Source organism: Dromiciops gliroides, chromosome 2 (assembly GCF_019393635.1).
Source record: "Dromiciops gliroides isolate mDroGli1 chromosome 2, mDroGli1.pri, whole genome shotgun sequence".
In the NCBI taxonomy this organism is placed as follows: Eukaryota; Metazoa; Chordata; class Mammalia; order Microbiotheria; family Microbiotheriidae; genus Dromiciops; species Dromiciops gliroides.
In genome coordinates, this window is record NC_057862.1 from 114,297,837 (window position 1) to 115,257,163 (window position 959,327).

General features: G+C 38.4%; 2 protein-coding genes and 1 non-coding gene across 6 annotated transcripts; 2 read left to right on the top strand and 1 right to left on the bottom strand.

Annotated features, from left to right (window-relative positions):
• The first annotated feature begins 226,655 nt into the window (after window positions 1-226,655).
• On the top strand, window positions 226,656-359,298 carry SH3GL3 (SH3 domain containing GRB2 like 3, endophilin A3). Of its 4 annotated transcripts, none has more exons than XM_043986446.1 (9): window positions 226,656-226,800; window positions 307,269-307,337; window positions 318,148-318,220; window positions 321,449-321,592; window positions 337,887-338,020; window positions 340,347-340,505; window positions 350,182-350,285; window positions 352,203-352,318; window positions 357,851-359,298. In XM_043986446.1, exons 1-9 carry the CDS (start codon window positions 226,756-226,758, stop codon window positions 358,054-358,056), a joined length of 1,050 nt encoding a protein of 349 aa, XP_043842381.1. In that variant the 5' UTR covers window positions 226,656-226,755; the 3' UTR covers window positions 358,057-359,298. The 4 variants fall into 4 exon arrangements, with proteins under 4 accessions (XP_043842381.1, XP_043842382.1, XP_043842384.1 ...); XM_043986448.1 differs by having other exon boundaries at window positions 226,758-226,800; window positions 321,456-321,592; XM_043986447.1 differs by lacking the exon at window positions 307,269-307,337.
• Window positions 359,299-368,909: 9,611 nt separating this feature from the next.
• Window positions 368,910-953,687, top strand: ADAMTSL3 (ADAMTS like 3). Its single transcript, XM_043989606.1, has 30 exons — window positions 368,910-369,127; window positions 370,907-371,006; window positions 455,636-455,755; window positions 628,956-629,083; window positions 647,258-647,303; window positions 667,995-668,231; window positions 722,853-722,979; window positions 744,956-745,030; window positions 759,163-759,320; window positions 781,652-781,763; window positions 789,830-789,968; window positions 791,201-791,251; window positions 795,367-795,571; window positions 797,437-797,584; window positions 802,202-802,289; window positions 829,262-829,551; window positions 846,105-846,234; window positions 857,091-857,283; window positions 857,395-857,574; window positions 862,745-862,898; window positions 866,263-867,325; window positions 883,845-883,972; window positions 890,663-890,791; window positions 918,613-918,795; window positions 921,811-921,927; window positions 933,451-933,637; window positions 937,632-937,836; window positions 938,788-938,900; window positions 949,676-949,890; window positions 951,557-953,687. Exons 1-30 carry the CDS (start codon window positions 368,991-368,993, stop codon window positions 951,664-951,666), a joined length of 5,268 nt encoding a protein of 1,755 aa, XP_043845541.1. The 5' UTR covers window positions 368,910-368,990; the 3' UTR covers window positions 951,667-953,687.
• On the bottom strand, window positions 704,508-704,614 carry LOC122744827. The gene has a single exon (XR_006355169.1). It is a non-coding gene; the product is annotated as a U6 spliceosomal RNA (small nuclear RNA).
• Window positions 953,688-959,327: the final 5,640 nt, after the last annotated feature.

Below are 959,327 nucleotides of genomic sequence, written 5' to 3' on the forward strand. Positions count from 1 at the left end.
TTCAAACTCACAGATAAAAGGAATTCCTAGACTGCAAGAAGCCTAGAGTTTAAAGGGACCTTAGAGGTCACCAGTCAAACCTACCCTCCTGATTGCAGGAATTTTCTTTTACAACCCATGGCAGATGACCACAAAGCTTTTGTCTGAGTACCTGAAGCAATGGGCTATTCGTTACTTTGCCAAGCTCCCCATTTCATTGTTGCAAAGCTCTGAACTATTAGAAAATCTGTCTTTATATTGAGCAGAAATCTGACTCCCTGAAACTTACTTCCATTGGTTCTAAATCTGTCTTCTGGTTCACACAGATTAGGCCATATCATCATAGAATCTCTGAGTGGAAAGAGATTTCAGAGATCATCTAACACAAAACCAAAATCCCAAATTCAAGAATCCCTTATACAATATACCTGACAGATGGGGGTCATTCTGATTTCATCTTAAATTGATTTTTTTTGGGGGGGGGTGAGGCAACTGGGGTTAAGTGACTTGCCCAGGGTCACACAACTAGGGTTAAGTGTTTGAGGCCAGATCTGAACTCAGGTCCTCCTGACTCCAGGGCCAGTGCTCTATCCACTGCACCACCTAGCTGCCCCCCCCCCATTTCATCTTAAGACTTCAAGTGATGAGGATTCTACTTCTTCCTGAAGCATACCATTCTACTTTTGGACATATCTGTTGTTGGGAAAAGGATCTCTTCATCTCAGCTAGGTGGCTTACTGGATAAAGTATTGGCCCTGCAGTCAAGAAGACCTGAGTTCAAATCTGGCCTCAAACATTAACTAGCTGTTTGACCCTGGGCGAGTAGCTTAACCTGTGACTCAGTTTCCTCAACTGCAAAATAAGGAAAATAACAGTACTTGCAGGGTTGTTGTGAAGATAAAACGACATTTGATTTCTGAAGCACGTATAGCACATAGTAGGTGCTTATTTCCCTCCTTCCATATGAGAATCCTTTTGATGTTAAAATTTTGTTTTTACATATATTTTGGGAAAAAAATAAAAAGATTTGAAGCTTTAAAAAAAAGTGTATTAGATAAGGGGAAAATGTATTTGACAGCAGTCAAGTTGTGTTTAAAAGGTAAAGAAGTTCTACATGTAACTGGAAAATAATAAAATACTTTTATGGAAAAAAAGGTAAAGAGGTTCCATAATAAGAGATTTATAAATCAGCTTTATACAGGATTCCCTCACTCACTGAAGTCCATTACTATTCACTATTTAACTTTGAGCAGGGATGAATAAAATTAACTTGCTATGAGGTCTAAAAAAAAAAAAAAGAAGAAAAGAAAGAAACAATTTCCTCTCCAGGCTAAATATCACCAGTTCTTTCCAAAGAGATTCCACATAAAAGTTTGCAAACCTTAAATTGTATACATTTGAGCTATTATTATGATTCAACAATTAATTTTCATAGACATATTAATAATAATTACTAATAATGATAGCTCACAATTTACATAGTACCTTAAGGTTTTCAAAGCATTTTATGTACATTTAATTCTCATGACAAACCCATGGGGTAAGATCACAGATTTAGAACTAGAAGGAACCTTGGATGCCATCTAATTCAACCCCCCCTCAACCCCTGAGGCCCAGGGAGTTTACTGACTTGCCCAAGGTCACCTAGTTTATGTTAGAGGTGTGCTCTCATTCTGAGTCTTTCTGCTCACAGTCACCACAATCCATGACATCACACTGCCTTTCCGCATTCCAGTTTGTCAATGCCTCTTTTAAAATCTGCAGAATTAACACTATACTCCTGATATGGTCCAAGTAACATAGGGTACAACGAGATAATAGTCTCCTAACATCTGGGCCATGTGTTTCTGTTAAGGTACCCTACATTTGCACTATTTCTTTTAGGCAACCACCTCATCATCAACTATGAGCACTCTAAAAATTATCTTAATTCAGTGTTTTTATGAAAAAATGTTAAGGTGCATCTAGCTATTTCAAACGTCATCATTTCCACTTAAGTCTCCTAGTTACTAACAGCTAACTTATTACCAGCTAACCAAATCCCTGAACATCTTGAGAAGAGTATGAATGTCTACTAGGCTGTTCTTTATTCTAGCAGTTACCAAAAGCAATGGCAGGAGATGAGCAAAGCATTCCACAAATTTGGAGAATCAGAAATAATAGGTGAGAAAAGCCAGGCTTTCTACACAACAGCTGTCCATCTCTTCCCTACATGGCAGAAGACAAAGACAGTGAAAGTGAGTGGATGAAGGAGGAAAGTAATTTAATCAGAAAAAAAAAATGGTGTTTGGATTCACAAGCAGTAGAGAGGACACACCTGTCAAATTCAAAATGGTTTAAAAGTATAGAACATGGACCTGAAAATAAAGTCATCTCTCACTCTTCCCTCTCTCTCACCTCCAACATTCAATCAACAGCCAAGTTCTGATTCTATCTCTTCTGTATCTCTTCCATCTATTCCCTTCTTTTAGCTCCCATTGCCAGCCCTCTTTTTCAAGCCCTCCTCACCTCTCACCTAGACTACTGTAATAGCTTTCTACCTTATCATCCCACCTTCAGGCTCTGCCTACTCCAACCAGTTCTCTAAGCTCTAGCCAGAAGTCATTTTCTTAACATAAATTCTGATTACACCATTGTCCTGATCAAAAACCTGTGCTTACTCCTGACCGCCGCCAGGATGAAATCCAGACCTCAGAGGCTGGCATTTGAGGTCCCCTGTCTTTGGTTCCTTCCTACCTTTCCTAACTTCCCTCACTATTCCCCTTTACTCATTCTGCATTATGCCATAATTGGACTCTTTGCTGTTCCTTGAACTTGTCCTGCCCTTTCCTGTCTCCACTCGAGATGTCCCCCAAGCATGAAATGCATTCCATCTCCACCCTCCAGGTGTCCCTGCTGATAACTTTCATATCCTGCTGGGCCAGGCTTAGGTGTGTTCATGGCCCCATCCTAGATCCCTGCTGCCTTAAGTAGCTTACAGTATCTTGTCTCTCTCCTAGCCATATCACATTCAAATTTCTATTAAAGAAAATAATAACCAATCTGTTCCATGCTGAAATTCTAAAATAGGTGAGCTACTTTCCCATTTTCAGTGATCAGAAGCAGTTGACTAAACTGGGTGTGGACCAGACAAGGCTGGACAAGTCATGTCACATTTTTCTACCAACTCATCTCCACCTATGTATTAGTAATTCCTTCATTGCACTGTGAGGCCTTGACAAAATTCTTATCATATTGGGAGAGCTTTGGGTTCTCTCTCCTCTAACTCACTCGACCTCACCTGACATCCTGTAGTCTCAACAGTATTTCCTGTGTACTGGACATTCACCTGGGATGGGTACCTGACACTACGCCTGGGCTTCCAGGTGCTTAATGACAGCTCCCATCAGCGGGTTCCTAATGAAGGAAAGCAATCCAAAGAAGGATAAAATGGGACTAATTTAGAGTTCCCTTTCATTCTTTAAAGCAGGTCTCTACACACCCAACAAGACTGAAGTAATATTAAATCAGAATCACATTTTTTACTATGTGAATCTCTCTTTAAAAGTTGCTTCTTTGTATTCTCTCTACAGCTAAATTCTTTCCCATCTATCAACTCTGCAGTTTGAAATTCCAAAGAAATAAGATTCTAGACTAGTGATTTTTTAAAAAAGAATACAAAATAAGGATGTCACAACAAGTCTGTTTAAAGGCTTACACCACGTATCCTGGCTCTTGGAATGTCAGAGAGGGAAAGAGCCTTAACTCCTTCATTTTACTGAGAAGAAACCAGAGGCTCTAACAAGTGAACTGACTTGCCCAAGGTGACCCTGATAGTCAAGAGGCTGAACTGAAACCTAGATATCTTATAAGGCTCTTTTTTTGCCCTCAAGCATCAGCCTCTACCACTAATTGTTTTACTTTTATTTGTTTATTATCCTGAACCCAACATTACCATTTCCATTCACAAAGAACAGAAATGACTGTATATGAAACCCCAGATCTCCATTGCATACAGATTTAATTTTTTTAAGAAAATATGGTAAATGCAACAGGTTAGTTTCAAAGTCGTCCTGTTTGTCTTCCTCTGAACATCCCTCAATTCTTGGGACTGTAAAAAATGTTTCCAATGATGCTTCTTTATTAATATTTTTCAGTTTATTATCATTAGACCACTAACTCTCCCCTCCAAAACCCTTCCCTTGTAACAAAAAAGCACAGAGTCAAGCAAAAGAAATCCATACATGGACAGAATAAAAATGTATGTCTCATTCTGAACCTCTGGTCCATGGCCTGTCAGGAGGTGAGCAGCATGCTTCATCATTGCTCCTGGAGGATCCCTCATTGCTCACTGCATTAATCAGAATTCTTAAGTATTACAAAGTTGTTTTCCTTTACAACATTGTTATCATATAAATTATAAATTATCCCTATGGTTCACTGCATTATGATCACTGTATTCTGAATCAGCTTATAAAAGTCATCCTAGGTTTTTTTCAATCCACCACTTTTATCATTTCTTCTAGTTCAATAATATTCCATTACAGTTATGTATCATAATTTGCTCCAACCCATTTCCCAATTGAGGGGGTCCTCCCTAGTTTCCAGTTATTTGCTACAACAAAAAGTGCTATAAATATTTTCATATACGTGAGTGTTTTTCCTATATTTTATCTCCTTGGTCTAGCAAAAGGTTTGTTTAGCAGGAGCATTACTTGGTCAAAGTTTTGTGCCTTTCTGGGCATAGTTCCAAATTTCTTTCTAGAATAACTGGATAAATTCACACCTCGAAATGGCCCCTTCAACAACTGTATTTTCCTTTTTGTCATCTTTGCCAGTCTGATGGGTGTAAAATAGACCTTCAAAGCTGTTTTAATTGGCATTTTCTCATTATGAGGGATTTGGGCTATTTTTTCCCACATGGTTGTTGATAACTTGGATTTGCTCCCTGTTTTTCTATTAAGGAATGGCTTTTGTTCTTGAACATTTTAATCAGTTTTCTTTAAAAGAAAAACTTACTGTAAAGATTTATTTTCACTGTTAAATGGTTCCCTTCTATTTCAACCTTACTGATTTTGTTTATGCTCTTTGTTGTTTAGTCATTTTCCATCACATCTAACTTTCTGTGACCCCATTTAGGGTTTTCTTTGCAAATACTGTAGTGTTTTGCCATTTCCTTCTCCAGCTCATTTTACAGACAAGGAAACGGAGACAAACAAGGTAAATTGATATGTCCAGGGTCACACAACTATTGAGTGTCTGAGGCCAGATTTGAACTCGGGAAGATGAGTCTTCCTCACTCCAGGTCTGGCCCTCTATTCACTTAGCCATGTAGCTGCCTTTGTTTGTGCTTATGATGTAATATTTTATCTCCAGGTCTTATATCTATTTAGAGATTACTGTGGTATGTGTGTGTATATGTGGTATGAAACCTTAGTTTAAACCTGATTTCTGCCAAGACTGCTCAACGGTTTCTCCAGAACTGTTTTGTTTTGTTTTTTCTTCAATTAGTGAATCCGTATCCCAGAAGTTTAATGAATATTATGTCATTATGCTCATTTGCATCTATATTTTGTTTATCTGATTTGTTTCACTGATTACCTTTTCTCTATTTTTTAACCAGCACCACATCTTTTTGATGATTAACGCTTCACAGCATAATTTGAGATTTGATGCTGCTGGGTCCCTTTCTTTTCCCACCTTTTTTCCATTATTTCCCTTCAGCTTCTTGACTGTTCCTCTAGAGTACTGTTATTGTATTTGGCTTTATAAAGTAACCCTCTGGTAGTTTGACATGGCACTGAAAAGTGAATTGAGTAGTACCGTTATTTTATTATATTGGTCCAGAGCAAACCAGGAGCTATATCTTTCCAATTACTTAGGTCTGATTTTATTTCTAAAAAGAATGTTTTGTAGTTCTTCTATGTGTCTTGTTAGGTAGACTTCCACATATTTTATCTGCAGTTATTTTTAATAAAATTTCTCTATTTCGTCCTAAAGAATTTTATTGGTAATGTACTGAAAAGTTGATAAATAAATTGTTTATTTTCTATCTTGTTACTTTGCTGGTTATTAATTGGTTTAATTAATATTCATCAAGTTACTAGGGTTATCTATGTAACCCTGATTTGTATCACTGGCAAAAAACCAAAAGTAATTTTGTTTCCTTTTTTCTTCTGCTTGTTCCCTCATTTTTTTCCTTGCCTACCACTATATAGAGCATTTCTAGAACTAGAATAGATAATAGTGTTGAGGACGAACATACTCACTTTATCCTTGATCCTAACTAGGAAGGCCTCTGGCATTTCTCCATTACATACAATGTTGATACTTTGTTTTAGAGAGATAATATTTACCATATTAAGGAAAGGTTCGTTTATTTCTATTCTTTTCAGTAAGTTATTATTTTTACTGAAATGAATGCTGTTTTGCCAAAAGCTTTTTACTCATCCATTGATTAATCATGTGATTTCATTGTTTATGATTAATATTTTCTACTGTGTTTATAGTTTTTCTAATATCAAACCGAGCTTGAATTCTTAGCTAAATCCAGCCTCATCATTGTGTATCATCTTCCCAATATTTTAGTCAGTACATTAGGAATACTAGTCTTAAAAAAAAAGGAATACTAGCATTTAGTTTTCTCTCTCTACTTTGTCTCTTAGTTTACTCATCTAAGATCACATTTGTATCATAAAAGGAATATGGTAGGATCTCCTCTTTTTCTTTTTCTTTTTCTTTACAAACAATTTATGTAATGTTAGAATTGTTCTTTGAATGACTGATAGAAATCATTTGTAATTCTATCTGACCCTGTGTTTCTCTGTTGAGTTTAGTATGTTTCTAAACAACACTCTGTGTTTTTAAAGGCTATTAAATGGTTTAAACTACACTGTATTTGCGTACTTTGTTTTTTGGTTTTTGGCTGGGCAGTGAAGGTTAAGTGACTTGCCCAGGGTCACACAGCTAGTAAGTGTCAAGTATCTGAGGTCAGATTTGAACTCAGGTCCTCCTGAATCCAGGGCCAGTGCTTTATCCACTGCACCATCTAGCTACCCCCGTATTTAGCTACTTTGTACATGTTTATACTATTATCATATTTACTGTATGTATATTTTTATATGTACATGTTGTCTTCCCCATTAGAATGCAAGCTTATTGTGAGTGATTTTATCACTCTTTGTATTTGTATCCCAGGACCAGGCAAATGCGAAGTGCTTAATAAATACTTGCTGATTAATTTAAATGAGTGAAGTTTATGTGATGCTTACCTCTGCCTCCCACCTCTTTCCTCTATATTTGTATAATCTTCTTTTCATGCATCCCAACTAGGAGAAATAAATTCCACTCCCTTCTTTGTTTCTTCCCTAATGTATTACTTTTTACATCCCCTTTCCTTCTCCTTTTAAGACCTATCAAAACCTAACAAAACCATTCCTGGCACTCCATTTTAATTCCTTCTGTGACCTTTGAAGACGTTAGGGTTTAAAAGTATACTCGTCTTTTCTCCCCCATGAGAAGGTAAGCGTTTTATCATTTACCTCCTTCTAGATGCTCAAATATATTTACTTGTCTGGGTTTCTCTGCATTTTTGTATTGGCATTTCAAAGTATCTACTCAACTCTGGTCTTTTCATCAGGAATCCCTTTAAAGGTTTGTGATGTGGTCTTTACAGACATCTGGAGATCTCAGTTCAGTTTGCTATGGCCTTCTGGCCTTCTTGGGGTGTTTTGGTCAGTGTACTGCTGTCTCTTAGGCCCATGTCCATGGTCAAAGCATCAAAACGCTGCAGGTTTCTGATCTCCCCTGAAGATTTCCCATCCAAACATTCCAAGTTGCCCATCTCCTAGTACAAAGTGCTTCAGGATTCAGGGACCCCAGGAGAGTCACAGGTTGAAATATTGTGGCTTTCTGCCTACATCTCCAAAGCAAAGTCCTACTCAGATAGCTGATTGGTCCCATCCTAGCATCTGTGCTAAAAATGGTCAGAGCACCACAGGCTTCTTAACCATCTGGGGCTTCCCAATCCACTCACTCTGGGCTTCCTACCCCACCCCACTCCCAGCATTCAATACAGTGCTGCCGGTGCAGGGGATTTAATTGTCCTTGCAATGTCTATGGACCCAGCACTGGTAGGCTTCTAGCTTATTTACTTGCGTTCCCATAAGCTTCCCTGAAGGAGGGATCCCCCCCTTCAGGATTTAGGCCCTCTTCTTATGCAGTCTTAGGTTAGTTGAAAATGCCTAATTTAGTTTCTCTTTGGATTTCTTGATCATTATTTAGTCTAGTATTATTTTGTTTTATCTTTGCTGATGTAACTGGGCCCATCTGACACTTTTTTTTGGGGGGGGGTAAATTATTTGCCCAGGGTCACACAGCTAGTAAGTGTCAAGTGTTTGAGGCCGCATTTGAACTCAGGTCCTCCTGACTCCAGGGCCGGTGCTCTATCCACCGTGCTACCTAGCTGCTCCCCCTGCATCTGACACTTTCCACACTACCATCTTAACTAGAAGCCTTGTCACTACTTATTAAAAATAGATTTTCATATAAATGCATAAATTTGCTATGTCTACTTCCCCTCCTAAGGTCAAACTTACCAAATGCTTTTAAAGGACAGGTACCCTAGACATTTCACAGTAAAAGGTCTCCCCACTGGTAATAAAAGCCATGGTTAGGTATCCCTATGTAAATTTCCCAGCCCCATTTCTGTGCCCTAATGGGCTCTCTCTTACTATTTCTAAGCATTTGTGGAAATCATGGTTGGGAGAGGGTTGAAAGGGACCATAAGACTCTCCTTTCAATGTCATCTGAAAGGATCAAAGGTTCAAATTTGGAAGGGACTTTTAATCGATTATTTAATCCAACTTCTTCATTTTACAAATTAGAAAACAGAGGTACATCGAGGTGAAGCAACTTGCCCAAAATTACAGTTACAAGTGTCAGGATCTGGATTGAACCCAGGAGCCACAGTTCCTCTCTCCCAAAGTATCTCCAATATGGACATTCTCTTTCCTCAGACTCTAAATTTCCCAGATCTAATCCTTTTTCCCTGTACCCCCCACTTAAAGTAAACAGGACCACTGTTTACAATGAAGTTGCACTTGGCAGTTACTAAAAAGACAGACAAATCCAATAGCCCTAACAGTCAGTGATTTGACAAATGAAGGTAGTTGGGTGTGTGTGTGTGTGTGTGGGGGAATGATATTTTGACTAGTCAAACAAACAAACAATAATCTATTTCAGAGTATTTTAAGGACACCACATTCACAAAAGAAGACAACAAGATCATTTTCAGTGATTCTGGACTGCAGATTATATTTAGTGTATGTAATACTAGTGGTATGCATATATCAAAGCACCCTGTCGTTGGTAGCTGGCAGAGTCACCTCAACACTTCACCTAAAAAGTCTCTGAACCCCCAGGGTATACAACTCCAGAATATTTTATGGCAGTGAGTCCAACAGACTTAGAAACTGGGGTATAGGGAAGAAGAGCCTAGGGTACTCTATGTTCTTATATTGAAATCATCCCCAGGAATCAGGTAGCAGAAGACATGCAGCATGAAAGCACTGTAAATTAGGACCACCATATAGCTCTACTCTCCTACTTTCTCCTGGACAGAAGCTAATGAAAGTAAATGAGGACTGGATCCCTTATAGCTTTAATTGTGTATGTGCGCATGCGTGTGTGACCAGCTCACTTAGATGATCACTTGGTAAATGCGAACAACTAGCCAGTTCCTTAAATTTGCTAGGAGTGGGAATGGCAGTGGGTTGTCATTCTAACATAGATCAGCAGACAATCAGATTGCACTGAACAAAACCTGCTTGGCTTGCTGGAAAGGTTACCCATCCAGAAAAACAATAATCTGTAATACATGCAAAAGCAGGTCCTTGTGACACCAAAAATAATACACTAATAATTGAACAGCAAATGCAAAAAACTTTGTTTATAGACACATAGATATAAGACCAAAATAGAGCTACCTGTCCATTTGATTGAGCTTTTAAAAACTCAAAGTTTCCACTAAAGTACAAGGATGGATTTCCACATCACAGACTATCACTTTTTCCTCCTTAGCAAAACAGATTTGACATTGAGCCTCATTTTTTTTAGATGGTAAGACCATAAACCAAAATAAAGTAACTAGGACAAAATTTGAACTAAGAGCCCTCTTAAAGATTTAAGCCTGGACCTTAGGTCATTAAGTCATTTAAATAATACATTCTCAGCTGGTTCTGGGATAACCTTTTTTAGCGGCAAATCTGGGTTCTGAAACCTCACAATCAGAGAACTGGAAAGGGCATTAAAGAATTCAACTCTAACCTCTCATTATAAAGATGAGGAAACAGAGATCTAAAGACCTCAAAATTATGTGACCAAGGCTACATAGTAGTAAGACAGGTATCCAAATCTAGGTAGGACATTTAATTCCTGGTCAACTACTCTATGTCTATGTTCCTATCTATGATGCCCCTTCAAGAAATGACAGTGACATTTTCCTACTTACCCCCATCCCTAGTTGACATCTGCATGCATCTCTATGAATCTGCACTTCAATGAAGTAAAAGGCAAGAGACTCAGAAAACTCCACAAACCTAGGCTTCTAGATACTTCAGAGATCCATTAACAGGAGAGAGGGATAGTAGATAGTACAATAAGTTGTGCCCTCTATACTATTTTCCTCCTTTTAGGAAAAGCAATGCTAAGAAGGGAGTGAATGACTTTCATCAAGTGCACAATACCTGTATTCCAAAGGGATACAAAAATGAATGAAATGTTTTCTAAATTTCTTTGCACAGTTTGCAAATAGGGATTATGCAAACAGGAACTAGGATTACAATTAACTATATTGCCAAGATTAAAGGTACAGTGACTATAAATAATAATAATAGCTGACATTTATATTATACTTTAAAGTTTAATAACCTTATGAGGTAAGTAATGCAGGCATTTTTACTCCAATTTTATAGATTAGGAAACCAATGTCCAGAAGTTGGAAGCAGCAGGAAATAAGAACAGAAAGCTAAAATGAGACCAGATTATAAAATACCTTGAATTCTAGGAGTCTGGACTTTATCTATAACTCTCCAAGAGTAGTGTGAAGAACACTCATAATAAGTTGAGACTGGTAAGGAATACCTAAGGACAACAACAATAAACAAAGTGTTTTTTAAAAGCTACATTGAGGCATAGAGGAAGATCAAAAAGGAGACAGGAATACTGCTTGGGTTAGATGGGACAATAAGAATAGATGAGGAAAAGAGAGCTAGTCAACTTATTTTGCTTCTTTCTGTGCCAAGGAGAATGATCACTGACCTAAAGAAAAGAGAATGACAAATGAAATTTAAAGCCCCAGATAAAGAGGGAGATAAGTAGAAAGTACTTTGCTATCCTTAAGGAATCCAAGTTGCCAGGACCAGATGAACTATGTCCCAGGACACTGAAACAATGAGAGGATATGACTGCTGGGATACTGTTAATGATCTTGAATAATAATGGAGATTGGGATAAATATTGAAGGACTGAAGAGGAGCAAATGTTCCACTTTATCAAATGAGGGAAAGGAGCAAAATCTTCAAACTGTAGGTCAATAGGCTTGACTTGGATTCCTGTTAAAATTCTAGAATGTTATTTAAAAGATAGCTAAAGGACATCTAGAAAAGGAAGCAATGACCACAAAGAGCCAACATGGCTTCAAGAATAAATCATACCAGAATAAAACATTTTTCTTTTGTCATAAGAGGTGTGCAATACTAGGTAGGTGGATCAACAGAATATTATAAATATAATCTACCAAGTTTTTAGCAAAGTATTTGACCATGTCTTTCTTGCAAAAGAGATGGAGAGATGGGCTAGCAGTTAGGTAGTTTAGGAACTTGATTAAAGTGCTGGACCCCAGTGAAATAATTACTATATTAGTGGTTTGATGTGAACTTGCAAGATTTCTAACCCTTAGATTTCCTTGTCTCTGTGTTAATATTTTTTATTAATGCCTTGCAGAAGGATTGATCCCATGCTTATCAAATTTCCAGATAACACAAAGCTAGATGATATAGCCAAAACACAAGATGGTTGAAAACTATCTTTACATGTACTTGGGGAAAAATATTATTAAGCAAAAAAGAAATAAATAAAAATAAAATACAGGATGATAGAGTATGGGTCAAAAAAGATCTTGACAGGTTAGAATGCTGGCTTAAATCTAACAAAATAATATTTAAGAGAATACATTTAAAGTCATATTTGGGCTCTAAAAAATTAATTACAAATACAAGATTGAAGAGGTAACAATTTGTCTGAAAAAGATATGAGATGTTTAGTGACCATTAATTCATTATGAAAAAGCAGCTCGATATAGAATCCCCCAAAATGCTAATACAATATTGGGCTGCATTTAGAAAGTCACAGGTCTGTACTGAGAGAAGTGATAGTTCCATGATAAACTACTCTCAGATTGTAATAGAGTATATGTTCAGTTCTTTGGGTCTCAAGAGAATGAATGACGCTTGAAGATGGGCTTAAAGAACCAAGGAAATGTAATTTTTGGAAGAGAACACTTAAGGGACCACAAGAACTATGTATGTAAAGTATGTAAAGGGCTAACATATGGAAGAGGGATTAGATTTCTCATGTTTTGCCCCAGAGGGCACACCTAGTAACAATGGTTGGAAGGGACAGGGTGGTGGTTTCCAGTTTGACATTAAGAAAACTTTCACACATTTACAACTATCCAAAAGTGGAGAGGGCTTTGTCAGGAAGTAATGAGCTCCTCATAAGAACTTTTTGAACAAGGGTGTTTTGTTAAGAATACTTTTATTCATATATGAATTGGTAAGGATGGCGTCTGAACTCTTCCAAATTAGATTCTGAGGTTCCAATTCTGTATTGGTGAGTATTTAGATTTAGGAATGGCAAAGTGACCCCAAAAAGAGTGCTTTAAGAAGGTTAACTTGACGGGATAGATCAAAGAAGTTGTGGAGGAACTGGATACAGGAATACTAGTTAAAAGGTTACTATACTACAGAAATGAGGTGAAAGACCTAAAATGGATTGGTTACTAGGAATGGGAAAAGAGAGATACATGCAAAAGATTTTAGACAAAGGGAAGACTGACTGAATTTGAGGAGAACTTGAATATGAGGACTTAAAGAGAGGAAGGAGTCAAAGATGACTCCTAAATTTCCAGGTGAGGTTTAACAGAAAAAAGTTGGTACTTTTCTCAAAAATAGGGATTTCAGAATATGAAACTGACTTGGGGCAGAAGATGATGAATTTCATTTTAGTTACGTTTAGTTTAGGGTAATGGCAGAATATCCAGGTAGAGATGTTGGCACAATATAACTAGAGCTGTGAAAAGAGGCTAGGACTAGTAGGAATGCACCTAAATCATTCCAGGAACAGTCATGTCTCTACTTTTCTTAAAGATAATCAAGGAAGGAGATTCCATAATATCCCTAGGTATTCTATTCAAACACCTCTCTATCCTGAGAAATACTCATTATTCTGAATCTCAAGAAAAAACATGTTCAGAACTTTGGGCACCTAATAATTAGAGATACAATCCCATTTTAATAAATACTATTATACTGTCCAAGCCTATATAAGAATACTATTTTCATATCCCTATGAGGGGCCTGTATTAACATCAGCTTTGCTGATGTTATTATTAAGAAATTTTTTAAATGAAAAAATTCCATGTAATATATAATCACTGGTCTCCATCCAAGTAGGAGTTAATTTCTATAATAAAGTTATTGTCTTGTTATTTGGGCTTTCCAATATAACTACATTTTAATGAAATAAAATACAAGTGTATGCTTTTCAAATGTTAATTTGAAAATGTTTCTATAAATTAGGGTGAAGGTGATAGATAGCAAGCAGTGTTTCACTTGAGGTCTAGAGATTTGACTTACAAGGTAGATGATGGGGGTAGAAAATGCTACACAAAAAAAGTCAGAGAGAAGGACAAGTGGTGAAATGGGCCACAACCTGAGCCCACTCAGGATCTGTGAATAATCAGGAAGATGGCATGAAAACAAAACAGGTGAAAAACCAGGGTCTCTTAGCAGCATAAAAGAGAGGCTGTAACACTCATTTATTTATTCATCATATCTATTAAGCATCTACTCTGTGCAAAACAATATGCTAGGTGCAATGGGAGATAACATGGATATTTCAATCATTGGCTACACCCACACAAGAAGTAAACGACTTGCAGTAGTAAAGTATACCTGTGTTAAGGGCTAAAATTCTACCTAAACTGTCTAAAATATCTAATGAGTGGTCACCAATAAATTATAAGCTTTAGCAAGAGTTAGACTTTTAAGCATTTATTAAGGAGAATAAGAATTTGGTAAAGAGAGAGAGAAAGGTCTAAATTCCTATATATTAAAGGGAGAGCGCATTTCTAGCTCCCTTCTCCACCAGTGTCCTCAGGAAAAGAACGAGACCAAGCGCCAGTCTCTTCCTTCTTCCTCCCACTAGCCAACGTCACTTCCTGACGCCAAAGAAAAGACTCCTGGTCTTGCCCTCAAAGACCGCTTCATGGGCGGAACTCTTCAACAGTAAGTCTCCAGCAGGTGGCGTCATTCCAATCGTTACACCTGATATTCATGGTTAAGAGAACAGTGAACTAAATTTGGACAAGTAGAATGAGGCAAGATTATAGAGTGTTCTCAACGTCAGGTTAAGGTACAGGGACTTTATTCTGTCATTAAGAGGCAAGATGGTGAGGGAGGAGTGTCAAGTAGAGTGATGCTTATTCTGCCAAGCTTTTTCTGCTTCTCCTTCCCTCCCCCTCCTTCCTTCCCTTTCTCCTGATATTCCCAGTAGCTATCACCTTACCTCCATATTTATCTTCTATTTACATACTTATTTTGTGTATATGTATATACACTTACACACATCTTAGAACATAAAGTCCTTGTGAGCCGGGATGATTTCATTTTTTATACCCCCGGTGCCTAATATAATACCTGCCACATGACAGGCAATTAATAAGTACTTGTTAATTGATAGACTCCATAATTAGGGCATTCTTTAAGTAATTCATTTGGTTCTTTCAGGATGATCGAGACTGTCACTATGCTGAAGCCTCCTCATGGTCTATAATGTATGAATTATAATATTGGTTTCTTAAATTTTTCTTCTTTTATTTTTGACATTATCAGGGATGAGTCTCTGGTAGTCCATACAGTTACTTAATGGGTTTAGTTTGGGTAAAGCAACCAGCAAGCATGGACCTTGTGGTTCATGGCACATCTGTTATCCAAGGGCCAGCCTAGTTAAGGTTAAGGAGATTTATCACTAAGCTGGCTGCAGGGTGTTAATTTATTTATTTTGGCCAAGGAAGTCTCCGAGACTGATCATCTACTACAGCATAGAAGGGAAATAATCTACACTGGAACAGGGAGAGTGAACAACTGAAAAAAATCACAGATCCTCATGGAATTGAAGAATCTAGCAGAGTCTCAGACAAAAAAAAATTAGTGCTAATTTACTACTTGCTGAAATTAAGATAGAAAATAAAACTAAGTGCAACACTCCTCATTTTTCGGCTTTCCATGTCAGAGTCCCAATCAGCCTATAGATTAATTTCTGGCCAATACTCTAAATCAAAGACCTCAGGATTTACAATGTGATTTTAGACTAAAACTCAAAAAAGTAATACCATCCAAATTTCTGTATTTTATAGAGCTCAAAAAAAATTTTTTTAAAGAACATTAGCAGAGTTGGACTTTGGTTCCCCCAAGAAGTTCCCCAGTTTCAGATAGTCATGTCATATTATACAGTTCCTTGTCTAACCCAAATATTCCCTATGGAGTAAATTAAGGCCACAGAAGCATTTCATACTTAATCTTTTTTGATGTATACAGAAGTCCCTAAGTATGCAAAAAGGAACCTGAAGAAACTGACATCAGGCTATAATTTTATATATCTTGGAAATATTCAATTCACTAAGTCATGAAGATCACCTAAAGCCCTAGAAGCAATCACCTGAAATTTCTGCATGCAGGTACTTTGCTCACAAAATATTCACAAGGGAAGACAGAGTTGACCAAACACAGATTTGCAAAGTCCATCTGAGTTCTAGAAACCCAGAAGGTGCTTGAGGTTATGTACGTAATGGGCCTGTACCAGGAAAATTGCTGGACTGCATGTAAAACTGTTACTGAATTCTCAGTTCTTATGCATACCTTCAGATAACTAAAGAAACTTTCAACCCAGCATTCTATGAAAACCATCAGAAGTAGAGGTTATGGAGATAGCTAGAGTCCCCACAACTTTTGACAGAGCTGCAGCAAATCAAATCAAGGCAGTCAGGATGTCTTCCAAGACACTTGCAGAGTATGTGACAACAAATGGCACCAAGCCCTAGAGGCACATAAAGCAGGGAGACCTCTGAACCAACCATGGGTGTCACTTCTAATTTCTAGGAAGATTTGATCAACATCACCTACAAATACTAATTAAGCCCTGGAACATGTCCAATCTACGCAAGCATTGGAACAATACTCATGACCCATAAGTACATTGAACATATGTTGGAAATGCACAAAGGATGGATGACAGCAGGAATACCCCAAGATGTTGGTATGATTAAATCACATGGGGTATGCCATAAGGTGAAATGGTGGAAGGAACACTTTAAGGATTCCTGAAACACAACCTCAAACAACATGGCATGACTGGTCACAATACTCAAGGATGCTGCTGAGGCAAGTGGTGATATAGCACGGAGTTGCTCTTTTTGGGCAAAGGTTCAGAAAGCTTGCTCATGTTAACCCTAAGTCTAAAAGCCTGCCTTACTAATAGTGACTAAGAGCATAGCTATACTGTAGCTACTCACTCATCCAAAGACCTTTCACTTGTACTAAGGGTAGAAATTGCCCAATGCTGGCATTTTCAGCCACATCAACATGATGATACTCTACTAAGAAATGTCATCTTTGACAAATGAAAGGATAAGAACTGTTTATTTTTTGAAATTCCAAGTACCTGTATACTATAGCAACAGATTTCCATTTTAATTGACAAAACAATTCTGATGGCCTGCCAAATTAATCAAAATGGGATTCTACCCGTAAAACTCCTCTATCTGTTCTTAAATCACACACTCTAAATTCTTCTAGGGGTACTAAATACTTAAGAAACTCCAGATATTTAATCTTCTTTATTAAATAAGGTTTTAAAAACCATTATTACTTGACATTTACCCATAGTAAACCATCAAAAGCATTTTAGAGGAACTTTAATTCAAATCAATTCAATAAGCATTCATTAATCTGTCTTCTCTCCCCCACTTGGATTAGCTAACTCTGGACCAGATTTCCAGATCTGATGCTTCTACTCCCTTGGTTTTGGAACTCCCATCCTTGGGTTTGGCTGTCTTGATCAGTGAGTTATAGTGTAAACTCATCAAGTCCACTTTATCTAGCTCTCCCCAAACTAAATCACCTTTCCTATGCTATCCAGCTACCTGGCTTGTTTATCATCTTTCATTGCAACACTGCCTCTTCTGCCCATCTCCAAGCTGCTTTTGATTGGGCACAATAATTAAATTGGTACTTCAGTGCTTCTGAAAAGGATGTGTCAGTTGAACTTGCTTTACAGATCAACACATAATCTTGTGACTCCCCAGACCAACACTCCTTTTCCTGACCATCGCTCCACCATACAGCAGATATTTATAGCTTTTTTAAAGGACTGCAAAGCACTTTTTACATATATTATCTCACTGCATGTTCATAACAAATCTAGGAAGTAGATGCTATTATTAGCTCGATGATACAGATGGGAAAAAATTACATATTTTCTGTAGGACAACTCAACTAGTAGGTATGGGCATAGCATTCAAACTCAGTTCTTACAGACTCCAAGTCCAGCTATCTAGAGTTGCTTTCCCCATTAGAATATAAGCTCCTCGAGAACAGGGACTGTCTCAATTTTGTATTTGTATCCTCTGTGCTTAAAAACAGTGTCTATAAGTGCTTAATGTATCATTTACACTTTCATTCAGTCATTAAGAACCCATTCTGCCAGGGACCCAGCTAGGCACTGGAGATACAAAAGACAAAAATGTAACAGCCAGCGTCCTCAAGGAACATACATTCTATTGAAGACAATTTAGTACAGTGAAAGGAGGACTATGAAGGTAGGCTCCGAGGTTCCTTCCCATCATAGCTCTACTACAAATTAACTATGTGATCTTGGAAAAACACAGCCTCAATCCTCATCTGAAAAATGAGGAATCATGGACTTGAAGCTGGAAGGGAATTGGACTGATGAACTTATAGGTCCCTGAAAGATCTAATATTCTATCATTCTCTGACTCTAAAAGCTTCCCAAAATGTGAAGGGAGGGCAACAAGAATCTAGTTTTATTACTCATTTTATTAATTTCACAACTTTGTTCTTCCTTTCCCATTTCTACCAACCCATTTTTTCTCTATTTTAATTAAATATATAGGATCTCATTTCTTAATGCCATTGTAGTTGGATAATGTCTTAAAAGTTAAAGACCCAGCAGCTACAGATATAAAATGGAATGATGCAAACTAAGAATGAGTAGAGTCCCATTAAGCATTTTCTACTTTGTCCTTGTTACCAGCTTTTCTGCTCCATCATCTTGTGGTCTCCGAGACCTATTCAATATAGGATTTGAGGTGGAATGCTCTTAGAGGGCACTGAATTAATTATTCAAGAAGGGAATCATCTCAAAAATCATTAATAGGAGAAAGGCAAATTGAAACAAGACTGAGGTTTCACCCCACACCCAGAAAATTGTCAAAGATAAAAAAAGAAGGAAATAGTCAATGTTGGTGAGGTTAAAGATGAGTATACTAATGCACTGTGGATGGAACTATTTTTTTTCATTTTTTTAATAAACATTTTTAAAGTTTTACATTCCAAACTTTATCCCTTCCTCCTTCCCTCTCCTCCCTTGCCTGTTTCCTGAGGTGGTAAGCAAACAGATATAGGTTACACATGTGAAATTATGTAAAATATTTCTATATTTTGTATAAGAAGACTTGAATAAAAGAAAAAATGAAAGAAAGTGAAAAATAGCCTGCTTCAGTCTATGTTCAATCAATATCAGTTTTTAGGCCTTTGGGATTGTCTTAGATCATTGTATTGCTGAGAATAGTTAAGTCATTCACAGTTCTTCATCAAACAATATTGCTGTCACCGTGCACAACATTCAAAGATGGAACTTTTAACTGGTCCAACTATTTGGGAAAGCAATATGGAATTATATTTTTTAAAGTGACTAAAATGTCAATACTTTTTTTTTTTTGTGGGGCAATGGGGGTTAAGTGACTTGCCCAGGGTCACACAGCTAGTAAGTGTCAAGTGCCTGAGGCCGGATTTGAACTCAGGTACTCCTGAATCCAGGGCTGGTACTTTATCCACTGTGCCACCTAGCCGCCCCCAAATGTCAATACTTTTTGACTCAGAGGTTTCATTGCTAGACATATATCACAAGGAGGTCAATGACATGACATGAAAATGGGCCTATATACACCGAAAGATTCACAGCAACACTTGGGGTAGCAAAGAATAGACACCAAGTAGATGCCCTTTGATTGAGGAATGGATAAACAAGTCGTGATATGTGAATGTAATGGAACAGTACTGTGTTGTATGAAATGATTATGGTAAATACAGAGAAGCATGGGAATACTTAGATAAACTGAATCAAAGTAATCAGAACCAGGAAAACCATATGTCCAATAATTACAGAAATGTCAATATTAAGAATAACAAATAAACAGCTGAACCTACATGCTGTGAAAATATAATGACCAGGGTTTGGCCACAAAGAAGAGATATGAGAAAGCACTCCCTCTGTCCCCTTTTTTGCAGTGGGGTCTGGGAGGGGGTGGCGCATAAACATTGAACATTGCATATAGCATTAGGATGTCTTGATGTATTTGTTGGATTTACTGAAATCCTGCCCCCCCCTTTTAAACTCTTTATTATAGGGGAAGGACTCTCAGGAAGGGGTATATGTTGGGACATGTAGGTAATGTACAACAAAAGATATCAATGAAGTGTTGCTTTAAAAATCATAACTTGTATTTATAGAAGTTCCAACATTAATATCTGAATATTAGTAGATCACACTTTCCCTTTTAACTTCCTGCAATACAATACCATACAGCAGATATAATATTTAAAGGATGACATATGGTGAAAGTGGAAAGAATAACAGAACAAGGCTTTGAATTGTAGTTCTGTTACTACCTATGTGATCTTGGACAAGTCTCTTAACCTAGCTTTGGGCCTCAGTTTCTCCATCTTCAAAATGAAAAGGGTGAACTTAATGACCTCTAAGAACATCCCCAGCTCTAATTCAAACTAATCATGGATTTATTGATGCTTAATTCCTAATACAGAACAGTAATATTTGAACTGGGGGAAAAAAAGTTAGTGGGAAGGCATTATAGTCAATGTAAGATCATTTTATCATCTTAGAAAAGAAGAACTTGGAGGTCTGGGATTTGATGGTAAACAAACAGATGGGTGGGGGGAAATGCAAATATGACTTCCCTCCAGACATAGTTGGGGAAATACAATAAGCAGAGAGCTAGATAATAGTGAAAGACCAGAAAATCTTCTGGCCATGCTATGTGAATGAGAATACTGGGCAGAATTATTTTGAAGTATGTTAAAGAGCCAGGTGTCAGAGCCAGCTCCCATCACAGCTGCAGCATGTTAAGCAGGAAGAGAAAGGTAAAAAGCATGACAACGTACCCCAACTACAAACAGACAGACGCTGAGCCAAGCTGAAAACCAGTCAGTCAAATCATTGGTTCTGGTGACTGGGATTCCATGGATCATAGCCCTCGGCTTGCACTGGGCTCCCCCTCCAGTTCACTTTCCTGGAACTTGACTTCTGCCTTTATCTTGGACTTTACTCCTGGATTTGCCCCTGATAGCTTTCACATCTCTGTGGTCTATACTCCTGGCCTGGATTCAGATGGTCTCTGTGTTTATCTCAAGTACCAGGCTCTGACCTGCTTATCTCCCACACCGACAAGAAAGAATCTGCTCTACTCTTCTTTCCTCCAACCCCCCCATCCCCAGCTGCCTCATCAACCTTGGGTCAGATATTGCCATTTCCACCTGGCCTTGGAGCTGGCAGCCCTTCTTGTTTCCAGGACCAAGGGCACTCCTTTTCATAGCCGGAGGACTGAAGATCAAAGAAAAGTTTTGTCCATTTTATAACAATTTGTGAAGTAGTCAAAGGATAGGAACAAATAGTTCTCAAAAGAAGAACTAAAAGCTAATAACAACTATGTGAAAGAATGATCCAAATCACTAATAATAATAATAAAAATGGAAATCCAAAATAACTGATCAAGATGACAAAAGAAAGGATAGTCAGTAACGGCTGAGAGGAACGACGTGGAAAGACATGTACATGAATACTTTGCTGGTGGAGCTGTGAATTAGTAGAATCATTCTAGAAAGTGATTTAGAATTATGCAACAAAGTGTCTAAAATACCCAGACCCTTAGACAGAAAAATTTCACTGTTAGACATACACCTCAAGGAGGTCACTGATGAAAAAGAAAGGCTATATGTACATAAAAATATCTATAGTAGCATTTTTTTATGGTGGCAAAGAATTGTAAACAAAGTAGATGTCTTTTGATCAAGGAAAGGCTCAAAAAACATGTGAATACTTCGGAATATTACTGTCCTGTAAGAAATAGCAAACATGATGAATCCAGAGAAGTATGGAAAGACTCTTGTGAACAGATTCAGAGTAAAACAAGCAGAGCCAAAAATATGTATACACAATGACAACAATGGTTTGGGACACTACATTTTTAAAATGTGTTAATTTTTTTCCTGATTTTTTTTCCTCTTCCTCTTTTTCTTTTCTTATTTCTTTTCTCTGGGAGAGAGGAGAAGAAAGGATTCAAAGGAAAATCTAGATAATACAGAAACAAAAAATAACAATAAAAATCTATTAAAAACAAAACTATTTTTAAACAATCAAATTTACAGATTGTAAACTGAGGCACAGGGATGAAATAGCTTCTCCAAGGTTACTCAGCTAGTCAGTGGCTTATTACATACTGAATCAATTCCAGATTTTTGGAACTCAGTCCAGGGCTTTCTCCACTATAACACAGTTTCTGAATATATGAACAAAAAGAGTGAGAGTGAGAGCAAGAGCGAGACAGAGAGAGAAAGAAAAAGCAAGAGAGAGAGAGAGAGAGAGAGAGAGAGAGAGAGAGAGAGAGAGAAAGCAGGAGAAAGAAAGCAGGGGAGAGAGAGAGAGAAAGCAGGAAAGGGAGAAAAAATTGTTTTTACCTTTGTACAGAAAGTGAAAAATATCACAATATTTTCAAATCCAGAAACAAAATGGGAAGGGAAGAAGAAAGGCAGAATTTCTTTCATTAAGAGGTGCCCATGCTTTGTGGATCATCCAGTCTGTGAAAGAAAAGAATAGTCTATCTTGATTCTTAAAGCAGCTGCCGCTGGGCATCAGATGCTGGGCATCAAGATAACTAAAAGGGATATTAGTCCCTTTTTACCATTTGCCCTTCCTTTCAGTGTTTCCTGAGGACAGTGTGGGACTTGTACAAACTAGCTTTTGGTCTGACTAAACATTTTCACTGAGAAGAGCAAGCTACAACGACAGCCTCATTCTTGGAATAGAGTAAGGCCTGGGGAGAGACAAAATTCAGTAGAACAGAGAGCACCAAGGTGGTCCAAATATTTCCCATTGTCACAGCTATATTCCACTTGAAGGATCCCTCAGTGTCTGGAGACCTAAGCCAAAGTGTATGAGCCTCAATATTTATCAACTTAGAGGAAGGAGTAACAACTCCACAGAATGCCAATTCATTTAACACAGAAAATTTCTCTTGGACACATTGTGTGTAATAAGGATAGCAAGAGAAGCTGTGTACTCATTGTAACCTAGTAATATTACAAACCCTGTGATCTTGAGTACCTGATTTGAATTAAGGAAAACTTATACAGTAAGTTCATGCCCCATAAGATGCTTGTTGCAACTGAAAAAGAGGGGGTAAGAGGGAGAGGGAGGAAAATGCAGTTTTCCCTGGTGTTTACAATCCAGTAATTCTGAAAAGGGTTTGGGGTGGGGAGATAAAAGAAACTAGAGTTATTTTATTCCCCAAAGTCATCATTACTCAAGATATTTCTAAGGCCTTTCATATAATACTTATTTCACCAAGTTATTACCACCTTAAAGCGGGACAGATTTTTAAGGGTCACAGACCATTTTTATCCATCAGCTCTCCTTTGTCTTTGGCAGATGCAGACATGTCATTTGGAATGTAGTGCAAGGGGCCCTGATGAAATTGGAAAAGCATGTGGAGATAAAAATCACTCTCAGATGAATTCAGACACTTCCTGCCACTCTACAGATGCCACGATGCTGCAAGCCACCCTCCCAGGAGAGATGATTCACCTGGAAGGAGGGCCAGGCTCTGCCAGATGTGTAGGAAGCTGCCTGGGACCCACACGCTAACACTGTCTTGATTGTATGAAGCATATGCTTTCAGTCAAGGGTGAAAAATGCAGGCACCAGCACATGCCAGAAGTCTTTCAAGCATGGCCCACCAGTCAGCCTGAAGCTGAATGCACTGATCCATCGAGTCAGCAGATGTATGTCACCACCATGCAAGTCCAGGCTGGCTAAAGTATAAAAGAGCTAAGTGACCTAATCCAGACATTCAGATCATACAAAGAAAACCATGCCAATGTCATTCTGTGAGCTTCATGTCAACCTGATTCTAAGATCACCTTAAATATCTGTGCTTAAAACTACAAAAAGTGGCAAACTGCACTTTCCGGCACCCAGCTGGGCATTTCATTCCCTTACAACCCAGGTGCCACATATTGCTGACAAATATTTTTAGAATAAATTCTGATGTTCTACATGCTTTTAACTTTTCTTAATGTAGAACATAACTCACAAATACATCTGAATAAAAACCTAGTTTTTAGAGTATGTTATAGTTACCAAGTTTATTCTCTCTCTCTCTCTCTCTCTCTCTCTCTCTCTCTCTCACACAGACACAGACACACACACACACACACAGACACACAGACACACACGCACGCACACACGCGGGCATGTGTATCTCCTTCTAAGTTGTTTGCCCAGTGACTATTCAGCAGCAGAAGTTGGCTAGTTAAGGCCCCAAGGCATCTCTTCTCACCCCATTCATGAATATTTAATATGAGATTTGTCCAAATGGTCTAAAGATAGAAAAACAGGCTTTACAATTTCTCTATCTAGAATTACCCAAGATTAAATGTAGCAAGTGACAGAATTTTAGAGGTGGAAGGGGATTTAGACAATAATTAATCTACTTTTCATCATTTCACAGATGAGGGAACGGATGCCACCAAGAAGTAATTTGCCCAAACTTAAAGAGCTAGGGAAGCTGGGACCAGAATCTGGACATTTTTGTACATGTATATGTGTGTGTACACCCACCCACCCACACACACACACACACACACACACACACACACACACACACAGAGTTCCCTACATAAGGGAAAAAACCTGCTAGAAATGTGTTCTGGAACAAGCACCATGTTCACACCACATGAGCAGAGCCACTTTTCAGCTCAGACATAAATGATAAGATATAGTTCTTACTGGGCAAACACAATTAAGTAGATGTAAGCAGATGTAAAGCCTTCTCTTGAAAGAAGGTCTTTTCCACCTATCAACTGGAATCTAGTTCATACACAGCTTCCTCAAGTGTTTCTCTCTGTAAATATCCCAGCCTTTGGAGGAATACTGATGTTGTACAATAGCTCCATTGTGTTTGGATATGGCTTGCTTGATCTGTAGTCTGGAGCAAACACACACATACACACACCTGTTTCATCTATGCCAAAAGACCACAAAAGCCAAATTGGCTTAAATCATCATTTGAACTTGTCAAATAAAGTAGGGCTCCTCTGCCTTACTGGCTTGATATACTTTCCCTTATAATTTCTCCAAGAGTATCCAATTGCTTAAAAATGTAATCTTTATAATTTTAAAACAACATATAAAAGAATGAATTTAAACAAGGAGATGAAAGTCAATAAACAGAGTTTTCAAATCCTGACATTTTATGTTTGGGAGCTGGATAAGATCTTGGAGATCAAGTCCCATCCCTTTATTTATAAATGAAGAGAAGTGAATTGACTTGCTCAAGTGGGTGTCACCTAGCTAGTTTATAACATAGAACAGACTAAACTGCAGGTCTATTGGGTTTTCCCCTACTTCACTCCAGGTCTGATGCAAAACACAGAATAGCAAAATAAAACACAAAAAACCCCAAAATACAGAACCCCGCAAGGAGCTTACATATTAATGAGGTAGACAACATGTAAGTAAACAGTTATATACAAGATTCTTATAGAGTATGTATATATCCATCTCCATGGTTTGCATTAGTTGCCCTCACAGAAAAATTTGACATCTGACTAGGATGTGATTATGATTAAGTCAACAGGGATAATAAGATACTAGAGATTTAAATAAACAAAATTATAAAATTATCTATAAAGACATCAATAATGACAAATAACTGGCATGATATTCATTGTTCATAGCTGGGCCCTATTAATATAATAAAATGATACTACCTAGATTAATATCTGGAATTACTGATATAGTAAACTAATTGCCTAGAGAGAATTTCATAGAAGTACACAAAATCATCAAATTCACTTTGAAGATAAGTCCAGAATTTCAAGGGAAATAATGAAAAAAGTAGGAATGAAGGCGAGATTTATTTCTAGAGCTCAAGTTATATTTTAAAGCAGGAATCATTAAGATGATTTGGTCCTGATGAAAAAAAAAAAGGGAAACAAATAATTGAAACAGACCAAGAAAGAAAGTGCCAGAAACAACAGATTTTGACAACCCAGTGTTTGATAAACCCAAGAATATCAACCAAAAATTAATGAAACTGAAAAGCTTTTGCACAAACAAAATTAATTCAGCAAAGATAAGAAATAAGACTATCAACTGGAGAAAATCTTTTGTATTGAATGTCTCTTATAACCATCTAATATCCAAGATGTATGGAGAATTTACACAAATATATAAGACCAAGAGCTGTTCCCCAATGACTAAATATTCAAAGGATATGAAAATAGTTTTCAAAAGAATTGAAAAGTGCTGCTCCAAATCATTAATGAGATACGCAGATCAAATAAGCTTTGAAGTTCTGCCTCAGACTCAGCAAACTGGCAGAGATGATACAATATAAAAATAGTTCATATTGTATAGTTGGGGGAAGACAGGAACATGAATGTATTGTTGGGTATGCTATGAATTAGTTCAAATATTTTGGAAAGCAACTTAGAATTATACTTTTCAAAAGTGACTGAAATTTCCATTCCCTTTGATCCAGAGATCCCACTACTCAGGGCATACCCCAAAGAAAGGTGAAGACAGAAAGAAACATTCTACATACACCAAAGTACTTCTGGAAGCATTTTCTATGGTATCAAAAAATTTGAAACAAGGTATATGCCCACTGACTAGGGAACTAGGGAAAAAATTGTGGTGCATAAATAAAATGGAATATCACTACCTTATAAGAAATTATGAAATGAATAATTCAGCAAAGGATGGAAGACTCATATGAACTGATTCAAAGTGAAACAAGCAGAAACAAGAAAACAGTATACACAACTACAACAGTGTAAATATAAATAATAAAATCTGAAATCTCTGAAATTTTAATGGCCAAGTTTGACCCTAGAGAAGAGATGAGGAAACATCTCCTTCTTGTGACTGTAGAAGTGAAGGGTAGGGGGATTACAGGCACAGAGTATTGCACAAACTGTCAGACACCATTGGTCAGTTTTAACTTTTGCTTCTCCCCCCTCTTTAAGAAAAAAAAAAACAACAACCTTTCTAACAAGGAATGGTTTATGGATGGGTGTGAGATGGTATATTCAGAAATGATCATGATGTAAAAACAAAAGATCATTAAAAATAAGGAAGTTTAAAATAAAATGAATAGGTAGCACTTGCATTATCTACTTCACAGGGTTGCCTTGAGGAAAATATGTCATGCACCATAGAAACATAAGTGGTTATTGTGATCATGCATACTCAGAAAACTTTTTTTTTGTAAAATGAATCCAACAGGAGATAAAAGACAGATAATAGCATCCTGGACTAGGAAGGGTCCTTAAAAATCACGTCATCCAGCTCCTTCATTTTGCAGGTGATGAAACCAAGGCCTAGGGAGGTTAAGGGACAGCACGGACCATATAAATGCCAAAATCAAGACAAGACCTGTGCCTGTTGATTCTACAGGCCAAAGCTTACCCCTGTATATAATCCTGCCTCTTGTGAGCACCTCTCCTCTCATCTTCTCTTCTCCTCCCTCTTCTCCTCTACTAGGGGAAGTGCTAAGTAGCCAAAGGTCAGGCAGCTTTAAGGTACAGGGAAAAGGCAAAGGCTTGCTGAACCAAGTTGGCTACATTTGTTCATTTTAACCAGGTACACTGTGAAGACAATTATTAATTATATGGTTACACCATTATGATAAGCTCTTACAGAGCCAGGGTCACATCTATTTAATTTGTTTTCCTTAGCACTTAGCAAAATGTAAATTGTATGTGGGTGCTTAGTAAGAACTAGTTGGTATTATGATAAGACACTTTTTTGAGATAAAAACTAACTGTTCTCAAGGGTGAGTGTGTGTGTGTGTGTGTGTGTGTGTGTTAAAAACCTGCTTCTTGTTAATTACTATGAAGTGAAAGGTGCCAGCCTATCTCCCACTAAATCTTAGCTCACTGTGCCATGGGTCTCTTGTTGTTTTAAGTAAGATGCTACTTAGTTCCAAAAAGAAAATTAAAGACTGCTCTTTAGACAAGTACAGTCATTTGGAGGAGAGAAAACGCATGGTTGCATTTAGAGATCAGATCTGAACATGACAAGACACCCCTCTAGCCCACATAGGAACAGGTCATATGATACAAATCTGGAATTTATACGAGAATATTTTGCCCTTATTATAGCACCTTTTATCAGAAGATCTTGACAACATTTTCAGGCGTTAATTAGTTCTTGCTACCTTTCCTGGAAGAGCCCATTTTACAGATAGGAGACTAGACAAAGAGCATGTACCCTGGGAGTAAATAAAATACAAGAATGAGCTATGTGCTAATTGTTAGCTTTGACCCCTTGTCCCCTTATGCTTAGAATTAAATCTCGTATGGATACAAGAATTAGATAGAGAACTGCACAGAATTAAAATTGCATGGATGAAACTAGGTGTTAGCCATTGGGATCTCTTCTAGCATCACTGCTGGGAGAAAAACCTATCACAATGCAATAGGAAATGTTACATTTCATTTTCAAACCTTTCCCCTGGCAGCCTTCAGTTGTAGAAACTATCATTTTCCAATGCCATCTTGGTATGATCTCGCCCATTTTGTGGGTGTCTACCCAAACTATCTCAAGTTTGGAATGGGATATGGGCAAAAGGAAGAATCAAAGTACAACCCAAGGAAATTGTAAACAACTTCACATGAGTTTTTACCAACATATAGCAATGGGCTTTTCATAATTTATCTTCTAAGCTCACATCAAAACAAAGTATGTTCCCGAGTTAGCTACCGCCACCCAAGGGCATGGACCTTTCAACTATGAGAATGTTGGCTCCCCTTGCCCCCCCCCATGCCTTCTATCACAGCAAGCTGTTCCCAAAGCCAGCTCAAACATATTACTGGTTACACCAAAGACCAAGGAGGAGAATATATAAACATGGTTTAGTATAAATTCATCCCTGAGGGCTGATGGTTAAAAAAATTTAGAGTTGGAAGAGACTTTAGAAACAATCATATCTAATCCCCCCATTTTACTGATGAGGAAACTAAGGCACAGAGAGATTAAGTGACTTGCCAAGGGTCACAAAGCTGGTAAGTCTATGAAATGATGTTTGAACCAAGGTTTTCTAGATTGCTACCTCTCTGGGTGAGGCTTTTATCACCATCATTTTCCTACTTGAAACAGAGCAAAGTTATTCTTATTAAACTATTATTTATTTTATTCAAAATATGAGTTTGGAAAATTAAGAAAATTTCTAATAAACAGTTTACCTTAAAACAAAAACTTTGGGAAACTTTAAAAAATGAGTTTGTAAAAAAATTCTACAGGATGAAGCATTTTTCCCCAATCCCTTCTGATGTTTTCCATAACCACAGGGCATCTGATAGCAGAAAACAACAATGCCTTAAACTTGAAGAATACTAGCTTTGGAGATGGTTTTAATTTTTATAAGGATTGCCATGTAAAGCAAGAATCATCTTGTGGTCCAGAGCTTGCAGCCCTGAGAAAAAGAGTGGCATCTTGGAAACAGAGCACAACACAAAGAAAAATAGCCTGGAAGTTACAATCTAGGCCCAATTCTGTCTGACCAAAGGCAAGCCACTTCAACTGGGCTGGAGAGGGGGGGCTTAGTTTTCTCATTGGCAAAATGAAGGATGAAACTATATCTTAGGTCCCTTTGAATGCCAACATTCTGGCATCGATGAACATGCCTCATCTTTGGGCTTCCAACAGCCAACCCATTAACACCTTCTGCAAGTTGGATGATAGAATGCTGTAGCTCAGGGAATAGCAAGTGACAGCATATTGAAGCAGTTAGCTTCAGAACGGAGATCTGCCCTGTTTTCTTTTCCCAATAGAGTTTAAAATTCATGCATATTATGTTGGATAAAGGCTAGCAGAATGAATTCACTAGAGTGTTCCTTTAAATATGCAGATAATTAGTATCAACAAAATTTATAAATAGTGTAGTAATGAAAGCACAAGCCTTATTTAAAATAAAAAATTGGTGATAAAAAGTTACTGGATTTTACTACAGTGTTTGGAATTTAGTTTCCATTCTAAAGGAGAGTCAACTTCTTTAAGACAGTATAAATTAACTTCAGTTAATCAACAATTTTATTTTGAAGTAATCTACTTTGCACTCAATCCTCAGGAAGAAAGGAAGGAAGGAAAGAAGGGAGGGAGGAAGGGAGAGGAGGAAAGAGGAAAGAGAGAGAAAGAGAAAAAGGGAGGAAGGGAGGGAGAGAAGTAGGAAAGAAAGAGAAAGAGGGAGAGAGGGAAGGAGGAAAGAGAGGAAAGAAGGAAGGAAGGAAGGAAAGAAGGAAGGAAAAGAGAGCATAAAGAGGGGACCAGTGTGAGATAAGGCATCTCTTCTTAAGAGAATATAATTGAATAAACAAGACTAAGACACATAGAACAAGAAGATGGAATAAAAGAGGCAGCTAGATGGAATATACATAGAGTGCTGCTGGGCCTGTGAAATTCAGGAAGATATAAGTTCAAATCCAACCTCAGATACTTATCTATGTAACTCTAGACAAGTCTCAATTTTTGTTAGCCTAGGTTCTCCATTTGTAAAATGGGAAAAATAATAGTGCCTATCTTCCATGATTGTTGTGAGGATAAAATAAGATACTTGCAAAGTGTTTTACAAATCTTAAAGTACTATATTAATGGTATTATAATTAAACATTAAATTCTGTGACACAAACTAATGCTGTCTGATTTGGGGACAGGAGATTAATAAAAGTGAGTAGTCAAGCAAAACTTTTAGGGCAGGACTGCACTTGGGCCTGATGTGTGGGTCAGATTTGGACAGATGCAAGGGAGAGAAGGACTTCCAAGCCACAGAAAAAACACAGCATAGAGCCAAGGCATGGGACAGTGAGGAGATGGGCCTGGTGACAGCTGACAAAATACAATAGGGTTATAAGGAGAAAAGGTGGGGTAAAGGCCAGATTATTGTGGGGCCTGAATATTAGGCAGAGAAGTTTCGAACTGATGTAATATGGAATAAGGAACCACCAAAGGCTTTCTTTTTTTTAAATTACCAAAGGCTTTTAAGGAGAGAAACGATAATTGAGAAAAGTTAGCTTTGTTCGTTTTTCGTTATATTTTGAATAGTTGAGGTGATATCTAAGCTTAGTCTTTGTGCCCCTGAAAACTTAACAACTGACACTGAGACCAGATGATATACATTAATTAGCAGAATGTGATATATCTTAAGGCATATTTTGTGCATATCCTGGTTCTGTTCTAGACATTTGCAACATTCTACTTTTAGTTGATGATTTATTTATTTAGAAAAGGATGCTACATGAAAAGGTCTGGCGACTTATTGGTGACTTGCAGGAGAAAAGTTTTAGCAGAGGGGTGGGGGCTAAATTGTAGGCGACTGAGGAGGTAATAACTAGAGAGGAAGGGCAGAGAACAGAAGTAGACCATTTATTCAATAAGTTTGGCAATAAATTAAAAGTGGGGGGGGGAAAGGAAAACTGTTAGGGAGCTCCATGGGGCCAAATTAAAGGTTTTTTGTTTGTTTTACTTTCCTCTTTTAATAGGAAAGTCCTAAACATTCTTGAAGGCAAAAAGGAAGGAACCTGTGGAGAGGAAGGGAAACTAACTTTCATTCAAATGGAATCACCAAGTGCCAAAGGGAATTGTCTTACTTTGCCCTGATAGAGTATGACTTCTATGATCTAATTACCACCACCCACATGAGCTTAGCACATGGATGTACCCAAGCATCTTGGTATTCTATATTCATCTGAACATACACGTTATCCCACTAGTTTTAGTTAAGCTATTCAAGATTAACACCGCACTAAGACTTTTGGGACACCCCATGTAACCACAGTGTGTAATAAAGGATTGTCAATCATCAAGTATGTGATGGTTTAATTCATATTCCCAAGGAATTTAGCTAAATAAGTAAGCCACGGGACAAATACAGAATTCTATTTATGTTCAAAATAGAACCATCAACAAGCAAATACAAAAAACCCATACTTTGTTATGCTTCTTTTACTAATGTAGGCCATCTTCTCTCACTGTCAGTCAACAAGTATTTATTAAGTTCATATCATTTGCCAGGCACTGTGCCAAGTGATGGGGATAGAGACTTTCTTCCTGTCCCCAAAACAAAAACCAGTCCTTATCTTTTTTTTTTTTTTGGTGGAGTCCCTACTCTTAAGGAGCTCACAGACTAATTGGGAACATGGTTAAAACTTTCTACAACATAAAGATCAAACTTATGCATCATCTCTTCTATCCAGAAAAGTGTAAATGCTCTCTGAAAAGCTAAAATACATGTCACAAAATCCATGTATGTTAAGCTTGTGTACACTAAGACTATCTATAATAATAATAATAGCACCTACTATGTGCCAGGCACTAATACTAAGGAAGGGCTTAACAAATATCATCTCATTTAACCCTCACAACAATCCTGGGACGTAGGTCCTATTATTATCTCCATTTTACAGACAGGGAAAATGAGGCAAATAGAGGTTCAGTGACTTGCCCAGAGTTACCCAGTTAGTTAAGTGTCTGTGGTTGGATTTGAATTCGGATCTTTCTGACTCTTAGCCCAGAACTGTCTCTACTGTGCCACCTGGCTGCTCTCTAAAATAAAAGTAATGATAATAGATAATAGCTAACATTTATATAGCAACATGCTAAAAGCCTTATAATTATGTCACTTAATCCTCACAACAACCCTGGGAGGCAGTGTCACAAAGTTAATGAATGTTCAAATTTGTAACACTTGTGAAGTATCTATAGGGCTTTCACCTACAGTAAGGGTTCTTAACCTGGGATCCATGAACTTGTGTTTTTTTAAGAATACTTTGATCATTGTATTTTAATATAATTTACTTCCTTTGTAATGTTATATATTTTGTTTTATGCAATTAAAAACACTATTCTGAGAGGGCAGCTAGGTGGCCCAGTGGATAAAGCACTGTATTCAGGAGGACCTGAGTTCAAATCCAGCCTCAGACACTTGGTACTTATTAGCTGTGTGACCATGGACAAATCACTTATCCCTCACTGCCCCACAAAAAACAAACAAAAAATACTATTCTGAAAATAGGTCCATTGACTTCACCTGACTGCCCAAGGTGGGGGGTGGGGATGTCTACGTAGGGGTGTCCTAGTAAATGTTTAGCAACCAGTTCTCAAAAAAAAAAAACCTATGTATGACACCCTTAAGTTTAATCTGCATTATTCACATTTTCCTCCATTGCTTTCCTTAGTCTAGTCAACCAACAAAACAATAATTCATGTCCTGATTTTTGGTTTAACCATTTCTGGGGTGTAACAGTTCCCACTGAAAATTTAACAATCAGTTCTTGCAGCCAGAATGCGCTGCTCCCAGTACAGCCCCAGGTCCCTAACACAAAACAGTTTTAAAGATCCTTATCCTGGAAGATATTTTTCTTATTTTAATAAAATAAAAACTTGGTTAATGCAAATAGAAGAACAATTCGGTAGTGAGATATGGGTAGGGCCACCAAAAGCAGTGATAGTAAAGAAAAAGACAGAAAAACACAAACATCTCTCTCTCTCTCTCTCTCTCTCCCTCCCTCCCTCCCCCCCTCTCCCCCCCCTCTCTCTCTCACACACACACACACACACACACACACACACACACACACACACACACACACACACACTCTGAGTACACAAGGGAGAGCGCCACCAACGAGAGAGCAATCTGGGGCTATTTACTGTAAGAGCTAAGAAGAGCCCTGCATCTTTCCATAAACCCTGCTGTACAATATAAGTGATATTCAAAGTCCCTTCCACTGCCAGGCTCTGTGCCAAGTATTATGGATACAAAGCAGCAAAATGAGTCCCTCCCTTCAAGAAGCTCAGTCTAATAAGAATGCAAACAAATATATACCAAAAATATATACAGGAAAAATTAGGGGTAATCTCAGAGGAAAGGCTAAATTAACATTAAGTGGGACCTGAGAAAGCTTCTTGAAGGTGGGGTGTTAGCGGAGACTTCAAGAAAGCCAGGAGGCAAAGACAAGGGTGAGGAATTCTAGGGGACTAGCCAGTGAAAATGTGGGAAGCTGGGAGATGGAGGAACAGCAGGGAGGCCAATGTCACTGACACACATAGTACATGGAGAACAGGGTGAAAGAAGACTAGATAGAAAGGTAGGAGTGGACTGTATTGTAAAGGCTTTGAAGTTTTTTATTTGATCCTGGAGGTAAATAGGGAGCCACTTGGAGTTTTTGAATAGGAGGAATGAATGGTCAGAGCTCTACTTTAGGAAGCTCGCTGTTACTTAACTGGAAGACAGACTGGAGTGGAGAGAGAACTGAAACAAGGAGACTACCCAGAAGGCTTCTGCAATAGTCCAGACATGAGATGATGAGGGCCTACATCATGGTGATAGCAATGTCCTAGAAGGCAACAGAATGGATTTAGAGGGTAAATGAGGCAAGTCAAGGATAGAATCTAGGTTGCACGCCTGGGTAAATAGGAAATGATGGTGTCCTTGACAGTAATAGAAAGCTAGGGTGAGGGGAGGGCTTGGGGAGGGAAATGAGTTTAGTTTTAGGACATGTTGAGTTGAAGATGTCTATAGGTCATCCAGTTAAAGAAATATAATGGGCAGCTTTAGATGCCCAGAGAGACGTTAGGGCTGGATAACAACATCTGAGAATTATCTACATAATGAGCTCTCCGAGTCATCAAAATTAAGTTATGTTCAGGGTACTTCAAGAAGGCAGGAAAGTGTGTTTAAAATTTTAAAAATTTTCCATTTAAAAAAAGTTTTGAAGTCTAAATGAAGAAATGCTCAGCTTTCTGGAAAATTCAACTATCCAGAATAATACAAACTTTCAGGAGGTTCCAGAGACGGCAATATGTTGTGGTTTATAATCTGAACATGTTATCTGTCACTATGTAAAAGTAAACATCTGTGATTATAAGTGTGTTGACAGCAGGATATTATTCACAAAGTTGCATAATGGTTATCAAAAATTAGTATAAGATTTATGTTAATCCATGACAAACACTCATAGAATGAATGCAAATTTAAACATTCTTTCATATTCCAAATGTAAAGCTGTTCACAATTAAACATGTGGCATAGAAAAATAACAATCCTACTTGTGTTATGATGAACTATTTAACAGAAAAAGTAATAAAATATTCAGTTAACAATTTAGTAGACAAATGAGGGTCATCTTCATCCTTTTCTCAGAGACCTCCTGAAAAGGACCACCACCATACCCTGGACAGTAAGATATGCACTTCTCTCAAAAGAAGTTCTAGATTAGATGACCTACTGAGTTCTCTTCCATATCTATAGTCAGTATTCATTACTCAAAATAACTTTGTCATTCCTAAAAGCTAAATTTGGAATTTTTAAGAGGACCAGATATTATGCCATTCAGTAAAAATGCTGAACCCCACTTCCCCGCACTGAGTCACAGTTGTTGGAAATCTACACACTTATTCAGCCTAAGTTCTCATTCTTAACAACAGGAAAAACCTGTTGAGCTATCTGGGTAACTGTATTCTGCATAGGCTTCCCAGCAAAATCTGTCCAAGTGTGCTGAAAGGAATGGCACTGTTAATCACTTTTATGTATTCAGATTTGCTGATTCAAATTTAAAAGATTCTCCAAAAAACCCAAAACCCTCCAGTGGATCTGTTATCTCATCAATGTGGGTATTCCCTCCAATGAAACAGATGACAATGGATCCAAACCCATCCATCCTCTGCAACTCTTGTCCATGTCCTACATCAGTTCGGCACCAGTCTTCCTTAAGTTCTGTTGACATCCTGAAAATCCTGATTGAATATGTAAGGCTCTACTAGGCTACTGGTCCCCTCCTCACACCCACAAAAAAAAAAAATCTTGGATTAGAGTAGGTTAACACTAGGTGGTAATGCCTTAGTCATTGATCCAGATGAATAGTTTAACCCCTACAAGTATAGGCATACCTCAGACACACTGTGGGTTCAGTTCTAGCCCACCACAATAAAGTGAGGCACACTTTTTTTTTTTGGTTTCCTAGTACATATAAAAGTCATGTTTACACTTAATAGAATTATGTATAAGAAATGTATACCATATTTTAAAATATTTTATAGCTTAAAAAATATTAACCATCAAAGCCTTTAGTGAGCCATAATCTTTTTTGCTGGTGGAAGGGCCTTATTGCTGATGGCTGCTGACTGATCAGGATGAAGGCTGCTAAAGGTTGAGGGGGCTGTGGCAATTTCTTAAAATAAAACAACCAACAAAGTTTGCCATATCAATGGACTCTTTCACCTGAACACTTAGAGGCCATTGTAGGGTTATAGCAATTGGCCTAATTTAAATAGAGGGGAGGCTAGGTGGCACAGTGGATAGAATGCCAGGGTCTGGAGTCAGGAAGACATCTTCCCGACTTCAAATCTGGACTCAGACATTGACTAGCTGTGTGACACTGGGCAGGTCACTTAACCCTGTTTGCCTCAGTTCCTCATCTGTAAAATGAGCTACAGAAGGAAACAGCAAACCACTCCAATATCTCTGCCAAGAAAATGACCAAATGGGGTCATGAGGAATTGCACAGGACTGAAAAATAAATATTTTTTAAATTTCCATATTGTTATGTCTCAGGGAATAGGAAGGCTGGAGGAGAAGGAGACAGGGAATGGCTCAACAGTGGAGCAATCAGAATACACACAACATTTATCAATTAAGTTTGCTACCTTATATGTGTATGGTTCATGATGCCCCATAACAATCACAATAGTAACATCAAAGACCATTTATCACCGGTCAGCGTAAGAGATATAATAATGCAAAAATTTTTAACTATTGCAAGAATCATTAAAATGTAACATCGAGGGGGAAGCTAGGTGGCGCAGTGGATAAAGCACCAGCCCTGGATTCAGGAGGATCTGAGTTCAAATCCGGCCTCAGACACTTGACACTTACTAGCTGTGTGACCCTGGGCAAGTCACTTAACCCCCATTGCCCCACAAAAAACAACAACAAAAAACCCTATAGCTAAAAGAGGTTTAAGTCTCTAGGCAGGTGCTTGCAGCATAAAATCAGAGATTTGTAATACAAATAAATTTCTAGTTGATGAGATGCAGAAGAGAAATGGTATGGAAGACCCCAATATCTGCCACTAGTATTCTTTTTTTTTTTTTTTTTGCGGGGCAGTGGGGGTTAAGTGACTTGCCCAGGGTCACACAGCTAGTAAGTGTCAAGTGTCTGAGGCCGAATTTGAACTCAGGTCCTCCTGAATCCAGGGCCGGTGCTTTATCCACTGCGCCACCTAGCCACCCCCTACCACTAGTATTCTTGAAGCAGGCAAAACACAGCTGGGCTGAAGAAGCACCTCATCAGCAAGAATGATCATTTCAAAACAGCAAACTGCCAACTAGATGGCTACCCCTTTTTTCCTCCCCTTGCGGGCTCCATAACAGCAACTTCAGTACCCAGGAAGTATGTCTTCCCATAACAAGGTCTTGTATTGCAATTTCCAAGGTCTCCTTGGTATCTGACCTACTACTGCCAACTGAATTTGTCTCAAACAATTAAGTTGAGGGGACCTTTCACATCACTTGCCCTGGCTGCCTTTCTGGTGTTTAGCGCAGGCAGGAGGATTCCTTCTTGTGGCTCTGGAGAGATTTTTGTACCAAGTACCTTTCTGTACTACTCCTGGTCTACTCTGGGATAGCAAACCCCTTACCCCACCCCTACCTTGTTACTCAGTGGGCCAAAAAGGACAATATGCAAAATGAGCATGAAAGACAAGACAGCATCTAACATTTCCTCACTTCTACAACTAGGGCTGAGTCAATAAGAAAAAAAAATCTTTCAAAGAATAACAAATACTTTGATTTGCAAATAAGAAATCCTTTAAAATAACCCTTTATTATCGTAGCCAAACTTAAAAATTAAGCCAGTTTTACTGCAGATCACAGTTTTTCAGTCATGTGTGGTTCTACATGACTACTTTCTGTATGAGGCAGCTAAATGGCACAATGGATAGAGTTCTGGGCCTGGAGTCAGGAAGACCAGAGAGTTCAAAACCAGCTTCAGATACTAACTGTGTGATCCCAGACAAGTCCTTCACTTCTGTTTGCCTCAATTTCTTCAACTGTAAAATGAAGATAACAATAGCCACTACCTCCCCAGGTTGTTGTGAGGACCAAATGAGATAATATTTGTAAAGTACTTCATATAGTGCCTGGAATAAGTGCCACATGAATATTAGCTCTTATTATTGTTGTTGTTAGATTATTAGACTATTGGGCAACTAGGTGGCACAGTAAAGTGCCAGGGCTAGAATCAGGAGGACCCGAGTTCAAATATGGCCTTAGATACTTATTAGCTACGAGACTCTGGGCAAGTCCATTAACCCTGTTTGCCTCAGTTTCCTCATCCGTAAAATGTGCTGGAGAAGGAAATGACAAACCACTCCAATACCTTGCTAAGAAAACCCCAAATGACATCATGAAGAGTTGAAGACCACTAGAAAATGACTGAACATACTAGACAATTAGACCTTAGAACAGTCATTGACTTTTTTTAGGTCAATGAAAACTATGCATGTTAAATTATAAAGCAGATTTAGAGAATCATCTTTTTGTGGAGATAAGCTGCTACATAAAATTTATTATCTTTCTCCTTATTCTTTAATTTATATCATTTCTTAATCTGTTTGAGGAACTCTGAGAGACAACCTTTGAACTTCTTGATCGGCTCAGCTAATTCAGCATTAAAAGCTCTGGACTCCCTATCTCAGAGTTTAAATGGAGTTAAAATCTTCATAGTTTCCTTCAGAGTAAGCCTTTAAAAAAATATTTTTTCCCCACTGGAGCATTCTAAATGACACTAGAAGCCACGGAAATTTACAAGGGATTACCAAATGGTGCTCTTAGGAGCACCATAGGACTGAAAGCTGCTATGAATTCTGAAGGAACAATGAATTGATAAATGTCAAGTCCATTAGGCACAATGGAATACCTAAATTTTACCCCCAGAATCAACATATATACAATCTGATCTATGTTGGGGGAGGGAGTAGAAGAAGAGAAACAGAGATGAAGATATTCCAAAAACTGAATTTAAGTCAATTCTTTTAACTTCCTCCCTACCAAACTTTTTACTAGACTGCTCTGAATTTCACCTCTTCCTCCCAAATCTCTGAAAAAGCAAACAGAAAAAGAAGAATGAGGGCCTTTCTGGGATCACACAGGAGATAACAATGCCTGATAGTTTTATAGTGCTTCACAGTTTATACAGTGATTTTCATGACATTGGTGGATTTCATATCCCATGTGAGATGGATGGCAAGGATCCTTACAGGCAAGAAAAGTCAGAAAGGTAAAGTTACTTGCTGAAGATCATTGGTTAGCCATTGGCTGAACCAGACCCAGAATTCAGACCTTAGGATTCCTGGGTCAAGGGTGCCTTCCAATGCCCCATCCCATCTCTGAATAAATCAAGAGAAGAACAGAACAAAGAGAACCCAAGATCACCTTCAGGAGAAAGAAAACTGCTGTCAGGTTTAAGCTTAACAAGACACAGGAGTTCTAGCATCTATCATTGGAATATCTCCCTGAATTTGATATGTTGTTAATTTGTTGTTGCTATTCCAAGTAAGGTACCTGTATAGAACTCTGATCCCCAAGTCCCCAGTCTTTTCACTGTCTAGGCCAGGGTTCTATACTACTGTTTTAAGAACCTGAAGTTCTTTCAAGCAACCCCAAGGATCCCTTTTGAAAGTGCTCTTTTAGGATACACATGTGGTCTGAGAACAAAGATGAAATATAGCCACAGGAGCACAATTAGCCCAAGGTCACACAGCAAATCATTAGTGAAATTATAAACTCCTTAAGGGAATCCATCCAACAACCATTTTTCATCCCCATTGGGGCCATTTTTCCAAACTCATTTCCCAGGCCCCAGAAAATCCTCCATTATTTTACACAAATGAAGAAAATAGTCTCTGTGTTAGATTTTTCCATTAAAAAGCATATCATATTGTAATTTAAATTGGAAGGAAGTAATCATTTACTAAGTGCCTACTATGTGCCAGGTACTGTGCTAAGCAGCCTTACAAACATTATGTCATTTGGTCCTCACAACAACCCTGTGAGGTTGTTGTGAGGACCTGGCATTATCCCCATTTTGCAGTTGAGAAAAACTGAGGCATGAGAGGTGAAGTGATTTGCCCAAGGTCACACAGCTATCTGGTCTCTGGTCTTCCTGACTGCAGGCCCAGAACTCTATCCATTATGCCACCTAGCTCCTGATTGGTCCATTTAGTACAATATTAAAACTGTTTTACCCCTCAACTCCAATTATTTGCAAAGTACTATGTCAAAGTTTAACAGCTACATTTAGAACAGGAAATGATGTAGAATAGAAAACTTATCTATTCTCACCAACATCAGTTTTTTGTTTGTTTTTTATATCAGCAGATTTGATATGTTAGGGTTTATATCTGGATATGAGAGGCAGCTAGATACTTACTATCTATGGGACCCTGGGCAAGTCATTTAACCCTGTTTGCCTCAGTTTCCTCATCTGTAAAATGAGCTGCAGAAGAAAATGGCAAAGAACTCCAATATCTGTGCAAGAAAAACCCAAATAGGGTCACAGAGAGTCAGACATGAATGAACAACATACAAAGACCAAAAAGCAAAAAAGATCAGGACACTTAAAATCAATTTGCTTAATGTCATGGTTTCAAGAGCAGTGTTAAAGGAATCCTTGGGGTTGCTTGAAAGAGCTTCAGGTTCTTAGAATAATGATATAGAACCTTGGCCCAGGCAATGAGAATACCAGGGACTTCGTTTGTAAGTGCATGAATACTTGTTAAAGTATATGCTATGAAAATGCATTTAGTATGTAGTAAAATTTATTAAAATAAAACTGTGGCATTGAAATGAAAATATGTGGAATGGAAGAGTTCAACAAGTATGCTCATAAGTTGATTAGCTTTAGTTTTATTAGAACCTGAAACCAGATGAAAACAACACATATATAAATATCCAGAATTGAGGCACAAGGCATTTTTTATGATCTAAACATGGGGGGGGCATAACTAAAGCTCCCAAAGGAGATTAAGTAGTGCCCCAAAACAATGAATTCCATAACCATCTTTCTCCTCATCCAATGATTTTTGAACCATATTCCACAGAAGCCTATGCTTCTCTAAGACTTCTCTAAGGTCTACAACTCACAGTTGACAGTAGACATGTCTGTGCCCTACTTCAATACTGTCTCCAGGTTAGAAATTCCAGAATGTAAGAAAACACCAAAAGAAAGTTTCATCAATTTAGGAAATTTGAGAGACTCTCTAACACATTTTTTTCTTGAAGTCAAGGGCCTTCTCCTCACAGTCCTTCCCTTGGTTTAGATCCAAAACCGTTCCTAAAGATTAAAAACAAAAACAAACTAGTGTCCTTGTCCCAAATCTACTTCTAGACAGTAGGCCAATAAGCAAAACATTCTTTTAAGCCCTCCCTGGCTTATGCATTCATGAATGTTAAAAATTCATTGTCTCCCTAAGGCAAACTGAAATGTGGCCTTCACATGGCCTCATGAAAATAATTTTTCCAATCTTATTTTCTGGATCCAGGAAAATATCTGCTCCCCATTTTAAACAGAATAAGAAATGCACTCCCTTGAATCTTTTAAATCATTCTGCAATTTTAATTGGTGTACATAATGGCACAAATTAAAACAAAGCTCATCGCCTATCCAAACACTAATTCATTTGCTTTGCTTCTAATCATCCCTAAAGTGGATAAACTGACCTATGGTAAAATGACCATATTTCAAATTGTCCAATGCAGGATAAAAAAAAAAAAGGGGGGGGACTGGGATGGACAAAGGATGAAGAATCTGGGCAATCATTCAGCAAGTTAAATATAACTATGTAATTCTAAGATAAAATATAAACTCCTCAGTTAGGCTTTTAAAGTCCTACAGAACTTGGCCCTCACCTATCTCTTCAGCCTCACTGAACCTCCTCCACCTCCTCCTGAATTCTTTGAGCCAATGAAACAGGCTTTTTCTACAACCCTCACACACGAAATTCCATCTTCTGTCTCTGTGTTTTTTCAATGGCCATTCCACATACCTGGAATGTCTTCCCTCCTCTCTGCCTAATAGAGTATCTCTTCCTTTAAGGTATACCTCAATCACCATCTGCGTAAAGCAACTTTAAGGTATACCTCAATCACCATCTGCGTAAAGCAACTTTAAGGTATACCTCAATCACCATCTGCGTAAAGCCTCCCTGCAACTGCTAGTGCCCTCTATCCTAAACTACCTTATAGTTAACTACTTTGTGTATCATTTATTAGCTTTATACAGGGCATCCCCAAAATATTTTTTTTAAAGTGAGGCAATTGGGGTTAAGTGACTTGCCCAGGGTCACACAGCTAGTAAGTGTTAAGTGTCGGAGGCCGGATTTGAACTCAGGTACTCCTGACTCCAGGGCCTGTGCTCTATCCACTGCGCCACCTAGCTGCCCCCTATCCCCAAAATCTTAATGCACCTTTAAACTATTAAAGTTAGGACAACTTATATTTATGCTAGAGATGTTTATATGTGCATGTGTCCCCCAGTAGACTATAACCTCCTTGTGAACAGGGGTTATTTCAATTCTTTGTACATGTAGCCTTAGCTCCTAGCACATAGTAGGTGCTATACTTGGGTTCTCTCTCTCTCTCTCTCTCTCTCTCTCTCTCGCTCTCTCTCTCTCTCTCTCGCTCTCTCTCTCTCTCTCTCTCGCTCTCTCTCTCTCTCTCGCTCTCTCTCTCTCTCTCTCGCTCTCTCTCGCTCTCTCTCTCTCTCTCTCTCTCTCTCTCGCTCTCTCGCTCTCACACACACTCTCTCTCTGAAGTCTCCTGGAGCTACAATGTCTTCCAAGTAAAGGCCAGACCTGTCAGGACATGTAACAGCCATAGAGTAGACTTCAGGCGAGGTTTCCCATAGACAATTTAGCCAAATTCATAATTTATATATAAAATTTAAGCTTAAGTGATTGCCAAGCGGGGCTAATTAATTTCTGTACAAACTGATGAACAGGAAGCATGTTCTTCACATTATTTCATCAACAATTAATTCAATAAGCTCAGATTCATTAGTTTGCTGGCATTCATCTAGATGGTGTTTGAAAGGTGTTTATAGAGGGAGCCTCATCTATTTTAAGCCTGCTAGTGAACATGTTAGGCTCGGTTACCTCTCTGGCAGGTGATTTCATTCTCCTCCTCAGGAGAGGATTCGTTAAGGTCTGTTTTGCATGCCCTAGGAATCATGTCTGGGTGGTTGGTACTTCCTTCTTCCCCAGGATATTCTGGAACTGCATGGCCTCTTTGGCAAGAAGAAAGAAGTGTTCACTCCTTTTCTTCGGTCAGAAGTTCCCTAATAAGCAAAGGTTTTTCAGACTCAAGCACTATAGTCTGGATGAGGAAAAATAAACCACTTAGCTGGAGCACCATCTCAGTACTGCTCCCTGCCAAGCTCTTCTTGACCATTCTTTTTTGACATGAGAGCTAAGAGTGAGACCAGAGATAGCAAGTGAGAGGTCAGGGTCTCATTCATCCTGACACCCAAAGAGCAAGTGTTTAAAATCACTTAACCTGATAATCACCTTCAGTCTATGACTTTCACATCTATTTTTAAAAGGGGGAGGGGGAAGTTATGCATTGTGCTTTTATGCTAATCATCTAGCATTGGATTAATTAAAACATCCTGCATCCTTAACTTGCACATCTGTATTCAGGGGCAAATGGATTATCAGCATCTTGGACAAAGGTTAATTGCTGCCCCTTCTGAGACTTTGGGAGGAAAGGGTGGTGAAGATGAAGAATGAACTAGAGATAAAAGGCAACTTCTGACTGAGAGGAAAGTCTTCTGCATTTCTCTTCTAACAGCAAAAGACAGGGGATCTACATGTCTACAGAAGGTGTTTGTGTATCCATCATTAACATTATGAAAATGAAATACCCAACTCCAAAGCTTGTTATTGACTATATTCTAATCGAAGTAGGACAAACTGGAGAGGGAGCGTCTGAATGTAAGGCAAGAGCTAAAAGGCACCCAAACTGGTTCTGCATATTGGTCAATGCTACTGTTTGGCTCCACATGAAAGACAGAAAGAAGACTCTATTCCCAAGGGTTTCTTGATGGTGTAAGTAAGACATGCAATCTGAGTCATATTAATCACCAAAATTATTTTCCTTTCAGAAATAAACCTCCTTCATGCACCAAAATGTATATAACATAAACTCATCTGCTATTTGTTGAAGATGCCACTAACAGTATTTGATATTGGGAAGACTGGAAAACCAGCACCCACATGGGTAAGGAAAACTTACCTACCGTATACATATATATTGATGGTATATAACCACCACACACTTTCCCTTATCATATATTCATAGTTTAGAGGTAGAAGGGTCTTAAAAGATCATTTGGTACAAATCTCTCATTTTAGTGATATAGAAACTGAGGCATCATGAGGATGAGCTTCTGTTAATGATCTCTATGCATTGTTAAATATGGAATTTTCCTTCACCCTTGCTTTTGTGAAAAGCACCAGAATGTACAAAGATGTCTGGATAGGTGCATGTTCTCCCAAACCAATTTCAGGTACATACAGGGGGAAGAAGCATTGCATTTAAGGCTGACACATCAGTTCACCTGGCTTGGATCCATGTTCATAATCGAGAGCATGCCAAGGAAGAAGAGCCTCACCACTGAGGAGATTTTGGCATTACTTCTTGGCAGTCACTCTGATTTTTACATACTTTATCACTTTATGAATTTCCTTTTTTGTACGTGTATAGTAAACTGCTTGCAGCTCGACTTCAGTCTTGGCTCATCAAGGCAAGTTATATCCCTTGGCTGCCATCCGCTTTCAGAAGTTCTGACTTGCTCAGGACTATGGAGAAAAATATCCACCATTTGTCTTCCGGTATCCTCTCTTTTCTTTACTTGAGCATTGTTGCAGGTTTCCCTTGGGTATTGCCAGAAACACTGGTTTTTACTAAGCCCTCAACATTTGCAGCAGCTTTGTGAAAAAAAAAATTCACAGTTTTTTAGCTTTGTGGGTAAGGACAGCAAGAAAAGCTGTTTCAGGACAGAAATATTTCACTTAAGAAATTCCTCAGGTTGGCCCAGAAAGAATTATATGCTGAGCACAGTTGTAGTCAGGAAGAAGCCAGGAAAAGTGAAAACAGCTGTCAATTTCCTCTCAATGCTAAGAGTAGATGAGATCTGTGGTCCTTAACTTAGATTCAAATCCCCTAGGATGAAGAGACAATGTCTTCCTTTCCATTTTATAATCAACCTATTCTCTGAAGTCTGATATCAGAGAGAGTAAGACTTCTTATGAGGTCCTCCCATCTAATATTTCCCACTGCTGTGCTTTAGAATTATTCTGGAAACTTTTAATTCCCATGAATCATGTTCCCACAGAGAAACCATCAAAAATAATTATCACGATCATTTGAGTTTGTGTATATATAGATGGGAAGGAGGGGTAGGGGCACTAGGGAGTCGTATTATTAAGTTATTCACTTCCAGTACATGGTAGATCTTCAAAATTCAAATAAAGTAAATATTTATTGAGTACCTATGTTGTGAGAAAGGCACTATAAGACACTGTTCCTGACCTGAAAGAAGTTATCATCTTAAATAGGGGAGAAAAATACAAAGAATTATGATACAAGGTAGAACATGCTAAGTGTTATATACAATATAGAAACAAACACAGATAAGGAATCACTCATATCCGATCAGTTCCAATCATGGAAGGCTGCATGGAGGAAGTGCTCCATTGTTTCTGTATCTAGTTTATCTTCTCTCTTAGAAGGCAAGCTTCTTAAAGCCAAGTCTCTGTTTTATTCATGTCTGTATCGCTCAGTGTATTCTATACATGCGTGTTCCATAAATATTTGCTGAATTAAATTAATGCAGTGAAATAAATAAATAAAATGTCAGGAAAACTTTCTTAAGCCTTCAGATCCATGGACCTTTGTAGCATACATTCCATCTTCATATCTTTACGTGCAAAGCATTTAATAGGAACATTTTTGTAGAGTATTAAATAATAGAGCATTCTTCCCATTATTATCCAGCACTCAGCACAAGAAGCACTTAATAAATGCTTATTAACTAATAACTAACAATTATTCTATACTCCATCCTCCATGCACTTCTATCATCTGTCAAGTATATAAATAATAAAATGGAATGGCAGGCCTTGAGGAACTACCCCACAAACATTCTCCTTAAGACTGTCACATCCTGCTTCGATTTAAACAGGAATGTCTTAAGGTCCCATCCATCAAGGGAACAAGTCTTTTCTGAGCATATTTATTGAGCCAACCACCTGGCAGGCACTTTGAGGGTCAGGTGGGGGTGGGAAAGGGAAGGGAGAACTATTTAAAAAATAATCCCTTCCCTCAGCAAACTTAAAATCTAGGCGTGAAGACATCAGTGAGGAGCTGATTATATTATTAATAACAATAATGGCATTTACATAGTGCCTATTATGTTCCAGGCATTATGCTAAGTACTTTATCTATAATAATAATAATAATAATAATAATAATAATAATAGCAGCTAACATTTATATAGCGCTTACTGTGTCCCAGACACTGTGTTAAGTGCTTGATAATTATTATCTCATTTGATCCGGTGAGGATCAAACAATCCTGTGAGGTAGGTGCCGTTATTAGACCTATTTTAGAGTTGGTGATAGTAAGGCAAACAGAGATTAAGTAAGCTTAAGGGTCAGACAACTAGCAAGTATAAAAAGAGATCTTGGCAGACTGAAGTCATAGAAGGCTCCATTGAGGATCCAAGCCTTGATGGGTGTTTGGATGGATGTGGAGGATTTAGATCACTGAAGGAAAAGGAAGAGGGTATTTTAGATAAAATGGGTCAAAGTATCATGTTGAGATCACTCTCATGCATGCATGGGGACTCAAGAACAGCCTGGGTGTAGGGGCAAGGGGTGGGGTGTTGGGAAGCAGTGATCAAAGTTTGGAAAGGCAGGGTGGGGTCAAATAGTGGATGCCATTGAAGATTCCACAGAAGAATTTGAACTTGACTCAATTCAGTAGGTAGCCACTGTGCATATTTGAGTAACAGAATAAGAGAATGAAAACAGTATTTTTATTATGACTATTATTCCATGAGACAGAATGAAAATGAAAGATAGAAGGCAAGGACACTGTTTAAGGAAGCTGTTAGTGTAGCCTAGGGAAGGATGAGATGACAATGGCCTAGACAATGGTGATAGCAACAGGGCTCAGGAAGAAAGGCCCAGCTGAGAGCAATTTCAGGAAAAAGCAACAAGACTTGGTGATGATCCAAGTGCAGGGTGGCTTCCAAGTTTCTTGTGTGTGAGGCTGGAAGAACAGTAGTCCTGCTAATAAAAATGGGACAGTCAGGAAGGGGAACAGAAATGAGGTTGAAATAAATTCCTAAGTTTTTAAGACTGAGAACTTAAAAGGCTGGATGATCATTCAATTCAATCTTCTCCTGTGAAAGAGGAGAAAATGGAAATTTTTAACTTACCTAAGGTCTCACAAGTTAAAAAAAAGAAAATAGTTCAGATAAGACTTTAACCCAAGCTTTAGTTCCAAATCCAGTGTTCTTTCCATTACATTGATGACGAGTTCCAACCCAACTGTCCCACAGTAAAAAAGGAATGGTGCAGGTAACATCAATGTTTAAAGTTTCATCCTCATTTGTGCCACCAAGTAGTTGGGGAAATTTCTACATTGTTAGTACATGAAAATATTGCAAAAATGATTGTGGTTCTTAGGTTTCCCAGACATGTGGCACTGATAATTATCACTCATTCAATAAATATGAATTATGGTCATTAAAACAACTTGTTCATCTACACTGTTATACTTAAAGAAAAAATATATTTTTAAAACTATATTAAAAAAGAAATTATAGGGGGCAGCTAAGTGGCACAGTGGATAAAGCACCAGCCCTGGATTCAGGAGGACTGGATTTCAAATCCTGCCTCAGACACTTGACACTTACTAGCTGTGTGACCCTTGGCAAGTCACTTAACCCTCAATGCCCCACAAAAAAAGAAGAAGAAATTATATTAAATTGTAAGAAAGGATAAATGTTTTTGAAACTTTCCACAAGGTTTGTATAATAGTGGTGAATATAATTTTATTAGTGAAACAAACAAACAAAGCCAAAATATGGAAGAATCATTGAGGGGGAAAAAAGGACAAAGGATTCCTAACTTTTCCAAGTGTTCAACCACATTAGCAAGAAACTATACCAAGAATCCTAAAGTACTAGTATAAAAATCTTGGATGGTTGCTTGGCAATAAAAAGAAACGGAGAGGTTGATCACATTCATTAGGGCCGATTCCAAGTTTCTTGTCTATTTAACATGGCCATATTAAATAGATTAGTGCTAAACAGATTAGTATTTTATTAGAGTATTAAATAGCCAATCCCATTAGGCAAACCAATCTGGCAAATTTGGATAAACGTTTGAGTGCAGAGTTATCTTCAGGGCTCACATCCTAAGTGGACGTGGGATCTTAACTTTGGAAGAAAAACACAGGCTCTCCCAATGAACGAAAGGCAACAAATAAAGTTGGTATCGTGGACATAGCACTGGATTTGGAATAAGGAAGAATTGAATTGGAACTCTGCCTTGCACACTCAAAAGGAGTGTGGCCATGAACAAGACTGTTAACCTCTCTCAGTCTCAGTTTCTCAACCATAAAATGGGGATAATAATAGTACCTTCTTCACAGGTTGTTGTGAGAATCAAATGAGATCATATGGGTATCCCAAAAGTCTTAGTGCAGATTTAGGTTTAAAACTACACTAAGACTTTTGGGACACCTTGTACCTGTACAATGCTCTGAGGACCTTAAAACATTATATAAAAGTTAGCTATTATTATTTTGAGGTAATAAGATTCTATGATATTGTCATATGCAAGAAATGACACCTAGCAGCATAAATTCCTTGTACTGGGGAGATAAAACGTCTCTTCACCAAAGGAAAGAGTTATAAGACCTTAGTAAAGAATCAAACAACATAATATGATTTCCAGTACCCTGTCCCCTGTACTAATGGTAGAAGCGTAGGATGAAGGTAACTCAGAGATCAACATCTCCTTGATGATAATGTTGCAAAGTATATTAATAATGGCTAACATTTATATAGTGCTTACTATATGCCAGGTACTGTGCTAAGTAAGCACTTTAGTATTATCTCAATAACTGTGGGAGGTAGGTACAACCATTTTACAGATGAGGAAATAGGTAAAGAGGTTAATTGACTTGCCCTAGATTATACAGCTACCAAGTGTCTGAAGCTGGATTTGAACTCAGGTCTTCCTGACTCCAGATCTGGTGCTCTGGTGGATATGTTATGCCACCTAGCTGCCCCAATTAGTGTTAATGACAATCAATAAGAGAGGAAATGACAAACATTTATTAAGTATCTACTATTTATTAAGTACCTACTAGGGATACAAAAAGGAAGCAAAAGACAGTCCCTGACCTCAAAGAGCTTGCAATCCAATGGGAAAGACAACATGCAAACAAATCTATACAAACAAGCTTTATACAGGATAAATAGGAAATAATTAACAGAGGAAAGCACTAGAATAAGCTTCCTGTAAAAGATGGGATTTTAGTTGAGAATCAAAGGAACCCAAGGATGACAAATGTAAAGAGGTAGAGGAGGTTACAATAGGAAATGCCAGAAACAGCATGGCCAAATAGTAACTTGATTGTGTAATGAGCTGACTTTTCTAGAAAATTATCAGAAAAACACATAAGGATAAAAAATGCAAATGCTATTTTTCCCCTCCCAAAGTGGCTCTTAGGAAGATTCCACATAAGGAAATGCAAGCCTAAAAAACTCCAGGAAAGAGTGACACCTCTGAACTTTAGCACAAGGTTTAGTCATCTATGACCTTTTGGAAGTGTGGAAAAAATGACCAGAAACAAGTAATAGGAAAAAATATTAATTCAAAGACTCCCTTATACTGCCATGGGAAAAAGGAACACTTTTTTGCACAGTGTGATAGTCTAATCAATCTTCATCAAATGTTAGTACTCCCTCTGATGATGCAACCCAGACATGGCCTTCATTCTGTGCAATCATTTGTCCACATGCTCCATCAGTCTGCATGTCCTCCACTAGGAGTCTACTCGATGTGCTACGGACTTGCCTAGATACCAAGAGGCAACGATGTTGGATGAGTGTAAATAAGTTGTTACACAGTACAAAGCAAAAACTACACAAAAGAAGGGGTGTAGGGGGGGCAGCTAGGTGGCGCAGTGGATAGAGCACCGGCCTTGGATTCAGGAGGACCTGAGTTCAAATCCAGCCTCAGACACTTGACACTTACTAGCTGTGTGACCCTGGGCAAGTCACTTAACCCTCATTGCCCTGCCCCCCCCAAATGTAACTGGGAAACAAATTTAACAAAAGAAATAAAAACACAATAGAATATAGATCATGTTACTATATGGGTTTCTAAGTCAGTAAAGGGCCCACAGGGATTCTTATGTACAGTTTAGTGGCCTCCATCTGTTGTAAAGGATATCAGAAAGATCTATAACCAGAAAAGAAGGCAAGTCATATAGTGAGAGGGAGGGATAACTGATGGACAGCCTGTTTATACACAGGAGTTGCTTAATATTTGTTGAAAGGCTGAATAAATCAGTGAATGAGTAGTGCAAAATAAGGGCATTAAATTAAATGGCCTCTAAGATATTTTTCTTCTGTGATCCTATACAGATGAAAAAAAAATCCAATTCTCCCATATGTAGGGAGTAAAAACAAAATCAAATTTAAATAATAATATTTTCTACCACTCTAACAAAATGACGTAAAAAGCAAATTAAAATTTTAAGATATAACCTATAGCTAAACTAAAAGGGAAAGACCAAAACGAAAAGATAGCAAAAAGATACTGAAATATTAGAAATGTGAATGTTAAAGAATACGACAGCATGAGATCACAGACAAAAAAAAGATTGTATCCACTGCATATATGACATGTTCATTTTAAAGTTAATCTAGGTTATAGTGTGTGACTATGAAGCCAGTAGGTTATGAAGTTTGTAATGTTTTAAGTCTATGTAATGAAAAAAAAAAGGTGAAAGGTTATATCCTTTGAGGAAATGCTGATAGACCTGCGAGCTAAGCAACCCAGAGAAAGCAAAGGGCAATATGGAAGTCTTCTGGTATTCCATTGTCCCCCTTCTACACAGGGCAGTTGTTTATCGACCTCATTAAGAACAGAATTTAGAGAAATGTATGTAAATATCAGCCCCAAATATCTGGATCAGATAAAATAAAGAATTGGGAATGAGGGTTTAAAAACCATCAGATTGCTGAGGGATAAGCTGAGGTAGCCCACAGAAATGTCTTCTTTTGGGGCATTTGCAAATTTTCACCCATCTGGAATCATTTCCATTTGTCCCTGCCTAAAAGTAGAGACACAAGCCAGATGATGTTCTCAAGGCCCCTTCCAGCCTTGTGAATGCGTGTGCCTAGGTCCTATTAAAAATTCACTTTGAGTGTCCGAATGAACACCATGACGTATAAATAAATATTACTTATCAGAAAACTGGCCAATAGAGCATTAACATTAGTACACAGTAAAATATTCTAACATCATGAGATACTTTTAAAAAGATACAGGAGGAAAATCAATCAACTCTGGTTGAGTGTTATGATTGAGCAGCATCTAAACACACTTCTGCATTCGCATAAACTTCTAGTACACTCTGGTGATGCCTTAATTACTTGTTTGCTAGCTCCCAGAGCTATAAAGGCTGAAGAAAAAATGGATGCTTGATGAATTGTCAAAGTGTATGTGTGTATGTGAGATAGCCGATTTACTGTCAGGTACTCATTTCCAAACAGACCTGCCTGTTTACAACTGGACAAAAGAGCACTCCACAAGGTGATCTATCTTCTTCTGGACAGCTCTGCTACATCTCTGTTAAGGTAAGAATCAATTCCATCCAACTGTTAAGGGACTGCTATGTGCAAAGCATTGTGTTAGGCATATAGGAGATAAAATGAAGAATATATAACACAGTGCCCATCCTCATGAAACTTACAATCTCTTTGAAGAGACTAAAGGCAGGGAGACAGACTATCATAACAATCTAATGTTTTTGTTCTTTATCAAGGTGGGAGCAGGAATGGAGTTTAAAGCATGGGGTGGGTTTGTCAACTAGCTTTAAATTGGTCTTCTGTTCAACCCCCGGTGTCCTAATGAGCTAGTGAGAATGTCTTAAGGTCTACGGAGGAGAGAAGTGGGATAGGGCTGTCTCCTTCCAAAAACTGGCTTTGTCAGCACCACCCCCCACACCCAGAGGTCAAGGGTAGGGCTGTTTCTAAAAGGATGCCATGGGGAAATAAGGGAGGAAAAATTTCTAATACAACCTAAGGTAATTAATTGAACAGCTACCTATGGTTGATAGTTTGAATCCTGGTTTAAGGTAAGGATGTATGGTTTTCCCTTATCTAGTCATTCCCCAATGACTAGAGACTCCCCAATCTAACACCCTTTCTACATGTCACCCCAAAACTAAGTTGATGATTATGAGTCAGTCCCTACCCCCCAAAGGTGAAATTATATTTGGTTTACCCAGTTTATAAAGAGAGGAGTCTATAATGTATGTGAAAATTATTTTAACCATTTGGGATAAAACCAAAGATGAGGAAGAGGAGGAGAAGGATGATAACTCACATCTATGTATCACCGACTATGTGCAACATACTGTGCTAAGTACTTTAAAAATATCTCAACTGATCCTCACAACAACCTTGTGATGTAGGTGCTATTATCATCCCCTTTTTACAGTTCAGAAAAACAGGCAAACAGAAGTTGAATGACTTGCCCAAGGTCAGATAACTAGTGTTTATGGCTGAATTTGAATTCAGGTCTTCCTAATGCCAAGGCCAGTGCTAAACCACTAAACCACCTAGTTTGGTGCTTTAAGTGACAAGTTTCCACTAACTTGAAAATGAGCTTATATGTGGCATCTCACTCATCACAGATGCTTGGCGAATGGTTTTACTACTACATGATCTTACATAAACTCATTCACCCCAGATGGTCTCCTCAACAATGCTTCATCATGGCAAGGTATCTCTCTCAAATGCTCCACCCACCAGAAAGACTTCACACGCTCTGCTAAGACCTAGCTAAAATGGAAGGGCTTCAAATCCATGCCCAGTGACAGACTGTCTCTCATCTTAGGACCAACCTAGCTCAGCTTGGGGATGGTCATTGACTGAAGATTGCTCATAAAATGACAATTTTTTCATCCATAGAAGAAATCAGATGATAAGAGTGTATAGAGTGCTGGTCCTGGAGCCTCAGACACATACTAACTGGGAGAGCCTGGACAAGTCACTGTATATATGGGGGGCAGGGAGGCAATGAGGTTAAGTGACTTGCCCAGGGTCACACAGCTAGTAAGTGTCAGGTGTCTGAGGCCGGATTTGAACTCAAGTCCTCCTGAATCCAGGGCTGGTGCTCTGTCCACTGTGCCACCTAGCTGCCCCGACAAGTCACTGTAAACCCCTGTCTGCTTCACCTTTCTCAAGAGAATACTAACAGCATCTATTTCACATGGTTATTGTAAGGATCAAATAAGATAATGTGTTAAAAATAAAGAAAGCAGGGGCAGCTAGGTGGTGCAGTGGATAAAGCATCAGCCTTGGATTCAGGAGTACCTGAGTTCAAATCTGGCCTCAGACACCTGACACTTACTAGCTGTGTGACCCTGGGCAAGTCACTTAACCCCCACTGCCCCGCAAAAAAAAAAAAATTAATTAAAAAAAAATAAAGAAAGCACATAGTACAGTGCCTGACACAGAGTGCGTGTTATATAAATGCTTATTCCCTTCCCCATCATAGTACAGAGGGGCATGATCAGCAGCCCTGGAAAGAGTAGCCACAAGATTACGTCTTCTTGAAGTATTGCAATATACACCAATAAACCTACCCGTACTCACACACGTATGCATGCATGTTTACACACAGCTTTTCATTTAAGTTCATCTGAAAGAAGAGCCAGAGTCTAAATAGCTCTACTTGGCATGCTCTGCAACATACTGACGTCCAGAAGCCAATCAATAAAATCCATGTTTTAGATGCAAGCAGCAACGGTTATTTAGGTTACATTTCATTGTGAAGGAAAGGAGTTTAAAATAAGCTGGGAGTCTTCAGTCAAAGGTTGGAATTATTGATTTCTAGCATCACTGTACATTCAGAAATTTCACTTCATTCCACATATATTTGTGCATTATTAAAACGAAGAAATGTATATAGAAACAGAATATACAGAAATAAAATTATGTAAAAGAAGTGAACTGCACAGCAAAAGATAAGTTTGTAGATAGTAGCAGGGAAACTAAATTGTAGTATCTAAACAAGAAATAATAATATTTTTGATCAATTACTCAAGTTATTTCAATCTTGTCTGATTCTTCATGACACAGTTAGTGTCTGAGGCCATATCTGAATTCACTTCTTCCTGACTACAGGCCTAGCACTCTATCTACTGTGCCACCTAGCTACTGTAATAATTAATAATTATAATGAAGAAGAAGAAGATGATGATGATGATGACGACAGCAACAACACTCACACTCATTTCTCACCTTTAAGGTTAGTAAAATGTTTTACATATATTATTTTGCACTGTTAAAAAGGTGAAATAATACTGCTAAAAAGTAGAAACTATTTCTTAGCTAGTACCAGATTGTTTTGAAAAGTACCACTTTAAAATACAGTTTGAGATCTGGTACTGCTAGACCACCTTCTTTCATATTTTTTTCATCAATGCCCATATGTCCTTGAACTTTTGTTTTTCCAGATTAATTTTGTTATTATTTTTTATAGATCTATAAAATTTTTTGATAGTTTACGATTGGTATAATACTAAATAAATTAATTAACTTAGGTAGGATTGTCATTTTTATTATATTGGCTTTGCCTACCCATGAGCAATTAATGTTTTTCCAGTAGTTTAGATCTGATTTTGTTTCAGCTAAAAGTGTTTTGTAGGGGCAGCTAGGTGGCGCAATGGATAGATCACTGCCCTGGATTCTGGAGGACCCGAGTTCAAATTTGGCCTCAGACACTTTATACACTTACTAGCTGTGTAACCCCGGGCAAGTCACTTAACCCCAATTGCCTCACCAAAAAAAAAAGTGTTTTGTAGTTCTGGTCATATAGTTGCTGTGCTTGTCTTGTTAGGTAGACTCCCAAGTATTTTATATTGGCCGCAGTTATTTTAAATGGAATTTCTCTTTTTGTCTGTTGTTGCTGGATGTTATTGGTAATATATAGAAATGCTGATGATTTATATGGATTTATTTTGTATCCTGCAACTTTGCTAAAGTTGGTAATAATTTGATGGTGATGGAATATTATTGTGCTATAAGAAGGACAAGCAGGATGACTTTAGAAAGGCCTGGGAAGACATGTATGAAATGATGTATAGTGAAGTGAGTAGAACCAAGAGAACATTGTGCACAGAGATAGCAATATTTTTTGATGAAGAACTGTGTATGATTTAACTATTCTCAACAATACAATGATACAAGACAATCCCAAAGGACTATTGATAAAACATACTATCTACCTCCAAAGAAAGAAATAATATGGATGGAACAGAGTGAAGCATGCTATTTTTCATTTTCTTTCATTTCTCTTTTAATCAAGTTTTCTTGTACAAAATGACAAATATGGTAATGTTTTACATAATCATACATGTATAACCCATATCTGCTTGCTGCCTCAGGGAGGGGGTAGGGGAGGAAAGAAAGGAGGGATAAAAATTGGAACCCAAAACTATAAATAAAAACGTTTATTACCAAAAAAAAAAAAAAGACTTCAGCATAGGTCTCTGTAAAATAAGGATAAGAAAAAGGAAAAAAAAAAGTAAAAACTACCCAAGCAATTGGAACATGTTTAAATCCTGCCTCTGACACTAGTTATGTGATCCTGAATGACCTTTAAAATTTCCCTGTGACTCAGTTTCCTCATCTGTAAAAATGAGAGATGAACCCAGTGGTCTTTAAGGTTCATTCCAGTGCCTAAATCCATGATCTCTCTGAACTTTTAATTCACCTATCAGATTAAAAACAAATAAAAGTATCACATGCCAAGTCTATTCCTTTCATATAACCTTTTCCTCCAAAAGAGGTTTTTTTAAAATTAGGCATCTTACAGTTACTTTGTTCCTTCTTTTGATTCGAATCTAAGAATTTCTTTGAATAACTTTGAATAAGCACTGAGAGGGAAAACTGCATTTTTCAGACACTGTTCCTATTTTCTAAATTTTCCAGGAAGCACCTAATATCAGGACATTATTAACCTGAGTATCACTGATTGAAACAGATTCCCCTCTAGGTTTTTTTAGCTTAACCTACAGCTATAGTGTATATTTAATTAAAGTGTACTTCTGGGTCTCACATGGACATCTAGATTATCACTAACGTGGTAATGAGTATTTGTCTCTGAAATTGTTACCTTCCACTGGGCGTTTGCACTAACATGGGTAACATGCCGACTGCCAGAAGACCATAGCTTTTTTGTGCTGCATACCAGACTCTGCAAACCACACGGGGCTGCCTCCAATGCTGAGCGTTTACAAGTTGTATACAGAGGCCAACAATGATCCTCCCCAGACGCTAAATCATAATCTTCATGTTTTTCGTATTTCACATTCTAGCCACAATTTCAACATCCCATACCCCGTGACATTAGAGAATGATAAATCAACGGGCATGACAGCTCCCTTGTAGAGACTGGTACGGACCTAGGTCCTACCACAGCCAACACCCACAGCCCCTGCCAGATGTCTTTAAGAGAGTATGATATTAACCCCTTCAAACTGAGCAGGGGTTTTCTTTCCCTTCTAAGCTAACTCTAAAAGCATTTTATTTTAAACAGTCTCTGGCTTTCTTAGGTCAGGCAGCTAAATAAAGATACCTCCCAAAGATAAAATTTTAACAATGAATTTGTAAATACTTTGATATTATATCAAGAAGATTTTAAATTTTACAGAACCACCTCAATATGAATGTACTTTCTGTAACCAAGTTAGTTTCCTTGAAAGAGTTTCTTCCTCAATGCTGGTGCACTAAACTATAGAATAAAGGAAAAGAAAAGCTCATTTTGAAGTTGGAAAAAGAGCTCATGCAAATAATTTATATCATATAGCACATCTTGTCTCCTGAACTGGTCTGTGTGGATATATGACTATATATATCTATATCTATATATCTATATCTATATATATGCATCTGCCATATATCTATATATATATCTATATATATCTATATGCATCTGCCATATATCCTAACAAATTATCACAATCTATATATACACAGATAGAATGTATGCATATTTAAGCATTATGTAGCTATCATATATGAGACAACATGGCATTGTAGACGCTGACCCTACGTACCTTGGAGTAATAAGAGCCTGACACAAATTGGCTGTATGACCCTGGGCTAGTCACTTATCTTTCTAGTGCCCCCAGGCAAGTCTCTAAAACTGTATTGGCAAAAGAGTTACTTCACTTCCTATCCTGACTGATACAGGTCTAGAAAAATAAACAGACATATATACATCTATTTATTTGTCTGTTTGTTTGTTTTCCAGTCAAGGGCCAATGGTCTATGAGAACATAGATTGTTGTTTATCCTTCATTGTGGAAGGCACCATGACATTACCTGATGTCATGACTTGCAATGAACTGGATTTAAGTGAGAGAGGGCTGTGAAAGGTCACCAGCCTCACTCTTTCCTCCAGAGCCTTCTGGGTCCAGTGGCAAAATATATATCAAGATGAGTGGAGATGACCCCAGATGTTTAAGGCAATTGGGGTTAGTGACTTGTCCAGGGTCCCACAGCTAGTAAGTGTCTGAGGTCAGATAAGCGGGTAGAGTCAGTAAAAAGAATTAAATGAGTAAAAAAACCCCAATCAATATACTATTAATAACTTGCTTATTATAGGAAAAAATACAAAATATTCAACTAGACCATTTCTGAATTTTAAAATGCCATTAAACTCAATAACTAAAAAAAAGTTTAAAAATCCTTCTATTTCATAGTTAATCAGTCTACAAACATTTATTAAGCATCTACTACAGGTCATGGGGTACCTAGGTGGCACACTGAATAGAGTGCCAGGCCTGGAGTCAGGAAGACTCATCTTCCTGAATTCAAATCTGGCCTCAAACCTTCACTAGCTCTGTGACCTTGGACAAGTCATTTAACCCTGTTTGATTCAGTTTCCTCATCTGTAAAATAAGCTGGAAGAAGAAACAGCAAAGGACTCCAGTATTCTTGCCAAGTAAATCCCAAGAGTTAGACACCTGAAACACCTGAACAATGGGTCAGGTGCTGTGGACACAAACAAAAATGAAGTAGTACCTACCCTTGAGAAGCTTACCCCCTCTTGGGGGAAATAACACGTACCCCCATACAAGTGTATACAAAATACAGATATGAAAAGCTTCCAAGTTAAAATGAAAAGCAAAGGGAATCATTTGCCTCTGAAAGGGAGAAGACATACCAGGAAGGGCCTCATATAGGAGGGTAGATTTGGAGTTTAGTTTTAAAGGAAGCTAGGGATCCTCAGAGGTGAGGAGGGAATCCATTCAGGAATAGGGGAAGATCTATGTGAAGGCACAGAGATAAGAGATGGAATACAGCATGAAGGCGTGGTTCGTGGGACCACAGAACTCAAGCATAGGGAATGGATATAATGAGCTTCATGTAGGTTAGAACTGGGCTGTTGGGCAGCTAAGTGGCTCAGTGGACAAAGTACTGGCCCTGGATTCAGGAGGACCCGAGTTCAAATCTGGCCTCAGACACTTGACACTTACTAGCTGTGTGACCCTGGGCAAGTCACTTAACCCTTATTGCCACACCAAAAAAAAAAAGAATTGGGCTGTTAAGGGACAGGGAAAATGGAGAAAGAAAGAGGTAAAGAGAAAAAGGCAGATACTAGGGAAGGGAACCATGAAAGAAAAGTAACACAAGAAGAAGAATGGGGGGGTGGAGAAAGAAGCAGAGACATCTGATAGAGGGAGATAGGTTCAGCCTATCCTGAGGAGTCGTGGCAGGCCAGTGTAACTGCTTTTGAAAAAGTCCCCTCATTTCTTTACTTGGGTAGTGAGCTTTTTAGCTCTTTAGCTGTTCATAACTTTGCAGCTTTTGTGATCAAATCTCCGGAATAGAATAGTCACAGTATTCACCAGGAGAAAATTATTTTCCCTCCCACTCTACACCCCTGAGATGCAGTTGGGCCAGAGGACTATCACCTTGTGCAAGAATTTAATGTTAATGAAGCTGAGGGCTAAATGGAGCCTTCAGACTTGAGGTTTGGTATTTCTGGTTTAATATACGACTGGTATTAGCTGTGTGACCCTGGGCAAGTCACTTAACCCCCATTGCCCTCCCCCCCATAATAAAATTTTATATATATATATACACATATATACATATATACACATACACACATGCCTGTATCAGCAACATAAGACCTGTGCTTAAATAAACATGCACGTACACTGTGTGTACACACATGCCATACATACACAGACACATGTGTGTCTATGTAACTACACAGATATAAAACATTCATGTGTTTAAAAGGACATTTATTAACACTCAAATTTGACATGAAAAATGCCTTTAGCATTGGTTCCCCTCATTTTATACTCTTTTGGGGATAGCTTTGTTAAGATTAAAGACATATCTGTCCTTTTAAAATAAGTGTTAATAAAACATTTGAAACTCTTAATTAGGATCATCCTAATTATTCCATTAAAGAACACACATAAAAGTTGAAAGGTCTAGAATTACTTCAGACAGAGAAGATCACATGTTGTAGTAGGGAAAGTATGGGGATGGGAGTCAGGGATCCTGGATTCTAGCTTTTTCTGTCACTGAGTGCCCAACTTGGGTTAAGTTGCAACATCTCTAGGCCTCACTCTTCTTCTTATCTGTAAAATTAGGAGCTTGAAATAGTTCTTATCTCTTCCAGTTCAGACTTTCTATGACTTCATTTTTGGTTGAGTGATTCCGAATGAAAAGTCAAATTGTTTCTAAAATTAATACTTTCAAGGAGGGAAAAAAGAAATTCAAAAGTATTCTATGATTGACTAATTCTTTATTTTCTGCTAAAGGGTTAAGCAGCAATTATGTTTTAGAGTAAACTGTTTGCCTTAGAGCCATCTCCTCCTTGCTCCTGACGAATTACCTGACACTTCACATATCATGCACTACTTTTCATTAGGAAATAACATTTGGTTCTAGTCATGGCAGAAGACCTGGCTTTGGTGATTTAAGGCCATAAGGAATGTGGCAGAAAATTTAAAATACTTTTATATCTCCAAAAGAGGCAGACTCTGAAATGCAAATGTTCATTAAAACATAGCAAGTTGGTTCTTTAAAATAATCCAAGATTTATACTAAATCGTTAATGGTTCAGTTACTACTTTTCTTTCTTTTATAAGAGAACTTTAAAAATAAAGTCTAGCTATATAGTTCTGTGCTCTATCAAAATCCCATTGTGGTCTGGCTGGACTGTGTTAAAAGAATGTACTGTGGTCTGAGGCAACAGATTTAAGGAAAGAAATCTTGTGTTTTAAAGAATCAGAGAGAAAAAATAAAGTTTTTCCCCCTTTAGCCAGTTAATCCACAGCATGATATAAATTATGTAAACTTGAATTAGTTAATGTTATCGTATTTATTTTGTGATAAAAATACTTGATTTAAAAAAAAAAAGAATGTTCCCCCCACTTCTTTCTCTCCCCAACAAAGGCAATGTTAGAGTCGTATGATATGAAGAAGATAACCTGGAGTCTAGTCTCAAATCTGCCCCAGTCCCAGTTAGGTGTGTTATTACTATCAAGGTCTCAACTTCCTTAATCTATAAAAAGTGTGTGTTAGACCAGATGCTCTTCCAACTCAGATGGTCCCTTCCAACTCAGATGTAAAATGAAAAGATTTTCCTTCTTTTGGTAGATGGGAATCAAGGGCTAACCATCACTTTTGTGTAATGAAAACACGCTGAAATAGCTAAAAAACAAAACAAAACAAAAAAACTCCTTAGAACTAGACAAATGGTGGGCAGCTAGGTGGCACAGTGGATAGAGTACCGGTCCTGGAGTCAGGAGGACCTGAGTTAAAATCCGGTCTCAGACACTTGACACTTACTAGTTGTGTGACCCTGGGCAAGTCACTTAACCCCAAATGCCTCACCAAAACAAACAAAAAAGAACCAGGAAAATGGGGAAAAAAGAACTAGACAAATGCCAATAAATTTTAACTTCAATTGAATTTCTTTTTCTCCTCAGAATTCCATTTAACATAATTTTTCCTCCTCTTGTGGACCAGAATGTCTCAGTCTACATAATCCTTTGGTTTGTAACAGAAGTTGCCATTATATAAAGAAAAAATATTCAAGAAAATTCTAATAATAAAAAAATTAAGGGGCAGCTAGGTGGCCCAGTAGATAAAGCACCGGGGCCCTGAATTCAGGATGACCTGAATTCAAATCCAGTCTCAGATACTTACTAGCTGTGTGACAACCCTGGGCAAATTACTTAACCCTCATTGCTCTGCCAAAAAAAAAAATAATAAATAAATAATGCTTTAACAACTTATATATAAAAGCTAACTCAGGTGGCTGTGTTAAGGTAGAGGTGGGAGGGGGTTCAGCAATGACTCACAGGATCACAGATTTATTACTGGAAGCCATCTAGTCTGACTCTTTTATTTTACCCCGAAGGACAATGTAACTGCCCTAGGTCACACAGGTAGTAAGTATCAGAGGTGGATTTTGAACTCAAGTCCCCTGAACTTCAAATCTGATGCTCTAACTAGATCACACTGCCTCTATTTCTGTCCTGTTTACTCTTCCACTCAAGATTCCACCCACACCATTCTAAGATAACTAACTGCTCAATAGTCTTGGCTCAATCCATTATTGACCACCATTTCTCAAAACTCCATTTGTCCCTTGGATCCCATCAAACTGGGCTATACACTTACTCATCTCTTTGTCTTGGTTACTATTAATAATAATAACAATAATTAATAAAAATGATGGCTAACATACCCTTTTAAGGTTCACAAAATGTTCCAGATGAAATTATCTCATTTCCTGTTGCCTATGTATGGGATGACTCATTATTCTCTACCTACTGAATTCTTACCTGTCTTTCAAAGCCCATCTCAAATGCCACCTCTTCCATGAAATTAATGTTCCCTGATCTCCTGCAGTTGGTACTGACCTTTCTCCCGTTTTACCACATACCATACTGTTTATACCTCTTTAGTCATGTATTATTCAGTATTATAAGTTATTTATGTACAGCTCTCTCCTCCAAACCCCCTCTCTACCTTCCCCCCAGCCACCAGACTGTTAAGGTTCATATGGGCTGGAAATATGTATTATCTAAACTTTGTAGCTCTCCCAATACCTAACCATACTGTAGAACATGGTGCCAATTTTATTAAATATTTGGTAAATTGAATTGAATGCTAGAACATCCTGGTTTTCTTACCTCTTTTTACTCTTAACTCTGCTTGCCTTTTAACTCTGATTTCTTTATTTTCCCTGAATATGAAATACTATTGGGTTGATTTCATGGCCCTCTGCTGTGTGTCATACAGTTTCTCCCTCAAATTATCAGGATACTGATGGCTCCTATATCTGTATCTCTAGCTTTGATCCTTCTTCTGACTTTCAATCTCATATCTCCAACAAATTTGATTAGCATTAACTCAAACCTAATAATAAGCCTTAACTTAAACTTAACCATCATTCCCCCCAAACCCATTGCCTTCTGGATTTCTCTGTTTCTTCCAATGGTACCACTAAGCTACCTGTCTTAAAACTGTGCTATCATTTCCTTTTCCTTCTCCCTCACCTCCAAAGAAGAAAAGAAAACCAAGAAATTAATAAAGCAGTAACCAAGTCCTGTCAACTCTTCCTTCAAACCATCTCTTCCATCAGTTTCTTTACCACTGACACCATTTAGTTCAAAGTACTTATCACTTTATCAGAAGACTAGTGTAAAAATCTTCATAACTGATCTTCCTGACTCCCACATCTTGGTCCTCCCAGCTGAGGAAAGTTCTGACCTTGAAGTCAATAGCAATAACTCATATTAGGGCAAGAAGATGGAGAAGCAGCTTTGTCCCCTCTCTGGTACTCCCTAGGGCTCTATTATATGCACCCTAAAGGTATTAGAGACATATTGTCCCATTCCCACTCCAACACCTTCACCCAATTAAGTTACGTAAAATGTCATTTTGTATGTCAGCCTTCCCAGAAGCCTCTGAGTCATCCCTATTGCCTACCACCTCCAGTGCCTACAGAGCCTCCCCTGCCCTTCAAAAGAAGGTACTGCTTCCTCAGTTTGATTCAGAAAATCCCCCCGCAAAAGCAAGTCAAATATACCATACAAAGGGAGCCCCAAATCTATCTGAGGCCTGAACCCTTTTAAGCCCAAGGTAGTGTACTCCACTACAGTTGCCCAGAGTCTATTGAAATTCCAAATTACCAGACCAAGAGTCCACCGCAAATCAGAAAAAATAGCAGAATAACTCCTGCACCCATGCTCTGGCACACACATCAAATGTGGCTCAACTATGCTCACTTTGCTTCAGTGGCCAAATTCTTGGCTCTCAACTTGGTCAAGTCTAGGAAAACTTTGCCCATCCTGAGCAGTAGTCAGGTGAAAAACACCACCGACTGATTTATTAATATCAATTTTAAACAAATATGGAAAAAATATACAGAAAAAGTAAAAAGGCAAAGAAGAGAGGATTCAGTCACAAATATAGGGTCTATATGATCGAACTTATCCATTTCTTTTTTGTTGTTGCCTGGATTGATATATTTTGTTTAAACACAACAGACATATGGAAAACAAAGACCCAAATACTCCTCCCCTCTAAAAGTACATTCCCTGAAGCAAAACTACCTAATGATGTAATTGCCACCGACTTTACCTATTTCTAATGTGGTTCAAAAATATAACCTCTTCTATTTTACAATGCAAAAAAGGGTTTTGGCACAATTAACTAAAAGGTGGAACATCTTTAAAGTCTGATAAAGCTTTAAAGTCTGATAAAACTACAGAAACAAATATGGGATTTTCCAGCTAACAGCATATAAGGCTTCAAAAATTAAGATTTGCAAATGTCCTATCCTCTATAAAGTACCATCCTGCCTTAGTAGTCATCCCATAATGGCTACAGCTGGACCACAGGGGCTTAAGTTAGATTTGCACAGGGAGGGGGCAGGGCCTCCAACGATATCATGTCAACCTTGGGCTAGATGGATCTGGATAAGTAGGAATTTCAGAAGGTTATTCTAAATAACTAGATTTTCCCCCCACTGTAGTTTTGTTTATATGCTACCAAAACAACCATTCAATTCATTCAAACAAAATCAAACCAGTTATACAGACCAAAACAACCATTCAATGGGATTTTTCACATTTCTACCAGTTATCTTGGTGTCTGATAATCATGGCTTTAAAGTAGAGAAGAGACATATAGCTAAAGTCTCTCCTTCATTAAACTGTAAGCTGCCTAAGAGCAAGAGCTTGCCCCACACCGAGCCCCTTGTGTGATGTAGCTTATTAGGTGGACATTTAAAAAGTCTGACTCTATAAAGTAATCACTATAATTAGAAGGCACTTATTTTAAAGATTATACCTTTAGAACAAGAGTGCAATAACTTGGATAGGAAAAAAATTACATTTTTATTTCAATATAATTAGTTTCCTTTGTATTCCTAGGCGTTTTTATTTTATGCCATTAAAAACATTTTTTTCTGAGAAGGGGCCCACAACTTCACCAGAATCACAGTGAGATTCATGACACAAAAACATTCTAGGGCTGAAAGTAGAACTATATAAAATACTGGAAATGGGGAGGAAAAAACAAACCTTCAGATCTCAAAGACTTTGAGGCCACAAGATAGCTATGTTCAAATATTTGATGGTTAATCTTGTGGGAAGACCTGTCTACTTAGGCCCTTGCAGGCAGGGCTAGGAGTTATAACTGAAAGTCACAAGGAGGCAAATTAGACCTTATATGGAATTTTTATAAAGGCAAACAAATTTCTAATATTTAGACCTATTTCCAAAACAGAACTGATTGCCTTATAAGGTAATGAGTTTCCTAATCACTAGAGTTCTTTAAGCCGGTGAAATGATCATTTGTCTCTATAAGGATGTTGGTAGGGGATAAATGTGTGTGTATGTGTTTTACATAGGGAACTGAACAGATTCTCTAAGAATGTCTCAAGATTTTAGACAATTTTCCCCACGTGTCCCTTCTGTTTTACAGATCAGGAAACCAAAACCCAGAGAGGAGATATTACTTGCCTAACATCACACAGGAAACTTAACAGTAGCAAACAAAGCCAGTCCTATAGTCAGTGTCCCCTAATTTCCCATCCAAAGCTTTTAGACCACCCAAAACTGCTTCTCTGTATACTAACTTTGAAGCCCTAAAGAGATACTTCATAAATTATTGGTACCACATACTAATCAGAACCTGAGTGGCAAGAAATAAACATATACCTGCAAAAGGTGAATGATTTACTTCTCTCCTCGGAGAAGAAATCGATCAAGTCTTTTTAAAAAGCTGTTTGAGTCTCTTTCTTACTAACATGCTTAGTTAGCAAGGCCAACAACAAAAAACTGAAGTTCATTTAAATTGTTATTCACACACCTGTTTTTAATCATCACCTGGCATATTCTCTTTTACCTCTTCCTTGCCTTGGAAATTGAGGAGTTAGAGCTATTAAATATACTATCTGTAGCTTCCTGATTCCTTTATGACACTGCCAGCCCATGACATATACCTGATGGAGGCTTCGGTGAGTACTACTAGATAGCTTGAAAATGGCCTACCTCCAACGTATGAGGATCTAAGGAAATGTGGTAAGCAGAAACACTTTGAAAAGTACAAAGAACTGGTTCCATTATTGACAGTAAGCAAGAAGAGATGAAAAATAGATCTAAACTCGGGGTTTAAAAAAACCAATGTATGTTCTTGCAAAGAAATGAAAACAATCTTAGGCTTTATTTCTAGTTCTACCACAAATCAGTTCTGTAAACTGAACAAGTCACTTCAGCTCACTGGGCCTCAGTTTCTCCATTTGTAATATGAAAAGACAAGATGTCTTCTGAGGTCCCTCCTCGACCAAAGGAAATCTTTGAAAATTATCCGATCCTAGCAACAACAACAAAAGCCCAATTAAAAAGTTCTTCAATAAAGAAAGAAAGAAAGAATCTTCTTTAATCAAGAAAGGACAAATGGAATCACACATCAAATTAAAATGCTGTCAGGACAGACAAACCTCAAGTTATGCAGGTAATGGTTCTGAATAAGACCAATTCACATTTCTTTTTTTTTTTTTTTTTGCAGGGCAATGGGGGTTAAGTGACTTGCCCAGGGTCACACAGCTAGTAAGTGTCAAGTGTCTGAGGCCGGATTTGAACTCAGGTACTCTTGAATCCAGGGCTGGTGCTTTATCCACTGCACCACCTAGCCGCCCCCCCCAATTCACATTTCTTAAAACCTAAGGTTTACAAGACATTCTTCACAACAGCCCTGTGAAGCAGAAAGTGCAAATATTGTTATCCCTTCCACATTTCTACTTTCACCATCTCAGTTTCCATATATCAAGGGTTAGCATAAGAAATAAAAAGGGGGTGGAGGCAGCTAGGTGGCACAGTGGATAAAGTACCAGCCCTGGATTCAGGAAGATCCAAGTTCAAATCCGACCTCAGATACTTAACACTTACTAGCTGTGTGAACCTGGGCAAGTCACTTAACCCTCATTGCCCTGCCAAAAAAAAAAAAAAAAGATTAAATGGGAATTTGGGGGGAGTTTTGCAGAAGTCATAGATGACACTTGAAGGCCAGCACACAACAGAACCTATGATCAAATACTTAACCCAAATTTTATGATAAGGTACTGTAAACACCCCATAAAAGAAAAAGAAAAAAATTCAGACTTCTCAGACAGGAAGGGAGGGCCAAAAAAATTTACTTAGATTTTCCAGAGCAAGAGGGTGTGGCATCCTTAGCCCCTCAATATGGAAGGAATAACCCTATCATCATCAGTTTTACAGATAAAGGAACGGGGGGGCCTCCGAAAGGATGGAATGACAAAGGAACCTGAATTTCAGTCTGGCTTCCCATGTGACTTTGGGCAGGTCACTTCATCTAGCTGGGATCTAGTTTCCTTCATCTGCAGAATGAAGGGGACAGACAAGATAACCTCTAATTTTCCTTCCAGTTCTAAATCATAGGATCTTGTATCTTGCCCAAGGTCACACAGCTAGTTTAAGTGTGAAAGGCAGGATTCAAAATTTTCTCCTGACTCCAATCCCTGCATCCTTCCAATTATTTTGTGTTCCTCAATGTCCCCATTTATAGAGTTCTTATAAGACGCTAAGGCACTGGGCCCTCTCACCAAGATCTAACAATCTGAATTCATAAAAACCTCGACTCCAGCCTGACTGAACCTCCGTGTGTAGAGATGATCCTGAACTTTCAAAGGTTATACCAAGGAAGTTCAAGTTGTAGCAGACCCTACCAGTCAGTCAACAAACATTTACTAATCATCTGTTACATGCCAGGGTCTCTGCTAGGCCATGGGGGTGAAAAGAAATGCAAAAAACATGGTTTCCGCTCGTAAGGAGCTCACACAATGCAACTACTTGTACATACATACAACATAGATGCAGTGGGAGTCCTTCCTGCATGAGGCAGTATTTGAGCTGAGTCTTGAAGGCAGTCAAGAAAGCCAGGAGACAGATAGGAGGAGAGTTTTCCAAGCATGGGGAAAAGCCCTTGCAAAGGCAAATCCAATTAGGAGAAAGAGACAAATTTTCACCAGACTACAGAGTCTGGAGGGACGTAAAGTGCAATGAGACTGGAAAGATGGGAAGAGGCCAGGCAATTAAGGGTTTTAAATGCCCAACAGAGGATTTTTATATTTGCTTCTAGAAGTCACAGGGAGCCCCTAGAATTTTTTGATGGGTTGGGGGAGTTAAATGGTCAGACATGCCTTTTAGGAAAAGGACTTTGACAGCTGAATAGAGAATGGATCTGAGTGGGGAGAGACTTGAGGCAGAGAGACTAATTAAGCTATTGAAATAGTCCAGCTATTCAGTGGTAAGGACCTACAGCCAGTTGGTGACTATGAGTAAAGAGAAAGGGAGATATATAGATACACACACACACACAGATGCTGTGAAAGTAGGAAGGTCAAGATTTAGCAACAGATTATCTATGTGGAATAAGTCCAAGAGAAGAATCAAGGATGACATCAAGGTTGGGAACCTGGGTGACTCCAGGATAGAAATGCCCTTGACAATAGAGGGAAGAGTTTTTGGTTAAAGATAATGAGTTCTGTTTTGGACGTGGCGAGTTTGAGATGCCTGAGGGCCATCTAGTTTGAGATGTCCAAAAACCCTTTTGGGATATGGAGAAAGGTTAAGAGTGAATGGGTAGATGTGGGTAATCTTCATGGAGAAAACTGAACCCATGGAAGCTGATGAGATGGTGAAGTGAAATGGTATAGGGGGTAAAGTGTTTTCAAATCCCTTTGCAACCTAACCTGGCTCCTTACTACCTTTCCAGTCTTCTGATACTCAACTCCCCTCTACACACCCTCCAATGTGATGACAGTCATTTCCTTTTTGTTCCTCACACACAATACCCCGTCTTCTGACTCTGGGCCTCCTTACTGACTGTTTCTCATGTTTGGAAGGCTCTCCTTCCTCATCTCTTGACTTTTGGATTCCTTCAAGTCTCTGGTAAAATCCTCCTTTCTGCCTCTGCCTAGCCCCATCAATGCCAGTACTAAAATGGCTACCAATCTACCCTGTGGATGTCTTGTATATACTTGTTTACAAGACTATCTCCCTCCAGGTACCCTACCCCATTAGAATGAGAGTTCCTAGAAAGCAGGGACATTTTTGCCTTTCTTCATATCCCCAGGTACTCAGCTCAGTGCTTAAGACATAGTCCAATAAATGTTTGTTGTTGACCTGACACTCACTACCTGGGTGAAGATCCAGAAAAGGAGACAAAGAGCTTAGAAAAATCAAGAGATCAGTGTCATGAAAATCTATTTAGAAAAGAGGATGATTGACAGCACCAAAGGCTACAGCAAGAGTGAGATGAGGATTAAGAAAAGGGTGTTAGATTTAGCAATTAAGAGATCATTAGTGACTTTGGAGAGAGCAGTTTTCATTAAATGATGAGGTTACAAGTCAGATTGCAGAGGGTTTAGAATCAAGTGCAAGAAGAAAAACAGAGGCAGTAAGTGTAAATGGTTTTCTGAAGGAGTTAAGCAGAGAAAGGAAAGAGGATAAAGGAAGATAACTAGCAGAAATGTTAGGGTCGAGTGAAGGTTGTTTGTTTTGTTTTGTTTTAAAGGCTGTAGAGGTTTTAAGTGCAAGTCTGGTGAATAATTATATGTTTGTCTAATAAGGACCATCTTAATTAAGTTTGAAGAAGCTTTTTATTAGTTGGTTGAAGAGTGTTGAATTTCTCAGCTATAGCAATAAGAACATGTCCTTCCCAGATCTAAATCAATGATATATGATCTACTATAAGTTATGAAGGAACTGAAATATGCATCAGACTAGGGGATTACTGACACTGACTTTGTAGATCCTTGGAGAACTAAGGAATTTCATTTAAAAAATAACCTTTAAGGTCCTGATGTGATTGGTTTGGTGAAGGTGGAGGGCTGGAGGCGGGGAGGGGTGTACAGACCATTGTTTCTTTAGGTTATGCCAGATGACCATAAATTCTGTCAGGTCTCACCAAAATTGGAAGACTTTTCTAGGTGATAGACTCTACACATATAATTTGGGCACTAACCTAGTGAGGCTCATCACCAAGTTGATCAAAAAAGTGATCAATTCTTTAGTCATAGCAGTTTATGAAGATCATCTAAGGCACAGAAGTGTCACAATCTATACCGGTGGAAGGCATAACCAATGGACATAAAATTATGAGTCCTTAAAATATTAAAATAAATAATTTTTAAATATAAACACAGAAAGCTGTCATCAATTTTTTTTTCCTGTTTTTGTCCAGACCTATGATTTCCTCTATGTGGGGATTTCTCTGGAATAGAGAACCCTCTCCTCCACTGATGTAGCAACACATCTGAAATTTATAATCTCAGAGAGTTTCTTGGGTCACTGAAATGTGTATTGACTTACTCATAGCTTCCTACCACAGTGTCAATGGTAGAAATTGAACTTTGGTTTCTGAGTTTATTAAGGTTGGTCCTCTACCCATTTTACCAAACTACTTCTCAAAAATTATTTAATCACAGATGACAATTTAATGAAAATGCTAAGGGGTTCCCCCATCAAAAAATTTTAATGAGCATTAACAATTGCAAAGTAGAGAAAAGCACTGGCCTAGGGAGAACTAAAATTCTGGCCTTGTCAAATGCTGGCCTCGTGATCCTGAGCAAACCACTCTCTCTCTGGATTTGCTTCCTTTTCTTGTATGAAAAGCACAGAAATTCATTCCATTGTAGTGCCTCCCTTATATGGGTGCTAAGAGTTATAAGGCAGAGTAGGAGTGGGGGAAGGCCTCCCAGGAGTGGGGCTGGAATAGCGCCTCAGCATGCAATCTCTATATAAATCGCCAGATGGCATTCCAAGCACAAGCTGCTCCAGCTCCCCTCCAATGCTTCATGCACAAGTACAAACAGATTTATTGGGGTTCCCCTGAAAGAGGGGAACTTCCATTTAATGACTTGTTCCTGGTTCTGTCCCATCTCATTTAGTCTAGTGATGCGAAGGGTATCATAATTTATTCCTATTAAAATTCTCATCTCCATATTATCCACAAGGACTACAGACATTTGCATCATAGATTAGCATACATTTACTGACTGGAATAGAAAATAAAAGATACAAATTTTGAAACTACTAAGTAGTGTTCCACTGTTCTGATAAAGTTCTAAAATCTCCACTCCCCAGTAGTTGCAGCTACTCCCATTAAGACACAAGTTTTCAACTTCACCTTCCACCAAGGGAATAGATGCATTCAGAGGGTTTTGTTGAGAAGTTTTTCAAGCATCCCTCCTCATAATATCAAAGTCATAAAAAGAGGTAATGGAGATGTCTTATTACAAGCCAGGTGTAAACCTCATTCCAGCCCCTAGGAAGAGAGAAGCCACCTTCCTGACTCATCATCAGGTGAACCATGAAGTCTAATGCTCTCTAGTTATTCTCCCAGATGCCCATCATTACTGTATCCTGTTCCTTTGGCATGGGATGCAAGGAACTAATGCCGAAAGCTCACTCTCCATATTAGATCTAGATTGTTTTCCCCCTGCTGCTTCCTATGAGCCCTTTCTGGTGGAAGAACAGTCTTTAGTGGGGGCAGCTAGGTGGTGCAGTGGATAGAGCACCGGCCCTGGAGTTAGGAGGACCTGAGTTCAAATCTGGCCTCAGACACTTAACACTTACTAGCTGTGTGACTCTGGGCAAGTCACAATCCCCAACTGCCTCACCAAAAAAAAAAAAAAAAAGAACAGTCTTTAAATTTTGTTTTTAAATGTCCATTTACTAGATGTTACATGACCCTTAATTGCCTCCTTTTAAGTTAATCTCCTGAGGATATATGAAAAACACTTCCCATACCTTTAGAGTCTTTATAATGAGTAAAAAATGTGGTCAAATATTTTACAGTGTTTACCAAAATAGGGTCAAAATGGGTACATGATTTAGATATCAAGGGGTAATACCCATAGACAAATTCAGAGAGGATGGAATAATTTACTTGTCAGATCTATGGAGAGGGGAAGAATTCATGACCAAATGACAGAGAACATTATGAAATGCAAAATGGATCATTTTTATTACATTTAATTATAAAGTTTTTGCACAAACAAAACCAATGTAACCAAGATTAGAAGGAAAGCAGAAAGGTGGGAAAATTTTTATAGTCAAGTGTTTCTGATAAAGGCTTCATTTCCAAAATATATAAAGAACTGAATCAAATTCATAAGAATACAAGTCATTCCCCAGTTGAGAAATGGTCAAAGGATATGTATAGGCAATTTTCAGATAAAGAAATTAAAGCTATCTATAGACAAATGAAAAAAAAAGCTCTAAATCACTATTAATTAGAGAAATGCAAATTAAAACAACCCTGAGGTACCACCTCATGTCTATCAGACTGGCTAATATGACAAAAAAGGAAAATGATACATGTTGGAGAAGATGTGGGGAAATTGGAACATTAATGCATTGTGGGTGTTGTAAACTAATCCAACCATTCTAGAGAGCAATTTGGAACTATGCCCAAAGGGCTATGGGACTGTACATACCCTTTGACCTAACAATACCAATACTAGGTCTGCATCCCAAAGAGATCATAAAAAAAGGACAAGGACCCACATGTACAAAAATATTTATAGCCGCTCTTTTTGTAGTGGCAAAGAATTGGAAATTGAGGAGATGCCCATCAATTGGGGAATGGCTGAACAAGTTGCGGTAAATGAATGTAATGGAATACTATTGTGCTTTAAGAAATGATGAGCAGGCAGATTTCAGGGAAACCTGGAAGGACGTACATGAACTGATGCTAAGTGAAATGAGCAGAACCAAGAGAACATTATACACAGTATCAACAACATTGTATGTTGATCAACTGTGATAGACTTGGCTCTTCTCAGCAATACATTGGTCCAAGATAGTTGCAAAGGACTTTTGATGGAAAATGATCTCCAAATCCAGAAAAAAAGAACTATGGAATCTAGATGCAGATTGAACCATACTATTTGCATTTTTTTAGTTTTTTGAGGTTTTTCCTTTTTGCTCTGATTTTTCTTTCACAGCATGACTGTTGCAAAAATATGTTTAATGTGATTGTACATATATAACCTATATCAGATTGCTTGCTGTCTTGGGGAGGGGGAAGAGAGGGAGAAAAATCTGAAACTCGAAATCTTATAAAAACAAATGTTGAAAACTATCTCTACTGATGAAGAAATCAAAACTATCTATTGCCACATGAAAAAATGCTCTAAATCACTATTGATTAGAGAAATGCAAATTAAAACAACTCTGAGGTACCACCTGACACCTATCAGATTGGCTAATATGACAAAAAAGGAAAATAATAAATGTTGGAGAAGCTGTGAAAAAAATGGAACACTAATGGATTGTTTTTTGTTTTTTTTTTAAGTGAGGCAATTGGGGTTAAGTGACTTGCCCAGGGTCACACAGCTAGTGTTATGTGTCTGAGGCCAGATTTGAACTCAGGTACTCCTGACTCCAGGGCCGGTGCTCTATCCACTGTGCCACCTAGCTGCCCTAACACTAATGCATTGTTGGTGGAGCTGTGAACTAATCCAACCATCCTGGAGAGCAATTTGGAATTATGCCCAAAGGGCTATAAATCTGTACATACCCTTTGACCCAGCAATACCACTATTAGGTCTTTTTCCCAAAGAGATCATAAAAAAGGGAAAAGGACCCACATGTACAAAAATATTTACAGCTGGTTTTTTTTGTGATGTCAAGGAATTGGAAAGTGAGGGGTTGCCCATCAACTGGGGAACGACTAAACAAATTGTGGTATATGAATGTAAGGGAATACTATTGTGCTGTAAGAAACAATGAGCAAGGTGATTTCAGAGAAACCTGGAAGGACTTACATGAACTGATGCTGAGTGAGATGAGCAGAACCAGGAGAACATCGTACACAATATCAACAACACTGTATTTTGATCAACTGTGATAGACTTGATTCTTCTCAGCAATACAATGGTCCAAGATAATTCCAAAGGACTCATAATGGAAAATGCTCTCCAAATCCAGAAAAGAAAAAAAAGAAGAACTGTGGAATCTAGATGCAGATTGAACCATAATATTTCTATTGTTTTTGTTGTTTTTCTTTTTTGAGGTTTTTCCTTTTTGCTCTAATTCTTCTTTCACAGCATGACTATTGCAAAAATATGTTTAATGTGATTGTACTTATATCACCTATATCAGATTACTAGCTGTCTTGTGGAGCAGGGAGGGAGGGAGAAAAATTTGAAACTAGAAATCTTATAAAAACAAATGTTGAAAACTATCTCTACATGTAACTGGAAAGTAATAAAATACTTTTATGGGAAAAAAGGGAAAAAAAGAAAAGAAAAAAGAAAGAAATGATAAGCAGGCACATTGCAGAAAAACCTGGAAAGACATGCATTGACTGAAGATGAGTGAAGGGATTAGAACCAGGAGAACACTGTACACAGAAATAGCAACATTCTGCGATGATCAACTGTGATAGACTTAGCTGTTCTCAGCAATACAGTGATCCAAGACAATTCCAAAAGACTCATGAAGGAATTGTGGAATCTGAATGCAGATTGAAGCATACCATTTTCACTTTCTTGTTTTTCTTTCTTGAGGTTTCCCCTTTTGTTTTGATTCTTCTTTCATAACATGACTAATGTGGAAATATGTTTAACACGATTGTACATATGTAACCTATATCAGATAGGTTGCTGTCTTGGGGAGAAGAGAGGGAAGGGAAGGAGGGAGAAAAATCTGGAACTCAAAATCTTACAAAAATGTTTAAAACTATCTTTATATGTAATTGGGAAAAAATGAAATACTATTAATATAAAAAAATTAAATATAAGGCTCTAACAAAAAAAAATGAGGGGCAGCTACCGGCCCTGGATTCAGGTGGACCCGAGTGCAAATCCGGCCTCAGACACTTAACACTTACTAGCTGTGTGACTCTGGACAAGTCACTTAACCCCAATTGCCTCCCCCCCCCCAAAAAAAAGGGCACATGGATCATATGCAAAGAAAAGGAAACCAGCTTAAACCCAAGTTGGCTCAAACATGGGATATGTATAAAATGAGGGGGTCAGACTTGACACTTACTAGCTGTGTGACCTTGGGCAAGTCACTTAGCCCTCATTGCCCCACAAAACAAAACAAAATGACAGGGTCAGACTGATGAGGGTGGATTCTGCTCATGTGCAGGATGACAGTGACCCTTAGGGTAACATAATTTGGGGAGTAGCAACCCCTGAGGTAACATTGTTTGGGGCGGCCTTCCAATGCCCGGAGGCTTCCCGGTTAAAAGGAGAGCATGCCTACTTACCTGGAGCTGTCCACTAATAACCTTTTCTTCTTAGCATAAAATTAACATCTAATTTATGTTGAAGTTTGTGCCCCACCCAAATCCCCAACCCCCTCTGTGGGCAAACCAGATGCATTCTGGCATGTAGCAAGCTCTGAGGGGATGTGCTTTGGCTCCACCCAGAGAGAAGGAGATAGGAAGGAGGTGGGATCAGAAGATCAGAACCAGCTCAGAGTCATGCTTTAATATATAACTCCCTTAATAAAATTTGCTGGGGCAGCTAGGTGGCACAGTGGATAGAGCACCGGCACTGGAGTCAGGAGTACCTGAGTTCAAATCCAGCCTCAAACACTTAACACTTACTAGCTGTGTGACCCTGGGCAAATCACTTAACCCCAATTGCCTCACTAAAAAAAAAAAAATTTGTTCATTCATGGAGACTGACAATACCTTAGGTGACAATAAGACTACAATTATCCTTAAATTCCATCCAGTTCTAACACTCTATGTTTTCATCTGATGGAGAAACATGGTTCAATTGGGTGATCTGGTTCCTCCTTTAAAGAAGGACTGAGGGGGCAGCTAGGTGGTATAGTGGATAAAGCACCAGCCCTGGATTCAGGACCTGAGTTCAAATCAGACCTCAAACACTTGACACTTACTAGCTGTGTGACCTTGGGCAAGTCACTTAACCCTCACTACCCCACAAAAATTAATCAATCAATTAATTTTAATTGATTAATTGTGTAAGAGGCTAAAATTAGCCTCAGGTGCCCCAAATGGGTCCCCGTGCCCCTGGCCTGCAAGCCTCGCTCTATACCTAGCCCATGCCCCACTCAGTGGGGATACACATGGGAAGCCTTAGGCACGCCCCAGCTTCTTCTGTCCAGCTCCAACTCTGGGCACACCCAGCACAGAGTATCCTTGCCCCAAGCCAGCCTTAGGTACGGCCTGGGGGTGCCAACGAATTAGCTTAGGGTGCATGGGTGCCCCCGGCCTGAGGTTTCTGAGAGAAAGAAGGGTTAAGAGACACAGGGTGAAAGGGGGGTAGTGAAGAAGTGCGTGGGGGTCAGTAGGAAGAGCTACAGGGAGGATTGAGAAAGGAGGCGCAGGGAAACGCTATGGAGAAAGCGGGGCAATGGTAGATGAGAGGAGAGCGATGGAGCTACGGGGTGCTATCGAGTAAAGTTGGTCAGTAGGAGACATAAGGGGAGTGCACAGAGACAAGGGAGGAGATTTCATGGCGGCAGGGAGAAAGTTAAACGCAGTCAGGTCATCTATCTTACTTTATCCTTATCTCTAAGTTTATTCTTATCAATAAACCCTGGTTTTTGTTATTTTATTGAAAGGAGGCTTTTTTTGGGGGGGGGCAGGGCAATGGGGCTTAAGTGACTTGCCCAGGGTCACACAGCTAGTAAGTGTCAAGTGTCTGAGGACGGATTTGAACTCAGGTCCTCCTGAATCCAGGGCCGGTGCTTTATCCACTGCGCCACCTAGCCGCCCCTTGAAAGGAGGCTTTTTAATCTTTTTTCTTATCAGTCCAGCTAAGGCAGCTATAATTTTTCAGATTGTGACCGTGGCAGGACTTACGAGCCAGCTATAGAAAGTTACAGACTAGAAAGCCAGATATAATATTTCAGATAGATTAGCTCTAATTCTTCAATTGATTAATAAAATTGATTGAAACATTTAAAAAAATAAAGAAGAACTGACAACTTAGGAGTAGGCTGAAGTTTGGAGGTGGTAATCTCTTGGATCACCAGAAACCAAAGGGACTCAGGGGTCTGGCTCTTCTTACTTCTTTGGAAGAATACTTATAAGGGCCACCACATTTTCCAAACTATCTTCACAGGATTTCTGGACAAGGGGCAGTTGTTGAGAGACAAGAAAGTGAAAAGAAATGTTTTCTCAGCTTCAAAACCACACCTAGGGCCATACTTGTTTCTTCCCATCCTTGCAGAAATCAGACAGAAAGTTGTTTCTCCCTTTAAAAACTGGAGCCCAATGTAAGATCTGGGACATAGTATAACTCCTACCTCACAAGATATCGCTTTCCTTACGAACAGATATTTGAAAGAAAATAGGTCCAAGAAGAAGGGGAACCCCAATGCCTTTGCCCCAATTTTTGATGCTCTCATGATCCTGAAATGGGAGATCAGGGTAGGTTGGTAGGGCTGGGTATTGAGGCCACTCTTCTAATCCCAGGACTAAAGTCTTCTTTCTGTGTGCTTAGATACAGTGCTCTTTTGCAGCCATCCCCTACAAGCATTGCCTAACTTCACATGAGAAAGCCTCTAGTCCTGACTTACAAGAGGAAACTAACTCTTGAATACATTTCTTTTTTTTCTTTTTTTGCAGGCAATGGGGGTTAAGTGACTTGCCCAGGGTCACACAGCTAGTAAGTGTCAAGTGTCTGAGGCTGGATTTGAACTCAGGTACTCCTGAATCCAGGGCTGGTGCTTTAACCACTGCGCCATCTAGCTGCCCCTCTTGGATACATTTCTAAAAGGATGTTTGCAAATTAATTGTGCAGGTCTAAGTGAAGTTGTATGGGAATATTCTGGTTCATGGGTAGCTAGCACATCAATCCAGTTTACAAACAAAGAGAAAACACAAAAGCAATAGAATTAGCTGGTGCAACATAACTAGTTTCCTTGGTGAGGCAGGAAGCTGGGGAAAGGGAGGTGTCCTCGGTTTCCTTTGCCTTGCCTTCCTTCCCCTAGAGACCAAAGAAGAAGCTGTTCCTCCACAAAGATTATGCCAAAGAGAGATTCATTTTGGTTAATAAGCCCTGCTTTTTAAATGCAAATATCCTCTGGGAAAATTAAGCTATTAGTCATTCATACCTTACTGTAAATGACTTCAATTAGATAATCAGATTGCCTGAAAGCTGAGATCTTCAGGAATGGAAACTTTGATTGAAGGGACAAGGTGGAAGGAGGGAAGTGCTTAGCATATTACATAAATATGAAGCACGGTGTAAACTGAAATACTGTTCACTCTATATAAAGAATGCTAACAAATATTTACATTGATTATAGTCCTTATTGATAAACGTTTATTCTAGGCACGTTTGTTGACTGAATGAAACATGATTCAGTGTAATTCAAACTTCATAACTGGGGAGTCTGGCTTCAATTAAAACAACACATTCCACAGATAATCAGCTCAATTTTTTTTTTATGACTAACCATATCTAGTTAGAGCAACACATGCAGATACTCTCTTAGGTTAAGTCTCAGAAAACATTTCAGGAGAAAAGGCAGTTGTACTTGTTAAAAAAAAAAAAAAAAGAAAGAGAAAGAAAGAAAGAAAAGAAAAGGGCCTAGGCTTCAATTTTGCAAAGAACCCATCAAAGACTGTCACAGCACACCAGCAAGGCTATAACTTTTTAAAAAATAAAATAAAGGCTGAAAAATATCTCTCTTGGTAAGAAGGTGGTCATCCTTTTATATAACCCCCTTGGAATTGTATGAGACAGGAAGTAAAAGAGAGCGGGGAATGATAGGGCAGGCCTATATGCAGACCTGTGAATGAGAGAAATAAGAAAATCTGGATATACTCTCATAAGATTCTAACAGTTCCACAGACCATTGTTATGCTTCATAAATTCATGGGGTGTTTATCACAGATGATGGATGGTCTCCTTTCCTTCCTCAAAGTAGGCTTTTATTTGGGAAGCAGGGCAGTATACCCTATGCTATTGTCTATCTGCCTCTTGGAAATCAGAAAATCATTGATGCTGAGTGGGAAGGAATTTCAAGGTCGTGTAGTCCAATAAAAAGTTCCATTTTAATTATTTCTTTAATAGATCATCTAACCTCAGCTTCAACAATTTCAGTCCCCAAGTTACCTGCTTTAGCTGTTGTTCTGCTGTTACTAATAAAGTTCTTCCTTATATTAAATGATAATTGGCCTCCCTTGCATTTACTAATACTATTCTGATCTCAGCATCTAGCTGGGGACCCAAAAGTCAGTTGGAGCAAAGACCTAGGCTAGTGAATCCTGAATTGCCCAGTGTGGAAGAGCCTGAGACATTCTGAGATCCAGTGCCCAAGAAAATCAGAATCAGAGAGAAGGGAGTCAGTGACAAGGAAAATAAGGGAATTTTTTTAAAAAAGACTAAAAGTACCAAAGATTTCAGGAAAAAGAAAAACTGAGGACCTTTAATACAAACAGATAAATCAACAGGAAAAACTAACAACATATGGAAATATGGTCTGCTGATGTAGTAAACAAATGCAGGATTATTGAATAAATACCTGTCAAAAGGGAAATGATCCAACATTTGACAAAACAGAGGGCCCTGTGGAATCTGAGAAGAACATGGAACTACAACACGATGTTCCGGAGTGGTTTAAAAGAGAAATGAGAATTAGGAGAGTATATTTATATCTTGTACAGTAATAAATAATGAGCAGAATAGAAAAGTTTGAATCTGCGATGGCAAGTAAAATAAAAGAGAGAATAATAGATTATGAATGCAAATACACAGAAGTGAAGGACAATCTAAAAGAAGAGAAGCAAAAAAAAATTAAATGAAAATATACTTACTATGCAACCAAAATACATGGATCTTGAAGACAGGATGCATAGAGATAACCTAAGGATCATAGTTCTCCCAAAAGGACACCATAGGACAAAAGCCTTCACAACATAATGAAGGAAATAATAGAAGAGAACTACCCAGAACTTTGGAACGCAAAAACCAAAATTCCAATTGAAAATATTCAGAAATAACCTCCAGAAAAAAAGCTCACTGTTGCAAAAACACACACGGAGTGTGGTTAAATTTAACAGTTCAATTCAGGAACAACAAGGTCTGAAAGACATCAGAGAAAGACCTTCAAATACAAAGGAAAGTACATTAAAATAACATAAAACTATTCCACATCTACTGGAAAAGGAATGAGGAATCGAACAACGTGTCCCAAAGAACAAGGGCGTTTAGGATGCAGCCAAGGGCAGCCTATTCTGTAAATATGAGGTAAACCATACAGGAAAAAAGATGGATGTTCTTTATAGAGTTCAAAGCATTTTCAGAAAGAAAACAGAAATTGAACTGATCATTTGACTCTCAAACACCCAGGAACAACAGAAATTCAGGAGGAATGAACAGATGTAACAGGCAAGGACTGCAACAGCAACAGAGTGAGAACAAAAAAGCTAATAAGAGACTTCTTTCTAAATGTAGACATATATACGTATAGGTATATATGTAGGCACACTAATACATTGTTGGTGGAGCTTCACATATAAACAGTATGGTCATTTTAGAAAGCCATTTAGAATTATACAAATTAATTGACTAAAATGTCTATATTTTTTGAACCGGAGATGCCATTACTGGGTTTATTATAATCCAAGGAAGCTAATGATTTTTTTTAAGTCCCCATATATTCCAAAATATTTATAGCAGCATGTTTTGTGATAGCTAAGAATTAAAAGGGTCAGGTAGATAGTACAGTGGATAAAGCACTGTGGTCTCGAATTAGAAAGAATTATCTTCTTGAATTCAAATCTGGTCTCAGACACTGACTAGTTGTGTGACCCTGGGCAAATCACTTAACCCTGTCTGCCTCAGTTTCCTTGGCTGTAAAATGAGGTTGAGAAGGAAATGGCAAACTATTCCAGTATCTTTGCCAAGAAAATCCCAAATGGGGCCACAAAGTGTCAGATGTGACTGAATAAATGAATGAACAACAAGAATTAAAACAAAGTAGACATCTATCAATGGGGGAATGGCTACAAAAATTGTAGTACAGAAACGTAATGGTTCTATAAGAAATAACATGTGTGATTAATGCATAGAAGCATGGGAAAAGATCTATATGAATTGATGGAAAGTGAAGTAAGCAGAGCTAAGAAAACAACGTATATAGTGACTACGACAATGGGTATGGGAATTAAAACTACACAATGAAAAATCAAAAGTATAAGTAAAATTATAAGGATCAAATGGGACTCAAAGAGATATAAGGTAATCCACAGGTGTTGCACATTGCACATGTTTCTGAACTTTTTCAATATTAAAAAAAAAGTAAAGCACTTTAGCTTTGAAAAAAACTGAATTACTATTTTTTTAAAAGCAGCCACAATACACCATTGGTTTATATTTAACTCACGGTCAGCTAAAATCCTCAGATATTTTTCCACATGAATCTAGGTTTTCCTTATTCTGTACTTGTAAAATGTACTTGTAAAAAAAATTTAAACAGATAGAAACAAAGGATGAGTATGGTAGTTCTACCTTTTCCCTGAAATTTATCCCTTAGCAGGACCTGTCCCAAAATAGATGTATTGAATTCAACTCAATGAGCTACTTGTCCATCTCAGTGCATATCATAATCTTGACAACACTCAATCTTCATTCGATTTCTCCTGGGTGGATTGCTAATCTCATCTCTCTTGAAATAACCATGGAGCTCACCAAGAAGGTCCTCTAAATTTCTGAGACTTAATATCATCAGTGCACCGTCATCTGCCAACAGAATTGTTTGGAGACCTCAAGGATTTACTGCTGACCTCTTTCATCTGGACTCTACATCTACCCCTATAACAGTGGTGAATACATACAGAGGGCAAATGACTCCCTCTGTTTTATGTTTCCCTTAACATTGATAACCAAAAGATGATTAAACAAAATTATCTTTGTGGTTGCTCCTCTCAAAAAACCTTCTATGATTTGAATAAATACATGAGACACACCTAGACGGAGGAGAGTTTCATTCTACAATTAAATGGGGTTTTTTTGTAATTAAACAATAGACAAAGCATCATCTTATATTCTCTACCCCTCCCATTAATACAGATCAGATCATATTCACCTTCGTGTTTTATAGTTTCAAGTTCACTGTTTGTTATTGTTCTATAGATACCTAAGGCCATAGGTAATGCCCCTGACCAGCTTCCCTGTTATTTTTACCTGACAATTACCAAGCACCCACCTGCATTATGTTGCTTCTTGCTTTGCCTTACAAGTACAAAGAAGAGTCAAAGGCAGCCACGTGTGTGGTCTGTCAAGTACAATTCAGCCATTTTTATACTTGAACCAGTCCTAATACCTGGCTCAGGGTCCCAAAAAAGATTTCCCTTCCTTGGTGGCAGAACCCAGAGTGGTGTTATTTAGGAAAAATAGGAAAAGGAAAAGCTAGAAAAGAATGACTGATTAAAATACTGCTTTGCATACATTTGGCACTAGAAAGTAAATATCATTATGGTTTAAGGATATTAAAATATGTGTCACAAGCAACAAAAGTCTAATTTTCAGCTTCTGGTTCCATGACAATGGCATTTGGTCAACTACTGGAATTTTCAGACATGCCTTTTCTAAGTGAAAAAGTGTTAGATAGCACTAACTGTTTAACATTTCTTGAATGCTAGTCTTGATTCATGGATCAAAAAAAAAAACTGGGGGGGGCAAAAATTAAAAGAAATGTTGGAGAATTAAAGTAAGGAAAGGAAACATCCATTCCTGCCAATTCTCTTTATCTACTAGGTTTTCCTTTATCCCCATAATTGATGCATTAATGTTAGAATAAGCATCAACAAGGAACTAAATTTTAAAAAATTTGGGTGGGGGGAATGACAACTGAACAACCTCACCCACAGTTTCTTGTTGGTCTCCCAATCCTTTTAGTAACTAGGGACAATGGCTAGAGCACAACGTGCAGCTCCTTAAAAGTGTTACATGTAACCTATAAGCATATTGCTTGCTGCCTTGGGGGGGGGAGCGGGGGATGGAAGGAGGGAAAAAACTTGGAACTCAAAAATCTTATAAAAAATTAATGTGGAGGGGGCAGCTAGGTGGCACAGTGGATAAACCAACAGACTTGGATTCAGGAGGACCTGAGTTCAAATCCAGCCTCAGACACTTGACACTTACTAGCTGTGTGACCCTGGGCAAGTCACTTAACCCTCATTGTCCTGCAAGCAAAAACCAAAATTTTTTTAAATGTTGAAAACATTTCTCTACCTCTATGTGTAGCTTTAAAATAAAATAATTTTTAATAAATTACATGTCTTTTCAATATTGGTTACATGAAAAGGTCTAGTGGTAAGCAACAAGTACTCAAATGCCCTCAGCCCTTGTGGCAGTTTGTCGGATGGACCTCATCCCCTTGGTGCTCTCTGGCTGTGATTACACAACTATTCTTTGTGTAGAATGGCCCTGTGAAATCCAGGGATACAGGGATGATTTCTCAAAGTCTCTTCCAATCCCATCATTCTATCTGACCCTTCTAGTCAAAGGAAGGGAAACCACTTTAGTTGTAGTGTCATTCTGGCAGAGGGAACACAAAGAATAAGTTGTTGCAGAATTCTACTTTCCGTTCCCTTCTGCCAAGAATATTAGTACCACAATGGCTTAGGTGCAATTATACTCTCTCTACACATAAATCCCCATGTCTTCCCTCCAAAATGAAATAACTGCATTGTTTGAAAAGTATAATATTTCAAGAATACTAAAGATTAAGACTGGAAAACTCACAAATAGAAAATAGCTTCTTATTTAGGATGAGTCATTCACTTCCTCTCCTACCTCTCCCATGTCCTCCCCTCCTTACTTCTGCCTCTAGGAATACCTAGATTGCTTTAAGGCACCTACTAGGGAGTCATTTCCAGATCCTTTGGGTTTTTTTTAGTTCTTTCTCCTTCCTCAAATAATCAGAAGTTTACTTATCTTTTTTACACCTCGTGTTTCCATAACAGAAAGTAAGTTCTTTGAGGACTGTTTAACACTCTCTTTTTCCTCAATACTTGGCACATAATAAATGCTTGGTCAATTCAATCAGTGCACTGTGATAGGGCTCACTTACAAATAGGCATCCTTGCTCTATCAGAAAAAAAATCCTCCTTACCCAATGGGTAAATAGGTTTGTCTGTTTTGAGGACTAACCAAATGCGAACTGGGTCTCACCATCTCTCTGGGAAAGTCTTGTATGAATCACTAAAGAGAGGAACAGATACTGGACCTGTGGTTTGTTGGTCTACTTCTAGAATCCCACCTTCTGCAAGATATCTTTATGGGGGTCAGCTAGGCGGTGTAGTGGATAAAGTACCAGCCCTGGATTCAGGAGGACCCGAGTTCAAATCAGGCCTCAGACACTTGACACTTGCTAGCTGTGTGATCCTGGGCAAGTCACTTAACCCTCATTGCCCGGTGCAAAAAAAAAGAAAAGAAAAGAAAAAATATATCTTTCTGGGCCCTTCTTAATTTTACTGCCTCCCCTCTGAAATTATCACCAATTTATCCTGTACATATTTTATTTATAATAGGTTGGGGGATTTTTGCATGTTTTCTTCCCCATTAATCCCTGGGCTCCTGGATAGCTAGGGCTATTTTAAGGGGCTTTTTTGTATCCCTAGAACTTAGCACAGCATCTAGTACATGGTATTTAATAAATGCTTGATGGTTTGACTATACAGAACTTCCAAGTGAGGAAATATCCTCTTACCAATGGAAGTCAGTAGCTTTTTTGCACCCTATAAGTGGTTTAGGGCGTTTTCTAGCCTACAGCACTAAGGGTAAATGACTTGACCAGGGTCTCTCAGTCAGCAGTATGTGTCAGAGATTGGACTCGAGTCTAGGATTCTCTGGTTTCAAAGCCAGCTTTCTATTATACCACTCTATCCATGTGTCTAGGTGTAATTGTTTTAAAAAAAAATTGTTTAAGCTCCTACTCTATGTATATGTGCTTTTTAAAGCAGAATTATTTTTCTTTCTTTTTTTTTTTTTCTTGGATTTGGAGATCCTCTTCTATCATGAGTTCCCTGGAACTCTTCTGTACCATTGCATTGGTGAGAAGAATATAGTCCATCACAGTAGGTCAACACTCAATGTTGATGATACTGTGTACAATGTTCTTCTGGTTCTGCTCATCTCACTCATCATCAGCTCACGTAAGACCCTCCAGGTTTCTCCGAACTCTTCCTGCTCATCATTTCTTACAGCACAATAGTATTCCATTGTATTCATATACCACAACTTGTCCAGCCATTCCCCAATTGATGGGCACCCCCTCAACTTCCAATTCCTTGCTACCACATAAAGAGCAGCTATAAATATTTTTGTACATGTGGGTCCCTTTCCCCCTTCCATGATTTCTTTGGGCAAAAGACCCAAAAGTGGGATTGCTGGGTCAAAGGGTATGCACAACTTTATTGCCCTTTGGGCATAATTCCAAATTGCTCTCCAGAATGGTTAGATCAGCTCACAGCTCCACCAACAATGCATTAGTGTTCCAATTTTCCCACAGCCTCTCCAACATTTATTATTTTCCTTTTTTGTCATTTTAGCCAATCTGATAGGTGTCAGGTGGTACCTCAGAGTTGTTTTAATTTGCATCTCTCTAATCATTAGAGATTTAGAGCATTTTTTCATATGGGAATAGATAGCTTTGGTTTCTTCATCAGAAAACTGCCTGTTCATATCCTTTGACCATTTCTCAATTGGGGAATGACTTGGATTCTTATAAATTTGATTTAGTTCCCTATATATTTTAGAGATGAGGCCTTTATCAGAAGCACTGGCCTCAAAAATTGTTTCCCAGCTTTCTGCCTCCCTTCCAATTTTGGATGCATTGCTTCTGTTTGTACAAAAATTTTTAAATTTAATATAATCAAAATCATCCATTTTGCATTTTATAATATACTCTATCTCTTGTTTGGTCAAAAACTGTTTTCCTTTCCAAAGATCTGATAGGTACACTATTCCTTTCTCTCCTAATTTACCTATGGTATCACCTCTTATGTCTAAATCATGTATCCATTTTGACCTTATTTTAGTATAAGGTGTAAGATGTTGGTCTATGCCTAATAAGCAGAATTATTTTTAAAGGTTTTTATAAATATAAAAATATTTTCAAATTTCAAATAAAATGGTGGCATTTTGGTGTTTTACTTTTTCATTGTTGGTAGCTGAGGGAGAGAGGGAGGAGGCAATGGCCGGAGAACTAGCTTTGTTGAATTTTAGAAAATGGAGGTAAATCTTTTCCTTCTCTTGATAGAGCTTTCTTTGTAATTCTGTTGGTAAAAAATTCCTAACTTTTCTTTTTTTTTTTCGGGGGGGGGGGGGGAGAGAAGAGGTAGGGAATGGAACAGAACCACTTCCCTAAACTATGATTTGAAATAAACAGCTTCAACAGAGGAAATTTACCATCAGAGTTACTAGCAAAGCCTCTCCAGCAACTTCCCAATGAAAAACAAACCAGCCATTTTCAATATGGTGATTTGTATACATCATCTCCTCCATCCATAGAGTACCAGGCCTAGAGTCAGGAAGACTTTTTTTGGGGGGGATTAATAAATATTTTTATTTATAATTTTGGGTTCCAATTTTTCTCTTTCCATCTCTCCCCTCCCTCCTCTCTGAGGTGGCAAACAATCAGATATGGGTTATACATGTATGATTATGTAAAACATTGCCATATTTGCCATTTTGTACAAGAAAACTTGCTTAAAATTTTTTTAAAAATCAAAGAAAGTGAAAAATAGCATGCTTCAGTCTGTTCCATCAATATCAGTTCTTTCTTTGGAGGTGGATAGTCCTTTGGGATTGTCTTGGATCATCGTATTGTTGAGAATAAGACTCTTCTTTCTAAGTTTAAATCTGGCCTCAGACACTTATTAGCTGTGTGACCCATGGCATATCACTTAGCCCTGTCTGCCTCGGTTTTCTCATCTGCAAAATGAACTGGAGAAGGAAATGACACAGTACTCCAGTATCTTTGCCAAGAAAACCCTAAATAGGGTCATGAAGTTGGACACAAGTGAAACAATTGAACAACAACTAAAGTTAATATTTTTCATTAATAAGAGTACTCAATAAATATCAGTAGTAAGGAAAGAAATTGCTTTGGTAAACTGATTTTTTTGTTTTGTTTTCTTTTGTTTTTATGGGGCAATGAGGGTTAAATGACTTGCCCAGGGTCACACAGCTAGTAAGTATCAAGTGTCTGAGTCTGGATTTGAACTCGGGTCCTCCTGAATCCAGGGCCGGTGCTTTATCCACTGTGCCACCTAGCTGCCCCCTGGTAAAGTGATTTTTAATTTATAGGAGCCATGGTGGGATGCAGGGATGGGTAAACTCACCTTGGTATACTAGTTTTAATTTTATTTTTTTTAAAGTTGCCTCACCAGGAGGGGCAGAAGATAGATTGTACAAACTTGGCAAACATATTTGCCCAGAGCCTGAAGTGGTTCTGATGGTAGATTTCCTATGTTTAAGCTGTTTATTTCAAATCATAGTTCAGGGAAGCAGTTCTGTTCCACTCCCCGCTTCCCAGAAAAGAGAAATTAAAATTGTAGGGGTTTAAAAATTCCACAGCATTATCAGCATCTGATCCAAGAAACAAACGTGTGTGTGTGTGTGTGTGTGTGTGTGTGTGTGTGTGTGTGTGTACTTGCTCTCTAAGGGTGGTGGGTTGTAAATTCCGACTTTCCACTGTGTATAGGGGATGTGGAAAGTCAGAAAAGGGTAGAAGCTTGTTAACCTGGGTTCAAATTGGGATATTTTGTAAACTGAGAATTAACTCCTTCCCCACTCCCACTGAGGAAAACGTTTATCGCCAAAGATCATCGGCAGCAACTTCTCAATGAAGACCAAAGAACAAAAATAACAAAATACCAACTTTGAAAGTTTACAAAGGAAAGTGCTTTTTTCTACCCTGCTTTAAGGCAACCCTTGCCTTTGCTACTAAAACCCTAAGTTGGCAGACAGGCTAACAATGGGAAGCAGGACTTCTCTTCTTTTGAAATGCAGGGGCAGCGAGATGGTGCAGTGGATAGAGTATCAGCTCTGGATTCAGAAGGACCCGAGTTCAAATTCAGCCTTAGACACTTAACACTTAGTAGCTGTGTGACCCTGGGTAAGTCACTTAACCCCAACTGCCTTACCAAAAAAAAAATAATAATAATAATACTGAAATGCAAAGAGGTTTTGAAGAAATATGGCTTCAGGGCAGCCCATAAACAGACTGGCATTTTAGCAGCTGGATCCCCATCCAGAGAATTAAGAGTTTCTCTTCCAAAGACCCTCAGTTCATAGCCAGGGTTCATAGGCTTCTCCAGGGGGCATACTCTTGCCTCACAGGATCCAGGGCAATATGGCACAGTCTAATACCCATACAGTCAACCCCACTCAAAGCACAGTAACTCCTTTACTTAAATTATGTGTGGATCCAGGGATATATACACTATGCATGTGAAGGTAATTAATTGCAAGCATGGTCTTGTTGCTTCAGCTCAGTATAAGCTAACACAATAATTATGACAAAGGATATTAGAGTGTAAAAAAAAAAGAACCCTTAAATATCATTCAGTCTAAGCTTTATGGATGAGGAAACTAAGGCCCAAGAAAATAAAGAGACTCAACCATGGTATCACAACTAGATAGTTTGCAAAGATGGAAATAGCAGGCACTCTGGAGTCCTGATACTAAGATATTTTGCACAACTAAATCCTAAAATTCTATTACTTTTATTCCTAAAATCTGTTATAGTTGATTTTATGAACTCTTGGTACCTATGTCATAGCATCACTAGCAGTTAAGGATTGATCATAACTTGAAGATAGTTTGAAATTCATTAGTGTTTCTTGAAATGCCTGAAAATGAATTCTATTGCTAGGGTGTGCATGTGTCTGTGTGTGTATATATCTATGTCTGTGTATATGCATACATAAACACATATGTACATATAGATGTATGCATACACACATTTTTTACGACTCAATTTCCTCCAAATTTCAAGTTAAAAATTGGATCCTATTCCTAAGACTGTTATTAAAAGTTTTATATTAATACATTGCCTTGGATACTATTTAACTAAAAATTATAAACCCCATTCCACGGTGCTTATATCTTTGAGTTAGTATATCTTAAATAAAAACTATATAGGCCTTTAAAACAATAATTTAAGAAATGCTAAAATATATATATTTGGTTTTCAAAAATTGTTCAAAACCCCCTGATGTTTATCTAGTCTGATCAAAGTGTTCTATTCAAAGGAGACTCTTAGAAGTAAAATAAGTGCTGATCACAAGAATAGAATCCTCATTTCTAACCAATAGTCATCAATACAATTGGTTCAATATAATGTCATTCTCAAGGAGTTTTTAAAATTTTAGTCTGAATTTTGACACTGTCCCATAAACTGTTTCTACCAAATGTACTTATAAGCCAGTTTTCCCACATGCTTCAGAATTAGGAAACTAATGAAGTCTGTGAGCCCTTAACAAAAAGGTAATGCGGCTATTATGATTTCAATTTTTCCTGATAGTATTAAATTACTCATCTGAATTAGCACAAGGTCCTTAGAAAACTGGGTTCTTCATAGAACTGAATTACATTTTTCTTTAAGTGTGCATGTATGCACACAAACACTCAAAAAAGGCAACTGTGTGTAGCAGGTAGAAGGCCATCCTTGGAGTCAGGAAAACTTGAGTTAAATTCCTATCTCAAGACATCTACTGACCGTGTGACCCTGGAAAAGTCACTTAACCTTATAACACTATATAAAATCCTAAACAAAATACCTTGAATCAGTAGAGGGAATTTCTTGGTGCACTGGAAAAAAGCAATGAATTTGGATCCAGAGGACCTGGGTTTAAATCCCAGTTCTGCCACTCATCCAGGTGATCTTGGATTTAAATCACTTACACTAGGGGCCTTGGTTTTTCTCATTTGTAAAACTATGGGGGCAAAGATGATTTCTAGCTCCAAGTCATTTTTTGAGTTCCCAAGACCCATGATATCACAAGTAAAGACCTCCCTAAAAAATGTGACAAGACGCATTTATAGGTAAATATGTGTGTGTGTGTTTATCTCATATATAGATATACACAGTCTCACATATACATATGTGTATGGGGAGACAAATATATACAGACACACATATATATTTACAAATAGATCGTCTTCATATATAGATGACCTTTCAAAAGCTGGAGGAAGGGGGAGGTACAGAGAAAGAAATTAATACACAATAGCAAATTATTCCAGGGTGAGAAGAACATGGTGATCCCAAACTCAGTGCCTGCCACTGAAAAAACAGGCCACTTATCATCCCTTCATCTGCTTATTTGTACATTCTCCAAACACTAATTAAATACTTGATTCTGTGCAGTGCACCGTGTTATTAAGTAAGATACAGAAATAAGATGTGCATGGGTCCTTGCAAATTAAAAAAAAAAATCTCAGAAGAAAGTATTTTGCATGGGCAAATGACCTCCTAGGATGTCAATACATTTTCACAGTAGCACACACTAGATAGCCAGGTGAAAGGATTCCATCTCATAATGGCTATTTTTGTTAAGACTTTTAACAAGCCAACCATGTCATTAACCTGGACATCTGCACATAAATTCTGTGAAAAGTCTAAGGCAGTTTCTAACGTACAATATTTTCCACTCTCTGAATCCTATGCACATTATTTCTTTATTACCACATATCATAATGCTTAATTATATGCTATCTTGGATTGTTTGCTGTTGTTTCATGCCCCATGTGACTTGTCTCTCCATCAAAGCAATAAACTCCTCAAAAGGCAGGGACGTCCAGGATATCCCACAGCATCTAGTCTAGCTGGGGCACATATCCATGAAAACCTGTTGAATGGCTGACCTAACACTGGGCCCAATCACCTTTTTAAAAGCTCAGGGCTTCACAGTATAACCATCTTGAAACCCATTCTCCTTTCACAGTACACGGGCCAAGTACTAAGGAACAAAACAAGACATGTAATCACAGGCCTTCCCTGGGCACCTGAGGTCATCAGTAAATGAGTCCCTCCCTGCTCAGAACTATCTTGCCCTGCCAGCTGCTTAAAGGGTACTAATGAGGGCACTAGCTTTTGCCACTATTCTATTTCTTAGTGAGATTCAACAATTTGGTCGAACAAATACTTATTCAACACCAATATGTGCAAGGCAAAAAAAAAAAAGTCAGTTTAACAGTAAGTAGAGAGAAGACTGGCCTTGGAGTCAGACAGCTGTGGAACCCCTGAAGTCACTTAACCTCTTAGTGCCCTGAGATAACACTCAGAACCTAGCAGTCACAGAAGTTACTAAAAAGTAGCCAATTTGCATTAGCAGAAGAGGTTTCACTGTTTCCTTTACCAGGGAAATAACAGCATCAGCTCTCATTCCCCTACCCAGATATTCAAAGAATTGCACACTTTCGGTAAAAATACCAAAATGAAATAGCACCTGAAGGCAAAGAGCTTACATCCTCCCAGGGGAATAAAACATGAGTCTAAATAAGTATAAAAAAGAAAAGGTAGGGAATAATGGGGGAGGGGGGACGACAAAGGATCATGGATTCAGAGTTGTAAGGAGGTCATTTTACAGATAGGAAAATTAAGACAATGATATTAATTAATTACACAGTAAAAGTTAAGAATTACACAGTAAGTGTCTAAGACAGTATTCTTCCCAGAAGAAAATATCAGACACAATATTCTGGGAATATTTGAGGAAGGAGAGAACACAAACATCTGAGGGCATCTAGGAAGGCTTTGCGCAGGAGGTATTACCCAGAAAATAGGAATCTGAAAGGCTTGATATAAGAAGTGTAGAGAACAGTTTATGTGAATGCCTGGATACCTACAAAAGCCATGGAATGTGATTAGATAACTGCATTGTTTCTGAAAGTGGGATCCTGGGATGAAAGGTGGGAGGATAATTTTTTTTTTTCAGAATCCTTTAAAATTCAAGTCATCAGATGGCTGCTGTGGAGCATGAGGATAAAGCACCGCGAAGCATTTACTGTGTGTTCCCTGGGTGGTAGAGATCTAAGACATCATGAATATTACCCAATACCTCTAGACAGGACACCTAAAGTCAAGCTTTATCATCTAAAGGGGAAGAAGAGAGAGGGAAGTCAAGTCTGATAAATGGGCAATCGACATGAATATAAATATACAGATATGTATAGTATACCTAGTTTTATTCCTTAATTAAGCCCTAGTCAGTTTGGATATGCTAAGACTATAAGCAACTGTATAGTTACTGTTAATGAAGGAATTCTTCTTGGCCGTGGTGGCTACTTAAGATTTGCATTAGGTTTCTTCTCTGTAATTATAACTTGAGGTGTTGTCTTCCCTTCCCCGTCTATCTTTCCATTCTCATTTTTCTCTTCTCTCTCTCTCTCTCTCTCTCTCTGAGAGATAGATATATAGATATATAGATATAGATCTATTAACGTTGGGCCATTTACAGGTGATTACTGTGATGGCTAGTGATACAGATTGGGTCGTGTTATCTGCGCGGTGCTCACAACTATTGTTAAAAACAAATCAACAAAATCAATTTGAGGTTAAAAACCTGGAATTAAAAATTCATCTCCTCCAGATGCCTCCCTCTAATTGACCAGGAGCTCCTCGCATACTTTTTTTATTCATCGTTTGCGCAGCTGGTTAGTATAGCCTCAAGAGTCTGGTTGTTTTACTCAGATAGTTTGAGGAAATGCGAAAAGCCTCTCGGTAGAAAGGTTACTCTACTGGAACCAGGACACCCCCCTGAGGCCAAGTTAATTTAATCGCCTCCGCGTCAGACCTTTTGTTCTAAGATAGGTCCTATCCCCCCCTTCCCCCACCCGCGCTTACAAAGACAGAAAACTCAGAAAAGTCTGGGTGAAATTCACCCGAGCCTGCCCTTTGGGCCAGGTGTCCGTCGGGATTGGAAGCAACAGTCCTGGGATGCTCGCTCTCAGTCTCTTACTACTTCAAAGGACTGAAAGAACGAACTCAGTAGAGCTACACTGCTTTACTTTCCGGGGATTCGTTTTTCCCTGCAGTAAGAAAAGTAGTTATAGTCGCCTGGGGCTAAGGTCCTGTACAGGTATCAGAGCCCAAGGAGAGTTGAAGCGGCTCAATGGCTGGAGCATCCCCAGCAGCGCGCTCGCCACGACCTCCGTCCCCCCTTTAGTCGCGCCTCCGTTTTGGTCACAGGCTGGAAAATAGCTGGACCCGGCAGGAGACCCCTCCACCACCACCAACACGAGTGGCGCGTCCGACCCTCCAGCGCAGATCTCGAGAACTGTGGCACAGGACGGGAGCGGCCGCTCAATTCCCTCTTCCCTTTCTCCCGTGTGGTCCCCAACCGGAGCCAGATAACCTGGAGCTAAGCCCCGAGAGGTGTCCTGGCAAGTGGCCGAGGCTGCCAAATGAGCAGCAGCGCCTTCCCTTCCTGCCGCTTTCCCAAAGAAGGAAGGCATGGGACGGACCGGGCGCACGTCAGCGGCACTAACACTTACCCACTCCATCCCTCTCGCCCGAGAGGCGGTGTCACTCCGCCCGAATTTAGGACGCTGCAGCCGCTGCCTGGAGCTATCTTCCTCTTGGGACGCCTCCCTGGGAGCCCCGGGCTGAGGCGGAAGAAGTTTAAATGGGACCGCGCCCGGGCGCGCACGGGGAAGGGTGGGACTGGCCGCCTGTCACCCCCCCTGCGGCATGTCCCTGGCTGCGCTGCATCCGGACGGGAGGGGTTCGCCTCCACCCTCCAGACCCAGCCGAGCAGAATTCGCGGCGCACCTGGGACTCATTTGTAGGCTGCCGCAGGGGCCGCCGCCCGCCCCGGGCCCTCCACCTGTCCCCCGGGCCGAGTTACAACAAGCTCGGAGGAAACCAGTGCGCTTAGGGAGATGCTTCTTGCACAGCTGGGGCAAGTCCAGGGCTGTGACCTTGGAGTTTGCAGACAGATTCCTCGGGGCAGGAAGCTAGAGTCTAGAAGTTCGACCCCAACGAGGTCGCCTGAGACTGTACCTCGCTCCCCTCTCTCCCAACCCTAGATAATTGAGGTCTCTAAGAAGGAAAGAGATATCCATGTGTATGTCCTTTCTTGATAGAAGGCAGACGATTTTTAAAAAACTTTATTGGTAGCAACTGGCCAGTTACTATTTTCTAGCCTTTAGGTTTCTAGCAAAGCCATCTGCGTCCGCCCACATCTCCCTCCTCAGCCCCAAACATGCGGCAGCTCCCGCTCTTGTAGCTATTCTAGCCACTAGGAGCCAAAGGACTCTCCCTTCAAAGTCTCTTTCACCTCTTCCGTCAGAGACAGCCCCTGGCTCCAAGGGGAAATTGTTGTCTAGGTTCAGGGAGAGAGAGGAACCGGGACCACTTTGGGGTCGGAGATGGCGTATCTAGGCATCGTCTCATCAAATGAGGCTGTTGGCCTAGTTTACAAATTGTTAATGTGGCCCTACGTTCTGATTCATTTAAAGTTACCAGCTCCGGGACTAGTGTCCAACTGCTTCGTAAAAAAACGTGCGCAGCCTCGAGGACTCTTGGAAGGTGCTGAATTTCCGCCCCGAAGTGTTTCCTTGCCGACAGAGAAAGAACCCCTAGCGCCGAAGAAAAACAATTAAAGCTCGAAGTAACTACAGAAGCAGTCTGCGGTGCCCTGAAGAACTCAGGGCTCTGGAACTAATACCTTATAAACTGATACTATATCTTCTTTCAGTACATTAGGCTTTTAGCGACTTTATAAATCTCTGCTCCGGATGCACGACCTCACCCTAGAACGCTAAGCAATTAAGCAATATTTGCCAATAGGAATTTCCCGTCACTTAAAGACAGGCCGGAGGAGTTGTGGACCAGGGGCAACCCAGACGCTCCAAGTTCCACATAATACCTCAGGCATTAATTGCCAGGAAGTGCCCTGGTGGGTCATTATCATGGTAACAAACAAGGAAAACATTTTCATATCAGAAGAATGAAAAGTGTAGTAACTACCTTTTTAGAGATTGAGAAGGTAAGCATGGAGCTGCCTGTTGCCATGGATATGGTGTTCTGTTTACAGGACTGTTCTTTTCCTAGCAGTTAAAGGGTCTAGGAACCAATAGGAAACTATTTTCCCACAACATTCCACTAGGTTTATAATGGGTAAGTAAGTTAATTGGGTGTTTCGGTGCTTGAAAAAGTTAGGAGAAAAAAGCCCTGAAGCATTGCAGGTGACTTATGGTGATGGTTAAAACAAAACAAAACAAAAATCAAAGCAAAGAATATGTTCTTTTTGCTCTCTACTGCAAGAAAAAGTATTTTGTACCCTGTCGGGGAGGTAGGGAGGACAAAAGTAGAAAATGTAGTACCTGTTCTCAAGAAGCTTACAGTCTGGGAAGGAAGACAAGACACAACTATGTAAGAAGTTAAACCACAATAAACAACATTTAAAGTGGCAATTGAACTATATATGACACTCAATCGGCTGTAGATACACAATGCTGGAAAGTTTTTCTCCTAGTTAAACTGGTGAAAGTGAACTGGGCATGTAGTAATAATTCCTTACTTTTGAAGAGTTCTTTACAGGTGACAACACTTTCATGTAGTTATTTCATTCCCTTTCATATTCTCTCCGCACACCAACCCTTCAATTCTACATAGGAGGAAAGTATGTTTCACATAAGGGTACACAGCTAATAAGAGGCAGAAATAGGACTAGAACCCAGGTTTCTGACAGCTTAGACTAAAAAGTGCTATTATACAAAGCTGACATTAAGTCCTCCAGTACTGGTCTAAAACTTTTCCCCAACACGCATAAAAATAGGTAGAATAATTTGCATAGAACTAGGTGGAGTAGGTAAATTTACCTGTTTGTGGGAGTGGGGCTGGTGGACCGTCTACCTGATTCCAGATATGTCCCACTCGTCTGAGATTCCCACCTTAAGTCCCTAAGGCTACTGTGGGGGAAAAAATGCACTTCCTCATCAGTCCCCATTATCACTAGTGAATTTGTCAGATTTACTAGTTAATATTTTAGGATCTCAGCGTATAGGAGATATAAGAAAAGTAAATTTCAATGGAAGAGAGCAAGGCAAGGACCAAATTAAGATCCTAAGTAGCAACAAGGAGAAATCTAAGGAGATGAAGTTTTGGGGAGAAAGGAAGGTGAAGGACAACTAGATACTTCATGAATTTGCCTGATGGTGATCTAAGTCTGACATTTTCTTTGTTTAAAAGTTGAATCAATCAACCAATAAATCTTTAATGAGAACCTACTTTATGCAGATGATTTTAGTAGGTATTCCAAAAGGAAACAGTCCCTGCTTTAATGTGCTTGCAGTTTAGCTGGAAACACAAGACATACATACAAGATAAAGCTATAAGGTAGCCACAAATGCTTAGGCAGAAAAGCATGGTAGCTGTTAATTGCTAGAGAACCTCAAAGGAAAAAAGAAATCATTTAACTGAGACCCAAAACACCGTACAGTCTCATCTCTTTGGTTAATAGTATGACCTCAGGTAAATCACTTAAATTTTCTCTGCTTCAGTTTCCTCATAAATCGAATGTAAACTCCTCGAGGTTAAGAGTCTGATTTAATTTCGTGTTTGTGTCCCCATTGCTTAGCACAGTGCCTGGCACATAGTAAGTGATTAATAAATGCTTTTGTTGATTTGACTGATAAAGAATAAGGAAACAGAAATGGATTATTTTCAAGGCAACTTTCAATTATAGAATTCTATGCATGCATGTTCAAAAGAGCAACAAGTTTGTGTCTTTGCTCCAAACACTTAATTTCCTATTCAACAAAAATTTATTAAGAACCTACTATGTGCAGCTTGGCTCTTGTTGGAGTTATTTTAAAGGCACCGGAACTACAAAAACAAAAGTGAAACTTCCTAATCTCAAAGAATTTACATTCTACTGTTCATGGATTTTCTGATAAAATGTTCATTATAATCCCCTGCCAGACTAAACCATGTATAACAATCAGAAGATAGCTATTGCTTGATCATTCGAGGTGATTATGAACATTGTTGTGCTATAGATGCATAAAGTATATGAGACTGGGGATTTTATGACTTCGTTTGTCAGTCATTGCATTATAAGGAGTCCACCCAGATTACTGCAGTCCCTGCTGGCTAACTACCTCTTGAGAAGCTGGCAATAAAACTGAAAAAGAAATGCTAAATGTCACTTTTTTCCCCAAACTTAAAGGGCAGCAGATATGGCATTTGGCAATTTCCATTCATGGTCTGGCAACCTTTGCTTAGAGAGCATTGTTAAAAGGTCTGGATATCGACTTTGATGGTCTTCTTTGAATTTTCATTTTCCCTTGTTGTACTTAAGACTACTCACATGTATTTTGATCTCCTGGCCTTGAACTCATGCCTACTAGACATGGACTATTGACCAAGCCCCTCTAACTAGATAAATGTGGTATTAGCCTCACCTTACCTCCACCAACTCTCCAAGATTCTTGTTTGGAGATAGATAGATAGATTAGATAGATAGATAGATAGATAGATAGATAGATAGATAGATAGATAGATAGATAGATAGATAGATAGATAGATAAAGACTGATTAGTTAGAGAGATGTCTCCAGATAAGAAATATACATATAGTCTATTTCAAGATATAAATTTCAAGTTAACTAACATTTTATTAAACTACTATGTAGAACACTATACCTAGCACAGTGCGTGACACATTGGTGCTTAATAAATGCTTGTTGACTTAACTAGGTATAGGACCTCTTGGGGTACTCTCCCCCTTGCCTCACACTGGAAAGTGGAGTTCCTAGAGGACAACTACCCCAGCTACAAAGTATTCTTTGAGTCCCTGTTCCTAAAACTATAGATTGCAAGCCTCTCCTAATGTATTTACCTTTCAATAGTCAGCCAGATGACACAATTAGCTTAGAACAAAATAATTTACTAGAGTAGCACAAGAGTATTTATATTAGCACATTCCTCCCCAAACCTCTTCTGAAAATATATACACTATCAATGGGGAGAGTGAGCAAGTCTAGTGATCTCACATGAGGATTCATGTGGAAGATGAATGTACACCTCCAAGTGCCATGGAGCCCCTTCAGTCTTCTTTAAAATATCTCATCACTGCTCTTTGCTGGGTTCCACAAATCTGTGGAGTGTGTAACTGGTCTAAGATCCCTGGGCATGCATACTCTCAGCTGGTCAATGAGTAAATTTGGTCATCATCTCCACTGCAGCCCGGTTCAATTCATTGCTTGGCTTCGGTCTATACTTCCTCTAACCCCAGTTTCAATGTCAGTCCTCTATCTAGGGCACTGCTCTTTCAAGGGAAACTAGAACCAATGGATAAAGGACCTGTCCTCTAGTTAGGAAGATCTAAGTTCAAGTTTGACCTTAGATACTAACCATGTGACTTTGGGCAAGTCACTTCACCTCTATTTGCCTTACTTTCCTCATCTGTAAAATGGGGATAATAATAGCACCTACCTCCCAGGGTTGTTGTAAGGATCAAATGAGAGAATATTTGTCAAGTACTTGAACATAGTGCCTGGCACATAGTGGACACTATAAAAATGCTGGCTATTATTATTATTAGGATCATTAGGAAGCTTCCCCAGTCCTGCTCCCTCAGAGTCTCAGCAGCATCCCTGCTCCAGGAACCAAGCTCTCTTCCTCTCCAAACTTCTCAAAGGCTTGCTGTAAGCAAGGTTCCTACTATTACCATGTCCGTCAGCTGTACGAAGCCATTGCTGATGGGAGAAGAGGAGGAGGGAAGAGAAAAATTCCATTCCTGAATTACTGTACTATTCTAGAGTCACTCATAAGAGCTGAAGTTCTCCATTCTGCCTCTACCAGGACTGGTTCCTTCCTTTTAAAATTTTGAGTCTCTCCCATTCACCCATGAAATGAATGGGCTGAGAAAAGGCCCCAAGATAAGCCAGAACTAGGAGTAAATCCATTATCTCTTGGCAACTACTCAGCATAATTTCTGACTAGTCTGTAGGCAAATATGGACACTCAGGGATTGAGAGGTAACTGCGGTAGCAGCAGCAGTAGTAGCAATAATAGTTAACATTTATATAGCTAACTATGTGGCAGGCACCATGCTAAATGCTTTACCATTATTATCTCATTTGATCCTTACAACAATCCTTGGAGAGAGAGAAAGAGAAAGGTGCTGTTGTTCTCATTTTACAGATAAGGAAACTTGGGCAAAATAGAGGTTAAGTGACTTGCCCAGGATCACACAGTTAGGAAATGACTGAGGCGAGATTTGAACTCAGGTCTTCCCAACTCTAGGCCACTCCTGCCCCTTCTCCCCACTTCCCACTACATAAAGGTTAGATCAGAAAGCAAGCCCTCATTGAATTTATAGTCTAGTACAACACATACATACATATGAACATATATACATGTAGTATATATTCTGTTGAATATTAAAATATATATATATATACAGTTTATTTTTGCCTGTCTCCTACAAACAGATCAGAGAAATTATATCTTTTATCTCCTACAATTTGTTTCCATACCTGTACTCCTACAAAAACCCATATCAGAGAAAACATAAATCTCCTACCAAAACCAGATCAGAGACAGAGAGAAAAAACATAATACCAATTTAATTTTGTCCCAAGAAGAAATGTAACATGATCATGTGGGGACTCCCCCTTTCTGAGGGTATATAAGGGTTTTTTTGTCCATGGGTTACAGAGTGTTATGTTTCATTAGTATGGTACAGAAGCAAAGGCAGTTTAAAAATTTCAGTTATAGCAAGTATGGAGGAAATACCGAAGCATCATGATAAGATTACAGGATTCCAAAAAAGGGTTTGGCAAGGATGAGGACACCCAGATGTCACCATAAGATAGGGACTTACTATCCTGAGGGAAAAGAAGTCACCAGGTAGGGTCTTTTATCTGCTAGCTATCTGGTTTCAATTTGGAGCTCAGTTGAAGGACATTTTGTTCCTATAAATCCTATTAATCCAGGGTTTCATAAAAAATACTTTTGGATAAGAAGGTACCTCCTTCAAATCCAGGTGATCCATATAGTCATATTACCAATACACATGCATATTATGTGTGTAATATATGGATATGTATGCATGTATTTATATATTATATACACAATCATAAGAAATAATACATGTTAAATGCAGGAAGATTCAAAGTGCCAGCTGCCCAGTTCTCTAATGATCCTCTGCTAACTGATGAATAACTTAATCCCATCAGGAAAAATTGGGATCATACATAGCCACCTCACCTGTCTGTTAAGGCCACACTGCTAGCTGAGATCCTTTGGGGTAAAAGGTCATTGTCAACTGGGAGAGATGTATAGATCAATGTTTTATGGAAAAGAGAAAATTTGGGTGGTACTTTAAAGGATGATGGGGTAGGAGGGGAAAGGCGAAGACATTTCGGGCATAGGGAATTTATGAGCAAAGACATTTGGAAATTATCTACTGAGGCTTAAAGTAGAGAAGTTCAAATAGGGTGAGAGAGAAGAGCTAAAAACTACTTTAGCGTGCACCAACCTTTAAAGTCAGGAGCATAATAAAACCAACAAAGTGGGTAGGGAAGGGACAACCAGAGGGATAAGACTAGAATAAGGACAGTAGTCAAGAAAGGAAATTAGCCAGCAGCGTTAAATACAGCAAAGAGGTCAAGGAACCTATAAAATGAGAAGAGACCTTTGGATTTGGCAATTTGGAAGTCATCCTGACGCTAGAGAAGGCAGTTTCATTAAAAGAGTGGGGGATGGGGAGGAGAAGCCAAGTTTCAGGTGTTTGAGGAATGAGTGGGTGGTGAGACAATGAAAGCTGCTAGTATGTCCAACCACCTGAGAAATATAGCCAGGAAAAGAAAGGATAAGATTGCCTGAAGGAAGGGTGATTGGGTTTTCCTTTGATGTAGTCACAGGATATAATCACAGATTTGAGGTGTCAGTGTGTTATCAAAGAATGAAATTTTTTCTTTAAGTATGACTTTACTCTCTCTTTGTTAGAAAGGCTAAACATTATCCCATAAACAATTATTGGCCACATTCTGGGGTGACCACTCAGTTTGAGTCAATAAAGGCAGGAACAAACAGTTGAGGGGAAAGCCTAATTCTTCACCTCTTAGAAGAGGGATAAGAAGAAAAAGGGATGATCTGCCCCACCCTTACTACCTCTCACCATTGAGCACCAGTGGTGCTTCTTACCCAGAAGACACCCCCATCCAATAGTTCTAGGTGGTATCACCAAATAGCTACAGATACAGATAACTAGTCACAAAAGGTTGGAAACAGCTTCAAGTAGCTTTACTAAAGACCAGCAGAAAAAAAAAAAAAAGAGAGACTGCTATAGACACAAGAGAGCTAACCCAAGGGCTTGAGATTTGGGCTGCTGAATGAGTACAGAAAGGACTTTGATGGGGGCAGCTAAGTGGTGCAGTGGATAAAGCACAGGCCCTGCATTCGGGAGGACCCGAGTTCAAATTTGGCCTCAGACATTTGACACTAGCTGTGTGACCCTGGGCAAGTCACTTAACCCTCATTGCCCCACAAAAAAAAAAAAAAAAAAAAGGCCTTTGAGGCCAGTTAGTACCAAAGGAATGAGTAGCCTTGTTTACATCCTACCTTTTTAATCTGGGGGTCTCAATGCCATATGGGGTCACGAAAAATTTGGCAACAGTAAAAGGTTATGTATACCTATTTTATATACCTGTATGCCCAGGGTTACATAAAAATTTCTTGGGTGAAAAGGGGTCACAAGTGGAAAAAGTTTAAGAAGCCCTGGTCTACATTAGTCACTAGGCCTTACCATGTCTAATCTTGGCTTTTTCAGTAGTGGAAACACACTGATGCATAAATTTGCTCATTTTTTAAATGGAAAGACAGTTAATAGACTCTCTTCTCCATACAAATGCCTCCTACAGTGTGTCCTTAAAGTGAAGAAAAATGGGATCATGATACCCACATCATACTATCAGTAGACCAAGGGTACCAGGTAAGGCAGTGAGATCACAGAAGTAACATCCACACGAAATTCAAGGGAAATGGGCTACAAAGAGAAATATGATACAGTAGTAATCAGTTAGAGGAGCCTAGTTCAAATCTCACCTCTAATAGTTAGTACCTTTGAGACCATGAGAAAATCACTTAATTTCCCTAGGTTTAGGGCAGCTAGGCGATGCAGTGGATAAAGCACAGGCCCTGGATTCAGGAGGACCTGAGTTCAAATCCAGCCTCACACTTGACACTTACTAGCTGTGTGACCTTGGGCAAGTCACTTAACCCTCATTGCCTCTCTTCCTTCCCACCCCCCAAAAAGAAGACTCATCTTTCTAAGTTTAAATATGGTATCAGACACTTACTAGCTCTGTGTGTGTGTGTGTGTGTGTGTGTGTGTGTGTGTGTGTGTGTGTGCCTGGGTAAGTCACATAACACTGTGTGCCTCAGTTTCCTCATCTGTAAAATGAGAAGGAAATGGCAAACTACTCCAGTATCTCTGCCAAGAAAACCCCAATTGGGGTTGCCAAATGGAGTTGGACACTACTGAAAAATGACTGAACAGGGCAGCTAGGTGGCACAGTGGATAAAACACTGGCCCTGGGTTCAGGAGGACCTGAGTTCAAATTTGACCTCAGACACTTGACACTTACTAGCTTTGTGACCCTGGTCAAATCACTTAACCCTCATTGCCCTGCAAAAAACAAGAAAAAAGAAAGAAAAGAATGAAAAACAACAAAAATGAAGGAGCTGGACTACCTATGTAGTCTCTTCTAATTAAATCTGTGACCTGTGGTAAAACAGACAATCAACAGACTACCAGATCACATCAATACTGGAGAATAGACTAAAGAGCCCCCCCCCCCCCAAAAAAAAAACTGGAGCTGATGGAACACAGACAAAACAAACAACCTTGATGGTGAGGAAGGCTGCCTTCTTCACCAGTTGCTTCCTTTTATACCACTACTGACTGAGGTTGGCCTTCGAGGCTTTGATGGTGGCTAACTGAAAACAGCTGATTGGTTAGGAAGGAAATGCAAGAGCAGAGAGTGGATCCAATTCTCTGACAAGAGGCATTCTTTGAGAGAGGTGGCACTAGCAGATATAAAGTGATTCTCCTTCCTGCCTCCACGAAATCCTTCCTGAGCAACAAATCTACAAATACTGCATATACTTCAGCAGACTCCACCGTGAAGTCCATGTTATTGGAAGCTTTGGTGTCTGATTTTCTATTTTCTGTGATATTGGAATATCTGGGATTCAATAAAAATTTTGAAAAACTTCGCGATTTCCAGACAGGACTTAAAAATTGAAAGGGAAACAAATAATCCTCTTTTAGGAAACCCCTAGTACTTAGCCCTGTTTCTTACAAAAAAACCAATGAATTTTTTCATCTCTAAAGTGAGGGAGTTGAACTATCTGTAAATGGGGAAAATAAGAGTACCTACCTCATAGGGCTAATGTGAGATAATGATCAGTAAGAGCTTAAGTTTTAAACAGCACTAAGACTTTTGGGACACCGTGTATATGTAAAGTGATTTGCAAACCTTAAGTACATAACATAAATGCTAAGTATGATGATGATACTGATGATTCTCAAAGGACATGCACATCTAAAATCCTATGATTTCTCCTAGACTCAGGTTTGAGTGATGGTAAAAAGTCCTCATTATCCTATTAAACCTTTGAGAGAAGAAAGAAGCAATACTCTCTATCATTTTCTAGTTCACATGTAAAATGAATTTGCTCTGTTTACATTGGTTTCATGAGGGGTTGGGCCAATTAAATTCACCATTAATTACTCACCTAATATATGTAAATAACAACATCAGGGGTACAAATACAGAATTGAAATTGTCATTCAGTTGTGTCTGACTCTTCTTGGCAAAAATACTGGAGTGGTTTTGCCATTTCCTTCTCTTGTTAATTTTACTGATGAGGAACTGAGGTAGACAGGGTTAAGTCACATAGATAGTAAGTATCTGTTGCTGGATTTGAACTCAGGAAGATGAGTTTTCCTGACTCAAAACCAGATATTCTGTCCACTGCTGCACCTAGTTACCTTCAAATAGCTTATATTCTACAGAGCTTGGTGGGAATACAGTATGTACACAGATAAGTAAACACAAACATACTTACAAGTAAAGTATAAAGTAATTTCTAGTTGGGGGAGAGCATTCACAGCTAGAGTGTGTATGGGAATCAGGAAAGCTTCATGTAGGAAGTGCACTTGAGATGAGCCTTTAAGAAAATTAAGCAAAGGGAAGGATAATTGAAAGGCAGCCCAAGTGTTTTGCTGATTATCCAAACAGTAAGACGGAGTTACATAAACATCTGAGCTAGAAGGATCCTTTCAACATGATCTGCTTCAGTCCTTAACTGAAGTAGGAATCCCCAGTAAAATATATTTGATAAGTGATAACCAAGTTTGAAACATGAAATTAATTTCCAAGTTTGAAACATGAAATTAATTTTAAGTTTTCCAGCATATTAGATAGACATACAGCATTCATGGGAAAACATGGCTAGGAACCACACAGAATGAGATGTGGATTGATTATAATATCTCGAGATGGAAGTGACCTTAGAGGTTATCTAACCAAGAAGCCTTATTTTATAGATGAGGAAACTAAGTACCAGAGAAGGTATTAGAGGTGACTCTAGGGGCAGCTAGGTGATGCAGTGGGTAAAGCACAGACCCTGGATTCAGGAGGACCTGAGTTCAAATCCAGCCTCAGACACTTGACACTTACTAGCTATATGACCCTGGGCTGTATGACTTAACTAGCTGTATGACTCAACCCTCATTGCCTTGCAAAAAAAAAGAAAGAAAGAAAGAAAGAGCAAAAGAAAAGGAGGTGATTCTAATGACAACACTCTCTTTGTTAGGGTTTGATGTTAGGATGAAATAAAGTACTTGCAAGGTACTGAAGGGTTAACAAAAAAAGGTTTACTTCTACCTCCTATCACAGCAAGAATATATAACAAAGATACCGTAGCACTTAACTTCTCTGGACTCAGTGCCTTTAGTCTCCATAAATGGGTCTGGTCATCAATGCAGGATGTGGTGGAATACAGGCTGACTTATTCATGTAGTTTTCAGAAATCCAACAAGCCATGGGACTCCAACCTCAGGTGGCTGAGACTTGGATGCCCTTAGGTGACCAGGTAACTGCATCAGGGAATATATGGCCAATCAGATCCCAGAGGCAATTTTCTCCCCTTTTAGGGAGAGCTAATCAAAGTGACAGGAGGGAAGAAGGAGAGATGGGCCTAACTGATGTTATTGGAGAATGTTGATAGATATTAGTCTTATCATAGAGGGAAAAAGATTTGTCCCTAAGCCATGCTGACTTTGATCTATAATAGTGAAGAAGTATCCACATATATGAGTTCACAGATTCATTGAAGTACTAAGTGAAATAGAGTTGTTATGTTGCTGGATTCCTAGAAGTATTGGACCCAAAGGGGTGCAATGAAAACTGAGTTCTATCAGGGTGTAAAAGGCACAGGCTAGAGTGGTCTGCAAAATAAAGTGATGACAGAGCCAGGATGACACGTGCATGAGTAAGATGACCAGAAAATAGAAGTCTCTTTTTATACAACTTTATAACTTACAAAGAACTTTCACATTCATGTGAAATTCATGATCTCATTTGGGCATCATAATTACCATCTGATGTAGGTAGCCTATTTATTGTTATTCCCAGTTTATAGAAAAGAGAGTCTGTATTTTGCCCAAATGTCACATGGATGTTAAGTGTCTGGACTCAGATTCAGACTGAGATTCTCTGCCTCCATTGACTAAAAAAACCTATTCACATTTTGAGCCTTGTGGGGTTTGAAATTATGTTCAGATACTGTAGTCTTCAAATTGCCTGGGTGGGTTCAATGAGCCACTGAAGTAGAAGCCGTTTACCTCAATAGGTGTCACTTTGTCTCCCTCCACGTAAAGAAAATTCCAGATCTGTCTAGTTGTTATATTGGTTACTTTTCCAAAAAGATTATTTAGAGGTTTTAAAAGATCCAGTTTTGAAAAGACCTGTTGATAGCCAAATTGATTGACAGTTTTTGATTACCTGGAGACAGAGAATATAAAATCAGTTCTATTGTTTCATAATCAATTGGATTGTGGCTATAGGAGATGGAAAGAGGTTCAGAACAAATGGAAGAGGTGGCAGAGTTGCCAGGAACAGGACCACTGGTTAAATACAAGCTACCTCATCCCCTTTTTTCATGTCTCTGCCTCTGTGATTGGAGAGAAAGAATCACACGGCTTACAAAAACCATCTTTTTCCTGTTTGCAAGACAGTTCTAAAAGGCTCCAGAGTTAAAGTGAAGAAATAGAAGTGAATACTACTGACGACTAGTTACATTGAAGAATAGGAATAAGGGACCGGACTTGTGATTTCATTTGGTATCCATAACTCCCAGGTGAGAAAACTCCTACCAATGCAGGTACTCTGCTACTTAGGATCTTTGAGAGTTACCTGGGGGCATAGAGAGGTAAAATGTCTTGCACAAGGCTACAAAGTCAGTATGTGTCAGAGGTGAGACTTTAATTTGGGCTTTCCTGCCTTGAGGCCGGTTTTCTACCCACTATAATATGCTGCCTCTGTATGATAAAAAATAAATGGGTTAAAAAAATAAATGGGTTTTAGTTTGGTATATAAACTGAGAATAACCTGGTTTCTTCCTATTGAAAGAAAACATCTTAATTAGAAATAATACTTCTATTTAGAGTTAACTGTTGAGGAGAAAGGAAGAGAGGTGCTTCTCTACTCATAACAGTGTATAGACAACCCTATTTTCAAATAATTTTAACATAGGCTCAAGAAGACAGCCAGCCATAAACTTCCTCTCCTCTACAAAATTAGATAAGGAAACCCTCCTGCAAGAACAGGAACTGCTGAAAGACTGGGAAGAAAGAGTAGAATCTGTGTTCTTCCTTTGGCTCAAATAGGGTCATTGAGTCCAAAGGTCTTTGGAAAGATCAGACACATAAGACATGAGTGAAATTATATCATAGACACACAGAAGTTGAGATTATATTTTATTTTAGCCAACTAGGTAAATACCAGAATTATAACTTATAAATATGACATAATTATGATATTATTGAGAAGCATATTAGGAATTTAAGTGTTCCTATTTGAGCTCTGTGATTTTCATTCATTTGCTTGTTGCTTCCATGATTATCACTATTTGCATTGTCAGTAGTTACAAAGTATATACTTCATTAATAAATAGTTTAGTTGGTCAAGAAAAGGTTATATATTTCTAAATTTATCTCATATGCACTGATTAATGGAACCCTGACTGCTTATGAAAAACTGTTTTTGAAGAGCTAACCTATTACTGTGGAAAAGATTAAGTGTGCTATATAAGGACCAAACAAAATAAATGCTCTTGAACTGAGTGAAAGTGTGTGTGTGTGTGTGTGTGTGTGTGTGTGTGTGTGTGTGTATGATGAGAGGTACTGAAAGGATAATATATGTGCCATCTAATATAATAAAAGATAATATTTCTTCAGTACAACATATTCAGAACCATAATGAATATTTTGTTTGAATGACTTTAAGGTAAGCACAATTTGCCACCCCTCCTAATTTCCATTCATTTTTCAAATGATAGTATTCTCATAGTGATTCTCTATAGCTATAAATCATGATACACTAGGATCTAGAACAACTGAGTTGAGATTCTGAAATTAAAACAACTGAGTCCAGAGTCTAGTTTTTTTTTTTTTTTTGCAGGGCAATGAGGGTTAAGTGACTTACCCACGGTCACACAGCTAGTAAGTGTCAAGTGTCTGAGACCATATTTGAACTTAGGTCCTCCTGACTCCAGGGCCAGTGCTCTATCCACTATGCCACCTAACTGTCCTTCCATATTATCTTAAAGATTTTATTATCTTAAAGATTTCCTTCCAGCTGTATATCATGTACTCTTTTATGAAAAATCAAAATTGACCCAAGGACAATGAAAAGATGCTTGGGGAATGCACACAGATTGTAGCATGTTTACTAGTGATGAATTATATCAAGAAAAAAAGTCATAACACGTCACTGAAGAATATCACATATGATCAGAAAGAGGGTTAGGGAGCTGGCCATGTATAAAGAATAAGAGATAATGGACATTTGTACTCCATTTGTAGTTGTGATACCATAAGAGAATCAGAGGAAGACTTCTAGGATTTGAGGCAGATCCTCTTCTTACAGACTTCTTACAGAGAACTGGACTTGGGTTCCAATTTTACCTCTCATACTTGTATGACCATCAGCAAATCATTCATCCTCTTAGAGCTTTGGTTTACTCATCTGTAAAACAGGGATTAAACATGCTTGTGGTACCCACTTGCCAAGGCTGTTAAAGTAAGATAATGCATATGCAACAGGGGCCCAGCCCATGGAGTCCCTTCCTCAAAGTTCCATGTGCTTCATGTAGGAAAGGCTAGTGAGCCTGCTTCAATAAAGATGTGGGGATAGGTAATGGAAGAGCCCTCCTCTCCAATTTGGAGCATGCGTGGTATTCTGTAACTGGTTCTAGTATTCTAGCCACATGTTGTCGAGATGGATTGTCCCTTAGCTGCTAAACACAAATGGGGGTATATTCTAAAAACATTAACTGTCCTGAGCAAGTCTCCTTTTCTTTCTCTTTCCTGCTGCCTGTTCGAATGAGAGAAATGTACCATGGACCTTTGGATGGGGAGAAGCCTCAGACTTGCCCCACCTACGAGTGAAGACATATTGGGTGTCGTTATGACTTTTGTGACCTTTAAAAGGTAGGAATAGTATCAACTGGAATCCATGCCAGGATTTGCCTAAATCCTATGTTAAGGAGCAAAATTCCTGTTTTGTCCAGCATAAACTGAAGGCAACCAAGAGGGAATAACAGTGATTTATCTCTTGGATATGGTGAATGTAGATGAGAATTCTCTGGGTTTTGCCACCATGCTTCAGTTACATCCTCCCCTTCTCTCCCCTGTCCAAGGCCTGTTCTCTCATTGGTGGGTTCTTCCCAGAAGTTCCATTTTGGGGGAAAGGTGTAGACTCGCCATCCCTCATTCTATGCTTTTTATCACCATCTCCCCCCCCGCCCCCCAGTGGGAACCTCCTCCTCCCAATTTTCTGCTCCCTTTTTATATGTTGCCTTCCCCTAACAGAATGTAAGCTCTTTAAGGAAGGGCAGCAAATGTCTATTTTTTTTTTGGTTCACATTTGTAGTTCTTGGCACATAGTGGGGTGGATGTACTCTAGATTAGACTTTAAATTTTAGGCTATTCTTCCCAGGGATTGAGGTGGTAAAGAAAGGGTAAAGTTTGCCCCCAAATGTTTTGGGGAAATGTTTGTACTTCTGTCCTTGCTATATCTTCTCAGTAAATATCCCCTTGGGGCAGTTAGTTGGCACAACAGATAGAGTACCAGGTCTGGAGTCAGGAAGATTCATCTTCCTGAATTCAAATCTGGCCTCAGACACTTACTAGCTGGGTGACCTTGAGCAAGTCACTCAACCCTATTTGCCTCAGTTTCCTCATCTGTTAAATGAGCTGGGGAAGGAAGTGGCAAACTACTCCAGTATCTTTGCCAAGAAAACCCCAAATGGGGTCATGAAGAGTCGGACGTGACTGAAATGACTGAACAACAACGAAATATTTGTTAAGTGATTTTTTAAGCTTCCAGTTGGTCTTCCACCTTTAATCTGTTTTATGGGGAATGATCCAAATTTATTTTCCATCCTCCAGTTCCCTCACATCTAGCATTAATCTCCCATTTAAAATACTGTGCAAAACATTGTGAACAAATCTACTACTCTGATGTCTACTCCATACCCTTGCCTTGGCAGTAGTAGCTTCAAAAGAGTTCCAAAAAATTATTGAAGCACGTCTTGGCTTTCCTGGGCTCTGCTGGTAATCCTTAATCAGGCTCAAGGAAATTTTTCTGGGTACTCCTCCACTTAATCCATCAAAACACTTTCTAATGTTTCTCTCCAGCTGAAGGGAACCTAGGAGTTCTCTAGGCTTTTGTTTTTGTTTATTAGGCTAAACCCTGTTTTAAATGAGGGGAGGAAAAAATGATGGTACTGTCAAATGTACCATCTGGGAAAGCCCAAAAATATGCTTCCACTGTCTTCAAGGAAATCCTTTACTTAAGAGAAAAATGAAATTAATTGGGTTAAATCAGCTAACTTCCATCTTGCTTGGGATTCTGTTAACCAGGGACTGAACTTCAGTGGGATTGGAAGACATCATCTGTTTCCCTCCCTCCCTCCCCCCCCCCCTCCGCCCCCAACTCACACCTTCCAGGCTACATAACTTGGCTTTGGTTTTAGCATCATTGTTACATTGCCCCACCTTTTCTCCTTTTTTGCCCAAATCTATGATTTTATTGGTATAGCAGATTTCCTTTACTAACTCAGATTGGCACTGAGAGATTAATGGATTTGCCTACAATCACATAGTTAATATATATTGGATGTGGGATTTGAAGCAGGTCTTTCTGACTCATTGGTAGTTCTTTATCTGCTATGCTGTGTTACTTTATATTGTTTAAAAACACATACACAATACAACTTGCATCCTATTCTCCATCTGCCTTTTCTAGAAGTTCTTCATGAGGGCCCTCTATTACTTTGGGTATTAAGGGGTCTATTCTCTTTAATATCCAAGGCAGCGAAAGCTGTCTCCTCCCCTCTCCCACCATCCCACTGAATTAGTAGATCCCCATCCAGGTGGATGTGAAGGAAGAGAAAAGAGAGTCTAGTGGCTTAGCTAAATTCAAGCCACAGATCTAGAGGGCAGTGAAATTCTTTCACCTTCCCTTAGGTTTTTTTAAGCTTCCACCAAAAGACAACTGACAGGATTCTTTTGTACACAGGTGTGGATTGTGGTTCCATATTAAGCAGGTGAGTGTCCTTGACCAAATCACTAATCCTCTCATTTCTTTTTTTTTTTTTTCCTTGGGGCAATGGGGGTTAAGTGACTTGCCCAGGGTCACACAGCTAGTAAGTGTCAAGTGTCTGAGGTCAGATTTGAACTCAGGTCCTCCTGAATCCAGGGCCGGTGCTTTATCCACTGTGCCACCTAGCCGCCCCCATCCTCTCATTTCTTTTTCTTTTTTTTTTTTTGTGAGGCAATTGGGGTTAAGTGACTTGCCCAGGGTCACACAGCTAGTAAGTATTAAGTGTCTGAGGCCGGATTTGAACTCAGGTACTCCTGACTCCAGGGCCGGTGCTCTATCCACTGCGCCACCTAGCTGCCCCCAATCCTCTCATTTCTAATGGCCTCCCCCCACCCAATTTCCCCCTCAAATTATTTTATATATGCTTTGTAAATACATTTTTATATACATGCTATCTCCTTCAATCCAATGTAAACCTCTTTGAAGATAGGGACTTTTTGTTTGTATTGCTAGCACCTAGCAGGTGATTAATTCATGCTTATTGATTGATTTTCTCCTCTCTGGCCCTCAAGTTTCTTCATCTGTAAAAAGAAGTAGTTCTCACTCTCTTGGGAGAAAATTGGGACCAATCTAAAATAGGTTATTCCCAAAGATGAAGAAGTACGTGGAGATCTTTTCCATGGCTGCCAGACATGGTTAATCATCCCTACCATAACTCTACTAGTTTCTATGAAAAATGAGGTATTTGATTTGCTCTGTTTACAATACCTTTGGAAAGGAGCTCTTGTCAAGGACCATCACTGTTATGGTTGGCTACACTAAAGATCATAGGATACAGAGCTGGAAGGAATCCTAGAGACATCCAGTGGAGGGGTTCTTAACCTTTTTTATGATTCATGGATCATTCTGACAGTCTGATGAAATCTAGAGGGCCTCTCTTAGAATAATTGTTTTAAAATAGATGTAGGAGATGCTCAGTTCTAGTTAGAAGTTAGTGAAAATAAAGATGTAATTGTTTCCTCCCTACATATTCATAGACCTTCTGAAAATCTATCCATAGATCCTTTGGGGGTATGAGTACCTCAGGTTAAGACCTCCCTCCATTTAGCTCAACCCCCTCATTTTACATATGAGGGAGCTGAGGCTGATAGAGATGAAGTGATTTGCTCAAAGTGCACAGTTAAGAGGCAGAGTGAGCTATAAACCTTGATCCTCAGAGTCCAAATCTTGTGTTTTTTCCTCTATATCATGTTATCCCTAGTTTGAAAGAAAGACCCCACCCAGGGCCAGGAAGCTGCATACCCTAAATGTTAAAAATTATGTTCTTCATATATTACTGTCCATCTCATACTGTGAGCCTTTACTGAAACACAGGTGATTTGGCTTTCTTCTCCTCCTCCTCCTCCTCCTCCTCCTCCTCCTCCTCCTCCTCCTCCTCCTCCTCCTCCTCCTCCTCCTCCTCCTCCTCCTCCTCCTCCTCCTCCTTCTTCTCCTTCTCCTTCTTCTTCTTCTTCTTCTTCTTCTTCTTCTTCTTCTTCTTCTTCTTTTAAATTTTGATTTGGCTTATTTCAGTGAATCATAGACATAGAATCACAGAGATGGGGAAAACCAGACAAGTTAAGTGACCTATATATATGGTCACACAAGGTAGTAAAGTGGCAGAGCTAAGATTTCAACCCAGGTCTTCTATACCACAGAGCCCTCAAATGAATACAAAGTAAATATCAAGGAAAGTGTAAAATATCCTAGCATTAGACATTTGTAAATTTGTTTGTTTTTGGTCTGAAGCTATGATTTTATCAGTATATAAGGAACACTCTCTACTGAGGCATATAAGCAACTCATCTACAACTTAGTTGTCTTAAAAGCTGTCTGAGGACACTGAGAGATTAATGGACTTGCTCACTATCACATAGCTATTATGTGTCTGAGGGAATACTTGAACCTGGATCATCTGATGCTAAGGATGATCCTCTACTATATCATACTACTTCGAAAAAAAACCCAACTCTCTTCAAAAATAAAATAATAATAAAGTCTCCCTTTTTTGTCCCCATATGTTGCCACTTAAATGACTATTTATTAGGCTCACTTCTTGTCCTGACTCTTCTCCAGATGACCACACATATTTGTTGATGGTCAAAATAAGGTGTGGTGAATTCAGAAAATCTCTATGGGAGTGTTTTTGATAAGCTGCACGTCCTCTAGTATTTAAAAATCAGGCCTAGTTAGAATGCAGTCTGCAGTTAAAGAGCTTCCTCAAAGGATCTCATTCAGGAACTATGACTAAAATTCAAGTTCAACTTACAAAGTAAATAAAGTGAAATTATTTCTCCAAAACTGATCCCTGGGAGATGGTAGCATGATCATAATCATAAATGTAGAGATCATCTAGGACAAGGCTCCTTAAACTTTATCTACTTGTGACCCCTTTTCTCCAGAGACCCCAGGCATATAGGTATATAAAATAGATATACATAACATTTTACTGTTGCTAAGGTTTTTGCGATACCCACATTCAATTACTCGACCCCATTTGGGGTTGCGACCTACAGTTTAAGAAACTTTGATTTAAGAACCTCTCATTTTACAGATAAGTAAAGTGAGGCACAGAAAGGTTCAGTGACTTGTCTGAGTAATGGAGAAAAACAGATTTGAACCCAGGTCCTCTGAGGACAAATCCAGTGTTCTTTGGACTATAATAACTCAGTTCATAGAGGAAAGAAAACTATTTTTGTATTCAGAAGACCTGACTTGGCATTCTAGCGCTCCCTCTTAGTAGCTAGGTGGATATGGGCAAATTCATTAATCTCTACGAGCTTCAGATTCTGCATTTGTAAAATGAGGGTAATACTTGTAAAATTCAAAGTTCTTTAGAAATCTGAGTTATTATTCATTGATTCAAGAAACATTAAATGTTAGTTCCATACCTGTGCATATATTGTAGCTCTCTGTCCTGGAAGACAGGGACTACTTCACTCTTCTTTGTATCTCCAGCTCCTAACATAGTGTCTAGTACATAGTAGGTGCTTGTTGAATTTAATTGAAGAACACCTTCTTAGGAGCTGGGAGAGACAGAAAAGATACTATTCCTGACCTCATGGAGCTCACAGTCTAGGAGACAAAAGTTTCATATACATATAGCACTATACACACACACACACACACACACACACACACACACACACACACACATATGGGGGAATGAGGGTTAAGTAACTTGCCCAGGGTCACACAGATAGTATCAAGTGTCTGAGGTCAAATTTGAACTCAGGTCCTCCTGAATTCAGGGCCCCTGCTTTATCCACTGTGCCACCTAGCTGCCCCCAACAATGCTTTTAAAAAAAAAATGTCAGTTCTCTAAGGGAGGTATTACAAGTATCATTATTCCCCCATTCTACAGTTGAGAAAAATAAGGCTCAGAGAGTTTGTATTTGCTTATCTGTATACATGCTTCTCCACACTAAAATATAAGCTTCTTGAGGGCAGGATCTATTTCATTTTTACTTTTGTATTACCAGTACCTACACAGTACCTGGCTGGCACTGTGTAGAATTTCTGCAGAAGTGTCACAGAATGGTACTTGATTCTCCGTGGGCCTCTATAAGTTCTCCCAGTAGTCCTATATTACTCTCTTCCGTGTCTACCCCACATCTCAGTTTGGGAATTTCTTAATCAATCAGTCAGTCAACAAGCATTTATTAAGTAGTGTAAGTGCCTGGTGAGGGATATGTAGACAAAAAGGTAGGTTTCTGCCTCTAAGGGCCTTACTTTCTATCAAGGGAGAAAATATTTATACATGTAAGACTATACAAAATATTTACAAGATAGATGCAAGGTCTGTTTGGGGTGATGGGGGAGTCTCTAACAGCTGGGGGATCAGGAAGGACCTTGTATAAAAGGTGGTGTTTAAGCTGATTTTGAAAGAAACCTAGGTATTCTAACAGGTGGAAGGAAGTGAGAAAGGAGAACTTTCCAGAAATGGAGAACAGCCAGTGCAGCAGGTGGAAGAAAGACTAACTGGTCAGACGATAGAATGCAAATAAGAGGAATAATGTCTAAGAAGTCTGGGAAGGTGGGTTGATCCCAGGTGGCTTTAAGGAACAGAGAGGCAATTGCTAGGTGGTACAGTGGATAGAGTGCTGTGCCTAGAGATGGGAAGACCTCAGTTCAAATCCACTCTTAGCTTGCTAGCTGTTTGTAGTAGGCAAGTCATTTAACTCCCATCTGCCTCTGTTTCCTCAAGTATAAAATGGGGATAATATCAGCATAAGATTGTTGTGAATGTCAAATGAGATAGTATTTATTTATTTATTTTAGTGAGGCAATTGGGGTTAAGTGACTTGCCCAGGGTCACACAGCTAGTAAGTGTTAAGTGTCTGAGGTCGGATTTGAACTCAGGTACTCCTGAATCCAGGACCAGTGCTCTATCCATTGCGCCATCTAGCTGCCCCCTAGTATTTATTTTTTTTAAAAAGCACTTAAGCATAGTTCCTGGCACATAGTATTTATTAAATGTTTGTTCCCTCCCTACCTTCTCTCATTACAATGCATTGAGCAGTGGAGTGACATGAGCAGATGTATACTTTAATAATATCACTCTGGCAGCTATGTGGAGGATGGATTAGAAAAGGGAGAGACTTGAGACAGGAAGACCAATTAGGAAGCTATTTCAGTAGTCCAGGAGAGAGGTGATGACTGTCTGAATTAGGATGGTGGCCAGGTGAAGAGAAAGAAGGGGATGAGTTTGAGAGATGTTGGTTGGGGCGGTAGAATTGGCAAGATTTGGTCATTTGGTTGGACACAGGGAATGAGGCAGAGTGAGGAGTTGACTATGATTATGGAATTGTGAAACTGGGTGATTGGGAGGATGATGATGTTCCTTATCCTTCATTATGGAAATCCAGTTCCATGATTTAAAAAAGCAAAATCAAAAGTTTGGAATGGGCTGACTCCCTCACCCACCCACCCAAGGGAAAACAAAGATAAAGCTTTGTGGAAACAATAGGGGAACCAAGAAAGACTATTATTTTTCAATTTTTAATATTTTTCCCAATTACATGTAAAAACAATTTTTAACTTTCATTAAAAAAAAAAAAACCTTTTGAGTTCCAAATTCTGTCCCTCCTTTCCTTCCTCCCCTCCCTCATTGGGAAGGCAAGCCATTTCATATAGGTTACACAAGTGAAAAACTAGCATTTTTTTTAAAAATAAGTTTTTATTGACGTGTTTTGTTTCTGTATCTCATACATTTCGAATTGCATGCCGTCCCTTCTCTCTCAGAGAGCCATACTTTAAAAAAATTAAATTTTTTTAGGGTTTTTTTTGGGGTGAGGCAATTGGGGTTAGGTGACTTGCCCAGGGTCACACAGCTAATAAGTGTCAAGTGTCTGAGGCTGGATTTGAACTCAGGTTCCTGACTCCAGGGCTGGTGCTCTATCCACTGCACTACCTGGCTTCCCCGAGCCATACTTTATAATAATAAAAATAAAAGAGAAAAAAGTCAGCAAAACTAAAATATGAAAAAAAGTATGACATTATACTCTGTGACCCTACACCACTGCAAACAGAATTGACTCTGAGAATTAGTGTATCTTTAACACTGCCCCATGTTTGTTATTTTTATTACTAGTCCAGTTCCCTTAAGGTATTGGCAGTAAAAGTTTCTCAGAAATTTCCAAAGAGGTTGTATAATCATTTAGGGTTGACAAAGGGAGGGAGGACAACTTGGGAACTTCTGTCCCAGTCCACTTGGGAGGTGAAAAAAATCTGACAGAAAAGAAATTGTTGATAGTGGATCAGGGAGCAGGAATGCCAAGTTTTGAGAAAAGAGCAAAGTGAGACATGGGACAAAGAGTTTCTCTTAGGGTTTAATAGCAACAAAAGACTTCATGTATCCCTGCAGGGTATTAGTTCATGTGTCTGTAGATGAGTGGTGTCCATAGAGGTAGAACTGGAAGGGACTTTCAATGAATTTGTTTTCTCATTCAAACATCTATAGATCTGAGACTGTCTCTGGTAATTTCCCCTATGTTGACCCTTGGTTAGTAAATTCAGATATTTTTGTGTGTGTGTGCTGGGTTTGCTTCAGGGGGAGGTGGGGTATAACTTGATCTCCACCCCCACCCCTCAGGCTAATTGACTCATCTGTAAAATGAAAGGTTTGGACTAGATGACCTTTAAGGTTGCCTGCAGCTCTACATTTATCTTGCCAGTCCCCAGGCCTTCCAAAGAGCTATTCAAATTATTTTCGATCAAGAAAGAAAACAACAGGCATCTTCTGGTGTCTGTCTTTCTTTAAAAAAAAAATTCCACCTCCTACCCTCTGAAACCATCACAAAACAGACACCAAATTCAGCAGCCCAATGTCAATTTATGTTCTCAGAGCAGAGAGAAAAGAAAGATCCAGAACAAGGGTGGGAAAGCTTCTTTTCTCATCAATTCCTTCTCTCTCTCTCTCTCTCTCTCTCTCTCTTTTTAACCTAAAAAAAAAGAGTTACCTTGGATGCTCTAGTTTATACTTCAGGAGTCAGCTGTAACTTCAGGAGTTGCTGTATAAATTACATAGTGTGTGCAATGTGTATAAAAGAATGGGGAAGACATCTTAAGGGATTTAGGTGAGCAGTCCATGATAGGTGTTCTGAGACATCAGTCATCATTTCTGGCTGAGGCTGTAGGCAAGTCTGAAAAAGAGCAGGCCTATCACTGCTAGTACAAGACTGAACTTGATGGAAAATCAAGGAGATTGCTATGGTAATTCCAAACATTGGAACTAATTACTTTTGTTTACCTGTAGAGTCAAGTCCTTTAACATCACAGGGCTCAGAACAACCTCTCTCCCCCTTCTGTCTCTGGACCCCGCCCAGTCTCATAAGTCATTGATTCATACATTCATTCAACATTCCACAAATATTGATTGAGTACCTTTTATGAGAGAGGCATTGCCCTCATTGAGTGCCTTCCATATATGGAACATACCCTTAAGCACTATGGAGGGTGAATGGACATTTTAATTTATTTGAAGTGAAGGGCATGGGCATTATTTGTTCACGGAGTAGCATTCTTTGGTCTCTGCCTCACACAAAATGTTACATCAATATTGCTGGTGACCAGACACCCCAGGCATTCCTATGATTTTTAGACATACCCTCGGGGTGTTGTTGGAACACAAGGGACTTTTTTTATTTAACAAGTGACTGAGAATTTTAGAGTTGGAAGAGACTTTTGTGGTCATCTCATCATTGTCTTCCACCCAGTCTCTTGTGAGGGATGGCTATCCGGCCTCTACTCAAACACTTTCAGGGATGGCTTCACAAGGCTGCTCATTCCATTTTGGACAGCTCTGCTCATTAGAAAGGTCTGCCTTAAATCAACCTCCTTATAATGTCCCATAAATTCCTATAATTCACTCCCAGTAACACTCTGGTATTACTCTGAAGTTGCACAGAATATCTAATCCTTCTTCCATATAATCATCCTCAATTAGGTCCCCTTCTCTCCCCTTTAAACAAAGGAAAGATTCCAGTCTTTGGGGTACAGAAGGGGATTAATTAATTTAACAGTGATTCATTAATGTCTACTATATGCAAGAAATAGAGGCAATTATATCTATGTGGTCATAGAGTTTATAATCTTTTGGGATGGAGGGTAGTAGAGGGAGATGGCAGGATACAACACGTTAGCAAATGTCTATAATTGGATAACTATAATGCAGTATGGAAAATGATAAGATTGTAGCAGAGGTACAAAGTCCTGCATGAGGTCTAAGGAAGGGTAGATCACTTCTTTTGGTGCTGAGGCATCCTGTCACCTCAAGCTTTTCCCTACAGTGTCCTCACAGAGGCCTCCATCTTCTTAAGTATTTAAGTGGTACTTAAGCAGTACCTATCTAAGGAACAGTGAGTGTTAATAGAACGATAGGATTTAGAGCTTCAAGACACCTTGCAGATCAATTAAACAATATCAATTTACAGAGAAGGAACTGAAGCTCAGACAGCTTAAACGACCTGCCCAGGGTCAGACAGTAGAGTCAGCATATTTGTTTTCTGTTAGTTTAGTAGTAAAAGTTTTTTTTGAAAAATTCCAACCCTTGTGGCATTTGATTTATGATAGAATACTACTGTGCTATAAGAAATGATGAGCAAGTTGTTTTCAGAAAAACCTGGAAAGACTAACATGAACTGATGCAAAGTTAAGTGAGCCAAATCAAGAGAACATTGTACACAGTAACAGCAGTACAGTAAGATAATTAACTGTGAATGGCTTAGCTATTCTCAACAACAGTCCAATACAATTCCAAAGAATTCATGATGAAAAATGCTATCCACCTCCAGAGAAAGAACTGGTGGAATTTGAATGCTGATTGAAGTATACTGGTGTGTGTGTGTGTGTGTTTTGTATTTATTTATTTATGGTCTTTTTTCTTTTATAACATGGCTAATATGGAAATATGTTTTGCTTGATTCCATATGTATAAGCTATATCAAATTGCTTGCCTTCTCAAGAAGAGAGGGAGAGAATTTGGAAATCAAAAATTTTTAAAAATGTTAAAAATTGTTTTTACATGTAATTGAAAAAAATTAAATTTAAAAGAAAAAAGAAAAAGAAAATTCCAACTATGTCTTAGTTGAACTAAGAGGAAGATGTGTTTTTTCTACACCTTAGCCAGTTAAAAAGAGAAGCAAACTCCTAGGGGAGGGAGCTATAAGAGGTTGCGGGAGGAGCACTAGACCTCTGAGTTTCATGGCTCCAAGTCCAGAAATCACCCCACTGTATTTGGCTTTTGGCTGGGGGCAGGAGATAATGGGAACTGAATCCCAAGACAGTTCCCTGTTAGCATCTGTTCTCTTCCTCCACTATACCTAGTGTCCTTGAAATCATATCATACGTTGTCACCTCCCTATTTGTATGTCCTATTCTGTAATAATGGGAACCTGAGTTATTGCCACTATCTAGGGATTTACTACCACCCTATTATCACTTTGAGGGTTTGGGCCCCAAACCACTTAAAGATTCTTTATGGTTCCAGCTGAAGCACTAGTTTTCATTTAAATCAAAAAGGTCCCAACTCTTAGAGGTCCCAGATAGCAATGTCAATTACTGGCCTCAGGCCATGGCTGAAGCACCATCCAGTCTATTTTAGGCCTGCTTAGAGCTTTCTAAGTTTCTGATTCTGTCTCTTAGTCTACACCTCCATACCCTACTAGTCTCTGGCTGTTCTAGACCTCAGGTCTCTGACTATTCTGACTTTCTGATTGGCCTACTGGCTCTGATTCTCTCACTTGGCATCTCAGTGTATCTCACTTACACTCACTCTTAATTGATTTACCACCAGGGAACAGGTTATATGCTCAGTGTCAAAGAATGTCACACTAACTCAGCATTCCACCTCATTTATAGATTGCTCTTTTTTAAAAAAAATATTTTTCCCAGTTACATGTAAAGACAATTTTTAATATTCATTTTAAACAAATTTTGGGTTCCAAATTTTCTCCTTTCCTTCCTTACCGCCCTCCTCTTGAGACAGTACTTTGAAATAGATTATATATGTTCTATTGATTACTTTTGAAGAGAGGGAGCATTGGACAGTGAAGGAGACTAGAGAGCCCTCCTCAAAGGCAGGAAGACCTGGATTCAAGTCCTGTTGCTGACATATACCATATAACTTCACAGTCCTCTGAGCCAGAAGTATCCAGTACAAATAGAAATGGGGGCCTCTAGTTTGTAACATAAGGATCACTGGAAGCTGCATATTGACTTAGTTTTAAATGTAATATTATCTGTTTTATTATATTTTTATTTATTAAATATTTCCCAATTGCATTTTAATTTTGCTCAGATTTGACACTTTTGCTCTAGGCAACTCCAAGACTACCAGATGCAGAAGAGGTTCTGACATGCACTCCCTATTCCAGTGAAATCACAAAGGGAGTCCCCATCCTTTATTTCTGCTGCACCATTAACACTGTCTTTACATGATCTCCACTCCAAGCTTGTAGGAAATGCTTGTGGAAATCATCTTTTTGAAGACTCATTAAAAAGAATACATTTCCATTTGAGAAAGCACACGTAAGGGTAGTATTTAATTTGAACACACAGGATTTTCAAAGTTGGGAAGGATATGGTATAGCAGCAAGAGTTCTGAATTTAGAGTTAGAAGACCTGGGTTTTAATTCAGGCTCTGCCACTTACTACCTAATGAAGAAGACATCCCTCTTTGAATATGACTATCACGTGGATTTGTTATGTTAGCCTATGATTATTTGTTTATTTTAATTTTTTTTTAAATTTCTGCATTAGTCATGTTGTGAAAGAAGAATCAGAACAGAAGGGAAAATCCTCAAAAAAGTAAAAACAAAAACAAAAGTAGAAACAGTATGGTTTAATCTTCATTCAGAATCCACAGTTCTTTTTTTCTGGATGTGGAGAACATTTCCATCATGAGTTCTTTAGAATTCTCTTGGGTCATTATACTCCTGAGAACAGCTAAGTCTATCACAGTTGATCATCACACAATGTTGCTGTTACTGTGTACAATGTTCTCCTCATTCTGCTCATTTCACTCAGCATCAGTCTACTTAGGTCTTCCCAGGTTTTTCTGAAATCTGCTTGCTCATCATTTCTTACAGCACAATAGTATTACATTACATTCTTATACCACCACTTGTTTAGCCATTCCCCAATTGATGGACATTCCCTCAATATCCAGTTCTTTGCCACCACAAAGAGAGTTGCTATAAATATTTTTGTACATGTGGGTCCTTTTCCCTCTTCTATGATCTCTTTGGGATACAGACCTAGTAGTAGTATTACTGGGTCAAAAGGTATGCACAGTCCCATAGCCCTTTGGGCATAGTTCCAAATTGTTCAACGATGATTATTTGTTACAAGGATTGCATTGTTCTTTTTAAGTTGGGGTTGAGAGAGGTGGGATTTTCAGGGAAGAAGGAAACTAATGATAGGATTACCAAAAAAAACCCAAGATGAAAGAAAATGATAAGAAAATTTTTTTTAAAAGAGTCATGGAAGCATTTAAAAAAATATATAGAAAAGAACATACGGAAGTTCAGAATAGACATGCATGACAGCTTTGAAAGAAACATGTTGAATTTACTATATACTTTTTCAAAAAAGTAAGATATACATATTAGAAATTCACATTTTCACATATAATATGAATATGAATGTGAACTTTTTTGTTCTACTGTGCATATGGAAAAGGTCTTTTTTAGGTAGTCAATGTCAGAATTAAAGTGTTTTTAAATTGGAAAATTTGACTAAGGCTCTTTCCAGCACTATATCTTTGATTTTATGAGGATGTTGAATTAAATGATGACTTTCAGCTTTAAATATTTACTAAGTTTACTTGGAAGGTCCTATATACCCAGTTATACCCATGCACTATGAAGAATATATATATATATATATATATGGGTAGCTAGGTGGCACAGTGGATCAAAGCACTGGCCCTGGATTCAGGAGTACCTGAGTTCAAATCCGGCCTCAGACACTTGACACTTACTACCTGTGTGACCCTGGGCAAGTCACTTAACCCCCATTGCCTCGCAAAAAAACCCCTAACCCCAAAACAAACAAACCCCCCAAAAGAATATATATACAATACACATATATGTATACATATATACACACATTTAACATACATGGATACACACACACATACACATACATATACATATATACACACATAAAAGAGTGTAATGGAAATTTAAAATTTTTGACTTATTAACTTCACCTGGCCAAAACCTGATTCATGGAATAATGGGAATAAGGGGAGGTCAGGATCATTTCTCCTAGTTGAGAGGTTGTTGAGTTGACCAAAACCTGTCCCATGGGATGTAAATATTTATTTAAAGCTTTAATCATTCTTTAGATAAGAAGCCAGGGGAAGAATCTAAACTGTCACTCACTCCTTGGTGGCATGTAAATCTTCCTTCTCAATTAGACTACTTTTGAACCTTTTAAATGTAGTTAGTTTACCTATAGAGTTTGTTTGATGAGGTTTGTTTCCTTAAGGGATGTATGAGATGATTATTCTACTTAAGTAAGTTTGTTCAATTTTTATGACATTGAAGAAAGCTTGGGTTCATGACTCTATCTTCTCTTTAACGTTTATGGCCTGAGAGGGTTGTACATGATAGCAATAGGTATAAGAATCCTTTTTCTGTCACTCCAATATAATTTTGTCCATAAGAAGTCTGGTTAGAATCTAATCACAGGAGCAGCTAGGAGGAGCAGTGGATCAAGCACCAGCCCTGGATTCAGGAGGACCTGAGTTCAAATCTGGCCTCAGACACTTGGCACTTACTAGCTGTGTGACCCTGGGCAAGTCACTTAACCCTCATTGCCCTGTCCCCCCCTCCCCGCCCCAAAAATCTACTCACAGATACATAAAAATACATAATGATAGAACTAGAACTGGAATGAACTTCAGAATCCATCTAATCCATCTCTTCTCTTCTGCCCCATCTGATGAAACTGAGTCTCAGAGTGGTTATAACTTATTGAAGATCACACAGGTAAGAAACATCATTGGTGGAGGTTGAATCGAAATTCTCTCGCTCCAGAGCTGGTGATCATTCCATTGTACCACACTGCCTCCCATCGCATCATAGAGTTGTAAATTGACCTTAGAAATCATTCAATCCAACCTTGACACGGTACGGAAACCCACTCTATAACATCCGTGGTAGGTTTGGCATTTGCTTGAATGCTTCCAGTGACTGAGAGCTCAACCCACCTATCAAGTAAGGTCATTCTATTGTTGGATAGCTCTCATTGCTGGGAAGCTCTTCCTTAAAGTGCACTAAAATCTGACTCCCTTGGTTTACCTGTTGGGCCTTTTTTTTTTTTTTTTGGTGGGGCAATGAGGGTTAAGTGACTTGCCCAGGATCACACAGGTAGTGTGTCAAGTGTCTGAGGCCGCATTTGAACTCAAGTCCTCCTGAATCCAGGGCCAGTGCTTTATCCACTGCACCACCTAGCTGCCCCGCCCCCCCCCCCCACCATTGGTCCTATTTTTGCCCTCTTGTGCTACAGAAATAAGTTTACTCCCTCTTTAAGATGATGGTATTTTAAATATTCTAAGAGAGCTATAACATCCTTCTTCCCTACCATGATTCTTCTGTTCTGCAGTCTACACACCCTCAGTTTCTTCAAACTTTCCTCATATGAAGTGATTTCCAGATACTTTACTCTCCTGACTGCTCTCCACATAGAAGCTAACTTGTCAATGTCTCTTTTAGAATGTGATGCTTAGAAGCAGCACATAGTATTTAAAAGGTGATAGAATCAATACAGAGTTCATTGTGTCTAGTGTTTCTTTTCTTCTGTTAACACGGTTTAAGATTACATTAGCTTTTTGGCAGCCGCACCAAATCATTGACTCATATGAGCTTATAGTCAACTAAAACCCTTTAAGTCTTTGTCAGATGAACTACTGTCTAGCCATTTCTTCTTTATCCTGTACTGCTGCTCTTGATTTTTTTTTAAGTTTAAGGATGTCAGGGGCAACTAGATGGCACAATGGATAAAGCACCAGCCCTGGATTCAGGAGGACCTGACTTCAAATTCAGCCTCAGCTACTTGATACTTTCTAGCTGTGTGACCCTGGGTAAGTCACTTAACCCTCATTGCCCCACAAAAAACCAAAAACAAATAAAGTCTAAGGATGTGGTTTTACTATTTTATGTTATATTGTTATTTTATTTTATTTTGGTCCAGGCATATGATTGTATCTCTGTGGGGAACTCTTGGTGTGGAAACTCCCTCTGCCTGACAGATTGACAACTAAACTGTAATTTACAATCTTAGAAAATTTCCTCGGAGCAATAAAAAATTAAGTGACTTGCTTATGGCCACATGACTAGTAAGAGTTAGAGACAAGACTTTAACACTGGATTTCCTGAATCCAAGGCCATCTCTCTGTCTACTATGCCACTGCAATGTTTTCTATATGTTAAATTCCCTACATTTACATCAATTGACAAAGAACTGAGAGTAAGAATGGGGCAGAAAGTAAGTGGTAGGAGGAAGGAAAGAGGGACATTGACTGAAAGGATCATATGTGATAATATATGAAAGGTGTTTTGCCATCCTTAAAGTACTATAAAATGTTAGCTACTATTATTATTATTAGTTGTTTTTATAGGAGGCATTTTTAGAATATCAAACTTTTGATTTAATCTTGCCTAGTGTTGGTCTCGGACATGCTACTCAAAGTCATCCCGCATGCCACTCTGACATTGCATTATATGCCATATATTCTGCCAACTTTTGTTTTAGAACAGATGTTCTTAACCATTTTTGTGTCAGCAGTTTTTCTTAACCATTTTTGTATCATAGACTACTTCGTAATCTGGTGAAACCTATGGATTCCCTCTCAGTTTTTAAATGCATCAAATAAGATAGATGGGATTACAAAGCAAAATAATTATATTGAAATATAGTTATAGAGAAACTAAGTGGCACAGCGAATAGAGTGCTAAGCCTAGAGTCAGGAAGACTTGAGTTCAAATGTGGCCTTATATTTATAAGCTGCGTGACCCTGAACAAACTACCTCACCCTCTTTGCCTCAGTTTCCTCATCTGTAAAATGAACTGGAGAAGGAAATGGCAAACCACTCTAGTATCTTTGCCAAGAAAACACCAAATGAGGTCACAAAGAGTTGGACATGACTAAAAACAACTCAATTAAAACAATGCAGTTATAAAAGATTTTATAAAAAAGAAATTCATGGACCCCAGGTTAAAAACTCCTGGCTGGAGAGTAAACTTCTGGGACATATTTTACACTGTGGAAGTCAAAAGGATTACAAGATACTAAACGTCCATCATAAGAAGTCAGTGAAGAGAAAGTCAGAGAGGACATGTAGAAGACAGAGCTCTTCCTCCTCTGACCCTGTGGTAAATCCAGAACGCATCAGAACCTTTGTTCACATATATGGTGGCCTTATTTTTATTTTTATTTTTTAAAGAACACAGAATTATAATGATGGCCCTGGCCTCTGGGAGCTTGCAAGGAGGATGGGAACAGAGCAGAGAGGATCCTGGTACAGTCCCGTATGCTAATACTTGCCCTATCTTGACTGTGTTTCAGATTAAGACAGTTTTCTGAGATCTGGTCCAGCCACTCCAGCAAGCTAGTGCTAAGCAAACAGTTCTAGATGAAAGAGTTATTGCAAATGCATTAGCCCAGCACAACTATAGATTCCATGCCCTGATGAGTCCTTCTGGGATTGTAAACTGCTCCTAAGCCCCTAGAAAATGTGAAGGGATACCCTGCAGGATCATCCGCACTTCAATTGATTTTCATCATAGGCCAGTTTATCTAAGAGCTCCCTTAGAATCTGCATGAACTGTTTGGAGCAAGATTTATCTATCCATCAGGCACCCTCATTTTACCTGCAGCATCACGTTATGTTTTAGGAAGTGAGGGTTTGCTGGCCTGGTTTGTCAGTTTGGGCAGGCTTGTTTGCACATGCAAATAGTCAGGTTCAAAGGCATACCTGCTGTGCTAGGGTGCTAACTCCAGGACCTTAGGAAAGGAAGAATTGGTTCACATTCTGTTGCTTGCATTGAATATTCCAAAAGGTGCTGACTCTGCTGTTATGCTCCTGAATCTCACAATTCTTTTTAATTCTTTGTCTCAACTCCCACAACTTCTCTACCATATAAGTTACCAATTTTTTTCCAGTTTCTCTATCTCCACTAGATCTTTTCCCTCTGCCTACAAATGTCCCAAGATCCCTCCTATCTTTAAAAACAAGTAAACACCTCTTCTAATCTTGCTATCCTCTCCGTCCACTGTGCCCTTTCTCTCTCCATCACTTCATTTCTTGAAAGAGTAGTCTATGCCAGCTGTCATCGCTTCTCACCTTCCACTCACTCTTCAACCTCTGGTAACCTAGCTGCTATCCCTGACATTCTACTCACACCATTCCCTTGAAAGTCACTGTTTACATCCAGGTTGTCAAACACAAGGCCCTTTTATCAAGTTGTGTTGTCCTTGACCTCTCTGTAGACTCTGACCCTTTTGACTATTGCCTCCTATTAGATGCACTCCCCTCCCTTCTAGTTTTCTTCTTCTCTCTCTAATTGATGAAACTTTTCCTGATCCCCCTAACTACTAGTTGCATGCTTCCCTAAATTATCTGGTGTTTATTTTGAATGGATTCTCTCTTCTCATTTCTATCTTTATATCCCCATGTACTTAATTAAATGTCTGGTACATAATAGGTGCTTAATAAATGCTTATTCATCATTTATAAAATTAAGTGGTTACCCCCTCTTTGGGATAAAATTATGGCTGTTTGCAAATACAGGATTCCATTTTTTCTTTTTTCTTTCTTTCTTTTTGTGGGGCAATGAGGGTTAAGTGACTTGCCAAGGGTCCCACAGCTAATGTTAGGTGTCTGAGACTGGATTTGAACACAGGTCCTCCTGCATCCAGGGCCAGTGCTTTATCCACTGCGCCACCTAGCTGCCCCCATACAAATGCAGGATTCCAAAGATGAAAAAATAGGTAAGATCTTCCCTGGGTTGATTAATGTCAGCTGTGGTTAATTTCCTCTACTACACTCTTCTAATATCTATACAAGGTGTAGTCCCTGACTAGCCCTGTTTACTCACCAGTTGGAAAACAATTCTCATCACAGGCCATTTCTACCTGTGAGTATTTATTGATGGCTTCTCTTTCTCCTTCCCTCAACTCACCAATAATTATTATGCCTATAGCTAACATTTACAAAGCACCCACTATGTGCCAAGTATGAAGTACTTAATGAATATTACTTTGTTAGAGCCTTACAACTCTGTGATATAGGTGCTACTATACCCATTTTACAGTCAAGGAAACCGGCAGACAGAGGTTAAGTGACTTGCCCAAAGTTTATTCGGTTATTAAGTTCTGAGACCAGATTTGAACCCAGGCTTCCTGACTCTGGGCACAGCACTCTATCCACTATACAACCTTGCTATGTAATTGACTCCTGATCCTACAGATTTCCTTGTTTATGCTAAATAGTGCCTTGCCCACGTCATGCTTGCTTTGAATTGTATTCATCGGTTGAATTGAATTGTATCCGTATCAGTAAGTCTTTCCACAGATTCCCTAGAATTCAGGAAATCTGTCAGTTTGGATGGAATAAAATGCATCTTTATTCCAATATCATTGGTTTCATTTGTACTCTTATGTATTTAAAAACATTACCAAGGGTATGTATGACATTAAAAAAAGGACAAGGACCCTTCTTTAAACCTTCAATCTTGATCTCTCTCTCTCTGGGCTCTGGATCTTCATTCCTTACTGTCTTCCGTACATCTTGACTGCCCTGGCCTGCCCGAACCCTGAAATCAACATGTCTAAAATTGAATTTCCCCACATACCTGCTCCTCCTCTCCTAATATCCCTATATCTTTGAATGGCTCCACCATTCTCCGAGTTACCTCCTCAGAGGCTTAAAGCCCATGAGTCATGTTGTACTCTTCTCTCTCCTCCATACATGCCCAACTGGTTGCCAGGTTGGGCTGTTTCTATCTCCACAATTTGCTCTTGCATCCATTCCCTCCATTCCATTCCAGTTAGGCATACTTTAATTCAGGCCCTCATTACCATTCCTCTTCTAAGTGATATCCTTCCATCCAATCTCTTTGCCATCCACGATCCATCTGATGTGCCACTATCAGATTAATATTCCAACCATTGAGTTTGGATCATGTCACTCCATTGGTCAAAACCCATCCTTCGATGGCTCACCACTCAACATTATCTATGGAATGAATTCCAGCTTGCGTAATATAGCATCCAAGGCTCTAACTACAGTTCCAGCTTTCTCATTCTACTCCCCTTCATCTATCCTACACTTTAGCTAAATCAGACCACTTGCTATTCCTTTAACATCCCCTGTGTTTTCCCTTCTCTGTGCTTTTGCTTATGCTTTCCCCCCTAGAATACCTAGAATACCATCCTGTATTTCCACCTGTTGAAATATTACCCATTCTTAAGGGCCCAGCAAAAATGCTACTCCCTTCAGGAAGCTATCCCTGATCTTCCCATCCAAGGTAATTATTCCCTCCTTTGTTTTCCACAACGTCTATTCCTCTCTTATGTCACTTATTCCTCTCATATTACTTATAAGATATATGATTTAGGACTCAAAGAGACCTAAGGAATCAGCTAATCCAACACCTTCATTTTAATATTAAGTTAATTGACTTGCCCAAGGTCACACAGGTACTAAGCAGAAAAGCTAGATTATTGTTAATATGATGTTTTCATGTTTGCAGTGTTTTACCATACATTTTCTCATTTGTGTCTCATGACACGCCCATGAGGTAGGTCCTAGAGGCATTGGAATTTTCATTTTATAATTGCAGAATGTTGAAGTGACTAGCATGGAGCCGTACAGCTAGCAGAGCTAGTATTTGAACCCAGATCACAGATTGAGAGTTGGAAGGAACTTTTGAGGTCATTTTACAGGTGAGGAAACTGAGGCCCAGAGAGGTTAAGGCTCAAGGTTACCTCCTTAATCTAGGTAAGTGGCAGAGACAGAACTTGGATCCACAGAGTCCAAATCTAGCACACTTTCCACTGAACTCTGCAAATCCAGTACTCTTTTTAATTGGTCTCCTTTTCTCTATTCTCTTCCCTCTCCTATCAATTTTCCCTGCCTCCTTCCCTCCCTCCCTTCCTTCCTTCCTTCCTCCCTCCCTCCTTTCCTTCCTTCCTTCCTTCCTTCCTTCCTTCCTTCCTTCCTTCCTTCCTTCCTTCCTTCCTTCCTTCCTTCCTTCCTTCCTTCCTTCCTTCCTTCCTTCCTTCCTTCCTTCCTTCCTTCCTTCCTTCCTTCCTTCCTTCCTTCCTTCCTTTTTTGAAGATAATTGGGATTAAATGTCTTGCCCAGGGTTGCAAAGCTAGTAAATGTCTGAGACCGGTTTTGAACTCAGGTCCTACTGACTTCAGGGCTACTGCTCCATTCACTGCACTACCTAGCTGCTCCTCCTATCAAGTTTCTAATAGTTCCCAAAGTGATATTCCTAAAACATAGGTCTGACCATGTCACTCTGCTGCTCAAGGAATTTCAGTGGCTCCCTATTGCCACTGGAATATAGATTCCTCAACTTGGGCATTTAAAACCTGTCAGTCTAGGTTCCGGCTTATCTTGCTAAAATTTTTCCCCTCCCCCCCTTTTTTTTTTTGGTGTGTGTGTGTGGGGGGGGCAATGAGGGTTAAGTGACTTGCCCAGGGTCACACAGCTGGTAAATGTCAAGTGTCTGGGATTGAATTTGAACTCTAGTCCTCCTGAGTCCAGGGCCAGTACTTTATCCATTGTGCTACCTAGCTGCTCCCTTATCTTGCTAAATTTACTTCACCTTACTCACTTTTGTATAATGTCTGTTCAGCCACACTGGCCTGAACTTGGCAGCCCATCTCATGCATGCTTCCTCTGTGGCTTGTACAGGTAGACCTTCTTACCTAGAATGCACTTCACCTCCACCTCTTAGGATCCTTGGCTTTCTTCTAGTCTCAGCTCAGGTACCACCTTCTATAACAAGTCTTTTCTCATCCCCCTAGTTGAATGTAAACCCCCTAGTTTACAGTCTCACCTCAAATTATTTTGCACTTAATCATTTGCATAAATGTTATTTCCTACAATGGAAGGTAAGCTTCTTGAGGACAAGGGATGTTTTGTTTTGTTTTGTTTTGTTTTGTATTTGTAAATGTTTAATAGTCTGCTCTCAAAACAAAAAGCTTGACATACTTTTTAGTTTAATCTACATCATTAAAATTTTCTCCATCACTTTCTTAAGTCTGGACAATCATGAAAATAATAAATCAAGCACTGATATGTAGCATTTATTGATTTCAGAAGTTTTAATGCTCACACTGAAAAGTTCATCTCTTTTGATCCGCTGTCCCCCCTCCCACCCCACCCCTCCATATCCTTGTTTGTGTATCTGGTACCTTGCATGTAGTAGGTGCTTAGTAAATGCTTATTCAATTAAATTGAACATGAACTAATGAACACTTACTTGTATTTTACTTCTCAGCTCTTTTACATACTCATTACTTCATGGTTTCTGTACCTGGATTCCACACTGACTCCTTGCTTTTATACTCTATCAGTCATATCTTCAGTGTATTTGATATTGTGTCCTTCATCAGAAACATATTTTCCAATTATATATTTTCCCTAGGAAAAAAATACAATACCCTGATGATGGGGCTTACAGGAGCACACGGTACTCTAAAATGGGAAGTGCCTGGGACAATCTTTTTTGGACTTGTTTTCTGTCCAAGTAGCCCAGCTTTAAATTTTCTCTACTCACCACACCCATTCCCAAACACCAGATGAAAAAGGAACAACTTTCTTTTTAGAGAACCTCTTAGAGCTTCCTTAACTACTTCAAACTAATGAGTAGTTTTGTTAAATAATTTTGATAAATAATTAATTGTTCTTTAGACATAATAAATGGTACTGGGGCCTCCTGAAAGCATTCATGTGTCCACTTCCTGCTTCCTGCCTGAGGATTGCATTCTCTATCCTCTTCATTCTGTCCTCCTAAAGCAGAGATGAGAGGCAGGTGTCTACCCATCTGAAGAGGGAAGAAATCAAAGCATAAAGTGCTTTAGGCCCTCATATAAAGGCAAATGGCAAGTCAGACCTAGGAAGTTGAAGCAAGATTCATTATCCCTCAAGTTTCTTAGAAAACAAATATATAATCAACAAGAGTCGCCAACCACTATCTCAGGCAAAATGTACAGGTGAGAAAACAGACTTGAGAACCAAACAGGATCAAGGAGTCACGGAATATGAATATTATTCCCAATTCTCAACCTCCCAAAAGTGTGTGTGTCTGTGTGTGTGCGCACGTGTGCATGCACACGTGTGCGTTTACATATATTTATATATAAGGAGCAGCTGGGTGGCACAGTGAATAGAGTTCTGGGTCTGAAGTCAAGAGGACTCCTCTTCCTGAGTTAAAATATGGCCTCAGACACTTAATAGCTGTGTGACTCTAGGCAAGTCATGTCATCCTGTTTGCCTCAGTTCCATACCTATTAAATGAGCTGGAGAAAGAAATGTCAAACCTCTCCAGTATCTTTTCCAAGAAAACTCCCAATGGGGTCATGAAGAATCAAACGGGGCTGAAAACAACTCAGCAATGTATATGTGAAAGCTATTATTTAAAAATTATTTTATACTAATGACAAGATGGTGCCATGGGAAAGCTTATGATGCCAGCAAGAACCTGAGCTACATGGGGAAGATGGCTGGGGTATAATGGAAAGACCACAGGACTTGGAGTCGGGAGATCTGTACTCAAACCCAAGCCCTGCCTCTACCAGTCTGACCATGAATAAATCCCCATAACACTCTATACCTCATCTTCCTGATTTATAAAATAGAAGATAATAAATTATACCAGTCTTAGAGAGTAAGAGTACCATAGAGGATAGAAAGCAAGACTTAGAGCTTGGAAGATTTGGTTACAACTCCTGCCTGTGTGATCCCTGGGCAAGTCATTTAATTTGTTGGAGCCTCCAGCAACAGTTTCAGACTTTAAGATATTGATAGAAGAATGGCATCAGAGGAGGGGGTCTTCCTGCTGGGACTTCTCCTTACTGATGTGGATGTCTCCAGAAGACTCTCTGTCTCACAGTATTGTTAGAGAGAAAGTGCTTTTGTCAATCTTAAAGGGCCATAGGAATGTGAGATTTTTTAAACACACACACACAAACACACATATATGATATGTACGTATATGTCTACATACATCTATATGTATTTTTAAAAATTTGTTGGAGGATTGAGTTAATGAAGGAAGTCACTCACTCAAACATTCCCTTATTTAGCTCATGGGTGGGGAGAGTTCTCTTCCCCAGCCCAAGAGAATAACTCCTCCCTTTAGCAAAATCACATGTCAGGCTTCTTACAGTCTAGGTGTCTCACATCAGAAGGTAATCCTGGTGGGCTTGGAATTTCCAGGAACAGGGCTGGTGGTTCAGCAAAGTTGGGAATGGTTCCAGTGAGCTCTGATTAATGAGCCTACCTTTAACCAAGAAAATGGGTACCATGATATAAGAGGCACTGGGAAAGGAGAATTGGTAATTGACAAGTGCAGAAGTCAGTAGTTCTGGAAATGGGGGAAAATACAGCAGAAAACAAGTGTGTATTTTGATTAAAATGTTTTTGAAATGAAATTATTTTCTTGGGCAGACTTGCAATTGAGAAACAAATGCTCTTCATTAGTCATTGATTAAAGAAAATAATTTCTTAATCTAGATCTACTTACTAAATAGCTGGACAAATCCCAATTTTTTTCCATTTTTTAGATAAATTACTGCCAAATGTTTCCAAATACCCTATCCCCTTGGCTTTTAAGGATTCAGCTGGAATTTTTTCCCATTGGAAGGCTTCAGTTGCGGTTCATTTGTACTTGGGACAGGTTGCAGGATTGGAAGAATCCTTTGCCTCAATCTGTCCTGCAGTCCCTGGGACTGATTTATAATTACTGCTCTAACCACCACTTACAGACACTTTTTCCAAATTATGACTCATTACCCTAAGCCATCTCTTCATGAAAGGCTGCTTAACTGTACATGTACCAATCGCTCTCTTTGTCATCTGACTTTCAGACTCGTTCCTGATCTCCTTTGATATACTGTACATGACAGTCTAACAAAACCAAGTCTTTAATCAGAGTGATGAAGATTCAGCTGTGCGCCACTGTCAGAAGTTTGGGGAACGCTAACATGTAGCAGATGTGTTTTTGCAGGTCAGATGGAATGAACGGATTTAGAACCTCCACTCAGCATAATCTTTAAATTAACCCGAAGATCTAATTTTAAAAGAAAATCCCACTTTTTTTTTCTTCACAAGGTAGAGATATTCTAGCTAGCAGGTCACTTTTAACAACAGTCAGCTCCCAAAAGACCCGAGACAAACTTTTTATAAATGTGCAGGAACACAGGATTAAAAAGGAAGCATCGTAGACAAGAGAAATTTTGTTTTTAAAGTCTGACAAAAAGAAAATACTTGGGGTGATAAAATGAGAGCTGGAAGCCTCCTTAGAGATCGTCTGGTCCAATCTCCTTATCTTATAGATGTGGAAACTGAGGCCCAGAGAAGTTTAGTAATTTGTCCAAAGTCAGACAGGAAGCCAAAGGGACATGTACCTTGGTGTGGCAAATAAGAGGAAAAGAAAATCAAATTTGTCAATTTTTAAAAAAATTCAATCTGCCTTCTCTGACAATAATATGACTTCAATGAATGAGCTTCTCCAATTGGTCAGCATGCTTACTTAGCTCAAACAATAAACAGGAGGCTAGCAAGGTAATTCTCTTTGAATAGTGTCAAGTATATAGTTTAGTCAGTTCAATTGTTTTTCAGTTATTTCCAACTCTTTGTGACTCCATTGGGGGTTTTCTTGGCAGAGGTACTGGTGTGGTTTGCCATTTCCTTCTCCAGCTCATTTTACACATGAAGAAACTGAGGCAAACAGGGGTAAGTGACTTGCCCAGGATCACACAGCTATTAAGTGTCTGAGGCCAGATTTGAACTCAGGAAGATGAATCTTCCTTACTCCAGGCTTGACACTCTAATCACTGTACTATCTAATTGACCACAAATATATGGTATGATGAACAATCACTTACTTTATCCTTCTTCAGGATGTGAATGACCAAGGCTAAAATAAGTAGAATAGGTCACTGCCTATGCAACACAATTGGAGAAATGCCAGGAAGACTTCCCTGCTCCAGAATATCTCTCCCTGAGGCTTGCCATAGATGCCTTGAAAGCCTGCCCTTATAGATTAGTTTCTTTGGCTTGGGGGCATCATCTCCTATTAAATAGAGATAGTCCTGGGAGGGGTTAGATGTTAAGGATTCTTTGTGGGAACCAGGTTGTCATTTCCCCCCCAAAAATGACAGCTGGCTTGGATAAGGGTTTGATGGAGAGAGCATAAAGACACAGGGTGCTGAGGGAAGGAGGGGCCAACGAATGGGGAGCATGGGCAGCCAAGAGCAGAGGTGGGAGCCTGCCAAAGACAGATGTCAGAATGTTGCCAAAGGCAGTCCTTGACAGCAGTGATGGTGATGATTGTTGATTGCTAGTTCAGTACCCAGAGAAACCCAGTGGAGTTGCAGAAGCAAAGGGGAGAAGCTAAAGGGTTTACAAATCATTGTGCTGCTCTTCCAGCTCTTGGAGTCCAGGGCTTAGCTGGGGTAAAAACAAAAGGAGGGCATTTACTATTACTGATGCATGTTAGACTCATCACAACCCTGCAGGCATCTGGGCAAATTTGGACTAACTGTTGAGAGAGGGATAGACCCAAGTAGGCATAGAGTGAGTGGGACAGAAGGACTACCTTGTGAATAACTTGGGGAGCTTTCTTTTTTTTTTTTGTAGGTAATTTATATATTTCATCAGTGAATGGCTGAAAAAGTATTTTTAAGCACTTCTTATATGCCAAGCATAGGGGATACAAATTGATAAAACTAGAAAGTCCCTTAGTCAGTCAGTCAACAAGCATTTATTAAGTGCTTATCATCTGCCAGGCATTATGCTAAGTACTGGGGATACAAAGAGAGGTAAAAGACAGTCCCTGCTAGCAAGAGCTCACACTTTAACTTGGGGAGCTGACAAATAAAAGAAAATTCAGCTGTACAGTAGATGAAAGGGCTTGGAATGTGTAAGGGTGCTGTGGTGTGGCTGATGCCAAGGCCCAAGGGTCCTTAGATTTTTGTGGGGTGTTTTGTTTTGTTGTTGTTGTTCAGGGCAATGAGGGTTAAGTGACTTGCCCAGGGTCACATAGCTAGTAACTGTCGAGTGTCTGAGGCCAGATTTGAACTCAGGCCCTCCGGAATTCAGGACCAGTACTTTATCCACTGTACCACCTAGCTTCCTCTGGGTCCTTAGGTTTTTTTTTTTTAAAAGCAGTTAATATTACAGTACTGAGGAACTGCAGAGTATATGAACAGGAAGGATGGTAAAGCCTGTAGGAACTTAGGATGTAGTGGGAAGGCAGATGGTCAGGCCTGCTGGTCCTTCATTGCACCAAAAGGAATGGAATTGTTGACTTCCATCTCAGGCAAACCTTGTGAGCAGTCAGGAAGCCCAAGTAAGGGAGTAAGGTACCTCTGATAGTGGCCAACTGGAAAAGTATCTTGGGGGTGGGACTCAACTCCCTACCCCAGTATCTCACATACTGTGATTTCATTTGACATCCTGCCTAACATAAATAAGGATCAACCTGTGATATTTTCTCCTTTCTTGCAAATCAAAAACAAGGAGAATACTTTGGAGTAATATTGTTAAGAACATATGCATTGATTTTTTCCCCCAATGAAGTAGTCACTAGGCATCATAGCATGAATTCACATCATCTTCTCTGGTAAAGAGTTCAGTGGCTGAGGTTGGATTTGAACTGAGGTTTTCCTAAGTTGAGGCTCAGTGTTCTGTGCACTGTAGCACCTTGATGCCTCAAATGTGCTAGGCTTCTCTTAGGCATGAATAACAGAGAGCATAGATTAGTGCACAATTCCATTTGGTTATTTAAAAATTCTTTTAAAATAGTAAAACATAAAATTTAACTAACCTCTATGAACCAAGTAACAACTTGGACCAAGATTTAAAGAAATACAATCATAATATCATGTCCAGCAAAGCCATTGCTGTGGAATAGGGGGTGGGATGGGATTTTGAGTCTTAGCTATTGTTTGGCTAGGAAGTTTGGGAGATGGAATGGAAATACAAGCATGAAGTATCCAAGAGGGATCTGAATTGGGGCATTAACAAGCCCTCAAATAAGGTGTTTTGTCAAGATTCAGTCCATTTAGCAAAGCAGGAACATTGGTACACTTTTCTATGAGGAACAGACTAGAATTATTTATGTAGCACCTGCTCAAGGCCATTCCCTACTCTGATTTTGGCACTGGCACTTGAAGCTTGGGTTCTCCAGGAGACAGCTACTGCAGATTCAAGGTACTTTATGGGTCTGTGTCTCTAAACCATAGCTCAAAAGCTCCCACTGGTGCATTTTCCTTTTATAGTCAGGCAGGACACATAAATGCTTGATGCATTCATTTACTGAAAAGGTAAAGTAAGGATAGTATCTATAAAACATTTCCCAATAAATTTGGGAAATATTTTCCTAAAAATACACATAAAATCAGTAGGAAGACTGAACTCAAAGGAAGAGTATGTATAGAAAGAAAACTATAAAGAGAGAACCATGCAAAGGTGTTGCTTTATAATGTGGCCAAGGAAGCTTATACCCCAGTATCTTTTTTCATCTCACACCACTCCCCATAGGCACAGTGTCTCAGCTGGTTTGATTGATCAGTTGAGTCTCTTGGGCCCATTCTTCTCCTAAGCTCAATGCCCAATCAATGCCATAGCTAGCTTTTTTCTTCAACTCACAGAAGTCACACTTCTCAAAGCTAAAACCTTCCTCTGCACTCAATTTGAGAGCCTTTTTCTTGTGGTATTCAAATATTTCCCACTTGTTTAGAATCTCTCCTGGACAGCTGTGTGGAGTAGTGGATAGAGCACTGGCCCTGGAGTCAAGAGGATCTGAGTTCAAATCTCACCGCAGACATTTACTGGCTGTGTGGGCAAGTCACTTAACTCCAATTGCCTCAAACATCCAGGATCATCTCCAGTCATCCTGATGTACATCTTGCCACTGGACCCAGATGGCTGTGGAGGAGAAAATGAGGTTGGTGACCTTGAACAGCCCTCCTTCACTTAAATCCAGTTCAGTTAAATCCAAATCATGATATCACCCTGATTGATTGATTCATGGGTCAACGAGCCAGGACCTCAAAAGCAGGTGTTGTTCATGTATGGAATTGTTGGAAATGATTTACAAGAAAAAGGGAAAATATAAGTACAGATTACTTACTCACATTACTCAGTGTCGAACAGGTCTTTGAAAAGTACACCCTTGGGGGGCAGCTAGGTGGCACAGTGGATAAAGGACTTCAAAAATGAAGAACAAACAAAAACAGCAACAGAATCTTTCCTACAAGATGCTGATGGAGGATAGGGAAGAGAGGAGAGAGAAATCCCCCTCCCCCTCCCAACATCCCTCTCTATTCTGGTAGAGGCTCAAGGGAAAAGGCAAAGACCAACTCCCTTTCAAGAGCTGAATTCTTCATCCATGTCTGACTCTCTCCTCTGCTCTTAGGAGTTATACTTTTTAGAATTACAGAGCAGGCAAGCTTGTATTTTAAGGTCACCAGGGCAGTGGCAAGTTTTGGTCAGCCAATAGCAATTGTTATTCAGTCATGTCCAACTCATTATGCTGTCCATGGGATTTTCTTGCTACAGATACTGGAGTGATTTGCCTTTTCCTTCTCCAGTGAATTAAGGCAAACAGAGATTGAGTAACTTGCCCAGAGTCACATGGATAGTAGGTGTCTGAGGCCACATTTGAATTCCAGTCTTCCTGACTCCAGGTCCAGAGCTCTATTCCCTAAGCCACCTCTTCCCTACCTCTAGCCAATAGCAAGCTGCCCTCTAATTCCATCAAGGAGAACTTCTTCACAGCTGGTAAAGGAGTAAAAAAATGGATGCTATGAAAGTGACCCAAAATATTTTTGTTTTCTAAGAATCACATTCTACTGAAGGGATGCACCATGTACACAGTAACTGTCTAATTTGAATTTACTTATCTGGATTCTTGTTATAACTCCCTTCCTGCCAGTGGAATGTAAACACCTTGGGGCCAGGAACTGATTTATTTCTGGTTTTGCATCTCCAGGATACAGAAGGGTGCCTTGCATATAATAGGCTTTCAATAAGTGTTTGTTGAATTGAAGCATTCTACAATTTTTTAGAAGCCTACTAATTCATTGAGTAGGATCACGATGAGGAAAGCTGAGTAACTTTTTTCTGGTTGGGGTTATCAAACAGAAGTCTTCATTCTAGTAGTGGTATGTGTAACATCAGGGAAAGAAAGCTAAAACTAGTGATTCTAAGTACATGGGATAAGCACCACAAAATATTCCTTAAGACAAGCAACATGAAAGTCACCCTCACATAAACATTTAACACAAATTCAGTTTGGTTTGGGAAGGGTTAGGGCTGGGAAAGAACTTGAAGAGAAATCTTAGATTTTGGGACACACAAGGGGAGAGACCACAGGGCAGTGCCTGGCTGGGGTAATAAGAATCCATGGGACACGGAGAGGGCCATACAGGGGAGGCTACTATGTCAAGAGTGAGAAGGACAGGGCTGGTCCAGAGTAGAGTTAACTGGATATACAGTTGCTAGGGGAGTGAGTAGGAAATCTGTAACCTTCCTGGTTCTTGTCAACTAAGTGCTAAGCTCAGTGGTTTCTAAATTTGCCAAAGGAGTACTATCAGAACCCATTGCATATTGTTACTCTGGGACAAATCCCTGGTCTCTTGCCCTAGTTACAGCTCTGCAACGAATTGCCAAGTAAATAAACACTCTAAGAAACTTTATTGAAAATACTCCCAGAGGGTTTCATTTGTAGATGATACCCAAAGATCAGGCAAATATTGACCATGCTCTTGAAAGAGCAATATATTCTTAGGGAATATTATCATCAGTAATTGAAAATGCATACTGACAGGAAGTTTCAAATCACTAAGTCCATCATCCCATTTGCCCAGCAGATTTTTTTTAAGTGAACCTCTTTTAGAGTCAGAATGTGAATTAATAATGGAATCCATGCACGGAAGATCAATAAGACAATGTTGTAAGATTTTTTTTTAGTGTGGAAAATTGTCTTCTATTTATTGGGTTAAGTAGATAAATCACATAGTCATATTATTGCAGAACTTTAAAGCTAGAAGGGACACCCCTGCCAAAATCTCTTACTAACTTCTAACATTTAATCAAGTGTCACACTTTTGGTCTCCTAAATGGTGTCAACTCTTGCCAGGACCATTATCAAAGATTTGACTTTAGGTAGAAGAAGATAGAAGGAGTATTAGCACTCAGAACCAGATACCACCACTTCCTCAGATCTCACTGGGGTTCTGGTTCTTGTTTGAAGAAGATTGTTAAGTCCTCTACTTTAAGTCAATAGCTATTCTTCTATTCAGAGAATACCCAGGACAATCTAATGAGTATGGCATCAAAAGCTGTCTCTATATGCATAGAAAATAAATTTCCCTTCACATGAAATAAAATCAATCCATCAGAATTAGTTAAAACATCTTCTTATTTGGGGACTCCCAGAGTCCCCAAAGTATCTGCACAATAATAGGTTCTCAGGAAATTTTCATTGAATTGAATTGGACACAGCAAATTGAATTCTTAAGGGTTTATTTTTCTTTTCTTTTCTTTTTTTGGTGGGGCAATGAGGGTTAAGTGACTTGCCTAGGGTTACACAGCTAGTAAGTGTCAAGTGTCTGAGGCCAGATTTGAACTCAGGTCCTCTTGAATCCAGTGTCGCTTTATCCATTGTGCCACCTAGCTGCCCCCCAAGGGTGTACTTTTCAAAGACCTATTCGACACTGAGTAATGTGAGTGAGTAATCTGTACTTATATTTTCCCTTTTTCTTGTAAATCATTTCCAACAATTCCATACATGAACAACACCTGCTTTTGAGGTCCTGGTTCATTGACCCAGGAATCACTTGTCACAGGGAAACTAAATTTCATCATTTAGTCATAGAATCCCTTGGAGGGGCCCTTGGCAACCAGCTAATATAAGTCACACCTGAACAAAAATCCCTCTAAAACATATTTAACAAATAGCCATCCAAACTTTGGTGGAAGATTTCCAATAAGTGGGAATCTGTTTATAATACAGCTCATTATACCTTGGGATAGTTCTAGCTTTGAGATAATTTTTTTTTCCTAGCAATGAGTCAAATTCTACCTCATGGCAACTTCCATCTTTTTCTTAGTTCTGCCATCTAGGGAGAAACAGAAGCAATTTAATCCTTTTACCATGTGACAGTCTTTCAAATACTTGAGGACAGCTATCGTGTCCCTCTGAACTCTTCTTAAAACAGTCCTTACACAGCACGGTCCTGGTTCCCTTCCTTTGAAGGAGGAATCCTAGCTTATCAATATCTTACCTGTAATATAAGCTGTGGAACCATGGGCAGTGTTTACTATGGGCTAGGGACTGTGCAAAGTTCTAAGATACAAAGAAAAGCAAAAAAAGAAAGGAAAGAAGAAAGGAAGAAAGGAGGGAAGGAAGAAAAAGAAAGAAAATCCTCACCTTCATGAAGAATGTATTCTAAATGTATTTATCTAGAGTGTATTCTAAATTTACAACATGTAAATAAGTAGGTCCATATAATATATTTGCAGAGTAGATGAATGGGAATAAGGGAGGGAAAGTCACTTGCAGTGAGGGGAATCAGGAAAGGCCTTTTACAGCATGTGAGAATTGGGCCAAGTCTTGAAGGAACCCAGGGAAACTAAGAAGCAGAGATGAAGGATAGAGTATTCTAGGCATGGGGTACAGCCAGTGTAAAGTCTCAGACATAGGAGATGGAGTGTTGTGTTTGAGGAGCTACAGGTAGGCCAGGGTAGCTGTATCATTGAGTGCACTGAGGGAAATACAGTGTAGCAAAACGAGAAAGGTAGGAAGGGACCAGTTTATGAAGATTTAAATGGAAAACATAGGAGTCTATGTTTGATTCTGGAGAAAACAGGGAGATATTTGGAGCTCACTGAATAGAAAGGGAAGTGGTGACATTAAAAGTACACTTTAGAAAAATCAACTTGCCTGCTGATTGAAGGATGGATTAGAGTAGGAAGTCTAACCAGCAAGCTATTGCAATAGTCCAGGTGAGAAGGGCATGAAATAGGGCAATAGCTATATGAGTGGAGAAAAGGTGATGTATATAAGAGAAGTTGTGAAGATAGAAATGATAAGATTTGGAAATGGATTAGATATGTAGGGTGAGAGTGAAGAGTTGAGGATGACACCGAGGTTGTAAACCTGGGTGATTGGGAGGGTGATAATACCTTCGACAGTTTTAGGGAGGTTCAGAAGATAGGAGGCTTTGAAGAAAAAGATGAGTTTTGTTTTAGGCATGTTGAGTTTGATGTGCCTATAGGACAGTTGGTTCAAGATATTTAAGAGGCAGTTGGTGATGTATGACTATAGGTAAGGAAATAGATTAGTGCCATTATATATAGATATGGGAATCATCTTCAAAGAAATGATAATTGAAATCATGGGAAGTAATGAGATCACCAAGTGAGATAGTAAAGAGTTGGTTTATTGGGATTTTTTTGCGTGTCATGGGCCCCTTTGGCAGTCAGGTGAAGCTTATGGACCCCTTCTCAAAATAATATTTGTTGCCTACTTTCATAATTTAAGGAAGTGATAAATTTCAATTATAGGTTAGTGAAAATAAAAATGTAATTTCTTTTCCCAACAAAATTCACGGACTCCACTGAAATCTATTCAAGATTACCTTGGGACCATGAACTCCAGGTTAAGAACACCTGTTAGAGAGAGAAAAGGGAAGAGGTTCTAGGATGGAGGCATGGAGGATCCTCACTCATAGTTAGTGGGTATGTCATAGATGAAGTACCAGTAAAGGAGACTGAGGAGTGGTCAGATAGGTAGGAGGGAAACCAAAAGAGGTGTCACAAAAAACTAGAGAGGACAAAGTGTCTAGGAAGAAAAGCTGATCAACCATGTCAGATGCTTCATTAAAGTCATGAAGGATGAGGAATGAGAAAAGGCCATTAGATTTCAGAATTAAGAGATCATTGGTAACTTCAGAGAGGGCAGTTTCAGTTGAATGAGGTCACAGGCCAGATTGCAAAAGGTTGAGAAAAGAATAAGAAGAGAAGAAGTGTAGGTATCCAATAAAGATAGGCTTCTTGGGGCAGCTAGTTGGCGCAGTGCATAGAGCACTGGCCCTGGATTCAGGAGGACCTGAGTTCAAATGGGGCCTCAGACACTTGATACTTACTAGGTGTGTGACCCTGGGCAAATCAGCAAGTCATTTAATCCTCATCACCCTGCAAAAAAAAAAAAAAAAAGATAGGTTTCTCAAGGAATTTAAGAATGAAGAGGAGGAAAGCTATGGGATGATAGCTAGCAGTATCAATTGAAGGGTTTTTAAGGATGGAGGAGACATTGGCTTTTTTATAACCATCAGGGTAATAATAACAATATCAGTATTATTGTTATTAAAAATATCCCATATTTGTTTTTCAATTCCAAAATTCTTCCTTGGGTTTGCTGCCATTTCAACAACTCCTTTATGTTTTTTGTGCTATTTCCCCTTCTCCTTTTCTGTTACCTTCCTATGTTTATTGTATCTGTTGTGCTAATGCCATAACTTTCCTTATTTCCTTTTTGAGAACAGCTCATGTGGTGGCCATGGGGAATTGATAGAAACCATCTGCTGTAGTTTTCCAATGTAAAATGGAGAGAATATATATTTTAGCTACCTCTTCAAGGCATTCTAAGGTTAGTTGGTGTGTAGAAGGAAATGTGTAAATAAATATTTACTATAAACATACTAATTTTTTTAAAAGATGGGACAATAAAGACTTTAAAGATCTTCTAGACCAGGGGTGTCAAACAGAGGTCTTTGGCAACCTGAAACAAATTAAAATATAATTGGGTAATATTTAATAAAATAAAGATACATTAAAACATAGATAATGTTAATTTATGGTTTTCTAAGTAAATATGCAGTGTACAGAGATCCTTAAGTATGGTCTAGTGGTCCTGTTTCTATTTGAATTGGACACCACCTTCCCCACACAGGAATCCCTTCTGCAACATCTCTTTGCCTCCCTACCAAGTCTGCTCTATTTTTCACATGACTCCTCTGAGATTTGATGAAAGTTATTGTGTTTCCCCTTATTCATCTGCAGGCTACATTCTTTAACAGTTTGAACAAGTAACCTTCACGTTGATGTTGGAAATAGTATCAAGAGGAAGGATCAGAAGGGAACTGTTATTATGATGGACTTACTAGCTGACAGCACTTTCCTAGGTAAAAGTCATGTAGAAGCTAGTCTATATATAGAGGAGGTTTATAGGCTGGCAGGAGCACAGGAAGGTTTTCTGGATCTAAGTCTTTCTCTGTGCAAAACTTATCTGGATGCTGGGACAACAATTGAATCTGAAGGAATTGACTTGTTTGAATCAGTTCAGTAAATGTAATTGAGCTGGCAGCCTTGTGTAGACAAAACCAAAATTACCTTGGGAGAAGATAGTCTATAAATGGCTATGCTGTATTCATATATTTTGGAAATAAATACAAGATTTCATTTCACAAGGTGACCTAAGTTAGTCCCTTTAGCAGGCTCTGCAGTCATCGTCATCGTTGTTGTCGTCATGATCATCATCATTTTAAGAATGGTACTAGTAAGAGAAGGGCAGCTAGGCAGTACAGTGGATAGACTGCCCATACTGGAGTCAGGAGGACCAGAGTTCAAATCTGGCCTCAGATACTTACTAGCTATGTGACCCTGGGCAAGTCACTTAATCCCGTTTGCCTCATTTTTCTCATCTGTAAAATGAGCTGGAGAAGGAAATGGCAAACCACTCCAGAATCTTGACCAAGAAAACTCCACGTGGGGTCACAGAGTTGGACACAACTGAAACAAATGAACAGCAACAATAACAACAACTTACAATGGGCAAAGTTGATTCCTTGCCTCTGTACTCCAAGGGATATATAATCTTATCCATGTAGATAAGCCCTCCAGTGGTAGAGACTGCAATTTGTTCCTGCCTTTTTAACCTATGTGATTCTTATCCATATCCTCTCACAAATCCTTTATAGAGGGTAATATTTTGTGGGTGTCTATGAAGCACTCAGTTACCATTTGTTATCTTCTGCTCTCACAACGTGTCCTGCCCACCTCCTTTTTCAATCATACATTTCCTGGGCTATATGTTTTATGCCACTTCTTGCATGTCATCAAAGGTAATATGCTCCAGCCTACTTACACTTACCATGCACCTCTCTTTTGCCTTCAGGTCATCAACAATTTTGATTCTTCAGAGATTGTGATATTCTGTGATTTGCAGCCATATAATATCATACTAAAAACAATGGTTTTGAAAGGATGCATTTCTATGTCAGGGAGCATCTTGGAATTATTGAGAGGATGATATAGTTTCCCAAATGCAATCCAGCCTAATCTCCTCCTCTTATTTAGTTCTTGGCCCAGTTTATTTTCCATCTGTTGTTCCTCTTCATGATAGATGTCCTCATGAATTGACTCAGTGAATCACCTATCCAGCTGTATTTTCAAGATATGGGTATTATTGCATTCATTTGGTTTTCCCTATGTGAATTGTTAGGCCAGTCCCTTTCAGGGAATTTCCTTTAGAAGGTCTTATTCCTGGATGTGATGAAATAACACATCTGGAGGATTCCCTTATTTTTATAGAGTGCCTCTTTCATTCAGACTTTGCGATTAGACATCTTCACGAGAGAGGTGAGGCCCTTTGGTAACCACAATTCTTCCTGTTTGGTGACTTGCTTGATATTGATAGTTAGGGGCCATTGAACAATTCTCTGGATGTTTGCATCTACTCAGGAATTGTGTTATAACCTTTGACATTTGCAGGACAGGTGCTTTTTTTTGTGTGTGTGTGAGGCAATTGGGGTTAAGTGACTTGCCCAGGGTCATGCAGCTGGTCAGTGTCAAGTGTCTGAATTCAGATTTGAACTCAGTTCCTCCTGACTCCAGGGCCAGTGCTCTATCTACTACGCCACCTAGCTGCCTCAGGGCCTCAGTTTCCTTATCTATAAAGGGAAGGGATTAGGTTCCTTTAATCCTGCTGTTCTGCAGGATTAAAGACCCAAGGTCTTTGTCTCAGTGTTATAAACTTGAAGAATGAAGAAGTTAGCTGTTTGAAAGTTGAACTTCTCAGACACCATTTCTTTATTTCCATCCCAAGAACATCCATTTGAAGGACCAGTCTTTGTGGACAAAAACAGCAACAAAATCCAAGATATAAAATGAACTATTTTGACTGTGATTTGATGACCCAAGTGGGCAGATAAGGGCAACCCAAAGCTGGCTACCCTGCTGTGCCTAAATTAGATGGAACAGTTCAGCTGGTCTGGGAGTAAGAGATCAGGATTGAAAATTAGATCCATGAAATCCCCCATGGAGTTCAGACCATTATTACTTAGCCAGCATTTGTGCTTTTAAATGAATTAGTAACACCATCATATTGATTGGGTAGTCAGTGTCTGGAATCATGTTTGTCTAATTACTCATCATTGTACATTATCTTGAATGGTTAATTCCTTATAGAAGCTCTGGGAGCTAGATCTGATTGTACACCTAGAGAAACTAAGGCCGGGTTTTTCTTTTTCATTAAATATGTATTGGGGGCTTCCTTTAGATGTTTATGATTTGTAACTGAAGCTGCTGCCTTAGACTATCTAAGGTTCCTAAAGTTTCATTCCCACAACTTACTGAGTTCTTGGATGAGTCCAAAACCAAAGAGCTGAAATGAAGGTGAGAACTGATTCTAGTGAACCTAAGCATTGTAGACAGTATAAATCTATAATAAAGAAGTTATCCATCTACCCTAAATTCAACGGATTAAAGGTCTACACAGGACATAGTTCCACAGCTTTACTTAATTCCATATAAAATAAGCTCATAAGAACTAGACTAGCAATTTAAGAATTTTTTAGAAATTGTTAACTCAAAGAAACAACTTTGATGTCCTTCATTATATTATTAGGAAATTGCTGCTTCTTGTTCACTACTAGTGACCCTGAAGCTGTTTTGGGGAACATCAGTGAGGTATCAGTTAAATTTTTGCAATAATGCAAAAATTGGGAGGGGGAAAGAGAAGAAAAGAGGAAGGAGAAGGTAGATTAATGAGCCCTTCAAATAAAAATCCCAATTATTTTTTAACTGTTCAGAAGCTGAGGTGATAGGCAGGGGAAGGTTGGTTATTTTCCAGAGGTGTTGGTCTGTGTCACCTCCCAACTGAAATAAGCTCCAGTGGCTCCCTAGTATCTCTAGGATCAACTATAAGCTCTATAGTTTGACTTTTTTTTCTTTTCCTCAGGGCAATGAGGGTCAAGTGACTTGCCCAAGGTCACAGAGCTAGTAAGTGTCAAGTGTCTGAGGCCGGATTTGAACTCAGGTCCTCCTGATTCCAGGGCCTGTGCTCTATCCACTGTACCACCTAGCTGCCCCTCTATAGTTTGACTTTTAAAGTTCTTTATAACTTGTCCCTTTGGAGCTTTACAATCTTTTCATCCACACTCCAGTTTCCTCCATACTGGCCTATTTATTGTTCCTCACACATGATGCTCTATCTCCTGTCTCTGTGCCTTTCCTGTCTCCCATACGATGCTTTTCCTCCTACCCTCCACCTCTTAGAATCCCTGACATCCTTCAAGTTGCAGCTCAAGGGTGACCTTCTGCAAGTGGCCTTTCCTGGTGTCTATAGCTGGGGCTAAGGGGCCTCTTGAAAATTTACCTTTCATCTAATCCCGAAAACTCTTTCTTGTATGTATGTGGGTAGGGATTAGTTGAATAAGTCAATCAAGCCACCTCACCCCATTTTAAGGAAGTGGTGAAATGCTAAACCCTTAATGAAGAACACATCTCCATCAATTAATCAGTTAAAGACTTTAGTCAGTCAACAAGCATTTACTGAGCACTTAGTATATGACAAGACACTGTTCTAAGCTCTTGGAATTTAAAAAAAAGCCAAGTACTTGTCCTCAGAAAGAGTCCTTGTCTTCAAGATCACTAAGCATGAAAAGTCTTTGATCTATTTAAGATGTCCTTGAAAGCCACTGGAGGAACTTCTGTGATGTTGCAGGAGAAGTGTGTTGTGATTGGCTGAGGAAACTTGAACGTGCCCTGGGGGTGTTCTATAAAATAGAAAACCAGCTCAGAACCCAGGATTTTGAGATTCTAGCTTGTAGAGAGAAGAAACCATTCTAGCTAAATCCCAGAGAAGGAATCTACTTGAGGTAGTGGATGGGGAGGAACAGAGTCATGGGCCTTGGCCTTGGTCTCCTCCCAGCCTCTGGCCCATTCACTGGAATTCAGAATAGGGAAAAACTTCCCACATTTCCACCAGCATCCTAACAATGGCTGCATCAGGAGCCAAGGACAGACTGAACATAAATATGAACAGGGCTCTACAAAGAGTCCAACAGAAATGCTAAACCTCATCCTTGGATATTATTTTGTATTTACTTTGAACGTATAACGTATTGTGTTTTTACTTATTTGTGCACTTGTTCATTACCCCTCAGTACAATGTAAATTCCTTGAGGGCAGGGACTATTTGATTTTTTTTTTTGTCTCTGTCACCAGTACACAGTATAGTTCCCCCCCCCTTTTTTGGCGGGGCAATGGGGGTTAAGTGACTTGCTCAGGGTCATACAGCTAGTAAGTTTCAAGTGTCTGAGGCTGGATTTGAACTCAGTTCCTCCTGAATCCAGGGCTGGTGCTTTATCCACTGCGCCATCTAGCTTCCCCACACAGTATAGTTCCTAGTACATAGTAGCTGGATCATAAATGTTCGTTGTTTAATTGAATAAATGAATGATAACTTTCCCCTTTGAGAATTCCTTCTATATATTTTGAATGTATCTTATATGTCCCTACTTCCTTTTTAGAATGTTAACACCTTGAAGACAGGGACTATTTTTGTCTTTCTTTGTATTCCCAGCACTTAGCACAGTTCCTGACACAGAATAGGGGCTTGTGAACTGGTGAAAACCAATTTCACTGGTATAGCACCAGTCTTTAGGACTCATGGATGAATCATTTGCTTGTTATGATACAGTTAGAGTTTCCTGGGTCCCTTCCCCTCATTCTTCATTCCTTATTAGGCAACTCAGAAAATATCCTTATTTCAGGGGTCTAAACTACCTCAACTCACTGCGTTGTCCCATGCGTCATGGGACAGTTTCCTATTAGTGCCATCCCAGCTCTTTGTAAGTTTGAGCCCTGAGTAGCCTTGGACCTTGCACTACAGATCATACTTTGCACATGTCCAAGCTATTTTGCCTGCCTGTGGAGTTGGGAGTGAGGGGTAAGGGAAGTCTTTGCTATTGGCATCTGTCCCCTTCTCATGGCTGCCAACCTTGGGTGGCAGTGCCACTCTTCAGGAACAGTTCTCTCCCCCCCCCTTACTCTTGAAGGACATGTTGAATAACTGACTGATAACTGAAGTGGTGACTGGACTAAGCATGTGGGGCTTCAATATGAACTAAAGCTCTGGGGCTAATGTAAAAATCAGACAACAATTCCACTCAATAGCAAAAATCCAAGAGATTCAGACTCAAAGTCAACAGTCATTAATTAAGCACCTACTTTATGCAAGTCAGTAATAGGCATATAGGTTCAAAAATGAAAACCTGGGTCTCTGCCCTTAGGGGGCTTATACTCTAATTAGATCAGGCTAAGTTGACCTTTATTTTTTCTTGTTCAGTCTCAATACTACAAAAGTATTTGAAGTGTAAAGCACCATAGCCCTGTCTCATTTCCCATGTCACATTGATGTTGTGTGGCTTTGAAACGGAACTGATACAATTAGACATGTGGGGCCTGGGAGCAGAAGACTTTTGAGCATGTTTAGAGAGCATGAAACTAAGCACAAAGCATCAGGTACAATGAAATCCCTGGCTGGTTTTCCTTTACCTATCATGACATACGTGTCTGGTAAAGTGCTTAATAACAATGGAATGTGACTGTCCCAGCCCTCTATAAAATATGTGCAGTATCTGTATGTTCGGTATATACCTTCATTTTTAAGTATAGCCTCCTTAAAAGTGTGTCTCATTGGGGAGGTGGGGAAGGTACTTTCCATGCTTAGCTTGTGGGGTGTTTGTCCTATGCTTCATGTCTGAGCTGTCTTCCCAAGTGGGACCCTGACTTCCAGAATGATGGTCATCACGGAAGCCTTGTTTTGAAGAGAGTCTTTATCCTCAGTCTTCATGTCTGCATGCCGAGCTAGTCCTTAATATCTGAAGCTGTTTTCCCGGTATTTGAGATTCTCTTGAGGTCATGTTTCAATGATCCTTAAATTGTTTCTTCTGCCCTTTTTCCTTGAGAATGATATCCCACCTGGGGTCACTTAGCTATCAAGGGAATATGGTATTTCACAGAAAGAGCACCAGAATTGGAGCCAGAGGACCTGAGCCCAGTCTTGGCTCTAGCTAGCCGTGTGACCCTGAGCAAGTCACTTCATTTTGACAAGCTTTAGTTTCCTTGTCTATAAAAGGACCCAAATTGGCTATATTGAAAGGAATGTTGTTTGTAAACTATAAAGTATTAAAGGAGCAAAAACTATTATCCACCAGCTCTCTGGGTACTTTTCTATTCCTTAGTCTTCATATAGTGGCCCAATAGATAGAGCAGTGGGCCTAGAGTTAGGAACACCTGAGCTCAAATCCAGCTTCAGATATTTATTAACTGTGTGATCCTAGCCAATTCACTTAATCTCTATCTGCCTCAGTTTCCTCTATTGTGAAATGGGGATAATAATAGTATCTACCTCCCAGGATTATTGTGAGGATCAATTGAGATATTAATTGTAAAGGGCTAAGTAAAGTGCTAAACATGTAGTAGGCATTTTAAAGATGCTTCCTTCCTCTTTTCCCTCTTTTTTTTTTTTCTTTTTGCAGGGCAATGAGGGTTAAGTGACTTGCCCAGGGTCACACAGCTAGTCAGTGTCAAGTGTCTGAGGTCACATTTGAACTCAGGTCCTCCTGAATCCAGGGCACCACCCAGCTGCCCCAGATCCTAGCTTTTTTTGATAAAATGTTTCCCAAAATTCCCCAGCTGACCTTCCTTCCCATACTGAGTCCCTGCTCCAGCTCTCTGCTGACCAATCAATGTCAACCAGCTGGAAGCACTTTGGGATAATGGGTGCCTTTCTAGGGCTCTTCAGATCACACGAGATAGACCAACTGCTTCTTCCACCAGTGCAGGTGTCCCAGCTTGGGGTGTTCACTTTGTCAAGGTAGGGGAGCATGGCCTTTCTCAAGTGAGATCTTTGGCTCGTTTTTCAGATTTGAAAGACAATGGAAGGATGGAGCCTTGGGCCCTCCTTCCTGCAGTCAGCCAGATGTTCCCATCTGGGCCGCAGAGCTGGAAGAACAAAGCTTGTGTTCTGACTCATCCTAAGGAGCTCTAAGAACAATGTTAAATGTCTGGAGTCCGGGAATGGTTATTATTTGTCTCCTTCTGACTGAAGGACTCAGGAGCTTGAAAGTATTATTGCTGGCAGCAGCAGCCCTGGGTTTGGCTCTCCTCTTTCTTGGTGCCCTCTGCAATGAATCTCCTTTCATAATCTACATCTTACAATCATCTGCCTGTCAGGTCCAGTTTAAATCCCATCTCTTATTTCCTGCTCTAGAGCTCAAAAGCAAGCCCTGTATTCTGGTGGCTCCTATTCCTTAGTGGTTGTTCAGTCTTTTTTCCTTTATAGTTACGTGATTGTCATTGTTGCTGTTGAGTCGTTTATGGTGTATGGCTTTTTGTGACCCCATTTGGGGTTTTCTTGGCAGAGATACTGGAGTGGTTTGCCATTTCCTTCTCCAGCTCATTTTACAGATGAGGAAACTGAGGCAAAATAGTTAAGTGACTTGCCCGGGTCACATTGCTTGTATATGAGGCCGGATTTGAACTCAGATCTTCCTGACTCCAGGTCTGGTGCTCTATCCACTGTACCACTTAGCTGACCCAGTTACTTGAGGTCTTAAGCCAAAAAATTTGAACCCAAACTAGAAACATAAATTGCTCCCTTCTCTCCACTTGACTTCATTGCCCACTTATTTGTCTAATGATCAATACAGTTCCAATTGCACATGGAAATTCTATTCAGCAAGTATTTATTAAGTGCTTACTATAAGTAGTACTGTGGTAAACACTGGGATTAGGAGGATGGAATAAAAGGAAATAATATAAGACCTAAACCTTGATATTTAGGATCTTACTATGTGGTTGAGAGACAAGACCCAAACTTTCCTATTTCTGTTGAGACATCACAATTTTAGACTCATCCTGCACTCTTTCTCTTCCCTAACCCCTCCCATACTAATGAGTGGCTAAGTCTTCTCCCTTGTGCCTCTACAGTATCTCTAGCATCCATTACCTTTTCCCTATTCATACGACCTCTGATCTAATTTAAGCCTTCATCATTTATAGCCTAGCCTGTTGTAATAGCTTCCTAATCGGATTCTCCATTTACTTTTTGTTTCCTCTGCAATTTGTCACCCACCCAGATTCCACACTGTTATTCCCAAAACACAGATCTGACCATGTCACTCCTCTACTCAAAAATCTTCCATGGCTCCCTATTGCCTCTAGGACAAAATATAAAACACTCTACTTGGATTTTAAAATTGTCTATAATCAAAAAAACAAGCAAGCAAGCAAGCACTTGTTAAACATTTAGTATGTGCCAGGCACTGGGCTAAGCATTGAGGATTCAAGAAAAAGCAAAATTAGTTCCTGCCTTCAAGGAACTTATACTCTAACGAAGGAGACAGAATATACATAAATAGCTATGTACAAGATACAGAATAGATGTAAGGTGAGAGGGGAAAGCACTAGCAGGTAAGTTGGGGAAGGCCTCCTCTAAAAGGTAGTGTTTGTGCTAAGTCTCGAAGGATTCTAAAACGTAGAAGAAATGAGAGTATGGCAGGCAAAGAGATGAGAGATTGCACCTCATATGTAAGGAATAGCAAGTAAGCCAGTATGTCTGGACCAGAGAGCACATGAAAGGGAGTGATGTATAAGAAAACTGGGAAGAAAGGAAGAAGAGAAGTTAGATAGCCAATGCTTAAACAGGATTCTGTGTAGAGTACTCACCAAACTTCCCTCGGAAAGCTTCCCAATTGGCTGAAAGTGAGTTGAGTATTATCCTGAAATTGTAGAGTGAGCAAAAGAGTTTGAGTCTATGTGCCTAGGTGGATGACTATCAAATTGGCCAGGTGAAGAAGGAGAGGATAAAGGGAAAATTTGATTCTTCTTTTATGGGACAAGGGGAGGACCAGACATCGTGACAGGGGCTTCTAACTTGGGCTGAATCATGGACCAGGTTAGTCCAGTTGAATTGGAGTTAGAGATTAGGCTAGAAAGTTTAGTTATTATCCAGCCCAGGTCCAGAAAGTCACAGACCCATGTGTCCATATTCACTGACCATCCATCCAATTGTTGCCACTAGTTTCATTCACATCCCAAGTGCTGGGTCTGCCAGAGCCCCCTGGACAAATACCTGAGGGGACACAGAAATGTGCCATTCACACTGGGCTTTCTCTTTCCTGCTCCCAACTGGGATTCTGCATAGGAGGGCACCAGGATCCAGAGCTCATACACAATCTCTAAAGGCTAAATGCCTAAGCATCTATACTTGCTCTGAGATTTACTGTCCTCACACTTTCTCAACTCAAGGCTCATTCTCCCTACTCTAGCCTCACAGTAATTCAGTCCCTGTCAATGCAAAGGTTTTTGTCTAAAATTTCATGTTTTCTCTCTCTTTTTTTTTTTCATTCATACTATGGGTCTGTTTTTAACTATTCCACCCAAAGGAATGATTATTTTGGTCTTGTACCTGCTTCACACAGCATCTACCAATGTACCTATGTGAGTAACAGTGATCACTTAATGTCCTTAAATACAGCTGAAAACAGCAGCTACTTGACATAGCCCTGGTCACCCAGCTGTTCTCCCTCTTGCTGGACAGTCTAGAGCCAAGTAGTTTTATTTTCTCCAAATTTCTAGTTATTTTATATACTAAGGGACTGGCCATTGAATCCAATCCTTATAAGCAAACACAGAATACTGCTGATGTAATTTCCCACATAGAAGAGGCTGGGGATCCTGATTCTGGCAGAGTCACAGTGATTGAGCCGTATGCAGACATATACTTGGTTCTAGTCTTCTGGCTATGTGGTAAAGAACAATTTCTTTGTGTGGCTGCAGTTGTAGAATTGAAACTGAGAGTACCTTCAAAAGACACTAGAGGATGAAAACCTTAGCCCTTTGCTTAGGCAGACTTCATTATTTCAACCCAGGAATATAGCAGGGAATATGTTAGCAATTTTAAAAAAGAACATGGGTAAGAACACAGGCAATAACATGTTGAAATTGTGTATCCACACTTGCAAGTTTGGTGCAGAATACTGATGCAACCATAGGAACACCACTGTATCTTATAAAGTCAGTTTATGTCATGTGAACTAGCCAGATAGCTATGAGATCTACCATAGGGAATAAAACCTAGAAATTTTTAAATGTAAGCATAGGACATTGGCAGGATCTGATTTTTATCTGAAGTCGGCTCAGCTAGTGGAGAAATATTGATTTTTTCAGTACATTTATTCCTGTCTCAAAAGTTATTTCATGTTTGAAAGAAATATGAAGGAAGATGAAAATATCTATATGAGGTTTGACTATAAAGTAATAAAACTGATTTTTAAACAAGCATTCTAGAACTTAAATAGCTAAATGAATGCTACCCCTTTCAGAGTAGAGACCTCAGAAAGTTAGACACTTAGTTTAGTGAAGCCTCCATTGCTCAATACAGCTTTGTTCCGCCTCTTTGGGATTTCCATTCAAGGCCTGAGGCATCTTCTTTGGAATTTCTTTTTCTTTCGAAGGTATATTTGACTTTTAGAAAGATCCAAATGTCATTCAGAACCAACTCCAGTAAATAGAGGGGGCAAAGGAGCTGGGCAATAGCCTCTTCTCATTCAAAATGAAGATATATCAATAGAGCAGTAAAAGTGATTTTTTCTTATGTAGCTCATAATCATCTCCAGTCCTTCTTCCCTTTGGCCTTTCTTGCACATTATTATCCACAAGCTCCATTCTGTAATGTAGCTCAGAGCTGTCCAATCAGGGAACAGGCTAGTCAGTTAACAAGGCAACCTTTTGGGATCCTTACTGGAAGATATAAGCACAGGATAGATTACTGTTTGTCAGAGGATTCTTAGAGATTCATAAAATTCAGGAGCTAGAAGGAAACTTAGAAATCGTGTATTCTCAGCCCCTTGTTTTATTAGAGTAGGAATCAGCCCTAGCCTTGGTATCGTATTGCTTGTATACATGAATTAGTGGTGTAGCACTGTCACATGCATTGGTGCAGTCATGAGGATGTTTGACAGAGAGAAGCAAGATCATGGCCTTTCAAAACAACAACAAAACCCAACTATATATACAATATATGTACAATATATATTGTATATAACTTATACAATAAGTACAATATACAATACCATACAATATATGTATATGTGATATAATAATGTATTATATCATATATTCAATCTTATACAATAGTGAGGCCACACAGGGCAGTGGAAGGAAAACTGGACTTGAAATCAGAGTATACTTGGGTTTTAATCTAGTAACTTTACCTCTTCAAGCTCCATTTTCCTCATCTGCAAAATGAAGATAAAAATAATTATCTTGTCTACAATAAAAGAGATCATATAAAAGACATGTGACTGGAAAAGGTGATGAGTTACATAGGAAGAGTGAAGGATGACAGATGGACAGACCACCTGCAACATTGGTATCTGCATAAAATCGAGAGACCTAGAAGAAGGCCATCAGTCCAGTAGCTGGACCCCTTTGGGTGATGTGCCCTGAAGAAAGCATGTGCATAAGTGTCACACAGGATGGGCAGGCGTAGATGGGGGTGAGATCAGCATCTTTGGATGGAGTTGCCACAGCAGTGAGATTACAGATTCGCCGAAGTATTGAGGAAGCATTGCCCACCCATAGGGATGCTGTGAAGTGCTTTGTAAAGTTGGAAGCATTATATAAATGTCATCTTTGGTTATTACAACTAAGTTGACTAGCAAAACAAGCCCCTGTCATCTGGGAGGTAACCCTGCCCCTCACTTGACAGGTTCAACAGAGCAAGCTGTCAGAGGACTGAGTGGGAGGGGGAGAAGCAAATGTACCAGTGCTGCTCAAGGAAAGGGAAGCAGCTGCAGTCCTGCAGCTGGGATGGGTCATTCAGCACCTTACACTTCCCTTCCACATGACCTAATGAATCCAATAAAGGCCCAGGGGCAGGCGACTCCTGATGCTCTTACTCTCACTTAGCCACTTGCCTTTACCCCTATAGGGTGCATTATGACTGAAAAATGTGATGGATTTCTCAGGTGGAAACACCGTATAGGACATGAAAATCAGCGATTTCCGCAACCACGATATGGGAAATGTCCTCTCCTCCTTGTCCCCCCCCCCACTGCCCATCCCTCCCCCATCTCCCCATTCTAATCCCCTTAAGGGTAGATCAATGTTACCTCTCCAGGTCCTGTTCTTTTGGGTGTAGACCCTGGGAGCAGTTTCATGGGACCCTAGATTTAGAACTGGACCTTAGGAGCCAGCTTTTCCAATTCCCCCATCTTACAGATGAAGAAATTGAGGCCTAGAGAAGTTCAGTGATTTACCCAAGGTCACATGGGTAATAAATATCAGTTGGAATTTGAACCTTGGTGTTTGTTAACCAGGAGAAGGGGCATCCTAGGCTTGGCTTCTATTTTTGTGTGTCTTAAGTGCCTTGAGGGTAGGGGTATGTCTTATTTAAACTGCGTGACATTCCTCACTGACTATCACAACACTCTACACACACAGTTCAGTTCATTTTTTTTCAGTTGCATCTAATCCTTTATGACCCCATTTGGGGTTTTCTCAGCGCTTTGCCCTTTCCTTCTCCAGCTAATTTTACAGATAGGGAAATTGAGGAAAATAGAGTTAAGTGACTTGCCCAGGGTATCTGAGGATGGATTTGAACTCAGAGAGATGAGTCTTCTTGACTCCAGGACTGGTACTCTATCCACTGGGCCACCCAGCTGTCCCTCTTCTACACAAGGTAGGGACTAAATAAATGATTGTTGATAGAGATTTAAAAATTGAATTGGGTGCTAGCAGCAGTTGTTCATACTGACAGATTCACCCACTTGCTGATAAGAATTGGCCCTGGTCTAGACTGGTTTTCCTGCTCTGAGATTACAGTTCTGAGATTCATCATATCAATCAACGAACTAGTAATTATGAAATGCCTGCTAATTGCCACAGTGCTAATCAGTGGGGATGTTGGTACAAAGGATGCAACAATCCCTATTTGCAATAAGCTTACATTCGAACATAAAATATATGCAGCATATAAAGTCAATAAATGCATATTTAAGTGTACATATATGTGTAGACACAGATATACACACAAAGTAGTTGAATACAAAGCAGTTTTGGAGTGAAGGGCATTCCCATGTAGGAGGATCAGGAGAGAGCTTCATGCAGAAGATAATGTCTGGGATGCCTCTTAAAAGGAAGAGAGGAACTCTCTGATGCTACTTTATTGTGCCAGGGAAGAAATAGGTCCCCATGCACTAGAAGCTCCTCTATTTTTTGTTTTTGTCTTTGTTTTCAGAACCAGCTGGTGGAACCACAGTTTTCTTCCATGTTCTGCACAGAAGACCCACCCACTGGGTGCCCCATGAAAATTAACCTTCATGTATCAGGCCCAGAGCCCAGGGCAACAGATCCAACCTTCCATTCCCTGGAAACATCTCCAGTCTGAAGACTAATAGCAGAATGACAATGTTAAAAGGCTTGTGAGCTGCTGACCCGTTATCAGTCAGTTATGTAAGTACAACCAAAGTAAAGGTCATTTTCTTGGGGTAATTGCTGTCTCCGAGGATTACAGAGAAGGTTATTTACACTGAGCTAGTTACAGTATTAATCCTTAGGAGATGCCTTACACCAAGGTCAAAATGACTGTTATTAAGTTGAAAATACATTTTCCAACAATTTCCCCCCCAATGGTTTGTCATATTCATCTTTGGAGCTGACTGTGTTCTCCCAGTGTGGCACCAATGACCCAGTGGAAATATTTGGCCTAACCTGAACAACCTTGTAGTCACAAGGTGGCCTTGAGCCGGAGTAGCTGTAGCTTATTCAACAGAACATCTGTTCCTTTGCTCCCTTGGACTGTGTTAGGGCTGTAGGAGAGGCTTGCTCCTGTTCAAGGTGGCGGGGGGCCGCGGGGGGGGGGTTGAATTGTATACTGGAATATACAAGCTCATTACTATAAGCCAGTGACTTCCCCATGGGAGCAAGGAAAATGGTCTCAGTGGTGGGAAATGGTGCCCATTAATTAGTACCCTACTAGGACTTACTAATCACATAAAGCTTTGAACTATCTGACTGTAAGGACTGTAGGTTAATGAATAACAATATTTCCACAAAATTAGGTGATGGTTTGTAGAGTCTTATAGTTAGAAGAACCCTTAGAGCTCTAGTCCATCAAACATGTGGAATGAGACACACATTTTTGGAAATGGCAAATATGGGAATTTGCTTTACTTGACTATGCATATTTGTTTCAAGTTTTTTTTTTCTGGGAGAGATGGGAAGGAGAGAAAATAAATGTTTATTAATTGAAAGATAAAATGCAATTTTAAAAAAGAAACGTAGTTCATCTCCTTCTTATTACAGATTAGGAAATCAAGACTAAGGGGGCAAAGTCACTTACCCAAGTCACACAGGTAGCTTGTGGCAGAGAATCCAAACAGAATCTAAATCTCTTGGTTCCCAGCCCCATGTTCTTTGCATCACAGGACACTGTCTCCCAGCTGGTGCACATGTGAAGAATTTGGTCCAATACAGTATGATAAGCATTTATTTTTTCAATATCTTGTGTTTTTTAATGTAAATCCACAAAACTCAAAACTGTAATTTTATTGATAGAGGGAACTCTCAGATGAGGAAACCAATACCAGTACAGGTTGGTACCTTCTCCTCTTAGAGAAATGCTTAGATCATATGCCCTACCCAGGGCTAAGAAAGAAGTTGGTGCAATTACTAGGATTAAAATTCAGAAATAACCAATTCAAATCCTCGAATTCAATCATGGTCAAGTTGTAAACTATCTTAACCATTCAAAAAGCCTTTATTAAGCACTTTCTATGAGCCAGGGACTGCTGGATACCATGGGTATTCAAAGACAAAAATCCAAACATTAAAAAGAAAGGAAGGTACTGAAAAACAAATAAAGGAAATCTGCCAGTCTCAATTGGCTCATAGGGATAGTCAGATTTTCTCTGTACTTTCCCACTTAGGCATTTTAGGTACTGACCATAAGCATCTATCAAGCACCTAACATATGCAGGGATGTGAAGATAAAAGAAAAAAATAGTTCCTCTATCCTTGAAATATGACTTCATACCTTATCACTCAACTGAAATTTATTGTTTCCAGAGTTATCAACAATTTTTTTTTTTTTGCGGGGCAATGAGGGTTAAGTGACTTGCCCAGGATCACACAGCTAGTAAGTATCAAATGTCTGAGTCCAGATTTGAACTCAGGTCCTCCTAAATCCAGAGCTGGTGCTTTATCCACTGTGCCACCTAGCTGCCCCCCAACAATTTTTTAATTGCCAAATCCAATCACTTTTTCTCAATCCTTATACTTGACCTCTGGTCTAACTGATACTTTGGACCACCTCTTCCCCTTGAATATTCACTCCTCTCTGGGGTTTTGTGACATTGCTCTTTCTTGGTTCTTCTCTAGATGTATGATCATTCCTTCTTAGTCTCAGGTCATCATCATCCATGTCCCACACCCAATGGCAGATCTATCCCTGAAGTTCTGTAGCCTTCTCTCTATACACTATTTGTTAAGTGACTTAAAGCTCTCATGGGTTCAATTTTTCCTTCTACATAGGTAAATTCTCTAGGTACCCCCTCCCCTAGACCACTGACCCTGCTTCCATCTCAGCTTCCAAAGCCATAACCAGGAAATCAATCCTCATGGAGCTGATACCTGATACCTGTCCTTTGCATGTGTTATAGTCCCTGCCCCCTCAGCAGCCATAGCTACGAAAGAACTCGAAAAAGAAGTTCTTTTCACCAAAGTCCTTGGCACCATTAAATGGCTCAACATCAGAAATGGATGTGGTTTTATTAATGGAAATAACACTAAAGAAGATTCATTACCATCTGCTATGCCACTGGGCCTCTCCATCCCCTTATACCTACAACTCCCTAGATGTGTATTCTCACCCTATTAGAATATGATCTCCTTGAGAGCTGAGACTGACTTGCTTTTCTGTTTGCATCCCTAGCATTTAGCACAGTACTTGGCCTATGGGAAGTGCTTAATAAATGCTTTTTCATGAATTCATTAGTGATTCAAGTCAGAGCCCCAGTCTCTATCTTGAGCTCTAGTTTCACATCATCACCCGCCTACCAGACATTTTGAACTAGATGTCCATTAGGCATCTTAAACTCAACAGGTACCAAACACAACTCTGTAGTTTCCCTAAACCCCACTTCTCTTCCCAGTGTCCCTATTTCTGTCAGCGGGAGCCACCCCCATGACTACCAGAAACATAGGGTTTGTCCTTGACTCCTTACTCTCCCTCATATCAAACGAATTGCCAAGACTTATTGATTCTACCACCACAACCTCTTTTCCATTGATCCTCTTCTCCCCATATAACCATCACTCTAGTTCAGGACCTTGCCCCCTCTGCATTGAACTATTGCAATAGTCTCAGAGACTCCTGCCACTATTCCATCCTCCACACAACAGCCAAAGTGAATCTTCCTAATGTACAGGGCTGAACATACCACTCCCTTCTGATAAACTATGGTAACTCTTGAGACCTTTAGAATTAAATGCAAACTTCTTTGTTTGACATTTAAAGCTCTTCCCAACCTGGCTCCAACCTCTGTTGCCAGACCTAGTATGCATTGCTTCCTCAGCCAAAGTAGCCTTTTGCTTTTCCTTAGATGTGATATTCTACTTCCTGTTTCCAAGGGTTTCCATTGTCTCCCAAGCTTGGATGCATTTCCTTTCCCCTTATGCCTCTTAGAATCTCCAGTTTTCTTCAAAGCTCGAGCCTTTCTCGGATTCTCTATTCCCACGCCTCACCCTCCAGCTCCGCCAGCTGCTAGTTCTTTCTCCTGAAATTACCTCAATTTACTTTGCATATGTTTTGTATATATTTATATACATACCCCGTTGTTTCTCCTGATTTAATGTCAAGTCCTTGAGGACAGGTGCATTTCATTTTTGTCTTTATTATACTTAACACCTAGCACTTTGCTTGTTAATTGGTTGATTATTACTACCTTCACAAAGGCAGATTGCTTTGGTGGTCGGTTTGATGAGTTGTAGCAAAGTAATTCATTGCCTAATAACCAACTTTCAACTGATAAGCCTCTTCAAACATAGTGCATATGGGTCTAGTTCCTACCCACCCCCAGGGAGCATCCTTTCTTGGTTTTAGTCACCAAGTGGGAGCTTTGGTGCCATCTTCTGGCAACATGGTGGCCTGATACTAAAAGGACTTGGTGTTTTGGAATGACAAGGCCAACTAAGAATGATTCCCCAGGTTGAATGCTGCCCTTACAACATCTGTTGAAAAGAGCAGCTGCTTCCAGTATAGCCCTTTTGGTTGTGACTAGCTTATTCCTCTGACTCCCCCATGCAGAGAGATAGGGAGATGGGCAGTGTTTGTTTCTTCCTTTAGCAAATGTAGCATCCCAACTCTGCTGCTGCTGTCTTGGGATGGGTACCAACAAAGGATCACTTAGGGACTGCCAGGGTATTCTAAAGCATCAAGGCCTTTTAGTGGAAAACGTCTCTGGTGGAAGAAGGCAGATAAAAACAGTCCCCCAGATTCTTATTCATTAGGTAGCTCTGAGCGTTCTCCATTGGAGTGGGGTATGCAGCGTGGAACATTCTCCACAACTACCTCCCCACCCCCAGATAGGCTAGGCTGCTCATAGGTTGACACCCACCTCCTGTGGCTGGACCATACCAAGGGCCTTTTCTAGCCTGGTAGGACCTGTCAGAACTTGTGCTCCACAGGTATAAACTTTTGAAAATCCACAGTCACCTCTGTGCCACAATGAGGCACTAATCACTGAGTGAGAAAGTCCATTACAATTAAAAGACATGTCAGGATCTGTTCTAATGTTCTGCCCATACACTTCCACCAGTGAAGTGTCACCACTTTCCCACCCCCACCTTCCAGACCAAGGTTGATAAAGTCCTGGGACAAGTCTCTCCCTTTCCAGGAAACACATAGAAACCTTCCTGCTTGGGACAAGAGTTTGTCTTAGAATTAAGTTGGGTTTTGGGGGGAGTTGGCTTACATGTCATATCTTTTTTGCATTGTTATATATGTCCCTTTCGTACTTAATGATATTCTGGCTTTGACTATTGGCCCAGGTGTTTGAGTGCCCGCCTTGCCTTGTTCTTTGGTATTTGCACCCTCCTGACTACCTGGTTCCAACCTATATTCTTGCTCTGACCTATGTGTGTATTCCTGGATGGCAGGTACTATGTTTTATCTAATCTTTTTTTTCTGACCATCTGCCTGGCATAGTGCTACACACTGAGCTTAATAAAAGTTTATTAGTGTTATAATTGGTTTCTTTCTGTATACTTGTGTGATTTTTAAAAATTACAGTCCTGGGGAAAGCTAGGTGGCATGGTGGATAAAGCACTGGCCCTGGATTCAGGAGGGCCCGAGTTCAAATCCAGCCTCAGACACTTGACACTTAATAGCTGTGTGACCCCTGGACAAGTCACTTAATGCTCATGGCCCCGCAAAATAAACAAATAAAAATTACAGTCCTTAACCCAGCAACACTTGTTAGTCTAATTTAGACTAAGTAACTTTTAGGGAAAATAAGATGATTACTGATGGAAAGTTCCGCTTGAGGAAGTGCCTTGGAACTATAGTTTGGGAAGGTAAGATGGCAGCAACATGAAGTTCAATGAGACTCACTGGAATAATATAGGTAGAGGAGACAGGGAAGATACAATTCTGCCAAGGAACAGGAGTTGTCATAAGCCATATCACCAAGCCAAGACCAGGTGGGGTAAAATGGACAGAAAACAGAGGGTCCTGAGTTCCCAAATATGATGGAATCAGATTAACTTTGCCATCAAGAAGTGTTGTGCTGTTTAAAGAGTAGTCTTGAATAATTTAGATTATAAGGGGGATTTTAAAAGATCCCCCAGGTTCATTAAGCCCCATATGGGCCACCAATCTGTAAGGGCCAAATTCAATAAGGGAAGAGCTGCCCCCTCCCCAACTGTTCCTCCCAGACTGATAAGAAACAAGATGAAAAAGCCTCCTTTCCAATAAACAAAAGAACAGGGTTTATTGATGAGAACAAATTTAGAAATAAGGACAAAGAAAAGTAGGACATACGACCTGTAAACTTGCCCACCAGACTCGGTTGCTTCACTTCTAACTCTCTCTCTAATCCCCTTGCGTGTCCGCCTTTAACTTTCTCTACTGCTGCCATGAACTCCTGTCTCCTTGTCTCCTCTACCCCCCCAGAATAAAAAACCCTTTTCTCACAGGAAACCCAGGCTGACCACTCACACACCCCAAGCCAATTCACTGACCCCCCTAGGGGTGGCAACCAAGGCTGGTCAGGGCACAGGGTTTCCTTGTGTATCCCCACTGGGTGGAGGAAGCCAGGGCATGGGTTTTCTGTGCATATCTCTGCTGGGTGGAGGGAGCCATGCAGGGCACACCTGAAGCTTTCTAATTTTAGCCCAAATCACAATCAATTTTTACAAAATCTTATTAAGAAAGATCTGCAATGTTTTCGAACTTGGTACAATGACCCATAATGTTATCCACAAACAAGCATATTGAAGACCACACCATCTATAAGAATTCCCTCTTTGATTTGGATTTTGTGCTGGACATCCTTTAATAGTGGACATTGCAGAGCATATAGTATAGCTTCATGACTTATGCCTCACTTGATATTAATAATCAGTGGATTGTTAGACAAGATTATCTCTGTTGTTATACCTTTCAAGGAATCTTGTATGATTTGAGTATATGTTTAGCAGACACCTTGTTGGAAAAGAGCTTTTAAGATGGCATTTTGCTTCAAGCAAAGTGGAATATGTTTTAAGCTTTTCAATATATTGCACGACTGTAAATTCCAATGTTTATTCCAGTGCCATGGGGCATTTAGATGGCAGAGTGGATAGAGCATTGGCCCTGAAGTTGGGAAGACCTGAGTTAAAATCTGACCTCCAGACACTTACTGGCTGTGTGACCCTGGGCAAGTCACTTAACTCCAATTGTCTTAAACATCTGGGGCCACCTCCAGCCATCCTGATAATATACCTTGCCACTGGATCCAGATGGCTCCAAAGGAGAAAGTGAGGCTGGTTACTTTGTACAGCCTTTCCTCCCTTAAATACAATTCATTGCAAGTCAGGATATCTGTCATGGTCCTTTTCAAGAACAAAGGACAAACAACAACAATAACACAACCATAAAGATGGAGTGTATTATAGAATATAATTTGCAAAAGACTGAGTCTTCCCTTTCTGTTCTTTTCTCACAACTTCCTCAAAGATTCCCTTGGTACATTGGCAAATTATTTTCATAGAGATTTTGTAGAAATGTGAAAGTAAGCATGTAGGTTGGTACTTATCGATATTTTCTTAATCACTTTTTATTGTTGTTCAGTCATTTTCATTCATATGCAACTCTCTGTGACCACATTTGGGATTTTCTTGGCAAAGATACTAGAGTGGTTTGCCATTTCCTTCTCCAGTTCATTTTACAATGTCTTCAAAATCATGTCTCCTTTAAGAGTAGATAGAGTGCTGGACCTGGTGTTAGGAAGATCTGAGTTGAAATCCAGCCTCAGATACTTACTAATTGTGTGACCCTAGGAAAGTCACTTAACCTCTGTTTGCCTCAATTTCCTCATCTGTAAAATGGATATAATAACAGTACAATTCTTTCAGGGTTGTTGGGATGATCATATGAGATATTTGTAAAGCACCTCAGAAACCTTAAAGTGACACATAAATACTGGCTTTTTTACTTGGCCTAGTCCATTCATTTCTCCCATCTTTATTCTCTTTAGTGTCACATCATGGCAACTGTCATGTTAGAATCTAAATGTGATGGTTCCACTATCACTAAGAGAGATAAGAGTTTGTAACAGAAATCTTTACAGATCATTTCCATTTTTAATCTCTTGGTTGTTCTCTTTCATCTTTTTTCTCACTTAAATCCAATTTACATGCAAGTCAAGATATCACCCTTGTGATGTCATTGGTCCACTTTGAGAATGAAGGATGAACAAAATTTTTTTCTTATATGCCCTTGGAATGATTCAGTTTAACTAGATCTTTCACCAAACTTTCTGTAAACTTGCTTTTCTCACACCCAATTTCTTGATATTTTAAGAGGTGATAGCTCCCATATTCTTCTACCTTCCTTCCATGCCATATATAGTCATAAGTAAACATAAGATAATTTGAGGAATGAGAGAGCATTAACAACCGGCTGGCTAAGGGAAGATTTTAAGAAAAGTAACGTATGATCTGAATCTTGAGAGAAGATAATGATTCTGAGAGACAGAGATGAGAAGGGAGGAAATTCCAGGAATAGGGGACATCTTGTTTCAAATACTTTGAGATGGCAGATGGGATGTAAAGTTTTGGAAATATCAGGAGTTCAGTAGTGTGCATTAAGGGAAGGAATAGGAAACGAGGCTGGAAATGTAGTTTGGAGCCAGATTGCAGAGAGAGATGCTAAAGAGATTTTGTTGTATACATTGAGGCAATGGGAAGTCACTGAAAGCTTTTGAGAGAATGATATGGTTAGAGCTGTGCCCTCAAAAAATTCTTTTTGTCAGCTCTATGGAGGATGGATTGGGGAGAGGAGAGTCTAGAAGCAGGGAAGCCAGTTAGTAGGCTATTATAGTAAGATCACAGATTAAAGCTTTAGAGAGCTATGAGGGACTTTAGAGATCATCTAGCTCAATCCTCTCATTTTGCAAATGAAGAAACTGATGCCTGGAGAGGTTAAGTGACTTGGAGGAAGCCATATAGATATTAAATCACAGAGTCAGTGTTTAAATCTAGATGCACTGATTCCTAATCCTGCCTTTTTCTCATGGCACCTTGTTAACAGAGTTGTAACTAGGATGGACTACTGGGGCTTTGCCATCATGCATCAAAATAAAGAGGGCATAAAATTTTATATAATTTTAAGAAATTGTACAATTAAGAAATTTGTTATATTCTAGGCATACTTCTTACTCTTTCCGTGAAGTTCTAACAAGAATGATTAAACTTGGAAGCTATCAATTGTCTCAATTCTTCTCATGCCTCCCCTCCCCCCATCCCATTGGCAACCTATTAAGAAAACTCATCCCTGTCACAACTCTATTCAGGCCATTCATAAGTGTCAGTATTCCCAAAAGTGACCTCACAGTGTCCCACAATCTCCTTCAGGGACTGGTTTGGATGTCTCTTCTCTTTCCCCCCAGTGAAGCCCATGTTAGGGTGTTTCCTCATGGTTGATTTGAGGATATGTTTACTTCTCCTTGCCCCAAGTGTCATTTTATGTTGTTTGCCTTCAGGAGTCAAAATTGCTAGTTATAGAATTTCTTGTTGTTTCTTCAGAATCCAGGTAAATATTGATGAAACCATTGGGATTCAGAGTCCCAATGAAGAAAGTAGCAGGTTCAGAAGTCTAATTATGTAGGGTTGAAGAGTGATTAGGTGGTAAAGAAATGGAAGAAGTAAGAGTAGACAGCTTTTTTTTTTTCCTGGAAGCTTGACAGTACTGTGGAAGCAAGATAGAGGATGATACCTTGATGGGATAATAGGATTAAATGTGTGTTTCCTTGGGATGAATGAGACCTGGGCATATTTGTAGGCAGCAAGAAAGAAGCCAGAAAAGGGAGAGATTGAAGATGACAGAGAGGGATCGAAGAGGAAGAATGTGAGCCAGGTATTGGATATTTGAGGAAGCGAAAAAGTGAGTAAATGTGAGAGTATCTCAAGGCAATTTTAATGACAAAGAAGTTTTTCCTCACATTAAACCTAAATTTGCTCCTTGGCAACTTCCATACATCTGTGTTAGTTCTAGCCCAGGAGCCAAGAATGAGTCTAATCCATCTTTTATATAGTAGCCCTTCAAATACTTAACGACAGCTATCATGCTTCCCTCCACCCATTACCAAATCTTTTCCAGGAGTAGAAAAGGAAGCTCAGTCACTCAATAGGCATTTATTAAGCACCTCATATGTGCTAGGCCCTGGGAATGCAGAGAGGAAAAATAAAATTATCCCAATTTTCTCTAGGGAAAAATAACATGCCCAAATAAAGGCATATACAAAGGTAGTGTGGGTGAACCAGTGTTGAGGATAGGTAGGATATCTATCTATAACAGTACGACAAGGAGGCAAAGTATTTGGGGGTATAGGAACAAGTGTATGGGAGCCAGCTTGAACTAGCTTCTGGGAGCCATTTTAAAATTTCTAGTGTAAGCATTTGCATCTTGGAAATTGGCAGATTCTCTAAATCAGAGCTTGAATTGTTGTTTTGTTTACTGTCTAGACTTAAAGTGATAGAGAAAATGTTAATAATGCAAATTAATCTTAAAAGTGTGTCATACGTACATTTTTTTTGGAGAGACAGTTGTTAAATATTTACCAACAAATCGCTGGGTGTGTGCTTAATGAATTGATCAGTTATAGGGTCAAAACACTAAAAAAACCAAACCAAAATAAAACAAACAAACAAAAAAAACTGGGTCCAGAGTAAGGTAATAAAGTAGGAGACCAGAAAGGGATGAAGGGACCAGGGGTCATTATAAGGACAATAGGAAGAATAAGGCAGAGTGGATAATGAAAAGAAAGAATAGATTATGATAAGCGAGAATAATTTTAGAATTAGAGATCATGGAGGTATCATAGTTGTGGGTAATGGCAAAAAAGATGTCACCATTCCTATCAATGGCTGAGTGGAATAAAGGTGTAGGTTAAGGGAGCTGACAAGGTTGTTGGACTGGTTGTGTAAGACATTTGGAGTAACATCAACATGTATAGTGGAGGGTTCAGGTATGAGTGCAGGGAGAATGACCTAGAGGTTTTATATCATGGTCACAATGACCTGGATTTGGTAATACAGTGAGGTAAAGTGAATCTCAAACAGAGAGAGATTACAGAATGTTAGGAGCAGAGGGAAGGTCTGAAAGCATGCTGAAGTATCAAGGAACAAGTTTACTCCCCCATGGCTTACTGTGAAATGAGAAAGTGAAGAAGCTAACCAAGGAGAAAGTTAGGCTCCCATGATGCACCAGGAGCACCAAAAAATGGAACAAGTGTGAGATGAAGAGATTCAGGATGAAAGGAGGGTTGTCATTAATATATAAGGTGTTGGGGCAGCTAGGTGGCGAAGTGGATAAAGCACCAGCCCTGGATTCAGGAGAACCTGAGTTCAAATCCAGCCTCAGACACTTGACACTTACTAACTGTGTGACCCTGGGCAAGTCACTTAATCCTCATTGCCCTGCAAAAGAAAAAAAAATAATATATCAGGTGTCCTGGTGAGAATGATAAGACAAAGGATGATATAGACTCTGGAGAAGTAGGCTCGAGGTAGATGAGGTTGAAAATGGGGGCAGGAGAAGGGAAGCAGGTAGAAAGGATTTTGTCAATTAGTGTTCATCATACTCTGAATTATATATCATCATCCCCAGGAATTGATTAAAATCATTACTATCTATGATCAAATTGTTTTTAAAGAGGTGGTTTTTTTGGGGGGGAAAACCACAAACAACTAGAAAATAATATTAAATACCTTCTCTTGGTTAATCACACTTAAGATGACTGGATTTTTGGACCACAAGGGCCACAATCAAATCATCACTAAACACCTAGTGGTCAAGTATCTTAATTACAAATATTTGCCTTGAAAGAAATATGGAAGCCTCTGAGAGATGGCCTTGAAACCCCAAACATATAAAATAATGGCAAATATCACACTTAGTTTTTTCAGTCTCACCCATATACCTACAGATAGCACTACTGTTAGGAACATTATCAGCAATACCCACATATCTAAATTTTAGTTGAAATGAAATGGGATCTTTGGCTTGCTTTGACTCAGATAATCTTCCAGTGTAACAGTACTGATGTTTCTTCCATCAAATTGGCAATGATGGACCAAACACTTATTAAGGTGATTACAACCAGTTGGATGAAAAGAAGTCAGGCTTTCAGATATTCCCAAGGGATGAAAAAAATAGAGACAGTACAGGATTAACAACAATATCACCAGTTAAAACAATCAGAATAGTTTGTAGTTGGGAGGCCTTATTTCAATTTCATCCTAAAAGAGGGAAAATCTCCTAGTTTTTTTTTTAAAGTGAAATAGTAACTATTTCCACATTTTCAAAGTATTATAACAAGAGCTCTTTGTTCACTTTTCTATTAGCAGCATAATAACTTCAATGCTTGGGACTGGTTGAGGATACCAACTAGACTTTTAGAATTCTGTGCCAATCTCTTCTCCTAGCTTGTGTAAAAAGAGGCCATGCTCATAGCAATTAAATTAAAGCCCATAAGAATGTGTACCCATAAGAATATATTTGTGGTAGTGTTGTTTTTTTTTAAACAAGAGACAGAGTTTGACAGAGTTTGGTTTTTGGTAGTCAATCTCCATTTCACATGATCATATCTTTTCCAGATACACTCTGTGTTAAAAACTGCCTCCCTGCCAAAACACCTGTACAGAAAGTTATGATTTGGGTGTAGTTACAGGAATGTAGGACAAAGGCTGCCAGCTCCAATCTTATTCAAATATTATTCCAGAGAAATCTGTATAGACAGTGCTTGTTACTGGGAGCATGATGGTAGTTGAAAGGAATTTTCTCATCCAAATAACAAGCACGATATGATTGCTGAGGCAAAAACAAAGCTATTAAAAAAAAAACAGACTTGACATAACAGCCTTTAGTGGCTGACTGGGTGCAACTATGAGTTTGACTCACAAAAGAGCTAAACTAGTGCTTGACTATTTCCCAAAAGAACTCTGACCACTTAACTCTAGGACAGAGCTCACACAGCTATAATTCAGTGAAGAATTATCAGAAGGCAGTACAAAAGAGAAGACAGCCCAGGAGATATCACCAAATTAGTAGATGATACCAGCAGTTCTGCAATGAAGTAACAGATAGTAGATTCAGAGGCAGAGAAGTGTTCCATCTGAGACAGAACCATAAGAGTGTGAATTGTCCAGGCTATATATGTTCCCTATCCTATGTGTATTTCCTACATATGTTTCTTCTCCCTGTAAAGGTTGGGAATCTATGGAATATGAATACAATTTCCTTGTTATTTACCTTGCTATTCTTTTAAAATTAAATACCTTTGCTTCTAAAATCCCTCGAAGCTCTTGATTTATGATGCTAATGAAGTAGAAATTGAAGCATGCCTGGGAATAAACCTATCAGGCCTATTCCAAGAAGCATGGACTAGAACTCCCCTGGAAACTTCCAGAGATTCTAGAAACATGCCTAGTCATAGTTGACTTAACATTTGTCCTGAGAGAGATATATCCAGCCTTGGAGGTAGCTTTAGGAATGAATTCAAGAGGATAGGCAATTCTGGGTTCCTAGGTCAAAGATAATTTTCTAAAGAGTAGGAAAGCCCTTTTCTTTGCCCTTTGTATCAAATGAGATAATATTTGTAAAAAGTGGGTAGCACAGTGCCTGCCACATAGTAGGCACTATATAAACACTTATTCCCTCCCTGCCTTGGGGTTATACTTTTTTTTCCAGAAGATGAAATTCAATGACTGATGCTTATAATCAAGATTACCTCTGTGGATGGAAATTCAACTGAACTAGATTTTTGGATCACAAGACCACAACCAAATTGTCACTATATACCTAGTGGTCAAGTATCTTAAAAGTATTTACCCTGAAGAAAATACCTGAGGGATGGAACCCCAAATCTAGAAAATGATGGCAAATGTCACACTTAGTTTTTTCAATCTCTAATTTCATTTGAATCTGTTGGAGAGAGAACCTTACTTAATTTTAATATCAAAAGATAAATAATTTCATTATCTTCAGATTAATTCAATATACATAAATTCCTAGACAGGAATTTTGAACACTTTCATTTCTGGTATTTTATGATTCTCTCCTGATGCCAGCAAGAGCACTGTGCTAGGTGGTAGAAGAGCCAGAAACTTGATAAAACATGTTTTTTGCCATCAAGGAGCTTATAGTCTAGTAGAAGAATATTATCTATACACAATATTAATACAAAAATAATGCATAATGAATATAAAATGCTTTGCAAACCTCAACATACTTTGTTAGTATTAGCTGTTTATTATGATTATGATTATTAGATTGACTGAAAATCCATTCATTGATACTCTGTCCTTTGGAGCTACATCAAATTAATCTAATTTCTCTTCTTGTTAAGCACATTTTCCTTAGCATTTACCTGAAATGCTAAACATTGATTCCTGCCATGCTTCAGTAACTGTCCAACATGGCTTCCATGGATGACTGAATCTACACTTGTAACCACTCAGTTTCCTAGCAAGCATTCCTCTAATCCCAAGAAAAATTCTATCAGCCATTGGCTGACTTGAAATTCTTCTACAAAGAATCAGTTACTTGTTTTGTTTTGCATGATTTTTTTTCTTTTGACCAATGACTTAAATAAATATGCTTTTCTGAGGTTTTTACCTTTTATTTTTTTTCAATTAACAAACATTTATTTTTTGATCTCTTCCAACTCACCCCATTATTTCTAATAAAGGAAACCACAACCTTCTAACAAATATGCATAGCCAAGCAAAACAAATCCTTGCACTGGTCATGACCAAAAATGTATCTCTCATTCTTAATTTAAATAATTGTTACTTGAGATTAGGTAGAAGAATGATGGCTGATTGACTAACTACATGTTAGAATGGAAGTTTTAAGAAGTGTAATTATATGTTTTCTACCCCTAACCTGTGGATTAAGGGGAGATATATTGAAGTGAAACTATAAGAGAATTCTCCTTACAGCTGGACAAGAATAGAAAAATTAACTAATAAGCTCAGAAGCAATATGTGTAGTGAAAGGGCCCTGGACTGACAGTCAAAATGCCTGGGTTTGATCCTGTTGTTTGTTGTTTGGTCATCTTCAGTTGTATCTGACTTTTATTGACCCCATTTGGGGTTTTCTTGGCAAACTAATTGTCATTAATAAGCTATGTGACCTTAAACAAATCATTTAGAAGATTTTAGAGTTAGAAAAGACTTCAAAGGTAATCCAGACCATTCCATCCATTTTACAGACAAGGAAATGGAAACTTAAGAATAGAAGTGATTTTCCCATAGTCAAGTACCAATAAATAGAAGAATCAGGCTTTGAATACATTTTTTCTAGATCCAAATCCTATTCCCTTTTATAGAATCACAGGATCCCATAGTTGGAAAGGACTTTGAAGGCCAACTGATCCAACTTATTCCTAAACACAAATCCCCTCCACCAACCTCCCTGAAAAGGGGTCTTTCAGCCTTTACTTGAGGATCCCAAGTAAGGAAGAATCCACTACTTCCCAAGATAGCCCATTCCACTTTATTTAGCTCTAACTGGTAGAAAGGTTTTCCTTTCATCAAGACTAAATCTATCCTCCAACCTTCTTGCCATTACATCTAGTTCTGCCTCTGGGGCCAAGAAGAACAAGTTTTAATCCCTCTTCCAAATACCAACCCTGCAAATACTTGAAGATTGCTGGCACATCTCCATGTTTCTCCTCCTATGAAGTCTTCCTTAGTCCTGTGGTCTCAAAACTGTGGGCTATGGCATGATCCCCAGAAGTATAATAATTGGCCAGCCAATCAGAGAGTGGGCATCACATCCCACAACATCCAATCATGAGGCTTGTCACCAACATACCCATATCTATCCTTCATCCCTTATAGCCCAACACAATACCAGTGTACCCCTTTCCACTTCTGTGGAAACTCCTACCTTTCCTCCTTCTGAGCCCAGCATCAACTCTTCAGGGCTGTTACAACCTGCCCCAAACCTGGTTCACTTAGTTGCTTGTGCCATCACCTCTTAAAATTACCTTCCACCTATTTTGTATTTATAGTTTATGTTTCAAATATATGTCATCTCCTAGATTAGAATTCCTCTAGGGCATGGACTGATTTTATTTTTTTCTTTTTATCTTCAGTGTTTTTCATAGTGCTTAATAAATGTTTGTTAATTGATTGACTATGTACCCACAGCAGTAGCTACACAGGTACATTGGGGAAAATTGCACCCAACTGCTCCATCTCCCTTACCTACCAAGAAGAAAATATACTAATAAGAGTGCATGATTGAAAAAAAAGTTTGGGGACTCCTACTCTAAGCTAAACATCCCTGTTCTTTCATTTGATTGTCATGTATAGCATGATATAAAAACCCTTCATCATTATATTCATTTGAACCCTTTCTAACTTTTTTTCAACTTGTTTTCTAATTTGTAGACCTCCAAGTTGAACATACTACTCTATTTGTGGTCTGATTGGGACAAAGGCTGGTGAAATGATCACCTCCCTAAATCCTGATTATTTTGCATTTCTTAATGTTGCAGTAAGGTTGCATTAGCTATCTTTGCTGTAATATCACTCACACTGCTGACTGATGAATTTGTAATCCACTAAAAAGCCAGGTCTTTTTCAGACAAACTACTGATTAGCTATGGCTCTCTCTTTTTATACTTATAAAACTGATTTTTTAAAAAACCTATAGGGGCAGCTAGGTGGCGAAGTGGATAAAGCACTGGCCCTGGAGTCAGGAGTATCTGAGTTCAAATCCGGCCTCAGACACTTAACACTTACTACTTACTAGCTGTGTGACCCTGGGCAAGTCACTTAACCCCAATTGCCTCACTAAAAAAAAACAAAACCTACATATAGAGGCATAAGATGTTACATTTATACCTATTAAATTTCATTCTATTAGATTTGGCCCAGTGATATAGCCTTTTGAGAACTTAATGATTATAATTACATGGCAGTGGATAGAGTGAAGTGTGAGGTCATGAAGATGAATTGAAATCTAACCTCAGACACTTACTAGCCCTGTGACCCAGGGGGAAGTCACATAACCTTTGTCTGCTTCAGTGTCCCCCTCTGTAAAATGGGGATAATTACAACACCTACCTTGCAAGGCTGTGGTGAGGATCAAATAAGATATTTGTAAAGCACTTAGCACAGTGGCTCACATATAGTAGGTGTTATATACAAATTATTAGTATTGTTATTAGAACAGCCCTTGCCTTTCTCTCTTCCTGTGGCAACTCTTCCATTTTCTACCATCTTTCACTAGTTTCTGACAGAGTCTCATCAATCACAATACACAAATTTTTTAAATACCCTGGGTTTCAGTTCCAATCTCCATGGTCAATTGAACTCTTCAAGAGCAGCCAGGTACTCTCTTAATATTCCCTTCTTTATGTTGGATTTTAATCCCCTCTTAATAATAATAGCTAACATTTATATAGCACCCCACTATGTGCTATGCACTATGTTAAGCACTTTCCACTAATCTCATTTGACCCTCACAGCAATTCTGGGAGGTAGATGCTATTATTCTCTCTATTTTGCAGATGAGGAAACTGAGGTAGACAGAAATTAAGTCACTTTCCCTGTTTATTCTGTCCTTTTCAGTCTAATGCTCATGATTCTTGGCAGAGAAAACAGAAGCAAAAAATAGAACTGAGCAGCAACATCATCTCTCCATTGTCTGTTATTTCCTATCTATTTGCCCCAGTGTGTTTTATAAATCCTTTTTGTTGCCTTTACTTTTCTGCCCTAGTCTCATTTCATTCTGAGTTTCTGTGCTATTGACATTATTCTTATAGGACTCTGCCATGTTTTATATTAATATTCCATTACAGGTGCTTGGTTCTACATTCTGTATGTCTTTTTAAAAGTTAAATTGCTTAATGAATCCCCTATGTTTTGAATCCTCTGACATTTAGCACAGTGCTTGGCAGGTAGTAAGCACTTAATAAATACTTTTTCATTCATTCATTCATTCATTCAATCATTCATCTGCAAGAAAGTGGTAGTTAAAGCTAAAAGACTGAATGAGATTGCTGAAGGACAGATAGATAACACATTTATTAAACACTTACCAGGGTTAAAGCACTTTGTTAAGCACGAGGGATACAAACAGATGCAAAATAGCTCCTACCCTCAAGGATCTTACATCTAATGGAGGAAGGAAACACAAGAATGGATATAGAAAGCAGAGTGGAGATGATTGCTGAGAAGATATCTGGAGAGTTGAGGCATGAAGTATGGCTGTAACTCCCTCTGATCCAATGATCTGTGTAAGTATTCACAAGTCAGAAGTGGGGGACTCTAGGGCAGGGGTTTCTCTAGGAAAAGGAGGTAGTTGTCCAGGAGGAGGAAAAATCTGGGGAGCTGTGAGTGAAGTGAAGCATATCGGAATTTCCCTGCCCCTTCACACACACACACACACACACACACACACACACACACACACACACACCCCACCCCCGCAAAAGTCATCTAGCCATCAGTCACCATCTAGGAGAGTTCAGCCTCTGGGACAGAAAATAGAGTCACAAAAGTTAGGAACAGATTTTGTGTGGAAACTCATATCAATGGATAGGAAGACAATGAAGACTCAGTGAAGAAAGATGAGTAAGAGGAGGATTGAGAGGTCATGTTTTCTCAGAAGTCAAAGGAGGAGAGAATGAAAGAGGGTAGTGGGCCAACATGAAAACTGCTGCAGAAAGATTAAAAATGAGGGCAGAAAATAGGCCATCAAATTTGCAAAGTAGAAGGTCACTGATTAATTTCAAAAAATAAATTTTAGTACAACAGTGATGATAAAAGCCAGGTTGCAAGTAATTGAGAAAAGTGGGTTTCGAAATAGAGGCATCCAATGTAAATGACTTTTTTTTTCAAGCTTAGTTGTAAAAGAGAAATGGGATGATAGCTAGGTGAAAGAGGATTGAGAAGCTTACTTTTTTTTTTAGGATTGAGGAATATAATAGGCAGGTGAGAAAAATGCAGTAGAAGGAAAGAGGGAAAAGATAAAGATGCATGGGAGAAGAAGACTATTGGAGCAAATAATAGGGATAAGGTTCAAGGCAGAGGAATTAGTCTTGGTAAAGAGTCAGATCTGATGGACTAAAGAGGAAAGGGAGAATAGGTCATTATGGTGAGAGAAAGAAGAGGCAAGGGCAGTGAGCCCAGGGTGTGGGCTTCTAACAAGCTCCACTGTCAAGATGACCAGCAGGGCACCTCATAAATAACTGTTGAACCTGCTGTAACATCATGCTGGCAACAAGTATAATGTGTCTCTGAATTCACAGGACTCTTTCTCCCAGACTTCACCTACTTGGAATAATTCTGTTCTAAAGATACATCAGAGCTATTTACTCTACAACAGGGATGCACAAAGATTTATGACCAAGCATAGAAAAAATGCCCAAGGATTGAAAGAAGCAGTCTTTGAACCATCAAAAAGTGTTTAAATTGACCAGATGGGAAAATGGTTTGTGGAAAGAGGAGCTGCTGCTGGTCTTGGAGTATGGTACTACTATGGTTTGGAAATTTCTAATGAGACTGGAGATTTTGAAAGCAGATGAAGGAGAGAATTAATATCATTTAAATGTATTTCACAAAGAACATTATTTTAACAGCATCATTTGCCTTAACAATGGCAGCTAGGTGGTGCAGTGGATAGAGCACTGGACTTGGAATTGGGAAAACTCATCTTTTGAATTCAAATCCACCCTAAGATACTTACTAGCCATGTGACTCTGGGCAATTCATTCAGTTCCTCATATGTAAAATGGGCTATAGAAGAAAATATAAAGCACTCTGGTATCTTTGCCAAGAAAACCCCAAGGGAATCACAAAGAGTACAGTACTGAACAGTGGAACAGTAGTTGCCTTAGCAATCAGTCACTCTTCTGTCTGAGGACCTATGTCTAAAGCATCTTTCTCCAATGTTCCACTCTGAAATCATGGATGCTGTGATGACCCTTTTGAATCTGTTGGGTGGTTTTCTGATCCTCAGACCTGCATTGTGTATAGCAGACACGGGTGGCCTTTATATTGTAACCAAGTGTGCTCTGAGGGTAAAATTTCTAAGCACAAGAGTATTAATGAGAATAGATTTAAGTACTATCTTTGACTGTCCTCTGGTATCTTTGTTTTAACCACCTACAATTAGAACCACTAATGTTCCTTATTCTGTAGAAATGGATAGTAGATTAGTTCTTTCTAGCATGTTCCTGTTATATGAGATCTAGAAAGTCTTCAAGCATACAGAAGCAGTAAATGGTACCAACATTTGGCAGAGGAAGCTATGACCCCATTCCCTCAATGCTGGGAATTTATATGAATAAACATTTGAGTAGACACCAAGAGAGCAACTAGAAACAATAGGAAAAAAAATGAACTGATTGAATTTTGAACTAGAAGGCTCAGTGGATAGAGAGCACTGAACTTGGAGTCAGGAAGATCTGAGTTCAAATCTGAACTCAGATACTTATTATATGTGAAACCCTGGACAAATCACTTACCTATGGTTTGTCTCAATTTTCTCAAATATAAAATGGGTATAACAAAACACTTCTTTCTAGGGTGGTTGTGAAGATCAAATAAGATAATATTTGTAAGGCACTTGGCACATAGTAGGTGCTTACTAAATGCTTTTTGTGTGGGGTAATGAGGGTAAGGTGACTTGCCCAGGGTCACACATCTAGTAAGTCTCAAATGTCTGAGGCTGGATTTGAACTCAGGCCCTTCTGAATCCAGGGCCAGTGCTTTATCCACTGCGCCACCTAGCTGCCCCTAGTAACTGCTTTTTAATGTTGGAGGGGATGTGGGAAAGCTGGGCTGCTAATCCACTGCTGGGGGAATTGTGAAAAGACCCAACCATTCTGGAGAGCAATTTGGAACTATTCCCAAAGGACTATAGAACTGTGCATACCCTTTGATCCTGCAATACCACTGCTCGGTTTATTCCCCAAAGATATCCCCCAAAAGAGAAAAAGACCTATTTGAACAAAAATATTTATAGCAGCTCTTTCTGTAGTGGCTAAGAATTGGAAATCCAAGGAATGCCCATCAATTGGGGAATGGCTAAACAAGCTGTGGTATATGATGGTGATGGAATATTATTGTGCTATAAGAGATGACAAGCAGGATAACTTCGGAAAGGTCTGGAAAGACTTGTATGAAATGATGTATAGTGAAGTGAGCAGAACTAGGAGAACATTGTGCACAGTGACAGCAGTATTGTTTGATGAAAAACTGTGAATGACTTGACTATTCTCAACAATACAATGATCCAAGAAAACCCCAAAGGGACCATTGATAAAACATACTATCCACCTCCAAAGAAAGAACTGATATTGATGGAACAGACTGAAGCATGCTATTTTTTACTTTCTTTCATTTTTTTCTTTTAATCAAGTTTTCTTGTACAAAATGACAAATATGGTAATGTTTTACATAATCATACATGTATAACCCATATCTGATTATTTGCCACCTCAGGGAAGGGGGAGGGGAGGGGAGGGAGGGAAAGAGGGATAAAAATTGGAACCCAAAAATGTAAATAAAAATGTTTATTACAAATGTTTAAACTGTCTTTAACTCATCAAATACTGTTGTTTCTATACTTAATTTCTTATTCAATGTTGAGAGTATAAATCCAGAACCCCATTAACATGGTTAAGAATACTTCAAGTACTTGCTATCTGGTAATGAATGAATGGCTCAGTAAGTAGAATTTATTGGCTTCAGTTGCTGGTGTATAGATAGGTTTATCATAGTTGATACTCATCTGATATTCCTAGATCAAACACTTAGCCTAAGAAAATCATGTGTCCTTCTCCTGCTATGATTAGATAATCTCTTCATGATTCAGATATTTGTATTTTGATTACTCATAAAACACTTGGCTGGTGTTGGTACTTTTGTTGTTCAGGTGTTTTCAATCATGTTTGATTCTTCATGACCCCATTGGGGTTTTCTTGGCTAAGATACAGGAATGGCTTGCCATTGCCTTCTCCAGCTCATTTCAGGGATGAGGACACTGAGGCAAACAAGATTCCAGGTCACACAGCTAATAAGTGTCTGAGGTCAAATTTGAATTCAGGGCATCCTGATTCTATACCCAGCACTATATCCACCAGGCCATCTAGCTCCCATATTGGTATTTAGGTAATCCAACTAGTTTGAAAGTGTTATACTCCTTTGAGTAACCCTAGTATAATATAATTATGTTGTTACTTCTGTTCTTTAATGCTCTAGAATAAAATATCTTTATCATGAGATTTATTTTCCTTTAAACTTATCATTTGAAAAACATCAAATGAATTATATAAACTTATCATTTGAATAGATTTTACATATATAAATATATATTTTAAACTTATAAATGTGAATAAATATCAAATAAAAAATATCCTGTTCCAGGATAGAGGTAGGAAGGATACTGATAAATGAATATGGATTAAAGTTTTTGTAGTGTAGATGAAAATACATGAGAGATGGTTATCTTCCTATACTTCCCATTTTGAATATCTTTATTTAAAAGTCTTATTTATCACTTAAACAGGAAGATATGGAATAATTTTTTCTCCCAATACCATTAGGTCAATGTTATTTCCATTCTTACACACTAAATGCTAAAAAGAGGCCAAATTAAATTTTATCTTTGTGAAGTAATATATTCATTAACAATAATTTTTCCATATATTTTCCCCCTCAGCCCATTACTTAATTTGGAAATTACTTCTTTGTCAGTAAAGTTTGTGATAAGGGGTTGGGACATATCAAGGTATTTGGGACTATTAAAGTTTAAATTGGCCAGTTATACTAAAGGACACACCTTGAGAAGTAAGGGTGATAAGCCTGTTAGGCATGGCTGCTGCCTGATCAGCACCAGGGGACAGGGATAACTCCAGAAGTCTGTACCACCACCTTTCATTCAAGCCTTTCCCTACCCCCAAAGGGAACTTTCCATTGTCAGGTGGTCACCCCAACTGGTCAGCCCATCTACCACCTATAAAAAGCTTTTGCCTTTCTCCTGGTCAAGGAGCATCATGTCTCTGAACCATCTCCCCTCGAGAGAAGTCCTTGACTTCTCTCTTGTTCTCCTTTCTCTAGTGCCTAAATAAAAGATTATTCTAATTGGATTTGTGTGTGAAAGGGTGTAATTCTTTAAAGAGGAATATCTATGGACCCTCCACCATCACCAATTCCCCCCTCCCCCTGTGACAGTTTGTAAACTTATACCTCAGAATAAATTTGGGGGAGATAATTTAGGGAAAGAAACAGAATCTGTGTACCTCATGCAATGATCTAATTACTATTTTTTACTATATTTTATCACCAACAACCCAAAGGAGCTCATCTTTGATGTGCTCATTTCTGAAATGATAAAGTTGACTCGTATTTTTTTTTTTTAATGGAGTAAGGGAGTTTAAGTAGTTCGTTTTAGTTAGACTCAATCTCAAACTGAAGGAGGAGACAGATTTGCTAAACTATGCAGTCAGCATTTATTAAGCTCTTACTGTATGTCAGACACTGGACTAAGTGATGAGGATACAAAGAAATGGGGGGAAAAGATGAGTCTTTGCTCTCCAGGAGCTCACTTGTGGGAGCTCTAATAGGTAGGGGGATGGTTGAGAACATTAAGAAAATAGGAAGAAGTTTGGAATTGTATTGAGGGGGATAAGAGGATAAGGATTGTGAAGCAGCAATGAGGACCTAGCTGAGGTTATATACCATTAATTTATTGTGTGTGAAATTAGCTCAAATTTGGACTTTCTCAGCTGATGTTCAGCATCTAGGAGTAGGAGCAGAAAAATGCCTGAAATCTTATCCACTGATACTTTGGAGTGCATGTTTATGATGGTTGACTCTAGGGCTGCTGGGTTAAAAAAGTCTGCTTATAAGAAGCAGATGATTTCTGAGGTCTTTTCCAGATTTAATAATTCCATAATTCTGGGTATATTCAGTGTCAGAGCCCCTGTCCCGACAAAGGTAGTATCTCAGCTGCAGAGGAAGGAGATTCTACTGATAACAGTTTCATAGTGCCCAAAGCAACCAATCTCCCAAACCCACAAGAGCAACCACCATATTCCCAGAGGGCACAATATAGGCACAAAGAATTTCAAGGTGGAGAAAAAAATGCAACTGTCTCTCCTTCCCTATGGGCATCACACTAATTCTATTCAATAAACATATTTTAAGTGACTGCTACATGCAAGGTCCTGTATTAGTGGCAAGGGCAAAAGGAATTTCAGTGGCTCCCTTCTGTTTCAGGTAAAAATGCAAATTACCCATGTTTGTCATTTAGGACCCCAGCCTGCTTCCTGGGCTTATTACCCAGCTTTTGGCTCACGAGAACCTAGTTTTGGAAGCATAGATAGGAGGCCTATATGTGTGCTTGATGAGACTGCTTCAAAGTCTGCATAATGGAAGACCCTGCTCTTTATTTCTCATATTTCTGAGTATATGCAGGTAATTCTGTGCTTATTCTACTTGTGTAGCAAAGAGGAGCCTCCTTGCTGGTTGGCTGCTGAGCTGGAAGTGGATGTGCATACATACAAAAGTCACTAACTGGCTCATAGATGTCTTCCTTTCTTGGTGATAAGGACTACTGTAAGCATCTGGGTGGAAAAGGGGCGAGCATTATTCAGAAGGGAAAGCAGCCTCCTATGGCCAGCTGTTTATTTACTCTGGGAGACACATGGAGACCCCATTTTTTGTCTTGGTTGTATTTGTTCTCCCTCTTGAGTGAATGAGGGTTAGAGATGGTGTGGACCTTGAGAAATCCCCAAAGGCCCAGGAACTGGAGTCCATTCCAGAGTTTGTTGGCAGCTAGCTAAGCCTAGTGAAGAACAACCTGTGAGATCTAACCAGGGATATGCTGGAGCTAACTAGCACCTGGAAATGAATTGATTGTTAAATTTTCACTGTGAACACTTATACCTCAGAAATTGGTGGATCCTACAAATTAGGGCTTGATTTATTTTTTTTGTTGATTGTGTTTAAGAAAATGGTAGAGAATATTGTTAATAATGCAGATTAAATTTAAGTATCAGGACTACACTTTTTTTGGGAGAGCCAAACATTTAGCAGCACACTCCTGGACAAATAATATACTGAATGACAGAATCAGGCTCCAGAAAGATCTCCATGGGCTGGAACGATGGATTAAAGCTAATTACATAAAATTTAGTAATGATACATATGAAGGCTGCACAATGGGATGACTCAGAACTAGGCCATACAAGAATCACTGAAGGAATTGGGGAATGTTTATTCCAGAGAAGAAAAAAAAAACTTGGGAAATATGGTAACAATTTTTAAATATTTGAATGCTTTTTATGTGGAAGAGGGATTAACTTGTCTTGCTTGATTCTAGGGGGCAAAACTCAGATAAGTGAGTAGAATTTACAGGAGGACACCATGTTTTATCTTAATATCCTTGGAATAATAACTATAATTCTCTAATAATGCATTAAGCCACCTCCTTGGTAGGTAGTAAGCTGTTCATCACTGGAGCAGAGAATTAATTATCATCGATATGGGATATGTTAGACTTCCCTTCTAGTTCTGCATCCTGATGAATATAGTATGAGAACAAAAACAATAACCAGTCATTCAGAATAAAAGATGATAGCAACAAAATGATATAAACCATAATGTCACAGGGAAATTAGGTGGTGGGGTTCCTCTTTAAAGAATTTTACCCTCTGGGGCAGCTAGGTGGTACAGTGGATAAAGCACTGGCCCTGGATTCAGGAGGACCTGAGTTCAAACCGGGCCTCAGACACTTGAGACTTACTAGCTGTGTGACCCTGGGCAAGTCACTTAACCCTCATTGCCCTGCCCCCCAAAACCCAACCAAACAAACAAACCAATTACACACTCTTTCACAATTTGGGAGCTAGAGAAAGTGATCAAGAGGGAAGTCAAAGACTTGCCTCAAGAAGAGAAAATGGCATAGAGACAACATGATTCTCTGAGGCGCATTTCTCCTCAAACAGAAGAAAGGCAACAGCTTTTATAGCTGGTAGATGGGGTGACCACCGCCTGACAATAGAGGGGGTCGTGGGGCTGACTTTTAGAGTTATCTCTGTCCCCTGACACCGATCAGGCAGCAGCCACATCTAATGGGCTTATCTTCCTTCCTTCTCAGGTGTGTCAGTCCTTTAGCTAGTTGGCCCAATGCCATTGTCAATAATAAAAGATAGAAAGAGGTTTTTGAGTCATTAAATTGTTGAATAGCTGAGGTTCTACACATTCCTCCAGTGCATAAAAATAATTCAAAATGGGCTTAATGAGAGGGAAAAAGTGTGAGATGGGAGGTTTGGGGATATTTGTTACAGGGAGGGATCTAGGAGCTTAACTATGGAAATGTGGTACAGTAGGAAAAATAATGGACTTGGGGTCAGAGGACCCAGGTTCAAGTCTCACCTCTGTCTATTACTACCTGTGTGGCACTGAGCAAGTCAATTATCATTTTGGCTCTCAGTTTCTTTATCTGTAAAATGAAGGTTTTGGACTAGATAGTCCCCTGTTCCTTTCCCACTATAATTCTATAATATAATCTCTATATAATCTATAATTCTATAGATCAAAAGACAAAAGTATCAGCCAGTAAGGAGTTTTACATGTGTTTTCTTAGGCAGAAGAACCATCGATTAGCAAAAGCATCTCCTCACTTTGGTTTGGGCAGATTGGAGGCTCAGTGAATGTGGGACATTTTTTTTTTCTTACAAAGAAAAGAACTTGAGAAATAAAATGACCCTAAGAGATGACAGCCTGGAAAACAGGTAAATGAAATTCTGTTGGATGGCATTGGCCCATCTTGTACCCTCCTTATGGTGCGGAATGGCTACATAACTACAGATGAGAAGATTGCAGTGTGTTCTGGGGGGAACACACTAGGACTGGGACACATTTTAAAGTTACTGAGGTTAACTGTAAAAGAGGAAAGGGACACCCTCCTCTGATGCTACTGAGAAGGATGAGCAAATAAATGTGGTAACATTTAAATATCGAGGTGACCTGGAAGGTAACTCCTGCCAGATGGACTCAATCTTTTCTGTAAAATAGAAGGCAAGGTCATCCGCCAAGTGTCAGGAAGAAAAGACGTCTTTTAAAATAACTTGACAGATTTGAAAAACACACACACACACACACATCATGGGGATAGGAAATTGCAAAATCAAGATTTTAAATGATTTAGAACTTATTTTTATTTTATGCACAATTACTGAACCTGAGAAGAAAATAATTCAGTAGATGTAGTAAACATAACTAGCTTTCCCTCATCTTGGAAATGTTTGTTGTATCAATAACTGAAGTGGTTTAAATTTTTTTTTCCCGTGAATTAACCTTTTTGCAGGGATGAATCAGCTTCTGGATAGGCTGCCTTATGAGAACAAAGGAAAAAAGATTAACATTCTTTTTTTTTTTTTTTGCTGGCCAACTGGGCTTAAGTGACTTGCCCAGGGTCACACAGCTAGTGTGTTAAGTGTCTGAGGCTGGATTTGAACTCAGGTCCTCCTGAATCCAAGGCCAGTGCTTTATCCACTGCGCCACCTAGCTGCCCCAAGATTAACATTCTTAAGTCACTCATGGATTCATTCAGTCAAAAAAATATTCATTTAGTACTTCTTATGCGTAAGGGATAAGCGTGAGGTGCTGTGGTAGGAACAATTATCTTAAACCCTTCCCTCCTGCATGTTTGGCTAGGTTTTTGTTAAAGAGCATTGAGCCCACCCTCCAGATTTGGTTGGCTAAAGGCTCAGGTCACCTGAATACAGAACTGCTGCTAGGAATACCAGGTACCCTCTCTGATGGTTTGGCTCTGTGGAAAGCAATAGACCACTTGGGCAAGAGAACTTCATTTAGCTAAATCAGCTTGAGGTGTCCTCAATGCCTATCCTTGTTGAATATCCTTTTCCTGCTATGACTAAGTAAATCTACTTTTGTTGACTGCTGAGTGTTCTATGAGTGACTAATTTCAGTCAACCAACAAACAATTATTAAGCACCTACTATGTACCAGGCACCATGCTAAATGCTGGGGATACAAAGAAAGGCAAAAAACAGTTCCTGCTCTTAAGGAGCTCACAATCTAATGGGGGAGACATGGGAAAAATATATACAGATAAGATATCTATAGGATAAATGGTAAATAATTATCAGAGGGAAGATGCCAGAATTAAGGGGGTACAGGTAAGGCTTCCTGTTGAAGTTCTTGATAAAATAAAGTTCTAATTTATGTTAAAACACATTCATACAAACAAACACAGTTGGAAGATTAGTAATTAAAGGACCTACATTTAACATGATCAAAAGCATTTATATCTAAAACCCAAAGCTAATATTATTTATAAGGAAGAAACACCAGAATATGTCCTAATAACATCAGAGACAAAGCGAGGATACCCAGTGTTTCCATTATTAGCTGATACAGTGCTAGACTGGGAGGCAAGAAAGCTCTAGGTTTGAATCCAGTCTTCAGCACTTTCTAGCTGTGTGAGCCTAGGCAAAATTATTTCTTCTCTATGAACTTTAGTTTCCTTATCTGTTAAATGTAAATATCAATACCTATGGAACTTACCTCACAGGAGTTTTTTGAGCTTCATCCAAGATATTGTATGTATTTTATTTTGTGAACCTTAAAGCACTATTATAATTGTCAGCTATTATTATTAGAAGTGCTAACTTTTTTTTAAATCATAAAAGTATTTTATTATTTTCCAGTTACATGTAAAGATAGTTTTCAACATTTGATTTCATAGGATTTTTGGTTCCAGATTTTTCTCCCACCCACCCTTCCCTCTCCCCACCCCCAAGACAGAAAGCAATCTGATATAGGTTATATATGTATAATCACATTAAACATATTTCTGCATTAGTCATATTGTGAAAGAAGAAGCAGAACACAAGGGAAAAACCTCATAAAAGATAAAAATAAACAGCCAAGAAGTAGAAACAGTATGGTTCAATCTGCATTCAGAATCCACAATTCTTTTTTCTAGATGTGAAGAACATTTTCTATTATGAGTTCTTTGAAATTGTTTTGGATCATTGCACTGCTGAGAAGAGCCAAGTCTATCACAGTTGATCATCACACAATGTTGCTGTTTCTGTGTACAATGTTCTCCTGGTTCTGCTCATTTTGCTCAGTATCAGTTCCTGTTAAGTCCTTCCAGGTTTCTCTGAAATCCTCCTGCTCATCTTTTCTTATAGCACAATAGTATTCCATTACATTCATATACCACAACTTGTTTAGCCACTCCCCAATTGATGGGCATTGGGGCAGCTAGGTGGCGCAGTGGATAGAGCACCAGCCCTGGATTCAGGAGGACCTGAGTTCAAATCCGGCCTTAGACCCTTGACACTCACTAGCTGTGTGACCCTGGGCAAGTCATGTAATCCCAATTGCCTCACCAAAAACAAAAACAAAAAACAATTGATGGGCATTCCCTTGATTTCCAATTCTTTTTCACCACAAAGAGAGCTGCTATAAATATTTTTGTACATGTGGGTCCTTTTCCCTCTTCTATGATCTCTTTGGGATACAGTGGTATTACTGGGTTAAAGGGTATGCACAGTCCCATAGCTCTCTGGGCATAGTTCCAAATTGTTCGACTATGATTATTTGATGCAAGGATTGTCATATTAGCCAATCTGATAGGTGTGAGGTGGTACCTCAGAGTTGTTTTAATTTGCATTTCTCTAATCAATAGTGATTTAGAGCATTTTTTCATATGGCAATAGATAGCTTTGATTTCTTCATCTGAAAACTGCCTGTTCATATCCTTTGACCATTTCTCAATTGGGAGAAGTGCTAACTTCTAATAACAATAAGATAAAAGAAATTAAGGGGATAAACATAGGTAAAGAGGAGGAACGTTATCTGTTTGTAGATAATATGATGGTTTAGTTAAAGAATACTAAAATTCTGTGAGATGGTTAATAGCATCATTAAAGTTGCAAGATAGAAAATTAATCAACAAACATCATTAGTACTTCTATTACTAAATTGAAGAGGAAAAGACTGGAAGAGAAATTTTATTTAAATTAATTATTAATTAATCCATAAACATTTATTAAGTGCTTATCACATGCCAGGCACTGTGTTATATAATAGGGATACGGAAGGGGCAAAAGACAGTCCCTGGTACTTCAAGGAGCTTACAGTCTAATGGAGGAGACAACATGTAACTACATATTTAGAAAGCAAACTATATAAAGGACAAATAGGAAATAATAACAGAGGGAAGGCACCATAATTAAGATGGGCTGGGGAAGGCTTCCTGTAGAAGGTGGGATTTTAGTTGGAACCAAAAGGAATAAATAAATAACAACAAAATGCATTAAATATCTTAGAGTTAACCTATCAATACATACCCTGGATTTATGCAGATATCCCAAAAGTCTTCATGCAGTTTTATATTAATCAAGCTTAAAATTTAAGAGTTGCCCTGTAGAAATATAGCTACAAAATGATTTTCATTAAAGGAAAAACTAAATACAACAATATTCAATCTTTGTAGTTGAACCAAACCACTATAGCAAGAATAGTGATCCTACCCTAACTTAATTTGCAAATTATTCTACAAATAATGTTGTTTTAAATAAATTGTCAAAGGATTCCTTCATTGAATTAAAGTATCTGAGGATTTGTGAAGCATTGTTTTAAAGCTGGAAACAAAATACGAACTTAACAAATGATTGATGGCTGGACAAACTGGGGTTTATATGAATGTAATGATTATTACTGTCATAAGGAAAGAAGAATGTGAAGAATTCAGCAAAAACATTGGAAGACTTTTGTGAAGAGATGCAAAATAAAAGCCACATACGTAACGTACATAATGGCTATCACAAGTATTCAGTGTTGGCTTTGGCACCTTTTGGGGGTTTTCTTGGCAAAGATACTAGAGTGGTTTACATTACCTTCTCTAACTCATTTTACAGATAAGGAAACTGAGGCAAACAGGATTAAGTGACTTGCTCGGGGTCACATACCTAGTAAGTGTCTGAGGTCAAATTTGAATTCAAGGCATCCTGACTCCAGGCCCAGCACTGTATCTGTGCTATGAAACGGCTTCTGGTTGAGTTATCTGCTTTGTCAAAAAAAAATTTAAAAAAATTTTAAAAAAAGAAAGAAAGAAAAAGAAAAAGGAAAAAGGAAAAAAGCCAATTAATTTAAAAAACAAAGTGGATTGTCATAAAGCAGATCTCACTTTACCCCAGGAGTAATGTCATACCTGGAGGTTGTGTTCCTGAACAAAGTCTCAGCATTAAATAAATCATAGCTATGACTGACATATCATAAAAGCAAAGACAGAAGAACTATAAACTTCCATAATAATTTAAAATAATAAAGTCCTCCAAGTCCTATAAAACAGGCATAAAAGTACATATTGATTATATAACATGTGCTATAAAGCATATGAAGAGAACTTAAAAATATAACTCTACCCTATCATAAATTTGGTCTGAAACTAATATGCTTGCTATAAGTAAACATTAAACATTTAATTAATTATTATTTTGTTTGCCTTGGAATTTATGAGGGTTTAGGAGAAATCTTTTGGCTGTCCCAGGTCTCTTAAAAATGTTTTAGTCTAGGGAAGCCTGAATTAATGTCTTCTTTATCTCTTGACAAATTTCCTTTTATTGAGCGGAGGAATTAAAAATCTTTCCTTTGACCTCAGGGCCAAGTTTTATAGTTGGCCTATAATTTCCCTTTTTGGTCACTAGATGGGGCACTCCCACACTGAAAAAGATAATCTGAGAACAGAAGTGCCAAAAACGGAAAAAGAGCTAAATCAAGCCATTTGAAATGCTGAAAATAGAGGTTGCTGGGGAGAGCACAAATCAGGAGACATGATCATTGGGCACTTTAAGTTAATTGGACAGAAAAAAAGATGTAGTTTATAGATAGACATGAGAGGGAACATGACATAGTGGATTGGGAGCTGGCCTCAAAGATAGGGGGACCCGAGTTCAAATTCTGCCTCTGAAACATACTGGCTTTATGACATTAGCTAAATCACTAGGACCCTATTTAAGATTACAAATTACATAGAAAGTCCCTAGAGGCAATTAGGTGGTTCAGTGGATAGTGCATTGTACCTGGAGTCAGAAAGACCAGAGTTAAAATCAGACTCAGACAATTAATAGTTGTATGACCCTGAACAAGTCATTTACCCTGTCTACTTCAGTTTCCTCATCTATAAAGTAGGGATAATAATAGCACCTAAATCCTAGGGGTGTTTATGAGGATAAAATGAGACATCTGTAAAGTGCTTAGCAACCCTTAAAGTATTATTCAAGTATTATATTATTGTCCTTGTTGTTGTCATCATTATCATCATTTTAACCTGCATTTGGTAGAGGAAATTTCCTTATCTGGAAGTTCCTGGCATGAATTAAATCCTGTTTCCTATTCCTATGCCTTATAGAAGTACATGAACAAAAGTCATACAGGATGAGCAGGTTGCTACTAAGAGTATATATCCATCTCTAGCGCCAGGTTGGGGGGGGGAATGAAAGAAAAAAAAGGAAAAAATAAAGAAATATACATGTTAACTTTGCTGTATATTTAAAAAGGAATAGAGAATTGTACATGCAGAGTGGATTTGCAGTTTCATGTGCTATCATAATTTTCATTATACTATGTTATGGAAATGCTTGCTTTACTCCATAAATTAAAAATAAAATAACTTTTAAAAAGAAGTCAATATGAAATCCTTTATGGTGACACTTAGGTCACACTTCCTACTTTACAACTTGTTACTCTGTGGCCTAAAGGAGTCTAAATCTTCCTAAAGAAGGATAACCTAAATACTATGACAGGTTTTCTTTTTTTCTAATAAAAGTAATTGGTTCACCAGAAAAAAAATCAATAAAGGGTGATCCTGAAGAGCAAAATAATTTGATTTATGTAGTTCCTGTTATTTTAGAGAAAGGAAGAGATGTAGACAATTGGTGTGACCTGATTTTTGTTTTAGAGCAGGGAACACAAAACTTTACTCAATAAATAGAATACAGATTTTAAAATAATGACCACATTATGACCAAGTGAAAATGGAAGATAAAGAAAAAAAGAGGGGGGAGGGAGAAGAAACAGAAGAAATATTCATCTATCCCTATGATGTAGTAATATTCCTAATACATTCATATATCCCAGTTTGTTCAGCCACTAGCCATTTGTTGAGTCTGTACATTTTGTTTTCAGCTTTAAATAATGCTGTATAAAACTCATACATTCTAATTTGATGAAGGAATCCTTTGGCAATTTGTTTATAATAGTACTACATTTGTAGAATAATTTGGGCAAGTAGGATTGCTATTTTTGCTATAGTGGTGCACTTCAGTCACAAAGATTGAATATTGCTCTATTTAGTTCTTTAATTCTGTAAAAAATAATTCTGTATCTATATTTATACAGTGTTCCAAAAATCTTCAATTTTAAAAGAGTGGGGGGAAAAATCCAACAACAACAGCTGGACATATGGTTCAGAGGAAAAAGAGAAGTACAAACTAGAGAAAGAGATGAAGAGTGTGAGGAAGACAGAGTAAAAAGGAGAGTAGAAGAAGGGTAGTTGAAGACAGAAGAGAAGGAAAGGAGGGAGGGAGAGAAAGAAGGGAAGCACAGTAGCTTTTTAATGACCTCAAGAGTAATTTGATTTGAGTTTTGGCTCCAGATTGTTACCACCTCTAATTACTGCCTCCTTGAAATGCTAATGAGATGATGAATGACTGTTCAAGATCCTAAATTCTTTACTCTTACCTGAGAATCTGTAAATTGGATAGCAACAGAAACTTTTGGGGGGAATTATCCTTCAGGATAGAGGGGCACCAATTCATTCAAAAACTATTGCAGAGAGCAATATCACTCCAAAAGCAGGGGAAAACCAAAACAAGAGTTTCTCTGGGAAAGGAGACAACTTCTAAATTATTAGTTACATACCTGCTATATGAAGACTAAATAGGAAATAGGAACAGCCTTCTCCAGAAGGTGAGATTTGAAATGGAGCCTGAAGACAGACTAAAAGGCAGAGGTGAGATTACAGGTATAGTATATAGCAGCCTGAGCAAATAGGAGGATGGTCCATTTCAATTGTTTTTCAGTTGTGTCTAACTCTCTGTGACTCCATCTGGAGTTTTCTTGGCAAAGATACTGGAGTGGTTTGCCATGTCTTCCAGCTTATTTGACAGATGAGGAAACTGAGGCAAACAGGGTTTAGACTTGCCATGGGACACATAGCTAGTAAGTGCCTGAGGCCAGATTTAAACTCAGGAAGTATCTTCCTCACTCCAGACTCAGTGGTCTATCTAGTATACAAGAAAATAATAGGAAAGTATAGAAGTAGAGATGGTTTTGGGGGAAAGATAATGAGTTTTGTTTTAGATTGATTGATTTTGAGATACCTCTGGAAAATCCAGTTTGAGATAACCAAAAGACAGTTGATGATATAAGACTGAAGTTCAGAGGAGAGATCTGGGCTGTATATCTACATGTACTTGTATAAACGTAGTTTGCATACACACATATATACATACATGTATACATTCACATATCACATGTGTGAACATATGTGCAGTATATATGCATTATAGATCTGTGAATCGTATGCATAGAGATAACAATTGAATTCGTAGAACTGATGAAATCACCACATTAGATAGTATAGAGTGAAAACAGCAAAGGGTCCAGGTATAGAGCTTTGGTTAGTGGGTATGACAGATGAAAAACCAGCAAAGGAGACTGAGAAGGAGTCGTCAAAGCACTAATAAGAAAACCAGGAGAGAGCAATGTCACAAAAGCTTGGAGAGAAAAAAGTATCCAGGAGGACAGGATGCTCATCAGTATCCAGGGCTGCAGAGAAGTGAAAAAGGATGAAGAATGATGAAAGGCCATTCAGTCTGGAAATGAAGAGAACACTGGTCACTTTGGAGAGAGCAAGCAGCTTGTGTTGAATGAGGAGGGAAGCCTGACGGAAGAGGATTTAGAATCAAATGCTGGGGTGGAAGTGGAAGCACTGATTGGTAAAGGCTATTTAGCTGAGAAGAGGGGACAGAAGATCAAAGCAAAAATGGTAGAATCAAGTCTTTTAAGGATGGAGAGACATGGGTCAGTTTATGGTAGCTGAGGAGTCAGTAAACAGAGATTGAAGATGAGAGTGGGGATGACCATTTGGCCATCTGCTGGAAAAGATGATGGGGATGGGATCAAGGGTACATGTAGAAGGGTTGGGTTTGGCAAAGAGATGGGATGTTTCTTTGTCCAAGATCAGAGCAAAGGAGGAGATAAAGGGGGAAGAAACTTGGCAAATGGCCTAATTTTTCTTGGTGAAGTATTAAGCAAAGTTCTGAGGTATTGAGGAGAAGGGATACCACAGGATGGATGAATAGCTGCTGTGGTAAGAAAGATAATTACTCCATTAGATAAGTATAAAAGGATTACTTTGCTGCAGTGAGGATTAGACTAAGCCATTTAAGACCATGTGACACAAATTTGTAGTGGGCTCAGTCAGTATGGTCTCTATTTTCTCCAGCCACATTCAGCAGTATGTGAATAGAAGTGAAGGCTACAAATGGTGGCAGTAATCCAAGACTGAGGTTTGGCAAGGCATGATTGGCAACAGGACAAGGTGACAAGGTTTTTGTGTGTGGAGGATAGTACAGAGTTGAACTGGTTTGGGTTCCCAGAGGGGTCCAGTTAGGGAAGGAAAGAGAATGGCCTGGAAAAGAATGGAGGGATGGAGGGAATGGAGATCATAAGGTATAGAGAAAGATGGAAATGGTAAAAGATCATGATTGGATAAAGGAACTTTGAAGTTTATGAAGATGGAAGGAGAACACGGGTGGGTGAGGGCAAGTTCAAGGTCATGACCTTGTGTAGTTGAAGTGGACTGGAGTAATAGGTCATATGAATTGAACAGATCTAGGTGTTGGGTAGTTGTGTAGTATAGGACCCAGCACACAATAGGTGTTTAATAAATGTTTAGTGACTGGTTGATTGATATGGTTGTTAAAGTCCCCTGTCATGAGGGCAGGATTCGTAGTGGAGAGGAAGACTGTGGGCCAGGCATTGAATTCATTAAGGAAGAAAGGAAAATGTTCTGGGATTGATAATGGCTACCAGGATCTATATTGTGTGATGAATTTGGATAGCACGAACCTCAAAGGAGGAGCCAGTGCCGAATGATGTTAGAGGGAGAGTCTGAAAGTGGCAATGAGGAGCAAAGGAGTATTCTGATGTCCCCTACAAGGTGATGGTTGTGGATTTGAGTGTGAGTGCAACAAATACTAAGAAAATGTCAAGGAAATTGATGTCACCAGAAAGGAGCCAGTTTTCTTGGAGTGACAGAAAATGAAGGAATATGAAAGGAAGAGGCTTAAGATAAAGGGACATTTGTCAGTCCCAATGGACACAGTAGAAGGGGTGGAGAGATCCGGACTGGGTCACTGAGGGAGTTGGGTTGAAGTGGATGGGAGTAAGAGTGCGCAGTTACTGAGTTTGCACGTCAGCAGATAGGAGTTCAGAATCACGAAGACAGGGAGAGGAAAAGGAAGTGAGACTAGACTAACCATTGAGGAGTGAGTCCAGCTAGAATATAAGTGGTTGGAAAGAGTGGGGAAATTGAATGGGGAACGTGATTAGACATGATTAGAATGCTTCAAGTCCTCCTTCAAGATCCAACTGTACGGCAGGTGGTGATGTGTTTTGTGAGGCCCCAGGAGGTCCACATCACAGAAGGCAGGAAGAAGAATATGTATGGAAGCCAGGTCAGGAAGCGTGTTGTTCAGCCAGCACTGAAGAAGGCCCTGGAGGGTGAGAAGTAAAAGGAATTTTGTCTTGTGGTTGGCTGGTGCTTGAGAAGGCCCTGGAGGCCAAGGAAGCTAGAGGCTGGTGGTAAGGTATTATTAGAGTGGGCTGCTATTTACTATAAATGTGGACACTGTGCTGAACTCATTTTTTCTTTTCATTTTTTTCTGTTATAAGAAACGGTCCTCTGAGAGGAAGTAGGAGAAGAGATAAATTAGAAAATAGAAGTGAAGAAACAAAATATATCAGTAAAGCTATTTTAAAAATATTTCTTCAAGTATCAAGTTTTCCTACCATTTTTGAACATGATGTCATGATGATTAAAAAATATTAACCTTCAACTTTTTCATTAAAATAACATTAGGGGCAGCTAGGTGGCACAGTGGATAGAGCACTGGCCCTGGATTCAGGAGGACCTGAGTTCAAATCTGGCCTCAGACACTTGACACTTACTAGCTGTGTGACCTTGGGCAAGTCACTTAACCCTCACTGCCCCACCAAAAAATAAAAAATAAAAATAACATTAGTCAACAAGAAAATTTTAGGAAGGGTCTTATTCTAAAAGAGAAAATGACATTTATTGTCAATCTAAGGAAAAATATGAGTCTATAAATGTATTTTGGAGAAAAGAAGAAGAAAATATTTGCAATACTGTGAGAACTGCATCTGGCTAGTACAAAGATGGATGGTTTATACTGCTTGATGTACCAGCAGTTTATTAGACTACATTAGACTAAATGGAAATGGACTAGAATTACATTGCTTTCTTTCCTCCAGATTTATGTATAGTACACACATATACATATATATATATATAATGCTATGTCAATACTTCAAATGATCAGTGATTTCATTGGTTGGAGTTTCTTACCTTTTTCACCAGTCACATTTACTGTCTGTGGCACTTTGCTGTGTGACCTTGGGAAAGTCACTTCTGTATGTTTTAGTTTCTTCATCTGTAAAATGGGGATAATAATACCACCTACCTCCTGGAGTTGTTGTGAAGATTAAATGAGATAATAATTGTAAAGTGCTTAGCACAGTGCCTGGAGCATGGTAAGCTCTATATAAATGTTAGCTATTATTATCATTATTATTGTTATTATCTTGAGTAAATCCCCTCTGGTTCTTAGTTATGATCACTTATCATATATATTATGGAGGGATTTTTGTTCAGGTTTGAGTTGAACTAGATGGCTTTTGAGATTTTTTTTTTTCCCAACTCTGAAATTCCACAATTCTGTGGATGTGCTTTGTAGACCTTTGAAGTTCTGAAGAAATGAATTATCATCATTTTTATTGTTATTGGCAGCAGTCATACCACAACCATATTTTCCAAACTCCAAAATTAGGACACGTGCTTCGATTAAAAAATACTCCTTCTGCAAAGCCTTGTTTAAAAGTATCTGTTCTTTTCCTAAAATCAAAACCATCCTAGAAAATCCAGGACATATGGTTACCATATTCATAGGGCACAGGTGAAAATGAAGTCCAAGAAATAGCTCTGAGTAACTAGCCTGTATTCCATGAGGCATATTTATTAACTAAGCTTTTATAAGGCCCTGGATGACACAAGTAAGTTAATAAACAGGATGCAGGCTATATTGTGCCCTGCTCAGCCAGACAAAACCATCTGCTTTGTCATTCAGACATCAAAGAAACTGATTTTGAAATGCTGGTGAAGAAAAGTGTTTCCACACTAGATAGAGACTTTCATCCTCTCAACAAACTTCCTCCCTCCCTGACCTGGGGCTAGGAAGCTTAGAGTTCAGACACCCAAAGCTCTTACTCTCTTAAAATCAAGGAGTCAAACACAGCACACCTGGAGGAGAAACCTCAGTGAATTACCATCCCTCTGTAACTCTGCTCCCCACCCCCCCAAATAGAAATCACCAAGGTTTTTAATTTTTAATTCCATCTCCAACTCCCGGGGGGTGGGGGTGGGGGGGATTAACTGAAAAGCCTCTAAAGGTCTAGAGATGTTGAAATAGGGTGCCAGATCAATCTACTTCTATGCTGTCTGCCTGATTCCTGTCATTCAGGTTCACCACCACCTATGGCACAAACAGCATGCCTACGGGACCTCCTCCTGAACTCTCTCCCTTAGCCTTTGCTTCTCCTGTGTTCTACTCTTCTCCAACCTAATTCACCCACTACCTAGCCCATGATGTAATGTATGCAATATGTCTTGTCCTTAAATATGTCAATCAGCATTCCTTCTACATTCTCACTTGAACAGAAATTTGGTTTTTCCCTGAGGATACAAGGTCCCCTCCTGCCCACTCCGCTGGTGATCACTTCTCCAACTACTCTGACTCATAGGGGCCTGAAGGAGAGTCAGGGCGCATACTCCTTGCTCTCCATGGCTCATTCCAGACCATTCCTCTTATCACCATCCCCTCAATACCTTTCCTTTAAAGGAGTTTATTCAATCTAATCCTGCTGCTTGTTACTCATCTTTTTTTGTTGCCATTTATCGACTTTAAAGTCATTTCCATTTTTTAATGAGTTGAATTCCTGGTTCATAATCTTTTCTACCCCAATTTTTGTCTTCTGACTTGGGAATAATTGCTTCTCCTCCTCCTTCTTTGGCTCTTTTTCCTCTTAACATCCTCAATGTGAATGCTGCTCTCAAAATTAGTACTTGGTTTTCTTCTCACTGTCCCTTGACACTGAATAGCTTTAAGTATTTTATCTATGCAGATGACTCCCAAATCCTGAGCACACGTTGAAGATCTCCATCTGCTTAAGGGACAGCACCACCTGTATTTCCTACTAGCACCCCAATTCAACATGATCAGAATTTAGTTCATTGTCTTTTTTTCCTCTATACACACCCCTCCTTCTCGATTCATTATTACTATCTGTAGCATCTCCTGTGGTTTTACCTTGGTAGTATTTTTTAACATTCCCTTTCCTCTTATATTTATATTGCTAAGCAGTCTTTGTAAAACCTTGGATGTCATATCTACAACATCTCTCACATTTGTCTCCCAACCCACCCCAATCCAACAAATCTTTATTAAGCACCTACTATATGCAAGATACTGTATTGAACATTGGAGATACAACAATATTACCAGTGCTGTTGCCACAGTTCACCTTCCTGGACTGTTGCACTAGCTTCCTAATATGTCTTCTTTCTTCAATGCTCCTCTCTCTCTAATCCTACCTTCATATATTTAACAGAATAATCTTTCTTATACATAATTCTAGTCATGACACTCTTCTGCTCAGAAATCATCAGTGGCTCCCTATTGCTTCCCAAGGAAAGTTCAGACTCCTTTGCCCTTCAGAGCCTGGCCCCATCTTATTATTTCATACTTACCTTACTGTGCTTTAGACACTACTTTCCAACCAAACTGGAGACTTGTATGTCACTGAATATGCAACATTCTCATATCTCTGTGTCTTTCTTCATGCTACTGCCTTTGTCTAAAGAGCCACTTTCCCCCATTATTACCTGTTGAACTCTGGTCCATCCTTGGAAGACCAACTCCAATGACATTTCTCTGAAGCTTTCCTTGACCATATCCTCCTTCCATCTTCCTCCTCAGACCTATGATAAAGCTTTGTTAAATAATTTTCCAGTGTGCATATCTTATAATGTATGTATTATGTTTATATTATAGCTATCTGTTTTGGTGTCTTTTCCTCCTAAGTTATAATTATAATTAAATTATAAGCTCCTTGAGGGCAGAGACTAAATATATTTTATTTACATGTTGTATTCCTTTTTATAAGGGGCAGTGATATGGCATAATGGATAGAGCACTTGGTCTAGAGTCAGGAAGACCTGAGTTCAAATATGACCTCAGACCTGAAACAAGTCACTTAACCCTGTTTGCCTCAGTTTCCTTATCTGTAAAATGACCTGAAGAAGGAAATGGCCACTCCAGTATCTTTGCCAAGAAAACCCCAAATGGGGTCATGAAGAGTTGGACATGGAAAAAAAACGACTAAATAACAATTTCTCCCAGAACTTATAATGCTCTGCACACAACAGGTGTTTAATAAATACTTGCAGATTTGAAAATCTCATTGGATACCAAAGAAACCTCCCAGTGCATTATTAGGATCAAATGAGATAATGTATATGAAAGACTTTGAAAATTGTAAAGAACTTCACAAATGCAAAGTATTATTATTACCTTGGGACACTGAAGCACCTTTCTGATATGATAATGAATAGGATTAGTTTTAGTTAACAGATATGGGAACAGAAAACTTGGAATGGAACTAAAACCACTAAGGTCTTGTTTTGAATTTTTTATTTTCCAATGAGGGGAGGTGGGAAGGAGCAAAAAAAATAATTTTGTTAACTGAAAAGAAATTTTAAATAGAACTCAAGCTTTCTTATCTCCATTCTAGGACACTAACTTCTAGACCAATATCACTGATGCAAATACTAAAATGTAAATTAAATTCTAAGAAGTCTCTGATGAGCATATAAGGGAAGTATGAATTCTTGACTACTTAAGATTAATTACTGAATCATTCATAAATGTTAATAAAAATATTCCAAGTTTCTTTAGTTGACGGGAATTTGCTTTTCACTCTGTCATTTAGGGATCTACATGATATTTTTATTCTTTAATTTTAAGTTCTGGTGTTATAGTGGTGGGTCACTGCCCCCTATTGATTAGAGTCAGAATGATTTTTAATCTATCCATTCATCCATCCATCCATTCATCCATCCATTCATCTTTCTTTCTTTCTTTTTCTTCCTTCCTTCCTTTCTTTCTATACATATATACATATATCTATATATTTTAAAATCAATCAGCCCTCTATTTAGAACTATACAGGATGTTCTCTAGACCACAATTCACTCAAGGGGGATAATTCTTGGAAAACTAGATCCTAAGTACATTGCTGCTGACTTTGTGAAGACAGTGATACGAAAGAACATAAAACAAACCCAGATTACATATTCTAAAGATGAAGTAAAAAAGTTATTCAGAAGAAAAAAATGAGTTATTTTCCCATAGCTATGGCAGAAAAAGGCCACTGGAAAATCCTTTCTTTTTCTTAATTTTTTTCTTTTAATTTAGTGTCTTGGCAAGACTAGTTCTCTCTCATATTTCGCATTCCATTTTATTAAGTCAGTAAAGGCCCAAACTCTTAATGACTGAAGTCTATTCTATCAAAAATATTCAAACAGTATAGTTTCTTCCGAATAATGAGTGTTTGATAACTATTACTTGAATGGATAAACAAATGAAACTTTCAATTCCATGATTACTTTTCAGCTAGTTTTCAAGTTACTCCTGCGGATTTGTATCTATATGTATTCTCGTGGGTATTTTCCTTTTACACTGATGGTGAAAATGATGATAATGACAATAGGAACAACATGGCAAATTGTGTAGAATGCTGGGTTGGGAGTCAGAAAGACTTGCTTCAAATACTGCCACTGAATGATGTTGGGATCCCAGACAAGTCATTTTCCTTCTATGTCTCAGGCAAGTTTCTAGGATTTATCCACAGTCATAGATGGGTTGCAATGCAAATTTTTGCAAACAGGCATTTGCTGAGTAAGTTGCAGAGCTTAGTCTAATAGGAAGAGCACAGGATTTGGACCTGTGTGATTTTTTGCGGGGAGGCAATTGGGGTTAAGTGACTTGCCCAGAGTCACATAGCTAGTAAGTATCCGAGGCTGGATTTGAACTTAGATCCTCTTGACTCCAGGACTGGCACTCTATCCACTGAGTCACTTAGCTGCCCTTACCTATGTGACTTTGGACAAATCATGTAGCCCTCACTGGGCCTGAATTTTTTCATCCATAAAATGATGAGGTCAGACTTCTAAGGTACCTCCTAGTTTGAAGTCTGTGTTCTTATCACGACTGTAGGGTTTGCACAACAGATAGGGACGAAGGACGTCCTCTGTTGGTGTTCCTTAATAATACTCTTGGTCAGGCTTCTGATTCTAAATCCAGCACTCTCTCCACCATCTTGTACTCCTTCCAAATTATGTTTTAAGTTCTTTGGAATTATACCACTTGGTTCCATTATAACTTAAATAGGAATCTGAAATGAAATATGTGCTGATGAGATGTACAAAAGGCAGGAGGGGCTTATGTAACTGGAAATAGAAAAGGAATCAAGTTGGATTTCTATAAGCATCTAAATTTGGTTCTTCTGAGAAATGTATAAAAGTAAACTATCTGCATGGGGGCAGCTAGGTGGCGCAGTGGATAAAGCACCAGTCCTGGATTCAGGAGGACCTGAGTTCAAATCTGACCTTAGACACTTGACATGTACTAGCTGTGTGACCCTGGGCAAGTCACTTAATCCTCATTTCCCTCCCCCCCACACAAAAAAGTAAATTATCCCCAATCTCAAAATTATCTATATTGCACAAATAACATTTTGCTGTATCTTCTTTTTAAATCAGTCGACATATAATAGCTCATATTTATATAATGCCTGAAGGTTTTCAAAATGCTTTTCTGACAGCAGATGTATAATGTAAATAGCGTTATCACTATCCCTATATCCCTCTTTTTTAGATGAGAAAATGGAGGTGGAGAGTGGGGAGAAAGAAAGTGACTTTCTAATGGTCATACTGCTAGTGTCTGTTACAGTTATCCCTTCCACATTGCGGGGATTGGGGGGGTAGCACACCCTCCCCCCAATCTGGAAAATCCATGTAAAATTTTTTGGCCCTTCCTTCATAACAGAGGTCTGAATTATTATGGTATTAAAAGATAAAATATGTTAGCATTTCACAATATCATACATATATTTTATACATTTCTGAGTTTTTAAATTTTTCTGTGTCATCTGCTGGCTTTTATATGTTGTCTTCAGTTTCCAGAAAACTCCAAAGTTTTTTGTTTTTTGTTTTAATTTTTGTGGAGCAATGAAGGTTAAGTGACTTTCCCAAGGTCACACAGGTGGTATGGGTCAAGTGTCTGAGGCTGGATTTGAACTTAGGTCCTCCTGAATCCAGGGTCAATGCTTTATCCACTACGCTGACCTTTTTTATGCTGACCTTTGATATATTGAAACTGCAAAGAATAACGTTGCAATGTAGAAGGGATAACTATATTCTGCCTTGTCCAGTGCTCTACTCACTATATTGTACTATGTTCTTGCCCCATCTTTATTGTAATATCTTTGTGAGCTAAGGTTGTATCTTATACAGTGCTAGATAGTGAGAAGATACTGGACAAATACCTGTTCTATTGAATTAAACAACAAACATTTATTAAAAGCCTGCCACGGGCAAAGTACTTTGCTAGGTCCTGAGGAGACAAAAATAAAAGTGACAAACACTTGCTGTCCTTGGAGAACTTCCATTCTCCTGGGGTATACGGATGATAGAAACACTAAGCAGACAGAAAAGAGAAGGCTTTTTTTTTTTAATTTTTAATTTTTAGTGAGGCAATTGGGGTTAAGTGACTTGCCCAGGGTCACACAGCTAGTAAGCGTTAAGTGTCTGAGGCCGGATTTGAACTCAGGTCCTCCTGACTCCAGGGCCAGTGCTCTATCCACTGTGCCATCTAGCTGCCCCCAAGAGAAGGTTTTTAATATGAAGTGGCATATGAACTGAATCTTGAAAGCAACTAAGCAGGTGAGACTGGAGTACAGTATGGACATGGGAGAAGTCCATGGAAAAGTCTGGGGATAGGAGGTGAAATGCCCGGCTTGAGGAATAGAACCTGGCTTTGGCCCATGTCCAGATCACCTAAGATGGAGGCGTCCATGTGGGAGAAATTGGAGTCCTGCTTCTGGGAAAAGACGTCCTATGTTCCTCCACTGTGAGTGGCAGCAGCCTCTTTCAAAGCAGTGGTTGCAAAGGCACAATAGGGTTGCCAGATTGGGATGGTCTTTCTTTCTTTCTGGCAGTGTCCAGGGGTGCAGGTCCTGTTCACTCAAAGCTCAGGCACTATGTGCGGACCTAGGTGTGGAAATAGGGTTGTCTGTCCCGTCTCCCCTTTCTAGGCCTGGTGCCCTTAAGAATTGGGCTTGGGGACAGCTAGGTGGCGCAGTGGATAGAGCACCGGCCTTGGATTCAGGAGGACCTGAGTTCAAATCCAGCCTCAGACACTTGACACTTACTAGCTGTGTGACCCTGGGCAAGTCATTTAACTCTCATTGCCCTGCAAAAAATAAAAATAAAAATAAATAAATAAAGTGAATTATAAAAAAAAAAGAACTGGGGTCTTGGTCTGTTCACTTGTCCTCTTCAGTTCTAGGTGAAGGTGATAGAGTCCCTGGACTTGGAGCTTGAGTCATGGTGACCTTTGGAAGCAGGATTCCAGGTCAGGTGTTACTGCCTACACAGCAGGGAATGCCTGAGAAGCCAGGGTGCTGGGATGCAAGCCAGGAGGTGGGGGCTTTAGATTTGGAACTTTGTGGGACCATGTTATATCTTGTTCTTGCTTTTTTTCAGTTGTGTCCAACTCTTCATGACCCCATTTGGGGTTTTCTTGGCAAAGATAAGGGAGTGGTTTGTCATTTCCTTCTCTGGCCAGGGTCATACAGCTAGTATATTTTTGAGGCCAGATTTGAACTCAGGAAGATGGGTCTTCTTGACTCCAGACCTGGTATTCTATCTGCTGTGACACCTAGCTGGCAGCTATATACCTATATAGAACTAAATTAAGCTAAGAACCTAATCCCTCTCTTCCCAGACATTAAGGAGGTATAGGGAGCATTATGCCCTCTAGGTGCTGGGAATGGGGCAGGGGCTGTGAATGTTTGTATGTTTGCTCTTATAATAACTAGGAAGTAAATATTCCTTTGCAAAAACTAATCTGGGGGCATCTAGGTGGCACAGTGGATAGAACACTAGCCCTGGATTCAGGAGGACCTGAGTTCAATTCTGGCCTCAGACACTTGACACTTACTAGCTGTGTGACCCTGGGCAAGTCACTTAACACCAGTTGCCTCACCAAAACCAAAACAAAACAAAATAAAAAAACACAAACAAAATCTAATCCGACTGTTAAGTGCTTTAATGGAACTGGGGTGCAAAGGACCTCTAAAATTGGGGGAACCCAATTGGTGGGAGCTTGAGCCAATGGCAGAACAGATAATCACAAACCCCATTAAGAGTACAGGAGAATTCAAGGGGAAGAGTTGAATGTAACATACCTGGCCTTCAGGCAATAGGAGCTGGGACAGTCACTTAGAGGAAGAAAAAGTAGGACAGTTGGTTGAAATAAAGTGTGTGAAGGAGAGTACTATGAAATATGTCTGGAAAGATGCTGGAGCCAGGTTGTGAAAGGCTTTAAATACCAAACCGATATGTGTATTTTATTCTTTAGGTGATAGGTAGCCCCTGAAGATTATTGACCAGGAGAAAGGGAGACCTGTGCTTTAAATTAGATTTTTTGGGGGGCATCTGTGTGGAGGATGGACGGAAGAGGGAACAAACTTATGGCAGAGAGACCAGTTAGGAGCTTATTATGATAGCCCTAGCAAGAAGCAATAAGGGCCTGAACTAGGTTAGAGATTCCATGTGTGGAAGGAAGGAGATGCATGTGTGAAATGTGGAAATAGAGTCTTGGTAACTGGCCAGATGTTGAGGAAGAGAGAAGAATCAAGGCCAGTGTTGAGTCTGCAGGCTTGCTGCTTGCATCACTGATTTCAGAAAGTAATTTTCTTTTTAGTTCTTTTATTGGTGTCCTAACAGTGATCATGATCAATTTAAAATAAGGGATTGAAACAATAAAAACCTAAACTACTTTTAAAACTTTGGTTATTCCATTAGTGTTTTTCTCAAGTCACCTTTTATTTTCCCAGGGCATAACATCATGCTGCCTGACAGCTATGCCCTGTCTCTTGTTTGGGCAAGTTCTTTTGAATATCAAATGACTGTTTCTCTTAAAAATCCATTAGCTTCAGGACTCTCTTTGATGTGTAAATTATTGTCCTCATTTTCCCCTTCATATTTTTATTATTACTCTCTTTTTAATCTTTCACTGAAAAGAGATTAAATTAAGGGATCAAACCACTGAAATTTTTTTAAGAGAACAGATAAAAATAGTTAAATGGCTTTGATGAACTAGGCAAAAAAACTCAACGAGTATTAAAACAATATAGAGAATGAAATAAATAATAATAACAGTGGCTTGCATGTTTAGGTTTACAAAATGTTTTTTTTATAACAGTCTTCTGAGGTAGTATCAGCATTATTATTTCCCTTTTGCAAATGAGGAAATTAAGGGTCAGAGAGGTTATATCATAATAACAGAACTTTTGTTGTTCAGTTGTTTCAGTTGTGTCCAAGTCTTTGTGACCCCATTTAGGCTTTTCTTGGCAAAGATACTGGAGTGGTTTGCCATTGCCTTCTCCAGCTCATTTTATAGATTAGGAAACTGAGGCAAACAGGTTAAATGACTTGCTCAAGGTGACACAGCTAATAAGTGCCTGAGGCTGGAGAAGAGTCTTGAGTTGGTAATAAATTTTAATTCATTGCCCTCATCTTCTACTTGGAAAAAGATGGGGATTTTTCTTTTTGTTTTTCAGTCACTTTCAGTGACTGACCCCATTTGGGTTTTCTTGGCAAAGATACTGGAGTGGTTTGCCATTTCCTTCTCCAGCTCTTTTTACAAATGAGAAACTGAGGCAAAAGATTAAATGACTTACCCAGGGTCAAATAGCTAGTAAGTGTCTGAGGCCAAATTTGAACTCAAGAAAATGAATCTTTTATATTCCAGGCCAGGCTTTCTAACATACTGCTAAGTGTCAGAACTAGGCATCAAATGCAGGTTTTCTGACACTAAGTCCAGTGAACTTCCTACTTTACCGTACTATTTCTTAGTGGTGAAAAATGATGAAATAAAAATTGTCCCAATGTTTCACTTGCTTGCTGACTGTACTGTTAAGATGAATCCCAGCTCTGCTACTTATTGAGTGACATTGATCAAGTCTCTGGTCCTCACTTTCCCCATCTGTACATTTGGAAGGGTTGGACTAGATAGCCAGTTATTTCCAGCTCTAAACCTATGATCCTTAATGTCATCCCTGTTTTATCTTTAGTGAAAGAGGCCTGACAATTTTTTTTTTTTAGTGAGGCAATGGGGGTTAAGTGACTTGCCCAGGGTCACACAGCTAGTAAGTGTCAAGTGTCTGAGGCTGGATTTGAACTCAGGTACTCCTGAATCCAAGGCCAGTGCTTTATCCACTGCGTCACCTAGCTGCCCCGAGGCCTGACAATTTTAAACAATATTTTAGTGTTGTTTAGTGTAACTAATTTTAATGATTATAGGTGGTCTAAAGAAGGTCAACGCTGTTTTTAACTTATGCTGGATTCATTGTGGGTTTTTTTGATTTAACATGATAAATCATTGTTTTACAAAATGCTCCGTATCAGTTTGCTATGAAGCATAATTTCAATAAATTTTTAAAAAATATTAAATTCTTACTATGTACATTGCCCTGGGCTAGGTGCTATCATGGTACCGCCTAGTATTTTTGGTTTCATCTTTTCCTGAAATTCAGAAGTGTACTTCATTTTCCCTACTCACAGAGGTTGATAATTTACTTTTAGGATAACTTGAAAAAAAAAAAGGAAACCCAAAGCATCAGACAACCGTCTGATGTGGCACATAGTGTCCTGGTCTTTAAGGAGGTAGATCTCAATTCAGATGCTGCTTTTAAAACATGCTAGTTGTGGGATGATAGGCAAGCCACTTAATTCCTTTTAGCATCTGTTTCCTCATCTGTAAAATGGGCACTTTTATACCCCTAGCACTTAACTCACAGAGTTATTGTGAAGTTCAGATGAAATTATGTGTGCAAAGTGTTTTATAAACTTTAAAGTGTTGGATAAATGTCTATTATTCTGTTTTTCTTCATCTTTATGTTTGATGGAGCTCAGATTGGTATGGTCTTGGAGAAGGCTGTTCTCCTATAAATATATTTTTTTTATTTTTAGTGTTTAGTGACACAGTGGATAAAGTATTATACCTGGAGGCAGGAAAGCTCATCTTCTTGAGTTCAGATCTGGCCTCAGACATTTACTAGCCGTATAACAATGGGCAAATCACTTAATCCTGTTTGCCTTATTTTCTTCATCTTTAAAATGAGCTGGAGAAGGAAATGGCAAATCACTCCAGTATCTTTGCCAAGAAAATCCCAAATGGGGTCACAAAGTCAGACACAACTGAACGACAACAACAATCTCAGAGGGGAGGCACTAGCATTAAGAGGGATAAAGAAAGGCTTTTTGGCAGAAGGTGGGATTTTAGGTGGGACTTGAAAGAAGCCCAGTGAAGTCAGAAGGTAGAGGTGAGAAAGAAGAGAATTTTGGGCATGAGGGACACCAGTAAAAATTCAGGGAACAGAGAGATGGAGTGCCTCATTCAAGGAATGATAAGGGGCAGTGTCAATCCAGGACAATTCCAGTAGCAGACAAGAGTTTCTATATATTGAAAGCTTTTTATTCCATGTAGTTTGGAGGTTTTGAGTACTAGGTATGGCAACATCGATTTTGAAAACATTATTCCTGCAATGAATGAGTATCATCTTCATTGGTATGAGGGCAATGCTGAGAAGCCACAAGGCAGATATCACTCTAAACCTTGAAGTAGCCAATCCCCCTAACTCAGGTCTGAAGACCTGAAGAGCATGAAACATGGAAATGACTTGCAGAATACACTGAATATGCTGGGGAGATTTTTTTGTATTTCCTTATTGGGATCTCATGCCTTTGCTTCAGGCAGATGTTACAGGGAGATGGCTGTGGAAGAGCATTAAAAATCAGGAATGGGAGTCATGAATCTGAAGAATGATTTCCTATGTTTAAAGGGGGATATAGTCTTGTTTTCCTGTTTTAAGTGAGGATGGGACCCTAATGTTTACTACTTCTGTATTTTCCCTCCATCATAAATTTTATAGCCTCAGTGGGTAGGACAGGGAATTATTTCCAGATTGTAATTCTGGGACTAGTCTGTTTTATGATATTCCAGGAGATACACTTAGGTAACATTTTCCTCCCTTCCTTTTCTCAGAACCTCTCAAGACACTATTTTCTCTCTGGCCACTCAACATAACAAACAAATATAAATTCTACGTCCCTCTATGAAGAAATTTTATTTGAGAAGCCCCTGAGCTTCCTTTGATGAGAGAGCTCAATAAAGCTGACTGGGAACAACTATTTGGCAGAATTTTGTGGGAAAAACTGAAGATCACAGCCCTGAAAAATAAGCAGAACTTCAAGGGGAGTAAGAGTTAGTTACCTATTAATTTAAGAACATTCACTCAGAAACGCAAGTACGAGGACCACTGTTCTCAAGTAGTGGGCACCCCAAGAGACTAGTAGGACTAGAAGGCTTGGGGGAAGGAGGAGCCCTTACCCTCTCCAGTCTGCCAGCTGCCCACATGCCAATGGTCACTTGAGGGCTCAGCAGTAGCAGGTCTCAAGGAACCTTTGACTTTTCCCACATCAGTTCCTATTATCCAGTTCCTACTCAGTTTTGGATGGATTCTGTTGACTGGATGCCAACGTCCTCCTCTTCCCTTTCCCCACTCTTGAGATATCCCAGAGCCTCAGTCTGCCACAATCATTAAGCCAACTACCCCATTCCCAACAGTCATTGGTCAGGGACCATCTGCTCTTCTGCTTTGTTCTCCAGATCCCATGGACCATCTGGTCTTTCCATCTGCCCAGAAGATGAACATGCCTCTCTGTATTTGTCTTCCTTAATTAGAGCATGAGCTCTTTGAGAGCAGGAACAGTCCCTATTTGCATGCTCAGTGTGTGGAATTAATTGTGCTTAATTAATGCCTTTTAATCCTATCTATCCTATTGTAAGATCATTGTTATGGTAGTATGGGTAATAATTTTATCTGTGTTAACATTCCTGTTCTAGTACAACTTGTTTGTTGAATTCTTAAAGATATTTTGAAGCTTGTATTTGTAGTACAAAGCTTCATCATGTTAAATTTTTGAAAAATTTGACCAACGTTTCTCTGTATATTTGGTAGGTTTAAATTTTTTTGCAACTTGCAGTGTTGTATTGCAGTTTCTGCTGTTTCCTTGCAGAATCTTATTGATTAATAAGTCTCGTCTCCTTAAGAATGAGATTTCCATTGTTTTTGGTAGCAATAATCTGATACTGTGTCACCATCAAAAGTGCCTCTGTTTTTATAAACAAATCCTGTTGACTCAGCCATTTGCTTGATGCCTCTTTTGTGGTCATCTTGTGTGTTGAGCCTATCATGCTTAGAGGGCCTTTTGGTTTCATCATTATTACTATTATCTTCAGTTGCCATGGCACCTTCTCCAACTTGGCCTTTGGTTCTGCTTTATGCTCAGGTTGGAGAAGAGGAGATAGATATGAAAGGGAATGGAGAGTTCATGTCTCTATCATCAAGCCTTTCCCAGTGAATCTTTCAAGAACATTCTGAGACCCATTGTGACCTTAATGTGGGTCTCTATATGATGTTGGGAACCAAAGTTTAAAGGGGACATATTGTCTTTTTTCCCCTACTATTAGAAGCTAAAAAGTGACTCATGCCTACATTTTTTTGGCTGATTCTTAGATTCAAAATAGATTTGTCTAGTCCTCATTTAAACATCTATTGTTTAGAGACAGCATTTTGGAGTGGAGAGAACACTATACTTGGAGTCAGAGAACCTGGGTATGGTTCCTGGTTCTGCCACTTACTTGCTATATGGCTTTGGGCTCAACACTTATCTTTTCTACATCTGAACTTCCTCCTCTATAAAATGAAGGAGGTTGGTCTAATTGACCTCTGGACACAATCTCCAGCAGCAAATCCATGCTCTTAATGTAGGAATTTTGTTCTGGGATCTATCTATCTATCTATCTGTCTGTCTGTCTGTCTGTCTGTCTGTCTGTCTGTCTGTCTATCTGTCTGTCTATCTATCAATCATCTTCATCCATCATCTATCTATCCATCATCCATCCATCCATCTGTCTATCATCTATCTATATCATCCATACATCTATCTATCTATCTAGGCATATTTCTATCCCTATATATACCAGAACAAATATGTGTGTGTATATAAGCACTGTTGAGCTCTTAGAGCTTGGTCAGACATCAAAGGTCATCTGCTGCATCCTGGGCCATTGTCGGTCATCTTGATTTTGAATTGCTACTGGACTTATGAATATGAAAGAGAGATCTAGGCTAATATCTTTGTGTAGTTCTACCTCCCTTAAATCCAATACACATACAAGTCAAGACATCACCTATATCATGTCATTGCTCCTCTTTAAAAACAAAGGATAAACAACAATCAGATCCTTATCTAGAGATATATAGATCTTCCCAGAAGTATACATACATATGCCTATATATATATATTCCTATGTATTTGTATGTGCATACATACACATGTGTAAAAATGTAAACATCAGGCCACTTATTTTCTTGCTTTTCCCTATTGTTCGTTGGTTGGCTTTTCGGGAGTAGGGTAGGGGGTGAGGGTAGTGTGGAGGGGGTGGGAGGGTATCAGCATCAGACTAGTCAACAAAGGTTTTAATTGGTTGTGATCATATTTCTGGCTGTTTGACATTTTCTAGAGGAAACAACATGAGGATGCAGAGGGTGTGGACTTGAATCCTAAATCTCCTTACTACTTGTGTGTCCTTGGCAATCAACTTAAGCTCTTTCAGGATCAGTTTCATCGGAAACACACACCCAAATCCTCAGATTGCTACTAGATGTCTTCCTTAGTTACTTACTAGTGTTTAAGTCCCCGAAGGTGAGGCTGCTCTAGGCAGTCCTCAAATTGAGCTTTGGGTCTCCTTAAAAGGTGCCTCGGGGCAGCTAGATGGCGCAGTGGATAGAGCACCGGCCCTGGATTCAGGAATACCTGAGTTCGAATCCGGCCTCAGACATTTAACACTAGCTGTGTGACTTAACCCCAAGCAAGTCACTTAACCCCAATTGCCTCACCAAAAAAAAAAAAGGTGCCTCAATACTGCAAGATGATTATGAACTAATTGTAGCTCTTTTGTGTTTTGTACCCTGAAAACAATTCACTCTCAAATTAAAATGTTGTCCCTAGTGAAGTTAACCAAGGCATTTTCAGCCATTTAACAGTTCAGAAGTCAAAGGAATAGACATGAACATTCATTTTTCTGCATTTTAGGTCATGCATCTGGAACAGTGTTTTCCAGCCTTTTTCATTCTGAGCCATACTTCTAGATGTCTAAATTTCCATGATGTAGCACCGGCTGCTGAGAGGGCAGACAGGGAGTATGCCTCTGGAATAATATGGTTGTGGCGCATATATTTTGAGATCTTGGAGGTCATTGGGTCCAGTTCCTTCATTTTATAAGTGAGGAAACTGAGACAGAGAGGTGAAGAGATTTGTCCATTGCCATGTAACTGGCAAATATAAAGGTCTGATTCAAACTAATGAATGGCCTCGGGAAGCAGCTGGGTAGCACAGTGGATTGTGTGCTAGATAGCGTACCGGGCATTGTCAGGAAGACCTGAATTCAAATCTTGACTCAGACTCTTACTAGCTGTATTACCCTGGGCAAATCACTTAACTGCTGTCTGCCTCACTTTCTTCAAGTTAAAAATGAATATCATGTGTATAGTGAAGTGAGCAGAATCAAGAAATGTTGTGCACAGAAACAGCAATATTGTTTGATGAAGAACTGTGAATGACTTGACTATTTTCAGCAATACAATGATTCAAGACAATCTCAAAGGACTAATGATGAAGCATACTATCCACCTCCAAAGAAAGAACTGATATCGATGGAACACAGATTGAAGCATGATATTTTTCACTTTCTTCCATTTTTTCTTTTATTCAAGTTTTCTTATACAAAATGACTAATATGGTAATGTTTTACATAATTGCAACTCATATCTGATTGTTTATTGTCTCAGGGAAGGGGGAGGGGAGGGAGAGGAGTGATAAAATTTGGAACTCAAAATTATAAATAAAAATGTTTACTATTTTTTAAAAAAGGGAAAAATGGACATCATGATAATACCTACTACCTCACACAGTTGTTGTGAGGATCAAATGAGTTAATTTTTGTAAAGCACTTACAATATCTGGTACATAGTAGGTGCCTAATAAATACTTGTTTCCATCCCTTCCTACTAGTAAAAGGAAAATAAGTCTTTGAAAGGTCTTTATTTAATCTACAAAAAGAGAGACAATATTGAAATAATAAACAAGTATAAAAAAGTAGTAGATGGAGTTCTAGGCTTAGAATCGAGAAGACCTGGCTTACAATCCTGCCTCAGCCATTTAGCTGAGTAACCCTGAGTCAATCACTTAATTTCTTGGTGCCTTAGGTAATTAGTTATGATTAATCTGCAAAATTACAGGGGGAATGCAGTTTACTTCAGGCACAGTGGGCTTCCCAAGCTGGTGGATCCTTCTTGTAGTTCTGTAATCTTTTTTTAAAAAATGAGAATAGGGGGCAGCTAGATGACACTTACTAGCTGTGTGACCCTGGGCAAGCCACTTAACCCCCATTGCCTGCAAAAAAAACAAAAACAAAACAAAAAAAATGAGAATAGAAAAGGTTAAAGATTGGAACATGGGGTTTGGACTATTGCCAATATCTGGAATTCTTGCCTTCAGTGTCTCCCTTCCTCCATCCATTTTTACATAGCTGCCAAATTGATATTCTTAGAGTGTATTTGTGAGAGCCAGTATGGAAGAGCAGATAGGGGACCTGCTTTAGAATCACAGAGATTCTCACATATATGGGCTGTGTGACTTTGGGTAAATCACTTAGCCTCAGTACCTCATTCAAGTCAGACTAAAAGTACAGAACCTTGTGTTAGTTCTTTATTAGAACTTCCCTACAACAAAGAAATCACAGATTAGGGGTATAAAAAAGCATAGATCTGATCATGTCACTCCTTCCTCTGTGGCCCCTAGTTGCCTGTAGGGAAAATGCATTTAAAGCTCCTCACATCTCATCTGGTTCCAACACATGTGCTACCACAACTGGCAGACTTCCTTATGCACGAACCGCATGTATCCTGTCTCCTACTGCCCTACCTTTACATAAGCTGTACCCCATCCCCAGACTGCCCTTCCTATTAGCTTCCTTCAAGATTCAACTCAAGTGAAACCTCCTACAAATGGTCTTTCCTTTAGTTATTGTTCTCCTTGCATTTGAAATTACTTTTCTTTGTATGTGTTTTTCTCAGGAGAGATGTCCCTTGGGGATCAAGGTTGCCTGAAAGGTGATCCCACTGGAACGTGTTCATGATAGTGACCTTGTAGGTGCCTAGCAGCTAAGAACACTGATCTTGTCTTTAAACCAATAAACCTGAATTTAAAGGATTCATCTGGTTATGAGTTAAAGAGATCAATAGAGTAATAGAAAGGAAAGCATCCCTTTCTTGTCAGCCAACACATTCTCTCTTCCCATTGATGTAAAGAACTTCCAAGCAATCCCTGAATTGCACATGTTCAGGAGATGTGCTTATTCTGCAACAGGGAATAAAAGGGGCTTTTAAGAAGTTTTGAAGGTCAAGATCTTAATCCTCAGCAACTGTGTTGAGTTTCTTTGGAGGCCTCTGTGTTTAAATACCCCTAATCACCTTTAGGTTGCTGTTCACAAAAGCACCAACTGATCTTATCAGGTCACCCAAGTGTTATGATGCACAGATTAGAAAACACTGGCATAAGGTTTGAAAAAAAAAGAAATTTATATAACTTTATCATACATTTAAAAGGAACAGCAAAGTTGTATATAGTAGACTTGTAGTTTAATGTACAATCATCTTTTAAAAATTATATGATACAGAAATGCTTGTTTTATTCCATAAACTAAAAAATAAAATAAACCAATTAAAAATTAAAATAAAACAGGTATAAAGTTTGGCTCAATTGAATTAAACAAATATTCATGAAAAACCTGCAAAATGCACGGCACCGTGAGTGCAAAGACAAAGCTGAAATGGACCCTACATTCAAAGAGCTTCTACTGGGCTGTATACCACATGTACACAGATAAATAAATACCAGATAATTAACAACTGGGACTATTAGGAAGGCTTTGAGCTGAGTCTGGAAGGAACAGGGATTCCAAGAGGCTAAGAGGAGGAGGGAGAACGGTCTATACGTTGGGGAACAGACTGTGCAATGCAAAGATGGGAACAGTAGGGATAAAACACAGAGGTTAGAGAACGGCTGGCTTGTAAAAGCCAGCTGACGGGGTAATATCAGACATGAAGGGGAGTGATAGAAAATAAGACTGAAAGGGCAGGTGGGAACCAGATTGTGGAACCCTTTAATGACCAGGATAAGGAGTTTGTATTTTATCCCTGACACAAAAGGGAAACACGGAAAATGTTTGAGTGTACGAGTGAAATGGTCCCAAAACCAGGTTTCAGAAATATTAGTTTGGCAGTTTTGTGAATAACAGACTGGGGAGGGGAGAGAATGAAACTGGGCTAGCCACGTGACCCTGGCCAAGTCACTTAACCTATTTCAGTTTCCTTATCGATGTTGTTTTGTTATCATTGGTCCTCTTTAAGAACTAAGGACCAACACCACCACAACAATTTTTCTCAGTTTCTATAAAATGGAGATAATAATAACACTTATGTCCCAGGGTTGTTGTGAGGATAAAGTGAGAAGATATTTGAAAAGATCTTTGCGAGCCAATTGTAATTGTTATTGTTATTGTCATTGTCATTATTATTATTATTATTATTATTCAGGCAGAAGTGATGAGGGCCTTAATTAAGAAAAGGCAACAGCTATATGAAATGGGTAGTCAGGTAGCACAGTGGATAGAGTGCAGCACTCAGAGTCAAGAAGACCTGAGTTCAAATCCTGTCTCGGCCTCTTACTGTGTAGCTCTGGGCAAATCCCTTACCTTCTCTAAGTCTCAGGTTCATCATCTATAAAGAGGAACTAATAACACCTGCTATCGTGGGTTGTAGCAAGGATAAAATGAGATATTAGCAAAGGACTTTACAGACCTCAAAGTGCTTTCTAGGTGTTAGCTTTTTTTTTTTTTTGGTGGGGCAATGAGGGTTAAGTGACTTGCCCAGGATCACACAGCTAATAAATGTCAAGTGTCTGAGGCCAGCTTTGAACTCAAGTCCTCCTAAATCCAGGGCCGGTGCTTTATCCATTGTGCCACCTAGCTGCCCCTTAAGTGTTAGTTTTTCATGATTATCGAAGTTGCAGAGGTAGAATTGAGAAGTATTGACAATTGATTGGCTATAAGAGGTAAAGAAGAGGGGAGAAGTTACAAACATAATGAGTAGAAGGGTGGCATTGCCTTAATAGAAAAAGAAAAATTTAGAGGAATATATTTCAAGGAAGATGAATAATAACAATGCTTTGCATTTATACAGTCCTTTAAGGTTTGCAAAGCATTTTATGGACATTATTATATGAGTTCCATTTTGAATCAGTTGAGTTTGATACATAATGAATTATCCACATGGGGACAGATGTCCATCATGCAGTTGGGGACACAAGACTGGAGTTTGGGAGAGAGCTTCTTCAGGTTGGGGCTGAATATGGAGTCATCTATATATAATGAGAAGTAAACCAATGGGAGTTGATGAAATCACTGAGAATACAGAGAAAGAAGAGAAAAGAGAGCCTAGGACAGGGTCTTGGGGAACAACTGTACTTAGTGGGTTGTTGTACAATGATGGTCCAGAAAAGGATATGGAGAATGACTGGTCATATGGGGAGGAGAATGAAGACAAAGTAAGTTGCATCACAGAAACCAAAAGAGGACAGAGAATCTAGGAAGAGGGGGTAGCTTGGTCAGTGTCAGAAGAGAAGTCATTGGATTTAGCAATTACGAGATCTGGGTTGAGCAGGGAATGATAACTGAAAAACGGAGGCAGTAAGTATAGTGATTCTTATACACTTGGCTATTAAACGGAAACAAGAAAGAGAGAATTATAGCTAGGAGAGATGGCAACAGTAAGTGAAGGGGTTTGTTTTAGATTTATAGAGATCCCAAACCTTTAGGAATCGAAGAAGGAGGGTGTAGCTAAGGAAAAATTGAAGATGAGAGAGAGTGAAGATTGAAGGGCAAAATCCTATAGGAGGAGATAAGAGAAGGTGATGATATCAAGGGCACAAATGTAGGGGTGATTATGGCATTTGATGAGTTTAAAGGTTTCTGGGATTTTATTTGGGATTTTGATTTCCTCTCTCTTTAGAGGATTTGAAGTAGGCCCTCTGCCAATTACCAACCTTACTGATATGGAAACATCATTTTGAGTCGTACTGGGTATGAATTTGTGGGCTCTCACTGTTGAAAGTTGGAGCTTCCTCCTTATGCTGGACCTATAAAAGGTATGAAATGATATATTGGGAAGTAAGCAGAACCAAGAGAATGCTCTACACAGAGATAGCAATAGTGCTTGATGAAGAACTGTGGATAATGACTATTAGCAGCAATGCAGTGATCCAAGTCAATCCCAAAGGAATGTTGAGGACATATACTATCCACCTCCAGGGAAAGAACTGATATTGATGGAACAGATTGGGGCATGCTATTTTTTGGGGGGGGCGGGGCAATGGGGGTTAAGTGACTTACCCAGGGTCACACAGCTAGTGTCAAGTGTCTGAGGCCGGATTTGAACTCAGGTACTCCTGAATCCAGGGCCGGTGCTTTATCCACTGTGCTATCTAGCTGCCCCAGGGCATGCTATTTTTCCACATTCTTTCATTAAATGAAAAATATGGTGATGTTTTCCACGATCATATATGTATAACCCATATTGGATTATTTACCACCTTAGGGATGGGGAAGGGGAGGGAGCAAGGGAGGAATAGAGATTGAAATAGAAAAATAGAAATAAAAATGTTTAATCTGGAAAGGTGGGGGAAGGGTATGCTGGGAAGGGTACAGCAGGCATATACGTATTTATATACACACACATATATATGTTATACATTTATGAGTTATTTAGGGATTATTTATATAGTAATTAAACAAATTTGTCATCTATTTTTATATAAATTGATATGTATTTGTTATTTATAAAATAGTTATTTAAGGAATTAAAATACTAAGTTATATGTATTATAATATATCTAGGTATATCTAAATGTAATAATGTAGATAATTTACATTATATATGTCATATATGTGTCTTTGTGCAGATTATATTTATGTTTGATATATGGGTAAAATATAATTATATATCACAAATAAAATATTTTTTTTTAAAGGGGAGTCTGTTTGCTGTCAGCCTTTTTCATCTTCTTCCCCTTGTCCCTTTCTCTAGAGTTATGGAGAGCAGTTGAACCAAGGGTAGATCTGGGTCCCAAGAACTACTAATGGCTTCCTTGGAGCAGAAACACTTTGAAGTTGTACCTACTCTTTTTTTTTTTTTGAGGCAATTGGGGTTAAGTGACTTGCCGGATCTGAACTCAGGCACTCCTGAATCCAAGGCCAGTGCTCCATCCACTGCACCACCCAGCTGCCCCCAGTTGTACCTACTCTTATTCACTTGGACTTAGAGGTGCTGAACCCCAGAATCCTGGATAAAGGAAGGGGAATTTTCTGGACAATGTTGGGTTCCTAAAGAGTTCTGGAACCTAGACTTCTTAAAGAGAGAAGGGGAGTTCCTGGGCAGTACTAGCCTCTTGGACTAGATGGAGTACACAAGTCTCCTGAAGGTAGGACTCGGCAAGGGACTAAGCAAAAACACAGGGGAGTAAAAGATACGGACTTTGCCTTCTGCTCTTTACTGTGAGTTATTCTCTCAGTGCAAGTCTGATGGGAAAGGGATTACCTGTTTAGCAAATGCAAGTTCATTTTCCTTCCAAGAAAGCCTGGTCCCTGAGAATAGTAACCATAAACTTGGATGCCTATTTAGTTCTCCGGTGTGAAAGTGGAACTTTTTAAATGTTGGGGAGAGGCAGGTTCGGCAACCCTGTTAATTTCCCTTCCGAGGGGAATTTCCCCTTCCTTCAAAGCACAACATGGTGCCAAACAAACTGGGGATTATCTAGGGGTCTAGAAAAAGATGGGACTGATCACAAAGAAAAGAGAATTATATTAATTGTTTTAAGGTTACTGTGAGCCTTTTATGCATTTTCTATGGGTGGGATAAAGGTTTACCTGTACCTGATATAAGCACTGTTACCTTAAGTACTTGCATGGGAAATGGGAAATCCTCTAAACCACATCTTTGAGATCTATATTTGAGTTATAACAAGAGATTTCCCAGAGGCAACTCTGGGTAGGGATCAAGTGAATCAAAGAGATACGGGTGCTCTCAGCTATTTTCCCAAGGTTGGCGCCAGTTGGTGCTTTAGCCATATCCATGATACATGCTGGTGAAGGTTGTGGTCAATGGATTTGACCATTTTGGGTACCTAGTGACCAGGACTACATTCACCTCAGGTAGAGTGGCTGTTGTAGCCATCAATGGCCCATTCATTGACCTTAACTCCATAGTTCCTATGGTTCCAATATGATTTCATCCACGACAAGTCCAAGAGTGCTATTAATGGAAAGTTGGTGATCAATGGAAAAGCCGTTGCTGTTTTCAAGAAGCATGATCTCACTTATATAAAATGGGAAGATACTGGAACAAGTATGTAGTAGAACTGACTGGTGTCTTTACCACCTTGGAAAAGCTCAGGGCTCACTTGAAGAGTAGAGATAAGTGTTTTATATACTCTACCCTGTCTACTGATGCCCCAATCATGATTCTCAGAAATATGATAATTCCCTTAAGATTGTCAGTAATGACTCTTGAACTACCAAATATTGTCCCCTTGGCCAAGGTCATGACAACTTTGTATTGTGGTAGGATGCCTAACCACAATCCACGCTGTTACTGCTAAACAGACACAGAAGATGGTCCCTTGTGGCAAGTTCTGGTGTGACAGACAGCACCCTGCTTCTGCTGTTGCTGCTAAGGCTGTGAACAAAGTCACCTCTGAGCTGAAAAGGTAGCTTACTGGCATGGCCTTCTGAGTTCTTACTCCTAATGTATCTATTGTGGATTTTTCCTACTACCTGGAAAAACCTACCAAATATAATTCCAAAAATATGGTGAAGCAAGCGTCAGAGGGACCCTTGAAGAGCATCTTGGGCTACAAAGAGTGCATCATGTTACTTTACTTTTATTTTTTTGGTAGGGAAATGAAGGTTAAGTGACTTGCCCAGGGTCACACAGCAAGTGTCTGAGGCCACATTTGAACTCAGGTCCTCCTGAATCCAGGGCCGGTGCTCTATCCACTGCGCCACCTAGCTGCCCCATATCCTGTGATTTTAACAGTAACGTTCACTCTTCTACCTTTGAGGCTAGTGCTGGTATTGCCCTCAATGACCATCTTATCAAGCTCATTACTTGATATGACAACCTCATGGTCTACATGGCCTCCACAGAGTAAAGTAGAAAGTTGTGGATCTTCATCCACAGCCAAATGAAGATTTCCACCACTGGGGAAGCCCACATCTCTAAACTATTTGCCAATACTGGAGATCTTATAGTCCAATCACAAGTCCTTCCCTTAAGGTCCCCTTGTAGTTGGAGGGAGAAGCATAGAGTACTATGCTGTGTAACAGTGTAACATCAATAAAGTAACCATAATCAGTGAAAAAATTAGACATGGTTCATGAGGGTCACCCCAAAGATTGCACCCAGTCTGTGTAAGGAGGAGAAACTGGGAAACAGTTCAGAGATATTTTGAGATATCATGTAGGGGGAAAGAGGGAACTCATGGTAGATGTCTTCAATTTTCTTACTAATATAAGAAGAAAGGTACTATGCTGGGAAAAAGTGGCTGTATCAGTGTGGGCCTGGTTTAGATTTTACACAAATTTTTAGTGGACCCAGTTGCCATGATTGAAAGCTATGTCAATAGAGAGCAATGAACTCAAGGTCACAATGACCTGGGTTTGAATCCTGTCTCAGACACTTATGTTAAAAAAAAAGACACCAGTTGATTCTAATACATATTTGGTCCATCATCTTCCCTTTTAATATGTGCAATTTTGGGCAAATCCTCTCTGAGTTTCATTTTTCTTATCTGCAAAATGAAGGAACTGGACTTAGGGGCTCATAAGATCCTAGATCTAAATCTATGATCTTTTCTCCAGCAGTGTTCTTCTAGAGCATGAAAACAGGAGTGGAGAAGGTAGATATAGGGAAAACTTAGGGTTGAAATTTGCCCAGGCATGAGTGGTGGGTGATAGGAGGTGAGAAGAGATTCGAGAGTGGAGGATAATGTATAAGTTGAATTGGTCAACCACACAGTCAAGAGGGTAAGGGGAAGGTGGTGAGGCCAGAGCATGTGTGATGGCCTGGGAAAGCAGGGAAGGGTGTGGAGGGACTAGAGTTTGTATTGAACAATAAGAATAGGTTTATGGGGAGGCATTCAGAAAGAGGTGAAAAGATAGGAAGTTATGATTTAGAGGGATGAATAGAATTTAAGCTGCTTGAGGGTTAGAGACTATTTTATTCCTATCTTTGTATCCCCGGCTCTTAGCACAGTATGGTAACTGATAAATTAATAGCGATCATAGAAAATTAAAGCTGGAATGAGACTTAGAAATCATATTAAAGCATTGGCCAGTGTATATGATTATACATTCAGGGATAATAGAGCAAAATTTGCTTTTAGTTTCTGAATGATAATTGTATTGGGCTTTCCTGGCTTTGAGTGTTATAACATGGTTATATAGTTTTTTGGTCTAAATGCCCACAGCAGTTATAGTTCAACAGTATTTGGGGTAGGGAATAACCAGTAGAACTACCTATTGTGTTTGTGGTTAAAGCTCAGTCTAGGAGGTAGGCCATAGAGAGGAGCAAAGTAGCCTCTGTCATCCCATTAATGCCCAGAACTTTAATAAGGTGGCCAAACTGAACCTTCATTTCTTTATTCTGTGGGGCAGTAACAGAAAAGTAAAATAGCCTTATTAATCTAATTGAGGTCCAATGTATATAATGTTTTCCAATAATACAATCATCTCTATAGAATCAGATGGGACACAGAGGCTACTCACTTCAATGTGTTTATTTTGTAGATGATTGCAATGTAATCGAATTTCAGTTTTGAAGACTACATTTTAAAGTGGCAGATATATTGTCAAAACAAGCAAAAACAATACCACAGTAATAAAATATTCCTTTTTATGTGAAAGAGGATTACACTTGCTATGTTTGGCCACACAAAGCACAGAACCAGAAGTAGTGGGTCAGAACTGCAAAAGGCAACTTTAGGCTTGATATCAAGGAAAAGCAAACAAACAAACTTATTCATGGTAAGAGCCATGCCAAAGTGGAACTTGCTGCCTCAGGAAGTAGTAAATCCCTCTTGCTAGAGCTCTTCAAACAAGATAACCATTTATTGGAAGTATTACAGTAGGAATTCTTTTCTAAGATCAGTTAGATTTGAATTTCTATGTTTCTATAAGGGCCCTCTACACATTCCTTGGAATGAAAAATAGGCCCAAGTTCCCATCCCGTATGGCCTGAATCCCTCATAGACTCTTTTTTGGGGGTTAATTTTTATATATTTTTTCCAACTATATATATTTTTTGTGGGGCAATGAGGGTTAAGTGACTTGCCCAGAGTCACATAGCTAGTAAGTGTCAAGTGTCTGAGGTCGGATTTGAACTCAGGTCCTCCTGAATCCAGGGCCCGTGCTTTATCCACTGTGCAACCTAGCTGCCCCTACATTTACATTTAACATTCTTTTTTTTTTAAATTTTGATTTACAAATTCTCTCCCTTCTTCCCTCCCTTTCCCTCTCCCTGAGAAAGCAAGCAATTTGCAATGGATTATACACCTTATAGACTCTTTTTTTTTTTTTTTTTTTTTTTGCGGGGCAATGGGGGTTAAGTGACTTGCCCAGGGTCACACAGCTAGTAAATGTCAAGTGTCTTGAGGCTGGATTTGAACTTAGGTACTCCTGAATCCAGGGCTGGTGCTTTATCCACTGCGCCACCTAGCTGCCCCCACCTTATAGACTCTTGAAGGTGGCACACAGATGCTATTCAGGTAAACTATCTCCCTCTATCCAAAGATTTGGTGATAGTTTCCTTAAAACAACAATCAGGAGTCTATATGGGCAATTTCTTAGCCAGAGCTTGTTTACCTAACACAAATAAATAACAAAGAACTGGTGGCTGATGTATTTCAGAAAGTTTTAGGAATTCTCATAACACCAGAGGCTGGCATTAGTAGTTTACTCACTACCTAGCTCCCTCTATTTCTATATGTGGTTTGTTTGTTTGTTTGTTTTTTTGGCAGGGCAATGGGAGTTAAGTGACTTGCCCAGGGTCACACAGCTAGTAAGTGTCAAATGTCTGAGGCCAGATTTGAACTCAGGTACTCCTGAATCCAGGGCTGGTGCTTTATCCACTGCACCACCTAGCTGCCCCATATGTGGTTTTTTGAAGTGTGAAAACGTCTGGGAGGAAACAAGGACATCTGTAATAATACAAGTTCATTAGAGGCTACTAACCCAGCATTTGACATTAGTATTTTTGGTTTTCTGAACAAGAGAATCACGTATTGCCAGACATATCATGCAGGTAGGTAATTGTTCTACCTTATCAATATGCAGTGGTAAACTCTCTTCAATCACCCCTCTTCTGGTCCTTATTTCTGAAGAACTTAGAGGCTCTGAGTTTTTCTTCAGCATTGGAAATGAAAAGAGCCCCTGCCCACTTCTTGAATTGACCAAATGATTCTTATTAGATTCATATAAACCAATAAATACCAAAAAAATCTATATGCTCCCATTTGTGATCCACTAGATCCAAGGAAAATTGCCATGTTCAACATCTGTAACTCATCATGTCTTTTCTGTTACCTCATTGATCAGCAGACAACATGTTTTCCAGATGTTCAAACATGGGGTTCCTGAAAGGCCTATTAAGTTACAATAAAAGAAAAACAATATCCATGCTTTAAAATTCCTGTCAGAGCCAGGTATGTGTGAATGCCTGTCAACCATAGGCAAGAATTTTTAAATGTCTGATTTAGAAAAATACTGGACACACTATATAAATATTAGATTATTTACCCCTAAAAACCTGGCATGATACCACCCTAAGTTACTTTCTTGAGTAAGTTATTTAACTTTCCTAAATTGGGGAGTTTTGTTAAAATAATAACAAAAATAAAAGAAAATTGGTCATCTTTGATAGTGTGGGGGTTATCTTGTGCATATCTCTACAAGCTTTAGTGTGCCAAAGCCCATCTTTTAGAAATGGGAAGAAATGCCCTCTTTAACTTAGATCAGGCTGTACTATTGAGCTCTTCGGTGACAAAGATGGCAGAAAATTCAAGTGGATAAGCCCATTTCTACTGCCAATTTGGATCCAGTGCTTTTTTATTCCTGGGAAGACATAGATGGTTTTGGTTTGCACTGTTGGAAAGAGCACCCACAGATCCATCAAAATATCATGCTTATTTCATACCAAGTTTATTCCTTCAGACATATGTCACCTATAATAATTATTTATCATGTGGGAAGTCATAAGAGCTTACTTAGCAATATACTCCTTCTGACTAAATTTTGAGAGCAAGGACCAGGATTTAATTCATCTTTTTATCCTGTAATTGTCTAACAAAGAACCTTGAACCAGTAGGCACTTAACTAAAGGTGTGTTTAGTTGAGTTTAAAGTAAAGTACTAAAACTATAAAACTCAGGAGCCCTCCATTGATGTGTTCGTGCTGAATAGAAAGTCAGAAGGCATAATTAAGTAAAAGCAAATGCATTTAGGCAGCTAGGTGAGGCAGTGGCCCATCAGACCTGGAGTTAGGAAGAACTAAGTTCAAATCCAACTTAGACAACTGGGCAATTAAATGTGGGCAAGTCACTTAACAGCATGCTGTTTGCCTCAGTTTCCTCATATGTAAATGGGAATAATCGTAGTACCTACCTCACAGGGTTATTGTGAAGATCAAATGAGATAATAATTGTAAAGAGCTTAGCACAGTGTCTGGTGTATAGTAAGCACTTTATATATGTTAGCTATTATTAGCGACTAGATAGCATGAATAGTAGTGACTGAATGTTCCCTCCATAAATCTAGCAGGGAATCCCAAAATATATATACAACCTCAGTAGGAGAAGTGGGCACACACATAGAGTACCTCCTTTGGGACACAGGTTTTATTCTGGGAAGGTTGCTTAGTTTTCTTATCTACACTTCAACTCCCTACTGCTAAGGCTGACTCTTGTCTCTCTAGGCTCTCTGGACCTGCTCTCTGCCTTATGTGACCTCTTCGGCTGGGTGAATCATTAGAAAGAACTAACTTTTCTGATGGAGATCTTGAGGTCTCAGTAGACTTCTTAGAGAATGTCCTACTTACCTCTAGAGGTGATCACTTAGGGTTATGAGTCATAGTCTAAAATGGGCTTTGTCCCATGCCCTTTTCCAATAAAACAGCTCTAAATAGTTTTGCATAGACAGGACACCCCTGCCTCCACCCCCAGTCCCTCTTCCCCTCCATGAGTACTTAAGATAAAACCAAAGCAATGGAACTATTGTGGCAAGACCTAGTTTTGAAGCTAGTACTGTCGTTGTTGTTCAGTCATGTTCTACTCTTTGTGATCCCATTTGGGGTTTTCTTGGTAAAGATACTGGAGTGGTTTGCCATTTCCTTCTCCAGCTCATTTGACAGATGAGGAAACTGAGGTAAACAGGGTTAAGTGACTTGCCCAAGGTCACACAGCTAGTAAGTATCCTAGGCCAGATTTAAACTTAGGAAGATGAGTCTTCCCTTAAGGTGTGTGCAAAGGGTGTTCAAGGAGGACTAGCACTCTGGTGGGAGGGCCTACCTGTCACCTAATTCTCACCTGTGGTTCCAGGAAGCTGTGTAGCATGCACAGCGGCCAAACCTCTGTAAACTGTCTTGTCTGATGGACTAAACCAGGTTGAAGGTAACCAGAAGGCCTCAAACCAGTCAGTGAGTTAAGGTGATGTCTACCCCAAGTACTTGAAGACTTCCCCAGGTGGAGTGGGCGTATGAGAACAATTTGTTCCAATAGCCATGAAGGTGGTTGCAGCAGGTGGGTGTACTTATTTCCAGGTGCTTGCTTCTTTAGCCACTCTTCCTAAACCCTCTCTAGGACTGACATTTCCAGCATAATCTCAAAGCAGCTCCATAAGATTGGCTAAGAATCAAGAGACCCGAGTTCTAGCTCTAGTCCTGCAACTAATGGCTACTGTGACATGTTGGTTAAGTTGCTTGATCTTTCTACACCTCATTTTCCTCATCTGTAAAATGAGAGAGCTGGGCCCAATAATCTCTAAGTCATTTCCCCTTGCTTTAACAGTCAGTGATTATGTTAAAAATTGTTTTAACGTGTAATTAGGGAAAAATCTTTTTAAAAGTCTCTAATCAGACAACATCCTCTATCTTGCCATTAGAAAGGGCGCCTACATTTTTCAGATGGGCCATTTTTAGCTCATTCATTCAAATCTACCCTGCTCTACTTTTGAAGATCAAGTGAGATAACATAAATTTGTTCATCTTAAGGGGTTATACAAGTATGGGGGAGTATTACTTAATTTGGGGGGGTTAGGTTTTTGTTGTCTTAATATTTTTAGAAATAAGGGTGATGCATTTCTCAAATAGTCAGGGTTACATATCAGCCTTCTGTCATGGCCTTGTAATAGCTCCTGTAGCACTGCTGGTAGGGGGCCTCCTGACTGAGCAGTTCTGGGAAGTATGGAGCCTGGTAACAGTGTAGGCACTAAATGCTTTTGGATTGATTGATTTGAAAGATCAATGAGGGACATCTCATAAAATAAATGTGTATGTGTGTGTGTATATATATATAAAATCTATCTATCTATCTATCTACAGATTGAGTACACTATACATCTACCTTTCTGTCTCTTTACCTACTTACAAATTGAGTCCACAAACAAAAGGTGGCTTGTGCAGTTTGCAGGGCACTGGAAAATGGCATGTCAGGTTGGTGAAACTGCTAGTCATCAATTTCATTTGGAAAATAGGATTTTCTGAAGGGGAATAATATTAAATAAAGCTGGGAAGATAGCAGGGAGCCAGCTTGTGGAGGGCCTTACCTGCTAGACTAAGGATTTTGTATTTTATACAGTGGGAAACTACTGAAGACTTTTGAGAAGGCAGATGTAAATAAAATCTTCCATATTATTTGGGTGGGAATGGGCTGTTTCCCAATGGGGATTTCAGACAAAATTATTGTGCTTTTTTTTGTGAGGTAATTGGGATTAAGTGACTTGCCCAGGATCACACAGCTAGTATGTGTCAAGGGTCTGAGGCCAAATTTGAACTCAGGTCCTCCTGAATCCAGGGTCAGTGCTCTATCCACTTCACTACCTAGCTGCCCCAATTATTGTGCTTTTGGAGAGCTTGGACACTAGACTCTGCTCATAATAGAAAAGCAGCCCTCAAGGTATGATGTTTTCCAATATACTTTTCTCTTTCCACTTTTGGGGAAGGCTTTAAAAAAATTTATGGAATAGATATGTATGTCCTAGAAGTTTATAAAACTATTTCTGAAGATGGGAACTATGAACAGTCTTCATTTCTATTAAGGAGAGGAGCAAGAGAAACTGGAATTTGTAAACTACTCCCTGCCTTAAGGAATTTCATGAAGGCTGTATTTGGTAGCCTGATGTAACAATACTAAGTTTTGTAAAGCACCTTGTTATTACTGACTCAAAACATGTTCCCATAGTGATTGAAGGTACCTCTCTAATTAACAAAAGCTGCCTGTAAAGCTATTTATTATCACCAGACATGTTAACAGTGGAATCATAGAACCTTAGAAATGGAGTGACCTTGGAGACAATTTAGTCTAACCCTCTCATTTGACTGTTGGGGCCCATACAGGTTAAGTGACTAAGGTCACAAAGCAAGTAAATGGTAAAAACTCATTTAAAACCAGGTATTTTGACTCCAAGTAGTAGTTTTTTAAAAATCACATTTTGCTGCTACCTTCTCTAGTTCCCTTAAGAAATAGAATACTCCCCAAATGTTCCCTACGATATGAATGAATTCTATGGAAAAAAAACAACAACCCACATCTGTGCTGGTGATACTTTCCTCGAAAATATTAAATTTGAAATTATGAGCATGAAAACCTCAAGGATCTGTAATTTTGTTGGTATGGGTACTCCCTCTATTGATGGTTTGGGAGAGCTGATTTGGAGGGAAAATTCCATCATCTTTGCAGCCCTGGATGCACATGAGCCTTCCCGAAAATAGCTAGTCTTCCTCTATGCTATCCATCACCCGTCCTAGGATCCAGACTTGGGATCCTTTCCAGCTTAGTTCAGCCTGAGAGAGCTAGAGCTCAGCTGTTGCCGTAGGGCTGTAGCAGAAGAATGAAATGATATAAATATCAAAATACTTATTAAAGTGGACAATTTTTGTGGGCATACCAATTCTGCGTCCAAATTTGTCCAATCTTTTTTTTTGGTTCCTCGGGAAATTCCATGTACTCAGATACTTTCATCTCCATGTTCATCCTTTCCTCCATTTCCCATTTCCCCCTACCCGAAAGTATTTCCGGACAAATTATTTTAGGAAACACTCAAACTGGATTATTTAGAAGAGCTTGGAAGCAGGTGCTACTTATTTACAGCATAAGATGCAATAGGGTAACCAGGGAACAAATTGCTTAAGGGAAGGACAGCAAACACATGTATTTGTGTATTTGTCAATCAGCAACATACTACAACGTTCCCATTGGTCTGAAGGAAGCTGAGCATCTCCCCAAAATGAGTAGCAGTAATTCATGACTAGCACACCAGTGTGGTTCTGGTGCATTTTTGCCTTACAAACGATGGCCAGTGCACCCTTACACTATTCTTTTCCCAGAGTCGGATTTCTCCCTCCTTGGCTTCCGGGTCTGGGCTGCCTGATCGTACCCTACCTCGCCCCGGCGGCCAAAGGCTTGTTCTATGCCCGTGGATCTCCACCTGTCTGCGGCCCCAGGTCCGGCCGGAATGGAGGAACAAGGAAGAAAACCCAGCACCTAGAGCCACTCAAACGCAGCGTGCACTGCACCCCGGACTCCGGGGCTTGCAACAGTTAGCAGCGGAAGAGGCAGTCCCTCGATGCCGCTTCGCCTCTCCTTTAGGTGCCGGTGCCCCTCTCCGCGCGCCCCTCCCGGCGCGCGCCTCTCCCCGTATTCACGCAACAATCAGCGTGGGCGTTCTTCGGGCGCCTCATTTGCAAACCGCCGCGGCTTGGCCAATGGGCGCCCGGGAGGCTTTGGAACGCGGTGTTTCCATTTGCGTGCTTGAGAGGGAGTGAGTGTGTGGCCGCAGCGGTGACAGTGACAGGCGGGGGGTCGGACCGAGAGCAGCCGGGCGACTGGCCCGGGCGTCCGCTCCCCTCCCGGGACCGCATCGTCCCCCTCCCCGCCCCCTTTTCCCCTTCCCCCCGTCCCCTGACGGCCCCCCTTCCCTCCGGGAGGGTCGGGGCGCCGTCTGGTCCCACGCGCGGTCCACAATGTCTGTGTCCGGACTGAAAAAGCAGTTCCACAAAGCTAGTCAGGTAGGATGGGGGAGCCGCCGGAGTGGGAGTGGGGGGTGGGGAGTGGGGCGGGGCGGGGAGTGGCCTGGGCCCGGAGGGGCCGCCGCTCATATCCTCCAAATAGACCGTCCGGGGCCGGGATTACCTCGACCTCTCTCCTATTTGGGGGTGATGCCTTCTATCCTCCGCGTTGGTCTTCCCCTCCTTCCCAGAACGCTGTAGCCACCCCCTATCCGTGTGTGTGTGTGTGGGGGGGTGGGGGGCGGGGTGTATGGTGAGGGTCTTACCTGTTTTACTTCCTCCTCCCTAAGTTCACCCTCTCCTCAACTACCCCAGCCTTCCCCACTTTTAACCCCCAACCGAGAACCTGCAGCCTCACCCCTTCCCCTCAGCCTCACCCACCCACGTGACCCCGCCCCTAAGCTAGTGTGGGTGGTGGGGTAGAGGGCACTTGGGTGGGGAGAGATGTGAATTGGGTTTGACGGGCTTTGGAGAGTGACAGAACCGTCCCCACGGTGATAGTTGAGTATTGAGAATTGGAGGGGAGCAACTTGGTGATTTTGACTGTGTGAAGGGGTCGGGGAGGTGGAGAGAAGTGGACACCTGGTCAGGTGTATGTACAGTCTTCTCTTTCACTTCCCCTTCCCCTCTCCCTCCCTTTCCCACTCTTTCTCTTCCTTCCTTCCTCCCCATTTCTTCTTCCTCCCCTTTATCCTCCCTTCCATCCTCCCTTCTTTTTCCCTCTCCCTTTCTCCCACTCTTCTCCCCTTTTCTATCCCTGTGCCTCTCACTTTTTCCTTCCCTTCCTCCTCCTTTCTCTCCTTCCCTTCCTCCCACCCCCTCTTCCTCTCTCCCACTCTTCCTCTCTTTCTACCTCTTCCCGCTTTTTACCTCCCTCGCTCCCTCCCACTTTTTCATCCCTTCCACTCTCTCTCCCAGTCTTCCTCTTTGCCTTTCTCCCTTCCCCTTTCTCCCTCTTTTCCTCTCTTTGAAGCACCTCCAGGGACCTGTAATTGTTTGATGTGGAGTGAAGTTTGATTTTCACCTAGGAAATGCTGAATTCCGTTATCTATATGGATCTGCCTCTTTAATGCCTTTCATTTCTTTCTCTCACTTCGATCTCTGCCTCGCCTGTCTCCCAGTTCCAGTTTTGCTTTTCTGAATGAGACAATGAGTGCTAAAGGAATATTTATTTACTTCATGCCAGGATGTAAAAACACTAAATCTTCCCACCCCTTCTCTTGAAAAAAATTCATTTTCTCGTGGGAACTTACGCAGTGTACTTTGAACCACGTTGAGGGTCTTGGGGTCCCAACTTTTCAGTGTGTCCGTAATATACTGTACTGTAGGAACGTGCTACATTCTGCTACTACTTAAGTGCTCTACCATCAGGTATCTAGAGAAATTGCTCTTCCTGTATATCATAGTGGCATATTGAATAACTAGAGAAGTGAGGTGCTTCTAAAACATTACAAACTTTACAAAGGAGGGATGAACATGAGGAAATCACTGAGCAGGGAACCACAACAAAAGCATTCGTTTGGTAGTTAAGAGTTGGGTTTTTGGCTGGCTAATGGAGGGGAAAATGTTGAAATATTAGAAAGTGGAAGGGTTTGGAGAAATGGTAGTGATGAAACATTTTAGGTAACAGAAATGGGTAAAATAATGATGTTAAAACATCAGTTTATGGATATGGTCTACAGTGCCCCCACTTGAGAAGAAGTAAGAACACACAACTTTTTAGTAGCAGAAACCACATTTTGCAGTTGAAATTCTAAACAAATACATGTTTATGTGGTCCAAAAAATATTCCAGCACAAAAGATATGGAGAGAGAAATCACACAGGATTTAGTTTAATAGAAAAAAGATACAGTTGTGGAAGAAAAAAATTCATCAGATAACATTTAAAATTTTGTTATTCTTCCAGTTTTTTTTAATCTGAAGGATTATAGTTTTTATTTTATAAACAATTATCACAATATTGGAAGAAAGAAGAGCATTGAAAAGGGAATCTGGAAACTTGAATTCTAGCCTTGTGGTGGTTGTTGTGTTTGTTTATTTTTTGCCATTAAATGATAACTCTGTGACTTTGGGTGATCATTTAACTTTTCTGGAACTGAGTTTCCTCATTCATAAAATGAGGGATTTGGACTTCCTTTCCAAACACCCTTCAAACTGTAACATTCCAAGTGAACTAGGTTATTGTGGGTAATTGGGCAATATTATTACCATCCTGTATCAGGAAGTATAGTACAGTTCCCAAAAAGTGTACGTTTCAATCAGGGAATCTTTTTTAAAATAAATAAATAATTAATTAACTTTTAACTAGGCAATTGGGGTTAAATGACTTGCCCAGGGTCACACAGCTAGTAAGTGTCAATTGTCTGAGGTCAAATTTGAACTCAGTTCCTCCTGAATCCAGGGCTGGTGCTCTATCCACTGTGCCACCTAGCTGCCCCATCAATCAGGGATTCTTAATGTGTGTTCAGTGAACTTAGTGTTTTTAATACTTTGACAATTTTATTTCAGTACAATTAGTTTCCTTTGTCATCCTGTGTTTTATTTTATGCATTTAACATTTCTGAAAAAGGGTCAGTAATCTCCAGATTGCTTAAAAAAAAAAAGATTAAGGAGCCTCCATTTGAGTGTTTTGATCTATTAAGTCTTAAATTTTCTGACTTTAGATATTTTCTTCAATAAAAATAGGCATTGCTCTTTTGGTAAAACAAGTATATTCATTTGTGTACTTAGAAATATCTTTCAAATGTGTGTGTTTGTTTTTTTTCCCCTTTACCACTGCCACCATTCTTATATAGACCTGATATCTGGATTACTGAAAATGCTTCCTAATTAATTTCTCTACTTTTCCTCCTTCCATTCAACCTTACATAAAGCTGCCAGATTTAAAACAATGATAATGTCATATCTTTCACCTGCTCAGAGCCTATGCCTGCATTAAAAGCTGCTTCTATTAAATGTGGGATGATCATCATAGGAGTTTCTGATGACTACAGCTGTTAAAGTGACTTCTGCCAACTCATTGGCATTTTCCCCCAAGATTACAAGCAAATACATATTTTTAAATTGTACATCCTGGGGCAGCTAGGTGGCGCAGTGGATAGACCACCAGCCCTGGATTCAGGAGGGCCTGAGTTCAAATTTGGCCTCAGACACTTGACACTTAACTAGCTGTGTGACCCTGGGCAAGTCACTTAACCCCAATTGCCTCACACACACAAAAAATTGTACATCCATAGCCCTGAAATACATTCTACTGTATATTTTGGAGGTATGATTAGTGACCAGTCGTGATGGAAGAAGCATCACTTGTTTAGTAGTTATATTTTAACTGTGAGTGGTACTGGCTGCCTTGTTTTATGTAGGCCGCTCTTGGTTTTTTTTTTGGTTTTTTTTTTTTTTTGATGCTTTGCATTCCTGGAAAGCACATTGTCAGGTATATTGCTGTCAGCTGGACAGTGCAGGGCACCCATGCACTCTTATGATTGTCTTTGGTTATCTTTTTAACATATGTGTTTTCATCAGTGGAAGTGATTGAATAAGCAAATAAAGGCGACAAAAAGGAAAGCAAGAGATGTTTATTTGGCAATGTTAAAAGGGGAGAATGATAATTTGAAGTGATTAAAAAGCTTAGTCTGCTTTATTTTTCCCCATTACAAACATGTATAGTTAAGCAAAACAAATTTCTCCATTGTTCACATTCAAAAGGAAAAAATGGGTGTGTATGTGTAAACAGATATTTCTATGCATGTGTGTCATATATTGCATTCTGAGGCTTTCACCTCTTCACCTCAGGTAGTATGTTTCATCATGAGTCCTGTGGACTTGTAGTTAGTCATTATGCTGACTGGACTTAACTGTCTTTCAAAGTTGTGTTTGTCATTTTATAAATTGTACCCTAGGCTCTGCTCATTTCATTTTTCATTAGTTCATCCAAATCTTCTTAGGTTTCTCTGAAATCACTCCCTTCATGGGGGTGGGGGGGGGGAGGCAATGAGGGTTAAGTGACTTGTCCAGGGTCACACAGCTAGTAAGTGTCTAGTGTCTGAGGCTGGATTTGAACTCAGGTACTCTTGAATCCAGAGCTGGTGCTTTATCCACTGTGCCACCTAGCTTCCCCCACTTCGTTTTTTAAAGCACAATAGTATTCTTCAAGCTTTATAAATCATAATTTGTTTAGCCATTTCCCAGTGGGTGGATGCCAACCCCCTTTTAGATTCCTATTCTTTGCCACCTCAAAAAGAGCTCTAGATATTTTTGTATATCTTTGATTAGTTTGTTTTGTTTAGGACTAATTCCTCCCTTAATCTCCTCAAATTTTCAAGCATACATCTCCAATTCCCCTTTCCATTCTATTTCCTTATTGAGTGAAATGTTTTTCTGTATCCAACTCTGTATGTGTGTATATGTGTATGTGTATGTAATTCTTCAATTTCATTGTATTGTGAGACTAAAGTGTCAGCCTTTGTGTGCTCTTGAGTTTGCTCTCTCCTCCCTCCTTGTTTGTATGGATTTCTACTTGGACACCTGGCTTTTGTGAGACAATCCTAACCTTTCTTTCCTTTTCCCATCCCTTTCCATTGTCTTTTTTTTTTTTTTTTAAAGTGAGGCAGTTGGGGTTAAGTGACTTGCCCAAGGTCACACAGCTACTAAGTGTTAAGTGTCTAAGGCTGGATTTGAACTCAGGTCTTCCTGACTCCAGGGCTGGTGCTCTATCCACTGCGCCACCTAGCTGCCCCCCCTTTCCATTGTCTTTTAAGATCATCTAGTACTAACAGACCCATCACTCCCAGGTCTTCTAATTATGAGCCCTGATGATAATAGGATTCAGAGGGGTCACATATATCATCTTTCCAAATAAAAAGGTAGGCATTTTATCCTTATTTAGTGCCTTAGAATTGGAGCATAGGTTTCCAGATGCCTGTAGTAAGTTAGTCTTTCAACACTTCTGGGTTTTTTCATTATGAATTTTCAAGTACAGAACTTGATGAATGAGCTTTCGTCTCAGGTTTTTATCCTTTATTAGCAAATGCCCAAGATCACATAGCTAATACGTTATAGAGAAGAGACTTGAATTCAAGTCACATCTGACTCCAGGGTCAGCTTCACAGCATGTTGTTTCCCCATGTCCCATTCAGTGCCACAGTGATATATGTATTTGTGTTAATATGGTGAGTGACAAAAGGGTAGCAAGTAAAAACTGGGAGACAGATGGGCATGGATGTGGGGTGGGCTGGGTGGCAGCTGGTTCATGAGGATTCAACCTGGTTGATGGGCCCCTTATCTTTCTACCTAGTTTGTATGAATTGGTGTATCTAGAATCAGTCATATTTATTCATTGACTCTGTTTAGTTATATTCCAATTGCCAACAGAGGGAAAGAGCTTAGGAATGACTTTGTGATTACTTATAGAGGTTGTCCATGTTACTTTCTTTTTTTAATGGGAGAAACTACTTTGAAAGTTATGCTAGTGCCTGTAGTCATGGGGGCAACCTAGGAGGATTTAGCCTGTTATACTATGTTAAGTGAGAGTAAAAGTTAAAGGTCATTGTCACATTCTATCATAACAGAGTTTTTAAAAACATTTACAATCCATACCTGAAAGAAATCACTTTGAATCTCTTTTGCAGTATGTGTACTTTTTTCTTTCCTTTCCTTTTTTTTTCTTTTTTATTTTTTTAGTTAACAAAAGTCATAAGAGAACTTGTGTTATAGGCAGTGAAATGCTTTGCCACCTCAACAGCGAAGCACAATAAAGTGTTTTATTCCTTTCGACCAACCCTGGTTTCTATTGAGAATGTGTTCCACAGTTCCCTTATTGTGTGTGTGTGTGTGTGTGTATTTTAGTGAGCATTGAAATTGACTTGAATAATATATATTATTTTTAGTGTTTGCAGTTGTGAGCTTTGGAAGTAGGAAGTGGGTTGCTAATGTATTTGGTATGTCCTTTTATAAAGATAAAATGTAGAGGAGCACAAGGCCCAGAAGCTTTTAAGTAAGAAGGCGCTATATTCCATCTTCCATGGCCTCTCTTCTGGATGGGAGGAATTTGTTTTGTGGGGTGAAGGTAACCAACCCTATGACTTTGCAACAAAAAAGCCAATATATCAAGGCCAAGTAGATGGTATGAATCCAATAAATAAAGCAAGTACATTGGGTCAAGGTATTTAAAAGTAGGTTTGATAAAACATTTGTTAAGCCCTTGTTATGTCGAAGGCACTGTGCTAAGCTCTGGGAATACAAATACTGCAAAAAGAAAACTAGCCCTTGCTCTTAACCTTATTGTCCTTTCTTTCTTTCTTTCTTTCTTTCTTTCTTTCTTTCTTTCTTTCTTTCTTTCTTTCTTTCTTTCTTTCTTTCTTTCTTTCTTTCTTTCTTTCTTCCTTCCTTCCTTCCTTCCTTCCTTCCTTCCTTCCTTCCTTCCTTCCTTCCTTCCTTCCTTCCTTCCTTCCTTCCTTCCTTCCTTCCTTCCTTCCTTCCTTCCTTCCTTCCTTTCTTTCTTTCTTTCTTTCTTTCTTTCTTTCTTTCTTTCTTTCTTTCTTTCTTTCTTTCTTTCTTTCTTTCTTTCTTTCTTTCTTTCTTCCTTTCTTCCTTCCTTCCTTCCTTCCTTCCTTCCTTCCTTCCTTCCTTCCTTCCTTCCTTCCTTCCTTCCTTTCTTACTTTCTTTTTTTTTGTGGGGCAGTGGGGGTTAAGTGACTTGCCCAGGGTTACACAGCTAGTAAGTGTCAAGTGTCAGAGGCTGGATTTGAACTCAGGTCTTCCTGAATCCAGGGCCAGTGCTTTATCCACTGTGCCACCTAACTGCCCCAGGACCTTATTTTCTAATGGGAAAAAACACATAAAAGGGGGCTAGAAAGGTGAGGCTGGGTGACCTGGGGAAAGTTAGAGAAGGGATCTGGAGAGTTAGAGGCTGAGCCCAGAGCATGGTAAGGAAGGGACTTTCTCAAATGGGGGTTCTGGGTAGGAATTAATCAGTCATTCTGAGGAGGAATCCATAGCTGTGGAAGACCTGCTAGTGTGAGAAGGCTGCTGAGTTAGAGATAAAGAAGTAGGGTTGGAATGGAAGTAGAAAATCCAGGAATCATGCTTGGTTAGCACTCTCCCTTGATATGGGGGAAATGGCAGCAGTCTTCAGCAAGACCCTCTCCTTCCAACCCTAATTTTTGAATAAACCTCTTTACCTCTATCAGATACAGGGCTCAAAGGAGAAAGACATTCATAGACCAGCAAAAGACCATTATCTTGGGCATTCCCCCCCATTATTTAATTTGATAACAGTTCAATTTGATTATCCTTGGAGGCCTAGCCCTTAGTCTCTGCTTTAATCAAGCTTAATTTGTACTCACAGGACTCATTCTCTCTTGGCTGCCAACACACTACATATACTAGGGAATGTAAAAGAGGGTTAAAAATGATTTCTGCTCTTGGATCAGAATTTACCTTTGCATCTCTTGCTCACTCATACTACTTTGCTGACTTCAACCTTGGACTTGGTACATGCCTATGTGGACCTGCAGTACATGCTTGGCTTTTTTTTTTTTTTTGACTCAGTTGAATTTCTTTCATTTGACCTTTACGATACAACTAATCTTTCCTTTCTGTCCTTAGAACATTTTAGAAGGGATAGGCTCTAGATACATGGTCTAGTAACTGCTTTTTATGTGAATAAATGGGATCATTCCCTACCATAACACAAGGAGTTATTCAACATCTAGGACTGGACTTTTTCCCTCAGGGCCCTGCTGAAGGCAGCTGTGGTGGGAACAATAGGCAGCACTTGATCTTGGTATAGGAGGTCAGAGTCAGGGTCCAGTTGTTGGAAGAAAAGTATTTACAAATATTCAGACTTGCATCGGAGCATGAATAAAGGCTTTTTATTGCATTCTCACAAGAATGGACACCTCTGCTTATGCTCAGAGGATTTTGTTTGAACAAAGCTACAGACAAGCTTATATCCTTTAAGGTCCCTTCTCTCCTTTCTCCAGTTGGTTGGTAGGTTCACAGTTTTCCCGGAAGTCTACCTATGTAATCCCTTAGCATGTTCTCCCTCCATTACAGGAATAATTGGAAAGAGGTAGAGGTTGGGAGAGATGTGGCATAAGAAACAATAATATTGAGCAACTGAATGAATGTGTGGGGTAAGGGAGTGGAGAATCAAGGATGACAACTGAGCTTGTGAACCTGAGTGACTGGAAATATGGTGGTGCCTTATCAGAAATAAGGTGATTTGAAAGATGGGTGGGTTAATGAGATGAATTCTTTTTTGGACAAGTTGAGTTTGCATATAGGACAGATTATTTCTAAGGCCATTATTTTCAAAGTTGTGCATCAAATTAAAGTTATTTAGCATTATTCCCTCAATGTTGTTGTTCATTCTTCATTCACAAAAAGGACCAGTGACATCAGGAGGGTAATGTCTTGATTTACAAGTGAATTGGATTTCAGTGAGGCAGTGGTCTACAAAGTCATCAGCCCCACTCTCTTCTCCAGAGTCATTGGCAGCAAGGCATATAGGTCAGGATGACTGGGGGCGGCCCAGGATACAGTGGGAAACCTTGGCCTTTTTAAGTTAAGGTTTTTCTGAGGTCTTATTTTGTCTAAGGCAATACCTATTTATTAGTTAAGTTTGGCTAAGTATGAAGTGATATAGAAGATGGTGTATTTTGCCCTCACAAAAGGAGAGGAAGACAGGGCCTACAGGAGGGAAGGCTACTTTGACTGTTGTTCTATAGTCAGGCTTCCAACATAGGAATTAGTTCCCCCAGGGTTTGAGCTGAGATTTACGTTGGAAATTGGAAATATACCTCATTTTCAAAGAATAGTATGTATTTAATAGTACTGCAGTTTTTTTTTGAACGTGAATGAATGAGGCATCACATTCATTTTGTCCTGAGTTCTAATGTCCCCTAGTTCCAGTCCTTAAATAGAATAGCCTAGGTTTCCTAAACTAATCAGTCAACTAGAATATACCTATTAACAGTCATAGCAACCTCAAAAGCCAAGTGGTTGGCTCAATGGGGAAAATATTTTCAACAATAATAATCATATTAACACAACAGCTAGCATTATGTAGTACTATAATGTTTTCAATGTGATTTACAAATATTTCATTTTATCCCTACAACAACCTTGGAAAGTTGGTGGTCTTATTGTGAAGATACCCTATCTCCTTCTTCCCCCTATTTTTATTTTAGTTCAAATCTGAGATTTCATTGGAATAGGGAACTGCTAAGAGGGGGAAATTCCCTCTACCAATGCAGACCAGCACTATTAATGTACATTCATAGCGAGATACCCAGGGTATAGAGAAGTTAGGTGACTTGCTTGGTATAAGAAACAGGTAAACTGAGACAGGACTCCTGGTCTGGTGCAAAGCAGGAAGGCCATTTTATTTTTTTAAACTACAAAACCCTAATGTACCATGCTACAATTGCCACTGGGGGCAGAAATATGAAACAACCATGTACACACAAGATAATAGATAAAATTAATTAAGGTTAATCTTGGGCAAGGCATTAACATTAAAGGGGATCAGGAAAGACTTCTTGCAGAAGATGGGGTGTTAGCTGGGATGTGGAGGAAGCTATAAAAGCCAGGAGGGGTTGATGAGGAGGGAGAGAATTTCAGGCTTGGGGGCAGATAATGAAAATAGAATTAGGAGCTTTGTATTGTGTTAGGAACATCAAGGAGGCCAGTGTCACTGGAATTCAGAATGCATGGTGTGGAGAATGAAAGGAGACTGTGTGTTATCCTCAGGAACCCACTTCTCAGGAGTCCTTTCCCTATCAGAAAGTCTGTGAGCCTACCACCTGATGATCCCTAATGTGGAAAATGAAAGGAGACAGTGTATTCTCAGAAACTCACTTCTTAGAATAACCATATATTACATTCTGTTATTGGGCTTATGTAACCCTGCAATGTCCTCACTCTTCCTGGATGTGCTCGTGATCAGGTCATGCTATGTATTGTGCTCTATGTCCTCACTCTTCCTGGATGCGCTCATGATCATGATGGTCATGCTGCCTTTTGATTGGGTTAGACTTTCGTAAATAGATTGTGAGTCCTAACAACCAGCCAATGGGGGGTCAGACAGTGGTGGGGGGGGTATTGTGTTAGGAACATATATGTTGCTTGCTTTTGAACTTGTGTTCGCACTTAGCATAATCAGGTGTGTGCCCCTTCTCCAGAAAGAAAATAAATATTTCTTTTCTGCTTTCACTCTCTGACTCCAAGTGTTTATTTTGAGTGGGTGGTCGTTTTTGTCCCACACAATAGGAAGGAATCAGAGTATAAGAAGACTAGAAAGGTAGGAAGATCTTTAAAAGTAAGGAAAGAATTTTATATTGGAATGATTTATCTGAAAAAATAAGAATAACATAATCACAGTCATTTTTCCAGCCCAGATCAGCTCAGGGAGTTCTTCAGACACTGGGGGTATGGTCTAGCCAGGAGCATGAAGCATGGAGCACAGTGGTAAATAAAAGAAGGCTGAAGGCTGTATGTACCAGGACAAGAAATGTATCCAGACCCACAGGAGGGTCCCTGTCTTGTGCAAAGTACATGCATAGATGTCAACTGGCAATTCTGTCACTACCTAGTCCTATTCCAGATAGGACTGAGGAGGGGACCTGAATTTAGGTGTGGCATTCCAGAATTAGGAAGAGTTGTGGGCCTTGAGCAAGTTCAGAAGCAAGCAGCAGATGTATGACTCTGTAATATGTTGTATGTATCAAGCTTAAATTTGTTCTATATGGGTTATATTTTGAAGAACTCTCACTGTTTAATTTGATCACTGACAATGCTATACTAAAGATTAGTGGGAATCCAGCAGTTAAACAGCTAAAGAAGTAAAAGTATCCAGAGACAACCAGAACCCAGACCAGAATCCAGATTCCCTGATGGCATCTTAACACTCAATGAAGACAAGATTTCAAGGACTTCAAATGGACATATTTGTTTTTTCCTTCTGTTACTATATACACTATCTGTACTATGTATCTTCTGCAGAGGCTTTCCCTCTGTAGACATTGTCAAAGCGCGAGTCCATGAGACAAGGGTGGCCTTGGGTTGTGTAACAAGAAGAGGGGCAGTTCAGAAGCCAACAGCAGTGGCAGTGGTAGCAGCAGCAGCATAGCTCAGACCCTAGGACAGAGCAGGGTAAAATTTTTAGCTTCTGGCCCAGCCTGTAGAGGAACATCTAGGGGAGGAATCCCAGACCAAAGGAGAGCTTACATTTTTGATAACTCCAACTGGTAGATAGGGGCTGAGTTTAGCAGCAATCTGCTCTTGATTTGATCCAGAGACCCAGGTCAAGGACTTGTAGAGCTCAGACCATCATGGGTAGCAATCAGATTTTGCTCTGGATCAAACCACTTAGGGAACACTGAAAGCTTGCAGGTCCTCAACCTGCCCCTCATATTATAGAATATTATTCAGTAGCACAAGAAAGCAGCAACAACATCAGACCCCAGATCTTCCCTCCAAAAGTACCAAATACCCAGAAGAGAATGAATCCAAAATGCCTACAAGTAAAGCTTTAGAGAAAAACACAGCTTGTGTAAAAAAAATCCACTATGATTCCTGGAAGAGATAAAGCAAGATCTTAAAAGAAAGACTTAAAGTGTTTTTATGACTGGAATGAGAATGTTTGAGGAAAAAATTGGAAAAGAAATGGATGCTATGGAAGAAAGAATTAGAAAGGGAATTAATAGCTTGGCACAAGAGGTACAAAACTGTGCCCAAACAGCAAATTCCCTGAAAATTCAAATAGACCAGATAGATTCCAGTTAGCCCATAAGACATCACAGATATTAAAGCAAAGTTAAAAGATGGAAAATATAGAAGTATCTCATAGCAAAACCAGTGGACCTGGAAAACAGATTGAGGAAGAAAATTTAAGAAAGGACTCTTACCACCATGATCAAATGAATAACATAGACATTCTTTTTCAAGAAGTCTTAAATGAAAAATGCCCAGATTTCTTAGAAATCTGCCCTCTAAGAGGGCAAAGTGGAAATAGAAAGAACATACTAGTCACTTCCTGAAAGAATCCCCAAGATGAAAGCACCCAGAACATTGAGCCAAAATCCAGAATTTCCAGGTCAAGGAAAAAATACTGCAAGCAGCCAGAAAGGGAAAAAAAATCAAGTACTATGATCGGGATCGATGTTATTTATCATTTACCACTTTAAAGGAGTTGAGAATTTGGAATATAATATTGCAGAAGGTAAAGGATGTGTGCTTATAGCCAAAAACAACTTCTCCAGAAAAAAAACTGAGAATAATGCTGGGGGTTGGGGACGGGAGGGTTTGGGGCAGGGGGGGCGGGGAATGGGCCTTTGATGTCATAGATGTCTAACTAGCATTCCTGATGAAAAGACCAGAGTGTACAAGTGCACATCTACACAGATGAGGAAGGGTTTGGAAGTATCATGACTCTTGATTCTTATTGTCATCTTGATTCAAGAGAATGAAAAAATGTGTACGCATGCAAAATTGGGTATAGAAATGCATGTCATTCAACATGGAATTAAGAGTAAAAAAGGAAAAGGAGGTATTGAGAATTGGAGGGAGGACAGATTAAGGGAGATATTAGTACTAAGCTAACAAACTCTAAGGTTGTACAAAAATATTTATTGTTCTTTTTGAGGTGGCAAGGATTGAGACTCTGAGGGGGTACCCATAAACTGGAGAATTGGAGAATGGTCAGATAAATGTGATTGAATACTGTTCTGCTGAATTCTTATCAGCATAATGACCAACCCTAATTCCAGAGACCAATGGTGAAACATACTAGCCACCTCCTCATAGAAAAGTGAGACGGAAAAAGCAGAATGAGATTTTTTTTTTAAATTTTTTGGATTTGGCCAATGTGGAAAGTAGTTCTGATGGGCTATATTTGGTTGTAATGAATTTTTTGGGGAGGGCGGAGGTGGGACAGGTTAGCCTGGGAGGGTGAGAAGATGGATTTTGACTGATTGAAACAAATATTTTTTAAAAAATCAATGAGAGTGCTAGATGAAAAAGTAGATAAAAACCATTCTGGAGAGTAATTTGGAATTGCACACAAAGGACTATAAAACTGCATACCCTTTGATCCAGCAATACCACTGCTAGGTTTATATCCCAAAGACATCCTAAAAAAGAGAAAATTTTGTACAAAAATATTTATAGCAGCTCTTTTTGTGGTGACTAAGAATTGGAAACCAAAGGAATGCCCATCAATTGGGGAATAGCTAAACAAGCTGTGGTATATGATTGTAATGGAATATTATTATGCTATAAGAAATGACAAACAGGACAATTTAAGAAAGGCCTGGAAAGGCTTATATGAACTGATGTAAAGTGAAGTGAGCCGAACCAGGAGAACATTGTGCACAATGATGGCAATATTGTTTGATAAAGAACTGTGAATGACTTAATGATTCTTAGCAGTATGAAGATCTAAGACAATCTCAAAGGACTAATGATGAAGCATACTATCCACCTCCAAAGAAAGAACGGATATTCATTGAACACAGACTGAAGCATGCTATTTTTCACTCTTTCATTTTTTTCTTTTATTCAAGTCTTTTTTTAGTTTGCAACATTTGTTTTTATAAGATTCTAGTTTCACTTTTTTCTCCCTCTTTTCCCTCCCTCTCCCCTACCCAAGACAGCAAACAATCCGATATAGGTTATATATGTACAATCACATTAAATATATTTCTGCATTAGTCATGCTGTGCAAGAAGAATCAGAGCAAAAAGGAAAACCTCAAAAAAGAAAAACAAAAAAATAGAGATAGTATGGTTCATTCTGTATCTAGATTCCATAGTTGTTTTTTTCTGGATTTGGAGAACATTTTCCATCATGAATCCTTTGGAACTATCTTGGACCATTGTATTGCTGAGAAGAGTCAAGTCTATCACAGTTGATCAACACACAATGTTATTGATACTGTGTACACTGTCCTCCTGGTTCTGCTCATCTCACTCAGCATCAATTCATGTATATTCAAGTCTTCTTATACAAAATTACTAGTGTGGTAGAGTTTTACATAATTGCTTATGTATAACCTCTATTTGATTGCTTACTGCCTCAGGAAGCAGGAAGGGGAGTAGGGGAGTGTTGGAAGGAGGGATAGAATTTGGAACTCAAAACTTTAAATAAAAATGTTTATTATTTTTTAAAAAAGAAAAAGTAGGTAAAGAAATAAAGCTGTGGAAGAATTAATTGGAAAGAAAATTAACAACTTGGAACAGGAGTTATAAAATTAAGAAACAAGCTCCATGAAAATTACAGTGGACTAAATAGAAGCTATTGACTCCATGAGATAAGAAATATTAAAACAAAGTCAAAAGACTGGAAAAATAAAAGAAAATGTCAGGTATCTCATAGCAAAAACAAGTGACTGAAAAACAAAAGAGATAGTTTTCAGAATCATTGGACCTCTTGAAAGCCAATGACAAAAAAAAGTTGATCATAAAAGAAAATTGTCCAGATTTCTAAGAACCAGAGAGCAAAGTGAAAATAGGAATCCACCAGTTACTTCCTAAAAGAAAACCCCAAATAAAAACTCCTTTGAATATTGTAGCCAAAATTTAGAGCTTTCAGATCAAAGAAAAAAAATATAAGTAACCAGAAAGACAAGATTCAAGTACTGAGAAGACCAAGCAGTATCACACAGGATTCAGCAGCCACCACTCTGAAGAAGTAGAACATTTGGAATATATTTCAGATGACTAAAGATATAGGCTTAGTATCAAGAATAATTTATCCAGTGAAATTGAATATAATTATAAAGAGGGAAAATATATTTTTAGTGAAACAGAAGACTTCCAAATATTTATAATGAAAGTTGCAGAGACACTTTGAAATACAAATGAGTGAAGAGAAACACAAAAAGGTAAATATGAATGAGCAATAATGAATAATAACATACTATTTTTCTAAAATTAAGAGATGTTAAGTATAATTGCTCATAATCCTATTATAATCAAGAATCATAGAGGACATCTGATATGGTGGAGTAGTTTGTTGTGTTTTTGATGAGCTTAAAAAAGAACTGAAAGGCAGAGGAAAGGAATGTTAGGGGAGGGAGCAAGAAAACAAGTCTTTATCAAGTGCTTACTATGTCCTAGGCACTGTGTTAAGCCCTTTGCAAAATATTTAAATATCTAATATGTGGAGAAAATTATCAGGGAAAATTATCTCACAGAATGTGAAACTAGAAGGAAGATAGGGATGGCAGGTTGGAAGTGAGCAACACTTAAACCTCACTCTCATCTGGTCAAAGGAGGGAAGAATAGGGGGCAGCTAGGTGGCGCAGTGGATAAAGCACCAACCCTGGATTCAGGAGGACCTGAGTTCAAATCTGGTCTCAGACACTTGACACTTACTAGCTGTGTGACCCTGGGCAAGTCACTTAACCCCCATTGCCCCGCAAAAAAAAAAAAAGGAGGGAAGAATACACTCATACAAAGCTGAGTACAGAAATATATTTAACTGGAGGGAGAGGGGTGGATAACTTTAGTTTCAGTTCAGTCATATCTGAATCTTCTTGAGCCCATTTGGGGTTTTCTTAGCAAATGTACTGGAGTGTTTTGCCATTTCCTTCTGCAGCTCGTATTACAAATGAGGAAACAGGCAAACAGGCTCAAGTGACTTACCCACTGTCACACAGCTACTAAAACAAGTCAGATTTGAACTCAGATGAGTCTTCCTGACTCTAGGCCCAGCATTCTATCTACTGTACAACCTAGCTATGTAAGGGAAAGATTAGTCCTAGGCAAAAAAAAAAATGCTAAGGAGGATTGGTCTCTAAGAGGGGTTTGAAAGAAAGAAAGGAAGGAAGGAAGGATAAGGGATAACTGTTACTGGGCATGAGGGAAATACAAGAGCTACTGGAGATTAGAAGCAAGTTGCACCAAATCTGGAGCACTGGTGCTAAGCATACTCGTTTTCTCTTATTACTGTCTTTACAAAGATTGGGTAAGAAATAAATAGAAGGAAAAACATAAGAAAAGAGGTTGGAGGGAAACACAATAAAGCAGCAGAGAACAGAAGAATGGATTAGAAAGCAGAATCTAACTACATTATTTACAAGAAACACAATTGAAATATACAGATTCTCAGCAAATTAAAATAAGGATCTGGAGCAGAATCTATCATGCTTCATCTGAAGTAAAAAAAACTCAGCAGTAGCAATCCTGACCTCAGACAAGGCAACAGCAAAAATGAACTTAGAGATAAATAGGAATGTTTTATTTTGGTGAAAGGTACCAGTGACAACTAATATCAGTACTAAATAAAGTATCAAAATACTCAAAGGAACATTTAAGTCTTATAGGGAGAAAAAAGACAGTAAAACTATAATAGTAGGGAACCTCAATTTATCCCTTTCAAACCCGGATAAATCCAATAAAAAAAGAAGAAAGAAGTACCTTATTAGAATTTTAGAAAAGTTAGGTATGTTAACTTTCTGGACATTGTTGAAAGAGAATAGAAAACAGTATGCATATTTCTCAGCTGTGCATGGTACCTTTACAAGAATCAATCATGTATTATGGCATAAAAACATCACAAATGCAGAAAAGCAAAAATACTAAGTACGTCTTAATAAGCCACAATATAATAAAAATCATATTCAACAAAGGACTTTTGAAAAAAAAATAATTTGAGACTAACAATTCTAAAGCATGTGTTCAAGAAAATCAGAGACAGTTGATAATTTCATTAAAGCTAATGACAACAATGAGTCGACCTACTAAATTTTTGATATAGAGACAAAACAGCCCTTCAGGGGAATTTATATTTCTAAACACTTTCATCAATTAAAGAGAGCAGATCAGAGCATTGAGTGTGCAACTAAAAACTAGAAATCAGACAAATTATAAATCCCTGGTTAAACACCAAAATAGAAATCCTAAAAATCAAAGAAGAGATTAACAAAATTGAAAGCAAAAATCAGTGAATTAATACATAAAACTATGACCTAATAAAAAAGAAAACATTAATTAATGTGAATTTTTGAGAAATGAAAGAAGAAAACCAAATGACTAGTATCAAAAATGGAAAAAGTGAATTAACAACCAATGAAGAAGAAATAAAATAAATTATTGGAATTTTTCAATCAGTTATATGACAATAAAACTGGCAATCTAAAAGGAATGGATGAATATTTAGGAATGAATAAACTGCTCATGTTAACAGAACAAGAAGTAGAGAACTGACATAACTGAATCTTAGTTTTTAAAAAAACAAAAAGTTCCAAAAGGAAAAACAACAACAACAAACAAAACAAACGCAGCTGAAATTAGAAGGGAAACATGGATGTGGGGGGAAAAATCTTTGTGGCAAGTTTCTCTTATAAAGAGAAACTTCTCTATCTTATTCTGAAGATATATAGGGATTTGATTCAGATCCATAAGAGCCATTCAACAAATGGTCAAAAGATATGACCATCCATTTTCACAGGAAAAATATATGATCAATAAGCCATATGAAAACAAAATGCTTTAGATCAGTACTTATTACCTAAATGTAGATTAAAACTATTTATATTCTATCTTACACCTTTCAGATTAGCAAAGTTGGCAAAAAACAGAAAACAGAAAATAGTTATTCTGCTGTGGGGAAACAGGTACATTAAAGCACCATTGGTAGAACTATGAAATTTTTCAGCTATTTTGGTAAGCAAACCTGGGAAACCTGGAAACAGTTGTATGAACTGATGCATTGTAAAATGCACAGAACCAAGAGAAAATTTATACAATAAAAACATTATTGTAAAGATAACTTTGAAAAACTTTAGAACTCTGATCAACACCATGACCAATGATTCCAAAGAACTAATAATCAAACATACTACCCTTCTCCTGATGGGGAGGGAGGGGAAAAGGAATAAATATTTATTATGCACCTATTATGTGCCCAGGCACTGTGTTAAATACTTTACAAATAATATCTTATTCGATCCTTAAAATAATCTTACAGCGACCTTGTGGATTAAGATAGTGGCCTTAGAGTATAGATGAAGACTTTTTTTGTGAGCAAGGCCAAAGGAGGAATTTGTTTTGCTTGAAACTATACATTTTTAAAGGGGCTTTTTTTTTCCCCAATGGGAGAGAAAGGTTGATGTAAGGAGGTAGGAAAGAAAGGATTATTTTTTTGTTGATTGGAAAAAATCAAACAGGAGGAAGAAATAGAAGTTCAATGTAAAATAAAAACAATATATTAAGTATCTTGATGTAAGCATAGCAATGCACACAGAGTTGAAATATAATTTCAAAGCACTTCTTACAGAAATAAAGTTGGTAAGTTTTTTTTCCCATTTTCATAGTAAATGAAAAATAGTGAATGTTTTAGGCCTGGCTCCTGCCAATATAGTAAACATAATATCTAAAATAGTTTATGTATTTAGTTCTATGCCATCTACATTGTCAAGGGTGTATTTTGTGGAGTTAGACAAAATAATAAATATCATATGAAAATACAAAAAGACAAAAACATTAAGTGAAATAATGAAGAAAAAAAAACTTGAGTAACAATGAAGGGAAGTTTGGTATTACCAGATCTCAGATTATTTTAGAAAGTAGCAGTTATCAAGAGTATTTGACATTAGACAAAAAAATAGGTCAGCAGACTAAATTAGACAAAACATAGATTTATAAATTTAGCACTAGAAGGTAGCTTAAAGGGCATGGGAATCATAGGACCACAAATTTGAAGCTAGAAGGAATTTTAAAGATTAATTGAGGAGTAGGCCTAGGAAGGTAAAGTGAGTTGCCCAAAGGTACAATCATATGTAATAAATGTGAAGTGGAATTTGAACCAAGGTTCTGTAACTCCAGAAACCCCACAACATAAGCTACTAACGAGCCTTTGACAGAAAGGAGACCAGCACATCATATCATCTCTTCATATTCTGATTGAACTTAGGCACTTATCCTTGCCTCATCTCCCCACCCTCCTTCCCACACACAACCTTGGAGTCCACCTGAGGTCTCCTGATAGGTAGATTTTTTTCCAGAAGTAAGGTGTCCATATTACTTCTCAGCCATGTTTTTCTCCATGATGATGGGTGTTCCCCATGTTCAGAAGGCTTCTTTTGCTTATTTACAATTGGTCGAGGCTGCTGGCTATATAATAACTGGATAAACAAGTTGGCAGGATCAGTATTTGGGAAAATTTTGTCAAGGTCCAGATAGATAATGCCTAGATATCTTTCCTCCCTCCTCCCCAATCACCCTCCTCAGCCCGCTCATATCTATTAGGCAGCCAATCACTAATAGGGAAGTAGAAGAGTTATTTTGAGCCTTCAATATGAAAGGTACTTTATAATATCTAAGGTATTTTAATTATTAATTGGTGGTTTTAAGCCAAATATAATCTTAACTAACCTCTAAAATTCACTAGTGAAGGGGAAGTCTGATTTCTGAAGCCTTGGAGAGAAGAATAATTGCACTGTGAACAAATATATAATAGTGCATTTATCAGAGAATTGCACATCACTTTAAAATTCTAATTCATCCTAGTGACTTTGGGACCTTTAGGTAATATCCTTGCTAGAGAGCTGAAACCAGAATTACTTGTCACATAGCTGGAATGTATATATGTATATTAAACATTTATATTTTGTCATCTATCCTGATATTAATTATTTATTATGGTATTTCAAGAATTGTAAAAATTACTATAGTAATAGTTTAATTTGGTAGAAAAATGAGGGAAACCAGGAGGCATGTTTTCTGTGATAAATTGACTTATCATCATTCATTGCATACCAGTCCGTCACTATGGAAACATTGCTTACTTAGCTGTCTGGATTCTTTCCACTTCACCCATCATTGTCTTATTTATTTTAATTTTTCTTACTTAATTTTCCCCTCCTTTTTCTTTATTTCAGAAAATCAATTATTTGATTTTCTTTCTGTTTCTCCCATTTTCCCCATGTCTCAGACTGATTCTTGACTAAGGTATCAGTTTCTTATATCTTTCCAACATGTCTATGATTAATATTCTTTTTCAATTTGAAGATATGTTCTGAGGGAGCATAACTCTTTCCTTTTCTGAGTATGTACGATGACCAGGTTTTCATCTTTGTTAACCTATATCAAATCGAATGAAAACAACAAAAAGTTTCTGATTTTATTACAACAAAGAAAAACAATATATGGCCCAGAGATTATTAAGGAATTTCCTACTAAGAATATGTAGACCAGATGATAACTTTTTGAATTTCAAGATGTGCATATTCCAAGCAAATCTAGTATATTTATACCTCCCATGAGACTTAGAGCTTTTTGAAAACACAAATGGACTAACGGTCAAAGTAACTGAACAGGTATTTGGAGCATGTCATCAGAATAAGAGTAGTGTGGCACTAGTGAAGAATGCGCATAGCTTTGCAAAGAACAAATCCTGTCAGATTAATTCAATTTACTTCTATGGTAGTGATAAGCCTGGTAGACCTGTGCTCTTTATTTTAAGATTTTTTATATTATCTTTCATGATCAACTTGTGGAATTGGGGTAATGTGGTTTATATTGTTGTAAAGTAGTGTCACCGCGAAATGGATTCTGAAAATATTCCTCTTTGAAAAAATGACTCGCCCACACAATCCAATCACAATTTAAGTAAAAGTTTCATTAGTCAGCACATAGAGGTATCACTGGGAGAAGTCTAAACTTCAACTCCCCGAACAAAGGAGAAGATGATAATTTTATAGAGGAGAGAAGGGGTGGGGGGTGGGGGAGAGATTTAGGATTGAAAAGTGACAGCAGTTTGGAAAATGATGATGTTAGCTATTTGGATACATGAATAATACAAATTCCACATTTCTAACTTGAGATTATTGTCACCATCTTGTCCTAATCACATAGCAAACACAACTGTTTCCCAACTAAGCGCATGCTGTAAATCCAAGGTACCCAGCTTTCTGGGTATCCCTGACATGTCTGCTTTATGATGTTTGACTAACCATTACCTGGTTAATTGACCACTTTGCTTCTCCAAGGAAAGAGTAATCTCTAACTGACCCCAGCAAGCTGATCAACCATATTTCTCCATGGTCAGAGTTTCTCCCTCAGGGCCAGAGCATCCCTACTGGGACCCAGGACTACCAGGCAGCTACTACAGTAGGAAAGTATTAAGTAATATAAAATGAAATTGGAGAGGGTCTGGAGAATTAAAAAAAAATTTGGGTCTGGAGAATTATTAAACAATAATAATTCACATTTATATGGCACCTTAAGGTTTATAAAGCAGTTTATGTAGGTTGTTTCATTTGATTCTTACCATGACTCTGTGATGATATATGGGATGTTTATTATGCCCATTTTATAGACTAGGTTCTTTCATGTTAAAGATGGCAGAATGAAGAACAAAGTGTGGTTATTGCAGAGAGTCTGCATAAGAAAAAAAACCTTCATAACAATTTGAACTGTCCAAAAGTGGAATGGATTGTCTCAGAATGTAAGGATAATAGAGGTCTTCAAATGGCATTCAGATGATTATCAGGAATATTGTAGAGGATTGCTTGTAAGGTTCCTTCTACTTCAAATTTACCCAAAATCAAATAGCTAGTAAATAAAACAGAAGTTTTGAGCTTGGGTCTTCTGACTCTTTAGTTCTGTGAGAAAAAGTAACAGAATCTGAGCTGTGATCTAAGAGTTAAGTACAGTCAGTTCTGTTATTCCTAAAAATCCCTGCACTATGCAAAATCCCCAAAACGTCATCAGTGACAAAATAAGCAAAAAGATAGGAGTCCAATAAAATTGGTAGCACAGTTTTACACATGTAAATAAGAAATATAAATGCTACATTAAATAGTGGTGATGTCCATGGCCTTAGGCTTCATCCCACTTCTTAAGAGTGAGAGCTAGCACATTTGACAGCCATAAGGGAAGCAACTGATTGGATGAGGGGTCAAGGATGACACCTCAGTTGTGAGCCTGGGTAACCGGGAGAATGGAACTACCCTTGGTAATGTTGTTGTTTGTTCTTCTTTCTTGAAGAGCACTGTGACTTGGGGGAGGTCATGACTTGCAGTGAATTGGATTTAAGTGAGACAGAGCTGTGCAAACTCACCAACCTTAACTTTCTCCACCAGAGCCAAGAAGGTCCAGTGGCAAGATATGGATCAGAATGACTGGAGATAGCCCCAGATACTGTGGGAGACCTTGGCCTTTTTAAGCTAAGTTCTTTCCCAGGTCTCAGTTTGTCTGATGCAACACCCATTTAGGGATTAAGGCTGGGTAAGAAATGAGGTAAGGAATGGCCTCTTTTACCTAGTCAAAAAATAAATCAATCTAGGAGGGGAAGACCCTCAGGGTTTCTGGCCAAAACAAAAACAATTGCTATTGACACTCTTTCTGAGCCAACCAGGGTCCAAATAAATGACCAAAAGAGGCTTGGGCTAGACCTATATCTTGCCACTGGACCCAGATGACTCTGGAGGAGAAAGTGAGGTTGGTGACCTCACACAGCCCTTTCCCACTTAAATCCAATTTAGTGTGAGTCAAGATATCACCCCTGTCACAGGGGAAATAGGTGGTGGGGTCCTTAGGTATTCCTCTTTAAAGAATTACAACTCTCCAACACAGTCCAATTAGAATAAAATGGTCTTTTATTTGGGCACTAGAGAAGGTGACCAAGAGGGAAGACTTCCCTCTTGGGGACGAGATGGCTTGGAGACAGACATCTTTTCTCCTTCCCTCAATGGAGGGGAGGTCAGTGCTTTTATAGAAGATGGATGGGGTGACCGACCACCTGACAATGGAAAGTTCCTTTTGGGGATGAATGACAGGTGGGATGGGAAAGACTTGAATGAGGGGTTGTGGTCCTGACTTCTAGAGTTATCTATGTCTACTGGCACTGCTCAGGCAGCAGCCACGCCTAATGGGCTTATCTCCTTTACTTCTTAGGTTTGTTGTCCTTTAATTTATTTTCTCAAGGAGATTTACCCCAGACTCATATCAACCTGATGTCATCATGGTCCTCTTCAAGAATGAAGGATAAACAACAACCCAGCCAATCAGTGAAAGCCAGATTCCAGTTTAAGGCATGGTCCTTAAAAAAGAAATCAAGCTGGCAAACCCCAAAATATCTTATGAGGTTTCAGCCATCAAGGTTTATATTCCTTTGGGCAGGGTACCCACTGGTAAGGGTATGATTGCCTTTGACAGTGCTAGGGAAGTTAAGATGAAGGCATAGCTTGAAGGGAAAGATGTTTTTTGGACATCAAATCTGAGTTGTTCAACAAATGGTTGGAAATGTGAACCTGGAGATCAACGGAGAGGTTACAGCTGGATAAATAGATTTTAGAATCATTTGCATGGAGATGACATTTGAAACCATGGGAGATGAGGAGATTAAGTGGAATGGTCTAAAGAGAAGAAAGAAAAAGTCCCAGCCTTGGGAGATGTCTGTAGTTAACAGGGATGATCCAGAGGAAGATCCTTCAAAGATGGCTGGGAAGGAGCAGTCAGCCAAGTGGAGAAGAACCAAGAGAGAGTGATGTCATGAAAACCTGCTCAGAAGTTGGATCAAATTTTTTCCACAAGGTCATTCAAAGTCAGAAGGCAGGACCTCTGGTGGCAAGACAGTTTTAAGTGGAGAGTTGCAGAACGAGAAAGCTCAGAGGATTTTTAAAGAAATATACTAGTCCAGGATCTTAGATTGGTGCCTCTAAACCAGTGTTTATACTGCAGAGTCGACCAGATTAAAGGTGCAGAATAAACCTTGTATTTCTACATATGGCCAATGTGTTGATTTCTTTTGCTGAACTATGCTTATTTGATACAAAGGGGGTCCTTCTATGAAGGGAGTGATGGGTTGGTAAGGAAGTAGAGCAAGACAGACAATGGAGAGAAGTGAGGCACTGAAGAATCTGGTTCCCAGATGGTTTTCTCTGTGAGTATTGGGTTTTTTTTTTTAGTGAGGCAATTGGGGTTAAGTGACTTGCCCAGGGTCACACAGCTAGTTAAGTATTAAGTGTCTGAGGCCGGATTTGAACTCAGGTACTCCTGACTCCAGGGCCGGTGCTCTATCCACTGTGCCATCTAGCTGCCCCTCTGTGAGTGTTTTTAAAATTTTTTTTAATTAAATTTTTTTAAATGAACCTAATCATCAAGCACCAACATTTTAGTATACAAAGAACAAAAAAGAGGATTGTCTATGAAAATTTTAACTTATAACTGTGTGTAGCTTTGTCTATGAAAACTTTAACATAACTATATGTAGCTTGTCTGAAAAAGGGAATATTGAATTTAACATTCTAGTAACAAAATGATCACTTGTGTTCTTTTCTAAACTTAATCATTGTCTTTTGTGTATTTTTCTAATGTTTTATGCTCTTTTCCTTTTCCTTTTGTCTGTATCATCAATCAATGACAGATTCCTTCGAATATGTCATATTTGTCAGTCGTAATAATATTATATTAATTTTCTGTAACACTCATAGACCACAGTTTGTTCAGCCATTACTTGGTTGATGGGTAGCTACTTTGTTTGCAGTTCTTTCTCACAACAAAAAATGCCACTATAAATATTTTTTGTGCAAATATGTTGCATGTTTTCTTACAGAGAGTCTTGTAGAATGTCCTACCTTTATAAGCTTTCTGTGGCAGTCTAAAGTAAAGCATATACCCAAGGCTTGGGCAGTGATGCTGCTGCTGTGGCTTAAGGTCAATGACAACTACTAGGATCATAGTTATGGAGCATGAAGGAATCTGATAGGTCAATAGTTTACCTCTCTCATTTAAAAAAAAATGAACTTAGCAAACATTAAGAAACATAAACATTTCCATATATAAAGAACAGAAAACAGCAATATTCTATGAAAATCTCAATTTCTGTTATGGTGAACTTAGTTTTATATATATATATATATATATATCCACATATCCACATACACACATATACATACATACATACATATATATGGTAAATTTTAATTCAGTATTGCCACTACTGCCCTTGCTTATCTTTGTCTTCTAAACTTCCTCTTGCTCCCTTCTGTCAATTGACATTCCTTTCTTTTCTTTTTTGGGCACTATTATCACTAGTCTTTCTTGTAACAAATGAATATATTAAAGCCAAACAAATCCACATATTGGTCATGTCTAGAAGCATTTTTCATTTTGGACCTCTAGGCCACTCCATCTCAGCCAGCAGGTGGATGAGTACCATGATTTCCTCAACAGTCATTGTATTGATGAAATTTTATGATTCTGAGTTGTTTTTCTTTACGTTGTAGTCTTCACATAAATTGTTCTTTTGGTTATGTTTCCTTCGTTTTGAATCTATCCATTATGCCATTTCTTACAGCACAGTAATCTACCATTAATTCTTTTTTAATCATAAAAGTATTTTATTATTTTCTAGTTACATACAGAGATAGTTTTCAACATTTGTTTTTAAGAGTTTCTAGTTTCAAATTTTTTCCCCTCCCACCCCTTCTTCCCCCCTCCCCAAGACAGCAATCTGATATAGGTTATATATGTACAATCACATTAAACATATTTCTGCATTAGTCATGCTGTGAAAGAAGAATCAGAGCAAAAGGGGAAAACCTCGAAAAAGAAAAACAAAGTAGAAATAGTATCTACCATTAATTCTGTTCAGCTGTTCCTTAGCTGTTAAATACTCACTTGATTTCCAGTTCTTTGCCATTAAAAAAAGGTACTCCTCTTTTTGTATAAATGGAGCATATGCATAGTATTGATACCTGTAGGTTCACAATCTGGCCTTTACCCAACAGCCTCTTCTCTAGTAGTATCATTTCTAAAATTCCTACTATTTATCAGGCACTGTGCTGTGTATTGTACATATATATTTAAAAATAAACAACAGTTCCCACCCTTAAGGACCATATGTCCCTTTTTCTCTCAGTCCACTGCAGTGGAGCATGTACACAATCAAGATTCTTGTGGATTATTAAATTTTATTTTAAAGTGAATGAGTTTCAGTACACAGAAGATATAAAAGTGAGATTTATCACTAGTGTACTTTTAGTGTTATTCATTTTCCTTGGCACAAGTTTAAATATTAACCTAGCACTTATTCACACTCCCCTTGGTCCAGGTGTCCCTCTCATCCAAGTGGAGGAAAGAATGAGTGAGCCTTATGTATTGCTGGTTTTCTCTCTTAGGGACTGCATGAAGCCAAAGTGGAGCAGGGTAAAGCTAGACAGGGGGCCTGCACATCCCTCAATGATCCTACATTTACCTTTTGTCCTGCTAGTGCATCACAAACTCAGAAAAGTAAATTCAGGTTGTGCTCCTTAAACCTGCTCACCATCCAAGTTCTTTGGGACTAGAAGTGAAGAGTAATTATTGGGATTATAAAGATTATATAATTTCAGGTCTCCATAAAAATCTGATTAAAGCTTGTAATTATTACTTCCTAGGAATACAGCTCACATTTATAATTTGGTTCTTTGGAATGAAGTGTTCTGAATAATGTTTTTTTCTTCTAATGTACTTTTGTAGAAAGAAGCAATTAACAAGGCAGATTTTTGTTTTGGTATCCAGGCAAACTCGCTGAATGAGCTATCTGTAGTGGAATGGGCTACCTCAATAGGTTGGCTGATGGAGATAGTGAGTGGAGAAATTCCCCTTCATTGGATAAAGATCTTCAAAGTCTAGACAACCACCTGTCAGGAATTCCTGTTCACATATGGGTTAGCCTAGATAGCTTTTTGAAGTGTCTTCCAACTCTGATATTCTGTGATTCTATTTATTGAAAAGCTTGGCATATATATACAGGAAGCCTTTGATGCCTTATGCACCCAGGTGATAACAGTGGATAGACTGTTGGACTTGGAGTAATCAAGACTTTAGTTCAAATCCCTCCTCAGACACTTAGTAGCTCTGTAACTTAACCTGTATCTAATCCAGTTACTTCATCAGTAAAACGGTCATAGTAGCATCTACCTCACTGGACTCTTGTGAGGATCAAATGAGATAATATGTAAAGCACTTTGTAGACTTCAAAGTGATAACATAAATGCTGAATATCATTATCATTATTATTTCTAGACCTGCAACCCAATGGTCCCAATTTCTGATCATCTTTTTTTTTTCCATTTTCATTTTTTCTTTTTTCTTCAAGTTTTCTTACACAAAATGACTAATATGGTAAAATTTTACATAATTGCTGTGTATAACCTATATTTTATTGCCTACTGCCTCAGGGAGGAGGAAGGGGAGGGAAGGAGGGATAAAATTTGGAATTCAAAACTTTAAATAAAAATGTTTATTATCCTAATAAATAAATGCTAATGGATTGAATGAATGTCATTTTCTTGCTCCAGAAACTTTCAGGGGCCCTTATTACCTTAAGAATAAAATGCAAACGCCTTAGCCTGGCCATAGAGGACTTCCAGAATTACCTTCTGTCTTAGCTTTACAGTCTGGCTTGACATTCATTAACCTTCCTAGATTCTGTTCCAGATGGGAGGTGTCAAACATGTGACCTACAACACTCCTGAGTTTATTCAGGGCAGGATTAAAATGTACCAATTTCTGATATTCTAATAGTAGAAAGAACAATTAGGGCATCTTTACTTAGACACAGACCCATTTGTTTCAGTTATAAGGAGACTTCTGCAGTAGTCCTAAATAGGAACTGATAAATGACAGGTTTAGAAACCTAGATTGTATAAATGGTAACATTTAAATTTTTTTCAATGAACAAAAATCTTTCCTTCTTCCTTTTCTCCCCATTGCCCCTCTCTCAAGCAGACATTGGGGGGAAATACCCAGCAAAACTTTTGTAAGAAGTATGCATAATCGAGCAAAAAAAAATCTTGGTCATGTCCAAAAAATATGTCTCATGCTATACTTTTCACCTCTGTTTCAGAAAGTGATTGATATGTTTCATCATTGCTTCTCTGGAATCTTGATTCGTCATTGCATTGATCAGAACTCTTAGGTTTTTCAAAGTTGTTTGTTTTTATAGTAGGACAAATGTAAGGAAGTTTCAAAAATCTTGTTTCAGGACAGGGGAGAATAGAGAGAATATCAGACGATCAGGACTGTCATAAGCATAGAGCTATGCACTTCATCTGGAGAAATGCCTGTTATCAATTTTGAGTGCCTTGATCCTCATTTTATATATACTTCTGTGTGTAAATGCTATCTCCCCTGACAGAATATAAAACGTCTGGGCAAAAACTAGGAATCAAGCAAACATTTATTAACAATTTTCAAGTTTAATTTCACAGATGCTGGAATGTTCATGTAGAGTTGGGAAAGGTAGTTGAATTCATTGTATTGGAGCACCAAATACTGTATATGTTTGTTTAAGGAGCTTGACACTACCCTCTAAGAATTGAATAATTTGGTATATTTGCTTGATACTACCCTATGAGAAATGAATGATTTGGTGTATTTGGCATTTCAGATTTGAATTCTTCAGATGACATAGAATTGACATTTCAAAATTATTCGAAACTATTTGCTGTAAATAGAGTTTTAATAAAAATTTAATTGAATATTATTTTGTCCATTTAGGAATCCATCTAGTAGGTGATAAATGGGTAAAAGTTTATTTGTGCCATTTGTTGATTGCTATATAGAATAAATGTTGTTATACCATTGTAACAATGATAGATCAATCTTAGTAACTATTTTTTACATTTTGGTTTTTGAATGTAACAGACATGAAATGTCAGCTGTTCAGTCATTTTTTGGTCATGTCCACCTCACTGTGACCCCATTTGGGGTTTTCTTTGCAGAGATACTGAAATGGTTTGCCATTTCCTTCTTCAGCTCATTTTACAGATGAGAAACCTGAGGTAAACAGGGTTAAGTGACTTGGGTCACACAGCTACTAAGTGTCTGAGCCTGGATTTGAACTCAGGTTTTCCTGATTCCAGTCCTGGCACTCTATCTACTGTACCACCTATTTACGCCAGGAAAAACATACTTGAAATAGGTCATTTTATGTATATAATTTGGACATACATTCAATGGAATTAAAATAATAACTATTTGAATGAATGCTTATTTTTTATGGAATGTTCTATATACATTATCTTTTTTGATTTTTACAATGACCTTGTGAGATGAATCCTTCAGGCATTATTATACATGTTTTAGAGATATGAAAACTAAGATATGGAGATATTGTCCATAGTTACATAGCAGGTGTCAGAGATGGAATGTAAATTTGGTTTTATTTTTTCCATTCATTTTAATTTGAAAGAAGTCAAAATACAGTGGGCACAGATCTATCAAACCAGTTCCATAGCTCTTTTTATTACACATACTGCTTAAAGTAATGTTATTGATGGTAAGTTTTTATGTCTTATATTTATTGTTGTTAATATTTGTGCTTATGTATAAGTATTTGGTACTTTGTTGTGGAAAATTATAAAATCTGTTTTATTCCTAGTTGGAAATGGATTTTACAGTTTAGTGATAGTTGGAATGAGAATGCACTATGGGTAGACTCTTCGTTGAAGATTTAAGTGCTATTTTGGTTTTATTTATTTGAATAATATTTCAGTTTAGGTAGCTGACTTACTGATGTAGGTTTTGGAGCTATAGAGTTTTCTTATTCTCACTTTCCCTTTGTCGCATATGGGGTCCTGATACTACTGGAGTAATGGACAATTTTGGAATAAGTCAGGTCTTTCATTAATGAGTATTTGGCTTAGATTGTACACATGAAGCAATATATGCATAAGTTTGTAGAGATGTTGGACTTTAGAAATATTGATTCTTGGATAATGTTATGGTATTTTAAGCTATCGGTTGGATTAGATGACTTCTGAAATGCCTTTCAATTTTTAGTATTGTGATTCAAATTCTGTAAATACCTCTATTATATTTAAGATACTTGTGCCTAGGTATTGCAGGGGATATAAAGATAGATAAGATTAAATCCTATCTTTGAGGAGTTTGCTGTTTAAAGGAAGAAGAAAATGCTGTTTGCTAGTTCATAAAAAGGCCAATTGTTGTTGACTGACAGTTTTTGTAATATTAGAAAATATTTCTAATTTTTCCACAAAATGTTTTCAGTCTGCTACTGCCTTTAACCCTTTCTTTGCATTGCCCTTTCTAAGCCATCATGGTGGGAAGAACTTCTGGGTTTGAGGGGTAGGGAACAATTTCTGGCCTGGTTTTCCCTCTGCACTTCCTTTTGTCCTTTCAAGAAAGGGATGAGCTGGGAGTTAACTAAAAAACCTTCCAGTCAGATAGAGGACCACTAATCCTTACCATTATGTTGCTTCTGTGTCTTAGTCCACTGGGCTCTACTATGTGCTCTGGCTTTATGCCCTTCACAGCTTTGGGCCCTGACAGCTTACCTGCTGTTGCAACTTAAAGACCCCTAGACCTTGTTCTCCATCCTGAAGCTGAACTATTTCTCTGTGTTGTCTAGCCCAAATAGAGTATAGGCTCCTATAGAGTAGGGACTCCATCAGTCTGCCCTTTTTCTGTTTGCATATCTAGTGCTTAGCACAGTGCTTATTACAAAGAAAGCATTTAAGAAACACCTTTTCATTTTGTATGCAGTCTGTTTTTGTTCTGTTTTACCTATCTCTACATTAAAATGAGGGGAAAAAAGAGAACCATATTTTTAATGTTATTCTTGCTTAACTACTTCAATTTCATGCTTTAACCAGCTAGTTTAAATATTTAAATAAACTAGTTCAATTCCATGCTTTAGATCAACTTTTGACTCATGAGCCATAGGTAGAAATTGCATTTTTCTTTTTTACTGAAATTTCTAACAGTCATTTTTCTCCACTCATGGGTACCCAAACCACCATTCTGTTATTGATTAATGTGGTGACAGCACGGATCAACCAAACTCTTGAACCAAAAATTTTCAGCTCTTGGTATTATGATGATTTTAAGAAGGCTAATAACCTTGTTGCAATCTTTGTTGCAGACATTAAAAAAATCTTACCCCTGAGTAATGTATATTGTTGGGTTTCCTTGTAAGCATCTTAAATCAATCTTAAGAAATCTGAAGGCATCACTGGGACAGCTTGGTGGTGCAGTGGATAAAGCATTGACCCTGAAGTTGGGAGGACCTGAGTTCAAATGTCACCTCAGACACTTACTACCTGTGTGACCCTAGGCAAGTCACTTAACCACAGTTGCCTTGAACATCAAGGCCATCTCCAGTTGTCCTGATCTATATCTTGCCATTGGACCCAGATGACTCTGGAGGAGAGGGTGAGGTTGGTGACTTTGCTCGGCTATCCCTCACTTAAATTGAACTCAGTGCATGACATAATCCCAATGTCATGGTCCTCTTTGAGAAAGAAGGACAAACAACAACAAAGAAGGCATCACTGTAGGGCTGCTATCAGAGCTTGAGCAAATTTCTGCCTCTGGATCTCTGGGGCACTGGTAGAAGTGGGATGGGAGTATGGGCAGGGTATAGTGTTGAGTTCTTTTGCCATCTCAGGGATTAGTTTGTGCATTCCTGCTACAGGAGCACAGTGTATGGTAGGGGGGAGTAGGTGTTGGGAGAGTACAAATTAGGTGTTAAGGATTATTTGTAACCTTATGCTGTTCATTGAACTGTCATCTCTATAGGATGTTTAGTTCTCTTAGACTATGGAGACAGCTGAAATTGCTTTATCTCATGCATAATTCCAATTTTAGAGAGGTCTGAGAGGTTGTGAGAATTGAGAGAAAATGTCTAGGCCTCTTATTTTGTTAGTCATATGACCCACAAGTCTAATGTTATTTTCACCCAATATTTTCACAGAATTAATCAACAAGGTAATATTTTAGATTAAAAGGGAAGCTAATACCATTTAGGATTATCCAAAAGTAGAATTATCTGTGTAAGTAAGTGCACTGTTGTATCTTTGCTGGGAAGTTCCTATTCACTGGATATTTTCTAGTAGAGCCTTTTCATAGATGTTGGAAAGGAGATTTCTGCTCGGTTATGAGTTGGAGTAGATGTCTTTGAGATCTTTTCCAACTCAGAAATTTTGTACTTCTTTTTTGGAATTAAAAGATTTAATTGTGTTATTGTTAGTTGATTTAACCACACTATTGCCCCCTACAACACACACACACACACACACACACACACACACACAAAACCAAAACAAACCAACCAAACAAACAAACTAACTGTCAGGTTACATTTAGCTCTTCCAATGAGGTACAGTGCATGGGTATTTTCAGATCATAGAAAATTCGTTGATAGGTGTAATCAGATTGTACTTACTGACCCTCTGACTTAACAATATAAATTGAGGCATAACTTGAAAATTGTTGCCATGATGCTTGTCAGTGTTATGGTTGATATCCTGTAGATTCGACCCATGTGGAAGACAAACACCCCCTAGATAAGGTCTTCCAGGTATCTCCCTTTGCAGCTGACATTGTTCTGAATGAATTAAGCCTTAGAACCTATAGGGTGACCCTACATGTCACACCCCCATTTTGCTTGAGTTTCTTGTCTGTGAAATGGAGATAATAATAGCACCTACCTCGCAGGGTTGTTGTGAGGATCAGAGAAGATAATATGTATAAAGTACTTTACAAACCTTAAAGTGCTTTACAAATGTTGGTGGTTGTTATTGTTGCATCCACAGTCACTTAAGAAAGTAGCTCAACAATCTACACTAGAAAAATCAACTGGGCGCAGAATTCTGATTGTTCAAACAGCTTTACAGCTGTCTGTACAACCCAATGAGTTAGTTGATGATATATCTGTATTGAACAGACACTGCAGATGGACCCTGAGTAGGGTCCCTAATATAATAGGAGAAAGAGCACAGCCTCAATTGTATTTCGGAAATTGTGTAGCTCTTTAATGGTCTCAAGCTATTCCAAAACATAAAAGTCTACCTTTTACTATTACTGTCCTTCTAGCGCTTCTCTACGATTTTCATCAAACATCACAATATCTGAAGGACCAAGTGGAAGAATATAGATATAGATACATATGAACAGAAGTGGCCTCCCCATATTACTCAAACATGGCTTACACAGATGTAGCACAAAAAACATTGAGTCAATGTATAAATCAGGAAGGAAAATGGCTCTCATATAGCAAGAAAGAAGAATAACAGAGGGTTAGTTTGAGGACTGAATACCATTAAAAGATCAAGAAGTCCTACAGTGCTTTGAGTTTGTACTTTATGGAGGATTTATGTGAGTACACAGTCAAAGAGTGCACAGGATGAAAAGGCATAGATGAGCTATGAACTATGCTGATGGAGGCCCTACTCCATAAGCTCATGGAAAGAATACAGTATTTAACTATTGGTTCTATGTTGGATATTGTCCCTCATCTCTGGGAATCATTTCAGACATACCATTGATATGTATAATATTCACATTTATTTGCTTAATTATAAAGAGAACTCTGTTGAAATTTTAGATTTTCAAAGTATTAGAATTTATAGAACTTTATACAAGGCAACCAACTACTACCAAATACTTTTAATTATTTCCAAGCCTAAGGGATTAGAAACTTTGGTCCGCTAGCTCTTTGAACTTGCATAATTCATTTCATGTTAGATGTTCTTACCTTTGGATACCTATTCTCCTATACATTTCAGAATAGGAAATAACAAATAAACTGATGAGTAAAATTTGAAAGTTCTATTGCCTGAGGACTAAATTAGTTCCTATTAGATGTGGGTCTCCTTTAGTACCCTGGATACCTTTTATTGACTGTTGACCTGAAAGAGTAAATTTGTCTCCCAGTTCCCCTAAATTAATGGAATCAAAAGTTAACACCAAATGGTAATGTAATGAGATTGGACTAATTATAAGATAAGTTGAATTGGAAATTAGCCAAAACACTCCTGTTTCCTAGCAAGACATCATAACCTCTTTGGAGACAACAGTTGAGTACATCTTCTGTTTACATTAAGCCATTTTCTAATTGTAGATCAAAAAGCTAATTAAGTTGGAAAATAATTTCACATCTGGGGAACCCCTCCCCCAAAATAAAGGTGGGAAAGCTTTTCCTCAGATATCCCCAGTGATTGAGGTCCTGGCTAAACAAACATATTCATCATACAAATAACTTGCCATGGCCATTGTTGTTCACTTGTTTCAACTGGGTCTGACTCTGTGTGATCCCATTTGGGATTTTCTTGGCAGTGGTTTGTCATTTCCTTCTCGATTCATTTGACAGATGAGGAAATTGAGGGAAATAGGGGTAAGTGATTTTCCCAGGGTCACACAGCTAGTGAAAGTCTGAGTCCAGATTTGAACTCAGGAAGATGAGTCTTCCTGACTCCAGGTCTGGTGCCTGATGAAATTTCTCTAATGAAATTAAGATCTTTGATCCAGTTCTGATGAGTGTAAGGCTCATTCACTGCCCTACTCCTCCACCATTTTCTTCCCTCCCACTCCATATACACTTTCCTGCTTCTTTTATGTGGGATTTCACCCCATTCTGCCTCTCCCCTTTCCCTTTCCCCAGTGCAATCTTCTTACCCCTCAATTTTATCCTAAAGATGTCATCATGGGACAGCTAGGTGACACAGTGGACAAAGCACCCACCCTGCACCCAGGAGGACCTGAGCGCAAACCTGGACTCAGACACAAGACCCTCACCCACTGCTTGATCCCAGGCATGCCACCCAACTCCAATCACCCCACAAAAAAAGATAAACAAAAAAATAAATGCTTTACAGACATCATCCCTTCATAATCAATTCCCACCTGTGCCCTCTGTCTAAATTTATTCCTATCATCTGCTCTAATACTGAGAAAGTTCTTATGAGTTAGATGTATCATCTTCACATGGAGGAATGTAAACAGTTTAACCTTTTAACATCCCTGCCCTCCACCATCTTCCGGGTGCCCTTTCCATTGCATTATCTAGTTTCCTGTCATGGCCATTTGTAAAGTCATAACTATGGTGGGGCCATAGAAGGTATGTCCTAGACAGTAGCATCCAGGGACACTCGTCTTTCCCTGCCCACATACTACCCAGAAATGGTGGCAGCCTTATTCTGGGGAATGTATTCTTTTCTTTTAGCTGCAGAAAAACTTCTTGGTTGCTAAGACATACTTCCCTCCCTCTGGTCTTGGGTCAGAGTCCTAGGGAGGACTTTCTTTTGTGGGCTGAACTAGAAATAAGCCACCAGTCTCTGTCTCACTCCTTTACCCAACACTTTCTTCGGTTGCAAAAAAATTGTTCCTTTGATTTTGGTTATTAATCATGAAAATTTACCTCAAATTAGCAGCAGGAACAATAGGGACCTGAGAATCTTGTTTCTAGGAAGAATAGAAGGTAAATGGAATCTTCAAACCCTGCAGAGAATATTCTGTATTTGCATTTCTGTTAATGTTTGGTAGGAGTTACATGTGCACAAAACAAAGGTTTTATTTTGCTAGAGAAGATGAAAGGGCTTGATAAGCACTTCTGACTTCCAGGTTTAAAAGGATTGAAGTGCTTCTTGGAAGAATGCAAAAAGGGCTCAAAAGAACCTAAAGAAGGAAGGGAATAAGGATTATTGAACTTTTGATGGTATGTCATATGCATTTGCCATAGAAGGTGGAGGAGGGTCCTTTGAAGAAGCCAGCTTCTTGTTTAGAGGAGTGATGAGGGTTCACATATGCTACCAAAAGAAAGGTCACACATTACTGGTAAGGTGTAAGAGAGAAAAGTATTGGTAATTGGTGACACCTCTAAGGCAAACCTTATGTATATATGGCTGACATGAAGCATGGTTTCCATGGCATCCCAGATATGACCAAGGATCTCTAAAGGATTTTCTGTCTTGACACTTGGTGATTTACATAGGGACAAATGTTACAAGCAGAAGAGATTTAGAAAGTATTCTTAGGAATTTTGAAGTCCTTGGTAAGAATCTGGTGTTATTTTTGTTACTGCTCTTGATTCATTTAAGGAAAGTGTGGGTTCAGGAAGTGAAAAACTGGCTAAAATGGTGTCCAAGAATGGTATTTAAATTTTTGCCCCAGTGTAGAGGGAAGAGTTCTTTCTAGATTGGGAATCAGTGAATCTGGGTTCAAATTTTGTTTCTACCACTTATTACCTGTATGACCATGGGCCTTAATCTGGTGGAATGTAAAGGGGTTGGATTAGATAACTTCTAAGGTCCCTTCTAGGCCCCAGTCAGTGGTGCTTTAGAATAGGAATGATAAGCTTATGGACAAGCATTATTTTTGCCTGGCACATAGAAGGTGCTTAATAAGTTTTGTAGATTGATTTTCTTAGAGATTTGCAAATCTGATCAGAGGCAGATTTCAATTGAATATGATGAAAAACTTCCCAAGGCTAAAGGATTATTCCTAGAGTTTATGGGTTCTTTAACACTATCTTTTAATTGGAGGCAGGATCATTACTTTTGCATCACAACTTAACAAGGAGATTCTTGTTCATATCTGTTTGTTTTTGTTTTTGCTTTTGCAAGGCAATGAGGGTTAAGTGACTTGCCCAGGGTCACACAGCTAGTAAGTGTCAAGTGTCTGAGGCTGGATTTGAACTCAGGTCCTCCTGAATCCAGGGCTGGTGCTTTATCCACTGCGCCACCTAGCTGCCCCCTTTTTGTTCATATCTGAATTGGATTAGATGACCTCTGAACTATCTTCCAACTCTGATTCTGTGAAATAGATTCCCTCCCCTAGCAGCTTTTCTTCTGTATAGAAAACAAGTTCTAAGAGGGAAAGGGAAAGGAATAAACATTTACTAAATGCCTATTATGTGCCAGTACCGTACTAAGTGTTTTACAAATATTATCTTACTTGATCCTCACCTAACTCTTTAAGTCAGTTTTTTTTTTTACAGTTGATGAAACTGAGGCAAACTGAGGTTGTGACTTGCCTCTGTCACACAGCTAGTTAGTTTGAGGCTGGATTTGAACTCAGGTTTTCCAGACTCCAAGCACAGCGTTCTATCCACTGCCCCACCTAGCTGCCCCAGAACCTATTCTCAGGAAAAGGTCAAACCTGGGGGGGGCTTCCGGCATTTAACCTGCAAACATTTTGGCAGAACCAGATTGAAATATAATTGTGAAATGTTTAGCAAAATAAATACAAATACAATACAACATAGATTATGTTAATTTATAGTTTTCTAAGTCAATATGTGACCAGTAGAGATCACTTTCTATTTGAGTTTGACACCCCTGCTCTAAGATATCTGTGTCTTTTTCAATTTGAGAAGTTGGTAAAAACTGAAGAACTGAGAAATACATTGATATTATAGTAAAACAAAATTTTAAAAAACTTAACATTCCCTATAAGCTTGAGCAGATAAAGAAAATGTCCCCTTTTTAATTTTAGGAAATGAACGGAGAAACAAAAGAGTACAACCTCTTTAAATTTATTAGTACAGTCTTTGCCATGTGGAACTTTGCCTGTCACCTTCATTTTCTTAGCAGTCACTATCAATACTTTTAATATTTAATTTTTGGAAATCATCTTAGAGTTCTGAAAACTGGAGGTTTGCCTGAATTGAAGTGACTTTTTAATATGTTAGTATATTTCCTGACTTGGCATATTTCCAAACTTAAACTCATTTTTTTTTACATGCTGGAAAAAGTGGAGGACTATAAAGCTGGTGAGAAACTAGAAGAGTTAGATGCTATGCTGTGTTTTTGCTTGGATAACAGTGGTGTCTTCGAATTCCACACTGCAGTTGTGGATTAGGCACCTGAAGAGCTATATTCTGTTTCTTAATTTTGGATCCAAGAAGTTTGAAGATCATAAATTATAACAATGGCATTCTTCCTATTTTCTAACAAAGTCATTTAATTTTCTCCTGTAAATATAACTGTACATACACTTAGATTCTTAAACAGTTGATGTTTTCTGATTTATATTGTAAGGAATGGCTGATGTAAATGTACTGTCTGATTCAGATGAAGTGATTGCTGAAGAAATTGACCTGAGAATCTTCAGGAAGTCCTGCATTTGACTCCTAAAGCATCCTTATCAAGTACAGTGTTTGTTATGCTTCTGATTCTTACCTTTTCCTTTTTCTTGAAGAGCTGCTGCTTTTTTTTTCTTTAGGGGGTGGGGTTTATAATTTACTAATCTATCATTAATTTCACAATGGGATTAGTTGTACTATTTCATGGAATCATAGTATCAGGTTAGTAAACTCTTATTTTATATAATAGATCACCCTAGGCAATAATCCCTTTATCATTACAGGTGGTCATTTATACAATACAATAAACATTGATTGAGCACCTACTTAGGTGCCAGGCATTGTGATAAGAGCTAGGGATTCAAACCAGAAAAAGAGACAGTCCTCGCCCTCAAAGAGTTTATAATCTAATAGGGAAAGACAGTACATAAAAGGAATCTGTAAAGGGGGAGGAGTAGAAGATACCAGGGAGCAAGGGTGATGATGCTTCTGGGCTTTCTTTAAAAGGAGGATTTGGGAAGAATTTTTTTTTTTTGCTCTGCCTTCCAGCTTCCTAATCATTGGGTCAGAGGCAACTTAAGGGTACTGAAGGAATCTTTGTGATGGTGAAATTCTTGGTGCTGAACTTTCCAGGGGGGAAGGAAGAGGGGGAAAGGTGGAGTCTTATGATGCTTGAATAGAAATGAAACAGTGCAACTGGTAGGAAGGTGTGTTAATTTTTAATTTGTTGTTGTTAATTTTTTCACTTTCTTTTTCTTGTTTTTATTTTGTTTTTGTAACATGGCTAAAATGGAAATATTTGCATAATTTCATATGTATAATTAATGTCATATTGTTTGCCTTCTTAATGAATGGGACAGGAACTGGAGGTAGAAAGTATTTGAAACTCAATTTTTAAAAAATGGATGTTAAAAATAAACAAATTTTGGGGGCAGCTAGGTGGTGCAGTGGATAGAGCACCGGCCCTGAATTCAGGAGGACCTGAGTTCAAATACGGACCCAGACAGTTGACATTTACTAGCTGTGTGACCCTGGGCAAGTCACTTAATCCTCATTGCCCTGCAAAAAAAAAAAAATTAGGAAAAAAACAACAACAAATTTTGAGGAGGGAAAAGAATAGTGTAACAATATGCATCATTTTACACTGAAAAATTAATGCTACTAAAATTCTTGGTTGTAATATTTAGACACAATAAATTGAAAATATGATTGCTTAAAATTTTTAAATGGAAGTGAAGCCATTTGGATAGAAGTCAGAGTAGAACATAATCTAAAGGAAAGGGGGGGAAATCTCTGACCCAAATGATCTCTTCATTTTAAGTGGAAAAAAGAAGATTTTATCTTAAAAGATAATGGACAGTTTGCTTTTTCAGTTAGATTATATTCCCAGTGTCCTCAGGTTTTGCAGTGGAATTACACTATTAAGAATGAAGACTTTATTGGTGAATCATCAATTTTTTCTGCTGCTTCTTCTTGAGCAGAAGAATTGAAAAAATTATACTTAAATTTGTGCTCAGTTTTATAATTTCTCTCTCTGGATGTAGATAGCATTTTTTATTTTGAGTCCTTTAGAATTATTTTGGATCATTGTTTTGATCTAAGCTAAATCTTTCACAATTGATCATCATTACAATATTGCTGTTACTGTGTACACTATTATCCTGGTTTTGCTCACTTCATATAAGTCTTCCTAAGTTTTTCTGAAACCATCTGGCTTGTCAATTCTTATAGCACAATAGTAATTCATCACAGTCATACCACAGCATGTTTATCCATTCCCCAGTTGATGGGCATCCTCTTAATTTACAATTCTTTGCCAGCACGAAAAGAGCCACTATAAATATTTTTTATACATATAGATACTTTTCCTTTTTCTTTGACTTTTTCAGGAAACAGACCTAATTGTGGTATTGCTGGTTCAAAACATATAAAACATAATTTTATAGCCAAATTGGATGTAGTTCTAAATTGTTCTCCAGAATTGTTGAACCAGTTCACTACTCCACCAACAGTGTATTAGTGTCCCTATTTTTGTCATTTTTCTTTTTTGTCATATTAACCAATCTGATATGTGTGAGGTGGTAGCTTGGAATTGTTTCAATTTGCATTTCTCTAGTGTGAGGTGGTACCTCACAGTTGTTTTAATTTGCATTCCTCTAATAGTAATTTAGAGCATTTTTTTCATATTACTATAGATAGTTTCCATTCCTTATTCTGAAAAGTGTGTTCATATCCTTTGACCATTTATCAATTGGAGAATGGCTCTCTTCCCTATGTATTTGAGAAGTGAGGTATTTATAAGAGAAACTTGTTATAAAATTTCTCCCTCCCTTAAGTTTCTTGCTTTCCTTCTAATTTTTGCTGCATTGTTTGTGCCTTCACGAATTTGGATGCTCAGTCATTTGATGCATATATGTTTAGTTTTGATATTACTTCATTGTATATTGTATCTTTAACAAAATATAGTTATCTTGGGCTGGAATAATGTCGTATCCTGACCTTTAGTCAGCTAGGCTGCTCCAGAATTTGACTTGATGAGTTATTTTAAAGTTGTTTGGAGGGGAATGTTGGGCTCTGCCACCACTCTGCCATCTAGTTGTTATACTACCCTTAACTAGACATGGACAGTAGTGTTTTTTTCATTGTGTTAAATGTATATTTGTAAATAAAATAGTTGTAAATATTAATGGTTTGTCTTCCTTAATGAAACTTTAAGGACAAAAGCTGTCCTACTCAGTTTCTATTCCTGATCCTTATGAAGTGCTTGGGTTGGTTTCCCGAGAACTATGGAAGATTGAAGGAAACCTAAAGAAGGAAAAACACATCTTGATCATAGCACTGGAAGGCTTCCCAGATAGCTTTATGAATATGCTTCTTGGAGAAATTAACTGCTTTATGAATAGCTCTACCTGCTTCATAACTTTTCCCTTTCCAGTTGTTTTTTTTTTTTGGGGGGGGGTTGAGAGTAGCAAACTTTATGTAGAGGACATATCACTGAGGCATTGTGCAAGTATTTTTCCTGTTTCAATACTTTTATTTTAAAAAACGACAAAACTTATTATAATCCCTCTCCCTTAAATACTTATTCATCTGTCTCTTAAGCACCACAAGGTAGTGTTGCATTGATTCTTGAATCCATTAGTCATTTCTGTTCTGATCCAGCAAGAGATTTGTTCAGGGGCTAGCACAATCTGAATCTATTTTTTGTTTATTAATTTTATCTTTCACTATTCCCAGTAAGAATCCTTTTTATTTTTCCCAAAACACCATTCACTTCTTTCTTACATTTACTCATATTTTTCCCAGACCTGAAATATTCTCTTCCCTACTTTCTGCATATTTAAATTCTACCCATCCTGGGCAGCTAGATGGCGCAGTGGATAGAGCACCAGCCCTGGATTCAGGAGGACCTGAGTTCAAATCCGACCTCAGACACTTAACACTTACTAGCTGTGTGACCCTGGGCAAGTCACTTAACCCCAAATGCCTCAGCAAAAATAATAATAATAATAATAATAAATTCTGCCCATCCTTTAGAGTTCAATAAGTTATTCTCCATGAGGTCATGAATAGAGTCATAGAGTAGACTGATATACCCTTTCCAGTAGCAAAGACAGTACTGATTTCTTTATGGTTCCAGAGCTGAGAAAGGGAAGGCAGAGGGAGTTGCACACTTTGGCCAGGTAGAGGATGAAAAGATAGTGTTAATATGTATGTATGGAAGGGGTATGGAGGGGCAGCTGCGTGACACAGTGGATGGAGCACTGGTCCTGGATTCAGGAGGACCTGAGTTCAAATCTGGCCTCAGACACTTGACACTATCTGTGTGACCCTGGGCAAGTCACTAAACCCCAATTGCCTTACCAAAAAGACAAAAACAACAACAACAAAAAACTAATATGAATGTATGGATCACCTGGATTCAATGGAGGTGCCTTATTATCCAAAAGTTTGGGTTTTTTTAGGAAACCCTAGGTTAAAAGGAGCAAAATGTCCTTAAGCTGAACTCCAAAATGAACCCAGATAACTAGCAGATAAAAGTCCCTACCTAGTGACTTCTTTCCTCAAGATGGTAAGTCCCTATCTTATGGGGACATCTGGGCATCCTCATCTTTGCCAAACCCTTTTTTGGAATTCTATAATCTTATCATGGTGCTTCTATATTTCCTCCATACTTATTACAACTGAAATTGTTAAAATTGCTTTGCATTACATCCATTCTTGTTATAATATTTGTTTTTGGGTTGATTTGTGCCACACTAATGAAACTGACCACACCTTGTGACCAGTGAACAAAAAAAATAACCTTATATACCCTCAGAAAGAGGGAGTCTCTGAGCTCCCTTCTTAGGAGGTGGGTGTCCACATGATCATGTTTCTTTCTTCTTGGGATAAAATAAATTGGCATTATGTTTTTTCTTTTCATCTCTAACATGGTTTTTCCCATAGGATAAATTATGAAAAACAATTTCTCTGATTTGATTGGGTTTTGTCCTGTAGGAGACCTGTTCCTGATCTGTGTTTTTTTGTAGGAGATATTATAAAATTGATTTTCAGGTCTGTTTATTAATTAATTTTTGGCAGGAGACAGGCAGATAAAAACTATATTTAATTTTCAACAATAGCTAGGGTATAAAGTGAACACAATGCTAGCCACATATTAGATTAATACTATTGACTGACTTGAATAGATTTTTTTTTACAAATTGAGAGCGGGGAGAGGATTGAAAAGTCACTTTAACACCAAGAAAAAAAATTCTACCTCCTAACTATTTCAGCTACTATACTATATTATTTACTCTTGAGAAGATATCTTACAATTGGGTTAAGAGAATGTGTTACTTTCTGGGCACTATAAATCTTTTCTAAAACTTTACAAGCAAAACTCAAAGATCAAGTTACCTACCCTTTGCAAATGCTTTGATTGTAATGAAACTAACAAAATTTAACTCTTAAAGTTCTCATCCAACAAAGTATCTTATGTGTGTATACATATTTGTATAGTACCTAAAGCTCTATGAAAGAGGTATAAAACAAGGAGACTTGCTCCCTTAAGATTTTTACTAGTGTCATAAAGATCTCCTTCCCTGAATCCAAACAAATGATTCCCTATTAATAGTGAGATTTTACAATCATATACCACAACGTTTAGCCATTCCCCAATTGATGGGCATCCCTTTGATTTCCAATTCTTAGCCACCACAAAAGGAGCTGATATAAATATTTATGTAGTGGAATATTACTGTGCTGTATGAAATGACAAGCAGGATGATTTCAGAAAGGCCTGGAAAGATTTATATGAACTAATGTATAGTGAAGTGAGCAAAACCAGGAGAACATGGTGCACAGTGACTAATATTGTTTGATGAAGAACTGTGAATGACAACTATTCTCAGCAATGCAGTGATCCAAGACAATCCCAAAGGACTGATGAAGCATACTGTGCACCTATAAAGGACAAACTGATATTTATTGAACAGACTTGAAACATGCTATTTTTCACTCTTTCACTTCTTTTTCTTTTATTCAAGTCTTCTTATACAAAATGACTAATATGGTAATGTTTTACATAATTGTACTTGTATAACCTCTGTCTGATTGCTTACTGCCTTGGGGAGGTAGAAGGGAAGAAAGGAAGGAGGGATAGAATTTGGAACTCAAAACTTTAAATAAAAATATTGATTTAAAAAAAGAAAGAAAAAAAGCCAGATGAAAAAATCAAACACTGATGTGGGGGGAAAAATTGAGATTTTTCAAATGGTCTCATCTGGAGATGATGACATAGAGCCCTATAACACTACAAACTTTCATTAGTGTAATAATAGGAATGAGCTTGGTCTGACTACACTTAAAGAAACAAAACGAACATAAAAATGCACATTGTCCAGACAAGGAGCTGGAGAAGCCAGTGAGTTAATTCATCAATATACAACTCCCAGACAAGTGTTTCAAGTGGCCAATATGATGAAACAAACAGAAAATGTGTCTCACTTGATCACATTTAGGGTCACAGAATCATAAATTGAGAGCAGGAAGGAAATATTGAAGACTATCTAACTCAACCCTCCTATTTTGAAGAGGAGGAACCCATCCCCAGGGAGCAGAGTATGGTCTCTTTAATAATCAAAATCTATTCACTTCCAAAAAGTCCATCTTTTTAACACTAATACTCTCCTTGTGATAACATGACTGTGGGCCATAAAATAATCTGATCTTGTAAAAAAAACCCAATTACTAATAGCCCAAGTGCCCTGTGTTCCTCATTTTCTTGTTGAGCACTACTGTAGCACCATGTGCTGCCATGATGTTGTAGTCAAGCCGGCCAGATCACTGCAAGGGTTGGGGGAAGGAGTAGAGTTGAGTTCTGTTACAAGTTCATAGTTCAGTTTGTACAGTCCAGAGCCGATAGGGGGTGAAGAGAGTGCTGAGTGAGTTTTGTTAGGATTGGGAATTTGTCTTCTCTGCTCTTAGTTCATTGGGTTACCTCCTTCCTCCTTAAGGTTCTTGTTTAGGGGAACCACAGCTGGGTTGGCTTTTATCACAATTCCTAGCATGTTCAGGTTTAAAAGGTGATAAAGACTGGAGAAAATGTCTAGTCTTCCATCATTTTAGTCACATGACCCAAAGTCTGGACTAAATCTATGATTAATCAAAGACTAGAGAATAGAATGAGATCATACTTTGCTGCAGAATGCCAAGAATGAGAGAAATAGTAATTACAATTACTGAACATTTTTTCATGAGGGTACTTTCAGTCTGTTAGCTTCATGTTGACCTTGACCTGTAGGCTCCACTAAATTCTCCCCTACCCACTAACCTCTAATGACTTTAGGCTTTATGGAACACTTGACTACCCCATTTAGCACCTTTTTGTGAATATTTTTGTTAAAGTGATTTTGCATTATTACCTAAAGATCCAAGAAGTAAAGCTTCTAAAAAATTATATTTCTAAAAAGCCCCTAATCAGAAGAAAAAGAAGGGGAAATATCACATTTGGGGCTGCTGCAGACATATCTTTATTATGAAAATACCAGAATAAATTTCTTATTCTAAGAGAGAGTTTTTAACCTGCAGTCCATAGACCATAGATTTCAGGGATAAGAAAAAAATCTATCTTTATTTTAATATAATTGGTTTCTTGGTAATCCTATGTATTTTTATTTTATGCACTTAAAAACTTTATTCTAGGAAGGTTTCAAAAGGCTTCACCAATCTGCCAAAAGAGTTCATGACACAAAAAGTTAAGAATTCCTAAAAGAGAAGGGTTTCCCTCTTTAAATCTTCCTAGAGTACTTCATCCCCATTGCATCCATTATATTATACTTATCTGTGTACATTTTACATCTTTCCTCTCTACCCTCAATTAGGATATAAATTCTTTGAGATTAATAACTGTCATGGGATTAAAATTACATCTCATCTAGAAATCTGATTACAATCATGGTCTTAAACAAATGGGAGTCAAGGCTAAAATGGAGGCACCAGTTCCAAGAGACCCACAACCCCAGAGATTGTCCAAGAAGCCATTCTGAATATGAATCACAACTTCCTTTTGGAATACTAATGTGGACAATGAGGTCTATTCCAAGAAAGGTCAACCTGAGAACAAGGTCCCTCAACTTCACTCACATCTTACCATGGGCAGATTCTGATAGTGCTTTCCCATCCAAGATGACAAGTTTCTAAAGGATTATTATGTTCCACATAACAGGTCTTTCCCAATGTGTCTGTTTATGTTCCCCATTATTTTGTGAATCCCAAAAAAGTCTATGCATTAGCCTTTGATGCTGAGTTATTTGAGGTCTTTGACATCAAGAGTATACCAAAAGGCTTTCCTCTGTATATTAGTCAGCAATAGCTTTTACCTTAACATGACCTTTTGAATCCTTCCCCTAGGGCATGCCAAAGATCAAAGGACCTAGCAGTCAAAAGTCATGGGACCCTTAAGCTTAATCATTTATTTTATACCCTAATAGTCTAAGATGACTTATTTTCCCAAGTAGCAATTATCAAAAATAAATACCTAGGAAGACATAAGCTATTTTCCTTGCAAATACAGCCCTATTCAATTGTGATAAACTTTTTTTTATTTTTCCAAAACCATCTCCTTTAGACATAAAGTTGAAATGCATATATGAAGTCAGAAAGCCAAGTTTTCCCCTTGGCTCCAACTCTTGTTAACTATAAAACAGGGGGCAGCTAGGTGGGGAAGTAGATAGAGCACCAGCCCTGGATTCAGGAGGACCTGATTTCAAATTCGGCCTCAGACACTTGACACTTGCTAGCTGTGTGACCCTGGGCAAGTCACTTAACCCTCATTGCCTTGAAAAAAAAAATTCAACTACAAAACAACAAGCGAATCATTTGTTTTCTCTGGGTCTCCCCACATGTAAAATAGTGTGTTGAGCTGCACTAAATGATCTCTAAGGTCCTGCTGAACTTTTAAATCCCATGACTTCCAGAATCCAAAATAATGTTAAAACAAAAATACATACTCCCATTAGTATCCAAATAGAGGCAATCAAGCAACAAACATTTAAGTACCTTCTGTGTAAACTAAACTAGGTTCTGGGGTAACAAAGACAAAATGAACTCATCCCTACTCTGAGTGAACTCATCTTCTAAATAACAGGTACAAGTATAAGTAAGTAAATGTAAAATATATAAAAGGTAAATGCAAAAGGTAGGGGGGAAGAGGTAGCTGGTAGGATTACAAAAATCCTCATGAGGAGAAAATAATTCTAAGAAGCAGCAGAAAGGACATTCCAAGCCTATACAAAAAAATAAATAAGATGGAAGATTAAATGTTTCTACTAGAAACAGTAATTAGGCCTATTTATATGGAACTCAGAATGTGCAGGGAGTGTAATATTTATATTGAGCCTGGAAAGACAGGCTGGATCCAGACTGTGAAGGGATTGAAAAGTCAAATGGAAGAGTTTATATTCTATCCTAAAGAGAACAGGGAAGCAGGCATTGGAATATTCTGATGGGAGGAGTGACACCGTCAGATCTGTGCTTTGTTGGCTGTGTAAAGGATGGATTGGAGATGGAAGAGACTTGAGGCAGAGAGACCAATGAAGAGGCTACTGTAATAGGCCAGAGGTTAGGCGGCTTGAATTCGGGTGGGGTGTGTGAAAGTGGGGATTCAAAACCCGGCTGTCCTGGCTTCAAGTCTAGTATTTTTTCCATCACACCACACTTCCTTTATGTATAAAGCACTTTTGTGACAATACTATTGCCAAACCTTAATTCTTTCCAGTCATAACCAAATTTCAAAGAAGAAAAAATAAGTGATTCTATATGCCACCTAATTTAGTTCAGCATTTATACAAACAATGCTTATTATTTTATTGAAAGATATATACTTTTCAAGGGCTTTATTTAGAATTCCTGCAGCTTCACAACAAAGGGGTATATTATTTTTCTCCCATGAACAAAGTGTTTTTATTTAAATTTGAATAAAGTGAAAGATTTTGACTATATAGAGCAATTGTGAATTTCTATTCAAAATGTGGCACTCTGCACCAGGCAGAGACCTAATACAGAATTACTGTACATTCCAGATAAACTTGTCTGGCAGTTGCATTCTTTAGTGTTTGCACTGGATAAAACAATAAAAATAATAACTCTGCTGTTAAAAATAAAAACGTCACCCAAAAAACAACCTGAAGTCTTCCGGGACAGACTCTTGTCTTTTGCCCTGATTATGAGACACTGTCATATACATCTGCATTTATAAATTCATAGAGCTAAAGGGAATCATATACAATCTAGTCCAATATTTTCATTTTACAAATAATAGCCAATATTTATAAAATATTTTTATTGTTTATTTCATTTACTCCTAACAACCTAGTGAGTTAGACATTAATCTATTATTCTCTACCCTAACCCTTTACCCTTATAATACTGGGGTACTTCAAAAGACATACTGTGGATTCTCGAAACAATATGGCCTCCTAGTTCATTGACCTCCTCAACTGCTAAGTTACATCTTCCTTCCACCCCCCAACCACAAAGAGGAACAGTTGTACCCCTGATTTCATCATCAAAACAAAAATATTAAGGATCAAGAACTCTGAAATCCCCCTAATTTACCTTTCCATTTCTCCCTATCCCTCATCCTTCACTAAATCTATTCTTCAATCCCACCATGATCTCCAAATCCTTGGTCCCTCAGCATTCTTACAGGCCATCACCTGACTTCACTTTCCTAACTTCTCAATCCTCAGTTCATAGTTGAATAGTTTAACTATGTTCTTTCTCTCTACATTTACCAGCCCTTAGCTTTTAGTAATATCCTACCCAACCATGCTGAAAGTCATAAAGAATCATGCTGAGTTGACTACAAATTTATGCTACTAGTCTCAACTGGGCTCTCAACAATGCAAAAATAATTTAAAAAAATCTTCCCCTAAGGGGCAGCTAGGTGGTTCAGTGAATAAAGCACAGGCCCTGGATTCAGGAGGACCTGAGTTCAAATCTGACCTCAGACACATGACACTTCCTAGCTGTGTGATTCTGGGCAAGTCACTTAACCCTCATTGCCCTGCCCTGAAAAAAAAAATCTTCCCTAAGATTTTCTAAATGACTAGGACATTCCCCACAGAAACTGAGGAGTCTGGACTTTATCCTGTGGAGAAAAAGGTTATTCTGGGAAATTAATGAGCCTGGGAATGATGTTATTGGGGCAGCATTTTAGAGAAATGGGTCCAGTAGCAGTGTAGGGATGGCTTGGAAGGGACAGGGACTGGAGGTGGAGGACCGGTTAGGACATTATATCTCTTTAATTAGTGTAGTGATACTTTTTTCCCCCAAAGTGAAAAGCAGTGTGGTACTGCTCTGGCTCCTGAGCTAGGAGACCTGGTTTCAAGACATATAGTGGCTGTGTAATCCTGGGCAAAGTTGTAGAAAAGGTACTCACATGCAGTAGAAGGAGTTTCCTTAGCCAGAAGTTCTAGTACAAGTGAAATTACAAGTCTATTCCCTGGTGCCTGGCATGGTTGTGGTGGGATGGAAAGAATGAACAGATAGCAGAAACATTATGGAGGAAGAATCAACAGGATCGATTGGATTTGGGGGACAGGACAGAGGAGGAAGTCAGAGACAAGTTTAAAAAGCTGGATAACTAGAAGGAAGGTATGACTGACAGACATAAAGGATACTAGGTTGAGGGGGCTGGCTGATTTTGTGGTGTAATGTGTCATTTTAGATATGTCGAATGTGAAATGAAGACATCAGTTGGAGGCCTTCTAATGACCAAGGGTGATAAAGGACTGAAATGCTGAGATTTGAACTGAACTACCTAGATTTAAGATCTTTGTACTTTATATAACATTGACTGTGTACTCTGTGTGTGTGTGTGTGTGTATAACCTTAAACTGTGCTCCAAAGCCAGAGACTTATACTTTGCCTTTTGTTACTTAAAGTCTTCTTTTCACCATTAGTGTAGCTGATTGATAGTTGAGTACTTAATGGAACATATTTCTGGTTAGGCAGTTGTATGATTATTACTTGGATTATTGGTGTTATTTGTATGCATGGTAAAAGAATGCACTTATTTCAGTAGTGATGTAATTTGTAATTCTAGGTCTCAGACTGGATTTTTACCAAAGGTCTCCCGCTCAAACTCCTACTCATTTCTCCTAGAAACACTATTACTGTACTGTAGGTACTTGAAATTCTTTTTCCTATTTGGTCTCCAAAGCACCAGGAGATATTCAGTTGGAGCTAGGCTTTTGTCAAAGTCCTACTGTTTTGCAAACTCAACAACCACTGGCATGAAGGGTGTAGCTGTAGCATTTCTTTCAGTTAGCTCTGTAGAGGTTGGCCTAAGTGATTACATAAGCCTTTTTTTCCCCAACAAGTGATTTTTATATGTTCCTCTCTGCCTCTTTCTGCCCTCTTTGAAAATGAAGTTGGGTGCCCTGGGCTGTCTGGCTCTCATAAGGAGGCTGGTGATACTTGTGCAGGCAACCAAGTCCGTGGCACATTTGTAGGATGGGTGCTTATTCTTAAGGCTTTTTGGTAGAAATCATTGGCAGCCTCAAATCAAGCAGGAGTGAAACCCTGGGGAAATCCTATATATAAAGCAAGGAAAAAGAATGTACTTCAGTTATATTTGTGCTGAGTCATATAGCTGTGTTTTACTTTTAACAAAATCTGACATACCAAAGATCAAATTGGATTTGCCTAAATGACTTGATATGGTGCTAGTTTTTTTCTTCCCCAAAGTGGAAGGGGAGCAGGAAATTGGTGAGGAAGGAAGGGAGGGAAAATCACTGACTCCTTAGTCCAGGAATTTGGGATCAGGTCCTAAGTCTGATTCTTATGTATGATCTTGGGCAGGCCATTTAACTTCACCTCAGTTTCCTTATCTCTGAAATGAAGAGCTTGGCATAGGTGGCTTCAGTTCACTTACAGCTCTAGATCTATAGTCCTGGGATTCTTTATTTTACAGAAAAATTTTCATAAACTTTCCTTTAAATATTAAACACACATGAAAAATGTAAAATGTTATTGGCCTGTAGGTTTAAATTCTACTGCATAGAGTGGAGTATAGTTTTGGAAAAGATGGCAAGGTCACAATATGGAACAAAGGAATCTTGACATTCTTCCTCAACCTTCCCTCCACCCCAGGCCCCCGACTTCTTCCTTATCAGCCTCTAGCCTCTCAAAAGAAAAGGGCAGTGCATTTTATTCTGATGGTTGTTTACTACATTGTCAATACTTTTGGACTGGCTTTAATTCTTCAGCCTTGAGCTAAATAAGTCCAACTTCTGATCAAACACACATTGGATAAATGAGGCTAGCAATCACAGCCATTGTGGGCACGGGGGGGGGGGGGGGGGGGGGGAGTTTCCAGATCGGAAGATTTGAGGCACAAACATATCAGGATAAGCACTGGGGAAGGTGACACAGAGGTAGATAAGATCCAAAGCTAAGAAAACTGTGATTTAAATGGCTAAAGAATAATGCCCTTCTTCTTTTTTTTTTTTAAAAAACCTTGTATGAAATAAGCATGTTGGCATATTGAAGGGATAATTTAATCTATTACACCTGGAAGTGATTAATCTATTAACTAATATATTACACCTTATATTTAGTGGTAGTTTTGAATTAGTGTATATCATTAGTCATTCTTAGTTCTTCCTGTTCAGAATTGAAGAACCTTTATGCAATTCATGAATTTTTCCTTCTTTTTTTTGGTAAGGCAATTGGGATTAAGTGACTTGCCCGGGGTCACACAGCTAGTAAGTGTTAAGTGTCTGGGGCCGGATTTGAACTCAGGTACTCCTGAATCCAGGGCTGGTGCTTTATCCACTGCCCCACCTAGCTGCCCCCACTTCATGGATTTTTAAAGTTGATAATCTCTGATCTTTGGCAAGAGCAAAGCCATATGTATTATATTTTATTCAAATAGTTTGGGGTGTATTTTGTATTTTGGACACCACTTTAGCTTTCATGAAGCCACTTGCCAATGTTGCTTGAAAAATCCCTAGATTTCATGCCTTATTACCTAAATCTTATTAATACATTTCATCAGTCTCCAAAAACATCCAGTTGTAAATGCAAAACATGTCTCCTTCCTGGTGCATGATTGCCATCCAGTGGTGAAACGTGCAATGGTAGACTTATACAGGCTTTCACAGCCCATGGGAAACAATTTTTTTTTTTTTTTGGTCTCCTCTATGGCTAATTATATTATACTAGATAGGGAAAGGACTTTACAAGATCTAATCCAACCTCTACCTAAAGTATGATCTCTGCAATTAGTAGATACTAATTTTGAGAGTTGTCATGGAGAATTGTTAAAATCTGGCTGAAGACACTTACTAACCATATGGACCCAGACAAGTCACTTTACCTCTTTCTGACTCAGTTTTTTGATCTGTAAAATGAGGTTAATGATAGCACTTAGCATTTATATGGTGCTCTATGGTTTGCTAACTATAATCATTGTCATCACCATCATCATTGCCTTCCTGACTTCAAGACTGACTTTTTATAATTATATAGAATAATTATTATTCTATAATATTATAGAGTCCTATTATTATTTTATAATGTTATAGGGCCCTATATTGTAGATTATATAGGATATCCAATATTTCATTCTATATAATATATAATCACAATAGAATATCATGTATGTCATTTAAATATACGATATTATAGAATATTATTATCTTCTAAAAATTATTATAGAAGGGCTACCTTAGAGTTAGAAAGGCCCATATTGAAGGCCTGCCTCTGATTTATATTTAATGGCACTGAGATTTAAGTGGCCTAGACGCTGTACATTTTATATAGTTTTATTAACAGTTCATCATTTATATAATTTTATATTGTATTATAGATTTATATGGTATTTTATATAGTTTTTGTAGTATTTAGTTTTATTAACAGTTTATAAGCATAAGCATTTTGCTTTGAAAAGTATGAAATTTGTAGACATTTCTTTTTTGTTGCTTTGACTTTCACAATATGCTCTGTTTTAATAATACCTTATTTTCCCTTTTCTTCCTTGATTGGTTAGTCTAAGATTATAATTTGGGAAGGCCCTTGAATATGTTGAAGAATTTGCCTCACCAGTGTAATGGTGAAAGATATAATTGCAAGCTTAAAATCAGGATTGTTTATGAAAGCAATGTCTAGAAAAATGTAAAGATAAAAATATGATGAGCCCTCTAGGAGCTATTGGGAATACTAATAATAAATAATAGCTTACTTTCTGTCTTTATATTTAAGTTTTATTGATGTCTTTGACTCACATTTATTACAGCGATTTCAAGATACAATCTTCCCTCCTACTTCCCCTCAGTCTTCCCTGGTAACAAAGGAAAACAGTTGAGCAAAACCAAATGACACGGCTATGAAGATAGTATATGTGATATTCTGTCCTCAGAAGGGAAGTGCTTCTTCATCTTTTGGTCATTTTAATTAGAGTGTTTATCTTTTTTTGTTGTTCCTTTACTTTATTGTACTCTTTATATATTGTTTTCCGGATTTTACTTATTCCATTCTGCATCAGTTCCTATAAATTGCCCCATGTTTCTCTGCATTGACAATATTTATTGTTTCTTATAGTGTGATTAAGAATATCCCATTCTACTTGTGAATGAGTAAAGAACAAATTAGGGGCAGCTTGGTGGTGCAGTGGATAGAGTACTAGGCTTGGAGTTGGAAGACCTGAGTTCAATTCTGCCTTCAGACACTTACTAGCTGTGTGACCCTGGACAAGTCACTTAACCATGTTTGCCTCAATTTCCTCATCTGTAAAATGAACTAGAGAAGGAAATGGCAAATACAGGGTTATACAGGATTTGTTTTCTACAGGGTATAGTTCTATAAAGCATAGGTTTTGAGAACTTGGAAAGGAAATGGGAAAACCTTGTTATATACAAAAGAGTACTTCCATCCTTGAGAGTGACATGGAAAGAATGTATACAGCTGATCAAGGAAGGAAAATGTTTAGGGAGAAACCTGGATTGTTTTAGTGATACTGGATGCTAAGTTGAAGATCTGTACATTGTAAAGAATTAATTGTTATTTGAGGTTTTTCTGACCCCATCTTTTGGGGTCAAAGAATGTTAACCCTAAATTCACTAGAATATTTCAGCATTTATAAAAACTTGGAATTTTGAGACTCAGATAATATATAGTTCAGTTATAAATTTAGTTTCTAATTAGAATAAGATGTCATAAAATTATACAATCTGAAGGAAAAGATTCCTGTTTTTAATTTTTCTCTTTACACTCCCAAAACATGACCAGAGTTTAAGAACATAAAGTGAAAGGGAGAATCTTTCTGAAGACTTAGAGAAAAACAACAACAAAAAATAGATCACAATACACAGAGAGATTGGCTTACAAGATTTTTTTCCTATTAAGCTCCATGCAAAAACAATCTTAATAAAGTGAGGGGTTACCACCACAAAACAGAAACAAAGACAATAAACACTAGTTACAAATCTTCTTAAAAATAGTTTTTTGTGCACAAATGAAAGTCCCCTTTTTAGTTTATATCTGGGACACAAATATCTTTTAGATCAATATTTTTAGTTTCCTGTTATAAAAAAGAAACCCTTAAAAGTACAGGCACCAAACACATACACTGACAGTTAAACACACAGAGAAACACCATGATGATAGTGGCTATGATTTTTTTTTAGCGATGATAGTGTGAAGCTTCAGTTACTAACCCTCTGAATTTTACTTCTTATTAAGTAAAGTACCTCCTCTCTTGTCTTCCTAAACCAATTAAAGGGATATTGACCCACTGATAGAACACACCTAAGAGTATTGCTATTGTCAGTTTGGTCACTAGATGTCTCCAGAGACCATGCTATCTTCCTCCAGACTGATCAGATAATGAGAAGAAAAATTCATGTAGAAATCAATTTGATTATCTGTCTACCTGTAAGGATCCTTGAATAGAGTCCTAGTTCAGTAGACCTTCAGTTTTCTCAAAGCTAGAGAAACAGTAAAAATAACCCACTATGCTACTTTCCAGGTGTAGATATTATTCTCAACTCCCCCAAAATATTGAAGAACAACAATGGAAGAAAAATAGTGTTGATTTTTTTTGGTAGGAATATAGGACTCCTTCAGTTTCTCAAGTCTGTAGAATGTCATAGACTTGGTGCACACTAAAGTTGGCCTCCTATCTCCCTATCTTATTTTGGAAGATCTTCTTAAATGGAAAATATTTCCATTAAAGGCCATGTGCAGGGAATGAACACAGGTTTTATGTCTGTCTGCCTATCTTTCTAGCCAATTATTTCCAATCTTTAAGTTGCAAACTTTGAATATAAATAGACATTCAAAAACAAATACAAAATGGAAGCATACAATTATAAGTGCCCCATCAGGACACTTACCATCTTTCCTAGGGAAGATCTTACTTTTTTGAGTGTTCAGCAGAAGAGTCAATCCATGGCTACAGACTTCCCAACAGAAAACTTTCCCTTTTTGGAAAATGTCCGCCTGGGCCCCCAAAAGGGGAGAAGTTCTGATAAAGGGGTTGGGGTGAACTCTATCTCCCTGATCACACTGTTGCCACCAAATTGTCATGTGTGAAATTCAACAAAGGTAGACTGAAGCATGTATTCTCCAAGCCAGATAATGGTTTATTAGCAGGGCATGAGCCTGATAATACAGTGGTCAATGAATGTCTCAGTTTTAAGACAGTCTCCAAGCAAAGACCAAAAACTTTTATAGCTTTTGGTGGTACAGGACTTAATAGGCGAAGAACAAATTATGATTGGTTATCAGATTGGTAGCATTATCTTTGTGAGGACAAGATGATTGATTACAGAGTTGAGGCATGGGGGCAATATGCTTGGTTGGAAACTGGGAATGAAGGGCTAGTATCAATTTCCTCCTTCCCTCCAATGACAAATAAAAGTTTATTAAGTCTTCCTGCAAGGTTAGAGATAGTGGGCCGGACTTCTTTGTATAGCAAACCAGAAATCTTTAAAGGATAGCTTGGTGTAAAGATACTAAACCAGACTTCCTGGTGTCCACCTGCATTCCTCAAGTATAACAGATTTCCTTGACAAAACAAGAGAACGGTGATTAGCAAGACAGATTTCTAAACTTAATTCATTATAGGCTGGCTAAATTTCTGAACTAAGTTCAGAGACAAACTATAATTTGGACAGTTATAAGACAAAATTAATCATAAATAAGATCAATTTAAAATTATACTGAATCAATTTAATCTTTTGAGCTTTTATTCTAATGGGGAGACCACATCTAAAAAAAAGCCCCTATGTACAAACAAGATATATGCAGTGAATATGGGAGATTGAGATGATTTCAGAAGTACCTACAAGGGTTTTTTTTGGTGGGGGAAGACTAGGAAAGATTGAAGAAAATGGGATTTGAGTTGAGTCTAGAAGGAAGCCAAGGAAGCCAGGATGCAAAAAGGTAAGTAGGTAGAGCATTCCAGGCATAGGAGACAGTCACTGAATAGGCACAGAGTTGGGAGTATCACATGCAAGGAAAAGTGTATTGGATGAGACTATAGTTAGATTTAAGAAGACTGGGATAAAGGCCAGGTTGTCACAGGCTTTTGTGGAGGAAATCTGTGCTTTTTGAGTTTGGGGAAGGGTGGACAGCATCTTTTCTCTGGAAAAAAAAGGAGTGTTAGAGTTCAAAAGAAAAGGGAGCTAAAGGGTTGTATAAATAAATAGACCCTCTGTGTTTTATTCAATAACTGGATATGCCCATTGTTTATATCTTTTTTTTTTTTTAGTGAGGCAATTGGGGTTAAGTGACTTGCCCAGGGTCACACAGCTAGTAAGTGTGTTAAGTGTCTGAGGCCGGATTTGAACTCAGGTACTCCTGAGTACTCCGGTGCTCTATCCACTGCGCCACCTAGCTGCCCCCATTGTTTATATCTTGAAGGAGGTGCATACTCTAATGGGATTAACTGGAGACATGCCCCACCAAGATGGTCTGATAAGAAATCCCCACCAGAATAAATCTGATCTTTGGCAACCAGATTAACAAATTACAACACCAAGATTAAGACATTCATCATTAGATTTGTCCAAAAGTGGAAAGGGTTTACTTAAGGAAACAGTAGATCTCCTCACTGCTCCTCATCCCCAAAGTCTTTAGGTGAAGGCTAGATGACAATTTGGATATATGGTAGAAGTCATTCTTGGTTGGATATGGTTGTTGTTGGCTTTTTTTTTTTATGTAAACGTATTTTTATTTGACAATATTTGTCTTCATTGTGTTTTAGGAAAAATGTTTTTAGTTTTTACATAATCAAATGTTCATTTTTTCAATCGTAAAAGTATTTTATTATTCCAATTACATGTAAAGATAGTTTTCAACATTTGTTTTCATAAGATTTTTAGTTCCAAATTTTTCTCCCTCCTGCCCTTCTCTCCCCCCTCCTCAAGACAGAAAGCAATCTGATATAGGAGATACATACATACATATATATATATATATATATATATATATATATATATATATCCTACACACACACATACACACACACACACACAATAAAATTAAACCTATTGCTGCATTAGTCATGTTGTGAAAGAAAAATCAGAACACAAGGGGAAAACCTCAGATAGGAAAACAACAACAACCAAAAAGTAGAACAGCATGGTTCAATCTGCATTCAGAATCCACAGTTCTTTTATTTGGATGTGGAGAACATTTTCCATCATGAGTTCTTAGGAATTGTCTTGGATCATTGCACTGCTGAGAAGAGCCAGGTCTGTCATAGCTGATCATTACACAATGTTGTTGTTACTGTATACTGTATACTGTTCTCCTGGTTCTGCTCACTTCACTCAGCATCAGCCCACTTACATCTTTCCAGGTTTTTCTGACATCTGCCTGCTCATCATTTCTTATAGCACAATAGTATTCCATTACTTTCATATAACACAACTTGTTCAGCTATTCCATTGATTTCCAATTCTTTGCCACCACAAAGAAAGCTGCTGTAGATATTTTTGTACATGTGGGTCCCTTTCCCTTTATTGTGACCTCTTTGGGATACAGATATAGTAGTGGTATTACTGGGTCAAAGGGTATGCACAGTTTTATAGTCCTTTGGGCATAGTTCCAAATTGCTCTCTAGAATGGTTGGATTAGTTCACAGCTCCACCAACAATGCATTAGTGTTCCAATTTTTCCACAGCTTCTCCAATATTTATTATTTTCATTTTTTGTCATATTATCCAATCTGATAGATGCAAAGTGGTACCTCAGAGTTGTTTTAATTTGCATTTCTTTAATCGATAGTGATTTAGAGCATTTTTTCATATGGCAATAGATAACTTTGATTTCTTCATTGGAAAATGGCCTGTTCATATCCTTTGACTATTTCTCAATCAGGGAATGGCTTGCATTCTTATCATTTTGATTTAGTGGTTGGATATGTTTTGATAGAGGCCTCTGAACTGCCTTTCAAATGGGGAGTCTGTGTTTCTATTATAGTTGAATGTCCTTCCTTAGTAGTGCCTTTCTCCCATCCTAATCTGAATGGACAGATTTTCAGAGAAAGAAAAGCAGCTTTGACAGAAGAAAGTTGGTTTCTGGAACTCAGGACCACGAGAGCAGACAAAATTCCCTTATCTTCGTAGTCCTCTAGTCATTTCTCTAAGGATATTAACATATTTTTCTATAATAACTGGCCCCAGAAGAGAAGTTGTATGCATTTGGGTCAGATCACTGCTCTTGTATCTTTAGGCAAGAGACAGGAGTCAGCAAATAAATGGCTAAAATGCTTTCACCTCTAGGATTTCAACTGCTTCCCTCATCTTACTCCATATTCTGCTTGATTTGTTGTTAGCAACTTCTTTTCCTTCATACTATAGCTGGATGTGTCTCTATAGAGTTGAGTAAATTTTGCCATTTATTTTACATGTGAACAGGATAAACAATTTAAATTGGTGTTTGAAGTTTATTACTTGGATTGGGAAGAGAAGGAAAGAGAATAAGCATTTCTGAAGTGCCTTTTATGTGCCCAGGCAATGTACTAAACACTTGACAAATATTTCATTTGATAAATGCTGATCTTTGTACTGTGTTAATTTGTGCTCAGGTCTCTGGTGACCTAAGACATTTTCTGAAAGTCTTTTTTAATGTCTTAGTGGTAGGTACATATCTTCTTATCTTTATAACACCCTAATGTAGATGTTATATGACTGATGAAATTAATACTTTGCATATTTTAATGTAATTTTCTACTTTGCCTACTTTTTATCTGAACGGAACTATAGTATAGTAGAAAGAGCTTTAGAATGTTGTATTTGAGACTTTGGTTCTGTCACTTACCATCCATGTGGCTGAAGAAGACAAAATACTTTAACCCGCCTGGACCTCTCTTCTAGCTTTCCTCCTACCCATGTGACCATTCCTCAGTCTTTGTTAGCTCATCATCCATCTTTTGCACCAGGACTCTCCTAAATCCTTTTCTCTTTATACTTTTTCCCTTGCTGACCTCATTAGCTCTCTCTGACCTCTCTGTTCCCCATATCTGGAATGCTCTCCCTCCCAGGGTTTCATTAAAACTCAGCTCAAGTGTTACCTGCACCTAGCCTTTCCTGATCCCTCTATCTGTTAGTGCCTCTCCTTTTCGAGTCAATCCTTGTATCCATTTCAGACATTCTGTATATATTGTTATGTAAATGACCTGCAGTTCTACACACCCAGACATAATCTGCCTTTAGTTTCAGTCCCCACATCACAACCTGCTGTTAGGAAATTCCAAACTAAATGTCACACAGGCATCTGCATCTCAGCATGTCCAAAATAGAATCCATCATTCCTCCCTCCAACGAATCCTTTCCCCAAATTTCTCTCTTATTGTTGATAGTACTTCTCTTTCTGATCACCCAGGTTCTTGCAACTTTGATGTCATCTTCTACACTCTTTTACCCCATAGTCCAGCTAGTTACCAAAGTCTGTCTATATAACATTTTTTGTATATGCCTGTTCTCTCCAATTCACATAGTCATCCTTCTAGTTCAGGCCTTCATCATCTCTTGCCTAGACTAGATTGTAATAGCCCCTTGTTTGGTCTCTCCCTCGAATGTTTCTCTACTCAATCTTCCTACACACAGGTGCTAATGTAATTTTTCCTCAAGTACTGGTATGACTATATCAATTCACTACTCAGTTAACTCTAGAGGTTCTCTAGTATCACGTATAAACTTTTACCACTCATGTAAAGCTTTTCACAACATGGCCCCCTTTTGTTCTTCTAGGATTTTTTGCATTACTCTTTTCCACTTATCTGTAGTCCAGCCATCCTGGCCCGCTTGCAGTTCTTCATGTATGATGCAAAATCTGCTTCCATACCTTTGCACTGTCCCCCAATTCTGGAATGCCCCCCCCTTCTCCTCGTGGAATCCCTGGTTTCCTTTATTTTTGTTTTTTTTTGTGGGGCAGTGGGGGTTAAGGTGACTTACCCAGGGTCACACAGCTAGTAAGTGTCACGTGTCTGAGGCTGGATTTGAACTCAGGTACTACTGAATTCAGGGCCAGTGCTTTATCCACTGTGCCACCTAGCTGCCCCCCCTGGTTTCCTTTATAAACCCCTCATGTGCTACCTCCACACCTAGCCTTTTCCGATCCTTCAAGCTACTAGTACTCTCCTTTCTAAAACAAATCCTTGTATTCATTTCAATAGACATTTTTCATGTACTTTCTCATTTGGAATGTAATCTCCTTTAGGGCAGGGAAATGTCTCATTTTTAAGAAAAATGCTATTGAATAATAAATACTTTATGATTTAAAAAAAGAAAATACTTTTGAAAACAATAAAGTATTAGATAAATGTAGGCTATTCCCGTCATAAAAGACATGTATTCTAATAATTAAAAATGAATCAGTCATGTATTTCATTTTTAACTTTTCTAGTTAGAGGCCTTCTTTATATGAATTTTATGATTAACATCCTTAAAAACTTTTTATGAAAAGAAGCAGAGGGCAAAAACTTCCAGTCATTAAAACTCAGGTTTTTTCAGGTTTAAAAGAAATTCCCTAAAGTGGCATATCTTAGTCCTTTTCTTGAATCAACATTTTATTTTTATTTCATATTCACCTTGCAATTTGGCAACCTTTTGCTGAGAAATTCTTTTTCTCTTTCTTAACACTTTGCAGTACTAAACACCTTTCCTGAAGGTCTCCAGGGCAGGACATCACACCTTCAGAGACATAAATATGAGTATTTTCCCCCTAACCCCACGGAACTCAACAACTGCTAGCTAACCACAGTCACATCTGTAACAACTGGAGTAATGTTAATACTAAACTACTACTATACTATTTGGAGGTTTGATTTTTTTTTTCAGCTACAGTCTGCCTGCCAAGGTTACTATAAACTGAAGATATAATTGCCCCCCCAAAAGTCTATAATAGAAATTCCAAACAGTAACCATTACATTCGCACAGTTATTCATCCATTTTATTTTCTTAAAATAAATTTTAATTGATCGTTTTTAATTTTATATCACCTGTATTTACCATGTATTACTCCTTCCATCCCACCCCCTACTGAGGAGCCATCCCTTAATAAAGAATAAACAAAGGGAAAGAAAAAAAGTTTAGCAAAACTAACCAAAATAGTGAAAAAGTCTGATAATATATTTATATCCTGGTCCCTCCACCTCTGTGGAGCCACAGTAGGGCAGATATGCCTTCTTCTTTAGGGCTAATGCTTGGTTATTTCATAGAATTCAGTTTTGATTGATTCATTGTTGTTGCTGTTCATTCACATATTTATATTATCGTAGTAATTTGCATCTTAATTTCTTGGTTTTGCTTACTTCACTGTATAAACTCTTTAATAATGTTTGTATTCATTGTTTTTACATCATAGTAATATCCCTGTATTATGTGTCACAGTTTAAATGTTTGTCCATTTCCAAACTGATTTGGCATCTACTTTGTGTCCAGTTCTTTCCAGAATTTTTCTCAGTATCTGGCTCTCTTCCAGTGAGCTATACCATATAAATTTTTTTAGAAAGGAAGGAAAAAATAAGAAAAATCAGTCAGTACCTAGAAAAAAATTCTGGAAATATATGCAATATATTACATTTGTGGGCCTCCCACCTCTGTAAAGGAGTGAGATAGGGATGTGTATCCACATTTTTTCTTCATGGCCATGGCTTCTTTGTAATTTTTGCAAATCTTCACTTTTGACTGTTGCCTACTATATGTATGTATATGTGTGTAGGTGTGTGGTGCGTGTGTGTGTGTGTGTGTGTATTATCATATGCATCAAAGGGCATTAGATTTTAGACGGCCAGGAAGGACCTGGGTTCATATTGTGCCTCCAACACTTAAGTAACTGTGTGACCCAGAGCAGATCACTTAAGCTTACTTCCTTAGTTCCCTTATGTGAAAAATTCAGGAGTTGGGTTTGATGTGCTCTAAGTTCCTTTCCAGCACTAAAGCTGTAAACCTGTGAAATTAACTACATACTTGGCAATTTGAGGGGAGAAAGCGGCAGTGGCAAAGATGATCAGGAAACTAGTTGTCTTTATTGACTCTCTTCAGGAAATGTGCTATTTCTGCTCACTTAGGTTTGGCCTTGCATTCTTTCTTCTTCACTTTGGTGTCACTGGCCACGGGCCTAAATTCTCTTTCACTTTGCAGGGGTGGTATTGCTGTGTTGGTTTCTTTCCCTCCTCAGCTACATGATGCAGTGTAAAGACACTTATCATAAAGGTATTATATAATTGTGTGCTGAATTGTTTACATGCTGTTGGTGCGGTATGAGTTCAGAGGAGAGAAAAATCATTGTGGGTAGGAGAGTAGTTGGGAGTTCTAAGGGACTACAATCTCAAGGAATCACCAGTGTGATATTGTGGGATTAAAACTAACATGATATTTGGATGCATTGAGAGTGATAGTGTCCAAGACAAGGGCAGTGAAAATTCTTCTGTCCTCTACACTGATTAGACAGTCTCTGGAATACTGGTGCTCACTTTTGTACTACTGGTATCATGTTAGGGAGGAAATTGACAAATGGGAGCTAATCTAGAGGAGAGTGTTCAGGATCATGAGGAGGTTGGGAACTATTCCACATGAGGACAGGTTGAAAGAAATGGGGATGTCTACTTTGGAGAAGATGTCGTGGGATACATGATAGCTGCCATCAAGTGTTTGAAGAACTTTTACATAGAAGAAAGATTAGACTTGTTCTCTTTGGCAACAAAGGAAAGAACTAGGAATAATGTGAAATAACAAAGAAATAGATTTAGGCTCAGTATAAGAAAGAACTTTCTTTGAATAAGAGTTGCCCCAAAGTGAAATAGGCTTTCTCGAATGATAATGAGTTACCCATCACTGCAGGTCTCAAAATGAAATTAGGATGACCATTTGTTGGGTATGTTTCAGAAAGAATTCTTCTGCAAGTATACGTGGGACTAGATGTGTGTGATTCTGGGGGAAGGGAAATGTGGCTAGTGGAGTCTAGGAGAAGGGAAACACCATGAATAAAAGACATGTGGGAAATGAGGATAACCCAGGAGAAAGAGGGTAGAGGTGATTAGCATCAGAGCAGAAGGTGTATGAAAAGGAGTAATAATAAAGAAAGTTGAGTAGGGTTGCGGTAGATTATGAATTATGGCCTTAAAAGCTAGAAACAGGAAGTTATATTGGATGATGAATAAGGAAATAGGAAATAGTGTTAAACCAGAAGCTGGTCTGTCCTATAGTAAGCAATCCAGACTTGATTCATAGTTAAAACATTTTAAATATTTATTACATTTCAATGAATAATATTAAATGAAATATAATTAATTGTATGTAATAATTATATAAACATAATGAATTAATATATTAACATTTTAATTATTCATATTATTCCTGTGGAAAAGAGAAAAGGCTATTTTTTTTAAGTGAGGCAATTGGGGTTAAGTGACTTGCCTAGGGTCACACAGCTAGTAAGTGTTAAGTGTCTGAGGCCAGATTTGAACTCAGGTACTCCTGAATCCAGGGCTGGTGCTTTATGTACTGCACCACCTAGCCACCCCCAAAGGCTATTTTTCTTTAGCTAATAGTGAGGTTGTCAAAGATGCGGCCTTTATCCCATTACCTCAGTGATGTTTAAAAAACTCCCATAGCCAGATGTGTCAGGAAAGCCCACAGAGCAGTTATCCTCTGTGCTGACAGTTGTGAAAACACATGACCATTGTTTCATGAAAGTCTCATCAAGCAGAACTATAATGTTCTTTCTCTCCAGAAAGTTACAGAACAGCAAATTAACTCTTAGAATAACTTAGATGGTTAAACAGGCCTACAAAGTCCATTGTGACTTTGTAACCCAGTAGTCTTACTATTCTTTCAGTTTGCTGTTGTTAACAGCATTGAATTACATGGAGGGAAGAAGTCTTGAATTTCCAAGGGTAGTTGTGAGGAAAGTGGTTGGTAAACATCCAAGTACCCCATAAATGTAAGCTGCTATGATTATTATTCTGACTACTGATAGTAATATCGATGATGAATGACTAGTGACTAAGGAAGTGACTTTTCATTATATGAGGATGATTGGGCTTTAGCTCTTATGAACAACTAACAGAATATCAGGCCTCTGACTGCATTCTTATAATGGATTTGTAAGTTTCCCTATTAAGAATGCCTTATTTATTAGCTTCACATTTATGTAGTACTTAAAGGCTTACAAATCACTTTACTGGCAAGTTAAATAATGGAGTATGATTATCTTTGTTTTCACTTGTGGGGAACAATTGAGGCACAGAAAAATTAAGTGTGTTGTCCTGGGTAACAAAGTTAGTGTCAGAACTGGGAATAAAATCCAGGTTTCTGACTCTTAAGTCCAGTATTCTTCTTATAACATTACATTGCCTTCTATGTGGCTTTTAAGTATCTGTCCATTCAAACAATTTACAAGTAGTTTCCCTCCCTCTTTATATTATGAAAGTTCCCATTGGAAACTATGGCTCTGTAATGGTTATGTAAAAAGAGTCATTACTTTTTTCTCTTGTTTTCAAATACATAGCACTCTGTTGAAATCTTAGATCAGTCATTATGGAGTTGGACATTCAAACATGTGACACTCAATTTAAAAAAGCAAAAGCCATAGAGAAGCTCAATAACAATAGCAATACAAGCCTGTTTTCATGTTCTATGAGGGCATGACTATTTTCTAAACTGATAGCCAGCAAAATTATTCCTAGAGCTTAACTTCCAGTAAAATATTTTCACATGGATAGTATTAAAGATCACATGCACAGTATTAAAAAATCTTACATTCTGGCTCATGCCTGATTTACTGCCAGTCCCATACCTAAACATGCAAGAGCAGGAAAAAAGATGTATTCCTTTGCAGTATTCTGGAGAGAGGGAACATGGTGAAAATGGCTGTGGGAGGCTGTGGGAGGCTCATCATTTGGTTTTCACTAGCCAGGTGAAAAGGATTAGGACATAATAGTTAAGCAGTTGAAAAGTTAGGCACCTTGATTTGAGAGACTGGATTGGAGTAGCCATGTTATATACTACTCCATGCGTATTTGGGAGCATTCTTAGATAAACTATTCTAAAAAGCCTTGTGGATTTTTTTTTAGTCTCATGCCATAAGCTAGTGAGGAAGAGTGCTATTTCAGTTTATTTTTGTTATCTCAACCAGTAAAATTCTGTGTGCAAGAGAGTACTTAGTAAGTGTTTCATTATTTAAAAGATTTCATAGGGGCAGCTAGGTGGTACAGTGGATAAAAGACTGGCCCTAGATTCAGGAATACCTTAGTTCAGATCCGGCCTCAGACACTTGACATTTACTAGCTGTGTGACCCTGGACAAGTCACTTAACTGCCATTGCCCCGCAAAAAAAAAAAAAAAAAAAGGAAAGAAAGAAAGAAAAAGATTTCATAACTGAAATAATGAAGTTGGGTTATCATGTTCAATTGTAGGGACCATTCTTTAAGAACACTGACAATTTAGAGGTCTTAGATGACCTCTTGTGATAGATGACCAGGCTGGTGGACTAAGGTCATTGTCATATGAAGATTAGTTAAAAGAATCAGAGATGTTTAGCTTGAAGAAGACTTAAACTGCATGCTTTCTAGCTTTAGATAGTTCAAAAGCTGTCATGTAGAAGACAAAGTAGATTTATTGATGTCTAAAAGCAGAACTAGAGCCAGTAAATGAAAGTTATAAGTGAGTAGCTCTCATAACACTATAAGGAAGCACTTTACAACAATAAGCTGGTTTAAAAAGTAGTGAACACCACATCACTGCAAGTGTTAGAGTTTAATCTGAGCGATCAGTCACCTGTCAGGGAAGTTTCAGGGAGAAGGATGTTGAAGTAAATGTTCCCTAAGGTTCTCAATCGATTTTTAATTTTTTTTATGTTTAATGGTGAGCTGCACTGAATTAAGTAGGAAAAAGGTGTCTAACATGTAATCCCTGAAAAATGAGGTGCAGTACATGACACCTTGAACAATAGTCTCCTAGGCAGGTATTTAACATGTACCCAGTTCTCTTCCACCTTTTCTGCTCCTACTCTCATTTGATTTGATCATTTCATAGCTGTTCTCTGCTCTTGAACACCTCTTTTGTTCTATTGAGATTTTTGGGCCAGTGACTAGCCTTCTGTTACTTATGTATGCCTTGTCGCTAGCACCATCTCATCTCCCTTAGCTTGGGCCCACTTATAACACATTTAAGAAATTAAAACATGTAATATGAAAAGTAAGCCTCTTTATCCCTCCAATCCCCATGGGGCAGGGGAGGGTATTAACTACATACTGTGAATGAGGAAGCAGATCTTAGACCTAGGTTTTTTGTCATTTCATAGCTGACTTCTGAATGTATCTCCTCCATTCTACTAAGACTTTGTCTAGCAAGTGATTAGCTTCCTTCTGGCTTGTTTCCTAGCACCATCTCTCTTGGCATGGAATAAAGTAGAATGTACATTTAAGAATGAAACGTAAGTCTCCTTTCTTTTCCTCAAATGAAAAAAAAAAAGAAACATTAAATATATGTTGTGAGTGAGGAATTGTACTTAGTCCTAATAGATACTTAAACAATCAATTCCTTTCCCTTTTCTCTTTATTGATATTTTTCACCCTTCATTTCTAAATATCTCTCCTCAGAGAGCCATCCCTTTTAATAATGATATTTTTTTTACATGTAACGGAAAAAAATAAAATACCTTATATGTAAAAAAAATGAATATTTTTTAAAAGGAAAAAGGAAGCAGTTCCATGAAAACTAATCCAACACCACAGTTTGACAGTATATTCATCATTCCCACATCTGTAATCTCCTGTTTCTCTAATGAAGGGAATTCCCATCTAAAAAATTTTTATGTGCTAAGCTTGGTCATTATAATTGGGAGTATGCTCAGTTTAATTTTTGTTATTTTCTTCCCATTTTCATTGTTGTAGACATTGTGAATAATGCTTTCCTGTTTCTGGTTACTTCACCTAGCATTCATCATATGTTTTCCCATTTTTCTCTGCATTCTTCAAATTTGTCATTTCTATGAAACAGTATGATTCGTGCATTCATATCCTATAATTTGCTTATCCATCTTCCCAACGATTGGGCATTCTACTTTGTAATTCTTTGCTTCTAAAAAAAAGCAACACATTGCTAAAAGAAATGAAAACATTGTTTTTTCACATCAGATGCTTCTCAGCCAACTATCATACATGTATGCTATCATATAAAGCACATTCCCTTTAATCCAGTTTAATCAAACATTGCAAATAGAAAGGATGGATGTAGTCTTTAAATTTAAAGTAAACTGACATAGACTTTTATATTTGACCAGAATTTTGTATTCTACACATTAATCTTATTTATTTTGTTGTGGTCTTTGTGGTGATGTTCTTTTGGTTCTACTTTCTTTTTTTCTGCAATTACTTGATACAAGTTTTCACTCTTTCTGTGAATTTTCATATTTATCATTTTTCTAGAACAATATCATTCCAGTAGATATATAGTAATTTGTTTAGCTACTCTACTTTGGGGTCACTTTCATTGTTTACAATGTTTTTCTTATTATAAGCAATGCTTCATTGAATATTTTTGTATTTAGGGGTCCTTTTTTGTTGAAACACCTTTTAGAGCTCCTGGGTTGTGAACTTGGTAGACAAGGCAGGTGGTGGTGCCTGTACCTAAGTATCATCCTGGGCTCCTTGTTATCATCTTTCGTTATCCAGTCTCTTAGCAGGCTGTGTGCATTTTACCTTTGTAATATTTTTCATATACTCTCTTTTCTCCTCTGACATAGCCCCCATCCTGGTGTGGGTCCTCATTACCTTAAAGCTAAACTATTACAATAACCTTTTGATTGGTCTTCCTGGATTGTCTCTCTTGTTCTAGTACATCTCTACTCAGCTGGCACATTGACCTTCCTGAATGCAGACCTAACCATGTTGTTGTTTATTATTTCATTCATGATCTAATCTTCTTGACAACCATTTGAGGTTTGCCATTTCATTCTCCAGTCATTTTACACATGAGGAAACCAAAGCAAACAGTTAAGTGACCTTGCCCAGGGTCACACAGTTAGTAAGTGTCTGAGACAGCTTTAAAACTCAGAAAGATGATTCTTCCTGACTCCAGGCCTGGTACTGTATCCACTGTACCATCCTAAGCTTTACCATCATGCTCCAAGTTTCCCTACTGTTCATTGTTTTACTTTTATGACTTTGGTGGTGGATTCTTTTTTTTTTTTTGGTGGGGCAGTGAGGGTTAAGTGACTTGCCCCCAGGGTCAACAGCTAGGAAGTAATCAAGTGTCTGAGGTCAGATTTGAACTCAGGATCCTCTTGAACCCTGGGCGTGTTGCTTTATCCACTGCGCCACCTAGCCTGCCCCTGGTGGTGGATTCTTCAAACGGGCTAGGACCTCAATCTGTTTCTGCCTTCTCCTTATTGGGGAATTTACTTTTTACTGTCCTCAGTCTCTGCCTCAAGTGGCTTCCTGTGGTGACAGAACAGGTCCCAGGTGGACTCCAGTCCCCTTTCCTTTCAGGTGCTGGTCTATACATGGGCTGCTACTCCGATTTCATTTCCTCTGTTTTTTAGTTCTTGGCTGAACACTGCTATTGATAGGTACTGTTATTACAATTAGAGAAAACTTCTGCTTCCCTTTACCTCCACCTTCTTTCTGGGTGTGTAGTTTAGGGTAAAGGAAGAGATAGTAGTAGCAGCAGTAGCATGGAAATTGCTGAATGGATGTCAGAACACAATTGCATGAGTTAGGTTGTGAGGGAGATATTTTGAGTATGTTCTGGACTAGACATGAGCTTTCTCTGCTCTTTAATACATGAGGTCATTCAACATTCTAGTGTTGTCTTCTGGAGGTAGTTGCATTTACTTTACTTGTGTGCATAATTTTCATTTTGGAGAGTTTTGAAAGTTGGTGAGGAATTGAGAAAATGTCAGTTCCTCCTATCCTTTGGGCTATGACTCAGCAATAGGTTTTTTAGAAAAAAACATCTTCCCAAATAGTTTTGCCAGGTAAGGCTAATTTTTTTCTTATTCTTTTGTCTTCTCTTATTGAGTATTGTTAATGAAAAGTATTTGAGTTTCCTTCTAAAATGGGGGTGCCAATAACTCCACTTTTACTGCTGGAAGTATGTGTTTTATATGGACAAGGGCCATTTTAGAGGAAGGAACCCATGGCAGAGTTAGATCATTGGGCTAATATCTTAATATGATTTCTGGAGCAAGTATTTAGGAGAAAACCAACTGTTCCAGTGAGTTTTGACCAATTGGCTCTTAGGTCACTACTTTATGAAGTCAGTTTTTCAGATTCACCTTTGTTTTCAGCTAAATTGTATTTTCAAGAGGTATCCTCCATCTTTGTAATTGGAAACTGTCATTTTAAGATAGAGATACTCATGCTTTTCATTTTTACAAAAGTAATTACATAATACAACTTTAATTTGATGCTTGTATGGTATAAATTGGATTTCTTCCCATAACACCCCAAACCCATAACTTTCAAATGTGACATTTATATATGCCCTGACAAATTCAAAGTAATTTTGCCATATGATTTGGATGTCATCAAATGTCAGCAAGAAAGTGAATTTTGGAACATGGTAAATATCTGTCTCTGGGAAAAAAGAGAGAGTATTTGAAATATGCACACGTATATATATCCACATATATATATATGTATTTATATGGAAAAACTTTAAGTGTAACCTAGTTGTGAACACTAGGTCTGAAGACCACACTAAGCATGCCAGATTTGGATAGTCTCAGTATAATGGGATTATTTTCTCATTTCTCAATTATATCTTCATTTAGGATTGTTATTAATCCCCAGACTTCATTTTGCCACTTTTCTCTAGCTCAGAGCTTCTTAAAACTTTTTCCACTCATGACTCCTTTCATCCAAGAAATTTTAACGTGACCCAGGTATATAGATATTAAAATAGGTATACAAATCAAAACATTTACTGCCAAATTTTTTGCAACCCCCACTTTCAGTTATGTCATGACCCACAAGTTAAGAAGCTTTGGTTATAGCCCATGTTTTGTGTATGCCTCTTTTGAATTTCCTTGGAACATCAACTTGGAGCAGAGATTTTTATCTTTTTGCGTGTCACATACTCCTTGGCAGTCTAGTGAAGCCAAAGGACCTATTCTCAGAATAAATAAATAATTTTGGAAAATTCATGATTGAGAATATGCTAAATCTCCATTAGAGATTAGTGGAATTACAGAAATAGTTTTTCCCCACCCAAGTTATGAAACTTCTTTTGGTGGGGGGGGCAGGCAAATGGGATTTAAGTGGACTTGCCCAGGGTCCACAGCTAGTAATTGTCAGGTGTCTGAGGTGGGATTGAACTCAGGTCCTCCTGAATCCAGGGTCAGTGCTTTATCCATCGTGCCCCTTGGCTGTCCTGAAAGGACTTTTTTAGAGAACTGTTATCAAACTCCTTAATTTACAGATGAGGAAACTAAGGTACAGGAAGATGACATGACTTACCCAGCAAAACTAGTTAATGGGTAGACTAGAGCAAGATCTGACTCCCCAGTGCAGTGCTCGTTTCTACAACATATCGCTGCTCCAAAAACTTCTAGTAAAATGTCAAGTGTCTGAGGCGGCGGATTTGAAACTCAGGCCAGTGCTTTATCCTTTGAGCCACCTAGCTGCCTCATATTAAACATTTTAAGAACCTCTGGATTAAAGTATGTAAGGACAGCTTGAGTTAGGAATTTGTGGAAGTAGGCTTTTCCCACTGCTAGCTATGATTTTCTAGAGTCTTTTGATATTGCAGGCTCTTTTCCTCATCCCGTGGTTTCGTCAGTATGGCTTTTTATCTCTTCAATCTCTTGGGTACCAAGATAGAAATGCTGTCCAGCCAGGGAGAAAAAAGCAGTACTACCTTTCATATTCCTCCTACAAGCCTTCATATACTCACATTCACATAGGAGAAGCAAGAAAATAGTATGAATAAGCCTTTGAGGCTTTCTTTTCCAATAAAAAGGAGTGTTTTCTCTTATCATTTGACCTTTTCAGAAAAGAAATAAAATCAGCCATTCCTCCACTAGCTTTTTGCCTCCTCTTGTAGTACTTCTGTAAACTGAAATTGAAATTCAGGAATAAGATATTTCCATTACAGGCCCAGTCAGACACTTTACCCTTAACAGAGAAGTGATTGGATTCTTGAGTTATTCCAAGCATAGCTCAGGGCCTGGCAAAGCTGCCCTCAATGCTGCAAGGGCTGAAAGTATAAGCCTGGGGGAGGAACTGTCTCCTGTCTGAGGAGCAGCCGAGATCAGTTCAGAGAGGGTCATTGCTAGAGAGGATGTAGTGTGTGATGATTGTTTCAGCCACAGCAACTCAAGAAAAATGTCTCCTAAGTGGTGATGGATGGCATACTCAGTGCCAGCTGAAATCACAAATTCTAGAAGTTTTGAAGTAAAAAATAAGATTTAGACATTAAACAGTTCTTATTTGGTTCCCATAGCAGCTTTAGCTCATATTCAATTTTCATGAAAACTATTTTCTGTTTTAGATACCATGTATGATTTGACAGAATTTTAAAAAATAAATCGCATTTAAACAGAACTTTAAAAAAAGTTCATTCACTTAGCAAAACTTCAGTCAGCATTTAAGGCAGCATGGTATAGTGGAGTGAGCCTTGGCTTTAGAGGCAGGGAACTTGGGTTTGAATCCGTGCTCTTTGGGATTAGACTGTGTGATCTCAGGCAAGTCATTTAACCTCTCTGGGCCTCAGTTTCCTCATCTATAAAACAAGGGGATCAGAATGGATGGCCTATTATGCCCCTTCCATCTCTTATCTCAGTGTTCCTACTGTATAAGGCACTATTGTAGAAAGTCTGAGGGATTTTCACATGAGTTGGATGTAGTCCCTGCATTCATGGAACTAACAATCTTATGTTTAGTTTTATCAATATATTGTTGTTTCATGGCAGGGACAGAAGCATAATAGGGAGGGTGGAATGAAAGAAAAGAAAAATAAGAAGAAGATTGGCTTCTTGGATAGAGAAGGCTGAGAAAATCCCATTCAGTTTAGCCCTGATAAAGATCACTTGCAAACCTATATAGTGAAAAGCTGCTATAGCTTAATAACATGCAATTTCTACATATTTTTTTTCTCACTTTACCAAACAACTCCAAACCACCCTACAAGGCCCCCTTTCACTGCAACCTCCTTGCACGGGGGCATGAATGGGGCCAAGGTGTGTTATTTTAGCACAAATATTAAAACCACTCAGAACCATGGGGCGGGGGAGAGTTCCCTGCTGACTTTTGAATAAAGTTAATGTACCTTTAGCCTGCAATTCTAGGCTCTGCACAAATGGTTAGCCATCCTCCCCCTGCCCCAGTCTCAAGACTCCCTTCTATGTCTATGCTATGGCTAAATTGTATTAGTTGCCATCTTCCATACTTACTCCACACCTTTGCCCACACTGTTCCATTATACTCAAAATGCACCCTGCCTGTAATATTTTTTCCATCTGTCCATAGTTTGGCTACATTTCTGTACACCATAAAATTCATCTCAAGAAAGCACTCTTTTAACCCTCCAATTGTTTATGATAGTTCTCCCAATCAGAATTCATACAATAACCTGGCTGTACATCTTTGGTGCTTCTATCATGTATTAATAGTTATTTGTACTATGTGTCTGTACTGTAAGCTTCTCAAGGCCAGAGCATGTATCTTATGTAAATGTTTAATATCATCACATCAAAATGAACTTATACCCATACCCTTTGTCTATGTGTACTCCTATATACCTTAATAGAGATACAGTTCTCAAGAGTTACAAGTATCTTCTTTCCATGTAGGGATGTAAACATTTTAACTTTATTGAATAATGTATTATTTCCCCCCCCCCTTATTTTACCTTTTTTTTGTGGGGCAATGAGGGTTAAGTGACTTGCCCAGGGTCACACAGCTAGTAAGTGTTCTGAGGCCGGATTTGAACTCAGGTCTTCCTGAATCAAGGGCCAGTGCTTTATCCACTGCGCCACCTAGCTGCCCCCTTATTTTACGTTTTTATGCTTCTCTTGAGTCTTGTTTTTGAAGAATTAATTTTCTGTTCAGTTCTGGGCTTTTCATTAGGAAGGTTTTAAAGTTCCCTATTTTATTGAATGCCCATCTTTCCCCTGAAAATTATGATTAATTTTGTAGAGTAGTACATTCCTTGGTTGTAATCCAAATTCCTTTGCCCTCCGTGATACCATATTCCAAGCCCTCTTATCCTTTAGTGTTGAAGCTGCTAGGTTCTGTGTAATCTTGATTGTTGGTTCTTAATATTTAAGTTTTTTCTAACTTGGCTGCTTGCTGTATTTTCTCCTTTACCTGATAATTTTGGAATTTGGCAATGATATTCCTTCAAATTTTCCTTTTGGGGTTTCTTTTAGGAGGTGATCAGTAGATTAGTTCAATGATTGCTTTTTCCTCTGGTTCTAAGACATTGGGGCAGTTCTCTTTGATAATGTCATGAAATATGCTATCCAGGCTCTTTTTTTTTGATCATGACATTTTATATTTCAGAAATCCATTACAGCCCACTTTGATTTTAGCATTAGTATTATGATAGACTTTAAAATATCTTTAATTGCTATGCCAAGATTATCTGATTTTGTCCACAGATAATTCCCATGCATAGAATAGACTCCCTTTCCATCCTTATTGTAGTAACTTACATCCTTTATGACCACAATCAGATTGGGTTCTCCATTAGCCCTTCCTGACTCTTCTAAGTTAAAGTGATAGCTCTTCCCTCAGATTTCTCATAGTGACACCTCTCCTTTGCTTCTATTTCATTCTCACTAGTTTCATAGTTACCTGTCTCTTTTTCTCCAGACTCCTTCATTAGATTGTGAATTCCTTGAGGACAGGCTTTGTATTTTATCTGTTTTTTTCTCTTGTAGATATGACCTTGAACATAATAGGCAGTTAATACATTTTTCTTGAGTTGATTAGAATAGAAATTGAATAAAATAGCTCATTACTAAATAATAGAATGTGTGCTTAAAGTTTACTTCTTCCTCATAAAGGATAAAACAAAAGTCAATATGATATGGTAAATCAAATGCTGATATAGTAAATCAATATGATGTAGCATATCAAACTAAAAGCAGAAAATTTGGGTTTAGATCCCACCTACCTGGGTGACCTGGGCGAACCACTATACCTCTGGGCCTCAGCTTCCTCATCTGTAAAATGGAATTGAACTTCTTCATCTCTCTAACTTTCTCTAAAAATCTATGATCTTCTTACCTAATCCTATTAATCCAAGAATATTCCTGCGATAGGGTTTTGAAAATATATTTAGATAGCAAATTTTTATTTTGGAGGGAAAAGGAGCTTTCTTTTTTCTTTTTTTTTTTGGCAGGGCAATGGGGGTTAAGTGACTTGCCCAGGGTCACACAGCTAGTAAATGTCAAGTGTCTGAGGCTGGATTTGAACTCAGGTACTCCTGAATCCAGGGCCGGCGCTTAATTCACTGTGCCACCTAGCTACCCCCAGGAGCTTTCTTTAAAGATGGAGAATAGATTTTGAATTCATTCTGAGGACATTCTTCTTGTGAAGTTTATTAAGAGAAGTAATTTTTGCAAGATCCTTGCTTGTTACCAAGGACAAAAGTTTAACAGTTCTGGAGGCAAAATATTTTTTTCCTGAGGTCTTTTCCAAACTGTTTGATCAGTTGGAAAGGGTTACTGGATCCCAGCTAGGGAGGGCCCTGCAGAACCTGCATAATATGAAAAGATTATTTTTTAATTAATAGTATTTTTCTTCCAATTACATGTAATAATAGTTTTCAACATTTTATAAGATTTTGAGTTTAAATTTTTCTCCCTCCCTCCTCCCTAAAACAGCAAACAATCTGATATGTTATAAATGTACAGTCATGTTAAATTTCCACATTAGTCATGTTGTGAAAAAGAATCAGAAAAAAGGGAAACAACATGAGAAAGAAAAAAAAACCAAGGCGAAAATAGTATGCTTTGATCTGCATTCAGACTCCATAGTTCTTTCTCTGGATGTGGATAGCATTTTCTATCATGAGTCCTTTGGAATTCTTTGATTGTTCTGTTGCTAAGAAGAGCTAATTCTATCATAGTTGGTCATTGCACAATGTTGCTATTAGTGTGTACAATTTTCTTCTGGTTCTCATTTTACTCAGCATCAGTTCATGTAAATCATGAGGAGATTATTGAGGGAATGTGTACTACCTCAAAATTACTTGTCCGTTTATTAGTGGAAATTTGTGTTTCTATGATTTCTCTGGTAGAAGGCAAAATTTGAACCTGATAAGTTTTGAGGGTACTTTTAGCTTGATTCTGTTTGAGGTATTGTCTTAATAACACTATTAGTGTTTAAAACTTCATTTAATCAAGAAATGTAATGACCAATATTCTACCTGAGCCTACTGTGGGGTGCTTTCCAGCATCAAGAATGCCTGAACTAAAAAATGGCCTCAGGCATTTAATAGCTATCTGATCCTGGGCAAATCACTTTACCAATTTCCTGATATGTAAAGTAGGTTCATAACAGCACCTACCTCATATGGTTGGTGTGAAGATAAAATGAGATAATACTTGTAAAACATTTTGTAAATCTGTCCTCTTCTTCTATCTCTTTTTCTTCCTCCTACCTCATTCTTTTCCTTCAGATTTCACCTTCTCTGTAATATATATTTGCATGCTTAGCATTGCTCAAAAGATATGTTGTGAATAAAGTTTAAACAATTCTTTAGACCCTCAGAAAATTAATTAATGGAATCAGACAAAAGCCTTATTCCATTGCAATTTTCTTATTCCTTTTCATTTATTTCAGTTCCTCAAATGTATATTAAAAACCTCATAAGTGCAGAGTACTGTGCAAGATATTACACTTAGCTAAAACAGTCCTGTTATAAAGCTTATGGTCTCATAGAGGGATATTAAAGGTGTAAAAATCAACAGAATTCACGACAAGTGCATAATCAAAGAATTGCAGAGCTCAAAAGAAACTTCAAAGGCTATCTATTCTTACCCACTTTGGACTCTGACCAAGACCAAGAATACCTTCTTCAGCAATCCCAAACAAGTGGTTATCCTTTTTCTGATTGAAGACTTCCGTTGAAAGGACTTCCTCTTCCCCACTTTGAGACAGCTTAAATTGTTTTAAAATTTTTCTTTCCATTTGCATCTTTAAAGCTTTCACCCATTTCTTATGTTTCTTCTGTCACCAGAACAAGTCCAATCCCTCTCCCACATGAAAGCCTTTCAGATAGTCGGTGTGATCCTATGTTCCCTTTAGGTCTTCCCTTCTTGAATTTAAGCATTCCCAGTTCCTTTGGTTCAGTCAATCACAATCAGGTGTCTTCTGTGTGCTATACAATGTGCTAAGTGTTGTGGATACAAAAAAAGGCAAAAGATAGCTCTGTGCCCTCAATTTGCTTTACAATCTAGTGGGAGATACAACATGTAAAGAAATATATACCAAGCAAGCAATATATAGGATGAGTAGGAAATAATTAAAAGAGGGAAACACTGGAATAAAGAGAGGGTGGGAAGGCTTCCTGTAGATGGTGGAATTGTATTTGGAACTTAGACAAAGTCAAGGAAGTTAGTAGTTGGAATGGAGGAGGAAGAGCATTCCTAGAAATGGGGGACAGCCAAAGAGAAAGCCCAGAGCTGTGAGATAGAGTGTCCTCCTCCTGGAATAACTGATAGGGCAGCGTCATTGATAACCATGACACAGATAACCATAATATAGAATTATACATGGTGAGTACATTATAGGAATACTAAATGAATTCAGTGTGATTTTAAATATTGTTGTTTTTTTGTGAAGAAGTAGCTTTGCAAAAGATACAAAAATGTTCAAATATATTATAGTGACAAGGGTATAACATTTAATCATATTCAATGACAATATTGCTTCAAGGGGTAGAAGAACAAGTTATATAGAAGATCAGAATAAGTTAAAGGGGAAAGTATCACTTTAATCTGGTCTAGAATATTCGTTTCAAGGATAGAGATGGACATTGTAGGCTTGATTTTTATATAGTCTATTGGATCCTTGGCTAGATATAGGAGAGATGGTTTCACTTTTGTATCCAAGGACCTGACACAGAGGTACTTAATAAATGCATTTTTAACTGCTTTATTATGGGTCACAGTTATTGGACTCTTTTATCCTATGTTAGGACTGTTCTAGACAAAAAGGGGAATGTTCCTACCCATGATATATGTGAATGTAAACCAGAGTCTATGCTGCATCAAGCCAAGGTTTACTGGGTATATGAAATCTAGTAAGGAAGGCAGAAGATGGGAATGTAGCAGCAATCTGACAACAGGGAAATGACTGTGGAGTCAGGGAGTAGGAGTTAGTGAATTGATAGATAATCACAATGCGATTACCCCAAATTGCTTTTCTTCACAGTAATATTATGCTAGCCATGTCCCTCTTTATTCTACTGCATTAGTATTGGTGGTCCTAGGTACAAAAAGACCTGAAACCTTTGACATGGGGACATTTGTTTTGTGACTGTGTGGTATATTGAAAAGAGCTTTGAATGAGCATACTAATGTTCTTTCTGAGAAATGTTATTTCTTTATCTGTAAAATAGCATCAGTAATACCTCAATTGCCTAACTCACAGAATGGTTGTGGGAGGATCAATTGAAAGACAGTGTTTCCACGAAAATTCTTTGTAAATTATAAAGTGCCATACAAGTACAAGCCAATGTACTGATGATGTCATTGCCTTTCATAGGCAGAGTTCTCCGGTACAGTTAGCTCTCAAGAATTCAAGTCTATTTTATATCAGAATTTGATGCTAGAATAGGACTTCTTGGAGGAATGAATGGCATCATGCATTGACTTTTGGATTGAGAGGCAGGAAAAACTGGGTTCATATCCCATTTCTGATCCTTACTATCTCTGTGACCATGGACAATGAATTTAACTTCTCTGAGACTCAGGTTTTCTATCCGTAGATTGGGAATAATACCTTGTAACCATCTACAACACAGGGTTTTTTGTGAAGATCAAGTGTGGCAAGGTATACATAAAACACTTTTCAAACTTTATAACTCTATAGAAATGTTAACAATCATCCTTAATATTATTTTATAGTTGTGTCTTCTTCCACCGATAGAAATGATAAACTTCCCGTTCTATATGTTCTACATTTCATCCCTTGGTGATGAACCTTCCTGAGAAGAGCCTGTCTGTACTAAGCCAAGGGGGAGGCAGCATCTTTTCAGACTTGAACCTAGAAGCTTTTTCATCTTGGCAGCAACTTCCACAGGCAGAGTTCTCCAGGACAGTTGGCTTTCAAGACCTCAAGGTTACTTCATATCAGGATGAGGCATTGGAGTAGAACTTATTGGAGAAATAAAAGCAATGCCATTTAGAAGCCATATAAACAGAGAATGTTGAAGAGTGAGGAAGGTTGGAAAGTCAGGATTTTTGCTTTCACATTCTGCCATGTTCTAAAATAAGGCTTTTAGACATTGGGAAGTACATTCAAAAACATTCTCACATAGAAAATTTTTCCATTAGGTTACTGTTGTTACCAGTACAACCAAAATTGAGCAGGTCCAATTGATCTGGTTTAAGAAAGCATCATAGTGGTATATGATTGTGATGGAATATTATTGTGCTATAAGAAATAACAAGCAGGATACTTTCATAAAGGCCTGCAAAGACTTGTATGAACTGATGTATAGTGAAGTGAGCAAAACCAGGAAAAAGTTGTGCACAGTGACTGCAATATTGTTTGATGAAGAACTGTGAATGACTTAACAATTCTCAGCAATACAGTGATTCAAGACAATACCAAAGGACTAATGATGAAGCACATACTGAAGCATGGCATTTTTTCTTATACTCAAATTTTTATAGAAAATAACTAATATGATAATGTTTTACATAATTGCACATGTATAACCCATATCTGACTGCTTATTGCTTTAGGGAAGGCATAGGGGAGGGAGGGAAGGAGGGATAAAATTTAGAACTCAAAACTTTAAATAAAAATGTTTATGATTTAAATAAAAGAGCAGCATAATAATTTACTTTTTTGTTGGGGTGAGTTTATCTAGGTCATCATGGGACAGGAAAGGCTCAATTGGAAAATAATCCAAATATACAAGATGATTATCATGAACTGAAATTGATATAGCATTTTAAGGTTTCAAAGTGCTTTTCAGGCTTGACTGCATTTGAGCCTCACAGATAGCCTGTGAAGTAGGTACTACAAGTAATTCATTCTTCCCATTTTACATATGAGAAAACTGGAGTTTAGAGAGGTGACCTACCTGATAGAAATATAAGTTCCTTGAGGGGCAGAGATGGTTTCACTTTTGTACCCAAGGACCTGGCACAGAGGTACTTAATAAATGTGTTTTTAACTGCTTAATTATGGGTCACAGTTATTGGACTCTTTTATCCTATGTTAGGACTTTTAGAAGAGTTTTGTATATGTTTTTTTGTAAGGTAACGTAGTGTCAGGCATATATAATCATCTACCAGAAAATCTTCTAGGAAATGATCCTGACTCTAGTCAAATCCTCATTATGAAGATTAAAGAAAAATATAGAATCAAACAATTGTGAACACTGGAATTCTTTAAATAGCCTCCCTTAATGGGAATTGGATCAGTTTATTCAGGTTTTTCACCAACAGGTCATCTAATGGGAGATCAACTCAATCGAATACTTGGCACATAATAGGTGCTTAATAAATGTTTGCTGAATGATTGATTGCCAAAGTTAAAAAGAGGAAGAAAGGGAATTTAACCTTCCTTATGTAGGACACTTGCTCCCTATTGGACTTCCTATTGGTACTTCTATTCTCTATATAAAGCAAGAAAAACAACAAATGGAAATAAGATAAAATTTAGTAATTAAGGTAATAAAGATAAAATAGGTTATAGTCAAATATTTATATCAGATTTTCTATACCAACCCAAAGAGACTAAAGGTTCTGGTGGGGGCCCTGGGGCTCCTGAGGGTATTATATTTCTGTACTGAGTTTTCTGAGGGCTGGGTTGGAAGTTGGAGAGCCACTTGAAGATAATACTTAGGCATGTACTTCAAAGAGAGACTTGCAATTATGTACCTAAGAGGAAAGAACCTAGTTACTGACAGACTAGGCCAGGCTCACTAGCTTTTCAAAGGCCCTAGGGTGTTTATGGATAGCCCCTCTAATCCCAGAAAATTACAGAGAGAGATTCTTTAGAAGCAGCTGGTGGTGCAGTTGATACATTACTGTGCTTGGAGTCTGAGAACTGAGTTCAAATCTAGCCTCAGATGCTTGCTAGCTATGTGATTGTAGGCAAGTCACTTGAACTCTGACTCAATTTCCTCAACTATAAAATGGAGATAATATTAGTAGTTACCTCCCAGGTTTGTCAAATAAGGTCAAATGAGATAATATTTGTAAAAAAGTGCTTAACACAGAGCCTGGCACATAGTAGGCACCATATAAATGTTTATTCCTTTTCCTTTCTCCCTCTTTCATTCTTTAGGGAGTATGACTCATTTTACTGAAAAGAATCCTTCTGTCTTCTATCTACTGAAAAACTAGGTTTTTAATTGACAAACTGAAAATACAAATTATTTTTACCACCTGTTAAAATGTTATGACATGCCATATAATGTAATTATTTTCTGTTTGTTTTTGCAGTACTTTAGTGAAAAAATCAGTCGAGTAGAAAAAACGAAACTAGATGAAGAATTCATAGAAATGCAAAGGGTGAGAAAAAATTTTCATGTGCAAATTAGATAAGATTGACATTGACATTATGAACTGAGAGATTTTGTTTTTCACTAAAACTTTCTGCCATCACTAAAGCAAATGAGAATTCCAGGGTGTATAAACCAGAACATGGGCTATAGAACTCCGATAGGTTATCCTTTTCTAATGCTAAACCTTGGATAGATTCCAAGTATGCAGTCCTAAACATTTTGGGGCTTTGATGGGATGTAGGACTTTGAATAACTTAAAGGTGATTTGGGGTAGAGCCATGAAACTATTTAAAAGGAAGCCAAGATGGCCTGATGGAAAAAAGGGCTGGTCTTTGAGTAGGGAAGAAATGAGTTCCAATCCTGTCTCAGATACTACCTTTGTGGCTCAGAACAAGTTCCTAAGCCTCTCTATGCTTCAGTTTCCTTCTATGTAAAATTAGAGAGTTGGACTCCTCTGAGTTCCATTCTATAATCCTATGATCCTAAGAACATTATGCAGTAAGATTAAAATCTATTTGGAAAGGGTAAGGATTATAAAACCCTTTCTACTTTAAGATAGTCAAAAAGAACGAATTTATATATTGGCCATGTCCAAAAATTTGTCTTATTCTGCATATTTAGTCCATCAACTGTGATGAAATGGGTAGCACTCTTCTCCATCATTAGATCTTTATGATCATGGTTGATCAGAACTGTTCAGTGTTTCACACTAGTTCATTTTTATTATGATGTTGTTTTGGTATGAATTGTTCTGGCTCTGTTCAATTCACCCTGCTTATGCAAGTTGTCCCAGGTTTCTATGAAACATCACCATTATCATTTCTTATGACACTATAGTATTCCATTATGTTCATGTATAATAATGTGTTTACCCACTCTCCAATTGATGGGCACTCCTTTAGTTTCCAGGTTTTTATGACCATAGAAGAGCTGTGATGAATATTTTTACACATATTGGACCATCCTTTCTGTTTTGATCTCAGTGGGGTATGGACCAACAGTGATAGCACTGGGTCAAAGGGTATGTTCAGCTTAATAACTTTTGAAGTATAAGTCCGAATTGCTTTCTATCTACCAACAGTGCATCGGTATGCCCTTTTTTCATAACTTCCTCAAACATTTCTAATTTTTCTTTTCTAGTCAACTTTATCAATCCAGTGGGTGAAAAGTAGTACCTCAGAATTGCTTTAATTTCCATTTCTCTTATCATTGTGGTTTAGTCATGTCCCACTCTTCATGACCCCATTTGGGGTTTTCTTGGCGGAGATACCGCTTATCTTGGTATATAATGTGAGGTATTGATCTCAGCATTAATTTCTTCCTGACTGTGTTCCAGTCTTCCCATCACTTTTTTCTTTTTTTTTATTGGGTAGTTTTCAACATTCATTTTCATAAGATTTAGAGTTCCAAATTTTCTCCCTCCCTCCCTCCTTCCCTTTCCCCCCCCTCCACAAGATCGCAATCAGGTTATATATGTACAATCCACAAGTGTTCTTTTTATCAGTTCTTTCTATAGCAGTGCATTTCCCATCACTTTTTGTCAAATACTGAGGCTTTCTTCCAGTCAATAACTGGGGTCTTTGGGTTTATTGAAAACTAGGTTACTAGGTTCATTTTCATCTGTATATTGTATACCTACTCTGTCCAGAGAGTGCCTTTTAAAATTTTTTAACTAGCATCAAATTGTTTTGATGATTTCTGCTTTGTAATGTAGTTTGATTCTGGTAGTGGTAGGCTGCCTTATTTTTTTAAATTACTTTGTAATTTATGGAATAAAACAAGTTATTTCTTTCTAATATATAACACAATTATCATGTAAATTTATTTTTTTTCTTCCTTCCCCCTCCCCTCCCCTAGAGATGGCAACTATTAGACAAAAATAGGCATATATATGTGTGTCTATTAAAATTATTCTATACATACTTATGCTTATCAGTTCTTTCTCTGGATGAAGACAGTGACTTTCTTCATATGTCCTTTATAGTTAATGTAGGTATTCATTAGTCAAAATACTTTATTCACTCAAAGTTGTTCTTAAACCAATATTGCTGTTATTCTATACAGTCTTCTTTTAGTTCTGCTCATTTTGTGTTTCATTATTTTGTGGGAGTCTATGTTTTTCTAAAATAATTAAACTCATCATTTCTTATGGTACAGTGGTATTCCATCACAATTATTTACCACAACTTGTTTATCTTTTTCCAATTTATGAGCTTCCCTGCAATTTCCAGTTTGTTGCCACCACAAGAGAGCTGCTATAAACATTTTAGAACATATAGGTTCTTTTCCGTTTTCCCAAATTATCATTGGAAATAGACCAAGGACATAATATTTGGAACATATATCAGACTTATGGATAGGTGAACAATTTATGTATATAAAAAAAGATAGAGAACAAAGGTAGGTGTAAAATGGATAGTTTCAGTTATATTATATATGTTTGTACAAATGTAGCTAAAATCAGAAGGAAAGCAGAAAACTGGGAAAATTTTATAGACAGTTTATCAGATAAAGATCTTATATCTAAAATATATAAAGAACTTGGTCAAATCTATAAGAATAGAAGTCATCCCACAATTGATAAATGGGAAAAGTATATGAATAGGCAGTTTTTTTGATGAAATCAAAACAATTTATAACCATGTGAAAAAATGCTCTAAATCTTTATTGATTAAGAGAAGTGCAAATTGGGGCAGCAAGGTGGCGCAGTGGATAGAGCACTGGCCCTAGAGTCAGGAGTACCTGAGTTCAAATCCGGCCTCAGACACTTAACACTTACTAGCTGTGTGACCCTGGGCAAGTCACTTAACCCCAATTGCCTCACTAAAAAAAAAAAAAAAGAAAAAAAAGAGAAGTGCAAATTAAAACAACCTTGAAATATCATTTTACACCTACCAGATTAGCTAAAATGTTAGAAGGGGAGGCTAAGAAATGTCAGAGGGCTTGTGAAAAAATTGGGACACTCATTCATTGTTGGTAGAATTGTGAAACAATCCAACCATTTTGGAGAGCATCTGGAATTTTGCCCAAAGAGTTATTAATCTGCCTTACTTTTCATAGTTTTTCATTATTTCCTTTGAGATTCTTAACCTTTGGTTCATGAAGAATTTCATTATTATTTTTTCTAGTTTTCTATAGTTTTCTAGTTTGAATAAGTAGATTAGCTCTACTGAATAAGTAGATTAGTATTTTGGTAGTAGTTATTTTTTATTATATTATAACCTAGCCTACCCATGAGTAGTGAGCATTTCTCTAATTACTTATGTCTGTCATTACCATCAAGATAGCTTTGTAGTTTTTTTGTATATCTTGGTAAGTTGACTCCTAAGTATTTGGTACAGTCTATAGTTATTTTAAATGTTATTTCTATTTTACTTCCTGATGAGTTTTTTTGGGGGGATGGTAATATACAGAAATGCATATAATTTGTGTACATTTGCCTTTGCTGCAGTTAATGTTTTAGTTAATTTTAGTTGGCTTTCCAGAGTTCTCTAAGTATAACTTCATATCATTTTGTTTGTTTGTTTTCTTATTTAAAATGTTATTTTTCCCCAAATTACATGTAAAAACAAATTTTAACATCGATTTTTAAAATTTTGTGTTCCAAATTCTTTTCTCCCTCCCCACCCCCCTTAAGAACTTAAGCAGTTCAATATAAGTTATATGTGTGTAGTCATGCAAAACATTTCCACATTAGTCAGCTTGTGAAAGAAAACAGACAAAAAACTTTAGAAAAAGGGACTAACAAAAAATATTTTTCAGTCTGTATTCAGACACCATCAGTTCTTTCTCTGTAGATGGATTGCATTTTTCATAAGTCCTTCAGAGTTTTCTTGGATCATTGTATTGCTGAAAATAACCAAGTCATTCACAGCAGATCATTGCACAATATTGCTGTTTTTTTGTATACAGTACATTTCACTTTGCATCAGCTGATACAAGTCCTTCTAGGTTTTTCTGATAGCATCCTGTTCAGCATTTCTTATAGCACAATAGTGTTCCATCATAATCTCATCCTACAATTTGTTCAGTCATTCTCCAATTGATGGGCATCTTCCCAATTTTGAATTCAACTTTTTAAAAATCTTTTTTTTGGATACCAACCTAGTAGTGGTATTACTAGGTCAAAGAGTATGCATGGTTTTATGGCCCTTTGGCCATAGTTCCAAATTGCTCTGCAGAATGAATCAGTTTACAACTTTACCAAGAATGTATTAATGCTTCATTTTCCCCATATCCCCTACAAATATTCTTGTACATATAGGTCCTTTTCCTTTGGTCGTTTTAGGACTCAGACCTTGTAGTGGTGTTGCTAGGTCAAAGGATATCCACAGTTTTATAGTACTTTGTGCATAGTTCCAAATCACTCTCCAGAATGGTTGGCTCACTTCACAGCTCCAACAAAAGTGCATTAATGTTTCGATTTTTCCACATCTCCAACATTTCTCATTTTCCTTTTCTGTCATATTTTATTTTTCTTGTTCAGTCATTTTCGGTCATGTCCAACTCTTTATGATCCTATTTAGGATTTTCTTGGCAAAGATACTGGAATAGTTTGCCCTTCTCTAGCTCATTTTATAGATGAGGAAACTGAAGAAGAGTTAAGTGTCTTGTCCAGGGTAACATAGCTAGTGAGTGTTTGAGCCCAGATTTGAATTCAGGAACATGAATCTTCCTAACTCCAAACCTGGTGCTCACTCCACTGTGCCACCTAGCTACCCTCTTAGCCAGTATCAGATTGTTTTGATGATTACTGCTTTGTGATACAATTTGAAATTTGGTACTACTCGACCACTTTCCTTCACATTTTTTTCATTGATTCTCTTTATATTCTTGACCTTTTGAGCTTCCAGATGAAATTTATTATTTTTTCCTATGTAGTAAAATTCTTTTTTTGTAGACTTGTCATTTTTTAACATATTGGTTTGAGCAATTAACATATTTCAAATTATTTAGATCTTACTTTATTTGTGTAAGATATGTTTTGTAATTTTATTCATGTAGTTTCTTGGTCTATCTTGGCAGGTAGACTCCCATGTATTTTATATCATCTGAAGTTATTTTAAGTGGAATTTTTCTTTCTATCGCTTCCTGCTGGACTTTGTTGGCAATATACTATATAGAAATGCTAATGACTTAAGTGAGTTTATTTTATACCTTGCAACTTTGTTGAAGTTGTTAATTATTTTAGCTAGTTTTTTATTTGGTTGTCTAAGTATATCATCATATTTTCTGAAAATAATGATAATTTTGTTTCCTAATTGCCTGTTCAAATTCTTTCGATTTCTTTTTCTTCTCTTAATTGCCATAGCTAGCATTTCTAGTACACTATTGAATAATAGTGTTGATAATGGGCATTGTTCCTTCGCCCCGATCTTATGGGGAAGGCTCCTACCTTATCTCCATTACAGATAATGCTTGCTGATGGTTTTAGATAGATACTACTTATAATTTTAAGGAAAGTTCCATTCCTATGCTTTCTAGTGTTTTTAATAGGAATGAGAATTATTGTTGTATTTGTTTAGAGCCTTTTCTGCATCTCTTGAGATGATCGTATGATTTTTGTTGGTTTTGTTATTGCCATATCAACATATAACATATCAGTTATGCTGATAGTTTTCCTAATATTGTACCAGCCCTGCATTTCTGGTATAAATCCCACCTGGTCATAGTATATTATCTTTGTGATATAGTGCTGTAATTTCTTTGCTAGTGTTTTATTAGAAATTTTTGCATCAATATTCATTAGGGAAATTGGTCTGTCTTCCTCTGCTTTTGCTCTTCCTAGTTTAGGTATGTCTCATATTTGTATCATAAAAGTGATTTAGTCAGGTTCCTTCTTTGCCTTTTTTTCCAAATAGTTTGTTTTATTGTAATTAATTGTACTTAAGATGTTTGGTAGAATTCCCTGTGAATCCAACTGGTCCTGAGGAATTTTTAGTGGGGGAAGATCATTTATGGCTTATTCAATTTCTTCTTCTAAGATAAGGTTATTTAAGCATTCTATTTCCTTTTCTGTTAATCTGGGCAATTTACATTTTTGAAAATCTTCATCCATTTAACTTAGATTTTCAGATTTATTGGCAATTAATTGGGCAAAATAGCTCCTAATGTTTGCTTTAATTTGCTCTTTGTTGGTGAGTTCCTTTTTTTCATTTTTGATGCTGTTAATTTGGTTTTCTTACTTTAAAAAACAACAACAAATTAACCAATAGTTTATCCATTTTATTGATTTTTCATAAAGTCAGGCCCTAGTTTTATTTATTAGCTCAATGGCTTTCTTATTTTGAATTTCATTTGTTCCAGTCCCTTACCTTATACTGTGTGTGTGTATGTGTGTGTGCGCGCGCACACGCGCGCGCATTCATATTTTAAGTATGTTTCTTGTTAGCAACATATTGTTGGATTCTGGTTTTTAATCCGCTCTGCTATCCACTTTCATTTTATGGCAGAGCTTGTCCTATTCACATTCACAATTACGATTTGTAAGTATGTATTTCCCTCCATCCTTCTCCCCGCTTCCACTGTTTATTCTTCTCTCTCTCTCCTTTAATCCTGTCCCTCCTCAAAAGTTGGTTTTGTTTCTGATCACCACCTCCCCAATCTGCCCTCTTTTCCATTAAAACCTTTCCCCTCTTCTGTGATTTCCCTTCCCCCTACTTCCTGTAGGGGAAGCTAGATTTCTATACCCAACTGAGTGTATGTTATTATTATCTTTGAGCCAATTTCAATTAGAGTAAGGTTCAAATATTACCTCCCCAAATTCCCTTGTACTGGAAAAGCTATTCCTTTCATGTCTCTTTTTTGTTTTGGGGTTTTTTTGCAGGGCAATGAGGGTTAAGTGACTTGCCCAGGGTCACACAGCTAGTTAGTGTCAAGTGTCTAAGGCCAGATTTGAACGCAGATCCTCCTGAATCCAAGGCTGGTGCTTTATCCACTGCGCCACCTAGGTGCTCCATGTCTCTTTTATATGAGATAATTTACCCCATTCTATATCGCTCTTTCCCCTTTTCCCCATGTATTGCTCCTCACCCCTCAATTTTATTTTTTTAAAAATTATCCCATTATAGTAAATTCACACCTGTGCCCTCTATGTACACTCTAACTGCCTTCCTCACACTCAGACTAGAACCTGGAACCGAATATGGGCAGTGTAACAGAGCCCTGCCCCCAGGGGCCACAAAAGATTCCCTGTATGTGGGTTGAGAGTCTAGAGCTTCTATCATAATCTGCTGCACTGTCCTGAGGCTTGCTGCTGGCTTGTCAGGATGTGGCCTGCACTGCACTGTACTCCAAACCTGACCACCACTCTGGTGACAGAGACTTTTTGTTGGGGCCAGATTTGATATAGGGAGAGCTAATTGAGTGGCTTGCCGTAATATTGGGGTCCTGGAAATAATGAGGGACCTCTAGGCCCAAAGCTCCCTCCCCTCCAAACTGCCTTTTTAGATATTTCTCCCAGGCCAATAAGAAAGGAGCCTAAGAGCCTCTTTTCCACAAACGAATCAGGTTTTATTAATGGGAATAAAATAAACAGCAAAAGTGAAATTAATAAAATCAAAGACAAGTGAATAGGGAAAAAGAAAAATGGATAATCCCCCTAACTCTAAACTAAGTCTATACAATCCCCAAACTCGCTTCCAGTTCAGCTAATTCAAAAGAGCAGGGTTCGTGTGTTAACTCACCACCTGGGGTCCGTAGCTTCAATGGGAAACAGCTTTGTAGTCAGGGCCCACAGGACAAACTGCCAGGAAAAAAACCTCTTTCTGCCCGCTCCTGCAGCTCTCACCACCAGAAGGAAAGTGACTCCGGAAAGAGCGTGAGCTCCCCTCAGTGAGCGTTTACTCTCCCTCCCCCAAAAGGGGAGGTCCTTCAAATTGCCTGTGGAGAGTGATTTCTCCTGCTGACATCAGCAGCATATGTCACTCAGGATAGGTGTGGCCCATCCCAATCAGTCTGCTAAATTCCATTATTTACCACACTTTCCTGCCACATCTCCTAACTTGTCTTGGGCAAGAAAATTGTTCTACCCCTTCCTTTTGTTGGTTCTACCTCTCTAGAATTTGGTTTGAGGCATTACTTTAAAGTTGTTTGGAGAGGAATTTGGGAGAGCTCAGGCTCAGTCAGTTCCCTCTCTTTACTATGCCATTTTGTTCCCTCTTCTCCATCCCCACATTTATTTAGTACTTTCTATTTTTGAAAAAATTGCTTTCATGTTCAATATTTTATTCCATCCTCTATACAACACTGTGCGTGAATGAATGAAAGAAAGAAAAAGAATTTAATATGTATTTGCTATGTGCTGGCACTGTACTAAGCACTAGGAATACAAATACAAGGAAGGAAACAAGATAGTAGCTGCACTCAAGTTACATTATTGCACAGACAGAAGAGCCAGAAAAGGCACGGGCTGAAGACATAAAACATTAGCCTAGTTTGGAAGTGACTGGGAAGTGATGTAGAGGCCTGGTTCTAGACAAAATATAGTCAAAGGGAGGGGCTGGTGTTTTTAGTCAGTTCCATTTTATGAATGAGGAAGTTTTGGATCAGAGAGGGTTCAGAGTAACATCCAATGTCACTGTGTTAGACAGTGGCAGAGATGAATTTAGGACCTGTGCCCTGCTTCTCCCAGTCCAGTGCTCTTTTCATTTAGTGTTGCTGCTGACCTATAGCAAAGTGCATTGAGTTTTTAACTAAGTTATTTACTTGTGTTTATGTGGCAATTGGTCTTCAGTATACTATTAAATTGCAATGTAAATACCTGCAGCATATTAAATATAATAAAATCATATCCCTCAAATACCTACAGTTTGGGATTTTTTTTTAATGGTGGGAATACAAGGAGATTTTCCCTCTCTTATGTTGCATAGACATATTTACTAGTATTGTTAGAATTTACATACTTTTATTCATAAAGGTTTTTTCCCCTGTTTTAATGAAAAACACTTGGTTGATTCAAGATTAATTCCGATTAGGGCCTCTGCTGGATATTTGTGAGCAGTAGCTTTTAGTCACTTAATTTATACCATTTATTATATAAGGCTGCTCCTAATTGTTAATAAGCAAGTATTTAAATGCCTACTGTGTGCCAATTCCTGTTTTAGACCCCTGGCACAAATACACATGTTAAATAGTTCCTACCGTCTAGATTACTTTCTACAAAGGGACCTCATGGCCACTTGAATCAAAAGTTAGGCATGCTATATGGGAATAATCAATAAGCATTCATTAATTTTTATTGTGTTTCATGAAGTATAGGGTTGTAGATATAAAAGCAAGGGAGAAATTTTTACCCTCAAAGAGTTTACACTTTGTTAGGGGACAAAATAACAAAGATAAAAACCTGTGTATGTATAAGCATGTATATGTCTGTGTGTGTGTGTGTGCTTGTCCACATATGTATATGTATACACATACTAGAATATAAACAATTTTAGCTTTTGTGTTAAGAGAACAAGCAGTTGGAAGTCAGGAAAAGCTTTGAATTAGAAGTAGCATTTGAGTTGAGTATTGAAGGGAGCTAGAGATATTATAAAAGGTAGTGGTGAGAAGGAAGAGCATTTCAAGTTGGGGACATGGATTGTACAAAAGCTCAGAAAAAGGAGATTTTAGGAATTGTTATTTATGAGATAGAGCAACAGAGTTAGTTTGAACCGCACAGCTTGTAATGTGTAACATTAACAGCATGTGTGTGTGTGTTTTAAATTTAGATCAATAGGAGATAATTAGAGCTTTTAGAAGAAGGGAGTGACATGGTCAGACCTGTGCTTTAGAAATACTGTTTTGGGGGCAGCTAGGTGGCACAGTGGATAGAGCATTGGCCCTGCAGTCAGGAGGACCTGAGTTCAAATCTGGCCTCAGACACTTAACACTTATTAGCTGTGTGACCCTGGGCAAGTCACTTAACCCCAATTGTTTCACCAAAAAAATTCAAAAAGAAAAGAAATATTGTTTTGGAGGATGGATTAGAGAACAGAGAGAGATATGAGGCAGAAGAACTTGAGTTTTAAACTACCTCCATTTATTAGATTTATATATACAATAGAAAATACCTTGTTTACACCTCAGCACTACTCAGGTAGTAAGGTGAGAGGTTATGAAATGCACACTCAGTAATGCCAGCACTAAAGAAAGATTAGAACTTTCACTTTGTAATGTGTGCCCTTTGAGAGTAGTTTTCTGGCCTCAGCATAAATTAACTCAGTTCTTATTACTACTCTATCCTAAATAATGAAATATGGTTCTCCCATCATGTGGGTTATTATAAATACCATCTGATAGGATTGGAGGCCCAAGTTCAACTAGCAAGTGAATGGTAGCAGTGTTTTGTTTTTTGTTCTTGCCTTTGTAATCCTGTCCCCTAGCATAGTGCCATATTCATAGTGAGCTTTTGAATTGATGGTTGAATGATTGATGAATGAAAGTGGAATGAGAACTCCAGTCCCTAAAATTTGCTGAGCTATACTATACTGCCGCTTGGGAATCATGGAAGGTTAGGCCCACAGCTCTCAGACTTGGTTTTAAAATAGGGACCTAGGTTTCTGAGAAGCAAGAACTTCGTTCTGCAAAGATTCTAAAAATAAAGTCAATTCATGTTAGTTTTAATTTAAAACATATCCAGAAGCCTTGAGATACTGGAAAACTGTGAATGATAAGACATTGGCACTTCCCAATCACAGGAAGAATCTTTGTTTAAATTAAAGCATCATGCTGCTTCTACTAACATTTCATTATTGAACATTGCTTCTAAAATTTAATATTATATGGATGTTTTTGATTTTGTGATATTTTTACATCTTGTAAAATTTCTCTTTCAGAAAATAGATGTAACCAGTAAAGCAATTGTAGATCTTCTTGCAAAATGCACCGAGTATCTTCAGCCAAATCCAGGTAAAGTTAGGAAATGTCTTGACATCTTCTAACATTTCATCTACCATCAAAGAATGTTACTGGCTATTTTTTAAAAATAAGAACATCATGAATACATTGTAGATTGAGAGTTGGAAGGAACTTTAGAGGTCACCCAGTTCACATCTGTCATTTTGTGGATTAGGAGACTGAAGTCTTGCCCAAGGTCACACAGGTATCACGAGAGGCTTGGGTTTGAACCCAGATCTTTGGACTCCAAATTCAGTACTCTTTTTTCTTTCTTTCTTTCTTTCTTTCTTTCTTTCTTTCTTTCTTTCTTTCTTTCTTTCTTTCTTTCTTTCTTTCTTTCTTTCTTTCTTTCTTTCTTTCTTTCTTCCTTCCTTCCTTCCTTCCTTCCTTCCTTCCTTCCTTCCTTCCTTCCTTCCTTCCTTCCTTCCTTCCTTCCTTCCTTCCTTCCTTCCTTCCTTCCTTCCTTCCTTCCTTCCTTCCTTCCTTCCTTCCTTGGGCAATGAGGGTTAAGTGACTTGCCCAGGGTCACACAGCTAGTTAAGTGTCAAGTGTCTGAGGCTGGATTTGAACGCAGGTCCTCCTGAATCCAAGACCAGTGCTTTATCCACTGCGCCACCTAGCTGCCCCAGTACTCTTTCTGATATAGATGTTGTACTGCCTTTTTTTGCTGATGTTTCCTAAGCAGGGCATTTTTTGTTCCAATTATTTGATAAGAGATAAGAAGTTTAGAAAATGAAGCCTTTTTTCATGCAGAGTAATTTTAGAGAATGTGCTAGTCAGATGAGAAATTGACAAATACCAAGTTAAATATTGCGTCCTCATTTAGATAAGGTTTCTTTGGCTTCTCTGCCAGGTAGAGTGTTATAGCACAATGAAGCTCAGGTGTTTTTATTGAAAGACATTTTTTTTTTAAAGAGAGGATAAACAGCTCTTTATTCGTTTTTGTTTCCTGCTGATGAGCTGCATTTGCTGAAATCCTGTGTCAAGTGTGGGAGTCTGAAGTAATAAAGGCTCACATGCCATGAGATTTATACCTATGATCGAGGCTTCAAGGAATTGCTGCTTAGCAAGATATATAATTGATCTTATTTAGAATATGGTCTAAAATAAGAGTAAACCAATTGAGTAAAGGCCTAAGGAGATTTCTTTCCTTAAGTGAACTTCTTTACTCTTAAGTTTATGACTTCAGCATATATAATTTAGGGATATGATCTTTTTTTGTTTGGAAAGTTTATTTCCTCTTTACTTCTTGGCTTTCACCTGTGTTCTGAGTAGGTGAGATTATATATATATATATATATATATAACTTTTCATTAAGTGAGATGGCAGTAAATAACATCACCTGCAAAAAGTTTCTTCCACCAGTAATTTTTGTCTCAAGGTTGCTGCTTGGCAGGTTAATATCCATGACTTTATCATGTCTCACCTGGACATCTGCAATAGCCTCTTAGGTGGTTTTTCTATCTACAATTCATCTCCTTTACTAGGCCTGGAATAATCTTCTGAAAACATTCTTTTGCTCAAAAACTTCAATCAGGCCTCTGACAGGACAAAATACAAACTGGAATCCAAAGACTTTCAGTCTAGATTTCCAGATTTATCTCCTACCACTCTCATATGTTAATCCTTTGTTCTAATCATACTAATCAACCCTAACTTTGCCCCCCACCCCAATATTCTGTGCATTCCATTCTCCATACTCATGCTGTTCTCCATGTCTGCAATGCTCTTCTACATCCTTCCTCTTCATGTTTTTAAGCTCCATTCTTCTTTTGTGACTCATATTCCAACTTACTCCATTGAAGCCTCTCTCACCATTACAACCCACAATGACTTCTACTTCTGATTTCCCAATTTTAATGTTTTATTCTTATTGTATTCTTAATTGTGTAGTATATGGGGAAGGAGAGAGACACTCAAAGTAACAAGACTGGTTTCTATTACACATACACACACAAAATTTCTTTATGTTATAAGCATGCTACCTTTGCAATCTCCAACTTTTTGTTTTCATGATAATGATGAATCAGACTGGGACTTGTTCAGGGTCTTCATTCAGTTCCAGTATCTTGCCTCTGACACCTGAAAAAAGGCCAGAAGCACAGTGTTTTGATATCAACCAGCTAAATGGTTACAGGAAGTTGCAGAGCTTACCCAAGTCTTAAAAATCTAAGACCAGGACACACTGTTCTACAGAGCCACTTCTTATTCTGGTTTTATCTCTAAATTTAATATGGTTCACTTTCTTTTCTTTTTTAAAATATATATTTTTCTCAATTACATGTAAGGACAATTTTTAACATTAGTTTTTTAAAAATTTTGATTTCCAAATTCTTTACCTGTCTTTCTTCCCTCCCCAATCCTGGAAAGGCAAGCAATTTGATATGTAGACTGTACATGGGAAGTTAGGCAAAGTATATTTTAGTATGGTTCACTTTCCCTTTTTTTCATTAAAACATTTTCTCAATGTTTTTTGCGCAGGGACAAAAGAACATTGCTTTATTTTTCATTTACAAAAGGTTTATCTAAATTAGTGTTCAGGTTAATGGAGGTGTAGAAATAAAGCAAGAGAAGGAAGAAAGAATGACTGCTGCTTGCATGTGGTATTTAATGCAACATGTTTCACTTTCTTTTTTTTTAATTAATAAAGTATTTTTTCCCATTACATGTAAAGATAGTTCTATGGTTCACTTTCAAGTGATTTTGCAATTTTAGTTTAAATTTTTTCTTTAAAAGGAAATTATACACTGATGGGTACTTAATGAAATCAGGCAGTATTGCTGAGTTAAATTCATCTCATTTTAATATGTCAACAGGAAAACCCCTTTCTGTCCATGGCTCTTAGTTTCAAGCTTTGATTGATGCATAGCACTAGCACTATATTTTTGAGATTTTTTTGTTTTGTTTTTTTGAAATATGGGAGTTAGGAGGGGAACATATATTGAAGTTTACAACTTGTTACTTGTTTGGATTTTGAATGTTTGGTGTACTTTATAAGGCTATTTTCTGCCCTTGTGTAAACATACTTGCTTAGCCCTTAGCTTAGTCAAGAATCCAAACTTTTAAAACTTGAATTGAAAAAGGTTAAACAGAAAGACCTTCATTTACATAGGTGAACTTTTGCCCATCTTTTCATCTATTGATGTATCCAAGTCATAAAGTTTGTGACACTGTAACTGTATTTGCTTTATGTCATGCCTTTGTAAGTTTAAAGAATTACAAATGACTCTATTTTTAAGCATGCAGAATGAAGCTAGGAATGCAGAATACTATGTCCAGGATCACGGGGCAGGTGATAACTGCAGGATACCCACAACCTGAAGGATTACTAGGAGATTCTATGCTACGATATGGGAATGAGCTTGGAGAAGACTCTATGTTTGGTAAGTGTATGCCAGGTACCTTTGAATATTTAAGTTTATGTTATTCCTGGAAAAGATAGTAATATATTGCTCTTAAGTTAATGCACACAAATTTGAAAGACCAAAGAGGAACAAAATAGATTTTGAAAGCACATCATTATAGTGTATTATCTTTAGAGTTTATGAGGGGATACAGGTAAGGAATGCAGGGTGTAACATATTTTGTGGTTAACAACTTATATTTGTTGATTTTTAATGATGTTTACATATTTTTTTTAACTTGCTAGCACAATTTATGTCACAAAACTTAATGGTGGCAAAATTTCCCAACATGGACTGGAATAATATGGTTCATACAGATTGCTTAGCCAGTGGTATCCCAAGAAGGGTGCACAAACTCCGAAGTCTATGCAGAAAGATGTGCTAGATGAGCCATGGGAATGTGGGAAGTCAACATTAGAAAATTGTTTTTTAATCTTGGAAAAGAAATTAAGTTTTATTAATACTGAATATATGGATTGGCATTGGTGCCCTCAATCTCCTTATGTCTGATGGTCATGTGGCTTATTAACTTTCCTTTCCCTGTCAATGGTTTTGAAAACTGGGAGGAGGAACAGGAATGCATGGGAAATCCTTGGTAACTCACAGATGCTGAGCATGCTTAAAAGGTGGGGCTGGTTTGGGCTCTAAGTAACAAGCTTTTTATACTAGCTGGAAGCTTGAAGCTAAGTGCCGTGGAAAGAAAGGGGTTTTCCTGTTGACATATTAAAATGAGATGAATTTAACTCTCAGCAATGCTGCAGGATTAGATTAATTACCCATCTCTGTGTGAATACATTCTGTATTCACTGTTCAAATGGTTCAGGTAATTTAATAAACCTGGCCCCTTATTAAGGAAGATTGTTTCTATCGACTCTGCCTGCCTCAGTGCTTGAGGGAAGAGATCTGCATCTACAGAGGTTTCCTGGTCAGACCTAGATGTGGCTGGCTCCATATATAGCTCAAGGTGGCTTCAGGTCATTTGGCCCACACAGCCCCTGAGGGAGGTATGGTCAGTCCTTTGGTTAGAAAGTATACGCACAAAGTTGATTTGTAGCAGCAAGGTTCTATGGAGTTGTGTCTTATTTGAGTGGAACTTCTGGATATGAACTAAAGTATGAAAACCACGACCTCTTTGTTACTTCCTCTCTTGAACATTCAGCATTCCCCTTCTCCCTTCTCTACTCTGCTCAGGCTTCAATTCGACGAACTTTTATTCAGCACCTACTATATGGTGTCTGTTACCTTGGCTCCAAAGACAAAAGCAAAATATTCCCTGAAGTTTACTTGGATGGGGTGGGGGTAGAGGATAAAGATTCATTTTCTCTCCATTTTCTCTCTTTCTTCCTTCTTTCCTTCCTTTTTTTTTGGGGGGGGGGCGGCAATGAGGATTAAGTGACTTGCCCAGGGTTACACAGCTAGTGTCAAGTGTCTGAGGCCGGATTTGAACTCAGGTCCTCCTGAATCCAGGGCCGGTGCTTTATCCCAAAGATCCCTTTTAGCTAAAAATGACTGTAAAAGACTAAAGGATTGAAGAGCTTCTCATCATGATAGGGCAGTGTGGTTTGTACTAAATGATAAACTGGTAGTCTCCAATAAAGTGTGTGAGATATGATCCATGTAGGTGTTGGAAGGAAATGGGAGAATTTCTATTTTGGATTAGGTTTTTTTTGGTGAGGCAATTGGGGTTAAGTGACTTGCCCAGGGTCACACAGCTAGTAAGTGTTAAGTGTATGAGGCTGGATTTGAACTCAGGTCCTCTTGTATCCAGGGACGGTGCTCTATCCACTGTGCCACCTAGCTGCCCCTAGTTTTTAATTTTAAAGAAGAAATTAAGGTTTGCTAACATTACCTTTAAAAATAGTCTTTTGTAGGGAACTGTAAATCCTTCCCATTTCAGCTGTGACAACCATTAAAACTAAGTGTTGAAATAAACTGAACTTTGAACCAGAACTTGTAATTGCTATATCACAACATATTGGTATATATTTTTTAAAAATTACCCATATTCATATTGATTTTATAAAATTATCTTTATAGTGTGAGAAAGTTTTGATGCTGTTAATAAATAAAATTAAAATTTCTAAAATTTCATATTCATCTCACTCTTTAAAATTTTTCTTTTTCTTTCATAATATATGTATAATATATCTGATCTCAGACACTTACTAGCTGTGTGACCCTGGGCAAGTCACTTAACCCCAGTTGCCTTAAACATTTGGGGCCATCTCCAGTCATTTTGATGTATATCTTGCCACTGGACCCAGATGGCTCTGGGAGGGTTGGAGAGGGTTGAGGCTGTTGACCTTGCACAGTCCTTTTAACTCTGAGATTAACTGAGTCCATTAATATCCCGCACTAGGAAGTAACTGTTGGAACCATTATCCGAACCCAGGTCTTCTTTCTGTAACACCATGCTGCCTCTTTGAAAGAAGGGAATTTAGCCTCCCAGTGAAAAGTACAGCTGTGGGTTGGTTATAATGGATAAACAGGCAAGTTTTAGTTTTAAATATGAACTGAGCTATCTACTTAATGTCAGGACCTCAGAGCATAGTGACATTTGGAGGCAGCCCTGTTTGCGCTCAGCTTGTAAGGGGAAGAAAACTAAGGGAAGAAAAGAAGAGTCATTTACCTAATTGAGACAGAACACCTTCATAGAGATCAAGTTAAAGCTGACAGTGAAGAAGAAAGGAAGAATGAGGCGTTTATACTTCCAGGAAAGTTGCTGACATGGCCATCTGCAAAACAATTTGGTTTTGGCAATAGCAGGCTTTTGAGGACTCAGGAATCAGATGAGAAGTGGGCTCCACTCCAATTAGTTGAGGAAAGCCTTATTCCAAGAATGAGCACTCATGTCCAGTGAAAATTTTCCATTTTGACTCCTTCAGGGCAAACCTGGGAAGAAGGAGAATTGGTCCCTAGAGGGAGAGAAATCACAGGTTTGCTCAGAAACATCAGCTGCAAAGAAGCTGAGATTGTGAGTATAAATATAGATGTCCAGATGAACCTCAGACAATATGTAGGCTGTTTCAGAATGGTTAGTGCAGTTTTAGCCTTTTGAAACAATCTGCATAATGGGGGAAAGAATATTAACAGACTAAAAGCACCGATTTGACCTTTTAGTTTTGTAAATTTGCCTATTGTTCTGTTTAATTGATGCCTTTTTATGATAGTAATTTTTGGATAAACCATCCCTCTACCCCTACAACATCACCACCAAATGAGGCCTTCCTTATAATAAACATAATCAAATGGATATGTGATCTCACCAAATGGGAGTTCCTCCACAGATGCAAATCACAGCCTAGCATTTGCCTATCCTGTGCAACTCCTGTCCATGTCCTTCCAAAAGCTCATGACAGTGTAGTCTAGCAGGTGTGCTGGAGTCCTCCCTCCCCCTTTCCTGACATCACAAAGGCATAGGTGGAGCATTCCTGCTGTCCATTCTTTCATGCTTTGTTCTTGCTATGTGATTAGCTTACTTTCTCTTTGTGTCATGTAATTCTTTGATGACATTCTTTACTTCTTTTCCCCAGAGTTCCTTGGTGGTTAAATGCTGGAGCCTGTTCACATCCACCATGTAACTCTTATTTGCCTTTCTGTGTGATACTATCATAAGGGTTTTTTGTTTGTTTGTTTGTTTTTTCACCAATGTCCTAGGTCTTGAAGCCATAGGTCAACACTGGTAAAATGTTAGTATTGAAAAGAAGGGCCTTTGCTTTTCATGGAAAGTTTGGGATTAGTTAAAGTGCTCTGCAATTTCTCAAAATCAATTAGACCTACTCCTTTCTTTTCAATTCTGGATCCATCTATACTGTTTGGCCCAGATATACTTACCATTAGAGACGATCTATTTAGTATACATCCACAATCATATTAAAGAGTTTTTTAAAATTAAATTTTACTTTTTCAAGTTATAAAGCATTTTCCCCCATCCAACCTTTTCCTCCTCCCACTAAAAGAAAAAGGAAAAACAAAACCCTCTTAACAAATAAGTGTTGTCAAGCAAGACAAATTCCCAGGTTTTCCATGTCCAAGAATGTATGTATGTCTCGTTCTACATGATAGTCTGTCACTTCTCTGTCAGGACATGGGAGCTAGTCTCATCAGTCTGCTGGAATCATGATTAATTGTTGCATTTCTTAGAATTATTATTTTTTTCCTTCTGCAACTTATTGTTTTTTTCAAATAATAAACATTTTTATTTAAAATTTTGAGTTCTATGTTGTTTAAAATCTAAATTGTGGGTTTTAATCTGCCCCCTCCCTGTCTTCGGGCGAAGCTGGCTAAAATCACTGCTAAATTCAGCAAGAGTTTAGACTTTTAAAGATTTATTAAAGAGTAAAGACAATACATGGGATCCCATAATGCCAGAAAAGTCTATCTACTTTCCTTAATTTCTCTGTCTGCCTTTTCTCTGTCTCCCACCAAGCTGAAGTCCCAAACAAAAAGAGGCCCTCTCTTTTTTTCTGTCTCTGCTGCCACGCATCGGTTCCTGAACAAAAAGGAACAATCTTCCACTGCTTCTCCCAGAAGCCATTTGTGAAACAGGAAGCAGGGCTGTCCACACACACAGCTCCAAGCTAATTGTCTAGTAGCTTTGATTGGCATGACTACAGGCGGTTCTATAGACATAACTTCTGGATGTCAAGTCACATGCTTTCTCCTTAGGGTTGTAAGGGCTAAAATTCTAGCTATACTGTTTAAAATATCTAATGAGTGGTCGCCAATAAATTATAAGCTTTAGCAAGAGTTAGACTTTTAAGCATTTATTAAGGAGAATAAGAATTTGGTAAAGAGAGAGAGGCCTAGATTCCTCTATCTATTAAAGGGAGAGAGCATTCCTAGCTCCGCTCTCTGCCAGAGTCCACAGGAAAGAGAGAGAGTCAGAGCGCCAGGCTCCCCACCTCTTCCTCCCACAAGCAAATGTCACTTCCTGACGCCAAAGAAAAGACGCATGGTCTTGCCCTCAGAGACCTTCACTTCATGGGTGGAGCTTTTCTACAGTAAGTCTCCAGCAGGTGGCGTCATTCCAATCATTACAGGGTGGAGCTCTTGATTCTCACAGTTCCAAATTTTATCCCTCTTTCCCTCCCTCCCCTACTCCCTCCCTAAGGCAATACGCAATCAGACATAGGTTATACATGTACAATTATGTAAAACATATTAGTCATTTTGTATAAGAAAACTTGAGTAAAAGAAAAAAATGAAAGTGAAAAATAGCATGCTTCAGTCTGTGTTCAATCAATATCAGTTGTTCTTTGGAGGTGGATAGTATGCTTCATCATTAGTCCTTTGGGATGTCTTGCATCATTGTACTGCTGAGAACAGTTGTCATTCACAGTTCTTTATCAAACAATATTGCTGTCATTGTGCATAATGTTCTCCTGGTTCTGCTTACTTAATTATACATCACTTCATATAAGTCTTTTTTTAAAATTATGCTTCAATCTGTATTCAGACATCATCAGTTCTTTCTCTGGACATGGATCACATTTTTCATGTCTTTCAGAGTTGGATCATTGTATTGCTAAAAAAAGCTAAGACATTCACAGCCAATCATCTTACAATATTGCCGTTACTTTGTATAGAGTACATTTCACTTTGCATTAGCTTATGTAAATTTTTCCAGGTTTTTCTGATAGCATCTTGCTCATCATTTCTTATAGCACAATAGTGTTCCATTATAATCTCATCCCACAATTTGTTCAGCCATTCCCCAGTTGATGGGCATCTCTTCAATTTCAAATTCAACTTTTTGTTTTTTATCTCTTTTTGGATACCAACCTAGTAGTGGCATTTACTAGGTCAAAGAGTATGTAAGGTTTTATAGCCCTTTGGCCATAGTTCCAAATTACTTTACAGAATGTTTGAATCAGTTTACAACTTCACCAAGAGTACATTGATGTCTCATTTTCCCCATATCCTCTACAACATTTATCATTTTCCTCTGCTGTCCTATTATTCAATCCAATAGATATGAGGTAGTACCCCAGAATTGTTTTGACCTGCATCTCTCCAATAAATTGTGAGTTAGAGCATTTTTTTTCATATGGCTATAGGCAGCTTTGATTATTTTATCTGAAAAACCTTATCTTTTGATCATCTATCAATTGGGGAATGGCTCTTATTTTAACAAATATGACTCAGTTCTCTGTGTTTGAAAAATGAGGCCTGTCAAACAAACTTGCTTGAAAATTTTTTCACAGTTACTAATGCTAACTGTATTTCCCTCTATCCTATTCCTTCCCCATGATATTTACTCTATTTTCTATCTCCTTTTACCCTGTTCCTCCTCAAAAGTGTTTTGCTTTTGACTGCCCCTCCCCCAATCTGCCCTCCCTTCTATCAACAACCCCCACCCCCATCCCCTTCCCCTCCTACTTTCCTGCAGGCTAATATAGATTACTATACCCAGTTGAGTGTGTATGTTATTTCCTCTTTGAGCCAATTCTGATGAGAGTAAGGCTTACTCACTCCCCAGCACCTCCCTCATCTTCCCCTTCACCATATAAGCTTTTTCTTGTTTCTTTTATGTGAGATACTTTACCCCATTCCACTTCTCCCTGTCCCTTTTTCCCAGTGCATTCCTCTCAATCTCTTGTTTGGTCATAAATTTTTCTTTTCTCCATAGATCTGAGAGGTAAACTATTCCTTCCTCTCCTAATTTACCTATGGTATCTTCTTTTATGTCTAAATCATGTACCCATTTTGACCTTATTTTGATATGGTGTAAGATGTTGGTCTATGCCTAGTTTCTGCTATACTATCTTCCAGTTTTCCCAGCAGTTTTTGTCAAATAATGAGTTCCTATCCCATAAGCTGGAGTCTTTGGGTTTATTAAACAGTAGATTACTATAGTCATTTACCACTGTGTCTTCTATGCCTAACCTATTCCATTGGTCCACCACTCTATTTTTTAGCCAGTAACAAATAGTTTGATGACTACCACTTTATAATTTACCTTCAGATTTGGTATGGCTAGCTCACCTTCCTGTGCATTTTTTCATTAGTTCTCTTGATATCCTTGACCTTTTATTCTTCCAGATGAATTGTTATTAGTTTTCCTAACTCTATAAAATAATTTTTAGGTAGTCTGATTGGTATGGCACTGAATAAATAAATTAATTTAGGTAGAATTGTCATTCTTATTATATTAGCTTGACCTATCCATGAGCAATTGATATTTTTCCAATTGTTTAGATCTGATTTGATTTGTGTGAAAAGTGTTTGGTAATTGTGTTCATAGAGTTCCTGGGTTTGTTTTAGCAAGTAGACTCCCCAGTATTTTATCTTGCCTACAGTTACTTTAAATGGAATTTCTTTTTCTACCTCTTGCTGCTGAGCTTTGTTGGTCATGTATAGAAATGCTAATGATTTATGTGGATTTATTTTATATACTGCAACTTTGTTGAAGTTGTTCATTGTTTCAAGTAGTTTTTTAGTTGATTCTCTAGGAATCTTTAAATATACTATTATATCATCTGCAAAGAGTCATAGTTTTGTTCCCTTCTTGCCTATGTGTAATTTAAGATTCTAAATGTGGATTCTAATCTGTTCCCCCAGTTTTGGGGGAAACTGACTAAAATCACTGATAAAACGAGTTTAGGTTTTTAAGGGTTTATTGAAAAATAGAAAGAGAAAGATTGAGAACAGAATTCCAACAGCTTGGCATTCCTGTCTTTCCCCAAATTTCCTGTGAAGTCCTCTGCCACCACCACCACCATCAAGTCAGGAACCCAAAAGAGAGAGAGCTCTCCGCGCAGGCCCTCTTTCCTCCTTCCTGTCTCCTCCCAGAAAATAGGAGGCTCCTCAAGTTGATTGGCTGGTAGCCTGGCATCATTCCAATCATTACACCTATTCTAATTCCAGTACCAGATTGTTTTGATAATTATTGCTTTATAATACAGTTTGAGATCTGATAGAGAATATTATGAAATGCAAAAGGGATGGTTTTGATTACATTAAATTAAGAAGAGTTTGACCGAACAAGAGTCTCCATGTCCACCGCAGCAGTTGCCACCACTGCCATCTTCTTCCCAAGCAGAGGGAATAGTACAGGTTCCCCCTACCCATCGTCTCATCACACTCACTGACCATATCTGTCAAATTATTACACAAGATTTTGCTAGAAACCAAGTTGCCTCGCAGGCTTCCCAGCAGCCTCCTACTTCTACATTCCAGAATTCAGCATCTCCTTTAGTATCTGCCCCTGGGAAGGCAAAAACATCAAACTATTACAGTCTAGAATCCTGGCCTCAAGTGGTCCTTCATCCATGGCCAGGCTCCAGGGTGTCTCCTGAAAATCTTTCTGATCAATCCAGGGCAAGGCCTGGAAAATCTCCAGAAAGAAGTCACGTTTCCTCAGAACCCTATGAGCTAATCTCCCCACCTCAGGTTCTAGTTGCCCACAAAATGCAGGACAACATCCTGCTTCTGTCTCAGAGCTCCTTGCTCACAGAACAGAGGAATGATTCCTTCTCACCAGAAAGCATAAGGTACCTGCCTTCCTTCTTCACCAAGCTGGAAAACACTTCACCCATGGTAAAATCAAAGAAGCAGGAAATTTTTAGTAAGTTGAACTCCTCTGGTGGAGGTGACTCTGACATGACAGCTGTTCAGCCAGGAACTGAAATCTTTAATCTGCCAGCATTTTTGAATCCTGCCAGTAATCTGGGTCTAGAAGACATAATAAGGAAGGCTCTCATGGGAAACTTTGATGACAAAGGAAAAGATCATGGAGTTGTCTTGACATAGCCTATGGGAGTAGTACCAGGTGGTTCAAACCCAGGCATATTGCGCAATAGTGACACATGCAGAAAGGAAACAAACCTGTCACCTAATTCTGGTGGGGGAGTTGACAAATAGAAGTTAATTGGGAAGTCAAATCGTAGGAAATCTAAGTATCCTATTCCTGGGCAGGGCTACTTAGGAACTGAATGCCCTTCTTCTGTTTCATCTGTCCATGCAGAAGGAGATTACCACAGGCAGACAGACCTTTGTGGACCTGGGAAAAACAACAACCACAAAAACAATAGAAATATTATGGTTCGATATGCATCTAGATTCAACAGATTTTTTTTTCTGGATTTGGAGATCATTTTCCATCATGAGTCCTTTGAAACTATCTTGGATCATTGTATTGCTGAGAAGAATCAAGTCTATCAAAGTTGATCAACACATGTAGGGGCCAAATTTAAAATGGGGGGAGTTAATTGGGTGGCTCGCCGTAATATTGGAGTTCAGAAAATAATGAGGGACCTCTAGGTCCAAAGTTTCCTCCCCTCCAAACTGTCTTTTTTAGTTATTTTTCCCAGGCCAATAAGAAAGGAGATTGACAGCCTCTTTTCCACAAACAAATCAGGTTTTATTTAATGGGAATAAAATACACAGCAAAGGTGAAATTAATAAAGTCAAGGACAAGGGAATAGGGAAAAAGGAAAATGGATAATCTCCCTGGCGTCTGCCAAATTCCATTATTTTACCACACACATCATGTTGTTGATACTGTGTACAATGTTCTCCTGGTTCTGCTCATCTCACTCAGCATCAGTTCATGTAAGTCCTTCCACGTTTCTCTGAAATCTGCCTGCTCATTATTTCTTACAGCACAATGATATTCCATTACATTCATATACCACAACTTGTTCAGCCACACCCCAATTGATGGGCAACCCTTCAATTTCTAATTCCTTGCCACCACAAAAAGAGCAGCTATAAATATTTTTGTACATGTGGGTCCTTTTCCCTTTTTATGATCTCTTTGGGAAAAAGTCCTAATAGTGGTATTGCTGGGTCAAAGGGTAGGCAAAGCTTTATAGCCCTTTGGGAATAGTTCCAAAGTACTCTCCAGAATGATTGGATCACTTCACAGCTCCACCAACATTGCATTAGTGTTCCAATTTTCCCACAGCTTCTTCAACACTTATTATTTTCATTTTTTGTCATATTAGCCAATCTGATAGGTGTCAGGTGGTACTTCAGAGTTGTTTTAATTTGCATCTCTCTAGTCAGTAGTGATTTAGAGCATTGTTTTTTCATATGGCAATAGATATCTTTGATTTCTTCATCAGAAAACTGCCTGTTCATATCCTTTGACCATTTCTCAATTGGGGAATGACTTGGTTTCTCACAAATTTGATTTAGTTCTAGATATATTATAGAAATGAGGCCTTTATCAGAAGTACTGGCTATAAAAATTGTTTCCCAGTTTTCTGTCTCCCTTCTAATTTTGGATGCATTGCTTCTGTTTGTACAAAACCTTTTTAATTTAATATAATCAAAATCATCCATTTTGCCTTCAATACAATTCTCTATCTCTTGTTTGGTCATAAACTGTTCTCCTTTCCATAAGTCTGAGAGGTAAATTATTCTTTCCTCTCCTAATTTACTTATGGTATCACCTTTTATGTCTAAAGCATGTATCCATTTTGACCTTATTTTAGTATAAGGTGTAAGATGTTGGTCTATGCCTAGTTTCTGCCATAGTCTCTTCTAGTTTTCCCAGCAGTTTTTGTTAAATACTGTATTCCTATCCCAGAAGCTGGAGTCTTTGGGTTTATCAAACAGTACATTATTAAGGTCATTTACTATTGTATCTCCTGTGCCTAGCCTATTCCATTGATCCTCCACTCTATTTCTTAGCCAGTACCAGATAGTTTTGATATCCACTGCTTTATAGTAAAGCTTCAGATTTGGTACAGCTAGCCCACATCCTGTGCATTTTTTTCATTATTTCCCTTGTTATTCTTGACTTTTTGTTTTTCCGGATGAATTTTGTTATTATTTTTTCTAGCTCTATGAAGTAATTTTCAGGTAGTCTGATTGGTATGGCGCTGAATGAGAAAATTAATTTAGGTAGAATTGTCATTCTTCTTATATTAGCTCAGCCTATCCTTGAGCAATTGATATTTTTCCAATTATTTAGATCTGATTCGATTTGTGTGAAAAGTATTTTGTAATTGTGTTCATAGCAGTAGACTCCCAAGTATTTTATATTGTCTACCATTACTTTAAATGGAATTTCTATTTCTGTCTCTTACTGCTGGACTTTGTTGGTCATGTATAGAAATGCTGATGATTTATGTGGATTTATTTTATATCCTGCTACTTTGCTAAGGTTATTAATTGTTTCAAGTAATTTTGAGTTTATTCTCTAGGATTCTCTAAGTATACCATCATATCATCTGCAAAGAGTGATAGTTTTGTTTCTTCCTTTTCTATTCTAATTCCTTTTTCTTCTCTGATTGCTAAAGCTAACATTTCTAGTACAATATTAAATAATAGAGGTGATAATGGACATCCCTGTTTCACCCCTGATCTTATTGGGAATGCCTCTAACTTATCTCCATCACATATAATGCTTGGTGATGGTTTTAGGTAGATACTGCTTATTATTTTAAGGAAAGCTCCACCTATTCCTAAGCCCTCTAGTGTTTTTATTAGGAATGGGTGTTGTATTTTGTCAAAAGCTTTTTCTGCATCTATTGAAATAATCATATGATTTTGGTTAGTTTTCTTATTGATGTGGTTGATTATGTTAATAGTTTTCCTAATGTTGAACCAGCCCTGCATTCCTGGTATAAATCCCACCTGGTCATAGTGTATTATCCTGGTGATCACTTGCTGTAATCTCCTTGCTAATATCTTATTTAAGATTTTAGCCTCAATATTCATTAGGGAAACTGGTCTATAATTTTCTTTCTCTATTTTTGCTCTGCCTGGTTTTGGTATCACCACCATATTTGTGTCATAAAATACAGCACCCATACCTGCACCAGCCGAGAGGGCGGTTGACAACTGGAGGGCCACTCACAGGACAGGCGCAACCAGGCCCACTGATCCCAGCGCGCTCAGACAGGAAGTCCAGGGTGGGGAGAATCCACAAACCATAGAGGCCTCAGTGTAAAAAGCCGGTGACACAGCCCCTATACCCCAGCAATTCTTTCTTCTACCTCTCTCATTTGATTTTTTAAATCCTTTTTGAGCTCTTCCAAAAAGGCTTTTTGGTCATAAGACCAATGCATCTTCTCCATTGAGGCTTCACATGAAGGCATTTTGACAATATTATCTTCATCTAAGTTTTTGTTTTGGTCTTCCCTGTCACCACAGAAGCTATCAATGGTAAGGACTCTTTTCTGTTTCTTACTCATATTGTAGCTTATTTTTTGATGTTTAAAATTGAGGTTGGGGGCAGCTAGGTGGCACAGTGGATAGAGCACTGGCCCTGGATTCAGGAGGACCTGAGTTCATATTCGACCTCAATAGCTAGCTGCATGACCCTGGGCAAGTCACTTAACCCTCATTGCCCTGCCAAAAAAAAAAAAAAAAGTTGAGGTCTCCTCCTGGGACACAGGGGCCACTGTTGCAATCTTTTCATGCAGGGGCATAGGGGCCAGGTCACTGGCTCTCTGCTCTGAGTCTTCTGTGGCTTGTGGATTCCTCACCACCCTGTGCTTGCTCCTTGTGCTGGGATGGCTTGGCCTAGTAGTGCTTGTCCTGTGGGTGGTTCTCGAGCTATCAGTTTGCCTTCTAAGCCAGGCCTGGTGGGCCTCACAACTGGCCTGCTGTGCCACCAGCCTACTGAGCCAGGACCAAGGGGCCTCAGCTGCTAATCTGTGTTGTGGCCTGGAGCCTCCTGCTGACTTGCCCAGATACCCTCTGCACTGTGCTGCACTCCTCTTTCACCCAAGTGATACAGACCTTTCCTTGAAGTCTTCTAAATCATCTCAGGTTGGAAGGTTCTGTCTCTCTGTCTTTTTGTAGGTTTGATAGTTCCACAATCTGTTTAGAGTCTTGATTTAATGTTGTTTTTGAGGGAAACTTGGATAGCTCAGGCAGCTTCCCAGCTTCTCTCTACCTTCTTGGCTCTACCTTCCTTTTGTAGTTATTTTAAATGGAATTTCTCTATTTCTTCATTTTGTTTTTTGTAATGTACAGAAATGCTGATGATTACTCTGCATTTAATTTATATCTAGTAAGTTTGCCAGAGTTGTTAACTATTTCAATTAATTTTTAGGTTGCCTTGGTTTTCCTAAGTGCACTGTCATATAATCTGCAAAAATTGACATTTGTTTCTTCTTTGTCTATTCATATTCCCTCCTTGTTTTACTTGTCTTATTCTTATAAGTTAGCATTTCTAGCATCATGTTAAATAGTACTGGTTATAGCAATAGGCATTTTTCATCTACTTGGTCTTTTCGAAGTGGATGGACAATGCTCCACACTCCTTTGAATGATTATAGATCCTTTCCAGGAGACTTTTCAGTGTCTTGGTGCTTGATGCAATCAACACCACTGTCTTCAAACAGGAGGAGATAGAAGACTTCACTGTCTACACAGAATCCTTCCTCACCTTGGACTGTTTGCTGGCTCTCTTCCATGAGATCTTTGGGGAGCTTTAGGCACCGAGGTAGCATAATGGATAAAATGCTGGGCTTGAAGTCAGCAATACCTGAGTTTGAATTCTGCTTCAGATACTTCATAGTTTTGTGAGGCAGGACAAGCCACTTAATCTGTCTAAGGGGCAGTTAGTTTCCTTATCTGGAAAATGGGATAATAATAGAACCTCCTTAAAACCCAGTGAGAATTAGTGAAATGACACATAAAGCCCTGTTCAAACCTAAATGCAAGCTATTTTATGCCTCATGTGATGTTTATTATCAAAGGGTTACTGAACATGGTTATTGCTACATTTTCCAAGGAATCTTGAACGATCTTAATGCATAAATGGGAGTTACCTTGCAATAAGAGTCTATAAAGTGGCATTTTTGTTCCACCAAATAAAATTCATTTTCATAATCAGCAAACTAATTCAATTCAACAAACATTTATTAAGCACCTACTGTATGCTAGGCTCTCTGTCTTTTATTCCTTGTATCCTTTTGTTAATTGTGAGATGATATAGATTTGGTCCTCTCTTGACTACCACTTGGGAAAGTTTGTTTATTCCCTCCTCATGCTTTTATTAAGAATGCCTTCAGTTCATGTATAAATGTGTCTCATCAAGATGTATAGTTTGGAGAGGAGGCATTTAAGTTGGTAGTTTTTGATGTTCTCGATTACTGTTTTTTTGGGAAGAGGGACATTAAAGAGGTGCAATATTCTCTTCAATCCTTTTGCTATCTTCCTGTCCTTCAGATAACTTATATATGTGTGTGTGTGTGTATGTGTGTGTGTGTGTGTGTGTGTGTGTATTATATATTGGTCCCTAAATGTTTTCTTTCTTTTTTTTTTTGCTGTGCAATTGGGGTTAAGTGACTTGCCCAGGGTCACACAGCTAGTAAGTGTTAAGTGTCTGAGGCTGGATTTGAACTCAGGTACTCCTGAATCCAGGGCCGGTACTCTATCCACTGCTCCACCTAGCTGCCCCCCTAAATGTTCTTTCAATTGTACTGTCTTCATTACAGATCTCCACACTTCATACATGGTCCAATCTGCTTTACCCTTCTTTGTTTATTTTGTTAATTTCTCCCTCTTTATAGCACATCAGACTGAGATCTATTAGGGTCCAAGTGTGATGGTTCCACTGTTCTTCATGTATTAATGTTGCAATGTTTTCTTTATTTTTTTAAACCTTTTTCCATTTTTCTTTCTGCTGTACCATGCCCTCCTTCCTCCTGCTTTATTCTCCCTGCCCCCTTCTCAATTGTCATCCTTGAATACCTTTAGGATGGCTTTACTTGATTAATTATCTTGCCAGAAAACAAAGAGAAGCACTTAAGGACAAAATCAGTTTAAAGAAAAGTCAGCAGGATTTCTTAGATATTAGATTTTTATTTGAGTTATTTGATAACAAAGATTTTCCTCCCATTTACATTTTACTTTATACTTGCTGTGCACAAGTTTTGTTCATGTGAAAGCCTTTTAGTATTTTTCAGTTTAAATTGTTTATTTTTCTGTTCTTCTCTATACTTCGTTTGACTTAAGAATTTTATTCAAGTTTTCTTGTACAAAGTGTCTAATATGGTAATAATGTTTTACATAATAGCACATGCATCACCCATATCTGATTGCTTATTGCCTCAGGGAGGGAGGAGGGGAGGGAAGGAAGGAGGGATAAAATTTGGAACTCAAAACTAGAAATAAATTTATTATTTTAAAAATAAAAAAAAATTTAAAGAAAGAATTTGCTTTATTCATTCCTGTTGAACAGGGAGACCTTTCTCCACTAATGTGTCCTTAGTTTTGTCAAACATGGGAGAAGAGAGGTCAGTAGTTTGTGCTTCATATTCATCTAGTCAGTTCCATCAGTCTACTTTTTCGTTTTTTAACCAATGCCAATTATTTTTTTGTGATTAAGGCTTTCTTTTGTATATTACATAGTTTGAAATATTAAAAACATGATATCCCCTTCATTATTACTTTTCTTTCATTATTTCCTTTGGGATTCTAGACTTTTTATTCCTCCAAATGATTTTTTTAAATTGTTGAAATTTGCCAAAGAATGCTTTTAGATGATATTGTCATTTTTGTTGGTACAACCCAGTGCTAAGCTGTAAATATCTCTTTACTTATTTACATTTCCTTTATTTCTATGCAGTGTTTACAATATATACACAACCCCCAATTGTGTCCTCACGTATTGGTTCAGATATTTGGTGCATTTTGAAGTTATTTTGAATGAAAATTATCTTTATAGCATTTGTGCTTGGTTTTTATTGTTGCTAAATAGGAATGCTTATGATTTTGTAGATTTATTTAGTCTACTTTTTTATTGAAATAGAGTTAATGAGTTTTCTTAGTAAACCATTTGTAAAAGAAGGAATAATACTGTCTTTGCAGTTTCAATGTTTATTAAAGCTGCCTATTTTTAAAGAGTTAACTTACTCAGGAAAATAAAACAAAATGAATCAGTACTAGTATAATGTAATAAACAAAATAAGTACTTAAATCTGAAGTTGACCAGCTCTAGCATTTCATGTATTCTGTGGACATTTAGAAAATATTAAGCAAAATATAATAGCAAATAAGAAGAATTTTTTATTTGAGGCTATAAAGCCCAGAGTTTAAGAGTGAATAGTATCCATGTCACATAGTCAGCCTGAAACTTTTTTTTTTTGTGGTCAATGAGGCTTAAGTGACTTGCCCAGGATCATAGAGCTAGTAAGTATCAAGTGTCTGAGGTCGGATTTGAACTCAGGTCCTCCTGAATCCAGGGCCGGTGTGCCACCTAGCTGCCATCGTGAAACTCCTTTTAAAGGACAAAATGAAACAGGCCATCCCTCTTTGGGAACCCAGGGAACATTCAGCTGATCCTTTCTCTTCTTTTCACTAGGTCAAGCATTGTTGGATTTTGGTGAATCAATGAAATTGATAGCTGAAGTGAAAGACTATCTTGATATCACTGTGAAACAAAACTTTATTGATCCGCTACAGTTATTACAAGAGAAAGACCTAAAAGAGGTTGCGGTGAGTTCCTGGGTAGGAAAGGTGGATTTATTTTAAAATGATGTTTTAATTAAAGTCATTAACTTCTATTCAGCAGGAACTTGGTCAAAATATCATTCTTTCAATTACTTAGTGGTAATTCAGTTAAATTCAACAGTTTTGGGACCAAGGTAAACTTGAAAAAAATTCTTTGTATGCGTAGAATTAAGTTATTTAATGATTTAACAAAGAAAACCCCAGATCCTAGTCATAGTGCCCTACTTGGGGTCCATTTACTGTATTTAATATTCATCCTGTTGGACTTTTCTTATCTTTATATAGTCTTGGCCACTTTTCAAGTGTTATTTCTCACTTATTCTTTGTGTAGGATAGGATTAGAAATGTATTAGAAGGAAATATATATCATTGCTTCTAGTTCTTTAGGTCTAGCTCTGTAAACAATTCAAAATGCACCATATTACCTTTGTCCAGCACTCATTTCTCTTTATCCTTTTCTTTTTCTTTCTTTCTTTCTTGCTTGCTTTCTTGCTTTCTTTTTTGTTTCTTTCTTTGTATGTTTGTTCGTTTCTTTCTTTCTGAGGGAATTGGGGTTTAGTGATTTGCCCAGGGTCACACAGCTAGTAAATGTCAAGTGTCTGAGGCCAGATTTGAACTCAGGTCCTCCTGACTCCAGGGCTGGTGCTCCATCCACTGCATCACCTAGCTGCCCCCTCTTTATCCTTTATAAAAATAGTATTGCCATGCAAAAAAATAGTTGAACAATGTATACAATATTTAACATGTTTTGCTAAAATATAGGTAACTTATTTCTGTAGAATTTTCCTGATCTATACATCTTATAAACTTGTTAAATAAAGTGAGTGAAGTCAAATTTTTGTACTTGGCAGAAAAAATGGATTCAAAATCAGACTTAAGCAGTTCTGTTTCGTCACTGTCCTCTGATATAATAGTTCTTTCCATTTTGAGGAGTGTTTCCATCCCTTTTCCTTCAAGTGCAGCTTTAAACAGTCCCCATTTGAGGTTTTATTGGCAAAGTTACTGGAATGAAAGGGGCAGCTAGGTGGCACAGTGGATAGAGCACTGGCCCTGGATTCAGGAGGTCCTGAGTTCAAATCCGGCCTCAGACACTTGATACTTACTAGCTGTGTAACCTTGGGAAAGTCACTTAACCCTCACTGCCCCACAAAAAGAAAAAAACAAAAAAACAAAAACAAACGATACTGGAGTGGTTTGCCATTTCTTTCTCCAGATTATTTTCCAGATGAGGAAACTGAGGCAAACATGAGTAAGCAACTTGCCCAGGCTCACACAGCCAGCGTTTGTCTGACGCCAGATTTGAACTCAGGAAGAGGAGTCTTCCTGCCTCCAGGCCCAGTGCTCTATCCAGTGTGCCACCTAGCTGCTTGGGATTTAGAAATTACCTAATCCAATTTCATTTTATAGATGAAGAAACAGTTCCCGAAAAGCTAAGCAATTTAATTTTTGATCCAAAACTAACCCTGGTCTCTTGACTTTATCATTGTGATTATGACTTACTTGCAATCTTTTTTGTCACTTCACCTTGATAAGAATTGGAGAAATGAATTCCTAAATTTCTTTTCAATTCATTTGAACAAATGGTTATTAAGTGCCTTCTGTTTCCAAATCACTGTGCTAGGCACTGTGGTGCATAGACTAGAACAAGCCTGTCAATGTACTTAAAATCTCTTTCATTTTAATGGAGGATATAGCATATACATAGATCAGTGAGTACAAGATAATTTGAGGATGAAGAAATGATTAAAAACCCTGGAGGATCAAGAAAAGCTTCAGAGGAGATGTGGCATTCAGAGTCTTGAAAGACTGAAAGAGGTCAAAATGACAAAAGAAGTACATTCCAGTGGTGGGGGTGGGGACTAATAATCTGGATTTCTCTGGTACATTGGAAAGATCCTTCGATTTGGAGTCAGAGGATCTGGGCATGAATCTGATCCTACTTAATGATTGGCCCACTATAATATTTGACAAAAATGTTTCAGTTTTTAACTCACTGTTTATTTGGTTAGTAATTATCTAAAGTTTCTGTATATCACCAAAACTGGAGAGAAGTAAGTAACCTTAAAAATAGGATCTCTCAACAAGTTTTTCCCAGGTAGTATACTTTTGTTGGATGCCAAAAGGATCTAGTTACTCACACTTACACATACATAATCAGTTATTCCATAAGTATCATCTTGACCTTTGTGTGTTCCTCTTGCTAGGCATTGAAAGGGACTGATCGTGACTTCTGTGGTTTAGACTTGGGAAAAAAAATGACGATTTTCACAGAACTGAAAAACAGTCTGACATTCTCTAATTTCTCTCTCAGTATCACTTGAAAAAGCTGGAAGGCCGTCGTTTGGACTATGATTATAAAAAGAGGCGAGTTTCTAGGATATCACGTGAAGAATTACTAAGTGCAGTAAGAAAATTTGAGGAATCAAAGGAGGTGACCAGAAAAGGCATGTGCAATTTGTTAGAAAATGATGTGAGTATGACATTTCAACTATTTATAACAAGCTAAGAGGGGGCAACTAGGTGGCTCAGTGGATAAAGCACAGGCCCAGCATTCAGAAGGACCTGAGTTCAAATCCAGACTTAGACACTTGACACTTACTAGCTGTGTGACCCTGAGCAAGTTACTTAAACCCTCATCGCCCTGCTAATAAAATAATAAAAATAAAAATAAATAAAAAAAACTAAGGGACTCTTAAAACAAAACTCTAAAAACTCTTAAAACAAAAGAATTTTAGTTAAATGATTTATCATATAGAGATATCATGTTCTCAGTGTCAGGGAGAGGAAGGTACTTTAATGGCCTCATGAACACAAAGTACATAGGACTTGGTGGTTTGGAATTGTTTCTCTGCTGTGGTCAATTCTTGTGACTTCAGAAATTCAGGAAATCAGAGTATCTGATTTTTGTTTTCACATCTAGCAGTCTTTTTAGTCTACCATATCACCTCTCCTAGAGGAAAAGGTAACTTGTACATGGCACACAGAGTGTTTCATCGTTGTTGGTCAGCTGTGTCCTACTCTTCATGACCCCATTTGGAGTTTTCTTGGCAAAGATACTGGAATGGTTTGACATTTACTTTTCCAGCATATTTTACAGATGATGCAGTTGAGGCAAACAGAGTTAAGTGACTCCCAGAATCACACAGCTAGTAAGTGTCTGAGACTGGATTTGAATTCAGGTCTTCCTGACTCCATGTCTGGCACTCTATCCACAGTGCCACCTAGCTGTACAGAAAATGTTCCATATCACAGAATTATTATCTAAGGTTATTAACTTGAGAAGACACATTGCTTTTTAAATTCTGCCATCTAGCTTGTGTGTGGGCAGACACATTTAAACAGAATAGTTTATGAATTATCCTTTTCAGAGAACAACATCAGTATGTTTTTGCAAAAGCCTACATTAAAGATAAACACAGTTGGTTACTATTAAATTTGGCTTGGTGATTAGCCCAGCCTGTAGAATTTCTTCCCTAATTATCAGTAAAAAGCCAGAAGTAGTTGTTTCATTAATTACTACTTATTCATTTCCAGTTTTCCCAAAATGAAGTATATTAGCTATCTGAGAGTGGGAGAATATCTTTCCCCACTGTGGAATTGTAGTTGTCCAGCTTGTTTTCTGGTTAAGCCCTTCTTGGATACTTACAGGGCAGCCTTATTAATATCTCCTTTTTGACTTTTAATAGAGAGTGGGTGATAGGCCCTCAATTGCCAGTACTTAGACTAGGTAATCCAGCTTTTCCCTCATTTAATTCTTGGCTTAGTTTTCCTTTTATTGTAACCTAAGGTCTTTGGCACTCTCAAACCTACTAATGTTGACTTTCTTAGTAAGGCCTATACATAAGCTTCATTAGAACTCACAAAAATTGAATCTCTCCCATACCATCCTTGTCTTGGTTTCTTTGAAAAGAGAAAAAACAAAACAAACATAATGATTACTACCCATACAATTAATGGCAGGTCTGGAACTAGGATCCTAGGCTCCCAATCTAGTATTACTTCTCCTAAACCACACAGTTCATCCATTAGAATGAGAAAGATGATTTTTTTGAAGACAATGTCTAGTCTTTTTTGTTGATCATGGCTTTCAGGTAGTCCAATAATTTTCACATTATCTCTCCTGTATCTATTTTCCAGGTCAGTTGTTTTTCCAACGAGATATTTCACATTGCCTCCTATTTTTTCATTCTTTTGGTTTTGCTTTATTGTTCCTTGATTTCTCACAAAGTCATTAGCTTCCATTTGCTCAATCCTAATTTTTAAGGAATTATTTTCTTCAGAGAGCTTTTGTACCTCCTTTTCCATTTGATCAATTCGGCTTTTCAAACTGTTGACTTTTTTTTTCATTATTTTCTTGCATCACTCTCATTTCTCTTTCTGTTTTTTCTCTACCTCTCTTACTTTATTTTCAAAGTCCTTTTTGAGCCCTTCTATGTCCTGAGACAAATTCGTATTTTTCTTGGAAGCTTTGGATGTAGGAGCTTTGACTTTGTTATCTTCTTCTGAGGGTATATTTTGGTCTTCCTTGTCACCATAGAAACTTTCTAGGGTCAGCATTTTTTCTGTTTGCTCATTTTCCTCAGCCTATTTCTTGACTTTTAACTCTTTGTTAAAGTAGTACACTGCTTCCAGGAAGGAAGGCCCAGTTTCCCAAGCTTCAGGAGGTTTGAACAGCTTTTCTCTGAGATACATCTAGGAATTTGTAAGTCCTTAGTTCTTCCAAAGTGGTATGATTTAAGGAGAGGTATGTTCACCACTCTCCTGGCCTGTGCTCTGGTCTGCAAGCAACCACAGGCCTGCTTCTCTGCCTTGGAACCCAGAACAGATTCCTGCTCCACTGTGGCTGTAAGCTCTTGTATGCTTGTGCTCCTCCCCCACCTGGGACCACCATCCAAGACTATGACCTGGATCCAAGCACCAGCAAAACAATGGAGTCCTGCCTCAGCACCAGCAAAGAGAACCCTGTAATCTCCCCCTGGCCAACTACTTGACTCGCTCACTGTCCATGGTTTGATTTCCAGAAGCAGCTGCTTCTGCAGCTGATTCAGAGGCTCCTAAGGCCTGGTTTGCTAGGGTTGGGGTTGGGTCTGTGCTGGGCTGTGCTCCACTCCACCTGGTACAATAGACTTTTCCTGCTGACCTTCTAAGTTATCTTTGGCTAGAAAATTATTTCACCCTCTCCTTTTTTTTTTTTTTTTTAAGTGAGGCAATTGGGGTTAAGTGACTTGCCCAGGGTCACACAGCTAGTAAGTATGTGTTAAGTGTCTGAGGCCAGATTTGAACTCAGGTACTCCTGACTCCAGGGCCGGTGCTCTATCCACTGCACCACCTAGCTGCCCATCACTCTCTCCTTTTCTGGGTTCTGCTACTTCAGGAATTGTCTCATGACATTATTTGAAGGTATTTGGAGGAGTCCTGGGGAGAGCTCAGGCAAGTCACTACCTTTCGTCCACCATCTTGACTCTACCCTCCGAAAGGTGATTTCTTAATAAAGGTTGGAGGCATATGAACCTTCTCTCCCTTTCTTCTTTATCCTAGTATATCCTAAAGAGAGAGCTTTCTAAGTAAGCCTTTCTTCTTATTGGAAGATCAGATTAGCAACATGATCTCCAGGCTTCCCCAATCCCATGGTAGCACCTATCCCATCCTACTCTACTTCTTTGTTCTCTTTGGTCCTGTTTTTCTTTTCTACAACTATCCATTTTAGAGCACCTTAGACTGGGGAGGTCTTGGAGGAAAATCTTTATTGGGTTATGGATGGATATTGCCTTTGTGTCATTTTGTTTTGCCCCTTTCAACCCCCCAAAATATGAACTGGTTCTTGTCACTTGGTATTGGTAGACCTTATGAGAAATGCCTGTCATCTCTCTGTTACCTACAAACATTTCTTCTATGAGATGATACACTCTGTACTTTTCAAATACAGTTTATCAACCAGTGAGCATGGCTTCATTAAAAATAGAACCAGAAAAGTTGTCTTTCCAGTACTTGCCCTCTAAACACTAAGTGTAGGAAGAAAGACCTTTCAGTTTCTACTATAAGGATACTAGAACTTCGATTGATAAAAAATAAGTACTGGGGGCTTTGGAGACACAAAAAGGAGATATTCTAATGCGTGGACAATGATAGACAACATAAAAGGGGCATTTTAACATTTTAATGCATCAGAGACCCTAGTGATAACACGGTGTTTGAGGCTTGCTGGCTATTGATGCCATTTGAGATTACACTGCCAAGACTGGCTAATCTCCTTAAACCCATGCAGCCATGGGTCTTATCTCTGTCATTGAAAAGCAGACTATTGTTGGAGGAAGGTGGGCATTCCGCGATTACATTTATAATTGAGAAGCAAAGACCCTTCACGGTTTTTTAAAGCAGAAATTTGACTCTACTTCCACAACTACATTTGTCCTAGAGGAAGCTAGTATTTTTCAGGCATGTTACTCTACCACATATATTCCCTTCCTGAAAGAATTCAGCCCAACTACTTCACCAGGAAACTTGGGATCATGACATTGGGAAGAGCCAGAGAAATTGAGGGATAGTGAGACCCCAAGCTCTACAAATCTCAAGAAACCACCTAGAATTTTCAGGTTTCCAAGGAAACCTGATTTTTTTCCTTCAGTAGAGACAATACCTTACTTCCAATGCTGGGTTCTTTCAGTTTGTTGGAAGGAATAGTGAACCTGAGTTCTACTTCCATTTTTGCCAAGAACTCTTTGTGTAGTCCTCTGGGCAAGTTGCTTCTGTTTCAGTTTCCTCATCTGTAAAATGGTCTCTGCTTCATAGGGATGCTGTGAGGATCTCATAAAATAATGGAAGTGCAAGCAGCATAAAGTACAAAGTGAATTGTTTCAGGTGGTTAAGTGGGATTCATTTCCTTTCCAAAGCAATTTTTGTGAGTCACCTACGGTCTTCACTTGTGAGTTTACTGATAGAGGAAACTCTGGTTAGGAAACTCCTTCTGCTGATTTATATTAACACCTCATACTTCTAGTCTTAGAAAGTTGCCTAAGATGTTTAAAGGTTATCGCTTATCCAGTGTAACACAGCTAGATGTGTGGAAGGAGGACGGACCTGAAATTGGGTCATACTGACCCGAAGCTAATATTTTATTAACTATGCCATGCTGCCTCTTTCACAAGGACAGAATCTTAATTTAATAGTTGGCTACAAGCTAGTATCTGATATCTTACCAGAGGACTACAGTTTCTTTGTAGATAACTGGTGTCTTTTCACACTGTTTTCAGAGAATATAATTTGGCCATAGCCAACTGATATTTCTCCTTTTCCTTGAAAATTACATTACATTTAAAAATAGATATTAAATTGTTAATGGATAACAAAAATGAAATGGATATTGAAGTGGATTAAATGGATAGTCATAAAATTAGAGTTTACCTAAGGGCACAAATGTATTTATTTTTATTTATTTATTTATTTAAAGTTTTGAGTTCCAAATTCTATCCCTCTCTCATTTCCTCCCTCCCTCCCCTCCCCTCTCCTTGAAGCAGCAAGCAACCAGTTTTGGTAATATAAAGCATTACCATAATAGTAATTTTATACAAAAAGACTCAAGTAAACAAAAAAGCACACAACAGCAAGCTTCAGTCTGTGCTCAATCAACATCAGTTTTTTCTCTGGAGGTAGATAGTATGCTTCATCATTAGTCCTTTAGGATTGTCTTGCATCATTTTATTGCTGAGAGTAGTTAAGTCATTCACAATTGCTCATAGAACAATAATGCTGTCACTGTGTACAATGTTCTCCTGGTTCTGCTCATTTCACTATACATCAGTTCATATGGGTCTTTCCAGGTTTTTCTGAAATCATCCTCCTTGTCATTTCTTATACCACAATAATATTCCATTACAATCATATACCATGACTTGTTTAGTCATTCCAGAATTGATGGGCATTCCTTTGATTTCCAATTCTTAGCTGCCACAAAGAGTTGCTATAAATATTTTAGTACATTTTTTTTCCTTTTTTCTTTTTCACAATTACTGTTGTTAACTGTTTTCCTCCATCCTATTCCTTTCCCTATGATATTTACCCTATTATCTATCTTCTTTTATCCTATCCCTTCTCAAAAGGGATTTGCTTCTGACTGCCCCCTTCCCCAATCTGCCCTCCCTTCTTTCACCCCTCCCTCTGTATCCCCTTCCCCTCCTACTTTCCTGCAGGGTTAGATACATTACTCCATCCAATTCCGTGTGTATGTTAATCCCTCCTTGAGCCAACTGTGATGAGATTAAGGTCTTTGAGCCAATTCTGATGAGTGTAAAGCTCATTCATTTCCCTGCTCCTCTCCCATCTCTCCCCCCACTCCATAAGCCCTTTCTTGTTTCTTTCATGTGGGATTTCACCCCATTTCCCTTTTAAAAAAACCTTCTATATTTCATTTTTTCCAATTACATGTAAAAGCAAATTTTAACATTCATTTAAAAAATTTTTGAGTTCCAAATTCATGTCCTCCCTCCACTTCTTTCCTCCCACCCCATTGAGAAGGCAAGCAACTTGCAAGACATTTTTCCATATTAGTCGTGTTGTGAAAGAAAATAGACTTTTAAAAATCCCCCAGAAAAATAACAAAAGTTTAAAAAGTATGCTTCAATCTCCATTCAGATGCCATTAGATCTTTCACTGGAGGTGGATAGCATTTTTCATAAGTCCTTTAGAGTTGTCTTGGATCATTGTATTGCTGAGAATAGCTAAGTCACACACAGCTGATCATTGTATAATATTGCTGTTACTGTGTACAAAGTTCTCATTCTGCTCATTTGACTTTATATCAATTCATGTTAGTCTTCCCAGGTTTTTTGTCATTTCTTATAGCATAATAGTATTCCATCACAATCATATACAACAACTTGTTCAGCTATTCCCTACCTGATGGACATCCCCTCAATTTCCAATTTGTTGCTACCAAAAAAAAAGCGGCTACAAATATTTTATATATATAAGTCCTTTTCCTTTTAAAAAAAACTCTTTGGGATACAGACCTATTAGTGGTATTGCTGGGTCAAAGGGTATATACAATTTTATAGTCTTTTGGGCCTATTTCCAGATTGTTCTCCAGAATGGTTGGATTAGTTCACAATTACAAGAAGAGTGAATTAGTGTTCCAATTTTTCCACATCCCCTCCAACATTTATCATTTTCCTTTTCTGGCACATTAGCCAATTTGATAGGTATGAGGTGGTATTTCAGAGTTGTTTTAATTTGCATTTCTCTAATCAGTAGTGATTTAGAGCATTATTTCCATATAACTAGATAACTTTGATTTCTTTTTTTTTTAACTTTCATTACTTCTTCTGAAAATTGCCTGTTCATATCCTTTGACATAAATGTAGTTTTATGATAACAACAGCGTATAGAGAACCATATAGTAAGTTTTTCTGTCTATATCTCAGGGCAATAGAGCAAAAGTTTCTCAAAATATATTTATAGAAATGAACATATCAGGAGCATCTTATAATTCAAATATTTGGAATTGGGAAGACATATAGAGGCTCAATTCTGAAGACCAAGAAATTCTGCACACCTTGTGGGTTGGGAGGCCACATTGTGTGTTCTTTTTAAGGTTTCTAGAAACTTGAACCTTAGCTAGTTGGACAATTTTTACTGTTTTTTTAAAGTAACTATAACATATTGTTTAGTTTTACATTTTCTGAACAAATATTGACATTCATGAAATTAATTACTATCTTTCATGCATATTGAATCCCCAAACTTAGGAACTATTGGTAATGTAATTGTAGAGTTCATGATTGCTAATAGCAGAAAGGGGAAAGGAAAATTAAAGTATAGGCAACCAAAGAAAAACTTTTAGCAGAAAATGCAACAGGATGGAGGATTAATTGACCAAAGAAATACAGAACTGACAGGACAACAAAGTGCTGAGAATGTATGAAAGAATAGATACATTATGTACACACACATATATAAGCACATACCTATATATTGTATACACATATACCTCTGTGTATCTATTTTTCAGTTTTAAAAAGCCTAGAGAGAAGAATGAAACAGGAAGGATTTAGACTGTGTAGGATTTGAAGGGGAAGATTGCTGTATAATGATAGGAGAAATTATGATGAATCTTGGAATGTTTGAGCTAGAATGTACATCGTATCCCACTCCTTCATTTTACAAATGAGGAAAGTCAGCTCCAGAGCAAATGAAGTTATTTGTTTCACAGTTACACAGCTAATTAGTAGCAGAAGCAGAAATCACATTCTCCTTCTCCTGACTCACAGGAGATAAGTTGTGGTAGCATACTCTGGTTTCTCCAAGGATTGGAGATGCTAGAATTCTCCTAAAGACTTGAAACGAAACTCTTGTGGGTAGGGTATAATTTGACGAAATAAAGAATAGGATTTCCCCTCATGGTTGTGAGTAGTTTTTTAATAGACGCTCCCCTGCCAGACTGATGGCTTTGATACCTACTTGTCTTTTATGAAGTGGGAGATTTCAAAAGTAGGTGGAGGAGAAAAGGACCTTAAAAGAGTAGGGAGGAAAGGGTCCAGTAGGAAAGACTAAAATATCAGGGATGAATAAATAGAAGCACCTAGCGTTAGGGATATAACTAAGAAAAGGCTTATCCTGACTAAACCTAGACTAGCTACCAAGGCCTAATTCTAATCCATTGTTTATTCATTATCTTCCCTTACCTCTAAATCTATGATGTAATCTTTTATAGGTCACCTGGTTTACAAATCATTAGTAACATTTTCCCCAGTATGCTTGCTTGTGTCTAAAGAACAGTGGGAAGCTAGAAGGATTAAGACCCCTAGGGCTAGCAGATATTACAACTTTGGAATGTTGTGAAATTAGGGCATTATTATTGGCATAAAATCTTTGAATTGGAAGAGAGATTAGCAGTCCTTTAGCCTTCTTTCTCTTTCAGTGTGGAAATGAATATCTTTTACAGAATCCATAATAAATGGTTATCCAGCCTCTACTTGAAAATTCCTAGCAGGAGGGCAGCTAGGTGGTGCAGTGGATAAAGCACTGGCCCTGGATTCAGGAGGACCTGAGTTCAAATCTAGCCTCAGACACTTGATACTTACTAGCTGTGTGACCCTGGGCAAGTCACTTAACCCTCATTGCCCTGAAAAGAAAAAAAAAAAGAAAATTCCTAGCAATGAGATAGATATTCATCACTTAATCAGGCTTATTAAGTACTTCATTGCTTACCTGACCCGTTTTGGGATTATTATAGTTAAGAAGTTCTTACCTAAAAATCAAACCTCCCTCAATGTACTAGCACCATCTATTGATTCTAGTTCTGCCTTCTAAAGAAATTTGAAACAAGTCCATTTCCTCTTATTCATGACAACCATTTAAATATTTGAAGACAACTTAAATGCCCTTCCTAAGTGTTATCTTTTCCAGTCATATCATTTCTAGTTTTTTTCAGTTGTTGGTTATATGACAAGATTACTTGCCATTTATATTAGTATTGACAAAATGGGTGGTCTAGAGTATCCCAGCCAGTGCAATGAGTGTACTGACTCTTGAAAATGGAGAGAAGTTGGGACCTTTAAATTCTGTTCCTTTCATTTAGTTGTATCAGGAAAAATACGTCATCTCTGTGTCCTAGGGACCATGTGGATGGGATGGCAATGAATTTCTTTCTTTGGTCACATAATATTTCATATTTGCCTTTCCCTCTCTGAAGATAGGCTAATATATTTTGTTGCTGCCTCTGCTTAGACATTAACTACCTGTAGAGAGACTTATAGCTCACATCTTCTTTAGCAAATTTAAACAGCATTTGTAAACTGGAATGCCTTTTCATGCAGTTATGTCCATGAGGTTTATAGATTAGAAATCTCCTGAAAATGTCCTCTAATTTGAAAAACAGGCATTTTCTTGGGTTTACTATTAAATTAAATTCACAAATCATGAGTGAACTTGAATATCTACTTACAAAGTAACCAAGAATTGTAAGGTACTATAACCTAGACAAATATTTAGGGTTGCAGGATGAAGTAAGGTGTGCCTGAATCATGCTGATTGCCTGATGGATTTTCTTTACAAATCATTGTCCTTACTGCTAATCTGATCATTTTCTGTTCTTGTCTCTAAAGATTTTATACCATAAGACCCCATGAGATAATTCTTCTCTTCTGCTGCAGATAGAGCAAGTTAGCCAGTTGCTAGCATTTGTAGAAGCCGTGCTAGCCTATCACAAACAGTCTGCTGAAATTTTGCAGGAGCTGCACAGGAAGTTACAACACCGGTAAGAGCTGACCAATTAGTTAAAAACCTAAAGTCTCAGATCTACCACTTTTCTCCCCAGTATTTTGTTATTGAGAAATATGTATTCTTATAGATGGGGTTCCCCCCTCCACCAAAGCAGATAATGATCGCCCCATTCCTCCTCCCCCCACTTAATTCTTGTCCATATTTTACTATAAACCTTTATGAGAGGATCTGCCCCATGTACCAGAACCCTTCCACTTGTTGCTTCTCTGCCTTGAGGGTACAAGTTGTCCATTTGTTGTCTCTCATCCTTATTACTTGACCGGGCCCTTTCTAGTTATACAGAATGTCACTGATGTCTTTTATTCTTCTTGCATATGTCCTCTATGATAGTAGGCTAGTCTACTTTTTAAACCCACCACTTATCTTTTCATTGCTTTTTTATTTGTTTGTAATTTTTGTTCTTTCTTAAATATTCCCCTGTATTCCATGAGTTCCAGACATGTGGTTATTACCAGGATGTAATAATTGATGATGATAGCAATCAGTCAATAAGTATTTATTCAACATTGTGTGCCAAGCACTATGCTCGGCAATTAACATAGAAAAATGAAACAGTCCTTACTAGCAAAGGGCTTATGTTCTCATAAATTCTGGCACAGATATAGTTGAATATGTGGTTTTACATACATTATCTCATTTAACATTCCCATGTTGGTTCTGAATTTTATTTAGTTAGCTCTCTTGGTTGAGTGGACTGAGGAATGTACCCGTTGCTAGAAAGACTGAGGAAAGGGATCTAAAGCAAACCTCCTCCCACCTTTTCTTCTTTTCCTTTTGTGATTAAAGTTATTTCATCACTTAAGTGTCTGACAAACACAAATTGTTTACTCTGTCCACTCTGGATTTGAGGTACCTTGGTTCTATTCCTAACATAGTTGCTGATTTGCAAAATGATCTTAATCAAGTCATTTAACCTCTTAGGATTTAGTTACCAAGTCTAAAGAATGGGAAATACCTTCTCTATCCTTTTCTGGAAAATGATAAGAAGACTGAGATGATATTTGGAAAGTAGTTTGAACTCCAGAGAAACTAGAAAGATATGCCTTATTTTTGCCAATAGAGTAATAATATATGTTTATGAAGATGACTCTGGGCCCCTTTCAGGTTCTGAAGTTCCATCAGAATCATCCACCAAAGATTAAATTATGTTTGGTGTAGTATTAAATATGTTTTGATTATTTGAAAATTAGTGATCTGTGTAAAATATATGTTGTGATTCTCGATTTAATCAAGTCTTTATTAACTACAGCCCTTCATTTTTGGACCATGTTAGATAATAGGAAACTACTGATGAGTCTTATAATGGGAATGTATCAAATACCTACTATTTACTAAAATCTCTCACTCATAGACACAATATGCATATATAATATAAATGCATACACATACATAGAATGGTTGTGTGTGTGTTTATGTGCATACATATACATAGTATAAACACAATATAATTTTTAGGAAGGAACTCTTCAAAGGATTATTATTAATAACTTTGAGAGAATCTTTATTTAGTATTGTATCACACAGTACAAACATTGATATTTTAATTGTTAACTAAATTAGAAAGTATCTTTGAGTGACATATAGTTCCTGTTAACTTGTAGTAGTTTTCCTATTCAGGAGACATTCATTCTTAAAGACTGTTATGCCCTAAATGAGTTCAGCTAAACAGTAGAAAGAGCAAGCTTTGGAATTTAATTTATGTGAATACCATCAGTTCAGCTATCACTGATCATCAGAGGATAATATTTTGGTGGGTTTTCAGAATAAATTTGCACAATCTTTTCCAGCTCCCAATCGAAATCTATGATTTATGAATAGAAATAATATATTCTTAAGGTCCTGTGTTTTCAATGATCATACGTTTTATATACCTTAAAATATTGTATTACAGAATACGTATATCAACTACTTTCTGTAATTATAATTACAAGCCAGAAACTGAATTCAACACTTTAAGATTTGGAAATGTGTGCAAAGAAATTCCATTCCCTTCTCCAGTAAAAACAGGTAAGGATGCAATTATACTTACCTTTTGGTTAAATCCAGGGAATAAATTCTATAACTGTTAGGCAAAGCTTGTTTTATTCTGTTAGTCTTAATATGGTGGCTAAATCTCATGTCAAAAGAAAATATTTACATATTTCTTCACATTAATGGTGCTAGTTTAGAGGTTATTATATACTTTATATACTATTATATACCTACTATATGCATACCATACACATATACACATAATTATATACTTTAACAAACTAGAAACAGGAGGTATTTATTCTTTGCTTACAGTGATCCGGGGCCTTTGGATGCAGAATAGATATCAGCTTTTAAAATCAGGCATACAGGGGCAGCTAGGTGGCACAGTGGATAGAGCACCGGCCCTGGAATCAGGAATACCTGAGTTCAAATCTGGCCTCAGACACTTAACACTTACTAACTGTGTAACCCTGGGCAAGTCACTTAACCCCAATTGCCTCACTTAAAAAAAAAAATCAGGCATAAAAACAAGAGTATTGTTTAAATTTTGCCTAGACTATGATAGTAGTGTTTAATCTCTGAGTGCTCAGAAGTCATAGGGAATTTCAAAATCTAGGAAAAGCTATTCATGTGTGCCCAAGGTTGAGTCTTATCTCTTTCAAAGGGAAGGAGTCCTATACTCTATAGCAGTATATCTCAAAATAGATTATGCTGTAGACCAGTGAATTATCTCAGTTCCTTATTTTGGTTCATTCTAGCCTTTTCATTCTCAGTGCCAGGGTTCTCAGCAGCTCAGGACAGAGAATGTAGAGAAAGAATGGAGATGCAGGGGAAAAGAAATAGAAAGAGAAGAAACATTTAAAAATTTTTATAGAGCTTAAGAAGTAAGGACCTTTGCATACCCATAATCCTTGCTACCAAAGAGACAGGCACCTGGTGTATTTCTTTCTTTCTTTTTTTTTTTTTTTGGTGAGGCAATTGGGGTTAAGTGACTTGCCTAGGGTCACACAGCTAGTTAAGTGTTAAGTGTCTGAGGCCGAATTTGAACTCAGGTCCTCCTGAATCCAGGGCCGGTGCTCTATCCACTGCGCCACCTAGCTGCCCCACCTGGTGTATTTCTTGAGTACAGGAGTTCTGGGCTGCAGTGGGCCAAGCCATTTGGATTTCCACACAAAGTCCAGCACCCATTTTGGTGAGTACTCCAGGAGCAGGGGGTAACCTAGGCCAGGTCAGAAATGGAACAGCTCAAAGCTCCCATGTCAATCCAGCCTTGGCAAGATCAGGAGACCCAGTCTTCCCCCCACCTCACAAAAAGGAAAGACATCTAATAGTAAAGATTCTAATTGTAAAGACTCTAATAGTAAAGACATTTAATAGTAAAGACCAGTAAAAACTTTCTACATCCTAATGGTTAGGAAACAATATCAAGTTAGGGGACAGTTTAGGAGGATCTGCTGTCTGAGCTTGGCCAGGACATAAAGTCCCTTGAGCTTCATTGCAAGTACAACATGCACATGTGCACACAAATGCATGCACACAGAACAAAGTGGAACTTGGTACTCCATCATTTACTGATTTTTCATATTTATCTCATTAAAAAGCAAAACTCTTTTTTCCAGGAAACTGCTAAACAAGTTTAGTCTAATGTGTTGTAACTCATGTATACCAAGGGGCCTTCCTCAGGTGGTTGGAAATAAGATTTTTTTCAGAGAACATTCAATTGCTGAGTTGAGGGGAGGCCCTGTTCTGCTTTATGGCCCCAGTTAGAAAAAGATTGCACCGGAAGTGGGCTGGCAAAGGCTTCTTCACAGAGACCACAATTGACATTGTTTTTATTACCTATATTCACTGTGCAAAGGATTACTTTTCAGGAGGGCCTGAGGCCAACCGCCAGAATCATCTGCTATCATTCTGTTATCTTCTGCCCTTCTCCTTTGTACCTCAGTTTGTCTTATGACTTTAGTAGACTGCCTCCTGAATTGATTGCCCTTGGCAATGGCAACCATTTAAAAACCAGCACATTTCACATCCATCTCCATTGGTCATGGCTGGAATGTGTGAGGTTGAAGGGGGCCTGTACTGTTTGTTTCTCAGGAACAGTTTGAGATGAAAATGACATTTTATAGTCGACTTTAATGGGAAATTACTTTCCATTAGGATTCTGAATGATTTCCACAGAATGTTTATAAAGCAAAGAAAAAATGTCAAGCATTTCACTAACAATTCAAAGTGAAGCTGATGGGACCCTGCCAGAAATGGACTCCAAGAACATTTTCCTCATCATTTCTTCTTTCTAAGGAAAAAAAGAATGTGGTCAATTAAGCAGTATGAATCCATCATTATAGTGAGATGGGACCATTGATAATATGAGTAAGCAAGACTGAAATGAAGCCTCTGTGTTGGTTCGATTATGAAAATGAACAGAGCACGACAAAAAAATGGAGAAATCACATCTTGTAATGATGGATTGCAGGCAAAAGACCAGGTTAGGACTTGGCTAGGAAAAATGACCTACTGTCCAAACTCTGAGAGCCTACAGTCATGTTTGCCTCATCAGCATTCAGGAGTATTTTTGTGCCAAACTGGAAGAGAAAAGGGGGAGGGAAAGCCATTAAGGTGTAATGGTTCTTTTTGCCCTCTCCTGAGAGAGCCCAGAAGCCCTATGTTTACTTCTTCTTCTTCTACCTAGGACTTTAGAAAAGAAAAAAACTTAAGAACTTGTGGGCTACACTTTCCTTATTCCACAAATATGTAGGTCTTTTCAGACTCTTTAATGTTCACTTCCCAAATTGTAAGTTTAAAAAATAGTCTCTGTGATGCAGTGGAAAGAATAGTGAATCAAATCAGAAAACTTGGGTTCAGGTTCAAATCACTTTATTTATCTGAGCATCTGTTTCCTTATCTCTTTACCTGTCTCTTACCATATGGTGTTGTTTCAAGATGATCTGTAGGAAAGTGCTTTGAAAACTGTCAAACCCTTTACAAATTAAGGTATTATTGAATATAGGATTAATGATTTTTTTTGTTAATCCATTTATTCTCAAAGTTTTGAAAGGTTCCCAGCATATATCTTTACTCTATAGTAATAGACTAGAAAAAATTGGCTAGTATGACTAGTAAATCAAACCTACTATATGAGAGGATAAACATTGGGCTCTTTTCTAAGTGTGGTGGAGTGAAAGGAACACAGAACTTGTAATCACAATGCATGAATTCAAATCTTGGCTCTGCCACTTTATGTATTTCTCAACCTCAATTTCTTCATCTGTAAAATGAGGGGATTAGATTAAATGTTCTCTAAGCTCTCTTCCAGTTGTGATTCTCAGAAGATTTATATGGTAGAAAAAGAACCAATAATACAGTGAATATTTAGAGGCACTACAAACAAATCATAATTAGTATGCAAAATAATTATAGGAAAAAAGAGATTTCAAAAGATTAAGTTGCTATAAACTATTTAGTTAAAGACTATTTCAGCTGGAAAAAAAGTCTTTCCCATATATATTTATAGGTGGCAGTCTTGTAGAGCTTCTGAAAGTAGCATGGTATGATGGAGAGAATGTAGCACTAAGAGGTGGAGAACTCTGCGTTCCAGTCCCTCCCTCCCGTGAACAAGCTGTGTGGCCCCTTTGCCTCAATGCCTCTCCCTCTAAAGTTAGGGAGTTGGCCTGGATGATATCTGAGGTCATTTTCAACTCTAGCACTAGAAGATTCTGTGTCTGTAGCAATGAGATGCTTCCCAATGTTAGTGAATATTTTTTGGCCCTTAATTTCCCTGCCTTCCTATTACCCCATTTTTAAGTAGTGAAATTAGTTGCCCATTGAACTACCTAAATGAGTTAATTCATAAAATAAACACTTAATAACACACACACATATAAACTATACATATGTGAATATGCATTCATAAAATATATACTTTCTGTTTTTGTTAGGTGTGTTTTATGTGGGAAAAGATAATTTCTTGAACTTTATTGTTTCTGGTAGCTAGCACAGTGCTGGGTACATGCATAGCTCAATAAAGAGTTATTTGGTGATATTTAAGATGTGTTACAAAGTAGCCTAGACAAGCCCCCATTTGTGCAGCAGTGCACTACCCTGGAACAAACTCTAAAATGAGGATCTAGGGGCCTGGGTTTAAATCCCACCTGTGCCATTTACTACCTGCATTGCCTCAGGCAAGTTCTTAGTTTTTCTCTGGGCTTTAGCTTCCTCCTCTGTAAAACGAGGGGGTTGGACTCAATTTCCTCTGAGGTCCTTTCCAGTGCTATATCTATGATCCCGTGATGTGATGGCCTTAGAGCTATCATTTTATAATTGGTATACACTTGTTGTATTCACTAGCTAGCGATCAGTACATATACCCTTACATCCATTATGCTCACACTTGGCTTCTGTGCATCTCTTCCCTGCCCCCAAACAGTCTTACTTTAGTGAGGACTTAATACTGGAGATTATGCCAATCAGACATTTCATCTGTGGGGCTCTTCATGGTGCTCTCCAAAGCTGATCTATACCCTCCATGAGGACTAGGAACTGATCCATCCTTATCCTGTACTCCCTCAGAATCTAGCCCCGAGTCTTCCACACCATACACTTTTATGCTCAGACCAGATCATCAGGCTGTTCCCAGCTGAGAGACATGCAAGGGACGCCCTGTCACTGTCATACCCAGACACTGGCATGTGCCACTTCAGGGCTTACTACTGGATGGTTTCCCATGAGCCACACTTCCATTCTTTACATGAATCCCTCAGTATTCACACTGACAAGAGACATGATCTTAGACTGGGCATACACTGATGAGCTTCCAGGACTTTCACCAACCGTGCTCTGTGTTCTGACTCAGATCCCATAGAATAGCACTGCACAGACACCTACTGAGAACATACTCCCCATTCTCCATGTCATATAGTTTCATGAGTAGCATGTTCACAGTAACCTTGACACAAAGGCCAAGGCTTTAAGCTGCTTCTCCTCTAATATGGGAAGATTAGCAGTGTCAGGAGCTTTTCTTCCTTTGAGTTAGGGCATCATTCTTCCCACTTTGACTCCTTTTAGAAGGATTTTCATGTTAATAGCTGGTCCAAGATTAAGCTTGTTATGGAATCTTCACGTCTGCTCTCCTCTTAGACTGATGTGGCAACAGGACAGTATAGAAGAGGCTAGGACCCCAGCAAAGTGGGAAAACTATGATATACAAGTCTCTGTGGGCAAGGGTTCAAGACCTGGGAGATCAGTTTGGGCCAAGAAAGAGTAGGCATATAACTCTAGGCAGTGGGGTCAGAGTTAGCAAGAGTGACACTAGTGAGTGGGGTTGGTCTCTGAGCAGGGGGCAGATGGCATTTGTTCTCTCTCCTTGCTGGCTCTGGGTTGTACCATGGTATTGACTGTAGGCAGAAGGATCTCATGGGTTTGTAGGGAAATCTTGCCCCACACTGAGGTAAAAACAAAGATGGCAAGTAGTATTAGCTCACACCTGCCTACATTTTGTTCATTCCCTTTGACTTAGTAAAATATTTGACTTTGTAATGAACACTTTTTATTTCCATACAACTTGGGCAGGTCCTGCGATTCTCTCGGATCAGCCATGCTGTCGTGCTCTCTATGACTTTGTTCCTGAAAGTGAAGGAGAACTTGGATTTAAAGAAGGGGACATCATTACATTAACCAGTCAAATAGATGAAAACTGGTATGAAGGAATATTTGAGGGGCAATCCGGATTCTTCCCCATTAATTATGTCTCTGTGCTAGTGCCTTTGTCTTATTAGGTTTGTCACTCTAGCTGTGGACCTCAGTTTGTGACTGAAATGAATTGACCCAAGTGTTCTCTCAGTGTGGCATTCTGTGAAAGCCCTGACATATTTGACCGACTAAATGACTTTTGTATGTGTGTTCTCTTTTTAATGAGTTTTGTATTTCATTTGTATAAATATTTTACCTTTTTGGCCACTTGGAAGTGCAATTTTCATTTTTTGCTTTGTCTCTTCAAGGTCACTGGTTATATGTGCATGGATCCTGTTTTTGTTCTTGTTTTGTTTTTTTAAATGTATCCATTGAAGAAACTCTTGGCTGGTTTTTGTTGGCTGTTAAATGCAATGACTTTTAAAAACATAAGGTGTAAAGCTAAAAAAACCAGTGTCCCCAAGTTACTGAGGTCATTGTCTTTAAATTATCACAGTGTAACTTATCTGTTAACAACCTAATAAATTTGGTCATTCTATGTAGTCAAAAGTCAAAATTTGGTGTCCTCAGTATTAAGATGCTTTGGTACAAAATACAGTCTTCAGGTTGTAGCCTATTCTGGCTTACTGAGGCTCACCCAGCTTAATAAATATTAGAGAAAACAATGCCTTTTCATCATTTATATAAGTGTTTTTTAGTGATTTTCCTTTACAGATCAAAGTGGTTTTGGGAATGCTCATGAGTTGTTTTTTAAATCACCTTTTATACCTACTCAATCCAATTATTATAACTTTTTTATATACTTCACAATGATTGAGTAGGAAAAGGCTTCCAAGTGAGGCATCCTGAACTGAGTATTGAATGGGCTTTTGGGCAGAAGTGCTGGAGTGAATAAAGTAATTGGGCTTAGATGTAGTTTGAATGAAAGGCAGGGACATAGCTTAACACAGGGAGACAAACTCAGTGTCCTAGAGATTGGAGTAAATAAGAAACAGTGAAGAGTACAAAAGATTTGTCTCATGAAAGTAGAAACTTCAGCTTTGTTTTAAGAGCTGAGGAAAGGACCCAGTTCATGGAGGTCTGGAGGCCAATCCAATGAGTGTTTATGATGCAAGAAGCAATTAGGAATCCCTCTAGGTTTCTGCCAAGAAGTGGAATGATCAAAGCAATATTTTTGATCAGAGGTTTTTAACCTGGAATCCTTGAATAAATTTTAGATATTCCATGATATTTTTGGTTAGCATTTTGATAATTGTATTCCAATGATCATTTCCTTTGTAATACAATATATTTTATGCATTAAAAATTATTCTGAGAAAGTCCATCGGTTTCACCAGACTGCCAAAGGGGTCAATGAAACAACAACAAAAAATGATTAAGAACTGCTGGTTAGCTGATTATTCAATCTATGTGTCATATAAATTGAAGTGTTGAAAGAGTGGAGCAATGTAGTAGAAAGAGCACTAAACCTGGAATTAGAAAACCTGGCTTTGCTCTTCCCTGCTGCTTTGATCATGGGCAAGTCCCTGGCCCTGCTGGACCACAGTTTGAGAGATCTAACATCACTGTGGTCCCTTCCACCTCTCTGAGTATCTGCCCTCCCTGTTTAACAAGGTTTTTGGGAACAACAAATTGGTTAATGCAAATGAAAAAATGCCCTAAAAACTCTAAAGAGAAACTTTTACAGGGAGAGGTAAACTGTAAACAGATTCAGGAAGATGTGAGAAACTGATGTAATAATAATTTATCTTCATAGATAGATGAAGTAAGCTTGTACCTTTTCGTTTTTAAGAGGGGAAGAGATGGTCAAGAGAAAAGCCTAAGGAAGGAAAAAGAATTAGTCTTCTTGGAATGTATCAGACACCCATTTTGATTTTTACGCCTAAGCTGCTACAATCCATGAAGCTTCGCTGTCTTGGTTAGTATGCCTGTTACCTGTCTATACCCCATGCCATCTAGTTGCTAGCCAAGAATCCAAAAATGTGGGAGAAAAAAATACCATTTTTCCTTCCAATGTAGCGTTTGGTTCTGGCACTGCCAACTGTCGACTTCTTCCCACACCTAGACATTTCCACATTTGCGGGTGGTGTGAGACAGATGGCTACAAGTGTACGTAATGGAAGTCATAGCAGTAATGCTATGGAATAACAAGGAAATGGACTGCCTTCAACTTCACACTTGCAAAAATGCCTTAATTTCTTTGAAACAAGATGCCCTAAATCAGGTTGCAGTTCACACTTGAGATGCTTGAAATGTGAAGGTTTATAGGAACTGTCTCAAACTAGCTTGCACCCTTTGGAGGCAAAGTAAGACTGTAGGTGACTTTCTCTTACTTGAATATTTAATTTAATTTTCTTCTTGACCTGGTTATATGTTGTACTGCAAAAGGGGAAAAACGATAGCTAAAAGACATGGTTGTCGACACAGCCAAAATGAGCCCAAATAATGAAATATCCTGATACATGTTTATTCTAGAAGAGTGTTTGCATCTGCACCCACTTTATAACTTTCAGAATCAACATCCAACCACACAAAGTCATACAGAACTAAAATACTTCCCCATTGCTCCATGTGATTGCAGGAACAAAGGGTCCAGAAATGATTAAAGAAAAAAATTGTTCCTTAGAAAATGTAGATGATTCTCATTAAATAAGAATGAAATTTTTATTCTAGTGCCTTTAAATTGAAAACATCAGAATACAGCACTTCATTTTTAATATAGCATAATGAAAACATTGTACTAGGAAGAAGGTGGCCCAGCTTCTAGTACCAGCTTTGTCACCACCCTAAGCAAGTCAGTGGAGCTCTCTGGGTCTCTTATTCACCATCTGTAAAATGAATGGGTAGGACTAATTCAAATGAGGTTCATGAATTTATTTTTTAGACTATATTTTGAAATATATTTTATTATAATTGTTTTCCTTTGTAAACTTATGCATTTTATTTCATGCATTTAAAAACATCATTCTAGAGAAGGGGTTTCTGGGCTTCACCAGATTGCCAAAGGGGCCCATGACACAAAAGTGGTTAAGAACCCCTGGACCAGATGGTCTCCATAGTCCCCACACTAAACTCTATAGTTATAACTATGAATGTTATAAACATTGAATGACTACTACTGATAGCTTTGGCATGGCTTTTTCATGCCAGCCTATTTTGTTATTCCTGGATTTGTTGCTCATGTAACTGCTATTAACATTTTTATAAATAATATGAAAGTGAGATTGAACAGTCCAATATCTACTTTTCCAGATGAATGGCTAAGGTCTCTTGGGTAGTGAAATGTGAAGTTGATGAGGATATACTGCAGGATGATCTCACCAGGTAATGTGAGTAGGCAAAGAGTAGATGAACTTCAGTGTGGATAAATGTATATGATGGAGGATTTGGAGTTAGATCCGAGTCTGAATCCTGCTTCGGACACTATCTCACACGCAGTATTTGAGAGTTAAAAAAGCTCATTTAATTCAACTTATACCCAGAAGTAATCTCCACTATGGCATACCCATGCCTCTGCCAGAAGACCTCTAAGGAGAGGGAACCCATCACCTCTAGTCACTATGGGCACATCACCAAATCTCTAAGCCTCAGCCTCCTTCATTTAATCAGGGAGTTGGACTAGGCAATCTCTGAAGAGGACCCTTTGCCTTGTCAGAATCTTATGATCCTATGAGTATGAGGTAATGCATTTTTTGGGGAAAATAACATAAACCCCACTTGCAAGATGATGGGCTTTGGATGACCTTAGGAAACTAAAGAATCTAGGAGTTACTATAGGCTTCTCTAAGGACCTCATTTGGCCTAACATGAAACTATGGTAAAAAAAAAATCAGATTCTGTACAACATCAAGGAAGGTAGTAAAAAGACAAGAGAAAAGGGGTAACTTACATTTTCACAAAAATTTAAGTCCAAAGGTTTGTGATTTCATGGGTACGCCCACCACCAAACATGATTGGGGGGGTGGGGCTTTTTCTCCCCTTACTTCCAATGTATTTTATGCATTTAAAAACATTTTTCTGAAAAGGGGAAGACAGGCTTTATCAGATTGCTAAAGAATCCTTTCTTTTCCCATATTTTGCAAAAGGTCAAGAACTCAAGGCTAGCAGATGTTCTTCCAGAATGGCATGGCTGAAAAATATATTGTTTTCTAAACAGGCCAGTGATCTGTGTTTTTGTTTGTTTTGTTTTATTTTTTTAACTTGGGCTAGTCCTAAAATGACATATAAACCCTTATCAGGATTGTATTTGGAGCTCTGAGCTCAAATTTAGCTAGCATAGCTTTGAAGAATCCAATGCCACTACCACTTGATGCTACCTCAGTGTAGAATTGGGAGTGGGGGAAAGCCTCCCAGGTAGAAATGGTGAGTTTTAAGAAATTGCTGTTTTCTTCCTAGAAACACTTACCCCCCCAAAAAAAATTAGCTAGTTTAATTGTTGCAATAATGCTGCTACAATATATTAAAAAGGAGAGACAAAATACTTCCAAATTGATCTTTTAGATGGTGTAAGGTCACAGATAAGGTCCTTGGATCATTGGGGGAGAATGCCTTGCATTTTTAAAATGACTATAATCTCCATCACTCCTTGAACCATAATTAGGAATTCTTTCAACTCAGGACAAAAATGGGTTTTTAATTTTTTTTTTTTAAGGAAGGGGAGAAGGAAGATGGGAGCAATGGTGACACAAAAAACAATCCAATCTTGGGTTCTGTAATGTAGGGAGAGGGGGTGATTTGTCTGACCCTTATCTACTCAGAGGTTAGTGGGGAAGCTGGCACCCCAGAAAAAGGACAGACATGGGCTGTAGTGGCCCCTAGTGTGCCTCCTGATGGGACGAGGTCCACGGTAGGGGACTGTGAGGCAATAAACTTCCAGATATTGGTGACCAGTAGCACTGACTCTCCCTCATGCCTAGAATGCATTTTCCCCTCACCTCCAACCCCCCAAGTTCCTTGTTGCTTTTAAAACACTGCCTCATGAAGTATTTCCTGAGCCCTCTACCCCTCATCTCTAGCTGCTAATGCCCTTTCCTTCAAAAAAAAATTAACTAGTACTTATTTCTCAAGTGTTTCATGTGTATTTATTTATGTACAAGTTTTCCCCTATAGAATGTAATTCTGTATATTCCTGGAGAACAGGCATTGTTTCATTTTTGTCTCTGTATCTCCAACTCCTAGAATAGGGCTTGGATCATAATAGATGCTTAATAAATGCCGATGATGGATGGGAACAAAGCTGTCAGACATCCTAAATTTTCTCCTAAATGGAAGTTACACTGCATGGAATGCCTATAAAATATCTACTTGCCTGTGCTGGATTCTTTATGATAAAACATTCAGTTTAAAAATATCCTAATGGTCTTATAATATCAAAGATATGAGTGCTTTTTGAAATAGCAAAACCTAAAAAGTAAAGAAACTTAGGCTAGTTATATGTAAATGAAAAACTTTTGCAAAAACAAGCCCTAGTATAAGTTTTGTTAAGTTATGTTAATATGAGCTTATTTATTTATTTTTAAGAAAAATTTTACCTTTTACTTCCATTATTCTAAGACTATTTGCACATCTCCATAATAAATTCCAATAGATTATAAAGATTCTGCAAGTTACTTTAGCCCATAAAAACCAGCCCAGTAAATGGAAATTATCCCCAAGTAGAATATGCAAAAACAATGTTTTAAGTCCTAGAGTTTGGTTCCAGATGTAATATTTGACAAATATTTGTTTTCTCCATCAGCCATTATTTTGGTTTTGAAGTCTAAAGAAGTTTTATTTTTGTACACTGTTACGCATACTGCAGGAGGGGTAGAGAACCATTGAGCTATGATATGATTGGCACTCAGCTTAATTTCATCTAATTTGTAGAACGTTTTCTAAAATGAATTATCTATTGGTTGCGTCTCACCTTTCAAGATCAACAAGTACAATCATGTAGTTTTTTCCCTGTAGTAATCAGTCCACGACCAATTAAGCACCCATGGGTCTCTGATAACTGTAGGCTCCTACCTCCCTGCTGGCTTGAGTTATGGTCCTCTGCACATCTTTGGCTCCCTACTGAATCTGGCCTGGACCTTACCTTTCATTCTGAGTCTTGTGTGGCTCCCTAGATCCTGATTTTCTTACACATCTCTGTGACCCATTTTTAATAGTCTCAGCTTCTTAGCCTCTCTATCTTTGTCTGTTTTGGTATTTTCTCCCTTTTTCTGTTCTGTATAGGGTATAAAATATTTGTGTGAAAGGAAGGCAGCATTCTGTGACAAGCACGTGGAATCATGAGCTCTGCCACTTAATTCACTCAAAGACCTTGGGGGATGTCACTGCCTCACAGAGGACAGCAGATTGAGAGCTGGAGGGGATGTTAGAGGCCATCTAGTCCGACCCCTTCATTTTACAGAGGAAGAATTTGGACTAGAGAATGATTTGGTTAAGACTACAAAGGCAGCAAGTGGCAAAGCTGGGATTCCACCCAGGTCCTCTAATACTACTTCCTTCTTGTCTAAACTATGTAATCTCTAAATCATTGTTTATAAAACAGTCTTTGGTGTGGGGACTTGTCTGAGAATTTTTAACTCTGTCTCCATTGGCTCCTTGTTCATATGTTTATTAATTTTCTTAGAAAATTCTGAGCTACCAATTATGCAATATTTTCCTTTTGAGAGGTGGTTTGGCATCCTAATGTGGTAGAGTAGTGGTCCTGTAATCAAAACAAAGGTTCCAGTCCAACCTCTGACATTACCTGTGTCAGTCCCCAAGCCCTTCTGAGCCTGTTTCCATATCTGTAAAATTAAAAAAAAAATAATACCCCAAAAGTGTGCTATGAGTTTCCACAAGATAATGTATGTAAAGGACTTTATAAAAACAAAGTAATATAAAAACATCAGCCATCATCATTATCGTTATTGCTAATAGCTTAGGGTGTTGGGAGTGATATTCTCCTTGATTTGAAAATGACAACAAACTTTTGATGAGATTTACTAAAACTGAAATCCCCTGGAAAACATGATGGTGTCCAGGTTGAAAAGCACTGAAAAGATACCAAGAATTTTGATATTGGTTGAACAGTTAATGTAAATGCTCAGATTGAAATGTCAAAATTGTTTTCATATTCTAGGTTACTGTGTATCTGCTTTTACACACCAATTAATAAAGTAGCTACTATGAGAACATGATTTAGCCTGTAGTATCATGAAATGGTTTCTATTCATATTGTTCTAATAGTACCTGCACATTTTGCTCTTAGAATTCAAACTGGAAAATATTTTGCATACAGCACAATTAAATATGTATGTATCATGTACTTGAGGCAGTATGGTACAGTTGATAAAGCCTTGGAGTCAAGGAGACTTTCATTCAAGATCTGCCTCTGAGACATACTAACTCTGACTGTGAGCAAGTCACTTAGCCTCACCCCGTCCCTAGCAGCTCCTTTAAGTGACAGACCAGTCCTAGATCTTCATGAGTGGAGTAAGTATCTATACTGATTAAATCACAGCTTTATACAGATCTCTTCCCTTCTTTGTGTTCTCAGATTTGGGGAGTTTTTCAGTTCAGACCTATATTTTCATTTGGAAATAACACAATTTGCCAGGGAAAGTGCCTTTTTCATATTGTAAATAACATACCTTTATCATCAAATCTATTTACATATTCAAAATCTGTATGCCACTCTTGAGTATGAAGCTGTCACTTCTTTTTCCTGCTTGCCATGAGAAAATGTGTGGTGACAATTCCCCACAACCCACTTTTAAGTTTCTGATAATGCCTTCAGATTGTCCTATCCCCTAGTCTGAGAAATACTGCTTGGGAATGAAAGAAAGCTAACCAAGTGTGAATTCAGGTTCCTGGAAGTAAGAAAGCTAATGGGTCATGTACATTATGTCTCTCTTTGTAAATAAGAAATAACACTTCTTTACTGGCCATCAGCTATTTCAAGTGCCAGAGCTGAGTGTTTTACAAACGGTAATGCATAGAAATGTTTTTATTGAATTAAATTTTGAAAACACACTTTTCAAGTGTTCCTTTGTGGTGCTTCCAACCCAAATATTGCAACATTGAAGGCATAAGAAACAAGTAGGAAGACAGACTAAACAGACCGACTTCGTTTTATGGGCCAAATTGAGTGACATGCAAAAGAGGAACGGGATAAAATTTATTTTAAACCTTGTTTTTGAACTGAAGGCCCATGTAAGACAGTGCGATGTTTATCCCAACAGGATCCCTTCTGTATATAATATCCTTTCACGTCTACTGCTGCTAATTATGTAACACAACAGTCAAACCCCAGTCCACCAGAAACCCTTGGGGAAATGAGTCATTTGGGAAGGCTGAGTTTTCCAGATAGTTGAAGGCTTTTCTCTTTAAGTGCCAAACTATCATTTTTTCCCCCCTTTTATTGGGCCTCAAGAAAAAATCAGGATACTTCAGTTGGACCTTTTTTATTTCTTTCTAATCTCTACTCCACCACCACCTCCCCTCCATTTGCTTATTAGTTTGACAATCAAATTGCTCTTGTGAGTTGTAAGCTTTCTCTCTAGAAGGATCATGTTTTCCCTCCCAACCATGTTTTTAATCATGAATAAAGTCCTTTCAAACACCATTAGGTTGGTTTGTTTGTTTTTTAAGTTGGAATGGAGGGAGGTGGGTGAAGAAACAGATTTTTCTTGGGGTTATACTTGTATTTTCAAAGAAATTATTCTAACTTTAGAAGTAGTTCACTTACTTCTCCTTTCCCTAGGAGTGTGCTAGGCATAAATTTAACAGGTAATAATAAAGAAAACTCAGGTTTATATCTCATTAATGTTTGTATTATTTCATTTGACACTCACAACAACTGTGTTAGGCAGGTTGGCTATTATCCTCATCATACTGTTGAGGAAGCAGGTTCTGGGAGGTTGTGAGTTGTCCAAAGTCATTTAGCTAGTAAGAGAATGAGGCAGGATTTCTAGAACTCAGGTCCTTCTGATTCAAAGGCTAATAATTATGCCTGCATCTTCTGAGAAAAGCATCCTTGATCTTCTCTGTTGTCTAATGTAAACCTGGCCAAAACTATCTCCAATTACCTATTGTAGCTTCTAGCAAAGGAGTACCATGTGGCTGGCTTAGAGATAACAGCAGTTCTCCCCATAGAAAGGACAGTTATATAGTGTGGAGACTGGTGTACATCCTGCCACAGCTACCATATTGTCCTATTCCTTTATCCTTCACTACACAAATTTTGTATTTGGCATTCCCCATACATACCTGCTCTCTCCATATGTGGCTTTTTGGTTTTGTTTTAACTCATGCTACTTATTCCCTCTGCTTCTCTGGTAGTAGGTACCATTCTGCTGGGAGAAGAGTCCGGAGTTCTCTCATTCTCTTGTAATTGGGTAAGCCCACGGTAGGATGCTGAGAAGAGAATGGGATTGAATTAAGGCATAGGAAAGAAACCAGTATCTGGCACATAGTAGGTACTTAATAATGTCTGTCGATTCACTGATACTCAAAAGTAAACATAAGAACTTACAAGATCAATAAAGGAATAGGGGCTATATTTGTGATTTCATGGGTATAGTGAACTCACTCCCCCTATCAGTTTCCTTTCAACTTAGTCTTTTTTTAGAGAGTTGCTTCGGGTATGGAGAAGTTAAAAGACTTGCCTAGGGTCACAAAGCCAAACTATATCAGGGATAGGACTTGAACCCAGGCCTTCCTGACTCTAAAGCCAGCTCTCTACCAACCAAGCCACTTTTCTTCTTACTAATGTAAACACACAATTACAAATGAAAAAACTTTCACAACATCTGACAAAGAATCCCAGACTCTGCTTAACCATCCTTACCTTGATTATCCAGTCCACGTCGCAAGGAGACTCCTTAGCCAAACTCTAGGACTCTAGCTTGTCTATGTTGCAGCCCATTTTAGGAGCACTTGTTCCACTAGAGGGCGCTCGGTTCCTAGCTAATGGGGAGACTTGTGTGCCCTCGCGGAAGTGTGAGCAATTTTGGAAAAGTTTCCAACTCAGCATTTTTTAGCAAGCCCTTCATCGGTTATGTTTAGTTCATACTTTCAGTGTACATGGCCCACGTACAATAGCAAGGAGTTTTACTGTCCTTGTCGATTTCATGTACTCAGTGAACGTGTCCTCTGGGCTTCCAGTGAGAAGGACGAGGTGAAGGTAAAGGTATTTTAATAGCTTGTGCTCATCACAGCCAAAGAGCTGGATAAAAAGTTAGCCACTAGGGTTTTCGCTGTTTGGGACCATGGCATAAAGCTCTAAAGTTTTACAGGCACAAGACAGATGTTTAAGGTAAAACTCTATCTATTAAACCTCTGTGCGGTACTTGAGTATGTTTTGATCTCTGGGTTTATTCTTCCATAGTCTATCTACCTTGCCCTGAATTCAACAAAGGCGCTGAGTTTGTTTTGCAACATATTCCTCCTCCCCACCCTTCCTTCGCATGCTGGTTACGTTTTGTAACGCTGCAGCATTTCCACCATAACACGCCCCGGGCTGCAATCCCTGCCTTTGGCACGACACCTGGCAGAAGGCACTGAGCAAACTCTGGCTACAAGGATTCTGACCAAGTCTCCTAGCCTAAGGTACCTTACTCATCGAGCAATCACCTGCCCTCAGGGGAAGCAGGGGTTTTGCCCTTGCATTTCTGCTGCATACATTAGTAACTGTGTCTGATGGAAGGAGAGATGCCTTGGTTATGGGAAGTCTTCTAGGAGACTAAGCTCCATCCTGGGGCAGTGGGCAAGTGGGATGGGGGGGGGGGGTGTCAGTGGGGGTGGGGCGCGTGGTCCAGTGCACTTGCTCCGGTGCTACAGGTGGCGGCGCGCGCGCTCTCCGGAGTCTGGCTCCCGCAAGTGTTCCACGCCGGGGCAGTCCCTGGAGTGGGGATAGGAGGGGAGGGCGGGGGTTGGGGGGGGGGGTGGTGGTGGTGGAATGGAGAGGTGGGGCAGCCTCGGCTCCAGCTCCATTTAACATCTTGGCGGCTGAGAAGCCGCGGGTTGGAGGCCGACGTGCAGTAAGGTCATGCTTCTCTGGGCTCCGAATGAGACGGCATCATCCCCAGTGGTGGTGACGGGATCGCAACTGCTCTCCTCGCAGCCTCGAGCGGAGTTAGAGCGGCCTTTGGGTGGAATCGACAGAGAACAGGTCATCGGGGCAAGGTGGGTACAATGGAAGACAGGAAAGGTGGAGGGGGCAAGGCAGCCCGCCTGGGAGGAAACGAAGACTTTGGAATCCGATGGCACTAAGGTAGAGAGGCCAGAGCCAGCTGAGCGGCGGGCTAGAAGGAGCCAGGCAGTCACAGAAGTTCTCATCAATTGGCAGCATATTAGGAGACCGATATTGGCGCTAAGGGTGGGGGACAGCATGCTCCATTTATGACTTGAGTGGAAAAGGGACTGACCCACCCGAGCGACCCCGAGGGTGGGTATACAGAACTGTCACCCTAAGGTCTGCGGCTCTCTGAAAAGGAAAGGGCGTGTGTGTGTGTGTGTGTGTGTGTGTGTGTGTGTGTGTGTGTGTGTGTGTGTGTGTGTGTCGGGGGGGGTGCGGGTTCGGGAAAACTGGGGCGCAATTAGGAGGGACTGAGTGAATGAGAGTATGTGCGCGCGCGCGCGTGTCAAGGGGGAGGGGGACATGGATGACGGGCCACTTGCTGGGACTATAGGCTACTAGACAGGGGCGAGCATCGAGCAAGGGGTAGCGTCCCGGAGACTGCATCACTTCGGCGGGGCGCTGGCGCAGAGAAGTCGCGACAGGTCGGAAGAAGCAGCACATTTGCGGATCGCATTAGGTCGGGTCCCGTTAATGCTTTCTCCAGATGAGTGCGAAGCCATCCATCCACCCACGGACAGAGCGGCTCTGCATCGGCGGGGGCGCTGCACTTCCCAGCTCAGCGAAACAGAAGTTAGGAATGACCACGGGCCATTACAACACGCCACTTCTTCAACGTCATCCTTTGCCTATTTCCTGAAACTGAAGGGAAAATATGGAAAAAGACCCCCACCCGTAAGCTGCCCACTCTCTTCTCCAACTCCAGGTTGTCTTGAGATTCAGGGTCACCTCCACCAGGACAACACCAGGGCAGAGGAAAAAGTTGGGGTTGCTTTGGCGACCTCCCAGCTTCCGAGAAGCTGTAGGCGCTCGGGTCTCGGGGGCGTCCTTAGGTTGGCACGGCCGACTTACAGGTGCAGGGCCTCGGGACGGGGGATACTGGAGGGAGAGGTGGCTCTTCTTCCGGGACTTCCGGGTTTGCAAAGAATCCCGCGGCCGTGGCAACAAGCCGGACTCTGCGTCTGTTCGGACGTCGCGCCTGGGTAGCTCCAGGAGGACTGACTTCTCTGGACTCCTCGCTCCGTTTCTGGACGGGTTCCACGTGGAACCTACACCAGAGAGCCCTTGGGCGGGCACGCGCCAAGCCTTGGCTGGGGTGCCCCAAGATATCTGACCTCTGGGTTGCGCTCCCGGATTGTGGAGGATTGGAGTCCCGGAGTCGGTCGGGCTCCCGCGCAGTCTGAGGCTGGCCCGCGGGGCGAGGAGCCTCGCTGCCCCACCCTGCCGAATGGGAACGCGAGAGGTGGGGCGCGCGAGTGCAGCAGTTCTTCACACGTACACGCACGTGCACTCGGCAAAACTTGAAAATAAGGCTCTTCTCCTGTATTCATATGCACGCACGCCATACATACCACCCTTGTTTTCCCCTCTGGCCAAGTCCACAGCTTCTTTTCCCCAGTTGGAAATACCTCATCCCGAAGAGACTGATCATGGCATGTTGTGCTCTGAGTCGGTTTCCGGGCCAGAACAAACCTTCCTCTTGTTTGGGTTGCTCGGAGTTCAATGTCCTATTCCCTGGCTTCAGACGACTGAGTCACTAAGCCTTCCGAGGGGTGAGGGGCAGTCGGGTAGTGGCATTCATTTGAAACAGTTACTCTTTCTGACAGGCTGAAGTCAAGCCCTCTGAGATCAGGAGCCATGGTTCTCCCAAAGACCTTCTGGTGCTTGGGCGTCTGGATTGCCATTATCTTCTGCACTCGCTTACAGGTAGGTGGCAGGAGGCTGTGGTCAGGTAATACTTTTAGTTCCATAATTTAACAATAATCTAATTTCTCCAAGCCATCTGCATTGTTACTTATTTTGAAGAAAGGGGGATTGCCTAATGATGCCAGTTGGTATTTTAAGTCATAAAAAAACAGCAAACTTTTCCTTCTGAAAAAAGTTAGTGGGCTTTAAACAACCTTGTTCTTTCCTTCTCTTTCTGGTTAGGATAGACTCTGCTCTGGACATAGAGTAGAAACCTGTTATTCATCCATGCATTTAGGAAACAGTGAACTGTGATTGTACAAGAGACAGCAGTATTATTTGATGAAGAACTGTGAATGCCTTGACTATTCTCAACAAAACAATGATCCAAGACAATCCCAAAGGATTATTGATGAAACATACTATCCATCTCCAAAGAAAGAAGTGATATTGCTGGAAAAGACTGAAGCAGGCTATTTTTCACTTTCTTTCATTTTTTTCTCTTTTAATCAAGGTTGCTTGTACGAAATAACAATAATGTTTTACATAATCATACATGTATAACCTATATCTGATTGTTTGCCCCCTCAGGGAGGGGTTTGGGGAGGAAGAGGGTAAGAGGGATAAAAATTGGAACCCCAAACTATAAATAAAAAGTTAATTATTAAAAAAAAACAATAGTGAACTGTGTAAAGTACTATTGTAGGTGCAGGAAAAACACTAAATCTAATGGAGGAGATAAAACTTACAAATAACCTATTTGAAGTATAACCAACAAATTGGCGTAGTGGTGAAGAGTCAGATAAATTTGACATTTATTAGTTGTTTAATCCTCCTCACATCTGCCAAATTAATATTCCTTAGGTCTGACCTGGTTTTCATTGTTGTTATTGTTCAGTTGTTTTCAGTCATGTCACACTCTGGGTTCCCCACTACACAACACTGCCTTTGGCAGGGTAGATACATAAATATCAGACATTCAGTAGCTATGTGGAAGCTGTATTAGAGAAGTAACAGACTATAGATAGGGAGACCTCTTAGGAAGCTATTATAAATGAGTGTCGATTAGAGCTGAACTAAGGTGTTATTGTGTGAGAGAGGAGAAGGTGACAGATGGAAAGATGTTTGGGAGATAGAATCAAAAAGAATTAAGCAACTGGATGGGAGGAAAGGGGTAAAGGAGAGGAAGATTCAAGGACAACTGATGATTTTTGGTGATGAGGATAATAGCAATGCTATCAACTAATTAGAGACATTTGAAAGGGTAGTAGATTTAGAGGCTGACTATAATCAGTGTTCACTTATAGACAAGTTGAATTTGAGATACAAATGGAGCACTCAAGAAGTGACATTGACATCAAGTACATAAGGTGAGGATGTAGGGACTGAAGTCCAGGGAAACGATGAGAAATAAACATATATACACACAACACAGTATATACCTATACCCATATACACGCATGCACATATATACCTATATGCATATATACACATATAGTCATGTATACACATATATGTATGTGTATATGTATGTATCTATATAAAGAGAGGCATTTGGAGAGTTATACATAGAGATAATTGAAGTCATTAAAGCTGTTAAGATCACCAAGGGAAAGGGTTTACAGTGAGAAGAGAAGAGAATCTGAGGGCAGAGCCATGGAGAACAAACATATTTAGTAAGTAGGCAGTGGATGATATTTAGTAACTAAAAATAATTATACAGTATCTGTCAATGCAGAATAGAATATAAAAGAATATGAGAGACACAATGTAAATCCAGGTTAGGAAAGATTATTTTCAAAAGGCCCAAGGGAAGGCAAGGAGGAAGAACTGGGAAGGCTTCACTGAGGATCTATACTTTAAATTTTGAGTAGAATTTCAAAAGGCAGAAATTCAATGCAGCAATGCAGTTCAGCAGACATTCATTAAACTTTTACCATATGGAGAGAAGACCATGTGATAAATTGAATTGCCCACACTTTATGTGGGATGCAGTTTTTGCTGTCATAGAGTTTACAATCCAGTGATGATGAGAGGAGCACACTAGTTATGGGTAACAGTGTGAACAAAGGCATGGAGGTGGGAATCTACTAGATATGTACTAGGGACAGTGAGTAATCCAGTTTGGCAGAAACAAACATTACAAGTTTGGGTGTTAGCATGAGATAAAGCTGATGAGGTAAGGAGGCAGCAGGTTGTGTAGGGACCTTAAATGCTATGGAGTTTGGGCTTTATTTTGGTGGGCCTTTGTAGAGTGTTGAGCAAAAGAAAAACAGGAAAAGACAGGAAAAGATCTGTGGATAAAGAAAATTAATCTGGCAGTCAGAAGAAGAATAGTTTAAGGGGAGGACAGATTAGAAATGAGGAGTTAGAGATTGCTTTACATGTGAATGTATATTCAAAATAACTCTAGATAATATAAAATCCTGGAAGTATACCTGCCATTGCAAACTCAGGCACTATAGAAACAAAATTATAAAAAAGTTATTATACAAATAAAATTAGATGTAAATAATTGAAGAAATATTAATTGTTCATAAGTAGGGAGATCCAATAGAATAAAAATTACATTTTTACCTAAACTAATTTATATGTTCAATGCTATCCCAATTAAATTACCAAAAATTATTTTACTGAATTAGAAAAAATAATAATTCATTTGGAACAACAAAAGGTCAAGAATATGAAAGAAACTAATGAAAAAAAAAAGTATGGAAAGAGGTTTAGCCATACCAGATCTTAAACTATAAGGCAGCAATTATCTGATACTAGCTAAGAAATAGAAAGGTAGATTGGTGAAATAGAGTAGACATACAATTTACAGCAGCAAAAGACTATAGTAACTTTGTGTCTAACAAGTGTAAAGACAAATTTTGGGGACAGGAGTTCATTATTTGGTAAAAATTGTTGGGAAAGCTGGAAAGTAGTCTGATGGAAATTGGGCATAGATCAATATCTTACACCATTTACCAAGATAAGGTCAAAATGGATGCAAAACCTAGATATAGAGATATTCAAAGAAAATTTGAAGAACATGAAACATATTCCCTATCAGACGTTTGGATTGGCCAACAATTTTTGAATAAATGAGAGAAAGAGATAGAGAGAGGTGGGGGGATGATTTAAATGACATTAAATTAAAAAGGTTTTGTACAAATAGAGTAAATGTAGCCAAGATCAGGAGGAAAGCAGAAAATTTGGGGAAAATTTTATAGAGAGCTTCTCAGATAAAGGTCTTATATATCAAATATATAAAGAATTTGTCAAATCTTTAAGAATATGAATCATTGCCGAGCTAATAAATGGTCAAAAGATATGAACAGGCAGTTTTCCAATGAAGAAATCAAAACAATTTATAGTCATATAAATGCTCCAAATCTTTATTGATTAGAGAAATGCAAATTAAAACAACTGACACCTATCAGATTGGCTAAAATTATTGAAAGGGAAAGCAACAAATGTTGGAGAGAATGTGGAAAATTGGGACACCAATTCACTGTTGGTGTGGAACTATGAACTGATGTAACTATTTTGGAAAGAAGTCTGGAATTATGCCCAAAGAGTTATTGAACTGCCTTTATTCTATAACCTATTAATACCACTACTAGGCCTGTTGCCAGAGATGATTAGGGAGAAAGGAAAAGAACCTATATGTTCTAAAATATTTGTAGCAGCTGTCCTTGTGGTGGCAAAGAACTGGAAATTGGAGGAATGCCCATCAACTGGGGAATGGCTTGAACAAGTTGTGGTATATGATCATGATAGAATATTACTGTGCTATAAAAAATGACGAGCTCGTTGACATTAAAAAAAATGGATAGACTTGCACAAAATAATAAAGAGCAAAATGAGCAGAACCAAGAGAATGTTGTATACAGTAATAGCGATATTTATTTAAGAACAACTTTGAGTGACTAAGTCATTTTGACTATTATAAATACCCAAATTAATTACAAAGGACCTTTGAAGGAAGATATCTGGATCCAGAGAAAGAACTGATAAATAGAAGTATATATAGAATTATTTTACGTATGTATACATATTTGTGTTTAATGGTAGCTATTTCTAGGGAGGGAGAAGAAAAAGAAAACTACATGGATAACTTTTATATATTTAAGAGGAATAGCAAGTTGTACACAATAGATTTGCAATTTCATGTGCAAAAATAAATAAAGAAAAGAAAATGTATATCACTGATGAGGACAGAAAATGGAAATGTTCTCCACCCTGCTAGTAATCTCTGGTGCCTTGAAGAAGTTGGTGTGAGGACAGCCTCTATTCTTGGAGATCAGCTTGGTAAAGCTTTAGGGTTGACAATAGATGACAATCCTGGTGAAACACTAAAAACTTTTGCTTGCTACAGTGACCTGATAGAAGCAGTGTTTTAGGAAGATTAATCTGATCTCAACATGGTGAGGTGGCTAGCTCACAGGACTTGGAGGCAGGAAGATGTGAGCTTGAATCTTGCTTCAGACAAGTATGCTACTCTGGGCAAATCACTTAACCAATTTGTGCCACAGTTTCCTCATTGGCAAAATGAGAGGGATAGACTCAATGACCCTTGAAGGACCTTTCTCCCTCTACCTCCATAACTCTATCATTGTAGGAAAGTTAAAGGTCTGATTGATTTGTTGCAGTAATCCATATAAGAGCTGATGATGGATTGGGTTGGTAGCAGTGGGAATCAGAGGAAGAAGAAGTAGATGCAAACAACTTTAGAATATTATGTTAATTACAGGGTCACTTTAAATGTCATTCTGGTGCCTGCATGTGAGATTGGAGTAGACACATGCCATAGGGAATGCTGTTGTCACTTTTATGCACACTCCTTGTGAAAGCAGAAAGTAAAGTGTGTTTGGTTCTCATAGAACGGAATCTGGTGTTGGCGGTGTGCCTTGCTCTCCACATATAATTCGGTCTTGCTATCCTTATGGGATGTTTCTATTTTTTAACACAGACAGGTTGAAGTAATCAACTAGTCATTGTGAGGAGGTTCCTGAAATTTTTACAGTATGCCACATTTGGGGTCCTCAAAACTTGACCTTTAATTTTTTTTATTCTTATGCCATATAAAACCCTTTTGTCTTGACCTTAACAACATGGGAGGCCTGTGTGCTTTCTTTACTATTTTTTTTGGTAGTTTTAGGTGAGTAATAGTATCTGTAATGTGATTTGATTGCAATATTTTTGCATTCTTGGAACCATTTTATCTTCTGTTTAGCTGACTGGGAGATAACCCATAGATAGCCCACAGCATTTATACCTTGTACACTGTAAGTTGCCAACTTTCTAAGTTACCTAACTTTTTGTTGCACAGGATTTGGGTTAATTCAGTTCAGTAATTTTTCGAGAGCCTGCATGTTAGACAATGTGCTAGGTGCTAGATATATAAATATAAAGTCAGGAAATGGTCTTTGCCCTCAAGGAATTTGTATCATACTGGGAAAAAACAGTGCGTAGTAAGATAAGCAATACCAACTATATGTGTATGTAATACAAAGAGGGAGGGTGGGCTCCAGTAGGAAGTGGTATTTGAACTGTTGTGATTTGGAGAAAACTAGGGATTTTATGCAAGGCTTTTTCAGATGCCTGGACCTTTTACTGAACGGCATTTGGAAATAGTATTATAAGGTAGTGGCGTGTCCCTTGGGAAGAATGGATTCATTTTACTCAGAGAGAATAACACAGGAAGGAGGAGCCCTGCAGTATGGAATACATTAAGAAAAGCAAGCTGTTACTTAGAAAATTCATAAGCTATTATTATTTTTTACATTGGGAAAATTCTCTCCAACTGTTTCTGGAAATTGGATGTTTCTTTAACCTGACAGCATTCTATTCTAATTCTGATTCTCATAATATTTCATTATCAAATTTCAATTTGATTTTGAAATGAGATGAATAAGATATATAAAGGATGGGTTTTTGTGTCAAGGAGCAGCTTGGGGTTGTTGAAAGTGCTGTGCCATTTCCTAAATGCAATCTAGATTGTTCTCTCCCTCTTGTTCAATATGTGGCCCCACCTACTATCCAGCTACAGTAGCTGTCCACAATATATGAGGTGACTGGGTGGTATTGTGGACATAACACTTGGCATGGAATCAGGAAGACCTGAGTTTAAATCCTGCCTCAGATACCTACTAGCTGTGTGACCCTGTGCAAGTTACTTAATCTGTCTACCTCAGTTTCTGGAAAATGAGGATAAAAATAGTACCTACCTCCCAGAGTTGTGGTGAGGGTAAGATGAAATAACAATTATAAAGCATTTTGCAAATCTTAAAGCCATATATAACTACTAGTGATTAGTATTATTCTTATTGTTATTTGTATACTGATTGAGGAACTCAAGGGGTTGTTCATCCAACTCCATGTTAAGAGCAATAGTTATTCCTCTGTAATTTCTTTTTTCTTCTGTGGCTTATTAAACTGAGCTCTTCTGAATGGTCATGGTTTTCACTGAGAAGGTTCTGTAGTGTTCCAGATCTTGATATAATTAACACATCAGCCACAAACTCAAGCATCTGGAGAATATAGCCATCTACAAGGAATTTCTCTTCCATTTGGATTTAATGCAGGGCATTCTTTGGCTAGCATCCATCACCCTACTTTATTCTTCAGTTGATAAAGATAATCAGAGGATCACTGAGCAAATTTCATCTCTTTAGGACCAGTATGTTCTCAGTGATGCCAGGTGGGCATAAATAGGCAACAGCACAACACCACTGATGACAACTGACATGCAAGAAGTGGAGTCTGGGATATCATCCAGGAAATGGATGATCAGAAAAGGAGATGGGTTGTTTATGTAGTAAGGGATAACAGGCATTCCGAGTGTTATCCTGATACCCACACAATGTTCAAAAGACCCTAAAGGAAGACCCCCCCCACCCACCCCCAGAACCTTGGTTAGACTCTCTAAGGAAGAGTTATAGGGGCAGGGAGCATATAGATGAGAATTGTACTTGATGAGGCCATATTAGGGTTATCATCTGTACAAATGAAAGAATACCCATATTTGTTGAGATCACAGAGCCATGTAGGTATTGAAGTTGAAGGTCATAAATATTTCTCTAACGATTCCTCCATTTCTAAGCCACAAATAATATCAGTTAGAATCTGATAAGAAATTAGGCTTAAGACTAATTTAGCCTTTTAGCCTTTGCTCCCAGGAGATGCTATAGTGGATAAAAGGCTACACTTGGAGTCAGGAAGACTAGGATTGAATTCCTGTCTCTCTGACTATGAACAAGTCATTTACCATCTCTGCCTTAGGCAGCTTCTTTCAGAGGAGTTACCACCCTGCATTAGCGGAGGGATTTCCCCACACTGATGAAATCCCAGGTTGGACTTAAAAATGAAACAAAACTGATTACTTGATGTTGCACTTTGTAAACTTTAGAGAACTAAATAATTATGAGCTATTATTATTAGTACCGAATTCATGAGGAAGTTACATCTATCCAGATGAAGTAATTAGTATAACAACTGAAGATAGTACCATCCCCACCCAAACAAACTCTTCCCAGTTTTCTTGTCTATCACAGGTGCCCTCATTCTCCTTATTACCTAAATTCAACATTTCAGGGTTATCTTATACTCTTCCTGCCTCCTTCCCTCTTACAGGCATTCAGACTCTAAATCCTGGCAATTTTGCCTCCAGACATACTCCTGGATTCCATCCCCTTGTTTCCGTTCCCCATTATTACCATCATCTCACATTTGAATTATTACTCCATTAATTTCCTATGAGTTCTCCTCACTTCTAGTTTCTGGCCTGCTCAGTGTGTTGCTGTCAGATTCATCTTTCCAGAATTCTGCTCAAATCATGCCTTTTCCTCTTTAAATCCTTAACTCTCTCCTTTGCCTGTGCAATCAAACACAAGCTACTTCTTTTTCTTTTTCTTGTTCATCCTCTGGTCTTCCTCTGCATTTCCATCCATGTCTTCTACCATTCTCCTACACTATTCTACAACGCAGACAAACTGGATTACTCACTGTTCCTCAAACATGTCCCACTGTTGTCCTTCTCTTTCCCCCACCCACTTATTCCATCTTTGTTCAAGCCAGTTCCTGTGTCTGGAAAGATCTCTTCTTACTTCTGCTTGTCAAACTTCTAATGATTCTTCTGTTTTGCCAGTTCAAATATTAACCCTTTTATGAAGTTTTCTTTGATCACCATAATCAGGAGGTGGTATAGTGCAGTGGAAAGAGCACTGGCTCTGGAGTTAGGGTTTTTAATTTTTTTCTAAAATTTTCTATTTTCTCTAAAAAACTGAGCTTTTATTTATATCTTTTATTTTTCATTACCTTCACTTCAGAATGGATCCTTCCACTCTCTCCTGTCCAGCAAGCTATCCCTGCTAACTCACAATCAAAAGAAAGATAGATCCAAAAGTAGTTTAGCTAAACTAACCAACTTCCTAATCCAGCTTAACAGTAAAGACGATGTTATCCATATTTTTCCTTTCTTATGGCACAGTAAGATAAGTTTTATTACATTCATGCACTTCGTTTTGGTTAGCTACTCCCAAATGGATGAGAATATACTTTGATAGTAGTTCTTAGCTACCATAAAAGTATTGCTGTTATGAATATTTTGATGTGGGCTTTTCTGTTTTTGACTTCCTTGAGACATAAGTTGCTTTTAAGAATGGTTGTACCAATTCACGACTCCACCGATAGTATATTAGTATGCCTGGTTTTTCCATAGCCCCTACAACAATGCCTTTTCCCATCTTTTGTCATCTTTGCTTATTTTCAGGATGCAAGGTAATAAGCCAGAGTTGTTTTGATGTCCATTTCTCCTATTATATGATGATTTGCGACAGACAGTCTTTCATATGGTTGGTAATAGCTTGCAAGTCTTCTTTTCACAACTGATAGTTCCTATCCTTTAATCAGTTTTTCCATTAGAGAATGGCTCTTTGGTTATGCATTTTTATTAATTCACTGTATATCTTGGATAGCAAAGCTTTATTAGAGATACTTTATTTCAGAGATTTTTTCCCCCCACCCAATACCTTCTCTTATTATTGTGATGGTACTGAATGTGCTGATGCAAAAGCTTTTTAATTTCATGTAATTGAAATTTTCTATTTTAGCTATTGTTATTACTTCTAGTTTTTGTTTGTTTAAGAATAGGCTCCACCATCCATGACCATGAAAATAAATGATCTGGTTTTCTCCTGGATTTTGTTTTTTTTGCTGTTGTTCTTGTTAAATTGGTGTGATCTATGATATTCAGATTGTATATTTATTTTGAGCTTATATAATGTATAAGGTACAATGTCTGTTCTAAAAAAAACCAATTTCTGCCAAATTGCTTTCTGGTTTTTTCAGCAGAGTTCTTAAATACAAAGTTCTTTCCCAAATAATTTGTCTTCTAAGGGTTATTGACTACTGGGTTATTGGGTTGATATATTTCTGATTCTTTCTTATCTAGATCATTACATTGATTTACTTTTCTATTTTTTAATGAGATCTAAATAATTTTGATGATTTTTGCTTTTCAGTACAGTATGAAATCTGGTACAGCTTATTCTTTTCTTTCTTTTTTCTTGTCTTTTCTTTCTTTTTCTTTTTCTTTCTTTCTTTCTTTCTTTCTTTCTTTCTTTTTTTTTTTTGGCGGGGCAATGGGGCTTAAGTGACTTGCCCAGGGTCACACAGCTAATAAATGTCAAGTGTCTGAGGCTAGATTTGAACTCAGATACTCCTGAATCCAGGGCCGGTGCTTTATCCACTGTGCCACCTAGCTGCCCCTCTTTTTCTTTTTCTTTTCTTTCTTTCTTTTTTTTGGTGTGAGGCAGTTGGGATTAAATGACTTACCCAGGGTCACATAGCTAGTAAGTGTCAAGTGTCTGAGTCCAGATTTGAACTCAGGTCCTCCTGACTCCAGGCAGGTGCTCTATCCACTGCACCACCTAGTTGCCCCCCAACTTACTCTTTTCTAAAAACAAAATATAGTAAGTCAGTGGGGTCTTCTGTTTTGAATTTTTCATAATACATTTTGCAATTTTTCTTCTAAATTCAATAAGCAAACACAGGTTTTGAGAAGGAAAGTCTGAGCAATAATTTGTTCTTTAAGCAGCTTAACAGTGGTAATTGACAACATATAGTAACGGAGGTTGCTTAGCATAGTATACCAGAGATGGATTGCTTAAGATAATTTATGAAGAGAATGCTTCATGTTTCCATGTTATTTATGATAGTTAACATTTTTAGGAAAATTAAATAATCATAATTGCAATCTTTGAAATGTGGTTTCCAGGAAAGGCTAACTTTTATTTCTTTGAGTTTCATTAAGAATTGTATTCAATAGTTCCCATTTTGATTTTGTGTTTGCATGAAGAAAATAACATGCAACATAATCAGGCATGTATACAAATCTTGTGGGCAACTAGATGGCACAGTAGTGCCAGGCCTGGAGTGAGGAAGACCTGAGTTCAAATCCAGCCCACTTACTAGCTGTGTGAACCTGGATAAGTCACTTAACCCTGTTTGCCTCAGTTTCCTCATCTGTAAACTGAACTAGAAAAGGAAATGATAAATGACTCCAGTATCTTTGCCAAGAAAACCCCAGATGGGGTCATGAAGAATCAGACATGACTGAAAAATGACCAAACAGTGAATATAAAAGTCAGAGATGCCTCAAGGCTGGGGTTCCAGTCTTGACTTTCACACTTAGTGGTTGTGTAATCTGGGATATGTCACTGTACCTTTCTGAGCCTCAGTGTCCTCCTCCATAAAACAGGGATAGTAAAAATCTTATCACTCTTTTCAGAGAATTGTTGTGAGGAGAAGCCTTTGTAAACCCTTTTTTTTTTTTTTGCAGGGCAGTGAGGGTTAAGTGACTTGCCCAGGATCACACAGCTAGTTAAGTGTCAAGTGTCTGAGGCTGGATTTGAACTCAGGTCCTCCTGAATCCAGGGCCAGTGCTTTATCCACTATGCCACCTAGCTGCTCTGTAAACCTTTTAATGCTAAATTAATATATTTCCATTTTTATTCTTTTGATTTGTAGTTCTCTTTTCTCATTGTAATCCTAGTTGATGTTGGTAACTTGAATAATTAACAGGAGTTTAATTATTTTCTCATTGTCACAGTTTTTGATGTGTAATATATTTGAAGAATTAAAAATACATAGTGACCTATTAGCTTGATGAAATTATGGTGGATTATTTTTCCCAGATGATCCAGCACTTATGTTCCAAGCCTGTAACAGGACAGTTAAATTGGTTTCTTGGGCAGGGCAGTAATATGGAAGACAAACTTTAGACTGTGAGATTAAAAATAAAAAGAATAACGCTGTTCTCTCAGAAGGAAGAGAAGGGAGGTTGATGCCAGGCTTATTAAGGTGTTGGGTCAAATCCAGAGCCACATTACTCCCAATGGGGTGGGTGTGGGTAATGCTTCAGGAGAGTTAGAAGGGTTCCCTAATCAGAATAAAAAATACCCTCTATACACTTACCTTTGTTCTTGGGAGCCACCCTTGTTGCACAGGGGGAGGAAACATTTGAAGCTGGCCTAGAGCACACAACTGAAGCATTCTAAGAGTCAGAAGGAATGCTAAGTGCTGAAAAGAGAGGTATTTGCTAGATACCTTGCAGTCTGTGTTTGATGTGGCATGGGCCTTAAAATATATAACTACTCCTCTTGTTCAGTAAATTTACGGTCTTTCCAGGCTGATTACATATGATTTCCTTTCACATACTTTATTTAGCTGTGGGGTTTTTTTGTTTGGTTTTTTTTGGGGGGGTTTTTTTTTTTGGTGCGTCAATGAAGGTTAAGTGACTTGCACAGGGTCACACAGCTAGTAAATGTCAAGTGTCTGAGGCTGAATTTGAACTCAGGTCCTCCTGAAACCAGTGTTGGTGCTTTATCTACTGCACCACCTAACCGCTTCAACCTTTCACATACTCTAAAGCAGTTAGGTGAGGTAACTGACAGAGCACAGGAGCTAGAGGCAGAAAGACCTGAGTTCAAATGTCCCTTCAGACACTTACTAGCTGTGATGTAGAGCAAGTAACTTAACCTCTGCCTACCTCTGATTACCCATTTGTAAAAGGGATATTGACAGCACCTATCTTCCAGAATGACTGTTGAGATAAAATGATGTAATATTTGTAAAGCATTTTGCAAACTCTAAAACATTCTATTAATGCTAGTTTTTTATTTGTTGTTGTCTACAGTTTAGCCAAACTAAGCTGCTTGCCATTCCATCTGTATAATTTTCCATGTCACTGCCCTCTCCCCTAGAATACTCTCCCCCTCCCTTATTTCACCCTTATAATCCTCAGTTCATTTGGCTCAAATGCATAGCATCTTCATCTTCAAGAGTTATTTTCTGATTTCTCCTCCCCCCATTAGTGCTCTCTCCTCATTCCATATTTAATTTTAGTAACATTCCCTTTGGGCTACTTCCCCAACTTCCACTGGATCTGGTGGACTGGGGCTCTAGAAGGTTGTTGATTGTTTCCTCTTCCAGGTTCTTTCTTTAGGTAATCCCAAGTGGCTGGGGGTCTCTAATAGTATTGATCAGGAGTAGCTGTCTTGTGTGTTCCCCAGTATTGATTAACCACTTGATAACAATTAGTTTTTATAAAGGGATTTTACTGAGAAGGTACTGCAAGGATAGAAGTTACAGAAACATCCCCTAAAGTGGATGTTTTATACAGATATAAAATTGATGGGGAGTGTGGGCTCAAGCTTAAAATACAAGGAGAATCAGGTACACATGTAGAAAACACATAGATGCAGGGTTATTCTTGGCCCTGAGAGTATTGTTTTTCCCCATCTCAGGGTTCCCACCCCGATTGTTTCCAGCATGGTATCACAAATGGCTGAATTGTTCCTGTGCTCAGCTGGGCTAGCTCTTTGAAGGATGTGCTTGTCCTGCCTAATGGATTAATCTACTTCTGCACCGGGTCGAGCAGGGGACTGCTTCGGGCTAGCTCTTTACTGGATTCAGCTACTGCTGCTGTTTGCTCTGGTTGTCTCTGTTACCCATTCTGGTTGATTAGAGGAACTCGAATAGCTCTTCTAACCTTTCAAAGTTCACAAGGATGCAACTTGCTGGACTCATCTCCAGATACTCATTCACTTGCTGTAAGAAAAGAATAAACACAAAGGAGACAATTGAATGCATTATGGCTGGGTAGGAGACCTGACTTGTTTCCTCTCCCCTACCCAGTGTCTCATTGTAATTCTCCTCAATCAAAAACCATCAGGAAAGAGATGAATCATTTCCTTAAACTTTTTCAAAGCAGTTCTTATTCCTCAGCCAATTGAGAAGATTCCATCACCACAGTGATAGCACCTCAGTCACTTATCACTTGCCCTAAGGCTTACCAAGCCTCCCCATGTTGGACTGAAATCAGACAGGGTGTTATGCACGCTCTGCATGACCCACCAGGAAGGGTAACTCTACATGTGCTCTAAGACCTGGGGTCTCATTGGCCAGTCCCTCCCATTACATTTACATATCTTATACTTACTTATGGAAGAACATGTTATGTGCTCTAGTAGAATTTAAGCTCCCAAAGTGCAGGCTTAGTCTCACTTTTGTATCTGTGTCTTCAGTGCCTATTGTACATAGCAGGTTCTTAATAAAAGTACTATACATTGATTGATTACAAAAAGAGCTCCAGCTTTGTTGGAAGGCTGAAGAAAGTGCTGTATGAAGTAGTGATGAAGGCTGGTAATGGCCAAAGCCCAGTGGCATGAGAGTTGTATTTATGGCCAGATAACCTGGGTTTTTAGACCAGCTGTTCCTGGTGTGACTCTTCTGGACAAGTCACTTCTCTCTGGGCCTGAATTTCTTCTTCTGCAAAATGGGGGCTTTTAACATCCATGACTTTGAAGGTTCCTTCCCAGATTTGTATTTATGGTAGCCTTACAAGTGATTTGTGTTTTTGGAGAAGTTCTATGATCTGTTATTGTAGAAACCTTAGTTGACTGAAAAAAAAAAGGATGAATCGCATATACTTAGAGATCTTGGTATTGGATATTAGTTTAGAGAAGCAGAATGTCCTTAAGACCAGGGACTGTTTCTTTTTTGAGAGGGGAGTACCCTCCCTCCCTCCCTTCCTTCCTTCCTCCCTCCCTTTCTTTCTCTTTCTCTCTCTCTCTCTCTCTCTTTCTTTCTGACTACAAATACCAGGGGCATATTTGGAGTTTCTGCAAGAGATGATTGATATCACTGAAGAGGTCGTTATGACTAGATTGGTATATTCAGACCTCAAGTAGGTTCCCAGGGTTTCTGCCTGGATTGAAACGAGTTTTAGTGTCTTTGGAGCATTTTTTGTGAACATTAGGATGATCCATCCAAACCTTATGTGCTGATATATTCAGTAATAATAGCTAGCATATTTAAGCATCTCCTGTGTGCCAGTCACTGTGCTAAGTACTTTACAAGTATCTCACTTGATCCTCACAAAGACCCTGGGAGGTAGGTACTGTTACTATCCCTATTTTACCATTGAGGAAACTGAGTTCAACAGCCCTAGAGGATAAATGACTTGCTCAAGGTCATACTGGTAGTAAGTGTCCAAGACAGGATTTGAATTCAGGTGTTCCTGACACCTATCAACAGCCTATCTATTGCACCCTTTAGTTGCCTCATTGCTAGCTTTCGGTGTTTTAAGGTTTGCAAAGCACTTTACAAATATTATCCCATTTGATCCTCCCCCAAATCCTGAGAGGTAGGTGCTTCTTTATCTCCATTTTCCTTATGAGGAAACTGAGGCAGGCAGAGGTTAAGTGACTTGCCCAGGGTTGGACAGCTAGGAGGTATCTGAGGCTGAATTTGAACTCACTTCTTTCTGACTCCAGGCCCCGCGCTCTGTCCACTGTGCCACTTAGCTGCTATATAAGACACATAAGAAATAAGTGCATCAGACAATGAATGTAAAGGTAGCCCCAGAAACATTTATCTTTGGGATCTCCAGAGTGCTTAACAAATATAAGGAAAACTGATCAAAATAACCTAATTCAGTATCCAGAGCTGTGAATGACTATTGGAAGAGGAAAGTAAGCCAGACACTGTATCCAGCTTCATGATCTTTGACCCTTTACAGATTTCCCTGAGAAACCAAAGATCCAAGGAATCACATTAAGGAGTCAGTGATTAAAAGAGGTCCTTTAGCTTTCAGCTGTGGTGTTGGTGGTACAAAAAAGAACAGGTAAATTAAAATGTTTCTGGACCACTGAAAGAAGTAGAATAGTTCAAAGCTTCACATTTGGTGTCAGGGATATACAGGGGGCAGTGCCTTAGTCCCAGGTCAGGTGAATTCAAAAGGAATTCCTTGTGCCAATTGGAAGGTGGACCTTTGTGGAGCATACACCTCCAAGAAATATGAGCAGCCCTCTGTGCCCACCTTTTAGAGCCTTAAGGGGAAAAGGAGGCAAAGACTCAAAACTCTTTTGTTTGATCTACCTGGATAATCTTGTTTTGTTTGAGAAGCCCATATATGTAGCAATTATTGAAGAGACTCAATCAGTTGGAAGTTATGTTTGGGAAGATAGAATGGGAAACATTAAGAGAGACGATTCAAGATACCAGATCAGCTGGAAGCAGTTATTTTAAAGCTGTATGTTAACAAAAGTCAAATCTGTAGATTCTCTTCTAAATATGTAGGTCACCTAGTGTCTCCAAAGGGAGCTAAACACTGACCTGGAGAGAATCAAAGTGCTTAGCACACGACCACATCCAAAGTATTATAATGGACTTAGCATTTCCCTAGGGCTTAGTATATATTACTGAAGGTTTGCTAAGAGTTTTGCCGCTATCACCAAATCCCTAAATGAACTTACATGTGGATACTAAGTTGGAAGGAGACAAAAGAGAAAAAGGAGAATAGGAAACCAAAGCTCAAACAGTGACAGGTGAGGAATTCTGATGCCTTGGAACCAATTGGAGGCTGCTGGACTCAGAAGCGTGGTCAGCTTTCAAAGGCCTTGTTCACTGTCCAATTCATGTAGCAGCATTCGTTTTTCTGCAGACTCAGACAATTCCTTTGTGTTGTACTTAGAGGCAAGCCTGGATGAGTTGGTGCCAAGCTGCTTACCTGAAGCCTGCCAGTAAGTTTAGGACTTCCTAACAATGAGGTCTGTTATCCCACCCACAGTTTGGAGTGTTTGGCACAGAGAGATGTAGATTTGGAATGGAGAATTTGAGTTCCAAGTGCGATGTGTTTTCTACAAGGACAGTTATAGCTACCTAAAGTGTATTGTAATATATACCCAACCTCTCTACCGTCCCTTGTAACCAACCTTCACCAAGTATTGTTACGTACTCCTTTGGGGCTAAGGGGTAAGGTAGGACAGAGAAGGTAGCTCTCCTTCAGTAATTCTGATGCTTGCTTTCTCAGATTAGCTCACTTACATTAGCTAACATTACATTACATTAGTAGAGAAGCTGAGCATTGGAAGGGACCTTAGCTCCCACTATACTTGACAAGTAGTCATTTAGTTACCACTAGAAGACCACCAGGGAGGAAGAATATACCTCCTCAGGCTACCTACTTCTCTCTCAGGCAGTTCTCTTGATAGTTTTCTTGGAACCAAGCCTCAATTTGTATCTTTTTGTAACTTCTACCTCTTGCTCCTGATTCTACCATTGAGATAAAGCCAAGCAGGATGAGGGTGCTCTCTTTTCTATTTGACAGTTCTTCAAATACTTGAACATGGCTTTCACCCCAGCATTCTGAGTTATTATACAGCTTTATATATTATATATTGCATTATATTACATTATATATGTTATAGCAATTTATGTAACGCTTTAAGGTGTTCAGAGTACTTTACAAACGATATCTTATTTTGTCCGCAGAACAACTCTGGGAGGTATGAACTATTATTATCCCCATTTTACAGATGAGAAAACTGAGGAAGATGGAGGTAAAGTGACTTGTCCAGGGTCACCATAACTAGTAAGTGTATCTGAGGTCAAATTTGAAATCAGGTCTTCCTAACTTCAGGTTTAGCGCTCTGTCTATTAGTTTTCTTTTGGGTGTAACATTCCAAATTCCTTCATCCTATCTCCATATGGCATGGACTCAAGGCTCTTCACTATACTTTGGATGCACTTTAGCTTATCAGTGTCCTTAAACTATGGTACTCAGAACTGAGCACAATATTTCAGTTGGAGTATGAATAGAGCAGAGGACCTCTTCATTCTTGGGAGCTGTGTCTCTCTGTGCTATCTAAGATGGCAGGAGACTAGCCTTTTTGACTCCCATGGATGGCTTCTATTGAGTTTTCAGTCCAATAAAGCCCTCAGATCATTTTTATTTTATTTTTCCTTTTTTTACAAACTGCTGTCAAACTATACCATCACCATTGTGCACTTGTGAAGTTAATTTGTTTTTTTAACCAAAGGAAGGACTTTAGACTTATCACTCATTTATCTGACATTTTGGCTTTTGAGACTGACCGAATTTGCTTCGTGGCCATGGGAACCATCCTTTGGTAAGCTTGAGTTCTGTAATGTTTTTCCGAGTATCTTTGGAAGACTAAAACCCTTTACTTTGATCTTAACAATTTGATGCCGTTGACCTAATTTTTGCTCTTGAATGATATTCATGGCATAATAAGACAATGGGAATGAGTCCCAGCAAAATCAATCTCATATGATTAATGTGTAGAGTTTTGCAAAGTTGTGTGCTTGATGGTGAGGAAACTATAAATGTCTTTTATTCAATGCCAAGAGCCTAACATTAAATGCATCTTTGGTCCAGTGGGATTAAGCTAAAAAATTAGAGAGCAATTAACTTAGTGGAGAAACACAATTTACTTCATATTGTGACTAGAACTTAAAAACTCCAGAAAATTTTAAACCATAAAAAAAGAGGAAAAAACTTTTTTGAGAGGATAGGAAAAAAGAGAGTGGACTTAAAAACAATTGGAAATATATGCAGTATTTTCATCTGGTGCTCTTAGCAGAATTAAGGAACATAAAAATGTAACATATGTAACTTGATTTGTTCCTCAAATGATCATTAGCTATATTTCAATATATGGAGGCCTGAAAAAGGGATCATTAAGATTCGGGGGGGGGGGCAGCTAGGTGGCACAGTGGATAGAGCACTGGCCCTGGATTCAAGAGGACCTGAGTTCAAATCTGGCCTCACACACTTAACACTTACTAGCTATATGACCCTAGGCAAGTCACTTAACCCTCATTGCCCCGCAAACCCCACCCCCCCCAAGGATTCAGGGGACAAAAGCTTTTTTCAGAGTATTTGTCCTCTGGCTCTTTACTTCCTAATCATGACTCATACCATGCCTTCCCTCTGCCTGTTGATTTTTCACATTTAAATATTTCCGTTGGTTTCTGGGGTTTTTTTGGTCATTATTTCCGTAATCTATTTGACACATATTTATTGGGGTGGGTGGGAAACAGAGAGAAGTATATGTCTGGTCTCTAGTTAAAGAATTTACAAGTTAGCTAGGGAGAAAAGATTTACATGTAGGAAGCAACCAGATAATAATCCAGATGGTACATTGTGAAGTGTTCAAATGTAGCCCAGGGGCTATTCTCCCAAACCTCCTTGGAACTGGTAGACTGGGTTACCAGATTGTGGCTACTATATCCCCTCAGGATATTCCCCCTTTGGAAGTAGCTCTGAAAATTCGGGGTATGCTTTTCTATTGCTTTATATTGCATAAGCTTCAACTGATGTGCTTCCTGCCATGATTGATGACTGTCACTTGACTTAAATTAATTAGCTAGACTTAATTGGTTTTTGGAAAGCAGCATTTACCAAGGTAGTATGATAATAATATTCTTCCAAAACTTTGTGAAAACTCTCCCACAAGTACATCCAGAGTTCAAGGGAAAATAGGATCAAGCTTAGAGAAGACATGTAACAACAGATTAACTCTTTCTTCTTCTTCTTCATCTTCTTCTTCTTCTTGTGAGGCAGTTGGGGTTAAGTGACTTGCCCAGGGTCACACAGCTAGTAAGTGTCAGGTGTCTGAGGTCAGATTTGAACTCAGGTCCTCCTGACTTCAAGGCCAGTACTCTATCCACTGCACCACCTAGGTACCCCCCAACAGGTTAACTCATACCTCCTCAAGATGTCTGCTCAGGTAAGGTGCAGTTTACTTTTGGGCTCTCTTCATGGTACTGTGAATTTGTGTCTAGTCTGCCCTTGGCTCACAGTGCAGGAGCTGATCCAAGGATGCTTTTAGGAGGGTTCTGGGAAGATAGGAAGTCCTACAGACCTCCAAAGTTGATGAGGTACTATTTTGGTCATGGAGTGGGAAGAGGGGAGAACAAGACCAAGAACAAGGAAGTTCCAGAGCTCTGTTCCTCTCCCCAATTCATTCCTTTTCAGAATTTTAGCTAGAATGTTCTCTCCCCTCTACTTATCTGAAACTCTGAGGCCTGAAATGGTTCAGTATTTTATAGATGATACACAGGCAGTTCCTTCAATGTCATTCTTTCTGTCATTGCCACTCCATTTCCTCCAAAGACTCTTCCCACTTAAAGTCTTTGATTGATTGAATAGAGGTGTTTGGGCCTTGTTTACTCCTCCAGTTTGACTGATTCATTCACAATGTGTTCTCACCTACTAAATATCTCAGGGTTAAATGGGTTAGGGTGATTTAGAATTTACCCTTACAAAATATAATTCAGATTCATTTGTATAGTATAGAAAATAGATATTAAAGTCACCTCTGAAGGGTAGAAAGATTATTGTTGATTGCAGTTATTAAGGGGAAGGAAACTTTTGGGGAAGACTTCATGAGGAAGGTAGGAGTCTTGGGGAAGATAGCAGGGATAGAAGTGTCATTCCCCAAAACTGTCAGCAATAAATACAATATCTACAAAGTGCAGCATAATCAAGGAGAAAGAAGAGACTTGTACTTTAAGGCAAATGTCTGGAAGCAACCAAAGTTGGAAGCAATAAGTGTGGAATTGTTTTTCCCTCAGGAGTCAAGAGGAGTTAGGATCAAGAATGTTTATAAAGATTTATGTTAGAAAACTTTTTCTGTACAGATAGGAAGGTGGATATATAGAGAATAAGATACATTGGGGTAAGGATGAGAATGGTATCTTTTATGAAATAAGAAGTTAGATCATTGGCAGAATGTGAGGGATAAGGATGGGGGGAAAGTAGATTTGGTCTTAATAAGAGCTAAAAATGTCTGGAGGAATCACTTCATGGGTTGTGCTTGGGAATTAATGGGAGATGAAAAAATAGAATTACTGAGCAGGGGGGTAGAGAGATAGGGTAAATTGGAATTGGGTAGCATAAATCAACAATATGTTCTTCTTCATCATCTAACTGTGATTAGTAACCAAAGAACAGAAATGCAAAGATTAGTAAATAGGGAGGTAATATGGGGTTAATTATTGAGGCAGGGGCCCAACAGAAGTTCATAGTTCACCAGGGAGCCAGAGATGCTGATGAAGTGTAGTATATATAGCCAAAGGGGAGCCTGTGACCTGAGTGAAGTAGAAAAGTTTTTGTGATCAGAAGTCTGGGATACAGGTTCATCAAAGTTGCTGGAGAGATGCCAGGTAAGGAAATCGGGGTTAGATTGAGGACGCACAGTTTTGTAGATCTTGTAGTAGAGCGGGGTCTTTTAATAAGAGGTTCAGGGAGATGCTACCTTTTGAAGATGGAGATGGAGTTAGCTGAAAAGGACAAGAAACTTAAGAAAGTCATTTCACCTCTACCCTTTCTTTAACAATTTTTTTAATTGATAACTTGCTTTCATACTACCTTCATTTGTTAATCTATCCCTTCCATTATAACTTCCAATCGATTCATCCATTCTAAAAGATTAAAATAGGAAGAAAGAAATTCAGCAAAATCCACACAACAACCAATCTGATAGTATATACAGTGATCTAACCCATAGTCCATCACCTCCTTAAAGAAAGAGGCAAAAGGGAGTGAATTTTCTTTACTCTTTTGGGACCAAGTTTTGTCATTATAATTATACAGCATTCAATTTCTGGGTTTTTGTTTTGCTTTTTTTATTTAGATTGTTGTAGACATTAAGTATATTGTTTTCTAGATGTCTAATTCACTCTCAATAAGTCGAAATAAGTCTTTGCTTGTTTCTCTTTATAGTCATCATTTCTCATAGTGCAGCAATATTCCATCATTTTCATGCGCCAACTATTTTTTTAATGGTAAGCTTTCAAATACAGAGTTAAGAGGAGTTCTTATTGTTATCCCTGACTTGTCACCTCATGAAAATGTTGGTTTAAAAAAAAAGATAAGTATGCAAATTACATGACTTTTTAATTTCCATAATTCAAGCCTTGTATGTATGATTTTTAGGTATAATGATAGGTACTGAACCTAGTATAGGGATCAACTCGATGAGGAAACTCCTCCTACACATGCCTCTTGATAGGTATTCCCCAACTTAGAGTCTTCTTAGAGAGCAGCCTAAGTACTGAGAAGTTAAGTGACTTGTCCCAGGGTCATATAGCTAGCATATTTCAGAACTGGGAATTGATTCTAGCTACAGAGGTCTTCCAATCTTCTATACCAGCTCTCTAGCCAACACACCAGACTACCTCCAGAGATTTTTTGATGTTATAAATTGCAGAATGTAAGTGAATTTGCTAATTTGCAAATTAAATTGCAAAGTGTAGATATATGTGCTGATAAAGGGCCAATTCTTGATTATCCTGACTTTTGTTGCAGTGGAAGGCCAGGGTGCAATGTGTGGGTAAAGGGACTAGCATGGCTTTGTCAGTCATAGGAAACAGGAAATGCTGCATGGAAGGCAGAGAAAGAAAGCTTGCCTAGGTCCTGGCAGGTTCTCCGGAGTACTCCTCCCATCAAAGTTCTTGCAGAACAAACAATAACAACACTGTCAAACAAAAGCTTTCTTTTTTGGAATCCAAACCTGCCCTGGTGATAGAACACTGGAGAGAGCAAGAAGACAGTAACACTGTGTTTGCTCTCCTGCCTCATAGTAAAAACTGGCCTGCCTCCAAGGGCATTCAGGCTTCTACTTGGCAGCCTGTGGGATGACCTGCATTTTTTATACTGTTAGAGGAGTGAGTCAGGAGGGAGGGAGCAGGAGTGGTTTGTCACCCCTGGAAACTCTGCCTCCTTTCATGGCTTCATGGGAATTTGCCTGACTTGTTTTGTGGAGGTCTTTGGATGCTAATTCTGTTCTCTGTTCCAGACTATGGCTATCTTCCTAGTGCATAGTTCTAGCTGGAAACAAGCACCCAATAAATACTTACTGAATTTCATGGAAAAACTTCCATTGTTAGATTGAGGAGTGTCAGTGTATGGAAGAGTGCCCATGAGGAAAGGCTAATGAAGGTGGGGCTACTTAATCTGAAGAAAAGAATGCTAAGGTGGAGCCTCATGATTGTTTTCTCACATGATAGAAGTTATACTTTTGTTCTGTTGATTAAAAAAATACATGTAATGAACAAAGTACCCTTTACTCATGTGCCCATAGCTAAATACTGCTGGTTCTAGATACTTTGTGGGCCATGGTCCTTTCTAAGCTATAACTCATGGGCCCCCACCAATGTGTTTACTTTTAATAGTCAGCCAGAGGACACATAGTTCATAACAAAGGCATTTAATGAAACAGTATAACAACAGAACATTTTCCCCTATAAAGTCTGAATATATTCTCTTACAAATACACTCAGTGGAAAAAGTGAGCCTGTATAGAAATCATAGGTACATATGGGAGAACACCTGTGGCTAGCCTACTGACAGGAAGAGGCACACACAGAGGGAACTTGTGCCATGCACACACATACACACACGTTCCCTCTGCTGTGAAAATTCCAATGCCTTCTAGCAGTGTGATGAAGCTGCTCTTCAATGGACCTGCTTCCTGTCAGGAGTTGCATAACTGCTGTCTTCAGGGTCAACTAATACTTAGTCCAACACGTACTAAGAATGCTGTGGGTTGTGTAAGCCTGCCCACTAAAGCTCTTTCAGCCTGATTTTTTAGATTCCTACTATGGCATTGTGACAACCTTCATCTGAGGTAATATCTTCAGAGCTACTCTGAAAGTTCTGTGATTATAGTAAACCTCTTCCATATAGAAGAGGCTCAAGTTATTTTGTTAACCCTTTCAGGTACTATGAAGTTCCCTTAAGCTCTCCAGAGTCAGCTCTCTTAGCCAATGACTAAGGAGCTCTCTTGAGATCGCCACAGTCAATCCTTTTAGTTAGCTCCTAAGAATCTCTTTGACTAAATCAGCCTACACCAGGATAACAGAGACCATCCTCTCTCCCTTTCTCACCCATTACTTTTTTCTTTCTTCCCAATTCCATGGGAGTTATCATTGTGGATTTGGAGTCAGAAGCCCTGGGTTTGAAACCTGGCATTGTTACTGACTACCTATGTGAGTTTATGTGTCTTTGCTTTATAAAATGAGAACAAGAATATTTGTACAACTTATCTCACAGAGCTGTGAGGAAATTTCTTTGTTTACCTTAAAGTATAATTATAAAAATATGAATTATTATAATTTTTTCTTTATTTCTTTTTTCTTCCTTCCTCTCTCCCTCCCTCCCTCCTTCCCTTCCTTCCTTCATTCCTTCCTGGACTTAAGGCATTGGTTAATCTGCTTAGTGGTTATTGAGGGTAGACTCCTGCAAAGAGTGAAGAAAAAATTAAGTGCCTACCAGGAGTAATTAAAGTACAGGGGAAAATCTGGTTCACTATCTGTTTACTTTTTCAAGGAGATGCAGTAAAACTTCTGTAAATATTGCTACCTGGCTTTTCCCCCAACTAGAGGGAATCATTAATTTTACTCTGGCAGTCAGATGGCATCATGTAATGTTTCTGTAGCTGTTAGTTTTCTTCTAGTGGAGTTGTGTTTATTTCTTCATATAAAAATTTAAATGATAATTTGTCTGTTTATGATGCTTGTAAAATTTGAAGGGAGGTCCATTTTCTCAAGTTCAGTTTTTATCAAGTGTCACTGAAGAGCATTTTCTCAGGTGTGGCAAACTGTTTTTGTTGGTAAGAATATTTCTGAAGGGTTGTGGAAGGAAACATTTAAACCAGCCCTTAGAGCTTGCATGTTATTTTAGTGAAGACTTGAAGCAGACAAACATGGGTATTTATTTGGAAAATATTTGTTAGGGTTTCTTTTTCTTTTTCTTCTATGAATGAAAGTTGAAGGATTGCTTCAGTGTTCTTCCATTGAGTATTAGGGAAATAGTGAGTCTAGTGTCAATAAGAGGAGAAACTTTACTAATGGCCTTCTACATGTTCAGGCATTGTGCTAGATGCTATAGATACAAACAAAAAAAAAATGCTACAATTTCTGCTTCCAAGGGGCTTATATCTGTTGGAGGATAGAACATGTACACTGAAATGTATACAGGATAGGGAGCAAAGGAGATCTCTGGCATGAAGCTCTTGGAATATTTGATGGTGGAGAACAAATGCATTAATGGCTGTTGGTAGGCTATAGGAAGTTTTTACAGAATTGGTGGCAATTGGGCAGATCCTAGAAGGAGGTTAAGGAATTTGAAAGACAGAGGCAAGGGGGAAATGCATTCTGGGTCTAGGGGTATGGCTTGTGACAATGTATAAAGACAGGCAATGGGAAGTTCATTTGAAGTTCAGGGATAAGTTACTGAGCTAGTTAGGCTAGAACATAGAGTACATGAGAGAGAATAATATTAAATAAGACTGTAGAGGAAGTTTGGTGCCAGATTATAGCAGGTACTTAAAGTGTGTCCATGACATTGTTTGTAACTATTAAAATAATCAGGAGTTAAGTTGTAATGCAAGTAGATTTTTTTTCCAATTACATGTAAAGATAGTTTTCTACATTTTTTTTTGCAGGGCAGTGAGGGTTAAGTGATTTGCCCAGGGTCACACAGCTAGTGTCAAGTGTCTGTCTACATTCATTTTCTTTTCTTTTCTTTTTTCTTTTTTTGCAGGGAAATGAGGGTTAAATGACTTGCCCAGGGTCACACAGCTAGTAAGTATCAAGTGTCTGAGGCTGGATTTGAACTCAGGTCCTCCTGAATCCAAGGCCAGTGCTTTATCCACTGCACCACCTAGCTGCCCCCAATCTTTTTTCTTTTTTTTTTAACATTCATTTTTATAAGATTTTGAGTTCCAAATTTTTCTCCCTCCCTTTCTCCCCCGTCCTCCAGACAGCAAGCATTCTGATATAGGTTATATATTACAATCATGACAAACATATTTCCACATTAGTTATGTTGCAAAAGAAGAATCAGAACAAAAGGGCAAAACCTAAAAAAAAAAAAAAACCCAAAGTAGAAACAGTATGGTTCAATCTGCATTCAGATTCCATAGTTCTTTTTTCTGGATGTGGGGAGTATTTTCCATCATGAGTCCTTTGGAATTATCTTGGATCATTGTATTATTGAGAAAAGCTAAGTATATCACAGTTGATTATCACACAATGTTACTTTTAATGTGTACAATGTTCTCCTGGTTTTGCTTACTTCCCTCAGCATCAGTTCATGTAAGTCTTTCCAATTTTTTCTGAAATCTGCCTGCTAATCATTTTTACAGAACAAATAGTATTCCATTACATTCATATACCACAAATTGTTCATCCATTTCCCAATTGATGAGCATCAATTCTCAATTTCCAATTCTTTGCCACCAAAAAGAGAGCTACTATAAATATTTTTGTACATATGGGTCCTTTTCCCTTTTTTATGATCTTTGCGATGTAGATCTACTAGTGATGTTGCTGGGTCAAAGGATATACACAGTTTTATAGCTCTTTGGGTGTAGTTTCAAATTGTTCTACAGCATGGTTGGATCAGTTCACAACTATACCAGGAATACATTAATGTTCCAGTTTTCCCACATCTTCTCCAACATTTATTATTTTCCTTTTTTGTCATATTAGCCAATCCAATAAGTATGAGGTGGTATGTCAGAGTTCTTTTAATTTGCATTTCTCTATTAATAGTGATTGAGACCATTCTTTTCGTATGACTATAGATTTAATTTCTTCATCTGAAAACTGCCTATTCATATCCTTTGACTTTTTCTTAATTGGGGAATGATTTGTATTCTTATAAATTTGATTCAGTTCTCTATATATTTGAGAAATGAAGTCTTTATCAGAAACACTGACTGTAAAATTTGTTTCCCAGCTTCCTGCTTTCCTTGTAATCTTGGTTGCATTGGTTTTGTTTGTGCAAATCCTTTTAAATTTAATATAATCAAAATGTTCCATTTTGATTTCATAATATTCTCTATCTCACCTTTGGTAACAAATTCTTCCCCTTTCCATAGATCTGACAGGTAAACTATTCCTTCCTCTTCGAATTCACCCATGGTATCACCTTTTATGTCTAAATAATACCCATTTTGATCTTACTTTGGTATATGGTGTAAGATGTTGATCTATGCTTAGTTTTTGCTGTACTATTTTCAGTTTTCCAAGCAGTTTTTTGTCAAATAGTAAGTTCTTATACCAGAAGCTGGATTCTTTGGGTTTTTCAAACAGTAGATTGCAGGGGCAGAGCCAAGATGACAGAGGAAATACATTAAACCCTTCGAAGTCCTGGCACAGTTACTTCAAAAACAGCCATAAGACAACCCCTGGAGCAGCAGAACCCACAAAAAACTGGCTGGGATTATTTTCCAGCTAAAGACATCTTAGAAGCTTGACAGCAGGGAGCCTGTGCTGGACTGGGAGTGGAGTTCAACCCCACAATCGTGTCTACACAGATCCAGCCCCAGGCAGGCTACACCAGAAAAACTTACCCCCGAGCCTCTGAATCAGCTGCAGTGCCTGCATCTTCTGGAACTAAGCTCACTGTCTGGTGAGAGGGCTGAACGGCTGGCCGAGGGGAGGGGAATATACAGGGGTGTCTGTGGGACCTAAGGAGGAATTTGGTAGTCCTACCCTAGCAGGGAACCAGGAAGAAATTTTGAGTGGTAGGAGGCCCAGGTGGGGGAGGGGCACAGGCTCATCAGAGCTAACAACCACAGCACACAAAGTTTTGCCATCTGGCTAATTAGCAAGTTGGCCTAAGGTTATCTTTGGACCAGAGAACAGGCCAGGGGAGTGAAGAACTTGCTCTTCTTTAAATCAAAACACCTGGGACCCTCCCATGCTTGGGACAGTATAGCTTGGAAGTAGGGACCCACTGTAAGAGGGAGTTAAAAGTTAAGTAAAAGAAGGGCAAGATGAGCAAGTAGAGAAAGTTGAGAACCATAGAATGTTTCTTTAGCAACAAGGAAGATCGAGGTGCACCCTCAGAAGAGGATAGCAACATCAGGGTCCCTACATCCAAAGCTTCCAAGAAAAATATAAATTGGTCTCAGGCCATAGAGGCACTCAAAAAGACTTTGAAGACAAATAAGAGAGGTAGAGGAAAAAATGGAAAGAGAAATGAGAGTGATGCAGGAAAATCATGAGAAAAAAGTCAGCAGATTGAAAAGCCAAATGGAAAGGGAGATACAAAATCTCTCTGAAGAAAATAATTGCCTAAGAATTAGGATTGAACAAATGGAAGCTAGTGACTTTATAAGAAACCAAGACACAATAAAGCAAATCCAAATGAATAAAAAAAATAGAGGGCAGTGTGAAATATATTCTTGGAAAAAGAGCTGAGATAATTTGAAAATTATTGGACTACCTGAAAACAATGATCAAAACAAGAGTTTAGACATCATCATTCAAGAGATTGTCAGGGAAAATTGCCCTGATATTCTAGAATCAGAAGGTAAAATAGAAATTGAAATAATCCACCAATCACCTCCTGAAAGAGATCCCAAAACGAAAACTTCCAGGAATATTATAGCCAAATTCCAGAGCTCCCAGGTCAAGGAGAAAATATTGCAAGTACCCAGAAAGAAACAATTCAAATACTGTGGAGCCACGGTCAGGATAGCACAGGATCTAGCAGCTTCTACATTAAAGGATCTGAGGTCATGGAATATGAATTGGGATTACAACCAAAAATCATCTACCCAGAAAAACTGAGTTTAATCTTTCAGGGGGAAAAATGGAACTTCAATGAAAAAGAGGACTTTCAGGTATTTGTGATGAAAAGACCTGAACTGAATAGAAAATTTGACTTTCAAATGCAAGACCCAAGAGAAGTATAAGAAGGTAAACAGGAAAAAGAAATCATGAGAGATGTTAAAAGGTTAAAGTGTTTATATTCCTACATGGGAAGATGATACGTCTAAATCATAAGAGCTTTCTGAGTATTAGGGCAGATGATAGGAATAAATTTAGACAGAGGCACAGGTGGAAATTGATTATGAAGGGATGATATTTGTAAAGCCTTTATTTTTTGTTTATCTTTTTTTGGGGCGGGCAGTTGGGGTTGGTGAGTGTCTTATGTCTGAGGCCTTATTGGGATTTTGGTTCTCCTGCATCCAGGTTGGGTGCTTTGTTCACTTTGTCACGTAGCTGCCCCATGATGACTTCTTTATGGTAAAATTGAGGCGGGGGGGGGGGGCAGCTAGGTGGCGCAGTGGAAGCACTGGCCCTGGAGTCAGGAGTACCTGAGTTCAAATCCAGCCTCAGACACTTAACACTTACTAGCTGTGTGACCCTGAGCAAGTCACTTAACCCCAATTGCCTCACTAAAAAAAAAAAAATTGAGGTGGAAGAGGAATGCACTGGGGGAGGGGGAAAGGAGAGAGGTAGAATGCAGTGAAATCTTACACAAAAGAAGCAGGAAAGGGTTTATGGACTGGGGAAGTGAATGAGCCTTATACTCATCAAAATTATCTTAAAGCCCTTAATGTCATCAGAGTTGGCTCAAGGAAGCAATAACATATACTCACTTGGGTGGAGTAATCTATCTAACCCTGTAGGAAAGTAGGAGGGGAAGGGGATAAGGAGGGAGGGGTAAAAGAAGGGAGGCAGGGCAGGGGAGGGGGCAGTCAGAAGGAAAACACTTTTTTTGGGGGGGACAATGAGGATTAAATGACTTGCCCAGGGTCACACAGCTAGTATCAAGTGTCTGAGGCTGGATTTGAACTCAAGTACTCCTGAGTCCAAGGCCAGTGCTTTATCCACTGCACCACCTAGCTGCCCCTATAAGCAAAACACTTTTGAGGAGGGATGGGGTAAAAGAAGACGGAAAATAGAGTAAATATCATAGGAAGGGTATAGGATGGAGGGAAACAGTGAACAATAGTAATTGTGAAAAAAATTTTGAAGCAGAGGCAAGAGTAATATAAGATAATGATGATGGATTGATTGATGGATTGATGATGATTGGAGAAAGATGAGGATTGATTGATGAGGACTGATTGATGATGAGGACTGATGATAATGAGGATTGAAAGAAGAAGGATTGATTGATAATGATGATTGACTGAGGATAATGATGAGGATTGATGGTGATGGCAAAATTTATAGTATTTATTTTGCTTGGTTATTGTGAAGAAAATTCTTTGTCAAGTTTAAGGTACTACATAAAAGTCATCTGTTACTGTTGTTGCAATAATCAACCTCATGAGTTTATTGTAAGGAAATCTCTCTTTAAAGTACTATAGGAATGTAGTTTATTATAAAAAAAAATTGATGAGTAGGATACTATCAGAAAGACCTGGAGGGACATGCATGAGCTGATGCAAAGTGAAATATACTGTATACAAAATAACTGCAATATTGTGAGATGTTCTGCTGTGAATGACTTGGTTATTTTTAGCAATGAAATGATCCAAGACAACTCTGAAGGTCTTATGAAAAATGCAGTCCATCTACAGAGAGAGAACTTATGGGATTTTAATAAAGATTGAAACATAATTATTTTTGTTAGTTACTTTATTGGAAACAAAAAAAAAATGATGAGCAGGATGCTATCAGAAAAACCTGGAAAAACCTACATGAACTGATGCAGACTCAAATGTATTGTATACAAAATAACAGCAATAGTGTAAGATGATCTGCTGTGAATAACTTGGTTATTTTCAGCAATACAAAGATCCAAGATAACTCTGAAAGACTTATGAAAATTACAGTCTATCTACAGAGAAAGAACTGATGGTATCTGAAAACAGATTGAAACATAATTTTTTTTGATAGTTCCTCAATCTGACGTTTTGTTTTTGTCTGTTTTCTTTCACAGCCTGTCTAATGTGGAGTTGTTTTGTATGACTTCTCATGTAAAAAACAAACAAAACAAAACATCTGGTAGATTGCTATAGCCATTTAATACCATGTCTTTTGTGGCTAACCTATTCCATTGACCCACCATTCTATTTCTTAGTACCAAATTGTTTTGATGATTGCTGCTTTACAATATAGTTCTAGAGCTGGTATAACTAGGCCATCTTCCTTTGCAATTTTTTTTTTATTAATTCCCTTGATATTCTTGACCTTTTGTTTTTCCAAATTGTTTTTCCAAATGAATTTTGTTATTATTTTTTCTAGCTCTATAAAATAATTTTTGGTAGTTTGCAAGTAAGGTTTTGAATTTGGTTAGTTTCTTTTCCAAGATAGCACATTGAATCAAACCAACAAATATATAGAAACACCTACACTCTACCTAGTACTATGCTAGACAGAGATATAAACTGGGGCTCCTACCTTCATGGAGATTACAGTCCAAAAAAAGGAGATAAGATATCAACATGAAAATCTAAATCCCTATAAAAGATTTAAATAACAGTAGAGATTAGGTAACACATGAGTAAATATCAAATGAGTATCATGGGGGTTGAAATAGAGTACCCTAGTGATCTCTGTGGGCTAGAGGAAGGAAAGAGGGAAGATTTTATGGAGATAAGATGTGTACAAAATGTGTCTATAAAGAGATTGAACTTCATATTTTGCTTCTGGCTATCAGTTTATTTTGTAGGCACACCACAAAATGAATGAAATTTATGTGGCAGGACATATTATTATAATAAATATCCAATGGGTATATGGATTATGAGAGTTATAATATTATGATAAGAGATTATTTCAGGCTATAGTTGACCAGGATATAGGTGAGATATTAGTGAAGGGTGAGCAGGACTTGAATATCTTAGAGGTAATTGTACATTTTATGTGGTTTGATTTCTGAAATTAAGAGGGGCTTTGGAATAGACAACGTCAGGGGTTCCTTTTAGTTCTGTATTTATGTACTTATGGTCACATTTCAAGATATAAAATTTCTTAATTTTTTTAAACTGTTGAAAGAAATATTTCATATGCATTTTTGTGTTGGGTGTTACTGGGTTATGGACATGGAACTTTTAGGGAAAATTGTAATATGAGCAGTATTTTAGATCTAATCCAGAACAGGGACATCTCATCACAAGAAAGACCAAGAGGACTTGCCATTAAGATTGTGGCATAAAATGTCGTAAAGAAACAGTGCCCTGATATATATTGCAGCAATTATTTTTAAAATGTACCTCTTTGGGGCAGCTAGGTGGCACAGTGGATAGAGCACCAGCCCTGGAATCAGGAGTACCTGAGTTCAAATCCGGCCTCAGACACTTAACACTTACTAGCTGTGTGACCCTGGGCAAGTCACTTAACCTCAATTGCCCCACTTAAAAAAAAAAGTACATCTTTGAATCATGATAAAGAAATCCAAAGAGGAACATTACCAAGTGCCTTCATCCAATCCAGGCAGGACTGCACAAAAAAAATTAGCCAGAAACCACTAGTGTTGAAAGAAAACTGCCAAGAAAGCCAGAAGGAGCTCAGATCAATAGGTCAGAAGCCAGTAGCAGTAGGAACTGGGGAAGCATGAAGCAGCCTCTGGACCAAGGAGGCCTTAGGGGAGGGGGACTTGTGAAAGACTGGAGTGGCACCCTGACTGAAGATAGCCAACTACAGAAATGTAACTAGGAACATCAGACCCTTTCAGGGTTCTGAGCACAGACACAGAAGTGGAAATAGAAAGTAGTAGAAGGAGCTAAGGAAATCAGGGTCAATACCAAACAGGGTTGGCCTTGGCAGAAAGTCCCAAATTAGAAACTGAAGCTAGAGATGTGAGTAAACAGAGGAAGACACCAAACACAATGAAGAAATATTATGTATCAAGAGATGCCCAAGAGGTAAACTCATAAGACAATAATTCCATAACAATAATAAGCAGAGCTCTATAAAAAGTGCCTTGGTCACAAGAACTATAGGAGTTCGGGGAAGGAGTGAATCAAGAGATAATAAATGAAGTAAGACCTCTGGAGGAAAAAGATGGAAGAATAATAAATAGTTGAGAACAGAAGGTAGAACATTTTGATTAGAAAAGATCAAATAGGACTTAATAACCCCCCAAAACAAAAATTATTATGAAAGAAGCAAAATATTGTAACAAAAGAAGAAAATAAGTCAAGGAAAGATAAATTAAGAAGCAGATTTCCTAAAGACTACAACCCCCTGCTTCTCCCCTGCAAAGAAAGCTGGGATATTCTATTTCACAACATTAAAAATGTAAATTGCACAGATTTACTAGAAAGTAAATCAGTCAGTTAATTAGGAAGCATTAATTGAGTATTTATTGTGAGTTAGGCAATATACTAAGTGCTGGAGATACAAAGGAAGGAAACAGAAAAGATAGTTCTCAAGCAGGTCACATTAAAATGGAGATAATATATAAGTAACTATGTATATGTATATGTATGTGTATATATATATATATATATATATATAATATTTGTTGTTGTTTAGTCATGTTCAACTTTTCATGTGCCTGTGGACTATACTGTCCATGGAGTTTTCTTGTTAAAGGTACTGGAGTGGTTTTGGCATTTCCTTCTCCAGTGGATTAAGGCAAACAGGGCTAAACAACTTGCCCAAAGTCACACAGCTAGTAAGTATCTGAGGCAGGATTTGAACTCAAGTCTTCCTGACTCCAGGCTCAGTGCTCTATCCACTGAGCCATCTAGCTGCCCCCCCAACTAGGGGCACTATATACAGTGTAAAAGGTTGCTAATTTCAGAAGGAAGGCACTAGCCAGATGGAGACAGAATGGAGAATGACCTCTTTCAGGTGGTAGGATTTGACCTGAGTCTTAAAAGAAGCCAAAGAAATCAGGAAGCAGATATGAATGAACCTGAAATTTTCTCCTCATCTCCCATCTATGAACTACATGATTAAATTATACTCACTGATTGATGAATCCTCGAACAAGAAACTTCATTTCACAACTTCACTTCGTTGTATTTCACAATGAAGTTGGGAAATGGATTGTCTTGCCCAAGGAAGCATAAATCAGTGAGTGTAGTTAAATTCTAGAGTACATAGATGCGGCCAGATAGTGAATGGTTTTAAATGCCAAATAGAACATTTTATTGTTTATTATTGAGGTAATAGGAAGCTGCTGGAGTTTATTTTGTAGGAAGATGAAATGTTCAGACCTGTGCTTTAGGAAAATCACTCTCATAGCTGAGCAGAGAATGGATTGCAGTAGGTAGAGATTTAAGGCAGGGAGCCAAACCAGAAGGCTGCTGAGTGGTTCAGGCTAGAAGTGATGAAGGCCTGCACCAGGGTGGTGGCTATGTGAGTGGAGAGGAGGTTTATATGAGAGATAACAGTTGAACCTATGAGATAATATAGAGGGATAATAAAGGAGGGCCCATAAAAGAGTTTGGAAGATACCCATGTTTAGTGAGTGTGATATGGTTGAAAATCTAGTAAAGGAGATTGAGAAAAAGCAGTTAAAAAAGAATTCTTCTGTCACCACCTGAAAGAAACTCCAACATAAAAACTCCTAGGAATGTCATAGCCAAAGTTGAGAGCTTTATAGTAAAAGAAAAATATACTGCAAGCAGTGAGAAAGAAAGAATTCAGGGACCAAAGCAGAATCACACAAGACTTAGCAGCAAGTACTTTGAAGAAGAGAAAAATTTGGAATAATATATTTTCAACAACAAAAGGTAAAGACTTGCAACAAAGAATAACATACTCTATGAGTTAAGCATTCTTCATGAAACTACAAGCACTAAATAGAAACAGACTTCCAAACATGAGTCAAGGGAAGCATTGAAAGATAAATACAGTTAAATAACTGTAAGGCTTTAAACAGTGAAGTATTTATATTATAGTAGGAAAAGAAGGGAAAGGTGTCTTGTTCTTTTTGATGTTGTTAGAGGGAATAACTGAGGGGAAATCTATTCATCAATTGATGCAGAACAAAGTAAGCAGAATCAGAAGAATAATTTTTAACTAAAATATTAATATAGAAATGAAAAATTTTGAAGACTTATAAGCAGATGAAGACAGAGCCAAGAGAATATTTCATACAGTTAACAGCAACACTGTAAAGATAAGTTTGGAAAACTGTAAGATCTATAATGAATATAGTGACTACCCATGATTACAGAGGATTAATGAAGAGAGATGATGAATTTAAGGTACAGAATGAGACATTTTACTTACAGACAGTGATGGAATTTGTTTTTCTTGACTGTGCATATTTGTTACAGAGAATTTTTTCCTTTTCTCTCTTATTGTTAATATGGTGTGGGAGACATAAACAAAATGCATCAATAAATTTTAAAAAGAAAGAGTCAGGGAGCAGCTAGGTAGCACAGTGGATAGAGCACTGGCCCTGGATTCAGCAGGACCTGAGTTCAAATCTGGCCTCAGACACTTGACATTTACTAGTTGTGTGACTCTGGGCAAGTCACTTAACCCTCATTTCCCTGAGAGAGAGAGAGAGAGAGAGAGAGAGAGAGGTAGGTGTGTGTGTGTGGGGGAGGCAGGATTTAAACTCAGGCCCACATTTTATCCACTGTGCCATGTAGCTGGTTTGTTTATAGGCAGTAGGAAAATTCTTAGATTATTATGAAACATGCCAATCAATGAAAAAATGACTCCTCTATCATGAACATAATTATTAAGGCATCAATACTTTGACGCCTACCTACCTGGATATAGGATTCTGAGAACAAAGAATCACAGAGTTTGATGAATTGGAAGGGACCTACCTCAGTGGCCAACTCTTACAACTCACATCTGAAAAAGATCTCTCTCTTCCATATCCCACCAAAAGCTGCATCTGGCTTTTACTCAAAAGACCCTTAGTGAGGGAAAATGCATGACTTCCTAAGGTAGGTGATTCTCTTTCAGGATAGCTCTTAGTACTAGGATGCATGGAACTGAAATCTGCCTTCCTGCAATTTTTACCCATTGCTCAAAGCAGTCTAAGTCAAACACCTGGACAAGCCTTTCAAATACTCGAAGGTAGCTATCAATGTCCCCCACTCTGGTCTTCATTCTCCTCATCAGGAATGTTTACAGTCTAAATATCATGATCTCCTGATCCTTTATCATCCTAGTCGCCTTCTTTCAGACACCCCAGCTTATTAATGCTTTCCTTAAATGTGTTTCCTACTACTGAGGTCATGGTCCCAGATATGACCTGACCAGTGAAGAGTATAGTAGCACTCCTCCTTAGTCCTGGATTCCAAGTCTCTTATGGTAGCCTAAGATCTCATTAACTTTTTTTGGCTCCCATAGCACACTGTTGACTCACATTGAGGTTACAGTCCATTAAAATCCCCAAATCTTTATTGAAGATATTGCTTTTCCCCTCTTAATTCTTCTCTTTCCTAACTTAGATATCCTCAGTTCTTTCCATTAATCACCTTATAGAATGACCTTTTGACTCTTCACCATCCTGAACAGTTTCCTTGGAATGTTCTCCAAACCATCAATGAATATCCTTTCCAAACTTTGGTTCTCAGAGTAAGAGTATCAGTGGGAATTGTGATGTTAGTAAACCTGTGCTTTCCCATTTTCCATCTCATCCTTTGTTAGTAATTATATTTTGATAAATGTGTATCAAAAATGAAACCTTTCTGCTCATTTAGAAAGTTCCTAAGTAGCATTTTGTAAATGCTGACCACCATCAACTTGGTTATATAAAACTGAGAATTGTAAGAACTTAGAAGAAGATTGTGATATTTATAATCCTATAAGTCTAAGGTTGCAGAGCCATCGTAAGGAAGGAGATTTTGTTTGTCCTAAGCATTCATTCAGAAAGGTTTTCTTCAGGGATGGAGAGCTGAGAATAGATTAGGACATGATCTAGTTACTGATATTTTAATCTATAAAAATATAAATATTCAAAGCCTACTAATTCACTAGCTGGCAACTAACAAGAAAATGAGACACCATTTAAAGTAGAATGAAAATAAACCTCAGATACAATTAAGAACTTTACTAACTAGATTCTGACTGTTATCACTGCTGAATCTAATTTTCCCCCCATTCTGTTTTCTTTTTTCAGCTATTTAAAAAAAGATCTCCTACTAACCTCAGGCTATCTTAAAATAGAATTTGGCCCTGTGTCTTTCAAAAGGCAAAAGGTCTATTTATGTCTTTTGTGTTATTTTTGCCCTTTTAATCCAAAAGGTATTACTTATTGACTGCTTAACTACATATGTAAAAAAGGTATGAAAAATGTTAGCTAGACCTTCTGCGTGTGTATTTTTGCATCATTAACTTTGTCAAACAAACACCATATGTCCTTTTCACTTACCCCATCTTTACACATTCCCCAGCTGCTTCTCATCCTTTTCACCTGTTTGAGACTTGGTTTTAAAAACCCCATAATCACCTGTTTGCAGTTTATGGACAATAGAAGATTTCTGCCTTCTGAGCATTCCTCATTTAGCTCTTAGGACCTCTCTCGAATCTTTTTTTTGCACACACAGAGCAGCAAAGTAAGAAAGCTATGATGTTTTCCTTTAACTTTTTCGCGTCTGTTAAAACCCTATGGTGATAGGCAGTAGATTGAGCTTGGGGCTCAGACTCAGGAAAACCTGAGTTCAGACCTGAACTCAGATACTTACTGGGTTTGTAACTGGGCTTGTCACTCAACCTTCTGCCTGCTTCACTTTCCTTAAGTGTAAAATGGGCCTAGTAATGGCACTTAGCTCACAGGATTATTGTAAGGATAAAATAAAATAATATTTGTAAAAAGCACTTAGCGCATAGTAGAAATTATAAGCACTATAGAAACATATATTCTCTCCCCTGATGATCTCCTTTTAGTCAGAGGTCACTTGAGCACCCAGGTTGACTTCATTTCTTCTTCCACCTCAGCTTTGCCTAATTTCCATAGGCTAGAGTTTTTTATTGTTGTTCAGGACTGTCTGACTCTTTGTGACCCCATTTGGGGTTTTCTTGGCAAAGATACTGGAGTGGCTTGCCATTTCTTTCTGCAGTTCACTTTACAGTTGAGGAAACTGAGGCTAACAGGGTTAAGCGATTTGCTCAGGGTCCCACAGCTAGTATGGATCTGAGGCTAGATTTGAACTCAGGTTCTCCTGACTCCAGGCTTGTACCTTTTTTTTTTGTCCCCTCTTTCAACACCCCAGGATTCTTTATTAAATACAAAGAAGGCTTCTGCTTTCTAATCATCCATTTTAGGCAATTTTCCCAAGACCTCTTCTCAAATATGCTTTAAAAAAATTAAGCACAACAGAATTGTTTTAAACAAGGAGATAACAGTGGCTCTCTCACAGACTTATTCATTCCTTCTAATTTGAAGCCCTCTGGAATGCGGGATCCTGATGATAATCTGTTATTAAGGATTATTGTTCAGGAACTATCCACAAATGGCATAACAGCTATAGTCCAGAAGTTTTCCAGCATCAGAACAGGTGCTGTTATTAAAGGGAAGATCAAGAAACAGTTTGATTCCTGAGGCTGATGAAGCTTTGGTCTTGATTTGTGTCTTCTTATCCAAGAGGGACAGATTCAGCAATATGATAGCCTGCATTATTCAACTTCAGTTTGCAGTGAGAATGTTTGCGTTTTTTGATGCATTTGTGGCTGTGGTAAAACCTTTCAACTTGCCTTAAAGTTGAGGGACATTTTAATTAGGTTTATGTAGACTTGTGACCCTTCCTTTGATAGATGGAATCCTTATTTAGGTTTCTTAGCCATAACATTGTCCCTGGAAGCAAAGCCAAGTGTCAGATTTTCTCAGGCCACCTCTTACTTGTCTTAAGGCAGTCTTAGAAACTGGTTACTTGGTTGGACTTCATCAACTAGGGGTAGTTATCAAAGACTGTAACAAAAATCTCGAGTCTTATGGAATAGAACAAATCCAAAGGGGTTTAGTTCCTTTGTCCAGTCTAGATGTTTGGAATTTCTAGAAAGACTTTTGCCTCTTGCTAGCTGAGTAACATGGCAGGTCACTTAACCCTCTACCGGGTTAGGCAGGGGTAGCACAGTTTATCTTTAGCTTGTTTCCTCTTCATCAGGCCCAACTGGATTGAATCGAATTAAATTTCCCCCTAACCCCCCACCTATGGAAGCACTTTGGAGTTTAACTCCCCCATAGTCTGGAGAGAGAGAGGCTAGGTTCTCCCCCGTAGTCCTCTGACAACAGGTCTCATATGATTCAGCTTTATTCTAACGAAAGCTTAACTTAAGTAAACTTTAAGTGCTACACAAATTACTTGGTCTACACACTGTTTAACTAATCGCTCTTTTTTAATCTCTCAAAATGGGTTTTTAGATTAGGAGGTCATCACGTGGTTTTTATATTTTGAAATTTGTACAATTTAGCACAAAAAATATGTGCATGATAACTTTGGGGTTGCTCTTAGAGTTCTAAGCTGCCTAACCTGTTTTATTATCCCTAGTGCCCACTGAGCGGTCACCGGTCACCCTTTTAACTACTTAAAACTTTTTTTAATGGTTTATTTCTGGAGTCTTATTTCAGTCAAGGCAAGCTTTTCTTTCTTTCTTTCTTTCTTTCTTTCTTTCTTTCTTTCTTTTTTTTTTTTTTTGGTGCAAGCTTTTATTGTTAAGCCTGAAATTGAAGCTTTATTAGGATTAAGTGTTTAATGGTATAATTTGCTACATCTGTTGCAAACTGAGCCCTTTTTGAATAAATCCGCCTCAAAAATAAATAAATCATTGTTTTAATTTTACATGGATTTACATTCAATATGTTGTTATCTCTAACTAAAGGGGATTATGAAAAAGAGTTCACAAAGGATGTTTTATTCCCTGACCTACATTTTTTCAAACTTTTCCCATTAGAAAAAAGATTTTTTGGGGGTGGGGGGGAGGTGGGGCAGGAAAGGGCCACAACATTGCTGTACAAGTTTTTGAAAATAACTTAGAATTGACCACATTGAGCATTTCTGAATTCATTAGAGTTTGGTAATATCACTAAAATGTGGGGTATCTCACCATCACCTTTTGCTGAATCTGACTTCCTCTGGAGTACTGAGGATGAGTTGCAGTTAGTACTCCTGGAAGCTACACTTCTGTGTTTCTTGGCAAGGACATGAAAATTATCCCTTGATTTGTTTTCTCCAAGAAATGAAAAAAAATTATAAGGTGCCTATGGCTGTGTTTTTGGATTTTGAAGATGTGGTCTTAGCCACATATACTTAAGGAGGCAGATTATAATGGTACAACATTTTTGCTAGTTTAGATCATTTCTAGGTATTGTAATGATTGGAATGACGCCACCTACTGGAGACTTGCTGTGGAGAGCTCCACCATGAGGAAAATGCCTCAGAGGCATTGTGGCTTTTCCTTGGTGTCAGGAAATGACGTTTGCTCATGGGTGCTGTCTATCAAGTCTACCAGCCAATCAACTGGAGGAGCCTCCTATGGTCTGGGAGGAGACAGGAAGGAGGAAAGGGAGCCTGCGCAGAGAGCGCTGGCCTTTTTGGCTTCCGGACTTGGTGGTGGCGGCAGAGGACTTCACAGGAAATTTGAGGAAAGATAGGAATGCCAGGCTGTTAGAATTCTGTTCTCAATCTTTTTCTTTCTATTTTCCAATAAACCCTTAAAAACCTAAACTCGGTTTATCAGTGATTTTTAGTCAGTTTCCCCCAAACTGGGGGAACACATTAGAATCCACATTTAGAATCTTACATTACACAGTATACATATATACATGCTTGTGCCCCTTAATTCTATGCATAATTCTATTTTGTTCATGTAAAGGACTACATTGAAATATGACAGTTTTCCTCATGAAAAATATGTACAGCAGATACTTATGCCCAAGACATACACAAGAAAGGAAATCAATTGTTTCATGTTTGAGGATTTATAGACCTTTCTTCAAAGCTCTACAGCTTGTGACCATATTGGTAAAGATTTGTAGTGAGTTATGGGACCTTTTGATGACGGATCTGTATGTCTGAGGTAGTAACTTGCAGTAGAAAACTTTTGATGTTGCTCATTTTTTAGAATTTTATAACTTGTGTTAAGGGGTTTTCAACGGGCTGCCATGGGTCTAGTCATGGAATAAACAATGCATCATAGTATTGATAATCTGGGACCAAAAGAGACCCAAATAACCATCAAGTTAAGCTCCCTGATTTTATAAATGAGGAAACTGAGGCACAGAGAAATGAAGTGACTTGCCTAAATAATTTCTTACAGCACAATAATATTCAACTACATTCGCATACCACAATTTGTTTAGCTATTTCCTCAGTCATTGGTTATCTCCTTTGTTTCCAATTATTTGCTATCACAAATAAAACTGCTGTAAATATTTTGGTGTATATGGAACCTTTTTTCTTTCTTTCTTTAATCAGTAACCTCCTAGGAATGTATTCCTAGCACTGGATTCTCTGAGCCAAAGAAATAGATGTTTTAGACTCTATCTGTATAATTCCATTTGAAAGGCCATATGAATCCATAGCTCCACCAACAGTGTTTTTTAGGCTGCTTGTCTTTCCATAGCCCCTCTAATACTGACTAGATGCCATTCTTAGTTATAAAACATTTAATAAAAAGAATACAAAGCAAAAATAAATATAACGAGCTCATCCATAAACCTGGGTCATATTTTCTGTGAATCCACACAGTGTCCATGGAAGAATGTGCACAAATTTAGAAACCCATAGCATAGAGGCACACAAGTAAGGAAATCCAGGTCCCCAGGGTAATTCCTGATTCTGGACTGCAGACATTGATATTCTTGGACTATTTCTAGAACAGTTGGCACCCAAAGTTACCTGCTAGGTAGGGTTTCTTTTCTTCTGCCTGCTTTACTTGAACATTTCTTGGACTACACTTTAAGATAGAATTATGTCTTTTTAACAAAAACAAGTTCCCTTAAGCCTGGGATCTGCAAACTGTTTAAGTTCTCAGTTGGATTCTGAGGGGTTTGCCCATCAAACCATAGGTAGAAGTAAAAGGCAAAGCACACACATTTCTCCTTTCTCTAACCCTTTTTGTTAAGCAGCAGAGGATTTTTCTTTGTCCAGTCCTCTCTGGACAGTAATACTTTCATTCAATATGTTTCGTTTCACTTTTCATTCAGTTTTCCTCAGGGCAGTGTACACATACATACATACATACATACATACATACATACATACATACATACATACATATGTGTGTATATGTTTGTATATGTATGTGTGTGTGTATATATATATATATATATATATATTTATTATTTCTAGTAAGCTATGCAGGAAGGATAATGCAAGTTCCAATCTTTTCTTTCAGCACTCAGTTACTTTTCTGTAGTCCATTAGTTCACCTGAATTTGTCTGTACTCAGCATTTTTTCAAGCAGCAGAGGACTCCCTTGACTCTTCTTTGTTTTCTTCATTCTAAGCTTCTCTTTTCTTTTCCTCTGGTCTCAATTTGATTCTTTGATTGCTAATTGACTGCTGTCTCACAACAGTTTCCTTATGTGAAGTGAAGTGACACCTCTTTCTTAGAATGAGAACCTGAAAATGTCTCTTTCTCCCCAATTCTTAACAAATAGTCAAATACAATTGTCTCATGAGTATCAAAAAGTTCTAATATCAGAATTTCACAACTATCAATATCAAAGTCCGCATAGCAGTCTTACGTCAATTAACTGTTGGGAAATCCGAGCACTGATTCTCTCAGGTCCTCTTTCAACTATGTCTCTCGCCAAGTAATTTTCCCTTTGTTCTGCTTTCTTAGAGGTACTCTCAGAACTATCTGTGTTTCTGCTCTTTTGCAGAAATAAAATTGTCCAAAGATGAAAGTGACGACATTTTACATTAGGACGAAGGATAGACCTGAACTCACCCAAAGACTTTGCTGATTTCTTGCATTGTTTTGGGAACCCTTCTCTACTCACAGACATATGACGCTATCATGTATCCAGAGCAGACAACAGAAAGTTCTTCTTCTAGAGTCATGTGCTGATTGTACTGTAATTTGGATTCATTTGCCCATGCTGTATCTTATCTAGAATTCTCTTTTTCCTGTTTGAACCCTGGGCACTGATCCTGGCAAATACCTGGATTATATTCTTCTTCATTCCTGCTCCTACCTTCTTGTTTGAATCTCTGGATACTGACCTTATATAACATACTCATATTCCATACTCTTTTGACTTACCTAATACAATCTCAATGGTAAGCACCAGGAAGGAAAGGATCATGTTTTGTTTTCTTAATCTCTCTTAGTACCTAGAATAAGCCCTTTGTACACAGTAGGAGCATAATAAATGACTTTTGAAGAAGTATATTATAAGTTTTGTCCTTCTGGCCCTTGGCCCATCTTTATGAATTAACTGATTTATAGATCTCAGTTGTGACCTTTTGACTGCATCACACTCTGCTATTCCATGTCACAATGATCTAGTCTGACTTCTTTCTTCTGGTACCACCTGTTCTGTCTGTCATTTTTCAACCCGCAATCTAGTACTGCACCAGGTTATTCTGATAATCAATCAAAGGATTATGAGAATAGGAAGGAGTATTATAGATAAATGGTTTAGGATGTACCATGACTGTAACAATGAACACGGGACTGGGACTTGGGGGACCTGGATTGGAATTCCCGACATGCAACTAAGTATCTTTGTGATCTTTCCTTTTCCTTAAACTAGCTGTGTGACCTTGGGCAAGATATGGAAGCTCTCACAGTTTTAATTTCCTCATTCGTAAAATGAAGGGGGTAGTATGAAATTATTTCCAAGATCCCTTCCAGTTCTAACAATGATTAAATATAGTAAGTTAAAATGAGAGAGAAATTAATAGTTATGAATAAGAATGAACTCCAAAACCTAAGTTCAAGGTGGTATGTATAGAGAAGTGGGGAGGGAGGATGTTAATACTTCCAATGTTAAGTGGCGAATTTTTGATGATATTTTATGGAGTGATTCCTTATTTTTGCCCAGAATAGAGGTTCACCTTCCTAGAAACATATCTCTTGCTATGCAGTGGAGATTTCAAACAGGGAAAATACATTCCTTTGCTTCACTTGTTAGGATCAGTCTTGTAAATTAGCTGTTGAGAATCTGCCTGCAGTCCTTCTCTGCAGGAAGAGATGCAGTGGGTAGGTGCAGGGTTTTTATGCAGGTAAGCTGACATCCTGTACTGGAGCAGCATCCCCAAGGGTAAAAGGGGGAGAGAACCAGTTATTCTGTATTCATCCTTCACATTCTCCTGCTATATTACTGTAGATGCCTGCCCCCTGCAGGTAGGAAAGAAGTTGAGCCTCCTTTGACCCTTCATCTACTTTTCCTGGAATGTGATGAAGAAGATATAAGCCAACTCAACAAAACTTTATTCAGTGATTGCTGTATTTGTGTGAGGTCCTGCAGGGGATCCAAAGAGCAACAAAAACATATTCTGTGCCCTTGGGGAGCTTACAGTCTAGTGAAAAATAAGACATGGACACAATTAACTGCAATATACGTCTTTACGCAATTAATGCCAGGAGAGAGGTGCAGACTTATGGATCCTAGAGTCTAGCTCTAGAAAGGACCATACAAGTGAGCTAGTCCAATCCCCTTATTTGACAGATGAGGAAATAAAGCAGTGACTTACTTAAAGTAGCACGGGGAATAAGTGGTGGAACTGAGATTCAGACTCAGATCCTCTGACTTCAGATTTGTCACTTTCGTCATTTCTCTTTCTTGCTCCTCAAAGCAAAGAACAATAATGTGTGTGTGTGTGTGTGTGTGTGTGTGTGTGTGTGTAGAGGATCAGAGATGGGCTTTAAAGGATGTTATTGTAAAGAAAGCACTTTTTGAACTGGAAAAGTGAGCTGCTATTATAGTTATTTTCATCATCTAGGAGGGGCATATAATTTTCTGATCCTCTAATGATCATTCATGTATGAGGTTACATGAATCAGGAGACATACATCAGATGAATGGCCATTTCATCTATCTGACTGATCAACAAATTGTCCAGCCATCAGTCTTTCTTCTGCATGTGTTTTTTCTACTAGCATGTATTGCTAATGCTTGGCAGTTTTAGGTTTCCAGAACCTGGAAACCATAGGTATCAATCAGCCCAAAGCTGTAGGAATTGCCTTGGAACATATGATGAAATAATTAGGTTCATCATATACATATGCTTCCATTCAGTCACCAAGCTGAATATTTAATCGCTGGTTTGAAAACCATGTTACCATCTGGATGTGATAGCTATTTTAAACGGCTTTCATCCGTATGTGACAGATATGATGAGGAGCTGCCTGAAGGGAATGCCCCCCTAACAGTAGATATTGTTCCACACAATTGTTTCTTAAAAACATGGAAGACAAAATATAGTAACACCTCATTTATCTGACATCATCTGGGAATGAGTTGTACTACAGAGGTGAACTTTCTGTGTCGCTGAAGCTTATATCTCTTGGCAGCACAATGTAAAAAAAATTAACCATCTTGGATGAAAATCCTCCTAAAATATATAACAGTAATCAACATTTCTAGAATGCTTTAAAATTTGCAAAATACTTTATGCTAATTATTCTATTTTAGCCTCCCAACAACCCAGAGAAGTAGGGACTGTGGATAGTATTATTTTACAGATGAAGGAAGAGGCCCAGAGAGGGTGAATGACTTCATCTCAAATGGGATAATATTTATAAAATACTTATTAACACAGTGCCTGGAACATAATAGGTGCTTAATAGATAGATCCTTGTTCCCCTTTCCAGAGAGCACCCTTCATGGTCACAAGCCAGTATATGTCAGAGGCTGGATTTGAACCCAGATCTTCTTGACTCTAAATCCAATATCCTAACATTATATACTCAAAGTATATTATCAGAAAAGAAATAAATTCTTTGCTCAAAGATATCAAGCAGATTATTTGCAGTCAGAAGAAACTAGGAAGCACTAAATATTCAATGAATGGTGAATGCTGAACAGACTGTGGCCTATCAGTATGATGGAGTAGCCCTATAATGTAATTAAGGATGATAAATATGAGGGATGCCAATGTAGAGAATGTATGCAGAAGTATGGAACAGGTGGACAAAGGGACATAGAAGTAGGACCAAACTAGCTGTTGGGGATATCTGCAAATGGAAATATCATTTAAAAAAGAGTTGTAAATGTATGTTTAGTTTTGTTATTCTTCAAGGTAAATCCAGAATAAATTATTAAATAAAAATAAAAGGCATTATCTGTTTTCCTGGTCATTGAGGCAGTAGGGCACAGTGAGTAGAGAGATAGACTGGGGACACTTACTATCAGTGTGACCCTGAGGAAGTCCATTAACCTCTCTGAGATTCAGTTTCCTCATCTCTAAAGTGGGGATAATAATTAAACTTACCATTCAGGGACATAAACTTTAAAGTGCTCTATAAATATTACCTGTTATTATTATTATCATTATGAATATCTTGGTTCATAAAATTTAGTTTAGTTTCTTGGCAAAGATACTTGAGTAGTTTGCCATTTCCTTCTCTAGCCCATTTTACAGATGAGGAAACTGAGGCAAACTGGGTTAAGTGACTTGCCCAGGATCTCACAGCTGGTATGTCTGAGACAGGATTTGAATTCACACCATCCTGACTCCAGGCCTTAAACTCTATCCACTGTGCCACCTAGCTGCTTTTTAGTGTTATACAATTCTGAAATACTACAATGATGGCTTCAGACCCTATTAAGGAATGTCTGTTCCCTGTGCTGGAAATGGTTCCAAACTAAAATGGATGGTTTTTTTGGACTTTAGCACTTTTTTCTACTTTTTGGAATTTTTTATCTTATGCCTCAATGTCAGGGAAACTGAGGTCACTTTTCACTGCTAATAATCTACTTGCCTGCAGCAGGTCCCTTGACCTTACCTAGTTTGAGGCTTTAGGGTGGGAAATTAAATGACCACGATGAGTTATATGCAAAATAAGACTGAGTCAAGACTTCAAGGGCCCTTCTGGGAGTAAATTGCCTGAGCTTTGGCACAGTCTTTGTGACATTAATTAATTATGTAAGTAAGTAATTTGCAAGGCAATGAGGGTTAAGTGACTTGCCAAGGGTCACACAGCTAGTAAGTGTCAAGTGTCTGAGTTCAGATTTGAACTCAGGTCCTCCTGAATCCAGGGCCTGGTGCTTTATCCACTGTACCATCTAGCTGCCCCGTGACATTTATTTTTGATGCCAGGAACCTTCTTTTGCTTAATTTCTAGTCTTGATTCAAGCAACAGTTTTTTAAATGCCTACTTTTTCAGTGTGTTTGTTGTGCAAGGCAGTAGAGAAAGTAATAAAAATAACTATAATTCAATTTGTATTGCTAACCCTTTGAGATAGCTAGCTAGAAAAATTATTATTCCCATTTTACAGATGAAGATACTTAAGTCTGAGTGTTCAAGTATATTTCTCATGACCATACAGTCCTGGGCATACCATCAGAGGTTATAGTCCAGGAAGAGTGATGAAATATGCATGTGCTCACCACCACATTCAGATTAGATGATGCTGGGGTATAAGAGGAACACAAAGTTCTCTGAGATCAAATAAGTGAGGACACCTTTCTAGACAGGGACGTCAAGAAAGGTTTCTTAGGGGAGGTGCTCTGTTGGATTCTGGACGGGTGATGTTGTGGATAAAAAAATCTAGATAATTGAAATACTTCAGTAATCAGTTCCTATATGGAACTTTCATAGCTGGAAAGTAGGACGAAGACTTTACCTGGTATTTGGTTAAGAAAATTTGACTGGGGAGTATATATTTTGGGGTGCTTTCTCTGGGAAAAATGGAACCTTTCTGTAGGAGTGGGTGCCCTTTCACTCAGGCTGGTTTCTCCCCAACCTTGCCTTTACACCCCCATTCCCACTCTCATTATAGCTAAAGGGAATGAATAATTTTGGGAGAGGGGGGAACCAGTGCATCCTTCTATGTAGCTGTAAAAATAATACTTTTTTTCTTTTATTCTTTAACTTGGGGTTATTTTAGACCTTGAAAGGAGCCCTTGCTATATTTTTCCCCCAGTTAACCTTGACTTTATGAACTCTGTTGCTGCTACTTGCAAGACATTTGATCGGGGCATTATCATTGTTGTAGAAAGGCAACACCAAACGAAAACGGCAGGAGTTAAAGACGCAGCTCAGTTTCCAGCTGCCTTGGGAGCTGTTACTAATCTTCACATCTGTCTCCAGACACCCACACAGAATGAGCACATAATGTGCAACAGAAAGGTCTTCCACATGCAGATGGGGGTGACTGCCAACCCCAGATCTTGGATGTGGTGGCCAATTTCCTTGGTTTGTGTCATGAGGCATACTTACTCAGGCAGTCTGGCTTGTGTCAGTTCTTAGAATCAGGAAGAACCCCTGGTGGGCTGCTAATTGGGAAGTAACAGAATCCTAGATCAGCTTTTCCTGCTTACACTATAGGGCCATAAATAAGGACACATATTAAGCCTGTTGCTCATTCCCTGCTGGTGATCAGTGTTACCCACCAAAGCCTTGGCTCATGTCACTTTCCTGAGCCCAAGTCCAACATGTCCATAATGAGGTTGCTAAGCTGACCACATGAATTATAAAAAAAGACATGTGGTATATTGCAAATGCTCTTTGGCTATCCAGATAGATTGGGTGACACATTGCTCTGTTACTCTAGGTACCCTTCCCCCTCAAAGTTTGTAACATCATTTTTGCAGGAAATGAACAGTAGATTATAGTCACAAAGCCTGGAATCTAGTCAGAGAGAGTTGTGGAAGTTGACTCATCAACTGTAGATAAGTCAAAGATATGAACACTTTATCAGAGTTGGAAATGACACATAAAGTAAGTACAGACTAATCTTTCATACTAATGGAGAAAAAGGATGATGGAATCCTTCTTCCTCTTTTTTTTTTTTTTTTGGCCAGATCTGCAATTTCCTTGGGAGGTGAGGATATTCCTTCTACCTATTGATGATCTGCAGTTTTCCTGCAATTTATAGTCTTAGAATTTGTGATTTTTCTAGGACCAAATAGTCATTATGTGTCAGAAGTGGAACTTGAAAATAGTAACTCTTAAATTAGATTTTATAAGAATAGCATGCTATGATAGGGACAATCACTTCCTTTGCTATTTTTCCTTTAATGTAGTTTAAGGTTATTTTAGCCTTTTTGGCAAACTTATTGTCAAATCAAAACGTTAAATATTGTTAATATTGGCTACTGTCCAGACATGGCTCTCTATCCTGTTATTTAGTAACTGAGTTTTTGAGCCTAAGTGCAGGACATTGATATTTATCCCAAGTTAATGCCATTGTGTTAGATTAATTCATTTTCTCAGCCTGTTGAGATCTTTTTCTCTAATTCATATTCAGTCATCCAGTTCTATTCCTTACTGCATCATGTCATCTATACATTTGAAAAGCATGCCCTGTGTGTCTTCAATCCAAGTCATTGATAAAATATCGAACAAAATAGGCCTAAGGACAAAGCTGTGGGGCATATAATAAGGGAGGTAGTTAGTCATGGTTTAGTAGAAAGAGAACTGTATCTGGAATCATAAGATCTTTGTGACCGTAATTAAGTCACTTCACCTTTATGGTCGGCAGTCTCCTTATTTGTAAAACCAAAGGCAACTGGACTAAATGATTCTAGGGTCCATTCCACTTCTAAATTCTATGACACTATGACCCTAGAATCTTCTCTCCAGATCAACATTGATCCATTACTCAGCACTCTTTAAGTATATTCATTCAGTTTCAATTCAGTACAGCATATTTGTAAGACACTCTACATTGAGGACAAAAAGGTGAAAATCAAATAGTCTTGGCCACTTGAGGTAGTGGGGGGAGTGGAGACTAGCACAGAGTAAGTAAATGCAAAGTATATGTGTGTGTGTATATATGTATATATATATATTTATATATACATATGTGTGTATGTATAATATATATACACACACAAATAAATATACATATACATATATACAGAATTACTTAAATAACAATACCTGAGGAAGGGGGAACAAGAGAAGTTCTGTGTGGGAGGATCTAGCACCTGAACTGTGTTTTGAAGGAAGGTAGGAAATCTGTACAGTGGAAGTGAGGAGGAAGGGCATTCCACACTTGAGAGAGCACTTGCTTAAAGTCATGGGGGTGAGAGATGGAATGGTTTTGTTGTTGTTGTTGTTGTTTTTAGTGAGGCAATGGGGGTTAGGTGACTTGTCCAGGGTCACACAGCTAGTAAGTGTTAAGTGTCTGAGGCTGAATTTGAACTCAGGTACTCCTGACTCCAGGGCCAGTGCTCTATCCACTGTGCCACCTAGCTGCCCCTGGAATGTTGTTTTTAAGGAAGAACCAGCAGGCCAATTTCACCAGGGGGGAAAGTGTATGAAAGGGAGTAATATGAAACATGATTGAAAAGGTAGGTGCGAACAAGGTTGTACAGTGCTGTGGGTTTTATATTTTATACCTGAGGCAGTATGAAGCTGTTGAAGATTTTTGTGTTGAAGGGCTAACATGGTCTCGTTTGTATTCTGAGAATATAAATTTGGCAGCCGTATGGAGGATGTATTGAAAAGAAGAAAGGCTAGAAGGAGGGGGATTCCAAGTAGGTTATTGAAATAGCCCAAGTGATTGGCAGGGAGGGGCTAGACTTAGTAGGGTATGGAGAGTGGAGAGAAAGAGATAGATGCAAGGGATGTTGCAGATGTAGGATTCTTAAGATACGGTTGCTGATTATATGTGAGGATCGAGGGAGAGGGAGGTATCCAGGATGACTCTAGGATTGTAAACCTGGGTAACTAGAAGGATGGTAGTACCATCAACAGAAATGGAAACATTTGAAGGAGGCATAAGTTTAGGGGGTAAATATAAGCTTTAATTTGAATGCTTACTAAACATCAAGATGTCTAGCAGGCAGTTTGTAATACTGGACTAAGTTTCAGGAGAGAGATAAAGAATGGAATGTAGATTTGGGCATCACCAGCATTGATGTGATAATTGTCTCAAGAGCCAGTCATGGGAGAGAGTATAGAGAAAAAAGAGAAGGAGGTCCAGGACAGAACCTTGGGAGACAATGATGCTTAGTGGTTTGGAAGCCTGTGAAGTATATAGCACCAGGAATCTCATTTAGAACTTCCTTGTAAAATACCAGGTCTGGTTCCTTATCTTATTTACATGTTCCATCTTCCATCTTGTCTACCTGTCTTCTAAAAATATGAATTCATCAAAGAGCTCTGTGTATGGTCATATAAGTGTCTTTCCCTGCCTTCTTCCTTTCTTCTTCATTGGGATAATTGGCAATTTGTGTCATCATGATCTTGTTTTTGCTCTCCCCTCAATCCCCTTGAGCCGAATCTCAGTTATTGTGTTATAGTTGTCACCTCTCTGAACCTCTGGGTTGGACTCTCCTTAATGTCAGGGGACACAGTTGTTGACCTGCATTTTAAAGTGCTGTCATGTAGTTAACACTTTAGAGCCTTGTCTGGACCCCAACTACCTTGAATTTAACTACTTGTGCTTATTTGTATTTATTCCCTTTGATTTATTCTGTATATACTTATATGAGAGGCAGCAGCCTGGTGGTTGTGGCTAGTGAACTGTCCTTGAAGCCAGCAAGAATGGGATTCAAGTTCTACCTCTGATGCATAAGGGCTGTTTGATCCTGGGCAAGTCACTTTCAGGGTTTTAGGAAGTTCTTTAGGACTCTGAGTTGAAGAAAAAGTGTAGACCTGCATAAGTAGAGGGAATTTCTTCACCTGGGAGTTCCCTCTATCAAAATTTCTTAAACTATGGGTTGTGACCCTATATGGGGTCGCAATAAATTTGGCAACAGTAAAAGGTTATGTATACCTATTTTATATACCTATATAACCGGGATCCCATAAAAATTTCTCAGAAAGAGGGGTCACAAATGGAAAATGTTTAAAAGCCCTGCCCTTATATCACTGAAATCTCAGGCCCAGTCCCCAGTCCCTATTCACTTATACAAGGTGTCCCAAAAGTCTTTTGTGGAGTTCTAAACTTTAATAGCTTAAATTCAATTTAAATAGCTCAATTCAGTGTAGCATATTAGACTGGAGGCACAAAAACAAAAATGGAATAGTTTTGGCCACTGGGGGAATGGGAGGAGGGGAGAATGACACAGTATATTGAGTTATGTGAATACAAAGCATAGAGATGAAGCAAATACGAAATAATTTGAATAACAGTAACTGAGAAAGGGGCAGAGGAACCAGGGAAATCCTCGTGTAGGAGATGGCTCCTAAGCTTCAATAGCTTAAAACAGAGCAAAGACTTTTGGGACTCTCCATATATGCTTTTGTTGTTCCTACTGTTAGAATGTAAAGTTCTAGGTCAAGAGGAGGGAAGCAGGCTTCATCATCAGTGCTTTCAAATTGTGATTGGTCATCGCATTAATTAGAATTCTCAAGTCTTTCTTAGCTATTTGTCTTTACAAGGTTTTTGTTATTGTATGAATTGTCCTCCTCGTTCAGTTCACTTCATTCATCCAAGTCTAACCAGGTTCCTCTGAAATTCTCGCTTCCATAATTTCTTCTAGCACAATAGTATTCCATTCATATAGTTGATATGGCAGAGCAGGGTTTCATTGATCCTTAACTGATAGTCTTACCTCAGAGATTTTTGTTTGATGTCTGGAGGGATTCTCTTTCAGCTCTGGTTGGTACTTCGGATTACATAGATTATGTCTTTAACTTTAGGTTATCTTATGTGAACTAAGCAGAGACCTGTTCAGTAATCTCTTTTGCCCTCACTAGAGATCTCACCGGCTCCATCCTTTTAGAAGCCCCCAAGGGCTATGCAGGCAGGAGTGTCTAAAGGTTGAGAGGATTTGAGCAAATGATGCTAAAACCAGAGAGAAGCTGAAGGTTACTGAGTAAAGAAGCCATGTATATTTTGCTGCCTTGATTTAACCTAGTTTTCCCAACCCTAACCTTGGGACTTTTATATAGACTTCTGGTTTACTGAATAGGAATTAAATATCCAATTCACAGATTGTTTTAAATTATTTCTGGACTTGCTGGCTTGCGGGACCAACTACTTGCTGTTCACCTATTGGCATGGCCCATTGATATCTTTGGGTCATAAATTAGGCTCTTTGTTGATGTATTTCTGGTTTAAACCCCTAAGCTTTACCATTTAAGCGAAGCTTGGCTTCATTATTTCTTGTTCTAAGCTAATATATTTATCCAATTCATGTTTTCTCTTGATGATATAGGTCCTCAAGCTTATTGGCATCAAGTCTGCTTCTTCTCTACCCTACAGCAGACTGTCTTCTTTTTTAACTCATATCCCAGGTTTCCTCTTAAAACTCCTACTAAATTCTCCCCAGTGTGAATTATACCTTGAATTCTCAGCTCATTTGCAGAGAAGAGATTAGGTTATAGACAGGTTTTGAGCTCAGGGAACAGGTTTTTTTCAGCTCAGCTGTCATATACTTCTCTGGATTGAAAATCATTTTCAAAAGCTCCGCATTCCCTCAGAGCCCTGCCACTTCAAGTTTAACATCATCATCATCATCATCATCATCATCATCATCATCATCATAAGTATTTTTCACTAAGAAAAAGGAAGAGTGATTTTGTGGCAATTGATCATACCTGCCAACCCTTGTCTACCCATATCTATCATGATATACAAGACCAGGGCAGAAGGAATGGATTGGTTACACTACTAGTACAGATATCCTTATCTGAATCCTTTCCTTTGATAATTCTCTCTTGGTTTGGTGTATCCTATGATAATTCTTCCATACTGATCTACATCTTTTTGTTAGGATTTGTTATCTGCCTTTTCTCAACCAGTTTGCTTGATCTTTTATATACTGACCTCAGTCTGTTTTAAGCCTGTTTCTTGCTTATTGTTACCCTGCCTCCTCCAAGTTGCATTGTACTCATACTCTTCTTCCTAGGACAACTGAACTCTTTTTTAAAAATCATAAAAGTAATTTATTATTTTCTAGTTACATGTAAAGATAATTTTCAGCATTTGTTTTCATAAGAATTTTAGTTCCAAATGTTTATCCCTCCCTCCCTTCCCTCCCCCCTCTCCAAGACAGAACGCAATCTGATATAGCTTATATATGTACAATCACATTAAACATATTTCTGCATTAGCTATTTTATGAAAGAAGAATCATAACAAAAGGGGAAAACCTGAAAAAAAGTAGAAACAGTATGGTTCAATATGCAGACAACAGAACACTTAACCATGACAAAGGATATCTAATATGAACTAATCTAATTTGACTTATGAAGATGGCTTCCCATCATTGTGGTTAGTCCTTCTTTGCAGCTGCCCATGATTTCATACTTACAGTCTTATGCACATGACAAGGAATAGCCTCTTGAGACAGACAGTTGGAAGTAGTCCTTCCAGTTGGACCAGGAGACCTTTCTCCTTGCCATGTAGCTTGGAAAGAATGATTGGAGCAGCAATAGGAGATGTAGAGAATAGTAAGGAACTAGAAGAAGGAGAAAGATTAAATATGTGGGAAATAGAGTGGAGTAAGTATGGTTAGGGGCAACTAGGTGGCACAGTGGATAGAGTGCCAGGCCTGGAGTTCAAATCCGGCCTCAAACATTTACTAGCTGTATGACCCTGGGCAAGTCACTCAACCCTGCTGGCCTCAGTTTCCTCATCTGTAAAATGAGCTGGAGAAGGAAATGGCAAACCACTCCGACATCTCTACCAGGAAAACCCCAAATAGGGTCACAAAGAGTCAGGCATGACTAAAATGACTGAATAAGAACAATAAGTGTGGTTAATCAATTGAGAAATAGAATCCAAAATGATGGTTGAGCCAGGAGGATTAACAGTGGAGGTTAGAAGACCAGGATAACACAGAGATACCAATATTAGACCACAAGTAGATTGAAACATCTATCCCCTGCCCTACTTTGATCTTTCATACTTCTAGTTTTGTTTCTGGAGAATGCTGGTCTCTGCTTTATGTTCCTGCTGGACGAAGCGCCAGATTTGGAGGCAGGAAAGCAGCCTTCAAACTCCACTCTACTACTTATAGAAATACTCTTTGACTTTGGGGAAGTTACTTTACCTTTCTGGAACGCGATTTCCTGATATAAAATAAGCAGGTTGGCCTAGGGCAGGGGTTCTTAAAACAAGATCTGTCAATTGTTTAAAAACATTTGGATAACTACATGTTATTATATTCATTTAAAAACATTATTCTGAGCAGGGAGGCCATAACCTCCATCAGTTTGCCAGAGGTTTCCATGACACATAAAAAGTTAAGAACCCCCACTTTTAAGGCCCTTTCTAGTTCTAAATCCTATGATCTCTCATGAAGCAGATCCCCCTTTTTATAGGAAAGTTATCTAAGCCTTTAAAGTTGAATCCTCAAAAATAGTTCTTATTTGATCCCCACTATTTTCTTTATGGGTTACCTTTGTACATTTTAGTTAGTGATGGACAGGTTGGGCTGCAGATGGCAACATTCAAGTATGTGGAACAGTGGTATATCTCAGTGTGGGCCTTTTTGTCAAAAGTAAATGTAGAAGTTTTGATTCAAATGGAGAAGAGACCATGACAGGTAAGGTTTACTATCTGGCAACCGATAAGTGACCATCCTCTCAATTTTCCTCTCATTTTGTAAATATTTCATCTTCAAAATCTTCTTTCTATAAATAGGAAAATTGAGATCCAGCAGAGTGAACCAGGCTTCCATGCTTGAGCAAGGGTCACACAGCTAAAACATTTGCCAGAGATGAAGGAGAACTAAAGTTTGTGATAATCAGTCTAGTGCTTTCTTCACTGTACGAAATAGCTTCTCTCTAACAATTGGACCTTTGTCTTGTTACTTCAATAGTAGTAATAAGAACTGACAATTATATAGTGCTTTAAAGTTTACAAAGTACTCAATATGTCATCTCATTTGGTGCTTACAACAATCCTGTGAGATATCTGCTGTTTCCTCCATTTTACAAATGAGGAAACTGAGTCTGAAAGAGGTTAAGTGACTCATTCATGGTCACACAGCATTGTTATCCCAATCAAGGACGAAGAGCAGTTGATATGTGGGACAGTAAGGCAGCAGCTGTTTCTAGTAGCCCAATGGCACCAATCTTTCTCTTACTTTGAGGCCATTCATATGGAGAAAATACAGAGTAAGGGGAGCAGAGGCCTTAGCACTAGTATTCAGTCTGAATCTTTATGTGTTTCAAAAGGCGATAAAGAGGTTGGATGGACTCCTTTGCGAGAGAGCAGGGTACCTCTGGGGAGTTTAGTTACCTGGATGGTTTCCAGTGTCTTTGTTTTTGATTCTCTGTAGAAGTCTCTGAAGATAGTCTTACTCCTTGGGCTGTTCTATAAGTTGCCTGGGGTATTAGGGGTAGAAAACACCAGAGGCATTTGTTAAAAGGTCAGTGACAGCTACATTCTTGAAAAAGACTTTCTGAGCCCTTCTCTTTTCTCTAAGGTGTTCCACTCTCAGTGGCCATGGAATACTTGTCATCAATGGTCATAGGACACTGAGAATCATTATTCTATATGTTTAGTAAATCTGATGAAGTATATTTTAGTGTTAAACCAACATGAAGTAATATAAATTACTGTTAAAACCAACACCCACTCCACCCCAACTCCAAAGGAAATTAATTTAAAATTCAGCATGAATGTCAAATTAAGGTTGTGACTCAAAAACCAAAGCCATAAAGACATTTTAAGTCAAGAATCTGATTTCACCCTTAGCAGATCCTTTTTGGAATGAAGAATTATAATTTTCTTTTAAAAATGCAATAATTTTCTTCATAACGTGCTTCTAAATACATATATTAATCCAAATTGGACTTGTTTATCTTAGTAGTTCATTTAATTAATTAAAGAAACACTTTTTAAATTCCTATCATGTGCATTGTATTAAACTGGTAAATAGGTATAATTTTAGCTCCTTTATAAATGACAATGATGACCCCCCATTTATACAGTGTTTTAAGGTTTCTAAAGATCTCACCTTTTCTTTTAAAGGGTCTTTAATGTTGTGTTATAGGTATGGGGACATTTTTGATTCTCTATAGCATAGAGAAGATTCCATTATCTGTCTTTAATATATGAAAAATAATGCTGTGACTCTAAAATTAGTTATCTTCTAGTCTTACTTGTTGAGGCACTCTGAAATGGATGAACTTCAAAACTGCAAGTTTGGCATAGAGTAAAACTTGTTCTTACTGAAGATTTCCTGCTTTGCTAAGCTTATAAAAACAAACTAGCTTATGATTAATATAGCTGTTGGTATGTGAAGATGTTTTTCAGAGCCTGTGTAAGCAGAATATTTCTATCTTTTTCTTATCCTTGCAGATTACATATTTAAAATCTGTACAATCCCAGCCATACAGATTAACTCTATCCTGAAAGAAATAAGGACAGGCATGAGAAAGAACCTAAATAGAAGTGAATATGTTCATCAGAATGACACTGTACCTTTGCCTGGCCCCTCATGCTCACTTGGCATTGTGTTCCATTGCTAAATCCAGGAAGGGTTGTACATTTCTCATTGCTGATATAAGATAAATTTATAAGTCAGGAAGAGTCATTTTAACAGCTACTTAGTACATTTGATCTAATTGTGTACTTAGCAGTTCTATTTCATGATAACAGAAAATCCTTTCAGCAGTACCTATTTAATCACATATTCAGCATGTAATTGTTGAGTGCCTTCTATGTATAAAGCATTGTTCTAGTTACTGTGGGAAACATAAAGAAGAATAAATAAGGCATAGCTTCTGCCCTTAAGGAACATATATAATCAGTTATTACAAGGTATGGGCAACAACAAATAAGGGTTGACTAGGAGGGGCCAGGATTAGGAGAACATTTGGCAGATGCAAGGCAAACCGAGTAACATGGATGGAAGTCAGGTAAATAGGGTCTATGTGTTTAAGCAGGTAGGTTCCTAAATCCAGGAGATTAGACCAAAGCAACATTAGCATGCAAAGCTCATGACTTCTGATCTTGGGGCACATGCATTCGGCTTGCTACTTTGCAGAAAACAGTGTGGTACAGTAGAAAGAGCAAAGGACTTGAGTTCAAATGCCATCTCTGGCACCTTCTCCCTGTATGATCATGGGCAAGTCACTTAAACTTCCTGAGCCTCACTCTCTTCATCTGTAAAATAAGAGGGTTATACTAAATGGCTTCCGAGGTAGCTCCCAGCTATAGATCTGTGATCCCACTTTTTATATAGACTGTGAAACATGGAATACACTGGCCTCACAGATATTAATTGTAGCCAGAAAGAGGTAAGAAGACTTCAGATGAACTCTGGTTCTGATTGAGTCTTAGCTGGGATCCCAGGAAATTCTCACCCAATCTATTTTGGGAGATTATACAATACAAGGTGAAAAAGATACAGTATATGATGTGGTGTGGTCTAGTGGAAAGATCACTGAACTGGAGTCTGGAAACCTGGGTTCAAATCTAAATTCCACTATTTTGTTAGCTTGGAAAGTCACTCCTGAGGGTCTCAGGAGTTCATTTGTAAAAGAGGAAGTCGGATCCTTCCTGTTAAATAAAACAGTGATTCAGTGAATGCTGTCAAAGAGCAGAATGGGGAAAAGAAATGACTGGGGGGGGGGTCCAAGTGGTCATGCAGGATATCATGGCTCTGGGGTGGGGCCACTGAAGCACAGTTTTAGCAGGATTTGGGGCAGCAAATGGAGGGAGGAAGCAATGTATTTTGATGTATTAGAAAGACAAAGATAAAAACAGCATGACTAACATTGAGGGTTTCTTTTTTTTTTTCTTTCTTTTGTTTTTTTTTGCGGGGCAATGGGGGTTAAGTGACTTGCCCAGGGTCACACAGCTAGTAAGTGTCAAGTGTCTGAGGCCGGATTTGAACTCAGGTACTCCTGAATCCAGGGCCGGTGCTTTATCTACTGCGCCACGACATTGAGGGTTTCTAAAAGTATAGGAAGTAAGTTTTGAAAGAATGTAAGCTCCATGAAAGCAGAGATGATCTCATTTTGTCTTTGTATCCCCAGCCCCGTAGTTTGAGTGGCAGCATGAATAGAGAGCCAGCCTTAATGTCAAGTTCTAGGTTCAAGACAAACTGGGCAAGTCACTTAAACTCTTATTGATTGAGGTCAAAGGTGTCAAATACTCAGCTCACATGCATGAGAGTAACCTGAACCAGATTAAAATGTAATTGGGAAATATTTAACAGAATAAATAAAATAAATAAAAACTCAGTAAAAAAAAATAGATGGCAGCTAGGTGGGTACAGTGGAGAGACCACTGGACTTGGAATCAGGAAGACTCATCTTCATGAATAAATCTCTTTTTGTTAACTGTTTAGTAATTTGCAAGTACTTTACTTCATCATAACATCAAACCTGAACAAAGAGAGTGCTTTCTTAAAGTGACTTCCAATACTCTCTCTGGTACTTAATTTCCTCATCTATAAAGTAAGGTTTCTTGGTTAGATAACTTCAAAGGTCACTCCTATCTCTAGACATTACAGTCAATCCATATCTCATCCTGTGTGATTCTTGTCCATGATTTTCCATAAATCCTGTATGGACATACATACATCTGATGTGCTGAAAGACTTCTATAGTTCATTTCATATTTAAAACTCATTTATTATTTGTCAAATATATCATACTGGTGATTCTTGCTTCAGTTAGAGACTGAAGCCAATTACATTGAAAGGACCCTTCCAACTCAGAGGTTTTTGTAACTCCATTCTACTGAGTCTGGAGAATCTGTGAAACATTTGGGTTCAGTTATCCTTCACTTTTATTAAAGGCTCATTTCAAGTGCACCTCCTGCATGAAGCCTTCCTGATTTCCATATACCCTTAGCTGTAAATGATCTCCCTGTCTAGAAATTACTTTATATTTTACTTGCAAGTATGCTTGTATTTATTATTTATGTACATATTATATTGCTACCAAACTCTGTATAATGTAAGCTTCTTGAAAGCAGCTAGGTGGGGGCAGCTAGATGGCTCAGTAGATAAAGCACCGGCCCTGGATTCAGGAGTACCTGAGTTCAAATCTGGCCTCAGACACTTAACACTAGCTGTGTGACCCTGGGCAAGTCACTTAACCCCAATTGCCTCACCAAAAAAAGAAAGAAAGAAAGAAAGAAAACAGTTAGGTGCCACAGTGGATAGAATGCCTGGCCTGGAGTTAGGGTGACTCACCTTCCTGAGTTCAAATTTGACCTCAGACAATTATTAGCTATGTGACCTTTAGGTAAGTGACTTAACTCTGTTTGCCTCAGTTTCATCATCTGTAAATGAGCTGGAGAAGGAAATGGCAAACCACTGCAGTATCTTTGCCAAGAATCCCCCCCCCCCAGAAGGGGTCACAGAGTCAGGCACAATTGAAATGATTGAACAACAACAACTAAACATAGATAGCATTACATTTAAAAACTAAGCCAATAAGCAGATGCTTACGTACAATTTCTTGGCCCCTGTTTCTGTGTGAGTTTGACAACACTGATCTAGGCAGCCCTATAAGACTACAAGATGGCAGAGAGGGACTTGCATCCAGAGAGGGGGCTTCCTTATCTAAGAATTCCGTATACCAAGAAATCATTGTTCCAATCTCTATCCGTAACAACTACACACTGCCTGGAACATAGTGGGCAGTAATAAATGCTTGCTGATTAGTTGGTAAATTGGGACTGTGTTGTAGTTTTTGTATATTGTGCTTTCAAGTGATGGCAAGTAGAATGGTCTGGAAGACTTTCATAGACATATGACAGGAAGACAGTGAGAGGTCAAGGTAAGTGATACTAATTTGCAAGTTGTCATCTACTTGGAGATGATAGCTGAAGCCATTAGAGCAGAGTCTTTAAGGGAGACGGACAAGGTTGAGAGACAGTTGACACTGCGTCATGTGACCTTGGGTCACTTAATTTCGGTGGACCTCAGTTTCCTCATCTGTAAAACAAGATGGTTGGACTAGATGGCTTATGTGATTCCTTTCAGCTCTATATTTATGATCCCATGATATATGATTCTGTGACATACTACCCTATGATATTCCATGAAAGAGGACGTCAGAACCTTGAGGTTAAAGGGATAGTAGTATGAAAATGAGGAGACTTTGACCAAGATTACATCACCCTTCTGATAACCAATTTTCAGTTTTTATATATTAGTTTTCCAAATGAAATCCCAAAATCTTTGTCTGACCTTCCAGGCTTTTCACTTTTCTGATTATAGCACATAATGTCCCCCTTCACAGCACACAGACTTTAGCTAAACAATATTACTTGCTCTACCCAGAATGTTCTCCACATATTCCTTCTCTGTGCTTCTCTTCTCTCTTTCTGCAATACCCTGCATTCCTCTCCCTCAAGATCTGCCCAATGCCTACTAGTCCTTCAGTTCCCCCAGTTCAAATGCTCTCTCCTCATTAATGGTGATAATAATAACATATTTTCTAGGGCATTTTTATAGTTTACAAATTGCTGTTCTCACAGTAACCCTGTGATACATGTAGTGAAATATAATTTACTAGGAAACTAAGGCTTGTGACTTGTATACCATCATACATAAAGTGAATTACAAAACTGTGTCTTCAGCTGACATTGCTAGACTCTAGATCATAAAGCCATGCTTGATTCCACAATGTGAAGCAGCCTTTCCTCTGTATCTCAATTCTTTGTAACTTTTGTTGCATTCTCGAATTGAATTTTGTATTATAGTTTTGTGTAGGTGCCTTATTTCTCCTATTATATAGCAAGTACCATGAAAGAAGGGGTTATGACTTAATTTTCTTTATAGTTCCATAAAACCTAGCACAGTGCCTTATGCATTATGGGTCCTCATTGAATATTGGTAGAATGTTTGTTGATTGAGGTCATAGAAGTAGTGATCAGAGCATTAAGAAGAGATTCAAGATAGTATAGCATTTTGTGTTCTGAAGGAGGTGCCTATTTTAAGAAGGAAGTGATGGGTAACAGGTTCAAATTCCACAGAGAGGTTGGGAATGAAGGCTAAGGAGAAGCTGTTGGAGTTGGCAAGTAAGAGGTGAAATTGATGACCATTCCAAAATGTAGCTTCAATAGAGTCCTTATAATGGAAAATGGATTTTCTTGAGAAATAAATGAGTGGGGCAGCTAGGTGGCACAGTGGAGGAAGCACTGGTCCTGAATTCAAGAGGACCTGAGTTCAAATTAGGCCTGAGATACTTCACACTTAATAGTTGTGTAACCCTGGGCAAGCTACTTAACCCTCATTGCCCTGCACCCCCCTCCAAAAACAAAAGAAATGAGTGGTGAGGAAATTAATGAAGTAGGGGCCAATCACTCGTTTGGGGAGTTTGATAATGAAAGGAAGGAGAGAAATAGCACAATAGCTTCATGATAAAACAGATAGAAAAGATATAGGTTCTTGTGAAGGTAGAGGAGAAGCCAGAATAGATACAAGAATGGAAGGTGTGTGTGTGTGTGTGTGTGTGTGTGTGTGTGTGTGTGTGTGTGAGAGAGAGAGAGAGAGAGAGAGAGAGAGAGAGAGAGAGAGAGAGAGAGAGAGAGAATGATGTTGAATATTGGAGAGAGCTGTTTCTTGGAGGATACAAGCATGAATAGCCTTGATGGAAAAGGGTCAGCCTTTAAATAAGTTTTCCTCTGAGACTGAAAGTACTACCAGACAGACAGCTTATGCTAAACTTGTGATGTTGCCTCTTTGGTATCCTGTGTACTCCAGTCCTTAGTGGCAGGGCACAAAACACCCATCTTCCCTGGGACAAACATAATTAGGGAAAGATGTGTCAACCCAGGTAAAATCATGTAGGAATATCCAGCCGTGTACTGTGCCAGGGTGATGAAAGCCTATTTGTCTCATTCTAATTTTCAGGGAGATCAATGCTTTGGTAAGGTTTACCATCAACTGTTCAAAGATCTTAATTCTCTTTGCTATTCTCTCCTTCCTTGCTGTAATTTCCTTTAACATTAAATTTTGTACCATTTATTTCATTTTTGGGTATTTTTGTTGTCCTTTTGACTAGTTCCGTTTTTGTCTCCCGAGACTCTATTTGGAGTAGCTTCACCCTCTTCTGGATTCATCTTTGGGGCTCCATAGTATTTCTTCATGGTGTTCAGTATTTTCTTCTGTTTACTTCTACTTCTAGTCTCCATTTCTGGATGGGGTTTTGTGCTTGCGTCAGACTCTGCTCTCTCCCATACTCTTTTTTTCCCCCCTCCCATACTCTTAAATGGTATGGGCAGCCAATGCAGATCCTTCCTGGTTCTGGATACAGTGGCTGTGTAATGAGCATCTACTTGACCATCTCTCATTTCTTCCCCTCTAAGGAAAAACTCTACATTGGCAGTATGATTGACTACCCTCAACCACAAGGAGAAAAGCCTTGTTTCTCCCAGCTGTTGTTTATTGACTATAGACAGCCTTAGCATGGGTGATGGGCTAATACCTTCCTCATCCCTATTGGCAGAAACTGCTGAATTCATAAACTCATAGCTCAGTTGTTATGATGTGGAATAGTAGCAGGAGTCCAGAAGACTACCACTATTTTACTTTTTTTAGAAGTAGTATTATAACAACCCAACTATTCCCCTTTTCCTCTGCCCTCCCACACTCCTCTCCCCATCCCCAAATGCAGGGAGAAAGCCAGAGGCAGAGTGGGAAATGTGTTAGAGATTAACAGGCCTATGTTTTAGCCAGGGTATAATTGGAAAGGCCCTTAAGTAAGTCAATAAGCTGACATGGTTGTTAAGTATGTAAACAAGCCAGCTGGGATAAAGTGGGTTCATACACAGCCAGGGAAAGCCAGAGAGTTCATGGAGAAAACTTGAAGGTGGGCACAAAGTCCAAAGCCTGAAAGGCCAAAAAAACAGGTACCAAAGCCAGAGGCTAAGTAGGAACACACTCTCAAGAGCTGGAAAGCAGTGGGTCAAGAGTCAGGAGCATCAAAACTAGAGCAAGAACAGGAAACAACACAGGAGGCAGGTGTTGAGGACAATTTGCCTCACTCAAAGAAACAGCTCAAGGCAGTAGACATTTTTTAATGGCAGGTAGTTGAAGGAAACGCAGATGTGGGCTTGGCTAGGTTGGTGCTTCACAACCATGTTCTCAGACACCAGTCTACCCAGACCTGCTTGAGAATAATTCTTATCACCCAGCCCCCAATTCAATGAAAACGACAAAACAACAACAACAATGATTAAGCTCCTACTATGTGTAAGGCATTGTGCTAGGTGATACAGATACAAAAAATAAAAAGAACAGAGCTCTTGTTCTCACAGGGCTTCCATTTTTTAGGAAGTGGGGGTATGTTATTACATGCTTAAAGGGATGAAAAAGGAGACATCCAGTCAAAGTGTTTTAAGAATGTTTTAGGAGGGAGAGATCACTTTCCGAATTTTGCATCAGGGAAGGCTACAGTGGAAGATGTGGCATTTGGACTGAGCCTTCTGGAAGGCAAGGGTTCTGAAAGGTGGACTTAATGAGGGATTGTGTTGCAGTGAGGGGAGATGGCATACAGCAGGAGATAGCATGTCGAGTTCAAGCAATGGTTAGTAGTACAGCCTGGAAGAAACATGGTGAATCAAAGGGAGAAAGATGAAATGAGGCTGGAAAGGTAGATTGGAGCCAGATTTTGAAAGGCCTTAAATGTCAGTTTAAGGAGCAATCAGTAGTGGAGCCTCTGAAGGCTGTTTGTGTTTTTTGGACCAGACATGAGGTTTCAGTGTCACTGGGGAGGGTTACATTGCTGTAGGAAATACCTTGGGAGGAAACGCCCTCTGCTAATGGTCTGCAACTTAATCTTAAAGAGTTATTTGAGACATGGAGAAGGGAAGTGATTCACCCAGGGTCATACAGCCAGTCTTCTGGAGGCGCAGGGTGATGCCCTGGGCATGCACGTGTCTTATGGAGGATGGTTTTGGGCAATTCTGTGAAAAATCTTTGAAGAGAGAGTGGGGGCAAGCATGGAGGCAGGATCCTCAGTAATCTGACAAGCTCTGAACCTGCTCCACATCTGCCTACCCTTGTACAGGTACAGATAATCAGGATCCTACCATTCACTCCTGGGATCCTGAAGATGTCCTGTGGACCAGTGCCCTGCACACTGGCTTATATGGAAATACATAAGCTTGCAGCTGAGAAAAGCAGGACTGGCCCCTGAACATTGCAGGGATGAAATTCTGCAGCACAAGATACAAAAGAAGTCATGGAGGCCATTTCATGGAGAGGTTATTTGTATATAACCCGAAGAAGACTTGTGCTGGGTTTTATGGCTTCTGCCATAGACACTTCTGGGTGGGAGGGATGACTCTCCCATAGGGACATATTGTGAAGCACCGGTGGCCTTTATTGAAGTGTGGGGCTGTGTGCATGGGCCCATGAGTCTCTTCACCTGTTGAATGGAGCTCAGCAGTTTAGAACCATTGTAATAACCTTTGGTTTGAGGAGAAGAGAATGAAAGCCAGTAGATTCAAGGAATTGTGGGGTAGTGGTCAACATGGATCAATCAGGCAATAAACATTTATTACGTACCTCCTATATACCAGGCATTGTAGTGAAGTCTCCATTTAAGCCACATCTCAGGAGACCAGTTTTTCTATAGTACTTTGTTTGAATCTCTTTTTTAGTCGTATCATTGTCTCCTTTTTTGTTGTTGCTGTTCAGTTGTGCCTGATTATCTGTGGCCCCATTTGGGGTTTACTTGGCAGTGATCAGTCATTTCCTTCTCCAGCTCATTTTACAGAAGAAGAAACTGAGGCAAGCAGGGTTAAGTGACTTGCTCAAGGTCACACAGCTAGTAAATATATGAGACTGGGTTTGAATTCAGGTCTTCCTGACTCCAGATCCATCCATTGCACCTCTTAACTATCCCTATGTTCTCCTACATGTTTGACTTATTTATTTATTTGTCTGTCCTGTCCCTACTAGTAGATTTTAAGCTCTTTTAGAGTAAGGACTATGCCACTTATTTTCATCTTTGTATGTCCTACACCTTCTGCAGTGCTTGTACATTTTTGTAGCTGTTTAATAAATTGTTACTGAATCAATGTCTATATTTAAGACTTGTCTACTTAGAGAGTTAAATTCTAAATTATTGAATGACTTCCCACAATCCAATCATTTTCAATCCTACTGAAGCCACTGCTGCTTTGCTTTGCTAATGACAAAATAACCATTTTTACTTTATGTAAACAACTCTCGGCCATAAAATTTGTCCATTGATTATGATGTGATTTGGCTGTGGAAAAGGCCATTTTCTACTTCAGAACCATGTGCTCTAGAGGCAGCATGTCAGTAGTGGCCAGTCATGGACTTGGTACCAGGTAGACCCAAGTTCAAATGACATCTGACAATTACTAATTATATAATCCTGGGAAAGTTGCCTAATCACTATGGGCCTTAGTTTCCTCTTTTGTAAAATTGGGACAATAGTGTTTAATTTTGAGGGTTGTTAGGAGACTTGAATGAGGTAACTTATGTAAAGTGCTTGGTAGAATTTAAAAGATTGTCTTCCTCCCTCCCCTCTTTTCTCTTTCATGCCCACCCTCCGTCCCTCCATTCCTTCCTTCCTTCCTTCCTTCCTTCCTTCCTTCCTTCCTTCCTTCCTTCCTTCCTTCCTTCCTTCCTTCCTTCCTTCCTTCCTTCCTTCCTTCCTTCCTTCCTGTCACTAAATGATTTCTGAAAGAGTTAAAGTGCTTAACTTCTTTTAAGGAGTCAGATACCAAAACTGGGCAAACAATTTTTTGGAGGGGTATCTGTTTAAAGTTTTCCTGTTTTAAAAGCAGACGAACTGTCAGAAAAACAAACAACAAAAACAACTCCAAATATTTTCTCACAGTATTTCACATCCATGTTGTTCACTCAATCAATACCTAATTTAAAAAGTCAAGTTATTTAAGAGATCCCTCCTTCCCCCCACCCCCGGCCCCAGTTTCTCTTCAAGGTATTTTAAGAGAAATTTTTATCTCCGTGGCGTTTGACAAATTGAGAACCTTTCCAATGGGAGAATTTTATTTCAAGGCCTACCAAAAAATGAAATCTTAAATAAAATTGTTAGGGAGAAGGCTCAAGGGGGAAAATAGCTAAATTGTATATATTGGCAGGGGAAGTCTGTCTTTCCTCCATCCATACAGAGTAATAGCCATGTTTTTAAATAACCCATTGTGAAATGCCAACATTTTATTCAAAATTACAGCCAAAACATTTTGGTCTTCCTGTTGGAAGAGAGTACATTCACATGTCAGTCATGTCAGGCTACATGTGGAAGGCGGTGCCTGCTTCCCTTAGGTGGTGTCTAAAGAAAGGACTTGTTGGAAGTGACTTAATTCCTCCAGTTGTCTTTTTTCCCCTCTGCAAATTATAAGATGAGCTTTCTCCTCTGGCTACCAGTTCTTCACTGGAGAAGTTTAATCTGCATTTTCTATCTTGGCTCTACCTGCTCATGCAAGTTTTTTTTTTTTTTTTTTTTTTTGCGGGGCAATGAGGGTTAAGTGACTTGCCCAGGGTCACACAGCTAGTAAGTGTCAAGTGTCTGAGGCCGGATTTGAACTCAGGAACTCCTGAATTCAGGGCCGGTGCTTTAACCACTGCGCCACCTAGCTGCCCCCTCATGCAAGTTTAAAATTTGTGTGTTGGGGTGGTTTTGGTGGTGGTGGTGTTTTCAGGGCAAATGGCATAAATAAGCTAAAAATTCCTTTTTGTTAAAAATTAGTATTGAATGTGACAAGTTTGCATTGTAGTAAAGACTTTTAAAAAGAAACAATTCATTTCCAGTGTGTGGAAAAAAAGGTAGAACTTAGGGAGAGAAGCATAAGGCTCAGGTGTTCATATTTCTTCCAGAAATTTGCATCAGAGCTAAGGTGAATTTAAAAAAATCTCCTTCATATTTTGGCTTTGCTGGTAGTGAAATGTTAAATGTTTTAGCCAAACTATATCAAGAGAAAATATAATTAGTTGTTGATAAATATCCAGAAACTTAATCACTGGGAGAAATTTTTTAAAAGTTCAGAAAAATGTTAAGACTCATTTGATTTTCTGCCCACAGTACCAGTCCTGCCAAAGAAAATGTATTCTACATTTATCAGGAATATATATATATATATATATATATATATATATATATATTTAAACATAGCTTAAAAAAAACCTTCAGAGTGACGACAGTACACTTGGAAAAAAAGTGATCTGGAATGTTTCTTTTTTAACCTAGGTTTCAGGTTTAGAAATAAAGCCTATGTTATGTCTTTTTGGAGGAGAAGAAGTGTTAAGTAGCCTGGTTAAAAATAATAATAAATCACTAGATTTTCTTTAATGGATCTGGGTGGGTGCTGGTAACAAACTCTCTTGGGATTGATGGGAGCACAGGACCCTTGCTTCTTTTAAGTCTAGAGGCAGAAAAGGCTGTATGACAACTGCAGACTATCCCTAAATGCTGTTATTAACTTTGGCTGGAGAGTGTGAATAACCACTCTGCCTGATCAGCATGATAGCACAGGTGCTTTCTCACCTTGAACATACCCTGGATCGTCGTCCCTTTGCTGTTAGGGCCCCATACTGAGGAGGAAATACAGTCTGGACTGCTAACCTTCCAAATCTCTGTCTGTTATGTGATGACAGATAGGATTGCCCCCAAAGAGAGCATAGAATTTGGAGTTGGAAGGGACTTTCAAGATCATCTCATACAACTTCCTAATTTCACACAGGAGACCCAGAAAGTTTGTGTCACTTTCCCAGAGTCACTAAGTTATAGAATTGAGACCTCAAACACAGTTTTTCATCTATTACTACAGTGATTACTACATTGCCTCTGGATCCAAAGATGCAGCTCAAGTGTCTGCCTGTGCACATTGGGGTGAGGAGAGGAATAGAGCTAGTTAATAATTATATACAGTTGGAGCAGACCTCGGGGGCCTTTAAGTTTGACCTCTCACCTCACACAGGAATTCCCTCCACAATATCCCAAAAGATAATTATCCAGCCTGTGCTTGAACACTTCCAAATGACTAGTTGGCTCACTATATATATGCAAAGTCTCTCGTTCCCTTTTTGGATCCAGAATCAGAGTTGGAAAGGACCGCTTGGAGGCCATTGAGTCCAAACTCTATTTGAACAGGATTCAGTTGAAGCTGTACCTGAACAGGAATTGGTTAGAAAAGACATTTTTAGCTGTTAGAACTTTTTTTTTAATTTTTTTTTTTAATTTTAGCAGGGCAATGGGGGTTAAGTGACTTGCCCAGGGTCACACAGCTAGTAAGTGTCTGAGGCCGGATTTGAACTCAGGTACTCCTGAATCCAGGGCCAGTGCTTTATCCACTGCACCACCTAGCTGCCCCCTGTTAGAACATTTTAACTTCTACCAAGTCAAAATCTACTTCCTTAGAATTCCATCCCGTTCTGTCCTCTGAAGCCACATAGTACAAGATTATTTCCACACCATATCAACCTTTCAAACATTTGAAGACATAGAACATGCCCCTCCTAGGTTTTCTTTTTTCTAGGCAAAACATTAACAATTCCACCAAGTGTATATGGTATCTTTCTGAATTCTAATTAAGAGTCCAATCTCTTTTCATCTGAGAATGAGGGAAGATCCCCAAGGATTTGATGACCTGGCCATAGTTCTTTTGAGCAGAGGCAGTGCTGAAAGAGGACTACAGACTCTGCTTTTAAAATTTTTCTAAGAGCCCCTTGTTTTCATATTTGACACTTATACCTGGAGAAGTGCATATTTCTTTTTTTCTTTTATAGATTTTATTGATATCTTCTGGTTTTTACATTATCATAGTTTTCCACTGTATTCCTCCACCTCCTCCTTCCACTGAGTTATCCCATATAATAAATAGTATTTTTCAAAGGAAAAAAGAGTACTAAGAGGAAAAAAATCAACATAATCAATCAATGCAATGAAAAAATATGAAAACCTGTGCAATGTGCAACACCTGTAGACCTCCCACTTATGGTTTGGGCATATTCTTTCAAATTTTTTTCATATATCGTTTTTCCCCCCCACAAAATAGCTTTTCTCTTTATTTCTGCTATCTTCTAGGAAATGAAATGAAATTGTTAGCAAGGTATGTCAAATATTTATCTGATCCTTTAATTGTAGTAGAATACGATTTCCATCAGACTTAAAGATAATTGAAGTTACTTATTACTAGTATTAGTCTCCTTTGTAGCATTTTTTCAGTTTTACGAAAATATCATCTATATCCTTTTTATGATTGAGTAGTCTATAGCAGTGGTATCAGAGTAAATTATAATGGGAGCCACTAGTACATAAGGCTAATTATGAGCTGCATATTGACTTAGTTTTTAGTTTTAAAATATAATATTATCCATGGTTTTTGGCAGGTGGGTGATGCAGCTGATAGAGTGCTGGGCCTTAAGTCAGGAAGACTCATCTTCCTGAGTTCAAATTTGGCCTTAGACACTTACTAGCTGTGTGACCCTGGACAAGTCACTTAAACCTATTTGTCTTAGTTCTCCATTTGTAAAATGAGATGGAGAAGGAAATGGTAAATCACTCCAGTATCTTTGTCAAGAACACCCCAAATGGGATCATTTGGACAAATGTTGGACAAAACCAAAATGACTGAACAACAAGAATAATTATCTGTTTTATTATATTTTTGTATATCTTGCTAGATATTTCCCAATAACATTTTAATCTGGTTTGAGTTATACGCAGGAGTATTGTGGGCCACAAGTTTGACACTTCTGGTCTATAGTTTATTCCCACAAAGTTATCATTTTTGTTTCTTGTTTTACCTTCACCTAAACTCTACCATGTCTATGCCCTCAGACATGTCCATATCTATGATGGTATGTACCTTCTTACATCAGTCAGTCAATCAACAAGTATTTATTAAGCTCTTGCTATGTGCCCTGTACTGGGGATGCAGTGGAAGCTCATCATTCCTTCGATTAAATTTATTTCTTTTGAATAAAGCACACCTTTCATAGGATATTCTTGTCGAGTCCAGTCCCACTAACTCTTGGTGTAATATATATATATATATATATACATATATATATATATATATGTACCTCCTTTAAAAGTTAACTTCTTGGGGGACACAGTGGATAAAGCACTAGCCCTGGATTCAGGAGTAGTTGAGTTCAAATCCAGCCTCAGACACTTGACACTTAGTAGCTGTGTGACCCTGGGCAAGTCACTTAACTCTCATTGTCCCGAAAAAACAAACAAAAAGTTAATTTCTTGTGATAATAACCTCTGTAATAACTTTATGTAAATAAAGTTGTTTCCTTGTGATCACAATTCAACTTTTCACTCTTTGTTAATTTATTGTTTATACTGTGGGCAACAATATCTAGATCCATAACCTTCTTCTATTTTCCAGTGGAGTAATGTCATCTTTGTAGTAGCCTCCTCTTCAGGATTAAGGAGAAAAAGTAGAGAAAAATAAAGTTAAGCTGAATGAGTACATTGTTGTTTTCATTCAGCAGATATTTGTATGCTGCAGTGGTAGTAAAGGATCTGCCAAAATTGAGTGTGTTCACAAGTATCCTTTCTGGGAGTGGTTCATAAACTCTCCAACTGGGGAACATTGTGTGTTCAGCCAACAGTTAGCCTTCATTCACAGCTAAATTGGGGTGGTGTTTGTTCTGGTTTCAAAACAGAGTGGAATCTGGGAAACAGCTGGCATCTAACTACTAGAGACTGATGGGATATGAGAGGTTATCTCTTTCACTCTTCTACCAGCACAGGAATCCATTTGAGAGAATGCTATACAAATGATCTCAAACAATGGAATGTTATAGACGAAATCTCTGATGGCTGTTTGCTCAATTTTGGGGATTGGGAGGGTGAAATATCATGGAGGAAGGAATAGGTTCAGGTCATATGTGGTTTTGGACCAGAAAGAACAATTGAGGAATTGAGGCCTCCCACTTTGCATGATTTAATTTAAATATTGCTACTCTTTATGAGTACTCATATTTTATTCCACTTTAGATAAGAGTTCATTATCTAAAAATAGCCATTTTGTGGTAGGGCATAGAAGGGCACAGTGAGACACAGTCACAATTACTAGGAGACAGATCTCATTTAAGGAAGAGTTTTCTAAAAATCAGAGCTGTCCAACAGTGGAATGGACTGTCTTGTGAAATGGTGAGCTCCCTGTCACTGGCAGAGTGACTATCTTTCACAGATGATGTAGATGAGGCTTGCAACATTCTTGACTACTTCCTAACCAAATTAAAATGTAATTGGGATATATTTAACAAAATACATACAAATACAGTTGTCATGGGGAAAATAGGGTAGGGGGTTTGGGTAAGGGTAGGAGTTTGGGATCCTTAGTAATTCCTCTTTAAAGAATTACACCCTCTTGCACACAAATCCAATAGAATAAGATAATAGTTTATTTAGAGCCTGGGGAAGGGAAACCAAGAGAGAAATCCTTGGACTTCTTCTCATGAGGAAAAAGGCATGGCACAGAGCATGGCTCTGAGATACCAATCTCCTCGAGTAGGAGACAGGCAGATACTTTTATAGAGGCCCGATGGTGGTCCGATGAGGTGATCTTCTGACTGTGGAAGGTTCCCCTATTGAGGGAGGACCATCCCCCACTGGTGGTGGCTGGAGGTGAGGGGTGGCTATGAATCTCTTGAGCCATCTCTCTTTCCTCCTCCCGCCACAAAGGCAGCAGCCACACATAATCTTATCTCCCCAGGGGTGAGGGAGACTGGAATGAAGGGGGGTGGTCCAGGAGCTAGCTCAGTCTGATCTGGTTCCACTTATCTCTTTAGGTGTGTTGGTCCTTTAATTTAGTTTCTCAAGGAGAAGGTTTTTGATGTGCCCCAGAGAACTTCTGGGGTGCTATGGGCCCATAACATAATGAACACAAATAACATTAATATATAGTTTTCTAAGTCAATTTATATCTCACAGAAATCCTAATATATGGTTTAATGACCCCCCTTTTCTGTTTAAACTTGACATCACTGATAGGATATTCCTGAATTGGAAAGTACATTGGCCTCTATATAACCTTTAAAGTCCCTTCCAACTTTGATTCCATTATTGTATGTACTTGAAATTAACTACAGTGGATTTGGAGCCAGCAAACTTGGATCTGAGGATCATGCAGCTTGTAAGTGTCTGAGGTCACATTTGAACTCGGGTCTTATTGTCTCCAGGCCCAGCATTCTATCTAATCTAATACCTTGCTGCCCCAGTGAGCTGTACAATGAGAACACTGGACTACAAGACCTTTACGGTCCCTTCCTGGTTTAAATCAATGATCTTATGTCTGGAGATTTAGCATCTGAATGTGAATTTTGAAAGAATGCTAATTAAAAGATAATTTGGGGGCAGCTAGGTGGCACAGTGGATAAAGCACCGGCCCTGAATTCAGGAGTACCTGAGTTCAAATCCGGCCTCAGACACTTGACACTTACTAGCTGTGTGACCCTGGGCAAGTCACTTAACCCCCATTGCCCCACAAAAAAAAAAAAGAAAGAAAAGAAAAAGATAATTTGGACTTGAGTATCTTCATTGTTGTTTTTATTGTTATTGTTTTGATTTGGAATTAGATTAGACTTGTAGCAAAATGAGAATCTTAAAGATAAGGAACTGAATGCCTCTGGTACCAAACAGAGGAGTTAGGATTTCTGTGTATTTGGAATTTAGAGAAAGCAGATTGTCATCCATAGAGTTACTCCAAATACAGGATTAAGGTTATTACAGAGGTAACACCAAAGTGGGCCTTGGAGATTAAGGGCTAGGGGGATCTCCAGCAGCCAGTAGGAGCGGGGTTGTAATCAGGTTCCAGGCTTCAGTCTTTGCCAGGGTGGTCAGCCTGGAGCATAGGGAGGGAGTTGCCGGTAAAGACGCCAAGAGGGAGTAAACCAAATTGTTCATCAGAAGACTCATTTTGGGATTCAGGAGCCTCAGGGAAGTCAGCAGTTTGTTGGGACCAAGTTTTACTGGAGTTTGCAAAAGACGAGAGGACTATTCTGTGTTTGTTTTCACTTTGAACCCACTGTGGGTTATTCATGCTCCAACTACACAGGGCTGTACTTGTCTAATAAACCCCGGGGCAATAGACATAGAAGGTGATTAAAGCCTGAGCAAAGAGAAAGTTCTAGAAAGAATTCATTATTTAACAAACAGTACCACGGTAAATGAGATCAAATGTACAGAAGTCCATTAATTAGAGGGGGTCAGAAATAAATGCAACTGCATTAATAATACAGAAATATGTTTTAATTACTTAGAGGAAGTGTGATGAAGTAGGAAGCACACCCGATTAGGAGATGGGGACCTGGGATTTTGTCCTGCCTCTGCAATCACCACTCCCTTGGGCTTTTTAGTTTTTTCATCTGTAAAATGAGGCAAAACTAGGGGACTCCTCAGTTGTCTGTCATCCATCTATAAAACTCAGAGACCTATCCATGATGTTACTTCCTTCTTAGATCTTGTGCATGACATCTGATAATGTGGTGTTGGATTTGAAATCCTGTGACTTAGCTTTCAAATCCACCTCTGCCATTTATTATGTGGATTAGTATTGGGCAAGTCTCTTCATCTCCCTGGGCCTCTTGTTTCCTCATCTATAAAATGAGATAGTTTGCTTCCTTTTATCCCCAAATCTATGATCCTGTGATCACATTCCTTCTCATTTGTCTACTTCCATCTTCCATCCGACTTCCTTGTGGACTGAGCCGCTGTGGTTAAGGTTAGCTTTCCCTGAGTATTTCTACTACTACATATTCCTTATGACATGTATTCTCTGTGGTACAAAGATTTGTTAACAAAATAGGAAATGTATCAAACAGAAAGTATATGTTCTAGTCAGAAGATGAAGTCTCTTGAATTGAATACATAATAAACAGTGATCAAGTTTAATAAACCAATTATTATTTTCAAGGTAGTAATGGGGTTTTCTTATTTTGATATTATCCACTTGACAAAATATATTCTTCCTCTCTCATTCTTTTGAGAAAAAAATTCAAGTGCCATGTCAGATTTATTTTGCATATTTTTCTCCTAAATATTCCATCCATCCCCAGTTTTGAGAATTCAAAAACAAAAACAACCTCTTTACCTATTAAAAAAAAAACAACAAAAACAACACATTCCTTTCCTACTTTCCTCCCAGGCAAGGTTGTGATTCATAGCACTACCTAGTCAGGATCTTGGACTTTTTATAATCAAAATTAAATGTGATGAAGTTGGAAAAGTTGGGAGTAAGGAGAACTGGGCTCTATTTCAGACTGTTAGTAATTAGCTGTGTGAGTCATTTTAGATTCTATGCATCAGTTTTCATATCAGTCATATCAATTATCAAGCATTAAGTATCTACTAAGTAGGAAACACTGGGCCAGGTGCTGGGGATAGAAATTCAAAAGCAAAACATGCCTTTCCTCAAAGAGCTTCCCTTCTATCAGGGGAAACAATATGCACTATATAGGTATGTGCAAAACAAATGCAAAGTGATTTGTTAGAGGAGGCTGCTAGTGGCTGGGGGTGGGTAGGAAACAGAGGTTGGGAAGGACTTCATGTACAAGGTGTTCTTTGAGTTAAGTATTCAATCTTAAAGAAGCTAGGGATTTTAAGAGGTGCAGGGGAGGAAGAAGTGTATTTTAGGCACTGGGAATGGTCATGTAAAGGCCGTGGGAAATGGAAGTGTTATGTATGAGGAAGAGTTAGAGGGACAGATTGACTGGACTGTAGAATACATAAAGGGGAATAGTATGTAATGAGACTTGAAAGGTAGGTTGAAGTCACGTTGGAAAGGACCTTAAATGCCAAATAGAGCAATTTATGCTTGTTCTTAGTGATATTAGAGAAACACCAGAATTTATCTAATAGGGCAATGCCATAGTCAGACCTGAACTTTAGGAAAATCACTAGGGTAGCTTTGTGGAGGAAGAGACCAATTAAAAGGCTGTTGCTATAATCTAAGTAAAGTGATGGGGGTGGGGCAGCTAGGTGTCACAGTGGATAAAGCACCAGCCCTAGATTCAGGAGGACCAGAGTTCAAATTCTGCCCCAGACACTTGACACTTACTAGCTGTGTGACCCTGGACAATTCACTTAACCCTCATTGCCTCGAAAAAAAAACAAAAGAGTGATGGGGGCCTGAAGTAGAATGGTGGCTGTAGTAGGTTAATGTGAAAGGTGTTATAAACTTAGAAATAATGAAGTTAGGCAGTTGAATGTATGTGTGGGGTGAAGGAGAGGGAGAAGTTTAGAATCAAACCAAGGTTATAAACAAGGCTTACTTGAAGTATGATGGTACCTTTGATGATAATATTAAGTGGGGTAGATTTTGAGAGAAAATACTAAGTTCTGATTTGGACATGCTCAGTTTGAGATGCCCAAGTTCCAAGATCAGAGGACCTGGATTAAAATTCTGTCTCTTTCATGTTTTATTTTTACCTGTGTCACCTTTAACTTCCACCTTTAACTTTGCTGGGCCTCAGTTTCTTCATTTGTGAAATGAAGGAGACAAAGGAGAGCCAGACAGAGACAGAATGAATCTCTTACAGAGCTAGCCTCCAAGGCCCTGGTTTGTCAGTTTGCTATGCCTTTTGAAGTGTTTCTTGGCTGCAGAAGGATCATGACTTAAGCTTTGCAGCCCAAATCTCTCTCCTTCCACCCCATAAAATAAGGTTAAGAAGGTAAGATCATAGGATTTAGCCCTGGAAGGGGTCTTCCAAATCACTTGCCAACTTCATCCTTTTACAGATGAGGAAAATGAAGCCCCGAGAGGCGGTGAAGTGATTTGCTTCAAATCAGAGATGAAGAAAGTGGGAGAGCCAGGGAATTGAACACAGATCTTTCTCATTCCCAAATAAGGGCTCTTCCCAAAACACCACAGTTGCCTCCCTATAGTTACCAGTTAGTTTGCAAAAGCAAAAAAAAAATCATAAAACCATAAGACCAGGGCTCTGTTTAGCATCTGAGTGTTTTATAGGCCAATTTGTCTAGAACGTAAAATGGAAAATAAAAAGAGCATGATGGTCGTTGCAAAGTTTAAACAAAGTTAGAGAGATCACCTTTTCAGAATTTAGCACAAATTCATGGAATGCTGGAAATGATGTCTTATTGATGCCGCATGAAAGAGCACAGATGGGAAAACATAAAGATGAGTGAGAATGTCTTGTGTAAATACAAAGTATCTTTCCAAAGGAAGACTTGAGTGTTGTTGTATAGAGTGGTTATCTCTGGTATTTGAAGGAATTATTGCTTATGTTATTTCCAGGATAAAAGAAATAATTCTACAACCACATTGATGGTAGGGATTGGGATGTGTAGAAACCACCCTCGATGCATTGCTTCATATGTTATAAAGTAGACAATCCAGAGTAGGGAAAAGAGTCATTATAATAAGAGGAGTCCTGGGTCTTGAGTCCTAGTCTCCATTCGGTCTCAGAACTATGTCTTTCTGGGCCTCATTCATTCATTCTAGTATTTATGTCTGTAAAATTAAAGGGTTGTATTCATTAAATGATCACCAAGGATTTTTAGAGTAAATTTCTTTGATGCAATAAAAAAAAAACCCAACTAGTTTCTAACTAGTTACAGCAAAGTCATTGTTAGGATTTAGCTGTTTAACAGTAGTCAAAATTCAGAATGTTAGTTGGGAGATAGGAGGAGAGGAAAAATGGTATGTGCTACTGGAGGCCACAAACAATACTCACTTTTTCCTCCTCTAACTACAGAAACAGAAAAAGCCTTTTATGAGGTTATTGGGAAGGAGAGAGGAGGGTGCTTATTGCTGACGTCAGCCTGACCCCAACCTGGCCAGTGGATGGATCCCTGTTACTTTTCTGACTTTGGGAATCTAGAGGTTCTCTCCTGTTGGACAACTTTGGGTTCCATGGCCCCATATGGACGTGTGATCTGCCTGCCTTCTAGTCAGCTGCAGATTGGGGATGCCATGAGGCAGAAATGAGACTTGTCATCCTTTCTTTTTTTAAAATAATAAACATTCTTAATTTCAGTTATGAATTCCAAATTTTATCCCTCCCTTCCTCTCTCCCCTCCCTCCCTCTCTAAGGCAATAAGAAATCAGATATAGGTTATACATGTGCAATTATGTAAAAAATGTCCATATTAGTCATTTTTTATAAGAAAACTTGAATAACAGAAAAAAATGAAAGAAAGTGAAAAATAGCATCTTCAGCCTCTTTTCAGGCAATATCAATTCTTTCTTTGGAGGTGGATAGTATCCTTCATCATTAATCCTTTGGATAATTGTGTTGCTGAGAATAGTTAAGTCATTCACAATTCTTCATCAAACAATATTGCTGTCTCTTTGCATAACTTTCTCCTGGTTCTTCTTACTTCACTATACATCAGTTCATATAAGTCTTTTCAAGCTTTTCAGAAATCATCCTGCTTGTCATTTCTTATAGCACAATAATATTCCATCACAATCATATACCACAGCTTGTTTAGCCATTCCCCAGCTGATGGGCATTCCTTTGATTTCCAATTCTTAGCCACCACAGAAAGAGCTGCTATAAATATTTTTGTACAAATAGGTATTTTTCTCTTTTGGGGGGATGTCTTTGGGATCTACACCTAGCGATGGTACCCTTTGTTCATAGTTCCAAATTGCTCTCCAGAATGGTTGGATCAGTTCACAACTCCAACAACAGTGGTTGTCATCCGTTTTTAAAACTGGTTTTATGTGCCTGCTTCAGAGGTGAGAGTAGAGAGTATCAGGGCTTCTTTGCCCTGACCACTGAGCTTCGTTTCACTGTTAAGGAATCCCATTCCACAACCTCAGAGGTACAGAGAACCCTGACTGAGGACAACGTGGTTCATAATTCCCACATCAGAGGACCTCGGTTCACCTTCCATTGTGAACATTCGCTAAGTTAATTAATACTCACTTACTGTATGCCAGGAACTGTACTAAGCACTGGGGTTCCAAAAAGAAGCAAAAAACAAGTCCCTTAATGGGGGAGACAACATGCAGGCATACAACTATACAAAGCAAGCTATGTATAGGAGATAGAGGAAATAATTAACTGAAGAAAGGCACTTAGAATTAAGAGGTGTTGGGGAAAGCTTCCAATAAAAGAATTTTTAGTTGGGACTTAAAGGAAGTCATTATCCAGAGTTGAGGGAGAAGAGCATTCCAGGAATGAGGAATAGCTAGAGAAAATGCCTGTAGCCAAGAGCTAGGTATTGTTCATGTAACAGCCAGGAGGCGATTGTCACTGAATTAAAGAATATGTGCCAGGGAGTAAGGTGTAAGAAGGCTGGAAAGGTAGGTGGGAGCTGGGTTTTTAAGGACTTTGAATGCTGAATAGAGGGTTTTATAGTTGATACTAGAGGCAATAGGGAGCCACTGGAGTTTATTAGGTAGGGCGGGGGTGGGGGTGGGGAACATGGTTGGACCTGCATTTTAGGAAAATCACTTTAGTGGCTGAATGGAGAATGAATTGGAATGAGGAGAGATTTGAGGCAGGCAGACCCACCAGCAGGCTAATGCAGTAATCCAGGCATGAGGTTATGAGGACCAGTACTGGAGTGGTGTCAGAGTCAGAGGAGAGAAGGGGGCATATTCGAGAGATGTTGCAAAGGTGAAATTGAGAGGCATTGGCAGCAGATTGGATATGGGAAGTGAGAGATAGGGAGGAGTCCAGGATTGCTGGCTCCTAGGTCGTTAGCCTGAGGTACTGGGAAGATGGTGTTATCCTTGATAGTAATAGGGAACATAGGGAGGGATGGTTTAGGGGGAAACATAGTGAGTGCTGTTTTGGACATGATGAATTGAAGGTGTCTACTGAACTTCTAGTTTGAGTGGTCTGGAAGGCAGTTGGAGATACCAGATGGCTAATCAGCAGAGATCTCAGTGCAGCATAGGTAGATTTGAGAATCATCAGCAAAGAGATGGTAGTGACTTCTATGATCTTGAGAAAGTTACAACTTCCTTACTTTAATTTCCTATCCGCAAAATGAGAGATCTGCAGCATATGGCCTCTGAGTTTTTCAGGTCTAGTTCTTCTATCCAGTCACTCTTCTTTCTGTTCCCACTCCTTTCCCTTTGTTCTTTCTCAATCACCTTGCAGCTCTTGGAGCTAACTGCCCTTCCCAATTCTCTTAGCTAGAAGGTCAATGATAATCATGAAAAGGTGGGTATAGGAGGAGCCTGTGTGGTAGAGCAAAAAGAACATTAGAATGAATATTGGATGACCTGAGTGTGAATGCTCTCTCCTTCATTTACTGCTTGGTGTGATCTACGAATATGACTTAATGCTTTTGTTTATTGAAAATATTGTTAAAAGTTTTTTTGTGGATCTGTGATATGCCTGGGTGATTGTTGGGGAAAGGGCTTGATTTACTGTATTGGGAAAATATATTCATAACCTACTTTTTTTTTTTGGTGAGGCAGTTGGGGTTAAGCAACTTGCCCAGGGTCACACAGCTAGTTAGTGTTAAGTGTCTGAGAATGGATTTGAACTCAGGTCCTCCTGAATCTTTGGCCGGTGCTTTATCCACTGTGCCACCTAGCTGCCCCTGCATAACTTACTTTTAAGTTTAATCTATAGTATTAATACTTCATTAAGTCTAGATAATCAATAATGGAGCAAATAAGCCCTAATTTGTAGCCAATTTCCTGGGCGTAAATGCTCACATTGAAAATTTAACAATCTGTTCTCCAGAGCTGGTTAGAGCTGGCTCCAACAGACTCCTGATTATTACTATTATTATTATTATTATTATTATTATTATTATTATTATTATTATTATTATTATTATTTGACCAGACCTGCAGTTTTATCAGTATTGGGAGCTCCATGTGAGGGACTTCCTTTACCAGTACAGATAAGCACTTGCTCTCCAATTTAGATAGAGACTTAGGTCAGGGGTTCTTATGGACCCCTTTGGCAGCTGGGTAAAGACTATAGATTTCTTCTCAAAATAATGGTTTTAAATGCTTAAGATAAAATACATAGAATTGCAAAGGAAACCAATTATATTGAAATACAGTTATTGAAATATTCAAAGTTCTAAGTTCATGGACGCCTTTGGGGTTAAGAACTACTGTTTTAACACAAAACAAAACAAAACAAAACAAAACAAAAAACTACTGTCTTAGAAAGTTGCTTGGGCCATTGAGAGAGGTTAAGTTACTTGCCCAGAATTAGTCAGTATAGGTCAGGAGTGGGATTTGAACCTGACCCTGAGGTCAGCTCTCTAATCCACTATGCCACCTTGCCTTGAATCCTTCTTTTTATTATTAAGTATTTGGAAAGTGGTTTAGGGAAGAGGGACCAGACTTTGATTGATTAACCTCAGAGAGAAGAATTGGGGATTATGGATGAAAGTTGCAAAGAAGTCCTATTAGGCATAAAATAAGGAAAACTTTCTAACTGTTACAAGTATTCCATAGTGAACTGGGTTGTCTCTGACAAGTAGTGAGTTTCTCCTGCCTAGGTATCATCAAGCTGAAGTTGGTTGATCACTTGTTGGGTATGTAGAAGAGGGTATTCTTGTTCAAATATGGGTTGGATTCATTGGTCTTTGAGGTGTCCCTTCCAGTTCTGAGATTCCAGTAAGATGACACAAACATGAAAAAATAACTACAGCTCAAGGCAGTGTATAAAAAATACCAAATGAATAATTAGCATTTTCATGGGAAAGAAGAGGGAGCGGCTACTACCAGCTTAATTCTAGGGCCATCCCCTTGCCTAGAATGCTCTCATTCCTTCCTCTTTTCTGCCTATTGGCTTCCTTTAAGTTCTAACTAAAATCCCATCTTCTACAAGGAGTTTTTCCCAGCCCCTCTTAATTCTAGTGCTTTTTCTCTCTTAATTTTTTCCTATTTATCATGGATATAGCTTACTTATGCATATTTGTTTGCATGTTGCCTCTCCATTTGATTGTGAACTCCTTGAGGGCAGGGACTGTCATTTGCCTCTTTTTCTATTCCCAGTCCTTTGCACATTGCTAAACACATTGCAGTTACATAATAAATGCTTATTGACTGACTGGACTGCTTAGATAAGGCAATGGAGAAGGTAACATTTTTGTTGAATCTAGAGGGATAGATGGTGAGAACCATACCTTGAAGAGCTTTCAATGCCAGATTACGTGGTTGGACTGTACTGTGCATGATAAGCTAAAATATAAAGATTTTAAAACAAGGAAATATGGGAATGAAAGTGTTGTTTTAATAAATTTAAAATACCCAAATACACTAGAGATGGGGAATCTGAAGCTGGAGAGACCATTTAGGAGGCTAATGTAATGGTTTGGATAAGAAGTAGAGTGTCCAGCCTATGGTGCTGCTAGTAAAAATGGAATTTGGGGGAGAAAATATGTGAAGGAAAAATTGACAGGCTTTGGGGAGTGATCAGATAATGGGATAATGAAGAGGAGAGAGTCAAAGAGAGATAACATTCTCTGAGACTGGGTCACTGGCAGAATGATAGCACTATTTTTAACTAGCCAGTAAGATCCTGCTTAGTGCTGCTGCAGGTAGCATATAGCTTTGGAAATGAAGTGACTTACTATTTTACTTCAAACAAGTCAGAACATCTACAGACCTGGAAACCTATTTCATTCAGCAAATGGAACATCTAGAGATTAGAATTAAAACAACAATAAAAAGAACTAATGTTAGACAACAGTGCAGAATTCATTGGAGTGGTGGGGAGGGGGAGTAGTGGAAGGGCAATATTTCTATGCACTGAGTCTCTGTGAAGTCAGGAGTTTGGAACAGAGCATCTCTTAGACAGCTTCTATATCTGATGGTCTGTGAGCTTCTGAGTGTCTCCAGAAAATGCTATATTACTAGGAAAGGGAGTATGGTAGAGTACAGTCATGTCAAACTCAAATGGATCCCAGCTTGCTGTGTGTTGTCATAGAAAACCACAAATTAACATTAGCTCTGTTGTATTGTATTTTTATTAAACATTTCCTGATTTCAGTGTGCTGGGTGGGAGAGGGGAAGGGCACTTTAGAAACATCTGTGATGTAGAGTAATAAATTTGGAACCCTCTGAACCCTAGAATATCTGAGTTTCTATTACACTTTAACCTTTGACAAGTCAGTGAACATCACTCTCTTAGTGTCTTCATCTGCAAAATGAACCTATTGGACTCAGTGGCCTAAGATTCCTTCAAGCTCTAAATCTGTAATCTTGGGATCCAAGTGAAAATGACTAAGTGCAGGAGGCAGCTAGGTGGCTCAGTGGATAGAGCACTGGTCCTGGATTCAGGAGGACCTGAGTTCAAATCCAGCCTCAGGCACTTGACACTTACTAGCTGTGTGACCTTGGGCAAGTCACTTAACCCCAATTGCCTCACCAAAAATAAAAAATAAAAAGATTAAAAAAAAGAAAATGACTAAGTGCTATGAGATCAGAGGAGGAAGATATTTGGGGGAGCAGCAATGATCACAGAAATATTCATGAAATTGAAAGTGATTAAACTGGATCATGAAGGATAGGTAATAATAATTATAATTCATATAGACATATACATATTATGTGTGCTAAGGTTTGTAGAATGCTTTAAATATATTTCCTCATGTTATTTTCACAACCCTATGGAATAGGTACTATAGCTATTATCCCCCCATTTTTACAGAAGAGGAAACTGAGGGTGAGAGGGAGATTAAGTGATTTGTCTGTGGTCCCATAACTAGTAAAGGTCAGAGGTGGAATTTGAACCTTGGTCTTCCTGACTAAATGTAGTTCTGCTGCCACTATTCCATAATGCCTCTCAGTAGCATTAGGATTGATGGCCTAATGATTCATTCAGGAACAAATACCCTCCCTGCTTATCTTCCTGCCCTAGTATCAGCACTGTTCATTTTGACATCAATTCATCCCTGGTCAAATTTCCTACTACTCCTCTCTGTTGGTCTCAGACTTGACCCCTATTAATTATACACCATTCCGGCCTATTTTCTCCTCCCATCAAGCCAATGCACTGCTAGCCAAACATCCCCTCCGGCCAACTAATATTTGTCTCCCTTTGCTGTGTTTGATTCTGCACCTGACTAGTTCTCCTATTCTCACTTTGTTCCCCATTCATGAGAGAAAATCATTTTTCCCTCATTCACTCCCTGCCTATTCAGACATGTGGTGCCCCTCTCAGCAAGTGACTGTCAGGGAAAGATTGGGGTTTATTGGATAAACAAGTGACTAGAGTTGGGGGAGGAGGTGAGTTTCTTATGTGTTAAGTAAGAGGACCAGTGTGGGAAATGAGACTATGTCAGCAGGGAAGCAGACTATGGGAAGCATAAAAATTTTAGGACAGAGGAAATTAGAAATTTGGAAGGGGCCTTAGGGGCCATCAAGTTCAACTCCCTAATTTTAGAGACAAAGAAGCGAGGCCCTAAAATAAGTGACCCAAAGTCATCCAGTTAATTAGTGACAGAGCCAGGACTAGGATTTGTTAGGCCATCAGTGAGGGTTTACAGTGGATAGTCACATAATAATAATCATCTAGTCTTTGGCAAAGATCTAGTTTATGGTACCCATTTAGCACAATAGATATTCAGGAAATATTTGTTTTATGTATGCATACATGATTATGTATGCATGCATGATTGAAAGATGCTTCAGACTTTCTTGGCGGGGTTGGGGAGAGAAGACCATATGTATACATCATTCTTTATCAGAATGACAGTTCCACGTCTTGTAATAATCATGATATATCACTTTCACATTTCTAAAGTACTTTCCACATAACAATCCTGTGAAGTAGTTACTCTAAGTATAATTAGTTCCCATTTTACTGATGAGGAAACAGACCCACAATATCCTCCCACAATAAGCTTCAGAGCAGGGTTTTCAACCTCGGTTCCCAGACGCTGGTCTAGTATGGACAGTAAGAGGGGTAAGTCCTCTAGCAATACAGGTAGTCTCAGGAAGGAGGTAAGCCAGGATATTGCATGATATTGGTTTGATCTGAGAATCTGCTTCTTTGTAGCTTATCCCTTCTGAGGACACAAAACTCTGTATTTCCTTATGCATATGTATGTTTTATCTTCCAGTAGAATGTAAGATACTTGAGGGCAAAGGTTTTTTCTTTTTCTTTTTTTTCTTTGTATCCAAAGCATGTATCACACATGCTTAATAGGTCCTTATTGAATAAGTTAAGTTGAATAAAGTTAACCTTGTAACATTTGATCAGGGCTGGGCCACTCAGACACAACATAGCCTCTGATTTGCATTCAGACTCAACATAAAGGTTTTTAAAACCTCACACAGATGGTTGTTATGCTACAGAAGTGAGAAAACAAGGCAATGGAAAATTGGAAAATGAATATCAAGAGGCAAGAATCTGAATCCTGCTGGAAAATAAAAATACAGGGTGCCAAATTTGGACGATCACTGTGATATAGGCAACAAGTAGTTTTCATTTTTCTAGGCTCTCTAATATTTAATTTCTTGGAAATCAGTAGTCCTCCTTAACTGCCAGACAAATGCAACGCCTGCTTTAACTGGGAATCTCACTCCTGACATCTTGTGGCTGCTGCTGAAAATCTCTCCTGCTCCCATAGAGCCTTTCCTTTCCACTTAAAGGCATCTGTTCATGATTCATCTTGGAATGTCTTTTCCCCATGTTTCCATCGTCTTTTACATGGGTGGTGTGATCCCTGAGACCTGAATGTGACTGGGGTGATCTTTTCTTTTAGGTAAGAGCAGAGAAGTCTCCGGGGGCATACTTCCTGCCTGAGTTTGCCCTTTCTCCCCAAGGAAGTTTTCTTGAAGACACGACGGGGGAACAGTTCCTCACTTACCGTTATGATGATCAGGTCGGTAAATGATGTAATAATAATTGGACCTGGCTTGATTATGCAGTAATTGGAATTAAAAGTAAAATCTCCTACAATAGATCCTACTTTTCTACTTCCTACTGATCCTACCTGATACATAACTTGAGTCATGAAGAAATGAAAGGTCATTTGTTGTTGAAATATTATACAGACTTACATTCAAACATGAAAATAGTGTGAAAATTCATTTAAAATATTTTTATTTGGGGCTGGGGGCTGGGGAGGGAGAAAGAATACTTCTATAAACAGATTAGGTAACCCAGTTCACATTTTTTGAAATGTGTCTGCCTGAATAGGGTGCAGTGGTTTGTTACACAGCCGGGAACCTTTCACCATGTTGGAATTTTACTGGTGTTACAATTTATAGCTCTAGTTAATCCAGAAATCAGTGATCCTACACGTTTTAATATGAGAACTTCAGAGAAACTAATTGAGAGGGGGAGTAAGGTATAAAATTGGGTGTCTGGAAAATAACAGGTCATGCATCTTATAATTAAAGAGTGGTAATGACTTCTCCAGTACTCCACAGATACATTATATTTAGCATAACAACAATATAAAAAGATTTTCTAAAAAGAGAAAGAAACCCCATTAATCCAGGGGGAAAGGGCTAATTCAGAGCTGGAAAGTGTGTGGCATACAGTAAAAATGGACTCAAAGCACATTGTTTTCCAGAAGCCCTACTGAACACCATGTGTGATCTGCTAGCATGACATTCATAGGTACTTAAAATAGGTTTCTTTTAATTAAACCAAAGGAATAGGGTAAGACTAACAAGGAGTCAGAACTACGGTCCCAAACTTCAAAGAAAATATTTAAAATATCATTTTACCCTACCAGGTAGACCTGATCTATGTGGAAATCAGCAGTTAAGGTATATTTTTCAGTGGAAACATTCTAAGCAGATTCAGGGAGAGAGAAAAGGTACATGTTTGGGGTTGAGAATTTTATATCTTGGGAATCTTTGTCACTATAGGTGCACAAAATTTCTTTTCTCTTATTCGTCCATTCACCACAGAAAACTGAAAATCCAAAATGCATAGTAGTTCCTAGATGCTACTTATGATTTTTGGGGGGGGGGCGGAGTGAGGGAGCTAGACAGCAGTACCACGTATTACAAACAATGAATTTTTGCCTTCTCAATATCATATGATAGAATCATCACAGCACAAAGTTCCACCCTTGTCAGATGCTGTAATGCAGGAGGAAAGGGCATATAGCCTATCTGATCTTACAAGTGAATGGGGCTTGTCCAGGTTTATATAAAGAATGCCAGTTATATTTTCCAAACTCAAATACGCAGAGGAATATATGAAGATGTGGGTACCAGTGACCCTGCTGGGAATAAGAAAAAGTGGACCTGAACACCAGGGGACCATCTAACCTGGTCTCCTCATATTATTGATAAGAAAACTGAGGCTTAGGGTGGAAGTTTTCAGGGGATTTTCAGGTTGATTTCCCTAAAACTGAACCATGGACATCAGGAATACACAAAGGAGCTATGATTTGATAAGTGGGACCTCCCCTTACTAATGCATATCTGTAGCATGCCTGTGCCTTGCTTGATAATCCCATAGGTGGTACTGGGAGCAGACAGAAGCAAAGTAGCTTGCTTAGGGCTCCAAAGCTATTGAGAATCAAAGGCAAAATTTGAACTTGGCTCTCTCTGACTTTAAGTGCTCACTGTATCCAGTTATAAAATATTACTAATTGATGGATCCCATGGAAGAGAAATCCTAGTGAACCTTCAGGTATTCCAAAGTGAGGAAAAAATAACACAGGACCGTAGTAGGTACTGTTTAGAGGCAATAACTTCTTCATGTAATCACATGTGTAACAAGGAGTGTTGGTAGCAGAGCTATCTCTGAGTTAACTCAGAGCTTTTTCATGGGACGAGAGCTTGACAGGGGTTCCAAAAACAGAATTCAAAGAAATCTTCCCCTTAAGGAAGCTCTAGGAAATAGGACACTATTCTTTAGAAGTATTAGACTGACAGAATTAGAGATTGCTTTGAAGGGTGAATCATTTGGGTTAGGACCATGTGATTGGCCAACAAAGATTCAATCTGGAGAGGTAGTGTATGGCTTGATGGGATGGACTAGGTTTGTCAGAAGATTTGACTTTGTAATTGATAGCTATGTGGTTTTCAGCAAGTTGCTAATCTCTCAGAGGCTTGGTTTTCTCATCTTTAAAAAAGGCATAATGCTACCTGTACTAACTAGCCTATAGGGTTGTTGTGGCTATAGGACTTTCCAAATCTTAAGGCACCGCATGAATGTGAGCTATTATGATTTAGTATGGAATAAAGGGGAAGAGCATGGGATTTGGTGAGAGAACTGAGTTTGAATGTCAGTCCTGACACTTAGCTCTGTGACAAGAAGCAAATCACTTCACCTCCCTGAGCCTTGTAAAATAGATCTGATGCGTTATATCACTGCCTCCCTCTTAGAATGACTGTGTGAGAAAGTGGTTTCTAAGACTATAGGGCTATGTAACCAGCTCAGTCATTGAATGTTAGAGGTGGAACCTTTTTTTTTTCTTTTTTGTGGGGAAATTGGGGTTAAGTGATTTGCCCAGGGTCACACAGGTAGAATGTGTCAAGTGTCTGAGTTCGGATTTGAACTCAGGTCCTCCTGAATCCAGGGCTAGTGCTCTATCTACTCCTCCACTTAGCTGCCCCTAGAGCTGGAACCTTTGAGATCAACTGGCCCAATCCCCTCATTCTGTTGATAAGGAGACAGGCTTAGAGTGGGAAAGCTATGGGGGACCTAGTGGTGAAGTGGGAAGTGCTGAACTTGGAGTCATGGTACCTAAGTTTGAATCCTATCTCTGCTCCTACTACCTATCAGTCAGCCAGTAAATATTAAGCACCTACTATGTGCCAGGCACTACGCTAAACACTGCAGATACAAAAAAAAGATCCAAAAGATAGTCCCTGCAGTCAAGGGACTATCAAGGCACTCCTGTCAAAATTTAATGGGGGAAACAATAAGCAAGCAAATATATACAAACAGGTGATACATAGGAAAAATAGGAAATAATTCAAAGAGGGAGGAGGATGGTGGAATTAAGAGCCCCTAGGAAAGGATTCCTGTCGATAATAAGATTTTAGTTTGGTCCTAAAGGATGCCAGGGCACACACTACCTGTGTCACTGGAGACAGCATGGTACACTAGAAAGGACACCAGCTTTGGCATCGAAGAATTAGGGTTCCAATTACATCTCTGCTATTTACTAGTTGCGTGACTGTGGGCAATTCACCTACTTCCTGGCTTGCTCAACATCTCTCTTGTAGGTACCCCTCTTTGTACCCTCACAGGTATAGCCCTAGTTACAACTCTTCACCCCCTGTTTTCCTCCTTTCAGGGCTGTCCCTGCTCCAGTCTGTCCTCTACTCATATAGCTGCCAAAGTGATTTCTCTAAAGTGAAGATCTGACCGTGTCACTCACCAACTTAATTTATTCCATAGGCTCCCTGTTACCGCTGGGGTCAAATATCACATGGGATCTTTTGTCATTTTAAGCCCTTAATAACCTGACTTCAGTCAACTAACATTTATTAAGCACTGACTATATGCCAGTGCTGAGCAAAGAAAGAAAAGCAAAAACCAGCCAGGCCCTATTCTCAAGGAGCTCACTGTCTAAAGGGCAGAAAGTATGTAAACAACTATATATAGACACTGGGGGTAATTTCAGAGAGAATGGAAAGTCCCTTGAAAATGATAAAGCTCTCTGTGCATGTTACTTATGACTATCACATTATTCCCTTTTACATATTATACACTTTAAGCAAACTGAACTTTGTACCATTCCTCAAACATGACCTTGACTCTTCATCCCAAATCCACGCCTTCGTACTGGACCCCACCCCCCTCTGCCTAGAGTGCATCCCTTCTTCATTTCCACATTGTCGAATTGATTTCTTTCATGACTCAGCTCCTCTACTACCTGTTCTTTCCTGCTAAGAGTACCTTCCTTCTAGGAATTGCCTTGTATTGATTTTATGTATGCCTATACACATGTACACATTGTCTCCGCAAAAGAATATAATCTCTTGAAGAAAGGGAGTTTTGCTCTTTCCTTTGTATATGTAGCACCTAACAAAATGACTGGTAAGTAATAGGCACTTAAGAAATGCTTGTTGGGGGCAGCTAGGTGGCGCAGTGGATAGAGCACTGGCCCTGGAGTCAGGAGTACCTGAGTTCAAATCCGGCCTCAGACACTTAACACTTACTAGCTGTGTGACCCTGGGCAAGTCACTTAACCCCAATTGCCTCACTAAAAAAAAAAAAAGCTTGTTGACTGACTAACTGACTACAAAATAAGGGGGTTGGATGAGATGGCCTTTAAGATCCCATCCAGCTCTAAATTCAGTCGTATTGTGATCCACTGAAGTCACTTAACCTCTCAGAGAGTCCTCAGTTTCCTCAGCAGGAAGATGAGGGGATTGTACGAGATGACTGCCAAAATCCTTCCAGCTCTAGTTCTCTGATCTGAAGTCACTTGTCTATGATCATACAAGTGGTTTAGTGACAGAGCTGGGAAAAGAAACCTAATCATATCTTACTCTGTCAGGCTCATGACCTTTGGGTCCACACCGTGCTTCTTACTAAATGAGAAGCTTTTCTATAGCTGTTCCCTTTGAGTACAAGAAACTTTCTCATTAGATATATGGAAATTCTACTTGGGCTGTAAAGGTGTCTGTCTGGCTGTTAGAAGAACAGTTTCATTGTGGGATTTAGCCATTAACTTCCAAACAGAAGGTACCTAAGGAGGATTTCTTAGAACCATCCCAGTTCCAGAATTGTTTTTTGTCATAAAGAAAAACAATTAGAAACAGGAATTGATATGCTTTGTACATGTATCTCTTAATGAGTTTTTAAGTAAGTGTTTTTTTCATAAATGCATTAGTGAGAAGACCTTCAGTTCATCTCAGGATGTCTCCTAGATTAAACATCTGGAAAACTAATAACGTAAGGAATAGTAAAACACAGCTGCAATGTGGGCTACATTTAACAAGACCCATAAAAAAAAGGCCAATACATATCATGCTTGGGGGTGAAGCAGTTTCTATTGAAGTCAGTATTTGTTCAACCTAATTGAATAAATCCAAGCAGAATAGTCTTCATTACAGTGTATTAATTGGATGGTTTTTCTTCACGAGGACGGCTTCAGTATGTGTTCCGGCTCATCCATTTAATAAAATACTTGAAGAATAAGCGAATTTCAGTGCTGGAGAAAACCTTAGCAATAACCAAGTCCAACCCTCTGCTTTTCAAACATGTGGAAACTGTATCCCAGAGAGCTTAAGTTTCTTGCCTAAAATCACCCATCTAGCTAGTGGCAAAAGTTGGATGATAGACTTTGCTCTATTATACTTCTTTCCTGCATAAACAAATTGGAGCCCTGAATTTTTGTTTTCATAAAATGAATTCTATGGATCCTGTTGTCTAACAAGGATTTGAAGATTGAAGACTAGTAGACTACTTTATTGGGTTACACTTAGCTCCTAGCAAGAATTAGGAATCATATCAATTAGAGATATTCTAAGAATTATCCAGATGTGTTAACTCCTCCTACTCTGAAACCCATTTTTAAAATGTCAAGATATTAAAATTCAATATTAATTATCAAAGTGCTTCTTTCTATAAATGAACATATACTTTGAAAATTTAATCCATTTAGTATGTAGTAAAACTATTTCAATGAAGTGCTTATAAATTTCTTCCTTGACTGGTGCAACATTGAAATTACATTTGGGTAAAGTTTGGTCTAGAATTAATAGATTTTTGGAATTGCTACTAAACAATTGAATTTTGGTAGACTTAGAAACTGGGAGTCTCAAGTTCAGAATTTTATTTTTTGTTCTGTTGCAAATGAGAGAATTATTATTCTGGTTAAACTTTCTAGTGGTTCATTCTCCATTTTTGTAAACTGAGGTCAGTGGGGATGTTCCCCAACCAGTATAATCATTTTAAGGCCTAAAGTCAATTGAATAGGAATAAATGTAAAGTCTAACACCTGGGTTCAAATAATCAACCACACACCTACAAGATGGGGGAGGCATTGTTAGAAAATAATTCCTGAGAAAAATGCCTTCAGATCTTAGTGGACTGTAATCTCAATTTATCAGTAATTAATATACTCTCAGGCTACATTAATTGAAGCGTGTAGTGTCCAAAATGAGGGAGGTATAGGCTAACTCTGTCCTGACTAGATCACATTTGGAAAATTGGGTTCAGTTCTAGGTGCCACATTTTAAGTAGGACATTAACATTAAACTGGAGGTCATTCACAGGAAGGGAAGAAAGATTTTGAGAGGACTCAAAAAACTCTGTCATACAGGGATCTGTTGGAAAAAAAACTGGAGATGTTTAAGCTGGCAAAGAGAAGATGGGGGGGCAGGGAGAGGGAATGACATGATTGTTTTAAGTATTTGAAGGGCTGTCATATGGAAGAGGGATTAGATTTGTTTGGTTTGGCCCCAGAGGGCAGAAATAGGAGTAATGGTTGGAAGTTTCAGAGAGACAGACTTTGGCTCAATATTAGGAAATCTTCCTGAAAAATTAGAGCTATTCAAAGATAGAATGGACTGTCTCAGGAGGTAGAAGGTTCCATATCACTGGAAAGCTACAAATACAGTCTGAATGATGACTCGTCAGGGAAGTCATAGATAGGATTCATCCTTTTTTTTTAGGACCTGACTAGATGACCTCTGAGGTCTCTTTCAACACTGAGATTCTATTGTTATTCTGTGATTCTTTTTCCTCCTTCCACTATACAGAGATCAAGCCTAGGTAAATAGGTGTTTAGGCAGTCACTGTTAATTGATTTGGAGGACCAGGGAACAAGTTCATGGTTCTGATAATTAACACTTGTATGACCACAAATAAGATGCTAAGTTACTTTGAGCACCTGGTTCCTCTCCAAATTGAAGATAATAATGTTTATACTACCAGTGTCACAGAATAATAGCTGAGAAAAATCAGTTTATTAGCTATTACACACCACACAAATATTTCAGCTTTTTATTTTGATTATAAGCCTTTCATGATCCCTGTATTATTTCACTTTCCTCTTTGAAATTAGTTTAAATTTATCTGTACACATGTTATACCCCTTTATTTCAGTGTAAACCCCTTGAGGACCAATTCCTAGTACAGTTTTGGGTACATAGCAGACAGTAAATGCTTATTGTAAATTGAAATAAAGCACAGTTTGAGATATTTTATTGTTGGAGATGTTCTTTTATTCCTCCTTATCTTTTGAAACTTATTGTTCTCCTCTCATTACTGGATACCTGTTCCCTTATTGGCTATTCATTACTCATTCATAATTTATATGCAGATGTTTATTATCTGTATTATAGGGATCATAGGCTTTACAAATGGAAGAGACTTACTTGCATTGGAGGAAACTGAGGATCAGAGAGGTAACATGACTTGACCAAGGTCACACTGGTAGAATCAGGATTTGAACCAATCCATTGTGCTTTTCATAGTATTGTGGTACCTCTTAATTCTGTATCTCTAGTCCTAAATTATGTTCCAGTCTATAGTCCCACTGTTCTCTCTCTTCTACCTCCTGTTTACCTAAAACCTGCTTACCTTTTCCCCTAACAATTCATTATTTTCTTCATTAATACTGTCATTATCACTACCATCCTTTGAATGACTGTTTGATCCATGGAGACTGTTTGTTCCATGGAGACAAGTTTCCCAAAGTAATAGTTTTGATTTTACTGTCCTCTGTGTTTTTTTCTAGGTTTGGTCTTTGTCCTAAACTGCTACCTATGCTACCCTATCAAAACTTGTATTACTGGTACTAGACAGGGCCCAGCATATTATAAGTTCTTAATAGGTGCTTGTTGATTGACCCATTGACTGACTACATTTAACCTTCACATTCATACTTTTTCTCAATATTTTCCAAATCTTAGCTTTCATCTAGGTTGTTCTTCTCTCCTTTCATTTAAACTATTGTCATATGTTCTTTGCAGTCTACTTTCTTCCCATCTGTTTATCCTGTGGCACATTCTAAATTTAGTATCAGAAGAATTTAAAATGCTACTTTAATTTCATCACTTCCTTTGTTCTTTACTCCTAATATAGAATCAGAGAGTTGGAAAGGTGTAGAATTGTCATTAGTTCAACCCATTCCTTAATAAGAATTCCATCTTTGAGTACCTCTAAGAGAGTGAATTCACTACCTCCCATGGAAGCCCATTTCTCTTTTGGATAGTTCTAATTGTATTAAGTTCCCCTCTCCCTCCCAAACCCCCCACCCTCTCTTACCGCTAGACTAAATTTGTGGCTATGCAACTTGGACCCATTACTTCTAATTCTGCCTTCTGTGGTCTAACAAAAACTATGTGATCATTCTTTAAAGTGAACCCAGTTGCCCTCTCCCTGGGTCAACTCTAAAAACAAAATCAAGAAACTCTTAACCTTGGCTTCAGGGAGGTTTGTTTTTTGTTTGTTTCTTTGTTAGTTTTGTTTTTTGGCAGGGAAGTGAGGGTTAAGTGACTTCTTCAGGGTCACACAGCTAGTAAGTATCAAGTGTCTGAGGCTGGATTCAAACTCAGGTCCTCCTGAATCCAGGGCCACTGCTTTATCTACTGCACCACCTAGCTGCCCCCTCAAGGAGTTTTACCAGCTAGGAAAAGCCCACTTCAGAGACCATGGTTATTTAACATGGTACCATGGAAAGACAAAAGACTCTGTAGTAAGAGGATCTGGGTTTAATACTCTGACATTTAGTCCCTATGTGACTTTGGGCAAATCACTTAACCTCCTTGGGTCTCAGTTTCCTCAATTATCACATAAGGAGGCTGGACTCTGAGTTCTCTTGAATTCTAACTAGTTGGAACTTTGTTAAAAGCATTACTCTTAAAAACTTTGTTCACATTCTCTACTAGATCTGGCGAAAGATGTACCCAAGTTTCTCCAGTGAAATTCTAAAGGCCAGTGCTATTTTTAACTACAAATCTTTTCGGCATTGATCAATAGAATGCTTGGCAGACTGAACCCTACTGAATAAACAGATGATTTGGCTGACAAGAGAAGGAAAGAAAGATTTAATGAGGAATAATAAGTGCATGAACTTTCAGGGAAATTTGTAGCTCAGTCTCTAACATACAAGTCAATAAAAATTTAACAAATATAATCCTCAATAGTAACCTTAAAGATAGAAGACACAGGATGGCATTAGATTACCTCTTCTAGGACTAGTTGGACCTAAGTTGATATGAAGCCACATGAACTTCCCCACTCCAAGTTGAACCAAAATTGTTGAGGGATAGGAGGGTGCATGAGTAGGAGAGAGAGCCAGAAAGCAAAAGAAACTCAGTTTTGAGTTCTATGCTCATAAGAAAAACACTCTTTCCTAATCTGTTGGCAAGTATTAATTAAGCATCTACTATGTGCCACGCAGTAGTAATACAAAGACAAAGATGCAATAACTCTATCACTTGGGTTGCATATATTATCTTGGGGAGATAATGTATAAAAATATAGGTATATCTTCATGACAACATAGGGAAAGAAGTCATTAGCAGCTAATGGGATCAAGAAAACTTTCAAGTAGTCAAGCATCAGGCCTGAAGTAAGGAGGAGTTATCTTTCTGAGTTCAGTATTTTCTAGCTGTGTAACTCTGGGCAAGTCACTTAATCCTGCTTGCCTCAGTTTCCTCATTTGTAAAATGAGCTAGAAAAGGAAATAGCAAACCATTCCTGTATCCTTGCCAAGAAAGCTCCAAATGAGGTCATGAAGAGTCAGACACAACCTGAAAGAAACACTGAACAACAACAAAGAAAACTCTTCTGTTGGCTACCTCTTGTCTAGTTGTTATATGTAAATTATTTACCATCTTTCTAGAACCTGCTTCTCAGAACCTCCTGAGTGTTCAAGGAAACCTCATACCTTATGTATTCCAAACTCTGTTGCCAGAAATGGTTTGACGAAGACATTCCTCCTCTCTAAAGGGATAGTTCCAGATATTTGAATCCAGGGAGATCAACCCTATTAACAACAGAAAGTCATTTCCTCAATTTAATCACATGACTTCTTGGGGTCAGTTTTTGTGAGACCATTGTTATTGGCTAGAGCCATTCGTTTATGAGTTATGATGCCCTGTTTCCTATTCCAAACAACTAGAATGTAAGTGGGTATCAACTGATCACTATGATATTGTTCAATATGGCTAGACAGTTAGGCTCCTAATAACTTGTGTTTTAGCCAGGTAGGCTTTTACCAGCTAATGATACTTCTCTCTTCTGATTCTAAGCTTTTCTAGGACTTATTTGGAACAGCCTCTGTAATAGACATCAGCAGATCGCTGCAGTCCAGCACATCTCATCCATAATGGATCTAATACTGAGAGCTTAAGGAAACATCAGACCTTATGTATTCCAAACTCTGTTGCCAGTACTGAGGGTCAGTGAAGACCCTTAGGGAATACTGTTTCCATTTATGAACAGTGCATTTTAAGAGGAACTTTTAAAAGTCCTTGAGTCCAGAAGGAGGACAGCTAAGACATTGAGCCTGGAAGGCGTCTCATAAGATCAACAGTTGATGAAGCTGATATTTAGTTTGGAAATCTTAGGGAGACATGATTGGTATCTTCAAATATTTGAAGGGCCAGCATTGGAAGACACGAGAGATTTCTTCAACATGGGTTTGGTAAAACAGAAATAGGAATAATGGAGAATTTGCTGATCTAAGAGAGAACTTTCTATTTTTTTATTTTTAACTTTATTTTTTGTAATGAACTTAATAATCAGCAATGAACATTTTCATATATAAAGAACAAAAAAGAGGATTGTATATGAAACTATGAACTTCTATTATATGCAGCTTGTTTTTAAAAGATACATATTAAATTTAATACGGTAGTAACAAAATTGGCCTCTTTGTCTGGGTCCCTTTTTTTTAAAACATATAAGGTATTTTATTTTTTCCGTTACATGTAAAGATAGTTCTCAACTTTTGTTTATACAAGCTTTACAATTTCAGATTTTTCTCCCTCCCTCCCCTCCCTCCCCCTCCCCTAGACAGCAGGTAATATGATATAGGTTATATCTATATACATATAGATATAGATATCTATACACACACACATATATATATACACATAAAAACATTAATCCTATTTCTGCATTAGTCCTGTTATAAGAGAAAAAATCAGAGCAATGATGAAAAACCTCAAAATAGAAAAAAAAAAACAGCACCAAAACCAAAAGAAATAGTATGGTTCATTCAGCAACTATACTCCACAGTTCTTTTTTTTTTTTCCCTTGGATTTGAAGATCCTCTTCTATCATGAGTTCCCTGGAACTCTTCTGTACCATTGCATTGGTGAGAAGAATATAGTCCATCACTGTAGACCAACACTCAATGTTGATAATACTGTGTACAATGTTCTTCTGGTTTTGCTCATCTCACTCATCATCAGCTCACGCAAGACCCTCCAGGTTTAAGAGGGAACTTTCTAATGATCAGAATTGCATAACGGTTCTGATTGTTGCTTTGCAAAGTATTGAACTTTCCATCACTGCTATGATTTAATAAATGCATTCAATTGAATTCAGTTCATTTATTAAATTAAGTTGAGTGATAATTGCTGCTAATGTGACTGACCAGATACATTATAGAGAGATTTCCTACTCATAAAAGAGAAGTTGAACTCACAATGTGGTTTAGTTGATAGAATCTTAGATTTGGAATCAGGAAGATATTGGTTTGAATCCTTTTTAAGACATATTCTATCTGTGTGACCTTAGGCAAGTCACCTAACCTCTCAGGTCTTTAGTTTCATCTTTAAAAATGAGAGGACTAGGTGGTGCAGTGGATAAAGCACCAGCCCTGGATTCAGGAGGACCTGAGTTCAAATTTGGCCTTAGACACTTGACACTTACTAGCTGTGTGACCTTGGGCAAGTCACTTAACCCTAATTGCCCCACCCCAAATGAGAGGACTAGACTAGATGATTTATAAGTACCTTCAAAAGCTAAATTTATGATCCAATGACATCTGATATTTTTCCCACTTCTAAAAGTCTGTGATTCCGTGAATGACTAAAATGATACTAAAATTCCACCTCTTCCCTGAAATCTTTTTGAACTATTAGAAATTGGTTCCACAAATTGTTTAACATTTCTACCTTTTACAAGCCATTTATATTCCTACCCATACACACACACACACACACACACACACACACACATTTTTGTACTTAATAGCGAGCATTTATATAGTGTTTTGCAAAACACTTTACAAATGCTATCCCATTTTATCTTACCAACAACCCTGGGATATAAGTACCATTATTATACTCATTTTAAAGATGAAGAAACTGAGTCAGAGGTTAAGTTACTTGTGCAGGGTCACAAAGTTAGTGTTTGAGGCCAGATTTTAACCCAGGTATTTCTTACTCCACACTATCCACTCTTTCTGCCAGATGACCTCTATCTACTCTTTTCTAGGGAATGTAAGTTTCTTGAAGTCAAAACCATGAATTTTTCCTTTTTTTTCCTTTTCAGTCTGAATGCTTACTCCCTCAATGGCAGAACCATACCTATACAGGTACCTTGATGCTCATGACCTTTTTTCAAATACCTTGTCACATGGGTAACAGATTAGAAATATGAGAAATCACAAGTTCAAATTAGATAAGAGGAATATCACACTTCCTAAGGTGTACTTCCTAGAGTAGGAAGTTTGATTATATCATTCCTCAGAGATCTTTAAATCCAGAAGAGACTGAAGTCTGAAAAGGTGTAAACATTGTATCACCTGGAGGCAGATTTCTGGGACTGAACTAGATAAAACTTTCCTGTCATGTTCTGTGGTTTTGTGAGTTGTGTAACCATTCTTTGTTCTTAATCTTTTTTTTTTTTGGTGAGGCAATTGGGGTTAAGTGACTTGCCCAGGGTCACACAGCTAGTTAAGTGTTAAGTGTCTGAGGCCGGATTTGAACTCAGGTCCTCCTGAATCCAGGGCCAGTGCTCTATCCACTGTGCCACCTGGCTGTCCCTGTTCTTAATCTTAATTTAAAAGTTTTGATCAAAGGGTGATTTTAAATTTTGATGATGATATCAATGATACCATATGCTTGAATGTGTAGCTGTATCTATGATCTCATTGGAATTTGCTTCAGTTTCCTCATCTGTAAGATGGGGATAAATAGAACCTCCTTTTCAGGGTTGTTGTGAAGATAAAATTAGGTAATATTTGTAAAGTTCTATGCAAACCTTAAAGCACTATATTAATGTAATTATCATTATTATTATCATACATGGGCATTCTTTCCATCAAAGCTGTGTATCTCTGGTCCATGTGATCTTGTGAGTCCTTCATTGGGGGTGACCTGAGACAACACAGGCTTTCTGCCACCTCTCTTCAACATTGTGTGGGTGCCACTAGAGTGGCACTATTTTGACTAGATTCATTCATTCAACAAAATTTACTGAACAGATATAATGGACAAAGATCTGAGAATACACAGACAAATAAGATACAACTCTTGACTTCAAATTGCTGGCAGTCTAATACAGGAGATAAAATACTTATACAAGGAAGAATACTACAAAAGACAATAGAGAACACCATATTTTAACTCCATCAGGCCAAGGTTCAACTATTATTATTTTCCTAAATTTTTCAGTATTTTCCTGAGATTTTTTTCTTAAACCTTTCATGATGAATACAAGTTTTCATTTTTAATGATTGATTTATAAAAGGAAGAAATATGAATACATTATTTTGCAAGGTAACTTTCTTAGAACTTTTCATGAGTATTTTGGCTAGAATGTGCAGTTTGGGCTAAATTGTTGGCAGGCATCAAACCATTGCATGAGTCTTCCAAGTTATCTGTGTAATAGTTTATAGCTTGCCCCGCTTATGCTTACTTCTGACATTTACATTACAGGAAGCTATAGGCAGCCATACATTCTCCAATGTGCTGTCATCTTCATCACCATCTAAACTTAGCTTCTTTACATATTCCATACATAGAAATGTCTCAGTGTTGTTTTTGGCCAATGCCTATGATAGTTTCAAGCAGCGAGCCACTTGAATCTGGCCCATTCATTCCTTTGTTAGTGAGTAATCTTGCTCAAATGGAGTTATGCTTTTTAAATATTCAAGAGTATTAGCCATCTAAAAAGACAAGCTCACAAGCTGACATAAGAGACAAGTAAATAGTAATTGCAACAAATTGAATTCTGCTTTTAGCCCAGGCACACTCATTCATATCATATATGTCATACAGTACATTTTTTCTTAGCATGTTCCATAGAAGGAGTCACTGAATTTCATTCCCATTAAACTTGTTCCATATAATTGTTTCTTTTGCTTAGATGAGACACAGTCAACTCTGTTATCAGAAACCAATTATCTAGTTTAAAAAACAAACAAATTCTTGATATCATTTGCTGCTTCTATTCTCTTTTCATATTTTTCGCCTTTTGTTGTTGTTGTTATTGTTGGGAGACTTTGGGGACTATAATTACCAATGCCAGATGGGAAAAATTGGGAGGATACATGCAGTAACAATTACAGTAACTCACATTTATATAATGATTTAAGGTTAGCAAAACTTAAATTAATGCATTGGGCTATTTGTTTTCCACTTTTACAAATAGTTTATTGGAGAGGGGGATTGAAGCTCTTAGATAAAATGAACTTTGGCATTATTTTAGTTTTCATATATTCGTGCTTTGGGGAGTATCCCATTTCTGTTGAAATGTCCTTGTTAGAGTGAAGAGATCCCCTCCAGAAATCTCCTGGCCAAAGTCTAAACATTGTCTGATGTCAAGATTAATTAGAACATTAACCAATTAATTAAGTAATTAAGCAATATGACTTAGAATAGTAGTTTTCCATATTATTATCCCTAAATCAGCTCGAGAAAAAAATTATTAGCACTTACAAGATTTGGATAAGTTCAATAAATCAGTCAATAAACATTTATTTAAATGCCTGCTATGTGCCAGGCACTATGACAGGAAAGGCAAAAGACACCTCCTACCCTCAAGAAACTTAATATGAAATAGGGAGAGACACACAAAACAAAGTCGAAAAGTGAGAGATGGTCAGGGTAGTTGGGGGAAAGTACTCAGTAGGGGGCAGGACAGAGAAATACATAGGAGTGTAGCTGGGTGGAATAGAGGCCAGCGTGGTTCTCAGCAATATATTGAACACTAGTCAGGTAATATCTTCTTCACCCAGAGTTTGCATTTTAGCTGTAACAGTTACTTGCCAATAGATAATTTTATCATAGCTAAAAGGCAGGAGTCATGGCATGAAGAGTCTGAAATAAAGCATAATAACATGCAATAAACACTATTCTTTATTTTGGAATTTGTTATCTAAATTTTTGTTGTATGATATCCTAATTATGTTTGATCTTAGTTCCTTTTTAAAGAAATCACAGTACATTCCCTGAGTATGTACCAAGTTCTGCTGGAAGAATGTTGCCCTAAGAAGTAAAGGAAAGGCAGCCTGGAAAAATAATTTGCTTTGGGTAATCTACACACAGATAATTAGGAGTTGACTGTATATCACTCAATTGGAATTTTTAATGCAGTAGTTTGTAATTTTACAAGGGAGGTTTTTTTTTTAAAGCAACTGTATATCTAGTGAATTTTTTCATGGCTAGTTGCACAGTTATTTTTTTCCCTTCAGAATTCTTCTGTGTTCTCAATCTGGAGAAATTTAAAGTCTGTCAAAGGAGACAGAATTGAAGCATTTAAAAGTTAGTTAGACCCAGGGTTAAGTGAAGTGTTTCACAGAAGAGGTGGTTTAACTAAATTGCAGCACCTATATGTTATATAAAGTTACACCATAGTTATCCAGATGTCAGATTTCCAGCAACCCCAAGCCCCTGGAATGGTGCCGAGCCCTTGGAGGAAAGAGGGGAAAAAAGAAATGAAAGCTTCTTAGGCAGCAAAGAGGTGGCTCCTCAGCATCTAATACCAACAGAAAAATAGGCAGGAGGAGACTCAACCTCAGAGATCATGCTTAATATGCAAAGATTGTTCAGTCTCTTGAGCAGAAGAAAGGATCACCTTCATTGGTTGATAATGACTGTAAAAGACAAGTCATTAGGTGAGATAACTAGAAGTAGATGAGAAATAACAGTCTCAAGAAAGGATAATAAAAAGAAAGAGAATTACAAGCAGAAGCAGCCAGAGTGGTTTGGAGTAGCAATAGGGATGATGAGTGCCTGACATTTTGACAATTAAAAGAGGAAAAGCCAGCTGTGCCCAGATCACAGGAAATCAGTCACATTGTACTCTGTACTTGTATTATCACACATCTGTTCTATTGTCTTCGCTTCTGGGTGCCACTTGTTAAGAGGGACAGAGAAACAATAGAGCATATCTGTAAAAAGATTGTTGTTTGTCCTTTGTTTTCGAAGAGGACCAATGATCTCACAGGGTGATGTTTTGACTAATAACTAAAATGGTGAGAGGTGTGGAAAACATGGCTAATGAAGTATAGTTTAGGGAGCTATATATGTTTAACACGGTATAGAGAAATGTAAGGAGAAAAATAACTGACATCCATCAACAGAATTCTTCTCTATGAAACTAACTCCTTAGTTCAGGTCCTCACTACCTTTTGCCTTGGTATCTTGATTGGCTTCCCTGCCTCATCTCTCTCCACTCCAATCCATCTTCTACACAGTTTTCAATGTGATTTTCCTCAAGAACACATTGGAAAATGCTACTCTCCTACTCAATAAACCCCATGGCTCCCTATTGTTTCTAGGATTAAATATAAGGTCATCTGTTTAGCTTTAAAAATCCTTTACAATTAGACCTCAACCTCTTTTCTAGTCTTATTATTCATAAATCCCATTTCTTCTCTCTTTGGTACAGCTGAACTAGCCTTTTTACTATTCTTCACACAATCTTTTATCTCCCACTTCCATACCTTTGCACTGCTTAGAATGCTCTTACTCCTCACCTTCATCCATTACAGTATTTTGTCTTCCTTAGAACTCTGCCCAAACAACACCTTCTACATGAAGTTTTTCCTGATTTCTGCCTCCCTATGCCCCTCAGCTGCTAGTGTGCTATACCTTACAAAAAAACAAAACATAAGTTTATTTTGAACACGTTTTATTCTACATATTAATTTATTATTGAAAATTATGGGGGCAGCTAGGTGGAGCAGTGGATAAAGCACTGGCCCTGGATGCAGGAGGACCTGAGTTCAAATCTGGCCTCAGACACTTGACACTTACTAGCTGTGTGACCCTGGGCAAGTCACTTAACCCTCATTGCCCCGCAAAAAAAAAAAAAAGAAAAGAAAAGAAAAGAAAGTTATGTAGAAGATGGATTGGAGTGGGCATATATGAAGGAGGGAAGCCATTTAGGATACTTACAGCAATATCCAAGGGATAAGGTAGTGAGGGCAGTGGATAGAGCTTGGGACCTGGAATCAGGAAGACCTCAGGCAATTATTCATCAGTGGGACCTTGGGAAATCACTGTTTACTTCAGTTTCCTCACTAATAAAATAAGGATCATAATAGATGTAGAAGAGTCCTTGGAGCCATAAAGTCAAACCTACTCATTTTACAGATGAGGAAACTGAGCCACAGAAAGTTTAAGTCACTTTCCCAGGGTCACATAGATTAGTAAATGTCTGGGGGGAGATTTTGAATTCAGCCTTCCAGACTTCAATTTCAGGGTCCTCTCAGTTATACCACACTCTCTGACTTAGCATTTTACTATGTGATTTTATATCATATTGTAACTACATATGGAGTGTTCCATAAATTGTGCAGTTTTCTAGCACTGATTAATGGTGAATAAAACTGAAGAATGATATTATATTTTTTTTTCAGAGAAATCTTTTTTTGAGCCCTGATGCTGATGTATGACCCTCAGGACATGGCCAACATTCTGAGAAATAAAATACTGAACCATCTATGCCTTGAACAGATTGATAGGGTGGATGAAATGGTTTTGTTTTGGCAAAGCATAACTCACTTCTAGTTTAGTATTTGCTGATGAATCAGGCCCCTCCAGGGATGTAAGCAGGGTAAGGTTAGTCCAGCTGTCCTCACATGTCCTGATGTTGTTGGCCTCCATAAAATAAAACCAGAAATTGGCAATTATCATCAATTGAGAACTTTAAAAAGAGCAATACTGTTGCTTAAAAAGCACAAAGGAATACATGGATAGATGGCTCTTGGAGGCAATTTGATTTAATGGAAAGAGGTTTGGCTCAGAGCCAGGGGGCCTAGACTTTGAATTCAGGATCTTGGGCAAGTCAATTAAGACTCTCTAGGGCCTGGGTTTCTTCATTTGTTGCATGAGGGAGTTGAACTATTGGACCATTAAAGTTCTTTCCAGTTCTAAGTCAACAATCCAAAAGACTCCTTTTTCCTCTGGTTCAATCATCCATTTGTACATTTAATGATACATTTCAGTACATAGACTTATTTATTTATGCACAACAAAAAGTATTTTGTTTTTAGAGTTTTGGAGCTTTACCATAAAAAATAATATTAGAGTATAGAAATATTTTTAATCATATTGCTACTTTCTAGTGCCATCTCACTGATTAAAACTATAGACAATATACAGATAAAATTTATTATAAAAGAGATTTCATAAATTAAATTTTTTAAATTTTACAAGCATTTAGTAAATTCTTAACCATGTGCCAAAGTACTATGTTATGTGCTTTTACAAATATTTCATTTGATACTCACAATAATTCTAAGAAGTGGGTGCTATTATTCTCATTTTATAGATGAGGAAGCTGAGACAGACATAGGTTGAATGATGTGGCCAGGATAACAGAGCTAGTAAGTGTATGAGATTGGATTTGAACTCAGGTCTTCCTAACTCAGGTTCAGTGCTTAGAACATTGGTGTTGTCTTAGAGGATGATGGAACTGCCCCATCCTTCATTCTGTCTTTATGAGAGAGATATAAATGATCAGAATGACTTTAGGAGTTTCCTTCACAAGTGAGTTTCAGGGTATCTCCTAGAGTTATTCTCCATTTAGCTCTTGTATATACAGTGGCGCCTTCTTAGTAGAATAATAGAGGTTCATAATGATAACTCTGAATGAAAATCATTTTATTTTTTTAAAAGCTAAATTATGTCTAGCATACTATTTAAGAAGGAAAGGAAATGTATTGTCATTAAAAATATGTCCAATATATGACCTATATCAGATTGCTTTCTGTCTTGGGGAGGGTGGAGGGAAGGGATGGAGGGAGAAAAATTTGGAACTAAAAATCTTATAAAAATAAATATTGAAAACTATTTTACATGTAACTAGAAAATAATAAAATATTTTTATGATTTTAAAAAATATGTCCATCAAAAGTCTTACTCTGGTGGCAGCTAGGTGATGCAGTGGATAGAGCACTGGCCCTGGATTCAGGAGGACCTGAGTTCAAATTCGGCCTCAGACACTTAACACTTACTAGCTGTGTGACCTTGGGCAAGTCACTTAACCCCAATTGCCTCACCAAAAAAAAGTCTTACTTTGAGTTCCATCTTGGCACCATTGTTACAGTGGGGTCTACGTTTTCAACCTTGGGCAAATCAAGACCTTAGTTTCTTCAACTGAAATGGGGTGTTGAACCAGATGACCTCTAAGTTCCCTTCTGGCTCTTAATCTATGATCTTGTGATCCTAAGGCTATGATTAGAGCTTAACTTGTGACAGGCCCTAATTTTTTTTGGAAAGACTTTCTGTCTGGGTCTAGTGATGACTGCATATTTATCCAAGGACCAGCCCAATTAATTTCAGAGAGGCACATTATCAGAAAGTTGGCCACCAAATGATGTTTTTTGTTTCCCCCTCTGGCAATTCATAAAGACTATTTACTAAACCTCTAGATAGGTAGTGATCTACTTAGGGGATATAATACCTACACCAGTGAAATCATGGATCTTTTATACATACATACATACAAAATGTCAAGGGCCTATATGATTTGTTTGTTTGGGAGAGGAGTACTTATTCAGATAAGAATCCATCTATAGACGTCATAGGATTATATTTTTGAGACTCAAAAGGATTACACAGCTAGTAAAGAAGGGATTTGAACCCTCCCTGGAAGACCAATACACTAGCCATAAGGCTTTGTGCCTCCACTGATCTGTGCTTCTAAAGAAAAAGCTATAATAAATAGTCAGTGCTTAAAAAGGTTAAACTTTGATCAACTGAAAAATTAGCTTATCCCAAACACCTCATTCTCAGTGGTGCCAGATATGTGCAGCATCATGGTGTCATGTTCTAAAAATCCCTTTGGATCAGTGGGGCTTCTATATAGTTTACATGTTGTGCAGAATTTGGCATAGAGTAGAAAGCTCCTTTTTCCAATAATTATGGGACTTGAATAAAATGCTAATTGTGATTATATTTCAGGGATTTTTTTTTGAATGAAAACAAAGAAAACGTTTTCAAAATGCAGAGTGTACTTTATAATAACAAATGGATCATTTCTATCTAAGTTTGGGTAGAATGGGGGCAGGGGAGTTGTTTTTTGTCAGTTGTTGTTTTTTCATTCTTTACCTGCAACCATAAGAAAACCATCCCCTCCTCCAACTACTAATAGTATTGGAAATGTTTCTTGAAGAATTAAAATGTTTTCTGCCACTTGAGCCTCTGCTTCCAAGTCTAAAACCATTCCATATGATGGCCCACCAACGAGGACAGTGCTCATCATGGATTTGGGTGAATTCTTCTCTTAATCCCTTCACCGTTGGATTTAATTCTAACAGAGAAAAACAGTGCTAGAGTGGTTTCTATTTTTCTTTTTTAATTAGAAAAAGGCAAGACGTTTTATAAGATTTCTAGCCCACATTTTTTCCCTTCTAAGAGGATATTTGAGTAGAAATAACCGAGTGGAATTGTCAAGATGCGGATTCCCAGCATGTGTCAGAAACTAGCTTAACCATGCAGAGAGCAACAACAAAAAAAAAAACTATCAACTTATAACAATAACACATATCACTTTTAGATTTATAAAGTGCTTTCCAAAACAATCCTCTAATAATATCTATTTTATAATTCAGAAAACGGATGCTATTATTGCTTTTATAAAATAAGAATTTAAACACAAAGCTCCTGAACCCTGGTCACATGTTCATTCTACTATACTGGAGGACAGCTAGATTTTGCTGTGGTTAGAGCCACACTGGGATCTGGAGTCAGGGAGACCTGCATTCAGATTTGGCCTCAGACATTTACTTGCTGTGGCAAAGCCCTTAACTTCTGTTGGCCTCAGTTTCCTCATTTGTAAAATGGTAATAATAATAGTACTAATATCCCAAGGTTATGAGGATAAAATGAGATATTTGTAAAGGGTTATGAAAACCTTAAAGTGCTATGTAAATTCTAACAGTATCATCACTATTACTACCACCACCACTGCTACTGCTACCACTATTACCATTACTATTATCACCACTACCACTACCACCACCACCACCACCATTGCTGCTGCTGTTACTACTACTACAACTACTACTATTAATACTACTGCTGCTACTACTGCTACTATTACTATTTCACTAGTACTTACTGTACTGTGGCGACTCCATCTCAAGAAATTGACTTAAATCAGGATTCAGAAACTTGGTGAAAAAAAAGTTTTTATCAGCAAAAGGGATAGATGGGGTCCCTTTAATTGAGACAAATTGTCTTTGAACTTATTTGTATCTGAAGCCTTTTTGTTTTTTCTTTAGGAACATGAACTCAGTGGAAAAACAAATATTCAAATCAATAAGCATTTTGTTATTGCTGTTATCAGTCCTTTCATTTTTGTCTAACTCTTCTCTGAGGGGAAGGAAAATGTATTTTCTAATCTGTCCTCTATGATCAAAGTTACTCTAATTATTCAGTGTTGTTTTTACTTATATTATTGTAGTCATTCTATATGTGGTTCTGACTATTTTTCTAAGGGGCTCTTTATAAAGGTTTTCTCATACTTCTCTGTATTTCTCATATTTATTAATTCATGTGGCACAATAGTCCATTACATTGACAATCTACATATTTTCCAGCCATCCTAGTCAAGGAGCACCTACTTTCTCAACTAGTTACCTTAGTGGCTCAAAAGGTGCTGCTTTGAAGATTCTGGTATAGATAAGGTCTCTCTAATTCTAGTACAGTATACACTGCCATCCAGAGATCACTGGGGCAAAGGGTTGTGGACAATAAAATAAACTTTCATATAATACCAAACTCTTTCCCAGAATTATTGGACTAATCTATTGCTCCTCTGATAGACTTACATCTATATACATCTTCCTGCAGGCCTTCCAATATTAACTCCTCTGTCTTCTGTATTTTTGGATAATTCTGATCATTAAGAAGTTTTTCTTGATATGAAGCCTATATCTATTGTTTTTTGAAATTTCCACTCATTACTCCTAGTCCTGCCCTTTAGGGTGAAGTATTATAAGTTTAATCACTCTTAAAAATAAATTAAAGTTAATCAAAACATTTCATTTTCCTTCCCAGTCTCTTTCCAATCCAGCTTCCCACACAGAATCCTTCTTTGCAACAGACACACAAAAAAGTAGTTAAGCACAATCGATGAATTCAGTTTCTGATACAGCATCAGATTTGTATCAGAAAAATGCTTCAGATTTACAATGAACAGAAAATGTGAAAGGTTAGTTAACATAATGGATAGAAATTAAGATACTAGTAGATCTTAGAAGACTAAAACATTAAATTTAATATAAGAAGAAATTCATAAGGGTACTTGTAAATAATCTTATGTTCCTGTTTAAAAATAAAAATAAAGCAGAGGATAGATAGAGGACATATATCTAGATAATAATTCCTCTGAAAAAGATAGTGAGTGTTTAGTGGACTTTTAGCCAAAAAAAATCAACACTATGATATGGCCGTGAAACAAGCTCTTGTAAGCATAGTCTACATTAAAGGAGGTGTAATATCTAGGCAGGGGAATATGGAAGGCCCCTCTTCTTTGCCCTGATTAGACCACATCTGGAGCATAGTGTTCAGTTCTGAATGCCACATTTAAAAATTTTTTTTCATAAATAAACAAAATTATTTTATTATTTTCCAGTTACATATAAGGATAGTTTTCAACATTTGTTTTCATAGGATTTTTAGTTCCAAATTTTTCTCCCACCTTCCCTCGTCCCTTCTCTCCCTCCTCCCCAAGACAGAAAGCAGTCTGATATGGGTTATATATGTACAATCACATTAAACATATTTCTGCTTTAGTCATCTTGTGAAAGAAGAATCAAAGCACAAGGGAAAAACCTCAAAAAAGGAGGAAAAAAGCCCCAAAATAGAAACAGTGTGGTTCAATCTGCATTCATAATCCACAATTCTTTTTTTCTGGATGTTGAGGACATTTTCTATCATGAATTCTTTGAAACTGTTTTGGATTATTGCACTTCTGGGAAGAATCAAGTCTATCACCATTGTTCATCACACAATGTGGCTATTACTGTGTACAGTGTTCTCTTGATTCTGCCCCTCTCAGTCAGCATCAGTGCATGTAAGTCCTTCCAGGTTTCTCTGAACTCCTCCTGCTCATTGTTTCTTACAGCACAATAGTAATGGAATACCATTATATTCATATGCCACAACTTGTTTAGCCATTCCCCAATTGATGAGCATTCCCTTGATTTCCAATTCTTTGCCACCACAAAGAGAGCTGCTATAAATACTTTTGTACATGTGGGTCCTTTTCTCTCTTCTGTAATCTCTTTGGAATACAGACCTAGCAGTGGTACTACTGGGTCAAAGGGTATGAACAGTCCTATAGCCCTTTAGGCATAGTTCCAAATTTCTCTCCAGAATGGTTGGATCAGTTCACAGCTCCACCAACAATGCATTAGTGTTCCAATTTTTCCACAGCTTTTCCAACATTTATTATTTTACTTTTTTGTCATATTAGCCAATCTGATAGGTGTGAGATGGTACCTCAGAGTTGTTTTAATTTGCATTTCTCTGATCAATAGTGATTTAGATGAATCCTATATTTTTAAAACAACATTGATAAACTGGAGAGTTTCCAGATGAGAATAACATAGTGGAGGGAGTGCAGGGTCAAGAAAACTTGAGCACTAATCCTGACTCAGAAACTTGCTGGTTATGACCCTTGTCAGGCTAAGTCAGCAAGTTCTAGGCACTGTAGTAAGCCCTGCAATACAAAAAAGGGGAAAATAGTCCCTGGCCTCAAGGAGATTATGTTCTAATGGGGGAGAAAACTATGTATATGCATTTAAGATTTGTAGAAGTGGCAAAGAATTGGAAATCGAGGGAATGCCCATAAACTGGGGAATGGCTGAACAAGTTGTGGTATATGAATATAATGGAATACTTTTGTTCTGTAAGAGATGATAAACAGGCAGATTTCAGAAAAACCTGAAAAGATCTAAGTGGACTGATTCTGAGTGAAGTGAGCAGAACTAGGAGAACATTATACGCAGTAACAGCAACATTGTCTGATGATCAGCTGTGATAGACTTAGCTCTTCTCAGCAATACAGTGATCCAAGGCAACTCCAAAGGACTTATGATGGAAAATGTTCTCCACATCTGGAAAAAAAGAACTGTGGGTTCTCAATGCAGATTGAACTATACTGTTTCTACTTTTGTTTTTTCTTTTGTTTTTGAGGTCTTTCCCTTTTGTTCTGCTTCTTCCTTCACAACATGACAAATGTAGAAACATGTTTAATGTGATTGTACATATATCACCTACATCAGATTGCTTTCTGTCTTGGGGAGGGGGGAAGGGAAGGGAGGGAGGAAGAAAAATGTGAAACTAGAAATTTTGTGAAAACAAACTTTGAAAACTATCTTTACATGTAACTGGAAAATAATAAAATACTTTTATGATTAAAAAAATTTTGTAGAAGGTAAATTGTAGATTATCCCAGAGTAAAGGCACTAGAATGGAGGAGAACCACAAAAGGAATCTTGTAGTATTTGGAATTTTCAGTCACACTTGAAGGAAGCCAGGTTATTTAACTTGGGGTGCCTTAGTTTCTTCCTCTGTAAAATAAGGGAATTGGATTCTGAGGTCCTTTCTATTTGATTCAATTCAGGAAACATTTATTAAGGCATACTATGTGTCAGGCACTGTACTAAGTGCTGCGGATAGAAAAAAATGCAAAAGACAGTCTCTGCCCTCAAGGAATTTATAATCTAAAGGGGAAGAAAACATGCAAACATATACAAAACAGGCTATATACAGGATTATTATAAAATAATTTAAATAATTTTAAAATTAAAAGAAGGCACTAGAATTAAGCACAGGCTTTCTGTAGAAGGTGGGATTTTAGTTGGGACTTAAAGCCAGGGAGGTCAGTGGTTGGAATGCAAGAGGGAGAGGGTTCCAGGCATGGGAGACGACCAGAGAACATGCTGAGAGATGGAGTGTCTTGTTTGTGGAGTGTATGGGGGGGCCAATGTCCGTGGATCAAAGAATACATGTTGGGGAGTAAGATGTAAGAAGACTAGAAAGGTAGTAGGGTGCTAGATTATGAAGGGTTTTGAACACCAAACAGAACATTTTGTGTGTGTTTTTGGAGGTTTATAAAGAGCCATTGGAGTTTATTGAGAAATGATCAGACCTGTGAAAATAATTTTAGTGGATGAATTGAAAAGACTCAAGGCAGGCTGACCCACACCTGCAGGAGTGTAGCAATCCAGGGATGACATGAGGAGGAACTGCATCAGGGTTGGGGAAATGTCAGAGGAGAGAAAAGGGAATATTCAAGAAATGTGGCAAAAGTGAAATGGACAGTCCATGGCAACAGACTGAATAAGGGGATATGAGCTATAATGAGGAATCTAGGATGACTCTTAGGTTGTAAGCCTGAGGGACTAGGAAGATGATGTTTTCCTTTATAGTGATAGGGAAGGTAGGAGGGGTTAGAGTTTATGGGGAAAGATAGCAAGTTCTGTTTTTGATATGTTGAGCTTAAGATGTCTAATGGATATCCAGGTTGGGATGTCTGAAAGACATTTGAGGTGGCGAGATTAGAATCAGAAGAAAAAGTGGGACAGGAAAGTTAGATTTGAGAATCATCAGTATAGAAATAGTAATTAAATCCATGGGAGCAGATGAGATCACCAAGTACAGTAGTATGGAAGGAGAAGAGAGATGACCCAGGACAGAACTTAGAGGGATACCTACATTTAGAGGGCATGATGTGTAGGAAGATCCAGCAAAGGAGACAGAGAAGGAGTGATCAGATAGGTAGAAAGAAGAGAATCAGGAGGTCGTGGTGTCCTGAAAACCTAGAGAGAAGAAAGTATCAAGGAGGTGAGAGTGATCAAGTATTGAAGGCTGCAGAGAGGTCAAGGAGAATGAGGACTGGGGAAAAGGCCATTGGATTGGGCAACTAAGAGGTCATTGGTAACTTTGGAGAGAGTAGTTTCGGTGAAATAATAAGGTCAGAAGCCAGATTGAAAGAGATTAAGAAGAGAGTGGGGGGAGAGCAAGTAGAGGTATCTATTGTAGAGGACATTTTTTAGGAACAGAGGTAAAAAAGATGATTGAGATGATGAAAGATCTTTTTTTATATTTATTTCTTTTATTTTTAATTTATGAAATAAAACAAACATTTGCATAACATAGTAGAATAAAAAAGATGACTGCAAGGGAAACTGCACATCTATTATGTACAACTTGCTATTCCTTTTAAATACATAATAAATTCATAATTAAATTTCTTTTTTCCCTTTTTTTCTTCCCTTCCCCCCTTGCCCTTCCCTAGAGATGGCTACCATTAGTCACAAATATGTATGTTTATGTGTGTGTATACATATACATACACACACACACACACATATATATATATATATATATACACACACACACACACACACACACATATAAACACATTCTATGCATACTTCCATTTATCACTTCTTTCTCTGGATGCTCCTTCCTGCGTCCTTTGTAGTTAATTTGGATATTCAGTCACTCAAACTTGTTCTTAAAACAATATTGTTACTATATACATCATTCTCTTTGTTCTGCTCATTTCACTCTTCATTATTTCATGCAAGACTATATTTTTCTAAGATCACCAAGCTCATCATTCCTTAAAGCACAGTAGTATTCTATCACCATCACATACCACAACTTGTTCTACCACTCCCCAATTGACAGGCATACTGGTATTTTCCAGTTCTTTCCCACCAGAGAGAGAGCTATTGTAGATATCTTATAACATACAGGTTCTTTTCCTTTTTTCCTCATCATCTTTGTAAACAAACCTAGACCTTTACCTTGAGATCAATATACCCAAGTGAGAATGAGTTGGAAATGTTTAGCCTTAAGTATATAATACCAAGGGGGGAATGTGACAACTCTTTTCAAGTACTTGGGGGGCTATCATGTAGATGAGGGATTAAATCTATATTTGAACACTTCAAAGAACAAATCTTCAGCCCCAAATCATTCAACAGCAAGGTTTTATTATGTGCTAGCTACATATTAGGCACTGTGCTAAGTACCAAAGCAAGCCAATTAAGATGAAAATTATGTTTTTCTTGTTCCCCTTGGAACATGTGCTTGTGTGGGGCAGGGACATAGTCATGTAGGACTGGTTCTATTTCTTTGCAGTGTGATGCTAGCACATGTTAAGATTCATCATTAAGATGTTAAGAATGATTTGAAAGCTATAGTTTAGAGAATCATTTAAGCTCAGTACAAGAAGAAACTGTTTTTTAAAAATATTATTTTATTTCCCCCAATTACATGTAAAAACAATTTTTAACATTTAAAAAAATGTTTTGAGTTCCAAGTTCAAGGCTTTTCTCCCTCACTTTGTCCCTCCCTGAAACAGTAAGCAATCTGATAAAAGCATGTGCAATCATGTAAAATATTTCCATATTAATAATTTTGTGGAAAAAAACTTGAACCAAAAAAAGCAATGAAAGGAGGAAAAAAGTGCTTTGGTCTGTGTTCAGAAGCCATCAGTTCTTTCTCTGGAGATGTAGCATTTTTAATCATGAGATTAAAAGACATTATCTTGGATCATTGTATTGCTGAGAATAGCTAAGTCATTCACAGTTGTTCAACATGTAATATTACTGTTACTGTATTCAGTGTTTTCCTGGGCCTGCTCACTTCACTCAGCATCAGTTTATGTAAGTCTTTCCAGGTTTTTTTGTGATCATCCTGCTTGTCTTTTCGTACAGCACAATAATTTACCATTATAATCATATACCACAACTTGTTCAGCCATTCCCCAATTTATGGGCATCCTCTAAGAAGAAATTTCTTGACATTTAATAGTAGCTAGCACTTATATAGTGCTTTAAGGTTTGCAAAGTGCTTACAAATATTATTTTATTTTATCCTCAAAACAATCCTGGGTAATATTATTATCCTTTTACATATGAGGAAATAGACAGGTTAAGTTCCCACTGCTTAGCACAGTGCAGGACCCATAGTAGGCACTTAATAAATGCTTATTGACTGACTGATTTGCCCAGGATCATACACTACCTCCTGATGCAGCCCATTCATCTTTTAGGCAGCTGGGTGGCATGTGGATAGATTCCTGGACCTGGAGTCAGGGACCTGTTGTCATTAACTTAGTCACACAACATAGGAGGTGGACAGAACCTAGGAAGTCATGGTATCATAGATTTAGAAATGGAAGGGACTTCAGAGGTCATCGAGTCCACTCTGTACATTTACAGGTGAGGGAACTAAGACCAATATAGGTTAAATGATTTGCTAGGATCACCCAGCTATTAAGTGTTGGGAGTCAAGATGCAAATTCAGGTCTTCCTGATGTGAGGTCCAGCACTGTGTCCACTGTACCCCCTAGTTAGGTCACTTAGTTTAAGCTGTACCTGAGTAACTTCTTTATATTTCTGTGCTCTATCAAATAGCCTTTGGGAGGGAGAAGGAATCCCTTCCTTCTGGTTCTTGAGTCTGCACCTCTCAGTCTTCGGGGCTTCTAGAACTCCTGGCATCTTCTAGCCTTGATCTTAATATTCCAGCAAAGTTGAATTTAGCAAAATAATTTCAGAGTTTTGCTCTAGAAATGTATTTAACAGAAATCATGAGCATATATGTTATAGGGAAATTCTTAGCTCAGTAATAAATACACACACACACACACACACACACACACACACACACCTGTGTCGTGCCTTATGGTTTAAAAAACATTTTATACTAATGATCTGTTTTGATCTCCGAGCACACAGACCATCCTTTGAATCTTTAACTCAGCAACATGCACACTTATCAGTAATGACTTCCATCTAACAAGAATAGCATCCTAAATCCTCAAAATATAAAACAAATAAAGAAAGAAGGTTACCAGAGATTACAATTGATACCTGTCTTAGCCTGGAAGCAATTACCTGGACATGAGAGCACATGGATGTATCAGCGAAGGGGTGAGAAAAAGGTCGGGCAGAGAAGAGAAAGCATAGAAAAAAGTTGGACAGTGAGACCTTTGCCTGGTCCCTTGTGACCACTTGGAAGGAAAAAGAGGCTGCTTATTTCATCCACAGCCAGAAGAGGGTTAGAGAACAGCTCTTGGGGAGCAGATGGGCAACAGATACAGCCAGTAAGTACTACAAACAGTACTTCAGAAACCCCATCTTGAAAGCTGCCCCCTCAATTCTGTGTCTAATTGAAGATGATTTCTGTACTGGCAGCAGCTAGGTGGTATGGGGTAGTGGTCTCTCCTGCTTTCTCTCTATTGATACAACTTTACTTCCAGGAAGTAGGGGAAAATGGAAGGGTGTCCCCTCTGCATTTGGGTAAGCTGGCAAGAGAGAGGTGGGGAAGGAGTAGGTTATCCAACCTTCCCATCACCAACCCCAGTCAAACAATTTAGAAAACGTTAGCTTTCTCTTCTAGTGTTGGCAGGCATAGTGATGCTGAGACACTGCTGTAAAGCATCAGACATTAACTATAACATTAACAAAGGGTATTAGGAGCTGGTGACACCTCATCACATTACTCCCACCCCATTGTGGGTGGAAGATAGAAGTCGTTAGGCCAACCACATTACCATGTATAGGAGAAGCTGAGGACATGCTGGAACAGTTCTATCTTAATTCCTTGTTTTAATTTAAATACGTTCCCCCAAACACTGCCTGGCCTTATGCCACTATCATTTCAAACTTGACACATCCAAAACTGAATGAATGCACATACACTGACAAACTGACTTATCCTTCTAACCTCTCAGCTCTGGTCACTGGCACTTTTATTCCTTTTGTTACCCACTCTTAAGACCTCAGAATCCCTTTTTGAGTTCTCCCTGTGCTGTGACTCTCACACACAAGCAGTTGCCAGATCCTGCTGATTATTCTTTCAAAATGTCCTGCCTATTCATCATTTCATGGCCATGCCCACTGCCAGCGCTGTAAGGCAGGGTGCTATAGAGCAGTAGTTCTCACCCTGTGGGGCTGGAGATTCTTGGGAAGCCACCATGTTGCTACAAGTATATAAGCAAATCCAGCAACAAGGAAACATTCTTTCAACCCAATAAATAACACATCTCCTACCTGCATGCATTACTATGTTCCAAATGAAGATGATGCTGTCATTGATAAAAATAAAAATTGGTTTAAAGAGTGTTGTTGAATCTGTTTTAACCTTTTGTCCTGATGCATTTTCTTAATAAATGGTTATTAATAGCAAATCTGTTGTCATGTGAGAGTTTGCAAAAAGGGGTGTTTTTAGGTAATCTAACTGGTCTCCCTGGCTTCTTCTCCCACTAGATTAGTCTTTCTTTTTTTAAATAATATTTCCTCCCCCGTTACATTTTTAAAATGATATTTTCTTTTTCCCCACTTACATTTAAAAATAGTTTTTAACATTGTTATATTTTTAAATGTTGAGTTCCAAATTCTCTTCCTTCCCCCCTTTTCCCTTCTCCCTGAGAATTTGATATAGATTATATATTAGACTAGCCTTTCTTAAGTACTACTTTTAGATCATTTCCTATTCAAGAGCCTTCAAGGGCTCCCCATTTCCTACTAACATTTAAAATGCTACATAACTTGATCCCAACTTACTTTTCCAGCTCTGTGGACATTCCTCATTTCTCTTCTCTCTCTTCCCTCCTCCTTCCTCTTTGATCCAGACAAAAAAAGACTTTCTTTCTATTCCTCAGATACTACACTAATATGCCCAGGCATGGAATGTATTCCTTCCTTCCTTCTACCTCATAAGGGTCCCTGTCTTCCTTTTTAAGAGGCAACTCGGTTTTGTCATTGCTCTGATTTTTCTCTTATAACATGACTAATGCAGAAATATGTTTAATGTTATTATGTGTGTGTGTGTGTATATATATATACACATATACATATATATACATATATACATACATACATATATGTATATATATGTGTATATATATATGTGTGTATGTGTATATATATATATATATATAACCTATATCAGATTACCTGCTGTCTAGGGGAGGGGGGAGGGAGGGGAGGGAGGGAGAAAAATCTTAAATTGGAAAGCTTGTATAAACAAAAATTGAGAACTATCTTTGCATGTAACAGAAAAAAATAAAATACTTTATTAAAAAAAAAAGAGGCAACTTGGGTACCATTTTGTGTGTGGAGCCTTTCCTATCTCCCCCAATGACTCCTAGTGCCCCCCTTCCCAAATTATTTGATATTTAATTGCTTTGGATATATTTATGTTTATTAGCTTTCTAGTTATGCTGCATATATTGTAATATGTATCTGCCTTTATCATTAGAATGTAAAGTTTGTCGCATCTTTTGTACTGGTCTGCTTAGCACTTAGCATCACCACTTGGCATAGAGTAGGTGCTAAATAAATACTTGTTGATTGACTAGCACAGGGAACCCAAACTTTGGGTTATGAGTATAACAAAATATAGTGATTCAGCGTGTGTGTGTTTGTGTGTGTGTATGTGTGTGTGTGTGTGTGTGTGTGTGTGTGAGAGAGAGAGAGAGAGAGAGAGAGAGAGAGAGAGAGAGAGAGAGAGAGAGAGAGAGAGATACAGCCCTTTTACTGACCATTTGGGTCTTCTGTCTGTGTTGAATTCTGAGACCTTCTTGTTTCCCAGTTCCCCAGTCTGTGGATTCCTGGATCCTGCTGAGCACATTATGCTTTCCTTCTGGTCCTGTGGCATTTCTGTCAACACTTTATAGATTTAGGATGGCAATTTCAGCATTCAATTATTTATTTCCTCTTGAAGATTTAGCCTGTAGTTAGAGGGCTCTGCTGCCAGGGTATAGCCATCCAAGCTTCCGCCAGGATCTGTTTAGCTGAGAATAATTAGTAGATTTTTCCAATTTTTTTATAGATACAGAAAAATTCTTATTAGAATAACATACATAATAAACAGCAATAATGTTTTAAATGGATAAGCATTATTAGAAAAAGCTTTTACTTAATTCAATACCTAGGTATAATTTGGTACCTTAGTCACTAATCTTTAACTGGTATCCACTACAACTTATTTTAACCAAAGTTATTGCCAGATTTAATTAATTATGATAACCTACCTTGGAACCTTATCTTAGAGTCTTACATCTCTTTGATATTTCCAGGACTTTAGGTTGGTATGCATCAAATGTTCTTCTGGATAGCATGCTATTTAACTAACAACTTCCAACAGCTATCAGAATTCATTTATGTCTAGGACTGCCTTTGAGCTGACACCCTTCCCTCAGTCGAGCCAAGTGTCTCCGTGTCCTTTTCTGCCTCTCTGTCCAAGTTCATTAAGTGAACATTTATTGAGCACCTAATTTATGCAGGGGGAAGCATCATGGTGTAATGGATAGAGGATTGGCCTTGAAGCCAATATGTGACAAATATGTGACTCTAGGTGACCCTGAACAAGTCTCCTAAACTCTTGGTACTCTAAGTAACTCTTCAGGATCAACAGTAACAGAGAAGGGGTCAAGCTGCAGGAGTAGAAGGAGCTTATTCATCTTTGAGTTTCTAATAACAACAAGTTCAATCTCTATTCCTACTAAATAGGAAGAGATTAAGTAAAATTATGGACAGTAAAAGATAAAGAATCATTCCTGCCTCCAAACTCATCACCCCGTAGGAGAAGTGCTGCAATAAAAAAATAGCATGTGAAAAATCTGTAGGAGACATTTTTACTTAAGTCTTCAGGGAATTCAGAGGCGGTCGCTATATTTTAAACTCAGGCAAACAGGGCAACTTGCATTGAGGAGACAGAATTGAAGGATCCATGATTTCATCAGTTAGACATAGAAAAGACATTCCAGGTATAGGAAATAGTATTAGTAAAAATGCAAAGGTGGGAAATTGGAGTATGTGTTCTGTTTAGAGGTTAACTTCAGTTCAGTTGACACTAAGTATATGCTGTAGCTAGGATAGGGTTAGCTAGATGGCTAACAGTGTTGAGCCTTGAGTCAGAAAGAATCATCTTCTCAAGTTCAAATGTAACGTCAGACACTTACTATTTCTGTGACCCTGGGCAAGTCATTTAGCCTGTTTGTTTCAGTTTCTTCATCTGTAAAATGGGGTGGAGAAGAAAATGGTGAACCAATACAATATCTTTGTCAAGAAAACCCCAAATGGGGTTACAAAGGGTCAGACATGATTGAAAAATGACAATAATGAGACAGGTTAGAAAAATACTTTTTTGCTGACTTCTGTTCCTTCTTCCATCCAGAATAATGGATAGAGTGCCTGAAGTCAGAAAAACCTGGGTTCAAATCCCACTTCAGGTACTTACTAGCTGTGTGAACCTGGGCAAGTCACTTCATTTCCAGGTCTCAGTTTCCTTATTTGTAAAATGAGGGGGTTAGATTCTATGGTCTCTAAGATCCCTTTCTGCTCTAAGTCTGTGATCCTACAGTAGCAGCAGAAAGAGGTTGTAGTTGTGTAGCATGGCTCCCCATACTATATGGTATATGACATGGTGCAAAGAACACACTATACAAAGAGTCCTGAGACCTGGATTTCTGTCCAGGCTCTGCCACTCAATAATTGCTTTGTGATCTTGGGCAAACCTGAATCTTTCTAGACCTCAGGTTTCTCATTGACAAAATGAAGGTATTGAAAAAAGGTTCCTTCCAGATGTAACATCCTCTACTGCTAAGTTCTAGGTCCTCGTGAAAAGCTGCTTTTGAATTTTACAATTCAAGAAGAGTTCTTTTCCATTGTCCTCTCTCCCAACAAGCTCTGGTGTTTACTGATAACTACACCCACTTTTTTTTCTTCAAACAAGGGAGTGAAATTGACTCTAGCAAACATCTTTATGACATATACCTGTTTTTCACATGATCTGATATACCCTTTTCCTTAGAACTCACATTTGTATGGTACTTTGTATAGTTTTAAAACCAAGCTTATGCCAAAACATGTTTTAATTTTTCCCAACATCTTTTATTATTATATCACTGTCATTTCCACATATTTACTTCCCATTTCCTAGAGTGCCATCCCTTGTAGTAAAGAATTAAAAAAACGACAACTGAAGGACAACAAAGCTAACCCACAAATCACACAACCTGACGGTATATGCCGTGTTATATATTCATGGTCCCTACTTCTGTGAAGAAAAACAGGACGTATATTTTCTCATTTTCAGAGCCAAACATAATCGTTACAGTTATACTGTACTCAGTTTAATTTGCGAAGCATTCTTAAAAATATTTAAACAGAAAATTTAACAAAATTCAAAACTGATTTACTGTATTTTCATTGCAGTGAGTCATGGCAAGCGTGATTTTTATTTGTTTGTTTGTCTGGGGTTGGATGAAACTAAATTAAAACCTTACAAGGTGTTGAAAATCTGTTCAATTTTCAGCATTCATTGTTTTTCCAGTGTTGCATATATCAAGGAAAATAGTACATTTAAAATTTTGTTTTTATATTAATTCCTCTGTAAGTATTATAAAACATGGCAAGAATTCCTAGTTAACTACTGCATAAAGTAGCTTAGAGTCTAAAAATGTCATAGTATTTCTGTATTTTATGGGGGGTCAAATGTGTTGAACTGGGAGAACTCGAATTCAGTTATTAGTGCAGAGAACAGAAATGTGAGGCAATCATATTTCATGGCAAAGCTAGGATCACTATGGCCATTGGCAGAAGCGGGGAGGGGTGTGTTTAACCCATGTGTCTTATAGAATTAGGTAACCTCTCAATGGGACCTCTGAGCCAATCCAAGGATTAGTTTCCTCATCTGTATAATGTAGGTAATAATAGCACCTATCACCAAACATTGTTGTAAGGATAAAATGAGATATATATTTAAAGCATTTTGCAAGGTAGAAAGCTCTACGTAAATACTCTCAAACCCCAGGGCCAACGTGCTTAACCTCCCCAAAATTTAGGGTTCTAAAGTAAAGTGGCTATGATAAAACGTGTACTGCCTAGTAAAAGGCACACTGGATTTAAAGTCAGAGACTCTATGGTCAAATCTGGCCTCTTCTCTTTACTTGCAACTTGACAGTGGACAGGCCATGTGCCTCCTCTCCAGCTGAGCTTCCTCACAGGTAAAGTAAGGAATCTAAGAAATAGGCCATAAGGAATAATAAATGCATTTGAAGCGTCTAGTGGCAAAAGAAACAGTGTGCTGGACTTAGAGGCAAGAAGATCTGAGTTTGAATCCTGCCTCAGCCATTTACTTGTTGGACCAGTCACTTAAGCTCTTTCAGTCTCAGCCTCCTGATCTCTAAAATGAAAGGATTTAGATAAGCAAATTAGATTTAAATGGCCTCTCAGCTCACTTACAATTCTAAATATATTGTCCTTGGAACTAAAGCTAAAAAAAAAATGGGTATTATCTTCAGCAAGGGATAGCAGATAGCCAAATAACTGAACTTTGTGTGGATGGAGGGAGAAAAATTTTTAAACATTCAATAATTTAAAACTTTAGAAGAGATCTGAATTTGTTCAATTCATTTAAATCCTATTAAAAGCATAAGCATATTTTTGGTATCCTGTAACATGCATATTTGCTTCTTGTGCAGTGAAGAAATGCCATTTATCTTTCTTAAATATAACTAACACCTTTCATATACTATCCTGTATATGATGATGTATATGTGATAACTGTATAATTCTCCCAGAAATCATGTTGGAGCTGATAGAAACCTCACAGGCCCTTTTACCCAAATGCCTTACTTTATAGTTGAGGAAACTAAGACTTAGGGGAGTTGTGACTTACTGAGGGTCACATAGGTAGGACTTCACTTAGACTACTCAGAGCATTCTCTCTCTCAAAAAAAAGGTTTTAACTTTGACTGCTTAAATACCTTTTTATAGGTATTCAATCTGATCTCAGACTCTAACTAGCTATGTGACCCTGAGAAAGTTGTTTAACTGTCTGCCTGTCTGCCTCAGTTTCCTCAGTTGTAAAATGGGAATCATAATAGCACATATCTCACATGGTCATTAGGATCGAATGATTTAATATTTGTAAAGTATTTAGCACAATGCCTGGCACATAGAAGGCAATTAATAAATCCTTTTTTGCCCTTCTTTCCTTAATCAAATTATAACAGAATTAAATTAAAGATAGGAAATGAACAGGTGAAGAACAACTTTCAGAACAATGGAATTTCTTCCAATTGCTTACCAGTGAACTGAAGTGAACTGAACTTTCCCTCTCTTTCCCAGGAGATACCTCTGTCATCCACTTTTATAGTAATGGCCCTAGAAACAGCACTAGGATGGAAACTTGACTATTTATGAAACAATGTTTATCTCTTTCATGCCAGATACAAAATGCTGAACTTTTCCTTTGGGATGTGTTTCCATGGGTTTTCTTTTCCTCTTTTGCACTGTTCTGGCACACTTTATTCAAAAAACATAATGGGCACAAAGGAGTGTAAATAAGTAGTTATGTTATTCCATGTCAAAACTGAAACTTTAAAATTCTAAGTGAGATTATTACAGTAATTGTCAATAGAGTCTCACTTATTAATATTGGCCAATGAGATTTATAAAAGGTTTCTGTGAACATGAAAAGGAGTGATCTAGAGGCAGAAAAAAAAAGAAATATTGAAATATTACTGCAGAGAATGCAATTTAGAAACTTGGTTGTCAATGTCACTTTTGGTGATTTTCTGTGATGCCTGTAGTAAAGAAGTAAAGATTAATCTCATCATTCTATTAGATAACTCTTTGCTTTCTTGTAAAAACCACTCTTAAACAACATTGTGAAAATCAAAAAATCTCCTATCTATACCATGTTTCCCAGATTCCTCTCTTGTCTTACCTCCTTCAAGTCCCAATAACTAGCTTCTGTGCCTTGTGTTTCCCAAGGTTTTCCATAGCAATGGAAATACTGAGAGTGTTGAATTCAAACAGGTTATAAAAACCTGTCCCCTATGATTTATTCTTTCTGATCCTCTACATTCTATTCATTCATCGATTCCACTATTCACTCAGCAATTATTTTAACCAATAATTCAATAGCTCAAGGTATGCCCTCTATTCATGCAGATTGTCTTCTACAATAGTGTTCAAGAGTTGCTGGGGCTGAAAAAGTCATGACCAAAGAGATGGTGAGCTGCCTTCCCTGAATTGAGTTTTAGCTCAGACAATACCTGTGGTTCCATCACTATACTCATCCTTGAAATCTTTCTGGCTTGGTAGGACATGCTCAAACATGTGCTTTATTTATAGAACCTTAATGTCTTTAATCATTTTGAACAATTGTTCTATTGACATGTTATAGATAATGAGTACTTTGGGAGTTTGGAAGAAAAAAATACAACTAACTGAATTTGTGTTCATAAATGTTTGGTCTTCTTTTTCTGAGGATTTTATTCACTGTTAACATACACTTGCTTTCATACCCTACGATTGTGTGTCTGTGTGTAAATGCACACACAATACAATGTGTGTGTGTGTGTGTGTGAGAGAGAGAAGAGAAAAACTCCTCTAAGACTTTTGGGACACCACACACATACATATTAAACACACACACACACACATATATGCATATCATAGATAGTATATATGTTATATGTAGATAACACAAACTTCATATTCTTAATTATTATGGTTTTTCTCTCCTTTTAAAGAATGCAATCTGGGGCCATATGTGTTAGAATTAGACATCATAGAACATTTCTTTTTTACTTCCTAGCTATTCATTGTTAAACTGTACATTTCCAAGCTATAACATAAAGGTATGTCCTTTCTTAGTGAAGGGGCTCTGTCCTCACCCACTGTTAGTCCCACATCTCCCTGGTAAGGGTAATCTAACCGATTAATAAAGATTCCATATTTTATCCTTTCTGACAACCCTTTTATAGTGTCAATCTTTCTAAAACATTCACTCTCATGACTGTCCCCAAACACCTTTATTGCCTGTGCATTGATCCTCTACTCTAACTTAAAAAAAAAAAAGACAGCTCTATTTCTTTATATTTCAACCCCTTGATCTTTAGTATCACTGTATCCTCCCACTGCTTACCCAAACCTCTCACCACTGATCTTCCTTTGGATTGGTGTCCTTTGCTCTCTTTCTGTTTTATAGATAGCCCATCAGGATGTTTTGTCTCTTCCTCCTTGGTAATTTCCTAGTCTTCAAATTTCTCAATACCACTTTCACATTCCCCCATTTCCTTCAAACACTACTTTCCTTAGGACATCTGCATCCTATCAGTCTTTTAGCAGTCAACTCCTCTTTGCCAATCTTCTTCTCTCTCTCTCTCTTAAAAATTTCTCAGGGCAGCTAGGTGGCGCAGTGGATAGAGCACCGGCCCTGGAGTCAGGAGTACCTGAGTTCAAATCCGGCCTCAGACACTTAACACTTGCTAGCTGTGTGACCCTGGGCTTAACCCCAATTGCCTCACTAAAAAATTAAAAAAAAAATTCTCATATCTTGTCCCTAAGTCCTTTACTGTTTTTCAAGGTGCCAAATCCTCTCACTGCTGTTGCAAGTAGAGGAAGTAAAACCTTTTCTCCATGTTTCTAGGTCTCCTTCCTTATTAAATTATAATGCAGAAAGATAACTACTGAGAAAAGCTCTAAGAGTGTGATTCCCCGACTGCCTTGACTGTTCAGGGACTATGATAGCTGCCTTTAAATTATATTGTTCTGTGAGGCAATAAAAATCAGTCTCAATGGAGATATCACACATCCAATTGGAGTTACACTGATTAGGCATAACAGGTACAGAAAGACCAGAATTAAATACCGTTGAGGGAAGACTCTGTCCAAAAGATTGCCTTCCAACTTTTCATTTCACTTATACCATCTTCCAGCTTCTCTTCCAAGTTTTTCATCATACTATAAATAAACTGTACTCTTAGAATTAAACTGGATCTTTTTTCTAAGTCCATTCTTCTTGTATTGTTTTGCTTCCTCTTCTTCATCACTTGAAGTTACTTTTTCATTTATCATTTGGGTAGTTTAGAACCATGGAGTGCTCTACCCAAAATGCAGTTTCAATTTAGTTCAAGCATGCATCTGCTATTTTGGGGGGTGGGGGGGTGGGGGGTGGGGGGTGGGGTGAGGTATCTGTTTTTTTAATGTGCTTGAAGATGCATTTTTCTTTTCTTTCTTTCTTTCTTTTTTTTTTTTTAGGGCAGTGAGGGTTAAGTGACTTGTCCAGGGTCACACAGCTAGTAAGTGTCAAGTGTCTGAGGCCGGATTTGAACTTATGTCCTCCTGAATCCAGGGCCAGTGCCACCTAGCTGCTCCTATGCATCTGCAGACAGCCCATGCAGTATGTTGAGGGGAAACTGAATAAGGCCAAATACGGTTTGGCCAAAACATGAAAAAACATGAAAACACACAAAAATACGAAAGCACATCAAAACACAAAAACATGCCAAAACATGAAAACATGTCAAAACACAAAAACATGTCAAAACACAAAACATGCCAAAACACAAAAGCATGCCAAAACACACCAAAACACAGAAACATGTCAAAACACGAAAGCATGGCAAAATACACCCAAACACGCCAAAGCACGAAAGCATACCAAAACACACCAAAACATGAACACATGTCAAAACACAAAACCCCACCAAAACACAAAAGCATGCCAAAACACAAAACACACCAAAACACAAAAGCCCACCAAAACACAAAAACATGCCAAAACACGAAAACACACGAAAAAACGAAAACACTCCAAAACAACACTTCACAGGCCAATATGACATCACACGCTGTCATGTTCCATCATGAGTTGTCACGTGCCATCACGTGCCAAAATGTGGTATAAAAAACACTTTTGTGTTTTATCTAGATTCTCTAGATAACACAGTTCTTTTTTTCTGGATTTGGAGAGCAATTTCAGTCATGAATTCTTTGGAACTATCTTGAACTGAGATTTGTTGAGAAGAGTCAAGTCTATCATAGTTGATCAACACACAATGTTGTTGATAATGTGTACAATGTTCTCCTGGCTCTGCTCATCTCACTCAGCATCAGTTCATGTAATTCCTTCCAGGTTTCTCTAAATTCCACTTGCTCATCGCTTCTTACAGCACAATAGTATTCAGATGAGACATAATAAAGACCCAAAAGCCATTGAGACCTTTACTGTCCCTAAAATTTTGCCTTGTCTGACTTTTCAATCTTTCCTGTGTAATAGAGAAGAGATTTGAGAGGAGTGATCTCAGGGATAAGATGTACCTAAAAGGACTTAGGGGCTCACTTTGCTACTTAGTTGTAATGAATGAGACCAATGCCTGATTCTCTGAAAAGTCCAGTGGAGGAATTCAAATTAAATTTTTTACAACCTGTCTCTAATACTAACCCATGACCTGTTTCCTCTTCTGTAAAATGAATTGATTGGTCTCTAAATTATCTTCCACTTCTGTAATTTTGATCTTATGAGATTTGGGCTCAGAATCAATTCAACATCTGCTTCAGTAAAAGTCAAATGAGCCTTCATTTGTGACCTGGGACAAGTCATTTCCTTTCTGGGCCCCCCTAGACTATAAGATTCCTAAGGACCCTTCTAGCTTCAACATGATACTGTGAGAGGGGGACATTGGATTGGCCCTGGATTCAGTAGTACCTGAGTTCAAATATGGCCTTAGACCCTTGACAATTACTAGCTCTGTGACCCTGGGCAAGTCATTTAACCCTCACTGCCCAAAGGCATCAGTTTCCTCTGTTAACTTTCCAATGTATTTAGCAAAGGGTTTTATGTTCCCTGTGAGAATCAGAGCGCTACCAACCTGATGAGAAAGATATTACAGGAAAGCTCTGCCATGAAAAGAAAGCATGTGACTTAGCATCAGGAAGTGACCTTTCTGGAGTTTCGAAGGTCAGATCGGCATCAGGAAGTTGTGTCTGCCACCTGTTAGTTGTGTCAGTCAGAGCTGTGTGTGTGGAGCTGTTTCCTGTTTCACAGGAGGCTTCTGGGAGAAGCGAGGGTCCAGACTTCATCTTGGTGGCAGGGACAGGCAGAATAGGGAGAACTTCACGTGGGCTGTTAGGGAAAGGCAAATTTTTCTCTCTGCCTATCAGTATAGGCAAACTATAGATCCAAAACTAGGGTTTTCCTCTCTCGCTCTTGTCACTAACTTCTAATATACTTTCATAAATACTTAAAAGGTTAAACTCTTGCTAAAGCTTCTAATTTAAGGCCACCACTCATTAGATTTTAGACATCACAGCTAGAATTTTTTAAAAAAATTAATAAAGTATTTTATTTTTTTCCATTACATGTAAAGATAGTTCTCAACTTTTGTTTATACAAGCTTTACAATTTCAGATTTTTCTCCCTCCCTCCCCTCCTTCCCCCCTCCCCTAGACAGCAGGTAATCTGATATAGGATATATATATATATATATACATATACATAATAACATTAATCCTATTTCTGCATTAGTCATGTTATAAGAGAAAAAATCAGAGCAATGATGAAAAACCTCAAAATAGAAAAAAACAACAGCACCAAAACCAAAAGAAATAGTATGGTTCATTCAGCATCTATACTCCGCAGTTCTTTTTTTTTTTTTCTTGGATTTGGAGATCCTCTTCTATCATGAGTTCCCTGGAGCTCTTCTGTACCATTGCATTGGTGAGAAGAATATAGTCCATCACAGTAGATCAACACTCAATGTTGATGATACTGTGTACAATGTTCTTCTGGTTCTGCTCATCTCACTCATCATCACAGCTAGAATTTTTTAGACCGTTTTTATGATATCTAGTTCCTTTCCAATCCCCCATTTGTTACTATGATCTGTCACATTTATACAATTTCCTTGCTAATGCATTATTTTAAGATGAAGCTTATGTCTGTGAAATGTCTTCTTTTCTTAATCCAGATGAGTTAGCCTGTGTGTGCCCTTTTGCTCTCTCTCATTTCCTTTAAGAGAATCCATAGTCTATCATTTCCTGTTCTAGTGAGGATGGTCTGGCTTCCTCTCCCAGAGTCAGGATGCTATATCTCCCCTCTTGTTCTATGGGACCTTGAGGAGTTGTCACGTCTCTTTTATACTGCCACCAACTTGAACCCAAACTTACATTCTTTCCATTGCTGAGGGGAAGTTAATAGCGCCCCAGTTTCCTTATTTCAAATGTATAGCAAGGACAGATAGACCAATATTTTTCCAACCCCCTCAGAGACATGCTCTCCACTACATCACATCTGTCGCTATTTTCTTGGTGGGAGTTGGTGGACAGGAAGGAAAAAGGAAATCTTATAACTTTTGCTCAGTTCTTATATAGCATTGGTTGCACCAAATTTAGGTCCAGATATGGCATAGCTCCTGGGTGAGTTATTGTCTCAACTTTCTCTGGCCTGGATATAGGTCATTCCTGAAGGTCCTTGTTTCTTGGGACATCAATGCAACATTACTCTAGAACCCAGGTTCTGGAATACAGGGATGTCAAGGTGTCTTCCTTACTATGCAAACTCCCAAGGTTTACTTTGCTTGACCTAAAAGAAAAAGAACAAATACTGAAGCCCAGAAACAAGGCCCTTTCAAAGAGCCATATAGCCTCAGAGGGGAGATATCAGCCCCATCACCATTCACTATGCACAACAGAGTATAACAGCATAACCAAAGGGAAAATGCCTAAAAGGTCTATCCCCAGCCTGATAGACCTTTTTGAATGCCCCTATGTCCAAATAGCCTCCCATTAACAACATGGTTAACAGACCAGAACCAGTTACAAAATGCCTAAGCATGATCCACATCCCAGATCTCAGTCTTTTCACTGGAAAAATTAATGTCTTCTGTGCATGCTCCAGACCTCCATTACTCTTTTTTAATGCATATATGTGGGACTTTGTAAGTCACCACCATTTTGGTCAGAAAAACTCCCTTTGCTCAGTCTTCATGTGCATTGCCTCTCTTGTTTTGGTTTGTAGAGGATGGAGGGGGAAGAAGGGAGGGAGTGAAGAAATCTCCCTACTACCTACTAACCCAGCCTTCCCTAGTAGCATACCTAGGTCCTGGCTTCCCTAATACTATTCCCTAATTCTATCTCTTCTGTGGCGAGGGGTGAAGGTTGGGTATACATGTTAACTAATGTAATTTCTTCTTCTAAGTATAATGAATCTTTCACTTACATTTGTCTCAATGGATTTTTCTAGTTCTGTGTCAGCTATTCATCAGTTCGTTTTCCTTTCTATCCTCACATTTAGCAGTGTCCACCAAATAGTAAGCAGTTCATAATGAAAGCTTGTTGACTTATTCTGCTTCTGCTTCTGCTTCTTCTTTCTTCTCCTTCTCCTCTTTCTCCCTTGCCTTTTTACATCTCCTTCTCTTTCTTCTCCTTCTTCTTTTCCTTCTCATTTTTTTCCTTTTCCTCCACTTCCTTCTCCTCTTCCTTCTCTTCCTCCCCTTCTTGTTTCCTCTCCTCCCCCACTGGCTGGTTTCTCTTACATAGTATGGTGGAAAGAGTATCCATTGGAACCAGTAGCCCTGAGGTCCAAATCTTGCCTCTGACATTTAGTCACTTTACAAGGAGGTATCCTTGGGCCTAGTTTCCGCATCTGAAAAATGAGGGGGTTGAACATGATGATTGTTAAGGTCACTTTCAACTCTAGCTACATGACACTATCAGTGGTTTTACAAGGCTGATTTAAGTCGTGGCTACTAACTCTGTTTTAGGCAGCTGGTTGCCTCTCTCCCGCAATGCTCTCTCCTCCAGCCTTGCAAAGTATCCTGTCCTAGTGGAGATGGACCATTCTAACAAAACAGGGGATGTGCTATGGATGAAGGGAAACATGATTTGCCTTTATAGTGAGTCAGCAGTTATCTTTTCACTGCCTCCACTGCCCAGAAATTCAAAGTTTATGTGGTCCATCAAAGTGACCTCTTTAGCACACAAAATAATTGAAATTATTCAAAACGCCTACTGCAAATATGGCAAAAATCCATGAAAGGGTTATTCTCGGGCATTCTCTGAGGTGATTTTTGAAAGGGCAAATATTGAATGTGGCAGACAGCGTCTCGTCCTGGTATAATGAGACATTATGGATGCTTATTTCTAACTTACTGACGACACTTTTTTTTTGCCACTTAAAACATGCATTTCGTTCCACATTGCTTTAAAAATAATTGTCAACATTGCCAGAGAATGTGATTTATTTCCACTGGCTCTGAGTCTCCAAGAACTATTTGGCCACGAAGAAAAGGATTACATATGCTAGTTACAGTTCTTGGCGGCATGTGCTGAAACACTAAACAGAGATGCTTTAGTGGGCCCTTTCCTTTGTGAATTAGTTTAGAGATTGTTGACAAGTGTTTGTAAATGCTGAAAATGCGAACAAAGGGGCTAAAATTACAAGAGGCACCAACAGTTGCATTCGGCATTTTTCAGGCCAGGCATAAACTATACCCAGGTTTTGGCAATGGCAGGGTTTGCTTCAATTAGCATATTAAAAATAGGTTAGTTTTGTTTTTCTTTGTATCTCATGCTAGAGGAGCTTTCCCCCTTTTCCCTCCTGCAATTAAACAATAATAATGCAACAATATGTGAAAAAGCTTACAAATTTGACCTGGTTTAAAACATTCCCTGTTGGACTTATAATGCCACAAACTTGGTGAAAACTCCTAATTAAGTGCCTTAAAGCATATTTTCCTAGGTTGGAAGACTTTTTTTAAAAAGTTCCATATTTAGCATTTTTATGTAAGAAAATTATTACATATCATATTGTTATAGCAGTTATACTAAAGTGAAGCTTAAAAGTTAATGAACAAAACATTTTGGTATTTTAGAAGTTAAAATGATGGACATGCATTCAGGGAAAATCTTTTGACCTTCCATTTTTGTTAGTCACTTTTTTAAGGGCTGAGATTTACATTTAGAAGCAAATCACTAATAGTTTAAGTTAATAAAATCAAAGGCTTCTGGGGTTGGCACCATTTTTAGAAACTATAGAATATTTTTAAATGACTGAGAGAAAAGGGCCCTGCTACTGCTCTTATCTTGCATGGCTGGAGACATTCCCATACCTTCAAGGTAATGCCTTCTGCTAAGGGTGAAGACAGTTTATAGATTCTTAACCTAAAGTAGTGCAAGAATTTTTTTCCTCCACTAAACCCATTTCTTAGGCCTCCATTCTTGTAACTACAGTTCAGGCAATCATAATTTGCAAACCCTCAAACTTATATTCTTTCCAAGTTACTTTGGGCTTTCAGTATTATCTTTCTATATATTGTCGGGGTCATTGGGTAGATAGTTCTGGTTCTACATACTTTGCTTTACATCAGTTCATAAAGTCTTCCAAGTTTTTCAGTATCCTTATTATAACAGTAGTTAAAAATTCCTGGATCCTGTGTGTATATTTATGGGTTTGGTGTATGTCAAATTTTTCTTTTTGTGAAGAAAAAAGCTAGCTATTCCTTTGTGCATGCCCATCCCTGCATGTGAATGAAGCACATCTTTTTTAACCACTTCCTTTCTCCTCCCTCCCTGAGTGTGACTTTCTCATCACTTCCTTCAGCTGCACACCTGAGGAATATTTCCTTGAGCACAAGCAAAGAACAATAGAAGGAAAAAAATTTTGTGAAGGACATTTTGCTTTAGGATACTGTTCTACTACAAAATCTGCTTATTCATAGATCAGGCTTTACCTATGATTTACCCTATTATTTAGTGCCCTCTCCCTTGCCCAGCTTTTAGAAAGTTTTGGAATAATAAGGAGGAACTTCACAGTTTCTAAAGTAATCTATTTCTTTTGTAATCCAATTTGGTTGTGAAATATATGAATGGTAGTGATATGAGATAAGCCTGGAAAGGCAGGCTGGAGCTAATTGTGGTTCAAATGTCAGAATCAGGATGGTACCAAGAAATAACAAGTAGTACTTAGTGTCAGATGCTGAAGATGGGTCAAGGAGAATGAGGGGATTGTAAAAAGGTTATTGAATTGGGGCAGCTTGGTGGCGCAGTGGATAGAGCACCGGCCCTGGAGTCAGGAGGACCTGAGTTCAAATCTGGCCTCAGACATTAACACTTACTAGCCGTGTGACCCTGGGCAAGTCACTTAACCCCAATTGCCTCGCCAAAAAAAAGGTTATTGAATTAATTAATAAGAAGGTAATTGGTTAACTTGGCAAAAGATACTTTTGTATAAAGATAGAAGTGAGATTGCAAATAGCTGTGGAGAAAATTGATGAGGAACTGGAGCCATTATACATAGAGAGTTTTGTCTGGCAATTTAGCAGTAAAGAGGAAATAGGAGAGACTAATAGAATCAAGGAAAGGTTTGTTTGTTTGTTTTTGTTTTTTCCCCTTAGGCCAAGGAGAAACTTAGGCATGTTTTAGACTGGGGAGGATGTTCCAGTAGCAATGATGACATTGAAAATGCATGAAATAAAGGAGGGTTATTGATGTGAGTGAGTTCGCAGAAGAGCCAGGAGCAAATAGGATTGAGGGTACAGACAGAGGAGGTGTTTTGGCAAGGAGGGGAGCCACTTCTGAGACTGAAGGGAAGGAAGAGATCGAGGCCATTGTAAAGTTTAGGGGAGCAGAGGAAGGGAGTTGAAGGAGTTCATGTTGAATGGCCTCAGTCTTCTTAGTTAAGTAGGAGTCCAGGTCATCTGCAGATGGCGAGGGAGTTGAGTTGGGGGCTTGAAGGGAGAAGTCATTAGTTATGAGTGCCCTTATCCACTTTCCTCCTTTCCTCCCTACCTCAATTTATGTTTGTCTTCATCCAGTCTGTCTTCCTTTCTTCTTGTCTCAGAGGAAGATATATCCCTTTTTACTTCCAAGACTAACCCCCTACCACCTCCTCTATAAAATTGTTCCCTCAGTTATTCCTTCTATTCCCTGCATATTCTGTCCTTACCCCTCCACTAGTTCCTTCTCAAATCAACCATCTTCGGAAACCTCAGAATAATTTTTGATGTCCTTGTGTCTCAGTCTCCACATTCAAGCAGTGCTTTTCTCTTCACAATATCTATATTATATGCTTAAATTTTCTTCTATTTTACCCAAAATGTACTTGGTAGTACAACAGACCCTTAAAACAGAATTGTAGGGGCAGCTAGGTGGCGCAGTGGATAGAGCATTGGACCTGGAGTCAGGAGTACCTGAGTTCAAATCCGGCCTCAGACACTTAACACTTACTAGCTGTGTGACCCTGGGCAAGGCACTTAACCCCAATTGCCTCACTAAAAAACCAAAAAAAAAAAAACCAAAAAAACCCCAGAATTGTAACTAGAGTAAGGAGTCTGGGTTTTTACCCCAGGATGCTGAAATTTAGGCATCACTAGTAATATTTGCTGTCTTTCAGCAGTGTAGAAAAACTCAGTTAACACTCAGTTAGAAAAAATAACTAGTTAAAATAGGAAAGTGGTGGTGTACTTACTTCCATTGACAACTATAGCTGAAGTGAGTACCTTCCCATTCTGACCCTGACCTGCCTTCCTTATTTAAATTTTATTATTTATATATTTTTAATATTCTTAAAATTTTTTTTGAGTTACAAATTCTCTCCTTCCATCCTTCCCTCCTCCACTCACTGAGAAGGCAGGCAATATATCAGTTATGCACATAACTCATTCAAAACACATTTCCATATTAGCCATGTCACAAAAAAGCAAGAAAAATTAAATAAGAAAGTTATACTTCAATTTGCATTCAGAGTTCATCAGTTCTCTTTCTCTGGAGGTGGATAGCATATTTTTTTATCGTGAATTCTTTGGAACTGTCTTGGATCATTATATTGATCAGAGTAGCTACATCTTTCACAGTTGATCATTATACTTCTGTTAATGTGTACAGTGATTTCCTGGTTCTACTCACTTCATTGCATCAATTCATCTAGATCTTCCCAGGTTTTGCACCACAATTGTATGCCATAGCTTGTTTAGCCATTCCCCAAAAGATTAGAATCCCCTCAATTTCTAACTTTTGGCTACCATAAATATTTTTGTATTTATTTATTGTATTCTTTTTATCTCACTGGGGTACAGATACAGTAGTGGTATTCCTGGGTCAAAGGGCATGCATAGTTTAATAGCCCTTTGTGCATAGTTCAAACTTATTCTTCAGAATGGTTGGACTACAACTCTATTAACAGTTCATCCGTGTACCAACAACAAACAAACAAAAGCAATATCCCCTATCTCCTGCATCATTTGTCATTTCTGATAGGTGTAAGGTAGTACTTCAAAGTTGTCTTAATTTGCATTTCTCTAATTAGTAATTATTTGGAGCATTTTTTCATATTACTATATTTATTTGATTTCTTCTAAATGCTGACTATTCCATTTCCTTTGACCATTTATCAATTGGGGAATGGCTCTTATTTTTATAAATTTGAAATAGCTCCCTCTCTTTTTGAACTTTGGCATGGAACTCCACTCTCTCAATGTAAGGATGGATCATCTGATCTGGCCCTCTCTATGATGTCTTTTAGCCCTACTAGCTGGTGATGTTGTGCCTAACATGCAAATTTATTATGTAACATAGCAGAACAAAGCCCTTAAAATATGAATGATATAGTGGCATTATAGTGATTACTGAGCATATGAATAGAAATTGTGTTTTGGCAAAAGATTCGGCATCCTAACTTTTTTTCTCCTTTAAGGAATAGTTCATGATGAAGATTTTTGGGGAATGTTTAACTTTTCTGAAAAATCTTTATGAATTCCAGACTGGCCTCTTATTAATCTGGTCTGTCAGTGTGTGAGTATTTATGTATATAGGTATTATGTGCTATGTGTGTGTAAATATACCTGGCTGTGTGTGTGTGTCCACCTTGAACAGGGCTGCAAATGGACAACAGTCAATCTAGATTGAATAGGTGGAAGAGATTAGGTTATATCACATCTAAGAAATTATACAGTGACCCCAAACTTCTTTCTGTTGCAAAAAGCCTTTCTCTTTAAAACTACTACTTTCCTGGCAATGCCTTATTGCCATAGAACATCATGATCTCAGTAAAATAAAAATTACACATAGCCAAAAGAATAATGGAAAGATATCTGATGATATCAAGAACCATATGAATGAATGCTTCTACTAGTAATAAGAGAAGAGATAGGAAATAGTCCTGTAAGTCTCTTGGTATAAGGAACGCCTTCGTGAGGAGGTTGCCTCTACCATGCAGCTTTGCTCCATATCTCTAATTCATAATCTTAGAGATTAAATTTATTTATGGGAACTTTGCAGGATCATCTTTTGGCTATGAAGCAAAACCTTTGCATTGTTTTAATTTGTGTTTCTCTTATTAAGAGGTAGTATGGCATAGAGTGAAAAATCATTCTCTGGGCCAGGACAACTTGGGTCACATCCTGCAAAATTTCCATAAATAATAAGTTTTATGGCAAAACTTTATTTCTGTAGCAGCATAAAATTGGAAAGACAGGTGCTTAATGACTTGAGAGATGGCTGAAAAATCATGACATGCAAATGCAATGCAATATTATTGTATCATAAGAAATTATGAAGATGAAGAATTTAGAGAATCTTTGGAACACTTGAATCTAAAGCAAAACCAGAAGAATAATTTTACTTTTTAGGTGAGAGGATAGTTTTGTTTGAATAGATATAGTTTTTCTTATGCTACTTGTTTTTGTGAATATAGTTGAGAATCAGAAGAAAGGGGTGGGGGGGATCTTCAAGCAGTCAGCATTTAATGTCACAAACTCCATTAAGTCAAGTTCATGTACTTTATTGACTATGATTCTTTAGATATAATTGCAATATTATTTGTGATCTGTTTCATAGCCTATGCAGGTTAGAAACCATTAGAAATTAGGAAGTCTTGGAAGATACCAGGGCAAAAAGTAATATTGAGCATGGAACGTGAATAGAAAAAAAATTACTTTTTTAAGAAAGACAGTGTCCTGGGACTTAAAATGGCAACAGCATGGGGTAATTTCATGTAGAAATAAATAAATCTGCCCAATGTAATAGCCCCCAAGGGACTTGCTGGAGAAATTTTCTAGAAATGATAAGAAATGTTACTTTGGTGAAATAGCCCATCCCTTTACAATAAGAATGGAACTGTATTTCTGTGTGTTTTCTTTGTGGGTATTTGAGATCTTTTAAACTTTTGGTATAGGTTTTCATATTTTTATTTCTAAGTCCTGGTTTCTTCATATTGAAGGGATTTATTTCCTTAGAAATGGAAAGCTTAAGATACACTAAATGGGATTTCAGTTAGACTAGACTGAACACAGGTAATAGCTATTGTTATATTATACTTGATAAGTGACTTTAATGAGGAAATGTCAAATCATGATATGTAAATTACATTATATGTAAAATGAGCATTGTTGCATTTGTGGAGTGAAGAAAAGTCTCTTAGAACTTCCTAGTTGGTACTTATCACTACTGGTTTCTTGCATGATTCTCCCCACTGATGATCTGATGACTATATTTTTAATTTGTTGAGATTTTAAAAATTTTCTTCCCTTTCTCCCCCTCCCTTTCTTCTTTATCTTTCCTTCTTTCTTTATACCTTACAAATATATAGCTATTCATACATATATACATATATAAAAGGAGAAGTAGATAAACACATACATATATACGATGAGTGGAATGGAAAATGTGTAGTCTCTTTAAATATATTTTTTAAATGAAACAAACCTATACTCAACTAAACCTCATTTAAAAAAGTATAGCCTTCGGGCAGCTAGATGGCGCAGTGGATAAAGCACCAGTCCTGGATTCAGGTGGACCTGAGTTCAAATCCAGCCTCAGACACTTGACACTTAACTAGCTGTGTGACCCTGGGCAAGTCACTTAACCCTCATTGCCCTGCAAAAACAAACAAATGAAAAATTATAGCCTTTTGTAGTTGTAGGGAAAAACTTTTATAACGAGCTCAGAAATGAAGCTAAAGGTTGTAATAAAATCTATGTTAGAATACATAATTTATTCTATAGGACCAGCTGTCCTATAACCGTTCAAGGAGGTGACAGTCCTGCTGTATTCTGCCCTAGTCAATCAGTTAGGACCACATTTTAGCAAGAACATAAATAAACTATAGCATACCCAGAGGGTGTGACCAGGTTGTTTAGGATCCTGGTCAAACACATCATGGCATATGAATATGATGGAAAATATGGAAAAACCTGTATGGACTGATGTAGGGTGAAGTGAACAGAACTAAGAAAAAAATCTGTACAGTGACTATAATATTATAAAGAAAAACAACTTGAAAAGGCTGTTCTAATATGACTCCAGAATATCTATCATGACATATGATTTCTACATCTTGACAGAGGAGATGGATTAGAATTTCAGAATGATAATAACATTTTCAGATCTGACCAATATGTGAATTTATTTTGCTTAACTATGCTTGTTAGCGGAAGGACATTTTCAGATTGGAAAGAAAAGAGCATTAATGAAATAGAGAAATAAACAAAACAGAGTAGAAAGAGTTCAGTAGGGGACACAGGCAAGCAAAGCAGGATTGGCACTACTGTATTAAATTTAATATATATTTTGGTAAAAAGGTGAACACAAAAGATTCATGGTTTCATATATAATTGTCTTCTTTTGTATATTGAAGTATTCATGTTTGCTGATATTTGTCAAGTTCATACTGTTTAAAGGGAAAATGTAAAAATAGATAACGGGTTCTGTAGTAATTGGAGGTCTTCAAACTGACTATGGATGATCTTTTATCAGGGATGTTTTTTTGGGGGGATTTTTGTGGGTTTTTTTTGTTTTTGTTTCTGTTTTTTGTTTGTTTTTGTTTTTACTTATTTTGTGTGTGTGTGGGGGGGACAATGAGGGTTAAGTTACTTGTCCAGGGTCACACAGCCATTATGTGTCAGGTGTCTGAGGTCAAATTTGAACTCAGGTCCTCCTGAATCCAGGGCCGGTGCTTTATCCACTGCGCCACCTAGCTGCCCCTCAGGGATGTTTTTGAGAGGATTCCTATTGAAGTATGAATGGGATTAGATAGCCTAACTCAGAAACTCCATGATTCTGCTGATTATGAATACTGTTCATTGATATATTTTAAAGTTCACAGTTTTAGGTAGTTATGTATATGTATAGATGTGCATAGAGACAGCGTAAGCTTTTCAGCAAGGTGAGTTCCTGAGAAGTGTATCACAAAAGCCGATTTTATAGAGGTTTATAGAGGTCATTGTAAAAGGGAAAACGGCAATGGTTACATAGTATTAGTAATAGGGGTGGCATTGTTTATGGGCCGATTATATGGCTTTGAGCCTGTACTTCCTTGAGCATCAGCTAGAGGATCTACCCCCTGTCTCAAATCCTGCTGCCCCATAATACTTAACATTCTCAACAAAGGGCCTGTGTTGGAATCCAGCTATTGGAAAGTTAATGGGGGTGTGAAGTGAAGTATAGCTGTTTGGCAGAGCCTGAGGAATGGAGTACTGATGGCTTGTTTGTACATTGAGAGCTAAATATCCAAATCCAGATGAATTCATTATTTATTAGGCTGTCAGTGAACTTAATGTGGAATAATCTCTTTTCTTAATCACTTACAACCCATTGTTCTTAACTCCGATGCATTCACTTAACCTCCTGTGGCCCCAGTTTCCTCATCTGTAAAATGAAAATGTTGGACTAGGTGACATCTGAAGTCCCTTCCAGATTTAGAATTATATTCTTTAAAGAGTTAAAGTGTTTATATATGCTAACTCCCTGTGAACTTTCCTGTTCATCCATCTTACTTATGTTTATACTATGACTGAGTCCATGAGATTCTTTGCTTCTAGTAAAAGGCCTCATGAAGAATTCTTCAATTAATTTTGACAGACATTTATTAACTTCTACGTGAAGGGCATTGTGCTGGGGATACAAAGACAAGAAAAAGCCAGCTTCTTCCCCCAGGGAGCTTACTTCCGGTTAGAGAAAACATACCATGTATTGAGACAAGGAGAATACAAAGTAATTTGAGGAGGGAGGGCACATGGAAAACCAGAACAATCATGGAAGTTTTCATAGATAACATAGCACCTGAGAAAAACCTTGATGAGCATCCTGAGGGACAGAGGGAAACAGGGAATATGGTACAGGGCGAATCCTTTAGTTTATTTGTCAACAGAGGCTGGAGATAGAATGTCAAGGTTCAGGAGCAGCTTATGGTCCAGTTTGGTTGGAATGCAGAGGACATAAAGGAGAATAGGGTAGAACAAAACAAGAAAGATAGGCTGGAGTCATATTGTGGAAGGCTTTAAATAACAAACTGAGGAGTTTGTATTTTAACTGAATCATTAATAAGTGAATCATTGAAGACTTGAGTATGAGAGTAATGTGTCCATGTGTATAGCTAAGAATATATTATTTTGACAGTGAAGAAGAATGGATAATAGGAAAGAGAAATTGGTGGCAGAAAGACAAATTAGCAGGTTAGGGCAATAGTTGAGGCAAGAGCTGATGAAGGCCTGGCCTAGGGCAGTGGCCATCTGAGTAATCTGGAAGGGGACTGGAATGAAAGATGTTGTGGAGGTATCATTACAAGCTTGTCAACCGATTGTATGTGTAAGATGAGGAAAAAGCATGACTCCAGTATTATGAATCTGACCAACTGAGAGTATGGTGGTGCTCTGAACAGAAATGGGAAAGTTTAGAGGAGAGAGGTAGTTCAGATTTAGGGGAAAAGATGATGAATTCTGTGTTGTGTACATTGAGTTTGAAATACTGATTTAACATCCAGGTGTTGATATTCATCAGGCAGTGCATGATGCATAGGACTGGAATGCAGGAATGAGATGAGGGCTGGATCTGTAGATTTTGGAGTCATCAGCATAATGATAATTTAATCCATGGAGCTGATGAGATCACTGAAAGAGAAAGTATTCAAGACCGTGGGATCAATAGGCAATCTATCTTCCATTTGGACCATATGCTGGGCATCCCCCATGACTGGCAAATGCTTTTGGCAAGCATACATCTTCCTCTTTTGTGCCTTGCTTGATATTTATGATCAGACATCCAACAAAGCTGTCTCTCTTGTTATATCTTTCAAGGAATCTATAATGGCTTTAACACATGCATGGGAAACACCTTGTTGGAGGAGAACCTTTAAGGATATATCTTTCTCTACCATATCAAATGCTTTTTTAAGGTCAGAAAACAGTAATCACAGTGGGATCTTGTATTCTCTGCAAGTTTCAGAAGATCTGAAGTAGAAGTTGTCACTTGACACAGCCTGCCTGTTCCCATCTCATACTTTTATTAAGTATACCCTTGATACATAGGTAGATTAGTCTCATAATTTTTTCTTTGTGATGGGAAACTATCTGTGAGCCAGTAGTTAATTCTTTCTTAGTTCCCTTTTCAATAATAATAATATTCCCCAAACTTATTTATGAATATTAATTAGTTTGTGAAATGCTGAAGGACTTGTCAGTACAAATGTCTGGTTGATTGAATTCAGGGTAGGAGGGAAGCGTATCAGTAGTGCATCATTAGGTTGCTATACACTCTCAAGGAGTTAGCTCTTGTAAGGACTTGAGTGTAAATGAAAAATCAACCTTTTCTTGACTACATATTTAGAGAATGGCCCTTTATTGACTCCTACTCCTCTTTACTTTTATGCATCAGGAATATGGTATATAAATTAACATGCTTTTGGTGCCAAGTTTATACTTTAAAACATCTTTGTTTAATCAATTATCTCTTCCTTTCTTTCTATTTTTTCCTTTTTCTTCTTTAATAATACAGTTGGCTAACTGGCCTGTCTATACCTTGGAGGCTGCTTTGTGGATTTTTTACAGCCCTATACAGACATTTAAAGTTGGAGTCCAATTCTCTTCTTTAAATATGGGCTTTGTTCCCATTGTTGAGAATCTTACCTTGTGGGAGATACACAGATGGAGGAAGGTGGTTGTAATCCTTTACTTTGTAGATACTACAACTGGATGACCAGGTTATTATATAGTGATTGATGAAGAAAATTGCTAGAGTTAAGAGATAAGTTCTACGGAGTTTCCGCCACTGACCTGCTGTGGCACTCTAAAAGTACTACTTATTTGTGTCCAACTTAATTTAAACTTGTGGTTTGTTGACAGTATTCCTATTTCTTAAGAATGACTTTCTACTTTTCCTGTTGCAGAGAAATTTTATTATCAGTATTTAGGGCAAGGAACTATGATTGGCATTTGTCACCATGGAGGTGTGATGAATGCACATTTTGTAAATCAGGGAGAGGTTTGTGAGGCCTGAGGGTTTTAGAAACTCCTTGCAGTGCTTCTCTTAAGTATGTTACAATCTAATGCAAGAAACCCAAATGACTATGTCATATTTTCAAAGTCTACTCTGATGGAAACTGGCCTATTGTCAGGAGAGAATTGTATGGATTAAATTTACAGTGGTATGATTTAATTTAAAATTAACTTATGGTTTGTTGACAGTGTTCATATTTCATAGAATAAGTATAGGGTGGAAGATTCTGTATTTCCTATGAGTAAAAATTATTAATTCTGACATCTGTTTTTAACACTTTCGCTCATATATTTGGCTTCGTTTCCACCGAAAGCAGGAAAGTGACTAAGAGATCAACTCAAGATGGCCTCAGGGCCCATTCCCAGCTGGTAGCACATCTGGAATGTTATATAAGGGGGATACATTCAGAGCTGCAGTTTAATAAGATTGGTATTCAGGCATTCTGCCTACAGCAGAGGAAAGGACAGTGCAGCTGACAACATGCCCAGGGAATAATATGTCAAGGTGTCTGAAATATAAATTATTAGATTTTTACTTTTATTGTGGATGACCCTTTTTATAGTTCGATATGTATTCTGCTAGTATCACTTTAGATGTAAAAGTCTATGAAGTCATCCTGGCAGAAAGTGTAGACTTTTATCTTCTTGGTAGCAGTTTATGATACATCTGTGTGGCTTCTTTTATGGAAAAAAGTGTTAAAGTCCAATTTTTATGAGTTGACCCAAAATAATTCTCCCCGTGGATCTGTCAGCTCAGGGTGACTACAGCCATTAGTGAAGATTTCATTGAATCATATATCATGCACATTTGAGTTTGTAGGTAAAAATAGTATGTTATCAAACTTACATGATTTGCAGCATAGAAACAGATTGGTTTATTTACCTTTTTATTCTCAAGTTGTCCCCAATGGATTTCATTTATGTTTATCAAGCACATAACTGAGTCATTAGTGTGAATTCTGATCTTGTGCCAAATAGTTTCCCAAGTGACTATACTTATAGTCTGTAGTAATTATCATTATTAGCCATTGAGTATTGAAGCTATGTGATATAAAATAACAATAGTTAAGTATTTATTAAACACTTATTATGTGCCCTCAAGGAGTTTACTTGGGTATGTGGGGAGAATAACATATACCAAGGAGCCAATACTACATATATACAAAATATATGCAAAAAAATTTTTGGGAGGTGTGTGGGAAATGAACACAGCTGGGGGCATCCATAATGACCTTGTGGAAGAGGTGACATTTGAGCTAAGTGACACTTAAAGATAGCGCTTCTTAAAGTTGGGGTAAGATGACAGTATGTTTAGGGGCAGCTAGGTGACGCAGTGGATGGAGCACTGGCCCTGAAGTCAGAAGTACCTGAGTTCAAATCCAGCCTCAGACACTTAACACTTACTAGCTGTGTGACCCTGGGCAAGTCAATTAACCCCCATTGCCTCACCAAAAAAAACCACAACAACAACAACAAAAAAACCCCCAAACAACCAAAAACAAAGATGACAGTACGTTTAGAAGTGAGATAAATCTATGTAAAAATATGGAGGTGAGAAATGGAATGTTGTGTATAAGAATCATAGCATCTGAAGCCAGAAGAGACCTCAGATGTCTCCAATCACTCCTGACTCCCCATTTTACATATAAGGTAGCTGAGGCCCATGGAGGTTAAATTAATTTCCCAAGAAATACCCCAAGGGGATAGAAAAGGGATTTGACCTTATATCCTCTGACTCAAGCACCAGTGCACCTTCCCCTATGCCACAGAGCATATTTGTTGGCCATTTTGGCTGGAATGTAGAGTATATGAGTAGGGAGTAACACGAAATCATTCTGGAAAGATAAGCCAGAGCCAGCTTATGAAGGGCTATGAGGGCCAAACAGAGGAGTTTAGATTTTGTCCAAAAACAAGAGCACTAGAATTTGAGTCAGAGGGCTTTGTTTGGAAGGAGCTTCTGCTTATTGTTGTCTCTGCTACCTGTGGCAGTTGCTTAATATTCCTAAAGCTCAAGTTGTTTTACCTGTAACAATGAAACTTGCATTGTCTTATCTTGCTGGGCTCTTTTGAGCTCTGAACTAGAAAGGGCTAAGCAAAGGTCAGTTTTAATGACTGTGATATTTTAAAGTCAGATTGTCCATTTCTCCCGATTACAAGTGTCTCTGCATTTATTCTAATAGACATGTTTGGGAGGAGATGTTCCATGGCTACTGCCCAAATGAATAGATGTGGGAAATCAGGCACAAATTGATTAGACAGATTTCTCTGAATCTACTAAGTATAACTGAATGTGGGGACTTAGAGCAGATGTAGAAAAGTATTTGATTTTTTTTATCTTGGACAATAATTATCTAATTTGTGGAATAACTAGGTCTTTTTGCTTCTTAAAGAATCATAGAATCACAGATTTGCAAGATGCAATAGAGACCATCTATTGTAATCCTCATAAAAATGGACTTTAATACCAGCCACATATATTTGTCATAAACTACCTAGTTACTCCTTCCACCTTGGATGGACATTTACATTGGGAGCTTTAGGTAGAAAGAGAAGCAGCTTCATACCATGCCCGTATCGGTGTCTGTTGATGCCTTTAGCCTCTATAACAATGTGTTAGAGTAACTTATACCTAATATAGAATTTCTTCCATAGTGTCCTTAGCATTTATTCAATATCTACTTGATTAAATACTCCTAATGATGGGGAGATCATTACCTCTTAAGGCAGCCTATTTTTCTTCCACTATATGCTTGGTTGCCATTTGACTACTTATTCTCTTCATCAGAAAGGAGGTTGGAAAAGTAAATCAATAAGGTAAAACTCAGATATGATGAATTTTCACCTCATTAATACCTCTGGTAAGAAGGTTGATAGTATAGAATAATTTGAGTTTTGTGGAGCATTTGTAGATTTCCATTATTCATCCTCTCCCTCTGTCCCTTGATAGACCATTGAGTTGGCTGTAGAAGAGGCAGTAGTGATTTACCTTCCTCTCATCCCTTTTTTTAGAGCCAAGCTCATTATGGAACAGGAGATGACTCTCTGAGGGGCTGAGTGTTGTATCATTACATACATTTCCTGAGATACAGGGATGGCAGCCATAAGGACTGTGGCTAAATCATTGCAACTGTGTATCCCATGAGGTTGTGGAGGCTGAAAATATAAACACTGTCCTAGAGTTTCAAGAAGGTGAATGATATACCTTAAATTCTGAGCTTGGGGTTCAGACTTAGTGACTTAAAAGGTGCTTTTTAAACCTTTGATAAATGAGTGAATGAATGGCTCACCCAAGAAACCAATTATATTTTTTCAAATTGTATAACAACAACAACAATAATAATAATTCACATTGCGGTACCTCTACATAGATTTTTAGGAGCTCTTACACAAATCTCTTGTACACAATCCACTTGTATTCAAATATCTGGTTCTGTGTAATTGGCAGAGCCAGTCTCAAATTAGCCTAGTGTTCAGTTTTTGTACTTTGTATTTTCCTGACATCCATTGAATTCCTCTCATTTACCTGGCATTATTGAAAGTTAACTCACAGATTCTGACCTTGTCTGTCTTTGCTAGCTCTTCCTAAGTTCCTGAATTAAGTAGTACCAAACAATAAAAAATCCCTTGTAAATATTCTAGTACAGCTCTCTCATTTTATAGGTAAGTATAATGTGATAGAGAAGTTACTTGCTCAAGGTCACTCAAATAGTAATTAATAGTGGAGAGTCATCTTTGAGGTTAAAATGCCCTGTTAAAATGGCCAAAATATTTGGATCTGTGATCTCTTCAATGTGAATGCTCCTTCCAACAAGGCAGATCTGTACAATCTCCTATACCTATCTATACAATCTCCAAAGAATCAAACTGTGGGTGACCCATAGAGCAGTGGAGTGGTAGATATAAAGAAGTAGCCATCTTAATTGTGATATCTTCTTCTGCTCAATGATGTTTTGTGTATCAGAAGTAGAATTAGAGATATTAAAGAACTTATCTCAACTATGACAGTATTTCCTCAAGTGATACACACAACTCATTTGTGCCCACCTATCCATCCATATTTTTGTCCATGTCTTCCCTGAAGTTTATCACAAGGTCCACTTGACATTTTAGAAGTCTTCCTTTCTTTTGTCTGGCATCATATATTAATTATTAAAATTTTTAAAAGAGAAAAAAAAGCATTTGATTCAATGGAGGCCGTTTTCCAACGTGGTGTCTCTCATTCATGCATAAAGATTATGCATCATTCCTGTATCTTATATGATATCATGTAATCCCTGCTTATGGGAGAGACTGAGTCAGATGGGTTGCTTGAGTTTGAGGGTTCTAAGCTACATTAGTGCTAAAGCTGATTGGGTATCCACATTAAGTCTGGTAGCAGTATGGTAAGCCCCTTTGAAGAGAGGGCTGTTAGATTACCTAAAGAGAGGTGAACTGGTTTAAATCAGAAACAGAACCAATCAAAGTTTTTTTCATTGATCAGCAGTGGGATCATATGAGTATCAGAAAACTCAGCTTAGGAAGGAACAAAGGAGGGAAGGAAAACCTTTTTTTTTTTTTATGCTCTGATCATTGATATTAGGCGTGGCACAGACCATTAAAACATATGCTAACCAAACACATTCACCACTGTCATGAAAGGGAGCCAGTGCCAAATCCAAATCCAAGAATATTTCCCTGTGGATAATGGGGTTCTCCAGATGCTCTGTTTTGTGCATGACATCCCCCCTGTTTAAATCAAGCTCCAGAATGTTGCAGAACCTGAAAGAGATATGAAACCAATCCAGAGATCCTCTGCTACAGTAGGGGAGAATACTGTCTGTAGAATTGGGTGTACCTACCTGTCTCCCTTTGAACACTTTTTTGGGTCTATTCATTTAAACATTTTATCAAACATTAGCAACCTACTATGTGTAAGGGACAAATTGCTCCCAAGATTTATGATAATGACAACTTTCCTGTTAAGGTGGTTCATTATTTAAAAAAATATTAGTGGGGGCGGCTAGGTGGCGCAGTGGATAAATCACTGGCCCTGGATTCAGGAGTACCTGAGTTCAAATCTGGCCTCAGACACTTGACACTTACCAGCTATGTGATCCTGGGCAAGTCACTTAACCCCATTGCCCTGAAAAAAAAAAGAAAAAGAAAAAGAAAAAAATATTAGTGGAAAGTAGCTCCTTATATTGATGAACTCATTGGAGGTGTTTATATCACATGTGGAATGGTTTTACATTGGTAGCCAATCTGAGGAGGAAAGATGCCATCCAAGGTAAAACCTTTGATCTTTAAGCCCTCAAGAAGAGATCTAGCTTTAAAAGAAGAATGCAGATTTTTAAAAAATTGATAATGTAATCAACATTTTAGAAGCTGCATTGCTAGAAAAACTTTTGATTAGTTTTCATTCCATACCTATATTTTTTCATCTAAACTTAAAACTGATCTACCACTTACAGGCCCATGGCAGTGCAACAAGCAATGCAGATGATTGTTCTGGGGGACTGTGTGCATAGTGGTATTGGATCACTAGAGAGGTAATACAATAAGGTCAAATTATACCTCTAAGAGAGGAGGTAGAATTTAATGTGAGTGTCTCTATGGTATTTTCCACTGGTTATATGATACCTTCCATTAGAGTATCTTTCATCCCAGGAGGTCTCAGAACACTTGTAAAAGTTTATCATTCATATGGAATCATTGGATCCACCAAGAGAAATGGCATCAGCCTGGGAATGGTACATAGCAACTGTTGAATGGCAACAGAATGCTATTGTCTATAATGCTAAATGCTGGTCCCTTCTGTGGGAGAAATGGCTTCATCATGCAGGATTCCCCTTGCAGGGAAAACTAGGATTTGTTTTAGAACTGGAGGGTATGTTGGGATCCAACTGCCTCCTTTTGCAACTAAGGTTCATAGAGGTATGAACGTGACTTGCTAAAGGTCACACAGGAAAGAAAGGGCAGATCTTCACTCATAGGTATTTTAGCTCTAAACTCAATATTCATTATCTTGTGTGTGTGTGTGTTGTATGTGTGTCTGTGCATGTGTGCTTTAACTATAAGAAGCAATGGTGGATGGGGGCAGCTAGATGGCGCAGTGGTTAAAGCACCAGCCCTGGAGTCAGGAGTACCTGAGTTCAAATCCGGCCTCAGACACTTGACACTTACTAGCTGTGTGACCATGGGCAAGTCACTTAACCCCCATTGCCTAAAAAAAAAAAAAAAAAAAAAAAAAAAAGCAATGGTGGAGTCCACAAAGCAATGGGTTTGGAATTAGGGCTTCTGGTTCAAATCCTAGGCCAATAACTGCCTAGCTTTATGACTCTGAAGAAATCCCTTCACCTCTATAGGTCTTATTTCCTCATCTGTAAAATGATAGTATTGGACCAGATGATTTCTTGGGTTCTTTCCAGATCTAAATTTATATTTCCTTGATCCTGCTCAGAAATAAATTTTTTTGTATGTCAAAACTCACCATGTATTACTTTTCTGTGTTTTGTTCTCAGTCTAATAGGTCTAAGCGAAAACAGAAGAATTAGGAGGAAATCAGTTATTCTCTTAGTTCCTTCTTTGTCGATGAGCAATAGAAAAACCCCTCACAAAAGTCCCCCTCCCCAAACTAACCAACCTTTCATGAAATCTAAACAATGCTATATGGGTCATTTCACTTTTTTCCATAATGGCCAAGGGAAGATAAGAAACCACAATCCAAAGCAATGGGGAGGTACTAACTAACACTGAGAAGGTGTGTTGTCATTGACCATGACCGCCTCCTTTTCTTACCTACTAATAAATGTATAAGACTTCTTAAGTCATGGTTATCTTCACTTTCATATCCTTTTCCATCTCTCTTTTTGACTTGAGTTTCTTAACATCTATCTTTGCTTGCAGGTAAGGATACATACTTTCCCTTTTTCCTGTCTTCATCCCTGAAAACAGAACATCACCATTCTGTTAGTTGTTATGGATTTGCCCAAGTCCTGCAGGGAAACACAGGGTCTTAAAATAACAGCCAAATGGGGAAGTATATGAAGTGATGCAGTTCTCAGTAGTGATTCCTGGTCCACAGTGAAATGTACATAGAACTAAGTCTTAGTTTTGCTTAGTTCTTTTTATTTTATTTTATTTTTTACATTTTTTTGTTTGCAGGGAAAGGAAGGTTAAGCGACTTTCCCAGGGCCACACAGCTAGTAAATGTCAAGTATCTGAGGCCAGATTTGAATTCAGGTCCTCCTGCATCCAGGTCCAGTACTTTATCCACTTTGCTTAGTTCTTTTTCTTTTATATAAATGCATTTATTTCTGATTTTGCCCTTAAGAATTAGTCCTTCTAGATTCTACCAAATGAGATAATATTTATATAGTTCTTGGCGCTTTCTTTTCTGTCTCCCCACAAACTATCTCCTAAACTTTAGATCACCAAAGGCCTTTCTTTCCTCATCCTTGATCTTGTTGACTAACCCAGAGCCTTTTCTTACCTCCTAGCTCCTTGAATAATAAGGAACCTTCCCTGTTGGACATTTAAAGATTGTTCCCGTGTAGTTCATCACTTGATTACAGAATGTGGAAATGTCAGAGCTGGAAGTATTATGGAATCTAGAAATGCCAGTCAAAGACAATAAGCATTTATTAAGTTGCTACTAAGTGCCAGATACTGTACTAAGTACCTTGCAGATCACCTGGTCTAACCCACAGTTTTTCCTATGAAGAAACTGAGATTCTGGGAGGACAGATTGCCCAAGATCACACTGCTAGTTAGTGGCACACCAATGATTTGTTATCAGATCTTGGGACTTTATATCCAGGATTCTTTTTGCTCTGGCTCTCTTCTGGCCTTCTTAAATGACCTCAGCCCTTGGAATTTCTCTCTCATCCATGACCCTTCATCCCTATGCAAAAAAGTGTTGGCAGAATCAGATTCATTGGCTTAATATTATGGTTAGCCCTGTCCTTTAAGTGAAGTTTTGGTTTCCCTCCTTTGGCCCTGACTGGCATCTGGGCCTCTGTAACAAATAAATCCCATGTTCCCCACTATCCCCATACCCTTGGAATAAGGGGGAAGAATTGGGGTCATAGGGCATGACAGGAGACTAGCTTGAACTGTAATCCTCTCCAGGGGGGTTGCCTTGGCAGGAGACCCTGGTTACTTTTACCTCTTAGCTTCTGAACCCTAGGAACTCATCTTTACCTCCTAATATTTACTATTACATTTCATTCCTTCCAGACCTCCCTGGAGTCTCCTCCCTAGGTCAAAGGATCCATCACCTCCAGCATGAAACTGGAGGAAATTTCAGTTTGCCTTGCAGCTGAGAGGTGGAAAGAAGTTCATAATTTCCCCCTCCCCTCCAACGGGACAGGGAAGGGAGAGGAATAGCATATTTTCCCCTTAACCCAGACTGGAACTCAGCATATTTTCTCATAGAAATAATGTTTCTTTTTGTGGTTATTTCTCTACAAGTTGTACTCCCCCCCACCAATCCCCCATGAATCCTGGTGAATATATATTGGCAAACAATTGATGCATTCTGACATATGTCAGAAGTTAGAAATCTGCTGGTAAGTTGTATATTTTGACTCTAATGGATGTCCATCTAGGGCCTTATGGCCTTTTTCCCTATAGACTATATCACCAAAAAACCTTTGTGACAGAGCAATGCATTGGTGCTGGAGGCAATTTCTCAATCATCCATGTGGATGGACATCACTGCATGCCCAGCCTTAGGAGGTGAAAGGGAATTAGAACTAGACACACATATAGGTATGGCAGCAGTAAAGCAAGATTGTGCTCTCTCTTAACATTGTCCACAGCAAAGGGTCATCTTGTTTTTTCCAGCAGGGATGAAGAGCAGAATAAGCCAAGTTGCTGTTCATCTAACATGATGAGAAGCAGCACAGATAGTTAGTCGGGGAGCAGGGCTGGGGGAGATGGAAAATTCATGGAGTGAGCCAATGTGTAATGTGTGAGTGTCTGAAACATATTCCCCCTCCCTAGGATGGCCAGAATTAGGAGGTTTCCATGAAGCACCTGAACTGTTGTAGTCTTCACTCTGAAGGAGGAGCCATTGAGGTGGTTATTCTGCTCTGTGGGAGTGGGCTGCCTTTTTTCTGGATATATATGTCATTGCTCGCATTTTTTTTTTTTGGTGAGGCAATTGGGGTTAAGTGACTTGCCCAGGGTCACACAGTTAGTAAGTGTTAAGTGTCTGAGGCCAAATTTGAACTCAGGTCCTTCTGAATCCAGGGCTGGTGCTCTATCCACTGCACCACCTAGCTGCCCCCATTGCTTGCATTTTATCATTTTCTTTCTAATATAGTTAAACTTCCTACTTGGATACTGAAACTTGCAAAGTAAAGTGTGCCAAATAAAAGGGGACAGCTCTGAGTGACTGATTGATATTATATACCTGTAGATCAGGAGATCTTAACCTGGGATATACAGAATCCCAAAGGATCAATGGATGGATTTCAGGGGATCCAGAAACTTGGATGGAGGAAAAAGTGATAGGTCTATTTTTACTAACCCCTAATTGAAATTCAGCATTTCTTTCTATTATTAATATAGGCAACAAACATCATTCTGAGAAGGGTTCTATAGGCTTCCCCAGGTTGTCAAAGAAATCTATAGCACAAAGAATGTTTGAGCCTCTCCTCTAGAATAACAAAGAAAAAAAAATATGCTCCTTTCAGAGGTGTGAGGTCCATGAATGTGGAATATAGCATGTATTTTCAGACCTCTTTAATATATCAATCAATTTTCATTTTTTCCTTCTTATTCTTTTTTTATTTAAAAATATTTTTTGTTACATGGCATGGCTTTCTTGGAAGGGGAAAGCAGAGGGATAATGGAAGAAATTTAGATGATGCAAAAACAAAAGATATCAATAAAAATTTATTGAATAGGGTCAGCTAAGTGGCTCAGTGGATAAAACACCAGCCCTGGATTCAGGAGTACCTGAGTTCAAATCTGGCCTCAGACACTTGACACTTAGTAGCTGTGTGACCCTGGGCAAGTCACTTAACCCCCATTGCCCTGCAAAACAAAAACAAAATTTATTGAATAAAAGGATCCCCTCCTCTAAGTGATTGAAGAGATGCAGGAAGTGGGAGCCAGGGGCTGATGACCAGTCCTTGTTTATGTGAGTCGTGCTGACTTGAAGCCAAAGCGGAGCATAAAATGACGTGTTCATGTTTCAAGTTCAAACATCCATCTCTTTGCTTTGACCTTGTTATAAAACATCTTTCTTGATCCTTCTTCTACCACATCTTCCTTTTTACCCAAAAGCTCCTATGAGTCAATAGTTAGTGTGAGTTCAATGATGTGATGATATAGTTTTTGTTATGTGTTCACTGTTTATTTTGGTTCGGGGTTTTTACTCAGCATCTTACATTGTAGTACAGTGATTTCCTCTGTTTTCCCTCTAGATCAACACGGTAGACAGTCTTTGTGAATTGCCTTAGATTAAATATATGTGTATACACACATATATGTATACATGCATGTGTGCACGTATGTTTGTGTGTATGTATGCATATAACACACACACATCTCCTAGTGGCCAACTTTTGGGCGATAAACTTCTCCAAAGGTAATTAGGTTATTCCCAAATACATTTATAATTTTGGTAGTTGTGAGTTAACTAAAATTTAGTAGGCTGACCAGGATGCCACCATGTAAAACGCTGTTTTTGTGAGAGAATACATTCCAAGCCCTAAACAATTGACTGACAGATGTTATTTTGAAATATAAAACTACTAGATTCCAAGCTCTTTGAGAGCAGAGACTTGTTTTGTTTTGTTGCTCTTCTTTAGCACATTAATAAACATTTGTTGACTTAACCTATTTTAAAATTGGGCAGGGTACTTTGCTTTCTCATTCCACACAAGGTTCTCTCTCTTCCTCTTTTTTTTTTTTTGCAACTGATTATTTTACCCTATCAAGAATAATGAAACAATGGATTCCAGCCATATCCAGGGCCTACCCTGTGTTAGACTTAAATTTTTCAAGTCTTGTTGTTTGTAAACCCCCACTGAAAGAATTTTGTATTGTAGTTAGGGTGGAGAGTGGAAAGTGGCATTTCTCTCCAATGAGTTTTTTCGTCAGATAAATGATAGTACTTCACCTCTTCCCTTCAGGGTGTATGAAAGTTTTATTATAAAAAAAAATAATAATCTGTAAGACATGCTCTCACATCTGATTTCACAGATAGAACCAGTAAGTACAGTTGTAGTAGCATTGAAAAGCTCTAAAAACTCTTGGTTTACATTTTCTTAACTATTCAATAAAATTCATTTAAGACGTTTTTCAAGGCAGTAGTTCCGGAAAACTCAACAGGGAAAGCTCTCAAGGAGAAAGGAACTCTGGGTAAAAAGGGGAGGGGTGAGGACAGGGGAGAGGAAAATTAGGAGATGGAATCTTTGAAAATGCATTTTATTAGAGATATAAAAGCTATAACCATGCAAAGGTTAGCAGCATGAAATTTAAATAGTGATGCTAGATTTATAAAAATAATACCTCCTGTTTCTATCGCCCTTTGCAATATTCAAAGCTCTTTCTTAAACAGCATTTCATTTGACCCCATTAAGGCTGGGAGGTAGGAAGGGTGGATTGAATTATTTCCATATTATGGAAAGAGAATCTGAGACTTAGAGAGACTGAGGGCAATGCCCGGCATCTCCTGGCTACTCAGCAAGGAAACCAGAACTAGAATGCAAGAGGTCTGGCCCCTGGTCTAGTCCCCTTTCCATCACCCTATATAGACTCCAACCATTTCCCCCACATATAGTTAAAGCCATATTTTGCAACTACAAAAAGTCAGGTTTTAAGTTATAGTTAATTACCAAAACATTATGTTGGATTGTAGGTTTATGGTACTCGTGTGTGGGTGTATATGCGTAGGTGGGTTGGTGTGGGTGTGGGTGGGTATGCATGTGTGTGTGTTCTTTCTGTTCATGGATGTATTCCAGATGGCTGAAGCTACCACAGGTCTGGCTTCTGGAAAATCTGAGTGTTCCTATATCTGTGCTCTTAATGTTTTGTTAAATGGACATATTAGAAAATGGAGGGTAGTTTTTACAAAAGAAATTTCTTTAGCTTATAGGGGATAATGAGAGGCAGTGTGGTATTGTGGAAAAGATTCCACTACAAACTTGCTGTGTGACCTTGAGCAAACTATGTTCACTTTCTGGGCCTCGGTTTCTTCATCAGTGGAATGTCAAAGAGAAGACTGGTCAATATCTAGAAAGAAAAGTGGTTAATATGATTAGCCAGCCTGGCTTTATTAAGAACAAGTCATACCAAATTAACCTTATTTCCTTTGTTGGCAGGATTACCAAATTGATAGATGAAGGGAATGCTGTGAATCTATTTTTCTTATATTTGGGGTAAACATTTGATAAATGTGATCTGAATCTTGCAGAGATGGAGAGATGTGGACTGGATGGAGATAGTACGGGTTGGAAGACCTGACTCCAGGAAGTTATTAATGGCCCATGGTGAACGCAGTATGGTCAAAGATCTGTATAATTTTTTTACCCATAATTTGGATAAAGACAGATGGCATGCTCATGATGTGATACTGAGTGGGGAGGGATAAATAGCTCATAGATTCTTGTCAGTCTGGGGCACTGAGCTGAATCTAACAAGGTGAAGTTTAATAGTTATTAAGTCATTTTTGTGACCCCATTTGGGATTTTCTTGGCAAAGATACAGGAGTGGTTTACCATTTAATTCTCTGGCTCATTTTATAGATGAGGAAACTGATGCAAGCAGAGTTAAGTGACTTGCCCAGGCTCACACCAGCTGATAAATATCTGAGACTACATTTGACCTTGGGAAGATGAGTTTTTCCCCTTCCAGACCTGACACTCTATCCACTGTGCTACCTAGCTGCAATTTCACTGCGGGGTACAGTCTTACACTTGGGTACAGAAAAGAACAGTACAAAATGAGAAACGCATGGTTAGAAAGCAGTTTTTCTGATAAAGATCTGGGGGTTTTAATGGACTGCAAGCTCAACATCTGTCAGCAGTGTGGTGCAGGAACCAAAGAAGCACTTATGAGCTTAGGTTGTGTGAAGAGAGTTGATAGTCCCACTGTCCTTATCAGACTTCATTCTAGAGAACTGTGTTCACTTCTGAGCAGTGTTTATTTTGGAGAGTGATGAAAGCAGGCGCTTTCAACCTTTGGGGGGTCATGAACCCCTCTGGCAGTCTGATAAAGACCATGGTCTCTGTCTCAGAATAATTTTTTAAAAAATCTTTAATTGAGGGAAATACTAAATTTCATTTAGAGATTAGTGAAAATAAAGATCCTGTTTTTCCCATCTAGGCTAACAGAACCCCTGAAATCTAACAGACCCCAAGTTAAGAATCCATGATCTAGGGAAGGCTACCAGAACAGTGAAGGGGATGAAGTCCATGCCTTATAAAGATCTTGGAAGAAAAGACATGAAATCAGAGCATTTGAAGGGGTTTCATGGGGAAGAGGGAATACACTGGTTTTGTTTAGCCTCTGAGGACAAAAGCAGGAGCTTTGGTTTAGGATTGTTGTCAAGAAAAACTTCAAACAATAAGAGCTGAACCAGCGCAGAATGGACTGATTCAGGAGGTCAGGGAGACCCTTTCTGGGAATTCCTCATACTTGTTGGCTTATGTTTTAGTGGAGATTCCTTCCCCAGGGATCTGCCTGGCCTTCCAGCTCTCAGATTCTGTGAAAATAGTATGACCTGAAAGGTTCTCTCTATCCCTGACGTTCTAGAAGTCTATATTGTAATGTTTCACAAATTAATCATAACTGATAATCTAACTCCATTTTTTTTACTTGCAAAACTGGCTAAATGTCTTAAAGATAGGCAGGGTGAATGACCTCCATTGATACTAGAAAAAAAGAGAATTGCTTGCAAAAGCCTTGTGGAGATTCTCTGGAGAGATTGCCTGGATTAAGGGGGAAGCATATATATATATATATATATATACCATGCTAAGAAAGGCCAGCCCTTTGCACTTTGGTAAGCTCAGAGGTCATCACTTTCTTATGAACTATAATAATGAATTTTCACAAGGATGATGAGATATCATTTCATGGATTGTTAAAGCTGGAAGGGAGCTTAGGTGTGTATTTTCCAACCCTCTTATTTATACAGACAAGAAAACTGAGGCCTGGGAAGGTCGGGAGACTTGCCCGAAGTCACGCAGGGCCAGGATTCAGTCATTTAGTCATGGATCTCATGACTATAATAATAATAATAGTTAATATTTATATAGTACCTACTATGTGTCAGGCACTGTGCTAAAATGCTTTATAATGACTACCTCATTTAATCCTTGCAACAACTTTGAGAGATGAATGCTGTTATTATCCCCACTTCATAGATGAGGAAACAAACAAACAAATAAGTAACTTGCTCAGGATCACACAGCTAGTAAGTATCTGAGGCTGGATTTGAACTCAGGTCATCTTGACTCCAGGCTTGGCGCTTTATTGGCTGTACCATCTAGCTGCTTTTTAAGTTGGTTTTTTTTTTTCCACTACTAGATCACCTTGTTATTACCTTACATTTATTCACCAGGTTACAATTTGTATACTTCCCTCCCAATAGACTGTAAACACCTTGAAGACAGAAGCTACTTGTTTTTATCTTCCTCTCTCGAGCACCTAGCATATATACTGGGCATAGTCAGTCAGTAGCCAGTAAGCATTTATTAAGTGCCTACTATGTGCCAGATGTCATTACTAAACACTGGGGATAAAAAGAAAGGCAAGAGACAGTCTGTGTTCTCAGGAAGCTCACAATCTAATGAGGGAGACAACAAAATAACTTTCAAAACGAGATAGACAGGATAAATTGGAAATAACCATCAGAGGAAAGGCACTAACATCAAGGGGGATTGAAGCAGGGTTTTTGTACAAGGTGAGATTTTACCAGGACTTGAGGAAGGGAAGCCAGAAGTGATGAGGAGGGAGAGAATTCCAGGGATTGAGGACAGTCACTGAAAAAGCCTGGAGTCCAGAAATGGAAAGTTATGTGCGATGAGTAGCAAGGAGACCCATTGTCACAGGATTGTAGGTTATGGGGAGTGAGTAAGGTGTAAGAAGCCTAGAAAGGTAGAGGTGTGTGTGTGTGTGTGTGTCTGTCTGTCTGTCTGTCTGTCTGTGTCTGTGTGTTTCAGTGTGTGCAGTCTCCTACTAACTGTAGTAAAAGCTCTTTCATACCCATTGTCTCATTTGATCTTAACAAGAGGCCTTGGAGGTGGGTTGCACAAGAATGACATCTAGGTTTAACAGATGAGGCAACTGTGCCTCAGATTCTCAAAGTGATGACCACCATGAAATAACTTGGAAGTGGCTGAGCTAAGGATTTGCTTTTGTATACACTAGAAAAAGACAAATCATTGGGAGTAAACACTATTTAAGAAAGCAGGAAAACAATGTAACACATAGGAAGGTGATTTGCTTCCCAAATGTCTAAAGAAAGTTTTAGCTCTTTAAGGGATGAAGGAACTCAGTTATCTGGAAAAATCACCAAGGCAGAATAGCTCCTTCCCTAGTGATACTGAGATAAATGAAGTGTTCCTGTACAAAGATGGATTTGGAAGCATTCTGAAATGTTTTTTATATATAGATTCAGACTTATGTTCCCTAAAACCATAATTTATTTTTACCACGCTCACAATTGTTAACCTTTTTTTGTTGTTGAAAGCAGATTTCCCCCCCCCAACTAAACTAACATACCATGGGTGCTAGGTAACAAAGAATCAGATTTCTAGGAGGCTTGACTAGTGAGTAATAATGGTAAAACCTTCAGATACTAGTTAGCTGATTTGGCAGCTGGACTGAAAAAGTACTGAACTTTTATGTTTATATGCCTTTTAGTAGGACAGCTCTTCATGTTTTTATGTGTTGTCTAGTGGGTAAATTTTTTAAGTCTGTGAAGCTGTCTGGATCCATTGTGTGTAACGTATGAGGTATGAAGCTCAAATGGTAACGCCCCATTTATCTAGCATCATGAGGGAATTGTGTGGTCTGGATGAACATCATTTCCAGGTAGTTGAATTTACTCTTTTAATACAAACTTAAAATTATTTTTTAAAATAATATCTTTATAGAACTGGGATTGGAATCCATGTTTTTAAAAAATTTATATCCAATGCTTGTGCTACTTTGCTTACCTCTGATTTAACCATCTCATGATTATGGATATCAGTTACTGTATTAGACTGTAATAGAATGATTTCCTTAGTGATTAATTATGTATGTAGGCATATATAAGTAATCACCAAATGATTTTATATATTTATGTATATATGTGTGTGCATATATAATCACTAAGCAAATTACAATATTACAGCCTAATATAATTGATATCTTTCATATAGAAAGATATATCTCATATCTCATGTATAGATTTGAGATATGCATACACACATGGTCTAGAAATGCAGAAGAGATAGCCTGGAGGGATTTTGTTCTGCACCACTGGACAAAGCATCCATATCAGTGAGGTCAGGAACCACGTCATCTTGCTTCTCAGGAACCACGTAGTCTTGGGGGCTGTTGCTTGCTTAGGATTTCCTCATTTCTTTGCTTCATCATCAAAACTCTCTCTCTGTATGCTTTTCCTCTGCTGAGCTCTATGGGCTACATCCCTGGCCCTGGCTTCCTCACCAGTGGTGCATACTGTCCTTTCATTGTCCCATCCTTCTCCTGCCATTGGGCATTTCTCTGAGGAAGGAAGTAGAGGAAGTAGTGATTTCCTCACTTGGGCAGGTAACTTTCCTATGGTCAAATGTAAAAAGGCTGATGTTATCATATTTGCCTTTGAGCTCATCCAATCAGAAAGCTGCATTGTCCTGCTGACAGAAAGTCCTCTCACTAAGACTGTGGCACCATGTGTTCCATCCTCTCTATTCTAAAATTATTTTACTTCATCTAATCGCTTCATTGTTTTCTTTTCTTATAATTCAGGGGGATGGAGCATTATTTCCTGGACCTAAGATTTCCTTGGTATAGGAAACTCTCCCAGATGAGGAATCTTTCTCTACTCATATGATTCTCTGAACTTGCCCTTCTCTGAAATTTATGTTGTTCGAGAATGACCTACAGTCTCTGAAAAGTGCCATGGGGCACACAGTCATTGTGTGTCAGATATGAGACTTGAACCCAATGCTTCCTAGCTCTGAGGTCAATTTTGTACACTGCACCATGCGAATTAAATTGTTAGCAAATTGGATGGACAGTATGTCATAGGGGAAGGCACTTAAACTGAAGAAATAGGCTCTGGTTCAATTCCCGTTTCTGACCCTTCATACTGGTATGACCTTGGGCAAATCATTTGACATCCTTGGGTCTCAGTTTCTCATTGTAAAGTGAAGTGTTCAGAAGACATAGCCTCTGATCCCTAGTTAGCTAACTCTCCTCAAAAGGAAGACTATAGAAAGATATATATATATATATATATATATATATATATATATATTAATCAGTAATACCAGTTATAGGCCTTACTTGAGTTTTATTTAAGCAACAATTTGTGGGAAGGCTCTGCCTTTCCATGGACTAAACTTCAGTTTAATTCAAGAAGCATTTCTTGAACACTGGTATTGTATGAGGCATTGGGAATACAAATACAATTTTTTAAAAATTGCCTAGTACATTAACATATAATAATGCAATATAATAGCATAAAAATAGTACAATTGAATACTTTTACAGGGTGGGCCAAAAGTCACCAAGGGGTCTGATGTTTGAATAACTTTTTGAAAATTATTTTTCTTTATTTTTCACCATTTATGAGATTTGATTTTTCATACTTAATGTAAGTTCATTTCCTATATATACTGTACATGATGCTATGGTATTGTAAATTAAAAACAAAAAATAAAGGAGTTATTAAATATTCGTGACTCTTGGCCCACCCTGTAGAATTAAATTGAATCTTAGTCCAAATAAAGACAGCCCTTTTCTCCAAGTTCTGACTTGTATGAAACCCAAGTATGGCTATATGTAATTGATAGTAATTATTTCTAGAAATATGAGTTAAGAAATTGAAAGAGTCTTTTGAAAGGGTACGCGTAAAATGGGGTTTGCTATCCTTTCTCCAAGACTAAAACTCTATTTCTAAGTTCTAAGCATTTTCTCTTTCTTTGTGATTCAGGGAAGAATCCCAAAGCATTGTTAGGGAGGAAAGTCCTCTATCTCCTGTCATCTCTTGTCTACAATAGTGATTTTCAGCTCAGTTCTGTGGCAGACCAGAATCTCAAGGGCTGTGTTGTGTGAAATGAATAAGTCCTTAAAGCCAAATAAATCTAATTTTTAAAAATGTAAAACATAAACACATGCCACAAAGACCTTTACAACATAGGTATGTAACATAAAGAGCAAGGTTAAGAGTGGTCCTTGGGTTTGTCATAAAGTCACACAAATAATGTTGATGTCATAATTGCAAATCCATTGTGATGGATTGTACTCAACAGATGTTTCTCCCATATTGGTGCATTTCCCTTAGAATCATCTGTTTTCAGTGACCTTAACCACAATCTTTTCTCTTTTTAGCAAAGATCAACTGTGATTATCTCAAGGTGTTATAACTCTAACAACAGAAGAGGCCCCTGAATCATAGGCTCATGGGACCAGAAGGAATCTTGACACTTCCATTAGCTCTTTCGTTTATACTAAAGCAGGACTACAGCTAAACCATGCCTAACCACTGAAAGGTTAATCTAGCTTCCTGACTGACCCCTATGGCCTTGAGAGATGATTTCCTTAGCTCATTTTGGAGCCTGCTCTAATGTGTTGATATTCTCACTGTTAAACAAATTATTTTTATATCCAACATCCTGTTCCAATAAAAAAAGAGATGACCTCAGACTCAGTGAGACCTGGGTTCGAATCCTATTTCTGGGTGAAAAAAATTTAAACATGAAGATATTCAGTGTTTCATCCTGCTTATTTCTATTTAAAAGAAATATAAATGACATAAACTTAAAATGATTAAAATCAGACTATTTGGGAGGGAAAAGAAGCTTTTTTGCTATTTAGGTTAGGCATTTGTGTCTCAAATGGCTTATGCTAAAGCCCATTGTTTTTCCTGTTTCATTAATAATCATTATAATAGGGGGCTGCTAGGTGGCTCAGTGGATAAAGCACCAGCCCTGGATTCAGGAGCACCTGAGTTCAAATCCGGTCACACTTACTATCTGGGTGACTCTGGGCAAGTCACTTAACCTTCATTGCCCCACAAAAAAAAGCAAAACCCATTCAAATAATCATTATAATAGTTAACATTTATATTGTGCTTACTATGTGTCAGGCACTGTACTAAGTGCCTTACAATTATTATCTCAATTGCTCCTCACAACAACCCTGAGAAGTAGGCACATTATTACTGCCATTTTACATATGGAGAAACTGAGGCAAACAGATTAAGTAATTTGTGTAGGGTCTCAAGCTAGTAAATATCTGTGTCTGGATTTGAACTTAGCTCTTCCTGACTTTGAGGACCCACACTGTGCCACTGAACATTCAGGAAACTGAAGCTAGAACTGGGGTGGGGGGGTGAACAGAATTCAACCTGTGATGAGTGTAATCTTTGAAACAGGTAAAAATGAAACGTCTGGTATACAGATGGCCTGTTTGCGACATTGAGAATCTTCACCTTTGGTGGTAGAAAAGAGCAGTGAAACTGGAGCCTATTGGAACTGATCATTAGCTATTTTAAGCCACTTTTCAGATAAGGGAAATGGCACCATAAATGTTAAATGACTTCTCCTATGTCATACAAGAATTCAATAGCCAAACCAGAACCAGAATAACTAGCCCCTCCAGTGCCAAAGCTACCATTTTTTCCCACTAGACCATGCTACTGCTCCTCCTCTTTCTTCTCCTCCTCTTCCTCCCCTTCCTCCCCCTCTTTTTCTCCCTCCTCCTCCTCTTGCTTTTCCTCTTCCTCCTCCTTCTTCTTCTTTCTCTCTTTCTCTCACACACACAACTTAAGAGTTTTAAACCTTTACTATATTTTTTGAAATATCTTTTAAAAGCTATTTTGGTACCCTGAAAAAAAATCTTACTGTGAGTCCTCTCTCATTGCTTCAAGATGCCTTGGGCTCATGAAGGCTATTCCTGGAGAACATCAGTGCTGAAGGTGAATTCTGTCTGTCTTTTGAGAACCCACCCACCTATTTTAAAGGAAGTGCATCACCAGTCCCTTAGTTATTAATCCATTCTGCTTCTTCAAATTATCTGGTTTGGTTTTTTAAAAAAAAAATTTGTAACCTCCTAAAAGGTAAAGACTCTCTCTTTTCTGTTTCTATATACCTAATTCCTAGTGCCATGCACATAGTAGGTAGTTAATAAGTGCCTGTTGAATGATATGGAAAAGGTTTACCTCTAAGTGATTCATATTTTTTGGCCCCCTACACTTATGAAACAATCCACTGAGGCTCATGGGGATGGCCATCTGTCTTGTCAATGAAAGAAGTACCCCTTTGGATGAAATCACAGCCCTTTTGAAGTATGGAAATAACTGTGCTCTGGTATCACTAAGGTTTTTTGTTAACTCCAAGCTGTAATCCAGAGCAGATGTATCTGATCCTGTATGTGTGATGGTTTCCATGGAAATGACTCAATGTTAATTTGATTTCACACTATACCCTACTTAACTCTATATCAAGAGAGAAGGAAAGATGCTTGGAGCATCAGTCCTCCTCCCCATCTCTGTCCACTGTCCACTCTACTTCTTTCCTCATTACAATTCCCCAAAATGACAGTGAGGGAGCCAGGGGGAGAAACATTTCTCTTTTGAGGAGAGAAGGTAGTCTGAATGCCTCTGCTTACTGTAGAGAAATTTATCAGGAGGGAAAAAAAAGATGGCATCAGCTCAAATATCCATGCAGAGCCTGTTTTTAAAACCTATACTTTGCAAATCATCCTCTGAAGTCCTTCCAGATCCCAAGAAGACGAATAAAATGATTGTTCATTAGATGTCTAATTGTTTCTAGCAACCATATTAGTTTTGGGTCAAATTTATACTATATCTCATTGAATTATTAGTAATTTATTTACCTTCTGCATGAATTCTTTATAGTTCATTGGTTCCCCTTGTATAATCACTGCATATAGGATATTTAAACCTTTTTATGGGACTTGGAGCATCATCTTACTATATTTAGGCACTAAAGAAGTTTTTAGTTGTGTCTTTGCTTTGATGACATTCTGTTGGTTATATCTATGATTTATTTGATTGGTCAGAAACACAACCCCTCATGACACTCTTTATTCTTTGGGGAAATTAAAATCTGCCTTCTGTTGCGGTTTCCTAGGACACATTCATTGTTGCAAAAGGTGGGAACGGCCCATTGAGTGGTTAGTCATCCTGGCAAAAGTTTGTTTAACTGTTTTAATGAAAAGTTCTGTTTTAGTTTTTTTTCTTTAAATAAGCACAATTGAATGGAAAAGTGTGGTAATCTTTTTTTTTTCTCACTTAACCATGCCAATGAGAAACCCAAGTGCTCTATGGGGCTGTAATCAAAGTAAAAGAGAGGCCATGTGGTAGAACATAAAGAACAGGGGACTTAAGAGTCTGAACCCATTTCTCTGCCACAACTAATTTTGTGACCTTGCATGCTTTCATCAACTCTTTCAACTTCAGTTTCAGTGAGTTCTTAATTTTGAGAGGCAGTTAGGTATGAAATAGCATGAGACTAGGAGCCCTTGAGTTTAAATCTTGACTCTGTCCTCTGCTAGCTAAGCAACCTTAATCAAGTCACCTAATGGCTCTGGCCTCAATTCTCCCATCTGTTAAATGGGCACAGACAAGGATGACCCAGGAGGAGACTGACTGAGTGTCCATCTACACCAGTGAATAGAGGTACAGCAATCAGTGCTTATTATTTAATAGCTTTTTTGAGGGCCAACCCTTACTGAATTCGGAGCATATAATTAGCAGAAAAGGTTAGAATCCCGGGTGATGATTTTTTTAACCAATCAGCACACAAAGATAGTTAATGTATGAGGAGTCTGTAGTCTAAGAATAAATTGAATAACCACTAATGAAATCATAGACCTTTGGAGTATGAGATGTTGCAGTTTACCCTAATTACCAGATGCCTAGCAGAAAGTGAATGAGGATTGGCCACTTAAACCATAACCTAACAAAGTGTTGGTATATGCCATAGCTATCTAGCCATGAAGTCTTTAAGAGTCCTGTTGGGTAGCCTCACTGTAGAAATCTGGAGAAGGAATTCTGGGACGCATAATCGAGAGTCATTGTGTCCAATTTCACTGGAACTGGGGTCACTGTAGTGGAAGGGAAGGACTGGAATTCGGTAATGATATTTTGAAAGGATGTGGAGATCTGGGACAAACTAGGTCAGGATTCACCAAAGGAACTTGGTAACATAGATCATAAGGAAAACCACAGAATAGAGCCAGGAGCCAAACAGCCACTAGTAACTGAGGATCCCTATAGCAGGAGAAATGCTATGTATACACATATGGAGCCAACAAAGGGGCAAAATTGCAGGGAGCTGCTCCTTATCCCTTTGACTTCCTTAAGATAAGACAGGATGTGCCTCACTTGCTGGTGTTAGAAGTACCTTGATGAAACCTAACCTTTGACTGTATTGAAGGATTTGGACAGAGAACTAATATTTATATGGACTGAGCCAGTTGTATTTTAGGAGTATTGAAACTATACATAGGAAAGAGTGAGGGAGTTTCTGGAACTTGGATTCTTGGCAGTTGTGTGAAAAGAAGCAAAGTCCATTGTGAAAATTAGTGCCATGTGAACACTTGGATCAGCAGCCTTAATGGGAGTACTAGGGGAATAAGTGTTTTAAAAAAAAAAAAAGCTTGTGTGACAGAAGGTTGGGCTTTGATCTGTGCCTGAATTTCCCTACCTAGATCCCCTGTTACTACCAGCTTTGGGGATTAATGGTGAATGCTCATCAACCAGATTTGGTATTGTACCATTTTATTAGAACCTAAATCTTTTTGAGCTTCTTAAATTCTCAGAATAGGAAAAGAAAATCCCTTGGGAGTAGGGAATTCAGGTAAAAGTGAACTCAGCTTCAGAAGTGAAGGCATTCAAGTAGGTCACTGACCACAGGGTCTGTAAGGTACTGAGTTGAGTGGCGGGGAAGGTCCGGAACTGAGGGTGAATGAAATACAAATGTTTAGGAGCAAATGCTGGCCTGGATGGGATGAACTGTTATTCTGCTCCAAGCTGTGGTAAATGGATGCAGATTTTCCATGCATGCTGACCCTCTCTTCCCCCCACGGGGGCATAATAAGCCAGCTGGCCCGGCTGCCTTTCACTTAAAAACTAGTAGAAATATATAACACTTTCAGTTACAAAGCACTTTCCATAGATTATTGCATTTGAATTTTAAGTATTGTGCTGTTATAGAACAGATTTTATTTCTAATAGTGTTATTTTCATTAGTTTTTTTTTAATCCCTCAAGAAGAGTTGGGGTTCCTATCATATAATATAGCCAGTCTGTGGTTCAAATTGTTCCTTTTTTTACTCACTTTCTCAAAACCTCTAATAGGTCTGAGAATTAAATTGGGTGTTAGTTAATTCTGACTTATTATCTCTATGGAATAATATGCAACAGTGGAATCATGGAAGGTAAATATTTGCTGCACTGGTATTAGAAGACACCCAAATCAAACTTGATAATTCTTTGTGGTAGCACAAGCTATAGTAGAAAGAGTAGTGAGTGACCTTGGCATCAGAAGACCTGGGAGTGAATAACAACTGTCTGACTTTGAATGAGGCACAAGTTGGATCTCAATTTATAGTCACAGAAATGAGAGATTACAGACAGAGTGTCAATCTGAGAGGTCCATCAGTGCAATGCTTTTATTTTACAAATGAGGAAACTGAGGTCTTTAGAAGTGAAGATTGAAACCCCTTCCCTATTCTCACCCAGCCAACTCCTTAGTTCAGGTTTGGTTTTTTGTTTTTGTTTTGTTTTTGTTTTGGTTTTTTTAGCATTTCACCTGGACTGACTATTGCAGCAGTCTCTTACTTGCCTCTCAAGCTAGGTGGCACAATGGTTAAAAGCACTGGACCTGCAGCCAGAAAGACCTGAGTTCAAATTCTTCCTCAGATACTAGCCTGTGTGACCCTGGGCAAGTCACTTAAATTCTATTAGCTTCACTTTCCTCAAATGTAAAATGAGGACAATAATAGCACCTACTTCCCAAGTTTGTTGTAAAGATCAAATGAGATAATACATCTAAAGAGCTTGGTGCACAGTAGGCATTTAAACACTTGTTTCCTTTTTCTCCAACCCATTCTCCACATAGCTGCCAAAGAAACTTTCCTAAAGCCAAAATCTAACCATGTTACTCCCCAGTAAACTCCAGTGACCCCCTTTTTACTCTAGTGTAAAATCATCAATTCCTCTATTTGAATTTTAAAGCCCTACACAACCTGTCCCCAGCTTCTCTTTCCAACCTCATGAAACTACTTCCCCTCTGTGATCCAGCCACCTGGCCTTCCCTCTGTTCCTCAAGCACGGTATTCCATCTCTTGTTTTTACACTTTTGCTCTGTCTCCCAAACCTAGAATGCTCTCAATCTCCACTTCTGCCTTGTGGAATCATTGTTCTCCTTCAAGATGGAGTTCAAACACCACTGTTTACATGAAGCCTTTCCTAATCCTGTCCTTCCCAAACAACTGCCAGTGTCCCCCTTCAATAAGGACTTGCATTTAACTACTTATTATCATTGTCTGTATCCTTACACACATACCTGTTGTCTCCTCAGGTAGACTGTTGACTCTGTGAAAGGAAGAATTATTTGATTTTTTATCCCTGTATCGCCAGCACCCACCATCGTGGCTGGCACGTGTTGAGTGTTCAATAAATGTTTGTTGATTGATTGATTAAGTGTCAGAGCTGGGATTTGAATGTAATTCCTTTCATTCTTTCCAGGATATCCTCTATGAAGTGAGGATGCTGGAATAATCTTCAAAGATCCCTCCCAGCTAAAACACTTAATGATTCTTTGACCCTATGACCTGGCTTATTGCCTGATGGTAGACCAGTGAGAATACTACCAGAGAGCTCATGGATATTTATTCTTGGGAAAAACACAATCCCAACTACTAAGCTGCTCATTATGGTTCTCTAAGTACAGAAAATCCCTACATATTTATTTCACTTTACAAGTAGAATTTACATGCAACCCAATACCCAGATAGGTTAGGAGTTTTGAAAAGAGGTGAAAGAAACATTCTTTTAACCTGCAGACTGTGGATAATTCAGACAGTTCAGCTGTTAAAAAAAAAGGTGATTCTCTTGACTTGCATCTCTGGTAACTGTTGTCCCCTTAGAGTTGTTTCCTCTACAGGGGAAGGTTAGGCTATGTGAAGATTTGGGGGATTTTTTCCCCCTCCTTTAGCATTCCTTCCTGTCCATCCTGTTTGTCTCCTCTGAATACCCTCACATCCTGCACACCTTTCATTTCCTCTTTCCTCATTTGGACAGAGTGTTGAAATAACATTTCACTCTTTTGGCACCATGAGTCAGCAGTAGAATCTTCGCTTTAGATTCATTCTGCCCTGGCAAGGGTAAAAATTAGATGACTTATGGAGAAGGTTTTTCCATCTCCAATTCTTCAGATTTCCTCTTGGGTATTCTGCCAGTTGTGGTTGACCCCAAATCTGACTAAAAGTGTAAAAGAAATGTCGGAAAATCATCTGAAATGCTAAGATATTGTTGCCTTTCTTTGAGTGATTGTAGAAATGTGGCAGAGAGTCATCCTGAAGGTGGTCAGTTCTTCCCCATTCCCTTGCAGAGTTGGCTTTTCTGCTTTCCTCTGAAAGATGCAAGAGTTTCTCCTGCCAGTTTAGGAGACTTAAAAGTTTCCCAGAGTTTTAAGGCTTGTCTCCAAGCCATTCAGCCTTGGCTTTTATTGGCATTTCATTCTGATTAATCAAAAGTCAAGTTTTTTAGAGAAAGATGCTTTGTATTTTAAGTCTAAAAGGTTACCTCTCTCTGGGATTCTACTCTGTTCTTTAGATGCAGACTTTCATCTAGTCTTCATAAAGTTGGGGTTTTTTTTGAAGCTGTCCTGAGCCCCGAGACCTTCATGTGTTCTTTCCCTCATCTGATCTTATAATTGCTCTTAAGTGCTTATCACATTTTCATTCATCAGGGACATAGCTTTAGAGTTGGAAAGGATCATGGAGTCCATCTAGTCCAAATTCCTCATTTTACAGATGAGGAAACTGAGGCCCTGAGAGGCTGGATGATTTCCCCCAGTTCACACAAGTGGAAGTAAGTTGAAGGGTCACATTTGAACCTATGTCCTTTAACTCCAAAGTCGGCTATTGTTGATATTGGTACTAGATTATTAGCTTCACCTTCCACTGACCTTTTGCGCCCCTCTCTCCTACCTTCCTGGTACTTTATACATATAAAACAATTAATAAATGTCTGCCTATTAGAATGAATGATTTATTCAAAACACAAAAACGCCATTAATTAACTTAACACGGCCTCTCTGTAGGGAAAAGGAAAAGTCTAGATTGATCCATGGCCACTGATGCATTAGAACATTCCCTTCCCCCAGACATAAATTTATGGCAATCAATTCATTAAGTTGTGTTTTTCCATTGAAGTTCTGGAACAGGAGAGTTAACTGGGCAAAAGACAAATGGACTCAGTCAAGATGGTGGTGAACATGAGATCAGACCTGAGAACAAAGGCCAGAAACAGGATGAAGATTAATATTAAGGGGTGTGGGGGCAGCTAGGTGGCACAGTAGATAGAGCACTGGCCCTGGATTCAGGAGGATCTGAGTTCAAATCCACCCTCAGACGCTTAAGGCTTACTAGCTGTGTGACCCTGGGCAAGTCACTTAACCCCAATTGCCTCTCTCTCTCTCTCTCTCACACACACACACACACACACACACACACACACACACACACACACACACAGATTAAAGGATGTAGTAGATTGAGAATGACTATAGAACACATATTGCCCAGTGTTATTCGCTATTTTTTGTGGCAAAACATTAGAAGAAATATCAGAGGGGACAGTTTGTTCTATGTAAACAATTTTACATATTGAAGAAAAATACCTGAGTAACAAAAAAAGATCTATTAAATCTAAGATGGGGAAAGGGGAGATGACATTCCTCTTAATTAGAAAACACCTTTTCCCTTTTCATTTTTAGAGAAGAAAAATTCTAAGCCTGCACAGCTACATTTTCTGTTTGCCTGAATTTGCCCCTCTAATCTAGAGGATAAAGTGATCCTTCAAGGAAATATAGAGGCAAAAGAATATGGTGGAGTTTGGTTCTAATGCATTAGAGGAGCTACTATAAAAAGGCATGATTGTGAAACAACAGCCTTGTTTGGCACAAAATGATGCAAAGCATGTCTGTGACTATGCTTGCAAAAGATCAAGAAAATGTCACTTTCTGGGCTCATTGACTTCTTTAAACAAATCTATTTGTCATTTGTCTTGTTTCAGTGTTCTCAACAGAGACATCCTCCTCCTCTCAATCCATCTTCAAGTTTTAAACCTGCTATGAAGGAAGGTTGATTCTTAAAGATCTATTCTTTGAAAGGGGGATTCTGGCATGATTTTGACTCAAACTAAAAATATGTGCTTTGAATAATAGTATTGGCAGTAATAAAATTTCAGTTAATTTTATAACCTCATAGGGGTTGTACATTTCAGTTTAGAAACACTTTCCCCCAAATTTCTCTATGTTAATGCCTATATTCCCTCACTTCCTGGAGTTCCTAAGAGTCGGAGCTAGGATATGAACCCAGGGGTTTTGATTCTAAGTCCTTTGCTTGTTCCATTATACAGTGCTGTTCTGTGAACTTGGACTAGTCACTTGTGTTCTCTGGCCACATATTACCTACCAAACACACTTGTGAGGAAATTGCTTTGCAAACCTTAAGACAACATAGAGGGGCGGCTAGGTGGCTCAGTGGATAAAGCACTGGCCCTGGATTCAGGAGGACCTGAGTTCAAATTTGACTTCAGACACTTGACACTAGCTGTGTGACCCTGGGCAAGTCACTTAACCCCCATTGCCCCGCCAAAAAAAAAAAAAAAAAAGACAACATAGAAATGTGAGTTAATATTATGCCAGGAGCCTTTACAATATGACTTTCTAAGCTGGTCACTATTTTGTCTGCACAGGGTACACATTTCCTTTGTATCCTTGTGAAGGTAATTTTCCTATTGCTAGTCAGTTTTTGCTGGTGTTCCGATTGAGCTCTTGAGTCAGCTGTGTAGCCAACCTAACCTAGTAGTATTAAAGTTATTGAGACTCTTACTGACAAATTTGGGGAGACTGTCATAATTCGAAAGTCCTTTCAAGCTCAAACATCTTTGGTTCTCTGATCCTCTAAATAAACGTTAATCACTTATTTAGTGAAAGCAGAGAATCAATCACCTGTAGACACCAAAGGTGAAAGCTGACTGAACAATCTGGCCTTTGGGTTGCTTTTTTTCTAAGTTCTATAGGATTCCAGGAGTGAGATCACCATTCATACAGGAAGCTGTGCTGAGACTACAGAATGAGCCAAGGATTGCTAGGAATAGGATTTTTTTTTAGCATGAATGTTGAAGCTGAGCCAGGCTCTGTATACAAACACCAGCAAGGATTTAGATAAGCACTGGTGATGCCCATAATTCTTGAAGCTTTAAGGGGGGGGGTGGGAGTGGAGGAGGGAAACCTTTTTTATTCTTTACCTATTTTTGAATAATGGAAACCTTCATGAAAAGGCATTGATTTCAATAGAATTGCAATAGCCCAAAGTTTACATATCAGAAGGATTACTGTGATTCACTTTTCTTATTTTCACATAAACCAATGACCATCAAACATTTCATGTAATCAGTGAGAAGAAAACAAAAGTTACATTTATAGCTGGTCGTCTGAAGATGGAGAAATGGCTCCAATTTCAGAGCATTTGTCATCCTAGCTGGCTTAGCTGTATAATCATTAGGTCTGACATACCTAGACTCCCTGGCACCACAGGTTCATAATCCAGCAATGGTCTGCTTAGCCCTTTTTCTGCTCAGAGAGAGATAATTGGTGCTCTGTATAGTTTTCCACATGAGGGACTTTCATTTGAGATCTTAATAAAAATGTGGGAAAAAACACTTTGCGTGCTTTTCACAGGGAGAGAGAGGGGCAGATGTCACCCTCTCTATGAGTAAACTCTTCTCTTCCATGCCCTCCTCACTCCTGTGATAATGCAGAGGAAGACCATTATCTCCCTCTTTTTGAGGTGAGAACCTCTCAGAGCTTTAGGTAAGGACAGATACTCAGAGAAGATTTCTTACATCTTTATAAAAAAAGTTCTTAATCCTTTCATTGCGCAAGGGTGCTGCATTAGGCACTAAGGTTACTAGTGTGGTGGTGTGGAAAGAGGTGGATTTTTGAGGCAAAAGAACTGAAGCTGAATGGCATCTCAGTTACTTATCACCTCTGACTTAGGGTAAGTCATTTCCCCTTCTGAGACTTGGCTCCTTCATCTCTGAGATGAAAAGGCTGGACTAGAGGATATATATCTAAGGTCCTGCCCAGCTCTAGATTCTGTGATCTCATGAGATGTACATCATCGTGACTGCTATAAAAGAATCTAGTTTAGGCTTTTGTAGACCCCTTTCCTGGATTATTGTAACATCCTCCCAATAGGTCTTCCTGCCTCATTTCTCCATCTTACACACTGCTACCAAAGTAATCATCCTTAAGCATATTGCTGACCATGTGACTGACTCCCCTGTTCAGTCAACCTTGGTCACTTTCTCTGGGATCAAATATTAATTCCTCTGTTTATATTTTAAAGGTCAATACAGTCTGGTCCCAAAGCTTCTTCCCGGCCTCATTGGACATTACTCCCTAGTCCACATTCTGCAGTTCAACCAATTGACTTTCTCTCTGTTTCTGATACACAACCTCCTCTCTCTCATTTCTTTGTGATGGCTATTTCCCAGGGCTGGTACATACTCCCTCCTTACTTCCACTTCACAGTTCTTCTTTTCCTTTCAGATATAGCTCAAGACTTCATAATCTACATGAAGTCTTGGTTTCACCATCTACTAGGACCCTCTCTCCCAAACTACCTTGTATTTAACTACTCTTTTGTATTTATTATTTAACTTTATTTTTATGCCAGATACATTTGTATGAATGGTCTCCTTCATTTGAATACAAATATATTGAACATATGGACAGTTTTTTCTTTGTATGTGTATTACCATTGGCTAATACATTGCCTGACATGTGGTAAACACTTAATAAATATTTGCTGGTTGATTGATCTTGCCTTCTTGAAGTCTCTCCCCAGTCCAGTCTCCAAATGGCTGCCAAATTATTTTTTAAGTGAATATTTTCCACTGTCAACTCCCCCATAAACTCTAATGGTTCCTTGTTACCGCAAGAATCAAATATAGATTTTTCTGTTTGACATTAAAATCTTCATAACCTGGCCTCATCTTACCTTTCTAGCCTTCTTACACATTACTCCTGCCTACATACACTGTGGTCTAGCCAAACTGATCTTGCTTTTCCACAAATGAAACTTCAATTTCCCTCATCATGTCTTTGAATTGGCTGTCCTCCATTCCTGGAATACTCCCCTTACTCAACTCTATCTAATAGAATCGCTATTTTTCCTCAAAACATAGTACAGGGGCAGTTAGGTGGCTCAGTGGATAAAGCACGGCCCTGGATTCAGGAGGACCTGAGTTCAAATCTGGCCTCAGACATTTGACACTAGCTGTGTGACCCTGGGCAAGTCACTTAACCCTCATTGCCCCTCAAAAAAAAAAAAGAAAGAAAAAAAAAACATAGTACAAGTGTTACCTTTTACATGAATGGAAAAGGAAGGGAAGGGAATATGTATTTATATAACATCTACTATGTGCCAGTGACTGTGCTAAGCACTTTTTACAGATACTATCTTATTTGATCCTCACAACAACCCTGCAGGGTAGGTATTATTATTCTCATTTTACAGTTGAGGAAAACAGCAGTCAAGTGACTTGCCTAGGGTCACACAGGTGGTAAATATCTAAGGCCAGATTTGAACTCATCGTCTTGATTTGAGGCCCATTTCTGTATCCATTGAGCCACCAGCTGCCTCTGTTCATGTAGGGGGAAAAATAATACCTATCATCCTGACTCTGAAGTATGATATAATAGGATAAAAACACTGAATTTGAAATCAGAAAACCTGAACATGTATCTTGACTCTGCTGTTTACTAGTAATGTAATCTTGGACATGTCCTTTAACCTTTCTGGGTCTCAGTTTCCCTATCTTTTAACAATAAACTATTTAAGGACAAGAAGTATTTTGTTTCTGCCTCTAAGCAAGGCATAAGCAAGGGAGCTGTGTGCTTGTCAAAAGTGTTGGCCACTGTCATGTGGGTCCACCAAAGAGTTCCAATCAAAGAGATTCATTATAGAGAGTGAGGTCTTTCTTGACATTGTGGTGATGACACTAATCAGTGGAACATTACAAAGCCATCTAAATGAGACATGTCATCATTCAAAAGAATTTGGCCTATCTATCCATGAAGAAGAAAACCAACTAGATGAAGCATGTCATCTAGGAGGCACAATGAATAGAGCACTGGACTTGGGATGAGGAAGACAAGAGTCCAGATTTGACTTTAGCCACTTAGCAGCTGGGCAAGTCACTTAACCTCTGTTTGCTTCCATTTCCTCAACTGTAATATGGGGACAAAACAGCACCTACCTTGTAGGGCTGTTGTGAGTATCAAATCGGATAATATTTGTTTTTAAAAAGAGCTTACCAAAAAAAAAATCCTAAAAAAGAAAATATTTTTTTAAAAGGGGGGGGGGCATCTAGGTGGCGCAGTGGATAAAGCACCAGCCCTGGATTCAGGAGGACTTGAGTTCAAATGTGGCCTTAGACACTTGACACTTACTAGCTATGTGACCCTGGGCAAGTCACTTAAACCCCCATTACCCCAGGGAAAAAAAAGAGCTTACCACAATGCCTAGTACAGAGTAGGTGCTATATAAATGCTTACTCCCTCCCTCCTTCCCCTTCCCTTTACTCATACTATGAGAGGCAGTTGGATGGAGAGTTATACTATATAGTTGGCACTACATATTTCTAGAAGAGACACTGCAAATGGATGGTGACCTAGGCTTAGAATTATGTGGTTGTGAGTCATGAAATACTCCATCTTCAAAGAGTTAAAATGGATTGAAGTCGTCAGAGGGCAGCGTAGAGGTTAGTAGTGGAAATAAGTGAGCAGTAATCCATTATAAAGGAGAAAATCATGCAAAAGAAATTATATGAAGGGTGCCAGCAGAGAAATGAATGACTGGGGGGAAAATGATGAACCATTCATCAGGGAACAAAGAGGGGAAAACTCCACTGGTATTCACACAGTATCAAGAAAACATAATAGAGTCTGCTAAAACACTAATTGGATTGGCCCCCTTCTCCATGATGACGCTAGTGAAAGACATTGATGAGAAGCTAGTGGAAGACATTGATGATGCCATAGGATGGGTAGGCATGGACAACTTGCAGTTTTCAGTGTTGGAAGGAATATATCACATGATTCCCTGATCTGGCAGAGTATTAGAATTTTCCCAGGGTCTACCTAGCCCATGATTTTGAAAATAATAGCCCATCAATAAATGTTTGTAGAACTGTTTTTTTTGTTTGTTTGGTTGGGTTTTTTTGTTTTTGTTTTTTTTAGTGAGGCAATTGGGATTAAGTGACTTGCCCAGGGTCACACAGCTAGTAAGTGTTAAGTGTCTGAGGCCGGATTTGAACTCAGGTACTCCTGACTCCAGGGCTGGTGCTCTATCCACTGCGCCACCTAGCTGCCCCTGTAGAACTGTTTTTTAAGGAGTTGGTCACAGACTTCTGGTTTTAAATCTCTAAATATAAACTTCATGGAGGAATTAACAAAGCTTTTCAAAAACACTTGATGATTGTCAGATTTTGTTATTTTAATCTGTAAAATGGGAAGGAGACATTTCTAATGTTCAGTGATTCTAAGTCAGGGGCATCTGTTAATCTATGTATATTAAGCTTAACCATGATGATAGAGAAAGAAGTGAAGGATAATGTAGTATGAAAACAACGTTGTTCTTAGGTCCCCTTTGGTTTGGATTCTCATTAGTTCTCTCTAAGAACTGCCATGTATTTCTGTGGAAGTATCAAAACCATTGCTTCTAGGTGGCCAATTGATAATCCACAGAGAATCAGATTATGACTCAGTTCAAGTAGTGAGAGTCATGGGTCACTTATTATAGACCTGAGGGAGAGGTGAGTCAATTTCTTCTTCTTTTCAAGAATATCCAGTAACTCTTAATGCTGTTTCAAAGAAAACTGAATTCATTCTCCTTGTTGCACATGGATGGAATGCCTTTATCACAACTCCTTTTTAAATACTAATGAAAAAAGGATTAACACAGGGAAATGGGAAACTTTGCTTTGAGGGTCCACCCTCTGCAAGGATTAGTGAAAGATGAATTCTCTCTTCCCTAGGGACTATCATAGCTTCTATTAAATGAAAACAAAAATTTCACTTGAAAATCAAGGCACATGGCCCACTAGGGAAGAATTCTCTCTTCCCAAATGGCACTTACAATAAACAATTTGGAGAAAGGCCGTTTCTTGTGAAATAAAGCATTGACTCAAGACACATCAAGATTTGTTCTTCTGGCTATCATGGGGAATTAGGCACATTTATCAATGTAAGCATAAACTTCATCGAGTCTCAGGAGTATATTTATTTGCTTTTCTGCCAGACAGAAAAAAAGTGAAGGCTTGTTTGGCACTGCTGCATAGCAGCTGAAGTTTCCTCTTGAACCTACATGAATTTGGGAATTATGGGAGATGGATGACTCCATGGATATGCATAGGATCCAAGACTTTGACCCCTAGGTCATTGAATCAATTCCTGTCCTAGTTCGCATTGACTGAGAATTGTCATAGACTACCTTATTTAACATGTATTCTCCTGGAAAAAAAAAGTTAATCTGCATTTAATTTTTAGCATCAAGCAAAAATCACAGGCAGGAGTATCACAGGCAGGTCAGGTTAAGGTGGCACTCTTGGTTGCTGAGTTGGTAGATAATTAAAGCCTAGACTAAGACTTAGAGAATTGTATTCCTTTTTTTGGTTTAAAATGAGGCCACTTCAGGGCTAGGATGGAGTACTGTGGAGAAACCTGGCCTGGATTGTGGCCGTGTTTTACCCTTTTTGTGAATAAACAAAGGCTCCATTTTCCATTTGACATTTTTATGAATGCTAACTTCACTTAAAACGATAAATTCAGGGCTAAGAGATCAGGGCTAGAGATAGGGATTTGGGAGTCATCCACTGAGAGGTGATAATTGAAGCCATAGGAGGGATGAGGTAGCCAAGGGAGAGGGGAAGGTATGGAAGGGGAGAAAGATGGGAGAAAGCTCCATTTGGCTGGCCATGTGTACCAATTCAAGCATTTCATTCTAGGTCTTATACTTTTTAAAAATTCCATTTAGTCTTAACTGTGTAGGAAAGACAAATTCTGGTGATTCTTGCCAAATAGGTTTTCCAAAAACTTATGGCTGGTGTTACCATGAGTACCTCAGTTTCCCTGGGCCTCACTTTTCTCATTTGTGAAATGAAGATGACAATAGATGATGATCTTCTAAAGTTCCTTCCTTAGGGACCAGCTATATCTATTCTGTGGTCCCAAGAACTTACCCTTAAGAAAAACTAGACTCTTCTGGCCCACTCAGCTAGGAAAATGTTCAATAATTTTAAATTTGAGGAAGGATTTCTAACTGAGTAGTGAGAACACATTTTATGCAGAATGGTGTTACTGATTACAATAATCTTCTGATTGATTTTCCTAATTCCACTCTCTCTTCCTCAATCCATTTTGCCACTGCCACAGATAACATTTTCCTAAAATGTTTCTCTTCTCATGTTACTAATCTGCTTAAAAATCATTACAGGTCTATGAGATAAAGTCCATGCTTCTTAATGCTGGCTTCTAGTTTCTCTTTAATTTTGTCCCCATCCTAGCTTATTTAATATAGTGGGAGTAGTCTGGAACATATAATGAATTGGAAGGCAATGTAGTACAGTAGAAAAATGCCGGATATTGTATGACTGTAAATATTGGAATTACTTATAAGATCTAAAGAATCAAAATTGTGAATGGCTAAAAGGGCACTAGAGACATGTGTGGCCAGCATAAACAGTAGTATATTATGAAAAATAAGTGTGTTTATTAATAGCATAAAACACATAACAGAGAAATACAATATCAGAAAGGGAGGTAAGAGTGAGGAATAACAGATAGCCTGCATCATAAATTGGTACCCTCTAATACCAAGAGATTACAATGAAGTCACCCAAAATATTAGCTAAATCCCCTATGGAACATTTTTTTTTAAAGACATGGACAAAAATACAGGATAGAAGATGTGAATCAGTTGCAATCTGTATTATTGGAGAGACTGTCTCATTGACATCACAGCTCTATTGATGTACTGAAATATTTTTCTTTTAATGTAGCCTAAGTTTGCTTCAGTTTTGTTTGCCTGTTTTGGCTTTCAGGTCATACTATTGATTTTTGTTGACCAAGCAGCCAGGTTCTTTTCCCTACAATTATAGACACATGTTCTTTACCTACTATTTGTATAGTCTTTATTTGACAATAAAAATAATTAATATTTATATAACACTTTAAGGTTTACAAATCAATTTACAAATATTATCTTTTTAAATCTGTGGTTTTTTTGGTAATAGGTTTTTTTGTTGTTGTTATTGTTGTTGTTTGGTTTGAAGGGCAATGAGGGTTAAGTGATTTGCCCAGGGTCACATAGCTAGTAAGTGTCAAGTGTCTGAGGCTGGATTTGAACGCAGGTCCTCCTGAATTCAGGACTGGTGTTTTATCCACTGGGCCACCTAGCTGCCCCCTGACAAATATTATCTCTTTTTATCCTTTAAAAAAATTCTGGAAATGCAAAATAGATGATTTTGATTACATTAAATTAAAAAGATTTTGTACGAACAGAAGCAATGCATCCAAAATTAGAAGGGAGACAGAAAACTGGGAAACAATTTTTATAGCCAGTACTTCTGATAAAGGCCTCATTTATAAAATATATTGAGAACTAAATCAAATTTATAAGAATCCAAGTCATTCCCCAATTGAGAAATGGTCAAAGAATATGAACAGGCAGTTTTCTGATGAAGAAATCAAAGCTATCTATTGCCATATGAAAAAATGCTTTCAATCACTATTGATTAGGGAGATACAAATGAAAACAACTTTGAGGTACCACCTGACACCTATCAGATTGGCTAATATGACAAAAAGGAAAATAATAAATGTTGGAGAAGCTGTAGAAAAATTGGAACACTAATGCATTGTTGGTGGAGCTGTGAACTGATCCAACTATTCTACAGAGCAATTTGGAACTATGCCCAAAGGGTTATAAAGCTTTGCATACCCTTTGACCCAGCAATACCAATCTTAGGACTTTTTCCCAAAGAGATCATAAAAAAGGGGAAATGACCCACATGTACAAAAATATTTATAGTTGCTCTTTTTGTGGTGGCAAGGAATTAGAAATTGAGGGGATGCCCATCAATTGGGGAATGGCCGAACAAGTTGTGGTATATGAATGAAATGGAATACTATTGTGCTGTAAGAAATAATGAGCAGGCAGATTTCAGAGAAACCTGGAAGGACTTACATGAACTGATGCTGAGTGAGATGAGCAGAACCAGGAGAACATTGTACACAGTATCAACAACATTGTGTGTTGATCAACCGTGATAGACTTGATTCTTCTCAGAAATTCAATGGTCCAAGATAGTTCCAAAGGACTCATGATGGAAAATGCTCTCCAAATCCAGAAAAAAAAAGAACTGTTGAATCTGGATGCAGATTGAACCATACTATTTCTATTGGTTTTTTTTTTGTTGTTTTTCTTTTTTGAGGTTTTTCCTTTTTGCTCTGATTCTTTTCTCATTACATGACTAATGCAGAAATATGTTTAATGTGATTGTAACCTATATCAGATTACTTGCTGTCTTGGGGAAGAGGGAGGGAGGGGAGGAAGGGAGAAAAATTTGAAACAAATTTCATAAAAACAAATGTTGAAAAGTATGTCTACATATAACTGGAAAATAATGAAATATTTATATGGGGGAAAAAACAATTCTGGAGAATAGGTGCTATCATCAGTACCATTTTAGGGATAAGGGAACTGAGGCTGACAGAGGTTAAGTGACTTGACCAGGATTTGAATCTGGGTCTTCCTGACTCTTAGGTCCAGCCAGTCCTCTATACTCTATGTCAGCTAGCTGCCTAAAGACCAAGTACAGGACTTTAACCATATCCTTAATGTTTCATCTTATAATATTTAGCCTATTTTTAAATGAGTATCTTTATGGATCTCAAGACTTGCCCAGTGTCACACAGCTAATAAGTGTCTGAGGCTATATTTGAACTTGGGAAGATGAGTCTTCCTGACTCCAGTCCCAGCACTCTATCCTCTGAATCTCCTAGCTGCCCTCCATTTATACTTTCTTTCTCTTCACTCAAATCACTGATAAAAGTGTTAAAGGAAAGGAAGGAGGGGAAGGAGGAGAAAATAGCATGCTTCAGTCTATAGTCAGTATCAGTTATTTCTTTGGAGGCAGATAGCATGCTTCATTATTAGTCCTTTGAGATTGTCTTGGATCATTGTATTTTATAGCAGGAGTTCTTAATCGTCCTTGGAAGTCTCTGGATAGATTTCAGGAGGTCCATGAACATGGATGGGGAAAAATTACATCTTTATTTTCATTAACCTTTAACTGAAATTAACAATTTTCTTCAGTTATTTAAAAACATCTGAGAAGGGGCTCATTGACTTTACCAGACTGTCAAAGAAGTCTATGACCCACAAAAGTTAAGAACTCCTAAACTGGAGAGTCTTTGAATTTTTTTCAGTTGACCTTGATTCATTAAATTCCTCTATTTGGAGTCCACCTATTCCTATAGTTCCAAATTTATATAACTATACTGTCACCGGGCAAGTATCTTTCTAATCTATGAGGCTCTCATGAGAAACTTTATTGAATACATTACTAAAATTAATTTATGCTATTTTTTTGCAGGGCAGTGAGGGTTAAGTGACTTGCCCAGGGTCACACAGCTAGTAAGTGTCAAGTGTCTGAGGCCAGATTTCAACTCAGGTCCTCCTGAATCCAGGACTGGTGCTTTATCCACTGTGCTACCTAGCTGCCCCATGCTATTTTTTATTTTGAAATTATTATTAGCTATTTCCCAATGACATGTAAAATAATTTTTACCAATCCTTTTTTAAAAACAGATTTTGTATTCCAAATTCTCTCCTTCCCTCCCTCTCCTCCTACCTTTTTGACAAGGCAAGCAATTTGATTTTAGTTATACATGCGAGATCATGCCCAACATATTCATATTAGCCATGTTGCAAAAGAAAACACAAACAAAATAAAATAGAAGTAAAGAAAGTTTTAAAAGTATACTTTAATCTGCATTCAGAGTTCATTAATTCTCTCTCTGAAGATAGTAACATTTTTCATCTTAGGTCCTTTGGAATTCTCTTGGATCTTTGTTTCTATCAGAGTAGTTAAGTATTTCACAATTGAGCACCTCTAGTATATTGCTGTTAATGTGTACAATGTTCTCCTGGTTCTGCTCATTTTATTTTGTATCAGTTCATGTAAGTCTTTCCAGGTTTTTCTGAAAACATCTTTATTATTGTTTCTTATAGCACAATTGTATTACATCACAATCATATACCACAATTTGTTCAGCCATTCCCCAATTGTTCTTCATGAACCTATGCTTACTCATAGACATCATGCCTTTTCTTTTACTCACAAAGTATTCCTTCAATAATATATTATAGAATTTTGCTAGGGAATAAAGTCAGGCTACCAAGCTATAGACTGAAGAATCACCACCTTCATGGTTCTGTTTTTGTTTTTGTTTTTTTTAATTAGAACCATTTTCCCCATGTTTGGTCCTGTGACTATACTCTAATTTTGTACATTAAAAAATTCACTGACAGTAGCTTAACAGTCTCATTCCCAAGTCCTTTTAATACTCCTGTGTGATATTCATACAGATGTGGTAACTTAAATTCATTGACTACAGCTAGGTGTTCTTTTATTATCTCACCACTTATCTTGGGCATGAATTCTGTTAGCCATTTTAATTTTATCCTTCACAGTCTGAAAATTATTCCCTTTAGTTGATAAGCCAAAAGCAAAATAGATTTTTGGTACTTTGGTACTTTGGATTCCTTGCTTTAATCCTTCATTATCATGAACTTTCTTTTGCCACCAGATGATCCTTCTTCCTATTCTTCTCCTTTTTCTTCTTTTCCTCTTTCCCCTTCTCCTTCTTTCTTTACCTCTCCTTACTACATCCTAAGAGCCTCTGTTCTTTCTGAGCCTTCACTTTCTTGATAGTATTCTTCCCAAGACCATGCCATTTTTTTTGTGATCCTCAGCCACCTACTTTTGTTTCCATTAGTAATTCTCATGTTCCCCAACATAAATCTTCAATATATCAGTTTCTCTGATGTCTCGGGGAAAATAAATGATACCTCTTTCTCACAGGGAATAGGCATGATGTGACTAACAACCAATTTAACTTTTTCTTATGGAAATCTATACTTACTGCTAAATAATATGAAAATTGTTTGTTAAACTCCTTTTAAAATTTGAAGTCATGTGGAGTATCCTCATATAAAAGGTAATGAAAAAAAAGAAAAAACAAACAAACAAAAAAGGTAATAAAATGATACTGTGACTTTGCTATGTTTTTCTTCATGAATTGCCCCTGATATTTTATCCATTTGACAAATGTACAAAATTATCCTGTGTGGAAAGCTAATTCCTGGAATCAAGCTTTTCCTACATCTTCCCCTCTGATGACCAAGAAACTTTTAAACTAGTCCTTTTGTTTTCCAGTTTAAATAATATTTTTTTTGCAAAGGCATTCATTGACCAGCTTATCTGTTTAAGATTAGAAAGATAGTCCCTCACAGAATCCTTGTTAGAGGGAAAAAAGAATCCTCCAAATTACACTTAAAGTGGCAAGTTAGTAGTAGCTGGCTTTAAGGTTGGCAATTTACAACCAATAAACAGTTCATTTATTTCAGTTCTTTACAGTTACAGAGGTAACTTTTCATAAAAGTTGGCATCAGAATGAAAATAGTGCCAACAGTCAGAAATGTCTCTTCTTACCTGGAATGATCTTGGCAGTGAGTATTACACTATCTGAATCCATCATATCCTTCAATACAAAGCTTAATTGTGGCAATGAAGAAATAAACCTCGTTGCTTATGGGAAAATCAAATATTGAAGCACAACCATTACCTAAAAATATTTGTAAAACATACCTATTAATGCAAACTTAGTCATTTGTTCTTTTTTGTTGCAATAAGCTATTACTGTCAACCATTAAATCTATATAAAAAAGCCCAGTTACTATAAACAGTAAAGTTAGTACAGCATCACATACATCACAAAAAAGTCTGGGCCTTTTTTGAGCTTATTGAGTAGGTAAAGTTCTTTGTTCTTGGACAGGGTGGAAGCCCTGGTCAGAAAAGGCAAATTTTTCTTGGAAAAGGGGCACTGAATTGTATTCTGTTCCCTTCCCCTCAGGTATGTAGGGAGGAGCAAAGCCATGACAAATATCTGTTATAGTTTGAAAAGTATGCCGTTTTGGTATTATTGTACTTTATTGCCTTAACTCTAATATGAGTGATTTCATCTCAGAAACTTACTAGTTATATGACCCTGGTCAAGTCATTTAATCTCTATCTGCCTCAGTTTCCTCAACTGTAAAATGGGGATAATAATAGCACTTACCTCAAAGGGTTGTTGTGAGGATCCAATGAGGTAATATTTGTAAAGAGCTTAGCACAGTACCTGGCACAGAGGAAGCACTGTATAAATGCTAGTTGTTGTTGTTGTGAAATAAGTGCCTATGCCCTCCAGACAGCAGAGTTTTCTTGAATAAAAATTCTGTGTGTGAATTTAGGGACAGGTACTGGACCTATGATTTTATTGGTATAAGGGAATTCCTTGTCAAGGAAACGACCTCTACAAATTCATTTGGTACCTTCTCTGCAAGTTATAATCTTAAAGCATTTAGAGGACTTATTGCACATGAAGTCATTGTCTTCTTTTAATGTACATTTACAGAAAGTATTATTAAGTATCCCTTATAGGAAGACATGGAATGAGGCAGTATGCTATAGAGGAAATAGCATTGCATAGGGCACCAGACTTTGAGTCAGGAAGTTCTGGCTTCAGTTGGGGCAGACAGTCCTATGTCAGATACTTATTAACTGTGTGACCTTCTCTGTGCCTCAGTTTCCTCATCTATAAAATTAGGAGGTTGGACATTATGTCCTCAGGTCTCTTCCAACTCTAAATCTGTGCTCCTATAACCTTTAGAGCTGGAAAAGAAAGCAGGTGATTTAATCTGCTTCTCTAATTTATAGATGAGGAAACTGAGGCATAGTCAATGAACGTTTACTAAACACCTACTATTTGCCAAGAACTGTGCTAAGTACACAGAGAAGGAAAGTTCCTTGCATAGGGTCATTACAGTTGTGAGTTACCAGAGCTGGGATTTGAAGCCAGGTCTGACTAGACCTAATGCTGTTGTATCATGCCATTTCCTTGCATTCCCCCTCAATGTCACATTCTTGGCAGGTCTTGCTTGCTTAGCCCTGGATGCATCTCTAAGAAGGAGAGACCTTTTGGAAACAGAGTTAGTATATACTGAATATGGTCCCAGTGAGGGATAGACTTTTGGATGGGAGAGAATGATTAATTCTCAGGAGGCTAGAAGGATGTGAAGGACAGGAATTCCTGCTTCTGAGACTCTTTGCCATCAACTCCTCCTCATCCCCTGTCTGTCTCAGTGTTTGCCTCCTTGTTGAAGCATGTTGTCATACTCCCTATTTCTTCCAAGGCTCAGCTGTGTTGTGAATCTGGAACCTCTGTCTCTCATTTTCACTCCTTTCCTCCCCAGCAATAGCTTTCCTTCTTATACTGTCACTTTTACTGAATTACTGTTGTGGTATTAATGGTTGAGCTGACTTAACGTAGAGCTTTGCTTCACATGCCTTGGATTTAAGGTGACACATATGGTTACTGAACATGGAATCAGGCAAGACAAATGGGCTAAGCAAAGGTTTAGTAAGGAGGGTTTATACACAGAATGGTGTGAAGAAGGGCAAGGGGCCAGGTAACTCTTTTTAATGTAGACAGGAGGCCAGCCATCTCTCCTTAGCATGGACAAGAGGCCAGGTGTCTGTCCTTAGGGTGGGAAGAAGACCAGAGAGCTTTCCAGAATGTAGGCAAGAGACCAGGGATATGTCCCAGGGATGGGAAGAAATCCAGGAATCTGTCTTAAGTGAGAAAAGGAAGGCTGACCAAGAGAGAGCAGTATGTTCCTACTACAGGATAGAGAGCACGTTGACTCCAACACAGGCCGTACCATGTCATGTAGAGTGACAAGTTTCATTCATTCATTGCCTAGTTTGTAATTACCATTATCTTATTGATGGTTTCTCCTGCCATGATTTTACCCTTGACTTTATTAAAGCAAAGTGAATTATAACCCGTTTCTGTTTATTAGCATGAACTTACTCATATATGCCTGGATTACTGATTGGGGGTGGGGGTAGGAAAGAGAGAGAGAGAGAGAGAGAGAGAGAGAGAGAGAGAGAGAGAGAGAGAGAGAGAGAGAGAGCGCACCTGAAGATTAAATTGACTCACCATGGCTTTCCTGTATTGTCCAAGCAACTTCACCAATATTGGCTTGACTCTTGTGACCCTAGCTTTGGATTCTGATTCTGGTATAGTTATACTTCTGATATGTGCCTATTGTTGCTGCTTTTTAATTAATAAATAATAATAATAAGTAATGATAATAATTCACATTTTTAGAATGATGGCACACATTTTCATAGTACTTTGTGGCTCACAAAGTACTTTTCTTACAACAACCCTGTGAGATGTATAATGTGAGCATATCTATCTCCTTTTTATAGTTATTCCCATTTTATAGATGAGAAATGTGAGGTTTGGAGAAGGGAAGCAATTTGCCAGGAGTTATAAGGTTAGTAAATGCCATGACTGGCATTCAAACACAGGTACTCTGAAGTTAAGTCCAGCCATCTTTTTCCTGAGTTTCCTTTGATCCTTTCACAACATGGACCCCTGTCATGGAGCTTGACTCACATATAAAGATCATTCTCTAGCATGGTCTCAGAGGTCTCTAGCCCATAGCAGTACCCAGCTCTGATCCTTGATAGCAAAATATCCTTCTTGATCTGTCCTATTTCCCTGGTGTCGGACTTCCATGAGATAAAGTACCTGCACAGCCTGTGAGAGGATTCCTCACACTCTAGGTTCAGTGCCCCTACCCAAGCAGCCTAGGAGAGGTTTGTGAGAATGGCCCCTTTGCTGAAAAGACACCATTACCTGTAGCCACATAGTTTACTGTATCATAGAAAAAAGGGAGAATTTTATTGAAAGACAAAGGAACAACACAAAGTAGAACCTAAAATAAAATCCTTGGGAAACAAATGGAAAAATTCTAGTGAATAACTTTTTCCCTGTGTAAATCCCCCAGTCATATTCCCAACTTTGCACAGTCCTCTCCCTCTAATTCCAGGTTAAGTCCCCAAAGGTCTTTCTTGGTCCTTCATCATCACTCCTCCTGCAGTTCCACATTTTTCCCAGCGGAAAGGTCCTTATGGCATACAACAGGCTTTCCAGGTACACTTCTTGCACTCACACCTATGATCCTGTAGACCTTTTCTGCCACTGGACACTGTCTTTGATACCACAGGGGGTCTAAAGAATCATAAAATACTTGTAGTGATAAAAACCTGAGCTGAAATTCTCCCTCAGACACAAACTAGCTATGTGACCCTGGACAAGTCACTTACCCTTTTTGTCTCAATTTCTTTATCTGTAAAATGGGGATAACCATAGCGTCTACCTCCCAGGGTTGTTATGAGGCTCAAATCAGATCATATGTCCAAATGGTTTCACAAACTTTAGCTTATTACTATGCCTTATATAATTTGATCATCATGGAATTGTTGGGAAGTTCCCGGTGTGAGTATTATTCCCACTATCGAGATAAGGAAAGAGACTAATAGCAGTGTATCAGTGTCCAGGGCACACAGCCCAACAGTGGTAGAGCCAATTTTCAACCCAGACTTTCAGTTTTCGAAGATGGTAAAATGTACCATCTGTTGTCCACTCTGGGCAAGGCACTGTATGGGCCAATTGTTTCATAAGGCAGTAAGGCGACCAGAATGAAAGCTTGGATAATGAAAGAGAACAAAAGAAAGAAGGAAGAATCAAAGGTGACTTTGCCATTTCAAACTCCAGACAGCTCAGTGAATGATGGCACCAATGAACAAAAATGATAAATAGAGTTTGGGTTTGGAGACATCCAAGGGGTTATATCTTCCTGGAACTCAAATGATGCCAGCTTAGAACTCAAAAGTTGGGACTGAAAATATAGATTTGGGAGTCACTGGTCCAGAATCATGATAACCAACACTTCTGTAGCACTTTAAGATGAGCAAATATGCTTTCTATACATTATCAAACTTGGTCCTCACAACAAGCTGGAGACATAGGAGCTATTATTATTCTCCTTTTACGGATGAGGAAATGGAGCCTGGCAGAGGTTAAGGTGACTTGATTAGGGTCACACAGCTAGTGAGTGTCTGAGGCTGGATTTGAACTCAGGCTTTCCTGACTGCAAATTCTAGCACTCTGTCCACCATATCACCTAGCAGTAGTTATAGAGCAAAAGTTGTTGGAGCCATGGGAATAAATAAGAATGCCAAGGCAGAGGGTGTAGAGAGAGAAGGCTGAGAGCTGGACCTTGGAGATCTATGATCCTTTGTTCCTTGTGTTCCAGCTAGCAGTGCAAGAAAGAAGCAAGGAGGAGAACCAGTGGAGTGTAAAGCATCCACAAAGCTGAGGGAATGGGCAGCAGTGTCAGCTGTTACATAGAGGTCAAAGAGGATGGAGAATGGAGAAAGGCCATTGGTTCAGTGATTCATTCACTGATGATCTTTGGGAGAGCAGCTGTAGTAGAGCCACACCATCAGAAGTTAAATTGAAAGGGGGATGAGGAAAAGAAGAGATGATGAAGTAGCAGCTTTGGGGTTGTACAGTTGTTTTACTCCCAGAAGTTTGTGAGTGAAGAGGAGGAAAGAACAGAAAAAAATCATAACAGGATGGATGAGAAGGATCAGGGAAAGGATTTTCCTCCCCAGCTGATAGAATATCTGAGGTTTGCAATAGGAGTACCCAGGGAGAGGAGAATCTACTCTAGACATACATGAGACACAGTTCTTTCCCTTTGCCTTCTAATTTTAATATTTATTGACACATTTGGAGATTTCCCTGTGTGCTGTCTCTTCTATATTGCTTATGCAATTGCTAATTAAATAAGACAAGTCCTAGCATTGGTCTTTCACTTATATATTTTTTTTCTTATGGAGTATTTATTTATCCTTACTCTTTATTTCCTGTCTCTAAGGCTGGTCCCTAGCCATTGCAAAAAGAGATCTTCAAGCCCAAGTTGACCCCATTAAAGTAAGAAGTCTTTGGTTTGGAACTTTGTCAATCTTTTTTGAGAAATATGTGTTCTGGTGCTGCTTTATCCCTATGCTTATTTAGAAAGGGGAAAAACTCCAGTAGATTAAGAAAGTATGATTTCCCCTTGAAAATCCTGTTGCTTTTTCCTCAGTGCCTCAAGAACAGGAGGTACTGTCAAACAGTGGGCAAAAGTACTGGCTCTGAAGTTAAGGGATCTGATTTAGAATCTTAGTTGCTTGTGACCTGTGTAATGTTGGGCAACATTTAACCTTGCTGGGCCCCAGGTTTCTTATTTGTAAAATATGGGGGTTTGAATTAAATGGCCTCTATTGTTCCTTACACATCCAGATTAGGGATACTTCCTTTGACCTACATTTAAATCTAGGCTCTGAGGGTAAGAGAGGAAAAAGTGACTGTTCAAAGGTCACGTGTTTGTACGCACACAGGCCCACACAGACACACATATGTATCCATACATATATGTGTATGTTTGTATCTACTGTCTATCCATCTCTCTGTTTCTGATGCCCCTCCCTATCCCTCCCTCTTTCCTTCCCCCTCTCCCTTTCCTTTTCTCTCTCCCTTTCACTCTCCCTCTCCCTCCTCAGCCCATGTAGCAGAGCCAAGGCTAGAATATAGCCCTCTAACCAGTCCACACGCTATTAAATCTCTGCATTCACTCATAATAATTGGGGCAATATATGATATATACTGGATTCCCGTGAGTCATCTGGATATACTTTTTGCAGTTATGTGGGTAACAAGGCCTAGGAATCAGACCTCCTAGGTTTGATTTTCTACTAATTGACCTTTGGTTTTGGGTGACTTTGGGGAAATTTTTCCTCCTTTCATTTGTCTTTGAATAAAGACTATAATACATACCTAGCTCCATCGCAGAGGGCTGTGTTGGGGTCCTGCTTAAGAAGAGATCCACAACATTTTCCTTGAATTCAAAGGAAGAACAGCTGTGCAGCACATTCATTCCATTAGTATACCTGTTGGCTTGCCTTTTGAAAACAGATGGATAGACTTTTTTTTCCTCCACTGGCCTCAGAATTGATGAGAGGGTGCATAGAAGTACTTTTTCTACCCTGGTGGTTTAAGCAGCTGCCCGTGGTTCAGAGCCCCCAACCCCCCTTCCCTGCCTGGCTTGGTAACAACCAAAAAGTAGCAGGAGCTCAGCGACACCATTCCCCGGCAGGAAACCAACCCAGCCTCAAGTCCCTCCAGAAAAGCTAAAGCCATGACTCCAAGGCTCTTTCCTGAGCTGCTAAGGTAGCTGAATAATATAAAATATGCCTTACATTTTCACTGCTATTCACCTTTAAGTGACTTTTCAGCTTTTTCCATTAGGAGCTGCTGTTTTCATTTGGCTGGAGAAATCTACTCAAACTGAAACTTGGCATTCTAGGGCCCAGCCTGGCAGTTCTTCTCTCTTTTCCGTTCGTTCATTCATTTTTAAAATTCAATTAAAACCAAACCCAACCAAATCTCTCTCTGGCTCTTCTAGAATTCCTCTCCTCCTCCCTAATCCCCATCTACCATACTCCACCCCACACGCAGATCCACGCACACAGATACACAGATACACACCACCACTACCACACGTATTTAGAACAGTGAAAAAAAATATACCATACTTTAAAACTTTTGATTCCTTTTAAAATATATTTTTATACCAGTATTAAGCCACATATTATTTTCTGTTCCAAATTTCACCTCCGCTTTAGTTAAGTGATCATAAGTGCCCTAAAGATATTATAAACTATATCACCCCTAAAAACTTCACTACACTCATTAAAAACTTTCTGGAAGAAGTGTTGATGTACATATGGTTATACAAAAAAAAAAAAATCAGTGTCCATTCCCTTGGGAATCCATAGTACCAGTTGTGGTGAGGGCATTTGTACCTGGCCTGACCATTGTTCTCTTGGGTAGTTGTTGGCCTAGTTAAATGTGAGCTTTGGAAACTTACACAGATAATAGTGGGTTGTGGTCAGCAGGCGTAAGCCAATTGCTGCTGAGGAAGCAAATCCCTGGGCTGAGTCCCATCGGAACTCTTCAAGTTTGGAGTGAGCAAGAGGGCCAGGTCCAGCTTGGATCTGAAGAGTCTGCAAAGGAAGCTTTGTTTATAGGGTTCTGTCTGCAGAACCCTTCCCTCCCCACCCCACCCCCCAACTTTCCTTTATTAAGCACTCTCTGGCTGGGTAGCAGGAAACTTTCGCTTTTTATTACCTATATTCTGGCTACAGGAAGCTCTTTTTTTTTTTTCTCTCTCTCTCTCTCTCCCTTCTTGCCATTTTTGGAACAAATCTTTGTACCCAAAGGTTTTAGCATCTGGCAAAGTGGCTCACCTGACCTGTCCCACCCACCTGCTGTTTTCAGTTGGATGTCATAGACTTCAGGAAGCCTGGCATTCTTTGACGCACCTATGGGAGCATGTCCAAACCTGGAGCTTGGATTCCTCTGGATGCCAAATAATCAATCAGTCAACAAGCATTTATTAAGTGCTTCATGCCTGGTGTTAGCACCCTGCCTTTCTTTCCAAGATGTTTATATTTGGTCACTATTCTAGAAAAGCTTCAAATATAAATGACTGGAGGTTGTCTTCTTACTGCTTCAAGTTTATCTCCAGGGAGATATAGCCAATTTTCTATGATTAAATCTTACTTTTTTGTCCACTGATGTCCAGTTATTAGGAATCTCTTTTCTGGGGTTTTGACCTGTCTCAGAAACCCTGGTATATTCTTGTACAATCAATACTGACAACCCCACAGTTTGGGCTGTGTTTTTTTGTACTGTAGGTTTTCTTATGGAGATTCAACTAAGTCAAATTATTATTTTATTTTTGTTTTTAAAGTAGAAATTTAAGCTTCATGAATATTTCATATTGGATTCAAAATAGGATCTTGAATTTTTCCATTTTTTTTAAGGAATCTTGTATTTCAGTGCTTCAAAAAGACACGGACCACAGGGAAGAAGTCACAGAGGGAAAAATGTGGTCCTGATAATGTGAAAAAACCCCTCAAAATTAGATTTGTCCCAAAGGGCAATGAGCCTTCTTTTGAGGTAGTTGGATTCCTCCATTGGAGGTCTTTCAGCAGAGGCTAGAGGACCACAGGCTTGGAATTCAGTCCCTTTTTACTTTTGAATGAGTCTTTTTTTTTTTAACACCCAGCTCAAGCATCTTTTTCTGCATAGAGCCTTTTCTGATCTCCCCTGACAGCCAGCACTCTCCCTCCCAAATGACCTTTTATCTATTTTGTATAAATTTTTATTAATTAACTTTATAGTTATTCTGTATGTATTTTATATGTACCTGTTGTCTCCCCACCCCACCCCCATTAGAATGTGAACTCCTTGCAAATGGAGACTACTTAATTCTTTGTATTTGTATTCCCAGTACCTAGCACAGTACCTGGCACATTGTAGGTGCTCCCTAAATACTTGCCAATTGAATGATTGATTTTTCAGGTATGTTTGCAGTGTAAATCTTCTGGGCAATATGGTTCAGACTCACTGGCTGCTGAGGTTCCTTTTCACTCTGAAATTCTATGATTTTGCAGTTTTTGCCCCCATCAGTATGGTTACTCAATTTAACAAGGCATATCCCAATGTTAATAGATGGCTTCATAAGTGGCTGATGCCAAAAAATACATATTTCACTGTGGTCACATTAATGATGAGTTTCTCTGAACTTAGTTTTGTTCTTGAATAAAATGTCATCATTGGATTTATATTTGAAGTCTTTTCAGCTTATTAGAGCATTGGCACTGTTGGCAAATTAGGAACCCATGAGTAGTAATTCATTGGAGGATGTTTTTAATATAAATTTATACTGGTTTTCTCCTAAAGGCCAAGTTTCAGTTCCCTGAAGAAAATATAGCCGTGGTCCCCAACTTATAAATAGCCAATTTGTCCCCAACTATCAAGAGCCAATAAATGTCTTAACCTAGATTTATCTGCCATTGCTGAAGGAGGTGATTGATGGGTCTCTTCTTCTCCCTACTGATGGATCCAATCAAGATTCTCTTTCCTTCTCCTCTATGCCTCAGTGCTACCTGTTTGCCAATACTTTTTGGAAGGCTAGTAGCTGGATTTGAGAATTATCCTATTTCCTCAGCCAGATGAACATTGCTATTATCATTTCTATTGCCTTCTGTAAATAGGCAATACTGTAATATTCCTCCTGGGGACAGAAAAGATGGATACCAGAAAATTCCCCTCTCCTATTACCTCAGGTTATGTCCCCTCACATTGGATCAGGATCTCCTCATTCTTATCTACTCCAGAGATCTTTTAGAGTTCCTTGGGGGATGATACAGTGGTCAAGAGTCCTTAGTCTTCCCACAGAAGATAACATAAATCATGCACTAGCCACTAGACTCTGGCTATAGCTGGTATTCCTGGAGCTTGACTTTGAGAACATTGGGGCCTGAGTGTATCAGTCCAGTACCAAATATAAAAGCCACATAGTCCTTGTAAGCCCTAGACAGAGGGTATGAGCATAACTTTCATCTGGTTGAACCCTGGCTTTTAAATCAAGATAAAAGATAAAGAGACACAAGATCTTAGAAAGACCAAGTTAAGTGGATAAGCATTTATTAAGTGCCTTCTGTGTTTCAGGCAGTGTGCTACACTGGGCAATGAAAGAAAGGAAAAGATAGTCTCTGCTCACAAAGAACTCACATTCTAATGGGGGAGACAACATGCAAAGAACTAGACAGATAAACAGATTGAGAGACCTAAGTAGACCTTAATTAAAAAGACATCTTAAGAGAGAGATTTTGCTTTGGGAATGAAGGAAAAATATTGTTCTCTTCTGAGTGAACTCAGTATGACTTTGTTCCATTTGTGAGCCAACAAATTACACCAATAATGGCAGATACACATGGAAAAACGTGCCAATGAAAGGTCTGTATCAGAAAAAGAAACTGCAAGCTTTGAATTGAAACTAGACTAAATGGAGAATCAATAAAATTAACCTTCATAAAACTTGAAAGTGCTCAGAAGTCCCTTTCAAAATTTCCATACATCTCCATCTACCTCTTTGTGCTGCTGCAATGATCATAATCTTTCCTTAAGTGTCAGCATTCAAGGAAAATTTGAAACTACTTTTTGTTTAATTTTTTGTTTAGTTGCTAGTATTGCATTATGGGCAAAACTACCATATCTACATTAATTAAAAAAAAAAACATATACTGGGGCAGCTAGGTGGTACAGTGGATAGAGCAGCAGCCCTGGAGTCAGGAGGACTTGAGTTCATATCCGGCCTCAGACACTTGACACTTACTAGCTGTGTGACCTTGGGCAAGTCACTTAACCCCAATTGCCTCACCAAAAACAAAACAAAACAAAACAAAAAAACCATATACTGTATGTGTAAACATACTTTCTCATGCTGAAAAGAAAATAAGGGTTACCTATTATTATTTTAAACAATTCTTATCATGTTTACTGTATTTCAACTACATTATGGAGTTGAGTGGACATTGGGGGCCTTGTGTGAGAACCCAAACAGCATTTATGACTTTATTTCTTTAGAAACATACATCCCAATTTTTGAACAACCAACAGAGATGCCTTTTTAGAGGATGAGCCATTTATAGCTTGAGGTTTGCCTTATTAGATAAAATAATTATATATTGGGATGACTACCATGTGGCCATTACTCTGGTTTTAGAATGAAAGGATCATAGATTTCAAGTTTGAAGAGACCTCTGAGGTAACCTGCTCTAAAAGTATCAAACTTGAAGCCCAAAGTCTGCAGAACTCTTGAGTCTTGCTTGAACTAGATTAAAATATATTGTGAGGGGGCAGCTAGGTGGAGCAGTGGATAGAGCACTGGCCCTGGATTCAGGAGGACCTGAGTTCAAATCCAGCCTCAGACACTTAATACTTACTAGCTGTGTGACCCTGGGCAAGTCACTTAACTCCAATTGACCTGCAAATATATATATATATATATATACACATATAGTAAAATGTTGAAAATAATAAATTAAAATATGGTACAACATATAATGTAATTTGTGGTTTTCTAAGTCAATATGGGGCTTTCAGGGATCTGTTTCTGAGTTTAATCTAGCCCTTCCCTATCATTTCACAAATGAGAGGAAAATGAGACTTAGAGAGAACAAGTGACTTGCTTATGGTCACATTTAGGCTAAATACAACTTGAAAATGCCAAGTTAGGATTATTTTAAGATTTTCTTTTTTAAAGTTCTGTGACAGTAGTGCTATTTTATTTTATTTTATTTTATTGAGGCAATTGGGGTTAAGTGACTTGCCTAGGGTCACACAGCTAGTAATTGTTAAGTGTCTGAGGCCGGATTTGAACTCAGGTCCTCCTGAATCTAGGGCCGGTGCTCTATCCACTGCACCACCTAGCTGCCCCAGTACTGCTATTCTAAACCAAATAACAGATGATATTTATATTGTGATTTGTAATCTATAGAACTCTTTTTTCAAAATAACCTTGTAAGATAAATAGAGCAAACACTATTTCTGTTTTATAGATGACAAAGTTGACGTTGGGGGAAGCTAAGTAACCTGTCTCTGGTCATACAGCTCAAGAGTGTCAGAGTTAGGACTTGAGTCTGATCTTTTGACTTAGCCCAGTTCTCTCTATACCATGCTGCCTTACTCAAGAGAAGCAGAGGATGGGATAGCTTATCAAAAATACGTGCCCAATTTGATTTAACATGAAAGGTCACGTCATAAAAAAAAAAAAACAGCAAACTTAAAATGATCTTCAAATCTATGGTTAGGAAGAGCTTATTAAGTAAACAAAGGATTAAGGCAATTATAAAATATAAAATAGATGATTTTGTTTATATAATGTTAAAATGCTTTTGCATAAACAAAATCAATGCACCTAGACTGAGAAGAGAAACTATTAAGTGGAGGAGAAAAGCATCTTTGCATTGAATATCTCTGATAAAAATAATAAAAAGACCCAAATATATGAGCAAGATCCATTCCAAATAGACAAGTGGCCCAAGTTTAAAAAAAGTCAACAACTATTTAGAACAAAATGCTTCCAAAACATGAAAATACATACAGGAGTTTGGCTAGAATGATTGTCCCCTTTAACTGAAGAGAAGTAATACTATCCATAGTCACCCCACAATGTCAGCCAAACTGATTATATATGTAGCAGCTTTCTGGAAGCTGCCCTTTTGGTCACCACCATAGTGATTGGCTTCACAGATTTGGCTGACACCATTCATGTCCCTTCCCAACATCCCCTCTAAAACAGCTTGTACTTAGATCCATATGTTTCTGTCTAGGAATCCCACTTAATTAAAAGCAAATGATCTTGTTTATATTTGAAGATCATTTTCCCTCAATAAATCTTTCCTCTGCCTGTATATCCTGTGACAAAATTAATTAGAAATGACAAACTTAACATGAAATTCAATAGAGTGGAGGAAAAACTGTTTAATACCTTTTGGTCTATAGTTTCATAACCAAATAACCTGCACTGTGGGCTCTTTGTGTGCTTTATCACTTAGAAGGGAAAGGAGGTGCCTTTCATTTAGGCCAGTGTTGATCATTCCTCTGTGTGGTTTTTTTTTTTTTTTTACTTTTCTAATTTGCCTTTAAAATTCAGTGTGTATTATTTCTTCATTTAAATATTTTGGGTTGACTCTGATGGAGTCATGTGTTTTTTTTATTAAAATTACATTTAACTCCAGCCAGAAAGTCATTGTTTTATGTAATTGTAAAATTGTTCCTTTACATCTTCATCAAAATGTTGTACATTTAACATTGAATTAAAAGGTAATTTTTATGACACATTTGCTCATTTTTTAGAGTTTATTGGGGTAGAATTGAGATAAGAAAATAATTTATAAAATAAATTTGAAAAGGAGCTTTAGAAAGATTTCATTTGAAGAATTAGTAACCTAGCAACCAGGGATATAGGCTAAGTCAGCCAGCTCATTCCAGGGAATAGCACATAGGTCCATAGAGCTGAACAGTGTGTAGCTGTACCTGAGCAGGATTCTATCCTCAGGGGAGAGTGATTGCTTATTGGCTTTATAATGGAGGGCTAGCAGTCAGAAAATGGCCAGTGATTTTGCAATGAACCTGCAGATCCTAAATATGAGACATAGTGGGACACAGGTGCCAAGGTCCTTCCAACCTCTAGCACAGCACACTTAAGAAGATAAGGAAAGTTCAGAAAGTGTTGTAAAGATTGTATCAGTTATTAATCTTGTAACAGAATCATTGTTGCAAACCCTTAGGTTGTTTCTGATTTTTTTTTCTTCTAATTTTCCCATGTTTATGTCTTGAGGTAGTTTAAACCATGTTCCATCATATAAATCTTCCTTGGGGCACATGCAAAATAAAGGAACAGAAACAGACACATAGGAAAAGCCACCCAGAAATACCAGATCCCCACACTATCACAGCTGTGCTTCCATTCTGCCCTTTATTTTTCACCTCTTTCATCTCTCATTCCTTTGAGAACATTTAGTTCTGTAAGTACAGTTTAATGGTCTAATCTAGAACATTATCCTAGAGAATTAGAACGAATTATTTTTACCTACTATCAATAGGGTAGGTAAACAGCCATTGCCCCCCAGTAGGGCTGTTGAGAACAGTTGCTTACTTGCCCTCAGAAAGCAGTTGCTTTGCTTTCTAATTTGTGTTGCTAGTAGACTTTAATGTGGAAGACTTATATAGTCAGAGTTGTTTGGGGTAGGTGAGTAGAATGCTGTTTTCTTATGTTCATGTGTTTTCCTTACCACTTTAACAGTTTGGGTTGACAAGATCAGACACCTAGACAATGTATCTCATTTTCTCTTGGGGGAATAGCATCAAATTTATGGGTTCACTTCATATGTATGTGTGTGTGTGTGTATTTTGGTTAGTAGATTCCCAAGTATTTTGTACTTTCTGTAGTTATTTTGAATGGAATTTCTCTTTCTATCTATACCTGCTGGGTTTTGTTGGTAATTTACAGAAATGCAGATGATTTATATAGATTTATTTTATATCTTGTAACTCTACTGAAGTTATTTTTTGCCTTAGATTTTAAATTGACTGTCTAGTATGCTGGGTAAACTGTCATCTGATCTGCATGCAAATAATGATAATTTTGTTTCTGCTTTGCCTAAGCTTATATCCTCAATTTCTTTTTCTTGTCTTATTGCTATAGTCAGAATTTCTAGCACTATATTGAACAGAAAATTATGATATACATTCTTGCTTTATCTCTGATCATATTATAATGACCTCTAGTTTATTCCCATTGGAGATAATGCTAGCTCTAGGTTTTAGATGGATACTTCTTATCATTTTAAGGAAAGATTGACTTATTCTTATGTTTTCTAGTGTTTTAAACAAGAATGGGTATTACATCTTGTCAGAAGCATTTTTGGTTATCAAGGATATAATCATATGATTTTTCTTGTTATTATGATGATATTTTAAATAAATATTGATATTTATGTCTTTCCTATTATTAAATCAGCCCTGCATTCCTGGTAGAAATCCAGCCTGGTAATAGTATAAAATCTTTGTGATATGTTTCTGTAGTCTCCTTGCTAGTATTTTATTTAAATTTTTTGCAAATATTCATTAGGGAAATTGGTCCATAGTTTTCTTTCATTGTTTTGATTTTCCATGGTTTAAGTATCAACACCATATTTGTATCATAAAATAAATTTGGCAGGACCCTTTCTTTTCCTATTTTTGCAAACAGTTTAAGTACTACTAGAATTCTTTTTTTCTTTAAACTTTGATAAAATTCACTTGTAAATCCATCAGGTCCTGGGGCTTTGTTTTTTGTGAATTCATTTATGGTTTTTAAAATATATTTTTCTGAGTTTGAGTTATTTGTCTTCTATTTCTTGTTCTGTTCATTTAGACATTTACTTTGTAAATACTCAGCCATTTAACTTAGATTATAAATTTTGTTGGCATGTAATTGAGCAAAATAATTTTTAATATATTTTTCAAATTTCTTCTTCATTGCTTGTGAATTTGCCTTTTTAATTTTTGATACTACTTACATCTTTCCTAACATTCATCTATTCTATTTTTAAAGTTCCTAGTTGTATTTATTAATTCAATGGCTCTTTTGCTCTATATTTGTTAATCTCTTTGATTTTTCAGGATTATTTTCATGTCTAATAATAGTTTTTATTTTGTTGGTTTTACCATTTCTTCCCAATTTGCTGATCTGCTCTCTCTTTTATTGATGAAAGTGTTTAGATATATAACTTTTCTCCTAAAGATTGCTTTCACTGAATCTTCAAAATTTTGATAAGTTGTCTCATTTTCAATATCTGTAATGAAATTAGTAAATATTTTTATGATTGTTCATTGTCTCACCATTCTTTTTTTGTGGGGCAATGAGGATTAAGTGACTTGCCCAGAGTCACATAGCTAGTAAGTGTCAAGTGTCTGAGGCCAGATTTATATTCAGGTCCTCCTGAATTCAGGGCCAGTGCTTTATCCACTGTGCCACCTAGCTGCCCCTGTTTCACCATTCTTTAGGACTAAGTTGTTTACTTTACTATTGATTTTTAATTTTTTCTTCAATTTTTTTTTGCGTTGTGGTCTGTAAAATATGTGTTTAATATTTCTGTTTCTCTGAATTTTTGTCAGGTTTTTTATTCCCTAATATACAATCAGTTTTTTTTGAAGATGGCATAGACCTCAGAAAAATGTGTATATTCCTTTCTATTCCAGTTCAATAGTCTTCATCAGTTTTTCCATAAGTAGTCTTTCTAAAATTCTATTCATGTTCTTCACTTGTTCTTTGTGTAGTCTTGTTTAGATTTATCTAGGTCTGAGATGAGTAACTTGAGGTCCTCCATATTGCTGTTTTCTTGTCTATTTTTCATTTAACTTTTTCCTTTAAGATTTATATTTGTTGCAGCAGCTAGGTGGTGCAGTGGATAGAGCACCGGCCCTGGAATCAGGAGTACCTGAGTTCAAATCCAGCCTCAGACACTTAACACTTACTAGCTGTGTGACCCTGGGCAGGTCACTTAACCCCCATTGCCTCACTAAAAAAAAACAAAAAGAAAAGAAAAAAAAGATTTATATTTGTTACATTATATTTAGTGTTGATATTAATTCATTGCCTATGGTAACTTTTAGCAACACAGTTTTTTCTATTTTTATTTTTCAATTAAATCTATTTTTACTGTTGCTTTGTCTGAGATTGTGATTGCTCCTCCTGCCTTTCTTTTTACTTTATTTGAAGCATAATAGATTTTGTTGTTGCTCTTTATTTAACTCTGCCTTACATTACTGTGTGCTTGCCCATGGTTGAAGATTCCAGCAAATCACTGCTTCTACACATTTAGAGTTGCAGAACCTTAGACTCTCTTTGGTCTTAGATTCCTGCTCTAGTTATTCTACTGCAGGCATTAGAATGGGCTAGAGGCTTCAACTGAGACCTCATTCACCTTCTGGGGTCAGAGTGTCACTCTTTGTTTCTGAAGTTGTTCCTTGCTCAGTATTTGGCCTATGATCCATATGATGACTCCTTACCTGGGAATGCTACCATAGGTACAGGTCTCTTTCTCATTCTACTGTAGATCTGTGAACTAGAACTTGATAGCGAATAATAGTTTCCCAGTTGGTACCTATTCCTATATTCAGGACAAGGTTGGGGTTGCACTTTATGGGTCTGGTACCACTTTTTAATCTGGTACATAATCTTGGTCCTCTTTCAGTTCCTGAGTAAATGCTCAGGGTCTGTGATCCTGGCTAGACTCCATCTGTGGTGTCCACCGACTTCTTTGTCTTCTTAAACTGATCTAGGCTGGAGATATGATTCACTGTGATTTTTTAAATTGAATTTACCTATCATAACTCAGTATGGGACATGTTCTAGATTTTCATTAAGGAATTATGTGGGGGAGTTAAGCTATCTTCTTTCTCCTACTCAGAGATCTTGGTTTTGCCTCCACCTAGTTCTCTAAGTATGCTATTTGTATTTTAATCAGTATAGCATTAAATGTGTAAATTAAATTGGAAAATATTATAACAATGATTATATAAGCTTGGTCTGACTTTTAAACATTGAGCATCTTACCAATTATTTCATTTTTTAAATCTATAAAAATTATTCCAGAAGTGAATTTATATGAGCCCTTTTAATGTGTTGTTAGGGTAATTTAGGAAAGCTCTATGGCCATCTAAATTTATTGATAATACATAGAAATGATGATTTGGGAGAAATAGGAGAGGCAGCATATCCTGCTATTTTGCTAATGTCTATCATTTGATTTATGTTATTGTTGGTTCTGTTGGTTTTCTAAATAAATATAATACTTATCCACAAAGAGAAATGACTTAAGCTTTTCTACCAAATCTTTTTTTCTCTACTTTCCTCTTACTGTATTGCTATTTCTTTTTTATTACTATGATTAATAATAATGGTGAGAATTGAGGCAAGGAAAAGGAAACTTTTCTTAACCTCTGTTCTGATTAGAAAGGCTCTCAGGTTTTTCTTTTACATATAGTACTACCTCTTTAGTTCAAATATTTGCTTTCTGTTCTTATTAAGGAAAAATCACTCTATTCCTATGACTTTTACTGTTTCTAACATAAATGAGTATTGCAGGGGGACAACTAGGGGGCACAGTGGATTAAGCACTGGTCCTGGATTCAGGAGGACCTGAGTTCAAATCTGTCCTCAGACACTTGACACTTACTAGCTGTGTGACCCTGGACAAGTCACTTAACCCTCATTGCCTCGCAAAAAAATAAAAAATAAATTAAATAAATGTGTATTGCATTTTATAGAAAGCTTTTTATTCATTTATATAATTATATGGTTTTCATTATTTTATTGGTAATATGTTTTTCATTCCTTCATTTCTTCAGAGACTGAATGACCTTTTATCAGGTTTATTGTTATGGGGCTCCCTGCTCAAGTATGAGTTAGACTAGATAGCCATGGTCATTAGGAAGTTAATGGTGAAATTTGGCTGTTGAAGGAAGATGAGAAATGGGGTAGTAGCTGGAAGGGGTCAGTGAGGTCAAGTGAAAGTTGTATTAACATGTTTGTAGTTAGATATAGAAAAAAGTTGAATGGGAGAAACTGAATATGTTGGAGAAGGGACAACTGAGGGAACATCAGTGTCTTAGAATAGATGTTATGGAGAGTAACATATTGGGATGATCCTTGAAAAGAAGTTGAAGTTTGAGTATAGAGACAGAAAGGCAGAAGGATCCCACCTACTTTAGTCTCTATATTGTAAGGAAAGTTTAAGATAAGATAATCTCATGAAATCAAGATACATGGAGATGGGACGGGTTCTTGAAAACAGTAGAGAAGGTCTAGACCTTCTTACAAGAATGTGCTGAGGGAATCAGTAAAAGATGAATAAAAACATTTCTAATCAGCTGTAAGGAGTCAGTTGAAGTTAAAAGTTAGCATGAATGTAGCCTGAGGAGTCTGCAAGTTTTCTAGCTTGCTTTTAAGTTATATTCTGCAACCTTAGAGTAGTAACAGAGAAAGACAGTTGGAGCAATCCAAGGCTAAATATTTGATAGAAGGTCAGTAGCACAAAAGAATCTATGGTTTTTAATGTGGGCTATTTTGAAGTGATTCCATGGAATTCAGTCTGGTCAGAGAGTCAAGTATATATAGCTCAAAGAGTTGAATAGTGAAGAATTGTGTGTGACTGAAAGCTCTGGTTAAGGGATGAAAATTTGTTTGACCAGGGTGCAGAAGTAGGAGAGAGTCAAGCTAAGGACATTGGAGAGTGTTGGTTTTGAAAATAAATTCCTAAAAGTTTCAGCTGTTTGCTTTACCCACACTGAGTAAAATCTTCAGAATTTCATGACAAACAAAACTTTAATCCCAAACATTTTTATGAATAAATGCTGAAAAAGTACAAAAGGATCCCTGATATTTGAGAACAAACTTTAGATAGCTATTCAGAATTTGAAAGAACTCTGATAAGAAATTCTCTATAGCTTATAACAATATTTGGATATAGTATCTTAAAAGTAACTAAGAAATTCAGAAACTTATCTCTAGAAATATTTCTTAGAGGCCCTTTATATTATAAAGTACTAAACTAGATCAATCAGCTTACACTGATATTCTTTGACCCTACCTCTACACCAATCTGTTGGGAGGTAGGTTGGAGAAAGGGATTTATGTGACATAAAATTGAAAGCAGAGAGTTTAGCCCTCTGGAAATTAACACTTTCCTTTGATAACCACTGATTACATTGGGACTCAACATGGCTAAAGAATTTTTAAAAGAATAAATAACTAGTTCCAAATACTGTCCTCTGGCTTACATAAAGTCATATAGAGCATAATTGTCTGAAAAGCTCTAAGACTCTAAATCTGTAATTACAAAACATTAATGTCTAAATGAGGCAATAATTATCTAACAGGAAAATCCCATTTATATTTTAGTAGTTGAAGTGAGAAGTTTCAAGGCTTCATGCCAGCACTGCATAGAAATTCTGAATATAAATGGTCCCCACTTCTTTTTCTTCACCAAGCATGATATGCCATCAACCAAAGCCCCTGTTGAGTGAAAATCTACAAGCCAAAACACCAGAAGTGGAGATATGAGATAAAAATAACACACTGGGTTATTTCATTTCTTCATTTCTTTGCTGTCAAAGACTATTCCTTGCAGGAGCTTGTTTAAAGACTTTGCCCCGAAATTTTGGCCTGGGTAATGTTCTTGATGATTTTTTGGCACCAAACTTATATTTTTCTATGTTAAATAGCTGACCTGAAGTGGGCGTAAATCACAATGAAAAGTCAAGAGAATTAGAAAAAAACACCTCCCTATCATTAAATTAAAAAAAAAACAACACACAAACCCAGGTTTATTTTTTTTTCCTTGAAAAGAAAAGTTCACTGTAGATTGTCATATATTAATAGTTTAAATGTGGGTCAAGGTATGTTTAGATTTGAAGGACTTTCTAAAAAGAGTACTTTGGTAACCCCGAATATTGGGTAGGACAGGAACAATATATGTTAAAGACTAGTAAAAATGTTTTAAAATTCTCATACAAATAATTGCAAGATTTTATTTTTTCTAAAACATGATCTCCACTCATGGAATAAGCTAGAGAGAGCATTATTATAGCTTTGTCTAAAGAACAAAGCTTATAATCACTTTGATTGTTGTATGTCAGTTTAGAAAATAGAGCTCATTAAACTGGAATGCAGCTCATTGTAGAAGGGGAAAAGGCAGCTTTCTGTCAAATACATATAATCATTTTAGAATGTTTTTGAGCTTTTAGAAATTTAAGAGTGGACAGAAACTTGGTATTATCTGGCTTAATCCCTGACAGTAGAATTTATCCTTTAAACTATAGGTCACTTTCCTGGAATCTGTTCATAGATCACCTTCTAGGGATGCCCATTTATTGTGTTGGTCTTTTTGCCACTCAGAATACAACGTACATGTTGGATAGCAGGCATTTTAGGGTGGCAAAAGGCCCCCTGGTCTGCACCTGAGAAGTTCTCTAGTTGCCCTGAGGTCTGGGACCACAGTACACCTAAGGAATCTGATATCAACTTTACAGATCTTCTGTGGCTCTTGCCTAACTCCCAGTCCTCAGAACAGTATGATTAAGAGGCTCAAAACTGTACATGCTATTCTACCTGAAGTCTTAACCCAGTAATAAATAAAAAAAGATTATTTGACATTTTATTTTCTGTCTATGCTCTTTTATAGGTTGAAATAAGGTGAAATAAATACATAATTATATTCTTTTTCTCTTCCCTCACTCCTTGACTTTTGCTTTATGTAAGTAAAATCTATGTTGTATATAGCATTCTTCAGTCCACCAAAAAATAAACATTATTAAGTGCCTAGTATGTGCCAGGCACTACGCTAAATTCTGGAGATACAAAGAAAGGTCAAAGACAGTACCAGCTCTCAAAGAGCTTACAGTCTAAAGTGGGCAATAACATGCTAACAACTCAGTACAGATAAGCTACATATAGGATAAACTGGAAATAACCAGCAGAGGGAAGGCATTAGAATTAAGGAGGCTCAGGAGTAGCTTCTTACAGAAAGTGGGATTTTAGTTAGAACTTAAAGGGAGGCAGGGAAACCGCAAAGTAGAGATGAGGAAGGAGAACATTCAGGGTATAGGGTACAGCCAGTGAAAATGCTTGGAATCAGGGAATGGAGTGTCTTATTTGAGGAACAGTAAGGAGGCCAGTGTCACTGGATTACAGACATGGGTATAAAAAGGTTTAACATATAAGAAGACTGGAAAGGTGTGTGTGTTCAGGGTGGAAGGGACGGGGAGGAGTAGGTTATGAAGGGCTTTGAAGTATAAATAGAGGATTTTATACTTGATCCTAGGGGTAATAGGGAGCACTAGAGTTTATTGAGTGGAGGAGTGAGGAGTAAGCATTTGGAGTACAGTGATAAGATCACTGGATTTGGAACCAGAGGATATGGGTTCAAATAGTAGTTCTCCCATTAAATTATCTTTGTGAATTTGAACTAATCATTTCACTTCTCTAGGACTCAGGATCCTCATCTTTTCAAGGAGAGGGTTGGACTCAGATGATCTCAAAGGTCCCTTCCAGCTCTGTGTCCAGTGATTCTATGACCCAGAGATGGCTACACTTTTGAGGTTCTGTGTGCCCTCCTTTGCCAGTCTTAGTGTTCCCATTAGTGCCCTCAGCTTGCTGACCCACCAGCCATTCAATCAAATGACAAACATTTATTAAAGCACTTCTGCTTACTGTGTCAGGCAAGCACTTGGCTAAGGACTGAGAATATAAAAAAAAAAGTAAAGAACATGGCAACTACCCTCCAGGAGTACAGAAATTAACAGGATCGGGGTGAGGGTGGAGACAGTATACAACTATTTATACTGTAGTATAAATGCTAACTTTGGGTAAGTAGTATCCTCTATATCTATACTTGATTTGCAAAGAGTATCCTGAAATTCTTTAGAAAGAAGGAAGGAGGGAATGGGGAATGAGAATGAGGGAGGGGGAGGGAGGGAGAGAGAAAGAGGAGGGAGGGAGGGAAGGAGAGAGAGAGAGAGAGAGAAGAAAGAAAGAAGGAAAGAAAAGAAGGAAGAAAGAAAAATGTATTTGCAGAATAGAAAATAGATTTAGATGAGTCTTTGTCCCTACCTTCCTCTTTGGGAAGTCTCAAAGACCTCAGATGTCAAGAAATGCCATGAAAATAAAGATTTCCTTGAGGAAAGAGCAATGAAATTGAAGCAGAGGAACTGGATCCAAATCTCACTTCTTGTACTTATTGTTGTGTGTGGCAAGTCACCTACTGTCTCAGAGCCTGTTTTCTCATTTATAAAAAGAGGCTGTTGTATTAGATGGTCTCAAAGGAAATCCATGATCTTATGAAACTCCCACTTCATCCTTTCAGCTTGCCAGTATAATTGCCAGCAGATTTTAGTATTATTCCTTCAACCTTCTTAGCTTTTATTCCCTGATTGTTTTACTCTATTAGAATTTTTAAAACCATTTTATGTATATGACTTTTTCATATTTTATCTTATAAAAAACTGATGGGTTTTGCTGTGTAGGGTAGAGTTGGCTCACCACTATTCAATCCTTTCCTTCCCTCCTAAATTTTTATATTTTAATACATCTTTTAAACATAGAATATATGTAATATGATATATGTATACATATATTATATGTTTTTTCTATATATACTGTAACTATTGGAATGACGCCACCTGCTGGAGACTTACTATAGGAAAGCTCCGCCATGAGGAGAAGGTGCCTGAAGGCAAGACATGTGGCTTTTCTTTGGCGTCAGGATGTGACATTTGCTTGTGGGAGGAAGAGGGGGCGAGGCTGGCACTCTCACTCTCTTTCGCCAGGACTCTCTTGGAGAGCGGAGCAGGAGCAACTATAGCTACCTGAGATAGATAGATGAATCTAGGCCTTTCTCTCTCTCTTCACCAAATTCTTATTCTCCTTAATAAATGCTTAAAAGTAGAACTCTTGCTAAAGCTTATAATTTATTGGTGACCTAGACAGACTAGCTAGAATTTTAGCCCCATTCAATACCTATCCCCATCTCTAGCTTTAGCTATCTCTATCTCCACATATCCTGTGGATGCTTTAAATCTTTTGCAACTCGGAATTTCTCCAAATAGTTAAATAAAATGTGAAACAGTAGATATAATGAAGCGCAAATGAAAGTAGCTTTCTGTTTGTTAAAAGAGCAGATATGTGCTTTATAAGTTAGTACTAACATTGCCAGCTGTTTTTTAATCATTTTTGTCATTCTTTGAATTCCTTTGTGTTATTTATGACTCAATAATGAGTCACACATTTATTTTTTAATGTAAATAGTATTTTATTTTTTCAATTACATATGAAGATAGTTTTCAACATTCATTTTTTATAAGATTTTATGTTCAAATTTTTCTCCTTCCCTCTCTCCCACCCCCTTCCCCAAGATGGCAAACAATCTGATATAGGTTATGTATGTGTAATTATGTTAAACATGTTTCCACATTACTCGTTGTGAAAGAAGAAGCAGAACAATTTTTAAAAGAACTAAAGAAGCAAAGAAAGTAAAAATAGTATGCTTTTATCTGTATTCAGACGCCATCAGTTCTTTCCCTGAATGTGGATAGCATTTTCCATCATGGGTCTTTTGGAATCGGCTTGCATCATTGTATTGCTGAGAATAGTTAAGTCATTCACAGTTCTTCATCAAACAGTATCGCTGTCACTGTGCACAGTGTTCTAGTTCTGCTACTTCACTATATATCAGTTCATATAAGTCTTTCTAGGCCTTTCTAAAATCATCATGTGTATCATTTCTTATAGCGCAATAATATTCCATCACAATCATATATCACAGTTTATTTAGCCATTCCCCAATTGATTTCCTTTGATTTCCAATTCTTAGCCATCACAAAAAGAGCTGCTATAAATATTTTTGTACAAATAGGTCTTTTTCTCTTTTGGGGGATGTTTTTGTCCCATAATTATCTTAAACTGAACCTATCCCAAATGGAACTAAGCATCTTTTCTTCCAACTCTTTCCTTCATCTTAACTTCCCTATTTACTCTTGAGGGTATCACCATCCTCTCAGTCACCTAGGCTTGCAACTTAGATATCATCCTCAACTTCTCTCTCTCACATCATACCTTGTATACAATGAACATTGTCAAGGCCTGTCGATTTTGCCCTTTTTGCCCCAATATCTTTCATATATGCCCCCTTTCTTTCCTCTGACACAGCCACTATCTTGGTATCGGGACTCATCACTTCAGACTTGAACAATTTCCACAGGTTTCTGGTTGGTCTCTTTTCCTCAAGTTTCTCCCCACTCCAATCCATTCTCTACTCAATTGTCAGGTCCTCTTCCAGCACAGACAAACAACAACAAGAAGAACTCAGCTGTCAAATTGATTTTCCTAAAGCGCAGGTCCAACCATGTAACCTCACTGCTCCATAAACTCCAGTAGCTCCCTATTACCTCCAGGATCAAATATAAAATCTTCTAGCTTTCAAAGCTCTTCATAACTTGGCTCCTTCCTAGTTTTCTAGTCTACTTACACTTACTCCTCTCTGTGTGTACCACAATTAAACTATATTGATCCCATTGCTGTTTATAAAATACAACATTCCATCTCCTAACTCAGTGCATTCTCATTGACTGTGCCCTGGGTTTGGAATGTTTTTTCTCCTCATCCCTGCCTCTGGCTTCTTTCAAATCTCAGCTGAAATCACACCTTCTGCATGAAACCTTTCTTTCTTAGTTCTCTTTAAGGCTAGAATCCCTCTGTCTATATCTTGCATGTACACAGTTGTCTCTCTATTAAAATGTTTACTTCTTGAGTATGGGGACTGGTTTTATTTTGTTTTGCCATTTTTGTATCTCCAATACTTACCCCAAGCTTATCACATAGGAATTAATTAATAAATACTTGTATGCTCACCTTTCTTATCTAGTCTGTCCTACTTTTCTAATTTTTCAAAATAGTATGAAAGATTTTTTATTATGGATTCATCATATATTTTGAAGTCTTGAGATGCTATTTCCCATTAATTCCTACATGTTTTATTTTCCCCCTGTTAGATAATAGACTCTTTGTTCCTCTAATAATTTTATTATTGTTGTATCCAATTCTATAAAGCATTCCCTGGTTAGTTTGATTGGTAGCATATTAAATCTATATTTTCATCTAGGTAGCATCATCCTTTTTATGAAATTGATGAAGTCCAACCATGAGCAATGAAATTCCTTCCAATTATTCAAGTCTTAAATTTTGATAATTATATCTCTCTTAGTCTTGAATATGTCTTGCTTAATTTATTCCCAGATATTTTATCTTTTTTATGGTTATTTTAAAAGAGATTTCTATTTCTCTCATTTCTTTTTGTCTGTTATTGTTATAAAGTATATTGTAAAAGAAAAAATAGCTGTATGTATATATACACATATACTTCTATGATTTTATGGTTTTATAGTTTTATTTTATATGTTGCTACTTACCAAAGCTATTAATTCTCAGTCAGTTGCTTTTCTTATTCTCTGGCTTCTCTAAGTAATTCTTCATGTGCTCTGCAATAGGGACAAATTTGATTTTTCTTTGCTTACTTTTTGGCTTTAACTTTTTTCTTATTTTATTACTACTGTTAGCATCTCTTGAACTATTTCAGAAAAGAATGGAGAGTTGGGACATTGTTACTTTATTCCTCTGATCAGACAGCCTAAATAAAGCAGCCTTTTGGTTTTAAATATATAGTTTTATCATATTAAAATGATTCATATTATCACATTAAAATGATTGCTTTTTAGGATTTAGTGAGTGTTCCCTTCATTCTTGAGAGGTCTTTTTCTTTCTGTTCTGTCATCCTCAGCCTCTGCTAATAGGTGGGAGGTATGCTTCATTATTTGGTCTTCAGGATCAAGATTGTTTGCTCTCCTTTAAATGTTTCTTTCATTTCCATTATTTCAGTCACTGTGTACACTGTTTTTCTGTATTGTGAACTGATTAGAATTAGAAAGCCAATATATAAAATGACTAAATTAATGGAAATGAAAGGAACACTGAAAGGATGTATGAGGTTATACGTGAATCTTTTCCCTCTCTCTCAAAATTCCCTTCTATTTATTTTATATATATTCTCTATATCCTTACATAAGTACATGCCACCTAGCCTTTTAGAATATAAGCTTCTTCGGGGAAGGATCTGCCTTATTTCTGTCTTTGTATCCCGAATGCCTGGCAAATAGTAAATGCCTAATGCTTTTACAGAGAAAGGAGTATTGACTTTAGAATCGAGGAGCTAGGTTCACATCTCACCTTGGATGTTTACACTTCTGTGATTCTATGATTTTATTTTTATGTTGCTACTTCTCGAAGCTATTAATTCTGCGTGGTTTTGGGCAAGTCCCTTAACCCTCCCTAATCCTTAGTTTCTTCATCTATAAAATGATGGAATTGGACTAGGTGACCTGTGAGGTTCCTTGCAGCTCTCGATCTGGGATCTTAAGATGGACTGAAGCAATGGATGTTTAGCCTGAGAAAAGAAGACTTCATAAGGTGACTTCTTCTTTTCTTCTAAAAAGAATTGACTAGTTATTGAATAGTTGGCTTCAGGTATCCTGAGCCTCAGTCAGCTTGGTGCCAGAAGTCAGAACTAGGCAGAATGTATAACTCTTATAAGCTATCAGGAAAAACTTGCTTACAATTAGAGCTTCCCAAAAGTAGAATGGGCTTCTCAAGAGGTAGTGAGTTTCCCATTAGCTGAAGCCTCCAAATGACCACCTGTTAAATATGCTGTGGAGGAGATTCTTGTTCAGGTTCCTGTCATTCATCATGAAAACCAAGTTGATAATATGATATTAGAATATCTGGGATTTGGAGACTCAAAATATCTTCTCCTACCTCACTTGTATTACATTCGACTCAAGTTACCACTCTGGACTTCAAGTTCTCCCGATTTTTAATAAGGACATTGGACTAACTAAATAACTAAAGACTTTTCCAGCTTGCTCATATTTTATGATTTCTATTCTGTGGTTCTATGTTCTCATAATTAGTAGACTATAATATCCAATGTGTATTGCAAACTGAAGTATTTATGCCATTCAAGTCGATTAGATGTGAACCAATCTCACTTACTCTGGCAATAAAGAATAAATTATGACCAATTTCTCTTCCTGCAAGTTATGGACCTGTGTTGTTTCATTCATATTCACCCTGTCGAGTTGTGTTTATAGTAGCTCTCAAGATGTATCGTGTTCTAATACCGAGGACCACATATCAATCATCTTACTACCCCCAGGGGGGGCCTGCAGTTAGGCGTCAGTGTCAGCATCTGATCTTTTTTCCATTGTGTTTTGTGAGTGAGAGCTTCCTTTTCACAGCAGCTTCTTTAGTGAATGTCTCTTAGGCATAACCCCAAATGAAGTGTGAGGCTTCAACAGTGTTTGTTGATGGCTCACTGAGTACAGAGTACAGTCTTTCCTTTTGACTTGTCAAAGCCAGGGAAGGAGCTCAGAGAATTTCTCTGATCCAGCCCTTTTGTTCTAGATGTGAAGAAACAGAGGAATCACACAACACAGTTGGAGTGGTTTGTACAAGGTCACACATCTAAGTAGTGTTAAGAGCTGGAACTAGATGCCAGATCTCTTTGCTCCCAGGCCTGGGCTCTTTTCCCATTATCAGTATGTTTGACTTGTGAAGAAGAAGATCTCATTAAGTGAGGAGGATGGGCTAAATGGTTTCTGAATTCTCTTCTAGCTCTTAATCATCAACAAGTCTAAAAGGAAATCTATTCTCCCACCAAATCTCTGTCCAAGCTGGCAGAGACTAGCATGGTACTAGATTGCTGTAGAGACTAACTCAAATCTAGAACTGCTCCTCCCCCTAATTGTTTTATGATCTGAGCTATGTCCATTGTTGAATTGATTCCATTACACATAGACTGGGGGGTGTGGAGGTGGTGGCAGGAACAGTCTGTGTGTCAGTGCTTTATGGTCTGACTTAGGAAATTTCACTTTTCTCAATTTTAATTACTTTATATAAAAGAGTAGCTATTTTTTTAAAATCCACCTGGTGTGGTAAAAAGGGCTCTAAACTTGGAGTCAGAATGCTTGGGTTCAGTTCCAAGTTGGGGGGCTTTATTAACTGTGTGACTATGGAGAGATCATGTCATGTCTCAGAGCCTGTCAACATCTGTAAACTAGGGATAATGATAAAGGTACTACCTACCTAATGGGATCTTTGTGATAAATGTGCTTTGTAAATTTTAAAGTGTCATATAAATATAAGTTAGTGTTATGATTGTGATTTATTTTTCCTTTGGGGCATTTTAATGTTCAAATAAAGTCATTGCAGAAATCTGAGAAGAGACATTGCTCAACAAACCTACCAACATTTGTTTTTGCTCAGTCTAGTTTTGTTTTTGACCTGTCCAACAGTTATGACTTTGGGAATTTAGGAAAGAAAATCATCAGTATACCTCCAAAATGATAAAGCAACCTTTGAGGCTGGGAACTTTCACAATTAGTCAGTGAACTCATGAATAGATGTTGTGGTAAGTGTCCATGGAACTGGATGTGAGTATACAGTTTGTCTGCTTCCCAGGAAGCTTATTTGAAAATTTTCAGTATGATATCTCAGTTAACAAATTCTCTGGGAATGAAATGCCTTTATAACAAGTAAAAGGTTTTTTTAAACATAAATGTATTTGTAGCTGAATTGCAAAATTATCCCCTTGCCTCCTCCACCCATTTACCTGAGTTGTCCCTAGAAAAATATTGTAGTCTACAAGTTAAGGGAAAAGATGGTATAGTGGATAGAGTGTTATACTGGGGGTCAGGAAGATCTGGGTTCAACTGTAGCCATGAATGCTTAATAACTCTGTGACTATGGACAAGTCACATAACCTCCATGAGGCTCAGTTTCTTCATCTTGAAAAAAGGTATTTATGATACTAATGGTACCAACCTTTATGGGTACTTAAAACATAAAGATTCATACGAGATGATATTGACAAAATGTTTTATAAAATCTACATAAATGTCAGTACTTATTATTGCTTATTTTGTTTCTTATTCCCCATACTCCCATCTTTCCCCATCTCCTCCACTTCCGATGCCATACTTTCCTATTCTCAATAAATTCCTCGCCATGAAAACAGGGAAGAATCTGATAATAGTCCTTTACACTTGTTGTGTTTTCATCCTAAAGTATTACCTCAACAATGCATTTACATCTTAAGATTTTTATCAGTAAATATGGAATGAAAGGTTTTTATCTCCAGTTAAAAGAATTTTAGACTTAAGAGAAAGCAATTTAAGTTTTAATTTTAATTGATGTGGTATTATATGCTGAATTGTTTTGAAATGTCAGTTTTGTTTTAAAATTCTGACCCCCTCCAGAAGACTATAGGTGTAGTTGTTCTCCTTTCTTTCTTTCTTTGTTTTTTGTTCACATTTCTTTTGATTGATAAGAGGGACTGGATAACATTTTCATTGCTTGGCTGTATTTAGATTCCCTGTCCGTATTTTCATCTTCTTCCATCTGTCAAAGTTTCCCTATTTATACGTTCATTTCCTACAATCTGTTGTCTTTTCAAGTAAAGCCAAAACCTGGCTCAGATCATGCTAGACGATAGTTTCTAATCCATTCTATTTGTGATGTTTCTTTAGTGGGAAGTGAGGTAAATTATTAAGTAACAACCTGGGTCTTGTCCACACCACTCTATTAAAATTACACTCTAGAAAGTTACTGATCATCTACTTGTCAAATCCAGTGACTCTTTCCGTTACACTCATTCTTCTCGACTTCTCTGTAGTTTTTGCTGTTATGAACCACCCTCCTTCTGGTTACTCTTTCTTTTTTGACACCTCTAGCCTAAGAGTCATCTTCCTGTCCCTGTTAAGGCAACTCCTCTGTTTCTCTTCCCTCTTCCCTTTCTCTAAATGTTGATTTTTCTCAAGGTTCAGTTCTTCCATTCCTGCTACACTCTCTCCCTTAGCAGTCTCATCCAAACCCGGAGGTTCAATTGTTAACTTGAATGTAAGTGGCTAAAATCTTTATCTCTGGCCCAGACTGTCCTATTTAAGTTTAACTCCCATTGCTGGCCTCTGCCTCCCCATATTTAACAACTCTCATTTGTCCTTACCACAGGTTACCTCACATGGACTATGCCCAGTGACAACAGGAAATATGTTATTTACATATAGATATGTATGTGTATATATATATATGTGTGTGTGTGTGTGTGTGTGTGTGTATGTATAGCTACATATCTCTTTCTATCATCTATCATCCATCTAAATCTGTCTATCTATCTATATTGAATGCATAGAACTGTTCCTTGCACATAAGGTGCTTGATCAACCTATGATTTTTGTTTAGAAAATCATTATATGTACAGAAGAAATAGAACAATAAAACAAAGTCCAAGAGATTGAAGAAAGGAGGGATCCCTTTTAGCTGGGAAGATCAGAAGGCATCCTGGAGAAGATAGCAAATACTGTGGGCCCTGATGGTGAAAAAGGTAGTCAATAGATAATGATGAGAATGGGGGAGAGAGTTCATTACAGGCATTTATTACATTCATTACAGGGGTTATGTGTGTTAGGAAAAGCAAATAGGAGTGGGTAGAATGAGATCAGAGAACAATGTAAAGGGAGGAGGAGGATATGGCAAGAAAGGTAGGTAGGAGCCAAACTGTGAAGTACTTTCAGAACCTGGTTTCCTTTAGGCTATCAGGGACCTGCTGAAGGTTTGTAACCAGAGGATCTCCATGTTTAGAACTGTGCCATATATGAAGATTGTATCTTTGTAGAGTATGGGTGGGAGAGCCTAGAAACCATGAGATCAATGAGGAAACTATTTGAATACCTTAAAAGAATTTCTTTTTTTTTTCCTTTAGGCAATAGGAAACTACCTAAAGTTTTGGGTTTTTTTGTTTTGTTTTGTTTTGTTTTTTACAAAAGAGTTCTATGGGGGCAGCTAGGTGGTGCAGTGGATAGAGCACCGGCCCTGGAGTCAGGAGGACCTGAGTTCAAATACAGCCTCAGACATTTGATACTTACTAGCTGTGTGACTCCAGGCAAGTCACTTAACCCTCGTTGCCCCACATTAAAAAAAATGACTGTGAAGTCTGGGACCTAGGCAACTTGAAAATTGAGGAAGTTAGTAAAAGGACCATTTTTGAAACTCATTTCTATTTCAAGTATGTTGACTTTGAGGCATATATATAACATTGTGGTAGAGGTTTCTAGGAAGGAGTTGGTAATACAGAACTGGAACTCAGGGTAGAAGTTAAGGCTACAATGAGAGCTTTACGAATCATCTAAATACAGTTGAAAACTGAAGCCATGCAAATACATGGTAGAAGGAAAAGAGTACGATTGACTGAATTGTTTGATTCCAAACTCTGCCCTTAACTGTTTGGATGTGACTTTGGGCAAACCACTTCTCTGCTTAGAGATACCTAGACTTGATGGTCTCTAAGAGTTATCCTAACTCAAACATGCTATGAATTTGTTGATATTGATAAGGGAATGTGTGTGTGTGTGTGTGTGTGAGAGAGAGAGAGAGAGAGAGAGAGAGAGAGAGAGAGAGCACAGAGAACAGAGAACAGAGAACAGAGAACAGAGAAGAGGGGATTATAGAGCCCTACAGGAATTGCTCACTTAAAGGGAAGAAGGAGAAAGAGAATCCAGGGGTAAGCAAAGGAGGAGAAAAACCAAGAGAGCACAGAGATTGAAAGCTAAGAAAGAAAGCTCAAGGGGAAAAAACCAATGACCTAGAAGTGTTAGCAGGGTCATAAATGTAAGTCTTGAAGTTGCCAAGGATGATGACAGATGAAAGGGAGGAGAGGAAAACTGGAAGCCAAGAGCTGAAGTCATTGAGGAAGGTGGGAGGGCAGTAACTAAAAGCGACAGGGATTGGGAGATGGCTGTATAATTGAATTACATGGCCTTCAAAGGAGAAGTTAATTAGTGATGGGAGAGGGAGCAAGGAGGGTGTAGCTCTCAACGGGGAGCAAGGAATGAACCAAAATATCCCCTCTTGGGCCTAGTTCCTAATTTGTCTTCACAAATTTACCGCCCCCCTTTCCAAATAACCTGCTCCCCCCTAATATTTTCCTCAATCCTTTAATCTTGGTCCTGTTCAAGATTTTATCCTTGACCTTCTCTCTGTACCCTTACTCCTTTGGCGATCTCATCCATTCCCATACCTTCAGTAATGACATTTATGTAGATAACTTCTTCAATCTCTCTTGAGCTCCAGACCATTCTTAATTGCTTTTCAGACCTCCACCTGGATAGTCTACGCTCGTTACTTTCAGAATAGAATTTATTATTTTTTCTCCAGAACCTGCTCCCCTCTCTGATTTCTTTGACTCTGCTCTGTCCCCAACCTCTATTATTGCTTATTCTTTATTGCAAGTTCCTTTAAATTATCATTTCATAATATTTCTTGGATCAGTCAAATCACCTCCCTTCTATTGTTCCTCTATGGCACACAGGATAACTATAATTGTTCCTCCTGGCATAGGCCACCATCACCATCTACCTGGATGTGACCTTTTAATTGGGCTTTCTGTTTTCTTCTTTTCCTCCTCTTATGGTGCACTCTGCACACTAGTTAATCTAATTTATGGACAGCCTTGATCATTCAACTATTTTTGTTCAAAGATTTCAGTGGCTGCTCCTTAACTACTGAACAAAGGTAAAACTTCTTTAGCTTTTTGTTCAATACTTCCCATTGTCTGTCAGCCTTCCATAGCTCCAATCTAAATTTCCTTACTCTCATTCAAATGTTTTGGGTATTGGACAAAATGGACTTTTCTTGGACACCCTAATTGTTGTAGCACACTCCCATTGCTCTGCCTTTGCTCATGCCAGTCACTCCTGGAACTTGGAGCACCTTCCTCCCCTTCATCTTCACCACCTCTGATTTCCTGTGCTTCATTCCCCATTTCTGAATTTCTCCTCCTCTTTTATGGCTTGCCTTTGTTAACCTAATCCCTAAATTGTAATTGCTACTTTGACTAGTATAACCATAATAATGTGGCAGCAAGGGCCAGAGTCCCTTCATCCAACAGCACAGCTCACATGATATACGCTCAATAAATACTTATTGGTTTGTTTTGTTTTTTTCTTTCTGTATGATGAGAGCAGTGAGTTTTTCAGTATATGTGGAGTTTTCTTATTAATATCCATAAAGTTTGTAAAAAGGAAAATAGATGCTTTAGACAAATTCTGCTTTTTAAAATCTCTTTTGTATCCTGTTTAAAACCTTTGGTTGGAAGTCCCTATGGAAGAAGATTTGACAGTTTCAGTTTAATTGTTTTGTTTTTCAGAAATAGCTTAATCTGGCTTTAGCTGGGTCATTCAGTCATGATAGCAAACAGCTTTCATTCTTTGCCTAGTAGCCAGGACCCCTGTAGAGACTGCACATACTGAATGGGGAATGCTATCTAAGGTGAGCAGATGTAGATGAGGCGGAATTGCTGGTTGATTTTTCCGTCACATTAACATATTCTGTGCCTGACAATCTCAAATGGATATCTTTGTACAGAGTATCTAAGGTCTTGTCTTTTTTATTTTTAAGAAACATCAGAATTTTTGCCCATAAGTGAATATTTTCACTTTCAAAGTAGTCACTCCAGGGGGCTTTATACTTCTTTAAATGATTTTTACCATTGTTCAAAAACATCCTTACGAAATGTCTCCTTCTATTTACTTTTAAAAGTATCCCTTTTGTTTCAATGAAAAGTAGAATGAGATCTGATAAAATGTAGGCTCCTTCAGGGCAGTGGCAATTTAGTGTTTTATCTTGGTATCCTTATTGCCCAGCACATGACAGGCATGTACATAATAAATGCTTGTTGAGTCATTGATGTGTGGCACTAAATAAATGTTTACTGTTTGGTTTGTTGATTAATTCTTGCTAATTTTTTAAAATCATGGTGAGGAAACCGCTTTCTTATATCAAAACTAAAGGTGCACGTAGGAAAGTATTACCTTGCCAATGCTGCACTTATTTACACAACCTGATTGGTTGAATAGTCTCATCTGTCAAAGGATGATTTGATTGTTGGAAATTCCTTACTCTTTCTGATTAGGGAGGGGGGTGGCAGCATTGTGCAGTGGAAAGAACAGTAGGCTTCAAATTTTAAGAGCATAGTAAAGTCTTGGCTCTGCCCCTTACTAGCTATAATATTATTAATTTTTATGAGGCCTCTTTCCAAATGTGTTGATGCTGTGGTTGGTGGTCTGGTTACTAGATTGAAGATTTGTGGTTGCTAGAGAACTGCATTTCTTAATGCACAGCTGAAATTACATTCTTGAGGTGAGTTCTCTTAAGGGAGTGGCTCCATCTTTGGCACTTTCCCTACACAAATGGATTAACCTATAATCAATCAGAAAATTTGCTTAATACTGATTTTCTTTAAAGTAACAAAGCTTTAAGAAACAAAAACAAAAACCTCAAATCCCTAACATACCAAAGTTTATTTTGCCAAGTGAGCCTTGTCATTCAAAGCTGCACCCCTGGGGAACTGTACACTTATTCCAACAATGTCACTATTGCTCAACACATTTGGAAATCCTCTTTAGAAGCTGTCTTTGGAGTCCACTTATGAGTTTCACAAGAGAATTCATCCTCACTTTTTAGTTTGTTTGTGACCTAAGTGGTATATCCTAGCTTGATATATTAAATTTTAATAGTTCTTTACAGTCAGCCTTTGCTGTTTATTTCTTTTGATAGCAACCCAGTGAAACAAATAACCCTGACTTACAGATGAAGAAATTGAGGTGTAGACTGGTTATGTGACTTGCCCAAAGCCTTACAGATCATTATTTTTTAAAATTTTTATTTATTTAGTGATGCAATTGCGGTTAAGTGACTTGCCCAGGGTCACACAGCTAGTAAGTGTTAAGGGTCTGAGGTCGGATTTGAACTCAGGTACTCCTGACTCCAAGGCCGGTGCTCTATCCACTGTGCCATCTAGCTGCCCCCTCACAACTCTTTTTTTTTTTTTTGGGCGGGGCAATGGGGGTTAAGTGACTTGCCCAGGGTCACACAGCTAGTAAGTGTCAAGTGTCTGAGGCCGGATTTGAACTCAGGTACTCCTGAATCCAGGGCTGGTGCTTTATCCACTGCGCCACCTAGCTTCCCCCACAGCTCATTATTTACTTTTTTTTGTGTGTGTGGGGGGCAATGGGGGTTAAGTGACTTGCCCAGGGTCACATAGCCAGTAAAGTGTCAGGTGTCTGAGGCCAGATTTGAACTCAGGAACTCCTGAATCCAGGGCCAGTGCTTTATCCACTGTGCCACCTAGCCGCCCCCCCACAGCTCATTATTAATAGAATTAGGACAAGAATCTAGGCTCAACTCCTAATCCAGTGATACAACAGGCTATTTATTGTCTGAGGGATTAGTTAATTATGATAGTATAAGCATTGGGTTCCATTCTTCCTTAAGAATTATGAATTTATAAGGGAGCAGCTAGGTGGCACAGTGGATAAAGCACCGGTCCTGGATTAAGGAGGACCTGAGTTCAAATCCAACCTTAGATACTTGACACTTACTAGCTGTGTGACCCTGGGCAAGTGAGTCATCCCTCATTGCCCCACCAAAGCCAAAAAAACCCCAAAACAAAACAAAAAAAGAACAAAGGTAACTAAGCACTGTATTGAAGAGTTATGAATTTATAGATATTGATGGACATGTTTGACCCTTCAGATTATTCACATTCTGTTTTCCTTTCTTTTTTTTCCTGTTCTTTTTATTTCTCCATGTTCTCATGTCTTCCCTATCCTCTCTTCACTCTTTGTCTATATTTCCCAGTCTCTTCATTTATTCTTCTCTCTTTGCCTTTTCCTCTTTCCTTGCTCACCCTAATGGAGAGCCTGTTGCCAAATTTTGCTCAGGGACTCAGAATTTAAACTTAAGCCATTTCTCTAGCATTTCATCCTCCCAGAGAGAAGGTTTCAGGGACACATATGATAGATATCATCAAATATTTGAATGAATAGCACATGGAATATTGCTTTGGATGACAGCTAGGAAAAATATGGCGACTGAATTATGTTGTAGATAGAATATTTGGAATTTCAATCTATTAAGAAGCATTTATTAACTGAATAATAATAACAACATTGTAAAGTTTGTAGGATGCTTTGTGTATGTTATTTCATTTGAACCTCATAACAACCCTGTGAAGTAGGTGCTTTTTATTATCTCCATTTTTTTTTAATGGATGGGGCAGCTGAGACTGTGAGATTAAATGACTTGTTTAGAGGCACACAATTACATATCTGAACCTGGATTCAAACTCAGGTATTACTGCTTTTACTGCTTCCAAGCCCAGTACCTCACCCACGGTGCCACCTCAATGGATGTGTTATAGTTAAACAACTTAAATGCTTAACTCTAGTTTGTAAATATTCTATCTGGATGACTGTGTATTTTTTTTTCTAGTAAGAAATGAGTAAGAACATCTTTATGTGGAGAAGTATGGTGTATTTCCTTTTTTCCTGAAGTCTATATAAATCTCAATAAAGAATTCAGAGATTTTCCAAGAATGAATGTTATGACAAGCCAAATCTTTATCATGCAACATTTAAGTGCTGAAATTCAAAAACTGTCTTTCTTAGGAGGAATTTCTGATTTTACTCACACACACACACACACACACACACACACATATTTTTAACACACACACATATTTATATTGAGTGCTCCCGAGAAATAAAGTAACATATGTGTTATCTTTTTTATCAATGGGGCATTTTTATTGATTGCAAGATTTGGTTTTCATCATTAAAGACTTTACAGTAGTTATAACCTGAAGGAATGTATTTACTATTAGCAGCATCTGGGTCATTTGTGGTTTCTTTAAACAGCTTTTAGTGGTAACTTTGGCGCAAACTTTTATTTGATATTTGGGAGGTAACATCCCAGTGGCACTTTATTTTCCTTTGGATTGTTTTTAATACGGGGCCGTTAATAGAGCCTTTCCATTAACTGACCTTCTCTCTGAGATCTGCCTTTAATTACCGGTTACTAGTGGTAAAACTGACATAGTATAAGCGTTGCAGAACTGTACTGTTTATTATAAGTCACAGGTTTAGGCAATTGTCAAGAAAATATTTTCAGATATGATTTATGTGTGTGGATACAAGTAAAGCAATAGCTACACCAATCTTTATGAGATTGTGAACACACTTAATCTTACAATATTCTTGGCTTTAGCCAATACTATTATATAATAAGGAAACAATGTCTTTTTTGTATTTTTCATCCAAAACATTCCCCAGTGAGAAATCTACTTGGCAAAACATGTGATTTCCTATGAATAGATCTTTTTTTTAAAAAACTTGATTATTTTAGCCAAACTATACAAAGTACATTCAACCTCCCCAACATGTTTTTGTAGGTATCTCTTAAATATACTTTTCTGGCATTTGGTATGGATTTGGCAGGATCTACCCAGAGCTGTGGCGCCACATTTCCCACTCTTCCCCAGTTAACCTGCCTACCCATCCCCACTTCCACCTGCAGGCCCTGGGCAGTCCATACCCAGAGTTTGGCTCTAGTGCCAGTGAAATACGTGTATGTGTATGCATATGTGCATGTGTATATGTACATATATACACAAGACTGACTTGTCTGATTTCTAAACCGGCTATCTTGCCTCAAACTCTGGAAACCCTGTTCTCTGTTTCCTGACTAGAGTTGTACTGGCCCCACAATGGAAAGGCAAACAAAATGGAAGATAATCACTTCTTTTTTTTTTTCTGAGGATTTTTTTTTTTTGCCTAAGTGTAAATTCTGGAAATTTCATTTCCTAAAAGAAGTGCAGAAAAGTACAAATTATAAAGGCTCCTTCATCATATATGCTACCTTCAAGAGAAAGAGAAGGCAAAAAATAAAATGATGCAAACTCTAATATAATCTGTTGAGATGAAAGAATGGTAATGTTTTATAAGCATTTACAGAACACCAAAGATGCACTTCAAGAAAAAGTTCAAAAGGATCGTTTTAAAAATAGCCATATGCCTCCCTTCCTTCTTCACAAAGGCTGGTGACTATAATTATAGAACACTGTTCTCAGACTTTTTTGATATGTTGGTTAATTTTGCTGCACTCTTTTTTTTCTTAAATTTTACAATTCTTTGTTATAAGGAATGGCTCTCTGGAAAGGGGGAGAGAAAGGGATATATTGGAAAATAGGATGGTATAAAAACAAGATTTCTTTTAAATTTAAAAGTTAGGTTGGTAAGGAACATTTTTTGCTGGGTTCAACAGCAGATCTCTTTGAATATTGTAAAAACAGCTTCTTTAGGACTGAAAAACAACATAGAAATAAGAAAGTGCACTTCCATCCAAAATTTCTAGGCAGGTATCCTAGCTGATAAAAAAAAAATCAACTAGTTTTGTGAATATCTCTGCTTGGTAAAGTGAAAGACTTTATTGAGAAACACTTTCTCAGCTAGTTCTATCTATATCAGATTTCTTGTCTCTGAAGTTCAAAGAAGAAATGTAAGTACTATTGCAAGATTTGGTTGATTTACAAAGAATATACTTAAGACATAAAGTCAAAAGGACACTTTCAAATGTTGCAGAATTAAAAAAAAATATTTTTTTTCACATCCAGAAGAGCAAAAAACAATGGCAACCACAGTTGTGTCTCTGGTAAAAGGGTAACAGTAAGCAGAAGTGCTCATATTTCTGTTTGTTTGGGGGGTTTTTTTGCGGGGCAATGGGGGTTAAGTGACTTGCCCAGGGTCACGCAGCTAGTAAGTATCAAGTGTCTGAGGCCAGATTTGAACTCAGGTCCTCCTGAATGCAGGGCCGGTGCTTTATCCACTGTGCCACCTAGCTGCCCTTAGAAGTGCTCATATTTCTTGGGATCAGACATGTTGAAGGTCAGAGCAAGGAGAGCAGAGAAAAAGAAGCAGACAGCAATGGGGAACTTCTCCAGGGCAGGAGAATCTAAAATGAAGACATTAGCAGCCATGAGACAGATGGGCTTGAGACTTGCTAAGCTGGGCCTGTCATTTTTATGCTCCCCCTACCCCCATACGGAACCAATCCTTGGGTGAGAGCTGCCTGGAAACTCACAGGTGATGGTAATTGAACACAGCTGGCCAGGTAGAAAGTCTGGCGACTAGGAGCAGACCCAGCAGCAGTTCCTGATGATAACTTAGATGTTAGCTCTATTTCCTGAAACTGGCCTAATGGAGGGGGTTTCCTGATAGCATGGAGGCCTGTTCTGCCTGTGCATTTCTAGAGGAACCCTGTCATTGTAATGTGTACATCAAAAGAACCTCCGGGCACCGGGAATAGTAGATTTATTTCTGTAAAATTGAGTCTAATTGTACACCTTCGATTTTGTCCTTCTGTAAGTTGAATGTGATACACATTTCTGACACTCCTCATACTGCCCTCGACTACGTGCCAAAATAGTGCTGTAACTGTTTAAAATACATGCATGCTCATACGAAACAAAATGAACTAAGAATGGCCAGAGGGAGAGATTTTTGAGGAAAAGGCATATATAGCTTCTAATAATCAGCGAAAATTGAAAAACTTAAAGACTTCTCACAGGTCTATACCCAGAAGGGAACTCAGATGCCATTTTGTCTAACCCCGTTATTTAGAGTTGAGAAGGCAGAGACCCAGAGTTTATATGACGTACTGAGGGAAGCACAGAAGTAAAGTTGGGAATAGATGTTCTCTGATTACAAAGCAGCTGGGTGGTACAGTGGATAGAGCACTGAGATAAGGAAGACCTGAGTTCAAATCTGACCTCAGTCTCTTCCCTCAAGTAGTTTATATTTTAATACATTTTTTAAAAAATGAAAGACTGAAAAACATTTTTAAAGTACATTCTCTAAGCCAGGAAGTGACTCTGGAAACAAAGGACTGGATTCAAATCCTACCAGTGAATCTTATCTTCTGTATGACCTTGAACAAGTCACTTAACCGTGGACCTCAGTTTCCTCTTCTTCAAAATGTGAGAATTGGACTAGATCACCAGTGAGGTTGCTTCTAACTATTAAGCTATAGGCTTAGAAAGACAGCCTGGTATACTGAGTGGATAGAAAGCTGACCTTGCAGTCAGGAAGGTCTAGGTTCAACTTCGGCTTTGGACACATTGTGGTTGTGTGATTGGGGCAAGTGACTTAACCTCTCAGTTCTCCAGGTAGCTCTCTAAGACTATAAATAGTGAAGATACCATTGGTAAAGGGATTTTCCTTACTGAGAGTTAACTTCAAAGACTATTCCAAAATCCAAGAAAAGCAACAACCCAAACCACCATATATGTTATTAGATATGGGTAACCAGAGGTCCCTAGAATTCCCAGCTCTTAGTAGGTGTTGAATGAATGTTTGTGGATTCTGGTTAACTTTCTAGAAGTTGTGCTTAAATCCAACAGTCAACTCTGATCATGTACTATTAGATTTCATTGTGGCTCATGAGTCATGAAAGTTGGCTTGTGACTTTAAAACAAAATTGGAGTGGACCTTAAGAAAATTCTGTAGCATCTTGAAGTAGGATCAAATATATTCATTCATGACTTCTATAAAGGGAAGGGAAAGGGAACAAGCATTTATAACAGACCTACTGTATGCCAGGCACTATGCTAAATTCTTTACAAATATTTTCTTCTCATAACAACCCTGTTGTTAGATGCTATTATTATCTTCATTTTACTAAGGCTGAGTAAGTTGACCAGTGACTTGCACAGGGTTACACAGTTGGTAAATATCTGAGGCCACATTTGAACTCAGGTCTTCTGACTCCTACTCTGATGCACAATCTCAATTAGCCATGAAGACAGAGAAGACAGAAAACCTGTTTTATATTTGTGAATGAGAGAAAGCTGGGAGCTCATATGTGGGAGAAAAGAATCAGATTCAAAAACATCTCAAAAGATGGAATGATGGATAGAAACTGCAGTGAAGCAATATGGATGTCATAATTTTAAGAGGGGCGTTGATAAGACTTTAGAAGGCCTATAGAAGAATGCTGTGGGGGCAGCTAGGTGGCGCAGTGGATAAGGTACCGGCCCTGGATTCAGGAGGACCTGAGTTCAAATCTGACCTCAAACACTTGACACTAGCTGTGTGACCCTGGGCAAGTCACTTAACCTTCATTGCCCCGCAAAAAGAAGAAAAAGAAGAAGAAGAAGAATGCTGTGTACAGTTTAGAAGCTGTATCTTATAATGCATAACTAAAGGAACTAGTGGTGTCTCTTCTGGAGAAGAAGAGATTTAAGGGGAATATGACAGTCCTTTAAGTCTTTGAATGACTTCTATATGATAGATATCATTTGGTCCAACTTCTCTTTTTTACAGATGAGGGGACTGAAGCCCAGGTAATTTAAGTGACATGGTCTATATTACACAACACAGCTAAGCTTCTGATGTGGGCTCAGTGACTTCAAGTCAAGCTGTCTTTCCACTGATCCATTCAGCCTTTGAAATTAAGGAGAGGTAGATACGATTCACTATAAGGAAGAACTTTCTACTAATTTGTTCTGTCCAAAATAGAATGGATTGTTTTGCAAGTAATGATGTTCTTATCACCAGAAATGTTGACTAGATATTTGTTTTTTATCATAAAAGAATTTTATTATTTTCCAGTTACATGTAAAAATAGTTTTCAACATTTGTTTTCATAAGACTTTTAGTTCCAAATTTTTCTCCCTCCATTCCTTCCTTCCCCCCCCCCCACCAAGAGAGAAAGCATTCTGATATAGGTTAAATATATACAATCACATTAACATATTTCTGCATTAGTCATGTTGTGAAAGAATAATCAGAACAAAAGGGAAAAACCTCAAAAAAGAAAAAAAAAAACAACCAAAAAGTGGAAACAGTATGGTTCAATCTGCATTCAGAATCCACAGGTTTTTTTTTTTTTTGTATGTGGAGAACATTTTCCATCATGAGTCCTTTGGAATTGTCTTGGATCTCATCATATTGCTGAGAAGAGCCAAGTCTATCACAGTTGATCATCACATAATGTTGCTGTTACTATGTATTATGTTCTCCTGGTTCTGCTTACTTCCATCAGCGTCAGTGTACTTAAGTCTTTCCAGGTTTTTCTGAAATCTGCCTGCTCATCATTTCTTACATAACATTCCATTCCATTACATTCATATGCCTCAACTTGTTCAGCCATTCTCAAATTGATGAGCATTCCCTTGATTTCAAATTCTTTGCCACCACAAACAGAGCTGCTATAAATATTTTTGTACATGTGGGTCCTTTTCCCTTTTCTATGATCTCTTTGGGATACAGACCTAGTACTGGTATTACTGGGTCAAAGGGTATGCAAAGTCCCATAGCCCTTTGGGCATTTGACTAGATATTTGTCAAGAGTTCTGTAGAAATGTGTTGAGAGGTACTACTAAATTACCTTCAAGATCTAATCCAATTTTAAGATTTTGTTATTCAGTTGTTTAGAAGTGTGTCCAATACTTCATGATCCCATTTGGGGTTTTGTTGGCAAAGAAATTAGAGTGGTTTGCCATTTCTTTCTCCAGCTCATTTTACAGATGAGGAAACAGAGGCAAAGAGGGTTAAGTGACTTGCCCAGGGTCACACAGTTAGTAAGTATCTGAGGCCAGATTTGAACTCAGGAAGATAAGTCTTCCTGACTCCAGGCCTGATTCTTTATCCACTGAGTTACCTACCTGCTCCTAATTTTAAGATACCATGTTTATGATGAAAATGTCACTTGTTAACTTCAGTCATCAACATATTCTTGAGAACCATTTTCTTGTCTGGTTCTTGAAAATTAAGCTAACCAACAGATTCATGGTGAGTCCTGATGAAGTGTTCTCACCATAGGCTCCAGTACTCAAAGAACAGTGTTGCCGAATTACCAAAACTGACCTGAAAAGCAACATGCAACTGGAGGATGGATGAGGAAAAGGAAGAACAGAGTATTCTAAATAAAACTGTGCCATGTTAGGGAATAATGACAGAAAAAAAGCTTCAGGAGAATCCTTTGGATGGACTACTTTGTCTCTAATAATTCAGATAATATTACTTGCAGCATTTATGAAATTACTGAAAGACCCAAAGAAAAAGGGAAAAAATCTATAGATCTAATCTGTGAAAAATGAAATGCTGGATTTTACTGCAGACATTTTAGTGAAGAAAAGGATTTAAAAGTAGACTTTACTGACACAGCAATTCAGTTTTCTAGCTATAATAGAAATGAAAACAAATTAAAGCCATGGTATAAACCATTCTAAGTTTCAATTTTTAAAGATATTGAGAATATTTTAAAACTATCATCTGGGTAAGTGTACATAACAGTCCATTTAGTGAAAATAAATTAATCAGCATCAGCTTTATAAATCTGATACTTTATCTCAATGATTGGCAAGAACAACCCAGAGTCAAAGTCAATTTAATAACTTACTGATTGGATGTTTTATGAATGAGAGCTCACTGTTTTATGTTGTTCAGCATGATAAATCTGTAGTATGCAGATATGTTGGGTATAGTGCTGCCAAACAGATATAGAAAAACCTAAGGGAACACAGAGCTAATTGGAACAGTAAGCAGCCTGGTTTTAATTTGTCTTATTCCTGATGACAGACCGGGTGAGCTGCCAGGTACTGATGCCTTACTTTCTATGGCCTGCCTTACCATGACGTTGATAGAAATATTAATGATCAAGTGGACTGCTAGACTGTGTGATATAACTGGACATCTCAGTTCCAGCCCTCAGAACCCAATGATTCAGGAGAACATTGCTGATAACATGCTGCCTTTCATCCAATTATTTAGATAGTAAGACATCAGGCCCCTTTGAAACTAAGGAAAGAACACTAGTGAAAATACATCCTTCCTAGTCACTCACCTAGCGTTTCTCTGGAGGGATGTTTATGGGTTGGTTTTTAGTTTTTTAGGTTTTGTTCCTTACAGGTTAGGAATGAGGTATGTTGGCAAAGTAGAATATAGAAATCTATGGCCTAAGTATTTAGTTCACTTGCTGTGGTTTAGTCTTCTGTTACAGTTTCCTTCATAAACTGACTCCTAGATCCTCATCATTGGACTTGACCCACAAAGTACTACTTCTTCCCAACCCTCCCCTCAAAGGAAAACAACCCACCATCCTTTACAGAAAGGGTCTCAAATTTGGTATTGATTATTCATAAATTAGTATATTTTAAACTGGCAGAGTGCCAACAGTGTCAGGTGCCATTTGGGGTTTTAAATTAATAAATCTAATTGGGGAAATTGGCCAGGATTGTGATGGGAACCCAAATTACTGTTACTGGTCTGAAGTTTTAGGATCATAGATTTAGAATGGAAAGGGATCTTAAAGATCATCTATCTTACAGATGAGGAAACTGAGGCCCTGGGGAGATTTAAGTGATTTCCCCCAGTTAGATGTTAAAGTCAGAGGCAGGGTTTGAACTCACATTCTCAAACTTCAGAGTAAATTAATGCTCTTTCAAATATGCTATGTTGCTTCGAATCATGGGTTGATTATTTTATTTGTCATCCCTAATTTAGTCAGATGCTCTGCAACTACTGGGAGGTCACTTTGTTTTTGTCTCTAGTTCAACAGAGTTAATTGCTAACAGTTGAGATTGTGTCATGCTGTGGTTTGAGCAAAATAGAATAGAGCTAACTGGGAGAAACCAAGATTACTAAGAGTTCTCCCAAGAAGGTCTAACAAACATCTCCCATGGGCATATTAGGTAGAAAGCACAAATAGATGAACTAAGGCAAAAAGGAAAAGGTCATTATGAGTAAAAAGTATATTTATGTAGTGCCTTAAGGTTTACAAAGTGTTTTACAAGCATAATCTCATTTGAGACTCACAACTGTCCTGTAATATAGATACAGTTTTGTTTTACTAATTTTGCAGAGTAGGAAAATGACACTTAAAGAGTATGAGTTGCCCAGTCACACAGCTAGTATATGTTGAAGGCAGGATTTAAATCTAGTTCTTCCTGACTCTAAAGCCAACCTTATGAGGATACCGTGCTACTCACAAAGAGAAGGTGGGGTGGTTGGGGGAAAGGAATAGTATCCTAGGCAAAGAGAAAAATGAATCCTGGATGTAATTGCAATTCCTTTATATGGTGGGAAATGAGCTATTGCAGAAATTAATTTTTCTAATAACAGAAGCATAATCTTTAACTGTCAAAACTTGTTTTATTTTACCCATTTTTGTGGTGATCTCTCTCAAGTATATTACATTTCCCTGCCTTCTTATACTGAGTATAAACATGAGCTGCTATTATAAGCGAACTTTCCCTTGATGACTCAGAGTCATCATTATGAATGTTAGCCATTGTTCAAGCAATTCTGCCTTACTGCAGGTACAGGCAACTTTATAAAGACCCTAACATCAAAATGATGTTAGTTGAATTTGATTTTTCCATTGAAGCAATGTTTTGGTAGGGGGTTATGTTTCTGGCTGACTGCTTGATGCCTAGCTTATTAGTAACCACAAACGCTATATTCAGTTAACTGCTCAATCAAATAAATGTCTGTTTTATTAAACACAAATTATATATATATGCATATATATACACACATATTTTATGCCATATAGTATAAAATCTTCATACACTGTGTGTGTGTGCACACACGTGTGCTCCCCTGTGGGTGACATGAAGGGCTTGGGGGATTCCATGAAAAACTTCTCTTGAGGGAACTTCTCTTGAGGAAACTCTATCAAAGCAAACACATGACTGCTCTGCAACTTTATAACCTTAGAATATCATCTGGGAGCACCAAGAAGTTTAAGTACATTGCCCATTGTCACATGGGCACTGTGTATCAGAGGTAGAGCTCAAATCAAGGTTTTCCTAGTTCTTTGGTGGCCCCTTTCTCAAATAGGCCAATTTAATAATTAGTCATTTGATTCATGATGAATTTATTCATTGGGCACTTGGTGGTGACTTTTTGCAAGGCAGTGCTACTACGAAGTTACCTTACTTATTTTGACTGTATCAAATTGGAAAGTAAAGGAATACTTTTATTAGGGTCTTGGAATTCAGGCTTCTTTAAGTGGGGTGTTGTATTGGAAAGTGTCCTTGAGGGGGCCTTTCTGCCAAGTAGATATGTGACCTTTTCCAGACTTAGTGAAAAACTCATCATGGGATATTCATTATCTTACCTTTGTTTTCATTGCAAATTTCTCTGTTGCAAGGATGATCATTATTACTTATTGGATTTCTGCTCTGTGATTGTATCCATGTCCTTGGAATTGTTTGAAGACATAAATTGATTTGGAGTCAGCCTACCTAAATATGCTAAGTAAAAACTATGGCTGGAAATGTTAGGATTCTGTCTATGAAATCACCTTAAGCTGAGGATTGCTTATACTGTGATGCCCTGGAGACCCGCCTGCTACAAAGAATAGTGCTTTTTTATGGTCTTAGACAACCAACATTTTGCCACTGAAGTAGAGAGAGATTTGAATCCAGAAGACCAGTAAGGAGGAGGTAGAAGTGAGCTGCTTGAGAAGTGATTAAGTTCTAAATTTAGGTTGTAGCTGTGTGAGTGGTGAGAAGGACCTGGAAGCAAGAGATACTATGAAGGAAGAAATGGCAAGGTTTGGTTGGCCGTGCGGGATGTGGTAGAGTGAAGAGTTCAGGATGATGCTGAAGCGATGACCCTGGGATCCTAGAAGGATGGTTGTGCCTTTGACTGAAATAATGAAGTTTGGAAGAGGAGAGGTTTGAGGTGGGGGTGGGTGGGGCGAGATACCAAGTTTTAGACATGTTGCGTTTGGCATGGATCTGAGAGATGCAACTTGAAATGTCTAATGAGTGGATAGTTTTTATGTACATATCTAATCTTAATCTGTAATTTAATCTATTTATCTATAACGACATTCATAACTATATTCTATGTCTGCATACATGTTTACATATATGAATATATACATAATCTCTGGTATATTGTACATATATGAGAATATGGGTCTATACATATATATATACATACATATATATGAGAACACATATTTATCAAAGTTATATACATATACAGCCTATCTTGTCTTCCTTGAGCTTCAGTCCCATGTCATCAACTGCCTATTTTATATTTTGAATTGTATGTCCCACAGACATCTCAAACTCAACATGTCTGAAAATCATCTCTACCCCTCCAATTCTCCCCTCTATATAGATATATAGACATAGATACACATATAATGTAGATGTGTATGTGTTTACATACCTGATGCATGTATGCATATATGTATATGCATATATAGCTATATCTGAGTTCTCTACATATAAAATAGTAATAAAACTTTTGAGATTGATAAGTTCACTGAGATTGTAGAGAAAAAAGAGGGTCAAAAATAGAACTTTTGGGAACACCCAAGGTGAGGAGACATGAAATGGATAATGAGAGAAGCAAAAGTAATGAAGAAGGGGGCAGCTAGTTGGCACAGTGGATAGAGCACTGGCCCTGGATTCAGGAGGACCTGAGTTCAAATCCGGCCTCATACACTTAACACTTACTAGCTGCGTGACCCTGGGCAAGTCACTGAACCCCAATTGCCTCACTAAAAATTAAAAAAAAAAAGTAATGAAGAAGGATCAATCAGACAGGTATGAGTAAACAAGGAAAGGAGTGTCATGAAAACAGAGAGGAAATGGTGGTCAGCAGTATCAAATATAACAAATAGATAGGTGATAAAAGATGAGGACTAAGCACCAGAGTTGGCAATTAAGAGATCATCAATAGCTTTGAAAAGAGTGGTTTCACAATTTTTATAGCCAGTGTTTCTGATAAAGGCCTCATTTGTTAAATATATAGAGAACTGAACGAAATTTATAAGAATACAAGTCATTCCCCAATTGAGAAATGGTCAAAGGCAACGAACAGGCAGTTTTCAGATGAAGAAATTAAAGCTATCTGTAGTCATATTTTAAAATGTTCTCAATCACTGTTGATTAGAGAAATACAAATTAACACAACTCTGAGGTACCACCTCACACCTATCAGATTGGCTTATATGACAAAAAAAGAAAATGATAAATATTGGAGATGAGGGAAAATTGGAACACTAATGCATTGTTTGTGGAGTTGTGAAAATGATCCAGCCATTTTGGAGAACATTTGGAACTATGCCTAAAGGGCTATAAAACTGTACATACCCTTTGACCCAGCAATGCCACTACTAGGTCTGTATCCCAAAAAGATCATAAAAAAGGGAAAAGGACCCACATGTACAAAAATATTTATAGCAGTTCTTTTTGTGGTGACAAAGAATTGGAAACTGAGAGTACGGCCATCAGTTGGGCAATGGCTGACCGAGTTTGGTATATGAATGAAATGGAATACTATTGTGCTATAAGAAATGATGAACAGGTAGATTTCAGAAAAACCTGCAAAGACTTACATGAACTCACGCTGAGTAAAGTGAGCAGAACCAGGAGAACATTATACACAGTAACAGCAACATTGTGTAATGTTCAGCTATGACAGACTTAGCTCTTCTCAGCAATACAGTGAGATCCAAGATAATTCCAAAAGACTCATGATGGTAAATGCTATCCACAGTCAGGGAAAGAACTATGGAGCCTGAATGCAGATTGAAACATACTATTATCACTTTGTTTTTTTCTTTCCTGTGGCTTTTCCCTTTTGCTCTGATTTTTCTTTCAGAAAATGACTAATGTGGAAATATGTTTAACATGATTGTACTGTATAACTTATATCAGTTTGCTTGCTGTCTTAGGAAGGGGGGAGAGAACAGTGGGAGGGAGAAAAATTTGGAACTCAAAATCTTACAAAAATAAATGTTGAAAACTATCTTTACATGTAATTGAAAAAAAATAAAATACCATTAAGTTGGGGGGCGGGGGGGGGCAGGGAGGAGAGCATTTTTAGTGGAGTGATGAGGAAGCCAGATTGCAAAGGTTGAAAAGTGAAGGAAAGCGAAGTCAGTGACACACTTGGATTCTTCTCCAGTCCTTCCTCCACTCAGATGTCAAGCTGATCTTCCTAAAGTGCAGTTCTGACCATATCATTCTCCCTCTGCCATTCACTAAGCTCCAGTGACGCCCTGTCACCTCTAGGATCAAACATAAAATACTGTGGCTTTTAAAGCTTTTTATCACCTGGCCCCTCCCAACCTTTGCAATCTTCTTACACCTTTCCCCCTGCCCCTCCCCCTACAAACTGCAATAAAGCAACTCCTGGCTCTTCCTTGAATATGACACTCCCATCTCTCAACTCCGAGCATTCTCACCTGCTTTCTCCCATGCCTAGAATGCTCTCCCTCATTTCACCTTTTTGGATTCCCTTGGTTCCTTCAGGTCTCAGCTAGAATCACATCTTCTGCAAGAAGCCTTTCCCAGTCCTCCTTAATCTTAGGGTCTTTCTTCTAAGAGTACCTATAGTTTATCATATCTATAGCTTATTTGTATATAGTTGATTTGTATGTTGTCTCCTCCATTAGATTATGAACTACTTTAGAGAAGAGACTGTTTTTTGTTTGGGGGCTGGGATTTTTTTAGGTTTTTTTGTTTTGTTTTGTTTTGGGGGGGTCTTTGTATCCAAAGTACTTAGCATAATTCCTGGCAAAGAATAGGCACTTATTAAATGCTAGTTGCCCGTTAACCTCTCAGTGTTCTAGCAACTAAACTTATAAGTTGAAAGGAGCTATCCCACTGGTAGAGGGACTCTCCTTATCTAGGAGTTCCATATAGCAATGAAATCATATGCCAAGTCCCTACCTGCCTCACTTGTCTGCAGGTATATTTTGGTGGGAGGGTTGACATTTATGTAAATTGAAAGAGACAGGTATTATTGTAATAAAAATTATGATGCCCATTACATAGTGAGATTTGGTACACATTAAATTATGACTAGAAAAATTATTTTTATAAAAACCATTTCAACAATAAATATGTTCAATCTATTACAAATAGAAAAAGGCCTGTATTTTTAATTTCTAAAAAATCTAAACCCTTTCTTATAGGTCTTAAAGTTCTCCAATCTTATAGTTCAGGTGTGCCAAATTTACTTAGTGTTGGGAGGGCCATTGTACCTGTCCTCAAACCTCTTTTTTCTCCTCTGTGAGCCTGTACACTGTGTACAGACTCCTAGAAAGAGTGGGTTGAATCCATGAAGCTGGAACCAAATGCATGCCTTTGGTGTCATGTCAGCAGTGTCACCAGGCATAGTAAGTGGTTTTTGAAAATCTATATTGTGCAGAGGCCTCATAGCTGATTACTTCTTCAACTAATTCAAACCCTGAGAAAAATCTTTCCACTTTCATCAAAACTCTTAATTTTCTTTTGTTTTAAAATTTTTTTAATTTATTTTGAACTTAAATATAAAGACACACATAAAAGAACATTTCCATGTAAACAGCACAACATAAAAAGAGGATTCATTATAAAACCATGAATTTCCATTTCACATTGTTTACTTTTTAAAAACTATGTAATAGAGGGGCAGCTAGGTGGCACAGTGGATAAAGCACTGGCCTTGGATTCAGGAGGACCTGAGTTCAAATCCACTCTCAGATACTTAACACTTACTAGCTGTGTGACCCTGGGCAAGTCACTTAACCCTCACTGCCTGGCAATAAACAAACCAAAAAAAACTATGTAATAAATACTACTCACCATTTTCAAAGCTACCCTGCTTTTCTGTGCTTCCTTCTAAGTTTTCTTTTGTTCTCTACTGTGTGCTTTTTTTCCTCCCTCTCTCCTGACCCTCACCTTAGAGGCTACCATTAGACACAATTATGTATATGTAAAACCATACTATATGTACTTCTACTTATCAGTTCTTTCTCTGGAGGTGGATGGCACCTTCCTTCATAGGTCCTTTGTAGTTGATTTGAGTATTTATGATACTAAAAATGAATTAGTCATTCAGAGTTGTTCTTATGACAGTATTTCTGTTAATCTCTAAATAAACACTCTCTTGGATCTGCTCACTTCACTTTTCTTTATTTCAGGTAAGTCTTTCCATGTTTTTCTAAAAATCAACCAGTTCATCAATTCTTATAGTTATAGTAAAAACCTCTCAAGCTTTCAAAAGGAATGGAGAAAGGAAATAAGACACTTTTTTTAAGATTAAGCAATCTGGAAGCCTCCTTTTGTCTAGTTCATAAAGGAATTATAGCCGATTTTTTTTTTGCAGTCTTACTGGGTTGTGTTATTTTAAATCTTGCATCAAATAAAGTCTTATCTTTCCTGTTCTTTAATTTTTTCCTTTCAGTTACTTTCTCTTGTCAATACAACAACAAAAAAAATAATAATTTCAACCTTATTCAGAAAAGACAAGCACTATTCTGCAGGGATCAGTTCTGGCTCTTTTCCTCTGTAACTTTTTCATTCATGGGTTTGGGTGAAGAAAAGGACTTATTGGGCATTTTTCTAGTGACACCAATTTGATGAAGCAACCAGCAGCCTATCTCCTTGAATTAAAATCAAGGATGATTTTAACTTCTTGAAAAAGCAATTAGAAACAAACTAAATGTGGTATAATGATTACACAGAACAGAATTTGGTGATGTACACTGTACCCTATGGATTCGCAGTTTATTTTGAAAGATTTTAAAAAATAAAATACAAATTTTTAATACAAAGTAAGGACCATTGTTCTTCAGAATTACCTTATGATCCCAAAGGTACATATATTGAATTAGAATCATGGTATGGATGTGATAGGGTGGGTCTAGTGGTCCTTTAAGAGAGTGAGAAGGAACGTTTAAGAATGGAAAGAGAGAGGTGGGGAGGGAGATGGCATCAGTGAAGAAAAGGAAGGAGAGAGGGAGACATGGACTTAGGAAAGGAAGGAGTGAGAGAGAGAATTATTATTTCCCAGAAGAATACAGGACATTTCATGTGGAGCATATGGGAAATGGGAGCTGTTTAGTAATGCTTTGATTATTCTTAGAGCAGTTTGACAATGAAAGAAAATTGGACTTGGGACCAGAAGGTGATATTTGTGCTGCTTCTTTAAGGAAATGAGAGATTCTATAAGGTGGAAGTAAGGAGAGAGTGCATTCTGGGCATGAAGAAAGCAGCCATTGCAATGGTACAGAAACAGAGTTGTATAACTAAGGAATAGAGAGAAGGCCAAGTGGTCTGGATGGTGGAGTATAGAAAGGGAAGTAATGGATCATGATTTTGGAAAGATAGATTGGGTGCAAAATTGTGAAAGGCTTACAAAGTCAAACAGAAGAGTTTATATTCTATCCTAGAAGTAATAAAAAGCTGGAATTTATTGGGTTAGAGAGTAACATGGTCAGATCCTCACCTTAGGAAAATCACTTTGGCAACTGTGTGGAAGATGGACCAGAGTGGGGAGAGACTTGAGGCAGGGCACTTGGGAAGTCATTGCAGTAGTCTACATGAGGTAATGAGTGCCCGAATAAAGAGAGGAGTGAAGTATAAGAGATATTACATACCTCACATTTTTGTTTTGTAGGTAGAATGAGATAATGGATATGGTGATGTTTTCTAAGTTGCTATATTTGGCTATTATTATAATCATATAGGGCAGCTAGGTGGCATAGTGGATAGAGCACTGGGCTCTGAGGCAGAAAGATTCATCTTCTTGAGTTCAAATCTGGCTTCAGACATTTACTAGCAGTGTGACCCTGGGCAAGTTTGCCTCAGTTCCATATCTGTAAAATGAGCTGGAGAAGGAAATGGCAAACCACTCCAGTATCTCTGCCAAGAAAATCTTAAATGGGATCAGGAAGATTCGGACATGGCAGAGCAATAACGAAATCAGCTGCATGCTGTTCTCATTACCTTTAGCATTGACCATGCTATTGTAGACTATTGTCACCATTTTGATATTCCTGCTAGACTTCCTTAAAAAGTATATGAAGAGGGCAGCTAGGTGGCATAGTGGATAAAATACTGGCCCTGGATTCAGGAGGACCTGAGTTCAAATTTGGCCTCAGATACTTGACACTTACTAGCTGTGTGACCCTGGGCAAGTCACTTAACCCTCATTGCCCTGCCAAAAAAAAAAAAAAAGACCAAGAAAGTATGTGAAGACATTGAAGAAGCAGCTAGGTGAGCCAAAATTGGTAGAAGAATCAAAGAATCGAGATAATTAAACCTGGAGAAAAAGAAGGCAGATTCCACATCTCCCTTCCCCCACCCTCCTTTTAGCCTAGATATTTTAATTTGTTGGTCTCATTAACTCTGTGTGACTTTACACTAATAAAGATTGACTGCTGGCCTGTAATGTAGAGTTTTAGAGAGTTCCCTGGGGGCACTGAGTTGATCTTGTCTGAGGTTTGAACCCTGGCCTTGCTGACTCTTGAAGCTAGTTCTCTCTGTTTATGTATGGGAAAGGCTTACATGATGTTAGGGGATGCCTGCTACTATTTTTCTTTTTTGTTATCTCCATTAAGAACAAGCTAAAATTTTTGTAGGAGCTGAGAGTTAAAAATAACTTGAAATAAGTGATGCCAGATATTAGAATGAGTTTTCAAGAGAGATTAAACAGTTGCTTTCCCATGTGATAAAAATCATCTGTCCACAATTTAATCAATCAGCTGAACCCAATTAAAGTAAGTCCCTTCCTAGAAAGTATTCAAATTAGCTGCCCTGGTAACCCATCCTTTAACCACTGTATAGTTCAGGTCAGATTGGCAAGTTTATTGTTCAGACTACTATTTCCAGAATCAACAACCCATTACTCTTTTTTTTTAGCTGATGAAGAAGATAAGGCTCAGGTCGGTTTATCATCTTGACCAATATCACACAACTGCTTAAGAATAGTAACTAGGTCTCTCCTAGTTTGGCAATTCTTCTGTGGCACCAGCAGAGACCATAACTGCTAGAGTAATTCAGAGAAAACAGGAATCAGCTGGGGATGCTATCAGGTATCCTGGAGGAGATGAGCCTTGACTTTGCTCCTTTAAAGAAGTGCAGGTTTTTGGATGAGTGAAGAGAGGAGGACATTCTAGGCAGAGGGACTAGCAGAAGTATCATTGTTATTGTTGTTGTTTGTCTTTTGTTCTTGACGAGGACCGATGACATCACCATGGTGATGTCTTGAGTTGTGAATTGGATTTAAATAAGGCAGAGCTGAGCAAAGTCATCAGCCTCACTCTCTCCTCCAGAGTCCCTGGAGTCCACTGACAAGACAAGAGTCAAGACAACTACCACTATGTTATGAGGCAGCATGGTATGATGGAAGGAGCACTGATTCTTTGTTTAGAATAACTAGGTTGGCTCAGTGGAGTCCAGAAGACTTAAGTTCAAATCAGATCTGAGACACTTACTATCTATGTGACCCTGGACAAGTCACTTGACCAGTCTGCCTCAGTTTCTTTAACTGTAAAGTGGTGATAATAATAGCATCTACCTTTGATAGTTTGTTGTGAGTATCAGATGAGAAAATATTTGTAAAGCACTTTTGCTCTATATAAATGCTAGCCATTGTCATCATTACCCCTGCCTCTAACACTAGCTATGTGAACTTGAAGAAAATCATTTAATTGTCCCGTGCTTCAATACCCTCATTCTAATTAAATGAGGGGGTTGACCTAAGGAGCCTCTTAGATTCATTCCAGATCTTGTGATATTGTGATGTATGTGACATACTAAGGAAGCAAACTTTACCTGTGTAGAGGCTCTGTGTTGGGGAGTGAAGGGACATAATATCATACAGGTAAAGTAGGTTGGTAGTGGATAAATACTGAATTCCACATTCAAGTGTTTGGAATTAAGAGCCCGGGGCTCAGATGAAATAAGTTGTAAAGGGCGCCTGGGGTTGTTTACTTAGGAATGTGACATGATGAAAGAATGGGCCCAGCTGTAATGTACAGGATGAATTGAGACCAAGTTGGAGGACAGATGGAGAGATAAGAGTGAGGGAGACCAGTAAGAACCTGTTGTCCATTGTTGCATGGTTTGAAAGGAATTATGAGAAGAAGAAAAAAGAAAGTAAGTAATTATGAGGATGGGAAAGGGAATTGTTTTGGAAGAGAGAATTTTTGTGGTATTTTTAAAATGCTAATGAAAAGAAAGAAGGAGAATATTAAACATCTCAAAATATGGTCATTACATGAGCTAAATGAGGCTAATTTCATTTTAAAGTATTTCTAAGTAATAAGTAGTAGAATTCTCATTTTACAGTCAAAAAATAGGGAAAATTAAAATAATGTGTTTTAGTCAAGTCAGTGGCACTCAGAATACAAAATAGATCTGTGAGGTAGCTAAGGTGGCACAATGGAGAGAGTACTAGACCTGAAGTCAGGAGGACCCTAGTTAAAATTCTATCTCATACCGTTATTTAGCCATTTAAGTCACTTAACACTGAACAGGACACTTAACCTTTTTCAGGGTATTTTTCACTCAACTTCTTTTCAGGATGTTGCCTCATCTGTAATGTTGTTCAGTCATATCAGTTGTATATGAGTCTTCCTTGGCAAAGACACTGAAGTGGTCTGCCATTTCCTTCTCCAGCTCATTTTACAGATGAGGAAACTGGGGTAGAGTATTAAGTGACTTGCCCAGGGTCACACAACTAGTAAGTGTCTGAGGCCAGATTTGGACTCAGGAAGATGTCTTCCTGTCTCCAGACCCTGAGCTCTATGCACCCTCTAGCTTCCCCATCTTTAATAGGGGGAGAATAATAAAGCAGATCTCACAGGATTGTTCTGATCAAATGAGAGAATTTATGTAAAGTACTTTGCAAACCTTAAAGTTCAATGTAAATGCTATATATCAGTACTAGTAATGTTCCAGTTTCTCATTGTGGCAATGACAAACCCAGCTCGATCCATATAAACAGACAGATGTATTTTGTATTCCTGACTCTTTGGATTTAGACACATCATTTAAACTTTCTTGACTTTAAAGTTGATATTCTGTTATTCCCTTAAGAACACTTTTAAATACTCATGGCCTTATTTAGATAATGTAATTAATTTTAAAATGTGAAGCACTGGAGCTCCTAAAAGGCATTGTATTAACTAAAGGTAATACTATTAACTAACATCAGCAGTCTTCTATATTGGATTTGTCTTAAGTTCCCTGTGGTTACTGTGGGTAGAATTCTTGGAACAGGCAAATCAATGCAACAAGTAATATATCACAGCCTGGACAAATCCCCAAGCTATGAAAACCTACTGCTCCAAAACTGAAGGCCACACCCTCTTCTTAGCCTGCTGAATGACCCTCAGCATTTCCTAGAAATAGCCTGAAGACACAAAACTGGGAGGGATGGTTAATAGGCTGGATTACAGGATAGAATCAGTATTCTGAAACATTTCCGAGGCAGGGAGAGATGGCCTAAAACTAACAAGAGAAAACTCAATGTGGAAGAATAGAATGCAAAGCATTTGGGTAAAAAGAAAAATTATACATGACCTTTAGCTTAAAATAAATCTCTTGAATCCTGAGACTTAGCCTAACTGCGGTTTATTTAGCTTCAAGGTGTTTTAGTTGAATAAAAGCTAAAGTCATTGTGTGTCAACCATTGTGATATGGCTAAAAGTCTGGTGAGTAATAATGGACAGGGTTTCCCAAAAGTCTTGATGCAGTATTAATCTTTAATGGAACATAAAAGTGCCAGCCTATCTTCCTTTTAAGCTGGGACCCCCTTCATTGTCGCACCGTGCTCTGTACTGGTCCAATTAGACCGGAGTCTCATCTTCAGGCCTGGGCCCTGAATGTTAAGGAGGGCATTGAAGAAACAGAGGACGTGACAGTCAACCTCACCTACCTTCAAGGTTGTCTTGTAGAAGAAAACATTCTTTTTAGCTCCATAACAAAGATCATTAAGCAAGATGCACAGGAAGGATTATTTATATCTGTCCCAACCTGAAAGGATTGCTATGTGAAGACCTCCCTAGATGTCCAGAAGCAACCTAGATGGGACCTTTCTTACATGCACATGGAATAAGGTCCCTTTCTTTGGACAGATTGTCCAGATATTTGGATTTTACAGTTAGATTTCCCCTGACTCTTTTATTCATTCAGACTAAATCAATCAAGGTATTTACTAATCACCTAGTTTGTGATTGATAACCTGGGAAAGAACAAACCTCTTTTGCTTAGATTAGCCTTCAGGTTCCTTCCTCCTTCATTAGAATTTCTTTTTTGAAATATTGATATGGGGCAGCTAGGTGGCGCAGTGGATAGAGCACTGGCCCTGGATTCAGGAGGACCTGAGTTCAAAGCCAGCCTTAGACACTTAACGCTTATTAGCTGTGTGACCCTGGGCAAGTCACTTAACCCCCATTGCCTCTCAAAAAAAATTTTTTTTAATATTAATATCTATTATTTTTCATACCTAAACTTCTCCCTGTATTCCTCCCTCTCTGCTCTCCCAGGGAGGCACCCTACAAAACAAGAATTCTTAAAAAGAGTGGAAAAATAAGCAAAACTGATCTAAGAATCTCCAGATTCTCTTTAGGCACAGAGAAAGCTATGGTCATTGTCACGGGTCTGCTTTTGGTCACTAAGCTAAATCCCAATTGAGGGGCCTTCCCAGAATTATCTACCTAAGGGTTCCAAACCTCCCTGAGAGGAATCCACCTAGCTAAGACAGTTGTTTGGATATCCTGGGATTCTCTCTGGCTGACTTCCTTGCCTGGAATGTTTTTCCTCCTCACCTCTGACTACTGACTTCCCTGGCTTTCTTTAAGTCTTTACTAAAATCCCACCTCCTCCATGTTGTTTGTTGTTGTTGTTGTTTGTCCTTCTCAAAGAGGACCATAACAACAGGGTGATGTCATGACACTGAATTGGATTCAAGTGAGGGAGGGCTGTACAAGGTCACCAACCTCCCTCTCTCCTCCAGAGCCATGTGGGTCTAGTAGCAAGTTATACATCAGGATGACTGGAGATGGTCCCAGATGTTTAAGGCAGTTGGGGTTGTGACTTGCCTAGGTTCACACAGCTAGTTAGTGTCTGAGGTGAGATATGAACTCAGGTCTTCTCCAGGGACAGTGCCCTATCCATGCCACCTGTGAAGTCTTCCCCAACCCTTCTTAATTCCAGTATCTTCCATCTGTTAATTATTTCCTATTTATCCAGTATCTCATTTGCTTTATATATGTATTGATTTGCCCTTTGTTTCTCTCCCCACCCCCATTAGATTATAAATTCCTTGAGGGCAGGGACTGTCTTTTGCCTCTTTTTGTATCTCTGGAGTTTAGCACAGTGCTTGTCCCATTGTATGTGCTTAATAAATTTTAATTAAATTTAACTGGATTTCAGGAGCTTGAGTCCCTGCAGTACTTTATTCATGCTCTGTAGTTCTAGGCTCCCCCATATGTTTGCCCACTCCACTAAACTAACCCTGTTTAGATCTTGTAACTTGATCTGATGGATTTCCAAAGTATAAGCCCCAACGATCACCACTAAGCATTATAACCCAAAAAGAAAAAAGAAAGAAAAAAATGACCCCTATGAACAAAAATATTCATTGAAGTTTTTTTAATTGTAGTAAAGGACTGAAAACCAAGAAGTTGCCCTTTATTTAGAGAAACAGCAGAACAAAATTGTGCAATGAGGTATTATTACCCTCCAAAAAATGATAAAAGAGAAACCTGGGAAGACCTAGATGAAGTAGTGCAAAGTGGAGCAAGCAAAACCAATGGCCACATTTTAAAGACAAACAATGAGTAGAGGACTAAAATTGAAATATACTTCCCACCCTACAGAGAGGTGGTGGACTCAGGGTGCAAAGTGGATATATGCATTTTCAGACATGGCCAAGGTGTGGATCTTCTTAACTATATATATATTTTTTTTATAAAGGAGAAATTTTGGGCACAGTTTGGGATGAGAATTAGGGAAAAGGAAGGGGGGCAATGAAAGTATGCCTACCTGGGCCCCTCTACAAAAGGGAGGCTCCAGGAGGAACTCACTAGTGGGGGATGGGAAAGGGGATACAGGGATAAGGGGGTAAGGGGGAGTGGGGCTTTGCAGAAGTATATTCCTCAGAGGGATAGGACACAAGGGTCCTTTTTTTAAAAAAAGGAAAAGATTAAAAGAATGTGTAGATCAGAAGGAAGTTCAGAGGGAGACAGGGTAACTGAAACTAAAATGATTTCAGTATATGCTTTTAAAACAGAAACAAGATGTATAGAGTGGGATTTGGGCTTTCAAAGCAAACTTCTTTCTGTACTTTGTAAATAGAAATTCTCATATTTGTTGATGTTTGTCAAATTTCAAATAACAAAATAATATACGTTTAAATTGAATTAAGGACTTAGATGGGTTGATACTTCCTATCCCAAAGAATCTGAATTTCTATCACTCCACATGTGTGTGTTTTAGACATATATCTTCTCCTGCCATTGGAAAGCTGGGGAGTCAAACAAGGAATGAGGGAAGCAAGCCAGAAATCAAAAGTCAGCAGACACCCAAGACCAGAAACAAATGAATCCATAAATAACTTTGTTTTCAAAGCTGCTCAAATAGTATTGCTCACCACCTTCTTTGCCCCCTTTACAATCCATTTCAAACATCTATTTCCACATGTTTCAAATGCATTCCCTTCTGTCTTCTCCCTCTTGAAATCTCTAGCTTCCTTTAAGATAGAATTCTGGATAGCATTCTGAAACATTTCCGAGGCAGGGAGAGATGGCCTAAAACTAACAAGAGAAAACTCAATGTGGAAGAATAGAATGCAAAGCATTTGGGTAAAAAGAAAAATTATACATGACCTTTAGCTTAAAATAAATCTCTTGAATCCTGAGACTTAGCCTAACTGCGGTTTATTTGAAATTAGCTTCAAGGTGTTTTAGTTGAATAAAAGCTAAAGTCATTGTGTGTCAACCATTGTGATACGTGAGGTGGTTTTTAAATTCTGTCCCCTTCTCAACGCCAGTTGTTTAAGCTTTTTCTCCCTTAAAATTACTTTGTAGGGGCAGCTAGGTGGCAAAGTAGATAAAGCACCAGCCTTGGATTCAGGAGGACCTGAGTTCAAATTTAGCCTCAGACACTTACTAGCTGTGTGGCCCTGGGCAAGTCACGTAACTCCAATTGCCTTACATACAAAAAAAAAATTAATTTGTAGTATTGTGAATATCCTTTGTAAACACTTATCTGTGTTCACTTTGTGTCCATTATGCCACACTAACCCCACATCAAATTTATACATAGTAGGTATTTAGTAAATGTTTGCTTGAGTTGAGTTCTACTAGGCATAAGGCATCTTCTTTTAGTTGCAACATCTCTGAGGTCTGAAGTTCCATAACCCATGAGCATTGGCAGCTTGTGAATTTAAACAAAACTTGTTTGATAATACTTTATGTTCCTATCTGAGAAACTTGTGTGAGAGGCTGATTTGGGATCCTTGAAGGAAAACAGGATTTCTGTAGAAATAATCAAAATAGCAAAGAGAGGAAGCATGCCCTAGGAAGGACCAAAGGATGGTTAACTTTGAAAAGAGAAAAGAGGGTGGGGGTGGAGTGGGGAAGATGATAATTCAGACAAGGGAGGCTTGCTCCATTTGTCTCTAAGGAACAGATTGTTGCTGCTGTTCTGTCGTTTCAACTGTGTCCAACTTTTCATTTCGGGTTTTCTTGGCAGAGAAGCTGGAGTAGTGTGCCATTTCCTTCTGTAGCTCATTTTTCAGGTAAGGAAACTGAGACAAACAGGGTTAAGTGACTCACCCAGAGTTAAGTGTTTGAGGCCAGATTTGAATTCAGGAAGATCAGTCTTCTTGACTTCAGGCTTGGCACTCTTCCCACTGTGCCACCCAGCTGCCCTCTAAGAAGCAGAACCAAGATCCTATAAGGATCATAAATCTGAAGTTAAAAGAGATCTCAGACCATCTATTCCAACCCCTTAATTTTACAGATAATGAAACCGAAGCCTAAATTCAAGGGATTTACCCAAAGTCATGCTAGTAGTAAAATCACCAAGTTACATTTTCTTCTGGACCCTTTTCCTGACATTCCTTGCACTTCAAAATCATGTCTCTTCTACTACTAGTTCTTCCTGGAAATGTCCTCAGTACTTAGGCCCTCCTTGCTCTAGAGGAGCTTACCACCCTTGTGTCCTATCCCTCTGAGGAATATACCTCTGCAAAGCCCCACTCCCCCTTACCCCCTTATCCCTGTATCCCCTTTCCCACCCCCCACTAGTGAGTTCCTCCTGGAGCCTCCCTTTTGTAGAGGGGCCTAGGTAGGCATACCTTCATTGCCCCTCCAGCCCTGTTTTTGAGTTCCTCTGAACCTTCATTGCCCCAAGTCCCCACTTTTCTGGTCCCCTTTTTTTGTGTTGTCTTCCCCGTTCAAGTGTAATAAGAATTTCCTTGAGGGCTGGGACTATTTTGCACAGTATTTGTATCCCCAGGATTTCACACAATGGTTTTTGCCATTTCTTTCTCTACCTCATTTTACAAATAAGGAACTGAGGCAACCGGTATTAAGTGACTTGCCCCAGTGTCACACAGCTACTAAGTGTCTGAGGTCATATTTGAACTTAGGAAGCTGAATCTTCCTGACTTCAGGCCACTGTGCCACCGAGCTTCCCTACTGTGCTAAGTGCTTTAATTGATCCTCACAACTATCCTGGAAGGTAGTTGCTCTTATAATACCAATTTTATAGCCCAGGAAACTAAGGCAGACAGAGATCAAGAGACTTCCCAGACACATCTAGTGTCTGCTGGAATGTGAATGCCAGGTTTGACTCACTTGACTCCCTCCTTCCTTCCCTCCCTTGCTTCCTTTATTCCTAGATTTTCCCCTACCTGTCTGATTACTTCTTCTTGTCTCCTTTGTGGAGTCATTATCTGCTTTAGATGCCCTAAGTATGGTTAAAGTTGGGTCCTGGGTCCTATGCTCCTCTTGATACACCCTCTAGATTTTATCAATTACCAAGGGTTAAATTATCCCTAATCTATATTTGCAGGCCTAATTTTTTAATAGAATGCCACGCCTTCATTTTCAACTGCCTTTGGGACAGTTCAACCAAATGTCCTGTCAGTATCTTGATCTCAACACAGTTCAAACTAAACCAAACCTCTTCCACTCTAAACCATTCCTTCCTTAGGGAAGTACCCTTTCTATTTAAAAAAAAACAAGCACAGTTGCTCCAGTAATCAACTTCAGATTTGGGGAAACCACACTGATTTTTCCCTCTCTTACTTACTTCTTATATCCAATTACTTGTTATATCTTTACAATTCTATCTCCACAGGCTCGTTTTCATCTCTTTATTTTCATTCACATAGCCACCGTTCTAGCTCAGGCTCTCATGACTTTTTACTTGGACAGCCTCCTATTCTTTCCCCCTAAATGAATTCTCCATTTTATGTTATATCTTCCTTCCACACAGCCTAGGCTTGACCATGACACTTTGAAGCAAACAAACAAACCTTTAGCGGCAACCTGTTTTCTTTAGGATAAAATGAACGTTCATTGATTTAAGGTCATTCATTTGGACCTCCTACAAAAACATCTCAGCTTTATTTCAAATTACTCCGCTCCATAGATTCTATTCAGCCAAATTGACTTATTCATTCCTCCAAAAATTTGGCACTCTGTCCTCCACCTCTAGACATTTAAATAAGTTATCCCTTTACCAGCATGGAAACATAACCTTTTCCTATGTCTATTACAAGTAGAATGTGATATTTTAAATGATGTAACAAAAGTGAATTCCAAAGATAATTATTGAAGCTTTGGGGCCCAGGATAATGATTTTCCACATAGTGTTTGATTTGGTATTTCCTCCCCTGTTGCTATCACTTAGAGATAGGAGGGGGGGCAGCTAGGTGGCACGATGGATAAAGCACCGACCCTGGATTCAGGAGGACCTGAGTTCAAATCCAGCCTCAGACACTTGACACTTACTAGCTGTGTGACCCTGGGCAAGTCACTTAACCCTCACTGACCCCGCTCCCGCCACAAAAAGCAACTTAGAGATAGGAGGGTATTGATGGTATCTCAATCATCCCACGGTCATAGACCTCACATAACATGTATGAGAAGTGAAAACGAAAATTGTTTTTCAATCCTATTCCCTAAAGATGTGATATTGGTAGACTTGGCCACATATAACATGCATATATATTAAAATACACACATGTATGTGTGTGTGTATATATATACACACACACAGACATATATACATGCTGCACCTGCATGTATACACAGGTTTACTTGGCCCATAGATACGCATACATATAAACACATATACTATTATCTCTACCAGGATGTGCATAACCCGAATAATGCACCTAATACAAATAATATGCTAACAGGATTTGTCTCTTCATTGTGATGCAGAGATGATTGAAAATATGCTCTGTATTGCTTGATAAAAGACCTTTGCTAAGGAGGAGAGAAGCTTTGTCATTGAGGACATTACCCACGGGGGCTCCAGAGACCTACCTCTGCACTGGAGCTCCTGCCTGCCTGGTTTTTAATGACATGTTTTCCAGCAGACTGCCTGCTGGGCATCAGGGCTGAGCTGCCAATGTGGTATCACTGGCCCCATGGGTCCAACAATGGAGTAGAGTCTCAAGGTCAATTAGAACGAGAACCAGAGTGAAATGAAAAGAAGACTGGCCCTCGAGGAACTAGTGAGAGGTTACTGTTGTTTAGCACGTGAGTCTTGCTCTAGCCTTGAAGACAGAAAGCCCTTTGGTCACATCCTGCTATTGCTATGTGACCCTGGGCAAGTCAGTTAACTTCTCTGGGTCTCTGTTTTCTGTCTATAAGATGAGGGGTTGGGTTTCCAAGGATTTTGCTAGATGTAAATCTGTGATCATGGGATCCTTTGAGGAGATGAGAGTTCAGTGGTCCTGGTCCTAGAACTAGTTCACTGTATGATTTTTATTTGGGATTCTCTCTCTATCTCAGCCTCAATCTGTAAGATGAGGAGATGGGTCTAGGTCAGAGGTAGCAAACTCTCCTGAGTGCCCAGCCAGATTAAAATGTAATTGGGAAATGTTTAATAAAATAAATTCAAATATAACATAGATAATGTTAATTTGTGTTTTTCTAAGTCAAGATGCCATCTTAGGGATCCCTCTCTATTTCAGTTTGATGGCACTGGTCTAGGTCATGCATGGTATCCTGGAAAAAGCACTGGATTTTCAGTCAAAGGAACTGGACTCAAATTCCACCCCCTGTCACTTAGAAACTGCGTGGCCTTGGGCAGATCAGTTAACCTCTCTGGGCTTCAGTTTCATTCATTATCTGTAAGATAAGAGAATTGGACTAGCTGGATATATAGTCTGTACTACCCAATAGGCACTAATCATATACATAAACATTAGTGTATATAAAGATGATGTTACATGTTTATGACAGAGGTGGTGTGTTTCAGTGGCTAGACGGCTGGATTTCAATTCAGGAAGACCTGGGTTCAAATTCTGCTTTAACCACATACTAGTCTTGTGATCTAGAATAAATCATTCCACCTCTCAGTTACTTTACACTCTTCATCTTTAAAACTAAGAAATGAAACTCAATGACCTCCAAGTTCCCTTTCATGTCTAAATCTATAACCCTATGTGTTGTGGTTCCTCATCTAAAATATAGGTTCTCTAAGTTGGGGATTGGATGTAACACATCTTTAGAGCACCCTAACATATTAAAGACTTCAAGGTTTATTCACATACTTAGATGAAGAAAGGAAGGAAATAAGCATTTATTAAGTACCTAATATGCATCAAGCTTTTACAAATATGATCTCATTTGATCCTCACAATCACCCTGGGAGATAGGTGCTATTGTTATTTTCATTTTACAGTTGAAAAAACTGAGGCAGAGGATAAGTGACTTAGAGAGAGTCATACATCTAATAAGTGTCAGGCCAGATTTGAACTCAGTTTTAGCTGAGCCACCTAGAGCTACCTGTACTTAGATCCAACCTTGTTGCACATAACCCCCTTCCCCACACACAATTCAGTCACTGAGCTTCTTGCTATTTCTAATACATTGCAGTCAACTTCTAGATAACTTGGACCCATGTACTGACCGTCTCCCATACCTGGTTTGAATATACTCCTCACTTCTGTCCCTTATAATACTATTCTTCAAGGCTTAGCTTGTGTCACCTTCTACATGAGGCATTTCCTGATCTCCATAGCTCTTGGTACCTTCCCCTCAAATTCACCTTGTACAATGTAATGTCTCACCAGATAGACTGTAAGGTCATTGAGGGGAGGAAGTGTTTTCACATTCAAACTCTAGCATAATGCCTGGCACATGAGCACCTGATGAATACTTGTTGATTGATTGATTACATAACTCAATAAGGAAGGAATTAACTTTCCAACATGAAATCCTATGATTTAGGCTTGGGGGAAAATTGCCCTCTTGAACACATCTCCCTCTTTGACCTCCAAGGAGTATTCCCAAGGGAAGATCTCTATAGAGCATGGGGAGTGAACACATAGTACCTGCTGATTTCCCCTGCCCGTTTTCCTTGTCATATGGTGGGTAGTAGATTCCCTGTGATAAACTTGGGGCCAGAGCCCCACAGGATGAGCAAGCATGTATGGGTCATGAGTTCCATTATGTGTATGTGTTTGTATAGGGGGAGCTTCTGAAGTGATGAGATCCCCATTCCCTTTTGGTGTTTCATAGCAGGGAAATTGGCTTCAGCTCTGACCCCCTCTGGGCCAAATAAAAGGAAACATTCCATCCAGTTCATCACAAGCGTGCAAGATGCTTCATTTATTTCAGATTCTGAGCACATTTGAAATGCTTCATTCACCCTGTCCTGGCCTTCTACCCCATCATCTCCTCCCAGCCCCTCTACTGTCTCCTAGCTTCAAGTCTCTCTGCACTCAAATCGATCCTCCTCTCAGCAGTCAAAGTGATCTTCCCAGGGAGAGCCTGATCCTGTCACCACTCTGCTCAGTAAACTCTAAGTTCTCCCTGCTACTTCTAGGATCAAATGGAAAGTCTTTTGTTTGGCATTTAATCTTCACAACCAGACTGCACTTTCCTTTTCCATTCTTCTTATAGGCTACTCTATGATGATGCCACACTCTCCTCCTTTGCTGTCCCTCACATGTCTCTCTGTCTCTTACCTCTCTGTACCTTAGCACTGGTTGTTCTCCACGCCGGAAACACCTTCCTTTTAACTCTTAGAAACTTATCCTTTAAGACTCAGCTTAAGCACCACCACCTCCATGATGTGTTTTCTGTCCCTACCTCTTCTGCTCATGCCATTTCCTGCCTCTAAAGTTACCTTCCTTCTACTCTGTATCTTTCTTGTGGGTACTGATTTCCACGGGTTGTCTTCCTCATTAGAATGCAGGCTTCTTGAGGGCAAGGATTGTTTTGGTTTGGGGTGTTGTTTTTATTTTTTTTACAATTTTCTTGTATCCCCAGAGTTTAGGATTGTTGCCTGGCACATAGTAAGTGATTAATAAATGCTTGTTGATTGATTGCCACAATGACAGTATCACCTGCACAAAATTGTTAAAGAACTCTTGAAACAACATAGGACTGTATAAAGCCCGATGTGTTTGTGGAATTTGGGGGCATGCAGGTGACTTGACAAGCCAGGATATTAATGGAGTGTCATATTTCCCATTGCTAGGAATTCTTTCTGTTTTTACCAAGGGGGCATGCTCTGTCATCAGCCTTTTGTACCTATTTTCCTCATCAGATTCACTCTCCATTTGAGGTTTATGCTGGTTCCATACATATCCATCAGCTAGAGCCTCCTCTGATTTCAGGGTAAGTGTCATTTGGGAAGGTGAAGCTCACCAGACATCTGGCCCCAGACAAGCCACAGTCCAAGGCAAATGTTGCTAATGCAATTTTATTTTTATTCCATGAACTATCCCAGAGTACATGTTGGAAAAATCTCAATTTAGGCCCCCTGGTTTACTAATTCCAATTTCCATGGTTTGGTTGGTTTAATTTACAATTCTGATGCCCCTGCGCAGCCAGTTTTTAAAAGCTGTTTTTATTATGGTGTTATTATTAAAATGTTGAAGCAGTTAAATCTACGAACCAATACAGTTCCAGAAAATCCAAGCACCCTGGCTAAAACGACATCTAAATGCAGGGATTTGGGGTGGGGCCTGGGGGTGGAGGAATGGGCTCTTACTGCTACTGGCAGAATTCCATTAGCATGGCCTCCATTCTTCAAAAGTCAGCCAAATGAGTCCTCAAGCACACAACTGGTTCAGATTCTAGCTTCAAAGAATAGGAGACAGTTGGTTGTGTCCCCTAATGGAGACATTCTAAGGAAGGAGATGCACAGCTTCCTTCAACATTTAATTATTCCTATAATTGCCCTTCTTATCAATAAGCTTTTCCTTTTATACTTGGAAGAACCATAAGTTTCTCCTTAAGAAGATACTACTTAGATCATCTAATCCCCATACAACTTTGTCCCCCCCAACCCCATGAGAAAATTCAACTATCCAGTTAGTATTTTGATAAAGAGTGTAATCAATTTTAATTTTAGCTTGATCTTTGATTAATCAAAGGTGTTAACAAAGTAGATGAATAACTTTGGGGCTTTGTAGCTGCTGAGTTCATATCTAATATCAACAATGAACTAGCTAAGTCTGTAAATGGTGAAGCTGCAAGCTTGTAGACATTCTTTTTGTTCATTTTAATGCATCTGGCTTTTATCCAGCCATGATTTAATCTAGTATGGTTGTTTTATGGAACTTCATTGAATTATCTTTTCTTTTTTCCTTTCTTTTTTTTATGCCACTATTCTTGGGCTAAGGGGAGAAAGGGTTAAGCTGGGTTTTAAAGAAATGGTCATACAATGTCAGAGTCAGAAGGGAATTTGAAGATTATCTATTGAACCTCATTGTTCTGAAGCAGAGGAAACAAGGACCTAAAAAGAAAAACCATTTGCTCAGTCAGCCATGAAGTGTCACTTCTGAGACTGAAACCCCAGGTCTCCTGGTTCAAGGTCCAATCTCCTTAGTGTTTATGCCACTTCTTTCCTACCCAGAATGATACTAGTGAAAATTGAAGCCTAACTGCTCAGCATCCAAGAAAAGCCCCTTCTGCTACCCTGACCTTGAAAATCTCTGCTACAGCAGAACCGTATTAATATGTGTTTAGACCTAGAAGGTAATTCTCATAGGTACAATAAAAATAATATGATGCAAGAAAGCAAAAGGGAAGGATAAAGATGCTCATTTATATAAGGAGAGCTACCTTTCATGCTTGCTCCATCCCCCCCAACTTGGCCTGAGTTGGGGAATCTTGACCATAGTGACTGATAATTAGCAGGTCAAGTTGTAGGTCCCACATATCTTGATATCCAGTCCAATGCCCGCCCCCCCCCCCTTTTTTGACCATCCCTTTTGATGTATTTTGACTAAAATACCATGTTTTTTGTTCCTTCTTGACTGTGTTCTCGATTGTGGGTCGCACTTTACCATTAGTGCAAAGGAGGATTTTCATTTCCAGTACAGCTTGTGCTCTTATAATAGAAAGAGAAACCAATTTCCTTTCCTTAGATGGAAAGAAGACCTGAATTTAAGCTTAGGAAATTGTTTGTTCTTTTTTAGTCCAGGTCAAAGGTGATATGGATCAGTAAATGAGATTCAGACAGGGATATCCCTGCTAACCTCCAGAACAACTAGTACAAACCTGTTCTAATATTATTTAGTATCCTCATTATATTTACTTTGGAATGAATGTGGAAAATTAACCTACAGAGAGATTTTAGGATTTTTTAAAAGGATTGAATTTAGTGACTGTGAAAATTGCTAGGACAGACTCAGATAAAGAGGTTCTAGAAAACTTATAGAATTGACCAAGAAAACATCTTATCCAACTTTTGTCTTCCACTCTTTCTGCTCATGTGCTTGATGGGTTACTCACCACTCCCTAAATTGCCCCTCCCCTTTTCCATCACCACACTTGTTGCCTCTGTGAAGGGTCCTCTCATCATCACTGCCTGTGGACTTTCTATACAGCCCTTGAAACTCACCTGCCTTATGAAGTTTCCTTTGATTCCTTTATCCCCAACTAAATCCAGACTTCTTTTCTTCTTCTGATTCCAGAACACTTGGTATTCCCATTGTGTACTTACTAATTTCTCATTTGTATTACAACACTTATCTTCATAAGTCTTATCACTCTTTCTAGATACAAAGCTTCTGGAGTCCAAGAACTGTGTCTTATTTATATTGGTATTTCCCCCAACTCTAAGCACAGCACATTCATTGCACTTAGTAAGCACTCAGTAAATGTTTGAATTCATGCTCTCATATAATAAATACCCAATCCTTGGGTATTATAAATGCATTATTAAGGTGAATTACTATCCACTATCAGCCTAGATTTAGAACAGTATTTCTTGCCAGGAGTTCAAATTGTAGGTAGTGTTTCCTATGTATATGGTAGGTTGTTGTCCTTCATTCTCCAATGAGGTATTTCACATTTTCTTCTATTTTTTCATTTTTTTGATTCTGCTTGACTGATTCCTGGTGTCTCATGGATTCCTTATCTTCCAACTGTCCCACTTTAATTTTTAAGGCATTGTTTTCTTCAGTGAGATTATGCACCTTTTTTTCCATTTGGTCAAGTGAATTTTTTAAGGCAGTGTTTTCTTCAATGAGATTATGCACCTTTTTTCCCATTTGACCAGATTAATTTTTTAAGGTATTGTTTTCTTCAGTGAGATTATGCACCTTTTTTTCCATTTGGCCAAATGAATTTTTTAAGGCTTTGTTTTCTTCAGTGAAATTATGTGCTTCCTTTTCCAAGCTGCTGATTCTTTTTTCATAGTTTTTTTGTTTTGCTTTCATTTCTCTCCCCATTTTTTCTTCTACCTCTTGCAATTGATTTTTAAAATCCTTTTTGAGCTCTTCCAGGAAGGCTTTTTGTTCTTGAGACCAATTCACCTTCCCTCGTGAGGCTTCAGATGTAGGCAATTTGAGGCTATTGTCCTCATCTGAGTTTGTGTTGGCTTCTTCCCTATTGATACAGAAGCTCTCAATGGAGAGGGCTCTTTTTTGCTTCTTACTCATTATTGCAGCTTATTTATTTATTTATTTTTTAAAGTTGAGGTCTGCTCTGGGGGCACCAGAGTCCCTGTTTTGGGCTTCTTGTGCAGGGGTATAGGTGCTGTGTGACCGGGTTTTTACTCTGAGGCCTTTATGGTGTGTGGAGATCCCCCGCCCTGCACTTCCTGTCTGATTGTGCTCGGCCAGCCAGGCGCCAGACCCCGGCATCTGTTCCCGCCTGAGCCGTTTGTGGCCCTCTTGGCCGGTGCAGGTAGGTTTTTCCACTGTCCTTCTTGGCCACCAGATTTTTGAACCAGGTTCCAGGGGCCTCAGTTGTTCGGCTGTGGCCCGCAGCTCCTGCTGACTTGCCCCGACCCCCTCGGAGCTGGGTTGCTGCCCTGCGCTGGGCCTCCCTTTTGCTCGAGTCAGACCGACCTTTTCCTGAAGTCTTCTAAATTATCTCTGGTTGGAGGACTGTGTCTCTCTGTCTCTTTGCAGGTTCTGTAGTTTCAGAATCCGTCCAGAGGCTTGATTTAATGTTTGTTTTGAGGGAACAGAAGGAGAGCTCAGGCAGCTCACTGCTTCCTCTCTGCCATCTTGGCTCCGCCCCCTGTCCTTCATTCTCAAAGGGGACCAAAATTACATCACTATGGTAGGGTCAAGGCACAGTGTGTCTGATGATAGTTGAGCCAGTCAGTCCAATACCAGCTCAGAAGGCTCTTCACAGGTTGGGCACAAATAGTCCATGTGAACATTTGGAATGGAGATATCTCTAAATTTGCACAAATCATGTGGTTTTTGTTCTTTTGACTGACTGCATTTCTTCTTTGCTTTTAAAGCACAGTGCTTTCTTTGATGCAAGGCTGGGTGGTCCTGTGCCGGTATCTCCCATGTCTTACTATCAATTCTAAAGTTCTTCAGAGAATGACCTTGCAAGTGACCTTGTATTGCTTCTTCTGACTTCCCTGTGAGTGCTTGCCTTTTTTGAGTTTTCTGTAAAATGGTCTTTTGGTCAAACATACATTTGCTAGATTGTCCTAGTGCTGGGCTTAGAATCAGGAAGACTCATCTTCCTGAGTTCAATTCTAGCCTCAGACACTTACTAGCTGTGTGACTCTGGGCAAATTACTTAACCCTGTTTACCTCAGTTCCTCATCTGTCAAATGAGCTGGAGAAAGAATGGCAAATCACTTCAGTATCTTTGCCAAGAAAATCCCAAATAGGGTCATAAAGAGTCAGACATGACTGAACAACAGCAACAACATAGAAATTCCTGTGTGATAATATACATCCTATGTCCATATAAAACAACTATTTGTTGCTTTCAAATGACTGGTTTTACACCTCCTAAATGAGCAATTCTTCAATTATTGGGAGTCAGTTATAAGTAAATAAGATAAATAAGAAAGGTGTGATTTTGATTTTTAAATTCTTTATAATCCGGTATTCCAGAGTTGAGCAATTTATTTTACAGGTAAGGAAACTAACTTGTGAAAAGGTTAAATGACATAATTAAGCCAAGATTATTGACTTATTTATCCAGGATTGATGATAATGATAACAACTGATATAGATAGGTCACCTGCTTCTTAAATCTAATTCTCTTTTGTTACACATCAGCTAGAAGAGTCTAATTTCCACTAGCCAAGTCTGATCACTCCCAAATTGTTGTTGGCCTTGGTAAGAATGTATCTATAAAGGTAAATCCTGCCTACAAAATAATTATACAGTTTTGTTGTAGAAAGAGATGTCCTCTACAGGTTGTCAGCCCATAGAGAAACATGTGGTATAATGGATAGAGTTGGTAAGGCTTGGAGTCAGGAAGACTGGAGTTAAACATTGTGACCACAGGCAGGTTACTTAATGTCTGTGTCCCAGCCAAATCTCTAAGACTATAAGTGACAGATGAGTTATAGATCTAGATTGGTGAAAAGAGTTTCCATACCAGGAATTCTCTCCACTAAAATTCTCTCTCACTGGTGCAGATTGCTCTCTGCCTTCTTCCAAAAGAATTAGCACATAGACTTTAAGGAATTCTTTGCTCAGTAATGAACATACCAATCCAGCTGAAGCACAACTGCCAAGTACGTGGAAAATAAGGGGAACTATTAACTCAGTAATGCATATACAGATCTAGTAAAAGTTGAACTATATAATGAAAATAAAATTCTTGACAATAATCCTAAAAATATACAGTATACATGCATCAGTCTGTTACAGCTTTTTTCTTGCGGGGGAGCACTTAAAGATTTCCACAGAGGAAGCAAACCAGCCATTAATGCTAAAAAGCAACAGTCCTTTATTAAAAATTAATTTAGCCAAAAACAAGAGAAAATACTTAATTTGAGATACCTCGGGAGGAGGGAATATGAGAACAGGAGCAAGGGAACAGAGGATTTCTTGGGGACTATGAGTACCTGAAAGATAAAGATACAATTGAATATCCAGAGGGGCAGGATACATCTGTAACTTTATCAATTGGAGAATGTAAGCAGATGATCGTGAGGCCATCATTGGAAGAGGAGGATTGAAGACCATATGAAAGGCACTATCTGGACCTGACACCTCCAGGTTATGTCTGGTGTTCATTACTTCTCCCTAATCTGGTACAGATAGTCCTGGCTCGATCCCATAGAACTGAGCTGTTTGAAAAGAGATGCTGGTAATATATGGGGGAGAGCTTTGGTTTGTAGGCTGTCAGTTTTCACATTACAAATCAGATTGGTAAATTTGAATTAGACAGGAAGTTGAAGGTGCGCAGCAAGGAGAAATTCACACATGAAGGGTGGTCTGGGTTTGTTTGCATTTTGGGATTAGGAAACTGAAAGTTAGAATTGCTCATGGTAGGTGTGAGCAAAAAGCAACATCTAACAAAGAACAATCATTGAGGATGTCATCAAAGATGTGTGTGATTGAAAACAATGATTAGCTCTTTGTGTGACAAGAGCAAAGGATAACTAATAGACAGCCAGCATATTCCACATTCTTATGAAATCAAGAAAAATCAAGGAGGATGTTCCTAGCATCCAGGGTGTACCTCCAGTGATGGACTGATGGAAGGACATGTAAAAGAGTAGCACGGGATGGGCAGGTGTGGGTGGGTTGAAATCTGCTTTCTTGGTGGTGACATACAAATTAATAAACTACTTAACTATTAGCAATGAGTGTTGAGTCAAGATTGCCTCATAACTTTGCATGAAGCCACATTGACTTACCAAAAGTAAGTTTAAATAGTCTCTGCAGCCCCTTGAATTTAATTTTAGGACTAAACAGAAACAATTTTCATTTATTTCATTCAACATTTTCATTTATTTATTCAATATTAATTTAGAGAATTAACCCCTATTCAGATGTCTTATTTTAAAAAATATAAACAAAATGTTTTATATGTATAGCCTTGAAAGGAAACAGGCCTTGGGCTAAGCCAGTTAATTTTATTGTTCCACAGTTTCTCATTTACGAAATGAAGAGATTGAATGATCCTAGTTTCCTTCTTCCTGTAGGTGGTATAGTTGAAAACATGTTGAACTTGAGAGTGAGGAAGACCCTGGGTTTGAATCCCACCTCAGACCCTTATCTAACTGTGTGACTCATGGCAAATCCCTTAACCTCTCAACCTCAGTTCTTGGGAATAATTGTAGAACCTACTTCACAGGCTTTTGTTGTAATTCAGTCATGTCCAACTCTTTGTGAACCTATTTGGTGTTTTCTTGGCACAGATACTGGAATGGCTTGCCATTTTCTTCCCCAGCTCATTTTGCTGATGAGGAAACTGATGCAAACAGTGTTTAAGTGACTTGTCCAGGGTCACACAGCTAGTAAGTGTCTGAGGTTGGATTTGAACTCACAAGGATGAGTCTTCTTGACTCCAGGCCTGGTACTGTTTCCAGTGTGCCACCTAGCTGCCCTTGAAGGGTTTGGGGAAGAACTGAATGAGAAAATACATGTAAAATGCTTTGTAAATATTAAAGCATTAAAAATGATTATAATTAATATTAACATCATATTAGCTATAATAAATATAATAGTTCTAACAAATTATAATTATAACGTGATTTGATAATATAGTCCATATAACATTGTATTATAATTACTATTGTTGTTATTTATTACCGATGATTCTATGGCATAAGTCGAATGCATGGCAACCACGGGTATCAAATTTTCTCTTCTCCCAGCCCCACTTGAAGAAGATAGGGCCAGAAACTTAGGGAGACCAGAAACTTTGCATTACTCTGACAGAGATGTTATGGGCCCTAGTTCTGCGGGTACTAAAACCAGAAAGGAAAAGGAGGTCAGTCATGAGACAATCTGAATTCACAAAGGAGCAGAGGCAAAGAAGTAGGTAGAGAGAGTGACTTGCCTAGGTAGGGCCAGAGGCAAAAGACCATTCAGGTTGTTATGGTGAAGTTAGCTTAGGGGAGCTGGTCTTGCCTTAATGCAGTCTTGTCTCTGTTGTTGTGTGATTGTTAGGGCAAATCACTTAAATTTTCTTTAAATTTTACATAAGGTCAAACAAAAAAAAAGCAAAACAACAACAACAAATAAAATAAATTTGCATAAGGTGAGGGGGCTGAAATAAATAACCTTTTAGGTCCTTCCCAATCTATAAATCTATAAATAGGATCTGAGAAAAGGGAGAATCATTAGTCCAAGGTGAAAATAAGGGTCAGCAAAACTGGGGTAATGTGCCGGTCAAAGGAAGGACCTGAGCCTAGACAGTTATGATTTGTCTGGCTCAGTGAGTGGGCACACCTGTGGCCTTTTGAGACTGAGTGTGTGGGCTAGTCCCTGCCCTTAGATGAACTACAGCTGGGATCAACTCATGCTCACCTCTGCTGCCTCCAGGAAGGGAGACAGCTGTGTCGAGTGGACCCAAGCAGAAAATGGGCTTAACCATTCGAAGAAAGAACTCCAATGTGGAATTCAACAAAACCCATTTAGCATATGTCACTGTTTAGGCACAAGACTGAAATGCTTATTTCTAATAGAGTTTCTATATTTTGTTTTGGTAGAAAATGGATTTTGATTGTGTCATCTATTTTTAGTTTACCTTGTTTAGTTTTACCTTTAGTTTTAGTTTACCTTGGAAATTGTAAAAGGTGTGATGCAGGCCCTGGTTATATATTTGTCTGGCGGCCACAAACCACTTACAAACTTCTTTCTTGAAGATCAACAATGATCCAAATCCTATGACCTCTTTTTTACCCCTATTCCTCTCAAACTCTCCAGAGTTCTAAAGTGAACACACCCTCCTTTCTTAACCCCATCCCCACCCCACCATCACCCCAGTTAGGGAGCAGCTCAGCCTGCTTTCCTCCCTTTCCCCTTCAGGATGACAACAATACAAACATCCGAAGATCCTATTTTGTCTTCCTTTAGTTTTCTTTTCTTGAAGCTGAACATCTCCAGGTCCTTTGGTCAATCTGCTAAGGATTCTAGCTTTTTCACCATCCTAGTCACCCTCTCTAGACCCATTCTATTGTATTAAACATTTCTTATTGCCTTAAATTTTGTTTCTCTCCTCTGAACTCTTATAGTCATATCTCTGCCATCATCTGCTGAACATCTGTAACATCTCTGTGTACATAATTCATTTGGCAAAGGTTTGGCCTTTTGTTTTCTTACTTCTCTTGAACTACTAACTTCTTGTGTCTGTCTTTTCTCTCCAACTAGATTGCAAATTCTTTGGTCAGGGGCAGGGGGGTGGAGGGAGGTGGGTTTGTCTTATACTAATATGATTTTCTCAGGGCCTATTATGGTGCCTTGATAGTGATATTGAGTGGTCCAGAAAAACTTGACAGACAAGGCCAATTCTTTGTGAGCCCATTTGGGGTTTTCTTGACAAAGATACTGCAGTGGTTTGTCATTTCCTCTTCCAGCTCATTTTATAGATGAGAGAACTGAGGCAAACAGGATTAAATAACTTGTCCGGGGTCACACAGGTAGTAAGTGTAAGTAGTAGGTCTAAGGTAGTAAGGCTGAAGTTGAACTCATGTCTTCATGTGCTACTTAGGAACCCACAATTCAACATTATTTATGTTATTATTAAACACTTCTCAATTACATTTTAATCTAGTTTGGGCCAAAATCTGGAGTTTTGAGGACTGCTTCTGGCCTGCAGGTAATGAGTTTGACACCTCTTATCTATACAGTTCTCTTATGACTATAAATTGCACAGCCTGCATTGGTAGCATTAGTTTCTCACTCTACATTTCTTCCTTATTGCTGAAACCACAGTCTAGCCCCATCCCTCTATTGCCTATCCCTCTGTCCCTAACATCTACACCAGGAAGGCAGAAAGTACTTCATTTGAGAGAGGACATAGATCACAGATTAGAATTGGCAGAGAACTCAAAGTCATCTAGTTCTGACATTTGGGGAAACTGAAATGCACAGAGCCTAAGTGACTTATCTATGGTCACACAGCTAGTAAAGTACAGAACCAGATCTTGAACCAGACCCTCTGAACCTCCAACTCTTTCCACTGCCTTTACTCCCCCCTTCCCAATTCCATCTGAAATAATTAAATTGAAACACATCTTGGAGTTTAAAGGGGTAAACTTCAGTTGTCTGGAAAATTAATTCATGTGGAATTTCCATCCCTTGTGGAGATGGAAAAATGAAGTGTTACTATGTTTTGTTTGGGTCTAGTGTTTTCTCCCTGGGGACTATATGTTTGAAATGACAATGTAAATCACTAGGTAGCAAAGTTTTACGATGTCCCTTATTAAAATCCATTTTACAAAAAGCTCCGAGGAACATATTTCTTCTGTTAAATGAGATGCACCTATAACACCTCTTTTTTTCTTCTTTTCCTCAGAGATATGTTCTAAGTGAAAATAATTTGACCTTATTCAAACTATACTACTCATCGCTAGAACGCCCCAAGGTTTTGATAGTTATTCTCTGCCGTCATGCTCTCATGAGAAAATAATAATTTTTAAAGTTAAACATTTCAAAGATGTTTCACTTCCTTTGGATACCCAGAGGAAAAGATGGGAAGGGCGGGGAGGACCCAGAAGACTTGAACACATTTACAGAAATCTTACATTATATTCCTTGTACTTTTTTTTCTTTGCCCTATTTGTAGACATCAAGAATCACACGGTCAGATGAAGATAAAGATGGTGGTTGGGATGCCTGGGGTGCTTGGAGTGATTGTTCCCGGACCTGTGGTGGAGGAGCATCCTACTCTCTGAGGAGATGCTTGAATGGAAGGTCAGTACCAGGAATGAAGTTTCTTGCACATATAACAGCAGTATCTTGGAAGCACATTAGCATATAGTACAAAACCAAGGATTATAACCATATAAAATCCAGTGTGTCAGGCCCATCTGAAGGTATGTGTAATTATGATGTAATTCAACAGATAGTCATTTAGTGTCTACTGTGTGCAAGACACTGTGCTGGGTGCTACAAAATGGAAAGACTTAGGAGTTTTCTAGTCTAGTAGAGAGAAAAAGATATTACCTACATAACTAAAACAAAAAATTAAATATAAAAGCTGAGAGTGAGGCATAGTGTTACACTTGGAATCAGGAAGACTTGAGCTCAAGTTTCTTTCAAGGTCTATTTGGATGGGCAATGATTTAGAATCTCAACCTGTGTGTCCTTACCTGTAAAAGATGGAAATTTATCCCCATACTAGGTTGTGAGGGCAGGTAGGTGGCACAGTGAATAGAGTGGTGGGTCTGGAGTCAGGAGAACCTGAGTTCAAATCCAGCCTCAGGTATTTATTAGATGTATAACCCTGGGCAAGTCACTTAACCCACCTTGCCTCAGTTTCCTCATCTATAAAATGAGCTGGAGAAGGAAATGGCAAACTACTCCAGTATCTCTGCCAAGAAAATCCCAAATGGGGTCATGAAGAGTTGGACATGACTGAAATGACTGAAGAACAATAGTTAACAAAGCACTTTCCTCATACCAAAATAATAAAATTAGTGTTACAATGATTATTCTCCCTTCCCACATTTTACTGATAAAAAACCAGGTAAAATAAAGCTACATTTATAGTATGTTTCGGGTGACCTTGAGTGACAGACTAAGGGATTTGGACTTTATTCAATAGGTAAGTGTGGAGCCAATGAAAGGGTTGGAGCAGAGGAGCAGCATATTAAGATTATTACTTTGGCATTATTGCATAGGATGTATTGGAATGGAGAACTTCTGAGGTGGGGATAGTGAACCATGAGGTAATGATATGTATTTAAATGAGATCTGAATCCAATACCCTGTGGCATTTGTCTGTCCTTTTACAGCATCCCCAGGAAGCAAGCAATGCTATGATGAAATTGAGGTACAGAATACTGAATTGACCTGCCAAAGTAGATGATGGTGTTAGTTGGGAATTCGGGATTAGAACCCAAGTTTCCTGAGTCTTCTTCTTGGGTTCTATCCATTGGAATTAATTTCCTATTAAAATACTATGAGTGACCCATTTATTGGAACAGAATACACTCAAGGTTTGCCAGAGAGAAATTAACAAGATTGCTTTTCCAACTTTTTTTTAGTATATTAGAAAATGAAAGTCCTTAAAAATAACTCTAGAATGTGTATATGTAAACTTTTTAAATCTCTGAATTAAAAATTAGATTATATTTGCAAAATATTAAGAATTGACTCAAGTTTTTATGAATTCTTAACTAGGCATTTTTTCAAATCCTATAAAAACATTAAAAAGAAATTTTGAAGAGAGACAAATATAATTTCATGCTCTGTGGATTTATTTTCATAAGGTTAATGTTTCAGACATGTATGTAATGGAGGGGGATGATTGGCATTGCTAATTATTTCAGAGACAATGAAGAAGACAAAGATTAGCAAGCATCACTGGATTTGATTAGAGGAGAGAGACAGAGAGAGAAAGAAGAGGGAGGGAGAGGGAGAGGAAAAGGGAGCTGAAATGGGAATCAGAATGCAAAGGGTTAAAAAGGGAATGCATGATGAGGAAGTAGAGGCAGCTGAAGAGATTCCAGCTATGATACCCTTGATACTTGGAGTGGGTGGGACCAGTGTGCTCTGTCTGAAGGAAGCCCACAAACCACCTGAACCTTTCAAAGGAGACAATTAAATCTGCATTTTTATTGAATAGAATGCATGTAGTAGAAAAGAACTTTGAGCAACATGTGGGGAGGGTGTGTGTGTGTGTGTGTGTGTGTGTGTGTGTGTGTGTGTGTGTGTGTGTGTGTGTGTGTGTGTGTGTGTTTAGACCTGGGTTCTAGTTCTGGTTCTCCCTGGCTCATTTCACGTCACTGAGACTCAGTTTCCAAAAGCATAAAGTGATGAGGCTGATTAGGCAAACTTTAAAGTCCCTTCCAGCTCTAATATTTGATGTTTCTGTGACCCTCATTCACCAGCTCTGCCTAACTTGACCCATGCTTCTCATCCATATACCCTCAGCCCCCTTTGAACTGTCTACTTCAACTCATTATCTTTTTGGTTCCAAGTTTACAATTACATTGACTTTTGACTCTGGTATTTGGTTATACTTGTCTTCCTTATCAGAAAGGGAGAAAGTAGTGTGGTCCACTGGACACAGGGTCTGAAGAACTGTGTTCAAATCCCTGTTCTGCCACTTGCTCCCTCTGTGACCTGGGGCAAATCATTGAACCCCACCGCCACTCTTCACCACCTCACTTCTTCATCTGTAAAAGGAATGTGAACTAGACAACCTCTGAGGTCCATCTACCTCTAAGTCTCTGAGTCTGTGTGATACAAAGCCACTTACAAGAAGCCTTTCCTGATCCCCATTAATGCTAGTGCCTGCTCTCTGTTGATTATCTCCAGTTTCTCATACAAACTTTTTTGGGGTACATAGTTTTGGGGGTTTGGGTTTTTTTTGTTGGTACAGAGCTGTTTGCAGGTTGTCTTTCCCATTAGACAATGAGCTCCTTGAGAGCAAGGACTACTTTTCACCTTTCTTTGTATCGCCAGCACTTACTTGGGTGCCTGGCACATAGTAGGTGCTTAGTAAGTGCTTATTGATTGATTGCTCTACTGCCAAATAATGAAGCCTGCCTTCTGAAATGCTTTGCTTCCTCTATGATTTCCACACTTCCTGGACCATCTGGGCTAATCTCTCTGTGTGTTCCAGTTAGTTGGGCTCCACTGCTCTCTGCTGGTTTCCATAGTGTTTGCAGGGCAAGTTAACTCTTGCTGTTGGCTGAGAATCCCAATAAAAATCATTTACTTAAAAAGTTTAGCAATAAAAGGAAGTGGGAAGGTGGTAAGAAAGAGACAGCAGTCAAGGGGAGGTCATTTTAAGATAGGGGAAATCTGAGTGTATTTGTAAGTGGAAATGCGCCAGTGAACAGGAAGAGCCAGAAGCTTAGAGAGGGAATAAGGAAGGGAGCAAGGTCCTGAATGATGCAGCAGAGAGATGAACAAGAACACAGGTGGAAGAATTCTTCTTAGGAAGGAGAAGAGATGCTTCTCTTTCTCCCCTCTTTGTACTTCGTTTATATACCTTTATCCACTGACAGAGGTTCCAGAGAGAATAGAGGCAGGTGGGCTTTTCCTGAAATAGTGCTTGTGTATGTTTGATGAAAGCTGCCATAAGAATAAATTAGGGACCGTAAATTGCTGCTTTCACCTTATTGTAAGTCAACCAAAATAGATACATTTATGGGTTTGATTTATTAAAAGTTATACTGACTCTATCCAGAATATACTTTTCCTAAGTGCTATATATGCTTCTGGGATTTGATCCAACACCCCTTCCAAACTATTCAAGTAGCTACCCAGCCTTTAAAAGCTAAAAGACCCACTGACTTCCGATACCAGTGACATATCTAGGGGAAAGGTAAGATTTTTGCCTGATGCATAAGTCACTCCCCAATCTCCATTCCCTCCAAACTGTCTAGAAATGGCGCAGTCATATAACTTATTTATCCTTTCCAGTGGCTCATTCACTCTAACTTCATAGGCTTCTGGCAGAAAAGCTCCGGATTGCTAGGACTGGAACTGAAACTTGGATCCTTCAGATTCACATATGGTGAAACCAGTATTTTGGGGTCCTTGCCATGTGCTTAGTCATATAAATTTGGCAAAGCTGTATAGGATGAATTTTGGGATTGATGCACAGAAGCATAAAATATTACAACTGAAAGAGAACTTAAGATAGAAATGATCGATTTTGGTTGTTTACACATGATTAAGTAGGTGCCCAGTGAGGTGAAGTGAGAAACCCTGGGGTCATAGAGCCAATTATCGTAGAGCATTCCTAGATTCTAAGTCCCATGCTTTTCTCACCATACTGGCTCCCTATGCCTGCTTCCATATTCCAGTGGAATGACATGTTTCCCATGGGAAGCCCCGTAGCTCTAGGGCAAATGTTTTTAGAGGGCTACTAGGTGGTGCCATAGTGGATGGAGTACTGGGTCTGGAGTCAGGAAGACTCATCTTCCTGAGTTCAAAACTGGCCTCAGACACTTACTAGGTGTATGACTCTGGACAAGTCACTTCACCTTGTTTGCATCAGTTTCCTCATCTGTAAAATAAGCTGGAGAAGGACATGGCCAACCACTCCAGTATCTTTGCCAAGAAACCCTATGGATAGCATTGACATCCTCTTGTTTATGGAGTCATGAAGAGTTGGACATGACTGATGTTCAGTTGAATGTCAACAACATGTGCCAAGCACCATGCCAGGAACTGGAAACACAGGTATAAAGAATGGAACAACCTCTGCTTACAATGAACTTACATTGTGTTGGAGGAGACAAATACATATAAAAGTGCACAATAGAAATGTAAAATTAAGAAATAAAAATATGTACAAAGTAGTTAAATTCCACGTAGTTTCAGAGGAAGGGAACTAGAAAATGTTGGGATCAGGAAAGGCTTCATGGCAGAAGGTGGAGCCTAGACTTAATCTCAAAGGAAGAGAGAGTTTTGCTAAGGCAGAGATTAGGAGGGAGTTTGTGAGTAAGGGAGAGGAGGGATAGGATGATAGCTTGAGTGTATGGTTGTGTATTGTGAAGGGTTTTTTTAAAAGTTTTTTTAAAGAGTGATGGAAACTTAGGCAAATGATTACCTGTGGTAGAGAAAGAGAAAAGAAATTCAGGAATCTGGAGATTATATATGTATATATATTTAAATTAAGATTATACCTTTCTTCTTTTTTTTAGTGAGGCAATTGGGGTTAAGTGACTTGCCCAAGGTCACACAGCTAGTAAGTGTTAAGTGTCTGAGGCCAGATTTGAACTCAGGTACTCCTGACTCCAGGGCCCGTGCTTTATCCACTGCGCCACCTAGCTGCCCCAAGATTATACCTTTCTAACTACAGTTGACCATTGATATTCCTGCTATGCCCCAAATTTACATATCATATATTTGTTTATATGTACACAAATACATATATGCACACAAATATTAATGAAATGGACACTGATTATTTGCATTAATAAATAATTCTTCTGTTTATTTAATATGTGACTTTCTGGAAGGGATAAGAGAATGATGATTAAAACAGAAACATTTCTAAAACAAAACAAAAAAGAAATGGCAAGGGGCAGCTAGTTGGCGCAGTGAATGAAGGACTGGTCCTGGATTCAGGAGGACCTGAGTTCCAATCCAACCTCAGACACTTGACACTTACTAGCTGTGTGACACTGGGCAAGTCACTTAACCCTCATTGCCCAACAAAAAACAAAACAAAACAGAAACATTTCAAGGGTGTGATAGATAGATGATAGACAGTTTTATACACACACACACACACACACACACACACAAATGAAAAGAGGGCCCAGCATAGAATCAGTCTCGAAGTTAGCCAGGGTTAGCGGGTAAGTGATGGATAGAGATCATCAAGCAAAGGAGTTTGACGAAGAAAAATCAGGAAGGTAGAACTGAGGAGAAAACGGAGTTGGGAGGAGAGGGCTGAGAAAAGACCTTTTTATTTAACAATTAAGGAATCTCTAGTTATCTTGAAGAAAGGTTCGGTGAAATATTAGAGTTAATAGAAAGATTGCAAGGATTTGTGAAGTTAGAGGTGAGGAAGGCAAGCATATAGCTAGCGTTTCTCCCACAATGTAATTTGACTGAAAAGGGGGGTATAGTTTAACAGCTTGAGAATCTGGCATGGTTAAATGAATTTTTTTTAAGTTTGGGAGAAACTTGCAAGTAAATGATGTTGGTTGATTGATTTTGTACATTTGCAAATAATTGAGGATAAATTAATAGATAAGAAGAGATCAAAGACGTTATAGAGGATGATCGAAGGGGCACATTCCCTTAGGTAATGATAGGAGGGAATATAGTCAAATGCATAAGTAAGTTTAGATTTAGAGCTAGAAGAGGTCTTAATAGTGACCTAGTTCACCCTGGTCTTTTTAATGCTTGGAAGATCAAGGCCCAGAAAGGTTAAGTTGTATATCCAAATTCACAGAAGCAACAAATGACAAAGGTGGGATTCAGTTGTAGGTTATCTGACTCAAAATTCAGCGTGCTTTCCATGGCATCATGCCTTGGCAAGAAGAGCCATTTCTTGGTTAGAGACTGTAGCAAAGATGAAGCAAATTGGAGATGTGAAGGTTTTGGTGCGGGTGAGGGAAGGACCAGAAGGAGCACAGAGTGTGTAGAGCAGAGCGAGTTCAAATGTCCCTCCCTCCTTTCTTTCCTTCCTTCCTTCCTTCCTTCCTTCCTTCCTTCCTTCCTTCCTTCCTTCCTTCCTTCCTTCCTTCCTTCCTTCCTTCCTTCCTTCCTTCCTTCCTTCCTTCCTTCCCCAAAAGAGAGAACTAAGAAATTCCTTCTTTCAAGAGAGAAGGGTTAGGAGGCTTGAGGAGATAAGAAGTTTGAAACCACTGCTGCAAAGAATATGAATGGTCAATCCCAAAAGCATAAAAGGATTGTCATATGACAGGGAGTGCCCAGTTGAAATTATATGACATGAATTTGTACCGAATCTGGTCAGCATGGTTGAATAACTCAATTGGAAATAATTTAGGGAATCACCTAATTTAATCATTTAAAAATTTTTTACATGTGAAGAAAGGAAATTGAGGCCCAGAGAGATTAAAATAAAGATAATATTTTGATCTATCTATCTCACACAAGTTATGAGATTATGACATATATAGCCTTAGAATTTACAAAACACATTCATACCAATTACTTATGGACCACTGAAGTAATGTGTGTGAGCATACTTTGTGAATTCTAAAGCAATATAGAAATATATGCTATTATAATGATTAAAACATCTAATATCCAAAACTTATCATTATACTGTGTTAAGATTCCTCTAAAAGGGGCAGCTAGGTGGCACAGTGGATAAAGCACCGGCCCTGGATTCAGGAGGACCTGGGTTCAAATCCGGCCTCAGACACTTCCTAGCTGAGTGATCCTGGGCAAGTCACTTAACCCCAATTGCCTACCCCCCCCCAAAAAAGATTCCTTTGAAAGTGATCCAGCCTCAGACACTTAACACTTACTAGCTGTGTGACCCTGGGCAAGTCACTTAACTCCAATTGCCTCACTTTAAAAAAAAAAACGATCAGAGAATTTGACTCAACAAGTATTTAATAAGTACCTACTGTGTGGCCAGTCTTTGTCCAGCACTACAAGAGTTGTAAAATAATAAGACGCAAATTTACTACTGTCTGAACAGCCTTATTTTTGTTTTCTTTGATTCACTCTAGCACAAATAGGGATTATTAGACCTAGTTGGTATTGGAAAAGTTGGATTTGGAGGGTTTGGAATTATAATATTTATATGTGCTGGAAAAGAACAGGAAATAAAGAACAGAATGGGATGATCAAATGAAGAGAGAAGACACATTACAAAATAAACACAAGTCAAGAGACCTAGATTTATATCCCAGCTCTGTTGTTTACTGCTTGTCATAGCCTCTGTGGGCCTCACTTGCCTCATCTACAAAACTGTGGTTTGGGATTAGATGGATAAGAGTGATTCTAAGTCTGACATTATAAGAATTTTAAGAAATTTGATAGTAGAGGGGTGGTGGATAGAATACAATAGGAATTACCTGTCTAGTTGTTTTGCTTATGTAATATAGATGGGGTATGTTGGGTGTTCATGGAAGACTAATACCTCTAGTATGAGGGATTGCTGAGTCCTTTTTAGGGTTTCTCATCCACCTTTGGTCTTCACCTGTCACTCAACTCTCATCTGTGGCTCCAAGTAGCATGCACAGTGGCCATACTCCAGTAAAACTGTCTTGGGCTAAACTTGAAAAGATGGGCTAAACCAGATTGAGGATAACTGACAGGCCTCCAACTTGTTGGTGAGTTAGTGGAGTGTCTACCCCAAAACATGTGAGGACTTCTCCCATTGGAATGGATGGATGAGAACCGTTTGTTCCAACTGCCATGAAAGTAGATAAATCAGGTGCTATGGGGTGATTAGAGCTTGGTCAGACATCAAAGTCACCAATGTCATCCACTGCATCAGGCCATCACAAATCATCCTGACATTTTCTCGCCACTAGACTCCAGTGACTCTGGAAGAGAGGATGAAGCTGACAGGTTGACGGTGTGACTGGCTTGCTTAAATCCAATTTACACAAAAATCAAGACGTGATATCATCAGTCCTCTTTGAAAATCAAGGACTAACAGGAAACAACACCCCCATATAATAAATATAGCTATCTAACATAGAAAAACAGATCCACCTGTAGTATGGACTTTTATTTAGATATATAAGATCAGAGACTTGGTCACCCTGACTCTGGAGAGTCAGTCTGGACTTGGGAGTCAAAAAGACTTGAGTCTAAGTCTGGTTTCAGGCACTTACTGGCTGTGTGACCCAGCGCAAGTCACTTAACCTCTGTTTGCTTTTAATCCACTGGAAAGAAAATGGCAAACCACTCTAGTATCTTTACCAAGATAACCCATGGACAGTATGGTCACAAAGAGTCAGACATGACTGATCAGCATCACGAGTTAGATATTAATATATTTATAGTACTAGACAGAGAACTGGTTTTAAAATTAAGAAGATATAGGTTCAAATCCCACCTCTCAGACACACTGTGTGAGGCTGGGTAAGTCATTTAGCTTTTCAGATACCCCAGGCAACTCTCTGAAACTATAAACTGCAGGGAAATTTGTCATCTGAATTGGCTGAAGCAGACCTTCACTGGAGGCTATCAATGAAATCACATTTTTTTAATCACATATTTTTGTATGTTTACATGCTCATATTTTAAAAGTTGTTTTTGTTTCTCTGAACTGTGTGACTCTTTTGAAGAGTGGGATCTTACCTAATATTTGGAGAAATAGTTTTGGATCAACAGATTGCCATGGACAAATTGAGGAATGGATTACTCAACATTGAAATAGGCTATTCTCCACCAACACAAACAAAAGCTGTTATCTCCACCTACACTGAGATCTACAAGACTGAAAGGAAGACAGCTTTTTTTCCTTCAATACAGAGAGCAGCAATATATTATGAATTTATTCATTTAACCCCTACTAAAGGGAATATACTTTAGATGTGTAGAATTAATAGCTTAATGTCCAGGCACTGCTTTTGGAGAGTGATCAATCAGTTCCTTATCAGTGGTTGGGTACGGGTACCAGGTCCATCCCCTCTGAATTGCATAAGGCAGAGTGCCCCTTGTGAGTAATTGGTGAGGAAGTTTTTTTTTTAAGTTGTTTTTGTTTGTTTGTTTAATACTTTTTTCAGTCATGTCTGACTCTCCCATGACTTCATTTGGGATTTTCTTGGCAAAGATCCTGGAGTAGTTTGCCATTTCCTTCTCCAGTTCACTTTACAGATGAGAAAACTGAGGCAAACAGGGTTAAATGACTTGCCCAGAGTCACACAACTAGTGGGTGCCTGACACAAGATTTGAACTCAGGGGCCTTCCTGACTCTAGGCCTAGCACTCTATCCACTGAGCCACCCAGCTGCTCCCCTCTTTTTTTTTTCTTTCTTCAGGTAGCTCTTGGATTTAATGTCATCTAAGACACTTTCCAACTCTAAAATCCATGATTCCATGACCTCTTCTTCTAAGGTGAACTCTTCTAAACCTCAGAGTCAAGACAATTACCTATTCCTTCTGAAAGTATATAAAAGCTCTTCAAAAACCATAAAGCATTCTACAAATGGAAGGTATTATCATCATCATTATAAAACAGAAGTGTGGTCTGGTGGTTAGAACAAAGACCAAGAATGAATAGACTTAGGTCCAGTGCCTGGCTTACTCAGAAACATGCTGAAAGCACTTTGGCAAGTCTCCTTGCCTCACTGGGTCTCAGCTTTAGAAAAGGACTCCATGTTGCCTGGGTAGCTTGTTGTATATATTTGCCTAGAATCAGAGACTACTAGAAATAATTGCACAGGATGAGCCCTTAATAAGCTCCAATGCTTAGCTCTCCACCTTTAGATATGGTCATACTTAAATTATTCCAGACCCATTCCACTGTTTAACAACCCTGCCTATAAGTCTGGGAAGTGCTTTGAGATGTTGAAAAGAAACCCAGAGTAGTATCACTTACTTCCTTTGGAAATCTTAAGGCTGCTCTCTATCCCTGAGCAGCCTCAGAGACTTATAAAGCCCTTATAAATCTTGAACCCTTGTGGTCAATCCCTTCTGGAAGAAGGGTACAGCTTGGGAAATTATATTCAAAACAAAGACGCCCTAGAACTTTAGAGAGTATGTGTGTGCCTCTGTTTAAATTCAACATTCGGGGAATTTGGGTAGATATAATTTTCACTTGTTAATTTCTTTGTGAATTGTTATTTTAAAAATTCAATTACATTTAATACCTTTTGGCTAGTTTGTGCTTTGTACAGTAAGCCAGCCAAAAAATCCCTTTCTCTTGAAGAACTTGTAACATGATATTCCAGACAAGTACCAGCAATGAAAAATACAAGGCTTAAGTTAGCTATTATTTTAGAAGTTAATATCTTTTTCTTCTACAAAACATACACTAGATCTTTAATACACTAATATTTGAGTCAAGGTACACTACTAGTATACTAGCAATTGTGAAGTGACTGCTATAAATTGTAGCAGTATAAACTCCAGAGCAATTTTATTAATATTTTTAATGTATTCCCAAGTGGAGACAACATGTGTTTTCTATGCACTGATAAATTTATGGTTTCAAAAGTATTCTCTATCAGGTTATTATGATTGTTGTAATGAGTAGGAAGTACATAGTCGTGAAACAATATTTTCAGATTCTTTTATGCTCTAAGAATCGTTAACTTTCACAGTCATTGGAATGAAATTAAAAATGTGAAGGCAGTACTTTTCTATTTTGGCTACCATGGGTCAAGGGAATTATTTCTAGAGTAAGCTGGCAAATTCCTGTATAGGAAATTTAGGCTCTTATGTCCTTAGCTTTCAAATAACTTGCATTTCATTTTGTGCCTGGTTCATAAAGTGGTTATTTATGTACATGTTAAGAGACTATAGCATAAGCTTGCCATATCAAGTGAGGCCAGCCAAGGGATTTGACTAAGTGTTGAATTTGAAAAAGCCTCTGTTTTAACATAAACAAAATGAAATAGTGAAGAAGAAGAAGTCTTCCAGAAGACTTAGGGGTAGGGAGAAAAGCCCTTTCTATTGGACCAAATTTAAGGGGCTGATAGGAACCCACTGGTGGTTTTTATTGAATAAATTTATCATATGATTTGTTGTATAAGTTTTTTAACTCTACCTTTCTTTGTTAGAGATTGGTATTTTATGATGAAGCATTGTTTTGTAGCTTCAGTCATTCAAATTCAGGACTCGACCTGTTTTATTTTTTCTTTCTAGACTCTTGCTTACAATGGGGACAAACTGCCACTAAGTGGTGATGGTACTTGAATTAGGGTAATGTGCATAAACTTATCTGAGAGAAAAATTAGCACCATCTTCCTTCAAAAAGTAATAAACGATGTTATTCTTTATTAAAGCAACTGAGCTCAAAGCTCTGTAACAACTCTTTGAAGAAAACACTGACAAAATTTAGTACTTTTCTCACTTTTTGCTAGTATGGTACTCCATTCCTTATTCTCATTCATAAAACTTAAGCAGACCACTTTATTGCAAGTTACCATAATTCTATTAATTTAGAATTGGTGAACAAGGGGAAAACCTATAGGTTTTAAAGGAGCTGTAGAATTTCAGCTTAGTAGGGAGTCAAAAGTTCCTGTGTTTCAAAACCATCATGTGACAACAGCTTTCCATTTCTATAGAAAATATCCTTTTCTAACTGTTCTGAACTGATAAGATGAGTTTGATTAGCCTTTTCTCCATTCTTAGCCTTTATTTTTTCTCCAAACACAAGAGACTGAGTATTTAATATTGTTACACATGGATATCTGCTTTCTTTTGAATTGGAAGGGAGAATTTTCAGAAAGAGAGGAAGGAGGAGGAGTAAAAGGAGTAGGAGGAGGAAAAGAAGGAAAAGGAAGAGAAGGAAGAGGAGGAGGAGGAGGAAGAGGAAGAAGAGGATGAAGAAAGGAAGAGGAGAAAAAGAGGAAATTTCGTTATTAAAAGTCTAGCTGTATTCCTTGAAATTTGTATAAAATTGGCGGCTAGGTGGTGCAGTGGATAGAGCACTGGCCCTGGATTCAGGAGGACCTGAGTTCAAATCCAGCCTCAGACATTTGACACTTATTAGCTGTGTGACCCTGGGCAAGTCACTTAACCCCAATTGCCACACACAAACACACACACACACACAAAAGAAATTTGTATAAAATAATTACTTCTAATGCAATTTCAAATGAAGTTACAGCTACTGACTACATCGCCCACTGGATCAAATACAAATTGAAGAAAACTTTAGTTTTTAAAAAACTTTATATATTGATCAGGACACAATATTTTAAAATAATAATTTAAACATTTAATAAGGTTTTAAAGCAGTTCATCCAATGTGGTTTCAATCACAGTTATCGAATAAAAGTAACTAGATTTCTGTGACTTGTTCCCTTATAAGAAGCTGTTTTTACAAAGTATTTTTTGTTGGATGAATGAGATGCCGGTAGCTTCGGCAATGAATGAAGTCCATTTGATACAGATAGATGATACAGATCCTCGCTGAAGGGAACTAAACCCTTTGCTTTCTGGATAGCTATGATACAGTATTTAGAATCAGAAAATTTGGGTTCAAATTCTAAATCTGCTGCTTATTTGGACAGTTAATTTAAACCTTTCTAGATTCTAGTTTCTTCATATGTAAAATGAATAGATCGGCATTCTAAGGTTCTTTCCAGCTCTTCATCCTGTCATCTCTGATCTAGACTGAGGCACAATAAACTTTATTAGATTCAAAATAGCTTGAAATTATATAACACTTTAAGGTTTATAAAGTGCTGTATATAAGTTACTTTATTTGATCTTCATAACAACCCTGTGAGATAGAGGGGCTATTATTATAATCCATTTTAGAGATGAGGAAACCATCCATAGTCACACAGGTTTGGCATTTGAGATTTCTAAGTCCAGCACTCTATCCACCTACAAGATCATTTCTGATTAAAATTATTGAGGCTTTACATTTGGCTTCTGCTCAAGTCAAAGACATAATATGAAGTACAATATATATATATACACACACACACATATATATATGTGCAATGTATGTTGGGATAACATTTTCATTGTTCTAGACAGGTAATGTAAATGAGATGCAGATTTTCAGGTTTAAAATGAAAGAAAAAAATTCTCAGGTTATTTCTATATTATAAATAACGGTTCTGATAATAAATTATGACTCTTAGATTTGTTTGCTTACTTCTTATAGACATTGGAAAGAAAGCGGAGACCAAAGCCCAAGAGATAATTAAGGAAAGGGAATAATAAAGCAGAAAATCTATGAGAATCTGTGACCTAAAAGATCCTAAGAGAAGAAAAGTAAGGAATAGTGAAAACTGGTTTATATATTTTGTTGTTTTTCAGTCATTTCAGTATTTGACTCTTAGTGACCCCATTTGGGGTTTTCTTGGCAAAGATACTGGAGTGGTTTGCCATTTTCTTCTCCAGTTCATTTTACAGATGAGGAAACTGAGGCAAACAGGGTTAAGTGACTTGCCCAGAGTCACACAGTTAGTAAATGTCTGAGGCCAGATTTGAACTCAGGTATCCCTGAAACTCAGGCCAGTTACTTTATCCACTGTACCACCTAGCTGAGCTGGTTTATATATGAACATCTATAAAATAATGAAAGATAGTTATGGTGATATAATCCTTATACATGTAATTAACTTGGTATACCTAAGATACAATGGGGTTAATCTTGAGATAGACTGGATTGTTTTTAGAAATCCTTGAGAACTGTGGGCATTATAATAAAAACCAACTTGTTAATTTAAGAGAGAATTTGCAAGGAAACATATCAAGTTCAAAAAACACCCCAGAGCTTCATTATAACATGTTCCACTATAGCAAGATATTCAACTTAATACATAACCATCTGGAGGCCTATTTAGGGAGTTTTACCAGATGGTTCTTTCAACACTGCTCTCACCTATTGCACAGATTGTCAACATATAGAATAGGTTGGGGAAGGAGGTAGGTAGAGGTCTATATAGGAGTTTATGACTTGAAAATACAGACATATCTTAGAATTTTTATTGTTTTTAATTATTGGATTAATTTGTGAAACCTACTTTATGTTTCTTTGTTTAAAGTAATATTTTGGCATAACCTCGATGTGACAACAGAAAATCTGGAGTTTTTGCCAATAGGAACAAACCATCAAAATCCGACCCTGACACAAACACCACTTTCCTCTTGTAGCCTTCCTCGTTGTCTCTCCCCCTTACCCTTACTCCTCTGACCAGATCTGATCTTTCTCTTCTCTGAACTCCAGTAGCACTTCCTTTCTAGCATTCAGACACAGAAAGGGGTCATGAGTTGAGGGAGCCTTGGAGTCGGGATATTGTGGTTTCAAATTCCACCTCAGACATATCCTGGCTGGGTGAGACTGGTCAGGTAACTTCTTAGTGCCCTCAAGTCACTTCTGTAAATCTTCGTAACAAAACAGTTGCCTGCTTTAGAGAGAGAGAGAGAGAGAGAGAGAGAGAGAGAGAGAGAGAGAGAGAGAGAGAGAGAGAGAGAGAGAGCGAGTGAGCACACACTTCTTTGTCTGGGATCTCCCTTTGTGGGTGAAATCACAGGTCGAGGCTTCCCCCTCCACTCCCCCAAACAGACAAAAAATATAGCACTCAATTTCTACTGCTTTGTATGGTCTCTGTATTTACATGTCTTATATCACCCAGTAAACTATAAGCTCTTTGAGGTTAAGGATCATTCCTTAGACATTTTTGTGCCTCTTTAAGTCATAGAACTATGCCAGACAGACAGAAGGGGTTCATTGAATTTTTTTTTTAATGAATGAACAACATCCTTCCTACTCCTCCACCCCAAGTTTTCCCTTTTAGGTGACTGGCACGTTTTTCCATATATCCCAGACTAACAAATATTTAAAATTATTTGAAATTGTGAAGAATTTTAAATGAGTAAAATAGGATTTAAGGCAGAAAACTGTTCCAGCCCCTCCCAAACAAGCAGACTCGTGGTTTCCCTTGACCCTGGGTTTTCCCTGGTGAAAGCATTGCTCTCTGAGAAGCATTTGGCCAGCCGTCAAAGGAAAGGGAGAAGCCAAAGAGGACAACCACTCATTGCTCATTCCCACTGAAGAGGAAGGAAAGAAATAAAAACTTGGCCACATCATCTACTTACAGACAAGGTTTACATCATAATGAGTGACATATTTTAGACCATGCATGGAGGCAGAGAGAGACTTGGGACCCCTTGAGTTCCCTTCAAACAGGGTTCCTTAACCTTTGTTGTATTATCCCTTGGCAGTATGGAGAAGCTGAGAGCCCATTTTCATAAAGATGTTTTTAAATGCATTTAATAAAATACATAGGATTACAAAAGAAGCCAATTATTTTGAAATATAGTTATCAAAATACAGAAAAAAACCTTGGGAGACAAGGGGAATGGAATATATTCTATTTTTTAAAGATCTTGGTGGAGGTGAGATGCTGTGGAAAGAGACAGGTAAGATTTGTCTGATGCCATCTGTAATCAGACTTTTGTTGGTTCTCACTATGAAAGCAACTTCATATTTATTTTGTCCTGAATAGGATCTCCTGCTTCCATTAAATCTTACTCATCATGTTAAGTTAGTAACTATGTGTTCTTGAAGGTTATGTTAACCAGAAGAGAATGAGTTTTGATAGGCCATATGCAGACTGGAGAGGTTTTAATAATAGACCCAATGATAGGTGGTTGCTCTAAGATCAGAAAATCTTATTGGCAAAAGACTACCACTAGATAATTAAATTTTTGCCCACAATAACTCATGACAAAAGACTGTAAGCTCCCCAAGGGCAGGTTTTTGTCTTTGTATTCCCAGTAGGAACCAAAGGACCTTGCATGTGCTTATTACATGGTGCCTTGCATGTAGTAGTAGGCACTTAATAAATGCTTGCTGAATTGAATTGAAATTTGAAAATCTACTAAGTTGAGGAAAGGCTATGATTTGTCTTAATGGAGGGCCTGCCCATATCAGAGAAGTCACAAATGTTCTGCAGGATTGGGCCAACAGTGTGGGGTAGAAGATAAAGTTGGAGACAGAGTCAGGGAGACTTGGGTTCATAGCACACCTCAAAAACTCACTAGTTGTATGAACCAAGGAAATCACCACCTCTTTTAAGCATTAGTTTCTTTACCTGTTAAACTGGGCCTCATAATAGCACTTAATTTGCAGGAAGTATCAGGAGCATTAGATGAGGTCATGCATGTTAAGTGACGGGTGTGACATGTAAAATTTAATGTGTGGTCGCCTTATTTCTGTCCCAAGTTTAGGGAAAAATTAGCTAAGGTTTCTAATATATTTGATACTAATAAATTAGAAGCTTTAGCACCAGTTTGGGGGCATTAAGCATGTATTAAAGCATACCAAGTATTAGTAAAAAGAGAACACCTGGGTGAGAAAGTTAAGAAAAGGCCTATCTAGTCTAGAGCTCCAACCTGGCCTGGTTCTTCTTCAAGTCCTCCACCATGAGCCTGTTGGAGAGACAAACTGAAAGTGAAAGCTCTTTCTTTGTCCAGAGGAAAGGCAGTCCTTATACACTGCTTCAATCTAATTGGCTAGCATCCCCCAAATCCATTGGTTCACTGGACTTGAGGGTGGTCCCGTGTTGAGGTCAGAGTTCACACCCTCTGAGAACACACCCTCTTGAGGGCCAGGCAGGTGTGGTTTTAATTGAATTAATTTTAAGTGAGTTAATCAGTGAAGTCAGTCAATCCAATCAATCCCCTAGAGTTGGGGCCTTTGGCTGTTCCCAAAACCCTGTTATTTTCTCACACTTGCAAATCTTAAAGTACCATATAAACGTGGACAATTATTATCATTATTATTAATGACTTCTACTTATAATAATATTGAAATAAAATCTCTTCATGCACTTAATTTTAGGTGATAAAAATGTGCTAAATGAGCATTCTGCTTATGTTATAACAATGCTTGCAAAGAAATAATATTACATATGTGCAACCAGAAAATTTATCCTTTATGTAATATGTTAATTGGACAGCAGTTTATTTTGGAGATGATTATAGTAGCTGACAAATAGAGCATTAAGGTTTACAGAGCACTATGAATACATTGTTTCATTTATATTTGGTTTTGGCCTCCCCAGCTGTTAATGTCTTCCCTTCAAAAGATATCTTCCCTGAACTCTGTATTTATTTTGTATATAATGATTTATGTATCCATTATTTTCTTCAATAGAATGTAAGCTCCTTGAAGACAGGGACAGTTTTTGCTTTTACTTTATATCCCCAGTGCTTAAGATAGTGTCTGGCACATACAAAATGTTTAATAAATCCTTGTTTATTGATTGACAGTGTTTAAAGCTAAAGTCATTGAAGAGGGAAGTCAAATGTGCTGGTTACAGGATTATAGGAAGGAATCAAAGTAGAAAATAAGCATTTATTAAGTGCCTACTCCATGCCAGGCACTGTGCTAAACCCTTTGGAAATATCTTATTTGATCCTCACACCAACCCCAGAGGGGAGGCGCTATTATTATCCCCATTTTATAGTTGAGAAAACTGAGGCAGACAGAAGTTAAGTGACTGGCCCAGAGTCACACAGCTAGTGTTTGAAGCCTGACTTGAACTTGGATCTTCCTGGTTTCAAGCCTAGCACTCTCTGCTACCAGCTGTCTCATATGCAGATGAAAGAGTATGGTCATAGATGTAGAAGTGGAAAAGACCTTGGAAATCAGCTAGTTCATCAGTCTCATTTTGGAGATAAAGAAACTCATGCCTAGAGAGATGACGTGAACTGTCCAAGGCCATGTAGGTATGGTGTTTTTTTTTACAGAAGATCGTTGTCATGTTTTTGCTTATGGATAATCACGACTTTCATTCAGAATCCTTATCCTCTTTTCTCTACCTAGGAGCTGTGAAGGGCAGAATATCCGATACAAAACCTGCAGCAATAATGTAAGTCTTGTAATGTAAAAAAATATTCTAATGAAACTTTTAAAAGACATATTATTGTGGTATGTATTTAAAAGCTAATGGCGCATAATACTCTTTCCTCACTCTCTTGTTACCCATTTAAAGAGATTTGACTGTTCGCCTAATTGACCACAGATTTAGAATTTACCCTTCTTGAATGCATGCCTTACTGCCAAATTGGATACAAAATATTTCATGTGAATTACAAGGAAGTTACACATTTGGGGAGAATTCATAGGAACTTATCCTAAATTGTTCTACATTAAGATATTTTTAAAAGATATTTAAGACTTCCTTTTACAATTTTTTAAAGCAGTAAAGATCAGAAAGGATAAAAGAATATCTATCTTTCAAACAATCTGCTCACCAGTTTAAAAGGATCATTTGACTTTCAGTACTTAGATTAAGATGATAATTATGAAAATTCTTCAGTTACTTTATGTTTAGTCTGGAGTTGTGGGGATACCTTCATTCCAAATGGAATTTGCCAATATGAGCAATAAGCTTAGCAGAGTTTGAGGCTATGACAATATGAATCGGGGAAAAATATTTCCAAAAATATATGTAATAGGCAATGCCACTGAAATTTTTCTTGATAAATATTATTGTTTTTGCCATGAATTCTTCAGAAGTTCTAAAATGACTCCATATTTGGAAATATCTCCACATCTGTCCAGGACAAAACCTTGACTAAAGCCACACCTATGTAAGTGTGGTTAAATTAAACCAGACGAAAAAATTCATCCTGGATTGAGCTACCTTCTTATGATGGGCTGGGACATATTTCCTCTCCCTGGCCACAGAATAGAGTGTTAATAATGAAATGATTTCATAAAATGAAATGTTATTTTTATGATTAAAGAGAACCTGAAAGAAAAGGCAAAGAAAATAACTTATTAGGAGTCTTTCTGCAACTGTCATTTTCTTCAGTATCTCCTTAGCCAGAAAGGGCCACTTTCCTTAGGCCCAGAGATCTAGAGATAGCTAAGGTACAAAAGATGACAGAAAGCATTCAGTCAGTCAGTCATCATCAGTCATTCATAGAGCATTTATTAAGAATCTACAATGGGGTAACCACTGTTCTCAGGGCTGGGGATACAAAAACAAAAGTTAAAGTCTCCGCCCTCAAAGAGCTTACCTTCACATAAGGGAGTCAGTATGAACATATATTAGCAATATTAAATATATACACAATAAATATAAGGTAACTAAGGGTGAGAAGACTGATAACTGATGGAATATCAGGGAAAGTGTAAAAAGCTTAAAAATGAGTTGACTCTTGAAATCAACCAGGAATTTGACAAATTAGGAATCTATTGCAATAGCCCAGACTTTGCTCTGGAATCAGGCAACCCAAGGTAAGTTCTGCACTTTAGTTTTCTTACTGTTGAAGAAATAAACATGTAGGATTCTTTTTTTTTTTTTTGCGGGGCAATTGGGGTTAAGTGACTTGCCCAGGGTCACACAGCTAGTTAGTGTTAAGTGTCTGAGGCCAGATTTGAACTCAGGTACTCCTGAATCCAGGGCCAGTGCTTTATCCACTGCGCCACCTAGCCGCCCCTAACATGTAGGATTCTTAAAAATACATCGTCTCAACATCCAGAATCTAGTTCTTTCTTTATATCTTGCTGACATCCTTAGGGGTCCCTTGGCTGATTGTACTAGATCTTGATACGTGACTGTCTTTTGGTGCTGACTTGGCTTGTTTAAGCCACAGCAGCTGCCTAACCAACCCAACCTTGTTGCTGTTCCACATGCCAGTATAATAGAATCTGAAATTTCCTGTGTTTGAGACCTAGGAAGCTGGAAGACCATGAGAAATCCTACTAGTTTCCTTTGGAGTAGTTTCCAATCAATTAACAAGCATTGTGTGTCCTATAGGGCAGTTAGATGGTACAGTGGATAGAGTGCTGTTCCTCAGGTCTGGAAGACCTGAGTTCAAATCTGTCCTTACTTACTAGCTGTATAACCTAGACAAACCACTTAACCCTGTTTGCCTCAGTTACTCATCTATAAAATGAAGTGGAGAAGGAAATGGCAAACTACTCTGGTATCTTTGCTAAGGAAACCCCCAAATGGGATCGTGAAGAGCAGGACACAGCTGAAAATGACTAAAACAAACATGTGCCCCATACTAGGCACTGGGGATAAAAAGACAAAAAAAATTGGCACAGTCTCTGCCCTCAAGGCACCCTCAAATTAAAATATCCTAAAGGCCATTGGAGATAAGAAGATATCTAAATCAAGTCTAGAACTATGTATTCTTTCTACAAGTTACTTACACAACAGTTCAATTTAATTAATTTATTATTTATTAAGTGCCTAAGTAGCCTAGCATAGTGAGGAATAGAAAAGAGGTATATAACACCTTCACTGGAGCACCTACTATGTGCTAGGCACTGCACTGGGCAGATGGTATACAGCTCAAAATAGAATAGTTCCTGACCTCAAAGAGCTTACAATCTATCCATAATGATTATATCCACAAAGTTCAATTCAGTTAATTTCTTGCTTATTTATTGGGTATCTATGTAGCCTAGCACAGTGAGGAATACAAATAGAGTATATGAAACACAATTCCTGCTCTCAAAGATTTCTTCCTTCTTGTTGAAGAGAGAAATGCTAAGCCAATGTGATCAATAGATAATAATGAAAAGACCATAGGCATTTTAAAGCAAATGCATAATCTTGAACTAGAGATGGCATGTTGAAAACTATTTTAGAAAGGTTACTTGGATGACAGTGTGCAGAAGCATATTGCCACTGGCTCTAGAGTCTAGACTGTGTAGACGTTCTTAATTTTTTTGTGTCCATGGACCCCCTGGGCAGGCTGGTGAAGCCAATGAACCCCTTTGCAGAATAATGTTAGTAAATGCATGAAATAAAATACATAGTATTACAAAGTAAAGCAATTATAGTGAGATATAGCTATTAAAATATATTTTCAAAAAACAGGTTTAAAGATATTAGGTTAAGACTCTCTGGGAGAGGGGCAGCTTGGCAGTGTAGTAGATAAAGCACCAGCCTTGGATTCAAGAGTACCTGAGTTCAAATCTGGCCTCAGACACTTGACATTTACTAGCTGTGTGACCCTGGGCAAGTCACTTGACCCCAATTTCCCTGACCCCCCCCCAAAAAAAAAGACTCTCTGGGAGAGATCAGGTAGGAGGTCTTTATAGTCAAGACTTGGGGTAATAACTCTTTTATAATAAAGTAGTAAGAGTAGAAATGGAGTGAAAGGAAGAACATATCTCAAAGAAATATTCTAAATGAATATTTGACAGACATATTTACAGATAGACTATAGATGATGATGGATAGGGAAAAACATGGATTAATTCTAGGTTTTGATGAGGAGAAACGTTGATGCCTTTTGTAGAAATTGTAGCACAGAGAAAGGGACTGAGCTTAAAAAGGGGGGAAAAGATTGTTCTGATTGGGATGTTTATGATGTGTAATTAAAATAGGAATTGGTTGTCGAGAGATTATCCAAGTCAGGACTGGAGCTATGTATTCCACTATGAATAAGCATGAAGACAGTAGTTGAAGACATGAAAATGAATGAGTTTAATGAAGAAGAGGCTGTAGAGAGAGAAAAAAATTAGAAGCTCCAGAACTGAGGCTTATATGATATTTACAGTTTAAGGAAAAGACAAGGAAAAGAAGGAGCTTTAAGAATAGTAGGGATAGGGGCAGCTGGGTGGCGCAGTGGATGGAGCACCGGCCCTGGAGTCGGGAGTACCTGAGTTCAAATCCGGCCTCAGACTTGACACTTACTGGCTGTGTGACCCTGGGCAAGTCACTTGGCCCCAATTGCCTCACTAAAAAAAAAAAAAAAGAATAGTAGGGATAGGGGCAGCTCAGTGGCACAGTGGATAGAGCACCGGCCCTGGAGTCCGGAGTACCTGAATTCGAATTCGGCCTCAGACATTTAATACTTACTAGCTGTGTGACCCTGGGCAAGTCACTTAACTCCAATTGCCTCACAAAAAAAAAAAAAAAAGAATAGTAGAGATAGTACAGCCATGGGAGTGGGAGGTTTTTTTTGTTTGTTTTTGGTTTTGTTTTTTAGTGAGGCAATTGGGGTTAAGTGACTTGCACAGGGTCACACAGCTAGTAAGTGTTAAGTGTCTGAGGCCAGATTTGAACTCAGGTACTCCTGACTCCAGGGCTGGTGCTCTATCCACTGCGCCACCCAGCTGCCCCGGGAGTGGGAGTTTTTAAAGGAGTACGTACTAAAATATTTAAAAGAACAAAGTGGTCATGGAGAACTAGGGCACAGCTGTTTAGAACTTAAGCAGTGCAACAGCAATAGAGTCATGGGGATAGAAGCCAAATTATAGTGAGTTAGGAGGAATGGGTAATAAGGAAATGAAGGGAAAAAGACATCAAAAAGAAATGGGGGGGGGCAGCTAGGTGGCGCAGTGGATAGAGCACCAGCCCTGGAGTCAGGAGTACCTGAGTTCAAATCCGGCCTCAGACACTTAACACTTGCTAGCTGTATGACCCTGGGCGAGTCACTTAACCCCAATTGCCTCACTAAAAAAAAATAGAAAAAGAAAAAGAAATGAGGACAGCAGTTTGACAGCAGACTCATTCGATTTAATGGGATGACACTTGTATTGGGTAATAGAATTAAATGAAAAATGAATGGCATGGTCTCTGGCATAGAGGAGTTTATGGTATAAGGGGTACAATTAGACACAATAATAATGTTAGCATTTCTGTAGCCCTTTGAGGTTTGCAAAGCACTTTACATGTGTTATCTCATCTGTCCAGAGCAACCTTCTAGCACAGGTACCATTGTTACCTGTCTCAATTTTACAGATGAGGAAGCTGAGGCTGAGAAATGTTAAATTGATCAGTCAATATTTATTAAGTGCTTACTTATGTGCCAGGCATGATGTGAAGTTCTGGGAATGCAAAAAGAGGCAAAAGACAGTCACTGCCCTTAGGGAGCTTACAATCTAACAGAAGATACAGCAAGCAAAGAAACATACAGAAACATGTTATGTGCAGCATTAATAGGAGATCATTAAGAGAGGGAAGGCATCAAAATTAAGAGAGGTTGGGAAAGGCTTCCTATAGAAGAAAGGATTTCAGTTGTGACTTAAGGAAGCCAGGGAAGCCAGTAAGTGGAGAGGAGGAAGAATAGCATTCCAGGCATGGAGACAGCTTGAGAAAATGCCCAGAGCCAAGAGCTGGAGTGTCTTGTTTGTGGAACAGCAAGGAGGTCAGTGCCAATAGAACAAAGAGTAGAGTGAAGAATAAGATATAAGTAGATGAAAGATAATGGGGACATGGGATGGGACTAGGTGATGAAGAGCTTGACTGCCAAAAAGGGTTTGACATTTGATGTTTGAGGTGATTGGGAGTCACTGGAATTTATTGAGTAGGTGGGTGATGGGGTCAAACCTCTGCTTTAGGAAAATGAGTTTGGTGGCTAACTGAAGAATGGATTGGATTGGAGAGAGATCAGAAGCAGGTAGGTCCACCAGAAGAGTATTGCAGTAGTCCAAGCATAAGTTACTGAGGAACTGGACCAGAGTGTTGGCAGTATCAGAGAGATATCGCAAAGGGTGAAATCAGCTTTGACCTCGGAAATAGATTGGAGATGGTGGGTGAGAAACAGTGAGGAGTTGAGGTTGACACCTAGGTCAAAAGCCTGTTGGTCTGAGAGGACTGTATTGTCCTTAGTAGTAATAGGAAGTGTGGAGGAGGGGACAAGTTTTGAGAGAAACATAATGAGTTAACTTTTAGACATGTTGAGTTAAAGATATTGGCTAGACATCCAGTTGGATATGTCTGAAAAACAATTAGAACTGCAAGACTTGAGGTCAATAGAGAGGTTAATTCAGGATAGGTAGATTTGAGAATCATCAGCATAGAGATAATCATTAAATCCATGGGAGACTGCCAAGTAGAATTGCATAGAGGGAGAAGAGAGGAGTGCCCAGGACAGAGCCCTGTGGGACACCTATGGTTAGAAGGCGTAACCTCGATGAAGATCTATCAATGGAAACTGAACTTAAGTGACTTACCCAGGCTCACACAGCTAAGTGTCTGAGGCAGGATTCAAATTCACATCTTCCTCCCAAGTTATGTGCTATAATTTGGATTTTATTTGTTTGGTGTATGGGAATCTTTGGAGATTTAGTACCAGACATGATCAGAACTTCACATTAGAAAGGTAACTTTGACAGGAGTGTGAATGAGGGAGATGGAGAGCCCTCCTCCATCAAAGGCTGCAGTGGTAGTTGATCTTCAGTGAAGTCATGAAGGCCTGACCCAGGGTGGTAGCAGTTGACCAGGAAAGATAACTTTGTGAGATGGAGGAAGTATGGACATGGTTGAAGGCAGAATGGATAGAGACAGTGGAGAGAAAGAGATTGTTTCTTGACATTTCTAATGTTGCGCCTTTGGATGGAATTTATTAAGGATTCCTTTCGTGCTGGGCATCATGCTAAAGTCTGCCAATACAAAGACTCTGAAATAGTTCCCCTCACTTAAGAAGGTTATATTCTATGGAGGGAGAGAACATGTGTGTAAATAAGCATATTTACAATAGATATAAGGTGTTTTGAGAGCATGGGTGGGAGGACGAACTAGGAGCTATGGAGACCTAGAAAGGCTTCATGGAGAAGATGGTGCACAAAAAAACTTTTGAGGGAAACAGGATTCTAAAAGACAAAGATGAGGAGGTAGGAAGCACCACCAATACAAAGATATATTCATGGGAGCTGGAGAGTGTCATGTGTAAGGAATAGCAGGAAGGCTGGTTTGACTAGACTGTAGAGTACGTGAAGGGGAGTCATATTTAATATAGTTGTAAAGGTAGATTCATGTGAGCTTATAAAGGAATTTAAAAGACAACCAGAGGAGTTTGTGTTCCATCCTATTGATAAGAGAGAGTCATCAGAATTTACTGAGTGGGAGAATGACATGATCAGACCTGTGCTTTAGGAATGTCAATTTGGTGACTGTGTGGAGGACAGATTGTCATGGGGTAAGATTTGAATCAAGGAGACCAGTTAGGAAGCTATTGAAAATTCAAATAGAAATAGGAGCCACTCAACAACCCCACATATAAGGATCCCTGAGGGATGCATAGACTTAGACAACCACATGCTAATATTTGTTGTTGTTCAGTCATTTTAGTCTTGTCTCATTCTTTCATGACCCCATTTGGGGTGTTCTTGGCAAAGATACTGGAGTAGTTTGCCATTTCCTTCACCAGCTCATTTTACAAATGAGGAGACTGAAGCAAACAGGGTTAAGTGACTTGCCCAGAGGCAAACAGCTAGTCTGAGATCAGGTTTGAACTCTGGAAGATGAGTCTTCCTGACACCAAGCCTGGTAGTCTATCCACTGTACCACCTAGCAGCCCCATATTAATATTATTATTATTTGTTTTTATTGTATTTTTATTTGTGTTGTTAAATGTTTCCCATTTATACTTTAATTTCATTTGGACCTCACTTGGAAGTGTTGTGGGCTGCTATGGATGTCAGTGAGGCTCTTGTATACCCAAACTATATGCAAAAAAAGGGAGGAGGGAAAAGTAGTGATAAAACTTAGGGTAGGATTCCTTCAAATGTGTGTATTCAGTTTAAAATACACAAATTGGACAATAGCAAATATAACTGATATCGGGGGGTTTTGTTGACTTTATTTTATGAATATGACATTTTTCACAAAGCCAAAAGATTCTTCATTAGTGTGTGTAACATAAACCAACATGGTCTACTGGAAAGCACACACTTGATGTGGACTCAGGATATCTGAATTCTAGGTGCTTAATTACTTCTTTTGCTTCTCAATTTACTCATGTATAAAGTGAAGGTGTTAAAAGTAGTTGATCTCCAAGACCACTTTCAGGTCCAAATCTTATGAACTTTTGATATTCCACTAATTTTGTGTGACTTTGAAAAAGTTATTTCCCTGGTCAGGCCATCAATTTCATCATCTGTGGATTGATGGTGTTGGATTAGTGCCACGTTTCTCAGACTGTTTCATGGAGCCCTGCTATAGTGTGAATAGGGATTCTGAAAAAATTTGGAGGTAAGTTATATGTTCCCATGAAACATTAAATGTAAAATTATATATTTATACAAAATGCTTATAATGTGCAACAATTTCTTGGTATGAAAATAAGCTTAATTTTCTTTATATTGCTCCCAAACTTCTCCAAAGCCATTTATCCTGGCATTATTCCAGACCCCAAGACTCCTCAGACCTATATTTATGGGTTTCATCAATATATTTCAAGTTCCAAAGCTTTATGTGGCTAAATTAGTTTGAGGAACACTGGATTCTAAGGTCTCTTCAGACTTTAGCCTACTATGATCTTCTGTGATTCCATTAACATACTTAGAGGAATGGTCAATCAAACTGCAATATGTAAATCCTCTTTTTCCCCTCTCCCCCTACAGGAAATATTTTGTGGTCTGTTTGTGCAACCACAAGTTAGAGCTGTAGGTACTATTTGTGATTTAAAAGTGCATGAAGTAAAGGTCTTCAATAAGAGTTGACAGTTCATTTTATACAATTTTTAAAAGGAATTTTCAGAGGTCAAAAAATTGGTCATTAAAAATGCATGAGTTTTACACAAATATATTTAAAGACCAGCAGTACTTGTCAAGCTATGGAAGTCTTTTTAGCTTGAAAATTTGGTGTATTTCATCTTATATCCTATATAAATGTAAGGTTTTTTTGAAGCCCTTGAAAAAGATGCTGGCTGTTTTTGTATAGCCTTGTACAAGAGGTGACAGAAACAGACTGTCTGTAAATGTCATTTTGCCATATGATCCATGCTACCTCTGAAGCTTGTATCAAGTACAGATGAAGCACAACTTCATATGTCACTTCTATGAAAAGAACAAGAGTCATTTGACCATGAAATTGGTTTCATCTGGATTTGTAATCGAATAGCAGGAGGTTCAACAAGTTTTAGCAAAGTAGTTCTCGGCACAGTATTTCAGGCAGAAACGTGTAACTCAAAGTTTCCATAAATGAAAAGCATGTGAATTTTTAATCTATGATTGACCTTTTTAATTTTGTGGGTTTTTTTAAAACCACAATTGTCTTGGCAGTGATTTTGTTTAAAAGGCAGGCTATTCCATAGGTTTTCATAAACACTTTGCAAAAATAAACTAAAATAAAACATCAGATTCTTCATATCTTTCCATTTCCATTTTTCAATTTTCCAAGCATCCTCTACCTTATATTTGCTTCTTTCTTCAGCTCCTTCAACCAATTGATCAGTCAAGCAATAAGCATTTGTTAAGTTCCTACTATCTGTGGGGCACTGTACTCCTTGATGATCAGGAATGTGTAGCTTTTCTTTTTTCCTATTCCTCACAGTCTCCAAACACTGTGTACATGAACACTACTCAGTATTATTTGGTAGACCATTAATGACATTCAGATGCCAAGCTGCTGCCTTCTCTGAAGAAATAAGAATAAACCATTGTGCAACAGTTAAATTTTCTCCTGTTCTATTCCATTTAAAATATTCAGAAGGAAAAAAAAAGGAGTTTGGACCTTTTAAGCAAAAGAAACAAATCTCTGGCAGAGATAAGTTTGTAAACCCCTAAAAGCCTGCTACAGTTGTTAGTTTGCATAAAATTATATGTCAACATCTAGCTTCTTCAAAGGGAGATGTAAATCACAGAATGAAAAAATCTGATTAGAAAAAAACTGTCCTAGGATTAGGATCATTAGTATAATGTAGTATGGACATGCCCCTGACATTTTTCCCCGTCCTGGTTAGTGGAGCTTTGTAGAGCTGAGAAAAACCATGTGGACCTAAAACCATGTGCTCTCTATAACTAATAAACATTTATTAAGCATGTATTATATGTCTGCTACTAGGTCAGATGCAAGGGATGCAAAGGCAAATTTAAAATCATCTTTGCCATCTAAGAACCTGCCTTTTGTCAAGGAAGGTGACATATACATGTATAAATCCAAGGTGATTTATTGGATTAGGTGGGTGCTAATAGCTGTGATTAACAGGAAAGGGCCCGTGTAGAGGCTGGTGCTTCATCTGAACTTTGAAAGAAATCAGCAATCCTAAGGCAGCTAGGTGGCTCAGTGGATAGAGTGCTGGTTCTGCAATCAGGAAGACCTGAGTTCAAATCTAGTCTCGGATATTTACTAGCTGTGTGACCCTGGGAAAGTCTCTTATTCTCTGTTTGCTTTAATCCACTGGAAAAGGAAATGGCAAACCATTCCAGTTTGCTGGCACTGAAGAATGCATGTTGGGGGAGTAATGTGCAATGAGCCTCCAAAGGTAGGAGGAAGCCAAGCTTCAAAGGGCATTAAAAATGCAAAAGAGTTTTTAGATGAGCTTCACAATTATTGGGTCATTGGAGCTTATTGAGCAGAGAAGGCACATGGTTGTGTCAAGACCAGGTTTTCTGACTTCAACTCTTGTATTCCTCACACTGCCTAATCAGGCGAGTTTTATTTAAAAAAAAACAACCCTTGAGATTATCCCTTTAAGACTTTATTGTGCAGGTACAACTATTTACAAGATTATTTAATTTTAGTTAATTCAGTTCAAGTTTGTCTTTCTTTTATATAATGATCTCCAGCCAGTAGTTGGTTTTGAATCTTCTAATATTTTTATTGCCCATAGGTAACAATTGGGGCAATTGGGGTTAAGTGACTTGCCCAGGGTCACACAGCTAGTAAGTGTTAAGTGTCTGAGGCTGGGTTTGAACTCAGGTACTCCTGACTCCAGGGCCGGTGCTCTATCCACTGCGCCACCTAGCTGCCCCCATAGGTAACTTTTTAATTGCCATTGTGTGAATGTTTTCTTAATTGGCTTCAAGGAAGAATCTTTATCAGAATTTGCTGTTGAATCATCTCAGTGGTATCAGACCCTTTGTGACCTCATTTGAGGTTTTCTTGGCAAAGATACTAGAGTGGTTTGCCATTTCGTTCTTCAGCTTATTTTACAGATGAAGAAACTGAGGCAAAAAGGGTTAATTGATTTGCCCAGTGCTACACACCTAGTAAGTGTCAGACTAAATTTGAACTGAGGAAGATGAATCTTCCTGATTTCAGGTCCAGCACTCTATTTACTGCTCCACCTAGCTACCCTATTTGTCAAATTTCATATATATTTTTAGAAGATAAAGCCATAAAACAATAATCACCAAACACTATGTATTGGTTAAAACGATATAGAAAAAGGTCAATGAAACAGACTAGACCAGGGAGAATCAGAAATAATGGAACTCAATAATACAGTTATCAATGAACTCAAAAACACAGATTACTTAGGAAATCATTCCTTATTTTATTAAAAACTATTGGGAATAAAAGAAATGACAAGCAGTATGATTTCATAAAATCCTGGAAAGACTTATATGAACTAATACAAAGTGAAGTGAACAGAACCAGGAGAAAGTTGTATACAGTAATAACAATACTGTACAGTGAAAAACTGTGAATAACAAGCTATTCTCAGCAGTAAAATTATCCAAGACAATCCCAAAGGCCTAATGATGAAGCATACTATCTGCCTTGAGAGAAAGATCTGATATTGACTGAATACAGACTGAAGCATGCTATTTTTCTCTTTCTTTTTGTTTGCTTGTTTCTTTCTTTCATCTTCTTGTACCAAATGACTAATATGGAAATATTTTATATGATTGCACATGTATAAACTATATTGAATTGAAACCATATATGGTTTATATATACATATATATATATATATATATATATGAAACCATATATGGGAGGGGAAAGGGAGGGAGAGATAGAACTTGGAACTCAAAACTTTTTTTAAAAGGTTTAAAAATTGATTTAACATTTAATTGAGGGAACAAATTAAAATGTATCTGTGTATATATGTGTATGCGTGTGTGTATAAACTATTGGAAAAATCAAAAAGCATTCTGGCAGAAATAAGGCTTAGACCAGCATCTTATATCAAATTCTACTAAAAATTCTGAATGGATACATGACTTTAATATTAAAGATCATACCATAAAAATTTTAGAAAAGAAGCTGATAATATGCCTTTTACAGCTACAAGGTGTATTCTTTCTTTCTTTCTTTTTTTTTTTTTTTTGCGGGGCTATGGGGGTTAAGTGACTTGCCCAGGGTCACACAGCTCATAAGTGTCAAGTGTCTGAGGCCAGATTTGAACTCAGGTACTCCTGAATCCAGGGCTGGTGCTTTATCCACTGCACTACCTAGCTGCCCCCAGAAGGTGTATTTTTTTTTCCAGAAGGTGTATTCTTAACTGAAAAAGAAATAGAGGCAATTATAAAAGATAAAATCAATCATTTGATTGCATAAAAAGAGGACTTCTGCACAAACAAAATTACACATAAGGGAAGCAGTTAAATAGGTTCAGTATCCAAAATTCATAGACAATTAGCAGATGTGTGGGTATAGGTGTGCAGATGTATGCATAAGACCAAAAGCCATTTTTCAATAGAGAAGTGGTCAAAGGTATGAAAAAAAAATTCTCAAAAGAAGAATTACACACTATTAACAACTATATGAAAAATGATCCAAATTACTAATAATAAGAGAAATGAAAATCATAACAACCTGAAGTTTTACCTAACACCCAGCAAATGAGCTAAGATGAGATTAGTTAGTGTTGAAAGGGTTGTGGGAATATAGGTCCACTAGTGCATTGTTGATGAAGCTGTGAATTAATACAGATTGGATGTCATCTTGCAGATAAAGTGACTTTTGAACCAGAGGCTCTACTTCGGGGCATATACCCCGAGAACATTATTGATAAGAAGGAAGTGCTCATGCACACCAGGATATTCACAGCAGCACATTTTTTAATAGCAAAACATTAGAAAGTAGATGCCCATTGAATGGATATAATGAAATATTACTGCAGCTGGGTGATCCAGTGAATAAAGACCTAGGCTTAAAGTCAGAAAAGGCTGGGTTAAAATTAGACCTCAGACAGTTGCTAGCTGTGTAATCCCAGGCAAGTCACTTAACATCGCTCAGCCTCTGTTTCCTCAACTATAAAATGGGACTAATAATAGCACCTACCTCACAGGGTTGTTGTGAGGATCAAATGAGTTAATATTTGTAAAGTGGTTAGCCCAGTGCCAAGTGCATGGTAAATATTTAATACATGCTTATTTCCTTCCTTTGTTAAAACACTTATGTATAGTACTTCCTTATTCAATAATTGTGTTTTCTATGTTCTTTCCTTGATCAGTAGAAAAAAATTATGCTAATAACATACTAGCAATTTAGTCACAAGTCAGCTAGAAACAATTTAATTTAACATTAATCTGTATCCAAGCCATTTCTGTCTTGGAAAGAGATGTGAAAACTGTTATAGTCTCCCTCGCCCTCCTACATGACTGCCCCAAAACAATTTCAGGTTAACATTTGTAGGAATCTTGAACAAGGAAAAGATAACTTAAAAGTTCAGTGTAGATTAACATTCCAGAATCCAGCAACCATATGTCTATTGTCCTTCCTCCTGGACCACTCTCTTCAAGGAATTAATGAGGTTCCTCCTACAGTCTATCTTAAGAATCTAAATTGAATAACAGGTAGTTTGAATGCCTCCCCTTAAATGGAAGAGAGTACTTCCCATGAGATGGAACAGTTTAATGCTCAGGATACAGATGGAAGAAATGTCCTTTGGATGAGTCAATATCAAGTCATACACAGGGGAGCATGGACAAAGTTCTTACCTAATCAAAAGATATTCTGTGCTTAGTTTGTGGTTATCACCAATTCATTCCCTTAATGAAAAGCCCTTTTTCCTTTGGTCCTGACCTATCCCACCCACTTTTCCAAGGGGTTTTTCCTAAGAGTCTGGAAAGACTTTAGAAAAATATATATTATTAATACTTGTAGAGAAACAAAAATGATCTTGTTAATGTGCTTCCATAACAACTTAATTTTTTCATTCTACAAGTATTTATTATACATTTGTTATATGCAGAGCTCTGTACCAAACACACAATGATGAAATTGCAAAGATGAATACTACATGGACCCTATTTTTGTGTAGCTTATAGATTAGTAAGGAAGGGATAAGGCATACTCCCAAATAAAAACTCACCTTTTTATGGTCCTTTAAGCTTTCCAAATTACTTTCCTCTTAACAGCTCCCAGTAGAAGAGAGTATTAATATTATTAACCCCCATTTTTAGAGATTAAGAAGCTGCAGGGATCAATACTCAGTTTTGTGCAGTTTAACATTTCATCAAGGACTTAAATAAAAGCCTAGAGATTGTGCTTACCGAAGTAGCAGAAGAATCACAGCTGAAATAACAAAGTCAAGGTTCGAAGAAATTATTGTGATAAGCTAAGAATATTGAGCTGACTCCAACAAGATAAAATTTAATAGAGAAAAATACAAAATCTTGCATTTTGAGTAAAAAAAAAGTCAGCTTCATGAGTATAATAATGGGTCACCTATGATGAGAGCTCTGATTATACTATAACGGATGACAATCCGTTCTTCTAAGAGCCTAAATGTGGTGAGGCCCTGGAGGTAGGAAAATAGCAAACAGGCTTCCTAAGGAGAATCAGCCAAGGTCAGAAACAAAGGAGTTTGGTGGTTCTGAGCTGATCACCAGTGGCATCAGACCTGTGAGTGGCTGCTGTATTTCTAACCTGGGCAAGATAGGGAGACTCAATCTCAAAACTAAGCAAAAAAGAAGAAAAGAAAAGAAAAAAATCCTAGATGGGTTAGATTAGTTAGATTGTTGTTATTAATTTTATTATAGAAAAAGTCTGGAGGTTTTATTGTACCCCAAGTTCATACAAAGTCATACACAACAATAGTGTGACAAAGGCAACCTATGAAGCTAATGTGATCTAGTATCCAGAAATAGGAGATGATGCTAGTTCTGCCTTGTCCCTTGAGGAGATCCCATCTGGAGTACCGGGGATCTGATCTGAATGCTACATTTTAGGCAGAGCATGTATAGGTTAGAAAATGGACAGAGGTGGTCAGCCAACATGACTAAGAGATTTAAGTTCATGCCACATGAAAATAGATGAATTGGGAATGGTTAGTATGGAGAAGAAAAGACTTAGGGGAAAATGATAGCTGTCTTCAAGTATCCTAGAGACTGTCACATGGAGGAAGAGTTAGCATTGCTTAATTCTGGGGGGCAAAATTAAGAACAAAGGATAGAAGCTGCGAAGAGATAAATTTAATAAGAAAAGCCTTCCAAATAATTTGTTGCTGTTGTTCAGTTGTATCAGTTGTGTCCAATTCTTTGTGATCCCATTAATATTTTCTTGGTAAAGATACCAAAGTGGCTTGCTATTTGCTTCTCCAGCTTATTTTTACAGATGAGAAAACTGATTTGATTTAGGGTCACACAGCTAGTAAGTGTCTGAGGTTGAATTTTTAACTCAGGTCTTCCTGACTTCAGGCCCAGTACTCTATCTACTGTAGCATCTAGCCATCCACCAAACAGTAGAGGAATGGACTACCTTGGGAATGAGTTTTCTGGCATTGAAAGTCTTCAATCAAAGGCTAAATGGCCACTTATTAGTTATGTTGCAGAGGAAATGTTTGTTCACATTTTGATTGCACAAGCTGGACCATGAGATCCTTTTAAATCTGAAATTCTGTGATTCTCAGAGTGGTATACTGACTTGTCCAGGGTTACACCTGAAATGACAGCTCATGACTAAAAAACTTGTTTTCTGACTTTCAATTCTCTGCTATGTCCATTGCCCCATGCTGCTCAATAATAACAATAAACTACTGTAGAATGTGGAAATTCCACAGTGACAGAGGTATAGAGTGCTGTGTCGATTGAGAGAAAGGGAAAACCACATCTGGTTTCAAAAAAAGAAAGCCAGATGTGTTACTCACCTCATTGGAAATAGTTTTTTTTTTTCCAGCCAATTTGAAAAAGGGCCATAAAATGCACTGCCCTTTTGACATCTGGAATACTTACTGCTTGTGCACACTACAGAGCACACTACAGATACTATAGAGCAGTCAGCGGGCAATGACGATCCCCATTTATAAGCTTTCTGTCTTGAAGTGAGCGACACTCCATCTAGTTATTGGTTCCACACCATGATGGAATGAAATCTACAATCTTGCCATCAGAAGAGATCTAACAGGGGCAGCTATATGGTGCAGTAGATAGAGCACCAGCCCTGGAGTCAGAAGTACCTGAGTTCAGATCCAGCCTCAGACACTTAACACTTACTAGCTGTGTGACCCTGGGCAAGTCACTTAACCCCCATTGCCTCACTAAAAAAAAAAAAAATTTTAATTAAAAAAAAAAAAAGAAGAGACCTAACAGATGATCTAGTCTGACGACATCTCTTCATTGCATAGATGAGCCTTTGAGAGGGCTCAATTGATATGCTCAAGGTTGCAGAGAATATGCAGAAGCATGGCTTGATACCAGGTCTCCTGGTTCTCTAATACAGCTCGAATGCAGCTAATGAAACTTCAGTCAGTACTCAGACCTATGGACACCCTGTGTAACTTCCATAACAGCACATTCTGCCTTCTGCTGCTGCAGCAGCAGCAAATATCTGAGTCTTTCATTCCCTCCTCCCCTCCAGCTCTTGGAATGCCTAACTCCATTCAATACTCAAACACCACTGCTACAAAAGATCTTTCTGGATACCCCCATTGGTATTGTACTTCCTCCCCAAGCACCCCCCCCCAATACTTAGTACTTATTGTCTATATTTGTAATTACTCCTTGTGTGTGAATTACCTGGGAAAAGGTGAAATTTTTCAGAGGAAGGAAGATTTTTCTTTTTCTATTATGGAAATTTATTTTGATTTGGGGATCCGGCTTTTGGGCTGAGATTAAAAAGCCTTAGGCCCTCAGGGATTTTTTTCTGTGTAAGAGGGGCTGGTGCCCCTTCCCCTCCACTTCAGCTGAGCCAAAAAGTCCCATGGGCTTTACGGGACGCCAGGTCAGATGGCTGGGGGAAGAAAGCCCCAGCTCCCTATGCCCTGAGGAGAACTGCCCCGGAGATCCCAGGCTTGTCCTGCCAAGACCTAGCGTAGCCCGTGTGGAGGTCCCAGGTGCACAGCATGGGGCATGGGCACCTTGAGCCCTACTGCACACAGCCCTAGTATGGCCAGCAGATTAGCTTGGCATGTGCAGGGGTGCAGGGAGCTCGAGGTTTGAGGGGAGAGAAGGAATGTATATACAGGGGAGAAGACAGTGAAAGAGAGGCCGGAAGATTAAGAAGACAGTAAGGGAGGAACGGACAGAAAGGGGGCTGCTACAAGGATGCTAAGGAGACTGAGGCTATGTAAAGAGAGGGGCTGACAGAGACAGAGAAAAAGCTAAGAGCAAGGAAGAAAGGCACCAGAGGACTAAGAGAACACAAGGAGGTCTGTGAGAGAGAGAGAGAGAGAGAGATGCAGGGTTTCAGCACAGCAGTACAGAGAGGAAAGTTAGACAGTGAGTGGGGGTCAACAAAGTGAAAGGGGCTTGGAGTTAAAAGAAAGGACCAGAGCAGTAAAAGCAAAGCAGGAGAGCTGGAGTGAAGGAGAAAAAGAGTGAAAGTTGGAGAAAGCTGGAGCATACCCTAAGGTAAGAGGCAGCAACAGCCCTAATTATATCAAAAGCAGACAGGTTGTATAAATTGCATTTCTTAACCCTTATCATTTACATTGATTTTTATAAATAAATTCTGCTTTGATTATTTAATTAAGAGGCTTCTTAATCTTTTGCTTATTAATTTGGGAGTGGAGCAGTGTGGAGAAATTTTTAAAAGGCCCTAACAGATTGGCCTTGGAAATTAATAGCAGTCAGATAGCCAGCCAGTCAGAAGTCCCCAGATTAGTCCTCTAGTCAGATTAGTCCCCCCAAATTAGGCCTAGTCAGTTAAAATATTTTACAATTGAATAGCAACCCAGATGGGACTTATGGCCCAATTATAATTTTTCATATAATTTTAATTTTTCATATAAGTCCAGTTATAATTTTTCAGATTAGTAGATATAATTAATTTTTTTTTTACTATCCCTAGCACCGGACATTTAGTAGGTGCACTTTAACAAGTGCTCATTAGTTTGAATTGGAATATTTTGGCTTGAATTGAATTATAGCTAAGGCACCAGAAAAGGGGCCTGGCATGCCCAAAGTTACCCAGACAGTTAGTGGCAAAGGCTGGGCTTAGTACTAAATCCTCCTGGTTTCTACCCAGCTCAGTGCTCTTCTGTTATCCATTTATCTAGGAGGGTGCTCATATTTTCCAGCCAGGAGTGAAATCCTGCAACCTGAAGGGACTGATGTATTATTCAGGTGCAGCCTTGTGATCTGACATTTAGTATCCCAAGAGTTTGGATGACATGTTCGGGTCTTTGACTTTTCTATCCAATGAAAATACAGCCAGTGTTTGTTATAACGCAGATGTGAGAGCCCATGTGTGGACAGAATTCTGGGAAGACTGTACATTCCATCTTGCACCGAGGCTATTTAACATTGGACATGCTTTCCTTTGTAAGCAGAGTCCTTAGTATGTGATGGATTGATGCAGTATATCTTGGGGAGGGGGAGGTTCATAAAAGTAACTTTCCTGTAGAAAACCTTAAGAAACACAGGAATATTTTTAGAGGAATGTATCACAATCCCTGTGTGTAATTGGGTTAAGCTTAATGTTTGATGGGAATTTTTACGTGGAGAACTGTCTAAGGTTTTAAGAAGCTTCTTGTTTCAGGTATGTTCTCTAGGGAAATGTTGTCCTGCTACATGAAAGAGAAAAGGGCTTTAGTTTTGGGTGGGAGAAACGTGGTAGGAATTCTGGAATAAAACCAGAAAGAGAAACAAAATGGTATAACTGAGATTAAGAAAATGGTTATTACTTTTGGGGGGGGGGGGCAATGTGGGTTAAGTGACTTGCCCAGAGTCACACAGATGACACTCTCAAATGTCTCAGGCCAAATTTGAACTCAGATCTTCCTGACTCCAGGGCTGATGCTTTACCCACTGTGCTACCTAGCTGCCCCTGGTTATTACTTTTTGCTCTTAGTTTACTTCCCATGCTTTGTAAAGTATCTGTTCCCAGCATTTGAAAGTCTCCTTGGGCTTCAGGTAGAGTTAATTTAGAACAAATATAAGAATTACTCTGTTACCCTGCCTTATATCAACCTCACTTATCAAGAACCTTTCAGAAACCTGTAAGTAAAACAGGCTTTTGAGTAGTCAGAAGGCTCACAAACTTTATTCACAAGGGACCCTCTTAGGCCTAGACTCTCACCCTTTTAATTTTTAGTTTACACACAGTTATGACAAGTTTACTATTGATTTTCTCAGCCCACCATAACGCAGAAGCAACAGCTTAGAAAGGGAGCACCAGTTAGAGGCAGGCACACTGACAAAACTAATAAGTCACAGCTGACAGAAAAGGGACGTTAAAAACAAGAGACTAAAAAGATATTTTTTTGTACCACAACATCATTATACTGTTTTATTGTAGAGACAAATAACCTTATGCTGCAGTAGCTCTAAAGAGAATCACTATGGTGTAGTTCAGTATAATCATCGAGAAAATAGTGAATTCTGTTCAATATATTGTGCAGCTAAGTGGCACAGGAGCAAGAATGTTGAACTTGTAGTCAGAAAGGCCTGAAGTCAAATCTTGGCTCAGATATTATCTGTGTGACCCTGGAAAAGTCATTTAACCGCTCTCAGGCTCAGTTTCTTCATCTGCAAAATGAGGATAATAGTAGGAACTACTTCATAGGTTTCTTGTGAGGATCAAATGAGATAACACTTGTAAAGCACTTGGCAAACCTTAATGTGCCTTAAAAACACCAGCTTATTGTTATTGGAGACATTGTCATTTTCATTGTTATCATGATTATTTTCTTCCTAAGAAGGCAGGCAAGTTTATAATGCCTTTGAAAAGCACTTTCTATCCAGAGTAGTTAAAAGAAAGCAAATCTTAGAGGTTTAAGGGGGCAAGATTCAGGTGTCTGGAAAATTCATTTATGAAACCTTTCCTTCAATGTGAATGATGAATACATGTTTGAGTATAGCATATGGCTACCAGTAATCAAAGGTCAAATGAATTCTGGTAATATCATATCTCATTTCTATAAGATTTAATAGGTAATCTCCCTGGAAAGGCCCACATTGTATAGCAGGCTTTTCCAAAGTCCCATTAGTTTGTAAGCTCCCTGAAGACAAGGGCTGTTCTTTGCCTCTTTCTGTATCCCTAACACTTAGCACAGTATCTGGTAGATATTTAATATGTGTTTATTTATTGATTAATTATAGGTTCAGAAATTTAGAACTAGAAAGGATCTAAGAGGTCATCTAGGGGCAGCTAGGTGGTGCAGTGGATAGAGCACCGGCCCTGGAATCAGGAGTACCTGAGTTCAAATCCGGCCTCAGACACTTAACACTTACTAGCTGTGTGACCCTGGGCAAGTCACTTAACCCCAATTGCCTCACTAAAAAAAAAAAAAAGGTCACCTAGCCCAATGCCCTCATTTTATAGAAAATGAACCCAAAGCCCATTGTGGTTAAGTGACTTGGTCAAAATCGTATAAATCAGAAGGGCCAGAGAAGAGATTCAAACTTAACACCCTTTGCCTCCAAGATCAGTGCTCCAGTAAATGCCCCATTACCTCAAATGAACCATCTCCGCCCTTAAGTGTAGCTGTTTCTCAAGGGAATGACATGCATCTTTCACTGATTCTAGGACTGTCCTTCTGATGCTGGTGATTTCAGAGCTCAACAGTGTTCAGCCTACAATGACGTCCAGTACCAAGGCCACTACTATGAATGGCTTCCTGTCTATGATGATTCAGTGGCACCCTGTGCCCTTAAGTGCCAAGCTCGAGGGCAAAACCTGGTTGTGGAATTGGCCCCCAAAGTCCTCGATGGGACTCGCTGCAACAAAGATTCCTTGGATATGTGTATTAGTGGCATTTGCCAGGTGAGCCAAAATTCTTTTCTCTGCCTCTCTTCCTAGATTGTATACTTTGTGAGTGAAAATCCTTCTTTATTCTACTTTATTCCCTGTACACACACACACCGTCTGAGACAAACATCATTAGTAATCCCATCAGCTGTCTCTGTGTTTTATCATTAAAAACAGTGCCGGGGGCAGCTAGGTGGCACAGTGGGTAGAGCACTGGCCCTGGAGTCAGGAGTACCTGAGTTCAAATCCAGTCTCAGACACTTAACACTTACTAGCTGTGTGACCCTGGGCAAGTCACTTAACCCCAATTGCCTCACTAAAAAAAACAAAACAGTGTCGATGTTAATATGTAATTTTCTAAGTCAATATGTAGTTTGCAGGAGGCTGTTTCTATTTGATTTTAATATCTCCACCTAACTGTCTATGAGAACACTGATAATATTTCTGTATCAGACATGCCAGTCTGTCTGTATGTCTACGAGGAGATACATACTTATACTTAGCTCCAAATTGTAGCAATCAGTTTTTACTTCTGATGGTCTTTGGGAGCCAGAGTAGGCGAATAATAGGTGAATTAATTTGAATCCTGAATGAATTCATTAATTGGAATGAATAAATTCATAGTTGGCAGGATAAAAAAAACAACAACAATGTCTGTATATCCATGTATAGTTTAAGGCTCTCTGTTGTATGGATTGGTGGAGGGGAGTAGAATCTCCCTGCTGGCCCTGTAATAATCTAAATCTTTTATTCTCTCCATTGTTCCTCCTAATTGTTTAGATGGTTGACTTTGGCAAGTATTCTGAGCAAAAGTAGACCCTTTTGTATTGTGCATAAGGGTCTTGTTTTTGAATCTGATCCCCTGACCTGTTTTTTGGGGAGTTTAGGTTTTTGTTTTTTAGTAGAAAAGGGCATTGACATATTTACTGAAAAATCTCATTCCTCCTAGTGTTCCAGCACTTCCTTGCTGTTGTTGGTGAATTTTGTCACACTGAAGCTTTAGTAAGGAGCTATGACTGATGCATGGGCCCCAGCTGTATATTTTGAAGAAGCTGGCAGTGGATGCTAAGGGTTGGGGGATATAGAGCAAGGCTCAGAGTTCAAATTTACTGACCTCTGAAGTAGTGGCAAAATTACGTTTATAAGTTATAATCATAGAATTTCAGAGCTGGAGAGAATTTTGGTTCAAACCCCTCATTTTAACAATAAGAAGAATGAGACCTAGAAAGGAGAAATATCTAGAAGGCATATATGACCATGAAGAAAGGAGCTTATTCTTTTTTTTTTTTTTTTAGAAATTTTTAGGAGCTTATTTTTACTCCTTTGAACACACATATTTGCCACTTGCTACCTAGGGCCATCACTAAAAATGGAATCTCTTCATATTAAGTACAGGGTAGGGGTGGGGGAAGAGGACAACTAAAATTTGCCACTCTGGCAATATTTTGCAATGCTGAAGTAGATAAATGAATGATCCAAAATGACTCCAAAAGCACTTCACATCATGTAAAATTCTCATAAATCCTCCATAGATGGTGTAACCAAACAACAGTGGTTGCCACTAAGTACTAGTAATACAACTTACATTATTTTTTGTTATTTATTTTCAATGTTTAGAATTTTATTTTCCCAAATTACATGTAAAATACAAATTTTGACATCAATTTTTTTTAAACTTTGTGTTCCAAATTCTCTTCCTCCCTCCCTCTTCCCCCTAAGAATTCAAGCAATCCAACATAAGTTATACATGAACAGTCATGCAAAACATTTCTACATTATCCAAGTTGTAAAAGAAAACAGACAAAAAAAAAACTTCAGATAAAGGAACTAACAAAATTATCCTTCAGTCTGTATTCAGGGGGCAGCTAGGTGGCACAGTGGATAGAGCACCGGCCCTGGATTCAGGAAGACCTGAGTTCAAATCTGCCTCGGACACTTGACACTTACTAGCTGTGTGACCCTGGGCAAGTCACTTAACCTTCATTGTCCCCCCCATCCCCCAATCTGTATTCAGATATCATCAGTTCTCTCTCTGTAGATGGATTGCATTTTCATAAGACCTTCAGAATTGTCTTAGAGCATTTCATTGCTGAAAATAACCAAGTCATTCACAGCAGATCTTCTTACAATATTACTGTTATTTTGTATACTGTACATTTCACTTTGCATCAGCTCATGTAAATTTTTCCAGGTTTTTCTGATAGCATCTTGCTCATCATTTTTTTATAGTAAACTACATTTACATAGTACTTTAGAGAGAGATTTCCTTACAGTAAACCCATGAGGTTGATTATTGAAACAATAATAGATAACTTTTATATATTACATTAAACTTGACAAAGAATTTTCTTCACAATAGCCCAGCAAAGTAAGTGCCATACATTTTGTCATCAACAACAATCAGTCCTCATGAATCAGTCCTCATCAGTGGTTCATCACCATCACCATCATCAACATCTTATATTACTCTTGTCTCTGTTCAAAATTTTTTCCCAGTTACTATTGTTAACTGTTCCCCTCCATCTTATTCTCTCCCCATGATATTTACTCTATTTTCTATCTTCTTTCATCCTATCCCTCCTCAAAAGTGTTTTGCTTCTGACAGTCCCCTCCCCTACTCTGCCCTCCTTTCTATCTTCTTTCACCCCTTCTTCCTTATCCCCTTCCCCTCCTACTTTCCTGCAGGGTTAGATAGAATACTTCACCCAATTGAGTGTGCATACAACTAACATCATTTTTAAAAACCCCAATATTTCAAGATAATTTGGAATAAGAAAAGCCTTCTTATGGGAAATAGTATTCCTAATATGAAATTCCTAAATGTGGTCTGCTGAAAAACACTTAAAGGAAACCCACCAGACTCAAGAATTTGTATGTTGTACAAGAAGTGGTTGAAGTACCTGGGGGTATTTAATATGAGAAAAAGAAGACTAGGGGGTGGGCATGATAGCTGTCTCTAAGTAGCTGAAGGTCTGGCATAAGGAGGAGGGGTTATACTTCTCCTGCTTAGCTGAAGAAGATTAAGTAGGGCTGGTGGGCTGAAGATATTAAGAGGCAAATTTTGATTTGATATGATGAAAAACTTTCTAATAATTAGAGCTCTTCAAAAGTGGAATTCACCAGCTAACTTATATTTTAGAATACTAAAGATGGAATCCAGGACAAATAATAGCATACAAATAAAGAAGCATAGCATAGTCTTGTCTGGCTAGTACAAGCTGTGAATAACTGAGGTTGCCCAAGAGAGATGAGGACAATAAAAGTGTGTGTGTGTGTGTGTGTGTGTGTGTGTGTGTGTGTGTGTGTGTGTTTCAGTGTGTGAGCTATATTGAGGGAAAAAGCAGAATCAAGGAGAGTAGAACTATTGCTCAGGTGGATGCATCATTGTTAATTGGTGACAGAGAGAAGGCAGAGCTGCTTAATTCATCTGTGGCTTCTATTTTCTCTGCCAGGGAAAATGATTTTTGAAATAGAAAGGATAAAACAAAAAATTGGTAACTCATAAAGAAGAGTTGGGAGAAACTAAGAAAGTTACCTAGATGCCCTTGATGTCACTTGGTACAAAAGAGGTACATCTTGGCACCCTGATACAACTATCAAATGAGAAGCTGAGCCACTGTTGGTATTCTCAGAAAAAATCTGGAGTCTGCAAATTATTAATCAATTAGACTGATATCAATACTATCACGATTCTAGATTATATTATTAAGGGAATGTTATCATATATCTAGAAAAAAAGACGCATTCAACGTTTTTCTTAAATACCCACCATGTTCTTTCATAGCACTTGCTAATGATTGTAGGGCATACAAAGAAACTCTTGTGCTCAAGGAGCTTACCATTTCCCTGGAAGACATAAAAAGCAAACCAAAAATGTAAGAATTTCTTGTATTTTACTCCAGGAAATTCATCCTTGATTAGAAGGGCTTTTCTAGATGAACACCTGTTCTTGGAAAGAAGAAAAACAAGGCTCTAGCAGGCAGGGCCTCAGAGTTAATGACTTCTGTTTGGAATACCACTCACCTGCCTAAATTTGGCTCTAGAACTAGAACCTTCTTTAAGCTGACACTAATAAAGCACAATTTCAATGTAACTCAATAATATTAATATCTTGGTGGAATTTAATGGGCAATGGTGAGTTGTGGCCATCATTAAGTGCTTTTTTGGCCAGGCCACTCTTGTAAAAAAAATATTAAAAAAGAATAGAAGCTTCCTCAGAAGCTGACACAAATGCTTATCTGGGGCAGCTCAGAATCTTGCTCTGCAGAGGAAATGGTTCCCATAAATTCCCTTTCTTGTAAAATGTGGCTACACAGTTAGCATGTGTTAGGATGAGAGAGAGTAAACTTTGTGATTAGTTGCAATCGTTGTTGCAAAAACATCAGTCTTTTGAGCTCTGACGTTTACTTGGCATGGGGTGTAACAAGTTTGGCAAGTGTTCTCCTGGTTAACTCATCTAAACAAACATGTTGCGTTGTTCATGTGACTGACTTTCCCATTTGCCAGAGAGCAGCAAAGAACTCGAGAGATCCTGTTTGACTTTTCCTCTGGGTGCTAGTACTTTAGCTGTTTTTTTTATTTTATCTAAAGGAGACCATACTTTGTAAGCAGCTCTCACCCTTTAAAAGCAAACTTGATTTTATCTTGATTCCCATCCTCAGGTGTCCTTATATTTATTTGTACATATGTTTTTTCCTGCCCCTCCCCCATCCCCACTATAAATTATGTTCCTAAAGCACCAGGATGATATGTTTGCCATTGTTCCCCCATCCCTAGCAAGGGACCATGTACACAGTAGGTGTTTAGTAAATGCTTGTTGAATTTCAGTGAATTGAACTTGTGACATGTAGTTCCATTCTTGCTACATAATAATAATGACAGTACATTTGTAGACTTTGTAGCATGTACTTCCCAAAATAGCCTACCACAGATTATTGAAATTGAGGATAGGTCTTTTCGACACCTCCTCTACAAACTCAGATCTAGAAAGATAAAGGAGTGGATCAGTCAGTCAGCAAGCATTTATTAAAGATTATTTTGTCCTAAGGCATTGTGCTAACCAATGGGGATGCAAAGAAAGCTGAAAGCATGGCCCCCACTCACATATTCTAATAGGGCAGACAACATGCATACAACTACATATAAGCAAGATGTATATGGGGCAAATTGGAGTCAATCACAGAGGAAAGGTGGATTCAAACTGATAATGAGGTGGCTATGGACCATTTGTTAGGGTTGCAAAAAATCATAGATGTCTGCAATGGTGCTGGTATGACCATCAACTTTCTAGAGGGCAAGAAAGTCACTTGGAAAGAAATAGCTTCAGTCTTTCATTCTGTGATTAGGTTTTTTTTTTTTCCAGAAAGCTGTGCTAACCTGTCTAGTAGCTTGTGTATCTACATCCCATACTTCACCTTAATGAGAGCAATATAAATAACTAGGAACTTACTAGCACCAGAAACTCCTGAAAGCGAGTTCCAGTGCATCTTGGGGGATCATGAACACATCTGCAACATGTCTGGAGACAGAACTTCCCCCCTTTTTAAAAACCAAAATTTGGCCCTGTGAGGCATTGGAGGGGAAATTAGGGGGAGGGGAGGAAGGAAAATTTGGTTTCATTGGAAGAAAAGATAATGCTAAAGATGAAGTCTCTGAGCAAAACTTTAGGAAGATTTTGCTTCTGAGAAGGGAATTCTAGTAGTCCAAGAAGGTGATGGAGAAGGAAGTAGACTCTAACCAAAGTCCTCCTTTTCTCAACTGAGCCAGCATATTGGTCCCAGTCCCCTGTCTGCTGTTATCTATATCTACATATGCATTCATATCACAAGACAATCAATGATAACCATGATAATGATCCCTAAACACTAAGAAAGGGTTAAACTATCTTTACTGTACTACTGAGTAAGACAAGGAAGCATTTAAACCATTTGCAAAGATTTCCAGGAAAAAGATCAAGTTAATTCAATTAGCAAACATTTGTCAAGTACCTAACGAGTAATTTTCATCTCTGTATTTTCTCCCTTAACAATTTCATTCCCTCTTACATATTTAACAATAATGAAAATGATGATAATAAGCTACCACTTATATAGTGCCTATTATTTGCCAGGAACTGTACTAAATAAACACTTTATAAATATTATCTCAATAGTACTGAAAGATAAGTGCTACAGTCCCCCTCAGTTTACAGTTGAGGAAACTGAGGCAGAGGTCAAGAGATTTTCCCACAGTGACCAAGATAGTGTCAGAGGCAAGATTTGAACTCAGATTTTCCTGACTCAGGGCCCTGCACTGCCTAGCTATTTCAACACAAATTACTTCTGTATCTATCTCTAGTCTAGCTCTGACCTCTATTTTGTGCTCAAGATCCATATATCCAGTTGCTTACAGGACTCTTAGCCCGAGTTTTGCTGGCTCTTCAAATTCATCAAATTTGAACGTTTTTATTACTTAGATCTACAATTGACTTCTCCAAAGTCTCTACCCAGTGCTCCTACTTCTGCCTTCTGGGGTCAGGCAAAACAAGTTTAATCCATATTCCACAAGAGAATACTTCTAATATTTAAAGACAGATATTTTTCCTCCTTCCCTCTTCTTTTCTTCAGGCTCAAAGTCCCCAATTTTTCAAATCAATCATCATATGGCATGAGCTTGAGACCCTTATTGTCTTGGTTGCCATCCTCTGGACATTCTTTAATTGATCAATTTCCTTTTTAAAATACATGGTACAGAATTCAGCATAATACCCTACATGTGTCTCAATGTGTCTCACCAGGGCAGAGTCTCTGAGCATTTTCTCCGGTTGTCCCTCATGGCTAGAATATTCTTCCTCATCTTCACCTACTGACTTCCAGGACTTCCTTTAAGCCCCAGATAAAATCCCATCTTCTATTGGATGCCTTTATTAATCAAGCCCTCTTAATTCTAGTGCCTTCTCTCTTTCTTAATTATTTCCTTCCCTGCCCCCCCCATATTGTTTGCTCATCTCCCTCATTAAATCATGAGCTTCTGGAACACAAGAACTGTCTTTTGCCTTTCTTTTTGTATCCCTAGCACTTATCACAGTGCCTGGAACATGGTAGATACTTATTAATATTTATTGGCTGACTGAAAGGATAGCAGAACTACCACTTCTCCATTCCTGGACACAGTGCCCCTCACAGTGCAACCTAACAGGAATGCTCTAAGCCCTTGTGGATTGATTAATTAGTATTCTCTTAAATCCTGATAATCAAAGATTTTGTCCTCAGAAGGAGGACATGAAATAGTTCAGACAATCCAAGTGAGTTATTGTTAATAGTACTAGGATTCAACTGATTGAATACAGTCTTCAGTTTCAGGGTCAGAGCCTGATTTAAACTACTCAAGCAGAAGCCTACTGGGAGTTCACAGCTATTACTTATTTCTGACCTTTTTCATGTACTGCATTTTGGCTATGAAATTAGCAGAGTGAGCTGTATTTTTAAAAATGTGAATTAAATATGAATTCATGGGGTTGAAAACTTTCCAAGATATTTTAAGCCTATAAAAACCCTTCAGAACAAGCCCAACCTAAATTCTAAGCTCACACCCTTCCTGGCAAAAAAAGAAAACAGAGGAATGTTACTTTCATGAAATATTAATTGGTAGGGGCTAGTGAATTTATAAGGACACAGCTTGGCCAAGACAGTACATTTTGCTAAGTAATGGCAGAATTACCTGTATTAGAGAAAGTTGTTCTAAGAAAAGGTAACCCATGTACTTAATTCCCAGGATTTTTTTAATTTAAATTTTTTTAATTAACAAATCTAATTTCTCTCCCTTCCACCTCCATTCTATTGATAACAAACAAGCAAATAAATGCCTTGTAAAATACTTAGTCAAACAAAACAAAATCCATCATTCACTGTGTTAAAAAGAGAAAAAAACCTTATTTTTACACTTTGAATTCATCACTATCAGGAAGTAGATTTGATTCATCATTGGTCTTATGGAAACATTGATGGTCATGAAAAAAATTACCTTTTATGGTTAGAAGATCTACAGGTAGAAGAAAAGTTAATTACCAAACAAGAGATAGAGATTATAATGAAAGATAAGGTAGAATTTTAATTTCATAAAATTTAAAAGATTTTGCATAAACAAATTCAATAAAGCTAAGATTAAAAGAGAAAAAATTACTGGGAAAATATTTGCAATAAATTTATTTGATAAAGGTTTAATTTCCAAACTAAATAAGGACCTGATTCAAATTTATAAGAATAAGAACTACTCCCTAATAGATAAATAGTTTAAAAATATGAACAATCGGTTCTCAAGAGAAGAAACCCTGCTTAAATATTTTGCATTTGTCTTTTAAAATCCTACCTCTCCATAGTAATTTTTTTTTTTTTGCGGGGCAATGGGGGTTAAGTGACTTGCCCAGGGTCACACAGCTAGTAAGTGTTAAGTGTCTGAGGCTGGATTTGAACTCAGGTACTCCTGAATCCAGGGCCAGCGCTTTAACCACTGCGCCATCTAGCTGCCGGTCTCCATAGTCATTTTAACAAGCAAGTGAGCATTAATTAAAATCTTGCTTTGTTCAGAGCACTGTCCTTGGGCTAGAGACATACAAATATCAATATAATTAAAACAGTTCCTATATCAAGGGAATAATGAAAAAAATGCACAGGATGTGGGCTAGCTGTACCAAATCTGAAGCTTTACTATAAAGCAGCAGTCATCAAAACTATTTGGTACTGGCTAAGAAATAGAGTGGTAGATCAATGGAATAGATTAGGCACAGGAGATACAATAGTAAATGACTTTAATAATGTACTGTTTGATAAACCCAAAGACTCCAGCTTCTGGGACAGGAATTCAGTGTTTGACAAAAACTGCTAGGAAAAGTGGAAAAGAGTATGGCAGAAACTAGGCATAGACCAACATCTTACACCTTATACTAAAATAAGGTCAAAATGGGTACATGATTTAGACATAAAAGATGATACCATAGGTAAATTAGGAGAGGAAGGAATAGTTTACCTCTCAGATCTTTGGAAAGGAGAACAGTTTATGACCTAACAAGAGATAGAGAATAGTATGAAATGCAAAATGGATTATTTTGATTACATTAAATTAAAAAGTTTTTGTACAAACGGAAGCAATGCATCCAAAATTAGAAGGGAGACAGAGAACTGGGAAACAATTTTTATAGCCAGTACTTCTGATAAAGGCCTTATTTCTAAAACATATCAAGAACTAAATCAAATTTATAAGAATCCAAGTCATTCCCCAATTGAGAAATGGTCAAAGGATATGAACAGGCAGTTTTCTGATGAAGAAATCAAAGCTATCTATTGCCATATGAAGAAATGCTCTAAATCAGTATTGATTAGAGAGATGCAAATTAAAACAACTCTGAGATACCACCTGACACCTATCAGATTGGCTAATATGACAAAAAATTAAAATAATAAATGTTGGAGAAGCTGTGGAAAAATTGGAACACTAATGCATTGTTGGTGGAGCTGTGAACTGATCCAACCATTCTGGAGAGCAATTTGGAATTATGCCCAAAGAGCTATAAAGCTTTGCATACCCTTTGACCCAGCAATACCACTATTAGGACTTTTTCCCAAAGAGATCATAAAAAAGGGAAAAGGACCCACATGTACAAAAATATTTATAGCTGCTCTTTTTGTGGTGGCAAGGAATTGGAAATTGAGGGGATGCCCATCAATTGGGGAATGGCTGAACAAGTCGTGGTATATGAATGTAATGGAATACTATTGTGCTATAAGAAATGATGAGCAGGCATATTTCAGAGAAACCTGGAAGGACTTGCATAAACTGATGATGAGTGAGATGAGCAGAACCAGGAGAACATTGTACACAGTATCAGCAACATCATATGTTCATCAACTGTGATAGACTTGATTCTTCTCAGAAATACAATGGTCCAAGATAGTTCCAAAGGACTCATGATGGAAAATGCTTTCCAAATCCAGAAAAAAAAGAACTGTTAAATCTGGATACAGATTGAACCATACTATTTCTATTGTTTTTGTTGTTATTGTTTTTCTTTTTTGAGGTTTTTCCTTTTTACTCTGATTCTTTTCTCAGTACATGACTAATGCAGAAATATGTTTAATGTGATTGTACATATATAACCTATATCAGATTACTTGCTGTCTTGGGGAGGGGGAGGGAGAAAAATTTGAAACAAAAAATCTTATAAAAACAAATGTTGAAAACTATCTCTACATGTAACTGGAAATAATAAAATATTAATATGGGGAAAAAACAATTCCTGGTGTCAAGAAATTTACAGTCTTGGGTGGGGAAGAGAGGAGCACGTTTATAAATGAACAGAAAACTAGAATGTGATGGATGCTTATGAATGTAAAGTTCTATACAAGTAGATGCTAAAGAGATCATTTTTGGTTCTAGAAGTAGTGAAAAGTTAAGGTATCATTTGACTGAGACTTGAAGAATGGGTAAAATTCAGTAGGAAAAAGACAGGGAATGATGGAGGTAAGACATTCTGGGAATAAAGAATATCATGAGAAATTACAGTAAATCATTCAGTCAGTAAGCATTTGCTAAGTGCATACTCCGTGCTGGGCACAGTGAAGATAAAAGTGAAAACAATCATTGTCTTTAAGGAACTTGCAGTCCAGCTGGATTGATAAACATATTATCTATACATGGATATATACAAATACCTATAAAATAAATATAAAGTGATATTCAGGCAGTGGTGAATAGTTGAGCATGATTTGCACATAGACTTTGTAGAAGGGAATAATGTGAGACAGCTGGGAAGATAGGTAGGAGGCAGGTTTCGGAGAAATTGAATTTTAAGCTAAGGAATATAGACTTTATTCAGTAGGAAATGAGAGATTGTTGATGTTTTTTGAGAATTAGAATGTTATGATTAGGGGTTGCGTGTACTGAAGAGAATTTAGTATTTTACTCATGATTCAGGATCATTATTATGAACCTCATTTATTATAATGTAGTAGAACATGGTATGTGTGCTCTCTCTCATCTCTACCACTTTGTCTGCCTAACATGGTGCAATCTCATGATTCATATCCACTACAACGTCCCAGTTTTAATAATTACATTTTTATTTAGAGTTTATTCAGCTGTTCATTTGATTTGCCTTCTTCTTGGAGGAGACAGGCTTCATTCTTACATATTCCATATCACTTTCCAATGTTCCAAATAATTTTTTAGATGAACTGGTTGTATATAAGATTCCCATGGAAAGTCAACAGAAGATCATTATTTGTTTCCTTATTATTTCTTCACAAAAGGTTTTAGGGCTCTTTGTGCTGTTACAGAAATGCATAGAACTTTTTCTCAGTGATTGACAGTAAAAGTAACCTATGACTCCATCCCAGTTTGAGATCAGGAAGTATACTATTGAATTTGGAGGTGGCTAGAACACACAAGACCATTTATACAAATTTGCATATATGTCAGTTGCCCTTATCAAGCCGCCCTCTAATTTCATGTAATTTTTAAAAGGATAAGTTTACTTCAAATACGCAATGGGAGAAATGCATCAAACTAGTGAGCACAAATGAAATGAGCACATTCCGAAGTCATGGAAGGCCTCATTGCAGCTCTCCTTAGGCTGAGTTACAGGAAGAGGAAAGGAATATAAATATATGTGCTTCCCTGGGGCCTCAGGAATCATTTCCATCTCTCCCTGGCACTGTCTCTGTGCGTTGGGACCATGAGACAGTTCTTCCAGCTGTCTGGACAGGACTTGGGCTTTAGGACCACAGCCGTGGATTATCTAACACTTTTCTTCCTCTCTATACTCTGCACAAATGAGTTGGAAAACTCATGAGAACAGCAAGTTTTGCATATTTTCTCTCTGTCCTGGAGGAGGAGGTCAGGGACACCATGAGAACAGCCTTTGGCACGTTCAGTTCTGGGCCCAGCTGGAAACTGGCCGTGGGAGGATACTTCTGAACATTCATGATTATCCATTGGGTTCTGAAAATAGGCAAGGGTTCAGAACATTGTCTTGATTAGGTCTGTATACCCTTCTTGTAAAAGGAAAACTAAATTTTAATATAAGAAGATTTAGATAGATAGATTGCTGTATATTTTTATGATGGGGAATGACATAGGTAATTCAAGATGGTGGTCAATCTAATTAAAACTTTTCTTTCCATCACAATATATTTAGAATTCTGGATGCTGAGAGGATGAACTGGCAGATATATGAGGACTTAATCTTGGGGGAAAGTGTGGTAAATGAGTGGTGAATTAGGTGCTACGCTACCCATACTCTGATGCCCCTTTTAGTTGTGTACTAGGGGTAGTATACACAGTGGGAAGGCAGCAAAATCAGTTGAACAAAGTTATTTTTGCACAAAAAGTTTCACTTTGAGCCTTTAAAAATAACTTTTTTTCCTGTTTCTCCCTTTCCTTAGACCTTCATGCTTGCTACTAGCTGACAATTCAAATTAGTTTGCAACAATGCAAATGATTCCCAGAGCAGATGTACAGTCCTCCTCATTGTTCTACCTTCATTGACTTCCTGTATCATTCCCCACAGTGACCATCTAAAACTTTTCAGCATGGGATAGTAGGAAGAGATCTAGATTTCAAGTAAGCAGCTTTATCTATTCCTTCCACCTCTCTCATCTCACAGAATAGTTCCCTTGTACTCATCATGAATTATTCATATTCTTTTTTTTCTGCATACATCTATACCTTTCTTAGTTTAAAGGTTCCATGTGAGTAGGAACAGTATCTTATCTGGACTGAAATTCCTGGAAAAATTACAGATAGTTTGATTAAAAAAAGGATTCATGAACATCTTGAAAAAATAAGTGATCTCAGAGCAACAGCATGGATCCATAAGAATAAGGCATATCAAATTAACCTCATTTCCTTTTTTTTTATTAGCTTACCAAATTAGTAGATCAGGGGAATGGTATAGATATTGTTTTCCCTAGAGTTTAGGAAATCATTTAATGAAGTTCCTGATGGAATCCTCAGAGACAGAATGGAGAGAGAAGGGTTAGATGATAGTTTACTTGGTTATTTTTATAGTACCTTCATGGTTATGAGAATTCAGAATTATCTGACTGAATGACTGATTGTCTTGGAATCTGAAGCCATCACATTTCCCTAAGTATCTGTGTTTCAAGCAGTTTTGTTCAATATTTTTTATCAGTGATTTGAATAGAATTTACCAGATTTGCAGAGGACACAAAACTTGTGAAGGTAATTAATACACTGAGGAACAATTCAGAGAGCTCTTGACAGGCTGGAATATTGGAACTAAAAACAAGGTGAAATTATATAGAGAAAAGTGTAAAGTCCTACAGTTTGGTTTAAAAAACATCATCTTCCCAAGTGAAAGATAAGGTAAATGTGACTAGAGGGCAATTCATCTGCAAAAAGCCTGGGGAGATGGTGTAGATTAAATCAGGAGGGAAGGGTAGCATCCACGAAAGCTAATGCTATCTGGGGCTACATTAAGAGAGGAATCAAGAGGTACTGTGTTTTACAGTGAACAGACTACATCTCTAGTGCTGTGTTTGGTTCTGAACCCCACACTATATGAAGGACGTGGGTGAACTGAAGTGTTCAAAGGAAGGCAACCAGAATAATGAAGGACCTTGAGGCTGTACCATATAAAAACTGGTTGAAGAACTTGGGGATGTTTATCCTGGAATAGGCTGTCACATGGTCTAGGGATTAGACTTCTTTTATTTCACCCCAGGGGGTAAAACTAGGGGAAAACAAGTTGAAGTTACAAAGAAAAAAATGAGGTGGGGTACCCTAACTATTTTTTTCCAGTGCAAAGAGGGTTAAGTAACTTGCCCAGGGTCACACAGCTAGTGTCAAGTGTCTGAGGTCAGATTTGAATTTCGGTCCTCTTGGATCCAGGGGCAGTGCTTTATCTACTGTGCCACCTAGCTGCCCCAATGAAAATGAGGTGTGATGAACAAGAAAGCTTCCTTACAATTTGAGCTATTCCAGAATAGAATAGGCTTCCTCAGGAAACAGTGGGTTTCCCCTCAATTGAGGTTTTCAGAGAGTTGTTGGATGGCCACTTGTCAAATATGTTGTAGAGGTTATTTTAAAGGTCAATACTGAACTAGAATGAGGGTTGGTTAATATCTGTTTCAGCTTGAAATTCTGTGATTATGGTCATTAGAGGAAGACACTTCCTAGGCTGGTATTGTCCATGGCAGGGAGAAGCGTTTGTGGAGCTAGGTGGAGAGGCCCAGAAAGGGAATAAAAAGGGACCACTTCAGAGCCTAGAACAACTGAGCCTTTTGAGATGCCAAGAGTGCTAGGAAGCAAGATTGGAGATAAAGACAGCCAAGTCTAGGGCTGGGGCAAATGTCATTTGCTGAATGCAAAACATTCTGCCTAGCCTGAGACATAGGGGAAGGAAATATTGAGCACAGAGGAAAGGTCTCAGATGAAGCATACTGGGTAGGCTAGTCTGGTTTTTGATGATTGACTAAAAGAGAATATTAAAGTGGAGTCCAATGTTTTTAAAGTAAGATTTGTTAATTATCTGCTAATGAGTTTTCTTTGGGAGAAAGAACACTGGACCGCCAGTTAGAAGATCTGGTTTCTAATCCCAATTCTGACAATAGTTGTGTGACCCTGGGCAAGTCACTTGACTGTTTATAAGAACTGGTCTGTAAATATAATCTGAGGCCTAGATGCTTCATTAATTAGGTTTTCATACAATTTCTGCCTGGATATAATAGGGTCTACTTTCAATTATAAGGTTCTCTTATTTTCTAAAATTAAATGTTAAGACAAAAAAATCAGTGAATATGATAAACATAATATCAGTCACAAGAATAATCTAGAATTCTCTGATAAATGAACAAGGAGCCTAATTAGTGTCTATGAATAGATGTGAATGAAATTATCTTAATATACAAAATTCTGTAACTTAGAACTGGAAGGAATCTTGGAAGAATTTTTTTCTCTAAGATTCTTTGAAATCTAGCCCCTGCTTAATAACTCCAATGATAAGAAAGTTATTAATATCACCTCCCTTTTTGAGCATTAATCTTATTTATGTAGCCTAAGATTATATCATCTTTTTTGTCAGCCATGTCACACTCTTGGCTCACAGTAAGCTTTATGGTTAGCTACAACCATCATGTTTATTCATGTGATTTACTTCTAAGGCCACGTCTTGCCCTCTCTGAACACAACAGTTTATTTTAAAAATAGAGCAGAACTTTACATTTTTCCTTATTAATGTTCCTCATATAATTTTGAATTCTTCATTCTAGACTATTAGAATTTTTTGAATACTGGATACTGGATAGCACATTACTAATATCCCACAGATTTTGTCATCTGTAAATTTGATGAGTGCCTTTATCCAAATTGTTAATGAAAATGCTGGTTAGGGCAAGGCCAAGTAAAACAGACAAAAAAACCCCAACTCTATGGCGTGCTACTAGAGCAGGGATTGTTAACCTGACATCTGTAACCTTCTTTGTTTATTTTAAAAATATTGTGATAATTGTATTTCTCTGTAATTGGTTTCTTTTATAATCCTCAGTATTCTATTCTATGAATTTAAAAACATTAATTTGAGAAGAGATCCAAGAGGTTTCACCAGTCTGCCAAAAGGGCTCAGGACATACACAAAAGATTAATATCCCCTACAACAGAGACTTATCAGTCCATTAAACAGCATGCATTTGATGACACTGGGCAAGTTACCACACTACTTCCCTTGTACTATAGTGTATTCTTTATTACATGTTGTACATATAACCACACATATCTACAGAAGAACCTATTCCCTAACCATGGAATGAAGGTGGTCCTTGCTTCTCAAGGTCAATGCCAACATAGCACAAACTTTGCCAAGTTCAACCAAATTAGAAAGTCCTCAGTGAAGAATTTTTTAGTTATGGTGGTGACTAATGAAACAGATAATAATACAGAATATCTGTCAGTCCTCTGAGACCTGCAGTGGCAGAAGTAATTGATAAGAAAGGAGGCAAAACGTATTTGGAATCATTTAAGTTTTAGAGCATCTACAAACATTAATTTAACTACTGTCACTCTTCATGTGTGACTTCTGGCCATTATCCATTAAGCTTATATACTATTGGAGGAAATGAATATTACAAACACAACCCATCAGAAAGAAATAAAGTTTTATTTTAAATGGCTACAGAATGTATAAAGTATCTGGAAATCCACCTACCAATGTATACTCAAGGGGCAGCTAGGTGGCACAGTGGATAGAGTACTGGCCCTGGATTCAGGAGGACCTGAGTTCAAATCTGGCCTCAGATACTTGACACTTACTAGCTATGTGACCCTGGGCAAGTCACTTAACCCTCATTGCCCCCCACCCCACAAAAAAAACACAATATATACTCAAGCCTTGTATAAATATAGTCACAGATACTCGTTACAGAAATAAAGGAAGACAAATAATTGGAGAGATATTAATTGTTCATGGTTAGGCAGTATCAACATAATAAAAATGCTACCTAATTTAATTTTGTATATTTAATGTCATACCAATTAGCTTATCAAGGCATTAATAGACATAGACAGAATAATTAAAAATACATATATCAAAGAACAAAAGAACCAGCATCTCAAGAGAAATAATAAAGAAAAATAGAAATGAGGACCTCATGCTAGCAAATTTCAAAATATAAAACAATAATAAAAATAATTCGATGATGGTTAAAAATAGAAAAGTTGAACTAATCAAGCATTTATTAGGGGCCTCCCATGTGCTAGGCACTGGAGGTAAAATATCAAGAGTTTAATAATCCCTACTGGGGAAGACAACAATATATATGAGATATATACAGAATACATAGGCAGAATACATATGCAGAGAACAAACACAAGATAACTAAATGTAAGATAGCTTAAGAAGGAGGAAAGTAACAGGGAAATCAGTTAACTTCTTCCTGGAGTAGGTGGTCCTTAAACTGAATCTTGAAGGAAAAGGAATTCATTCTGTGAGGCAGAGTTGAATACAGAATATATTACAAGCATGGGTAGCAGCCAAAACAAAGTCACTAAGATGGAAAATGGTGTACTATGTGTAAGGAATAAAGAGAATACTGGTTTGCCTACATAATAGTGTGCAAGAAGGAAGATAATGTGCCCTGAGGTGAGAAAGATAGGTTGAAACCAGATTTCGACAGGTTTTGTTGTTTGTCCTTTGTTCCCAAAGAGGACCTTGACATCAGGATGATGTCATAGCTTGCAGTGAACTGGATTTAAGGCAGGAGTGGGGGGCTGTACAAGGTTACCAACCTCACTCTCTCCTCCAGAGTCATCTGGGTCCAATGGCAAGATATAAATCAGGACGACTGGAGATGGCCCCAGATGTTTAAGACAATTTGGGTTAAGGGACTTGCCCAAGGTCACACAGCTAGTAAGTGTCTGAGATGAGATTTGAACTCAGGTCCTCCCAACTTCAGGACCAGTTCTGTGAAGGGTTTTAAAAGGCAAACAGAAGAGTTTTTATTATTCGATCCTAAGCAATAACAAGTCACTGGAGTTTACTGATATCATGTCACTGGACGTGATGACATGATCAGACCTACACCTAAAGAAAATAATTTTGACAGCAATCTAGAAGACAGACTGTAGTAGGGAGAAATTTGAGGCAAGGTGACTGGTTAGAAGGAAGCTGTTTGAATAATCTGCATTAGTGATGATGAGAGCATGAACTAAGTTGTTAGCTGTATGAGTAAAACGAAGGGCTCAGATTCCATGGGTGTTATGGAGGTAAAAATGGCAATACTTAGCAACTAATTGGATTTGAGGAGTGAAAGGAAATAAAGAGTTGAGTATAAGACTGAGTTTCTGAATCTGGGAGATGGGAAGTATGATGGTAATTTTTACCATCACAGAAATAAGGAAGTTTGAAGAAGTAAGGGTTTGGGGAGAAAGATTATGAGTTCTGCTTTGGACATGACAAGTTTGAAATGTCTCTGGGATGTCATTTGAAATAACCAATAGGCAACTGAAGTTGTATGACTGAAAGTTCACGGACATCCTGGGCTAGATAGGAACATGGTGGGCCAAAAGTCCTGATGTTTTAATAAATTTTTGAAAATTATTTTTTCTTTCTTTTTTGCCATTCAAGACATTTGATTTTTCACACATGATATAAATTCATTTCCTATGTATACTGTATATGATGCTATGGTATTGTAAATTAAAAACAAAAAACAAAGAAGTTATTAAATATTGAAACCCCTTCATGACTTTTGGCCTATTCTGTAGATCTGTGAGTTATTTACAAGGTCTTTTCTCCAGTAATTGGTATGTTTGGGTTTCTCAAACTCTATACTACTATGATCATTTGCTTCTGGGACGTGGATACGAAGTTTGTTCCCTGATCAACTTTTGCACTTTACACTGTCCTCCCTTTGTTCCTAGGATGCTCCCTCCTCTCTGGGTTTTTTTTTTTTTAACACTACTCTCCCTTGGTTACCCTTCAGTCTAACTACTCCTCTGTCTCCTTTTCTGATTTATCATCCATATCATGCTTCCAAACTGTGGGTGTTTTCCAAGGTTTTGTCCTAGGCCATTGTTGACCTCATCCATTGTCATTTTATAAAAATTGCTTGGAAAACTGGAAAGCAGTCTGGCAGAAATTAGGGCTAATCAAACATTTTATGCCATATACCATAATAAATATCAAACAAATGATGCAGATATTAAAATATATCATAAAAAATTGGAGGACAAAGGAAGGAGCTACCTTTTGCAACTTTGACTTGGGGTGAAAATGAAGGTGAATTCTAATCTAAGTAAGCAATAGAGATATTTATAAAAAAATAAAATAGAGAATTTTGATTGTATAAATTTTCTGTGCTTCCATAAAAGGAAAATGCAGTTAGAATCAGGAAGGAACAAATAACTGGGGGGTGGGGGATCATCACAGCAAATCCCTCTGATTATGGTATAATATTCAAATTATATAGAGAATCAATCCAAACATAAAAATAAGAGTGATTCCCCAGTAGATAAGTGGTCATGGAATGCAAATAGACATTTCTAAATGAAGAGATATAAGCCACCAAAAATATGAAAAAATATTCCAAATTAATATTAATGACTAAGTGCTATATGACTTCAGAAGACTAATGATGAAACATGATCACTACCCCTTTTCCCCCAAAGAGAGAGTAAAGAAGTTATAGTCTACAAGTACATAATGAGACATATTTTCAGATACATCTAATGTGTTGGTTTGTTTTGTCAGACTACACTTATTTGTTACAAAGGACTGTTTCTGTTTGAATGTACAGAGTGTATGGGCTAGGAACTAGTGGTTAGTGGTTGTGGTAGAAAAGAAAGAAAAGAGTACATTTTAAAATGCACAGAAGAGAATAGTGGGACTTTCAGAAGGGGACATAGACAAGCAGGGCTAGTTTTATTATTTATTTATTTAGAAATTTAACATATACTTTAAAAACCAACCTTTTCCTACCAGAAGTTTTGTAGATTTATGCAAAATCCTATGTTCTGTTATTTGTATGATGAAGCATTAAAATTTGTCATGCTTATTAAGTTCATACATACATATACAAAGTGTATGTGTATATATATATATATATATATATTTTTGTTTGTTTGTTTTGTTTTGTTTGTTTTTTAGTAAGGCAATTGGGGTTAAGTGACTTGCCCAGGGCCACACAACTAGTAAGTGTTAAGTGTCTGAGGCTGGATTTGAACTCAGGTACTCCTGAATCCAGGGCCGGTACTCTATCCACTGTGCCATCTAGCTGCCCCCTATATATTTTTATTTATTTATTTATTTATTTTAATTTATATCCTTGTTGACTCTCCCGTTAGCATCTTGCAAATAGGGATTTTTTTTCCATGGGGCTTCTTTTTACTTTGTATCAAGTACCTAGCAAAGTGCCTTTCACATAGTAGGCATTTTATTAATACTTTTTAATTGAATTGAAATTTTAAAATAATTTTTTAAAGTAAAAAAAACAGTACTGCACTTAGTCTGAAGACTTCATTTTGAGTCCTCATTTTAATACTTGTTTCCTATGTGATTGAGAATAGGTTACTTAACCTCTTAAAGACTTATTTCCTCATATAAAAAAGTGGAATATTGTGTCAACTATTTACTTCTCAAGGTCTTGTAAGGAAAGCAATTTAATAAATTATATAATGCATTATAAAATAGAACTGCTGTGGACTCAGGCTGTGCCCCAGTTGGGCCTATTGCAATTGTGAAACAAATGGATGTCAGTTGAATTTGTAAATGAAAGGATGACACACATTGAGATTGCTCAACCATCCATTTTACAGCTGGGTAAATTTGGGGTGGGGAATACAGGCTGTGTGGGGTTGTGCCAATTGCACGTGATTAAATATACATTTATGATTTATATAGTCTTTATTTTTTTAAAAAAAAAGGACTCCCAAGGCTGTATTTTCAAATAAGGACCTCATGCACAGTTGCCAAGATCCATTCTACGTGCATGCATCCATTTCAGTTGTGAATTTTGAGTTCACGTAGGGTACACTGTGAATGAAGAAAGATCCAATTCTCAGATGCAAAACAAGATCCAGATGACTGGAGCATGAATGGATAATAAATAAACTTTAATTCAATTTCTTGACTCTTGTTTTGCCATTTTTGAGATGTTTGAATTAACCTGTACTAAGGAAATATATTTGTCATATTCTGCTTTTATTGGCAATATTAAATTCCTAATCCTTTTTCTCACCTGATCTATTGTTTATGCCCTGGTTAGGCATATTAAAATTTTTAATTCCATATTGAAGTATAAAACAAACAAAAGATAATCCTGGAATTTTACAGAGGCTCTTCAAAATAGCCAGTGATTAGCAACAGCATTCAAGTTGTGAGGAAAAATTTAAATATGGCCTAAAAAATAAACTTTGTTATCTTCCAGTTATCAATAGAATGTTCAAGATTAGAAAGTTAGCCTGGGAAAGTTGATTTAAGGCAACAATATCAAAGTTAATGATAATTTGAGCATTTTTGATACCTCTCAACAAGCACAGTGCTAAAAAAAATGGCTAAAAGATTTTATTTTATAACACCTTTTAGCAGGGCTATCTATCCCTCATGGTAAATAGCTATAAATGGTTTTACTTCATTTAACTCATATCAACTCCTCTTGCTTTCAAGTCTCTATTCAGAGGAAGGAGGAATCTTTGATATTGCGTTGTCTCATGGTGAAACACTTAATTCCCTGAGTGTGTCACTTTATAGCCATCATGATTACTTTCAGTATGATTAATTGACACTGTCGCTTTGATTTTAGCCAGCAAATTAATATAGGTTGCATAGTATAGTGAAAAGAGTACTGGATTCGAAGTCAGAAGCCCTGATTTCAAAGTTGTTTGTGCCATTTATTACCCTTGTGACCTCGGACCAATCATTTTAGATCTCAATTTAAGAAGCATTTATTGAACCACCTATAGTATATCTTGTACCCTAAAGTTGGGGGTCGGGGATGGTACAATGACAGCAAATGAAACTGTTCCTGCCCTCAAGAAGCTTATATTATTTTTTCCAGATACTTTTTAAATACTTATTAATATATTTTATTTTTAATCATAAAAGTATATTATTATTTTCTAGTTACATGTAGAAATCATTTTCAACATTTGTTTTTATAAGATTTCTAGTTCCAAATTTTTCTCCCCTCCTTCCCTCCTCCCGCTCCCCGAAACATCGAGCAATCTGATATGTTATATATGTACAATCACATTCTGCATTAGTCATGTTGTGAAAGAAGAATCAGAAGAAAAGGGGAAAACCTCAAAAAAGATAAAACAATAACAAAAAAGCAGAAACAGTATGGTTCAATCTGTATCCAGATTCCACTGTTCTTTTGTGCTCGATGAGGAGAGCATTTTCCATCATGAATCCTTTGGAATTACCTTGGATCATTGTATTGCTGAGAAGAGTTAAGTCTGTCACAGTTGATCATCACACAATGTTGTTGATACTGTGTGCAATGTTCTCCTGGTTGTAAGGAGCTTATATTCTACTGAGGATCAGGATCATAGACTTAAGATGAGGGGATTTATGTCTTTGGGGCTCATATTCCTCATGTGTGGAAGGAAGAGATCAAGCTAGATGCCATCTAAGACTACTTCCAGTTATAAAAATCCCAGGATATTAGACTATTCAAGACAAATGTAATTTATCAAACACTATTGGCTTAGCACATTGCCTGACACATAGTAGGCACTTAAAAAAAGCAATGCATAGAATTAGTGAGATGCAGAGTGAATTTGGGTAGCTAATTAGAGTTGTGATCAGAGCACCAGGCCTGGCTTCAGACACTCACTAGCTGTGTGACTCTGGTCAAGTTAGTTAATCCTGTTTGCCTCGGTTTCCTCATCTGTAAAATGGGATGGAAAAAGAAATGGCAAACCACTCCAATGTCTTTGCCAAGAAATAGCCTCAAATGGGTTCACAAAGAGTCTGACACAATTGAAAAATAACTGAATAATGACAACAAGAACAACAAAGTGAACTTGGGGGGAAAAAGGATGTTCATTTCACATTTCCTACATTTAGCTTACTGTGTCCCCCAAATTCAGCATTCCATTTCTTGTCTCCGGTTCAGTCTCTCCCTATCCCTAGAATGCATTCCTCACTTCTACTTCTTCCAATCCCTAGCTTCTTTCAAGGCTTGGCTCAGGTTCCCAGTTCTCTGTGAATTCAGTCTTGATCACCACTATTTCAAATACATGTTTCCTCCTGAAATTACCTTGTTTGTACTTATCTTGCTCTATTGGTGTTTTCCTCCTAGAATATAAGGTACTAAAGGTCAGGGAATATTTTTCTTTCTCGTCTCTGTATCTCTAGTCTTTGAGAAGTACCTTAAAGCACATAGTAGATACCTAATTGCTTTTAATTTTTATTGAATCAATAAAAACTGTTCTGAAAGTATAGATGCATAATGTGCATATACTTTTGGTAACATGAATCAGGAGCACAAATGCAAAAATCATTTAGCAGCAAGTGGAAGATGTTTTTGATGAAGTTTTCAATCAAATTGAATTGAATATAGTATTATAAACCACAGTAGTATCCAAGATTTATAAATAATATTAAACATTTTATGAATTAGAGTTGTTTGTTTCATTAACATGTTGCTTCTACCAATTGCTGTTTTCCAAAGGGATTCTAGAAATAGTTCAGGCATGTTTTCCTTTGTTTTTAAATAGCTAGAGCTATAATTGGAAAAATATTAATTGCTTATGGGTAGGCTGAGCCAATATAATAAAAATGACAATTCTAGCTAAATTAATTTACTTATTCATTGCCATACCAATTCAACTAGAAAAAATAATAATAGAATTCATCTGAAAGAAAAAAAGGTTAAGGATTTCAAGGGAATTCATGAAAAAAAAAAGTGAAGGAAGGTGGTGTAGGTGTACCAGATCTCAAACTATATTGTAGAGTAGTAATTATCAAGACAATATGGTAGTGGCTAAGAAATAGGGTGTTGGATCAATAGAATAGGTTAAGTACACATTACATTATATTAAATGACCATAGTAATCTAGTATATGATAAACCCAAAGATCCAAGTTTTGGGAACAAAAACTCATTATTTAACAAAAACTTCTGGGAAAACTGGAAAACAGTGTGGCAGAAACTAGGTAAAACCCAACCTTCCTGTAGTATACCAAGATAAATTAAAAATGAGTACTTGATTTAAACATAAAAAGTGATTCCATAAGCAAATTATTAGAGCATGAAATAGGTTACTTGTCAGATATATGGATAATGGAAGAATTTAGGACCAAACAAGATATAGAGAGCATTAAAAAATGTAAAATGGATAATTTTGATTATATAAAATTAAAGTTTATATACAAAAAACCTCCAATGCAACCAAAATTAGAAGGAAAGCAGAAAACTGGTGGGGGGGGTTGTACAGTAGGTATCTCTGATAAAAGCCCATTTCTCATATATATATAGAAGGAAAGCAGAAAACTGGTGGGGGGGGTTGTACAGTAGGTATCTCTGATAAAAGCCCATTTCTCATATATATATATATATATATATATATATATAAAACTGAGTCAAATTTTTAAGAACATAAGAGATAAAAAAGGTGGAAAAGAACCCATTTGTACAAAAAATATTTATAGCATCTCTTTTTGTGGTACCTATGAATTTGAAATTGAAGAGATGCCTACCAATTGGGGAATGGTTAAACAAATTGTGGTATATGCCTTTAATGTAATATTGTTGTGCTATAAGAAATGACATGGGTGATTTCAGAAAAATCTGAAAAGACTTAGATGAACTGGTACAAAGTGAAGTGAGCAGAACCAGGAAATACTGTACACAGAAACAGCAATATTGTATGATGAAGAACTGTGAATGACTTAGCTATTCTCAGCAATACAATGATTCAACACAATCTCAGAGGACTCATGGGGTACGGTGCTGTCTCCAGAGTTCTAGTTATAGCTCTGAGACTTTTTACCAATGTGACCTAACCTTGGACAAGTCACTTCCTGTCTTTGAGTCTGTTTCCTTGGCTATGGAATAGAGAGTAAATAAAATGATCTCCACATAATAGTTTAATTCCCAATAATACTTTATGATTCTGTGCTTTTTAAATGAACCATAGAAGTTGAGCTCAGATTTGAACTTCCTCTGTCTACACAGGTTTAACCAAACAGTGAGTGTAGGCTCTGAGAAAAAAACGGAATATCATAGCCATTGCCCAAAGGAATTATTTAAGTGTGCTCTCATTTCATCTTCCCTCTACATTTGAAAAATGTTTTGTATGAGTTTTGTCTGATTTATGTTTAGATTTTTGTATCCCATTACACGCCTGGAGTTATTTATAGCTAATGATTATATATAGCTTAATTTAGAAATAGTTCCAGATTATTCATATGAGCTCCCCAAGGTAGCTCTTGTCCCGATAACACCATAATGCTGTTCATAGCCCAGATTTCCTTATTTTTAAGGTGGTCAAGGGCATGGCTGATCCATGCCAATGGCTGGCTATCCTAAAATAGCATCAAGTTCCCAGAGTCAATTAAGGAACTTGTTCAGGCATTCTCTATATGGGCCCATCAAAGTCTGAAAGGGGGTGAACCTTTACAAGCTCCAAATGTGACACAATTCTAGATCTTTTATATTCTTCCAATAGGTCACTTAGACTGTGAACTACTCAAAGTTTTATGCCCATTATACTCTGTAAATGGAATCACACAAAGACAAAACCTTAATACCTAATTGTCCATGTTAATATTCCCCTTACATCCTGTAATTTCATCAAGAAGACTGGGGGCGGGGACTCAACTTATCAAGCAAAACCTCAAAACCCTAATTAACTGTTTGTGACCTTCCCCTTATGTCCTATAATTTCATTAAGATGATTTGGGGGGGGGCTCAATTTATCATAGATGCTTTGAATGGCATCCCTCCTTACAATAATAATCCAATTTCTATAGTCCTTAATGCTTTCAAAATGTTTTTCTGATGATAATCTTGAGGTATTGTAGCATTGATATTATTGTGCACATTTAACAAATGAAGAAACAAATTCAGAGAAACTAAATGACTTGTCCATGGTTACATCTTATATAGTGTTAATCCTGTTTTCTTGATTTCAAACCTAGCGCTATTTCTGCTATAACATGCTGGATTTTTTCCTTTATTGAAGCTTTTTCCCCCTTTCACCCCACAGTGTATACCAGGTGTTCTAAGTTCACAGATGTTTCAAATATTCTAAAAGCCTGGGAAACACTGATCTAGGGAATCATTCACTTAGAGGATGCTCTAGAGTTCTGAGTTTCATCAAGGAAGTGCAGTAAGAGTTACTCATAAGTGGTTCTGGAAGGAAACACAGGCTTCCAAATGGATTTGGAATGCCTGTAGTGTAGTAAAGAACCCAGCTGTAGTGTCCAACACTTACAGAAAGTTATGGTCACCAAAAGCCAACATCAGCTTCTGAATAGCAAGAGTTGTTATACTGCCAACAAGAAAGAACTTTCTAACAATTATACTTGTCCATACATGGAATGAGCTGCCTCAAGAAATCATGAACTCCTATCATTGGAAATGTTCATGCAGAGGTTGAATGATTGCCCGTCAAGGATGCTGCTGAGGGGATTCCTGGCCTGGGTGAGAGAGTGGACCAGATGACTTCAGAGGCCTCTTTCCCAATTAGGTTTCTCTGAGTCCACAGTTCTAAAATTCAGACTTATTATCATTTTTCCTGACCGTATCCCCTGGATTCACCTCAATCCCAGGGAAATTAGTTAACAGATGTACTGGGGAAAGCTCAGAAATCAGGTCTTGGAATGATGTGAGAGAAATGAAAGGCAATTCTTCTTTACAGTCTAGTTGGGAATAGAAGACATATGCACAAAAACAAGAGGAGAGCATACAAGTTATGTGTAGCAAAGTGTCATGAAGACCAATTGAAGACACTATTTATATTTTAAATACGGCCTCTGTGGTGCAATAGAAAGAGAACCAGATTTGGAGTCAGGAGACATGAGTTCAAAATCTGACTTTTACTATTTACAGCCTGTGTCACATTGGGCAAATAACTAGCTTTGGATTGCGCATATGGTTAATGAGGGGGATTAAACAAGATAACCTCTGAAGTCCCTTCTACCTATAAATCTATAAGTATCTCATGCCTTAGGAATCTGTATAAATCAAAAACATAAATATTGTCACGAAGAGATTAGGTAAATTTGAAAATGATGGAGCCATAATGGATCGTGGTCGTTAAGGGAACATAAATATGATATTTAGCAACATCCCTAACCCTTTGGGTTTAACATTTTAGAATGTAATTACTGCTATCCCTTACTAAAATAAAAATCTTAGATGTCACTTTCAGGCATATAATAATTGGCTGGCTAGGTCAGAATTCTCTGTAAAAAATTTTGCTTTCAAATCTTTATTGACTTTTTTTCCCTTTCAGAGAAATGTATGTGTGTAGATTTCCATGTGAATGAAACATTAAGTGCTTACTGTATGGAAAGCACTATATTAAGTGTTGGTGATATAAAGAGAAAAGTAAGACAGTCTCTTCTCTTAAGGAACTCATAGTCTAATGGAATACACATTGTGTATAATTTTGTTGTTCAGTCTTTTCTGACTCTTCATGACCCCATTTGGGGTTTTCTTGGCAAAGAGATTGGAGTGGCTTACCATTTCCTTCTTTAGCTCATTTTACACAGATGAGGAACTGAGGAAAACAGGGCTAAGTGACTTGCTCAAGGTCATACAGCTACTAAGTGTCTAAGGCTGGATTTGAATCCATGAAGAGTTTTCCTGATTCTCAGCCCAGTGATCTATCCACTGTGCAACCTAGCTGCCTGCCATGCATAATACATTATATATTTGGAAGGTTTCAACTACAAGTCAAATAGAAAAGTTCCATGGTCCTTAGGGTGCATTGGAAAAGCAGTTGTTAATGTCTCTTTAATGTCATTTCCACTGATAAAATGATGTTATCTTCTAATGATGAACTACTTGACATCGTCAATCACTTGGTGGCAAGAATTTTTTTCTGGGTCTTCAGTAGCTGCGGCTGCAGTACCTGCAGAAGCAGTTACCACACTGAATCTCCATAGGAGTTGCTTCCTAGGATGATGGTTGAGGGCACAGGGCAGGAAGTAGGTCTGGTAGTTTGGGGGGCATTGCTATTTTCAGGGCTTGTGAGCTCAGAATCCTGGACTGCCTATTAGGGTCTATGGGATATTTAGGGTGGGATCTGACTTGCCTGGCACATGCTTTCCCCTGTACTTTCCTTAAGATGTCCTGCTGCTCCTGTTGGCTGCTTTGCCTGTTCTGTGTGTGGTGGTTGACTACTACTGTGGGGATGGCTGGTCTCTTCTCCACAGGATTTGCCTCTCTAGATGATAATTGTTAGGGCTGAGCTGGAAGCAGCACCAGTGAAATGAAAGGTGCCATTGTCTTACTAGTCATCCAGGTTCACAACTTAGGTGTCATCTTTCACTCTTCTGTCTTGCTTACTTCATACAGTCCATGTGCTCTCAAGTCTTATTGTTTTTAATTTCACATCTTTCTTATACATCTCATTCTCTTCACTCACAAAGCTGCCACCCTGCTTCAGGCCTTCATCTCCTTTCCTGAATTATTGTAGTAACTTTATTATTGACCCTTCTACCTCAAATCTTTTCCCATTCCAATCCATGTTGTCCTCTCACTCCACTCAGTAAATTCCAGTGGTTCCCTCTTTCTTCCAGGATCAAATATGAAATTTTCTGTTTGGCTTTAAAATCCTTTCACATCCTGGCTCCTTACTACCTTCTAATCTTTTTACTCCGTGTTCTTGTTGTTCAGTTGTATCCAACTCTTCATGACCCCATTTGGGGTTTTCTTGGCAAAGATACTGGAGTGGCTTGCCATTTCCTTCTCCAGCTCATTTTATAGATGAGGAACTGAGGAAAACAGGGGTTTGAGTGACTTGCCTAGGTTCACACAGCTAGTGAGTGTCTGAGGCTGAATTTGAACTCACTAAGAGAAGGCTACTTGATTCCAAGCCCAGTGCTTTCTCTACTGGGCCACCTAACTGACCTGCTTCATATACTATACTCCCTTCTATCTCTAGTAACCCTGGCCTTGCTGTCCTATGGACACAATAACTGCTCCATCTCCTGATTCCTCTTTTCACTGGTTGTCCTTCATGCCTGCAATGTCTTCTGTTCCCACCTCAGCCTCCTTTTTGGCTGCCTTTAAGATTCAGCTCAGATCCTGCCTTCTGCAGGATGCTTTTCCCCTCCTTCCCCTCACCACCCTCCACTACTCATTCTTTCCTTCTGAGATCACCTTATACTTATATTGTATATATCTTATATCTACATAGTTATTTAGCTACAAAATTTTAGTGACGTATCCTATAGATATATTGGGATAGGAGCTCCTTAAGGCCAGGGACCATGTTTTTGCCCTTCCTTGATATGTAAGTAGATATTAAGGGCTTAAAAGATGTTTGTTGATTGACTGACTAGAGGGGAGTTCAAACCTGTGATTTCCTTGGTATCAGGAACCCTTAGTGAAGAAAATATGTGTACCCCCTGAAGACTTGCAATTATTCTATAATTTTCAATCTGTGAGGTTTCCTGGAGCAACTGAGAGGTTAAGTGACTTGCAAGTTTAGAAAACCTCTTTTACCATCTTGGCTCTGCTACTATGTTGGTGACTTTGGGCAAGTCATTTCTTCTTTCAGGGGCTATTCAGTCATATATAAAATGACATTTTAGGAGATTTCTAAGGCACCTCCTAGCTCTAAATATTACCTTGTTAACATTAAAAAACAGATCTTTTGACTCACTCTGAGCTAAGGAGAGTTACAATTTAAAGCCAAACTCCTTGAGTTAGGGAAAGCATGAACCAGCAACAAGTTTGTACAAAGCCTAGATCTGGCTCAGGCTAGTCCTTTGGATTAATCCACAATCTATTGGGAGTGGAAAAGAATATCAAGATGGGAAAGTTGGTGAGTCAGACTTTAACAGGATGATTTCAACATCTTCTTTAGAGTGTTGTGAATCTTACAACATCAGAGACATTACATTCATATGTAAATATAAACATAAAACATTTCTAAAATCTAATACAAATGATTTAGAAATTATCCATACCAGAGACCCTCACCTTTAACTGGCAATATCAAGATTCTGGTGCAGGACAAACTGAGTACAAATTGAAGAGATCAGAGATTGAAAGAGAAATCTGAGTGAAATGGGATTAATCAGGGAAGACTTCCTGCAAGAAATAAAAAAATTTGAGCCCTCTATTGAAAGAAGAGGTATAGCCACTGAACTTGTTAAAATGGAAATCAAGATATGCTTATGGTTGGAATGTAATGCACATTTGAAACAAAATTAATTATGGCATAAATGGTGGTTTGGTTTTAAGGAGGGGAAGAATGATAACAATAAGAATAGCATATAATACTTTATTATTACCAAGTCTTTTGATCAAAACATTCTGGCAAGGTAGTAAATTATAAGTTCCATTTTACAAATGAAGAAATGTAGACACAAAGCTTGGAAGTGACCCAGTTTTAGGGGAGCAGCTAGGTGGCACAGTGGATGAAACACTGCCCCTGGATTCAGGAGGATCTCAGTTCAAATCCAGCCTCAGACACTTGACACTTAATAGCTGTGTGACCTTGGGCAAGTCACTTAACCCTCATTGCCCCACAAAAAAAACATTCTTTAAAAATCCAGTTTTAGAGGATATGGGGAGCTGAGAGGGCACATCCTCACCTTTAAAATGAAAAAATGTGGGCTAAGCTGATGACCACAGACATATAGTAACTTGCCCTTGGTTACACAGCTAGTAAATAATAAAGTACATTAATAGTAAAGCCAAGACTTACATCTAGATGCTTCCTGATTGTCCAAGTCCAGTAATATTTACCCCATATCTCTTCTAGACATATAGCCTATGTAATGGATGTAGCTTGTGTTTAATAGCCTTTATTTTCAGAGATTCGTGGGATTTAGAGCCAAAAAGGACTTTAGAAATCATCTAGGCCACCTTTTCCCCTTTATAGATGAAATATACAGGTTGAATGAAGTTAGCGTTTATTAAGAGCTGTAATGTGCCAGCCACCATACAAGGTGCTAGAGTTACAGATACAAAAGTGAGACAATCCCTGCCCTGAAGAAGCTTAATAAGGAGAGAAAATCCATATTAGAGAGTGATCATTGGCAAAGGGCATTTTGGTCTGGGGAGGCACTAGGATTGTGATTGTAACTAGAGGGGAGTGTCTGTTGTCACCACTTCCATAATAGAAATGATAGGGGCAACTAGGTGTCACAGTGGATAAAGTACTGGCCCTGGATTCAGGAGGACCTGAGTTCAAATCTGGCCTCAATCACTTCACATTTGCTAGCTGTGTGACCCTGGGCAAGTCACTTAATCCTCATTGCCCCACAAAACAAAACAAAAATAACAGCAATGATAGTATTAGATTAATTATTATTTCCAGAACAAGCAAAGCAGGGGTAGGGAGATGATATATGCGTGCTTGAGCCAGGCAAGTGGCAAAATGACTGGTAGCCTCAGGTTTCCTGGCACTTGGTGGATGGGATACAAAGCATGGTCTAGGGATTACTAGCTTGTGAATTAGGGGAGTGGACATTCATTCACCTATCAGGGCAGCCCAAGCCAAAATGACTTGTTTAAGATCACATGAGTAGTCAATAGCAGAACCAAGACTTGAACCCAAATATTTGACTCCAGATCTAGTGTTCTTCCAAATCTACTACACGTATATTTGGCATGTACAATATACAAAATATAACTATGAAAATTTATGTGTATGGGTTGCAGGATCATAGATGCAGAGATGGAAGCAACTTTACAGACATCTAATTCAACACCACCATGTTGTGGATGAGAGAACTGAGGCCCAGCAAGGTTGAGTGAGTTGTTCAGAGACACACAAATAGTAAATGAGAATCTAATATTTGCACTCAGGTTATCTGTGACTGAAGTTTAGACCTTCCATTTAGGTAGCATTAGAATATTGTCCCTGGGAAGAGTCACTGTCTGACTCCTCAAAGAGAAATTAGCATTTTACTCCAAGGTTAGATCATAGAACATACATTTTATCTACATATTTCATACCATTTCATCTGTTTTTTTCTACCTGTGGAAGGAATTGGGCTTGACCACACAGTTTCTTTTGAATGTCAACTCATGAATGAAAGCCAGAGAGAGACCTCCAGCGCCCAAGAAGTGTGGTTAGCCCAACCATTCATATTCTCTTGAGAGTAATACAGCCCCTTCTGGAATGAGAAAAAATAACATGAAGCAGTCCAGGGCTCTGCAGCTGTTGTCTTATAATTGTATGGGTGGGAACCTTAGTTAGGAAGCAGTATGTTTTTCGGCTGCTGCCCATTTCCTAATAACATTTAAATGGACATATGTGCTTAAGAACTGAAGATTTTTGAATCTAACAGATTTTAAATCGACCATGTCAAAATGAAATTAGACTTTCTCTATTCCTGTTTTTCATTTAAATCTTGCTCCTTGGCCAAATACAAAGCACAGGGAGCAGGAGGAATGGAAGCATCTGTAGAAATGTCCAGAGTGTGAGATGAATGATTGTGAGATGTTTATGGAACTCCATCAGCATGGCTTGGAGTCCAGTGCCAATCTTACCTTTTCCCTACATTGATGGGTCGGTGTCTTCCTCCTAGAGAAGTACTGCTGCATGTTCTCTTCAGTTTCAGGATCTGCTTTTCATCATTCAGAACCTGGGCTATGACAGTTTGCCCGGAGATGTTCAATTTCTTGTGCTTTGATTCCTAGAAATTACATTTTATGGATGAGGAAGCTCAGAGTTGGAGGAGGAACATGCTAGAAATCAAGGAAGAGGGGGCAGCTAGATGGCGCAGTAGATAAAGCACCGGCCCTGGATTCAGGAGGACCTGAGTTCAAATGCGGCCTCAGACACTTGATACTTACTAGCTGTGTGACCCTGGGCAAGTCACTTAACCCCCATTGCCCCGCAAAAAAAAAAAAAAAAGTCAAGGAAGAGCTAAAATGGAAATCCAGGTCCTCTGACTCCAAATCCAGCACTTTTCTCACAATGTACCATGTGCTTTCTTGAAGCATGATAGGCTCCTGTGGGTCTGGAGCTGGCATCTAGACCAACTTCCTTATTCTACAGATGAGGAAATGGAGACCCAGAAAGAATAAGTGGGGGCGGCTAGGTGGCACAGTGGATAAAGCACCGGCCCTGGATTCAGGAGTACCTGAGTTCAAATCCGGCCTCAGACACTTGACACTTACTAGCTGTGTGACCCTGGGCAAGTCACTTAACCCCCATTGCCCCGCAAAAACAAAAACAAAAACAAACACACAAAAAAGAATAAGTGAATAGCCTTTGGAAGTAAAATCATATCACATTCCATGTATTTACTTTCTCTTATTATTCATCATATTATTCATTCATTATTATACATTGAACTCAAAAAATAAGTTGTGTGGAGTTGTGAGGTACCCGCAAGCCCTAGGACAACTCTTCTTTTCACAGCCTATTCATTTGTTCATTGATTCATTTTACAACCTTTTAAAAAGAAACACCAAGCACAGGGGAAGGAGAAAAGTCTAAGAAAGACGTGGGCCCAGCTCTCATCAAACTTACAGGGGAGTAATGGGGCAGGAAGATGCTTTTGAGGCCATCTGAGCCAACTCACTTATTTTATAGTTGAGGACACTAAGGTTGTGTCACAGAGGTAGTGAGTAGTAGATCTAGGGTTCAAGCCCAGATCTCCTGACTCCAAATTTAGTGATCGTTTCACTAATCCACATTCTCCCTGGCCCCACTGAGATCAAGAATGCTTTCTCATAGCCAGCTGACAGCAACCTTTTTGTCACTAAAGTAGGTAGGGGCAGTTAGGTGGTACAGTGGATAAAATGCTGGACCTGAAGACAGGAAGATTCATCTTCCTGAGTTCAGATCCTCAGACACTTACTACCTATGTGACTTTGGGCAAGTCACTTCACCCTGTTTGCCTCAGTTTCCTCATCTGTAAAAGCAGCTGGAGAAGGAAATGGAAAACACTCCAGTATCTTTAACCAAGAAAACCCCAAAAGTGTCAGACACAACTGAAATGGCTGAACAACAACAAAGTGGTAGACAATCTTTTGAAACTATCTTAAGGAATTTTACTGCTAATAATGAGGGCATGGAGTAGTGAGAAAATGGCAGTAGAAATGTAGATTTATAGAGTGACACAGAAGTTTCATAAGCCTCCCAGAATTCTCTTTGGCCTCTTCCTTGTGTATTCCACTCAGCCCTATGTTATAGCTTCCTTTTGTCAATGAGGAAATAAAGGTGGCACAACTACTTAGTGGTAGAGTCAAGGAAAGGACTCAGGTTCTACTGTTCTGCTGATGTCAATACAGTTATTGACATTGTACCATATCAATATATTATACCGTACTTGAAATTAGGTGGAAACATGGGAAGTGGGAAATTACTACAAAATTGAAAAAGAAAATGTGTCTTTTGCAGGAGAGCCTGGGAGAGTAATTATTTTTATTATAGGGAAAGACACAATCATTCTCATTGCATCCTTATTTGGGGAAGGAGTTACCTCCTTGGCAGGCACCAACACACAGACGTGTTAATGCTGGATTTTCAACTGCACTAGGGCTGAAGTGTATTCATTTGCATGAGTCTCCCAAAGACAAATTACTCTGACAGTTCTCTCTTAGTCTTTATTGAGGGAGACAGAAAAACCTAAACAAACAAATATCTTTTGCACCTTGCTTTTGTTATAACAATTCTATGTTATGTACATTTTACAAATAGAGAAACTGAGGCTGAGAACATTAAAGTGAATTGCCATGTGTCATAAATCTAGTGCATGTGTGAGCCAGGATTTAACCTAAGTCTTCGGACTATGGCCACAGCTCTCTTCTCTATACCACTCTGGGTTCTAGTCCTGCCTCCAAGATTAGCTATGCAATTTTGGGCAAATCACAGAGATTCTTTGGGCCTTGGTTTCCTCTTCTGTGAAATGTAGAAATTAAACCAAATATACTCTAAGGTCCTTCCTAACAATAGCATTTTAGAATTTCAAGTAGCATGCAACATTGAATTGCTAACTTGTGGCAATGCAATAGTAATTGAATATGATGTGATACTTTGGGAAGGCATTTTTCCCCAGATATTTTAATTAAAAATTTCCATATGCTGTACATTCTAGTGTAAACATTTTCTGAAAGGGAAAAATAAGTGATCATAAGATGATGTTATTTACCAAATCAAGCTACTTGTATGACCTGCTTATTCCCCAACCTTCTTTTCTCAAACTTATCATTTTAGTTTTTGCTTAGGAAAATCATGCGCTCCAAAGTTTACTGACCCTATATATTTAAATTTGTCACCAAAATTTGTCTTATGGGATTTCTCTCAGACTAACTCAGGACATTTCACATTCACTTCTAAATTACATCTTTTTTACCCTATTGTTATTTTTCCTTAATAACCAGAAGTTAGTTAGAGGCAACCTCTGGCTCTGGCTCTCCCCCTTCACTACCTCCTCCTTCTCTTTCTCTTTGCCTCTCTCTCTCTCTCTCTCTCATTTTTACTCTCTTTTGCTCACATTCTCTTCTTCCTTTTTTCTATTTACTTTCTCTCTGAATCTAAGTATTAAAAAAGTACCTCCTCTCCTTCTCCCAAAAGGATGCATGGATAAGAGTGGCATGTGTGGGCAGATGTGAGATCATAGCTTCATTTGAGGACTTGAGTATACCTAGATCTAATTCTGGGACCCTGAGCAAGTTACTCAGTGACTCTCTGACACTATAAATTGTAGAAAAGTTGTTGATCTGTTTTGGTAGGAGTTTTCTCAAAAAAAAAAAAAAGAAAGAAAAATAACAAATTCTAAATTTCTCAATCAATCTGGTGGTATCACTCTCCACCTCAATTGAGTCATCTGTATGTTTGGGGAGAAGAGGTGACAGGAGAAGGAGAAAGGGGAGGGGAAACAGACCACACCTAGCATATTATTGTTACAGATGAAAACTCTTTCTAAGGCAAGTCAGCCTCTGTTCTTCAATTTAGAGATTTTCTGGGAGCCCTAAAAGAGAGATTAGGGACTTGCCCAGGGTCACATAACTAGTGTCAGCGTTAGGACCCGAATTCATGTATTCCAGATTCTGAGACTGACTTCCAAAATATCTGTTCATATCTAAAGTATGACATAATAGAAAGAGCATTGGACTGGAAGCCAAGAGATGATAATGACAATAACTAAATTTATATAGTGCCTACTCTGTGTCAGGTACTATGTAAAGCTTTTTTTTTTTTTTTTTTTTTTAGTGAGGCAATTGGGGTTAAGTGACTTGCCCAAGGTCACACAGCTAGGAAGTGTTAAGTGTCTGAGGCCGGATTTGAACTCAGGTACTCCTGACTCCAGGGCCGGTGCTCTATCCACTGAGCCACCTAGCTGCCCCCCTATGTAAAGCATTTTAAAATATCCCATTTGAGCCTCACAACAACCCTGAAAAGTAGGTGCTATTATTATCCCCATTTTATAGATAAGAAAACGGAGGTTAAGTGGCTTGCCCAGGGTCGTCACCCAGCTAGTAAGTGTCTGAGGCTGGATTTGAACTTAGATCTTTGTGACCTCAAGTCTGGCACTCTATCCTTGCACTCCACCTAGCTATCTTTGGATTCTAGTCTTAACTCTTCTACTATCTATGTGACCTTGGATAAGTGACTTCCTTGTTCCATGTCTATTTCCTCATTTCTTTTTTTTTTTTTTTTTATGGAACGCTTCACGAATTTGCGTGTCATCCTTGCGCAGGGGCCATGCTAATCTTCTCTGTATCATTCCAATTTTAGTACATGTGCTGCCGAAGTGAGCACTATTTCCTCATTTCTAAGATAGTGGTTTTGAATTAGTCGTTCTTTAAGGTCCCTTCTATCTCAGGCATTCTAGTATTTGAGTATAATTAGTTTATACTTAAATGCTATATGCTTTTTTGGATATTTTCCAATCCACCTAGAATGATTGCATTTGGTTCCTTTTTATTCTGTATGAGCAGCCAGCAGTGGGGAGACTAACCCTCACAGCTTCCTTTATTAGAGAATTACCTGGCTAGCTTCGTGCAGTGAGACCCTAAAGACCAGAGCATAGGAAAGCAAGTGGCCACAGGTAATGGCTGTCATCTGGCCCCTTCTCTTTCAAGAAACAACAGCTAGATCTTTACGTGGGCCAGAGCCATGTTGTATAGGTGGGCTTCGATCATTTCTCATGCCCTCCTTCAACCTGGAATTTATTCACATAAAATGTTACCAGAGTGAATTAAGACTTGTCCTCTTTGGGCCTGAGATAAATGCCACCTCATGAATCAGTCAGCAGAGGGTGCTCCATTGCAAGAAACTGTGATAGCCCTATCTTTAGCCTGGAGCCTATATATCCGGTAGGAGAGGCAGATGCCAGCATTTGCCTGGAACCTAATCATGAAATATATCCAAAGGAATGTTAAAGAAGACTCTCAGCTAACTGTTTGCCTTATAATGAAAGTTCTGCTTAAGCCTCTGTCTCTCCATGAGGCATTTCCTAATCTTTAGCCCCTCTTGCCCAAACTGCTAGCACATTCCCTCCAAAACAACAACAAACTATGCTGAATTTATCTAGTTATGTCCTATAGATTTTGTGCATACTTATAAAAATCCATGTTGTCTCTCCCATAGAATGTCAGCTCCCAGTGGGTGAGGACTGTTTCTCATTATGCCCAGGTCTTGGCACATAGTAGGTGCTTGAGAAATATTTGTTGATGGGTTGAGCATCCTCAATTCCCCAAAGTATTTGTGATTATTTTGTCCCTACAGTGTTAATGGGATGGATGACCCCTTAGAAGATCGATAGAATGAAAATCTTTAAGGATTAGTCTCAAGGCCCACATTCAATAGCAAAGCTCTTCAGTGTTACATACAGAGTGCTCTGATTCATGAGGTGGCATTTATCTGAGGCCCAAAGACATCAAGTCTTAATTCACTCTGATAATAATTCTATTGTGAAATGTTACCATTTTCACATTTCTATTTCTAAATATATAGCCTAAAATATAAATACGTATTTCTGTTTCTAAAAATGACTGTTTTCTATGGGGTTTGTAAGGAAAAGTGTTTTGTAACATGTAGTCAAAGACATTTGCTTGATTCATTGCTTCCATTCCTGGCAGGTATAATAGCTCAGCTTTGTCCTCACACCAGCCTCCCCCCCACATATAGAGTAGGGAGAGATTCCCCCACCCCAGTTCTCTATCTATACAAAGAATATACATAAATAGAGAATTTCTCTTAAATTAGAGGCTGAAATATCTACACACACAGTCTTCATGTGTAATTTTAAGCTATGCTTTAGAAATGACAGAATAGGACTTGCATCAGCTTCAGTGGTCCACCCAGGAAAATACCAAGGCATGTACTGTTAATTAGTCTCACCTTTACCATGGTTGTGACTATAGATTGGGTCTCCTATGTATCTTCACAAGCGCAGAAGTTCCAAGGAGTAGGGTTAAGGGAGAGTAGAATTTCTATTTAGTTTTTTTTTTTTAACCTTTAGTCTTTTTTTTTAAAAACCCACTTCCAAGGGCTATGTGAATTTAGTCTCCAAAACCCTCCAGAGAGGGTTCAGAGTTCAGACTGTCATAAATCTATGGAGGAAAAAAAATCTTCACCTATATTATTTGCTTTCATTGAAATACTCTCCTATTTTCTAGCCTCCTAACCTTCCCTTTAGTCTCCCCTGTCAAAATTCTACCTGCCGTCAAAGGCCCAAATCAAATGAACCTTCCCAAAGAGAAGTCATCCTTCCTTCCTCTGCGCCCTCAGAGTACTTTGTATCTGCAAATAGGACATTTTCATCCTGTACTATGGATATTTGTATCTGCCTTATTCCTACAATTAAGCACACTCCTTCAGTTCAGTCTGTGTCTTCCTCATCTTCAAATCTTCCCCCTAGCCTAGATCAGTCCTTTAACGAATGTTTGTTGAGTTGTTGGAATCCAGAGATTTGTGGAAGTAGGATCATTCATCTTCTCCCCTGAAGTGGAGTCATGGGGCTTTTTTTTTTTCCCCACAAGGAGCACCTGCTCTATCATCCTTTCTTTGACCAAGGTTTACAACCTTGGAGTTGATTATGACTTTTTCCTCTCTTGCCCACCCCATATCCAATCACTTGCCAGGTCTTATCTCCATGGTATTTCTCATATAGCCTAGTTGCTTCCAAGATGCAGCTCAAGCACCACTTCTATGCCTTTCTTTTTTTTTTTTATTCTTTTTTTAAATTTTTAAAAAATTTTTAGTGAGGCAATTGGGATTAAGTGACTTGCCTAAGGTCACACAGCTATTAAGTGTTAAGTGTCTGAGGTCGGATTTGAACTCAGGTCCTCCTGACTCCAGGGCCAATGCTCTATCCACTGCGCCACCTAGCTTCCCCACTTCGATGCCTTTCTTGATCCCTACGACTGCAAGTGTTCCCCCTTGCCTAAATAACTTTGTACAAATATTGTATACATTTTGAATACATCTCATATGTACTCGGTGTTTCTGCCAAATGAACAGTCTCCTTGATAGTAAGTACCTTGATAGTAAGCACTGTTTTCCTTTTGTCTTTGTAGACTAGCACATAGTAGGCACTGAAAAAATGCTTGTTGATTGTCTGATTGTTGGAACGCATCCTCTTCGCTCCTCACATAGCCACTATCCTAATTTATTGAATTAATCCACAAGGATCTGTTTGTTAAGTACCTATTAGTACCACAGCACTAGTTGCGGAAGCTTCAGAAACAAAAACATAGCAGTCCCTGCCCTCAAGGACCTCACATTATCACAATTTCTCACATAGACTTTTGCAGTAGCCACCTTGCTTTCAGGAGGCAGCTGGGTGGCACAGTACATAGTACACTGGGCTTGGAATCTGTAAGACTTATCTTTGTGAGTTCAAATTTGGCCTCAGACACTTACTAGATGTATGACCCTAGGCAAGTCAATTAACCAAGCTTGTTTCTCATCTGTAAATGAGCTGAGGAAGGAAATGGCAAACCACTCCAGTATCTTTGCAAAGAAAACCTAAATGGGGTCACGGAGAGTTGAACATGACTGAATGACAATGACAACCTTTTTCAATCTTTTCTTTTTTTTTCCCCTAATCCATCTGTCAAGCAGCTCCCAAATTCATATCCTAGCCTACAGGGCCTTAACTTTTTTTGTAAAATTTATGCAGTTCAGTGAAGTTTATATTTCTCAGAATGTTTTTAAATGAATAAAATAAAACACAAAGAAATACAATTTTTAAACTATGTTTATGGAGTCCAGGTTAGGAGCTCCTCATATAGAGGTACAGGTCTGACAATGTGAATCTCCTGCTCCAAAATCTGCATTGCCTCTAGGATAAAATGCAAACCCTCCATCTTGTTTTCAGAAGCTGTATACAATCTTGCTTCTATCTACCTTTCCAGACCTAACTATAAATTTTTTTTTTACAATTCCTCCCTCCTCCAGTAAAATGTAAACTTGTTGATTTCAAGGATTGTGTTGCATTTTTATGTTTATACCCTCAGTACCTAATAATGTTTTGTATATTTGAGGTGCTTAGTAAGTGTTTTTTAAATCGAATTGAATTGAACTGTGCCAGATGCAGAGGTGATAACAAGGCTTAAAAAATCACTATATCTGTTCTTACATTAATAAAGAAGATAAGAATTTTGAACATGTTTTCAGTGCTTCAAATATCTTATCAGTGTGGTTATTCTTTCCATACAGATTCATGTAAATCGCAACCCCTCTATGCTTTCATATTAGTTCCATGAATTGCTTTGGTATTTAAAAAACAAACCCCCCCCCAACCATCTGATTTCTTATTCAAACTTAACTAGCCTGTTGCTCACAAAGCAGACAAGCAGTCCATTACCAGGCCTTAATTTGAAGCCTTTTCATCTCTCTAAGATTTGATGGAGTTTTTGCTTTGCCATCATATAGTCCCTTAGAATCCAGAGTCACCTGTGACAATTTCTGTGCCAAGATGAGGCATCCAAATAGAACTTTGGGTTGAAGAAGATAGGTAAAAAAAAAAATTCCTATAAAACATTCATGGCACAATAGAAGGAGCATGAATTCTAGGGTCAGAGCACTTAGGTTCAAATTCCTCCTCTGACACTACCTTTGTGACCCTTAACAAGTGACAATTTCCATTGGCCTCAGTTTCCTCATCTGAAAAATTAGGGGTTTGAATTACATGGTATCTGAAGTCCTTTCCAGTTCTAGATCTACGATGATTATTTTTACAAGAGACTGAGAGAAATAGTCCCACTTCATTAATTGAATCCCCAAAAGCATGTTATTAAGAAAAACATCATTACAAGGAATAGTTTGTTTCATAGGAATGGAACCAGAGGTGTCAGAGTAGGGAGTATTCAGCCAGTGGTGTAGGAAACAGGAGCCAGCACTACCTGGGAAGGTGAACCAAAAGACATTATATTGGGATTTCGGACATGATGGTGGCATATAGTTACAAGGTGTTAATGATGTTATTGCAAAGCAGTGCTGGTTGGGGCAGTGTTATTCAGGATATGCCTGTATAAACAAAGTGCTAAGAGAAGGTTCCATGGAAGAGGTAGCATATAAGCTGAATCCTGGAGGAAAGGTAAGATTTTAAAAGGTGGAGAAGAGGAGATAAATTCAGTGGAATTATATTCAACGGATATGTATTAAGTGTGCTGTGCTAGGTGCTAAGGATACTTAGAAAAGCAGTGGCCTCTGCCTTTAAGTAGTTTACATTGTATTGGAGGAGACATGTGCACAATTAAATATAATACAAGGAAAATTAAGTGGTGGGAAAGAGGGAGGGAGGGAGGGGGAGAGAGAGAGAGAGAGAGAGAGAGAGAGAGAGAGAGAGAGAACTAAATCTAATCAAGGAAGCCTTCATGGAGGAGGTACTGCCATAGTTGATTTTTGAAGAAATCATAGATATAGATTCTGAAAGGAGTGAGTACATTTCTGACACAGATAATGGCTTATGTGAATATACAGGGCAGGTAGTAGCATATTGAATTCAGAGAATGACCAGTAGTCCGGTTCGTTGGGAATGTAGAGTTTATGAAGGTTTGTAAAGTATAAAATAAGCTCAAAAAGTTAAGGTGGGTGCCAATTATGGAGGGCTTTAAATACCAGGTTAAGAAGTTTGTATTTTCATCTATAGTGAAATTTCTTAAATTGCGGGTTGTGACCCCATATGGGGACATGTAACTAAATGTGAGGGGTCATGAAAAATTTGGCAGTAAATACTTTATTGTAAATCTACTTTATATACCTATATACCCAGAATTGAGTAAAATTCATTGGGCAAAAAGGGGTCACAAGTGGAGAAAGTTTAAGAAGCCCTGCTCTATATACTACAGGTAACAGGAAACCAATGAAGATTTTTAAGCAGAGAATGTATATGGTCAGGTGTTTACCTTTGGAAGATTATTTTGGTAGTTTGGAGAAGCATGAATTGGAAAAGAAAGAGAATGGAATTAGGAAGATCCATTAGAAGGCTAGTTGGACATCCAGGTGACAGTGGATAGAGCACTAGTCCTGCCTGCAGTCAAGAGGACCTGAGTTCAAATCCAGCCTCAGAACATAGTAGCTGATCCTGGTCAAGTCACTTAACCCTTAACCCTGTTTGTCTTACTTCATCATCTGTAAAATGAACTGGAGGAGGAAATGGCAAACATCAGTATCTTTGCCAAGAAAACCCCAAATGGAGTCAGGAAGAGTCAGAAATGACCAAACATGGTGGACTTGTGAATGAAGAGGATGGTATGGGTTCATGATGGTAGAATTAGAATTCGTAAGACCCAGCAACTGATCGAATAAGGGTATTGGGTATGGTAAGGAAGAGAATTAAGGATGACTCCAGGTTTACAAATCAGGTTACCAAGAGGATCATAAATTTAAAACCGGAAAGAATCTTAAAGGTTGTCTAGTCAGATACTCTTATTTTATGAATGAAGAAATGGAGACCCAGAGAAGTTATTTTCCCATTCAAAACCAGATCCTCCAACTCCAAATTGAGCCTGTTTTCCACTGTACCATGAAAAAGGGAAATTTGGAGATCTGAGTTTAGCAGGTAAGATCATGGGTGCTATTTTGGACCATTCAGTCTATCAGGAAACAGTTATTAGGAATTCACTGTGTTCCAGGCACCATTGAATATGAGACACATGGAATGTTACATACTTATAGGTTATCTAGAAGGATTTGTACAAAAGAAGTCATAGAGGTGGTTAATAGTTATTCTTGTTCAGGGAAAACAAGTAGCCCAAGTCCAATGGTACACAGAGGATGTGATGCCGCTTTGAAAGTACCCCCCCCTTTTTTTGGTGGGGCAATGAGGGTTAAGTGACTTGCCCAGGGTCACACAGGTAGTAAGTGTCAAGTGTCTGAGGCTGGATTTGAACTCAAGTCCTCCTGAATCCAGGGCTGACACTTTATCTACCACACCACCTAGCTGCCCCCAAAAGTAGCCATTTTGAAGTCATATTGTAAAGAATCTCAAAGGCCGGGTTAAATAATTTAAACTTTGTTCAGCAGGCGATAAGGAACATGTGAATGTTTTCGAACAGTGAAGTGACATGGTCCATACACAGGGAAGATGAATTAATTAGATGCTTCAGATCTCAAGAGTGGGTGACCCAGAATGGTGATATCATCCTCAGAAATGAGATAATTAGAAGGAGAAATAAGTTTTTAGGGACACATTGATTCAGTATAAAATTTATTTGCATTTTAGGTTGCAGTAGGATTCAAAGGTGATAACAAATGATGAGTAGGCAGTTGGGCGAACTAGAGAAGTAACAGGCAGGAGTCACAGAGTCCAAGTAGGAAGATACAAGTGTAGATGTAAGTGTGGTATAAGAGCCTAACATATGATGGGATTGTTGTAATGGTCTTAGAAATAAAGGAATCACTTCTTTTACAACATGACTAATATAGAAATATGTATAGCATGATGGTGTGTGTGTGTGTGTGTGTGTGTGTGTGTGTGTGTATTTGACCTATATCTGATTGCTTGCTGTCTTGGGGAGGAAGGGAGGAAGGGAGAAAAATTTGGAACTCAAAATCTTACAAAAATGAATGTTGAAAACAATCTTTACATGTAATTGGAAAATAAAATACTACCAAAAAAAAAAAGAAATAAAGAAATTGATAGATTCAGGAATTGTTGGGGAAGAAGATCAATACATAGTACTTAGTGTCCCGTTAGAGAAGGAGGGAGAAGGAAGATGAGGAATTTGGAAGAATCAGAAATTACTCTGGAATTTTTAGGTTGGATGGTTAGGAGGAGGATGGTTCCATCAAACGAAACAAATTGATGGAAGGGTCGGATTTAGAGGGAAAACATAGCGAACTCAGATTTTTATATGTTGAATTTGAGGTACTGGTAACTTGGATTAGAAATGTCCAGCATGATTGGAAATACTCCCCAGAGTATCTGGATTAGAACCCAAGCCTGGTGACACCTAGTCCATCACTGTTTTCGCCATAGCATACCACCTTTTGACATGCCTCCCAGATCCTTTTCCCTGAATTCCAACTGGTTCAGGGCCATGACTTATTTCCCATGGCAAGGTTCCCAGCTGTAGGCGGTAGGCCTGCTCTATCCCCAAGCCAACTTTGTATATTTTTAGGCATTTTTAAATTATCTGTAGTAATGTCAGTTTCCATTTATGCAAATATTCAAGAGTTGACTGTGTTTTTAATTATTTTGTGAATTTAGAGGAAGTTTCAGTGTTGTAATGGGAAGAGATCTTGATATCTGGTTAAATTGCCTGAATATGTCTATATAATTTATTTTCTTTATATTTTACTTTAAATGAACAGTGTTCAAATGCAAATCATTTATGCATCATGTGCCCAGTTCCCAATCCCCAAACACACACACACAGATTGTACTGTTTAGAATTGGGGCAAAGTAGTCCAAGGAAAACAATCTGAAAATAAAAACATGTTTTCCTTTGTTCCTCTACATGAGTAGGAGACTCCAAAGTGCTCTTGATTTCCTTCTACTTTGATTTTTTTTTTAATTAGTCTGGTCTACACTGTCATAATATGGTGGCTGAAGCTGGCAGACTGTTTTCAGTTGAGGCCTCACATGTTACTACATTCTTTGGTTTCTGCACAGGCCCAGGGTCTGGTATGAAGGAGAATAGGGTCAAAAACAACTTTTTTGTCAGTTTGTTCAGGACTAATTAGGTTCTGATTCACTGAAAGCACACACACACACACACACACACACACACACACACACACACATACACACGATACTGACTTATAAACCAGAATTCTAATTTATTAATATTCAATGGGATATTTGCCAGGTCCAAAGAATTGTTCTAATTGTTTGCCCAGGCACTCTCTTTTTGGTACATAGGCCCACTTAGAGAACCAATTTACAGACCAGAAACTCCTATGCTGAATGAAAAAATGATATTATATGGTTTTTAGAGAAGAAAAAGATGAAGGAGTACTAAAACGAATGGTTTTTCAAGGTAGGGGAGGTATGCATTTTTAAAAAGGAAAATTCTGTAAGAGAAGTAAGGAATAACTATGAATTACAATTTCCCAAAAGATACAAGAAGGGTCTAATACACATATATCACAAACTAGTTATCTTCACACTTCAAACTCTAGGTAAACTTGCTTGCCCCATTCCCCTGGGGTACTGTCTTTTTCAGGAGAAAAGTAGAGAGGCCTCAGAAAATTCTGGTTCAGGTGAATAATGAAGCACTCATAGCTCCTGACACAATTATTCCAAAAAACTCCAAACACAGTCATAAGACAACCCCTGGAGCAGCATAACCCACAAAAAGATGGGATGAGATTATTTTCCAGCCAAAGACAGCTTAGAAATTCAGCAGGAAGGAGCTGCTGATGCTGTACTGGGAGTGGAGTCCAACCCCACTATCACAGTGACACAGATACAGTCCCAGACAGGCTGCACCAGAGAAACTTACCCCCCAAGTCTCTGAATCAGCTGCAGCACCAGCATCTTCTGGAACTAAGCTCACGGTCTGGTGAGAGGGCTTATCGGCTGGCCAGGAGGAAGGCAGGGTATTACAGGGGTGTCTGCAATTGCTGAGGAGGGATTTAGTTGTCCTACCCCAGCAGGTAATCAGGAAGAAATTTTGAGTGGTGGGAGGCCCAGGTTGGGGAGGGGCATGGGCTCATCAGAGCTAACAACCACAGCAAACAAAATTTTGTTGCCTGGTTAATTACCAAGTTGGCCTGGGGTTATTTACAGACCAGAGCATAGGCCAGGAGAGTGAAGCACCTGCCCCTTCTTAAATTGTATCACCTGGTACCCCCTGAAGCTTGGGACAGTATAGCCTGGAAGCAGGGCCCCACTTTAATAAGGAGTTAAAAGTCAAGTAAAAGATGAGCAAGATGAGCAAGCATAGAATGTTGCAAACCATAGAAAGTTTCTTTAGCTACAAGGAAGATTGAGATGCACACTCAGAAGAGGATAGCAACATTAGGGCTCCTACATCCAAAGCTTCCAAGAAAAATATGAATTGGTCTCAGGCTATATTGTTTCTCAAAAAGGACTGTGAAGATAAAATAAGAGATGTAGAGGAAAAATGGAAAGAGAAATGAGAGTGATGCAAGAAAATCATAAGAAAAAACTCAACAGCTTGAAAAGCCAAATGTAAAAGGAATTACAAAAGCTGTCTGAAGAAAATAATTGCCTAAGAATTAGGATTGAACAAATGGAAGCTAGTGACTTTATGAGAAACCAAGATACAATAAGGCAAATCCAAATGAATAAAAAAATAGAGGGCAATATGAAATATCTCCTTGGAAAAACTACTGACCTGAAAAATAGATCCAGGAGAGATAATTTGAAAATTATTGGACTACCTGAAAACCGTGATCAGTATAAGAGCTTAGACATCATCTTCCAAGAGGTTGTCAGGGAAAATTGCACTGATATTCTAGAAGAAGAAGATAAAATAGAAATTGAAAGAATCCACAAATCACCTCCTCAAAGAGATTCCAAAAGGAAAATTTCCAGGAATATTTTAGCCAAATTCCAGAGCTCCCAGGTCAAGGAGAAAATATTGCAAGCAGCCAGAAAGAAACAATTCAAATATTGTGGAGCCACAATCAGGATAGCACAGGCTCTAGCAACTTCTACATTAAAGGATCTGAGGTCATGGAATATGATATTCCAGAGGGCAAAGGAATTGGGATTACAACCAAAAATCACCTACTCAGCAAAACTGATTATAATCTTTTGGGGGGAAATCAGTCTTCAATGAAAAAGAGGACTTTCAGGTATTCATGATGAAAAGACCTGAACTGAATAGAAAATTTGACTAGAGAAGCATAAAAAGATAAACAGGAAAAAGAAATCATGAGAGATGTTAAAAGGTTAAACTGTTTACATTCCTAGATGGGAAGATGATATGTGTAAATCATAAGAGATTTCTGAGTATTAGGGCAGATGATAGGAGTAAATTTAGACAGAGGGCACAAGTGGGAATTGATTATGAAGGGATGATATCTTTAAAGCATTTATTTTTTATCTCTTTTTGGGCATGAGGGGGGCAGTCAGGGTTGTTGAGTGTCTTGTGTCTGAGGCCTGATTTGGGCTTGGGTTCTCCTGGGTCCAGGTTGGGTGCTTTGTCCACTTTGTCACCTAGCTGCCCCATGACGATTTCTTTATGGTAAAATTGAGGGGGAAAGAGGAATGCATGGGGGGAGGGGGAAAGGAGAGAGGTAGAATACAGTGAAATCTTACACAAAAGAAGCAGGAAAGAGTTTATCGAGTGTGGGGAGAGATGGGGGAGGAGTGGGGAAGTGAATGAGCCTTACACTCATCAGAATTAGCTCAAAGACCTTAATCTCATCAGAGTTGGCTCAAGGAAGGAATAACACACACACACTCAATTGGATGGAGTAAACTATCTAACCCTGCAGGAAAGTAGGGGGGAAAGGGGATGAGGAGGGAGGGGTGAAAGAAGGGAGTGCAGAGCAGGGGAGGAGGCAATCAGAAGCAAAACACTTTTGAGGAGGGATGGGGTAAAAGAAGATAGAAAATAGAGTAAATATCATGGGAAGAGAATAGGATGGAGGGAAACAGTGAATAGTAATTGTGAAAAAATTTTTGAAGCAGAGGCAAGAGTAATGTAAGATGATGATGATGATTGATGATAATGATTATGGATGGATTGATGATGATTGGAGAAAGATAGGGATTGATTGAGGAGGAGGACTGATTTATGAGGAGGAGGATTGAAACAATTTCTTTTTAGTTACTTTATCAGAAACAAACAAAAAAAATGATGAGCAGGATGCTATCAGAAAAACCTGGAAAGACCTCCATGAACTGATGCAGAGTGAAATGTACTGTATACAAAATAACAGCAATATTCTAAGATGATCTGCTGTGAATGACTTGGTTATTTTCAGCAATGCAATGATCCAAGATAACTCTGAAAGACTTATGAAAATTGCAGTCCATCTACAGAGAAAGAGCTGATGATATCTGAAAACAGTCTCAGAGCTATAAGTAGGACTTTGGAGACAGCATTGTACCCCATGAGTCCTTTGAGATTGTGTTGAATCATTGTATTGCTGTTACTATGTACAATATTTTCCTGGTTTTGCTCACTTAACTTCATATCAGTTCATCAAAGTCTTTCCAGGTTTTTCTGAAATCACCCTCCTTGTCATTTCTTATAGCACAATAATATTCCATTAAAAGCATATACAACAATTTGTTTAACCATTCCCCAATTGGTAGGCATCTCTTCAATCTCCAATTCTTAGGTACCACAAAAAGAGATGCTGTAAATATTTTTTGTACAAATAGGTTCTTTTCCACCTTTTTTAATCTCTTTAGGATACAGATAGTAACAGGATTGTGAAGCACAGAGGAAGCTAACCTGGGGTAGCTAGGTGGTGCAGTAGATAGAACACTGGCCCTGAAGTTAGGGTGACGAGTTCAAATCTCACCTCAGACACTTACTAGCTGTGTGACCCTGGGCAAGTCACTTAACCTCTGTTGCCTTAAACATCTGGGTACATCTCCAGTCATCCTGGCATCTTTCCACTGGACCCAGATGGCTCTGTGGGAGAGAGTGAGGTTGGTGACCTTGGTAAATCACTTAACCTTCTATATTTAGTTTCCTTATCTGCAAATTGGAAAATGGGAAGGAGAGTTATATTCAATGTCCTCTAAGGTATCTTTTACCTCTAAATATGGGACTGTATAATCCACTGCTAATTGACAGAGTTCTGGGCCTGGAGCCAAGAAGATCTGAATTCAAATATGGCCTCACTTACTAGCTATGTGACCCTGGGCAAGTTACTGTTTGCCTTACCTTCCTCTTCTATTAAATGAGCTGGAGAAGGAAATGGCAAACTATTGCAGTCTCTTTGTCAAGAAAACTCTAAATGGGGTCATGAAGAATCAGACATGACTGAAAAACTGAATAAGAACAAAAATTGTCCCCAAACGGTTATGGATCATCTCTCAGGGAAAATAGTCTACTCTTTGTATGGGTCTTCACCTTACTCCAAACTTCTGGGAGTAGGCAGCAGAGTAATTATGTTGGGCAATTAGGAGACATGGGCATACCATAAAAATAGGGCTTTTTTTGGTTTCAGCCTGAGGTCATGTTTCAGTCAGGTTGGAAGGACTTACTGGTGATACTAGTGCTTGAAACCTACAAAAAATCTCAAGACTCAGAAACAGTGAACCCAGTCAATACTTCCTGGAGAAACCTGCTCAAACCCCTTCCCCCTACCCCATCAAATACACATAAAATTTGATAGACTATATTGAAATCTATTCCACTTTCTTTATTTTTTTTCTGTCTTCAACATTTTAATTTAAACTTTCCCTCTCTGAGACAGTAAGCAATCAGATATGGGTTATACATTTACAACTATGTATAACATTGCCTTATTAGTCATTTTTAAAACAAAACAATTCAAAACAAAAAAAGAAAGAAAGTTACAAATTTACAAATAGCATGCTTCAGTTTCTTCAATCAATCAGTTCTTCTGAAAGTCAGTTGTATGCTTCATCATTACTCCTTTGGATTTTTCACAAATAATAATTCAATAATACAATAGTATTATTATTATATAATAATATAATAGTATTGCTGACAATAGTTAAATCATTCACAGTTCTTCAATCAGTATTGCTGCCAGTGTGCACAATGTTATCCTGGTTCTACGTCAGGCCTAGAAAGACTTGATTTAATTATTTTTATTTTTATTTTTGTAGGACAGTGAGGGTTAAGTGACTTGCCCAGGGTCACACAGCTAGTAAGTATTAAGTGTCTGAGGTCAGATTTGAACTCAGGTCCTCCTGAATCCAGGGCTGGTGCTTTATCCACTGTGCCACCTAGTTGCCCCTGGGATCCATAAAATTATTAAATATTTTGTCTTAATGCAAATTTCACAATAAATCATGACAAAAACCACATCTTATTAGAAGACATTCAGTTACTACTGGATCTCTAGTCCCAAATGGTATACTTAATTTATCTAAGGCTTATATGAGACCATTACTATCAATAAACTCATTTTTACATGGTGATATAAACTTTGGTGACTAGAAGCCAGACAGTTCCCCAGATTTGCCAACCTTGATTTAAAATTTCTAATATTGGATATTAATTCACAATTAAAATTTTAACAAATTTCTTAAGAGCAGGTAAAAAAAAATAAGCTGTAGTCACCTTCTAACTGCCTCTCTATGTGCCTTTCTGACAGTTACCTTAGACAGCAAGGGGGGAAAAACACACAGACACATGCCATTTTAACACAAATAGCACTCTACAGACATAAAAATAGTAAACAAAAAGATTCTTAACATAATGTAGCATGCATAAATTAAGTCCTCCTCCATATCCTCAAAGCCCCATATTTTTAAAAAATTCAGACCTTTTCTGAGGGACAAGAATCTTATTTTCCTTTTTTTTTTTTGACCCTATTTTCTGGAAGGGAGGAGGGTTCCCAATTCAGAATCCATCAGAACAACAACAAAAAAAATGATTCCTATTCAGGGCCTTTGATTTTGGGGGACAGAATCAAGAGTAAACTCAAAAAGGAGACCCCACTGTGTGGCCACTGGTGTTGCTGTTCAAACTTGGGCAAATTTTTACCAATTTTTCAAGTACTTAAAAGAATATGGTCCGGGGCAGCTAGATGGCACAGTGGATAGAGTACCAGCCCTAGAGTCAGGAGTACCTGAGTTCAAATCCGGCCTCAGACATTTAACACTTACTAGCTGTGTGACCCTGGGCAAGTCACTTAACCCCTATTGCCTCACTAAAAAACAAAACAAAAAAAACAAAAACAAAAAAGAATATGGTCCATACTTGGAAAACAGCAGCAGTCCGTTCTAGTGGACATGCCAAAGCAGACCACAATACCCATGGGTTTTGCCAGACCCTCAAATCAAAGATCTTTAGCAATTCAAGCAAAAAGAATGTGAGCTCTGAATTTGAGAGACGCACTTACCCAAGCTGAGCCACCCAGTTTGAGTTTGGACTGGGAAGTCAATGGATTCCTGCTGGCACCAAGCATCTGAAGTTAAAACCAGGATTAGAGTCTTCAAATCCCAGACAAGCCCCCAAAGTGTCAACCTGAAAGTTAATAAAACAATCAATATAATAATATTAAGGTCTTTAATTGGGGCAGAGGGGATATAACACATACATAGCAAACCAGGAGTACCCAAAGGATGGGCCCAAAAACAGAGTTTATATAGGGTACAAAGAATAAACAGAGCAAGTGAAACAGCTGCCCTTGGTTGATTACCTTTTGTTTCACCTATTAAGTTTTGTTTGCTTGTTTGTTTGTTTTTATATACACCGGTAATCAGAGGTTCAAATTGACAAAGTTTGGTCAGCCCCAGGCAATTCATTGGTTTGAGCCAAGGAAACTAAAAAAAGGTCTTCAGTTCTCAGGTAATTGAGTTTTTCTGTGGTTTACAGTTCTAAATAACCAGAGGTCAGGAAAAGCAACTGAGAAGATTTGGCAATTAAAAGATAGTTGGTTATTTTTATATGTCTTACTGTTGCTCCTTCTATCCTTCCCTTCTGTTTTACATATTAATCATTTTTGAGTGGAAAAACATCCATATTGAAGACTCCCTTGGGAGAAAGAAAAACGATTAAGCAAAAACATCCTATCCAGTTATCATATGTGATAATGGATCCTTCCTTAATTATTCACCCACCTCCCTGATCCCTGTTCTCCAAGGAGAGAGGTATATTCCATTCTCTCTCCTCTTGAATGTTCTAGGGTTTTTCAGATAGATATTCAGGGGTCATCTTCCTTTTATTGATGTTTTCATTAATGGTATATAATGTTCTCTTAGTTCTGCTTATTTCAGTCAGTCAACAAACATCAAGTGCCTCTTCTGTGCCAGGGACTAAGTGCTAAGTGCTGGGGATACAAAGACAATTGCTACGTACTCAAGTTCATGCAAACCTTCCCATTTGTTTTGGATTATTCAGATATGTTATTTCTTATACCATAGTAGTAGTCCATTACATTTACATGCAATAGTTTTGTTTGTCCATTCTCTAATAATGACCACCCACTTTATTTCTCATTTTACTACTATAAAATTATGATTATGTTGACATATTTCCATATCTCATCTCTCTTTGTATATAGATGCATATCTATTGATCTATCCCAATTTCCAGTGATTTCTTAATTGTCAAATCCAATGATCTTTTATTCTTCTCAACCTCTCCTCACCTTTTGACACTGTTGCTCTCCCTCTCTTCCTTGAGACTCTCCTCTCTAGGTTTTTAGGACACCACTGCTACCCATCTGACTACTCTTTCTCAGTCTCCTTTCCTGGATTCACATCCAGATCATGTCCTTTAATCATAGGCATCCAACAGGTTTCTTTGCTGGGTCCTCTTCTCTTCTCCTTCTCTACTGCTTCACTTGGTGATCACATTAGCTCCTGTGGATTTAATTACCATCTTTATTCTGATGATCTCTTCTGTCTCAGATTCTCTGCTAACTCCATTCTCATATTTCCAACAGCCTTTCAGACATCTCATTGTATTTCCAGTAGAAGTCTTTCAACCTATTCTTGTGGGGTAGCTAGGTGCTACAGTGGATAAAGCACTGGCCCTGAAATCAGGAGGACCTGAGTTCAAATCTCACCTCAGACACTTACTAACTGGTGACCCTGGGCAAGTCACTTAACCCCAATTGCCTTAAACATCCAGGGCCATCTCCAGTTGTCCTGATGTATATCTTGCCACTAGACCCAGATGGCTCTGGACAGAGTGAGGTTGGTGACCTTGCAGAGCCCTCCCTTACTTAAATACAATTCACTTCAAGTCATGACATCACCTTGATATCATGGTCCTCTTCCAGAATGAAGGACAAACCACAATAACAATCTATATGCTTATGGGTGCAACATAGAAGTAGTAGCACACTGAGGTTTAGTTTTATATCTTTGTTTGGTAATTTTATAGATGAGGAGGTTGAGTTTCAGAGAAGTTAAGTGACTTATTCATGACCATGCAAATCTTGGTACCTAAGACAGGATTCCTCATTCCGGGAACAATATTGTATCCACTTTGTCATGCTGTTCCAGGGTGTAACAATTATTGCCAAGACCCTCCCCTCCCCTCCCTCTTTCCCTTCCCCTTTCTTCTCCTTCCTTTCCATCACTATTGGGTGTTTCCCCTTCCCCTGTCTCATAAAAGTTCCCTAATTTTACTAGAAATGAACTTGATCATTTAACAACAACAACAAAGCAACAGTTGAGCACAGAAAAGACAAATCTGTTTTCCCAGAGGAAAATGGCATGATCTCTGTATCAGGAATCCTGGAGGAGGTCATCTATTTCTTTTTTTATTTTAATAATATTTTATCCCCCCCAATTACACGTAAAAACAATTTTTAACATGTGTTGGTTTTGAATTTCAAATTCTATTCCTCTCTCCCCTCCCCTTTCTCTGAGATGATAAGCAATCTGATACAGGTTATATAGGTACAATCATGTAAAACATCCATACTAGCCATTACGTGCAAGGATTTGAGCAAAAGAAAGAAAAAGAGAAAAAGAAAAATAGTATGCTTCAGTCTGTTTTAGACAACCATATTTCTTTCTCTGAAGGCAAATAGCATTTTTCATCAATGAATCCTTCAGGATTGCTTGGATCATTGTATTGCTGGGAATAGCTAAGCCATTCACGGTTGTTTATCATACAATTTGCTTTTACTGCGTAAAGGTTCTGTGCACTTCACTTTGAATCAGTTCATGTAAGTCTTTCCACGTTTTTCTGAAATCATCCTGCTTGTCATTTCTTATAGCACATCATAATCATTTACAACAACTTGTTTAATTATTCTCCAATTGATGGACATACCCTCAATTTCCAATTCCTTGTCACCACAAATAAAACTGCTATAAATACTTTTGTACAAATAGGTCCTCTTCCCTTTTTATTACCTCTCTGGGATATAGACCTAATCATGGTATTACTGCATCAAACAGCTTACACAGTTTTGTAGCCCTTTGGGTGTAAATTGTTCTCCACAATGGTTGAATCAGCTCACAACTCCACCAGCAGTGCATTAGTGTTCCAGGTTTCCCATATTCTCTCCAACATTTATCATTTTCCATTGTTTTTTGTTTTTGTCATATTAGTTAATCTGATAGGTATGAGTTGGCACCACAGAGTTGCTTTAATTTGCATTTCTCTTATCAATAGTGATTTAGATAATTTTTTCCTATGACTATAGATAGCTTTGATTTATTTGTCTGAAAAAAATGAGGTCATCTATTTCTTAATATAATTTCTGAAAAAGAGTTCCAAAAGCTATGAAATGAAAACCTTTAGAAGGTGGGAAGTTTAAGAGATAACACACTAGGTCCTTCCCAGTTTCTGGCATGAAGGAGAAGATAAGAGCGTACATATGCATTCATGTGTGTGCACATGTGATGTGTGTACACGTGTGTGTGTGTGTGTGTGTGTGTGTACACAGGCACACATTCTGGGAAGTGGGGTCTTTGTCCTCCCTCTGACTGTGATGTTACTGTTGGCAGGCAATAGGATGTGATCGACAGCTTGGGAGCAATGCCAAGGAAGACAACTGTGGCGTCTGTGCGGGAGACGGATCAACATGCAGACTTGTGAGGGGACAGTCTAAGTCACATGTTTCTCCTGAAAAAAGTAGGTTTCAAAATTGATCTGATGTTCTTTGCAATATTGTTTTTGTGTGTGGGTTTTTTTTTTTGTTTTTTTTTGTTTTGTTTTTTGTTTTGTGTGTGTGTGTGGAGCAATGGGGGTTAAGTGACTTGCCCAGGGTCACACAGCTAGTATGTGTCAAGTGTCAGAGGCCAGATTTGAACTCAGGTACTCCTAAATCCAGGGCCAGTGCTTTATCCACTGTGCCACCTAGCTGCCCCTGCAATATTGTTAATGTATCACCAGCATATTCTTAGCCTTTTTTCTTTTAGCATGTTCATAGAACACCAATGGGTTCAGTTCTTATTAAGATAACTTCATAAAATATTTAGATGGAGCTACTTGAATTTCAAGAAGTCTCTCCCACTCTGGGACAGAAAGAGGAAAGAGTTAAAAATATGCATCCTATTGTTGGTGATAAGCTTATTTTGCCTCTCTAAACTTAGGGATCTGCATTTTATTTGAAGGGAAATCCTTCTTTGTGCTCTAATTTTGTTGCATAGTTTTATAGCCACATCTTTTGGAAACTGGCTTGCACAAATCAGTCCAATGCCCTTTAAATTATGTGGATAATTTGGCAAGTGATTTGTTTTATTTGAAATCACTATGCCTTGCCCTCATAGCTCTCAAAACAGCAAACTTCCCTAGAAAGAGCAAGCTAGTAAGTGTTTGGGGTTTATCCCATGCCCAGCTGTGGCATCCGCTGAACTGCCTCTGTCTGACATCTGGGAGAGAGGCAGATACTGCCTCACAGAATCACTCAGGTTCTACTGGAGTTGGGATGAATATAAAAAGGATCTCTGTGGTTTAGCAATGCTTATAATGCCCTGGGCAGTGAGAGATGACAGCAGAGGTAAAACATGTGGGTTCCAGTCTGTGTCATTCCTACTGCCTGCCTTGTCTAACAGGCAACACATTTTGAAAAAGACTCCCCAAAGACATGTGTTAGGTCTAATCTGGTAGCCAGGGGATTTTGTACTGATCTCATGCCATAGGTTCTGTTACATGCATGATTTGAATATGAACATGGCTTACAAAAAGTATGTCTCCCTTGTGGATTGCAGACACATTTCTTAACTTTTTTTTAAACTTTAGGGTTTTAAAAAAATTCAGTATGTGATAACATAAATCAATTTTGAGAACCACGGGCCAAAAAAAGCTCTGCTATTTTTCAGTGATTTTCTTTGTACCCTGTCATTGTCTATGTATCCAAGGTACACAGTAGTCATATGTAATTAAGCTTTAAAGCATAGTTTCATGGAACTGAATAATTGTTTAGGGTATCCAGATACTAGAAGGCAATTATTTTGAATATGCCAATAGACACACATTGAAACAATATATTTGTTTCTTTCAAAATTCAGTTCAGGTGCCACCACAAAAGTAATCTTTCTCTATCCCTCCAGCTGCTAGTGTTCCTTCCCCTACTTAAAAACAAACAAACAAACAAAAAACCAAACAAACAAACAAAAGAAAACACTCTTCTATTTATTTTGTACATATTTTTGAATGAGAAGTAGCGAGGCATAGTGAAAATCTGCTTTCAAGTCCTGACTATGATATAAGGCAGTGTGGTCTTGTGGACAGAGAGCCAACCTCAGAACCAGGAAGACCTGAGCTCAGGTCTTACTTCTCATAGAGACCGTCTAAGTGACCCTGGATAACTCACCTAACTTCTTAGTTCTCTAAGCCAGAGGTGTCAAACACGTGATGAGCAGGCCACATGCAGCCTGCAGTGTCCCTTACCATGGCCCAAATCAGATTAAAATGTAATGGGAAAATATTTAACAAAATAAGTAACAAAACAACAGAGGATCAATAATGTAAACATATGGTTTTCTGAGACATCATATGGCCAGCAGCACCATGGATTTCCTAGCCTTCCTTTCTATGGGAGTTTAACAAAATTGCTTTAGGCAACTCTCTAAGACCTCAAGTTTCAGAGAAGGTGCTAACTCACATTGGAAGGAATTTACTTGTCACAGGGTTCCCTGTACTAATGAAATCCAAAGTCCAGTCCCTATCTTTGTATTTTGAATATACTTATGCAAAAAAAGAATATACTTATGTGCATGTTATTTTCACTAGTAGCAGGTAAGATCCTCTCAAGGATAAGGTTTTGTCTTTGTCTTTTTTTTTAAAAGGCTGTAATTTATTCAAATATAATAGCTACAATTTTATGTTGGAAGCAATATTTTCCATCCCAGTTATTCCTGAGTAGTATGAATAAGGAACTATGTGAAGTGGTTGCATTATTCAAATTTGCACTGCCTACGTACACTGGGCTTGAATCAATGAACATAGTTTACATAATTATAACTTTGAATAGTGCAAATTCAAAAACATGCAACCACTCCATGAGAGTCATTATTCTTTTTTTTTTTTTTGGCTTGCCACTTATCAGAAGATAGTTATTGACATTTATTTATTTTGTTTTTTTTTATTTGTAATAAAATATTTTATTTTTTTCCCGTTACATGTAAAGATAGTTCTCAACTTTTGTTTATCCAAGCTTTTCGTCTTTGTCTTTTTTACTGCCGGAGTCTACCAAAGTGTCTGACTGCATGGTAGATATTTAATAAAGGATTGTTTATTGGTTGATTGTATAGCTGTACAAATTATTCGGTGCCTTCTTCACAACACGTTTGGAAGATTTAATTTGAATACAGTTTTCTGTATTTCTGTATGAAAAAGATGTGTGATTGGAAAAGGAGGTGAGCTAGTTATGTAGAAAGGGTGCGAGATAAAAAGGATAGATAGCTTAATTGGTCCTCACATGATTTTAAAAGACCTGATGCAGGATTTTGGCATGTTGGGTGGATCTCTTGTGGGTGGATATGGGTAGGAGTTACACAGGGTAAGAAAATGACTTTGTACCATTAGAGGGAGATCCTACACCAAAGAGATCATGCATCCATTGATATAATTAAGTATTCAAAATGCAAAATATGTAGAAGTTCATCAGCATGAAGAGCTCCTAATGTGGGAACTCCTTCCACTAACCCAGATGGAAACTTTTGTGTGGTGTAGTAGATATGTCCTAGGGAATTCCTTTAGTCACATAGAGACGAAGTGACTTTTTAGGGTCACACATCTGGCTAAGGATCTGAGGCATCATTTGAACTGAAATCTTTCTCACCTTAAGCTCCAAACTCTATTCACTATGCCACAGTGCCTCTTTATGCTGCTAAATAAAATTTATTCAGCAATTCCCATATCATTTGACATAAAGGATTTTCTAGTCTTTTGCTCTCATAAATAAAACTTCTATTAATGTTTATTTCTCTCCTTCTAATATATTCTTTGGATTGCAGTCCTGGTAGTAGGATAACTAGGTCAATAAATATGAGCAGTTTTGTAATTCTTATTGGATATTACCCAATTATCCTCTCAAAAGATTGTACCAGGTCGTAGCTTCAATAGTGCAATACTATTTACTTGTTGCCCCACAACCCTCCCATGACTCAGTTTTATTGTTTTTAATTAACTTAGGAATGGGCCTATCTCATACATTTTACTAGTAGAAATCCTGCACATTCCTCAAAGCCCACCTCAAATACCTCATCCATAAACCTTCCTTGATTGCAGTATCCCTAGCCAGAAGAGATCTCTCTCTTTGATAAATTCCCATTTCTCCTTTTTGGAACCTCTCATGCACCTTGACCCTCTGTGTTGGATTTTTATGTAAACATGCTATATTATATCTTTATATAAATATTTTTATTCTTTCTATCAGACTATCATCTACTTAATGGCAAGGGACATACAACTTTGTATATCTATCAACACCTCAAACAGCGACTTTTCATGTATCAGGAATTCAGTAAATGTTTGTTAAATTGAATTAAGACCGCATGAACCCCTCACTGTGGTGGGCCTTCGGCAGCTGTCCCTTTTGGCTAGTGAATAAAGGGGCTCTGTATGGAAACCCTAATGAATCTGCTGTCTTCATTAGCACTGAAGTTCATGCCTACAGCATTGATCCTGTTGGAGACGTTGACTGTGTTAGGTTTGGCCCTCATTTTTGGCCTGTAGTCTCAGGAGATTTCCAATCTAAAGGAAAAGTTGAGGGTTTCAGTCATCTGAGCTCTCTGCATTTTTCCCAGTAGCAGGCTAACCTCCAAAGACTTGGTAAGATCCATAAAGTTCATTTTCCTTTAGTAGGGTCTGTGGGGCTTAATGGAGCTTTTTGCTTTGTCTAGACCTCTGATTTTCTCAGTGTGAGGACCTTTCCAGTGTAAAAAACTTCTACCAGTGCAGATCTGATGATTCCTCTGTAACTTGCAGTCTTGGAGAGTTGATTGGGGCACTGAACAGTTAAGTAACTTGTCTATGGTCAGACAGCTAATGTGTGTCAAAGATGGGATTTGAATAGCAAACTTCTTTCTTTTTTTGGTGGGGCAATGAGGGTTAAGTGACTTGCCCAAGGTCACATAGCTAGTAAGTATCAAGTGTCTGAGGCTGGATTTGAACTCAGGTCCTCTTGAATCCAAGGTTGGTGCTTTATCCACTGCACCACCTAGTTGCCCCCTTGAATAGCAAACTTCTTAACCACAAAGCCTGGCCACTCTCTGTTGTACCATGCTCCTTCTCAAGCTGGGACCATAAGCTCGCATATACCTACCTCCATCAACTGTTGCCAGTTTGCTTGGTAAATACATTCTTTAAAAAGAAAGAGAGAGAGAGAGAACTAAATATAGATATATGCTTCAAAAGATACAATCTGTTTAGGAGCTATTTACTTCATGGTTCTAATGAAAATCCCATCGAAATGCATCTAGTATAGTTCCTACTATGGAACTATAGTAGGTCATTCAGTATAGGTCTACAATTCTTAGAAATCATATAGACAAGGCATGTGGTTTAACTTTTCATATCGGTATACTATAATAGGTATAGCAGTGTGCTATGGCCCATAAAATGTGGAGGTTGGAATCAAAGAGATCTGGGTTCAGATCCAACTACTTCCCAGTTTTATGACCCGTGGCAAGTCATTTAACCTGTGTGTCTCAGCTGACTCCTTAGCATTTAATAGATAAATCTGTATTGGTGGAGGGAGTTCCCACACTGATGGAGAATCCTACATGGGATTTCCTACAATGATGAAATCACAAGCTCTCTTGTTCATATGTATGTACTGTTATAGGATGAGAAAAATAACGCTTTCCCTAGGTAAGATGTAAGCTCCTGCAGGGCAGGGACCTTTTTTTTTTTTTGGTCTTTGTATTCCCAACACCTAACCTGGTACCTTGCATAAAGTAGGCACTTACATTTTTGTTTTTGTTTGCTTGTTGAAGACTAGTGGGATCCTAGTCTTAGATATACCATAAACTAGGTGCATGGGATTAGACAAGTCCCTTGTCCTTTAGTCTTGGTTCCCCTGTAAGATAAATGAGAGAGTTAGACTATATAATCTTCCTGCTGTAAAATGATAGTACTTTCAGAAAAGAAGACACCAGCTCACAGAACAATCCTTAATCTTCCTCCCTCAATCAGTGTGTGTGTGTGTGTGTGTGTGTGTGTGTGTGTGTGTGTGTGTGTGTGTGTGTGTGTGTGAGAGAGAGAGAGAGAGAGAGAGAGGAAATCCCAGCGGAATATGACTTTAGACCCATGTAGACCCATGTGAGAGAGGAAAGGGATTTGTTTGAGCCACTCACTAAAAAAAAAATATGCACAGCCCTGTCTGCCTCCCCCACCCCAGGATTAACTACTAAGCCAGGAAGCAAAGTACATTTGCCATGAGTAACTAGCCTCTACTTGACTGAACATGTGAGGATTCTATGACAAACACACCCCTTTTCCTACCCCCATCTCTGTCTTTCCTGCTCTCCTCTGGCTCTCTTCCTTTCTGTGTGTTATCTCTCTGTTTCTGTCTTTCTGTCTTTGTCTCTGTCTCTCTTTGTGTCAGTGTTTGTTGCGCTCTCTGTATCTCTCTGTCTTTCTGTCTCTGTATCTCTTCAAGACTTCCCATAAGGGTAGGAAGGGATCCTTCTCATTAGGAGCTATTATGGCTGCTCTCTCATAGGAGCTAGCCTGTGGGCTGCCTATATGAGCCTGAAATTGAACCTTATGCTACCTCTTCTGATGATATATCTGTCCCTAAGTCTAGGAAACCAAACAGTAATCCAGAACTGGAAATCTCTGCCCTTAGAGGTGACTTTGTGAGTTTTAGAATTTTGGTTCTTCTGGCTCCTTCCATCAGTGCCAATTGCAGTGTAGAAAGTTTTCTGTACAGTTAGTCAGATCTCATTTTTAAGAGCCTACTATGCTCCAGGCCCTGTGCTAAGTACTGGGGATACAAAGAAAGGCGCGCACGCGCGCGCACACACACACACACACACACACACACACACACACACACGTGCACGCATACAAATCCCTGTTCCCAGGGAGTTCACATTCTAATGTATATGTGTGTACATGTGTGTACATGTTATACATGTGTGTATATATACTTGTGTGTGCATGTGTAAATCATAAGTTGGGAATCATCTCAGGGAGAGGTACTAAGATTAATGAGGACTGGGAAAGGCTTCTTGCAGAAGGTGGCATTTTAGCTGAGATATGAAGGAAGCCAGCCATGTGAAACACTCAGTGTCAGGAGATGGAGTGGTGTGTTCCAGGAGCTGTAGCAATGAGACCAGTGTCACCAGATCACAGAGTATATGGAAGAGAATAAGGTATAAGAAGACTAGAAAGGTAGGAAAGGGCCAGGTTATGAAGTACCATTTCATTACATCAGTGCTTCTCAAGGGAGATGATGGCCACTGCCAGGAGATTGAGCCCAAGCCACGGGCTTTCCAAACAGCTTTTTTTCAGTCCCACAAAATGGTTCATGTTTTGATATTTTAAGTATTAACCTCCCAGGACAGTATAATAGGAACTGTGGTGCCTGTTTCATATTTTTTAATCTTTGACAATATTCATTCATAAGCCTTTTGAGTATTAGGCATTTCTTTTCTGTGGATGAATGCTGTCTGACATGGGATTTGCATCGTACATTGAGTATCTTCCTATTCCCTTTCAGGAAAACCCTAGTCGTGAGCCAAACCTAAGTTTTTTTAAAGTGGATTTTCTCAAATCTTTAGAGCAAAGCTGTTTAAACTGTGGATCGTGACCCCATATGGGGTCTCATAACTGAATGTGGGAGTTAATAAAAAAAAAAATTGGTAACAGTAAAGGGTTATCTACCTATTTTATATACCTATATTTCTGGGTCAAGTAAAAATTTCTTGGGCAAAAAGGAGTTACACATGTAAAAGGTTTAAGAAGCCCTGCTCTAGAGAATAAAGAGCAAGAGAGTATTGAAAGTGGGAAAGAGGGGAAAGAACCTGATCCCTCTCTTTAGAGTCCAGATACACCTAGTATTGAACCCCAGAAATGGGGCCCGTTAGTGAAAGAAGGCATCCTACCCCCATGTCAGCAGGTCTGTTATTACATTGAGTATTTTTAAAATTCTAGTAGGTGAGACCTCTTATGATTGGTTCATATGAAGATGTTTATAAGTATACATAAGTTCATTCATTAAATGCATAATTTAATGAATGAAAAAGCATTTATTAAGGGCCTTATATGCAACAAGTACTGAGCTAAGCACTGGGAATACAATTCCAAAAGTGAGCCAGTTTCTGCCCACAAGGAACTTACCATGTATGCCAAAGAAAGGATGGAGAGACAATGCATATATCCAATATATTTATTGAATGTTCTGTTATTCAGTAAAACATTTATCAAGCATGTCCTAGTATGTATATATAATTATGCTAAGCACCGGAGGAGATTTAGCAAAGTTTAGCTAAGATCATCGTCCCCTCCTTCATTGAGCTTATAGACTAGAAGAGGCATAAGACATAAACTTAGCTCCAAACGCATCAGAGAGTTGCCAAACTAAACCAGAGTCCTTTTGGAGGAGGAGATCTTTGCTGACAGCGATTCCGAGTGACTTTGTGGGGATTGGGACCCAGGAGCCTTCATGAAAGAACCCTTTCACTTAGGCTTTAAAGGACAGGTAGGAATTCAGTAGTTGAAGAGGGAGACTGAGGAGAGGATGGACATATTGAGGACAACACAATTGAAGACTGGAAGGCCTGAGAATGCAGGGTTGTTTGAAAGGGCAGAGAGTGGTCCATTTGTGCCATAGTGTAAAGTTGTGAAAAGATACATCACGTCGGGGTAGGAAGGCCTTGAATGGGAGACCAAGGAATTAGCACTTTATTTGGTAGGCAATAAGGAGTCCGTATAAGATTTTTGATTAGGAAAAGGACATGACTTGATCTATGATTAAAGCATTCTTAATGAGTAAGCCATCCCCTCAGGGTTTATTTTGGAGGAAGTTCCATAAGGGATGAAAAGCTTGGATCCAGAATCTCAGAATGAGTCAGAGAAATGTGAGTAACAAGGACAAACCAGTGCTTAAGAAAGTTTAGACTAGGAGTAGGAAGAAGACAGTGTACAAGCACAAAAGGCTAGTTTGGGAAGACTTTTTGGTAGAAGGAGAGAGTGGAGGGGAGGTCCAAACATCATCATCATCATGGATGACATTTATATAGTGCTTTAAAGTTTTCATAGGGCTATTGGGGAATTGCATGGAATTATATTTATTCCTGAATCCTGAAGTTTGTGCTTAGAAAATATGCCAGAAGGGACCTCATTTTATCAAGGGCCAAGAAAGAATTCTAGTTGGACATAAGGTAAAAGAAAGGAGGAATTGGGAAGAGAAGAGAGACTTCTTGAAAAGAGAAGTAGGGTGAAGAGGGGACTGTACAGTATCACTACATTGCATACTTGTAGGTTGCGTACCCGTTTCTAGATTCCAGATAGCCAACTGAATGTGATGGGACTCTTGACTTACTTTCTGGAGGATAGAAACAGAAGAAAATAAAGGTTTTGGGGCAGCTAGGTGGTGCAGTGCATAGAGCACTGGCCCTGGATTCAGGAGGACCTGAGTTCAAATCCGGTCTCAGACACTTAACAATTACTAGCTGTGTGCCCCTGGGCAAGTCACTTAACCCCAGTTGCCTCACCAAAAAAAGAAAAAAGAAAATAAAGGTTTTAAGCAGGCATATGCTGGGGCCAGCCTTATGCTCAGTATGAGCATTTACAACTCAGAAATCTGCAAACACTATAAATCAGGGATCAATTTATTGTTTTGTTAATTTTCTAGACTTAAGAAAATGATGGACAAAATGTTAATAATGCATATTACATTTAAAAGTATATCATAAATTTGGGGTGGGGTAGAGCTAGTTGTTAAGCATTCACTAGCACATTCCTCATTCCATTATCTAGAACTTCTTCAAGAAGGAATGTCCATATCTTTGAGTAATGTCTGAAGAAGGAACCTTTGACAAGAGGGAGTATGCAGTTTTGGGTGCTCCTGGCATTTCATTAGCTCTTAATGTGCATGTACCTGAGTTAAGGCTAAAAATAACATGGATCTCCTACTTCCATGAATATAGAGTGTTCCCATTCCATAATTTTTTTGTATGATTTGTTCACGTCTGTTTTTCTAGCTCTGAATCTGGCAAGACAAAACCCATTTTTGGCTAAGATTATCCACATACCATATGGAAGCACTTCTATGTAATCATGCTTTGTGTGAATGAAACGGGGAAATGAAGCCATGTCTCCTTTTTTTGATTGTCTATCAGTAGTGCCTGCAGAATAAGTACAGTTTTTTGGTGCCGGTTGCCAAGTGATTGTTCATATCTTAACTTGGATTCATACCGAGTCCGTGTTGAAATGAGACAATATTGGCACATCCCTGCTCAGGAGAAGGTACACAAGGTTGTGAACAGGATATCATTTCCATCATATACTCAGGCAGATTCAAGGTGCAAGAGTATAGGACCAAGACCTTTGCTGTAAGAAAAAAATGAGCTGTAATATGCGAGTGTTGGACTCAAAAAAGGAAGAGAGAGAGGCAGAATTAATAAATTTTCCATGGGTGATTTGGAATGAAAGTAAAAGATGCAAAAGGCTTATATGTACTTCAGAGAGAAAAATGGCAACAGATGAACCATACTCTTGTGAAACAGACAAAATAGTTAATTGAAGAGTTTGGCATATAGACTAAATTTAATTTCCACTCACAGTCATGTTCACCTAGAGAAAATGGTGTTGGGGTATAGTGGAACCATGGCTTCCATAATCCAGAAAACTGTGCCCTTCCCATTATGGCTTCTCCCTAAAAAACTAATTTAATACCACTGTCAGAAACATTGTATTGGGATGGGTAGGCCATCAATCTGCCTAAGAATAGAATTTCTTGCCTCCTTGATTACTCGGTGTTTAGAGTGTTAGGACTAGAGTCAGGAATACCTGAGTTCAAATCCATTTTCAGACACTTATAAGCTGTGTGGTTCTATACAAGTCACTCAACCTCTGTCTTCCTCAGTTTCCTCATCTGTAAAATTAAAATAATAGTGGTGTTCCAGTCTGGACTCAAAATTTGGAGGCTTGGTCTTATCATTTTCTAGAGGCTCAATCCTAATTCAGTCTAACATACAGTTGAAACCTGGAGACTGGGTCTATTGGAAAAGGCACCTACACAAGGATTCCCTACAGCCCAGGTAGAAAGGCCCCTACCAAGTCCTATTGACTGTTTGGGACATAATTGCCTCAGTTTACCCAAATAACTCGAGGAGACCACCAAGTCAAGCAGATACAGATTTATTACATTCTCATGAGAATGGGCAACCCCATGCAAGGGATGAGGAGTGCACTAATGGGCTCATGAGTTGGGTTTTTTTTTTTTTAGGCAATGGGGGTTAAGTGACTTGTCCACGGTCACACAGCTAGTAAGTGTCAAGTGTCTGAGGCCGGATTCGAACTCAGGTACTCCTGAATCCAGGGCCAGTGCTTTAAGCACTGCGCCATCTAGCTGCCCCTGAGTTGGGTTTTTATGGAAGTTTTTTGGGGGGGTCCCCTTGTGCACAAGGTGAGCTCATAATCTAACATCCAATCCTGTTTCACCCAGGATGCATGTTCAGCTCATGATCAGGGTATGGATGCATGTTCCGAGAGCGAGGGGGAAAGGGGAGGGTGGAAAAGGTGAAACCATTTGAGGGGGAAAGGGTGAAACCACTATACCTGTGTAAGGAGGGGAAAGGGGGAAGAGGGGAGAGATGGTACCAGGAGCTGGTACCGGGACCTAGGACTTAGGAATGCAAAAAAAAGGGGGGGGGTGGAGGTAGTATCAGGGTGGGGTCTGCGCTAGCAAGAGACATCTTTCCAGCCTGGTCATAGAACAGGGGGGGGGGGCGGGGAGTAAGAGGTGTGTTATAGCAATGGCATGGCTAACTATAACAAGGACTAAGGGCTTGGAATGTAAGCAGGGAGGGATGGTACCAGGGTCAGCAAAGCAAAATATATGATTTCTGTTATTAGCAATGGAATAAAACATGAACAGAATAATCTAACAATAACAGGGACTGGGGGCTGGGCACTTTCCAGACCCCATCCTCAGAATCTGAATTGACTCAAGTCCACCTATCCCACACATTGACCAACCACTCTGCAGCAAAACTGAAAGGAATTGACACCTAGATCCACTTATCACATCTGAAGAATGGACTTACAGACACACTACCAGCCATACCAAACTTCATCTGACCAGGAAAAAGAAGTAGAGGACAGCAGAGGAGACAGCTTTCCCAAGATGCCTGACATGGCCTGAGTATCCTGTGTTTTATTCCCCAACACTATTTTTGGTCATAGAGAAATTCCAGAATTCATTTTGACCAAGAAGAGGGAATGATAACCACAAATTTACTGAGAACTGACTGATCCCCACACACTCCCCCTTCCCAAGCAAATAAATTGCCTGGGGTTAACAGATCTTTGTCAATTCCATGTTTGATTGACTTATGGACCTCCCCCCAAGCAAACTATCCCCTCCCAAAGATTTCCCACTTTACTCCCTGGACTTTATGTTATTATGCAAATGATTCCATTTACATTAAGTAGTTTCTATTGAAAGTTAAGTAGCTTCTACTCTTATCTCAAGGGAAGTCTTATAGTTACCTTGGTTAAAGCTTCATTTACATTAAGTAGTTAACCATAGTTTCTATACATGACTCAAGAGCAGTCTTTTACCACATATAAACCCTGTCCTCAGTTCCCATCTTGGGGTATTCCTAGTATCTTGCTTTGAGATACCATGAGCTACAGTTTCTCTGCTCCTACTCTGATTAAAGACCTTATTTCTCAATAAATAAATGAAGGAAGGAAGGAAGAATAAATAATAATAATAATAGTAGCATCTACCATACAGGGTTGTTGTGAGGATCAAATGAGGTAATGTTTCTAAAGCACTTAGCACAGTGCCTGGCTCATCATAGGCATTTAATAAATGCTTCTTCCTTCTCTCCTATAGATACATGCAACTGATTTCTTCTTTTTAATAGTAAGTCAGAAGAAATCAATAAAAAAGAACTGATAACTATATTAAAAACATAATCCAGTCAGATGTTAATGTAACATTGCTGAAATCCTCTTTCTAACATAAATGGCCCAATTTTAATCTTCCTTTATATTCCTACATCGAATGAAAAAGAAGCTATCTCAACATTTCCTAGTTGAGCTCAATAAGGAGGGCAGCATGGTGTAACAGAAAGAAAAGGAGACAAGGAGTGGGGAGACCAGGGAGCTGAGCCCCAGTTCTAGCTCTGATATAGTTAACTACCTATGTGACTTGGAGGGCAGGTCACTGTTCTCTCTGTACCTTGGTTTTTGTGATCTTCAGCATCCATTCTAGCTCTAACATTTTATAAATACATGTGTAGTGAATTCTTGACCTTTTCCTTTTCTCCTTTTAAAAATTGGTATAGGATGAAGCTAAGGCCAAAGAAAGACCAGCTTCTTGCCAGGGCCTCATTTGTAGTCATTTGCCAAAGTCTTAAGAGAGCAATCAGTTAAATATCAATACTTTCTTTTTCGTGTTCTGGAGCTCTCAGAACATCCAAAGAGACTGCTCAGCACAGGCCAAAAGCCAGAAGAAGAGGGTCATTTTGGGACAAGTATAGGGTCTTCTGTTATTTATTAGAAAGGATAGTAGAAAGCCTTGACATGATGCTCTCATGCCCAGTGAAATGCATTCTTAACTCTTGGAGTCATAATAACAACTCACATTTGTTTAGTGTTTTAAGGTTTGCGAAAGGCTTTCTTCATAACAACTCTGTCAGATAATGAGTGCAGACATTATCCCTGCTTTACAGACAAAGAAACTGAGGCTAAGAAAAGTTAAGTGACTATCCCATGGTCATACAGGTAATGTCTGGGACAGGAATTTGAACCTAGATCCCTTGACTCCTGGTCCAGCACTCCCTCCTCTCTCAATCTGTGTTGATAGGTCCATTCTCATTCCAGCAACTCCACATTTTCTTGAGTAGATTTTTCACTTGGAGTGCCCCTTCCTGGGTTTTTCTGTACCAAGTAAAGGGGAAATCCATCTAAGAGCCTTCTTCCCCTCCAAAACACAACTTTAAATGAAATAGCATTGAAGGGGGCTAATTACAATGATCAACAGTGCCATAAATGGGAAATGCATTCCTGGTTGGCCAAAGTTTAAACTCTAAAAGCTGTGGTGTAGAGTCAAGAGACTGTAATTTTAATGGTAATACTGGTGCTCCACAACTTGCCACTTCCTTTATCCCTGCACACCTGGGAGTTTTTCACCTGAAGAGTGGGGCTAAGACATTTCCATTTCAGCTTGGGCAGGAGTGGCAGTTGCACTGGGTTCTCAAAGCCTCATCACATCTTTTCAATCCCTACCTTTTCTCTCTCTATCTGATTAGTCCTTTGCAAACTCAGCAACTCTAGCCAGTCCTGGGCTCTACTCCAGAGTCAAACTAAGTCAAGCCAAGTCAACAAGCATTAATTAGGTATTTACTGTTCTAAACCCTGAAGATGAAAATACAAATAGAAAGCTTCTGCCATCAAGAAGCTTATTTTCTCATGAGAGATAGCCCTCAAAATGGAACTGGAAAGGGAAGTGGATGGTAAAATTGAAGGTACCAGGCACAAGGGTATTGAAGAGAAAGCCTAGGAAGATGAGAAGTGCAGCCTGCAGAGGAATAGCTACATGGCTGCCCTGGGCATCCTTCTTAAAATTCTGGGAGCAATGGGCCAACCAGAGGCAAAAACTGCAGGGGCAGAAGGTACTTCATTGTGTGAAGGCCAGGGGTGGAGTGAGTTTCCAGGGTCAAGAGGTTTCTGGGGCATTGTAGAGAAATTCCAAGAGAGTTACTATACTATTTAGGGGCTTTCCACAAATAGGAGCTCACCACCATCTTGAAATTGGTCTTAGCAGATTCAATTCATTTAAGACAAGAATTTGTTATAAGGTATTCATGACATCATCTTGAAGAAACTTTGACTGGGGCAGTTTTATGTGGGGTCAAGATGCCCAGGGACATGTTTGAGGGCAGCACATCTCATTAGGCATCCAGAAAAAAATCCCAACACAACTCAAATACTTGTGGCTTAAAGGGTTTGCTCACCTTGTGTTTGGCTCACTAAGCTCACACTTTTGCTTCTTCCTTCTTGATAACATCACTGAGTGTGTTCTCAAGGGCATTATCTTCTTTGGTCTATTGTACACCTGTTTTCAGCTAGGCAGTGTGCATACCCAAGGAAGGTAAGAAAGAGTCCCTTCCCTTGGGGGCTTTGGGCCTCTTACAGAAGGGAGGACTTACACAGTGATTAGTAACCACAGCAGATAGCAGAGGCTAAGTGTCAGATGAACATTTTGAGCAGTAAATGCACCAAGGGGAGTTCAAAAGCCTCTTTCTCAGCTAAAAAGGTCTGGGCCTCACCCTCTGGGCTCCTGGCCAAACTCTGATCAACAGAAGGAACTCATCTCCTCTACTTTCCCTCTCCAGATTTCTCAGTCACTGAGGGAAGGGAAAAAAAAAAAAAAAGGAAAAAGAAGAGCCAGCCAGAAGCAGTGTCCCATCCTTTCTGGGAGTGTTAGATCTCTTGTCTAGCTTTTGCCAAACACAGGAGGTTTTTCTACCTTTTTGCTTTTTTGCTTCTTTTCTCTCAAAAGGAAAGAACTGTTCCAGATCCCTCCCATCTGCTTATGTTATTCTAAAGCTGACTGGCCACTTTTTCTTTTTAAAATATACAGTGTTGGTTTGCTAAATTAACAGTCCTGCCTGGAGGTTCCTTTAGAAACTGCTTCAAAAACAAGTTTAAAGTGTCAGTGTCTTTTACAACACCACAGAAAATGAAACAGACTCCTGGAGAAAAAAGCAGCTGATTCGCTCACAGTTCGCCTTAAGGTGCATATCTTAGATCATTTATTTCTTGGTGTGATGGAGATGATATTATTTATTTCTGTTATAATGAAATCAGTTGAAAACTTTCTCTCTTAACTGGAAGGTACAGCATTGTAATGCCAAGGTTAATTCGGGTCAGAAAAAAAACAACAAAAAACCCCCAAAATGTCTAACCACTCAAATTGAAGGATTATATTAGAAAAGCTGCCTCTTATCAAATATTGGCATCTGATGTGTTTTTAATGTTCTAATTAGGTACAGTAGTTGTTTTTCCAGCACACAACTGGCTATTTTGCATTTTCTCCACTTCCTGTGCCTGATAAAGGTTAGGGGAGGTCCCTGCCCTGAATGTACCAAAGGTTGGCAAGTGAAGAAGCTGTAATAGCAGGAGAGATTATCTCTTCAATATCTGGGGCAAGAGAACAAATATGGCTGCCAAAATCTTGCCAATAGGTCAGGGCGGGAAATAAGTTTTAAACTTATAGGCAATGGATATTCACCTCTCCTGTTTGGGTTCAAAGGACTTAGAAGTGAAAAAAAAAAAAGCTAAAGATCATTTAGTCCAAACTCAGATGAGAAAACTGAAATGCAGAGAGGGGAATCGATTTGTCCAAGGACACCACACAGTCAGTCAGTAGTAAAATCAGCATTCAAACCTAGGTCTTCTGGTTTTCCATCCCAATCTCTTTCCATTACATTACTCTTTTCTCTCTGAGGTGAATGACCTTGGACCTGTATTTTCTGGCTGAGTGGAGACTTCTGATGGTCACAAGACCACGTTCATGATCTCTAGTCTTTACCATCTGCCTTTATCCTGTGGATTGGCTGGATTTTCTAGCTGGATCCCCATGACTGCTTCCTCCTCTTGTTTTGAAGTTGTAAGCATATGACTAGGATACTTCAATGACAAAGTATGAAGACTGGGTTTATCTGTACAGAATTTAACATTGTGATCAAATAGAACTTAAAACAAAGTTACTTTGACAAGGATGTAACAATATAGGAAACCAATGATACATAAATGACATAGTCAGTAGAAAGACCCTGAAACGGTACCCAGCAGGAGATCAGGATGTGAGTCCAGACTTTGCATGTTATTAGCCTTATATTGTTGAATAAGTAACTATCAGTCTTTAAGAAAAAGTATATGTGTGTATGTATGTGTGTATGTATGTATACACACACACACACACACACACACAAAGATACACATCTTTGTGCATGCTTTTTCAATTCCATTTTGTTTTCAGGTCTATATTCTTCCCCTCTCAACTTCTCTCCCACTTTCCCCATTGAAAAAGCAAGAAAAAAAAAATGTGTTGCATATGTGTTTAGCCAAGCCAAACATTTCCACGTTAGCCATGTTAAAAGACAAAATAACCTTTTAAAGCCTCAGTTTCCTCATCTGTAAAATGGGAATATTACTACTTGTACTACTTGTTGTAACTCACACAGTTGTTGTGAAGAAAGTGCTTTGTTAACCTTAAAGGGCCAAATAATAAAGGAATTACTATTACTATTATTGGGCACAATCTTCAAGTGCTATGTAAATGAGTACTACTTATTGTTATTGGACAGATATAATAAAGAGATCCTATGACTGTAATTACTACTACATTTCCATAGCCAAACTGAGTATTTCTGTAATCATTGTAGGGGACACAGAGTAAAGAGGAGCAGGAAGTACTCTGCCAAGCAAGAAGCTACCTCAAGAGAGACAACCAGCTACCTCTAATATAGGTCACACAACTTGTTCAAAGAAAAAACTGTCTATAGGCATTATTGGAAAAGGCCACGGTCAGGTTTTATTCAAGCCAGACTGGGGTGAAGGTATAGTTTATATTTGGGTCAATAGGGTATCTTTCTATCTCCCTTACTACTGCCTAGACCTATACTTTAAATATGCCAGTTACTTATAAATAGTTTTCAGATCAATAAATGAATAGCAGAGAAGGTTGCTGGGGGCACTCCTGGATCACCAAAAAGTTCCCAGCTAGCCAGAAGATAAAGCAAGGTATAGATGATGTCCTGTTATGTCTTCTAAAAAAAAAGTTTTAAGTACCAAAGTTTTGCTTTTGGCAAGGCTGCTGTGGTCATGATTCTGATTCCAGATTCTAGATCCCCAGGTCTCTCAAGGAACCACAAGACATCATTTGGAAGCAATTTTCCAGCATGTTCTAGTGTATTTGGCACTGGATTCAGAGTCAGGAACACCTAGTTTTTAATCCTACCTCATACATTTACCAAGTATGTGGCCCTGGGCAAGTCACCTAACCTTTTTCTGCCTTAGTTTTCAAATCTATAAAATAGAGTCAATAGTCTTTAAGATCCCTTTCAGCTATTAATCAGTAATCCTATGGCCCACAAATATAACTAGAGAGAAGAGTTTAGGTATACACAGACACTCCTGAAATTCTACCAAGGAGTTATTCACATAGGTTAACATGAAAACACTCCCGAGAAAGTTCAGGGGTCTGGGTAGAGGCCATCAAAGAATCATATCTAAGTGGTAGTACTTAGCTACTGATTCAATGATTGATTAATGTGGATAATCCCTCCATCAGTGACTAGAAAAGGAAGTAATATAATTAGTGTGGCAGTGGCCAAGTCTGGCTCTGGAATTAAAGGACCTGAGTTCAAATTCTACCTCTGGCACTTACTACCTATGTAATTTTGGATAGGTGGATATGTGGATCTGGGCCTCAGTTTCCTCATCTGTGAAACGAAGAGCTCCCAGGTCAAGGAGAAAATATTGCAAGCAGCCAGAAAGAAACAGTTCAAGTACTGTGTAACTACCCTCAGGATAGCGCAAGATCTAGCAGCTTATACATTAAAGGATCTGAGTGCATGGAATATGATATTCCTGGAGGGCAAAGGAATTGGGATTAAAACCAAGAATCACCTACCCAGAAAAACTGATTATGATTTTTCAGGGCAAAAAATGGGAATTCAATGAAAAAGAGAACTTACAGGTATTTGTGATAAAAAGACCTGAAGATAAAGATTGCATCATAATAGCATATGATATATTCATGCATCATTTTAAGTAATATATAAATGTCCCCACAGGTTGCATGCTACCATCTAGTCAATTTCCTTGCTAATATTCTAAATAAAAGGATAATCCTTAATTTCTAAAGAGCTGACCCCTAAATGGTCATATAGTAATCATTTTTCTACAGTGCCAACTAGAAAGTGTTTCAAGAATCAGCCATTCATGAAATCTATAGAAATTTTAGTTCAAATATGAGAGGGATAAGTGATGGCATCCCTTGCCAAACTAACACCTGAAAAATAATTACATTATGCTAAATTATAACCAAGACAAATTAGTATTTTAACAAAAACATATCTAAATGCAGTTATTAACCTTGTAAAATTATTTTTTGGTACTGAGATATTATAGAAAAAATCTCAAGAGGTCTATTTATTTCATCCCTCTACCTACAATTAGAGTTATTTTTATGTTCCCTCAAAGAAATGGAAAATCATCTTAGGTTTTGCTTGTTGTTGTTTTGTTCACATTTTCCAAACTGACAGGGGGGAAAATCCATTTATTTATGGAAAAGGGCTTCTGCATTTTCTAATCTAAACAGAACCCTTGTGCTACTCATTATTGACTTAGGAGCCAGAACCACAGAATGACAGTAAATAAAGACAAGCTTTAACTTCCCCTTTGAAGGATTTCTCCTTCATCTAGCTCTATGTATGGTATAGCAGCAACTTTAGTCATACTGTACCCCAGGGAATTATTGGAAATACCACTGTGGTATAGCCTTGAATGGAGCTTAAATAAATTGATTTAAGTCTGGGCTAGAAAGCATGCAAATCTACCTGTAGGAAATATAGTACATAGCATGTGCTTCACAAGGATTAGTCACTCAGTATATGTTTATTAAATGATTGAGACACCTACTGAAAATGATGTACAGTGCTAAAGACTAGGGATACAAAGAAGATACAAAGATCAAGTTTGTAGCAAATCAAATGCTTCCCATCCCAAGAGCCTTCTCAAAATCCTCCCATCCCCCTTTTCCTAGTTGAATCAATGAGCTAGCATTTATTAAGTGCCTACTATGTACCAGCCATTATGCTAGGCACTGAGATTATAAGGAAAAAAAATGAAAAAAATCCTTCTTCTTAAAAAGTTTGGTTTTTTTCAGGGAAAACACTATATAAATCCAAGTACATTCAGAATAAATGCTAAATAAATATTTGGCAGTTTAAAGAAGGATACTATTAGTTGGGGGGAATCCTATTTAGAAGGTGGTATTTGACCTGAAGAATTCTAAAAGGTAGATATGAAAAAAAAATGCATTTCAGGCATGGGGAATAGCCAGTACCAAGGCAAAAGCGTGGCAAGAAGAGATGGAATTGATCAACTAGAAAACCAGTTTGGCTGGACTATAGATTTCAGGAAAGGAGAAAAACAATAAAGTACAAATAAGCGATCTCTTGGTCCTGAAATTTTTCATTGTGTTGCCTGGACCTCTCTCCCACATCTATTTCACTTTTCCTTGTATCCTAGCTATCTGTCTTTCCTCCGTAGTGCCTTGCAGGGAGAAGATACCTTGCTGAATTGTCTTGAAGTGAAAAATGTCATCCCTGTCTTCAAGAAGTTTATAGTCTAATAGGTAGATAAAACACATATGAAAATGGCTTTAGTAATCCAATAGAAAGTTAATAAATCCATAGATGAGGTCAGACTAAGTAGCCAGAGAAATTCAAGGAGTGAGGGATGAAGCTTTAACTTGGTGTGAAGTTTTGCATGCATGGCGCTGTACAACACAGTGTTATGAGATGCCATGTGTCACTTGTAAGGGAATGCCTTTTTGATATAGAAACAAAAAAGTAAAATCAGGTAATTTGTCACTTTATCAGAGCCAATTCTGTTTCAATGAACTGAGCAGCTCCAATGAAGACCTTTGTTATTAAACTAATTGTTAAATTAAAAACAGTCTTGTTAGCACTGCCCATAATCTGATAATCGACCCATGACAGTTAATTAGTCCTGAACTTTAAATGTGAAATAGTTCCATCACCAAACTATGACAACTTATGCCTAAGGACTAGTTTTCAGTAGCAAGAATGTGGGATGTCTCTTCCCAAGTTAAAAAAAAACAAACTAAAAGATGATAGATCTAAAATTGGAAGAGACTTCAGGGGCTAATCTACTTCAACCTCCTCATTTTACAGATAAAGAAACTGAAGCCCAGAGAGGTTAAGTGACTTGTGGGAGGTAGTAACATCAGAGATGGGGTTTGAACTCAGGTTCTTGGACTAGAGCCACTACTTTCTACTGAGTTCTTCTAAGGGGACATCTTCAATCCCAGACCAACTTGCACTTATCACCACAGTGACAGCACCCTTCCGTAGCCTTACAAAACAAAGGTCAAAATTATTGTCACCCATTTAGAAAGGTTACCAGTCTCCATAGTACACATTCGTGATTTTTTTTTCCCCTAAATGGACTAACTAAAAAAGCTGTTACATCAAAAAAGGAAAGGGTATTTTATGAGAATTTCTTTCAAAACATTTATAGTTGTTGGGCGAGGTAATTCATTCTTTTTTTTTTTCACTTTTTAAAAAAAAACACATCTATGGTCCCAAGAACTAGAGGACAAGGGAAAATAAGGAAAGGGGAATGAGAAAAAGGAACATGAAAATCAGCTGAGAGAAAGCCAAATAGGAAAATGGGGCTAGATCTGTATTAGATCAGAGTGAGAAAAAAAAATCAGAAATGTGTCCTTGTTTGGGTTAACTTTATACAGGTGGAGGTAGTTTCAAGGTGCATGCAAGGCAGGGTTTATTGCTAGGAGAAATAGCCTAACATAAATTTCTAGATCTAAACCTAAGCATAATAATTAGTTAGTGTTGTGTGGGTGATTGATTTCCTATATATCTTGCTACTTACACTGTGATCTGTGACAGGAAATGAGGTATTGGGCAAAATATGATGGAACAGCTGGACTGGTTGCATTTATGTGTGGGAGGGAATGGAGTGAAACAAACTGAGCAGATCCTTAAGTCAGTCCAAAGATTGCAAAATAAATTCAGATGGAATCCATAGAATATAAATATGTAACTAATTTGTTCTTGATATTTGAGTTGTTTGGGCTTATAAAATATAATTTCCCACTACTTACTCAAAAATGACTTCCAAGGTTGTTACTCTTGTGTGTTTTTTTCCAAAACAATTTAATTGTTTTGACCCTTCAAGTGGGACTAGTTGTATAGAATGATGACCTTTGAGCCAGAAGATATGGTTTTACTTCTTACTAGTCATGTGACCACAGGTAAATTCACTTTACTTCTCATTTCATTGTCTTTGTGCTTTCCCCTTATGACCTTCAACTCATTGAAGTCTAGCAGGGACACCATACTAAATATGTTCATGTATGATCTCTCTTAATAGACCGTAAGTCCCTCGAAGGCAGGAAGTCTTTCATTTTTGTCTTTGTATCCCCCAATGTGTCAATCAGTACAGGGCATATAGTAGGCAATGGAAAAACTACTTGATTAGTTGATTGATTAACTATTTTGAAATTAAATGGAATATAGTAAAAACCCATTTTAAATTAAAATGTGAAACACAAGAATGAGTTTTTAATTGAGTTTTGTGTCTTAACATTCCTATCACACTCTGTTCTCACTACAACTCTCTTATTGTTTCCTCTTAGGGGAAGAAAATGTGATTGCTGTTCCACTGGGGAGTCGAAGTGTGAGGATTACTGTGAAAGGACCAGCACACCTCTGTAAATATGTCTTTTATAAGATGTGCACCTTGTGTTTATTTCTAAACCAGAGTAGAATGAAATCCCTCTTAAAAAAAAAAAAAACAACCCACACTCTTGTATTATTTACGTCTGTGGAATATAGAAGAATGCTTTTCGTAGATGTGATACTAACCAGTGGGGATGTAGAAAGTAAACAAAGTCCTTGGAACCATTCTAAGAATTTTCCATCCAGATTTGTTGTGTTGAAGTTGGAATCAGTTCCTTAAAGTATCTCTGGCTGCCAGACTGTGAGCCTAAACCCCTGATGGAGCACAGGGCTCTCTTCGTTTTGAGGTGGAAAGCAGCTTTCCTAGATTGCTTCACTAATCATAGTAGTATAAAGTATGCACTTTAAAAAACATAATTTAAAAATATGGGGCTATATATTAAGTTCTAGCTTTATAAGGGAAACCTCACTTGCAAATCGATCAGTTTCTTTCCATCACAGATGTGTTCATTCTGGTAAGCATTACTTCTAAATTTCAGGGATCTGTGATTTCATCAATGTTGATGAACCCTTCATGTATCACACTGTCTGCACTAGAGCAGCTGTGGAATTCTGGGCAAGTCACTTCATTTCTCTGAGCTATGGTTTCCTCATCTGTAAAATGGGAAGAATAGTACTAACTACTTCAGTATTGTTGAGAAGCTCAAAGGAGTGAGTGTATATATATATATATATATATATATATATATATATACAGAGAGAGAGAGAGAATGGTTTTCCCACCTTTAAAGCCCCATATAAATGTCAATAACTGGTGGGAGAAGAAAATGGTGGAGAAATGAGACAAAGATGAAGATGAGGACAATGAGAATCCTGAGGAGGTTTAATGACCAAAACCTTTCATCATCAGTGACCAATCCTTCTGGCTAAAGGCCTCTTTGAATTTAGACTGGTCCTGGGGGGAGGGGGGAAAGACATTGTTAAGGGCTAAAATTCTAGCTAAACTGTCTAAAATATCTAATGAGTGGTCGCCAATAAATTATAAGCTTTAGCAAGTGTTAGACTTTTAAGCATTTATTAAGGAGAATAAGAATTTGGTAAAGAGAGAGAGAAAGGCCTAGATTTCTATCTATTAAAGGGAGAGAGCATTTCTAGCTCCGCTCTCCACCAGAGTCCAAAAGAAAGAGCGCGAGACTGAGCGCCAGTCTCTTCCTTCCTCCTCCCACTAGCCCGCGTCACTTCCTGACACCAAAGAAAAGACTCCTGGTCTTGCCCTCAAAGACCTTCGCTTCATGGGCAGAACTCTTCTACAGTAAGTCTCCAGCAGGTGGCGTCATTCCAATCGTTACAACATATAAAGGCTATTTCTAGGTGCTTACTTGAAGCCTTTTCAGTTTTTGGGGGCTTCCAGAATGTGCACCTAGCCCCTGAGAGCATGTGGTAAGGGGGATCCTGGTTGACTGAGAGGCAGAATGGTACATTGGAAAGAACACTGGATGTGGAATCAACAGACTTAGGTTCAGATTCTTCCTTATTCACCTAAGTGACTTTGGTCTTCACTGAATTCAATTTCAGTCATCATTTATTAAGCGCCTACTCTGTGCCAGGCTCTGTGTTGTGAGTACTGGACCTCTCTAATTCTCAGTTTTCTCATATGTAAAACAAAGATGTTACAATTCAATATGCAGTCTTCTAGACAATTCTTACTGTTGTATAACATATAATTGTTACAAAACATATACTGTTGTATAGTCCTTCTGCTAAGAAAGAGGCTTTTCTTCAACTACTCTCAAAATGAACAGCTCAAAAAAAAAAAAAATCTCAGAACCTATCAGAGACCCCAGGAATAGCTATCTAATCTCCTTTGCTTTCTTTTCTTGGAAAGAACAGCCTTATACCTCAAAGGAGCTTGGGCAACTATAACAATTTCAGTCCAAACAACCATCCTCAAAGTTTTACTGTCCCTATTACCAAAAGGAAAAAATTCCCTGCTTGGGGGTTACCCTTTGGGATAAAGAATCAGATTTATTTTTAAGTAAGAAGTCCAGTAATTAAGGCATTCTTTTCTGGGTCAGCTTTTATTTGGTACTATTTTTCTAAGTAATTTCTTATCAGGAACAAAATCCTTGGTTGCTGTCTTCTTAGTGGTTTCTAAATTCATTGGGATTTTTGGAAACTGGACCCAAATTCTGAATAGAATTGCCCTTTGTCAAAGGTTTCCATTTAAAGTGTTTCACTTAAAGTTCTCCCAGCTGTGAGTCCCTCCTTTATTAGAACAGTAGGGAATTGTTAGAAAACATTTGAAGGCAATAATGAGGTAGTTAATGAACTGGAAGAGAACTTAAGGAAATCCTGTATGTGGTATAATTTAAATTTGGAAAGCAAAAGAAATTTAATGATGCCGGGGCCATGAGCAATGAATGGACCAGAAAGTCCTTTCACACCTTTAGTTTCATTAGACAAATTGTTATCATAAAGTTATGCAGTTGCTTTTGTTAAACAAACAAAATTCAAACTTATTTCCAAATTAATATTGTCCCTTTCCCAAGCGGCCATCTTCAGAGGCAATACATACTTATTCTGTTGATTCTACCTTGTAATTGGTCAAAGCATTTCTGGAATTCTCTTTTGAGACTTCCAGACTAGAGCAGGTCAATATCCTCCTTGCTACTTCCAAATGGAAGTAGCCAAAAGTCATTGAGACACAAATCTGTTCAATGAGGTGAGGCAATAACTATTAACTATAATTATCTACATTTATTTAAAACAGAAAAGTGAGGCTCCATATCCTAGAAAATCAGCATAACTACCCCATATGTATCTATTATTTGAGGAGTCCTAATTACTTGGAAGATAGTATGGTATTGTGGGTAGAGTGCTGGACTCCGGTTCAAGATTCACCTCTGGGAAGGTCACTTAACCTCATCTGTAAATTGGAGATAATAATACCTGCCATGAGTTGTTTGGAGGCTGAGAAGATAATGTAGGGAAAGTGATTTGAAAATTTTAAAGGTCTCTATAAATATCAGCCGTACTTGTTTGGAAATGAACAGAATAATGTGAGAGGAAAAGGACGACTGCTCAATAATTCTCTGGAACTCAGCCACCATGTGTCAAAGGCTCATTTATTTTCATTCTCACAAGAATGGACACTTGCAAATAACTGCTACAGCCAGCAAGTGAGCAAATGTAAGTGTGGAAGAGTGAGGGCTCACAGGCCCCTTTTTAATCTCTAGTCCCCAACTCGAGATGGACCCTCCCCTTGTTCATCACTGGCCAGATTATTTAAGGGCTACAATCAACTCTGGAAAGCTAGCTAACCAGAAAGCAGTATTCTTAACGTTAATTTCCATAGTTATTCTTTGAGTTCTTAGGTAATGGGGAGGGGACACAGGGACATTTCTTCAATCCTCCTGGGAGAGGACCTAGTTGAGACCAGCTCAGGACCGTATGACCTGTCTGCCAGAGGGAAGGGGAACTGAGACCTTTGTCCTCAAACAGATCCAGAGGAGTGTAATTTGAATGGTGGCAGTTATATTCTACTGGGAGGAGACTACTATGCAAACATAATGTGTTTAGGGGTTAAAATGCAAAGTGTGCCTATAAAGTAAGGAGAGATTTTCTTGGGGCTTGTAAACTGTCTCTGAAGCTTCTAAAGAGGACCAAGTAATGTCCACATTGAAATAAGTTTCTAGCCTCCTGAGGTGGTTATTTTGAAGGCTAGTCCTCATTTGGAGATATATATATATATGTGTGTGTGTGTGTGTGTGTGTGTGTGTGTGTGTGTGTGTGTGTGTGTGTATACATATATATGTATGTATGTATATAGCCTCATATATATATACACATACACACACACACATATATATATATATACATACATACATACACACACATATACATATATATAGCCTCATAGTTTTATTTGCCATCTCAAACAATCTCATTACCTTATCAGACACACTTTGGGTTCTACTGCCCTGAAGACAAGGCTCCAAAATGTTGCTATTTCATAGGATTCACCATAGCCCTCGAACTAAAAGGGAGCTCAAAAAACCATTTAGTCCAATGCTTTTATTTTATGGATGAGAAGATCTGGGTCCTATTAGTGACTTGCCCAAGGTCCTATGGGAGGTAAGCATCAGACACAGGACTTAAGTCGAGGTCCTTTAACTCTAGAGCCCATGTTGTGTCCACTTTTCTACTCTGTTGCCCATGGGTGACAGACCCCTTTGCTTAGAAGGACCTTTGTTTTGGCTTCTCTTGTAGTTCCCCTGAAATATTTATGGATACTGTGCTTCTTTACTAGGAAATACAAATGATCTGCTTTACAAAACAGTTTGGAAAAATGTCTAAACTTCCAAATAAAAGAGTTTTGTTGTTGTTGAATTGTTTTAGTCACATCTGACTCTTTGTGACCCAATTTGGGGTTTTCTTGGGAGAGAAAATGGAGTGGTTTGCCTTTTCTTCTCCAGCACATTTTACAGATGAAGAAACTGAGGCAAACAGGGTTAAATGATTGCCCAGGGTCATACAACTAGTAAGCATCTGAGGTGGGAATTGAACTCAGGTCTTCCTGACTTCAGGGCCAACACTATATCCACTGTGCCACCTAGCTGCAAAAATAAAGGAGTAGGTATTTATTTGACTTGTTTTTTTAGAACTCCATCTCCTTCACATTCCTTATTTTTTCATTTTAATTTCTAGATGTAGTTTTTTATTATGTTAGCAGCTGAAGGGTCTGCTTCTATGTGACTTGGCTGCTGCCCTTTTAATTAAGAACAATGTTTCTCATAGGGGAAAATACCTAATCTTTGCATATGGGTCAGCATAGTCCAATGGAAAAAACACCAGCTTTGAAATCGAGAACTGGGGGTAGAAGTGTACTTCTGGCACAAACTCATTGCATAATCTTAGGCACGTCACTGCCTCCTGTGCCTCAGCTTCCTCCTTTAATGAGAGGATTGGATTAGATGGTCTCTTAAATCCCATCTAGCTCTAGATCTATGATCCTACAATGATGACTAATAGAAGCAATAATATTATGTTATAAGTTGTTATAGTATAATTATAATAATAATCCAATTGCTTCAACACCATTTGCCAGAGAATGGGTTTAAATATGAGGCAGGACCATTTTGAATGCCCACAAAGAGTATTAATTACTACTAATGAGATTCATATAATCTAACAAGAACTCAAAGAAGGCCCACACACACATTGAGTGAAGCTCCTATAGAGAATTTGTGGAAGGATTTGGATAAAAGGTAGGAGAAAAGGGAATTGGTGAATTTCAATTGGAATTATTGGAGACAGTGCTTACATTCATGAAACCACAGCTCTATCAAATTAAGTACTGGAGTATATTTTATTCATTTATTCATTCATTCATTCATTTGGGGGGGCAGGGCAGTGAGGGTTAAGTGACTTGCCCAGGGTCACACAGCTAGTAAGTAACAAGTGTCTGAGGCCAGATTTGAACTTAGGTCCTCCTGAATTAAGGGCCAGTGCTTTATCCACTGTACCACCTAGCTGTCCCAAGTACTGGGGTATATTTTAAGGTGGATCCATTATAGCAACTAACCAGTATATAGACAGCTCTTCTCTGCCATTCTCCTAGCACATTGTTTAAAGAGGGTCAGAAAACATAATCTTTTTCATAGGAATAATACAGGAGGGGCCAAAAGTCACAAAAAGGTCTGATGTTTTAATAACTTTTTGAAAATTATTTTTCCTTATTTCATATATATGTATATTTATTTAGTTCCCACATATACTATATATGATGCTATGATATTGTAAATTTAGAACAAAAAATAAAGAAGTTATTAAATATTGAAACCCCTTTGTGACTTCGTGACTTTTGGCCCACCCTGTGTTTTTTTTGTTTTGTTTTGTGGGGGTTTTTGCAGGGCAATTAGGGTTGTGACTTGCCCAGGGTCACACAGCTAGTAAGTGAAGTTTCTGAGGTCAGATTTGAACTCAGGTCCTCTGAATCCAGGGCTGGTGCTCCATCCACTGTGCCACCTTGCTGCCTTAGGCCCACCCTGTATTAAGAGAGGCCACATGGGGCAGCTAGGTGGAGCAGTGAATAGAGCACGGGCCCTGGAGTCAGGAGGACCTGAGTTCAAATTCGGCCTCAGACACTTGACACTCACTAGCTGTGTGACCTTGGGCATGTCACTTAACCCCAATTGCCTCACCAAAAAACAAAACAAAACACAAGAGAGGCCACATATCATAGTGTATAGAGACCTGTCTTACTGTCAGGAAGCCCCATGTTCGAGTCTTACCCCTGACAAATAGTGACTATTTTGCCTGGGTAAGTGACTTAATTTCTCAATGCCCTAGGAAACTCTCTAAGACTAAGTTGCAGAGCAGTTATGAGCTGCATTGGTAGAGGGAGATTTCTCACTAAGAAATTTATCTTCTCATGTACTCTTTATTCTTCTTATTTTATGGGTGAGGAAATTGAGAGCAAAAAAAGTTAAATGATTTGCCCAGGGTTACACAGCTAATAAATGTGAGACAGGATTTGAATTCAAGTCTTCTTAATTACAAATGCCACCTAGCCATTCCAACACTAAATAAATCATACAGTAGATATTACAAATAACATATCATAAAAACAGGCAATAATGATATGCCTATGCATGCCTCTACTAAAGTCCTACTTCCATTACTCATTGTGGATTTGCAAAGACCAAATCAGTGGAGCACAACCGATTCTACAAAGCTGGAAAGGATTAGAGTAGGGGCACAGCCATGTTTGAGGACCAGCCCAGTTAAGTCCAGAGAGCGTTATGAACAAAAGGCTACTCAGTGATAATTTTTCTTGGCTATATCAAGAACTCACAGAGATGATCTACTAAGGCCTCCAAATGCAAAACCTCTAAGTTTGTTTTCCTAGCTTTTCATTTTTCTGTTTCTTAGCAACTTGGCTCCAACTTAGCCTTTTGGTTTCTTTCTTCTCTCCTCTCTCCTCCCTTCTCTCTTCTCTCTCCTCTCTACCCCACCCCACCCCGGTCTCTCTCTTTCTCTCTCCCTCTCTCTCTCTCTCTCTCTCTCTCTCTCTCTCTCTCTCTCTCTCTCTCTCTCTCTTTCTGTCTCTCTTTCTGTCTCTCTTTCTGTCTCTCTGTCTCTCTCTCATGTGTACTCTCACTCTCCCTCACTCTTTCCCTCCCTTTTTCTTTTTCTTCCTTCTTTTCTCTCTCCCCCTCCCCTCTACCCTCTCTCTTTCCTTCTTTCTTACAAAACCTCTAAAGAAGAAAAAGATAGTCTACCAGTCATAAAATGTCAAAGACAGAAAAGAATTTAAAGATTATTTAAACCAATCCCCTCATTTTACAGAAGTTACCCTCTGTTTTGGTGAAGATAGTGCCCACACCAGTGAGCCATACATCTTTGATGTATTTAAGTATAATGATTTGGGTGGCAATGTGGTACACAGAAGGAGCACTACCAACTTAAAATTCAAAGCATCTGGTTTCAAATCCTGCTGTTACGTAGGATGCCCTAGAAAAGTCACTTGATTTACCTGGGCCTCCTTTTCCTCACTTATATAATGAGGAGTTAGACTAGGTAATCTCTGAGATTCCTTTCTTCCTTTCAGCTCTGAGTCTATGACTGTGACATTTAAAATAGTGAAGAGATGGGGGCAGCTAGGTGGCTCAGTGGATAGAGCACCAGCCCTGGATTCAGGAGGACCTGAGTTCACTTCTGGCCTCAGACACTTAACACTAGCTGTATGACCCTGGGCAAGTCACTTAACCCCAATTGCCTCACCAAAAAAAAGAAAAAGAAAAAGAAAAAGAAAAAGAAAATAGTGAAGTGACAACTTAGGTCCTGCATTGTCTCTACAAGGGACATCCATATACCTATATCACATGAAAAAATTGTAATAGCAATATGATAAATGTATACAAATTCTATAATTATTAATTAAAAAGTTAATAAACTTATTAAATTAGAAATAATTTTACTATAATCATAGAATACAAAAGGGCCTCTTGGGAAAGATCTAACTAACTTATTTTTCTTAGCAAAATATTCTGCACAGGAAAGTTTGAAGTGATACCTTCTTTGTCTCTTTATAAATAAATATCTCTAAAGCAAGAAGATGTTAGTCTAAATTTTCCCATTAATCATTTTTTTAATGCAGCTGTTTCAGCAGGTAAATATTTGGAAGCCTAAGAAAGGATTTCATTGAATTTAGTCTAGTTTATCTTGGGCTTTTTTTTTTCCTCTCTACGGTCTTCTCACCTACTAGTCCCCCAATCTGTCTTTTTGTTGTTGTTGTTGTGAGGCAATTGGGGTTAAGTGACTTTCCCAGGGTCACACAGCTAGTAAGTGTCAAGTGTCTGAGGCTGGATTTGAGCTCAGGTCCTCCTGACTCCAGGGCCAGTGCTCTATCCACTGCGCCACCTAGCTGCCCCCCCCCCAATCCGAATTTCTACAACACCAAAGGTGGTGGTGGTGGTTGTTTGTCCATTCTTGAAGAGGACCATGACAGATGTCATGACTTGCAATGAATTGGATTTAAATGAGGGAGAGTTGTGCAAAGTGACCAGCCTCACTCTGTCCTCTAGTGGCAAGATAGGTTATCAGGACAATTGGAGATGACCCCCACAAAACCAAAGGTAGCATGGGGAAAAACATCATGAGAGAGAAACCTGAGAAGTTTGGGTATGGGGTAAAGGGAGGATAATCACTCAATTGCCTATTCAGTTGTGGAGGAATTTATGGGTTGATTTTATGTCGATCTTTACTTCTTGATACCAGCCGGAGAGGCTGTCTCTGGTTTGCCCCTCTTGTCATCTTCCTAAATGACCATCTGGCCCCAGTAACCTAGGCTCTTGACTCTAGAAACTAACTAAAAAGTAAACACGGCGGTAAGGTTAGAAACAGATGTTAATTGAAACACAAAGCCTGGGGAATTGGGGTGTGCCTGGCTCTAGTAAAGTAGAACTTCCTCAGTATAATGGTAATCCCATGGTCTTCAATTCAGATTTATTATAAAAAAGCAATCTCATCATTAATTTCAAGAGGCACAAGGGGCTAGGGACCTGCAAAATCACCCCCATTAAAACATAGTCATAGGAAATCTCATCTCAGCATCTGAACTGCTTTAATTTCAAGTGAAATGGTTTTATTGAAGCTGAATTGATTGAGTAATTTGTATTCATGACCTCAGTCTGAGAGAATCTGAACAAATAATTTCACTCTTTGACTCAGTTTATTCGTGAATACAATTGGAAATCAAAACTCTACTGCCCTCCACCTCCTATAGCCAGCATGAGAGTTTGTGATTTCAGTAATGGAAAACTTCGGGGTTCTTTGGCACAGAGATGCTTCCCTTCCAACCCCCAACCCAACCAGCATAAATCAGTCAGTGGTCTGAGCCAGTGATGGAGAGCAGCAGTGTGCCCATCTGTCTGTCTCTCTGTCTGTCTGTCTGTCGCTGTTATCTAAATTGAAGAATGTGCTTTAGTGCTCATCATTTCATTCAGTTCTATCAGCACCTATCTATGAAGTGCCTGCTGTATCCCTATCAGGAACTATGCTTAGCAGAGGGGATTGATTCCAACACCAAAAAGAAATGGTCTTTGCCCTCAATGAAATAATGAAGCCAAATGATGAAAACAAAACCCAAACTGGACCCAGGCTACAAACTTCACAGCACTTTTCTCCCTGCTCCTTAAAGCCCCCTTCACATGCCCTCACCTTGCTGGCCCCCATTCATGGAGTCACTAGGGAAGTAGTGACTTAAGGGGTTGGGGTATGTGTGTGTGTGGGGGGGGTATGTAGATGTGTGACATAAGTGAGAGCAAGAACAAGAGAGAAACATTTAACAAAGTCTGGATGTTGTCTATCACCTATCTGAGTAGATTTTGACTGAGTATTTGGACATTGTGTGATTCTAGTTAGATACCTAATTTTACCTGAAGACAGTTTTCCCTTATAACTTTTTTCCTTTTGTGGGCATTCTTCTTCCTTATCAGCCTTTTCCCATTTTCTTTCCCCTTGAACCTAATCTCTGTACTAATTTTTCACTCATTACATTTTAAACTAGCAGGGTGGTATCATAGAAAGCAGGTGGTTTTCATCTTCAAGTCATTCTTCTGACACTGATACCCTGTGACTCTCAGCAAATTGTTTAACTTGTAAGGTACCCTGAGCAAGTCTATGAGACTGCAAGATACAAGATAGTTTCTGTAGCAAGACTTCCCCACATTCTGGAAATCATGGATCTAGGGGGAAAAAAGATTTAATGCCAGTGAATTATTTTTTAGCATTTTGTGGTTATAAATTATTTATTCCCCACCCCCATCTCATTTTATCCTCACAACTACCTGTGAAGCAGGTAGTACAAGTATAATTGTTCCCATTTTAGAGATAAGGAAGCTGAGATTCAGACCCAGCTCTTGAACCCATGTCCTCTATCACTAAATTTAGAACACTTTCCACTACCTCACCATCGCCTTTCAAAGAACCTCATGGGGACTAGAAAAAAAAAAAGTACTTTGTCTTATACTTTCCAAATATCTAATATGGTCAGGGCTTTATTCCAGACTTTGATTTCAAGGTCATTGCCTCAAAGCAGCTGGTTTTTGTGTGCTTGAAAGTAACCAGCCTACTTCAGACCCCTCTAATAAATTCTCCAAATCAGTAGCTCACTTCTATCTCTTGATTTTTCCCAGAAACATTCTCTGCCTTTCTGTCAGTGATAACCAGCGATGCATGCAAAAGGTTACAGTCTTTTGTGGATTTAGCACCAAGCTCTCTGGAATTCCTGTGGCAGCCACAGTAGCAGAGAGAAATCCAACAAAAGAAAGCAGTATATAAATGCAAAACCTTTAAGACTGTATTCCTAGCTTTTCATTTTTCTGTATCCTAGCGACTTCGCTACAGATGTCAGGCTTGGTATTTTTTTTTGTCAGGATCTATAAGGAATAGCAAAATTACATTTAATCAGTCATAAGAAGTCAGAGTTAAAAGTGAGTTCACGGGGGCGGCTAGGTGGCGCAGTGGATAAAGCACCGGCCCTGGATTCAGGAGTACCTGAGTTCAAATCCGGCCTCAGACACTTGACACTTACTAGCTGTGTGACCCTGGGCAAGTCACTTAACCCCCATTGCCCTGCAAAAAAACAAAAAACAAAAAACAAAAACCAAAAAAAAAGTGAGTTCATGTATGCCCAAAGGGCTATGGTACTGTTCATACCCTTTGACCCAGTGGTACCACTGCTAGGTCTGTACTCCAAAGAGATCATAGAAGAGGGAAAAGGCCCCACATGTTCAAAAGTATTTATAGCAGCTCTCTTTGTGGTGGCAAAAAATTGGAAATTGAGGGGATGACCATCAATTGGGGAATGGCTAAATAAATCGTAGTACATGAATGTAATGGAATACTATTGTGCTATAAGAAACAATGAGCAGGAGAAGTTCAGAGAAACCTGGAAGGACTTACATAAACTGATGCTGACTGAGAGGAGCAGAAACAGGAGAACGTTGTACACAGTAACAGCAACATTGTGTGATGAACAATGGTGATGGACTTGGCTCTTCTCAGCAGTGCAATGATCCAAAACAGTTTCAAAGAACTCATGATAGAAAATGTTCTCAACATCCAGAAAAAAAAAAGAACTGGATTATGAATGCAGATTGAACCATACTGTTTCTATTTTGGGGCTGGGTTTTTTTTCCTTCTTTTTTGAAGTTTTTCCCTTGTGTTCTCATTTTTCTTTCATGAGATGACTAATTCAGAAATATGTTTAATGTGATTGTACATATATAACCTATATCAGGCTGCTTTTCGTCTTGGGGAAGAGGGAGGGAAGGGAGGGTGGGAGAAAAATTTGGAACTAAAAATCCTTTGAAAACAAATGTTGAAAACTATCCTTATATGTAACTGGAAAAAAATAAAAATACTTTTATTTATTTAAAAAAAGTGAGTTCATGGGGCAATTAGGTGGCACAGTGTATAAAGCACTTGCCCTATGGGGCAGCTTGGTGGTGCAGTGGATAAAACACTGCACCTGAATTCAGGAGGACCTGAGTTCAAATCTAGTCTTAGACACTTGATACTAGCTGTGTGACTCTGGGAAAGTCACTTAATCCTCATTTCCCTGCCCCCCCCCCAAAGTGAGTTCATTTATTCCTATCTGCTCATTTTATAGATGATGAAATTGAAGCCTTGAGAGGTCATGTGACCTATTCAAGATCATATATAGTGGCAAGAGTTGGAACTGGAACTGAGATCTCTTGGTTTGCATTCAAATACTTTTTCCCCCTGCCCCACACTACCTCTCTCAACATGAGCTGTCTATGAAGTGAAATAAAATTAAGAATAAAGAGAATCATTTGGATGGGAAGAAGCAAAAGTCCTCTTTCTCCACAATTTCAGGCTATTTGAGGCAAACAGCTTATTTTGGGCTAAGCCACCCAGGCAATTACCTTATTTCTCAGCTTTGTTTCTCTCAGAGTCAGGGCAGTGCTGAATAAATAAATTGTTGTTGTTCAGTCAGGTCAGACTCTTTGTGATCCCATTTGGGGTTTTCTTGACAAAGATTTTAGAATGGTTTGCCATTTCCTTCTCCAGTAGATTAATGCATTCAGAGGTTAAGTGACTTGCCCAGGGTCACAGAGCTAGTAGATGTCTTAGGCCAGAATTGAACTCTGGTCTTCCTGACTCCAGGTCCAGGTCTCTATCCACTGTACTACCTAGCTGCCCAAAAGTTTAATAATCAGGTCCACAGGGGAGGAATGTAGCAGGACACACTTTTAGATTTAATCTGCCTTATTAACATTTTCTCCTACACTTCCTTAAGTTTAGGCAATCATCAAAATCAAAAAAGCAAGCCCTGATTTGAATAGCTTACTAATTTCTGAGGCATAAATGCTCACATTGAAAATTTTAGCAATCCCTTGAACTGTTTGTGCTGGCTCTGGCACACATCCCTGAGTCAATTAAGGACATTCACGACCCAAATTTGACCAGGTAAAAGAGAAGGGTTCATAACTGAAAGGCTGCTCCATTTGTTTTGCTCTGCCTTTTTGTCTCATCTTCCCTCACCAAATGCTCCCTAAAAGCAGCTGCTGAAAAATCTGAATTCATGCTCTCTGCACAAGTCTTGTTGAAGGAAAGAAGTTAGTATATTAGTTCATTCACTTATCTGTCAAATGCCATGGGCAATAGATTGCATTAAAAGAAATTGACAAGTACTTGATCTCTTGGGACAGCTCTCCACACTTTGCCCTTTTTACTGCAGGTCTGCCTGTATTTATTTAGACCAGGGGTTCTTCACCTTTTTTGGGTTATAGACTCCTTTGGCAGTCTGATGAAGCCTATGAACCTTTTCTCAGAAAAAAAAAAGTTTGTTACCTACATTATAATTGAATGAAATGCTAAATTTTAGCTAAAGGTTAGTGAAAACAATGACAACAACTAGCATTTACAAAACACTTTAAGGTTTTCGAAGTGCTTTACAAAATATCATTTCATTTTATGCTCACTCATATCAACCCTTGGAGGAATGTGCTATTGTTATCCCCATTTTACAGATAAGGAAAGTCAGACAAACATAATGTTACGCACCTACTAAGTATCTTCAGCATGATTTGAATTCATGGTTTCCTGACTCCTAGGTCAGTTCATGGTCTCTCTGAAATCTGTTCAGTGTCATTCTAAAAGCAAGTTCTAGATGGGTTATCTAGAGCATTTTCTCAGTCAGTCTGCACCATGATTATTGCATTATAACCTTTTCCTAATTGTTATGTTATTGTGACCATGTTAACCACATGTATAATATATATCTACACACATATACATGTACCATCAACACATTACACTGAATAATGCATTCTACTGAGCTCTTTGGCTGCTTATTGACAAATTAGGTAACAGATATCTCTAAAACAATGAACCAGTAAATAGACTTCAAAAATGAAACTGTTCATTTATGGTGGTGGGAACAAAAACCCCTCAAAGAGAAGAATTTACATATTTATGTGCATGGCACAGGGTAGGGTTTATGAATGTATAATTGTTTCTGGATAATAAAATAATTTCACAAGTTGTTGCTAATTGCTGTCACTGTTTACAAGAAGCCATTTTAAAACAGCTTTTTTAAATCATTGAACTTATTTCAATGTTTTCTTTTTAGTTATTGAATCAAAAACCCTTCAAGGAAGCAAAGGAGAGCACAGCTTTGCTGCCCCTGGAGTTTTTATTATAGAAAACACTACAGTTGAATTTCTGAGGGGATCTGATAGGGAAACCTTTAAGATTCCAGGACCTCTGGGAGCAGATTTCATCTTCAAGGTAGGATAAACCTGTTTGTGAATATTCCAACATAAGTAAAGCACAGTACTCTATATATTTTGAACTATCAAATAACATAAATCTATTCAAGTCAATATTATATATCAAGTTAAATTATATGTCAAGTCAATATTATATGTCTATGTATATCATCAAGCTAGTTTTGTTATTTGTCACCTTATTCCTATTTAAATATAAACAACCGTAGTTGTTTGCTTAGTCCTAAAACCCTTGTGAACTATGGGCAAACTTCAGTTATAGGAATGACTTTTATCAAACACTACCCTTCAATTTCATATTCAATTCATATTCTTCTCGTAGTAAAAATAGTTTAGCATTGACTCATTCATTCAACAAACCTATAGTAAGTATTTAATGTGATACTTAATGTAATAACTGGGCTGCTAGGAGATATATAAGGCTTAAATGAGACCCATTTGCCTTCCTTCCTGGAGTTTATTTTTCAGTAGGGAGATGAGATGCAAACACAGGTAATTCCAAGATATAATGTTACACAATGGATAAATTAGAGAGATAAAAAACAAAAGGAGGTCAGTGTGAAAAGGGGAATTCAGGAAAGGGTTTAAGGATGAGATGGTATCTGAATTAGACTTTAAAGATGGTTAAAAATTCAGTGGGCAAAGAGTGGAAGATTTAAAAAATCTATATGTATATACATATATGTGTTATATAGATATCTATAATGCTATAAATATAATTTATCCAGATTTTAGCTAAGCATTTTATAAAGTATTTCATACTATTTGTGGTGGGAAAAAATAAAAATATGTATGCTGACCAATAGTATTATTAATCAGAATCCAGACTAATTAAGTGTCTAGTTTCAACTTGAAAAGAAGTCTTTCTGTAGTGTTCTAGGACACATTTCCTAAATCTGGTTAACTAGCATATGTGGAAGAGGGTATTATGAGATATGGTTAGGACGATAGAGGGAAATAGCAGTAGAGAAGCCCTTAAATACTAGGAAGAGGAATTTTAGGGTTACTGTCATAGCTGTGGAGCCACTAATGATTTTTAAGCAGAGGAGTGACATGATCTGTGCCTAACAAAAGATTATTCTGGCCTTGCTAAGAGGAATAGCTTAGGGAGGAAATGAGTGAGGACAAAAAGATCTGTTGTGAGACTCTTTCAATACCATAGGGAAAGTAGTGACAAAGGCCTTATTTGAATGTTGGCATGAGGGCGAGGACATGTTGCTGAGGTAGAATTGACAGGATTGTGCAATTGATTTGATAAAAGAAGTAAGGTAAAGGGAAGATTCAAAGAAAACTTCCACAGTTCTGAACATCACAAACCAGGTGAAGATAATGAGCAGTCACTATAGGAGGCAGATTAAGAAACAGCAAGAGAGACCAAGTGCATAGTACCTCTGGGGCCAAGAGAGATACTGTCCTTTAGGAAGGATGCTCAACAGTATCATTAGCTGAAAGGAAATTGAGTAGGATAAGGATTGAAAAGATAGGCTATTGGACTTTTTATGATTAGGGATTCATTGCTTACTTGAAAGGATAGTGTCAGTAGAGTGATGGGGATGAGAACCTGATTGCAAGGCTCTGAGGAAGGAGGGAGTCTTGATGAAGTGGCAGTATTGACCTATCATAGAAGACTTTTTCAAGTTTAGCAGCAAGGAAGAGACAGGATGATAGCTTGAAGGGCTAGACTGAGAAGGGGAAACTCTTTTAGAATTGAGGAGACCAGAGCAGGTTAATAGCTAGCTAGTAGATTCACTTATTTCTTTAGCAATGACACTTATTCAAACAGCGGAGAAAGAAGAATAATTACAAAGCGTTCCTTACCCCTCCCCCTAAATCTGGGGCACCATGTCCCACAAATAAATAGTGTCTATGACAGCAAGAGTGGGCATTCTCTTAAGGGACAGTAGTGAACAGACGTGGCCACCACAGCTCACAACTGCAGAGCCTTAGTGAACCTGTGCCCAATCTTTCTCCAGAAGGTTTTCATGAAGTTCCCTGCAGGGCATAGTCTCAGTGGTAGACAGGCCATTTGGTGTTGTTCCTCTCAGGGCATGGTGTTTCAGTTGGATAGGCCAGTTTTCTGCTTCCCTAAGTCAGGCAGGTCTTTTGGCTGCCCTCCGGGCTTCTTACCAGATTCAGTAGCTGGCTAGACCCAGTGGGATGGCCACTGAACACTGCTGTTTTTGAGCTGGGTAGCTATTACTGGACTGGGGTATGCAGGTCATTTTGCCATTGGGCAGCTGCTGTTGGGTTTGGAAGTGCAAGTAGCTCAGCGTCTAGATGTGGTGTTTCTCCAGAATGGGTTGATCAGATGGCTATTCTGTACTTATTCTTTGGTGGGCAGCTGATGTCTTTCCCCACCTTCAGGTACCAGCTCAAGAGGATGGTACTCAAGCATTTAGGTGGCACCGTGGATAGAGTCCTGGGCCTGGAGTGAGAAAGATCTAAGTGCACTTCCAGCCTTATACACATTATCTGTGTGATCTTGGGCAAGTCACTTAACTTATGCCTCAGTTTCCTCATCTGTAAAAGATGGTACACCTATCTTGCAAAATTATAGTGAGGATCAAATGAGATAATAATTGTAAAATATTTAGCAAACTGCCTGGCACATAGTGGGTACTATATAAATTTTAGCTTGTTATTATCATTATGATGATTATTATTCAGCTGGAGTGTTATGGTTTTCTTTTTATCTAGAGTGCTGTGGTGATCTTTCAGGTATATCAAGCCTTAATCTGATTATGTGTTTTACTGGTATCCCAAACTGCATAAATTAATTGCCTGTTACTAAAGTAGAGCCAATATTTGGCAAACAACTGTTTATATTCACCTTTCATCTCTCTCCAACCTTCATATTTCCAGACTTATATAGAATTTTTTAAAAAGGTAATAGAAATAATTATACCCAGATGATCCACAGTATCACAAGATTCATATGTCATTAGATTGACTAGATCATAGATTTAAATCTTGAAAGGACATTAAAGGTCATCAAGCCCTGCCCATTGTACAGATTAGAAAACAGGCTCAAAGAGATGGAGTGATTTGCCCAAGGTCATTCAGTTATTAAGTCTCCCAGGCAGTATTTGAGCTCATTTCTTGGCTATAAGTGCAACACTATCTAATTCCTTCCCCCTGGAGCAATGACTCTCATTAGAGCTATATGCCTAATTGGAAGAAACTAGTCTGTTTTAGATAAGTGCATGATTAAGTCCCTTGGATGGTAGTGGTTTTTGAACTCGCCAGGCTATCTAAACTAGAAATGTCAAACATGTGGCCCACAGCACTCTGAGTACTGCCCAACTGGATTAAAATATAATTGGGAAATATTTAACAAAATAGATAAAAACACAATGCAACATAGATAATGTCAATTTGTGGTTTTCTAAGTCAGTATGTGGCTTACAAGAATCCTTGAGTTTGACACCACTGATCTAAATAAACTGGGATTGTAGGAAATAATTCACATTTGTATGGTGTCCTAAGGTTTGCAAAGTTTTCTTTGCAACAACTTATGAGGTAGATAATAGAAATATAATTATCCCCCTTTTAAAAGATGAGCAAACTGAGACTCTGCAAGGTTAAATGACCTCTGGTTATATAACTTTTAAATGTCTAAAGTGAGATTCAAACCAAGATCTAATTCTCAATCCTTGACACAATGGTGCCCTCTAGATGTCTGGATGAATTGGTGAGCTCTTTCCAATTCTTGAGAAATTGAGTGGGCCTGCCTGTGCTCATTTTAGGCACTTCTTGCCTCCATTCATCATTTCTGATTAGTCTGGTATATTGCACAGTTAAATCCAAATGAAAAACACATTTATCATCATGTAAACTGTTCAGCCTCATATCTTATTCTTTTTCTCTTTCCCTTATTCATTAACCAGCAGAACTGGTCTAAAGATGAAGAATCAATATAGGGCCCATACAGAGGAAGTAGGGAGACTCATCTTGTCCTAGCTATATTAAGTGGTGTTAGGAAATTACAGAAAGGACTCAGGCATAATTCCTAGCAGATATTTCTTCCTTTTATCTGTGGAACTTGACAAATGAACTGTTGTGAACTATGTCTTACTTGCTGAGGGAGTGAGGGACTTTACCAGGGCACCATAGCTACTCAAATCAGACATCCTGAGAGTAGAGAATTTATCATCTTCAGAATACTCTACTTAGCAGTAGAATAGAGATGAACATGAGTGAGTGAGTGAGTGAGTAGAGCCTCGGATCAGTTTGTTTCTCTAAAGCCAGTGCTCAAGTATGTTCTTATTATAAATAACCTCCCTTTCCAAGAAAGGATAATAACTATGCAAATACTTGATTTTAAATATGTGTTTGTGTGTAGGGGGATTTATATGTAAATGATTATTAGATAATAAATTTTCTGGCCTATCTCTTGGATACTGACTCATCAATTTCCTGGATAAGTTAGGCAGATTTTTTTTCCTATTGAGCAAAAGGGCTATATTTCACTTGATCTTTTCCTAATTGCACCAATATGAAACTAGGCCCATCTTTCTTCAGTTAGATCATCCATGGAAATTGTCATTTCTGTTGCTATCTGCTCCCAGATTTTTCTGAATGGCTCATTTGTTTCTTCCATGATGCTTCACAAAGCTCTCATGAGATTAGCACTTGATGGGGAGTAGGGAAAGTTTAGCTCTTTATTCACTCCCCTGGCGGTGCGCTTGCTCATGTTGCTACCAGATAGCCAAGAAGAGTCCAACAGCTTGAGCAATGAAATGTCAATAAGGCAGGCAATAAGGATAATTAAAAAAGGACCAAATATGTCTTGGTAGAAAAAAAAGTCCTTTGAGTTTTCACTAAATTTTGATTCTTCTGGTGTTTCAAATGTGTACTTTAAACATCTTGTGGCACTGTGCTAAGCAATAAGGATTCAGTGAAAGACAAAGACACAACCCTTGTTCTCAAGTGGCCTCTATTCTATGGAGAGATGACATATGAATACCTATATACACTGTGTGTGTGTGTGTGTGTGTGTGTGAGCTTCATTGTTGGTCCTTCATTCTAGAAGAGGACCATGACATGGGGAGGTGATGTCATGACTTGCAATGAATTAGATGTAAGTGAGGGAGGGCTGTGCAAAGTCACCAGCCTCACTCTCTCCTCCAGAGCCATCTGGGTCCAGTGGCAAGATATAGATCAGGATGACTGGAAATGGCCCATATATATATAGCCTCTGAGATTTAATGTCTATATTTCTATTTATATATATGCCATATATAAATATAAACATTAAATCTCATATATAATTTCCTATATAAATAAATCTCATATATAAATCTTATATAGTTATACTATATATAATATATAAATATTAAATCTCAGAGGCTATATGTATATAGCCTCTGAGATTATATAGACACACATGTGTACATATATATACACATAAATATATAATTGTGTACTGTGTATGTATATATACATATACATATATACACAAATATGTAAACACACACATACATGTATCTCTCTCTCAGAGGGAAGGCATTAGTGGTAGCAGGTTGAAGGTTGAGCAGGAAATGCCTCCTGCAGAAGGTAGTATTTGAACTGAATCTTGAAGGAAGCCAGGGAAGGAAGCCATAAGGTATAGGTGAGGAAAAAGCATTACAGGTATGGGCAACAGCCAATGAAAATGCATGGAGTCTGGAGGCAGATCAAAGAGTACATGCGGGGAAGTAAATTGTATGACAAAGAAGGAAAGGGCCAGATTGTGAAGTTTTAAAAGCCAAGGAGGGGGCAGCTAGATGGCGTAGTGGTTAAAGGACTGGCCCTGGATTCAAGAGTACCTTAGTTCAAATCCGGCCTCAGACACTTGATACTTACTAGTTGTGTGACCGTGGGGAAATCACTTAACCCCCATTGCCTGCCAAAAAAAAAAAAAAAAGCCAAGGAGAGGATTTTATATTTGATCCTGGAGATAAAAGGAAGTGACTGTAGTTTATTGAATGTATGTGGGAGAGCAGAGGGAGGTGACATGATTAGAGCTGTGCTTAGGGAAATCACTTTGACAGCTGAATAGAGGATGAATTGGAGTTGGAAGAAAATTAAGGCAAGGAGCCCAACTAGAAGGTTAATGCAATACTCTAGAAAAGAGGTGATGAGGGCCTGAACTAAGGTTGTGACTGTGTCAGCAGAGAGAAGCAGAGATATTTGAAAGATGTGTAGCAAAGACAAGATTTGGCAATTGACTACATATTTGGGGTGAGTGAATGAGGAATTGAAGAAGACACCAAAGTTCTGAATCTTGCAGACTTGGAAGATGGCAGTACCCTTGACAGAAACACAGATATTGAAGAAGTGAGGGTTTGGAGGGAGAGACAATGAGTTTTATGTTGAATATGTTGTACTTGAGATACCCATAGGTCATCCCGTTCAAAATATCCAAAAGACAATTTGCTATTTAGGGCTAGAATTTAGAAGAGTTTAAGCCTGGATATGTAGATCTGGGAATCATGCATAGAGATGATAGATGATGATAGATGATGAAATCACCAAGCCAGATAGTATATAAAAAAAGATGAGGACCTAGGATAGAGCCTTGGAGGTTGCCCATGGTTACTAGCATAACTTGGATGAAGAGACAGCAAAGGAGAATGAGGAAGAATACTCAGGAGGAAAATTGGGAAAGAACATCTTAAAATTACTAGAACTTCAGTAGGTGGTATAAACATCAACTTTTAGTATGAAACACTTTAGACCCTAAATCTGATAACCTTTCCTTCTTTGAAATCCATGCCATCTAACTCAAAATAACGTGGTATTAAACTTAACATATTATACCTACATAGTTACCAAGTATCATTGATTTCACCTCCAGAATCTCTTTCACATCCATTCACAGCTTTCTATCCCCACTATCCCCCAATATAGCCCTTCATCTTTTCTCTCCTAGACTGCTATAATCACATATTGACTGGTCTTCTTGTCTATCATCTATAAATTTCATTCTTTATACTGCTGAGTATTCTTCCAAATGGTATTGTTCAGTCACTTCAGTCTTTTACCCTAAAACCTTTGTTGATTCCTTTACCAAATAAAGAATAAATTCCTGATCATTGTATTTAAGAACCTGCACTACCTGACTCCAACTAACCTTTTCAGCCTTGTCTCATATCCATATTGCTTCAAGTTCTCTGCATTCTGAGTAAAGTGGACTAGTCTGACTCTGATCCTAAACGTTCCAACTGCTATCTCCTGCCTAACCCAGTGTCTGGAGTGGAATACCCTCCAAACTTCCATTTCATCTATTGAAGTCCTTTCCTTCCTTCAAGACCCAACTCTGGATATGCTAAATCTGGGTTCTGTCTTATGGTCACTCTGGAGAACCCTGCTATTATATATTATCAGCTGTCTTTTTTAAATCCTGGGGAAATTACTTTGATCATTTATAATGTCTAGATTGTTCTAACTTCTGTGGAATATCATAATGTTGCTGCATTGCAATCTGTCCTTCAGACCTGCCGCTTGGGTTTCAGTGTTTTCCAATAGTTTGGATAATTCATTGATATTTTTTGAGGCTACATTATTATCAATTTCTCTGTATCATATGTAAGTCTGTTTTCCATTATAATAAGTCTGCTGTTTTTACTTAAAGAAGTTTTTCTATTGTTTTTCCTTATGAGCTCTCTTCATTATTTTCTATGATTTTTTTTGTTTTATACCCTTTAATTCTTAATTAATTTTCTTTCTTTCATTAAGCTGATCTTTTATTTTACTTCGTGATTTTCTTAGCATTTCCACTGACTCTGGCCTTGGCTTCTAGGCATTTTTCTGATAGTTCTGAACAACTTTCCCATCCTCTGTGGGTACTTTGGGGGATTTATGGTGCTTCTGGTACTTTAGCTGATTTATTTGTTGTACTGTGTTTTTAAAATCCTGTTAACATTCTTTGCTTTGATTTTTGCAGGGAGTGGGGTGTTGCAGGGGGAGGGAAGGATGTAAGAGTTTTGTTTTCTTTTGTATATGTTTTTCTTTCTGATATTTCTCTTCAGTATTTCTGTTGTTGATTGTTGTTGTTGCTGTTTATGGGATGCTTCCATGGATTATGCTACCTCTTTTATGAAGCTTTTCCTAATCAACCACTCTTTTGTCCAACCCCCTGATGAGCAGTCCTGTCTCTAAGATTCATGTAAATGCCCAGTCTCTTACAGACAAATGTAGGAAAGTTCTCTCCCCAATGTAGTATCCTGGTGTTCTCAACAGATGTTTCCTTGTATTGATCTCATGCAATTCCTTGTGTTGCTAAGAGGTCTTGCCAGCTAGTGTTCACTTTCTTTTTTGTTTGTTTGTTTTTTGTTTTTTGTTTTTTGTTTTTTGTTTTGTTTTGCTGGGCAATGGGGGTTAAGTGACTTGCCCAGGGTCACACAGCTAGTAAGTGTCAAGTATCTGAGGCCGGATTTGAACTCAGGTACTCCTGAATCCAGGGCCGGTGCTTTATCCACTGCGCCACCTAGCTGCCCCCCGCTAGTGTTCACTTTCATGTCTCCTCTTGCAATTTCTTGACATTTTGAGTGGGTAATTCCTGGTTTCTTTATAATCAATATGAGAATGCATCTCCCTCCTTCTTTGCAAAGGGATGGGACTTTGAGTGTGGAAGACTGTGTAGAAAGTAGGTAGGACTTGGTATCTCAGCTAGTTTTGTTCAATGATTTTTTCATCCATTCTCTTTCTTTTTTTTTCTTTGCTTCCTTATGTGAAGGAAAAGGAGAGATATATTAGGAAACAATGATGCTAAAACAAAAGAAATCAGTTTTTTATTTGGAGTTTTTCTCTGGTTCCTCTTAAGTTCTTAGCAGGGGTACCAAATATAACAGCTCTTTCTTCTTCTACCACAGGATTATCTCTTGTGGGGGAAAGGTCAAGAACCCTAAAAAAAACTTTCTCTGTAATTGGACAGAGTCTTCATTACCACAGCAGAAAACATTGAGTTTACTTTATTGGAAGGCACAGTTTTAGGGATAAATCTTCCTTTCACTGGAACTGTTTCCCTTTGCCTCCTGCCCAATTTCCCTTGAGCCCTAGAAAGCCTTATTTAGGGTTTAGAGTCATGTCATTTTCAAACTCCAGGAGAATTCCCATCACTAACTCCAAATTTAGGTGTATTATAAGTCTTGAGGCTCTTTCTCCTTGGCACTTTGGAAAAGTATCTTCCACTCCCGACATGTTCAGGGATTGACAGCATTCCCCAGTTTTACCCTAATATTTTCTTTTAAGCCACGGGGTAGGATTATTGGAATTATCTTCTCTGTCCCCTTCTGTAAAATGAGAGTGTTGGATCTCTAAGATCTCCAACTAGGAAATTTTTAATACTATACTCCAAGGTGATTAATACTCCAAGTATCTGTTACCCGCCTGCCTAACATGAAGTTCTGTTCTTCTCATCTCCTCCAGTTCTAAATCTAGGACCCTCTGATCCCATGAGCCTGGTTCTTAAGGCTTTACTCCATACTGTTTATTTTGGAAGAGAAGAAAGGAGAAAGATCCTAGCACCTGATATCTCAATTTACATTTATTTTGCCAATTTCCACTAGAAACTGCTTAAAAACCTTGAGAGAAAAGTTCAGGACTATAGAACTGTGTATACCCTTTGATCCAGCAATACCACTGCTAGATTTATTTCCCAAAGATATCCCCCAAAAGAGAAAAAGACCTATTTGTACAAAAATACTTATAGCAGCTCTTTTTGTAGTGGTTAATAATTGGAAATCAAAGGAATGTTCATCAATTGGGGAATGGCTAAACAAGCTGTGGTATATGATGGTGATGGAATATTATTGTGCTATAAGAGATGACAAGCAGGATAACTTCAGAAAGGCCCGGAAAGACTTGTACGAACTGATATATAATGAAGTGAGCAGAACCAAAAGAATGTTGTTCACAGAGACAACAATATTGTTTGATGAAGAACTGTGAATGACAACTATTCTCAACAATACACTGATCCAAGACAATCCCAAAGACTATTGATGAAACATATTATTCACCTCCAAAGAAAGAACTGATATTGATAGAACACAGACTGAAGCATGCTATTTTTTTCTTTCTTTCATTTTTTCTTTTATTCAAGTTTTCTTATACAAAATAACTGATATGGTAATGTTTTACATTATAGTAAAAATTAAAATGTTTATTATTTTTTAAAAAGAACCAATACACTAAAAGAATAAGATTGCTACAAAGGGAAACCAAAGTTACTACAGCAATGCCTTCTGTGTGCCCCACACTTCCTGAGCACTGCAAAAGACAAAAGATTTGCCATGAAATATATTAAACTGTGTAGGCCCACATATGTTTCAGGCTAACTCAATGCCTGAGTAACCTTTGGGAATCTCCTGTCACCCTTATTAGCTTCACTGCAGTTGACACATCTTTTTAAATTACTTTAGACTAAGTGCTTATTGTTCTAGAAAGGGGGGAAAAGCAAACAAAGTATTAGTGTAGGCTTTAGATTGCAGTAATACAACTGCTTTTGACATATAGTGGAAAAGAACCATTTCAGAACTATATAGCTCCTAAATATATTCTATTTAAACTCAGGATATTCCTTTGGCTTGTACACTAAAATATATATCTTCCATTGCCTTCAGTGCAGCCTTCAATAATGTCTTCAATACAGCATCTTAATTGAAAGACATTCCAATTTATTCCCATTCTATAAATTATAAATAATAAGTCCACTATTCTAGCCACTGGGCTACCTAGCTGCCTTTATAGAGTTTCCATAGGGAAGTAATTCAGTATGACTAGCTGGGTTTTTTGTTTTGTTTTGTTTTGTTTTGTTTTGTTTTGTTTTGTTTTTGTGGAGCAATGAGGGTTAAGTGACACACAGCTATTCAGTGTCAAGTGTCTGAGGTCAAATTTGAACTCAGATCCTCTTGAATCCAGGGCCGGTGCTTTATCCACTCCACCACCTAACTGCCCAGACAGATAGCCTAGCTTGGCATTAAAACTCTCTCGGTCCAGCTCTAGCTGGACTCGTTTTACAGTAGTCTTCTTATCATATACTAATTTCCAGCCACAGTTGCCCATTAGCAGCTTCTAGAATTTAGCATACCATGTTTTACCTCTTGTCTCTCTTTGTACCTACTGTGTTCCTAATGCCTGGAATTTACTTCTTCCTCACCTCTACCTCTTAGATGCCTTAGCTTCCTAAGACTCCTTAGTTTCTATCACCTATGAAAAGCCTCTCATAATGACCCATTTGTTCACGCTCTCTTCCTGTTGGTCTTGTTTCTTTCTATATGCCCTTTGTACCACAGTAACTTGTGCATTTTTTTAAATAGGCCTGTGATTCCAATGGTCAAAAGAAATCCCAGGAAGGAAACTCCATCAGAATGGTGCCTATACTACAACTTATCATCTTAGAGAGTTACCTAAGGCACTATGAGAGTGCAGAGGCATGACTCGGAATCAGGTTTTCCTGTCCAGCTCTCTGTTACAACTATGTCATTGCTTATTGGTTTTTAAGTCATATCTGACCCTTTGTGACCTCATTTGGGGTTTTCTTGGCAAAGATACTAGAGTGGTTTGCCATTTCCTTCGCCAGCTCATTTTACAGATGCGGAAACTGAGGCAAATGGGGATAAATGACTTTCCCAGGGTCAAAGAGCTAGTAAGTGTCTGAGGCTGGATATGAACTCAGGAAGATGAGTCTTCTTGACTCCAGGCCTGACACTTTATCCACTGGGCCACCTAGCTGAAGACTTATAAGACAAAGGACTATCAACAAAAACAGTCAGACATATAAAATAGGAGGCAAGATTATACCCCCAAATCCCAGTCTTTAACAAGGCAGAACCAAACAAATCAACAAATAAGTAACAAGTGAATAAAATTATCTTTCTAATAATAATAATTATTATTATCTTTCTCATTTTAGCTTTGACCGGTCTGCTACCTTTGAATCCTCTTCTATTCTGCTTTTTTAATAAAGTTATGAACATATATAATTACGTATGTTAGCATATATAAGTTATGCTTCTATTCCTTTTGTTCTGCCTCGCCTGGTATGTCTTTCCATATTTGCCTGTTTTACCTAATGTATATTAACTTTATGGCACTAGATAATTAGTGCAGTGGATAGAGTGCTAAACCTTGGAGCCAGGAAGACTCATCTTCCTGAGTTAAAATCTAGCCTAAGACACTTACTAGCTGTGTAACCCTGGGCAAGTTACTTAACCCTATTTGCCTTAGTTTGTTCATCTATAAAATGAACCGCAGAAGATGGCAAACCACTCCAGTATCTTTGCCAAGAAAACCCCAGATGGGGTCAGGAAGAGTCAGAAATGACTGAACAATAACAACAATGTTCTTTTACATGTATATATCATAATTTATTCAACCTTTCTACAGTTGTCACCCATGTTGATTGTTGCCTATGGTTTGCTATTATAAATAAGACCATCAGGAATATTTTACATAGATTTTTGTATGTGGAATCAAAGATCCCTTTGTTTCCCTTTTTATTATGCTTTGCAGATGAGCAATAGCATAGTTTGATGATTAAACAACAGGGCTTGAAGTCAGAAAGAGGTAAACTCAAGTGCTGCCTCTGATAGATAATAACTGTGTGACTCTAGACAAGTCTTTCCAGTGCCCTTAGGCAACTGTCTTGGATCAGAAGTTCTAAAATATTTGCTGATATACATTGGTAGGGAGTCTTTCCTCCCCAAGAGTTACCTATAATCAATGACATTCTTTATGTGGAGCAGTGTTTTTGGAACAGAATACTAGAAATGGAATTGCTGTGCTGCAAGGAATTATTTTTGTGACTTATTGCATATTGCTCTTCAAAATTGCTCTACAAATGTTTGTGCCAGTCCACAGTCTCACTAGTAATCTGTTAGAGTGGATGTGTCTCCTTACTCCTGCCAGCATGAGATTTTATCTTTTTTCCTGTTTTGGTTTGTATTCCAATTTTTAAGGAGTTTGAGCATCGTTTTATGTGGTTATTAAGGGCTTCTATTTCTTTCTTAGGAAATTATTCATGTCCTGTGACTCAAGTAGGGAGTGTATATTTTTAGTCATAACTATGTGTCATTTCTATATTCATTGCTGATTTTTAGAAATCTTGCTAAACTGTGAAGCTTTCCTTCATTAATTTTACTGTAGTAGTATTAGGAGCAAATATGTAAGATTGATATAGTCTCATTTTATGTAAAGATTAATTAGCATAATAGTATGCCCTTATCACTTTTTGGGGGCGGGGTGAGACAATTGGGGTTAAGTGACTTGCCCAGGGTCCCTCAGCTAGTAAGCGTCAAGTGTCTGAGGTCAGATTCGCACTCAGGTCCTCCTGACTCCAGGGCCAATGCTCTATCCCCTGCATCACCTAACTGCCCCTATCACTTTTAATATTCTCTGGTTTGACTTCAGTTTTGGCTGATGTCATTAGAAAGCTTTCTGTTGTGACAGAATTGGTGGCAACAGTAGCAATAGCAACAGTAAAAGGATTAATAGTAATAGTGATAATAAACACACATCCATATGGAGTCATAAAGTTTATATAATATTGTCTTTGCAACAACACTGTGAAGCAAGTGTTACAGACACAATCATTCCAACCATTGGTGTAGAAACAAAGCTGTGATAAGGAAAATGATTAGTCTAGTGTCACATAAGCCATTAAATGTTTTAGGCAAAGTTAAGTAGCATAATAAATTTTAGGTCATTATTTAATATTGAATCTATTTAGATCCTTTTGGATTAAAAGTGCTTCCTATAAGCAGTGTATTCTTAAATTATGGTTTTCAATCCACTTTATAACTCTTTTTAATTTTATTGGGAAGTTTGTTCCATTTATATTTGATAATGTAATTGTTAGGTTTCTGTTTTTGGAACATTTTCTCAGAAAAGAATTTAGCTTTTTTATTCATTTTATTTTCATTATTCATCTAAACAACTTAATCCTATAAACAAAGTTTCTTTGTCTTACATTAATGAATCTGTCTATTACTTCAGGTTTTATCATAATAGAGATAGGAATATTGACTATCTGTTTTTCTTCCTCAGCTTTCCCCTACCCAGTTCCTTTGAAACACCCTTATAAAATATTTAGTAAAACATTCTTGAACCATGTTAACAACCATTTCTCTTAGTTCCTTTTTAGTATTTACTTTTCCCTTGAGAGACTTTGTTGTTGAAGGCTTCCTCAGAGGATTGTGTGAAACTAATATTTCAAAGTCAGTTTCTCAAAAATAGATTTTCTGTACTCATTTTTGTAGCATTGGAGTTTAACCTTGAGGTGTCTAAACTCAGAAAACCCTGAGTTCTTAATTGTCAGGGTCTTGTGGATTATTTCCATTTACATCTTGCTTATTATTTTCATTGAAAATTCTTTTTTCCCGTTGGGGTGGAGGGAGCTGAATAATAACACATTCAATTTTTTTAATCTGCTAACTTCCCTGAGATGTCAGTAATCTTGTGACTGATGCAATATGTTCTTTCCTCCAGGACTCTAATGTAGGTATGAGTGTTTTCCAATATTTTGACCAATACAGTGATTTTTTTTTGAGCCTGAATTTCTGAATTTGTTGCTTTGTGTGTAATTATAGCTTCTCCTATTGTATTTGATTTTTTTGTGCTCATGTTTTCAAAAATATTTTATTGTTTTTAATGTTGATAATTTTCATTAATATGCTTTGGATTTTAAAAAATTATTAATGAATTTCTTTTTCTGATTTCCTACTTTCTTTATGCTCTTTATTTGGTCTTATGATTTCCTCAGCATCTCTGATGTTTGCTTGTTTTCCATTTTTCTATCTTTTGCATCTCGGAATATATTGTGTAGTTTCTTTTTCTACCATTACTCTTGTACTTTTAGTTGATTTTCTTCTTTTCAGATTTATTTTGAATGTATCCAAACTTTAGTTTTTATTATGATTCATCAGTATTTTTGTATTTTTTTAAACAATTCTCTTTGGTGTCATGTGATTGTGAAGATATATCATTATATAGATTCATCTGCAAAATCCTGTTCCTTTCTCAAATTTTCATCAAGGATATACCTGATTTAGGCCATATATAGATCATTTTCATAAAGATTTAATAAAAAAAATCATGTCATTGCTTGTCACTTGTATTTTCTTTTGTCTTTTTTGGGGGGAATAATAATGTTATCTGTGATCACTAAAATTATTTTGAAATCTTTTGTTTTACACATTTTAAAAATCAATCCCTTATTGTCCTTACATTTGTATCATCTATAGTATGGATTCCTTCTCTCCATGGTTGGTTCTGTCAGTTTTTCTGACTTCATTTCCCTGAGTTCCATTCCATATCTTCATATAATGTATTAGATACTAACTTAGGTGTCAGAGACCAAATTTAGTACTTTTACTTCCATCAGTGATGACAGTAGACCACTGCATATATCCTGGAAGATTAGTTTCATTTTGATTGTATTTGTTCTCCTCTTTCCCCTTCCATTTCTAAATACTTTGGAAATGGTCTGGATTAATTGGATCCCACATTCCCCTCTACTGCTTTTCTGTTTCATCATACAGCTCATTAAAGACTGTGATGTTGGATTTCCAGTGCAGTGGATAGTGATGGGGAAAAGAATTATAGTTATCTTCGTTGTCTTTTCTTCCTCCTTCTACTCCTTTTCTGTCTCCTCCTTCTTTTTCTTTCTCCTTGTCTTTCTTTTTCTGTTCTCCTTCTCTTCCTCTTCTTTTCTTTTTCCTCTTCCTCTTTTTTTTTTCAATTCCTTGTCCTCTTCTTTCTTCTTCATGTTCTACTGTAATAGATTTCAAGAACTCAGGGCCACATCTAATCTATTCTGTACTAATAGAGTGGGACTTTGTGTAGGACAGTAAAATTTATTAAAAGTATAATTTATTCAGAGAAACAGCATAGCATAGTAAATAGAGGACTGGCCTAGGAGCCAAGATGGCCTGGATTCAAGTCCTACTTCTGACATATATTGACTGTATGACTCTCATTTAACCTCTGAGTACTCTAGGCAACTGCAACACTACAAGTTATAAAGAAGATACCTCCCAGCACTGAAAAGAGAAGTTCCTCACTGAGAATGCCCTTCCCAGAAGTGTCAAACTTGCAGCTCAACCATGAGAAAAGCAAAACTGAAAACAGATTAAAATGTATTTGTGAAATGTTTAACAAAATAAATGAAAGTACAATATAACTTAGATAATGTTAATTTGTGGTTTTCTAAGTGAATATGAGGTCCCACAGGGATCCTTTCCTTTTGAGTTTGACACTACTGCCCCGTTCCACTGAAATCGCAGGTTTAGCTCCTAGTCTCATAAATTTATTCAATTGATTATTGTGAATTTGCTAATTGGATTTAATTTTAGATTAATTTTAATTTTTGCTACAAATTGAGCTTTAAACTGTTGAACTTAAATTTATTGTTCTATAGAATAATAGACTTCATTATTCCATAGTTTTTTGCCAACTAATGAAAAACAGGCACAAATTTGAGGATAGAGAAACCATCAGCTTAAGAGCACAACAAAATCATTAAGTTTCATGCACTTCACAATGTCAAGCAAATAGAGAAAAAGTCACTTTATAAAAGGAATTAAAAAGGGAAAAAAGTGAAGGAAGAAAGTTCTTGCATAAAAAATCCCCAACTTTTGCCATATGAATAAGATGAATTTTGTATTCCTGTCAACAGTTTCTGCTTCTTCTGATGCTTTGTTTTTGCCATCTTTAAGAGGATTATGGAAACTGAAAACTTGAGAGGAGCTTCTCCACCCTTTTGTGCATTTGTGTTTGTTTGCAGATTTGGTAAATCTCTCTGTATACACATTTTGCAGGCTACAATACAGTAGATGGAGGAACTGAAAGCAGGTGAGCAGCAAGAGGAATCTAAAGTTGTGTTGTACAAAACCCTTTCTTTTTCACAAAAGCTATTTGATTGGTAGAATACCAGCTTTCTTTCCTGAATCAAGTAGCTAATTAGTTTCTTATTTACCACATTTTGAAAGTACTCAGCATGCAATTTATTCTGTAATATGGTTCAGCACAGTGGCAGTGCTATCACCACCCACATTTCTGTCTGTGCTGTCTGGATCATATGGAGAGAATGCCAAAGGAATGGGTAGTTGAGATCTTCAGAAGACATTCTTATTAAGTGTTTCATTTCTTTTTGGGTATTTGAGGAACTTCAACTAACACTGCTTCTTAAATAGAATGTACATGATGTCAAAAAATGTCAACGGTTCACCCCACACTGTTTTATTATTGTCTCACTGTCACTCCTTCATACTTGTTGTCAAGTTGTTTTTCAGTCATGTCTGACTCTTCATGACCCCAGTTAGGGTTTTCTTGGCAAAGATACCTGTGTGGTTTGTCATTTCCTTCTCCAACTCATTTTATAGATGAGGAAACTGAGGCAAGCAGGGTTAAATGACTTACCCAGGGTCACACGGCTAGTAAGTGTCTAAGGCTGGCTTTAAACTTGAGTAGATGAGTCTTCCTGACTCCAGGCCCAGCAACTCTATCCACTATACTAACTAGTTGCGCCCATCTCCTTCATATTGGGTTTTCTTTATTAATTTTAAATGTTAGTCTGTAACTTCTTTTCCTCTTCTGGAGAGTGTCTCACTTTCATGGGATGTCCAATGGTAAGCAATTTATTCACTCATTCTGTCACAGTTTTCACCCAGGTTGGTTGTGGCATTTGAATTGTTAGTCTGCAGAGCAAATGCTTTTTCTTTTTCTTTTTCTTTTTTTTTTTTTTGCTGGGCAATGAGGGTTAAGTGACTTGCCCAGGGTCACACAGCTAGTAAGTGTCAAGTGTCTGAGGCCAGATTTGGACTCAGGTACTCCTGAATCCAGGGCCGGTGCTTTATCCATTGTGCCACCTAGCTGCCCCCAGCAAATGCTTTTTCAAGTTCCATTTTCATGTATGTCTTATAAGTGATGCCTCTGCAAATTATCTTTTTACCCTGTTTTAGAGTCTTACAATTCATCTTTCTAACATTTTTCTCTTTCTTCTTGTTTAGTGCTTCAGTTAAAAGAAAAGTGACTGGTGGAATTGTTACCAGAAAGTTTATGCATCTGAAAGTACTTGCAAAATATACTGCTGCATTGATTCTTTCTGTTCTTAAATATTTAACTTCATTATATCTTTTCATTCTTGAATACAAAAGAAATTCTTGCACAAAGATTGTCTGCTGGCCAACCAGTGTGATGATTTTTGTAACTTAAGCACTCCTTGCCAACATGCAGTTTTAGTTCTTGACAGATGCCATCCAGTGGAGATATTTTGTCTGGAAAGAAGTTCAACATGAGCTTCAGTATATAAAAATAATATTAAGGATAATAATCAATAACAACTAGCATTCATATAGTGCTTTAAGATTTGAAAAGCACTTTACAAATATTAGCTCATTTTATCCTTCCAAAAACCCTGGGAGTTAGGTGTTATTATTTCCTCCACTTTACAGATAAGGAAACTGAGGCAGATAGAAGTCTCCCTCATTGCTTGCAATATTTGCTAGTAAGTGTCAAGTGTCTGAGGTCAGATTTGAACTCAGGAGTTCAAATCTGACCTCAGACACTTGACACTTACTAGCTGTGTGACTCTGAGCAAGTCACTTAACCCCCTTGCCCTGCAAAAAAAAAGCATGAATAGGACACCTCTTACTTGCAAGAATGTGTTTGTTCATCCTAATAACATTTGGAATTTTTATATTTCATTGGGCAGTATTTGCAAATCATATATCCTTTTTTAACTCCTGAGAATCATTTGCACTGGAAAATTACTTCCATAAGGTAGAATTTTTTCTCAGCATCTTGCTGATTGAAAAAAGAAATGTAGATTAGTGAGAAGCTTGCATAGAAATACTAATTCACAGCATGTGAAACCTCTCCTCAAATTAATGCTTAACTTTCCTCTCTCAGTCCTCATCTGACTAGTTGGGTTGATCATTTTGCTCTGGGGCACTGGGTTAGTAAGAATTCAGTTGTGATTTCATGAGTCATGAAAACTCCCTAGAGAAGCTAAAATAGAGTTTAATATGCTGAATTTAGAATAAAATAATGTCTTCAATGTCAACTGAAAGGCAGTTTCCCTTGTTTCCATCATGCTCATGACAGGGTCTGGAAGAGCGATTTTCAAAGTTCTATCCAGCTACAAAACCTTTTGAGTTTTATTATGGTCAGCCGTGAGCCTTAGATTCCTAGATTTAAGACTTAAATGGACCTTAGAGATCATCTAGCCCATCTTTCCCTGTTCTGTAGAGGAGGAAATGGATACCCAGTGAGGTTAGAAGTTTCATCCAAGGTCATGCACAAAGCCAGGATTCAAGTGCAGTTGGTTTGACTACACCTTCAGTGCTCTTTCCATTGTACTAAGCTGCCTTTTGAGTAAATGGAACACTCAGCTCTTAACTTCTTAGGGCTATATCTGCTAATTTTCACTTCAATGGGAGAAAGACAAGGACCAGCCTAGAAGTGGGAAGATGGGAGACTGTTAGACACCAGAAAGAAGAAGAAGGGGCTAGCGATTATACTCAGCTGGATAATACCATATGCATATCAGTTGACCCCAGTTTCCATTTGCATTGATTGGGCTTTAGGCAGCAACTTATTCATTTACATTTTTATCATTTATTGTCAGCTTTCTTGCTGAGATAAATAAGACTAGCATGTTCATCTGCCTTTGATGAGCAATTCATAAAGTGTGGCTCAGGAGCACTCAAGGAAGGAAATGCCTATAGTCAACCAGCTGTTGGCCACAGCAGTTTTGCTTGCTCAGAAGGTTCAGTATAGTCATGAGAATGGCGGAGAGTTAAGGACAGAAAGCACATAAGAAAGACATTCAACTTTAAAACAAAGAAGAACAATTATCTGAAGAGAGAGAAGAGAAATCTAGTCTTTGGTTTGAAATTGGAGGATATAAAAATGTGAGACATTGAAGAAGACAAAAAGGAACATGGAATAAGAGGAGCTAAGGGATAGATAGGAGGATAATCCTGTAGAGGGAAGGGGAGCATGCCCCTCTGAGGAGGTAAATGCTTATGTTCCAAAGGAGATGGTGTGGCTCCAGAGCGGGCATCACAAAAGAGATCATTCAGTAAGGGTCCTGAAGAGAAGAAAACCGTGACGGCTGGTGATTGCTTGATGAAGAGCTGTTTTTAGTCTGTCCATCACTGACAGTGTCTCCACTTTTCCTGGGATGTGATAAAGAACGTTTAGTGCCTTATCAAACGCGGTCACTACTATCCGTTTCTTCTAATTCATGTGGGGAACATATGATCCCGTCAGAAGGAACCCAGAAGTTATTGATACTGATTTTAAGGTCCAGAGCAAGAGCCATGAGAGAGATTGGAGTTGAATCCATGAAGCTGATAAATTCACTGAGAGAGAATGTATAGAGGCTTAGGGTAGAACACTAGAAGTAATCTGTAGATAGGGGCTGGGACATGCATGCTGATGCTTCAAAGGAAACTGAATATTGGTTCAGTGACTAGAAAGAGAAGCACAATAGAACAATTTCATGTAAATTTGGAGACTGTCGAGAATGATGGGGTGCTAGGGTCAAAAGGGAGACAGAGAATAAAGAGATATAGGAAAATAACTAGAGGAGTTGTGGATTCAACTGAAGGGTTTTTTTTTTAATGAATGGGGAAGTGCTGGGCTTGTTTGAAGGCAGGAGGGAAGGACTCAATGGATAGAGAAAGATGGAAAATTAGGGAAAGAAGAGGGATAATTGAAGAAGGAGGTTTCTCAGAAGTAAACGGAGGACATGGGATCAAGAGTAGATGTAAAAGGTTTGGTCTTGACTTCATCCTGCAAGACTAGAGCAAATGGAGAGATGATTCTGAGGTAATCTGAAGTCTGGAATTGGGGAGGAGATGGAACTTGCTATAGGGGACCTCAGAATTTTTAGTGAAGTATGAGACATGGTCTTCTGCTAAGAGGGAGGTGTTGAATATAGGGGTATGGTGGGTTCAGAAGAGAAAAGAAGGTTTGGAACAGCCACTCTGAGGGGATGTAGTACAGAAACAATGAAGAATAAAGGAACCAGGCAATTATTTGTAATCTTAAATCCCATCTCCAGTCACTCCTTAGATAACTCCTCTGGATTGAGGTTATATTTGGGTGCCTTAGTTCTACTGTTATAGGCTAATGGAAGAAAGAGGAGAGGGATATAGATCATCTGGTCAGGTATAGAGAAGGCAGTGCTGACCACCTCAGTCAGAGGTCAACACAGCAGCTTCCTGAATTTAACTCTGACTCTGATAAATATAAGCAGTTATTTCTTAGAGAGATGTTTGGTGCCAGTAACAATTAACATTTGCACATTTAAAAATTTAAGATTAGGAGAACATTCAGTAATTTTTCAGGGAAAATATTTTTGTTTTCTTGCCAAAAGTATTGAGGGAACATGAATTCTGGGCATGGAGTTGGGATGTTAAGGGAGAGGAGGTGGAATATACATAAATAATTCAGTTGCAGCATCATAGGCTGGGGTTAAAAAATGGAGACTGAATAAAGACTGGCAAAAAAATAGAAACCAAAGTTGGCAGATGCTCACAATTACCCCACACCCCCCCACAATTTATCAGCCTTGTTACCACATTCAAATTTGTATTATATAGACATTACATCTTCCCTCTTGGCTTATTAACTCCTTGAGGGCAGAGACTATGCATGTTTCGTCTCATCAGCAGTCAGTATCGAGTATACAGCAAGCACTTTAAAGTGTTTAATTAAATGTATATGTTGCTGTAGCACTTAACCTAGTGTCCCTGTAGCACTTAACCTAGTGCTTGAATATAACATGTGGTAAAAAATAATTTTCAGTGGAACAGAATGGAAATGATTTATCCTGACATTGAAATATAGGATTAGCAGTAATGCTCTTAATTTGGTCAATGAATGAATTATGGTTGATCTGGATAATTTGGCACCCAAATTCATGTTTCTTCTAAATTATCTAGGTAATTTAATCCAAAACAGAGGATTGGGACTGAATTACCCAGAAATTATAGTTTGTAGAAAATTATCTCCCAGATGGTAGGTTGAGTAATATGGTTGAGAAATTGTCTACGTTTGTAAAGCAATTTTCTTTTCCCAGCACAATCACTCCTGGTGATCTAGAAATTCTATAAATGTCACATGAACGTCGTATTGTCTTATATATTCCTCAGCTGATGATACTTTGAAAATGACAATTCATAAATAATAATTGCTCACTGCATTGTTTCTATGCACTGTTTTCCTGTCCATGACTCTATGGTTCCCATATAGTGTTAATACATATTGCTTATGTATTGAAACATTGGGAGAATATTGACATAAGTCGCAAATGTGTTGTAATGAACATTTCTTTAGACCAGGTATACTACCTCCAGAGACAGTGTGGTCCAATTCTTCTTCTACCAACCTATAAGTCATCAATGGAGACAAACTGACTTCTTTCCCTGCACTGTAACATGCGGAGGAGGTGAGTGGGGGCTATTCATGAACACATTCACCTGTGAATTAGAAAGAGCCAGCTTGCATGTCTGAAATGGTGAATTAAAAATTAATACAGGGGCAGCTAGGTGGTGCAGTGGATAGAGCACGGGCCCTGGATTCAGAAGGATCTGAGTTCAAATCTGGCCTCAGACACTTAACAATTACTAGCTGTGTGACCCTGGGCAAGTCACTTAACTCCAGTTGCCTCACCACAAAAATAAACTAAATTTTAAAAAATTAATACAATTAGAAATTAATACAACTTACATAAGGTGCCTTCATAGCTATATGAGCTACCCTCGTTATTGATTCATTTGAGCTTTCAAACAACTGTGTGAGGTACGTGATAAACATGTTAGCATCTCATTTATCTTTGAAAAAATGAAAACTCACAGAGGTTAGGTGACTCATGAAAAATCACAGAACTAGTCATTCGCAGTGGGATTCACACCCACGTCTTCTTACTCTAAGACCATGATGCCAAATTCCCAATTTGTAATTGTATTATTTCTCCCTCAGTAAAGTAAATGGCTGTAGCACTCATGACTATGAATTCACCATGGTTTGTTTTTTTCTAACTCTTGAAAATGAAATTAAAGCTTAGATTCAGAAAGAATGTTTCTCACCGAGAGCTTGGAATCTTTTCACATGCAGCATTACTTTCTTGCTCTATGGCATCTCTGCAAAGCATGTGTTCGTATCTGTACATTCCCCATAGAAAAACTTTCTCAAGGCCAACAAGTTAATGAATGAATTACAGAAAGCACCAACTGTCCTAATGCCCTCTCCCCACTAGGTTAGGCCATGCTACCTCCTAGGACAGATCCTTCTGATTACAAAATGATAGCCAATAACCAATCAGTGTTTTGTAGTAACAGAGTGCTTTAGATAATTTATCTCATTTGATCTGCACGAGTATTACAATCCTCATTTTTACACATGGCATGACAAAACTGAGCCGGAGAAAATTTTAGTGACTTCCCTATGCTCATATTGATCACGTCAGAGGTAGGATTCAAACCCAGGTCTTATCAAGGCCCACACTCTTTCTCCTAGACCATGCTGCCTCCATGTTTGTGCTTATTAGAAGGTCACTTTTCTTTATCTGCTTCTTGAAGAGATTTGGGTTTTGTCTTTAAAGCATTTCCATCACTCTCTACTCTCTCTGCCCTCCTCTTCATATTTCTCTGTCTGGCATTTTAAATTAAATTAGTTTAATTTCCAGCTAAACCCTCCAAATTCTTGCTTTGGGGCCTGTCTAATAAGCTCTTGGATCTCCTTTTAGAGTTTATTCCATTACAAGTGCCCATGGTGTAATAGTCACCACCCAGATCATGTGGAGAATATATTCGCCATTCCCTTCACTCTGAGGTGCCTTAAAATAAATTTTCCAAGGCTCTTAATTTAACCTCATGTGCTGTAGTTTAATGGTCCATGCTATATTTTGTAAGTTCTTTTCAACCAACTAGTGAGTTTATGCTCTTTAGGTTTGGTGAAATGTACTTCTCTTGAACCAAAAAGACCTGTCTTTATAACAAAAGGATGGAAGAAGAGTGAGGCAAGCAATAACTGAGATGATTCAGGCAAAAGAATACTCATTCTGAAATTCAATTTAAAAGCAAGAGAAATAGCAGGAGTCTAATTTCAAAATGGGGACTGTGAGTTCATTCTTAGAATGATTCTTTAGGAAGCATTTTTCTTTGAATTGCCTAGATGACCATGTCTTCCGTTCCCTAAGAGCAAATAGGACCTGCCTTACAGGTGAGCTTAGGAGGCAGTCTTTTTATTTCCTAGGGTGGCATGGTAAGGAGGGAGGGAAGAAGGTCCTTGATACAGACTTCTTAGATCAACCCCTTGTCTAGACAGCTAGAGTGAATGAGAGATATCTTTGAGTCTAGCCCCTGACTCCAGAGGAATTCTGCCAACCTCTGACCTCTTTTTTGAGCTTTCTCTGCTTAATGGAAAATGTGTATGTATGTGAAAGATTCCTGCTCACTCTGTCTACCTTAATTTAAAATCCCTTAGCTCCCTTCTCCCTCCACCCCTGCCCTGCCCAAGAACACCTATGTAATCCATCCAGAACCAGATGCATGCCTGGTGAAGGCTAGTTGCTGAGGATTTATCTGCCCATGGCATACTAAATCTTCATTTCCTCAAATCAGATCAAAAGTCGGGATTTAGTGAAAGCAGAGGGACAAAAAGCTAACACCTGTCTCATACCTTTCTATTAGGAGTACTTATGGCCACTAAACTTATTTGTGATACCAATAAACTTTGAAGTTAGATCCAGGGACAGCTAGGTGATACAGTGGATAGAAAGGCCTAGATTCAGGAAGACCTCAGTTTAAATCTCAGGTCTTTAATAGCTGTGTGGCCCTGGGCAAATCAAATCACTTAACCTCTGTTTGCTGAAGTTTCCTCACCTGTAAAATGAAGATAGAAGCACCTACCTCCTAGGATTGTTGTGAGGATCGAATGAGCTAATAATTGTAAAGTGCTTAGCATAGTTCTTAGCACATAGTAAGTGCTATGTAAATTTTAGCTGTTGTTATTTTTATTATCATTATTTTGTTATCAGCTAACATTGCAAGTATAAGACTGTAATAGCTAGTACTTATTTTAGTGTTTTGCATCTTGAAAAATGCTGTATTTATAGTTTATTTCATTTGATCCTCACAGTAACCCTGGGAGGTAGGTGCTAATATTATCTCCATTTTACAGATAAGGAAACTGAGGGTGAGAAAAAAATTTGAACTCAGGTCTTCCTGATTCCAGATTCACCACCCTGTAGATTGTGTCACCTAGAGGGCTCACAGTATTCTTTGAATTCCTGAAAGCTGACTGCTATTGCTACTCCTGTTTTATTTTTTTTTAATCCCTCCCACACACATACATAGTATCCATCATTCCACTGGTGGCCTTATATTACTTGAGGTTGAAGTTGAGACTTTATCCATGTCAAGTATCTCCTTTCAAAGTACAGACACCCTGGGGAGAGATAACTAATATAGTTGTACCTGGGCACCTCCACCCCTATCCCCCAAGCTGGAACTGTGAGTGGAGACATTTGAATGAAGAAACTCTTGCTCCCAACTCAGATCAAAGCCTGCTCTGTAGTTTTAGAGTAGCCTGGGGGCACCAAGGGAGGAGGCTTGTCCAGGGTCTATTCCAAGGCTTCATTCACTACTCCACACTACATTTCTGCAATTAGTAGGACCTTATTGTCAACTGGCTATTTGCTGTGCAGCTTGCTAGCTTTGGACTAATTCAGGATACCTGGGTTCTGGACTTGACTCTCCTGCTGACTCCTAGGCAAATGCCTTTCTCTCTGGGCCTCAATTCCCTCAGTTAAGAGGGTTGGGCTAAATGATGCTAAGGACCATTCTAGTTCTAAAATTCTGGTTCAGTGGTAGATGACATTGCAGTTGGAATCAGAAACATTCAAGTCTGAATTTCACCTCAGACACTTACTGGCTGGGTGGCCCTAGACAAGTCATTTAACCCCTCTCAGCCTCAGTTTCCTCATCTGTAAAATGGAGAAAATGGCACCTGGCCATTGTTATGAGGATCAAATGAGATTGTGTATGTGAAGTGCCTTGCAAAAGCGCCTTATAAATGCAATATAAATTCAGTTGTTGAGGCTGCTGTTGTTACTCTAGCCTAAATAGGAAACATCCACCCCCATCTTTTCTCTCTTCCTGAATTTGAGAATCATTTGCTCATACGTCAGCATAACACTGGATTTGGAAACCAAGGACTGCATCTCTGCTACTAGCCTGGGGGAGTTTGGCAAGACATTTAACCTGTAGGCCTGTTACCTTATAACTAAAATAAGGAGGTTGGATAAGATGGCCTCCAATTAATTATAAACACATGGTCAACCAATCAATAAACACGAATGAAAGACCTACTATGTGCCGGCACTGTGTCGGGTTCTGAGTATACAAATACAATGACAGGTGGTATGAACACTTACTTGTTTATAGAGCAAAATTACCTATAGCGTTTTGAGGTTTTTTTAAACAGAGACTCCCAAGCATGCTGTATCGGGAAGTCCTTAAAATATAGACTTCTGTCTGGACTGATTTAGACAACATGCTGCTTGGAGGCTGCATCAGATGAGTCCATGGGTTCCCTGCTAGTTCTGTGATTCAGAAATTCTTCAGGCCAAATTTCTTCCCTGAAATTAATACTCAGAGCTTTATGTTTTCTCGTAAATGCTGGTACATAGTCAGCAGATGCATAACTGACTGAATCCCCTCAGGTCCAGGCTCCAGGCATCCTCCTCTGTGCCCAGGACAAGTTACCAGATGTACTTGGGTGTGACTCACTGGCCTAGCATAAAGGAACAGTTTGCATAAATTATTCATACCTACAGATTTGCATGTACAACCTTTGCATGTAACAGAATCTCAGCATAAACCTTCTGAATGCACCATGATCTATGATTGAAATTAAGCACAGGGGATGATCACATCCATTGAAAATGAAGGAATTACTGGTTCTAGAGCTGGGAGAAATTTTAAGTATCAATAAGCATAGTAGCATAGTCCTTTACATTTATAGGTGAAGTAATTTGCCCAAGGGCTAAGGCTAAGGGGCAAGGGTAGGATTTGAACCTAGGAACTGTCTGGCTGTAAATGTATCATGCTACACTGCCTCAGTGTGGGATGTGTGTATATATGTGTTTATGTTTATCATTCTATTTAGCAGGAAGACTTTTCTTGCCATTCATTGCGTGTATATGCCCTAAAACCCTGTTAGGTCAATCAGTCAATCAAGAAGCATTTTTAAGCACTTACTTATTATATGCCAGTACTTATGCTAGGTAAGATATAATAAACCAACAGTACCTTTCACATTTGAGAGTTGCAATTAGAAGTGGGTTTTGGCTAATTACTATCATTTGATTCCAAAGAACTGTTCTAAATTTACTTGTAAGTAATAAAAAAGTCAGCAAGCATCACTGAAATCTCAGAAATGCACATCAGCATCCTCTAGGGCTCTTGCTGCAGAAGCTAGTGGTCAGATTTGCTAACAGTTCTGAGATTGTTATATTAATCAAATGGGATTATGGCCTACTCCCTGTACATTTTAGGGAACTGTTTTGGTTTTTGGTTTTTTTTCCTTCAATTTTTGGTAGAAGGATTATTACCCTTATTCCCTGCCATATTTGTATGGTAGCAAGATTTTAATGCTATAATAGCTTATAGTTACATATTTCTTTGCATTTCATTATATTTGCTCATATTCATAGAGTGCTTAAAAGTTTTATAAAAACCTCTTAGTACATTAGACTGTGACCTCCACAAGAGTAGAAACTGTGTTTTTTTTTTAATTTTCCTTTTTCCCCTTTAGTGCTTAGCAATGTAATGATTGGAATGACGCCACCTACTGGAGACTTGCTGTGGAGAGCTCCACCATGAGGAAAATGCCTCAGAGGCATTGTGGCTTTTCCTTGGCGTCAGGAAATGACGCTTGCTCATGGGTGCTGTCTATCAAGTCTACCAGCCAATCAACTGGAGGAGCCTCCTATGGTCTGGGAGGAGACAGGAAGGAGGAAAGGGAGCCTGCGCAGAGAGCGCTGGCCTTTTTGGCTTCCGGACTTGATGGTGGTGGCGGCAGAGGACTTCACAGGAAATTTGAGGAAAGATAGGAATGCCAGGCTGTTAGAATTCTGTTCTCAATCTTTTTCTTTCTATTTTCCAATAAACCCTTAAAAACCTAAACTCGTTTTATCAGTGATTTTTAGTCAGTTTCCCCCAAACTGGGGGAACACATTAGAATCCACATTTAGAATCTTAAATTACACAGCAACATGCCTAGCCATTGTAGGCAATAAGTACTTTTTGATTGACTGACCTTGTCTCATTTGATCCTTATAACAGTCCAATCAGATAAGTACTCTTGCTAATAACCCTGTGTCACAAATAAGAAAACTGAGGGTCAGTGACCTAGTGACTTAGCTAGTGCCACAAACTAATAATCATCTAGAATACAAAACTAGATATTCCTGACCCCAAGTCTAGCACCCAGTCTACTATGTTGCACTTGCACTAACTGCTGTACCCTCCATAATCTGAGAAGGTATCCACCTCAAGTAGGAATGTCCAAATCTTGTAAATGAAGAAACTCTGGATTTGGAAGGCAGCTTTAGTTGTCCATCTCCACACAAGTAGTAGATAATAGATTTGGGACTCAAATCCGGGTCTTGTGACTCCAAAATGTAGTGCTCTTTCTACTGTTCTCCAATTTTCACTTTAACTCCATATTTATCTACAAATGGGAGAGCCAACAAATAGATATTATATTTATAGATATGTATATATGTGTGTATGTATATACGTATATAACATATATAACATTTTAGCTATTTAACTCCTAAAACTCCAATCCCCATGCCAAATCATAAACATATATGTGCTCACTTTCTCATTTTCTTATTTGTATATTTCCCTTTAGAACAAAGGTACTTTCTGTCCTAAAAGTCCATAAACTCATTTAGTGCTTTGTTGTTTTGTCTTTGAAAAAAAAATCAAGTGTAATTATGCTTGTTCTGTAGTCTACATGATTTGTATAAATGGCATTTTTCTTGATTCTTTGGATGATTAAGAAAGTTAGCATATTTGCCTCTGAGGTGCCAGGACCATTTAACTCAATTTTATTATTCCTGCCATCCAAAAATCAATGTGGGGATGCTCTTGATGAGCCAAGGAAATGGGCAGAAGTTGCCATCGATATCTGATATTTTAGTCCTTTCAGTAGATACTGGCACTAGTACTATAGTCATATTTTATTGACTCCATTTGGATTTTCATTCTTGTGGTTTCTACCTTGTTTTTTATAATGCATACCAGTGCATCCTTCTCCACTCAGCTTACGTCCAAGCCATCGCTCATGAATGCCTTTCCTCTCCTTGCCAAGAAAGCAGCCCAGTGGTTTATAAAATCAAATTCACTCTCAGTAATCAATCCCTTAAATAGAATTTTGACCAATTAGATATGTTTGGGTTTGGGGCCTTTTTGGAGGAAAAGGGGCTGAATAACTGATGATGTTCATGAAAAATTACTTTTAAAAATATTTAGCAACAAAGCATTTGTGTAGTTGTAGCCAAACTGAGCCAGACTTTCCCAGGAATGAAAGTACAACTTTCTTCTTTTTCTTTATTTGCTATCATCTGTTTGAGTTATACCTTCCAGGTATATCCTAAGTAGGAAAAAGGAAAAATACAAGAATGATATCATTTTCATAGACGTGGAGCTAGAAGGGGTATCAAAAGTCATCATTGTAGGTGGTAGTTTTAGTTGTCAAAAAATGATTGTATACCTAGTTGATTTGCAAATTGTTTCCTCTTTTTAGGATACTGAATCTCCAGTAGCTTACTGCCAATATATTTACATTCTGGGGGCAGCTAGGTGGTGCAGTGGATAAAGCACTGGCCCTGGATTCAGGAGGACCTGAGTTCAAATCTGGCCTCAGACACTTGACATTTACTAACTGTGTGACCCTGGGCAAGTCACTTAACCCCAATTGCCTCACTAAAAACAAACAAACAAAAAATATTTACATTCCCAGTTGGGCACTCTATTGTAATTTTTCAGTTACAGACTTGCAAGGTAAAATGATGAGAGTGGCCATAAAGGACAGAATATTCTACTCAGAAGACAGGTTCAAATATGCCTCCAATACTCAAATTCTGAAAACCTAAAAAAATCACTTAACCTCTCAGCCTCCATTTCCCCATCTGTATAACAAACAAACAGGATAATGACACAGCTGGTGGCTTCCTTCTATAACAGAGTCGTTTTGGAGCTTTAAGGAGATAATCTTTATAAAGCACTTTGTATAATGACTTAAATTGCCCTATAAATATAAGCTATTATTATTGTTATTTACAGAGTCTAGGTAGAAGAACGGCATTGGGAAGAGAGTATAAAGGAACTGTTTTTGACAACTAAAACGACCACCTACAATGACGACTTTCGATACCCCTCCTAGCTCCACATCTATGAAAATGATACCATTCTTGTATTTTTCCTTTTTCCTACTTAGGATATCAACTCAACTCTGCTGAATGTGTGGATGTTCGCCTGAAGCGGGTTGTCCCTGACCATTATTGTCACTACTACCCTGAGAACACAAAACCTAAGCCAAAACTGAAGGAATGTAGCATGGATCCTTGCCCTTCAAGGTTTGTGTGCATTGCTTATGTTGTTATTTGTTGAGGAACAAATAAACCTGCGTTAACATTCATTTACCCTTGAGCCAGCTTCCTTCTTGACTCCTGCTGTTGGAAGAAGAAATGCTGACTGTTGGCATTGTTATATTTGCAATCTAGGTCCATCTCCTTGGCCTTCAGTAAGAAAACTTAAACTGTCTCCATAGCAGGTCAACATAACCTCTTCGTTGTCTCCTAATCATGGTCTGCATCTACTTTTGATGTAGCTGTTAAAACTCATGAACACATTGCCTCTGCTCCATGAGGTGCCATATATGGTATCAAGGATTTCTTCCTCCCAAGTTTCCAAGTTAATTTCTCCTTCTGCCAGTCATAGACTGTGAAAGTGGGTCACTTATTAGCATGTCGTGGCTTGAAAAGTAATCATATTAAATGTGGTATGAATGGTAAATTTGTGCAAAGAACTACCAAGTGTTAATGCCGGAGTGTAGAGAAGCCCTGCAGAAACTATAATGTTGCACAATTTAGAACCAGCTTACTTTTGGACTGCTTGAAGTGGTTTCCTGGCAACATTACAGTATCTTAAAATAACATCACAATATCAAGTCCCAGAACCTCACATAAATATGCCAGCTGGCGGAGGGAGAGTTATAGGCAAGTGGAAAAGGAAACATTCTCGGTGGATTTCATTTCCTATAGCTAAACTGTCCATTTCCTTTAATCCCAGTTGGACATCACCATTAACCATGACCTTTACTGAGCACAAATACCTGAACTAAAGACCCAATTATTAGGAGAGTATGCTGAAATGCTTGTGTATTTTACCAGAGTAACCTATAGTAGCAGGCACATGATATGACTAAAATTTTGTCTAGAAGAGAGCCTATTTCCCCGGCCAAGAGGCCAAACACACCCCCTTTTGGTCATGGAAGATAATTTATATTTTTCATCATCTTACTAGTCTGGGGTTCTGTGAAATACATTCTCATATTTGAAATGAGGTTAGATGGTGGTTTGTGTCAGGGATGTTTCTGAAATGGAGAAAAAGCAAGAAAAAACCACAGAAAATTAAAGAGATGGAGTTGGCGGAACACTTGGGAAATGGGAGCATGTCACATTGAGCTGTCATTGGAAAAAAAGAGGTTTCTCTTGGGAGGTTCATGCTACCTGAAAATTGTCATGATGTCAAATATATCAGTTGTCTAAAAGATAAAATAACATTGTGCTAATTATATTATTCATAGTGATGGATTTAAAGAGATTATGCCCTATGACCACTTCCAGCCTCTCCCTCGGTGAGTTCTGATTACTATTCATTTTTATTCATTGTTTATTTTCATTGAATACAAGTAGCTTGTTTGGTACTGAACAAAACATGGCAAGTACCTAATATAAGTGATTTGTTGGGATCAGGCTTGCCACTCACTCAAATGTTCTCATGTAGCTTAAATATATCTTCACTAATAAATCAGACTCTAATATTGATTCACTCCACTGGATATTTAGAAAAAAGCACTTGCTCTGTGCAGATCACTGTGTGAGATGCCAGAAGATATACAAAGATGAAGACATGACCCCAGCCCTTATTGAGTTTACAGACTAATGGGGGACATAAGGCATATGAATTTAATTTCAAATAGAATACTAAAAGTCTGTATATGCCAAGTACAAATAAAGGACTATGTACAGTTTGAGAAAGAAATAGTCATGTTCTAGTAATAAGGTAATTTCCTTAGCTTATTTTATGTTTTAGCATTCCTGACACTAATTGTCCTGGTCCATGCTTTACCTTACCTTCACTGCTTCCATCTTTTGCACATCTTTTTAAAATTTGAGTTGGTTGAAGACCTGTTTGTACATCTACACTGGTGGCTTTAAATAGCTTCTACTTTCATTTTTAACCTAGAATTGTTTCTTTTGTGTGTCTTCAGAATTTTATTTTTGAGCACTCCCATCTTTTATAGACTGACTTCTCCTTTAGAATTTTTGAGATTTATCTTTTCTCCCAAATCTTGGAAATCTACTCCCCCAAAACCTAGGGCGCATGTTAGATAATGCCTGGCTTTTCTTTCCCTCTTAAGGCCACTAGGTGGCACAGTGGATAGATCAGGAAGACCTGAGTTCAAATGCAATCTCAGACCCTTACTAACTCTTTAATTCTGGGCAAGCCACTTTACTTATGTCTGCCTCAATTTCCTCAACTGTAAGATGGGGGTGATAATAGCACCTACTTCCCACAGTGATTGGTAGGATAAAATGAGGTAATATTTGTAAAAATCCTTAGCACAGAGACTGGTACATAATAGGCTGCTTATTAAGCAGCTAGGTGGCATGTGGACAGAGTACCAGGCCTGAAGTCAGGAAGACTCAGCTTTCTGAGTTCAAATATGGCCTCAGACACTTACTAGCTATGTGACCCTGGGCAAGTCAGTTAAGTTTGTTTACCTCAGTTTCTTTACTGTAAAATTGGCTGGAAAAGGAAATGGCGAACCACTCCAATATCTTTCCTATGAAAACCCCTTATGGGATTATGAAGTTAGACACAGCTGAAAAACAACTGAATGACAGCAACAACAAAATGCTTATTCTCTTCCCCTTTCCATCCTCTTACTTATAAATTCTAAGACAAAAAGGTGACTTTTCCCTAAAGTTCCTTTTATTTTTATCCCAGCAACAAGTTCTTCCTTCAGGGTGAGAATCTGATGGAGAGTAGTAATTCCCTCCTACCTTCTTCACCTTTTAAAGGATGAAATTTTCATTTACGTAAGCTAAGTTACTCTACTTTGGCAGAAAGTCTCATCTGCATCCAGATAACTGAATTTTCTTGTCACTGTTCTATCTCTATGTCAGATTTGTCATCTGTTTCCTGAACTAGTTATCATTTTACCTGAGTGGTTCATGAGTCTGTATGTAGCATTTTAAGGTTTGTGAAATGCTTTACATATGTTATCTCATTGGATTCTCACAATCACTTTGGGCTAGGATTAGCCCCACTTCTTAGATGAAGACCCCAAGACTGAGAAATTAAGTGACTTCCCCAGAGTTACAATGATAGTCATTCTATCCCTGTGCTACTTAGTTGCCTAATACTGTTATGACAATGTTACTTCTCTTTTCCTTTGCATATCTTTTCACCCAAGTTCAGCCTGGCATACTTATCCCTATGATTCTTGCATTTCCTCACATGAGCATACCTTCTTCTATTATTTCACTTTCACCTTCAAAGGCATGGCCATGGAGTGGTCAGGGAAGCCAAGAAACTACATTCTTCTGGCCAAGCCATTTCTTAATTTTCCCCAAATTCCAATAGGTTCGACTTTGCTTGGGAAAGACTACCCAGAGTTCCCCAGATCTTAAATTTGAAGGAGCAGAGAGATGAAGCAGTGTAGTCAGGTAGCTTCCACCAACATATGAGTCATCATCTGGTTGTCCCTCAACCATTTCCTCTTAGGTCCAACTCCCAAACATTTATGGTATCCTGCCACCAACTAAGACCTGGAGTAGCAAGAAGGGATAGGGCCCTCTGGGTAGTTTTTCTTAAACCAAGTCCAAAACCACCAGAGCTTAAGGAATCTTAACAAAACCACCCCATTCAGTGGGTCAGGTCACTCACTGATCCCTCTGCCCTTGATTTGTGGGTAGGTTACAATCTCAAAAGGCAGGTTACAATATTAATATGTGATACTTTTCTGCCTCCATACCTCTTCCCTTTAACATATTTTGTTCCTTTCCAAAAAAGTATGCTCTTCCAGAGCCAGATTACTGTCATAGATGAAATCCTATCACATCTCAGTGATGGTCTTGAAATAAAATTTATGATCTCCTTTTGAGACTGAAATTCTAAAACTTAGAATCATGAGGTGATTGCTTTGTGATAGAGGAATAGTGTGCATTCCACTTAGATCACCAGATGGATCTTCATGAAATCAGGGAGCTTAAGTTCGGATCTTGGTTGTGCCACTAACAGTGTGACCATAGACCAATCTCTACTCCTGGACCTCTCTTTCCTCATCCATAGAATAAAAAGGTTAGACTCAGTGCTAGCTAAGGCCCCTTCTAGAGTTAAAGAGCTATGCTGTAATAAGTCTCTGCTTGCAACAGTTTTTGTTTCAAAGCAAAATACATAGATAAATTAATTGAATGAGAACTTGGTATATGTATTGGTGTGAGTATGAGAAAAAGAATAGTCTCCTGAGTCTACTGAAAATGACTTGTACACTGCTTCAAATACAGTAGCTGTTCCATAAACACTTTTCAAATTTTTTCAATTTTCATTAATAATGATGCTATTTTCATCAGTATTAATGCTTGTGCATCATTAATACTATCATATTTATTAGCACTGATGAGGGGGGCTTATATACATAATCAGGCAGCTCGGTGGTGCCGTGGATAGAGCCCTGGCCCTGGAGTCAAAGGAACTGAGTTCAAATGTGGCCTCTGACACTTACTAGCTATATGACCCTGGGCAAGTCACTTAACCCTGTTTGCCTCAGTTTCCTCATCTATAAAATGAGCTGGAGAAGGGAATGGCAAACCACTGTAGTATCTTTGCCAAGAAAACCCCAAATGAGGTCACAAAGAATTGGACATTACTGAAATGACTCAACAACAACAACAGATAGATGCAATGAAAGGGGAGGGGTTAGGGAGAAACATTTTTCTGGAGTAATTGGGCAAGAGTTTAAAGAAAAAGGGAAAGGAAGAAAAATTTAAGAAATAGACTAGATATGCATGCACATATGTATATGTGTATGTTTATGTGTATATATTTCATACATATGAATTCATGAAAAGCAGTGTGTTATAGTGGATAGGCATCAAGCCTTAAGGACAGAACAAGTCCTGTCTCTGTTGCATACTAACTCTTTGACCCTGGCCAAGTCATTTAACTTCTTAGTGTCCTAGGAAACTCAATAAAGTTTTCTATGACTCGGTAAAGTTTTCTATGCCTCAATGTATAATATTCTTTAAATTTATTTTTCCTACAAAAATTTTTCACAAGGAGCACACAAAAAGACAATAGGTACTTTTTTGTGGGTAGTTAATTCTTATACCTACAATTTTAACTTAACTATAGACATGCTTGGAGTTGATTAGAATGTGTCAGGTAGTACTTACAGGATATGTACCTGGGATCTTAAGAATATCCTATTACTTAAAAATCAGAACATGTTTTGAAACAAGTTGGATCAGTCTCATGATCATTCTGAATTGTCTTAAGAGGCCTTAGCAAGGTGATTTATGTATCTTTCCATTTCATCATATGCTGGGGAATAAGTGAAGAGACCACTTGGAATATGTTTCTCTGATCTTTAATATTAGTCTTGATGGCAACAAGTATGAAACTACACTCTTGAGATTTTTTTTTAAGTAACATCTTTTTTTTATTATTGTTTTTGCTCCCGAGCTGGGAACATAATCCTTGGACAGCATGCTCGGTGTCCTGTGGAGGAGGTATCCAAAGGCGGAGCTTTGTTTGTGTAGAGGAGTCCATGCATGGAGAGATACTACAAGTGGAAGAGTGGAAATGCATGTATGCCCCCAAACCCAAAGTGATGCAAACTTGTAACCTCTTTGATTGTCCCAAGTGGATTGCTATGGAGTGGTCTCAGGTGAGATTGAGTGACATTCCTCTTTCCTCCCAATAGCCATTTTTTTTTTGGCTCCATGATATGGGGAATATGAAAGTAGCATTGAGCCATGGCTCCTGCTCTCATGTAACTTACAGTACACTTGAAGAGGTATAAGACAACTGAAATCTAAGATACTGTTGAGTGCCAAAACATGGGTGGTACAGACATTAAGTAGTGTGGAGGGGTTGGGAATGACCAAAATTTAAGCATGAAGAAGGAAGGAATGTGCCTTAGTACCAGGTGAAGATTTAGAAAAGTGAGAGTATTATCGGTAGGAGATATAGGATAACCAGAAGGATGACTGTGGGAAGAAGTCTGGCATTTTGGGGATAGAGAATAAATTGGTTAGAGGAGAAGTGTGGACTCTCAAATAATAGACAATAAAACTGGACAGGTAAGATGGAACCAGACTGTAGATATTTAAACATTCAGCAGAAAGGAATAACAGGTTCTCTATTATTCGAGTGAAGATATAAAAGTAATATTCTCCAAAGATGAATCTGGTACCACTGTACAAGATGAATTATTGCAATTTTTCAGGTGTGAGGTCTTGAAAGCCTGAATGAACCATGGAGGAGGAAGTGGAAATGAACAGAAAAGAATAAATCTGAGATAGATGGTGCAGTTGGCCAAATGCTGTATTTAGAGTCGGGATTTGGGGTTCAAATTTCAGTTTTTCCATTTTCTGTTTTAGTACTTTGGAGGGGGCAAGACGAGGGTTAAATGACTTGCCCAGGGTCACACAGTCTAGTGTCTGATGCCAGATTTAAACTCAGGTGTTCCTGAATCCAGGGCCAGTGCTTTATCCACTGCACCACCTAGCTACCCCTGTTTTGGTACTTTTAACAAGTCTCTCTTTCAGGCCCAGTCTCACTTTCTTTTTGCATAAAATGAGAAGTTTGGACTCCAGTGACCTTATGAATCAATGAAATAACTTAATTTAATTGAATCCCTCTTTGAAATGAGTTTAATATATCCACTGGCAGAATCTTTAGAGAGTCCACAGAAGCTCTATTTGGACAGTCCACTAAAGCTCTATTAGGATTAGCGGAAATTGAAGAACATTATTTTTAAAATGTCTCATAGGCCTTAGTCTTAATCTCACAATTCTTAAATAATTTTATATTTTTAATACTATAATACATAATAGAATGTAGGTTCTATATCTCATATTGTATATTATATATTTATGTAGTGAATTACTGTATTAATTTACTATCCTAATGTCTTAAATGAGATAATACATATCATATATAAAAGTGGTTAACTTTGATCCAGGCAGATTTTATTTACCAAAAAAATAGACCATCATAATTCTTTATACAATATAAGGGCTTGTCTTCTATCTTGATTTAATATTTTAATAAATAATCAATAATATTAGTCATTCTTATTCTAGAGGATTTACTAAATTTAAGGTATGACTCAAATTGATTTTTAAATAAACATCAGAACTTATATAATCATGTGACAGTTGTCTTTCAAAGTAGACACTGTGAGAGGCTGTGAATGAATATGCTTGGAGTGATTGTTTTAATGGTATATGTTCTTCCTCCAAATATTTTTAAACCCTTCTTGAGAATTACCTTCAGAGCCAAGAAGGTCACTCTTATTACTTCACAGACACCTTGATTTTGTTCCAAAATTATAATAGTCAATGATCACTAACCTTATTGGTCACAGTTGTCCTTGCTTGACTTTTGGCTCTCTGCCCCCCCCCCAAAAAAATCACATCCTCTTTCAAAGGACAGAAATTAAACACTGCCATGGATATTCTAAACGGATATTAGTTCTCTTTTGTAAGTTACAAATTAATGGTTTTGTGTAATTTTTCTTTCTTAAAGTGCACAGTGACGTGTGGTCGAGGGTTAAGATACCGAGTTGTCCTTTGTATCAACCATAATGGACAACATGTTGGGGGCTGCAATCCACAGCTCAAGTTACACATCAAAGAGGAATGTATCATCCCAGTCCCATGTTATAAACCCAAAGGTAATTTCCTTTCTTTCCTTTCTTTTACTTTTTGTTTGTAATGCTCTAAACTCATTAAGTCCTGTATGAAGACACTCTTAGTTCTCTTCCAGTCTGTCTTTTCCTGGATAATCATCCATGCTTTCCACAAATGTTTCTCAAGACTCTGTCCTGGATTTTCTTCCATTTTCTCTCTGTATCCTCTTGCTTGTTGATCTCGTAAGTTCAATTCTTGTTGAATTTATCAGTGATTTTGGCCAGCTTCCCACACCAAGGGGGATTGGGGGCAGGGCAGATTAGAACCCACAATTTAGATTTTAAACGTCACATACTATACTAAAATAAATGTAATAGCAATGGCAAACAAGATGCAATCTTGAAATATATGTGTGTGTGTGTGTATATATATATATATATACATATATATATACACATACATACATATATAATTTCCTAATTTAGGGAAAATGAGTTCATTTTAATAAGAGAAATAAATTTTTATAAGCTGATTCTTTGATTTTGTATTCTCTGATTCTATAGTATATCCTGTAGAGGACAAAAAAGAAGCATAGGGCTGAACTCCTTCCTTTAATATAGTTGTGATATTTGTAATAATTTAACAAAATTTAAAAAAAACCTTAATGTTGAATAGTATCTTAGTAGCCATTCAGTCCCAATATATTAATTCATTGTACAGTCTTCCCTGACAAAAAAAATCATACAGTCATCACTTAAACACTTTGCCATTCAATTTAATTTAAATCAACAACCATTCATTGAGCATCTTCTCTGAGTAACACCCTGTGCTAAATGCTGACATGTGACAACAAGGAAGTCAAGAAGCTTGACTCAAGACCCAGCCCTCAATAACCTTGTATTCTACCAGGAGCTATGGTGGGGGCGAGGGACAGAATACAATACTTGTACAAATAAGTAAATACAAGATAATACAAAATAATATCAAATGGAATAGAGCAACTGGAACAGTCAGTAGTCAGTGAAGACTTATGAAGTACCTACTGTATGGCAGAAACTGTACTCAGTGCTGGGAATATTGTTGTTGTTGTTTCTCCTTCATTATTGAAGACCATAACATAAGGGTGATGTCATCATTTGCGCTGATTTGGATTTAAGTGAGGGAGGATTGTGCAGGGTCATCAACCTTACTTGCTCCTCCAGAGCCATCTCGATGCAGTGGCAAGATATACATCAGGATAACTGGAGATGGCTCTGGATGTTTAAGGCAGTTGGAGTTAAGTGACTTGCCCAAGGTCACCCAGCTAATTGTCTGGGGTGATATTTGAACTCAGTTCTTCCTGACTCCAGGATCAGTGCTTTATCCACTGTGCAGTCTAGCTGCCCATCTGGGAATATAAATTTAAAAAAAGGAAGACAGACCCTGTCCCCCAAGGAGCTTACATTCTAATGGGAGGTGGGGGAGATGACACACAAGGAAAGACCTTAATTTGAAGGAACCTAAAGCATCTACTAGGCACTGAGTAAAGTGCATTCATTCAATCAACATGCATTTATTAAGTGCATACTATATGCTCATTCCTGTGCTAGGTGCAAAGACAAATATGAAATATATCACTTCCCCTCAAGGAGCCTACTCTCTTTTGGTGGGGGGTTGGGGGGAGGGCAGGAATGGGAGATGACTCACCTCTTATACATGTAAGTATATATAGAAAAGGTCAATGTAAGGTCATTTCAGTGGGGAGGTCCTAGCAGATAAAGAGATTGGGAACAATCTTTGGGAGGGGTTATGTGAACTGAGCTTTGAAGGACACTAGGTGTTCAAAAGAAAGAATATCAAGCCCGGGGTGAGGTGGGGAGACAGCCTGTCCAAAGGCTTGGGGGGATGAGATGGCATATAAGGTATGAGGACCAATAAGGAAGACAGCTGGGCTGGAGTGTGAATCATGGGAAGGGAATAATATGTAATACATCTGGAGAGGTGGTCTCTGGCCAAATGGCAAAAAATGCCGAACCAGAGGAGTGTATATTTGATCCCAGAGGCAATGGGGATCCACTGGAGGTAATCCAAGAGGGAAGTGACATGATAGGACATTTGGCATCTGGGTGTGCACCTTGCAAAGGCTTGGAGGTGAAAGATTGAATGTTGGAGAGTGGGAACAGTCAGCTGGGCAGTGTGACCAGAAGACAATGCCAGTAAGAGAGTATTTACAAAGTAAGACTGAAAAAGCAGATGGGGACCAGATTGTGGATGGCTTTCAATACCATCCTGAGGATTCTATAAAGGGAATAACACAGGGAGAACTGTGCTTAAGAGGCTGAATCAACTTAGTAGTATTTTTAATGATAAGGAGCTCAGTGCTATAGGAGGTTCCTTATTCTGTTCTTGGGCACTGGGAGAGTGGGGAAAGTCCTGGATCTGGAGTCAAAGGAGCCAGGTGTAATCATTGTAGTTAACGACCTCTGTGACATTGGGCAAGCTACTCAACATTTTGGGGCCTCAGTTTTCTCATCTGTAAAATGAGGGTGTTAGCTCAGATGAACTTGAAGGCCCTCCTAGCTCAGAATCACAAATCCTGTATTCTTAATTATTTCTTCGAGTGCTAAAAACCCACTTCTCCATTGATCCTAGTTATACTATCTGGAGCAGCACAGAACAAGCCCCACTTCGTGTTGTCCATCACTTTCATTAAAATTTTTATAGAACTCCAGTTAAGTGTTTGTTTTTTCTTTTTTAGACACTGTGCTTGATTCTAACAACTATTCCTCATGTGATCTTGCTTCTTTTCATTCTCTTTGTAAGAAAGGTTGAAAAGGATATATTATAACGTATTTCCTCACTAGGATGATATGATAATTTGTAATTCAGAGGCTTTCATTATTAATTTTTGGAAATCCTGTCATAACAGTCATATAAAGTAGGTTGGGATCCCATTTTTATATACAAGAAAGCTGATATGTGTGTATGTGAAGCAATCGATCAAGTAGCATTTATTAAGCACCTCCTATACACCAGGCACTACTGCTAAGTAATATGGGCGGGGGGGGGGGGCGGGGAGAGAAACGCAACTAGACTATAGGGTTAGTGTGGGGCAAGTCTCCTCCAAGTCACAATCATGCCAGGAAGTTCACTAATGAGGGAAATGGGCCAGTGATAAGTACCAAGAAGGGAGCAGAGTGCAGCATTACCAAATCTAAGTGAGAAGCTTTTGCTGGATTCAGTCCATAGCATCAGCTGGGGAATACTTATGTGTCAAGCCAAGAAGATTAGACCAGGAGTGTGAACTGATTTGCCAGACAAGAATCAAAGAACCCCCAGAGATGGAGCAGAGGAGAGACTTGAAAAGGGACAAGAGCAGAGAAGATAATTGCTCACCCATGTATCCTTGGGAGGAATCTCTTCTTCAAGCCAACATCATTACAGAGGGCTGATGGACATCAGCTGTCAGGAACATTGTAGGAAAATGAAATGCCATTATTCAAGCCTATGCCTAACAGTTCCCTACTTTCTTACTTTTTGCTCCCCAAAAGCTCCTTGGTGTCCCTCTTCTCTACTTACCACCCCTCCATGTGATTTGCCCTGCTGATTATGGGCCATGTGGGGACTGGACCTGTGATCTCATTGATGTAGGAAACTCCCTCTCTGAATACAAATCAGCACCTTCTTTGCAACTTAGATTCTTAGGGAGTTGCTGAGTCCACTGAGAGGTTAAATAATTTACACAGAGTCACATGCATGGTAAGCATCAGAAATACAATTAGAACCCAGGTCCTCTCATCTCAGAGCCAATGGTCTTTCCATGGTACCAACTACACAAGGTCCCAAACATTTCATGTGTAAGATTACAGCAGTGTCAAACTCAAATAGAAATGGATCTCTACAGGCTACATATTGGCTTAGAAGACCACAAATTAATATTATCTATATTATATTGTATTTTAACTTATTTTTATTAAACATTTCCCCATTGTATTTTAATTTGGTTCCCTGTACCTGGGAGTTTTGCAGGTTCATTGCAGCCATGGCTGTGATTATGACCCTTCTGTCTAAGAAGATGGTCTTAGTAAGTTACTATTGTTTTTTAAAAAATCATCATCCAGGAGCCAGTTTTCTGGTGAGGAAAACGAGCCTTTGCTTTCTAAACTTAGCTAAACTAGTCCTTGGATGACAGACACAAAGTCCATTGCTGAGCCCATATTCAAAACTCTTCCAGCTTGGTGGGACTTGCCAAAGTATACAACCTTCTGGCATAGCCTTTGAGAATCCAGAGTCTCCCACATACCACAGCAAATGCCCCATCAGACTTTAGTGGGGGGAATGATCCTGAATAACTAACTGAAAATTCAAATGTTGGAAACAATACCAAGAGCTGATATCACATTTTAGAAAACATTTTATGGTAATTTAGGGAGTAGATCCAAATACTGGCCAGAGGTTTTTCTTCCCTGTTTTGCTAATTTGTTGTTTTTTAAAAAAATAGAACTGAATAGAATTTGAGCTAATTTTTACTCCAGAAACCACTTGATGAGCTGTGTTTAAGTGAAACCACTTGAATCTATACCACTTAACCTTTTCTGGTGAAAAAATTAATAGAAAACTTGTGTATATTTAATATGAATCCTTAATGAGTTAACAATAACCAAACATTGTTCCTATTTTAGAAAAAAATCCAGTGGAAGCCAAATTACCGTGGTTCAAACAAGCCCAGGAACTGGAAGAGACCAGAACAGCAGCATCAGAAGAACCAACGTGAGTTCATCTTCTTTTATGAGCCTAGAAGAGAAGCAAGGCTTCTATCACATCTTTCCCCTCATTTGGGAATCTTTTGCAAGAATGACCTGAACATTTCAGCCTCGATAGATATCAGAGCTGTTGTCAACTATTCTCTTTTCACAACCCCTCATCATGCCTATTTGGGCATCATCTGTCTAGAGGAGCACAGAAGAGGGCAGATTTGTTCATTCTAGCACAGGCCAAATGGCAAATTATGGTTGAAACTGAGTTTACTTTGTAGATTATCGTGCAGTCCCTGGCCACAGTCAATCCTACTGGTTCTTAAATAAACTGATCATACCAAGGTCAGTTCTTTTGTTTTAAACCAAATAATGGCTGAGCATCATACAGTCAATATAATTCAAATATTTTAAAAATTAAATAATTTGAACCTGAATGGGTGATTTCTATCAATAGAGATCTATATACTGATAGATAGATAGATAGATAGATAGATAGATAGATAGATGGTAGATAGATAGATAGATAGATAGATAGATAGATAGATAGATAGATAGATAGATAGATAGATAGATATGCACATAGACAGAGGAGAAATGAGAAAATTATGTCCAGATGTAGGGACATGCAGCTGTAGTTTCTGCTGTTGGGGGTGGCTAAGGCTAATGGAATGCTTGAGCTCAGGAGTCCTGAACTCTAGTGAGGGCTAAAGCCAATTAGGTGTCTCTACCAAGTCCAACACCAATATGGTGAGCCCCCAGAAGCAGTGGTCCACCAGGATCCTCAAGGAGGGGTGAATGGACCGTATCTAATAGTCTCTATGCCAGTCATCAGTGACACTAAGCCCATAAGAGTCTAATGAACTCCCAGCCTGGGCAACATAGGGAAACCCAGTCTTCTCTTTTCCACATAAAAATATGTAAATCAGGTGGACTTCTAAAAAGTTAACATGCAGGTCTATTTAAAAGGGGGAAAATGAGTCACCAAGGAATGAGAGAGGAAGGGATTGTTTTATATGACAGAGAACTAGTTTAGAAACAAGAAACAAAAGTTTAGGATAAATGGCTACTTTGGGGGGGGGATGTGGGTGATGAGGTCATCTCGTAATTGTTGTTAGGACCACTTTTAATTAAGGTTTTCAAAAATTATCTACTTTGATAAGAATCCTGTTCTGATGTCTTATAATAGAAAGGAAGAGATGTTGGGCTCTGAACAACCCTAGTTGCCAGAAACATAATATTATATCAGGTGACCCATTAGGTTAGCTTTTATTTTTTTTATGGATTATGTGTACAGAGCTTTCAGTGATTCACAAACTTTCTTAGGCTGTAATATATAGGCTAGTTGCCAATTTGCCTTGCCTCCTTTTGTATTCCCAGATCTTAGCACAGTGCCTGCCACATAGTAGGTGCTTAATAAATATTGATGAATTGGTAGAAGTTTCCTCACCGGGAATTCCCTACACCAATGAAAACACAAATTCAGACCCACCCTCACCAACACCTCTCCCTCTGTCTCTTCAAAAAAAATTCTGTCAGTGAGAATATGTGGCTACAAATCATGGAGCATTATGATATCATAAGAGATATGTATAAGTGACCTAAAAAGGAATGTCAAGACATAATGTGGACATAAATAAGCTATAGCCTCTGACTATTGATCATTTATATTTGAGAAGAAGTAAAAAACCAGAAAAGGAGGGAAACCAGTTAGGGGTGAGGGAGTGAATGATAACAAGGCAGATGTTGTACTGCTGTCCCCAAAATATTAAAAGAACCAGAGGAAGCGGATGTTTTAGGTAAATCCTTAAGGGAGGATTTTCAGAAAGATGCTGAATCAGAATAAGAAGCCAAGTTGAGAAGACATGGGTGGATTATGATCAGGCCTGGCAGAGGGAGTAATCATACCAATGTGATCATGAATCCACTGACTTCTCAAAGTGATCTATGGATGGATAGAAGGAAGGAAGGAAAGAACAGAGGGAGGGAGGGGTGGAGGGAGGGAGGGAGGAAGGAAGGAAAGAAAGAAAGAAAGAAAGAAAGAAAGAAAGAAAGAAAGAAAGAAAGAAAGAAGGAAGGAAGAAAAAGAAAGAATGAAAGAGAGAGAGAAAGAAAGGAGGAAGGAAAGAAGGAAGAAATGGAGGAGGAAGGTGGGGGGAGGAAGGAAGGATGGAAACAAGCATTTGTTCGGTGCCTTTTATGTGCTAGGCACTATACTAAGCCACCCTGGAAAGTAGGTGGTATTATTATCCCCATTTCACAGATGAGGAAACTGAGGCCAACTGAGGTTGAAGTGACTTGCCCAGAGTCACATAGCTAGAAATTGTGTGAGGTCAAATTTGAACTCAGGTCTTCTTGACTGGGCCCAGTGTTCTCTCTACTATACCACCTAGCTGCCATCTTAATGACCGTATTGGATCAAACCTCTAATAATTATAGACAGCTAGATGATACAATGAATGGGGCACAGGTCTTGAAGTCAGGAAGACCTCAGTGCAAATCCTGCCTCAAATACTAACTAGCTATATGACCCTAGGTAAGTCAGTCTCTCTGTGCTTCAGTTAGCTCCTCTGTAAAATGAAGATAATAATAGCACCTAGTTTATATCATTGTTTGTGAAGATCAAATGAGTTAATTTATGTAAAGTGTTTTGCAAACCTTAAAGCACCATATAAATACTGGCTATTAGCTGTGACTAAATTTAACATGCAAACTATTTCTATATTTTTTAAAATGGGTAATGGTTAAATGTTTTGTGTTATATAGACACAAACTATATCTTGATTTCTCTACAAGCAAAGCAACAATGCTCAAAATTCTATGTTCTTTGGGTAATCACTTGTATGAAAAAAATTTGGGGGGATTCCCATGGATTACATGTTCAATATAAATTAACATCTGACATGAGAGATAAAAATTAATTCATTCCTAATCTACATTAAATAGGATAGTTTCCAGAACAAGGATGGTGAGAGATAATCGTACTGCCCTTTTCCTTGGTTCAACCACATCAACTGTAAGCAGCCCCTCATATCACATGGTAGGAAATAAGGCTAGAGACCAGAGCAAATTGGAACCAAATGAAGGAAGTAGGGATGTTTACCTTGGATAAGAGGATTAGGAGGTCAAGGAAATGATCATTTACCTTCAAGTGTTTTGGAAGGGATGTCATGTGGAAGGGGAAGGAATTAGATTTGTTCTACTAGTCTTAGAGGGCAGCATTAGGAGAAAAGGTTGGAAATAATGTAGATGAGGGCTAGACAATAGTACATTTGTTGCATTCAGAACTAGTAGAATCACAGACACAAAATGAATGTTAATAAATGTTTTAGAATCTCATTAAAATAATAGTCCTTAATGGTTCCATGTCTTATTTGGAAGGACTGTGGTGGGGTGCCCCAAAGATATGTACTTAGTCTTGTGCTACATGTTTAACATTTTTTATCATTAAGTTTGATAAAAGGCATGAGTAACATGCTGGTCACATTTTTCAGATCACCCAAAGGTAGGAGCAATAGCTAACATGTTGGATGATAGAACCCCAATGGGTTACATAAAAGATCTTGGCAGACTAGAATGTTAGGCCACATTGAATTAGATTGCTAAGTGTGGGATTCAAACAATTAATGTCAAAAGTACCAGATGAGGGCTTGTTCCCTTGAGAGCATCACTGACAACTACACAAAGCAGCACCAGTGTGGGGCTGCATCCTGAGAGCTACTGCTGTCCAACAGCAGGAAAGTGATAGGACTTTTCTCTTATGCCCTGGTCAGAGCACACCTGTACAGCTGTGTTCAGGTCACCTTCTAGGAAGAACATTGAAAGGCTGAAGAGCATGTAGAGTGGGAAGCCAGGATGGTGAACAACTTTGGGACCACACCAAACTGGGATTGAAGGAATATGGGGTGCTCAGTTTTAAGAAAAAAACAGAGGAGCGTGAGAGCTGTATTCCAGTATTTGAAGGACTGTAATTTGGGAGACATTTGTTCTGTTTGGCACCAGAAGAAAGAACCACAATCAATGAGTAGAAGTTACAGAGGGACATATTTAGGCTTGATTTAAGTACGAAGTTCCTGACAATTAGAGTTTTCTAAGAGTAGAGTTGGCTGCATTGGTAGAAAATAGCTTCTCCCTCCTGGGAGATCTTTAAGCCCAGACTGAATAACCACCATATTGTAAAAAGGGAACAAGATGAACTCTCTGGAGAGCCTTGAAGGGCCTCACCTTCTGTGGGCTTCAGTTTCCTTGTCTTTAACATGAAGGAGTTGGACTAAGTGATTTCTAGGGTCCTTTACTAAGTGATTTCTGGGGCTCTTGAAGCTATAAGCTTTAGGTCTTTCCTACCTCCGAGTTTCTCCGATTCTCTCAAGTTGCAGGGACTTTGTGCTTGATTTAAGAGCCAGCTTCTCAACATGGAACTTTATCTAAGCATACTCAACTTCCCTGGGAGGGAGTAGGTTTTCCCTCACTGGAGAAATTGGAGCAAAAGCTGAATGATCACTTTGCAGGGATATCGTTAAAGCAGTTTTTAGATGAAGGAGACAGGAGGCCACATTGAAAGGTTTATCTTGGGGTGTTCTAGAGTTACATGGATAGAGAAATGAACTGCAGCAGTCTGATATGAACTCAAATTTGGTAATGCCTCTTATTTACTTCAGTTACAGTTAGCTGGTACAGTAGATAGAGCCCTAGACTTGGAGTCAGAAGGATTTGAGTTCAAATCCAGCCTCATTCACTTAGGAGTTATGTGACCTTGGGCAAGTCAAGTAACCTCTTTCTGCCTCAGTTTCCTCATATATAATATTGTGATGATATTAACACCAACCTACCAGGGTTGTTGCAAGGATCAAATATTTACAAAATGCTTTACAAAACAGAAAATGCTATAGAAATGCTACCTATTATTATTGTTGTTGTTATGCTCCATCAGTATAGGTTGTAACCCATCCAGATCTTTTTATCCTTTGAGATTCTCATCCATGCCTTCTCATAAATCTTCTTGTTGTTGTTTAGTCATGTTCAACTCTTTGTGATCCCATTTGGGGTGTTCTTGGCAAAGATACTGGAGAGGTTTGCCATTTCCTTCTCCAGCTCATTTTACAGATAAAGAAACTGAGGTAAACAGGTTTTGGTGACTTGCCCAGAGTCACACAGCTAGTAGGTGCCTGAGGTTAGATTTGAACTGATGAAGATAAGTCTTCCTGGCCTCTAGGCCTGGCCCTCTGTCCACTGTTCTACCTAGCTGCCCCTGTCAATCCTTTATAGAAGATCTATTCCATGTAACAGAGACCTTCCTTTAGGTTTTCTAACATTTGCAGGGGTACAGTGTAGCACACAGACTGTATACCATACCCTGCTCTCACTGTAGACTTTTTGCCTCCTCTTCTGATCATACATAGGCTGAATAATATAGCCCTGTGCTACTCCATCCCAGAATCACATCTCAGAGTTAGATGCAACCTGAAAGGCCTCTAGAACAGCGTATACCTGTATAATTATCCATTGGAATAGCCCTAGAGAGGATTAGCCCACTTCCCAATTAGCTCACTCTACTTTTGGACAACTCTAATTTTTAGCAAATTTTTCCTAGTATCAAACCTCTTTGCTTCTTCTCTTGTTCCTGTTATCATTGGCGATATTGTAACCATCCTCCAAGATGCCATTTCATTCCCCTTTGGGTCGTCCACAGTTTTTATTCTTTGGAAATTGTGATGTTTAATGATGTGGCACTGCCAGGAGTATATTGGGGTTCTAAAATTTTCAAGTCATTGCTTGGGATCATTGAAAGCACTGGGAAAGTTCCCAACTACTCTCATGCCCCTCTTAAAATGGTTCAAGTATGGTTTACCCGGGGGCTGTTTAAAGTGGAGAAATTGAACATAACTCTTTAGATGTGGCCTCATTGATACAAAGTCCAGTGGGATTACCACTTCAGATATCTAGACACGAATGCAATTCATATAGCCTAAAATCTTATTCGCTTCTTTAACAGCCGCATCATCCTGACAGCTTGTGTTTATCTTGTTGTCAGCTAAAATCCCTAAGTCTTTTCCATATGATCTGCTGCCAAATGAGGTTTCTTCCAGCTTGTATTTATATAAATGATTTTTTAAAAACACACCTAAATACAGTTTATTTTCATTTTGCTAATTTCTGCCCATGGTTCCAACCTGTTGAGATTATTTTAAATCTTGATTCTGGAACATATGGAAGGTAAGCTGTTCTAACTTTGATAAGTGAGTCGTTCTCTGTCCTTAGGATACAATATTTTCCCCCATGGGCATCAAAAAGGGCAGACATATCATGCAATATCTCACAGCTCTAGTCCCCTAAATCTGTGAAGAAACAGGGGGAAGTACTTTGTCATATCTTTAGGGCATAAAATTTTCACAGCATTCAGTTTCAATTTTTTGTTCTTCTTTACATTTATGTTTTTATATCCCTTGAAGATATGTATCGTTTCATTTTATTTTATCTGTATCGACACAGATCACACATGACTGGCACATAATAGGCACTTAATAAATAGATATTGGTTAATGGATTGACTTGATTGACAGTTATTGTGATTTCACTTTTCCTTATTCTGCTTACTTCACTTTGCATCTAATTGTGTGTCTTCTCATACTTCTCTATTTTTATCATAGTCATCATTTCTTATAGCACTGCAATGTTCCTTTGCATTCATGTACTGAAGTTCATTTATACATTTCCCAGTCAATGTCATCCATTTTTTCCAAACCTTTGCTGCTGCAGAGAAGCAGTATTTTTATTTTTTAAAAAACTTTCAAACACATCACTCATTTAATTCAATGAGCTCTATGAAGTCTTCAGTCTGAGTACTAATTGTCATCCGAATACTAATTTTAGTTAAGGAGTGTGATATATGTACCTGTGACTAGATTAGTAGACAGAACTTTCTCAAACAGTAATTAGTGGACTGACCAATAGAGAGATTTTGTGAATTGTCCAGTATCAGTCAACTGGCATTTAACAAGTGCATTCTGTGAGTGAGGCACTGTGCCTTGAGTAGCTCAATCATTATGTGTCTGCACTAGGACTAGAACCCACATCTTGCTGATTGCTAGATTTATCCTCTAAACACTCTGTTATGATGTTTCTCTTCTCATTTTATAGAGAGGGAAATCTTTGGGGGTCAAGTGACTTGGCCCCTCTCTCATGGTTGAAAAATGGTGGTAGTAGAAATGAATGAAGCACTTATTAATCCCCCATTGTGTACAAAGCAGTATGCTTTGGTGGGACTCAAAGCTAGGTCTTCTGACTCCCACATCCAGGGCTCTTTCTCCTGTACCAGGTTGGCTCCATAAACATTTCTCTGATTCCTCAGGAGAGCCAAAGTGCTTTTGTAGACATCATTTCTTTTTGTTGTTATGCAGAAAAAAAAAAAAAAAGAATCCCTAAACTGCATCAGAATCTAGATTCTAGACCCACCCCTACTCCAGGTCAGCTGTGTGATTGTAGGCAAGCCATTCTCCCCTCCCTGGCCTCAGTCTGTACACCTGAAAAATGAAAGAGTCAAGCTTGAAGACCTCAAGCTCTTGGGTCCTTCCTTTCCCACTCTGAAGAGTACATAAGTAATAAAATCCAGGTCTGGTTGAGGTTTCTGTGCCCTTAGGTACTGCTTTACCTCCTGAGATTTTTCTATCGAAAGTTACCTAACCAGTTTTTGCCTTTTCTTTTTTTTCCTCATCTTATGTATTTAAACAAGCAGAGAAACCATTCTCTTTGGTCCTTTAAATATTCAGCCTCTTTTCTAGAAAGCCATGTAATATGCTGGAAAAAAGCACTGGTTAGAGCAAATCTGGGTTGAAATAACTCTTCTGCAATTGATTATCTGTGTGGCTTTGGTCAAACCACTTAACCTTTCTAAGCCTCAGTTCCTTCATCTGTGAAATAAGAGAGCTGGACCAGATGAACTCTGAGACCTTCTCATCTCTCAAATCTGATGACCCTGCTACCTCTAGTTATAAGAAGGAAAAAGCTATACTCTTCCATCTGAGACAGCTAGATGGCATGGTGGATGGAGTACTGGACTTGGAGTCAGAAAGCCTGAAAATTACTAGCCTTTTGACTCTGAGAAAATCAGTTTGCCTGACTGTATCTCAGTTTCTTCATCTCATCAAAGGGAAAATAATAGCACCTACCTAACAGGGATGTTATGAGATTCAAATGAGATAATATATGCAAAGTATTTTGAAAACTTTGAAGTTATATAATATATTTATGCATATATTGTTATTGTTGTTATTGTTTTAGTAGATTAGTCATGTCCAATTCACAATCCTGTTTGGAGTTGTCTTGGCAAAGATCCTAGAGTGGTTTGACTTTTTCCTAGGGTCACATAGATAATAAGTGTCTGAGGCCAGATTTGAACTCGGGTCCTACCAACTCCAGGCTCAGCATTCTATTCACTGCAACACCTAGCTGCCCCAATATATACATATATGTATGTTTTATGAGTGTATGTGAATATGTACATGTACATATATATGTATATGTATATATACTATCTTTTATCTTTATCATCATCATTTTGGGGTAAGGAGAAAGTGTAACTTTTAGAGGATGATCAACCATGTATAATAGGAAACTGTTCCTCTCCCACAAATGTAGTCTCTCCCATCCTGGCATGGATTTGATTTTCCTTTTGTAATTCACGTTGCCTAACAGTCTCTGGCCCACTTCTGGTTAGTGTGGGGTTTACAGTTTCCTTGGTAGGCTGCCACAACGTTTGACTTTATTCATTTCCTAGTTTTCCAAACAAAACCACAACATATCTCAGCTTCTAGTTCATCCTTTTATTACAACTGTCTTCTGTGGCTCTCAGCTGCGTGTTAGTTGATAATGAATAAGGGAATAAGTGTAGCTATGTTTCAAAACCCCTAAACACAAGCATGCCAAACCAGTTTGTGGAAGATAAATATTTCAGCCTCTGTGGTCTACCGTGGCTGGGGTTCTGAATTTACATAGAGGGTGAATGTTCAAAAGACATTTTTTTTATTAGGAAAATAAAAAATTACAGCTTGTCAAGCTAAGCCAAGAAAAATGTAGGTTTGGCCTTTTGAGTTTTCAGTTGTGGAATGTGATGACAGTTGATACGCATCATCATTTTAAAAGTTCCTCCCTGGAGCCGTCTGAGTTTCTCTGGGATTCTCAAGACTTCAGCAAAGTTTTACATCACCATTGCCATCTTCCCCTTTCTCCTTACCTTTTCCTTTTTTTCATCAAAGGGCCAAAGAAATTATATTAATTTAGAATGTGCGATATGTTTTCTGCAGCTGACACTTTATCCTTTTCCATTTATGGACATTTAATTTTTCAAAACCAAGTTGAAGTATGATATTTCAGGGATTTGTAAGCAGGGTGTTTCTGACCAGTTTTCTCAAGAAATGTGTAACAATGAAAAATTACATTCAACCTTGCATTTTACAGATTATAAAGGTCTTTCTTCCTGAAAATGTTGTAAGATAGGTAATGGAAAAGTAATCTCACTTATTTTACAGAAGAAACTGAGGTTCAGAAAATTTAAGTAAGTTACCCATGAAGACCCAGCTAATAAAAGACAGAGCCAGAGTTCAAACCAGCCTCCTGACCATGACTCTAACACTGACTCTGATTCTAATACTCCACTAACTCTTGGATTATTCTTACAATTCCATTTAATACTTTCATTTCTGATTTTACTGCAGTTCTTTTCTGTCTTCTGTTGGCAAAATGCAAAACTGGTGGTCTTTTCAGAACCCACATGGAGCCTGGCCCTGGTGGGCTTCTTTAGGTGCCAGAGTAGAGAAGGCCAAAAGACCCCTTTGGGGCCCTCAAAAATCTATTTCCCTTCACACAGAACACCATGAGAGTTAGTTGCTTCATAGGATTCCCCAGGCAGCATTCTGACCCTCTGTTCCATTCTGGTCTTCCTGACTTGCTGCTTCATACCTCAGTTCTCTGCTTTGGCATCCTCATCCTTCCTCTGACCTGACTCCTTGGCTTCCTGAGAATGGACTGACTGTTAGATTCAGCTTTGCTTGACCCTTGTTTAAACTCATGTTCCTTGCCTCTCTCTGAGTTTTCCATAGTTTATAGTCCTTAGCCTTCAAGAATGGTAATAGCCTTACATAATCTGCTGACCCGACCAGTCACCTTAGCCTCTTCTTTACCAGCCTTAGTTAACCTTTTGGGTCCCAGCATCCCTTCACTTTACAGTTGGTCTTTCCTTATTTTTTCTTTTAAGAAATTTTATTGATACATTTTTAGATAGCCTTCATTACTGAATATACTTGTCTTACCAAGCTGGAATGTTATTGAATATAGGTTCTTTCTTTCTTTCTTTCTTTCTTTCTTTCTTTCTTTCTTTCTTTCTTTCTTTCTTTCTTTCTTTCTTTTTTGGTGAGGCAATTGGGGTTAAGTGACTTGCCCAGGGTCATACAGCTGGTAAGTGTCAAGGGTCTGAGGCCGGATTTGAACTCAGGTCCTCCTGACCCCAGGGCCGGTGCTCTATCCACTGCACCACCTAGCTGCCCCTCTGAATATACTTGTAATAAATAATTTTTAAACAGGAAAAAAAAAGTTCAGCAAAGCCAATCAGCACCTCCACTCACTGTGATGGCATCTATAATATTCCACACTAATAGTCATCCACCCATGTAATGAAGAGAGGAAGATATTTTCTCATCTTTTCTCTGGAGCTGGACTTGGTCATCATTGGGTTTTTGTTTGTTTCCATTTATATTGTTGTCATTGTGTACATTGTTTTCCTGGGTGTCATTACTTCACTCTTCCTCAGTTCATCTAAGTCTTTCATATGTGTGTGTGTGTGTGTGTGTATGGATATATATGGATGTGTATATAGACATATATGTGTGTCTTACTTCTCTATACTCTTCAGTGTTTCTTATGCCATATTCCATTACAGCCATGTACCACAATTAGTGTGATCATTCCCTAGTGAATGGACATCTACGTTGTTTTCAGTCCTTTGCCACAACAAAATATATCACTATGTATATTTTGGTATGTAGGGGACCTTTTGGTCTTTGACGTCCTTGAGGTATACTGCTAGCATTGGCTCTAAGGGTCAAACTTAGGTCTTGATGATAGAATTGTTTTGTCATGATATTTAAAGTTCTGGTCCTTCTTTCTTCATAATCACTCATGGTTGAACAAGAGTAAACATTAAGGACCTTCGTCCATAGTATGTATAGAGTATTCTACTAGACATCCAGGAGTTATAGACTTTAGATTGTCCTTGTGCTTAAGGACCATAGAGTCTAACTGACGGATAAGACATGAATACAGTTATTCCTAATACTCAGTATGACCTGATAAATTACATGAAAGAGGTAAAAAACAAGTCTTTGTGTGGCTGGAGAGCTATGATTGTTACTAGAGAAGACCTTGATGGTATTTGAAGGATATCACTGGAGTTGAGATGGATAGAAACTCAACTAAGCATTCCATTAGGGAGCAGCCTGAGCTGAATAAGACAGAAAAACAGCTCAGAAACCAGAAATCCAATGTATACTATAACACCATTTAATAGTTATAACAATTGTTCCTCATACTTATGAAAAACATTCCCATTAGCTATTTGAGCCTGCATTCCAAGTTTTTTTTAATCTTAATTTAGTATTACAGAGAGGTAGAAATGAGGTAAAAATCTTTCCAGTGAACAGAATGACTAGATTAAAAGTGCCAAGTTGGGAAAATAGAAGGCATGCTAGAGATACCATAAGAAAACCAGTTTTAGTGGACTTTATAAAGGAATATTGGGAGTAAAGTGTATCAAATTCGGATTATTATAATCAGGAAACAAGTTTTTTAGGAACCTTCATTAGTTCAGAACAGATTATGTTGCCTTGATTTTTTTCAACCTAACTCATGACTCTTCCCTTTTTCTTTTTCCTTTCTTTCTTATCCATTATACTGGGATATAAATCTTTCCTAGTTCCTATTTTCCTGGGTATGGCTAGAGCTCCCCACTAAATTCCTTTCCCAGCTTATTTTTAAATTTTACATCCATCACCAAAATATCTTTGTCTTTCTCTGGTGCCAGTTCTCATGAATAGGAAAGGAAAGAGGAAATGTATGATGAGGTGGTAAGATCACTGAATTGAGCATAATGAGACTGAGGTGAGAGGTGGTAAGGGCCTGAGCTGGAGGGTTGGGGTGGTAGTGGCAGTGGGAATGGAAAGGAAGACTTTTTTATGGATTCTGCCCATAAAAAGGGATAATATAATTTTCTTGGGAGACTGCCACATATATACACTATACTCTCTCATATCATAAAAGTGAAATACTTTGGGAGAGGTTCTGTTTTGAGCCCCTTTGGTTTCTATGCTGTTTTGTTTGCTACATGAGTTCAATTATCACTTTGAAGACCACTCCCACATTTATGTACACATCTCTAAGCTCTTGAACATTATGCCTTTTAGACATCTCTGCCTCCATGTCCTGTAAGTGTCTTAATCTCAACATATCTAAAACAGAACTCATATTTCTCCCCCAAGTCTGTCCCTCCTCCAAATTTTTACCATTTTAGCTGACGGCATCCTTCCAGTCAACTGTTTTCACAACTTTTGACTTATCTCTTTCCCTAAACCTCCATATCCAATCAGTTGCTAAATCTTATAGCTCAACTTCCACATCTCTTGCATCTGTTCTCTTTTCTACACTCTTGCAGCCTCTACTGTAGTTAAACTTACCATATCTCACCTGGACTACAAAGTAACCTTCTAATTGACCTCTCTGTCTCTAGTTTCTTTCTTTGCTGACCCATCCTTTGCACAGTTGATAAACTGATATTCCTATAACACAAATCTGACCCCATCACTCCTACTCAAAACATCTTCAATGGCTCCCTCCTTACCCAATGAATAAAATACAAAACTTAGCTTGGCATAAAAGTCTTCAACCTACCTTTCTGTTTCATGAAAACTCTGTTCCAGTTAAAGTGGCCAAATAGCTGTTTCCCATATGTGATATTCCATCTCCCACCTTCATGCTTTTGTATAAATTTTTCAAATGAACTCCCTCCTCACTTCTGGCTTATAGAATTCTCCCAAAGCAAAGCAGAGATACTACCTCCCTACACCTCCCTGATTCCTCAGTTACTAGTACTTTTTTTCCTTTTTAAATTATATTGACTTTATTTATTTATGTATGTGTTGTATCCTCATTCTACCCACCTTATCCCCCCAATAGCATATAAGCTCCTTGAGAGCAGGGGGAAACATTGGGTTTTTACCTTAGGTTCCCCTAACCCCTTAGTATTCCCAGAGTCTAGTGTGGTACTGAACTCATAGTAAGCACTCAGGAAATGTTAGTGGATATCTTTTATTAGATTCAACAAACATTTATTAAAAACCTTCTGTGTAGGGCAGCTAGGTGGCACATATGCAAAATCATAGACTCTGTTGGGGGGAAAGTCCAGTGGCTGGAGCAGAGGAATAATATTAGATGACGTTGGAAAGATAGAGTGGTATGTATTGTGTAGCAGTTAAAGTGCTGGACTTTTCAGTAAGACCTGGATTAAAATTGTACCTCTGAAAGGAACTATCAGTGTGATCCTAAGCAAATCATTTAACCTCTTTGTGACTCAGTTTCCTTATCTGTAAAACAAGGAGGAAAAATTAGATTACTTCTATGTCCTTTTCCATCTCTAAATCTAGGAGTCCATGATCCTGTGAAATTGTGAAGTGCCTTCAACACTAGGCAAAGAGTTCGAAATTTACTTATTGGGCAGGAAAGAAGTATTGACTACATGAACAGAAGAGTGATGTGACCAGACTGGTAGATGAGGAAAATTAGTCTGGCATTGGTATGAAGGCTGGATTGGGGTGGGGAAAGAGTAAAAAGGCAAAGTCCCATTAAGCTATTGCAAAACCACCATGGGAACAGAGATGATAAACACGAGAGATGTTTCAGGAGTAGAACTGCTAAGATTTGAGAACTGGATATGAGAGGTGAAGATGGGAATTGTACAAGGTAATCTTAAAGTTTTGAACATAGGAGGCTGAGTGGATGATAATGACACTAATAGAAACTGTGAAGTTAGAAAGAGGAACAGATGGGGTAAGATAAACTCACTTTCAGATGTGTTATGTCTCAGGTGATGATATTGACATCCACATGGAGAGATGCTGGAGGCAGTTGGGTATGTGGGTTTGGAGCTCAGAAGAGGCTAAGGCTGCAGACAAGATTTGGGAGTCATTTGCACACAGGTGGTCCATGTGAGGGAACGAGGTTACCAAGAAAAAGAGAAAGGAGAAGGCAGAGAACAGAGCCCTGAGCAATATTTGAAAAGAAGGGGCAAGGGGGGCATCTAGGTGGCGCAGTGGATAGAACACTGGCCCTGGATTCAGGAGGACCTGAGTGCAAATCCAGCCTCAGACCCTTGACAATTACTAGCTGTGTGACCCTGGGCAAGTCACTTAATCCCAATTGCCTGAAAGAAAGAAAGAAAGAAAGAAAGAAAGAAAGAAAGAAAGAAAGAAAGAAAGAAAGAAGGAAGGAAGGAAGGAAGGAAGGAAGGAAGGAAGGAAGGAAGGAAGGAAGGAAGGAAGGAAGGAAGGAAGGAAGGAAGGAAGGAAGGAAGGAAGGAAGAAAGAAAAGAAAAGAAAAGAAAAGAAAAGAAAAGAAAAGAAAAGAAAAGAAAAGAAAAGAAAAGAAAAAAGGGGCAAGGCCAGCAATGGAGACAAAGAAGCATTTAGAGAAATAGGAAAGTAATTCCGAGAGTGGAATGTCACTGAAGCCCAGGGAGGAGTTAATTGGTAGGAGGGAACATCAGATGGTTTCTAAGGGGTCAAGAAACATGTGGTCTAGAAACAGAGCCCATCAGATTTTAATATTAGGATGCCATTGGTGGCTCATAAAGACAGAATTTAAGTGTCTCCTCATGGTCTGGAAGAATTAATTGACCTCCAGGTGAGTGCCCTGCTACCTCTAATTTTTAGGATCAGCCTTAGATTCCCCTAACCCTTCTTAACAGCCTATGTCAGTGATTCAGTGGAACTCAAGAAAAATTTTCTTTAGAGAAGAAACCAAATAAATTGGGCCTGGAAAGTACATTTAATTTTAAGAAAAAGGAGCAACATCAATTTCTGGGGGTTTTGTGTTTTCATCCTTGGACTTGAGCTCTGTTTCAGGGTGAATTTTCCATTCCTGTAAAGCCATTTGGGACTTTGGAATTGATCAGAGGACTAGAGGATCCAAGTATGCTGTGGATTCTAATGCTTTAAGGAAATAATAAAATATCTTGTATCGTTGTGCTCTGAATGGTACTCAATGAGCCAGCAGCTAGAGAAAACTATGGCAAAAAGTCTTCTTCCCACACCAATGTTCTTTTCATTTCTTGCCTCCTCTTACTACATGCTGCTGCCTTTTTGGGAAGTAGGAAAGGATATAGTGAAAAGAGAAAATCAAAACATGCTGAAGGTACATAATCCAAATTCACAGGAGATAGGTGTCAAGTCCCAGCTCTATCCCTAGCCAGTAGTATGACTGAATAAATCATGTAGTTACTATAAGCTATAATTTCTTCTTAGCTATAAAATGAAAGAGTTAGGCTAGCATTTTCTGTAATCTTCTGTTTTCTTTCTAGCTGAGCATATTATACTTTATTAGAGTAATAATAGTTTAATGTTATTGTTACTGATAATATTTACATTATAATTTTAATTAAAAGGCACTGAAAGTTGTTGAATGTCTTACAAAGCACACAGCGGATATCCTATTTTTCACACGCTCATTCATATATTTATTGAGGAAGTTGCTCTATGTTGTGAGAAAATAAAAAATGAATAAGATTCAGACTTTGGCCTCTAGGAACAGGAGATAAGGTACGTACACAAATAACTGCATGGGATAGAATATGACAAATGCCACAAATGACGGGAGTTTAAAGGAAAACAAAATCAGGTCAGCTGAGAGGATCAAGGGATGCTTCATGGAGGAGGATGCAGTTGACTTTGATAACCTTGAAAAGTAGATGGACTTTCAGTAAGCAGACTCTATTTAGGGTCAGGAAAAAGTTTCACCCAACCTTTGCTTATCTCCCCAACACCTTGGAAGGTGTTCTTCACATGGTAAGCACTTAAAAAATGAATTGGGGGCAGCTAGATGGCGCAGTGGATAGAGCACCGGCCCTGGATTCAGGAGGATCTGAGTTCAAATCCAGCCTCAGACACTTGACACTTACTATCTGTGTGACCCTGGGCAAGTCACTTAACCCCAATTGCCTCACTAAAAAAAAAAAAAAAAAGAATTGGATGAGGGGCAGCTAGATGGCACAGTGGATAGAGCACTGGCCCTGGAGTCAGGAGGACCTGAGTTCAAATCCGGCCTTAGACACTTAACACTTACTAACTGTGTGACCCCGGGCAAGTCACTTAACCCCAATTGCCTCACTAAAAAACAACAACAACAACAAAAAACAAAACGTGAATTGGATGTGAAGGAAAGAAAGAAAGAAATCCCAATAAGGAAACACATGATCAAAGGCTAATAGAGAGGGAAGCTAATGAGCTGCCTGATGTGATTAAGTTCTCTAATGCATACAGCAGATGATATAGTGTATTATAACTGTCTGTGTGTGTGGCACATGCCCCTAAGTAAGTTTGTAAGTTTGTTGAAGACTGGGACCATATCATATCTAGCCGTAGTGCTTAACATAGAAGGCAATGTATACGCATGCACACAAGTGCGCATGCATACACACACACACACACACACACACATAATTTGTCTCCTGAGCTTCAGTTTCACATTACCAGTTGCCCATTCATCATTGTAAATGTACTTAGGCACTTCTCAAGGGAAAAAAACCAAAATGCTTCAAATCACTAACATTTAGAGAAATGAAAAATAAAGCAATTTCAAGGTTCTGCCTCATATCATTTTGACAAAGATGCCAAAAAAAAAGGAAAATAAGTTCTGAAGGGATTGTGGGGAAATAGACACATTGATGCACTATTGGTGAACCTAGAAATGGGTATAACCATTCTGAAAAGAAATTTTGAATCACAAAACATTACTAACCACTAAATACCCTTTGACCTAGTTATACCACTGTTAGACATATACTCAGTAGAGATCAAAGTCAGAATATGATGTCCTATATGTTTTTGGTGATAAAAACCTGGAAACTAAGGAGATGCTAATCAGTTGAGGAATGGTCAAACAGATTGTGTTACTCTGTAAGAAATAGGGAAGTAGATGATTTCAAAGGGACACACAAAGACTTGTGTGAACCAAAGCAGAATAAAGTAAACAGAGCCAGAAGAGCAGTTTATGCTATAACATCAATATTTTTTAAAGGAACACTTTTGAAGATGTTATAAACTGAGAAAGAAATGAAAAGAACTAGGAAAACTATTATGATAACAATCTTGCAAAGACAAACAACTTTGAAAGCTATAAGAATGATGATTGGCACAATAGCTATTATTCCAGAGAACTGACGATGATCCATGCTATCTACTTCCTGACATAAAAATGATGGAATCAGGGTGAAGAATGAGAGATACATCTATGCTTACATGTACATATGAACATATGCATGCATATATATTACATATGTATATATATATGTATATGGCTAATGAGGACATTTTTATGTGACCATGCATATACATTATAAAGAATTTATTTTTTATTTTAATGGGGAGAGGTGGGAGGGAAAGAAAATTGATCTCTGTTAATTAAAAAATAACAATTTTAGAAAGTACACTTAATGCCTGTGTATTTGTATAAGGCAGAATTACATGATCACAACAATACTGGCCTTAGAATCAGGAAGACTTGAATTCATATCCTACCTCTGACACTTATCAGCTGTATCATCTTAGGCAAGTAAATTAACCTCTGTGTGTCTCTAGAAACTCGCTGGAACTTATCTACTAAATCACAGACAGTTGCCTTCTTGCCTTCTCTGGGTGCCAATTTCCCCATTTGTAAATGAGTTTTTCAAATGCTGGCCAAACCATCCCTTATTGGAGATATTATAGAGGGGCTTCCTATACAGGTACGGCTTGAGCTTCATGAGTTCTGATGTCCTTTCCCTGTGATTCTGTGACTAGGTGATTTCTAAGGTGTCGTTTAGCTCTAAATCCTGCTATCCTTGCAAGAATGCTAAAAAACCTCTCTGAGCCATGATGCACACATACAGTTTTAGTGAGCATTATGTGCCAGGGTGAAGGTTCATAGAAGTGCATCTGTTTCCTTTGGAACCAAGTTTGGTTGTCGGTGTCTATGTTCTACTTGGACTGTGATAAGATTTTGATTAGTAGCCATGGTTGTCAGTTTCACTGCCTAGTTCACTGTCTCTGTTGAAATGTGTGTGGATGACTTCTTTTTAGAACTTTTTATTGTTCAAATGGAGGCTAGAGTTTACATTGAGCCCTAAAAAAGTTTAGAAACATTTTTTTCACTTTTATTACTTGCAGAATAAACAGATGGCTAGCAGAATGCCACCTCCTTTCCCGGCAACTGCTGGGATACAAGAACTGTTCAGTTGGTGTTGACATTTGGGGATTGAGAAGGAAATCTGTCACCACCTCATCCTAGGCCCCTGTTCCTAATACTTATGTGGAAGGCAAAGTGAAGGCTAGAATAACTCACACTGCAGTTGAGTGGGAGACATCAACGAGGGGTTTCTTCATGTGTCTCAAACTGAAACAGAAGATATCATGCAATGTACACTCTCCTCTCAAAAGCTATATACCCTTTGTGGTTTATCCTCATAGGTAATGTCAGGGGCATATTGATTGATGAGTATACCATTTGGTACCTGAGCCCTCATATAATCCATGGAATTATTACATACATTGATCATATTTATGTACTTATGCCATGCTTGTATTCCTTATATTTTAAATGGTCAGAATAGTAATAATACTACTATGCACCACATAAAGTTGTTCTGAGGACAGTGAACCGTTATTACCATTGTTGTTGTTGGAAGAGAATTATTTTATAAGCCTTCACTAATTCAACTTTTTTTTTCTGCTGCTTTAATTTTTTCCCGACTTTTCATAGCCACTCCTATTAGTATGGACACCTCTTTTTGCCCCTCTTATGCTTGCTTCTAAATATAACTAGGGTTCATCAATAAAATCTTTTATCATTTTATTATTTTATTTCCACTACCAAAGTATTCATTCCTTTCTCTGCTGCCATTTGTAATAAATAAGCAATGAGAGAGACAGCAAAGGGTTCTAGTGCAGAGACTTGGATTGTGGTATGGGCTTTGTTCCTAACTAGCCATGTAATCCTGGCTACAGCATTTTATCTCTCAGTGTCTTATTTTCATTGAGAACCTTCCAGCTGAGACCACGTAATCACTTGTTAGAGGACCGCTAGGTTGCTCAGTGGATAGAGCAGTGGGTGAAATCAGGAAACCCTCATTCAGATCTGGCCTCATAAACTTACCAGCTATGTGATGCTGGGAAAGTCACTTAACCTTCGTTTGCCTCAGTTTCCTCATGTAAAAAACTGGGATAAATAATAGCACCTACCTCCCAGAGTTGTAGTGAGAATCAAATCAGATATTTGTAAGGCACTTGGCACAAGTGCCTGGCACATAGTGTGTTTTATATAAATGTTTGCTACTATTAATATAGTTATTTTAATAAATATTATATAGGAGATTTCTCTTTAAGTGGATTTTAAGTTTAAGTATCAACAAGATGGACTCAGTAACTCTGGGGTTGCTTCTAGTCCTGAGATTCTGTGACCAGTAAGGTCGCCTTATACTCCAATATTCCGTGATGTTTTATCTAACTTAATCAGAGGAAAATCCCAAAGTTTGGGGGCGGGGTAGTCTTAGCCTCCTGAGAAAGCTGAAAGCACAATTCTAAGCTATAACAAGAATAAAAAATATCCTGTCATTGATATGTGGTCATCAGGTTAAGTCCTCCTGCTTCTGAATCAGCATCTTCATTTTGTCAGCCTGTTGAAATAAGAGAGGAGATACAGAGAAGCAGATGTTGCTCCTATTGACAGTTTACATACCAAAAATCCAGGGGTTGGAGAGAAAGGAGAACTGTACCAGAGCCAGAAAGAATAAATTTACAGTGTTGAAGGAATTCTGACCATCAAGGAATAGGTGGAAAGGGGAGGATAAAAGCCTACCTGCCATAGGATAGGAACAAAGAAAGACAAAGAAACACAGATTCCAATCAGCAAGGTTTTAGGATTGCAAGGAAAGAGGGCTGGAATGCTAGCAGGAGAAGCATGTGCTCAGAGTGGGAAATAAAACAAGCTTTGCAGCACCTCGCCTACTGAGTAGAATTGGAGAAACAGTATGGAATGGATATAACTTAGAAAGGAATCATGACTGGTGTTCACAGGAAAGTCATTTGTTCAAAGCATATTTGAACTGGAAAGGAGTTACTGAAGAGTTGTTGCATCCTGCAGAGAGCCAGGCAGGTGTAAAACTATGGGTTGCCAGGGTCATTTTGGTCCAGATTGGTGCTTAAGCAGCAGCAGGATGAACCAGACCACAGAAGGCTTGAACTTTGAGTCCAAGCTGACCTACAGAGTTGAAAGGGCTGGGAGCCTGAATAAAGGAACAAGACATTCATTTATCAAGGCATGTAGCAGTGTTCATTTGAAAATAGATACGAAACTGGGAGATCAGAGAGGGGACAGGTAGAATGTCAAATGGCTAAGCCAATTCCAGGGTTCAGAATGTCGATCTAAGTACAGGTGTGGCAGGTAGTCAGTAGCAATGCAAGCAAACAAGTCAGTTGAGATAATCTAGCAACAGGTGTCAGGTTCTCAATCACAGGGAGAAAAGGGGTCAGGGGCCAAGAAGGAACCCAGCCACTGAAGAACTAAAGTAGAGAACAGCAAACCCCTTTACTGAGGATGTGGGTACAAAGGAGGAACTAAGGCCCATGGGAACTGAGAGACTACATAGGAACCTCATCACGAATGAACTGGGAGATGAGAGTGCAAGGTTAGAACAGGATCAGTTCAAGGTTTGCTTCTAGCATCCTAGCTGTGTATGTCACTGTGGGCCTGGACCTTAATGTCGCAGTGCCTCAGTCAGCTCCCTACGGTTCTAAGTAATCAATGACTCTCCAGACTCAAGAATTTCCCCACCCAAGCCCAGGCTAAAACATATGGTGCCGAAGCCACCTCCATTAAAAGGCTCTTGCATGGCTGTAATAGTTATTTATGTAATGTTTTTATTCTACCTTCTACCAAAAGGATTTGAGGCAGCCTGTTATTTAAAATAGGACAGCTAGGTGGTACAATAGACTAAGTGCTGGACTCTTCCAGAGTTCAAATCCAGCCTTAGACACCAGCTGTGTGACCCCGGGCAAGGCATTCAACCTTATTTGCCTCAGTTTCTTCATCTGTAAAATAAGTTGGATAAGGAAATAAATGGCAAGATACTCCAGTATCTTTGCCAAGAAAACCACAAATTGCAGTCATGAAGAGTCGAATATAACTAAAAATCTATTGAACAACAATTAGTTAAAAAATATTGTTAAGCTAGGACAGTTAGGGACAGAAACAGTAGAGGGACCACCTGAAGAACACAGAAAGAGTAGAGACTACCATATAATAGAGATAATTTGATTATTATAATTAAGCCCTGAATTTGACTCAATTTTTGATGGGCTAAAAAGGGAAACAGATCATATTACAAAATTTTCATTTTCCAGCAAAAGAGAGCAAAAAAATTTATCTGCAGAGAAACATTTTCCTGGAACTAAATTCCATCAGGAATCAGCATGAGTCCTTTTCTAAATGACATTGGGTAACATAGCAAGATAATATTCTTAAATACATTGTTTTTAAATTATAGAAATCTTATTTAAAGAGAATCCCTGCCCCATCCCACTATAAAGGCAAGGCATATCAAATTCAATTGTAACTTGGTGACAGTGATGTTAGTAAACAACCAGTTAATACAACTGGCCTTGACAATCATAGGTTGGGACTTTTAAATGTCATTTGCAATTTTTTTCATTTTGCCATTTGGGATTTGAAAGCAGATACCAGTGTTAAACAGGAAACTCTAATTGCAGTATAGGTCTGCTATAAGTCAAAGAAAACTGCTTATGATTTTTGAGTTGATTAATAAATCTGCGGTACACTTCAGTCTTTCCTTCCAAACCAAGGAATAAAAGGCTTCAGAAGAATGCACCATAAATTATTTTTGGATGCTCCAAAGAATTCATTTGGCTATATACAACAACAGGTCTGATTTCTGGTATGCTGCTATCACACTTGAACCAAATAGACCACTTTTTTTCAGCCTGTATAAACTCTTAGGATAATAGGTGTAGGGACTTGTTTAACTCTAAAAATTCAGAGAACTATTTCACAAATTATATAGACTTGACAAAAAATTAATTTACTTGTACTCATAAATTTTATAATAATGATGATGCTTCAGGGTTTACAAAGTGATTTTGTTTTTCTCTCTCAATAACCCTAAGCAGCAGCATTAATTCTTTAATTTGTAGATTAAGAAACTCTGGCTAGGAGAGGTTGAGTTCAGAGTCATACAATGAGTGTTGGAGACAGGAATTTTAGTGCAAGCATTATGTCCCCATTTTATAGGCCATTTTATAGGAGGTTTAATGATTTTATCCAAGGTCACACAGATCGTAAACACTTGGGATTTGATTCCCAGTCTTCTCACTTTGACTAGTATTTTTTTCCCCTGTGCCATACTGATTTGAATTTTCTTGTGGATGAAAAATCAGTATTTTGTTTGGGCTTTCTACATAATCCCATCTGTTAGACTGTTGCTAACAAGTCTTCTGTACCCCTAATCATTTGAGTCCAAAGCTAGTATCCTGTCTGCTCTTCTTGCACTGCTTCCACCACTATAACACACCATAATCCCATGTTATTTACCTTTACTTTAATAGCAAAAGGGTTGTGGCAGTAAAAGGGGCAGGATGCTGAGAATCACATAGTTAGATTGGTATGGTTGTACCCATTAGTAATCTTTGCTACCATGGAGACTGAGACTGGTGGATATCTGGAGCTTGGGAATTCTAAGTTGCAATATGGTCCATAGCTGATCAAGTGTCTGTACTAAGTCATAGCAGAAGGCCACTGTGCTGGCTAAGGAGGGACAAACTAGTCCAGGTCAGAAGCAGAGCAGGTAAAAATTCTCCTGTCAATCCAAGCAATACCAGACCCATGAGTAGACCTTATACTGCCAATCCTGGGTGAGATGAGACCTGGTCTTTTTTTTTAAAGGAATCACTTCGTTTTTTCAGATTTCCTAAAAATACTTATTTAAATGAGGCTATTCTAAATGTGAGATCCTCATCTAATGTGAAAAGAGTTGATATAATACTGGAGAAACAGAATTACATTTATATTGATGTTCTTGCTGTAAATGAAACCTGAAGACATAAAGAAGTCACCGTTAAATAGAAGGATGGCTTAAAGATTCTTCTGGGCAAGGCAAACAGTTTGTTGCCAAAAACAACATGAAATATCATTTAACAAGACACTTGATCATCTTATTTGGCGGGGTGCATGATGAATGGACTAAAAAAGACCACCATGAAGGTATTTGTAGTTTCTGTGCCAACATCTGTGGGAGCGGGTGAAGAAGTAAAGAAATTCTAGGAAGAACTTGACAAGATTCTCCAAACAGAGTCAATAGACTGTCACGCAGTCCTTCTTCTCAAATACCAGGTCTTTTGTTGAATTAAGTAACTAACAGTAATAGTAATGATACAGTGATACTTCTATTAGAAAATTGTCTGGGAGCAACCCTTCTTTGAACTAAGGTAACCTAAGCTCAGAAGGGACCAGGAAAGTTCTGGAATCCTCAATTCTGGCTCACTGGTAACCGTGGTTGACAAAAGAAAAGTAGTAGCATGGCATGGGGTATAGAATTCTTGAGGGGAGATTAGTCCTAAGCCCAGCAAAAGTAGGAACACTTAACCTATGGTTCATGGACACATACACCCCTACCAATGTGGTCTATGGATGGATTTCAGGGAGTCTATAAATTTGCATGGGAAAAATAATTGCATCTTTATTTTCACTTATCTCTTACTGAAATTTAGCATTTCTTTAAATCATGAATTTTTAAAACATACACATTATTCTGAGAAGGCATCCATAGGCTTCCCCAAACTACTAAAAAAAGACTCAGTGACCCAGAACAGGTTGAGAACCTTGAGTTCAGGTAAGAGTTGCACCATGGGGGCATGCACAGCCCCATTTAACTAGACTCATAGTAGGTATTACCTGTGAGGTTACCCTGTTTATGAGTGTGTCTCTAAGCAGGATTATTATAGGAGAGGTGAGAACTCCCTCACATAGGTTGGGAGCAGTAGGGAGCCACAGCCACCTCTTTTGGGAGAGATTTTTATTTTTCTTAATCTCAGATCTGACCATGTCACTCCCCATACTTAGATAACTCCAGTAGTTCTCTGTTGTCTCTAGGATAAACTATAAATTCCTATTTTTGTCTTTTAAAGCTCTTCAGAACTTGGTCACAACCTAGCTTTTTAACCTCATTATATATAACTGCCCTTCCCACACTCTAAATTCTCCAATTTAAAAGGTTCCTTCATAACTCAGATGTTCCATGATTCACTCTAGTCAAACTGGTCTTCTCTCTGTTCCTTAAACATAATATATAACCTCCCATCTCAGTGCCTTTGTACTGAATGAACCCAGCCTCCATGCCTGGGATGTACCCTCTCCTTATATTCCACTCATAAAGGCCTGCTCTTCCTTTAAGATACAATTCAAGAACTGCCTTCTACATGAAGCCTTGCCTGATTCCTCAACTGAAAGTGTTCTGCCTCCCTAACTACAATGCATTTATTTTGTATATTCTTATATATGTATATATTGTGTCTCCCAGTAGGATATGAACTCCATGAATTAAAAAATGTTACATTCTTTGTCTCTGTATCTCTTGGTCCTACAACAGTGTCTGGGAAATAGTGGGTGCTTAAGAAATGTTTGTTGGTTGGTTGATTGATTTAAAAAGGAAAGGAATGGTTGGCTAAGACACTGTGGGATGGGAATCCATGTCGTAGAATGTACCTCTCTTCTTCCAATATTATTTCCATCTCTAGAAGTGAAGTGTATGATAACAGTTCATCATTGAAATACATATCTTTTGTTAATAATGGTATCACTGTATCTATGTTTTGATGATGGCTTTTTCTCATCACTGTTTTGGGATGCAGCCCAGAGGCTTAGCTCTTACTTGCTCTGAATTGTTGGCTAGTCTTTGGATGGAGAATTTCTTCTTCCTGGAAGAGTCTCTTCCTAAGGCAGGCTAGATGCAGGAGACTATTTGGCAGATAGACCAGTCCTAGAAAAGAGCTTATGGTCACTACTTTCATACATCATTAGCCTCTCAGGTCAGCAATAGTCCTTAAAGCAACATAAACTTTGTTTCTTTTAGGTTGCATTAAAGTCACAGAATCACAGATACTTAGAAATAAAAGGGGACTTAGCATCTAGTCATGCTCTTCATTTTACAAAAGGATAAACTGAGGTTCAGAAAGTCAACATGACTTACCCAAGCTCCCTCAGTTAATAGATGGCAGGGCTAAAACTCAGGTGTTCTTATTCCCAGGCAAGTGTTTTGTGCCTTGCCTCTAATCTTTAGCAGGATGCCCTGAACAACAATAACCTAGTTTACAAATAGTTAAGCCTGTGCTTTCTCTACCACTTCTTCAGTGATTTTTTTCCATTTAAAAAAAACCTGTTTTGACCATTGGCTTTTTTCAGGTTTAGGCCTTAGTTTCTCCTTCCTTGCATTCCCCACCCCCATCCCTACTTCATATGATTTCTTTTATTGATGTTTATTTTTTGGCATTATTGCAGTGATCCTCCTTTGATTAGAGAAAAAAGACAATTTTGACTGCTAAAGAAAATTTAGACAGTCATTTCTGAAGTGTTGGTGACCTCTCTGAGGAACTCTATTATCTTATTACTGTGAATTTTCGACTATCATGACCAACTTAGGTGTATTTTTGTGTCTTATAAAATAGCTTGATTCTACCTGTTGTGTGGATTTTAAAAGTTCATTGTTCTAAGGCCTGATGGAGAAAATCCTGATAAAATAACAAATAATTTATTCAGCCAGAGTATACAGCTGTTTTTAAAGGACCAAAAAAATATTCAGAGACTTTATACCCTTGTCTACTGCAAGACAAAGGGAGAGGGAGGGAGGGAGGGCGGGGGGAGAGAGAGAGAGAGAGAGAGAGAGAGAGAGAGAGAGAGAGAGAGAGAGAGAGAGAGAGAGAGAGATTCCATCATCACTTAAATTCTAATTATTAGAATATTTTAGTAAAATGGTTTTTTGAATCCTCTTTTCTCTGTGAGAACATGTCAGGCAACAAGCATTAATGCAATGCCTATTACCAGTCAGGCACTGGCTAAATAAGCATGGGATACAAAGAAAGAAAAAACTATTACTACTCTCAAGGAGCTCACAGTCCAGTGAGAGAGAAAGCTTAGGAACTAGATACACACAGGATCCACAAATGAGCAAATGAGATAATTTCCGAGTGAGGGCACTAAGATTAAAGAGAACTGGGAAAAGCTTCTTGGAGAAAAGGCTGAGGTTTGGAGGAAGTTAGAAGGTGAAGAGAGAAGAAGGAAAGTGCTATATTATTGTCTATTATTATTAAATCTTAAAGTAAAGCATCATAAAGATTTATTTTAAAGGGCTATAAAACAGAGCTTCAGTAATCAAATGTCCATTTTCTCTGATGGAAAAGACTTCTTCCAAGCTGCCCTGCTGCTAATGTGATGTCAGTACTGTGGTTAAATATAGCAAATCATTGGCCAGACAGATTGAGAGGAAGTCTATTAAATGAAGCTGGCTATGTCTTTCTACTCATTTTTCCTTATTCTGTATATTAAAGGCATTTCGGCAGTTTTCCTACATGTTTTGATTGAACCTCCATTTGCCTCTTTTTTTTTTTTTTTTGGCATGCCTCTTGATTTCTGTAGGTTTATTCCTGAGCCTTGGTCACCCTGCAGCACCACCTGTGGACCAGGTATCCAAGTCAGAGAGGTCAAATGTCGGGTCCTGCTTACATTCACTCAGACAGAAACAGAACTTCCTGAGGAAGAGTGTGAAAGCCCTAAGCCATCCACAGAACGACCCTGCCTCCTTGAAGCATGTGATGAAGTCCCTGCGGCACGTGGACTAGATTTCTCTCGGCATGAAAAGGACAGTGAAATGATTTATGATTGGGAGTATGTTGGTTTTACTCCTTGCTCAGCTACATGCTTGGGAGGTATTTGACACTTTTCTTCTTTTTCTATGGTGCTTATTTCTTGGGTGGCCAAAGCCATGCAAAAAATGACTTGGTTAACTCAACTTTGTAAATTAGAATGGTATTGAAAGAAATCCTGCTGATGACCTAAGAGATAATTGGTAAAATATTCTGCCTGTTAAATCTCTTACCCACAGCAGGTAATACAGAGAGGAAGAGATACCTGTGTTCTCTTGGCCTAACAATGTAGTCAGCAGGAGTGGTGCATATAGGGAAAGGAGGAAAGGAAATGTGGAAAAGGGCAAAGTCCCTTTGACTCTGCCCTTTAGTAAATTTGTGAGCTTGGTAAATCATGTCACTTCTCTGCACCAACATTTCTTCTTTTGTAAAATGATGGAGCTAACTAGGGACCACCTTGAAAAAAAATGCGAGAGGGGCAAGGTAGCTTTTGCAGCCTGAGGAGAATTTCTGCAGGAGTCCATTTCAGGAACTGCATGCACCTTAGATTTCCAGCAGTCCAGCCATGGATTTTAGAGATTCCTTGAAGGGCCTGATTGGATGAAGCAAAACCTCCTTCTTTATAATAAATTTTAACCTAGGACTACAAGTACTACTAGTATTACAAGGTCATCCTCCAAAAATTGACTTTCTTCTCTACTAGTTTGAATTTTGAGTAGCATGACTTCTGGACAATAGAGAGCTTTCATCTGGAAAGGGTTGGCAGTTGTAATAAAAAGTCATTCTCAAAGAAATGTAATTTTCTACTCTTAACATTCATGGGTAAAAGTCATGTTTCCTATGGAGAAGAAATAATGACTATAAATTAAGAATTTTTTAAAAAGTCAACCCCATTGCCTGTAATCCTTGAGATTTTGTTCTAACCTATAAGCCTGTACATGCCTCATATATGTACAACCCAACAAAATTGATGAGGGCACATCATTTAGTCTTTTCAGCATTGACACATTCAAAAGTTTGAGTAAATTTCTCATGCTAGTGTGGTAACCACAAGTTAATCTTATCTGTCTACTCATCTTCCTGCAAAGATTAAGAACCAGACACATTCTGTCTTCAACTTCCAGAACAGATAAGCCAGGGGAGTCGAATCTGTATCTTGCAGGATGCATATGGCTCTCAGCAGAATTTCATTTTGCTTATGGCAAAGACTCTATGGCAATTTCTTTTTAAAAAATTAAGAGTCTGCTAAGCTCTTCCTCCCTGCATTCAAAACCTATTTTTGTCTCTGTTTGCCTGTTATAATTGCAAAATACAACACCTTTTAGCAGAAGTATCTTTGAAATTAAATAAGTTAGGGACATCAAGGAAGACCTTATTCTCTTCAACTGAGCTATTGTTCATGTAACTAGAATGAGAAATAACAGATGTGCAGACTGATGACATATTAGTATCTTCAAAAGAAAAGGTCCTTGTAAATGACAGTGTTCTCTTTTGTGAGTGTTATTAATTATTAAATATAAATATACTATTAATATTATGAAAAGAATTATTCAAATACCTCTATTGCATTAAGTAGATTCTTGATGAAGGATTTATGAAAAAAATAACATGGACAAGAATTGCATAGAAGAAGGTAGCATGTGAGTATTGGGAGCAGCAGGAGTAAAGAGGCTGCCCTCACCCATGAAATCATGGCCCCATCTAAGTATCAAGGTATTATACCAATGCTATAATAAAGAAGGATTCATAACTCAAATGAAATTTGCCATGCTAATAGGAGAAGGAAGACTAAAGAGGTAGACACTCTTGATCAGTTCTAGTAAAATGACTGTCACAAGATGAAGGCATCTAGAAAAGTTGAAAGGTAGAATTCAAAAATTCTCTAATTCACAAGAAGATTATAAACTAATTGAAAATATCTGTGTAATAGGATCACTGCTTAACTCCATTCTGTTAAAATGTATTTTAAATTTTCTAGAAAGGAAAAGCACTTTAAGAAATAGGTTATCACAACTGTTGAATACAGGGCAGAATATAATTAAATAACCACTTTCCATGAAAAGTATTTGATTGATTAATTAAGCAAGCTTACAACTTTGCATCACCACTGAGGTATATCATTTTCTTGTATGTTATTTTCTCATCAATGTACGTCATTTTCTCATTTTCTTGGGATAATATTGCTTTTAGCTCCTAGCTTATGAATCTGTGTGTACAAGAAATGGCATGGAGAAGTTTGAGTCCTTTGAGAACCAGTGTTGGGAATAATGTCTCCACAAGCCATGTCATTCAAATTTGTAAATGTCTACTATGTGTAAGATACTGTGTGAGGTGCTAGGAATGTAAAGATAGATAGGAAAGAGGGCTTGGCCTCAAGGACTTTGGGGAATAAGAGAGGGATGGAAAGCTTTATAACAAATTATTTTATCACATTTTATTAGAAATTATTATAAAACAATTCTATGCAAATAAGCTAAGGGACCGTAATATTCTACAAAACATTGTCTCCAGGGAGTAGTTGACCTTGGATGTCTACCATTATTCCATGTGTAGTATGTGAATGTGAATGGTCCTAGAGTGGGCACTACATGACTGAGACAGGTTCTCTCCCTATTCTGCTACAGTTAAAATATCCATTTCCACTCTTTTTACTGTCCCCTTCCACTCCATCTTTGATACAGCTGTCAAACTGACAAACATGTCAACCTATCTACTACACAATTTTTGATGTTTATTGCATGAAGGATAAAATATTAAATCCTCAGCCTAATCTTTAAAACCCTCTGCAGTCTGGCTCCCAGCCACATGCCCAGAACTAGTGAATTTAACTCCGCTCACACACTCTCTTCTCTGCTCTAGTCAGACTGGCTCGCTATCTCTTCTCTGCACACTGCAGTCCACCTCCTGCATCTGCTCCTTGCATAAGAGGTCCCCAATATTTAGAATGTACCTCTTTCCCTTAGGGACCCTACAAAGCATTCCCTCCTATATAGAAGAAAGCCTCTGTCTCAGATTAAGTGTCCTTACCTCACCTCGCATGAGTTCCCTCAGCTAATAAGTACCCATCCAGACGATGGGCGTAGCCTCTTTAGGAGTCTGGGACCCGTGCCACATGGACTGGCTTGTGGGCCTGGCTAGGGCATACTTGTAGAAACTGCTCCATCACCCCCTTCTCCAAGATTGCCTTGGCCCGAGACATCTCTTTGCAGCCACTTCCTTGCTGATTCCTCTGGGGCCCTGATCATTTCACAATCTCTCTCATTGGGGGCTGCTACATTCTCCCAAGACCAGCTTTTCCATAAAAAGTTTATTCCTTCATCCAAAACTTATCATGGACAGTCTTTTCCATCTTCTGGTAGAGCATGAGTATCTCTACACTACATTGGGAGCAGTGTGGAGGCCCATTGCCAGACAATTTATAAATTCCCAATAAAGGAGAGGGACTTGGCCCTGAAATCCTTCTTTCCTTTACATTCCTGTAGCACGTCATCTGGATCACTTATATCAAACTGCCTTGTATTGTCATTTCTATTTGCAAATGGCTCATCACCTTGCCTATATTTTAGGGAGAAGACTGCTTCATCCTCCCTTTGTATCCTATATGGCACCTAATAAAGAACACCCCCCCCCTTAATGGATGCTTTTAACTTGTAAAATAAATTGATAATAAATTTTAAAACCCTCCTTTCATTCAAGATAGCATACATCAGGATAATCAGATTTAGAGCTAGGAGGAACCTTAAAAATCATTTAATCCAATGTCCTCATTTTATAGCAGAGAACACTGAGGCTCCAGAAGGACAAGTGACTTGGCAAAGATCACAAACATAGCAAGTTGTAGAACCAGTGTTTGAAATCCCACGTTTTTGCACTATATATACCCTGGATTGTCATCATTATTTTTTTCTGATTTAAGAAACCAAAGCCCCAGGGATTTAAGTGAAGTACTTAAGGTTTCCATGATTGGGCCTGTTAGATTATAGATGGAATTCTATTTTTCTTCAGCTTCCAGCTGTCCCTTTATCTTTCTATTGTAGAAAAATCTGAATAAGACATCATACATCCTTGTAGATCCTCTTTGCATTTTAGTGACCACTAAACTTGTAAAAACTATTGGATCCATGCAGGGAGAGGAGGAGGAATATCTCCTTCCGTCCCTTATTCTCATTCATTCCTTACTGCCCATAGAATTCAGGTGGCAATGCTGCTCTGGAAATCAGAAGACTAAGGTTCCAACTTGCCATGTAACTGTAGGCAAATCACTGAACCTCGGTGGGCTTTAGTTTCTTCATTTATAAAATGAGAATAATAAGGCTTGGATTATTCAGTTTACATGGCTGTTGTGAGGAAAGGGTTTTGTCGATTATAAAGTACTATTTAAGGATGACCTGTTATTCATTTCATTGTTGATTTTTTTAGAGACTATATAGCCAAACAGTTGAACACTAGGCCATGGCTCTTGGAAGGTCAAAACACTCCCCCACACCTGCTCAGCGCGTGTGCATCTGTATGCATGCATGCGCACACACACACACACACACACACACACACACACACACACACACCACTCAGATCTTTGCAGACTTAGTCAAAACAATTTTACAACAGAGCCTTCCTGAAATAAACCACTTGGATTATGGTACCTACTGATGCCAATGAGAATTCTGGCATTCAAGATGTAGTACATCCTGTCTGACTGTTAAGCATATTACATGCAAGGACATTTAATACATTTGAAACATGATTAGGTCAGGTGTCAGACGATTAGAAGACTATAGCCTGATTTTGAAGGATCCCAGATATTGAAGGCAGTTTATTTGGTTTGTAGCAAGAATGTCCAAAAATTTACAAAGACCTCATAGAGGCTTCACTGGGGCCTAGAGGTAATACACACATTCAAAGTAGTGAACCTGCACTAATGAGCAGCACGGAGGGCAAGCATGCCTATGCTTAGAATAATGTTGAATCCAATCTTTCACAATTGGGACAGGAGGCAATTAGTGATATTAATACAAAGACTAGAGAAGAAAGCACTGTGATTTTGTGGAAGGAGCAATAGGTCTCAAGCCAGAAGATATGGGTCCAGAGCCCAGCTTTATTACTTTATTAACTGAATGACTTTGGCTTCCTTGTCCTTTGAAATGAAGGGACCTCTCTAACATCCTTTCCAGTTCTAAATTCTAAGATTCTATATAGTCAGGTATTGTGCATGCTGTTCACTTTAGAGAAAAAGTGAAAATAATAATAATACTTTTATATTCACTAAGATGTTTCAGAATAGGAAGGAAAAATGATCCCTAGACTTAAATTCAGGATAATTTCTTTCATATTCTGGCTGTGTCACTTACTCATTATGTGACCTAAAGCAAATTACTTGACGCCTCTGCACTTCATTTTCCTCATCTTTAAAATGAGGGGGTTGAACTAAATGATGGCTAGGGTCACTCCCAGTCCTGATTTTCTGTGTTTCTGGATAGGAATGAATGAATATTCATGACTAAATAAATGAATGAAAAAGAATTTATTAAGAGCCTACTATATGCACAGGACTGTGTTAAATGCTGGGAGTACAAGTAGAAAAGCGGACAGTCTCTGTGCACAAAGAGCTCACCTGTATTGGGGAGACAACCTACCTAGGAGATTTCAACTATAAGTCAAATGGAAATGCCCCATGGTATTACCTCAGGGTGCAATGGTGAAGCAAATTGGAATCTCTTCTTTAATGCCATTCCCACTGATAGAAACATATCCATTTCTAGCACTGAGCCATTTGGCAGCACCAAGGACCTTGATGGCAAGATCTTTCTTTAGGGAAAGGGGAGGTGAGGCTTCAGCAGCTGCAGAAATAGTTGCCAGGTGACATCTCCACAGGTATCCATGACTATAGGATGGGTGTGGAGAGGACTATCATTTCCATCACTCTTTACTTGTTTACTTATCTCCCAGTGGCAGTTGTTCACTGTTTGGTGTTGGTGATGGCCAGGAAGGTAGATCTGTGATGGCAGCAGGGACTAGGCTGTAAGCAGGGTTGGTCATCTGGGGGATATTACTATTCTTCCACCAGAGATAGCTGGTGGCAAAGTGCTTGTCCTGTTGTCAGAAAGACCTGAGTTCAAATTTGACCTCAGACACTAGTGTCCCTGAACAAGTTACTTAACCTTTATTTGCCTCAGTTTCCTCATCTGTAAAATAGGGCAAATAATAGCACCTACCTTGTAGATTTGTTGTGAGAATCAAATGAGATAATACTTGTCTTTTAAAAAAAAACCTGTTTAAGGGGAGCAGCTAGGTGCCACAGTGGATAAAGTACCGGCCCTGGATTCAGGAGTACCTGAGTTCAAATCTGGCCTCAGACACTTGACACTTACTAGCTGTGTGACCCTGAGAAAGTCACTTAACCCCCATTGCCCCGCAAAAAACCCCCAAAAACAACAACACACAACTGTTTAATATAGTCCCTGGCACATAGTATAGGTGGTTCTATATAAATGCTTATTCTTATTTTGGTTCCCTTCCCTCCTTTTCCTTCCTCTGCTATTCCCAGTGGTGTTCAGCTCACGGTCCTGTGTCTATTGGAGTATGAAGAAAGGCAGTCATCAAGGTGGTGCCAGTGGCTTAACTCTCCTGGCACATGCCACCTCTCTACTCCCTCATGATGCCTTGCTGCTTCACTTAGCCTGACCCTTGGCTGTAAGTTGGTTAGCATCCTCTGGGTACAGCTGCCCCCTTCTTCACTGTAATTGTTTCCATGGATAATGAATGGGTTAGGGTACTGGCTAGAAGCAAGAAATGTGGCGGAGGAAAAAGAGGACACCCCCATTCCCAAGGTTCTTGGGCTTACCTGCCCATAGTGGCAGTTGGTTATCAACCTAAGAAACCATTTTCTCTGCCCCAAATAAGCTGTTGTGTTAATCAGTGGTAGTTGTTGTCATCTATAATCAAAGGTTTTAAATTGTTCATGGTTGTGAGGTTTATAAAGTTCCAAATGTCACGATTTTTAAACTTGGTCAGCAAATATTTATTAATTCCTGACTCTGTTCTAGTCATTATGCTAAGCGCTGAGGATCTGAAGAAAATAAAAAATTACAGTTCTATCCTCAAAGAGCCTGCACTCTAATGGAGTTAAACAAGAAACATACAGAGTAAATTCTTAGATGTCAAAATGAGAAGATGTCATGGCTAGAAAGAGAGGTCCAATAAAGTCCCAAGCAGGCCCACCTGCTAGGCTAGGTCATCAGCAGAGCTGCTAGGAAAACCCTCTGGAGAGCAGAAGTGTTGGGGCAAGGCAGGACAAATGGAAGGGAAACAGAAACAGTGGCAGTTGCCCTGCCCGTTATGTAATCGCTGAAGAGACTCAACCTGCCTATGAAAGAGAATGAAAGAGAAATGAAAGAGAAAGCCCCTTGGGGGCTGCTTTCTACAGTGGTGAAACTGGAGTCATTTTTTTTGTCTCACTACTATTTTAAAAATGCTATAAAAAGTTGTAACAGAGGGGCAGCTAGGTGGCGCAGTGGATAGAGCACCGGCCCTGGAGTCAGGAGGACCTGAGTTCAAATTCGGCCTCAGACACTTAACACTTACTAGCAGTGTGACCCTGGGCAAGTCACTTAACCCCAATTGCCTCACTTAAAAAAAAAAAAGTTGTAACAGAGGGGGCAGCTAGGTAGCTCAGTGGATAAAGCACCAGCCCTGGATTCAGGAGGACCTGAGTTCAAATCCAGCCTCAGAAACTTGACACTTACTACCTGTGTGACCCTGGGCAAGTCACTTAGCCCTTATTGTTCCCCCCCCCCCAAAAAAGGTTGTACCAGTGCAAAGTCTTGTACTGGTTTCAGATTGCTTGTCCTTTCCCACTGGTATTCTGAGAGTTATGTTCTAGCTCTTAAGGGCAACTAGAACTAGACTATGCAAAGGCTAGAACACTGGGCCTGGAGTCAGGAAGACTTGAGTTCAAATTTGACCTCAGACACTTATTAGCTGTGTGACCCTGGGCAAGTCACTTAACCTCTGTCTGTCTCAGTTTCCTCACCTGTAAAATGAAGATAATAATACCACCTACTTCCCTGGATGGTTGTGAAGAACAAATGAGATAACATTTGTGGTGTTTAGTGCTTGGCATATAATAATGCTGTATAAATGTTACATTAGACTTGAGAATCATGCAGAGCCTTGGCTCTCTATCTGGATGTGTCTTCCTGGATGGTTTTTTTGGGGGTTTGAGCCAGCTGGTCTAGCCCCATGGACTAGATTATCCTCTGGTCTTTTTGTGGAGTATTTTCTGAGTGTCTATATCTGTTGTCTTGAAGGAAATACCAGGGACTGTCTTGAGCTAACTAATTTTCCTGAGGTAGAGGCAGTGATAAAATGTGTGCTTTAAAGCTCCATTAAGAGACATTGGTGAAGTGTTTTCTGAGGTTTCCTCAGGGAAAAGAGTAATGAGCATAAAAACAAGTACTTAATTCAGCTAATTCAGCTGAGAACTAAGAAGTAATCAAGGTCTCTAAGGAAGAAAATGGAAGGTATGATAACCAGGCACTAAAATCAAACTACTGAGGGTCTGTTTACTCTGACTTTATACACAATTCTGACAAGCTTGATTAATCCCACAGAAGATTTGAAGTAGATCATTAAGATGTGTGTACACACACACACACACACACACACACACACACACACACACACATATATATATATATTTATGTGTGTATGTATGTATATAGACAGTCTTATATAGTGCCAATGACCTGGGGAAATTTTACATTTAAATGCAGGAACCAGAGTTAGTGTGTTGTGACAATATTTATTCTTATGTATCAGGTTGATCAGTTTTTATTAAAGGTTTGTAATTAATTGGTATTATATTTAGCACTATGTTTTGCTATCATTAAACTTCTAAAATTGCTAATGAAGGCAGCAGGGGCATTACAGAAAAGTCAGAGGAAAGAGTTGGCCTTTGTAAACAAATATTATGTGTATGTATAATTATCTGCCCTTTTAAACATTACTTCATTGGAAAACTGCTGGATTGAAACATAACAAGTGTTTATTTAAAAAACCCACCACATCATAAAAAAAGGATCATGACTCTTTCATGTGAAATTGAATACATTTTTATATTTCAAAGTGTCTTCTCACTCTTAAAGTTTTTACCCAACAGTTTCCAAGAATTTTGTTTTAATTCCCATGTTTAAAATCTTTATCTTATTCATACATTTAATTCATTCATTCTGCAAGCATTTCTCATTCACTTATTATGTGCCAACCACTGCGTGAGGTACTGAGGTACCTCAAACAAAAACAAAAATGAAACAGTTCTTGCCTCTGATTGAACCTCCAGTCCCCTGGGAGATAAACGTGTACAGATAAGTAAATATGTTTATATGTGCATCTATATGTCTATAGAGACAGGTATAGATATATATGAATGTGTCTATACATGTATATTTATATCTATGTATATATACATATAGAAATGCATATTTATATTAATTTCTGAGGTGGAAAGCACTAGCAACCGGGGGATCCACATGTTTTAGGAGATCACACTTGAGCTGAACTTTGAAGGAAGTTAGGAATTCTATGGGGCAGAATTGAGGAAAAAGTCCATTCGAGGCCTGAGAGAGAGAGAGAGCACACAGTGTAAAGGCACACAGAGAGATGGGAGATGGAATGTTATGTCTGGAAAACAACAAATTTTGTCTAAAATGTGAAAATAAAACTTTGTCCTATGCAGGACTTTTCCACTTGCATAGTGATGGCAGAGTATTGGGGAAAGGAGCAGAGGATGCTAAAAAATCAGCTAATTTTGTACTGACTACAAATATAAAATTAACTGTTGATTCTCAACATGTGAGTACTTTATCCAATGAACACTGAATGGATAGTTGAGTAGAAAAACTGAACCATATCCTTATTGATATTTTCACTATAAAGGAAAGCAAGAATCATAGAGTTACAGCCAAATATAAGGTTGGTCAATAGGTTCTCCCTAAGAAAAGCTAATAAAGAAGTTGTTAAATTAGATTCATTATGTGCAGCCAATAGCAACAAGAAGCATCCTTTCATGAAACATTTGATCATTTCTCTTTGCAGTGGTTATTTTAAGTGTTGAGGACCATAGTTAAGATAATTGCAGCCTACATGCCAACACCTGTTGCAAAGGATAAGTAAGTAGGGAAAAACTATTTCTGCAACTTGATGAGATCTTCTAAACTAAGTCAATATTTGCATTGATAACTACTGTGAGGGTGGACACAGGGGAGGATGCTGGAAGACTATACTGGAAAATATGGCTCTAGATCAAAGATTGAAAGAGGCCACAGGCTTCTAGACTGCTACATCTGTAGATCACAAATACTTTCTTCAAAGAGAGAGCTCAAGATGCCAGAAGTGAAGAGAACACCAAACTAAAATAGCATAAAAACTGGAATTGATTGTATCTTGACAGGAATTAGCTAGTTGTGTATGATAGGGGAATCATTTTTTTGTTGCTGTGTAGTCAGACATAGTGAGAGAAAATAAACACCAAATTAAAAATAAAGATAAGAAGACATTGTGTGATTTCAGTGGCTCCAACTCAACCTCTTTCAATAATTTGTTTACTCTGAAAGATGGGAAATGTACCAAAGTAAATATTTTAACTCTCACTATTTTTAGAAGAGTTTGACTAATAGAAAATAACCTTCACAACAAAGAGGTCAAAAGAGCCCAGCAATCACCCGAGCCAGTAAATATTTCTGAATCACCTTGATAAGCAGAGAGACATGAAAGCCAAGAGAAACATCACTTTAGAGTATAAATTGGAATGTAAAACATTATAGAGATGAGCAACTAAAAATATGAAAAGCAGATAAGGACCTATGGACCGCCTGAAGCAAATTAAGCTGAAAGTATTCATAGATGACAAAGTAAAACAACAAATAGATATGAAATGGAACAGATTAAGTGACATTTTAAAGACAATATGTTCTCATCAGCAATAAACATGAAGCCTTTGCATTTAATCTCTACCACCTTGGTATCCAGTGTACGATATGTGGAAGTTTAAATGGTCAATGTGAAGTTGCAAATGGAAAGGGCAGATGGACTGCATGAAATACACATGAAATAAATTAGAAACAGAAACACAATTTAAAAGCCACTTAAGATCAATTTTTCAATACATTTAAAAAAATAAGTGTTACAAGAGTAGAATAGATTATGGATGATACTGCTGCCAATTTTTAGCAGTGGGATGGTGGTGTGGTGATCAGCTGTTCAAGTACTCCTATTTGCTTCTCACCCTGTTATTAACTCATTGTCCAGATGTGCTTCCTGGTATAAACTCTCCTTCTCCACTCTAGGAAGTAGTATCAAAGGATTTTAAAATTCTCTTTATCCTTTTATTAGTGACAAGTCCCCAGTCAGAGACAGTGATTCTGGCAAAACACTTCAATCTATTTCTGTATCTTTTCTCAGGGGATGTATCCCCTTCTAGTTGCTTCCTTCCACCTGCATTTCTAATAAGTACACCAAGAGTAGCAAAGGCTTGTGGTTACCACTGTTTATAGACAAAATAAATGTCTAAAACAAAGAAAACCTTTCCCGGCATTCAATTGAAAAGGTTTTAGTCTTCCATGAGAGAGCCTAAGGGGAGAATGGAAATACAGGATTACCACTTTTGGGTCTATAGTCTGTTAAGCAACAGAGCATTTTCCCCAATACTTCATGTGCCCAGTTAATCCAAGAAGCCTTCTTCCCAATCTCTAAATCAATAATCTTATGAAGTATCTTAGATTGTGTATGTAATAACTTTTCCCTTACTAATCAAATTCAAATGTGAGTCATCTTATATGTTCTTTTGACATGTCTTATGCTAGACTAACTTTAAGTTCAGCCACCTGAATGGACTCAGTTGCTTACAGGAGATAAATTGAACACCCCTCAAAGAAAGCCAGAATAATAATAGCTACCAATTATATAGTGCTTCAAGATTTGCAAAATGTGTTACAAACATTATCTCATTTTATCCTCAAAACAACCCTGGGAGGTAGGTGCTATCATTATCCCCATTTTCACAGAAGAAGAAACCAAGACAAACAAAGGTTAAATCACTTGCCCACAGTCCCACAGGTAGTAACTATCAGAGGTGGAATTTGAACTCGGGCCTTTTTGACTCCAGGACCAGCACTCCATTCACTGTGTCACCCGCTACCTCAATGAGGTGGAGTGTAATGCCCAGTGGAACATCTGAGAGAAAACAAACATAAATCAAAGAGGGAGTCATAGAGAAGTCTCCAAAAGTGGCCTTCTGGGTTCCAAGTTTCATTTCTAGGGCCCCAAGCTACAATTCAAACATTGATTAAAAGTATCTTAAGAATAAGCTGGGGGGCAGCTAGGTGGCACAGCAGATAAAGCACTGGGCCTGGATTCAGGAAGACCTGAGTTCAAATCTGGCCTCAGACACATGACACTTACTAGCTGTGTGACCCTGGGCAAGTTACTTAACCCCTGTTGCCCCGCCAAAAAACAAACAAACAAACAAAAAACCAAACAAGAATAAGGTGGGAATTGTGTAATGTGGGAGACTACCCAATGAACCATGGAGATAGTTTGCTTCAGATAGCTACTCTGGAACTTTGACCTCTAAGAGCTCTGGAGAGTGTGCCAATCAGTGAGTGAATCCCCTAAATACCTTAGTAGGGAATTCTAAAAGAAGGCCTTTTATTTCATCTAGGAGAGCAGCATTTTTTTAACTCCAAAGCTAAAACAAAACCATAACAAAACTTTGTCATTTAAATAGACACACATATATATACCCACAGTATATACAGCATATATATATATATACACATACATGTATATAGTTCAGTCGTTTTTCAGTCATGTCCAACTCTTCATGACTCCATTTGGGTTTTTTTGACAGAGATACTGGAGTGGTTTGCCATTTCCTTCTCCAGCTCATTTTACAGATGAGGAACTGAGGCAAATAGGGTTAAGTGATTTTCCCAGGGTCACACAGTTAGTAAGTGTCTGAGGCCAAAATTGAACAAAGGATGAGGAAAGTTACTGGCTCCAGGCCTGGCATTCTATCTGCTGCACCACCTAGCTGATATATACATACACATACATACACACATACACACATACACACATATACATACATACATACAAATTAGACACTCAACCTTTATATCTGAAAATATGTAACTCCAAACTATGATGGAGAGTTGGGTGGATGGATAACTAGCTATATAATATAAACACATGTATGTATATATAGACACACATATGTATACATATATGCATAGCAGCTAGTTAGTTATGCACATACACACACATATATATTTCCAGATACAAAGGTTGCATTGTTTGATTTGTCCTAGGTATAGCAAACCCTACTAATAGGGACTAACTGGAAGCAAACCCTTTCCTGGATTGCAAGAGAATTTCATTATAGAAATACAAGAAAAGGGAGTTTACTTACCAGGGTGTCTCAGCAGCTGCTGCTGCTGGCTCTCTCCTCTGCAGCTTTAGGCAATACTCAGAGGGGCCAGTGCAGCTTGTAGAGGGAGGAAAGGGTCACGATATTGAAGCAGTAGGTCCTGCCCATGGGTTTGGTATATCAGTGCTGTTCCAAGTATACAAAAATACAGAACAGGGATTAATAGGTATCTGTACCTGCCCTTGGGGTTTCAGCAGTGAAATCTTAGAAGGGGTTAGTCTTAAGCTCCTAGAAGGTAAGCTAGGAAGTGAGGGCAAAGGCTTGGAGATGGGACGTGGAGCATCATGTGTGAAAAACAGCAAGTAGACCTGGACCCCAGAGTGCCAGGAGATGAGGCTCCACCTACTATGGGCAGAGAAGAGCCCCAGTGGAGCTAACCCCTGTGGAATGGCTGCCAGGCATCCACCCCAAGTGTCACCATTTCAACCAGAGATATGCATGTAAGTCAGTGACTACTTCTCTGTTGTAGCAGCTTGGCTTTATCCAAGACAGATGACCTCAAGGGTTCCTTCGCCTGGCCTAGAATTCTTCATCTTGGGTAGTGTCATGGCTAGTGCATTGGTCCTGGAGTCAGGAGGATTTGAGCTCAAATTTAGCCTCAGACACTAGCTGTGTGACCCTGGGTCACTTAACCCTATTGACCTCAGTTTCCTTATCTATAAAATGATCTAGAGAAGGAAATAGCAAACCACTGTAGTATCTTTGCCAAGAAAAGCCCAAATGGGGTTTTACGAAGAGTTGGATATGACTGACAAACAACTAAACAACAATCTTCTCATTCACACAGTTGACTGGAAGACTGTAGAGAATATGAGATTCTGGTATGCCTATTGTTCATTACAGAAGTTAATTACCCTCGATGGATCAAGTCATAGCCTTGGGTACTCTCTTGCTGCTAGGTATTTCCTCTTGATGTGTTGAGATTATATAAGATTCCATGCTGAATAGAGTCATGATGATGACTCTTTCCAACAACCCTATAGGTATTAACATCAAGTGAAGCATCAAAAGTGGGAGAGACACATGCTCATCAAAGGTTTTTACCACTTTCATAGAGGATGTTCTGGTCAAAATCATTGGATCACAGAGGAGTCTCCTCTTGATAGAATTTTTCAGCTGCTTCTGTTTGCTAGTAATATCATGCCAATTGAGTCTATCTCTATCACACTACAGGATATTCTAAATGAGATCTCTGATCACCCAAAAGAGATAAGCTTAAGAGTTAATTTTCTGTTATAAGCCTTACTTGTATTTTCTCCCAACAGGAAGACTACCCCACTTCCACAGGAAGGTGGACCCCAGGGTTGAATCTGAGTTAGACCAATATTTTAATCAAATTTGTAAATCATAAAGCTCTGTAGAAATCTGAGATAATCAAGATGTGAGCTAATTTAACAAAATTTAAAGACAGAAAGAGAGGGAGGAAGAGGGGGGGAGAAGGGAGAGAGACAGAGACAGAGTCAGAGACAGAGAGGCAGAGAGAGACATTTACACACTAAAAGCAAAGTAGATGAAAAAACACCTTATTTGAGGTGTTTAACTTTCCTGGGCCTCAGTTTCCTTATCTATAAAGTGGAGGATTTAGACAAGATAACCTCTTAGGTTCCTTCCAGCTTTTGAACTGTGACTCTATGAGCATATTGCCCACATTATGACAGGCAGCCATACATTCCCAATTGATAAGGTTTGTTTACAGGCAATAGAGATGGATTGATAGTGAGATGGACCCAGGATTGGATAGAGATGGAAATAAAGATTCATCTCAAGTTCTATTTGGACATCTCTGATGAAATTTCTTTCCACTTTAAAGACTCTCTTCATTGCCTTATCTTCTTATTCACTACATAAATATTTCTGTGCCCTTAATTAATTTACTCTGGTTTATTTTAACAGATTGAACATAGTAGACATTCAACAATGTTTTTTGACTTAATATGTGTTACTGTGTCTTAACTTCTATTTAACCAGTTTTCTGTCTCTGAATGATAAACACTTTCCTCACTTCTATTTCTTTTCTAAATCCTCAAAGAATCTAGTATGTACCAAGCATACATACACCCAGTAGACAGCTCTACATGTTCCTGGTTACCGAAAACAATAGAGAGTTTTACTATGAATGCAGTTTACTATTTCCACAACTTTTCTTTGCCAGCCAAAATAGGATTATTACATCTGGAAAATTCTGTTTTATTTTCTCTTTAGTCTATAATTTATATTTTAGGCCAGGATTTAAATTCCAAACATTCACGTTTTTTTTTAACCTCAAATATGTTTATAAAAGTTCATATTTAAGTCAAGAGAATCTGATGGAGTGAAACTCCAAACACTAATTAAAATTGTAATAATATGTAATTTATAATTAAATTTTATAGGGCATAATTTAAATTTATAAATGCAGTATGTTATACTCTTTTCCACTTTATAGTATCTGTACTAATAAACAGATAATAAACAGAGGTCTTCCCAACCTCTTCCTGCATAAATGTGACCCAACTCAAATACTACTTTCTCCATTAGACTTTTATTGATGCTTCCACTTGGAAATTTTCTTTCCTTCCTTAGATCCAATATTGTACTCATACTTGTCTTATATACTAGATGTGTTTATTTTGTTTTATATTTATTTGCATATGTATTATATAACCTCATTCTAGATCAGAAATTCTTAACCATTTTTATGTTGTGAACCTCTTTGGAACTCTGGTTAATTCTATAAACCCTTACTCAGAAAAAATATTTTAAATGCATAAAATAAAATAAGTAGAATTATAAAATATATTAGAAAATCAATTAATTAAAATATAGCTATCAAAATAAAAAATAAGTTAATGAACCCCACATTAGGAAGCCCTGTTCTAATTAGTGAGCTCTGTGATTGCAAATTCAATATGTTATTTTTAGTATTTCCCAGAGCCTAGCGCATAGTAGGCACTTAATAAATATTGGTTTTATTGACATTTCTTTCCACAAGTGAGTAAATGCAGAAATGCAACTTCATACTGCTCTGTTGTTCAGTTGATAAGATTTTATTTCCAAGGGTGTTTAGTTTACAATCTCCTGTCTAATTTCATTTTCTCATAGCAAGTTCCTTTATCTCATTTGTGGTTTTGGTTTTGTTTTTTTTTTAACATAGGCAAACGAGAAGCTATAGCCCGGTGTCTGCACATCCAGACCCAGCAAGCTGTCAATGACACACTGTGTGACAAGGCCCATCGTCCCCCTGCAATGACTCAGGCTTGCAACACGGATCCCTGTCCTCCAAGGTATGTGTAGGAACTGGGGCTCCTGGGACTTGTATGCCTGAGCCTTAATCTTCTGCTGTCATCAGCACTCAGAAGCTTTTGAAAGCAGAAGTAAAGGAGCTGAGGTTTGGGTGTCTGCGTTTAAAAGCCAGGATAAGGTCACACTGAGAAAGCCAACCCAGTCTGACTGTTTTGCTCTCTAGTCTAGGGTCTTGTGCTTTCCTCTTACCTTAGTGGCACCTAGAACTGATTGAAAGGTGTGGTGAACATACATGGTTAGCTTTTTGTACTGCAGACACAGGGCCACAGAGGACACAAGGTTCTTCTGGTTTCTGTTTACCCCAATAGCAGATGGAGGTAAACAGAGCAGATCTGCAATCAAATTATAGTCAGTGAAATTTATTTCTAGTCCCTGTTTCTGCTCCACCTCTTCGTCCTCCACCCCTTTAGGACATATATTCTTTCCTTTCATCCATTTTAGGCTCCCTGTACTTTCCTGTTCTCTCACCCCACATCCCTATTAAAACAGGAAAAACTCTGATGTTGCAGTTTTTTTTTTTTGTAACTCACTCGTGCACTTACTGACTCATGCATTGTAAACCTCTTTAATTGTACAGTAAATGGTTTTCTCTATTGCTATTGGAATTTTTGGCATTATTGAATAGATAGGGGTGACATTTCTTTGGGGAAGGGACCTTTCTTCTGACCCTAAAATCATCATTTCTTCCCAAGTCTACTGTGAAGGGTAGCCTGCCTTGGTGAGTTTGGTGAGCAAAAGTCGTGGGGAGAGTTGGATAAGAAGAAAAGGCAGGAAGGGTCTCACTCCATCCCATCATAAAAAAGTTTTATCCCCAGTCACTACTTTCTGTGTTCTCAGAGAATTCAAGGATTCCCTTTCCTAAACTGAACTATGAAAAAGCTCAGAAAATGTCCTTATTTAGATGTGTTGTAGGAGATGAAGCCTAAATTGTGGCCTTTTATCAACATTCTTTCTGATGGTACTTACACTGAGGGGGAGAAGGTACTTCCCTAATACACTTAATAGATCCAGTGAAAGTCTAGCCATTACACCTACCTCTCTTGAAGATGAGGGTATAAACCCATCCTGCCTTGCTTATTCAGCCCCATGACATCCTCAATATCACTGTATACTAGATGGCTTAGTGGATCTGGTGTCTGCTTGGAAGCAAGAAGACTTGAGTTTGAATCCTGCCTCAGGCACTAGCTGAGTAATCCTGGGCAAGTCACTTCACTTCTCTTAGACTCAGTTTCCTCATCTTTAAAATGGGAAGAATAATAATACTCCCCCTCAGGGGGTTTTAAGAATCAAGTGAGATAATAATGTAAAGCAATTTGTGAGCTTTAAAGTGATATGTGTCATTATTGCTTCCTCACTGCCCAAGGGAGACTAAAGTCAGTCTGCAGCTAGGAGAGCAACACATAATAATCCTGGGGAGGTAGACTAGAATCAGATTGTGAAGAGCTTTGCATTACAAACAGAGACCTTTGTGCTTTATCTCCAAGGCAGAAGTGAAGCTTCTTAAGCAGGGAAGAGAAGTGGTCACACCTGTACTTTATGAATATCAAGCTAGTGGCTGCATATAAGGTGAAGTAGTGAGGGAAGAGCCTGGAAAGTAGGCAAAAGGTGATGATCACTTGAATTGGGTTGGTTTCTGTGAAAGTGGAGAGAGGAGAAGCCATGGCAGAAGTGTGGTGGAGGTGGAATTGATGAGAATGGACTGGATATGGGGGGGTGAGAAGAGGGAAGAGTCTGAGGAAATAGGGAAGTTATAAAAAGGGGCAGCTTTGTGAGAAGAAATGATTTCTGCTTTGGATAAATCAAGTTTAGGCCACTATAGGATATTCCGCTGGAAATGTTGGAAATGCCTAATAGGTAGTAGGTGATATAGAAGTGAAGCTAAGGCTATTACCTTGAGAGCATAGATGAGGGAAGACCCACAACAGATGCTTCAGGGAACACGACACGTGTGTGGTAACAGGACACAGATGTTGATCCATCCAAGGAGACTGAGAGGGAATGTCTATACAGTTAGGAGAAGAACCAGGAGAGAACTGTGTCAGAAAAATCCAAGGGGGTGGGGGATGAGACTTTCTCAAAGGAGGGAATGATCAAACAAATCAAATACTTCAGAGAAATCAAGAAGGATGAGGATTGAGAAAAGATTCTATTTAGCATCTAGGTTAGTAATCTTGGAGAAAGCAGATTCTCTTGAATGATGAGGACAGAAGCCATATTGCAATGGCTCGAGAATTGAGTGTGATGTAAGAAAGCAGAGGTTGCGAGAGCGTACAATCACAACTTTATCTGAGTTTGGCTAAAAAAAAAAAAAAAGAAGAGAGATATAAGATGATGGCATGAAGAGTTGATAGGGTTGAGGGAAGGATTTTGTTTGTTTTTAGGATAGGAAAGATATGGGTGTGTTTCCAGGGATCAGGGAAGGAATCCAAGAGATGGAGATCAAAAATTAGAAGTACAGGAGGAATAATTATGAGGACAAGGTACTAGAGGAGATAGCCCTTGATGGATCAAGGGAACAAGTAGAGAAGAATTGGCCTTGGCAAGGAAAAGAATCACTTTATTCATCAAAAATTAGAGGAATCTAGGAAAGGACAAACTTAAAATGATGTACAACATGGCCAAGACCACCTTATAGTTTAATGGGTTATCCTCACCCTGGCCAAGATGGACAAAGGGTTCCCCACAACCTAAATGATTCACAGTAGAAGTTGTTAGTTCTTCAAGCCTTCCTGTACAAAAGCAGAAATGAAGCTTAAAATTCATGTCCTCCTTCTGATGCACAGGGGCATAATTTGTCTTCCCTTATATTTCACTGCTGCCAACATTTTATAGGATTCTCTCTGTTGCCTAGCCCTTCCCAGAATAGTTAACTCAATCCACCCACCTGTGTTTCCATACCTGTGGAGCAAGCCAAGATGTGATCACCTTCCCAAAATAGAATTAGGTGGTCATTCAGGAGGGTACCCATTCCCAACTTTTACCTAGGTTCATTATTGCCTAGCATTGCCATAAATCTTTTGTTTTCTGCCTTATGGAGTTGTGTAGATTTGTTCATTGTATAACTTAGTTGCCAATCCCTATGCCCTTATGACCTGATGTTCCTTTTTAATCTGTGGTATATTAGGTATGCACTAGTCCCTCATAGATCAAAGGGGGGCATAGTGAGGACTCCATTTAAAAAAAGGATAACAAGAAGAGAGGACTCTGGTGGTATGAGTGCATAGGCAGAGATTAGGGAAACAGCCCAGAGATGTGGATAAGAGGAAGTGTTTGAGAGCAAAGGAAACTTAGTTCTTAAAAACTAAACTAGTTTCTTTTTTAAAAAAAATTTCTTAAATCAGTATTTACAACTCGTGTTTCAAATGCATGTCTGTGTTCATGTTTGTATGTGCTCACTCATTAATGGTGATGGAGATAATAATTAAAAATATTTGGGAAAACTTATTAGTGATGCAGATTTTCTATGCTAGAGAGCTAAGATCACAAAGAGTGAAAAACTAAGAATTTGCTTAGTGAGTTTGAGTTGTTAGTATCTGTTTCTTATTTTGAGAAGTCAGAATTTTAGGGTAAAGATCCAGAAGGGTTGAAAATCCAGAAGGGTCAAAAATCAACCAAGGGTTGAACTTAGTCTACACTGTGGGTCTTTGCTCACCAAGTCAAATCCAGATTTAATAAAGAGCCAGGAAATTGTTTCCTAATGATGCTGAAGAACGTTTTCATTCTGTCCCTTGTAATAACTTGTTGGTTTCTTCATAGTAGCCTATGTGGAGTATCCACCTTAATACATCTCAGCCCTAGACCTTGCAAGTTATCCTTCTTAGGAATTCCATACTCTGGAGCCCTGGAGCTAGGAATAATTGGGCGGTCAGAATGTGTTGATTTCTTTGGGAAACTGATACTTTGTTTTTATACAGAGGGAAATATTATGCCTCATTTCAATGATGCAGATTTAATAAACTTTTTCAAAGAGTGGGGATTCGATTGGGAAAAAAAAAGGACATAGTAGAGACAAAGGTCGAAGCCAAAACAAAGGTAAGTTTACGGAAATGTTTGAGGTTCTAAAAACTTGTGGTTGTAGAAATAACAGGAACAGGGTGTTGGATAATATTTTCCATACAAATATTGACTGGCTCCAAGGGCAATGGCTTTAAAACATCACCCAAGGGTAGGGCTCGCTGCTGAGATTGTGTTGCACATCCGCTGGGGCTGTTTTTACCCAAAGGCAGCTTTCTTTGGTTTCTTTTGCTTCAGCTTTCCAAGGCTGGGTGCTACATGTTTTATTCACCCTTGTGGGCACTTTCCTGAGGTAACCCATCACTGCCAAGCTTCTGCCTCTTCCTGGGTTACTGTCTTTGGGAAGAAGTCAGCTGTTTATAAAAACTCATAGGTGATGTGCCATATGATGATTCCTGAGGGTGTGGGAGGAGCCCTGTTCTCAAACAGTCTCAGAAAAAGGATAGAGAAAATTGTCTGCCAGGTGGGAGGAGAACAAGAGGACTGGAATATCCACTTGTATTCCGCATTAGTGTCTTGAACCACTTGGACCAGTAAGCCAATAATAATAAAAAATTATTACTAGTTTCCCAAATAAAAGAGCTCCCATACTCTGTCTAGTGTTGCTGTAGTGATTCTTCTGGCTGTCCTCTTTCTAGAAAAAAAAAATGCCCTCAAAATGGAAAAGATAAATTTAAACTGGATTGCTTTAAATGTATAACACAATATTCCAGTGAATTTACTTATAATCCCACTTCTATTAATATACCCTTTGATTGCCTTAGACTCTAGGATGAGAATTCCCAAGGCAACAGGTCAGACAGGCAGCTGAAGGGGCTTGTAGACTAGGGTAGTATACCACATAGCCTCATAGGAGCTCATGTAGGCCATGTATGAAGTGGTTGTCTCTGCTGTCTGCCATATTTCTCTTTCTCCATCACCTATCAGAGTGCTTGGGCTATAGTAGGTACTTAATGAATGAATTTGAGACAATGTTTTGATTAAGATAGTGCTCATCGGAGAAATCAGACTTTATGGAATTGATCCAGAGCATACCCTCATCCAGTTCACCTGTTGGTTCTCCTTAAAGACCTTAGAGGGAGGGGGAGAAACAAACTGGCATCATCAAACAGAAAGGATGTTGGAAAATCCGTTCCAATCCCTTCATTTTACAGATAAGGAAACTGAAATCTAGAATGATCAGGTGACTAGTTAAAAGTCACACATTATATTAATGATAGTATAAGGTCTAGAACTCAAGCTCCCTGACACCTCATCCAAGGGCATATCAATCTACTTTTGTATTCTAGAATCATAGCATTTTAGCGTTGAATAATGACCTTTGAGACCATCTTTTTTCAGTGCTCTCTTTTTTAGATGAGAAAACTAAAGCCCATAGAAGTTAAGTGATTGACCCCAGGTTAGACAGCAAATGACAGGACTAGGTTATAGTCAAACGCTCTGACTCCAAACCCAGAACTCTTCCCCGTGCACCAAATGGTCTCCAGGTACCTAATGTGATTCTAAAAGAGGCTTACTTTACTCAAAGAGCATCAAGAGAACCTACAAGAAAAGGAGTATGATAGTCTAAGTAACCAAACTGTTTCTTGATAGCATTCATTTTAGAGACTGGAGTAACATGGAAGTAAGCCAGAGATCTGAAATTTTGTCAGTATTAGGAACTACTAGTGTAAGAACTCTCCACCAAGGCAGAGCACAATCCTTGTGAACTTCATAGGAAAATCCTAGAGGGTCACTGGAGTCAGACAGAGGTTAATGTTAAGGTCACATAGAAAGTAAGTGTCAAAAGGCATAATTTGAACACAGTTCTTCCTGATTCCAACTCCAGCACTATGTCCACTGCATCATTTTTCCTCTTCTAAAAAAAAAAGGTACTAATATTGAAATAACAATGGTGGCTGACATTTATATATTTTAAATTTTGCAGAGAACTTTAAACTACATTGTCTCTCCTGGTATATTACAGATGCATTTCAGAAGCACTGTTAAAGAATACATTTGCTTTCATAAGAGCTTATATTCTTGAAAGTTCCATTTGAGAGGACTGGCTGGCATTCTTTAAAATTCTAGAAAGCCAAATGCTTTTCAGAAATGAGGGCTAAAAAAAAAAAAAGAAAGAAAAAGAAATGAGGGCTGAATTTTCTGCCTGACTCTTTCAATGATGGATGACCTAAATCTTTGCCAGTCATGTGTAATGACCCATTCGTGTGACATTAGTTACCAGGAAAGCAGGAATTGGGCTCCATAGCCCTTATTTCTTTTTGTCTTCTTGACCTGTCCTTTGTTTTTATTACTATAAGCTTATTCCTAACCATTCTCAGAAGCCATTCTGATAATCGGGAGCTGGTCCTTCTACATGAGATGGATAACCACAGCCAAAAGCCCATCGAGGGGAACTAGGTAGCACGGTGCATAGAGCGCCAGACCTGGAATCAGGAAGACTCATAGTCCTGAGTTCAAATGTAGCCTCAGACACTCACTTACTTGTTGTGTGATCCTAGGCAAGTCATTTAACCCTGTTTGCCTCAACTTCTCAACTGTAAAATGAGCTGGAAATGGAAATGGCAAACCATTCCAGTATCTTCTTTAGGAAAATGAGAAATGGGGTCACAGAAAGTCAAACATCACTGAAATGACAACAACTTGTTATCAAGAGTCAAATATAAACAAGACTTACTTAATCTAGTAAAAGACTAAGAAAAACTCTAGGGTGTTTACCTTTGAGTGCCGATATTTAGTTTTGTGCTGGGCTCTTTATATGCCCACTTGTGTTTGGAATATTTGGCCTTAGAAATCATAGCTTTAATAAGCTGTATCTCAGATTGTTGGATGTCCATTTCACTAAGCTTGGTTATGATTTTAGTGGTCTAGTATCGATCTAGATAAGAACGTGTTGCCTAACAGGCACAGGGAAGACTGTTCTCTTCTGTATTACATATCCTATGTTTCTGAACAGAAATTCAGAGGGAAGAATATCCTTTGCTTTAGATTTCTATCCTACCCTTATTTTATTAAATGTATTTTGATATTTGGATGTATGGCATTTAGTCTGAAAAGCCCAGATCATGCCTCTTTGTCACTCAGCTAGATATGAAATTACCAATCAAGTGCCCAATAGTTAATTGGTTAATTTTTTCTTCATCTTCAGAATTTATTATATTAAAAAATTACTCCGCCAAATCATAAAATCTCAAACTTGGAAGCAATATTAGAGGACTTACCTAGCCTGGCCTTCTCATCAGTGCAGGAATGCTTTCTGTGATATCCACACTCAATAACCAATCTTTAAGTGCCTGTTATATACCAGGTACTATACTAGGTGAGGGATGTAGATATGGAAAAAACAAACAAAAAGAAATATTCCTTACTCTCAAAGACCTTTCATTCTTAGAAGGTATCATCCAGTCTTTCTCTAGCACCCCCAGTGTCAGGCAGCCCCTTATTTCAAAAGTCATGCTGTTCCATTTTTGGAAAATCTTCCTTATTTGGGGATGAAATCTTTCTTCAAATTGCTTTTGCCCATTGGTTCTAATTCTGCCCTCTGAAATTAGACAGATGCAGTTTCACCTACCATTCCTTCGTTACTTGAAGACAACTATTATATCCTCTTTGAGTCTTCTTTTCCTAAGGGTCACATTCCCCTCTTCCTTCAGGCCATCTTCACATGACATATTTTCTGGTAGCCTCACCATCTTGGCTGCCCACCTTTGAACATGCCTCAGTCTGTCAGTGTTCTTCTTATAATGTGGTACCCCAAGCAAAATACATAATTTAAGGGGGCAGCTGGGTGGCCCAGTGGATAAAGCAATGGCCCTGGATTCAGGAAGACCTGTGCTCAAATTTGGCCTCAAACACTTGATACTTACTAGCTGTGTGACCCTGGGAAAGTCACTTGACCCATGTTGCCCTGCCAAAAACAAAATAATAACAATAATAATAACATAATTTAATTAAAATCCAGCTCCCTCATGCTACATGCTACTTTTATTCTTACAGCCTAACATCTCATTACCCTTTTGACAGCTGTGCCATTTTGTTGAGTTAGTGTTTAGCTTGACTTTAACTAAGGCCCCCAGATCTTTTTCCCATCTGGTACTGTCTAACTATAGCTACCCACCCTTACCTCCTCGTCTTGTACTTATCTTTCTTGCATACAACCTTGACATTTGTTTTCTTTATCCCACAGCCAGAATATATGGAATTGCATACATAGCTCAATTAAGAGTGTTTTCGGGGCAGCTAGGTGGTGCAGTGGATAGAGCACTGGCCCTCGAGTCAGGAGTACCTGAGTTCAAATCCGGCCTCAGACACTTAACACTTACTCACTGTGTGACCCTGGGCAAGTCACTTAACCCCAATTGCCTCACTAAAAAACAAAACAAAAAAACAAAGAGTGTTTTCAAATCATTTTCCCCCTCAGAAAATATTTTTCCCTATGCTAAAAGTTGGTTTCATCTCCCAAGACAGAAACAATCTTTTCCCCTTAGACTCTCGTAACAATTTGTTGACATGTCTTAAGCACTTACCCCCCCACACACATTTTACTTTTTTATTCTAGTTATTTATAAATATATCTTATCCCTCTTCCTAGATTGTAAGCTCCTGGAGGGCAGGAATTATATCTTATTTATCTTTGATTGCCCCTTAATGTCTAATGAAATGTCCTATTCATTGAAGATACACGATAAATGTTTCTTTTTTTTTTTTTGTTTTGTTTTTGTTTTGTTTTTTTGTGGGGCAATGAGGGTTAAGTGACTTGCCCAGGGTCGCACAGCTAGTAAGTGTGTCTGAGGTTGGATTTGAACTCAGGTCCTCCTGAATCCAGGGCCGGTGCTTTATCTACTGTGCCACCTAGCTGACCCGATAAATGTTTCTTAAACTAAATTTGTAGCATTTATGTCAAGGCCAAAGAGTCTTCCCCTCCCAGGTTGATTCTTTGATGAAGGCAAACTAGACCATCTTTTCTTCACTTCATACCTATTTATTACTGAATGGGCGTTGCCTCAGACAAACTGAGCCCTGGGAAAGACCTTAATTTAAAAAGACTAAGGTCCCCTGCTGCATCCAGGGCCATCACCAGTGTTGACCTACGTCTTGCCACTGGACTCCAATGACTTTGGAGGAGAGAGTGATGCTGATGACTTTGCACAGCTCTGCCTTGATGAAATCCAGTTCACTTGCAAGTCATCACTCTCCAGATGTTTTTGGTCCTCTTCAGATTTAACAGATCTCTTTATTTTAATTACCTGCAAACAGCTTCCTAGTTCTGTATGCTTCTCTCTGCTATGAATATTAGGTCAGTGATTTTGATGCAAAACACTAGCGAAATTCTATTATACTTTGCATTGAATATGAAGATATGTTCATCCAACTAAAATCTAGTTTAGCATTTTGAATCTAGATATAAACTTCTGTTTTGTTTGGGGGTTTTTTTCCTAATAAAGAAATGCAATTTCTTGCAGTTTACTTGTGAATCTCAAAGTCAAAAAAATTAGAGGATATTAAAATTCTAGGATTTAGAGCCAAAAGGAGCTTTAGCTGCCATCAGGTCAAACCTTTCCATTTTATAGAAAAGAACACCAAGGAAGTAGACTCCAATCTCCTTCCAATTGCAAAACCCCTTATATTTGCTCCAAAACCCTCTCTGCCCTGATGCATTTTAGCAAGCAGCAGAATGAGAAATATGCTCATTATAATATCTATGAGGATGAATGGATGCTACTGCCAATCTCTTCAGTGCCCCCAGCCTTTACAAGCTTAATTAGGAAGATGGAAATCTCTAGATTAGAAGTCACCAAAAGGATTCTCACAAGCCAGGGCAGCATCTTTCCTTCTCTTGTGAAAATGACCCTGAACTAGAGGTCAGAATGCATCTTGTTTTAGGACAGGGCCTGTCCAAAGTGTAGAGGAATTGTGATGTTAGCTAGCTTTCCATCAAAGTTGTGCTCATTGCATAGCATGTAGATTTTGTTTGGGGGAGTAAATACTAAATCAAATATATATGAATGCTATTCCTTAAAATTTTATTTATCATTCTGAAAATTAACACTACAACATTTTTTGGGGAAACGAGAGTCCTTGGGAAACAACAGAAAAAAAACAAACTGTTTTTTTCCCGAATCTTTCCGTTTGTTTTTTTTTCCCCAGGCCTTCACATCTCTATTGCCAGTTTCCCCTCCTTGGATTATGCTTGGTAAGCAGCTGTCCTGGTTTTTCTGTTTATTTGCAAATATTAAAAAATATATATTTCATAAGAAAATTTCATTCACCCAAGGTTTTATCTGAAGTAAATCCCAGTGACCTAATTAATGCTTTATATATGATCTTACCAGAGTAAGAAAATAGTTTTAATCTAAGTGAGTTAAGATAGGTGCCCAGAAGATTTTCTGAAATGGGCTTTTTAAGCATTTAAAATTGCTTTTAACAATCATACACATCATCCTTATCTTTGTGTTCTTTTCAAAAGGAAATAAACGGTTCACTAGTTATATGCTAGCCAATCAGGACTTGGTGGACAGCCTTGTGTTTTTCTTTTGTTTTTCTGAAGGGCCCTCCTAAATGGTTGGGATTCTTCATTGCAAAGCATCATGGACCATTCTTGTGTTAAAAACGGTCATTCTGTATTGTGTGTGTGTGTTTCTGTTTCTGTGTTACTTTTATTTATTGAGATTTTTGTGGCTCTCAAGATTTTGCCCTGAGGATGAAGTGTCAGGCAGGTAAAGGGAGCACTGAAATGAGGAGAAGACCTCAGATTCACTGTTGCCCCTGGCATCAGAGCACCATTTCCTAGAACATGGCTGTATCCTTTTATGTTTTGGCACAGGTGGCAAACAGGGTCCTGGAGGCCATGCTCCGCAACCTGCGGTGTGGGAATACAGACCCGAGACGTGTACTGCCTGCAGCCCGGGGAGCCCCTTGTCCCTTCTGAAGAGTGCAAAGATGAAAAGCCTCATGTTTTGCAAGCTTGCAATCAGTTTGACTGTCCCCCTGGCTGGCACATAGAGGAGTGGCAACAGGTACAACAGCACACCCTTCTCCAGATGCAGGGTCGTTACCCCACACGAAAAGATCACTGCAGAGTTTAGTGATGCCGGCCTTACCCATTTTCCCCTGCCCCTTTTTCTCAGTGTTCTAGGACCTGTGGTGGAGGAACTCAGTATCGAAGAGTGACCTGTAGGCAGCTGCTGACGGATGGCAGCTTTCTGAACCTGTCGGATGAGTTGTGCCAAGAACCCAGAGCATCATCCCATAAGTCTTGTGCCAGAACTGACTGTCCACCTCAGTTAGTTTTAGGAAATTGGTCCAAGGTTAGTGGACTATGTGTAGCCAGAGGACTTTCTGTACTTATTTTTTGCATGAATATTCCAAGGATCTTCTAAAAACAAAACTATAAAACATTTAGTAGTGTTTTGTACAAAGAAGAATTACACTTCATAATATTATAAACAATTCATATTTCTTTATCACTTTTACATTAGCAATTCACATTCCTTTCAACAACCTGGTGAGGTTGGCAGTAGAAGTATTATTATTTCTTTTTACAGGCAGGGAAACTGAGGTCCAGAGAGGTTGGGTGACTAGCCCAGAGTCATAAAACTATTACGTGTCCTAGATGGGATTTGAACATTGATGTTCCCAGAGCAGGTCACTGGGAGAGTTGGGAAAGAAGGAGGGGCTTGTCTCCCTCCCTTCACCCCCGGGTTAATCATGTCTCCAGATGCTATTTCAGGAGACCCTGTTCAGATATGGCTTGGAGTAGATCCCCTCCGAGGTCTTTTCCAACTGTGTGATTCCATGATTTAGTGGTTTTTCCACCATTTGGCTCTCTGGCTTTGTTTTAAGGGTCTCCGCAGCTACTTTCTAATTATCTCCCTGAGGCAATATCTGAATGAAAGCCTCAGGAGGACCCAGTAACCTGATTTTTCAAAGGCAGCAAATTATCGTACAATATACAAAAAGTTCACTCTGTATAATAAATTTAAGGCAGACTGGTGGATGCCATGAAATGCCCTCTCTATAGTGGAAGAACACTGGACTGAAAGATCAGAAGCATGAGTTCTAGTCCCATTCCAGCTCTTAGCACTAATTAGCTTTGTGAACCTTGAACACAGTGTTTTATCTGTGTAGGCCTCCATTTCTCCTGTAAAATAAAGAGAGTTAGTTTAGATGACCTTCAGGGAAAGTTGCAGCGTTAATGTTGAGCAATCCAAGACCTCATTCTGTATCGTTCCATAGCATTTCATTTGTATGATATCCTTCCCCCCAACTAATTCCTCTTGTCTGTTCAACTCTATATTTTCTTCAAAGGCTCAACTTGAGTAGCACTTCCCTTGTACGGTTCTCTGTGATTGCTCTAACTCTAATTCACTCTTACCTTCTTTGAATTTCTTTAGCTCTTGTATCCTCATTTTAGCACTCATAGTGTATTATCTATATTGTTAGCTACTCTCTGAGTGTATATTTTGTCCTCCCAACTAAATTGTAAGTTCCCTTGGAGTAAGGAACACGCCTTTCCCTTCTTTTGTGGCCAACGCAGTAATTACTACAGTGCTGGCCAAGATACAGATACCTCAACAGGCAAATGTTGAATTAAACTGCATCTCATCAGGTGGAAGTGAAACCTGTCCAGTTGTCTCGTGAGCCATTAGCAAAAGATTTCCTGCACAGAGGCAAAGTGTCTTAATGGCTTAGGTTCTCCATAATGACCTGTGGTATTGGCTTCAGTTTCCCCATTGGCCAAGAAGTCAGGAAATGTACTAGAGTTATTGGTAAAGTCCTTTGCAGATGCAAAGTGTAACCTAAGTATGAACTAAGAAGGTATACCTGGGACAAAGGTCTAACCTGCTCATGCAATGGAGTTAAATCAGTTTTGGTACCAAATTTAGTCTGTAGACTCTTATATTGAAAGAAACAATTGAAAGCAAACAAAACTGGCTCTTAACCTACCTGCATTTTTGGTAGGAGGGACTGGTTGCCAAGGCACCAGAATTCATTAAGGTGCAAAGTGAGCACCCAAGTCAGCCTAACCCCATCAAGACTCCAGGGTCCAACCACAGACCACATTTCTATGTGAGGCCATTAATAGGGTGTGAGCAAGGGAACTGTATGCACATGATTTCAATTTCAACCTCTCTTTCGAAAACAAAATCCTTACTAGGGTTCAGAAACAACAGGATGCATATGCAGCTGGTAGGAAAGGAATTTAACATTTTTGAAGCATTCCCATTTTTCTCTTTTCTGTTGAAATTTCCTCTCATTTTGAAGTCATTTTTTTCTTCTTTTTTGGCATAGAGCTTGACACCTAATTGCCGCCTGTGTCTAAGGCCTGGGTGGGTGCCTGCCAAGTCCAAGTGCCAAGGGAGTTCTCACCTTAAAGGCAGCTAGCTATTCATTGTAGCTTCTGAATAGCTCCACTGCAAGATTATAGCTAGCAATTTAGACTTGTGCATTCAAAGGCTAGGAAACAGCTTGTGAGTGTCAACCCTTCTATCCATGACCCTTCCCTAGCCTGTGATCACCCTACACTCACTGAAATTGGCTTCATTTACCAAAAGTTTCTTAGAGTACTGGAATTGGAAAAGCCCTTACAGAATATCTAACTCAGCCCTTTCATTATTCACTTGAGGAAACTGCATCCCAGGAAGGGACAGGGGGGCAAAGGGGGTGGATGATATAGCCAAGGCTACACATTTCAACTTTATTTCTTCCAGCATTGGTGAGGAGTCTAGGAACCCGAACCATTACTAATAATAACTCATATTTCTATAGCACTTTGCAGATTGTAAAAGTCCTATCCAACAACCTTATGAGATAGGTAAGGCAAGCGGTGTTATTTCCATTTTACAGATGAAGAAACAGGAGGTCAACTGATTTAAGCGAGTTCTTAGGCAAAACCAAGGTTTTCCCAGGTCTTCATCCTCCAAATACAGAATTTTTCCCACTGAACTTTGTGTATCTTACAGAAAAAAAAAAAAGAAAGAAAGAACACTGTTGTGTATCTTATAGGAAAAAAAGAAATGAATATCAACTAGATAGCTTTTGGAATTAATAGATGAATGCCCATGTTCATTGCATTTACTTCCTTACCACCCATGAGAGACAGTGCAGTACTGTGGAAGGTACTCTGGATTTGGAACCAGATGAGGGTTGGAATCCCAGCTTGTCACTCACTGCCTGTGTTTCCTTGGGCAAGTCACTTCTCTAAGCCTCAGTTCTTCATCTGTAAAAGGAAGGGGTTGGGCTGGTCACTGAGGTTCCTTTCCGCTCTAAATCTAACCTAACCATTCATATCTTCTACTCTTGTCCTAATGAAACTCCTACCTCATTCTTTTCATTGCTAGTGAATTTGCTCTTACTCTATCCAGCCACCTTTTCTCAGTCTTTATCTCCATTAGCTTTCTGCAGAATGGGACATTGCTGATAACCTCCCGCTGGGTTTTCTTGCTCTCTTATCTGCCTTTGGATGTCTCCTTTTTGAGCTGTTCCTGTCGCTCCTTGGAGGCTTCCCAGAGGGCTCTGCACTCTTCCTGATTCAGCTCTCTGAGCAGTAGCTATCCCATCTGTGCTTATTGTCTCTACCTCTAATTTAGATAGAAACTACTTTTCATTGTTCCATTGTTTCATGTGTGTATGTCTTATCTTACCAACTAGACAGGAAGCTCCCAGAGGTTACGGACCATGACTTACATGTACTTCATATGTTCCTCATTGCCTAGCAAGGTATTAAACACATATTTGGAACAGGAACCAATTATTTCATTGGTGCAAGGAAAAAAACAGAAAGAAAATTATCTTTACCAATTCAGGTCAGCACTTAGAGAATTGCCTAAGTAGAGCAGAGAACCCCACCCCCACTTCCACTCATACACACACACACACACATACACATGCATACACATACATCTTTTAGGGGTCTGTGGGTTTAAACTGTTTTCATAATAATACTAATACATTTTGATTTCTCATATGGTAAATGTTGATAGATAAATCCCACATAAACAGAAGTTCTTTAGAATACTCAATGATTTGAGACCCAAAAATTAAAGTTTGTGAATCCTTGGCATAGAGCCCTGAGAAGGTAATGGTTGTAATTACAGTAAGAATATAGCAATAAATATAATAATAAATACTAATGATATTAAACATGTGTATAGTGCTTTAATATTTATGAAACACTATACATATATTATTTCATTGGATTGTTACAACACTCTTGAGTATCATCATTCTTGTTATATGGATGAAGAAACTGAGTCTGGAAGAGGTTAAGTGCAGCTGGTATCTGAGACAAGATTTGAAGTATCACATAGCTGCCTCACAGGTTAAGTGACTTGCCTAGGGTCAGACAGCCAGTAAATTCCAGAGGTGGTACTTGAGCCCAGGTGGGTTCGAGACCAGATTTTAAACTACTACTCCCTGCTGTTAAAAAGTTTAATTGTTACTGAACAAATGCTGAAACTTATAAAAGTCACCCAGTTCCTTGTATTATTTTTTTTTCCTGTACTTTCATTAATCAAGGAACCACAGACTTTTAGGTTGAGAAGGGCTTTAAAAATCACCTTATTCAACCCCCTTGGCTTACAGGTGTACAGACTATAGCCCAGAGGTGAAATGATGGTATGTGATTTGGGGCCAGGACAATTTGGGTTCAAATCCCTACTTAGACATTTCCTGGCTTTGTGACCCTGGGTTATTTATTAACGTCTCTTCTTTAACCCTTCTCTACCTCCATTTGCTTCTTCATATATAAAATGATAATAGTAACAGTATTATTACAGGGTCAATGAGGCTACTGTGTGGGGTAGATGAGGCTCAACTTAGATAATATATAAAACAATTTGCAAAGCTTAAAGTGCTATTTTTATTATTGTTATAACTACTGTTGCTATTATACCAGTTATGTTAATAGTGACACACCAGAGGCAGAGCAAAGGCCAGAACCAACGTTTTTTAACTACCCATCCAATTTTTTTTCCCCCACTTGGAGACAGTGGGGTTGAGTGACTTGCCCAGTGTCACATAGCTATAAGTGTCTGAGGTCACATTTGAACTCAGGTCCTCCCAGCTCCAGGGCCATTGTTCTATCCACTGTACCACCTTGCTGCTCCTCCCCCCCCCCAAAATTCATTGATCTTGATACTAATCTGTCTCCATAAGAAAAAAAAGAAAACACTTTGGTTGCCATCTTGAATAAATTGACCCTTCAGTTACTCAAATGCACTTACTTTAAAAATAATTAGAAGCCAGTTATTACTGTGTACAAGGTGATTCCCATGAAAAATGTCATTATAGGAAAAAAAATTTTGTAAAGTCTGAATAACAAAAAACCAGGAAGTGGCTCACTCACTTGAAACCCTACATTTATGAAATACCTGTACATCTCTAGAGTTTATACCTCCCATTGAATTCATCATTACTGGGTTTAACATGGACCACGTGAGAATCTTATTTGACTCCATTGTATCATCCCTTTTACAGTGTTCTGTAAGTTGTGGTGTTGGGATTCAGAGAAGGAAGCCCATCTGTCAAAAGCTGACTGCCAAAGGTCGAAACGTCACGCTTAGCGGGTCACTGTGCAGTGGTCGGCTGAATGCCCCTCTCGTGAGGTCTTGCCGGATGGCAATGTGTAATAGTAAGTGGAGTGCTATATTGTGTCTTCTAACAAAATGTTTAGCCTATCAATCTGAATTATTATTTGAATGTTAAAGTGTAGAACTTTGTATGACTAACTACCAAATTATTTGTTTTTCCTACTCACATCAGCATGTTTCTAATCAGTGGATAACCCAAGCAGTTCAAAGTTCAGAACATTCACAGAGATATTCTATGCTAATTAAGTATACAATGCTAAAGTCTAGTTTCTGCCTCTTGAGTTTTGTTTTTATTTTTTCCAATGCTGGACTTGTCCTCACTCACTGCGTTTCCTTTCTTCCTGGTTTTCTAACATTTAGTGTCTATGAATGTTAATTATGGAACCAATGTTGAAATTATTCCTAATTTCACTTTATAGGATTTAGTGTTAGAAGGATCTAGAGAGTACTAGGCCAACTCTTTCATTTTGTAGATGAGGCCTAGAGGAATAGAGCAATTTACCCAAGACCCCACAGGCAGTAAAGAGCAAAACTGGGATTAAAACTCAGGTCTTTTAATTCCAAATCTAATGTTTTTACCATTCTACTCACGACATCTTTATATTTGCACTATTAAGGGAAGAACAAAAGTTTAGTGTTTTTATTAAAAATGAACCAAAATCAGAATTGAGTTAAAAAGTGAAATGTTGCTACATTTAAAAAAAATACAAAAATTTAGTTTGAACAGCTTTTCAGTTAAACAAGATAATAAATTCATTATAAATTATGAGAGAGACATAAAGTTCTGCTCCTTTCAAATGCTTAAAACAATAATAAAACTAAATACATGTATATTTCAAGCCAGGTTGTTTGGGTTTAATGACTAGAATTTAATAATTAAGAAACAGGATGATACTGGGAATATATTACTGTACTGGAATTTTTTTTATTACTTCCACTTCTTGATGCCTTCAAATATTAATCTACAAAAATGGGTTTAATTATATCAAGGTCCCTCATGGAGGATATTGTTAAGGAAAAAAAATAAAAGAGAGAAATCTAGTCTAATAAGATGAAAGGTTTGGTTAATGCTATCTAAAATCATCTACTGATACATAACTTTCTCAGTCACTCAACAAAATAAGAAATACAATAATTATTGGTTCATGCACCATTTGAAACTTCTTTTATTGCATGTCTTTTAAGTTGACATTCCAAAAGTCTGAGGTTCCAAACATCACTTAAATAAAGCCCCAAGGAATTCTGGAATGTCCTTGGCATGTGGGATAATAAAATATTTTGAGCTGCATATTTATTTGAATTTTATTAATTGTGGATAGTTACATAGCTGTGTGGCTGGTCTGTAAACTGCTTAGAGGAGATTCGTATTAAAGTAATGCTGGCAGCTTCCACTCAAATAATAATCAGGACAACATGTGGAAATCTGTAGTAGTTATTAGGGCATGAAATGGAGTTCAGGGAGAGATTAGAAGTTAGCAAAAAAAAAAAAAAAAGCCTAAGTAAATACCTTTGCTGATTGCAATCCTCATTCAGCTTTGTGAACCATCCTCATCACAGAGTCAGACAAAAATGTGCAGTCACTGTACAGAGGGAATACCGTGCTGCTGTTCTTGTCATCCCCTCTTCACCGGTCCAGCTTTCCCAGATCAGACTTGATCAGCAGACCCTCATCTTGTGTGGACAGAGCAGCTCTGGGGTCACAACCAGAGGGAATGAACACCTTGACAAGCTTTAGGGCTTGGTTCCTTTGTCAAATAGTTGATGTGAAGAAAAAACAAAAGATAAACTAATTTATTTCAATCCTAGAGGCCATAATTCCACTACTACCAGAGCCCTTAACCATTTTTTCCCCCTGAGGAGGCTACTTTCTTTCCCAAAAATCTCTAGGTCATAGGGTTTAGAGACAGGAGGCACCTTAGAAATTCATCTGGGCCAACCCTTTCATTGCACAAATGGGGAAACGGGGGCAGCTAGGTGGCGCAGTGGATAAAGCACAGGTCCTGGATCTGACCTCAGACACTTGACACTTACTAGCTGTGTGACCCTGGGCAAGTCACTTAACCCTCATTGCCCTGCAAAATAATAATAATAATAATAATAATAATAATAATAATAATAATAATAATAATAATAATAATAATAATAATAATAAAATAATGGGGAAACTGCAGGCCAGAGAAGAAAGTAACATGCCCTAGGTCAGTCAGGATTCAAGCTGTTGCCAGACCCGCTGGTATTTCCACTCCACCACATTGTCAGAGTTGGGGGGGAGCGGGCGGGTAGGGAAGATGGGGAGCACATGGGCCTGAAATTAAAGGATCTAAAGGACAGTGAAGCGTGGGGTCCAGTCAGCAAAGGGTGCCAGCCCTGTGTGCCCCTTTCTGCGGGGAATTTTAGCAAAGGGTGACAGAAAAGGTAGCATGGAGCCAGTTTTGAAGAATTCCCATCAAAACATTTAAAAATCTCCTAATTGATCCCAAGTATCAGTTGACCACAGCACCCCTATTCTACTATAATCAGGATTTAAAATATTTTACACCTGAAACTTTTCCTTTGCGACAAATTTACTGAACTGTAATTTCAAAGCAATAACAAAGCACTACCATATCAGCACTTACTCTAATTTGTATTTTATAAAAGGATTAATTTGAAAGCCTTGCAAGTAGATAGAAGTGTTTACTTAGGAACTGAGTAATTGAGGCCACCATAATCCCATGGGTAAGAATACATTTCCCCAAACCTAGAAATAACCACAATAAGCATTTCCCATCTACTGAGCCCTGGAGGCATTTAGCTTCTTGTCTCTTCTACCCAGTGTTTTTGCAGTATGACTTGCATGTATTCAGTGGGTCTTCTAATCTAGGTTTTGTACTACCGAAGTAGTGCATTGGACTTGGAATGGTACCCATCCAAATACCATAGAGATGTACATTTAGCCTGGAGGTTATGCCATTGTCTTTGAGTATTTGCAAGACTGTCAGATGAAAGGTGGATTAGCTTTATTCTGCTTGACCCCAGGGCACAGGACCAGCTATGGCTGGTGGAAGTTTCAGGAAGCAGATTTCAGCCAGATAAAAGAAAAATCTCCCTGACATTTGGAGCTGCCACAAAGTAGAATAGGTTGCCCTTAGAAGATCACTAAGTGTCTTTAAAGCAGATACAAGATGACCAATTGTTGGGGGTGTTAAAGAGGAGATAGTTTGAACTAGTTAAAATCTGAGATTCCCTAAAACCCTGAGATTCTATGATTTTATGATTTACCAATGCTTTTATCCATGTACTTTAAAAAAGAAACTCAAAAACTAAATGCAAATATACATATATATTCATATATAAAAATTGATTAAAATATTACTGCTTTGAAAAATTGTTTAATTAATTTTTTCTATTGGATTTTTTTTGCAGTGATAAAGCCAGAAGTTATGCCAAAATATGGTACCCAGGGTCCTCAGATCCTTGGCATCCAAAGAGTCTATATTCAAACAAGAGAAGAAAAACGTATTAATTTTACAATAGGTGGAAGGGCCTATCTACTTCCCAAAACCTCTGTGGTCATCAAGTGCCCAGTAAGAAGGTTCCAAAAGTCTCTCATCCGGTGGGAAAAAGATGGACAGCGTTTGCAGAACTCCAAAAGACTTGGCATAACCAAGTCAGGTTCAATGAAGATTCACAGCCTTGAAGCCAGTGATATTGGACTGTACCAGTGCATTGCAGGGCCTGTGCATGAAACATTTGTTCTCAAGCTAATTGGTACTGACAACCGACTCATCGAGCCCCCAGCCTTCCAAGGTCACCCCTTTGAACATGGAAGGATAGATCATAATGAAGCTAATAGTTTGGGAGCCACGTGGCATAAAATGAAACAAATATGGAGTCAACAAAATGAACTCTACCTAGATGATGGTCAAGTTAGCGACCAGCCACTTTTAAGAGCTCTCGTTCGCCATGGCAATAATCCAGCACAGACTCCCAACTCCTTGGAGTTCAAGGATAAATGTTTAGAAGCAGCAGTCCAACAAGGGTCCTACAGTATGGACACAGTGCAGTTTGAAGAACTCATAAAGAATATGAGTCAGCTTATTGAAACCGGAGAAGTGAATGATGACATTGCATCCCAAGTGATCTATGAGGTGGTCGCTGAGTTAGCAAAGGTTCAGCCTACAAGGGAGAAATGGAGAGGAGCCCAACTAGAATCTTCCACCACAAAATTGAAAACTCAAAATGTGTCTAGAGGTTTCGGCTCAAAAAACCCAAAAAGGCTAACCTTCAAGCAAAAAGGACTTGCTCTTATGAAACAAAACAAATTACCCACAGTTTCTTTTAATAAAACAATAAATTCCAGGATTGGAAGTCCAGTTTTTATTACCCAAAGTACTGAGGTCATCAACTTATTCTGTGACCTTGTTAAAACTAACGATGCTAAATATGCATGGACCAAAGATGGCGCGGTGCTACAACCCTCAGAAAAGTAAGTCAAATGTAGATCTTAACTTAAACAACATGCTACTAATGACTCTTCAGATAGTTTTGACATACTTTCAGATTCCTTCTTCTGAGTTTAGGTTGCCAATATGAGAAAAGATGCTACTATCAGTTCTGTTTTTAATATAGGTCATCATCAAATAGTTCTTTATATTGTCAGATCTAAGCATGGAAAATGTTCTATGGCAAGGCATTGGTGGAGATGCATGGTTCCTGTTCTCAGGGATCAAGATAAAATATGCTTCTAGATAAACTTAGCACAATTTGCAGGGTGATAAATGCACAAAAGAAGTACAACAATCATGTGGAAGAAATCACTTCCATGTAGGAGAAAGATTTTATATAAGTAATTGCCTTTGAGCTAGGCCTTAAAGAATGGGTGGACAGGGTGGTGCAGTGGATAAAGCACTGGCCCTGGATTCAGGAGGACCTGAGTTCAAATTCAGCCTCAGATACTTGCCACTTACTAGCTGTGTGACCCTGGGCAAGTCACTTAACCCCAATTGCCCCGCAAAAAAAAAAAAGAATGAGTGGGATGTTACCAGGTAGATGTGGATGGAGTAGGCATACATAAACACACCAATGGTCTGTGACTTTGTCCATCAATGTTAGATAGCAACCCTTTTATATTTTAGTACATCAGTTGTAGGGATTTGCCTGAGGCACACATAGACCTAGTAAATGCCAGAGATAGGATCTGAACCCAGATCTTCCTGACTCCAAGCCCAACACTCTGTCTGCTCTGCCATGTTGCCCTTATTACTCTAGGCATAGAATATAGTATTAATCAAGTGCCCACATGGGTATGGCACTATATAAAAATATGGGTTCGACACGTTGAATCCGTCCAATTTTAGGGCCTAGATTCTAAAACCTTTACAAAATAAAGCCACCAACTCTAGTTTTGTGCCTTTGTTCTCACGGATAAATTATGATTTATTTAGTGATATTAACCCCACTAAGGCTCTGTTACTACTTAAGATAAGAATTAGATCCAAATCTATAGAAATGGCTCAATTTTCAAAAATGAGAAAAGAGTCTGCAAACTATAGGTCATTGTTTCTGTGATTCTGATTTAAAACCTATAGCAGGTTTTAAGTAAACATATACTTTTTTTGAATAATAAACATTTTTATTTAAAGTTTTGAGTTCCAAATTTTATCCCTCTTTTCCTCCCTCCCCTTACCCCTTCCTGAGGCAATAAGCAATCAGATGTGGGTTATACGGGTGCAATTATGTAAAACCTTTCCATATTAGACATTTTGTATAAGAAAACTTGAATAAAAGAAAAAAATTAAAGAAAGTGAAAAATAGTATGCTTGAGTCTCTGTTCAGTCAATATCAGTTCTTTCTTTGTAGGTGGATACTATGCTTCATCATTAGTCCTTTGGGATTGTCTTGGATCAGTATATTGCTGAGAATAGTTGTCATTCACAGTTCTTCATCAAAAAATATTGCTGTCACTGTGCACAGTGTTCTCCTGGTTCTGCTCACTTCACCATACATCAGTTCATACATGTCTTTCCAGACCTTTCTGAAGTCATCCTGCTTGTCATTTTTTATAGCACAACAATATTCCATCACCATCATATACCACAGTTTGTTTAGCTATTCCCCAATTGATGAACATTCCTTTGATTTCCAATTCTTAGCCACCACAAAAAGAGCTGCTAGAAATATTTTTGTACAAATAGATCTTTTTCTTGTTTGGGGAGTTAAACATATACATTTTCAAACATGAAAAAAAAATTGGACCTAAACATATAGCAAAGCCATACTTACTTTAGCAGCATCTTCAAAGGGCCTCACCAGACCAAGAAATTTGCCTCTTGATAGCTAGGGCAAGATCAATGGAAGTGGGCAGTCAAAAGTGCCAAGCACATTCTTCATCTTCGGGGAACTTTCTGTTTTGGTGGAGAGACTTATGGGAAATTCCTGAGGAGGAGGCCTTAATTAAGGCTACCATTAAAATTACAACTCCCAAGAAGCTTAGTTCTGTGGAAACTGCATGTGTGTTCTGAGTCAGTACCATTCACCCAGAAACATCTATTCTTCAAGGAAATTATAATATTAGTATTTATATCTTGTATCTCAATATATTCTAAGATACTTGGGAGTAGGAATCATGTCTTATCTATAATTTATACTTTACAAAGCACCTAGCAAGGGACACACGTTAGGCATTTGATGAATACTTGTTGATTGATTAATTGCTTATGATTGACAAATTTAACGTGTAACAGCTAATAATGTTAACAAAATAATTGCCTATTTGGTCACTTAGTTGACTTTTAAAAAAATATTAAGTGATTTTCCCCCTTTATCTTTGAATTAGTGATAAGCATGAAAGTGCCATCAACATTTCAAAGTCCCACTTAAATGTGTGGTATAATTATTACTGTGTTCCCATAATCCCTTCCTACGACAGTGCAGAAAGGAATTTAGAACTTTCTCTTACAGTACTATGGCTAATTATTTATCATAAAAAATATCCTAAATGTTTGTGGATTTTTTATATTCTTTAATGCCTCTACCTCTTGTTATTTGTGAATAAAAGACTATAGACTACATACTTCTTTCACTATTTCTGTTGAGGGCTCTACTATCTTTCTGTAACTCAGTTTCACCAACTTGGAGGCATTTTCAACTCTTTGCTCACTCGCCTTCCCAAGCCCCACATCTGGTTAGTTGTAAATTCGTCATATTTCATCCTCCATAATACTGCTCACATCTGTCCCCATCTCTCCAGTTACTCCATAGTCACCCTTTTTTGGGGTCCTTATTACCTCTGCTGACTATTACAATCATATCCTAAAGTCCCTCTTTCCATCCTCTGCACAGCTTACCAAGTTGATTTTCCTAATGCAGAAGTGTGAGCAGTCAAACCCCTGGCATGAAAACTTCTTTGTCTCCCTATTGCCTCTAGGATACTCAGCCTGACATTGTAAGCCTTTCACAGTCTGACTCTAGACTATTGTTTCAAGCTAATTAGATACAAATCATTCCCTCTCCCACACTCTGTGCTCCAGCCAGAATGACTTCTGTGTTGTTCTCTATTCAATTCCCCACCTCTTGCTTTAGCACAGGCTGTCCTTCATGCATGTGTAACAGAGGTGTGGGGTTTTGACATCCCAGCCCACTGTAGGGCCTCACTTCTCACATACAAACACCTGCTCACTCTCTAGGCTGGCTCACTCACTCCAAACTGCCAACATCACACTGAGAGGTATATTTCATGTAGAGCTCTGAGCAGACAACTCAGCACCAGGCTATTCCATATGAAATGGCAGTTGGTTAAAGGGATGGTACTTGACACCTGGAACCCGTTTCCTCCTCACCTCTGCCTCTTAGAATCCTCAGTCCCCTTAAAGTCTCAGCTCATGTCACCTCATGCAATAGGTCTTTCCTGATTCTGCACCTGCCCCATTCCTCAGATCACTTTGTATTCGTTTCTCATATATCTTGCATTTAGTTTTCTCTACATATTGAATCTCCACAGTAGAATTTAATCTCCCTGAGGGGAGGGACTGTTTTGTTTTTGCCTTTGTGTCTCCAATATCTAGCACAGTGCCTGACATACAGTAGACAGTTAATAAATACTTGTGGAATTGAATTTAATTGAACAGGGAATATGGAAAATGTTTTTCCTATCTTTTGATTTCCTCATCCTGGACATGTAGATTAAAAAAAAATACTGTACTTTGAATAAAGAATTGGAATTATAGAGATAGAAGGACCCTCTACATCCAGCTTTTCATTTCATTAATGGGGAAACTGAGGTCCTGAGAAATAAATTGACTTGCCACCTGGCTATCAGGCACTCAATAAATACTTGCTAATTTAATTTGATTTGCTAGCCTTAGGAAACCACCAGGATTGAATTAAAGTTAACTTCCCCAGCCTGCATCTCAAGGAATTATGATTTGGCCTTGAAATTTGAAAGAGAGTTTCTGAAATTTTAACAGCTTATTTGGATGTGACTCTACATATTTTAATGATTAACACCCTTGCCAAAAAATAAGGCCTTTCTGTGTGGCTATCAAAGTATTTTTAAATGACATCCTTACAAGAATTTAGAATGAGGTTCAGGTCTCTGTTACTACTGCAAGTTATTGGTATCATGTGGAACATACTTAATTTGCCATTAATTGGCTTAAACTGGTAGTTTTCCTTTATTATAATCCAAATTCTTATCTTTAGATCTGTTCTTTCTGAATTACTTAAATCTTTTATGTCAAAGAAATTTAAAATTATTGAATTTTGGAACAGAGAGAAATGTTAACCATTTTCTAATCCAACCTCCTCATTTACAAGAGAGGACACTAAGGGCCAGACACATGAAGTGACCTGCCAAAGGTCACACAGCTATTTACTTCGTAGGAAAGCCAGAACTGGATCTCTTTTCTCTGATTTCCCAAGTTCAGGGGTATAACAACTAACATTTTCCTTCTATAATTCAGCAGGCTACATAGAATGAGCTAGAGGGAGCAGCCAGGTGGAGCAGTGGATAAAGCACCGGCCCTGGATTCAGGAGTACCTGAGTTCAAATCCGGCCTCAGACACTTGACACTTACTAGCTATGTGACCCTGGGCAAGTCACTTAACCCCCATTGCCCTGCAAAAAAAAAGAATGAGCTAGAAACGGGTTATAATGATGCTTTTGTTCAAGTTTTCTTATAAAAATAACTAAATGAAAAGCTGGATGTAGAGGGTCCTTTCTATCTCTATAATTCCAATTCTTTATTCAAAGTACAGTATTTTTTTTAATCTACGTGTCCAGGATGAGGAAATCAAAAGACAGGAAAAACATTTTCCATATTCCCTGTTCAATTGTCTACTGTATGTCAGGCACTATGAAAGAAAATGAAAAATAGCATGCTTCAGTCTGTGTTCAATCAATATTGGTTCTTTGGAGGTGGATAGTATGCTTCATCAGTTGTCCTTTGGCATTGTCTTGGATCATTGCATTGTTGAGAACAGTCAAGTCATTCACAGTTCTTCATCAAAAAATATTGATGTCACTGTGCACAATATTCTCCTGGTTCTTCTCACTTTACTACACATCAAATCATATAAGTCTTTTCAAGCCTTTCTGAAATCATCCTGCTTGTCATTTCTTATATCATAATCATATTGATGGGCATTCCTTTGATTTCCAATTCTTAGCCACCAAAAAAGAACTGCTATAAATATTTTTGTACAAATAGATCTTTTTTTTTTCTTTTGGGGAATGTCTTTGTGATATAAACCTAGCACTGGTATTGCTGGATCAAAGGGTATGAAGAGTTTGATAACCCTTTGGGCATAATTCCAAATTGCTCTCCAGAATGGTTGAACAAATAGCTTTGATTTTTCTAATATTCTGTATATTACTAATAAGGGGTTTGTTGGGAAAGAAGGTGTGTTTATATGTTTTATTCTTCTTGCATATTTTTGAATTGCCCTCTAAAATGGTCCTACCAACTTTTAGTTCCACCAATAAAGTATGGGCAAACTTGTTTCTCTACAGCTTCAGTAGCTCAGAATTTTATCACATTTACTTCTAGTACCTATTTGATAAATATAAGATAGCGCCTTAACTTTACTTGATTTGCATTTTATTATTCTGATTATCTAAAATATTTTACATTAATTCTTTACAGAATGAGTATCTTCCTTTGTAAATTGTCTGTTAACATCCTTTGACTATCCAGTGAGGAACAGGTATTCATCTCCATTGAATTTTTATTTTCTTATAAATATTAAATGTTAAGTTTACATATGTTGACTATGAATATTTTTCTAATCTATCCATTTTTTCTTATCTTAAATATTTTAATTATGCAGAACTACATTTTATGTAATCAAATCCATTTACCTTGTCTGCATAATTTTCTCCTATTTGATTAATAGACAAAATTGATTTGCCCTCTATAATTTAAAGGAATCTATACCATTTTCTTATAACTTTTTATAGTTTGGCTTTTTTATTTGATTCTATGATCCAGGAAGAACTTATTATGATATAGTAATGTGATATAAGGACCTACACTTATTTTTTGGCACATTAACCATATAGCTTTTCCAACAATATTTGTTAAATAATGAATGTTTTCCCAAGTTTTTATTTTTATAAGTTTATCAAACAATATTATTTTGGAAATATTTTAGTCTATTTCTGGTATATATATTTTGCTTCACTTATCTATTTTTAACCTAGTTCTCAGTATTTTTATGATAATTACTGTATAATACATTTTAAAGTCTGAGAGGGCAAGAATATTTCTATCTATCCTTTTTCAAATTAACAATTAGTATTTCAAATTTTTATATATGCATTTCATTATTTGATTTATTTTTATAAAGAAATTCATTGTAATTGTTATAGACATATTTGTTATAACTTAGTCCTTAAACTCTGGGTTCACTTGAACCTTCTTTCTCCCAATTTTCCCCACCATACATTCTTTTTAATCTTGTCAAGACGTTTGGGTACTTAGCAATATGCATTCACTTGCCCAGAAAAAAATCAACATCTCTTATCGTTTCTCCACCCAAACTACTGTTATGTGGGAAGACACTAGAACCCAGAATTTCCTCCACAAACTGGACTGGAGAGGCTATACCAATCTCAGCTATGTCCATGTACTCACTTTCTCCCTGCCCTGTAAATCAACTCATGTACAGCTTGGAAGGGCTTCAGTTCCTGGACATATCCTTACGTCGAAACTTCTTTTATCATACTCCCACTATTATTCTCATTCTCGCCCCCTTTTACTCCGATTGCTGTGGGTCGCTCTTCCCTTCTCAGTCATACTTCTGATCTCCACTGATAAAGTTATTCTAACCACAATGCCAACTTGTCATCTCCTCATTTCTTCATCATACCCCAAGACTATTTTCCCACCCATGGTTTTTAAAGTATCTGTGTCAAAAAGAATATCTTAACACTACTAAATTTGTTCACATTATTACATTTAGTCAAATTGTAAAATGGATTTCTAGGCAGTGCTTTATGATTCTTCAACCCCAAGTATCACCAGAGTATAAGAAGTATTTTTATTCATGTTATATTCAGTCTAAATTAAGTCAGTGTGCATTGTCATTTTTTATTCTTATTCATCAGAGTTCCTCATTGATTTTGTTTCAGCCTACTCAAATCCATCATGCCTCTGTCCATTTCCTTCTGTGAGATTCCTCTGAAACTGCTTATCCCATGTTTCACTACCAAATAGAAACACTGGTATAATATTTGTATTAAAAAGACAAAAACTTTAAATGTCAAACAGGAGGGAGCAGCTAGGTGGCTCAGTGGATAAAGCACCAGCCCTGGATTCAGGAGGACCTGAGTTCAAATCCGGCCTCAGACACTTGACACTTCCTAGCTGTGTGACCCTGGGCAAGTCACTTAACCCTTGTTGCCCCACTAAATAAATAAGTAGATAGATAGATAGATAGATAGATAGATAGATAGATAGATAGATAGATAGATAGATAGATAGATAGATAGATAGATAGATAGATGGATGGATGAATGAATGTCAAGCAGGAATTTATATTTGATCATGGAAGTTAGGAACTTAGAGAACCAATGGAGATAATTGAGTATTTGAAACAATTAACAACTTTAGTAAAGTTGCAAGATTAATAAAAAAATCAATATAAATTATCAGCATTTCTATACATGACCAACAAAACTCAGCAGTAAAAGACAGAAAGAGAAATTCCACTTAAAATAACTTTAGACTGTAAAATACAATATTTGGGAGTCTACCTGCCAAGACAAAACTTGGAACTCTATGAACACAATTACAAAATACTTTTCACACAAATAAAATCAGATCTAAATAATTGGGAAAATATCAATTGCTCATGGATAGGCCAAGCAAATATAATAAAAATGATAATTCTATCTAAATTAATTTATTTATTCAGTCCTTACCAATCAGACTGCCTAAAAATTATTTTATAGAGCTGGAAAATTAATAAAAATATTGATCTGGATGAACAAAAGATCAAGAATATCAAGAAAAATGAAAAATGCATAGGAAGGTGGGCTACCCATACCAGATCTGAAGCTATACTATAAAATGGCAGTCATCAAAACTATTTGGTAGTGATTAAGAAATAGAGTGGGGGGCAGCTAGATGGTGCAGTGGTTAAAGTGCTGGCCCTGGATTCAGGAGTACCTGAGTTCAAATCCAGCCTCAGACACTTAGCACTTACTAGCTGTGTGACCCTGGGCAAGTCACTTAACCCCCATTGCCCCGCCAAAAAAAAAAAAAAAAAGGAAAGAAAGAAATAGAGTGGTAGATCAATGGAATAGGTTAGGCACAGGAGATATAGTAGTAAATGACCATAGTAATCTACCATTTAACAAACCCCAATTCCAGCTTCTGGGATAAGAACTCACAATTTGACAAAATACTACTGGGAAAACTGGAAGATAATCTGGCAGAAACTAGGCATGGACCAACATCTTACACCATATACCAAAATAAGATCAAAATGGGTACACGATTTAGACATAAAGGGTGATACCCATAGGTAAATTAGGAGAGGAAGGAAGTTTACCTCTCAGATCTGTGGAGAGAAGAATTTATGACCAAACAAGAGATAGAGAATATTACAAAATGCAAAATGGATTATTTTATTGCATTAAATTAAAAAGGTTTTGTACAAATAGAAGGCCTCATTTCTAAAATATATAGGGATATAAATGATTAAACAACCTGTGATCAACAGATCTAGAGAATAGGCCCTAGAGAAGTGCTGTTGGAAAACACTTCTTTCCAGTGTATAGAAAAAGAATGAATTGTAGGTGTAGAATGCAACATATTTTTGTTACTCATGGTCATTGTATCAGGCAGTTTTTGTAACCATTTTTAGTTTGTTTCATTTTGTTGGGTTTCTTTTATAAGGAGATGTGTGGGAGTGATATTGGGAACAACATACATTTAGAAAATTTATGTTTATCTTTTATTTCAGATTTTATCAAGAAGAGAATAAATTTAAGAGGAAAAAAAGGGCAAAGGACAGAACCTGAAAGAATGCCTGTATTTAAAGGGTAGGAGAAGAAAAGAAACCAAAGTAGTTTTCACAGATGGATAGGTCAGAGAGAGAAAGAAGAATCTAGAGAATATTGTTATAGAAATAGGGAAGGAGAGAATTTTCAAGAAGCAAGGGCTAATCTAGTATCAAATGGCACAGACATCGAGTATGATGCTGGAGGAAAGGTTACTAGATTTGACAGCCAGAAAGTCCCTGGTGACCTTAGAAAAAGCAATTCCAGTAAGTTGGTGAAAATAAAAGCCAGACTTCACAAGGCTGAGATGTGAGTGGGTAGTCAAGACATTGAGTTTAAACTAATACTTTTAGCACTTTGGCAGTGAAAGGAAGGTGAGATTTGGGACATTTTCTAGAGAGGATCAAGTCTGGGGCAAGGTCAGGAGTCCCAGAGATTCACTGGGGGTGGTCCATGATAAACAGGCTTGGTGGAACAGTTCCAGGAGAGTTACAAGTACAACGTGGCATAAGTAATTCAGCCAGGGCTCTGAATGCCAGGGGGCTGGAATGCTGGGACAGTGCCAGATGAAGGTGTCTGAGGGTGAGCCAAAAGAACCATAGACAGAAAGACAAGTTGGCGTCCTAAAAGGGGTGGGGAGATTGTGGGAACAGAAACCCAGGAGACAGGCAGAGTAATTGAGGCACTGATAGTTAATCACCTGCTCCCCTCTTGGCATGGCTATCCCCATCTAATCTTCATTTGATTTTTAAAGGAATAAGCAATGGAATGGAAATTTGACTGAAAGTAAAGCAGGCCAGAGAGACATGTTGCTATTGAGGCTGTTGTTTAGAATAACAAAGACTTAAGCATGTTTGTGGGCAAAGGGGAAAGGAGTCAGTGAGAAGAAAGAAACTGAATATGTGAGGGAAAGGAAATTACGGGAATGAGAGCCTAATGGAGGTGTGAGGAGGTGGGGTCTAGGGTACAGGTAGAGGGATTTCCTTGAGATGAAAGATGATACATACCATCAGCCTTCCAGTCACTCTCAGCATTCACAACTTCAGAATGACCCTTAGCTCCTGTCTTTCCTTCATTCCCCATGTCTGATTAAAGTTGCCAACTCTTGTAGATTCTACCACATCTCTCCACTCATACAAGCACTACTCAAGTTCAGGCTCTTATCACCTCTCTCCTGGACTAAGGCAACAGTCCTCTAATTAATTTCCTTGCTTCTAGCCACTCTCTCCTCCTCCAATTCATCCTCTATATAACTACCAAATTAATATTCCTAAAATATAGTCCTACCCATTATATCCTTACTCGAAAATCATCTGTGACTGCCTAAAGACTCCTCATCCTGACATTTAAGACCCTCCAGGATAAGGTTCTCCTACATTTCCAGCATCATTGCCTATTCCTACTCTTCATGCCCTCTGTGCTATAATCAAATTACCCACTAACTATTCTCTAAATTTGACAATTCCATCTCTTTTCCCCAGATAAGCCTCCATGCCTGGAATGCTGGGCCACATCTTTCAATGGCTAACATTTTTTTAACACTCAGCTAAAGTGTCATCTTCTAGGAAAGTATTTCCACCCCACTGCCCCTTGCAATTGTTTATTCCCTCTCCCTCCTAAAATAACTTTGTGTTTATCTTTCTGTGAAAATGTTAGTATCCTCCCATTAGAATATAAGATCCTTGAGGGCAGGGAGATTAAACTTTTTTTGTTTTGTTTTGTTTTGGGTTTTTTTGGTTTTGTATTACCAGCATCTAGTACTTGTTTGTTGATTTGAATTAAGCCATTATTAAAGGATTCTGTTTATTCAGAACCAGGAGAGGAAACTCACAGGGAGGGAGTAGAAGGAGCAGAACCAAATTATTTAAGGTAGAAATGATTTTTATAGCTGAGGAAGTATCTAGTAAAACATATTGATAGAATAAAATTTTTAAAAAGGTTTATTGAGTAGACTTATCCTAAGCAAGGGGCTATGGTAGACACTGCAAAGAAATAGAAAAAAAAAAAGAAGACAAAATTGAAGCAGATGTAACAAAAATTAAAAGGCAAAATCTTCACTAACAGATTTAAGGTGATAAAGGAAAGAAAAGGTAGAACAGTCAGAAGAACTTCCAATAGACATCTTAGTGTGTTTGGGAAGGAAAGAAGTGAAGATGCTAAGAATTAAAATAGATAGGTTTACTGTGTGCCAAGCACTGTGCTAAATGCTGGAGATACAAGGAGAAAAGCAATGAGTTCACTTCAAGCTCAGTGAATTCACATTCTAAGTGGGAGAAGTAACCAATATAGAATGGCTAAGCTTCAAGGCAGATGGAAGGACGTAGTGTTCCTAAAGGTATAGCTGTAGAAGAGAGATGGCCACCCAGAGTTCTTTAAAGTTAATTGGCAAGTAAGATGTTATTTGGCCACCCAGATGTCTTTAATTGGCAAGTAAGATGTCAGTGCATGAGAATCTGGAGGGCATAGTTGCAAGGCTGATGGCAAGTTCCCATCACCCAATCATCTTTCTTATGTGAAATATCCCAGATTACCTATTTTGGCAGAAAAGTGAGGTGAAAGGGAAAAAAGAAAGAAAAGTGAGATGAAAGAGAAAAAGAAAGAAAAGTGAGGTGGGTGGCAAGGAGAGAAGCTTCAAATTCCTACTTCTCATTAGGCCCGCAAAATGGATATGGTTACTGACCCAATTCTTATTGCAGTGTTGTTTATAGAGAATGAAGATGGAGGGGGAAAGCAGTTTAAAGAAAATTTGGTGAGGGAGGGAGGAAGAGAAATTGCCACTCTAAATTTTTAATGTTAAAAATTGTTTTATATGTAATTGGGGAAGAAGTAAAATATAATTTTAAAAAAGAAAGTTTGGTGAAAGACCCCCACACCAAAAGTTTTCCCAAGGATATTTAAGGATGAAATTAGAAAGTCAATGACAAACTGATGAAAAGTGAAAAGGATGTACAATTTTTTTATAACAAATTCTACTCACCATAAAGTGAAACCACTCATTTGGATTCTAAGAACACAATCCCAAATGAGCTTATAGAACAAGTGTAAATGGCTTTTAGATCAATAAACAATGATGGGAAAAGCAACTGAACTAAACCAAATATAACAAGAGGAAGTATTTTCTGAAGGCACCAATCTTGATGATATTGAGGGATAATTTCTCTAGGTTTCTGAAGAAAAAGATACCAAAAGTTTTGAAAAAAATTAAGACTTTTTAATTCTTAAAAAGGCAATGTAGAGAATATCATAATTACAAATCCATATGCCAACTTTCCTGTCACATAATTTTTTGAGAATAACTTGCACACTTATTTAGAGCATCCTTGATGAAGGCAGTAGAAGGGAATATACAGCCTTTTGAAAGTAATGTTCCACAGCAGAGTATATATTGCAGTGTTATAATTGATTGATAAAATCAATACAAGATACCACCATGCTTATTGCTTATTATGTACAAAAACACATTTAATTAATTAGAGCAAAATGCTGCCCTAAAATTTCCTCTCCAATGTGTCTCTTAGGCATATGCTAAATAATACAAAATTCTATGAAAAATGTAACAACAGAACTATTTGCTTCTCTTATTCCAGATTAACCTTCTCTTTTGTGATTTGCATTCGCAACAATTTATTCTCTCTTTAGTTTCCCTGGTTAAACTTGCCACTGTCAGTTCCAAGTTGTTTTAGTGGTTTTAGTGTACCAATTATCTCTGGTATGTAATCCATAAATTCTGCTTTCATAATTCTCATTTCTCTTTTAATCCATTCAGAAATATCCATGATTTCTTGGCAATACAGTGTCCTTTACCTTATCAAGTGTTGATTCATTTCCCTTTATCTTGAAATATGTATTTGCAGAAATTTGGACTTTTTAAATCAGTCTGGAGCCCATATTCCCTTTTTTTTTTTTTTAATATCTTCCCTGTGGGATTATCTGCTTATGTTTAAGGGCTTTAATTCCGTTTCCTCCTGAGATCTTTGGTAATTTCAATCATTTATTTTTCTCCTTTGATGGAAGTTTCTATGGACACTAGAACTCAAAGCCATCTCAGTCTCATCCCATATTGGGCAATTCTTACCTCACTAGCCTCAGTCTCTTTCCCAAACGACTTTTTTCAGGGTTGGAGGGAGGGAGCTTGGAGAGATCCGGCCTCAGCTGGATACTGGACTCATTCCTTCAAACTTAATATGGTGCCATGCAGCCATATACAAGTGCTTCTGCATTGCCCTCAGTTCCTCAGTTCTCTGCTGCAGCACAGTGCTGCTATTCCAGCCCAAGAAAGCTTCTTCTTTTTGATTTTTCACAATTAAAATGTGTTCATTTGTAAGCTAGTTGGTCAGCTTGTATAGCCCTGCTCTAGGAACCTGATGGGCAGTAGGAAATGGGATGCTGAATGAACGTGTTATGGTTTAAGGATTAGCCTTCTCTACTGTTAGTTAATTCATCAGTTAGGAGCCAAAATTGCATTAGCTCTTGTGCATAATTCCTATTTTGGATAAATTTGAGAGGCTTAGGGGAGAAGAAAAATGTCTAGTCCTCCATCTTGTTGACCATATGACCTCGAAGATCATCATAACAACAGAGGCAACCTTCTTTGAATGCCCTTTGATCATAAATATCAACTGAAGCTTTTGTAAAAAAAAAATATTAACTATAACTAACCTAGAAAAATTATAATTGTACTTATATAAAAAATTATTTCTATAAGAAAAATTACAAATTATAAAAATTATAATTAGGCCATAAATCCTGCCATGGTTGCCATTCAAATGTAAGAATATTTTAACTGACTTGGGGAGACTAATCTAACTGGAGGACCAATGTGGGGACTTTTGACTGGCTGGCTATTTGACTGCTATTAATTTCCAAAGTCAATCTGTTAGGGCCTCTTAAAAATTTCTCCACACTGCTCCCAAATTGATAAGTAAAAGATTAAGAAGCCTCTTAATTAAATAACCAAAGCAGAGTTTATTTATAAAAATCAGTGTAAACGATATGGGTTAAGAAATGCAAATTATACTACCTGTCTGCTTTTAATATAAGTGCCTTGCTGCCTCTTGCCTTAGGGTATGCTCCAGCTTTCTCTAACTTTCACTCTTTTTTCCTTCACTCCAGCTTCCCTGCTTCACTTTCACTTCTTTTTTTTTTTTAGTTGTTTTTTTTTTTGGGGGGGGGGGTGAGGCAATTGGGGTTAAGTGACTTGCCCAGGGTCACACAGCTAGGAAGTGTTAAGTGTCTGAGGCCGGATTTGAACTCAGGTCCTCCTGACCCCAGCTCCAGTGCTTTATCCACTGCACCACCTAGCTGCCCCTTCACTTTCACTTCTAACCCCAAGCCCCTTTCACTTTGTCGACCCCCCTGAAAAGCCCCTTAGCATCCTCACCTCTGTTGCCAACCCCCTGGCATCTTTAGCGTCCCTTTCCCACCAACCTCTCCACATCTCTAGCCTTCTGGCATTCTTGTTCCTTGCTCTTAGACTTTTCTCCATCTCTGTCAGCCCCTCTCTCTACACAGGCTCAGTCTCCTTAGCGTCCTTGTAGCAGACCCCCTTCTGTCTGTCCTCTTAATCTTCCGGCCTCCCTGCATCCTCTTAGTCCTCTGGTGTCCCCCTGCATGCCCCCTTCTGCTGTCTTCTCCCCTGTATATATGTTCCTTCTCTCCCCTCAAATCTCAGGCTCCCTGCATCTGGCACACGCCAACCTAATCTACCAGCTGCACTAGGGCTGTGCCCAACAGTGCTCAAGGGGCCTGTGCCCCCTGCTGCGTGCCTGGGACCTCTGCATGGGCTATGCTAGGGCCTGGCAGGACAAGCCTGGGATCTCCAGGGCAGCTCCCCTCAGGATATAGGGAGCTGGGCTTTTTTCCCCCAGCCGTCTGACCTGGCCTTCTGTAAAGCTCATGGGGCTTTTTGGCTCAGCTGAACCTGAGGGGGAGGGGCACCAGCCCCTCACATAGAAAAAACCCTGAGGGCCTAAGACTTTTTAACCTCAGCCCAAAGGCAGGGTCCCCAAATCAAAATAAATTCCCACATGTTTAAGAGGGAAACATGATAGCCCAAGGTATTTGGTACTCTTATTTAAAAAAACTGTACTGAGGCCAAGTCAGGGAGAGCTTCCCTAAAGATAGTGAGATTCTCAAGATGAGATGTTTCACATATGATGTTGAACTAATTGAATTAAGGACCTCCTAAATGGGATCCATAGTTACTCAAATGAATTTGGCCTCATTATCCAAGTAGAATAAATCAAGTTGATAAAGAATGCAATTAGACCAGAAAACTTAGATATAGTGACAAGCACACATATATCTTGTTCAGGCATTGCATGCTGACAGTGTGTTGAGCCCAAAATTAACAGGAGCAGGAGAGTGCCCTGGATTACCTTTGAGGAATTTCAGAACCACCTTTTAAATATTAGTAGTCTTCTAGTATTGTTGTATGGCTACAAGTTATGGAAGACTAAAATCTATGAAGACTGTAAGTTGAGGATTACCCAAAGGGTAATGGAAATGCACACAGCTGGCATCAGCAGGCTGAATCCCTTCACAAAGAAGGACCGAAGAAGCAGAAATAGAGCCAAAAAATAAATGTATGACTTAAAAAGATGTACTGGTCACATGGCCAGCTAATAGAGAGCCTGTGTGCTCCACTGGCATTTTCACAATGTCAAGAGAAAGGAAGGGATGCTTCTACCATATTGGATTGACCTCCTGTGGCATGCTAACAGGGAGGTCACATACTAGGAGTCAGCAAACCAAAATTTTAGTCTTGGTTCTGATACTCATTTCTTCTGTGATCCTGGGCAAGCCACTTCACCTTTATGAGATTCCATTTTATCATTGATAAAATAACGGAAATTAACTAGATAGATCATAGATTTAGAATTGGAAGGAAGCCTTAAAGATCAACTAATCTAGCAACCTTATTTTTCAGGTGAGAAAGCAAGCCCAGAAAAGTTAAATAATTTGCCCATAGATGGTAAATGGCAGGTAGATGATCTCTAAGGTCCTCAGAGTTTTAAAAAGTCTGATCTTGTAACTATAAGGAAAGGTAGGAGAGGTTCAGGCAGGGACCATAGACTAGATAATCCCTTGAGGGCCTTTCTCAGAGTCTTAAGTAGAGTAAATGGGGCTTTGCTCCAGGGTATCAAATTTAGAGGGTGATGAGTAGTACTTAGTTAGAAACAAAAGTAATTAAAATATTAAGCTACCAAAAGGAGGACTGGGGTAAGTTCCTTCCTCACCTCCCAGCAGTGGTTCCCACACTGGGGGGGGGGGGGGGGAATAGGGCATGTGCAGGGGAGGGGGTTTGTCTCTCACCACACCCCCTTGAGTATTGCACATTGTACCATTTCCTTTACCACAGTTTGTGGTACTTGCAACAGACACAAAAATTTCTGGTTGTGGCTCTATTTTATTAGCCTTAAAACTCTATAGCCCCACATTCTTAAGTGTTATGTAAATATACTTATTGAGTGAATACACCATGTTTCTTACCGTTCTACAGAATCATACTGGATGGCACCAGAAAAGTACAAATTCGGAATCCTACAAGGGAAGAACAAGGTGTATATGGATGTACTGTGGTTAATCATCTTGATTCAGACATAAAAACTTCCTCAGTGTTGTATTCAGGTAATACCTAGTGCAGAATCTGGAATTTTTTTTTTTCACTTTACAACTAATTGCATATCTTGCTTCCTATGGAAATAGGAAATCATTAGAGTTGTTTAACATGGCTGTGCTCAAAGGTGGTCTCTGAAGCGGCCTTCATCCTACTTATGGATATTTATTTCCAGCATTACTGACTATTCACATTTAAAGTCCCACTAAGCCAAAGAAAGGGATATTTTTAGGCTTGTCTTTTTTAAAATACCACGATGTATAGCTATCTGCCTCATTAAAAACACTTCAAAGAAGCTTAAACTTAACATAGTTATACAGACATTTTATGATTTCTCAATGGAACATATGAGGCAGCTGGGTGGCACAATGGCTAGCATGTTGGATGTGAAATCAGAAAAGCCTGAGTTCAGCTATGGCCTTAGATACTTACTAGCTGTGCGATACCAGGCAAGGCATTTAACCTTTATGCCTACTTCTTCAACTGTAAAATGGAGATAATAATTGCATCTACCTCCCAGAATTATTATAAAGATAAAATGAAATTATTTGTAAAGTTCCTATGTTGTAGTTCAGCCCTGTTCAACTCTTTGTGACTCCATTTGGGGTTTTCTTGGCAAAGATCCTAGAATGGTTTGCCATTTCCTTCTCCAGCTCATTTTATAGATGAGGAAACTGAGGAAAACTGAATTGAGTGACTTGCCCAGGGTTTTCAGAGATTTCAGCTCAGGTCTTTCTGACTCCAGGCCCAGAGCTCTATCCACTCTGTCGCCTGGCTAAAACGCCATATAAATGGTAGCTGTTAGTGTTTCATGCATGACTGTTCACACGAACAGTCAAGGAAGGGGAGTGGGAAAAGTCTTATTATTTTGGGGGGGTGCGGGGAGGGAATGGTCTTATTTTAAGTAAAAGTATTTTAAGGGAATTTTCTAAAGCTTGATTGTTTTGTCAAATATTTGCCTGGCTTTGGAGTCAGTAAGACCTGAATTTCCACCCTGTCTCTGAGACAAAGTAGCTCTTTGACCCTAAGCAAGTCACTTAACCCATCAGCCAACTCTCTAAAACTATAAATTACTACAGAATTGCATTGGTGGGTGAAGTCTCCACTCCGGGAATTCGTTGTACTAGTGAAATCACAGAGGGGAAGAACGTTTTGTTAAAGGCTTTCTTATTTCAAGCATGCAGAGATGAAAGGAATTCCCCCCAGCACCAGCAGCGGTTTCTGTTCCTCCTTCCCCAAACCACAAGTGAAAATCAGATGTAGGGAGTCCATGGTGGGTGGGAGGGTGGGAAATGTTTGTAAAATTGCTCTTTGGGGAGAGGTTACAGCCAAGTGCAATAAGTTGAGAAGCAGAATGGTAAAGGAAAACTAACATCGTCTTTGGTTCTGGGCCTGGCCCATGCAGCTAACGAGCTCTGTAACTTTGGGTGAATCTCTTCATCTCTCTAGGCCTCAGTTTCTTCATCTGTAAAATGAAGAGCTTGGATTGGATGATCTCCGAGTCCCTTCCAGTTCTAAAACTATGTGGTTCTAAGTAGTCCTTGAATGCCCTTCTAAGCATCCAACCCAGATCCTAGCACTGGAGGGAATAGAAGAGAAATACAAGATGGGCCTTTTGGCCACAAAGAATTTACATCCCCTCGGGGGAATAGGACAGTCTGCAACAGTGAGGTAGAGGAGCCTGAGGATTGGCATGCTTAGGAATGAGATGGCTTGAGTAGGAATCTTGGGCTTCACCACTGATTCTTTAACTTTGAGAAAATCCCATCATCTCTGTGGGCCTCAGGTTCCTCACCTGTATAACAAAGTGACTGGTCTAGTGTTCTCAAAGGCTTCTATCCATTCTAAAGTTCTGAGATGCTAAACTCCCCACCCTGATGTGTTACTGAGGCCAGTTTGCTTCTGTCAGAATTCATCTTCAGTCTTCATGTCCTCAGATTACATTATTTTTAATAAGCCTAAAGGCTTTCTTGAGGCTTTTGCTCCAATTGGCAGTAGCATTGTGGGTCACGATGTGTTCTAGAAAAGTATTCTGGACAAATATGGAAATGTTTAGCATGACCGCATATATATATATATATATATATATATATATATATATATATATATATATATATATATATATATAATCTATATGAAATTGCTGGCCTTCTCAAGAAGGGGGTAGGGGAGGGAGATAGTAGGGAATATGAAGCTCAAAATTTTTTTAATGAATGTTAAATTCATTTTTTGTTTTCATGTAATTGAGAAAAATAAAAGAAAAATTAAATGTAAAAAAGGAGAAAAGTATCTTGGAAAGAAAAGAAAAATGGATCTTTCCTTTTTGGGCCCCCAGAATTATAAGAAGCAGAAAAAAGAACTCGAGCCCATTTAGTCCAAATTGTATATTGAACAGAATCCTAGAGTTCAAAAGTTGGACCAGAGGCCCAACCTATGCCTGAATAAAAATGCTCACTACATAACTGACAAGTGATAATACAGCCTTTACCTAAAAATCTCCAGTGGAAAAGAACCAACTCTGTCCCAAGGCAACCCGTTTTACTTTGGGATAGCCCTAATTGTTGAAAAAGTTCTCCCCTAACACAGTGGTTAAAGCACCGGCCCTGGATTCTGGAGTACCTGAGTTCAAATCCGGCCTCAGACATTTGACACTTACTAGCTGTGTGACCCTGGGCAAGTCACTTAACCCCCATTGCCTGTGCAAAAAAATAAATAAATAAAAAGTTCTCCCTTACATGTAGCTAGCTCTGCGTTCTGGATCCAAGGAAAACAGGTTTAATGTTTGGGATTTAAATCCTTGTTTAGGATTTTAGTAATATATAAAAATATGATCTATAAATATAATAATACGATTCCTGTTTAGTATTTGACTAAATTATCTCTTCTCCCCTTCCCCCCACCCCCAAGTTAAACATCTTCAATCAGTATATGGCAAGATTTCAAAACATTTGGTCACCCTGGTCACCTTTCTTAAGATGCTTTCCAGCTTACCAATGTCTTTTCTCAAACGTGGCCTATAGAACGGCACACGATATTCAATAGACACACTGATCATGACAGCCCCCCCTGCCGAGTCATAGACCCTATAACTACTCTAATATTGCCCAAGATTACATTAGTACTGAATAGTACTGAACTTGCTGTCCACTAAACTCCCCCCCCAAGGTCTTTCTTCTCACCGCCCCCCCCCCCAACCAATGTCTAGCCATGTTTCCCTGGTCTTGTGAGACTGATTTTCTTAACCAAAGGTAACACTTTAAATCTATCCCTATTAAATTTCATCTAATTAGAGTTGGCCCAGTGTTCTATCCTCACAAAATTTTTTTGGCTCCTAACTCTGTCATAACGATTTGTTAGCTGGCTTTCTGTCACCTGCAAATTAAATACGCACACCAGCTGTACTGTTATCCAAGTCACTGATAAAAATTGTTAAATGGTCCAAGGCCAAACCCAGATCCCTGGGACATTTCCTGGAAGACCTCCCTGCCAAGTTCACCAGGAACCTTCCTCTCAGCATTTGTGACATGGTCACAGAGACCCTGTGTAAAGGCCTTCAGTGAGTCCTTTACTTTGTTTGCACCTGCTGTTGAAGAGCTGTTGCCTCAGCTTAGTTCCTCTTAGCTTCAGGGCAAAGTTCTTATATGGACACCTCTGCCTCATGATTTGAGTTGGTGTTTAACTGGGCTGTGCTCATAGGTCAGGGATTCTTCATTTCTGGTTTTTTTTTGGTTGTGTGTGTGTGTGTGTGTGTGTGTGTGTGTGTGTGTGTGCGCGTGTGCGCATGGTTTTTATTGTTTTGGGGTTTTGGGGGGTTTTTTTTGGTGGGCAATGAGGGTTAAGTCATTTGCCCAGGGTAACACAGCTAGTAAGTGTCAAGTGTCCGAGGCTGTATTTGAAGTTAGGTCTTCCTGAATCTAGGGCTGGTGCTTTATCCACTTCACCACCTAGCTGGCCCAGGTCAGGGATTCTTAACCTTATTCATGTGATGGACCCCTTTGGTAGTCTGGTGAAGCCTGTGGACCCCTTCTCAGAATCATATTCTTAAATGCATAAAATAAAATTCATAGTATTAAAAAGGATGGGAGCAGCTAGGTGGTGCAGTGGATAAAGCACTGGCCCTGGATTCAGGAGTACCTGAGTTCAAATCTGGCCTCAGACACTTACTAGCTGTGTGACCCCGGGCAAGTCACTTAACCACCCCTTGCTCTGCAAAAAGAAAAAAAAAAAAGAAAGGATTACAAAGGAAACCAATTATGTTGAAATGTAGATATCAAATGTGCGTGTGTGTATGTGTTCGGTGAAGCAAACAGTTAAGTGACTTGCTCAGGGTCACACAGCTAATAAGTGTCAAAAGTCTATAAGACTAGATTTGAACTAAGGTCCTCCTGACTCCAGAGCCAGTGCCCTAGCAACTATGCTACCTAGCTGCCTCTATCAAATATATATTTTTTAAAGTTCATAGGCCCCAGCTTAAGAAACCCTATTCCTGGACTATAATGTGTCAATAAAACTATCATATATCAAAACATATCATACATTAATATCACATATCATTGAAGAATGTAAAAAACATTCTTAGTTCATAGAAACAAGTGGCTGGCAGGATTTGGCCCGCAGGCCATAGTTTAGTGATTCCTTTTTTCTCCTAGACCAGGGTATTCAGACCCTTTCTTGACTTCTCAGACTAAATGGCCCATCTTCATCAGCACATTCCTACCAACTTGTCCCTTCCTGTTTTCTGAAAGCACCATGTGGTGGGTCTAGACTGGCCTTAGGAGAGGAGCCTTGTTTACTTTAAGGTACTTGGCTTTTTGCCTGTCACCAGCCCTAGGGGAGCATATTTCTTTAGGCAGGAAATGTTAGCGTGCAGCCAGAGTTGTCACTGACCAACACATTCTTTATTCTTTCCAAACTTGAAATATTTTTTATAGTATTGAATTTTTCCACTTAATCTGTTATACAAACATTTGTTTCAAAATAATCAGATACTAACTTGTAATCTTCACCATTGTTGGCCATTTTTATTAAATTAAACTTTTATTGGTCATAGCCACATATAACTTTGCTATTGGAGAGCTGTGTTAGAGTTGGCCAATTGAGGTTCATTTTCCACCCTTAAGACTTTCTACAATTTAAATGAGTTCTTTGTATCACAAGTTATTTCAAGAGCAACTCTTTAACTGAACTGAAATTTGTATTAGATGAACTTAAGATACATGACCCCTAATGAGGTCAGATAGCACAGATAATCATAGAATCTTACGTCTAGAACTCTTTGAGAAGATCAAGTCTCTTCACAGAATCCCTGAATTTTAGAGCTACAATGGACCTCAGAAGTCATCTGGTCCAACTCATCCATGGAAAGGAACCCCCAGTATAAAATTCCCAATAGGTGGCCATTCAGCCTCTGCTAGATAAACTTCATGGGAGAGGGGGACCAATGACCTCAGGATACAGGTTCTTCTAATTATGGATAGACCCAATTCTTAGGAAGTTTTTTTCTGACATCAACTCTAAATGTGACTCCTTACAACTTCCACCCATGCCTCTTGGTTCTCAAGGCCAAACAGAATAAATCTAATACATTTTTCATATGTCCTTCAAATCCTCAAAGGTCATTATCCTGCCCCTCCCTGAACCTTTCCTTCTCTAGGTTAAATATCCTTAGTTCCTTCAATTTGTTCCAATTTATGTTAATTTGTATGTATTTTGTATAGACATATCTGTATATGCTCTTTCTCTCTGTCTCTGTCTCTGTCTCTTCTTATAATGTAAGCTCCCTGAGGGTTAGGAATGTTTCATTTTTGTCTTTATATTCTCAATATTTGCCACAGTTCTTCACACATAATAGATACTTAATAAATGCTTGTTGATTGATTGATATGTCATAGGAGCAAGGCCTTTTAGCATCCTCATTTTTCAGATGAAGAAACAGAAGCTTAGAGAGATAAAGGGTTTTGCTCAACATTTCAGATAGTTCATTGTATAATCAATCAGTCAACAGACATTTATTAAGCTCTTACTATTGTGCCAGGCACTATATTAAGTCAGGATTAGAACACAGGTCTCCTGATTGACAGTCTATTCCAGTGGTTGGTTTGTTTGTTTGTTTGTTTGTTTGTTTGCCTTTCTTTGTATCCTTCGGGCTTAGCCTGATGCCTGGCACGTAGTAAGTGCTTAATAAATGCTTATTGACTAACCAGCAACACTGCTCAAGCCTATGGGTCCAAGAATTATATTTTCCTTGACATTTATGGGAATCCATATGTTGTAAAAGTAGACATTAGAAAAAAAATTTAAGTAGACAGATGACCTTCTTTATCTACTTAGGATTGCTATATGAGCAGCACCTGGGTTCAAGCATTATATCTGACACATACTGAACTGTCAATAACCTCTTAGTACCCCAGGCAGCTCTCTAAGACTGTAGGTTGTGGAGCAGTTGCTCATATGTATTGGTAGAGTTTGTTCATATTCCAATGGAATTACAGGTCCAGACATCCTGATTAATGCCACTCCTGGTTGCCAATTAAACTTTGGTGCCAAAATTGCAGTAACTAAGACTTTTCTGCACATGTTTAATCTATATCCATCTGCCTACCGCCTTTGGTCATTGCCCTGCTACTTTGTTAGGTATCTGGAAGAGAGAAGAAAAAAATAAGCTTAAAGCTAACCCAGTTCTGTGTTTCCTTTTAATTAAGAGGTGCCTGTCATCTCGACTGTTGCAAGAAATTTCACAGAATTGGAACATGGCCGTCTGACCGTAATTGTTGGTGGCACTGCCAAGGCAAGAGTAGGAGCCAACATCACCATTAGGTGTCCAGCAAAAGGTAAGTAAGAGCGTTGATTTCTAGCTCGAATCTTAGGATATGCTTAAATGTGACCCAAACAACCAGTGGGGACTATGAAAATGATTGTGGCCATGCTTAGTCATAGAATGAAGGCCATACTTTTTTTTCTAGTGCTTGTGATTAGTCCTCTGTCTGGGGCACACCCCAGTATAGGCATCCAACATTGAAATGTCTTCCTTCTTGTAGTGGCCTATTGCCAACCACTCCTCCAAGCTGCAAGGGAGCACTCTCTTGGCTCTTCTACCAGTTGACCTATTGGTCTGGAAATCTGCAAACCCACAATGAGTTGTTTTTCACCCCCTTTGAAGTTCTTGGGCCATCTGGCCTTCATAGACCTAGACTTGTAAAAGACATCTCCAGCAACTCACTCGATTCCACCACTGCCCTCGCCCCTAAGGGGGTGGAAAAAAACCACACACAACTGTGAGCCTTTTGGCAGTACAAACCTACCCATTATAGTCCGGACCAGCATTCTGTGGCTACAGCGAGGAGACGAGCGGGATTACACTTCTCAGATGCCAAGCCACAACTGTCTGGAGCTTCTGCCATCCCGCACCTGCAGAGAGGGACTTGTGTATAACAGAACCAATGTTTATTAAGAGGAACCTCATTGTTTCGCCTTCGTTTTGATTTCTGATTTGCATGGTATTTTTAAAATACACTTGTATGATGTGACCAATTTAGAGGTCACATTTTTAGATAGACTCTGGGGAGGATTAGCAGATGAATAATTGGCTTCAGTGGCAATTTTGTCTGAGGAAAGGCTATATGATTGGCCCATGCTTGGTTATTATCTGCTGTCATTAACAGTCTCTATAAAAAGCTGTTCAAGTATTGGGTCCAAATTTTATTCTCTTGCTGGCACATCTTGTGTTAGAACTAGGACCATATGAGACACACAGACTTAAACAACCCCTACCCTTACAAATATCTGAAAAACTTTGTTAGTGTACCATTTTCACAGGCAATGCCAGACCTATTCATTCCCAAAGGTGCCAACATCAAGCTCCCATATGCAGTTAAAGCTGCTATAGGCCATTCTTCTGGCTTTACTAGGAACTCATGAAACTTGGTCATCTTATTACTCGCAATCTCCTGCCTCTTGTCCAAGAGAGATAATGAGAAATAGGTTTCGAAACTGGATTCTATCCCCAGAGGAATAGAAGCATTCAGATCATAGATGTAGAGGTGTAAGGGACTGCACAGGTCATCCAGTCTACCAATACCACCCCCCATCCCACCCCAGTTTTATAGATGAGAACACTCAGCTCCAACAAAGTTAAGTCACTTGCCTAAACTCACATCTGGTAAAAGTCATAGGTGAGACTCGAACTCAGGTCCTCTGGGAGGCAACCAATACTCTTGAGTTGCTTTGCATTGTGTATTTTGAATAAATCTGTATAGAATTAATTATGTGTTTTCCATAGTTAATTTCTTTATGTAACTAAATTTTTAGTGTAAGACCATCTCTTTAGGAAATGACATAATGAAAAGATAACAGAACCAGGAATCTTGTTTTCTTGTGTCAGTTTTGCCAGTGATCAACTGTGTAATTTTGGGCAACTACTCACCCTCTCTGAGCCAAAATTTCTTCATTTTTCAGATGGGGATAAAATGCTCAACCCTGTTTACCTTGAAGTTCTGTTTTAATAAGGCTCAAATGAGAAAATGTGTGGGAAAGCATTTTTAATACCGTCAATAGCTACACAAATAGGGAGAGAGAAAAGAACAAATACCTACTATGTGCCAAGTGCTTTCCAAGTATTATCCCATTTGATTCTTACAACAACCCTGTGAAGCAGGTGTTCTCTATCTTTGTTTTATGATGAGGAAACTGAGGCAGACTGAGTTGAAGTGACTCAAGTAGGGCCACACAGCTAGTAAGTTTCTGAGGCTAGATTTGAACTTAGGTTTTCCTGACTCCAGCCTTAGCACTCTAATAATGCTGACATCTTCAGATAGTACTGGAAAGGAGATAAATGAAGGAATATGATTAATGTGACAATAGAGAACTATCATTCATAGAACCTTTTTGTGGTCCCTAAGTGTTCTTACAGGTTCAGATCAGGGGTTGTACCTACAACAGTATGAAATTTCCAACAGATTTATTTATATATGTGCATGTGTATGTATATGCATATATATAATATGTAATAAAAAAAATATATAACATGTTTGTAATATATTATTATAATATCGTATATTGTATATACACATGTGTATTATATTTGTGTGTTATATAATGTGATGTATGTATATGATATAGTATATAGTATATAATATTGACTGTTATATACATGTATGTTAATATATCATGTACACACATATTACATAGATTGTGTTGAATATTATTTATTCACACATATACACATACAGACATATATCTGCACATACATATGTATGTATATATGTATGTGGGTATATATGTGCGTATGTATGCATGGTGGGAAAAACACAAGTCCTGGAGTCAGGACACCTGGGTTGAATTCCCAGCTCTCAGTCTTTCTAGCTATATGAGCCTGGACAAGTCATTCTCTGAACTTCACTTAACTCATCTGTAAATTGGATATAATATAGTATTTAAATTCTCTCTCACAGGACTGCCATAAGGAAAGTATTTTGTAAACGTTATATTACTATAAAATCATGGGCTATTATTATTTCAAGCAATGACATTAAAATATGTATTGGCTTTTTTTTTTTTGCATTCATAGTTTTAGTCATTGCTGCTTTTAAACTTTGACCCTTCCATTTTATTACCTTTAGTGAATCCTTGGATCACCTGAGTGTTTGTCTACACATATGTTGCTAGATAATCTGTCCAGAGATCAGCCTAGGTCAATGTGATGTGTGTTGTAATTCAGTCCTCTCTGAGGAGTATTTAGACATAATACCTGTAAGTCTTTGGGTAGTAGTGTAGGTAGATGTCATTCATTTCATTAACTACAAAATGATCAATGTAGTTTGACATATGTGAATAAACATCTGGAATTGTCCTTTCTAAACTGAATTGGAAGTGTTGGAAGCATAACTCATAAGGGGGAATGTTCCCCTTGGGCGGTTTGATGAGTAACTTGACTAATATGTAATATTAGAATAGAAGGCACTACAGATATACTCTACTTCAACCTTGTTCATTATTTTGAAGATAAGAACAGTGAAGTTGAGAGCTGAGGACACTTTCCCAAAGATATCACTCTGCACCCACTCACCATGCTGACATATTCTAGTGGTACGAATAGGGGTATGCTCTCCAGCAGTTCCTAGTGGGCAGGTAATAAGTGACAACTTTTATTTATTTTCAATTACCATATAATTTACAAAGCACTTCACATTCATTATTACAAAAAGTCCATTGGACTGTTAGCTTTGCAAAAACAAGTATTGTCTTTTGCCTTTCTTTGTAAACCTCAATGTTTACTTAGCACAGTACTTAGTACATGGTTATTGTTGTTTGTCCTTCCTTCTCGAAGAGGACCACGACATTGGAGTGATGTCATGACTTGCACTAAATTGGATTTAAGTGAGGCAGGGCTGTGAAAGATCTCCAGCCTCACTTTTTCCTCCAGAGCCATCTTGGTCCAGTGGCAAGTGTTATGTTTAAAATCTAACTTTTATGTGTTATGACTAAAAATCTAATGTGTGGGTGCCTTAAATTAGAAACTTATAGCACCAGTCTTTGGGCATTAAGCATTTATTAAAGTTTATTAGAAGTTAGCAAAAGAGAGAGGAAGAACACGAGTAGTTCAGAAAGAAAAAGCCTAGCTACCCTAGCCCTGCAGCCACCATCAAGACCTCCAATGGAAAGAAGCATCCCCCGTGGGACAGCCAGAGGGCTGGTCCCCACACGCAGCTCCAAGTTAATTGGCTGGTGGCGTTGATTGACATGATTTACAGGCAGTTCTATGAATAGATGTAATTTCCGGAGGCCAGGCAGCCTCTGGATGTGAGTCACATGCTTTCTCCTCAGGATGGTGTTGCCCTGGTTCTCCAAATGTCTTTCTCAGCAGGGGGCTAGCACGCTGATTTTCACACAAGATATATGTCAGGATGACTGGAGATGGCCCTGGATGTTTAAGGCAATTGGGGTTGTGACATGTCCAGGGTCTGAGATGAGATTTAGACTCAGGTTCTCAACTCCAGGGCTAGCACTCTATCCACTGTGCCACCAGTAGATGCTTAGTAAATGCTAGTTGACTGACTGATTGAAAATCCTAAGATAGAGACAGGAGAGGTATGTTATCCCCATTTTATTGACCAGGAAATGGCTGCTCAGAATAGCTAAATGACTTGATCTAGATCACGTAGCTAAAAATGGTAAAACCAGGGCTTGAAACTAGGGCTTCTGACTACCCAATCTTTTTCTCAAAGTTCTTTCCACTATACCACAGACTATCTCTGACGTTCAGAGACGTAGGGGGCCTCAGAAGCTAACCAGTCCAACCCATACCCTGAAGGAGAATCCTCTCTACAAAATTCTCAACAAGTTGTCATCCAATTTCTGCTAGGATTTGTAGTAAAGAAAATCCACTCCTTCCCCAGGCAGCCCATTATTCTTTGGGACAGAATTAATTGAAATGAAATTTTTCCTTACATCAAGTTTTAATTTGCCTTTTTCAACTTCTACCCCTTTTTCCTAGTTCTGACCTCTAAGCAAAACAAGTTCCATCTCTGTTCCACATTATAGCTCTTCAAAAAACCCAAGAGAGCTATCATGCATTCCCCTCTATACCTATCCAAGTCTTCTGGTCTCCAGGCTCTATATTTCCAGTTTCTTCAGCTATTCTCACATGATAGGACCTCCAGGATAACCCTCCCCCTTCCCAACCCACCCCCTTTGAATGCTCTCCAGCTAATCAATGTCCTTCCTAAAATACGATACCCAGAACTGAACCCAGTACATCCAAGATGGAGCCTCACCAGGGCAGACTGTGAATCCTTGTAAGTAGTATCATTCACGGCCTGAAATCTTCCACAAGTGTTTTTGTTATGTTGCACAATACCTTAGGCTGTTAAATTAACTATCCTGTATTCATGCAACTTTAATTAATAGTATCAAAGCAAAAATACCGCAGCACGTTTACAATTAATCAACGTGTTTTTTTCCTATCCAACAGTTTTATTTCCTGGATTTTCCTACCACACTCACATAGATGTCTCCATTTTCTAATCATCTGCTTCATATTATAAAATTTACAAAATAAAATATCCCAGTAAGTGATATATACAAAGGTTGAGAATTGGGATGCTTATTTTTATTAATTAATTGGAGCCACTGGCATAAATGCCTATTTTCATTTTAATTAACTCAAAATATTTTCCCATTAATTATAATAAACTTATGTTTAGGGAACTCTATTCATTATGTTCAAGAGAGACCCATATTCTTATGTCATGGACAGCTACTGTGTCTCGTATAAATGTCCATAGCAGTTGTTGCTAATTGCTCTTGAATAAAATTTAAAACAATCTTTTAAAAATTATTACATCAAATAAATAGGATCTCTTGAATTTTATGTACTCTTAAGGCTCCAGAGTTATAAGATTAAGTAAAATGATAAATTTGGCCAATTCTTTGCCTAAAAACTTTTGTGGAAGTGAGGTAAAGTTCCTGAATTTGGCAGTAAAAGACCTGGGTTCAAATCCCAGTTCTGCTGTTTATTTACTGTTTAACCTTGGTCAAATCACTTTATCTCTAAAATGAGTGGGTTGGATTAGATGATCTCTTAGGTCTCTTCCAGCTCTAATTCCTATGATCCAAGATCCTATGAAAACGAGGGGAAAATGAGTGTTCTCTGCCACCTTCTGGTCAGAAAGGAAAGATCATCAGAAGAAAATGGTCAATTGCTCTAAGTTTTGTAGAATTGATGATTTGAATCTTCTGCTTCTCAAAGTACAAGTTTGTGACATGTGACATCTTTCTGTTGAGTATATTGCCTGAACTTTCTTTTCCTTAAACAAACATTGTGACTGCAGGTAACAGTCAGTCATAAGCATTTATTAAATACATAAAGTGAGCCAAGCCCAGTGCTAAAGCTGGGATGCAAAAAAAGGCAAACAGCCCCTACTCTCCAAGCATTCACAGTCTATCTAATGGGAGAGACAATATGTAAACAAGTATATACAAAGCTTGGTGTCTCCATAGTGGATAGAACGCTGGGCCTGGAGTCAGGAAGACTCATCTTCCTGAGTTCAAATCTGGCTTCAGACACTTAGTAGCTATATGCCCCTGGGCAAGTCACATAACCCTGTTTGCCTCAATTTCCTCATATGTAAAAAAAAAAAAAGCTAGAGAAGGAAATGGCAAAACACTGACTCTCTGTTGGACACCATTTGGGATTTTCTTGGCAAAGTGTCAGACATGACTGAAAAACAACTGAACAACAAATGTGCAAAGGAGATATAGGCAGGATAAATTAGAAACAATCAATAGAGGGAGGCTTCCTATTGATGGGATTTTAGTTGGGAAGTGAAAGAAGACAGGAAAACCAGGAGGTGAAAATGAGGAGAGAGAGTATTCCCGGTATGGGAGACAGCCAGTGAAAATAGCCAGAGTGTTGGAGTGTTTTGTTTAAGGAACAAGAAGGCCAGTGTCATTGGACTGCAGAGAATGGGGACGGTTGGTGTATGTAAAGGTATAAGAACACTGGAGAGGTGGAGGCTGGAAGAAGGATTATGAAGGGCTTGGAACACCAGGGGTTTTTATATTTGATCCTGGAGATGATAGGGAGCTGCTGGAATTTATTGAGTAGAGGGATGACATGGTCAAATCTGTTCTTTGGGAAGCTCACTTTGGCAGCTGAGTGGAAGATAGACTGGAATGGAGAGAGACTTGAGACGGGGACCAAGCAGCAGACTGCAGAAGTCTAGACTGAGTTGATGGGGGCCTGCCCCAAGGTGGTAACATTTTCCAAGGAGAGAAGGGGGCATACTTGAGAGCTTTCACAAAGGTAGAATTGACAGGCTTCAGTGACAAATTAACTATGGAGATGTGGGGGAGAGTGAGAAGTTGAGGATGACATCACAAAGTGCCATTAGGCAGCTGTTGTTACTGTTTAGAAGAACTTTTTCTTATTTCCCAAAGACTTTTAATGTTGACAGATTTGTCAAGCTAAGGAAAATGTGGCAACCATAATATTTAGGGGCATAGATGAGCACTCTCTTCAGGTCCCTTCAATCTCTGGAGTAGGAGTAAGGAGACCTAAGTTTTAGTCTTGTGTATCCTAGTTGTTTAATTCTCTGACCTTAATTCTCTCATTTGGAAAATCATGAGGAGAGGAGGGTTGTTAATCTCTGCATTCCCTTCCAGCTCTGACATTGGCTACATCTCCCATTCTCCTGATTCTGTGACACTAGGACAAACTGTCAGCTTCCAGAATATAAACATAACCTTTCAGAGAGGCTGGAGCATAACAGCTGATAGAGACTTCAAAGGGAAAATGTAGAGATTTATGAAAAATGCCTCAACTTAAATATCTAGTGAATTTCCTGACAAAATACGGGACTTGAAGAAAACCACCTGATTTCTCTGAGTCCTAGTTTCCATCTATAAACGGAAGGAGCCAAATGAAATGTTCTCTTAGGTCTCCGTCACATTTCAGAACTTCCCCTTTAATTAACTTGTAATTTTCTGCCATTATGATTGCTTCGCTCCATCAGAGAGAAGATCCTTCATGGAACTTCACCTCTAAATCCATGAAACTGACCTAAACCAGCATTTTTTTTTAAATTGCTTACATTTTTTTAATGAAGACTGGGTTGCTTTCTTTCACCCAGACTGGAAGCTCTGGGGTCACTTATGGGCCTGGTCCCACTCCAATTAACATAATAGCTTTGACCTGAGCCTTCTCAGGCAATCTGTTGGCCCTGCATTCTTAGGAGCTCACCATACCAACACAGAACTTAATGCAGGCACTGGATCAGTGTAGCTACTACAGTTCAGGACTCCCAAGCTCAAGAGATCTGACAACCTCGGCCTATCTGGCAGCAGGTAGCCACCACCTCTGGCTTAAACAAACATTATTCTGTTAACAAGCATGGTGACTCAGCTCAGCCCATCTTCACAACAGCATAAATGGAAAAATAATTGCAGGCATTCATCTTAATGATGCTGGAGCTGGTACCTGTCATGCTCCTGTTTAAAGCATGTTTAAAAGATGTTTAAAAAATGCCTCTTCCCTTAATCCCATTAAGTCCTGTTTCTGCAAGAAAGGATTCTAGCATATAAATACAATATTGATGTGGAGAGAAAGAAGGAATTAGAAAGAATGGGACAGGGGCAGCTAGATGGCGCAGTGGATAAAGCACGGGCCCTGGATTCAGGAGGACCTGAGTTCAAATCCGGCCTCAGACACTAAACACTTCCTAGCTGTGTGACTCTGGACAAGTCACTTAACCCCAATTGCCTCACTAAAAAAAAAGAAGAAGAAAAAAGAAAAAAAAAAGAAAGAATGGGACAGATGAGCAATTGGACCTTGGTTTGGGTACCCAAAAAAGAGTCCTTAACTGATGACAGAAGATAGGTCAGGTGAAGCAGCCTGGAGTATTATGTGTAGTCAGTCAATAAACATTTATTTATTAAGTGCCTACTATGTACTAGGCTCTGTAATACCCAACAAAGGGAGGCATTTCTAAGGGCAATAATAATAACCATTGACTTTCATTTAACACTTTAATGTTTGTGATGCACTTTATGTAAATAACACCATTTGATTCTCATAACAACCATATGATGTTGGCCCCACAGGTATTATTATCTTCATTTTACAGATGAGGAAACTGAGAGATCAGAGGAATCAAGTGTAAATGGATGAGTTCAAACCTCAGTCTCTCCTGACTCTCCATTGTTCTTTCTAGGATATCTCATTGATTCCCTATGGTGTTTGATTTTTTAAAACTAAGCTCTTCCTCCAGATACTTACAACTCCTCCAATGTAACTGGGTATAGGAGAGGAAAAATACTGCCCTTTCAGCCTGAGAAGTTAATTTGTTCTTGGTCATTTTGAGTATGGTGTGAAAGAAGGCAGGGTGCCAGGACCAAGTTACCAAAGTGGCTTAGGAGGCAACCTGTAATTTTTGTAACACTTGAGGTCTGGGTGAGGAAGCAGCAGTGGTTCTTTCCCTCCCCACAAAACTCTCATAAGTTGGCATCATCAAAACTGGTCTGTTTGAATGAAGGCAATCAAATGCTGTGGAAAGCAGATGAAAGAAAGAATTTGGTTTCAGAGAATCTCAGAATGTTAGAGCAAAAAGGACTGGTTGGGAGAGGTTCTAATTAATTTGATGACTTCCCCCAGTCAATTTATAGCTCGTGCACTTCTGTTTTAATGTATCTAAGGAGCAATTCCACAAGGAGTGTCCACTGGTGACTTGGTGATGAGACAAAAAATGATTGGCAGACATAGGTTCATGAGGACAGACTCCTGCAGGAAGAAGTCAGCCTCCCTCTCTGTTCTCTTAAACTGAGCTCAAAGACGAGCTCTATGTCTCTCACTATCTTTTGGATTTTTAGGCAACCAGTGGATAATAAAGTGGACCTGACTGTCAGGAGGGGCAAAGATGTAGGGAGAAAAGTGGAGACTTGTTTCTATGCACATTTTCATCCTCCCAAGAGCAGTGACTATTTTTAATTCATTTTATTGATATTGTTTTATATCACTTTTACAACAGACTTCTCCTCATATTCCCCTCCTTTCTACTATCATGGAGCTATCATCATAACAAGTATTTTTTAGATGAAAATTTTTTAAAATCACCAAAAGCAGTCTGTGTATCCAAAAAAGTCTGACATTATTTGCAGTGTTCCACACAGGTGGTCTCCCAGTTCTGCAAAGGAGCAGAAGGAGGTGTCAGCTCAAATCTCTTCCTTGGGAAAAAGCATGGTTATTATAGTTTTGCAGTAGTCATTTTCAATTATTTGGTGATTCTTTTTCTTTCCATTTATGTTGTTATAATCATTGTGTATATTGTTTTCCTTACTTTGCTTACTTCATTTTTCTTCAGCTCATATAAGTCTTCATGCATCTCTGTAGTCATATTTGTCGATTCTTTTATAACTTTAAAAAAAATTTTATTTTTATTTTCAATTCCCAATTCTCTCCCTCTTTCCCATACCCATTGAGAAGGCAAGAAATACAATACCCATTATACGTATGAAGCCATGCAAAACATTTCTATATTAGGCACATTGTGGAGGTGAGGGGTAAGCAAGAAAAATACATTAAGAAAAAAATATGCTTCAATCAGTAGTAAGAGCTCATCACTTCTCTCTCCAGAGGTGAATAGAATTTTTCATCATTAGTCCTTTAGAATTGTCATGGATTACTGTATTGAACAGAGTAGCTAAGTCTGTAACAGGTGATTATTATTACAGTATTGCTATTGTTTACAATGTCCCCCTAGTAAAATTGGGACACTAATGCACTGTTGGTAGAGTTGTGAATTGATCCAGCCATTCTGGAGAACAATTTGGAACTGTGCCCAAAGGACGATAAAACTATGCATACCCTTTGACCCAGGAATACCACTGCTATGTCTGTCTCCCAAAGAGATTTAAAACAAAGGAGGAAAAAAAAGGAGGGAGGGGGAAAACCTATTTGTACAAAAAATTTATAGCAGCTCTTTTTGTGGTGGCTAAGAAATGGAAATTGAGGGAAATGGCTGAACAAATTGTGGTATCTGATTGTAATGGAAATACTGTTGTGCTATAAGAAATGATGAGCAGTATGGTTTCATGAAAACCTGGAAAGACTTACATGAACTCATGCCAAGTGAAGTAAGCAGAACCAGGAGAACACTGTACACAGTAATAACAATATTGTACAGTGATCAACTGTGAATGACTCAGCTTTTCTTAGCAGTACAGTGATCCAAAGTATTCATGATGAAAAATGCTATCCACTTCAAGAGAAAGAATATGTGGATGAAGCATACTTTTTTTTACTTTATTTTTTCTTGGTTCTTTTTTTCTGTGTTTGCATTTGCAACATGACTAATATGGAAATATGTTTTACATGATTGTACATGTATAACCTATATCAAACTGCCACCTTGTGGGGAGGGAGGGGAGAAGGGAAAGAGAGAATTTGGAACTCAAAAAAATTTTTTAATGAATGTTAAAAATTGTTTTTACATTCAATTTAGAAAAAATAAAATTTGATTTTTTTTAAGTTCCCCTAGTTTTGCTCACTTCACTTTTCAATTTCTAATACTTTGCCACCATTGAAAAAGCTGCTGTAAATATTTTTGTACATATAGGTCCTTTTCCTTTTTCTTTGATCTCTTTGGGATCAAAGTAGCAGTATTGCTGGGTCAAAGGATGTACACAGTTTTATAGCCTTTTAGGCATAGTTCAAAATTGTTCTTCAGAATGCCTGGACCACTTCACAGCTCCACGATAGTGCATTAGTGTACCTATTTTTCACATCCCTTCTAGCATTTGTCATTCAATAAGCATTTGTTAAGTGCCTACTATGTTGCAGGTACCATTACTGCCTGTTCACATAAATCATGTATTTTTCCATTACCCTCTAAGTTATTCTCATTTTCACTTCATCAGAGACTCTAATGTTTTATGTAGTATACCACAGCCATTCAACAACACTAGAAGAATTTTGCTTTAAAAAGATGGACCTTTGTTTCAGGGAGAAATTGGGGGTCACTCAAAGAATTTTGCAATATCCCAAAGTTAAGTGAGGCTGCTCAATTCTATCCTCCTCCTGTCCAATTCTTGGCCCAATTCCTTGTCCATTGGGGGCAGAGACACCACAACAATATAGTTCCTATAGTTCCACTTTTTTGCATTTTTAGTGCTTTAAAAAAGTTTTGCTTTATTGGGGTTGTTTCCATGGCACGCAATGCAATAAATACATGGGGAAATGAAGCACAGAGAGTAAAGGATGAAGCATAGAAAGGAAAGCAAAATATTAGAACAAAAGATCCTATCTCTGTAGCTCTTTAGGGCTTATACATTGTCTTCCTCACAACAATTTCATGTACAAGTATTAATATCTACATTTTACATTCTTTGTCACTGAGGCAAGCTGGGGGCCATAGAAGTTAAATGTCTTACCCATAATCACACTGCTAGAATCTTTCAGAACAGGGATTTGAACTGAAGTTCAAGTCAAGAAAGAATAGTTAAAGAGCTGGGAGAAGCAAAAGAATGGTCTCTGAAGCCTAGGCTAATTAGGGAAGTCAAAGGGACTCAGCAAGACAAAATACTACAGATAGGTTAGAGAACTTTATGAACTCTGATGCTAGCCATACTGTTCCAAGGGGTCAAGAAGGCAATAAACAGCAAAGAAGGAGAAGCATTGAATGTAGACAATTTTCCAACAGATTTTTAGGGAAAAGGAGGACAAGACTGTCATCAACAATTAATCAACAAACATTTATTAAGTGCCTTCTATGTGCCAGGCACTGTGCTTAGCACTAGGCATCCCAAAAAGACATAAAAGATAGTCCTTGCCTTCAGGGAGTTTACAATCTAATGGGGAAACATGCAAACAAATACATACAGAGCAAGTTCTATACAGGAAAAATCAGAACTAATTAAAAGAAGGAAGGTACTGGAATTAAGAGGGGTTGGGGAAGGCTTCCTGTAGAAAGTGGGATTTGAGAAGGGACTTAAAGGAAGCCAGTGAGTAGTCTGAGTGGAGGAGGGAGAACATTCCAGGCATGAGGGACAGTCCGAAAGAATTCCCCAAGCTGAGAGATGGAGTGTCTTATTGGCAGAACATCCAGAAGGTCAGTGTTGCTAGTGTGAAGAAGGGACAAGGGGAAAGGCTTTTTAGGATTGAGAGCTATTAGACTGGAGAAGACAATGCAGTGTTTTGGACACATTCTTGTGATTTTGAGTACTTTGAGCTCTTCACACACACACACACACACACACACACACACACACACACACACCATTAAAAAAGGTTTGCATCATCAGATTTATTTCAGGATTTGCAAGCTGTGGAATATCCCCATGAATTCTGTTGAAGGCTTATTGGATTCTATTCATTATTAACTTCCTCCACTGGGTTTCATAATTTTCTTCCTTTCGATGTGGTCTTGAAAAAACATTTATGGTAAAGCAGAATTATATGTGGTTAAATTCCTAAACCTGAATCTTTTCTCCTTCTACTTTCCACCCTTTTCTCCATGAACTCTATTGGTTCATGGTATATAGAAGAGAGAACTTTATGGTTTGAGTCTTTGAGGCCCTGGACTGTGTCCCAAATAAAAGTTCACTCCTTATTCTTAACCTGTTATTTTAGAAAGATTTTGTTTAATCTGTGTTTTTTAAATCTTCTTAAAATCTGAATATGGTCTTTGAACTCTATTAAAATTAATGAAACAATAAAAATAGATTTTTAAAAACACAATGTTCCTTAACATATCTAAAACGAGATTTGTAATCTCACCTCTAAAACTAACCAACCTTCCTGGCTTTCCTGTTTTTCTCAATGGTACCAATATCATCCGGGCTCAGGGATAATCTCTGATTCCTTATCCTTTCCCCCAGCCTCCACTTCATCACCAAATCCTTTGTGTTCTTCCTTTATTTTGCTTGCTTTCCTTTCTTTTTTCTATTTCCAATGCCATCAAGTACTTATCTCATATCTGGACTATTGTTTCCTAATTGATCTCCCCACAGCTAGTCTCTCCCCATTCCAATCAACTCTGTTCACCACCAACAGATTTATCTCCCTATATTTTCTACATCAGTCAGATTGTATGACAAGAACAAGGTTTGTAAAAATGGTAGAAAGGCCTGTCAGATGATGTTTTGGTCTTCACGATGAACTATCTCAACAGATCCATATATGGGGAGGTATATATTTATATATGTATGTGTGTACAGATATATCATCTCTATCTCTATGTGTATAAATATATCATCTATGTCTATTTACATATGTATACATATATATAGAGAGATAGAGATGATATATCTATACACACATAGAGATAGAGATTTTGTGTGTGTGTGTGTGTGTGTGTGTGTGTGTGTGTGTGTGTATTGGAGTGGTTTGCCATTTCCTTCTCCAGCTCCTTTTATAGATGAGGAAAGTGAAGTGAACAGGGTTAAATGACTTGCCCTGGGTCATATAGCTAGTAAGTGTTTGAGGCCAGATTTGAACTCAGGAAGTTGAGTCTTCCTCACTACTGTCCCAGAACTCTGTGTGCTGTGCCACTATCTATCTCTATCTCTATCTATCTCAAATCTGGCTTCAGACACTAGCTATATGACCCAGGGCAAATCACTTAACCCTGTTTACTTCAGTTTCCTCATCTGTAAAAGGAGCTGGAAAAGGAAGTGGCAAACCACTCCAGAATCTTTGCCAAGAAAACCCCAAATGGGATCATGAAGAGTTGAATACAACTGAAAAATGACTGAATAACAAATACATATGCGTGTCTGCGTATGTGTATGTGTAAAATATAGGGACTGAGGTAAACTTGTTCTTCAGATAACTAAAGCTGTCTTCCATTTCGCATATCCTTTGGAATGCTTGGGTGAATGTTGCTATCATGTCAGACAATTGAAAGATAAAGAATTACCATAGCTTTTAAGTAGGACATAGTCTCTACTGCTGCAACATGGCTTCCATCTTGCATAACTCCCCATTTCCCCCTCTACTGGCCTATCTTGTACCCCAGAAATTCTACTTTCTCTTCCTCTAATGTTTTTTTCTAGGCATAGGGCTGTAGTTAGGATCAAATGAAAGAATGCATGTAAACTGCTTTCTAAACCTAAAAACCCTATAGAAATGCTAGCTATTATTGTTATTGTTGTTGCTGTTATTATTTCCAGTCTGTCACATAAGAGGTAATGATCTAGGTAATGGAGGACAGCTCATACTAAGTGGGGATGCAGGGCAGGAGTCCAAGAGTAGATGATGGTATTATGGAGATAAAGGACTGCTTCTTAGTGTAGTAAACTGAGGAACACCAAATTCATGAACCTTTGAGACACTGCAGAGACCTTCACAACCCCTAAAGGATAGAACCAATTATTCATACAGTTATACTCAGCCTCAGAGGTGATAACCATTGCTTACCCCTTTATATCTAGCTATAATTTTACATTTCCTAGAGGTCCAATTTGGTTCCTCTCACCATCCTTGTCCCACTGGTCTGTTAAGTTAGATATCAAAAATAGGGGTGGGGGCAGCTAGATGGCGAAGTGGATAAAGCACCGGCCCTGGATTCAGGAGTTCCTGAGTTCAAATCCAGCCTCAGACACTTGACACTTACTAGCTGTGTGACCCTAGGCAAGTCACTTAACCCCCATTGCCCCGCAAAAAATAAATAAATAAATAAATAAAATAGGGGTGAGTGGATACTAATTCTGGATAATTATTCAATTCAGGACTTTATAATAATTTCAGAGTTATAATTCTTCATCTTTCTTTTTTAATAAATAGAATTAAGGCTCTGACAGAGATAGTGAAAGGCCAGTATAATCCTTCCTTTTGTTTCAAAGATTTTTCCACCCAGGAACTTGCAAAGGGTTGCCATCTCTGGCTGGGTCAACTAATTAACTGGTTGGGATTAAGGCCCTCAGACCCAGGTGGATTACATAGCCAAACAGCCTTCATGGGGGGCAATTTCTCTGCCTTAACTATTCTAAACACATCCTGATGATCTTTCTAGTGGAGTAAGAGTTTTGGCTAATGGTCATCTCTAGGGTTGTGGCTGAAATAGCTTTTCCATGTATCTGAAAGTTCTGTTGACCTTTCCCAAATCCTATGTTGGATTGTTTCGTTCCAGATAATCGATCATAAATATTTCTATATTAATCCCCCTTCCTCATCAGAATCTTTCAATGACTCCCTATTGTCTGTAGGTTGAAATACAGATTCTTTCACGTTTCATTTAAGGTCTTATATAATGTGGTTCCAACCCACCTTTCCACACATTTCTTATTGTTTTTCATTCATTTAGTTTAATGATATATTGGCTTACATTATTATTTTACTTTGCATTTTCGAGTGTTTTTGCCTTGTCTTCTCAACTGGATTGAGTTCTTCTCTATGATTCCCAGCTTTCCCCGTACCAAACAACTAGCACCCTGATAAATGCTCAGGTTGCATCTGTGTAATATGAATATAAAGCTCAAGAAACAAACTGTGACTTCATGTGCCTCTTGTATTTTCTTGTCTAAGGTAGCGATGCCCCAGGCTTAATGAATCATATTTATACATAATCATATTCATTTACCCTTGCTTTACATTTGGAAAAAATGTAGAAGTCATAATGAAAGAAAATAACCACTGAGTATGTTTAGAACATTTTAATTTTCATCATCATTATAATTCAGGAATGCAATGTCCTTGATAGATAGTCATTATTCTCCTGGGAAGAGGGAAGGACTAGCTATACACATTGGCCCTTTTCAGCTGTGTGTGCGCGCGCGCGCGCGCGCGCGCGTGTGTGTGTGTGTGTGTGTGTGTGTGTGTCTGTCTGTCTGTCTGTCTGTCTGTCTGTCTGTCTGTCTGTCTGTCTGTCTGTCTGCCTGTTGTCTCTCTCTCTTTGTCTCTGTCTCTCTCTGTGTCTCTCTGTGTCTCTCTCTCCCTTCTCCCATTATTCTTTACAAAGGAATATTGAATGTAGTCAGATAAGGGAGTCTTCTGAAGATAAAGCTATTCTGACATCATCAGTAAAAGCACCAAAGAGATGTACACTCATTAATTTTGATAAAAAAACAACTTTGGGTTGGTAAAAATGGATATTTTTCTTGAAAACATGGAAACTCTCCAAAGGCCCACACTTAAATGACCACATGGTCTCCAGGGAGTTTGTCAGGATTACAAAGGAGGCTACTTTTTCTCCTAATCTTAGCGTGATGGGCCAGCCATGTCTCAGCAGTGTACAGAATCTCATGATTTCTAGTTCATCCATACCATACTGGGTTGTTTCAATTCTTATGAAATCACAATTTTTTTCCAAATGTTCCAACAAGAGGACCAGTACAAGGATCAGTCTTCACTGCCTTCAATGAGAAGTACATAGAATGTTGTGAGCCTACATGGCTGAAGGGGGGAAAACTCTGTCAAGAAACATTCGGTGTTCTAGAGCAGCCTGTGAGGAGGCCAAGATTTTTTTATAGTGTGGAATATTTCACGGGCCTTTCAAGGTTGGAGGGAATTTGTTTTTAAGCACCGAATATTTTAAAGGCGCCCGATCGTGCAGACTTTTTTAAACACACGTTTTGCAGCCCCTCCGGACCTGAGCCTTTTTTCCATAACATTTGCTGTCCAAAAGCTACTTTAGGATTGTGGAAATTGAACACTAGATATTTCAGGACTGCTGGAAGGCTGGAAAAATAGCCTACCTTTTAAGGGCAAATAAATAAATTTAAACTATTTTTGACATTCTGTGGTTGTTTCAACATGGAGCAAACATTTATATTTTCAGTTGCTTTCAAAGCACCAAACAAACCATGAGCATCGGTAGAAAAAATTTCAGACTATATTTCTTTTATATTTTCTGATCTTTTGAATATATAAAATTCTTGCTTTATTTTCGGTAGCATCTGGATAATGAATCTTAAAGTCAGCTTCTCTCTATCCATGGTAGAATTTATCTTAAAGTTTTATCAAATACATGTATGTGTATATATACACATGCACATATATACATGTGTATACTATATGTGTATACATATGCTCATACATATATACATATATGGCCCGTTTTTTCTTTTTGTACTTCAATGTATATTAGATAATATTAGTTTATTGGGAAGCATTTATCAAATACTTGTTGTGTGTCATGCACTGGGCTAGGTGCTGGGAATACAAACACTAAAAGTGAAATGATCCCTATACCGTCTAGTTTATGTCAATGACCTAGTATAGAGTCACAGAACACTTAAGGTATGGATGTATATGAAAATAGATACATGATATCATTAGCTGAGTACTACAGCTTGGAGTCAGGCCAACCTGAATTCAAATCCTGCCTCATCTGCTTCTTAGCTGGTGACCCTGGGCAAGTCATTTAACTTCAGTTTGCCTCAATTTCTTCATCTGGAACATGGAGATAATTGCATCTACCTCCCAGGGTTGTTGTAAGGACCAAATGAGATCATTTTGTAAGTTACCTTTCCAAATCTTAAAGTGCTAAATAAATGCTAGCTATTATTTTTATGGGGCAGCAAGGTGGTACAGTGGATAGAGTGCCAGACCTGGAGTCAGGAAGATCTGAATTCAAATCCAACCTCAGACACTTACTAGCTATGTGACCCTAGGTAAGCCATTTAACCCTATTGGCCTCAGTTTCTTCATCTGTTAAATGCACTGGAGAAGGAAACGCAAACCACTCCATTATCTTTGCCAAGAAAACCCCAAAATGGGGTCACGAAGAGTCAGATACAGATAAACTATGAACGAACAACAATAGTTACTGTTGTTCTCCATGTAGGTTTTCTCTCCCATGACACAGATCACAACTTTATCCCTTCAGGCTCAGTACAACTCTTACCTAATTCCTCCAATAAGTTTGCCGCGAGGGGTCTTCCCAGTGGGTTGTGAGCCCTCTTTATGTCCTTTTGCCATTGCAAAGGTGCTGGTGGGCTGTCCACTGATCACCTTTGCTCTTTCCTAATGGCCAGTTCATTTTTCATTTCACTTCTGTGTTTCATTGATGACATGTTATATGCCATTTCTCCTTCACCATTCCTTGTTGGTAACATCTTGCAGCCTACTCACATCCATGATAGATAGCCCTCTCTGTTGCCCTTTGGAGGTTTGTTCATTCTTATTCAATTTACATATCAGGGGTTTTTATGTTCTTTTTACATTTTCTCCTTGCAGAAAGACCTGACATTGTGCACACTGTTTTTTAGCTAGGACTTGACAGAAGCCAGAAGGTAGACATAAGGGAGGAGAATATTCCACAACTAGGGGATAGCCAGTGAAAATGCCAGGAGTCAGAAGATGTAGTGTTTTGTCTGAGGAATTCTAAGGAGGCTGGTGTCCTCCTGACATTGCAGAGTATGTGGGGTTGGGAGAGGGGAGGGTGAAAGGTATAGGAAGCCAAGAAATGGGACAATTGGAGTGAAGGGAGGAGTTATGAAGAGTTTAGAAACTAGTTAGCAGGGGCAGCTAGGTGATGCAGTGGATAAAGCACCAGGCTTGGATTCAGGAGGACCCGAATTCAAATCTGGATTCAGACACTTGATACTTACTAGCTGTGTGACCTTGGGCAAGTCACTTAACCCTTATTGCCCTACCAAAAAAACCCCAAAACAAACAAACAAACAAACTAGTTAGCAAGAAGAATTTGTTGATGTAATAGGCTACTAGGTAGTAGGCAGCAAGAGTGAGCCTTTCTTTTCCCCCATTCTGTTCCCTCATATGTGTATTGGTTGCCCCCACAGTGACTATGAGCCAGTCTTCTAGGATCTGTGTCTCTGTCATGGATCAGTGTTCTGCACTCCCACATATGAGGGTTTTCTTTGTTCCATTTGCCTTGGGGTGGAGAGACTTGGAGATAGGAGGAGGTAATAGCCCTGCCAGCCTAGGTCCAGAAAAAATAATGTGAACACTCACTGATCAGAGCCCAGGTTAGAGAGCATGAGAGAACTGGAAAGGCTCTCAGAGATCATCATATCCAGCCTTTTCGTTTTAAAGATGAGGAGCAACAGACCCAAACAAGATAAAATTACTCCCAATCCATAGTTAGTGGCTGAGCCAAGACCAGAATCTTTCTCTCCCAACACTCACTTCATTGTCCCCTCTACTACTTAGCAAAGGGCCTGCCACAAAGTTTCTCATGATCTGGTTGAAAAGACAAGTACAAATGAAGCAATTAGTGAACACGACAGTATGATCATTATAATTACTGATTACAGTACAGTTCCTGTTCCTGAAATACCTTTGGGAAATAGTCATTTGATTCTCTTAACCAGCTAATTGGATGAAAAAAGAGACCTGTGAAAAGTGAAGTTTTGGTGAACAAACTTCTGAATTTCATAGCTCTTCTTAGGATTGGACTGAAAGGGGTATTGAGTCCCCCAGGAACTTTCCTATAATTTACTGTGATTATCCTTTGTTCAGAGCCCAGAGCCTCAGATACTTGCTGCTTAATCTCTTGGGAGGCCAAGTACTTAGTAGATTTAGCTCAAGTGGGTACTTAAGGATAAGTAGGGCTTTTAGAGGTCTGCCGGGAATTTCTAAGGGAAAAAAAGTGAGGGTGTTTAGAAATTGGTTGTTTAGAAAATGACAGGAAATGCTCCTTCTAATTAAATAGAGACCAAGCATTTTGGGGGGGAGGGGAAGGTCATTACCTTATAGACATTCTTGAAGTCCAACCCCCTCACTATTCGCTTTTTGTCTTTTGTTTTGTTCTGGGGTTTGGTTTTTTGCACTGTGGTGTTTATGTAAACATAAAAATGTTGAAGGAAAACTCAAGTAATGTTTAACACTTTCAGTGACTCTAAAATCTGACCTGTATGGGAAGAGTCATTAACTTCATGACCTTGGGCAAGTGACAACCTCTGAATATCAGTTTTTCCATCTGCATAATGGAGATAATAATACTTGTATTCCTGTTATAAAGATTCAGACCCACATCCTTAGACTCTAGATCAAGTGTTCTTTCCACTACACTCTGCCTTCTCCCCAGATATAGGAACTGGCAGTTCCATATGCTATTTTTTAAAAAGCCATTTAGCAGGAATTGAAATAAATAGCATATCACAGTAATATCAGAATTCCCATTAAACATTTGTGGGCAGTTTCCTATCTTCACAATATAAATATTTGCTAACTAAAATGTTATCAGTGAGATCTGCCAAGTCATTGGATATAATATTATTAGCCCATAATATTATTAATGATTAAGCCTTAATTCAGATTATTATTTTGAAAATGCACAGAAAGTTCTCAACACCATGAGTCAAAATCTTAGTTCTTCAGCATCTCACCTCCTCAGGGACTTTACAAAGTGAGATCTTCCCTAACAAGAATGACACATTCCACTCTTGTTGCCTTACTCCTCTGCCTTTGCCTCTGGTGTCTCAGAAAACCTTTAACAGCAGAGATTAGGAGGCAAATCCAGAACCACATTTTGAGATGCTGTGCCCCGTGCTTCTTCATACATGGCACTAGGTCAAAGAGACGACCCTACATAGGCCCTAGTGGGGAAAGAGAATGAGGTGATGTCTCATCTTTCAGAAATGTTGCTTCTAAAGGTTGAGACTGCCCCTTCCACCATATACCATTAATTCTCTGCTATCATGTTCAGGGGAAACCTCTAAGTTTTTTGAGAGTAAAGGCGCTATTTGGGCTTTGGTCCACGTACCTTGCACATAATAGACACTTGATAAAAATGTGTTGACCAGATTATGGAATATGATTAGAAATCTGCAACTATACTGCTATACCACACTATGCCATTCTGTTATAATATTGAAGCTACATGCAAATCTGTTGCTCATAACAAATTTTAATACCTCATTTTTTCCTGCTGCACTCTATCCACTGCTCTACATAGCTGCCCCTTTCATTTTACAGCTGAGGAAATTGATGCCTAGAGATGTTAAGTGATTTGCCCAAGGTAACACAGGTCACAGTGAGTGGCAGATGCAGAATTTGGGCACAAGTCTTCAGACTCCAGTTCCAGTACTCTGTCCCCTGCCTCTCAATCTTTCAACAGGAAAAATACAAACAAAAGAAGAGTTGAAAAGGAATTGAGGAAGAAAACTAAGCATTCTTTATGAGAGTGAACCCCTTGACAGCAGGAATGTCTTTTGCCTTTCTTTGTATATCCAACTCTTAGTACAGTACCTGTCTCATAGTAAGCACTTCCGTATTCATTGTCTTGATTTGATTCTATTAATTACTATCTGAGTGACTCCCTGATCCTCAGTTTCTTCATCTTCAAAATAGGAACATTAATATCCACCCTTCCTATCTCACAGATTTGTTGGAAAGTGTTTTATGAACCTTAATCTATAGGAAATGTAAGGTTTCGAATTGAAATCTACTTTGTAATTTCAGCAGAGCTTCACAAATTTATTTGCACAATTGGAAAGATCATTTGTTAGGGAATGTTATAGAGAGGTTGACCCTATTGGTTGAGGGATTGTATTAATGACCTCTAAATGATCCTCCAGTTCTTATAATAGAAAAAATACTGGAATTGGCCAAAAGACCTTGATTTAAATTCTACCTCTGACTTGGATTAGCTGGGTGATCTTGGATAAGTTACTAACTACCCTGAGGCTCAGTTTCTTCATTTATAAAAAGAGGATAATAATACTTTTATTACTCATCTTTCAGGGTTGTTGTAAGAAAAATGCTTTGTAATCTTAAAGTATTACATAAGTGAGATAAATTATAATGACTATAATTAACATGATTAAATTATGGAACAGTCAAATGAGAATACGTGTAAGGAAAACATGGAATAATAGATTGACACTCTGAGTGCCACATTGGTGAATACCAAATGTTAAAAAGCCTAGAAGAAGGCCTCTAACAGATTGGAGGGGCATGGTCAGAACTTTCTTAGGATAAAAAAAATCCTCATTGGGTTGCAATCTGCACCTGTGGCAGAAGTTGCCCCATTACTGAGATCACAGATACATTCAAATATGGAATCAGATGTAGTTACTGCAACTTGGTTAACAAAATGTGGGTCCCACTTTTATTGATAGATAAATGCTTTAAAATTTAGTATATTAATTTTTGCATGTTTGCTAAAACAGTTGAGTGGGTTGTAAAACCTCCCATAAGAGAGTTGCTTTCACGATTAACTTCTTTGACAAGTCCTCTTTTCACAAATAATCCATGTGACCACAAATTCTAAAATAGGAATAAATGAAGGAAATTTTGCCAAAAATGCTATTATTTTTGCTATAGGAAGAATATATTGTCAACACACACCATAAAAACATGCAAATTTGTCTCTGGCATGCATCATTGTTCTTTTAATTAGGTTTGCATTCTTAATTACATGTTGTGGAAGTTCATAGGAGAGCTAGTTAATAATTTCTCAGTAGATGGTGCTGGTCAGTGGGAGAAGGTTGCTCAGGAAAAGAGAGGGCAGCTGGCTTTGGATTAAAAATTTAGCCTTGAGGGGCAGCTAGGTGGCACAGTGGATAAAGCACCGGCCCTGGATTTAGGAGTACCTGAGTTCAAATCTGACCTCAGACACTTGACACTTACTAGCTGTGTGACCCTGGGCAAGTCACTTAACCCCCATTGCCCCACAAAAAAAAAAAAAAAAAGTAGCCTTGGATAGAATAGGAAAGAGATAAAACCAAACACATGTAAACATCCCTGAGCTGGAAGGAAGCTCAAGATATCATTTAGTTCAGCCCACTACTTTTAGAATATAAAGTTTAGACAAAGCTTGATTATTTCCCCCTAGACAACTGATTCCGAGAGGTCATGGGACATGCACTTTATAACTAACTGGCGGAAGAGTGAGCAGTAGAACCTGTCTTTTAGGACAGTTCTTTTTCTGTATTGCTCCAGGTCCCTCTCCACTTTAATTAAGAATTAACTGGGGTTCAGTTTTGGATGTACAAGCTGTTGTCTGGGGGTTTCCATATGATCCTTGGGGGATGTGAAAAAATGCCACAAATTATTTCTTCAAGGCAGCTTAAGCATTTGGAAATTGATAATCATTTTTAATACCATAAAACCACACAGAGACATGTGTATAAAATGTGTGTACATACCTTTACACACATAAAAATTTGGCTAAGCCTTGAAAATCTTGTCTTTTTTTTTTCATTCTTCTGAACCAGAGGTTGGCAAACTCCAGCCCACATGCCAAATCTAGCCACTCAGACCATGGACCGTACAAAAACAGGTGGCAGGTGAAGGCTGTAGTTCACTTACCCTTGGTCTAAACAGTTGTATACACAGACATCTGGAAAAAAAAGAAAGAGGTCTCCACTGGTAAGACTTATAATCATTGTTAAGGGTTAAAATTCTAGCTAAACTGTCTAAAATATCTAATGAGTGGTCGCCAATAAATTATAAGCTTTAGCAAGAGTTAGACTTTTAAGCATTTATTAAGGAGAATAAGAATTTGGTAAAGAGAGAGAAAAAGGCCTAGATTCCTATCTATTAAAGGGAGAGCACATTTCTAGCTCCCTTCTCCGCCAGAGTCCAGAGGAAAGAGAGCGAGACCGAGCGCCAGTCTCTTCCTTCCTCCTCCCACTAGCCCGCGTCACTTCCTGACTCCTAAAAGATTTGGGGGGGTGGGAGAAGAAAGGAGTTGCAGGAGTCATAATGACAGAATTAGCTAGAATTTTAACCCTTAACAGATGGCTGACCACGAAGAGGAAAGCTAACCCTCAGTCTTCTTCTGATCTGCTGGTTGGGTAAGAAATTTCCCCTCCCTCTCCCTTTAACTGCTAAGTACTGGTGTACTGGCTGTGTTTTTCCTTTGAATTTTTTCGAATGGACCTTTTAAACTCCCTAATTATCCTATTTTTGATTTTGGTCTGTTTAACCAGACAAATGGGAGATAAGATCATGTTAATGCTTTGTTTTTGTGGATTTTCTATTTTTCTTTTTATTTTTGTTAAAAGAGCCAGCAACTTACTCACACAAGGAAATATCTCTCCCTCTCCCAACCATGCTTTTTCAGAGAAACCTGAAGAGATTCCTGCAGCTTTTCCCAATTCTAACACTAATTGTTGCTCTAATTTTGCATGCCTGGAGGCAATGACCCACCCTCTAGAAGCTTTTAATCCCCTAGCACCTGGAGGCAAAGTGGGGGAAGAGGAATCCAGGCCTGAGTTCAAAATCAAATCTGATTCAAATTGCTCTGGTCCCTCCCCTCCTCTCCAGACCCCACCCTCTACTCCTCCTATGGCCAAGCCCATAGCTTCCCCTGCCTGGGAAGTCCAGAGATCTGGTGCGCATGCTCAACTTTTTCTACCTGCATTTGCAGCTTCAGGCTCAGCCCTTCCCCGGCCTGGCTGTGCTTTTGAGACAATCTTAGAAAGCTCTTTAAATTCCAGACATTTTAAGTATATGCTGTGGGTGAGGCTATCGGGCCTCAGAAGCTACCAGAATTCTTCTTTTTTTTATTTACTCTTTCTTTTTGAGAGAACCATGAGTTCTAATGAGTTTTGTTTTATTTATTTATTTTTCTCCTTTCTCTTGTATGTTGTTCTGTTTAACTAAAAAGTACCAGAAATTGCTTGATACCTCACTGAAAACATTGAATATTGAATCTTGCTAATTGAAGTCTTATTTCTTTTTGATGAATTAATCACCACTTTAAGTATCTGCTACTGTTATACCAGAGAATTCATGTATAAGATGATGTGGTCTACTTGCTAAAAGAAGATTATGTAATAATGTCTAAAAGAAGATTATGTAACAATGTCTAATATAATCAGCTATTTACATTCGTTTATTATTTATATGTCATTATACTCTGGGTATGGTTTGGAATTATTGTATATATCACTAATATATTCTCAGTTATGCAGCATAGCACACATTTTTACCATCATATTGTCTTTGGTGAAATTAATGAGATTTCAGAAATATGGAAACTTATCATTTCAGAGACTAACTTGCTGTGAACTCTGACGCAGGCCCTGGAGAGAATATATGTGCAACAAAAGGAGAGACAGGTATACGTAAGTCCATGGTTTGCTTATGATGGTGACTATGTAGAGCACAATTACTAGGCACAGTCCAGTATTCATCCTCTCTCCCTCCTAATTTAACCTAATTTAACTGAACTTATTTATCTTTTTATCTCACTCAGTTGAATTCACCTGTGGCCTAGCACAATCACTGGCTGTCTCAGAACCATGAGATATGGTATGATAACCTTTCCATAACATTTTCAGGTGTCATGAACACATACTAAATTTGGCTTTGATCCAGACACATGGTGGTAAAAAGTGTTACACATTGCATAACTACCTCAACCCTCTATTACAAGTCTAACCATATAAAGGAGGGAATGTAATGGAATTTATTAATTTGATCATTGACAATGCTATGCTAAGGTTTTAAAAATACAGCAATTCAAACAGTTAAAGAAGATAATCCAGCTTTCCAGACCAGAGTCCAGAATCCAGTTTTCCAGACCAGAATCCAGTTTCCTCCTGATGACATCTTACCACTTCAAGAAGACAAGAGAACTCAGAGACTTTATATGAACTGTTTTGCTTTATTAGCTTTTACTATCTCCTTTCTGTTATATACTATCTGTAACATGTACTCTCTGCAGAGGCTCTCCCTTTGCAAGACTAATGTCAAAGCGTCGGTTCATGAGGAAAAAAAAAAAAATCGCCCCTCTGGACAAAACTTTCCTCTCTTCCTTTTCTGTATTGTTGTTCGCATATTATTAGTCAGCAAAAGTTATTATATTCTTTTTACTGTTCCATCAAGGAAACATTCCGTTTCTTGAGGAAGCAAAGGGGGGAAATGTGGTAAAATATGAAAGTTTTTAACAGTCGGTTAGGATAAGTGAAAGACACCAGTTTTTCAAGGACCACCCTTTTGGGGAGGAGATGAACAGTCTGCCTGCTGCGCATGTCAGACTGCCTGCCGGGTACAGTCCGCCTGCTGCGCATGTCAGACTGCCTGCCAGGTACAGTGCGCCTGCTGCGCATGTCAGACTGCCTGCCGGGTTTTTTTGACTTCCGGGGTGGAGAGAACGGGAGTAGCCTTTTTTGGCCGGCTTGGCGGGACTCCGGGCGGCGCGGCACAGACGGTCTGACTCACTCCAAAGGTGGCCTAAATCGGTTTGGTGAGTTTTTTATAAGGAATATAGACAGCCTAGATTTAAGACGATTTGTACTGTATTTCTGTTTTCCTATCCTTCTAATCAACAACACCTTATATACAATAAAGGCTCTATCTAGAAAACCAGAAGCTTCTTCCATTTACTAGTCTGGGAGATGAATTAAGGGAAGGGTTAAGTAGGGGAGATTTATGATCTAATATCCAATTTTAAATCTCACATCATTAAATATCTATGGACTTTTAGCCATAATACCTAATATTCCAGGAAATATTGGAACACATTTACCTCAACCATCTTATTTGACAAGACAACAGAATGAACCAAGAATGAATCAGGAAATGGCCTAGATTTGTTTCATCCACATCCCCACAGTGTTGACCAATCTTGAAACACCCAGGAAGATCAGGCAGAAGTTTCCAAGTCTGCAGTGCTTCTTATACTGATCTAAACATCAGAACACTGATCCCAGTAAAGAACAATGAGCAAAAGCTGATGGTCACCCAGCATAGAATCCTCTGGTATGTTCACATGACACAAATGTAGAGCTCTGCAAAAAAAAAAAAAAAAAAAATTCCATGGGTGGCAGATGAACCAGCACTGAGTGGCTTTGGGTAGATCATGTGACAAGGATGAGAAACAATAAATGGACCATCTGACTTGCAGACTGGATCCTGCAGGAACACAGCCACCCAACAAAGAAGCTGAAACATTAGTAGGATGAGCCAATGGTCTGGTTATTTGGACCTAAGGAGAAATGGCAAATACAAGCTCATAAGCTCTGGAATCAATCAATCACCAAGGATTTGTTAAGTACCTACCACTTACCACCTGTGACTCCTTAAGGAAGGCACTTTATCTGGGCCTGAATTTCCTCGCCTGTAAAATGGAAGGGTCGGGCTAAATTATCTCTAAATCTGCTTTTATTACCATGTGTGCTGAGCCCTGGGTATTTGATAGACCTATGCTCTCATTGTGTCAGTGACAATGATCAAATGATTTGGCACATTATGATTGTGTATCATTAAAGGGATGTTTTTGGCTTGTTTATTTTTGTTTTTAAGGTATTCCTCAGCCTAATATTACTTGGTTAAAAAGAGGAGGATCCCTGAGTGACAATGCTTTCTTGCTTTTCAATGGGTCCCTATTGTTGAAGAATGTTTCACTTGAAAATGAAGGAACATATGTGTGCACAGCTACCAATGCCCTTGGAAAAGCAATAGCAGCATCTGTTCTTCACTTGTCAGGTATCATTTTCATTGTTTTTCTTGCTTGCATGAACTTAGGATCTTTTTTTTTTTACCATAAGGGGAAGTTGTATTCCAGTTTTGTCCAGAAGTTAGGGAGTGAGAATCGAAAGGCATTTGATTATTGTAGTCCTTGCCAAATAACCCATCTAGCTCTTAGGCAGTGTCTGAGTTGCATTTCCTATGGACATTTTACCAGCTTTCTTACAATGTATTGCTTTTAGCATGTTGCTCCTCTGCTTCTTGCTCACTGAATCAAGTCTAAAACTTCTCTGCCTGCTTCTCCAGGCCTCCCTGACCTGGATCTAGCCTGCCTATCCTGTTTCATTTGCCACTACTCTTCAGAACCGATGCTCTGCTCTAGCTAAGCTCTTGACACTAGTGCACCCACCACATACTAATGCATAACTTTGAGGTTCCCTAGCTTGGGCTACGTTTTCCCTGTTTCTCTGCCTTTCTTGAAGTCTGATCTAAATTCCCATCTCTTCTGTGAAATATTCCTGCCCACTCTGGTCTCTTTTGGTCCCTAATCTCTCAGGACACTTGTATTGAACATTTTATTATCTCCTTCTGTTTATTGCTGACTGAAATAATATATGTAAAATACATTACAAACCTTAAAGCACTAGTAAAATGTTATTATAATAATAATAATAGCTTTTATTATTGTTGTGTTAGTATCATCATCCCAATTAGATTGTCACCTCCTTGAGATCAGAGACCTTCTGTTCTCAGTCGACAGTCAAGAAGCATTTATTAATCAATCAGTCAATCAATCAACATTTATTAAGCACTTGGTATGTTGCAGGCACTCTTCTAAGTTCTGGGGATATATAGAGGGGCAGATAAGTGCCTGACCTTAAAAAGTATATGTTCAAATGGGGAGGGACAACAAGTAAATAACTATATATATATAATATATAAATACAAATCTAGATCCACATATATGTGTATACATACATATATACATATATATATACACATACATACATATATATATACAAGAGAGAGAAGACTGAAGGTGATCTGAAAAGAGAAGACATAAAGCATCTTTGATTACTGAGAAAGGCCTTCTTCACAAGGGAGGCTTTGAGCTAAGTCTTGAAGGAAACCACCAGAGCCAGGAAGCAGAAGGGGCGAGGGCAGAGCCTTCCAGGCATGGAGGACAACCAGCAGGCAACATTTCTGTGCTGAATACATACTTATTGATTAAGTCTTCAAACCTTAATGTTCATGTCAGAACTATTCTCTGTATTTTGCACATGAGGAAACAGAGTCAGGAGAAAGCACCAAGAGGGGTCACTTTTTGAATGAGTGACTTGAGGTGGTATGAAACCTCAAGGCCAATGAGTTGTATGGAATATAGAGTGAATTACCAGATCAAATTGTTTTCATTCATGACAGCGAGCTAAGCTGAGCATACAGAGAGAATGGGAGACAGGTAAGTTGTGATAAGAAGAAAGAAGAAATGTTTAGATCCTAGAATGTTGGCTTGGGGAAGAAGGGAGGGGTAAGCCTGAGGAGAACTCCACCGTATAGAAGGGAGGGGTGTTTTATAAAGACAGGGGACAAAGTCCTGGCTAACTAGGTACCTGAGGTGGGAGAAGGAAAGAGGCAGATCATTAAGGGAATATGTGACCAAAAGGGAATATGAGAAGGGGCCACCAACGACCCTTGGCCAGTTTACTGGCCAAGGACCTTTCCTGTCCGTGATTTTGTTCTTTCATCTCTGAATTCTACTGTCTTTTCTTACAGGCCCATCTTCATGAAAGGGTCTCTTTTCTCTTCAAACGCATTTACTGTCTCTATATATGTATGTCTTATAATCTCAGATGAGTGATATATATAAAACAAGATACTTTGTAAATACTTATAAAGATTCCTCACTCCACTTGAGGGAAATGGGTATATGGGCTGAGATACCAAATATTCTTCATGCCTCAATTCTAGACATAACAATAAGAAGAATAACAGAGGGCAGCTACGTGGTGCAGTAGATAAAGCACCGGCCCTGGATTCAGGAGGACCTAAGTTCAAATCTGGCTTCAAACACTTAACACTTACTAGCTGTGTGACCCTGGGCAAGTCACTTAACCCTCATTGCCCCGTGAAGAAGAAGAAGAAGAAGAAGAAGAAGAAGAAGAACAACAACAACAACAACAACAACAACAACAACCACTGCTGGAATTGATGTTTAAATAGTGGTTTAAAGTGTACCTTACAAATATTAACAATTTCAAACCTCAAAACAAACCTTGAAGATAGATAGTACAGGTATTACTCTCTGCATTTTATAAATAAGGAAATTGTTACTCCACGAGATTAAGCAACTTGCCTATGGTCACACCAATGGTGAGTGTCTGAGGCAGGGTTTGAACTCCGGTCTTTCTGATTCTAAGTCCAACCCTCTACACACTATGTAATTCTGCCTCTTGGATACATCACAGTATTAACATGATAATCTATTGCAGGGGCTCTCACATTCAGCCATGAATAGAATTATGTAGTATACATGCATCTTTAGTAGTTTTCTGATATGAACCACTCTACCTCACTTGCTTTGCAAGCATTTAAACCACTTGAAGACAGGGATTATTTCATTTTTATTTCTGTACTCCTAGCACATAGCATGGTGCCTTGCATATAATAGGCACATAATAAAATGCTTGTTGATTTTAATTGAAATAAACTGCCCAATGTGTGTAAGGCACTATACTAAGGATACAAAGGGGGAAAAAGGAAAAAATCTCTGTTCTCAAGGAGCTTGAATTCTACTGGGAAGAATACTTGGGACATATGCAATACTCTGCTGCCAGAGTCAGCATCTAGCCCATATTATGTATAGTTTATATCATGCCTATTGTGCATGGCACCATGAACTAATGGGCGAGTTTTCTGTAAGCGTTCTGAATAATGAGTAAAGGCTGTTATCTAGCAAGTAAATGTGAGTAAGAATTCCAAGCTAGAACAATACTTTAGCAACATTCCTAGTAAAAAGTATATTTTATTCTTCAGAACCAAGATATCCAGATGTGAAAGTCAATTTTTCCAAAGGGAACAAAAAGCATGGTCTAATGGCATCCAACATCAGTACAAGTATCAGTGTAACAACTGGACAGATGCTCCATATAGGTGAGTTATTTTCATTCTTAGGTCTTTTTGGCAAGGTAGTTTTGACCAAAATCAAATTTGCCTAAAAGATCCTCATAAGTATTTGGCATTTAATGATTCAATAATAAAAGAAAGGGTGGGATAGTGGATATAGAGCTGACCTTGGAGCCAAGAAAACCTAAGTTAAGTTGTCACCTCTGGTGTATTCTGGCAGTGTGACCATAGACCAATCATTTTTAACTTCTCAGAGCTCTAGGCAAGTCTCTAGAATACTAAATTGCAAAAGAGATACTGACCTGAAATGATCAAGTTTCCTCACCCAAATAATGGGTCTAATCCCAATCCCTACCCCTAAATAATAATTGTCATGTATATGGTGTTTAATAATTACAAAGGGCTTTCATGTCCATTTTCTTATTTATCTTTACAACAACCTATAAGGAGAGAAGGGAAATATTATTTGTACTTTTATACAAACGAGGACATTGATGCTACAAGAAATAAACAGCTAATAAGTGGTAGGGCCAGGACTCTCATGCAGGTCTTCAACCCCCAAGGCCAATATAGATGGATTGAAATTAGCTTTAGGGGGCAGCTAGGTGGCGCAGTGAATAAAGCATCAGCCCTGGATTCAGAAGTACCTGAGTTCAAATCCGGCCTCAGATACTTTACACTTACTAGCTGTGTGACCCTGGGCAAGTCACTTAACCCCCATGGCCCCGCCCCCCCCAAAAAAAAAGAAAGAAAGAAAGAAAGAAAGAAAGAAAGAAAGAAAGAAAGAAAGAAAGAAATTGGCTTTAAACCTTGATTGCCTTTCCATGGACCAAAATATAACTTTTCAGCCTGATTTTCTAGGATGAAGGTTTGGATTTGATCAGCAATATCTTTACAACAAATTGCATGCAGGAAACAAGTGGTTTTCCAAATAAATGAGACTGCTCATAATAAAGGATAAGATTCACAATGAAGTTTTGCCCACTGATTTTAGGTTAAATGAGCTTACTGTGTTCTGAAGTGGCAATTTCTTATAAATTTTAAGGTGAATTGATGATGGATGCATTGTCTGCATATTTCTACATCTCCTTGGTGGGAAAGATATATAATGATGTGCTAATCACAAGAGGGCATATTGATGGCATGTTAGGACAGGGCAAAGTAAAGCCATTTATTTCAAACTGAGTGTGGAGAAGGATGCTTCTTATAATTTTATCAGTGATAATGGTAAAGCAAACCAGAAAGTGGGTAGAGCCAGGGCCTGTGCAGAGGGTTGTGGGATGACTTAGAAGAGAGTCATATGATGCTTTTCTCTTAAACAAAGATAGTGATCTAGTCTCAAGACTAGATCCTCTCCCCAGCTGGATTCAAGATGAGATAATTAGCAATTAATTATTCTGATTTCTTGTTCCTTGTTCTACATGTTGTAAACTTTACTCTCCCACCTTGCAAAGAAAATACTTACACAACAATAGCTAACCAAGATATTTGGTTTGGCAGAAAAGACCTGGGTAATACAATGCAAATAACAGTGTGAAAGGGTGTCAAGCTACATGGATAGTCAATTCAGTAGGACTTTGGCAAGAAAGGTACTTCAGGGGCAGCTAGATGGCACAGTGGATAACGCACTGGCCCTGGATTCAGGAGGACCTGAGTTTAAATCTAGCTTTATACACTTTTGACCCTGGGCAAGTCACTTAACCTTCACTGCCCTGAAAAAAAAAAGTAATTCAAATGAGGTCATGTAGGATGCCATAAAATCTTTTGGGAGCCATGGTTCAGTGGGATTTTGTGGGTTCATGCATATCCATTGAAAGCAAAAGGATTTAGTATCTCTAGTGACCATTTTATGAATGATAGAAACAACTGTTGAACATCTCTGTTGTCTGATAAAATTAGTTTTGCGTGTGGAAGAATGCATCATATCTGCCCATGAACACTAAGAGAGAGGAAAAGAATGTCTGGAATAGCAACCACAAGCATAAATATCTTGCAATATTGTTGGTTTTGAGGTTGTCCTAGGCAGTCACATCAAAGAAGCACCATTTGCTGGTTCTTCAAAGACTACCCCATTGAGAACATCAGGGACTTGAGGGAAAGTCCCTTGGCTAGAGTTCAGTCCTTGAAGTAACTTTTGTCTCTCAATAGTTCACTGGACAATATAAATGTTAGTTGTCCAGTGGCTCAAAGCCATTTTTCTGCTTAGAGAAATGTCAGCATTGAAGGTTTACTAAGAAATACATACCCTGCTCTTTCTCTTACTTTGTTTATTTACTGTTTTTTCCCCAAACACTTTCAACTTCCTACTATTATTTAAGGAATGATGACCCAAGTGGTGGATTCTATAACTACCTTTATTCTCACCTCTGAACATAATTAGAAGACCTGAGTTCAAGTTTCTGTTCTTCCACTTACTAGCTGGGTGCAGAGGATGGGTTGGTTTGCTTCTCTGAGTATTATTTCATTATGTGAAAAATCAGGATGAGATATATTTAATAAATATTTATTGAAATAAATTGCATACTTTATGGGATGCAAAAACCCCCAAATACATTAGCTCATTTTATCTTCACTATGATGTTGAATGAATAAGGCAAATGTTTCTATTTTTCAGGTGAGGAAATAGGAGCTCAGAGAAATTGTGACTTGCCCAAAGTCACAAAGCTAAGAAGTGGTGGAACTGAGGCTTGACTCATTCATTCACTATGCATTTACCCCATTATGTGTTAGGCACCCAGAATGCAAAGTTAATAAAGAAGCAGTCTTTATTAGAAGCTTACATTCTAATGGGGGAAAATAATAAATGAGTCTGTACAATTGATTGCTTAATACAGAGTTAATACTTTTGGGGGGGGGAGTGAGGCGATTGGGGTTAAGTAACTTGCCCAGGGTCACACAGCTAGTAAGTGTCAAGTGTCTGAGGCCATGTTTGAACTCGAGTCCTCCTGAATCTAGGGCCGGTGCTTTATCCACTGCGCCACCTAGCCCCCTCAGAGTTAATACAAAAATCATTCCATTTACCTGGGGAAGGCAGTAACAACCTCCCTAGGAGGTAGCACTTGAGTGAAAGATCTGTGTAAACTGCTAGCCTTTTCCACTGCAATACCTTGCCTTCCTCGCAGAATTGTTGTGATGATCTAATGAGATTGTGTATGGACAATGTTTTGTAACCATAGGTGTACCGTATGTGTCAGATGCTATTATTACTACTACTGCTACTGTTTATTAATGAGTAGGAAGAAGAAAGAGGGGAACACCCATCTTAATCCATTTAAATTGTTAGTATCAGGGCAGCTAGGAGGCGCAGTGGATAGAGCACCAGCCCTGGAATCAGGAGGACCCGAGTTCAAATCCAGCCTCAGACACTTAACACTTACTAGCTGTGTGACCTTGGGCAGGTCACTTAACCCCAGTTGCCTCACTTAAAAAAAAATTGTTAGTATCTCTGGTAAGAGATTTGAGAGGTGAAATCTGTTGGCTACTCTGAAGATTCTAATTTATTTGATACTTAATTTATTTGTTTTGCAAGATGAATAAGGATTCCTACCAGATAAATAGAGGAAGAGGGCTAACTATTCTTTAGGCAACCTCAGCATCCCAGGCATGTATATCTCTTATGAAATGGGAACACATTTTTGGTACCTTGGAACTTTTAAATGATAAGAATACCTTGTTTTATTCCATGTCTATTTTAATCAGAAAGTCAAAATAGCCTATTGCTAGTGCCACTGTACTCTCTGATGATACCTATTGGTAAAGTGGTTCAGAACACAGCTGTATTGAAAGGCCTAGTTCCATGAGCTTGAATTCTGAAGCTGTCCTTGGTAGCTTAAATACTCTCTTAGGAACCATTTGCCAAAAAAAGAAGAAAAAACACAATTGTGTTCCACCTTACTCTCCCTCTGTCCATGTTCACGCTGGACCTTCATATGCACAGCCTCTGTGAGTTAGGTATTTCCCTACTCTCCTCATTGTCATCCCCACTGCCTTCTCCAGACATAAGAGAAGGTGGAATTGGAAAGCCTTTGCAATTGTAGGGATCTCTGCAAATATCTATCTCCATATGAATAAGAAGATGGTGTAAGAATGGGAGTTTAATCCAAGCTGGCACATAGCTCCAGAGCTGCTTCTTTCTTTCCTCTCCTGGTATTCAAGCCCAGCAGGCACAATATTCCAGATGTTTAGACCACTGGAGAAAAGCAAAAAGAATGCAGTAGTCCATTAAATAAAAGCTTAGCACATAGGATCTCTGCAAGCTCGCCTCCCTCTCCTATTCTTGCTAACTTTCTAATTCTTTGGAGCCTTGGACCCTGGCTTCAGCTGTCCTGGTGAAGATGCTTAAATTCTTGCTGTCAGCAGCCCTCCCTTGTTCTTGTCCCCAGTACCCCCACCACATGGACACACCCTCTTCCCCATCCCCTTATTAATAATCATTGAGCTCTGAACTCAACCCAGTCCCTAGACGCTCTGCCCACTGGAACCTGCAACACTTACCCCTTCTTCTCACCCACACCTCCAGAACAACTCCCATTCACTGAGACTTTTCAACTAGACATTGATCTGATTAAAGCAGCCTGACACTAAGGTGAGAATGATAGATAGATCTAATACTCCAGGCTTGTTGATCTCAATTAACCTTCAGTTGGTAGAATGTGTTGGGGAGATGATTTTGAACAGGGGCCCTATCTCCTTTAAATCCCTGCCTCCTTCTCCTTCACACCACACCCTCTGCTCTCCTTCCCTCCTCAAACCAAAAACCAAAAGCTCCAAACCTAATCCACCTGGGAGTCAAATACTAGAATCTTTCCTGCATGTTCTCATCCCTCCCAACCCAAAGACAGTTAGGTTGCAAAGATCTGCAGATCTTTATATTGATGGGCAATTTTAACAAAAATCCTTGGGCTATTAATACTTATCATGACGTGCTCTGACCCCACAAATGGCTCATCATTTAAGAAATTTTAAAGAGATGAGGAAACCAGAGAGGGCCTTGGCTGAAAGTGGGCATGGCAAAGGGATTGCCCTGTTGGGGCCCAGGTGCCGCTGTACTTAAATAAACAATCTCCAGGCCACAGTGACAGTCAATAAATTTAACTGTTTCTACTTTGCAAATAGCCCTTTGTGCCGCTTAAAACAAAAAAACTCAAAACTAAGAAGGAAAGCCTGAAAAACAATAAGCTAAAGAATTCATTATGTGCTGTTTGAGGGAGACTGTGGACACAGCTGGTAGCTATCAATTATTTTTGGTTATTACAGCTAAATCTGGCTCCTTCTGTGATCACATAAAAATCTGTCAACATCATGTAGTACCTCATCTGTTACCAAGTGTCAGAAGAGAAGGGAAAAATCATTTGGAATGGTGACTAACTGTAAGAACTATAATTATTGGAAGTGATTAGCATCTAATTTCTAAAGAAAATCCCCATTTTCACCTCATTTTCCTCAATGTTCTCAATGGCAAATTATTTAGACACTTTAAGGCACAAAAATCTGTTGTTTAGAGTAGGAGTGGGTGGACTGATCTGGCAAAAGTACAGTTTGACCAGAATTATATTTCTGGATACACCTGGAGTCACCCTAAATATCTGCTCCTTGTTCCTCTGACTGAACTCTCATCTTATGAAATTAAAGATGTCAAAATGAGCACCACAAAATAGAATGTAAACTCTTTCGAGGCTAGGAGCTGTCTTTGTATTTATCCCCAATGCCTAGCACAGCAGTAGGCTGGGGGTTCCTTCAGTGCTTTTTGATTTACAGGTCTTGAGAGGAGGTTAATGCCAACCACCATGGGCATTCATTCTAGTTTTCTAAGATCCATTTGCCAGCACTGAGCTGCTAACTTAGAGACTTTATCAGTCTGAAAATATGTGTGTGAGAGCCTTTCTTCATTTGAATGTACATGTGTATACTTGTGATGTCACACACAGACAGTCGTAAGGCCCCAAAGTCACTACAGTTGTTCTTAGGAAGTCCATTAGTTTGGGATGGCTTGGGAGAATACATATTTCTGGGCATTTCATGGAAAAATGGATAAGATTCATTCTTTATAAAGCACGTCCAAGTAGGCCCCTTTATCTGGGTCTTGTTAAAGTTAAATGAAACTTGAACATCCTCAACCAGGGAGAATACTTAGACTGTTTTCTTCTGGAACTTCTGTAGTGGAGATAGCTTGAAAAACCTTAACATGCTCTTAAAATAGGAACTATTGTTATTTCATTTAGCTTTTATTTCTCTGTCTTACTTTATCATGGACCTACAATCAAGTTGATGCCTTGGCCTTCATGCAATCTTCTTTTCCTCATATCCCTTCTGATGTTCATCCTGATCAGTCCCTGATCTTAACATGTGCTCTTCATGTCCAGTTCTTTATCTGTTACTAAGCTAGTTGGTGGATAGAATGCTAGGCCTGGAATCAGGAAGACCTGAGTTCAAATGTAGCCTCAAACACTTACTTGCTGTGTGACCCTGGGCAAGCCACTTAACCCTGTTGACCTCCGTTTCCTCATCTGTAAAATGAACTGGAGAAGGAAACAGCAAACCACTCTGGTACTTTTGCCAGGAAAACCCCAACTGAGGTCACAAAGAGTCAGACATAATTGTGAAACAACTGAACAACAAACTTCCAATAGACCTTTCACATAAGGTCACTACCATAAATAGCACAAAATTCACATAGTCTTTTATGTTCTTGCTTATTACTTCAACAGGTTTTAACCAGTTTTAAAAACTTGTTCTTACAATTATTTTTCAATCCATTAATATGAAGCTCATTGTAGTTTATTATTAGAATTATTCTCAGCCTGCAATCACTATTTCTGGTAAATCTTTTGCCTGTTTAAAATAGCCCCACAATTCTTCTCTACATGTTGGCCATTTTTAAAAGTCAAAACTATTAAAAGTATCTTCTGAAGAAGACTTAGGAGGCTGCCAGTGGTGTAAGCACCCTTGGCAGTGATGTTGGTGTCAGCTAAACTACGACTGCCACAGAGCATTCAATAATGTATGGTTTGTAGTTACCATATCCCTTTTCATAATGTAAATAAGGATATATTTGTTTTCTAGAGTTTTTATAACCATAAGTGCCATCCCTCATGAATAGAAACAAACTCATATTGCTTGAAGGAGACTGTATACATTCATACAAATATTTATACATAGCTCTATTGATAAATTGAGACCCTTTTCTACCTACTTTTACTACCCTTGTGAAGTTTAGCCTCTTCCCCTCAGCAGTCAGCTGTTTATAGTTTGAAGAATGATAAGATACTCCACTTGTGATTTAAGGTTTATTCTCTTTGTTTGTGTAATCTGTTGCTTGTTGCTATTTTCTCTGGTAGCCCCAACTGCTGAGATGTCTCTGAGTTTCCACAAATTACGTTAATCTTCCTCTCAGCTCACATGAAATGAGATCAAGGAGCATTCAAGTGACAAGCATTAAGTACTTATATGTCAAGCAGTGGGATACAAAGAAAGGCAAAAACAGTTCCCTACCCTCAAAGAGCTTATATTCTAGTTCATTTAAATAGATCAGATTTTCCAAGACAATTACAAAGAACTCATGATGGAAAATGTTCTCTACATCCAGAAAAAAGAACTGTGGATTCTGAATGCAGATTGAACAGTTCTGTTTCTACTTCTGTTTTTGTGTTTTTGTTTTTTGAGGTTTTCCCCTTTTGTTCTGATTCTTCTTTCACAACATGATGAATGCAGAAATATGTTTAATGTTATTGTACACATATAACCTATATCGGATTACTTTCTGTCTTGGGGAGGGAGGAGGGAAGGGAAAAAGGTGAGAAAAATTTGGAACTAAAAATCTTACGAAAACAAATGTTGAAAACTATCTTTACATGTAACTGAAAAATAATAAAAATACTTTTATGATTAAAAAAATAACAAAAACAAAAACAAACAAAAAAATAGATCAGATTCTAGCTACTGGAATTTCACCTAGTGGCTCCTTTTCACTTTTATCCCATCTTCTAAACTGATCTTTGACTTTTGCTCTTATTTGGGATTTATTAACCTAGGGTTGATGGATAGATAGATTTCAGAAGGTCCTTGAACTTTAATTGGAAAAAAACATTACATCCTTATTTTCAACAACCTCTAAGTGAAATGCAGCATTTCCTTTAACTATTTAAAAGTGTTATTCTTTGAAGGGATCCATAGGCTTTACTAAACTGCCAATGGGATCTGCAGCATAAAATAGACTAAGAACCCTTACTCTAATTAATCATTGAGCTTATGGCTAACTGATTCTTAAATGATCGTGCCTGTACCCAATCCTTTCCTGTCTAAATTACAATTAATTTCACTTTTTATGATACAATATGGTATTCTCTCAATGTTAGTATCTCCTAATTCTCTTCAATCAACCAATCAGTATTCCCCTCTTAGAAGTCTACTATATTCCAGGCTAGGCACTGGGTACACAAAGGCCAAAGTAAAATAGCCCCTTCCTCCAAGGAGATTAAATTCTGTCAAAATCACTATTCTTGAACATCAGTAACATGTACATGAATTCTCTGAGTAGCCTACAATGGTTCGGTCTCCTTCCTTCCTTTTTTTTTTTTTCTTTCTTTCTTTCTTTTTTTTTTTTTTTTTTTGGTGAGGCAATTGGGGTTAAGTGACTTACCCAGGGTCACATAGCTAGTAAGTGTTAAGTGGTTAAGTGTTTGAAGCCGGATCTGAACTCAGGTCCTCCTGACTCCAGGGCCAGTACTCCATCCACTGCGCCACCTAGCTGCCCCTCCTTCCTTTCTTAATCCTGAACTGTATATTCAAAAAGATTGTTTACTCTTTTCCTGCTCCGTGTTTGGTCAGAATACTGGAGTGACTGAGTTTCAAGGAATATGATGATCTAGGATCTTGTCAAGTTCTTCATAAAAGGGAAGATTTTGTGTACCATCCTCTTAGTTCCAAGAGATAGCAGGTTTCAGCATCCTGAATAGAGTTAAGAATGATGAGCAGTTTGGTCTTAAGTATGCTATCCCATCTAGCTAAATCACTTCCCTAGAATCCTTTGGCAACCAGAAAATTAAAACATTTCTGATGGTTATCAGATGTTGAACCTCTTCTAAATAAAAGGCAAAAGCTATGGACTCATCTTTGGTGCTATAACCCCTGTGAATCATCTGTGACCTTCCCTCCCCCTCACAATTTAATCCAAGACTACATGGCCCCTTGCTGCCTAGATGGCTAGTAGAGACCTAACTCAAGAACCACAGATGCTGAAGTAGTAGTACAGTCTTCTCTGCAGGCCTCCTGAGACCTCTGCTTGCTGGGGGGCGGAAATCCTCCAACAAATTTCATTAGGGGTTATAAGTTCTATGAGTTGTCTGTTTCTTTCTTCTTCTGGGTATGGTAGATCGTTTTTCATCAAATTAAAAAGCATTTAAAGAGCAGCTGCTACTAAATATAGAAATTAAAATGGATAAGATACTGATCAATTCCAATTTCTAATTATTCTGATGGATCACAAAATAACCCCAGCCCCACAATGTGGTAACTGTCAAATGGTGACTCCTTACCTTCTAACTTCTTGGCAAGCCCTCAGCGCCTCATGCCTGGACTATTACAGTAGACTTCTGGTCAGTGTTCTTGTCTCAGGTCTCTCCCTTCTCTGGTGCATTCTCCTGTCGAATGCCAGAGTAGTATTCCTAAAGCTCAGCTCTGACTGTGTCACTCCTTTACTTTATTAAACTCTAGTGACTTCGTATTACTTCCAAGATCAAATTCTCTTTGGGGGGTTTTCCCAACCTGGTTCCTTGTTACCTTTCCAGTCTTCTTCTACTCCTGTTTCTCTCTGTGCACTCTACATACAATCCAGTGCCACTGACCTTTGTGACACTCCTCTCAGACAACACTCCATCTCCCACCTTTTCCCTGGCTGTCTCTTCTGCCTTGTGGAATCCTTGTCTGCCTCCTGGCTTCCCTGGCCTCCCATAGGTCTGAATTCAAATCCTACCTTCTGCAAAAAGCCTTTCCTAGTTCCCCTCAGTGACCTCCTTCTGAGGTTGTATCCATTTACCCCATATACAGCTATTTTGTACCTATATTTACCCTACACAGTTATTTTACCCCATTAAATTGCAAGCTCCTTGAGGACAGGGACTGAGTTTTGCCTTTCTTGTATCCCTAATGTGTCGCACAGTGTCTGGCCCATTGGTACGTAGAAAGCACTTTACAAATTCTTGTTGACTGGCTGATTAACTGACTCCACTCTGGCCAGAATAGTAGTTCTGGGAAAGGATGTTGGGGTAGGAGTTGGGGGAAACAGCAGTGACTTGTGTGATTGGATTAAGGAAGAAACCTTCTATTATTAACATGTTGGATCTCCTTGATTCAGAGGTACAATAATCTTCAGATCATAGAACATACAATGCTGAAGGGATGGTTTTGTTTCCAGTTCTCAGCGGGGTGGGGAGGAGGGCACAGCAGACTAGAAAGTCCACTTGAAAAAGAAGGTAAGTAAACATGGCCTGACTAGTCCTGAAGTAGTAGAAAGGACTGGAAAATGTGGACAGAGCTCAGCCCTTTCATCATTCTCTTCCCCTCCTAATGGACACTGTTCTGCCTCTCTCCTTAGAGGTCAAAGAGCCCCTAGCAACACTGCACTCCCTTCACCCTCCTCTATTTCTTTCTCCCTCCGATGGAATGAGCAACAAGCAGTTGCTCTCTCCTCTCCCTCCATCTCCTCTTTCCTATTCTTTTCCCTCTTTCTGAGCTTGGTTTGGATCTGGGAAACCTGTGTGGCCTTGTGTCAAGCAAGGTAGGCTCAGTTGGCCTGAGGACAGATGATCTCATTCCATCCTGTTTGTAGAAATGCTTACGCGCCTGTGTCTTCAGAATTACTGTTAAGAATTATATCCTTGACTTAGGCAAGTTATTTTTAATGGATTCGTGCTGCATGTTTGGATAGAGCTAGAAGTTTCTCCAAAATTTTGTATGCTTTGATTCCTTATTAATATCTATTGCCCCTTCACAAACCAGATTGTCTCTGCTGATTCAGTAGGCTTTAGCCAACCCAAAGCTCTGTTGTCCAATGCTTAAAATCCTGAGAGCTGCTGGCTAAGAAGGTGGGATTTGCCTCCAAATCCTTCCCAGGACAGTGGCTTTAACAGAAGTTGCAACTCCCTGGTTTTCCTCCTTCCTGTGTTCTGACAAGATATCTGAGTAGGAGGTCCAGTGGTTAATAGCTACACCTTCTGGGATTTTTCTGGGACATCTGGTTGGCTCACCACAGTCCCTCTTTCCCATTCTGTGGTAATAGAATATGGATGTCTTCCAGTGGGCCCCATTTGGCTCTTGCACCTGACTCTGTAGATACATGAGAGCAGGGAAGGAGAATAATATTTAAAATAACCCATTCCACTTTTAAGGGGGAAACGAATCTTTCTTTTGTGCATCCTTAAGACCCTATTGTGTAAAGGAGACTGATAGGAAATTAAGTCCCCCACATGGCTGTAAGCCATAGCATAGGGAGCCCCCAGTCACTGTTTCTGAGTTGTTTGTGGCAACATTTCTTTCTTTTTCTTTTTCTTTTAGCAGAATATAATTGGGAGCCTGGTGAATGGACACACTGCTCTGCTACCTGTGGCAACCTGGGAAGCCGCATTCAGAGACCCCAGTGCATGACAACAAAAAGACAAAAAGTCAATGAGACCTTTTGTGATCACTTCCAGAAGCCACAGAATCTAGTTCAGCCCTGCAACAGGCGGGATTGCCCGCCGAGGTACATTCACTCTCAGGTTTTTGTTAGTCTCTGGTTTCCACTCTTGCTTTTAAAGAGCCTCTTCAGGAAGCCCCAGCAACTGAAAGGCTCCAGGACACTATGTAAAGAATGTGAATCTTTCTAGAAATCAGATTTAATTATGAAATTACCAGGCAGTTTGGTCACTGACAGGATACTTTCGAAAGTTAAGGTGGACATCAGTTTAGCTCCCTTCATATAGAAAAGGAAAATCTCAGCACTTTTATTTCTCAGCGAATGGAGGCTGCCTTTCTGCCCTCACTTCTCACTGTTCAATTGTCTGGTCCTTAGAGTGAGCTATTTCAACAAAGCTTGATTTGCCATCCTTGAGCTGTCTTTTCACTGTTCCCATCCTATGGATCAGATCATCTCAGAGTTGGAAAAAACCTCAAAGGTCATCTAGTCCAAGCCATATTTGGACAAGAATTCCTTCTACAACATCCCTGACAACTTACCTTCAGCCTTTGTCTGGCGGCCTCCAGTGAGGGAGCACCCACTGCTTCCTGAAGCCCTTGCCACTTAATTAGTAATTAATTAAGGAAGTTTTTCCTTAATTCAAGCCATTATCCAACCCTTTTGCAACTTTCCCCCATTTCTACTTCTGCCATCTGAAACCAAAGAGAACACATCAAATCTTTTTTTTTTTTCCCAGATGACAACCCTCCAGGTATTATTATCATGACTTCCTAGATCTGCTCTTCCCCAAACTACTAAATATGCCCATTTCTTTCAACTGTTCCCTGGATGGAATTACCTCCAGCCTCCTTACCAGATTAGTGACCCTTCATTGAAGGCTGTCCATCTTACCAAGTTCCTCCATAAAATGTGATGCCAGACCCAAACACAGTATTCCAGGTGAAGTCTAGCTATTTGGTAGAATACAAGAATACATTCATCTCCATAGGTCTGGCATCCTAAGATTCTATTAGCTTTTTTTGGCTGCCCCATCATTCTCATGACTCACATTTAGCATGTAGTCAAACTTTTAAAATCATTAAACCTAATCATTAAAAATCAGTTTAATAGTTTTCACAAAAATTGTAGACTGTCCATAACTTCCCCATCTTGAATTTGTGAAGTTTATTTTTTGAAATATAAGTTTCATCTTATTTTGGCCCCAAATTCTAGTTTATCAAAATCATAGGGGATCCTGATTTCTATCTGATGAATAATGTATCCCTATTCTCATTGTATCATGGGCAAATGACCAGCTCGAGGTCTATGATTTTATCTAGATCATTGGTAAAAATGTTGAAAGACACAGAGTAGACATAGACTCCACTAGAGACTTTCTTCAAAGATGACGAGAAACCATTAATGATTGCTCTTTGAGTTCCTAATTCAAGTAGTTTGAATCTGTCTAATTGTATTATCATCTAATTCACATCTCTCTTTTTCCCAATACTAGCACAAGAGAGTCATTGTATGCTGTGCTGAAATCTTGATAAACTGTCAGATACCACTAATATTTTTGTTTTTCTTGACTAGGCTGATTTGTCATAAGGGCTTCTCTTTTCTTTTTTCCCAAATGAAGCAAGGTGGGAGGGAGATGGAGGATATTGATAAAATAGCCACCACAAAAAAAAAAAAGATGAAAAAGAGAGTCACTGGAGGATCCTTTTAAAAATATACAAAAGAAAACAAAAGGAAAACTAGAAAGAATCATGGACAAGTGGTACAAGTTTGAAAGCTACATGTTAAATTTTTATATATAATTAAGAACTGTACCTCCTAAAGATCTACAGTTTCATATATAATCCTCTTTTTCCACTCTATTATTTATCTATTCTATATCTATTATTTTCTATGGTATTACATATCTATTCTATTATCTATATCTATTTAGTATTTGTTAAGGTAAGAAATATTTTTTTTTAATTTTAAAAGGAATAACATTTCTACTTAATAACAGAATACTTGATAAGGACTACATCTTGGTGAGGTGTGTGGGTTTTTTTCCTGAATAACATCATAGGATGCTCGAGCTGGAGGAGACCTTAGAGATCATCTAGTCTAACCCTTTTGACAGATGATGAAACATAAATCCATAGAGGTAAAGCTTCTCTCCTAACACCAAATAGATAGCTGCTGAGTCAGCTCTAGTTCACAAGTTCCCTGAATAATCATTGCTCTTTTCCCTGTGCTAAGCCTCCATCTTCAACCTTTGTTCTAAGTTCATTAGAACACCCATTCCCATTCACTCCCTCAGGTAATCCATTTCCATAGTTTATTATAAAGCTGATAGAATAATCCCTTAATTAAGAAAGATCAAAGATCCTAATGTCCACCTTCTACTCAAGGATGCATTTACAAAGATTTAAGACATACTGGAGTAACCGTAACTCCTAAATAGCTTATGTAAAGCCCTTTCCTACCCTTTCAGTCTTGTTACTCTCTCCATGTGCCTACCCTGTGATCCATGTACACTGACCTCCTTACTGTTCCTTGAACAAAACATTCCATCTCCCAACTCCGGGCATTTTCCTTGGCTTCTTTTCCTTCTTTCAAGTCCCAACTAAGATCCCACCTTCTATAAGAAGACTTTCCTGATTCCCCCTTAATTCTCAATCCTTCCAAAACCAATTTCTATCATATATGTATGTATGTATTTATGTATGTGTCTTGTTTATGCCTAATTGTTTATAGGTTATTTCACCCATTAGACTTTGAGCTCCTTCGAAGCAGGAACTGTGTATAGCCTTTTATTTATTCACAGTGCATAGCACAATACCTGTAACTTAGCAGGCTCTTAATAAATGCTTGTTGACTTGATTTAGTCTCTCCAGGGGGAATGCTTCTTTGTGTCATAGAGTTGACACTGACCCGTAGATAGCTAAGGCAGTGCAATGCAAACTCATCAGAGCTTTCCTAGCTGGAAAGAATTTTCCTACAAGCTTGAACAACAACAGATATCTTTTGCATTCATCCATACCCATTGGAAGTATTATAGTTCAGGTTTTTGTTTCTCAACTGACCAGTTATGCTAGATTGCTCAATGTCTCCCTGACTCTGGTCCCTCCCACACAGACTCTAACTTGTGCTACACACTGTTGCCATATTTATCTTCTATGTTTTCAGATCTAAACAGAACATTTCTCATAACCCTTAATGGCTCCCCATTGCCAACTAGATTAAAGACCAGACTCCTTACCCTGACATTCAAGGCTCTCCCTTCTCTGGCCCCATCCTATATCACCAGCTTTATCTCCTCTATTTCCCTTTACACATACACCTCTTTATTTCCAGACAAATAGGATTCCTCACAGTTCCCTGAAGATAGCCCACACTTTTTTGCCTCTCTGCTTTTGTAGACGTTATTTCTTAGCCCATTTTGTCAGCAGCCATTGAAATCCCCTGTGTTCTACAACCAGTCTCTCTAAATGTTACCTCTTTCATAATCCTTCTTCTATAGAGGTATCTTTGCATTCTGTCTGAAGTCTTTGTTTCTCTGTTATGAACTTAACCTTCTATTCAATTTTGTAATCATCTAGAAAAATCCATGGATAGAGTGTTGGGCTTATAGTTAGGAAGATCTGAGTTCAAATCCCATTTCTGACATTTATTAGTAGTGTGATTTGCCCTGGCCAAATAAATCACTTCTCTGTTTCTCTGGCAACTCCTTAGAAGTTATTCATGCATTGTCAATCTCCATTGATTTAGTTCTCGTTCCTACAGAGATCCCTGAGTATTTTGCATCATAGTTAGACATACTGTGCTTCTCTTACTAGATTAGAAACTCCTTGAGGACAAGAACCAGTATTTTATTTGTCATTGCATCTCCTTAAGTTTCTGGCACAATGTGGTATATTTTGTAAACATTCGTTCAGTATTTCTTGAAGTAAAATTAATTTCTTGACCCCTCAGGCTCTTAGAGTTACTGAGGGTTTTTTTTCTTCTGAAATGAGTAATGTTTCATTCTGTGACTCTAGCACATCACTTAACTTCATACTAAAATGTTTTGTTTCATATTCTTTAGGTGGCTGACAAGTAATTGGTCAGAATGTTCTGTGTCATGTGGTAATGGATTTCGCCTTCGTCAGATAACTTGTGAACGGGTAAAAGCCAGTGGCATTGTGCAAGCGATGTCTCCAAATGCTTGTGCCCCAAAAGATCGACCTTTGGGCAGAAAACGTTGTTCAGGTCAAGCTTGTGGTGAATGGGCAGTTCCACTAGGGAGCCAGGTAACCTATGCATTCTCTTTTTTTTTGCATACTTAACCAGACTTTGTATCTGGTTAACACTGGAAGAAAATTGGATTGGTCTGTATAATTAATATATTTTCTGATTTGAAGATTCATATTTCTAGCCCAGTATTCTGCACATAGCGAATGTTTAGACAATGCCTGTTGAGTTTCTAAAGTTTGAATTTATCTTTAGAAATCTGTTACAGCAAAATGAAAAGTGAAGAGAGTGCTTGACTTGGAGTCTTCTAGGACTTATAGATACACATATGCATATACATATACACAATATATGTTTTTTGTATGTAATATAAATATACATGTACATGCAAATATGCTGTATATATGCATGCATAAACATCATGTGTGTGTATTCATATATTTATCATAATATATTTCTTATTGAATGGGTTATATATGGTATAAACATATACATATACACATCACACATTCACACATATGTGTTTCTCTGGTGTATGCATGTGTGCATAATCTTTGAGACACATATATTTGTGACACGTGTGTATACATAAACACACATCACATATACACATAAATTTATATTTATATCACACAAGTATTTATTTACTTGTTTGTTTATACATACATCTCTAAGGGGATGCAAGAGTAAAGACACTTCTATATGAGAGCATCTTCATCCAGCCATTCTTTTTCCCCACTCCCAGTTCAAGGCTCTATAGATGAGAGCACACTGCTTGTTTGTACATTGAATATTTGTGACTGCCTACTTTTCTCTAAGCAGAAGGGAGAATTGGGATAAATATATTGTGTCTACAATACTGATCTAACATAAAATCCAGCAGACCTTGTATGATATAATTTGATTAATTTCTAGTGCATGTAAACTCCGCACACGCAGCTAACTGTTATGATAATGAGAGGTTAACTTGCAAAACCTTTTTAAGGACATTGCTTATTTTTCCATTTCAGTGTTTGTCTGGACAGTGTTTGGGCCGTGCCCAGGAGATGCAGCGTCTGCCTGTGCTTTGTCAGCATCACAATGGCTCAGCAGTATCTGACCTGGACTGTGATGAAACAAAGAGGTATGAGCCATGTGCCAAGATGGGTCAAGTCTCTCCTCCCTAGTGGAGTTCACAATTGTCATGGGAGTATTGAGTTAGAACTGGAAGGGGCCTTAGAGGTCATCAAGTCTGACACCCATGTTTCACAGATGAGGACACTGAGGGTCAGAGGGGTGACTTGTGCAAGGTCACAGGATATTGAATTGGCAAAGTTAGTCGATATCTATTGAGTTTTTGAAGTTTGAATTCCTCTTTAGAAACCAACAGGACAAAATGAGAGGTGAATAGAGTGTTGGACTTGAAGTCTTCCAGGGCTCATACACACACACACATACACACATATGTATGTTTGCATATGTGATATAAATGCATATCTATATTATGGTACCAATATATACATGCATGCGCATGTATGTATGCTTATATACATAGCACAGGTAAGTGTGCGTGGTATATGTGTAGGTAGAAAGAAGTAAAATTCAGTTTCAAACCCATGTTCTCTGACTCCCAGTTTAGTCTGTCCATAGTACCATGGCTGAAATTTAAGTGATTTAAAGTTGTTTTACCTTTTTATGCTACAAAGTTCATACTGAACAATCACTTTTTAGAATACTATACTTCATTCCTTCAACAGCAGTTTCTTTGGGCATTAAAAGAGATATAGAGACCACACTGTGAGAGTAACACACATTTCTATGGGACCATTTCAAAGTAAATGTGTTTCAATCCAATAAACATTTATTAATGCTAAGTTGTATTGTGGTTGAATATGAATTTCAGAAATCTGTCATGTGAACACTCTGCTTGCCCTGTTGTTTGTGGGGTGCCCAAGATGTGCATTACTTCAAGCACTGAGGGTGCAATTTGCAATTTGATGCAAATTCTAATAGCATCAACTTTAAAATGCTTTGGTTAAGAAAATAGAAAATTATTCCCTACTGACTGGACATGAACAAAAAAACCCAATTAATTACAGGATTTATGCTTGTAAATGTAAGATGCAATAAATAGCTTTTTTCAGCTTCTATCTATGTGTAAGAGGCAAGCAAAGCTAACAGAGAAGCAGGATTAGGAAATATAGCTGTTGGCAACCCCGAAGATGAGGCAGTCTAAGTAAAAGCCAAAATATAACTGAGGAAAAGCTTCCTAATATCCCTTTCGGTTGGCCAGGTCTTCATCTCCTAAGGCATTCCCTAAAGCACTAGTCCTGTCACTTAACTGGGACAGTTTCCTTCTCTGTGAAAGAAGGTTGTACTAGATGGCCATTAAGGTCTTCTACTTCTCACACCCTATGTTCCTTTATCTGTCACAGGCCTGCTCATACTTACACTGCTTTCACCTTTGCCCTGAGCTCTGGGTCTACTTGCTCCCTCCCCCTTCCCAGGCACACCTTTTCCCCCCATCCAGAGACTACAAGTCCCCCTGAAAAGTGACATTCGAGTGAATTAACAGAATCTGTTTGGACTTTTTTCAGCCTCACTCTCAAAATGATATCATTACGTGGGAGGCAGAGCCATAACTTACAGTTTTTTTAATCTAGGAGAAAGCAGTAGAAAATATTTCTTCTAGGCAAATTTTAAAGAAAAATTTAGTTATGAAGGTGAGTGGAGATTAGTAGGAGACGCCAGGACAACACCTTTTCCTCAGTAGGGGCTGAGGCACTGTGGTAAGGGAGGGAAGGTGGTGTTTGACAGCAGTGTGACTTGGACTAAGGAGGATCTCCTGTGGAAGGACCTTACTTTCCTACTTCAACTAATAATTATTACTAACTAGGTGCTGGGCTGCATTGTTTCTGCATGGCTAAAGGATTGTAATGTCTAGAAGGTGTTTCCTCTCCATTTTGGCATCCTCGGAACAAAGCCTTAGTCACCCTTATCCTAAGCTGCATTGTCCATATCATCTTCTTCAGTCTTCAGTGTACACTAGGCTACTTTCTTTAGTACTCACCGCATCCCATCATGTCCAGGTTCACTCTCCTACCCTAGAGCCATTCATACAGTTGCTGCATACTTTGCCATTCTCTGTCTGCCATAAAATGAAGCTACTTCCCTAATCTCATGATGACTCATAGTCATACCATATTCTTTCTCTCTCTCTCTCTTGTTCACATCAGGATCTCTGCACTGATGTCACACATACAGGGAATTGTCTCAACTATCATGCCTCCTCTCAGTCATCATTAGGGAACATCTTGATACTTCTGAATGTGCCCAGGGAGTTATCTGTAGCTAAGCACTACCATGTACCCATGTAAGCTCTCAAGTGCACAGCTCTTCCCTCTTCCTTCACTAGCATCCCCAGTGTCTCATGCCATACAGTTAACTTGCTTTAAAAACAAGTAGAGTTCTTAGGAGAAAAATCAAGAATCTCTTTAAAAGTGACCTGGAAAACCAAACTGTCAAGAGTGACAGTGAACATCCTAGTAGTAAGGCTTGATTCCATGTTAATGACCATATGGTTTGGACATTAGAAGAACAGAGTAGATAGGTGGGGAAGTACTTAAGGAATCAAAAGCATCTCATACTTTGGATCCATGTCCTCTTCTGCTGATTAGGGAGAAAACTGTCTGGAACCAAATGGAAGCAGAGAGGATACCTAGATCATATTTGAGCAGAAGCCAGTTGCAAGGCCACTATTAAGAAATTAGGAGGAGTCTGACACAGTGGAAAGAGTACTACAATTGGAGTCAGACTTACTACTCCTTAGGATATACTTCGAGCAAACTATTTACTCTTTTGGCCTCATTTTCCTTATCTTTAGAAGGAGACCATTTAATTAGATGGCTTTTAATCAGGGGTAAACTGGCAAATGTTTAATAACCAGCTCTCCAAAAAAGCAGGACTCACTTCTAAGTTTAATCTGCACTGTTAATATTTTCTCCATCATTTCCATAAGTCTAGACAATCAACAAAACAATAATCAAACCCTGATTTGAGGCATTTGCCCATTTCTGAGATGTAAAAATGCTTACAGTGAAAATTTAACAACTGGCTTTCCTAAGCTACCACCTTTCCATTTAAGGTGCTTTCTAGCCCTGAGTCTATGATAGTATTCTCCTACCAGCATGAACAGGTAGGGGCTTGGCTTTTACTGAGAAACAGTTATGAACTTTTCATAACAAGCAAGAACACCAGGACTTTGTGGCAGTATATTTTCAAAGCTAGGAGCTTGAAAGGGGATACTTGAGTTTAATTAAGTGAACACTGTTGTTTATAGGTAGATTGTAAACTTTTTGTTGTTTAACTGTCTGACTCTTTCTGATCCCACTTGGGGTTTTCTTGGCAAAGGTACTGGGGTAGCTTGCCATTTCCTTCTCTAGCTTATTTTTACAAATGAGGAAACTGAGGAAAGAAGTGACTTGCCCAGGGTCACCAGGTTAGTTAAGTATCTAAGACGAAATTTGAACTCAGGAAGATGAATCTTCCTGACTTAAGGCCTAGCAATCTATCCACTGTGCCACCTAGCTAGAGGAATAGGAATAATAAGAGGGAGAGGAGCCTGACAGCACATAGATTACTAATTCCTTAGATAATTGCAGTGAAGGAAAATGTGATTGCATATATTAAGAGCTAGTGCAGCATTACATTTTTTGCTAATATAAAGGTGTTTTTTAATGAGAATGTGAGTGTATCTATAACTTTAAAACTGTAAATGCTTGCTTCTTTTAATGGAGCATTTTTCTAATAGTTTATAAATAAACTGACCCAATGCATCGTCTCCATCTAGTGGCAAAACAGGATAACTGCTGCAATCAACAACTGGATTCTGAAATAGTCCAGGACTCAAGTGATATCAATACAGATAATCAATTATTATTCTTTTTTTGTATTTACAAAAATATATTTTATTAAAAATAATTATGTTAAAATATATTTGTATTAAAATGAAGACAATCAGACATTATAAACATATAAGTATTAGCTATCAGATGAAGGAAAGATTCCAGAAGACCGAACCTCAATGAATTGATACAATAAAAATTCTGAATTTAAAAAGCAGAGAACCCAACTTAAATGGAAGCTTCATGTAATGTTTCTTGACTGCTCCCTGGCTTGAAAGTGATCTCTACTTCCTCTGAGTTTAAGCCTTTTGTATATACTTATATTATGTTTTATATTATCCTTAATTGTAAATGTCTTGTCTCCCCCTTCCAGATTTCAGATGCCTTGAAGATCAGTATTTTTGTATTGTTTTGGTTTTTGTTTGTTGTTGTTGTTGTTGTTGTTTTTGGGGCAATGAGGGTTATGTGACTTGCCAAGGGTCACACAGCTAGTAAGTGTTAAATGTCTGAGGTTGTATTTGAACTCAGGTCCTCCTGAATCCAGGGCCATTGCTATATCCACTGCACCACCTAGCTGCCCCTGGAAGAGCAGTATTTTAAAAATTTATCTTTGTATCCTCTGCATTGTCCCTTAGCACCCAACATTATGCTTTCCACAATAAGTATTTCATATATGTATATATCCTTGTGACTGATTCTTAATTTTTTAAATAGTTACAACACAAATCTGACATTGGTCTTATCCTCTGGGTTGATTAGGATACTTCTAACTCGGGCAGCTGGGTAGAGTAGTGGATAAAGCACCAGCCCTGGATTCAGGAGGGCCTGAGTTCAAATCCGGCCTCAGACACGTGACACTTACTACCTGTGTGACCCTGGGCAAGTCATTTAGCCCTCATTGCCCCGCAAAAAAAAAAAAAAAAAGAATACTTCTAACTCCCCTAGAATTCAGGTCTTAAGAGTTCTCTTCTTTTTGGTCTATGTTTCTACTATTTAAACTGAAGGTCTTCAGACGGCCTTAGCACTAAATGCCCTTCCAGCTTCTCCCAGGTCCTTCTGAGCTTTGGTAGTAATGGTCTTTTCACTTGATTAAACTGTTTGAGCCACCCAGAGGTGAAATAAACATAAATCCAGCAGCCCCAACCATATGACTAAACTTTGATGAGATAACCACTGTCAGGGATCAGATCCCAAGTTTTTCAGATTTGGGTTTCTTTTTTATCAATTCATGTGGTAGTGATCTTAATTTATTAGCAACATTTCTACAATACTTTATAATTTCAAGGCAATTTATGTGGATCATTTTGTTTCCCCATAAAGAAGTGGTTCAAGGATATGAATGAAGAGTTTGCAAATGAAGAATTGCTTAACATTCTCCAAGTCACTAATGATAAGAAATGAAAACCAAAATAATCCTGAGGATTCACTTAATATCCAGCAAATAGGGAAAGCTGACAGGAAGGGAATAGACGATGTTGACAGGATTGTGGAAAGATAGGCACATTAATGTATTGTTGGTGTAGCTATGAAATAGCATAACTACTCTGGAAAGGAATTTGGAGTTATTCAAATAAAGTCACCAATGAACATAATCATAGATTTTTACCTGGAGATTCCACTACTCTTCATAATCCCCAAGGATGTCATTGACAGAAGAAGAAACTCGATATTTGAAGGAGAAGTTAAAAAGAAAGGGAAGGACCATGAATTCTGTATGGGTTTGAAATGTTGAGTTTGAGATTCTGACGGGACATTCAGGTAGAGATAGATGTCCAACAGCCTAGACTTAGCGTTATGGTATTACCAATTATTATATTCTTCCCATGTTTAATTCTAACATCCCCAAAACGATGACTTCCTAATCGCATCCAAACACTACAGATCTGACTAATTCGGGATCTGAAGCTCAGAAGAAAGATTACAATTATATATATACAGATTTGGAAGGCATTCGTGTAGAGATGATAACCAAGGGAGAAGCAAAGATCACTGAGAATTTAAAGAAGAAAAGGTCCAGAACAGAGCCTTGGAGAATAAACCATATTTAGGAAGCACAGGAGAACAAGAAATACTGGAGAACAAGGAGAACTCTATACCCCATTAGTCAAAAAGGCAGTGAGTTAATAGCAAAAGCTGCACTGTGCTTACAGGCCTCTTCCAACTTCCAAATGCCCTGATTCTCCAACTAGCAAAATTCAAACAAGGAGGATCTTGACTGCAGTGATTAGAAGACCCGGGCTGATTAAAGGCTTTTCATGGCTGAACTGGCTCAGAGCAGAAGGTTGTGATGCCAAGCCCTGATTGTGCAAAGCTTCAAAGCAGGCAAAGCAAGAATAGGGAAACAGAAAGTCCACAAGCCACCCAGAAACTTTAACTAAGCAAGACCCAAAAAGGCATCAGTTAAAAGGTTTCTTGAGAATAAGAAGAAGCAGTTAAAGTAAACTTAAGCAGTAATTGCTAAAAATTGAGTTCAGTAAGAAAAAGTGCCAGTTGGCCACATAAGTGTTGCATTTCTTTAAACTGTGCCCTCTATGAGTTAGAAAGTAAAGTAATTCACCTTTAATTAATTATTTCCTCCTTCCTCTTAGTTATCCAGAGAGGAGGTGTGCTATGGTGGGCAGAGAGATGGTCTTAAAGCCTGAAAGATCTGGGCTTAAGTCCCTCCTCTGGTAGACACTGGCTGTGTGACCTTGGGCAAATCACTTCATCTCTAAAGGCTCCAAGCAATTCTAGAAGTTGCAGAGATGGTACTGACCTCCATTGATAAAGAGAATTTTCTTAACTGGGAGTTCTCTATGCAAATGAATTAAAAGGTCCAATATCTATCCCTTTCTTAGGATATGCCTTTATTATTGGGCCAAAGGATGTGATTCAAATTAAAAAGCATGTATTTGGAGATGCCAAATTATTACTATCACAGTGATCATTAAACATACAAAATTAGATCCCAGGCACCACCTTGTGGCATGTGTTGGAATTATAAGCCTAGTACTTAACAAGCATTTCTAAATCCCAAGAAGTACATTTCCTATCAGAATTTCACCTTACTTCTCGGGTTTGGATTTCTTTGCCCTCTGGATGTCAGTGAGTTGGCCTTAGTTCTCTTTCCAGCATCTGAAGAGAGCCAAAGTATGGCCTGTTTAGACTGTGGTTCCCTCTGACTCCCCCATGTCTTCTCCTCACAAGGCCAAAGCAGAAAGAGAAAAATTACAGCCACATCAGGAACCTCGACACTCTGATGCAAATCCCCAAACTTCCTTTATCTAATCAGAAGATAACTTTCTATTCTGAAGATAAAGAAACCGGAAATATCCCTTCTTGAAAATAGTGTTTTCAAAATGTTTAAAGCATTATTTATTCAATTTAACTTCTCTTTAACAGCCATATTGAGTTTGAAATGCCTATGGAATATCCAATTTAAGATGTCAAGAGTCAGTTGGAGATGCATGACTATAGGAAATAGGGTGCTTTCTCTTGTACGTATGTATGTATATATGTATGTATGTGCGTGTGTATGTATGTATATGTATGTATCTGGGAATCATCTGTATAGAAATAATTGAACCCATGGGAAGTGATGAACCCATGTCTCCCCCCAACACATACTATAGACTGCAGTAATTCCTTATCATGTCCAAGATTAAATATAAAAATCCTTTGTATGGCATTCAAAACCCTTCTTAACTATCCCCTTCCCTACCTTTCCAGTCTTCTCTCACTTTCCTCTCCAGCACCTATCTTGGATCCAGTGACAATGGCCTCCTTACTGTTCCCCAGATAAGACATTCCATCTCTCAGCTCCAGGCATTTTTTCTGGCCATCCCCTGTTCCTGGACTGGGGACTTCTCTCCTCTGCTTACTGTCTTCCCTGGCTTCCTTCAAGTCCCAATTAAAATCCCACCTTCTATAGGAAGCCTTTCCCAGCTCCTCTTAATTCTAGGGCCTTCTTCCCTCTGTTAATTATTTCCTATTTTCCCCGTATATAGCTTGTTTCTACACATTTGTTTGCTTGTGTTCTCCCCTATTAGAGTGGAAGCTCTTTGAAGGCAGGGACTGTCTTTTGCCTCTTTTTGTATCCTCAGAGCTAAGCTCCATACCTGGAGCACAGTAGGCACTTAAATATTTATTGACCGACTGATGAGGTCATCTAATAAATCACTTATGTTCTCTGACCCTCAGTTTCCTTACCAATGACATGGGGATAATAATATCTTCAGGACCTATCTTATAAGGTTGTCATGAGGTTCAAGCAAGATAAAGTACATTGCAAATGTCAAAGTACTATATAAACATCAGCTATTTCAATGAAAACATAATTATCACCACTCAGAAACGAGTCACTTAGTTGCCTTAGGTCAAATCAAGGAGAAAGGTGTTTGCAATATATGTGGGCGTGTACACATGGGTGTATGCATATGTGTATGTGTGTGTGTGTGTGTGTGTGTTTAAAATAAGTTCTGTTAACCCAAGAAGACCTCTCAAGTAACACTTTTTCTGAGTACAATATGTGTCTAATGAGTTTTTGTTCACAGCATCATAGATTCAGAAATGGAAGAGAAACAATTTACCCTGGGTCACACAGATAGGAAGACAAATCCCAGGATTTTGAATCCAGCCTTCTGACCCCAGGGCCAGTATTTTTTCCTGCACCTCACTATTTCTTAACCTTAAAAGCAATAGTAATGGGAACATGAAGTTAATTATGGTGTTTAGAAGGGGGTCATTATATTTTTCACCTGATAACAAATAGATAGAAAAGAGTGTCCTTTCTATTTTTAAGCCATCTACATGACTGGCAATGAATTTGATTTAAGTGAGGGAAGCCTGTGCAAAGTCACTAGCCTCACTCTCTCCACCAGAGCCATCTGGGTCCAGTTGCAAGATATACATCAGGATGACTGGAGATGGCCCCGGATGTTTGAGGTAATTGGGGTTAAGTGACTTGCCCAGGGTCACACAGCTAATGTCTAATATTGGATTTGAACTCAGGTTCTCTTGACTGTAGGGCCAGTGCTCTGTCCACTGTGCCACCCAGCTCCCCTAAGTCATCTACATGATGACTTCAGTAAGCATTAAAGCTTCTAGAGCCTCTAAGGCTACCCCCCATCTACTCCAGAGGTATCCAACTCAAGGCCAAGCCACCCACAAAAATCCCAAGTAGGACCTGAACCATATTAAAATGTAATTGGGAAATGTTTAATGAAATAAGAATACCATACGTCACTGTGTTATTTTGTGGTTTTCTAGGTCAATATGGAGTACACGGGGATCCATTTCTATTTGTTTGACACCACTGACTCCATTTATTTGTATATGCCTATTTATTTACATGTTGCCTCCTCTTTTAGAATATAAGTTCCTTACAGACAGGAATTTTGGGGGGAGAGGGGTGTTTTCACCAACTAGCCCAGCCCACCACCTGGCATATAGAAAGAACTTAATAAATTTGTGTTGACTGATTGTATTGGCATTATTGAAAGATAGAAAGGATAGAAGTTGATCTGATGTAAATGAAACTCATGGTTTTAGTTTAAGAATTTATTCGAATGAAATTGGAAACAGGAGGTAAGATTGGAGACCATAAGAGACATTGGAACTGGAGAGAAATTTGTGATCCATCCACATAAAAAAGGGTGATGGATGAAACCAAGACAATGAATGGGATTGCTAAAGACAATTACTTAGAAATAAAGAAAAAAGGTGCTAAAGATAGGACCTTGGGAAAATTTTATAAAGGGTGAGAAAAGAAATAAAAACCAAACCAGTGAAGGAAACAAGACCACAGAGTAGTAAGAAGAGAATCAAGATAGTGAGATGAATGAAAATGATGAGAGACAGTGTTTCTGGGCAATTAATAATCAATTTATTAATTAGGCTAGCCTGCCCTCAATAAATTGGTGGTCAGTAGTTTATCTCAGCAACCAAAGAGACCAAGGAAGACTCTGAAATGCCTTAAATCTCTGAAAGGGAATTCCTCTGACAAGTGGAAATCAACCTTGATTGGTGGACATTTAATGAGGAGGTGGGCTAAAAGTCTTTAGCTCCTCCTGCAGGGAATGTGCCTTGATCCTGAGATTCAGCAGTCTCCAGCAGTCTGGGCCAGGGAAAGCCATCTCCATCTGGACCTCTCTGGCTAGTTTTCTCCTTCATAAACTGGGTAACCCTAAATTCTAATGGAGGAGATCCAGGAAAGAGGTTCCTTCTATCAGAGTAAGGGCTTACCCAGACTGGATTGTTTATACTCTAAACAGAAATTAGGTCTCTTAGTTGGATGGGGTCTAGGCCAAAATTAACCAACATGTTTCTGGAGAGCTAGGAGCAATCTCATCAATCAGCCATTCCCTTCAGAGACTGAATAACATTAACAGTGAGGCCTTTATAGAAAGTAGAAGGAAAATTAATTGTGGATCATGATTAATAATTAGTTATTATCATAATAACCATTAATAATTAATAACATTAATTTCTCTCAATAGTATAGTATTATGGAAGCCAGTGGAGAAGAAAGTACAGGGGTTTTTTTTTCCTCTTTAGACCATGCCAGCCCTCTTCCTCATTTCTGGAACCCTGCTTTTGACTTCCCTAGAGCCCTAGCCAATAATCTCTTCTCCCTTACAACCAGAGGTCTCTATGCCTCATTTTGACATCTGTATCTGACTGGGTAGGGGATGCTTGCTCCCAGTCCCCAATCCTTACCTTGAGATCGGTACAGTTGATGTACACTTCCAAGGTGTTCATTAACTCTTTTTTGTTTTGTTCTCCTTAACTCTCTCCATCTCTTATTTCTTTGAATCTTTAATATTTTTGCTAGATTAGATTATACTTCCTCTCCCTGCCCCTTTGCCCAACCACATAATCCTTGTTTTATCTGAAGTAGCTGGAGGTGAATTAGGTAGAATTTGGTAAATGCAGGGTATTTGAAAACAAAGTTGTGTTTCCTTGAGAAGGGAAAAAAATGCCTGAAAATTCTTCCCCCTCCACCAAATCTCCCTAATTCTACTTTTTTTCCTTCTAGATCCAACATGAGAAGAAACTGCTCCTCTGAGCCATGTGATGTGTATTGGCGCACTGGCCCTTGGAGGCCCTGCACAGCTGCCTGTGGCAATGGGTTTCAGTCCCGAAAAGTGGAATGCATACACCGAAAGAGTAGCCGACCTGTGGCAGTTCACCACTGTGGTTCTAGACAAAGACCGGTGACCTGGAAGCACTGCAGTGTCACTTCCTGCGCTAGTATGTATCCATTTTAGTACAAGTCTCATTTAGGGTGCTTCTCAGCATGGTATAGTGAGTGTAAAGAGCACTGGACTTATTATTAAGTCACTCTGGGTTTGAATCCTACTTGCTACTATATGGTTATTATGGTAGTTGGCTTTTGGGGTTGAAGATGATTTCAGTGACTTGATGGAAAATAGAGCCCTTTCTCTCTGTAAGGGATTTCCAAGATAATGTATAATACGTCTTAAAGCTGCTTGGGCCTTGCCTCTAAGGCTACCTTCCACCTACCATTCTTTTTTTGATTCCTCATTTCTTCTCCATTAAAATGTAGTGAGGAGGGGGCAGCTAGGTGGTGCAGTGGAAAAAGCATCAGCCCTGGATTCAGGAGGACCTGAGTTCAAATCCGGACTCAGACACTAGACACTTACTAGCTGTGTGACCCTGGGCCAGTCACTTAACCCTCATTGCCCTGAAAAAAAATGCAATGAGGAAGACTAACTATTTTGGCTCCAGTCTGGACTTCAAACTCTTTGGAGGAAAGAATCTTACCTAAACCCCCAAGGCACTTCACTGGCTGACTGGGGTTTGGTTTTACTATCAACAATGGCCAGGCTTTCAGAAAACCTCCATTCTGCCCTCTCAGATAGCGCCTCAGCTTTGGAGAGACTGCTGCAAGGGCAGCACCAATCATTGTTCCGTGCAGCAGCCAAAGAAGTAAGATGAGGCCATCAAACATTATCTTTTTTAACCAAAATTGGCCTGGAATTCAGGTCACTGCAGAGCTAAAGTTCTGACAAAGTACTAATGACCATCATATGAACTTGTACCTAGAGTTTTTTCTGTGTTGACTAGTTAGTTGAATGGTTTGTAGAAATACGACCCTTTAGAACTAGGGTTTTTTAATGTCTGGTTAATTCATCAATTATGCATTGATTATTTAATAATAAATTTTGGGGGCGGCTAGGTAGTGCAGTGAATAAAGCACCAGCCCTGGATTCAGGAGTACCTGAGTTCAAATCCGGCCTCAGACACTTAACACTTACTAGCTGTGTGACCCTGGGCAAGTCACTTAACCCCAATTGCCTCACTAAAAAAAAAATAATAATAATAATAAATTGCACTACTAAATACATATAGGATGAGGATAGGGAAAGGTGTATGAACAAGATTTGGGATTTCACTGACATAGGGAAGTTGCAGGTTAAGAACATGCCTTACCTAATGGAGGGCCACACCTCTGAAATGTATAGTTGAAGAGAGTAGCCTAGAGCACTGAGAGATTGAGACTTGCCCAGGGTCACAGTCAGAATGTGTCAGAGGCAGATTTTGAACCTGGTTTTCTCTGGACTCAAATCTAGCTCCCTATCCATTGTGCTATATTACCTTTCATCAAAATGAACACATTGTTCATGAAAATGTTTCCCATCGAGAGGCAGTATGGTATAACAGAAGATCTAATGTTCAGGCCTTCCTTTCCTCTGACATACTACCCTAAGTAGGTCCGTTAACCTCTAGATTTCCCAGATAAATTAAGACTGTAAACTAGTTGTTGCCAATCTGCATCCCTGAAGAGAGCTTTCATGTTGGGAATTCCTGATGCTGATGAGAACATAGGCCTGGGTTCAAAATAAAATAAAATATTGGATAAATCCAGTTAATTAAACAATTGTTGTTTTTGCAGAAGGAGAATGCAAGGACACAACTCACTACTGTACGTTTGTAAAGCATCTAAACTTGTGCTCGATAGACCTCTACAAACAAAGGTGTTGCCACTCTTGTCAAGAAGCATAGCTCTGTGCAAAGTTCATAGTGCTGCTATGAAGAGGAAGAAGTTCTTTGCATGTAGCTGGTTCCAAAGTATGTATTCAGTATAAGACTCCAGGCTTAAAAGTTAAATGGATGTTGATGCAGAAGCACCACAGTTAGAATTTTATAGAGTGGAATTTTTTCCATTAATTTTTGGGGTTTTTTTCCTTGATCAACATTTCCATGGTGAACTTTTAACATTTATGATTTTTTTGTGTTGCTGTTCCAGAATTTAAAATACCATAGCACATAATCCATTGAACTGAATAGGCCCTTGTCACATGATTGTAATCAGGAAAACACTATTATCACCAATGCATCAAATACTGCTCACTTCCTGTGATTTGTAGGAAATCATAGTAGATTAATACATCCTGAAGACTTGGGAAGTGCAGCAACTGATGACTTTCTCAACTTCATAATTTTAGTGGGGTTTTTTTGGAATTTACAAGGTACTGAAATTTTAGATACTCTGGCCAGTAGCAGTTAGGGTGGTGGTTGTGTCATTGATTGTATTTTTCATAGCTGGCTTTAAGATTGGACTATGAGGCAAACTCTCAGGAGGATTTCTCAAGATTGGCTGGTGGCTGGATACATAGTATGGGAAAGCATCTTGCATCGCTCACCAGTGTTTATGTCCCAAATGGGAAAAAGCATTCTTGACAGTCTTGCCATTTTCCACTGCAGAAATCTGTATTTTTTTTTAATCAGAGGAGGTGCTGCTTGGCTAGTTCCTATCCTCTTCCACTCAGATTGAAATATGACCAGAGGGAAGCTCTGCTTAGTCTTTTCTACTGATTTTGAATTAGACTCAATGCTTCCTTAGAAGAGCTGTGAATGACACTTTGGTAAGCACTATTCTCTTGCACATGACCAAATAGGCTATCAAAGCCTTATCTGGCCCATTTTGTGTCAGATATCATTCCTCAGTATTTTTTTTTCCAATCCTGAATCTAAATAATAAGGAAGTGGTGTTCTAAACAGGAAGCTGAATTAAGAGGGAAACTATTGATCATTTTCATACACATTGAGCTTCCCTCACTCAAAAAAAGGAACTCAAGCCTGTACGTTATAAATTCTAAACCTAACATTGAAAGAGACTTCTCTACCATCTTCCCATATATATTGCCAATTCTAAGCCTGGTTGACCAAAAAAAAAAGTGGGGGTTGGGGGGGGCATTGAAGGGAGAGAAGAGTTATGGATTCAGCATTCAGATGTCCCAGCCGTTTGAGCAAGGTGCCACAACTGCTCTGTTAACATGCAACATTTTACCCATTTGTAGCCATGATGAAATCTGAGGTAGGGGGAACATCTCACTGTTTCTTGCCTCAGTGCCAGCAGGGGATGTGCATTTTGGCTTTTGATTTCTTGGAGGACAGGAGCAGTTCACAGAGTTGGCACATTGTAATTTGGAAAGCCACAGGTCTCCTAGGCCATAATTTTTATCATCACTGAAATCAAGATGAGCACTACTGTATTCCAAGGGCTTAGAAGGCATAGCATTTGGTGGCTGTGGGAGAGGATACTCCATATGACAAGCTTTTTTTTCTTAAATCAGTAATGGGTCTTGACTGTTGAAACAGGTTTTTAAATTAAAAGGACAAAGAACATTTGTAAGATAACTTTTGTATATATTTATTGTATGATTCTTAAAGTGCAATATTTTGTTTTGTACAGTGTGTAATAAAGATTATGGAACATATATTTTTCTTATTACCAAGAATTCATATTAAATTACTTTGATTTGTATTTAAACTTTAAGAGTTAACATTAAGCATTTCTTGTTTTCTATTATATCCTTTGGGTTGGGTTGAGTATATTCTTACAATAAGGAAGCTGTGTTTATTACCCTCAAAATGACATGCCTGTGTAGTATATTGACTACTGTTAAAGTAACAAGAAGTGTTCACCATATATCTTTCATGAAAACCGCTTCAGTAATAATTCAGAAATAAAATTGACTTTGGTTATTCAGCTGCACCATCATTTATGGAGATTGTTTCTTTTTGTGGCATCTCTTGTGGCCTCTCGGTGTGGGAATATCCAAGCCATCCCTAAGGTGTTCAGGGTCCAAAGACTCTGCCCAGAGGAGGGGAAAGCAATCTTAGAGCAAATCATACCATGGACCTCCAACTTTCCACAACTATCCCCCATCCACTCAAAGCATCTTTAATACAGGTGAAACTGTATTAAAATTAATATCTAGGGCAAATGGAAAGTGGTAAAAAGGAGTCACAAACAACCTACAACCTGGGTTGGGGATAGGACATGTGGAAAGAAGGATGGGCCTTGGTGAGATGGAAGATGAGAAGTTAGTGGACTGATTTATATGTGTGTGCGTGTGTGTGTATACATATACACACATACATATATGTATGTATGCATATGTGTACATATGTATATAGATATGTCTGTATGTATATAAAATGTTCATCTGTATGTAAGCTTCGGGATACCTTTTACTCAAACTGGGGGACCCATATTCCCCTGGTTAATTGCATTTTAGAGTTGTCTGTTGTTGGGAGAGGGGAAGAGAAAGAAAGAGAAACACTTCAGTGCCTAGGGTCAGGCTATGACCACATTTTCCATGTCCTAGGAATGACTCAGTTATTGTTGTGTTTTCTTTGTAACTAGGTGCATTATGACTCTATTATAACCATGTATTTTAAAGGATTGCTGCACATAAAACCTGTTGTCACTTATTTTGGGAAGGCTTTGGTTTTGATCCTAAACTCTATTCCCAATTGTATACCAAACATGGAAAGATAATACTATAGTTTAAGAAGGCTTGCAAAAATGTACATATTTCATCAATGATTATCCAGGCCATAGGTGAACTTAACACTGAATTCTGTTAAAACAGAATAAAGAAAAGGATTATTTTATTAAATTGGAAAGATCTGGGACACATTTCCTGACACTGGGATCCTAGGCTTCCAGGTTTATCTTACCATTTTTAAGGTTTATTAATGATGCAGAGAAATACTCATTTATCTATGTCATGGTAAAGAAAAAGTTGTCTTAGTCCAACCTTTTTATTTTACAGGTAAGGAAAGTAACACAAAAAGGCAAAGTGACCTGTCCAACATAACACCAAAATTTATTGGAAGAGTTAGCTGGACTAGAACCCATGTCTCCTTATTCCCCAGCTGTTGTACCATCATACAATAATGTATGGATTAATTTCTGTGATATTTTACATAATGTCTTTCATAGACATCATTTTTAGGGGCCCTTTTTCTAAACTACTAGGACCACCTGTTATCTTGAAGATAATCCTATTATTCAATTTGGGTATTTGCAGTTCCCCTCCTTTGTTGAAATGCATCCCTGAAGCACTAAAAAATTAATTTTATGAAATTAACATTGACATGCTTCCATATATCGGTGGATCTCTGATCTCATCCATGTAGGTATTCCTTCTTTCAGTACAGATTGTAAAATCCAACCACATCTTCTCATTTGAACCTTGTCCGTGGTTTTCTCAAAAAAAGAGATTAAAAAGAGTGTGTAGGGGGCGGCTAGGTGGCACAGTGGATGAAGCACCGGCCCTGGATTCAGGAGGACCTGAGTTCAAATTCGGCCTCAGACACTTGACACTTACTAGCTGTGTGACCCTGAGCAAGTCACTTAACCCCCATTGCCCTGCAAAAAAACAAAAACAAAAACAAAAACACAAACAAACAAACAAAAAAGAGTGTGTACACACCAAACATATTTGTTAATGGAACTGTGCTGATAAAGTAAACTTGAAGGAAACTTGATAAAGAGGGCTCTCTCCTGTTCTCTTAGCTGTTAAGTATACTATAAAAAACATTCTAAAAGAGGTGTATTACCAGATTACCAGTGATATATCCAAACTTCAAAATGAGAAAAATAACTAGAGATTTTCCAATTCTTTCTGATTTACATATAGAAAGCCTACTCACCTCATGTATATAGTCAGTTACTCGATATCATTTTTTTTTCCAAAATGAGATTTATTTTTTAGGAAAAGATGGAAGTAAAAGGCCTTTTTTTTTATCATCTGATACTACATAGAGATGAAATTTTAGGTACCATTTGTAATTTTACAATAACGCATACAAATTTAAATTCATATTAGTAAAATTAATCACGATAATTGAATAGCAAATTTTCAATCTAAAAATTATGTGACTGGTTCATTCTCAGCCTCATGTTGATATACATTTAATATAGATTTGATAGAGATACAATAAAAGGAGGCTGAAATTCACTCCACGTTAAACATATTTACTCAAAGAAAAATATTTTCACTAACTTTTATATTTCTGTAGGAAATTATGGAAATATTATCTCATCTAGTCCCAATTTCATGCTACTCTATTTACTAGCAGAATCCTTTTCCTTTCCTTTTTTTAGCATATATTTTATTACTAAACTTGAGGAGGAGGCAGAAAGTGGGAAGGAGATGATACACAGGCATAATCCTAGATTTTATGATTCCAAGTCTGTCATTATGATTGTATGTTACATCTGGCTACTGTTACTACTTAGGGGTGAACCTAGGAACTCTCCCCAGCCTAGCCAGGACATATCTAAGCCCACTTCCCCAAGTGCTCTGAAGACTTGGAGCAATTAGTCTTTGTTGATCCATCTTTTCCAATTTTTCATAATAATTATAACCATAACAACTGACATTTGCATACCAGGCTTTAAGGTTTAAAGGGAGATCTCACAACAGTTTTTTCATTTAAGCTTTATAACAACTCTGGGTGCTAATTGTGACAGATATTATCTCCATTTTACAGCTACAGAGACTCTCACACTTGGTCACACACCTAGTTGGAGTCAAGGGGGCATCTTACGAACCCGGGTCTCTCCTTGGTTGTAAGTCCTACACACTGAATGTTTCATTTCATCATGCTCTGCTTCGTCTTCAGCAAACAGCATCATCCAGACTTCTGTCACTGCTTAGTCTCCTATGCTCCCTGTGAAGTCGTTTTCTTGCACAACTTTTGAATTTCTGGAAGGCAAAAGCATTCTGTCCACTCTACACTCAGAAGTGTCCTACTTGGAAAATCAAGGAAATTTAGACTGTTGCTCTATAATCTTGTGGATCTACTTAGAAAGCAGATAGAAAGCAGACAGCATTACCAACTCTCATCAGGAAGGGGCACCTTCCTCCCCACCATGTCAAAGCAATCTCCCCCTCAGCAGATTCCTCAGTCGTTTGCCTGGGCTTTTGCCTTCCATCTGTCTCACACTCCTTTGTTTCACAGTTCACAGAATCACACGTTTAGAACTGGGATTTCAGAGAGCTGCTCCTAGCCCAGACTCTTCATTTTACAGATAACGGAAGGCCCTTTATGGAGGAAGTGAGGCACAAACGAAAGAACACTGGCTTTGAAGTCAGAGGACCTGGATACAAATCCCACCAGTGGGACTAGAATCCAGTATGACTCTGGGCAAACCACTTAACAAACTTTGGCCTCAGTTTCATCATCTATAAAATGAGGAAGTTGGACTAACTAGATATGTCTTATTGTTCAATCGTACCTGACTCTTCGTGACCCCATTTGGGATTTGTTTGTTTGTTTTTTGGCAAAGATACTGGAGTGATTTGCCATTTCCTTCTCCAGTTCATTTTACATATGAGGAAACTGAGGCAATCAGGGTTAAGTGACTTGCCCAGGGTCACACAGCTAGTAAGTGTCTGAAGCAGGATTTGAACTCAGGAAGATGAGTCTTCCTGACTCCGGGCCAGGCACTGGGCCACTTAGAGATCCCTTCTGTCTCTAGACCTTTGAAATAATACCCAGTTCCCAGGGAGATTGAATGTATTGTCCCAAATCACACAGATCATTGTGGCTTTTTCTTATAAGATTGTAAGCAGCTTGAAAGCAGGGTCCATATAAAATCTATCTTTATATCCCCATCAACTAGCACATAATACATTAACATATCTTTTTAAAGTTTGGACCCGGGAGTTCTTATTTAGCATTTATTAAATTGCATTAAATTGCTGTGGAATAGACGGTGTAACTAAATGCCTTGCACTTTTATCCTACACAGAGGTACTCCAGAGTTTCATCATGGAGTAGATTAGATCCCATTAGATTGTAAAATGCCTGAGGTCAGGGATTGTCATCGGCTTCTTTTTGTATACCCCATCTTTTAGCACCGTACCTGGCACATAGCAGTCACTTAATAAATGTTTATTGAATTGAACCGAACTTCTGAACTCTCAAAGTCTGTGAAGCAAAATACAAAGTCTGGTATGTCAAACCAACACATACGGGCCTCTCAATGTTCTGTATGCCAGTCATCTAGAAGTCAGATTAAGTAACCTAGGAAAGGCTAGTCACCACTTAAGGCATCTGTTTGCCCCTTGCTACTCCTGAAAACTACTCACTCTGGTTTAGAGGGATTGTGATGTGGTGGTGAGATCCTTGAAATGCAATTGTATGATTTCCCATCCATTTTCTCACTTGATCCTTATAACAAGTTGATGAGGTGGTCAGGGCTGATAATAGTATCTCCATTTTATAGATAAGGAAACAAAGATTCCAATTTGTTAAATGACTTGTCCAGAGTCATATGGCTCCTATGCATGAGATGTGGGACTAGAATCCAGTGCCTGTCCTTTATGCTCTATTTCATCTTGCCCTAGTGAAGAGAGTGAATTGTTAATTAAGCACTTCCCAGGTGGCCTCAGCTTTAGGCTAGATTATCTTTCATTAATTACTCTAGAATAACAAATCGTATAGGGTAAAAATAAACAGCATTTCAGAAGCTGTTATTCAAGACTCTTTGGTATTCAGATACACCAATACCTCAATATCACTTATTCACTCCTTCCCCTTAAAAACCAAACAAAAATAGAAATAAAAACTAGGGGCAGTTAGTTCCCTAGAAAGAGAGCTGAGTGGAGTCCAAGCTGCAAGGTGTGGGCTGAGACTCCTGAGCAAGGAAAAGAGAGCAGGAGCCATCCAAAGCAGAGGCTAAGTTGGGTTGATTTTGGCACGGATCAGATATTTGGGATGTCAAAGAGGGATGGGGTTATGCTGCCAACATGAAAGGCAATAGGATGCTAAGAACACCACTTTCGGAATCGGTAGACTTAAGTTCAGTCCTCTGGCTCCAAGATTCAATAATATTTATTTAGCATCTGTGAGGTGCAAGGTATAGTGCTAGATGCCAAGGGAGACAAAAAAAGTATAGATAAAAGATGATCATAATCCTTAAACCCCAGGAGATTACAGTCTAGTAGGAGGATAAGGACTTCAACCCAGATGGCCCATAATGCAGGAGTTACAAAACAATATGATGGAAACGTTGAGGGGGGAGGGTTATTGCCAAATGAGTTCAGTCAGTGTAAAGTTTTGAATGATATGGTGTAGTTAGGAGTAGTTAGTCCAAAAGGCAAAAATGGGAAAGGAGGTCATTTCAGGCCTAAGAAACAGTCTGAGCAAAGCCATGAAGGTGAGAGAGTACAGTAGCTATGGCCTCAGTTAAATGGTTAACCTCTCTGCACCTTGGTTTCTTCATCCGTAAAATGTGAATCATAATAATAATAATAGTCATACTACCTAATTAGCAGGGTTGGTATAACTAAAGTATTTTGGACTTTATAAAACACAGTCATTTGACAGGTATTTATTAAGCATCTGCTATGTATAAA

Coding starts and splice junctions, on each gene's coding strand:
- SH3GL3 (XM_043986446.1), top strand. CDS start 226,756: ATGTCTGTGTCCGGACTGAAAAAGCAGTTCCACAAAGCTAGTCAG. Junction 307,338..318,147: donor AATTCATAGAAATGCAAAGG/GTGAGAAAAAAT, acceptor TTTCTCTTTCAG/AAAATAGATGTAACCAGTAA. Junction 321,593..337,886: donor TGGAGAAGACTCTATGTTTG/GTAAGTGTATGC, acceptor TCTTTTCACTAG/GTCAAGCATTGTTGGATTTT.
- ADAMTSL3 (XM_043989606.1), top strand. CDS start 368,991: ATGCTTCTCTGGGCTCCGAATGAGACGGCATCATCCCCAGTGGTGGTG. Junction 846,235..857,090: donor ACGGATCCCTGTCCTCCAAG/GTATGTGTAGGA, acceptor GTTTTGGCACAG/GTGGCAAACAGGGTCCTGGA. Junction 883,973..890,662: donor TTCCTCAGTGTTGTATTCAG/GTAATACCTAGT, acceptor CTTTTAATTAAG/AGGTGCCTGTCATCTCGACT.